The 990,640-nt window shown below is 50.5% G+C and overlaps 3 protein-coding genes across 5 annotated transcripts in view; 1 reads left to right on the top strand and 2 right to left on the bottom strand.

Annotated features, from left to right (window-relative positions):
- LOC140431054 (CD81 antigen-like) overlaps window positions 1–105,852 on the top strand; it is a 111,090-nt gene extending 5,238 nt beyond the window's left edge. The window contains exons 2-8 of the mRNA XM_072518971.1: window positions 21,087–21,201; window positions 77,883–77,980; window positions 87,670–87,744; window positions 88,574–88,690; window positions 92,918–93,004; window positions 101,892–101,978; window positions 103,711–105,852. Of these exons, the coding sequence (XP_072375072.1) occupies window positions 21,087–21,201; window positions 77,883–77,980; window positions 87,670–87,744; window positions 88,574–88,690; window positions 92,918–93,004; window positions 101,892–101,978; window positions 103,711–103,773 (642 nt within the window). The 3' untranslated portion in view covers window positions 103,774–105,852. The remainder of the gene's footprint in view (window positions 1–21,086; window positions 21,202–77,882; window positions 77,981–87,669; window positions 87,745–88,573; window positions 88,691–92,917; window positions 93,005–101,891; window positions 101,979–103,710) is intronic.
- Window positions 105,853–108,952: 3,100 nt separating this feature from the next.
- Window positions 108,953–192,004, bottom strand: sigirr (single immunoglobulin and toll-interleukin 1 receptor (TIR) domain). Of its 3 annotated transcripts, none has more exons than XM_072518968.1 (10): window positions 191,362–192,004; window positions 153,844–154,167; window positions 138,891–139,098; window positions 134,411–134,541; window positions 133,855–133,995; window positions 131,087–131,230; window positions 130,347–130,449; window positions 128,364–128,514; window positions 121,591–121,765; window positions 108,953–112,099 (listed from the first exon to the last, which is right to left on the bottom strand). In XM_072518968.1, exons 1-10 carry the CDS (start codon window positions 191,489–191,491, stop codon window positions 111,906–111,908), a joined length of 1,701 nt encoding a protein of 566 aa, XP_072375069.1. In that variant the 5' UTR covers window positions 191,492–192,004; the 3' UTR covers window positions 108,953–111,905. The 3 variants fall into 3 exon arrangements, with proteins under 3 accessions (XP_072375069.1, XP_072375070.1, XP_072375071.1); XM_072518969.1 differs by having other exon boundaries at window positions 108,953–109,382; XM_072518970.1 differs by lacking the exon at window positions 153,844–154,167.
- A 31,091-nt stretch (window positions 192,005–223,095) lies between these two features.
- On the bottom strand, window positions 223,096–853,542 carry LOC140430273 (anoctamin-9-like). Its single transcript, XM_072517696.1, has 24 exons — window positions 853,103–853,542; window positions 850,450–850,472; window positions 846,112–846,170; window positions 841,361–841,512; window positions 840,794–841,279; window positions 840,613–840,664; window positions 828,991–829,079; window positions 801,032–801,166; window positions 800,336–800,432; window positions 738,540–738,600; window positions 707,867–707,949; window positions 635,050–635,154; window positions 605,298–605,462; window positions 566,813–566,849; window positions 565,665–565,776; window positions 527,333–527,390; window positions 525,676–525,773; window positions 474,737–474,873; window positions 413,489–413,641; window positions 378,182–378,329; window positions 314,477–314,596; window positions 254,251–254,344; window positions 253,420–253,532; window positions 223,096–223,886 (listed from the first exon to the last, which is right to left on the bottom strand). The coding sequence occupies exons 1-24, from the start codon at window positions 853,540–853,542 to the stop codon at window positions 223,820–223,822; spliced, it is 3,084 nt and encodes a 1,027-aa protein (XP_072373797.1). The 3' UTR covers window positions 223,096–223,819.
- Between the last annotated feature and the right edge of the window lie 137,098 nt (window positions 853,543–990,640).

The raw sequence follows: 990,640 nt of genomic DNA, 5'->3' as shown, positions 1-990,640 counted from the left end.
CTCTTCCCCCCCCCTCCTCTCTTCCCCCCCCCCTCCCCCCTCTCTTCCCCCCCCCTCCTCTCTTCCCCCCCCTCCTCTCTTCCCCCCCCTCCTCTCTTCCCCCCCCTCCTCTCTCCCCCCCACCACTCTCCCCCCCCTCCTCACTTCCCCCCCCTCCTCTCTTCCCCCCCCCTCCACTCTCCCCCCCCTCCTCTCATCCCCCCCACCTCTCATCCCCCCCCTCCTCTCATCCCCCCCCTCCTCTCTTCCCCCCCCCACCTCTCATCCCCCCCCCCTCTCCCCCCCCTCTCTTCCCCCCCCACCTCACATCCCCCCCCACCCTCTCTCCCCCCCCACCACACTCCCCCCCCCACCTCTCCCCCCCCTCCACACAACCCCCCCACCTCTCAACCCCCCCCCACCTCTCTTCCCCCCCCCTCCTCACATCCCCCCCACCACACTACCCCCCCACCTCCCCCCCCCACTCTCCCCCCCCTCCTCTCTCCCCCCTCCTCTCTCCCCCCACCTCCTCCCCCCTCCTCTCTTCCCCCCTCCTCTCTTCCCCCCTCCTCTCTTCCCCCCCTCCTCTCTTCCCCCCTCCTCTTCCCCCTCCTCTCTCCCCCCCTCCTCCCATCCCCCCCCCTCCTCTTCCCCCCCCTCCTCTCTTCCCCCCCCTCTCTTCCCCCCCTCCTCTCTTCCCCCCCCTCCTCTCTCCCCCCCTCCTCTCTCCCCCCCCTCCTCTCTTCCCCCCCCCACTCCCCCCCCTCCTCTCTTCCCCCCCCCCTCCTCTCTTCCCCACCCCCTCCTCTCTTCCCCCCCCCCTCCTCTCTTCCCCCCCCCCTCCTCTCTTCCCCCCCCCCTCCTCTCTTCTCCCCCCCCCTCCTCTCTTCCCCCCCCCCCTCCTCTCTTCCCCCCCCTTCCTCTCTTCCCCCCCCTCCTCTCTTCCCCCCCTCCTCTCTTCCCCCCCTCCTCTCTTCCCCCCCCTCCTCTCTTCCCCCCCCCTCCTCTCTTCCCCCCCCCCTCCTCTCTTCCCCCCCCTCCTCTCTTCCCCCCCCTCCTCTCTTCCCCCCCCCCTCCTCTCTTCCCCCCCCCTCCTCTCTTCCCCCCCCTCCTCTCTTCCCCCCCTCCTCTCTTCCCCCCCTCCTCTCTTCCCCCCCCTCCTCTCTTCCCCCCCCCTCCTCTCTTCCCCCCCCCCTCCTCTCTTCCCCCCCCCTCCTCTCTTCCCCCCCCCTCCTCTCTTCCCCCCCTCCTCTCTTCCCCCCCCCTCCTCTCTTCCCCCCCCTCCTCTCTCCCCCCCCCTCCTCTCTTCCCCCCCCCTCCTCTCTCTTCCCCCCCTCCTCTCTCTTCCCCCCCTCCTCTCTCTTCCCCCCCTCCTCTCTCTTCCCCCCCCTCCTCTCTCTTCCCCCCCCTCCTCTCTTTCCCCCCCCCTCCTCTCTCTTTCCCCCCCCCTCCTCTCTCTTTCCCCCCCCCCTCCTCTCTCTTTCCCCCCCCCCCTCCTCTCTCTTTCCCCCCCCCTCCTCTCTCTTCCCCCCCCCCTCCTCTCAATTCCCCCCCCCTCCTCTCTCTTCCCCCCCCTCCTCTCCCTTCCCCCCCTCCTCTCTCTTCCCCCCCCTCCTCTCTCTTCCCCCCCCTCCTCTCTCTTCCCCCCCCCTCCTCTCTCTTCCCCCCCCCTCCTCTCTCTTCCCCCCCCTCCTCTCTCTTCCCCCCCCTCCTCTCTCTTCCCCCCCCTCCTCTCTCTTCCCCCCCCTCCTCTCTCTTCCCTCCCCTCCTCTCTCTTCCCCCCCCTCCTCTCTCTTCCCCCCCCTCCTCTCTCTTCCCCCCCCTCCTCTCTCTTCCCCCCCCCTCCTCTCTCTTCCCCCCCCTCCTCTCTCTTCCCCCCCCCTCCTCTCTCTTCCCTCCCCCTCCTCTCTTCTCCCCCCCTCCTCTCTTCTCCCCCCCTCCTCTCTTCTCCCCCCCTCCTCTCTTCTCCCCCCCTCCTCTCTTCTCCCCCCCCTCCTCTCTTTTCCCCCCCTCTTCTCTTTTTCCCCCCCCCTCTTCTCTTTTTCCCCCCCCCCCCTCCTCTCTTTTCCCCCCCCCCTCCTCTCTTTCCCCCCCCCCTCCTCTCTTTCCCCCCCCTCCTCTCTTTCCCCCCCCCTCCCATCCCGTCCCGTCCTCCTCCCCCCCCCCCCCCCCATCACGTCCTCCCCCCCATCACGTCCTCCCCCCCCCCCCCCATCCCGTCCCTCCCCCCCCCTCTCCTTCCCCTCCCCCCCCCCCCCCCATCCCGTCCTCTCCTTCCCCCCCCCCCCCCCATCCCGTCCTCTCCTTCCCCCCCCCCCCCCCCATCCCGTCCTCTCCTTCCCCCCCCCCCCCCATCCCGTCCTCTCCTTCCCCCCCCCCCCCCCATCCCGTCCTCTCCTTCCCCCCCCCCCCCCATCCCGCCCTCTCCTTCCCCCCCCCCCCCGCATCCCGTCCTCTCCTTTCCCTCTTCCCCCCCCCCCCCCCCACATCCCATCCTCCTCTCCTTCACCCCCCCCCCCCATCCCGTCCTTTCCTCCCCCCCCCCCCCCCCACATCTCATCCTCCGCTCCTCCCCCACCCCCCCCCACATCCCGTCTCCTCTCTTTCCCCCCCCCCCCCTCACATCACGTCGTATCCTCCCCTCCCCCTCCCGTCGTATCCTCCCCTCCCCATCCCATCACGTCGTATCCTCCCATCCCATCCTCTGACCCTCTCTCCCCTCCCCATCCCATCCTGTCTACTGGTCTGCCCGCCCTCCCCGGCCCAGCCCTCTGGCCCCTCCCCGGCCCAGCCCTCTGGCCCCTCCCCGGCCCAGCCCTCTGGCCCCTCCCCGGCCCGGCCCTCTGGCCCCTTCCCCGGCCCTCTGGCCCCTTCCCCGGCCCTCTGGCCCCTTCCCTGGCCCTCTGGCCCCTTCCCCGGCCCTCTGGCCCCTTCCCCGGCCCTCTGGCCCCTTCCCCGGCCCTCTGGCCCCTTCCCCGGCCCTCTGGCCCCTTCCCCGGCCCTCTGGCCCCTCCTCTGGCCCCTTCCCCGGCCCTCTGGCCCCTTCCCCGGCCCTCTGGCCCCTTCCCCGGCCCTCTGGCCCCTTCCCCGGCCCTCTGGCCCCTCCCCGGCCCTCTGGCCCCTTCCCCGGCCCTCTGGCCCCTTCCCCGGCCCTCTGGCCCCTTCCCCGGCCCTCTGGCCCCTTCCCCGGCCCTCTGGCCCCTTCCCCGGCCCTCTGGCCCCTTCCCCGGCCCTCTGGCCCCTTCCCCGGCCCTCTGGCCCCTTCCCCGGCCCTCTGGCCCCTTCCCCGGCCCTCTGGCCCCTTCCCCGGCCCTCTGGCCCCTTCCCCGGCCCTCTGGCCCCTTCCCCGGCCCTCTGGCCCCTTCCCCGGCCCTCTGGCCCCTTCCCCGGCCCTCTGGCCCCTTCCCCGGCCCTCTGGCCCCTTCCCCCGGCCCTCTGGCCCCTTCCCCCGGCCCTCTGGCCCCTTCCCCCGGCCCTCTGGCCCCTTCCCCCGGCCCTCTGGCCCCTTCCCCCGGCCCTCTGGCCCCTTCCCCCGGCCCTCTGGCCCCTTCCCCCCGGCCCTCTGGCCCCTTCCCCCGGCCCTCTGGCCCCTTCCCCCGGCCCTCTGGCCCCTTCCCCCGGCCCTCTGGCCCCTTCCCCCGGCCCTCTGGCCCCTTCCCCCGGCCCTCTGGCCCCTTCCCCCGGCCCTCTGGCCCCTTCCCCCGGCCCTCTGGCCCCTTCCCCCGGCCCTCTGGCCCCTTCCCCCGGCCCTCTGGCCCCTTCCCCCGGCCCTCTGGCCCCTTCCCCCGGCCCTCTGGCCCCTTCCCCCGGCCCTCTGGCCCCTTCCCCCGGCCCTCTGGCCCCTTCCCCCGGCCCTCTGGCCCCTTCCCCCGGCCCTCTGGCCCCTTCCCCCGGCCCTCTGGCCCCTTCCCCCGGCCCTCTGGCCCCTTCCCCCGGCCCTCTGGCCCCTTCCCCCGGCCCTCTGGCCCCTTCCCCCGGCCCTCTGGCCCCTTCCCCCGGCCCTCTGGCCCCTTCCCCCGGCCCTCTGGCCCCTTCCCCCGGCCCTCTGGCCCCTTCCCCCGGCCCTCTGGCCCCTTCCCCCGGCCCTCTGGCCCCTTCCCCCGGCCCTCTGGCCCCTTCCCCCGGCCCTCTGGCCCCTTCCCCCGGCCCTCTGGCCCCTTCCCCCGGCCCTCTGGCCCCTTCCCCCGGCCCTCTGGCCCCTTCCCCCGGCCCTCTGGCCCCTTCCCCCGGCCCTCTGGCCCCTTCCCCCGGCCCTCTGGCCCCTTCCCCCGGCCCTCTGGCCCCTTCCCCCGGCCCTCTGGCCCCTTCCCCCGGCCCTCTGGCCCCTTCCCCCGGCCCTCTGGCCCCTTCCCCCGGCCCTCTGGCCCCTTCCCCCGGCCCTCTGGCCCCTTCCCCCGGCCCTCTGGCCCCTTCCCCCGGCCCTCTGGCCCCTTCCCCCGGCCCTCTGGCCCCTTCCCCCGGCCCTCTGGCCCCTTCCCCCGGCCCTCTGGCCCCTTCCCCCGGCCCTCTGGCCCCTTCCCCCGGCCCTCTGGCCCCTTCCCCCGGCCCTCTGGCCCCTTCCCCCGGCCCTCTGGCCCCTTCCCCCGGCCCTCTGGCCCCTTCCCCCGGCCCTCTGGCCCCTTCCCCCGGCCCTCTGGCCCCTTCCCCCGGCCCTCTGGCCCCTTCCCCCGGCCCTCTGGCCCCTTCCCCCGGCCCTCTGGCCCCTTCCCCCGGCCCTCTGGCCCCTTCCCCCGGCCCTCTGGCCCCTTCCCCCGGCCCTCTGGCCCCTTCCCCCGGCCCTCTGGCCCCTTCCCCCGGCCCTCTGGCCCCTTCCCCCGGCCCTCTGGCCCCTTCCCCCGGCCCTCTGGCCCCTTCCCCCGGCCCTCTGGCCCCTTCCCCCGGCCCTCTGGCCCCTTCCCCCGGCCCTCTGGCCCCTTCCCCCGGCCCTCTGGCCCCTTCCCCCGGCCCTCTGGCCCCTTCCCCCGGCCCTCTGGCCCCTTCCCCCGGCCCTCTGGCCCCTTCCCCCGGCCCTCTGGCCCCTTCCCCCGGCCCTCTGGCCCCTTCCCCCGGCCCTCTGGCCCCTTCCCCCGGCCCTCTGGCCCCTTCCCCCGGCCCTCTGGCCCCTTCCCCCGGCCCTCTGGCCCCTTCCCCCGGCCCTCTGGCCCCTTCCCCCGGCCCTCTGGCCCCTTCCCCCGGCCCTCTGGCCCCTTCCCCCGGCCCTCTGGCCCCTTCCCCCGGCCCTCTGGCCCCTTCCCCCGGCCCTCTGGCCCCTTCCCCCGGCCCTCTGGCCCCTTCCCCCGGCCCTCTGGCCCCTTCCCCCGGCCCTCTGGCCCCTTCCCCCGGCCCTCTGGCCCCTTCCCCCGGCCCTCTGGCCCCTCTCTCTCTCTCTCTCTCCTTTTCTCTCCCCCCCCCCCCCCCCCCCCCCATCCCATCCTCTGTTGTTCCCCCTTTCCCCATCCCATCATCTGTCATCTCTTTCCCCCCCCCCCTCTTTCCCCATCCCATCATCTGTCCCCCACCCCATCCCATCCTCTGGCGTCTCCCCTCGCCCTTCCCATCCCATCCTCTGGCGACTTCACTCGCCCTACCCATCCCATCCTCTGAGGTCTCTTTTCCCCCCACCCCCTCTCCCGTCCCGTCTTCTGGCGTCTCCCCTCGCCCATCCCATCCTGTCCTCTGTTGGCGAGCCCCCCCCCCCCGCCCACAAATCCATATGCATATTGGATGTTGCATTCGGCTCAATATGTTTATTTGTCTCCTTAACCTGTGAAGAGCTTCCTGATGTCTTGCATTTGCTGTTAAATTTCCAGCACTGTCTGTTCTGAAAGGGGCGAGTCTGCAATCCATGGAAATTGTTTCTCTGTTTATGCTGGCTCTGTGTCCAGTGGGTCCAGTCATTTGTGGTGGAACTGCATTGGTTTCACTGTCTCATCCAGATATCGTCACAGTCTCGTGTAATGAGTGTTACATGTGGAACTGACTTCATTTCCTGAGTGAATATGTGAGGGGAGTGATAGAAGTAATTTTTCTACCAGTTATATCTAAGTTGAAATTCACCAATATTGGAGAATGAAACCCTTTGTCTCGGGTTGACTTGACATCGGGTACAGCTAGGTTTCCTCACAGCTTTCCTCTGCACTAATAGCTGAGCCCTGCCATTGTCCCAGAACTCCCGACAGCAACCTGCCAGGGGCAGCACGGTAGCATGGCGCTAGCAAAATTGCTTCACAGCTCCAGGGTCCCAGGTTTGATTCCCGACTTGGGTCACTGTCTGTGCGGAGTCTGCACGTTCTCCCCGTGTGTGCGTGGGTTTCCTCCGGGTGCTCCGGTTTCCTCCCACAGTCCAAAGATGTGCAGGTTAGGTGGATTGGCCATGATAAATTGCCCTTCATGTCCAAAATTGCCCTTCGTGTTGGATGGGGTTGCTGGGTTATGGGGATAGGGTGAGGTGTGGGCTTGGGTAGGGTGCTCTTTCAAAGAGCTGGTGCAGACTCGATGGGCCGAATGGCCTCCTGCACTGTAAATTCTATGATTTGCTGCGCCGTTCTGAGAAATATGAAGTTGACAGGCAGGGTAAGGTCCATCAAACCTACCCCAAATTCTTGATTGGGACATCACAGCTAAATACTTCTCTCTATCTCCCCCACCCCCCTTTCCTCTGGGCTGCCATGTAATCTCCAGGGAAAACCAGTTCCTCAGGGAATTGAAACCATTTCAGGGGATTGCATCGCCAGCTGTTGGCAACCTTCTATATGGCACAATCTTGCCTCAGTCAAGACCAAGCCAGCTCCTCCTTGAAGATATGTAGAGAGTCAGTACCCAGCACCCCAGCCAGCACCCTGATCATCTCTTGTGGAGACATGTTACTTAATTGGTTGTGTGCTTTGGAATTGAGTTTACACAGTCTAAACTTACTTTATGCAGACATATGAGACTGTCATTGCATTCAATCTGGGCAGATTTGAAACTGCGTACCCAAGTTAAAAATTGAGTTACTATAAAAAAAGAGAGATATAGTAATGTGAGTCACGGGGGTGGGCGGAGACACGGGGGTGATCTGGGTGACGGTAAAGCTACGTTTAAAGTAGAGTTTGCGGATAGAATGAGCATTGACCAGCAAAGTGACTGTTTTGAAGTGGGCAAGACAGTTCAGAGGATAATCATTGTCCGAGCCAGTCCCATACACGTGCAGCGGTCACTGGACAGTTTGGAGGAATTGAGCCAATTATAGTAACTCATCTGGCCCAGATCAGCGCTGGCTAAGAGTTTGGACTGGTGCCTGGCTTGACTAATCACATCCTATCCAGAAACTACTCTGGCAGAGCCAGCAGGGTTTTCCCTTATTTAATATAGCATTCTTTCTACACCAGGATAGGACCAAGTAATAAGAATAGAATAGTGGAAATACTGAGCTGCTCGGGCAACATCTGTGGAGGAAATCATATTTGATGCCTCAGGTCATTGATCTTTTACCAGAACTGGAAGAAGTCAAACATTTTAACAGATTTTAAACAAGTACAGAGGTAGGAAAAGTTGTGGTGACTAAATGGGAAGAGAGGGTGGAAAGCAGGAGAGATTCTGGCAGAAGGAATGATGGTGCAAGGCAAAAGAAGATGATAATGGGATGCATATAGAAAACAAAGATGGGTCCAGAGGAGAGAGAAATTGGAAATAGCAAAATAATAATAACCTTTTATTGTCGCAAGTATGAAGTTACTGTGAAAAGCCCCTAGTCGCCACATTCCGGTGCCTGTTCGGGTACGCTGGTATGGGAATTGAACCCGCACTCCTGGCGTTCTGCATCACAAACCAGCTGTATGGCCCACTGAGCAAAACCAGCCCTCAAAGCACCACCAGCTGCCATCTGGAGGTATGGAGGCAGAGATTATCTGAAATTAATAAACCGTGAGTCCTGAAGGCTGTAACATGCCTAATAGAAAGGTGAAGTTCTTCAAGCTCGTGTTGCCTTTCAATAGGACGGTGTAGGAGGTCGAGGTCAGAGTGATATTGAATTGTTACTTCGCAGAAGGGGGCTGCCCTTTCGGTGTTCGTTCTCTTCCAGAGCAACCCTGCTTTTCCCGTTTTCATAAGGTGCAGGTTTTTCTCTTCAGCTGCCTATCCAGTTGTGTTTTGGGAGCTATGGGTTAGCACTGTTGCTTCACAGTGCCTGGGTCCCAGGTTCGATTCCCGGCTTGGGTCAGTGGCTGTGTGGAGTTTGCATGTTCTCGTGTCTGCGTGGTTTTCCTCCAGGTGCTCGGGTTTCCTCCCACAAGTCCCGAAAGACATGCTGTTAGGTAATTTGGACATTGTGAATTCTCCCTCTGTGTACCCGAACAGGTGCCGGTATGTGGCTTATCACAGTAACCTCATTGCAGTGCTAATGTAAGCCTACTTGTGACAATAAAAATGATTACTATTGTTTACCCCTACCATATTCTGTGCATTTTGGATTGTAGCCACTCTGTTTAGAAGAAAAGTCCTCATGTTATTGTACCAATGGTCTTGAATGAGTGTTCTCTAGTTCGCACAGTAGTACAGTGGTTACCACTGCTGCCTCACAGTTCCAGGGTCCCGGGTTCGATTCCTGGCGTGGACCACTGCGAAGTCTGTATGTTCCCTCTGTGGATTTCCTCCGGGTGCTCCGGTTTCCTGCCACAAGTCCTGAAAGACGTGTTTGAAGGGTGAATTGGACATTCTGAATTCTCCTCTGTGTACCTGACCAGGCGTCGAGTGTGGCGACTGGGGGATTTCCACAGTAACTTCATTGCAGTGTTAATGTAAGCCTACTTGTGACACTAATAAAGATTATTATTAGGATTATTATTCTCAACCTTGCTGCCAATGGAGATGGTGTCTTCTCTGTGTCGACCAACCATGATTTTGAGCATTTTTATCAAATCTCCCATACTTCTGTGAGGTGAGTGACCCAAACGTCACTAATCTTACCACAATATTAAAATCCCTCGTCCCTGGAACCATTCTGGTAAATCTTTTCTGCCACCTCTCTGAAGCTTCACATCCTGTGTGTTAAACAGAATTAAATGCAAATCTTAACCAGTGTTTTATAAAGACTCAACACAACTTCCTTGCTTTTGTACTCTAGACCTTTGCTTACCACTTTACCATCAGTGAGTTTTGCACATATACCCCCAGGTTTCTCTGTTCCTTCACCTCCTTTCGATTTGAGCCTTTTATTGGGTGTTGCCTTCTGCATTCAATTTCCTCCATCATGTGCCCACCCATATATGTCCTCTTGATACCTATCTCTGTCCTCACAATCCTTCCAAGTTGTCATTTTTAGATTTGAAAATTGTGCCCCCAGTACATCCAAGCCTAGGGCCTGTATATCTTCCTCCAGTTCGAAAAGCAACCATTCACCCTATTCTATTTCCAGTCAATCAGCCAATGTAGCATCTATACTGCCACTATCCCTTTTATTCCATGGAATTCAACTTTGCCATCAAGTCTATAATAATGCGATTTATCAAACCTCTTTTGGGAGCCCAGATACATAGCATAAAAACTGCATTACTCTTATCAACCCTCTGTTGCCTCATCACAAAACTCAGTCAAATTAAACTCTTTGCCTTTTATCAAATTCATGCTGTCTTTTGTTAGTTCACTCTTGTACATGTCATTGTTGATTTTATCCTGGGTCATTGTTTCTAAACCACTGAGGTTAAACTGACTGGTGGGTAGTGTCTGGGTTTGGCGGGTAGTGTCTGGGTTTAACGTTTGCAATTTTCCAGTGCTCTCGCTCCTGTATCTAAGGAGGATTGGAAGATTATGGCCAGTACTTGTGTGATTTCCACTCTTACTTCCCTTTGTATCCTTTGATCCATCTGGTCCTGATAATTTATCAACTTCTAAGTACAGTCAGCCTCTAAAACTACCTCTATAAAAATTAGCCTGTTCTGTAGCTCTTTCGCTATAACTTTGGCAACAGCATTTGCATGGTAAAGACAGAGACACGTACTTATTGAGTACCTTAGCCATGTCTCTATGTCCAAATTCCCTTTTTAGTCCCCAATTGGCTCCTCCCTCTTACTATTTTTATTATCTGCCAGTCTCTTATAATATTTATTTGCTTCTCTTTCACTTTCCCCGTTAACGTTCTCTATTTAGGCTGGTTCTCACTTGCATTATCAACCTGACATCTGTCGTACAACCTTTTTTCTGCTTCTTACTCGATGGTGCTTTTGTCATCCAAGGAGCTGTGGCTATTGCCCTTTTGTAGGAATGTACAGTAACTGTCTCTGAACCATCTCCTCCTTGATGGTACCACGGAGTGGGAAATAATTCTTCAGCCCACTCCTTGTGGACATGGTAACAGGGCACTTTGACAGTCCTGTTTGACAAAGCTTTGTTTTTTTTGAGGTTGTAACGATGAGGGTGGAAAAGGGGGAACCAGTGGAGGTAATGTATTTGGATTTTCAAAAAGCATTCGACAAGGTGACTAGATTGTAGAGGAGTTGGGGACAACATTGGGCATTAACGATTGATTAACAAACACAAAAATGGTGTTGGACTAAAGGGTGATTTTAAGGTTGGCAGGATGTAACTAGTGAGGTACTGCAAGGATCAATTCTTGGGCCTCGGCTATTTAGAATCTACATCAATGACCCAGATCTTGTGGTCAGCAGGGAAGCAAAGGTCTCTTCCTTTTCCATAGGCTGCAGCCGGGACTTGCGCTGGGTCCAATGCTGAAATGAGTGGAGAGACCCAGGGGTAAGCCACACCCCTTTTTAAGTTGCAACCTCAATGACAGGCAAGTTTATCGTGATTCTTTATAATCTTTTATTTGTAGTTTTAATTACAGCCTCTTTCCCCATCCCAGCACCCCCAGCTCATCTCCACAACAGCTCTTCAGTCCCATTGATGCCAGAGACAACATTTGATGGTGGGGAGTGGGCACTCCATCAAGAGCTGTTTTCCACATTAAGGAGTGGAAGTGTGGGGGGTGAGGTGCAGCCAGGGGTGCAGAGCCGGTGGTGGGAGCGCGAGAGGAGCTGGGAGAGCGGCAGAGTTTTCATGACCCTGATGGTTAAAGGGATGTGCTCGCTGTTCTCCAAAATAGACACCATGTAAAAGGTTGTGCAACCTCCTGACTGGCAGCTCCCAATGAAACCATCAGCTCCAGAGTTCCTTCAGACTTGCCGCAACTCACAGATTTGAGCAGTCGCGAGCTCCCTGGAAGTTGCGATGGTGTTGCCAACTTCAGTAGCCGCGAGCCTCTGTGTTCAATGCTATCGGGGCTGCAATATCCAAGCCATTGACCTGGAAATCCATAACTAGGTTTTCTGATGGTACAAAGCTGGGACGGTGAGTAAGCTGGGAAGAGGATGTAAATAGGCTTCCAAAGTGGGTGGGGGGGGGGGAAACTCAGGTTTATTGAGTAGATAAGAATGGCAGATGCAGTATAATGTGTGAAGTTGTACAATTGGGTGGGAAAAAAAAAAGTTTATTTTTTAAATGGTGAAAGACAAGGAAATTGCACTGAGGGACCTGGTGTCTTGTACCCAAAGGCAAGTAAACATGCTGGTACAGCAAGCAAACAGTATGTTAGCTTTTATTACAAATTAATTGGAAGTATAAGAGTAAAGGAGTTTTGATTAAAATTATACGTGACCTTGGTGAGAACACAGTGAAGCATTGAGCAGTTTTGGTTTCTTTACCTAAGGAAAGATATACTTGCCTTTGTGAGAGTGCAATGTAATTTCACTAGACTGATTCGTGGGGTGAGGATTGTTCTATGAGTAGATTAGGCTTGCGTCCTGTCGAGTTTAGAAGAAGAAGTAATCTTATTGTTGCAGAAAAATATCTTCAGGGGCTTGACAGGGTAGGGACCAAGAGGGTGTTTCCCCTGGTTGGAGAGTCGACAACTTGAGATCACAGCCTCGGGTTAAGGGATCTGAGATGACATTTGGGACTGAGGGGGGAGATTTGTTCATGTAAAGAAAGGGCTGTGAGCATTTGTAATTCAGAAGGTGGTGGATGCTCAGATGTCGAACATATTCACGACCGAGATCATAAGAGAATCTAGGAAGGCGGATTGGCTCCACAAACATGTGAAACAAGGCACAGGAGGAGGCCATTCGGCCCCTCAAACCTGCTTTGCCATTTAATAAGATCATAGCTGACATGGCCTTTTGCATCCTGCCTACCCTGATCACCCTCTTGCTTACCAAGAATCTGTCCACCTCTTGTCTTAAAAATATTCAGAGACTCTGCTTGCATTGCCTTTGCAGGAAGAGAGTTCACAAGCTTCTGACTCGAGAGGCTGAACCAAGGCTGATGTTTCTATCCTGGTGGCTGCAGTGTGAGAGGGCATCTCTGATAGAGGAGTATGGTTGAACTAGTGTTTTTAAACCCCCACCTACCTGTTGTTTTTTCCACGATCGGAGTAGAAAGATCCAAATATTTATTTCCCAAACAGTTCATCCTTTAGCCTATGGGCTGCTTAACCAGGCTCCAGTTTTGAAAACAAGTTTTGCTAAAACAAACAGGATTTGTACTGGTTTATACCGGTGAGCAACCTCCGGTAAAGCAAGTGTTTCTGTCACTTCTGAGAAGCTATTTATAGTCTTTGCAAGCACAGGCAGCAAAGGAAGTGCAGGTTTAACAATGATGACGGAGCTGGGATAATCTCATTGGAGGAGAAAACATGTGGGAAGCAGCTCTTTCAATTTCCCCTTGCTTCCTGAATCTGTTATCCATGTTTTTTAAAAAAAAAATACATAATGAATCATACACTTGCCAGGGCTCGCAATCAATCGAGTAAGAGTTGTGATATTCCAGAGACTACACGATGCTTAAACCATCCTCTTGATGCAGCCAATGTGGCTCCCCTTAAAATCGTGACCCCTTGTAATTGACACCCCCACTCTTGGAAAAAGCTTGTTGCTATCCACCCTGTCCATACCTCTCAATTTTGTAGACCTCCAATCAGCCCCCCCCCCCTCAACCTCTACCTTTCCAACGAAAACAATCCTAATCTATTCAATCTACTCAACCTTTCTTCATAGCTAGCACCCTCCATACCAGGCAACATCCTGGTGAACCTCCTCTGCACCCTCTCTAAAGCATCCACATCCTTCTGGTAATGTGGCGACCAGAACTGCACGCAGTATTCCAAATGTGGCCCAACCAAGTCCTATACAACTGTAACATGACCTGCCGACTCTTGTACTCAATACCCCGTCCGATGAAGGCATGCTTGCTGTATGCCTTCTTGACCTGCGTTGCCACCTTCAGGGTACAATGGACCTGAACTCCCAGATCTCTCTGTACATCAATTTTCCCCAGGACTCTTCCATTGACCGTATAGTCCGCTCTTGAATTAGATCTTCCAAAATGCATCACCTCCCATTTGCCTGGATTGAACTCCATCTGCCATTTCTCTGCCCAACTCTCCGATCTCTCTATATTTTGCTGTATTCTCTGACAGTCCCCCTCGCTATCTGCAACTCCACCAATCTTAGTATCATCTGCAAACTTGCTAATTAGAACACCTGTACCTTCGTCCAGATCATTTCTGTATATCACAAACAACAGTGGTCTGAGGACGGATCCCTGTGGAACACCACTGGTCACCTTTCTCCAATTTGAGACACTCCCTTCCACCACTACACTCTGTCTCCTGTTGCCCAGCCAGTTCTTTATCCATCTAGCTAGTGCACCCTGAACCCCATGCAACTTCACTTTTTCCATCAACCTGCCATGGGAAACTTTATCAAACGCCTTACTGAAGTCCATGCATATGACATCTACAGCCCTTCCCTCATCAATTAACTTTGTCACTTCCTCAAAGAATTCTATTAGGTTTGTAAGACATGACCTTCCCTGCACAAAACCATGCTGCCTATCACTGATAAGTCTATTTTCTTCCAAATGTGAATAGATTCTACCCCTCAGTATCTTCTCCAACAGTTTGCCTACCACTGACGTCAAGCTCACAGGTCTATAATTCCCTGGATTATCCCTGCTACCCTTCTTAAGCAAAGGGACAACATTAGCAATTCTCCAGTCCTCTGGGACCTCACCCGTGCTCAAGGATGCTGCAAAGATATCTGTTAAGGCCCCAGCTATTTCGTCCTTCGCTTCCCTCAGTAACCTGGGATAAATCCCATCCGGACCTGGGGACTTGTCCACCTTAATGCCTTTTAGGATACCCAAAACTTCCCCCTTCCTTATGCTGACTTGACCTAGAGTATTTAAACATCCAACCCTAGCCTCAACATCCGTTGTGTCCCTCTCCTTGGTGAATACGGATGCAAAGTACTCATTATGAATCTCCCCCATTTCCTCTGACTCCATGCATAAATTCCCTCTTTTGTCTTTGAGTGGGCCAATCCTTTCTCTAGTTACCCTCTTGTTCCTTATATACGAATAAAAGGCTTTGGGATTTTCCTTAACCCTGTTAGCCAAAGATATTTCATGACCCCTTTTGGCCCTCTTTATTGCGCGTTTGAAATTTGCCCTACTTTCCCGATATTCCTCATCAGTTTTAAGTTGCCTAGATCTTATGTATGCTTCCCTTTTCATCTCACAATTCCACCCGTCATCCATGGTTCCCTAATCTTGCCATTTCTATCCCTCATTTTCACAGGGACATGCCTGTCCTGCACTCTAATCAACCTTTCCTTTAAAAGACTCCCACATTTCAAATGTGGATTTACCCTTAAACAGCTGCTCCCAATCCACATTCCCTAGCTTCTGCCGAATTGTGTTATACTTGGCCTTTCCCCAATTTAGCACTCTTCCTTTAGGACCACTCTCGTTTTTGTCCATGAGTATTCTAAAACTTACGGAATTGTGATCGCTATTCCCAAAGTAATCACCGACTGAAACTTTAACCATCTGGCCGGGATCATTCCCCAATACCAGGTCCAGTATGGCCCCTTCCCGAGTTGGACTATTCACGTACTGCTCTAAAAAACTCTCCTGGATGCTCCTTACAAATTCTGCTCCATCTACACCTCCAACACTACATGAGTCCCAATCAATGTTGGGGAAGTTAAAATCTCCCATCACGGCCACCCTGTTGCTCCTACGTTTTTCAACAATCTGTCTACATATTTGTACCTCTACTTTACGCTCGCTTTTGGGAGGCCTGTAGTAAAGTCCCAACAATGTTACTGCACCCTCCCTAAACTGCACGCTCTACCCATATTGCCTCAGTGCTCGAATCCTCCATCGTGTCCTCCTTAATCACAGCTGTCATATCATCTCTGACCAGTAATGCAACTCCTCCACCCCTTTTACCTCCCTCTCTATCCCTCGTGAAGCATCTATACCCTGGGATATTTAGTTGCCAGTCTTGCCCTTCCCTCCACCAAGTCTCAGTAATACCAATAACATCATATTCCCAGGTACTAATCCAAGCCCTAAGTTCATCTGCCTTACCTGCTACACTTCTCGCATTGAAATAAATGCACCTCAGACCACCTGTCCCTTTGCGTTCATCATCTCTTCCCTGTCTACTCTTCTCCTTAGTCACGTTGAATTTATTATCTAGTACCTTACTGGCTTTAGTTGCTGCCTCTTTACTGACCTCTAACTTCCTAATCTAGTTCCCATCCCCCTGCCACATTAGTTTAAAACCTCCCCAACAGTGTTAGCAAAAGCACCCCCTAGGACATTGGTTCCAGTCCTGCCCAGGTGTAGACCATCTGATTTGTAATGGTCCCACCGCCCCCAGAACCGGTTCCAATGTCTCATAAATCTGAACCCCTCCCTCCTGCACCATCTCTCAAGCCACGTATTAATTCTGACTATTCTTGAATTTCTACTCTGACTGTCGCATGGCACTGGTAGCAATCCTGAGATTACTACCTTTTGAGGTCCTACTTTTTAACTTATCTCCTAACTCCCTAAATTCTGATTGTAGGACCTCATCCCGTTTTTTACCTATATCGTTGGTGCCTATATGCACCACGACAACTGGCTGTTCACCCTCCCCCTTCAGTATGTCCTGCAGCCGATCTGAGACATCCCTGACCCGTGCACCCGGGAGGCAACATATCATTCGGGAGTCTTGTTTTCGACCACCGAAATGCCTGTCTACTCCCCTTACGATTGAATCCCCTATGACTATACCCCTGCCAGTCTTTTTCCCGCCCTTCTGTGCAGCAGAGCCAGCCACAGTGCCATGAGCCTGGCTACTACTGCCTTCCCCTGGTGAGTCATCTCCCCCAACAGTATCCAAAATGGTATACCTGTTTTGGAGGGAGATGAACGCAGGGGACACCTGCACTGCCTGCCTGCTCTTTCTCTGCCTTTTGGTCACCCATTCCCTGTCTCCCTTACCAATCCTAATCTGCGGTGTGACCAACTCACTGAATGTGCTATCCACGACCTCCTTAGCATCGCGGATGCTCCAAAGTGAGTCCATGCGCAGCTCCAGAGCCGTCATGCGGTCTAACAGGAGCTGCAGCTGGACACACTTCCCGCACATGAAGGAGTCGGGGGGATCGGCCGCGACCCTGAACTCCCACATTGAACAAGAGGAGCATAACACGGGTCTGGGATCTCCTGCCATTTTTACACTCGCAACAGTAAGTTTAAAAAAAAAAAAAAAATGTTTTACTCCCCTTCTCAGCAAGCACGCACTCGGCAACCACTGCGCCCCGCACGATAACACCTCGGAAAAGAAAAACGACTTGCCAGTCACAGCCAATCACTTACCTGCAGGCCGTGGCGTCACGGTTCAACTTCTATCTACTTCTACCTGCCCTCGAGTCTCCCTCTTGATCTTTACTCGGCTGGGAATCTTACAGTGATTGTACAGAGGAGGTAGGGAGGGAAACACTGAAGAAGTGTTTCAGGTTTAACTGTCACTTGACAACAGCTCCTCCACAAACCACCTTTTGGATGCAGTGACCGCAATGCACAGATGCAAATTTTCCCCGCAAATGAAATGCAGTGTTCGCCATCAACAAACCAAACTGTGGAACCCGCCTGCCCTGAAGGGCAATATCAATCCAAAGGTCAGCTGATTCTTTCCACAGATTCTGCCTGACCTGCTGAGTACTTCAGCAATTTTGTACTTTTTCACTCTTGGAAGCTCATATTTTCATGAAGATTGTTATTCTGTGTGTGCGTAGCGATCGGGAGTCTGACTTTTTGTTCTAGCGGTTCAATCACCCTTCCAGCTGAGATTAAGAATTGAACCTCGAGCCCTTCCTTCTGTACTATTTGGCTCAATACCACAATGGGCTTTTCGAGGTCTGATTGGTTGTTTTCCCGCCGACACTGGTGAATGTGGAGTGTATTTTAGTCCTGCTGCGTGTTTTCATTCGATCCAGGTGAAGAACCGTGGTACAGTACAGCAGCGTGGCCCGTAATGAGATTGGGGTAAATTAAAAGGCAGTCATTAGTAAATGTCAAGCTTGAATTTTAAAAAAATGTGAATTGGAATAGGAGACTTGGGGCAGGCGGGTTTCGCAGTTTGGTTTGTTGATGGCGTGCGTTGCATTTCATTTGATTTCAAGATTGCACGAATACCTCTAATGGACGAGTAGCATTCCAGATTGTATTGCTTGGTGCTGAGGGGAAATGAAAAGAAAGTTCAGAAGTATGGTCACTACAGTAAGATATTGGTGAAGTAGAGGAGGACGAAGGTGCAATGGAAACAAAATTAGATCTGAGGTGAGAGATCTCCCATTGGACCACAAACCTTTTCTTGAATTCTATTCACGAGTGAGATTGTCTTGGAATACCCAAGGAGATGCTGCAGTATTCTTAGAGTTGGCCACCTCAATTGCAGAGTATCTGTGGTAGATGAGGAGTTTCTGCAGATCTTTGTTTATGACCGTGATAAATGCAGCATTGTTCTGGCAACTTACTGAGGTGAGATTTTTCTTAAATTGTGGGCTATATTTTAAACTCAAAATGGAGGTTTCTTTGGTGCTGGTACTGAGGTGTGCACCATTTCTGTTGTGAGGTTGCCAGCCACTTCTTCTCGCACATTGAAGCTTGTGTTCATCTCACAAGTCTGCCCTTTCTGGTGGTCCTTGTCTAGATGAAGAACACGATGCTACAAAGTTGCTACAAGTGGGGAATAGCTAAGATAACATAGAACATAGAAAATACAGCACAGAACAGGCCCTTCGGCCCACGATGTTGTGCCGAACCTTTGTCCTAGATTAATCATAGATTATCATTGAATCTACAGTGCAGAAGGAGGCCATTCGGCCCCCTGAGTCTGCACCAGCTCTTGGAAAGAGCACCCTACCCAAACTCAACACCTCCACCCAACACCAAGGGCAATTTGGACATTAAGGGCAATTTATCATTGGCCAATTCACCTAACCCGCACATCTTTGGACTGTGGGAGGAAACCGGAGCACCCGGAGGAAACCCACGCAGACACGGGGAGGACGTGCAGACTCCGCACAGACAATGACCCAAGCCGAAATCGAACCTGGGACCATGGATCTGTGAAGCAATTGTGCTATCCACAATGCTACCGTGCTGCCCTTAAGAACAAATAAATCTACACTATATCATTTTCCCGTAATCCATGTACCTATCCAACAGCTGCTTGAAGGTCACTAATGTTTCCGACTCAACTACTTCCACAGGCAGTGCATTCCATGCCCCCACTACTCTCTGGGTAAAGAACCTACCTCTGATATCCCTCCTATATCTTCCACCTTTCACCTTAAATTTATGTCCCCTTGTAATGGTGTGTTCCACCTGGGGAAAAAGTCTCTGACTATCTACTCTATCTATTCCCCTGATCATCTTATAAACCTCTATCAAGTCGCCCCTCATCCTTCTCCGCTCTAATGAGAAAAGGCCTAGCACCCTCAACCTTTCCTCGTAAGACCTACTCTCCATTCCAGGCAACATCCTGGTAAATCTTCTTTGCACCTTTTCCAGAGCTTCCACATCCTTCCTAAAATGAGGCGACCAGAACTGTACACAGTACTCCAAATGTGGCCTTACCAAAGTTTTGTACAGCTGCATCATCACCTCACGGCTCTTAAATTCAATCCCTCTGTTAATGAACGCGAGCACACCATAGGCCTTCTTCACAGCTCTATCCACTTGAGTGGCAACTTTCAAAGATGTATGAACATAGACCCCAAGGTCTCTCTGCTCCTCCACAATGCCAAGAACTCTACCGTTAACCCTGTATTCCGCATTCATATTTGTCCTTCCAAAATGGACAACCTCACACTTTTCAGGGTTAAACTCCATCTGCCACTTCTCAGCCCAGCTCTGCATCCTATCTATGTCTCTTTGCAGCCGACAACAGCCCTCCTTACTATCCACAACTCCACCAATCTTCGTATCGTCTGCAAATTTACTGACCCACCCTTCAACTCCCTCATCCAAGTCATTAATGAAAATCACAAACAGCAGAGGACCCAGAACTGATCCCTGCGGTACACCACTCGTAACTGGGATCCAGGCTGAATATTTGCCATCCACCACCACTCTCTGACTTCTATCGGTTAGCCAGTTCGTTATCCAACTGGCCAAATTTCCCACTATCCCATGCCTCCTTACTTTGTGCAGAAGCCTACCATGGGGAACTTTATCAAATGCCTTACTAAAATCCATGTACACTACATCCACTGCTTTACCTTCATCCACATGCTTGGTCACCTCCTCAAAGAATTCAATAAGATTTGTAAGGCAAGACCTACCCCTCACAAATCCGTGCTGACTATCCCTAATCAAGCAGTGTCTTTCCAGATGCTCAGAAATCCTATCCTTCAGTACCCTTTCCATTACTTTGCCTACCACCGAAGTAAGACTAACTGGCCTGTAATTCCCAGGGTTATCCCTAGTTCCTTTTTTGAACAGGGGCACGACATTCGCCACTCTCCAATCCCCTGGTACCACCCCTGTTGACAGTGAGGACGAAAAGATAATTGCCAACGGCTCTGCAATTTCATCTCTTGCTTCCCATAGAATCCTTGGATATATCCCGTCAGGCCCGGGGGACTTGTTTATCCTCAAGTTTTTCAAAATGCCCAACACATCTTCCTTCCTAACAAGTATTTCCTCGAGCTTACCAATCTGTTTCACACTGTCCTCTCCAACAATATCGCCCCTCTCATTTGTAAATACAGAAGAAAAGTACTCATTCAAGACCTCGCCTATCTCTTCAGACTCAATACACAATCTCCCGCTACTGTCCTTGATCGGACCTACCCTTGCTCTAGTCATTCTCATATTTCTCACATATGTGTAAAAGGCCTTGGGGTTTTCCTTGATCCTACCCGCCAAAGATTGTTCATGCCCTCTCTTAGCTCTCCTAATCCCTTTCTTCAGTTCCCTCCTGGCTATCTTGTATCCCTCCAATGCCCTGTCTGAACCTTGTTTCCTCAGCCTTACATAAGTCACCTTTTTCCTCTTAACAAGACATTCAACCTCTCTTGTCAACCATGGTTCCCTCACTCGACCATCTCTTCCCTGCCTGACAGGGACATACATATCAAGGACACGTAGCACCTGTTCCTTGAACAAGTTCCACATTTCACTTGTGTCCTTCCCTGCCAGCCTATGTTCCCAACTTATGCACTTCAATTCTTGTCTGACAGCATCGTATTTACCCTTCCCCCAATTGTAAACCTTGCCCTGTTGCACGTACCTATCCCTCTCCATTACTAAAGTGAAAGTCACAGAATTGTGGTCACTATCTCCAAAATGCTCCCCCACTAACAAATCTATCACTTGCCCTGGTTCATTACCCAGTACTAAATCCAATATTGCCCCTCCTCTGGTTGGACAATCTACATACTGTGTTAATAAGTATGGGATTCGTCCGATGACAGTCAAGCTTGGGTTCAAAAAACTGGTAGATTGTAGGAAGGAAGCAAGGACTGAGAGCTGTGATGAGCTCTTGGAAGTTTTCAGGTTCCAGGAAAGAATGAGCTGGCTGGGCGAAGGAAGATAGTTTACAATGGCAGAGGGAAACTCCCGGCAGCATCAGTCATGCTGATGCTATCCAATTAGTGATGAAAATACTGCAATGAATGAAACCATAAAAGAAAAAAATAAAATTAATTTGATTCAGAGAAAATGTCAGGTGTTGAAAGTCAATAGTGAGGAAGGAGGTTGGAAGAGGAGGAAAAACCCTGTTTAATGTTTTTCTTTTTTTCTTGCTCCAGCTTGCAGGAGGAGTGGTTCTGGGTGTGGCTCTCTGGCTCAGACATGACCCTAAGACGACCAGCGTGCTAGAGACGCACTTTGCAGATAAAACAGCGCCCAGCACCTTCTTCATAGGTAAGAACTGAAGCTTCGAGTTCAGTGTGGTCAGAAACGACGACCATTGGTCATGAGTAAGAACTGAGTTGGAGATGACAAATGCAGCTTGACCAAGGCCTCATTAACTGAAGGAACCACGAGAATTTTAGCCTGAGCAGAATCTGTCAGCATATTAATAAAATGTTTTAAAATTAAAAATGTTAGCAATCTCTCTAGTGACTCCTGGTAAGTATACTTCCTTGCAGTAGCAATCTCTCTCGTGACTCCTGGTAAGTATACTTCCTTGCAGAGTACTGAGGCATACTGTCCAGGCAGATTCCAAGTTCTCTTGGCTTTTTTGAGTTAATAGACCCTAGTAGGTGGGGCAGTCCATCTGGACTATGTCTTCCTGTTCTTTGACGTAGATGATCAGCTATTCTTGCGTCCTGATTATCATCTAAAGAGCCCTGCTGGAAATCCGGTGTATATTTGGTGAGAACAGTTAGTGTGTCAGCAATGATGATGCTATAGGTGGAATAGCTTACTTAGCGAGCCTCACATGAGGAATGTTTAGGTGAGGAACTGGGGGGCTGCTGTTACATGTGGGATGATATCCCAGCACAGTCCAAGCTTTCAGGATGTAATGAAGCCTTAGAATTGCAACGCCAAGCCATGCCAACCAGGAGCCCTTATTCAAACATGCCCACCCAGTCAATATGAGGTAGCCATCAGGTTAACAAAATGGGCGTTACTTACATCAGTCAGCCTTAACTTTGTCTTGCTTAAAGTATGAAGTAGGATCACCTTTCCAACCACTGCAAGCTTCTTTAATATAAATTTAGAGTACCCAATTATTTCTTTTTCAATTAAGGGGCAATTTAGTGTGGCCAATCCACCTAACCTGCACATCTTTGGGGTTGTGGGGGTGAGACCCATGCAGACATGGGGAGAATGTGCAAACTCCACACTGACAGTGACCCAGGGCCGGGATTCGAACCCGGGTCCTCGCCACTGTGAGGCAACAGTGCTGACCACTGTACCGTGTGCCGCCCCCACTGCAAGCTTCAATGTGTAAACAAAACTAATGCTTATGAACGGAGTTACAGGATAACGAATAACCAAGGGTACTGTATAGAATTTTTCTACTTTAGCCACATAGAAGTTTGCGCAGTTTTTATCTTTGGAGGTTTGTAAGGAAGAAATAAATGGATTAATTATGGTGCTGCTCGAGCGTCCGCAATCGTCCACTGTTGATTTAGTTAGTGTATGAAGTGTTGAAATCGCCTGGAAAGCACCAGGTGAGGGTGGCAGAAAAATGAGTTCAGGACTGAAGTGCTGCAATATTAGCATAATTATGTAATCCATAACCGCTCATTATGCTTTAGAATTACTGCCTTCTGTCTAGCTGTAAAATAGATGGTCCATATGCTTTGTTTATGTAAATGGCACAGGATAGAACAAGTTTTCTTTATGCACATAAACGAGATGCACCAACCGGCACTTGTATAAAAAGGAAGCTGTGGAACTCCACCAAAGCCTCTGTTACCAATACTGCAAATACAATGGCACTTGGGTTGTCACTGGAGACATCGCCAATATTGATCCAAACAGCTTTTGGCGTTGTGAGGACCAAGTTCTCTCAATAGGAGCTTGTGTGCATCTCAATGAACAGCAGCATTATAAAGCAAGAGGTGACACTGAACCACATAAGGTCAGATGTCTGAAAGGTTGGCCAAAATAGTAGGTTTTTAAAGAGTGTTAATGGTAGAAACAGATGTAGAGTTTTAGGGATGGAATGGAGCTTACACCCTTAATAGTTGAAGACACAGTCACAAATGGTGAAAAATTAAAATTGGGGATTCTCAAGGGGCCAGAATTAGATGAGCACAGATATAAGGGATATGGAGCTGGAGGAAATTAGTGATAGATTCTATTACAGCCTTGGTGCAAATATGGAAAAAAGACTGAACTCCAGAGGTGACGGGGGCTGCTCCAGATATCAATTCAGCACTTCACAGATGTGGCATCAGAAGCCCAACCAAAATTCCCCACTATCAACATCCTGGGGATTTCCATTGACCCGAAACTGAACTGGACTAGCCATGTAAATACTGTAACTATGTGAACAGGTCTGAGGTTTTAGATTCTGCAGTGAGTAACTCGCCTCCTGACTTCCCAAATCCTGTCCACCATCTACAAGGCACAAGTCAGGAGTGTTGGAATACTCTCTACTTGCCTGGATGAGTGCAGCTCCACAACTCCAGAAACTCGACACCATCCAGGGCAAAGCAGCCCACTTGATTGGCATCACATCCACAAACATGACAGTGGCAGCAGTGTGTACCATCTATATGATGCTCTGCAACAACTTGCCAAGGCTCCCTAGCACCTTCCAAAATCATGACTGCTATCATCAAGAAGGACATGGTCAGCCGTCATTTGGGAACATCACCACCTGGATGTTCCCCTCCAAGTCACTCACCATCCTGACTTGGAAATATATTGCACTGTCATTGGGTCAAAATCCTGGAACACTCTCCCTAACAGCACTGTGGATGTACCTGCACCACATCAACTGTAGCGGTTCAAGAAAGCGACTTGCCATCACCTTCCCGAGGGCAATTGGGGATGGGCAATAAATGGTGTCCTAGCCAGCGAAGCCTGCATCTTGCAAATGAATGAAAAAAAGGGACAAGGCACAGCGAGGTGTTGCTTGACCATGAGCCAGTGTAGGTCAGTGAGCAGAGGGGTAATGGTGAATAGAATTTGGTGCAAGGACACGGAGCAGATTCTTGGATGTCCTCGCAAAGGATAGAATTTGAGAGATCAGCCAAGCGTGCATTGGATGAGTCACACCTAGAAGTAACAGAAGGTATGGATGAGAGTTTCAGGAACAAATGAGCTGAGATGGGCAGTTGGGTGATGTAATGGAAATAGGCATTCGTTATTGTGCATGTATATGGTCAAAAGCTCCCCTGGGACAGATTGACAGAAGTTGCAAAGAAGCTGTTTCAGCCTCTTGACAATAGCCTGTGAGAAGGGCTCGGTCAATAGCTGTGAAGCCCATTGGTTTGTTTCATTCTGTTAGAAGTGTAGATACAAGTTGCTTTTATGATGTACAACAAGGTGATTTTCTTCACAAAACAGCCAAAATCTGCTTGGTTCAATATTGGCATTGTCTCCAGTACTGATCAGAAATCAGCTCAATGGAGGGTGTACCAAGGCTAAGCTGGAGCTGGCTGGAGGAACGCACCATCATTCTCACCACTGCTTTGCGGCTCTTTGTATGAATGGAGGTCAGTACATCTCGGTAATGTGCATGCAGTCTGGTGTCTGCTGCCTGATATAAACGAGATGTGTGTTCCTCTTCCTTCAAAAATGGAAGATGCAGCAGTTTGTGCCAGGGACAGAGTAATGTCTTCGGTATTCCCAATATCTAAGTAGAGAAACTTTCTGCTCGTCTGAATGGGATTAGCAGTCTGATAATTTAAAGACAATGAAGTTGAGTGAGGTTATGGTGGTGATGTAGAGTTGACCGTTCTTTGGTCGAGTGTCCTCGTGAAAACTAATGCTTTGTTTTCAGTGATATCACCTCTGGGCGGCATGCAGATGTGAAAGAGGAGGGGATGCTTGGGGAATAGCTGAGGTAATGGTGGAGAAGCCACTGCAGGTGATACACTTGACTACGACTAGATGGGAATGGAACCGGAAGAAAGCAGTCGCACTGTACTGGGTGGTGATGGAGAGGCATTTGAAGTGTGTTCAACTGTTTCGAAGGCAGCAGACAACGGCGTTGGGAGGGGAAGAATAGTTTACTTTTGTAACATTAATAAGTGCTGTTTGGCATTGTGGCGGGATGGAAGCCTGATTGGAGGAATATAAGCATGGAATTCCTTGAAAGGGAGGTTGGGGAAGGGGCAATAGTTTGCGATGTTGGTGCGGTGAAGGGCTGTTTTTTTTTTTTAAAAAGAGAGGGAAGGTTGCTGATGGAAGTTTTGTAGGGTACAGCAATGTCCTGCAGGCTTCATGACACAGTAATGCGAGTAAATGTTTCCTTGGCAATTCTCTCCGCTGCCTTAATTTGTAAGGTAATCCACCAGTGCTCCACCTCAAAACCATATCTCTGAATCAATTGAGAGGATCCCAAATCAGCCGCTGTGGTAATGGTCACTGATTTTTCGGAGACCAGTTGAAATGAAATACTTTTACATTCTTGTCATGTTATAATCCACATTTTTCACTGGAAGCAAGTTTCTGCACATTTGAATATGTTTCAGTTACAATTGATCTAATGTTAAGCCAGGTTGAGTTCCTGGTTAACAAAGGACCAATAATATAATATAAAAGTTCTGAAGTTCTCAATGGGTGCAAATTTTAACAACCATTGATTGACATGACCAGATCAGCCTTCGTCCACCTTAAAGGATGGGGCTTCCTGTGGAAGGTGGTTATTTAGCAGTGGCTGTTCTAGATCACTATGGTCTATTTCTGATTAATGTTTGAAAAATAAATGAAGCAAAGGCCAATTACCAATTTGCTGGATGCTATGAATTTTATTTCTCGAGATTGGGATCCAGTGGCCCAGAGCCTCCGTTGAAGATTTGAACTGACCTGCATCGAAATTGGTTACGGTGATGAGAACTTTGAAAGTGACTGCGCTGATCCTCTGACTCCAGGCTGTGCTGGGATATATGAAATGCATATTTAATTAACTATTTGATAAACTGAAAAGATCTGGGTTGGCAAAAATTGAAGAAATAGTTGTTTGGGTTTCAAATTTGGAGATTAATAATAGTATAATAATCTTTATTTGTGTCCCAAGTAGGCTTACATTAACACTGCAATGAAGTTACTGTGAAAAGCCCCTAGTCGCCACATTCCAGCACCTGTTTGGGTAAAAGGAGGGAGAATTCAGAAGTCCAAATTATCTAACAAACACGTCTTTCGGGACTTGTGGGAGGAAACCGGAGCACCCGGCGAAAACCCACACAGACACAGGAATAGCATGCAGACTCCGCACAGACACTGACCCAAGCCAGGAATCGAACCTGGGAGCCTGGTGCTGTGAAGCAACAGTGCTAACCACTGTGCTACCATGCCGCCCAAAACAACCTTCAAGTCAATGATTATTATAAATAAAACTCATTTGTCTGAAGTTCATGGAAAATATTGGATATTTTTAAACATTACCTGTCCAAGAAATTGTAAATGCCTTCAAAATGGTCTGTAAACATTTGAAAAGGGTTCCCCTCCTGTTATACTTGGTATTGGACTGAATAAGTTTATAACCTTTAGCAAACGTGACTATATAATGATGTGAATGCCTCCACAAGAGATGTTTTAAGTGTGACCGTGGCAATGTTGAAGTACTAATTGGGGCTGTCCTTCAGTATGGTCCAATGGATTTCTTAGATTGGTGCTGCCTAATCCATAAAGCACAGCTTTCCGACTGCTGGACTTTAGCAAGGTGGTAGCAGAGGTTAGTCCCATTACAGCAAAGGATAGGAGTGATGTGAAGGGCCAGTTTGAAGATGATGCTCGACTAATGAGACATTGACCATGTACCTTTCCTCTTCACCAAATCTCAATCCTGCCATTTACGCCACTTGGTGAAAGCAGCTGTCAAGCTTGTCAAGAAGTAAACTGCACTGACCATATTTTTAATTTCTGGATATTGTGTGTGACAGTGAGCTTTCTACCATGCTGGTTTCCCTCGGTAACGATGTGTGAAGTACTGTCTCATGACCTAATCAAATATTTTGTCAAGCCACTGCCTGAGTGGCAGGTGTTCCGATCCCAGTTGATATAACTGGACGGGAAGATCCCAGATTGGGCTCAAGACACTGTACTTCCTGTTTTTTGATAAAACATGGAGGAACAGTCACACAAACGCTAATTAGTTTTAACAACAAGGAAAAAACAAAGTTGAATTGTTATACAATACTTCTCTAATTTCTCTCTTCCACCCCCCCCCCCCCTCCCCCAACCCAACAAATACATACAGATTTTAAGATTAACACAGATTACTAAGTACACCTGAAACTATAAATGGTCCCATTAACACACATACTCCTTTTAAGCACAAAGGATGACTATGATAAGACGCACTCCACTCTGAACTTGAGTTGGTATCTGGATTTCTCTTCAAAATCTCCCTCCGGCGATCCTTATACCGTGAGCCAACTTGTCTCTGAACTCTGGCTTCCACACGAATGATTTCAAATTCCGCTTTCAAAAATCACACTTCCCCCTCTGGGTTGCTGCTGCTGTTGACCACCTCCTAATGCTCCGCTAGAAAGTCTAGGAACGGTTGCCACCGCCTGAAGAACCCTTGCACAGACCCCCTCAAGGCAAATTTTACCCCCTCCAATTTAATGAACCCTGCCATGTCGCTGATCCAGGATTCCACGCTCAAGGGCCTCGCATCCTTCCACTGTAGCAGGATCCTCCGCCGGGCTACCAGGGACACAAAGGCCAGAATACCGGCCTCTTCGCTCCTGCACTCTTGGCTCGTCCGATACCCAAATAGTGCTAACCCCCAGCTCGGCTTAACCCGGGTGTTCACCATCCTTAGACACCGTCCTCGCAATACCCCTCCAGAACCCATCCAGGGCCGGGCATGCTCGGAACATGTGGGTGTGATTTGCTGGGCTCCCCGAGCACCTCCCACACCTGTCTTACACCCCAAAGAACCTGCTCAGCCTCACCCCTGTCATATGCGTTCTGTGAAGAACCTTAAATTGTATCAGGCTAAGCCTGGTGCAAGAGGAGGAAGAATTAACCTTACCCAGGGTGTCCGCCCATGTACCCTCGTCTATTTCCTCCCCAAGCTCCTCACATTTACCCTTTAGCTCCTCCACCGAGGTCTCCGCCTCCTCCTGCATCTCCTGGTAGATCGCCGAGACCCTGCCCTCTCCAACCCACACCCCGGAGAGCACCCTATCCTGGATCCTGAGTGCTGGAAGCAGTGGGAACTTCCTCACCTGCCGTCTTACAAATGCCGTTACCTGCATGTACCTGAAGGCATTTCCGGGGGGAAGCCTGAATTTTTCCTCCAGCGCCCCAAGGCTTGCAAACGCCTCATCTAAAAACAGGTTCCCCCATCCTTCTAATTCCTGCCCTGTGCCAGCTCGGGAACCCTCCATCCATTCTCCCTGGGACGAACCAATGGTTCTCCCGGATCGGGGACCAAACCGAAGCCTCTACCTCACCCCTGTGGCATCTCCACTGCCCCCAAATTTTCAGTCGCCGCCACCACCGGACCCGTGGTGTACCTAGTCGGCGGGAGCGGCAGCGACTCTGTCACCAGCGCTCCCAGACTCTGCCCACACAGGACGCCATCTCCAACCTCTTCCACGCCACCCCCTCCCCCTCCATTACCCACTTGCGTATCATCGCCACATTGACAGCCCAGTAATACCCACACAGATTAGGTAACGCTAACCCTCCTCTGTCCCTACTCCGCTCCAGAAACACCCTTCTCACCCTCGGGGTCTTTTTTGCCCACACGAATCCCATGACGCTCCTACTGACCCGCTTAAAAAAGGCCTTGGGGATCATCCAACTGGAATATAAAAAGGAACCTTGGGAGCACAGTCATCTTCACCGACTGTACCCTACCCGCCAGGGAGAGTGGCAGCATACTCCTCCTCCATCTGCTCCACCAGCCTCGTCAAGTTGAGCTTGTGTAGGCCCCCCAGCTCCTGGCCACTTGGATCCCCAAGTACCGAAAACTCCCTTCCACCCTCTTCAGTGGAAGCTCTTCTATCCCCGTTCCCTGGTCCCCTGGGTGTACCACGAAGAGCTCACTCTTCCCCACGTTGAGCTTATACCCGGAAAAGTCCCCAAACTCCGAGGATCTGCATCACCTCCGGCATCCCCCCCCCCCACTGGGTCCGCCACACACAGTAACAGGACATCGGCATACAACGAAACCCAGTCCCCCCCCTCCCCTCCCCGGACCAGCCCCCTCCAGTTCCTGGACTCCCTTAGAGCTATAGCCAAAGGCTCAATTGCCAATGCAAATAGCAAGGGGGATAGGGGGCACCCCTGCCTCTTCCCCCGGTACAGCCGAAAGTATTCCGACCTCCTCCGATTCGTGGCCACACTCGCCACCAGGGCTTCGTAAAGTAGCCTAACCCAACTAATGAACCCCTCCGCGAACCCAAACCTCCTCAACACTTCCCAGAGGTACCCCCACTCCACCCTATCGAAGGCCTTCTCCGCGTCCATCGCCGCCACTATCTCCGCCTCCCCCTCCACTGCAGGCATCATGATTACGTTAAGGAGCCTCCACACATTGGTATTCAGCTGCCTTCCCTTAACAAAACCCATCTGGTCCTCGTGGATCACCCGGGACACAGTCCTCAATTCTGGTAGCCAACACCTTTGCTAACAGCTTCGCATCCTTGTTGAGGAGAGAGATTGGCCTATGCGATCCACACTGTAATGGGTCCTTGTCCCGCTTCAAGATCAGCGAGATCAGCGCCCTGGACATCGTCGGGGGTAGGCCCCCCCCTCCCTCACCTCATTGAAAGTCCTCACTAATACAGGGCCCAGCAGGTCCATGTACTTACGGTAATATTCTACCGGGAACCCATCTGGCCCCGTTGCCTTCCCTGCCTGCATACTCCCCAGCCCCTTAGTCAGCTCCTCCAGCCCTACCGGTGCCCCAAGCCCAGCCACCTGCTCCTCTTCCACCCTCTGGAACCTCAGTCGATCCAAAAATCGACGCATCTCCCCCCCCACCCCCTCTCCGTCGGGGGCTCAGAACTATACAGCCCCTCATAAAAGTCTCTAAAGTATGCCATTTATTCCCACCGCACTCCGCACCATGTTCCCCTCTTTGTCCCTAACTCCCCCAATCTCCCTCACTGCCTCCAGCTTCCGAAACTGGTGTGCCAACATCCGGCTAGCCTTCTCCCTGTACTCGTACACCGCCCCTTGCGCTTTCCTCCACTGCACCTCTGCCTTCTTGGTGGTCAACAGGTCAAACTCGGCCTGGAGACTTCGTCACTCCTTGAGTATTCCCTCCTCGGGGACCTCTGCATACCTCCTATCCACCCTTAAAATCTCCCCCACCAATCTCTCCCTCTCTCTCCTCTCCTCCTCCTCCTTGTGGGCCCTTGTGGAGATTAGCTCTCCCCTAATCACTGCCTTCAGCGCCTCCCAGACCACCCCCACCTGCACCTCCCCATTATCGTTAGCCTCTAGATAGCTTTCAATGCACCCCCGGATCCGCCCGCTCACCACCTCATCCGCCAGCAAGCCCACATCCATGCGCCACAGCGGGCGTTGGTCCCTCTCCTCCCCTAGCTCCAGCTCCACCCAATGCGGGGCATGGTCTGGGATGGCTATGGCCGAATACTCCGTGCCCTCCACCCTCGGGATTAGTGCCCTGCTCATAACTAAGAAGTCTATCCGGGAGTAGGCTTTATGGACGTGGGGAAAAAAAAGAAAATTCCCTGGCTCCAGGCCTGACAAACCTTCATGGGTCTACTCCACCCATCTGGTCCATAAACCCCCTCAGCACCTTGGCCGCCGACAGCCTCTTACCCATCCTGGACCTGGAGCGGTCCAATGCTGGATCCAGTACCGTGTTGAAGTCCGTTCCCCCCCCCCATTATCAAGCTCCCTGCCTCCAGGTCCGGAATCCGGTCCAACATGCGCCGCATAAATCTGGCATCGTCCCAATTCGGGGCATATACATTCACTAATACCACCTGCACCCCCTGCAGCTTACCACTCACCATCACATACCTACCTCCATTGTCTGCCACGATGATCAGCACCTCAAACGACACCCGCTTCCCCACCAAAATCGCCACCCCTCGATTCTTTGTGTCCAATCACGAGTGGAAAACCTGCCCTACCCACCCCTTTCTCAGCCTAACCTAATCTGCCACCCTCAAATGCATCTCCTGGAGCATAACCACGTCTGCCTTTAGGTCCCTTTAGGCCTTTAGTCCCTTCAGGGGCGCGAACACACGGGCCCTCCTGACCGGCCCGTTCAGGCCCCTCACATTCCAAGTTATCAGCCGGATCAGGGGGCTCCTCTTCTCTCTCCTCCCCCCCCCCCCCACCCCCGCGCCGCCGATTAGCCATCCCCTTTTCTAAGCCAGCCACGTGCCCGCGCCTCCCACACTCTCCATTTCCCCCCCAGCAGCAGAACCCTGCCCTGACGCTCTCTCCGAGCTCCAACTCACCCTTGGCCAAAGCAGCAGCAACCCAGTTTCTCTCTCTTTTCCCCCCCCCCCTCCCCAGCTGCGTTGCTCCCCCCATAGCACTCCCGTAAGTCAGCTGACTCCTGTTGACCCCGGCTACTCCTGCCACTCCATCGACCCCCCCCCCCCCCCAATGTGATAGTCTTTTCCTGTCCATCAGCGGGCGCTCCTCTACAACACTGCCCTGCCCCTTCCTTCCCTAGCGTGGGAAAAAGCCCGCGCTTTTCATCAGACCGGCCCCGCCCTCTCTGGCGCAGCTCCCTTTTGCGGCCTAATCCCAGCTCTCCCACCTCGGGCCTCCCATCTCCCCTCCCCCCAACGGGGCCCTGTCCTTCCAACCACCGATGCCCACACTCTCAAAACCCCCACTTCGAACCATTTCACCCTACCCCACCCAGCACCCAAGGAAACGAGACAGAACAGAACATCCCCCAAAGCACAGTAACCACAGTAGCCCCCCGCGACCTCCCCTCACAACCAACCCTCAGTCCGTGTCCACAACTTTTCAGCCTGAATAAAGGTCTACGCCTCCTCTGGCGTCTCAAAGTAATGGTGCCGGTCCTTAAACGTGACCCACAGTCGAGCCGGTTGCAGCATCACGAATTTCACCCCCCTTCCGATGCAGAACCGCCTTAGCCCGATTGTACCCGGCCCTCTTCTTGGCCACCTCCGTGCTCCTGTCCTGGTATATACGGACCTCTGCATTTTCCCACCTGCTGCTCGGCTCCTTTTTTGCCCATCATAGGACACACTCCCTGTCCATCAAGCGGTGGAAGTGCACAAATACAGCCCGCGGCGGCTCATTAGACTGGGGTCTCCTCGCCAGGACTCGGTGGGCCCCATCCAGCTCCAGGGGCCTCGGGAAGGCACCCGCGCCCATCAATATGTTCAGCATCGTGACCACATATGCTCCAGCATCTGACCCCCCCACTCCCTCCGGGAGACCCAGAATCCACAGATTCTTCCTCCTCGACCGATTCTCCATGTCCTCGAACTTCTCCTGCCATTTCTTATGCAGCGCCTCGTGCGCCTCGACCTTCACCGCCAGGTCCAATATCTCATCCTCATTCTCCAAGGCTTTTTGCCGCACCTCCTGGATCGCCGCCCCTTGGACCTTCTGGGTCTCGACCAGCTTGTCGATCGAAGCCTTTATCGGCTCCAGCAGCTCCACTTTCAATTCTATGAAGCAGAGCTTGAGAAACTCCTGCTGCTCTTGTGACCACTGCGCCCACGATGCCTGGTCTCCACCCGCCGCCATCTTGGCTTTCCTCCCTCGCATTTTTCACTGCACCAGAATTACTTTTTTCACTGCTTCACTCCTGGTTCAAGCCATACAGTGCTGGGGAAATCGTACTGTCACCTTCCCACACTGGGAACCATCGAACAAATGCCGCTGGGGCCCCTCAAAAGAGCCCAAAAGTTCGTTTTTGGCGGGAGCGACCGAACGTGTGACTTAGCTCAGCATAGCCGCAACCGGAAGTCCCGCCTGGCATCTGATTTCTTAACCATTACTCTATAGTGTTGCTTTTCTTCTAGCAAGACTCTGAGAAATGTTCTCTCTTTCGCCTTCTGAAGCCAACTGCTTCTAGCAGAGCTGCCTTCTCTCTCACTGCGTATCTCCAACTGCTCTGGATTCCAGTGAAAACTAAGAACAAAGGGAAGCCCTTTCCTCTGGAAAGCGGCCTCCTGTTGCTAAGCAATGATTTCTATTTACTCTTCACACCATAACCCTCTCTAAGCACAATAGAATTACAGTTGGAACAAAGAACAAGGAAAAGTACAGCACAGGATCAGGCCCTTCGGCCCTCCAAGCCCGTGCCGACCATGCTGCCCGACTAAACTACAATCTTCTACACTTCCTGGGTCCGTATCCCTCTATTCCCATCCTATTCATGTATTTGTCAAGATGCCCCTTAAATATCACTATCGTCCCTGCTTCCGCCGCCACCTCCGGTAGCGAGTTCCAGGCACCCACGACCCTCTGTGTATAATTAAAAAAAAATTTTTTTAAACTTGCCTCGTACATCTACTCTAAACCTTGCTCCTCGCACCTTAAACCTATGCCCCCTAGTAATTGACCCCTCTACCCTGGGGAAAAGCCTCTGACTATCTACTCTGTCCATGCCCCTCATAATTTTGTAGACCTCTATCAGGTCGCCCCTCAACCTCCGTCGTTCCAGTGAGAACAAACCAAGTTTATTCAACCGCTCCTCATAGCTAATGCACTCCATACCAGGCAACATTCTGGTAAATCTCTTCTGCACCCTCTCTAAAGCCTCCACATCCTCCTGGTATTCTGGCGACCAGAATTGAACACTATATACTCCCAAGTGTGGCCTAATTGAAACCAACTCCCACACATCCAAACACTTTTGTCCAGCATGAACCTAACCATAATTTTCTTCCAGGCACAGAAACTTTAAATTAAGCCCACTTAAACTGTTACCTTATTTCTAATGTTTACTAATACAAATATAAATCCCTTAAAAGTATCTTTGTTTTCCTAATACAGGAAGGTATTTAAAATGTCTCTGGCATCCTCTGCAAAGAGTCTCTTCAGAATCCTAAAACGTCTAACTATATTATTTCTTATTCTAGTAAAGGTCTTTATTTCATTTTATATGTATCTACCTGCGTGGCTTTGTGTTCTGTTTACATGTGAGGAAGCAGATCTAGGTGGAGGTTCTGTTGATGGGATGGAGGTAAAAAGCACCCACTGTAATAGCTGGACGTGCAGGGCAGAGCGGGTTTGGATTCTGGGAAGCCCCTAATATCAAATACTGAGAACCCGACTCGAGCAGTTAATTTCAGTTGCTAATTCATCACTCCTCCCACAGATTGTTTACCCATTGCAGCTCTGAAGGTTTGGACATCATACTGTTGACATCATTCAAACCCTGACCTGTCTCTGTATTGATCACTGACAACAACTGTTCAGTTGACCACAAATAACAGTAATCAAGAGGTCAGTTCTCTATGCAGTGCTCACCATACGGTGACACTGATGTTTCTGGACCTGACCTGTCCTGTCCTGGTTGGGGTGGGTAATGACTTCTATTGATCAGGGCAGCATCGCCTTTGAGGCCTTGGCGGGGTTGCAAGTGCTGCGTGGACAGTCCTTGTATATTAACAGTTGTCCTTCTATATTGACAATATCTTGATGTTGGTGTCAAGAATTCCAGTAGATCCCTCCTGCCGCGTAGAGGCACAGAGTGGAGAAGCTGACCTCTAGCAAGCCCGCCTCTGGGAAATCAGCGAGGCGAAGGCTAAAACAGCTGCCCTCGCCTGCAGCTTGGGCCAGTCTGACACCCTGAAAATGGCCTCTAGGGGACCTAGTTCCAAGTCCACATGTAGTACCCCCGAGATGATCTCCCTCCAGTGCCTCTCCAACTTCGGGCAGGACCAAAACATGGTTTGCGGAGCCCCTCCTGCACCGGCCACAGACATCCTCCACCCCCTCAAAGAGCTAGCTCATCCTCACTTTTGTGTGGTGTGCCCTGTACACGACCTTCAATTGTATCAGCCTCAACCTCGCGCATGAGGTTGAGGCATTAACCCTTCGTAGCACCTCACAAGACAAACCTTCTTCCATTACCTCCCCCAACTCTTCCCACTTGGCCGTAATCCCTTTCATGGGCACCCTGTCCTTCTCCAGAATCTTCCTGTAAAATCGATGACCCCAACCCCTTCTCCAATCCCCCTGCCAAAAGTACTTCCTCCAACAATGAGGGGGCGGCGCTATAGGGAAGCTCAAACTACTTCCGTACAAAGCCTCGGAGCTGCAGGCACCTAAATCCTCCTTTTACCCTGACTCCCCTCTCCTCCCAGCTCCGAAACCTCCCATCCAGCCTCCCTGGCTCAAACCTATGATTTCCCCCTAATTGGCATCTTCCCTGACCCAGTCCCCAGCTTAAAGTACTGCCTCCAGATCTTCAGTGTCGCCAACATCACCGGACTCTTAGAGTACTTGCCTGGCGCCATCTGAAGCGGCACCATTGCAGGCACCCTCAATCCTGACCCCCTATGGAAGCCTTCCTCCGTCCTAATCCACCAGAACGAGGTGACCACTTTGTCCACTTCCTTAAAAAATGACGTGGGTAAAAAGACAGGCAGGCACTGAAACAAAAATCGCAGCAGCAAATCCATTTTAATCGGCTGCACCCAGCCTGCCAATGACCGAGGCAGATTGCCCCATCTTCACCCTCCCCACCAAGCGAGCAAAATTGTACCTACGCAGCCCCCCTCCCCCAGTCCCACGCCACCTGCACCTCCAGATACCTGGTGGGTTGCCACCCTGTGAAAGGGCAGGCCCCCCCCCCACCCCCCCCCCCACCCCACCTGGCTGGGACAACATGAAAAGCCCGCTCTCCTCTAAATTTAATTTATACCCTGAAAACAACCCGAATCTTTGGAGAAGTCCCATTATGTTCCCCACCAACGTACTCGGCTCCGAAACATCATCAATAAATCAACCATGTACAAAGATACCCGATGAGGGGGGGCGAGGGGTTTAGTTTAGTTTAGGTCAAAGATAAAGGGGTTTTGTTACTTGTGTATTGTTAAAAATTTCTGTATTGTTATTGTTGCGTTTGCTTTGTAAGAGGGGAAAAATTGTTGTTTGGGGGAAAAAAAATTTCAATAAAACATTTTTTTAAAAAATGATCATGTTTAGTAACCTTCTGACATTTCAGAATAGCTGCCTTCCTTTCACAAACCCTGTCTGGTCTTTTCCTATCACCTTCGGAGGTGCCCCTTCCACCTAGCTGGCAGCACCCTCGCCAGTATCTTGGCATCTACGTTCAGCAATGATATTGGCCTATACAACCCACAGTCCGTCGGGTCCTTGTCCTTCTTTAACAACAGGGAGATCGAAGCCTGCCCCAAATTTGTGGTAATACCCCCTCCCTATCGCCTCCTCAAACATCCCCACCATCAACAGTGCCAACTTGTCTTTAAACTTCTTCTAATACTCCACTGGGAACCCATCTGGCCCTGCCACCTTCCCCAATTGCATCTTCCTGATTGCCTTCTTTATCTCCTGTTCCCCCACCGGCCCCTCCAACCTAGCCCTATCCTCCTCTCCCAACCTCGGGTACTCCAACTTGTCCAGGAACTCCCTCATCCCTTGTTCCTATCCCTGTGCCTCCAAACTATACAACTTTTCATAAAACTCCTCAAAAACCTTATTGATCTGCTTCGGAGCCACCACCAATTTCCCGTCCTATCCCACACCTGGACTATCCCTCATCGCTGCCTCCCTCCAAAGCTGGCCTGCCAACATACTCCCCATATTTATAATCTGCCTTCTCCCAATATTCATAATCTGCACCCCTTGCCTGGCTGAGTTGGCACAGCACCTTCCCTGAAGACAACAGGGTCAAACTGAGCCTGGAGCTCCTACCTCCTGTCCACGTCCAACATCTCTGCAGCCTTTGACACTCCTTCCTCTCCTCTTTATCCAGCTTGGCCTTAAAAGATATCGCCTCCCCCTCACTGCCGCCTACAGAGCCTCCCACACCACCGCCTGCGATACTTCCCCTGTACAGTGAAATCCTACATACTCCTCAATCATCATCCCGATCTTATCACAAAAGCTACTGTCCCCCAACAACCCCGCTTTCATTCTCCATCCCGGCCTCTGGACTACCCCCCTCTCCAGGACCACGTCCACCCAAGGGGTGCATGGTCCGAGACGCTATCACCAAATACTCCGATCCCCTAATTCCAGCCAGTAACTCGTTCCCAGGCACAAAATAGTCTATCCTCTAATGTCCTCCCACTCCCTCGCATGCAAAAACCTCCATGGGTCCACCCCTTGCATCTCCCTCCTAAGCCCGGCCAGCACCTTCGCCACCGACTGGGCCAGTGAGAGTGGCTGTGCCCTGTCCATCCTCGGCTCTTGCACCATATTTCAATCCCCTCCTACTATTAGCGGCGCGCGTGTGTGTGTGTAAAAGTCCAGGATGACCCCAGCACCCTCTTCACAAACCCTGTATCGTCCCAGTTAGTGCCATATACGCTCTCCTCCAATGCCCCTGTTACATTCGCATATCTACACACACCCCCCCCCCCCCCCACCCCCCCCCGGCCCGGTCTGCCACTACCATCTCCATATGAAACCTCACCCTCTTGACCACAGACACCGCTAACCCCTGAGCCCTACAATGGAACCCCGAATGGAATACCTGGCTCACCCAGCTCTTCCTGATCCTTCACACTCGGGTGGATCCCCTGCAACATCGGTCTTTAAGCTTTTTAGGTGTGCAAACATCCTCTATCTCTTCACTGCCCCCCCCCTCTCCCCAAACCCTCCACATTCTTAATCTGACCGGGGGGGGGGTCTGTCACCCCCCCGCCCCTCCTATCTGCCATCATATCTCCGGGCCCTTCCCACTGGGCCTAGCCCACCCTCCGCCTTTGTTGCCATCAAAACCCTCCCCTCCCAGAATCTTCCCCCCCCCCCCCCCCCCTCCCAGAATCTTCCCATCTACTTCCTTTTGAAAAAACCTCCCAGTATTGATCCCATCCCCCCCACCTTTCACACCTCCCAGGCCCATCGAAACCTGTTCGACCAGGCTCCAATGACCGCAGCCCCCCCCCACCCACCACCACACTCCGGTTCACTAGCCAACGTACGCTTGCTAGTGTGGAGGCCCATTCCCAGTCCCTGAAACAATACCCATCAGAAACAGTTAAACAAACCCAGTGCAAACGCACAAACCCCGGAAAACCGCCGTCATGAAAAATCCCAGATCCTACCCTTCCAAACAGGAAACTTCACACCCTTAACCCACTAATAGAAAATGAGAAACAAAACTAAATACAAGCTTCCACCGCCCTACCCTCGGTCCAAGACCACACCCCAGTCCTATTTCTCATTTCTGCCTCAATTCTTCAGCCTTCGCAAAAGCCTCCACCGTCTCTAAGTAAAAGCCCTTTGAGTTGTAGGTCACCCTCAACTTCGCAGGATACACCACGCCAAACCTCACACCACTGCTGTACAGTGCCACCTTCACTCGACCGAAGGCCACCCGCCTTCTCGCCAGCTCTACGGTTAAGTCCTGGCATAAACCTGTACCAGCTCCTGCCCATTGCACCTCCTCCTTCTGTTTCGCCCAACTCACGAACTTCTCCTTCACATGGTACCTGTAAAATTATTACCATCCTTGGCAGTTCATTCATCTTCGGTTTAAGCCGTAACGACTGATGAGCCCTGTCCGGTTCATACCATGAGGGATCTTACCCCTCCCCCAGCAACTCTGCCAACATCTCGGTCGTCCTGGAGGGGTAGACTCTTTCCTGCTGCCAGGCTGACCCGTTCGCTTGATGGAGAACCTTCGCTTGCCCCCTTCTTCCCGACAGCTTTCTTCTGGTTGTTGGACACCCCCTCTCCTTCCTTATGTTTTCATGCATCTGCTCATCTAAAAATTGCCCCTGGGACCGGGTATTAAATTCCGAAAAACCGAGCCTCAAGCAGGCACCACCCATCTACATGCAGCCACCAAAGGTCCCATGAAATGGGTTGTTAATTGGCCAGGAAGCAGGAGGTAGCAGGGATAAGAATAATGTACTTGATTAGCAGGATGTGATAGTGGTGTTCTATTGATTAATCTTTCTTCGCTCCCCACACCAGAGGTGTGTATCGTTGACTTTCACACTGCACTCAATTTAACAAATTAATGTTTTCAGTGCACAAGGGGTAGATCTTTCCGGGAGGAGTTTTGGTTCTTGCTGCCAGGTTCGAGTATATGTGATGATTAATCTGCCAAAAATTAAATCATCCAATAAAATGAGCTGTCTTAAACCCTGATTAACTAGGGATAGTGACTAGATCCAAAACTAGACTATCAACCTCGCACAGCTACCTTCACTCATATTTCATTGAAATACTGGTGACAGCACTCTTTCTAAAATGTGTGCACATTTAACTACTTTTTTTTTTAAAAAAGAGTCCGTTCTGGCCGGGAATCGAGGTGTCGGTCCTGGTGCTTGTAGCACTGGGAATGACCCTGCTATCTAACGGCACTCTTTTGTTTTTTATTCCTTGGCCCGCTGCCGGAACCCGGAGGCTGCACTTGGTGTCATTTCCTGTAATGAGGAGCTCCGACGCGCAGAGCCCCCCAGTGCAGGAGGCGAAAATGGCACCCTGATCTTTTGCCACCCCACCCCCGGACACTACTCTTTGATGTCCCAGCTCACCTGTATGGGAGGGGGGGTTCATCGTACCCGGCACCCCTCCACATACTGGCAGGGCAACCCTGGGTTCGATCCCTGGTGCAGGCAAAATGCCAGTTTGGCACCTTGGCACAGCGTGCATGGCACCCTGGCAGTGCTCCCTCGGCACCTTGGCAGTGCCACCCCAGTGGCTGCCCGCACGAGGGCCTCTGATTGCCTGGAAGACCTTTCCCCGTGCCGTTCCGCGTGGTCCCTGTTTGTGGGGACCACTGTTGAATGACATCTGCCTGGGGTCTCCTCAATGAGGCTGATAGATGCTGGGGGTCCATTTGATCTGGTGGCAGTATATATTAGCTATGCGAGTCTGGGTCCTGCCCATTGTGGGCTAGATCCAAATCGCAACGTCTTGTGAAACCTCGTTAGGGCGTAACGACCATTGGGAAACCAGGGAGAGGCCTCTACTGGCCGCCTCCCATCCCGATTCCGGAGGGACGCGGCCGATAAATCACTAAAACTAAAGGGAGCCCGTGGAAAGTTTTCATCATAACAATGTGTAATTTGCATTGTGGGAAGGGACGGCTGCAGATGAAATTAATGAGGGAGATCTAAAGTGAGATCTTTGTCTCACAGTGGGGCCATTTACTCATTTAACTAGAGACAGATTGCTGTGCAATCGCCTTCCAAGTGTTTCAAGAATTCAAATTTAAAACTATGCATTAGATGCATGTGTGCTTGGAGTGAGAGGCTAACCAATACATAGTTTATCATGAGTTGCTGACCCATTGGAATCCCGTAACAACCTCCCCAAACAGGCGCCGGAATGTGGCGACTAGGGGCTTTTCACAGTAACTTCATTTGAAGCCTACTTGTGACAATAAGCGATTTTCATTTTTCATGTGCGATTGACACTACATCTCTGGCTATATCTATTGCATCCAGAGGTTGATCTGTGGCTTCTGGAGGCCACGCACAATGTTGGCTCGACATTAACTGTGACCCTTTGATCAGCGAAACATCCTCACTAGGAAGTGATTGTCGCTCCTCAAGTTCCTGTCTGAAAAATTCTTAACTAGCATTAAATCCGTCAACGCGTTTGAATAATTTCCTGCTTTTTGCCCAATATAGTAATTCAAACACTGCGCTGTTCGTGTCTGTGGAAATTGGATCAATGTAAGCAGGGTTGGCTCCCCCGTGACTTTCTGGATAGATGACCGTGCTGTCTGTAATGTTAGACCATGAAGTCTAAAGGGGGGGCAATGCAGAGGAAGTGCTTCAAGAATGAGCTTGTTAAGATATTTATGCTCCGGCTGCTGGGTACTGCCATCCTGTAGAGAATTATTCATTCACAAGATGTGGCCATTGCTGGCAAAGCCAGCATTTACTGCTCGAGAGAAGCTGGCAGTGACAGCTGAGTGGCTTGCTGGTTGACTTCCAGAGGGCAGAGTGCCGTGGGTCTGGAGTCACATGGAGGCCAGACCAGGTAAGGACAGCAGATTTCCTCTAGTAAAGACTGCTGTTGAACCATTGTTTGGTTTTCTGGCAATCTGAAGGCTTTGTGGTCATCGTTACTCGTACAAAATTGAATTAACGGAAATTAAATTCCCCAGCTGTGTTGGAATTTGAATTTGCATCTCCAATGATTAGGCCAAGCTCTGGTTACATATCCACTGTGCCCATATAGCCAAATGGTTCGTGGTGGAATACCATGACTCAATTATATTTAAAGCCATAGAGAAACATCAGGATTTTAAAAGACTCTGTAAAGAAATGTTAAACTCCCTCAGTGGCAGAGTTGTTAATGGCAGAGCTCAAATGTGTTACTGAGCCTTGCCAACCAGAAGTTGTGGATTTGATTCCTAGCCTGTGCTGCAGTTGCTGCTGATAATGTGACAGGGGATAAGGTGGTATGTTGGTGGTGGCGCACCTCAATTACGGAGAGATGAGCAGCCTGGACACCTAAACGTATCCAGCAATTCTGACCAAGAATGTGTGGGATGGCTACAATTCCTGCGAAGACGCACGCTGCTGATGTTTAATGTCTAGGGATAAGCTTGAAGAATGCTTTTTGGACAAAATACCAGAGGGTATTGCCTGTGGAGCTATAACCCTACAAGAAAGAAGGGAATTGGACAAGAGTCAATAGCAGACGTTATGAACCAAGTGTGGATCTCCAACCTCTACTGTGTTTGATCAGATTGTGGCTCTATGCTTACTTGGCACCAGGTGTCTTGGAATCTTTGCTGCTAGATCTGCAAGTTCAAGTTGCTGAGAGTTCATTTGGGTTGATGTTGACAGCCGGATGAGGATTTGAAATACTGTAGGTTTGAAGGGAAAAGGATGGAATTGCGTGACTGGGCTAGGTTTCCTGATCTTGTGTCAAGCCTGTGTTCTTCATTCTTTAGTGCAGTTTTGAAAGGAAGTGATTGTCTTCCATTTGCCTCCAATTAGTTGAACAAGAACTGTACTGAATTGAGGTCATTCTCCTGAGATAATGTTTGGACTTCTCATAGTGCTCGGATATGGATCTGCTCAGAGAAACTGCAGGTGACCTGGTCAGCGCCATCCCAAAATAAAGTGCGATCAAAATGGCAAAATCCTGGATGGTTTGTGGCTGGACTTGACAGCCCTGTACGGCATTGTAATTCTTTCATTAGATTTACCTTGTATGATCAAAATACACTGCAGGAGTGTTCATTGCTTATTTTCTCCCATTTTATTTTTGCCCTCTCCTGTCGCTGAGCATGGTTCTGGAGAGATTTATTGTCATTTGTCATTTTCCCGAATCTCTTTCAAGTGTGTGATAATGTAGTCGGGGCTGGGTGGTCGAGAGCGATTACTGCCCACCCATCACTGGGGACACCACTTGTTGCACCCCACTATCAAGTTTCTTCTTTTCACCCTTGTTGCCTCCTATCTGCCAACCAGGGCAGCACAGTGGTTAGCACTGTGGCGTCACCGCGCCAGGGTCCCAGGTTTAATTCCCCGCTGGGTCACTGTCTGTGCGGAGTCTGCACGTTCTCCCCGTGTCTGCATGGGTTTTCTCCGGTTTCCTCCCACAGTCCAAAGACGTGCAGGTTGGGTGGATTGGCCACGCTAAATTGCTCCTAGTGTCCAGGGATTTGGATGGGGTTGTTGGGTTGCGGAGATGGGGTGGAAGTGAGGGCTTAAGTGGGCCGAGTGGCCTCCTTCTGAACTGTATGTTCTATGCTCAATCATCAGCCCACACAAGGTTTTACCAATTCCTTCTTGGCTTTGCTAATAACCTTGTGTGAATCCTAATCAACTGCTGTTAATACAGCGATTCTCAAACTGGAATCTGTGGACGCCTGGCTGGGGTGGGGGTTCTGTCTGGACTTTCCAGGAGCCTACAAAATAATATGAAAACCACAAGCTCGAGCAAGAGAGGAGTTTGGCTGTAGAGTGGACTGCCTCATCCTCTGAATTGAGTGCATGAAGCACCACTGGCAAGATTAAAATAATCCTTGCGTGCAGCTTTATTCTAACTGTTGTATAGTATAATTTAAAGCGGTTGGTCTATGATCACTAATCCATTTATAAAGTGGTCCTTCAACCAAAATAGTTGGAGAATTGTTTGAGTCCATAAGGACAACCATAGACACCTTGTTAATGACATTTGCTTAAAATGTAACTAGTTAGATATGACCTTCCCTTCACAAATCCAAGCTCAGCATTTGAAAAAATAAGGCCTGATCAATCTCCCTGATTGATTCCAGTCATTTGCCCCATCTGCCATTTAAAATCTGGATGGCTTCAAGTTTAGCGAGTTTGATTGACTATTTTGTAAGAAAACAAGTTTAGGCCATCAGCAACAGTGTGTCAATATACAAAGACAGTTGATAAAATACTTGAGACCCTGCCGTAAGTTAAAGGCCCCCTGGACGACTTAGTGAAGGAGCATTCCGACAAATAGGGAGATGTAACCATCCTGCCCTGGACAACAAAGGAAAGAGTTAACCTCTCCAAACAGGACACATCACTCCTTCCCTTAACAGCCGTAGCATCCAACACGCCGATTCTGGATTGTGGGATCGGGGAAAACAGTGGGAAGCCTTATTCTGTGGACTTGTAACATTCACATATATACCTTCCTGCAAGTCTCACATGGGCGACATAGTGGTTAGCACTGCTGCTTCACAGCTCCAGGGTCAATTCCGGCCTCCGGTGACTGTGTGGCGTTTGCACTCCCTCCCCTCGTCAGTAGGGTGCTCTTTCCAAGGGCCGGTGCAGACCTGATGGGCCGAATTGCCTCCTTCTGCACTGTAAATTCTATGAATCCATGACAGTGATGAGAAAGTGGAACGTTGCTCGAGTTGACAAAGGTACTGTTTTGTACCTCTTTCTTTCTCACTCTCGTTTGTAACTTGTTTCAGCATGGATTTCGTGGCCATTGCTGGGGCCCTGATTGTGATTTTCCATTTACCACCTCTCTCTCGCTCTCTGCTTTTCGGGTTGGATCCTACAATTTCCCATTCTGTTTTGTAACCAGCTTGATGTGGTTGGTTGAAGGGGGAGGAAGTGGTTGTGAGCACCACAAATATGTCTAGATGGTGAAGTAACAAGGTCTTGCACGTGTGGCCTTCTGATAGCATCAGTAATTCAGCTGTAGGTACCATGTGGCGACAACTAAAGATTAGGAAGACGGCTGCCTCCAAATTGCAGAATTGAAAATGTGGATTGAGCTCATACCGATGTGAAATGCTCGAAAGATTCAGAAATGCCCATGCTAGGTGGGCGAGGGCTGCAAGACAAACAGTTACTTTAAATATTCCCATCAGCCCACTGTTGCTATAAACCGTCTCGAACAATAAAGGGTTGTTTGGCAAATGTAAGCACACTTATTAAGAAGCAGCAAAATATATATATTTTTTAAACCAATGTTTCCAGAATTGCAGTAGAAATGGTTTGATGCGGCCTGCGAGCACCGGATTCTCAAATCGTTGTGCTGTTGCTGTTTCTGCGAATAACTTTTATGCGGCTGAGGTTTTCACTGAGTCTGTCTTTGGGATCTTTGCAGTCCACTGCCACTCATATCTCCAGTGCCTGTCTGTTGTGTTCTGGACAGATTCAACACCACTCCCTCACAACCAAGGGGGAAATGGTGATGTTTGCAGTTCAAATTCTCAGCACTGTGATGCAATGCTTTGGCTGCCAGAGGTTGACATCTGTCTCCACTGGTACCGCGATGAAAGCAATGACTTTACCTCTGACTTCCTGAGTTCATTAAATGACTCCATGACTTTCAAGAGATCTTTTCCCGAGCAGGATGTGTGATTTGGTGGGAATTGTGCGGAAGCTCAGCCAGACTGCCAGTGGGAATTGCACAGGAAAAACAGATTTCTGCTTGCTGCTTGTCAATTGTTTTTGGGCTTGTGCAGAAAGGAATCAGCATGACATTCGTGATCTGAAGTTTGGAGGCAAAGCTCCCTTGGATCCCTAGAGTATTTAAAATGACAAAACTATTTCTGTCCACCGTGATCTGATTGAATGGTGGAGCAGGCTCGAAGGGCTGAATTGCCTACTTCTGCTTAGTTCCTCTGTCCATGAATTGACACCAGGTGTGAAATACTTTGCTGTAGATGATTAATAATAATCTTAGTGTCACAAGTAGGCTTACATTAACACTGCAATGAAGTTACTGTGAAAAGCTCCTAGTCACCACACTCTGGCGCCTGTTTGATTATATTACTGGCTTAAACATAACGTGCCATATTTATTAGGCTGATCCACTTGTCAGTATACAGCAGGCCTCTTGAATTGTCCCACCTTGGGAGATTGTGACGTCTTCCACTTGCAGCTTGTTAACTGGTGGGTATCAATTTCTCCTGCTGGACTGTTACTGAGTGAAAGAACAGTCTGGAGTTGACCCAATAAGTAGCCAGTAGATTTTAAGGAGTGTGTTTCCTACTAGGTGATGAAGATATAGAGGTGGGATATATGGGTAAGGGAGACACAAAGGGAATAATACGTTCATATATTTTACTGTCCTTTGCTAGGCCCTGAAACCTGTGACTGCAGCTTTTATGTATTTTTCGTAAGGATATTTAACTTCAGTCCGAAAAATCCTATACCTAAAATTTAGCCTGTGTTGACAGCCATGAGAACGCGTATGGGTCTGGGTTGGTGACTGTTTGAGGTGATACCATCCCTTTCTTATTGGGTGGTGGTAGGCCTATATTTGGCAGCTGTTAAAAATGCAGCTGTCCGGTTGACTCTGGTGTGCTCCAGATCTTTTAGGTGACCTTTTATCAGTGTCATTTGGCTTCACTTGTCTCCACTGGGATAGTGCTCAAGGTTTCACAAATGCTCACAAGTGAGGTGAAGCAGAGGAGAGAGTGTTGTGTGAGGTAGTGCCTTGTATAGCAGGGGGCTGCAGATGTTGCGAGTTGGCCAAAAGATGTAACACTTGAAGTTGTTGACCAGTGTATGGTTGAAACTTCGTAAAGGGCCAAGCTATTAGAAGTAAATTATGGTTTTTGTCTGGACAATTATTTTTTTCCCCCAATTAAGGGGCAATTTAGCGTGGTCAATCCACCTACCCTGCGCATCTTTAGTTTGTGGGGGTGAGACCTTCACAGACATGGGGCGAATGCGCAAACTCCACATGAATAGTGACCCAGGGCCGGGATCGAACCCGGGTCCTCAACTACCGCACCACCCCTCACTTGCTGAGTTCCCACAGGGTTTCCCTGGTCTTGTGTACCTCATCAAAAAGAGACCAGTTGCTTGCAATGTTTTTACCTTTTCAATTGTTTTCAGGGCAATTGCGAGGGGCTTTTAAGCAATACATTCTCTTGAATGATATGATGCACAAGCTAATGTTACAGTCACCCAATTGCCGAGATGTACAGAACGTGCCTGACATCAGGAACATTACCTGGACAGGATCACAAAGTCCCATGCATGACTGTAATAATTGTGCAAGTGCTGGTAAATAGACCTGCAACTCTAATTCCAACACGCACAGCAAAGGAAAACATTAAATTATCATCACATCCACAGTATAATGAAGGTAGAGCTTGTGGATTTTCTAGTCTTCTGCAGCACAACATGGCAGCCCCAGACACTGGGTGGAAGTGAAAATCATCATGGATTCACGCAGACATTTCTCTAGGCTCTCGTTCCAGAGCCTCTGAAAACAAGAAGTTATTTGTTGCAGACAAGGGGTTTGAACCTGAACTGATGTTGCAGATTGTCTCGTGCAAATTCAATTGTACCATGGAGCTGTACTTCAGATATTGTTGCTTCGTATTGCCAGGCAGCAGATGTGACTGGAATGGAAACTTCTCACTGGGAATAATCAGCCTCTAGTGTGAACACTTTGATTTACGTTTCAAAGCTGGGTAGTTTCATGTTGAAAAAAGCAGCTGGGAGGATTGATCATTGGGCTGCCTTGTCTTTGGTGGAATTAAATGATGAATCACTATTTTACTGAAATATTTTCATTCTCTTTCTACCCCCCCCCCCCCCCCCCCCCCCCCCCATCTCTAGTTTCTCTCCTCTTCTAAATGTCTCATCAATTGATCTCACCCCACGCTCTGGAATTCCTCCTGTTCTGCTATTTCTCTCTCCTTTAAAAGCTCTCTGACCGAGTTTTTGCATCCACATTAAGAGGTAGTCAGGATCTTGGTTTAACATCTTATTGAAAGCAGGTACTTTTTAAATCGTATAGCCTTCCCTCTGAGGTACATACGTGCACAAACTTTGGATCAGGATGTTGGGCCACCACTAGATGGTGTATTCATCCATTGAGCCATTGGAGCTCCTGGGATTTTTTTTACTTTCCAAAAATACTGATGCTTTTCAGGGAATATTTAACTGGATGTTTTGAGATTACTTCACGAGGTTGGGATTTGTACATCGGCAGCCAAGAAAGGGCATAGCTGCAGGATTTAAAACCATGGGAACTCGACTATCCGTGCAAGTTTTTGTGACTGTCGTTCTCCCACCCACCCTTAACCGCATTCACTGGAAGTGGATTAGAGTTTCAATTAAATCATTCGCTGGCTCCAGAAGATATTGTGGACAAGCCTGATCCTCCTCGGGGCCCAATAGCCACACATTCTTTATTCCCAGTGTGTTCTGTGATGGTGCAGCTCTTGATCAGTGTTGACCAGCTCGAAGTGCCAAATTCTGATGCCTTCTCGAAATAGAATTATTACATTGTTCCCACAGAGCAGCAGGTAGGGACAGGAGTTGACCATTCAGCCCCTCTGCTCTGTTTGTCTAAATTATGCCTAATCTGTGTCTCGATTCCATCTACCCACCTTATTCTGGATCTCTTGATTCCTTATCAATCGCCATTTGGATGTCTTCAATTAATTTACCTCAATTACTTTTTGAAGAAGAGATTTCCAGAAAAAAACCCAAAGTTTTTTTGACATTGCCTCCGCTCTAATTTTAAAATGTGCCCCGTTCTGTACTGTTCTGACCAGAGGCAATAGGTTCTCTCTAGGCACTTCTTTAACCATCTTTATCAGCTAAATTATATCACCCCTTAATTTTCTACTCTTCAAATACAGCTTAGTCTAGGCATCCTGTCCTTGTATGTTAATCCTTCAGTTTCAGTACCAAACTGGTGAATCCGTGCAGAACCCCCTCCAAAGCTGACATCTCTTTCCCAGAGCTGAACATGGTACATTAAATAAGGTCTGACATCCCGTTTTATGTTCCAGCCCCCTTGAACTAGAGTTTAACATTCCAACAAGCTACTTAATTTTTTTTGTACCTGACCACTTCAAGTGAGGAATCCGAAGGGGAAAGTTGGAGGTGAGATTCCTGGGAAGGGAAAGGTGTCCACAAGAAGAAAGCAAGTAAAAGGAAAGGCAAATCTGCTATGAAGAGGACACATGAGAATGAGGGTGACTTGGGGAAAATGGAAAGATGGGCGGAGAAAGAAAACCAGGGGGGCGGGGGGGGGGGGGGAGGAAGAGGGAAAGTGGAGACTAACTGGCAGGAGTGAAGGAGACTGGAATATGAGGTGCTTTGTTTATTTATTTTTTTAAAGTGGGGGGGGGGAAAAGGGAAGAGGATTGGAAATTGAGAGGCAAAGCATAGTTTCAACAGTTATGGGTTTGGGACTGAGTTTTGGGACAGGGGGGACCTATACCGTTGGGATGGTCTCCACCTGAACCGAGCTGGGACCAGTGTTCTGGCGAAGAGTAAATAGGGTGGTCAATAGGACTTTAAACTAGAGATTTGGGGTGGGGGGGGGGGAAGGGAAAGTCAGGGAACCAAGAGGTGAAGTAATCAGTGGGAAGCGTAGCTGCTTAGGAATACAAAAAAGCACAAAAAGACAGAACTCAGGAGAGGTTACGATAGTCCCCATCTCACAAAATATGACAGTGTATGGAAAGGCTCAGTAAACCAAGGTCCACCACACTAAGAAAACAAAAAGGGACGGTCAATAGAAATTTAAAGGTGCTATATTTAAATACGCGCAGTGTACGGAACAAGGTAGATGAACTTATGGCCCAGATTGTGACTGGCAGGTATGATGTGGTAGGCATCACAGAGACGTGGTTGCAGGGGGTTCAGGACTGGCATTTAAACATCCAGGGATTCACAACCTATCAAAGACAGAGGTGGGCAGAGATTGCCTTGTTAATTAGGAATGAAATTAAATCAATAGCACTAAACAACATATGGTCAGATGATGTGGAGTCTATGTGGGTAGAGTTGAGGAACCACAAAGGCAAAAAAACCATAATGGGAGTTATGTACAGGCCTCCTAACAGTGGTCAGGACCGGGAGCACAAAATGCACCACAAAATAGAAAGTGCATGTCAGAAAGGCAAGATCACAGTGATCATGGGGGACTTCAATATGCAGGTGGACTGGGTAAATGTTGCCAGTGGACCCAAAGAAAGGGAATTCATTGAATGTTTACAGAGGGCTTTTTGGAACAGCTTGTGATGGAGCCCACGAGGGAACAGGACATAGTGTTATGTAATGAGCCAGACTTGATTAAAGATCTTAAAGTAAGGGAACACTTAGGAGGCAGTGATCATAATATGGTACAATTCAATCTCCAATTTGAAAGAAAGCAGGTAGAATCAGATGTAAAGGTGTTACAGTTAAATAAAGGTAACTACAAGGGCATGAAGAAGGAACTGATGAAAATCGACCGGGAGCAGAGCCTAGTGGGAAAGACAGTGGAACAGCAATGGCAGGAGTTTCTGGGAGTAATTGACACAGTACAGAGGTTCATCCCAAAGAAAAGAAAGGTTATCAGAGGGGGGGATTAGGCAGCCATGGCTGACAAAGGAAGTTAGGGAATGCATCAAAGCAAAAGAGAAAGCCTCTAATGTGGCAAAGAGTAGTGGGAAGTCAGAAGATTGGGAAGGCTGCAAAAACAAACAGAGGATAACAAAGAGAGAAATAAGGAAAGAGAGGATTAAATATGAAGGTAGGCTAGCCAGTAACATTAGGAATGATAGTAAAAGTTTATTTAAATACATTAAAAACAAACGGGAGGCAAAAGTAGACATTGGGCCGCTCCAAAGTGACGCTGGTAATCTAGTGATGGGAGACGAGGAAGTAGCTGAGGAACTAAATAAGTACTTTGCGTCAGTCTTCACAGTAGAAGACATGAGTAATATCCCAACAATTCAGGAGAGTCGGGGCAGAGTTGAATATGGTAGCCATCACAAAGGAGAAAGTGCTAGAGAAACTAAGAGGTCTAAAAATTGATAAATCTCCAGGCCCAGATGGGCTACATCCTAGAGTTCTAAAGGAGATAGCTGAAGAAATAGTGGAGGCGTTAGTTATGATCTTACAAAAGTCGCTGGAGTCAGGGAAAGTCCCAGAGGATTGGAAAATCGCTGTTGTAACCCCCCTGTTCAAGAAGGGAACAAGAAAAAAGATGGAAAATTATAGGCCAATTAGCCTAACCTCGGTTGTTGGCAAGATTCTAGAATCCATCATTAAGGATGAGATTTCTAAATTCTTGGAAGTGCAGGGTCGGATTAGGACAAGTCAGCATGGATTTAGTAAGGGGAGGTCGTGCCTGACAAACCTGTTAGAGTTCTTTGAAGAGATAACAAATAGGTTAGACCAAGGAGAGCCAATGGATGTTATCTATTTTGACTTCCAAAAGGCCTTTGATAAGGCGCCTCACGGGAGACTGCTGAGTAAAATAAGGGCCCATGGTATTCGAGGTAAGGTACTAACATGGATTGACGATTGGCTGTCAGGCAGAGAGTTGGGATAAAAGGTTCTTTTTCGGAATGGCAACCGGTGACGAGTGATGTCCCGCAGGGTTCGGTCTTGGGGCCACAGCTGTTCTCTTTATATGTTAACGATCTAGATGACGGGACTGGGGGCATTCTGGCTAAGTTTGCCGATGATACAAAGATAGGTGGAGGGGCAGGTAGTATTGAGGAGATGGGGAAGCTGCAGAAAGATTTGGACAGTTTGGGAGAGTGGTCCAAGAAATGGCGCTGAAATTCAACGTGGGCAAGTGCGAGGTCTTGCACTTTGGAAAAAAGAATAGAGGCATGGACTATTTTCTAAACTGTGACAAAATTCATAATGCTGAAGTGCAAAGGGACTTGAGAGCCCTAGTCCAGGATTCTCTAAAGGTAAACTTGCAGGTTGAGTCCGTAATTAAGAAAGCAAATGCAATGTTGTCATTTATCTCGAGGCTTGGAATATAAAAGAAGGGATGTACTTCTGAAGCTTTATAAAGCACTAGTTAGGCCCCATTTAGAATACTGTGAGCAATTTTGGGCCCCACACCTCAGGAAGGACATACTGGCACTGGAGCGGGTTCAGCGGAGATTCACACAGATGATCCCAGGAATGGTAGGCCTAACATACGATGAACGTCTGAGGATCCTGGGATTATATTCATTGGAGTTTAGGCGGTTGAGGGGAGATCTAATAGAAACTTACAAGATAATGAATGGCTTAGATAGGGTGGACGTGGGGAAGTTGTTTCCATTAGCAGGGGAGACTAGGACCCGGGGGCACAGCCTTCGAATAAAAGGGAGTCACTTTAGAACAGAGATGAGGAGAAATTTCTTCAGCTAGAGAGTGGTGGGTCTGTGGAATTCATTGCCACAGAGGGCCATGGAGGCCGGGACGTTGAGTGTCTTTAAGACAGAAGTTGATAAATTCTTGATTTCTCGAGGAATTAAGGGCTCTGGAGAGAGAGCGGGTAAATGGAGTCGAAATCAGCCATGATTGAATGGTGGAGTGGACTCGATGGGCCGAATGGCCTTATTTCCGCTCCTGTGTCTTATGGTCTTATGGAATGAAGGTGTGTGTGTTCCATAAGTGCCGCTGATGTAGAAGTGGGGTTGGTATGATAATCTAGCAGATCACAGGAAGGAGGCAGTGACTGGTGAGATAAAGCAAGTATTTTGAGTAAATTACTGGGACAATCTATTCGAAATCCAAAGCTGTCAGACTGGTCAACATCAAATGATTTAGTTGCAAGGAGTAAATATTGAGCTGAACACAGCTAGACTTTCCCTGAATAGCTTTAAAACGCCCTCCGAAGGCAGACCGCAGTGCTGTTTGTGTGTTTGGCTACACGGCTGCAGCAACCCTAGGGACTGCTTTTTAATGAAGAATGTCACTTTTTTAAGGACTGGTTGTGCAGCTGTGTGGATCGGTGCAGGGCTCTTTTTGTTTTAGTTGTCTTGGGAGGATTGCTGCAAAGGAGCCATTTGGCCAGTAAGACCCTCCTATTTCTGTGTGTTTGCCAGGGGAACTTGGCAAAACCTTTGGCCGCTCCTTTGTGGAGCATTCTCGTATAGTTTCCAGTTGAAGCAACTTCCTGTTGAGCTGTCAGTGTTTTTCATTGCATTGCGAGTGGGGGTTGGGGCTACAAGAGGAGTCTGAGAGACGCACTGATGGAATATTTACAAGTCTTTCCCCTCTGACTGTGGCAGCCAGTTCCTGTGAGGGGTTCGGAAGAAGATGGGGGCCAGCGTTTAGTTGAGGCTTGCGGAGCAGTATCTGTTTGGTTATAGTAACTGTTGGTCTGTGGGGAAGGGAGGAGGAATGAAGAATCTTATTAATTGAATTAAAGCATGTGAGTGATTTAAGCAGAAGTATGAACCGAGCTTTAACAAGTTAAGAGTGAAACCTTGGTGATTTTAATATCTATCTGACAGCAAACCATAACTTTCTATAACCAAACACTGGAAAAACAGATTTGTGACCCACCGTACGCCTCTCCACCCAGGTGGCATGTAATCTTGGTGCCCTGTTCAACTCGAGCTCCAAACCTGATGGGCTATCTATCACCAGTAACACTTGGTCTCTTTTTGCCTGTAATTTGCCTCTGCCTCGCTGAACCCCATGTTTGCACCTACATTGACCGTAAGGCTGTTTTGTTACTTCAGTACTCTTCTAATTTCCAAAGTTTCATCCAAGTCCTGTTCTCCCAGTGGCCCCTGCCCCTCTTAAAATATTGAACTGTCCTCATTTACAAGCCACCATCTTAGCCACAGATCCCAGTTCACAACCGTTTGTCGTCTCTGGGTGATCAACACTTGGCGGATGTTTTGAGGGAGAGGCTTGAGAACAGCGTTTGGGAAAGAAGGGTCTGATCTCGGAGAACTTGCAAGGGCACTGTCAGTTGAGTGGTCCTACGCTCCCTGTACTTGCACTCCTTTTGGCTGTTGGCAAGAACCCAGTGTGCCTGCACAGAATGAAAAAAATACAAAGGCATGTGTGGCTGTTGGCCCCCTGCCCTCTCTGGGCATGTAGCTGTTAGGCCCCCAAGTGTGTGGCACTCAACTTGGAACTTCGACACGTCAAGCAAGCCCCAGGAGGGCAGAGGAAATGCTTTTAAGGGCACCCTCAAAGCATTCTTGAAAAAGTACCACATCCTCACCGACACCTGGGATTCCACAAAGTGGAGGAAAAACATCCGTGAAGGAGCTGAGCATCTCTAGTTGAAGCCAAGTGTTGACAGCGAAAAGAGTGCATAGCCACCCAGGCACCTCACCCACCCACTCCTCCCACCGCCGCCATCCCACCTGTGACAAAGTCTCGGTCATCCGAGAGCTCCTTTTTAGTGGAGAAGTAAAGATGAGGGGCTAACAACCACACGCTGGGGGTGGGGGAGGAGGAGGAGGGGGGGGCTAAACCATTGTGCGCCTCCTTTTTTTTTTCCTTTTGAGCAGGCGCACTGGGCTCTTGCTAGCAGCCAAAATGAGAGCAAGCACCGAGAGCGTATAGGATGCTCAACTGACTGTACCTGCAAGTTCTTTCTCACCACGATGGGGTGAGTTTGGGGGCCTAACTGCCACAAGCCTAGTGTGAGGGGCTACCTAAGTAGAAGAAATTAAAAAAAATCCCAGCAGCTAGTTTTTCTGGATTTTGGAGACGGGTAAAGGTATTAAAAAATGGGACAAATGGTGTCCCGGGGAGTTTTCCTATGTGACGTGGGACAATGGTTTAAAATATACAATGGTTGGTCACCCCCAATTTTTATTTTGGATTCCTGTGTGTTTTTCCTCAGCGGTGAATGGGATCTCATCCATCCCATCGTACCCTGCAGAGCCCCTTTCTGTTCTAATCTACTTTGTCTCACAGACAATTGTTTTTGATTGTCCATTCGGTTGCCTTCTGTGCATTCTCCTTTGTGAAGTACCTAGGACACGTGCGCGTGCGTGTGTGTGTGCGCGTGCGTGTGTGTGTGTGTGTGTGTGTGCGTGTGTGTGTGCGTGTGTGTGCGCGTGCGTGTGCGTGTGTGTGTGCGCGTGTGCGTGCGCGTGCGTGTGTGTGTGCGTGTGTGTGTGCGCGTGCGTGTGTGTGTGCGCGTGCGTGTGTGCGTGCGTGCGCGTGCGTGCGTGTGTGTGCGTGCGTGCGTGTGTGTGCGTGCGTGTGTGTGTGCGCGTGCGTGTGTGCGCGTGCGTGTGTGCGCGTGCGCGTGCGTGCGTGTGTGCGTGCGCGTGTGTGTGTGTGTGCGTGCGTGTGTGTGTGCGCGTGTGTGTGCGCGTGCGTGTGTGTGTGCGCGTGCGTGCGTGTGTGTGTGCGCGTGCGTGTGTGCGCGTGCGTGTGTGCGCGTGCGCGTGTGCGTGCGTGCGCGTGCGTGTGTGTGTGTGTGTGCGCGTGTGTGTGTGTGCGCGTGCGTGTGTGTGCGCGTGCGTGCGTGTGTGCGCGTGCGTGTGTGTGTGTGCGCGTGTGTGTGTGCGCGTGCGCGTGTGTGTGTGCGCGTGCGTGTGTGTGTGTGCGCGTGCGTGTGTGTGTGTGCGCGTGCGCGTGTGTGTGTGCGCGTGCGCGTGCGTGTGTGTGTGCGCGTGCGTGTGTGTGTGTATCTTAAAAACATTTAATGAAGGAGCCTCTACTGCTTCACTGGGCAAGGAATTCCATAGATTCACAACCCTTTGGGTGAAGAAGTTCCTCCTAAACTCAGTCCTAAATCTACTTCCCCTTATTTTGAGGCTATGCCCCCTAGTTCTGCTTTCACCCGTCAGTGGAAACAACCTGCCCGCATCTATCCTATCTATTCCCTTCATAACCTTATATGTTTCTATAAGATCCCCCCTCATCCTTCTAAATTCCAACGAGTACAGTCCCAGTCTACTCAACCTCTCCTCGTAATCCAACCCCTTCAGCTCTGGGATTAACCTAGTGAATCTCCTCTGCACACCCTCCAGTGCCAGTACGTCCTTTCTCAAGTAAGGAGACCAAAACTGAACACAATACTCCAGGTGTGGCCTCACTAACACCTTATACAATTGCAGCATAATCTCCCTAGTCTTAAACTCCATCCCCCCAGCAATGCAGGACAAAACTCCATTTGCCTTCTTAATCACCTGTTGCACCTGTAAACCAACTTTTTGCGACTCATGCACTAGCACACCCAGGTCTCTCTGCACAGCAGCATGTTTTAATATTTTATCATTTAAATAATCCCTTTTGCTGTTATTCCTACCAAAATGGATAACCTCACATTTGTCAACATTGTATTCCATCTGCCAGACCCTAGCCCATTCACTTAGCCTATCCAAATCCCTCTGCAGACTTCCAGTATCCTCTGCACTTTTTGCTTTACCACTTATCTTAGTGTCGTCTGCAAACTTGGACACATTGCCCTTGGTCCCCAACTCCAAATCATCTATGTAAATTGTGAACAGTTGTGCACCCAACACTGATCCCTAAGGGACACCACTAGCTACTGATTTCCAACCAGAGAAACACCCATTAATCCCCACTCTTTGCTTTCTATTAATTAACCAATCCTCTATCCATGCTACTACTTTCCCCTTAATGCCATGCATCTTTATCTTATGCAACAACCTTTTGTGTGGCACCTTGTCAAAGGCTTTCTGGAAATCCAGATATACCACATCCCTTGGCTCCCCGTTATCTACCGCACTGTTAATGTCCTCAAAAAATTCCACTAAATTAGTTGGGCACGACCTGCCCTTTTATGAACCCATGCTGCGTCTGCCCAATGGGACAATTTCCATCCAGATGCCTCGCTATTTCTTCCTTGATGATAGATTCCAGCATCTTCCCTACTACCGAAGTTAAGCTCACTGGCCTATAATTACCCGCTTTCTGTCTACCTCCTTTTTTAAACAGTGGTGTCACGTTTGCTAATTTCCAATCCGCCGGGACCACCCCAGAGTCTAGTGAATTTTGGTAAATTATCACTAGTGCATTTGCAATTTCCCTAGCCATCTCTTTTAGCACTTGGTGATAACAATCCTCTCAAGGTCCTCACCTGTCATAGCCTCATTTCCATCAGTCACTGGCATGTTATTTGTGTCTTCCACTGTGAAGACCGACCCAAAAAACCTGTTCAGTTCCTCAGCCATTTCCTCATCTCCCATTATCAAATCTCCCTTCTCATCCTCTAAAGGACCAATATTTACCTTAGCCACTCTTTTTTGTTTTATGTATTTGTAGAAACTTTTACTATCTGTTTTTATATTCTGAGCAAGTTTACACTCATAATCTATCTTACTCTTCTTTATAGCTTTTTTAGTATCTTTCTGTTGCCCGCTAAAGATTTCCCAGTCCTCTAGTCTCCCACTGATCTTTGCTACTTTGTATGTTTTTTCCTTCAATTTGATACTCTCCCTTATTTCCTTAGATATCCACGGTCGATTTTCCCTCTTTTTACTGTCCTTCCTTTTTGTTGGTATAAACCTTTGCTGAGCACTTTGAAAAATCACTTGGAAGGTTCTCCACTGTTCCTCAACTGTTTCACTATAAAGTCTTTGCTCCCAGTCTACCTTAGCTAGTTCTTCTCTCATCCCATTGTAATCTCCTTTGTTTAAGCACAAAACACGAGTGCTTGATTTTACCTTCTCGCCCTCCATCTGTTTTTTAAATTCCACCATATTGTGATCGCTCCTTCCGAGAGGATCCCTAACTACCCTAACTAATGAGATCCTGAATCAATCCTGTCTCATTACACAGGACCAGATCTAGGACCGCTTGTTCCCTCGTAGGTTTCATTACATACTGTTCTAGGAAACTATCGCGGATACATTCTATAAACTCATCCTCAAGGCTGCCTTGACCGACCTGGTTAAACCAATCAACATGTAGATTAAAATCCCCCATGATAACTGCTGCACCATTTCTACATGCATCAGTTATTTCTTTGTTTATTGCCTGCCCCACCATAATGTTACTATTTGGTGGCCTGTAGACTACTCCTATCAGTGACTTTTTCGCCTTACTATTCCTGATTTCCACCCAAATGGATTCAACCTTATCCTCCATAGCACCGATGTCATCCCTTACTGTTGCCCGGATGTCATCCTTAAATAACAGAGCTACACCTTACCATCCACTCTGTCCTTCCGAAAAGTTTGGTACCCTCGGATATTTAACTCACAGTCGTGACCATCCTTTAACCATGTTTCAGTAATGGCCACTAAATCATAGTCATTCACGATGATTTGCGCCATCAACTCATTTACCTTATTCCGAATACTACGAGCATTCAGGTAAAGTACACTTATGTTGGCTTTTTTACCTCTATTCTGAATCTTAACACCTCGATCAGTAACCTCTCCTAAGTTATATTTCCTCTCAACCTTTCTCCTAATTTTCCTTGTCGTTAAACCCATATCTTCATGTAACAACCTGCCACATCGCTTACCATTAATGTTTTCACTTCCCGTTTTATTTCTTTTAGTATTCCTGGTCCTATCCACTGAGCTCCCCTCAATCACTGTACCTTGTACTGTCGCCCTTTTTGATTTTTGACGATGGCTTCTCTGCCTTACACTTTCCCCCTTACTACCTTTTATTTCTGTCCCTGTTTTACTACCTTCCAACTTCCTGCATCGGTTCCCATCCCCCTGCCACATTAGTTTAAACTCTCCCCAACAGCTCTAGCAAACCAACCCCCCCCCCCCCCCCCCACCCCCCCAGGACATCGGTTCCAGTCCTGCCCAGGTGCAGATCGTCCGGTTTGTACTGGTCCCACCTCTCCCAGAACCGGTTCCAATGTCCCAGGAATTTGAATCCCTCCCTCTTGCACCATCTCTCGAGCCACACATTCATCCTCTCTATCCTGACATTCCTAGTCTGACTAGTTTGTGGCACTGGTAGCAATCCTGAGATTACTACCTTTGAAGTCCTACTTTTTAGTTTAGCTCCTAGCTCCCTAAATTCAGCTTGTAGGACCTCGTCCCGTTTTTACCTATATCGTTGGTGCCTATGTGCACCACGACAGCTGGCTGTTCACCCCCCCCCCCCCCCCCCCAGAATGTCCTGCAGCCGCTCCGAGACATTCTTGACCCCTGCACCAGGGAGGCAACATACCATCTTGGAGTCTCGATTGCGTCCGCGGAACCGCCTGTCTATTCCCCTTACAATTGAGTCCCCTATCACTATAGCCCTGCCATTCTTCTTCCTGCCCAGCTGCGCAGCAGAGCCAGCCACGGTGCCATGATGAACCTGGCTGCTGCTGCCTTCCCCTGGTGAGCCATCTCCCTCAACAGTATCCAAAGCGGTATATCTGTTTTGCAGGGAGATGACCGCAGAGGACACCTGCACTGCCTTCCTACTCTTGCTCTGTCTTTTGGTCACCCATTTCCTATCTCCCTCAGTACCTTTCACCTGCGGTGTGACCAACTCACTAAACGTGCTATCCACGACGTCCTCAGCATCACGGATGCTCCAAAGTGAGTCCATCCGCAGCTCCAGAGCCGTCAAGCGGTCTAACAGGAGCTGCATCTGGACACACTTCTTGCAGGTGAAGGAGCCAGGGACAGTGGACGTGTCCCTGAGCTCCCACATCGCACACGAGGAGCATGACACGGGTCTGAGATCTCCTGCCATGTTTTAAACCTTCGGTTAACTTCAACAATTACAATTTCAACAAAAAAAACCAAAGAAAAAATAAATAAATATACCAATGAGAAGAAACCGAAAAGCAGAAACACTACTTACCAGTCACTTACCAGGGATAAAAAGCACTTCCTCCCCACCCAGCTTTGAATTCCCACCTAGATTCAAATTCCCAAACTCACTCTTAGCTGTGTCTCACTCCTGGCTCTGTCTTCTTCTTTTTAAACTGTCCTATTTGACTGTGGGGGGCATCACAGCTGAGCCTGATGCCCTTCTTTCCCAGTCCCCATTCTTCACCAGTTGGCAGTGATCTTCAGTGGGGACAGTGGCTGGTTTTATTCTTCCTTGGGGCCCTGAGATTAATAGAGTATTCCTACTGCACTTTGGCCGGGATCAGCAAACTCTGTTTGGGTCGTGGATTAAACTGGAATTTCCTGCTCTGTGAGACTATCATTCCAGGTGGTGCTTTTATATATAGGGACTTGTTTGATTCATTTTTAATGTTTGTGCATGTAAATCTTTTTTTTAAAAGTGCCCCTTTTTAATTTGCAGGTGATTTGTAGAGTGCAGTGGATGGTTTGGGGATGGTACGTGGGATTACTGAACCCTGTGTTAATTGCAGCTGCCAATGGCCTTTCCTCTGACTCATTCTGCTTTTGCTGAGGCTGTGTAGCATCTCCAGCTGGCTCTTGTTAGCTGGTGGCGCTGTGGCTTTGGACTGTGTCCAAAATACATGAATCCAATATATACAAATAGAAATGATGGTTTCCATCTGTGGCAAAGTGCCAACACTTTGAATGCACGAAAGCATTTTCTTGCTGTTGTTTATGACATTTTTTGCAATTGATTCAAAAAAATAAGGATCTGACATTTGGGTCAGATGTTTGCCTGTTCTGTGTATTTTCATTTTCGCGAGGTTCTCTATATTAGTTACTATTGGGGAATATGAATGACGCTTACCAGATTTGGTACTCCAGGTCAGGTACAGCAATGGTTAAGAGTTGAATGCAGCTCACTCCATGTTGTTTTCCATCTGTACTGTATCCCACCTGAGAATGCTTAAATGTACAGAGGAAAACTCCCTCTTACATCGATGTTCAGAATTCAGAGACCTCTTCATGCACTGCTGTTTTATTTTGTAAATTTAGGCTACCCAATTTGTGTTTTTTTTTTTTCAATTAAGGGGCCACCGTGCTGCCCCTTCCTGCAGTGCTTGTGCCTGTCTGATCATGGGCACTGCACTTTGTTAAAAGTAATCTCTTGCTGCCAACCTGGCCATCACTTAGAGTCCTCAAAATATTGGTCTTTGATTCTGTTCTATTATTTTCCACATGTAGCCCCTCAACAGCATCATCCTCATACAGTTTCTCTTTGTGTGCCAATGATCCCAGCCTTTACCTCTCCAATGGCCCTTTTGCCCCCTCCACTTCCTCTGCTGTTAGCCTGGATGTCAGACAAGCATACTTCTGATCCATACAATAATAATCCTCTTTATGAGTGAAACAAGTAGGCTTATGTTAACAGTGCAATGAAGTGACTGTGAAAAGCCCCTAGTCGCCACATTCCGGCACCTGTTCGGGTACACCGAGGGAGAATTCAGAATGCCCAATTCGCCTAACAAGCACGTCTTTCGGGACGTGTGGGAGGAAACCGGAGCACCCGGAGGAAACCCACACAGATGCTGGGAGAACTCCGCACAGATAGTGACCCAAGCCGGGAATCTAACCTGGGACCCTGGTGCTGTGAAGCAACAGTGCTAACCACTGTGCTACCGTGCAAATGCCAGATGACTAAATCTTTCCTCACCACAAACTGCTCGTGCACCAATCTATTCTTTCCAGTCGCTGCCTTACGCTCATCTGGACTATTTCTGAAAGTGGCATTTTATTTGATCCCAAGCAGAATTTCTGATTCCTTTTTCCCTCTAACAGAAAGATAATTGGAACATTGCCCACCTCCATCTTACCAACTGAACCCCACATCTTTGTCTTTAACACTTTCATATTGGGCTCTTGCACTGCTCCCCTGGTTGACCATGGTTGACCATGGTTGACCATGGTATAACAGTAAATGGACTTTGTAATGAGAGAGATTTAAAAAAAGACTTGGCAGGTGGGAAAAGTGGAATTTAGATCAGTTATGATATTGAATGGTGGAGCTGGCTCAAGGGGTTGTATAGTCTACTCCTATTTCCTTTATGATTTCGCAAACAAGGTAGCCAATTTGCACAAGCCGCTCGCCCAGGCAGCAATGTGATCTTTTTAAAAAAAAAAAAATTTAGAGTTATCAATTTTGTTTTCCAATTAAGGGACAATTCCACGTGGCCAATCCACCTACCCTGCACATCTTTGGGTTATGGGGGCAAAACCCACACACACACGGGAAGAATGTGCAAACTCCACATGGACACACACACTGACCCAGGGCCGGAATCAAGCCTGGGACCTCAGCGCCGTGAGGTACCAATGCTAACCACTGTGCCACCGTGCCGCCCTAGCAATGTGATCTTTACTGGATAATCTGTTTGTAATTTAGATTGAAGGATAAATATTGGCCTGAAAATCTCGAAAATAAAACCCTGCAGATATTGGAAATCGGAAATAAAAACACTATGCTGGAAATGGTTAACCGGTCTGGCAACATCTGTGGAGAGAGTGTTTAGAGCATAAGACCATAAGACATAGGAGCGGAAGTAAGGCCATTCGGCCCATCGAGTCCACTCCACCAATATCCGAGTTTCTTAAATTCTTTCATAGACTGAGTGTCGCTGGCAAAGTCAGCATTTGTTGGCCATCCCCAAATGCCCTTGAACTGAATACTTGTCCTGTCATGGAAATGGTGAAATTTAAATTCAATAATAATCTGGAATTAAAAGTTGACCATGAAACCATTGTTGATTGTCGTAAAAGCCCATCTGGTTCGCTAATGCCCTTTTAGGGAAAGAAATCTGCCATCCTTACCTGGTATGGCCTACTCCAGACCCACAGCAATATAGAAATAAGTATATATAAATGATTTGGAGGAAAATATAACTAGTCTGATTAGTAAGTTTGTGGATGCCGCAAAGGTTGGTGGGATTGCGAATAGGGATGAGGACTGTCAAAGGATCCAGCACGATATAGATTGGTTGGAGAATTGGGCAGACAGATGGTGTTTAATCCAGACAAATGTGAGGTAATGCATTTTGCAAGGTCTAATACAGGTAGGAAATATACAACAAATGGCAGAACCTTTTAAGTGTATTGACAGGCAGAGGGATCAGGTGTACAGGTCACAAAGTGGCAACGTAGATGGAGAAGGTAGTCAAGGAGGCATACGGCATGCTTGCCTTCATTGGCCAGGGCATTTGAGTATAAAAATTGGCAAGTCATGTTGCAGCTGTATAGATTAACCTTAATTAGGCCACACTTGGAATATATTGTTCAATTCTGGTCACCACACTACCAGAAGAATGTAGAGGCTTTGGAGAGGGTGCAGAAGAGGTTAACCAGGATGTTGCCTGGTATGGAAGGCATTATGAGGAGAGGTTGAATAAACTCTGTTTGATCTCACGGGAACACTGGAGGTTGAGGGGCGACCTGATAAAAGTTTACAAAATTATGAAGGGCAGGGACCGAGTGGATAGTCAGAGGCTTTTTCCCAGGGTGGCAGAGTCAATTACTAGGGGACATAGGTTTAAGGTGTGAGGGACCAAGTTTAGAGGAGATGTACGAGGGAAGTTTTTTTTAAAACAGGGTAGTGGGTGCCTGGAACCCGCTGCCGGAGGAGGTGGTGGAAGCAGGTATGAGCATAACGTTTAAGGAGCATCTTGACAAGAACCATGAATAGCATGGGACTAGAAAGTGTAAACGATTTTGGGTTAGATGGCAGCATGGTCGGTGCAGGCTTGAAGGGCCTGTTCCTGTACTGTACTTTTCTTTGTTCAGATCACAGTTTAGGGTAGTCGCCCACTTGCTGTGGGTCTGGAGTCGCATGTAGGCCAGATCAGATAAAGACAGCACATTTCCTTCCCTCAAGGACATTAGTGAATTAGATGTGGGTCACCATTACTGAGACTAGCTTTCAATTCCAGATAATGTTTTAATGCATTGAACTTCAATTCCACCAGCTGCCATGGTGGCTTCGTTTAGAACTCTGGGTTACTAGGCCAGTGCCACATGTCCTCCTAAATGGTCACATTTAGCTCTAAACATTAACTCTGTTTCTCTCTCCATAGATGCTGCCAATGTGTGCTGGGGCTTTCCAGCACTTTTGTTTTTTTAACACCCCTCTTCGTCAAAATAGTGCCATGGGATCTTTTATGACACTTTAGTGTGTAAGCCTAAATCTTTTGCTCATGTCCTGTAGAGTGGGACTTGAACCTGTAACTGTCTGACTCTGAGGGAAGAGTGCCACCAAACTGAGCCACAATTTTCACATCAATGGCTGGGACTCTAATCCTGATCAACTGCTTGGATGACAGCTGTGCTCTCCACGGCACCACCAGCAGACAGGGTTGCACCTAGTCAGTGTCTTGGTGGAGGCAGAGAGAGCAGGAAGTCCAAACCAGCAGAATCTGGGAAGAATTGGATGACTGAAGCACTAATAAAGGGAAAGTCAAAGATAGGCATCATGCTTCTTTTCCTAGGCTGACTGTGCCGAGAATCTACATGTGCTTCATGTGAATGCCTTCATATTATCTCCACCCCTCTTTCTGATGACGCTGATTGTTGCTTGCATGCAATTCCACTATCTCCTGCAGCTTTCAAACTTTCAATTCAACCAAGTGGCCATTCTTTGCAATACACTTGAGCTCATCAGTGGTTCCACCATGAAGAGCATCTCACATGTTCATGATCCTCATTCATGGTGCTGTTGCAGATTAAGCGAGACTTGAGTAATTCCACCTTCCTGATTGAGGCACTGAGGCCAATTCTAGTGTCCCAGCTGCCCTACCTGAGACCAGGTAACTCCACCTAATTATTTAACCACTACATTTTGAATTTAGGATTAAAAAATTTTTTTTTGCTGTGCTGTCGGCGGAAGGTGGGGAAATGGGGTTATAGTGTAACTTGGCTCAGTTAGTGATACTCTTAGTTGGAAAGTGTAGGCTGAAGTCCCACTCTTGAACTTGGGCTGACACTGAAGGAGTGCTGCATTGTCTGAGGTGTTATCATTCAGATTTTATCTCAAATCAAGATCCTGGGCTGCCTTTTTGTGTGGTTGTTTGCAGAGCCCCTGGGATGTTTATTGGGAAGGAAGCCGGAAAGTCTCGTGTTCTGAATGGCCTTCCTCCAACCAGGCGATTTAGCTGCTTTGCTGTTATTGGTGCCTATAGATTAGCCACTGCTGCCACCTCTACAACAGCGGTGATTGTACTTTAAAATTAATCCACTAGACCAAGGTTTTTCAAAGTGCGGGTCGCGACCTGCGGGTGGCTTGCAGGTGGATGTCAGGAGGGTCGTGGAGCGATCGGTTTTCCTGCGCGGGTCCCAATCACATGAGAAGCACCCAACCGGCTTTTAAATTGAGAATGGTGGCTGCTGCTGCCTTTAAATGAAAATAAATGAGGTTGTGTGCAGTGTTCTGACCAGAGGCGATAGCAAAGAGCAGGTCACGTATACTTGGCGTCCACATATGTGCTTTTGGAGCCAAATCACAGAGCAGAGCTGCTTCCATTTTCTAGCTGCTGGCAAGAGGACTGTGAAGATACTTTTTAAGAAAAAGACTACGAGACGATCAGAGTCACAAATAGGCAGTGTACCTACTGGGCCGAATCTCACAACCAAATCTGTTGGAGAGAGCTGATTGGGAGAGCCCAGGGTAAGACAGAGCACTGTTAGCTCCGTGTAGAGCTCCAGGGCCTTTAGTTAACAGCCTACAAAGCAGAAACTTAACTCTGGAACAATGCAGGATTAAAATTATTTCTTGAGGTATGTTTTTATCAATTGTGCCAATGCAAATCCCATGTGTGTTGTATACAGAGAACGACTGGCAAATGAGTGGCGAAGAGGTGGGTGAAAAATTCCTTTTGAGGTTGAGACCCCAGAGTCCGTTGTTAACTTGCAGCTGACTCCAAATTAAAAGGTGACGCTGCTGTATCTAACCTGTGATACCACATTAAAAACATGCCAAAAGCCCATGAAGTTGTCCGCATTCTGGAGTCGCATCTCCCAGGAGTATCAAGTGCTGAGTAAAACGAGAATTTTGTTGCTATTGCCCTTCACGATGACCTGCATGTGCGAGGTTGGGTTTTCTGTTTTCAGAAAGATGAAGACTGCACAAAGGAACCAGCTGAAGTCTGCGCCTTATATGCACTTTTCCCACTCCTCCTGTAAATTGATTCAATTAAAATTGTGAGGACCAAGGAGGCTCCTCTTTCGCATTAAGGGTAAACGAACACCACATGGGGTCCCAAAGGTCAGTCGGTTGGCAAAAGTTGGTTTCAGGGAAAAAAAGGTTGAAAAGCACTGCACTAGTTGAAGACTTGACAAGGAACCAGATCTGGATAATGTAGGCGGGTGACCAGGATTAATGAGGCTCATAAGGATCATAGAGACTGTGATATTTGCATGATGCAAGTCGCTGTATAGAAATGTTGTAGTGCATTGTACTGGAAAGCACTCCCGGGAGTCAGTCGGACTGTTAACCAGGTGGGAATCCAGAGGAAACATTTTACTGCATTAACAGTCAGGCTGGACTGAAGGCTGAATTGCCTGTGTCTGCTATTTCTGGCTGGGAAACCCTTCTTCACGACTGCTTTTATGTGTGGGGGTTAAATGTTGCCTAGTGATGCTCTTGCGACCGTTTCTTTTTCCTGTGACTGGTCGCCATGGTAACTTGTGTCTGGTGTGCTCCTGTATGTGTTGTGCAAACAAGAGTGCATCTCCCAATCGAGCCGGACTGTCAGCTGGACAGGAATGCTGGCTGGGATGCACAGCTTTTCCACTCATCGTTTTAACTGGCGAGCTGCCCAGCCTTGTTCTGAGCTCTTCCAGCCGGCTCCCCCGCTGGGATTTCTCTGGCTTGTTCCTTCTCTTGCAACCCGTTCTCCATGTTAACTGGGTGGGTGGCCATTTTAAGTGAAGCTCTTTTAAACTGATGGCGTAGTGCAGTTGAAATGAAATGAAAATCGCTTATTGTCACAAGTAGGCTTCAAATGAAGTTACTGTGAAAAGCCCCTAGTCGCCACATTCCGGCGCCTGTTCGGGGAGGATGGTACGGGAATTGAACCGTGCTGCTGGCCTGGTCTGCTTTCAAAGTCAGCGATTTAGCCCTGTGCTAAACAGCTGCAGACCTGCAGATCCCAGCAGCTGGAGGGATGTCGGAGTGGCCTCAACAGAATGAGAAGGCTGCAGAACAGACCTGTACATTCCTGCTTGCATATCCACTCACCAGGAGAATGAGGCAAATGTGCCCCTTCATCTGGGGCTCCCTAACCCTACCTTCCCCCTCAGCTGGAATTATATTGGAAAATGAGCAGGAGAGAAAGGAAGGAACATGAGGGTATTCAACAAAAGCAGGGGCGAGGAGGTGTAAGTGGGAAAGAGGAGAGACATATTTATTTCTATGACCGTAGCTTATGGATGTTTGGGGGGGGGAGGGGGGGGGGGGGAGGGAGAGAGGAATGTTGGCTGTGATGCTGGAGCAATTGTACGATGTGGCGAATGTGGGAGAAATAAATGGACATAATCTCAGCTGAATGCATCTTGAAGGGGAGGAATCTCTGCCGAAAGCACCTTGAAGGGGAGAATTGCAGTGTTAATGTCAGCCTTCTTGTGACACTAAAAGGTTATTATAATATGGCCTGCATTCTCCTCTATTCCCTACAACCAGCTGTTGGAAATGATCAGTATGAAGGGTAAATGGGAGGAGGAGCTGGGGGAGGAGATTGAGGAAGGTCTGTGGGCTGACGCCTTAGGGTCAATTCCTCCTCCTTGTGTGCCAGGCTCAGCCTGATACAATTTAGGGTGGTTCACAGAGCGCACTTGACGGGGGCGAGGTTGAGTAGGTTCTTTGGGGTAGAGGACAGATGTGGAAGGTGCTCAGGGAGCCCGGTGAACCATGTCCATATGTTTTCGTCATGCCCGGCACTGGAGGGGTTCTGGAGAGGAATGGCGGGAGCAATATTTCAGGTGGTGAAAGTCCGGGTCAAGCCAAGCTGGGGGCTAGCAATATTTGGAGTAGTGGACGAACCGGGAGTGCAGGAGGCGAAAGAGGCCGGCATTCTGGCCTTTGCGTCCCTAGCAGCCCGGCGAAGGATCTTGCTGATGTGGAAGGAGGCGAAGCCCCTCAGCCTGGAGGCCTGGATAAATGACATAGCTGGGTTCATAAAGTTGGAGAGGATTAAGTTCGCCTTGAGAGGGTCTGCGCAGGGGTTCTACAGGCGGTGGCAACCGTTCCTAGACTATCTTGCGGAGCGTTAGACCAAGGTCTGTCAGCAGCAGCAGCAACCTTGGGGGGGGGGGGGGGGGAGCAAGAGATAACATGAAGGGTTGGGGAAACTGGCACGTATGGGTGAGGGCCAGTGTACAAAGCTGTGTAAATATATCATTTTGCCATGTATATATCTTGCTCTGCGCGATTTCTCGTTTGTTTTTTTTTTGTTACGAGGGGGGGGGGGGGTTATTGTTTGTAAGGGAGAAAAATTGTGTTAAAAAACTTTAATAAATATATTTTTTTTAAAAAAAGGAAATGATCAGTAGTACCAGAGGAGAGAGATGTGAGGAAACAGAATCTGACTCTAGTTTAACAGTATTGGTGTGCCACGTCTGCGATGGGGAGGTACGAGTTAGTGCTGCCTCTTGGATTCCCATCGCGGGTAAACTATGCGGGGGGGTGCATCCAGGTAAGCAGCCAGCAGTAAACCTACACATTTTGTTCCAAACTAGTATCTGTGGAGATTATTTTGAGTTGAACAGCACTAGGGTGAGATGCATTCGCTACAGAATTGTCACCTGGTAGTACGACTCTTTTGAGGTGATTATGCAGTAAATCTGGATAATACTGGTTTAACAGCAAACTCGGTCACACTTCAGAGCTGAATGGAAGTGTTCTGAAAAGTGGCCATCCGATCTGAGTTGGTGTTGCCAATATATAAAAGAGCATGATGGCAAGTTAGTGCAGAAGTGCAAGTCAAACTTGTTTCATCTGGGGCCCTGGATAGTGGGAAGGGAGCTGGTGAAAGGGAAGATGCACCATCTCCTGTGCTTGCTTGGCAAGATTGGCGGCGGGGGGGGGGGGGGAAGAAGAATTGTTGGGTTTGATTGAAGAGTGGCTCAGGGTGCCATGGAGCGAGCTGGTCCTTTCAGAATGCTGAAACTAGAGGGTTGTGGTGACATCATGCTGGAGGTGACTGAGGACAATTGAATATGGAGGCTGGTGGGGTAGAAGCTGAGAACAAGGGGTAACTATTGCGGTTCTGAGAGGGTGGGGAAGGGGTGAGGGTAAAAGTGCAGGAAATTTAATGGGAACAGTCTCAGACCCTGTCAAGAAAGGTAGACAAGTCTAAAACATTGGGGTGGTGATATCGTCAGAGATGGAGATAGTGAGAATGAAGGAGTCCTTGTAGAGTTGGTGTGGGTAAGGTGTGGAATGTAGCTGTGGGCTTACAGTCGATATTGATTGAGAGCTTATCCACAGAAAGGTGAAGCGAGGGAAGGAAAAGGGATAATGAAGGCAAGGAAAAAACATCTGAGCCATTTGACCTGAGTTTACTCACACTGTCCTGTTTGGCACTGTGTAGATTTGGCTGTGTGACAACACATAATAATGGCATTATTGTCGGGTTTAAATGAACGTTGGGAAGGATTGGGGATGATGTTGGTAGAGTGAGGATGTGACCTGGTGAAGAATTGGGGAGGATATTGGTGGAGTGAGGATGTGACCTGGTGAAGGATTGGGGATGATGTTGGTTACCGAGTGAGGATGTGACCTGGTGAAGGATGTGATCTGGTGAAGAATTGGGGAGGATATTGGTGGAGTGAGGATGCGACCTGGTGAAGAATGGGGATGGTGTTGGTAGAGTGAAGAATGGGGATGGTGTTGGTTGAGTGAGGATGTGACCTGGTGAAGGATTGGGATGTTGGTTGAGTGAGGATGCGAGCTGGTGAAGAATGGGGATGGTGTAGGATGTGACCTGGCGAAGGATGTGACCTGGCGAAGGATGTGACCTGGCGAAGGATGTGACCTGGCGAAGGATGTGTGAGGATGCGACCTGGTGTTGGTAGAGTGAGGATGCGACCTGGTGAAGAATGGGGATGGTGTTGGTAGAGTGAGGATGCGACCTGGTGAAGAATGGGGATGGTGTTGGTAGAGTGAGGATGCGACCTGGTGAAGAATGGGGATGGTGTTGGTAGAGTGAGGATGCGACCTGGTGAAGAATTGGGGATGATGTTGGTTACTGAGTGAGGATGTGACCTGGTGAAGGATGTGATCTGGTGAAGGATTGGGGAGGATATTGGTGGAGTGAGGATGCGACCTGGTGAAGGATGGTGTTGGTAGTGAGGATGCGACCTGGTGAAGAATGGGGATGGTGTTGGTAGAGTAAGGATGTGACCTGGTGAAGAATGGGGGTGGTGTTGGTAGTGTCATGTGAGAGTAACTTTAAGACATGGGTGTTTATAAATGGGTGTGTATATAAGTATCTGTAGTGAGAGTACCTTTAAGAAATGGTGTTTATTACTGCAGTCATGTGGGTGGAGCTGGGCTGTCTGTCAGCTTTTTACTTTTGTTTTACGCTGTTTGCTGCAGGATGTGTTTTAGTTTCGTTTTCTGGGTTGAAGCTGAAGCCAGACCAAGCAGGTGTACTGTTGATCTCTCTGCCATGAAAAGACTATCTCTTGATCATTTGGTGAATTCAGAATTATAATTTTTCTCAGTAGTGAATGTAAACCTAATGTGTTTCTGTTAAAAGGTGTTTCTTTTGTCTTCTGGATGTTGTTTGGGAAGTTATTAAGGGTTACTTAGTGTTGTATTCTTTGGGGGTTGTATTTAAATTGATGGTTGCTAAGATGTTCGCTCTGTTTTAAAAAGGTTAACTTGAGCTCCTAGAATAAACATTAATTTGTTCTAAAAAATACTTTCCCATTTCTGTTCTACCCCACCTGTAGAGTGGGCCGTGTGCTCCCCATACCACAATCTATTAAAAGTTGTGGGTCAGGTGAACTCCATGGTACATTTTGGGGTTCTTTAAACCCTGGCCCATAACAGTAGAGTGAGGATGTGACCTGGTGATGGATTGGGGATGGTGTTGGTAGAGTGAGGATGTGACCTTGTGAAGGATTGGGGATGGTGTTGGTAGAGTGAGGATGCGACCTGGTGAAGGATTGGGGATGGTGTTGGTAGAGTGAGGATGTGACCTTGTGAAGGATTGGGGATGGTGTTGGTAGAGTGAGGATGTGACCTTGTGAAGGATTGGGGATGGTGTTGGTAGAGTGAGGATGTGACCTGCAGTGTGGTAAATAGTTGTAGCCTTCCAGGATTTCTGTAATCTTGCTGTGGAATGGGTCTTCTGGGCCTGGTGCTGGATGGGGGTTGGTGCCAAACACTGCCTGGTTTAGTGAGAAGCCATCCCGATGTCTTCAGAAACTGACTGACAGGGTGTATGGTCTGTGTCATGCAGCAGTGGAACTGCGTGCCTGTGAACTCCTTTGGCAATTCTTGTCACAATGTATTTGAGAAAAAATATGTCGAGTAAGGATGGCTTCGCGAAGCCAAATGATTCCTATAGCATTTGCTGTCTGCTCCTCATTACACTCACTTGTCACTTCATTTCAGTGGTTTGCTGGCTGAGATACTGGCCTTGCAGCTCAGGGGTTGAGTCTGAATCTTATCATTTGTGGGCTAACACCAGAAAAGTGAACATAAAAGCTGGCAGACTAGTGGGAAAAGCTGTCCTTCTGTGTGCTTATTCATATGCATGAAACCAGCATCAAACTTTGACTTATTATGCTTTCTAAAATGGCTGAACAAGCCCCTCATTTGCACAAACAATTGCTATTCAAGAGGCCCCAGCATTAGCACCTCCGAGGAGGAATGGCCAGTGCACATGACCTTGCCGGCATTGTTACCCACGGTCGGACAGCAAATTTAAAAGACTGCTTGCTATGAAACGTTCCCTGCAATTTCCGGGAGCCTTCGTGTCACCGTTGAGAAATACATGTGGAAGAATTAAAGCAAAACAACTACCATCCCAAATGTCAGGAAGTTCAGTGTTTATATCCAGTTTAAATACACTTTTGTTGGAGGGCTGGGATTTGCTCTGAGGCACAGGAAGTCTGTGTATTTCTGCTTCTGGCTGCAGAGTGAGGGGAAAGTACCTCTCGGTTGGGGGCAGGCTGAGGTAGTCGGTGTGAAGAGTCCGGGTGAATAAACATTTAAATTGAAACTTGGGGCTGTTGATCTAATCCACTTTACTCCCCACCGGTTGGCCCCATTTTACTGGCATTGACTCTCTTGTAATCAGGTGCAGAAAGTGTCAGCATTGGCATGTGGATCGGAACCATAGTGAGGAGGAAATGCCTCCACTTCCGGAGTTCTTATGTGGAAAATTATTCGGGAACCACAATAATCAAATGAAAATCCGCTTATTGTCACAAGTAGGCTTCAAATGAAGTTACTGTGAAAAGTCCCTAGTCGCCACATTCCGGCGTCTGTTCGGGGAGGCTGGTACGGGAATCGAACCGTGCTGCTGGCCTGCCTTGGTCTGCTTTCAAAGCCAGCGATTTAGCCCTGTGCTAAACAGCCCCTGTTTACCTCCAATACAGGAAATTTGAAACCAGGGCAGACAAGTCCGAGATGATGCACAGGATAGAATGAAAGCATAAAATGCTGAAGAGATTCGGCACGTTTGTGGAGTGAGAAGGCGTGTTGATGTTTCCAGTGTTGACCCCAATTCTGCCGAAGGGCCCAACCTAAAACATTAACTCCTCTTTCTCACCACAAGTCCTGTCCGACTTGCTGAGCATTTCTGTTTTTCCCGGTTTCTCTATCCCTGCACTTTCTGGATGGAGTTGTTTGCGATCAGGAAGCTGCAGAGGTCAGTGGACATCTCCGATTCTTTACTGATAATATGGGATATCTCTTGATAATATTTCTAAAGAACAAAATCCAGACACTGTCCTCATCAACTCTGGCCCAGGAATGTTTTGAATGGTTTTGAGCCAAGAGTCCTGTGTTTTGAGCAGACTAGTAAAAGTCTCTTGGCAGTTAACTGCAGAAGAGGGGCACAGTCTTGGATCTAGGCTGTTAGTGAAATTCATTCCAAGGCTGGAGGAAATCTAGAATTCACTGCTCAAAAAGCTATGGCTGTGGATCACTTTCCGTTGTCAAGGGTTTTAAGGGATTTGAATAGTGGGTATGTAAATGGAGTTAGGTTGACCATAATTTAGTAGAATTTGCAGCTTGGCATCCTGCATTAAGCACTAGTGTTTCATACTTGTCATCTGTCACTTACCGATAATATATTTTTATGAATGCTATAACCCCTCAATCCATTCGGAAACTCTGTTTGGGTACACCTAGAATTTTTTTAGTAAGAAGTCTTACAACACCAGGTTAAAGTCCCAACAGGTTTGTTTCAGATCACTAGCTTTCGGAGCACTCCTCCTTCCTTGGGTGTGACCACAGTGAGTCCACACCATAGAATGTTTTTGGCAGTGACAGTAAGGGATGAGGGCAGAGTGGGATGCGGACAGCATCTTGGGTATACTGGGCCCCTCTGAAGAGGTAGGGACTGAATGTGAGGTACACTGGGCCCCACTTGATTCTGGGCAGTGGAAATAATGTGCAAACTGCAGTTTTCACTTCAGTATGCTCTAGAAGGGGAACTTTTTGTAAGTCCATATTTCCGTGTACACTGGATTCTCTTCTGTTTTAACAGCATTAACAATAGGAAATCCCCTGTGAGCCATCCGATTTTGGGCCTCGACTTCTTTCTTGAACTGGAATTTGAAATATTTTGCATGAAGCTGAAACATGATTGAGAGACACCACTCCACACATCCAACCCATTACTGCAATCTTTTCCACATTCAGCTCCACTGATCCAAGTGCCATTGGGGAACATTCCTTTGTCTACAGCCACAAACAGGTCACGGTCTGGACTGGGTAGGGATGAGAGAGTTTAGAAATGTCTTGGGGGAACAGTAGAATAGTGCTATTGTGATTGGCCGAGTAATCCAGATGCCTGAACTAAAGTTCCATAGACACCACAGCAACTGGGGAAATTTAAATTCAATTAATTAATAATGCTGAAACGAAAAGCTCATCTTGCAGTGGAGTGTGCTCTTTCGGAGGGTTGGGGCTGACTGAATGGGCCAAATGGCCGCCTCCTGCACCAGTAATGATCATGAAGCAATTATATTGTTATAAAAACCCATCTGCTTCACTAATGCCCTGTGGTGAAGGAAAGCTGCCATCCTAATCTGGTCTGGCCAACATGTGACTCCAGACCCACAGCAGTGGGTTGATACTTAACTGTCCTCTAAAATGGCTGACCAAGCCACTCTGTTGTATCGACCGAAAAGTTGACCTGGGATAAAACTGAGCAGATCGCCCTCGCATCCACAGAGGTGTTGGATATGGAAATGGCAGATCTTGCCCAGTGGACCCTGCAAGACGTGTGCCAAAATTGGGAGAGCTCTCTCACATCAACAGCCCGGCATAGGCGTACAAAATCACACCCTACAGCCAATCGTCCAGACTCCTACAACATCAAAAGGAAAATGTTAGAAGCTATTATTAAAAATGTTATAGCAGAGCACTTTATAAATAATTTTTTTTTTTTTTTAAATTCAAGATAATGGGGCTGACACCAGGGTTTTGTGGAAGGGAAATCATGTTTAACTAATTTCTTTGAATTCTTTGAAGGAGTCTCATGTGCTGTGGATGAAGGGGAACTGGTGCATCTACTGATTTCCAGAAGGCATTTGATAAGGTGCCACATCAAAGCTTATTGCAGAAAATGAAAGCTCATGGTTTAGTGGGTACCACATTGGCATGGTCAAAAGATTGGCTAGCTCACAGGAAACAGAGGGTGGGCACAAATTATTACTTTTCTGGCTGGCAACTGATGTGCCACAGGGATCAGTGCTGGGACCTCAACCTTTTACAATTGATATAAATTACCTGGATGAAGGGTCTGAAGGTACGGTTGCTAAATTTGCCATTGACACTAAAGTAGGAAAGAAAGTTGTGAAGAAGACATAAGTGGGCTACAAAGGGATATTAATAGGTTCAGGAAGTGGACAAATACCTGGAAAATGGAGTATAATATGGGAAGGAATTGACAAAGAATAAAAAAGCAACATATTATCTAAATGATGAGAGATTGCGGAGCTCTTGAGGGGTAGAGGGTTCTCGGTGGCCTTGTGCATGAATCACAAGGCTAGCATGCATGTGCCACATAAAATTGGGAAAGCTAATAGAATGTTATTGTTTACAGTGAGGGGAATTGATTACAAAAGTAGGGAGGCTATGCTTCAGTTGTTTAGGGCATTGGTGAGACCACATCTGGAGTACTGTACAGCATTGATCTCCTTATTTAAGGAAATGCTGGAAACAGTTCAGAAAAGGTTCACCAGACTAATACCTGAAGTGGGTAGGTTGTTTTATGAGGGAAGGTTGGACAGGATAGGCTAGTATCTGCTGGAGTTTAGAAGAGGTGACTTAATGGAAACCTACAAGATGCTGAGTCATCTTGATGGGGTGAAAATGGAGAGGTTTTTTCCTCTTGGGAGAGAATCTGGAACTAGGGACCACTGTTTCAAAATAAGGGGTTTCTCATTTAAGACCTAGATGAGAATTTTCTTTCTGACGATTAAGCGTATTTTGGAATACTCTTCCTCGGTGGTGGAACCAGAGTGTTTGAATATTTTAAAGGCAGAGCTAATGGACTCTTGATTTACAAGGGGGTGAAAGATGGAGGGTAGGCAAGGATGTGGGGTTGAAGTTACAATCCGATCAGTCATGGTCTCATTGAATGGCGGAGCAGGCTTGAGGGGCCAAGTGCCCTAGTCCTAATTTGTATCACCATCCCTGGGTATGTCCTGCCCCATTGGCATGACAGACCTGCTAGAGGTAGGGATACAGTGGTATGAGGTCAGGATGGTGTGGCTTGGGGAGTCCTTAAGAAATGCACAGTAAGGTTCATTGCCATCTTAGAAGTTGAGGAAGAAGTTAATGTTCTGGGTGGTGCTTATTATCCTTCAGTGCATCAGGCCCGAGCTGTTTAGTCTCAGCTGGCTGGTCTTCCCCAGTACCACCGGCCTGCCTGCCTGCCCACCAAGCAGCTGGTTCACAGTGCCTTGTAAACCACTGTCCTTGTACCAGCCTAGTGATTGGTAGTGCATCACAGCAAGAAAACAAATTTTGAAACACAAATTAATCTAAAAGAGGCTTTTATTCAAGTCCTGGCACGGGGGCAGCATGGTGTTGGTTGTGTCCTGATAATGTCTTTGTGAGTCAGTAGTACTACATCTCAGTACAAAGGGTTTATAGAATGCACGCCACATCAAACAGATGCATATTGTATTCTGGTCATAGCCAGAGGTGGTGTGATAGGGTTCAGTGACTGCCCCCTTCAGCTCCCGTTAACTGTGACACTTTTTCTATGCCGCATGTTTTTATTTTGCTGTTTCACTCTCCGCATTTAGTTTCTTGCTGGTATTTGGATGTAGATTTGTATTGAAAGCCTGGTATATTTGGTGTCATGTTTGTCTTTTGGTCAGGAGGTCCAAGGATCAAGAGAGGCTGATATTGCAGAGTTAAATTGTTGGCGATATTGTCCATCGAGCTGATTGCTTTAAAGACCTGTCTGCCTGCCCTGTGGGTTCAACTGGCCATCAAAATTCCCATTGAAAAGGAGCAGGTGTTCTTAATAATAATAGTCCTTATTGTCACAAGTCGGCTTACATTAACACTGCAATGAAGTTACTGTGTAAATGCCCTAGTCTCCACATTCTGGCACCTGTTCAGGGCCACGGAGAGAATTCAGAATGTCCAATTAAACCTGTTCAACCTAACGGCACGTCTTTTGGGAAATTGATGGGGACCTTTGATCGGCCTCTGGAGATGGACCAAGCGCACAGGGCGCTGAGGAATGGGCCACACGCAGGCGAGTCGCCCAGGGCGATGGTGGTGCGAATGCACCTCTCTGGTCAAGAAGAAGATCCTTCGATGGGCGAAACAGACCAGGAAATGTACCTGGGAAGGGAATGAGCTGCGGTGCACCAGGACCTTGGGGAAGGCTGCCCTCTTTAAAAAGGGGGTGAAGTTTGGGATATTGTACCCAGCCCGCCTGTGGGTGACTTTCCAGAAGCGCGAGCTTTATTTTGACAGGCCAGAGGTGGAATTCTGATATGGGAAATAGTGGACTGGGAGGAGTGTGAGGACATTGAACTTGGAGGAGTTTTGTGTGCTTTGCTGGTGGGTTTTCCGGGGCAAGTTTTCAGGGGGGAAGCAACGATTGGTGAGTGTGCCTTTTGTTACTCTTTAGAGTTGGATGGTTGGGTTGATTGGGGGCGGGGAAAGGGGAACTGGAGGGAGGAAGGACGGTTGGAGGCCTTGGATGGGGGTCACCATGCAAGCTGGGCGAGCTAGCTAACGGAAGTGAGATGGAGGGTGGGGGGGGGGGTTGCCAGGAGGAAGACATGGTTGGGGGGCTGGGTCTTTATTTGAGGGTAGGTGGGACTCTTGAGCCGCCAAAAGTTGGTGTGGGTGAGCGACCGGGTGGAATAGGGGCTTTTCACAGTAACTTCATTGAAGCCTACTTCTGACAAGCTATTATTATTATTATTATTATTATTATTAATTCCTGAGGCTGGAGAAGGTACAGTTCGTTTTGAGGGGGGTCGGCATTCCCCTGGAGGTGGGAGCCATTTTTGGATTTCTTTAAAGAGGTTTGCGAGGTCAGCAAGGGGGGTGGGGGGGTTAAAATGGGGAAGGCGGGATGTGAGGACGAGTTGGGAGCAGGGGGAGGGAGTGGGGACTGCTTATTGATTTGTTTGGTAGTTATTCTGACTTTGGTTGTATATATGAAAATGCCTTGAATAAAAATATTTTAAGAAAAAATATGCCACGGTAACATTGGGTTCCTGTTATTCAGACAGTAAGGGGATAAATTGCATATTCTCCTGTGTCAATCTTATCAGTCCCAACACTGTCGCAGTAAAATACCATCAGAAATGGAGCCTGCCATTTATTGGAATGATTAGTGCAGAATGGATTCCACTCATGCTTGCCTCTTTACTAAAAGTGCCGAGCAGCATCAGAATGCTCTCCAGTGTCGACGATTTAAAGCCCCCTGGCCTCTGGGTGCTTTCATTTACCTCAAAGCATGTGCACGGTTTAGTATCTATTCTTGTGAACAGAATTAGGCAGATGCACCTATAACTGTTGGCAGTCATCTATTTCTTGCTCTGTAATAGATCCACCCAAATATAGCATTTGAAATATTTAAAATAGTTGCAAATGTGACAATTATTGAAATAGTTTTTTTTTAAAGAAAAAGGGATTACTGCGTTTGCTGTTGTCATGGTGCAGATATTTCTGGAGCTCAATGATGTGCGTGGGGACTGTGCTGTCACCAGAATAGTTTGCTTATTCCAGGCCTCCCTTTGTTCTAGTTGTGGTTCATTCTTGCACCTCTGCACTCTTCACTACCCCACCTCCCCGCATTCTCCTTGATCATCCCATCCCCATCTCTTCACTGATAAGTCTGTCCCTGAGGTTAACTTCTCGTATCTTGCCCACTTGCCACTCTTCCCTAATCGACGCAGTGAGTGTTAGCAGATAGCCAACCATGAAGCCATTAGTAGTGGACTCAATCCTGTCCCCACCTGCCACATATCCAGCAGTGCCTGTTATGGATCAATATTCCAAAATTACAGTAAAAGTAGCCACACCCAGTTACAAACGTAAGAAAGGAAGAGGGATAAGAACATTGGGTGAGCAGGCATAGCAGTGAGCTGAATAAAGTAGTGTTTCTGTACTTGCCTCTCCTATTGAGTACTATGTTAATCTCTGCCCTTTCTCTCCTCACAGGAGTCTACATTCTGATTGGTGTTGGAGCTGTGATGATGATTGTCGGTTTTCTTGGTTGCTATGGTGCCATCCAGGAATCCCAATGCATGCTGGGAACGGTAAAACACACATTCCTTTCTGTTTGCATCTCTGTTGTTGTTTGTCTTTCACACCCAGAGACCGGGTTGCTGGCTCCAGAATACAATTCTGATGCCTGTCTGTGTTCACTGCTGCAATTTGGTGATCTACAGTAATAGATAAACTCCCTTTTTGCTTGGAGGTTTAAAATGTTGGAAAGCTAGCAAGAAGCAAGCAGAAGTACTTTTTCTCGATTTGTGTATGTGCCCAATAAGCCCCTCGCCCTGTCCTGCAGATTGTTACTGGGTACAGCAACATGGGTACCGCTGCAGCACATCTTTGGCACATCACTTAAGCATCAATTTATACATCTGCCTGCCAAAATGCTCACAGGCTATGTTTATCCATGAGGACAATGTGAGACATCACAGCAAACCCAAGTTAGCCTAACATCTATCATTGAGAAAATGCTGGAATCCATTATTAAGGAGGTAGTAGCAGGACATTTAGAAAATCAATATACAATCAAACAAGAGTCCTGGTTTTGAGAGAGAAATAGAATTTGACAAATTTGTTCTTTCATGTAATAAGTTGATGTGGGGAATCAGTAGAGGTAGTGTATTTGGATTTCCAAAAGGCATTTGATAAAAGGTGACTGCATAAGAGCTCATTGTTTTGGGGGATATATTAGTGTGTTGGGGTGATATATTAGTGTGTTGGGGTGATATATTAGTGTGTTGGGGTGATATATTAGTGTGTTGGGGTGATATATTAGTGTGTATAGGCGATCAACTAACTAACCGGAAACAGTGTCCCGATAAGTGGGTCGTATTCAGGTCAGCAAATGGGTAACGCAGGAATCCGTTCTGGAGCTTTACAATCTACATTAATGACTGAGATGAAGGGGAAGATTATTGTAGCCAAATGTTAAAGATACAGTAAGTTCCTACTCACTAAGTTGTGGTTGTTCCTGAAAATTGCAACGTTAAATGAAACAACTGAATCATGGGTTCCTTAGGAATTGGTGTTAAAGCCGGAGTTTGATTCCTTTTGGACATTTCATGCCTGGAATAACTAATGTACAAGATGATGTATTGTACCGTACATATGCAGCACTGTACATTCCCAGCTGGAATAACTTGGAAAATAAAATCATTGACTCTAATAGAAATACTACATACATTGGAATTAGATTGCACAATCATCCAAACAAGGCTGAGTAACACAGCTTTTGTGTCTCACCACAGCACTCCTGAAATTCAGCTCAACCTTTTGCTTGCTTTCCGTTCCACGCGGTGTCTCTTTTTCTCTCCTTTCTCACTCTGTGCGCGGTGTGGAATGTCAATGGAGCTGGAGCTGGGGGTGGGGAGGGGTTGGGTCTCCACCCTACCTCCCTCCACCCCACCATAGGTTATTCCCAGTTTGGAGACCGGCAGCTTTTTGTCCCTGCCCTCCTGCTCCTGGAATCTGGGTCTTGCTATCCCTGCAGCAACATTCAAGGTGGATAATGGGGAACCGGCCGATGAGGTGTACTTGGATTTCCAAAAGGCATTTGACAAAGTACCACATCAAAGATTACTATACAAGATACGAGCCCCTGGTGTACGACGTAACATATTTAAAAAATATATATATATTTTATTTAAGTTTTTTGGCCAAACATAACCATACGTAGTGTTTCTTTTACACAACAATAAAGCAATATAAATAACCATGGCCAGTTTTAAACAAATAAATAAGTAATATATAAACAAAAACAAAAAACAAAACTAAATGGCAACTGCCTTGTCCAAAATAAATACTCCAAAAATACAATCCAATATACAATTACATATACAAAATACATATACAATAACATCCCTGAGAGTCTGTCCGATTCCACCCCCCCCCCCCTCGGTTGCTGCTGTTGTCTACTTCTTTTCCATTCCCTCTATTTTTCTGTGAGGTAGTCGACGAACGGTTGCCACCGCCTGGCGAACCCCTGAGCCGAACCCCTTAACACAAACGTAATCCGTTCTAACTTTATAAACCCTGCCATATTGTTTATCCAGGTCTCCACACCCGGGGGTTTGGCTTCCTTCCACATTAACAATATCCTGCGCCGGGCTACAAGGGACGCAAAGGCCAACACATCAGCCTCTCTCGCCTCCTGCACTCACGGCTCTTCTGCAACCCCAAATATAGCCAACCCCCAGTTTGGTTCGACCCGGACCCCCACCACCTTCGAAAGCACCTTTGCCACCCCCACCCAGAACCCCTGTAGTGCCGGGCATGACCAGAACATGTGGGTGTGATTCGCTGGGCCTCTCGAGCATCTTGCACACCTATCCTCTATCCCCAAAAATTTACTGAGCCGTGCTCCAGTCATATGCGCCCTGTGTAACACCTTAAATTGTATCAGGCTTAGCCTGGCACACGAGGACGATGAGTTTACCCTACGTAGGGCATCAGCCCACAGCCCCTCCTCAATCTCCTCCCCCAGTTCTTCTTCCCATTTCCCTTTCAGCTCCTCTACCATGATCTCCCCCTCGTCCCTCATCTCCCTGTATATGTCCGCCACCTTACCGTCCCCCACCCATGTCTCTGAGATCACTCTATCCTGTACTTCCTGCGTCGGGAGCTGCGGGAATTCCCTCACCTGTTGCCTCGCAAAAGCCCTCAATTGCATATACCGAAATGCATTCCCTTGGGGCAACCCATATTTCTCCGTCAACGCTCCCAGACTCTCAAACGTCCCATCTACAAATAGATCTCATAGTTGTACTACCCCAGCTCTTTGCCATGCTCCAAATCCCCCATCCATTCTCCCCGGAACGAACCTATGATTGTTTCTTATCGGGGACCGCACCGAAGCTCCCGTCCCTCCCCTATGCCGTCTCCACTGCCCCCAAATTTTCAATGTAGCCACCACCACCGGGCTTGTGGTGTATTTCTTCGGTGAGAACGGCAACGGCGCCGTCACCATTGCTTGCAGGCTAGTCCCCCTGCAGGACGCCCTCTCCAATCTCTTCCACGCCACTCCCTCCCCTTCTCCCATCCACTTACACACCATTGAAACATTGGCGGCCCAGTAGTACTCACTGAGGCTCGGTAGTGCCAGCCCCCCCCTGTCCCTACTACGCTGCAAGAATCCCCGCCTCACTCTCGGGGTCTTCCCAGCCCACACAAAACTCATAATACTCTTCTCAATTCTTTTGAAAAAAGCCTTCGTGATCACCACCGGGAGGCACTGGAACACAAAAAGGAATCTCAGGAGGACCACCATTTTAACCGCCTGCACCCTACCTGCCAATGACAGGGACACCATGTCCCATCTCTTGAAATCCTCCTCCATCTGTTCCACCAACCGTGTTAAATTTAACCTATGTAATGTACCCCAATTCTTGGCTATCTGGATCCCCAGGTACCGGAGGTCCCTTGTTACCTACCTCAACGGTAAATCCGCTATCTCTCTGCTCTGCTCCCCTGGATGCACCACAAATAACTCACTTTTCCCCATGTTCAGTTTATACCCCGAAAAATCCTCAAACTCCCCAAGTATCCGCATTATCTCTGGCATCCCCTCCGCCGGGTCCGCCACATATAGCAACAAATCATCCGCATACAGAGATACCCGGTGTTATTCTCTTTCCCCCCCCCCCCCCCCCCCCCCCAAGTACTCCCACTTCCTGGAACCCCTCAGTGCTATGGCCAGGGGTTCAATCGCCAATGCAAACAATAACGGGGACAGAGGACATCCCTGCCTCGTCCCTCTATGGAGCCGAAAATAGTCAGACCCCCGTCCATTCGTGACCACGCACGCCATCGGGGCCCTATACAGCAACTGTACTCGCCTGATATACCCATCCCCAAAGCCAAATCTCCTCAGCACCTCCCACAAATAATCCCACTCCACTCTATCAAATGCTTTCTCTGCATCCATCGCCACCACTATCTCCGCTTCCCCCTCTGGTGGGGCATCATCATTACCCCTAACAGCCTCCGTATATTCGTATTCAGCTGTCTCCCCTTCACAAACCCAGTTTGGTCCTCATGGACCACCCCCGGGACACAATCCTCTATCCTCATTGCCATTAACTTGGCCAGAATCTTAGCATCCACATTCAGGAGGGAAATGGGCCTGTATGACCCGCATTGCAGCGGGTCTTTTTCCTTCTTTAGGAGGAGTGATATCGTTGCCTCTGACATAGTCGGGGGCAGCTGCCCCCTTTCCCTCGCCTCATTAAAGGTTCTCATCAGTAGCGGGGCCAGCAAGTCCAAATATTTCTTATAGAATTCAACTGGGAATCCGTCTGGTCCCGGGGCCTTCCCCGCCTTCATGCTTCCAATCCCTTTCACTACTTCCTCCGTCTCAATCTGTGCTCCCAGTCCCTCTCCTGCTCCTCCACCTTAGGAAATTCCAGCTGATCCAGAAAGCACATCATTCTCTCCTTCCCGTCCAGGGGCTGCGCTTCATATAAAATGCCTTGAACACTCCATTCACTCTCTCCGCTCCCCGCTCCATCTCTCCCTCCTCATCTCTCACCCCCCCTATCTCCCTCGCTGCTCCCCTTTTCCTCAGTTGGTGGGCCAACAACCTACTCGCCTTCTCCCCATATTCGTACTGTCCCCCCTGTGCCTTCCTCCATTGTGCCTCTGCATTACCTGTAGTCAACAAGTCAAATTCTACATGTAGCCTTTGCCTTTCCCTGTACAGTCCCTCCTCCGGTGCCTCCGCGTATTGTCTGTCCACCCTCAGAAGTTCTTTCAACAACCGCTCCCTTTCCCTACCCTCCTGCTTTCCTTTATGTGCCCTGATAGATATCAGCTCTCCTCTAACCACTGCCTTCAGTGCCTCCCAGACCACTCCCACCTGTACCTCCCCATTATCATTAAGTTCCAAGTACCTTTCAATACACTCCCTCACCCTTAAACACCCCCCCTCATCTGCCAATAATCCCATGTCCATTCTCCAGGGTGGAAGCTGTTGTTTTTCTTCCCCTATCTCCAGGTCCACCCAGTGTGGAGCATGATCCGAGATGGCTATAGCCGTGTACTCCGTCCCCGTCACCTTTGGGATCAGTGCCCTTCCTAAAACAAAAAAATCTATTCGTGAAAATACTTTATGTACATAGGAGAAAAACGAAAACTCCTTACTCCTAGGTCTACTAAATCTCCAGGGATCATCTTCTCCCATCTGCACCATAAAATCCTTAAGCACCCTAGCTGCAGCCGGCCTCCTGGACCTCGATCTGTCCAGCCCTGGGTCCAGAACCGTATTAAAGTCTCCACCCATTACCAACTTCCCCACTTCTAGGTCCGGGATTCGTCCTAACATATGCCTCATAAAATTGGCATCATCCCAGTTCGGGGCATACACGTTCACTAATACCACCGCCTCCCCTTGCAGTTTGTCACTCACCATCACGTATCTGCCGCCACTATAGTCTTTGCCTCCAACATTACCCGCTTCCCCTCTAGTATGGCCACCCCCCTGTTTTTTGCATCTAGCCCCGAATGAAATACCTGCCCCACCCATCCTTTGCGAAGTCTAACCTGGTCTATCAGCTTCAGATGCGTCTCCTGAAGCATAACCACATCTACCTTAAGTTTCTTTAGGTGTGCGAGTACCCGTGCCCTCTTAATCGGCCCGTTCAGCCCTCTCACATTCCACGTGATCAACCGGGTTGGGGGGCTCTTTACCCCCCCCCCCTTGACGACTAGCCATTTCCTTTTTCAATCCAGCTCCTCACCCGGTTCCCACGTAGCTGTATCCCCCCCCAGGCGGCGCCCCCCCCCCCCCATACCAGCTCCCCCTTCTCCCCAGCAGCAGCAACCCAGTTAACCCCCCCCCCCCCCCCGCTAGATCCCAAGCTAGCGTAATTGCACCCCCCATGTTGCTCCCAGAAGTCAGCAAACTCTGGCCTACCTCGGCTTCCCCCCGTGACCTCGGCTCACACTGTGCGAGGCCCCCTCCTTCCTGCTTCCCTGTTCCCGCCATGATTACCATAGCGCGGAAACAAAGCCCGCGCTTCCCTTTTGGCCCCGCCCCCAATGGCCGGCGCCCTCAGCTCCTCATCCTCCCTCACGACATGGGGAAGAGAGAGAAGTTACAGGGTCGCAGGTTTAACAACTTGGGAAGTCCTCTCTTCCCCCTTTTTCCCCCTTCATCCCACAAATTCACCCCCCCACTTTTGTCCCAAACGTTCTTTTTCTGGCCCGCTCACTCCAGCTTCTCCTCGACAATAAATGTCCACGCCTCGTCTGCCGTTTCGAAGTAGTGGTGTTTCCCTAGATGTGTGACCCATAGTCTTGCCGGTTGCAGCATTCCGAATTTGACCTTTTATGCAACACCGCCTTGGCCCGATTAAAGCTTGCCCTCCTTCTCGCCACCTCCGCATTCCAATCTTGATATACGCGGATCACCGCATTCTCCCACCTACTGCTCCAAGTTTTCTTTGCCCATCTGAGGACCATCTCTCTGTCCTTATATCGGAGAAATCTCACCACTATTGCTCGAGGAATTTCTCCAGCCCTCGGACTTCGCGCCATAACCCGATAGGCTCCCTCCACCTCCAGCGGACCCGTCGGGGCCTCCGATCCCATTAACGAGTGCAGCATCGTGCTCACATATGCCCCGACGTCCGCCCCTTTTGCACCTTCGGGAAGACCAAGAATCCTTAGGTTCTTCCTCCTCGCATTATTCTCCAGCACCTCCAGCCTTTCCACACATCTTTTGTGTTGTGCCTCGTGGATCTCCGTTTTCACCACCAGGCCCTGTATGTCGTCCTCATTTCAGCAGCCTTTGCCTTCACGACCCGAAGCTCCTGTTCCTGGGTCTTTTGCTCCTCCTTTAGCCCCTCAATCGCTTGTAATATCGGGGCCAACAGCTCCTTCTTCGTCTCCTTTTTGAGTTCATCTACGCAACACCGCAGGAACTATTGTTGGTCCGGGCCCCATATTAAACTGCCTCCTTCCGACGCCATCTTGCTTTGTGCCTGCCTTCCTGGCCGCTGCTCTTGAGGATCCACCGCAATCCGGCTACTTTCCTCTCTTTTTTTTTCCATCCGTGTCCAGGGGGGATTCCCTTCTGAATTACCACAGTGTTATTTGCCGTTAAAATTGCCGATGGGGCTCCTATTAAGAGCCCAAAAGTCCGTTCCGCCGGGAGCTGCCGAAACGTGCGACTTAGCTGGTCATCGCTGCACCCGGAAGTCCCCGACGTAACATATTAGCACGAGGCAAAGGATTTTTGGTTAGCTTGGGAAGTGGAGAATAGATTGAAACCGGCATTTTCAGATTGGTAAGCTTAACTAGTGGAGTGGCACAGGGATCAATGCTGAATCGCCCACTATTTACAGCCTTTTTAATGATTGGAAGAAGGGGCAGTGTATCCTGATTTGCTGATGACACCAAGATAGGTAGGAAAGTATGTATGTTATCAAGAGGATGTCCAGTGTCTGCAAAGCGATATAGACTTGTTCAGTGAGTGGGCAAACATTTAGCAGATGGTGTAAAACATGAGTAAATATGAACTTGTTCATTTTAGCAGGAATAGAAAAGCAGTATACTATTTAAATAGAGAGAGATTGCAGACCCCATGGTATAGAGGGATCTGGGTGTCTGGTGCATCGACTCAAAGTTAGTATGCAGTTATGGCAAGTGATTAGGAAGGTGAACGGAATGTTGGCTTTTATTGCAAGAAAGGAATATGAAACTGGGAAAGTTACTGCAACTGTACAGGGCCTTGGTGAGACCACAGTTGGACAACTGTGTACAGTTTTGGTCTCCTTATTTGGGGGAAAAAATGATAGAATTGTTTTGGAAGCAGTTCAGAGAAGGTTCACTCGACTCATTCCTGGGATGAAGGAGGGTCGGGCAGGTTGGGCCTATACTGATTGCAGTTTAGAAGAATAAGAGGTGATATTGAAACCCTGAGGGAACTGGATAGGGTGGATACCTGGCGGATGCTTCATCTTGCAGGAGGTTAGAACCAAGGGCAAACTGAGATGGGGAGAAACCTTCTCTCCAACAGGGTCCTTGGTGTGTGGAATTCTCTTCACCAGAAAGTAGTGGAGCCTACATCTTTGAATTTATTCAAGGCAGAGTTAGATTTTTATTAGGCGACGGAGTCTAGGATTACAGGGATTGACAGGAAAGTGGAGCTGAGACCACAGCTAGATCAGCCATCTTATTAAATGGTGGAACAGGTTCGACTGGCCAAATGGCCTACTCCTGCTCCTTTGTTCCCATGAAATACTGTAGGATGTATTATTAATGTGGGAAAATGTGAGGTTCACGTTGGCAAGAAGACTAGAAAAGCCGAGTATTATTTAAATGGAGAGAGACTAGTACAGATTTGTGTGTCTTGTACATGAATCTTAAAATGTTAGCAAGTAATTAGAAGGCAAATGGAATGTTTCAGTGGGAATGGAATATCAGTAGGAAGTCTTGGCTACAACAGTACAGAATACTGATTACAATTTTGGTCTTGAGAGGAGCTCTTGCATTGTCGGCAGTCCAGAGAAGGTTCACATGGCTGCTCCCTGGGTGAAAGGAGTTGTCTAATGAGGAAAGGTTGAACAAGTTGGCCCTTTGCTCGTTAGCATTTAGAAGAATGAAAGGTGATCTTATTGAAACATAGATTCTGAGGGGGTTTAACAGGGTAGATGCAGAAAGATTTTTCTCTTGTCGGGAAATATAGAACTAAGGGGCACAGTTTAAATAGAAGGGATCTTCACACTTAGCACTGGAGGTTGGGTCATTGAATATATTTAAGGCTGAGCTAGCCAAATTTTTGATGAATGAGTCTAAGGTCATGGGGGACAGGCAAACGTGGAGTTAAGGCTGCAGTTTGATTAGCCATGATCCAAATGATCAACTGCTCCCGCTGCCTATGATTTTGATAAATCTTTGTCTTTTGAGATTTTAAATACCGGTGTGTGTATATAAGGGCAACCGGTGAATGTGTTGTATTTGGATTTTCAAAAAGAATTCTGTAAGATGCTGTGCAGAATCGCATCCCCCGTCTGCTGTGCGGCATCCCCCCTCGATTATGCCCCCCCCCCCCCCCTCCCCCTCTGCTGCGTGGAGACTCTTCAGCAGGTAGAAGTGCCTCAAATAGATTTAAATGGGTATTCTATACATGGCTAGGACCGCAAAGCGGTTTCGATGGTCGACTGATTCTCTTGCGCAGTAGAATCTGTCAACTAAGAGATGGAAACACGTCTGAAGTAGATGTGAAATGATTTTTGAGGCCCGGGAATAGCAAGATTGAAAAGTAATCTTTTCTTGTCCCATGTTGTAGTCGCCATCTTCCTCCTCTTATCTTCCATTACTTTCAGTCCCTTAAAATATCATGTTTAAGATCCGTCATTTGATTATTCTGCAACTTCCTCCAACATTCTGTTTGCTTCCTGGATATTGGCTCCTCTGACTATCATGCCCTTTACAATATACCTCACTTCATACTGCAGTTTGTGCTACAAAACAATCTTGACCCAATTCTCGAAGTTCACTCTGAACTCATCCACTTTTTCATAGTTCATGTTTCCACTATGATGCTGTGTCCATTCCCCTCTTTCCATTGTGAAGTGCCTCGGTATTAACTTTAATGGCACTATACAGCTTCATTGATTCTGTTGGGTTGTTTGATATGATGGAAAGCCTGTAGCTTATCTGTGTCATGCTATGCAGATGTTAGTGACCAAAGCTGCGTTAATGTTATGTTCTCCCCCTTTTTTTCCTTCAGTTCTTCGCCTGTCTGGTGATCCTATTTGCTTGTGAGGTGGCTGCTGGGATCTGGGGATTTGTAAACAAAGATGAGGTTAGTAATCTCAAGTACTCCTGAATTCCCAAAGTAAGCAGCACTGTGATTGGAGAAGTGGGATGGGAACCTTGTACTGGGTAGCAGAATATGGAGAACTATCCGGCGTATTGTTTGGGAAGGAGGGAGGTTACAAGATCTTGCTTTGGGGACGAAGGGAGGGGACTAACTGACTTTGTTCTGGGGGGAGGGGGGGATAGAATTAACTCCATCTATGCTGGCAAGGCTACAAAGTCATGCATTAATGTGAAACCTTGAGGAACAGAACTGCTGAACCTTGTATTGGGTGAAAGGTGGGGACAAGCAGATCTCAAATGGACGTTTACTGTACCTTAATGGGATTAGGGGGGGACGATTGGATTGTGTACTTGTAGAGGGAGGGGGACTGTACTGACAGCTGAGAGGGAGGTTGAGGGGAGCAGGGAGTGCCACAGGCACCTGGCACTCACTGTCTAGTCTTGTATTCTAACTGCTTGGGTGTGATACCAGAGGGTTATCAATCACCACTTTTGCAAATTTATTTCACTAAGGCTTGGTGGTCTATAGGAAAGAGATGTAACATTGGGATAATAACATGGAATCTTTTGAATGATGTGACCAGGCATCAGTAAGAGTAATGGGAGTGCAGATCTTCCCAGCTCAAAAAAAAAAGGAATTAATGATATATCTTTGAAAAATGTATGAGTCTCCTAAGTGGCAGCAGATGTGATTTTGTGAGTGGAGAGGGTTAGAGCTGGGGACTCTACATCTGCCACCAAAGCATCTCGTTCTTTTGTTTGGAGCTTAAATGTTTTCCAGTGTGGAGCTAAACATTTTATTTTTCTCACAGGTAGCTCGGGAGATTAAAGCGTTCTATGACCAAGCCTCCACAGCTTATATTACACCACTGCAAAGCCAAGAGAAGAAGGAGCAGGCTAAAACTGTGTTGATTGCAATGCACAAGGCGGTGAGACAGACATATTCTCAATTATGCAACGCAATTTGAAGGAGTTCTGGGTGTGAATGAATATCACTCTACTTCCTGTGGTGTTTGGATGTGTTGCTGCGGACTATTTGATCTTGCTGCTTCACCCTGTGCCTAGAATTTCCATCGGGTTTCTCCAGTGGGCGATCCGAGGAGGTGGCCCTCCCATCCACTCCACAGCAATCTGGTGAATGGTGAAAAACTGCAGTTTGTTATTTCTGTTGGGTTTGTGCCAATCTCCTGCCGAGGCTACAGAAATGCCTGTGGAAATTTCTTGTTTGTTTTAATTTTTATTCCGATAGGGAAGCTGTTGTATCTGCCCATTTTGCTACTCTGGAGGAGGGAGGAGATCCCACAATGCTGCCACTGTTTCTATGAAGTTGTTTTGGTCTGGGAGAGGTGGAATGTGGGGGAAGGTCAAGTCACTCATTCAGCGTTGGCTGGGAATTTAATTACATCACTTCAAAATTAGTGAAAGGGAAGTCTTGTGCTGTTTAAAATAAATCGGAATTGCATGAGCAGGATCTGGGACTTCTGATTGGGCGTACAAGGTGGATGAGTTATCTCAGCAATACTGTATCGCAAGGAGGTGAGCAGAGGTTGTGCACATTCTACATCCATCCTGAGAGATGGAGGTAATAGAGTAAGTTACACATTTTCCGTGAGAGGGGTTTTCTCTCGGTGGGGGTGTGCCATGTCATGGCCCTGGGGTGGGGTCATGAGGAAGATGTGTAAGGTAAATAAAATGGAAGGCGATGTTAATGGAAAGACAAGTTTTCGTGTTCGTGTATCTATGGAGCATTGAATTACTTGTTTTGATGAGTAACCGGTGGAGCCTGATGGCTTTTCTGCTGTTATTTTGAATGGACAGAAAATCAGGCACACTCCTTAACGGGCCCCTGTCTGACATGACTGTACTCATTGCGCCGGATAATCTCGAAAAAGGAATATCTGGGGTGAAATTCTCCGGTATTGGCGCGATGTCCGCTGACTGGTGCCCAAAACGGCGCAAATCAGTCTGGCATCGCGCCGCCCCAAAGGTGCGGAATGCTCCGCATCTTTGGGGGCCGAGCCCCAACCTTAAGGGGCTAGGCCCGCGCCGGACGGATTTCCGCCCCGCCAGCTGGCGGAAAAGGCCTTTGGTGCCCCGCCAGCTGGCACGGAAATGACATCTCCGGGCGGCACATGCGCGGGAGCGTTAGCGGCCGCTGATTGCATTCCCGTGCATGCGCAGTGGAGTGAGTCTCTTCCGCCTCCGCCATGGTGGAGACCATGGCGAAAGCGGAAGGAAAAGAGTGCACCCACGGCACAAGCCCGCCCGCGGATCGGTGGGCCCCGATCGCGGGCCAGGCCACTGTGGGGGCACCCCCCGGGGCCAGATCGCCCCGCGCCCCCCCCCCAGGACCCCGGAGCCCGCCCACGCCACCTTGTCCCGCCGGTAAGGTAGGTGGTTTAATCTACGCCGGCGGGACAGGCATTTTAGCAGCGGGACTTCGGCCCATACGGGCCGGAGAATCGCACGGGAAGGCCCGCCAACCGGCGCGGTGCGATTCCCGCCCCCGCCGAATATCCGGTGCCGGAGAATTCTGCAACCGGCGGGGGCGGGATTCACGCCAGCCCCCGGCGATTCTCCGACCCGGCGGGGGGGTCGGAGAATCTCGCCCCTGGTGTGGAGATTCTAGATGCTGAGGGACTGGGAATGGAATTGAGGGGCTACCTGTCTAATGCTGCAAATAATGGGATACAAGCTCCTGGGAATGAGGTCTTGTTATGGTGGAGATATTGATATTCACAGCTCTACATTTAAAGTTTCAGGTACAGGCACCTGGGATGGTGAAAATGATAACTTGGTCTACTTGTCCCTGTTTAAACTGCCAGGCAAGGCGACATGAGCTATTGGGCTTATGAACAAGTGCTAGGCACTCTCGTCTGTGTGTGTCTCTGATATTTGTGGGTCTGCTAGCCTTTCCATTCTGAACCAGTGGGGTGTTGTCAGTTTAGCACTGCTGTATCTGGAGTTAGAAGGCTTTCAGGATCATTAAGACTTATTCTGTTATTATTATACAGGCATGTTCCTGTGAGGAAGAAAGACAAATACGGCAATTTTCGGGAACCTTGGATGACGAATGATATTGTAGGCCTCGTCAAAAAGAAAAAGGAGGCATTTGTCAGGGCTAAAAGGCTGGGAACAGACGAAGCCTGTGTGGCATATAAGGAAAGTAGGAAGGAACTTAAGCAGGGAGTCAGGAGGGCTAGAAGGGGTCATGAAAAGTCATTGGCAAATAGGGTTAAGGAAAATCCCAAGGCTTTTTACACTTACATAAAAAGCGAGAGGGTAGCCAGGGAAAGGGTTGGCCCACTGAAGGATAGGCAAGGGAATCTATGTGTGGAGCCAGAGGAAATGGGCGAGGTACTAAATGAATACTTTGCATCAGTATTCACCAAAGAGAAGGAATTGGTAGATGTTGAGTCTGGAGAAGGGGGTGTAGATAGCCTGGGTCACATTGTGATCCAAAAAGACGAGGTGTTGGGTGTCTTAAAAAATATTAAGGTAGATAAGTCCCCAGGGCCGGATGGGATCTACCCCAGAATACTGAAGGAGGCTGGAGAGGAAATTGCTGAGGCCTTGACAGAAATCTTTGGATCCTCGCTGTCTTCAGGGGATGTCCCGGAGGACTGGAGAATAGCCAATGTTGTTCCTCTGTTTAAGAAGGGTGGCAGGGATAATCCCGGGAACTACAGGCCGGTGAGCCTTACTTCAGTGGTAGGGAAATTACTGGAGAGAATTCTTCGAGACAGGATCTACTCCCATTTGGAAGCAAATGGACGTATTAGTGAGAGGCAGCACGGTTTTGTGAAGGGGAGGTCGTGTCTCACTAACTTGATCGAGTTTTTCGAGGAGGTCACTAAGATGATTGATGCAGGTAGGGCAGTAGATGTTGTCTATATGGACTTCAGTAAGGCCTTTGACAAGGTCCCTCATGGTAGACTAGTACAAAAGGTGAAGTCACACGGGATCAGGGGTGAACTGGCAAGGTGGATACAGAACTGGCTAGGCCATAGAAGGCAGAGGGTAGCAATGGAGGGATGCTTTTCTAATTGGAGGGCTGTGACCAGTGGTGTTCCACAGGGATCAGTGCTGGGACCTTTGCTCTTTGTAGTATATATAAATGATTTGGAGGAAAATGTAACTGGTCTGATTAGTAAGTTTGCAGACGACACAAAGGTTGGTGGAATTGCGGATAGCGATGAGGACTGTCTGAGGATACAGCAGGATTTAGATTGTCTGGAGACTTGGGCGGAGAGATGGCAGATGGAGTTTAACCTGGACAAATGTGAGGTAATGCATTTTGGAAGGGCTAATGCAGGTAGGGAATATACAGTGAATGGTAGAACCCTCAAGAGTATTGAAAGTCAAAGAGATCTAGGAGTACAGGTCCACAGATCACTGAAAGGGGCTACACAGGTGGAGACGGTAGTCAAGAAGGCATACGGCATGCTTGCCTTCATTGGCCGGGGCATTGAGTATAAGAATTGGCAAGTCATGTTGCAGCTGTATAGAACCTTAGTTAGGCCACACTTGGAGTATAGTGTTCAATTCTGGTCGCCACACTACCAGAAGGATGTGGAGGCTTTAGAGAGGGTGCAGAAGAGATTTACCAGAATGTTGCCTGGTATGGAGGGCATAAGCTATGAGGAGCGATTGAATAAACTCGGTTTGTTCTCACTGGAACGAAGGAGGTTGAGGGGCGACCTGATAGAGGTATACAAAATTATGAGGGGCATAGACAGAGTGGAAAGTCAGAGGCTTTTCCCCAGGGTAGAGGGGTCAATTACTAGGGGGCATAGGTTTAAGGTGAGAGGGGCAAAGTTTAGAGTAGATGTACGAGGCAAGTTTTTTACGCAGAGGGTAGTGGGTGCCTGGAACTCACTACCGGAGGAGGTAGTGGAGGCAGGGACGATAGGGACATTTAAGGGGCATCTTGACAAATATATGAATAGGATGGGAATAGAAGGATACGGACCCAGGAAGTGTAGAAGATTGTAGTTTAGTCGGGCAGTATGGTCGGCACGGGCTTGGAGGGCCGAAGGGCCTGTTCCTGTGCTGTACATTTCTTTGTTCTTTGTTCTTTGTAGTTACCGTATCAAAGTGAGATTATCGTCCAGCTTTAATTTCTTTCCTCTATCCCCACCCTGTTTCTCTTTCAGCTGGACTGCTGTGGAGCCAGCTTTTCAACCAAGCTTTTGGCAAATGAGCTCTGCCCCAAACAGGTGGGAGTGGGTAAAATTATCAAAGTAAGTAGCAATTTTTTATTTTGGGTTTTCTCTCCTTGACTGATCACTGCTTACAGAGCTGGTTTGAAATAGTTTTGTTTTTACTGAAACTCCCAGGAGGAGCTCCCTTCGTCACCTGGTGGTTTAAGCACCAGGCCACACAGACATGATGCGGGCCTATACTGTGTTAGCTGTCCTCACCTGGGGTAACATCCCTGGTGTTATCATCAACCTCTCCATTCCCAGGCTAAGGAGGGGAAAGTAACCAGAGGTCCAATTCCCAATGGTTATTGAATGACATTCGCCTGGAAAATGTCCAGATGTTGGGAAGAGTTTAGGATGAGAATGGAGTGTGATGCTATCCACATTGACTAGCTTGCTCACTTGCTGTTCAGGTCCACAAACAAATGGGCAATGGCAAAGATGCCTGTGGGGGCATGTAGATTGTGCCTATGCAACTGTTTTCCCATTCGATGTTAACACCTTAAAGAGAAGTGAGGTGAAAAATGGAGCAAGAATTCTTTTTAAGATAGAATTTTCCCATTCCATTTAAAAAAAAATATATATATATTTTTGAGAAGCCATTACGGGTGGGGGCTACATTTTCTGGGTTAAAAGTGCCGAGAGTTTACTGGTGCACCAACCTGAAAAGGGCTTTTCCCACTCTATTTTCTTCATCCCTTATTGCCCATTATACTTGTGGTTATAACTGAATCCCAGAAAAGAGGATATTACTCTGTACCAAGTGCAGGAACCTGATTATCCATCGGTTCCACCAGCTGATGCAAAATGAGCACCAATCCAACCAGAAAGTCCCCAAAGCTTCCATTTCGTCAGTATGCGTGTGCTTGGAAATGAGTCATCTGATCAGACTTTTATTGTACAAATTTCTCGGGGAAAACTGTTAAATAGTAGAAAAATGTTTCCATCCATTTAAGCTCATCTTTCGCTTGACTTTCTTCTATGTTTTTAAGACACATTACTTTTTCATTACTGATGCCCCTGGTGGGCTATGACTGGTTTGATATCCGTCTTCATCTTGTCTACCATTTAATACTTTTTGTACCTCCGTGGGGTTTTGAGACCGTTGGCTCTCATTGTTCCTTTCTGGCTAGTTCTGAGGCACAGTTCTTCTCTTCATCTACTTACTTTGCTGCTCTAGTATCTTCTAACTTGGGCATATAGGGTATTAAGTCTAAGCTTGGCCATCTGTCTTGGTTCAGTGGTAACTTTCCCATCTGAGTCGGAACATCACCGGTTAAAGCTTCAGTCCAGGATTTGAGCACGTAATCTAGGCTGACATGGTGTGCTGCACTGTCCGAAGTGCAATATTTTGGATGAAGTTAGTCAAGGCCCTGTTGACCTATTCAGGTAGGCATTAAATCTCCCAGAGAATTATTTGCAGAAGAGGTTTTAATCCCTCCAGTGACAGCAGATGGGATGCAGATGAGCCAGGAGTTAGCACAATGATGATAACTGGCTCTGTCTGCTCCAATCATCCATCCGGTGCTGATCGCACCCAATCAATTAAGCCCTGACCAAACTCTAACCTTCCTAACACCTCCCACAAATAATTCCACTCCACCCGATCAAAAGGCCTTCTCCGCATCCATCGCAACCCCCCCCCTCCTCTGAGGGCATCATAATGTTTAAGAGCCTTCTAACATTGGCCATGAGTTGCCTGCCCTTTATAAACCCCTGTCTGGTCTTCCCCTATCACCCACGGGACACAATCCTCTATTCTTGCGGCCAGTATCTTCGCCAGCAGTTTGGCGTCTACATTTAATAGGGAGGTCGGTCGGCCTGTATGACCCGCATAGTTCAAGGTCCTTCTCCCGTTTCAGAATCAATGAGATCGAGGCCTGCAACATTGTTGGGGGAAGGACACCCCGCTCCCTTGCCTCATTAAATGTCCTCACCAGCAGTGGGCCCTATATCTCCGAGAACTTCTTGTAGAATTCCACCGGGAGCCGTCCGGCCCCGGGGCCTTGCCCGACTGCATGCCCTCCAGCCCCTCCATTATTTCTTCAATTTTAATTGGGGCTCCCAGCCCTTCCACCAGTTCTTCCTCCACCCTCTGGAACCTCAGCTGACCCAGGAATTGCCTCATCCCCTCCACCCCAGCCGGGGTTCCGACTCATATAACTTGCTATAAAAGTCCTTAAACACCTCATTCACTCCACTGGGTCCAGGACCACATTCCCACCTCTGTTCTTTACTCTCCCTATCTCCCTGGCCGCCCCTCTTTTCCTCAGCTGGTGTGCTAGTGTTCTACTGGCCTTTTCCCCATACTCATACACCTTGCCTTCCTCCGTTGTTCCACCACCTTCCCTGCCCACCAGCCCCAGGCACCACCACCAGCCCAAGCTCCATCTGTAGCCTCTGCCGCTCCTTCAGTAGCCCTGCGTCCAGGGCTTCCGAATATCTCCTATCCACCTGGAGTATCTCCCCAACCAACCTATCCCTCTGCTCGTTCCACCTTTTCCCTATGGGCCCGTATCGATATTGGCTCCCCTCTAACCACTGCCTTCAGTGCTTCCCACACCGTTGCTGCCGAGACTTCCCCCTTTTTCATTTATTTCCAAATAGCTCTGGATGGACTTGCTCACCCACTCACACATGCCCTCATCTGCTAATAGTCCCACAACCAGCCTACATGACGGGCGCTGCCCTCTCTCCATGCTAACCCGTAGATCAATGTGGGGCATGATCCAACACCGCGATTTCCGAGTACTCTGTATCCACCACCTCCAGCAGCAGAGTCCTGCTCAGAATAAAAAAAAGTCGATCCGAGAATATATTTTGTGGACCTGGGGGGAAAAAAAAGAAAACTTCTTCACTCTTGGCCATTTGAACCTCCATGGGTCTACTCCCTCCGTCTGCTCCATAAACCCCTTTAATTCCTTTGCTACGGCTGGCACCCTCCCTGTGCTAGATTTTGACCTGTCCAACCCTGGATCAATGATTGTATTGGAATCTCCCCCCCCCATGATCAGATTATGTGATTTTAGGTCCGGGATCTTGCCTAAACTCGCCTCATAAATTCCACATCATCCAGTTTGGTGCGTATACATTCACGAGTTTACCCCCCCCCCCTTGCCGATTAGCCATCACCCTTCTTAGGCCAGCCGCCAGCTCGCGTCTCTCGCCTCCGCCATCTTTGACCTCCCTTTTGTCCCCTAGCAACAGTTCCTCCCCTGTCAGCAGAGCAGCTCCCTCCCCCCTAGTAACAGCACCAGAAACCCAACTCCCCATATCAAATTTTCACCTGCTCACCCCCCCACTGTGCTCCCGTGAGCTAGCTCAGCTAGCCAGCCTGGTAGCTCCCACCCATGGCACCAGACATCCTATCTCCCTATTGTTCTCCACCACCCCCCCCCCCCCCCCCCGGGCTTGGACAAACATATTCAAAGCATCATAGTCCCCAGTAAACAAACAGTAGAAAAAATTCCTCCACCCACCTTCCAATGGAACCTTACATTTCTGAGCAGCTGCTCAAACATCTTATCACAAAGAAAAAAGGAAGGGGCAAATAAAAATAACTCCCTGTTACAGAGAGTACTGCATATTCAAAACTGTGAGCAATTTTGGGCCCCACACCTCAGGAAGGACATACTGGCACTGGAACGGGTCCAGCGGAGATTCACACGGATGATCCCAGCAATGGTAGGCCTAACATATGATGAACGTCTGAGGATCCTGGGATTATATTCATTGGAGTTTAGGAGGTTGAGGGGAGATCTAATAGAAACTTACAAGATAATGAATGGCTTAGATAGGGTGGACGTAGGGAAGTTGTTTCCATTAGCAGGGGAGACTAGGACCCGGGGGCACAGCCTTCGAATAAAAGGGAGTCACTTTAGAACAGAGATGTGGAGAAATTTCTTCAGCCAGAGAGTGGTGGGTCTGTGGAATTCATTGCCACAGAGGGCGGTGGAGGCCGGGACGTTGAGTGTCTTTAAGACAGAAGTTGATAAATTCTTGATTTCTCGAGGAATTAAGGGCTATGGAGAGAGAGCGGGTAAATGGAGATGAAATCAGCCATGATTGAATGGTGGAGTGGACTCGATGGGCCGAATGGCCTTACTTCTGCTCCTATGTCTTATGGTCTTAACACAGAAGTGATTTTGACCAAATCGCCACCGCAATGCCCTTCCCCAGTGTTCAGTGACCTTAATCCCCTGCTAGCCTTTTGTCCTTGATAAAGTTCATAACTTTGTCCGGTGATTCAAAATAAAGTTCCTGGCCCTCAAACGTGACCCAAAGACACCCTGGATAAAACATCCCGAACTTCACCCCCTTCTTGAAGAGGGCTGATTTTGCCCTGTTAAATCCAGCTTGCCTTCTGGCCAGTTCTGCGCTCAGGCCCTGGTAGATGCGCAACTCACAGTTCTCCCAGACGCAACTCCGTACCTGCTTGGCCCACCACAAGATCTGTTCCTTGTCCAGGAACCGGTGCATTCGCACCACCATCACCCTCGGCGGTTCATTCGTTCGCGGCTTCTTTGCAAGAGCCCTATGCGCTCTGTCCACTTCCAAGGGCCGCATAAACGCCCCATCTCCCATCAACGTTTCCGGCATACTTGCCACATATGTCCTCGCGTCCGATCCCTCACTGCCCTCAGGGAGGCCAACGATCCTCGGGTTCTGTCTCCTGGACCTATTCTCCAAGTCCTCCAACTTCTCCTTCAACCTTTTCTGGTGGTCCTTCATCAGCCCCACCTTGACCTCCAAAGCGGTTAAATGGTCCTCTTGCTCAGTCACCTTTTCCTCCACCTTCCGAATCGCCCGTCCGTGGGTTTCTAGACCCTGTTCCACCTGATCGATCGATGCTTTAATCTGGTCTAGCGTACCTTTCTTTAGCTTGGCGAAGCTCTCCTCAAAGAACTTCACCAGCTGTACCGTCGACCACTGTGCCACCGCACCAGGATCCTGTGGCTCCGCCATGTTTTCTTGCGCTGCCGGCTTTGCACGCCCTGCGTCTTCCTTGCTTGACCATGTCTCCTGACACGGCCACTTCTAGTCCACTGCTCCATCCACTGGTGGGGGATTTCTCCCCACTGTCTTGCTCGCCACCGATTTATCAACCGAAATTCTGAAAAAAAAACAGGAGAAAAGGTCCGAACATTTCATCAAAGCGGGAGCTACCAAATGTGTGACCTACTCCATGGCTGCCACCTGAAGTCCACTCCCCTTTTCAACTTGACCTTTTATGAGCTCAGCATGTCCAAAGTCCCAAAGTACTTTTGGAGTGTAGTCACACTTGTAATTATGATATGCAACAGTCCATTTTCACCCACCAATCTCCCAAAAGCAGGAGTGAAATAAATGACCCGTGATGTTGGTTGAGGGACAGATATTGGCCATGACACCAGGGAGAACTGTCCTGCTATTCTTTAAAATAATACCATAATACCATGGGATCTTTTGTGCCCAACTGAGGGGAATATGAGGCCTCAGTTTAAAATCTTATCTGAAATTCAACATCTCATCTGAAATTCAACATCTCTGGCTGTGCTGGAGATCTCCAGTCTCTGGGGTGGGATTTGAACACACAACGTTTTGACTCGGGTGGGTGTACTACTAAAAAATGGCACAGAAACTGCGGTTCTCCAATGTTACCATCTAGCTCTACAGCAGACGCCGCAACCAAGATAGAGGCCATATTCTCAACTTGCGCTCAGGACGCAGCAGACCAGCTGCGGAACACCGCCAAACAGATGAGACAACAATACTATGCCACCTATATGCACACCAAGAACAGGAGGCTTGAGAAACTCTGCATCAGCACCAGCAGCAATCAAGCCTCCCCCGGTACCACAGTAGAAAACAATACAGGAAAATCTATTGTCAACTTGTCGGACTACACCCTTCAACCAGACGAAGTCCCCAGCAGAGGGCTCAATTTCTGCACCACCACCAAAATGGACCCCATCAGTCTCACGGCAGGCAAGGAGGAATTCATCAGGCGAATGAGGCTCCGGGAGTTCTTGCACAGACCCCAAGAGGCCGACAGTGAACCCAGTGAGACAACCAATGAACCGGAACAGCAGACCGACAGATTTATGGTGCGGCAACCGAAGACGAAAGAGTCGAATTGGACCCCTCCAGAAGGCCACTGCCCTGGACTCCACATTTATGCTCAAGCCGTCAGGGGTCATGTCCATGCCAGATTCATCAGTTGCATTCACAAGACAGCCCCGAACGTCACCCAAGCACAACACAACGCCATCCGCGCTCTTGAGACCAACCGCAACATCGTCATCAAACCAGCAGACAAAGGAGGGGCCACCGTCATACTGAACAGAATGGACTACTGCAAAGCGGTGTACCGACAACTCAACAACCAGGAACATTACAGACAGTTAACCGCAGATCTGACCAAGGAACACAACCCGCAACTCAACAGACTGATCAAGACCTATGATCCAGACCTTCAGATCACCCTACGTGCTCTCATCCCATGTACTCCCCGCGTTGGAGATCTCTATTGCCTCCCGAAAATACACAAGGCCAACACACCAGGCCGTCCTATCGTATCAGGCAATGGGACCCTTTGTGAGAACCTCTCTGGCTACATCAAGGGCATCTTGAACCCCATCGTACAAGGAACGCCCAACTTCTGTCGCAATACGACGGACTTCTTACAGAAACTCAGCACCCATGGACTAGTTGAACCAGGAACATTCCTCGTCACAACGGACGTCTCTACACCAGCATCCCCCATGACGACGGCATTGCTGCAACAGCCTCAGTACTCAACACCGACAACTGCCAATCTCCAGACACAATTCTGCAACTCATCCGCTTCATTCTGGATCACAACGTCTTCACCTTCAACAACAAGTTGTTCATCCTGACGCACTGAACAGCCATGGGGATCAAATCCACACATCAATATGCCAACATCTTCATACACCAGTTTAAACCAGACGTTCTCACCGCACAGTACCTTCAACCGACGTTATACACCAGATACATTGCCATGGGTCCAAAGGAAAGAATGTCGAAGAATCACTGAAACGACTACACGATGACATCAATAAGTTCCATCCCACCATCAGACTCCCCATGGACTACTCTTCAGAATCGGTTGCATTCTTGGACACACTCATCTCCATCCAGGACGGTCACCTCAGCACTTCGCTTTACCGCAAGCCCACGGATAACCTCACGATGCTCCACTTCTCCAGCTTCCACCCTAAACACATTAAAGAAGCCATCCCCTATGGACAAGCCCTCCGTATACACAGGATCTGCTCAGACAAGGAGGAGCGTAACAGACATCTACAGATGCCGAAAGATGCTCTCCTACGAACGGGATATGGCGCTCAACTCATCGATCAACCGTTCTAACACGCCAGAGCAAAAATCCGCACCGACCTCCGAAGACAAACACGGGACACAACCGACGGAGTACCCTTGTCGTCCAGTACTTTCCAGAGCGGAGAAACATCATCTTCACAGCCTTCAACACATCTTCGATGAAGACTAACATCTTGCCAAGGTCATCCCCACTACTTGCCTTCAAACAATCGCGCAACCTCAAACAGACCATTGTTTGCAGCAAACTACCCAGCCTTCAGAACAGCGACCACGACACCACACAACCCTACCATGGCAATCTCTGCAAGACATGCCAGATCGACATGCGTACCACCATTACACGTGAGAACGCCACCCATCCGTGTGGAGTTTGCACAGTCTCCCCGTGTTTGCGTGGGTTTCGCCCCCACAACCCAAAGATGTGCAGGGTAGGTGGATTGGCCACGCTAAAATTGCCCATTAGTTGGAAAAATGAATTGGGTACTCTAAATTTATTTTTAAAAACGAATCATCTCTCAAGACCATACAATGGTTGATGTGAGAAGTGGAACAATATTACTTTACTCTTGTGTTATGGGCCAGGGTTTAGAGAACCCCAAAGTGTATTATGGAGTTCACCTGACCCACAACTTTTAATAGATTGTGGTATGGGGAGCACATGGCCCACTCTACAGGTGTGGTACAGCAGAAATGGAAAAGTAATTTTTAAAGTAAAACAAAGTTTATTCTATGAACTCAAGTTAACCTTTTTAAAACATACAGTGAACATCTTAGCAACCATCAATTCCAATACAACCCCCAAAGAATACAACACTAAGTAATCCTTAATAACTTCCCAAACAACATCCAGAAGACAAAAGAAACACCTTTTAACAGAAGCACATTAGGTTTACATTCACTACTGAAAACATTTATAATTCTGAATTCACCAAATGTTCAAGAGATAGTTTTTTTCATGGCAGAGAACAGCAGTACATCTGCTTTGTCTGGCTTCAGCTCCAACACGGAAAACAAAACTAAAACACAGCCTAAAACGAAAGTAAAAAGCTGACATGCAGCCCAGCTCCACCCACACTCTGACATCACTGATAAACACCCATTTCTTAAAGGTACATTTCCCAAACACCCATTTCTCAAAGGTACTCTCTCATGCCACTTGAAATTGCCGTTTAGCCATGTGAATCATGAACTGAAAGTGCAAATGTGACCGTTTTATAGCCTGTGCATCATATGTTGAGGTACAGGAATGTAACAGTTGACACTCCTGCACTATGTTCACTACCAGAAGTACAAAAACATTCTGTTTTTCCAAACTTGAATGATTGGCGGTGCAGTGTTGGGGGTTACAAGTCTAACATGGGAATTGAGAGCAACCCTGAGGTAGTGAATTAAGATCAGGGTAAAATAAATCTAGTTACAACTTCCTCGATGCATTGGTGACAATGCACTTAGTGGGTTACTTGACAAATCAAATGAAGAGAGCATTTTAGTTATTTATGAAGAATCATAAGTTCCTAAGTGAGTTGCAGTGATTGATAACAAGCCTGACTCAATGCTTTTCTAATGTGATTTGGTTTATTAGATGGACTGTGGCACACGGATCAATGAGCTGTTTACAGAGAAGCTGTACATCATCGGGATTGCTGCAGTCATTGTTGCAGTCATCATGGTATGAACCTTTTAGGTCTCTAACAGCCTGAACCCCAGATAATACAGGCAGGGTAACTTGCAAGACATTTATTTTGCGATGGATTAAGTGAATGGTTTTTCATCTCTGGGTCCTGGGTGTAAATCATAGCCCCTGTGAGCTGTAAGACTCCTACGTGAAGAAGGTTGGGCCACTTAATGTGATTTTCTAATGGGTGTGGGCTTATACTACTGTTCTCAATTCCGCAGTGCATATTAGGTCACGCGTTCTGACCACCTCCCCCATGCTCTTAATAATTGGCTGATAGAGGGGCCAAACTAGCAGGTGACGAAAGGTGGCCAAATTACCTGCTGGAACTGGTGTGCGCCTTGTGCATAACAGCAGAGTAGTTAGCACTGCTGCCTCACTGTACCAGGGACCTAGGTTCAATTCCGGCCTTGCTCGACTCCGTGGAATTTGCACGTTCTCCTGTGTCTGCGTGGGTTTCCTCCGGGAGCTCGGGTTTCCTCCCTCACTCCAAAGATGCGCAGGTTAGGTGGATTGGCCATGCTAAATTGCCACTTAGTGTCCGAAGGGCAGCACGGTAGCATTGTGGATAGCACAATTGCTTCACAGCTTCAGGGTCCCAGGTTCGATTCTGGCTTGGGTCACTGTCTGTGCGGAGTCTGCACATCCTCCCCGTGTCTGCGTGGGTTTCTTCCGGGTGCTCCGGTTTCCTCCCACAGTCTAAAGATGTGCAGGTTAGGTGGATTGGTCATGATAAATTGTCCTTAGTGTCCAAAATTGCCCTTAGTGTTGGGTGGGGTTAGTGGGTTATGGGGATAGGGTGGAGGTGTTGACCTTGAGTCGGGTGCTCTTTCCAAGAGCCGGTGCAGACTCAATGGGCCGAATGGCCTCCTGCACTGTAAATTCTATGATCTATGAAAGATGCGTAGGTTTGGTGGATTAAGGGGATAGGGTGGGGGATTGGGCCGAGGTAAGGTGCTTTTTCAGAGGGTCGGTGCAGACTTGGTGGGACAAATGGCTTCCTTCTGCACTGTGGGGAGTCTTGTGTGCTTCTAAATGAGACAGTTAAGACCCTGCAACCATATTGCTTTTACCCACCAAGCATGTCTGGGAGTGGCCAATATCAACATAATTAAAAGGATCCTCGGCTATAATTGAGGAAAGGTAGATTGAGGTATAGGTCATCTTAGCAGCTGCTTGTGCACTTTGAACCTTAAAGGCTTGAAATCTGACTTGCTTGCTGCTGTAGGTTCTACAACATTGCTCAAGTGCTGCTGGTTTCCACTGCAGCAGCCTCTACCCCTTTGTGTGGTTATAGGCACTTCCCATTTGGCTCTCCTGCCTAATTTCTTTCCTTTCTCATTTGATGAGTTGAAGAGTGCTTCTCACTGGCAGTTCACTAACCATGTAATGAAGTCGAACCAATATGGTCAGATCCCCTGCCTGCTCAAATTACACACAACTCAAATTTAGCTAAATGTTAGGACAAACTGCTGAGTCTTGATTCTATCCCCAGACCCAATGTCCACGTGCACATTTTCCATCGGCTTCATTGGATAACAATTGGGAATTTCTGTCTGATAGAGCGGAGATCAGTGAGAACTGATATCAGTGAATAATGTGTAGGCCAGGAATGTCAATTAATGCTTTGAAAAGCTAGCGTGGATATTGCCTGTAATTGATCAAGACTTGGAACTGACCTTGCAACATTTTTCCTTTTTGATATCTCACTTCTCCTCAATTTCAGATCCTTGAGATGATTTTCAGCATGGTTCTGTGCTGTGGGATCCGGAATGCATCTGTGTACTAGAGGAGCCACGGCCGCTGCCACCTCACAGGGACCTCAGTGAGCGCAGCTGAAAGAAAAGCTTTGTAGTGGAATAGATCCTGTCATAAGATGACCCCTAAACTAATCCAGTTGTCTCTGATGTTGCCACTTGTCACGTTCAGTTTTTTAAAGAAATATATTGTTTTTTTAATATATATTATATAAAACCATCCTTCCTGACATTGACGGTTCTCCCTTGGTGCCTTGCAGCAGCTCTCGTTGGAGAAATCAGTGTGCAGTTAGCATCTGATACCCACTCATCAGGTTTTCAAGTAAATGACCAACTAAAGAGTTTTTATGCTGCAGCACAAGTCTCAATTTTTGATGTTTGAATATGAAGACTAATGAAGAAAAGAGAATGGACACCCATTGTGCTGCAGGAGGGGGCTCAAAGCCCCCTTTGATCTAAAGCCTTGGGTTGCTCAAACAGGTGAATATAGATAATAAAATAATTGGAATCCAATTTTTTTCAATTGACAGTTTTCTGACAACTGCACCAGCTGTGAACCGTATGCTCCCAGTGTGCACTAATTTGTGCAAACTTTCCAAATGATTGTACTGATTTAAAAGTTTTGATCGATCTTCCCATTGTACTGCAGGTACCTTTTAAACGTATATATGTATAATATAACCAGTGCAGTGAGTAACTCGATGGGGGCTGGTCTAAGTTTGAACCTGGCCTATTACTGTTTTCTAGCATACCATTTGTTCATTTATATAAATGTAGCTCTGAATGAGCATGAGGAAACTGGATCGTGCCCCCCGCCCCCCCCCCCCCCCTCCCCCCACTGCTCTCCTGCATTTTAATGTCTTGTGCAGCAATGTAAACTAAAAGTAGATCATCCTTCCTGTATCATTTCAGGCAATTTATTTTTCACTTTTGTATCAGGAGCTTGGGGTCTATCTGCTTAAAGCCCAGCCTGTGTCTTTTGGAATGCCTTTGTCTTGCTGGTTATCCAGTGGTTTGAAAATCTGCTTGTGTATAAGCTCCGACCGATGCTTTGCTTTCAGCTTAAGTCAGATTGCATTTTTTTTTTAGTCTTGTTTTTACTGTAAAATGCTGCCGATTGTGGCATTCTAACCTCAAGATACCTAAAGGAATTACTAAAAACAAATCTGGGCACTTGTACTTTTATAATCCATTTCCATACTTGACCGGTACTACAGAAGCATTAAGCTGGAAGAGAATCTGGAACCCACCCCTCTCTCTAAACCTTCTACATAATGTGCCTAGAACCATAAAACACTTCCTGCCAATGAGCTTCCTAAAAGTCGACAGAACAGTGCCTTTGTCTCCATGTCAAAGCCGATTGCAGTTTCAATGAGTTGATCGGGCGGGCAGAAGGATTAGTATAAACATTGGAGCTGGATCATTACTGAGTCCATTTGCTATCCGAGGAAACTTGCACCATGGCAGTGCAATTAACAGTTGCTACCCATATTCAAAAGGAAAGCAATTGATCGGCTAGCAGGCAATCAACGGCAGCCTGTCTTCATTTAGTCCTGCTCCAACCCCGATCTCCAGATGTTCCTTGTGAATTAGGTGGGAGTCTCCCATCATGTGAACAGCTATTATCTTTGCCCACCTCCCCACTGCACATATAACATGTACAGTTTTATTTGTTTGGAAAGTGTCAGCACATTCGTCCAATGCTAATTATTTTATATTTTCGATCAATGTGTACTTACCAGCAGTGAGGTTGTCCCATTAATGCATTGTGATAATTTGTCTAATGTTCCAGTAAATTAAAAAGGGACAGCTTAAAGGGAACAAGCATTTTCAATGACAGCCCTTCTGGTTTTAAATTGGCAGTAGAGACATGGTCAGGCCTGTTATCACTCAGAGGAGTGCCGAAGTGCCCTTTTGCTGCTTTATTAGGGCAGTGATTTCAGAAGGGTTTTGTTTTGATTGCGATATCTGAGATGGGTCGTACTGTTGTATACATTGGGTTATACTAAGTGTAATGTCCTGTACGTTTAGCATGTCTGCATCCAGTGGGTTTGTATACAACCTGCCTGTTCTGTGAATACGTAACAATAAAGATCACTTCCTTTAACACAGCTTTGACTCCAGTATGTTTATGCTGTGCCCTACAGACTCGCTCACAGTGGCATTTACTTTTCCGTCTGCTGGTGCTGGGAATGGAGCTCTTTCCCACTTTCGGTATCAGTATTGAGCATTGTTGGGTCATGTATACATGGCTATGATGCCTCAACATGTCTCCACCCGAACCTCCAGTGTCAGTTATTGTGTCTCATATTTGTCAATTTAGTGCTGATTTGGTGGCTGCTTTGTGGGTTAAGACTTTTACCTAATTTTATGTAGAATCTTTGCAACCACCAAAGAGGAGGCTTTCATCACACTAGGCTTAATAGATGACTTAACTTGACTTGGTCTAAAATACACACAATTTTGTTTTCCAGTTTCTCTCCTTGTTATGGCGTGGTTCAACAGGCACTGGAGACGCTTGATACAATAATCTTTATTATTGTCACAAAAACAATAGACTCTTGAGCCTGGAAAGATGATGTTGAATCCATCAGTGATGGAATTAGTTGGGCATCAAGACCAGTTGTGCCATCTGCATTCCTGGCCTTGCTGATGTCAGCTAACAATGTATTTATCAGGGATTGAACCTAACAGTTTTTTGCTTGGTATGGCAGGGAGCTGCCTTGTGCCACATTAACTACCAAAATAAATTGTAGGTAGTATTTGCTGTTGAAGAAGCAGCATCCTGATCAAATTAGCTGCAAGTGGATAATTGACTATAGGATATTGCTGGGTGCTGGCGTAGGAAAATCCGGGGCTGGATTTTTGTGACTAAGTCCCCACGTCATCATGAAAACTGGTCTTTTACACCAGGAAACCTGGCGTCAAAAGGCCACACAGATTCCACATTTTGCTGGGGGCTAGCAGGGAGCCATCGTAGAACTCTCAGCTCCGGCTGCCGATACGCCCCAGCAACTCCGGGACAGACACTGCGCATGTGCATGGCGGTGGCCTGCAGCAGCTGCGTTGTGCTCTGTGGCGGACTCAGTCTGCGGACCTGGACCGGCAAAGTAGTGCCCCGCATCGCTGCTCGTTCACCTCGGACCACCCACCCACATTGTCCCCAGCCCGCCGATCGTCCTTCCCCTGACTGGCGGCCCCGGACTGAGTCTGCAGCCATCACGCGAGCTACCCGGATAGTGTGAGCACAGGTAAGCCACGCAGTCGGGAATTCGGCCGGTTGGCAACTCCACGAGTATGCTGAATTTCGGGGATGGAGAATTTTAAAACTGGCGCCGTCCCCCTATTTCGGCACCAAAACTGATTCTCCGCCCCGTCGCTGAATGCGATTTTGCCGTTGGGGAGAGGAGAATCCAGCCCCCTATTGTATGAAGGGAGATCTGCTGTTGAGGTAGGGGCGCATGATGTGCTGGAAGGAAGGGGTTGCAGCTGGATAGATGTGCACTGTGGAAGGCTGGAAGTGGTTAAAGCTCTGAATTCTGGATATGTGCAGAAACTGGAAGTACACAGCATGCGAATCAACATTTGAAAATGAACATTTTAGAGCTATAGAGCTGATCCTTGTGTTGGGCACCATGGAGGGCATGGAAGTGATCAAGAATGGCACAATTTTCATTGAAATGCTAATTGATATGTGCACTTCTAGCATTTGCTGGGTTGATGTACAAAATGTACATGGTACAATGACTTTAAAATCTAATCCATGTGCAAAACATTCCATGCTTGCTACACAGATTGTTCCTGGATTTATTTGGTTTTTGCATAATAGGCATAACTTCAGGCAATCAAATTGCTTAGTTGTATGACAGTGAGGAACAAAGTCTGGGCTGAACCTGTCATTGTTACAGCAATAACCCTATTGTGGCTGATAATTGCAGATTCTTAGGAACCGGAGTTGGCCATTTAGCTTGTGGTTAAATAATTTGTTCATTTAGCCAATTTTCCATTTGGTGAAATCATGGTTAATCTGCAACCTCGGTCCATATGGCTTGGCTTTGTCCTGTATCATTCAAATACCTTTGGCTGACAAAAATCTATGGGTGGTGGCATAGTGGTATTGTCACTGGACGAGTAAACCAGAAACTTGGGGTAATGCTCTGGGGCCCCAGGTTCAAATCTCGCCACTGCAGATGCTGAAATTCGAATTCAATAAAATATCAATTAAAAGTCTAATGATGACCATGAAACCACGGTAGCATAGTAGTTAGCACAATGGCTTCACAGCGTTAGGGTCCCAGGTTCGATTCCCGGCTTGGATCACTGTGCGGGGTCTGCCCGTTCTCCGTGTCTGCGTGGGTTTCCTCCAAGTGCTCTGGTTTCCTCCCAAAGATATGCAGGGGTAGGTGGATTGGTTAAATTGCCCTTCGAAAAGGTACGGTGGGGTTACGGGAATAGGGTGGAAGTGTGGGCTGAGATGGGGTGTTCTTTCCAAGGGCTGGTGCTGGGTTGAATCGCCTCCTTTTGCACTATAAACACTGATTGTCGTAAAAACCCATCTAGCTCACCAATGTCCGTTATGGAAGAAAATCTGCCACCCTGACCTAGTCTGGCCTAAATGTGACTCCAGACCCACAGCAATGTGGCTGACTCTTAACTGCCCCCTCAGGGCAATTAGGGATGGACAATAAAATGCTGGCAGAGCCAGCGGTGCCATCCCATGAATGAATAAAAAATACTTGCTGCAGTCTCTGATTTCCTGTTCGACACTGATATGTGATTCTAGATCATCAACACCTCTGTAACCGAACTTAGCTGACCTTCACCTGTGACTTACCCTTATTTAACCATAGTGAGCCACATGTTTGCTGGATCCTGACCTCACCTGACATCCATATGATGCAGCAGGTGGGCTTCTGCATCAACTCCTATCCTGGTCTGTTTATCTCTCCAAATCTATGCTCAGCCTCGATGCAACATTTCTATACATTTGAATTCTGTACTTTTAATGAAAGAGTTTCAGATCTTGTCCTTCTGTGAAGTGAGTTTACATTGTGCATTTCCCCACAACCCCTCTCCTCTAATCAGTCAGTTTCATCATTCTGTTCAGATCGGTCATTGGGAGGGGGGGGGAGATCCCCTTACCAGTCCTTGTGCAAAGAGAAAACAGAATCTGTAAAGAAATGAGGTGAAGTAAAACTTGGCTGCTGCTGCTGCTGTTGCAATGATTTCATTTATTTACTGGACTTGCTAATTGTATGCAGCCCAGGGAACTGAATTATCACTTCACAAATATCAGAGCTCCCACAGGAATAGTGCAATCATTTGAGTAATACAAATACAAATAAACCATGCAGAAAATGCTGGTCAGTTAACAGCGGAGTAGGAATGCCTTGTGCTTTGCTTATCTTTATTGTTTTAGGTGTGATTGACCTGCTGTCCACTTCTAGCATTTCCCATATGTTCTGCAGAAAGCACATAACAAAAGGCCTTGAACTCCTCTTAATCTCTTTCTCTCCGATTTCTGAAAATTACTTATCCACATGTTGAATTCTGCAGAGGCTGTGCCTTCCCAAACACACAAAATGGATGTGACATCTTGCATCAAGTGGTGCAGTTCTGTTTTTCTTCCACTGACTGGATTCTAATGAAGGAAAATTGTACATAATGCAACAGACGGAAAAGAGAGTTAGCAATAACAGTTTCAAAAGTAAGACAATGCAGGAGAAATAAGAGTGTTGAGATTAGAAAGGCGAGCAACAAATAGACCGTTTAATGCTAGGCGTGCCATTCACTGCACCCTGGGAACAAGGATAAAACTATAATTCTATCACATTGTCAAACTAAATCTGGGAAGCTCCCTTCTTCGCTCCAAAATGGGATCAGTGACACAAACTCTGGCTTCTTTAAATGAGCTGGTGCTGTAACCAAAATACTTTTATGTAGTGTCTTCATAGAAATGTCATTAAACATAGCTGGGGAGGTGATGAAGTGCTATTGTCACTTCGAATCCTACCACCAAGGAAGTTTGAATTTAATAAAAATCTGGAATTAAAAGTCTCCAGCTCCACAGCAATGTGGTGGACTCTTAAATGCCCTCAGAAATTGCCTAGCAAGCCACTTAGTCACACCAAACTGCTAAAAAGCCTAAAAGGAATGAGGGGACAGACTAACGTGTATTAACCAAGGCCTTCACTGTTGCTGGGTCAAAACTATAGAACTTCCTCCTGAACTGTGGGTGCACATACACCAGATATACTGTAGCAGTTCAAGAAGGTAGCTTACTGCCCACCTTATCAAGTGCAATTAGGGATGGGCAATGAATAATAGCCAAGAATTAATAATTTTTAAAAAATCTTGAAACAGCCATATAAGGAGATTTTCAGGCACGTGGAAGAAGCAGATTTTAAGAATCTTGGAGGAGAGAGATGGAAAGGCACAGGGAATTCTAAAGCTTAGCACCCAAAGGTAGCACTCATCCTCCCAAGTGCTCGCCACTAAAACAACATAAAGGAATGTCCAATGAGAATGCCATAATTACAACTCAGAACTTCTATGTGGGGAGGTGATGTAAGGCAGAGAGGGGTAATGGGGGTGTGTGTGAAAGAGGTGCAGAAATGTTTCCCATTGGTTTAACTGGGCCATAAGTATGATCAGTGCTGTTGAGGTGAAAATCAAAAGACCCTGCTCCTAAAGCTTTGCTTTGACAAAAAATATAGAGAAAATGTAAATGTAAATGCTTTCAGAATGACAGGTAAGCTAGCAGAATAAGCAGATTGAGGTGATAGATGCAAGCTAATGTAGCTAGTAGGTGTGAGGCAAGAGGCAGGGATTCGTTTACAGAATTCCCTTAAAGAGAGTGCAAGCAGATTAAAGCCATTATTTAAAAAAACATTATTTTGGGTTCTGCAAATAGAAGCACCGAGTTAATGAGGAAAGAAGTAACGATAACTTTGTACAAAACATTGCATACATCACACTATTATTTAGAAAGGACATTAAATATATAGTGAACATACAGCAATGATTCACCTAGATGATACTAGGATGGGAAACTATTTGAGACACTTCACATGATCGGATTATTTGCACAGCAGCAAAGGAGAATAAAAGGAAATTTAATAAGAGGTTTTTAAAACTAAAAGAGTGGATATTTTGATTTGAGTAGTTGTGAGAGACTGAACCCTTAAAAACAAACCAATATAACATGCAGATGATAGGGGTAGTTTAGCAGAATGGGCTAAATAGCTGGCTTGTAATGCAGAACAACACCAGCAGCGCGGGTTCAATTCCCGTACCGACCTCCACGAACAGGTGCCGGAATGTGGCGACGAGGGGCTTTTCACAGTAACTTCATTGAAGCCTACTTGTGACAATAAGTGATTATTATAATATAAGACATCTTCCAACAGCATCCCAATAATTGCAGTGCTTTCACAACCACAAATCATCAGTTTGGTACATGTCTTCTCTAACTATCCAAAGAGTTCACAGCATTCACATCTGTGCGATGGGGCTCAAAAATCCAACCCTTTCAGCTGCAGGAAGGCGATAATGAGTGAGCGAAAAGGAGTAATGCCGAATGTTCCTCACTCTTCCCCTCCACTCCACTGATGATCATAAAATGATGGACGGATCAGAAGCAGTGGGAGGCCCACATGTTGCACAGCAGTGAAGGGAAATTCCAAGCAGATTACTAAAAATACACCATCCCATCATTTACTTCTCTAGCCATATGTAGAACATTACATTTTGAGAACTGGTCAGTCATTGTACATGTCAAAACAAAATTGAATATTTACTTTAACATATATAATCTTTTTCAAAAACATTCCATCCATTCTGAATTGAGAAAATTCCAGCCACAAGCAGCCATGTGTGACAGGACTGAGATCTTGTCACAGGGAAGGTGATGATGCAGCTGGCTCATAAATGTAGGAGGCAAAAATTAATAAGTTTATAGAATTGCTAGCATCATGGCAACATATCCTACAACTTGCTCACAAACATGGATACAAATATATTCAGGAGAGGCTGGGCTCTGAAAATTTAACAAAATAAATAAGATATGTTAATTGTTGGGGCTGGCCTGGTAGAGATACAAGGCTGACAGCCATGATGGGGCAGGAAAGGGTGATTCACTGCTATGCACTATGATCGCCCAGATTCAAATATCTTCTTCAGTTACAAGGCAATAGAAATCTGTTCTTGTTCCATAATTTCGAGACCCGAGATCTGCAATATCCACTTCACATCTCTCTATGTCCTCATAAGGAGGTTCCACACTGTGGTTAGTCTTTGGTGTTTTAGGAAGGGCAGATACAGGTGGAGGAGGGCCTTTGTAAATCGGTGTTCTCACTCCTAGGGAAAGAATAAAAACAGTCACCGCTAGCTGTATAGACTCCTATATTCCTCAGTTGAAAGAAATTTCACACTTCCTGAAATTTGTCTGTTGAAATGCTAATTTGCACACACCAGACTAGATGTGACATTAAAATAGAAGATTTTGAGTAAGAAGGATAGCCAGGCAGACCATTTCACCCAAAGGGTGACGCAGTTTAGAGTAGGTTAGTAGGAAGCGATATCAAAGCAAGTAGAATAAATGCATTCAAGAGGTAAATAGAATTAATTCTACTGAGAGAAGAAACTGAAAAACATGAAGCAGCAGCAGGCTGGAAGCAATTGGCTTGATCGACTTTGCTCATCTCTGCTATTTATTGCAAATATACAAAGCAATCTCCCTATTTTCCAGCCTTAATACATGGAAACATAGGAAATGTTTGATTTTAATATTTGTTGATTATTCTCTCCCCCCCCCCCCCCCCCACACACACACACACATACTGCCATCATGGTCAAGTTGTTGGCTTTATTGATATCTTTCCATCTGCAAGAGATGATGGGAATGCAGCCTCAGAGTTTTGGTGAGTTCAGGTGAGATCATCCACTGCACTTCGGATAGCTGAACAAGCCAATTCTGGGAAGGCCAAGTGTACCACTTTCCCTTTGTGGGACGATTTCTGCAGAGGTTGCAGGACTAGCATCCACTATGGAGCTTCTAATCACATGACGTTGTGTTGGCGAACTGCCTACAGCTGGTGTTGCATCTACAATCGATCGTCAGCTGGAGTTTCTCACTTGTGATTGATGACTGATGGTGAGGACTTTCTTTTGACAGCATTCTTGAGTCAGAGCTTTGGGTGCCATGCTGGTCTCTTGGCATAGGCTACCTACCTATACAACAATATTCTTGGGGATATGGCCATCTTCTATCTTGAGCACATGCCCAAGCTAGTGAAGTCTTTTTTGTTTGACTAGTGGTGAGCATACTTGGCATGTTTGCTTCAGAAAGGACTGTTTCATTGGTGACTGTCTTTTCATGTGATGCCAAGGATGTGTCCTGAAAGACTTGCTTGTTAGGTGAATTGGACATTCTGAATTCTCCCTTAGTGTACCCGAACAGGCGCCGAGTGTGGCGACTAGGGGCTTTTCACAGTAACTTCATTGCAGTGTTAATGTAAGCTTCCTTGTGACAATGATAAAGATTATTATTACAGACACTGGAGATGTCAGTTATTGAGACTTTGATCTTAGTATGTGCAAGGTGTCCAAGCTTCACAGCCATATAGTAATATGCTGAGGATACAGGCCTTGCAGATAACATCTTCATCCTGCAGGTCAGTATGTTGTTTTTTCATATCCATTTTGTTATTTGGCCAAGTTAGTGACTGTCTTTCCAATGTGTGTGCTGAATTATTTGTCCATAACCGAACCCTTGCTAAGTACTTCCAGAGGTGCGAATCTCATCACAGGCAGAGACCTCGTCCCAGAACTACGGTTTTCTTGAGACAGAGGGCGAGGGAGAATATGACAAGCATGAAACAGATCCATAGCCTTTGGAGTTGATCTTCTGTCTGGGCAACAAATGCAGCATCACCAGCCTGCAGAAATTGTCTGATCAGAATATTCCGCAATTTTGTCTTGGCTTTCAGTCTTCATAGGTTGGGAATTTTTCCATCTGGTCATGTGTGGAGGTACCCTCTTTCAATATCGGCAGGGTAAGAATAGATCAGTAGGCCAAAGACAAAATATACCAAACAGAATAGGGGCCAAGATGCAGCCCTGTTTCACCCCATCTTTGATTTTAAATCTTTCAGAGACGGAGCCTGTGTTGTTCTCGGTTTTAACAAAGTACAATACAGCACAGGAACAGGCCCTTCGGCCCTCCAAGCCTGCGCCAACCATGGTATCTGCCTAAACTAAAACCGATACTGGGAGACATTTTGTGAGGGGGATTCTGGGAAGGGGTTCAATGTTAATAATGGATAGGGGCGGGTCAGGTTCATGGGGCGCAGCCCAGTGGTATGATGATGGTGGATAAGAAGGGGGGGGGTGAGAGACCCCCAGTTAGGATAGTCACAAGGAACATGAGGGGGTTAGGAGGTCTAGTCAAGAGGTCAAGGGTGCTTGCGCATCTTAAAAGTTTTAAAGCCTATGTAGCAATACTGCACGAGACTCACTAGAGGATGAAAGACCAGGTGAGGCTTAAAAAGGGCTGGGTTAGTCAGGTGTTTCACTCTGGATTTGCCGGAAGGGCTCGAGGGGTAGCGGTAATAGTCAGCAAAAGAGTACGGTTCCAGATGGAGAATGTGGTTGCAGATCAGGGGTGTAGATATGTGAATGTGACAGGGGCGCTGGAGGGAAGGTTAGTGACGCTGGTAAGTGTATATGGTCCCAATTGGGACGATGTGGGATTCGCGAAGAAGGTGTTTGGGGCATCCCCAACCTGGACACACACAAACTGATAGTGGGGGGAACTGGAACTTGGTACAGGAGCCAAGGTTGGACAGGTCATGGCCGTGCTCGCTGGTAACATTAAGGCGGGGGGGGGGGGGGAAAGAGAAGGCGTTGGCCGGGCAAATGGTGGAAATGGGAGGGGTGGACCCTTGGTGGTTTCTGCACCCGAGGGAACGGGAGTACTCGTTTTTCTCGGCAGTCCATAAGGTATACTCACGGATCGACTTTTTCGTGGTGGAGAAGGCTTTGCTGGTTGGGGTTAAGGGGTCGGAGTACACAGCATTGCAGTATCAGATCATGCTCCTCATTGAGTGGATATGGTACTGGAGAAGGGGGTAGGACAGAGGCCGGTGTGGGGATTAGATGTAGGACTGTTGGGGGACCGAGGGTTCGGTTACAAAATTGAAAAAGTAATTGAGGAATATGTAGGTTTCAACTGTAGGGGTGAGGTGTCGAAGGTAGTTGTCTAGAAGGCTCTAAAGGCGGTGTTGAGGGATGAGGTGATCTTGTTTAAGGCCAGGGTGGACAAATAGGAGAGGTTAGAGTGGCAGAAGGTAATAGATGAGATGCTGGAGATAGATAGGAGTTATGCAGAAGATGGGGACCCACCAAAGTTGGAAAAGAGGAAGGAACTACAGGCGAGCTTTGACCGACTATCTACCAGGAAGGCGGTGCGCCAACTGAGGCAAGCAAGAGGTGCGGTTTACGAGCATGGAGAGAGCATGTTAGCGGGTCAACTTCGGAGAGAGGCGGCGGCAGCAAGGGAAATTCTTCAGGTGCGGGACAAGGCAGGGAAGTTGGTGGTGGCTCCTGATCCGATGAACAAGGTCTTTGAGGAATTTACTGAGAGGTTGTACAGGTCAGAGCCACCAGTGGGAGACCGGGAGATGCAGGAATTTCTAGATGGGCTGGAGTACCCGAGGTTAGGGGAAGGGGACAGGGCTACATTAGAAGGAGCGATTGTGGAGCAGGAGCTAAAAGAGGCGATTGGGAGGATGCAGTCGGGGAAGGTGGCAGGGCCGGATGGGTTTCCGGTGGGATATTATTAAAAATTCAAGGATAAGCTGGCACCCCTGATGGTGGGAATGTTTGAGGAGACGATAGGGAAGGGGGTGTTACCACAAACCTTGGGCAGACATTGATTTCCCTGTTGTTTAAAAAAGTTAAGGATCCGACGGAGTGTGGGTCATACAGGTCCTTCTCACTTTTAAACATGGACGCAAAAGTATTGGCGAAGATACTGGCAGGTAGGATAGAGGAGTGCCTCCCGAAGGTGATAGGTGAGGATCAAACGGGGTTTGTGAAAGGGATGCAGCTCTTATCGAACGTTAGGAGGGTATTGAACGTGGTTATGGCACCGGCAGAGGGGAAGGAAACAGGTGGTTGTGGCATTGAACGCCGAGAAAGCGTTTGACCGGGTAGAATGGGGTACTTGATGGCAGTTCTGGAGCGGTTTGGAATTGGACTAAGATTTGTGGACTGGGTAAAGCTACTATATAAGGAGCCGAGGGCGAGTGTCCGCACAAACAACATCATCTCGAGATACTTTTCTCTCCACCGTGGGACAAGGCAGGGATGTCCTATGTCCCCCCTTGCTGTTTGGACTCGCGATTCAGCCACTGGCCATCGTGTTAAGAGGTTTGGGGGTATGGAAAGGGATAGTGCAGGGGGGGGGGGGGGGGGGGCGCGGAGATAGAACATAGGGTGTCCTTATATGCCAATGACGTGTTGTTATACGTGTCGGAACCGAGTGGGAATATTGGAACTGCTTCGGGTGTTTGGGTCTTTCTCGGGGTACAAGTTAAATCTAGGCAAGAGTAAGTATTTTGTGGTGTCTCAGCTGGGGGTGGAGGCAGGGGTGGGGGCTGCCATTCCATAGGGCATGGACTCACTTTAGATACCTGGGGGTGCAGGTTGCTCGGGAGTGGGGGAGAGGCTCCGTAGGTACAATATTACTAGTTTGGTGGGGAGTGAAAGCTGATCTGGCAAGTTGGGATGGTCTCCTCTGTCACTGGCGGGTCGGGTACAGGCGGTTAAAATGCACGTGTTGCCGCGATTTCCATTTATTTTGCTATGCCTGCCGATGTTCCTGCCAAAGGCATTTTTTAGAGAGATTGAAGGAATGATTACCTCGTTCATATGGGGAGGGAAGGTGGCCAGAGTTAGAAAGGTGCTGCTGCAGAGGGGAAGGCAGGCAGGAGATTTGGGTCTTCCAAACCTGTTGTATTATTACTGGGCGGCGAATGTGGAGAAGGTGCGGAGCTGGGTCAGAGGGGTTGGCTCTCAATGGGTCAGAATGGAGGAGAGTTTGTGCAGGGGGTCGGGATTGAAAGCACTAGCAACAGCGCCGCTCCCGATGGCCCCCGGAAAATACTCAGGGAGTCCGGTAATAATAGCTTCATTGAAAATCTGGAGGCAGTTTCGCCAACACTTCAGGTTGGGGGCAGGGTCAAGGGAAATGCCGATTCGGGGGAAACACAGATTTGAGCCAGGGAAGTGGGACGGAAATGTGAGGAGAAGGGGATTGAGGACTAAAAGATTTGTTTCTTGGGGGTCGATTTGCAGGATTGAAGGAGCTGGGAGTGAAGTATGGGCTGGAGCAGGGGGAAATGTTTAGATACATGCAGGCTCGGGATTTTGACAGGAAGGAGATACAGAGCTTCCAGGTGGAGCCAGCCTCCACATTGCTGGAGAAGGTGCTGATGGCAGGGGGAAGCCAGCCTCCACATTGCTGGAGGAGGTGCTGATGACAGGGAGAAGGGGGGGTTAGTGTCAGCGGGTTATGGGGCTATTTTAGAAGAGGAGAAGGCACACTGGAAGGGATCAAAGCAAAGTGGGAGGAAGAGTTGGGAGAGGACATGGAGGAGGGGTTCTGGTGTGAGGTGCTCCGGAGAGCGAACGCCTCCACCTCGTGCACGAGGTGGGGCTGATACAGCTGAAGGTGGTACATAGAGCACGCCTCACAAGGGTGAGGATGAGCCGGCTCTTTGAGGGGGTAAAAGATGTGTGTGAATGTTGCGGTGGGGGGGGAGGCGCAAATCACGTTCATATACTTTGGTCCTGTCCAAAGCGGGAGGATTACTGGAAGGAGGTTTTTAGGGTAATCTCTAAAGTGGTGCACATGAAACTGGACCCGGGCCCTCGGGAGGCTATATTCGGGTTGTCGGACCAGCCGTGGTTGGAAACGGGTGCGGAGACAGATGTTATAGCCTTCGCCTCGTTGATCGCCCGAAGGCGGATCCTGTTGGGATGGAGAGCAACCTCTCCACCCTGTGCCCTGGCGTGGCGGGGGAACTGTTGGAATTCTTGACTCTTGAGAAGGTTAAGTTTGAACTGAGGGGAAGGATGGAGAGGTTCTACAAGTCATGGGAGTTATTCATTGTGCACTTTCAAGAATTGGGTAACATCGAACATTAGTTGGGGGGGAGGGGGGTTGGGAACTGTATGTGTTAATGGTGACTGTGGGTGATTCCCAATTCCTTTTTGTTATTTCTTTATGTTAACCTGCGGGCAGTTGCTTGGGGGTTGGTGGGAGGATGGGATTGTTGTTGATATGGGGATTGACATTATTTTTGTGACTGCTTATTGTTTATTGTTGGTGGGCACAAATTTGGGAGAAAATGTGAAAAAGGAGAATAAAAATATTTTTTTTAAAAATAAAAATGCCACTATCGTACCTGCTCCCGCCACCTCCCCAGGCAGCGCGTTCCATATATTTACCACCCTCTGTGTAAAATGCGTGCCTCGCACATCTGTTCTAAACTTTTCCCCACGCACTTTAAACCTATGTCCCCTAGTATTTGACTATCCTACCCCAGGAAAGAGCATCTGACTATCCACTCTGTCCATGCCATTCATAATCTTGTAGACCTCTATCAGGTCGCCTTTCAACCTCCATTGTTCCAGTGAGAACAGACCGGGTTTATCTAACCTTTGTTTTACCGGGATGGCTTGGATGCAAAGTGTTGAACAAAGAACAACAAGCTTTGTTAACTAACAAAACTAATTTCTTAACACTACAAAATAAGATTTGTTCTATTCCTAAATTATAAGGTTACTACATTAAACTATGCTATCTCTAACTACAGAACTCTCAAATACACAACTGATCTCTCTTATGTCTAAACACCTTCTATACAGAATCCCAGAAGTCACATGATATTTATATGACTGTTCTATGATTCCCTCTAGTGGTAGGAAGCATTAACATTAACTTGTTAACTCTTTATATGCCAGTCAATATACATATCATGACAGAGTCATCAAACTGGATGGTGGCATGCCTGTTATCATGCAAAGATGTATGAAATTGAAAGATTGGGAGAACAGTCAATTTTCTCCAGTATCTAATATCATGCTCATGGTGTCTAATACTTGGGAAAGATCCACAAAAGCATGGCAGAGTGGTGTTTGCTGCTTTCTGCATTTCTCTTAAAGCTGGACCTTCTGCTCTTAAGCTACATTGTGCCTCCAAATGTTTTCTGTTGGCTAGTCGATGGAGCCTCATTAGAGTTACACTGGCAAAGGCCTTCCAAATGACACTGTGGAATGATATGCCCCGGTAGTTGTTGCAATCCTACCAATCGTCTTTATTCTAGTACAATGTGATGATGTTTGTGTCTCACATCTCCAGTGGGGCAGAGCCTTCTCTCCAGCAGAGGGGAAGGAGGTTGTGGGGATATGGCAGGTGAGGCTTGGGTATAGCTCAGTCGTGCTCTACCCAATGGAGCATTTGCTCGTCCCTGTCAGTGAGGACTTCCCCATCAGCGCATTTCAAAGGAGCAACTTTGGTGATGGTGGGGCCGGATGTTTTTTAATACGTCATACATAAGACAAAGGTTACCTTTGTCAACGAGCAGTTTTTATTTCATTGCATAGATTGATCCAATATTTGTTGGCACAGTACCTTGCTGTCTTCTGCAGATCTGCCTTGCTTAGGATGAGATTGTCACGTGCTTCAGAGCTAGGAAATATGGTGTAAACTGGGTGACCTGTGCTCTTTGCTTCATTGACACGACTCATTCCTGCAGTGTGATTTCAAATCAATGTTTGTTCCTTTTCCTCCCTTTGCCAAATGTGGTTATTGCAGCCTCTTAGGTGATTGAATACAGAGACTTCCATGCTTCAGTATTAACTAGTGAGCCCTTATGTGCAAGGAACTTCCCGAGAACCTCGGAGAACTCCTACATTTGTTGTTACACCTTGTGCACGGGATGCTGATGCGCAATAAGCTATTGTGTTTGCACTTGGGTATTTTCTGTGGTTGCAACTTCACCTGCTACTGATAAGCACGTAATCACACTGTCATCACTGTACAAGGTACAGCATGAAAGGGCCCTTCCAAGTCACTCACCACCCTGACTTGGAAATATATCGCCGCTCCTTCAGTGTCACTGGGGCAACATCCTGGAATTCCCTCCTAAAAGCACAGTGGGTGTACCTACACCTCAAGGTTTGCAGCAGTTCAAGAAGGTAACTTACTACCATTGTCTGAAGGGCAATTAGGGATGGGCAATAAATGCTGGCCTAACCAGCAATGCCAACATCCCATAAATGAATTTAAAAAAGCAAATGGGAAGCCAGCAAAATATTCCCTATAAATTGCCCAATTGAAAACTGATGATGCAAAAGGTAATCTCAGTGATGATCAGCAAAGGAAAGGAATTAAAAGATCAAAAGAACATGTAAGTAGTTACAATGAAATGCGAGAGGACCAATGGAAAGGCCAACAAGTGGGGGGAAACTGAAGAAGAAAAATAAACTGCAAATGTAGGAGATCTAAAATGTAAACAAGAGAAATAAAACAGGCCAATAGGACTGACACAGATTCTCTCCCCTCTGACCCCACTAGCACAACATTCACATAAATGGTTTAAAACCAAAGTCAACAAATCACTTTCGCCCCTCCTCCGCCCTGCAATTCTGCGCTCTGAGACGCAGAACAGCATCAAATCACCAGCACCCCCTGCTGTAAAGAAATTAGAGAATATTGCTGAGGTGTGAAGTCATTAAAGTCAATGTTCAGATCAGAGGGTCATGGAGTAACCAGGAAAACAAAAGTGTCTTTATTTTTAAAATGACTACCCATTTGCGTCTCCGATACAGATAGACAGTCAGCCTCTGCCCCTGCCTCCATTCATCAACATTTAGGGGAGGCAGTGGTATAGTGGTATTGCCACTGGTCTAGTAATCCAGAGACTCACAATAATGCTCTGCGGATCTGGGTTCTAATCCCACCAGGGGAGTGGAATTAGATTTCAATAAAAAAATCTGTAATTAAGTCTTAATGACAACCATGACATCATTGTTAGTGGTCGTAAAAACCCATCTGGTTCACTAATGTCCTCTAGGGAAGGAAATCTGTCATTCTTACTCAGCTGGTCTGGCCTACTTGTGGCCCACAGCAAGGTGGTTGACTCTTCAATGCCCTTAATGTTGCCCCAACCAGCGATACCCACATCCCGTGAGCGAATAAAGAAAAAAAAACCTCCCTGAACATATCATGCATTTGTTTGTCCAGTCTCAACCATCCATCCTGGTCAGCTTCCCTTTCTTCACCCTCAATAAATTTCAGTTCATACCAAATTATGGCACCTGTAAAATCCTATAACAAGTTCCACCCACCAATCACTTGTCCCTTGCGAATCTAAACTGACTCCCAGTCCCTTGATATTTAAAATTTGCATATTTGTTTTTCAATCTTTTCAGAACTTTGTCCTTCCACTTCCCTAACCTACTCAAGCTCTACATCCCATTCACCAGAATTTTCTGTTCCTAATATTTTGGCGTTGTGCCCCTCCTCCCACTTTTCCCTGCTCCTGGTTGTAATTCTAGCCATTTAGTTTCAATTTCCTCTTGACCCACTCTGCGTCTCCATCTCCCATTGATTTTTTAAAACCTCCTTAAAACCCACTTCTCAACCTGCCCAATAACGCCTACAATTTGCAGGCTTTTAAAACCATTTAATCACATCTTTTGTTCTTTTCAACTTTTCTGGTGTCCTAACTCAATGTGCCTTTTCAGAGCAGTGTTTTCAAATCAATCACTCCACTCACCCAGGTCCCCTTCAGGGTCAGGGTCAGATCTGCAGTCTAGGTAATCTGGGTTAAGGATCAGCATAGGGTCTTTGTCATCCTGGAGTCGAGTCTGAGGATCCGCCATAACACATCGTTGATGGACCTTCCGAGGCAAAAGCAATCGCAACTCTTTCCAGAATTCAGAGGAGGGTGTCTGTTAAACAAGTGCCACAAGAATGTACAGTAAGAATAGGAACTAAAGACCAGTCGTTCTAATTTTTTTTTTCATATAGGTCCAAATACAATATGTGCCCTATCAGTTCATAAGTTCTTGTCCTGCTTTTGATTCAACAGAATAAGATTGGATGGTAACATGCAGAATTAGATTCCCCCAAAAAGTAGTTCCCATAGGATGGAGAGCCTTCTTTCATTCTTGACTTATATTTTTGTATTTTTTCATTAGATGAGGACAACACTGGCAAGGCCAGCATCTAGTACCCATCCCAAATTGTCCTCGAGAAAGTGGTGGGGAGCTATCTTCTTGAACCTTGAAGTCCAAGTCAAGTTGGTGCCGTTGGAAAGAGTGTAACGGTATTTCAATCTGCACCTGAAGTGCTGCAACCTGCAAGGCTACATACACTCCAGGTGCTGGAAGGCGGGGTTAGAATGGGCGGCTAGTTTTTTAAATCTTTCAATAGGTGCAGACACAATGGGCTGAATGGCATTTTGCTGTGCCATAACTTTTCTATGGTTCTGTGGGGTTCCAGGATTTTGACGCAGCAGTCATAGTTATTTTTATTTATTTTAAAAATAAATTTAGAGTATCCAATTATTTTTTTCCCCCCCAATTGAGGGGCAATTTAGTGTGGTCAATTCACCTACCCGGCACATCTTTTTGGGTTGTGGGGGTGAGACCCATGCAGACATGGAAAGAATGTGCAAACTCCACACGGGCAGTGACCCGGGGTCAGGAGCAAACCCGGGTCCTCAGTGCCATGAGGCAGCAGTGCTAAACACTGTGCCACCGTGCTGCAGCAGTCAAAGTTAATAGCTCAGCAGGAAATAATTGAACCGAAAGCTCCATTTAATAACTTTCCTCCATCTCCCCTTTGCTTCAACTTAAAGAATTTTTCCATGTACATCCCAGGTGAGTCATGTTACAGCCATCTAGAATTGTGGAATTATTGGGGCACAAGAGGCCAGTCAGCCCATCAAGTTTATGCTGGCTCTAGGTGCAGTAATACTTTCAGTCCCATTTCTCTGCTCTATCACTAGTCGTGCAAGTTTATTTCCCTCAGATGCCCATCCAATTTCATTTTGAAATGATTGATGATCTCCGCTTCCACCACTCTCATAGGCTACGGGTTCCAGGTCACTACCATTCACTGCATAAAAACATTCTTCCTCACATCTCTTGCTCAGAACCTTAAATCTCTGTTTCTGTACAAACAGCTAACGGAATTAGATTTTCTCTGTTCACCTCATCTAAACCTTTCTTGTACATCTGTATCAAAACTCACCATAATAGTCTTCTGCTCCCAGGAGAACCAGACCAGCTTCTCCAATCTAACCTTGTAGCTAAGATTCATCATCTATGAAGCCGTTCGGGCAAATGTCCTTTGCACCTTCTCAAGGACACTTGCATCCTTCCTAAATTGTGGTGTCCAGACTAGATACAATACTCTAGTTGTGGCCCAAGCAGAGCTTTATAAAGGTTCAGTATAACGGTCTAGCAAATCATACTATTTGTTAATTGCTGTCTCAGTATGTCCAACTGTTTTCAAATTTTGAACCCGCAGGCCCCTCTGTCCCTGAACGTTCATCAAATTGTCTGAAGACTGACCTTGTGATGATGTGAACCTCAGGAGGTCAAGATAGATATTCCACTCGTCACTTCTTAAGATGGTTGTGAATGTTCAGTGTTATCCTCTGCACTCATGCTGAGCTCTGCCATTATTGAAGATGGGGATATTCTTGGAGTCACCATCCTCAAAGTAGCTTCTGATTAGCCACTGGCTTTCTCCCTCCCTTATTGTCTGAGGTTGAATCACAACTCTGGTGCTCTTTTTAACCAAGATGCATTTCTGACCACATATCACTCTCAACATGGCCTTATGTGCACCTCTATAACATCGCACATCTCCAACATGTCTGTTCATCTGATGCTGAAACACTCATTCATACCTTTCTTCTATCTAGTCTTGACTATTTTAATACTGTCTTGGCTGACCCCCACAATTTTCTACCCTTCATGAATTTGAGCTCATTCAATTCACACCAAGTCCTGAAACCATACTTATTGACCTACATTGACTCCGAGACTAGCAATAACTCAAATTTTAAAAATCTCATCTTGGGCGAGTCACGTGATGTGAACACAGGAGTGGCTGCGTTTTCCCGAGCTCTGGATCTGCTCATCTTGTATTTCTTTATTTTACGGTGCACATTTCATAATTATCTTTTCTAGGGATATATGTCTGGCACTATGTCCCTGGAGGATCCAGATTGGTGTTTTGCCAAGAGGAGCAGAGATAAATTGTAGAAAATTCTTATTTGACTGTAGGGGTTGGAGTGAGCTGGGGTGGGGCCCAGCTCGCAGTGGCCTTGTTGCCGGTGAGCAGGCTTTTGCCTTCGCGATGCTGTGTATATCCAGATGGCTGCCATTGAGAATGTTGTTCTGGATGAAGATCCCGGCTCTGTGGTGGTCTTGAACTCACTTGGAAGATTTGCGAGGTATGCTTCGGAGAAGGGTGGGGTGGAGGCACATGAGAGAGTCCTTGCAGTTGGAAGAGAACTTTCCCTGGTAAGGACTCGCCTTCAACATATTAAGCTCATGCTGCATGGAGTGTCATTTATCCTGATGGGCTAAAGAAGTAGGAGCCAGGCAGGATGTGCCCGTGAGCCCGGTTTCAGATGAGAAGGGAGTTCCTGATTGAGTGCTTTAATAATCTTGATTTGGAGGTTGGGTGTATTGGGTTCAACATGGCAGAATATACGATCTTCCAGGCCCGGAAAGGGCTGGGCCCCCCGATCACTGGCCCTATATTATTCTATCCTCGATGCTCGGTGGCCGAGTGGGTCAAATTGTACGCACCCCCCCCCGCCCCCGGCCTAGGCTGTGGGTTGCTTGGGCACTGGAGAGGCAGCACGGTGAGAGTGAAGGTGCTTCATTCGATCGAATCCTTGTGAGATCCTGAGGCATATTCGCTGAACTTGTCTTGGCGACGGCCTTCTCAAGCAATATAGATGGTGTCATTATTCTGCAATTGTTATATAATCCTGGATGTTACTACCTTGTGATTATGTTGTTGATTATTTATTGTTGTCTTTTCTCCTGCAAGGGCATGTGAAATGTGAGCACGAGGGCGAATATCGTCTGTATTCCTGATCTAGCAAAATTATATTGAGCCGATGTGAAATGTGGTCTGTGCAGTTTTACTCCTTTGTTATTATGGGCGTGATCCAATGGTCACGCTGAGCCGGAAAAGCAGCTCACCGCGGCGCAGCGCAGCACAGCCAATAAAAGCTGGGAGACCCCGCTCCCGGGATCTACCCGGCTCACAACGCCTCGCGAGATCCAACTCAATCTCGCGAGACTTTGCGATGTCGGGAACACTTTTTGGCAATTCTGCATATTAGAGCAAGACAGCTAGCGTCGCTCAAATGTGCAGATTCCCAAGGTATCTGAGGATTCATCCCCTTCCCCTTGAAGACCTCGGGCGCACACGTTCAGCACTGATCCACACAAACGTGGACCAGATGGAATGGCACATGTGGAGGTCTCCCAGGAGATTGGAGACCCCCAGCAGCATGCCTTTGGGAAGGGTGGTGCCCTGGAACAGTTGGTGCCACCTGGGTACCCTGGCAGTGCCATCTGGGTGCCAGCATGGCACAAAGGTGCCCAGGTGGCATTGCCAGGGTGCCAGGTAGGTGGTGACAAGCTGGCATTTTTGCAAGGGCTGGGGATCCTCCCATAGTGCGTGCGGGCTATGGTGGGGGTCGGGGATCACTTCGGGGGCCTCGGAGATCGGGACGCCATCTCTCGCTACACTGGGGTGTTTGAGTGAGCAGAGCTCTCGACTGTACAAAACAGGGCTGTGTGGCCTCGGCCACGTATTCCCCGTTCAAGTCCCTCATACACACGTGTCGCGTTTAATAGCCATGTGTTTCTCGGCATTGCGAGCGCCGGGAAACACGCAGCTAAACACACTCGCTATGGGGCTTTGTTCCCTTTCGGAAGAATCGCTCCCTATGCATTATAATCCTTGTGGTTAAGAGAGGGCAGAGATTTTTTTGATGTACCTTATCTTGTCTATAATGAAGATGAGTGGAACCTGGGAAGAGTGATGAGTGGATGGTAGGGGTGGTGTTTTGTGATAGGGTTAGTTAAGTCCTTACTGAGATTTAGGATAACCCTCCCAGTTAGAGCTAATCGTAATGGGTTTTTATTTTTATCATTTTGAATTGAAGAATCCAAGCCTTTCTCTTTGATGGCCTGGGCAGATTATGTATCCTGGGGAGTACTAGGTTCCTTCTGACACTTCCTTGAAGTTGGAGTTTCTCTTCTGGGTAATTTTTCATTGGAATGGGAGGATACGTATGGTGGCGCACACTGAGGTGGTCTTGGTTCATCCTTGGCTGGTCTGGGTTCATCCTTGGTTGGTCTGTTGAAGAGAGAGATTTGTATCCTTTCTGTGATGGGTGATGATCCTTTGATCAGTTCAGGCGTTCTTGCCTCTGGGATTTTTCTTCCTTCGTGGCTTCATCCAGGTGAGCAGGGTGCTGTTACTAATGCTGGTCTGATCTGGTGGTTTAGGGGAGGTCCCCCTGGCTGTACCGGGAAGGAGGGAACCAGCACCCCCTCCTCCCCACTCCCAGGGGACCCCAATTATTGGGTGTCTTGATGATTCTTCTTCTCTTTGGTGATGGGGGCCTCCCCAGCTGTGGTGAGCATAATCATCCATCATTTTGCAGTGTAAATGGGGGCAGTGCACTGCCCTTGGGGTAGTTGGAGAAGGGCAGGTCCAGCTGTGGTGTGGGTTTTGGGGTGTACTGGAGGTCCTGGGGGCGGCAGGGATTCTTGTGTTTCAGGAGATCTAGGACAGATCCGATGCTGTGGCTGGTATTCTGTTGCCCCCTGGAGCTTGTGATATCGCTTCTTGAAGGGGCTAATGAGGGAAGTCCCGAGAGGCTGGGTATTGCTTCTTCGGTGCATCGGGGCCTAGCCTTGAGCCGAGTCCTGTATTTTGGTTGGTATCCTGTTGTTTTCCCAGCGCCCCCCCCCCAGCAGCCTGTTCTCTTCCTCATTAATGGGTGATTGGCATGCACCAGGGAAATAAAGAACCGGGGTAATTCCTGATCCTTTGTTATTGCGTTATTTACTCCTGGTAGCTGTAGCTCTTTTTCCCCTCTGTTTTTCTTGGGAGGCGCTGGAAGTTTGATCATAATTTGAACAAGTTATTTCCGGTCCTCTCTCAAAGGTTTGGAATGATGTTGGCTCTGTGCTGGGCCTGAGATTAGGGTTATGTTTTGTTGTGTGGTTATATATGTAACTCTCCTTTAGAACTGGGGTTTTCATGCATTTTCTTTGTTTTCTCCCCCCATTGGAACTGCTGGAGTTGGGGGAGATATGTATTGTTGCATGCCTCAACATGGTGTGGAAAATGTATCCTGAACTCCGGGGTAATTGTGAACAGATGCATCGTGGGAGGGTGTGCGCCATTTTACCATGTTTTCATGGCTTAATTCTGTTTCTCCCTTAATCTCTGGTGGAGCTTATTGAGGCTAGCTATGTCTAATGATTGCATACAGCCAGTGGTAATATTGTTCTCCTGCTCACTTTGTACTTGCGTGTTGAGCCATTTTTTGCTTGTGTACTGCAATGTACTTATTTTGTAATTTTGGGTAATTGGCAAAAATGTAAAATCCTAATAAATATACTTTAAAAAAATTTCACCCTCCTTTACAAATATCTTCATGTATTTGTCCCATCCTCACTATCTGTATAATCTCCTCAAACCCTCCTACTATTTGTGCCCTCCTCACTATCTGTATCATCTCCTCAAATCCTCCCACTGCATTCATAAAACCCCAGCCTGTTGTGCATATCAGCTTTAATTGCTCCACCATTGGTGTCCATACCTCCCACTGATTAAGCCCAAGCTCCTGACTTACCTCCCTAAATCTCTCTGCCTCTAACTCTCTCGCCTCCTCCAAGATACCCCTTAAAGCCTCTCACTTTGGCCACGTTTTTGGTTATCTGTCCTAATATCTCATTTTGTGGCTCAGTTTCAAAGGAGAAATTTGGGATATTTTGTTATGTTAAAGATGCTACATCGTTGTTATTGTCGATCTCCATTTAGAACTGGTTGTGGAAGACCTGTTGTGTTAGAACAGATCAGTTAGTTGTAGGATCAGCAAGCTCCGACTATAGCACGTTGCTTTTGCTGTTTAGCATGTTGCTTTGTTGTAACTTCACCAGGAATGCATAAGCTGTTCCTCATTGAACTTTTTGACTTTGGTCATTTGGCTTGGTGAGGTTACAGGAGTGAGGGATAGGCAGTGGTAGGACTTCAATGCTAAAGACTTGGAAAATCTCTCGCCTTGACTGTGTACCATTATGGCTCACCCCCAATTTCTCCTTTTTCAGCTGGAATAATTTATCTCGACCCCCCAACCACAAGTTGAAACACGAGAGAAAAGTGTAATAATTAAGTTCTATCATTTAGGGCCGGATGCACAGAAGAGGTTTCAAAGCTGTTCCATTTGGTGAGCTATCTGTTACTTTTAGCTTGGATGTTCAACTACCGTACCATTGATGTGGAAGTCCAAAGTAAAAGAGTAATGCTTTTCCTCTGCGCTTTGAGAAGTTGAATAGCTGGGTGAGACAGTTCCCTGTACTGGCTTTCAAACATTACGAAGATAGGCCTTCTGGAGAGATCCAACAGCTGCCATAGTGCTTCCCTGCAAAAGGCAAGGTACACCAGTCAGAATAACGAACAAACCCTGCAATACCAATCAGTAGGATCCACACCAATCAATACAGGCCTTGGTTTAATCTAGCATGGCCAACTCTGGGTCTTACAGTGTCCTGACCATACCAGAATTTGTCCTTCACCTTTTCCCAACACCTGCATCATATCAAAGCCTAGCTACACCAAGCAATAGCCACATATAATGTTGGCCAAGCAAAGCCTTTATTGTATCAAACATGAGCCATCTCTTGTACTCAGAAAACTTAAACGCCACCTTTATGTATGCCTACCCTGGCATCTAATCTCTCTCCAAAATAGCTCATGGATCAAATAAAATTTATATACTCTATATTGTTGGAGTCACCTCATTAGGTACAATTATCTGACATATAAATCCCCCTTCTCTCCAAGAATCATTATGGACATGCTCAAGATCTGCACATATAGAACTGCAGGGGCTGTTTAGCACAGGGCTAAATCGCTGGCTTTGAAAGCAGACCAAGGCAGGCCAGCAGTACGGTTCGATTCCCGTAACAGCCTCCCCGAACAGGCGCCGGAATGTGGCGACTAGGGGCTTTTCACAGTAACTTCATTTGAAGCCTACTTGTGACAATAAGCGATTTTCATTTCATTCATTTCCTGTAAATCTACAAATAAACATTTCTGGCCATACTCAAACTCCCCAGTATAAAAATACAGGGCAATACTAATGATCCATTATGTTTCAGAAAGAAGCAGAGTTTCTTTAGATTAGCTCCTCAAAGTATGTGTATAAACTGCATTTATAAACTGCATTTTTTTATCATGACAAATGTAACATCAGCTTTAAACACTTCTAGTTTAACATTATAATGGTGCATCTGCTAGCTTGTTCATCAGCCTGTTAGTTGTGTCACATTGCTAAGCATAATACTAAATACTACTTTGATGATGGCATCCGTGAACAAGTGCTGGGTACACAAGTTCCTAAAACACAGTGGGAGACACAAAGCTGTAATTTTAATCTCCAAAGTTCAATTGGAAAATTCAATTTAACCAGCACTAATATGGGTGTAACTACAGAAGTCCTTAAACAAGAAAAGTCAATAGTTTAATTGATTGCCACTTAACATCTAACTGGTCAGACATGTATTACTTGGCAATTGTTACTGAAAACTGTTGATGATTGGTAGCGTGGAGGTGGAGCATGATGCACTGTTTTTAGAGCATACAAGATGTTCAGTATTTCTATACCTTGGCCTATATATACACACACTGCTTTAAAATATTAATTATTTTGAAGGATATTATATTGAGATGTGATTTTTTAAATTAAAAAAAAAAATTATTCAAGAGTACCCAATTAATTTTTTCCAATTAAAGGGCACTTTAGTGTGGCCAATCCACCTAACCTGCACATCTTTGGGTTGTGGGGGCGAAACCCACGCAAACACGGGGAGAATGTGCAAACTCCACACGGACAGTGACCCAGAGCCGGGATCGAACATGGGACCTCGCCGCCGTGAGGCAACAGGGCTAACCCACTGCGCCACCATGCTGCCCTGAGATGCGATTTTTATGACATTGACCCATTGCAGCTTTCCTCTTGTCGCAGAAAGCTGTCCAGAAATCCTGATGACAGGTCAATGACTAGACCACTCTCAGCCTGCGTCTCAATCAATCTGACCATGTAACTCTACTGGAGATGTAATTGGTAGAACACGTTAAATCACTCATTTTTATCATGACACATATTTGGCACACATTTCTTTTAAATGATTGTACACGATATGCCACATTCTCTCACTCCTAGCCATTTTTTAAACTTAATGTGGGAGATACCTAAAGTTCAGCCTACACCACTCCTGCTCCAGGTATGCCTTGGACAACACCACAATCAGACGGCGGCAGCGACTAATGTTCATTATCAGCTCTGCAGAGGGCTCTACATCAAAAGAGAAATAGTAGTCAGTGGTAAATTAGTGAAGAAGCTTCAAGTACTGTTATAATACAGTTGCAGGTTACAGCCTAAAACTTTACAACAAGAAGATTTTATTCAAATACATTTATGAAGTAATTGTGTTGATTCAGAGGAGTACTAGTCCTGCACTGTGGATTCTATTATTCTTTACTGACCCCTCCAAGCATCAATTGAACTTTGGGTTTAAAAACTTAAGAGGTTGAAAAGGAAACAAAAGACTGATGAAAATTAGCAGCTCCAGGACAGCTCGGATGGTAAAGGCCTCTGGTCCGAATATCCCTGTGATAGGAACATGGGAACTCAGCCAAGGCCTCTGCTCCTGATCATTATCCAATGACTCCTGCTGGAACATGATGAGGACAGATTGGCCCCAACTGTAATTTCCCCAGCATCAAGCTGCCCACTGATGCTCACTATCCAGAAGCATCTAAAATGGGCACTTGGTGAGGTATCCACAGGGCCAAATGGAATTCGATTCCAGAATGCCAGTGGCAACATTGCACGAGGGCCATGTAATCCATGATTAATTGAAGTGTCAGGGGGTGCTAGTACTTTGGGTTCGATAGCTTACATCTCCTAATTAGTAGAAAAGGAGAGGCACCTGATCCCGGCAGGATGTCACCGTCATCCAGGTGTAGCTTGTATCCATATCTATTCTCCAGATGCGGCTTCAGGATGAAGTTGACAAATTTGCGGTCGTCGTCGGCAGACACATAGGAAATGTAAGCATCATACAACTTCCCATCTGGGAAGAGAAAAGCATAAGGAGAAATTAACATTCCTACACTTTCCATAACGCATATTATAAAACAGAAAGCTTTGAATCATTTTCACAGGTGTCATCTGCCAGTTTCCTTAACATATGTACACTTATTACTAAATAAGTGTTGAACCCAACACTTATTACTGAATAAGTATTGCATGGTAGATAGCACTATCGACCACCACTTTCTTCACTTTGTTAATGATGGAGAGTAGACCAATGGGGCGATAATTGGATGGATTGGATTTGTGCTACTTTTTGTGGACATTACCACAACACCATTGTCTTCCCATCTGCCATCAGATTTACTCTCATGCACCTATATTAAGAAGAATGAAGTGTTGGGTACTCTGATACACAGACGAACCAACACGGTTGCGAATGGTACAACGCAGTTTTATTTCAATTAACTATTAACATATTAAACTCTGGTATTCAGCACATGGTGAACCTCGGAGTGGCTGGCAATGAGGTCTGTGCCCTGAGCCCTCTCCAGCCCGAGTGCCCAGGAAGTGTCGTGTTCCCTGCTTTGTACTGTGTATGCTCTTGTCCGTGATTGGCTGTCGTGTTTTGTGTTGATTGGTCCGTTGATCTGTCCATCATTATGTGTGTATGTATGTGCTGTAATGTTCATCTGAATATCATGACAAAGAACACTTATTTTTATTTACTTTATGTTTGATTTAGGTTTTGAGCAGCTGTCCTCAAAGTGTGAAAACATTTATAGAAGGCTGGAGGGCTTCGACTTTTAATGTATCATGAATCCATGTACACAGAGTCATGATAGGAATAAAGTTACAAGCCAGAGTACACATTTCCAGCTACTCTGTAGGTTATTGTAATACTGGGTGCAGTATTGAAATACATAGACCAAGAAGGTCCCAGATTCAGTCTCTGATTATGCTGCAGTCGCTGATTTCAAACAGGGCACTATATAATTGTCTTCATTGGCCTAGGCTGGGGAAAGGAAAATTATCCAGAGATCCTGATCACAACAGGCAGCACAAGTGATTAGCACTGTGGCTTCCCAGCACCAGGGTTCCAGGTTCGATTCCCTGCTGGGTCACTGTCTGTGCGGAGTCTACACGTTCTCCCCGTGTCTGCGTGGGTTTCCTCTGGGTGCTCCAGTTTCCTCCCACAGTCCAAAGACGTGCAGGTTAGGTGGATTGGCCATGATAAATTGCCATTAGTGACCAAAAAAGGTTAGGAGGGGCTATTGGGTTACGGGGATAGGGTGGAAGTGAGGGCTTAAGTGGGTCGGTGCACTGTATGTTCTATGTTCTATGCACAACAGTAAGGTCCCACCATTCGTGAGGGATTATGTTCCCGCAAAATCTCGCAAATGGCAAAATTGTGAATGATGAACATGCTTTTCAATGAGAGTCAATTTGTTCCAGCAATGTGAGGGCCGTGGTGCAGTGCCTGTATACAACAGATGGGGGAAGCCTCTGAGCAATGAAAGCCACGCACTGAAAATTTTAAGAGACATTCTAAGGAAAAAAACCGTCTCATCTCAAAAATGGCAGACAAAATTGATGAATATTTCAAAATTGAACCAAGCTGTTACTGCAGCTCTGGACAGTGAGATTCAGACATTTCTAGTTTAATGTCTCCATTCAGGCTGGACTTCAGCTGCACCCATTCCAGGTACTACTTCTCACTCTTGTGGGAAAGGTGGTTAAAGAATATATAATTAAATGTCCATGGCTAGGACTAATAGAAGGAAATCAACTTCCAGGGACTTCAATGCCATCGCCCCATTAAAATGTGCTGAGGTCTATGCTCCGTTATGGCTGCCATCTCCTCAGAGAAAAAGGAAAGAGGGAAAGGAAACGCAGATAAGCAAACATTGCACACGTGATGGGCGATGCGATGTACAAAGTACAGTTATGTGAAAAAGGAAGTCACAAAAGATAGGACTTTATTCAATGACTCCTGCTGTAATGTGCACATGGGAGCTTGATGGGATTTAACTTTTATGGAATCAAAAAATGTTCTGTTGACACGCGGATCTCTTATGGCACACACAATGAACAGCCATTTAGATGAAGGAACAAAGGGGGCTAAATCTGATCTTAACATGCTCCAGTATGAGCTAGAGCATGCAGAAGAGGAATAGCGATTGGCCAGCTGCGAAGAGACTGAGGGGATAACTTGTGATAAAAATAGTAAAATACTAGAAGTGTTCAACACATCAGGCAGCACCTCTGGAGAAAGATAATTGGTGACATTTTATCAGAACCAATCAGCTGCTCTAATGAAAGGTTATCTACCTGAAACATTGAATGAAATTTCCCAGTCTCGCCTATGGCGGGACTTGTTGAGCGAGAATGGAATATTTGGCGTTCCAGCCAAAACTCCATTCACTTTCAGTGGCACTGGAAACTCTCAGCTGCAAATGAGACACTACCTGACCTGCTGAGCAATTCCAGCAATCTTTTGTTAATACTTCAGATTTCCAATATTCTGCTTTAGCATAGTTTAATGATTTTTTTTCAGATTATTTAGCCAGAGACTCAAAGAGGCCCTGCTGATAGATTTAGGGGTAGCTATTCTTGAGCTTTTGGCTGTCAAAATCAACAACCTGAAGGGAAAAAAACACCTACCATTGACTTCAAATTCTCCGTATTTGTTTCTGTACCAGAGCTGTAGATCGAGTCGGCACTTCACATACAGTAATCCAGCCAAGAGCAATGCAAAGAGAACCAGGACAGCACCCAGTACTGCTGGCATATGGCTGGCATCGTCTACAACCAGGAAAAACACAGTCAATAACCAGTCTGGCATAGACTAACTACAACAAGCACAGTATATAAAGTGGGCTATCTGGGGCCCTCATTTCTCAGCCTACCCAAAATGAAATACTTTACTGCTCCCCGAGTACTGATGTCTCAAGCTCTGTATTTTTTTTTTAACATCTTACTGTTGTAAATGTTAATTGATTAAGGTGTGGGATGGAAGTACTGGTGAGCGGGATACTTTCCATACCAAGCACCCTGAGCATCAAACACTCCCAAGTCATTTAAAGCACAGTTAAGATCTTCCATTCTGCCCTGGAAATATGTCTAAAACAAGTACACCACGAGGATCCACACCTATCCGGAAGAACAATCTTAGTCCTTAATGCTGACACTAGTCAGAGTCTGGTAGCATTTGACTCACTTTCCCTTTGTAATGTGAAGGTTGCCGATTCCTTTCTTATGAGACAGGTAAAGATTCCATAGTCACCTTCATCTGTCACGCTGACGTTCAGAAGACTGGAGAGAAACTTCTCCGAAGCATTATTATTAAACCTGATGAACAAGGATACGAAAAGGATTTCATGACATTATCTAACAAACAAAAGCAGAGTCCAATATCAGTCTTGCCTCAGGTCTCCTCAGCTGCATTTGTCCTATTTTAACAAGAGTAATATCTCTTCTGGGGTTAATATATTACACCTGCCACCCTTCCATGTTCCCACATAATCCAGATTTTAAATTACTTCATTTTGCACTAGCCTTGGCTTACAGGTGAAACGCTCACTTCCTGAGTTAGAAGGCTTTGGGTTCATGTCCCATTCCAGGACTTGACCATTCACTCCAGTACAATATCCAGGGAATGTTGCATTGGGAGGAGGTGCTGACTTTCATTGAGGCATTAAACCAAGGCATTGTTTATCCTCTCATATGATAGAATCATAGAATACTTTAGCACAGGAAGAGGTCATCCGAGCCATAGAGTTGGCACAAGACAAGTGGATATAAAAATTTATAGTGCAGTTTTTGAAGAGCAGGAAAATTCTGGTGCCCTATTTAATATTTATTCCTCAGTCACACCAGAAAAAACATAATCTGACCATTGATTTTATTTTGCCTATGGGACATTTCTGTGTGCACATTGGTTGTTGTGTCTAGTTATACAACAACTTCACTTTAACTCAATGGTGGTGAAGCGCTAAGGGACAGTGCCCTGTTTCTCACTGATCTGAGCTTCAAAATCCATCATCAAGGCCACTTACTTCCATGTTTGCAATGCTGCTAAGCTCTGCCCACCCCACTCTACCCAGCTGAACCCTAATCCACACTCTGCCTCTAACTCACTCCCACCACACTAGAACCCTCACCCACATCTTACTCATCTCTTGGCAACTGATAAGAGAAATGGTCTTAAAATCTCTTTACTTGAAGTTGATGGCCACTGCATCATTCATGTTTGGCGTGATTCTGAGTAACCTCTTTGTGCAGATCCATAACAGAAACCAACGGCAGGTTTTAAACCAGGGAAACCTCCAGATAAACAGAGCTTCGGGGTTAATTGCTTCCCATCTAAAGCTGTTAACATTTCTCACACAGCACAGTGATTCGGCGAGGAAGGCTGGTACTTGGGATAGTGAATATGGTTTCAGGTAGGGTTGCCATCAGGAAAAAGTGTATCTGGTCATTTATCTCAGTTTTATCAGGTTACAGGCATTGGGAGGAATGGCAACGCCATTACTTCATCCTCTTTGGGTGTGAGTGTAGAAAGAGTCAACAGTTGGACAATTGAGGGAACATCTTAGCTCTGTCCAGTGCTGTTCTCACCATATGTCCTAATGCACCTTTTAGAGCTGGGGTAATGTATAATAATTAGAAATAATAATAATAATAATAACCTTTTATTGTCACAAGTATGAAGTTACTGTGAAAAGCCCCTAGTCGCCACATTCCGGCACCTGTTTGGGTAAGCTGGTATGGGAATATAACCTACGCTGCTGCCTTGCTCTGCACCATAAACCAGCTATCTAGCCCACTCAGCTAAACCAGCCCTGGAATAGGAACTGAAATAGCAACTGGGGCTGATTGTTCCCCACTTGCCCTCTGTAGCAGACTAATTGCTGTTCTGGCTGAGATCAGTTAACTCGTTACATGCCAGAGATTGAATCTAACCCATGAACCTCAGCACCTCATTGGGTATTCATTCATTTATCAGGAAGATCAATTCAGATTCCTTTTTAACAACGTGAATTGCAGCATAACACTCATATCTGGGAAATACCATAAACAGACCATAGCCAGAGATCATCTTTTGAAATCAAGTCGAATTGTAATATTAAAACATTAGGGAAGCGGAAGCTGATGATTGAATTATTCCGAATTACAGTTTAGTTCATAAAGAGGAAGGAAATTTTGTCGGGGTGTGGTGAAGCTAGGGGTGGGTGGGGGATAGAGGGGAAATGGGTGCAGGATAGGTAGTTGATCACTAAAATATTCCACAACTACATTCAAAAGGTAGACAATTAAATAAGATCAGTTTACATTATTTTTTGTTAAAAAGTCAATAGTTTGCCACCAGATCAGGCTCTCATCTCCAGTCCTCATCATGATACAATTGACAGTCAGCATTTTGGAACAACGACAAATAATGCAATGGCAAATGCAGTTTATTCTGTTCTTTGATCTAAAGAGGAACTGGCCAAATCTAAGAATGCTAAACAAGCATTGCTGGGGATATAAAATGTAGCAGGCCTTACTAGACCTTCCTTTACCTTTAGAGCAATATTGTCCAACACATTAGCCGGATGTAGCGGATTGCATTGTTGATTGGTAAATAAGAAATAAGTAACTGACACTATTTTGGGTGTATGATTTCAATTCTCACATTCGTGACACATGCATATGTACCCCAGGTTTTTTGCATGTCTATAGTTAAAATGGTTCCCAGATGCCCTTGGAGCCCTTTTGGATCAGCATTTCACTGTCTCGGCCACTGCTCACTGCACAAAGTCTTCAACTGTACACAAGTTAGCATCATTCTCATTACGTGCAGTGAGATGATATATGCGCCCCCCCCAACGAAAGATTGTCTCCCCTGACTAAATAGGAATGAAATGCCTGAGGTAACATGCCAACCTGAATTGGAAATGCTTCTGATGTGTTCCTGCTACTCCTCCACAAACTCCAAATCTGTACATTGTTTAAAAAAAAAAAAATTCTGCAGATCAGCGAATGCACGATGATATTTTAGAGGGGGGTCTGAGTGAAGCCACAAATGGCTGAAAATCCTAGCAAGACTGGGGACACAGAGATCCTGCTGATTCTAACAGGAGGTCTTGTTTTTAAACTTTACTTTTGATCTGGCAGCAGGCCAATTGACAGCCTGGCTGGCAGGTGGGGTGGTTGGGTAGTTCAGTGGTAGGAGGCAGCAGCCAAGGTCTCTTGGGGCAGTCCAACCTTGGGCCGGGGGGGGGGGGGGGGGGGGGGGGGGCGGCGGCAGCAATGGGACGTGGTGGGAGAGATCAGCAATGAGGGCGAAGGCAGGCTGGCGGCTTCCTTGAATGGGTGGGGAAGCAGTTTTGGTCCTCCTTGTCTAGAAGAACTGATGAAAGGGGAACTTATCTTGAGTAATTAGTAACTTGCCTGTCTGCTTAATTGTTGAATTTTCTGAAAAGAATGAGGGATCAGACGATGAAAGTTTGTTCTTACAATGAGTTGGTTTGATCTTGGAAGTAGATTCAATGTCAATACTGACATTCAAAAGAGAACTGGACAAGTGCTTGAAGGGAACACGTATTAGGGCTGTGGGGAAAGAGCAGGGACTTATCATAGAATTTACAGTGCAGAAAGAGGCCATTCGGCCCATCTAGTCTGCACCGGCCCTTGGAAAGAGCACCATACCGAAGCCCACATCTCCACCCTATCCCCACACGTCCACCCTATCCCCACACCTCCACCTTGTCCCTGTAGCCCCATCTAACCTTTCTTTTGACACCAAGGGCAATTTAGCCCTTAGTGTGGGAGGAAACCGGAGCACCCGGAAGAAACCTTTGCAGACACAGGGAGAATGTAACAGACTCCGCAGTCAGTGACCCAACGGGGATTTGAACCTGGGACCCTGGCACTGTGAAGCAACTGTGCTAACCACAGTGCTACCATGCTGCCAATTAATTGGGATTCATTAAATGTCTACAAAATGGTTGGCACATGCAGGATGGACAGAATAATTGCCTTCAATGCGGTAATATTTTATGATTTCCAATCCCCCATCCTTCCAATTCCTGCCCTCTGCCAACTCCGGAACCTGCCATCTAGCCTACCCGATACAAACCTGCGGTTATTATAAATTGGGGTCCAAATCGATGCTCCCTCCACTCTCTTATATCTCCTCCATTGCCCCCAGATCCTCAGAGCCGCCACTACTACCGGACTTGTGGAGTATCGGGCCGGCGAGAACGGGAGAGGTGCCGTTACCAGTGCTCCCAAACTGGTGTCTTTAAATGACACAGCCTCCATCCGCTCCCATGCCAACCCCTCCCCCACTACCCACTTCCTAATCACGGCTATATTAGCCGCCCAGTAGTAATTGCAGAAGTTCGGCAGCCCCCCCCGACTGCGCTCCAGCAACACTTTCTTCACTCGCGGGGTTTTACTCGCCCACACAAAGCCCGAAATAATCTTATTCACCCGCTTGAAAAAGGCCTTAGGGATGAAGATGGGGAGGCACTAAAAGACAAACAGAAATCTGGGGAGGACCGTCATTTTCACGGTATGTACTGTCCCCGCCAGTGATTTGAGATGGATAGTTAAGCATGGATAGATAGACGGCTCCAAGCAACAGTGCCATGTTAACTGTCCTCATGTCACACAGCAGAAAATGGGAATTATAAGTTCACACAACATATTACCTGGTCTCCTCACTGCATGTATATTTGCTACCGTTGGTGATTACATGTCCATCCTTACTCCACTCGATACTTGGGTCACACCAGTTGAACTTCTGATCATAGAACAGCTTCACCGTGCAATTCAACATAAGCCAGGAGCCAACATTAAGTGTAGAAGTCTGATTTTCAGGAGGAGACAGGAACTTAGGAGGAAGATTACAGCGACTGCCTAAACAAAAACAAAGACACATTACTACAGAACATTTAGCCACAAAACACCCGTTACTCCATCACAGCAAGTCCTCAATTGAAGTGTACTTCCAGTACTAGGGAGCCACTGCTTAAAAATAAGGGGACGCAAATTCAGGCCAGAGATGAGAATTCTTTTCTTGGAGGGTTGCCAGTCTTGGTTTTTGATAAGCAAGGGGGTGAAAGGTTATAGGAGGTAGGCAGGTCTGTGGAGTAGAAGTTATAATCAGATCAGCTATGATCTAATTTAATGGAGGAGCAGGCTCGAAGGGCCGAGTGGCCTACTCCTGCTCTTAATTTGTATGTTCATATCATGATCAATGTGGAGATTATTGTCAGGGTTCTTTTTGTTTATTCCCTTATTTCCCTTTTTTAAATTTTTACATCACTATTTTTTAAAAATATATTCTTATTCAACGATTTTCATCAAAATATAAATATACAAAATATCAAAAGAACAATCAAAGAGTATCAAAAAACTATCACATCAACCCAAACAACAACCTCTACCCTTCAGATATACCCACCTTCCCCATTTTTAACCGCACTTACCGTCCCCCCTTGCTGACCACTCAATCCTCCTTAAAGAAATTGATGAACAGTTTCCAACTTCGTGTGAACCCTTCTACCGACCCCCGCAGAGTGAACCTGATCTTCTCTAACCACAGGTTGAGGACAGGGTCTCCGGTAACAAATTAGGAGATAGTGAAATGTGATTCAGGTCTTTCAGAAGGTGGCACTGGATGGACTGGTGACGTCCTAGAATGTGGAGAAAGCCTTTGATCAGGGTGAATAGAATCATCTGATGTATATGCTGCGATGATTTGGACTGGGTGAGGACTAAATCAACTGGAAATCATGGTTTAACTGGGAGATCCACTTCAAGATACGCGACCCTAATCTCTACAAGAAATCTAGCTATGACTTCCGCAATGCCATCAGGGACACCAAGAGACAATGCCAGACTAAGCTCGAGTCACAGACCAACGACACGGACTCTCATAGGTGTGGCAAGGCTTAAAACAATATAACGGGCTGCAAAGCAAAGCGGAGTAGAATCTCTGGCAATAGCGCACCCCTTCTCGATGACGTCAATGCATTCTATGCTCGTTTCGAGCAGGAAGCCACCAATCCTTATTCAACTGCCCCAACAGCTTTGGACATACCCATACCTACCTTTACAGCCTCAGATGTCAGATTGGCCTTCTTGAAAGTGAACCCATGGAAAGCAATGGATTCTGACAGAGTCCCTGGTCATGCACTCAGATCCTGAGCAAACTAATTGCCGGGTGTGTTCACAGACATCTTCAACCTCTCCCTACTCCGTTCCGAGGTTCCCGCCTGCTTCAAGAAGACCACCATTATTTCTAGAAGAACTAGACAACGTGCCTCAACAACTATCGTCTGGTGGCCTTGACATCTATCATTAGTGCTTTGAGAGGTTGGTCATGAGACACAAAACTCCATACTCCCAGAATGCCTTGAACCACTGCAATTTGCATAACTTCACAACCGGTTCACAGCAGATGCATCTCCCTATCCCTACACTCATCCCTGGAGCATCTTGACAACAGGGACTCCTACATCAGACTCCTCTTCATTGACTACAGCTCCGGGTTCAACACCATAATCGCAGCCAAGCTCATATCTAAACTCCAAAACGTAGGACCTGGCTCCTCCCTCTGCAACTGTATCCTCGACTTCCTGACCCACAGACCACAATCAGTAAGGATAAACAACAACACCTCCTCCATGATAGTTCTCAATATTGGGGCCCCACAGACTGCATACTTAACCCCCTACTATACTCCTTATACACACACGACTGTGTGGCAAAATTTGGCTCCAAATCCATCTACATGTTACTGATGACATGACCATAGTGGGTCAGATCTCAAACAACGAAGAGTCATAGTACAGGAGGAACATAGAGAACGTAGTGGCATGATGCAATGACAACAACCTTTCTCTCAACGTCAGCAAAACTAAAGAGCTGGTCATCGACTTCAGGAAGCAAAGTGTCGTACACACCCCAGTCTGCATCAAATGGTGCCGAGGTTGGAGATGAAATGAAAATGAAATGAAAATCGCTTATTGTCACAAGTAGGCTTCAAATGAAGTTATGTGAAAAGCCCCCAGTCGCCACATTCCAGCGCCTGTTCGGGGAGGCTGGTACGGGAATACCAGATAGTTGACAGCTTCAAATTCCTAGGTGTGCACATCACTTACAATCTGTCCTGGTCCACCCACATCAAGGCTACGACCAAGGAAGCCTAACAGTGCCTATACTTCCTCAGTAAACTAGGAAATTCAGCATGTCCACATTGACTCTTTTAAAAAAAAAAATTTAGAGCACCCAATTATTTTATTTTCCAATTAAGGGACAATTTAGCGTGGTCAATCCTTCTACCCTGCACATCTTTAGGTTGTGGGGGTGAAATCAACGCAGACACGGGGAGAATGCGCAAACTCCACACGGACAGTGACCCAGGGCCGGGATTTGAAGATGGGTCCTCAGTGCCGCAGTCCCAGTGTGGAGGCCATGAGGTTGCCATGTGCCGTCCCCCACATTGACTCTTAACAATTTTTGCAGATGCACAATAGAAAGCATCCTCCCTAGCTGCATCACAGCTTGGTATGGCAACTGCTCGGCCCAAGGCCGTAAGAAACAGAAAGTCGCGAAGACAGCCCAGTCCATCACACAAACCCGCCTCCTATCCATTGACTCTGTCTACACCTCCTGCTGCCTATGTCTATGTATTTATCATATGTCCTATGTTTTCTTCATGCATGGAGTGATCTGTACGCCGAACAATACTTTTGACTGTACCTCAGTGCATGTGACAATAAATCAAAATCTATTCTAAATCTAACTACTATGTTAAATGAATTCAGATGTTGTATCATAGGCCTGTGATGGCGGTGCTCACGATATGTTTTAAGTCTGGACTCCAGAGAGGGTCCGGGTAGGGCTGCCACCTATCCCCCTTGTTCTTTGTGTTGACTATAGAACCTTTGGCGGTGGCTAACAGGCGGAACGCCCTGAAATTGGGGGTGGTGTGGAGAGAAGCAGCACAAGATTACGCTTTATCCGAACGATGTGCTGCTGTTTGTGTCGCCAGACGTTGCGGTTCCTGCTATCATTGGCGTGGTAGATAGATTTTGTGCCTTTTCCGGTTATAAGATCAATTTTACAAAGTCAGAGGATATGCCGGTGGGAGAGCTGAGGGGCAGACCTTGCCCCCCCCCCCCTCTAATTTTCCCCTTAGGTGGTCCCTATTGGAGTTTAAGCAGCCGGGTGTGTCCCCTTCTTTTAGCAGTTTATATGGGGCCAATTTCCCTCAGTTGGTTGCTACTATTAGGTGGGACTTGGCTCGTTTGTCATCCCTGCGTGTTTCATGGCTGGGCAGGATTGCCTTGGTTAACATGAACATGTTGTCCAGATTGTTATATCCCCTGCAAATGTTGCCAATTTTGTTGTCAGCTAAAGGAGATTAATGAATGATCAGTTTGTTGATCTGGAACTAGAAGAAGCCTCGCCTAAAGTTTGCCAAAGTCCAGCTCCCAGGGGCTAAAGGTGGTCTGGGTGTCCCGAACATTAGGGTGTAACACGTTCCTCCTCCCGAAGGATTGGAGAATTGCTAATGTTGTCCCTTTGTTTAAGAAGGGTAGCAGGGATAATCCAGGGAATTATAGACCTGTGAGCTTGACGTCAGTGGTAGGCAAACTGTTGGAGAAGATACTGAGGGATAGGATCTATTCACATTTGGAAGAAAATAGACATATCAGTGATAGGCAGCATGGTTTTGTGCAGGGAAGGTCATGTCTTACAAACCTAATAGAATTCTTTGAGGAAGTGACAAAGTTAATTGATGAGGGAAGGGCTGTAGATGTCATATACATGGACTTCAGTAAGGCGTTTGATAAAGTTTCCATGGCAGGTTGATGGAAAAAGTGAAGTCGCATGGGGTTCAGGGTGTACTAGCTAGATGGATAAAGAACTGGCTGGGCAACAGGAGACAGAGAGTAGTGGTGGAAGGGAGTGTCTCAAAATGGAGAAAGGTGACCAGTGGTGTTCCACAGGGATCCGTCCTCAGACCACATAAATGTGATATACATAAATGATCTGGACAAAGGTATAGGTGGTCTGATTAGCAAGTTTGCAGATGATCCTAAGATTGGTGGAGTTGCAGATAGCGAGGGGGACTGTCAGAGAATACAGCAAAATATAGATAGATTGGAGAGTTGGGCAGAGAAATGGCAGATGGAGTTCAATCCAGGCAAATGCGAGGTGATGCATTTTGGAAGATCCAATTCAAGAGCGGACTATACGGTCAATGGGGAAAATTGATGTACAGAGAGATCTGGGAGTTCAGGTCCATTGTACCCTCAAGGTGGCAACGCAGGTCGATAGAGTGGTCAAGAAGGGTTACAGCATGCTTGCCTTCATCGGACGGGGTAAGAGTCGGCAGGTCATGTTACAGTTGTATAGGACTTTAGTTAGGCCACATTTGGAATACTGCGTGCCGTTCTGGTCGCCACATTATCAGAAGGATGTGGATGCTTTAGAGCGGGTGCAGAGGAGGTTCACCAGGATGTTGCCTGGTATGGAGGGTGCTAGCTATGAAGAAAGGTTGAGTAGATGAGGATTGTTTTCGTTGGAAAGACAGAGGTTGAGGGGGGACCTGATTGAGATCTACAAAATTATGAGACGTATGGACAGGGTGGATAGCAACAAGCTTTTTCCCCCCAGAGTGGGGGTGTCAATTACAAGGGGTCACGATTTCAAGGTCAGAGGGGGAAAATTTAAGGGTGATGTGCGTGGAAAGTTTTTTTTGCTTAGGGTGGTGGGTGCCTGGAACGCTTTGCCAGCAGAGGTAGTAGAGGTGGGCACGAAGGCATCATTTAAGATGCATCTAGACAGATATATGAACGGGCAGGGAACAGAGGGAAGTCAATCCTTGGAACATAGGCGACAGGTTTAGATAAAGGATCTGGGAGGGCCGAAGGGCCTGTGCCTGTGCTGTAATTTTCTTTGTTCTTAGGTTCATAAGGGACTGGGTTTGGAAAGACTCGACTTCCATTTGGCTTAATATTGAGGTAGTCAGGAAGTAGTTTCCCTGGGAGTTCTCAACATCAACTCTGGATCTCATGAAGTCTCAAGGCTTCAGGTTAAACAATGGCAAGGAAATCTCCTGCTCATTAACACGTACCGTCCACCATCAGCTGATGAACCAGTACTCCTCCGTGTTGAACACTACTTGGGAGGAAACACTGAGGGTAGCAAGGGCACAGAATATACTCAGTGGGGACTTCAATGTCCATCATCAACAGTAGCTTGGTCGTACCGCCATAGACTGAGCTGGCCTGGTCCCAAAGAACTGCTCGACAGGGACTGCAGCAGGTGGTGAGGGAACCAAGAGGGTAAAACGTACTTTTTCTCATCCTCACCAATCTGCCTGCTGTAGATGTATCTCTCCATGACAGTATCGGTAGAAGTGACCACCGCACAATCCTTGTGGACACAATTGAGGATACCCTCCATCGTGATGTGTGGCACTACCACCGTGCTAAATGGGATAGACTTCGGACAGATCTAGCAACTCAAGACAGGGCATCCATGATGCGCTGTGGACCATCAGCTGCAGCAGAATTGTACTTAACCACAATTGGCAACCTCATGGCACGGCATATCCCCCACTGTATCATCACCACCAAGGCAGTGGATCAACCCTGGTTCAATGAAGAGTGCAGGAGAGCATGCCTGGAGCAATACCAGGCATACCCCAAAATGGAGGGGTCAACCTGGTGAAGCTTCAAAACAGGACAACTCGTATACCAAAGGGCATAAGCAGCTAAGTAATAGACAGAGCTAAACTATTCCACAATGAACACATCAGATCTAAGCTCTGCAGTCCTGCCACATCCAGCGGTGAATGGTGGTGGACTATTAAACAGCTCACTGGAGGAGGAGGCTCCACAAATATCTCCATCCTCAAATAATGGAAGAGCCCTGCACATCTGTGCAAAAGGCAAGGCTGAAGCATTCAGCCAGAAGTACCGAGTGGATGATCCACCCACCGTCTCCTCCAGAGGTCCCCAGTATCACAGATGCCAATTCAGCAAATGCGATTCACTCCACGTGATATCAAGAAATGGCTGAAGGCACTGGATACTGCAAAGGCTATGGGCCCTGATAACATTCCAGCAATACTACTGAAGACTTGTGCTCCAGAATTTGCTGCACCCCAGCCAAGCTGTTCCAGTACAGCTACAACACTGGCATCTACCCGGCAATGTGGAAAATTGCCCAGATATGTGCTGTACACAAAAAACAGGACAATTCCAACCCAACCAATTACCTCCCTATCAGCCTACTCTCCATCATCAGCAAGTGATGGAAGGAGTCATCTCCAATGCTATTAAGTGTCACTTACTCAGCAATAACCTACTCACGGAGTTTGGGTTCCGTTAGGGTCACTCAGCTCCTGACCTCATTACAGCCTTGGTTCAATCATGGGCACAAGAACTGAATGCCAGAGATAAGGTGAGAGTGACTGTCCTTGACATTAAGGCAGCATTTGACCAAGTATGGCATCAAGGAGCCCTAGCAAAACTGGGGTCAATTGGAATCAGGGGCAAAACGCTCCGCTGGCTAGAGTCATACCTGACACAAAGGAACATGATTGTGGTGGTTGGAGATGAATCATCTCAGCTCCAGGACATCACTGCAGGAGTTCCTCAGGGTAGTGTCCTGGGCCCAACCATCTTCAGCTGCTTTATCAATCATCTCCCTTCCATCATAAGGTCTGAAGTAGGGATGTTTGCGAATGACTGCACAACGTTCAGCACCATTTGCGACTCCTCAGATAATGAAGCAGCCCATGTCCAAATGCAGCAAGACTTGAACAATATCCAGGCTAGGACTGACAAGTGGCAAGTCACATTCATGCCACACAAGTGCCAGGCAATGACCATCTCCTACAGGGAGAATCTAACCATCACCTCTTGACATTGAGTGGCATTACCGTTGCTGAATCCCTGACAATCAATATCCTGGGGTTACCATTGACCAGAAACTGAACTCCAGAAACTAAACTCCAGAACTGGACTAGCCATATTAATACTGTGGCTACCAGAGAAGGTCAAAGGCTAGGAATCCTAAGGTGAATAACTCACCTCCTACCTCGGCCCACTCTCTCCCCCCACCCCCCTCCTCCCAAAGCCTGTCCACCTACAGACACACGTCAGGAGTGTAATGGAATACTTCCCACTTGCCTGGATGAGTGCAGCTCCAACAACACTCACAAAGCTCAACATCATCAAGGACGAAGCAACCCGTTTGATTACTACCCCTTGCGAAATATTCAATCCCTCCATCACTGGCAAACAGTGGCAGCCGTGTACCATCTACAAGATGCACTGCAGTAACTTGCCAATGTTCCTTACGCAGCACCTTCTAAACCATGACCCCCCCATTTAGAAGGACAAGAGTAGCTACCTGGGAACCCCACCACCCGGAGGTTCACCTCCCAAATCACTCACCACCCGACTTGGAGCTATATCAATATCACCGTTCCTTCACTGTTACTGGGTCAAAGTCCTGGAACTCCCTCCTTAACAGCACAATGGGTGTACTTGCACCTCAGGGACTGTAGCATTCAAGAAGGCAGCTCACCACCACCTTCTGAAGGGCAACTAGAGATGGGCAAAAAACGCTGGCCTAACCAGCGATGCCCACATCCCGTAAATGAATTTTTAAAGAAAATTTGCAGCTTGTAAGAAAATCCTATGCTGCTAGATCAGCGACAAATATCCTTGAATTCGAAACTGGCATAAAATGGTTATGAAATGTATTCCTATGGAACCCGTGACATCTGTGATCCGTTCTAAGTCCGATGAATTCCATAAAGTATGGGATTCCTATCTTAATTTTAAAGGCACCACCTCATTAGACTTATTCCCGTTGGGTTTTCCATGAGCCATTTTGGAAGTCTTATTCTCGCAATACAGAAAGGTGCGTGGCCTGAGCTGTCATCCTTTCGTATTTATATAGCTTTATAGAATCATAGAATTTACAGTGCAAAAGGAGGCCATTCGGCCCATCGAGTTTGCACCGGATCGTGGAAAGACCACGCTACACAAACCCACACCTCCACCCTATCCCTGTAACCCCACCCCACCATTTTGGACACTTAGGGGAATTTAGCATGGCCAATCCACCTAACTTGCACATCTTTGGACTGTGGGAGGAAACCGGAGCACCCGCAGGAAACCCACGCAGACATGGGGAGAACGGTAGCATTGTGGATAGAACATAGAACATAGAAAATACAGCACAGAACAGGCCCTTCGGCCCACGATGTTGCGCCGAACCTTTGTCCTAGATTAATCATAGATTATCATTGAATTTACAGTGCAGAAGGAGGCCATTCGGCCCTTTGAGTCTGCACCAGCTCTTGGAAAGAGCACCCTACCCAAATTCAACACCTCCACCCAACACCAAGGGCAATTTGGACATTAAGGGCAATTTATCATTAGCCAATTCACCTAACCCGCACATCTTTGGACTGTGGGAGGAAACCGGAGCACCCGGAGGAAACCCACGCAGACACGGAGAGGACGTGCAGACTCCGCACAGACAATGACCCAAGCCGGAATCGAACCTGGGACCATGGATCTGTGAAGCAATTGTGCTATCCACAATGCTACCGTGCTGCCCTTAAGAACAAATAAATCTACACTATATCATTTTCCCGTAATCCATGTACCTATCCAACAGCTGCTTGAAGGTCCCTAATGTTTCCGACTCAACTACTTCCACAGGCAGTGCATTCCATGCCCCCACTACTCTCTGGGTAAAGAACCTACCTCTGATATCCCTCCTATATCTTCCACCTTTCACCTTAAATTTATGTCCCCTTGTAATGGTGTGTTCCACCTGGGGAAAAAGTCTCTGACTGTCTACTCTATCTATTCCCCTGATCATCTTATAAACCTCTATCAAGTCGCCCCTCATCCTTCTCCGCTCTAATGAGAAAAGGCCTAGCACCCTCAACCTTTCCTCGTAAGACCTACTCTCCATTCCAGGCAACATCCTGGTAAATCTTCTTTGCACCTTTTCCAGAGCTTCCACATCCTTCCTAAAATGAGGCGACCAGAACTGTACACAGTACTCCAAATGTGGCCTTACCAAAGTTTTGTACAGCTGCATCATCACCTCACGGCTCTTAAATTCAATCCCTCTGTTAATGAACGCGAGCACACCATAGGCCTTCTTCACAGCTCTATCCACTTGAGTGGCAACTTTCAAAGATGTATGAACATAGACCCCAAGGTCTCTCTGCTCCTCCACAATGCCAAGAACTCTAACGTTAACCCTGTATTCCGCATTCATATTTGTCCTTCCAAAATGGACAACCTCACACATTTCAGGGTTAAACTCCATCTGCCACTTCTCAGCCCAGCTCTGCATCCTATCTATGTCTCTTTGCAGCCGACAACAGCCCTCCTTACTATCCACAACTCCACCAATCTTCGTATCGTCTGCAAATTTACTGACCCACCCTTCAACTCCCTCATCCAAGTCATTAATTAAAATCACAAACAGCAGAGGACCCAGAACTGATCCCTGCGGTACACCACTGGTAACTGGGATCCAGGCTGAATATTTGCCATCCACCACCACTCTCTGACTTCTATCGGTTAGCCAGTTCGTTATCCAACTGGCCAAATTTCCCACTATCCCATGCCTCCTTACTTTGTGCAGAAGCCTACCATGGGGAACTTTATCAAATGCCTTACTAAAATCCATGTACACTACATCCACTGCTTTACCTTCATCCACATGCTTGGTCACCTCCTCAAAGAATTCAATAAGATTTGTAAGGCAAGACCTACCCCTCACAAATCCGTGCTGACTATCCCTAATCAAGCAGTGTCTTTCCAGATGCTCAGAAATCCTATCCTTCAGTACCCTTTCCATTACTTTGCCTACCACCGAAGTAAGACTAACTGGCCTGTAATTCCCAGGGTTATCCCTAGTTCCTTTTTTGAACAGGGGCACGACATTCGCCACTCTCCAATCCCCTGGTACCACCCCTGTTGACAGTGAGGACGAAAAGATAATTGCCAACGGCTCTGCAATTTCATCTCTTGCTTCCCATAGAATCCTTGGATATATCCCGTCAGGCCCGGGGGACTTGTCTATCCTCAAGTTTTTCAAAATGCCCAACACATCTTCCTTCCTAACAAGTATTTCCTTGAGCTTACCAATCTGTTTCACACTGTCCTCTCCAACAATATCGCCCCTCTCATTTGTAAATACAGAAGAAAAAAACTCATTCAAGACCTCTCCTATCTCTTCAATTGCTTCACAGCTCCAGGGTCCCATGTTCGATTCCGGCTTGGGTCACTGTCTGTGCGGAGTCTGCACATCCTCCCCGTGTGTGCGTGGGTTTCCTCCGGGTGCTCCGGTTTCCTGTACAGTCCAAAGATGTGCAGGTTAAGTGGATTGGCCATGATAAATTGCTCTTAGTGTCCAAAATTGCCCTTAGTGTTGGGTGGGGTTACTGGGTTATGGGGATAGGGTGGAGGTGTGGGTTTGTGTAGGGTGCTCTTTCCAAGAGCCGGTGCAGACTCGAATGGCTGAATGGCCTCCTTCTGCACTGTAAATTCTATAAAACGTGCAGACTCCGCACAAGACAGTGACCCATGCCGGGAATCGAACCTCTGACCCTGGAGCTGTGAAGCAACTGTGCTACCCACGGTATCCTCTTTTCCCCCTTAATCTGTATCTGTTTTTGGATTGATGCATTATCAAAACTGGAGGCACTAGATCATTACGTCTATTGCTCTAAATTCATCCCGTCTCGGTGGTTCCTATATTTGCAATAGTTCTTGTTCTACACTGTCCTTGTTTTGCATTGATTATTAGTGTTTTTTTATTCTTTGTACGATATTTGTAAAATATAATTTAAAATCTAAATTAAAATTTTTTTTTTTTTTTTAATACACTGACCTGCAGTACAGTACTTTTTGACTGGTCAGATTGTGCCTCGTGGCAGAAGTTGGTTGGTGCAGGTAGCAGCTAAAATCCCAGGATTACCTGCACCACCCAACGCCTGCCACTGGATGGAGCCTAGGACCTCAGTCACAGTTGAGAAGTCAAGCCAGGAACCAGAAGAGGTGCAGCTGAAGAACAGACTTTTATTATAATAATCTTTATTGTCACAAGTAGGCTTACATTAACACTGCAATGAAGTTACTGTGAAAAGCCCCTAGTTGGCACATTCCAGCGCCTGTTTGTGTACATAGAGGGAGAATTCTGAATGTCCAATTCACCTAACAAGCACATCTTTCAGGGCTTGTGGCAACTGGACACAGACACAGGGAGAACACGTGCAGACTCCACACAGACAGTGACCCAAGCCAGGAAACGAACCTGGGGCCCTGGCGCTGTGAAGCAACAGTGCTAACCACTGTGCTACAGTTTTTAGGGACTAAGGTAAGAAGAGGGCTGAGGAGAGATACAAGGGCGGGAATCGGCAACGACTGGTAGTCGGAGGAAGAGGTACTGAGGGCCACAGCGGGAGCACCGCAATCATGGAATTTCCAGTGTAGAAGGAGGCCATTTGGCCCATTGAGTCTGCAATGACCCTTGGAAAGAGCACCCTACTTAGGCCGACACCTCCATTCTATCCCCGTAACCCCACCAACCTTTTGGACACTATGGGGCAATTTAGCATCGCCAATCCACCTCACCTGCACATCCAACTATGGGAGGAAAACAGAGAAAACCGACGCAGACATGGGGGAAAAAGTGCAAACTCCTGACAGACTGTCACCTGAGGTCAGAATTGAACCTGGGACCCTGGAGCTCTGAAGCAGCAGTGCTAACCACTGTGCCACCCCAAAGAAAGATCATGTGAGCTGGCAGGCTACATAAGAGAAAGTCTGTGGCAAATGACGTGACAGTAAAGTGAAACTGGCAACATTAAATGGATATATTGACGCTATGTTATTAATATTAAATTGAAACAATGTTAAATAAGCCAACATTAAGACTTACTGTAGAGATTTAAAATACCCTTCCACAAGAGAGTGGGATCTACAGATCTATTTTGCAGAGAGAGGGCAAGACACTTTCTGACTGCTAGTATGCAACCAAGTCAGGAGTGGCCCACTCGTCTGTCATATCCGTCATAAAATACAGCCTGACATTTGAGGAACAAGTACACCGAGGTTTCCTTAAACAATAAAAAAAAAATCTGCACTTCTGCCTTTTCTGCATAAAGAATCAAAACTAGAGATGTATCTGCACTGAATAGGTTGATTTATTTTACTTTTAACAACTCTCCATCTCCTGCAGGCATATTTATCTGCAGTTCGAATTGCTCTCTAATAATTCATGTTCATGGGTGTTCACACTAAACAAGTGGAAGGTAATACAATAAAGGACCAATTTTTGACATCCTGTTTAAACATGTGCTACATGACAGAACAACTGAAAATGCGTACTCATAGATTCCCTACAGTGTAGAAGGAGACCATTCGGCCCATCACGTCTGCACCGACCGCCCTACCTGGGCTAATTCCCCCGCCCTATCTCGTAACCTCACCTAATCCTTTGGACACTAATGGGAATTTAATAATAATAATCTTTACTAGTGTCACAAGAAAGCTTACATTAACACTGCAATGAAGTTACTATGAAAAGCCCCTAGTCATCACACTCCGGCGCCTGTTTGGATACACAGAGGGAGAATTCAGAATATCCAAATTACCTAACGCCGTGTCTTTCGGGACTTGTGGGAGGAAACCGGAGCACCTGGAGGAAACCCACACAGAGGAGAACGTGCAGACTCCACACAAACAGTGACCCAAGTCGGAAATCGAACCTGGGAACCTGGAGCTGTGAAGTAACAGTGCTACCCACTGTGCTACCATTTAGCATAGCCAATCCACCTAACTTGTACATCATTGAACTGTGGGAGGAAATCGGAGCACCCGGAGGAAATACATGCAGACAAAGGGAAAAGTGCAAACTTCACAGAGTCACCCAAGGTCAGAATCTAACCCGGGTCCCTACGCTGAGAAACAGCAGTGCTAACCACTGTGTCACCACTGGTCTTGAACAAAAAGACTCATTTATTCTCACTCTCCTTCTCAACAGAGGACATTGGATTGTGCACAGTGCTCAACAATGCAATAAGGACAACCATACAGTCCAGAAGACTGCACTATCGATTCCTGATCCACTTTAATTCAGCAATTTCAGCCAGGCAATGGTTGCTGATGTCCAATTGTGTATTCTGACCTGGTAGATGGAAGGAGGAATGGGATGCACGATGGCGCAGTGGTTAGCACTGCTCCCTACGGAGCTGAGGACCGGGTTCTATCCCGGCCCTAGGTCACTGTCTGTGTGGAGTTTGCACATTCTCTCCTTGTCTATGTGGATCTCACCCCCACAACCCCTGTGCAGGTTCGGTGGATTGGCCATGCTAATATTGCCCCCTAATTGGAAACAAAAAAATTGGGTACTCAATTTATTTTTAAAAAGATGGATGGGGAAAGATGCTAAACCGACCTGCTCCTACTTACTACCCAGTGATTTTGCTGGGAATTGTTCATGCAGCGGTGGGTTGGGTGAGCGCATAGATCATGTTCAGGTACATTGCCTTCCTATAGCTTGCAGATAAATGAAGTGTGACTACTTGAAGAAACAATTGTGAGGGTGGTGATAGCAGCGCAAGCAGACAAAATCTATACGATATTCGATTCTGCAGAAAAATCGCAAATTCGAACTCCGATTTCTTTGTTCATTAGCACAATCATCACAAGGTCACATCACCGCACTATTTCTATACATAGATCACTACCAAGACTGGCGTTGATCCTCAAAGCAAACAGGCAACAAACTCTTTAGGCAACCACAAATATAACAGTAACTAGTATCCTAATGACTAAGTGGTGAGGTCTAGGACAATAGGAAAGGTGGGTTGAAGCATGAGGAATCCCGCAGAGGTAATCAGTGACTACTTTAACATAACACATTTAGAATCAGCGTTGAAGTTATATTAGATTTGCATTACATTTAGCAGTGCACAGAACTGAAAAAAGAACTAGGAGGTTTATCCCAGCATCTCTAATAATGATGCACCAACATGGACACCATGTATACTGAGACTACATCACAACCCGCCGTTTAAAGGGACTAATAAGTATTACCTCTACCCACCTTCAGTGGTAAAGGTAACGGTACAGAACTGTGTAAGGGACCAAGCGTCTAGAGTGGAAAGTGTTTCGATTCTAAATTGGTGAGTCTGTGTAGTTAGGAGCAGGACATCTTTACATTTCTCACGCCAACAGTCAGGTCTCAGTCTATCAACCCACTGAACACGAGAGTGTTTGATACCAACAATCTTGTCGAAGCCACCGTGGTTTGGATGACATCAATTTAATCAAGTAAAATGTGTGCACAAGAGCATTGCTTTGGTTCAAGATTCTTTCATTTACCAAACGGGATAATTCAATGAAGCGAGCAATTCTCTGGCCTGAGCAAAGATATCCAGATATCTTTGTGATAGCGGAGAATATCTAACGAGAATGTTGATACACGGACTCACCAATTTAGAATCTAAACGCTGTCCTCCTCAGGCACTGGGTCCCTGAGACTTGCTGATTTTATAAACCATTTAATCACACTGAGCTGCAAAATCCTCACCTTCCAATCGGAGTCGCATGGTGAAGGAATGAGACCTCTGGCCTTTCAAGCTGACAGTGCAGGTGTAATTTCCAGCATCAATATTGTGGAGGGCATGGAATGTGAGAAATGCAGTCCCATTTGGGTAGGTGGTGTTAATTATGCGAGAACTCTGGTTAATATTCAAAGGAAGACAATTCTTGCTCCATTCAACAGTGAACCCGGAGGGAGGCTGTATTAGCTGCAGCAGCTCCTTGTTCAGAGGACAAAACAAGCGATGAATCAGTTCCTGCTTTGTCCACACATAATGGTCATAGAAGCGGTCAGCATCAACACATGAGAAATCTATCAATATTTATTAAAAAAGGAAAGAAATGTCAGTGCCTCAGGTTTTATAAAATTGTACACAATTCAACATCAACCAGATTTGAATATAAAACCAGACTAAATTTTCAGTTGTTTAGCTCTTGTGCTATATGCATCCTGCTTCACCTGTGCCACAGTCACCCCTGTCAAAGCCTTGGAACACCACCAGGCATGTCAGAACTTCAGTTGATCCACAAACCATGCTCGAGCCAAGCCTAACAGCTGAGGGTATTAGCTAACTACATGTGCCAGACCTGTGCCAAACACCCAACCAAACCAAGGCATTCCAATCAATGCATTTGATAAGTAATTCAATTTTTGTTAGCACACAATCTAATATTGCCACCAAAATATGGAGGGGAGTGGACAGCATTCACTCTCTCCAAAACCACCATCCAATATTCAGGAGAACAGTACTGGAGGAACAGAAATTTACTCCAATTAAATATTGGGATCACCAAAGCCATTGTCACAAACAACACCATTCCCTAGCCATTGGCAAACGTCACGGGACTGAACCAGGCTGTCGGCAACCTTGGTTCATACCTCACTCCAAGATGTGCTTGATTACATATCTATGCCATCAACAAGACCAGCTATTTCCACCTCCGTAACATTATCTGATTCCACTCTTCATTCATCCTTTGTAACTTCTAACAAACTCCTGATCAGCTTCCCACGATCTACCCTCCCTAAACGTGATGTCATCCAAACCACTGCTAACTGCATCCTAACATGCATAAAATCCCATTCACCTCACCCCTGTGTTGAGCTAAACTAGCTATTGATTAAGCAACACTTTGATTTTAAAATTTTCATCCTACGAGTCAAATCCCTCCCATATCTCACCCCCTCCTGATCTCAGATTTCCTCCACTCCCACAATCCTTCAACAGATCGCTGTTCCTCTATTTCTGGCCTCTTGGACTCCCTGATTTTAATTGCTCCACCTTTGGTGACCATGCCTTCAGCTCCCTAGGCCCCAAGCTCGGACTTCTCACTCAAACCCTGTCTCTTTCTCTACCTTGTCTCCCTCTTTTTTGTTAACCTCTATTAAATTCCCTCCCTCTATTAAAAAGCATTTAGATAGTTACATGGGTAAGATGGGTATAGAGGGTTATGGGCCAAGTGCGGGCAACTGGGACTAGCTTAATGGTAAAAACTGGGCGGCATGGACTGGTTGGGCCGAAGGGCCTGTTTCCATGCTGTAAACTTCTATGATTCTATGACACTCTTTAAAGCCCAACTCTGACCAAGCTTTTGGTCATCTATCTGTGAAAATCCCCTAGTCGCCACATTCCGGCACCTGTTCAGATACAGAGGGAGAATTCAGAATGTCCAATTCACCTAACAAGCACTTCTTTCAGGACTTGAGGGGGGAAACCGGAGCACCCGGAGGAAACCCACGCAGACACGGGGAGAACGTGCACACTCCTCACAGAAACTTTGTTTTTGATTAAAGTGCTTAAGGCCTCTGTTGAATAACACCTGAAAGGCAGGCCTTTATGCTCTTCATAACCAAAATCAATAAACAGTTGTAGGTCAGGTGAACTCCATGATATACTTTGGAGTTTTCTAAACTGGCCCACAACACCCTTCAGAAAAATAGATTATCTACTCCATCGAATCCCTTTATCTTTTTGATCAACTCAAGTAGATCATCCCTCAAGCTTCTAAACTCAAGACTTCAGGAAGCAAAGTACCGTACACACACCTATCTGCATCAACAGGGCCATGTTGGAGATGGTTAACAGCTTCAAATTCCTAGGGGTGCACATCACCAAAGATCTGTCCAGGTCCACCCACATTAATGCTACCACCAAGAAAGCACAACAGCGTCTATACCTCCTCAGGAAACTAAGGAAATTCAGCATGTCCACACTGACTCTTACCAACTTTTATAGATGAACCATAGAAAGCATCCTATCTGGCTGAATCACAGCCTGGTATGGCAACTGCTTGGCTCAGGACTGCAAGAAACTTCAGAGAGTCATGAACACAGCCCAGTCCATCACACGATCCTGCCTCCTATCCATTGATTCTATCTATGGAGAAAGCGGGCAGTATAATCAAAGGCCCTTCCCACCCGGCTTACTCAAACTCCAACTTCTTCCATCGGGCAGGAGATACACAAGTATCTGTTCATGAACAGATTCAAGTACAGCTTCTTCCCCCACTGTTACCAGACTCCTAAACGACCCTCTTATGGACTGACCTGACTAATACTGCACTCCTGTATGCTTCACCCGATGCCGGTGTCTATGTATTTATGTATTTACATTGTGGACCTTGTGTTGCCCTATTATGTATTTTCTTTTTATTATATTTTCTTTTCATGTATTAAATGATCTGTACGAGCTGGTCGCAGAAAAATACTTTTCACTGTACCTCGGTACACGTGACAATAAACAAATCCAATCCAATCAAGGGAATGCAAGCCAGATTTATGTGTTTTGTCCTCTGAACCTAACCTTTTAAATTTGGTGTAATTCTGGATAATTCACATTGCAACCCTTCCGGAGGTGCTGTACCAAAACAATATTTTGTACTGCAGATGGGATCTGATCAAGGTTCTGTAGAACTGAAGCATAACTTCCTTCCCTTTGTAATTCCAAAAGTCAACATACCCTAGACTTTCTGTACCCGAGGATTAGCTTTTAGTGAAGATGTACCTGGATATTCAAAGTCTTTTGCTCATTAAGATTGGAAGTGTGTGACCCGAGGCTCTGAATCATAGAAAGTTGATGGCTCTGAAAGAGGCTACTTGACCCATTGTGTTTGTGCCGGCCAAGAACAAGCCACAGAGCCTTATCCCACTTTCCAGCATTTGGTCCGTAGCCCTGCAGGTTACGGCACAGAAGGTGAATATCCAGGCACTTTTCAAAAAATAAGTTGAGGGTTTCTGCCTCCACTATCCTTTCAGGCAGTGAGGGGCAAACCCTCACAAACCTCTGGGTGGAAAGTTTTCCTTCATCTCCCATCCAATCTTTCTACCAATCACTTTAACCCTATGTCTCCGAGTCACTGAACTCTCTGCTAAAGTAAATAGGCCCTCCCCGTCCATTTTATCCAGCCCCTCACAATTTTGTACATCTCAATCAAATCTCCCTCAGCCTTTTCTGTTCAGGACAACAAACTCAGCCCATCCTATCTTTCCTCATAGTTGCATTTTTCCACTCCTGGCAACATACTCAATCTCTTTGTACCCTTGCTGGTACAATTACATCCTTTCGGAATGAGGTGACCAGAACTGCGCACATAACTCAAGTTGTGGCTTAGCTCCAGTCTAACTGCACTGCTCTTATATCCTATATCTCGGTTAAAGGATTACCCATGTCTTAACTACCTTATTGACCTGTCCTGCTATCTTCAGGGGTCTGTGGACATTCACCCCTGGACTTCCTCTACACTTCTCTTGTTTTCATTTTTCCATTTGTTGCGTAACCCTTTAATTAAAAAAAAATTCAAAAGGAAAGTCAAAGTTTTTTATTTTATACACTGCACACTCGCGACGGTTACAATTTACAAGTTGTTCTTTTTCTGTGTCCCCTCCTTTTCGCTATTTCAGGGTCCTTGTCTTGGCCCTTTACTTTACCATGGGTGGTTGTCTGGTATTTGTATGTGGGCGGTGCCCCCCCCCCGTTTATCGCTTGGCCTCCTCCCATCTCCCTATCCTGTTATGGCTTGCCTTTGATGGTTCTCTTTCTTGTGGCTTTGTGCTATGCCCTCTGGCCTCTGTGTCGGCCGCTTTCTGGCTTTCCCCTTTATTGTTTCCTCTGCCCCCCTTCCCTCCCCAGTTTCTGTCTGCTCCCTGTGGGCCGGTTGGCTCTCGTGCAACTCCCCCTCCCCCATTCTATTGGTTGTTGGCTTCAAGTGGGTATTGGAACAAGTTAGTGAATGGCCTCCACGTTTTGTGGAAGCCCTCTTCTGACCCTCGGATGGCGACTCCAGGTGGAGAAATTCCGATAGATCTGCCAGCCAGTCTGCAGCTGTGGGTGGTGCTGATCGCCAGCCGAGCAGGATTCTCCAATGGGCGATTAGTGAAGCAAAGGCAACTGTTGGGATTATCTCGGACGTGGCAGCCGTTCGTCGACTTTCTCGGGGAAAATTAAAATGTCAGCAGAAACAGCATTCTGAAGGGGGGGGGGCGGGCGGATAGGTGTTGGATGGTTGAGGTGTGTGAAGATTGGATCGGGTGGGGAAAATGTTTAGTTTATTTTACCATGTTAATGCTTTGTTATAAAAATTTTGCAAATACCCGAATAAAAATATTTTTCAAAAAAGGTAAGCAAAGGCAAGGGTGTCAGCCCTCTTCCCCATAAGTAGTTCTGCCTGCTCCAATACCCCGACGATTGCCACTCTTGGGCACGGCTCCACTCTCATCCCCACAACCTTGGACATCGCCTCAAAGAAGGCTGTCCAGAACCCGACAACTCTGGGGCATGCCCAGAACATGTGGGCGTGGCTGGCCAGGCCTCCCTGGCACCGTTCAACTCCGGGAAGAACCTGTTCATTCGGATTCTTGTCAGGTGTGCTCTGTGCACCACTTTTAGTTGCATGAGACTTAGCCTTGCGCAGGAGGAGGTGGAGTTGGCCCTGTTCAGTACTTGCTCCAGAGTCAACACCCTATTTCCGTCCCTAGCTCTTCCTCCCATTTTTCCCTTGTTTCGTCCAGTGGGGAGCGTGTTCTTTCTAAAAATCGTCCGTACAGGTCCCCGCAGTTCCCCTTCCCCATCCTCTCATTCTCTTGGCCACGGCTGCCCAGTGGTAATATTGCAGGTTTGGGAGAGCGTGGCCTCCCATACTTCTTTTCCTTTGTAGTATTGTTTTGGGGATCCTTGGATTCTTCTCTCTCCTCCCCCCCACCCCTCCCCCAAACGTCATAATCAGTTTGTCGATTGCCTGGAATAAGGCCTCGAGGATGTAGATCAGTATGGATCAGAACAGGCAGAGAAACTTGGGCAGTACATTAATCTTGATCATCTGCACCCTCCCCGCCAGGGAGAGTAAGAGTGCAGCCCATCTCTGTAGGTCCTTTTTTACTTCCTCCGCCATACTGGTCAGGTTCCATTTGTGGATCCGTGTCCAGTCATGGGCTATCTGGATCCCCAGGTAGCGGAATTTGCTTTGGCCGTTCAGTACTTTGCTCCAGAGTCTCCACCCTCCAGCACTGCCCCTCCCTCCTCTCTGGTTCACTGGAAAAACGTTGCTTCCGCCTGAGAAGGCTCCAAACACTCGCAGGAACTTCATTATTTCTTTCATGCCGTTTTGTGGTTTTGTGGGTCCAAGATGTGGAGAAGCAGGTCATCCACATAGAGGGAGACTGTGCTCGTTGCTTCTTCTTTGGATTCCCTTCCAGCCTCTCGCAGGCCGGTTGCCAGTGGCTCAATTGCCAGGGCGAATGAGAGCGGGGACAGCAGGCATCCACGTCATGTGCCTCTGTGCAGCTGGAGTATTCAGAGCTGGCGGTGTTAGTCTGTACGCTCGCCTTAGGGGCGACATACAGGAGTTTCACCCTTGAAGTGAACCCTGTCCCCTGCCCAAACCACTCTCATATCTCAATGAGGTAATTACATTCGACTCTGTCGAAGACCTTTTCTGCGTCCAGGGAGATGGTCACCTCTGGGGTCATTATCACGTTCAGCAGCCATCTGTTGTTCGCAGTCAACTGTCTACCCTGAACAAAGCTTTCACAAATTGCAGATCAGCAATATGGTGGACTGTCTGGTCTTCTGCGACCACCTCTGCTGCACAGTTCTCCAGTCTCTTGGCCAGGACATTTGCGAGTACCTCACGTCCACACTGAGCAGTGAAGTGGGTCTATATGATCCACATTCCATTGGGCCTTTGGGTATCAGCGATGTGGTGGCCTGTGTTAGCATTGGAGGCAGGGTGCCCCTCGCTAGTGGGTCCGCAAACATTTACCGCAGGCGCAGGGAGAGTGCTGGTGCACATCTTTTGTAAATTCCGCCGGGAACCCATCGGGTCTCGCCGTCTTCCCCGCCTGCATGGAGCTGATGCTCTCCATGATGTCTCCCAGATCTAGTGGTGCTTCCAGCTCCCATCTATGGTACCCCATGACTGGCATGTCCAGTCCATCGAGGAACTGTTTCGTCCCCGAGTCCCCGTCGGCGGGCTCGGAGGTGTACAGCGGCCAGTAAAACGAACAAAGAACAAAGAAAAGCACAGCACAGGAACAGGCCCTTCGGCCCTTCAAGCCCGTGCCGACCATGCTGCCCAACTAAACTACAATCTTCTACACTTCCTGGGTCCGTATCCCTCTATTCCCATCCTATTCATGTATTTGTCAAGATGCCCCTTAAATGTCACTATCGTCCCTGCTTCCACCACCTCCTCCGGCAGCGAGTTCCAGGCACCCACTACCCTCTATGTAAAAAAACTTGCCTCGTACATCTCCTCTAAACCTTGTCCCTCGCACCTTAAACCTATGCCCCCTAGTAATTGACCCCTCTACCCTGGGGAAAAGCCTCTGCCTATCCACTCTGTCTATGCCCCTTATAGTTTTGTAGACCTCTATCAGGTTGCCCCTCAACCTCCGTTGTTCCAGTGAGAAGAAACCGAGTTTGTTCAACCGCTCCTCATAGCTAATGCCCTCCACACCAGGCAACATCCTGGTAAATCACTTTTGCACCCTCTCTAAAGCCTCCACATCCTTCTGGTAGTGTGGCGACCAGAATTGAACACTATACTCCAAGTGTGGCCTAAAGTAGAAGGCCTCAAATGCTTTGTTGCTCTTTTTGGATCTGCTACGAGTCAGCCCCTGCTGTCCTTTCCCTCGTGGCTGCCTGCTTTCTCAGCTGGTGAGCCAGCAGGCAGCTAGCCTTCTCTCCGTGCTCATAAAAGGTTCCCCCATGTCTGCTTTCCTGGTGGACTGCAGGTTAAAATCCATTTGTAGTTTTTTCCTCTCCGCCAGAAGCTCTACAGTCAGGGCCTCGGAGTACCGTCTGTCGACCTTCAGGATGGAGTCAATCAGTTGTTGCCCAGCCGCTCTCTCTTCTTTATCTCTGCAGGCCTTGTAGGCAATAATTTCTCCCCTAATCACAACCTTCAGTGCCTCCCTGAACGTGGAAGGTGAGACTTCCCAGTTATGGCTGTTCGTAACATAATCGTCTATGGCCTGTAATGTTTTCTAGCAGGAGACCTTGTCAGCCAGGAGGCTTATGTCCAACCTCAATGGGAGAGCGTTGGGCGCAGCCCATCTCCTACCTCATATCCACGTAGTGCGGAGCGTGGTCGGAGATTACAATTGCGGAGTATTCCACTCTGACTATTTCTGAAAGCACCTATTTCCCACTACAAAGAAGTATCAGCAATATGGTGGCCTGTGTACTGGTGAGAAGAACGAGAATTCCTTTTCACCTGGATGCATGAACCGCCTTGGGTCCACTGCCTCCATTTGCTCCATAAACGTTCCCTGTTCTGCCTGTTGTTTTCCCCGTTCTGGGGTTTAATTTGTCCGTCAGCAGGTCCTGTACATAGTTACCCAACAACCCCCCCCCTCCCCCATGATCAGTCGGTGCGAGTCTATGCTGGGGATTTCTGCCATGGTCTTCTTTATAAACACCGTGTCATCTCAGTTGGGCGCGTACACATTCACCAGTACTGGTGCCCAGTCTAGATCACCGCTGACCATGACGGACCCAGGGGGATGGTACGTGACCGCCTTTGTAACCGTGAACACTGTCCTTTTGCTGATCAGAATAACTACCCCCCTAGCCCTCATCCCATAGCAGGAATGGTAGGTCTGTCCCACCCGCAGCCCTTCCTTACCCACAGTCGGTCTTTCTCCTATTTTCAGGTGGGTGAAGACCCTGGACCTTTTCATTACGCAGTTAATGTCACAGAATTTATAGTGCTGAAGAAGGCCATTCGGCCCATCAAGTCTGCACCGGCTCTTGGAAAGAGCACCCCACTTAAGTCCACACTTCCAACCTATCCCCGTAACCAAGCAAACCCACCAAACCTTTTTGGACACTAAGGGCAATTTAGCTTAGCCAATCCACCTAACCTGCACATCTTTGGACTGTGGGAGGAAACCGGAGCACCAGGAGGAAACCCACGCACACACGGGAGGACGTGCAGACTCCGCACAGACAGTAACCCAAGTCAGGAATCGAACCTGGGACCCTGCTAACTACTGTGCTGCCCCCTAATATTCCAGGTGACTATCCTGTTGGAGGGTTTCTGTCCCACCCCTTCCTGCGGGATCAACCATACTTACCTAGAGGATGTGCCCCGCACTGCGGGCTTTCCCTATGTTAGGGGACCACCCAAAATGGCCGCCATCCCCCTTGGTCTCGTTCCCCCTTTTATCCCCCTCTCTGTCCTCCCCCGCCGTCCTTTTCTGTTTGTGGTGGCCCACCCTCCCAGGGTCAATCTGACCTCCTCCCACTCCCACTCTGATGGTATTCTCTCGGTCTCCTCATCCTCCCCTGCGCTCTGCTGCCCTTACCCTTCCTTCCAATGAGCTGGTTCCCTTACTCATAGCGAGGCAGTGCAGTCCCGCGCAAATCTGCCCATCTCAGATTGCTTTTTCTGTGTCTTCCTTGATGTGTTGGGTGTTCTGGATCACAAACAGGTCACCAACACTGGAAGTGGTGCAACTCTATTTTATTATAAGGTTAACTATATTAACATACTTGAACTGTGGGTAAATGCAATACCAGCTTTAACTGTTGACCCTTGCCTAGTCCTAACCAGGTGATGCACTCAGCACATGGTGAATGTCTGTGTTGCAGGCTGTGAGCTCTGTGCTCCGAGCTGGCTGCTACTAGAATGAGCCGGAACTCTCCTGTCCCCTGTCTTTATAGTGCGTGTGCTCTCACTGGTGATTGGCTGCGGTGTTGTGTATGCTGATTGCTCCCACTGCATGTCCATCAGTGTGTGTGTGTGTGTCTGCACCATGATATACTGGTGTATATTATGACATCCCCCTTTTATATAAAGAATATGTGCCTCCATGACAATAGATATTGTGTTGTGAATGTACCTGACTATGTGTGTGCATGTTATTTACATGACTATGTACATGAGGCTAATCTATTTACACGGGAAGGTGCCTGGTGCCGAGAAATAGGGTGTCTCACCAACAACGAAATGAACATTATATACAAACTACTGGAACGATGAAACAGGATAACAGAACAGATCAAAGAGTCCAACATCGTAAAACTCATAAGTCAAGTCTCTGAGGTGGGTGACGAAGTCTGGTTGACCGCCTCAACGGTGGGTCAGGAGCCACCGGCTGAGGAACGGGCTGGGCCACGGCAGAGTGGGGAGGATGCAGAGTATTCGGAATCTCCACATAGTCCAGGTTGGGGACAACAGGAGGGCGTGGCACCAGTGGAGGATCACGCAGCGAGCATGGAACGAGACGAGGGGCACGCCGATTGCGGCGGCGAATGGAACCATCTGGCAGACGAACCAGGAACGTGCGAGGAGACACCTGCCGAAGAACCACAGCAGTTGCAGACCAGCCACCCTCCGGAAGATGGATGCGGACGTTGTCATCCGGCGCCAGAGCAGGGAGATCAGTCGCCCGAGCGTCATGCGCCGCCTTGTGTTGTGCACGAGACTGTTGCATCCACTGAAGGACCGGAACGTGGTTGAGGTCTGGGACGTGAATGGACGGCACCGTGGTCCTGGGGGTGCGACCCATGAGCAGCTGGGCTGGCAACAGGCCCGTGGAGAGTGGGGCCGAACAATAGGCCAGCAAAGCGAGGTAGAAGTCGGATCCTGCATCGGCAGCCTTGCAGAGGAGCCGTTTGACGATGTGGACGTGCTTTTCCGCTTTGCCATTGGATTGGGGGTGCAGGGGACTGGATGTCACATGCACAAAGTTGTACCTGCTGGCAAAGTTGGACCATTCCTGGCTCGCGAAGCAGGGGCCATTGTCCGACATCACAGTGAGTGGGATGCCATGACGAGCGAAGGTCTCCATGCAGGCACGGATGACCGCCAATGATGGGATGTCGTGCAGGCGTACAACCTCCGGGTAGTTCGAAAAATAGTCTACAATCAGAACATAGTCCCTGCCGTGCGCATGGAACAGGTCAACGCCTACCTTAGACCAAGGGGACGTGACCAACTCATGGGGCTGTAGGGTCTCACGTGGTTGGGCTGGCTGAAACCGCTGACAGGTGGGGCAGTTGAGCACTGTGTTGGCGATGTCCTCATTGATGCCGGGCTAGTACACAGCCTCTCGGGCCCTCTGTCGGCACTTCTCCACGCCAAGATGGCCCTCGTGTAGCTGTTCCAAAACGCGCAGGCGCATGCTGTGCGGGATCACGATGCGGTCCAGCTTCAGGAGGACACCATCGACTACTGCCAGATCGTCTCTGATATTGTAGAACTGCGGGCATTGGCCCTTGAGCCACCCATCTGTCATGTGGCGCATGACACGAGGTTGAGGGGCGACTTGATCGAGGTCTACAAAATTATGAGGAGCATAGACAGAGTGGATAGTCAGAGGCTTTTCCCCAGGGTAGAGGGGTCAATTACTAGGGGGCATAGGTTTAAGGTGAGAGGGGCAAGGTTTAGAGTAGATGTACGAGGCAAGTTTTTTTTTTTTTTTTTTTTTTTTTTTTTTTTACACAGAGGGTAGTCGGTGCCTGGAACTCGCTACCGGAGGAGGTGGTGGAAGCAGGGACGATAGTGATATTTAAGGGGCATCTTGACAAATACATGAATAGGATGGGAATAGAGGGATACAGACCCAGGAAAAGTAGAAGATTGTGTGGAAGTTTAGTCGGGCAGCATGGTCGGCATGGGCTTGGAGGGCCGAAGGGCCTGTTCCTGTGCTGTACATTTCTTTGTTCTTTGACACGCTGTAGTAGGGGGTCAGCCGCAGTTTCGCGGCAAATGTGGACAAGGCGTTAATCAGTGGCCGGCAGATTAGAGGCCGTGAAGGCCGCATGGGCGTCAACCTGGCGTACGAACCCCTCTGGGTCACATGGGGTGTTGACTGCCCTGGACAGAGCGTCGGCTATGATCAGGTCCTTGCCCGGGGTGTATAGGTGCTGGAAATCGTACCGCCGGAGTTTTAAGCAGAATGCGCTGGAGGAGAGGGGTCATATCATTCAGGTCTTTTTGTATAATGTTGACCAGCAGGCGATGGTCGGTCTCGACAGTGAATTAGGGGAGGCCATACACGTAATTATGAAATTTGTCGACCCCAGTCAACTGGCCCAGGCACTCCTTTTCCATCTGCGCGTAGCGCTGTTCCGTGGGGGTCATGGCACGTGACGCATATGCAACGGGGGCCCATGATGAGGCCTCATGGCGTTGCAGGAGCACCGCCCCAATGCCGGATTGGCTGGCATCCGTTGAAATTTTGTTTCCTTCGTGGGGGTCAAAAAATGCCAATACCAGGGCCGTGGTAAGCTTGGTCTTAAGCTCCTCCCATTCACGCTCGTGGGTGGGAAGCCATTGGAAGTCTGTCGTCTTCCTGACCAGATCCCGGAGAGCTGTGGTATGGGAGGCGAGGTTCGGGATGAACTTCCCCAGGAAGTTGACCATGCCCTAAAATCGGAGGACCGCCTTCTTATCCGCAGGCTTCTGCATGGCCGTGATGGCTGCCACCTTGTCCGCATCCGGCCGCACACCCAACCGGGAGATGTGGTCCCCTAGGAACTGGAGTTCCATCTGGCCGAAGGAACATTTGGCTCTGTTGAGGCGAAGGCCTTGGTCCCGTATTCGTTTGAAAATGCGCTGGAGGCGACTGATATGCTCCTGCGGGGTGGTGGACCAAATGATGATGTCGTCAACATAGACGCGCACACCCTCAATGCCCTCCATCATTTGCACCATTATCCGGTGGAATACTTCTGATGCCGATATGATCCCAAACGACATCCTGTTGTAGCAGTACCTGCCAAACGGGGTATTAAAAGGTACACAGCTTTCTGCTGGACCTGTCTAGTTGAATTTGCCAGAATCCTTTCGAGGCGTCAAGTTTGGTGAAGATGTTGGCCCGAGCCATCTCGCACGTGATCTCCTCGCGCTTGGGGATAGGGTAATGCTCCCTCATTGTGTTGCGATTCAGATCCTTTGCAGGTCAATACAGATCCGGAGCTCGCCGGAGGGCTTCTTTACGCACACCATGGAACTGATCCAGTCGGTTGGTTCCGTCACTCTGGAGAGCACCCCTTGGTCCTGGAGGTCCTGCAGCTGCTGCTTGAGGCGGTCCTTGAGGGGTGCTGGGACTCTGCGAGGTGCATGAACCACAGGCGTGGCGTCTTGTTTGAGAAGGATTTTGTAAGTGTATGGAAGCGTGCCCATGCCTTCGAAAACGTCGCGGTGCTGGTCGATGATGGCATTGAGTTGCGCCCTGAAGTCCGCATCCTGGAAGGCAGACGTGTCCTCTGGAGAGAGAGTGTACTCGTTGAACGAGGTTTAGGAGTTTGCACGCCTGTAGGACTAGGCCCACGATCTCGAAGGGAAGGATGGCTTTTCGCGAGTTGTGCGTCACTTCGAGTTGGTATGAACCGGTAGCAGGAATGACGTTGCCATTGTAGTCCACTAGTTGGCAGGTCGACGGACGAATGGTTGGTTTAACCCCAAGGGTCTGAAAGACTGACCACGCTAGGAGATTAGCGGAAGCACCAGTGTCCAGGCGGAATCGTATCTGGGATCGGTTGACCGTCAGGGTGGCACACCACTTGTCGTCTGGATCAATGCTGTGCACCAACAGTAGCTGGTGTCTTTGATTTGGGGACAGCCTGTTTTGTTATAACAGCGACTGGAAAAGACTCCCTCGGGTCCTGTGTCACTGGTCTGCAGGAAGTCGGAATCGGACTCAGTTTGGGTTAGGTAACTGCTTGTTGCAGGGTTCTTCGGAGGTTTATTTCATTTCCTGGTTCAATTTGAGGCATTGTGCTGTCATTCCAGGTGAAGGAAGGTTGTTTTACAGTTTTAAAAGATTTTTTCTTTGATTTGGGACGTTTCCCCTTTACATGGGCATGATCCAGGGCCTCTAACGTCATGACGCGTGTGACGTAGCACGTAGGAGGCGTTTGCACATGCGCAGATCGCGGTTCCTTTACTGATGGCCGTTTTCATGATTGCGCATGTGCGGCGTCGCGCAACTGCGCATGTGCAGTTCCTTTACAAAGATGGCCACCGACCAAAATTGTTCTGTGCTTCGGGATTTCGGCCTCGAGGCGAGTACTGGCGCTTCTCTTACCTTTTCTTGCTGGTTGGAGTGTGTTTTCCTCACAGTATCTGCCTGGAAGTCGCTCCTGTTTTGCCCCTTGGAGAACTTGAATTTTTAAAAGATTTCTTTTGCTCTGGCACCGGCGATGGGGAGGAGAAGCTCTGTTTTTTCAGGATCGGCCAGGTCTTCTAGTTCGGCTGCCAGCAGGAAGATTTCAAACGTTTGCTTGAATGCCCACCAGTTTTCGCGGAGATCGCCGTGGCACTGGAGCTGCTGCGGAACCCGGATCTTAAACATCTTGCCTGGGTATCGTTGCTGGTTGTCACTGTACGCTGAGGTGCTGGCGATGCGAAGCGGCGGGTTGATGTTCTCCATACTTCAGGATGCCGGAATGCTGATTAATTGCAGGTGGGTCTCAGAAGTGCTAGTATGCAACCAATCATGGTATCATGATGTGTTGGGTGTTCTGGATCACAAACAGGTCACCAACACTGGAAGTGGTGCAACTCTATTACATTATAAGGTTAACTATATTAACATACTTGAACTGTGGGTAAATGCAATACCAGCTTTAACTGTTGACCCTTGCCTAGTCCTAACCAGGTGATGCACTCAGCACATGGTGAATGTCTGTGTTGCAGGCTGTGAGCTCTGTGCTCCTAGCTGGCTGATGCTAGAAAGAGCAGGAACTCTCCCGTCCCCTGTCTTTATAGTGCGTGTGCTCTCACTGGTGATTGGCTGTGGTGTTGTGTATGCTGATTGGTCCCACTGCATGTCCATCAGTTTGTGTGTGTGTGTGTGTGTGTGTGTGTGTGTCTGCATCATGATATACTGGTGTATATTATGACATTCCTCACCGCTGTCTCACTTGTCATTTGTCTAGTCCGTTCGCATGGACGGACTCTTCCGCCTCTGCCGGGTAGTAAAATAACGCTCTCTGTTCTGTGATGTTACCCAGAGCCTGGCTAGGAATAACACCCCGAATCTAATGTTGTTTTTGTACAGGGCTGATTTTGCGTGGTTGAATTCGGCCCTGCGCTTATCGCCCTCGGCTGCTTCCAGCCCTGGGCTTTGGTCAGAGCGTCCTGTGGACCCTGTCAATTTCTGGCGACTTGGGGAAGGTGTCCCTTCCAACCAGGTTGTCCAGCACCTGGGCCACGTAATCGGTTGGATCCTTGCCCTCAATTCCCTCTGGCAGGCCCACTATTCGGATATTTTGTCACCTGGATCAGTTCTCCTAGTCCTCGACCTTCCCTTTCAGGGTCCCCTGGGGCACCACCAATCTCTTGATCTCGGCCTCCAGGGCGATAATTCTGTGCCTCTTTCAGCTCCTGTATCATGTCCACTTGGGCTTCCAGCCTCTTTCCCATGCCATCGTGTGCCATCTGCAAGCCGGCCAGCGTCTGTCACCGCCACCTTGACTTCCGTTTGAATCTCCGCCTTAATCTGTCCTTCATCGCGGTTAGTTCCTTAGTTAAGATCGTCTTCCAACCATCGCCTGGTGGGGTAGGGGGTGCCAGCTGTCACAGGACTCCCCCTCTCAGGGGTGCCAGAGGCCTCTTGCCTCATGGGTCCCTTGACCCACTTGCTCGCTGCTCCTGCCCTCCTGCAGTTTCTGGTTTCCCTGCGGCCTCTCGAGCTACTTCTTCCTGGCATTGTTTTCCTCTCTGTTACCTTTGTGGGTGAGGGGATAAAGGAGTCCAATTTTTCGGGCTAAATTCGGCCAAAAGTGCGTATTTGGCTGTGTTCTGGAGGAGAGCCACCTGAAGTGTGACTGTTCAGCATATCCCCATCACTGGAAGTCCTCATCTTTTGCCTTTTTTGACTTCCCCAAACACATCACCGCACACTTCTCCAGGTTGAATTCCATTTGCCCTCCTGACCAGTCCATTGATATCTTTTTCAGTCTACAGCTTTCCTCCTTACTATCAACTATGCAGCCATTTTTTGTGTTGCCAGCAAAGTCCTTGATCATGCCCCTTAAATTTACATCAAAATCGTTAATACTGTCATGTGAGAGTACCTTTAAGAAATGGATGCTTAAGCAATGTACCTTTAAGAAATGGAGCTGATCATATTACTGAAGTGATGTCAGAGGGTGGGGGGAGCTGAGCTTACTTCTGCTTTTTGAGATTCAGTTTGAGAAAGCAGCTGGGAGTGTCTGGGTATTTTGCTGTGAGCTGCATGAAGAAACACAGAGCTGGTCTGTTGATTTCTGCAATCCAAAGACTATAAATATATTGAATGTAACCTAATGTGCTCCTATTTTTGAAGGTTTGAAGTCTTTTGGATGTTTAAAGGAACATTTTGAAGGATTATTTAGTGTTGTAGTCTTTTGGGGTTATCTTTGAAGTAAAGGGTGTTTAGATATTCAATGTTTGTTTTAAAAGGTTAACTTGAGTTCATAGAATAAACATTGTTTTGTTTTAAAAACCACTTGTCCATTTCTGCTGTATCATACCTGTAGAGTACGTTGTGTGCTTCCCACACCACAATCTATTAAAAGTTATGAGTCGGTTGAACTCCATGAAACACTTTGGGGTTCTGTAAACCTGGACCCATAACAATACATACCACAAAAAGCAGGAACCTAGGACTGAGCCCTGTGGAACCTCAATGGAAACAACCTTCTAGGCTCAAAAACACCAATTATCAATTACCATTTGTTTCCTGACACTGAGCCAATTTTATATCCAGCTAGTTGCATCCCCCTGGATCCAATGGAGCATTTATTTTTTAAACCAATCTGCCATGTGGGATCTTGTCAAAAGTCTTGATAAAATCCATGTAGACCACATCAACTACACTTCCCTCATCAATCCTCTTCTTCTCTCCGCAAAGAATTCACTCCAGTTAGTCAGAAACAAACTTCCCTTTAAAAATCCATGCTGACTGTCCTGATTAATCTGTGCCTAAGTGACAGTTTATTCTCTCTCTCAGAATTGATTGTAATAATTTGCCCACTACAGAGGTGAGACTGTCTGGCCTGTAATTATCCTGTCTATCCCCTGCTCCATTTTTAAATGGAAGGTACACTGTTAGCAGTTCTCTAATTTCGTGAGGATTGGAAAATGATAGTCAAACCTTTGTTATCTCCTCTCTGGTTTCTTTCAATAGTCCGGGGTCCATTTCATCTGACCCTGGTTATTTTGCCACTTTCAAAGACGCCAATCCCATTAATACTTCCTTCCTCCCTATGCTTTACACTCCTCATCCTTAACGATAATATCTGCATCGTCTCTCTTTTGTGAATACAGACACAAAATATTCATAAAGAACTATACCTACTTCTTCCACCTCTAATGCATAGGCTACCTTGTGGTATTTTGTGGGTCCTACTCTTTCCTTAGTCATCTTCTTACTCTTAATGGATTGATAAAACACCTTTGGATTCACCTTCATTTTGCTTGCCAACATTCTTTCATGCCCTTGCTTTGCTTTCCTAATCATAGAATAGAATTATAGAATCCCTACAGTGCAGGAGGTTATTCTGCCCATCGAGTCAGCACTGACCATCCAAAAGAGCACCCTACCTAGGCCCAATCCCTGTAACCCTCCTAACATTTGGACACTAAGGGGCAATTCATCATGGCCATTTCACCTAACCTGCATGTCTTTGGACAGTGGGAGGAAACCAGAGCACCCGGAGGAAACTCATGCAGAGACAGAAAGAATGTGCAAACGCCACACAGTCAACAACCAAGGTCAGAATCAAACCTGGATCCCTGGTACTGTGAGGCAGCAGTGCTAACGACTGTGCTACCCATTTCCATGCTGCCTAATTTCCTCTCTCCCCTTTCTATACTTCTCTTGGCTTTCTTTAGTATTGAGTTCTTGGTGTTGGGCATCAGCCTTCTTTTCTGCCTTACCTTGTCCTGCAAGTTCCTTGATATCCAGAGGATTCTAAATTGGCCATCCCTCTTTTAATTTTGTGGGAACATGTTTACTCTGAACACCTTGAAATCTTTTCTTTGAATGTCTCCCAGTGCTGACACTGATTTACCTTCAAGTAACTGTTTCCAATCCACTTTTGCTGAATCACTACTCTACCATGAACTCCATCTGCCACAGATTTGCTCATTCACTTTGTCTGTGCATGTCCCTTTGCAACTCCCTGTTTCTATCAATACTACTTACTCTGCCTCCTGACATTGTTGTGCATCTATGAGGTACACAATATTCCTCAGACTGCTGTTCTCGTTGCATCCCAAGATCCACATAAGGTGCTGTGCGCTGCCACATCTACACACACAACTGCTCACTCCAGCAGCACTGACTCACCCTATTTCAAAGCTGTCCTGACCTCCAGTTTAATTTCATTCATCCTCTCATCCGACACCTGAACAAGAAACGCTTTCTTTCACATGTTAAGGAATGCAAACTCCAACAACTTATGGATACGGATATGAATCACCGTATATTAATTATGTCCTCTGACCGTCCCTTCTCTGATACTCAGCAAAGGACTTAATTCTATCCCCTTAGGCCCTCACCTCAATGAATTTTTGACTCTGCATGACATTGAAATCTTCTTCTGTTGCTTTCGTATCCATGCTCACTTCTTTGGCAGGAGTCCTCCTCACTGCTTGAACTGCTTTGCGCAGGTCAAGGAGATACAGCCTGAGTGAGTGAGACACATCCAGAGTGGGAATTGGAACTTGGTAATTTGGTGCAGTGAGGTAATCAGGAAAGGTAAGTGGTAAGTCTAATTCTGCTGTTTTTCAGTTAAAAGTGCAGTGTGTAGCTTAGTGCAGTGTTCTTCAAACTCGGGGGCGCAACCCGCGGGTGGGTCGTGGGCGGGTGTCGAGAGGGTCGCAGAGCCGTCCTCCGTGGCGCTCCCGATTGTGCAAATTCCCGCTTTTAATAACGCCGGCTGCAAGCAGCCTTTAAAATGGCCACGAACCACGAACATGTAAAAAAAATTCGGCCTCATTGATCGTGCGCGCACGATCATCGACGCGCATGCGCAAAACTATGCACATGTGCAGTGCGGCCGCTGTGTTGTTTTTTTAAACGGTCGCAGCTTTTTGTTTTACAAGTTTGGGTTTTTTTAATTCATTTATTTTATTCATTTTTTCTTTGTTGTTACAAGTTCGGGGGGTTTATTAATTTTATTCATTTAATTTTTTTTTCATTTATTTTATTCATTTTATTTTTACAACTTCGGGGGGGTTTTATTGAATAAAACTTTACGGAAAAAAATGCAGAACTTTGGAGAGATGGAGACTCCATACTTTCCGACACCAGAAGGCTTCACCTTCATCCAACAGGTTCCATTGGAGGAGCGTGTACGAGGGCCAAAGGGACCCAAAACCACTTCCTCCATTTTTATCAGCAGCAAACAAGGTAAGAGAAAATGGTGGGTCGCTCAGGTCGGCCGGTGTGGGTCCCGAAGGTCGGCCGGGTTGGGTCCCGAAGGTTGGTAAAAATGGGTCTCCATAAAAAAAGTTTGAAGAACACTGGGTTAGTGTCTGATTGGCTGAAGTTGGCCCCACCCTAATTGCTGAGAGGCAGTTATCTGTCAGTCACCTGAGGCCTGTTTAGTGGCGCAAGGGTGTATATTGTATTCTTCTCTTTGAAGCTTAAGTAATGCGAGTCATCCTGGTTAGCTGAGGTCTGCATAAAAGACAGACAGAAATTGCATTTAATAAGCTTTGTGCAGGTCAAGGGGACACAGCCTGCGTGAGTGAGACACATCCAGAGTGGGAATTGGAACTTGGTAATTTGGTGCAGTGAGATAATTCAGTGCAGAGTGGGAGAAGGTGCTTTTGCCCTACCGTTTTGTTCTCTTTCTTCTGGCCTGTAACTTTTAATCTGCAGGGAGAGAACCAGAGAGCATCCTAGGAAGGCAAGTGATTTTTATTTTTATTACCTTTTCAAATTGTGTGTGGGGGGGGGAAACTGAAGTGACATCACAGTAAAGCTGTGACCTGATTGGGAATCTACACTAAATTTAAAAATTAAACATTGTTAAACTAATTAAACATAATTACTTAATTATAATTTAGAGGGGTATCTAAGCCAGAGATAGAAGTGTATTGTATTTAGCTTTCACATTTATAGTAGAAATCTAATGCTAGGAAACATATAATTAACAGTAACTTTTTAAAAAAAAATGTTTTTAAATTTAATTTACTAATTAATTAACGCAATGTCAATTAGAGGGGTGCACTGCTCTGACTGTGAGATGTGGCAGGTCCGGGAGGCTTCCGGCATCCCGGATGGCTTCATCGACAGAAAGTGCATCCAACTAGAGCTCCTCACAGTCCGCATGGTTCAGTTGGAGCAGCAGTTGGATGCACTCAGAAGCATGCAGGTTGCGGAAAGCGTCATAGATTGCAGTTATATAAATGTGGTCACACCCAAGGTGCAGGCAGAGAAATGGGTGACCACCGGAAGGGGCAGGCAGTCAGTGCAGGAATCCCCTGTAGTTGTCCCCCTCTCGAACAGGTATACCCCTTTGGATACTGTCGGGGGTGATAGCCTATCAGGGGAAAACAGCAACAGCCAGAGCCGTGGCACCACGGCTGGCTCTGATGTTCAGCAGGGAGGGTCAAAGCGGAGAAGAGCAATAGTCATAGGGGACTCTATAGTCAGGAGCACAGATAGGCATTTCTGTGGACGTGAAAGAGACTCCAGGATGGTATGCTGCCTCCCTGGTGCCAGGGTCCGGGATGTCTCAGAACGGGTAGCAAGCATCCTGAAGGGGGAGGGCAAACAGGCAGAGGTTGGTGTACATATTGGTACTAACAACATAGGCAGGAAGGGGCATGAGGTCTTGCAGCAGGAGTTCAGGGAGCGAGGCAAAAAGTTAAAAGACAGGGCCTCAAGGGTTATAATCTCAGGATTACTCCCTGTGCCAAGTGCCAATGAGGCTAGAAATAGGAAGCTAGAGCAGTTAAACACGTGGCTAAACAGCTGGTGTAGGAGGGAGGGTTTCCGTTATCTGGAAAACTGGGAGCTCTTCCGAGGCAGGTGTCACCTATATAAGGACGGGTTGCATCTAAACTGGAGAGGCATAAATATCCTGGCCACAAGGTTTGCTAGTGTCACACAGGAGGGTTTAAACTAGTATGGCAGGGGGGTGGGTACCAGAGCAATAGGTCAGAAGGTGAAAGTATTGAGGGAGAACTAGGGAATAGGGCCAGTATGGCTCAGAGGAAGAGCAGACAGGGAGATGTTGCTGAAAACAGGAGTCTGGTAGCCTGTAGTGCATATGTTTTAATGCAAGAAGTATTACGGGTAAGGCAGATGAACTTGGAGCTTGGATTAGTACTTGGAACTATAATGTTGTTGCCATTACAGAGGCCTGGTTGAGGGAAGGACAGGATTGGCAGCTAAACGTTCCAGGATTTAGATGTTTCAGGCGGGATAGAGGGGGATGTAAAAGGGGTGGCGGAGTTGCACTACTGGTTAGGGAGAATATCACAGCTGTACTACAGGAGGACACCTCAGAAGGCAGCAAGGCTATATGGGTAGAGATAAGGAATAAGAAAGGTGCAGTCACAATGTTGGGGGTTTACTACAGGCCACCCAACAGCCAGCGGGAGATAGAGGAGCAGATAGATAGACAGATTTTGGAAACAAATAAAAACAACAGGGTTGTTGTGATGGGAGACTTCAACTTCCCCAATATTGACTGGGACTCACTTAATGCTAGGGGCTTAGATGGGGCAGAGTTTATAAGGAGCATCCAGGAGAGCTTCATAAAACAATATGTAGATAGTCCAACGAGGGAAGGGGCTGTACTGGACCTGGTATTGGGGAATGAACCCGGACAGGTGGTAGAAGTTTCAGTAGGGGAGCATTTCGGTGACCACAATTCAGTAAGTTTTAAAGTGCTGGTGGACAAGGATAAGAGTGGTCCTAGGGCGAATGTGCTAAATTGGGGGAAGGCTAATTATAACAATATTAGGCGGGAACTGAAGAACCTAGATTGGGGGTGGATATTTGAGGGTAAATCAACATCTGACATGTGGGAGGCTTTCAAAGGTCAGTTGAAAGGAATTCAGGACCGGCATGTTCCTGTGCGAAAGAAGGATAAATTCGGCAAATTTCGGGAACCTTGGATAATGAGAGATATTGTAGGCCTCGTCAAAAAGAAAAAGGAGGCATTTGTCAGGGCTAGAAGCCGGTGTGGAATATAAGGAAAATAGGAAGGAACTTAAGCAAGGAGACAAGAGGGCTAGAAGGGGGTCACGAAAAGTCATTGGCAAATAGGGTTAAGGAAAATCCCAAGGCTGTCTACACGTACATAAAAAGCACAAGGGTAGCGAGGGAAAGGTTTGGCCCACTGAAGGACAGGGGTAGGAATCTATGTGTGGAGTCTGAGGAAATGGGCGAGGTACTAAATGAATACTTTGCATCAGTATTCACCAAAGAGAAGGAATTGGTGGATGTTGAGTCTGGAGAAGGGTGTGTAGATAGCCTGGGTCACATTGAGATCCAAAAAGACGAGGTGTTGGGCGTCTTGAAAAATATTAAGGTAGATAAGTCCCCAGGGCCTGATGGGATCTACCCCAGAATACTGAAGGAGGCTAGAGAGGAAATTGCTGAGGCCTTGACAGAAATCTTTGGATCCTCACCGTCTTCAGGTGATGTCCCGGAGGACTGGAGAATAGCCAATGTTGTTCCTTTGTTTAAGAAGGGTAGCAAGGATAGTCCAGGGAACTACAGGCCGGTGAGCCTTACGTCAGTGGTAGGGAAATTACTGGAGAGAATTCTTCGAGACAGGATCTACTCTGCAAATGGACATATTAGCGAGAGGCAGCATGGTTTTGTGAAGGGGAGGTTGTGTCTCACGAACTTGAGGTCACAAAGATGATTGATGAAGGTAGGGCAGTGTGTTGTCTATATGGACTTCAGTAAGGCCTTTGACAAGGTTCCTCATGGCAGATTGGTACAAAACGTGAAGTCACACGGGATCAAGGGTGAGCTAGCAAGATGGATACAGAACTGGCTAGGTCATAGAAGGCAGAGAGCGGCAATAGAAGGGTGCTTTTCTAATTGGAGGGCTGTGACCAGTGGTGTTCCACAGGGATCAGTGCTGGGACCTTTGCTCTTTGTAGTATATATAAATGATTTGGAGGAAAATGTAACTGGTCTGATTAGTAAGTTTGCAGACGACACGAAGGTTGGTGGAATTGCGGTAAGCGATGAGGACTGTCAGGGGATACAGCAGGATTTAGATCGTTTGGAGACTTGGGCGGAGAGATGTCAGATGGAGTTTAATCCGGACAAATGTGAGGTAATGCATTTTGGAAGGTCTAATGCAGGTAAGGAATATACAGTGAATGGTAGAGCCCCCAAGTGTATTGAAAGTCAGAGAGACCTAGGTGTACAGGTCCACAGGTCACTGAAAGGGGCAACACAGGTGGAGAAGGTAGTCAAGAAGGCATACGGCATGCTTGCCTTCATTGGCCAGGGCATTGAGTACCAGAATTGGCAAGTCATGTTGCAGTTGTATAGAACCTTAGTTAGGCCACAGACACATTTACCTGGATGTTGCTTGGTATGGAGGGCATTAGCTGTGAGGAGCTGTTGAATAAACTCGGTTTGTTCTCACTGGAACGATTAAGGTTGAGGGGTGACCTGATAGAGGTCTACAAAATTATGAGGGGCATAGACAGAGTGGATAGTCAGAAGCTTTTTCCCACGTTAGAGGGGTCAATTATTAGGGGGCATAGGTTTAAGGTGCGAGGGGCAAGGTTTAGAGGAGATGTACGAGGCAAGTTTTTTTTATACAGAGGGTAGTGGGTGCCTGGAACTCGCTGCCGGAGGAGGTGGTGGAAGCAGGGACGATAGTGACATTTAAGGGGCATCTTGACAAATACATGAATCGGATGGGAATAGAGGGATACAGACCCAGGAAGTGTAGAAGATTTTCGTTCAGACGGGCAGCATGGTCGGCACAGGCTTGAAGGGCCTGTTCCTGTGCTGTACTTTTCCTTGTTCTTTGTTCAATGGATCCTTTCACCCTGCTCCAGTATACTCCCTCCTCCTGATCTATCGGTTTGTGACCTGTGCATTGAGAACTATCTGCTTTCCTAATTTCTCTGTTCCTCTCACCCAGTTTAACCTGTCTCCCTCTGAACTTGCTGCACTTCTTTCTCTCAAGTCCAGCCCCCCCACCCCCACCCCCGGCCGAGACACCACAAAATACTCACTCTTGTCTAGTTTTAGTTTGAACCCAGAGAAAGATCTAAACACTCGAAGCAGCTCCAATATTCCCCCTATCGCCACACTCGGTTCCGACACGTATAACAGCAAGTCATCGGCATACAAGGACACCTTGGGCGCGATTCTCCGCTCCCGCGCCGAAGTGGCCACGCCGTCGTGAACGCCGTCGAGGTTCACGACGGCGCGAAACGGCCCCGATCCCGACCGATTCAGGGCCCGAAAATGGGCTAGGATCGGGGCCGCAAGAACCTCGGGGGGCGGGGGGGGGGGGGCGTCGCGGAAGCCGCGTCATCACCGCGCGATGCCTGAATGACGTGGCGCTGCGTCATAAATGGCGCGATCCGCGCACAGAGGACCCGGAGGAGAAGAGAGAGAAAGAGATGGCTGAGCCCCGACAAGCCGCACCGAGGTTCCGGGACACGGACCTGGATACCCTGCTGTATGAGGTCGAGCAGAGAAGGGACACCCTCTGCCCAAGACATGGGCATCGCCAGCCATCCAGCGCGGTGAGGCGCGGTTGGCGTGAGGTTTGCACCGCTGTCAGTGCTGTGGGGCAGAGCCCCCGGACAGGGAGCAGTGTCGTAAGAAGCTGCACGACCTCACTCGGGCTGCGAGGGTAAGTGCCATGAGGGTGCCCCCAGACCCCCCCCCCCCCCCCCCCCCCCCAGCACGAGGGGGGGGGGGGGGAATGGGGTGGTGGGGGGTCAGGGGGGCGTTGGGGCATCAGGGGTGGTTTATGTTCCCCAGGGCCAGCCGCCGGAAGTCCAGGGACGTCTCGGCAAAGAGACAGCGGAACAGCACCAACCACAAGTGCACCCAGGGACGCACGCCAGAGCTTGGCAGTCATTCGGACAGGAGGGGAAACCTCTCAGTATGGGACGCAGGACCGTGACGCTCACACCACCGAGAGAGACAATAGTGAGGGGCACAGGGCAGACATTGAAGATGACTCGCACGTCACGGCCACACACTCGGTGGAATCGCCTGGAGGTCAGCACGACATGGCCGGCATGGAGCTTGCGCCGGGCCATGAGTGGGAGGAGAACAGACCAGAATTCCTAATGGATGATGACCTTGAGCTTGCAGCGCTGCTGTCTCCCACACCATACACCATCGCAGAGACACTCACCTCGGTTGGGCATATAAGTGATGAGGCTCCCGGGTCACGATCTGGTGCGCACCCCACAGCCGAGCCGGTACAGCACGTGGAGGTTGGAGCAGCCGAGGGGCTGGACGGTCGGAGGGCAGCCCAGGCCCAGCAAACAGCTGCCACCCAGATGGTTCCCGGGTTCCTGGATGTACTTGACCCACCCAGACAACCAATGCATGTGGACACCCAGGGACTGAATAGCGGGATGAGGGCCATCTTCCAGGACCGGCACACGCAGTTGGAGGAGTCCATCCGCGTTCAGGAGCAGGGAGTGGTGCCGCTCATCGCAGCCACCCAGGCTGACACCGCACAGGTGGCGTCCACGGTGGAGGCAATGGGTGAAAGGGTTTCGGCCCTGGGTCAGGTTCTGCAAGGCGTTGGGCTTAACGTGCACGTGTCATCATGGCCCAGGAGAGGGCTGTCCTCTCACAGGTAGCCATGCGCCAGAGCCAACACGACATTGCCACCGCTCTCCAGGCCCTGGCCGAGTCTCACCATGCCATGGCCCTGTCCCAGCAAGCGATGGCACAGTCCCAGCAGTCAGTCGCGGAGAGCATAGACCGCCTGGCCCACGTGATGGATGGCGTGATGCAGTCACAGGTTGAGATCGCACAGTCCTTGGCAGGTTCCGTCTCGGAGAACATTCGGACCGTGGTCGATCCCACTGCAGGCCTCCAGGAGTGGCAGCGCCAGGTGCCGGTGTTGCGACGGGGCATGTCTCCGATCGCATCTCCATCCCACAGTGAGGCCCGGGGGCCACCGGGCTCCCCGAGGGAGGAGGTGGTTCTGGGGCCCGTCCCAGTAGCTCCATCAAGGGACATCCCGGAACACTCGGCCTCCCCCCGTTCCGTCCCTGGCACATCTGGTGGGCAGCGGGCAGGTCAGGGTGGCACAACGCCATCCAGCACGCTCGCCGAGCAGCCTGGCCCATCGAAGCCGGGCCGCCCCAGGAAACGCGTGCCGAAGGGGAGCCATGTCGAAGGGCGTGATTCTCAGCAGTCCGCCTCCACTCCTGCTGTACCATCTGGGAACACACCTAGACGTAGTGGTAAGGCAAAGAAGTTAGGCACGTAAGAAGTTGGCACGGGTGCAGGGCACAGTTTAGTTGTAGGGGGTAGGGCACCTATGTTAATCACACAGATAAACTCACTGTTGAATTTGACTTGTAAGACTCTGTGCTATGTCCGGTGCCAGGGGGCTCGTGAGGGTGCCGATTGGCTTAGTGGTATATGAGCGGTTCAAGGTCTGTTCCGGATGTGCTGACCGCTTCTCCCCTGCCTCCCATAATCGTACACCGTTGGCCTCGGCACACCGACGCCAGCCACCCCACACGGGCATGTGGTGAAATATCCATCACCAAGGCTCTGACCACCGGAGTGCATGGTTCACCTATAGCCATGAGTCAGACCTCGGCTGGCGAATCGGAGCACACAGCTCATCGCAGAGCGGGCTGTCATCATTCAGCATGGCACTGATCACACCCGCTTACCCAATCATCACTGTTGTGCAATCCCGTAGCGCTGCAATGGTAAGGTGATGTGGAATTGGTGCCGTGAACGCGGTGCGTGTGGGGTGGGGGGGGGGGGGGGGGGGGGGTGGGGGTGCTGTGTGTTGCCCGTGTGCAGGAGTGACGGTGCAGTGTTCAGCGAATCCCACCCCCACAGTGCGTGAACTGTACGGCCACCAACTCGTCGCGTGCCCGCTGTCCGCGGCGGTGCCGTCGTGCAGCCTCCTGGACGTAACCAGCACCCGGGCCGTGTCTGTGTCCTGCGCCCCTCCCCTCACCCTGATGCGCCCCATCATCCTCCTCCTCCGCATCCTCCTCTTCCCCATCCCCCTCGTTCGCGTTAGCTCCGTTGCCGTCGGGTCCTCTTTCTGACTCCTCCACCAGGTCATAGAACATAGAACATAGAACAATACAGCGCAGTACAGGCCCTTCGGCCCACGATGTTGCACCGAAACAAAAGCCATCCAACCTACACTATGCCATTATCATCCATATGTTTATCCAATAAACTTTTAAATGCCCTCAATGTTGGCGACTTCACCACTGTAGCAGGTAGGGCATTCCACGGCCTCACTACTCTTTGCGTAAAGAACCTACCTCTGACCTCTGTCCTATATCTATTACCCCTCAGTTTAAAGTTATGTCCCCTCGTGCCAGCCATATCCATCCGCGGGAGAAGGCTCTCACTGTCCACCCTATCCAACCCCCTGATCATTTTGTATGCCTCTATTAAGTCTCCTCTTAACCTTCTTCTCTCCAACGAAAACAACCTCAAGTCCATCAGCCTTTCCTCATAAGATTTTCCCTCCATACCAGGCAACATCCTGGTAAATCTCCTCTGCACCCGCTCCAAAGCCTCCACGTCCTTCCTATAATGCGGTGACCAGAACTGTACGCAATACTCCAAATGCGGCCGTACCAGAGTTCTGTACAGCTGCAACATGACCTCCCGACTCCGGAACTCAATCCCTCTACCAATAAAGGCCAACACTCCATAGGCCTTCTTCACAACCCTATCAACCTGGGTGGCAACTTTCAGGGATCTATGTACATGGACACCTAGATCCCTCTGCTCATCCACACTTTCAAGAACTTTACCATTAGCCAAATATTCCGCATTCCTGTTATTCCTTCCAAAGTGAATCACCTCACACTTCTCTACATTAAACTCCATTTGCCACCTCTCGGCCCAGCTCTGCAGCTTATCTATATCCCTCTGTAATCTGCTACATCCTTCCACACTATCGACAACACCACCGACTTTAGTATCGTCTGCAAATTTACTCACCCACCCTTCTGCGCCTTCCTCTAGGTCATTGATAAAAATGACAAACAGCAACGGCCCCAGAACAGATCCTTGTGGTACTCCACTTGTGACTGTACTCCATTCTGAACATTTCCCATCAACCACCACCCTCTGTCTTCTTTCAGCTAGCCAATTTCTGATCCACATCTCTAAATCATCCTCAATCCCCAGCCTCCGTATTTTTTGCAATAGCCTACCGTGGGGAACCTTATCAAACGCTTTGCTGAAATCCATATACACCACATCAACTGCTCTACCCTCGTCTACCTGTTCAGTCACCTTCTCAAAGAACTCGATAAGGTTTGTGAGGCATGACCTCCCCTTCACAAAGCCATGCTGACTATCCCTGATCATATTATTCCTATCTAGATGATTATAAATCTTGTCTCTTATAATCCCCTCCAAGACTTTACCCACTACAGACGTGAGGCTCACCGGCCTATAGTTGCCGGGGTTGTCTCTGCTCCCCTTTTTGAACAAAGGGACCACATTTGCTGTCCTCCAGTCCTCTGGCACTATTCCTGTAGCCAATGATGACATAAAAATCAAAGCCAAAGGTCCAGCAATCTCTTCCCTGGCCTCCCATAGAATCCTAGGATAAATCCCATCAGGTCCCGGGGACTTATCTATTTTCAGCCTGTCCAGAATTGCCAACACCTCTTCCCTACGTACCTCAATGCCATCTATTCTATTAGCCTGGGGCTCAGCATTCTCCTCCACAACATTATCTTTTTCCTGAGTGAATACTGACGAAAAATATTCATTTAGTATCTCGCCTATCTCTTCAGACTCCACACACAATTTCCCATCCCTGTCCTTGACCATCTCCCCTCTGCATGGCTATGTTGTGCATCGCACAGCAGACCACAACTATGCGACCGACCCTGTCGGGCCGGTACTGCAGGGCCCCTCCGGAGCGGTCCAGCCATCTGAATCGCATCTTCAGCAGGCCGAAGCTCCGCTCCACCACACCTCTGGTTGCTGCATGGGCCTCGTTGTATAGGCTCTCCGCGTCGGTCTGAGGCCTCCGTATTGGCATCATCAGCCATGACCTCTACGGATAGCCCTTGTCGCCCAGCAACCAGCCCCTCAGCCGGAGGGGGCATCCATCGAACATTGCGGAGATGAACGACTGTGCCAGAATGTAGGCATCATGCACACTCCCGGGGTACTTTGCACACATGTGCATGATCTTCATGTGGGGGTCGCACACCACCCGAATGTTCATGGTGTATGCGCCCTTTCTGTTCATGAACACTTCCCTGTTGTCTGCAGGCTGGCGCATGGGGACGTGCACACCATCGATGACACCCTGGACCATCGGTATCCTGGCCACCTTGGCGAATCCACGTGCCCGTGCTTCCTGCTGTGCTCGGTCCTCGGGAAATGTTATGTACCTGTCCACGATGGCGTACAAGGCGTCGGTGACGGCCCTGATGCACCTGTGGACCGATGCCTGTGATATCCCGGAGAGGTCCCCGCTCGGCGCATGGAAGGAACCGGTTGCATAAAAGTTTTGGGCCACCGTCACCTTGACAGAAACTGGTATCGCGCGTCCTCCACCAGTTCCAAGTGGTGCGAGGTGCGCCACGAGGTGGCATATATATGCGACCGTCTCCCTGTTGAACCGTAGTCTCCTCCTGCATGTGATGTCCGGTAGGGCCTCCAACGACATTCTGTCACGGTACACCCTCGGCCTTGCGGGACGCCTGTGGCGCAATGGCACCACGATCAGTGGATCCTCCTGCTCCTCCTCCTGCTACCCCCCCCCCCCCCCCCCAAGTACTTCCTCTGCATTCGTCGCCGCCAGGGGGTCAATGTTCCCCTCGGCATCCCCCTGTACATTCGGGTCCCGAGCGCCTACGGCCTGCGCGGCGATGACGGGCCACTCCGCGGACATCCCCTCTGCTGCACCGGCAACCGCTGCATCTGCAGCCATTGTGGGCTGTCTGACTCTACGCTGCCGGATGGCAAACTCCAGAGCTGCGGCTCCAACCACGGCAGTGAACATTGCTGTCTGGTTGGCATACATGGTGACCTGCAGGAGGGTGGTGGGGGGCAGAGAAACGACATGTTACACGGAGGTTCTTCCACACCTCGCCAGCCGGGTTGCATAGGATACCTGTGTGCCCCGGTGGGATGGTCGCGCTGCAGATACGCAGCCAGCCTAACACCTGATCACTGTCAGCGTCCAACGGTCAGTTCACACCATACTCCTCCCCAGTGTGCCAGTCGCCTGTGCCCATCAGCCACACGACAACCTGCGGCCGTGTCCTCGACACCGTCCTGCCATATCAGGGCGGCTGACATGTTGCATCCGCGGATGGACGATACCATCCACACTCTCCCTCACCCCCTCTCCCACCTGCACACTCTCCCTCACCCCCTCTCCCACCTGCACACTCTCCCTCACCTCCCCTCCCACCTGCACACTCTCCCTCATTCCCCCTCCCACCTGCACACTCTCCCTCACCCCCCCTCCCACCTGCACACTCTCCCTCATCCCCCCCTCCCACCTGCACACTCTCCCTCACCCCCCCTCCCACCTGCACACTCTCCCTCACCCCCCTCCCACCTGCACACTCTCCCTCACCCCCCCTCCCACCTGCACACTCTCCCTCACCCCCCCTCTCACCTGCACACTCTCCCTCACCCCCCCCCACCTGCACACTCGCCCTCACCCCCCTCCCACCTGCACACTCTCCCTCACACCCCCTCCCACCTGCACACTCTCCCTCAGCCCCCCTCCCACCTGCACACTCTCCCTCAGCCCCCCTCCCACCTGCACACTCTCCCTCACCCTCCCTCCCACCTGCACACTCCCCCTCAGCCCCCCTCCCACCTGCACACTCTCCCTCATCCCCCCCGTTGGCCGCAGCCTTCTCGGGGAAGCCGACCCGGTCTCCAGGAGCTGCGGGACAATCCGCTCACCTCCTCACTGGTCAGCGTCAGCCAGCACGATTGGCTGACGACTTTAAATAGCAGGTGTGAACAGCGACGGCGTGAACTGGGTTCACGCCGTCGGTACTTCAGCCCATCTAGCCGAGAATAGATGGGGTGCCGGAGAATCGCCATTTTGGGTGTCTCGGACGCCTTCTCGGTGTCCAATGCCACAACCACCTCGGTTTCCTTCCCCTCTGCCGGTGCCATAACGACGTTCAATACCCTTCTAATGTTCGAAAAGAGCTGCCTCCCTCTCACGAACCCCGTCTGATCTTCACCTATCACCTTCGGGTGGCACTCCTACAGCCTACCCGCCAGGACCTTCGCCAAAACTTTTGCGTCCACATTCAGAAGTGATATAGGCCTATATGACCCACACTCCGTCGGATCCTTATCATTTTTTTAGCAGCAGGGAAATCGATGCCTGCCCAAAGGTTTGTGGCAACACCCCATTTCCTATCGCCTCTTCAAACATCCCCACCATCAGGGCTGCCAGCTTATCCTTGAATTTTTTATAATATTCCACCGGAAACCCATCCGGCCCTGCCACCTTCCCCGACTGTATCCTTCCAATTGCATCCTTTATCTCCTGCTCCACTATCGCTCCTTCTAATGTAGCCCTGTCCCCCTCCCCTAACCTCGGGTACTCCAACCCATCTAGAAATTCCTGCATCTCCCGGTCTCCCCCAGGTGGCTCTGATCTGTACAACCTATCATAAAATTCCTCAAAAACCAAAAACCTTGTTAATTAGATCCGGAGTCACCACCAACTTACCTGCCCTATCCCTCACCTGAACAATTTTCCTTCCTGCTGCCTCTCTCCGGAGCTGACCTGCTAACATACGCCTTATCTCCATGTTTGTAAACTGCACCCCTTGCTCGTCTCAGTTGGCGCACCGCCTACCTGGTAGACAGTCTGTCGAAGCTCGCCTGTAGTTCCTTCCTCTTTTCCAACTTCGCTGGGTCCCCATCTTCTGCATAACTCCTATCTATCTCCAGCATCTCATCTGTTACCTTCTGCCACTCTAACCTCTCCTATTTGTCCACCCTGGCCTTAAACAAAATAACCTCACCTCTCACTACCGCCTTTAGAGCCTCCCAGACAACTGCCTTCGACACCTCACCCGTCCAGTTGAAACCTACATATTCCTTAATTACCGTTTCAATTTTGTCTCAGAACACTTGGTCCCCCAAATGTCGCACATCTAATTTCCACCTCAGACTCGGCGCTACCCCCTTCTCCAGTACCATATCCACCCAATGCGGAGCATGATCTGACACTGCAATTGCCGAGTATTCCGACTCCTTAACCCCAGCCAGCAAAGCCTTCCCCACCACAAAAAAAAAATCGATCCGCGAGTATACCTAATGGACTGGTGAGGAAAACGAGTACTCCCGTTCCCTCATGTGCAGAAACCTCCAAGGGTCCACCCCTCCATTTCCACCATTAGCCCAGCCAACGCCTTCGCCCCCCTGACGGGATCAGCGAGCACGGCCGTGACCTGTCCAACCTTGGCTCCTGCACCAAGTTCCAGTCCCCCCCCCCACACTATCAGTTTGTGTGTCCCCAAGTCGAGGATGGCCCCAAACACCTTCTTTGTGAATCCCACATCGTCCCAATTGGGGCCGTATACACTTAACAGCGCCACTAACCTCCCCTCCAGCACCCCTGTCACAATCACACATCTACCTCCTTGATCTGCCACCACCTTCTCCATCTGGAAGCGTACTTTTTTGCTGACCATTACCGCTACCCCTCGAGCCCTTCCGTCAAATCCAGAGTGAAACACCGGACTAACTTTTAAAATCTCACCTGGTCCTTCACCCTCAAGTGAGTCTCCTGCAGCATTGCTTCATCGGCTTTCAAACTTTTAAGATGCGCAAGCAACCTTGACCTCTTGACCGGACCTCCTAACCCCCTCACCTTCCACATGACTATCCTAATGGGGGTCTCTCACCACCCCCCCTCCCTTCTTATCCACCATCATACGACCAGGCCCTGCCCCATGAGCCTGACCCACCCTTATCCATTATTAACATTGAACACCTTCCCCCCCCTCCCAAGAACCCCCCCTACATTTCCTCTCGAAAAAACATCTCCCAGCATCAACCCCCCCCCCCCCCCCCCCCGCAGCCCATCGAAACCTGCTAACCAGGCTCCAATGTCCGCAGCCCTCCTCTCACCTCACCTCCGTTCACTAGCCGACTTTAGTTAGCTAGTACGGGTGGCTCCCCCGGCCAAGGTATACTGTCCCCTCCCACCCAGTCCCAGAGAAAGAAAAAACAAAAACAATGCAATCCATACAATTCACTAAAATAAGATATAACCGTCGCAACACAGAATGCCAATCAACCCAACCAATAACTTGAACTCTGTAACAATGTGAAGAGAAGTAAATTACAATACACGTCAATAAAAAGAAAGTTATAGCATTTATACATTTTCCAGCTCCACAATCACAGTCCACAGTCTCTCTTCCAGCTCTGCTCCTCACGTCTGTCCCAAGCCTTCTGCCCTCACGAACGCCTCAGCCGCCTCCGCTGTCTCGAACTAAAAGTCTTTGGCATCATACGTCACCCTCAGCTTCGCCGGGTATACCATACCAAATTGCACCCCCTTTTTGTACAGTGCCGCCTTCACTTGCTGCTCGTCTTTTTGCCAACTCCACCGTCAAGTCCTGGTAGATCCCAACTCCAGCACCATCCCACTGCACCTTGCGCTTCTGCTTTGCCCAGCTTAACACCTTCTCTTTCATGTAGTACTTATGGAAGCAGATAATTACTGCTCTTGGCAGCTCATTCACTTCGGGCTTCGGCCTTAATGACTGATGAGCTCGGTCCAGCTCGTACCGGGAGGGATTCTCACCCTCCCCATCAACTCCGCCAACTTCTTAGCGAAGTACTCCGTTGGCCTTGGGCCCTCTGTCCCTTCGGGCAAGCCCACAATTCTCAGATTGTGCCACCTCGAGCTGTTCTCCAAGTCCTCGAGCTTTGCTCGGAGTCCTTTGTTGACCTCCACCACCCTCCGCAGCTCGTCCCCCATCGAGGTGAACTGGTTGCTGTGCTGCGACAGGGCTTCCTCCACTTCCTTCATCTTCTCGCCCTGCTCTCTCACCTCGGCCGATGTCTTTACCACAGCTACCCTCACCAGGGCGATTGCCTCCTCCACCAATGACTTCAATGCGACCGCCATCTCCTTCCTCAAAGCCTCCATGTGCCTCGCAAACTGCTTTACCAGCTCCACCGCCATCACTTCGGTCATCTTCTCCACCGTAAATAGTGCAGCCCCACCATGCGGTCCGGCATCCGCCATCTTGTCAGCACTTTTACTGGTCCTCTCATTCAACGGCGAGCCCGCATTTCCTCCCTTCTTCAACGCGGCTTTTCGTATCCTTTAGCAGCTTATTATTTTTCCTCTTTTTTCCACCCTTCTTTCCTTCTTCAATCTTTTTAAAAAAAAAAAAATTCTTCCTTTAAAAAAAAAGAAAAAAAACTTACACCAAGTTTCTTTAAAACTTCTTTTTCGTTTTCCTCCAGAATTCCCCTGGGACCAGACTACAGTCTTCTTACAACATTCTAGGTGGGAGCCACCCCATGTGGGACATCTCACCTACATCGCGCCCTCGCTTCGGGCCTGCCGCCTCGACCTCCGTTTGGCTCTGCCCCCCACTGCTCTGACCTCCGCGCACGCTGGGCCCGACACCTCAGCACCAGCCGCCCGACACCCACGCCGGGTGCACCTTGTTTTCATACCACTTGACACATCTCATGTGAGTATATTCTTTTTACCTCCACCTCCTTTCTCCCCATGTTTGCATGGGTCTCACCCCCACAACCCAGAAAGATGTGCAGGCTCGGTGGATTGGCCACGCTAAACTGCCCCTTAATTGGTAAAAGTAATTGTTCCTCTAATTTAAAACAAAATCTCCACCTCCGAGCCACCTACTAACCTATTTCAGAAGATTACCTAATACAATTGCTCATAAAATCTCCACCAACTGGTCCTAATCATTTCTCCAAACGTTGAAAAGATTGCAGAGATGAATCATTTAGAAGTCGCGGTCTTTCAAAACCTTTGCTGAAAATTGGTCAAAAATAAATTTGGGGCATGTTTCAGAAAAAAAGGTTATTTACACAAAACTGATGAGCATGTGGAATAATTTACCAGGCGCGATGATTAGAGACGTTCAAAATACAAGTGGATGTTTAATTGGAAGAGTTAGGCTACTAAGGGATTTCATGTCATCATATTTTATATTTACACTGATCCCTCAAATAGCTCTCCAGAGAATGAGTCAGCCTCATGACAGGCATATTTTTTTAATCAAAAGTTGACAGGGGACCAAAGTGACAAGCAACTGCTACACGTCACAGGTTATGAAAGTCTGCAAAACTGTAGTGGTTTATAGGTGCAAAATGTTCCGTGCAAGTCATTCAACCATGTTGAAAACAAATGTTCATAATAGAGCTGCCTGGGAGAAGGGAGAACAATCACAGGCAAAAGAAGCATTCAGCTTATTGGTGAAAGGGTTAACATCTGAGCCATTTGGAGTCTGTACACAGGTACTTTGTACCTTTCCATTACCTGGATCCAAACAGGATAAATTTAACCGAGCAGCAGGTGTTGTGTAAACACCACTATCTGCTAGTATCTGACTCACCCTCACATGACATAGCTCAGCATTTTAATCTCCTCTCTCACTGCTCATGTAACATGCTTCACAGACTCTTTGGGCCCAAAATAGACAAGATTCCCAGAGTTGACAGATGGAGCTGGGCAAAGCAAAACTATTGAAGGTGTGGCATGGGCGAACTGCCCAAGGGCATGTTGGTGAATCGGAGGGCAAATCATGATTTGCAAGTTCCTGAACAGCTGTGCCCTTGCCAAGCGGGTCTGTTGTCTGGTTCCCCATCAGCAAGTTTCCCCTGGGCCAGCAGAACAAACTACTTGCACACAACCTCATACAGGCCCATTATCAAGAGCGATTCTGAACATTTTAAAAAAGAACGAAATGGAGGCACAGTGGTTAGCACTGTTGTCTCATAGCTCCAGGGTCCCGGCATCAATTCTGAACTCGGGTGACTGTCTGTGTGGAGTTTGCACTTTCTCCGCGTGTCTGCGTGCGTTTTTTCCGGGTGCTCCAGTTTCCTCCCACAGTCCAAAGATGTGCAGGTTAGGTAGATTGGCTCTGCTAAATTGCTCCTTAGTGTCCAAAAAGGTCAGGTGGGGTTACTGGTTGGGTGTGGGCTTAAATAGGATGTTCGTTCCAAGGGATGGTGCAGACTTGATGGACCGAATGGCCTCCTTCTGCACTATAAATTCTATGATTCTATGAATTTCAGAAAATACAGTATATACTAACTGAAGCAATTAGACAACTAAAATACAAGCTGACTAGCATCAGCACATTCCCCCAAAACCCTCAAGTCCTCCCTACTCCTCCCAATTTGACTGGCAACATTATTTGGTCATATTTTGTGATCCAATTCACTCAAACTAGGTGTCTGATCCTGTGCTGGATAAGCATACAACAGCTGCTAACAGATGTTAACATTTGCAACCAGACCAGTTATGTACTAAAAACCTCCCACCTTTATTTTTTCAATTTACTCTGCTCTTTTGAAGGTGACAAATCTTTTTTTTTTTTTTTTTTTTTATAAATGTTTTTATGAAGGCATTTATAATTTTAATAGTTTTCAGGAAAAAAAACAAAGTGTTCACACATCTAACCAACAACCAAACCCAGCCAACATGGCTTACACACACAATGCCCCAATCCCAATTTCCCACTAACCATTTCCTACCTTATCCAACCCCCCGTGCCCACCCGCACACCTATCTTCCACCCCTTCAAAGAACCCGCTCATCAGGGCCACAGTCATGTGCGCCCTGTGGGCCACCTTAAATTGCATCAAGCTAAGCCTGGCACATGACGAGGACGCATTGACTCGCCTCAGGGCATCTTCCCACAACACAGCCTCCAACACCCTACCCAGCTCTTCCTCACACTTTTGCTTCACTTTCCCTATTGGGTCTCCCCCCAGTCCATGAGCTCTTTATAGATTTCCGATATCTTCCCCACCCCCACTCCTGTTTTCAACACTAAAGATGATCTTGCTGGAATATGGTTCCACAAACTCTAATAGCCTTCCAGTACTTTATCTATATAATCATGCGTTGTGTATGAGGCTAGGCAATGAGTGTTGCAAAGATATTCAACACCAGAACCATCTGGACAACATGTCTCTGCCCAGCATCACAGTGGAGTTTGCTCTTGGCGTTGCAGAAAAGAATATATGCATTCGCTCCTCAAAAAGGTAATCAATTTGGGGAAAGTCTTTGTAACATTATTGACAGTTCCTGAATACTTTCTGATGACCCAAAATTGTTGTAGTAATCTACATTTAGGATGGAAGTCCACATACCTAAAGTGTTACTCTCTATTCCCAAGACTTATCTTTATCATACTTTAAACTGTGCTCACATGCAAAGAACTGTAATTCTTCCTTTAAATTGAATTCAAATACATCCAAAAATTGAGCCTGAACAGTAACTAATTATGTGAATTTAAGTAAATTAACTTACATCTCTCCTCCTTTATATCAATTATAATATCACCTAACTTCAACTCATCTCTTATTCTGACTTGTCATTCATTTTCTTTAGTGTTTTGGGATTCCCCCCCCCCCACATTAAACACATTATAAGAATTTATAGGAAGTTATTTATTTGAAAAATTCTGATTTGTACACTTTCTACTTTGGATTAAGATGTCCAACAGTTGCTTTTACTTCTACTGAGTTTGCATTCTCCTGAAAATCTGCACCAGATACAAGTTATATTGACTCTAAAGTTACAGACACTAGCAGTAGATTGATGAGGCCTACTTTATAACTGATACCTGGTGATCTTACCTGGTTTTGAGATGTCATTTTTCTTCTGATCGTTTGCGCCTGCAGTTCCAGCTCTGCTAATCAGCACACAGAGAGTCAGGACTGAGCAGGAACTTCGAATCCAGGCAAATTCCTTGTTCTCCCACATCATATCGGTGTGCCCTTTTAAGTTGGTTACTCTCCTTTTTCCCTTCCCAATTATGTGTCACAGGCCAAACTACAAATTTAGATCCAGGTGTATAAGAAAATTATGAGGCACAAACTCACTGCAATGTTCGCGTGTATTCCTAGGCTTCCAAAATATGAAACTCTGTTTGTTGTCCAGGTGTCAGATAATGGAATACAGATTACAAGCTCATATTGGACCCAGGTGTGCCGCCAGGTGACTCCAGGTTATCTGCCAGTGTATAAACTGCATATATATGCCTTCCAGCTACATCGAAGCCCAAATTTCAAATAACGCCGCGACACACCAGAATTAGCAGTTCAAGAGGACAAGTACCTGCCGCAAATCGAAGAGTTAAATTGCAGCCAATACTTCCTGCATTCGTTATAATTATCTGAATCCGAGCCCTGTTTTAAAAAAATGTGTATTTTCTCTGGGAATCCATCAGCAAGAATTAATTATTGCACCTTGCTCCTCCGGCTCGAGCCGACTGCAGCAGGTGCGTTGACACACCAGCGCTCTGCATGATGGGATTGTAGTCTTGGCGGCCGCGCCTCTGAGCCTGAACCGAAGAGCACGGGCAGGGAGGACTGCAAATCCCGACATGCGCCATCCACTGGCGACACCGCTCAGGATACGGCAGCAGAGCGGCCAGCTGAGAAGGGGGAGGGGCTAAAATGGAAGAGTGGCACCGGGGTGGCAGTGCTGGGGAGCAAGCTCTGCAAGAAAGGGAGAGGAATCACTGGAGAAGGGCAGGAACTATGGGAAAGGCACCAGAAGGGCAAAATCATACCCTAGAATCCCTACAGTACAGAAGGAGGCCATTTGGCCCATCGAGTCTGCACCAATCCTTCGAACAAGCTGAAGGAGACTGGCAGGGTAATAATGGAGGGAGCATTGGGGAGGGCAGGAATAATGGGAGGGAGCATTGGGAAGGGCAAGAACAATGGGAGGGAGCATTGGGGTAGGGCAGAAACAATGGTAGGGAGCATTGAGGAAGGGCAGGAACAATGGGAGGGTGATGCACGATCAATTGCCCAAGGACTTGAGTTGGATACAACTGAGGCTTTATTGCTGTAAGATGTGTGGCCTCCCACAGCAGTTGGCGAAATGGCTGCAGCATGGAGGACACACATATTTATACTCCGCCTACTGGGTGGAGCCAGCAGGCAGAGACTACCAACGTACCTGTAGTACAGGTCCTACCAGACATCACCTAATAGGGGTGCAACAGTGGTTTACCACATTCACCCCCTGTTAAAATTGAGTCCGGCGGGGGTGGTGGAGAACTATATACTACAAATGGGTTTTAGATTTACAATATTTGAGAGCAAAAGAATGTCTTTTCAAGTCCAGTGGAGCAGTTTAAGGTTTAACCGGTCCGGGGCCATGATGTGCCGCTGGGAGCGACGTGGTGGCGGCGATGCCGATGCTGGTCTGATGTTCGGTGACTCCGGGAGCATGCCAAAATCCTCTTCATCCTCGGGCATGGGCAGGGGGAGGACGGATGGTCCTGGGGGGGTTGCTGCTGGGAGCACCGGGGGAGGGGAGGGTGGCACTGGGCCGGAGGGGTGTGTGTGTGTGGAACCCGCTGGTGCCAGATCCCTGAGTGAGACAGTATCCTGGCAGCCCTCGGGGTACACCACGTAGGCATACTGGGGGTTTGCATGGAGCAATTGCACCCTCTCCACCAACGGGTTTCCTTGTGGAGTCAGACGTGCCTACGGAGCAGGACGGATCTTGGAGCTGCGAGCCAAGTCGGGAGTGACACCCTGGATGTGGACTTCCTGGGGAAGGCAAAAAGATGTTCTTGGGGTGTGTTGTTAGTGGCGGTGCACTGTAGTGACCGAATGGAGTGTAGTGCATCAGGGAGGACCTCCTGCCAGTGGTTAGCCGGGAGGTTCCTGGACCGTAGGGCCAGTTGGACAGCCCTCCATACCGTCCCGTTCTCCCTCTCTACCTGCCCGTTTCCCCGGGAGTTAGAGCTTGTCGTCCTGCTGGAGGCGATACCCCTGCTGAGCATGAACTGATATAGCTCATCACTCATGAATGAGGATCCCCTGTCACTGTGGATGTAGGCAGGGAAGCCGAACAGAGCGAAGATTGTGTTGAGGGCTTTGATGACAGTGGCAGACATCATGATAGGGCATCGGATGGCGAAGGGGAATCTGGAGTACTCATCGACCACACTGAGAAAATATGGGTTACGGTCGGTGGAGGGGAGGGGCCCTTTGAAGTCCACGCTGAGGTGTTCAAAGGGGCGGGAGGCCTTCACCAGGCATGCAAGGTCTGGCCAGTAGAAGTGCGGTTTACACTCTGCGCAGACCTGGCAGTCTTTGGTGACAGCCCTGACTTCCTCGATGGAGTAGGGCAGATTGCGGGCCTTAATGAAGTGATAAAAGCGGGTGACCCCTGGGTGACAGAGATCGTCGTGCAGGGTCCGGAGTCGGTCCACTTGTGTGCTGGCACATGTGCCTCAGGACAGGGCATTGGGAGGCTCGTTGAGCTTACCGGGGCAATACAAAATCTCGTAATTAAAGGTGGAGAGCTCAATTCTCCACCGCAAGATCTTATCATTTTTGATCTTATCCCGCTGTGTGTTGTTAAACATGAAGGCAACCGACCCATGGTCTGTGAGGAGAGTGAATCTCCTGCCGGCCAGGTAATGCCTCCAGTGCCGCACAGCTTCAACGATAGCTTGTGCTTCCTTTTCGACGGAGGAGTGCCGAATTTCGGAGGCATGGAGGGTGCAGGAAAAGAATGCCACGGGCCTGCCTGCCTGGTTGAGGGTGGCGGCCAGAGCGACGTCTGATGCATTGCTCTCGACTTGGAAGGGGAGCGTCACGTCGACCATGTGTATCGCAGCTGTGGCGATGTCGGCCTTGATACGGCTGAAGGCCTGGTGAGCCTCAGCAGTCAGTGGGAAACCGGTGGAGTGGATGAGTGGGCGGGCCTTGTCCACATAGTTAGGGACCCACTGGGCCTAGCACGAAAAGAACCCCAGGTATCGTTTGAGGGCCTTGGGGCAGTTGGGAAGGGGGAGATCCATGAGGGGGCGCATGCAATCGGGTTCGGGCCCTAGAACTCTGTTCTGAACCACATAGCCGAGGATGGCTAATTGGTTCGTGCTGAAAACACACTTCTCCTTGTTGTAGGTTAGGTTAAGGAGTTTGGCGGTGTGGAGAAATTTGCAAAGGTTAGCATCGTGGTCCTGCTGGTCGTGGCTGCAGATGGTGACGTTATCCAGGTACGGGAAAGTGGCCCGCAGTCCTTACCGGTCAACCATTCGGTCCATCTCCCGTTGGAAGACCGAGACCCCATTAGTGACGCCGAAGGGAACCCTAAGGAAATGGTAAAGGCGGCCGTCCGCTTCAAATGCGGTGTACGGGCGGTCTGCCTTGCGAATGGGGAACTGGTGGTAGGCAGATTTCAGGTCCACTGACGAGAAGACCTGGTACTGTGCAATCTGATTGACCATATCAGATATGCGTGGGAGTGGGTACGCGTCGAGCTGCGTGTACCGATTGATGGTCTGACTGTAGTCAACGACCATCCTGTTTTTCTCCCCCGTTTTCACCACTACCACTTGGGCTCTCCAGGGGCTGTTGCTGGCCTCGATGATACATTCCCGCAGCAGCCGGTGGACCTCAGACCTGATGAAGGTCCTGTCCTGGGCGCTGTACCCTCTGCTCCTGGTGGCGACGGGTTTTCAATCCGGGGTGAGGTTTGCAAACAGAGAAGGCGGGTCGACCTTAAGGGTCGTGAGGCCGCATACAGTAAGGGGTGGTAGGGGCCCGCCAAATTTCAGGGTTAGGCTCTGGAGGTTGCACTGGAAGTCCAGGCTGAGTAGCAAGGCAGCGCAGAGGTTGGGGAGGACGTAGAGCCGGATGCCGCTGAACTCTACGCCCTGGATGGTGAGGGTGGCGATGCAGTACCCCTGGATCACCACGGAGTGGGATCCGGAGGCTAGGGAGATTCTTTGGTTAATGGGGTGTACCGCGAGGGAGCAGCGCCTTACTGTATCGGGGTGGATGAAGCTCTCAGTGCTCCCGGAGTCCAGAAGGCAGGATATCTCATGTCCATTGACCTTCACCATTGTTGACGCGGTCGCGAGGTTGTGCGGTCGGGACTGGTCGATCGTGACGGAGGCGAGACGCGGCTGGTCGTCGGCGGTTGCAGGCGATGAGCGGCCAAATGAGGTGCCCGACTGGCAGGAGTCCTGAGGCGGGGAAGATGGCGGCGCCCACGTGCCGCACGTGTTCTGAGGCAGGCAAGATGGCGGCGCCCTTGGGCCACATGTGTCCTGGGGCAGGCAAGATGGCTGCGCCCATTGGTTGTGAGACAAGCAAGATGGCGGCGCCCACAGGCCGCACGTGGTCTGAGGCGAGGAAGATTGCGGCGCCCACTGGCCGCACGCTGGGGGTGCAGGGACAATAACGGCGATTGAGAGGGCCTGGCACACTGCAGCGACATGTCTTTTCTTGCCACAGACCTTGCAGAGCGCGCTCTGCGCCGGGCAATGCTGCCGGGGGTGTTTTGGCTGTCTGCAGAAGTAGCACTTGGGTCCCCCGGGGTTGGTTGGCTGCTGTGCGGCGCAGGCGTGGGGTTGGCTGGGGGCGGTCGCTGATGGGCTCTACGATGGGGTGGCCGCTGGCGGGGTCCACGATGCCCAGGAGGGGTGGACCGTGCGGTCGGGGGCATATGCCTGTACATTGCGTGAGGCGACTGTGAGCGAGAGCACTAGTTTCTTGGTCGCCGTGAGGTCAAGTGTAGCCCCTTCTGAGAGGCGCTGGCGGATGTCGGCCGACCCTATGCTCGTAATGAACGCGTCTCTCATTAACAGGTTAGCATGTTCAGCAGCCAAAACGGCCTGGCAATCACAGTCTCTCACCAGGGCGAGCAGGGCATGCCAGAAATCATCCACACTCACCGGGAAGTTGGTGCCCCGTGGACAGGAGGTGCCTGGCATAGATCTTGTTGGTCTGCTGAGCATAGTTCTTCAGTAGTGCCATGGCCTCTGCGTCGGGAGGCGAGTCCTGGACAAGTGGAAAGACATCGGTGCTCAGCCGCGTGTACAGAATCTGGAGCTTCTGTGCTTCTAGGATTGGGTCTGTTGCAGATCCGATGTGTGCTTCAAAGCAAGCTAGCCAATGTGCGCAGTCCTTTTTGGCGTTGCCTGCTTGAGGATGCAGCTGCAGGCGATCCGGCTTGATGCGGAGATCCACCTTTGTAAAATCTCTGTGTAATAAATTGATGCACTATCAATTACAACGAGACGAGAGTAGAGAATAATCGAGGCTTTATTACGCAGAGATGTGTGGCCTCCTACAGCTGCTGCCGAAATGCCTGCAGTTCGGAGAGCACACACATTTATACTCCGCCTACTGGGCAGAGCCAGCAGGCAGGGATCTACCCCCGTACCTGTAGTACACGGGCCTTATCGTAATACCCTCGAATGCAGTGCAGTATATACAATATAATACAACAGTGGTGACTACCACAGAGGCTGGTACGGGAATTGGACCGTGCTGCTGGCCTGCCTTGGTTGGTTTAAAAGTCAGCTATTTAGCCCTGTGCTAAACCAGCCCCAGAGAGATCACGGGAGGGTCACTGGAACAATAAGGATGGAAAATGGGAACATTAGAACACTTGATCACTGAAACTGGTCGGTCCGCACTGCAGAGGACCACAATGGGGAGGGTGCACTGAAACAATTCTGAGACAGTTCTGGGGAGGGAACAATAGTTTTGGGGTTTGGGTGGGTCATTGGGATATGGAGAGGGAGCACCGGAAGGAATCACTGGAATAATAGAAGGAGCATGGGAGGGTAACTGAAACAATGAAGGAGCACTATTTCTCCAATACAACATAATTACTAATACTAATTTCCTTCACGGTTGCATAGTGGTTAGCACTGTTGTTTCACAGCACCAGGGTCCCAGGTTCAATTCCTGGCTTGGGTCACTGTCTGTGCGGAGTCTGCACATTCTCCCTGTGTCTGCATGGGTTTCCTTCGGGTGCTCTGGTTTCCTCCCACAAGTCCCGAAAGGCGTGCTGTTAGGTGAATTGGACATTCTGAATTCTCCCTGGGACCCTGGAGCTGTGAAGCAACAGTGCTGCAGAGGGGCAGGTGGCTGCCGCACAGGCTGGAGGGCCGGCCACCTGACAGGCTGAGGAGGAGGAGGAGGTGCCATGGAGGCGCCATATGAGGCCCCGCGTGTACCGGCGCCACCCCTTCGAGAACCTGCCGGACTCGGCATGCAGGTGGTAACTGCGATGAGCAGAGGGACTGTGCGACACATCTGCCAGAAGGCACACCTGACACCGCAGAGGTATGGGGGAGGACACCCGCTCCTGGTGACTGTCAAGGTGACGGTTGCCCTGAACCTTTATGAGACGGGATCCTTCCAGTCGCCGAGTGGGGACCTGTCAAGGTCTGATCGCGACGCGGTTCACCAACTAGTTGTTGCTGGTCTGGGGTGCGGACACAACATGCCAGATCCACACCCCCTCACTTCCCACACCACCGAACCGCCCGCATGCACACCCCCTCCATGATACATACCTGCGGCACGATGACCTTGGGGCCTTGGATCTGGTCCATGGGATGGAGGATGATGACAACCCGCTCTGCGATGAGCTCTGGAGCACAGGTGCATCTGCGCCATCACAGATGTCTTATATGCCCAGGCGGACCGGTACATCCAGTTCCACGTGGATCAAGCCCACCAGGATGCCGGGGCAGCGGGGTTCGCTGACATCGCTGGGATGCCCTGGGTCCAGGGGGTGATCGACGGAATGCATGTCGCCCTACGGGCACCGGCAGATAACAGGCTGCTCTACACCAACCGAAAGGGGTTTCACTCCATGAACGTACAGCTGGGCTGTGATCAACAGATGCGCGTCTGTGCCCGATACCCGGGCAGTGTACATGATGCCTTCATCCTGGCACATTCGGTGATCCTCAACATGTTCGAGGGGCATCCCCTCCGGCTGCGGGGTTGACTTCTAGGCGACAGGGGTTACCCGTTGTGGTCGTGGCTGATGACGCATATCCGGAGGGCACAGACCGACGCGGAGACCCAATACAATGACGCCCTTACAGCAACCAGGAGTGTGCTCAAGCGGTGCTTCGTCATCAAGATGTCTGGACCGTTCTGGAGGGGCCATCCAGTATGAGGCTGAGAGGGTCACCTGCATCGTGGTGGCCTGCTGCATCCTCCACAACATAGCACAGCAGAGGGGCGATGTGCTGGAGGAGGATGAGGAGGAAGGGCAGCCATTGTCCGACGAGGAGGATGCATGGGAGGGAGACGATGAGCAGGACATGGGGCCCAGGCAGGCACGGGAGGCCGCACGTCACCAACACCAGGGCCAGCGCGCATGGGACGCTCTGATCGCGATGCGGTTCACCAACTAGTTGTTGTCGGCCTGGGGTGCGGACACCACATGCCAGACCCACACCCCCTCACTTCCCACACCACCGAACCGCCCGCATGCACACCCCCTCCATGATACATACCTGCGGCACGATGAACTTGGGGCCTTGGATCTGGTCCATGGGATGGAGGATGATGACAACCCGCTCTGCGATGAACTCTGGTGCTCCACATCGTATGACAATGTCTGACTCGTGCCCACAGTAGCACCTTCCACCTGGGTGATCCCTGCATGCAAGCTGGCCAGTCCATCACACGGTCCCGTCGAATCCCTGCGGTTGAGGTGCTGGGATGTGGTGGGGACGGTCCACCCATGGGGCCTGCACTGCCCCCACCCCCCATTCCCTCCGGCCAGCACTGACCGGCCCATCCCCACATCCATCAGACAGAGCACCGAGGCAGGTTTCAACGGTGTTAACAGGTGTTTATTGTGGCGACATATATACAGTCTGTGCTCTAGCCCCTGTAACTCAACTGTGTCCTGCACCCATGCCAACTTAACTGGTGTCTAACGTTCTGGCCTCACGGGCCCTGACACTACACCTAGGTGGTTCCCCAGATGGTACAGCAGGAGTGGAGGCGGCCTGCTGCGACTCCTGCCCTGCGACAAGGGTCCCCGTTGCCGCATGTCTCCTGTGGCGACCTGGCCTGAATGGACCTGGCCGCTGCTCGGGCATCCTGGGTGGCGTGGTGCTGCCTTGTTTTGCCCACTGCCCACCAGATGCACCAAGGACAGGTGGAGGTGGGGGGAGTTCAAAGTGCTGCGGTGTTCCGGCACCTCCCCTGCGGGAGCCACTGGCACGGGCCCCATCACCACCTCCTCCCTCCGGGCGCCCAATGGCCCCGACGGGGGTTCGAGTGGAACCATCCCCTGAGCCCCCCGTCGGCACCTGGCACTGCCCGTCCTGGAGGCCCACTCTGGTCTCGACCAGGGTCTGCACGTTCGTGGCCATGGAGCACAGGGATTGGACCATCTCCATCTGGGATTGTGCCATACCACACTGCGAATGTGCAACACACTGCCCCTTCACCCAAAGAAGATACAACAAAACACTCACTCTTCCCTAAATTCAATTTATACCCCGAAAACACCACTAATTTCCCATTATGTCCCTCACTGAAGAGCCCAGATTGATATTCAGCAGTAAGTCATCTGCGAACAGGGACACCCTATGCTCCAACCCCATCCTCACTACCCTCCTTCATAAGCCCGAACCCCTCAGAGCAATCGTCAAGGGTTCAATCGCCAACAAGAGGGTGCACATGGGACACCCCTGCCTCATTCCCCGGAATAGTGGGAAGTTTTCTGATTGCGTCTCATTCGTCCACACACAAACTGTCGGAACCTTATAGAGCAATTTTACCCAAGCCACACACTTGGGCCCAATCCCAAACTTCTCCAGTACCGCAAACAAATACCTCCATTCTATTCTGTCAAATGCTTTTTCCACATCCAACTCCCCTCTGCCAGAGAAAGCACCACGTTCAGCAGCCACCGCACGTTCGACGACAGCTCCCTTGACAAACCCTGTCTGATCCTCCTCCACCTCTTGAAGTGTTGGGTACTCTGCTACACAGACGAACCAACACGGTGTCGAATGGTACAACTCAGTTTTATTTCAAACATCTATTTACAGTGGTAAACTGGTTACTGAGGTTCGATCATAACCCTTGAATCTGTGGACCTACTCCTAATTCTATCTTGTAGTGGCACTCAGCACACATGGTGTATGTCTGAGTGGCTTGCTATGAGCTCTGTGCCCTGAGCTGTCTCGTCCGCGAGAGCCCAGGAACTGTTGTGTTCCCTGTTTTGCACTGTATATGCTTTTGCCTGTGATTGGCTGTCGTGTTGTGTGTGTGTTGATTGGTCCGTTGATCTGTCCATCAGTATATATGTATGTCCTATGATGTTCACCTGGATATCATGACATCCCACCTTTTTCTTACAAGAACATGTGCCTATGTGGTCATAAATAGAGATGTGTACTGAGTGTAGCTAAATGTGTGTGTGTGCACTATCTACAGCATGTACATAGAACATAGAACGATACAGCGCAGTACAGGCCCTTCGGCCCACGATGTTGCACCGACATGGGAAGTCAAAAAACAAAAGCCATCTAACCTACACTATGCCATTATCATCCATATGCTTATCCAATAAACTTTTAAATGCCCTCAATGTTGGCGAGTTCACGACTGTTGCAGGTAGGGCATTCCACGGCCTCACCACTCTTTGCGTAAAGAACCTACCTCTGACCTCTGTCCTATATCTATTACCCCTCAGTTTAAGGCTATGTCCCCTCGTGCTAGCCATTTACATCCGCGGGAGAAGACTCTCACTGTCCACCCTATCTAACCCCCTGATCATTTTGTATGCCTCTATTAAATCTCCTCTTAACCTTCTCCTCTCTAACGAAAACAACCTCAAGTCCATCAGCCTTTCCTCATAAGATTTTCCCTCCATACCAGGCAACATCCTGGTAAATCTCCTCTGCACCCGCTCCAAAGCTTCCACGTCCTTCCTATAATGCGGTGACCAGAACTGTACGCAATACTCCAAATGCGGCTGTACCAGAGTTTTGTACAGCTGCAACATGACCTCATGACTCCGGAACTCAATCCCTCTACCAATAAAGGCCAACACTCCATAGGCCTTCTTCACAACCCTATCAACCTGGGTGGCAACTTTCAGGGATCTATGTACATGGACACCTAGATCCCTCTGCTCATCCACACTTCCAAGAACTTTACCATTCGCCAAATATTCCGCATTCCTGTTATTCCTTCCAAAGTGAATCACCTCACACTTCTCTACATTAAACTCCATTTGCCACCTCTCAGCCCAGCTCTGCAGCTTATCTATGTCCCTCTGTAACCTGCTACATCCTTCTGCACTGTCGACAACACCACCGACTTTAGTGTCGTCTGCAAATGTACTCACCCACCCTTCTGCGCCCTCCTCTAGGTCATTGATAAAAATGACAAACAGCAACGGCCCCAGAACAGATCCTTGTGGTACGTCACTTGTAACTGAACTCCATTCTGAACATTTCCCATCAACCACCACCCTCTGTCTTCTTTTAGCTAGCCAATTTCTGATCCACATCTCTAAATCACCCTCAATCCCCAGCCTCCGTATTTTCTGCAATAGCCTACCGTGGGGAACTTTATCAAACGCTTTACTTAAATCCATATACACCACATCAACTGCTCTACCCTCGTCTACCTGTTCAGTCACCTTCACAAAGAACTCGATAAGGTTTGTGAGGCATGACCTACCCTTCACAAAGCCATGCTGACTATCCCTAATCATATTATTCCTATCTAGATGATTATAAATCTTGTCTCTTATAATCCCCTCCAAGACTTTACCCACAACAGACGTGAGGCTCACCGGTCTATAGTTGCCGGGGTTGTCTCTACTCCCCTTCTTGAACAAAGGGACCACATTTGCTATCCTCCAGTCCTCTGGCACTATTCCTGTAGCCAATAATGACATAAAAATCAAAGCCAAAGGCCCAGCAATCTCTTCCCTGGCTTCCCAGAGAATCCTAGGATAAATCCCATCAGGCCCCGGGGACCTATCTATTTTCAGCCTGTCCAGAATTGCCAACACCTCTTCCCTACGTACCTCAATGCCATCTATTCTAATAGCCTGGGTCTCAGCATTCTCCACCACAACATTATCTTTTTCCTGAGTGAATACTGACGAAAAATATTCATTTAGTATCTCGCCTATCTCTTCAGACTCCACACACAACTCCCCATCCCTGTCCTTGACTGGCCATACACTTACCCTAGTCATTCTTTTATTCCTGACATACCTACAGAAAGCTTTTGGGTTTTCCTTGATTCTACCTGCCAAATACTTCTCATGTCCCCTCCTTGCTCGTCTTAGCTCTCTCTTTAGATCCTTCCTCGCTACCTTGTAACTATCAAGCGCCCCAACTGAAACTTCACTACTCATCTTCACATAGGCCTCCTTCTTCCTCTTAACAAGAGATTCCACTTCTTTGGTAAACCACGGTTCCCTCGCTCGACACCTTCCTCCCTGCCTGACTGGTACGTACTTATCAAGAACACGCAGTAGCTGTTCCTTAAACAAGCTCCACATATCCAGTGTGCCCACCACTTACAGCCTACTTCTCCAACCTATCCCCCCCAAGTCATGTCTAATGGCATCATAATTGCCCTTCCCCCAGCTATAACTCTTGCCCTGCGGGGTATACTTATCCCTTTCCATCACTAACGTAAACGTCACCTAATTGTGGTCACTGTCCCCAAAGTGCTCACCTACCTCCAAATCTAACACCTGGCCTGGTTCATTACCCAAAACCAAATCCAATGTGGCCTCTCCTCTTGTTGGCCTGTCAACATATTGTGTCAGGAAACCCTCCTGCACACATTGTACAAAAAACGACCCATCTAATGTACTCGAGCTATATCTTTTCCAGTCAATATTTGGAAAGTTAAAGTCTCCCATAATAACTACCCTGTTACTTTCGCTCTTATCCAGAATCATCTTCGCCATCCTTTCTTCTACATCCCTAGAACTATTTGGAGACCTATAGAAAACTCCCAACAGGGTGACCTCTCCTTTCCTGTTTCTAACCTCAGCCCAAACTACCTCGGAAGAAGAGTCCCCTTCTAGCATCCTCTCCGCCACAGTAATACTGTTTTTGACTAGCAGCGCCACACCTCCCCCTCTTTTGCCTCCTTCTCTGAGCTTACTAAAACACCTAAACCCCGGAACCTGCAACAACCATTCCTGTCCCTGCTCTATCCAAGTCTCCGAAATGGCCACAACATCGAAGTCCCAGGTACCAACCCATGCTGCCAGTTCCCCAACCTTATTTCGTATACTCCTGGCATTGACGTAGACACACTTCAAACCACCTACCTGAACACTGGCCCCCTCCTGCGAAGTCAATTCTGTGCTCCTGACCTCTATACTCTCAATCTCTCGTACCCTAAAACTACAATCCAGGTTCCCATGCCCCTGCTGTATTAGTTTAAACACCCCCAAAGAGCACTAACAAATCTCCCCCCCAGGATATTTGTGCCCCTCAAGTTCAGATGTAGACCATCCTGTCTGTAGAGGTCCCACCTTCCCCAGAAAGAGCCCCAGTTATCCAGAAATCTGGGGCGTCATTCTCTGACCCCCCGCCGGGTCGGAGAATGGCCGTTGGCCGCCGTGAATCCCGCCCCCGCCGAAGTCTCCGGTACCGGAGTTTGGGCGGGGGAGGGAATCGGGCCGCGCCGGTTGGCGGGACCCCCCGCTCAATTCTCCAGCCCGGATGAGCCGAAGTCCCGCCCAAAAATTGCCTGTCCCGCCGGCGTAAATTAAACCTGGTATTTACCGGCGGGACCAGGCGGCGTGGGCGGGCTCCGGGGTCCTGGGGGGGGCGCGGGGCGATCTGACCCTGGGGGTGCCCCCACGGTGGCCTGGCCCGCGATCGGGGCCCACCGATCCGCGGGCGGGCCTGTGCCGTGGGGGCACTCTTTCCCTTCCGCCTCCGCCACGGCCTCCACCATGGCGGAGGCGGAAGAGACTCTCCCCACTGCGCATGTGCGGGAAACTGTCGGCGGCCGCTGACGCTCCCGCGCATGCGCCGGGAAACTGTCAGCGGCCGCTGATGCTCCCGCTCATGCGCCGCATTTCCGCGCCAGCTGGCGGGGCAACAAACACCATTTCCGCCAGCTGGTGGGGCGGAAATCCCTCCGGCGTCGGCCTAGCCCCTCAATGTTGGGGCTCGGCCCCCAAAGATGCGGAGCATTCCACACCTTTGGGGCGGCGCGATGCCCGTCTGATTGGCGCCGATTTGGGCGCCAGTCGGCGGACATCGCGCCGTTGGGGGAGAATTTCACCCCTGAATCCCTCCCGCCTGCACCATCCCTGTAGCCACGTGTTTAATTGCTCTCTCTCCCTATTCCTCATCTCATTATCACGTGGCACGGGCAACAACCCAGCGATAACAACTCTGTTTGTTCTCGTTCTGAGCTTCCATCCTAGCTCCCTGAAAGCCTGCCTGACATCCTTGTCCCCTTTCCTACCTATGCCGTTATTGCTAATGTGGCCCATTTCCACCAGCTGGCGGAAATGGTGTTTGTTGCCCCGCCAGCTGGCGCGGAAATGCGGCGCATGAGCGGGAGCATCAGCGGCCGCTGACAGTTTCCCGGCGCATGCGCGGGAGCATCAGCGGCCGCCGACAGTTTCCCGCGCATGCGCAGTGGGGAGAGTCTCTTCACGACTTGGGGCTGCTCCCCCTCCCCCTTAAGGACCCAGAAAACACGATCCGAGACATCACGTACCCTTGCACCTGGGAGGCAACATACCAAACGTGAGTCTCTCTCACTCCCACAAATCTCCTATCTGTGCCCCTGACTATCGAGTCCCCAATTACTAATGCTCTGCTCCTCTCCCCCCTTCCCTTCTGAGCAACAGGGACAGACTCCGTGTCAGAGGCCCGTACCCCATGGCTTACCCCTGGTAAGTACCCCCCCCCCACAAGTATCCAATGCGGTATTCTTGTTACTCAGGGGAACGACCGCAGGGGATCCCTGCACTGACTGCTTCTTCCCAGTCCCTCTTACAGTTACCCATCTATCTCCAATCTTTGGTGTAACTAATTCCCTGAAGCTGCTATCTATGACCCCCTCTGCCTCCCGAATGATCCAAAGTTCATCCAACTCCAGCTCCAGTTCCCTAACTCGGTCTTGGAGGAGCTGGAGATGGCTGCACTTCCTGCAGGTAAAATCAGCAGGGACACTAACGGCATCCCTCACCTCAAAAATCCTGCAGGAGGAACATTGCACTCCCTTCCCTGCCATCCCTCTAACCTCCAACCAAGATCTAGTTGATAAATAAATTTTTAAAAAATTAAAAAATATATAATAATAATATGGCACTTACCTCACACCAATGGGTCTTATTATTAGGTTAGAGGAGGAGGGTGGGTGGGAGACACTACACGTGTAGTGTCTCGGGTTTCCTCTCCACCAGAATTTATTGGTTGGGGGGGGGGGGGGCCTTCCCAGAAGTCCGCGGGTCGAACTTCCGGTTCCCGCCTTATATTAAAAAATATATAAAAAATAAAACAGAAAAAGAAGAACATGGGGCTAAACTATATACAAGGGGCGATGTCGGGTGCGACATAACAACGAGATTGTACCATAAACAAAGAACGGGGAAATGTAGAACGACAGAACTAATTCCTGTAACGATAAGAACAAAAACATATTAACACAGTGGTAGTATGAGTTCAATGTACAAACAGTCTCATAAGTCCAGTTTAGTAGGTGGGTGACGAATTCGGGTTGACCGCCTCAAGGGTGGGTCTGGAACCACGGGCTGAGGAATGGGCCTGGCCACGGGCGGCGAAGGAAGGGGCATGGTGGTAGACAGCTCCACAAAGTCGATGTCAGGAACAACAGGAGGGTGCGGTGTCGGTGTAAGTTCCCGTAGCGAGCGTGGAAGTAGGCGAAGAGCCCGGCGATTGCGCCTACGAATGGATCCATCAGGCATGCGAACCAGGAACGAGTGGAGAGCCACGCATCGGAGAACTTCGGCAGGTGCTGACCAGCCACCTTCTGGTAGGTGGATGCGGACTTCGTCTCCAGGGGCCAGGGCGGGAAGATCAGTTGCCCGTGTGTCATATGCCCTCTTCTGGCGAACGCGCTGCTATTGCATTCTGTGTAGCGCCGGAGCATGGTTGGTTGTGGGTACCAGAATGGAAGGCACAGTGGTCCTGAGGGCGTGACCCATTAACAGCTGGGCTGGTGAGAGGCCAGTGGCTAGTGGGGCCGAGCGATAAGCCAGCAGGGCTAGGCAGAAATCCGATCCGGTAGCAGTAGCCTTGCAGAGGAGCCGCTTGACGATGTGAACACCCTTCTCTGCCTTTCCATTGGACTGGGGATGCAGAGGGCTGGACATCACGTGTGTGAAGCCATACGAGGCAGCAAAGGATGACCATTCCTGGCTGGCGAAACAGGGCCCATTGTCCGACATGACAGTCATCGGAATGCCGTGGCGAGCGAAGGTGTCTTTGCAGGCCCTTATGACAGCGGACGATGTCAAATCGTGCAGGCGTATGACTTCTGAATAGTTGGAAAAGTAGTCAATGACGATTACATAGTCCCTGCCGAGCACGTGAAAGAGGTCCACACCCATCTTCGCCCAGGGGGAAGTCACCAGCTCATGGGGCAGAAGCGTTTCAGGAGGTTGCGCCGGTTGAAACCTTTGGCAGGTGGGGCAGTTGAGCACCATATTGGCAATGTCATCACTGATGCCTGGCCAGTACACTGCCTCTCGGGCCCTCCGTCTGCACTTCTCGACCCCCAGATGGCCTTTGTGTAGTTGGTCGAGGACCAGCTTGTGCATGCTGTGCGGAATCACAATCCGGTCCAGCTTTAGAAGGACACCATCAATGACGGCCAAGTAGTCTCGGACATTGTAGAACTGCGGGCACTGCCCTTTGAGCCACCCTCCCGTCATGTGGCGCATCACCCGTTGTAGAAGGGGGTCACACGCAGTCTCTCGGCGAATACAGGCCAGACTGGAGTCATCAGCTGGCAGATTTGCCGATGTGAAAGCCACCTGCGCCTCGACCTGACAGACGAACCCCTCCGAATCTGGCGGTGTGCTCACTGCTCTAGATAGGGCATCCGCAATGATAAGGTCCTTACCCGGGGTGTAGACCAGTTGGAAGTCATACCTCCTAAGTTTAAGTAGGATGCGCTGGAGGCGAGGGGTCATCTCGTTCAGTTCCTTATTTATGATGCTGACCAGGGGGCGGTGGTCAGTCTCAACGGTAAACCGGGGGAGACCATACACGTAATCATGGAACTTGTCTATCCCGGTTAGCCAACCCAGGCACTCCTTTTCGATCTGCGCGTAGCGCTGTTCTGTGGGGGTCATGGCCCGCGAGGCATAGGCGACCGGGGCCCTTGACGCAGTGTCATCCCGCTGTAGGAGCACCGCCCCAATGCCGGACTGGCTGGCATCAGTCGAAATTTTGGTGTCACGAGATGTGTGGAAAAACGCCAATACCGGTGCTGAGCTTAAGTTTGAGCTCCTCCCATTCCTGCTGGTGTGTGTGTAGCCACTGGAACTCCGTGGACTTCTTGACGAGGTGGCGCAGAGCCGTTGTGTGGGAGGCAAGGTTGGGAATGAACTTCCCCAGGAAGTTGACCATGCCTAGGAAGCGTAGCACTGCTTTCTTGTCTGCCAGCTGCGGTATGGTTGTAATGGCGCTCACTTTGCCTGCATCCGGACGGACCCCTGACCGGGAAATGTGGTCCCCCAGGAACTTCAGCTTGGTTTGGCCGAAAGAACACTTGGCTCGGTTGAGGCGCAGGCCATTTTCGCGAATGCGCGCAAAGACGCGCTGGAGACGATAGATGTGCTCCTGTGGTGTGGTGGACCAGATGATGACGTCGTCCACGTAGACGCGCACCCCTTCGATGCCTTCCATCATCTGCTCCATGATCCTGTGAAAGACCTCGGATGCCGAGATGATGCCAAATGGCATTCTGTTGTAGCAGAACCTGCTGAAAGGGGTGTTGAAGGTGCACAGCTTTCGGCTGGATGGATCCAGTTGGATCGGCCAGAAACCCTTCGAGGCATCCAGTTTCGTGAAGATTTTAGCCCGGGCCATTCCGCTCGTGATCTCTTCCCATTTGGGTGTGGGGTAGTGTTCCCTCATTATGTTGTTGTTGAGGTCTTTTGGATCAATGCAGATCCGGAGCTCGCCGGAGGGCTTCTTTTTAAAAAATAATATATTTTATTCAACTTTTTCGGCCAAACAAAACAGTACAAAGGTTTTTCCCCTTTTTACAACAGCAAAACAATATAAATAACCGTGACCGTATTTTAACAAATAAATAAATAATATATAAACTAAATGGCAACTGCCATAACAAAAATAATAGCTCTCCCAAATAATAAAATCAGCAATTCAATATACATAACCAAGTACCAATATCTTTACAAAAACACCCCTCCCCCCCGGCCCCCCCCCCCCCCCCCCCCCCCCCCGGGTTGCTGCTGTTACCTTCCCATTTCCTTTATCGTTCTGCGAGGTAGTCAATGAACGGTTGCCACCGCCTGGTGAACCCCTGAGCCGAACCACTTAGTGCAAACTTTATCCGTTCCAGTTTTATAAACCCTGCCATGTCGTTTATCCAGGTCTCCACGCCCGGAGGCTTGGCTTCCTTCCACATAAGCAGTATCCTTCGCCGGGCTACTAGGGACGCAAAGGCCAAAACATCAGCCTCTCTCGCCTCCTGCACTCCCGGCTCTTCTGCAACCCCGAATATAGCCAGCCCCCAGCCTGGCTCGACCCGGACCCCCACCACCTTTGAAAGCACCTTCGCCACCCCCACCCAGAACCCCTGCAGTGCCAGGCATGACCAAAACATGTGGGTGTGGTTTGCTGGGCTTCTCGAGCATCTCCCACACCTATCCTCTACCCCGAAAAATTTACTGAGCCTTGCTCTGGTCATATATGCCCTGTGCAAAACCTTAAATTGTATCAGGCTAAGCCTGGCGCACGAGGACGAAGAGTTTACCCTACATAGGGCATCTGCCCACAGCCTCTTTCCCCAGCTCTTCCTCCCATTTTCCCTTCAGCTCATCCACCATATTCTCCCCTTCATCTCTCATTTCCCTGTATATATCTGACACCCTACCATCCCCCACCCATGTCCCTGAGATCACTCTATCCTGAATCTCCTGCGTCGGGAGCTGCGGGAATTCCCTCACCTGTTGCCTCGCAAAAGCCCTCAGTTGCATGTATAGAAATTCATTCCCTTGGGGCAACCCATATTTTTCCGTCAGTGCTCCCAGACTCGCAAACGTCCCGTCCAGGAACAGATCCCTCAGTTGCACAATCCCAGCTCTCTGCCATGCTCCAAATCCCCCCATCTATTCTCCCCGGGACAAACCTATGATTATTTCTTATCGGGAACCGCATCGAGGCTCCCGTCATTCCCCTATGCCGTCTCCACTGCCCCCAGATTTTCAGTGTTGCCACCACCACTGGACTTGTGGTGTATTTCTTTGGGGAGAACGGCAGCGGTGCCATCACCAGTGCTTGTAGGCTGGTTCCTTTGCAGGACGCCATCTCCAATCTCTTCCACGCCACTCCCTCCCCTTCTCCCATCCACTTACACACCATTGAAATATTGGCGGCCCAATAGTACTCACTTAAGTTCGGTAGTGCCAGTCCCCCCCCCTCTCCCTGCTACGCTGCAAGAACCCCCTCCTCACTCTCGGGGTCTTCCCAGCCGACACAAAACTCATGATGCTTTTCTCGATCTTCTTGAAAAAAGCCTTCGTCACCATCACCGGGAGGCACTGAAACACAAAAAGGAATCTCGGGAGGACTACCATTTTGACCGCCTGCACCCTCCCCACCAGTGACAGGGGCACCATGTCCCATCTCTTAAAATCCTCCTCCATCTGTTCCACCAATCGTGTTAAATTAAGCCTATGTAAAGTTCCCCAACTCCTGGTATTCTGGATCCCCAAGTACCGGAAATCCCTTGTTACCCTCCTCAGCGGTAAATCCTCTATTCCCCTGCTCTGCTCCCCCGAATGTACCACAAACAACTCACTCTTCCCCATGTTCAATTTGTACCCCGAGAATTCCTCAAACTCCCCGAGCGTCTGCATTATCTCAGGCATCCCCTCCACCGGGTCCGCAACATACAACAGTAAATCATCTGCATACAATGATACCCGGTGTTCTTCTCCTCCCCTGAGTACTCCCCTCCACTTCCTGGAGCCCCTCAGTGCTATGGCCAGGGGCTCAATTACCAATGCAAACAGTAACGGAGACAAGGGACACCCCTGCCTCGTCCCTTTATAAAGACGGAAGTAGTCAGACCTCTGCCTGTTCGTGATCACACTTGCCACCGGGGCCCTATATAGCAGCTGTACCCATCCAATGAACCCTTCACCAAAAGCAAATCTCCTCAACACTTCCCACAGGTAGTCCCACTCCACCCTGTCAAATGTTTTCTCGGCATCCATCGCCACCACTATCTCCGCCTCACCCTCTGGTGGGGGCATCATCATCACCCCTAGCAGCCTCCGTATGTTCGTGTTCAGCTGTCTCCCCTTAACGAACCCAGTTTGATCCTCATGGACCACCCCCGGGACACAATCCTCTATCCTCGTCGCCATTACCTTGGCCAGGAGCTTAGCATCTACATTCAAAAGGGAAATGGGCCTGTAGGACCCACACTGCAGCGGGTCTTTATCCTTCTTCAAAAGTAACGATATTGTCGCCGCCGACATAGTCGGGGGCAACTTCCCCCTTTCCCTGGCCTCATTAAAGGTTCTCGTCAAGAGTGGGGCCAGTAGGTCTATATATTTCCTATAAAATTCCACCGGGAACCCATCCGGTCCCGGGGCCTTCCCCGCCTGCATGCTCCCAATCCCCTTTACCACCTCCTCCACATCCATCTGTGCTCCCAGTCCCGCCCTCTCCTGTTCCTCCACCTTCGGGAATTCCAGCTGATCCAGGAAATGCATCATTCCCTCCTTCCCTTCCGGGGGCTGAGCCTTATACAACCTCTCATAGAATGTCTTAAACACACCATTCACTCTCTCCGCTCCCCATTCCATCTCTCCCTCCTCATCCCTCACCCCACCTATCTCCCTCGCCGCTCCCCTCTTCCTCAATTGTTGGGCCAGTAACCGACTCGCCTTCTCTCCATACTCATACTGCACTCCCTGTGCCCTCCTCCACTGTGCCTCTGCCTTACCTGTGGTCAGCAGGTCAAATTCCACATGTAACCTTTGTCTTTCCCTGTACAGTCCCTCCTCCGGTGCCTCTGCATATTGCCTGTCCACCCTCAGAAGTTCTCTCAGCAATCGCTCCCTTTCTTTACTCTCTTGCTTCCCTTTATGTGCCCTTATGGATATCAGTTCCCCTCTGACCACCGCCTTCAACGCCTCCCAGACCACTCCCACCTGAACCTCTCCATTGTCATTAAGCTCCAAGTACCTTTCGATACACCCCCTCACCCGTAGACATATCCCCTCATCCGCCAACAGGCCCATATCCATTCTCCAGAGTGGGTGCTGTTCCTTTTCCTCTCCTACCTCCAGATCTACCCAGTGTGGAGCGTGGTCCGAGATGGCTATGGCCGTGTACTCCGTCCCTGTCACCTTCGGAATCAGTGCCCTTCCCAGGACAAAAAAGTCTATCCGTGAATATACCTTGTGAACATGGGAGAAGAATGAGAACTCCTTACTCCTAGGTCTGATAAATCTCCAAGGATCTACTCCTCCCATCTGCTCCATGAAGTCCTTAAGCACCTTGGCCGCTGCCGGCCTCCTCCCGGTCCTGGACCTCGACCTGTCCAGCCCTGGACCAAGCACTGTATTGAAATCTCCCCCCATTACCAACTTTCCCGCCTCCAGGTCTGGGATACGCCCCAACATACGCCTCATGAAGTTTGCATCATCCCAGTTCGGGGCGTATACGTTCACCAGAACCACCGCCTCCCCTTGCAGTCTGCCACTCACCATCACGTATCTACCCCCACTGTCCGCCGCTATGGTCTTTGCCTCAAACAGTACCCGTTTCCCCACTAAAATAGCCACCCCCCTATTCTTCGCATCCAAACCCGAATGAAACACCTGTCCCACCCATCCTTTACGTAGTCTGACCTGATCTGTCAATTTCAGGTGCGTCTCCTGCAACATAACCACATCTGCCTTTAATTTCTTTAGGTGTGCAAGTACCCGAGCCCTTTTAATCGGCCCATTCAGCCCTCTCACGTTCCACGTGATCAACCGGGTTGGGGGGCTCTTTACCCCCCCCCCCCCCTTGTCGACTAGCCATCCCCTTTTTTACCCCAGCTCCTCACCCGATTCCCACGTACCCGTATATCCCACCGACGGTGCCCTCCCGCCTCGACCACCCCGCCCCATAACAGCTCCCCCTTCCCCTTAGCAGCAGCAACCCAGTTAGCTCCCTCCCCCCCCCCTCCGCTAGATCCCCCTCTAGCGTAATTACACCCCCCATGTTTCTCCCAGAAGTCAGCGAACTCTGGCTGACCTTGGCTTCCCCGTTTGCCCTCGGCCTCTCACTGTGCGAGGCCCCCATCTTCCTGCGTCCCTGTTCCCGCCTTAATTACCATAGCGCGGGAACGAGGCCCGTGTTTCCCACTCAGCCCCGCTTTCCTACCTACCGGCGCCCACAGTTCCTCATACTCCCCCCCCGCCCCAAACGAGGGGAAGAGAGAACATTTACAGGATTAAAGAGTTAACAATTGAAAAATCATCCCCCCCCACTTCCTCGTCCCACATAGTCACCCCACCACTTTGCCCCAGAAGCTCTTTCTCTCGCCAGACTATTCCAGCTTCTCGTCCACTAGGAATGTCCACGCCTCTTCTGCCGTCTCAAAGTAGTGGTGCTTCCCTTGGTATGTGACCCACAGTCTCGCCAGTTGCAGCATTCCAAATTTCACCTTCTTTTTGTGAAGCACCGCCTTAGCCCGATTGAAACTTGCCCTCCTTCTCGCCACCTCCGCACTCCAATCCTGGTATACGCGGATCAGCGCGTTCTCCCACCTGCAGCTCCGAGTTTTCTTCGCCCATCTTAGGACCATCTCTCTGTCATTATAGCGGTGAAACCTCACCACTATGGCTCGAGGTATTTCTCCTGCCCTTGGTCTTCGCGCCATAACTCGATAAGCTCCCTCCACCTCCAAAGGGCCCGTCGGGCCTCCGATCCCATTAGCGAGTGAAGCATCGTGCTCACATATGCCCCGACGTCCGCCCCCTCTGCGCCCTCGGGAAGACCTAAGACTCTTAGATTCTTCCTCCTCGAATTATTCTCCAGGGCTTCCAACCTCTCCACACACCTCTTGTGCTGCGCCTCGTGCATCTCTGTCTTCACCACCAGGCCCTGAATTTCATCTTCATTTTCAGCAGCCTTTGCCTTCACGACCCGAAGCTCCAGCTCCTGGGTCCTCTGCGCCTCCTTTAGCCCTTCAATCGCCTGTAGCATCGGGGCCAACACCTCCTTCTTCAGCTCTTCCACACAGCGCCGCAGGAACTCTTGTTGCTCCGGGCCCCATATCGAACTGCCACCTTCTGACGCCATCTTGCTTCGAGATTCCCTTCCTTGCCGCTGCTCCGAAGGATCCACTGCAATCCTGCCGCTATCCTCTCCTTTGTCTATCAACATCCGGGGGGATTCCCTTCTATTTCACCGCACAGTGATTTTGGCCGTTTAAAATTGCCGTTGGGGCTCTTATCAAGAGCCCAAAAGTCCGTTCCAACGGGAGCTGCCGAAACGTGCGGCTTAGCTGGTCGTCACCGCACCCGGAAGTGCAGGAGGGGCTTCTTAACATACACCATGGAGCTGACCCATGGCGTGGGCTCCGTGACCGGGGATAGGACCCCTTGGTCCTGGAGATCCTGCAGCTGCTGCTTGAGGCGGTCTTTGAGTGGTGCTGGGACCCTGCGAGGTGCGTGAATGACCGGGGTGGCGTCCGGTTTGAGCCGAATTCTGTAGGTGTAGGGCAGTGTTCCCATGCCCTCGAATGCCTCCTGGTTGTGGGCGAGGAGCAATTGGAGCTGTGCCCCGAACTCTGCATCGGACATGGATGGCGCGTTGACCTGCCGTGGTGAGGAGGATTGCGATCTTTCTGGTGTCCGAGGCGCTCTCCTTTTTGTTGGCTTCCAGAAAGAGCTGGAAGCGCTGTTTGAAGAGCTTCCAATTAACACCGAGGTTTCCAGCGACTTGCAGCGGCTGCGGTGTGTTTACCGTGTCCATGGCGCAGGAAGGCAGATTCCGGAGGAATTGTAGGTAGGTACCACAGTTATGCCTGGTACTATGATGTGTTGGGTACTCTGCTACACAGTTGCGAATTGTACAACTCAGTTTTATTTTAAACATCTATTTACAGTTGTATACTGTTTACTGAGGTTCGATCATAATCCTTGAATCTGTGGACCTACTCCTAATTCTATCTTGTAGTGGCACTCAGCACATGGTGGATGTCTGAGTGGCTTGCTATGAGCTCTGTGCCCTGAGCTGTCTCGTCCTCGAGAGCCCAGGAAGTGTCGTGTTCCCTGTTTTGTACTGTGTATGCTCTTGCCTGTGATTGGCTGTCGTGTTGTGTGTGTGTTGATTGGTCCGTTGATCTGTCCATCAGTATGTATGTATGTATGTGCTATGATATTCACCTGGATATCATGACACCTCCTTCGGGAGACAGCCTCACCACCAGTACCTTCGCCAATAGCTTGGCACCGCATTCAGTAGAGAAATGGGCCTTTACAACCCACACTCCATTGGGTCCTTATCCTTCTTCAGTAACAATGAAATAGATGCCTGCCTCACAGTCTCCTTCACCATCGCATCCTCAAATATTTCCACCATTAGCGGCGCCAACGTGTTCTTCAACTTTTTATAGAACTCCACCGGGATCCCACACAGTCCCGGCGCCTTACCTGACTGCATCTTCCCTATTGCTACCTTCACTTCCTCCAACCCTAATGTCTCCTCTAACCCGGCCCACTCCTCCTTTCCCACCTCCGGCTACTCCAGTTACTCCAAAAGCTCCCTGATCCCTGGCTCATCCTCCGGTGGCTCAGACTTGTATAATCCCCAATAAAAGTCCTCAAATATCCTGTTCACCTGCTCCGGAGCAACCACCTCCCCTCCTGTCCCAACTCTAATCCGCACAATCCCTCTCGCCGCTGCATGCCGATGGAGCTGCCCCGCCATCAATTGAGTGGCCTTCTCACCATACTCATACACAACCCCCCTGCGCTCACCTCAACTGCTGAACTGCCCTTCCCATAGACAAGTGGTCAAACGTCGCCTGCAACTCCTTCTTCCTCACCAACAGCCCCAGCTCCGGATCCTCTGCGTATCTTCCATCCACCTCTAAAATCTCCTCTATCAGCCGCTGCTGCACCTCCCGATCCACTTTCGCTATAAATGCGATGACCTCCCCTCTCGCTCCTGCCTTCAATGCCTCCCAAACTCCCTATTTTGATTAAACTCCACATGGTTCTCCATCACCCTCCCCACCTTGATACATAAGTTTGGGTCCGCCAACAAGCCCACAACAAACCTCAAAGCAAGCCTCTGGGCCGGCCCCTTCTCCAAGATCATATCCACCCAGTACGGCCCATTTTGGTAGGAATAACAGCAAAAGGGATTATTTAAATGATAAAATATTAAAACATGCTGCTGTGCAGAGAGACCTGGGTGTGCTAGTGCATGAGTCGCAAAAAGTTAGTTTACAGGTGCAACAGGTGATTAAGAAGGCAAATGGAGTTTTGTCCTTCATTGCTGGAGGGATAGAGTTTAAGACGAGGGAGGTTATGCTGCAATTATATAAGGTGTTAGTGAGACCACACCTGGAGTATTGTGATCAGTTTTGGTCTCCTTACCTGAGAAAGGATGTACTGGCAGGTTGTTTCCACTGGCGGGTGAAAGCAGAACTAGGGGGCATAGCCTCAAAATAAGGGGAAGTAGATTTAGGACTGAGCTTAGGAGGAACTTCTTCACCCAAAGGGTTGTGAATCTATAGAATTCCTTGCCCAGAGAAGCAGTTGAGGCCCCTTCATTAAATGTTTTTAAGATAAAGATAGATAGTTTTTTGAAGGATAAAGGGATTAAGGGTTATGGTGTTTGGGCCAGAAAGTGGAGCTGAGTCCACAAAAGATCAGCCAAGATCTCATTGAATGGCGGAGCAGGCTCGAGGGATCAGATGGCCTACACCTGCTCCTACTTCTTATGTTCTTAAGACCCAATATCCCAATCGCTGAGTGCGGGTGTAATCTGTTTTAATAGTGTAGAAGTGCAATAGTGAACCCAACTGTCCCTAGCTACCAATGGTGCAGTCCCCATCCTCCACAATGCCCTCTCCATGATCCTCAATGTGCTTCGCCCTCCGTGCTCTACCTTACACCGAGGTGTGTCCCCAGGATACACATCAGAGGTGGAGGCAGCCTGCTATTTACTTGTGGCCTTTGATGCCCCTGGCGGGTGTCCTGTGGAGGGCCTGGGGAGGTACGCCCCTTGCTGACTTGGCGATGGCACATGCTTTGTCATTCCACCTTATTCCGCAAGCTGATCCCAAGATGCGCCGTTGTCAGGGAGGTTGGATTCGGAAGAGCTGGTGACCGCTGTCGTCTCCCTGGAAGAAGGCTCCAGGTCGCTGTCCAGCATTCCCTCCTCCTGATTGTTGCCAATGGGGCCCTGGAGATCATCTCGGGATGGAGGGGCAGCTATATTGAGCTCCGGATGCTCCTGCGTCACCTGCCTGTGCCAGCCATTGGCTGCCCAATGTCTGCGGCGATGATCCTCTGTGAGCTGGCCATGCTCTGCAGCGCCTTGCCAATGTCTACTTACATCTGGGACATGGTCTTCAGTGACCGGGACATATTCTGGAGTGCCTCGGCAATACCCACCTGAGACTGGGCACGTCCCCAGCATCTTGGACACGCCGTCCAGCATCTGGGACATGCACCGGAGGGCATTGGCAATGCCCACCTGAGGCATGCTCTGCAGCGCCTCGGAAAGGTCCACCTGCGTCAGGTACACGTCCCCCACTGACTTGGACATGGTGGTGAGGTGTGCACCAAGTTCTCCATGGTAGTCACCACCCTAGCAGTGTTAGCCTCGATGTCACGCATTGCCGGCGCTCTCTCCTGCGTCCTTAGCCTTTGGGATTCCTCCAATTGGTTCTGGACCTGCTGGCGTGTCGCTGACATCCCCTCTGAATCTCACGGTCGCACCAAATCGACTGCATCAGCTTGGGGGTAGCTTGGTCCAGAGGCTCAGCATCTGACTAGAACTCATCTGGGTCCTGGGATCCAGGAGACGTCCGACTGCTGTCTCACCTGGATGTTCCTGACTCCACCTGATGTGGATCTGCAACTGTGTGATGTTCACCAGAATTTCACAGTAACTTCATTGCAGTATTAATGTAAGCCTACTTGTGACAGATTATTATTATGTGTCCCAGAAGCCTGTCCAATACTTTCACCCATCGAGGTGTGTGTCTCTGCATTTTCACAAAATTTACAGTGCAGAAGGAGGCCATTCGGCCCATTGAGTCTGCATCGGCCCTTGGAAAGAACACCCTACCTAAGCCCATCCAACCTTTTTAGACACTAAGAGCAATTTAGCATGGCCAATCCACCTAACCTGCACATCTCTGGACTGTGGGAGGAAACCGCAGCACCCGGAGGAAACCCACAGACATGGGGAGAACGTGCAGGCTCCGCACAGACAATGACCCAAGCCGGGACTCGAACCTGGGACCCTGGAGCTGTGAAGCAACTGTGCCAACCACTGTGCTACCGTGCTGCCCCTAAGTGTTTTTTTTAATGAAGTGAGGGTTTCTGTCTACCACCCTTTCAGACAGTGAGTTCTAGACCCCAACCACCCAATACTTAAAATCTATGTCCTTTAGTTATTAGCTTCTATGCAGATCAAACTAGGTCCTTCTTATCCATTCTATTTAGGTCCTCACAATTTTATACACCTCAAATAAATCTCTCCTTAACATCCGTTGTCCCAAAGGAAACAACCCCAGCCTATTCAATATTCCCTCATGCTTACAGTTGTCTGTTTTTGGCAACATCCTTGTAAATCTCCTCTGTCTTTTCTCTAGCGAAATCACATCCTTCCCATACATTTATACATCGCCATCATAACCCTCTTCTGTTATACTCTCAGCCTCGAACAGCAAAGGAAAGTGTCCGTTCTTGATCACCTTATCTACTTGCCTGCTACCATCAGGAATATAAAGGTACGGACATAATAAACAGTGGGGAATATTCAACAAAAATACATTCCATTGAAAAGCAAAAACTCAGCAAGAAAGATGCATACGCAGCTTACTAAGGAAGTTAAGAATAATATTTGATTAAAAGAGGTGTATAATGTTGCAGAGGGTATTGATAGTAAGCCTGAGAAGTGACAGTGTATTAGAAACCAACAAAGAGCCACCAAAATTTAGTTTTAAAAAGAGGAAAAAATAGAATGAGAGTAAACTAACCAGGAAAATAGGAATTTGGCAAGTGTATGTGAAGAAGGAAAGTTGCTCTATTCTTGAAAATATTTAAGGCTGAAGGAGACCCGGGACATGAGAAGTGGGCAGGAAAGTGGGCTTAAGGTCAATGATCAACAAGGTTCGAGGGGCGCTATTCTCCCCCCCCACGCTGGGGGGGGGAGAATTGCGGGGGCGCCGCACGAATCGCGCCACGCCGCCCCGACCCCCGCACGCGATTCTCCCACCCCCTGGAAACCAGCGGCACGCGAATTCGCATCGGGCCACTTGGAGAACCGGCGAGCGGCGATTCTCTGGCCGGATGGGCCGAGCGGCCGCTACAACACGAAAGGTTCCCGCCAGCGCCGTCCACCCTTGGTCGCTGCCGGCGGGAGCTCTGTGGGAACGGCCTGTGGGGCGGGGGGGACGTGGGCTCCTTCACTGGGGCGGCCTCCGATGGGGTCTGGCCTGCGATCGGGGCCCACCGATCGGCGGGCCGGCCTCTCCCCCCCCGGGCCTACCTCCTTCTGCGCACGGCCCCAGAACACCGGCTCCATGTTGGTGAGGGGCCGGCGTGCGTAAGACGTTCCCCGCGCATGAGCAGGATGGTGCGGCCCAACTGCGCATGCGCAGGATTGGGCTGACCCAACTGCGCATCCGCGGGTTGGCGCGGTGCCCATTTGGCGCCGCGTAAGGCCGCTGGAGCGGCGTGAACCGCTCCAGCGCCATGCTGGCCCCCTATGGGGGCCAGAATAGGTCATGTCCGGGCCCTGTTTGCACCGTCGTGAAACGCGACGGCGTTCACGACGGCGCGAACACTTGGCCTCAATATCGGAGAATCGCCCCCATTACACCTACACCTCAGGCGCTGCAGTGGTTCAAGAAGGCAGCTCACCACCACCTTTTAAAAAAATGTTTCCAATTAAGGGGCAATTTAGCATGGCCAATCCACCTACTTTACACATCTTTGCGTTGTGGGTGTGAGACCCACGCAGATGCGAGGAGAATGTGCAAACTCCACACGGGCAGTGACCTGGGGTCGGATCGAACCAGTGCTAATCACTGCGCCACCGTACCACCTTGACCACCACCTTCTGAATGGTAAATAGCGATGGCAATAAATGCTGGGCTAGCCAGTAATGCCGACATCCCGTAAATGCATTAAAAAAAAAAATTGAATAGTGGAACAAGTTACTGGGGCCCTATGGTCACCCACACCCCACCACATATGGGCAGGGCACCTCCGGGTCCGATCTCTGCTGTGAGAAAAATGCCAGCTAGGCACTGTCAGCCTCACAGCCTGGCAGTGCTGCCTGATCACCCTGGAAGTGCCAGGGTGGCAACCAGACAGCAGTGCCAAGGTGCCCAGGTTGCACTAGGCATGCTAGGGTGCCAGCCTGGCCAGAGGTCAGCCACCAGGGGCCTCCGATCGCCTGTGAGACCCCCCCAAGTGCCAATTCGAAATGGGGACCAGCGCTAAATGGCGCCCAGCTGGGTCCTCCTCAGCAAGGCCAATAGATCCCGGGTGCCGGTTAGATCTGGCCGCAGCATAGATAAGTGAGCCCATTAAGCCCTTTTAACTATGCAATTCTGGGCGGGATCCAAATTGTGACGTCTCACGAGATCTCACGAGACCTAACGACTGTTGAGAATCATGGGAGAGGCCTCTCCCAGGATCTACCGATTGCGTCCCATCCCAATTCCGGTAGGACGTAGCCAGTAAATTGCGCAGTCTATCTACCTCAAAGGCTCTTTGCTTCCTTTTCCTTCCAATCTGAACGTTATTGGCTCCAACAGGACAGCTGCTTCCTTTAGTCATCAGTTCCATTCTGACATCCTCTAGCAATCTTCAATTCTCTCTTCCTGTGCCCTTCTCACCCATGCAAATCTTTAACATTCCTCTACTGTCATGCCTCTACACTCCACCTCTTTTAACATTGTTCTACCACCCTCTCCCGATCAAGCCAGCACCTATCCTCCCCTAACTTAATATACTTTTCTACTTCACTCACCACCCTATCTTTATCCTTACAATCCTACTTTAGCCATGTTCCAATTATTTTGGGCCTTCTAACTGCTAGTACTGATTCTCCATTTGCAATGGTATGGAAGATTGACTGTTTATATTATACTGATCATATTTTTGAAAAAATAAATTTGCTTCACATTTTAAATTTAAGTATGATCTTCTACAGTTTACATTATGGAAGTTGAGTAGCTACATAGATTTAATTTTTCCCAGGCACACTATTGAAAGCAAATCTAGACCTCAAGATAAGGATATACACTCTTGACGGTGTGGACAGTTGACATTCACCCATGAAGATGATCCAAGACACAAAAATAAAAATAGGGAGACTCAAAAATGTAACCGATATGCATTTATATTGTTTTAACACAAGTTGTACTTGCTACCTTACATCATATTTGTATATTCTATGACAACAATTGTAGCAAAATGTAAGTAAATGAAAAAAGGACTGGAATATGAATTTTCAGTTTCCACACAAAGCTTTAAATCACAAGCCAAGTAAATTAACAAGGTAGAAATCACAACAATCAGTAGTCATGCACAAAACAGCAGAAAAGTGTGGGAAATTAATATCCAAACTGAGGCAATATTTAAATCTTAATCTTATAAACCTGTCCAATCAGAAATAATATCTCATTCAAAGAGTCAAGTTTGGCTCAAGAACAATGAATTACAGTCAACAAGTTTATTTTTATCTCACAATTTTCTTCAATGGTAGTATGGTTCATCCAGGCTTCGCCCAGTTCACCATTCTTCATGTGTAAGCATAGAGAATAAGGCTTGGATATTCCACCTCCTGCCAAATAAGGATCTGGAAGGGTCTGTCCACCACCATGACTTGCATTATTTTCCTACGTTTGGTGGGGGGAGGGAGGGGTGGGGGCAAGACAACTACTGGAGGGAAGGGAGCACATTTAATGGGGACAAAAGCACTCAGGATATTTTTTTTAATGAAGGCCCTGGAATGGACCAATGCCTTCAAGATTTGAGTGAGAGATATGACTTCCAACAAACCAATGTGCCTTTTAACGCTGCACTGGAGTCTAACCCCACTCCACTCCCAGTGATTTGAGTAGTTGCAGCAGAATATGGAACAATTGGGTGAGTTTTCAGACCTTGCCTCGTGTGCATGCAGAAGAGTGGCTTTCTATGATGCAACATATAATGCCAAGACTGGCCACCTGGTTTCCTTGAAAATCCTAAGTATTGGCAGATTATTTGACTTGAGATTCTTCCTAAATAAGCCTGGTTTGTCTTGCCCTACCATCCATACACTTACATTTTCTAGTAAGGGGTCACTGCATAGCAGGCAGAGGTAGGAACCAGGCTTACTATTTTTGTTCCCTACTGAGACAAAGGTGCTGAAGCCAATTACTGTTCCAACTGAGATCAGTTAACTTAGAATTTGCTGTTGAGGTATGCAGAGAAACTCACTGATGAAAAAGACACATTTGTTATTTAGGATAAAATCAACATGATATAATCCTGATTGTTTTCAATCTGTCAAGGTTTATAGTGAAAAATTAGAGGAGCCTGCAAATTATCTGTTCCTGAATTAGTATTAATTCACAATGTTTCTTCAAAGTTCAATGCTAATGCCATGCATTTAATTGCAAAATTTCAAGCTCATGACTCTCATCAGCTTCCATGGTCCAATAAGCAAGGACAACTCCATTGCATACAAACCAGGAGATCTCAGGTTTGTTACCCAGTCTGTACTGAGTTAGCTGATCTCAGTCACATTAGTAGTTTGGAGCTACAACTGGTCTTGAGATTCTTGTTATTGACTGTAACCCCAGTTGACTATGAAGTGCAGGCTTAGGCTGCTAATTGGCAAGTAATATTTGCACAAGTGACAGGCAATGACCACATCCAACAAGAAATAATCTGACCATCTCCCCATGACATTCAACAACATTACCACTGCTGAATCCCCCACTATTGACATCCTGGTAGTCACCATTAATCAGAAACTTAACTGAACTTGCCATGTAAATATTATGGCTACAAGGGCAGGTAAGGTGCTGGGTTTGTGAACACCGGGTTACAGCAGAATCAGGCTCAGATATGATGCATTCTGACATTCAATTCTCTGCAGACTTCCACCTTTCTATGCCATCTCATAAAGATTGATGAACTGGTCAAAGGCTCTTCTGATTCTACATTTGAAACTATTCACCATCAAGATAGTGCTTTTGGAGGTGGGTAAAATGTAAACAACAGGAATACTGATCTGCAACAATACAATGGAAATGGGCTGTTTTAGACGCCTGGGACCTTCTTTAAAAGCTTTGATTCCACCTGTATGTGATTGATCAACATCTGTTTGGGTGAGTTTTGATGACTGTAACACTATTATTTTCAATTACATATGAGGAAAATATGACATGAAAACTGTTAGATTGTTGTAAATATTTATCGGGGTCATTAATGTACTCCAGGGGAATATTCTTGCAATACCTATCTAGTCTAGTCTACAGGTAATTGTAGTACTATGCAATATGGTTGACTTTTAATGCCCTTGGGGGGAACTTTGGGAAGACAATAAATGCTGCCTTGTCAGTGAAGTCCATATCCCAAGAACAAATAAATTTAGAATGAAAATCTATTCAGTTATCCAGTATTTCCATAGTTCTTTTGAAATGTAACATGGTTAAATACAAACCAATTAGATGATTTTTTCCCCCCAAATTAATCTTTGTCATATAGTTTGTTTAATCCAGTACAGTAATATAGACGGTGCTGTGTTATCAGATAGGTTGGCAGTCCGCTTTCTTCAGTCCATTATCTTTATTTTCATATCTTTCATACAATTAACTGATAATTCGGCACATTACTATGTGAAGGCATTGGGGTTTTCGTTGATAATATCCTAAAGGAAGGAAATATTTAGAATAACTTCAAAAGGTTCAAACAACACAAATATTTTATCTTTTATAATTCTTAATATTCCCTCCACATTCCTATCATAATGTGATAATTCTATCGACAAAAACTGTGGGGAAATTTTGACTTTGGATGATAGCATAAAGTAGGTTACAAACCTCACAGTCCCTCAACCCTGCACAGGCTGCATCTCCCTCAAAAGCTTCACAAACAGCTTGTCACTCCGCTCACAAACAGCAATAGTCGATTCATCACTATTCAGCCTGTTCTTGCCACCTGCCACTCTCCAGTCCTGATTTCTTCCTACCTCTGCTCTATTTTTTTCTCCCCTTATAGTATCTCCCTATCAAAATCTATGTGGCAGGATTCTCCATTTCTTTTTTTTTTATAAATATTTTATTGAAAATTTTTGGTCAACCAACACAGTACATTGTGCATCCTTTACACAATATTATAACAACACAAATAACAATGACCTATTTTATAAACAAAAAAAAAAATGAATAAATAATAAATAACAAAAATGAAAACTAACCCTAATTGGCAACTGCCTTATCACAAGTAACACTCTCCAAAAATATAATTTAACAGTCCAATATATAATTATCTGTCGCAACGACCTATACATATTATACAGTATATATTAACAACCCTGAGAGTCCTTCTGGTTCCTCCTCCCCCCCCCCCCCCCCCCCCCCCCCCCCCGATCCTGGGCTGCTGCTGCTGCCTTCTTTTTTCCATTCCATCTATCTTTCTGCGAGGTATTCGACGAACGGTTGCCACCGCCTGGTGAACCCTTGAGCCGACCCCCTTAGAACGAACTTAATCCGCTCTAACTTTATAAACCCTGCCATGTCATTTATCCAGGTCTCCACCCCCGGGGGCTTGGCTTCTTTCCACATTAACAATATCCTGCGCCGGGCTACTAGGGACGCAAAGGCCAAAACATCGGCCTCTCTCGCCTCCTGCACTCCCAGCTCTTGTGCAACCCCAAATATAGCCAACCCCCAGCTTGGTTCGACCCGGACCCCCACTACTTTTGAAAGCACCTTTGTCACCCCCATCCAAAACCCCTGTAGTGCCGGGCATGACCAAAACATATGGGTATGATTCGCTGGGCTTCTCGAGCACCTCGCACACCTATCCTCCACCCCAAAAAATTTACTGAGCCGTGCTCCAGTCATATGCGCCCTGTGTAATACCTTAAACTGAATCAGGCTTAGCCTGGCACACGAGGACGATGAGTTTACCCTGCTTAGGGCATCTGCCCACAGCCCCTCCTCGATCTCCTCCCCCAGCTCTTCTTCCCATTTCCCTTTTAGTTCATCTACCATAGTCTCCCCTTCGTCCCTCATTTCCCTATATATATCTGACACCTTACCATCCCCCACCCATGTCTTTGAGATCACTCTGTCCTGCACCTCTTGTGTCGGGAGCTGCGGGAATTCCCTCACCTGTTGCCTCGCAAAAGCCCTCAGTTGCATATACCTGAATGCATTCCCTTGGGGCAACCCATATTTCTCGGTCAGCGTTCCCAGACTCGCGAACTTCCCATCCACAAACAGATCTTTCAGTTGCGTTATTCCTGCTCTTTGCCACATTCCATATCCCCCATCCATTCCCCCCGGGGCAAACCTATGGTTGTTTCTTATCGGGGACCCCCCCCAAGGCTCCAGTCTTTCCCCTATGCCGTCTCCACTGTCCCCAAATCTTCAGTGTAGCCACCACCACCGGGCTTGTGGTGTCGTTCCTCGGTGAGAACGGCAATGGGGCTGTCACCATAGCCTGTAGGCTAGTCCCCCTACAGGACGCCCTCTCTAATCTCTTCCACGCCGCTCCCTCCTCCTCTCCCATCCACTTACTCACCATTGAAATATTAGCGGCCCAATAATACTCACTTAGGCTCGGTAGTGCCAGCCCCCCCCCTATCCCTGCTACGCTGTAAGAATCCCATCCTCACTCTCGGGGTCTTCCCGGCCCACACAAAACCCATGATGCTCTTTTCAATCCTTTTAAAAAAAGCCTTCGTGATCACCACCGGGAGGCACTGAGACACAAAGAGGAATCTCGGGAGGACCACCATCTTAACCGCCTGCACCCTCCTTGCCAGTGACAGGGATACCATATCCCATCTCTTGAAATCCTCCTCCATTTGTTCCACCAACCGCGTTAAATTTAACCTATGCAATGTGCCCCAATTCTTGGCTATCTGGATCCCCAGGTAACGAAAGTCCCTTGTTACCTTCCTCAACGGTAGGTCCTCTATTTCTCTACTCTGCTCCCCTGGATGCACCACAAACAACTCACTTTTCCCCATGTTCAATTTATACCCTGAAAAATCCCCAAACTCCCCAAGTATCCGCATTATTTCTGGCATCCCCTCCACCAGGATTCTCCATTTCTGAGACTACAAAAACCCGGGGAGAGAGGAGAGAGTTCATTTTGAATAGCGCGGGAGAGAGCAGAGAGTTCATTTTGGACTTTCAGATCATCCGGGAGGCAGAGTGGGTGATAGAGAGGAGTTTCAAGGATGTAGCCACACCCAAGGTTCACAGACCATTTCTCGGGACGTCTTACCTGAAGAAACAGGCAGGAAATCACGTAAACAGCAGCCGGTGGGTGGAGCCGAGCGGGCAGTATGTGAATAAATCCAGTGCAGGGCGGATTCGGGCCAGTATTTTTTTTTCTTTCAAATCTCTTTTGGGAATTCAGATCAGAGGGGATGGAGGTTAGGGCAGTTGAATGCTCCTCCTGTAGGATGTGGGATGTAAGGGACACCACCAGTGCCCCTACTGACTACACCTGCGGGAAGTGCACCCAACTCCAGCTCCTCCGAGACCGCGCTAGGGAACTGGAGCTGGAGCAGGATGAACTTCGGATCATCCGGGAGGCAGAGGGGGTGATAGAGAGGGGTGTTATGGGCCGGGGTTTACAGAACCCCAAAGTGTATCATGGAGTCTACCTGACCCACAACTTTTAATAGATTGTGGTATGGGGAGCACACGGCCCACTCTACAGGTGTGGTACAGCAGAAATGAAAAAAGTATTTTTTAAAACAGCAAATCAATGTTTATTCTATGAACGCAAGTTAACCTTTATTAAAACAAACAGTGAACATCTAAGCAACCATTAATTCAAATACAACCCCAAAGACTACAACCCTAAGTAACCCTGTAAGCTGTTCTTTTAACATCCAAAAGACTTAACAAACCTTCAAACAGGAGCACATTAGGTTTACATTCAAAACTGAGACCTTTTACAATTCTGGGTTCACCAAATGGTCCATAGTCTTTGGATGGCAGAGATCAACAGTACAGCCCTTTGTTTTAACTCCAGATGCAGCTCACTGAAAAACACAGACACACCCAAGCTTTTCTCAAACTGAAACTAAAAAGCAGAAGTAGAGCTCAGCTCCACCCACATTCTGACATCACTCCAGTAACATGAGCAGCTCCATTTCTTAAAGGTACATTTCTTAAACACCCATTTCTTAAACGTACTCTCACATGACAGGGGTTTCAGGGAGGTAGCCACAGCCAAGGTTCAGGACTAAAGTAACTGGGTTACAGTCAGGGGAAGGAAAGGGAACAGGCACACAGTGCAGGGATCCCCTGTGGCCGTTCCCCTTCAAAACAAGTATACCGTCCTGGATGCTGTTGGGAGGGGTGGGGGGGGGGTGAGGGAAAGCCATAGCAGCCAGGTCTCTGGCACTCAGCCTAGCTCTGTGGCTCAGAAGGAATGGGGGGAGAATAGAAAAGCGATAGTGAAAGGAGATTCAATGGTTAGGGGAACAGATAGGAGATTCTCTGGTCGCGAATGAGACTCCCGGAAGGTATGTTACCTCCCAGGTGCCAGGGTCAGGGATATCTTGGATCGAGTCTACAGGATTCTTAAGGGGGAGGGAGAGCAACCAGAAGTCGTAGTGCACATTGGCACCAACGGCATAGCTAAGAAAAGGGATGAGGATCTAAAAAGTGATTTTAGGGAGTTAGGTTGGAAGCTAAAGAGCAGGTCGAGCAGAGTAGTAATCTCATTTACTACAGGCTACAGGTGCCACATGCTAGTGAGGCAATGTACAGAGAGCGAGTGTAGCTGAACACATGGCTACAGGGCTGGTGCAGGAGGGAAGGCTTCAGATATGTAGATCATTGTGATACCTTCTGGGGAAGGTGGGACCTGTACATGAAGGACGGTTGCACCTAAACTGGAGGGACACCAATATCCTGGGTGGGAGGTTTGCTAGAGCTCTTTGGGAGGGTTTAAACTAGTTTAGCAGGGGGATGGGAACCAGAGCTACAGATCAGAGGATGGGGTAGCTGTTGAACAGGCAGACATAGTATGCAGTGAGTCTGTGAGCAAGGATAGACAGTTGATAGGGCAAAGTTGTACTCAGTCGGATGGATTAAAGTGTGTCTGTTTCAATGCAAGGAGTGTCATGAATAAGGGAGATGAACTTAGAGCATGGGTCAGTACTTGGAACTACGATGTTGTGGCCATTACGGAGACATGGATTTCACAGGGGCAGGAATGCTTTTTAGATGTTCCGGGGTTTGGATGTTTTAAGAAGAATAGGGAGGGAGGTAAAAAAGGAGGGGGAGTGGCACTGTTAATTAGAGAGTGCATCACAGCTGCAGAAAAGGAGGTAATCGAGGAGGGTTTGTCTACTGAGACAGTATGACTGAGACAGTATGGGTGGAAGTCAGATACAAGAAAGGAGCAGTCACTCTAATGTGAGTTTTCTATAGACCCCCCCCCCCCCCCCCAACAGCAGCAGAGAGATGGAGGAACAGATTGGGCGGCAGATCTTGGAAAGGTGCAAAAGTAACAGTTGTTGTCATGGGTGACTTCAACTTCCCTAATATTGACTGGAACCTCCTTAGTGCAAATGATTTGGATGGAGCAGATTTTGTCAGGTGTGTCCAGGAAGGATTCCTGACTCAATATGTAGATAGGCTGACTAGGGGAGGTCATATTGGATTTGGTGCTTGGCAACTAATCAGGCCAGGTGTCAGATATCTTGGAGGAAGAGCATTTTGATGACAGTGACCACAACCCCTTGATCTTTACCATAGTCATGGAGAGGGATAGGAACGGACAATATGGGAAGGTATTTAATTGGGGGAGGGGAAATTATACTGCTATTAGACAGGAGCTGAGGAGCATAAATTGGGTACAGATGTTCTCAGGGAAATGCACAACATGTGGGGGTTGTGTAAGGAGCACTTGCTGCGAGTGCTGGATAGTTTTGTCCACTGAGACAAGAAGAAATGGTACGGTGAAGGAGCCTTGGATGACAAGAGAAGTAGAGCTTCTAATCAAGAGGAAGAAGGAAGCTTACTTAAGGTTGAGGAAGCAAGGATCTGGTACAGCTCTAGAGGGTTACTAGGTAGCCAGGAAGGAACTCAAAAGTAGACTTAGGAGAGCTAGAAGGGGGCATAAAAAAGCCCTGGCGGGAAGGTTTAGGGAGAACCCCAAGGCTTTCTACACTTACGTGAGAAATAAGAGGATGATCAGAGTGAGAGTAGGGTCAATCAAGGATTGTGGAGGGAACTTGTGCCTAGAGTCTGAGGAGGTGGGGGAGAATCCAAATTAATATTTTGCTCCAGTATTCACAAGAGAGAGGGACCTTGTTGTTCGTGCTAACAGCGTGAACCAGGTTAATAGGCTTGAACAGGCTGCTATTAAGAAGGAGAATATGCTGGAAATTTTGAAAAGCACCAGGATAGATAAGTCCCCTGGGCCAGACAGGACATACCCAACGTTACTACGGGAAGCGAGGGAGGATATTGCTGCACCGTTGGCGATGATGTTTGCATCCTCACACTCCACTGGAATAGTACCGGATGATTGGAGGGAGGCATATGTTGTTCTCCTGTTTAAGAAAGGGAATAGGGAAATCCCTGGGAATTACAGAACAGTCAGTCTTACGGTTGTGGTGAGCAAAATACTGGAAAAGTTTCTGAGAGATAGGATTAATGATTATTTTGAAAAACATAGTTTGATTAAAGATAGTCAGCATGGCTTTGTGAGGGTCAGATCATGCCTCACAAGCCTCATTAAATCCTTTGAGGATCTAACACATTGATGAAGGTCGGGCAGTGGATGTGGTGTATATGGATTTCAGTAAGGCATTTGATAAGGTTCCCCATGGTAGACTCATTCAGAAAGTTAGGGGGCATGGGAGACAGGGAAATTTGTCTGTCTGGATACAGAATTGGCTGGCCGAAAGAAGACAGCAAGTGGTAGTGGATGGAAAGTATTCCGCCTGGAGGTCGGTGACCAGTGGTGTCCCGCAGGGAACTGTTCTGGGACCTCTGCTCTTTGTGGTTTTTATAAATGACTTGGATGAGGAAGTGGAAGGGTGGGATAGTAAGTTTGCCGATGACACGAAGGTTGGTGGAGTTGCAGATAGTGTCAAGGGCTGTTGAAAGTTATAACAAGACATTGACAGGTTGCAGATAACCTCCCACACACGATCGCCGCAACGAACATGGCTGCAAAGAGAGCAACGCCGAGCTTCCGCAAGGCACAACTGGAGACCCTCCTTGACTCCGTGGAGGAGAGGCGGCTGGTGCTGTACCCCGGCCCGGGAGGAAGGTCCTCAGGTGCCACCATTCGCCGTGCCTGGGCGATGGTGGGAGCCGCCGTCAGCGAAGTCGCCCAGACTGGTACCCAGTGCCGAAAGAAAACTGCACAACCTCCCCAGGGCGTCCAGGGTGAGTAGGCAGCGCTGTGCCCCTGGTACTCACCCACCTACCCCCCAGACATGTGACCTGGACCCCCTGCCCCAGGGGACGGCCAGACCCCCACCCTGCCCCACATGCCAGGACCCATACCAGCCGTAATGGCGTGTGCACTGGCCACTGATGCCATCAGCTACCCAACCCCTGGGCAGCATGCGCTGGACTGTCTACCAGTGCCGTTGTTTGTGTTACCCCCCCCCCCCCCCCGCAGGACAAAGCTGTGCACAACCGCCGGGAGTGGGAGAAGACCAGAGGGGGACCATCAGATCTGTGTCCCCTCACCATGCCCGAGCAGAGGGCACTGGAAGTGGTCGGCGGGCCGGAGGAGAGGGAGGTCGTGGACTCAGAGGTCGGCAGTGCACGACAGAGTGAGACCCCCTACCTAGTCGCGAACCCCCCTCCCCAGCCCCACCCCCATACCCCAACCCCCCTCACCCCAATCCCCCTCACCCCAATCCCCCTCACCCCAATCCCACTCACCCCAAACCCCCCTCACCCCACCCCAAACCCCTCACCCCAACCCAACCTCCCTCATCTCACCCCACCCCAACCCCTCCTCACTCCACCCTAACCCCCCTTACCCCAACCTAACCACCCTGCCCACCCCATCCCCTGTTCCCCACCCCAACCGTCCGTACCCCATCCTAACCTCCCCCTCCCCACCCCCCAAGTCCCTGCACCCCACCCGCCCGCACCCCACCCCAAAACTTCCTCACCTCACCCCAACCCAAACCCCTCACCTCACCCCAACCCCCTCACCTCACCCCAACCCCCTCACCTCACCCCACCCCAACCCCCTCACCCCACCCCAACCCCCTCACCTCACCCCACCCCAACCTCTTCACCTGACCCCAACCCAACCCCCTCACCTCACCCCACCCCCCTCAGCTCACCCCAACTCCCTCAGCTCACCTCACCCCACCCAAACCCCCTCAGCTCACCCCACCCCAACCCCCTCAGCTCACCTCACCCCACCCCAACCCCCTCACCTCACCCCACCCCAACCTCCTCACCCCACCCCAACCCCCTCACCTCACCCCAACCCAACCCCCTCAGCTCACCCCACCCCAACCCCCTCAGCTCACCTCACCCCACCCCAACCCCCTCACCTCACCCCACCCCAACCCCCTCACCTCACCCCACCCCACCCCAACCCCCTCACTCTGTAACACCTTGATCAACCACTTGATCAAAAACACTGGTTTAGCTCAGTGGGCTAGACAGCTGGTTTGTGATGCATAACAAGGCCAGCAGCTCCGGTTCAATTCCCATACCAGCTGAGAATTCTGAATTTTCCCTCAGTGTACCCAAACAGGGGCCGGAATGTGGCGACTAGGGGCTTTTCACAGTAACTTCATTGCAGTGTTGATGTAAGCCTACTTGTGACAATAAAGATTATTTATTTATTTTATTTTGTTTAACCAGTCCCAGCACCATTCCAGATCCTTCCCATGACAACCTCCCAGGAGAATTCCGCGCATGCGCTTTTATTTCCTCCCTTCCATCATTGTTTCTTTACTTGTCCCACCACCATCTCTTTTTACTTTGCACCATCATTCCTTTTCTCATTTAATCAATCTCACTTCCTCCCCTGCTTCTTTATTTGTTTAATTTCCTCCAGTTTTGATTAAAGATGATCAATCTAAAACAATATGAATCAATTATTCTTTTCTCCCCACAGATGCTACCAATATGTGGAGTATTTTCAGCATTTCTGATTTTATTTCAAATTTCCAGCAGCTGCAGCATTTTGCTTTTGTAAATGATCATTCATCTTGGATTTGGATTTTGTTTATTGTCACGTGTACCGAGGTACAGAGAAAAGTATTTTTCTGCGAGCAGCTCAACAGATCATTAAGTACATGATAAGGAAATAAAAGAAAATACATAGTAGGACAACACAAGGTACACAATGTAACTACATAACACTGGCATCGGGTGAAGCATAGAGGGGTGTAGTGTTAATGAGGTCAGTCCATAAGAGGGTCGTTTAGGAGTCTGGTAACAGCGGTGAAGAAGCTGTTTTTGAGTCTGTTCGTGCGTGTTCTCAGACTTTTGTATCTTCTGACTGATGGAGGAAGTTGGAAGAATGAGTAAGCCGGGTGGGAGGGGTCTTTGATTATGCTGCCTGCTTTCCCCAGGCAGTGGGAGGTGTAGATGGAGTCAATGGATGGGAGGCAGGTTTGTGTGATGGACTGGGCTGTATTCACGACTCTCTTAAGTTTCTTGCGGTCTTGGGCTGAGCAGTTGCCATCCAAGCTGTGATGCAGCCAGATAGGATGCTTTCTGTGGTGCATCTGCAAAAGTTGGTAAGAGTTAATGTGGACATGCCGAATTTCCGTAGTTTCCTGAGGAAGTATTGTTGTTTTAAGGAGTGGAATTCTCACATCCTGGGACCAAGTCCCATAATGGGGTGGGAACATGGAGGGTGGGATTCTCCATCAGCTGACGCCAAAATCGGGAAATACGATTGGGTGGAGAAAAGCTTCCGATGCCAAAATCGCGGCAGGCGGCAATTTGAGCCAAACTGCTATTTTCCATCACCTCGAAAATGACATAAATGCGACGAATGCCACGTGCCGTTTAAACACAGTTTGCATCTCATTAGTGGACCCACTTGCGATTCTCCGACTCCAACAGTCCACGTGCCTTTAAAAATCGTGGTGCTCGCTGAGAGAGGAGGTAGGACAGGGAAAGGAGAGCTGCCGGTCCGGACGCTGGCCTGCCAGGGCCAGCGGAGGGGGGGAACAGGCCAAGCGGCCGGAATGACCCCCCTACGGGAGTGGAGCGGTGTCCAGGCACGGACCACCATTATGGTGGCCACATTGTTGCGCACCCACTGACCACCCACCTTGGTTCCTGGTTCACCACAGCAACACCTGGCTTATGGGTGCCCCCCATCCCCGCATTCCCCCCCCTCCCGGCCACACCACGCCCCCCCATACCAAACCTCCCATCTAACCGGCCGCCAACCACCGGCACACCACCCAGGGCAACACCCACCGTATGGGTGCCAGCCAACAGTACCCCGAGCAGCAGGGACGGGCGCCAGGGCCAGAGGTTAACCAGCAATGGTGGCTGCCCTGCTGCTTGAAGAGGAGGTGGTAGCTGCAGCAGCAGAGCGTGCTGCAGAGGGGCAGGTGGCAGCCGCCCAGGCTGGAGAGCCTGCCGCCCAACTGGCCAAGGAGGAGGTGCCAAGGAGGTGCCTCATAAGGCCTCGTGTCTACTGGCACCGCCTGCCATTCGAGGACCTGCCGGACCGGGCATGCCTGGATTCCGGCTGCACAGAGACAGTGCGACAAATCTGCCAGATGATGTCACACCTGGCACCGCGGAGGTATGGGGAGGACACCCGTTCCCAGTGGCCGTCACGGTCGCCCTGAACTTTTACAGGACAGGGTCTTTCCAGGCACCGAGTGGGGATCTCAGAGACCTCGGTGAAAAGGTGCATCCGCGCTGTCATGGAGATCCTATATGCCGAGGCGGATCAATACATCCATTTCTATGTGGACTGAGCCCACCAGGATGCCCAGGCAGCGGGGTTCTCCTCCTTGACCGGGATGCCTCGGGTCCAGGGGGCGACCAACGGGATGCATGTCGCCTTACGGGCACCTGCGGAGAACAGGCCGATCTTTGAGATGTTCGAGAGGCCCCACGCCCCGGCTGAGGGGTTGGCTCCTGGGTGACAGGGGTGAACCGCTGTGGTCATGCATGGACCAGAAGTGTGATCGAGTGGTGCTTCGGCCTCCTGAAGATGCAGTTCAGGTGCCTGGACCGCGCTGGAGGGGCCCTCCAGTATGATGTTGAGAGGGTCGCCCATATCGTGGCAGCCTGTTGTGTCCTTCACATCACGCGGCAGAGAGGCGATGTGCTGGAGGAGGATGTTGAAGGCCAGGCCTTGTCCGACAAGGAGGATGCAGGAGAGAGCGAGGATGGGCAGGACATGGGGCCCAGGCATGCACGGGAAGCCGCACGACGTGTACGCCAGGGCCAACATGCATAGGACGCTCTGATCGCCTCCAGGTTTACCGACTAGGAGGGGAGGGGCGATCTGGCCAGGTGCACGGACACTGCATCCCAACTCCACACCGCCTCCCTTCCCAGCACAGCCACACCCCCCACACACACCGCCTGCACACCCTCCGTGATACATACCTGAAGCACTCTGGGGTAGGGGCCCTGGGTTGGCAGTAACAGCGGGTCTGGTCCATGGGATGGAGGGTGATGACAACCCGCTCTGCGATAAATTTGGTTCTCTGCATCGTATGACAACATCTGACTCCTGCCTACGGTAGCACCTTCCACCTGGCTGATCCCTGCATGCGAGCTGGCCATTCCATCGCATGGTCCAATCGAATCCCTGGAGTGACAGTGGTAGGGACGGTCGGGTGGCGTTGGGGGGAGAGGAAGGTGGGGAGCACAGGCCGCCCACAGGGCCTGCACCATTTCCCCCCCCCTTCCCTGGTCAGCCCAGACCAACACACCCTTCACACCCATCAGACAGAGCACCGAAGCAGGTTCTAACGGTAGTAACAGCTGTTTATAGTGAACAAATATATACAGCCTGTGCCCTAGTCCCTATAATTAAGCTGTGCCCTGCACCCATGCCAACTCAACTGGTGTCTGACCTTCTGGCCTGACAGGTCATAACGCTACATCTAGGTGGTATCCCCAGATGGTACATGAGGAGTGGAGGCAGTCTGCTGTGACTCCTGCCCTACGACAAGGGTCCCCCTTGGCGTGTGTCTTCTGGGGCGATCTGGTCGCTGCTCGGATGACCCAGGTGGTGTGATGCCGCCCTGTCCTGCTCGCTGTCCACCTGATGCACCAGCGACAGGGGCGGGGGGAGTCTGAGGGGCTGCGGTGTTCCGGCACCTCCCCTGCGGGAGTCACCGGCATGGGCCCCATCACCTCCTCATCCTTCAGGGTGCCTGATGGACCCCGGGCTACTCCCTGGGACAGGGGTTGGAGCAAAGCTATCCCTGAGGCTCCCCTGTCGCTGCCACACCTGGAGGCCCACTCTGGTCTCTGTCAGGGTCTGCATTCTCGTGTCCATGGAGCACAGGGAGTGGACCATCTCCGAAAGGGAATGTGCCACGTCACGCTGCGACTGTGCCACCACCTTTTGGGTCTGTGTCACATCAGACAGTGACTGCGCCATCTCCCTCCGGGACTGGGCCACCTCCCTCTGTGTCTGCGCCACGCCGGCCAGCGCCTGGGCAATGACACCGACGTTCTCATCTATGGCCTGCTGTGACTGGGCCATGCTGAGGAGCGCTGCTGCAATGTCCAAGTGGCTCTGGCACATTTCTGCCTGTGAGGTGGCAGCCTTGTCTTGGGCCTCGGTCAGTGCCTGCACAGAATGCCCCAGGCCTTGAACATGCTATGCCATAGCCAAGACCATCACCACCAATGCCTCCACCACGGACGCCACCTGTGTGATGTTGGCCTGGGTGGCACGCATGGCCAGCTCTACACCCTGCTCCTGCATGTGGTTGGACTCCTCCAACTGCCTGCAGCTGCTGGATGCTTGCCGACATCCCCTCATGTAGTCCCTGGCTCTCTGATTGTATCTCCATTTGGGATTGGATGTTACAGAAACCCAGGACCTACCTGGACAGCAACTAGTTCCTGGGGTCGGCCTGCCCTCTGACCGTCCGCCCCCTTGGGTGCTCCTACCTCCACCTGCTGTACCGGATCAGCTGTGTGTCTCTGTGATGGTGGAGGGTGTTGGAGGCAGCTGTGACGGAAAATCACTGTCATCCTCCGACCTGGCGTCCGGGGTGTCTTGAGTCTCGAGCGGAGGGCTGGTGTCCAAGCTGCTCTCCTTGTCAGTGCTGGCTCACTGGGAGGCTCCGGCTCTGACTGGGGGCAAGGGGCGGCAAATTGACTCGCCACAACTCTGGCAGGTCCTGCAAGACACAAGACAACGTACATGATGAGACCACGGGCTGGGGGGGGTAGTTGGTGTGGTGATGTGCATCAATGTAAATGCATGTAGGCTAGCTAGACACTAGAGGGAACACCAGTGACATCATACACGCACACTCAACCAATAGATCAGTTAGATAGGACATGACCAACGGACATTCACGATACACATGGAGGTGACACGACCACAGGAGGGCATAACACCAACCCATATATAAAGGACACCACACACATGATCTGCCTCTTTCCAGTGGAGACAGTCAGTGAGTATAGACACAGGGTTGATTCAATATTACACCCACCACGTGGATTGCAGCAACTGGTTAGTCAGTCTGGGTAGCTATAGTAGGATTAGCAGTAGTGTCGAACCCGAGTAATAGAAGGGTAAATAGTTTAATAAACGTGTTGAAGCTATCTCCACGTCAGAACCTTCCTTTGTCAAATGCGCCACAAGGAAGCCGCTTATGTTACACCTGCAACATAACAAATCATGGTACCAGGACTGAACTGTTTCAATCCATGTAGCCATATCTCAGCATACAGTGACAACCAGCAACAATACCCAGGCAAGATGTTCGAGATCTGGGTTCCGCAGCAGCTCCAGTGCCACGGCGATCTCCGCGAAAACTGGTGGGTATTCAGGCAAATGTTTGAAATCTTCCTGGTAGCTAAACAGCCTTCCTTCACCTGGAATGACAGCACAATGCCTCAAATTGAACCAGGAAATGAAATTAACCTCCAAAGAACCCTGCAACAAGCAGTTACCTAGCCCAAACCGATGATTCCGACCTTGAATACTTCGGTACCGACCTTTACATTTTCTCTGGACCTCGCGAGCCCAATGCCAGCTCCGACGCAAACAGTCCTAGAAGACTACGACTCGGACGAAGCTTTCACCTTGGGAGGCTACCCCAGTACCAAATCCGAACAGCAACTAAACGTGTTGCACATTGGCGACCCCCGTACTGAATCCGACGCAGACACGGATTCGTTCTTCGGATTTGAGGATCTTCAGCCCAGCACATACGACATCCCGACTCGTGAGCGCAGGATTATGCTGCGGCCTGAAACCAAGAGACAGAGAGCGGTACAAGCCCACAGAGAGCGGCCTGCTGCCACACAGAGCGTGGTCCACGCACCACTCAGGGTTCCCGACTCTACGAAAGAAGACACACAAGACTCCACACCGCAGTCCTTGCATGAACAAGAAGTGACTCCAGTGTCACAAGCCTCCACAGCAAGCTCGTCGACAGACTCCACAATTGCAGAAACGCAAGACTCCAGCGCGCAGTCCTTGCACACACAAGACGTGACTCCAGTGTCACAAGCCTCCGCAGCGAGCTCGTGGACAACCTCCACGATAGAAGCAACGCAAGACTCCGACGTGTAGTCCTTGCAGGAACAAGACCATGAGGGTCTAGCAACCTCCTCTGGCCAACTAGCGGTAGACGATGCAAGTCTGCCATGCTCAAGTAAACAGCAAGAAGACTATGAAAGTCTACCACGCTCCAGTGCACAGCAGGACGACCATGACGGCTTATCATGCTACAGTGAAGAACAAAGCGACAATGACAGTCCAAGCCCAAATGAAGGACAACAGCAAGACAATGACAGTCCACCCACATTGCTTGCGCCACCAGATGAAGACTCTGACAATTTACCCAACCCAAGTGAACAACAAGCAGCTACTGAGGATCTACCCACGGTATGTGAGACGAGTGACGACAGCATCCCACTTCCCATGCAAGATGTGCAAAGTGACAGACCTCAGTTAGTGTGTACAGAGGCACTCGACGATCACTGTGAGACCACTGGTGACTCCGGTGACACCATGATACTTCCACCCTCATTCGCTCGCACCTCTCCACAAGTCAATGCATTCCTGCATGTTCCGACTCCAGACGTGCAGCTCCAAGAAATCTCAGCTGACTCCAGTGAACCTGCTAAGACTCCGGACGGGGAGCATCAACAAACCAACACTGACTCAGTTAAAACAGACAAGACTCCAGATGGGGAGCAACCAAACGCCGACTCTGATTCACGTAAGCCGGACTTTACTCCAGATAGGGAGTGTCGCAACCTCAGTGATGGCACGCTCAGCGTGACAGCAGATGCCACAACGACAGGAGATGGATCACTTAACAATTACACTGGGTCAGTAATAACAAGTAGCGGCTATAATCCAAGAGGAATACACCAATATTCACCACAGCTATATCCACACATTTTTTCCACACCAGCAGTGCAGCCAATGACAGCTCATGCTGGACAAACCCAGTATTCAGGCATGCAGCAGCCAGCAGTCTATGCAGCATATTCTCAAACAGGCCAGCACTACGGATTGCCCACTAATGGAATCAAGACCGAAGGAGGACTACCGCAAGCACAATCTGCACTACAGACTGGATGCCCTAGTTACAGCCCAGGATTTGCTGCACCCCAGCCTGGCCAGACGGCATATTCCTATCAGATGCAAGGTTCTAGTTTCACACCATCACAAGGTATTTATGCCAGCAGCAATTCTGTTTCCAATTCGACAAGCTTCAACGCTTCTCAGCAGGATCACCCTTCCAGCACAGCACCTGGCCAGAAACAGTATGTACAGTCTTATCCAACTTCAACATATGGCACATCCATGACCTCGAATGGTACTGTTGATGGTACCTCTTCAACATCAACACTTTAACAGCCACAAGATGCCATCCGACAACATCGTCACAAACATCGGAAAAAGAAAGGGACTCCAAATCAGACAGCAAAGTGATTTGACCGCTTCTTGGTTCCTGTGGCACAGGGACGTTGATGGCGTTCATAACCAAGAGAGACATTTGACCATGATGATTGATGGCTTTTGGACTCACACAAATGATTTGGACTTATTGTTTGATCACTGTTCCCATGACTTGTATATACCTTAACTTATCTACCTGTTCATTGTTCAATTTTCTCAAAGTTCTGTAGTTCTGTAAAAACAAGCATAGTATCTGTAACTATCTTTGTTTAATATCCGGTATGCTAGTGTGTCTGTCCTTTGGTGCCAATTATACCCTTATAATTGGTCACTATGTGTGACTCCATCATTTTTTTTCAAAAAAACAAATGTTAGGACACGGCACACTTCCCAATGACGACCAGTGCTTATTTACCATCCAAATGTTCCAGGATGTAAATAGCAGATTTACAACCCAAAAACTTTTTGAAATGAAAAATGTCAAATGAGGTGCATATGGGCCGCGACGGGTAAGATTTGGATGGAGTCCCCGGGTAGGACGGCTACCAATGCCGTATCTTCCCGACCCGAGCGTGTTTGACCAACGGGGGGGGGTCCCCAGGCAGGGCGGGTCTCACGCCGTTTCTCCACTGCCTGAGCAACCGACAAGAACGGGCAAAAATGTAGTCATCGTGGTGGGGCTGCCATAGTGGTTCTATCCCTTGCACTAGAAGAGCAGTTACGATCGGGCGTCTGATACCGGAACAAGTATCAGCTGAAAAGCTAGTTCCACTGAACAAGCGTGTGGTCTGTTGACCAGGTATCTGCAGATAAGTTGGTTCCGCTGATCAAGCGTCTGGCAGCGGTGGGTCTCTGAGGGCAAGTGCTCAGAAGTTTCAGGTGAATGGGCGTGTGGCAGTGAGAAAAAATTCTCCTGTCGAACAAACAACATTAAACAAACGTACGAACAACATAAGACATTCTGCAGGTTCCATCAGGAAGGACAACACTTTTCCCAAGCGTTTCCTTTAAACATCATGTGGACACCTCATTTCTCGGTTGCGAACAGGGTCGCAAAGGGGTTGGCGGCTTGGGAGTCAGACCCGAGGTCGTCACCTTCTCCCGGGTGCCAAACTCTGGAGTGGATTAGGGCGGAAAGGGCTGCTTGGTGTGAGTTGGGGTTGCTCTCGTCGTTGCGGACGAGTCTGTAGGAGTTGTCGTGGTGCCAATAAGTTGTGTCGAGTTGTGTGGGGACAAAGTCGGGGTTGGTTCGGTGGTGGGATTTATTTAGAAAAGTGATCAGGAAGGGATCACTTGGATCGTAGTCGGAGTCGCTGGGTGTGGGTCCGGTTGCATGGGGATAGTAGGGAGGCGTGCTGTGGTTATCGTCCGAGTCACAGTCTCTGTCTCTGCTGCTGCAGTCTGTGGGCGTTCCGGGGCGGAGTGTATATTTCGGGGGTGGAGTCGAGGTCGAGTCCGTGGCTGGGCTGGACGTGGTGGGGGTTGGTCGGGTTACGTTGGCTGTGGTTTTCGCGGTGTTGCTGCGGGCTGGAAATGCTTCCAAACATTTTGTAAAGGTGTCTATGACCACCAGTACATATTTATAGCCATTCCTGCAAGGGGGAAATGGACCTATAAAATCAATCTGGAGGTTAGTCCAGGGGCCGTTAACGGGTCGGGTGTGACTGAGTTGGGCCTTTTTGGCATATCTGTCGGGGTTGTTCTGCGCACAGATAAGGCAATTCTCAATGTAATGGCTTACACCTTCCTTGAGATTTGGCCACCAACAAAGCTGTTTGAGGTGGGCTGTAGTGGGATCGATTCCCTGGTGTCCATGACCATCATGGAACAAACAAATCAATTGGTTCCTGTCCTGTTCAGGAACTACATAAAGGGTGTCCTTTAACACCACACCATCATGTGTGGTCAGTGTATTTCTGAACCACTCGTAGGAGGCTGGAAACTTTCCTTTCACAATCTCCGAGAGATTGCTGTCCTGCTTCTGGGCCTCTACTAGATCCTCTATTCTAGTCTGCGTGACCTGAACTGCACTCACTGGCGCACTTACTGGCGCGCTTTCGGGGGGTTTCCAAAAATACCCATGTCTGGAACCTGCTTTAGCCAGTGCGTCAGCTTTTACATTTCCAGGGGGGGAGGAACAATGGTGGCTGCGGACTTTTATGATCCCAAAAGTCCTGTTCTGGGCTTTCTTTAAAATATGGCGGAGTAATGGGGCTGAGGGGAGGGGTTTCCCATCTGCGGAAACAAATCCTCTTGCTTCCCACAGGGGCAGAAATTCTGTAAGGCTGTTACAGGCATAGAGGCTGTCTGAGTATATGTCTGCTGGGCTGGGGAAGGAATCTGGGGGATCTACTATGTATGCGATGGCCGCGAGCTCTGCTGCCTGCGCGCCTAAGTGTCCGGGTAGTTTCAATGCTAATTACTCGAGGGCGCGTCATTGCGCGTCCTCGACATAAATCCCGCAACCTGTTACGCGCTGCCCAACTAAGACTGTGGAAGATCCATCCACATAAATCTTAATGGGACTTCCGGTTGCGGTGAGGATGAGCTAGCCGCACGTTTCGGCGGCTCCAGCTCCGATGGACCTGCGGGCTCTTTTAAGAGCCCCAACGGGGATTTTTTCGGCCAAGCAACCCGGTGTGGGGTGTGTGGGAAGGGAGTCCCCCCCGAATGACGAAGGAAAAAACCGGCGGCGGCGGCTGCAGCCTGAAGAAACTTCAACCATAAGGTCAGAGGGAGTGGAAGACAAAATGGCGGCGGAGAAATCGCAGGCGACATGGGGGCCTGAGCAGGACGAGGTCGTGAGACGGTGCGTGGACCTGCTGAAGAAGGAGGTACTGACCCCGATGCTACAGGCAATTGAGGGGCTTAAGGAGACTTTAAAGACCCAGGAGACTGAGCTTCGCGTGGTGGAGCAGAAGGTGTCAGGTATTGAGGACGAGGTCCTGGGCCTGGCGGTTCAGACTCAGACACACGAGGCACTTCATAAAAAGTGTGCTGAAAGGATCGAGGCCCTTGAAAACGGAGCGCGAAGGAAGAACCTTAGGATACTAGGTCTCCCTGAGGGTGTGGAAGGAGTGGACTGTGGAGCGTACGCAAGTAAGATGCTGAGCTCACTGATGGGTGCTGAGGCCCCTGCGGGCCCCATGGAGGTGGAATGGGCAGGTCGGATCCCGGCGAGAAGACCAAAAGCGGGAGAACCACCGAGGGCGATAATCGTGCGATTCTACCGCCTTAAGGTCAGAGAAGAGGTCCTGAGATGAGCTAAAAAGGTGCGGAGTAGCAGATGGGAGAATGCGGTGGTACGGATATACCAGGATTGGAGTGCGGAGGTGGCGAGAAGGAGGGCGAGCTTCAACCGAGCCAAAGAGGTTTTGCACAAAAAGAAGGTGAAGTTTGGGATGCTGCAGCCGGCAAGACTATGGGTCACGTATCAGGAGAGACACTATTACTTCGAGACGGCGGAGGAAGCATGGACCTTTATTCAAGAAGAGAAACTGGACCGGAACTGAGGGACTGATGCTGCAGGGAATTGTTATTGTTATTGTTTTGTTAATGTTATGGTGAAAGTTAATCGAGAAGTAAACAGGGAAGGGGGGAGACTCTGGGGAAATGTGGGCGCCGGTGAGGGGGGAAAGACGGGACATAGGCGGAGAATGGGGAAGGGGAGGGGGAGGGGAAAGGGAGCTGCGCCATAAGAGGCGGGTCAGGTAAATGGATGTTCCCGCGCCAGAAAGAATAAGGCGGGAAAACAGGCGCAAGGCGGATGGGAGTTCCCTCACACCGGGGGGGGTCGAGGAGTGAGCAGGAGTAGCCGGGGTCAGTTGAAGTCAGCTGACTTACGGAAGCGATATGGGGGGAGCAATCAAGCTAGATAGGGATCTAGCGGGGGGGGGGGGAGGGGACAACTGGGTTGCTGCTGCGGAAATCCAAAAGGGAATGGCTAAAGAGTGGGTGGTCGGGGACGGTGCGCGACGCTGGGGGAGCGAGCGGGAGCGCGGAGGCGGGATATGGGACTGGCCTAGAGAAGGTAATGGCTAGTCGACACGGGAGGGGGGCAGGTAGCCCCCTAGTGAGGCTGATCACGTGGAACGTGAGAGGCCTGAATGGACCGATAAAAAGGGCCCGAGCGCTCGCGCATTTGAAAAGACTAAGGGCAGACGTGACTATGCTCCAAGAGACGCACCTAAAGGTGGCGGACCAAGATAGGCTAAGGAAAGGATGGGTGGGACAGGTATTCCACTCAGGACTGGACGCAAAGAACAGAGGGGTGGCCATTTTGGTGGGGAAACGGGTAGCATTTGAAGCAAAGAACATCGTAGCAGATAGCGGAGGTAGATATGTAATGGTGAGTGGTAGGCTGGAGGGAATGGAGGTCGTGTTGGTTAATGTGTATGCCCCAAATTGGGACGATGCGGGATTCATGAGACGGATGCTGGGGCGTATACCAGACCTGGAGGCAGGAAATTTGATTTTAGGAGGGGACTTCAATACGGTGCTGGACCCGGGGCTAGATAGATCCAGCTCAAGGACTGGAAGAAGGCCGGCAGCGGCCAAGGTACTTAAGGGGTTTATGGACCAAATGGGGGGAGTGGATCCATGGCGATTTCTAAGACCTAGGGCTAGGGAGTATTCCTTCTTCTCCCATGTCCATAAAGTGTACTCCCGGTTAGATTTTTTTGTTTTAGGAAGGTCGTTGATCTCTAGGGTGGAAGAAGCTGAATACTCAGCCATTGCGGTTTCGGATCATGCCCCACATTGGGTGGACCTGGAAGTAGGAGAGGACAGGGAGCAGAGAACACTCTGGTGATTAGATGTGGGACTGATGGCGGATGAGGGAGTGTGTGCAAGAGTGAGGGGGTGTTTTGAGAGATACCTGGAGGTCAATGACGACGGCGAGGTTCCTGTGGGAGTGGTCTGGGAAGCACTAAAAGCGGTGGTCAGAGGAGAGCTGATCTCTATTGGGGCCCACAAAAGGAAAACAGAGGCCAAGGAAAGGGATAGATTACTGGGGGAAATTTTAAGGGTGGACAGGGAATTTGCAGAGACCCCGGAGGAGGAGCTGTACAGGGAGAGGAGACGACTTCAGACCGAGTTTGACCTTCTGACCACCAGAAAGGCGGAGGTACTGTGGAGGAAGGCACAGGGGAGGAGGTACGAATATGGGGAAAAGGCTAGTCGCCTGTTGGCGCACCAACTGCGAAAGAGGGCAGCAGCGAGGGAGATAGGAGGAATTAGGGATGAAAGGGGAGACACTGTGCGAAGGCCAGGAAAGATAAATGAGGTGTTTAAGACCTTTTATGAGGAACTGTATAGGTCTCAACCCCCAGGGGGAGAGGAGGGGATGCGGCGGTTCCTGGACCAATTGAGGTTCCCGAAAGTGGAGGAGCGGGAGGTGGCAGGCCTGGGGGCGCCGATTGAGGTGGATGAGGTTGTTAAGGGACTGGGAAGCATGCAGGCAGGGAAGGCTCCGGGGCTGGACGGGTTCCCGGTGGAATACTACAGAAAATATGTGGACTTGTTGGCCCCGTTGATGGCGAGGACGTTCAATGAGGCCAGGGAAGGGGGACTCTCCCCCCGACGATGTCGGAGGCGACGATATCGCTAATTTTGAAGAGAGACAAAGATCCGTTGCAGTGCGGGTCCTATAGACCTATTTCACTATTGAACGTGGACGCCAAGTTGCTGGCAAAGGTACTGGCATCGAGGATAGAGGACTGTGCCCCGGGGGTGGTGCACGAAGACCAGACAGGGTTCGTAAAAGGGAGACAACTGAATGTTAACGTGCGACGACTATTAGGGGTGATATTGATGCCCCCAGTGGAGGGGGTGGCAGAGATAGTGGCGGCAATGGACGCAGAGAAGGCATTTGATAGGGTGGAGTGGGAGTATTTATGGGAAGTGTTAAGGAGGTTTGGGTTTGGGAACGGGTTTATTCGCTGGGTTAGACTTCTTTATGGGGCACCAACGGCAAGCATAGTTACAGGTCGACATAGATCGGAGTATTTCCGATTATATAGGGGAACAAGACAGGGATGCCCGCTGTCTCCATTGTTGTTTGCGTTGGCAATTGAACCTCTGGCCATGGCGTTGAGAGACTCCAGGAAATGGAGAGGGGTGATTAGAGGGGGAGAAGAACATCGAGTCTCCTTATACGCGGATGACCTATTGCTATACATGTCGGACCCAGCGGGGGGGATGATAGAGGGAATTCTCGGGGTATAGGCTAAACATGGGGAAGAGTGATTTTTTTGTGATACATCCAGGGGACCAGAATAGAGAGATAGAAGGCTTACCGCTAAGGAAAGTGGAAAGAAACTTCCGATACCTGGGGATTCAGATCTCTAGGAGCTCGGGAACCTTGCACAGACTTAATTTGACATGGCTGGTAGAACAAATGGAGGAGGACTTCAAGAGGTGGGACATGCAGCCTTTATCGCTGGCGGGCAGGGTGCAAGCAATTAAGATGATGGTCCTCCCGAGGTTCTTATTTGTATTTCAATGTCTCCCTATATTAATCACCAGGACCTTTTTTAATAAAATAGATAGGAGCATCACGAGCTTTGTGTGGGCAGGGAAAGTTCCGAGAGTAAGGAGGGGGTTCCTTCAGCATAGTAGGGATAGAGGAGGACTGGCACTACCGAACTTGGGAGATTATTATTGGGCCGCCAATGTGGCAATGATACGTAGATGGATGATGGAGGGTGAGGGAGCGGCGTGGAAAAGACTGGAGAGAAAGTCCTGTAAAGGGACGAGTTTAGAGGCGCTGGTGATGGCACCGCTACCGCTTTCACCTAAAAAGTATACCACGAACCCGGTGGTGGCGGCAACACTGAACATATGGGGACAGTGGAGGCGACAGAGAGGGGTGTGGGGAGCCCTGGTGGGGTCCCCTATCAGGAACAACCATAGGTTCGCCCCAGGAACAATGGATGGAGGATTTCAGAGCTGGTACCAGTTGGGAATTAGGAAAGTGGGAGATTTATTCATAGATGGGACTTTTGCGAGCTTCGGAGCATTGGAGGAAAAGTATAAGTTACCCCGGGGAAATTTCTTGAGATATATGCAGGTGAGGGCGTTTACTAGACAACAGGTGAGGGAATTTCTGTTGCTCCCGACACAGGGGATACAGGACAGGGTGCTTTCAGGGGTGTGGGTCGGAGAGGGCAAGGTGTCAGAGATTTACAGAGAGATGAGGGAAGAGGGGGAGGAGTCGGTGGGAGAACTAAAGGGAAAGTGGGAAGAAGAATTAGGGGAGGAGATAGAAGAGGGTATGTGGGCTGATGCCCTAAGCAGGGTAAACTCCTCTTCCTCATGCGCCAGGCTTAGCCTGATTCAATTTAAGGTGCTACATAGAGCACACATAACGGGGGCAAGATTGAGCAGGTTCTTTGGAGTGGAGAACAGATGTGGGAGGTGTGGCGGGAGCCCGGCAAACCACGCACATATGTTTTGGGCATGCCCGGCACTGGAAGGATATTGGAAGGGAGTGACGGGAGTGATCTCGCAGGTGGTGAATGCCCGGGTCAAACCAAGCTGGGGGTTAGCCCTATTTGGAGTTGCGGAAGAGCCGGGAGTGCAGGAGGCGAAAGAGGCCGATGTTGTGGCCTTTGCGTCCCTAGTAGCCCGGCGCAGGATCCTACTTATGTGGAAGGAGGCGAAACCCCCCGGACTGGAGGCCTGGGTAAACAATATGGCGGGGTTTATTAAACTGGAGCAGATAAAGTTTGCCCTGAGAGGATCGGCTCAAGGGTTCACCAGGCGGTGGCAGCCATTTCTCGACTACCTAAGGGAACGTTAGAGGGAAGACAGATGACCAGCAGCAGCAACCCAGGGGGAAGGGGGGGTGGAGGGGGGAGGGGGGGGGGGGTTAGTTTAGTATAGGTCACTAGATAATGGGGTTTTGTTACTTGTGTATTGTTAAAAAGTTAAACATTTCTATTTTGTTATCGTTCCGTTTGTTTTGTAAGAGGGAAAAATGTTGTTTAGAAAAAATTTTCAATAAAATATATATTTTTTTAAAAATCTTAATGGGTTCACACGTGTCTGTGTGCGGGGGGCTCTGAGATGAATTTCCTATCTTTCTGGGGGGTGTTTTAGCTATGAAGTGGCCTGTGTTATGGTGTGGAGAGGTAATCTCACATTCATGGGGGGTTCCGGGGTACTGTAAATTGTCCGCTAAGTAGGTGTGTGTCCTTGTCCGTTTCACTGTGATGTCCCGTCCCTGCAAGAGAAGGGTCCATCTAGCTGCTCGTATTTGGCTGACGGTACCGTCCTTGAGTCGTCCGTCCAGTAAAAGTTGGGTGGGGGTGTGTTCGGTCAGAATGGTGATGGGGTTCAGTCCGGTAATGTAGGAAAAGTACTGGACTGCCCAGAAAACTGCGAGCAGGTGCCTCTCACAGGCTGAAAATCCCTGCTCCACAGCATCTAAAAGTCGGGAGGCGTAAGCTACGGGTCTTAACTGGTCGTTAATCCGTACTGTTTCTGGGGTCTAGGATCAGGTCCTGTTACTTGTACGGAGCCAGTCATCCGTCCACAGTCGTGCTTGTGGGTCGCGAATGCTGCCCTGTTCTTTTGCAGGACTGCCCTAACCTGCTTGTCCGTACTAAGCGTGGTCGGGTTGAACCAAAATTCGCCTACTGCGCTAATTTTGTTCATGTAGTCCCTTATGTTGAGCGTTGCGGGGGCTCTAGCGGATTTCGCCATCTTCCAGACATACTGGTTGACTGGATCGAAGGACAGGTGGTGGGAATTCATAAAGTCGATTCCCAGAATGTGTTCTGCTGTGTGGGGCAGGTCGACTAAAACTACGAGGTGTTTTGTGGTTATGTTACCAATTTGAATGGGTACAGAGGCTGTGATGTGTCCCTGCTGTGAGTGGCCTGTAAAGCCGCTGAGGGTGATAGTGGCTGTAGTGGGCCACGTGTCTTTTTGAAATAGAGTGGAGGAATTTATGGTGGTGCGGGACCCTCCTGTGTCCCAAAGAAATTCGATCGGCTGTCCCCGAATTTTTGCTGCGACTACGGGTCGTCCTGACCTATCCCAAAGGGTGTCGCAGACCCAACTGGGGGAGCCCGTACACCTTCAGTCCGTTCCGGTCAAGTCCGTCTGATCCGAACGGGCGCTAACGCTATGGATGGGCTCTGCCTTTTTCTTAATCAGAGTTCCCGTCTGTTGGGCTCTCTGTGGCTTTTGGGGGCCATTGTACTCTTTTGCAAAATGTCCCAACTGTCCGCAGTTGTAACATTCTTGTGATTTGGGTGGGGGGCTGTTCTTTCCCTCATTTACCCAGGCGGGGTTGTGATGGGTTGCTTTTACTGCCTGCATGTCTGCGGCGGTTTGCTTTTCCTCGGTGGTTTTAGCGGTGGGTTTATTCTGAACAGACTGCTCCCAAACGCGGGACAATCTTTTAACCACCCACTTCTCATTATGGGCCTCTTCTGAGGAATCATAACTATTACAGGCATTCTGTCCTGCATCTGTGGCATGGGAGATAAGGGTGCCATCCATTTGGCCATATTGTCTGGGGACAAATGGGCACGGTCTACGTCTCCAAAAACAGCTGCGAAGTGAATCCACAGGCGTCCTGCGAACGCTGTGGGGTGTTCAGACTTCTTCTGCCTACACTTATTGAGGCCATCTACGGGGTCACCCCGGTTATACCCGATCGCATCCAGGATCGTGGTATGCATTTCTGCAAGAGTGCCTCCTCCTACATTCTGTGGGTCGGGAAGGGCTGCTGCTACCGATGGATCTAAACTTAGAACCATGAGCTTTACATGCTCTCTCTCATCCAGGCCGTACATGTTCGCCTGATTTTTGACGGTGGCAAAGAAATGGTGGGGGTCTGCGGCGGGGAGGAACGGTGTGATCTTTGCATTGCGTCCCGCAATTGGGTCACTGTTAGAGGGGTGGAATATAGAAATTCCGCCTCGTCCGATGTGGCTGTGCGGTGGGTGGTTACAGGGTTCATTGGAGCCTGAACTACCTGCTGTGTGGGGGGTTGGGGTGCTTTTCTCCTTTGGGGCTTTCCCTGCGCACATGTTCCCTGAACATATCTCTGTGCTGTTTCTTGTAACTCTTCCCAATCAGGGCCGTCTTCCTGGTCTAACTTTTCCCCAAAGGTTTCCTGAAATCCTTTCTGGACAGAAAGCAGTGATTGCAGGTCTGCAATCTGTTTCCGGGAATTTGCATGGTCTATTGTGCTCTGTCTTTGTTCTGTGGTGGCAGCGTGGAGCGCTCTCAAGGCTGCCTTGAGATCACTACATTGTTTCTGTAGCATCTCCACCTGCTTTTCTGCTTCTTTCCTTACCAGGACTGCACGCTGCGTGTCCTGATAGGCCTTTTCATACTGGGATTGGAAACTGCTTAAATGCGCCAGACAAGACTGGTGACCCCGTTTGGCGTCAGCCACCTCTTCATCCTTTGCTGCCAATTTCCTTCTTAACTCTAAATTTTCTTTCTCAACCTTGCATACATCGACTTTACTCATCCGATGTATGCCCTCTGATTCTTTGCGGAGCGTCTTGACAACCTCCTCTGTGCCTCGCAACTGTGCCAAACAGGACACGATTGCCATCGGCTTGCGAGCTTTCGCTAAGCTCTTGTTATGTATCTCACTCATGTTCTCCCACCAATCATAGATTATCATAGAATTTACAGTGCAGAAGGAGGCCATTCAGCCCATCGAGTCTGCACCGGCTCTTGGAAAGAGCACCCTACCCATCGAGTCTGCACCGGCTCTTGGAAAGAGCACCCTACCCAAGGTCAACACCTCCACCCTATCCCCACAACCCAGTAACCCCACCCAACACTAAGGGCAATTTTGGACACTAAGGGCAATTTATCATGGCCAATCCACCTAACCACCAAGTATGCCCTATACTTCCGGAACCTGATTTGTTATTATCGCAGAAATCATTCCACATGGGCCATCCTTTGCCCATGAGATATTTCCGGATTTCCTCTTCCCAAATGGGACACTGTCCCACTCTACGGCTGCTGGTCGATCCGACCGCAAATTCCTCAGGGTTCATGTGGCGCTGCACTGCCTGCATGGCCATCTTTCCTATCCGCTTGCTTCGTTTAAATTTGGAACAGGGGGCTAAGGCGGTGTCGTAGATGCGGGTACGGCTTGCGCTAATTTCCAAAAATACAGACTTCCGACAGTTTTGACGCAACAAAAACCTATCAGTTTTACCTTATAGCCCTGTTAGTTACACATGCATACACACACTTCCGAATTATGACTATTAATCAGAACCGCTTGAACACTTGTGGTTTTCTGTTTCCAATTGGGTTTCTAATTCAAATTTCTTGGGTTCTCCCGGAGTGGTTTTCCACTTCTAGATCGGGTCCCACCAGAGTCGCCAAAATGTTGCTCGTTTTAGCCTTAGTTTACTTTATTCTTATTCTGTCACCTTTGCTCATGAGTCGCCAGGTATCTTTCTGATACCGCCACGTGGTTCAAGTCCAAGTAATGATTCATAATGCAACACACCGCTTAGTAAGCGTTAAATCAACGCTCATTTATTATATACAGCAATTAATACTTATACAATAATCCTACTTCTAGACTACTACCTACCACTAAAGGCCAATACTTAACTTTGGAAGTGGCCCACCAGGTCAGGGAAACGAATGGTCTTTCGAATTGGGTCTGAGCCTGCGGGATTCAAAAGCTGGTACAAGTCGATAGTCAGGAGCGCCTATCTGGTAGCGATCGCTGGAGTAACACTTACAGTTTCTTGTAGAAGGGTCTCGAAGGTTGCGAGCAGGAAGAGAAGGGTCGAGTTGAACTTGGTCCCTATTCTTATAGTCCCCAGGGGCTTCCCGCCTCTCGGGGTGGACCTCGTACCTGGTTCCAAGTGATTGGACCTGGTCCCAATCACTTGGTTTGATATGCTCCAATAATGGGGTGATTCCTTGATCGGGGGGTGGTCGTTTACCTTTCTTTGTGTTAGCCCCTTCTGGCGCCGAAAGGTCTGGGTCGCCTTTCAATTGCTAATTTGTAGCAATTGTTCCCGGGGATGGCTGATTAAAATGCAGATGGCTGGATTGTTGTGATGTTGATGGCTGCAGGTATCGGTCTGGACTGACTTCCCCAGAGGCGAATACACTGTTTTACCTGCAGCTGTCCGTTTGAGTCCTGTTGGCTGATTTTCCCATCAGCCTCTTCCGTTTGCCATTTTAAATTGGGGTTTGACCATTCTAATCGGGAATCAGCCATTTTATGTGGCTACACTGGGATGGTGTGTGTGTGGGGAAAATCGTTTCTGTACGCCTGCGGTTTGTCAGCCTCCTGAGTGTCAATCACGGACCCGGCAATCCGGCACCGTTTTTCATTAGAATTGATTGTGTTCCACGTGGCACCGGTGCTAGCCCATTAATAGTAGCAGAATCGGTGCAGGTGTGGCGCCAAATTTTCTGTCGTGAAAGTCCACGGATTCTCCATTGGCGTCGGCACTTCGTCTCAGAAACAGAAAATCCAGCCCGAAGTGTTTCCCATTCCGGAAGCTGGTGGGAAATCTTCTGGCCCTGACCTCATTCATTAGGCACCCAGGGATTTTGAGTTTTTCCAAGGCAAGGCAGGCCTGATGACGCGTATCCTGCCATCCTACCTGGGTGCCATATTGGAAAAGCACCCAACACCACTGACCCACTATTGAAGAAAGAAGATGGACCTCCTGAAAATGAAGATGGATTTCCAGGAGCACTCTGAGGCTGGAAGTTGGACCTTCCTCCATAGAATCCCTACAATACAGGAGGAGGCCATTCGGCCCATCGAGTCTGCACTGACCCTTCGAAAGACGACTTGACCTATTCCCAATCCCCAGTCCTATCCCTGTAACCAGACCTAACCGTTGGACACTAAGGGGCAAGTTAGCATGGCCAATCTACCTAACCTGCACATCTTTGGACTGTGGGAGGAAACCGAAGCACCCGGAGGAAACCTACGCAGACATGGGAAGAATGTGCAAACTCCACACAGTCACCCAAGGCCAGAATTGAACCTGGGACCCTGGAGCTGTGAGGCAGGAGTGCTAACCACTGTGTCGCCCGAGGGTAGATTTGGACCTGGGCCCCTGCCACTGTGAGACAGCAGTGCTAACCAGGACGCCAAATCTGGAAGGCCCACCTGTAGATGCTCCTGTCATTCACTGCTGTGATGTTCCACGGTCCATGGTTTCCAGCACCCTCCGTCTAGAACTCTGGAGACAACCCTAGCATTGTTCAGGTGAATCCTGATATCTACATACTACATTTCCCAAATGTTTTCCCGCTGGTACCGCGGAGAATTTAGGGTTGATGGTTAGCCTTCATCGGCATCTGATTCGCCGGAGGCAAATTAGTTTCACTCCAGCCTCCAGCATGTTTTCTGATCAGCCATGGCAGGCACCAGAGGAAGATCCAGCGGAAAAACAAAATTATTAGGCCTTATGCTGAATTCAGCATCCCCCACCACTGACCACATCGGAGAATTATGCTGAAGATCTTGCTGCATGCAAAATGACTGCCTTATGATCCCTCCTCACTAAATATACATGATGTCATATCAGCAAGGTTTACAACACGTTTGGCCAGACGAGAAGAAGTTGAGGAGGTCCCTTGGGGGCCACAGAGGTAAGTATAGCTCCCCCAGTCCCTGGCACAGGTTGGTACTGCCTTGTTGGCATTGCCAGTTTGATACAGTGCGAAACTGGCAGTGCCAACATGTGCCGGCGGTAGTGCCAGAGGCAATGTCTAGTGAGAGCCCCATTTGAGGAGGGGGATTGCAATTATGTGTGTGTGGGGGTGTGGGGGGGGGGCAGGAGAGAGCAAACATTAGGGTGGGGGATGGGAAGTGCCAGCGATACCTCCGCAGTGTTTGTGGAGTGGTGCATTTATTGGGGGGGTAATGGGGCGGAAGGTGGGAAGAACTCCAATACCTCCGTGATTACACCACACTTTTGCCACAGTCAGATCAATGGCCAAGGGTGCCCAACTCAAAGTCTGCTTGAATCACCCGAATAATCAGACAAGGCTGTTTTCTCAATGTTATGGTTATATGCTATCTAATAATGTAATTCTAGAACCCTAGATTTCATAGCATCTCCGTATCAACAAAAACTTACCTGAGCTCCTCCCTTAATCGGTAGTATGTTTTTTCCAGATTTTCATTTCGGACTGATGCTGGCACATCAGGGATGAACCAAGATGCAAGGTACTTGATGCAAACAGCAATATTCTAAAACAGAAATGGAAACCGTTGTTTAATTTGATAACCTTACTTTGTAGAACCAACTGCCCTATCATATAATTACTTAGTTTGTAAACTAAGTAATTAACAAAACAGCATCGTCGAGGAGCACGCCACACGCCATTGAGACGGCCTCAGGACGTTACCTGAAAGCCCGCCCCCAGTGCTCTTGACTGCGCGGTTGACTCATGGTCTCAGCTGTTGGGAGCCCAGCGTGGCGGCTGTAGACTATGTCCAGCGCCGCCAACAGTCAGACAGGAGCCATGCTGCTGGCTGGGGGGCTTCGATGAGAACTGGGGGATTTGGTGGGGGATGGCCCGGTCCCGGGGTGGTGAGGGGGTGCCTATCTGGGAGGTCGGGTCCAGGCACAGCCCAGGCCATGTTGTAAGGCGGGACCGCTGCAGGTCATCGCATGCGCATGCGCGGCCATGGACCCGGCAATTCTCCAGGTATTTACATCGGGAAGGCCGTGCGTTTTACATGGCGCGGCTGCTAGCCCCTAACCGGTCGGAGGATCGATGCTGCAGCCGCGCCGATTTTTCCCACGTAAAACGCCATGGATCCTCTGGACATAGCCCCAAAATCGGAGAATCCAGCCCAGTTGCTTTGTCTTTAGGTCCCAGCAGAGCAAATGTGGTAGTGAAACTTAGGGCCTTGGTATTCAACACAGTGTAACTGCACTGTAGAGAAGAGAGCTATTACTCACCTCAAATAAAAGAAGGCAGGCCAAACGAGCAGCAAGAATGTGCCAGAATTGGCTAGTATGCCTTTGGTTGTGTTCATTTCTGTAGTCACGATACCTGGGATGAAACACAATTCATGAATAAACTCAAAACTTGTAAACCTGATGCAGTCGGAAGTATAAAGCAAGCATTATATATTCAGGACATCTCTGGTCTAGCACAAGTCTACCACAGAACCCTGCTGCAGCTTCTATCCTGAAATTCACTCCATTTGACTGTGAGTCCATTTCAAATGAGGGTTTAGCCTTGTTAGTTGTGATAGCCTCACACTCCTCAACTCTCAAATGCCTCCTCGAGGGCACACATGCCATATCTCAGAGGATGATGAGTGCATTCCATTGCAAGCAAACCTTGATGCCTTAACAGTTGCCTGAACTCTAGGAGCCTTGTCACCATAGAGGCAGCTGCCAACAGTCAGACGAGCACGGCTTCTTACGAGCACGGCTTCTTATGACCACTTCTCATGGTCACTTCTCATGACCAAAGGGTAAATGTGTGGATGAGCAGAGGGCAGCTGAGCATATAATCCCTAATGGTCCTGGTAGAGGTCTGGGGTCTAGGGGCTCCTGGTGTGGCTGGGGGTGTGTTCAGAGTAAAGTTTGCCAGCACAACTGGCTCGCTGGATAGCACTCTGAGAGAAAGGGGACATGCAAGGGTGGGCGAGGCTTCGGGGATTTGAGGTTCCGAGGTGGAAACCCTAATTAATTGTTGGTCTCTCTCCTCCAATTCCTTCCACATAAAATGATGTTTGTTGTCGTGGATCCCGCGGAGGCTGCGCTCACATTGCTTGTGGCAGCCGAGACAGGCAGATACCAGAGATGGCAGACGTACACCCTGAAGATCCGGCTGCGCATCAAGCTGAGGAGGGACCCAAAAGGGAGGACAGTAATGGTTCAAAGTGTACATGCGTCATTGGTCATTCAATGAGCTGATGGACACCATGTATCGTAGAAGACTACGTCTCAGCAGGGAGACAATGCGGCACATGTGCCACGCCCTTGCAGACTTGGCACCCCATGGAGGACACTCGCTCCCGGTGGCTGTGAAGCTCACTGCAATCCTGACCTTTTATGCCACCGGGTCATTCCAAGACTCGAGCAGGGATCTGTTTGGCATTTCCGAATCTTCCGTCCACAAGCACACCTGGGAGGTTATGGATGATCTGTATGCCCAGGCATCCAAAGATATCACCTTCCAGCTGGATCCGGCCCACCAAGGTGCTTGGGCTACAGAATTTGCTGTCATCGCTGGGATGCCCCAGGTCCACGGAGCGGTCAATGTCACCGGAGAATCAGGAGTGCCCTAATATTAACATAATGTGGAGATGCCGGCGTTGGACTGGGGTGAGCACAGTACGAAGTCTTACAACACCAGGTTAAAGTCCAACAGGGTTTAGTGACATCGAAACAAACCTGTTGGACTTTAACCTGGTGTTGTAAGACTTCGTACTAATATTAACAGGAAAGGGTTCCATCCCTGACTGTTCAGATCATGTGCGACCACCACCACCGAATCATGCATATGTGTGCCCGCTACCCTGGGAGTTACACGCTGAGGCACTCGGAGATTCCCGGTGTCGTCAAGGACCACACCAGATGACGGGTTGGCTCGTGGTGGACAAGGGGTACCCGCTGAGGTCATGGCTGATGACGCCGTCGGTGCAGAGGCTGAGACCGGGGCGGAGACCTGTTATAATGAGGCTCACATTGCCACCCGTGCTGTTATTGAGCAGTGTATCGACCTGATAAAAATGCAGTTCCAATGCTTGGACCGTTCTGGTGGTGTCCTGCAGTACACCCCCCAGAGGCCCTCTTGCTTTAGGTGGTATGCTGTGCCCTCCACAATATGGCACAGCAGTGGGGCAACATGCTGGAAGAGGAGCAGGAGGAGGGGCATGCGGTCTTGTCTGAGGAGGAGGGGTCCAGGAGGGACTGGAGGATGGGCCCAAGGAGGAGCCAGAGAATGGAGGATAGACGGCGGCAAGGGTCCAAATTGCGAGGAGGACCAGGGAAGCCCTCATTGTCGTGTCCAGATTCTCCCAGGACGAGAATGTTTCCATCAGCTCAAAACCCCCTCATTTGCCTCACTCCCATCCCGTTTTCCCTCCCTCCCCCCTGCCCCTGCATTCCCCACCCCCACCCCCCATTACATCACCCCTTGTGAAAATTAACGTGACAGTGGCTTCACATGCGTGAGGTGTTATGGGCCAGGTTTTAGAGAACCCCAAAGTGTATCATGGAGTTCATCTGACCCACAACTTTGAATAGATTGTTGTATGGGGAGCACAGGGCCCACTCTACAGGTGCAGTACAGTAGAAATGGAAAAGTATTTTTTAAAAGCAAAACAATGTTTATTCTATGAACTCAAGTTAATCTTTCAAAACATACAGTGAACATCTTAGCAACCATTAATTCAAATACAACCCACAAAGAATACAACACTAAGTAATCCTTTAAGCTTTCCTTTTTAACATTCATACGACTTAAAAACAAAACCTTTATCAGAAGCACATCAGGTTAAAGTCACTATTGAAAACATTTATAATTCTGAATTCACCAAATGATCAAGAGATAGTCTTTTGATGGCAGAGAGATCAATAGTACAGCTGCTCTGTCTGGCTTCAGCTCCCACACTGAAAACGAAACTAAAACACACCCTGCAGCAAACAGTCTAAAATGAAAGTAAAAAGCTGACAGACAGCCCAGCTCCACCCACTCTCTGACATCACTGCAGTAGTAAACACCCATTTCTTAAAGGTACTCTCACTACAGATATTTATATACATACCTATTTATAAACACCCATTTCTTAAATGCAATCTCACATGACAGAGGTGTGACGTTTTAATAGTGAACGTTTTACTGTGACTGTTTCGAACCCAGCTAGCTACAGATAGTGATCCCACCAGTGCCCACTCAGTGCTCCTCACGCTTCTTAGTCTTCCATGGCCTACGTCTAGGTGAGTCCCCAGGATGCACATCATAGGTGGAGGCAGCCTGCTGCCTTCCACGTCCTGTGACCCTAGATGCCCTTAGTGCATGTCCGTTGGAGGACCTGGAGCTGTGGGGGGGGGGGGGGGTGCCTCCTCTAACTTACTGGTGCCACTGGCGTGCTGTACCATCCTGTTCTGCCCGTTGCCCTTAAGGTGCCAAGAGGAGAGGGGTGTTGGAAGTACTGGAGACCGCAGTTGTCTCCTTGGTGGCGGCGTTCCAATCGTCGAGTGGGGACCTGTCCGGCACCTCACAGGCATCGGCGCACAGATGCATCTGCGCCCTGACGGACATACTGTCTGCTCTGGCGGACCGTTATACATCCAGTTCCCTGTGGACCACGTCCGCCAGGGTGCCCGGGCAGTGGGGTTTGCTGCCGTTGCCAGGATGGCCCGGATCCAGGGGGTCATCGATGGGTGCACGTCGCCCTATGGCCACCGGCGGATAGCAGGCCGCTGTTCACCAACTGTAAGGGGTACCACTCCATGAACATTCAGGTGGTCTGTGACCATCAGATGAGGATCGTGCACGTCTGCGCCCGATACCCAGAAAGTGTGCATGACTCGTTTGTGTTTGCACAATCTGTGATCCCCAGCATTTTCGATGGACGCCCCCCCTCCCCCGGCTGCGGGGCTGGTTGCTACGCGACAGGGGTTACCCATTGCGTTTGTGGCTGATAACACCTATACGGAGGCCAGAGACCGCTGCGAAGACCTGCTACAATGATGCCCATTGTGCGACCAGGGGTGTGGTTGAGGTGCTGAAGATACGCTTCAGGTGCCTGGACCGCTCTGGAGGGGGCCTCCAGTACGAGGCAAGGAGGGTCGGCCACATCGTTGTGGTCTGCTGCGCCCTCCACAATATAGCCCAGCAGAGGGGCGATGTGCTGGAGGATGAGGAGTAAGGGGTCAATGAGCGAGACATGGGGGCTGGCCTGGCACGGGAGGTTGCACTACGCTATCAGCAGGGCCAAAGAGCATGGTACACATTAGTTTTCACACGTTTCACCAACCAGGGGGGAGGGAGGTTGCAGGGCAGGGGCACGGACACTACAATACCACACGCCTTCACCACCAGACACCCTCACCTCCCACTCCACCGAACAGCCTCACCTCCCACACACCAAACTACCCGCATGCACCCCCCCCCCCCCCCCCCCCTCTGTATATACACCTGCAGCACTACGAGCCAGGGGCACTTGGTTGGCAGTGGCAGCAGGTCTGGTCCATGGGATGGAGGATGATGACAGCTCGCTCTGCGATGAGCTCCGTGCTCCACGTCGTTAGACAATGTCTGACTCATGCCCACAGTAGCACCTTCCACCTGGGTGATCCCTGCATGCGAGCTGGCCCGTCCATCACATGGCCCTGTCGAATCGCTGGGGATGGGGTGATGGGGACGGTTGGGGCGGGGGTGCTGCACGGTCCACCTTCTGGGCCTCACTCATCCACCACCCCTCACCCCGAGAGGCCATCACTGACCGCCCCACCTACACACCCATCAGACAGAGCACAGAGGCAGGTTTCAACGATGTTAACAGGTGCTTAATGTGAAGAGGTATATACAGTCTGTGCCCTAGCCCCTATAACGAAACTGTGCCTTGTATCCGTGCCAACTTAACTGGTGTCTAACTTTCTATCACTACGCCTAGGTGATTCCCCAGACAGTACAGCAGGAGTGGAGGCAGACTGCTGTGACCCCTGCCTTGTGACGAGGGCTCCCGTTGTTGCACGTCTCCTGGGGCGGCCCGGCCTGGATGGGCCCGGCTGCTCCTCGGACATCCCTGGTGGTGTGGTGCCGCCCTGTTCTGCCCGCTGCCCACCAGATGCACCAGGGACTGGAGGGGGTTGTCCAAGGTGCTGCGCTGTTCCAGGACCTCCCCTGCAGGAGTCACCGGCACGAACCCAGCACCTTCTCCTCCCTCGGGGTGCCCAATGGTATGTTAGCGACCATCGAGCACAGGGAGTGGGCCATCTCCGTCTGGGACTGCGCCACCTCCCTCTGGGCCTGTGCGACGCCATCCAGCACCTGGGCAATGGCGCCGATGCTCTCAGCAATAGCCTGCTGTTACTGGGCCACACTGAGGAGCGCCGCTGCAATCTGCAGCTGGCTCTGGCACATGGTTGCCTGTGAGTGGGTAGCCCTGCCTTGGGTCACAGGTTCCACCTGCACAGAATGCCCCAGGCCTTGCGAAACCCGACCCATGTCCGACATCGTCGCCCCCATTGCCTCCACCGCGGACGCCACCCGTGCGGTTTCGGCCTGGGTGGCACGCAAAACTGGCCCCACTCCCTGCTCCTGCAGGTGGTTGGACTACTCCACCTGTGTCTGCAGGTGCTGTAAGCTGGCCAACATCCCCTCCTGTAGACCCTGGGTCTCTGCCTGCACCTGCACTATGTGTGGGAATAGATCTTCCCGGGACCCGTCTGGGCGGGAGCTGGGTGCTGAGGCCGGCTGCCCTTCGACAGACCAGCCTCTCAGCTGCTCCTACCTCCCCCTGCTGAACCGGAGCGGCTGTGTGCTGTGCACCAGTGAGTGTCCCAGAAGCCGCCTCACGAAATAGCCTAACCGAGGTGATAGTCTCTGAGATGGTGGATGGTGTTGGAGATAGCAGTGATGGAAAGTCGATGTCCTCAACAACCCAAAGTCCGGGGTCTCCTGGGTCGTGGTCCCCTGTGTGTCTGTCCCCTGGGTCGTGGTCTCCTGTGTGTCTGTCCCCTGTGTGGTTGTCATCTGGGTCATGGTCTCCTGTGTGTCTGTCCCCTGTGTGTTTGGTCCGTGTGTGTCTGTCCCCTGGGTCGTGGTCTCCAGTGTGTCTGTCCCCTGTGTGTCTGTCCCGTGTGTTTGTCCCGTGTGTCTGTCCCGTGTCTGGTTGTCCCCTGGGTCGTGGTCTCCTGTGTGTCTGTCCCCTGTGTGTTTGGTCCGTGTGTGTCTGTCCCCTGGGTCGTGGTCACCAGTGTGTCTGTCCCCTGTGTGTCTGTCCTCTGTGTTTCTGTCCCCTGTGTGTTTGTCCCATGTGTGTGTGTCCCCTGTGTGTCTGTCCCGTGTGTGTCTGTCCCCTGTATGTCTTTCCCCTGTGTGTCTGTCCCCTATGTTTCTGTTCCCTGTTTGTTTGTCCCGTGTGTGTCTGTCCCCTGGGTCGTGTGTGTCTTCCCCTGGGTCATGGTCTCCAGTGTGTCTGTCCCCTGTGTGTCTGTCCTTTGTGTTTGTCCCCTGTGTGTCTGTCCCCTGTGTGTTTGTCCCGTGTGTGTATGTCCCGTGTCTGGGTGTCCCCTGGGTCATGGTCCCCTGTGTGTCTGTCCCCTGTGTGTCTGTTCCCTGAATGTTTGTCCCCTGGGTCGTGGTATCCTTGCCCGTCACGGGCAGAGGGCTGCTCTCCCCGGTGGTGCTTGGTTTTCTGGGGGGCACCGGCCCTGGCACTGGCTGGGGGCCTCGGATAGGCCGGGCCCATCGCCGGCTGGTCCTGTTCGGCACAAGACAGCATGTATGGTTAGACAGCCGGACGGGGGTGAGGCGTAAGGTCTGTTGGGGTGTGGGGTGAGGGGGTGTTGGTGTGTGGTGTGAGGAGGGTGTTGGGGTGAGGGGGTGTTGGGGTGTGGGGTGAGGGGGGTGTTGGTGTGGGGGTTGGGGGGTGGGGGGGGGGTGGGGTGAGGGGGGTTGGGCAGGCACACATATGGCATGAGGACCCGCAACCAGGCAAGTGGTTTCACTTGGTGGCGCGCCTCCGACCTCCGCATCGGTGACACCCCTCTCCTCCGGCCCGCTGACAATGTCTAGTGCCCTCTGCTTGGGCACGGTGAAGGGCGCAGGTCTTCCGGTCCCCCTCCGGTCTTCTTCTGCTCCCGGCGTTATGCGCAGCCTTGTCCTGGGGAGGTGTGGAGGGAAAACACAAACAGCAACAATGTTAGGCGGTCCAACGCATGCAGCCCAGGGGTTGGGTCTCTATGGCAACTCTGCCCAGGACACTCGGCCATTGTGGCTGTCATGGGTGGGTGCAGCCATGTGGGTCAGGGTGGGGGGTCCGACCGACCCCTGGTGGACGGGGGGGGTTGGGTCACATGTTTGTGGGGCAGGTTGGTTTGTGCCAGGGGCACAGTGCCCTGAGGATGCCGTGCAGCTCTTTCCTGCACTGGTCTGCAATCTGGGCCACCTCGCTGACAGCGCTGACGGCGCCTGCCACCTTTGCCCAGGCACGGCGAACTATGGTGCCTGCTGACCTCCGTCCGAGCCCGGGGAACAACACCAGCCTCCTCTCCTCCACGGCGTCCAGGAGGCTCTTGAGTTCACCGTCCCAGAATCGCGGCACTGCTCTCCGTGCGGCCATCTTATCTGCGACGCTGTGTGTATCGGGGGGAGAATTATTAAGTGCAGCCGCGGCGTCGTGCTGATCACGGAACCGGCGAATCGGCAGCCGGTCTTTCGGGCGTCTCACGATGTGCCCGTGCTAGCCCCTTGGGAGCGGTTGAATCGCTCCACCTGTGGACCCGATGACGCCGTTGTGAAACTCCACGGTTTTCACGACGACATCAACACTTAGCCTCATTTTGGGAAAATCCAGCCCCTGGTCAGTGAGAGGGAAGGATCATTTTGTCTGACGTGAACTACACACTGGAGACAGGTCATCTGGGCGAAGGGACAGTGGATCCACACCTCTCTGGCATAGGCCAACCATGCTGTCAGTGACTGGTCCCTCCTCTGGTAACCCTGCGATTTCCAGGGCCCATTCCTCATAGGCAGTGAGCACTCGAATGTCTGAGACTCTGCCCCTCATCCCATTTATTATGGGCTATCTTCTCCTGGGGGGACAAACAGAGGGCATTGTGAGCCACACGCTTTATGGGTCAGGGGGGCCTATAGCAGGTGGCATGTGTGGACACTTCTCCTGGACATGAAGGGTGTCATAATATACACCAGTATATCATGGTGCAGACACACACACACTGATGGACATGCAGTGGGTATAATCAGCATACACAACACCGCAGCCAATCACCAGTGAGAGCACACACACTATAAAGACAGGGGACAGGAGAGTTCCCGCTCTTTCTAGTATCAGCCAGCTCGGAGCACAGAGCTCACAGCCTGCAACACAGACATTCACCATGTGCTGAGTGCATCACCTGGTTGGGACTAGGCAAGGGTCAACAGGAACCAGGAAATGAAATAAACCTCCGAAGTACCCTGCAACAAGCAGTTACCTACCCCCAAACCGAGTCCGATTCCGACTTCCCGCAGACCAGTGACACTGAGGACCCGAGGGAGCCTTTTTACCAGTCGCTGTTATAACAAAGAACAGGCTGTCCCCGAATCAAAACCACCAGCCGCTCATCGGTGCACAGCATTGATCCAGACGACGAGTGGTGTGCCACCCTGACGGTCAACCGATCCCAGATACGATTCCGCCTGGACACTGGTGCTTCCGCTAATCTCCTAGCGTGGTCAGCCTTTCAGACCCTTGGGGTTAAACCAACCATTCTTCCGTCAACCTGCCAACTAGTGGACTACAATGGCAACGTCATTCCTGCTACCGGTTCATGCCACCTCGAAGTGACGCAGAACTCACGAAAAGCCATCCTTCCCTTTGAGATTGTGGGCTCCTCGAAGGACTCTGTGCTTGGCGCACAGGCGTGCAAACTCCTAAACCTCGTTCAACGAGTACACTCTCTCTCTCCCGATGACACGTCTGCCTTCCAGGATGCGGACTTCAGGGCTCAACTCAATGCCATCATCGACCAGCACTGCGACGTTTTCAAAGGCATGCTTCCATACACTTACAAAATCCTGCTCAAACAAGACGCCATGCCTGTGGTTCATGCACCTCGCAGAGTCCTAGCACCCCTCAAGCACCGCCTCAAGCAGCAGCTGCAGGACCTCCAGATTCAAGGAGTGCTCCCCAGAGTGACGGAACCAACCGACTGGGTCGGTTCCATGGTCCGTAAAGAAGCCCTCCGGCGAGCTCCGGATCTGCATTGACCCAAAGGATCTGAATCGTAACATAATGAGGGAGCATTACCCTATCCCCAAGCGCGAGGAGATCACGTGCGAGATGGCTCGGGCCAACATCTTCACCAAACTTGACGCCTCGAAAGGATTCTGGCAAGTTCAATTGGACAGGTCCAGCAGAAAGCTGTGTACCTTTAATACCCCGTTTGGCAGATACTGCTACAACAGGATGCCGTTTGGGATCATATTGGCATCAGAGGTATTCCACCGGATCATGGTGCAAATGATGGAGGGCATTGAGGGTGTGCGCGTCTATGTTGACGACATCATCATTTGGTCCACCACCCCGCAGGAGCAGATCAGTCGCCTCCAGCGCATTTTCAAACGAATACGGGACCAAGGCCTTCGCCTCAACAGAGCCAAATGTTCCTTCGGCCAGATGGAACTCAAGTTCCTAGGGGACCACATCTCCCGGTTGGGTGTGCGGCCGGATGCGGACAAGGTGGCAGCCATCACGGCCATGCAGAAGCCAGCGGATAAGAAGGCGGTCCTCCGATTTCTGGGCATGGTCAACTTCCTGGGGAAGTTCATCCCCAACCTCGCCTCCCATACCACAGCTCTCCGGAACCTGGTCAGGAAGATGACAGACTTCCAATGGCTTCCCGCCCACGAGCGCGAATGGGAGTAGCTTAAGACCAAGCTTACCACGGCCCCGGTATTGGCATTTTTTGACCCCACGAAGGAAACAAAAAAGCCAATCCGGCATTGGGGCGGTGCTCCTGCAACACGATGAGGCCTCATCATGGGCCCCCGTTGCATATGCGTCACGTGCCATGATCCCCACGGAACAGCGCTTCGCGCAGATCGAAAAGGAGTGCCAGCGCCTGTTAACTGGGGTCGACAAATTTCATGATTACGCGTACGGCCTCCCCCAATTCACTGTCGAGACCGACCATCGCCCGTTGGTCAACATTATACAAAAAGACCTGAATGATATGACCCCTTGCCTCCAGCGCATTCTGCTTAAACTCTGGCGGTACGATTTCCAGCTCCTATACACCACGGGCAAGGACCTGATCATAGCCGACACTCTATCCAGGACGGTCAACACCCTGTGTAACCCAGAGGGGTTCGTCTGCCAGGTTGACGCCCATGTGGCCTTCACGGCCTCTAATCTGCCGGCCACGGATGAACGCCTTATCCACATTCGCCGCGAAACTGCGGCTGACCCCCTACTACAGCGTGTCATGCGCCACATGACGGACGGGTGGCTCAAGGGCCAATGCCCGCAGTTCTACAATATCAGAGACGATCTGGCAGTTGTCGATGGTGTCCTCCTGAAGCTGGACCGCATCGTGATCCCGCACAGCATGCGCCAGCTCGTTTTGGAACAGCTACACAAGGGCCATCTTAGCGTGGAGAAGTGCCGACGCAGGGCCCGAGAGGCTGTGTACTGGCCCGGCATCAATGAGGACATCGCCAACACAGTGCTCAACTGCCCCACCTGTCAGCGGTTCCAGCCGGCCCAACCACGTGAGACCCTACAGCCCCATGAGTTGGTCATGTCCCCTTGGTCTAAGGTAGGCGTTGACCTGTTCCATGCGCTCGGCAGGGACTATGTTCTGATTGTAGACTATTTTTCATACTACCCGGAGATCATACGCCTGCACAACATCACATCATCGGCGGTCATCCGTGCCTGCAAGGAGACCTTTGCTCGTCACGGCATCCCACTCACTGTGATGTCGGACAATGGCCCCTGCTTCGCGAGCCAGCAATGGTCCTACTTTGCCAGGAGGTACAACTTTGTGCATGTGCATCCAGTCCCCTGCACCCCCAATCCAATGGCAAAGCGGAAAAGGGCGTCCACATCGTCAAACGGCTCCTCTGCAAGGCTGCCGATGCAGGATCCGACTTCTACCTCGCTTTGCTGGTCTATCGTTCGGCCCCACTCTCCAAGAGACTGTCACCAGCCCAGCTGCTCATGGGTCACATCCTCAGGACCACGGTGCCGTCCATTCATGTCCCAGGCCTCGACTACGTTCCGGTCCTTCAGCGGATGCAACAGTCTCGTGCACAACACAAGGCGGCGCATGACGCTCGGGCGACTGATCTCCCTGCTCTGGCGCCGGATGACAACATCCGCATCCATCTTCCGGAGGGTGGCTGGTCTGCAACTGCTGTGGTTCTTCGGCAGGTGTCTCCCCGCTCGTTCCTGGTTCGTCTGCCAGATGGTTCCATTCGCCACCGCAATCGGCGTGCCCTTCGTCTCGTTCCATGCTCGCTATGTGATCCTCCACTGGTGCCACGCCCTCCTGTTGTCCCCAACTACGAATATGTGGAGATTCCGAATACTCTGCATCTTCCTCACTCTGCCGTGGCTCAGCCCGTTCCTCAGCCGGTGGCTCCTGACCCACCCTTGAGGCATTCAACCAGAATTCGTCGCCCACCTCAGAGACTTGACTTATGAATTTTACGATGTTGGACTCTTTGATCTGTTCTGTTATCCTGTTTCATCGTTCCAGTAGTTGGTATATAATGCTCATTTCGTTGTTGGTGTGACACCCTATTTCTCGGCACCAGGCACTTTCCCGTGTAAATAGATTAGCCTCATGTACATAGTCATGTAAATAACATGCACACACATAGTCAGGTACATTCACTACACAATATTTATTGTCATGCAGGCACATATTCTTTATATAAAAGGGGGATGTCATAATATACACCAGTATATCATGGTGCAGGCACACACACTGATGGACATGCAGTGGGACCAATCAGCATACACAACACCGCAGCCAATCACCAGTGAGAGCACACGCACTATAAAGACAGGGCACGGGAGAGTTCCCGCTCTTTCTAGTGTCAGCTAGCTCGGAGCACAGAGCTCGCAGCCTGCAACACAGACATTCACCATATGCTCAGTGCATCACCTGGTTAGGACTAGGCAAGGGTAAACAGTTAAAGCTGGCATTGCATTTACCCACAGTTCAAGTATGTTAATATAGTTAACCTTATAATAAAAAAGAGTTGCACCACTGTAGTATCAGGTATTGCGGTACCTGAGTGGCTGTGGACCATTGGGTAAACCTAGCAGCTTACCATTGGCTGTGTGGTATGAGGCTCCACCCTGACAGGTGGGGTATAAGAACAGATGCCAAAGCCAGCAGCCCTCATTATGTACCGAAGCTGCTGGGGAACAGATCTAGTCTATTAAAGCCTTCAGTTATGATACAACCTCGTCTTCGAGTCTAATTGATCGTGCATCAATTTAATAGACTACTCTTGAGCTGAAAGAATGGATCTCCGAATCAAGTCGGAGTGTCTACAACTCAGCCCCCATGCGGAGAACTCGGCTGCGATTTTTCAGCACTGGCTGGGGTGCTTTAAAGGCTACCTCGAGACAGCCGGAGGCACCCCCTCAGGAGAACAGAACCTGCATCTCCTACACTCGAGAGTAAGCCCTGGAATCTTCTCCCTCATCGAGGAGGCGGAGGACTATGATGATGCGATTGAACTGTTAAAAGGACTTTATATATGCCCTGTAAACCAGGTCTACGCACGTCACCTGCTTGCAACTAGATGACAAAGCCCCGGAGAATCGCTGGAGGACTTCTACCGTGCGCTATTGGTGCTGGGTAGAAACTGTGGCTGCCCTCAAGTTTCGGGCAGCGAGCACACGGAACTTCTAATCCGGGATGCCTTCATAGCAGGTATGAGCTCTTCAGAGATCCGACAAAGACTTTTAGAAGAGGACGCCCTGGGACTGAGAGAGGCACGGGCCTGGCAGGGTCCATGGATGTTGCCTCCAGAAAAGCGCAGTCCTATGCATCCAACCGCGCGGCGACCCCCTGGGCTGCATGGCATCCCGCAGCGGCTGCCCCACTGTCCTTCCCCGTGTCCCCGCAGGCCTGCGCTGTAAGATGGCCCGCTAGCTCCGTTGGGCCCCGTTGCTTCTTCTGCGGGCAGGCGAAACACACCCGCCAGCGCTGCCCAGCCCACACCTCCACCTGCAAAGGGTGCGGCAAGAAGGGCCATTTCGTGGGGGTCTGCCAAGCACGAGCCGTGGCCGCGGTCTCCAACGTCTCCGGACCGCCGCGGCAACCTTCCCTTTGGGCCCCAGGCGGCCAGCACTCACCGCCACCCCCCCTATCCGAGGACCACGCCCGACCCACGGATGCGGCCATCTTGCCCCTCGGACACCACGCTGGATGGATGGGCGCCGCCATTTTGTCCAACCCCGCCGCCATTTTGTACATCCCCGACCTCCATGTGCGATCCATGGGAGACGCCATCTTGGATGGGGCCCCAGGCCCCCAGCACAGCCGACTACATGCTGCCCGATCACAACCCACAACTGCTCCATCTGGCCTCGGTGACGTTGGACCAAAATCGACCTCGGACACTCGCAACAGCAACGACGACGATCTTCATCAACGGCCACGAGACGTCTTGCCTGATCGACTCTGGGAGCACGGAGAGTTTTATACACCCCAACACGGTAAGGTGCTGTTCACTTGTTACCCACCCTGTAAACCAACGAATCTCCCTGGCCTCCGGGTCACACTCGGTTGAGATAAAGGGGTTTTGCCTAGCAAACCTCACTGTCCAAGGCAGGAAATGCAACAATTTCCGCCTTTATGTCCTGCCGCACCTCTGTGCGGCTACACTCCTGGGGTTGGACTTCCAATGTAACTTGCAAAGCCTCACCTTCAAATTCGGCAGCCCTATAGCCCCCCCTTACTGTCTGCGGCCTCGCAACCCTTAAGGTCGACCCGCCTTCCCTGTTTGCGAACCTCACCCCGGATTGCAAACCCGTCGCCACCAGGAGCAGACGGTACAGTGCCCAGGACCGGACCTTCATCAGATCAGAGGTCCAAAGGCTACTGAGGGAAGGGGTCAGTGAAGCTAGCAACAGTCCCTGGAGAGCACAAGTAGTGGTAGTAAAGACCGGGGAGAAACATAGGATGGTCATTGACTACAGTCAGACCATCAACAGGTTTACGCAACTGGAAGCATACCCTCTCCCCCGCATATCCGACCTGGTGAACCGGATCGCGCAATACAAGGTCTTCTCCACGGTGGATCTCAAGTCCGCCTACCATCAGCTACCCCTCCGCACGAGTGACCGCAAGTACACTGCCTTCAAGGCAGATGGGCGGCTCTACCAATTTTTAAGGGTTCCCTTTGGTGTCACTAATGGGGTCTCGGTCTTCCAACGTGAGATGGACTGGATGGTTGACCGGTACGGTTTACACGCAATGTTCCCGTATCTTGATAACGTCACCATCTGCGGCCATGACCAGCAGGACCATGACACCAACATCCGCAAATTTCTCCAGACTGCGAAAATCTTTAACTTAACGTACAATAAGGATAAATGCCTCTTTAGCACAGACCGCCTAGCCATCCTCGGCTACGTAGTGCAAAATGGAGTCATAGGCCCCGACCCTGAACGCATGCGCCCCCTTATGGAGTTCCCCCTCCCTCACTGCCCCAAGGCCCTGAAGCGCTGCCTCGGGTTTTTCAGTTATTACGCACAATGGGTCCCCAACTACGCAGACAAAGCCCGACCCCTAATCCAGTCCACAACCTTCCCCCTGTCGACGGAGGCCCGCCAGGCCTTCTGCCGGATCAAAGCAGACATTGCAAAGGCCACGATGCGCACCATCGACGAGTCCCTCCCCTTCCAGGTTGAGAGCGATGCGTCCTACGTAGCTCTGGCCGCCACCCTCAACCAAGCAGGCAGTCCCGTGGCCTTCTTCTCCCATACCCTCCATGCTTCAGAAATTCGCCATTCCTCGGTCGAAAAGGAGGCACAAGCCATTGTAGAAACTGTGCGACACTGGAGGCATTACCTGGCCGGCAGGAGATTCACTCTCCTCACTGACCAATGGTCGGTAGTGTTCATGTTTGATAATGCACAGCGGGGCAAGATAAAGAACGACAAGATCTTGCGGCGGAGGATAGAACACTCCACCTACAACTACGAGATCTTGTACCGTCCGGGGAAGCTAAACGAGCCTCCTGATGCCCTGTCCCATGGCACGTGTGCCACCGCACAAGGGGATCGCATTCGGGCCCTCCACGAGGACCTCTGCCACCCGGGGGTCACTCACTTTTTCCACTTCATTTAGGCCCGCAACCTGCCCTACACCATCGAGGAAGTCAGGACAGTCACCAGGGACTGCCAAATCTGCGCGGAGTGCAAACCGCACTTCTACCGGCCAGAGAGGGCGCATCTGATAAAGTCTTCCCGTCCCTTTGAACGCCTCAGCATGGACTTCAAAGGCCCCCTCCCCTCCACCGACCGCAACACGTATTTCCTGGACGTGATTGACGAGTACTCCCGGCTCCCGTTCGCCATCCCCTGTCCCGACATGACCACAACCACTGTCATCAAGGCCCCCCAGGGTATTTTTACACTGTTCGAGTTCCCCGCGTACAAACACAGTGATAGGGGGTCCTCCTTTATGAGCGACGAATTGCGTCAATTCCTGCTCAGCAAGAGCATCGCCTCAAGCAGGACGACCAGTTACAACCCCCGGGGAAACGGGCAGGTAGAAAGGGAGAACGGAACGGTCTGGAAGACCGTTCTACTGGCCCTACGGTCCAGGACTCTCCCCGTCTCCCGCTGGCAGGAAGTCCTCCCGGAGGCCCTCCACGCCATTCGGTCGTTGCTCTGTACAACTACCAATCAGACACCTCATGAACGTCTCCTTGTCTTCCCCAGGAAGTCCTCCTCCGGGACCTCGCTCCCAACCTGGCTAGCGACACCAGGACCCATCCTGCTTCGGAAGCACATGCGGGCGCACAAGTCGGACCCGTTGGTTGAGAGGGTCCACCTGCTGCACGCTAACACCCAGTACGCCTACGTGGCGCTCCCTGACGGCCGGCAAGATACAGTCTCCCTCCGGGACCTGGCGTCCGCCGGAACCCCACGTGCACCCGAACCATTACCCCCCACCCCCTCCCCCCACAACACCTCACTGGGGGGTCGGTCCTCCCGCCGCTCCTACCTAGGCCATCCCACCCACCGACGCCCCCTACTGGCGCCCCCCTCTCGGGTCAACCATTTGCCCCACCAGCACCGCCTAGGGGTGACGAAGCTGCTGCCATGGACGATGAAGCCATGCTCCCGGAGTCGCAGACGCCCGGACCACCACCAGAACCACCACAGAGGCTCAGACGATCCAGGAGGATGACCAGGCCACCCGACCGACTGATTGCTACACTGTGACTGGAACTGTACATGAACACTGACTGTATATATATCTTCCACACTTGTAAATACTCACGGTACCTCCATGTCTGATCATACCATGTTAAATGCAATTGCAACCACCGGCTACCACCCCCGCCGGATTCTTTTTTAACAGGGGGTGAATGTGGTAGTATCGGGTATTGCGGTACCGAGAGGCTGTAGACCATTGGGCAAGCCTAGCAGCTTACCATTGGCTGTGTGGTATGTGGCTCCACCCTGACAGGCGGGGTATAGAACAGATGCCGTCCCAGCAGCCCTCATTCTGTACCGAAGCTGCTGGGGAACAGATCTAGTCTATTAAAGCCTTCAGTTATGATACAACCTCGTCTTCGAGTCTAATTGATCCTGCATCAACCACTTCCAGTGTTGGTGACCTGTTTGTGATCCAGAACACCCAACACATCAAAGGGGTTGAGCTGGAGGGTGCTGGGGGTTCTGAGGAACAAGCATCAAGGTCGGATGTGGGGAGGGTGTGAGGTGTCAACCAGTGAATTGGAGAGAAATTTGGGAATTTGAGGGGAGCCAGGCAGAACTGATGCCAGGAAAGAGGTGGTAACTTACCCTTGCTGCTCGTTGAAGGTTGTTTGTCGGCAGTCCTCCTGGTCATGCTGCCTGCACTGACAGCTGCTGCCACTGCCTCTCAGGGGGCATTGCTTTTTTAAAATAAATTTAGAGTACCCAATTATTTTTTTTACAATTAAGGGGCAATTTAGCGTGGCCAATCCACCTACCCTGCACATCTTTGGGTTGTGGGGGCGAAACCCACACAGACACGGGGAGAGTGTGCAAACTCCACATGGACAGTGACCCAGGGCCAGGATCCTCGGAGCCGTGAGGCACCAGTGCTAACCACTGCACCACCATGCTGCCCTCAGGTGGCATTGTTGATCCCGCCGCTGATCCTCTGACCCTCTCGGGGAAACTGGATGGCCTGCCACACATCCACAGCTTCGAGAAGCCTGGCGTATTCGCCATCCCCAAAGCGAGGAGCATGTCTGCACGCTGCTAAGCTTGTGGGTTGACTGACAGTGAGTGGTGAGGGAACCATTAAAAGCAGCTCCCGCTTGTTAGCAGCGAGCTGCTGAGGCATGGGTTGGGGTGAATCAGTTGGTGAGGCAGTCAGTAATGTTGAGAATCTCGTGGATGCTCATTTTTGGCATGAAGTGCCATTGAATATGGGCTGCGATCTTGCTAACGTGGCCATCACAAAACACCCCGCCAAACATGTTGAAAACCGGACTTGAAATGTTTTCGTTGAATCACGCCCAGAATCTTACATTAAGGCAGCATCCCAATGCATCTTCAAGTAGTCTAAGGCTTACCTCTGGCTGATTAAATAATGAAATCAAAATTCTTGGTGGGCTCGTTAGATTTTTACCATTGTTGTGGAGCTTGCCTTTGGTAAGGACAGTAACCAGCGCCCGCACTGGAGGTTGGATGTGGGACTTTTGGCAGATAAAGGGGTGTGCGAGCGGCTGAGGAAATGTATTCAGAGCTACCTGCAGGTCAATGACATGGGGGAAATTTCAGCAGCGGTGGTTTGGGAAGCACTGAAGGCGGTGGCCAGGGGGGAGCTGATCTCGATCCGAGCCCTTAGGGAGAAGGTGGACAGGGCAGAGACGGACCGGCTGGTAAAGGAAATACTACAGATTGATAGGAGGTATGCGGAGACCCCAGAGGCAGGGCTATTAAGGGAATGGCGGAGGTTATAGGCGGAGTTTAGCTTGCTGACCACAGAGAGGGAAGTGGAGCAGCTGAGAAAGGCGATGGGGGCGATCTGTGAACATGGAGAAAAGGCCAGCAGAATGCTTGCACAGCAGCTTAGGAAGAGGGAGGCAGCTAGGGAGATAGGGAAAGTAAAGGATGGAGATGGGAACCTGGTTGGTGATTCAGTAGGGGTAAATAAGGCGTTTAGGGATTTATACAGCAGGCTGTACAGGTCGGAATCAATTACGACGAGACGAGAGTAGAGTGTAATCGAGGCTTTATTACGCAGAGATGTGTAGCCTCCTGCAGCTGCAGCAGAAATGGCTGCAGCTCGGAGAGCCAACACATTTGTACTCCGCCTACTGGGCGGAGCCAGCAGGCAGGGATCTACCCCCGTACCTATAGTATCGGTGCCTTACCGTAATACCCTCGTATGCAGTGCAGTATATACAATATAATACAACAGTGGTGACTACCATACCAACCCCTGTTAAAAATTAGTCCAGCAGGGATGGTGGAAAACTATTTACATAAAGGTTGTCATTAAAATTTCAGAGAAGGTTACAAATTTAGACGGTCGGGCGCCTTGATCCGTCGTTGAGAGCGCTGCAGTGCTGGTGGCGAGTCAGGCGTCGGCTCGGTCGTCGGTGACTCTGGAAGCGTGTTGACATACTCTTCTTCCCTGGGTGGGACCAAGGGGAGGACGGATTGTCCTGGAGCAGGGGCTGTGGTGGGGTGCGCTGGGGGAAGGAAGGGTGGCGCCGGGGCAGAGGGGGGGGTGGGGACGGGACCCAGCTGGTGCCAGGTCCCTGAGGGTGTCTTGGCGGCCGTCGGAGTATGCTACGTAGGCATACTGCGGGTTTGCATGGAGTAGCTGTACCCTCTCAACCAACGGGTCCGCCTTTTGGAGCCGCACATGCTTGCGGAGAACGGGTACTGGAGCTGCCAGCCACGTTGGGAGCGAAACCCGGAGGTGGACTTCCTGGGGAAGGCAAAGAGACGTTCGTGGGGGGTTCGTGCACAGGAGCGACCGAATGGAGTGAAGTGCGTCGGGGAGGACCTCCTGCCAGCGGGAGGCCGGGAGATTTCTGGACCGTAGGGCCAGCTGGACGGCCTTCCAGACCGTCCCATTCTCCCGCTCCACCTGCCCGTTTCCCCGGGGGTTGTAGCTGGTCGTCCTGCTCGAGGCAATGCCCCTGTTGAGCAGGATCCCCGGTCGCTCTGGACATAGGCGGGGAAACCGAACAGAGCGAAGATGGTGTTGAGGGTTTTGATGACGGTGGCAGACATCATATCAGGGCATGGGATGGCGAAGGGGAATCTGGAATATTCGTCGACCACATTGAGAAAATACGTGTTGCGGGTGGTGGAGGGGAGGGGCCCTTTGAAGTCCACGCTGAGGCATTCAAAGGGCGGGAGGCCTTCACCAGGCGCGCACGGTCTGGCCGGTAGAAGTGCGGTTTACACTCCGCGCAGACCTGACAGTCTCTGGTGATAGCCCTGACTTTCTCGATGGAGTAGGGCAGATTGCGGGCCTTAATGAAGTGATAAAAGCGGGTGACCCCTGGGTGACAGGGATTGTCGTGCCGGGTCCGGAGTTGGTCCACTTGTGCGGTGGCACATGTACCTCGGGACAGGGCATCGGGGGGCTCGTTGAGCTTACCGGGGCGATGCAAAATCTCGTAATTAAAGGTGGAGAGCTCGATCCTCCACCGCAAGATCTTATCATTTTTGATCTTACCCTGCTGTGTGTTGTTAAACATGAAGGCAACCAACCGTTGGTCTGTGAGGAGAGTGAATCTCCTGCCGGCCTGGTAATGTCTCCAGTGCCGCACAGCTTCAACGATAGCTTGGGCTTCCTTTTCGACAGAGTGCCGAATTTCGGAGGCATGGAGGGTGCGGGAAAAGAATGCCACGGGCCTGCCTGTCTGGTTGAGGGGGGCGGCCAGAGCGACGTCTGATGCATCGCTCTCAACTTGGAAGGGGAGTGGCTCGTCGACCGCGTGCATTGCGGCTTTGGCGATGCCGGCCTTGATCCGGTTGAAGGCCTGGTGAGCCTCGACCGTCAGTGGGAAACCGGTGGAGTGGATGACTGGGCGGGCCTTGTCCTCATAGTTAGGGACCCACTGGGCGTAGTACGAAAAGAATCCCAGGCATTGTTTGAGGGCCTTGGGGCAGTGGGGAAGGGGGAGATCCATGAGGGGGCGCATGCGATCGGGGTCGGGCCCTCAAACTCTGTTCTGAACCACAAAGCCGAGGATGGCGAATCGGTTTGTGCTGAATACACACTTCTCCTCGTTGTAGGTGAGGTTGAGGAGTTTGGCGGTGTGGAGAAATTTGGAAAGGTTAGCGTCATGGTCCTGCTGGTCGTTGCCGCAGATGGTGACGTTATTCAGGTACGGGAAAGTGGCCCCCAGTCCGTACCGGTCAACCATTCGGTCCATTTCCCGTTGGAAGACTGAGATCCCGTTAGTGACTCCGAAGGGAACCCTAAGTAAATGGTAATGGCGGCCGTCCGCTTCAAACGTGGTGTACGGGCGGTCTGCCTTGCGAATGAGGAGCTGGCGGTAGGCAGAATTCAGGTCCACTGTCGAGAAGACCCGGTACTGTGCAATCTGATTGACCATATCAAATATGCGTGGGAGGGGGTACGCGTCGAGCTGCGTGAACCGATTGATGGTCTGACTGTAGTCAACTGCCATCCTGTTTTTCTCCCCCGTTTTCACCGCTACCACTTGGGCTCTCCAGGGGCTGTTGCTGGCCTCGATGATACGTTCCCGCAGCAGCCACTGGACCTCAGACCTGATGAAGGTCCTGTCCTGGGCACTGTACCGCCTGCTCCTGGTGGCGACGGGTTTGCAATCCGGGGTGAGGTTTGCAAACAGAGAAGGCGGGTCGACCTTAAGGGTCGCGAGGCCGCATACAGTAAGGGGTGGTAGGGGCCCGCCAAATCTCAGGGTTAGGCTCTGGAGGTTGCACTGGACGTCCAGGCCGAGTAGCAAGGCAGCGCAGAGGTTGGGGAGGATGTAGAGCCGGAAGCCGCTGAACCCCATGCTCTGGATGGTGAGGGTGGCGATGCAGTATCCCCGGATTGCCACGGAGTGGGATCTGGAGGCCAGGGAGATTCTTTGTTTAATGGGGTGTACCGCGAGGGAGCAGCGCCTTACCGTATTGGGGTGGATGAAGCTCTCAGTGCTCCCGGAGCCCAGAAGGCAGGATATCTCATGCCCGTCGACCTTCACCTTTGTCAATGTGGTTGCGGGATTGTGCGGTCAGGACTGGTCGATCGTGACGGAGGCGAGACGCAGCTGGTCGTCGGCGGTTGCAGGCGATGAGCAGCCCGATGAGGTGCCCGACAGGCAGGGGTCCTGAGGCAGGGAAGATGGCGGCGCCCACGGGCGGCACGTGTCCTGAGGCAGGCAAGATGGCGGCGCCCTCGGGCCGCATGTGTCCTGGGGCAGACAAGTTGGCTCCGCCCATTGGTTGTGAGGCAAGCAAGATTGCGGCGCCCACGGACCGCACGTGTTGTGAGGGGAGAAAGATGGCGGCACCCACGGGCCGCACGTGGTCTGAGGCGAGGAAGATGACGGCGCCCACTGGCCACACGCGGGGGTGCAGGGACAATAGCGGCGATTGAGCGGGCCTGGCAAACTGCAGCGAAATGTCCTTTCTTGCCACAGGCCTTGCAGAACACGCTCTGCGCCGGGCAGCGCTGCCGGGGGTGTTTTGTCTGTCTGCTAAAGTAGTACTTGGGTCCCCCGGGGTTGGTTGGCTGCCGCGCGGTGCAGGCGTGGGGTTGGCTGGGGCGGTCGCTGATGGGATCCACGATAGGGTGGTCGTGCGGTCGGGGGCATACGCCTGTACGTTGCTTGAGGCGACTGTGAGCGAGAGCGCTAGTTTCTTGGTCGCCGCGAGGTCAAGCGTAGCCCCTTCTAAGAGGCGCTGGCGGATGTAGGCCGACCCTATGCCCGTAATGAACGCGTCTCTCATTAGCAGGTTAGAATGTACAGCGGCCGAAACGGCTTGGCAATCACAGTCTCTCACCAGGGTGAGCAGGGCACTCCAAAAATCTTCCAGACTCACCGGGAAGTTGGTGCTGCGTGGACAAGAGGTGCCTGGCGTAGATCTTGTTGGTCTGCTGAGCGTAGTTCTCCTTCAATAGCGCCATGGCCTCTGCGTAGGTAGGTGCGTCCTGGATGAGGGGAAAGACATCGGAGCTCAGCCGCGTGTACAGAATCTGGAGCTTCTGTGCTTCTGGGATTGTGTCTGTCGCAGATCCGATGTATGTTTCAAAGCAAGCTCGCCAATGCGAGAAGTCCCTTTTGGCGTTGTCTGCTTGAGGATGCAGCTGCAGGCGATCCAGCTTGATGTGGAGATCCATCTTTGTAAAATCTCTGTGTCATAAAGCAATGCACTATCAATTACGACGAGACGAGAGTAGAGAGTAATTGAGGCTTTATTACACAGAGATGTGTGACCTCCTACAGCTGCAGCCGAAATGGCTGCCGTTCGGAGAGCACACACATTTATACTCCGTCTACTGGGTGGAGCCAGCAGGCAGGGATCTACCCCCGTACCTGTAGTACAGGGGCCTTACCGTAATACCCTCGTATGCAGTGCAGTATATACAATACAATACAACAGTGGTGACTACCACAACCGTTATTTATATGCAGATGGTACAGCAATGTTAGTTGAGGGCAGATGCATTATTAAACATGGATATCCAAATGTTGCAGTACAATATGCATTGTTTGCTTTGCAAAAATGTCTGCTTCACCATTGAATGAAGTTGATGAATCTGAGCAGTGAATACGACTAAATTCGCCATGAAAAGTCCACGTACCCATTTAACAATGTGATGAACGTTAATTATTGCAAATCAACATCTTTAGCAGTGAAAATAAACTATTACATGTGTGGAATCTCATTCCTTTAATTGTTTTAGGAGATTTTAAAAATATAAAGCTTGGGGGCCAGGTGATGCAAGCTTGTGGGCGGCTGCGTTTTCGCAAGCTCTGGCTTTACTCATTTTTCTAGCCTGTTGCGCAACACATCTGATCATGGTGTGTATAATCTGTGCTATATCACTGGAAGATCCTGGTTAAATTTTGGTGAAGGGGAGCCATAATGGGTGTGATTTTATAGCCATTCTGTGCCTGAAAACCAGATCACCATGGTGCAGCGTGGCCAACAGAAGCTGGGAGACCCCACTCCCAGGATTTATCCAGCTCGCAACACCTTGCGAGATCCAACGCAATCTCGTAAGGCATTGCGATGTAAATCCTGACCATTGTGGGAGGGGTCACTTTTTTTAGCAAATCTGCATATTAGAGCGAGACAGCTAGTCTCACTTGAATGTGCAGATTCCCAGGCGGCGCAGTGGATAGCACTGCTGCCTCATGGCACCGAGAACCCGGGTTCGATCCAGCCCCAGGTCACTGTCCGTGTGCAGTTTACACATTTTCCCCGAGTCTGTGTGGATCTCACCCCAAAAACCCAAAAGATGCACAGGGAAGGTGAATTGGCCACACTAAATTGCCCCTTAATTGGAAAAAAAGAAGAATTGGGTACATTAAACTTTAAAAAAAGGGAAAAAGATAAATAAGATAATGTGCAGATTCCTGAGTTACCCAAGGCGTGGGATCAATCTCCTTCGCCTCGGAGACCGCGGGTGAGTGCCGTTCTGTACTGGTTTCCAGAAACAGGGACCTGACGGAACGGCACTCGTGGGGTCTCCTAGGGGATCAGAGGCCCCCACGTGCATACCCTTTGGGCAGTGTGATACCCTGGAACTGCTGTGCCACCCAGCACCCTGGTACTGCCAGCCTGACACCCCGGCATAGCCCAAATCAAAGAGAACTCAAGCATGTGAATTCACTGCGCTTACCTCTCTTTGATATTGTCAGTGTCTATCAACATTGGGGTTTCACCACTTAGGCCACTGATGTCAATGAATCAAAGCTGCAGGTGTTTTTTATGAGCTGTCAAACACAAACTACTACTCGAAATGAGTACATGAGTAGATTGCATCTGTGGGAAACAGACACAGGCACAGCTGTTCGTCTTCCAGGAATGGACAGGTGGAGCTGCAAGGTAAGTATTATAGCTATAATGATTTCCACAACCCCTGTGTGGACTGCTCTCTAGCTTCCAGACAAGGAACGCTTTTCTGGGGATAGGTGGGAGGGGGGCACTATGTGGGGTGGTGTCTATTTGTGTGTAGGGGGTTCTGTGGAGGGAGTTCCTTTAGGCTGGGGGTCATCGGGCGCCCCGTATCGCAGAAGCCCCTGTGGATGTCCCCCTTATCACAGAGGTCCCTGTGGGGGTCCCCTGTTACAGGGGTCCCCCCTATAATGGGGGTTCCTATTGGGGGTCTCCCTATTTCAGGGGTCCGGGGGAGGTCACCCCCGTACTTGGGGCAATCCAGGGGTTGGGGGCTGCGGTGCGGTATGGGGAGGGTTCATGGCCCTGGCATGGTGGACTTCACGGTGGACCAAGGGGGCAGTAGTTACCCCCTTGGCCCACGGTGAGGTCGACACGACAGGTTCTCGATTGCTGAGACCACAAGTGAAGCTCGGCCTTGCGATTCCTGGTCACAGGGGACCGAGGGCGGTGCATAGGTTGCCGGGTATCATTATGACTCATTTACATTTATTTCCCTGCTCCCATTGGCGTGTGGCATGGAACCTGTTCACGCCACCAGCAACAGGCGGAGCATGGCATTCGGGTCAATGCCTCGTGCTGATCCCGATTTTGCCCAGATTCTCTGTCCCATTGGGGAATGCATTCTGGGTGTCCCGGGGATGGAGAATCCCATTCCATGTATTCTAGAAAAGATTGGGGGTGGATTTAACAAAAACATTTCTAAGTGTCATTTTGGGCGGGTTTGGTGGGGTGTTGCTCGCGGGCTTTTTGGGTGAGATCCACACTTCACCCACATTTAGTCATTTTTTGGGGCCTTGGGTAGTTTCTGCCTGGTCCAACTCACACTTAGAAATGTTTTCAACAGTGGGGAGCTAAACTTGCCGGTGAGATGGGTGTGGAAGCGTTTACAAAGGGAGACTGAAGCAAAACATTTGGGTTTGGCAGAGAAGCTGCAGCTACCTTATCTAAATGGGTGAGGAAGGTAGAGATAATACAAGCCATAGCTCAATATTTAAATTTGCTACAGACACAGACTGAATCATTAGAATCACCTATAATTCAATTACAAATGAAACAATTAGAAATGCAGGAAAAAGATGAACAGAAAAAAATAGAACTGAAAAATTGGAATTAGAAAGAGAGAGGGGCAGTTTTTGAAGAAAGTTCTGGAGAGAGGAGATGGGTTCTGATCTGCCTGAAGCTGAGTCCACAATTCTCCCACGGTAAAATAGATTGAGAGCTGTATGTTTCTTTTCTTGTTGGTTAATGAGCAATTGAGTACTAATGTTTAAGGTGTAAGCTGTTCTTCTTGGGTGTGAAGTTAAGCAAATTTAATATCGTAGTCATAATAAAGTTTTGTTTTAAAAATAACCAAGCCCTATTTCTTCATGCAATCACTCCTGGAATGAATCATTCTTTCCACACATTCTTACAAGTAAACTAAAATATTGGGGTTTCGGTCCAGTATCCTAGCCACTGTTGGATCTGGTCTGGGATCATAATAGTGGCCAAATCCAAACCTCTCAAGAACCTCAAATGAATTTTCGCCATTCCACTCTATCAAATGCCATTTTAGCAGTAAGAGATACTATCATCTCAGGTTCAAGCACTGAGGAGGGGAATAGGACAACATTTAACCCGCAACGTATATTGGCCGACAATTGTTGGCTCTTCACGAAGCCCATTTGATTCTCCAAAATTATATTTGGGAAGGAAAGGTCCTGCCGAAGTACCAGCAGCTTAGCGAGTAGCCTGACGTCTGTGTTCAGAAGGAAAACAGGACAGTATGAACCACATTCTGTAGGGCCTTTGTCCCTCTTAAGAAGCCGGGAAATAGAGGCTTGAGTGAGGGTCGGAGGCAACGACTCCCAGGATAGGGAATCATTGAAGTGTCCAAAATCAAAGGCATAAGCTGCTCCGAGAACTTCTTGTAGAATTCAATCAGAAAGCCATCTGGACCAGGGGCTTTGGCAGATTGCATCAACTCAATGCATTTTAAAATTTCATCAGGGTGTAACAGGGATTCGAACATTGATTAGGACACAGCTGGAGTACTGTGCACAGTTCTGGTCACCTCACCATTGGAAGGAGGTTATTGCACTGGGAGGGGGTACAGAAGAGATTCATCAGGATGTTCCAAGGAATGGAGCATCACAACTATAAGGAGAGATTGGTAGGCTTGGATTGTTATCTTTACAGCAGAGAAGGCTGAGGGGAGATATGATTGAGGTGCATAGAATTTGGACAGGGTAAATAGGAAGCAGCTGTTCCCCTTGGTGGTGGGTCAGTCACAAGAGGGCATAGTTTTAGGATGATGGGCAGGAGGTTCCGAGGGGATTGAGAAAATAATTTTTCACTCAGAGGGTGGTGAGAATCTGGAATGCATTGCCTGGGAAGGTAGTGGAGGCTGAGAACCTCACAACCATTAAAAAGCTCTTGTACGGGCACTTGAAACACTATCGCAGTCAAGGATATGTGGCAAGTGCTGGTAAGTGGGGTTATTGCGCAATTAAGGATAGTTATTGTCGGTGCAGAGTCGATGAGCTGAAGAGCCTTTTCTGTGCTGTATGACTCTATGACTGTTTAATGAAAAGAGGGGCTAGCTCGAAGAAGTTATTAGAAATTATTAAAGAGGGGTATCTTTGGACTTCCGGTGATGACGAGGTGCTGAGCAATCGCACGTCGGGTGGCTCTCCTCCCGTGGACCCGAAAAATAGTCACTTTTTAACAAAAACTCGCCAAAAAAGACGCAGTAACTTATTTCCCCAACCTTAGTAAGTCAGAGGAAGGAAGAAAGAGAGGGAGAATGTAAGAAAAGATGACCAGAAAAAGTCAGACCAGGGGCCGAGCAGAGACCAGGAGTGGAAGAGGCCAGGAACGGCCACTGTTATGGGCCAGGGTTTAGAAAACCCCAATAAACTCCAGCGAAACAGCCTTGCATTGTTATTCCAGAATCATTCCAAAAACGTCAATGGATCATGATCAGTATATGTAATGGTGTCAGATGGATTGCTGGTCACATAAATGTGAAAATGTTGCACAGCTAGCACCAAATTCAACGTCTCCTTCTCTTTTTAAAAAATATTTTTATTCTCCTCCTTTTTCACATTTCCTCCCACATTTACACCCATCAACAATAAACAATAATCAGCAAGATATGTCAATCCCCATAATAACAATGATCCCATCCGCCCACCAACCCCCAAACATCAGCCCGCATGTTTACATAAACAAATGACAAAAAGGAATCAGGGATTACCCGTAGTTACCCTTAATATACACAGCCCCCCTCCCCCCCACCCACCCCCCCAACTAATGTTCGATGTTATCCAGTTCTTGAAAGTGCATAATAAATAGTGCCCATGACTTGTAGAACCCCTCCGAGCTTCCCCTAAGTTCGAACTTAACCTTCTCAAGGGTCAAGTATTCCAACAGGTCCCCCCGCCACGCCAGGGCACTGGGTGGAGAGGCTGCTCTCCATCCCAGCAGGATCCACCTTCGCGCGATCAACGAGGCGAAGGCTATGATATCTGCCTCCGCTCCCGTTTCCAACCCTGGCTGGTCCGACACCCCGAATATGGCCTCCTGGGGACCCGGGTCCAGTTTCACACGCACCACCTTGGAAATTACCCTAAACAGCTCCTTCTAGTACTCCCTAGCTTTGGACAGGACCAAAACATATGAACGTTAATCGCGCCCACCCCCCCTCCCCCCCGCAACGCTCACACACATCCTCTATTCCTTCAAAAAATCGGCTAATCCTCGCCCTCGTGAGGTGCGCTCTATATACCACCTTCAGCTGTATCAGCCCCAGCCTTGCACATGAGGTGGAGGCATTCACTCTCCGGAGCACCTCACACCAGACCCCCTCCTCTATACCCTCTCCCAGGTCTTCCTCCCACTTTGCTTTGATCCCTTCCAGTGGTGCCTTATCCTCTTCCAGAATAGCTCCATACACCGCTGACACTGCCCCCTTCTCCAGTCCCCTTGTCGTCAACACCTCCTCCAGCAATGTGGAGGCCGGTTCCTCTGGGAAGCTCTATATCTCCTTCCTGGCAAAATCCCGAACCTGCATGTACCTAAACACTTCTCCCTGCTCGAGCCCTTACTTCGCTTCCAGCTCCCTCAATCCTGCAAACCGACCTCGAAGAAACAAATCTTTTAGCGTCTTAATCCCCTTCTCTTCTCATTTCCGAAAACTTCCATCCCACCTCCCTGGCTCAAATCTGTGGTTCCCCCGAATCGGCATTTCCCTTGACCCTAAACCCAACCCGAAGTGTTGGCGAAACTGCCTCCAGATTTTCAATGAAGCTATTATTACCGGACTCCCTGAATATTTCCCCGGAGCTATCGGGAGCGGCGCTGTTGCAAGTGCCTTCAGCCCCGACCCCCTGCACAAACTCTCCTCCATTCTGACCCATTGAGAATCAACCCCTCTGACCCAGCTCCGCACTTTCTCCACGTTCGCCGCCCAGTAGTAGTACAACAGGTTCGGGAGACCCAAACCCCTTGCCTGCCTTCCCCTCTGTAGCAGCACCTTTTTCACTCTGGCCCCCTTCCCTACCCATATGAATGAGTAATCCTTCCCTCAATCTCCCTGATAAAAGACTTCGGCAGGAAAATCGGTAGGCATTGAAAAATAAACAGGAAACGTGGCAACACATTCATTTTAACTGCCTGTACCCGACCCACCAGTGACAGAGGAAGGCCATCCCACCTTGCCAGATCGGCTTTCACTCTCCCCACCAAACTAGTGATGTTGTACCTGCGAAGCCTCCCCCACCCCCGGGCAACCTGCAGCCCCAGATACCTAAAATGAGTCCCTGCTCTATGGAATGGCAGCCCCCCCCCACCCCTGCCCCCACCCCCGGCTGAGACACCACAAAGTACTTACGCTTGTCCAGGTTCAACTTGTACCCCGAGAAAGACCCAAATACCCGCAGTAGCTCCAATATTCCTCCTATCGACGCACTCGGCTCCGACACATACAGCAGCAAGTCGTCGGCATATAAGGACACCCTATACTCTATCCCCCCACCGCACTATTCCTTTCCATGCCCCCGAACTTCTCAATGCGATGGCCAACGGCTCAATCGCAAGTGCAAACAGCAGGGGGGACATAGGACATCCCTGTCTCGTCCCACGGTGGAGAGAAAAGTATCTCGAACTGATATTATTTGTGCGGACACTCGCCTTCGGTTCCTTATATAATAGCTTTACCCAGTTCACAAACCTTGGTCCAATCCCAAACCGCTCCAGCACTGCCATCAGGTACCCCCATTCTACCCGATCAAATGCCTTCTCGGCGTCCAATGCCACAACTACCTCTGTTTCCTTTCTTTCCGCCGGTGCCATAACAACGTTCAAAACCCTCCTAATGTTTGAAAACAGCTGCCTCCTGTAGCGCACAAAGACTCCGTGAGACGAATAGAGTGAAGTCGATGAGGCTTTATTAAGCGTGTCTGTTCCCCCGCAGCTCGATAGTAGAATGGCCTGCGGGGGAGGACTCCGGCTTCTTATACTCCGCCTTCAGGGCGGAGCTAGAGGTCAACGGCCAACCAGGACCCGGGATCTGTCAGCCAATGACATTAGGGCTTCCAGTCCCACATGACCCCCAATACATACTACCACATTCACCCCTTGTCAAAAATGAACCCGGCGGGGTGATGCTTCGTATGGTGGTAAGGGTTTACAGGGCTGGTCCTGGGAGGAAAACATTCACATGGCAATACAGTATTGTACAATTTTGTCCTGTTTCAACTATTTACAGAAGGTATCGGGAGAAAAGCAAAATGTTCTTGTGAAAAGTCCATATATTGATTTAGATCGACGCCACGAGTCGGTCGGGCGGTCTGGTCGTCCGTGTCGATCGCCTCGGCCCCGGTGGTGGTGCTGGTGCTTGTACCGGTGTTGTCATCTCCGGGAGCCTTACGGTTTCAGCTTGGGCTTTATTCTTGGTCGGGCCTGAGGGGAGGGGAACCGATCCTCCTGGGAAGGGGGCGGTCACGGGGTGCGGCGGTGGCAGGAAGGGGGGGGTTGGGTGAATGGTGTCGGGGGGGTGTGTGTGTTGCCGGCGGGCGCCAGATACCGCAGGGAGACCGTGTCCTGCCGGCCGTCGGGGTACTCCACGTAAGCGTACTGCGGGTTCGCGTGGAGGAGGTGAACCCTTTCGACCAACGGGTCCGCCTTATGTGCCCGCACATGCTTTCGGAGCAAGATGGGTCCTGGGGCCGCCAGCCAGGTCGGCAGCGACGTTCCAGAGGAGGACCTCCTAGGGACGACAAGGAGACGCTCATGAGGCGTTTGATTAGTGCTCGTACATAATAGCGACCGGATGGAGTGGAGAGCGTCCGGGAGGACCTCCTGCCACCGTGAAACTGGGAGGTCCCTGGACCGTAGGGCCAGTAGGACGGTCTTCCAGACCGTGCCGTTCTCCCTCTCTACTTGCCCGTTCCCCCGGGGGTTGTAGCTGGTCGTCCTGCTTGAGGCTATGCCCTTGCTGAGCAGGAACTGGCGCAGCTCATCACTCATGAAAGAGGACCCCCTGTCGCTGTGGACGTATGCGGGGCAACCGAACAGTGTGAAGATGGTGTTCAGGGCTTTAATGACTGTGGCCGCGGTCATGTCAGAGCAGGGAATGGCGAATGGGAAGCGGGAGTATTCGTCCACCACATTAAGAAAGTATGTGTTGCGGTCGGTGGAGGGGAGGGGCCCTTTGAAATCGAGACTAAGGCGTTCAAAGGGGCGGGAAGCCTTAATCAGGTGCACACCATCCGGCCTGAAAAAATGCGGTTTGCATTCCGCGCAGATGTGGCAGTCCCTTGTGACTGTACGGACCTCCTCTAAAGAGTATGGGAGATTGCGGGACTTGATAAAGTGGAAAAACCGAGTGACCCCCGGGTGGCAGAGGTCCTCGTGGAGGGTTTGGAGGCGGTTAATTTGTGCGTTGGCACATGTGCCGCGGGATAGGGCATCGGACGGCTCGTTCAGCTTTCCGGGACGATACAAAATCTCGTAGTTGAAGGTGGAGAGCTCGATCCTCCACCTTAAGATCTTGTCGTTTTTGATTTTGCCCCGCAGTGCATTATCGAACATGAAGGCTACCGACCGTTGGTCAGTAAGGAGAGTGAATCTCCTGCCGGCCAGGTAATGCCACCAATGTCGCACAGCTTCCACTATAGCTTGTGCTTCCTTTTCCACTGAGGAGTGGCGGATTTCTGAGGCGTGGAGGGTCCGGGAGAAAAAGGCCACGGGTTTGCCCGCTTGGTTAAGGGTGGCCGCTAGAGCTACGTCGGAGGCGTCGCTCTCGACCTGGAAGGGGAGGGACTCGTCGATGGCGCGCATCGTGGCCTTTGCGATATCCGCTTTGATGCGGCTGAAGGCCTGGCAAGCCTCTGTCGACAGAGGGAAGGTCGTGGTCTGTATTAGGGGGCGGGCCTTGTCTGCGCACTGGGGGAGCCACTGGGCGTAGTATGAAAAAAACCCCAGGCAGCGTTTCAGGGCTTTTGGGCAGTGCGGGAGGGGGAATTCCATGAGGGCGCGCATACATTCGGGGTCGGGGCCTATTATCCCATTGCGCACCACGTAGCCCAGAATGGCTAGCCGATTGGTGCTAAAAACGCACTTGTCCTCGTTGTACGTGAGGTTCAAGGCTTTGGCCGTCTGGAGGAATTTTTGGAGGTTGGCGTCGTGGTCCTGCTGGTCGTGGCCGCAGATGGTTACATTGTCGAGATACGGGAACGTGGCCCGCAACCCATGTTGATCAACCATTCGGTCCATCTCCCGTTGGAAGACCGAGACCCCATTTGTGACGCCAAATGGGATCCTTAGGAAATGGTATAATCGCCCGTCTGCCTTGAAGGCTGTGTACTTGCGGTCACTTGGGCGGATGGGGAGCTGATGGTAGGCGGACTTGAGGTCCACGGTGGAGAAGACTTTATATTGGGCAATCCGATTGACCATGTCGGATATGCGGGGGAGAGGGTACGCGTCTAGTTGTGTGTACCTGTTGATGGTCTGGCTATAGTCTATGACCATCCTTTGTTTCTCCCCTGTCTTCACTACTACCACCTGCGCTCTCCAGGAACTATTGCTGGCCTGGATTATGCCTTCCTTTAGTAGCCGCTGGACTTCGGACCGAATGAAGGTCCGGTCCTGGGCGCTGTACCGTCTGCTCCTAGTGGCAACGGGTTTGCAATCCGGGGTGAGGTTCGCAAACAAGGACGGGGGTTGCACCTTGAGGGTTGCGAGGCCGCAGATAGTGAGTGGGGGTATTGGGCCGCCGAATTTGAACGTAAGGCTCTGTAGATTGCATTGAAAATCTAAGCCCAGCAAGGTGGGGGCACAGAGTTGGGGAAGGACGTTTAGTTTGTAGTTTTTGAACTCCCTCCCCTGCACCGTTAGGGTAACTATGCAGAATCCTTGGATCTGTACGGAGTGGGATCCTGCAGCTAGGGAAATCTTTTGTGCGCTAGGATAGGTGGTCAAGGAACAGCGTCTTACCGTGTCGGGGTGGATAAAGCTCTCCGTGCTCCCGGAGTCGACTAGGCATGGTGTCTCGTGGCCGTTTATTAGCACCGTTGTCGTCGTCGTCTGGAGTGTCCGGGGCCGAGCTTGATCGAGCGTAATTGAAGCGAGACGTGGTTGTAGTAGTGGAGTGGGGTCCGTTGTTGCCGTCCAAGATGGCGTCGGGGATGAACAAAACGGCTGCCCCATACATCGCACATGGCTGGGGGGTCACAAGATGGCGGCGGGGGTGGACAAAATGGCCACCCCCACGCGTCGTACAGGTCTGGGGTGGTCCAAGATGGCGGCGCCCTTCCTCCCCTCGTGGTGGCCGGGTCCCAAAATGGCGGCGTCTGCGGGTCGCACATGGGGCGCTGGGGGGGTTGGGGAGCGTTAAGACCGCGCGGGGCTCCCTCATCTCTGGGGACAGCGGTGGTCGGGACCCAAGTTGGTAGCGCCGGTGGGTCAGACGTGGGGCGCGGGGGGGGGGGGGGGGGTTTGGGGGGCGTTAGAGACGCGCAGAACTCCCTCTTCTCCGGGGAGAGTGGTGGTCGGGACCCAAAGTGGAAGCGCCGGCGGGTCATACGTGGGGACGGGGGGGGGGGGTTGGGGAGCGTAAGCGGCATGCAGGGCTCCCTGTTCTCCCGGGACCGCGGTGGTCGGGACCCAGAGCGGCTGCACCTGCGGGTCGTACATGGGGCGCTGGGGGGGGGGGGCTGGGGAGCGTAAACGGCTTGCAGGGCTCCCTGTTCTCCCGGGACAGCGGCGACCTCGCGGGACCGGCACACAACCGCGAAATGGCCCTTTTTCCCGCAGCTCTTGCAGATTGCAGCGCGGGCCGGGCAGCGCTGCCGGGGGTGTTTCGCCTGGCCGCAGAAATAGCAGCGGGCGCCCCCGGTGCGACTTGGCGTTTGGACCGTGCAAGCCTGTGGGGTGTCCGGGGCGGGGTGGGTTTGTCGCGACGGGTACGTACGGAGCCCAATGGGCTGCCGCGCGGTCGGGGCCGTAGGCGTGGGTATTACGCGCGGCCACGTCTAGGGAGGCTGCTAGGGCCCGGGCCTCTGAGAGTCCTAGCGACTCTCTTTCTAGAAGTCTTTGGCGGATTTGGGAGGAATTCATACCTGCCACAAAAGCATCGCGCATTAACATGTCCGTGTGTTCATTTGCGTTCACCGAAGGGCAGCTGCAGGCTCGTCCCAAAATCAGCAGCGCGGCGTAGAATTCGTCCATCGATTCTCCGGGACCTTGCCGTCTCGTCGCGAGCTGGTAGTGAGAGTAGATTTGGTTAACTGGGCGGACGTAGAGACTTTTCAGTGCTGCGAACGCCGTCTGGAAATCATCCGAGTCTTCGATGAGGGAGAAAATCTCCGTGCTCACCCTCGAGTGCAGGACCTGTAGTTTTTGGTCTTCTGTGACCCGGCCGGTGGCCGTTCTGAGGTAGGCCTCGAAACAAGTCTGCCAGTGCTTGAAGGCTGCTGCCGCGTTCACTGCGTGGGGACTGATCCTCAGGCATTCCGGAATGATCCTGAGCTCCATAGTCCTTTTTAGGCACGCTTAATAAATTGTAGCGCACAAAGACTCCGTGAGACGAATAGAGTGAAGTCGATGAGGCTTTATTAAGCGTGTCTGTTCCCCCGCAACTCGATAGTAGAATGGCCTGCGGGGGAGGACTCCGGCTTCTTATACTCCGCCTTCAGGGTGGAGCTAGAGGTCAACGGCCAACCAGGACCCGGGATCTGTCAGCCAATGACATTAGGGCTTCCAGTCCCATATGACCCCCAATACATACTACCACACCTCCCTTTCACGAACCCCGTCTGATCCTCCCCTATCACCTTCGGAAGGCACTCCTCCAGCCTACCCGCCAGTACCTTCGCCAACACTTTTACGTCCACATTCAGAAGTGATATGGGCCGATACGCCCCACACTCCGTCGGATCCTTATCTTTTTTTAGTAACAGGGAAATCGATACCTGCCCCAAGGCTTGCGGCAACACCCCCTTCCCTATCGCCTCCTCAAACATCCCCACCATCAGGGGTGCCAACCTATCCTTACATTTTTTATAATATTCCACCGGAAACCCATCCAGCCCTGCCACCTTCCCCGACTGCATCCTCCCAATCGCATCCTTTATCTCCTGCTCCACTATTGCTCCTTCTAATGTAGCCCTGTCCCCCTCCCCTAGTCTCGGGTACTCCAACCCATCTAGAAATCCCTGCATCTCACCCGAGTGGCTCTGACTTGTACAACCTCTCATAAAACTCCTCAAAAACCTTGTTAATCAGCACTGGGGCCACCACCAACATCCCTGCCCTATCCTTCAGCTGAAGAATTTCCCTTGCCGCTGCCTCCCTCCGGAGCTGACCTGCTAACATATGCCCCGCCTTATCTCCATGTTCATAAACTGCACCCCTTGCTCGTCTCAGTTGGCACACCACCTTCCTGGTGGACAGTCTGTCGAAGCTCGCCTGTAATTCCTTCCTCTTTTCCAGCTTCGCCGGGTCCCCATCCTCTGCACACCTCCTATCTACCTCCAACATCTCATCTATTACCCTCTGCCGCTCCAACCTCTCCTCTTTATCCACCCTTGCCTTAAACAAAATTACCTCACCTCTCACCACCGCCTTTAGAGCCTCCCAGACTCACCCGTACAATTGAAACCTACATATTCCTTAATTACCTTTTCAATTTTCTCACCCCAGTTTCCACCCCAGTCTCTGCGCTGCCCCCTTCTCCAGCACCATATCCATCCAATGTTGAGCGTGATCTGACACTGCAATTGCAGAGTATTCGGACCCCTTGACTCCAGCCAGCAAAGCCTTCCCCACCACAAAAAGGTCGATCCGCGAGTATACCTGATGGACCGCTGAGAAAAACGAATACTCGTTCCCTTGGGTGCAGGAACTTCCAAGGGTCCACCCCTCCCATTTCCACCATTAGCCCAGCCAGCGCCTTCGCCCCCCCCTGATGGGACCAGCGAGTGCGGCCGTGATCTGTCCAACCTTGGCTCCTGCACCAAGTTCCAGTCCCCCCCCCCCCCCCACAATCAGCTCATGCGTGTCCAAGTCGGGAATAGCCCCAAACACCTTCCTCGCGAATCCCACATCGTCCCAATTGGGACCGTATACACTTAACAGCGCCACTAATCTCCCCTCCAGTGCCCCTGTCACAATCACATATCTACCCCCCTGATCTGCCACCACCTTCTCCATCTGGAAGCGTACCCTTTTGCTGACCAGCACCGCTACCCCTCGAAGGTGAAACACTTGGCTAACCCATCCCTTTTTAAGTCTAACCTGGTCCTTCACCCTCAAGCGAGTCTCCTGCAGCATTGCTACATCGGCTTTCAAACTTTTAAGATGTGCAAGCACCCTTGACCTATTGACCGGACCTCCTAGCCCTCTCACGTTCCACGTGATTGTCCTTACTGGGGGTCTCTCACCCCCCCCCCCCCCCCCCCCCCCACCCACCCCACCTTTCTTATCCACCATCACCATACCACCGGGCCCTGCCTCATAAGCCTGACCCGCCCCTGTCCATTGTTAACATCAAACCCCTTCCCCCCTCCCAAGAACCCCCCCCCTACAAAAACATCCCCCAACATCCATCCCTCCACCCCCTCTTGCTCGCCTCGTAGGCCCATTGAAGCCTGCTATCCAGGCTCCAACGTCCGCAGTCCTCCTCTCACCTCACCCCAGTTCACTAATTGACTTTAGTTAGCTAGCGCGGGTGGCTGCCCCCGCCAAGACCTCTCGCCCTTCCACCCAGTCCCAGAGAAAGAAACGCCAAAACAAACCCAACAATCCAACCCCTACAATTCACTAACATAACATTTAACCGTCGCAACACAGAACGCCATGAACTTGAATTCTGTAACAATGCAAAGAGAAGTAAATTTCAATACAAATCAGTAAAAAGAAAGTTGTAACATTTGTACATTTTCCAGCCGCTCAAACACAGTCCAGTCTCTCTTCCAGTTCCGCTCTTCACGTCTGTCCCAAGCCTTCTGCCCTCACGAACGCCTCAGCCGCCTCCGCTGTCTCAAAATAAAAGTCTTTGGTGTTGTATGTTACTCTCAACTTCGCCGGGTACACCACACCAAATCGCACCCCCTTCTTGTACAAAACCGCCTTCACTCGCCCAAACGCCGCTCGTCTTTTTGCCAACTCTACCGTCAAGTCCTGGTAGATCCGAACCGCAGTACCATCCCACAGCACCTCACGCTCCTGCTTCGCTCAGCTTAATACTTTCTCCTTCATGCAAAACTTATGGAAGCAGATAATTACTGCCCTTGGCGGCTCGTTCACTTTGGGCTTCGGCCTTAATGACCGATGAGCTCGGTCTAGCTTGTACAGGGTGGGGCTCTCACCCTCCCCCATCAGCTCCGCCAACTTCTTAGCGAAGTATTGCGTTGGCCTTGGGCCCTCTGTCCCTTCGGGCAATACTCAAATTGTGCCGCCTTGAGCGGTTTTCCAAGTCTTCCAGCTTTGCTCGGAGTCCTCTGTTAACCTCCACCACCCTCCGCAGCTCGTCCGCCATCGAGGTGACCTGGTCGCTGTGTCGTGTTACGGCCTCCTCCACCTCCTTCATCTTCTCGCCCTGCTCTCTCACCTCGGCCGATGCCTTTGCCACCTCCACCCTCATCAGGCCGATTGCCTCCTCCACCCATGACCTCAACACAACCGCCATCTCTTTCCTCAAGGCCTCCATGTGCCTCACCAAATGTTTTTCCAGCTCCACCGCCATCACCTCGGTCATCTTCTCCACCTTAAGGAGTGCGGCCCTGCCTTGCAGTTCGGCTTCCGCAATCCTGTCAACACTTTTGCTCGTCTTCTCCTTCGGCGGCGAACCCACATTTCCTCCTTTCTTCGACGCTGCTCTTTGCATCCTTGAGCGGCTTATTGTTTTTTATCTTCTTTCTTTTCTCCTCTCTCCCCCTTCACCCTCCTGCCCTTCATCAATCTGACATTCTTCTTTTTTGAAAAAAAAAGGGGGGAAGAGAGAAAAAAAAAAACTTTCACCAAACTTCCTTAAATCTTCTTTCTTTCTTCTCTGCATTCACCTGGGACCAGGCTTCAACCTTCTTTCTTCTTCCTAGGTGGGAGCCATCCGACGTGGAGCACCCTTCCTACATGGTGCCCTGGCCTCGGGCCTGCCGCCTCATCCTCCTCGTAGCTCCGCCCCCGCTACTCTGACCTGCCGCGCCGGGCCCGGCACCTCAGCTCCCCGCCGCCCGACACCCGCGCGGGGTTCTTCGCCGGTTTTTAAACCGGCCCCACTGGCTGCTCGTGGCGGCCCCAAAGGCCGACAATAGTCGGGGGGTGCGTGAGGACTCGGGGATTTCCCCGAAATTGCCGCGAATCGTGGCCACCGGCGGGAGCTCTTGTTGCTGCGGCCGCCCTGCTCGCCCACGCCACCGGAAGTCAACGTCTCCTTCTCAATCGTGAAATACTTTTTCTGGTGAAAAATCAATTTCTTTGAAAAATAACCAATAGGCCGCTCTAGCCCTTCGTCGCTGTCTTGTAGAAGTACCGCACCTACACCCACATCACTCGCATCAACCGCCACTTTGAATGGTTTCGTACAATTTGGGATGGCTAACACAGGAGCAGTGGTTAACACAGCCTTCAGACCGTCAAATGCCTGTTGACACTCCGCTGTCCACTGGAATTTGTTACGCTTCTTGAGTAAGTCCGTCAGTGGAGTGACCACACTGCTGAAATTCAGTACAAATTTCCGGTAAAATCCACTCATACCAAGAAATCGCATTACTTCCCGTCGTGTTGAGGGTATCGGAAACTCCCCAATAACTTTTTTTTTCACATCCCGTGGGGCCATTCGGCCCCATCCGATTGTATGGCCAAGGAAAGTGATTTGGGCTTTTCCAAATTCACTTTTGGCTAGGTTTATCACCAAACCCGCCTCCTGAAGTCAATCGAATAACTCCATCAGATGTTTTAAATGTTCTTTCCATGTCTGGCTGAAAATTACCAGATCGTCGATGTATACCGCATAATTGGGTAATCCTGAAACAACTTTGTTAGTTAACCGTTGAAATGTGGCTGGGGCGTTTTTCATGCCAAATGGCATAACTTTGAATTGGTATATACCATCTGGAGTCACAAAAGCTGAAATCTCTTTCGCCCTTTCGGATAAAGGTACCTGCCAGTAACCTTTAAGTAAATCCAGTTTGGAAATAAAAGTTGATTGTTCCACTTTCTCAATGCAATCTGCCAAACGTGTAATAGGATAAGAGTCCGTTCTTAAAATGGAATTAACCTTTCTATAGTCCACACACAACTGTTGGGTACCGTCCGGTTTTGGTACCATCACCATGCGTGAGCTCCATTGGCTGCAACCCACTTCAATTATGCCATTTTTAAGCATACTCTCAATCTCTTTGTTAACCTGTGCCAATTTTAAAGGGTTAAGTCTGTATGGATGTTGTTTGATTGGAACAGCATTTCCCACATCTACATCATGTATAGCCATTTTCGTACTTCCCAATTTATCTCCACAAACTTGCCCATATGATATCAGTAACTCTTTCAGGTCAGTTTTCCTCTGGAAGGTAACTCACCAATTTATCCCAATTTTTAAGAACATCCTCATTTTCCAATTTAATTTGAGGTACGTCAAATTCACAGTCATCTGGATTTGGTTTGTCACTGTGAGTTAGAATCATTAAAACCTCCTCCTTTTTCTCTCCTTCCCTTTCAAAGTACCCTTTAAACATATTCACATGACACACTCGGTAAGTCTTCCTTCTATCTGGTGTTTTTACCACATAATTCACCTCACTTAATTTCCTTTCAATCTGATAAAATCCACAAAACCTAGCTTTTCAAGGTTCACCTACCACTGGTAACAATACTAAAACTTTATCTCCACTGGCAAATATACAAACTTTGGATTTCTTGTCCGCTACCCGTTTCATCACATTTTGTGCAACTTTTAAATGTTGTCCAGCTAATTCACCTGCTCTATTTAATCGTTCCCTAAAATTTGATATGTAATCCAATAATGTAATTTCCAATTTCTCACTCACCAATTTTTCCTTAATCAATTTAAGTGGTCCTCTTACCTCATGACCAAAAATTAGTTCAAAAGGACTGAATTTGGTTGACTCATTAGGTGCAAACAGTACGAATGGAATTCCTTTATCCCAATCCTCTGGATAATCTTGACAATAAGCCCTCAACATTTTTTTCATTTCTGATGCCACCTTTCTAACGCTCTCTGCGATTATAGATGGTACGCAGTTGATTTAAATTGTTTTATTCCCAAGCTATGCATAACTTCTTTGAGGTAAAATTTGATCCTTGATCTGATTGTATTTCTGTGGGTAGACCATATCTAGTAAAGAATTTAAGTAACTCCTCTACAATATTTTTAGCTGTAATAATACGTACTGGAATGGCCTCTGGAAACCTAGTAGACACATCCCTTATCGTCAAAAGATATTGATTCCCACTTTTTGTTTTAGGAAGCGGTCCTACGCAATCAATTAGGACCCTTGTAAAAGGTTCAAATGCTGGAATGGGTATTAAGGGTGCTGGTTTTATCACTGCTTGAGGTTTCCCTATCACTTGACATGTGTGACATAATTGACAAAATTTAACTACATTTTTATGTAGTCCAGGCCAATAAAAATGTTTTTGTATTTTAGCTTAAGTTTTTCTTATTCCCAAATGACCTCCCACTGGTACCTCATGTGCAATTCGCAACACCTCTTTTCTATACCCTACCGGCAATACTACTTGATGAACTTCTGCCCACTTTTCATCCACCTGCATATGTAAAGGTCTCCATTTTCTCATCAAGCCATTACTTTTGCGGTAATAACACTCTGGTATACACTCAGATTCCTCTTCCGTGTATGCTTTCTGATCCATCCGCTTTATTTCTACGTCTTTCTGTTGTAACTCCGCCAATTTTCCTGAACTAAAAATATCCGCCTCATCCTCCACCTGTTCTTATTCTTTTTCAACCATCTGATCAAAAATCATTTCTGATAATTGCACTTCAACTTCAGCTTCACTCTTTGATTTCTCCTCTTGTCTTAACCTGTGACTTTGTGACCTTGTTACTACACAATCCGGAGAAATCCCAGGATATTCGTCCTTCAACACATCAGTTGTCTGATTTCCACTGGCTTATCAACCACAGTAGGCATCACTCCCACCTGCAATCCAGCTACATCATGACCCAAGATGAACTGTATTCCTGGACAAGATAGTTTCTCTATTACTCCTACTGCCACTCTTCACTGGACTTTCCAACCGTACCTTATATAATGGAACACTACTCCTCTCACCCTGAATTCCACACATTACCACCTTTTCTGGCAACATTCTTCCCAAACTACATAACTCCTCGTCTCTTACCATTAAAGATTGACTAGCTCCCGTATCTCTTAAAATTGTGACTTCTTTACCTGCTCCTCCTGAGACACATGAGTAAACTTTACCCACACAAGTAAATTTGTTAAAGAGATCTGGCAACTTCTTATCAATCACCTCTTGATCAGTTTGTACAACCTTTTGCCCTCCTTTGCTTCACTTGGGCTTTCCTTTACCACTTTAACAAAGTCCACTGTCTTATCCTGTTTTACCACATCAGCCTTCCCAGTGTTTTTCTTCACCACCAACACTGTGACTTTACATGGCCTAGTTTATTACAGTGAAACATTTGAAACTTTTCATGTCTCTTCCACCCTCCTGGATTTCTTTTCTAATCTGAGGTACACTCTCCTTATTATCTCCCATCAGATCACCTTTACTTTTACCACTTGAGTATTTCCCATGTACCCAGTTTCTATCCTCACCGGCTGAAACCGATGTCGGAAACCAAGCTTTGATTTATGAACTAATTCATAATCATTTGCCATTTCTGCTGCTAGTCTCGCAGTTTTAACCCTGTTCTTCCACATGAGTTCTCACTACATCAGGAATTGATTTTTTAAACTCCTCCAAAAGTATAATTTCTCTGAGAGCTTCATACGTTTAGTCTATTTTCAAAGCCTTTATCCACCTATGAAAATTATTCTTTTGATCCTTTCAAACTCCATGTATGTTTGACCAGGTTCTTTCCTTAAATTTCTAAACCTTTATCTGTAGGCTTCAGGCACTAGTTCATATGCACCTGAGATGGATTTTTTCACCTCCTCATACGTCCCAGATACCTCCTCCGGTAGTGATGCAAACTCTTCACTAGCCCTGCCTATCAGCTTTGTTTGAATCAGCAATACCCACATGTCCTGTGGCCATTTCATTTGTTTAGCTACCTTCTCAAATGAAATGAAAAAGGCTTCTACCTCCTTCTCATCAAACCTTGGTAATGCTTGGACATATTGAAATAGATCCCCACCAAGCCTTCGACTATGACGCTCTTTCTCACTATCTTCATCACTATTATCCAACTGTATGTTTCCCTTTATGCCTGCCAATTTTAACTGACTGTTATGTTTCATGGTCATTTTCTGAAATTCAAACTCTCTCTTTTTATCTTTTTCCCTGATCTGTATCTCCCTTTCTCTTTCTTTTTCCTCTCTATCTCTTTTGTATTCAAGCTGCTTTAATTCTTTCTCATGTTCCATTTGTTTAATTTATAACTGAATTTTTGCCATTTCCAATGAGTCAAACTGTATCTCAGGCAACTTAAAATGTTTAGCCACTGCCATAATTACCTCATCTTTTCGCATTTTGTCAGGTCATTTTAACTGCAATTTTTTTGCCAAATCTAACAGTCTGCTTTTAGTCTCTGTCCGTAAGGTCCTGCGTGTGATCGTCTCCACCCACAAAAACTTCTGAGCCTCTGAAAGAGCCATTGTCCACAACACACTCCCTACTTAAACTGAAATACCACACCTGAAAAGCAACCACAATATGCTCGCCCTTCACTGTCTTTAAGTTCACTAAGCCAATCCAACAGATAGACTTTTATTCCCCTCGAGCCCCCAATTTGTTATGGGCCAAGGTTTAGAGAACCCCAAAGTGTATCATGGAGTTCACCTGACCCACAACTTTTAATAGATTGTGGTATGGGGAGCACATGGCCCACTCTAGAAGTGTGGTAGTGCAGAAATGGAAAAGTATTTTTTTAAAGCGAAACAATGATTATTCTGTGAACTCAAGTTAACCTTTTTAAAACATAGTGAAGATCTTAGCAACCATTAATTCAAATACAACCCCCAGAGTCTACAACACTAAGTAATCCTTTAAGCTTTCCTTTTAACATCCATAAGACTTAAAAACAAAACGTTTAACAGAAGCATATCAGGTTAAAGTCACTCCTGAGAGAAGTTGTTAGTTTTAAATCACCAAAGGATCGATTTACAGTTTTTAGATTACAGAGAGAGAGACTCATACGCCTTCTGGGTGTGACTGCAGCAATCCAATCTGAAACCGAAACTAAAACACGCCTGCAGCAAACAGCCTAAAACAAAAGTAAAAAGCTGACAGACAGCCCAGCTCCACCCACACTCTGACATCACTGATAAACACCCATTTCTTGAAGGTACATTTCTTAAAGGTACTCTCACATGACACCACACTCAGACGAGCCAACCTGTGCACGAGGCGGCGGAACACAAGATTTGCCAAAGCAAAAGGAGCAAGGCAGACACAAACAAATCCCTCCCGCACCGGGGGGGTGGGGTTAGTTGGAAGGCATCCTTCAAAGCACTGAGGGAGCACCAACAGGAGATAAAGGTGGAGGTAAAAGCAGACATTGAGGCTGCGGTGAAGGCCGCGGTGGCCAAGACCCTGGCCCAACTACAGTTCGCCCTGAGCAGAGCGGAGAAGAGGCTACCATCAAGGACATGGAAAAGGCCGCAACTGACCAGAGCGATCAGATCGTGGCTCTGGAGAAGGAGGTGACAAGGTTGGTCGCGACACAGGGGAGTCTAAGGGGTAAAGTAGAGGGTCAGGAGAACCGCTCAAGGAGGCAAAACCTGCGGATTGTGGGCCTACCGGAGGGAATCAAAGGCTGGGACCCCACGGTGTATGTGGCCGAGATGCTGGGCAACCTGGTGGGAAGAGAAACTTTCCCCAACCCACCAAAAATATCAGGGCACACCGGTCGTTGCGCCTGAAACCCAAAGCTGGGGAATAGCCGAGGGCAGTAATAGCCAAGCTGCACCGGTACCAGGACAGAGAAATAATCCTGCGCTGGGCCAGGCAGTCCAAGAATTGTAGCTGGGAAGGACATGGAATAAGGATATATAAGGACATTGGGGCTGACCTGGCCAGGAGACAGGCAGAATTCAACCGGGCAAAGCAGCCCTGTACAAGAACGGCGTACACTTTTGTATGCTGTACCCAGCAAAGCTCTGGGTCACATACCAAGGCAAGGAACAGTTCTTTACAGCCCCGGCCGAGACAGACAAGTTTGTTGTGGAATGCGGGCTGGAACAGCGACAGCAGGGGAAACACTAAGGGGCCCCTGGCAAGGAACAACAGCATGGCGATGAGGGGGGAGAGGAAGCAACCCCCCCCAACACACCCTGAGCGACAAGCAGAAAGCCACCACTTGAGGGACTGCTTCACGCGGGAGATTGTGACCTCGTTCGAGAGAGAGAGTGCAGATGAGAGGGGAAAGCAGTGTGGCAAGCGAGAGGAGTGCAGGGTAAGACGTGGAAAGAATGGGCAGGAACTACAGAGAGTGGGCGAGGGAGAAACAAGACAGTATCTCCTGGGAGGTGGGGTTCACCGCACTAGCGGGAAAGCTAGCACCGGGAGTATGAAACAGAGAAAAGCCGTGGCGAACCCCCAACAGGGGGAATGGCGCCAGGCGGGGGGAGGGGACGCACAACTAGGACGGGGGTCAGAGGGGGATAGGAGCTGGGGGAAGGGGGATAAGGGGGGCACTGTGGGGGTGGGGGACACACGGGGAGTGGAGTAAAACTAGGACCAGAGCGAAAGCGGCAATATGGCTACAAAGGGCCGCAACCAGGGGCCCGGAGCAAGGAAGCACTGCAAGTAACCACCCAGTACGGTCTCTGGGCGAAGGGAGGCCCCGGAGTACAGGGGCCTACACACGTGGCAGATGCACAGTTGGCGGCCATGTTAGGTGCCCCCTGGACAAAGGGAGACCCCGGAGTGCAGGGCAGATCCACATGATAGTGGGCAGCACGGTAGCACAAGTGGATAGCACTGTGGCTTCACAGCGCCAGGGTCCCAGGTTCGATTCCCCGCTGGGTCACTGTCTGTGCGGAGTCTGCACGTTCTCCCCGTGTCTGCGTGGGTTTCCTCCGGGTGCTCCGGTTTCCTCCCACAGTCCAAAGACGTGCAGGTTAGGTGGATTGGCCATGCTAAAAATTGCCCGTAGTGTCCATAAGGGTTGGGAGGGGTTATTGGGTTGCGGGGATAGGGTGGAAGTGAGGGATTAATGTGGGTCGGTGCAGACTCGATGGGCCGAATGGCCTCCTTCTGCACTGTATGTTCTATGTAATCTATGTAATCTATGACGGATGCACTGTTGGCAGCGATGTTGGGTGCCCCCTGGACAAAAGGACACCCCGGAGCGCAGGAACCCTACATCATGGGGAGAGCAGTGACAGCAGCCATTTTGGACAGCCCCCTAACAAAGGGAAACCCCGAAGTGCAGCGGCCAGGTAAATATGGTTAATCCCGCAGGAGCGGGGACAAATACCTGGCACCAGGATAGTCACCTGGAATGTGAGCGGGACTTAACGGCCCTGTGAAAAGATCCAGAGTCTTCACCCACCTGAGAATCATGAAAGCCGACATAGTCTTCCTCCAGGAGACACACCTGAGAGAGCAGGACCTACAGCGGGTAAGGAAGGGCTGTGTGGGACGGTCCTACCTTCCTGTTACGGGACGAGGGCCAGAGGGGTGGCAATACTGATCAATTAGAGGACGATGTTTAACGTGACGAAGACGGTTACGGATCCAAGGGGCCGGTATGTCATGGTCAGGGTGGCCCTAGACGGGGCACCAGTAGAAATAGTTTCATATGTACGCTCCCAACTGGGACAACACAAAATTCATTAAAATAACCATGGCGGAAATCCCCGACATAGCAACGCACCGACTAATCATGGGGGGGTGGACTTTGACTGTGTACAGGATCCATGGACAGACAGGTCAAACTCCCCAAAAAGGAAGACCGCAAAGGTGGCAAAGGAACTTGGTCAGTTTATGAAGCAGATGGGGGCGGTGGACCCTTGGAGGTTCACCCACCCAAGGGAGAAAGAATTCTTCCCATTGCGCAACGTATACACCAGTATTGACTTCTTTGTGGTGGGGAAATCGGTGCTTCCAGGACTGGTCAAAGATGAATACTCCGCAATCGTAATCTCCGACCCACTCCACATTACATGGATGTGAGGTTGGAGACGGGCAGGGCCCAATGCCCCGCATGGAGGTTGGATACTGCCCTACTGGCCGACATGGCTTTCAGTGAGAGGGTCACAGGCCATAGGGCAGTATACGAAAAACAACCAAAACGGGGAGGTCTCACCCGCCATGTTCTGGTAGGCGCTAAAGGCCGTGATCAGAGGAGAAGTTATTGCCTTCAAAGCGCGAAGAGACAGGGAGGAAAGGGCATCTAGGCAGCAGTTGGTCGACTCCATACTGGAGGTAGACCATAAATACTCTGAAGCCCCGATCATAGAGCTCCTGGCGGAGGGAAAAAAGCTACAAATGGATTTTGATCTGCTCTCCACGAGTAAAGCAGTGCATCAACTCTGCCAGGCACGGGGGACCCGATACGAACACGGAGACAAAGCCAGCGCCTGCTGGCACGCCAGCTGAGAAAGCAGGCAGCCATTAGAGAGATAGCGCAAATTAGAGATAACAGAGGCACATTTGAAACAGACCCAGAAAAGGTCAACAAAACCTTTAAGGCCTTTTACCGAGGGCTGTACACCTCAGAGCCCCCAACAGGGGACTTGGGGATGAAACAGTTCCTTGAAGAACTGGACATGCCAGTTTTGGGGAGGACAGAAAACAAGGCTTGGAAGCACCACTAGAACTGGGAGAGATCATGGAGCGTATTAGCTCCATGCAGGCAGGGAAGGCGCTGGGACCAGATGGGATCCTGGCGGACTTCTACAAAACATTTGAGACAGCACTGGCCCCACACCTGCGAGAGATGTTCACAGACTCGCTGGCTAGGGGCACACTGCCACCTACATTAGCACAGGCCTCAATCTCGCTAATACCTGAGAAAGACAAAGACCCAATGGAATGCAGGTCATACAGACCCCTCTCACTAGTAAACGTAGATGCAAAAATACTGGCCAAGATCCCAGCCAAAAGGCTGGAGAACTATGTTCCAGAGGTGGTCGCAGAGGACCAGACGGGCTTTGTCAAAGGTAGACAGGCTAACATCGAACATCAGGCGCCTGCTGAACGTGATCAGGATCCAATCGGGGGAGAGAACACAAGAGGTGATCGTCTCCCTGGATGCAGACAAGGCCTCTGACATAGTCGAGTGGAAGTACCTCATAGAGGTACTGGAGCGTTCGGGCTTGGATCAGGGTTGACCTCCTGGGTGAAGCTCCTGTACAACGCTCCCATGGCGAGCGTAAGGACATACAATACCAGCTCCCAGTACTTCCAGCAGCACAGGGGCACCAGGCAGGGATGCCCGCTGTCCCCATTGCTGCTTGCCCTAGTGATCGAACCACTAGTGATCACTCTCAGACCTGGAAATAATTGGAGGGGGATCCAAAGGGGAGGCAGAGAGCACAGAGTCTCACTCTATGCAGATGATCTGCCCCTCTACATCACGGACTCACGAAGCAGCATGGAAGGAATCATCGCACACCTGACAGAATTTAGTGCCTTTTTGGGCTACAAACTCAACATGAGGAAAAGCGAGATCTTCCCGGTGAACCCGCAAGAGGGAGGGGCTACTAACCTGCACATCTTTAGATTGTGCGACGAAACCGGAGCAACAGGAGGAAACCCATGCAGACATGGGGAGAACGTGCAGATTCCACACAGACAGTGACCCAAGCCGGGAATCAAACCTGGAACCCTGGAGCTGTGAAGCAACTGTGCTAACCATTGTGCTATCGTAGTCTTCTGTGGATATCCATTGTCAGCAAGGAGCCATCCATGCAGTTGCTATTGGGGATCAAACCATTATGGGACCTGACAGTGAGTGAGGCTTTAAGAATTATGAGCGTTATTTGTGCCGTGAGCACATAGCCGGTGATTTGTTTGAGGTGATCACAGACCTTCTGCAATTGAGAGAATGAAAGCCCTTTTAGTTTGAATGCTGCTGGTTGTTTGCAGGGAGCTCTCAGCACAACAATTGTGTACTCAATTGCAATCCAGCAATGACAACAAAACCAACAGCCGCTTCTGACATTGCCTCTTTGATATTTGCAGGTAGTCACACCGCTCCGTTCCTGAGACTAAGTGTTGACGCCGGGGCAGAATTCGTGGACTTCTATGACAGCAAATCTGGCGCCACACCTGGACCAATTCAGTGACTGTTAAGGGTCTAGCACCAGCGCCACATGGAACACAATCAGTTCCAATGAGAAACGGTACCGGATTCGCCAGGTTTGTGATTGACACTCAGCAGGCTGACAAGCTGCAGCCGCATATACACACTTCACCCCCCAAACACCACCATCCCTGCCAAGAAGATGGCAGCGAGGAGAGTGGCACAAAGGTTCACGGACACCAAGCTTGATAAGCTGTTGGACACCGTGGAACAGAGGCAGGCGATCCTGTACCTCAGCAGGGGAAGGCACTTGCCAGCCGCCGCTGTCATGATATTCAAACATACATCATAACACATACATAATGATAGACAAGACCAACGGACCAATTAGCACACATAACACGACAGCCAATCACAGACAAGAGCAGACACAGTATAAGACAAGAAACACGGCACTTCCTGGGCAGTCCATCTGGAGACAGCACAGGGCCAGGACCTCATAGCAAGACACTCACACAGTCACAACGTGCTGAGTACCAAGTCTGATGTATAAATAGTTAGATGGAATAAAACTGCGTTGTACCAATTGCAACCGTGTTGGTTCGCCTGTACCTCAGAGCACCCAACACCTCATGATAACAGGAGTGAATCGATACCTACCGGCAAATCTGCCATCCTGAGCCATGGACACCCGCAACAAACCGCAGCCGTTGCAAGTCGCTGGGAACCTGGACACAAATTGGAAGCTCTTCAAGCAGCGCTTCGAACTCTGCATGCAAGCCAATGAAAAACAGGGCGCCTCGGACGAAACAAAGATTGCCATGCTCCTCACTGATGCAGGTCAGCACGCCATCAATGTATACAACTCCTTGGTGTTCGCGGAAGGCGAGGACAAAGCTAAGTATGACACGGTTCTCCTCAAGCTCGACAAGCACTTCAACGTTGAGGTCAACGAAAGCTTTGAGAGGTATGTCTTTCAGCAGTGCCTGCAAGGTAAGGATGAGCTCTTTCAGTCCTTCCTGACGCACCTCCGCATACTCGCGCAGTCCTGCGGTTACGACACCACCTCAGAGTCCATGATCCGGAACCAGGTCGTTTTTGGCGTTGCCTCCAGTGGCCTACGCCAGCAGCTTCTAAAAATTAAAGGCCTGACCTTAGCATCTGCAGTTGAAGCCTGTGTCCTGCATGAGAATGCGACTAGCCGATATGCCCAATTTCAGGCGACCGAATCGGCACGGAGGGGGTCCCATGCGATCGAATCGGCAAGCCAGGCCGCCCACGAGGCCGAACGCGTCCAGGCAATCGAGTTTCTCCCGGCCCGCACGAGGGCGACCGTTTCGCACGCTTTTTAAGGCCTCCCACGTTTGTGCGCGCCAAAATCTACGGCAACACTGAGGGACGTGCTGCGCAGGCGCATCTGACGCAAGACCGAACTGCGCATGCGCAGTGGCGTAACGAACGCCATGACGTCATGACGTGCGGCAACTGTGGAGCTGCACATTTAAAAGGGCAATGTCCTGCAAAAACCCGACAATGCCTACGCTGTGGCAGGATGGGCCACTACGCTGCCGACTGTCGAGCGGCTCAACCTGTTGATCTTCCACATCTCCGACAACCTCGCAGGAACGTGCGGACCATTCAGCCTCCACATCACGACATCCAAACAAACCGACGACACAGATGACCAAGACGCCTTCCGGGTTGCGGTCATTGATGCGAACCGGGTCAACACCATCAATCCGGGCGATGAATGGGGTGCCACCCTAACGGTCAACCGATCGTCGATCACTTTCTGCCTGGACACTGCGCCTCCGCCAACCTCATAGCATGGTCAGCCTTCTACGCCATAAAGGTCAGACCACCAATCCAGCCATCCCGGTGCAAGATGGTCGACTACAACGGGAACGTTATCCCGGGCATGGGATCCTGCCAGCTCCAGGTGACACACAACACACACACGGCCCACACTCTCGTTCGAGATAGTTGGCTCATCGAAGGACTCCCTGCTGGGCGCACAGGCATGCAAGGCTCTCCACCTTGTGCAACGAATCCTCTCTCTCTCTCCAGACAGCACGTCTGACTTCCCGGATGCAGAGTTCTACGCACAGCTCCAATCGCTCCTCGCCCACAACCAGGAGGCATTCGAAGGCATGGGAACACTGCCATACACCTACCAAATTCGCCTCAAACCGGACGCCATCCCGGTTGTTCACGCACCTCGCAGGGTTCCTGCGCCACTTAAAGACCGCCTCAAGCAGCAGCTGCAGGATCTCCAGGACCAAGGGGTCCTATCCAGGGTCACGGAGCCCACGCCATGGGTCAGCTCCATGGTGTGTGTCAAGAAGCCCTCTGGCGAGCTCCGCATCTGTATTAACCCCAAAGACCTCAATAATAATATTATGAGGGAACATTATCCCATACCCAAACGGGAGGAGATCACCAGTGAAATGGCCCAGGCGAAGATATTCACGAAACTGGATGCTTCTAAAGGATTTTGGCAGATCCAACTGGACCCGTCCAGCCGAAAGCTATGTACCTTCAACACCCCTTTCGGCAGGTTCTGCTACAACCGGATGCCATTTGGCATCATCTCGGCATCCGAGGTCTTCCATAGAATCATGGAGCAGATGATGGAAGGCATCGAAGGGGTGTGCGTATATGTGGACGATGTCATCATCTGGTCCACCACACCGCAGGAGCACATATATCGTCTCCAACGCGTTTTTGCCCGCATATGGGAAAACAGCCTGCGCCTCAACCGAGCCTATCTCCCGGTCAGGGGTCCGTCCGGATGCAGACAAGGTGAGCGCCATCGCAGCCATGCCGCAGCCGGCTGACAAGAAGGCTGTCCTACGCTTCCTTGGCATGGTCAACTTCCTGGGGAAGTTCATTCCCAACCTTGCCTCCCACACGACGACTCTGCGCCACCTCGTCAGAAAATCCACAGAGTTCCAGTGGCAACACACGCACCAGCTGGAATGGGAGGAGCTCAAACGCAAACTCACTACGGCACCAGTATTGGCTTTTTTTGACACGCCTCGTGCCACCAAAATCTCAACTGATGCCAGCCAATCCGGCATTGGAGCAGTGCTCCTGCAGAGGGATGACACGGCATCATGGGCCCAGTGGCCGATGCATCGCGGGCCATGACCCCCACAGAGGAGCGCTACGCGCAAATCGAAAAAGAATGCCTGGGCTTGCTAACCGGTTTAGACAAGTTCCACGATTACGTCTATGGTCTTCCACGGTTCACGGTCGAAACTGACCACCGCCCCCATGGGGGCGAGTGATAGAATAATAAACAAGGACCTGAACGAGATGACCCCTTGCCTCCAGCGCATCCTACTTAAACTCAGGAGGTACGACTTCCAACTGGTCTACACTCCAGGGAAGGACCTCATCGTGGCGGATGCCCTATCCAGAGCAGTGAGCACGCCGCCAGATGCGGAGGGGTTCGTATGTCAGGTCGAGGCACAGGTGGCTTTCACATCGGCCAATCTATAAGACAAGTATAAGACAAGAAACACAACACTTCCTGGGCAGTCCATCTGGAGACAGCACAGGGCCAGGACCTCATAGCAAGACACTCACACAGTCACAACGTGCTGAGTACCAAGTCTGATGTATAAATAGTTAGATGGAATAAAACTGCGTCGTACCAATCGCAACCGTGTTGGTTCGTCTGTACCTCAGAGCACCCAACACCTCAGCCGCCATTCGCCGTGCCTGGGCGCAGGTGCCAGAGGCTGTGAGTGTCACAAGCAACACCGTCCGGACGGGCCAACAATACAAGAAAAAGCTGTACGACCTCCTCAGGCTGGCTAGGGTAAGTAGGCAGCACTATACATTTGGCATGAACCCCCGCCCACACACTCGTAACCCTAACCCCCCAACTGGAGGGCGTCCAAACCCCCACCTTGCACCAGATGCCAGCAACCATACCGGCCGCCGTGGCCGAATGCCATGGCCACTGAAGCCATCAGCGACCCACTCCCTGGGCTGCACGCGTCGGACTGTATACCACTGCATTTGATGTTTCCACCCCTGCTCAGAAGATGGATGCCTATAACCACCGGAAGTGGGAAAAGACTGGAGGGGGATTGCCGGACCTTCGGCCCCTCACCGCAGCAGAGCAGAAGGCCCTGGAAATGGTCAGCGGATCCGAGCAAAGAGCAGTGTCTGGGGTGGAGATCAGTGTTTGGCAAGGAGATGAGACCCTACTGAGTTGCGGTTCCCCACATCCCCCAAAACCAGCCTCACCCTCATACCGCCTCACTCCCCCCCCCACCCTCACATCCACACCACGCCCCCCCCCCCCCCCCCCCCCCCCCCCCACTCCACACAACCCTCACTCCCTCCTGGCCCGCAGAATAATCATGCATCCTGTCCTGTGTCTTGCAGGAGCTGCTGGTGATGGAGCAGGTCCTTCTGGTATTCCCCACTCCCCGCACATCCAGAGCCCTAAGGGCCAACAACACCCCGGAGCTCGAGTCCGGTGCTGACATTGATTTTCCATCACAGGTGTGTCCAAAGCCCTCCACCATACCAAAGACACACACCTAGTTTGGGCATGTTAATGAAGAGGCTCCAGGGGCACTATCTGGTGTGTACCACACATGTGCTCCGGTACAGCAGGTGGAGGTAGGAATTCCCGAGGGGGGGGGGGGGGACATTTGGAGGACAGCCCGACTCCAGGGACTAGCTGCCGTCTAGACGGGTTTTGGGCTTCTGGAATGGACAGTCCCATCGATCATGGAGATGCAATCACAGAGCCAGACATTGCCTGAGGGATTGTCAGCGAGCATCCAGCACCTGCAGGCGGAGGTGGAGAAGTCCAACCGCATGCATGAGCAGGAGGTGGTACCAGCCATGTGTGCCACACAGGCCAACACTGCATGGATGGCGTCCATGGTGGACGCCTTGAGGACGAGGGTTTTGGCTATGGATGAGCATGTCCAAGGCCAGGGGCACTCTGTGCAGATGCTGGCCGAGGCACAGGATAGGGTAGTCCTCTCACAGGCAGCCTTGTGCCAGAGCCACCTGGACATTGCAGGGATGCTCCTGAGTGTGGCCCAGTCACAGCGGGCCATGGCTGAGAGTGTTGATGGCATTGCCCAAGTGCTGTCCAACGTGGGTGATGTGACGCAGTCCCAGGCGGAGGTGGTCAACTCCCTGTGCTCCATGGTCGAGACCAGAGCGGGCCTTGCAGGACTGGCAGCGCCAAGCGGAGAGCTCCGCTTGCACACCTGTCCCATGGAGCAGCCCGGAGGCCGTCGGGCGCCCTGAGGGAGGAGGAGGTAATGGGGCCCATATTGGTAACTCCCACAGGGGAGGTGCCGGAAGACTGCAGTACATCAGACCTCCCCCCTCCTCTCCCTAGCGCATCTGGAAGGCAGCAGGCAGAACAGGGCAGCACCACGCCACCGGGACACCCGAGCAGCAGCCTGGCCCACCCAGGCCCGGTCACCCCAGAAAACGCAAAAGAGGACAGATGGCATGGGGCGGGACTCACAGCAGGCTGCCTCGATTCCTGATGTACCATTTGTGGATCCGCCTAGACGTTAGGGCCCGTAGGCCAGAAAATTAGACAACAGTTAAGTTGGCACAAGTGTAGGGCACAGTTTAGTGATAGGGGCTAGGGCATGAATTATTATCTGTATTATTTTCACATTAAACACCTGTGCACAATGTTACAACCAGCATCGGTGCTCTGTCAGAATGGTGTGAGAGGTGGGCTGGCCACAGAGGCCAGCGGGAGGGCAGGGTTAGGGATTCGGTGGATGATATAACACTGTTGTTTAAGAAGGGAGGGAAATAAAAGATGGGAAATTATAGGCTGGTTAGCCTGACTTCGGTCATTGGTAAGATTTTAGCGTCCATTATTAAAGATGAGATCGCGGGGTACTTGGAAGTACATGATAAAATAGGACTGAGTCAGCACGGCTTCATCAAGGGGACGTCATGTCTGACAAATCTGTTAAGAATTCTTTGAAGAGGTAATAAGGAAGTTAGACAAAGGAGAACCAGTGGACATGATTTATTTAGATTTCCAGAAGGCCTTTGACAAGGTGCCGCATAGGAGACTGTTAAATAAGTTAAGAGCTCATGGTGTTCAGGGTAAGATCCTGGAATGGAAAGAGGATTGGCTGACTGGCAGCAGGCAGAGAGTGGGGATAAAGGGGTATTTTTCAGGATGGTAGCCAGTGACTAGTAGTGTGCCTCAGGGGTCTGTGCTCGGACCACAACTTTTCACAATATACATTCATGATCTGGAAGAAGGAACTGAAGACACTGTTGCTAAGTTTGCAGATGATACAAAGATCTGTAGAGGGACAGGTAGTATTGAGGAAGCAAGTGGGCAATGAAGTGGCAAATGAAATACAATGTGGAAAAGTGAGGTTATGCACTTTGGAAGGAGGAATGGAGGCATAGACTATTTTCGAAATGGGGAAATGTTTAGGAAATCAGAAGCACAAAAGATCTTGGGAGTCCTTGCTCATGATTCTCTGAAAGTTAACGTGCAGATTCAGTCGGCAGTTAGGAAGGCAAATGCAATGTTAGCATTCATGTCGAGAGCACTACAATACAACTGCAGGGATGCACTTCTGAGGCTGTGTAAGGCTCTGGTCAGACCCCATTTGGAGTATTATGAGCAGTTTTCGGCCCTGTATCTAAGGAAGGATGTGCTGGCCTTGAAAGGGGTCCAGAGGAGATTCATAAGAATGATCGCTGGAATGAAGAGCTTGTCATGTGAGGAACAGATGAGGACTCTGGGTCTGTACTCGGAGTTTAGAAGGATGAGGGGGGATCTGATTGAAACTTACAGGATAATGCAAATGGACGTGGAGAGGATGTTTCCATTTGTAGGAAAAACTAGAACCAGAGGTCACAATCTCAGACTAAAGGGACGATCCTTTAAAACAGGGATGAAGAGGAATTTCTTCAGCTAGAGGGTGGTGAATCTGTGGACCTCTTTGCCGCAGAAGACTGTGGAGGCCAAATCACTGAGTGTCTTTAAGACAGAGTTGGTTAGGTTCTTGATTAATAAGGGGATCAGGGATCATGGGGAGAAGGCAGGAGAATGAGGCTGAGAAAAATATCAGCCATGATTGAATGGTGGAGCAGACTCGATGGGCCGAGTGGCATAATTCTGCTCCTATGTCTTATGGTTTTATTGCTAATTGGGAATTGGCAATCTTAATTAAGTGAGCGACTCATATTTCCCAAGTGGATCCCTGTGGGTGGACGTGCCATGTTGCATGTGGGGGTTATTGCCTAGCATTTCAATCAGACCGTGATGCCTGGACATTGTGCCTGGACACTGCAGGAAGCAACACCATGGACGCAGTGTTCACATTCCGAACACCTAGGGGCTGGGCTCCTGCACAGGAGATATTACCACGGCTGGAGGGTGGGTGAGTGCAGGGGAGAGGACCTGTGCCCGGTCCAGGTAACATTGCGTGCGGGTATCTGGGGGGGGCAGGGTGTGGGGTCCGGTGAGCAGGGACCCCGTTGCGGATGGGAGTGCGTGGGCAGTGTGTGCCGGGTGGGGGGGACAGGATGCAGGGAGCAATGGGGGGGGACTGGAGGATGCCGGGGTGGAAGACATCGCTGGTTGTCAGTCTCACACCCTCCCAATTCCTTACAGATATTGAACGGTATGAACAATATTTTGGACCCAGCAGGACTTGCCCTAGTGGTGCTGCTGGCAGGCCAGGCAGCCAGACGCCGGAGAAGGCGGCGGCAGCAGCAGCACCGACAGAGGCTGGAGGCGGAGGCCAAGTGCTGGCCCCTGCCCCACACCCTCAGGACCGGGTCGCCCAACAAGTCAGGGAGCGACCCAGAGGGGAAGGACGGCAATGGCCCAAGATGTACAAGCATCGCTGGTCTTTCGAACAAATGACGGACAGTATATGCCACAGGAGGCTCCGCCTCAACAATGAGATGGTGCGGCACCTGTGCCATGTCCTTGTGGACTTGGCACCATGTGGAGGAGGAGGATACCTGCTCCAGGTGGCCATCAAGGTCACCGCAGCCTGAACGTGCACGCCTCAGGATCATTCCGGGATCATTTTGAGTGGGGACTTGTGTGGCATCTCAGAAACCACAGCCCACAAATGCATCTGTGAGATCACAGATGCCCTGTTGGCCCAAGCAGAAAACTAAATAAACTTTGACATGGATGAGGCTCAACAAGATGCCCGGGCAGCAGGATTTTCCCCCATTGATGGGATGTCCCAGGTTCAGGGTTTAATAGATGGCACGCATGTCGCCTTGTGCTCACCGGGCTGTCGGGAAATGCCCTCCAGCAACAGGTAGGGTTCCACTCCCTGAACATCCAGCTTGTGTGTGACCACCACATGAACATCATGCACGTGTGTGCACGCTTCCCAGTGAGTGTGTAAAACAGCTAAATCCTTCGGCAGTCGGACATGCCTGGCCTCTTCAAGGACCATCCCAGGTTGGCCAGTTGGCTCTTAGAGGATAAGGGATACCAGATTAGGACCTAGCTAATGACACCAGTATGGAGGCTAGTGACCAATGTGGAGACCCGACACAATGGCCCGTGCGGCCATCTGGGCTGTCATTAAGTAGTGCATCCGCCTGCTCAAAATGCAGTTCTGATGCCTCAACTACTCTGGTGGTGCACTCCAGTACACCTCCAAGAGAATGGCCCGCTTTGTTGTGGTCTGCTGGGCCCTCCCTCCACAACCTGACAGAGCAGCGGGACGATGCGCTGGTGGTGGAGGGGGAGGAATATGTAGCCACCTCCAAGGAGGAGGACAAGGAGGTGTCGGACCAGGAGGGGCTAGAGGAAGAGCCCGGGGAGGACCCACAGGACCAGAAGGAGGATGGAGGGCAGGCAGCAGCGGTGAGGGCCCGACAAGCCCAGAGACCCAGGGATATCCTCATCCGCACTTGGTTCAATAGGATGAGGTCTCGTCCGTCACTCCACCCCCCCTTTCCCATATCCCTCCCCATCACTCTGCATTCCCCCCCTCTTCACCATCCTCACCTCTCCCCATCCCGCCATTTCCCACCATCCCAGGGTCTGTGTAACATCAATCCAGGCTGATGGAACTGTGTTGGTATTGTCAGCAGATCACTGTCAAGGGCACGAATGGGTGTGCTAACCCGCAGAGAGTTGAGCGCCTGTGCGCCTCCTTCAATGCCATAGTCTGACACCTGCCTGTCTGCTAAGTGCTCACTGATACTCATCACCTGCACATGGTGTGCCAAGGGAGCGGGGGGGGGGGGGGGGGGGGGGGAGAGCGCAGCAGGAGTCCAGAGCTATGGGGCATGCGATTGGTGCTGGCCCGGATAGCTGAAGAAAGTGCCTGAAGCGTCATACTGGTCGTAGTGCAGATAATTTAATGGGTTTCACAGTGTCCACCACTGCCCCACTTTCCCAATGGTGCCGCCCTACTCTCCCCACCCTTCCTACACCTTCCCCCACGCACACTCCCACCCTTACCCCCTACCCACACTCTTTTCCCCCCTTCCCAATGCCCTCTCAATGATCCTTGATGTGCTTAGGCTTCTGTTCTCTACTGTTGCGTCTAGGTATATGCACAGGATGCTGACATTGTGCACCCAGTCAGCATCAATGGGGCTGAGGTGGAGATGGTTAGCAGTTTCAAATTCCTAGGGGTATACATCTCCAAAAATCTGTCCTGGTCCCCCACCCACGCTGACGCTATCACCAAGAAAGCGCAACAGTGCCTATACTATCTCAGGAAACTAAGGAAATTCGGCATGTCCACATTAACTCTTACCTACTTTTACAATGCACCATAGAAAGCATTCTCTCTGGCTGCATCACAGCCTGGTAAGGCAACTGCTCGGCCTAAGACCGCAAGAAACTTCAGAGAGTTGTGAACACAGCCCAGTCCGACACATGAACCTGCCTCCCATCCATTGACTCCATCTACACCTCCCGCTGCCTGGGTAAAGTGGGCAGCATAATCAAAGACCCCTCCCACCCGGCTTATTCACTCTTCCAACTTCTTCTATCGGGCAGGAGATACAGAAGTCTGAGAACCTGCACGAACAGACTCAAAAACAGATTCTTCCCCACTGTTACCAGACTCCTAAACGACTCTCTTGTGGATTGACCTCATTAACACTACACCCCTGTGTGCTTCATCTTATGCCGGTGTTATGTAGTTACATGTGTGCCTTCTGTTGTCCTATTATGTATTTTCTTTTATTTCCTTTTCTTTTCATGTACTTAATGATCTGTTGAGCTGCTCGCAGAAAAATACGTTTCACTGTACCTCGGTACACGTGACAATAAACAAAATCCAATCCAGGCTCTCCACTACGGTCATCACCCTAGTAATGTTGGCCTCGGCGCCACGCATTGCCGGCGCCATCTATTGCGCCCGTAGCTTCTAGGACTTATTCAATCGGCTATGGACCTGCTGGAGGGTCGCTGACATCCCCCTCTGAATATCAAGGCCGCATTCTATCGTCTGCATCAGCTCTGGGTAAACCTGATTCAGAGGCCCAGCATCTAACTGGGACCTAGCTGGATCCTGGGACTCAGCAGACCTCCGACTGCTGTCTCGCCTGGACGTCCCTGCCTCCACCTGGTGTGCATCTGCACTGTGTGGTGCGTACCAGATTGTGCCCCAGGAGACTGACCACTACCGTGTCTCTGCGCTGGTGGAGGGTGGGCTGACAACTGTGTCGCGTCTATAGTGGCATCCTAGGAGCTCTGTTCCGAGGTGTTCTCCTGGGAGGTGGCGGGGTGAGGAACCACTCCGGATGTGCCGGCGCCGTCGGCGGAGATCCTGAGGGAGAATGGACATGTGGTCAGTGGGAGGGATGGAGCAGTCTGTATGGCATTAAGAACTCACGTTTGACAGTTTAACTAGGTGAGGGCCGATGTAAACGTACCTCTGCGCCTCACACGTTGGTGACCAGTCTGTCCTCGGCCACCTCAGTAACCTCCAGGGTCTATTCCTCATCAGAGGTGAGGACTTGATATTCGGCACCGCTGGCCGTGTGAGCTCTCTCTCACCTATTATGGGCCGCTTCTGCGGGAACACAGATGGGACATCGTTAGCCACACACGTGGTTACTAGTGGTGGGGGGGTTTGGGGGTTGTGGGAGGGGATTTGGGGGGATGGGCTGTATGGGTGGGATGGGGAGTATGGCAGGGGAGTATGGGGGAGGGAGGAGAGTACGGGGGATGGGCTGGGGGGGGTCCGATGTGAACTCACCCGAACAGTCTGTCCGGTGGCAGTCTTAGATCTTCTTCAGGCATTGGGTGCCGGTCTTCCTGGTCATGGTCCCCGAGCTGATGGCTGTTTCCATATCCTCACAGGCGGTGGTGGCTGCACTGTGGCTGACTCTCCTGGACCTTTGTGGGAACAGGGCATCCCATCTGGCCTCCATCGCGTCTAATGGTCGACCCAGGTTGGCGCCACCAAAGTGAAGGGCTGGTCTCCCTGGCAGCATGGCTGCGAGTAGAGTGCAGTTGGCTGTGCAGCGGCAGTTTAAGTGTTGCTTGTTAGCGGGGGGCTGGCGAGGTCAGTCCTGGGCGAATCAGCCGGAGAACCATGATTTGTGGCGTGAGGCCTTGTTAAGTGGGCCAATTCATGTTTTATAGCGGCGATGGCCTCGCCAGGCCAAGCGTCAGGAAACTCATGGCATTTCCTGCTCACTACATCACTTAGAAACCTTTCCATTAAATCATGCCCTATATCAATTAAAGGTTCTTGATGCACGCAGTAGGGAAACTCAATCTGACGTCAATCCACAGCCAATTTAATTCAGTAATTCATCCCGCATTCTAGAAACTGACATTTTGTTTCCCATTCAGTGGTGACCCTGCCCATTTTGTTTTCCACACCTAGGAGCTGAACAAGATTATACTCCTTGCGTCAATTAAGGCAAATGGGGTACAGGATAAATGTCAGGGTACTCATGAATTTAAAAATAAGAAATGAACCTTTCCCAATAACTCAGTTTGTAAAGGCTCTGCCTACTGTGTAACTGAACCTTACGGACCAGGAAGGATCCAGATTTATCCCCGAAACTGTGTTGAATTCACTCGGGATAACAATGGGACACTTCAATTGGCCTCAGTGTCCAGGAATAGGGAGAAAAGAAACGTTAATATATGTTTTATTATCCAGAGAATCCTGCCAGCAACCCTTAATGCGTGGATGTCATGAATAGGATTAAATCTTACCTGCAGTAAGTTATTGAGAATCCCAACAACTCTGACTCATCATCCAAAGGAAACGTTTCATTATCAGCATTCTTCAGGTTGAAAACAGAGAGGCTATTATTAACATACCCAGTCAGACAACTGCAAAGGAAACACATGCAGGTCAACTTGCGCTTTAATATATACCTTTACTATGACAATATATGCCTAAATACTTGAGATATAAGGGTTAATATGGTTGTGGCACGGTAGCACAGTGGGTAGCACTATTGATTCACAGCTCCAGGCTCCCAGGTTTGATTACCAGTTTGGGTCACTGTCTGTATGGAGTGTGCAGGTTCTCCCTGTGTCTGCGTGGGTTTCCTCTGGGTGCTGCGGTGTCCTCCCACAAATCCCGAAAGACGTGCTGTTAGGTAATTTGGACATTCTGAATTCTCCCTGTGTACCCGAACAGGTGCCGGAATGTGGCGACTAGGGGCTTTTCACAGTAACTATATTGCAGCGTTAATGTAAGCCTACTTGTGACAATAATTCATTTCATAAAGATTATTATTATAATGGTAAGAAAGATGTCTACGTAAGCTGGAGGGAAAACTAATACCTATGTAAGTATCAAAACTGTTTTGGACTTCCATGTCTGTTGCAGCTCTTGCACTGTTAACTCTAGAAAAAGTTGCAAGAGTCAAGAGATTGGACCACAACAAAGAGGCTGAGTATGCAGCTTTGTGCACGTGGCACTTTGAGATTGAGGGTCTTCGAATAAATGAGAGATTTGTAATTAGAACAAAGAACAAAGAAATGTACAGCACAGGAACAGGCCCTTCGGCCCTCCAAGCCTGTGCCGACCATGCTGCCCGATTAAACTACAATCTTCTACACTTCCTGGGTCCGTATCCCTCTATTCCCATCCTATTCATGTATTTATCAAGATGTCCCTTAAATGTCACTATCGGACCTGCTTCCACCACCTCCTCCGGCAGCGAGTTCCAGGCACCCACTACCCTCTGTGTAAAAAACTTGCCTCGTACATCTACTCTAAACCTTGCCCTTCTCACCTTAAACCTATGCCCCCTAGTAATTGACCCCTCTACCCTGGGGAAAAGCCTCTGACTATCCACTCTGTCTATGCCCCTCATAATTTTGTAGACCTCTATCAGGTTGCCCCCTCAACCTCTGTCGTTCCAGTGAGAACAAACCGAGTTTATTCAACAGCTCCTCATAGCTAATGCCCTCCATACCAGGCAACATTCTGATAAATCTCTTCTGCACCCTCTCTAAAGCCTCTACAACCTTCTGGTAGTGTGGCGACCAGAATTGAACACTATACTCCAAGTGTGGCCTAACTAAGGTTCTATACAGCTGCAACATGACTTGCCAATTCTTATACTCAATGCCCCGGCCAATGAAGGCAAGCATGCCATATGCCTTCTTGACTACCTTCTCCACTTGTGTTGCCCCTTTCAGTGACCTGTGGACCTGTACACCTAGATCTCTCTGACTTTCAATACTCTTGAGGGTTCTACCATTCACTGTATATTCCCTACCTGCATTAGACCTTCCAAAATGCATTACCTCACGTTTGTCCGGATTAAACTCCATCTGCCATCTCTCCGCCCAAGTCTCCAAACAATCTAAATCCTGCTGTATCCTCTGACAGTCCTCATCGCCATCCGCAATTCCACTAACCTTTGTGTCGTCTGCAAACTTACTAATCAGACCAGTTACATTTTCCTCCAAATCATTTATATATACTACAAACAGCAAAGGTCCCAGCACTGATCCCTGTGGAACACCACTGGTCACAGCCCTCCAATTAGAAAAGCATCCTTCCATTGCTACTCTCCACCTTCTATGACCTAGCCAGTTCTGTATCCACCTTGCCAGCTCACCCCTGATCCCGTGTGACTTCACCTTTTGTGTTAGTCTACCATGAGGGACCTTGTCAAAGGCCTTACTGAAGTCCATATAGACAACATCCACTGCCCTACCTGCATCAATCATCTTTGTGGCCTCCTCGAAAAACTCTATCAGGTTAGTGAGACATGACCTCCTCTTCACAAAACCATGCTGCCTCTCACTAATACGTCCGTTTGCTTCCAAATGGGAGTAGATCCTGTCTCGAAGAATTCTCTCCAGTAATTTCCCGACCACTGAAGTAAGGCTCACCAGCCTGTAGTTCCCTGGATTATCCTTGCTCCCCTTCTTAAACAGAGGAACAACATTGGCTATTCTCCAGTCCTCCGGGACATCACCTGAAGACAGTGAGGATCCAAAGATTTATGTCAAGGCCTCAGTAATTTCCTCTCCAGCCTCCTTCAGTATTCTGGGGTAGATCCCATCAGGCCCTGGGGATTTATCTACCTTAATATTTTTTAAGACGCCCAACACCCCGTCTTTTTGGATCTCAATGTGACCCAGGCTATCTACACACCCTTCTCCAGACTCAACATCTACCAATTCCTTCTCTTTGGTGAATACTGATGCAAAGTATTCATTTAGTACCTCGCCCATTTCCTCTGGCTCCACACATAGGTTCCCTGGCCTATCCTTCAGTGGACCAACCCTTTCCCTGGCTACCCTCATGCTTTTTATGTACGTGTAAAAAGCCTTGGGATTTTCCTTAACCCTATTTGCCAATGACTTTTCGTGACCCCTTCTAGCCCTCCTGACTCCTTGCTTAAGTTCCTTCCTACTTTCCTTATATTCCACACAGACTTCGTCTGTTCCCAGCCTTTTAGCCCTGACAAATGCCTCCTTTTCCTTTTTGACGAGGCCTACAATATCTCTCGTTATCCAAGGTTCCTGTAAATTGCCATATTTAACCTTCTTCCTCACAGGAACATGCCGGTCCTGAATTCCTTTCAACTGACACTTGAAAGCCTCCCACATGTCAGATGTTGATTTGCCCTCAAACATCCGCCCCCAATCTAGGTTCTTCAGTTCCCGCCTAATATTGTTATAATTAGCCTTCCCCCAATTTAGCACATTCACCCTTGGATCACTCTTATCCTTGTCCACCAGCACTTTAAAACTTACTGAATTGTGGTCACTGTTCCCGAAATGCTCCCCTACTGAAACTTCTACCACCTGGCCGGGCTCATTCCCCAATACCAGGTCCAGTACCGCCCCTTCCCTAGTTGGACTGTCTACATATTGTTTTACGAAGCCCTCCTGGATGCTCCTTACAAACTCTGCCCCGTCTAAGCCCCTGGCACTAAGTGAGTCCCAGTCAATATTGGGGAAGTTGAAGTCTCCCATCACCACAACCCTGTTGTTTTTACTCCTTTCCAAAATCTGTCTACCTATCTGCTCCTCTATCTCCCGCTGGCTGTTGGGAGGCCTGTAGTAAACCCCCAACATTGTGACTGCACCCTTCTTATTCCTGATCTCTACCCATAGAGCCTCACTGCCCTCTGAGGTGTCCTCCCGTAGTACAGGGAGTCAGGTGGAAGAAAGTGATTAGGCCAGCTTTACCACAGTTTTGGCAAGATATAAAATAAGGGACAAGAAGTAGGTTTGGTGTATAAGACTTCAGGAAGAACTCAGGAGACACCAAGGACTTGGACCAGGAACAACAGGTAAGGGAGATATACAGATGGAAATTCTAGCAAGGGCAAAATGGGTAATACATATTGCAAGTGTACTCTATAAATCACTGCTCTAGTACTATATTGTATTAAGTCTTATGAGGAAAGGGCCTGTATCCATTGGAGTTTGGGGGAATGAGAGGTGATCTTATTGAAACATACTAGAATCTGAAGGGACTTAATAGAGTGGATGCTGAGAGGATGTTTCTCCTTGTGAGAGAGACCAGAACTCGGGGACAACATTTTCAAATAAGGATCTCCTGTTTGAAACAGAGATGAGGAGAAATTGTTTCTCTTAGGAAAAAATTCCATCTCATTGTGGAGATAATCTCTATTGGAAAAGTGGGTTATTCAGCATCAGACCTCAGTTGGCCAACTAAGAGAAATCTCCTCCAGAGAGCGATTGATGTAGGAACATTGAATATTTTTAAGGCAGAGATAGATAGATTTTTGACTAACAAGGGAGACAAATGTGATAGGAAGTAGCAGAAAAGTAGTGTCAAAGCCACAATCATGATCTTACTCAACAGTGAAGCAAGCTCGAGGTGGTGCTTTGCCCACTCTTGCTCCACAAATTTGTATGTTTGTGTTGTCACGCTGAGAAAGCACAAAGAAAAAAAAGGTTTAAAGATAGGTGTTTGTCTTCCATATTCTCTCCTCTAAATTCTGTTTTCTTTTAGAAAAATAGACAGGTAGTTGGATTGATAAAATGGCTGCAGCTGACCACATGATGTTAGTTCTGGGAGCTTCTGAGCTGTTTAAAAATGGACAAAGGCTAACTTCTCAAATTCCTGTAATGTGACACTACTTGCATTGTATAAATGTTCCAGCCAAGACAACACAAAGGGCTAGCAGATGAGAAATCTGCACCAGCCAGCTCGAGACAAAGGCAGAACTATTGGGATTCTTCAACTTTGTGCTGGTTCCACAGCTACTTGCTCAGAATACAATGGGTTTTGGCAAGGGTTCTTGACATATATCGTTAGCTGAATGACTCAACCTGAAAACATCCTGTGATGGGATCAATGTTTGATCATAGAAACATAGATAGAAAATCTATGAAGGAGGCCAGTTGGCTCTTCGGGCCTGTTCCACCATTCATTATGATCATGGCAGATCATCAAGTTCAATCCCCTCCCCCACCCGCCACCTTCTCCCACCATATGTCTTGATTACAGAAACAATTGTTTTAATTATACAGCTTTGGGTTCTGTCTTCAGTCACAGTTTAGCTTCAGACGAGAAATGGGACTCCAGGCTAGCAAACTAATGCTGTGTGCCATTTTTGATCAATGGAACTGCAGCAGAACTTAAAGCTCTGTCCAGGTTTAAATTGCCTGTGCTGGCCCATGTACACTGTTTTCACAGCCTTTAGCGCTTCCAAGAACTTGGGATGTGAGATGTCCCCATTCTGGTTATTAGTAATATACTCGTCTATAGCCTGTGATATTTTCTCTCAGAAAACCTTATCGGCCAGGAGGGCCATGTCCAACCTCCATGGGGGGTGTCGGACACAGCCTGACTCCAACCTCACATCCATGTAATGTGGAGCCTGGTCTGAGATTACAATCTCAGAGTACTAGCCCTGGAAGCACCGATTTCCCCACTACAAAGAAGTCGATCCATGTCTATACATTGTATACCAGGGAGAAGGAGAGCTCCATCTCCCCAGGTGGGTGAACCGCAAAGAATCCACTGCCCTTGGGTTGTAACCTCAGGATTACTCCCTGTGCCATGTGTCAGTGAGGCTAGAAATAAGAAGATAGAGCAGCTAAACACTTGGCTAAACAGCTGTTGTAGGAGGGAGGGTTTCAGTTATCTGGACCACTGGGAGCTCTTCAGGGGCAGGTGTGACCTGTATAAGAAGGACGGGTTGCATCTAAACTGGAGAGGCATAAATATCCTGGCCGCGAGGTTTGCTAGTGTCTCACGGGAGGGTTTAAACTAGTATGGCAGTGGGGTGGGTACCGGAGCAATAGGTCAAAAGGTGAAAAAATTGAGGGAGAACTAGGGAATAAGGCCAGTATGGCTCTGAGGAAGAGCAGACGGGGAGATGTTGCTGAAAACAGTGGGGCTGGTGGCCTGAAGTGCATATGTTTTAATGCAAGAAGTATAACAGGTAAGGCAGATGAACTTAGAGCTTGGATTAGTACTTGGAACTATGATGTTGTTGCCATTACAGAGACCTGGTTGAGGGAAGGACAAGATTGGCATTTAAACGGTCCAGGATTTAGATGTTTCAGGCGGAATAGAGGGGAATGTAAAAGGGGTGGAGGAGTTGCGCTACTGGTTAGGGAGAATATCACAGCTGTACTGTGGGAGGACACCTCAGAGGGCAGCGAGGCCATATGAGTAGAGATCAGGAATAAGAAGTGTGCAGTCACAATGTTGGGGGTTTACTACAGGACACCTAACATCCAGCGGGAGATAGAGGAGCAGATAGGTAGACAGATTTTGGAAAGGAGTAAAAGCAACAGGGTTGTTGTGATGGGAGACTTTAACTTCCCCAATATTGACTGGGACTCACTTCGTGCTAGGGGCTTGGATGGGGCAGAGTTTGTAAGAAGCATCCGGGGGGGCTTCTTAAAACAATATGTAGATAGTCCAACTAGGGAAGAGGCTGTACTGGACCTGGTATTGGGAATGAGCCCGGCCAGGTGGTAGAAGTTTCAGTCGGGGAACATTTCGGGAACAGTGACCACAATTCATTAAGTTTTAAAGTGCTGGTGGACAAAGATAAGAGTGGTCCTAGGGTGAATGTGCTAAATTGGGGGAAGGCAAATTTACAACAATATTCGGCGGGAACTAAAGAACCTAGACTGGGGGCGGATGTTTGAGGGTAAATCAACATCTGACATGTGGGAGGCTTTCAAATGTCAGTTGAAAGGAATTCAGGACCAGCATGTTCCTGTGAGGAAGAAGGATAAATAGGGCAAATTTCAGGAACCTTGGATAATGAGAGATATTGTAGGCCTCGTCAAAAAGAAAAAGGAGGCATTTGTCAGGGCTAGAAGGCTGGGAACAGACAAAGCCTATGTGGAATATAAGGAAAGTAGGAAGTAACTTAAGCAAGGAGTCAGGAGGGCTAGAAGGGGTCACGAAAAGTCATTGGCAAATAGGGTTAAGGGAAATCCCAAGGCTTTTTACACGTACATAAATAGCACGAGGGTAGCTTGGGAAAGGGTTGGCCCACTGAAGGACAGGGGAGGGAATCTATGTGTGGAGCCAGAGGAACTGGCCGAGGTACTAAGTTAATTCTTTGCATCAGTATTCACCAAAGAGAAGGAATTGGTGGATGTTGAGTCTGGAGAAGGGTGTGTAGATAGCCTGGGTCACATTGAGATCCAAAAAGACGAGGTGCTGGGCGTCTTGAAAAATATTAAGGTAGATAAGTCCCCAGGGCATGATGGGATCTACACCAGAATACTGAAGGAGTCAGGAGAGGAAATTGCTGAGGGCTTGACAGAAATCTTTGGATCCTCACTGTCTTCAGGTGATGTCCCGGATGACTGGAGAATAACCAATGTTGTTCCTTTGTTTAAGAAGGGTAGCAAGGATAATCCAGGGAACTGCAGGCCGGTGAGCTTTACTTCAGTGGTAGGGAAATTACTGGAGAGAATTCTTTGAGATAGAATCTACTCCAATTTTGAAGCAAATGGACGTATTGGAGAGAGGCAGCACGGTTTTCTGAAGGGGAGGTCGTGTCTCACTAACTTGATCAGAGTTTTTCGAGTAGGTCACAAAGATGATTGATGCAGGTGGGGCAGTGGATGTTGTCTATATGGACTTCAGTAAGGCCTTTGACAAGGTCTCTCATGGCAGACTGGTACAAAAGGTGAAGTCACACGGGATCAGAGGTGAGCTGGAAAGATGGATACAGAACTGGATAGGTCATAGAAGGCAGAGAGTAACAATGGAAGGGTGCTTTTCTGATTGGAGGGTTGTGATTAGTGGTGTTCCTCAGGGATCAGTGCTGGGACCTTTGCTGTTTGTAGTATGTATAAATGATTTGGAGGAAAATGTAAGTGGTCTGATTAGTAAGTTTGTGGACGACACAAAGGTTGGTGGAATTGTGGATAGCGATGAGGACTGTCAGAGGATACAGCAGGATTTAGATCGTTTGGAGACTTGGGCGCAGAGATGGTAGATGGAGTTTAATCCGGACAAATGTGAGGTAATGCATTTTGGAAGGTCTAATGCAGGTAGAGAATATACAGTGAATGGTAGAACCCTCAAGAGCATTGACAGTCAGAGAGATCTAGGTGTACAGGTCCACAGGTCACTGAAAGGGGCAACACAGGTGGAGAAGGTAGTCATGAAGGCATATGGCATGCTTGCCTTCATTGGCCGGGCATTGAGTATAAAAATTGGCAAGTCATGTTGCAGCTGTATAGAACCTTAGTTAGGCCACACTTGGAGTATATAGTGTTCAATTCTGGTCGCCACACTACCAGAAAGATGTGGAGGCTTTGGAGAGGGTGCAGAAGAGATTTACCAGGATGTTGCCTGGTATGGAGGGCATTAGCTATAAGGAGAGGTTGAATAAACTCGGTTTGTTCTCACTGGAACGTCGGAGGTTGAGGGGCGACCTGATAGAAGCCTACAAAATATGAGGGGCATAGACAGGGTGGATAGTCAGAGACCTTTTCCCAGGGTAGAGGGGTCAATTACTAGGGGGCATAGGTTTAAGGTGTGAGGGGCAAGGTTTAGAGGAGATGTACGAGGCAAGTTTTTTACACAGAGGGTAGTGGGTGCCTGGAACATCGCTGCCGGAGGAGGTGGTGGAAGCAGGGGCGATAGTGACGTTTAAGGGTCATCTTGACAAATACATGAATAGGATGGGAATAGAGGGATACCGACCCCGGAAGTGTAGAAAATTTTAGTTTAGACGGGCAGCATGGTCGGCACAGGTTTGGAGGGCCGAAGGGCCTGTTCCTGTGCTGTACTTTTCTTTGTTCTTTTGTTCTTTGCCCCCATCTGCTCCTAGAATCTGCCGGGTTCTTTCGCCATGTTGGAGGTCTTCCCTGTTTTTGGGGTTCGACCTGCCTGTCCATGGGTCCTGTTCAGTTAAAGTTCCACGCCCACCCCTCCATGCTATGTCGGTGCGTGTCTCTGTCAGAGATTTCAACCATGGTCTTTTTAATAAATTCTGAGTCATCCCAGTTGAGCGCATACACATTCACCAGGATACCGTTGACCATGATGTACCGTCCCCTGGGTCCATAGCCGTCCTCTTATTTATCAGTGTGGCTAACCCCCTGGCCCTCGTACCATAGCAGTCTGTCCCACCCAGCCCTTCCTTACCCGCAGTTGGTCTGCTCTCTCTGGTGTGTCTCTTGGAGGAAGACTATGTCGGCTTTCATACTTTTCAGATGGGTGTAGACCCTGGATCTTTTCACTGGGCTGTTAAGTTCTAGATGACTATCCTGATGGGGTTTTTTGTCCCCCCTCCTGCGGGATCGACCATACTTACTTTTGGGCAGCAGGGTAGCATTGTGGATAGCAATTGCTTCACAGCTCCAGAGTCCCAGGTTCGATTCCGGCTTGGGTCACTGTCTGTGCCGAGTCTGCACATCCTCCCCGTGTGTGCGTGGGTTTCCTCCAGGTGCTCCGGATTCCTCCCACAGTCCAAAGATGTGCAGGTTAGGTGGATTGGCCATGATAAATTGCCCTTAGTGTCCAAAATTGCCCTTAGGGTGGGGTTATTGGGTAATGGGGATAGGGTGGACGTGTTGACCTTGGGTAGGGTGCTCTTTCCAAGAGCCGGTGCAGACTCGATGGGCCGAATGGCCTCCTTCTGCACTGTAAATTCTATGATTACCTGGTAGATGTGCCCCTGCATTCCGGGGTTTCTCTTTGTTAGGGGGCCGTCCAAAATGGCTCCGGTCACCATTCTCCCCATGAAGCTGGGCCCCTGCACTCCGGGGTTTCCCTTTGTTCAGAGACCCTCCAAAGTGGTTGCTTGCGGTGCCTGTTTTCCAAGTCGCCACGTATGGTCTGTTGTAGCCAGCCTAATGCCCTTATTATCCTTGTCCCTATGTTTCCGCTATAATACTTTTTGCCCCCCCACCCCAATTCTTCCCCTGGTTGACCCCCTGTTACTCATGCGTACCCCCACTTTGCCAGGTGCTCTCTCCCTTTCCGAAGATGCACCGCGACCCCTCGCTGTCTCATAATAACAATAATCTTGATTTGTGTCACAAGTAGCTTACATTAACTCTGCAATGAAGGTACTGTGAAAATCCCCTATTCGCCACACTACGGCACCGGTTCGGGTACACTGAAGGAGAATTCAGAATGTCCAATTTACCTACAAGCACATCTTTTGGGAACTGTGGGAGGAAACCGGAGCACCCGGAGGAAAGTCACGTAGACACGTGGAGAACATGCAGACTTTGCACAGAGAGTGACCCAAGCCGGGAATTGAACTTGGGTCCCTGCCGCTGTGAAGCAACAGTGCTGACCACTGTGCGACCATGCTTCCTAGCGCTAGCTTTTCCGCTAATGTGGTGGTCCCCCTCCCGGGGTCACCCACTATCTGTTCTCCTTACCTGCCGTTCTCCTCACTTTTTCCAATGCTCTGCTGCCCTCGCCCTTTCCTTCCTCTTCTGCAACTCCTGCCCTCAAAACAAAGCAATGCAGTCCTGCACAAAGTGTCCTTAAAGCTGGTTAAATAAATTAATAAAGTCTCTTCGGTGATCTTTTCACCGCTGTCCCTGCTACCATTTCTCCAGTTCGTTCTCCAGGACAAATTTGTCTGCGTCTGCAGGGGCCAAAAAGAAGGACACCTTGCCCTGGAATGTGGCCCAATGTTTGGCCGTGTACTGCATCTCAAATTTTACACCATTTTTGTACTGGGCTGCCTTCACCCTGTTGAACTCTGCCCAGTGCTTGGCATAGTCAGCCCCAATGTTCTGGTATCTCCTGATCCGGTGACCCTCCCAGTTAGTTTTTCGTCTGTCTTGCCCAGCGCAGGATTCTTTCCAGGTCTTGGGGAAGCTATTCCTTGGGGAAGCTATCCCTTCCTATCAGACTATCAGATTTCCCAGCATTTGGGGCCACATAGTCCGTGGGGTCCCTGCCTTCGATCCCTTCCAGCAGGCCCACTATCCTCAGGTTTTGCCACCTTGACTGGTTCTCCTGATCTTCTATCTTTCCCCTCAGACTCACATGCGTCGTGACCAACCTTGTTATTTCCTTTTCCATGGCGGTGATCCGGTCACTCTGGTCTGTTGAGGCCTTTTCTGGTTCCTTTATGGTGCTCTCTTAAGCCTCCAATCGCTTCTCTGCCTTGCCCTTGGCCACCTGCATGGTCACCAGAGCCTGCACGACTGTCACCCTGACCACAGCCTTGATATCGGTCTTTGTCTCCTCTCTGTGCTTTCTCAGTTCCCTTGAGAGGAACATCCTCCAACCACCCTCTGGTGAGGGAGGGCTCCATGTGCGGTGGGCCAGTCCTTCTCATTCTGGCGTGGCCCGAGCTTCTTCGCTTTGTGCATCCACCGGCTCAGTCACTTGCTTTTCCCATTTCATGTTTCTTTGCGGCCTCTGGAGTTGCTGCTGCTCGGCATCTCCGTTCGCGTTATTCTTGGTTGGGGTGCGGAGATACTTTCTTCCCTGTATGAGCGGGCTATTTCGAGTAAAAGAGCCTATTTTCGGGTTCGCAGGAGGTGATCCACCTGATATGTGACTACTCAGCACAACCCCATCACCAGAGGTCCCTATGCTCCGGGATTATTAATAATTGGGAACTGAGGGGTAACTACCACATATAAAGAATGAAATCAAAAATTAAAAAGACACCTTTGTATTTATGGAAGGGTAGTGAGAGCAGAGGTCAGAACTGTTTAAAATTAACCTCCCTCCTGTTTGTAACAAGGGGTGCGATCTACTGGCCTCATCTCATTGGAATTGGAGCAGGACGTAGTCGATAGATCCCGAGAGAGGCCTAGATCCCGAGAGAGGCCTCCTCCAGGATCCCCGACAGTTGTTACACCTCGTGAGATCTAACCAGATCATGCGAGATGTTGCAATCTGCATCCAGTCCACAATAGGTGGGATCCAGTCTTGAAGAATGAAGTCAGCTTAGAAGCCTACTTACCTCTTGCCTTCATCGGATTGAATGGCTACCCGGCATCTTCTGGCCCTGGGTGGTGCCTGGGGGTGGTCTACCAGGCAATCGGGGGCCTCAGGGTGGTTGGCCTCTGGCCAGGCTGGCACCTTGACATTACTGGTGCCACTTGGACTCCTTGGCATTGCCAGCCTGACACCTTGGCAGTGTCATCTGGGCACTCTGACAGTACCATAGGTTGGGGGATGAGCCTAGGTTAGGTGCACTTTCAAGGGTCGGTGCAGACTCGATGAATCAAATGCCCTCCTTCTGCACTGTTAAGATTCTATGATTCTTTGGTGCCCAAGTGGCACTGAGAGGGTGCCATGCTGGCAGTGCCAAGGAACCACTGTGTCTGTGCCAGGATCATGCCTGGGACTGCCTTGCCCATATGTGGTGGGGTGTGGGGGGCCCGAGGACCCCAGATAGATGAGTTGGGGCGTGGGGGAGGTCTGGGGTGGGTGCGTCGGAAGGTCATGAGATTGGGGTGCCATTTAAAAATGGCATCTTGATCCCTTCCTACACTGAGAAGCTCCACTGTTCATAGCTCCTCAGTGCAGAAAATGCAACTAAGTACAGTCTTGGCAGGGCATTCCCCGCCGGGCCACAAAAACAAAACAGCGTGCCATTCGGTAGCGGGATTGTGCCAGCACTACAGCGCTGGAAACAACCCACTAATCCCACCCAGAACGGCACTCTGTTTTATTTTGGTTCGATCGCACCCAATATGTTCTTTACAGAAAAAAAGTTAAATCACTGTCACTGAGCTAGATTTACTCTGAATCATTAGAAATTAAAGTCCAAAGAGAACTACAAAGTGGTGACCATTAACAGCAGTGCGCTGACTGATAGTTGATGTTCCTAATGTATTTGTTACCAGTAGGATCTAAAGTTACCTGGGCTAGTGTGCAGTCACTTCCAGCCCCAGAGTCACAAAACAATTGAATTAACCAATAAATCTTGGAAGAATACATTTCACCCTTGGTTGCCCAATAATTACAATCACCAGGTTTATAAATTTAACACATCACTTTTTATTTATAACAAAAACTGTAATGAAATGTGCAGCAAATACAAGTAGTTAACTATTATCTAATTCCTAATCCCCCACTTTAACTTGCTCCGACCCCTCTATAGACACACACATGAGACAGGCAAACAGACAGGGGAGTGGAGGAGAGTGGTGAAAAATATTAAGTAAAAGGAAGAAGATTCTTTGTTTCAGATGCTTGGTCTATAACCAGACCTTCAAGTAAGCTTTCAGACCCAGGTCTCTGTTTGCAGCCTGTAATTGTTTCACTGTAGATTCAATCAGGGGCGAAATTCTCCGTTATCGGCGGAAAGTCCGCCGATCGGCGCAAAGAACGGCGCAAATCCGACTTGCGTCACGTCGGAAAAATGGGTCAAAAGTCTCCGCACGAAATGGGCTAGCAGCGACGTAACGGGATCCGCGCTTGCGCAGTGGTTCACGCCGTGCAGCGTCATACGCGCCGCACGGCGTGACGGCTCATAAGGCCGCGCTGCTCCCCCCCACCCAACCGGAACACCCGACTGGATGGCTGGCCGCCGCTCAGCCCCGAGGTTCGAGTCACGGGATGTGGAGGCGCTCCTGGACGCGGTGGAGCAGAGGAGGGACGCCCTGTATCCCGGGCACGGCCGCAGAGTTGCCCCACGCCACAGCCGGCATCTGTGGAGGGAAGTGGCAGAGGCCGTCACCGCTGTGCGGCCCTGACACCACGGACAGGCACCCAGTGCCACAAGAAGGTGAACGACCTCGTCAGAGCAGGCAGGGTGAGCCTCCCCCATATCCCCCCCTCCCCATATCCCCCCCATCCCCATATCCCCCTCCCCCATATCCCCCTTCCCCCATATCCCCCTTATCCCCCCTCCCCATATCCCCCCTTCCCCATATCTCCCCTCCCCCATATCCCCCTCCCCATATCCCCCTCCCATATCCACCCTCCCCATATCCCTTCCCCATATCCCCCCTCCCCATATCCCTTCCCCAATATCCCCCTCCCCCATATCCCCCCTTCCCCCATATCCCACCCTCCCCCATATCCCCTTCCCCCATATCCCCCCCTCCCCCATAACCCCCCCCTCCCCATATCCCCCCCTCCCCATATCCCCCTCCCCTATATCCCCCCTCCCCCATATCCCCCCTCCCCATATCCCTCCTCCCCATATCCCCCCTCCCCCATATCCCCCTCCCCCATATCCCCAAGTGAATCCAGCCCTAACCTTAACCTCTGCAATGCACGCGCAAACCGATGGCGTGCATTCATATACCTGCCGAACAGTGTTGCCTTTTACCCCTGCCACCCCCCCCCCCCCCGCCCCCCACAGATAAGCGCGCACAGACAAAAATAGGGAGCATGTGAGGCCTGGAGGAGGCCCCGCTGATGAGAGGCCACTGACCGAAACACGAGGAAAGGGGGCCTGGAACTGGCTGGCGGACCTGACGACCGGGAGGTTGCTGATGCAGAGGTCGGGGGCGTAGTAGCAAGTGAGCCACCGACAGCCCGTCCCCATATCCCCCCTCCCCTATATCCCCCTCCCCTATATCACCTGATCACTGCCTGATGTCTAACCATGCATGCTTCATTGTGTATCGCAGGACCAAACGTCCAGGCACCCATCCCTGCAGATGCAGACCGCCCGCAGGATGCCCCTCGGAGGCCACGGGAGACGGAGAGACCCGAACCCTCCAGCATGCGATGCCCGCAGGATGCCCCTCAGAGGCCACGGGAGACGGAGAGACCCGGACCCTCCAGCATTGCGACGCCCGCAGGATGCCCCTCGGAGGCCACGGAAGACGGAGAGACCCGGACCCTCCAGCATGCGACGCCCGCAGGATGCCCCTTGGAGGCCACGGGAGGACGGAGAGACCCGGACCCTCCAGCATGCGACGCCCGCAGGATGCCCCTCGGAGGCCACGGGAGACGGAGAGACCCGGACCCTCCAGCATGCGACGCCCGCAGGATGCCCCTCGCACACCACGGGAGACGGAGAGACCTGGAGCAACAGGGAGACGACACTCCCGTCACGTGCGGGAGCGACCACCCAGCGACGAGGGGGGCAGCCACAGGCCCCCGTCACATCCGAGCCAGGACACCACTACCCAGGACACCACTACCCAGGACACCACTACCCAGGACACCACTACCCGGGACACCACTACCCGGGACAGCACTGCCCAGGACACCCCTACCCGGGACAGCACTACCCAGGAAGACGAAATACCGGATAGTGACTCAGAGTGGATGGGTGGAGACGAACCCCCACCCAAAGTGCCATGGACTCAGAGTGGGACGAAGAGCACGACACAACGCCACTGCTGTCACCAACACCCTCCACATCGCAGAAACACTCACCTCGGTTGGGCACTTTAGCGATGAGGCGTCTGGTACACTCACTGGTGCGCACAACACAGCCGTCCCGGTACAGCAGGTGGAGGTAGGAGCAGCAGAGGGCCGGGCGGTCGGAGGGCAGCCCAGCCCAAGCGAACATCTGCCGCCCAGATGGATCCCGGGTTCCTGGAGTTACCACACCCACACATAGATCCGATGCAACCACCGACCCGAGACGAGCGAAGAGGGTGAAGGGCGGCTTGCGGCGGCTGCAGTCACAGGTGGAGGAGTCCACCCGCGTCCAAGAGCTGGGAGTGGTGCCGGTCATTGCGTGCCACCCAAGCTGACACCGCACGGGTGGCATCCGCGGTGCAGGCAATGGGTGCGATGGTGTCAGACATGGGGAACGGTTTGCGAGGCCTGGGGCTTTCCGTGCAGGCGGCGTGTGTGGCCCAGGAATGGCTGCCCTCTCACAGGAGGCCATGAGCCAGTGCCAGTGCCAGATGGCAGAGGCGCTCAACGCCATAGCCCAGTCTCAGCAGGCCATGGCCCAGTCTCTGCAGGCCATCGCTGAGGGCATCGGCGCCAGTGGCCATGTGCGAGCCGGCGTCGCACTGTCACAGACAGGGTTTGCCAACCCCCTGGGCTCCATGGCTGCAAACCTGCAGACCCCTGTCGATACCAGCACGGGCCTCCAGGACTGGCAGCGCCAGATGTCGGGGGGGCGTCGGATGGCCAGTCCGTTCGCATCCCCCACCCATGTAGAGGCCTGGAGGCCATCGGGGCACCCCGAGGTAGGAGGAGGTGGTGTGGTCCGTCTCGGGTCCCCCTGTAGGGGAGGTCCCGGTACACCGCGACACCTCAGACTCCGCCCCTTCCATCCCAGGTGCATCGGGTGGGCAACGGGCAGGACAGGCTGGCAGCTCGCCATCCCAGTCGCCCGGGCCGCAGCCTGGCCCATCTAGGCCAGGACGCCCCAGGAAACGGCCGCCAAAGGGATCCAGTGTCAGAGGGCAGGAATCACAGGAGTCCACCTCCAGTCTGGGGAACCACGTAGACGTAGTCAAAGGGCCCGGAAGGCCAAACAATTAGACACTGAGTAAGTTGGCACGGGTGCAGGGCACAGATGAGTTTTAGGGGCTAGGGCACGTGCATGAACTCCTTTGGTTATTAAAGTCAATGTTACACCTATAGAAGCTGCCTTTGCGCTCTGTCCAAAGCGTGCGGGGGTGTCATGTACGTTGAGCGCAAGTGTGTGTGTGAAGGGTGGTCTTACCTCAGCCCCAGGTGAGTCTGCCCCCTTCCCCCTGGGCCGCCATCAACATCCCCCGGGCAGAGGACGGGACCGTGCACTGCAGTGTCACAGCCGCATGCAGGGATGGTCCGGGTGGATGGTGGTACTGTGGCCATGGGTCAGACATAGTCCAACGATGTAGAGCCAGGAGCTCACCGCAGGGCGGGTTGTCATCATCCTCCATGGCCTGCAATAGACAGGCGTCCACCCGCAACTGTGTGAGCCCGGCCCGTTGTGCCGCAGGTGGATTGGCAATGGGGGGGGTGATGTGCATGCGGGTGGGGTGGGTGGGGTTGGGGAGGGGGGTGAGGGTGCTGGGTGGGTGGATGGGTGGGGGGTGTGGGTGGTCGGCTGTTGCCATGGTGTGCGGTCTGTGGCCATACTACCCGATTCCCACGCCCATCTAGTCAGTGAAGCGGGCGGCTATCAGTCTGTCCCGTGCCCGCTGGGCCAGCCGGTAACGGTGGACAGCCACCCGCCTGTGTCTACCCCGTCTACCCTGACCATTACCCCCATCCCCCTCATCTGGGGAGGACTGCGCCTCTTTCTGCTGCTCCTCCACTCCGCCCTCCTCTGCCTGCGGCACATCGCCCCTCTGCTGGGCTATGTTGTGCAGGACGCAGCACACCACAATGATGCGGCCGACCCTATCTGACCGATACTGGAGGGCGCCCCCAGAGAGGTCCAGGCACCTGAAACGCATCTTCAGCACGCCAAAGCACCTATCACTCCCCTTGTCGCTACATGGGCATCATTGTAGCGGTTCTCCGCCTCATTGCGTGGCCTCCGTATAGGCGTCATCAGCCACGATCGCAATGGGTAGCCCCTGTCGCCCAGCAACCAGCCCCTCAGCCGGGGATGGCGTCCCTCGTACATGCCGGGGATGGATGACCGCGACAACACGTATGAGTCGTGTACACTGCCTGGGTAACAGGCGCAGACGTGCAGGATCATCATGCGGTGGTCGCAGACCACCTGTATGTTCATCGAATAGGTCCCCTTCCTATTGGTGAACGCGGCCCTGTTATCTGCAGGTGGCCGCACGGCGACGTGCATCCCATCGATCGCGCCCTGGACCATGGGGAACCTGGCCACGGCAGAGAAGCCCACGGCCCGGGCATCTTGGCTGGCCCGGTCCACGGGGAAGCGGATGTAGCGGTGCGCCATGGCATATAGGGCATCTGTCACTGCCCGGATGCACCGATGTCTGCGATATGCCGGACAGGTCCCCACTCGGTGCCTGGAATGACCCCGTTGCATAAAAGTTCAGGGCCACCGTAGCCTTGACGGACACGGGGAGAGGGTGTCCCCCGCCAGTGCCACGCGGTGACAGGTGTGCCAGCAGGTGGCAGATGTGTGCCATGGTTTCCCGCCTCATCCGGAGTCTCCTCCTGCATTCCCGGTCCGTGAGGTCCTGGTATGACTGCCGGGGCCGGTACACACGGGGCGCCCTCGGGTGCCTCCGTTGCCGTGGGGCCGCGACGTCCTCCTCCCCCTCCTCGTCCTGTCGGTCAGGTGTCCCTCCAGCCTGGGCGGCTGCCGCCTGTCCCTCTGCGGCAGCCTGCGCCGCCTCTGTGGCACGCTCCTCCTCCTCCTCCTCATCCAGGGCAACATAGACATGAGCGGCTTGCGCCACGGCGGCCAACATCGCTGGATGATCGGAAAACATGACGGCCTGGTGGGGGGGAGGGGAACGACGACATGTCATCATTGCTCATATCCCCTCCTCCCCCCAGCCAGGTGGCATGGACCGCATGGGTCCAACTGTTGGAGGCTGGCACCTGGCCAGGTGGACCAACTCACTTGCCCTCGCATCGCCCTCCCCGGCACGGACCCCCCCCATCCCCCTCCCCGGCACGGACCCCCCATCCCCGTCCCCGGCACGGACCCCCCCCAACCTCCACACCGGCACGGACCCCCCCCCCAACCTCCACCCCGGCACGGACCCCCCATCCCCCTCCCCGGCACGGACCCCACCCAACCTCCACCCCGGCACGGACCCCCCCCCCAACCTCCACCCCGGCACGGACCCCCCATTCCCCTCCCCGGCACGGACCCCCCCATCCCCCTCCCCGGCACGGACCCCCCATTCCCCTCCCCGGCACGGACCCCCCATTCCCCTCCCCGGTACGGACCCCCCCGCCAACCTCCACCCCGGCACGGAACCCCCTCCAACCTCCACCCCGGCACAGACCCCCCATCCCCCTCCCCGGCACGGACCCCCCCCCCAACCTCCACCCCGGCACGGACCCTCCCCAACCTCCACCCCGGCACGGACCCCCCCCCCCAACCTCCACCCCGGCACGGACCCCCCATCCCGGCACGGACCCCCCCCAACCTCCACCCCGGCACGGACCCCCCCCAACCTCCACCCCGGCACGGACCCCCCATCCCCCTCCCCGGCACGGACCCACCCCCCAACCTCCACCCCGGCACGGACCCCCCCCAATCCCCCTCACCGGCACGGACCCCCCATCCCCCTCCCCGGCACGGACCCCCCCCCCCCAACCGCCACCCCGGCACGGACCCTCCCCAACCTCCACCCCGGCACGGACCCCCCCCCCAACCTCCACCCCGGCACGGACCCCCCATCCCCCTCCCAGGCACGGACCCCCCCCCAACCTCCACCCTGGCACGGACCCCTCCCCAACCTCCACCCCGGCACGGACCCCCCATCCCCCTCCCCGGCACGGACCCCCCCATCCCCCTCCCCGGCACGGACCCCCCCCATCCCCCTCACCGGCACGGACCCCCCATCCCCCTCCCTGGCACGGACACCCCCCCAACCGCCACCCCGGCACGGACCCCCCCCCCAACCTCCACCCCGGCACGGACCCCCCATCCCCCTCCCCGGCAAGGACACCCCCCCAACCTCCACCCCGGCACAGACTCCCCCCCAACCTCCACCCCGGCACGGACCCCCCATCCCCCTCCCCGGTACAGACCCCCCCCCAACCTCCACCCCGGCACGGACTACTCCCCCAACCTCCACCCCGGCACGGACCCCCCATCCCCCTCCCCGGCACGGACCCCCCCCCGAACCTCCACCCCGGCACGGACCCCCCCCAACCTCCACCCCGGCACAGACCACCCCCCCCAACCTCCACCCCGGCACGGACCCCCCATCCCCCTCCCCGGCACGGACCCCCCCCAACCTCCACCCCGGCACGGACCCCCCCCCAACCTCCACCCCGGCATGGACCCCCCCAACCTCCACCCTGGCACGGACCCCCCCCAACCTCCACCCCGGCACGAACCCCCCATCCCCCTCCCCGGCACGGATCACCCCCCCCAACCTCCACCCCGGCACGGACCCCCCCCCAACCTCCACCCAGGCACGGACCCCCCCCAACCTCCACCCCGGCACGGACCCCCCATCCCCCTCCCTGGCACGGACACCCCCCCAACCTCCACCCCGGCACGGACCCCCCCCAACCTCCACCCCGGCACGGACCCCCCCCAACCTCCACCCCGGCACGGACCCCCCCCAACCTCCACCCCGGCACAGACCCCCCCCCATCCCCCGCCCCGGCACGAACCCCCCCCAACCTCCACCCCGGCACGGACCCCCCCCCCAACCTCCACCCCGGCACGGATCCCCCTCCCCGGCACGGACCCCCCCCCCCAACCTTCACCCCGGCACGGACCCCCCCCCCAACCTCCACCCCGGCACGGACCCCCCCCAACCTCCACCCCGGCATGGAAACCCCCCCATGCCCCTCCCCGGCACGGACCCCCTCCCGGCACTCCCCCGGAGCCCGGCCTACTCTAACCACCCCCCCCCCGCCCCGCCGCACACACACACAACCCGAGACACACCTCTCCCCACGCATTCAGACTGTGGCCACGCCATCGCCTGCCCAGAGCCAACCCCCCAGGCCGTCACTCACCTCCACGCTGGTCGGCGCTAACCTGGAGCACAGCGTCACGCCGATGAAAAGGAGGTTTAATTTACGTTGACGTCAACGGTCATCACGTCGACGGGACTTCGGCCCATCCGGAAGGGAGAATATCGGCAGGCCAAAATCGGCTGCCTTGCGCAGACTCGTGACATTCTCCGACGGGATCAACCATATTTACCTCGTGGATGCAACCCTGCACTCCGGGGTTTCCCTTTATTATGGGGCCAGTCTGTTGTTTTGGACGAGCTCGCCGCATCTGCAGTGGTGGTAAAATCATGTTCCCTGTGCTGGTATGATACCCAAAGTCTGGCTGGGTACAGCATCCCAAACCTGATTTTGTTCCTGTACAGGGCCGACTTTGCCCTATTAAATTCTGCCCGGCGCTTTTAAGGTCCGTCCAATGTCGTAGTACACCCTGATCCTGTGTCCCGCCCAGCTGCAGGCTTCATTTGCCTGGCCCAACGTAGGATTCATTCTTAAGGTGCTGGTACCAGTGTAACTTGGCGATGATCGCTCTCAGCTGCTCCCTAGCCTTGAGTTTTGGCTGGTGTGACCTATGGGCCCTATCGATCTCCTGTGGGTTGGGGAAGTTGTTCCTCCCCACCAAGTTTCCCAGCATCTGGGCCATGTAGTCCGTTGGGTCCCTGACCTCGATTCGTTCTGGCAGGGCCACTATGCTCATGTTTTGGTGCCACAACTGGTTCTCCTGGTCCTCCACCTTCTCCTTCAGGCTCCCCTGGTTGCTACCAACCTCTTTATTTCTGCCTCCATGGCCACGATTCGGTCGCTCAGGTCCATCGAGGCTTTATCCAGCTCTTTAATAGTATTTCTCTGGGCGTCTAGTCTCTTTTCTACTCTGTCGAGGGCTACCTGCTTGGTGGCAGCTCTTCCGTCACCGCTACCTTGACTGCTGCCTTGATCTTGACTGAAATTTCTTCCTTTAGTTCTTTCCTGAGGAACATCTTCCAACCATCCTCAGGCGGCGGGGGAGGGACGGGTGGATAGCTTGTTTAACGGGTCGCTGGTCTCCTCTCGGATGTGGCCTTAGACCCCCCCGCCTCATGGGTCCACTGACCCATTCGCTCGCTTCTCCTGTCCTTTACCGCCGTCTCTTTTTGTTTCTTTGTGGCCTCTGGAGCTATTGGTCTTCGTATTGTTGAGAGTAAGGGGATATTTAATCCGGTTTTTGCAGACTAATTGCGCTTAAAAGTGCCTATTTTCTTGTCCTTCAGTGGAGAGCCACCTTGTGTGTGACTGCTTAGCACATCCCCGTCATCGGAAGTCCAAATTTCTGTTTTAAATGCAAAATGCCAATAAAAATATATATATATTTTTTAAGTCCATAAGGTCACCCAACCAGGCCGAGACACTAGGCAGGGCGGATGCTCTCCATCTCAGCAGATCTCGCCTTTGGGCTATCAGTGAGGCAAAGGCGAGTACATCTGTCTCAACGTGGACTGCAACCCCAGTGAGTCCAACGCCCCGAAAATGGCCACCAACGGAAAAGGCTCCAGATCACTGTTAAGAACAGCTGACATGATGTTAAAGAAGGACAGACAGTGCAGGTGGCATGGGACTAGGCTCGGCTCCGCAAGCTGAATTTTACAAGTTTAGTGAGTAGGGTTAAGGAGGATTTGCTGAGGTGGGATAGTCTCCCCCTAACATTGGCTGGCCGGGTACAGGCAGTCAAGATGAACATTTTGCCATGGTTCTTGGGCTGGATTCTCCATTCCTGAGACTAAGTGTTGACACTGGGACAGGATTAGTGAACTTCTATGATAGCAAAACTGGTTCCGCACCTGGACCAATTCACCAACCATTAAGGAGCTAGCACCGGCACCATGCGGAACACGATTGATTCCAATGAGAAACGGTGCCGGATTCAGGATTGACACTCAGGAGGCTAACAAACTGCTGTCACATATACACACTTCACTCCCCACACACTCACTCCGCCAACAAGAAGACAGCGAGGAGAGCGGCACCCCGTTTCATGGACACTGAACTCGAGACCCTGCTGGATGCTGTGGCGGAGAGGTGAGTGACCTTGTACCCCGGGGAGGATAGGAGGCTGCTAGCCACCGCCGTTCACTGTGCGTGGACGCAGGTGGCAGATATCGTGAGAGCCGTGAGCAGTGCCGAAAATAAACTGCACGACCTCCGCAGGGCAGTCAGGGTGAGTAGGCAGCACTGTGACCCTCGCACCAACCCCTGTCCTGTGGTCGGTGAGCCCTGAGAAAGGGCAGTTGCCGAGGTGGAGGTTGGCATCAGGTGAGGAAAGTGATACACCGCTGAGTTGCGGTTCCCCTACCCCACCAGCACCCATACCCACATGAGAAGCCTTCGACCCGCATCCCATGACACCCCGGAGCTCAAGTCCGGGGAAGACTTTCCATCACAGCTGTCTCCAACGCCCTCCACTTCAGGTGGGCACTTTAGTGAGGAGGCTCCTAGTGCACCATCTGGTGTGCACTACACATATGCTGCGGTATAGCAGGTGGAGGTAGGAACCCACAAGGGGTCGGACGGTCGGACCCAAAGACTAGCTGTCATCCAGACGGTTTTGGGCTTTTGGAACAAATGGTCCCATCGATTGTGGAGATGCAATTTCAGAGCCAGGGACTTGCATGAGAGGTTGTCGGCAAGAATCCAGTGCCTGCATGTGCAGTTGGAGGAGTTCAACCGTGTGTAGGAGCAGGAGGTGGTGCCAACCATGCATGGCACTCAGGCCAACACCGCAAGGGGTGGCGTCTGCAGTGGAGGCCATTCAGCGAAGGTTTCGGCCATGTTCTTCTGGGGCAGGCTCCGCTGTTGTATGGTCCTCCTCGAGCTGGTCCAGCTCGTATAGCCTCAGTGCATCCCCCAGGGCTGCAGCGTCATGGAGGAAGGCCACCATTCAAAGGCCGACATGTTAACATGGTGCGCACCCCCATGCCCAACCAGGTCCAATGGGCTACATGGTTGCCACAGTTTGTACTGCGGACCCTGCCCCAGAATGTTCCCCTCTTCCCCGTTCCCCCCCCCCCCCCTTCCCCATCCCCGCACCGCTGGCCCCATCGGTGCCAGGCACCGTGAGGGCGTCTGGCCCCGGCGTCCGTCTCTGTTCCCAGGGGTACCGTTGGCTGATGCTGCCCCTGCCAGTGGTATGCTCCGTGTCCCCCATCTGGCACCTCTTGTTGGGGCTACTGTAAACGTTGCCCTTGGGTAGTTCGCGTGATGCCCCGTTGGTGGGTGGCAGCCGGTTGGGGGGATGTGGTTCGTGGAGGGTGGGTTGCAGGAGTGGTATGGTGGAGGGTGGGGGTTGGGGTGCGCGAGGCAGTGGGTGCCAGCACCCATACAGTCGGTGGCATTGTGCAGAACCATGGGCCACAGTGGGTGATTAGTGGGGTGCACAGCAAGAGGGCTGCCTTGCAAGCCACATCAATGGCGGTCTGTGCCTGGATGCTGTGGTCATGTGCAGGGACACCCTGGCCCGATGGCCCATCCCCTGGTCATTCCCAGCCTACCCCTGGGCCTGGCAGTGTCCCCAACCCCTCCAGCCAGCCCAGCCAATGTCAGGACCGTCCTACCTATTCTCTCTCCCTCATCAGCCATGATTTTTAAAAGAACATGTGAACTTCACCGTCAGGAATCTTCCCAGCAGAGGCGGAAAATCACGGAATTCCCGTAGAATACCGGGTCAGGCCCACTAATGATATGCAAACGACGTTTACTGTACATGCGGAGTGGAATGTATTGACACCGCTGTTGAGGCAGCGGAGAATTGCAATTTGGCGTGAACCTGGCACTGGTCATGATTTAGATGTCAGGACCGATTCTCCGCGCAATTGCCTTTTCTGATTCCGGTGTTGGCCGACAGACAATCCCACCCTTATTCTTGTTCCAGTGCCTGCCAGTCTTTTTTATGGGAGTGGAAAGGTTAATTTTGTCATTTATATGGGCAGGTAACGTGGCAAAGATTAGGAGGACAGTGCACCGGAAGGGGTGACAGTCGGGAGCTTTGGCCCCTCCGCATCTGCTATGTTATTGTTGGGCGGCGAACACCGAGGAGGTGCATGTTGGAGTAGGGAGTCAGAGATGAAGTTGGAGGCTGGTTCCTCGAAGAGGTTGGGGTTGCAGGTGCTGGACACGGTACCACTCCTGTTTATCCCAGGGAGGTATACAGGAAGCTTGGTGGTAGTGGCCACATTGAGAGTTTGAAGCCAGTTTCGGCAACACTTTAATTTGGGGATGAAGTCGAAGATGATGCTGATCCAAGGGACCATGGGTTTGAGCCTGGGAGGATGGATGCGAGGTTTTAAGGTTAGGAGGAACGAGGGCTGGTGGAATTGAAGGATCTGATTTTAGAAGATTCCCCCCTCCTCTATGTTTGATGGGATGTTTTCGGTAGGGGGTGCTACAGGGGGGTGTTTTGTCTTGGCGATTTATGGGAGGATATTGGAGGAGGCCAGGGTGTCTCTGGGGGGGTTAAAGCCAAGTGGGAGGAGTTGGGGATGGTGCTGGAGGAGGGATGAGGTGATGCGGAGGGTGAATGCCTTGACCTCATGTGCGAGGCTGGGGCTGGTTCAGTTAAAAGTGGTTCATTAGGCGCACCTGATGAAGTCAAGGATGAGCCGGTTGTTTGAAGGGGTGGAGGATATGTGTGAGTAGTGTGGTGGGGCCCAGCCAATCATGTGTATATGTTCTGGTCCTGTTCAAAGTTGAGGAAATTTTGGGGGTCATTCTTCAGCACCACATTGCCGATCTTACATGTGGACTTGGAGCCCAATCCCCTGGTGGCCATATTCGGGGTGACGGACTTGCTGGAGTTGCAGATGGGTGCAGGGGCAGATGTGTTTGCCTTCGCCTCATTGATTGCTTGCAGGTGAGTCCTATTGGGGCGGAGGTTAGCTTCTCCTTCTCTGCCTTGGTGTGGCAGGGGGATTGAATGCATCTGTTCTCCGTATCATCAAAGCACTTGCTCATCCTACTTTTGCTTAGATCATAGAATTTACAGTGCAGAAGGAGGCCATTTGGCCCATCAAGTCTGCACCGACTCTTTTGAAAGAACACCCCTCCACCCTATCCCCATAACCCAGTAACCCCATCCAACACTCAGGGCAATTTTGGACACTAAGGACAATTTATCATGGCCAATCCACCTAACCTGCACATCTTTGGACTGTGGGAGGAAACCGGAGCACCCGGAGGAAACCCACGCACACACGGGGAGAACGTGCAGACTCCACACAGACAGTGACCCAAGCAGGGAATCGAACCTGGGACCCTGGAGCTGTGAAGCAATTATGCTAACCACTATGCTACCGTGCTATCCCTAGATGAGCTCTATGAACCACTTTTGAGTTGGATGAGGCTGAACCACGCGCAGGATGAGATGGAATTTACCCTACAAAGGGCCTCATTCCACACATCCGCATCTAAGTTGGGTTTCAACTCTTCCCATTTTGCCTTCACCCGATCAAGTGACATAGATTTCAATGAGATGGCACACTCAGTACTCAATACCAACAACTGCCAATCCCAGACGCAATTCTGCAACTCATCCGCTTCATTCTGGATCACAACGTCTTCACCTTTGACAACAAGTTCTTCATCCAGACGCACGGAACAGCCATGGGGACTAAATTCGCACCCCAATACGCCAACATCTTCATGCACAAGTTTGAACAAGACCTACTCACCGCACAGGACCTTCAACCGACGTTATACACCAGATACATCGATGACATTTTTTTCCTTTGGACCCACGGCGAAGAATCACTGAAACGACTACACGATGACATCAATAAGTTCCATCCAACCATCAGACTCACCGTGGACTACTCTCCAAAATCAGTTGCATTCTTGGACACACTCGTCTCCATCAAGGACGGTCACCTCAGCACTTTGCTTTACCGCAAACCCACGGATAACCTCACAATGCTCCACTTCTCCAGTTTCCACCCTAAACACATTAAAGAAGCCATCCCCTATGGACAAGCTCTCCGTATACACATGATCTGCTCAGACGAGGAGGAGCGTAACAGACATCTACAGACGTTGAAATATTCCCTCGTACGAACGGGATATGGCGCTCGTCTCATCGATCGACAGTTCCAACGCGCCACAGCAAAAAACCGTACCGACCTCCTCAGAAGACAAACATGGGATACAACTGACAGAATACCCTTCGTCGTCCAGTACTTTCCCGGAGCGGAGAAACGACGACATCTTCTTCACAGCCTTCAACACGTCATCGATGAAGATGAACATCTTGCCAAGGTCATCCCCACACCCCCACTACTTGTCTTCAAACAACCGCGCAACCTCAAACAAACCATTGTTTGCAGCAAACTACCCAGCCTTCAGAACAGTGACCACGACACCACACAACCCTGCCATGGCAGTCTCTGCAAGACATGCCAGATCATCGACATGGATACCACCATTATACGAGAGAACACCACCTATCAGGTACGCGGTACATACTCGTGCGACTCGGCCAACGTTCTCTCCCTCATACGCTGCAGGAAATGATGTCCCGAAGCGTGGTACGTTGGCGAGACCATGCAGACGCTGCGACAACGAATGAACGGACATCACGCGACAATCACCAGGCAGGAATGTTCCCTTCCAGTCGGGGAACACTTCAGCAGTCAAGGGCATTCAGCCTCTGATCTCCAGGTAAGCGTTCTCCAAGGCAGCCTTCAGGACGCGCGACAACGCAGAATCGCCGAGCAGAAGCTTATAGCCAAGTTCTGCACACATGAGTGCGGCCTCAACCGGGACCTGGGATTCATGTCGCATTACATTCATCCCCCACCATCTGGCCTGCGAAATCCTACCAACTGTCCTGGCTTGACACAATTCACACCTCTTTAACCTGGGGTTACCCCATCTCTGGATCTGTAAAGATTTAATCACCTGCTAATGCTCGCATTCCAAGCATTGTCTGGCATCTTTGAATCTGTCTATATATATGTTTCTGGAACATACCTCTTCATTCACCTGAGGACGGAGCAGCGCTCCGAAAGCTAGTGACATCGAAACAAACCTGTTGGACTTTAACCTGGTGTTGTAAGACTTTTTACTACACTCATAAATGTTCGAGATCCTCCCCTTCCCAGTCCTTGCCAACCATAAGATTTCCTCCAATAGGGAAGGCGTTGGCACTATGGGGAATGCAGAGCAAACCTCGCTAAGTTGTACAATTGAAAATATCGAAATAGGTAAGACAATGATAGTGGAATTTTGCCGCGAACTACTCCTAACTGGCGAACTGTCCATCTATAAACATGTCTCTAAAGCGCTGTAGCCACTTCCTTTCCCACACCTTCAAACCTGAGCTTGTAATGTCCGAGCTGCCTCCATATCTTCAATGTGGAGATCACCGCTGGGTTTAAGATATATCTTGTTGGAGACATTGGGAGTGGTGCAGTTACTAGGGCACAAATGCTTGACCCGTTACACAAACCTGCCTTCATTCTCCCCCATATGGTGTTCGATTCTCTGTACCACCCCAACAGCTTCTCCACGTTGGCCACCCAGTGATACATGAAGAAATTGGGCAGTGCTAGACACCCCAACTGTCGTCCCCTCTGGAGGTACACCCTGTGAATTCTCGGCACCTTACCCGCCCATATGAAGGAATTCAGGGCCCAGGGCTTTATTCGTTTGCATCAACCCAATGCCCTTAGCACCTTATCAGAGCCTAGCGGGGCCCAGCTCCCCCCCCTCTACTCTCGGGAAGGACAACCTGTCCAGAAACTCTATCATATCTGACTCCCCCTCCAGCGGCTCCGACATAATCCTGTAAAATGCCTCAAAAGCCACATTGACTTCTCTAGGTGTCGTCACCAAACCACCCTTCAAGTTCTTGACTTGCATTATCTCCCGCCTCAACTGGTGCACCAACAGATGACCTGCCTTTTCGCCGTGTTCATGTACTACGACCTTCACGCGTCATAGCTGCTTCACCGCCCTTCCAGTGGATATCAAGTCAAACTTCACCTGGAGCTGCTTCCTGGTTGCAAACAGATCCGGGGTAGGAGCCTCCGAGTAGCGGCAGTCTGTTTCCAGAATCTCTCCCACCAAATGCTGCCATTCCTCTCTCACTGCCCTTTCTAAGTGTGCTTCATATGAAATCACCTCTCCTCTTATCATTGTCTTAAAAGCCTCCCATAGTGTAGAGGGAGAGACCAATCCATTGCTGTTAAACCTGATGAACTCAATGGCAATGGCTATGCGATCGCAGAACCCCTTCTCAGCCAGTGGTGCCACATCTAATCTCCATGAAGGCCGCTGGATGGGATCTGTCCCCAGCTCAAGGTCTACCAAATGTGGAGCGGGATCAGAGATCACTATTCCACGAAAATTCCACTTTTCTGACTCCCAGGAGCAGAGATTTATCAAACAAAAAATAGTCTATTCTTGAATAGACCTTACGGACATGTGAGAAAAATGAGAATTCCCAATCATGTGCATGCAGGGCTCTTCACAGATCTGCTTCCCCCATCTGCTCCATGAAGGTTTGAAATACCATCATCATCCCCGAGAGAGACTGAGATTTAGGACTCGATCGGCCAATTCTGGTTTCCAAAAAGCAATTAAAGGTCCCCCCAACCCCAAGATCAATCGATGTGAGTTTAAATCAGGGATGGAGGCTAGCAATCCGTTAATAAATGCTACTTTGATTGAATTAGGGACATATGCATTCACCATAACTACCAGAGTACCTGCCAAGGACCCTCTCACTATTATATACCGACTGTTAAGGCTAGCCACAATCCTGGTGGTCGAAAAAGGCACTCGCTTATTAATCAAAATCGCTGTGCCTCGGGCTCTACCCTCAAAACCCAAATGCCTCACATGGCCTACCCACCCCTCCGGAGTCTGGTCTGGTCCTTCACCTGCAAATGGGTCAAATTAGGGGTTTCCCACCCCCTCCACCATCCGGAATCAGCCATTTTCACCATCAGGGAGAAGCAAATAAACCTTCAAAGAGGCATCAATCAAAGGACCCCCCAGGATGACAGCCATTCCCGGCCTCAGAAATACATAAAGAATGTTCTAGAACAACTAGCAGTCAGCTAACCCCCCTCCTTATTCTCCCTTAAGTCCCTGAACTAGAACCAGACGAACAGTTTCAGCCCCCCACCCCAACCCAGACATTAAGCACGCCAAATCAGTTAGTAATGGTTTTATGGCTGCATCTCCTTCCCCACCTCAATCCCATTCGCCAGCATCATGCACTACTAGCGAGGAAGCTCCCATCAGGACAATGAAAGGGACAAGATCATTGCCAAACATGAGAATAAACTATTTCTAGGAAGAGAAAAGATAAAGATCCATCAATGATACAACATATAAGTTCCTCCATTATTCCTTCAACTAGAAAAAAATCAAAACTTCAACAACGGATTGTCAAGAACCATATACAGTAAAACCTACCACCCCCTTCAGCCCGCAGGTTTTACAAGCAACTGCAATAAAGATATCCCCCACATAACACCTCCCGTTTAATTGGACCTCAGTCCACGTTTGTTAATAAATTCCTCCACTGCCTGCAAAAAAAAAGTCCTTGATCTTGTGTGTGACCCGCAGCCTCGCCGGGTACACCACTCCGAAACAAATGCCTTTCTTGCAGAGCACTGCCTTTACGTTGTTAAAGGTTGCCTGCTTCCTCGCTAGTTCTGTACCCACATCTTGATACACTCGTGTGGTAGTATGTATTGGGGGTCATGTGGGACTGGAAGCCCTAATGTCATTGGCTGACAGATCCCGGGTCCTGGTTGGCCATTGACCTCATGCTCCGCCCTGAAGGCGAAGTATAAGAAGCCGGTGCCTTCCCCCGCAGGCCAGTTTACTATCGGGCTGCTGGGAACAGACACGCTTAATAAAGCCTCATCGACTTCACTCTATTCGTCTCACGGAGTCTTTGTGCGCTACAATTTATTAAGCGTGCCTAAAAAGGACTATGGAGCTCAGGATCATTCCAGAATGCCTGAGGATCAGCCCCCACGCAGTGAATGCGGCAGCAGCCTTCAAACACTGGCAGACTTGCTTCGAGGCCTACATCAGATCGACCACAGGCCGAGTCTCAGACGAACAAAAACTGTAGGTCCTGCACTCGAGGGTGAGCACGGAGATTTTCACCCTCATTGAAGACACCGACGATTTCCAGAAGGCGTTCACAGCACTGAGAAGTCTCTACGTTCGCCCAGTTAACCAAATCTACGCTCGCTACCAGCTCGCGACAAGACGGCAAGCTCCCGGAGAATCGATGGACGAGTTCTACGCCGCGCTGCTGATTTTGGGAAGAGCCTGCAGCTGCCCGTCGGTGAATGCAAACGAACATACGGACATGTTAATGCGCGACGCTTTTGTGGCAGGTATGCAATCCTCCCAAATCCGCCAAAGACTTCTAGAAAAAGAGTCGCTAGGACTCTCAGAGGCACGGGCCCTGGCAGCCTCGCTGGACGTAGCCGCGCGTAATACCCGCGTCTACGGCCCCGACCGCGCGCCAGGCCATTGGGCCCCGTACGTACCCGTCGCGGCAAACCCCCTACCCCCCCCCCCCCCCGGACACCCCACAGGCTTGCGCAGTCCAAACGCCGAGTCGCACCGGGGGCGCCCGCTGTTATTTCTGCGGCCAGGCGAAGCACCCCCGACAACGCTGTCCGGCCCGCGCAGCCATCTGCAAAAGCTGCGGGAAAAAGGGCCACTATGCGGTGGTGTGCCGATCCCGCGAGGTCGCCGCCGTCCCGGGGCCACAGGGAGCCCTACAGGCAGTCTATGCCTCCCAACCCCCCCAGCACGCCATGTGCGACCCGCAGACGCCGCCATTTTGGGTCCCGACCACCGCGGTCCCGGGAGAACTGCGAGCCCTGCACGCCGCCTACGCTCCCCAACCCCCCTCCCCGCAGTCCATGTACGACCCGCCGCCGGCGCTCCCGATTTGGGTGCCGGCCAACACTCTCCACGGAGAGGAGGGGTTTTTTCGCATCCCTAACGCCACCCTCAGCCCCGTCCCGCGCCCCACGCCTGACCCGCCGGCGCAACCTACCTGGACCCCGACCACCGCTGTCCCCGGCGAGGGAGCTCCGCACGGTCCCAGCGCTCGCGGCCCCACGACTGACCCGCCGGCGCCGCCGACCTGGGCCCCGACCACTGCTGTCCCCGGCGAGGGAGCTCCGCGCGGTCCTAGCGCCCGCGGCCCTGGCGCTCGCAGTGAAGGAACTCCGCGCGGTCCTAGCGCCCGCGGCCCTGGCGCTCGCAGTGCAGGAACTCCGCGCGGTCCTAGCGCTCCCCAGACCCCCCAGCACACCATGTGCGACCCGCAGACGCTGCCATTTTGGGTCCCGACCACCACGAGGGGAGGAGGGGCGCCGCCATCTTGGGCCGCCCCCGACCTGTACGACGCATGGGGGCGGCCATTTTGTCCACCCCCGACGCCATCTTGTGACCCCTCAGCCACGTGCGATGTATGGGGGTGGCTATTTTGTCCATCCCCGACGCCATCTTGGACGGCAATAACGGACCCCACCCCACTACTACAACCACGGCTCGCTTCGGTTACGCTCGATCAGGCTCGGCCCCGGACTCTCCAGACGACGACGACAACGGTCCTAATTAACGCCCACGAGACGCCATGCCTAGTCGACTCCGGGAGCACGGAAAGTTTTATACATCCCGACACGGTAAGACGCTGTTCCTTAACTACCTACCCCAGCGCACAAAAGATTTGCCTAGCTGCAGGATCCCACTCTGTACAGATCCTGGGATTCTGCATAGTTACCCTAACGGTACAGGGGAGGGAATTCAAAAACTACAAACTAAACGTCCTTCCCCAACTCTGTGCCCCCACCTTGCTGGGCTTAGATTTTCAATGTAACCTACAGAGCCTTACGTTTAAATTCGGCGGCCCCATACCCCCACTCACTATCTGCGGCCTCGCCACCCTCAAGGTGCAACCTCCGTCCTTGTTTGCGAACCTCACCCCGGATTGCAAACCCGTCGCCACTAGGAGCAGACGGTACAGCGCCCAGGACCGGACCTTCATTCGCTCCGAAGTCCAGCGGCTACTAAAGGAGGGCATAATCCAGGCCAGCAATAGTCCCTGGAGAGCGCAGGTGGTAGTAGTGAAGACAGGGGAGAAACAAAGGATGGTCATTGACTATAGCCAGACCATCAACAGGTACACACAACTAGACGCGTACCCTCTCCCCCGCATATCCGACATGGTCAATCGGATTGCCCAGTATAAAGTCTTCTCCACCGTGGACCTCAAGTCCGCCTACCATCAGCTCCCCATCCGCCCAAGTGACCGCAAGTACACAGCCTTCGAGGCAGACGGGCGATTATACCATTTCCTACGGGTCCCTTTTGGCGTCACAAACGGGGTCTCGGTCTTCCAACGGGAGATGGACCGAATGGTTGATCAACATGGGTTACGGGCCACGTTCCCGTACCTCGACAATGTAACCATCTGCGGCCACGATCAGCAGGACCACGACGCCAACCTCCAAAAATTCCTCCAGACCGCCAAAGCCTTGAACCTCACGTACAACGAGGACAAGTGCGTATTTAGCACCGATCGGCTAGCCATTCTGGGCTACATAGTGCGCAATGGGATAATAGGCCCCGACCCCGAACGTATGCGCGCACTCATGGAATTTCCCCTCCCGCACTGCCGAAAAGCCCTGAAACGCTGCCTGGGGTTCTTTTCGTACTACGCCCAGTGGGTCCCCCAGTACGCAGACAAGGCCCGCCCCCTAATACAGACCACGACTTTCCCTCTGTCGACAGAGGCTTGCCAGGCCTCCAGCCGCATCAAAGCGGACATCGCAAAGGCCACGATGCGCGCCATCGACGAGTCCCTCCCCTTCCAGGTCGAGAGCGACGCCTCTGACGTAGCTCTAGCGGCTACCCTTAACCAAGCGGGCAGACCCGTGGCCTTCTTCTCCCGAACCCTCCACGCCTCAGAAATCCGCCACTCCTCAGTGGAAAAGGAAGCCCAAGCCATAGTGGAAGCTGTGCGACATTGGAGGCATTACCTGGCCGGCAGGAGATTCACTCTCCTCACTGACCAACGGTCGGTAGCCTTCATGTTCGATAATGCACAGCGGGGCAAGATCAAGAACGACAAGATCTTGCGGTGGAGGATCGAACCCTCCACCTTCAACTATGAGATCTTGTACCGGCCCGGAAAGCTGAACGAGCCGTCCGATGCCCTATCCCGCGGCACATGTGCCAACGCACAAATTGACCGTCTCCAAGCCCTCCACGAGGACCTCTGCCACCCAGGGGTCACTCGGTTTTACCACTTCATCAAGTCCCGCAATCTCCCATACTCCTTAGAGGAGGTCCGTACAGTCACAAGGGACTGCCACATCTGCGCAGAATGCAAACCGCATTTTTTCAGGCCAGATGGAGCGCACCTGATTAAGGCTTCCCACCCCTTTGAACGCCTCAGTCTCGATTTCAAAGGGCCCCTCCCCTCCACCGACCGCAACGCGTATTTCCTTAATGTAGTGGACGAATACTCCCGCTTCCCTTTTGCCATTCCCTGCTCCGACATGACCGCGGCCACAGTCATTAAAGCCCTGAACAGCATCTTCACGCTGTTCGGTTACCCCGCATACGTCCACAGCGACAGGGGGTCCTTTCATGAGTGACGAGCTGCGCCAGTTCCTGCTCAGCAAGGGCATAGCTTCAAGCAGGACGACCAGCTACAACCCCCGGGGGAACGGGCAAGTAGAAAGGGAGAACGGCACGGTCTGGAAGGCCGTCCTACTGGCCCTACGGTCCAGGGATCTCCCAGTTTCACGGTGGCAGGAGCTCCTCCCGGACGCTCTCCATTCCATCCGGTCGTTATTATGTACAAGCACTAATCAAACGCCTCACGAGCGTCTCCTTGTCTTCCCTAGGAGGTCCTCCTCTGGAACGTCGCTGCCGACCTGGCTGGCGGCCCCAGGACCCTTCCTGCTCCGAAAGCACGTGCGGGCACATAAGGCGGACCCGTTGGTCGAAAGGGTTCACCTCCTCCACGCAAACTCCCAGTACGCCTACGTGGAGTACCCCGACGGCCGACAGGACATGGTCTCCCTGTGGGATCTGGCGCCCGCCGGCACCACGCACACCCCCCCGACACCATCAACCCAACCGCCCCCCTTCCTGCCACCGCCGCACCCCGCGACCGCCCCCTTCCCAGGAGGATCAGTCCCCCTCCCCTTTGCACCGACAGCTGAAACCGTGCGGCTCCCGGAGGCGACAACGCTGGTACAAGCACCACCACCACCGCCGGGGCCGAGGCGATCGACACGGATGACCAGACCGCCCGACCGACTCGTGGCGTTGATGTAAAACAAAGATGGACTGTCCAATGAACATTTTGTTTTACCTATACCCTCTGTAAATAGTTGTAACAGGACGATACTGTCCAATACTGTACTACCATGTAACTGTTCTATCCTCCCAGGACCAGCCCTGTAAACCCTTACCACCATACGAAGCATCACCCCGCCGGGTTCATTTTTGACAAGGGGTGAATGTGGTAGTATGTATTGGGGGTCATGTGGGACTGGAAGCCCTAATGTCATTGGCTGACAGATCCCGGGTCCTGGTTGGCCGTTGACCTCATGCTCCGCCCTGAAGGCGAAGTATAAGAAGCCGGTGCCTTCCCCCGCAGGCCAGTTTACTATCGGGCTGCTGGGGAACAGACACGCTTAATAAAGCCTCATCGACTTCACTCTATTCGTCTCACGGAGTCTTTGTGCGCTACAACTCGTATAATGCTTCCTTCCCATTTCACGTCACGGTGCTCCGTGGCCTACGGCAGGACCTTTTCCTTATCTCAGAAGCTATGAAACCGAATGATCCAATTTGTCAGGTGGTTCCTGCGGTCGCGGCTTCGTCTTAAGTGTCTGATGGGCCCTGTCGAATACCGGGACGAATGACAGACCACTATCGCCCGCCATCTTCCAGATCATCCGTCATAAAAACTGGGTGGGGTTCGGGCTCTCCATTTCCTCCAGCAATCCCACAACTCGGAGGTTCTGCCTCTGTGACCAATTTTCCAAGTAGTCAACCTTTGCTTTCCATGAGACATATGTTTTGGTTTTGCCCACGCTTAAGTTTTTATTGGACAGTCATCTTTAAAGATATTTCTGAAATATTGCAAACATCTTTTGAGACAATTCCACTGGCCGCACCTTTCGGGGTGCTGCCAACCATCCTCCAATTGGCCAAATAGAAGACTGATTTCATAGCCTTTGTGAATCTTCTGGAAAGATGTTTAATTTTACTGAGATGCACGTCTGTACTCCTCCACCCCTCTTCCACTAGATTAAAGATGTGTTACTTTAAATTGGAAAAATTTGCGCGCTATGTGGCTCTACAATTTATGAGATCTGGCAATCATTTTTAGCAACTCAGTAGATTGCCTGATGTTTTCTTTTTTCATTAAAAATCTAAATTCATTCGCCCAAATTCTCATGTTATTTTTCTGTTTGTTTACTCAGACCAGCATGCATGTTTTTTTTTTCTTCTTCAGCTTGTGCATGTGTTTGGAGGAGACGTTGTATACAAGTGAAATGAAAATTGCTTATTGTCACAAGTAGGCTTCAAATGAAGTTACTGTGAAAAGCCCCTAGTCGCCACATTCCAGCACCTGTTCAGGGGGGCTGGGACGGGAATTGAACCGTGCTGCAGGCCTGCCTGCAAAGCCGGCGATTTAGCCCTGTGCTAAACAGCCCCTTAGAGAAGTTGATTCTTCTCTATGATCATTGACTTTATACTGTTCTCTTTCTTCTCTGTATCAGAAGACATAATGCAACTTGATGTTGACATTTTATTTTATGTTTCTGTCTGGAAGATTTTAATAAACATAACATTAAAAATAAAGAACTTTAAAAAATAAATTTAGAGTACTCAATTATTTTTTTCCAATTAAGGGGCAATTTAGAGTGGCCAATCCAGCTACGCTGCACATCTTTGGGTTGTGGGTGTGAGACCCAGGCAGACACTGGGAGAAGGTGCAAACTCCACATGAACAATGACCCGGGGCCAGGATCGAATCCGGGTCCTCGGCACCGTGATGCAACAGTGCTAACCACTGCACCACCATGCCACCCAAAAAAAAGAATTTTAGAGAGACTGAAAGTCATGGCACAACCTTACTCAGGGAGCATGAACATTTTTGGCATCATTGAGTCAAAGAGAAGCAAGTGTGTAATGAGAAGGTACATCTCATTGATGAGGTCACTGAGGGAAAGGGAGGAGAGGCTATAAATACACGGCTGTGCAGGGTAGTGCTGAGAGGAATGCCAAGGGAGAGGAAAAGCAGATGGCTAAAACAGTTGAAAGATGATTTTGATCATAAGAGACAACACAAATCCAGGATCTCTCCAATCCAGTGTTGAAACTGAGAGAGCAGAGTTGTCCAGAAATGAAGTCCTTACCCTCCGAGATAATTCTAGAGTAGGGAATTTGGACCTGATGAAAGAGTGACCGTAAAGATTGAGACAGATCTGTGATATCTGGCCAAATGCACTTCAACCTATCAGATTTAAAGACATATAAAAATGATTCAAGAATGGGGAAAGGGGGATGGAGGACTTGAGAGGATGATAGAGAGAAGGGTATTGTTGAGTAACTCTGGCCTCGGGGATTCCGCGTAACTCCTGTCCACCCGTAGAATTTCCTTAATCAGTCGGTCCATCTCTGCCCTATCTGTCCTGACCCTGTACGCCCGGATTGAAATCAGCTCCCCTCTCACCACTGCCTTCAGTGCCTCCCAGAGCACCGCTGCCGAGACTTCTCCATTATCGTTCACCTGCAGGTAATTCTGCATGCATTTCCTCAGCCTCTCACACGCCGCCTCGTCCGCGAGTAATCCAAACTCCAGCCTCCATGGTTGGCGCTGAAAGCAGTCCTTACAAAACTGCAGGTCTATCCAGTGCGGATTATGGTCCGATATGGCAATTGCCGAATATTCTGCCCCCACCATTCCGCCAGCAGGTCCCTACTCACAACAAAGTAGTCAATTCGGGAATACGCCTTGTGGACGTGGGAGTAGTACGAGTACTCCCTCGCCGTTGGCTGGCTAAATCTCCACGGATCTGCTCCCCCCATTTGCTCCATGAACCCTCTCAGTTCCTTTGCCATCGCTGGCAACCTGCCCGTTCTTGAACATGACCGGTCCAGGCTCGGGTCCAGGACTGTATTAACGTACCCGCCCATGATCAGCGTACGCGAGTCCAAGTCGGGGATCTTCACTCGCATCCTCCTAATAAAATTTACATCGTCCCAATTAGGGGCATACACACTGACCAAGACTACTCTCACCCCTTCGAGCTTACCCCTCACCATAACGAACCTGCCACCCTCATCCACGACTGTGCCCTCCGCCCCAAATTGTACCATTTTATTAATCAGGATCGCAACCCCCCTCGTCTTAGAATCAAGCCCCGTATGAAAGACCTGACTGACCCAGCCCTTCCTTAACCTAACCTGGTCTGCCACTTTCAGGTGCGTCTCCTGCAGCAAGACTATGTCCGCCTTCAGAACCCGCAGATGCGTAAACACACGCGCCCTCTTCACTGGCCCGTTCAACCCTCTAACATTCCAGGTGATCAACCTGGTTGGGGGCACTTCGCCCCCCCTTTTGCCGATCAGCCATCCCCTTTCCTTGGCCAGCCCTCCAGCCATGTGTCCCGCTTCAACTGGCCCGCCTCCTGACCGGTTCCACCCATGACCTCCTCGCTGTTGCCATGCCCAGTTTCCATCCCCGTCAGCAGAACGACCCCCCCACCCCCCCCCCCCCCCCCCCAGCAACACCATCCTATCACCTAACCCCTGCTCTAATCTAACTATATGCACCCCCCCACCTCGTCTTCCGTTGACTGGCCCCACTCAGCTAGCCTGGGGCTCCCAGCCGCGGCGCCAGCGCGGCTCCCACCCATTGTTCCCAGTCACCCCTCCCCGACCCACCCATACCACTTCCCCAGATCAGCCCTACTTAAGTAAACACTCTATACAAGTCATAAACAACCCGCACAATAGCACAATTCAAGTTAAACAAAAAAAAAGATAAGAAATAACAGGCACTCTCAGTCCTTCCCATACAGACACAGTAAAAGATTGCACAAAGTTCCCCTGAAGCATCCATCTTAACCCAACCCTTTTAACTGTTTTCTTTATTATTTTCCCCCCCAGCCAAACTCCAACTAATCAAAGAGCCCAAACAGGAAACATTCAGGTAAACCACGCAAAAAAACCAACATATCTCTACCACCTTCCAACCCTCTAAAAAGGTCAAAAAAAGAAACGACAAAACCGGACCCAAACATGCAGGCAATTTTCAAAACGGGAGAGACACCACCTATACTTGAAAGTTTTAACATGAGTCCAAACGCCCTCAGCTCAGGGCCAGCCCTTGCTTCTTAACGAAGTCCATCGCCTCTTCGGGTTCCTTGAAATAGTGGTGCTGACCCTCATACGTAACCGACAGTCGCGCCGGAAAAAGCAGCCCGAATTTCACCTTGTTTTTATACAGTATCTCCTTCACCTGCCTGTAGCCTCCCCTCCTCCTGGCCACCTCAGCACTCAAATCTTGGTAAACACGCAAAGAGAACAAAACAATATGCCAACAAAAACAACTTAACCCTCCAACAAATTAACAATTTAACAAACAAAACAAAACAAGGTGGGGCATTTGCCCCTTACAAATAAAATGAAATCAACCCCCCCCCCCCTTTCTGGATTGCTGCTGCTGCTAACCTCCATCTAATGTTCCACGAGAAAGTCAAGGAACGGTTGCCACTGCCTGGAGAACCCCGGCAAGGCAAACTTCAACTTCTCCAACCTGAGAAACCCCGCCACGTCACTAACCCAAGCCTCCACGCTTGGGGACTTCGCGTCCCTCCACATTAACAAGAGCCTTCTCCGTGAGGCTACCAAGGAGTCAAAGGCTAGAACTCCGGCCTCATTCGACTCCTGCACTCCCGGATCATCTGATACCCCAAATATCGCTATCCCCCAGCTCGGTTTTACCCGAGTGTCCAAGACCTTGGACATAGCCTTTGCAAAGCTTTTCCAAAATTCCGTAAGTGCCGGGCATGTCCAAAACATATGGGCATGGTTCGCCGGGCTCCCTGAACATCTCAGACACCTGTCCTCTACCCCCAAAAACGTACTCATTCTCACCTCTGTCATATGCGCCCGGTGCACCACCTTAAACTGAATCAGGCTCAGCCTGGCGCAAGATGAGGAGGAATTGACCCTGCCCAGGGCGTCAGCCCACAGGCCCTCATCCAGCTCCTCACCCAGCTCCTCCTCCCACTTTCCCTTCAGCTCTTCCACCGAGGCCTCCGAGGCCTCCTGCAGCTCCTGGTATATGTCAGATACTTTGCCATCTCCCACCCACACGCCCGATACCACCCTGTCCTGTATCCTCCGGGCCGGTAGCAGCGGGAATTCCCCACCTGCTTCTTCACAAACGTCCGAACCTGCGTGTACCTAAAAGTGTTCCCCGCGGACAACCCAAATTTCTCCTCTAGCGCCCTCAGACTGGCAAAAGTCCCATCGATAAACAAGTCCCCCATCCTTTTGATTCCCGCCCTGTGGCAGCTTAGGAACCCGCCGTCTATCCTACCCGGAATGAACCTGTGATTGTTTCGTATCGGAGTCCAGACTGAGGCCCCTACCTCCCCCCTATGCCATCTCCACTGCCCCGAAATCCTCAGTGTCGCCACTACCACCGGGCTCGTGGTATACCGTTTCAGCAGAAGCGGCAACGGTGCCATTGCCAGTGCCGCCAAGCTAGTATCTGTACAGGACGCCACTTTCAACCATTTCCACGCTACCCCCTCTCCCTCCATTACCCATTTCCGAATCATAGACCCATTCACTGCCCAGTAATAGCTGCACATGTTCGGCAACGCCACCCCCACCCCCCTCGCTTTTTCCCACATTCAGCTTGTAGCCCGAGAAGTCTCCAAAATCCCTTTTTTTTTTAAAGTGTTTTTATTCTCCATTTTCACATTTTCCTTCAAAATTTGCACCCCACCCACAAACAGTAAACGGTAACAAATACAAAATCAACCCCCTTAACAATACCAACGATCCCATCCTCCCACTACCCCAAACAACGGCCCACCTGTCAATATATATATCCAATAAAACAAACCCTCCCACGGTGGCAACAAAAAAACAAAGGAGAAAAAGAAAAAGGAGTCCGGGACCGCCCATGGTTACCATTGACCTATAGAGTCCACTCCCCCTCCCCCCCCCTACACTCAACGCCTTCCAACCTCTGAAAGAGTACCGTACATGATACCCAAGAGTTGTACCCCTCCCCCCCCCCCCCCAAACTCCAACTCCTCCCCCCAACCTCGGTTCCTTCCCCCCAACTTTCCACCCCGGCTAGACCACTTGGACCCTGTTCTGCCAGGCTCCGATGGCCGCAGCCCCTCCCCCCACCTCACTCTCGTTCACTGGCTGGCTTAAACCGTCCAGCGTGTAGGCCCCCGCCCGGGTCCCTTTCCCCCTTGCCCGGCCCTAGGAATGCCCAGAAATCCCCTTTTAGCACACAAACCCCGCATATCCACCTACACCCCAAAGAGCCCTCATTTCCAGTGAAAGTCCCATCACTTCCCTTGTCCAAATATATACAACATTGGCTCCTTTAGCCCATACACCTTCACGCAGTGAAACAGAAAAGAAGAAAATACAGTCATGAGGTTACATCGGCACATGGCCATTTCTCAATTTCTCAGTTCTGCCAAAGTCCTTCTGCCTTCGCAAACTCCTGCGCTGCTATCGCCGTTCCAAAATAAAAGTCCCTGAGCTTGTAAGTCACCCTCAGCTTCGCTGGATATGCAATACTGCATTGCACCTTACTAATGTACAGTGTCCTCTCCACCCGGTTGAAGGCAGCCCGCCTCCTCGCCAGCTCCACCGTAAAGTCCTGGTATACACGAATACCATCTCCAGCCCACTGCACTACCCGCTTCTGCTTGGCCCAGCTCAGGACCTTCTTCACACTGTACCTACGGAAGCACAGAGTCACTACCCTTCGCGGCTCACTCGCCTTTGGTCCAGGCCTCCACGACCGATGAGCCCGATCCAGTTCATATCAGGAGGGTTCCTCCCCCTCCCCCCCGATAGTTTCGCCAGCATCGAGGCAAAATACTCAGTCGGCCTCGGTCCTTCAACTCCTTCGGGCAGCCCCACAATCCTCAAATTCTGTCGCCTGGATCTGTTTTCCAGGTCTTCCATTTTTCCTCGCAGATCCTTGTTAATGTCCATCACCTTCCGCATCTCCTTCCCCATCGAGGCAAGTTGATCACCGTGCTGCAATAACGTCTCCTCCACTTCCTTCAGCGCCTCCCCTTGCTCTCGCACCTCCGCCACTGCGCTCGCCACCGCCTTCGGAAATCGCCTCCTCCACCAGCACACTCAAAACCTCTCTCATCTCCTTCCTCATTGTCTCCATGTATTTTGTAAACTGCCTTTCGAATTCCGCAGCCATCACCTTAGTTATTTCTTCAGCCGTAAGCAATGCGGCCTCCCCTGGTGCTCCAGCCTCCATTTTCCTTGGTGACCCCGCGGTGACCTTTCCACTCCCCGGCAGACCTTCAGCTGTTTTCCTTACGGACGTTCTTTTGCTCACCCTCGACATTTTTCTTCACTGTGCCTTCACTCTGCCGCCTCTGTGCCTTCTCCCTGCTTTTGCCGCCTCCGTGGACCCTGGGACCGGGCTTAAAGCCCCAAAAATGCCGTTCCCGAACGGGAGCCCTCCATTGTGCGGCCGCCTCCCGCCCGCCGTCACCGGAAGTCCAGTCTCCAAAATCCCTAAGCATCCGCATGAACTCCCCCATCCCCTCCACCGGATCCGCAATGTACAGAGGCAGGTCATCCGCATACAGTGAAACATGGTGCTCCTACCCCCCCCCCCCCCGAACCAACCCCCTCCAGTTTCTGGACTCCCTCAACGCCATGGCCAGCGGCTCAATTGCCAGGGCAAATAGCAGGGGGGACAAGGGGCACCCCTGCCTCATTCCACGATATAGTCTAAAGTACCCCGACTGTCAAAACACTCACTACCGGGGCCTGATACAACAATTTGACCCATCCTATGAATTCCTCCCCAAACCCAAATCTGCCTAACACCTCCCACAGGTACTCCCACTCCACCCGGTCAAAGGCTTTCTCCGCGTCCATTGCCACTATCACTTCTGCGTCCCCACCCTCCGAGGGCATCATGATCACATTCAGAAGCCTCCGCACATTCGTATTCAGCTGCCTGCCCTTCAAAAACCCCGTCTGATCCTCATCAATCACTCCCGGGACACAATCCTCAATCCTAGGGCCAAGATCTTGGCCAACAGCTTGGCATCCACATTAAGGAGCGAAATCGGCTCATGGGAGCCGCATTGCAGCGGGTCCTTATCACGCTTGAGGATAAGCGTGATCAGAGCCTGCGACATCGTCGGGGGAAGGATTCCCTTTTCCTTAGCCTCGGTAAAAGTTCTCAACAGCAACGTGCCCACCAGTTCCGAGAATTTCCTGTAGAACTCCATGGGAAACCCATCCGGCCCCAGGGCCTTGCCCGCCTGCATACTCCCCAACCCCTTTATTAGTTCCTCCATCTCAATCGGGGCCCCCAATCCCTCTACTCACCTCTCCTCCACCTTTGGAAACCTCAGTTGGTCCAGGAACTGCCTCATCCCCTCCCCTCCCTCCGAGGGATCTGACTCGTATAATTTACCATAAAAATCCTTAAAGACCTTGTTTATCTTAGCCGAGCTCAGCACCATATTCCCCCCCCCCATCTCTAATTCCCCCAATCTCCCTAGCCGCCTCCCTCTTCCACAGCTGATGCGCCAGCTCCGACTTGCCTTCTCCCCATACTCATACACTGCTCTCTGTACCTTCCTCAACAGGCCCTCAGCCTTCCCCGTGGTTAGCAAGTCAACCTCCGTTTGAAGTCTCCGGCACTCCTACAACAACCCCTCCTCGGGGGATTCCGCATACCTCCTATCCACCCTCAGTATCTCCCCCACCAACCTCTCCTTCTCCATCCTCTCCCTCGTCTCACTGTGGGCCCTGTTTGAGATTAGCTCCCCCCTGACCACTGCCTTCAGCGCCTCCCAGACCACACTCACCGAAACCTCCCCATTATCATTGGCCTCCACATATCTTTGGATACACCTCCGGACCCGCCCACAGACCTCCTCGTCCGCCAGTAGTCCCACGTCCATTCGCCACAGCGGGCGTTGGCCTCTCTTCTCCCCCATCCCCAGCTCCACCCAGTGCGGGGCATGGTCTGAGATCGCAATGGACGAGTACTCCCGCCCCCTCCACTCTCGGAATTAGCGCCCTGCTTACCACGAAAAAATCTATCCGCGAGTAAGCCTTGTGTACATGGCAAATCTCCACCGAACCACTCCCCCCATCTGGTGCATGAACCCCCTCAGGATCTTGGCCGCTGCCGGCCTCTTACCCGACCTCGACCTAGACCGATCCAGGACCAGGACCGTATTAAAGTCCCCCCCACCATTACCAAACTACATGACTCCAGATCCAGAATCCGGCTCAGCATCCACTTCATGAACCCTGCATCGTCCCAGTTCGGAGCATACACATGCACTAGCACCACCCGGGCCCCCTGCAGCCTGCCACTCACCATAACATAACGACCCCCCTGATCTGCCACAATACCCACCACCTCAAATGCACCCGCTCACTCACCAAGATTGCAACCTCCCTGTTCTTCGCATCCAGCCCTGAGTGAAAAACCTGTCCCACCCATCCCTTCCTCAGCCTGGTTTGATCCGTGATCTTCAGGTGTGTTTCCTGTAGCATGGCTACGTCTGCCTTTAGCCCCATTAAGTGCGAAAACACCCGGGCCCTCCTGACCGGCCCATTCAGGCCTCTCACATTCCACGTGATCAGCTGTATCGGGGGGCTACCCCCCCCCCCCTGGAGGTTCCCCGCCCCGATACTCCCTCTGACCATAAATTCCCCCTCAGTCAGCACAGCAACAACCCAGTCTCCCCCCCACCCACCCCCAACGCCTCCCTCCCCCGGCCAAGCAACTGCTTAACCCCCCTGCCCCCCCCATTGCACTTCCGTAAGTCAGCTGACTCATGCTGACCCCGGCCGCTCCCGCCTCTACCTCCAATCCCCCTGTGGATTCCCCATCCAAATCTCCAGCCGCCCCCCCCCACCTAAGTGGGGTAGAGAAAGTCCCCCCCACTACAACCCATATGAACCAATGCGAACCTCGAACACAGTACTGTCCCCCGCTTCAGGTACCGCTGTTGCTAACTTTTGGTTGGCTCTTAATTAGTAATTTGCTCTGTTTGTTTAACCTTTGCGCTAGAGTCACCAGGTATCTTTATGATACCGCCACGAGGTTCAAGTTCAAGTACTGATCAATAACTCAACACACCAATTACTAAGATTCAAATCAAAACACATTTATTATATGCAGTAAGTCACTACTTATGCATATAACTCTACTTTCTAGACTATTTCTATCACTAAAAGGCCTATACTTAGCTTCGGAATTGTCCCACCAGGTCAGGGGAACAAATGGCCTTCAGGTCCTGAGTCTGCAGGATTCAAAAGCTGGTATGGACTTGTAGCTAGGAGCGCCTATCTCGTAGCAAGCGTTGACTGGAGACTTACTTGTTTGGTGCGGCAGCTGGGTAGTTCACTCTCAGGGGTTGATTCGCGTTGTTGAGTGACCCTGCCAAGAAAACCGATTTGAACTTGGGGGCTTTACTTTATAGTTCCCAGGAGCTTCCCGCCCTTCGGGGCGGACCCCGTACCTGGTTCCAAATGATTGGACTGCGTTCCGATCACTTGGATCGATTTCTCCAATACTGGAGTTGTTCCCTGATCGCTGGGCGGTCCCTAAATGTCCGTTGGCCTTCCTTTGTCTTGGCTCCTGCTGGCGCCGAGGAGTCTGGCTTGGCTTTATTCACCTTAAGTGTTGCAATTGTGGCTTGGAATCACTCATTACTATGCAGATGGTTGCTGGTTTCAGTGCTGTCTGGTTTTTGCAAGTTCCAATACACAGGATTTCTGCACTTGCTCGTTTTTGCCTGTGTTGGTTGAATTTCCCTTTAGTCTTTGCGGTTCTCCATTTTAAGTCGGGAAGTGGCCAACCCAGGTGGCTACACACCCTCCTTGTGATCCCTAACGCGAAGCGTGAAGGATCACATAACTGCGTTGTCTTCATTCCCTGACCCAGCGAGCACTCTTCCGTGGCCTCTACACTGACCGTAGCTATGCAATGAAATCTTTTAACTAACATTCTAAGTGGCGCTATGTCAGACAGGGACATGCATTACAACACAAAAAAAAACGGTACCTCTAACTGTCCTCAATAAACTACACTCACTAAACATTCAGTCATATTAACTTCCTAACAATACAAAAATAAAAGCAGCATTCACATTTTTCCTGGCTTGGCAGTCAAGCACAGGGTCGTACAATCTTTCCATTTCTTTATTTACAAAAGATGCAACACAAATGGTCTTTATTGTAGATCAAGGGGTTCGGGGGCCTGGTGAAAACCGAAAATAGGGGATCTCATTCTGTATACCGGGGTGCTAGCGCGGTAGGCTCTCCTTCGCCATTTCCTCATGCGGATAGTCTGCACGATGCTGCAGAGTATCGCCAATGCTCATAAGGATTCGACTACGTAGGAAGGGGAGTACCATGTTATGAGCTTATCACACCATGATGATGTGGTGTTGCCTGTTACTGGGCTCTGGGTGCTATGGGGAAGTGAATCATTGACTGCTGGGGGGGGGGGGAGTTGGGATCAGGGGGTTCGCGTTCGCGTGCAATTGAATACACATTATAATGGTGGTGATCAACACAGAGGATGCCCTCATTGTTCTTCTTCTTCCTCTTCTCTTCTTTTCTTTCCTTGGGGCTTCTGGAGTTCTGTGGGATCAAGCATAGTTTCTGTTACTATCTTGGTTAATATCTCGTCTGTTAGTATGTCTGTCCTTCAGTGCCAATTCCCCTTTACAATTTGTCACCATGTGTGACTCCCTCATTTTTTTTTAAACCGAATATTCAGGACAAGACACACTGAAAAATACTGAAACAGTGCGAGCCGTCTGGCAGGCTGTGCGATTTACTATCCAAATGTTTGAGGATGTAAATAGCATAGGGATGGCAACCTAAGGGTTGCCGGAAAACAAAACAAAACTTTTTGAAACAAGAGTGCCGAAATGAGGTGCGTATGGGCCGTGACGGGTAAGATTTGGATGGAATCCCTGGGTAGGACGGTGATCAATGCCATGTGTGCTCTACCCGAGAGTAGCTGACCAGAGGGGGGTCCTCAGGCAGGGCGGAGACCAATGCCGTTTCTCCACTGACTGAGCAACCGGCAAGAACGGGCAAGAAATGTAGTCATCGTGGGAGTTGCCGTAAAGGTTCTACCTTCGAACCAGAAGAGCAGTTATGAACGGGGGCTGGCAAGCTCTCAGCGATTTCTGCCGATGAGCGTGCTGGCAAGTTTTCATAGGTTTCGGCCGACAAATGTGGCGTGTGGCCGTGGAACTTCCGAGTGCATAAACAACATTTAACAATAACACTAACAAACAACATTAAACATGCTGCAGGTTCCATCAGAAAGGACACCGTTTCTCCCAAGTGGTTCCTTTTTAAAACATCATCTGGAGACCTCAGTTATCAGTTGCGAACAGGGTCGCAAAGGGGTTCTCGCTTTGAGAGTCAGACCCAAAGTCGTCACCTGCTCCTGGATGCCATACTGTCGAATGTAAAAGGGCTGATAGGGCTGCATGGTGCGATTTGGGGTCCATCTCGTCATTCCGGACGAGCCTGTATGAATTGTCGCGGTGTCAAAAGGTGGTGTCTAGTTCTGTGGGGACGGAATCGTCATCGTAGGGCGTGGTCTTTGGTGGGGTTTGTTGAGGAATGTGATGGGGAAGGGATCACTCGAATCGTGGTCAGATTCGCTGGGTGTGGGTCCTGTTGCCTGGGGAGAGTAGGGAGGCGTGCTGTGGCTATTGTCTGAGTCACAGTCGCTGTCACTGCTGCTATGTCTGTGGGCGTTCCGGGGCGGAGTCGAGAGGTCGGGGGTGGAGTCGAGGGCGAGTCCGTGGATGTGGTGGGCGTGTTGGGGGAGGGTAGGGATACGTTGGCTGTGGGCAGGGTGTGGTCTGCTGCGTCGAGCATGACGTGGTGTGCGTGATTGGACTGTGGGCCATTTGCCTTAAGCTGGTTAATATGGAACCACGCAGTCTTTCCGTTGGGGTACTTAATTTTATGCACTGAGGGGCTTACTTTGTCCGCAATGGAGTACGGACCCGAATACTTCGGTGACAGGAATGTGCTGGGGTTGTAGATGCAGAGCATAACCTGCTGCCCTACCTCAAACTCAGTCGCATGCACTGTCTTGTCGAAACAGGCCTTGCTCTGTTTCTTTCTTGTGCCTAATCTTACTGCGGCTGCTAGCTGAGCCGTTTTCACATTTTCAACTAATTGTTTGACTGTGTTCTCGTGTGTGAGGGCCGTCACTTTGGGGCTGGTCAAGTCCAATCCTAATAAAAATTCTGTGCCTTCCATGGGGTGTCCGGTCATGAGAGTGTGTGGGGTGTAACCTGTGGATGTTGAAATAGTATTTCTCAAAAACATCAGCGCAAAAGGGTGGACTGAATCCCAAGTGGTGTTGTTTTGTTGGACCATTTTTCTGAGGGTGGCTTTTAGGGTCTGATTCATGCTCTCCACGATACCACTTGACTGGGGGTGGTATGCGGTGTGGAATTTTTGGGTAATGCCAAATATCGTGAGGACGTTCTTCATGACACGTCCCGTAAAATGGGAACCTTGGTCGGATTCAATGCTGCGGGGGAGACCCCATCTCGTAAAGATGTGGTGGGTTAAGATCTTTGCGGTGGTCTTAGCCGTGTTCGTTCTGGGTGGGAATGCCTCTACCCATTTCGTAAAAGTGTCTATGACGACTAATACGTACTTGTAACCATTCCTGCAAGGGGGCAATGGTCCCATAAAATCAATCTGGAGGTTAGTCCAGTGGCCGTTAACGGGGCGGGTGTGACTAAGCTGAGCCTTCTTTGCGTATCTGTCCGGATTGTTCTGGGCACAGATAAGGTAATTCTCAACGTAGTGCGATACATCTTCTTTTAAACTTGGCCACCAACAGAGCTGCCTGAGGTGGGCTGTAGTGGGATCAATTCCCTGATGTCTATGACTGTCATGGAACAAACAAATAAGTTGATTCCTGTCCTGTTCAGGAACCACATAAAGGGTGTCTTTTAACACCACACCGTCATGTGTGGTCAGTGCATTTTTAAACCTATCATAGGGTGCTGTAAATTGTCCTTTTAAAGTCTCCCTGGGATTGTTATCCTGCTTCTGGGCCTGCACTAAATCCTTGATATTAGTCTGCGAGATCTGAACTGCATTCACTGGTGCGCTTTCGGGGGGGGTGTCCAAAAATATCCATGCTTGGAACCTGCTTTGGCCAGTGCGTCGGCCTTTATATTTCCAGGGTGGGAGGAACGGTGGTGACTGCGAACTTTAACAATACCAAAGGTCCTGTCCTGTGCCTTCTCTAAAATGTGGCGGAGAAATGGGGCTGAAGGGAATGGTTTTCCGTCTGCGGAAACAAATCCTCTTGCTTTCCACAGGGGTAGGAATTCTGTAAGGCTGTTGCAGACATAGAGGCTGTCTGAGTATATGTCTGCTGGGCTGGGGAAGGAATCTGGGTGATCTATAATATACGCAACGGCTGCTAGTTCTGCCGCTTGCGCGCCTATGTGTCCTGGTAGTTTTAGTGAGATTTCTTCTAGGGCGCGTCCCTGCACGTCCTCAACATATATGCCGCATCCTGTAATGCGCTTCCCTTCTAATGCTGTGGAAGAAACATCCACATAAATCCTTAAAGGTTCGCACGTGTCTGTGTGCTGGGGGCTCTGGGGTGAACTACCTATCTTTCTGGGGGAGGTCTTCGCAATAAAGGGGCCTGCGTTGTGGTGCGGTGAGATGATTTCACATTCATGGGGGGTGCCTGGGTACTGAAGGTTGTCGGCTAGGAAAGTGTGGGTCTTGGTCCTTTTAACAGTGATGTCCCGTCCCTGCAAAAGAAGGGTCCACCTAGCTGCTCTAATTTGGCTAACCATCCTTAAGTCGTCCGTTAAGTAAAAGTTGGGTGGGCCAAAAAGACTTCCGGTTGCGGCTATGCGGAGCTAAGTCGCACATTCGGCGGCTCCCGCAAAAACTGACTTTTGGGCTCTTTTCAGGGCCCCCAACGGCACTTTCTTGACGTTTCCCGGTGTGGGAAGGAGTCTACAACAGTTCCCCGTCAGTATATGGCTTCAGCTAGGAGCGGGGCAACAAAAAAGGTGGTGGTGGACCCGAAGAAGGTGCGAGGGAAGGACAAAATAGCGGCGGGCGGAGACCAGGCAGCGTGGATGCAGTGGGCGGAAGAGCAGCAGGAGGGTATCCAGCGCTGCTTCAGGGAGATTAAAACGGACCTGCTAGAGCCGATGAAGGCGTCTATTGATAAGCTGCTGGAGACACAGACGGCCCAGGGAGTGGCGATCCGCGAGGCTCGACAAAAGATCTTTGACAATGAGGACGAGTTCTTAGGCCTGGCGGTAAAGGTGGAGGCGCACGAGGCGCTACACTGGAAATGGCAGGAGCGGTTCGAGGAGATGGAGAATCGGTCGAGGCGGAAGAATCTGCGGATTCTGGGCCTACCGGAGGGGCTGGAGGGGCCGGACGTGAGGGCCTATGTGGTCACCATGTTGAACTCGCTGATGGGAGCGGGGTCCTTCCAGGGGCCCCTGGAGCTGGAAGGGGCCCATCGAGTGCTGGCAAGGTGGCCCAAGGCTAACGAGCCTCCGCGGGCGGTGCTGGTGAGGTTCCATTGGTTCGTCGATCAGGAGTGTGTGCTCAGGTGGGCCAAGAAGGAGAGGAGCAGCAGGTGGGAGAACGCGGAGGTTCGGATATATCAGGACTGGAGTGCGGAGGTGGCGAAGAGGAGGGCCGGGTACAATCGAGCGAAAGTGGTGCTGCACAGGAAGGGGGTGAAGTTTGGCATGCTGCAGCCGGCGCGGCTGTGGGTTACCTACAAGGACCGGCACCATTATTTTGTGTCTCCGGAGGAGGCGTGGGCCTTTGTTCAGGCCGAGAAGTTGGACACAGATAGAGGGTCGGGACGGGTGATTGGGGACTGCGGTTGATATGCTATGTTTATTTTTTGATTCGAGGGGGGGGCGTTTGTATTGCTCCGGGTTTCTTTTCTTTGTGTTTTTTCTCTTTTGGGTCGGTGAGGGTGGCTGGGGCGGGTTGGGTGCTGTCTTGGTTGGGTTGGTCGGGGGGGGGGGCTCTTGGAGGTGAGATGGGGCCCCGCGGGGAAGGAGGAGGCCCGAGTCAGGGGTGAGGGGAACGGGCCTGTAAAAGGAGCTGCGTCAGAGGTGGCGGGGCCTGGTGGATGGAAAGCGCGGGCTTTTTCCCGCGCTGAAGATTGGAGGGGGCGGGGCCGGGGCAGGGAAGCGAGGGTTGTTTCTCGAGCTTGGAACAGAAGGGGGAGGGGGAGAGCCTATGGATGGGGACGGGAGAGGAGGGTGTACCACACAATGGGAGGAGTCGAAGGAGAGGCGGGAGTGGCCGGGGTCAGCGGGAGTCAGCTGACTTGCGGAAGTGCAATGGGGGAAGTAAATCAGCTAGGATGGGTCCTAGCCGGGGGGAGGGGGGGGAATCAATTTGCTGCTGCTATGGTCAAGGAGGAGCTGGAGCGAGTGGGGGGGGGGGGTCAAGACGGGGGTATGCCGTTGTGGGGAACGGGCCGGGTGTGGGATGCGGGCACGTGGTTGGCCGAGGAGGGGTCATGGCAAGTCGGCGGGGGAGGGGGGGGCGGGTAGCCCCCTGATCCGGCTGATAACCTGGAATGTAAGGGGACTGAATGGGCCGGTTAAGCGGGCCCGCGTGTTCGCGCACCTGAAGGGGCTCAAGGCGGATGTGGTTATGCTTCAGGAGACACACCTGAAGGTGGCAGACAGGTAAGATTGAGGAAAGGGTGGGTAGGTCAGGTGTTTCACTCGGGGCTGAATGCCAAAAATCGAGGGGTGGCGATCTTGGTGGGAAAGAAGGTGTCGCTTGAGGCGTCGAGCATTGTGGCAGATAATGGCGGTAGATACATAATGGTAAGTGATAAGTTGCAGGGAGAGAGGGTGGTACTGGTCAATGTGTGTGCCCCGAACTGGGACGATGCGGGTTTTATGTGGCGTATGTTGGGTCGGATCCCAGACTTGGAAGTGGGGGGCCTGATAATGGGGGGAGACTTTAACATGGTGCTGGATCCGGCACTGGATCGCTCCAGGTCTAGGACGGGTAGGAAGCCGGCGGCGGCTAGAGTGCTGAGGGGGTTTATGGACCAGATTGGAGGGGTGGACCCTTGGAGATTTGCAAGGCCAGGGGCTAGGGAATTTTCATTCTTCTCACATGTCCATAAGGCTTATTCCCGAATCGACCTTTTCATCTTGAGGAGGGCGCTGATAACGAGAGTAGAAGATACTGAGTATTCGGCATAGCCATTTCGGACACGCCCCACATTGGGTGGACTTGGAGATGGGGGAGGAGAGGGACCAGCGCCCGCTGTGGCGCTTGGAGGTGGGGCTGTTGGCGGACGAGGAGGTGAGCGAGCGGGTCCGAGGAAGTATAGAGAGGTACTTGGAGACCAACGACAACAGGGAGGTCCGAGTGGGGATGGTATGGGAGGCACTAAGGTGGTGGTGAGGGGAGAGCTGATCTCCATTATGGCCCACAGGGAGCGGGGGGAGAGGGAGAGGCTGGTGGGGGAGATGGTGAGGGTAGACAGGAGGTATGCGGAGGAGCCCGAGGAAGGATTGTTGAGGAAGAGGCGTAGCCTCCAGGCCGAATTCGACCTGGTGACCACCAGGAAGGCGGAGGTGCAGTGGAGGAAGGCCCAGGGGGCGATTTCCGAGTATGGGGAAAAGGCAAACCGGATGCTGGCGCATCAGCTTCGGAAGCGGGACACAGCGAGGGAGATCGGGGGAGTTAAGGACAGGGGAGGGAGTGTGGATCGGAGTGGAGTTGGCATCAAAGGGGTCTTCAGGGACTTCTACGAGGAATTGTACCGATCCGAGCCCCCACGGGAGGAGGGAGGGATGGGCCGCTTCCTAGGCCAATTGAGGTTTCCAAAGGTGGAAGAGGGACTGGTGGCGGGATTGGGGGTCCCGATTGGGCTGGAGGAGCTGATCAAAGGGATAGGAAGCATGCAGGCGGGGAAGGCACCGGGGCCGGATGATTTCCCGGTTGAATTTTATAAAAAATATATGGACCTGTTGGGCCTGTTGTTAGTTAGGACCTTCGATGAGGCAAGGAAGGTGGGGGGGGTTTGCCCCCGACGATGTCCCGGGCACTGATCTCCTTGATCCTGAAGCGGGACAAGGATCCCCTGCAGTGTGGATCTTACAGACCGATCTCCTTGCTAAATGTAGATGCCAAGGTGCTGGCGAAGGTCTTAGCCACGAGGATTGAGGATTGTGTGTCGCAGATCATTCATGAAGACCAGACGGGATTTGTGAAGGGGAGACAGTTGAACGCGAATGTGCGGAGTCTTTTGAACGTTATCATGATGCCGGCGAGGGAGGGGGAGGTGGAGATAGTGGTGGCGATGGACGCTGAGAAAGCCTTCGATCGGGTAGAGTGGGGGTACCTGTGGGAGGTGCTGAAGAAGTTCGGGTTTGGGGAGGGGTTTGTCAGGTGGGTTAGGCTGTTGTATGAGGTCCCGATGGCGAGTGTGGCCACAAACAGGAGGAGGTCCGAGTACTTTCGGTTGCACCGAGGGAGGAGACAGGCGTGTCCCTTATCCCCCCTGCTCTTCGCACTGCCGATTGAACCCCTGGCTATGGCATTGAGGGAGTCAAGGAACTGGAGGGGGTTGGTGCGTGGTGGGGAGGAGCATAGGGTGTCACTTTATGCGGACGACCTGCTGCTGTATGTGGCGGACCCGGTGGGAGGAATGCCGGAGGTAATGAGGATTCTTAGGGAATTCGGGGACTTTTCGGGGTACAAGCTCAACATGGGGAAGAGCGAGCTGTTTGTAGTTCATCCAGGGGACCAGGAGAGGGGGATTGGCGAGCTCCCACTAAAAAAGGCGGAGAGGAGCTTCAGGTATTTGGGAGTCCAGGTGGCCAGGAGCTGGGGAACCCTGCACAGGCTTAATTTCACAAGGCTGGTGGAGCAAATGGAGGAGGAGTTCAAGAGGTGGGACGTGTTGCCGCTGTCCCTGGCGGGTAGGGTGCAGTCAATCAAAATGACGGTGCTCCCAAGGTTTTTGTTCCTGTTCCAGTGCCTCCCAGTGTTTATCCCGAAGGCTTTTTTTCAGGCGGGTTAACAGGACTATAATGGGGTTTGTGTGGGCACGATGGACTCCGAGGGTGAGAAGGGTGTTTCTGGAGCGGAGTAGAGATAGGGGGGGACTGGCGCTGCCCAATCTCTGTGGATACTACTGGGCCGCCAATGCGACGATGGTGCGCAAATGGGTGATGGAGGGGGAGGGGGCTGCATGGAAGAGGCAGGAGACGGCATCTTGTGTGGGTACGAGTCTGGGGGTGCTGGCAACAGCACCGCTGCCGCTCCCTCCAAGGAGGTATACCACGAGCCCGGTGGAGGTGGCTGCCCTCACAATTTGGGGGCAGTGGAGGTGGCACAGGGGGGACGTGGGGACCTCGGCGGGGACCCCATTACGGGGGGACCACCGGTTTTCCCCGGGAAGAACAGGTGGAGGGTTTGCGGGGTGGCACAGGGCAGGGATACGAAAGTCGGGGGACCTGTTTGTGGATGGGAAGTTCGCGAGCCTGGGTGAACTGGAGGAGAAGTATGGGCTCCCCCCGGGGAATTCCCATGGCTACGGCCTCACACAGTACAGGACAGGGTGCTCTCGGGGGGGTGGGTGGGAGTGGGGAAGATCTCGGAAACTTACCAGGTGATGCAGGAGGAGGAGGAGGCCTCGGTGGTGGAGGTAAAAGGTAAGTGGGAGGAGGAGTTGGGAGATTAAATTGAGGAAGGGACATGGGCAGATGCCCTGGGGAGGGTGAACTCTGCCTCATCGTGCGCGAGGCTCAGCCTCATACAGTTTAAGGTGCTGCACAGGGCACACATGACCGGGACAAGGATGAGTCGGTTTTTTGGGGGTGAGGACAGGTGTGTTAGGTGCTCAGGGAGCCCAGCAAACCACACCCATATGTTCTGGGCTTGCCCAGCGCTGGAGGAATTTTGGAAGGGCGTAGCGAGGACGGTGTCGAGGGTGGTAGGATCCAGGGTCAGACCGGGCTGCGGCTCGCGATATTTGGGGTGGCAGAGGAGCCGGGAGTGCAGGAGGCGAAAGAGGCCGGTATGCTGGCCTTTGCGTCCCTGGTAGCCCGGCGAAGGATTCTTCTTCAGTGGAAGGATGCGATCCCCCAAGCGTGGAATCCTGGATCAACGATATGGCAGGGTTCATTAAATTGGAGAGGGTGAAATTCGCCTTGAGAGGGTCGGTACAAGGGTTCTTTAGGCGGTGGCAACCGTTCTTAAACTTCTGGCAGAGCAATATACACTGGTCAATGGCAGCAGCAACTCGGGGGGGGGGGGGGGGGGGGGGTCACGTTTTATATATATATATATATGTATATATTTTTTTTGTTATTTTTATTTACACTGAAGGGTCTGAGGGGGTGTATATACTTGAATTAAGTCGGGGTGTTAATGTTAATTTATTATTTATGTACGGGGGGAGGGGGGTATGGAGGGTTGTTTTTCTGGACTGTGTTTTGTACTTAACCCTGTTGGGTTTCTTTTTCATTTTGTTACTGATATTTTATGAAAACCTTTAATAAAAATTATTTTAATTTAAAAAAAAGTAAAAGTTGGGTGGGGGTGTGTTCCGTGAGGACTGTGATGGGGTTTAGTCCGGTTATGTAGGAGAAATACTGAACTGCCCAGAAAACTGCGAGCAGGTGCCTTTCACAGGTCAAAAATTCCTGCTCCACAGCATCTAAAAGTCTGGAGGTACAAGCCACGGTTCTTAACTGGTCGTGCCGTTCCTGGAGGAGCACGGCCGAAAGGGTGCGGTCTGTGCTAGCTATCTCTATAGCATAGGGGGAAAGCGGGTCTGGAACTTGTAGTGCGGGGGCTGCAATGAGATCTCTTTTCAAAGCATCCACAGCATCCGTATGCTGCGGAAGCCATTCCCAAGGGGCTCTTTTCTTTAGGAGTTCCGAGAGGGGTGCTGCCTTGCTGGCGAAGCCGTCAATATGGTTTCGCCAGTAGCCAACCAGTCCTAAAAACGACCGGAGGGCTGAAACATTCTGGGGAAGGGGCAATTTGGCAATCGAGTCAATTCTTTTGTGCTCGATCTCGCGTTTACCGTGCGTGCTAATCGTACCCAAATATATCACCTTGTTTTCCAAAACCTGGGCCTTTTTTGGGTTTACTTTACAGCCAATCTGTTGTAGGAGTTCCAAGAGTTTGGACAGAAGCTCGATGTGCTCTGCCTTGGTGTCTGTCTGCAGTAATAGGTCGTCCACATACTGGACCAGACATTCGGGGCGAGAAAATATCGATAATCTATTTGCCAGCTGGAGGTGGAAAATGGAGGGGGAGTTGTGGAATCCTTGTGGAAGGCATGTCCACGTGTACTGCTGACTTTTAAAAGTGAAGGCAAATTTGTATTGGCACCCTTTGGGATAGGTCCGGCCGACCAGTAGTTGCAGCAAAGATACGGGGACTGCCCATCGAATTTCTCTGGGACACAGGAGGGTCCCACACCACAATTAATTCCTCCACCATGTTTCAGAGAGACACGTGGCCCACTACAGCCACAATCACACTCAGCGGTTTCACAGGCCACTCACAACAGGGACACATCACCGCCCCTGTACCCATTCAAATCGGCCAATGGAATGGACCAGAATCCGTTACTGATGTCCAAAACCGTAAAGTATTGTGAGTTGAGTCCCTGTTTGAGCATGGTCTTGGGACTTGTGGCTACCGTGGGGGCAGCTGCAGGGGTGACTTTGTTGAGTTCACGGTAATCGATGGTCAGTCGCCATGATCCATCGGGCTTTCTCACTGGCCAAATCGGGGCATTATTAGTAGAGGCTAGTGATCTGAGTACGCCCTGCTCTAAGAAGCTATCGATCAATTTTGAGATATCTCCCTCTGCCTCTTGGGGAAATCCGTATTGCTTTTGGGGTCTAGGGTCAGGTCCTGTGATTTGAATGGAACCAGTCATCCGGCCACAGTCGTGTTTGTGGGTCCTGTGCTCCTGCAGAACTGCCCTAACCTGCTTGTCTGTGCTAATCGTGGTCGGGTCAAACCAAAATTCGCCGACTGCGCTAATCTTGTTTGCGTATTCACCTATTGTGAGCGTTGCGGGGGCTCTTCCGGATTTTGCCATTCTCCAAACACACTGGTTTACTGGATCAAATGAAAGGTGGTGTGAGTTCATAAAATCAATGCCCAAAATGTGTTCTGCTGTGTGGGTCGACTAAGACTATGGGTGCTTGGTGGTGATGTTGCCGATTTGAATGGGTACAGGGGCGGTGATGTGTCCCTGTTGTGAGTGGCCTGTGAAACCGCTGAGTGTGATTGTGGCTGTAGTGGGCCACGTGTCTTTCTGAAACATGGTGGAGGAATTAATTGTGTTGCGGGACCCTCCTGTGTCCCAGAGAAATTCGATGGGCTGTCACCATATCATTGCTGCAACTACTGGTCGGCCGGACCTATCCCAAAGGGTGTCGCAGACCCAACTGGGGGAGCCCGGACACCGTCAGTCTGTTCCATTCAGGTCCGTCTGGTCTGAACGGGTGCTCACACTATGTATGGGCTCTGCCCTATTCTTATTCAGAGTGCCTGCCTGCTGGGCTCTCTGTGGCTTTCGTGGGGCATTGCATTCTCGTGCAAAGTGTCCTAACTGTCCACAGTTGTAACACTCCTGTGGCTTTTGTGGGGGGCTGTTCCTGCCTTTGTTGCGGGGGTTCTGGTGCGTTTTCACCGCTTGGATGTCTGCTTCTGCCTGCTGTCCCTCGGGTTTCCTAACTGCGGGTTTGTTTTGTACAGACTGCTCCCAGGCGCGGGACAATCTCTTTAAAACCCATTTCTCATTATGCGCTTTTTCTGAGGGGTCATAGTTGGTACAGGCTTTTTGTCCTGCCTCTGTGGCATGGGAGATAAGGGTGCGGGTCCATTTGGACATACCTTCTTGGGACAAATGGGCGCGGTCTAGATTACCGAAAACGGCTGTAAAGTGAATCCACAGGCATCCAGCTAACGCTGTGGGGTGTTCTGTCTTTTTCTGCCTGCACTTATTCAGGCCTTCTACAGGGTCACCTCTATTGTAGCCGATCACGTCTAGGATCGCTGTGTGCATTTCTGCAAGGGTGCCTCCTCCTACATTCTGTGGGTCGGGAAGGGCTGCTTCGACCGAAGAGTCTAAACTCAAAACTATGAGCTTCACGTGCTCACGCTCATCCAGGCTGTACATGGTCGCCTGCTGCTTTACTCTAGCAAAGAAGTGGTAGGGGTCTGAGGTGGGGAGGAACGGTGTGATTTTGCCGCACACGTCCCGTAATTGGGTCACGGTTAAGGGGGTTGTGTACAGGAATTCCGTGTCTCCTTCCGATGTTACTGTGCGGTGGGTGGTTACTGGGTTCATTGGTGCCTGAAATATCTGCTCTGTGGGGGGTTGGGGCGCTTTCCTCTTCTGGGGCTTTCCTTGCGCACATGTTCCCTGAACATATCTATGCACGGTCTCATTTAATTCTTCCCAATCCGGGCCGTCTTCTGTATCTAACTGGGATCCAAAGGTGCTGTGGAATCCATTCTGAACTGAAAGCAAAGACTGCAGTTCTGCAATCTGCTTCCTGCACTTCGCATGATCTAGTGAGCTCTGTCTATGTTCCGTGGTGGTAGCATGGAGTACTCGTAATGCTGCTTTCAGGTCGCTACACTGCCTTTGCAGTGCCTCTACCCGTTTCTCTGTTTCCTCTCTTGCCAGGACTGCACGTTGCGTGTCCTGATAGGTCTTTTCGTACTCTGTCTGGAAGCTGCTTAGGCGCGCCAGACAAGGCTGGTGTGCCCACTTGGCATCATCCACCTCTCCATCCTTTGCTGCAAACTTCCTTCTCAACTCTATGTTCTCTTTCTCAACCTCACTTACATCGACCTTGCTCATTCGATGTATTCCTTCTATCTCTTTACGGAGCGTCTGAACAACCTCCTCTGTGCCTCGCAATTGTGCCAAACAGGACACGATTGCCATCGGCTTGCGAGCTTTTCCCAAGCTTTTCTTATGAATTTCTGACAGATTCTCCCACCAAGTATGTCCTATACTCCCGGGTCCTGTTTCCTCATTGTCACAGAATTCACTCCAAAGGGGCCATCCTTTCCCTTTGAGATATTTCCTGATCTCCTCTTCCCAAACGGGACACTGACCTACTCTGCTGCTGGTCGCTGCGACCACAGATTCTTCAGGGTTCATGAGGCGTTGCATTGCCAGCTTTCCTCTCTAAATACTCTCTTAAAATTTGGAACGAGGGGTACTAAGGCGGTGCTGTAATTACGGGTACGGCTTTTGCTATTTTCCGGAATACAAACTCCCGACAGTTTTTCGCAACAAAAATCTATCAGTCTTACCTTATAGCCCTGTTAGTTACGCATGCATTAACACACTTCCGAATTATGAGGATTGATCAGAACTGCTTGAATACTTGTGGTTTTTCTGTTCCCAATTGGATTCTAATTCAAATTTTTGGGTTCTCCCGGCGTGGTTAAGCCACTTCTAGATTGGGTCCCGTCAGGATGTCGCCAGTAATATGTTGCTAACTTTTGGTTGGCTCTAAATTCGTAATTTGCTCTATTTGTTTAACCTTTGCTCTAGAGTCGCCAGGTATCTTTATGATACCGCCACGAGGTTCAAGTTCAAGTATTGATCAATAACTCAACACACCAATTAGTAAGATTCAAATCAAAACACATTTATTATATGCAGTAAGTCACTACTTATGCATATAACTCTACTTTCTAGAATATTTCTATCACTTAAAAGGCCTATACTTAGCTTCGGAATTGGCCCACCAGGTCAGGGGAACAAATGGCCTTTCGTTCAGGTCCTGAGTCTGCAGGATTCAAAAGCTGGTATGGACTTGTAGCTCGGAGCGCCTATCTCGTAGCGAGCGTTGACTGGAGACTTACTTGTTTGGTGCGGCAGCTGGGCAGTTCACTCTCAGGGGTTGATTCGCGTTGTTGAGTGACCCTGCCAAGAAAACCGATTTGAACTTGGGGGCTTTATAGTCCCCAGGGGCTTCCCGCCCTTCGGGGCGGACACCATACCTGGTTCCAAATGATTGGACTGCGTTCCGATCACTTGGATCGATTTCTCCAATACTGGAGTTGTTCCCTGATCGCTGGGCGGTCTCGTTGGCCTTCCTTTGTCTTGGCTCCTGCTGGCGCCGAGGAGTCTGGCTTGGCTTTATTCACCTTAAGTGTTGCAATTGTGGCTTGGAATCACTCATTACTATGCAGATGGTTGCTGGTTTCAGTGCTGTCTGGTTTTTGCAAGTTCTAATACACAGGATTTCTGCACTTGCTCGTTTTTGCCTGTGTTGGCTGAATTTCCCTTTAGTCTTTTGCGGTTCTCTATTTTAAGTCGGGAAGTGGCCAACCCAGGTGGCTACACCGCTCCCACCATTTCGCGGGAAAAACCGCGCTCCCTGCATGGGCCGACCCTACCCCCTGTGACAACTGCGACCTCACCTAAATCCCCGAGGGCCCCGGGCCACAAAGACACCAGAAAACGCGGGGAAAACCCCACCCAAACACCGCCCCATCCCCCTCACCAACAACCCCCATAACATACTGCAAACCATTAACTCGAGTCCAACTTCTCATTCTTGATGAAAGTTCACGTCTCATCCGGCGCATCAAAGTATTGGTGTCGGTCCTGGTATATGACCCACAGTGAGATACCCTCAATTACAACTCGAGAGAGATGATTGGTAAGACAAAGGCTTTAATTAGCAGAGAACCAGACAGCTGCCAAGAAGTGTGCTCACACGCACACTGCCCACTGAACATTACCTTATATATGGTTCCCTGGGGGAGCAGAGCCGGAGGCGGAGTCCCCCAGCGATCCAAACCCGGTCTTAAAGGGATCATGACATTAAAGGTACAGTTATCATTCATCACACACAGCCTCGCCGGCTGTAGCAGCCCGAACCTCACCCCCTTCCCGCGGAGGACTGCCTTGGCCTGATTGAATCCTGCACGCTTCTTGGCCAGCTCTGCACTCCAGTTCTGATAAATCCGGATCTCGATGTTCTCCCACCTGCTGCTCCGCTCCTTCTTCGCCCATCGCAGGACACACTCCCTGTCGGTGAAGCGGTGGAATCTTACCACCATAGCCCTCGGCGGCTCGTTCGCCCTCGACCTCCTTGCCATGATCTGTGCACCCCATCCAGCTCCAGGGACCTCAGGAAGGCCCCCGCGCACATCAGCGTACTCAGCATCGTGGTCACATACGCCCCAGCATCCGGCCCCTCCGCGCCTTCAGGGAGACCCAGAATCCGCAGGTTCTGCCTCTTTGACCTATTCTCCAGGTCCTCCAGCTTCTCCTGCCATTTTTTGTGCAGCGCCTCGTGCGCTTCCACTCTGACCGCCAGGCCCAGAATCTCGTCCTCATTATCAGAGGCCTTCTGTTGCACCTCCTTGATCGCCGTCCCCTGCATCTTCTGGGTCTCCACCAGCCTTTCAATTGACGCCTTCATAGGGGCCAACATCTCCGCCTTCAAGTCAGCAAAGCAGCTTCTTAAAAACTTCTGCTGCTCTCGGGACCATTGGGCCCATGCTGCCTGATTCCCGTCCGCCGCCATCTTGTTTTTTCCCACCCGTTCTCCTCTCTTCTCTAAAGCCACTTTTTTGACCGCTCCACTCCTGGTCCACTCCATGCAGTGCTGGGGGACCCTCACTGTTTCCTTCCCACACCGGAAATCGGCGTCCAAATGCCGCTGGAGCTCCTTAACAGGGCCCAAAGGTCCATTATCGGCTGGAGCTGCAGACTGTGCGACCTACCTAGGCATAGCCGCCACCGGAAGTCTGGACACAACTTGGAGGTGTCTCTAGATACCACGATTAAAGGTGTGACTATGATACACATGAATAGGATGGGAATAGAGGGATACGGACCCGGAAATGTAGAAGATTTTAGTTTAGATGGGCAGCATGGTCGGCGCAGGCTTGGAGGGCCGAAGGTCCTGTTCCTGTGCTGTACTTTTCTTTGTTCTTTGTATGATTGGGTAAGATAGTTAATATGAAAAGAAAGATTAAGCCATGACAGGAGTGCAAACGAATCAGAAGGCACTGAGTGCAGTTTATTACTGAGGGTGATAAGTCATCTGAGGCAGAGGTTGGGTGAGAAAGGAGTGATAACAATATGGAGTACTTAGGAGGGCAATTTATTCTTTCATGCGATGTAGGCATCGCCGGCAAGTTGACAGTGAGCAGCCTTCTTGAACTGCTGCAGTTTATCTGGTGCAGGTGCAATGAGGAGAACTTCAAAGAAGAAATGGCAAGGTTATTAGAAATGAGATGTTCAAGAAAGAGAAGAGTGCCAGAGCAGTAACAGAACAGATGGAGATCATTGCCATGACAGTTGAGGTGGGAAATGAGATTAAATATTCGGCAGATGTGCTTCAATAAGGAAAAGGAAGTCATTGGCCTGGAAGTTTGCCAAATTTCCAATATTATGAATGTGGGACACTAAAGATCTAATGGGAGAGTGGACCTCTGTATTGAATTAGGCATCCAAAGAGGTGACAAGTGCTTGCATCTGAAATTGGTAGTGTAGAGTTTTGAATATGAAAGTAAGAGACTTAACACCTATTTCTTTTTTCCTTCACCATATTGATTTGTTATGAATGCAACCAAGATTGGTCCAGCTGTGTTCTGAAAAATATGGTCCATGTACAGGCTAAGGGAAAGCAATAAAAAATCCACAAGCATGTTCGAGGATTTTCTTCTCCTTGAGACTTCAATAAAAATAATAATCTTCACTGTTACAATTCGGCTTACATTAATACTGCAATGAAGATACTGTGAAAATACCCGAGTTGCCGCACTCCGGCGCCTGTTCGGATAAACTGAAGGAGAATTAAAAATGTCCAAATTACCTAACAGTTCGTCTTTCGGGACCTGTGGGAGGAAACCGGAGCACCCGGAGGAAACCCACGCAAACACGGGGAGAACGTGCAGACTCCGCAGAGACAGTGACCTAATCCGGGAATCAAACCTGGGACCCTGGAGCTGTGATTAAACAGTGCTAACTACTGCGCTACTGTGCCACCCTGGAGAAAGGCGTGGGAGGTAGTAAAGTAATGCACTGCCAGCAGCAACAAAAACGTCTTTCACTGCATTATTTCTATCTTTCTTACATGCACTTTGCAATGCATTTCTGTATGAACTTACTCAGTTGTTATGGGCCAGGGTTTAGAGAACTCCAAAGTGTATCATGGAGTTCACCTGACCCACGACTTTGAATAGATTGTGGTATGGGGAGCACACGGCCCACTCTACAGGTGTGGTACAGCAGAAATGGAAAAGTATTTTTTAAAGCGAAACAATGTTTATTCTATGAACTCAAATTAACCTTTTTAAAACATACAGTGAACATCTTAGCAACTATCAATTCAAATACACCCCCAAAGAATACAACACTAAATAATCCTTAAGCTTTCCCTTTAACATCCATAAGACATTAAAAAACACATTTAACAGAAGCACATCAGGTTTAAATTCACTACTGAGACCAGTTAGCACTTTGAATTCACCAAATTATCAAGAGATAGTCTTTACATGGTAGAGAGAACAACATTACACCTTCTCTGGCTGACTGCAGCTCCAACACTGAAACGAAATCAAAAAAACACAGACACACCCAAGCTTTTCTCAAAGTGAAACTAAAAAGCAGAGCCAGAGCTCAGCTCCACCCACAATCTGAGATCACTGCAGTAACATGAGCAGACAAACATTTCTTAAAGTGACATTCTCATGACACAGTCTAATATATGATAATAATAATAATCTTTATTAGCATCACAAGTAGACTTACATTAACACTGCAATGAAGTTACTGTGAAAATTCCCTAGTCGTATCACTCCGGCGCCTATTTGGGTACACTGAGGGAGAATTCAGAATATCCAGTTCACCGAACAAGCACGTCTTTCGGGACTTGTGGGAGGAATGGAGCACCCGGAGGAGTCCGACGCAGACACGGGAGAACATGCAGACTCCACACAGACAGTGACCCAGGCCAGGAATCGAAGGAGGGTTCCTGGCGCTGTGAAGCAACAGTGCTAACCACTGTGCGACCGTGCCGCCCTCTTGCACTGTGCATGTTGTATTATAATAATTTACATGATGTACTCACTCCATGCTGGTATTCTTTTGATTTGCACAGGGACTATATCTGTACCGGTACACCTTTCGAGGGATGAAATCTGATGTGAGGGTTATCACCAACCCATTTCCAATAATGGCAAAAACACCGATTACTTCCAGAATCTCCAGCCATATTCCTAGGGCATGGATACAGAGACACCCATAATTTTCTAATTGCCACAATGTAAAAACTTGAAATACTTGAGCATTTATTTTTCATTTAATTTATCCTGTCTACTTTGCTTAAGTTACTGGTTGTTTCATTGGTATCACATGACCTGCCCAAGTGGCTTGAATGTCTGTGCTGGGACTCTGAAGGGAAAATAAAATAAATCACACTCCTAGTATGTAGTCGTATTCATTGGGACCACATACTGGGAATTCAATCCTCCAGTTCTATGCCTCTTAATCCAAATCCATGTACACCTTAATTCCAGATGTGTAATCCTGGCTGGTGAGGGTTAATGCTGCAGGAATAGTTGCATAAAACTGCTTTAAGTGTTGACAAGTTACTTGATCATGAGGATAAGGATGCGTACCTGTTTGACTTCTGGAAGAAAATCAGAAAATGATGGAAATACTTAGCAGCTTTCTAGTAACTGCAGTTTTCTGCTTTTGACATATTTTATCATTGTTTCTCTTCCCATGACCTTCACTTATCAGACATGCCACATCATTACCAGACACTGATCTGCATATTTAAAGGAGAACCTTACCAACTTAAGATCAATGTACTTGAAGCTTGAAGAGGGTTTGCTTAAATAGTGGGATTTGAGCAAAATGACAGCAGATAACTGATTTTACTTACCTGCCCATTTGGTTTCCACTGGTGGATAGAATTAAAATTGACCCTTTGGACAAACGTTGCTTAGACCTAGACCAGGAGACATGAAAATTTGTACTTAAATTCAGAACTTACCTGGATCAAGCCAGACGTATATATTTGAATGACATTCCTTTGGCCAAGAGAATCCCTGCTTGGATTACAGGGTGCTCCTGCTTGGGCCTTGTATTCGGGAAAATGGCTATCAGAGCACAAGGCTAGGGAAGTTCACCTGGATAGACAATATAATGCATATTCCAAACAGTGCACAAGCATGGAGCATTTTTTGGAATGCAGAGATGAAAGACTGCTTTGCTTGTCATACATTGGGCACCAAAGCTAGTGGCACCCCACTGACATGATCAGGGGAGTTATGTCCCAAATCCTTTCATAAGGGTGAGCAGTTCACTAGGGATTTTAATTACAAGACTTGTGGAGACTTCCGGTGGCGACATGTAGGAGGAAGTCGCACGTTGGGTACTTCCTGCCAGAATCCTCGGTTTTTGGACTTTTTCACTGGATTATTGGAGCGGATTCACATGGAAATCTGTCCTAATTGAAAGTTGGTTGCGAGAGGATGACTAAGAACCAAAGAAGGAATACTTTGAAGACAGGCATGAGCGCTAGCCCGCGGAAAGGGTTGGGTTCAGTGAGGAGTGCTGTGGGAGGAAAGATGGCAGAGGTGAGCTCTACGGGTGAGGCTGCTTCAGTAATGATGGATGTGCTGGTGAAGATGATGGCAGCTGAGTTTGAGAAGCGGTTCAGCAAACAGTTCGAGCAGCTTGGAAGGGAAATGCTGGAGAGTCTTAGGAGGACTCATTGGCCCCGAATAAGGAGGTGGCTGGAAAGACATCGGAGACAGTGCGGCAGCATGGTGAGGTGATGAAGGGGATGGAGTCAGCCCTGTCGGGGTACATTGGCCAATACACCCATCCTGCACAACTTTGGACATGGCCCGGGACCGAGATCGAACCCTGGTCCTTGGCGCCATGAAGCAGTCCGAATATTATGGTATTGTTTTTTTAAATGTATTCCATTCCAAACTTTTATGAAAGGATACAAAACATTAACAATTCAGGGAGCAAACTCCCCAACACACAACTACACAGTTTGTACAAAACAAATTTCGCATTTTTCAACCCTCCCTCCTCCCCACTCACGACAAACAACCCCTCAAACATGGCCATGAACATCTCCCATCTTACCTCGAAACCCTCCGCTGAACCCTTAATTCGTATTTGATCTTTTCCAGTCAAAGAAAGTCATATAAGCCACCCAACCAGGCCGCTACTCCCGGTGGCGTTGCTGACCGCCACTCCAATAAAATTCTTCAGAGAGGCGAAGGCCACAACATCTGCCTTCCTCCTCTCCATTAGACCCGGCTTCTCCGATATCCCAAATATCGCCACCGAAGTCTCCGGCTCCACTTCCTCCCCCACTATCCTTGTTAGCGCCACAAACACTCCCGCCCAGAATCTCTCCAACTTTTCGCAGCCCCAGAACATATGTGTGTGATTCGCTGGTCCCCGCCCACTTCTCATACTCATTTGCCACCCCCTGAAAAAACCCATTCATTCTTGCACAAGTCATATGTACCCTGTGTACCACCTTGCACTGTATCAGGCTCATCTTTACACATGAGGAAGTCACATTTACCCTTCGTAGCGCCTCACTCCAACTTCCCCAGTTTATCTTCCCCCACAGCTCCCCCTCCCACTTCACCTTAATCTTCACCACCTGCTCACCTCCATGCTCTCCCAGCCACCCGTATATATCTCCGGTCCTGCCATCCCCTTCCACATCTGGAAGCAGCAATCACTCCAATAGGGTATACCTCGGTAACCTGGGGAACTATTTCCAAACCTTCCGCCCGAAGTTCCTTACCCCTTACCTGCAGGTACCTAAACTCACTACCTCTCGGGAGTTCTCCCCTCTCCTTCAGTTTCTCTATACTAGCAAACCCCATTTCCAGTTACAGAACGCGCACCTTAATTAGCCCCACTTCTCTCCACTTCGTTTACATACCATCTATCCCCCCCCGGCTCAAAACCATGGTTTTTGCACAGCGGTGCCAACACTGACATCCCTTCTATTAAATGTCTCCACAGCTGGTTCTAGATTTTTACTGTGGACTGCACCACCGGCCTCTCCGTGATGCACCTTTGGCAATGCTGCTGTCACCATAGCCTTCAAGCTGGACCCCCTACAGGATTCTTCCTCCATCCTAACCCATTCTGCCTATTCTCCTTCCCACCACCACCTCACCTTCTCCACGTTCGCTGACCAGTAATAATGCAGCAGGTTTGGCTACGCTAACCCTCCCTTCTGCCTCTGTCTCTGTAACAGGGTCCTCTTAAGCCCTGGCACCTTCCCTGCCCATAGAAAGTCTGATATAATCATATCCAGTCTTCAAAAGAAGGTCTTCGGTACAAAGATCGGAAGTGTCTGGAATATGAACAGGAACCTCAGCAATATGATCATCTTCACTACTTGAACCCTCCCTGCCAAAGTCAAGTGCAGTGCGTCCCACCTCTTCAGATGCTCCCTGACGTCCTCCACCAGCTTTGTCGGATTACATTTATGTCGCATTGCCCATTCCCTCGCTACCTGAATCCCCAGGTATCTAAACCAGTCTCTGGCCACCTTGAATGGCAACCCCCCACTAGGTTGTCTCACCGATCCAGCTTGTTCACCGGGAACACTTCATTTTTCCCTACGTTTAGCTTATATCCCGAGAACGCCCGAACTTCCCCAACAGGCCCATGATCCACTCCATGCTCTCCAACGGGTCCGGCACATATAATAGTAGGTCGTCCACATATAGCGACACCTGATGTTCCCTCCGTCCCCTCGTAATCCCCTGCCACTCTGTCAACCCTCTAAGAGCCATTACCAGAGGCTCTTTTGTTAGCGCAAAGAACAATGCGACAGTGGGCCGCCTTGTTCCCCTGTAAGTTCAAAGTTTTGTGAGCCTCTATCGTTGGTCCATACCCTCGCCCTCGATGCCGCACGTAACAGGCGCACCCATGCCACAAACTTCAGCCCAAACATTCCCAGAACCTCAAACAGGTGCCGCCACTCCACCCAGTGGGATGCCTTCTCTGCGTCCATGGAAACCACTACCTCCGGTACCTGGGCTCTCGACGGGGTCATGATCACATTTAACAGCCTTCTTATATTACTATGATGTGGAGATGCCGGTGTTGAACTGGGGTGAGCACAGTAAGAAGTCTTACAACACCAGGTTAAAGCCCAAACAAAACTTCTTATTTATATTACTAGAAAGCTGCCTGCCCTTTATAAAACCTGTTGGATCCTCCGTAACTACCCCTGGGACACAATCTTCCATCCTAACCGCCACCACCTTAGCCATTACTTTCACATCCGAATTTAAGAATGATATGGGTTAATATACCCACATTCCAACGGGTCCTTCCCCTTCTTTGGTATCAATGTGATTATTGGCTGCGCCATCATCACCGGAAGCTCCCCCTTCTCCTGCGCCTCATTAAACGCCCCCAATAGTGTGAAAGTATTGGCTAAGTTGTTGGCGGGGAGGATGGAAGATTGTGTCTCGGGGGTGGTTGCAGAAGATCAAACAGGCTTTGTGAAGGGCAGGCAGCTCGCAAGTAATATAAAACAGTTGTTGAATGTGGTGATGAATCCGTCGGGTGCTCTGGTACCGGAGGTGGCGGTGTCCATTTGATCGGGCGGTACTTGTTCGAGGTTTTGGGAAGGTTTGGGTTTGGGCCGAGATTTGTGGCAAGGATGCGGTTGCTGTTGCTTTATGTGGCATCAAGGGCGAGGGAGAGGACGAATGATACGAGCTCACGAAACTTTGACTTACACAGGGGTACGAGGCGGGGGTACCCGCTATCGGCATTGCTGTTTGCACTGGCCATAGCGGCGTTGGCGATGGCTCTCAGGGGGTCGGCGGAGGATTGTGAGGGGACAGAGAGAGAATCGGGTGTCGGTCTATGCTGATGAACTCTTGCTGTATGTTTCGGATCCGTCGGAGAGTATGGGGAGGATTATGGGCCTGCTGGAGGTGTTTGGAGGGTTCTTGGGGCACAAACGGAATGTAGGGAAAAGCAAGGCTTTCCCGGTGAGTGAGCTGGCACAGTGGGCTAATTTAGGGGGGATGCCATTTACGGTAGCGAGGGATTGGTTTAGGTAGGGAGGGAGTGGACGGGGCTCCATAAGTGGAACTTAACGAAGCTGGTGGAGGAGGCCAGGGAGGATGTTAAGATGTGGGGTACACTGCACTTAACATTGGTGGGGAGGGTCCAAGTGGTGAAAATGAATATTCTGCTGAGGTACTTGTTTGTCTTTCAGGCTCTCCCGATCTTTATACCAAAGGCCTTCTTTCGGAAAGTGGACATGATCATTTCGGACTTTGTATGGGCGGGAAGGTGCCGAGGGTGGGGAGGACCCTGCTGCAGAGGCAGAGGCAGCGGGGGGGGGGGGGGGGGGGGGGGGGGGGGGGTGGGGGGGTTGCGTTGCCGAACTTGCTTCATTATTATTGAGCGGCGAATGTGGACAAGGTGCGGCGATGGTGGGAAGGAGATGGGGTAGCCTGGGTTAGGATGGAGGAGGAATTTTGGAAGGGGTCTAGTTTGAGGGCTATGGTGATGGCAGCGTTGCCAATGGCTCCGAGTAGGTATTCAGGGAGCCCGGTGGTGCAATCCATGGGGAAGATATGTGATGCACGATCAATTGCACAAAGACTTGAGTTGGGTACAACTGAGGCTTTATTGCTCGAAGATGTGTGGCCTCCCACAGCAGCTGGCGAAATGGCTGCAGCATGGAGGACACACATATTTATACTCTGCCTACTGGGCGGAGCCAGCAGGCAGGGACTACCAACGTACCTGTAGTACAGGTCCTACCATACATCACCTAATAGAGGTGCAACCGTGGTTTACCACATTCACCCCTGTTAAAATTGCGTCCGGCGGGGGTGGTGGAGAACGATGTACAACAAATGGTTTCCTTTTTACATTTACACTTACATTGACATCTGATCGAGAAAATAAAAATTTATTTTGAAGTCCAGTGGACCAGTTAGAGGTTTAACCGGTCCAGGCCTTTGATGTGCCGCTGGGAGTGACGGAGTGGTGGCGGTGATGCCGATGCTGGTCTGATGTCCACAGCCTCCGGGAGCATGCCGAAATCCTTTTCATCCTCGGGCGTGGGCAGGGGGAGGACAGATAGTCCCGGGGGGGTTGCTGCTGGGAGTGCCAGGGGAGGGGAGGGTGGTGCCAGGCCGGGGGAGTGAGTGTGTGTGTGACCTGCTGGTGCCAGGTCCCTGAGGGGGACAGTATCCTGGTGGCCGTTGGGGTACGCCACGTAGGCATACTGGGGGTTTGCATGGAGCAATTGCACCCTTTCCACAAACGGGTCCGCCTTGTGGAGTCGGACGTGCCTACGGAACAGGACGGGTCCTGGAGTTGCGAGCCAAGTCGGGAGCGACACCCCGGATGTGGACTTCCTGGGGAAGGCAAAAAGGCATTCATGGGGTGTGTTGTTAGTGGCGGTGCACTGTAGTGACCGAATGGATTGTAGTGCATCAGGGAGGATCTCCTGCCAGCGGGAGGCCGGGAGGTTCCTGGACCGTAGGGCCAGTTGGACGGCCCTCCACACCGTCCCATTCTCCCTCTCTACCTGTCCGTTTCCCCGGGGGTTGTAGCTTGTCGTTCTGCTGGAGGCGATACCTCTGCTGAGCAGGAACTGACGTAGCTCATCACTCATGAAGGAGGATCCCCTGTCACTGTGGATGTAGGCGGGGAAACCGAACAGAGCGAAGATTGTGTTGAGGGTTTGATGACGGTGGCAGACATTATATCGGGGCATGGGATGGCGAAGGGGAATCTGGAATACTCATCGACCACATTGAGAAAATACGGGTTACGGTTGGTGGAGGGAAGGGGCCCTTTGAATACCACGCTGAGGCATTCAAAGGGGCAGGAGGCCTTCACCAGGCGCGCACGGTCTGGCCGGTAGAAGTGCGGCTTGCAGTCCTCACAGACCTGGCAGTCCCTGGTGATTGTCCGTATTTCCTCGACGGAGTAGGGCAGATTGCGGGCCTTTATGGAATGGTACAACCGTGTGACTCTCGGGTGACAAAGACTGTCGTGCAGGGTCCGGAGTCGGCCTACCTGTGCGCTGGCACATGTACCTCGGGATAGGGTGTCTGGGGGCTCGTTGAGCTTACCGGGGCGATACAAAATCTCGTAATTGTAGGTGAAGAGCTCGATCCTCCACCTCAAGATCTTATCATTCTTGATTTAGCACAGGGCTAATTCGCTGGCTTTGAAAGCAGACCAAGGCAGGCCAGCAGCACGGTTCAATTCCCGTAACAGCCTCCCCGAACAGGCGCCGGAATATGGTGACTAGGGGCTTTTCACAGTAACTTCATTTGAAGCCTACTTGTGATAATAAGCGATTTTCATTTCATTTCATCTTGCCCCGCTGTGTGTTATTGAACATGAAGGCTACCAACCGTTGGTCAGTGAGGAGAGTGAATCTCCTGCCGGACAGGTAATGCCTCCAATGCCGCACAGCTTCAACGATAGCTTGGGCCTCTTTTTCGATGGATGAGTACCGAATTTCTGAGGTATGAAGGGTGCGGAAAAAGAATGCCACGGGTCTGCCTGCCTGATTGAGGGTGGCGGCTAGGGCGACGTCTGATGCGTCGCTCTCTACTTGAAAGGGCACTGTCTTGTCTACTGCGTGCATCCCGGCCTTGGCGATATCAGCTCTGATACGGGCGAAGGCCTGTTGTGTCTCGGCCATCAGGGGAAAATGGGTGGACTGTATGAGTGGGCGGGCCTTGTCTGCATAGTTTGGGACCCACAGAGCGTAGTACGAGAAGAACCCCAGGTAGCGTTTGAGGGCCTTGGGGCAGTGGGGAGGGGGAGCTCCATGAGGGGGTGCATGCGGTCGGGATCGGAACCCAGAACTCTGTTCTGGACCACATAGCCAAGGATGGCTAAGTGGGTCGTGCTAAACACGCACTTCTCCTTGTTGCAGGTGAGGTTTAGGAGAGTGGCGGTGTGGAGAAATTTGGCAAGTTTGGCGTCGTGGTCCTGCTGTTCATGGCCGCAGATGGTGACGTTGTCTAGGTACGGAAAGGTGGCCCGCAAACCATACCGGTCGACCATTCGGTCCATCTCCCTTTGGAAGACCGAGACCCTGTTGGTGACGCCAAAGGGAACCCTGAGGAAGTGATAGAGGCAGCCGTCTGCCTCGAAGGCAGTGTATGGACGGTCCGATTTACGAATGGGGAGCTGGTGGTAGGCGGATTTGAGGTCTACCGTTGAGAAGACCCGGTACTGTGCAATCTGATTGACCACATCAGATATGCGGGGGAAGGGGTACGCGTTGAGCTGCGTGTACCGATTGATGGTCTGGCTGTAGTCCACGACCATTCTGTGTTTCTCCCCAGTTTTAACTATTACCACTTGGGCTCTCCAGGGGCTGTTGCTAGCCTCGATGATGCCTTCCCGAAGCAGCCGCTGGACCTCGGACCTGATGAAGGTCCTGTCCTGGGGGCTGTACCGTCTGCTCCTGGTGGCGATGGGTTTGCAATCTGAGGTCAGATTTGTGAAGAGGGAAGGCGGATCGACCTTTAGGGTCACAAGGCCGCACACAGTGAGGGGTGGTAGGGGCCCGCCAAATTTCAGGGTTAGGCTCTGGAGGTTGCACTGGAAGTCCAGGCCGAGTAGTAGGGCAGCGCAGAGGTTACGGAGTTAGGGAGGACGTAGAGGCGGAAGCCACTGAATTCTACGCCCTGGTCCGTGATGTGACCGTACAGTACCCCCAGATCGCCACAGAATGGGATCCGGAGGCCAGGGAGATTTTTTTGGTTGGCGGGGTGTACCGCGAGGGGGCAGCGCCTTACCGTATCCGGGTGGATGAAGCTTTCGGTGCTCCCGGAGTCCAGCAGGCAAGAGGTCACGTGTCCATTGATTTTAACGCTGGTCGATGGGGTGGCCGGGTTGTGCGGACGAGACTGGTTGATGGTCACTGAGGCGAGTCGTGGTCGGTCATCGCTGGTGTCGGATGACGGAGAGCCCGGGGGGCACAGGTCCTGGAATGCTGGCGGTGCCCATGTGCCGTGGGGGAGACAAGATGGCGGCGCCTGAAGATCTTGAGGAGGACAAAATGGCGGTGCCCATGGGCTGCACGTTGCGGGGATTGAACAAGATGGTGGCGCCCATGGGCCGCACGTGTAGCTCGGAGGGGAAGATGGCGGCGCCCACTAGCCGCGCTTGGTCTGAGGGGGAAAAGATGGCGGCGCCCACTGGCCGCGCGTGGTCTGAGGGGGAGAAGATGGCGGCGCCCACTGGCCACGCGTGGTCCGGGGAGATGAAGATGGCGGCACCTATTGTCCGTAAATGAGGGGGGTGGGGGCGATAGCGGCGACTGTGCGGGCTTGACACACCGTGGCGAAGTGCTCCTTCTTGCCGCAAGCCTTACAAAGGGCAGCGCGGGCCGGGCGACGTTGGCGGGGGTGTTTCCGCTGGCCGCAAAAGTAACATCAGGGACCCCCGGGGTTCACTGGCTGGCACGTGGCGCAGGCGTATTGGCTGGGTAAGGCTCCCGCTGGGGCGGCCGTTGTGGGGTCCACAATGCGTAGGAAGGGTGGGCCGCGCGGCTGGGGATGTAGGCCTGAACGTTGCACGAGACGACCGTCATAGAGAGCGCTAGTTTCTTTGTCTCTGCTTGGTCAAGCGTGGCCCCTTCTAACAGTCGCTGGCGTATGAGGTCTGACCTAATCCCAGTAACAAACACGTCCCGCATCAGGAGGTTTGAATGTTCAGTGGCCGTAACGGCCTGACAGTCACAGTCCAGGACGAGTGGGATTAGGGCCCGCCAGAAGTCTTCTATGGACTCACCAGGGAGTTGAGAGCGAGTGGCGAGTACATGCCTGGCGAAGAGCGTGTTCGTCTTGAGCGTAATTCTCTTTGAGAAGCGTCATGGCTTTGGCGTAGTTCGGTGCATCCTGGATTAGCGGAAAGACGCTGGAGCTCAACCTTGAGTACAGGATCTGTATCTTCTGAGCCTCCAAGACAGGGCTGGGCGCCGAGTTGATGTATGCCTCGAAACAAGCTAGCCAATGTAGAAAGTCCTTTTTGGCGTCGCTTGAATGTGGATCCAGCTGCAGGTGATCCGGTTTGATACGGAGGTCCATCTTTTGTAAATCTTAGAGCAATAAATTGATGCACGATCAATTGCACAAAGACTTGAGTTGGGTACAACTGAGGCTTTATTGCTCTAAGATGTGTGGCCTCCCACAGCAGCTGCCGAAATGGCTGCAGCATGGAGGACACATATATTTATACTCCGCCTACTGGGCGGAGCCAGCAGGCAGGGACTACCAATGGGCTGTTTAGCACTGGGCTAAATCGCTGGCTTTAAAAGCAGACCAAGGCAGGCCAGCAGCACGGTTCAATTCGCATAACAGCCTCCCCGAACAGGCGCCGGAATGTGGCGACTAGGGGCTTTTCACAGTAACTTCATTGAAGCCTACTTGTGACAAGAAGCGATTTTCATTTTCTTTTTCATTTTCAATGTACCTGTTGTACAGGTCCTACCATACATCACCTAATAGAGGTGCAACAGTGGTTTACCACAATATGGAATCAGTTGAGAAGGCATTTTAGGGTGGAAGGGATGCCAGTACCAACACCACTGTGCGAGAATCATGGGTTTCAGCCGGGGGGATGAATAGTGCATACAGGAGGTGGAGGGAAGTGGGGCTGGTCAAGATGAGGGATCTGTATTTGGAGGAAGGGTTCACCAGTCTGGAGGAGCTAAGGGAGAGGGTAGAGCTGCCGAGGGTGAGTGAGTTCAGGTATCTGCAAGTTAGGGACTTTGCGCAAAAGGTCTGGAGGGGGTTCCCTTGTTTGCCGGGATACACCTTGCTGGAGCGACTGCTGCTTCTGGATGTGGAAGGGGAGGAAAGAAATGGGGATATATACAAGTGGCTGGGGGAGGAGGAAGGTGAGCGGGTAGTGAAGATGAAGGAGAAATGGGAAGCGGAGTTGGGAGGGGAGATCAATTGGGGAGTACGGAGTGAGGCACTGCGTAGGGTAAATAGGACCTCCTCTTGTGCAAGGATGAACCTGATATAGTTTGAGGTGGTGCACAGAGTGCATATGACTCGGGCGAGAATGAGTGGGTTCTTTCAGGGGGTAGCAATGAGTGTGAGAGGTGTGGGCGGGGACCAGTGAATCACGCGCACATGTTTTGGGGTTGCGAAAAATTGGAAAGATTCTAGGCGGGCGTGTTCGCGGTCTTAGCCAGGATGGTGGAGGAGGAGGTGGACCCGAATCCTTTGGTGGCGATATTTGGGGTTTCGGAGAAGCCGGAGCTCATGGAGAGGACGAAGGCTGATGTTGTGGCTTTTGCCTCGCTGAATGCATGGCGTCAAATTTTACTGGAGCGGCGGTCGGCATCGCCACTGGGGGTGGCAGCTCGGTTGGGTGACCTGTACGATCCTGCGGTTAGAGAAGATAAAGTATGAGTTAAGGGGCTCAGCAGGGCTGTTTGAGAAAAGGATGTTTGTGACCATGGTCGAACAGCGGTTCATCGGGGAGGGGGGGAGTGAAAATGGTGATTGTTGGGAAGTATGTCTCCCGGGGTGTTTATTTGCTGTAACCTGTTTTGATACATGTTTGTAATAAAATACATTTTTTTAAAAACACCCCCAAGAGGTGTAGTGCTAGGTCCATCGTAAACTCCTTATAGAATTTCGCTGGGTAGCCATCGGGTTCATGCCCCTTATACTGTCCAATACCTCCCTCAGACCCAAGGGCTCCTTCAGCGCCTGCCTCTTCTCTTCCTCCAATTGTAGAAACTCCAGATCATCTATAAACGGTCCCATGTCCCCCTCTTCACTACCCGGGTCCGCCCTACACAGCTCCTTATAATAATCCCTAAGCGCCTCATTCATCTTCCCCGGCTCCGACACCACCTCCCGTGCCCAGGTCCGTATCTTCAATATTTCCCTGGAAGCAGTCTGCCTCCACAGTTGATGCGCTAACATTCGACTCGCCTTCTCCCGTATTTGTACTCCAAACCCCCCTTACCGTCGTCATCCTATCAAATAGTCCCTGCAACTTTTTCCTCCTCGCCAATCATGTTTATTAACCATTCATATTCCTCCCTCCTTTCCCTATCCGCATGTGCTTTGAATGAGATAATCTCCCCTCAGATCACCGCTTTTCGTGCTTCCCAAAATATGGCCGCCGACGCCTCCCTGTTTTGGTTCAATTCTCTATAATCTTAATCACAGCCCGCACTTTATCACAAAACCCCCTATCTGTCAACGGCCTTGAATCGAGCCTCCACTCCGGCCTCTGCTCCCGTTCCGATCTATTGGTTCAATTCTCCATAATCTTTAATCCTAGCTCGCACTTTATCACAAAACCCATCTGCCAAGGAACCCGAATAGAGCCTCCACCCTGGCCTCTGCTCCAGTCCCACTCTAAGGTGAATCTCCAGCTAGTGGGGCGCATGGTCTGAGATTACTATCCCCGCGTACTCTGCCCCATCCATCCCAACCAAAACCGCCCCTGACCATGTTTCTTTTCCAACCTCGCCAGGTCGCATCTCCCCCCCCCAACCCCCCCCCCCCCCGCCCCCCGCACCCCAACCTCCCCGCTCCCCCACCCATCCCCCACTATGGCCACCTCTCTCGGCCTCTTTCCCCACCTTCCTTCCATTCACCAGCATTACCTGCCAGCATGGCAACTCCTGCCCAAAGGCTCCTCCTACCAATCGTCCCACCCCTCCCCCACCCTCACCTCTCTGTTCTGTGAAAAAGGCTCCCTGCGGACCGTACCCTTCCCCACCCAAACAAAAACTCAGCTCAATCCTCAGGTCACCTCTCTAAAGACAAACAAAAAGAAAAAACACAGGCAGCAGGAGAGGTGTGGGGACGGCCGTCCCCTTACGAACATTTCACCCCCGCTACCCTTTGTCCACTCAACAGAAAAAAAAAGAAAAACCCTCTACATTGGAGGAAAATAAAAATGTCCTCCCTCCCTCCAACCTCCACTCTACCCGTATTCTCCATTACTTCAAACTGGCAGCACCTCTGACTCCCCAAATTGTTCAGTTCTTCCCCCAGTTTATGCTCCTTGATAAAGCCATTTGCCGCTTCTGGGGTCTCAAAATAGTATTCCTGGCCTTCATAAGTCACCCATAGTTTCGCCGGGTAGAGCACCCCAAACCTGATCGGCTGTCGTTACAGCACCACTTTGGCCCTGCTGAACCCCGCATGCCATTTGGCAGCTCAGCTCCAATGTCCTGGTATATTTAGACCTTGTTCCCCTCCCATTCGCAGTTCCGCTTCTCCCTGGCCCACTGCAGGATTTTCTCTTTCCCCCGAAGCTGTGGAGCCTCACGATCACTGCCTGTGGTGGCTCCCCAACTCTTGCTTCTGCCTCAGAGACCTGTGCTCTCTGTCCACCTCACTTGCCTTGTCCAGCACCCTTTACGCCACCAGCCCCGCCAGCATGCTCGAAACGTACCTCATGGCACGCGCACCTTCCACTCCTTCAGGCAGGCCCACTATTCGCACATTCTGCCTTCTCAACCTGTTTACCTGCTCCTCCATCTTCGCTCTCAACATCTTGCGAAGATCTCCTAAGAGCCCCATCTCCACCCCTAGTGCCACCACTCTGTTGCTGTGTTCCAAGATCTTTTTTAAAAAATATGTTTATTCAAGTTTTCCAACAAGATTTTTGACAAACCCCCCCTCCTCCAATAACAGAAGATAAAAGAAACGCAACCACAACAATTAACATTGTACATTGTAAAAAAACATTTACATTGGGTTTCCACATGTACAATAGCACCCCCCATATGACATTTAACGGCACTTGTAGGGGAAGCCCCCCCCCACCCACCCCCATTCCCCCCGAACAGAAACTCCCCCCCCTCCCCACCCTAGGGTTGCTGCTGCTGTTGACCTCCTTCTAATGCTCCGTGAGATAGTCTAGGAACGGTTGCCACCGCCTGAAGAACCCCTGCACAGACCCTCGTAAGGCAAACTTTATCCTCTCCAGCTTAATGAACTCTGTCATGTCATTTATCCAGGTTTCCACACTGGGGGGCATCGCGTCCTTCCATAATAACAAGATCCTCCGCCGGGTTACGAGGGACGCAAAGGCCAGGATACCAGCCTCTTTCGCCTCCTGCACTCCCGGCTCATCCGTTACCCCATATAATGCCAACACCCAACTCGGCTTGACCTGGACTTTCACCACCTTGGGCATAGTCCTCGCAAGACCCCTCCAAAACCCCTCCAGTGCCGGGCACGACCAGAACATGTGGACATGATTTGCCGGACTCCCCGAGCACCTCCCACACCTGTCCTCCACCCCAAAGAACCTACTCATCCTCGCCCTTGTCATATGCGCTCTATGAACAACCTTGAATTGTATTAGGCTGAGCCTGGCGCAAGAGGAGGAAGAATTAACCCTACTCAGGGCATCAGCCCACAGACCCTCATCTATCTCCTCCCCAAGCTCATCCTCCCACTTGCCCTTTAGCTCCTCTACCGCGGCCTAAAAGCATTCCCCGGGGGTAACCCAAACTTCTCCTCCAGCGCCCCGAGGCTCGCAAACGTCCCATCTATGAACAGGTCCCCAATTCTCCTAATCCCTGCCCGATGCCAGCTCCGAAATCCCCCATCCATCCTTCCCGGGACGAACCGATGATTCTCCCGAATCGGGGACCCAACCGAGGCTCCCACCTCGCCCGTGTCGCCTCCACTGCCCCCAGATCTTCAGCGTTGCCGCCACCACCGGACTCGTGGTGTACCTTGTCGGCGGGAACGGCAGCGGTGCCGTCACCAGCGCCCTCAGGCTCGTGCCCACACAGAACGCCATCTCCAACCTCTTCCACGCCACCCCCTCGCCCTCCATTACCCACTTACGGATCATCACCACATTGGCTGCCCAACAGTATCCACACAAATTCGGCAGAGCCAGCCCCCACCTGTCCCTACCCCGCTCCAGAAACACCCTCTTTACTCTCGGGATCTTATTTGCCCACACGAAACCCATGATGCTCCTGCTTACCCGTTTGAAAAAGGCCTTGGGAATCAAAATGGGAAGGCACTGGAACACAAATAGAAACCTCAGGAAGACCACCATTTTAACCGACTGCACCCTGCCCGCCAGCGAGAGTGGCAGCACATCCCATCTTTTAAAATCCTCCTCCATCTGCTCCACCAACCGCGTCAAATTGAGTTTGTGCAGGGGCCCCCAACTCCTAGCCACCTGGATCCCTAAGTACCGAAAGCTCCTTTCCACCCTTTTCAGCGGCAGGTCGCCTATCCCCCTTCTCTGGTCCCCTGGATGCACCACAAAGAGCTCACTTTTCCCTACATTCAATTTATACCCCGAGAAGTCCCCAAACTCCCTTAGGATCCGCATGACCTCCGCCATCCCCTCCACTGGGTCTGCCACATACAGCAACAGGTCGTCCGCATGTAACGACACCCGATGTTCCTCTCCCCCCACGGACCAGTCCCCTCCATTTCCTGGACTCCCTTAGTGCCATGGCCAAGGGCTCAATTGCCAGGGCAAACAGCAAGGGGGACAGGGGGCACCCCTGCTTCGTCCCTCGGTACAGCCGAAAGTACTCCGACCTCCGCCGATTCGTAGCCACGCTTGCCACCGGGGCTCTATATAACAATCTGACCCAGCCGATAAACCCCTCCCCGAACCCAAACCTCCGCAACACTTCCCAAAGATACTGCCACTCCACCCGGTCAAAAGCCTTCTCCGCGTCCATAGCTACCACTACCTCCGCTTCTCCCTCCACCGAGGGCATCATAATCACGCTGAGGAGCCTCCACACGTTAGTATTTAGCTGTCTGCCCTTTACGAACCCCGTCTGGTCCTCATGAATTACCCCTGGGACACAGTCCTCAATTCTCGTAGCCAGCACTTTTGCCAGCAACTTAGCATCCACATTAAGGAGCGAGATCGGTCTATACGACCCACACTGCAGTGGGTCCTTGTCCCGTTTCAGGATCAGAGAGATCAGCGCCCCGGACATTGTCGGGTGCAAGGTCCCCCCCTCCCGAGCCTCATTGAAAATCCTCGGGCCTAGCAGATCCGCATACTTCCGATAAAACTCGACCGGGAACCCGTCCGGCCCCGGGGCCTTCCCCGCCTGCATGCTCCCCAATCCTTTAACCAGCTCCTCCAGCCCTATTGGCGCCCCTAAACCAGCCACCTCCTGCTCCTCCACTCTCGGGAACCTCAGCTGATCCAAGAATCGTTGCATCCCCTCTTCCCCCGCTGGGGGCTCAGATCTGTACAAATCCCCATAAAAGTCCCTAAATACCTCATTTATTCTCACCGCACTCCGCACCGTATTCCCCCCTCTATCCTTAATTCCACCTATCTCCCTCGCTGCCTCCCTCTTACGCAGCTGGTGTGCCAGCATCCGACTCGCCTTCTCCCCATACTCATACATCGCCCCCTGCACTTTCCTCCAATGTGCCTCTGCTTTCCCTGTGGTCAACAGGTCGAACTCCGTCTGGAGGTTCCATCGCTCCATGAGTAGACCCTCCTCGGGGGCCTCTGCATAACTCCTATCCACCCTTAAAATCTCCCCCACCAACTTCTCCCTCCCCTCTCTCTTCTCCCTATGGGCCCTAATGGAGATTAGCTCTCCCCTAACCACCACCTTCAGCGCCTCCCAGACTACCCCCACCTGCACCTTTCCGTTGTCGTTGGCCTCCAAATATCTTTCAATGCATCCCCGCACCCGCCCACACACCTTCTCATCCGCCAACAGTCCCACATCCAGGCGCCACAACGGGCGCTGGTCCCTCTCCTCCCCCAACTCCAGCTCTACCCAGTGCGGGGCGTGGTCTGAGATGGCTATGGCCGAGTACTCCGTTCCCTCCACTTTCGGCATTAGCGCCCTGCTCAGAACAAAACAAATCTATCCGGGAGTAGGCTCTATGGACGTGGGAAAAGAATGAAAATTCCCTGGCCTGGGGCCTGACAAACCTCCATGGGTCGACTCCTCCCATCTGGTCCATAAATCCCCTAAGCACCTTGGCCGCAACCGGCCTCTTACCCGCCCTGGACCGAGAGTGATCCAATGTTGGGTCCAGCACCGTGTTGAAATCCCCCCCATTATCAAGCTTCCTACCTCCAGGTCCGTAATCCGACCCAGCATGCGCTTCATAAATCCGGCATCATCCCAATTCGGAGCATATACATTTACCAGTACCACCAGCACCCCCTGCAGCCTACCGCTCACCATCACATATCGATCTCCACTATCCACTACAGTACTCATTGCCTCAAATGACACCCGCTTCCCCACTAGTATTGCAACCCCACTGTTCTTCGCATCCAGTCCCGAATGGAACACCTGTCCTACCCATCCCTTTCTCAGCCTAACCTGATCTGTCACCTTCAAATGCGTCTCCTGAAGCATAACCACGTCTGCCTTCAGTCCCTTTAAGTGCGTGAACACCCAGGCCCTCTTGACCGGCCCGTTCAGGCCCCTCACATTCCAAGTTATCAGCCGGATTGGGGGGCTGCTCGCCCCCCCCCCCCCCCCTCACCGACTAGCCATCTCCTTTTCTAGGCCAGTCACGTGCCCGCGCCTCCCGCACCCTCCAGTCCCCCAGACGGCGGACCCCGCCCCGACCACCTCTTCTACCTCCAGCTCCCCCCTAATTGCTAATGCAGCAGCAACCCTATCCCCCCCTTTACCCCCCCTCTCCCCCCAGTAGATCCACATCTAGCCCTTTTGCGCCCCCGATAACACTCCCGTAAGTCAGCTGACTCCTGCTGACCCCGCCATTCCATCAACCCCCTTTTTGTAAGGGCCACGAAGAATCCAGCACGAGTTTTAAGGATACAAAGTAATAACATTTATTTACAATAACATATATATATATATATATATAGCAGCAGCAACTTCCCGTGCTGCACACTCCTTCCTGCTGGTTCCTAAACTGGCCAGCTTTATTTATACTTGGAGTTTACGAATGGTTTCTCCGCCCCCCTCATTGGGGAAGCTCATACTCCCACAGGATTGTGGGATTGTCATTAGTCCCCAGCCAATGGTAAGCAGGCAGGTTATAACACCCTCCCCCCCAAAGTCCAAGGAATCAACCGAAGACCCTGGTGAAGGAGGGCGTTGGACTCGTTTTGCCGCAGGCCGGACACCATTTGCACGCGGCGCTGGATCAGGCAGCGTGTAACGAGACGGAGACCAGCGCTTCCGTGATGAACAGCGTAACGGTTGTACATCCACGGCCCGTGGGCCCGAGGATTCCCCCTCTGATGCGTCCTGTGTCTCCATCTCGGAGTCAGTCTGCTGCCTCTGTCATCTCGGCGTCTCTATCTCCGCGCGGTTCTGTAACGACCTGCGCAGGCTTTGAGTGAGGCACCAGAGGAAGATTGTGAGGACTACCTTCCATTGTCTCTGGTCTCTGTGGCTGTAGCAATGAGCTCCGGGGCGGGGAATCTTTGGAAGGGATAGTCTTCTGGACCGAACGTGGTCTACATGTTTGCGCTGGAGACGACCCTGGGCTTGCACCTGGTAAGATATAGGGCCCATCTGGTGAAAGATTACGCCAGGAACCCACTGAGCACCACCAGCAAAATTCCGAACGAACACTGGGTCACTGGGTCACCGAGAAAAACCCGATCCCTGCCATTCTTGTGTGCGGCGTACTTTTGCGCCAATGTCCGGGAAAACCATACTCAGGCGGGTGCGAAGTCTCCGGCCCATTAGGAGTTTTGCGGGAGCTACCCCAGTCACCGCATGGGGGATGGTCCTATACGTAAACAAAAAGCGAGCCAGTCTCGTATCCATTGATCCGGAAGACTGCTTCTTTAGTCTGCGCGCTCTGCCAACCCATTTGAAGCCGGGTAGTAAGGGGCAGTGCGGATATGGCGTATGCCGTTCATCTTCGTGAACCTCGCAAACTCCTCACTCGTGAATGGAGTGCCGTTATCCGTGACCAGCACCTCGGGGAGCCATGCGTGCTAAAGGACAAACGCATCTTTTCAATTGTTGCGCAGGACGTTGTCCCCTGCATCTTATGCACCTCTAGCCATTTAGACTGGGCGTCGATTAATAGAAGGAACACGGATCCTTGAAAAAGGCCTGCGAAATCTGCATGCAACCTGTGCCCAAGGCCGCCCTGGCCATTCCCAGTGATGTAGGGGCACGGCCGGCGGAAGCTTCTGATGCTCCTGGCAAATGGAGCAGTTTTGGGCCACCTTCTCAATGTCGGTATCGAGGCCAACTCCGGGCCAACATTTTCATTTTGGTCACACCTAGATGCCCATTGTGCAAGTCGCTTAGTATCAGCTCCTGTCCTTTTTCCGAGACAATCACACGCATCCCCCACAAGAGGATGCCGTCTTCCACGCTGAATTCTGACAGCTTGGAGGAAAATGCCCGCAACTCGCCTGGGAGCTGTCTATGCTGCCCACCATACAGGACTATGTGCCGAACCTTTGACAGGACTGGCTCCGTCTGGGTCCACTCACGGATCTGTGATGCCGTGATGGCAAGGTGTCCATAAAATTTAGGGTTGCAACCACCTCACCGGTCGTGGGGGTCGACATGGGGCCGGTCGATAAAGGCAATCGGCTCAGTGCGTCGGCATTTGCTATCTGCGTTCCTGGTTTGTGCTCCAGAGAATACTCGTATGCAGCAAGCAACAAAGCCCAGCGCTGGATCCGTGCGGAAGCAATGGGCGGTATTGGCTTATCCTCTCTGAAAAGTCCCAGCAGAGGCTTATGATCAGTCACGATAGTGAAATGGCGACCATACACGTACTGGTGGAAGCGTTTCACCGCAAAAACCACTGGCAGGCCCTCCTTCTCGATCCGCGCGTACTTTTTTTCTGCTGCAGTCAATGTGAGGGAGGCGAAAGCTATCGGTCGCTCGGCCCCGTTCTCCATCTTGTGGGACAGGACGGCCCCAATACCATACGGGGATGCATCACATGTGACAAGCAAAAGCTTTCCAGGATCATAGTGGGTTAGTAACCCAGACGGCGACAATTGTTGCTTTACCCGCCGGAAAGCGATTTCTTGCGGCTGACCCCAAACCCAGGTGTGATTTTTCTTTAGCAGAAGGTGCAACGAGGCCAGCGTAGTTGCCAGATTGGGGAGGAACTTCCCGTAATAGTTTACGAGACCGAGAAAAGAACGAAGATGCGAAGTGTCAGTCGGGGCGGGGGCCTGTTGAATCGCACGCACCTTCTCTGCGACGGGGTGCAAACCTTCGCGGTCCACCCGATAACCCAGGTAGACCACTTCCTTTGCCTGAAATACGCACTTTGTGCGATGTGAACGGACTCCAGCCTCCGAAAAGCGTCTAAGGACAGCCTCCAGATTTTCCAAATGTTCCTACTCCGACGTCCCTGTCATCAAAACGTCATCTAAGTGGACAGCAACACGTGGTAAACCTCTCAAAATGCCCTCCATAACACGTTGAAAAATAGCACAGGCAGAGGATTCTTCAAAGGGCAACCGTGTATATTCATACAGGCCCCGGTGTGTATTAATCGTTACATATGGTCGGGAGGCAGGGTCCAGCTCCAACTGCAGGTAGGCGTGACTCATATCTAATTTTGTGAACGAGAGTCCACCTGCAAGCTTCGCGTAGAGATCCTCTATGCGAGGCATTGGATATCGGTCGAGTCGGGAAGCCGTATTCACTGTAACTTTATAGTCGCCACACAAGCGAACTGTGGCATCTGGCTTCATTACAGGTACAATTGGTGCTGCCCAGTCAGCGAAACGGACGGGCCTGATAATACCCAAACTCTCCAAACGAGTGAGCTCCCCTTCTACCTTCGCGAGCAAAGCGTAAGGCACTGGGCGCGCCCGGAAATAGCGCGGCGTGGCTCCTGGTTCGACTTGGATACAGGCTATGGCCCCTTTTATTTTCCCCAAACCAGGCTGGAATACATCTGGGTATCGTCCTAGCACCTCAGTCAACCCTTCAGAAACTGTTTGGAGGATGTGCTGCCATTGCAACCGCAAATGGCGCAACCAGTCCCGACCCAACAGGCTGGGCCCATGGCCGCGCACCACGATGTGGGAAACGCCCCTCCTGGCGTCCATAAACAACAGGGGTCATTGTAGTTCCTGCAATGTCCAGTGGTTTCCCCTGTGTAGGTGGCCAACCTGGCCTGTGAGTCGGTTAATGTAAGGGTCTGTATACCCTGCTTGATGCGGTCGAATGTCCTCTGGGCGATAACGGAGACCGCTGCACCAGTGTCCAACTCCATCTCAAGCGGGTGACCATTGACCCGTACTGTCACCTTAATGGGGGCCACACGGGGAGCTGCCACACAATGCAGCTGCAGGCAGTCGTCCTCCGTCTCCACGTCCACAGGAGTAGTCGCCGCAGGTTCATCCACATGGAAGGTACGGCCCCTGGGCTGGTCCCAGTTACGGCCACTGGGCTGGTCCCAGTTTCGGTTGGAACGACGGCGCCTCTAGCGCCCCCAGGAACGGCGTCCGCGACGGGGTCACGCCTACACGTTTGACACGGACATGGCTCCTCATCCATTGGTTCTGGAGAAGGCTCCCTTCTGGGAGGAATGTCCGACGGCCACTGGCGTCGGTCCGGACGTCGCCTCGCCCAAGGTACCGCAGGAGCGCGGGGGGACGTTTTCGGACGGAAGGGGTTGCGCCCCAAGGCATGCATTTCCATTCCCTGTAGCTCCTGCACTCCTCGTTCTGCACTCTCTCGGGACAATACTATTTGAATCGCCTGTTGAAAAATCAATGTTGTCTCAGCTAACAACTTTCTCTGGGTGGCCACATTGTTAATACCGCAAACCAAACGGTCGCGTGACATTTCTGACAAGGTCTCATCAGTCACAGTACTCCGCAATCCTGCGTAGCCTTGATAGAAAATCGGCAAGGGATTCTCCAGGGGTCCTCTCAGCGGTATTAAATCGGTAACGCTGGACTATCGTGGACGGGGTTGGGTTAAAATGTTGCCCCACTATATTCACAAGTTCATCAAACGTTTTGGTGTCCGGCGCAGCTGGGTACGTAAGGCTCCTAATCACCCCAAACGTATGCGGGCCGCAGGCGGTGAGCAATATGACCACTTGCCGCTCGTTTTCGGTGATATTGTTTGCCCGGAAATAGTAACGCATCCGTTGTGCGTACTGGTTCCAGCTTTCCAGCGCAGCATCAAAAACATCCAAACGTCCATACAGAGGCATGGTATAATAGAAAACAACTTCTAACCTGTATCCAACAAAAATCCAGGGAGGTGGCTTCAGCAGTGTAGACAGCTATTCACTTTAACCCTCGTCGCCAGTTTTGTAAGGGCCACGAAGAATCCAGCACGAGTTTTAAGGATACAAAGTAATAACATTTATTTACAATAACATATATATATAACAGCAGCAGCAACTTCCCTTGCTGCACACTGCTTCCTGCTGGTTCCTAAACTGGCCAGCTTTATTTATACTTGGAGTTTACTAATGGTTTCTCCGCCCCCCTCGTTGGGGAAGCTCATACTCCCACAGGATTGTGGGATTGCCATTAGTCCCCAGCCAATGGTAAGCAGGCAGGTTATAACACCCCTCCAGTGTGAGAATCCCCCCTCCCTGGCAGTCAATGTGCGCCCCCCTCCAGCACCATCCACCCCCTCCCCCCCCCCCACCCCGGCTCCCCACCCTCGTCCTTCTCTAGCGCGGGAAAAAGCCTGTGCTTTCCTGAGCTGGCCCCGCCCCCTCTGGCGCAGCTCCTTTTGCAGCCTTACCCCAATTCCCCTCCCCGGGCCTCCACTCACCCTCTTCCCTCGTGGGGGTCTGCCCCTCCAGCACCGACGCACACACTCTCCCAGTCTCCCCATCAAGTCCCTTCACCCATCCCCACCCAGCACCCTGACAAAAAGAACATTCCCCAAACGTAGCAAAGACAACAAACATCCCCCCACACCAAACCCTCAATCTGAGTCCAACTTTTCAGTCCGTAGAAGCTTCATGCCTCATCAGGCGTTTCAAAGTAGTGGTGTCGATCCTGGAACACGACCCACAGTCGCGCTGGCTGCAGCATACTGAACTTCACCCCCTTTCAATGGAGCACCGCCTTGGCCCGATTAAAACCAGCTCTTTTCTTAGCCACCTCTGCACTCCAGTCCTGGTAGATTCGGATCTCCTATTCTCCCACCTACTGCTGTGCTCTTCCTTGGCCCATCTCAGGACACTCTCTCTGTCCATAAAGCGGTGAAACCTCACCACTACAGCCCTAGGCGGCTCGTTGGCCTTGGGTCTCCTTGCTAGGACCCGGTGGGCCCCATCTAGCTCCAGAGGCCTCGGGAAGGCTCCCGCGCCCATCAGCGAATTGAGCATCGTGCTCACATATGCCCCGACATCGGGCCCCTCCACTCCCTCAGGGAGACCCAGAATCCGAAGATTCTTCCTCCTCGACCTATTCTCCAGGTCCTCAAATCTTTCCGCCCACCTCTTGTGCAGCGCCTCGTGCGCCTCCACCTTCACTGCCAGGCCCAAGATCTCGTTCCTCGTTCTCCGAGGCTTTTTGCTGCACCTCGCGAATCGCCACCCCTTGGGCCTTCTGGGACTCCACTAGCTTCTCAATCGCCACCTTCATTGGCGCCAGCATTTCGGTCTTCAGCTCCTCAAAGCAGCGTCTAAGAAACCCCTGTTGCTCCTGTGACCACTGCGCCCATGCTGCTTGGTCTCCACCCGCCGCCATCTTGTTTTTCCTCCCTCTCACTTTTCGCTGCTCCAAGATCACTTTTTTCACCGCTCCACTCCTGGTCCAATCCATATACTGCCGGGGGGGGACCTTGCTGTCACCTTCCCACACTGGAAGCCATCGAACAATTGCCATTGCGGCTCCTCTAGAGAGCCCAAAAGTCCGTTCTCGGCGGGAGCTGCCGAACGTGTGACCTACCTAGGCATAGCCACAACCGGAAGTCGTCGTGTTCCAAGATCATCCTCTCAATCTCTCGGATCTGCAAACCCTGTGCCTCTAAACATTTTTCCAACCTCTCCATCGGGCCCTTCAGGGGCGTCACAGCCCCTTCGATGGCCTTCAATCAATCCTCCTGCATCTCCTTCCTCTGCTGGAGGAACTCTTCCTTGGTGAAGGCCATCAACTGTTCCACCTGGGGCTTTGCTACTTGCACTAGCCCTTCCCCCTCCGCCATCCTTCCACTGGCTGCTGCACTATCCAACTCCTTGGCCAGGTCCTTCACCTTCTTCTGACGGCTTTGGTAACCAGCAGACATACCACTCCCGGGGGGGAGCTTCTCCTCTGCCCTTCAGTTACACTTTTCCTTGAAGTTACACCCAATTATGGGTAAAAAGATCTCTTTTCTACGCCTTCAAGCAGGAGCTGCTCTGTATGCGACCACTCACACCATGGCCGCCATCATAAGTCTATAATGGTATCGTTAATGGTTAATTAAAAATAGTTTTGGGTGCTTCTCTTCTTGGTCTGTTGTGGCTTCAGGGGTTGGCTTGGGTATATGGAAATGGAAAGGGGTGTAAAGGCGGTTGGAAATGGTGGAGGGGGCTTTCAAGGTATTAAGGTGGGTGTGGAGAGCTCCTTGGTTTTATTTTTTCTTGATTATTGGGTGAGGAGGACTCTGGTGGGGGGGGGTGCTACCAGCTAGGAAACTACAGTTCACTAGTAAACAGGTGCGAGTTGGGGGGAGGGGCTGCAGTCTGCTGATCCTGTTTGTGCAGGAGGTGTGAATGGCGGGGGGATGAGGATGGTGGAATTAGGAGCTGTTTCAAGAGGAAGTAGTTGGGGGGTTTGTGGGATGGGGGAAAGGGTGGGTTGGTAATGGGGACTGAGGTTTGTTCTTTGTCCCATCTGATGGGTGGGATCAGTGGACATCTTGGGTGGGTGCTGGTGGTTGGTGCATTGGGAGGGTTGATGGGAGCATCCCCATGGGAGTGATGTTTGACCCAAGGAGAGGAAGAGTGAGAGGCCCTCGATTCGGTTGGTGACATGGAATGCGTGTGATTTGGGGGCCTGTTAAAACAGGCAAAAGTTATTGCGCCTTTGAAGAGCTTGAGGGCCGATGTGGTGCTGTTGCAGAAGACTCACTTGCGGGTGAAGAACCAGGTAAGGCTCCGTAAGGGTTGGTTAACTCAGGTATTTCACTCGGCCTTTGATAGTCGGGCCCAGGGGTGACAATCCTGATCAATAAAAGAGTCTGATTTCAGATGCAGAAGGTGGTGGCAGATCAGGGGAGCAGCTATGTGATGGTTTTGGAGGTGCTGGAGGGCAGGTTGGTAGTTTTAGAGAATGTATATGTTCCAAATTGGGATGATGTAATTTTTAAAAATAATCTTTTTATTCTCCTCATTTTCAACAATAAACTACCAAACAAAAAAAAACCCTAAACAAATACAATAACAATCCCCCCCACACAAACCGTCCCCGCTCAATATGCAGACCAAAACATCCAGCCATACATTCCAGGTAAAAAACCCCACAAATTAACAATCCGTAAACAGTGTAACGAAAGACAACAATACCGCCAACCACCCCCTTCCCCCACTCAATGTTCAATGGCAACCAATTCTCAGAAGTGTGTAATAAACAGCCTCCATGAATTGTGAAACCCTTCCTTCATTCCCTTCAGTTGAGACTTCACCCTCCCGAGAATCAAAGAAATTCAAATAGGTCCCCCCCGCCAAGCTGTGTCACAGGATGAAGAAGCTAACCTCCACCCCAACAGAACCCACCTCCAGGCAATCAGCGAGGCAAAAGCTAACAACATCTGGCCCCACACCCGCCTGCTGCCCGAGCCGGTCTGACCCCCCGAAAAAGGCTTCTGGGGCCCTGGTTCCAAGTTCACGAGCACCACCCCCGAGGTGACCCTGAAAAACCTCCCGCCAACAAACCCCTCACATTCCACGTAACTGTCCTGACCGGGGGGGCTCTCACCCCCACCCCGCCTCCCCTCCTATCCACCATCCTCATAACTCCAGGCCCTGCCCACTGGGCTTGGCCCGCCCCATCCCATTGTTACCATCGAGCAGCCCCCTCCCTCTCCCAGAATCCTCCCATCCACTTCCTCTCAAAAACACCTCACCCACGATCGGTCCCCTCCCCCAACTTTTCACACCTCCTAGGCACATCAAAACCTGTTCTACCAGGCTCTGATGGCCACAGCCCATCCCCCCACCACACTCCCGTTCACTGGCCAGCGAGATAGCCAGTGAGGAGGCCCCTGCCCAGGCCTCACTCCCCTCCTCCCTGCCTGGTCCCAGGGAAACAAAGAAATCCCCTTCAACACACAACCCCAGTGTAAACACACAAACCCCAAAGAACCATCATTGTAAAAGAAAATCTCAACTCTTACCTTGTCCAAATAGGCAAATTCAACCTTTAGCACATATTACAAGCTGCAGTGAAAAATAGAGCTACATACACTCCTCCACCCTCCCTACGCTCAGCCCAAGACCAATCCTCAGTCCCAATTCTCACTTCTGTCCCAGTCCTTCTGCCTTCACAAACACCTCCGCCCCTTCCACCGTCTCGAAATAAAGGTCTTGAGAGTTGTAGGTCACCCTCAACATTGCTGGGTACACTCTGCCGAACTGTACCATGCTGTTATACAGTGCCGTCTTCACTCGGCCGAAGGCCGCCCGCCTCTCCGCCAACTCCACAGTAAAGTCCTGGTATATGCGTATACCAGCACCAGCTCACTGCTGGGTGGGGCCGCACTGTTCACGCTTCTGCTTTCCCCAAATCAGGACCTTCTCCTTCACGCAGTACCTACAGAAACAATAATCGCTCCTTTTGGCAGCTCATTCGCCTTTGGTTTAGGCCTCCACGCCCTATGAGCCCAATCCAGTTCATACCGAGAGGGATCTTCCCCCTCTCCCAACAGCTCCGTCAACAGCTTGGCAAAATACTCTGTCGGCCTCGGGCCTTCCATCCCTTCAGGCAGGTCCACGATCCTCAGATTTTGCCGCCTAGATCTGTTTTCCAGATCCTCCACTTTGGCGCGCAGACCCTTGTTGGCCTCCACCACCCTCTGCAGCTCCTCACCCATCGAGGTGAGCTGATCACTGTGTTGCAACAAGGCCTCTTCCACTCCCTTCAGTTTCTCACCCTGCTCCCGCACCTTGGCCTATATCCTCGACACCGTCGCCTTCACCGGGGCAATCGCCTCCTTCACCAGCACCTTCAATGCTGCCATCATCTCCTTTCTCATAGCCTGTGTGCTTTGTGAACAGTTTTTCAAGTTCCACAACTTCACCTTGGTCATCTTTGCTGCCGTGAACAGTGCGGCCCCACCCAGCAACCTAGCCTCTGCCATCCTTCCAGTTGCCGAGTCGACCCTTCCACTCAATGGCGAACCTTCATTCACCTCTTTTTCACGGCAGCTTTCCTTTGGGTTTTGAACGTCTTTCTTCTTTGTGTTTTCCTGCATTTATTTAACCAAAAATTGCCCCTGGGACCAGGCAATAAATTCAAAAAAATCAAGCCTTGAGCAGGAGCCATCCAACATGCGACCTCCTCCTACATGCCGCCACAGGAAGTCGGATGATGTAATTTATGAAGAGGTTAGGGCAGCTATCCCAGATATGGATAAGCATCAGTTAATCCTGGGGCGGTGATTGGAATTCGGCCATGGATTTGAAGGTGGACCACTCCAAGCCAAAGTCTTTGTCCCACTTCGGAGAGGGAGGGAGGGGGGGGGGGGGGGCGGGGGGCGCGGATGTGATGCGAAGATGTTGGTGGTGTTTGTGAGAGAGATAGGGGAGGTGGATCCAAGGCCGTTTCTGCACCCGGGGGCAAGGCATTCTCCTTTTCTTCGCGGGTGCATAAGGTCTATTCGCAGATCGATTTCTTTATTACGGGAAGGACTCTATTGCCGGGAGTTTGGGGAGTGGAATATTCTGCAATTGTTATTTCAGATCATGCCCTGCACCTGATAGATGTGATGTTGGAGAGGGGCCAGCCAAATGGCCAGCCTGGAGTTTAAATGTAGGGCTGTTAGCAGATCTGGAGTTTTGTATGATGGTGGCGAGGGCAATTGATGAGTATTGGGGAGATCTTGCCCTTGGTGCTCTGGGAGGCTTTGAAGGCGGTGGTGAGAGGAGACATAATTGCATATAAGGTGCAGGCTGATAGAGAGGCTAGGAGAGTCAGCAGCTGGTGGATGAAATTCTGACGGTGGATGGTATATGTGCGGAGGTCCCCACACCCTATTATTGGCTGGTAGGAAGAAACTGCAGACGCAGTTTAATCTGATGACTACGGATGAGGGGGTGCGCCAGCTGTGGAGGCCTGGAAGGAGCAATGTACAAATATGGGGGGGAAGGCCAGTTGAGGTGGCAGCCAGCTTCCCGGGAGCTTGTTCAGGTGCTGGATATAGGGGATGGGCTAGTGGCCGCGCCTGAGAAGGTTAATGGGGTGTTTGACGTGTTTTGTGAGAGGTTGTATCGGTTGGAACCGCCAGAGGATGAGTTGGACATGGGAGAGTTTTTGAAGGGGTTGGAGTGTCCTACATTGGAGGAGGAAGATCTGGAAGGGTTAGAAGAGCCACTGGGGGCGGAAGAAGTTTGGAAGGCAATCGTAAGCATGCAGACGTCAAGACACCAGGGCCAGATGGTTTTATGAAAGGTTTGCTGACCGGCTGATTGATTCACCTGAGGAAGGAGCAGCGCTCCGAAAGCTAGTGACATCGAAACAAAGCTGTTGGACTTTAACCTGGTGTTGTAAGACTTCTTACTGCTAATGGAGGCATTTGAGGACTGAATGGCTCGGGGGTCGCTCCCGGAGATGACGATCCATCTTGCTTCTTCTGAAGAGGGATAGGAACCCAGTGGAGTGCAGGTCGTATTGGCCAATCTCGTTATTGGATGTCGACCTGGCGAAGGTGCTGTCACTCTACTGGGTTGGAGGACTCTCTCCCAAGTATTATTGGGGAGCATCAAACAAGGTTTGTGATGGGTAGGCGTTTGTCCTCTCATGTGTGGCATCTGTTAACGGTAGAGTGGAACTATTTGTTTGTGGTGTTGGAGTGGGCAAGGAATTCTCCTTCACTGAGGCCACCAGCTACCTGCACCCACTCCCCGGCTCCCCCGGCCTGCGGTCCAATCATGCGTCTTCTCTTGTGTCTCACAAGACCTGCCAGGGGTGGGGCGGTTCCATCTGCCGCCTCCCTGCCCCCAGCCAGTGCTACAGCCGGAGGACTCCCATGAGCCAGGCACCAATGCTGAAAGCAGCTCGGACACCAGCCCTCCGCCCAAGACTCAGGAGACCCGGAGCACGGGTTGGAGGATGACCGTGATTTTCCGTCACAGCTATCTCCAACACCCTTCACCTCAGTTAGGCATGTGAGTGAAGAGGCTCCTGGGACACTCTCTGGTGCTCGCCACACAGTTGACCCAGTACAGCAGACGGTCGGAGGGCAGACCGACCCGAGGAACTAGTCGCCATCCAGACGGGTCCTGAGCTTCTGGAACAGACAGTCTCATCTATAGTGGAGATGCAGTTGCAGAGCCAGGGTCCACATGAAGGGTTGTCGGCGAGCAACCAGCACCTGCAGGTGCAGTTGGAGAAGTCCTACCACATGCAGGAGAAGGGGGGTCCGACAATGCATGCCACGCAGGCCAACACTGCATGGATGGCGTCCGAGGTGGAGGCATTGGGGTGACGGTTTCGGCTATGGATCAGCATGTCCAAAGCCTGGGGCATTCTGTGCAGGTGCTGGCCGAGGCCCAGGACAGGGTTGTCACCTCACAACGCCCATGTCCCAGAGTCAGATGGGATTTACAGCAGGGCTTCTGAGCGTGACCCAGTCACAGCGGCCCATGGCTGGGAATGTCAATAGCATTGCCCAGGTGCTAGCCGACGTGGCGTAGATGCAGAGGGAGGTGGCCCAATCCCAGATGGAGATGATGCAGTCTCTGGCTGATGTGACACAGACCTAGAAGGTGGTGGCACAGTCAATGGGTGATGTGGCGCAGTCCCAGATGGAGAGAGTTCACTCCCTGTGCTCAATGGCCACGAGCAGGCAGATGCTGGTGGAGAGTATAGCGGGCCTCTAGGACTGGCAGCACTAGGTGGCGGGGGAGCCTTAGGGGATAGCTCCGCTTGCACTCCCATCCCATGGGAGTAGCCCGGGGGCCATCGGGCACCCTGAGGAAGGAGGAGGTGATGGGGCCCGTGCCGGTCATTCCCGCAGGGGGAGTGTCGGAACACCGCAGCACCTCAGACTCCCCCCCTCCTGTCCCTGGCGCATCGGGTGGGCAGCGGGCAGATTGGGGTGGCACCATGCCACCCGGGACACCTGAGCAGCAGCCGAGCTTATCCAGGCCTGGTCCCCCCAGAAGACACCTGCCAACGGGGACCCAGGTCGCAGTGCAGAAATCGCAGCAGGCCACCTCCATTCCTGCTGTACAGTCTGGGGACCCACCTAGACAAAGCGTTAGGGCCCGTAAGGCCAGAAAGGTAGACACCAGTTAAGTTGGCATGGGTGCAGGGTACAGTTTAGTGATAGGGGCTAAGGCACAAATCTGTGTATATTCATTCACATTAAACACCTGTTACCACCATTACAACCTGCCTCGGTGCTTTGTCCGATGGGTGTGAGGGGTGGGCTGGTCTGGGCTGGCTGGAAAAGGGGTGGGGGGGGGGGGAATGGGCAGATGTTGGGGGGGGGGGGGGGAAATGGGCATACCCTGCGGGTGGCCTGGGCTCCACACCCCCCCACCTCCCCCAACCGTCTCCACCACCGCCAACCCAGGGATTCGATGGGACCATGTGATGGAATGGCCAGCTCGTAACGGTAGCACAGCGGTTAGCAATGTCACTTCACAGTGCCAGGATCCCAGGTTTGATTCCCGCTTGGGTCACTGTCTGTGCGGAGTCTGCACTTTCTCTTTCTGTCTGCGTGGGTTTCCTCCGGGTGCTCTGGTTTCCTCCCACGAATCCCTGTTAGCTAATTTGGACATTCTGAATTCTCCTTATGTGTACTTGAACAGGCGCCGAAATGTGGTGACTAAGGGCTTTTCACAGTAACTTCATTGTAGTGTTAATGTCTGCTTACTTGTGACAATAAAGATTATGGTGGACGGTGGAAAGTGCTGCCGTGGGCAGGATTCAGACATTGCCAAACGATGTGGAACACCAGAGCTCATCACAGCCCATTCCATTTGCCACCACCCATTGCGCAAATGTCTTGCGGCCTCCCATGCCTGCCTGGGCTCCATGTCCTGCCCAGCCTCCCCTCGCCGCATTCTCCTCGTCGGACGAGGCATGGCGTTCCTCGTCCTCCAACACATCGCGCCTCTGTTGCGTAATGTTGTGGAAGACGCAGCAGGCCGCCAGAATGCGGATGACCATCTCAGCATCATACTGGAGTGTCCCTCCAGAGTGGTCCTGGCACCTGAACCGCATCTTGAGGAGGCCGTCGCACCGCTTGATCGCGCTTCTGGTCGCTGCATGGGCGTCGTTGTAGCGGGTCTCCGTGTCGGCCTGTGGCGTCCGGATAGGTGTCATCAGCCACGACCGCAGTGCATAACCTCTGACGTCCAGGAGCCAACACCCCAGCCAGGATGGCATCTCGAACATGTCAGGAATCGTCGAGTGTGTCAGGATGAAGACGGCTTTCACACTGCCTGGGATCGGGTGCAGATCTGTATGATGCGCAGCTGATGGTCACATATCAGCTGCATGTTCATCGAGTGGACTCCCTTTCAGTTGGTGAAGTGTGGCCAGTCATCTACAGGTGCTCGTAGGGGGTCACCCCTGAACCTGGGTCATCACAGCGATGGCGGCAAACCCTTTGCCCGGGCATCACGGTCCACATTGAAGTGGATGTAGTGAGCCACCTGGGGATATAGGGCCTCTGTGATGGCACGGGTGTATCTGTGCACTAAGGTCTGTGAGACCCCAGACAGATCCCCACTCAGCGCCTGGATGGACCCGGTGGTGTAAATGTTCAGGGCATCCGTCACCTTGACGGCCACTGGGCATGGATGTCCACCCCCCTACCCCCACGGTGCCAGGTGTGCCATCATCTGGCAGATATGTTGCACTATCTCCCTGCTCAGCCGGAGTCTTCGATGGCATGCTCGATCCGGCAGCTTCTCGAATGACAGGTGGTGCCGGTACACACAAGGCGGCCAGCTCTCCAACCTGAGCCGCTGCCATCTGTCCCTCTTCGGCATGATCTGTTGCTGTACGCTCCGCTGCTGCACACCCCGTTGCTGCAGCTTCCTCCTGCTCCTCAAGTAGCGCCCGCTTGTACAGCCGTAAGGCTGTGGCGACCAGCAAGAAGGCTACCATTACTGGTTAAATTGCAATACCCATTGTCTGCAGCGGGTGAAAGACCGACATTTTAGCATGGTGCAGGTGACGCAGTGGTTAGCATTGCTGCCTCACAGCGCCGAGGTCCCAGGTTCGATCCCGGCTTTGGGGTACTATCCGTGTGGAGTTTGCACATTTTCCCCGTTTTTGCGTGGGTTTCGCTCCCACCTCCCAAAGATGTGCAGGGTAGGTGGATTGGCCATGCTAAATTGCCCTTTATATAAAAAACTCTAAATTTCTAAAAAAATAAGTTAGCATGGTGCGTACCCCCGTGCCCAACCAGGTCCACTGGGTTATATGGTGGTGCCGGATGGCACTGCGGGCTCTGTCCCTGCATCCCCCCCCCCATCGGTGGCCGGCACCGTGGGGGCCTCTGGCACCTGTCCCTGAACCAGGGGTACCATTGGCTGGCACTGCCCTCGCCAGGGGTATGCACCGTGGCCCCCGTAGGAGCTGCTGTGGGTGTTGCCCTGGTGGGTGACGGCCGGGTGAGGGGGGGGGGGGGGGCGGTGGTGTGACGGGGTGGCGGAGGGTGAGGTGCGGGGGTGGGGCATCCATATGGCTGGTGTCACTCTGTAGAACCAGGGGCCAAGGTGGGTGCTCAATGGGTGCGTAGCAAGATCGCCATGGTAATGCCGTTCCATGTCTGGGCACTGTTCCAGTCCTGTGGGGGGTCCGTCCGACCACTCGGCCTGTTCTCCCCATCGGCCCCCGCCCCAGCCACTGTCCGGCCTGGCAGTTCTATCGCTCCTCTCTGTGTCCTACATCCTCTCTCTCTCCTTCATTAGCCACCATTCCGGTTTCACAATTTTAAAAAGCACTAGTGAAGGGCAGCACGGTAGCATAATGGTTATCATTGTGGCTTCACAGCACCAGGGTCCCAGGTTCGATTCCCTGCTGGGTCACTGTCTGTGCGGAGTCTGCACGTTCTCCCCGTGTCTGTGTGAGTTTCCTCCGGGTGTTTCCGTTTCCTCCCACAGTCCAAAGACGTGCAGGTTAGGTAGATTGGCCACGTTTAATTACCCTTAGTGTCCAGAAAAGATTAGGAGGGGTTATTGGGTTAAGGGGATGGGGTTGAAGTGAGGACTTAAGTGGATTGGTGCAGACTCGATGGGCCGAATGACCTCCTTCTGCACTGTATGTTCTATGTTGACATCAGGAACTTGGCCCATTGGAGGAAGAGAATCACGGAGGAAAGGAAAGGAAAATCGCGTATTGTCACAAGCATGCTTCAAATGAAGTTACTGTGAAAAGCCCCTAGTCAACACATTCCGGCGCCTGTTCGGGGAGGCTGTTATGGGAACTGAAGCGTGCTGCTGGCCTGCCTTGGTCTGCTTTCAATGCCAGCGATTTAGCCCTGTGCTAAACCAGCCCCTGTCAGGAGGCCCTGGAGAATACCGGATTGGACCCGCTAATGATATGCAAATAGTGTATTCTGTACGTGTATTCCGGGAAGCATTGACGCTGCTGTTGACGTGATGGAGAATCATGATTTGGCGTCAAATCGGCGCCCGCCATGATTTTGGCATTGGAACGTATTCTCCGTCCAATCATGTTTCGCGATTTTGCCGTCGGCAAAGGGAGAATCCTACCCGACGTATTTAGTACTATTGTTGTAATGTTGTCCACACCCAGACCCTTCGGAATACCAGTGGTGGCAGGGTGAAGCCTTTAAGTGGGCATTAGTTTCCCACTTAAAAGCCCTCCATTTGCTTACAGGCACGAAGGCCATCATGCAAGGCTCCTGCCCCAGTTAAAATTGGTTCTCCAGACCATACCCTCCTGCCAATCAAAGGGTGCTCGTGTATCAGAACTCACCTCTGGTGTAAAATGTTGTGTTCTGTGACCTTGTCTTTGCAATGATTCATACAGAAATGCTGGTGACTTAACTAGAATGATGATTTATTGATGTACACGTGGTAAGGTAACAATCAGAATGATACACAGTCTAAGCTACTGATTGAGATGCATATTGCTGGATTCTCCGAATTTGAGGCTATGTTCCCCCGGTGGTGTGGGAACGGTGGTGTTTTACGACAGGAAAAATGGCGTAAAATGGCCACCGATCCTCCGTTTGGCTGTGGGTTAGCAGCAAGGCAGCATAGAGCACCCGGCTGCAGCAGCCACACCATGCAACATGGCGCCGGCCGCTCTCGGTCCCGGCCTGTGAAATAGTGCCCCCCCCTTGGTTGGCTCGCACGCCCCTGACCAATCCCCAGCCCCTGACAGAGTCCTCCCTACCTGCGGATCGGCCCTCCCCGACTGTGACGGCGCTGGACTGAGTCCGCAGCCATGCCGAGTTCCTGATGGATGAGACCACACGCGACTGACGCCGTTGGGAACTCGGCTGGTCAGGGGTGGAGCATCGGAGGGGGGGGGGTGCCTCAGGCAAGGTCCTGAGGCCGTCGATATGGCATGCAGCGTACTCTCTGAGTATGCCGCTTTGAAGGGAGCGGAGCATCATGAAAGCGGCTCCACCCCCGATTTGGTCATAAACGGTGATTCTCCGGCCGATCGGTGAACGCGATTTCGGTGACGGTGACCGGAGAATCTTGCCCATAGACTTTCCTGGAACTGCCCTTATGTGCGACTGTCCTGGAGTACCCTTTACAACCTTCTGGCGATAGCCGGATGTCACATGACTGATGTCTGACGCTACCTGCTAGTGGGAGGTTACATTGCTGAGTGTATACAATATTATTCACAGGCATATCACGACATAAGGGTTGGAGGGGGGGTGTAATTTAATTCTGCTCATCATGTCTCCTTCATTAATCTAAATAGACATAAAATCCAATTTACTGCATTATGAATGCGTGATCCTTTCCATCCATATTTCTTCTGTATGCTCCAACCAAGGCAATGCTTACTTTCCAATGCCAAAGAAATAAATGTTCTCTTCGATGGAAAGGACTATGGAGCAGGGAATCACAGCTGGGCCATGGCACAGGTAGCACCAACTATCAACCACATTGTGCAATGCTAATTTGAAAGACAGCACCTTAAAACCTCTGCAGTTTAGACTAATAGGATCAAACGATACTTTGTCAAGGGTACACATAAATAATTTTTCCTCAGTACCACTTAACAAAATAAACACTGGTCAAAACCTTACCGATATCTTTTGCTTTTCGCGGTATTGGCCGCCTGAGAAGCCGAACCATTTTTCTGGCATCCGCTCGAATTTCAACTAGATTATTCAACAAAGCAAGCAATGGAGCCAATGGGAAGGCTGCAACAAATATTGTGGTGAAACCATACTGAATTGCTGAAAAGGAAAATAAATTGATTACAAAGTCATTATAACCACTTAGATAAACCGCACATTACAGCTAATAGTCACTGCCAATGCTCAAACAGAATAACGGTCAGTTGGCAAAGTACTGGAAGCTACTTATCACTTGTGGAGCTATACCCCTACAAGGGATTTGATGTCTTCAGGAGAGGAAGATTAGGAAGAATTTGGGCAAATTGAGTGCCCAAGTAATTCTGCTTGTAACTGGCTTAGCAACATGAAGTACTGGATAGAAAGCAACAGGGAAGGTTTCAAAATGTGGTTCACTGCAATCTGTGAGACTGTTGCTAATTCAAGGTAGCAAATAAATAAACTTGAAAATCCTTGAGTTGACTTTAATTTCTATTCAGAAAAGAAGCACCCACCTTCTTTGCCCCAGGGAAGGAGCATATGAAAGGCATAATCTAGATCCAGTGGTAGAGTGACCTTGGCAGTGAATGTTACCTCCAAGATCTACAGCTGCTCGATGTCAGTGCTGAACTGATCTCCCCAGAACAACAAGAGGTAGTCATACTTTTAACAAAACACTGTAATATTTGCCATTTGCAGATATCTTTTCCTCTTTAGAACATTTACAACTTGTTTTTTTTTGAGAAAATATTTTATTGAAGCATTTAAAATTTTTAGTTTAACACATTAACATTTCTTAAAACAGTTGCATGGGCCGACACGTGTATATATATATATAAAAAAAGAACCCCCCCCCAAAAAAGAACACAATGTCCCCAACTGCCTGCGCCCTATTTCCTAGCTACCTGTATACTGAGTTCCCTGTCCTTATTTAACACTGCCATGCCTCATATTTTCTCCCCCCCCCCCCCCCCCCGCACTGCTGATGTTCAATTTTCTTTGACAAAGTCGATGAACGGCCGCCATCTTTGGGCGAACCCCTAAGTTGACCCTCTCAAGGCTGAGGCACGATCAATTTCACTGGAGATGAAGTTGAATCCAAAGTGAGTCTTTATTAGTATCAGCTGGTGAAATGGCTGCGAGCTGGAGGCCACGCATATTTATAACACGCCTCCTGGGTGCAGCTAGCATGCAGGGGCCACAGGTGAACCTGTAGTGCAGGTTCTACCATACAACCTCTAATATCAGAACACAGTGGTTTACCACATTCAACCCCTGTTAAAATTGAGTCCGGCGGGGGTGGTGGATAACTATATACAATTAGCAATTTTTTAAAAAATGTCTCTGTTCATCCGGCGGGCCGGTCAGAGGTTCAGCTGGTCCGGCGCCTTGATGGTCCATTGAGATCGACGAAGTGGTGACGGCGATGTTGGCGCTGTCGTGGTCGAAGTTGACTCCGGGAGCGTGCCGAAATCCTCTTCATCAACGGGTGTGCGCAGGAGGTGGACGGACGGTCCTAGAGGGGGTGATGGGGGCGGTGGGGGAGGGGAGGGTGGCGGCGGGGGCGGTGTGGGGTGGAACCTGCTGGTGCCAGGTCCCTGACGGAGACGGTATCCTGGCGGCCGTCGGGGAACGCCACGTAGGCGTACTGTGGGTTTGCGTGGAGCAGGTGCACCCTTTCCACCAACGGATCCACCTTGTGGAGCCGCACATGTTTACGGAGAAGCATGGTTCCCGGAGCTGTGAGCCAAGTTGTGAGCGATACCCCGGATGTGGACTTCCTGGGGAAGGCAAAAAGCCGTTCATGTGGTGTACTGTTAGTAGCAGTGCAGAGTAATGAGCGAATGGAATGTAGCGCATCAGGGAGGACCTCGTGCCAGCGGGAGGCCGGGAGATTTCTGGACTGCAGGGCCAGCTGGATGGCCCTCCATACTGTCCCATTCTCCCTTTCTACCTGTCCATTTCCCCGGGGGTTGTAGCTCGTTGTTCTGCTGAAGGCGATACCCCTGCTGAGCAGGAACTGACGTAGCTCATCACTCATGAATGAGGATCCCCTGTCACTGTGGATGTAGGCGGGGAAACCGAACAGAGTGAAGATAGAATTAAGGGCTTTAATGATGGTGGCAGACGTCGCACAGCCTCCAATGTCGCACAGCCTCAACGATAGCCTGGGCCTCTTTTTCGACGGATGAGTGCCAAATTTCGGACGCATGGAGGGCGCGGGAAAAGAATGCCACGGGCCTGCCTGCCTGGTTGAGGGTGGCGGCAAAGGCGACGTCCGATGCGTCGCTTTTTACTTGGAAAGGAAGTGTTTTGTCTACAGCGTGCATTCCAGCTTTGGCAATATCAGCTCTGATCCGGGCGAAAGCCTGTTGGGCCTCACCCGTCAGGGGGAAATGAGTGGACTGTATGAGTGGGCGGGCCTTGTCCGCATAGTTTGGGACCCACTGCGCGTAATATGAGAAGAACCCGAGGCAGCGTTTGAGGGCCTTGGGGCAGTGGGGAGGGGGAGCTCCATGAGGGGGCGCATGCGGTCGGGATCGGGCCCCAGAACTCCATTCTGGACCACGTAGCCGAGGATGGCTAAGCGGTTTGTGCGGAACACACACTTCTTCTTGTTATACGTGAGGTTGAGGAGAGTGGCGGTGCGGAGAAATTTAGCGAGGTTGGCGTCGTGGTCCTGCTGATAATGGCCGCAGATGGTCACATTGTCTAGATACAGAAACGAGGCTCGCAAGCCGTACCGGTCAACCATTCGGTCCATCTCCCTTTGGAAGACCGAAACCCCATTGGTGACGCCAAAGGGAACCCTAAGGAAGTGATATAGCCAGCCGTCTGTCTCGAAGGCGGTGTATGGCCAGTCCGAATTACGGATGGGGAGCTGGTAAGCGGATTTCAGGTCCACCGTTGAGAAGACCCTGTACTGTGCAATCTGGTTAACCATGTCAGATATGCGTGGGAGGGGGTACGTGTCGAACTGCGTGTACCTGTTGATGGTCTGGCTATAGTCCACGACCATTCAGTTTTTCTCCCCAGACATAACCACTACCACTTGAGCTCTCCAGGGGCTGTTGCTGGCCTCGATGACGCCCTCCCGAAGCAACCGCTGGACCTCCGACCTGATGAAGGCCTTATCCTGGGTGCTGTACCGTCTGCTCCAGGTGGCGACGGGTTTGCAATCTGGAGTTAGATTGGCAAAGAGGGAAGGAGGATCGACTTTTAGGGTCGCGAGGCCGCACACAGTGAGGGGTGGTAAGGGTCCGCCGAATTTAAGGGTCAGGCTCTGGAGGTTGCACTGGAAGTCCAGGCCGAGGATAAGTGCAGCGCAGAGGTTAGGGAGGACGTAGAGGCGAAAGCTATGGAACTCTACGCCTTGGACTGTGAGCATGACGGTGCAGTACCCCCGGATCGCTACGCAATGGGATCCGGAGGCCAGGGAGATACTTTGATTGGTAGGGTGTACCTTCAGGGAGCAGCGCCTTACCGTATTTGGGTGTACAAAGCTCTCGGCGCTCCCGGAGTCCAGTAGGCAGGTCACATGGCCGTTGACTTACACGCTGGTGGATGCGTTGGTCAGATTATGTGGTCGGGACTGGTCGATTGCCAAGGAGGCGAGCCGTGGTTGATCGTCGTGGTAGTGAGGCGGCCGTTGAGTTGAGGTCCTGGAGCGCCGTTGGTGTCCATGTGCTGCGGGGTGGACAAGATGGCGGCGCCCGGAGATCCTGGGGATTACAAAATGGCACGTTGCGGGGGTGGAGCAAGGTGGCGGCGCCCATGAAATGCATGTGTTGTGCGGGGGAGAAGATGGCGGTGCCCAATGGTCGCACATGGCCTGGGGAGGAGAGGAGGATGGTGGCGCCCACTGTCCTGTGACCGGGGTGGGTGGGGGCGACCGCGGCCACTGAGCGGGCCTGGCACAACGCAGCGAAGTGACCCTTCTTACGCAGGTCTTACAAAGGGCAGCGCGGGCAGCGTTCGCGGGAGTGTTTTTGCTGGCTGCTAAGATAGCATCGGGGCCCCCTGGAGATCACTGGCTGGCGCGTAGCGCAGGCGTATTGGGTGGGTAACGCCACTGCTGGGGCGGCTGCATGTGGGGCCCATGAAGCGTAGGAGGGGTGGGCCGCGCGGTTGGGGGCGTAGGACTGGACATTGCGCAGGACGACCGTCATGGAAAGTGCGAGTGTTTTAGTCTCTGCGAGATCGCGCGTGGCCCCATCTAGGAGCCGCTGCCTGATAACATCAGAACCAATCCCAGTTACAAAAGCGTCCCGCATAAGGAGATCCGAGTGCTCCTTAGCTGTAACGTCCTGGCAGTCACAGTCCTGAACTAGTGGGATCAGGGCCCTCCAGAAGTCCTCGATTGACTCACCAGGTAGTTGAGTACGCGTTGCGAGCGCGTGTCTGGCGAAGAGCGTGTTCGTCTTCTGTTCATAATTTTCTTTGAGTCGAGTCATGGCATCAGCTTAACTGGGCGCATCCTGGATCATCCTTGGAGCTGAGTCTGGAGGACAATATTTGGATCTTCTGAGCCTCCTGAACAGGGGTCGGCGCCGCGTTGATATACGCTTCAAAACAAGCTAGCCAGTGCTGGAAGTCCTTTCTGTCGCTTGCGTGTGGATCCAGCTGCAGGCGATCTGGTTTAATCCGGAGGTCCATCTTCTGAATCTGATACTAATAAATTGAGGCACGATCAATTTGACTGGAGACGAAGTTTAATCCAAACTGAGGCTTTATTAGTTTCAGATGTGTGGCCTCCCACAGCAGCTGGTGAAATGACTGCAAGCTGGAGGCCACGCATATTTATAACCCGCCTCCTGGGCGGAGCTAGCATGCAGGGGCCAGCGGTGAACCTGTAGTGCAGGTTCTACCGTACAACCTCTAATATCAGAACACAGTGGTTTACCACAAAGGCAAACTTGATTTTTTTTTTTTCCAGGCTGAGGAACCCTGCCATATCACTGACCCACATACCTAACTTCGGGGGCTCCGAGTCCCTCCATCCCAGCAAAATCCGTCTCCGGGCCACCAGGGAGGAGAAGGCCAGGACATCGGCTTCCCTCCCCCCCATGGCCCCCGGATCATCCGATACCCCAAATATTGCCAGTCCTGGACTCGGGGTTACCCTCCCTTCCAGGACTTCTGACATAACGTCTGCAAATCCTTGTCAGAATCCCCCCAACTTAGGACATGCCCAGAACATATGCACATGGTTAGCCGGATTACTCCCACACCGCCCACATCTATCCTCCACCTCCTCAAAGAACTTGCTCATCCGGGCTACCATCACGTGAGCCCTGTGGACCACTTTGAACTGGATCAGGCTAAGTCTGGCACAGGACGAAGATGAATTAACTCACTTCAAGGCTTTTTCCCACTTTTCCATTTCCAGCTCTCTTCCCAGCTCCTCTTCCCACTTCTGCTTCACCTCCCTTGTACATCTCCAAAGTCCCCCCTTCTCCATCACCTTGTCCTGTATTCCTCTCAGGGGAAAGCGAGGGAAACTTGGAACCTGCCTACGAACAAAGTCCCGGACCTGAAGATATCAAAACCCATTCCCACCTGGTAACTCAAACACCTCCTGTAGTGCCTCCAAGGTTGGAAAGCCCTCCTGGATAAATAAGTCCACAAATCTCTCAAACCCTGCCTGCTGCCATCTCTTGAAGCCCCCATCCAGCCTACCCGGGATAAACCGGAGATTATTACAGATCGGAGACCATACTGAAGCCCCCTCTAATCCCATGTGCTGTCTCCTTTGCCTCACACCCTTAGGGCTACCACCACCACAGGGCTTGTAGAGTACTGAACCGGCAAAACGGCAGGGGCGCTGTTAGTAAAGCCTCCAAACCCGTGCCCTTACAGAATGCCGCTTCCACTCGCTCCCAGGCCGACCCCTCCCCCACTACCCACTTCCTGACCATCGATATGTTGGCCGCCCAGTAATAGTTAATAAAGCTCGGGAGGGCCAGGCCTCCATCCACGTGACCCCGCTCCAGAAGTGCCCTCTTTACTCTCGGGGTTTTCCCCGCCCATACAAAATCTGTAATCGCCGCATTAATTTTTCTAAAAAAGCCTATGGGACAAAAATCGTAAGGCATTGAAAAAAAGGAAAGCAGTCTTTGAACAAAGAACAGGTAGATAAGGTAAGGTATATACAAGTCATGGGAACAGTGACTAAACAATAAGTCCAAATCATTCGTGTGAGTCCATAAACCATCAATCATCATGGTCAAATGTCTCTCTTGGTTATGAACGCCATCAACGTCCCTGTGCCACAGGAACCAAGAAGTGGTCAAATCACTTCGCTGTCTGATTTGGAGTCCCTTTCTTTATTCGAGGTTTGTGATGGTGCTGTCGGATGGCATCTTGTAGCTGATAAGGTGTTGACGTTGAAGAGGTACCATCAACAGTATCATTCGAGGTCATGGATGTGTCACATGTTGAAGTTGGATAAGACTGTACATACTGGTTCTGGCCACATGCTGTGCTGGAAGGGTGATCCTGCTGAGAACCGTTGAAGCTTGTTGAATTGGAAACAGAATTGCTGCTCGCATAAATACCTGGTGATGGTGTGAAACTAGAACCTTGCATCTGATAGGAATATGCCGTCTGGCCAGGCTGGGGTGCAGCAAATCCTGGGCTGTAACTAGGGCATCCAGTCTGTAGTGCAGATTGTGCTTGCGGTAGTCCTCCTTCGGTCTTGATTCCATTAGTGGGCAATCCGTAGTGCTGGCCTGTTTGAGAATATGCTGCATAGACTGCTGGCTGCTGCATGCCTGAATACTGGGTTTGTCCAGCATGAGCTGTCATTGGCTGCACTGTTAGTGTGGAAAAAATGTGTGGATATAGCTGTGGTGAATATTGGTGTATCCTTCTTTGACTGTAGCCGCTGCTGGTTATTACTGACCCAGTGTAATTGTTAAGTGATCCATCACCTGTCGTTGTGGCATCTGCTGTCACGCTGAGCGTGCCATCACTGAGGTTGCGGCACTCCCTATCTGGAGTAAAGTCCGGCTTACGTGAATCAGAGTCGCCGTTTGGTTGCTCCCCATTTGGAGTCTGGTTTGTTTTAACTGAGTCAGTGTTGGTTTGTTGATGCTCCCCGACCGGAGTCTTAGCAGGTTCACTGGAGTCAGCTGAGATTTCTCGAAGCTGCACGTCTGGAGTCGGAACATGCAGGAATGCATTGACTTGTGGAGAGGTTCGAGCGAATGAGGGTGGAAGTATCATGGTGTCACCGGAGTCACCAGTGGTCTCACAGTGATTGTCGAGTGCCTCTGTACACACTAGCTGACGTCTGTCACTTTGCACATCTTGCATGGGAAGTGGGATGCTGTCGTCACTCGTCTCACATACCGTGGGTAGATCCTCAGTAGCTGCTTGTTGTTCATTTGGGTTGGGTAAATTGTCAGAGCCTTCATCTGGTGGCGCAAGCAATGTGGGTGGACTGTCATTGTCTTGCTGTTGTCCTTCATTTGGGCTTGGACTGTCATTGTCGCTTTGTTCTTCACTGTAGCATGATAGACCGTCATGGTCGTCCTGCTGTGCACTGGAGCATGGTAGACTGTCATAGACTTCTTGCTGTTTACTTGAGCATGGCAGACTTGCATCGTCTGCCGCTAATTGGTCAGAGGAGGTTGCTAGACCCTCATGGTCTTGTTCCTGCAAGGACGGCGCGTCGGAGTCTTGCGTTGCTTCTATCATGGAGGCTGTCCACGAGCTCGCTGCGGAGGCTTGTGACACTGGAGTCACATCTTGTGTGTGTAAGGACTGTGCTCTGGAGTCTTGCGTTTCTGCAATTGTGGAGTCTGTCCACGAGCTCGCTGTGGAGGCTTGTGACACTGGAGTCACTTCTTGTTTGTGCAAGGACTTCGGTGTTGAGTCTTGAGTGTCTTCTTTCGTAGAGTCGGGAACCCTGAGCGGTGCGTGGACCATGCTCTGTGTGGCAGCAGGCCACGCTCTGTGGGCGTGTACCGTTCTCTGTCTCTTAATTTCTGGCTGCAGCATCATCCTGCACTCACGGGTTAAGATGTCATATCTGCTGGGCTGAAGATCCTCAAATCCGAAGAATGAATCCGCGTCTGCGTCGGATTCAGTATGGGGGTCGCTAATGTGCGACACGTCTAGTTGCAGTTCAGATTTGGTACTGGGGTAGCCTCCCAAGGTGAAAGATTTGTCCGAGTCTTAGTCTTCTAGGACCATCTCATTACTGTTTGCGTCGGAGCTGGCATTGGGCTCGCGAGGTCCAGAGAAAATGTAACGGTCGGTATTGAAGTATTCAAGGTCGGAATCATCGGTTTGGGCGTAGGTAACTGCTTGTTGCAGGGTTCTTCGGAGGTTAATTTCATTTCCTGGTTCAATTTGAGGCATTGTGCTGTCATTCCAGGTGAAGGAAGGTTGTTTTATGGCTTTAAAAGATTTTCTCTTTGATTTGAGATGTTTCCCCTTTAAATGGGCGTGGTCCGGGACCTCTGACATCATGACGCATGTGACGTAGCGCGTAGGGAGCGATTGCACATGCGCAGATCACTGTTTCTTTACTTTGGGCCTTGTTCTCATTTGCGCATGCGCGGCGTATCGCGACTGTGCAAGTGCAGTACCTTTAGAAAGATGGCCACTGATCAAAACTGTTATCTGCTCCGTGATCTCGGCCTTGTGGTGAGTACTGGCACTTCTCTTACCTTTTCTTGCTGGTTGGAGTGTGTTTTCCTTACAGTATTTGCCGAATTTGTCCAGCACTGCCTGGAAATCGCTCGTGTTTTGCTCTTTGGAGAACTTGAATTTTTTAAAGATTTCTTCTGCTCTGGCACCGGCTATGATGAGGAGAAGCTCTGTCCTTTCAGCATCGGCCACGTCTTCTAGTTCAGCTGCCACCAGGAAGATTTCAAACTTTTGCTGGAATGCCCACCAGTTTTTGCGGAGATCGCCGTGGCACTGGAGCTACTGCGCAACCCGGATCTCGAACATCTTGCCTGGGTATCGTTGCTGGTTGTCACTGTACGCTGAGGTATGGCTATGTGGATTGAAACAGTTCACTCCTGGTATCATGATTTGTTATATTGTGGGTGTAACATAAGCGGCTTCCTTGTGGTGCACTTGACAAAGGAAGGTTCAGACGTGGAGATAACTTCAACACGTTTATTAAACGATTTACACTTCTATTACTCGGGTTCGACACTACTGCTAATCCTACTATAGCTACCCAGGCTGACTAACCAGCTGCTGCAATCCATGTGGTGGGTGTAATATTGAATCAACCCTGTGTCTGTACTCACTGACTGTCTCCACTGGAAAGAGGCAGATCATATGTGTGGTGTCCTTTATATATGGGTTGGTGTAATGCCCCCCTGTGGTCGTGTCACCTCCTTGTGTATCGTGAATGTCTATTGGTCGTGTCCTATCTACTTGATCTATGTGTGTGTGTGTGATGTTTCTAGTGCTCCCTCTAGTGTCTAGCTAGCCTACATGTATTTACATTGATGCACATCACCACAATAGGTACTTCCACTCTATCCGGTCGAAAGCCTTCTCCGCGTCCATGGCTGCTATCACCTTAGCCTCACGCTCCTCGGCTGGCATCATTATAACATTGAGAAGCCGCCTAATATTAGACGTCAGGTGCCTGCCCTTCACGAACCACATCTGATCCTCACCTATTATCTCTGGGACACAATCCTCTATACTGGTGGCCAAGATCTTTGCCAGTAATTTAGCATCCACATTCAAAAGGGAAATTGCTCTGTGCGATCCACAGCTCTCCGGGTCCTTGTCTCGCTTCAGGATGAGACAGATTGATGCCTGTGATAGCGTTGGGGAAGCATTCCTAACTCCTTGGATTCATTAAAAGCCTTGACTAACAGCGGTCCCACTAGCCCCGAAAACGTTTTGTAAAGTTCCACTGGGAATCCGTCCTGCGGCCTTACCCGTTTGCATTGCCCCCAATCCATCTATCACTTCACCGAGCCCAATTGGGGCCTCCACGACTTCCGCCAGTTCCTCATCTACCTTCGGGAACTCGAGCCTTTCCAGGAATTGGTTCATTCTCCCCCCCCCCCCCCCAGGGGGTTCAGACTCGTATAAACGGCTATAAAATTCATGGAACAAAACCACCCCCGGGTCCCTCACGACTTTCCCCCTCACATCCTTAATTTTCCCTATCTCTCTTGCCGCCTCCTGCTTCCTCAGCTGATGCGCCAACATCCTACTAGCTTTATCCCCATATTCGTACACTGCCCCTTTTACCCTCCTCAGCTGTCCCTCTGCCTTGCCTGTGGAAAGGAGCCCAAAATCCATTTGAAGTCTCTGGCGCTCCTTCAGGAATTCCTCATTCGGGGACTCCGAATATCTCCTATCCACACGCAAGATTTCTCCTACTAGCCTATCGAGTTCCGCCCGTTCAGCCCTCTCCCTATGGGCCCGAATCAAAATATATTCCCCCCTGATGACTGCTTTCAATGCCTCCCACACCACCCCAGCCGCGGTCTCTCCCGTGTCGTTGGTGTTTATGTACCCCCGAATGGCCTCCCTCACTCGCTCATATATCTTATCGTCTGCTGACAACCCTGCATCTAGCCTCCACTGTGGGCGCTGAGAGTTTCCCGTGTTCACCTGTAGGTCTAGCCAATGTGGTGCATGGTCCGATACTATGATTGCTGAATACTCTGTGTCCACTACCCCCGCTAATAATGTTTTGTCCAATATAAAAAAATTGATCCTGGAGTACACCTTGTGAACATGGGAATAGAATGAATATTCCTTACTTCTTGGCTTCTCAAATCTCCACTGATCAGCACCTCCCATATGTTCGATGAACGCTCGCAGCTCTTTTGCCATTGTTGACACTTTCCCCAACCGAGAACTCGACCGGTCCATCCTAGTATCTAAGACCATATTAGAATCACCCCCCATGATCAACCGGTGCGAGTCGAGGTCCGGGGTTTTCCCAAGCATCTTCCTAACAAACACAACGTCATCCGAGTTTAGGGCATATATATTCACCAGCACCACTACCATTCCCTCCAGTTTCCCATTCACCGTGATAAATCTGCCTCCTGGGTCTGTCACAATTTTCCCCACCTCGAATGCCACTTTTATAACCTGCCTGCTTACTATTGGATGGGGACTAATGACAATCCCACAATCCTGTGGGAGTATGAGCTTCCCCAATGAGGGGGGCGGAGAAACCATTAGTAAACTCCATGTATAAATAAAGCTGGCCAGTTTGGAACCAGCAGGAAGCAGTGTGCAGCAAGGGAAGTTGCTGCTGCTGTTATATATATATGTTATTGTAAATAAATGTTATTACTTTGTATTCTTAAAACTCGTGCTGGATTCGTCGTGGCCCTTACAAAACTGGCGACGAGGGTTAAAGTGAATAGCTGTCTACACTGCTGAAGCCACCTCCCTGGATTTTTGTTGGATACAGGTTGGAAGTTGTTTTCTATTATGCCATGCCTCTGTGTGGACATTTGGATGTTTCTGATGCTGCGCTGGAAAGCTGGAACCAGTACGCACAACGGATGCGTTACTATTTCCGGGCAAACAATATCACCAAAAACGAGCGCCAGGTGGTCATATTGCTCACCGCCTGCGGCCCACATACGTTTGGGGTGATTAGGAGCCTTTCGTAACCAGCAGCGCCGGACACCAAAACGTTTGATGAACTTGTGAATTTAGTGGGGCAACATTTTAACCCAACCCAGTCCACGATAGTCCAGCGTTACCGGTTTAATACTGCTGAGAGGACCCCAGGAGAATCCCTTGCCGACTTTCTATCCAGGCTACGCAGGATTGCGGAGTACTGTGACTATGGTGAGACCTTGTCAGAAATGTTACGCGACCGTTTGGTTTGCGGTATTAACAATGCGGCCACCCAGAGAAAGTTGTTAGCTGAGCCAACATTGACTTTTCAACAGGCCATTCAAACAGTATTGTCCCGAGAGAGTGCAGAACGAGGAGTGCAGGAGCTACAGGGAATGAAGGTGCATGCCTTGGGGCGCAACCCCTTCCGTCCAAAAACGTCCCCCCGCACTCCTGCAGTACCTTGGGCGAGGCGACGTCCGGATCGACGCCAGTGGCCGTCGGACATTCCTCCCCGAAGGGAGCCTTCTCCAGAACCAATGGATGAGGAGCCATGTCCGTGTCAGACTTGTAGGTGCCGACCCCGTCGCGGACGCCGGTCCTGGGGGCGCCAGTGGCGCCGTCATTCCAACCAAAACTGGGACCAGCCCAGGGGCCGTACCTTCCATGTGGATGAACCTGCGGCAACTATTCCTGAGGACGTGGAGACGGATGACGACTGCCTGCAGCTGCATTGTGTGGCAGCTCCCCGTGTGGCCCCCATTGAGGTGGCAGTACGGATCAATGGTCACCCACTTGAGATGGAGTTGGACACTGGCGCAGCGGTCTCCGTGATCGCCCAGAGGACATTCGACCGCATCAAGCAGGGCATATAGACCCGTCCATTAACCGACTCACAGGCCAGGTTGGCCACCTACACGGGGGAACCACTGGACATTGCAGGAACTACAATGACCCCTGTTGTTTATGGACGCCAGGAGGGGCGTTTCCCACTTATCGTGGTGCGCGGCCATGGGTCCAGCCTGTTGGGTCGGGACTGGTTGCGCCATTTGCGGTTGCAATGGCAGCACATCCTCCAAACAGTTTCTGGAGGGTTGACTGAGGTGCTAGGACGATACCCAGATGTATTCCAGCCCGGTTTGGGGAAAATAAAAGGGGCCGTAGCCCGTATCCAAGTCGAACCAGGAGCCACGCCCGGTGCCTTACGCCTTGCTCGAGAAGGTAGAAGGGGAGCTCACTCGTTTGGAGAGTTTGGGTATTATCAGGCCCGTCCGTTTCGCTGACTGGGCAGCACCAATTGTACCTGTAATGAAGCCAGATGCCACAGTTCGCTTGTGTGGCGACTATAAAGTTACAGTGAATACGGCTTCCCGACTCGACCGATATCCAATGCCTCGCATAGAGGATCTCTACGCGAAGCTTGCAGGTGGACTCTCGTTCACAAAATTAGATATGAGTCACGCCTACCTGCAGTTGGAGCTGGACCCTGCCTCCCGACCATATGTAACGATTAATACACACTGGGGCCTGTATGAATATACACGGTTGCCCTTTGAAGAGTCCTCTGCCTGTGCTATTTTTCAACGTGTTATGGGGGGCATTTTGCGAGGTTTACCACGTGTTGCTGTCCACTTAGATGACGTTTTGATGACAGGGACGTCGGAGTAGGAACATTTGGAAAATCTGGAGGCTGTCCTTAGACGCTTTTCGGAGGCTGGAGTCCGTTCACGTCACACAGTGCGTATTTCAGGCAAAGGAAGTGGTCTACCTGGGTTATCGGGTGGACCGCGAAGGTTTGCACCCCGTCGCAGAGAAGGTGCGTGCGATTCAACAGGTCCCCGCCCCGACTGACACTTCGCATCTTCGTTCTTTTCTCGGTCTCGTAAACTATTATGGGAAGTTCCTCCCCAATCTGGCAACTACGCTGGCCCCGTTGCACCTACTGCTAAAGAAAAATCACACGTGGGTTTGGGGTCAGCCGCAAGAAACTGCTTTCCGGCGGGTAAAGCAACAATTGTCGTTGTCTGGGTTACTAACCCACTATGATCCTGGAAAGCCTTTGCTCATCACATGTGATGCATCCCCGTATGGTATTGGGGCCGTCCTGTCCCACAAGATGGAGAACGGGGCCGAGCGGTCGATCGCTTTCTCCTCCTGCACATTGACTGCAGCGGAGAAAAAGTACGCGCAGATCGAGAAGGAGGGCCTGGTAGTGGTTTTTGCGGTGAAACGCTTCCACCAGTACGTGTATGGCTGCCATTTCACTATCGTGACTGATCATAAGCCTCTGCTGGGACTTTTCAGAGAGGATAAGCCAATACCACCCATTGCATCCGCACAGATCCAGCGCTGGGCTTTGTTGCTTGCTGCATACGAGAATTCTCTGGAGCACAAACCAGGAACGCAGATAGTGAATGCCGACGCACTGAGCCGATTGCCTTTATCGACCGGCCCCATGTCGACCCCCACGACCGGTGAGGTGGTTGCAACCCTAAATTCTATGGACACCTTGCCTGTCACGGCATCACAGATCTGTGAGTGGACCCAGACGGAGCCAGTCCTGTCAAAGGTTCGGCACATAGTCCTGCATGGTGGGTAGCATAGACAGCTCCCAGGCGAGTTGCGGGCATTTTCCTCCCAGCTTTCAGAATTCAGCGTGGAAGACGGCATCCTCTTGTGGGGGACGCGTGTGATTGTCCCGGAAAAAGGACAGGAGCTGATACTAAGAGTCTTGCACAATGGGCATCCAGGTGTGACCAAAATGAAAATGTTGGCCCAGAGTTATGTCTGGTGGCCAGGCCTCGACACTGACATTGAGAAGGTGGCCCAAAACTGCTCCATTTGCCAGGAGCATCAGAAGCTTCCGACGGCCGTGCCCCTACATCACTGGGAATGGCCAGGGCGGCCTTGGGCATGCTTGCATGCGGATTTTGCAGACCCTTTTCAAGGATCCATGTTCCTTCTATTAATCGACGCCCAGTCTAAATGGCTAGAGGTGCATAAGATGCTGGGCACAACGTCCTGCGCAACAATTGAGAAGATGCATTTGTCTTTTAGTACGCATGGCCTCCCCGAGGTGCTGGTCACGGATAACGGCACTCAATTCACGAGTGAGGAGTTTGCGAAGTTCATGAAGATGAACGGCATACGCCATATCCGCACTGCCCCTTACCACCCGGCTTCAAATGGGTTGGCAGAGTGCAGACATTCAAACGAGGCCTAAAGAAGCAGTCTTTAGGATCAATGGACACGAGACTGGCTCACTTTTTGTTTTCGTATAGGACCACCCCCCATGCGGTGACTGGGGTAGCTCCCGCAGAACTCCTAATGGGCCGGAGACTTCGCACCCGCCTGAGTATGGTTTTCCCGGACATTGGCGCAAAAGTACGCCGCACACAAGAATGGCAGGGACAGGGTTTTTCTCGGCATCGGCCGATTCGGCAGTTTGTGCCCGGTGACCCAGTGTTCGTTCGGAATTTTGCTGGTGGTGCTCAGTGGGTTCCTGGCGTAATCTTTCACCAGACGGGCCCTATATCTTACCAGGTGCAAGCCCAGGGTCGTCTCCAGCGCAAACATGTAGACCACGTTCGGTCCAGAAGACTATCCCTTCCAAAGATTCCCCGCCCCCGGAGCTCATTTCTACAGCCACAGAGACCAGAGACAATGGAAGGTAGTCCTCACAATCTTCCTCTGGTGCCTCACTCAAAGCCTGCGCAGGTCGTTACAGAACCGCGCGGAGATAGAGACGCCGAGATGACAGAGGCAGCAGACTCTGACTCCGAGATGGAGACACAGGACGCATCAGAGGGGGAATCCTCGGGCCCACGGGCCGTGGATGTACAACCGTTACGCTGTTATTCACGGAAGCGCCGGTCTCCGTCTCGTTACACGCTGCCTGATCCAGCGCCGCGTGCAAATGGTGTCCGGCCTACGGCAAAACGAGTCCAACGCCCTCCTTCACCAGGGTCTTCGGTTGATTCCTTGGACTTTGAGGGAGAGGGTGTTATAACCTGCCTGCTTACCATTGGCTGGGGACTAATGACAATCCCACAATCCTGTGGGAGTATGAGCTTCCCCAATGAGGGGGGCGGAGAAACCATTCGTAAACTCCAAGTATAAATAAAGCTGGCCAGTTTGGAACCAGCAGGAAGGAGTGTGCAGCAAGGGAAGTTGCTGCTGCTATATATATATATATATGTTATTGTAAATAAATGTTATTACTTTGTATCCTTAAAACTCGTGCTGAATTCTTCGTGGCCCTCACAAAAGCCACCCTTTTGTTAATCAGGATAGCCACCCCCCTTGTTTTGAAGTCCAATCCTGAATGAAACACCTGCCCGACCCATCTCTTTTTCAGTCTAAATTGATCCCCCAGCTTAAGTGTGTTTCCTGTAACATGGCCACGTCTGCCTTTAACTGTCTGAAGTGTGCGAACGCATGGGCCTTATTGACCGGCCCATTCAGGCCACGAACATTCCACCTAACCAGTCTGGTCGATGGGGCTCTTGCCCCCCTCCTCTGTTGAACAGCCATGACCTTTCCTAGGCCAGCCCCCAGCCCATGGCCCGCACCTCCCCAGATCCGCTCATCGGCGGCAGCCGGCATCTAGTCTCCATCTCCAGCCTCCTGGAAGCCCCCAATCGTCAGCAGTACCCTGTAGAGAAGTCCAAATTTTATTTCCTTTGCATACAGCGCCGCTTTAACTTTATTGAAGCTCGCCCTCCTCGTAGCAAGTTATGCTCCCAAGTCCTGGCAGACTCAGATCTCAGCTTCTTCCCATACGAACGGTTTTGTCTCCCTAGCCCATCTCATGATGCGTTCCTTGTCCAGGAATCGGTCTAACCCCACCACCAACGCCCTCGGGGGCTCACGACTCTGGGGCTTGCGCATAAGTGCCCTGTGAGTCCGGTCCACCTCCAACGGCCTGTCGAACGCCTCTGCACCCATCATTTTCTTGAACATCCTCACAACATATGCCCCAGCATCCGATCCTTTCTTTCCCTGCAGGAGACCGACGATCCGAACGTTCTGCCTGCGGGAACGATTCTCCAGGTCCTCTACCTTTTCCAGCAGCCGCTTTTGTCGATCTTGTAAAATACCAATTTGCAGTGCCACCCCAGTGGACTGCTCCTCTTGCTCTGTCGCCTGCTCCTGCAGCTTTTGTATCGACTGTCCCTGGGTCTTCACTGTCACCTCCATCTGATCAACAGCCTCCTTAATCGAGGCAACCACCTTGATCAGGTCCTCCGCACACTCCTTAGGGTGCCGGGCGAACTTCTCATCCTTGTATGTCACCAACTAATCCATCGACCATTGAGCCGACGGGGCCGGATCTCGTTTCTCTGCCATTGCAGCCACCAAGCTCAGCTCCCCACTTCCAACCAACTTTTGATTCCTTCTTTTGCGATTATTTTTCAAGCGTAATTCCATAGGATAGGGGTCGCCTTTTCCTCCTCTCACTTTTATCCACTTATGTTAGTACAAATTTCCGTGAAAATCTAGCTTAAAAGCAGTCAAAAAACCACCAAGCGCAGGAGCTGCTAAATGTGTGACTGTTCACAGCATAGTCGCCACCGGAAGTTCCATTTACAACTTGTTTTAGTAATTCACAGGATGGGTGTTATTGCATGTGAAGGTAGTGGTCAACTGCTTTCTTGAATACAACTGAGTAGCCTACTGGACTATTTCAGGGGCCAGCTAAGAGTCAACCACATCGCTTTGATTCTGGAGTCATGTAGCCCAGACCAGGTAAGAATTGCAGATTTCCTTCCAAATGACATTAGCGAACCAGATTTCTTTTAGAAAATCCAGTAGTTTTATGATCACAATTACTGTTAATAGTAATTGGGGGAGGAGGAGAACACCTCCCTCTTTGAGCCGGATAGGGCCATCACTCGCTCCAGCCGAAGCCAAAGGCGAATGAGCACCAAGCGCTGTGATAGTCTGTTTTCACATCTATCAGATGAAGGAGAAGGTCTTGAGATGGGCCAAGCAGAATCGGCCGGTGAGATGGGAAGACAGTGGTATCCATATATACCGGGATGACATGGTGGAACTGGCATGATGATGGACAGCCCTTAACAGGGCAAAGGCGGTGCTTTATAAGAGTGGATAAAAGCAAATTACTACGTGTTATAACCTGCCTACTTACGATTGGCTGGGGACTAATGACTATCCCACAATCCTATGGGAGTATGAACTTCCCCAATGAGGGGGGGCGGAGAAACTCCTAGTATAAATAAGCTGGCCAGTTCAGGAACCAGCAGGAAGGAGAAGGTAGCAAGGGAAGTTACTGCTACTGTTATGTATATATTGTTATAGTAAATAAACGTTATTATTTTGTATCCTTAAAACTCGTGCTGGATTCTTCGTGGCCCTTACAAAACTGGCGACGAGGATGGGATGTTATAACCTGCCTACTTACGATTGGCTGGGGACTAATGACTATCCCACAATCCTATGGGAGTATGAACTTCCCCAATGAGGGGGGGGGCGGAGAAACTCCTAGTATAAATAAGCTGGCCAGTTCAGGAACCAGCAGGAAGGAGAAGGTAGCAAGGGAAGTTACTGCTACTGTTATGTATATATTGTTATAGTAAATAAACGTTATTATTTTGTATCCTTAAAACTCGTGCTGGATTCTTCGTGGCCCTTACAAAACTACGGATGCTGGAATCTGAAACGAAAGAGAAAATGCTGGAAAATCTCAGCAGCATCTGTAGGGAGAGAAAAGAGTTAACGTTTTGAGTCCGATGACTCTTTGTCAAAGCTAACAGACAGAGAAAGTGGGAAATATTTATACTGTTTAGTCTAATATCCACTACAAGCCCACTGACTGCCACAGCTATCTGGACTACAGCTCTTCGCACCCTACACCCTGGAAGGACTCCATCACTTTCTCTCAACTCCTTTGCCTCCGGCGCATTTGTTCCGATGATGCCACTTTCCAAAATGGTGCTTCGAAAATGTGTTCCTTCTTCCTCAACCGTGATTTCCCACCTACAGTTGTGGACAGAGCCCTCAACAGTGTGCGGGCCATCTCCCGCGCCACTACCCTCGCCCCCTCCACTCCCTCCCAGAACAAGGATAGAGTTCCCCTTGTTCTCACATTTTATCCTACCAGCCTCCGTGTGCAAAGCATAATCCTCTGCCATTTTCGCCAACTCCAGCGTGATGCCACCACCAAACACATCTTCCCTTCACTCTCTCTGGCAGCATTCCGCAGAGACCGTTCCCTCCGAGACAATCTAGTCCACTCCTCCACCATACCCAGTACCTCTCCCATCACCCATGGCACCTTCCAATGCAATCGCAGGTGTAACACCTGCCCCTTTACCTCTTCCATGCTTAACATCTCAGGCCCAAAACACTCATTCCAGGTTAAGCAGCGTTTCACTTGCATCTCTTCCAATTTGGATACTGCATTCGCTGCTCCCAATGTGGTCTCCTCTATATTGGAGAGACCAAACGCAGACTGGGTGATCGCTTTGCTGAGCATCTTCGGTCTGTGTGCATTCAGGACCCTGACCTTCCTGTTTCTTGTCGTTTTAACAAAAGACCCTGCTTCCATACCCACATGTCTGTTTTGGTCTGCTGCAATGTTCCAGTGAAGCTCAACGCAAACTGGAGGAACAATCTCATCTTCTAGTGAGGCACGCTACAGCCTTCCGGCCTGAACATCGAATTCAACAACTTCAGATGATCAGCTCTACCCCACCTCGACCCATTTGTTTTCATCCCATTTCATTTTAACTGTCTTTTACCATTTCTTTCTTTCTTAATATATATTTAATTCCCCCCCCCCCCCAATCCTATCCACCTTTCCTTCACCTTTCTCCTCTTTGCTTCCCCCTTACCCTCCCCCCACATCTACAGTTCATCCTGATATTAATTTCCCTGCTGTTTGGCCTTTCACATCTTTTGTTCTCTCTGGGGACTGCCATTAGCACTCTTTCCCCTTGGTTTCTGTGGCCATTAGCACCCGGTTTCCCTGGGTTTCTGTGGCAATGACTCATCTTTCATTCTCACTCCACAGTATAAATATTTCCCACTTTCTCTGTCTGTTAGCTTTGACAAAGGGTCATCGGACTCAAAATGCTAGCTCTTTTATCTCCCTACAGATGCTGCCAGACCTGCTGAGATTTTCCAGCATTTTGTCTTTCGCTTTCTAAGAGTAATGTGCGATTCAGGGTGGTCTACCCAGCGAAGTTGAGAGTGAAGCATAAGTCCAGGGACTATTACTATGAGACAGTGGAGGAGGCGGAGGTGTTTGTGAAGGATTGGGACTGAACGGAGTTTGGACTTTGTGTTCTTATGTTGTGGTTGAGAGGGGTTGGTTTGGGGATGGTGGGATAATGTGTTGTTTTTTTTTCTTTCCCCTTTTGTTTGGGGGTTTGTCATGTTTGGCTGAATTTGAAGGTCTGGGTGTGGGGGATTCTGTTGATTTTATACTAGGTATGTGGGGGGGGAGGGGGCTCTGCCAGGGACCACTTCGCGAGCAAACGTACGTTAGCTGGTAAACGAGCGAGATGGGGAGAGGGGCTGCAGCCGGCCGAGTCTGTGTGGACAGGTTTCGATGGGCCTAGGAGATCGGAATAGTGGGGGAATGGAGAGTATGCAGAGAGGGGCGGTTTCGAGAGGAAGTAGTTGGGGGATTTCTGGGAAGGGGAGGGAGGAGGGGTAGCTGGCTGCCAGGGACTCGGGATAGGGCTTGGTCCCACTTGTGGGGCGGGGCCAGGATACGTGGTTATGGTTGACAGGAGGGTGAGAGACCCTCTATCCGAATGGTAATATGGAATGTGCAGGGGTTGAATGGACCGTGAAGTGGGCAAGGGTCTTCTCGCATTTGAAGAGCTTGCGAACTGGTATGGTGCTGTTACAGGAGACCCATTTAATGGTGAAGGACCAGGTTAGGATTTGGAAGGGTCGGGTGAGTCAGGCGTTTCACTCGGATTTGATAGCAGGACGTGGGGTAACGGTATTAGTGGGTAAGAGAGTTAGGGTTTAGATGGAGAAGGTGGTGGAAGATTGGGGTGCAGATCCGTTATAGTAATGGGTGCTTTGGAGGGGAGGTTGGTGGTGGTGGTTAGCGTGTATGCCCCAAATTGAGATGATGTGGGGTTTATGAAAAGCATGTCGGCGGCCATGCACAGTTAATTTTAGGTGGGGATTTAAATACAGTGTTGCACCTGAAGATGGATCGATCTAAGCCGCGCTCATTGACCCCTTCGGGGGATGAGGGCGAGGGTGTTGGCCGCATTTAGGAAGGAGATGGGAGGAGGGGACCCGTGGCGGTTTTTACATCCTGGGGGCAAATGTTCCTTTTTTGACCAGTGCATAATGTATATTCGAGAATTGACGTCCTATGCCGAGGCCATTGTTGTTGGGGGTGAGGCAAGCAGAATACTTGGTGATTGTCATTTCGGATCACGCTCTTCATTTGGCGGATGTGGTCTTGGAGAAGGAGACTGCACAGAGGCCGGCGTGGAGATTGGATGTGGGGCTGCTTGCGGATCCGGGTTTTCGTGTAAGGATGGCAAAAGTGATTGATGATTATGTGGGGTTTAATAAGAATGGAGATCTCTCACCATCGGTGGTTTGGGGGTGCTGAATGAGGTGGTAAGGGTACAAGGTGCAGGTAGATAAGGAGGCAAGAGAGGAGTGGCAGCGACTGGTAGATGAAATCTTGGAGGTTGATGAGAAGTATATGGAGGATCCCACTCCGGAGCTTTTGGTCAGTAGAAAGGAACAGCAGACGCAGTTTGACCTTTTGTCCACAGGAAAAGTGGTACACCAGTTGAGGTGGGCAATGAGTGTGGTGCATGGGTATGGAGAGAAGGCCAGTCGCCTGCTGGCTGGAGAGCTCTGCCAGCAGGTGGCCTTGCGAGAGATTGTCCAGGTCCAGGATGGGGCAAAGGGACTGGGGTGGAACAAGAGCAGGTGAACAAGCATTTGAGGAGTTTTATAAGAGATTGTATAGGTTGAGGATGAGTCAAATATGAAGGAGTTTTTGGAGAGGCTGTAGTGTCCTAAAGTAGGAGAGGAGAAGGTAGGGTTGCAGAGCGAGTGGGGATGGAGAAGGTTCCCATAGGGAACCTGCAAACTGGTAAAGCACTGGGGCCAGATGGGTTCCCGGAGAACAAAGAACAAAGAAATGTACAGCACAGGAACAGGCCCTTCGGCCCTCCAAGCCCGTGCCGACCATGCTGCCCGACTAAACTGCAATCTTCTACACTTCCTGGGTCTATATCCCTCTATTCCCATCCTATTCATGTATTTGTCAAGGTGCCCCTTAAATGTCACTATCGTCCCTGCTTCCGCCACCTCCTCCGGCAGCGAGTTCCAGGCACCCACTACCCTCTGTGTAAAAGACTTGCCTCGTACATCTACTCTAAACCTTGCCCCTCTCACCTTAAACCTATGCCCCCTAGTAATTGACCCCTCTACCCTGGGGAAAAGCCTCTGACTATCCAAGTTCTATGAGAAGTTTTGGATAGCCTGGCACCATTGTTGGAGGAGATGTTTGAGGACGCGGTGGCTAAAGGGGTGCTCCCGGAGATAATGGGACAGGCATCTATTTCACTGTTGTTAAAAAAGGATTAGGACCAGTGGAGTGTGGGGTCATATCAGCCAATATTTCTGTTTATTGTGGTGTTATGGGCGAGATGTTTTCAGAACCCCAAAATGTATCATGGAGTTCAACCAACCTCCCCCTTTAATGTATTTGTTGCTTTTTCTAGCACACGGCTTGTTCCCTAGGTGTGGGATTACAATTATGGACACGTGGGTTTTTAAACACAAAACACTGTTTATTCCATGAACTCAACTTAACATCTTAAATAAACATTGGATCCCTTAACACCCCTTACTTCAAAGATAACTCCGAAAATATTACAGCAGTAAATAATTCCTCAAAATGTTCCTTCAAACTTCGAAGAGACTTAACACTTTTAAACAGAATCACATCAGGTTAAAGGCTTTACTATTATGAGTTTAAATCACCCAAATGATCCAGAGATAGTCTTTCATGGCAGATATCACAGCAAATCCAGCTCACTGCAAAGCTCAGACACTCCCCAAGCTCTTATCCTCCAAACTGCAGCTCTCTGGAAACACACAGACACACACAAGCTGTTTTTTCAAACTGAAACTTCAAAATGGCTGATCTAAAGCCCAGCTCCACCCACTCTCTGACATCACTGTTTTCTTAAAGGTACATTGCTTAAACATCCATGTCTTAAAGGTACTCTCACATGACAGTGGATGCCAAGATTCTTGCCAAAGTGTTGGTGCTTTTTTGGAGGAGTGCCTTCCGCAGGTGGTTGGGTAGGATCATACAGGGCTCGTGAAGGATAGGCAGTTGTCCTCGAATTTGGTGCTCTCCCCATCAGAAGGGGGGAGTTGAATGTGGTGGTGGCACTGGATGCGGAGAAGGCGCTTGATCAACTAGAGTTAATTGTTTGTGGCATTGGAGCGGTTTGGGCTGGGGCCTAAGTTTGTGGCACGGGTAAAATTATTATACAAGGAGCTGAAGGCGAGAGTTCGTACAAATGCGGTGAACTCGGGTTATTTTCAGCTGCAGAGGGGAACAAGACAAGGGTGTTCCATGTCCCTCATTTTGTTTGCGCTGGCGACAGAGCCCTTGGACATTGTGCTAAGGAGCTTTAATAAGTGGATGGGGATAGTGGGGGTGGAACATAAGGGGCAGGATGCTCCATCGGTTGACGCAGGAAATCGTAGCGGGTGCCGGTTTCACCCCAAATCGCAATTCTCCGGTGCCTTGGCAGCGCATCAAAGCCTTCCACTCCGCAAGTACAATAAACACCATTGCATGTCACTGTGGCAGGCCTGACCCAGTATTGTCCGGGCCTACACAATTCTTCGCCTCCACTGACTGGGGTGTGACTGGCCAGGGGCACAGACACCGCATCCCATCCCACCCTGTTACTGTGCCATTTCTGGGTCTGTGCCACATCAGCCAGTCACTGCGCCATCTCCCTCTGTGACTAGGCCACCTCCCTTTGTGAGTGTGCCACGTTGGCCAGCGCCTGGGCAATGCCGCTGATGCTCCAGACATGGTCCGCTGTGACTAGGCCACGCTAAGGAGCGCCGCTGCAATGTCTAGGTGGCTCTGGCACATGGTTGCCTGTGAGAGGGCAGCCCTGTCTTGGGCCTCGGCCATCGCCTGCAGATTGGCCCAGGCCTTGGGCATGCTGAAACCCTTGCTCCCTAAGGCCTCCACAATGCAGTGTTGCCCTGGGTGGCATGTATGGCCCACCTCCTGCTCCTGCAGGCGGTTGGATTCCTCCACCTGCACCGGCAGGTTCAGGATGTTCGCCGACAACCCCTCATGTAGTCCCTGGCTCTGCGACTGCATCGCCACGATCTATGGGACTGTCCATTCCAGAAGCCCAAAACCCATCGGCAGTAGTCCTTGGGGTCGGCCCATCCTCCGACAGTCCGCCCCTCAGGAGTTCTTGCATCCACCTGATCTACCGGAGCATTTGTGTGGTGAGCACCAGATAGTGTCTCTTCACTAAAGTACCCAACCGAGGTGAGTATCTCTGGAATGGTGGAGGGTGTTGGAGACAGCTGTGTCGGGAAATCCATGTCATCCTCGGATTCGAGTTCCGGGGTGTCCTGGGTCTCGGGTATACGTCTCCCCTCCATATCGATATTATCCTCGTTACTGTGTGCACCCACCCGAATAACGTGCCCCATCATGAGCAGGCCCTGCAAGACACAACACAGGGTGCATGATTAGACTGCAGGTCGGGAGTGGGGATGTGTGGAGGGCGTGATGAGGTGGCGTGGGTGTGGGGTGGTGTGGGGTTGAGGATGGTGTGGGGGTGAGGGTGGTGCTGTGGTTTGAGGGCGGTGTGGGTTTGAGGGTGATGTGTGGGTGAGGATGATGTGGGGGTGAAGGTGATGTGATGGTGGTGTGGGGTTGAGGGTGATTGGGGGTGAGGATAGTGTGGGAGTGAGGACGGTGTGGGAGTAGTGTGGGGGTGAGGGTTGTGTGGGGATGAGGGTGGTGTTGGTGGGGGGTGACACACATGTCACGGGGAACCGCAACTCAGCGGGGTCCCAATTCCTCACCCGAGGCTGATCTCCACCCGGCAACTGCCCTTTCCTCAGGCCTGCCGATCATTTCCAGGGCCCGCTGCTCTGCCGCAGTGAGGATCTGCAGGTTCGGCGGTCTCACGCCAGTCTTCTCCCGCTCCCGGTGGTTATGGGCAACCTTCTTCTGAGGGGGATACAGAAAACAGAGTGATAGTGTAAAGTTTTCGGGCAATTCGGCCCTTTTTGGACTGCCCAAGGATAAAACCCAGAGACTGTAAACTGGACACTTTTCAGCCAAGGGAACGTAACCAAATTTCCCAGCAGGCTTGGTCCGCTGAGCCGAGTAGGGGCATAGGTATTTACAAACCCCCCCCCCAGGAGCTACAAGGAAGAAGGAGCCAGACAACTAGATAAGATTAAACACAGAGACAAAGGGGCATGGTAATGCTGTAAGGGGCCTGCCTGCAAGCAGGACAATGGGATGGTCATAGCCCCATGCAGATGTAAATGACTTTGCCTCCACCAGAGCAGAATCCAATCAACACCCCATCAACATAGCAGCGATCTCCAGAGCAGATGGAAGACTTTGAAAATCTTCACAAGGGAGCTCAACCTCGTTATCTCGAAAAGCAGACTGGAGGCGGACCTAGGGGAGGTACTCCCATCTTGACAGGTCTGACCGGCTCAAAGGGGGCAGGACCAGCGGGAACTTTAAACCTTATGGATTCAATGCAAAAGGGGCTGGCCGAACACAGGAAAAAGCCTGGTAAAACGGATATAAAAGGGGCTGTGTTTCGATTGAGGGTCTCTTGGCTTGACCTCTCCACCTTTGACTTGACCTCCTGCAGCCTGTGACTGTAAGTACCCTGCAGCAGCTTGCGAAACTCCCTTGACCTTGATAGTGGTTGAGGCTTTGGGGAAGGGGACTTGATTTGTGTTCTGTGTCATTGCTAAAACTGTGTAACAATAAGATTTTACGTTGTGTCCGTTATAGTACTTTCTGAATAGACTTAGTTTGTGTTAGAGTTTAAGATTTTATTATAATTTCTTCTGTTTGATGATTTTGACCTGGGTTTTGCAATAAACCTTGATTTGCTGATAATTGGAGTCGTTTAAATTCTTCAATCTCTCACCAGCGATCTCTGACCAAGTCATTGTTAAGATATTCCTCACCTTAATTCCGGGGTCGAGAATCTAGGGTCATCTTGAACGATTCACTCAGGACAGGCTGCTGGTTAGGTAATAAACAGCAGTGTCCTATTCTCTCTCTTGGGAAAGCTACTCCAGCGAAGTAGGAACCGGGTGGGTGTTGCACCACCGGCAAGAGAGAGAATCACCTGGGCATTGGTGGGGGTCTGGATATCTGTGTGATATAAGCCTCAGGCTTCCGGTTAGGGATAAACGGCAGGCTTGATTCAGTGCTCTCTCCCGTGGAGGTGTCCCAGTGCGGCATCCCCTGGCCTCTGAAGTTTCAGTGCCAGCTGGAGAGAGACACACACAGATACTCAAACCCCAGATATCGGCCCAGTAGTGGAGTAGCAGAGATGGAATCCTCTAAAATGGCGACCGCGGCAGGAGCCCGGTGGTTTGGAGTATGTGACTTGGCAGAGGGGGTGAGGGAACGAAGTAAAATGGAGGAGAGAATCTCCTCGTATATGTGGCAAAAGGTCAACCTCACCAAACCTTGGGTCTCAGAATTAATCAATGCGGAGCGACCCGTAATGGCGGCGGCCGCATGGACAGAAAGTAAGGCACACAAAAGGCACTTGGAGAAGGCAGTTTGGCTGGTTTGCTTGTCCCAGCAGGTAGCCAAAACAGAGCGAAGGGTCGAAGAATTAGAGCAGGAGTTGGGAGAAGTGAGGGCCAGCGCAGGGGACAGCGCTAGCGCAGCGGAACGACTGCGGGAGGAATTGGCAGAAATTAAACAGGGCAGCCGACAGGAAAGCGAGTCTAACCGGTGCGAGAAGGAATATCTCCACTGGCAGATAGTGGAGGGTAAGACAAAGGAATGGAGGCTCCAGGAACTCTATGCTCGGAGTACAGAGCAGTGTAGGAAGCTGGAGGGGAAGTTCCGGGACATCCAGGCAGCGTACCGAGTGGCTCGCGAGGAAGTAGGGGACTGTGCTCACGGGCCGTGCCAGGCACGGATAATGGAGTTGGAGGAGACCTTGTCCAAGGTCAGGGGACAGGTACACCTGGTAGGTCCAGGGGGGTCCCCAAGGGGCAAGATGCTCCTCGCAGCGGATGATTCCCCAAAGGCCAAGAGGAATAGACCGCCTCCTGAGGCGCCGGGATTGTGTCCGGGTCGGCAGGGGGGGATCGGACTGCACGTTCAGGGGCAAGTCCAAGGGGGGTCGGCAGGGTACCCCCAGCTGGCGGCGTGTCCGCCTGGTATCGTATGTGGGTCCCCATGGGATGGGGACAGACCACTGCCTGGGATGCCGGTGATGGGGCCGGGTCAGCAGGTAGGGTTCGGACCGCCCGGTCAGGGGCAGGTCCAAGGGGGGTCAGTGGTGTATCCCCAGATAGCGGCGTCTCCTATATGGGTAGTTAGCCCGGGGACAGGGGGGCTACCCAACGGGGCAGGAGAGCTGGACGCCGGGGAGGCGGAGGAGCAGGAACCCCAGGTAGGGCAGATGTGCCCTGTCAGGCAGAGAAGGTATGGTCCCCCGGCGGGGCTGGCAAATAGGGGACTGGTTGAGGGCGACATTATCATTCCTCATGGGGCATCCGCGCTCAGGGGGATGGTGGCCCACGTTCCCAGGCTAACTCCGAAAGGGGATCCGTCGCTTCATTTTATGGAGGTGGAGCAGGCAGCCAGCATTAATGACTGCGACGAGGGGGAGCAAGTAAGGATGCTCCTGATGACCCTAGATGCACAGCTATGCAGGGCAGTGATCTCCGGGAATGGGGGACAACCTGACACATGGGCGGCAGCACAGACTGCTGTGCTGGAGGCAATGGGTTTGAATCTGGGGAGCCCTTTCATGAGGGTGGGGGAAACCAAGCAGCAACCAGGGGAATCTCCCACTATGTTCGCAGACAGGCTGTGGATTGTCTATGTGGAGGCGTGCGGGGTCCCCGCGGATAGACAGAATTTAGGGGAGAGAACAGCCCACTGGCTAAAGACCCTAGTAGCCAACTGTCTCCCTAACGTTAGGGCAAAAGCCGAACACTGGTTCGACCCGCAGACCCCGGACCTTAATGAGGCAGAGGTCCTTAGGAAACTCACCCTCGCATAACGCAATGGGGAGAGGAGTGAGGAAAAGCCCCTTAAGGGTAAGGTGCATGAAATCGCGCCAGCACCCCCTAAGAGAGAGTGGAAGCATGAGGGCACCCGGATCTCCGACAAGAGACCGGTATGCTACGGGTGTGGTAAGGCCGGGCATTTCAAGAGGGAGTGTGAGAACCCTAGCAAGGAGGAGAGGGCTCCCGCAGTAGAGAGTCAGACCCCGGCGGCAGGAGCAGCTGCCCCGGAAACCATCGAATTAAAAAAACTTTTAGCCTTTTTGCAGAGCCTAGCAGCTGGGTCGGGACAGGTGGCAATGGCAACGGGCCAGGACCTGCCCGCACCCACACCACAAGAACCCGTATGACTACCCAGGGAGCAGCCTCAGGAAAAAGGGAGCGCAGGGGTAGTTCTAGCCCCAGACCCTGGTCCGGTCCAGGTGCAGGGTCCCATTCTGGAGGCTGCCTCAGCGGCTATTTGCAGTTTAAATCCCTTAAGGTGGGACCCATGCGAACGCCACATCAGTCAATTTAAATTGTTCCACCCCATAAGGGCAAGAAAGAGCAAGTTGGGGGGGAAGACTGGGGGTGGTAGTGGAGAAACCCCCCGTAGAATTAACGACGGTGGGGGAGGTCCCTGACTCCACGGTCACACAACCGGTGACAAGGTGCTGTCCCGAAGGGGCAGTCCCAAAGAAACCGACAGTGCTGCAAGCACCCAGCCCAGGGACAGTAACGATTCCCAAGCCATTACCTGTGGGTCAGGTGGCCTGCCTTAGTATAGAGGCTAGGGAGGCGGAGGAGAGGGAGGTATCACCTTGGGCGTGGGAACCATCCAGGGGACGAAGGAGCAATCGGGTCTCCAAGCCCCCTGTAAGATGGTCCCCATCACACCTCCCTAGAACCCGGTCCCGCAGTAAGGGGGCCCGAGTAGAAGGGAGCGCTGAGGGATCCCCGAACCCTGTTGGGGAAGGAGAGGCAAGGGGCAGCCCGAACCCCCGGGAGGGGACGGTCTGGCCCGAGCCGTTGGTCCAAACAGGTGAACTGCCCCAGTATAGCGGGGTCCAGTTTTAATTTGGCCACCCGGAGACGGGTGGCATTGTATATAGCATTCCCCCCCTGTTAGTTCTAATTAGTGTTTAGTGGTGTGTGGGTTATTTAGGATCGTGGGATCACAGAAGCGCATAGTGCAGTGATATAATGATTGAGCAGCAGGCACTAGGACCCTGATGGAGCCGGGCTATGGACACAGAACCACAGACAGGCTGCGGCAATTTCATGTCAATTTCCCAACTTAAAAGCGGGAGCTGCTGCTGCCGCTGGATAGAAGCCATGCACTTTAAGGTAGGTAGTTCTGTAGAGGCAAGGATGTGTTTTGTCTGTTTTACAGATGGGGCACCCGACGATGTGGAGCTTGCTGATTATCTTGGCGATGGTGGGACCGGGAGAACTCCGCAGAGGCGAGACAGAAGAGTCCTTCGTCTACGGGTGCTCTGGCGGCAGAGCCCCTCTTGTCACTACCGGACAGGGAGACCAGGTGGCCACAGAGCAGACCCGCTACTCACACCTGGGGAGGTGGCCTGGGTGGCTGGGGTCGAACTCGACCAGGTACTCCAGCCACCAGAGCTTCACCTATGGAGAGGCCTCTGTACTCTGCGAGGAGATACAGGTGGCGACTGACCGGGTTAGGGTGACTGAGGGCAGGCGGGTGTGGTTAACCTGTAAGGGGGACGTTCCTTTGGGGAGATGGTGGTGGCTCAGGAAGCTGAGCCTGGACATGAGGGATCGGTCCTCGGACTGGGAACGCCTGGACAACACCACCTACCGGACCATCACGGGGTCACCGGGTAGGATCACCGTTTGCTGGGATAAGTGGTGGGCTTCTGACCAGGGCATTTATTTGTGTTGATGGGGGTCTACCAAGGCATGTCCACAAGGGGCATCGATCACTTTTGTTAGGTGGTGGCAGAACCCAGGGAACGGGATGAATTGACCGCAGTGGGGAGGGATGTGTAACGCCCAGGGAAGGGATGACTGTAAAAGCTACCGAACTGCTGGTTCAGGTAAAGAGACCCCTGCCCACAGCCCAACCAATCGACCCTCACAACTGTCCGATCACCACCAGGGGGCCTGAGAATGGTTTAGTGTTTGTCCCCACAAAGAAAATGTTGTACCAGGGGGTACATTATGCTGTCGCCTCAGTTGTACTGAACCTCTCAGCTGCAGGTATCGACGACGGAGGAAAAATGAAGAGCCTTCAACGGGAAGAAGCGAAGTGCAGCCAAGAAAAGAGGATCCTTAGTGAAATAAAGAGATTCAAATGTAAATAGGTGTATGGATTCGCGGGTTTCAGTTACTTGATTGTGATATATGTACAGGGACCCTTACGTTTGGGGTTCCGGTGAAATGTGTGTATGTTACTGTGTGTTTGAATTAAGTATGGTCTTGTCTTTCCCTTTCAATGAAGTTAGGGGTAGCCTAGATTAAGGGAACTGTCTTGGGACTTGTAGTTTCGCATGTTGTTGAGGGGGGGCCTACGGTCCACACAAAAGGAAATGATTGCCCTTCACCTGTGTCGATACGGTCCAAGCAGGTAGGGACGTATCGAAGGGGCATCTGTAAAGTTTTCGGGCAATTCGGCCCTTTTTGGACTGCCCAAGGATAAAACCCAGAGACTGTAAACTGGACACTTTTCAGCCAAGGGAACGTAACCAAATTTCCCAGCAGGCTTGGTCCGCTGAGCCGAGTAGGGGCATAGGTATTTACAAACCCCCCCCCCAGGAGCTACAAGGAAGAAGGAGCCAGACAACTAGATAAGATTAAACACAGAGACAAAGGGGCATGGTAATGCTGTAAGGGGCCTGCCTGCAAGCAGGACAATGGGATGGTCATAGCCCCATGCAGATGTAAATGACTTTGCCTCCACCAGAGCAGAATCCAATCAACACCCCATCAACATAGCAGCGATCTCCAGAGCAGATGGAAGACTTTGAAAATCTTCACAAGGGAGCTCAACCTCGTTATCTCGAAAAGCAGACTGGAGGCGGACCTAGGGGAGGTACTCCCATCTTGACAGGTCTGACCGGCTCAAAGGGGGCAGGACCAGCGGGAACTTTAAACCTTATGGATTCAATGCAAAAGGGGCTGGCCGAACACAGGAAAAAGCCTGGTAAAACGGATATAAAAGGGGCTGTGTTTCGATTGAGGGTCTCTTGGCTTGACCTCTCCACCTTTGACTTGACCTCCTGCAGCCTGTGACTGTAAGTACCCTGCAGCAGCTTGCGAAACTCCCTTGACCTTGATAGTGGTTGAGGCTTTGGGGAAGGGGACTTGATTTGTGTTCTGTGTCATTGCTAAAACTGTGTAACAATAAGATTTTACGTTGTGTCCGTTATAGTACTTTCTGAATAGACTTAGTTTGTGTTAGAGTTTAAGATTTTATTATAATTTCTTCTGTTTGATGATTTTGACCTGGGTTTTGCAATAAACCTTGATTTGCTGATAATTGGAGTCGTTTAAATTCTTCAATCTCTCACCAGCGATCTCTGACCAAGTCATTGTTAAGATATTCCTCACCTTAATTCCGGGGTCGAGAATCTAGGGTCATCTTGAACGATTCACTCAGGACAGGCTGCTGGTTAGGTAATAAACAGCAGTGTCCTATTCTCTCTCTTGGGAAAGCTACTCCAGCGAAGTAGGAACCGGGTGGGTGTTGCACCACCGGCAAGAGAGAGAATCACCTGGGCATTGGTGGGGGTCTGGATATCTGTGTGATATAAGCCTCAGGCTTCCGGTTAGGGATAAACGGCAGGCTTGATTCAGTGCTCTCTCCCGTGGAGGTGTCCCAGTGCGGCATCCCCTGGCCTCTGAAGTTTCAGTGCCAGCTGGAGAGAGACACACACAGATACTCAAACCCCAGATATCGGCCCAGTAGTGGAGTAGCAGAGATGGAACCCTCTACAATAGACAGTCCGACGCATGTAGCCCAGGGGAGTGGGTAGCTGTGGCTTCAGTGTCCAGGGCACCTAGCCATGGCAGCTTGTGTAGCTGGTGGAATGTGGTGCAGGGTGGGGGTTTGGCCTCCCTCAAATGTGGTGGGGTGGGGGTTGGTGTGAGGGGCACAGTGCTGCATACTCACTCTGGCTGCCCTGAGGAGGTTGTGCAGTTTCCTAATGCACTGCTGGCCTGTCCGGATGTTGTTGCTTTTACCGCTTACTGCCTCTGCCACCTGCGCCCAGGCACCACGAACGGCAGTGGCTCGCAACCTCCTTCTGGGCTGAGGTACAGGATGGCCCGCCTCTCCTCCATGGCATCCAAGAGAGTCTCAAACCTGACATCTGTGAATCTCAGTGCCGCTCTCCTTGCTGCCAGCTTGTTGGCTGGGGATGGTGTGTGTGGAGAGTGAAGCGTGTATATGCGGCTGTAGCTTGTCAGCCTCCTGTGTGTCAATCACGAATCTGGCACTGTTTCTCATTGAAATTCATTGTGTTCTATGTGGTGCTAGTGCTCACTCCTCAACAGTCGCTGAATCAGTCCAGGTGAGGCGCCAGTTTTGCTGTCGTAGAAGCCCACAAATCCTGCCTGAAGTGTTGGGTGCTCTGATATACAGACGAACCAACACGGTTGCGATTGGTACAACGCAGTTTTATTCTGTTAAACTATTTATACAACAAACTTGGTACTCAGCAAGTGGTGACTGTGTGAGTGTCTGGCTTTGAGGTCCTTGCCCTGTGCCGTCTCCTAATGGACTGCCCAGGAAGTGTCGTGTTTCTTGTTTTGTACTGTGTATGCTCTTGTTTGTGATTGGCTGTCGTGTTATGTGTGCTAATTGGTCCGTTGCTCTGTCTATCATTATGTATGTGTTTATGTGCTGTGATGTTCTCTTGAATATCATGACACTGCCGTTAACACGTAGAGGGCGATTCTCCGAGCCCCGGGCCAGGCCGGTGAATCGGCGCAACCGTGCAATGATGCTCTGACGCCGGCGCACGATACTCCGAGGTGCGGAGAATTGGCGCCATTTGCGCCGGCGTGTTTGGCGCAGCGCCGCTGGAATCAGCGTGGCCACCGATTCTCCGGCCCGGATGGGCTGAGCGGCCGCCCCGACATGACAAGAGTCCTGCCTGCGCCGTTCACCCCTGGTCGCTGCCGGCGGAAACTCTGCGGGAATGCTCGGGGGGCAGCCTGTGGGGGGAAGAGGGGGGGCTCCTTCACCGGGGGGGGGGGGGGGGGGCTCCGATGGGGTCTGGCCCGCGATCGGGGCCCACCAATCGGCGGGCCGACCTCTCACCTCCCCGGGCCTTCTTTCCAGCGCGGCCGGCCCCTGAACACCGACCCCATTTTGGGTCGGGGCCGACGCGCGTAAGAAGTTCCCCGCGCATGCGGCGGATGGCGCGGCCCAACTGCGCATGCGCAGGATTGAGCTGGCCCAACTGCGCATGCGCGGGTTGACGTGGTGCCCATTTGGTGCCGCGTAAGGAGGCAGGAGCGACGTGAACAGCTCCAGCGCTGTGCTGGCCCCCTGTGGGGGCCAGAATAGGTCGTGCCCGGGCCCTAAACGCGCCATCGTGAAACGCGACGGCGTTCACGACGGCGCGAACACTTGGCCTCCATATCGGAGAATCACCCCCTTAGTCTGAGGAACAAAGAATTTGGACGAAGCTGTCCCTGCATGCTCCCGACCTTTTGTTGTCTGTTCCTAACCCGGGTCCCACGGTGGGGTATGTAATATGGCTACCCAGGTGATTTGGGGCTTTTTCGGGATATAAATTGAACTTGGAGAAGAGCGAGTGGTTTTTGGTTTCCTCTCTGGGAGTGGGAGCTGGCCTGGGGGTATTGCTGTTTCATATGGTGACTACTCATTTCAGGGAGCAGGCAGGTGGCTCGGGACTGGGTCCAGCGCCGTGGATAAGATTAAGGCAGATTTGTTAAGGTGGGACAGACACCCCTTTTCATTGGCAGGCCAGGTGCAGACGGTAAAGATGAATACCTTGCCGCGGTTTCTATTTTTATTCCAGTGCTTGCAGGTCTTGTAAAAACCACAATTGTGCGCGCCCACGTGATTCCTGGCCGCGGGGACCGGGGACAGAAGGCCGAAGCAAAGGGAACCGGGCCCATTTACATCCCCCCCGACGGTACGCATCGTGGACTTCGTTCACGCCGCCAGCGAGTATCGCATTTGGGCCGCCACCGATCCCAATTTTCCCCCAACGCCTGATTCTCCTTCTCAATGGGGAACGGATTCCGGGACCAAGAATCCCACCCAGTGAGTTTAGCTATAATAGATAAGATCCCATGATTTAATACAAAGAAGCACAGTGAGAATTTTCCCAATTGTGAACAACACTGCTCCTTTAACCAAATCCACTGAAGACAAACTAACTGCTCAAACAAAAGCAAAATAATGCAGAATGCCAGAAAGTTGGAATAACACCACAAAATGCTGGGAACACTGAACAGGTCGGGCAACATCTGATAAAAGATCATTTACCTAAAATGTTGGGCTTAATTTAATTTTAAAAATATATATTTTATTCAGGCGTTTTCATAAAAAACGAACCAAAGCAGAAGCAAAATTATACAACATTATAAATCACCATCACCCACTTTACCCCGCTCCCTGCTCTCGCCCCTCCTACTCTCAATCTGCCTTCCCTATTTTAACCTCATTACCCTCCTCCTCCACTCCCTCCATTTCTGCTGATTTGTCAATCCTCCTTAAAGAAGTCAATGAGGGGCCTCCACCTCCGGGCGAACCCATCAACCGACCCCCACAGGAGGAACTTGACCATCTCCAGCCTCAGGAATTCTGCCAGGTCTTTTACCCATACCCCAGCTTTCAGTGGCTCTGAGTCCCTCCCTCTGAGTAAGATCCGTCTCCGGGTATCAGGGAGGCAAAGGCCAAGACATCGGCCTCTCTTGCCCCCTGGACTCCCAGGTCTTCTGATACCCCAAATATTGGTGCCTCTGGAGTTGGGGCCACCTTCACCCCCCGCACTTCAGACATTGCGTCCACAAACCCTTTCAGCTTCGGACAAGCCTAAAACCTGTGGAGGTGATTTGCGGGCCTCCCCGTGCACTGCCCACACCTATCCTCTACCCCATAAAAACCCTACTCATCCGAGCTACCGTCATATGTGTCCTGTGAAGTACTTTAAACTGGATGAGGCTTAGCCTCGCACATGACGAGGACATATTGACCCTCCGCAGGGCCTCAGCCCACGTCCCAGCCTCAATCCCCCCACCCAATTCCACCTCCCACTTCCGCTTTATATCTCCCATCAGGGCCCCCTCCCAATCCATCAGCTCCTTGTAAACCTCAGACCCCTTCCCCTCACCCATCTCCTCCTTCGACAGCACTTTGCCCTGCAACCCCAAGGGCGGTAACCCAGGAAAGGACGGTACCTTTCTCTTCACAAAATCTCGAACCTGCAGGTACCTGAAGCCATTCCCCCTGGGCAGCTCATACTCTTTTTCCAGGTCCTCCAATTTTGTGAAACCGCCCCCTAGAAACAGGTCACCAAATCACTGAATCCCTGTCTGCCACCACCCCCGGAACCTTGCATCCAACCCCTCCTGTTGCAAACCTAGGGCACACCAAGGTACTCTCCAGTCTCAAATGCTGCCTCCACTGTCACCATACCCTCAAGGCCGACACTACCACTGGGCTCACGGACTACCTGTCCGGCGAGAACGGCAGAGACGCTGTTAACAATGTCCATAAGCTCGTCCCCCTACAAGAAGCCGCCTTCAACCACTCCCATGCTGATTCCATCCCCCCCACGCGAGGTTTGCTAGTGTCACATGGGAGGGTTTAAACTAGTATGGCAGGGGGGTGGGCACGGGAGCAATAGGTCAGAAGGTGAGAGCATTGAGGGAGAACTAGGGAATAGGGACAGTGTGGCTCTGAGGCAGAGCAGACAGGGAGAAGTTGCTGAACACAGTGGGTCTGGTGGCCTGAAGTGCATATGTTTTAATGCAAGAAGTATTACGGGTAAGGCAGATGAACTTAGAGCTTGGATTAGTACTTGGAACTATGATGTTGTTGCCATTACAGAGACCTGGTTGAGGGAAGGGCAGGATTGGCAGCTAAACGTTCCAGGATTTAGATGTTTCAGGCGGGATAGAGGGGGATGTAAAAGGGGTGGCGGAGTTGCGCTACTGGTGAGGGAGGATATCACAGCTGTACTACGGGAGGACACCTCAGAGGGCAGTGAGGCTATATGGGTAGAGATCAGGAATAAGAAGGGTGCAGTCACAATGTTGGGGGTTTACTACAGGCCTCCCAACAGCCAGCGGGAGATAGAGGAGCAGATAGGTAGACAGATTTGGGAAGAGAGTAAAAACAACAGGGTTGTGGTGATGGGAGACTTCAACTTCCCCAATATTGACTGGGACTCACTTAGTGCCAGGGGCTTAGACGAGGCAGAGTTTGTATGGAGCGTCCAGGAGGGCTTCTTAAAACAATATGTAGACAGTCCAACTAGGGAAGGGGCGGTACTGGACCTAGTATTGTGGAATGAGCCCGGCCAGGTGGTAGAAGTTTCAGTAGGGGAGCATTTCGGGAACAGTGACCACAATTAGGTAAGTTTTAAAGTGCTGGTGGACAAGGTTAAGAGTGGTCCTAGGGTGAATGTGCTAAATTGGGGGAAGGCTAATTATAACAATATTAGGTGGGAACTGAAGAACCTAGATTGGGGGCGGATGTTTGAGGGCAAATCAAATTCTGACATGTGGGAGGCTTTCAAGTGTCAGTTGAAAGGAATTCAGGACCGGCATGTTCCTGTGAGGAAGAAGGATAAATACGGCAATTTTCAGGAACCTTGGATAACGAGAGATATTGTAGGCCTCGTCAAAAAGAAAAAGGAGGCATTTGTCAGGGCTAAAAGGCTGGGAACAGACAAAGCCTGTGTGGAATATAAGGAAAGTAGGAAGGAACTTAAGCAAGGAGTCAGGAGGGCTAGAAGGGGTCACTGGCAAATAGGGTTAAGGAAAATCTCAAGGCTTTTTACACGTACATAAAAAGCAAGAGGGTAGCCAGGGAAAGGGTTGGTCCACTGAAGGATAGGCAAGGGAATCTATGTGCGGAGCCAGAGGAAATGACGAGGTACTAAATGAATACTTTGCATCAGTATTCACCAAAGAGAAGGAATTGGTAGATGTTGAGTCTGGAGAAGGGTGTGTAGATAGCCTGGGTCACATTGAGATCCAAAAAGACGATGTGTTGGGCGGCTTAAAAAATATTAAGGTAGATAAGTCCCTAGGGCCTGATGGGATCTACCCCAGAATACTGAAGGAGGCTGGAGAGGAAATTGCTGAGGCCTTGACAGAAATCTTTGGATCCTCACTGTCTTCAGGTGGTGTCCCGGAGGACTGGAGAATAGCCAATGTTGTTCCTCTGTTTAAGAAGGGTAGCAAGGATAATCCAGGGAACTACAGGCCGGTGAGCCTTACTTCAGTGGTAGGGAAATTACTGGAGAGAATTCTTCGAGACAGGATCTACTCCCATTTGGAAGCAAATGGACGTATTAGTGAGAGGCAGCATGGTTTTGTAAAGGGGAGGTCGTGTCTCACTAACTTGATAGAGTTTTTTGAGGAGGTCACTAAGATGATTGATGCAGGTAGGGCAGTGGATGTTGTCTATATGGACTTCAGTAAGGCCTTTGACAAGGTCCCTCATGGTAGACTAGTACAAAAGGTGAAGTCACACGGGATCAGGGGTGAGCTGGCAAGGTGGATACAGAACTGGCTAGGTCATAGAAGGCAGAGAGTAGCAATGGAAGGATGCTTTTCTAATTGGAGGGCTGTGACCAGTGGTGTTCCGCAGGGATCAGTGTTGGGACCTTTGCTGTTTGTAGTATATATAAATGATTTGGAGGAAAATGTAACTGGTCTGATTAGTAATTTTGCAGACGACACAAAGGTTAGGGAATTGCGGTAGCAATGAGGACTGTCAGAGGATACAACAGGATTTAGATTGTTTGGAGGCGTGGGCGGAGAGATGGCAAATGGAGTTTAATCCGGACAAATGTGAGGTAATGCATTTTGGAAGGTCTAATGCAGGTAGGGAATATACAATGAATGGTAGAACCCTCAAGAGTATTGAAAGTCAGAGAGATCTAGGAGTACAGGTCCACAGGTCACTGAAAGGGGCAACACAGGTGGAGGAGGTAGTCAAGAAGGCATATGGCATGCTTACCTTCATTCGCCGGGGCATTGAGTATAAGAATTGGCAAGTCATGTTGCAGCTGTATAGAACCTTAGTTAGGCCACACTTGGAGTATAGTGGTCAATTCTGGTCGCCACACTACCAGAAGGATGTGGAGGCTTTAGAGAGGGTGCAGAAGAGATTTACCAGAATGTTGCCTGGTATGGAGGGCATTAGCTATGAGGAGCTGTTGAATAAACTCGGTTTGTTCTCACTGGAACGACGGAGGTTGAGGGGCGACCTGATAGAGGTCTACAAAATTATGAGGGGCATAGACAGAGTGGATAGTCAGAGGCTTTTCCCCAGGGTAGAGGGATCAATTACTAGGGGGCATAGGTTTAAGGTGAGAGGGGCAAGGTTTAGAGAAGATGTACGAGGCAAGTTTTTTTACACAGAGGGTAGTGGATGACTGGAACTCGCTGCCGGAGGAGAAGCTGAAAGCAGGGACGATAGTGACATTTAAGGGGCATCTTGACAAATACATGAATAGGATGGGAATAGAGGGATATGGACCCAGGAAGGGGTCTTCCCCGCACATACAAACCCAGAGATCGGCACGTTAACCTTTGTAAAAAACGACTTTGAGACAAAGATCGGCAGGTTCTGAAATATGAACAGGAACCTTGGCAGTAGTGTCATCTTTTTTAAGGAATGGATTAAAAAACATTCCAATTAGATGTCTCATTGATCCAATAATTGGCACTGATATGTATCGAGGCTACAGGTGGCCTTTGGAGCATGTGATATCATGATAGAGTTTGGTGCTGAGGGTGTTCAAAGAGAAATAAAGGTGTTTTGGGAAAAGGAGCAGATCTCTTGACTCAATTCTCAACAGCAGCCAGAGGCTAACAGTGGCAACAGAGAATGGTTGCTGTGTATATGTAAAGAATTGAAAGTTACTTTTCCAGGGAAAAAAAAACATCAACCAAGGAGTGAGTGAGAAAGAAACAAACAAAAAGGACAATATGGCTGAACCTAAGATAAAGATGACAGGATATGACTATCCACCATTATTTTCTGAAAGGGGATCGTACGACCAATGTAGAAGTGCAGTTGTTATGTGGACTAAGGTAACTACCTTGGGAAAGAGGAAACAAGGTATGTCATTGGCTCATTCTCTACCTTATGAGAGTAAAATTTGAAGCAAAGTGTTTTCTGAACTGGAATTGGAATAGTTAGACTCAGAAGAAGGTCTGGAGACTCCATTACGTTCTATGGATAAGATTTATCAAAAGGGTGACTTGTTAAGTGCGTATGAAGCCTGGTCAGAATTCAGTAGATTCCGGAAAACAGAGGATATCTCTATTGAGGACTTATAATGGAATTTAGCAGACTATACAGAAGGCTGCACTAATTTTCACAATCTATGTTGGCATTTAAGTCACTGGGCTGTGCTAGAGTGTCCAATATAGATAGGCTCCTGGTTTTGACAGGAGTTAAGTTTGCGGATAATGATACCTTATTCGATCAGATGACAGAGGCCTTAAAAGAAGTTCCCGGGGAAACATTCAATTCCTATGGCTCTTATGTCACAAACGGGTCAGTCAGCAATAAAACAAACTATAGAAGATACACACAGGATGGGGAGATCGTACGGTTACGAACAGGTTCCGAGAATATGGAAGGAGATCGGGACCCGGAAATTATGAGGACAGAAACCCATTTAAAACCTATAATAGGAGGAGGGACATGGAGAATGGAAATAGGAAAATGAACCCCAGAAATACCCAGGGTATGATAAATCGATGTTTTCGGTGTGACTCTCAATACCATTATGCTTTCAACTGTCAAACATGTTATAATAGAGTGTTTGAAGCTGCACATGACACGGAAGAGTCAGAAGAGGAAAAAGATAGTGACCAGAAAGAAGGCATTGTCCTATTAACAAGCAGTTTTACTCCGGTAATGAGGGTTTTGGTTACAGAATCCTTCAATTGTGCAGTATTGGATAGTGGCTGCACATCTACTGTGTGTGGAATTGACAGGTTAAAATGTTACCTGGACTCTTTGAATGCTGAAAATTGTAATAAGGTTAAGGAATTTGAAAGTTCCACATGTTTCAGGTTTGGGGATAATAATACTCTAAAGTCACTGAAAAGAGTGATGATCCCTTGCAATATTGCCGGAGTGAATCATTTCAGTAGCACGGATGTTGCAGCAAGTGAGATACCTTTGCTTCTGAGCAGATCATTGATGAAGAAAGCACACATGAAACTGGATATGGAACAGGATAAGGCAACAGTTTTTGAAAAGACGGTGGACTTACAATTTACACAGTCAGGACACTATTGTGTTCAATTGCTGACAAATAATATTTCAGGTGCAGTTGTTAAGTATGTGTTATTGGCAGCTGGAAGTGGGACTTTAGCTGATAAAAAGCTTGTTCTATTAAAACTGCATAGGCAATTTGCGCATCCGCCTACTCGGAGGCTGAAAAATTTATTAAAGGATACAGGGGTAAGGGATGAAGACTATACTAAGCTGTTAGAACAGGTTAGTGGACGCTGTGAGGTTTGTAGGAAGTACAGAAGGACACCATCACGACTAATAGTAACCCAACCTTTGGCCAGGTATTTTAATGACATTGTGGCCATGGACCTTAAGATCTGGGATAATGCTAATAATATATTTATTTTGTAGATTTAGCAACCAGATTTAGTCAATCAACCATTGTACGAAGTAAAGAAAAGAGAGTAATCCTGGATCAGATCGTGGAAAAATGGATAGGGACAGGAATGGACCCACTTGCAAAATTCCTTACAGACAACGGGGGAGAATTTGCTAATGGTGAGTTTAGGGATAAGTGTGAAAACGTAAATATCAGTTAGGAATACGGCTGCGGAAAGCCCATTTAGTAATGGTGTGTGTGAAAGAAACCATGCAGTAATAGACGACATGCTCTGGAAAATTGTGGCAGATAGACCAAATTGCAAGTTAAATTCAGTCTTAGGTTCTTCCGGTTGCGGCGATGACCAGCTAAGCCACATGTTTCGGCGGCTCCAGCTCAAACGGACCTTCGGGCTCTTTTAAGAGCCCCAACGGGAATTGTTTTCGGGACGAAACCCGGTGTGGGGTGAGGCAACAGGGAGTGTTCCCCCTCCCCGCCCCCCCCCCCCCCCCCCCCAGCGGAAAAGAAAAATATTGGCGGCGGCGGCCAGATCTCGGAGAATCCTCGAGGGCAGCGGCAGAAGGAAGGAAGGAGCAAGGGGCGGCGGAGGGAGCCCAGGCGACATGGGGACCGGACCAGGGTGAGTTTCTAAGACGGTGTGTGGAGCTGTTAAAAAAGGAGGTGCTGGCCCCGATGCTACAGGCAATCGAGGGGCTTAAAGAGACACAAAAGGCCCAGGAGATAGAGCTCCGTGTGGTGGAGCAGAAGGTAACGGACAACGAGGACGAGATCCTGGGCCTAGCGGTCAAAATGCAGACGCACGAGGTGCATCGAAAGGATTGAAGTCCTGGAAAACAGATCACGGAGAAAGAATCTCCAGATCCTGGGTCTCCCCGAGGGAGTGGAAGGAGCTGACGGCGGGGCTTACGTGAGCACGATGCTACGCTCGCTAATGGGAGCTGAGGCCCCCTCGGGCCCCTTGGAAGTGGAAGGGGCCCACTGGGTCCCTGCGAGGAGACCAAAGGCTGGAGAACCACCTAGGGCGATGATCGTGCGATTTCACCGCTTCAATGACAGAGAGGTGGTTCTGAGATGAGCCAAGAAGGTACAAAGTAGCAGATGGGAGAATGCGGTGATACGAGTGAATCAGGATTGGAGTACGGAGGTGGCGAGAAGGAGGGCGTGTTTCAATCGAGCCAAGGAGGTGCTGCACAAGAAGAAAGTGAAGTTTGGGATGTTGCAGCCGGCGCGATTGTGGGTCACGCACCAGGATAGACATTACTATTTTGAAATGGCGGAAGAAGCATGGACCTTCATTCAAAACGAGAAACTGGACCAGAACTGAGGGACTGATGTTGGAGGGGAATCGACAATGCTGATGTATATAGAGATGTAAATTGGGGAGGGGGACACACTGAGAAATGTAGGGGGGTAGAAGAGACACAGGTGGGAGATGGGGAATGGGGCGGTAGGGGGAGCTGCGCCACGAGGAGTGGGATGGTTCTAGAGAGCGCGGGGTTTCTTTTTCTTTTTCCCACGTCAGAGAGATGATGGCGGGAAGATAGGCGCAAAGAGGATGGGAGTTCCTCACACGGAGGGGTGGGGGGGGGGTCAAGGGAGAGCGGGAGAAGCCGGGGTCAGTTGAAGTCAGCTGACTTTCGGAAGCAATATGGGGGGAGTAACCATGCTAGATGAGGATCTAGCGGGGGGGGGGGACAACTGGGTTGCTGCTGCGGAGATCGAAAGGGAGCTGGTAAGAGAAAAGGTGGTCGGGGCGGGAATGCGCTGCCTGGGGGACGGATGGGTGCGCAGAACCGGGACGTGGGACTGGCCCAGAGAGGGTGGTGGCTAGTCGACAGGGGAGGGGGGCGGGCAGCCCCCCAGTCCGGCTGATCACGTGGAACGTGAGAGGCCTAAATGGGCCGATTAAGAGGGCCCGAGTGCTCACGCACTTAAAGGGACTGAAGGCAGACGTGGCCGTGCTTAAGAGACGCATCTGAAGGTGGCGGACCAGGTTGGCTTAAGGAAAGGGTGGGTGGGACAGGTGCTCCACTCAGGGCTGGACGCAAAGAATAGAGGGGTGGTCATATTGGTGGGGAAACGGGTGTCGTTCGAGGCTAGGAACATTGTAGCGGACAGCGGGGGCAGATATGTGATGGTGAGTGGCAGACTGCAGGGAATGGAGGTCGTGCTGGTCAACATATGTGCCCCGAACTGGGATGATGCAGGATTTATGAAGCGGATGCTGAGACGCATCCCGGACATGGAGGTAGGAAACCTGGTAATGGGGGGGGGGACTTTAACACCGTGCTAGACCCAGGGTTAGATAGATCTAGATCCAGGACCGGAAGAAGGCCGGCAGCGGCCAAGGTGCTTAGGGGGTTTATGGACCAAATGGGGGGAGTGGATCCGTGGAGATTTGCTAGGCCGCTGGCCAAAGAGTTCTCCTTTTTCTCCCATGTCCATAAGGTATACTCCCGGATAGATTTCTTCATTTTGGGAAGGTAACTGATTTTGAGGGTGGAAGGAACTGAGTACTCGGCCATAGCTGTTTCAGACCATGCCCCACATTGGGTGGATCTGGAACTAGGAGAGGAGAGGGAGCAGCGTCCACTCTGGCGACTGGATGTGGGATTATTGGCGGATGAGGGAGTCTGCGGAAGAGTGCGGGGATGCATCGAAAGGTACCAGGAGGCCAACGATGATGGGGAGGTCCGGATGGGGGTAGTATGGGAAGCGCTGAAGGCGGTGGTCAGGGGAGAGTTGATCTCCATCAGGGCTCACAAGGGGAAAACAGAGGCCAAAGAAAAGGAAAGTTTACTCTGGGAGATTTTGAGTGTGGATAAAAAATATGCGGAGGCCCCGGACGAAGGACTATACAGGGAGAGGCGACGACTCCAGACGGAGTTCGACCTGCTGACCACAGGGAGGGCAGAGGCACAGTGGAGGAAGGCACAGGGGATGAGATATGAATATGGGGAAAAGGCGAGTCGCCTGTTGGCCAACCAGCTTCGAAAGAGGACAGCGGCGAGGGAAATAGGGGGAGTTAGGGATGAAACTGGAACCACGGTGCGGAGAGCAGGGAAGATAAATGAGGTGTTTAAGACCTCTTATGAGAGGTTATATAGGTCCCAACCCCCGGAGGGAAAAGAGGGGATGCAGCAGTTTCTGGACCAACTAAGGTTCCCGAGGGTGGAGGAGCAGGAGGTGGCAGGCCTGGGGGCGCCAATTGGGGTGGACGAGGTGACCAAAGGGCTGGGGAACATGCAGGCAGGGAAGGCCCTGGGACCTGACGGCTTCCCGGTGGAATTTTATAGAAAATATGTGGACTTGTTGGCCCCGCTGCTGGTAAGAACCTTTAACGAGGCCAGAGAAGGGGGGGACCCTACCCCCGACAATGTCGGAGGCGACGATGTCACTAATCTTGAAGCGAGATAAAGACCCGCTGCAATGCGGATCTTATAGGCCTATCTCACTCCTAAATGTGGACGCCAAGTTGCTGGCAATGAGGTTAGAGGATTGTGTCCCGGGGGTGGTGCACGAAGATCAGACAGGGTTGACAATTGAATGTCAACGTGCAACGGCTATTGGGGGTGATAATGATGCCCCCAGCAGAGGGGGAGGCAGAGATAGTGGTGGCAATGGATGCAGAGAAGGCATTTGATCGGGTAGAGTGGGAGTATCTATGGGAGGTGCTGAGGAGGTTCGGGTTCGGGGAGGGGTTTGTCAGCTGGGTTAAACTCCTCTATGGGGCCCCAATGGCAAGTGTAGTCACAAATCGGCAAAGGTCGGAGTATTTTCGACTACATAGGGGAACAAGACAGGGATGCCCGCTGTCCCCATTACTGTTCACACTGGCAATTGAACCACTGGCCATAGCGCTGAGAGACTCCAGGAAATGGAGAGGGGTGGTTAGAGGGGGAGAGGAACACCGAGTGTCACTCTACGCGGATGACCTACTGTTGTATGTGGCGGATCCAGTGGAGGGGATGACAGAGGTCATGCAGATATTGAGGGAGTTTGGAGATTTCTCGGGATATAGGCTTAACATGGGAAAGAGTGAGCTTTTCGTGATACACCCTGGGGACCAGAGTAGAGGGATAGATGGCCTGCCGCTAAGGAGAGTGGAAAGAAACTTCCGATACCTGGGGATTCAGATAGCCAGGAGCTGGGGAACCTTACACATACTCAATCTGACTTGGCTGGTGGAACAAATGGAAGAGGATTTCAAAAGGTGGGATATGCAGCCGCTGTCATGGCAGGCAGAGTGCAGGCGATTAAGATGATGGTCCTCCCGAGGTTCCTATTTGTGTTCCAATGTCTCCCCATATTGATCACTAAGGCCTTTATCAAAAAAATAGATCGGAGCATCATGAGCTTTGTGTGGGCAGGGAAGGCCCCGAGGGTAAGGAGAGGGTTCCTGCAACGTAGCAGGGACAGAGGGGGACTGGCGTTGCCGAATTTGGGCGACTACTACTGGGCCGCCAACGTGGCGATGATTCGTAAGTGGATGATAGAGGGAGAGGGGGAGGCGTGGAAAAGGCTGGAGATGGCGTCCTGCAAAGGAACGAGCTTAAAAGCGCTGGTGACGGCGCCACTACCGCTCTCCCTGAAAAGGTTTACCACGAACCCAGTGGTGGCGGCAACATTAAGTATCTGGGGGCAATGGAGGCGACAGAGGGGTGTGTTGGGAGCCTCGGTGTGGTCCCCGATCAGGAACAACCATAGGTTTGCCCCAGGGAGGTTGGACGGAAGGTTCCAGAGCTGGCACCGGGCAGGAATTAGGAGAGTGGGAGACTTATTTATAGATGGGACGTTTGCGAGCTTGGGAGCGCTAGAGGAAAAGTATGAGCTGCCCCTGGGGAATATCTTTAGGTATATGCAGGTGAGAGCGTTCACGAGACAACAGGTGAGGGAATTTCCGCTGCTCCCGACACAAGGGATCCAGGACAGGGTGCTTTCGGGGGTGTGGGTCGGGGAGGGCAAAGTGTCCGAAATATACCGGGAGATGAGAGAAGAGGGGGAGGAGCTGGTAGAAGAACTGAAGGGAAAATGGCAAGAGCTCGGGGAGGAGATTGAGGAGGGTTTGTGGGCTGATGCCCTAAGTAGGGTAAATTCCTCTTCCTCGTGTGCCAGGCTTAGCCTGGTCCAATTGAAGGTGCTACACACAGCACACATAACAGGAGCGAGGTTGAGCAGGTTCTTCGGAGTGGAGGACAAATGCGGGAGGTGTGGGGGAAGCCCGGCGAACCACACACATATGATTTGGTCGTGTCCGGCACTGGAGGGGTATTGGAGGGGAGTGGCGGGAGTGATCTCGAAGGTGGTGAAGGTCCGGGTCAAGCCAAGCTGGGGGTTAGCTATACTTGGGGTAGCGGATGAGCCGGGAGTGCAGGAGGCGAAAGAGGCCGATATTGTGGCCTTTGCTTCCCTAGTAGCCCGGCGTAGGATTTTACTCATGTGGAAGGAAGCGAAACCCCCCGGCGTGGAGGCCTGGATAAACGATATGGCGGGGTTCATAAAACTGGAGCGGATGAAGTTTGCGCTGAGAGGATCGGCTCAAGGGTTCACCAGGGGTGGCAACCGTTCTTCGACTATCTAGCGGAACATTAGGGGGAAAATAGATAGCCAGCAGCAGCAGCCCGGGGGGGGGGGTAAATTGTTTGTGTTCTAGATGGGGTGAGGGGGCGGGGGGAGCATTATTTCGTGTTATTTGGTTAGTTTACTATATTATTTAAACAATGTTATATATCAGTTATCATGTTACCGTTTTTGTTGATTTGTAAGGGGGAAAAATTGTGTTTGAAAACTTTCATAAAATATATATATTTTTTTTAATTCAGTCTTAGCCTGGGGGGGAACATGCGAAGAATTTGTTGCAGATTGTTGTGGGCTATAGTCCCTATCAATTAGTGTTTGGTAGAAATCCAAAAATTCCATCTATTTTGGATGTCCAGCCTCCAGCTTGGGAAGGACTACAAGTAGCTCTGCCTTTGCTGAGCATTTAAATACATTACATAGCAGTTGAAAAACCTTTTTGGAAGCAGAGGTCTCTGAAAGAATTCGCAGAGCTTTAAGGCATAATGTATGGCCATCAAATACTATTTTTCAGCAAGGAGACATAGTATACTATAAGAAAGACAATTTTAATGAATGGAAAGGCCCAGGGAAGATCATAGGCATAGATGGCAAAACAATTATTTTGCAACATGGCAATCAGTCGGTAAGGGTACATTCATCAAGGATAATGGGTACAGATTACAAATTTTTGAAGTTTAGACAGAGCAGACAGACATGATGAGGTGCCAGGATCATCTGGTACGCACGTGTTACAGAACTATGAGGACCAGTTAACTTATATAGACAGGGTTTCTGTAGAGGAACATAATACTTCTGATGAATTTTGGTGGCCTCCAATAAATTAGATGAAAAAGTTATCAAAGATGCCAAACAGCAAGAACTGCGTAGTTGGAGTCAATTTGGGGTATACACGGAAGTACATGAGCGGGGACAAAGAGATCTATCCCACAGATGGATTTGCACCAAAAAGGTTCTTCCAGATGGAACTTATAAGGCAAAGGCCAGGCTTGTGGCAAGGGGATTTGAAAAAACTTAGAAGATCAGGATTTAAGGGTAGATTCACCTACGGCAGGAAAGGTTATTTTAAAGATCTTCTTGGCCTTATTAGCCACAAAGGCATGGGAATGCAAATCTATAGATATAAAAGCTTCCTTTTTGCAGGGGCAGCAGCTTCAGAGAGACATTTTTCTCCGTCCTCCTAAAGAGGCAGCTAACACAGAAGGGGTACTCTGGAAGTTGAACAAATGTGTATATGGATTAAATGATGCGTTGAGAGTCTGGTATTTTTCGGTAAGGTCAGTTTTGTTAAAGTTAGGCTGTTGCCAGTTGAAAGCAGATCCGGCAATGTTTTACTGGCACCATAAGGGAAATCTTTCTGGCATCTTTATGATGCATGTCGATGATTTTCTGTGGGGTGGGACTAGTGATTTTGAAGCTATTGTAATGTCTGGTTTGAGGAAAGAATTCAGGGTTGGAAATCAGGCTTCCGGTGCATTTAAATATATTGGACTGGAAATCGAACAGACTAAGTTAGGGGCATCTTTACGTCAACAATCTTATTTGGAGAGCATCAGCCCAATAGCAATTAGTCGTAGTCGAGTTTCACAAAAAGGCGCAGTAGTTTCAAAGATGGAAACAGAGCAACTGCGAAGTTTAATTGGGCAACTGAATTGGTTAGGTCGGCAGAATAGACCGGACATTAGTTTTAATGTGTTAAGAGTTTTAAAAAAATATATATTTATTAAAATATTTTGACACAATTTTTCTCCCTTACAAACAATAACCGCCCCCCCCCCCCCCCCCGTAACAAACAAAAACGAGAAATTGCACAGAGCAAGATATATACATGGCAAAATGATATATTTACACAGCTTTGTACACTGGCCCTCACCCGTACGTGCCAGTTTCCCCAACCCTTCATGTTATCTCTTGCTCATCCACCCTCCCAGGCAGTCCCCCCTTCCACCCCCCCCCCCAAGGTTGTTGCTGCTGCTGACCGACCTTCCTCTAACGTTCCGCGAGATAGTCTAAGAACGGTTGCCACCGCCTGTAAAACCCCTGCGCAGACCCTCTCAAGGCGAACTTAATCCTCTCCAACTTTATGAACCCAGCCATATCATTTATCCAGGCCTCCAGGCTGGGGGCTCCGCCTCCTTCCACATTAGCAAGATCCTTCGCCGGGCTACTAGGGACGCAAAGGCCAGAATGCCGGCCTCTTTCGCCTCCTGCACTCCCGGTTCGTCCACTACTCCAAATATTGCTAGCCCCCAGCTTGGCTTGACCCGGACTTTCACCACCTGAGATATTGCTCCCGCCACTCCTCTCCAGAACCCCTCCAGTGCCGGGCATGACCAAAACATATGGACATGGTTCGCCGGGCTCCCTGAGCACCTTCCACATCTGCCCTCTACCCCAAAGAACCTACTCAACCTCTCCCCCGTCAAGTGTGCTCTGTGGACCACCTTAAATTGTATCAGGCTGAGCCTGGCACACGAGGAGGAGGAATTAACCCTACCTAGGGCATCAGCCCACAGACCTTCCTCGATCTCCTCCCCCAGCTCCTCCTCCCTTTTACCCTTCAACTCTTCTACCAGCGCTTCCCCCTCTTCTTTCAACTCCTGGTGTATTTCCGACACCTTGCCCTCCCCGACCCAGACACCCGAGATCTCCCTATCTTGAACTTCTTGTGCCGGGAGCAACGGGAATTCCCTCACCTGTCGCCTCACGAAAGCCCTCACCTGCATATATCTAAAGGCATTTCCCGGGGGTAACTCGAACTTCTCCTCCAGTGCCCCTAGGCTCGCAAACGTTCTGTCGATGAACAGGTCCCCCCATTCTTCCAATCCCTGCCCGATGCCAGCTCTGGAGCCCCCCGTCCATCTTCCCTGGGACAAACCAGTGGTTACCCCTGATCGGGGACCACACCGATGCTCCCATTGCACCCCGGTGCCGTCTCCACTGGCCCCAGATCCTTAGCGATGCGGCCACCACCGGGCTCGTGGTATACTTTGTCGGCGAGAGCGGCAGCGATGCCTGGATAAATGATATGGCTGAGTTCATAAATATCAGCAATATCTCAGCGGAACGAGTCCCCAGGCTCGTTCCTTTACAGGACGCCATCTCCATCCTCTTCCATGCCGCCCCCTCTCCCTCCATAACTCACTTGCGGATCATCGACACATTTGCTGCCCAGTAGTACCTCCCCAGGTTTGGCAGCGCCAACCCTCCTCGGTCCCTACTGCGTTCCAGGAACCCTCTCCTTACTCTCGGGGTCTTATTCGCCCACACAAACCTCATAATACTCCTGCGTACTTTCTTAAAAAAGGCCTTAGTGATCACGATGGGAAGGCATTGAAACACAAACCGAAACCTCGGAAGGACCACCATTTTGACCGACTGCACTCTACCCGCTAGCGAGAGCGGTAACATGTCCCATCTTTTGAAATCCTCCTCCATTTGCTCCACCAACCTCGTCAGATTCAGTTTATGTAGGGTCCCCCAACTGGCTAGCTGGATCCCCAGATACCGAAAGCTCCCCTCCGCCCTCCTCAGCGGTAGGTCCCCTATCCCTCTTTCTTGGTCCCCCGGCTGTAATACAAAGAGCTCACTCTTCCCTATATTGAGCTTATAGCCCGAAAACTCCCCAAACTCCCTTAGAGTCTGCATGACCTCCACCATCCCCTCCATTGGATCCGCCACGTACAGCAACAGGTCAACTGCATATAGCGACACCCGATGCTCTTCTCCCCCTCGGACCACCCCCTTCCATTCATTAGACTCCCTCAATGACATGGCGAATGGTTCGATCGCCAATGCGAACAACAGGGGGGACAGGGGGCACCCCTGCCTCGTTCCTCGGTACAGTCGAAAGTACTCCGACCTCCGCCGGTTCATCACTACACTTGCCATCGGGGCTCTGTAAAGGAGCTTAACCCAATTGATAAACCCTACCCCAAACCCAAACCTAAGCAGCACCTCCCAGAGGTACTCCCACTCTACTCGGTCAAAGGCCTTCTCCGCGTCCATAGCTGCCACTATCTCCGCCTCTCCCTCCTCCGATGGCATCATTATCACGTTTAAGAGCCGCCGCACATTGGTGTTTAGTTGCCTGCCCTTTACAAATCCCGTCTGGTCCTCGTGGATTACCCCCGGGACACAGTCCTCGATCCTCGTGGCCAGCACTTTTGCCAGCAACTTTGCATCCACATTGAGGAGCGAGATCGGCCTGTACGATCCACATTGCAGTGGGTCCTTGTCCCGCTTTAGGATCAAAGAAATTGTCGCTTCCGACATTGTCGGGGGCAGGGTCCCCTCCTCTCTTGCCTCATTAAAGGTCCTCACCAGTAGCGGGGCCAACAGGTCTACGTACTTCCTGTAGAACTCCACCGAGAATCCGTCCGGTCCCGGGGCCTTCCCCGCCTGCATGCTCCCCAAACCCTTGCTCAGCTCCTCCAACCCAATTGGTGCCCCCAAACCAGCCACCTCTTGCTCCTCCACCCTCGGGAATCTCAGCTGATCTAGGAATCATCTCATCCCCTCTTCCTGGGGGCTGGGATCTGTACAGCTCTTCATAAAAGGCCTTGATCACCTTGTTTATTTTCGTCGCACTCCGAACCGTGGCTCCCCTTCCATCTTTTGACTCCCCCTATTTCCCTCGCTGCCATCCTCTTACGGAGCTGGTGTGCCAGCATCCGACTAGCCTTTTCCCCATACTCGTAGGTCGCCCCCTGCGCTTTCCTCCACTGTGCCTCCGCCTTCCCTGTGGTCAACAGGTCAAACTCCGTCTGGAGCTGTCGTCTTTCCCCAAGTAATCTTTCCTCCAGGGCTTCTGCGTATCTCCTGTCCACTCTCAAAATCTCCCCCACTAACCTCTCCCTTTCCATACCCTCTGTCTTCTCCCTATGAGCCCTAATGGAAATGAGCTCTCCCCTGATCACCGCCTTCAATGCCTCCCATACCACCCCCGCCCGCACCTCCCCGTTGTCGTTGGCCTCCAAGTACCTTTCGATACACCTCCTCACCTTCCCACACACCACCTCGTCCGCCAGCAGTCCCACATCCAGCCGCCACAACGGGCGTTGGTCCCTCTCCTCTCCCAGCTCCAGTTCCACCCAGTGCGGGGCATGGTCCGAAACGGCTATAGCCGAATACTCCGTCCCCTCCACCCTCGGGATGAGCGCCCTACCCAGAACAAAGAAATCTATCTGGGAGTAGGCTTTGTGTACATGGGAGAAGAAAGAAAATTCCCTGGCCTGCGGCCTTGCAAACCGCCATGGGTCCACTCCCCCCATCTGATCCATAAACCCCCTAAGTACCTTGGCCGCCGCCGGCCTCTTTCTGTCCTTGATTTTGGAGCGGTCCAGTGCTGGATCCAACACTGTATTGAAGTCCCCTCCCATTATCAGGCCTCCTATCTCCAGGTCCGGAATGCGCCCCAACATGCGCTTCATGAATCCTGCATCATCCCAGTTCGGGGCGTATACGTTTACCAAAACCACCCACGTCCCTTGCAGCCTACTGCTCACCATTACATATCGCCCTCCATTATCCGCTACAATAGTCTTGGCCTCAAATGACACCCGCTTTCCCACCAATATTGCCACCCCTCTATTCTTCGCGTCCAGTCCTGAGTGGAATATCTGTCCTACCCATCCCTTTCTTAACCTGACCTGGTCCGCCACCTTCAGATGTGTCTCTTGGAGCATGGCCACGTCCTCCTTCAATCCCTTTAAGTGCGCGAACACTCGAGCCCTCTTCACCGGCCCATTCAGGCCCCTCACATTCCAAGTTATCAGCCGGATTGGAGGGGCTCTCACCCCCCCCCCCCCCTCACGCCCCGCCGACTAGCCATCTCCTTTTCTGGGCCAGTCCCGTGTCCACGCCTCCCTCACCCTCCAGTCCCCCAGAGGGGGGATCCCCGTCCCGACCACCTCTTCTGTGTCCCATTCCCTTTCGGCCAGTGCAGCAGCTACCCTTCCCCCCCCCCTCCCCTCCACCCCGCTAGACCCCTGTCTAGCTTTTTTGCTCCCCCCATGTCACTCCCGTACGTCAGCTGACACCTGCTGACCCCGGCTTCCCCCGCTGTCCCATTGACCTCCCCGTGTGGGAGTCTCCCAATCCATATGCATTCCTTCATTCCCCTTCCCGCCTTTCTTCCCGCGCGGTGAAAAACACCCCGCGCTTTCCAAAGCCCGCTCCGCCCCCTCTGGCGCAGCTCCTGTCGCGGCCTTGTCTCTCTCCCCCAGCCCATGTAACATTTCCTGCGTGTGAGTGACCCCCTATATACAACAACCATCACACATCAAACCTCAAACATCCTCCCTACCCTCACAAACCCTCAGTTAGAGTCCAACTTTTCGGCTTGTACAAAGGTCCACGCCTCTTCAGGCGTTTCAAAGTAATAGTGTTGGCCCTTGTATGTGACCCACAGTCACGCTGGCTGCAGCATTCCGAATTTCACTTCTTTCCGGTACAACGCCGCTTTGGCCCGGTTGAAACCCGCTCTCCGCTTTGCAACCTCCGTGCTCCAGCCCGGGTATATTCGGATCTCTGCATTGTCCCACTTACTGCTCCGCTCCTTCTTGGCCCATCTCAGGACCCACTCTCTGTCCGTGAACCGGTGGAACCTCACCACCATCGCCCTTGGCGGCTCATTTGCCTGGGGCTTCTTCGCCAGCACCCGATGTGCCCCGTCCAACTCCAGCGGCCTCGAAGGGGCCTTCGTGCCCATCATCGCCTCGAGCATCGTGCTCGCGTATGCCCCGGCATCAGCCCCCTCCACTCCCTCAGGGAGACCCAGGATTCGCAGATTCTTTCTCCTCGACCTGTTCTCCAGGTCTTCGAGTCTTCCCGCCCACCTCTTGTGTAGCGCCTCGTTCTGCTCCACTCTCACCGCCAGGCCCACGAGCTCGTCCTCGTTCTGACTGACTCTTTTCTGTACCTCCTGGACCTTAGCTTCGTGGACCTTCTGGGTGATCCCGAGTCCTTCAATTGCCGAAAGCATAGGTGCCAACATCTCCTTGCGCATCTCCTCGCGCTGCTCCTCGAAGCAGCGCTTGATGAACTCCTGCAGCTCCCCTTTGTCCCTGGCCGCCGCCATTTTGTTTTCTTTCCCGCGCTTCTCCCGTTGCTCCAGTGCCGCTCCTTTGGCCGTTACACTTCTGGTCCATTTCAAAAGTCTATGGAAATTCCTGAAAAAGGTCTGAGAGTCAGTTCCAGACGGGAGCTGCCAAATGCGCGACCTACTCCTCCATGGCTGCCACCGGAAGCCTCGTCCCTGCTTCTTTAATGGCCTTGGTAGATCTTTTCACAGTTGTTCCCTCTGCTGCTAGAATTCACCTTTGATAGAGTCAAGTCAGATTGCAGCTTTAAGCTTGCCCTTCCCCCGCCTGCATGCTGGAAGAGGCTTTTGTCTAAACCTGCAGCCAAAGCCAAATCTTTTACTGTTTCTGCCGGGTCTGGTAGCCAAAAGACATAACATTCCTGGGGGACACTGTCAGGGGAATGCTGCAGTCTTCTTGCCACACCGGGAAATGTCAAACAAATGCCGTGGGGGCCCTGTAAAAGAGCCCAAAAGTCCGTTCCAAGCGGGAGCTACCGAATATGTGACCTAGCTCTGCATAGCCGCACCCGGAAGTGATGTGTTAGAATTGAGTACAAAAATGAATGATCCTAAAGTGGAAGACATAATGAGAGCAAATAAAGCATTGGTCAAACTAAAAATGCAGGAGTGTGTTTTGAGGTTCCCGGTTTTAGGTGATCTTAGGCACTTGAAACTCATAGTTTATAGTGATGCATCCTATGCAAATTTATGTGGTGGGGTTTCAAGCGCAGGAGGTTTTATAATTTTCCTTTTGGGGAACAATGGTAAATGTTGCCCCCTTGTATGGGAAACAAGGAAAATAAGGAGAGTGGTCAAAAGCACTTTGGCTGCTGAGACTTTAAGCCTTGTAGAGGTGGTGGGTGTGGCCTTTTATATATCTCAGATACTGACAGATTTTGGGATTAGGGGATTTGGGTAACATACCCATTGAGTGTCACATTGACAATAAATCCCTGTGGGATATGCACTCCACAAAAAGTGTCAATGAAAAAAGGTTAAGGATTGACATTGCAAGTTTGAAGCAGATGTTGGACAGAAGGGAGATAGCAAAAATTAAATGGGTCGACAGTAGCTATCAATTGTCTGACTGTTTAACGAAAAGGGGTACGATCCACACTGCTCCAGATCCTTGTAATTTTTCAATATCGAAGCGATGGATGCCTGCAACAGTGTAGGGGGGGGGCGGAGTTTGCCCCTCTCCCTAGTATAATTGTATGCCATCATCAGCAGTGGCCCCAGGTTCCCCCAAACATTTTCTAAAACTCCACCGGGATCCCTTCTGATCCCACGGCCTTCCCTGCCTGCATTGCCCCAATACTCTCCATCACCTCCCTCAGCCCGATTGAGGGCCACAATCCTGCATCTAATCCTCATCCACCCAGGAAAACTCATCCAGAAACCGCCACATTCCCTGGCCGGGGTCTCCGACTCAGACAATCCCAGCCTCAAACACCCGATTCACCCCCACCGGGTCCAACACTACCCTTCTGTCTCGTCCTTTACTCTGTTAAACTCCCTCGCTGCCTCCTGCTTCTTCAGCTAGTGGGCCAGCATCCTAATCGCCTTCTCCCCATACTCATATATTGCCCCTCTAGACCTCCGCAGCTGTCCACTGTCTTCCCCGTGTACACTAGTCCGTACTCCATCTGGAGCCTCTGCCTCTCCTTCAGCAGCCCCGCCTCCAGGGCCTCCGAATACCTCCTGTCCACCCTCAGAATCTCTTCCACCAGCCTTGACGTCTCTGCCCATTCCGCCTTCTCCCTATGTGGCCAAATTGAAATAAACTCCCCCCAAACCACCACCTTGAGTGCCTCCCACAGTGTGGCGGCCATGACTTCCCCCATGTCATTGAGCTCCACATACCCTCGGGATGGCTGCCTTCAACCGCTCGCACACCTCATCCACCAACAACCCCACATCCAGCCCGCTCAGCTAACATGGTGGCCCCTGTCCCCCACAAGTTCCCTCCCCACCTCTCCATGCTCCCCAAAAAACAGAAAAGGTACACTCACGCTTGATATTCCCCCCCATGGAGGGTCCTGACCTCCAAACATCCCACCAACAAAACCAAAAGAACATTTCGGGGAAAGATTTCCCAAGAACAAAAAAAAACAACCTCCTCACACACCCCTCCAAAGTTCAATGTCCTCCTTCTCCTGCCAGTCCATTGCCCCTCATAAACTCCATCATCTCCTCTTGCGTGTCAAAATAATATTCACGCTTCTGGAAAGGCACCCAGAGGCAGGCTGGGTACAGCACCATGAACTTCACCCCCTTCTAGAAGAGGGCAGCCATTACCCGATTAAACCCGGCTCTCGTCTTCGCCAGTTCTGCACCCAGGTCTTGATACGCCTGCAGCTCGTTCCCTTCCCAGGTACAGTTCCTCGTCTGCCTCGCCCAGGGAAGAATCTTCTCTTTATCCAGAAAGCGGTGCAACAGGACCACCATCGCCCTTAGCGGCTTGCCCGCTTGCGGCCTCCGAATGAGCGCCCTGTGCACTCGATCAACCTTCAGGGCCCCCTCCCCCATCAACTGCTCCAACATTTTGGCTACACACGTGCCGGCCTCCGTATCTTCGATTCTTCGGGCATCCCCACTATCCTCAAACGAGGTACACTGCTCCTCGTACTCTCCCACCGCCTCCTCCACTTTCTGGATCACCTGGCCCTGGGACTCCAGCCTCTGCTCCACCCTCTCGATCCCTGCTTTAACCAGCTCCACCACTTTGGCCAGGTCTTCCAGCCTCCTTCTGCTGGCTGAACGTAGCATTCAGGAATACCACCAACTGCACCAGTGACCACTGGGCTGGCAGAATAGGCCCTTTGCCCTCTGCAATTTTTACCTGTGACACACCACAAAACTCTCCTGCTCCAACTGCTCCTTTCTTCTAGTCCCACTTCTAGGGCGAAATTCTCCCCCAACGGCGGGATGCCCGCCGACTGGCGCCAAAGCCGGCGCAAATCAGACGGGCATCGCGCCGGCAAAAAGGTGCGGAAGTCTCCGCATCTTTGGCGGCCTAGCCCCAACATTGAGGGGCTAGGCCGACGCCGGAGGGATTTCCGCCCCGCCAGCTGGCGGAAATGGCGTTTGTTGCCCCGCCAGCTGGCGCGGAAATGCGGCGCATGCGCGGGAGCGTCAGCGGCCGCTGTCAGTTTCCCAGCGCATGCGCGGGAGCGTCAGCGGCCGCTGTCAGTTTCCCGCGCATGCGCAGTGGGGAGAGTCACTTCCGCCTCCGCCATGGTGGAGGCCGTGGCGGAGGCGGAAGGGAAAGAGTGCCCCCACGGCACAGGCCCGCCCGCGGATCGGTGGGCCCCGATCGCGGGCCAGGCCACCGTGGGGGCACCCCCCGGGGTCAGATCGCCCCGCGCCCCCCCCCCCAGGACCCCGGAGCCCGCCCACGCCGCCTGGTCACGCCGGTAAATACCAGGTTTGATTTACGCCGGCGGGACAGGCAATTCCTGGGCGGGACTTCGGCCCATCCGGGCCGGAGAATCCAGCGGGGGGTCCCGCCAACCGGCGCGGCCGGATTCCCGCCCCTGCCCAATCTCCGGGAGCGGAGACTTCGGCGGGGGCGGGATTCACGGCGGCCAACGGCCATTCTCCGACCCGGCGGGGGGTCGGAGAATGACGCCCCTAGTTCTTGGATCCATCCACCAGTCACATCAGTTACACCTTCTCCAGGTACTCCTGCACCTCTTTCCATCGAAAGCTCGTCCTTCAGATGGGGAAAGGACCAAAAAATATCACCTTGAGCGAGATCCATCAAATGTATGACCGCTAACTCCATGTCCGCCACCGGATGTCCGGGCTTAATTTAATATAGGTGGCAGGGGGGTCAAAATCAGGGCGTGGAGGGGTGAAGTGATCCTGCTGTAATACGTAGCGGGGCCTAGGGTCGTATTTTGTCAACAGCTGCCAATTAAGTGGCTGCTGCCAGAGCTTCTGTCCCCGTTAAGAATGGCTGCCCCCCATCCCCCCCAGATCTGCTGGTCCAAACAGAGGGTGAGGGTTAGCAGCTCAGCAGTCCCACTGTTAGCAAAGGTAACAGCTGGGCATGTAGTCACAGGATGAGGACGACCAGCACACCCAAAGTCAAGGAGCAGAGAACATCAGGGCTAGTGAGGCAAGTTTAGAGTTGGTGAGGGAAGGCAATGATGTTGCCACAGAGGCAACCATGGCACATGAGCATGCCGCCATTACCCAAAGAGAGCCCAAAAAGGACCCCATCCAGACATCGCTAGGATGTGGTCAGGGTTTGCCTGGCAGTCCTCACCATGTACTGTGAGAAGTCTGCACATTCTCCCCGTGTGTGCGTGGGTTTCCTCCGAATGCTCCGGTTTCCTCCCACAGTCCAAAGATGTGCGGTTTAGGTGGATTTGCCATGCTAAATTGCCCAGTGTCCAAAATTGCCCTTAGTGTTGAGTGGGGTTACTGGGTTATGGGGATTAGGTGGGGTTACTGCGTTATGGGGATAGGGTGGAGGTGTGGACCTTGGGTAGGGTGTTCTTTCCAAGAGCCGGTGCAGACTCGATGGGCCGAATGGCCTCCTTCTGCACTGTAAATGCTATGTAAAAACTGTGCCAAAGGACAACCCAATTTCTAGTAAAATGCCAATGGATGAAGAAAGAGGCCCTTAATTAGTTTCTACGTGACATAAGTGCACTTCAGGCAGGCAGGCTGTCTGCTATCTGGCCTAGCAGTGGCAAAATTACATGTAGGTGGGAAAATTATTTGCATGCCACTTGGCCCCATCCCTTGCATTTTGCTAGCCCTCCCAAACTCCCAGTAAAACTCCGAAGGGCTGGTAAAATTATATTTGTTGTTCCACAAATGCTGCCTTTCTGTATATTTATCACATTGCTGTTGCCACAGAGGCATACAAATTGGCTGCTGCATTTTATCACATTGCTGTTGCCACAGAGGCATACAAATTGGCTGCTGCATTTTGCATACACAGGTGTGCTACATTCTACAAGTACAGCTCTTCAAAGCAAAAATTCTATGTAAAACATTTTAGAGATGTTTGAGACATAATAAGGCACTAACTATATATTATTTTTCTAATAAATATTTTTCTGGCAGCAGCCACTAGAAGTATCAACTTAAAGGTGGGGAAACTAATGGAGAAAATTCTGAAGGAGAGAATCTATCTCCACTCGGAGAGGCAAGGCTGATCAGAAATAGTCAGCATGGCTTTGTCAGAGGGAGGTCATGCCTAACAAACTTGATTGAATTTTTGAGCAAGTGACTAAGTGCGTAAATGAGGGGAGTACAGTTGATGTAGTTTACATGGATTTCAGCAAAGCATTTGACAAGGTCCCAAATGGGAGACTTATAAAGAAGGCAAATGCACATGTAGTACAGGAGAACTTGACAAGGTGGATTCAAAGCTGACTGAGCTATAGGAGACAGAGGGCAATGACAGACGGCTGCTTTAGTGACTGGGAGCCAGTGTCCAGTGGCGTACCATAGGGATCTGTGCTGGGTCCCATATTATTCATAATTTGTATAAATGACTTGGATGACTATGTGGGGAGTAGGATCAGAAAGTTTGCGAAAGATAGGCCAGGTGGTTAACAGAGAATCTGAGAGTCTTGGATTACAGGAAGATATAGATGGGATGGTCAAATGGGCAGAAAAGTGGCAGATGGAATTTATTCCTAAAAAGTGTGAGGTGTTACACTTTGGAAGGAGCAATTTGACAAGGAAATATTCAATGAATGATACCACACTGGGAAGTCCTGAGGAACCAAGAGACTTGGCCTGTTTGTAAATAGATATCTGAAGGCTACAGGGCAGGTTAATAGGGTGGTGAAAAAGGCATATGGTACACTTGCCTTTATCAATCGAGGCATTGATTACAAAAGCAAGATAGTCATGTTGGGAGTTATACAGAACATTGCTGAGGTCACAGCTGGAGTACTGTGTGCAGTTCTGGTCGCCACATTATAGGAAGGATGTGATTGCAGTGGAGCGGGTGCAGAGGCGTTTCACCAGGATGTTGCCTGGGATGGAACATTTAAGTTATGAAGAGAGGTTGGAAATGATGGATCTTGATTAATAAGGGGATCAGGGGTTATGGGGAGAAGGCAGGAGAATGGGGATGAGAAAATATCAGCCATGATTGAATGGCGGAGCAGACTCGATGTGCCATGTGGCCTAATTCTGCTCCTATGTCTAATGGTCTTATATGCATGGGTTGTTTTCACAGGAGCAGAGAAGACTGAGGGGCGACCTGATTGAGGTGTACAAGGTTATGAGGGCATGGACAGAGTGGATAGCAAATAGCTGTTCCCCTTAGTTGAACGGTCGGTTATGAGGGGTAACAAGTTATGAGGGGCGGGAGGTTCAGGGGGGGATTTGAGGAAAACCTTTTTTACCCAGATTGACAGTCTGGAATGCACTGCCTGGGAGGGTGGTAGAGGCGGGTTGCTTCACATCCTTTTAAAAAGTATCTGGATGAGCACTTAGCACATCTTAACATTCAAGGCTATGGGCCATGTGCTGGCAAATAGGATTAGGATTGGCAGAACAGGTGCCTTTCATGCGGCAGTGCAGACTTGATGGGCCGAAGGGCCTTTTCGGGACTATATTTTTCTGTGATTCCATGAAGTCCCATTCCAGGACTTGTTTGCTAAGGTAAGTAAGTTAATTACATGGCCACACAGGTGGAGTACCAATTTATAAATACTTCCAACGTATGCCAATGACAGGCAACAAGAATGGGAGAGATTCCAGATCAGCCATGTGATGGAAAAAAATGGATACTCCACTGCAATGTTCCTTGTATTGTACTCCAAGATAGCCAAAAGTCGCAATGTTTACAAAGACCATTAAGCTATGTATTCAAAACAAAGCTAATTTATTTTACATTACTTTAAATGGTTTGCACACTCTACTGAGTAATAGCTAACAAAATAATAGTATTGAATCTATGTTACAGTAATCTATTATGTCTCTCTAATACAACCAACACTCTAACTCAACCTCTCACGATCCTTCTCCATCAGCTTCTCCCAGAATGCTTAGCGATGCAGCCTTTTATAAGACTACTTAGTGATGCCATCTAGTGTTGATATACATGATTATCATCTTGTTAACCCTTTACTCTCCTTAGATTATACATTCCATCACTCCCCTTAAGTAAGAGATTTATGACATTAGGTCCACATCAGGTATTTGAGTATATTACTCAGCTGTTACTTCAAGGCAATGAGGGAGTTCTGCACTGTTAGAGTCAGCCTTGCCATTGCTGAGTCTCCAAGCAAGAGTCTATTCTTCCACTCCCCTCGCGTGTCATAGTTAAACAAGGAAACCTGCTGACCTTACACATAATAGCACAAAGCCAACAGGTGCATGCCACCTTTAAACGACTGTGGACTAGGTGCAATGAGATTCTCATGAGTCACTGACTTTATCTTAAGGTAGAATATAATTAAAATGTCTTTACCTAATAAGTATTCATGAATGCAAATATATTACAAGTAGGAATCTGTCACAGGCCTACATAACGCTCAACGAGCCACAAACACACTGCTGACTTTATCTCTCTATTTCTACCGTTTGGCAATCAAAATTTTCCATCCCGCCTAATTCGTGCATCCTGCATGCCACATTTCCGAATGTTATAGGTTGCATAAAATCCCACCAATGCATAAAAATAATAAATTGACCATGAAGTACTGGAAAAGATTTACAAAACGTAACAAGCTATATAAAGCTGTCCTCTTTCAGGAAAGCAAATATTAAAACATCTATTTGAAGCACTTTAGAAGATAAAGAGCTCTACACTACAATAAGGAAAGTATTTGGGTTGGGTGTAAGATAAAATGGGTTTAAATGTACTGGACTTACCCATTTCTAAAAATTCATTGAAAAAAGAATAAGAGTTAAATTCATTTAAGCTGTAGTTTTTGATCCAGTATTTAGTTATCTTCTCCACATTCTTTTTTGAGAACCTTTTTTTTCTCCTCCATTTACGTTTAACAGCTCTGTAAAACATAAGTAATTAAAGGTAATCGAGTACACAGATACATATAACATCACAGTACACGTTGCACTTCTTTGGTGGCCACAGAGGAGTCCAATCGGGAGGTGTAAAGAACACTGTTTTATTACAAAGTAAACTATATACAAGGTACACTTCAGGTCCCAGCTGAGACTATTCATGCTCGGTTCTCATCTGGGGCCGGCTTTTATACTAGAGTCCATTTACTCCGCTGATGGGCCCTTCGCCCTCAGTGGGAAGCTCGTATTCAATGAGCTCATGGGAAGGCTAATTGGTCCATCCCCATAGATCTTGTGCAGGCTATAACATCCCACCCATCCCAAAGTCCAAATACCCTGTGGTGATATACATCACTAAGTACACAAAGAGCTAATGTACATACACTACACCTAGCTAGACACTAGAGGGAGCACCAGAGACATGACACACAGACAGTCAACCAATAAAAAATGAAATGAAATGAAAATCGCTTATTGTCACAAGTAGGCTTCAAATGAAGTTACTGTGAAAAGCCCCTAGTCGCCACATTCCGGCGCCTGTTCAGGGAGGCTGTTACGGGAATCGAACCGTGCTGCTGGCCTGCCTTGGTCTGCTTTCAAAGCCAGCGATTTAGCCCTGTGCTAAACAGCCCCTGCTGGTCAGGAAGATAGGACGCGACCAATGGGCATTCAAGATAAACACAAGAGGTAACATTACCACAGGAGGGCATTACACCAACCCATATATGAGGACTCAGCATACATGCTCAGTCTCTTTCCAGTGGAGACGCTCAGTGAGTACAGACACAGGGTTGATTGAACATCACACCCATCACGTGGATTGTAGCAGACTGGTTCGTCAGTCTGAGTAGCTATAGAAGGATTAACAGTAGAGTCGAATCCAAGTAGGAGAATCGTTAACAGTAATAAATGTGTTAAAGCTATCTCCAAGTCTGAACCTTCCTTTGTCAGAGTGCACATCAAGGAAGCAGCTTATGCTACGTCAAGAGCATAACAAAACATGGTACCAGTGAGTAACTGTTTAAATGCATATAGTTACAACTCAGCAAACAGTGACAATCAGCAACAACACCCAGGCAAGATGATTGAGATTCCGGTTCCACAGCGGCTCTGGTGCCATGGGAATCTCAGTGCAAACTGGCGGGCATTCAGGCAAAGGTTTGAGATCTTCCTGGTTGCAGCCGACCTACAAGATGTGGCCGATGCTGAAAAGACAGAGCTTCTGCTCACTATCGCGGGTGCCAGAGCAGAAGAAATCTTCAAAACATTCAAGTTCTCCAAAGGGCAAAACAGGAGCGACTTCCAGGCAGTCCTGGACAAATTTGAACAATACTGCGAGGAATACACAAACAAACCAACAGAAAACGGTAAGAGAGACACCCCGGACCAACGAATGACAATTTTGATCGGCAACCATCTTGGAAAAGGTACCGCACATGCGCAGTTCAGAGAAATGCGCAATGTAAAGGAACAGCGATCTGCGCATGCGCAATCCATTTCTACACTCTACGTCAGTGTTCTTCAAAGTCGGGGGCGCGACCCGCGGATGGGTCCGTGCCGTTATCCGCAGCGCTCCCGATCGCACAAATCCCCGCGCAGCAGCCGGCTTTGCATAACGCCGGCTGCAAGCGGCCGCGAACATGTAAAAAACAAATTCGGCCGCATTGCGCATGCGCGCCGATAATCGGGCACGCATGCGAAGTGCGTCCGCTATTTTTTAAAACGGTTGCAACTTTTTGTTTTACAAGTTCTGTAGTGGTTTTTATTCATTTATTCTATTTTATTCATTTAATTTTTATTTTTTTCATTTATTTTATTCACTTTATTTTTTTTACTAGTTTGGTGGGGTTTTATTCGTTTTTTTCATTTATTTTATTCATTTTATTTTTTTAACAAGTTCGGGGGTTTTATTCATTTTTTTCATTTATTTTACTCATTTGATTTTATTTTTATTTTTACACGTTCGGGGGGGGGTTTTATTTGATAAAATTTTACAGGAAAAAAATTCAGAACTTTGGAAAGATGGAGACTCCATACTTTCCAACACCAGAAGGCTTCACCTTCATCCAACAGGTTCCATTGGTGGAGCGTGTACGAGGGCCAAAGGGACCCAAAACCATTTCTTCCATTTTTGTCAGCAGCAAACAAGGAAAGAGAAAATGCTGGGTCGCGCAGGTCAGCCAGCGTGGGTCGCAAAGGTCGGCCGGGTTGGGTCCCGAAGGTTGGATGGTTGGTAAAAATGGGTCCCCGGAAAAAAAGTTTGAAGAACACTGCTCTACGTCATACGTTGCGTGACGTCAGAGGCCCCGGACCATGCCCACTTATAGTGGAAATGTCCCAAAACAAGAAAAAAAATGTTTAAAGCCCCAAAACAAGATTCCTTCACCTGGAACGACAGCACAATGCTAAAATTCGACCAGTAGCTGAAAGTAACCTCCGCAGACCCCTGCAACAAGCAGTTAGCACCGCCCAAAGAGATGATACAGTCCTTGAAGACTATGACTCAGACCTTGAATTCTTCTTTCGATATCGCGAGCCCAATGCCAGCTCCGACACAAAACGTGATGATATGGTCCTAGAAGACTACGACTTAGATGATGATTTCATCATTGGCGATGGCGACCCCAGTACCAAATTCGAACCGCAACGAGATGTGTTCTACAGTGAAGAATCCGATACAGACGCGGATGTGTTCTTCGGATTTGAGGATCTTTAGTCCAGCATATATGACATCCCGACTCGTGAGTGCAGGATTATGCTGCGGCCTGACACCAAGAGACAGAGAGCGGTACAAGCACACAGAGAGCGGCCTGCTGCCACACAGAGTTGTGCACGCACCGCGAAGGGTCCCCGACTCCAAACAGACAGTGGTCCACGCACCACAAAGGATCCCAGCCTCTTCACATAAAGCGATGAAAGACTCCACAGCGAGACAACTGCACGCCTCCACACAAGAAGTGACTCCAGTGACACAAACCTCCACAACGAGCTCGTGGACAGACTCCACGATAGAAGCAATGCAAGACTCCACAGTGCAGTCCTTGCATGCACAAGAAGTGACTCGGGTGACACAAGCCTCCACAGCGTGCTCGTGGAGAGCTTCCACGATAGAAGCAATGCAAGACTCCAAAGCGCAGTCCTTGCATGAACAAGACCATGAGGGTCTAGCAACCTCCTCTGAGCAACCAGCAGCAGACAATGCAAGTCTGCCACGCTCAAGTGAACAACAGAAAGACTATGACAGTCTGCCATGCTCAAGTGCACAGCAAGAAGACTCTGACAGTCTACCACACTCCAGTGAACAGCAAGAACATAGAACATTACAGCGCAGTACAGGCCCTTCGGCCCTCGATGTTGCGCCGACCTGTGAAACCACTCTAAAGCCCATCTACACTATTCCCTTATCGTCCATATGTCTATCCAATGACCATTTGAATGGTTGGCGAGTCCACTACTGTTGCAGACAGGGCATTCCACGCCCTTACTACTCTCTGAGTAAAGAACTTACCTCTGACATCGGTCCTATATCTATCTCCCCTCTCCCCTCAATTTAAAGCTATGTCCCCTCGTGTTAGACATCACCATCCGAGGAAAAAGGCTCTCACTGTCCACCCTATCTAATCTTCTGATCATCTTTTATGCCTCAATTAAGTCACCTCTTAACTTTCTTCTCTCTAACGAAAACAGCCTCAAGTCCCTCAGCCTTCCCTCATAAGATCTTCCCTCCATACCAGGCAACATCCTGGTAAATCTCCTCTGCACCCTTTCCAATGCTTCCACATCCTTCCTATAATGCGGCGACTAGAATTGCACGCAATATTCCAAATGAGGCCGCACCAGAGTTTTGTACAGCTGCAACATGACCTCATGGCTCCGAAACTCAATCCCTCTCCCAATAAAAGCTAACACACCGTACGCCTTCTTAACAACCCTCTCAACCTGGGTGGCAACTTTCAGGGATCTATGTACATGGACACCGAGATCTCTCTGCTCATCTACACTACCAAGAATCTTACCATTAGCCCAGTACTCTGTCTTTCTGTTATTCCTTCCAAAATGAATCACCTCCACACTTTTCTGCATTAAACTGCATTTGCCACCTCTCAGCCCAGCTCTGCAGCTTATCTATGTCCCTCTGTAACCTGTAACATCCTTCCGCACTATCCACAACTCCACCGACTTTAGTGTTATCTGCAAATTTACTCACCCATCCTTCTACGCCCTCCTCCAGGTCATTTATAAAAAGGACAAACAGCAGTGGCCCCAAAACAGATCCTTGTGGTACACCACTAGGAACTGGACTCCTGGCTGAACATTTCCCATCAACCACCACCCTATGTCTTCTTCCAGCTAGCCAATTTCTGATCCAAACTGCTAAATCACCCTGAATCCCATGCCTCCGTATTTTCTGCAATAGCCTACCGTGGGGAACCTTATCAAACGCTTTACTGAAATCCATATACACCACATCAACACTGCTGAAGCCACCTCCCTGGATTTTTGTTGGATACCGGTTGGAAGTTGTTTTCTATTACACCATACCTCTGTATGTACGTTTGGATGTTTTTGACGCTGCGCTGGAAAGCTGGAACCAGTACGCACAACGGATGCGTTACTATTTCCGGGCAAACAACATCACTGAAAACAAGCGCCAGGTGGTCATATTGCTCACCGCCTGCGGCCTGCATACGTTTGGGGTGATTAGGAGCCTTACGTACCCAGCTGCGCCGGACACCAAAAATTATGATGAACTTGTGAACATAGTGGGGCAACATTTTAACCCAACCCCGTCCACGATAGTCCAGTGTCACCAGTTTAATTCTGCTGAGAGGACCTCAGGAGAGTCCCTTGCCGATTTTCTATCCAGGCTATGCAGGATTGCGGAGTACTGTGACTATGGTGAGACCTTGTCAGAAGGTTGTTAGCTGAACCAACATTGACTTTTCAGCAGGCCATTCAAATAGTATTATCTCGAGAGAGCGCAGAACGGGGAGTGCAGGAGCTACAGGGAATGGAGGTGCATGCCTTGGGGCGAAACCCCTTCCGTCCGAAAGCGTCCCCCCGCACCCTTGTGGTACCTTGGGCGAGGCGACGTCCGGATCGACGCCAGTGGCTGTCGGACATTCCTCCCTGAAGGGAGCCTTCTCCAGAACCAATGGATGAGGAGCCATGTCCATGTCAGACTTGCGGGTGCCGACTCCGTCGCGGACGCCGGTCCTGGGGGCGCCAGAGGCGCCGTAGTTCAGACAGAAACTGGAGCCAGCCCAGGGGCCGTACCTTCCATTTGGATGAACCTGCGGCGACTACTCCCGGGGATGTGGAGACGGAGGACAACTGCCTGCAGCTGCATTGTGTGGTAGCTCCCCGTGTGGCCCCCATTAAGGTGACAGTAAGGGTCAATGGTCACCTGCTTGAGATGGAGTTGGACACTGGCGCAACGGTCCTCCAAACAGTTTCTGGAGGGTTGACTGAGGTGCTAGGACAGTACCCAGATGTATTCCAGCCCGGTTTGGGGAAAATAAAAGGGGCCCTAGCCCATATCCAAATCGAACCAGGAGACACGCTGCGCTATTTCCGGGCGCGCCCGGTGCCTTGCGCCTTACTCGAGAAGGTAGAAGGGGAGCTCGCTCATTTGGAGACTTTGGGTATTATCAGGCCCGTCCATTTTGCTGACTGGGCAGCACCAATTGTACCTGTAATGACGCCACATGCCGCATTTCGCTTGTGCGGCAACTATAAACTTACAGTGAATACGGCTTCCCAGCTCGACCAATATCCAATGCCTCGCATAGAGGATCTCTACGCGAAGCTTGCAGGCTGGACTCTCGTTTACAAAATTAGATATGAGTCACGCCTACCTACAGTTAGAGCTGGACCTGCCTCCCGGCCATATGTAACGATTAATACACACCGGGCCAGTATGAATATACACAGTTGCCCTTTGGGGTATCCTTTGCCTGCGCTATTTTTCAACACGTCATGGAGGGCATTTTGAGAGGTTTACTGCGTGTCGCTGTCTACTTAGACGACGTTTTGATTCCAGGGACGTCGGAGCAGGAACATTAAAAAATCTGGAGGCTGTCCTTAGACGCTTTTCAGAGGCTGGAGTCCGTTTACGTCGCACAAAGTGCGTCTTTCAGGTGAAGGAAGTAGTCTACCTGGGTTATTGGGTGGACCGCGAAGGTTTGCACCCCGTCGCAGAGAAGGTGCGCGCAATTCAACAGGCCCCCGCCCCGACTGACTCTTCGCATCTTCATTCTTTTCTCGGCCTCGTAAACTATTACCGGAAGTTCCTCCCCAATCTGGCAACTGCACTGGCCCCATTGCACCTTCTGATAAATAAGAATCACACCTGGGTTTGGGGTCAGCCGTAAGAAACCGCTTTCCGGCGGGTAAAACAACAATTGTCGTCGTCTGGGTTACTAACCCACCATGATCCTGGAAAGCCTTTGTTCATCACATGTGATGCATCCCGTATGGTATTGGGGCCGTCCTGTCCCACAAGATGGAAAACGGGGCCGAGCGGCCGATAGCTTTCGCCTCCCGCACATTGACTGCAGCGGAAAATAAATACGCGCAGATCGAGAAGGAGGGCTTGGCGGTGGCCTTTGCGGCGAAACGCTTCCACCAGTACGTGTATGGCCGCCACTTCACTATCGTGACTGATCAGAAGGACTTTTCCGAGAGGATAAACCAATACCACCCATTGCTTCCGCACGGATCCAGTGCTGGGCTTTGTTGCTTGCTGCCTACGAGTATTCTCTGGAGCACAAACCAGGAACCCAGATAGCAAATGCTGACGCACTGAGCCAAATGCCTTTATCAACCGGCCCCATGTCAACCCCCAAGACCGGTGAGATAGTTGCAACCTTAGATTTTATGGACACCTTGCCTGTCACGGCATCACAGATCCGTGAGAGGACCCAGACGTAGCCAGTCCAGTCAAAGGTTCGGCACATAGTCCTGTATGGTGGGCAGCATAGACAGCTCCCAGGCGAGTTGCGGGCATTTTCCTCTAAGCTGTCAGAATTTAGCGTGGAAGACCGTATCCTCTTGTGGGGGACGCGTGTGATTGTCCGGGGAAAAAGGAAATGAAATGACAGGACAGGAGCTGATACTAGGAGACTTGCATAATGGGCATCCAGGTGTGACCAAAATGAAAATGTTGGCCCGGAGTTATGTCTGGTGGCCAGGCCTCGACACCGACATCGAGAAGGTGGCCCAAAACAGCTCCATTTGCCAGGAGCATCAGAAGCTTCCGCCGGCCGCGCCCCGACATCACTGGGAATGGCCAGGGCGATATTGGGCGCGCTTGCATGCCGATTTCGCTGGCCCTTCTCAAGGATCCATGTTCCTTCTATGAATCGATGCCCAGTCTAAATGGTTAGAGGTGCATAAGATGGTAGGCACAATGCCCTGCGCGACAATCGAGCAAATGCGTTTTTCTTTCAGTACGCATGGCCTCCCCGAGGTGCTGGTCACGAACAACGGCACTCCGTTCACAAGTGAGGAGTTTAGAACATAGAACATAGAAAAATACAGCACAGAACAGGCCCTTCGGCCCACGATGTTGTGCCGAACCTTTGTCCTAGATTAATCATAGATTATCATTGAATTTACATTGCAGAAGAAGGCCATTCGGCCCATTGAGTCTGCACCAGCTCTTGGAAAGAGCACCCTACCCAAAGTCAACACCTCCACCAAACACTAAGGGCAATTTTGGACACTAAGGGCAATTTATTATGGCCAATCCACCTAACCCGCACATCTTTGGACTGTGGGAGGAAACCGGAGCACCCGGATGAAACCCGCGCAGACACGGGGAGGCTGTGCAGACTCCGCACAGACAGTGACCCAAGCCGGAATCGAACCTGGGACCCTGGAGCTGTGAAGCAATTGTGCTATCCACAATGCTACCGTGCTGCCCTAAGAACAAATAAATCTACACTGTATCATTTTACCGTAATCCATGTACCTATCCAATAGCTGCTTGAAGGTCCCTAATGTTTCCGACTCAACTACTTCCACAGGCAGTGCATTCCATGCCCCCACTACTCTCTGGGTAAAGAACCTACCTCTGACATCCCCCCCTATATCTTCCACCATTCACCTTAAATTTATGTCCCCTTGTAATGGTTTGTTCCACCCGGGGAAAAAGTCTCTGACTGTCTACTCTATCTATACCCCGATCATCTTATAAACCACTATCAAGTCGCCCGTCATCCTTCTCCGTTTTAATGAGAAAAGGCCTAGCACCCTCAACCTTTCCTCGTAAGACCTACTCTCCATTCCAGGCAACATCCTGGTAAATCTCCTTTGCACCTTTTCCAAAGATTCCACATCCTTCCTAAAATGAGGCGACCAGAACTGTACACAGTACTCCAAATGTGGCCGTACCAAAGTTTTGTACAGCTGCATCATCACCTCACGGCTCTTAAATTCAATCCCACTGTTAATAACAAAGAACAAAGAAATGTACAGCACAGGAACAGGCCCTTCGGCCCTCCAAGCCCGTGCTGACCATGCTGCCCGACTAAACTACAATCTTCTACACTTCCTGGGTTCGTATCCCTCTATTCCCATCCTATTCATGTATTTGTCAAGATGCCCCTTAAATGTCACTATCGTCCCTGCTTCCACCACCTCCTCCGGTAGCGATTTCCAGGCACCCACTACCCTCTGCGTAAAAAAACTTGCCTCGTACATCTACTCTAAACCTTGCTCCTCTCACCTTAAACCTATGCCCCCTAGTAATTGACCCCTCTACCCCGGGGAAAAGCCTCTGACTATCCACTCTGTCTATGCCCTTCATAATTTTGTAGACCTCTATATCAGGTCGCCCCTCAACCGCCTTCGTTCCAGTGAGAACAAACCGAGTTTATTCAACTGCTCCTCATAGCTAATGCCCTCCATACCAGGCAACATTCTGGTAAATCTCTCTGCACCCTCTCTAAAGCCTCCACATCCTTCTGGTAGTGTGGCGACCAGAATTGAACACTGTACTCCAAGTGTGGCCGAACTAAGGTTCTGTACAGCTGCAACATGACTTGCCAATTCTTATACTCAATGCCCCGGCCAATGAAGGCAAGCATGCTGTATGCCTTCTTGACTACCTTCTCCACCTGTGTTGCCCCTTTCAGTGACCTGTGGACCTGTACTCCTAGATCTCTTTGACTTTCAATACTCTTGAGGGTTCTACCATTCACTGTATATTCCCTACCTGCATTAGACCTTCCAAAATGCATTACCTCACATTTGTCCGGATTAAACTCCATCTGCCATCTCTCCGCCCAAGTCTCCAAACAATCTAAATCCTGCTGTATCCGCAATTCCATAACCTTTGTGACGTCTGCAAACTTACTAATCAGACCAGTTACATTTTCCTCCAAATCATTTATATATACTACGAACAGCAAAGGTCCCAGCACTGATCCCTGTGGAACACCACTGGTCACAGCCCTCCAATTAGAATAGCATCCTTCCATTGCTACTCTCTGCCTTCTATGACCTAGCCAGTTCTGTATCCACCTTGCCAGCTCACCCCTGATCCCGTGTGACTTCACCTTTTGTACTAGTCTACCATGAGGGACCTTGTCAAAGGCCTTACTGAAGTCCATATAGACAACATCCACTGCCCTACCTGCATCAATCATCTTTGTGACCTCCTCGAAAAACACTATCAAGTTAGTGAGACACGACCTCCCCTTCACAAAACCATGCTGCCTCTCACTAATACATCCATTTGCTTCCAAATGGGAGTAGATCCTGTCTCAAAGAATTCTCTCCAGTAATTTCCCTACCACTGAAGTAAGGCTCACCGGCCTGTAGTTCCCTGGATAATCCTTGCTACCCTTCTTAAACAGAGGAACAACACTGGCTATTCTCCAGTCCTCCGGGACATCCCCTGAAGACAGCGAGGATCCAAAGATTTCTGTCAAGGCCTCAGCAATTTCCTCTCCAGCCTCCTTCAGTATTCTGGGGTAGATCCCATCAGACCCTGGGGTCTTATCTACCGTAATATTTTTTAAGACACCCAACACCTCATCTTTTTGGATCTCAATGTGACCCAGGCTATCTACACACCCTTCTCCAGACTCAACATCTACCAATTTCTTCTCTTTGGTGAATACTGATGCAAAGTATTCATTTAGTACCTCGCCCATTTCCTCTGGCTCCACACATAGATTCCCTTGCCTATCCTTCAGTGGGCCAACACTTTCCCTGGCTACCCTCTTGCTTTTTATGTACGTATAAAAAGCCTTGGGATTTTCCTTAACCCTATTTGCCAATGACTTTTCGTGACCCCTTCTAGCCCTCCTGACTCCTTGCTTAAGTTCCTTCCCACTTTCCTTATATTCCACGCAGGCTTCGTCTGTTCCCAGCCTTTTAGCCCTGACAGATGCCTCCTTTTTCTTTTTGACGAGGCCTACAATATCTCTCGTTATCCAAGGTTCCCGAAAATTGCCGTATTTATCCTTCCTCACAGGAACATGCCGGTCCTGAATTCCTTTCAACTGACACTTGAAAGCCTCCCACATGTCAGATGTTGATTTGCTAGCACAATAATGAACGCTAGCACACCATAGGCCTTCTTCACAGCTCTATCCACTTGAGTGGCAACTTTCAAAGATGTATGAACATAGACCCCAAGATCTCTCTGCTCCTCCACATTGCCAAGAACTCTACCGTTAACCCTGTATTCCGCATTCATATTTGTCCTTCCAAAAAGGACAACCTCACACTTTTCAGGGTTAAACTCCATCTGGCACTTCTCAGCCCAGCTCTGCATCCTATCTATGTCTCTTTGCAGTCGACAACAGCCCTCCTCACAATCCACAACTCCACCAATCTTCGTGTTGTCTGCAAATTTACTGACCCACCCTTCAACTCCCTCATCCAAGTCATTAATGAAAATCACAAACAGCAGAGGACCCAGAACTGATCCCTGTGGTATGCCACTGGTAACTGGGATCCAGGCTGAATATTTGCCATCCACCACCACTCTCTGACTTCTATCGGTTAGCCAACTGGCCAAATCTCCCACTATCCCATGCCTCCTTACTTTCTGCAGAAGCCTACCATGGGGAACCTTATCAAATGCCTTACTAAAATCCATGTACACTACATCCACTGCTTTACCTTCATCCACATGCTTGGTTACCTCCTCAAAGAATTCAATAAGACTTGTAAGGCAAGACCTACCCCTCACAAATCCGTGCTGACTATCCCTAATCAAGCAGTGCCTTTCCAGATGCTCAAGAAATCCTATCCTTCAGTACCCTTTCCATGACTTTGCCTACCACCGAAGTAAGACTAACGGGCCTGTAATTCCCAGGGTTATCCCTAGTCCCTTTTTTGAACAGGGGCACGACATTCGCCACGCTCCAATCCCCTGGTACCACCCCTGTTGACAGCGAGGACGAAAATATCATTGCCAACGGCTCTGCAATTTCATCTCTTGCTTCCCATAGAATCCTTGGATATATCCCGTCAGGCCCGGGAGACTTGTCTATCCTCAAGTTTTTCAAAATGCCCAACACATCTTCCTTCCTAACAAGTATTTCCTCGAGCTTATCAGTCTGTTTCACACTGTCCTCTCCAACAATATGGCCCCTCTCATTTGTAAATACAGTAGAAAAGTACTCGTTCAAGACCTCTCCTATCTCTTCAGGCTCAATACACAATCTCCCGCTACTGTCCTTGATCGGACCTACCCTCGCTCTAGTCATTCTCATATTTCTCACATGTGTAAAAGTCCTTGGGGTTTTCCTTGATCCTACCCGCCAAAGATTATTCATGCCCTCTCTTAGCTCTCCGAAGCCCTTTCTTCAGTTCCCTCCTGCCTATCTTGTATCCCTCCAACGCCCTGTCTGAACCTTGTTTCCTCAGCCTTACATAAGTCTCCTTTTTCCTCTTAACAAGACATTCAACCTCTCTTGTCAACCATGGTTCCCTCACTCGACCATATCTTCCCTGCCTGACAGGGACATACATATCAAGGACACGTAGTACCTGTTCCTTGAACAAGTTCCACATTTCACTTGTGTCCTTCCCTGACAGCCAATGTTCCCAACTTATGCACTTCAATTCTTGTCTGACAACATCGTATTTACCCTTCCCCCAATTGTAAACCTTGCCCTGTTGCACGCACCTGTCCCTCTCCATTACTAAAGTGAAAGTCACAGAATTGTGGTCACTATCTCCAAAATGCTCCCCCACTAACAAATCTATCACTTGCCCTGGTTCATTACCAAGTACCAAATTCAATATGGCCTCCCCTCTGGTCAGACAATCTACATACTGTGTTAGAAAAGCTTCCTGGACACACTGGACAAACACCACCCCATCCAAACTATTTGATCGAAAGAGTTTCCACTCAATGTTTGGGAAGTTAAAGTCACCCATGACTACTACCCTGTGACTTCTGCACCTTTCCAAAATCTGTTTCCCAATCTGTTCCTCCACATCTCTGCTACTATTGGGGGGCCTATAGAAAACTCTAACAAGGTGACTGCTCCTTTCCTATTTCTGACTTCATCCCATACTACCTCAGTAGGCTGATACTCCTCAAACTGCCTTTCTGCAGCTGATATACTATCTCTAATTAACAATGCCACCCCCCCCACCTCTTTTACCACCCTCCCTAATCTTATTGAAACATCTATAACCAGGGACCTCCAACAACCATTTCTGCCCCTCCTCTATCCAAGTTTCCGTAATGGCCACCACATCGTAGTCCCAAGTACCGATCCATGCCTTAAGTTCACCCACCTTATTCCTGATGCTTCTTGCGTTGAAGTATACACACTTCAACCCATCTCCGTGCCTGCAAGTACTCTCCTTTGTCAGTGTTCCCTTCCCCACTGCCTCATTACACGCTTTGGCGTCCTGAATATCGGCTACCTTATTTGCTGGACTACAAATCCGGTTCCCATTCCCCTGCCAAATTAGTTTAAACCCTCCCGAAGAGTACTAGAAAACCTCCCTCCCAGGATATTGGTGCCCCTCTGGTTCAGATGCAACCCGTCCTGCTTGTACAGGTCCCACCTTCCCCAGAATGCGCTCCAATTATCCAAATACCTGAAGCCCTCCCTCTTACACCATTCCTGCAGCCACGTGTTCAGCTGCACTCTCTCCCTATTCCTAGCCTCGCTATCACGTGGCACCGGCAACAAACCAGAGATGACAACTCTGTCTGTCCTGGCTTTTAACTTCCAGCCTAACTCCCTAAACTCGTTTATTACCTCCACACCCCTTTTCCTACCTACGTCGTTGGTACCAATGTGCACCACGACTTCTGGCTGCTCCCCCTCCCCCTTAAGGATCCTGAAGACACGCTCCGAGACATCCCTGGTCCTGGCACCCGGGAGGCAACATACCTTCCGGGAGTCTCGCTCGCGACCACAGAATCTCCTATCTATTCCCCTAACCATTGAATCTCCTACAACTATTGCTTTTCTATTCTCCCCCGTTCCCTTCTGAGCCCCAGAGCCAGACTCAGTGCCAGAGTCCTGGCCACTAGGGCCTTCCCCGGTAGGTCATCCCCCCCCCCCCCCCCCCAACAGCATCCAAAACGGTATACTTGTTTTGAAGGGGAACGGCCACGAGGGATCCCTGCACTGTCTGCCTGTTTGTTTTTTTTCCTTGACTGTAACCCCCAGCTATTCTTGTCCTGTACCTTGGGTGTGGTTACCTTCCTGTAACTCTTCTCTATCACCCCCTCTGCCTCCCGGATGATCCGAAGTTCATCCAGCTTCAGCTCCAGTTCCCTATCACGGTCTTTGAGGAGCGAGAGTTGGGTGCACTTCCCACAGGTATTGTCAGCGGGGACACCGGTGGTCTCCCTCACCACCCACATCCTACAGGAGGAGCATGCAACTGGCCTAGCCTCCATCCCCTCTTACCTTACAGAATATAGCTGCCCTGTGGACCAACTGGATCTCCACCCTCCAACTCTGCTCCCAGTCAGCTGCACTCTGTGTAAACCCCCGGCTCTCTTCCCACTCTTTGCGGAAATGTAGGAAACAAAATGAAAGGAGCACCTTACTCCCTCCTCACCTAACTCCCTCAGTCACCAAACTCTCACAATAGCACTCAAATGCACCAAATTCAGCACTCAGTGCAAACAAAGTGTGCACTGTAGGGGATCACCTTCATACTGTGAATCTAGCCTCTGAAAACTGGCCTAATCCAATTAACTAATTAACAAGCTCCAGTTGCAAGTGCCTACAAGTAGAAGCTTTGTTTAAAGCTGATTGAAAATTCACCTTCTTCTAAACCAAACAGCAACTTTTAAGTTAATTAATTAAATAAAAGAAAGACTAGACTTTAGATAAAAATGAAGCCTTATACTCCCTCAGTCACCAAATTCTCACTATCGCACTCAAATGCACCAAATTCAGCACTCAGTGCAAACTTGAGTTTGCGAGGTTCATGAAGATGAATGGCATACGCTATATCCGCACTGCCCCAAACCACCCGGCTTCAAATGGGTTGGCGGAGCGCACAGTGCAGACATTCAAACGAGGCCTAAAGAAGCAGTCTTCCGGGTCGATGGGCATGAGACTGGCTCGTTTTTTTGTTTTAATATAGGACCACCCCACATGCGGTGACTGGGGTAGCTCCCGCGGAACTCCTAATGGGCCGGATACTTCGCACCCGCCTTAGCATGGTTTCCCCGGACATTGGTGCAAACATACGCTGCACACAGGAACGGCAGGGGCATGGTTATTCTTGGCATTTGCCGATTTGGCAGTTTGCGCTCGGTGACCCAGTGTTCGTTCGGACGTTTGCTGGTGGTGCCCAGTGGGTCCCTGGCGTAATCTTTCGCAAAATGAGCCCTGTCACTTACCAGGTGCAAGCCCAGGGTCATCTCCAGCGCAAGCATGTAGACCACGTTTGGTCCAGAAGACCATCCCTTCCAAAGATTCCCCACCCCCGGAGCACATTTCTACAGCCACAGAGACCAGACACAATGGAAAGTATTCCTCACAATCTTCCTCTGGTGCCGCACTCAAAGCCTGCGCAGGTCGTTGCAGAACCGCATGGAGATAGAGATGCCAAGATAACGGAGGCAGCAGACTCCGACTCCGAGATGGAGACACAGGACGCCTCAGAGGGGGAATCCTCGGGCCCACGGGCCGTGGATGTACAACCGTTATGCCGTTCATCACGGAAGCGCCGTTCTCCGTCTCGTTACACGCTACCCAATCCAGCGCCTCGTGCAAATGGTGTCCGACCTGCGGCAAAACGAGTCCGACGCCCTCCTTTGCCAGGGTCTTCGGTGGATTCCTTGGACTTGGGGGGGGGGGGGGGGGGGGGGGGGGGGGGGGGGGGAGGGATGTTATAACCTGCCTGCTTACCACTGGCTGGGGACTAATGGCAATCCCACAATCCTTTGGGAGTATGAGCTTTCCCAATGAGGGGGGCGGAGAAATCATTAGCAGATTCCCTGCATAAATAAAGCTGGCCAGTTTGGAACTGGCTAGAGGAGAGTGAGCAGCAAGAAGTTGCTGCTGCTGTTGTGTATATATATGTTATTGTAAATAAATGTTATTTATTTCTATCCTTCAACTCGTGTTGGATTCTTTGTGGCCGTCACAAAAGAAGGCATGTATGCTTATACTCTGGCCTTGCATCCATCCTGCTCACATTCTATCCATCTGCCTTTATTTATTTATTTTATTCTCCTCCTTTTTCACATTTTCTCCCATATTTACATCCATCAACAATAAACAATAATCAGCAAGATATGTCAGTCCCCATAATAACAACGATCCCATCTACCCACCAACCCCCAAACCTCAACCCGCATGTTTACATAAACAAATGGCAAAAAGGAATCAGGGATTACCCGTAGTCACCCTTAATCTTACACAGCTCTCTTCCCCTCCCCCCCCCAACCACAGGTCTCCAACTCCTCCTGTCCACTGCCACTTGTAAAACTCCTCCTCCCAACCTTGGTTCCTTCCCCCCAACTTTCCACCCCGGCTAGACCACTCGGACCCTGTTTTGCCAGGCTCCGATGGCCGCAGCCCCTCCCCCCCACCTCACTCCCGTTCACTGGCCAGCTTAAACCGGCCAGCGTGGAGGCCCCCACCCGGGTCCCTTTCCCACTTGTCCGGCCCTAGGAAAGCCCAAAGATCCCCTTTTAGCACACAAACCCCGCATATCCACCTACACCCCAAAGAACTCTCATTTCGAGTGAAAGTCCCGTCCCTTCCCTTGTCCAAATATATACCACATTGGCTCCTTTAATCTCTACACCCGCGCGCAGTGATACAAAAAAGAAGAAAATACAGTCATGAGGTTACATCGGCACCTGGCCATTCCTCAATTTGTCAGTTCTGCCACAGTCCTTCTGCTTTCGCAAACTCCTCCGCTGCTTCCGCCGTTCCAAAATAAAAGTCCCTGAGCTTATAAGTCACCCTCAGCTTCGCTGGATATACAATGCCGCCCCGCACCTTGCTAATGTACAGTGCCCTCTTCACCCGGTTGAAGGCAGCCCGCCTCCTTGCCAGCTCCACCGTAAAGTCCTCGTATACACGTATACCAGCTCCAGCCCACTGCACCACCCGCTTCTGCTTGGCCCAGCTCAGGACCTTCTCCTTCACCCTGTACCTACGGAAGCACAGAGTCACTGCCCTTGGCGGCTCACTTGCCTTTGGTATAGGCCTCCACGACCGATGAGCCCGATCCAGTTCATATCGGGAGGGATCCTCCCCCTCCCCCAATAATTTTGCCAGCATTGCGGCAAAGTACTCAGTCGGCTTCGGTCCTTTAACTCCTTCGGGCAGCCCCACAATCCTCAAATTCTGTCGCCTGGATCTGTTTTCCAGGTCTTCCATTTTTCTTCGCAGATCCTTGTTAGTATCCATCACCTTCCGCATCTAATTCCCCATCGAGGCAAGTTGATCACCGTGCTGCAATAACGTCTCCTCCACTTCCTTCAGCGCCTCCCCTTGTTCTCGCACCTCCGCCACTGCGCTCGCCACCTCCGTCCTCACCGGGGAAACCGCCTCCTCCACCAGCACACTCAAAACCTCCCTCATCTCCTTCCTCACCGTCTCCATGCATTTCGCAATCTGCGCCAACTGCTTTTCAAATTCCGCAGCCATCACCTTAGTTATTTCTTCAGCCGTAAGCAGTGCGGCCTTCCCTGGTGCTCCAGCCTCCATTTTTTCTGGTGACCCTGCGGTGACCTTTCCACTCCCCGATGGACCTCCAGCTGTTTTGTTTCCGGCCGTTTTCTTGCTCACCCTCAACATTTTTCTTTGTTCCTTTTTTCCTCCTGTGTCTTCACTGTGCCTCCTCCGTGCCTTCTCCCTGCTTCTGCCACCTCCGCGGACCCTGGGACTGGTCTTAAAGCCCCGAAAATGCCGTTGCCGACCGGGAGCCCTCCATTGTGCGGCCGCATCCCGCCCGCCGTCACCGGAAGCCTCCATCTGCCTTTATGCAGGACAAGATCACCCACAACAATGGGGAGAGATCCAGACTGGAGGGGGGTGATGTTGAAGCTCGGGCAACTCCTTGGAGGAGCAGGCAGCAATGCTGGTTTGGGAGGACAAGGACTATTTCCTGTGCTGAAGGTGAGATTGGCATCTCCCAACAGGCCAAAGAATCCATCCAAAAGTCATCGCCCACCTAGCAACATTGTAAGTGCTATTTAATGTAGGTCATTCTCCAGCCAATTGCTAATTACCCTTCTCTCAATTATAGCCACCCAGCAAGAAAAGTCCACCAGCACTCCATCAGTTCCAGAACAACTTGGATGAGGAGGCTGAGGAAGCATCCAATGAAAACCCAACACTGTTCACTAGCACCCTCCAACATCGCAGAGACATATTCAACCCTGTCCAGCACCTTTTCGTCTTCCAGGGACACTATTATTTCCGAATCTGGCCCCAACGCCAATGTGAGAACCACGTTAAGTAACTTCCTCATATTAGCCGATAACTTTCTACCCTTCACAAATCCCAGCTGGTCTTCCCCCAGTGTCTCTGGGAGGCACAACTTCAGCCTCAACAGCAAGACCTTGGCCAACAATTTTGCATCCACTTTAAGTAAAGAAATTGGGTGGTACGACCCACACTCTGTGGGGTACGTCTCCTTCTTCAGGAGGGATATGACTGCTTGCCCCAGGGTCCCCGTCCCACACCCCCATGCCAATGAGTCGTTAAGCATCCCCAGCACCAATGGGGCCAGCTGATCCATGAGCTTCTTGTAGAATTCTCGGAAACTCGTCTGGCTCCAGCGCCTTCCCCATCTGCATCTTAGCCAAGGCCCAGCAGACCTCCTCCAGCCCATTGGCGCATACAATTCTTCTCACAACTCCTCCCCCACCTAAGGAAACTCCAACCTTCCCAAACCTCCACCATCCCCTGCTTTCCCCCTGGTGGCTCTAACTTATAGAGCCCCTCATAAAAGGTTCAAAACACCTCGTTGACCTTTTCCGGAGCAGAAACCAGCCCATCCGATTGCTCCCTAATTGATGAGCAAACAGGCGGCTAGCCTTATCTCCATACTCCTATACCGCCCCCTTTAAGTGCCTCAGCTGGCGCACTACCTGACCCGTGGAAAGTAGGGCAAACTGCATTTGCAGTTTCCTCCTGCATTCCCAAAGCTCTGGTGTTGGGGCGTTCACAAACTCACTATCTACACCCAAAATCTCATCCACCACCTGTTGACATCCCCTGCTGGTCCCCCTGCCCATGAATGAATTGTACGAGATGATCTCCCCAAATTACCGCTTTTAACGCCACCCATACCATCAGCGGTGAGACCATCCCGTTCTAATTCCATTCCACAGAGTTCCCTATTGCCCTGGAAATCTTCGTACAAAACCAAAGATCCGATGAAAGTCCCACATCTAGCCTCCAGCCTGTATGTTGTGCCCACCCCCGCCTCCAACTTCAGGTTCACCAAATGTGGCGCATGGTCAGAGATGACCACCGCCAAATACACTATGCTCTTTACCCAGGAAGCAGGGTCCTACCCTTAACAAAGATGTTGATCCTTGAGTACACCTTATGCACTGGTGAAAAAATCCAAAACTCCTTGCCCCTGCGTGCATAAACCGTCATGGATCCGCCCATCCCTCTGTCTCCTCCATAAATGCGATAGCACCTTCGCCATCCCTGAAGGGACCAGCGACCTACGCCTGGAGCGGTCTAACTTTGGATCCACAATGCAATTAAAATCCCCTCCTAAAATCAGTTAGCAGCTATCTAATTCCAGAATATCCGCCAACAATTGTCTCATCATCACGAACCCCCGTGCCTTGTTGACAAACCCAGAGTGAAAGACCTGGTTCTCTCAGGCCTTCCTCAACCTGATCTTGTCCTGCTCCTGCAGGTTTGCTTCTTGTAGGAAACACCACGTTAGCCCCAAATCCTTTAAATGTTTAAATGGGAAAAAAACCATGCCCTCTTCACCGTCTTCCCCGAAAGCCCCACACATTCCAGGTGATCAATCCCCACACATTCCAGGTGATCAACCCCCCCCTCCCCCCCCCCCCTCCCCCCCCCCCCCCCCCCCCCCCCCTCCCCCCCCCCCCCCCCAACATCTGCATTATAGTGCAAAATTCCTATCAAGATTCCTGGGTCCCCGGCCCACCTAAGGTGGCCACCAGCCCAGCCCTAGGGTGAGACAAAGAAAATTCCCTGGTCACTGCCAGTATACACCCCCGCCCCCCCCCCCCCCCCCCGCTCTATTATCACTCCGCCCAGTCCCTTCAGGCCCACAAACTGCCTGGCATCACATCATCCCCCATTCCCCCACCACACAAATAAACAGCTGTAACGATATGTAGATAGACAAGTTAGTGAAGGGTTAATTATTATATCTCAAGCACTAGACGGCGCCACCACTTCTCTGTATTTAAGTCGGATCCTGAGGGAATTCTGGGTATAGTGTAAGGAGTAGCATTGGAGAAAGCATGGTGACAGCTTTAGGAGAAGATTTGATTAGACAGAGTTAGCATGAGGTTAGGTCATAGTGTAGTTAGTGACTATTTAGTTTATTGAGTACTGCTAGACAGATTCAATATTACTTAATTATTAACTGTAGCTCAGTAGAGTGTGCAAACTTAATTTACTGAATAGTTTTAATAATAAATTAGTTTTATTTCATTAAATGGCTTGGTGGATTCTTTGTCAACAACACAACGGACCATTCTGGATTTAAACACAAAGATCACAACATATTACCACATATGGTAATATAACAACAGCAATGCCTATTATGCCCCAACCAACCTGGCCCAATAGATTGCAGCCTCTCCCCCCACTCTACTCCTGTTTGCTAGCCACCCTTCCCTCCCTCAGTAGCAAAGTGGCCCTCACCCATGGTCCCTCCGGCCAATGTCCCCACAAACTACAGTCAACATGTCCCTTCTCTCACCACTGTGCCCAATCCCTCAAAAGCTCAACAATCCTCTCTCCCCTCCAAATAAAATGGAACGATCCCCCTTTTTTGTTATAATACCACCCCCTCCTCCCAAACAGAGCAAAAATAACACAACAGATCACACATCAGCATTGGTACAAATTACAATCATCCCCCCCTTCATACACAGAGTCCTGTTATGGGCCAGGGTTTAGAGAACCCCAAAGTTTATCATGGAGTTCACCTGACCCACAACCTTTAATAGATTGTGGTGTGGGGAGCACACGGCTCACTCTACAGTTGTGGTACAGCAGAAAGTATTTTTTAAAGCAAAACAATATTTATTCTATGAACTCAAGTTAACCTTTTTAAAACATACAGTGAACATCTTAGCAACCATCAATTCAAATATAACCCCCAAAGAATACAGCACTAAGTAATCCATAAGCTGTCCTTTTAACATCCAGAAGACTTTTTAAAAAAAACTTTAAACAGAAGCACATTAGGTTTACATTCACCACTGAAAACATTGATAATTCTGAATTCGCCCAATGATCAAGAGATAGTCTTTTCATGGCAAAGAGATCAACAGTACAGCTGCTCTGTCTGGCTTCAGCTCCAACACTGACAATGAAACTAAAACACACCCTGCAGCAAACAGCCTAAAACAAAAGTAAAAGGCTGACCGACAGCCCAGCTCCACCCACACTCTGACATCACTGATAAACACCCATTTCTTAAAGGTACTGATGCGTTAAGTAAGTTGGTTCAACGTTGACTGCAACTGGATGCAGTGAAACTAGAAACAGGCTTCTGATACAGGAGATGGTCCAACACTGTTTTATTGAACTTCCTGATTGCTGTACATAGTCTGCTGTGAGTTGACACTCTATCAATCTAACTGATAACCTCCTACTGGCTTGACCAGACTAACTCTTTACCTCATGGTGATAGTGCTCACTGGCTTGTGCACTCTTACTATCTCAGTAGCTGTGTCCTGCAGAGAGAGGGAGAGTCTTAATGCCCTGTGTTCTTGATAGTGGTGGTGTCCTGTCTGGTGATTGATTGTTATGTGTCGTGTGTGTTCATTGGTTATCCTGTGTGTCAATCACTGCCTGTCTGCATCTCATTATATACATGAGTGGATATTATGACATCTCTCCTTTTTAAAGTAAATTTTGGAACGTGGCGATATATATACATGCATGATTATATACAAGTGGTGAGTGAATGAACATATGTACATGGGAAGGCGTCTATCGTGCAGATACAGAGTAAACTGAACAAAATTTACAAGATTTAAGTCTATAGATTCAGTGTTTGTGGCGAGCGACGAATTCTTGTCGATCGCCTCAGAGGTGGAGGGGGGACGCCGGCACTTGGACAGGCGGGATTGCTGCCATGTCGGTGGCCTTATGGAGAGGCGGGATCGCTGCCAGATTGGTGGCCTCGTGGTGCGAGATATCCGGAGGAGGCATGATGATATGCCGAGAAGTGCAGCCAGGCGGTGGGCAGGGAACTTTGGGCAGGGTAGCGCCCTCCTGTTGCGCCGTAGAATAGAGCCATCAGCCATTTGGACAATGAAGGACCTGGGGGCAGCCTGCCTGACGACAATAGCTGGGACTGACCAACCTCCCTCAGACAACTGGACATGAACAATATCATCTGGAGCCAGCGCAGGTAGATCCTTGGCATGAGCATCATAAGTGATCTTCTGCTGGTCCCTGGATCGCTGCACTTTCTGCAGCACCGTGAGGCGGTCAAGGTCTGGAACATGGATGGCTGGAACAGTCATCCTCAGGTTGCGGTTCATGAGCAGCTGCGCCGGAGACAAACCAGTCAACAGAGGGGTTGCCCTGTATGCCAACAGCGCCAGGTTGAAGTCCGAGGCTGTGTCTGCAGCCTTGCACAGCAACCACTTGACAATATGGACCCCTTTCTCGGCCTTCCCATTTGATTGCGGGTAATGGGAACTGGATGTGATGTGATCGTGCAAAGTCGGACCACTCTTGGCTGTAGAAATATGGGCCGTTGTCACTCATTACTGTGAGTGGTATGCCGTGCCTAGCAAAAGTCTCTTTGCAGGCTTTAATCACTGACTTGGACGTGAGTTCCAACTGTTTCACCACTTCTGGGTAGCTGGAGAAGTAGTCGACCAAGAGCACTTAATCATGCCCACTTGCGTGAAAGCGGTCTATCCCCACCTTGGACCACGGAGAAGTCACGATCTCGTGCTGTTGCAGTGTTTCCTTGGGTTGAGCTGGTTGAAACTTCTGGCATGTTGTGCAGTTGAGGACCGTGTTGGCAATGTCCAGGCTGATGCCAGGCCAGTAGACTGCCTACCGAGCTCTGCGTCGACATTTTTCGACCCCAAGGTGACCCTCATGGATCTGTCCGAGCACCATGGCTTGCATGCTTTGGGGAATGATGATTCTACCTAGTTTAAGAAGGATCCCCTCGACAACCGTTAACTCATCCTTAACATTGAAGAACTGGGGGCACTGCCCCTTTTGCCAGCCATGGGCAAGGTGTTGCATCACACGCTGCAGTAGAGGATCTTTGGCAGTTTCTTTGCGTATCTGGACAACTCGTTCATCAGTGGCTGGGAGGTTGCTGGCACACAACTGCACCTGTGCCTCGATGTGGCGAATGAAGTTGTCTGGTTCACACGGCATGGTGATGGGGATAGGGCATCCGCGACGATCAGCTCCTTGCCCAGTATGTAGACGTTCAAAGTCATATCGGTGGAGATGAAGAAGAATTCGCTGCAGCCGAGGTGTCATGTCATTTAAATCCTTCTGGATTATGTGGACTAAAGGCCTGTGGTCTGTTTCCATCGTGAACTTCAGCAGACGGTATACATAGTCATGAAACTTGACTATTCCTGTCAGGAGACCTAGACACTCCTTTTCGATCTGGGCATACTGTTGTTCGGTCAGAGTCATGGCCCTGGAGGCATATGCCACTGGAGCCCAGGACGAGGAATCGTCTCGCTGGTGGAGCACCGCCCCAATGCCGTCCTGGTTTGCGTCTGTGGATATCTTGGTATCCTTGGTTGGGTCAAAGAATGCCAGTACGGGGGCTGTGGTGAGATTAGCCTTCAGCTCAAGCCACTCCGCTTGATGTGCGGGAAGCCACTGGAACACTGTCGACTTTTTAACGAGATGCGAGAGGGCCGTGGTGTGGGATGCCATGTTGGGAATGAATTTTCTGAGAACATTTACCATCCCGAGGAAGCGGAGGACCGCCTTTTTGTCCTCTGGTGTCTTCATGGCATTGATTGCCAGCACCTTGTCAGCGTCAGGTTGCACACCTTGCTGTGAAATGTGGTCACCTAAAAACTTGATAGCGGACCGCCCAAACGAACATTTGGCCCTGTTGAGCTGGAGGCCATTTTTGAATCCTCTGGAAAACCTGTTTGAGGCGAGCAATGTGATCCTCAGGCGTCATGGACCAGATGATCACGTCGACCACGTAGACTCGCACCCCCTCGATGCCCTCTATCATTTGCTCCATTATGCGATGAAATACTTCGGAAGCTGATATGATACCAAAAGGCATGCAGTTGTAGCAATACCTGCCGAACGGAGTGTTAAAAGTGCACAGCTTCGACTGGACTCGTCCAACTGAATATGCCTGAAGCCACGGGAGGCGTCCAGCTTGGTAAAGAATTTGGCGTGAGCCATCGCACAGGTCAATTCTTCACTCTTCGGGATCGGGTAATGCGCTCTCATGATGTTGCGATTCAGGTCTTTGGGATCAATGCAAATGCGGAGTTCGCTAGAGGGTTTCTTGATGCAGACCATGGAGCTGACCCAGTCTGTGGGTTCCGTGACCTTTGAGATGATGCCCTGGTCTTGGAGCTCTCGTAGCTGCGTTTTCAGACGATCCTTGAGAGGAGACGGCACCCGGTGTGGTGCATGGATGACTGGGGTGGCATTCGGCTTGAGCAATATCTTGTAGTGATATGGGAGCGTGCCCATCCCATCAAACACACTGGTGTTGTGTGAGACAGTCGTCTATCTCAGCCTGGAGAATTCGCATTGGGCGAGGCCGTCGCCGGTGTAGAGGACATGGCACGAACTCGCTGTACCAGATTTAGGAGTTTGCATGCGCGAGCACCGAGCAGGGGTGCCTTGTCAGGCCGGACGATCTCCAATCTCAACGTCGCCTTGATTGCCTTGTGAGAGACACCTAGCTGACATGACCCACTGGCAGCTATGGCATTACCATTGTAGTCAAGGAGCTGGCAGGCTGGTGGAAGAATGGTAGGTTGGTGTCGGATGCTGTCGATGTCCGACTGTGATATGAGGTTCGCAGACGCGCCAGTGTCCAATTTAAATCGGATGCGAGACTGGTTGACCGTGATGACGGCACACCACTCGTCGTCAGGATCCACACTGAGGATCGAAAGGCAGTTGGCAGGCACGGTAGAGACCAACTCGTGTGTGGTGATGATGCCCACCCGATATGGAGACTCAAGGCAGTCAGCATCGGGGTCCGTTGGGCTGTCTGGATCAGAATCCTGCATGCTGGGATCGCTGGCTGTTGTTCGGTGGAGCGGACCTGCAGAAGCCCGCGTAGTGGCCAGGCTTCCCACACTGTAGACATCGCCTACCTTTGGCTGGACATTGCCGCTTTAAATGGGCGGAGCCACAATTCGGACACGTCATGACGCTGACATCAGCACGTTCTGTGCGACATCGCGCATGCACAGTGCGGTTGGCCGACGTTCGCGCATGCGCCTCAGGGTCTTCGGCCTCATCGTCCACCCGGTCGTGGAGTGCATGCGTGGGGACCCGAGAAAAGCGCGCAAAAGGGCCACAGTTCTCGATGCTCAGGCCTTGCAGTTTCGCTATGGCCTGCACCCTTTCTGCCTCGTGGGAGGCCAGTTTTGCAGTTTCTGCCGCCCTGATGCGGGAGTAGCGATTTCTGGCATGCTCATGGACAACGCACATTTCGATGGCGACGGACAGGGTCAACTGTTTGATTTTGAGGAGCTGCTCCTGCAGAGAGTTGGACTGGACCCTGAAAACGATCTGATCCCGGATCATGGAATCAGTCGTCGAGTCATAATTATATGACTGCGCTGGGATGCGGAGATGGGTCAAGTAGGACTGAAAAGGTTCATCCTTATCCTGAAGCCTCTGTTGGAATATGTACTGTTCAAAGCTCTCATTCACTTCAATGTCGCAGTGGCTGTCGAATTTCAGCAGAACTGTCTTGAATTTTGTCTTGGTTTCACCATCGGCAAACGTAAGCGAGTTACAGATGTGCATGGCGTGATCCCCTGCAGACGACAGGATTAACACATGACAGTGTGTTAATCACTGCCTATCTGCATCTCATTATATACATGAGTGGATATTATGACAGGTAAATTTCTTAAACACCCATTTCTTAAAGGTACTCTCACATGTCACCTACCCCCAAGAAAAAAAAATAAACCATCAACTTCAAGATGGTTTCATTTTTCACCTTTTCACTATCCTTTAAGTAATACGTACATTAAATATACTTTTTCGTTTCAAAAATCACGACACGCAAACAGGTACAATAATAAAGTCCGTTTTTTTTTGTTCTTCTTCCTCCAACTGAAATCCTTCTCAATTGACAGTCTCTTTGAACAAGAAGGTCTCTGCACGATCCGTCCATTTCTCTACACCTTGGCATTTCTCTTTAAAGTCAGATACTTTAGTTCAATCTGATCACAGAATCCTTTGCAATTCTCCAACACAGGAGCATTGGTTATCACAGCTTTCAGGCAGTCAAATGCCTGTTGAAACTTCGCTGTCCATTGAAATTTTCGACGTTTCTTCAGCAAGTCCATCAGTGGAGCAATCGCGCTACAAAACGTTTGGGCAAATGTTCGATCAAATCCACTTATGCCATGAAATCGCATTATTTCTCTTTGTCGCGAGGGTATTGAAAACTGTTGGTTTCACATCCCGTGTGACCATTCGACCCTGTCCAATTGTATGGCCAAGGAATGTGACTTGGGCTTTTCCAAATTCATTTTTGGCTACGTTTATCACCAAATCCGCCTCGTGAAGATTAAACATCTCCATCAGATGTTTTAAATGTTCTGTCCTTGTCTGGCTGAAAATTATCAGATCGTTGATGTATACTGCACAATTGGGTAATCGTGAAAAACTTTGTTAGTTAACCGTTGAAATGTGGCTGGGGCATTTTTCATGCCAAATTGCATAACTTTGAATTGGTATATACCATCTGGAGTCACAAAAGCTGAAATCCCCTTCGCCCTTTCGGATAAAGGTACCTGCCAGTAACCTTTAAGTAAATCCAGTTTGGAAATAAAAAGTGATTGTCCCACTTTCTCAATGCAATCCTCCAAACATGGGATAGGATAAGAGTCCGTTCTTGTAACTGCATTAACCTTTCGAGAGTCCACACACAACCAGTGGGTACCGGGTTTAGGTACCATCACTATGGGTGAGCTCCATTGGCTGCAACCTACTTCAATTATGCCATTTTTAAGCATACTCTCAATCTCTGTTAACCTGTGCCAATTTTAAAGGTTAAGTCTATATGGATGTTGTTTGATTGGAACAGCATTTCCCACATCTACATCATGTATAGCCATTTTAGTCCTTCCCAATTGATTTCCACAAATATGCCCATGTGATATCAATAACTCTTTCAGGTCAGTTTGTTTTTCCTCTGGAAGGTAACTCAACAATTTATCCCAATTTTTAAGAACATCCACGTTTTCCAATTTAATTTGAGGTATGTCAAATTCACAGTCATCTGGATTTGGTTCGTCACTTTGAGTTAGAATGATTAAAACCTCCTCCTTTTGTTCTCCTTCCCTTTCAAAGTACCTTTTAAGCATATTCACATGACTCACTCAGTGAGTTTTCCTTCTATCTGGTGTATTTACCACATAATTCACCTCACTTAATTTCCTTTCAATCTGATAAGGTCCACAAAACCTTGCTTTTAAAGGTTCACCTACCACTGGTAACAATACTAAAACTTTATCTTCACTGGCAAAACTACGAACTTTGGATTTCTTGTCCGCTACTCGTTTCATCACATTTTGTGCAATTTTTAAATGTTGTCACGCCAATTCACCTGCTCTATTTAATCGTTCCCTAAAATTTGATATGTAATCCAATAATGTAATTTTCCATTTCTTATTCACCAATTTTTCTTCAATCAATTTAAGTGGTCCTCTTACCTCATGACCAAAAATTAGTTCAAAAGGACTGAATTTGGTTGACTCATTAGGTGCATCCCTAATTGCAAACAGTACGAATGGAATTCCTTTATCCCAATCCTCTGGATAATCTTGACAATAGGCCCTCAATATTGTCTTTAATGTCTAATGCCACCTTTCTAACGCTCCCTGCGATTCTGGATGGTACACATTTGATTTAAATTGTTTTATTCCTAAGCTATCCATAACTTCTTTGAATAACCTTGAGGTAAAATTCGATCCTTGATCCGATTGTATTTCTGTGGGTAGTCCATATCTAGTAAAGAATTTAAGTAACTGCTCCACAACCTTTTTAGCTGTAATATTACGTACTGGAATGGCCTTTGGAAACCTAGTAGACACACCCATTATAGTCAAAAGATATTGATTTGCACTTTTCAATTTAGGAAGCAGTCCTACGCAATCAATTAGGGCCCTTGTAAAAGGTTCCTCAAATGCTCGAATAGGTATTAAGGGTGCTGGTTTTATTGCTGCTTGAGGTTTCCCTATCACTTGGCATGTGTGACATGATTGAAAAAATTTAACTACATCTTAATGTAGTCCAGGCCAATAAAAATGCTTTTGGATTTTAGCTTGAGTTTTCCTTATTCCCAAATGACCTCCCACTGGTACCTCATGTGCAACTCGCAACACCTCCTTTCTATACCCTACCGGCAATATTACTTGATGAACTTCTGCCCACTTTTCATCCGCCTGCATATGTAAAGGTCTCCATTTTCTCATCAAGACATTACTTTTACGGTAATAACATTCTGGTATACACGCAGATTCCTCTTCTGTGTATGCTTTCTGATACACCCGTTTTATTTCTACATCTTTTTGTTGTAACTCCACCAATTTTCCTGAACTAAAAATATCCGCCTCATCCTCCACCTGTTCTTGTTCTTTTTCAGCCATCTGATCAAAAATTGTTTCTGATAATTGCACTTCAATGTCATCTTCACTCTTTGATTTCTCCGCTTGTCTTAACCTGTGACTTTGCGACCTTGTTACTCCACAATCCGGAAAAATCCCAGGATATTCGTCCTTCAACACTTCAGTTTTCTGATTTTCCACTGGCTTATCAACCACAGTCGGCATCACTCCCACCTGCGATCAAGCTATATTATTACCCAAGACAAACTGTATTCCTGGACAAGATAGTTTCTCTATTACTCCTACTACCACTTCACCACACTTCACTGGACTTTCCAACCTTACCTTATATATTTGAACACTACACCTCGAACCCTGAATTCCACATATTACCACCTTTTCTGGCAACATTCTTCCCAAACTACATAACTCCCCATCTCTTACCATTAAAGATTGACTAGCTCCTGTATCTCTTAAAATTGTGACTTCTTTACCTGCTCCTCCTGATACACATGAGTAAACTTTACTCACACAAGTAAATTCTTTAAAGAGATCTGGCACCTTCTTATCAATCACCTCTTGATCAGGCTGTACAATCTTTTGCACCTCCTTCGCTTTACTTGGGCTTTCCTTCACCACTTTAATAAACCCTACTGTCTTATCCTGTTTCACCACACCAGCCTTCCCAGTGATTTTCTTCAACCACCAACACTGTGACTTTACATGGCTTAGTTTATTACAGTGAAAACATTTGAAATTTTTCATTTCTTTTCCACCCTCCTGGATTTCCTTTTTAATCTGAGGTACACTCTCCTTATTATCTCCCATCAGATCACCTTTACCTTTACCACCTGAGTATTTCTCATGTCCCCAGTTTCTATCCCTTACAGGCTGAAACTGATATCGGAAACCAAGCTTTGATTTATGAACTAATTCATAATCATCTGCCATTTCTGCTGCTAATCTCACAGTTTTAACCCTCTGTTCCTCCACATGAGTTCTCACTACATCAGGAATTGAATTTTTTAACTCCTCCAAAAGTATAATTTCTCTGAGAGGTTCATACGTTTTGTCTATTTTCAAAGCCCTTATCCACCTATTAAAATTACTCTGTTTGATCCTTTCAAATGTATGTTTGACCAAATTCTTTCCTTACATTTCTAAACCTTTGTCTGTAGGCTTTAGGCACTAGTTCATATGCACCTAAGATGGATTTTTTCACCTCCTCATACGATCCAGATACCTCCTCCGGTAGTGATGCAAACACTTCACTAGCCCTACCTACCAGCTTTGTTTGAATCAGCAATACCCACATGTCCTGTGGCCATTTCATTTGTTTAGCCACCTTCTCAAATGAAATGAAAAAGCTTCTACCTCCTTCTTGTCAAACCTTGGCAATGCTTTGACATATTTAAATAGATTCCCACCAAGCCTTCGACTTTGACGCTCTTTCTCACTATCCTCATCACTGTATGTTTCCCTTTACGTCTGCCAATTTTAACTGACTGTTATGTTTCAAGGCCATTTACTGAAGTTCAAACTCTCTCTCTTTATCTTTTTCCCTGATCTGTATCTCCCTTTCTCTTTCTTTTTGTTCTGCTAGGGCTATTCTTTCTGTTTTCCTTTCTTCTCTCTCTTTTTCCTCTCTCTCTCTTTCTCTTTCTTTTTCCTCTCTCTCTTTCATATTCAAGCTGCTTTAATTCTTTCTCATGTTCCATTCGTTTAATTTGTAACTGAATTTTTGCCATTTCCAATGAGTCAAACTGTATCTCAGGCAACTTTAAATGCTTGGCCACCGCCATAATGACCTCATCTTTTCGCATTTTGTCAGATAATGTTAACTGCAATGTTTTTGCCAAATGAAATGAAATGAAAATGAAAATCGCTTATTGTCACAAGTAGGCTTCAAATGAAGTTACTGCGAAAAGCCCCTAGTCGCCACATTCCGGCGCCTGTTCGGGGAGGCTGGTACGGGAATCTAACAGTCTGCTTTTAGTCTCTGTCCGTAAGGTACTGTGTGTGACCGTCTCCACCCCCAAAAACTTCAGAGCCTCTGAAAGAGCCATTGTCCACAACGCACTCCTTACTTAAACTAAAATACCACACCTGAAAAGCACCCGCAATATGCTCACCTCTCACTGTCTTTAAGTTCACAAAGCCAATCCAATAGATAGACTTTTATCCCAGACGAGCCCCCAATTTGTTATGGGCCAGGGTTTAGAGAACCCCAAGGTGTATCATGGAGTTCACCTGACCCACAACGTTTAATAGATTGTGGTATGGGGAGCACATGGCCCACTCTACAGGTGTGGTACAGCAGAAATGGAAAAGTATTTTTAAAAAGCAAAACAATGTTTATTTTAAGAACTCAAGTTAACCTTTTTAAAACATACAGTGAACATCTTAGCAACCATCAATTCAAATATAACCCCTAAAGAATACAACACTAAGTAATCCGTAAGCTGTCCTTTTAACATCCAGATGGCTTTAAAAAAACCTTTAAACAAAAGCACATTAGGTTTACATTCACTACTGAGAACATTTATAATTCTGAATTCACCAAATGATCAAGAGATAGTCTTTTCATGGCAGAGAGATCAACAGTACAGCTGCTCTCCCTGGCTTCAGATCCAACACTGAAAACGAAACTAAAACACACCCTGCAGCAAACCGCCTAAAACGAAAGTAAAAAGCTGACAGACAGCCCAGCTCCACCCACACTCTGACATCACTGATAAACACCCATTACTTAAAGGTACAGTTCTTAAACACCCATTTCTTAAAGGTACTCTGACTTGACAGTCCACAAAGTCCTCTTCGTAGTGGTCCCAACTTCTCTCTGATGAAGGCCTTTGCCTGCTTCGGCGTATCAAATAAGTGGTCCTTTCTGAGTCCATTGTGTCCCGCAGTCACGCCAGATATACCACACTAAATTGCATGCCCATTTTAAACACTGCCTTCACCTGTTGAAGGCCGCATGCCTCTTCACAGATCAGTCCTAATGTCCTGGTATCTCCTCACAATGTTCCCATTTCGGTCGATATTCCAACTCTTCTTAGCCCACTCCAGGATCCTGTCCATTCATTGCTGCAAATTTCTTGCTACCTGCCACAGCAGCTCTGCTTTTAGTGAGGCAAACTGGTCCTTGTGCCCCCACACCCACTTCACCTTGTGCTCGCACCAGGTTTGAGGTTCACACCAGCTCTTTGCGGATCGGACCCTCAACACTGGCGTTAAAGGATTCCCTAATCGCCAGACCCTGCTTTTCGAATCACCTGGCCATCTGCTTGCTGAATTTCCCCAGCTCCTGCCCCATCACCACTGCCAATGTGTCGAGTATAAATGGCTCAGCGGCCACCTTTCCTTCTCCTTCGACGGGCTACCCTCCTGGCTCTTTCTGGTATTCGGCCTTCTTATTCCCCAATTTCCCATGCTACCATTAGGAAAGAATCCACGCACTCAACAGCCCTGGCTTGGATACCAAGTAAAGGAATCAAAAACAAAGACCTTGCCGAGAGCCACTTTTCTTGCATCTTTCTCTTACATGATGTCACTGGAAGTCCCCGAGAGAGAGGATCTTGATGTTGGACACACCTCGCCCAGTCGGGGAGCTCTCCATATTGTTGTGTGAGGTTGATCGGCACGAAGACCAATGGAAAGAGTGCAAGTATGCCAAAGCAGATGATGAGGATGCCTGCAATGTGTGGGTGTGTGGCGAGTGAAGCCATGGACAGTGTCATGTGAGAGTACCTTTAAGAACTGGGCGTTTATCAAATAGCTGTAGTGGATGTACCTTTAAGCAGGTGTTTATCAAATAGCTGCAGTGATGTCAGAGTGTGGGTGGAGCTGGGCTGTGTCTTTCACTTTCAAGCAGTTTTTGAGCAGGCAGTTACAGTGTGTGTTCAGTTTAGTTTTCAGAGGTGGATAACTGCAGGCAACTCAAGCAGCTGTATAATGATCTCTCTCTCTGCAAGCTACAGATTGTCTTTAGCTCATTTGAGGATTTCAAAGTAATACCTGTTTCTGTAGAGAATTTAAACCTGCTATCTTTCTTTGAAAAGGCTTTAACATATGGATGTTGCTCAGAAAAATTAAGGGTTACTTATAGAGTACTGTATTCTTTGGGGGAGTATTTGAGTTGATAGTTGCTAAGATGTGTACTGTGTGTTTATAAAATGTTAACTGGATTCATATAATAAACATTATTTTGTTTTAAAAGTACTTTAGCTCTCTGTTGCATCACACCTATAGAGTGGGCCCTTGTGCTCCCCATAACCAAAATCTATTAAAAGTTGTGGGTCAGGTGAACTCCATGATACACTTTGGGGGTTCTCTAAACCCTGGCCCATAACAACAGTATAAGGAAATGAGCTTGACAGGATATGAGGCTGATGGAGATGTGAAAGTATGTGTTTTAGAGTGAGTGGTGGTGACCCTTGAGGTGGCAATGTGTGAAATCAATGTGACTGTGTGATGGGCTGATGAGTCTGTGAGGTAAGAATAATGACATGGTGAACTTACCCTGGTGGCACAGATGAGATCATTCATCCTGTTTCTGCACTGAGTAGCAGATCTCTTGTATGGTGAGTTGGCACTCACCGCTCTCAACCAGAGTAGTAAGGTTGGTGGACTTGCGGCCGGAGCAGTGAGATAGAAGACATCCCTTCGGACCTCAACTGCGTCCAGTAGGTGGTCCAGGGAGGCATCGCTGAACTTGGGAGCAACAGTCTTCTTTGGCATTGAGGCCATTTCCTTGTTGTGCTTCAACCCGCTGTGTGCGATTGTGCTTAAAATATGGCACCACTGGTATGAGGCAGTGGTGAGGTCACATATTGGCGGGCAGTTCAGAGGCCGCCCACCAGCATTCTGGTGCGTTTCCCATAGATTAATATTTAAGAAGCTTTGCAGCGGACAACGTGGCACAAAAACCCACCTGCCTTTTTACATGCCCGCTACGACATTTTGCGCACAAATTTGAAAACTCCACCTTCATCTCCAGAGCAGAAAATTCCATAATTGGAACATGTGAAGTTGCAGAAAGGGTATTTTCTACAATTGTGAAGTTGCAGAAAAGGTATTTTCTACAACTGTGAAGTTGCAGAAAAGGTATTTTCTACAACTGAAGTTGTAGAAAAAACAGAAATACAGAGTAGTTCTTAAATGGTGAGAGATTGGGAAGTGTTGATGTCCAAAGGGTGTTCTTGTTCATAAGTCATTAAAAGCTAACATGCAGCTGCAAAAAACAATTAGAAAGGCAAATGGTATGTTGACTTTTATTAAGACAGGATTTGAGTACAAGAGTAAAAACAATATTGCTGCAGTTGTATAGGCTCTTGGTGAGACCGCACCTGGAGTAGTATGTGCAGTTTTTGTCTTCTTACCTAAGGAAGGATATACTTGCTGCAGAGGGAATGCAAAAAAAGTTCAGTGAATGGATCACTGGATTGGTTGGATTGTTCTATGAGAAGAAATGGAGGAGACTGGGTCTGTATTCTCTAGAGTTTAGTAGAATAAGAGGTGACCTCATTGAGACATACAAAATCCTTACATGGCTCAACAGAGTAGAAGTTGGAAGGGTGTTGCCCCTGGCTGGGCATGGGGGTGGGGGTTTCGGACCCAGGTGAACAGTTTCAGAATAACAGGTAGGGTATTTAGGACTGAGATGAGGGGTAATTTCTTCACTCAGAGGGAGGGGAATCTTTGGAATTCTCTACCCTAGAGGGCGGTGGAGGCTCAGTCATTGTGTATGTTCAAGACAGAGATGGATAACTTTCTGATTGTTCAAGCTGGCAAGGGATATGGGAAAAGCGTGCAAAAATAAGACTGAGGTAGAAGATCAGCCATAATCTAGTTGACTAGTGGAGCAGGCTCTGTTTAAGCTTCCGAGTTGCGGTAGAGTAAAGGATTAACAAGAGTTCTGCTTTCCGCAAAACACCTTTATTTCTTGATCCAACTTCACACACAAATCTCCGCCAACAAATAGGGCCACTTGTAACCCTTTTATATATCAGTTACATCTATTGGATAATTAACACCAAATTAGTATTTAGTTGGAAGGTCTGTTAACCATTCCTAACAGTTCCCCCCAACTTCCTTGGGGGGAAAAAAAATATTTTGATGGATATTGGTTTTCCCAGAAAATACAAGAAACACAAAACTCTCAGTTTCCCCTTTTTCTCTTTTAAAAAAACAATTAATTTCTTGAAATAAAACATTCACAGAAAGATATGCCCTTTAATAATGTCCAAAAGTTTCTTCAAACTAGCCCCTCTCTTAGTAAAACAATCGGATCACTGATAGCTACTGTTGACCCATTCAATTTTTGATATCTCCCCTTTGTCCAGCATCTGTTTTAAACTGGTGATGTCAATCCTCAGTCTTTACTCATTTACACTTTTTGTGGAGTGCACATTTTCCCACAGGGATTTATTGTCAATGTGACACTCAATGGGTATTTTACCCAAATCCCCTAATCCCGGAATATCTTTTAATATCTGGGATATATAAAAGATCATACCACAGATCTGAGCCAGGGAGATGGGATGGAAATTTTCAGAAATGGGAGGAGAAGGGAATTAAGACGCTAAAAGATTTGTTTCTTAGGGGTCGGTTTGCAGGGCTGAAGGAGCTGGAAGCGAAGGATGGGCTGGAGCGGGGGGAAGTGTTTAGATACATGCAGGCTCGAGATTTTGCCAGAAAGGAGATACAGAGCTTCCCGGAGGAAACGGCCTCCACGTTGCTGGAGGAGGTGCTAACGACAGGGGGACTGGAGAAGGGGGTAGTGTCAGCGGTTTACGGTGCTATTTTGGAAGAGGAGAAGGCACCACTGGAAGAGATCAAAGCAAAGTGGGAGGAAGAGTTGGGAGAGGTTATGGAGGAGGTGTTCTGGTGTGAGGTGCTTCGGAAAGTAAATGCCTCCACCTCGTGCGCGAGGTTGGGGCTGATACAGCTGAAGGTGGTATACAGAGCACACCTCACGAGGGCGAGGATGAGCCGATTCTTTGAAGGAGTAAAAGATGTCTGTGAGTGTTGCGGGGGGGAGGGGGGGGGGGGGGGGGGGCTAATCACGTTCATATGTTTTGGTCCTGTCCAAAGCTAAAGGATTACTGGAAGGAGGTTTTTAGGGTAATTTCCAAGGCGGTGCACGTGAAACTGGACCCGGGTCCCCGGGAGGCCATATTCGGGGTGTTGAACCAGCCAGGGTTGGAAACGGGTGCGGAGGCAGATATCATAGCCTCTGCCTCATTGACCGCCTGAAGGCGGATCCTGTTGGGATGGAGAGCAGCCTCTCCACCCTGTGCCCTGACGTGGCGGGGGGACCTGTTGGAATTCTTGACTCTTGAGAAGGTTAAGTTTGAACTGAGGGGAAGGACGGAGTGGTTCTACAATTCATGGGCATTATTCATTATGCACTTTCAAGAACTGGATAACATCGAACATTAGTTGGGGGGGGATGGGTGAAGGGTTGGTGGGAGTGGGGCTGTGTGTATTAAGAGTGACTGTGGGTGATTCCTGATTCCTTTTTGTCATTTGTTTATGTAAACATGCGGGCTAATGTTTGGAGTTTGGTGGGAGGATGGGATCGTTGTTATTGATATGGGGATTGACATATTTGTTGCTGATTATTGTTTATTGTTGGTGGGTGTAAATTTGTGAGAAAATGCAGAAAAGGAGGAGAATAAAAATATATTTTTTTAAAAAAAGAGGAGCAGGGGGAGCTCCCTTCCCTGTCCCGGTCAATATTTATTCCTCAATAACAAAAAAGCACCAAAGCAGATGATCTTATCGCGATTGCGTTGCTGCTAGCGGGATATTGCTGTGCGCAAATTTGCGTACACTTCATAAAAGTACGTCCTGTAAAGTAGGCTGTAAAGTGTGTTTGGGATGTCCTGAGGTAATGTAAGGAGCTGTATAAATGCAAGTCTTCCTTTCAAAAAATTAAATAAAATACAATAAAAAATCACACCCACTGCCTCTACAAGGCTTAATGCCTCAGCGGCCAATGTGCTTTTAACCCCCCCCCCCCCTTATTTTCTTTGTTTCCCACACAAGGGGGCAACATTTTCCATTTTCCCGCCAAAAGAAAAATTATAAAACCTCCTGCTCTTGAAACCCCATCACACAAATTGGCATAGGATGCATCACTATAAACTATAAGCTTCAAGTGCCTAAGATCACCTAAAAACGCGAACCTCAAAACACACTCCTGCATTTCTTGTTTGGCCAATGTTTTGTGTGCTCTCATTATGTGTCTTCCACTTTAGGATCATTCATTTTTGTACACAACTCTAGGACATCAAACGTTAGGTCTAGTCTGTCTACCTAACCAATTCAGCTGCCCAATTAAACTTCACAGTTCCTCTTTTTCCGTCTTTGAAACCACCACATCTTTTTGTGAAGCCCAGCCATGACTAAATGCTATTGGTCTGATGCTCTCTAAATAAGATTGCTGATGTAAAGTGGCACCTAAGCCAGTCTGTCCAATATCCAGCCCAATATATTTGAAAGCATCTGAATCCCGACTTCCAACCCTGAATTCTTTCCTCAACCCAGAGATTATAATAGCTTCAAAATCACTTAGCACCCCACAAAAAATCAACGGCATGCATCATAAAGATGCCAAAAGGATTTCCTTTATAGTGCCAGTAAAATATTGCCAGATTTGCTTTCAACTGGTAACAGCCTAACTTTGCCAAAACTGACCTTACAGAAAAATGTCAGACTCTTGACGCATCATTTGATCCATATACACATTTGTCCTACTTCCAGAGCACCCATTCTGTGTTAGCTTCCTCTTTCGGAGGATGGAAAAAATGTCTCTCTGAAGCTGACGCCCCTTCAAAAAGGCAGTTATTATATCTATAGATTTGCATTACCATGCCTTTGTGGCGAACAGAACCAAGAAAATCTTTAAAATAACCTTTCCTGCTGTAAGTGAATCCACCCTTAAATCCTGATCTTCTAAGTTTTGTTCAAATCACCTTGCCACAAGTCTGGCCTTTACCTTAAGTTCCATCCGGAAGAACCTTTTCCGTGCAAATCCATCTGTGAGATAGAGCTTGTAGCCACTTAAAATGGCCAACTCCAGATATAAAATGGCAAACGGTAAAGGCTGATGGGAAAGTCAGCCAACAGGACAAAAATGAGCAGCTGCAGGTTGGCTGTGTATTTACCTCTGGAAAGGCCAGACAAGATCGATACCAGCAACCATCAGCATAACAAAACACCAGCCATCTGCATACTAATGAGCAATCCCCAGGAACAATAAGCAACATTTAGACACACAAAGCAAAAGCAGACTCTTCGGCGCCAGCAGAAGCCTACACAAAAGGAGGTGAACGACCACCTCAAGACCGCCCATCGATCCGGGAACCACTCCAGCATTGGAGAAAATCGAACCAAGTGATTGGACGAAGTCCAATCACTTGGGACCAGGTACAGGGTCCGCCCCGAAAGGCGGGAAGCCCCTGGGGACTATAAGAATTGAGCCCCAAGTTCAAGTCGCGCTCTTCTTCTTCGGCTCGCTTCCAGCTCTCTTCCAGCTCTCGTCACTCTTCAGCAGCCGATCGAACCTGTAAGTCTTACTTCAACACTCGCTACGAGATAGGCGCTCCTAGCTATCAATCTGTACCAACTTCGAATCCCGCAGGCTCAGAACCCGAACGAAAGGTCATTTGTTTCCCTGTCCTGGTGGGCCAGTTCCAAGTTAAGTATAGGCCTGTTAATTGTAGAAGTAGCTTAGACGTAGAATTTATGCACGAGTAGCGATTACTGTGTGTAATAAATGTGCTTTGATTTAAATCTTACTAATTGGTGTATTGGATTATTGATCATTACTCTGACTTGAACCACGTGGCGGTATCATAAAGATACCTGGCGACTCAAGAGCAAAGGTAATAAAACAGAGCAATTAAACTAAGGCAAAGTTAGGAACATTATTTGGCGACATCCTGACGGGACCTGATCTAGAAGTGGAAAACCACTCCGGGAGAACCCAGAATTTGAATTAGAGATCCAATTGGAACAGAAAACCACAAGTGGTTCAAGCAGTTCTGATCAATACTCATAATTCGGAAGTGTGTGTATGCATGCGTAACTAACAGGGCGATAAGGTAAAACTGATAGATTTTTTGTTGCGACAAAACTGTCGGAAGTTTGTATATCGGAAAGTAGCGAAAGCCGTACCCGTATTTACAGCACCGCCTTAATACCCCTGTCCCAAATTTGAAGAGCAGCATTCGGATTAATACCCCTGTCCCAAAATTTGAAGAGCAGCATTCGGAGATGGCAATGCAGGCAATGCAGTGCCTAATGAGCCCAGAGGAATTTGCGGTCGCAGCGACCAACAGCAGTAGAGTGGGACAATGTCCCATTTGGGAGGAAGAGATCAGGAAATATCTCAAAGGGAAAGGATGGCCCCTTTGGAATGAATTCTGTGACAACGAGGAATCAGGTCCCGGGGGTATAGGACATACTTGGTGGGAGAACATGAGCGAGATCCACAAAAAGAGTTTAGGGAAAGCTCGCAAGCCGATGGCAATCGTGTCCTGCTTGGCACAATTGCGAGGCACAGAGGAGGTTGTTAGGACGCTCCGGAAAGAAGTTGAGGGCATACATCGAATGAGTAAGGTCGATGTAAGCGAGGTAGAAAAGGAGAATTTGGAATTGAGAATGAAGTTGGCAGCAAAAGATGGAGAGGTGGAGGATGCCAAACGGGCACACCAGTCTTGTCTGGCGCACTTAAGCAGCTTCCAGTCTCCATACGAAAAGGCCTATCAGGACACGCAACGCGCAGTCCTGGTACGTGAGGAAACGGAAAAACAGGTAGAAGCACTACAGAGACAGTGTAGTGACCTCAAGGCAGCATTAAGAGCACTCCATGCTGCCACCACAGAACAAAGACAAAGCACGCTAGATCACGCAAAGTGCTGGAAGCAGATTGCAGAGCTGCAATCGCTACTTTCTGTTCAGAAAGGTTTCCAGGAAACCTTTGGAGAAATATTAGATCATGAAGACGGCCCTGATTGGGGAGAATTGAATGAAACAGCGCAGAGATATGTTCAGGGAACATGTGCGCAGGGAAAGCCACAAAAAAGGAAAGCGCCCCAACCGCCCACACAGCAGATAGTTCAAGCTCCAATGAACCCAGTAACCACCCACCGCACAGCCACATCGGACGATGTGGAATTTCTATACTCCACCCCCTTAACAGTGACCCAATTACGGGATGCGTGCGATAAGATCACACCGTTCCTCCCCACCTCAGACCCCCACCATTTCTTTGCCACAGTCAAGCATCAGGCGACCATGTACGGCCTGGATGAGCGAGAGCATGTAAAGCTCACCATTTTAAGTTTAGACCCTTCAGTAGCAGCAGCCCTTCCCGACCCACAGAATGTAGGAGGAGGCACCCTTGCAGAAATGCATACCGTGATCCTGGATGCGATCGGGTATAACCGGTGTGACCCCGTAGATGGCCTCAACAAATGTAGGCAAAAGAAATCCGAGCACCCCACAGCGTTTGCTGGACGCCTGTGGATCCACTTTGCAGCAGTCTTTGGAGACTTAGACCGTGCCCATTTGTCCCCAGACAACATGGCCAAATGGACCCGCACCCTTATCTCCCATGCCACAGAAACAGGACAGAAAGCTTGCATGAGTTATGATCCCTCAGAGGAGGCCCATAACGAGAAGTGGGTAGTGAAAAAATTGTCCCGCTCTTGGGAGCAATCTATACAGAGCAAAACCCGCTGTTAAGAATACCGAGGAAAAGCAGGCCGGCGCAGATATGCAGGCAGTAAAGACAACACACCAGAACCCCGCATGGGTGAATGAAGGAAAGAACAGCCCCCCACCCAAGTCACAGGAGTGTTACAACTGCGGACAGTTGGGACACTTCGCTAGAGAGTGCAATGCCCCTAAAATGCCACAGAGAGCCCAGCAGACGGGCACTCTGAGTAAGAAAAAGACAGAGCCCATTCATAGCGTAGCGCCCGTTCAGATCAGACGGACTTGACTGGAACGGACTGACGGTGTACGGGCTCCCCCAGTTGGGTCTGCGACACCCTTTGGGATAGGTCTGGACGACCGGTAATTGCAGTGTAAATTCGGGGACAGCCCATCGAATTTCTCTGGGACACAGGAGGGTCCCGCACCACAATAAATTCCTCCACCATGTTCCAAAAAGACACGTGGTCCATTACAGCCACCATCACCCTCAGCGGCTTTACAGGCCACTCACAGCAGGGACACATCACAGCCCCTGTACCCATTCAAATCGGTACCGTCACCACCAAGCATCCCTTAGTTTTAGTTGACCTGCCCCACACAGTAGAACACATTCTGGGAATCGATTTCATGAATTCCCATAATCTTTCATTCGATCCAGTCAACCAGTGTGTCTGGAAGATGGCAAAATCCGCAAGAACCCCCGCAACGCTCAACATGGGAGAGTACACAAACAAAATTAGCGCAGTAGGCGAATTTTGGTTCAACCCGACCACGCTTAGTATGGACAAGCAGGTTAGGGCAGTTCTGCAAAAGAACAGGGCAGCATTCGCGACCCACAAGCACGACTGTGGACGGATGACTGGCTCCGTACAAATAACAGGACCTGACCCTAGACTCCCAAAACAGTATGGATTTCCCCAAGAGGCAGAGGGAGAAATCTCCAAGGTAATAGAAAGCTTATTAGAGCAGGGCGTTCTTAGATCAGTAGCCTCCACTAATAATGCCCCGATTTGGCCAGTGAGAAAGCCCGATGGATCATGGCGACTGACCATCGATTACCGGGAACTCAACAAAGTCACCCCCGCAGCAGCCCCCACAGTAGCAACAAGTTCCGAGACCATGCTCAAGCAGGGACTCAATTCCCGATTCTTTATGGTTTTGGATGTCAGTAATGGATTCTGGTCCATTCCATTGGCAAAGGCGTGCCAGTACAAATTTGCCTTCACCTTTAAAGCAGTACACGTGGACATGCCTGCCACAAGGCTTCCACAACTCCCTCTCCATTTTCCAGCGACAGCTGGAAAATGGTTTAGCCAAATTCTCTCCCCCCGAATGTCTGGTTCAGTACGTAGACAACCTACTACTGCAGACAGACACCAAGGAAGAGCACATTGAGCTTCTGTCCGAACTCCTGGAACTCTTACACTCAATCGGTTGTAAAGTCAACCCCAAAAAGGCCCAGATTTTGGAAGATAAAGTGATATATTTGGGAACAATTATCACACATGGAAAACGCGAGATCGAACATAAAAGGATTGACTCGATTGCTAAATTGCCCCTTCCCCAGAACGTTTCAGCCCTCCGGTCGTTTTTAGGACTGGTTGGCTACTGCCAAAACCACATTGACGGTTTCGCCAGCAAGGCAGCGCCCCTCTCAGACCTCCTAAAGAAAGGAGCCCCCTGGGAATGGCTTCCGCAGCATACGGATGCTTTGGACTCTTTAAAACAGGCACTCATCGCAGCCGCCGCACGACAAGTTCCAGACCCGCTTCCCTCTTACGCCATAGAGGTAGCAACCACAGACCGCACCCTTTCAGCCGTGCTCCTCCAGGAATGGCACGACCAGTTAAGACCCGTAGCTTCCGCCTCCCGACTTTTAGATGCTGTGGAGCAGGGATTTTCAGCCTGTGAGAGGCACCTGCTCGCAGTATTTTGGGCAGTGCAGTATTTTTCATATATTACCAGACTGAACCCCATCACAATTCTCACCGAACACACCCCCACCCAACTTTTACTGGACGGACGACTCAAGGACGGTACAGTAAGCCAGGTTAGAGCAGCTAGATGGACCCTTCTCTTGCAGGGACAGGACATCACTGTTAAAAGGACAAAGACGCACACCTATTTAGCCGACAACTTACAGTACCCCGGAACCCCCCATGAATGTGAAATTATCTCTCCACACCACAACACAGGCCCCTTTATTGCTAAGACACCCCCCCAGAAAGATAGGTAGTTCAACCCAGAGCCCCCAGCACACAGACACGTGTGAGCCCATAAAGATCTATGTGGACGGATCTTCCACAGTCTTGGATGGGAAGCGCATAACAGGTTGCGGTACCTATGTCGAGGACGCGCAGGGACGCGCCCTTGAGGAAATATCGTTAAAACTTCCAGGCCACTTAGGCGCGCAGGCAGCAGAGCTCGCGGCCATCGCGTATATAGTGGAACACCCAGATTCCTTCCCCAGCCCAGCAGACATATACTCGGACAGCCTCTATGTCTGCAACAGCCTCACGGAATTTCTGCCCCTGTGGAATGCAAGAGGATTTGTTTCCGCAGACCGAAAACCCCTCCCCTCAGCCCCATTGCTCCGTCACATTTTAGAGAGAGCCCAGAACAGGACTTTTGGGATAATCAAAGTCCGCAGTCACCATCGTTTCTCCCCCCCTGGAAATGTGAAAGCCGACGCACTGGCTAAAGCAGGTTCCAGGCATGGATACCTTTGGACACCCCCCAAAAGCGCCCCAGTGAGTGCAGTTCAGGTCTCGCAGACAAAGCTCGAGGATCTAGTAGAGGCCCAGAAGCAGGACAGCAATCTCAGGGAGATTGTAAAAGGAAAATATCCAGCACCCTATGAGAGGTTCAAAAATGCACTGACCACACATGACGGTGTGGTGTTAAAAGACACCCTTTATGTGGTTCCTGAACAGGACAGGAATCAACTGATTTGTTTGTTCCATGTCGGTCATGGACATCAGGGAATCGATCCCACTACAGCCCATCTCAAGCAACTTTGTTGGTGGCCGAATTTAAAGGAAGATGTAAACCATTACATCGAGAATTGTCTTATCTGCACCCAGAATAATCCGGCCAGATATGCCAAAAAGGCTCAACTCCGCCACACCCAACCCGTTAATGGCCCCTGGACTAACATCCAGATCGATTTTATAGGACCATTGCCCCCTTGCAGGAATGGCGATAAATATGTACTTGTGGTAATTGACACATTTACGAAATGGGTGGAAGCATTCCCAGCCCGCACAAACTCAGCAAAAACCACAGCCAAGATTTTGACCCATCACATCTTTACAAGCTGGGGACTCCCCCGCAGCATTGAATCCGACCAAGGCTCCCATTTTACGGGACGTGTCATGCAGTACGTCCTCACGATATTTGGCATCACCCAATAATTCCACATAGCATACCCCCCACGGTCGAGTGGTATCGTGGAGCGCATGAATCGGACCCTAAAATCCACCCTCAGAAAAATGGTCCAGCAGAACACCACTTGGGACTCAGTCCTCCCTTTTGCGCTGATGTTTTTGCGTAACACAATTTCTACTTCCACAGGTTATACCCCACACACTCTCATGACCGGACGCCCCATGAAAGGCACAGAATATTTGTTAGGTTTAGACTTGACCAGCCCCGAAGTGACGGCCCTCACACACGAGAAAGCAGTAGAACAATTAGTGGAAAATGTTAAAATGGCTCAGCTGGCAGCCACAGTAAAATTGGGCACCAGAAAGAAACAGAGCAAGGCTTGTTTCGACAAGACAGTGCATGCGACTGAGTACAGTATAGGACAGCAAGTTATGCTCACTGTATATAACCCCAGCACATTCCTGTCACCAAAATACTCGGCTCCGTGCTCCATTGCGGATAAAGTAAGCCCTTCCGTATATAAAATAAAGTACCCCAATGGTAAGACTGCATGGTTCCATATAAACCAGCTGAAGGCATATGGAACACAGTCGAACCACGCACACCACGTCATGCTCGACGCAGCACACCACACCCCGCCCACCGCCGACGTAACCCTACCATCCCCCAACACGTCCAGCCCAGCCACGGACTCGACCTCGACTCCACCCCCTAAATATACACTCCGCCCCCGAACGCCCACAGACTGCAGCAGCAGAGACAGCGACTGTGACTCGGACGATAGCCACAGCATGCCTCCCTACTATCCCCATGCAAGAGGACCCACACCCAGCGATTCCGACTACGATCCAAGTGATCCCTTCATGATCACTTTCCTAAATAAACCCCACCACCGACCACCAAACTACACTGACGACCCCGATTTTGTCCCCACACAACTAGACACCAACTATTGGCACCGAGATAACTCGTTCCGACTCGTCTGCAACGACGAGAGCGACCCCACCTCACACCATGCAGCCCTTTCAGCCCTGATACACTCAAGAGTTTGGCACCCGGGAGAAGATGACGACCTTGGGTCTGACTTGCATACCGAGAACCCCATTGCGACCCTGTTCGCAACCGAGAACTGAGGTGTCCAGATGATGTTTTAAAAGGAACCTCTTGGGAGAAGTGGTGTCCTTTCTGATGGAACCTGCAGAATGTTTTATGTTGTTTGTAAGTTTGTTAAATGTTGTTTGTCAGACAGGAAAAAAAGTTTTCACGGGCCCACGCCTTTTCAGCAGAAACCTCTGAGGACTTGCCTACAGAGGCTCACTATTGCCGGACACTAGTTCAGCGGAACTAGCTTGTCTGCAGAGACTGGTTAAGGAACCAGACGCCTGTTCGTAACTGCCCTTCTGGTTCGAAGGAAAGAACCACTACGGCAGCCCCACCACGATGACTACATGTCTTCAACAGCCGCTCAAAACTGTAAGTCTGACTTCAACTCTCGCTACGAGATAGGCGCTCCTAGCTACCAATCTGTACCAACTTCGAATCCCACAGGCTCAGAACCCAAACGAAAGGTCATTTGTTTCCCTGACCTGGTGGGCCAGTTCCAAGTTAAGTATAGGCCTGTTAGTTGTAGAAGTAGCTTAGACGTAGAATTTATGCATGAGTAGCAATTATTGTGTATAATAAATGTACTTTGATTTAAATCTTACTAATCGGTTTATTGGATTATTGATCATTACTCGGACTTGAACCACGTGGCGGTATCATAAAGATACCTGGCGACTCAAGAGCAAAGGTAATAAAACAGAGCAATTAAACTAAGGCAAAGTTAGCAACAAGCTCTTTGTCGCTGATCCGGTACTTCCGTGTGTACCCCAAATTCACTCCAATTATGCAGTTCTTGCTGTTTAGCATCTTTTATAACTTTTTCATCTAATTTATTGGAGGCCACCAAAATATCACGAGCATTTGGGCTTCTACTCCTGGTAGCATTTGTAGTCTTACCCATATTCTGAGACCTTGTCAAACTACGTCCTCTATCCTGCCTGGTATCTCATTCTGTACTGCCACTGCTTGATCTTCCACTCCTGCTCTGGGATATTCTTTCAATAGTTCTCGATCTTTTCCTGTGATCATGTTCACTATCCGACTTACTATCTGAACTGGCACGATTGTGTGCCCTCCATTTTTGAACTTCATGTTCCCAATCCATTGTCTTGACAGCCTCCCCTGTATTCTGTACATTCAACCAGTGTTTATATTTTCCAGTGGCCTTCCCTGCTATGCTAACCACAGTTGCATCCTTCCATTGACTGTTTGTTTATTGTCACGTGTACCGAGGTACAGTGAAAAGTATTTTTCTGCGAGCAGCTCAAACAGATCATTTAGACCATGAAAGGAAAAGAAAATATAAAGAAAATACATAATAGGGCAATGCAACAAATACAATGTAAATACACAGACACCGGCATCGGGTGAAGCATACAGGAGTGTAGTATTAATCAGGCCAGGCCATTAGAGGGTTGTTTAGGAGTCTGGTAACAGTGGGGAAGAAGCTGTTTTTTAATCTGGAAGAAGTTGGAAGAGTGAGTAAGTTGGGTGGGAGCCGTCTTTGATTATGCTGCCCTCTTTCCCCAGGCAGCGGGAGGTGTAGCTAGAGTCAATGGATGGGAGGCAGGTTTGTGTGATGGACTGGGCTGTCTTCACAACTCTCTGAAGTTTCTTGCGGTCTTGGGTTGAGCAGTTGCCATACCAGGCTATGATGCAGCCAGATAGGATGCTTTCTATGGTGCATCTGTAAAATTTGGTAAGAGTCAGTGTAGCCATGCCGAATTTCCTTAGTTTCCTGAGGAAGTATAGGCACCATTGTGCTTTCTTGGTGGCAGCGTCGACGTGGGTGGACCAGGACAGATTTTTGGTGATGTGCACCCGTACGAATTTGAAGCTGTTAACTATCACCCACCTTGGCACCATTGATGCAGACAGGGGTGTGTACAGTACCTAGCTTCCTGAAGTCAATGATCAGCTCTTTAGTTTAGCTGACATTGAGGGATAGATTATTGTCGTTGCACCACGCCACTAGGTTCTCTATCTCCCATCTGTATTCTGACTCTTTGTTCTTTGAGATCCGGCCCACTATGGTTGTGTCGTCAGCAAACCTGTTGATGGAGTTGGAACCAAATTTTGCCACGCATTCATGTGTGTACAGGGAGTATAGTAGGGGGCTAAGTACGCAGCCTTGCGGAGTCCCGGTATTGAGGACTATCGTGGAGGAGGTGTGTTGTTTATTCTTATTGATTGTGGTCTGTGGGTCAGGAAGTTGAGGATACAGTTGTAGAGGGAGGAGCCAACTCCTAGGTTTAGGAGCTTTGATGTTGGCTTGGCTGGTATTATGGTGTTGAAGGCGGAGCTGTAGGCAATAAATAGGAGTCTGGTGTAGGGGTCTTTGTTGTCGAGATGCTCCAGAGATGAGTGTAGGGCAAGGGAGATGGCGTCTGCTGTGGACCGGTTGTAGCGGTATGTGAATTGCAATGGATCTAGGCACTCTGGGAGTATGGAGTTGATGCGCTTCATGACCAACCTCTCAAAGCACATCTCGAAGCACTTCATTACAATACTTCAGGCTGGACCCTTCAGGCAAGTACGTCACCTTTGTTCCAACTTTAGGCAGTTGTCCTTCCGTGAAAATGGCCTGTTCTAATTCATCAGGAATATTGTGTTCCTCGACAGGTACCCTTTCTATTTCAGTTGACTGGTCCTCATAGTTCTGTAACACATGCATATCAGATGACCCTGGTTCCTCATCATGTTCTTCTGCTCTTTCTAAATTTGCAAGTTTGTAATCTGTACCCATTATCCTTGATGAATGTACCCTAATAGGCTGACTGCCATGTTGCAAAATAATTGTTTTGCCATCTATGCCTATGACTTTCCCTGGGCCTTTCCATTCATTAAAATTGTCTCTCTTTTAGCATACTATGTCTCCTTGCTGAAAAATGGTATTTGATGGTCGTACATTATGCCGTAAAGCTCTGCGAATTCTTTCAGAGACTTCTGCCTCCAAAAAAGCTTTTCTATTGCTATGGAATGCACTTAAATGCTCAGCAAAAGCAGAATTAATTGTAGCTTCTTCCCAAGCTGGAGGCTGGTCATTCAAAATGGATGGAATTTTAGGATTTCTACCAAATACTAATTGATAGGGACTATAGCCCCCAACCATCTGCAACAAATTCTTTCCATGTATCACACATGCTGAATTTAATTTGCAATTTGGTCGATCTGCCAAATTTTCTGGAGCATGTCATCTATTACTGCATAGTTTCTTTCACACATCCCATTACTAAATGGGTTTTCCGCAGCCGTATTCATGACTGTGATATTCATGTTTTCACACATATCCTAAACTCATCATTAGCAAATTCTCCCCCATTATCTGTAAAGAATTTTGCCGGTGGGCCCATTCCTGTCCCTATCCATTTTTTCATAATCTGATCCAGAATTACTCTCTTTTCTTTACTACATACAATGGTTGATTGACTAAAGATGGTCGCTAAATCTACAAAATGCAAAATAAATATATTGTTTGCTTTATCCCAGAGCTTAAGATCCATGGCCACAATGCCGTTAAAATCTCTGGCCAAGGGTAGAGTTACTGTCGGTCGTGATGGTGTCCTTCTGTACTTCATACAAACCTCACCGTGATCACTGACCTGTTCTATCAGCTTGGCATAGTCTTCATCCCTTACCCTGCATCCTTTAATAAATTTTCCAGCCTCTGAGGAGATGAATGCGCAAATTGCCTATGCAGTAAATGAAAATCGCTTATTGTCACAAGTAGGCTTCAAATGAAGTTACTGTGAAAAGCCCCGAGTCGCCACATTCCGGCACCTGTTCGGGGAGGCTGGTACGGGAATTGAACCGTGCTGCTGGCCTGCTTTAAAAGCCAGTGATTTAGCCCAGTGTGCTAAACCAGCCCCTGATTTCACTACAATGAGCTTTTTATCAGTTAAAGTTCAATTTCCAGTTGCTAATAACACTTCCTTAACGTCTTTACCCAACATATTATTTGTCATTAATGGAATACAATTGTGTCCCGACTGTGTAAATTGTAAGTCCACCGTTTTCCAAAAACTGTTGCTTTATCATTTCCCATATCGAGTTTCACATGTGCTTTCTTCATCGGCGGCCTGCTCAGAAGCAAAGGTATCTCACTTGACACAACATCTGTGCTAATGAAATGATTCACTCCAGCAATATTACAAGGGATCACCACTCTTTTCAATGACTTCAGGGTATTATCATCCCCAAACCTGAAACCTGTAGAACTTTCAAATTCTTTAACCTTGTTACGATTTTCAGTATTTAAAGAGTCCAGGTAATATTTTAACCAGTCAATTCCACACACAGTAGATGTGCAGCCACTGTCCAATACAGCACAATTGAAGGACTCTGCAACCAACACTCTCAATACGGAGTAAAACGTCTCGTTTTAGGACAATGTCTTCTTTCTGGTATTTATCTCTTTCCTCTTCCGATACTTCCGTGTCATATGTAGCTTCAAACATCCGATTAAAACTTGATGGACAGTTGAAAGCATAATGAAATTTAGAGACACACCGAAAATATTGATTTATCATACCCTGGGTATTTCTGGGGTTCATTTTCCTATTACCATTCCCTATATCGAAGGGTTTTCTGTCCTCATAATTTCTGGGTCCCAATCTTCTTCCGTACTCTCGTAGCCTGCTTATACCCGTACGACCTCGCCATCCTGTTAATAGTGTATCTTCCACATTCCGCTTTATTTCTGACTGACCCATTTGTGTCATAAGCGCCATAGGAATTGAATGTTGCCCTAAAAAGTTTTTATCATGAAATGAAATGAAAATCACTTGTCACAAGTAGGCTTCAATGAAGTTACTGTGAAAAGCCCCTAGTCGCCACATTCCGGCGCCTGTTACGGGAATTGAACCGTGCTGCGGGCCTGCCTTGGTCTGCTTTAAAAGCCAGTGATTTAACCCAGTGAGCTAAGCCAGCTGACCCAATAAGGTATTATTATCTGTGATGTGGAGATTCCGCCGTTGGACTGGGGTGAGCACAGTAAGAAGTCTTATAATACCAGGTTAAAGTCCAACAGGTTTGTTTCGAATCACTAGCTTTCGGAGCACAGCTCCTTCCTCAGGTGAAACCTGAGGTGTTGGACTTTAACCTGGTGTTGTAAGACTTCTTACTGTATTATTATCTGCAAACGTAACTCCTGTCAAAACCAGTAGCCTATCCATATTGGTCACGTTAGCATAGTCCAGTAACTTGAATGCCAACACGGACTTTGGAAATTCCAGGCGATGTATTTGTAGCTTTTTGTATAGTCTACTAAATTCCATTACATACTCCTCAATAGAAATATTCTCTGTTCTCCGAAATCTGTCAAATTCTGACCAGGCTTCATACGCACTTCATAAGTCATCCTTTTGATAAATATTATCCATGAAGTTTAAAGATTCTCTAGACCATTTTCCGAGTTCAAATGTTCCAACTCTAGTTCGGAAAACATTTTGTGTCTGATTTTACTGTTGTAAGGTAAAGAAAGAGCCAATGCCATACCTGGTTTCCTTTTCCCCAAAGCAGTTACCATAGTCCACATGATAACTTCACTTCTCCATTGGTCATATGGACCCATTTCTGAAAATAATGGTGGACAGTCATATTCTGCCATTTTTATTCTGGTTTCAGCCATATTGTCATCTGACTCACTCCTTTGTTGATTTAGAATTTGAGTGACGTTTTCCCTTTTTCCCCTGAAAAAGTTGTATCTTGCAACCCTTTACTTTGGCTCAGCAATCATCTGCTGCTACCACTGTCTAAGCTTCCGGGTTGCTGTAGAGTAAAGGAGACAAGAGTTCTGCTTCTCCACAAAACACCTTTATTTCTTTGATCCAACTTCACACACAAATCTCCATCAAATAGTGCCATCTGTAACCCTTTATGTATCAATGACTTCTATTGGATAATCAAATTAGTATTTAATTGTAAGGTCTGTTAACCCATTCCTAATCGGCTCGAGTGGCTGAATAGCCAATTCCTGCTCCTATTTCCCATATAACTGATACGACCTCAAAGTCATGTATTACCCTGTGTGTCACACATTTTGGTTTGTATGTTGCAGGTTTACTGCTGGTGAAGGTAAACTTACGGAACAGCATACTCCATGGTGGTGCTTAGCACTTGTTTCAACACCATAACAACGGCCATTTGAATTAAGAGATCTGTCATGCAACCACTTGGATGACACTGGAAAGAAAGATAACATAGATGTCAACCGTTGCTCTATTCATGAGTTTGTTTACAGTCATAAGAGATTAATTTTACCCTACATAATTTGAAGAAAATAGGTAGGCAGTCAGTCAGTATCTGTGGGCAAGGGTAGGGTAATATAGCCAAGCTGCTACATAAAGTGGGTTATATGATGGGTTGCCCCTTTTAGCACTTAAAACATCTGCTCCAGAGAGGAGCAATGCACTTTTGTAGCAGCAAGAGACCATGGAAAATAGCTTCAAGACCTGAAAACAGAATTAGAAGATGGACATTTATCACTGTCCACATCAAGCTCTCATTGAATATTTTAGACTTTTTACGGCATGATTCTATATGCCCATACACTCAAAGATATCACATCTAGGTTAGCCTGCAATTGGCTATATATCCCTCACTGCGAATGTTCTGAAAACCCATTAGTTCCAACAATTTAAGATTATTTTATGCTAATACAACAAGATGGTACCTCAAGATAACAGTTTAAACTTAGAGAAAGGCATCACCAAAACATAAAGTCATGGCTAGGTTCAAAGGCAAGATCTTCCAACTGTTGATGCTGGCAGTATCTTCCGGTCCTGCTAATGGCCCCCCACAGCTGTCGTGTGGACTGGATTCAATGGGAAATCCCATTGACAGCAGCGGGACCAGTAGGTCCCACTGCCCAGAAACACGCCACGTCTTGCCCTATTTCCAAGAAATTCTGGCAAGGTCTCTGCACCCAAACAATGACTAATATCAACAGTTTATGCAGTCTCCTCAGGTGTAAACAGACTGGACTTCCGTCTCACCACAACTTCCTAAATGTTAAGAAGAAATTGCATCATAATGCCCATGAATCACTTCTGGACATTTAAAATTACTTTTAAGTTTCACAAGTTGTTTCATGAGGAAAGAAAGCCAAAGGATAGGAATGCAAATATATCATTAAAGGATAAAAGAAATAAACAAATGTACTTAACAAAATGGGTAAAGGGACCGAGGAAATAAAAAGTGCGAATATGTGATAAATACTGCCCAAATCAACAACAACTTTCAAGTTTAAAAAGTCTACAGAAAAACATGAAATACCATGGGCTGGATTCTCCGGGCCCCCAGTCACGTGTTTCTCGGTGGTGCGCCGTTTGCTGACGGTGGGATTCTATCTTCCCGCTGCTTGTCTATGGGATTTTGCATTGTAACCACCCCACGCCACCACAAAACCCACTGGCGTAGTTGCACTGCCAGTGGGAAAAGAGAATCCCGACGACAGAGAATTCTGGCCCTTTTCAGATTTCAGAATGTTTTAACCATTTTTCCACAGAAAACGTTAAGAGAAGAGTTACCTTTGAATTTTAGTTTTATAAAAGGATAGTACATTCAGACAGTATACAAAACTGGATAAAATGTGAGTTAATATACTCGTAGAAGTTAATTTTAACAAATTCTGTACACAAGAAAAAAAACATTTGCCTGTCTTCATGAATAAGTTCATGGTAATGTATGGTGCTGTGCGTTTCTCTGTAGAGAATAAAAATAATTAGTAATTGTTTGCTCACCTCTTCAAGTCGCCACTTGTTTGCTATTCGCACATAATTACCTGGATGCCCATTGATCCTGTCACAGTAAGAAATCTATTACCAAATGCAGTGACATTGCAGCATACTAACACAACTGAATAGTGCACTACTACCACTGTACATTCATGTGGAAATATACATTTACATGGAAATGATGAAATACAGGTTCAAATACAACACAAAAGCAAAATACTGCAGTTTTTGGAAATTTGAAATAAAAGCAGCAAATGAATCTGCAGAGAGAAAAACAGAGTTAATATTCCGATTGATCAGAACTAACCCCTCCTTTAGTAGCAGAGTGACAAGTGTCCATTCCTGGTAAATTTAGATTTGATATTGCTTCCAAGTTGCCATGCACACAGACTTTATGAAGTCATGAGTGAAATCACAATTCTCCTCATAGGTGCCTGAGGTCAGGGGAAAAAGAGAGTGCTGTGCAAGTTATAATTCATGCATTTAGCACCAGGGCTCTGCATTTTAGCATAGTTTGGCAAAATCAAAGAATGAAACCAACAGCAGGGCAGGTGATAACTAGTGCAATTTAATTCAGTTTTCAGTCCAGTCCAAACTTCTGAACCTCATCTTTAGTAGGCCAATCATTTGCTCAGCTAGTAATCTGGTGGGACGCATGCGCTTCATTGTAGCTCTTCTCAGGAACATTCTGTGGATGGTGAACTAGCATCATCAGCCACCTCTTCTGGAGTATCCCTTGTCTCTGAGGAGCCAGAAATTGCTGAGGCCGTTTAAAAACCTGTGACACCGGACAGTGGCTCAGAATGTATGGAATGTAGAGCTCCCTGGGAACCCAGCACAAACATGCAGGATTTTCCTTCTGTGATCACAAATGAGTTGAATGTTTGAAGAATTAAATCATTTTTTATTGATGAACATGACAGGATTTTGCCAGGGAGATCTCAAGGCCACATGTGAACAGTCAATTGTGCTCTGCACTTGTGGGAAATCTGAGTTTGCTGAAAATTCCAATGCTATTTCAGCCTGGCTTTCAGGATCCAGATGGAATTGTGCAAATTGATGCGCTCTCTTGAACAAGGTATCTGTGAACTCCTGTATGCATTTGTGTGTCACTGATTGGGAGGTGCTATACAATTTCCGGTGAAACCCTGGAAGGATCCACTGGCAAAGAAGTTCAAGGCTGCAGTGACCTTCAATGCCACCATCATGGAATGCCTCCAAGTCCTTATGGCTGCAGCTCATCCTGAAGAAGCTGGCAGATGCTGGACACATTGAGGTACCTCTGGCATTGTTTTACATTCATTTCTAGATAACAGCACAACCTGCGTGCGATCCACCCATGGTTGGGTCCATGATTACGTTTGCAGTAGATCCTGTATGCCAGCATCTTGACCTTCTTGAGGACACACGGCCTCTTGCTCTTCGGACCATTGCTCTTCCTGGCCCTGTGCCAATATGCAACAGGCTATCCTTCTCCTCATCTGGATGAGAGCCAGTACTAAGGCAGGGTTGCCTGCAGCTTGCATTCTCGACACCTCAATGGATCTGTGAACGCACTGAAGTAGTAAATTTAGTGAGCAAAATTATTATAGCTTTTCCTCCATCTCCAAGCCAGCGGCCCAGGGTTAAGTCCATTGCCTGACCCTCTGTCTAGACATAGCATTCTCCCAGTCCATCCCATCCTTTCCAGTAGAAGGTGATCCTGGAGCACCAGAGATGGATGTTCCCCCCCACCATTCATTCATGTGCATGGGGTCATTGCCTTTTGAACGGGGTGATGAGAGTCATGTGTGAGATGTCTCCCCATGACACTATTCTGCTGGCCGCCACCATCTTTGGGACTCTCTAGAAAGACCATTGCTTTGACATCACAGAAAGCCTAAGCATATTACCTCTTGTCAGACATGACCATTTAGCATAGGCTGGAGATATAAAGTTGCAAATTGGCTGTAGTCCATTAGCTGTGTCTCTTGGATGCATCCACCTCCCTCCCTCTCTTCATCCCTGCCAGACTGAAGCAGATGACAATGGCACAAAATAAACAGCAGTGCCACACCTTGCTGGGATCTCATAGTTCTGAGACCTGTATATGTTTGACCGTAGAGAGAACTGAGCATGGTCGATATCCAGCTGCCTCATAATTATTAGGCTGTCCCTTTAGTTGACCATTTGTGCTGAATTCCATCCATCCAAGAAGACATTCCAGCCACATTGAAGGATCTCAGAAACTGACTAAATGCGTGGTCAAGTTCAGATTTGAGAAATGGTACTGAATTCGAAGTAGTGGAAGAGTGAAGTTGGCCAGGTGCACGCCACTTATATACAGTTGTAAAACTGAACATTCTAATTTCCTGTTGGCAGGGAACTTAATTTGAGGGGAAACTTAATTTGTGCAAGGTGGCCTTTTAATGAGCAGGCACAAAATACTAATAATTGCAAAAGTATCCCAACACTGTTTGTTGGGAAAATCAACCGATCTTCAATCTGCCTTAGAAGTCCTGAGAATGTAATTGCTGCAGTTAATCCTGACATGAAGAAAAAGATTTTTGGCTTCATGCCAAATTAAGTTCCTCCCACACACTATGATTCCCACTGCTGGTTGGTCTGCAGGAATCTGCCCATTAACTCTGCACCCTTCTCCACAGCATTTGCCAGAGTTGCCCCACCTCGACTGCATCACCCAAACAGTTTTTAAAAATTCGTTCATGGGATGTGGGCGTCACTGGCTCGACCAGCATTTATTGCCCATCCCTGTGGGCATTAAGGGTCAACCACATTGCTGTGGATCTGGAGTCATGTGTAGGCCAGACCAGGTACGGATGGCAGATTTCCTTTCCTAAATGACATTGTGAAGCAGATGGGCTTTTATGACAATGGTTTCATGGTCATCATTAGACTTTTAATTCCAGATTTTCATTGAATTTAAACTCCACCAACTGCCCTTGCAGGATTCAAAGCCAGGCCCCCAGAGCATTACCGTGAGTCTCTAGGTTACTCATTCAGTGACTATACCACGACACCACCTCCTCCCCAATTGCCAAAACAATGGGCAGAAATTTATCTAAACAGACCAGGATGCAGCAAAGAGTGCCGTAGCAGATCAGGAACCCAATTGTCATTAAAACAGTGATTCTAACAGAACATCTTACTTCCAGGTTTTTGACCTAACCAGAGAGAGCAGATGAGATGATTTACCGAGTTTGTTAAAGAAACTGGACGGAATTCTCCTTTTCCTGATGGCGAAATCGTGAAACGCGATTGGACGGAGAATATGTTCCGACGCCAATATCGCGGCAGGTGCTGATTTGACGCCAAATAGCAATTCTCCGTCACCTCGACAGCGCGTCAATGCGTACCGGAATGCATGTACAGCAAACACCGTTTGCATATCATTTGCGGGCCCCACCCGGTATTCTCCGGGGCCTCTGCGATTCGTCTCCTCTGATGGGCCAATTTCCCAACGGCGTGGTTCATTCGTGCTTTTAAATATCATGGCTGATGAGGGAGAGAGAGAGAGAGAGAGAGAAGGTAGGACACACAGAAGCGTGACTGTGTCCTACTGGGCCGAACACCGGTCAGGCTGGCTGGGGCCAGGATGGGGGTAGGCCTGCCAGGGCCAGGGGAGATGGGGGAGAGGGGGAACAGGCCGAGTGGCCAGGGTGACCCCCCACACGTGACTGGGGCGGTGTCCACACCCGGACTACCATTGCCGCGGCCTGCAGGGCAGTCATCTTGCTGCGTACTCCGCTGACCATCCATCTTTGCCCCTGTAGCACCAGCCGTATGGGCGCCCCCATCTCCCCCCAACCCGGCCGCCACCTGACGGCAGCCTGTGCAGGCAATGCCTGCAGAAGCCCCGACGAGGGGGGCACAGTGCATAACCCTGGCAAGGGCAGTGCCAGCCAATGGTACCCCTGGCATTAGGGATGGGCGCCAGGGCCAGAGGCTCCCATGGTGCCAGCCACTGACGGGGCCAGGGGCGCGAGGCCACCATGTAGCCCGTTGGACAAGTTGGGCACAGGGGTACACACCATGCTAACATTTCGGCCTTTTACCCCCTGCAGACAATGGATATTGGAATTCAACCAGCAATGGTGGCCTTCCTGCTAGTCACTGCAGTCCTGGGGGACGCCCTGCGGCTGTACGGCCTGGAGCTGCTTGAGGAGGAAGCTGCAACAGCGGGACAAGTGGCAGCTGCCCAGGATGGAGAATGAGCCGCCCAACAGGCCGAGAAGGAGGAAGTGCAAAGGAGGCGCCACATGAGACCTCGTGTGTACCGGCAGCGTCTGTCATTCGAGGACCTGCCAGACCGGGCATGCCGTTGAAGACTCTGGCTGAGCAGGAAGACAATGTGACATATCTGCCAGATAATGGCACACTTGGCACCATGGGGTTATGGGGGAGGACACCCAGTCCCAGTGGCCATCAAGGTGATGGTTGCCCTGAATCTTTATGCCACGGGATCCTTCCAGGCGCTGAGTGGGGACCTGCCCGGGATCTCACAGACATTGGCGCACAGGTGCATCCATGCAGTCACGAAAGCCCTATAATGCCTAGGTGGCTCATACATCCACTTCAATGTGGACGGAGCCCACCAAGATGCCTGGACAGCATAGTTTGCCACCATCGGCGACATGCCCCGGGTCCAGGAGGTGATCGACGGGATGCATGTCCCCCTACGAGCACCCGTAGGTTACAGGCCGCTCTACACAAACCGACAGGGCTCCCACTCGATGAATGTGCAGCTGATATGTGACCATCAGATGAGCATCATACACGTCTGCGCCTGATACTCAGGCAGCGTGTGCATTGCATTCATCCTGGCACATTCGACGGTTCCTGACATATTCGAGACGCACCCCGCCCCCCCACGTGGTTGGTTCCTGAGTGACAGGGGCTATCCACTGTGGTCGTGGTTGATGACACCTATCCGGAGACCAGAGACCGATGCCGAGACCCGCTACAACGACGCCCAGCTAGGAGTGTGATCGAACGATGCTTCGACCTCCTGAAGATGCGGTTCAGGTATCTGGACGTACCAATGGCGTTGTGACTGCACACGGTGTGCGTCCCGTGATGTCCATTTGGAATGGGCGAAGCATTGCGACCCGGTGTCAAACCGGCGCCTGCCACGATTCCGGCATCGGAAGCCATTCTCCGCCCGATCGCCATTCCTGATTTCGGCGTTGGGAAACGAGAATCCCACCCTACACATTCCCATCTCTAGACTGCCCCTTAGCTCAAAGTTATTTGCCTTCAGGCATGATCATGTGGGCAGTACTGTACTCAGTCTCATGTTAACCCTTTGGGTATCAGGTCCTTGTACTACACTTCCCCTAGCCTGGATAGAGACTGACATGAGCTTGCTTCAGATCTAATATTGCGATAGGTCTTGTGTACTAACATTAATGTGACAACTATAAATTATTATTACACAATGATATTTCATCATTACATCAAGCAACGTTAACATTAATGACATGCATTAACAACGTTCTTACTACCCCACCTCTTAAAGTCCTTGATGTCAGAGATTCAGGCAGTAGGTGTTCTCCCCCTGCCTCAGTAAGGACACCTCCTCCACGATAGTACTCAATACTAGGGCCCCACAAGGCTGCGTACATAGCCTCCCACTATATTCCATATACACAACTGTGTGGCAAAATTTGGCTCCCACTCCATCGACAAGTTGGCTGATGACATGACCGTAGTGGGTTGGATCTTGAACAATGATGATTCAGAGTATAGAAGGGAGATAGAAAACTTAGTGGAGTGGTGTAACAGCAACAATCTCTCCCTTAATGTCAGCAAAACTAAGAAGCTGGTCATTGACTGCAGGAATTGAAGTATCGTGCACACCCTTGTCAGCATCAATGGTGCCGTGGTGGTGATGGTTGACTGCTTCAAATTCCTAAGTGTGCACATCACCAAGAATCTGTCCTGGCCCACCCATGTCGACGCTATCTCCAAGAAAGCACAACAGCGCCTATACTTCCTCAGGAAACTAAGGAAATTCGGCATGTCCACGTCGACTCTTACCAATTTTTATAGATGCACCATAGAAAGTATCTGGCTGCATCACAGTCTGGCATGGCAACTGGTCAGCCCAAGAGCATAAGAATCTACAGAATTGTGAACATAGCCCAGTCCATCACACAAAACCGCCTCCCATCCATTGACTACACCTCCTGCTACCTGGGGAAAATGGAAGCATAATCAAAGACCCCTCCCAACCTCGTCCATCGGGCAGGAGATACAAAAGTCGGAGAACACGCGCTAACAGATTCAAAAACAGCTTCTTCCCCATTGTTACCAGACTCCTAATGACCATCTTATGGACTGAACTGATATCTCCACACATCTTCTCTACTGAGTAGTACTACACTCCATCTGCTTCACCCAATGTCTGTGTCTATGTATTTACATTGTGTATCTATCGTATGCCCTATGTTTTTTCATGTAGGGAACGATCTGTCTGGATTGTATGCAGAACAATATATTTCACTGTACCTTGGTACACGTGACAATAAACCCAAATCCAAATTTGTCGCCCGGTTGGATAGTGCAGTGGTTTGGGGGTTGTACTGGGAGTGTAGGCATGGCTTCATTTGTTTCTTCCATTGATTGATAGTTCCCCATGTCTGGTAGATCTGGTTCGTCTGGTGGTGATTAGTTGAAGTTAATCCTGGGAATTGGACTCCCTCTGCGCTGTAAAGATGGGGGTTGCCTGTGTAATGCTGGGGTCTCGAATTGTGCAGCTTACCAAAATGCCTTGTCTGTAGCAGTGGAAGCACTGGCAGTACTCGCAGGACATTCCCTGGCAAGGTCATGCGGCAGGGTTGTTCAGTGACCTCAGAAGCGGCCGAAGGCTTCATTATGGAGCATAAACTGGGATAGAACTGAGTGGACAATGCTTGGGAACCGGGGTGGTAGCACCTTGTAATGTTTGGGAGCATGTTTGAAGTGGAGGTAGGTGTGGTAGTCTGTGATAGGAGGATTACGGTACCTAGTAATGCCGGAATACCATTGGTGGAGAATGTACTTGTTCCACTGGATGAGCTTGCATGTTAGCTCCGCCCTGCAAGGCGGGGTATAAGAGCCCGCGCTGCCCCAGCATCTTCCTTCTGTACCTGTACTGCTGGGGGAAACATCTAGCATATTAAAGTCTTCAATTGTCTCCAATCTCGTTTCTGAGGTTATTGATTGTGCATCAATTTAAGACGCTAGATTTAAAAGAATGGAGCTCCGAATCAAGCCGGAGTGTCTGCAACTCAGCCCCCACGCGGCAAACGCAGCGACAACCTTCAAGCACTGGCTGCCGTGTTTTAACGGATACCTCGGAACGGCCGAAAACACACCCATGGGAGAACAGAAACTGCAGGTCCTGCACTCGAGGGTGAGCTCAGAAATTTACACCCTCATCGAGGACGCAGACGACATCGATGCAGCAATGGAGCTGCTGAAAGGACATTATATTCGCCCGGTAAACCAGGTCTACGCTCGATATCTGCTAGCGACGAGGCGACAAATCCCTGGGGAATCGCTAGAAGAATTCTACCGTGCGCTCCTGGTGTTGGGGAGAAACTGCAGCTGCACGCAAGTTTCGGCGAGCGACCACACAGAACTTTTGATCCGGGACTCTTTCGTTGCAGGTATGCTGTCCTCACAAATCTGCCAGCGATTGCTGGAGAAAGACACCCTAGGCCTCAAGGAGGCACGGGCCCTTGCCGGCTCCCTGGATGTGGCCTCCCGAAACGTCCGTGCTTACGTCCCCGACCGCGCGGCAGCCCTCTGGGCAGCGTGGAACCCACCCCCCCGGCTGACCCCGAGACATCTCCTATCCCCCCTACAAGCTTGTGCTGCAAGATGGCCTGGCAACGCCGGGGGGCCCAGCTGCTATTTTTGCGGGCAGGCCAAGCACCCCCGACAGCGCTGTCCAGCCCGCGCATCCACCTACAAGGGATGCGGTAAAAAGGGCCACTTTGTGGCGGTATGCCAGGCCCGGGCGGTCACTGCGGTCTCCGGTGGCAAATGTGGACCGCCACCACAACCCTCTCCATGATCCCCGTGCGGCCAGCGGGCGCTGCCATCTTTATTCTCCAGGGCCACGTGCGGCCTCCGGGCGCCGCCATCTTGTCCCATGGACGCCACCTGCGATGGATGGGCGCCGCCATTTTGTGCACCCCCAGCCATGTGCGACCAATGGGCACCGCCATCTTGGATGGACTCCCAGGACCCCAGCTCGGCTGACCACACACCGCCCGAAGAGAACATTCAACTGCTGCCACGAGTAGCCTCGGTGACCCTGGACCAGTCTCAGCCCCGAACACTATCGACTGCTACGACGACGGTGCTAATCAACAGGCATGAAACGTCCAGCCTAATCGACTCTGGGAGCATGGAGAGCTTCATACACCCCGACACGGTAACACGCTGTTCTCTCCCCGTCCACTCAGTAGAGATCAAGGGGTTTTGTATAGCTAACCTCACAGTCCAAGGGAGGGAGTTCAAAAACTACCAACTCTACGTCCTTTCCCACATCTGCGCGGCCACAGTCCTAGGACTGGATTTTCAGTGTAACCTCCAAAGTCTAACTTTCAAATTCGGCGGCCCTATACCCCGCCTGTCTGCAGCCTCGCGACCCTCAAGGTCGATCCGCCCTCCCTGTTTGCGAACCTCACCCAGGATTGAAAACCCGTCGCCACCAGGAGCAGACGGTATAGTGCCCAGGACCGGATTTTTATTAGGTCAGAGGTCCAACGGTTTCTGAAGGAAGGTGTCATTGAGGCGAGCAACAGCCCCTGGAGAGCTCAAGTAGTGGTGGTAAAGACCGGGGAGAAGCATAGGATGGTTATCAACTACAGTCAGACCATCAACAGGTTTACGCAGCTCGACGCATACCCTCTCCCCCGCATATCCGACCTGGTCAACAGGATCGCGCATTACAAGGTCTTCTCCACAGTGGATCTTAAGTCCGCCTACCACCAGCTCTCCATCCGCACTAGTGACCGCAAATACACTGCCTTCGAAGCAGATGGGCGGCTCTACCACTTCTTAAGGGTTCCCTTCGGTGTCACTAACGGGGTCTCGGTCTTCCAGCGAGAGATGGATCGAATTGTTGACCGGTACGGTTTACGGCCACATTCCCGTACCTCGATAACGTCACCATCTGCGGCCACGATCAGCAGGACAACCACACCAACCTCCGAAAATTCCTCCAGACCACAAAAATCCTTAACCTAACGTATAACAAGGATAAATGTGTGTTTAGCACTGATCGCCTAGCCATCCTCGGCTACGTAATGCGTAATGGAGTGATAGGCCCCGACCCTGATCGCATGCGCCCCCTTATGGAGTTCCCCCTCCCGCACTGCTCCAAGCCCCTGAAGCGCTGCCTAGGTTTTTTTTCTTACTATGCCCAGTGGGTCCCCAACTATGCGGACAAGGCCCGTCCACTGATCCAATCCACAGTTTTTCCCCTGTCGATAGAGGCCCGCCAGGCCTTCAGCCGCATCAAAGCAGACATTGCAAAGGCCACGATGCATGCCATCGACGAGTCCCTCCCCTCCCAGGTCGAGAGCGACGCGTCCGACGTAGCTCTGGCGGCCACCCTCAACCAAGCGGGCAGACCCGTGGCCTTCTTCTCACGCACCCTCCACACCTCCCAAATCCGCCATTCCTCAGTCGAAAAGGAGACCCAGGCCATAGTAGAAGCTGTGCGACATTGGAGGCATTACCTGGCCGGCAGGAGATTCACTCTCCTCACTGACCAACGGTCGGCTGCTTTCATGTTCGATAATGCACAGTGGGGCAAGATAAAAAACGACAAGATCTTACGGTGGAGGGTTGAACTCTCCACCTACAACTATGAGATCTTGTATCGTCCCGGGAAGCTAAACGAGCCTCCTGATGCCCTATCCCGCAGCATATGTGCCAACGCACAAGTGGACCGCCTCCGAGCCCTCCACGATAACCTCTGCCACCCGGGGGTCACTCGATTTTTCCACTTCATCAAGACCCGCAACCTGCCGTACTCCATCGAGGAGGCCAGGACAGCCACCAGGAATTGCCAAATCTGCGCGGAGTGCAGGCCTCACTTCTACAGGCCAGAGAAAGCGCACCTGATAAAGGCTTCCCGTCCCTTTGAATGCCTCAGTATGGATTTCAAAGGCCCCCTCCCCTCCACCAACCGCAACACGTACTTCCTGAACGTGATTGACGAATACTCCCGGTTCCCTTTCATCATCCCCTGCCCTGACATGACCGCAACCACCGTCATAAAAGCCCTCCATGGTATCTTTACGCTGTTCGGTTTCCCCGCCTACATACACAGTGATAGGGGGTCCTCCTTTATGAGCGACAAACTGCGTCAACTTCTGCTCAGCCAGGGCATTGCCTCGAGCAGGACGACCACTTACAACCCCCAGGGAAACGGAAAGGTAGAGAAGGAGAACGGAACGGTCTGGAAGACCATCCTACTGGCCCTGTGGTCCGGGAATCTCCCAGTCTCCCGCTGGCAGGAAGTCCTCCCGGATGCCCTCCACTCCATCCGGTCACTGCTGTGTACCACGACCAACCAAACACCTCACGAACGTCTCCTGGTCTTCCCCAGGAAGTCCTCCTCTGTGACCTCGCTCCCGACCTGGCTGGCAGCTCCCGGACCCGTCCTGCTCCGAAAACACATGCGGGCGCACAAATCGGACCCATTGGTCGAGAGGGTCCATCTCCTCCACGCTAACCCTCAATACGCCTACATGGCATACCCCGATGGCCGGCAGGATATGGTCTCCCTACGGGACCTGGCGCCCGCTGGATCCCCACACACACCCCCGCCACCAGCCCCACCCTCCCTCCCACCGGCGCACCCCACAGCCGCCCCTTCCCAGGTGGATCGGTTCTTCCACCGGTCCCGTCTAGGTCCTGCCCACCAGCGCACCCCACAGCTGCCCCCTTCCCAGGCCAGTCGGCCATTCCGCCAGCCACGTGAGGGGTGATGAAGCCGCCGCAGAAGCCGAAACCACGCTCCCGGAGTCACAGACGCCCGATCCTCCACTGACATCACCACCAAAGCTATGACGATCGCAGAGGATGACCAGGGCCCCCGATCGACTAATTGCTTCCTTTTGAAATGTATATTACTGTTGTAAATAGTTAATAGTTGTAATGAGGCAAAACGCTGTACGGAGGCATTACGGTACCTTCATAACTATAACTTCTAACACGTCTACCACGTTGTAATACGAAGCCACCACCCCCGCCGGACTCTTTTTTAACAGGAGGTAAATGTCGTAGTCTGTGTTAGGAGGATTACAGTACCTAGTAATGTCGGAATACCATTGGTGGAGAATGTACTTGTTCCATTGGATAAGCTTGCATGTTAGCTCCGCCTTGGAAGGCGGGGTATAAGAGCCCATGCTGCCCCAGCAGCTTCCTTCTGCACCTGCACTGCTGGGGGAGACATCTAGCGTATTAAAGCTTTCAATTGTCTCCAATCTCGTTTCTGAGGTTATTGATTGTGCATCAGTAGGGATTGGAGGATTTTCGTCTTTTTTTTGGGGGGGGGGGTTGCTGTTTATTGTTGGGATTGTAAGGGGTTTTAGGGGTGAAACGTTTATGTGGGGATGGATGTTCCCCCCCCCTCCCCCTTTTGTTTTATGGGACTGTTGTGTTTAACATTTGTTTGTTTGCTTTTGGAGAAGGCTGCTTGGAGTTCAGGAGAAGTCTTTGTTTGGGTGGGGGAAGGTAAGGTCATCAGGGAGCCTTCTTCCTTGAGCAGAGGGTTGGAGGGGGGGAAGGGGAGGACATTGGGAGGTGCCTTTGGGCAGGGGCTGCCGTGTTAGCAGGTGATGCTGGTGAACGGAAGTGACGTGGTGGGGGAGAAGGCCGAGAGGGGTTGCCGGGTGGGGGTTGTTGTTGTGACGTGGCAGGGGGGTGAGAGATGACATGGTCAGGGGCAGAGAAGGGGGTCATCTGGGATCGGCTACGTATAAGGTGGAATTAAGGGGGCGGGGGTTAAGTGGGGAAAATGACCAACGGTAGAGGGAATTGGAGGCGCAAGCCTCCGGTAAGGCTGGTAACGTGAAACGCCCGGGGACTGAATGGGCTGGTTAAAAGGTCACAGGTGTCGGCACACCTCAGGAGCTTGAAAGCGGGGGTGGTCTTTCTGCAGGAGATGCACCTCCGTGTGAAGGGCCAGTTTAAGTTAAGGGAGATGTGGGTCGGGTAGGTTTTCCACTCGGGGTTTGATTCAAAATTGAGGGGAGTGGCGATTTTAATGAGCAAAGAAATAGGATTTGTGAGTGCAAAGGAGGTGGGGATCTGGGCGGGAGATATGTGATATTGAGTGTGGTATTGAAAGGGGCACTGGTGGTGTTGGTATTCTCCAAATTGGGGTGATATGAGTTTAACAAAAAAAGGAAAAAAAAGAAAAAAAGTTAATTCCACAGCTACTGAGAGAAGGAGAGGGTCCTAAAGTGGGGCAAAGAGAATCGAGACAAGAAGAGAGCACCATCCGGATATATCAAGACGTCAGGGCGGAGCTGGCGAAGAGGTGGGCGGCATTTAAGAAGCAGAAGGCAGCGTTACATCAAAGTAGAGTGAGCAAGGCTGCAGGTTACCTATGGGCCAAAAGGCCACTATTTTGATATGGCGGTGGTCTTTTTTAAAGAACATGGCCTTGGGCTCAGTTACTGAGGTTATTTGGGGACTGTTATGGTTGTTGATGGGATGGGTTTGTTTGGGATATCTTGGATACTTTATAAGAAACAAAGAAACAAAGAAAAGTACAGCACAGGAACAGGCCCTTCGGCCCTCCAAGTCCGTGCCGACCATGCTGCCCGACTAAACTGCAATCTTCTACACTTCCTGGGTCCATATCCCTCTATTCCCATCCTATTCATGTATTTGTCAAGATGCCCTTTAAATGTCACTATCGGCCCTGCTTCCACCACCTCCTCTGGCAGTGAGTTCCAGGCACCCACTACCCTCTGTATAAAAAAATTGCCTCGTACATCTACTCTAAACCTTGCCCCTTGCACCTTAAACCTATGCCCCCTAGTAATTGACCCCTCTACCCTGGGGAAAAGCCTCTGACTATCCACTCTGTCTATGCCCCTCATAATTTTGTAGACCTCTACCAGTTTGCCCCTCAACCTCTGTCGTTCCAGTGAGAACAAACCGAGTTTATTCAACCACTCCTCATAGCTAATGCCCTCCATACCAGGCAACATTCTGGTAAATCTCTTCTGCACCCTCTCTAAAGCCTCCACATCCTTCTGGTAGTGTGGTGACCAGAATTGAACACTATACTCCCAAGTGTGGCCTAACTAAGGTTCTATACAGCTGCAACATGACTTGCCAATTCTTATACTCAATGCCCCAGCCAATGAAGGCAAGCATGCCGTATGCCTTCTTGACTACCTTCTCCACCTGTGTTGCCTCTTTCAGTGACCATGGACCTGTACACCTAGATCTCTCTGACTTTCAATATTCTTGAGGGTTTTACCATTCACTGTATATTCCCTACCTGCATTAGACCTTCCAAAATGCATTACCTCACATTGTCCGGATTAAACTCCATCTGCCATCTCTCCGCCCAAGTCTCCAAACAATCTAAATCCTGCTGTATCCTCTGACAGGCCTCATCGCCATCCGCAATTCCACCAACCTTTGTGTCGTCTGCAAACTTACTAATCAGACCAGTTACATTTTCCTCCAAATCATTTATACGTACGACAAACAGCAAAGGTCCCAGCACTGATCCCTGCGGAACACCATTAGTCACAGCCCTCCAATTAGAAAAGCATCCTTCCATTGTTACTCTCTGCCTTCTATAGCCAGTTCTGTATCCACCTTGCCAGCTCACCCCTGATCCCGTGTGACTTCACCTTTTGTACTAGTCTACCATGAGGGACCTTGTCAAAGGCCTTACTGAAGTCCATATAGAGAACACCCACTGCCCTACCTGCATCAATCATCTGTGTGACCTCTTCGAAAAACTCTATCAAGTTAGTGAGACACAACCTCCCCTTCGCAAAACCATGCTGCCTCTCACTAATACGTCAATTTGCTTCCAAATGGGAGTAGATCCTGTCTCAAAGAATTCTCTCCAGTAATTCCCTACCACTGACGTAAGGCTCACCGGCCTGTAGTTCCCTGGATTATCCTTGTATATATATTTGTTGTTAATAAGGGTTTGCATACGTTATGTGTGGGGGGAATGACGGGCAGCATAGTGGCGCAGTGGTTAGCATTGCTGCCTCACGGCACCGAGATCCCAGTTCGATCCCGGCTCTGGGTCACTGTCCTTGTGGAGTTTGCACATTCTCCCCGTGTTCACGTGGGTTTCGCCCCCACAACCCAAAGATGTGCAGGGTAGGTGGATTGGCCACGCTAAATTGCCCCTTAATTGAAAAAAATGTACTCTAAATTTACATAAAGAAAAAAAAAATGTGCGCGGGGGGGCAAATATGGGTAGGGGTAGTAGTTAAGGTAATAGTAATGGAAATACATGTGGCTGGATTCTCTGTTTCTGTGACTGAGGGCTGGATTCTCCGATTTTGAGACTAAGTGCCGCGCCGGCATGGCAACCGTGGCGTTTTACAGCAGAAAAACGGCGCAACAGCTATTTTAAATGGGCTACCGCCTTCACCACGTGGAACGCAACCAATTCCATGAAAAACGGTGCCGGATTCGTGAAGTCCGTGATTGGCGCACATGAGGCTCACACGCCGCAGCCGCACACACACCCTCCAAGCCAACAAGATGGCTGGAAGTAGAGCAGTGCCATGTTCAGGGACGCTGAGCTGGACACCGTGGAGGATGACCCTGTACCCGGCCGGACTGGCATGCAGTGCCAGAAGAAACTCCACAACCTCCTAGGGCTGCCAGGGTGAGTTGGCTGCTCCGTGCCCCTGGCACTAACCCCCCCCCCCCTCTGAGGGACAGCTGAGCCCCCACCCTGCCCACATACCAGCCACCGAGGCCACCACCCATGCTGTTTGTGTCCAACCCCACAGGAGAAGGCCGCGCACACCCGTTGGGAGCGGGAGAAGACCGGAGGGGGACCACCAGAACTGCGGCTCCTCACTATGCCCGTGCAAAGGGCACTGGATGTGGACGGCTGCCCAGAGGAAAGAGAGGTCACCGAGGTGGAGTTTGGTGGCGGGTGAAGAAGTCAGACCCTGCTTAGTTGCGGATCCTCATGACATGTGTGTGGACTCCCCAACCCCCCCACTCCCCTCCAACCCACACCAACCACTACCCTCAACCCACCCCTCCCCAACCCCTTCACCCCACCATCCCAGAGACTATCACCTCGGTTGGGCACATCAGTGAAGAGGCTCCTGGGACATTATCTGGTACGCACCACACATCACATCCGGTACAGCAGGTGGAGGTTGGAGCAGCCAAGGGGTCGGACGGGTCCCGGCTTCTGGAACATCCAGTCCCAGCCACAGTGCAGATGCAGCCAGAGACCTAAGGACCACAAGAGGGGATGGTGGTAGGCATTCAGCACCTGCAGGGGCAGGTGGAGGAGTCCATCTATGGTGGCATCTGTGGTAGAGGCATTGGAGGCGCCGGTTTTGGCTATGGATCAGCGTGTCGAAGCCTGGGACATTCTGTGCAGGCGGTGGCTGAGGCCCAGGACAGGGCTGCCCTCTCACAGGCAGCCATGTGCCAAAGCCACCTGGACATTGCAGCGGCGCTCCTCAGCATGGCCCAGTCACAGTAGGCCATGGCTGGGAATGTCAGTGGCATTGCCCAGGCGCTGATGGCATTGCGCAGTCACTGAGTGGGGTGACCCAGTCCCAGCGTGATGTGGTGCAGTCCCAGATGGAGATAGTCCACTTCCTGTGATCCATGGCCACGAACGTGCAGACCTGGTCGAGACCAGAGCGGGCACCCAGGGCTGGCCGCGCCAGATGGCGTCAGGGGATGGCTCCGCTCGTACCCCTGCCCAATGGAGTAGCCCAGGGGCCATCGGCCACACCGAGGGAGGAGGAGGTGCTGGGGCCTGTGCCAGTGACTCCCGCTGGTGCGGTGCCGGAACACTGCAGCACCTCAGACTCACCCCCTCCTGTCTCTGGTGCATCTGATGGGCAGCGTGCAGGACAGGGCGGCACCATGACACACGAGCAGCAGCGACCGGACCCATCCAGTCCGGGTCACCCCGGGAGACGCACGCCAACCGGGAACCCTGCCGCAGGGCAAGATCACATCAGGTTGCCTCCACTCCTACTGTACCCCCAGGGAACGACCTAGGCGTAGTGTAAGGGCCCGTAAGGTCAGAAAGTTAGACACCAGTTAGGTTGGCATGGGTGCACTGCACTGTTTAATTATCGGGGCTAGGTCACAACCTGTGTATATATTTGTGCACAATAAACACCTGTTAACACCATAAAACCTGCCTAAGTGCTCTGTCTGATGGGTGCATGGGTGGGCTGGTCCGGGCCAGCCGGAGGAGGTGGACGACGGGGCGGGGACCAGTGCAGGCTCTGTGGGAGGACCATGCTCCCCCCACACCCCCCCAACCATACCCAGCACCCCACCCCAGGGACTCGACTGGCCAGCTTGCATGCAGGCGTTAGCCAGGTGGAAGGTGCGACTGTGGGCATGAGTCAGACCGCGTCAAATGATGTGGAGCACCGGAGCTCATAACAGAGCGGATTGTCATCATCCTCCATCCCATGGACGAGACCCGCTGTAACCGCCAACCCAGGGCCCCCAGCTCGTAGCGCCGCAGGTATGTATAACGGAGGGGTGTGCAAGCGGGGGGTTTGGCGGTGTGGGAAGTGAGGGGTGTGGGTCCGGGATGTTTTGTCCATGCCCCTGGCCAGCTCCCCACCCCTATCTTGACTTCCAAAAGGCCTTTGATAAGGTGTCTCACAGGAGACTGCTGAGTAAAATAAGGGCCCATGGTATTCGAGGCAAGGTACTAACATGGATTGACGATTGGCTGTCAGGCAGAAGGCAGAGAGTTGGGATAAAAGGTTCTTTTCCGGAATGGCAACCGGTGACGAGTGGTGTCCCGCAGGGTTCAGTGTTGGGGCCACAGCTGTTCTCTTTATATATTAACGATCTAGATGACGGGACTGGGGGCATTCTGGCTAAATTTGCCGATGATACAAAGATAGGTGCAGGTAGTATGGAGGAGGTGGGGAGGCTGCAGAAAGATTTAGACAGTTTAGGAGAGTGGTCCAAGAAATGGCTGATGAAATTCAACGTGGGCAAGTGCGAGGTCTTGCACTTTGGAAAAAAGAATAGAGGCATGGACTATTTTCTAAATGGTGACAAAATTCATAATGCTGAAGTGCAAAGGGACTTGGGAGTTCGAGTCCAGGATTCTCTAAAGGTAAACTTGCAGGTTGAGTCCGTAATTAAGAAAGCAAATGCAATGTTGTCATTCATCTCAAGAGGCTTGGAATATAAAAGCAGGGATGTACTTCTGAAGCTTTATAAAGCATTAGTTAGGCCCCATTTAGAATACTGTGAGCAATTTTGGGCCCCACACCTCAGGAAGGACATACTGGCACTGGAGCGGGTCCAGCGGAGATTCACACGGATGATCCCAGGAATGGTAGGCCTAACATACGATGAACGTTTGAGGATCCTGGGATTATATTCATTGGAGTTTAGGAGGTTGAGGGGAGATCTAATAGAAACTTACAAGATAATGAATGGCTTCGATAGGGTGGATGTAGGGAAGTTGTTTCCATTAGCAGGGGAGACTAGGACCCGGGGGCACAGCCTTAGAATAAAAGGGAGTCACTTTAGAACAGGGATGAGGAGAAATTTCTTCAGCCAGAGAGTGGTGGGTCTGTGGAATTCATTGCCACAGAGGGCGGTGGAGGCCGGGACGTTGAGCGTCTTTAAGACAGAAGTTGATAAATCCTTGATTTCTCGAGGAATTAAGGGCTATGGAGAGAGCGCGGGTAAATGGAGTTGAAATCAGCCATGATTGAATGGTGGAGTGGACTCAATGGGCCGAATGGCCTTACTTCCGCTCCTATGTCTTATGGTCTTATGCCTCCCGTCTATCGCCCCCTGGACCGGGGCATTCCGGCGATGGAAATGGATGTAGTGAGACGCCTGGGCATATGAGGCCTCGGTGATGGCTCGGATGCACCTGTGCACGGAGGTCTGCGAGATCCCGGACAGGTCCCCACTTGGCGACTGGAAGAACCCCAGCGCATAGAGGTTCAGGGTGACCGTCACCTTGACGGTCACTGGGAGTGGGTGTCCTCACTCATACCCTTGCCGTGCCAGGTGTACCATGATCTGGAAGATGTGTCACACTGTCTCTCTGCTCAGTCGAAGTCTCCGACATGCCTTGTCCGGCAGGTCCTTGAATGACAGGCGGTGCCAGTACACACGAGGCCTTATGTGATGCCTCCTTGGCACCTCCTCCTCCTCGGCCTGTTGGGCCCCTCTGCAGCCCATTCCTCTGCAGCCCGGTCCTCTGCTAGTCGTTCCGCTGCTGCCCGCTCTGCTGCTGCCCGGTCCGCTGCTGCAGCTTCCCCATCCTCTCCGAGCGGCCAGTGCTCATGCGGCCGCAGGGCATCTCGCAGAGCTGCGACCATCGCCACTGCAGCCAGCATTGCTGGTTGAATGCCAAATGCCACTGTCTGCAGGGGGGGTGGAAAGCCAACATGTTAGAATGGCGCATACTCCCCTGCCCAGCCAGGTTCCATGGGCTACAGTGGTCCCGGTTGGCACTGTGGGCTCCGTCCAAGCATATCTCTCCCCCACCCCTGCACCCCTGCCCTGTCGGTATCTGGCACCATTCGCACCCCCAGACCTGGCGCACATCCCTGCTGCCAGGGATATCATTGGCTGGCACTGTCCTCACAGGGGGCTGCCATGGGTGTTGCCCTGATTGGTCTGCCGATGGGTGGCGGCTGGTTGGGCGGGGTATTTGGGGCCAGGCGCGCTGTGGCGAGGTGCGGTGTGGGCACACCCGTATGGCCGGTGACACTGTAGAACCAGGGGCCGAGGTGGGTGGTCAGGGTCGGCAGCAAGATGGCCACCGTAATGGCGGCCGGTGACTCGGCCCCGCTTCAGTCCTGTGTGGAGGTCATCCCGGCTGCTCGGCATGTTCTCCCCCCCCCACCCCAGCCAATACGGCCAGTGTCCGGTCCGGCAGCCAGTGGTCACTCCTCTTCATGCCCTACCTCCTCTCTCTCTCTCAGCAGCCACCACGCCAGGTTCACGATTTTTAAAAGCACACGTGGACCACGCAGCTGGGACCCTGGCCCATCGGAGGTGGAGAATCTCGGGTGGGGCCACTAATGAGATGCAAACTGTTTTTAAAAACAATATTTTTATTGAAACATATGTAAAATTTTTATAACAATAACGAACAAAACAATACTAACATAAACATCAACATGGTAAACTAGACATTTCCCACCCAACCCCTTCTGTACATCCCTTAACCATATTGCACCTACCCGCCCCCCCTTCAGAATGCTGCTTCTGCTGACATTTTAAATTTCCTCGAGAAAGTCGACTAACAGCTGCCACCTCCGAGAGAACCCCAGCATTGACCCCCTTCAAGGCAAATTTTATTTTTTCCAGCTTGAGAAATCCAGCCGTGTCACTGACCCAAGTCTCCACACTCAGGGGCTTTGAGACCCTCCACATTAAAAGGATCCGTCTCCGGGCTACCAGGGATGAAAAGGCCAAAATGTCGGCCTCTTTCACTCCCTGAACTCCCGGGTCTTCTGACACACCAAAGATCGCCATCTCTGGACTCGGCACCACCCGCGTACCTAGCACCTTGGACATTGCCTTGGCAAACCCCTGCCAGAATCCTCCAAGCTTCGAGCATGCCCAAAACATGTGGACATGGTTTACTGGGCTTCCCGCACACATCGCACATCTATCTTCTACCCCGCAAACCCTGCTCATCCTCGCTGCTGTCATGTGTGCCCGGTGTACCACCTTAAATTGTATTAGACTGAGCCTGGCACATGATGAGGAGGAATTAACCCTGCTTAGGGCGTCCACCCACAGACCCACCTCTAACTCCCCACCTAGCTCCTCCTCCCACTTGCCCTTCAGTTCCTCCACCGGGGTTTCCTCCGCCTCCAACAACTCCTGATAGGTATCCAACACTTTCCCCTGCCCCACCCAGGTACCGGACACTACTCTGTCCTGTATCCCCCGTGGCGGGATCAGCGGGAAAGCCAACACCTGTTTCCTCAGAAAGTCCCGGACTTGTAAATATCTGAAACCATTCCCCGGCGGAAGCTTGAACTTGTCCTCCAGCACCTTCAGACTGGGAAAACTCCCGTCTATGAATAGATCTCCCATCCGTCTAATTCCTGCTCTCCGCCAACTTCGGAACCCGCCATCTATCCTGCCCGGCGCGAACCTGTGGTTATTGCAAATCAGAGTCCAGACTGACGCACCCTCCACCTTCTTATACATCCTCCATTGCCCCCTCAATGCCGCCACCACCACTGGGCGAGTGGAGTAACGGGCCGGCGAGAGCAGCAGAGGTGCCGTTACCAGTGCTCCCAAACTGGTGCCTTTGCATGACGCCGCCTCCATACGCTCTCATGCTGAACCCTCCCCCATTACCCACTTCCTAATCATCACTATGTTCGTCGCCCAGTAGTAGTTGCAGAAGTTCGGCAGCGCCAACCCACCCTCCCCTGACTGCGCTCCAACAACATTTTCTTCACCCGCGGGGTTTTATTCACCGACAAAAGCCCGAAATAATCTAGTTTACCCGCTTGAAAAAGGCCTTAGGGATGAAGATGGGGAGGCACTGGAAGACAAACAAAAATCTGGGGAGGACCGTCATTTTCACGGTCTGTACCCTCCCCGGGAGCATATCCCATCTTTTAAAGTCCCCCTCCATTTGCTCCACCAGCCGGGTTAGGTTGAGCCTATGTAATGCCTCCCATTTCCGAGCCACCTGTATTCCCAGATAGCGAAAGCTCCTCTCTACCATCCTGAGTGGCAGCTCCTTCAGTCTCCTCTCCTGCCCCTTTGCCTGGATCACGAGCAATTCCTTTTTCCCATGTTCAATTTGTACCCCGAGAACCAGCCAAATTCCCCCAAGATCTGCATAACCTCCCCTCCACCGGGTCCGAGATGTACAAGAGCAGATCGTCTGCGTACAGTGAAACCCGGTTTCCACCCCCCCCCTGCCCCCCGAACCAGCCCCTGTGCAAACAGTGTTTCAACTGTGCACAGCGCATTTACGCCATTTTCGAGATGACGGAGAATCACGATTTGGCGTCAAACTGGCTTCGGAAGCTATTCTCCGCCCAATCTCATTTCCCGATTTTGCCGTAGGCCGATGGAGAATCACGCCCATGGTCCTCGGTGGGAATTTGAGCGTTGTAGTGGTGTTCGATTTTGTTTTATTACATATGTAAAATGGACAAGACATATGGCGTGGACAAGACCTGCTGATGCTGCCAACCCAGGGCCAACATCCTGTGGTGATGCTGATATGACCTCAGCAGATAAACCTTGTTGCCAAAAGCCAACCCCTCATCCGAGGGAGTGCCACGAAGGTGTCAGGAACTGACAAGTGCACCAGGATGTATGGATCGTGCATGCTGCCTGGATATCGGGCGCAGTCATGCATGAAAGCTGGTGGCCGCACACCAACTGCATATTCATGTAGTGGAGGACCTTTCTATTGCCGAAGGGCACTGCTTGTCCAATCAGAGCTGGAAGGGCATCGTGCAAATCTTTGGTGTTTCTAGTATTATATATTTTGGGTTACGTTATAGGTTAATTGTGTGTTTAATAGGGCTGGTTTAGCTCAGTGGGCTAGACAGCTAGTTTGTTCATGCAGAACAAGGCCAGCAGTGCGTGTTCAATTCCCATACCAGTTTACCCGAACAGGCGCCGGAATGTAGAGACTAGGGGCTTTTCACAGTAACTTCATACTTGTGACAATAAAAGGTTATTATTATTATTATTATTATAAAGATTGTTGAACTTGTATTTCTGTTTGTCCTTTGTCCCCCTCAATATTAAATGACACCGAGGTAAAACCTTTGAGTAAATGAACTGGTCTGAATTAGACAGATACAACAATAGAAAAGCAGTACATTATTTAAATAGAGAGATTGCAGAATTCTGCATTAGAGGGATCGGGTGTCCTGGTACCTCAATTCAAAAATGGTGGTGTGCAGGAGCAGCAAGTGAGGAAGGCAAATGGAATATTGCTGTTTAATGCAAGGAAAATTGAGTATTAAAGACAAAGATTTGTTACAATTATACAGGGTGTTGGTGGGACATCTGAAGTACTGTGTACAGTTGTGGTATCCTTCCATAAGAAAGGGTACCATTAAAATTAGTTCGAAGCAGGAAAGGTTCAGAAAAGAAAAGGTTTCCGTGACTTATTCCTGGGATGAAGCTTTTTTTTATGAGGAAAGGTTGGACAGGTTGCGCTTGTAGCCATTGGAGTTTAGATGACTGAGAGGTGATCTTACCGAAACATATAAAACCCTAAGAGGAGTTCTCAGGGTGGATGCAAAAAGATGTTGCCCTTTGTGGGGGAAACTAGAACTAGAGGACACAATTTAAAAATAAGGGGCAGGATTCTCCGACAGCTGACGGCGGAATCAGAAACGCGATTGGGCGGGGAATCAGTTCTGACGCCGAAATCGTGGCGGGCGCCGGGTTCACACCAAATCGCAATTCTCTGATGCCTTGACAGCGGTGTCAATGCATTCCACTACACACATAAAGTAAATGGCGTTGGCATATCAATAGTGAGCCTGACCCAGTATTCTCCGGGCCTCCGCGAGTCTCCGCCTCCACTGGTGGGGAATTCCTGACGGTGAAGTTCACTTGTGCTTTTAAAAAACAGAAACTGCCACCTTGGTTGGTGAGGGAGAAAGGGACATTTGGTCATGAAGAGGCATGACCGTGGGCCGCCGGGCTGGACACTGGGCTGGCTGGGGCAGGGGGGGTGGGGGGGGGGGAGGTGGTGACAAGGGGAAGGGGTGAGAAGCCATGTGATCCCCCATGGGACTGGGCCAGTGTCCAGGCATGGACCATCATTGCTGCGGCCTGCAACGCAGAATTCTTGCTGTGCACCCCACTGACCACCCACCTTGGCCCTGCAGAGTGCCCCGCACCTCAGCCCCCACTCTCCACCTCACCACTCCCGCACCCCACCCTCTTGCCGTACCACCCCACCCCCCAAACGATCACCACCCGCAAGCGGGGCATTACGCAGCCCATCCAAGTGCATGCCACAGTAGCCCCTACATGGGGGCGCTGGACTGGGGCTGCGGAGCGTGCCGCTAACATGGGCAGCGCCAGCCATTTGTACCTCGGTGGCAGCAGGGACGGGCGACAGGGCCAGAGGCCCTCATGGTACTGAGCACCGACGATGCCAGGGGTGCAGGGAATTGGGGAGGCGGGGCGGGGGGACATGCGGAAGAAGGGTCTGCAGTGCCAACTGGGGCCACAATGTAGCCCGTTGGATAGGGTTTGGCACGGGGGTATACACCATGCTAACATGTCAGCCTTTCATCTCCTGCAGACAATGTGGACCAAGCCTATCAGGATGCCCGGGCAGCAGGGTTCGCTGCCATCGCCCAATGCCCGGGGTCCAGGGGGTGTTCGACGGGATTTATGTTGTCCTACGAGCACCTGCGTGTGACAGGCCGCTCTACACAACCAAAAGGGTTTCCATTCGATGAAGGTGCAGCTGGTGTGTGACCACCAGGTGCGCATCATGCACGTCTGTGCCTGATACATGGGCAGCGTGCACGACGCCTTCATCCTGGCACACTTGATGATTCCCAACCTCTTTGAGGCGCACCACCGGCTGGGGGGGGCTTAGCTCCTGAGCGACAAGGTTATATGTCTGTTGACGCCTATCCGGAGGCCAGAGACAGACGCAGTGACCCGCTACAATGATGTCCATGCAGCGATCAGGAGCAAGATCGAGGGGTGCTTCGGCATCCTAAATATGCAATTCGGGTGCTTCCGGGGCACTGGAAGGGCCCTCCAGTATGGTGATGGGAGGGTCTCCTGCATCGTGGCAGCCTGTGTCCTTCACAACGTTACGCAGGAGAGGGACGAAGTGCTGGAGGAGGACGATGAACTGCATGCCTTGTCTGATGAGGAAGATGCAGGGGTGGGAGAGGATGGACAGGACATGGGGCCCACAGGCACTCGCGGCCGCTGTGGTGAACCACTGTAATAGGAGATGTAAGGCAGGACCTGCACTATAGGTTCGCCGGTAGCGGCTGCCGGCTGGCTCTGCCCACAGAGAACTGTATAAATATGCATGACCTCCAGTGCCCTGCCATTTCGCCAGCTGCAGCAGGAGGCCACGCAGCTGACTGTAAAAAAGCCACAGTTGTACCCAACTTTAGTCTTTGTGCAATTGATCGTGCATCAATTTATTACAGTCAGATTTTCCACAGAATGGATATCAGAATTAAGCCCGATCGCCTGCAGCTGGATCCGCACTCGCCCGACCCCAGAAAATACTTTACTCACTGGCAAGCATGTTTTGAGGCCTACATCAAGGCTGCGGACCCCGAGCCAACGGAGGCTCAGAGGATAAACGTCCTGTACTCCAGACTGAGCTCCAGCGTGTTCCCGTTGATCCAAGACGCGCAGAAGGCGAACACGCTCTTCGCCAGGCATGTACTTGCCTCCCGCTCGCAACTACCTGGTGAGTCCATCGAAGACTTCTGGCAAGCCCTAATTCCACTTGTCCGGGACTGTGACTGTCAGGCCGTTACGGGCGCCGAACACGCGAATCTCCTCATGCGTGATGCCTTCGTGACGGGGATTGCGTTGGACCGCATCCGAGAATGATTACTGGAAGGGGCCACGCTCGAACTGGCGAAGACAAAAACCTTGGCACTCTCCATGACGGTCGCATCCCGTATAGTACAATCGTACCCCTCCCACCACGCTGCCCACCCTTCTACTCCTTCCTACCCCTTATGGACCCCGCCGACGACCTCCTCAGCCGGGGCCCTGCCTTCCCAATACACCTGCGCCGCACGCCGATCCGCGCACCCTGGGGGTCCCCGCTGCTACTTCTGCGGTCAGCAGAAACACCCCCGCCAACACTGCCCGGCCTGCACTGCAGTTTGTAAAGCCTGCAGTAGAAAGGGCCAATTCGCGGCTGTGTTCCAGGCCCGCGCAGTCGCTGCGATCGTGCCCGCTATCGCCCCCTCCCCCATGCCAGACGCACAATGGGAGCCGCCATCTTCTCCTCCCGGTCCATGTGCGACCAATGGGCGCCGCCATCTTGTCCCCCTTCGGCCAAGTGCGCCCCATGAGTGCCGCCATCTTGTCCCAACCCCGCAATGTGCGCACCATGGGCGCCGCCATCTTGTCCCGACTCCGCAATGTGCGCACCATGGGCGCCGCCATCTTGTCCCCCACATTGGATATCCCGACATCAGAACCGCACTCGCTCGCCACCCGAAGCATCCGGTGGCTACCCGCAGCTCGCTTCGATGATGCTGGACCAATCTCGCCCGCACAACCTGACCACCAAAATCAATGGCCATGCGACCTCGTGCCTGCTGGACTCCGGGAGCACCGAATACTTCGTTCACGGTAAGGCGCTGCTCCATCGCGGTCCATCCTGCCAATCAAAGGATCTCCCTAGCATCCGGATCCCACTCCGTCCTGATCCGAGGTTTTTGTACAGTCACCCTCACGGTCCAGGGGGTAGAATTTAGTCACTTCCGCCTCTATGTCCTTCCTAATCTCTGCGCTGCACTCCTGTTGGTCGTGGACTTCCAGTGCAACCTCCAGAGCCTCACTCTCAAATTCGGCAGGCCCTTACCCCCCCTTACCGTTTGCGGCCTCGCGACCCTCAAGGTCGATCCCCCCTCCCTTTTTGCCAATCTAACTGCGGATTGCAAGCCCGTTGCCACGAGGAGCAGACGGTACAGCACCCAGGACAAGACCTTCATCAGGTCCGAAGTCCAGCGGCTGCTTAAGGAGGGTATTATCGAGGCCAGCAACAGCCCCTGGAGAGCCCAAGTGGGAGTGGTTAAAACTGGGGAGAAACATAGGATGGTCGTGGAGTACAGCCAGACCATCAATCGGTACATGCAGCTCGACACGTACCCCCTCCCACGCATATCTGATATGGTCAATCAGTTTGCGCAGTACCGGGTCTTCTCAACAATTGACCTGAAATCCGCCTACCACCATCCGGAAGTCGGACCGGCCATTCGCTGCCTTCGAAGCGGACGGTCGCCTCTACCACTTCCTTAGGGTCCCTTTCGGTGTCACAAATGGGGTCTCGGTCTTCCAAAGAGAGATCGACCGAATGGTCAACCAGTACGGTTTGTGGGCCACCTTTCCGTACTTAGATAATGTCACCATCTGCGGCCATGACCAGCAGGACCACGATGCCAACCTCGATAAATTCCTCCGCACTGCCACACTTCTCAACCTGACCTATAACAAAGAGAAGTGTGTGTTCAGCACGACCCGGTTAGCCATTCTCGGCTATATAGTCCAAAACGGACTTCTCGGGCCTGATCCCGACCGCATGCGCCCCATCATGGAACTTCCCCTCCCCCTTTGCCCCAAGGCCCTCAAACGCTGCCTGGGGTTCTTTTCCTACTACGCTCAGTGGGTCCCAAACTATGCAGACAAGGCCCGCCCACTCATTCGGTCCACCCAATTCCCCCTCGCGGCTGAGGCACAACATGCTTTCGCCCGTATCAGAGCTGACATCGCCAAGGCCGGGATGCGTGCAGTGGATGAGTCACTGCCTTTCCAAGTAGAAAGCGACGCTTCAGACATCGTCCTTGCCGCCACTCTAAACCAGGCAGGCATTCTTTTCCCGCACCCTTCATGACTCTGAAATTCGACACTCATCCGTCGTAAAGGAGGCCCAAGCTATCGTTGAAGCTGTGCGGCATTGGAGGCATTACCTGGCCGGTAAGAGATTCACTCTCCTTACGGACCAACGGTTGGTAGCCTTCATGTTTAATAACACACAGCGGGGCAAGATCAAAAATGATAAAATCTTGCGGTGGAGAATGAGGCTCTCCACCTATAATTACGAGATCTTGTATCGCCCTGGTAAACTCAACGAGCCCCCAGGCGCCCTCTCCCGAGATACATGTGCCAGCGCACAAGTGGACCAACTCCAGGCCCTACACGACAGCCTTTGTCACCCGGGGGTCACTCGATTGTACCATCTGGTCAAAGCTCGCAATCTGCCCTACTCCATCGAGGAAGTAAGGACAGTCACCAGGGACTGCCAGGTCTGTGCGGAGTGCAAGCCGCAATTCTACCGGCCAGACCGTGCGCGCCTGGTGAAGGCTTCCCGCCCCTTTGAACGCCTCAGCGTGGATTTCAAAGGGACCCTCCCCTCCACCGACCGTAACACGTACATTCTCAGTGTGGTCAATGAGTACTCCAGATTCCCTTCGCCATCCCATGCCCCGATATGATGTCTGCCACGGTCATCAAGGCCCTCAGCACCATCTTCACTCTGTTCAGTTTCCCTGCCTACATCCACAATGACAGGGGATCCTCATTCATCCCTGGTCCTCCCTGACGCTCTACACTCCATCCGGTCACTATTGTGCACCGCCACTAATAACACACGTCATGAACGTGTTTTTACCTTCCCCAGGAAGTCCACATCCGGGGTGTCGCTCCTGACTTGGCTCGCTGCTCCAGGACCGGTCCTTCTCCGTAGGCACGTCCGACTCCATAAGGCGGACCCCTGGGTGGACAGGGTTCATCTGCTCCACGCCAACCCTCAATATGCCTACGTTGAGTTCCCCGACGGCCGCCAAGATACTTTCTCACTCAGGGACCTGGCACCGTCAGGTTCCACCCCAACATCCCCCCCCCCACCAATGCGCCGCCCCCCCCCCCCCCCCCCACCTTCCACCGCTCCACCAATATTGACCCCAGCAGAGCACCCCCACCTCCCCTTTTCCGCACAAGAGGACGAAGAGGACTTCTGCACACTCCCGGAGTTCCCAGATGACTGGCCAGCATCAGCACCGCCACCACCGTCATCGGTGCCACCTCCACCACCGCCAGCACCGACTTCGCCACCACCATTACGCCGCTCCCAACGAAGCACCAAAGCACCGGACCGACTGAACCTTTGACGGACTCCGGACCGTCAACATGGACTTTTCTTTCCCTACCACTGTACATAATTGCACTAATTGTATATATATTTTCACGTCACCCCTACCGGACTCATTTTTAACAGGGGGTGAATGTGGTGAACCACTGTAATAGGAGATGTAAGGTAGGACTTGCACTACAGGTTCGCCGGTAGCTCCTGCCAGCTGGCTCCACCCACAGCGAAATGTATAAATATGCATGACCTCCAGTGCCCTGCCATTTCGCCAGCTGCAGCAGGAGGCCATGCATCTGACTGTAATAAAGCCACAGTTGTACCCATCAGTTGTGCATCAGCCGCACAACATGTTTTCCAGGGCCTATTGTGCATGGGACACTCTGATCGCCTGCAGGCTCACCGACTTGGAGGGAGCGGTGGGTGGACTGACCAGGTGCACAGACTCTGCACCCCACCCCCACTCATTTCCCCCTGCAAACCCCCCTCCCCCCACCTGCAACACCCTCCGTGATACACACCTGCTGCACTACGGGGTGTAGGCCCTGGGTTGGCAGTAACAGCAGGTATCGTCCATGAGATAGAGGATGATGACAAGCCGCTCTGGGATGAGCTCCGGTGTTCCGCATCGTTCAACAATGTCTGACTCCGGCCCACGGTCGAACTTTCAACCATCCACCTGGGTGATCCCTGCATGCGAGCTGGTCATTCCATCACACCGTCCCATCGAATGCCTGGGGTGATTTTGGTGGGGATGTTGGGGTGGGTGATGTGGGGGTGGGAGTTGGACACTGGAGCAGTGAGCGCTCGCTAAACTGCGCTGCCCGAGCCAAGCCTACCTCCAAAGTCTGTCCATTTCCTTTGTCCACACACGCCCCTCTGTGGCCAGCACAGACGAGCCCACCCCAGACGAGTGGAAGCGGCCTGCTGTAATTTCCGCCTGCGACCTAGATCCCCTTGGCAGCCAGCTTCTGGGGAAAATGGTGTCCCAGGTGGTGTGGCCATCCTGTTCTGTCCGCTGCACACCGGATGTGCCAAGGACAGCAGGGGGACGGAGTCCGAGGTGCTGCAGTCTTGCGGCACCTCACCTGCGGGAGTCATTGGCATGGGCACCATCTCAGGTGGTGCGAGCGGAGCTATCCCAAGGCTCCACCGCCACCTGGTGCTGCCAGTCCTGGAGGCCCACTGCCATCTTGACCAGGGTCTGCATGCTCGTGGCCATGGGGCACAAGGAGTGGACCACCTCCATCTGGGACTGCCCCACATCACCCATTGACTGTGCCACCACCTTCTGGATCTGTTCCACATCAGCCAGTGACTGTGTCATCTCCCTCAGGACTGGGCCATCTCCATCTGTGCCTGTGCCACGTCAGCAGTGCCAGTGGGAAATGCTGCTGACGCTCTCAGCCATGGCCTGCCGTGACTGGGCCACACTCAGGAGCGTCACTGCAATGTCCAGGTGGTTCTGGCACATGGCTGCCTGTGAGAGGGCAGCCCTGTCCTGCGCCTCGGACACCATCTGCAACGATTGCCCCAGACCTTGGACATGCTGATCCATAGCCGAAACCGTTGCCCCAAGGATTCCACCGTGAACGTCACCCGTGCAGTGTTTGCCTGGGTGGCACACTCCTACATGCAGTTGCACTCTTCCACCTGCATCTGCAGGTGCTAGTCGCTCGCCAACAAGCCCTCATTCAGTCCCTGGTTCTGTGACCGCATCCCCACGATCGATTGGATTGTCCATTCCAGAAGCCTGAAACCCATGTGAACAGAAGCGAGTTCCTGGGGTCGGCCTTCCATCCGACTGTCCGCCTCTCGCGAGTTCCTACCTCCACCTGCTGTCCAGAGCATGTGTGTGTGGTGTGCATCAGATAATGTCCCAGGAGCCACTTCACTAAAGTGCCCAACCGAAGTGAGTGTCTCTGGGATGGTGGAGGGTGTTGGTGAAAGTCGTGACGGGTAGTCAATGTCTCCCCCGGATTCGACTTCCGGGGTGCCACGAGCTAGTCAGAGTAGGAATGTCAGGATAGAGAGGATGAATACGTGGCTCGAGAGATGGTGCAAGAGGGAGGGATTCAAATTCCTGGGACATTGGAACCGGTTCTGGGGGAGGTGGGACCAGTACAAACCGGATGGTCTGCACCTGGGCAGGACTGGAACCGATGTGTTTGCTAGAGCTGTTGGGGAGAGTTTAAACTAATGTGGCAGGGGGATGGGAACCGATGCAGGAAGTTGGAAGGTAGTAAAACAGGGACAGAAATAAAAGGCAGTAAGGGGGAAAGTGTAAGGCAGAGAAGCCATAGTCAAAAATCAAAAAGGGCGACAGTACAAGGTACAGTGACTGAGGGGAGCTCAGTGAATAGGACAAGGAATACTAAAAGAAATAAAACGGGAAGTGAAAACATTAATGGTAAGCGACGCGGCAGGTTGTTACAGGAAGATATGGGTTCAACGACAAGGAAAATTAGGAGAAAGGTTAAGAGGAAATATAACTTAGGAGAGGTTACTGATCGAGGTGTTAAGATTAAGAACAGAGGTAAAAAAGCCAACATAAGTGTACTTTACCTGAATGCTCGTAGTATTCAGAATAAGGTAAATGAGTTGATGGCGCAAATCATCGTGAATGACTATGATTTAGTGGCCATTACTGAAACATGGTTAAAGGATGGTCACGACTGGGAGTTAAATATCCGAGGGTATCAAACTTTTCGGAAGGACAGAGTGGATGGTAAGGGAGGTGGTGTAGCTCTGTTACTTAAGGATGACATCCGGGCAACAGTAAGGGATGACATCGGTGCTATGGAGGATAAGGTTGAATCCATTTGGGTGGAAATCAGGAATAGTAAGGTGAAAAAGTCACTGATAGGAGTAATCTATAGGCCACCAAATAGTAACATTATGGTGGGCAGACAATAAACAAAGAAATAACAGATGCATGTAGAAATGGTACAGCAGTTATCATGGGGGATTTTAATCTACATGTTGATTGGTTTAACCAGGTCGGTCAAGGCAGCCTTGAGGAGGAGTTTATAGAATGTATCCGCGATAGTTTCCTCGAACAGTATGTAATGGAACCTACGAGGGAACAAGCGGTCCTAGATCTGGTCCTGTGTAATGAGACAGGATTGATTCAGGATCTCATAGTTAGGGATCCTCTCGGAAGGAGCGATCACAATATGGTGGAATTTAAAATACAGATGGAGGGTGAGAAGGTAAAATCAAGCACTAGTGTTTTGTGCTTAAACAAAGGAGATTACAATGGGATGAGAGAAGAACTAGCTAAGGTAGACTGGGAGCAAAGACTTTATGGTGAAACAGTTGAGGAACAGTGGAGAACCTTCCAAGTGATTTTTCACAGTGCCCAGCAAAGGTTTATGCCAACAAAAAGGAAGGACGGTAAAAAGAGGGAAAATCGACCGTGGATATCTAAGGAAATAAGGGAGAGTATCAAATTGAAGGAAAAAACATACAAAGTAGCAAAGATCAGTGGGAGACTAGAGGACTGGGAAATCTTTAGGGGGCAACAGAAAGCTACTAAAAAAGCTATAAAGAAGAGTAAGATAGATTATGAGAGTAAACTTGCTCAGAATATAAAAACAGATAGTAAAAGTTTCTACAAATACATAAAACAAAAAAGAGTGGCTAAGGTAAATATTGGTCCTTTAAAGGATGAGAAGGGAGATTTAATAATGGGAGATGAGGAAATGGCTGAGGAACTGAACAGGTTTTTTGGGTCGGTCTTCACAGTGGAAGACACAAATAACATGCCAGTGACTGATGGAAATGAGGCTATGACAGGTGAGGACCTTGAGAGGATTGATATCACCAAGGAGGTAGTGATGGGCAAGCTAATGGGGCTAAAGGTAGACAAGTCTCCTGGCCCTGATGGAATGCATCCCAGAGTGCTAAAAGAGATGGCTAGGGAAATTGCAAATGCACGAGTGATAATTTACCAAAATTCACTAGACTCTGGGGTGGTCCTGGCGGATTGGAAATTAGCAAACGTGACACACCACTGTTTAAAAAAGGAGGTAGGCAGAAAGCGGGTAATTATAGGCCAGTGAGCTTAACTTCGGTAGTAGGGAAGATGCTGGAATCTATCATCAAGGAAGAAATAGCGAGGCATCTGGATGGAAATTGTCCCATTGGACAGACGCAGCATGGGTTCATAAAGGGCAGGTCGTGCCTAACTAATTTAGTGGAATTTTTTGAGGACATTAACAGTGCGGTAGATAGCGGGGAGCCAATGGATGTGGTCTCTCTGGATTTCCAGAAAGCCTTTGACAAGGTGCCACACAAAAGGTTGTTGCATAAGATAAAGATGCATGGCATTAAGGGGAAAGTAGTAGCATGGATAGAGGATTGGTTAATTAATAGAAAGCAAAGAGTGGGGATTAATGGGTGTTTCTCTGGTTGGAAATCAGTAGCTAGTGGTGTCCCTCAGGGATCAGTGTTGGGCCCACAACTGTTCACAATTTACATAGATGATTTGGAGTTGGGGACCAAGGGCAATGTGTCCAAGTTTGCAGACGACACTAAGATAAGTGGTAAAGCAAAAAGTGCAGAGGATACTGGAAGTCTGCAGAGGGATTTGGATAGGCTAAGTGAATGGGCTAGGGTCTGGCAGATGGAATACAATGTTGACAAATGTGAGGTTATCCATTTTGGTAGGAATAACAGCAAAAGGGATTATTATTTAAATGATAAAATATTAAAACATGCTGCTGTGCAGAGAGACCTGGGTGTGCTAGTGCTTGAGTCGCAGAAAGTTGGTTTTCAGGTGATTAAGAAGGCAAATGGAATTTTGTCTTTCATTGCTAGAGGGATGGAGTTTAAGACTAGGGAGGTTCTGCTGCAACTGTATAAGGTGTTAGTGAGGCCACACCTGGAGTATTGTGTTCAGTTTTGGTCTCCTTACTTGAGAAAGGACGTACTGGCACTGGAGGGTGTGCAGAGGAGATTCACTAGGTTAATCCCAGAGCTGAAGGGGTTGGATTACGAGGAGAGGTTGAGTAGACTGGGACTGTACTCGTTGGAATTTAGAAGGATGAGGGGGGATCTTATAGAAACATATAAGATTATGAAGGGAATAGATAGGATAGATGCAGGCAGGTTGTTTCCACTGGCGGGTGAAAGCAGAACTAGAGGGCATAGCCTCAAAATAAGGGGAAGTAGATTTAGGACTGAGTTTAGGAGGAACTTCTTCACCCAAAGGGTTGTGAATCTATGGAATTCCTTGCCCAGTGAAGCAGTAGAGGCTCCTTCATTAAATGTTTTTAAGCTAAAGATAGATAGTTTTTTGAAGAATAAAGGGATTAAGGGTTATGGTGTTCGGGCCGGAAAGTGGAGCTGAGTCCACAAAAGATCAGCCATGATCTCATTGAATGGTGGAGCAGGCTCGAGGGGCCAGATGGCCTACTCCTGCTCCTAGTTCTTATGTTCTTATCAGCAGCTGTGTGTTGCTCACCAGATTGTGCCCCAGAGGTCTGAGCACTAATGTTTCCCACTGAGATGCATGTATCTGCGCTGGTGGAGTGTGGGGGTGACAGCTATGACGCCTCGATTGTGTCTTTCTCGGAGCTCCCCTCCGAGGTGTTCTCCTGGGAAGCTGGAGAGGGATGGGCTGGCGTCGTCGGCTGGAGGACCTGCAGGAAAATGGACATGTGGTTAGTGGGAGGGCTGGATCAGTCAGTAAGGCTATAACAACTCATGTTTGACAGGGCCCGGTGATTCCTCACCTCTCCGGCATCCGCCAGCCTCCACCTTGGTGACTGTTCTGTCCTGGGCCACCCCAGTCACTTCCAGGGCCTGCTCCCCGAAGAAGGTGTGGATTCTTATGTTCGTCATCCCACTGCCAATCTGGGCCCTCTCCCAATGGTTGTGGGTGAGCTTTTCCTGAGGAGACACAGAGAGGGCATCGTTAGCCACAAGCATGGTTCACAGTGGGAGGGGGTGTGTGAAGGAAGGGCTGGGGGGTTGAAGGGAGATGTGAAGTGGAGGGAGGCTTGGTGGTCACATGGAGAGTTGGGGGATGGATGCTCCCATGGGGCGGAATGGTCTCGGGGGGGAGAGTAGAGGGGTAGGTGCAATGAGGCGTTGCTGTCTATTCACTTGTGCTGCCCAGTGTAGATTGTTGACCTTTTTCCGACACTGGAGGCCAGTCCTCCTGGTCACACTCCCGGCGCTCATAACCACCTCGCTACAAGCAGCACTGGCTGCCCTATGGCTGACCCTCCTGGACCCTGGGGGGGAACAGGACAACCCTCCTGGCCTCCACTGCATCTAGGAGCCTGGCAAGATCTGAATCCCCGAATCTTGCGGCCGGTCTCCTGGCACCATTGTTGAGAGTTGGCTGGGGTTGGCTGAGCTAGAGCTGTTTAAGTGCTGCTCGACCTTGGTAGCGGGGAGCTGGTGAGCGCGGGTGGCGACGAATCGGCTGGTGATGCGACCATCAATTCACACAAAACCAGGAGTAGAAGTAAACTGTGGCTATAATCAACTAGAACAGTGCCTGCCTGCGACTGATCTGTTTGTGGGAGCCGCCTACAGGACGACTGCTCTTTATACCTCCCCTCAAGGGGTGGAGCCAGGGGCAGAGCCCACACAGGCCCCAACATGCTACATCATAGGTAATACCTTACAATGGTCCATAGGTGGAGCCCACATGGGCAACAGCGTAATACAGATATGCACATGGTGAATTGTTACAGGAATACATTCACTACAGCTGGCGAGCCTTAATTTGCGGCGAGATGCCCATGAGGCCTCGTTAAGTGGACCAATTAATGTTGAATAGCCCCTGTTGGTCCGGCGCTTGTTCATCATCCTCCCCCTCCTCCTCCTCCCTCTTCCTTGCTGGGCCGAGTGCCGGAAAACTCGCGGCAGTTCCTGCTCGCTACCACACTAAGAAATCTTTCCAGAGAATCACGCCGATGTAGGCTAAACTGGAGAGAAACTCCCCAGGGCCCAAAAAAGTGACTCAGGGCGCGATTCTCCGGAAAAATTTCCAAGTGCTGTATTGAGCGGGAATTGCATTGTAAGCGAGTTTCCCAATGCTCGGCCCAGTGAGGCCGGTAACACTTTTCAACGTTAATTGGTGCACTTACCGAGGTCTCACGGGCTTTTCGCCCCGAATGCCGGCTTGCCAGATGATTCACCAGGACTGTGCTCGCTTCACAGCAAAAAGGTCCCAGGTTTGATTCCCGGCTTGGGTCACTGTCTGTGCGGAGTCTACTGTGTCTGCGTAGGTTTCCCCCGGGTGCTCGTCCCTCCCACAAGTCTTGAAAGACTTGCTATTAGGTAATTTCGACATTCTGAGTTCTCCCTCTGTGTACCCGAACAGGCGCTGGAATGTGGCGACTCGGGGCCATTCACGGTAACTTCACTGCAGTGTTAATGTAACTTGCGACTTATTATTAACAACGTTGAGCAGCACTTATCTCTTGCTCAGCCAACCGCAGCCAGATCGCAACAATGGCGGCCAGGAAACCCTTCCATCAGGCCCCAAGATTTGGGGATACTGACCTGGGGAGGCTCCTGGACGTGGTGGAGGCCAGGAGGGATGTCCTGTTCCCCCGAGGGTCCTGGAGGATGAGCCACAAGGCAGCCGGTGCTGCCTGGGACGAGGTAGACAGCTGGTTGCCTCCACCTCTGATGTGCATCCTGGGGACACAACTAGATGTAGTGGTAGTTAGGAGAGCAAAGCACATCAAGGATCATGTAAGAATGCGACGATGGACCAGGCCATGTCCTAGGTGAATCGGGCCAGTATGAGGGCCTCCTTGGCTTTCTGGCTTGCCGGGCCTTCACCGCCGCCGCCCGTCCTGAAGCATCCGGCTGGGCCTCACGTTCCTCCCCGGCCTCATCCTCCAGCCCCTGCTGGTCCGACGCCTCCTCCTCTTCATCGTCCCTGTCCCCCTCCTCCTCCTCCTCGTTTCCCCCCCCCCCCCCCTCCTTCTCCTCCTCGACTTTCTCTTCCTCCTCCTCGTCCCCCTCCTCCTCCTCTGTGGTGGCCACATGTTCCTTGTCAGCAACCTCCAGCTAGTCGCCCCACTGCTGTGCGAGGTTGTAGAGGACAAGCAGACCACAACAAAGCAGGCGTGTACTGCAATGAACCTCCGGAGAGGTCGAGGCATCAGAACCGCATCTTGAGGAGTCTGATGCACCGCTCAATGATAGTCCGGGTGGCTGCATGGGCCTCGTTGTAGCGGGTCTCTGCTTCAGTCTCCGGCCTCCATACTGGCGTCATTAGCCAGGTCCTCAGCGGATACCCCTTATCCCCCAAGAGCCAGCCATCCATCCTGGGGTGCTCCTCGAAGAGGACAGGGATGACTGACTGCCCCAGGATGTAGCTGTCATGCACACACCACGGGAAGCGGGCATTATTTGCATCTGCTGGTCGCACACAAGCTGTATGTTCAGGGAGTGGAACCCCTTTTGGTTAACATGGGGCATCCCAGATGGCCTGGTGAGTGCAGAGCAACATGCATGGCATCTATAACTCGCTGGACCTGGGAGATCATGGTGATGGTGGAGAAACCTGCAGCCCGTGCATCCTGTGGGGCCTGGTCCATGTGAAAAACAATGTAGTCTTCTGTCCAGGCATACAGGGCATTTGTGGGCTGTGGCCTGTGAGATACCACACTGGTCCCCACTCGAGCCCTGGAATGATCCCGTGGCATAAACGTTCAAGGCTGCAGTGACCTTGACAGCCACCGGGAGCGGGTGTCCTCCTCCATTTGGTGTCAAGTCCGTGAAGGTATGGCGCCAAGTGTCGCATTGCCTCCTTATTGAGGCGGAGCCACCTGCAGCACGTGCTGTCTGTCATTTGTCTGAATGGCCAGTGATGCTTGTACACCCTGGGCTGTCGCAGGACTCCCCATCTGGGTCCCCCCCTGGCCTGATGGGCGGCAGGGTCCTCAGGGTGTGGGGGGGTCCGGCACATGGGCTGCTGCCTCGAGCATCTGCAGACGCTGCTGCTGCCACCTTCTCTGGTGTCTGGCCGCAACGCGTAACACCGGCATTACTAGAGCAACTTCTGCGTCCAACATGCCTGCCATAGTATTCAATATCTGTAAAGCATTGGGAGAAAGTGTAAGACCAACAAACAGCAGTGGCTCCGACCCCGGACCCTCCATTCCCCCATTAAATCCCACCGACCCTCCCACCACCCACCCTCTCCACATACCTCAGGCCACAGTGGTGAGGGGGGCCCCCCTCACCAGGATCCAGACCTTGTACCTCGGACACCTGCTCACAACACCCCACCTGGACTGGGTGCTGGTCCCCTCCCCGTGGCACTCAGCCACCCTCGGCCATGGACATGTCGCTGGATATGCCCCATCCCCTGGGTCTTTGGATGTTGGCTGCCGTGTGTATGGTGTAGCTCCTGCAGTGTTCAGATATGCTGTCCAGACATCACCATCTGTTAGGGAAGCTATGCAATGACTCGCACATGCTACATGGCCCGCCCACTCACAGGAACTGCTCAGTTAACCACGATTGCCAATTCCCTATTGGCAATGGCCTTCAGCTGCACCACCAGAGGCCTTGGCAGCCGGTGGGGGTTATGGGTGGTCCGGGGTGACGGGCAAGGGCAAGGGTTGCCTCCGGAATGAGTACACACAATCCAGGGATTGGCATGGAGGTGCAGCGAGTGGTTCCCACCACGATTGACCCCACCCCCCCCCCATTGGTGGCCCACACCTGTGGAGGGTCCCCCCAGCCCTGCCAAGAACTGGGATGGCAAGCCCTGCGTCCCCAGGCTCTTTGCATGTGAGCAAAGATTTCTACTCACATCCTCTGCTCCCCACAGAAACTGTTCCATCAGGTGCACGTATTTAAAAAGGAGTACTAATCAGCGCCAGCGTGACCACTTCCTGGGGAGGCCGGTGAATGACAGGAGGCCATTGGATGATGGATAGCTCTCTTCAATTGTATGGAAATGGGACTGAAGTGCTAACAATTGGTTTCTCACCACGCTACGGCGAGATTCCAAATTCGCCGGTTGCATCGCAAACTGCAACGAGGTTGGAATATCGCGCTCTCTGTGGTATTGGATAGCGGTGGGGAACCCACCATCAGAGCTGGTGGGAAACTCACTGAAAAACCTGTTACAAATGAACTTTTCAAAATTTTTCCATTGAATTCCACCCAATCTCTTTTACGATACTAGTAAATTTCTGATAACATTTCTCACAATGAATCAAGGACTTGCTAACTGATAAAAATTGGGATATTTAGAGAAGTACCAACCTTCCCAGAAAATAAGCAATGTAAACGATGGAGGCAAACATTGTGACAAACTGGAATGTGAACATTTTTATAGTGAAGCTGTTTTCTCGAGCCAACACAGTGCGCTTTCTTTCTGCAAAACATTAGATCATTACAAGTGGATTTTTGATTTATCCTCACAATGACATTCCCTGTATAACTTGGCTGGTTTAGCACATTGGGCTAAATAGCTGGCTTTTAAAGCAGACCAAGACAGGCCAGCAGCACGGTTCAATTCCCGTACCAGCCTCCCCGAACAGGTGCCGGAATGTGGCGACTAGGGGCTTTTCACAGTAACTTCATTGAAGCCTACTTGTGACAATAAGTGATTTTCTTTTATTTCATAACTACTACTGTCCCATCTTCTTGCAATGTAGTTCAGCCCCAAAATCTCAACTGCACTAGTATGACATTTTTCCTTCATGTGACAGTGTTCATTGGTTTTAGATTTTGTTCTTTGGGCTCAGGCCCTTTATGAACTGAATTAAGAGACTGCCCAAGTTGACCATATTGCAACCAGTAAACAGACAGAACTTTCACCAGGGCAGCAGCGTCTAATCCATTGAACAAGTCAATGTCATTCACATCCATAGCAAACTTCCCTGCTGTTTGAAATGTTCCCAACATTACACTGATGCACCACAGTCTCTAAAATACTTTGGGGTTATATCCAGTGACATTCTAGTGCAATCTGCCAGATTGCAAAGGCATGGATGTTCTGGACAACAACCATTTTTGGCTTTGCAGGAGGTGAAATCTTAATCTTCCCATTATGAGGCAAACAATGGAAACGGAGCTGCCCAAGGATACAACTGGCAGTTGGGACTTCTCACATTGGGCACTGAGGCCTCCTGGTCACTAGATGGACATAGTGGGCCTCAATGACAAGTCAAGGTTAAGATGGATGCTTTAAAAAAAATATTTTTCAATTGGCATACCAGTGGGTTGAAGGGGTTATAGCTGGAATCATGATAGTAGCCTGGAACACCTTTCCAATAGAAAGCAAGCACTGGATTTTCCTGATACATGGGGAAGGCTTGTTAAAGGTGTGTCCACAATGGCTTGTGGATATTTGAAACGATAATTTTTATGGAGTTTACAATGTACTGCAGAGTTATAAAATTACATACCCAACTGACACAGCTTCTTCGAAACTGTATAATTGACCTGGAATATAAAATATCAACAATTAGTTTCTCGTTCACTTTTTTAGGATAAAATATTTACAGAAGTCATAAATCTAGAAATTAATGTGTCCTCGGTTTTGGGCACAGGGGTTGCATTTTGCGACCTACAGGTACCGATTCTCAGGCGGGAAGTGCATAAAATTGATGTACACACTTCATTTTCCCTGGTAAACCCACATTGCGCACATCTCAGTAGTATTGGCAGCCTCGGACTTCCAGTGGTGGCATGTGAGAGGGAGATCGCACATTAGGTAGCTCCAACCAGAATCCACATTTCTTAGGCCTTTTTGACAGTTTTTATCAAGAGACTTTCACATGAAAACATTCTGGATCAGTACTACAGGGTCCTACACCGAACTCATACCAAAAGGGAAGGGGAAAGGAATCAAGAAACCCGATGTGCAGTTCTTCAGCGGATTCATAGAGTCCTTGCGTAGTTCCTCTGTAGAAGATATGGCGACGGCAGCGCTGCAGCTATCGCCCTCCCCAATTATGGTGGACATGCTCTCAGATGTGCTGGCTAAGGCCAGTCCAGTCACGTGGCCCTGCGGGGTGAACTTCCGGGTGCGGCGATGACCAGCTAAGTCGCACGTTTCGGCAGCTCCCGGTGGAACGGACTTTTGGGCTCTTAATAAGAGCCCCAACGGCAATTTTAACGGCTAAAAGCACTGTGCGGTAAACCAGAAGGGAATCCCCCCTGGATACGGATGGAAAAAGGAGAGGAAAGTGGCCGGATTGCGGTGGATCCTTTAGAGCAGCGGCAAGGAAGGCAAGCAAAAACCAAGATGGCGTCGGAAGGTGGCAGTTTAATATGGGGCCCTGAACAACACGAGTTTTTGAAACGCTGCGTGGAAGAGCTTAAAAAGGAGATGAAGAAGGAGCTGTTGGCCCCGATATTACAGGCGATTGAAGGGCTAAAAGATGAGCAAAAGACCCAGGAGCGGGAGCTTCGGGTCGTGAAGGCAAAGGCTGCCGAGAACGAGGACGATATACAGGGCCTGGTGGTGAAGACGGAGATGCACGAGGCACACCATAAACGATGTGTGGAAAGGCTGGAGGTGCTGGAGAATAATGCGAGGAGGAAGAATTTAAGGATTCTTGGTCTTCCTGAAGGTGCAGAAGGGGCGGACGTCGGGGCATATGTGAGCACGATGCTGCACTCGTTAATGGGAGCTGAGGCCCCGACGGGTCCGTTGGAGGTGGAGGGAGCATACCGAGTGATGGCGCGAGGACCGAGAGCAGGAGAAATTCCCAGAGCCATAGTGGTGAGATTCCTCCGTTTTAAGGACAGAGAGATGGTCCTCAGATGGGCAAAGAAAACTCGGAGCAGTAGGTGGGAGAACGCGGTGATCCGCGTATATCAAGACTGGAGTGCGGAGGTGGCGAGAAGGAGGGCGAGCTTTAATCGGGCCAAGGCGGTGCTTCATAAAAAGAAGATTAAATTTGGAATGCTGCAGCCGGCAAGACTGTGGGTCACATATCAAGGGAAGCACCACTACTTTGAAACGGCGGATGAGGCGTGGACATTTATTGTTGAAGAGAAATTGGAATAAGCGGGTTAATAAAAAAGAACGTTTGAGACAAAGTGGTGGGGCGAATATGGGGGGTGAAGAGGGGGGAAAAAGGGGGGAGAGATGATTTTTATGTTGTTAATCCTGCGACCCGGTAACTCTTCTCTCTTCCACAGGTTGTGGGGGAGGGAGGAAGGGAGGTGGAGGAGCTGGGGGCGTTGGCCATTGGGGGCGGGGCCAAAAGGGAAGCGCGGGCTTTGTTCCCGCGCTATGATAATTATGGCGGGAATTTGGAAGCAGGAAGGAGGGGGCGTCGCACGGTGCGAGCCGAGGTCACGGGGGGAAGCCGAGGTCGGCCAGAGTTTGCTGACTTCTTGGAGCAACATGGGGGGTGTAACTACGCTAGTGGGGGATCTAGCGGGGGGGGGGGGGGGGGGTGGGAGGGGGGATTTACTGGGTTGCTGCTGCTGGGGAGAAGGGGGAGCTGGTATGGGGTGGGGTGGGCGGGGCGGGAGGGCACCGCCTGGGGGGGACACAGCTGCGTGGGAACCGGGTGAGGAGCTGAATAAAAGGGGATGGCTAATCGACAAGGGGGTGGGGGGGTAAAGAGCCCCCCAACCCGGCTGATCACGTGGAATGTGAGAGGGCTGAACGGGCCGATAAAGAGGGCACGGGTACTCGCACACCTTAAGAAACTTAAGGCAGATGTGGTTATGTTACAGGAGACGCATTTGAAACTGATAGACCAGGTTAGACTACGCAAAGGATGGGTGGGGCAGGTGTTTCATTCGGGGCTAGATGCGAAAAACAGGGGGGTAGCTATACTAGTGGGGAAGCGGGTAATGTTTGAGGCAAAAACCATAGTGGCGGATAGTGGGGGCAGATACGTAATGGTGAGTGGCAAATTACAGGGGGAGGCGGTGGTCTTAGTGAACGTATATGCCCCGAACTGGGATGATGCCAACTTTATGAGGCGCATGTTAGGACGTATCCCGGACCTAGAGGTGGGGAAGTTGGTAATGGGTGGAGATTTTAACACGGTGCTGGAACCAGGGCTGGACAGATCGAGGTCCAGGACTGGAAGGAGGCCGGCAGCAGCCAAGGTGCTTAAAGACTTTATGGAGCAGATGGGAGGAGTAGACCCATGGAGATTTAGCAGACCTAGGAGTAAGGAGTTTTCGTTTTTCTCCTATGTCCACAAAGTTTATTCGCGAATAGACTTTTTTGTTTTGGGAAGGGCGTTGATCCCGAAGGTGAGGGGGACGGAGTATACGGCTATAGCTATTTCGGATCATGCTCCACACTGGGTGGACTTGGAGATAGGGGAGGAAAAAGAACGGCGTCCACCCTGGAGAATGGACATGGGACTAATGGCGGATGAGGGGGTGTGTCTAAGGGTGAGGGGGTGTATTGAAAAGTACTTGGAACTCAATGATAATGGGGAGGTCCAGGTGGGAGTGGTCTGGGAGGCGCTGAAGGCAGTGGTTAGAGGGGAGCTGATATCAATCAGGGCACATAAAGGAAAGCAGGAGAGTAGGGAACGGGAGCGGTTGCTGCAAGAACTTCTGAGGGTGGACAGGCAATATGCGGAGGCACCGGAGGAGGGACTGTACAGGGAAAGGCAAAGGCTACACGTAGAATTTGATTTGCTGACAACGGGTACTGCAGAGGCACAGTGGAGGAAGGCACAGGGTGTACAGTACGAATATGGGGAGAAGGCGAGCAGGTTGCTGGCCCACCAATTGAGGAAAAGGGGAGCAGCGAGGGAAATAGGGGGAGTGAGGGATGAGGAGGGAGAGATGGAGCGGGGAGCGGAGAGAGTGAATGGAGTGTTCAAGGCATTCTATGAAAGATTATATGAAGCTCAGCCCCCGGATGGGAAGGAGAGAATGATGTGTTTTCTGGACCAGCTGGAATTTCCTAAGGTGGAGGAGCAGGAGAGGGTGGGACTGGGAGCACAGATCGAAATGGAGGAAGTTGTGAAAGGAATTAGGAGCATGCAGGCGGGGAAGGCCCCGGGACCGGATGGATTCCCAGTTGAATTTTACAGGAAATATGTGGACTTGCTCGCCCCGCTACTGATGAGAACCTTTAATGAGGCGAGGGAAAGGGGACAGCTGCCCCCGACTATGTCAGAGGCAACGATATCGCTTCTCCTAAAGAAGGAAAAAGACCCGCTGCAATGCGGGTCCTATAGGCCTATTTCCCTCCTGAACGTAGACGCTAAGATTCTGGCCAAGGTAATGGCAATGAGGATAGAGGATTGTGTCCCGGGGGTGGTCCATGAGGACCAAACTGGGTTTGTGAAGGGGAGACAGCTGAATACGAATATACGAAGGCTGCTAGGGGTAATGATGATGCCCCCACCAGAGGGGGAAGCGGAGATAGTGGTGGCGATGGATGCCGAGAAAACATTTGATAGAGTGGAGTGGGATTATTTGTGGGAGGTGTTGAGGAGATTTGGCTTTGGAGATAAGTATATTAGATGGGTACAGCTGCTGCATAGGGCCCCGATGGCGAGCATGGTCACGAATGGACGGGGGTCTGCGTATTTTCGGCTCCATAGAGGGACGAGGCAGGGATGTCCTCTGTCCCCATTATTGTTTGCACTGGCGATTGAGCCCCTGGCAATAGCATTGAGGGGTTCCAGGAAGTGGAGGGGAGTACTCAGGGGAGGAGAAGAACACTGGGTATCTCTGTATGCGGACGATTTGTTGTTGTATGTGGCGGACCCGGCGGAGGAGATGCCAGAGATAATGCGGATACTTGGGGAGTTTGGAGAATTTTCAGGATATAAACTGAACATGGGGAAAAGTGAGTTGTTTGTGGTGCATCCAGGGGAGCAGAGCAGAGAAATAGAGGACTTACCGCTGAGGAAGGTAACAAGGGACTTTCGCTACTTGGGGATCCAGATGGCCAAGAATTGGGGTACATTGCATAGGTTAAATTTAACGCGGTTGGTGGAACAGATGGAGGAGGACTTCAAGAGATGGGACATGGTATCCCTGTCACTGGCAGGGAGGGTGCAGGCGGTTAAAATGGTGGTCCTCCCGAGATTCCTCTTTGTGTTTCAGTGCCTCCCGGTGGTGATCACGAAGGCTTTTTTCAAAAGGATTGAGAAGAGTATCATGAGTTTTGTGTGGGCCGGGAAGACCCCGAGAGTGAGGAAGGGATTTTTGCAGCGTAGTAGGGATAGGGGGGGGGGGCTGGCACTACCGAGCCTAAGTGAGTACTACTGGGCCGCCAATATCTCAATGGTATGTAAGTGGATGGGAGAAGAGGAGGGAGCGGCGTGGAAGAGATTGGAGAGGGCGTCCTGCAGGGGGACTAGCCTACAAGCTATGGTGACGGCGCCGTTGCCGTTCTCACCGAAGAAATACACCACAAGCCCGGTGGTGGTGGCTACTCTGAAAATTTGGGGGCAGTGGAGACGGCATAGGGGAAAGACGGGAGCCTCGGTGTGGTCCCCGATAAGAAATAACCATAGGTTTGCTCCGGGGAGAATGGATGGGGGATTTGGAACATGGCAAAGAGCAGGAGTAACACAATTGAGAGATCTGTTTGTAGATGGGACGTTTGCAAGTCTGGGAGCGCTGGCCGAAAAATATGGGTTGCCCCAAGGGAATGCATTCCGGTATATGCAACTGAGGGCTTTTGCGAGGCAACAGGTGAGGGAATTCCCGCAGCTCCCGACGCAGGAGGTGCAGGACAGAGTGATCTCAAAGACATGGGTGGGGGACAGTAAGGTATCAGACATATATAGGGAAATGAGGGACGAGGGGGAGATTATGGTAGATGAGCTGAAAGGGAAATGGGAAGAAGAGCTGGGGGAGGAGATTGAGGAGGGGCTGTGGGTTGATGCCCTAAGTAGGGTAAACTCATCGTCCTCGTGTGCCAGGCTAAGCCTGATACAATTTAAGGTGTTACACAGGGCGCATATGACTGGAGCACGGCTCAGTAAATTTTTTGGAGTAGAGGATAGGTGTGCGAGATGCTCGAGAAGCCCAGCGAATCACACCCACATGTTCTGGTCATGTCCGGCACTACAGGGGTTTTGGGTGGGGGTGACAAAGGTGCTTTCGAAGGTGGTGGGGGTCCAGGTCGAACCAAGCTGGGGGTTGGCTATATTCGGGGTTGCAGAAGAGCCGGGAGTGCAGGAGGCGAAAGAGGCTGATGTTTTGTCCTTTGCGTCCCTAGTAGCCCGGCGCAGGATACTGTTGATGTGGAAGGAAGCCAAGCCCCCGGGTGTGGAGACCTGGATAAATGACATGGCAGGGTTTATAAAGCTGGAACGGATTAAGTTTGTCCTAAGGGGATCGGCTCAAGGGTTCACCAGGCGGTGGCAACCGTTCGTCGGATACCTCACAGAAAGATAGAGGGAACGGAAAAGAAGAAGACAGCAGCAGCAACCGGGGGGTGGCGGGGGGGGGGAGGAACCAGAAGGACTCTCAGGGATGTTAGTGTATAAGTATAATATGTATAGGTTGTTGTTATAGGTAATTGTATACTGGACTGCTGAATTGTATTTTTGGAGAGTATTTATTTGGGACAAGGCAGTTGCCATTTAGATTTGTTTTTTAATTTTGATGTTGTCTATATATTATTTATTTCTTGTTTAAAAAACTGGCCATTGTTATTTATATTGTTATATTACTGTGTAAAAGATACACAATGTACTGTTATGGTTGGCCAAAAATTTTGAATAAAATATATTTTTAAAAAAAGATGTGCTGGCTAAGGAGTTTACTATGCATTTGCTCCCAGTCCAAAGATGTATGGGGTAGGTGAATTGGCTATGATAAATTATTACAAGTGTCCAGGCATGTGCAGTTTAGATAATGGGGTTGCAGGGATAGGGTGGGGTGTGGCAGGTAGACAAGGTGGAATGCTCATTTGAAGGGTCAATGCAGACTCAATGGGTTAAATGGCCTTCTTCTGCACTGTAGGGATTCTATGATGATTCTATGATTTCGAAAAGCAGCGGAAGTCGGTGTCGGAGGGATTGCATAAGTCGATTGAGGATAAGACTGTCGAGGCGGTGAAGAAGAATGGGGCAAGGTATTGGAGGGTGTGGAGAAGGCGCTGACAGGGCAAGGTGAGCAGCTTGTGTCATTAGAATCCGAGATGAGGGTGGAGGAGCATGAGAATAAGAGTTTGAAGGCTAAGGTCGACAACCCTGAAAATCAAGGAGGCAGAGCCTCAGAGTCGTGGGGTTGCCAGAGGGAGTGGAGGGCCCAAATCCCACTGAATATCTATTACAGATGCATTGGAAGATGGTGGGAGATGATGGTCTCTCTTCCCCAACCACCAGATGGTGGATAGGGCCCACCAGGCGCTTAGACAGAAGCCTTGACCAAATGAGCTGCCTTGTGCGATCATTATTCAGTTTCACAGCTTTCAGGATAAGGAGAAGGTCCTGAGGTGGGTCAAAGAACACTGATTTGAAGTCGGAAGGAAGCCTTGTAAGGATCTGCCTTGTTAGGATACATCAGGACGTGGGGGCAGATCTGACAAGGAAGCAACCTTCCTTTAACAAGGTGAAGGCTGGGCTTCTGGTGGCATCCATGGAGTGATGAGTGATGGCACATTTGGTGGCTCCCGCTTGTGGTAGTCGTTATTAGGGGTATTACGGTACCTAGGTTGAGGCTGTAAGATCATTGGTGTGGGAGGTACCTGAGACAGGAAGATCATTGGTGAAGCCTGCCTGCTGGTTCCGCCCAGTAAGGCGGAGTCTCCTTAGCAGCTGCATTCTGTACCTGCGCTGCTGGGGGAAACATCTAGTCCAATAAAGCCTTCAATTGTCATCCAATCTCACTTCTGGAGTCATTGATCGAGCATCAATTTATTGGACTAGATTTTAAAGAATGGAGCTCCGAATCAAGCCGGAGTGTCTGCAACTCAGCCCCCACGTGGCAAACTCAGCGGCAACCTTCAAACACTGGCTGGCGTGCTTCAAAGGGTACCTCAGGACGGCCACGACTGCATCCACGGAGGACCAGAAGCTGCAAGTTCTCCACTCGAGGGTGAGCCCAGAGATTTACACCCTCATCGAGGATGCGGACGATTTCGAGGTCGCGATGGCCCTGTTGAAAGGACACTACATTCGCCCATTAAACCAGGTTTACGCCCGACATCTGATAGCGACAAGGCGACAAATCCCGGGGGAATCGCTGGATGAATTCTACCGCGCGCTCCTGGTACTAGGTAGGAACTGTGACTGCCCGCTGGTTTCAGCTAGTGACCACACAGAACTTTTAATCCGTGATGCATTTGTTGCAGGTATGCTGTCCTCCCAAATCCGTCAGCGGCTGCTGGAGAAAGAGACACTAGGCCTCAAGGAGGCACGGGCCCTTGCTAGCTCCCTGGATGTGGCCTCCCGAAAAGCCCGCACGTACGCCCCCAACCGCGCGGCAGCCCCTTGGGCAGCGTGGAACCCACCCAAGGCCGACCCCGATGCATCCCCCATCCCCCCACAAGCTGGTGCCGCGCGGCTACCAGGCAACCCCGGGGGACCCCGCTGTTATTTTTGCGGGCAAGCCAAGCACCCCCGGCAGCGCTGCCCGGCCCGCTCCTCCACCTGCAAAGGTTGTGGCAAAAAGAGCCATTTCGTAGCGGTATGCCAGGCCCGGGCAGTCGCCGCTGTCTCCGGGGGCAAACCGGGGCCACCACCACAACTCTCTCCACGGGCCACATGTGGGCCGCGGGCGCCACCATCTTCATTTTTCCGAGCCGTGTGCGGGCCCTGGGCGCCGCCATCTTGTTCCCCAGGGACCACGTGCGATGCGTGGGTGCCGCCATCTTGCCCAACCACAGCCATGTGCGACCCGTGGGCGCCGCCATCTTAGCTGGAGTCTCAGGACCCCAATTCGGATGACCACACACCGCCCAAGGAAAATCTTGAACTTTTACCACGCCTCGCCTCGGTGACCCTGGACCAGTCTCGGCCCCGAACGCTCTCGACCGCGATGACGACCGTGCTCATCAACGGGCGCAAAAATCCTGACTGATCGACTCCGGGAGCACAGAGAGCTTCATACACCCCAACACGGTAAGGCGCTGTTCTCTTCCCATACACCCAGTAAACCAAAGAATCTCCCTGTCCTCCGGTTCTCACTCTGTAGAGATCAAGAGGTTCTGTGTAGCGAACCTCACGGTCCAGGGAAGAGAATTTTAAAATTTCCGACTCTACATCCTCCCTCACCTCACCTCTGCGCGGCCACGCTCCTGGGATTGGATTTCCAATGCAACCTCCAGAGCTTAATCTTTAAATTCGGTGGCCCTATCCCCCCTCACTGTCTGCAGCCTCGCGACTCTCAAGGTCGACCCGCCTTCCCTCTTTGCGAACCTCACCTCGGATTGCAAACCCGTCGCCACCAGGAGCAGACGGTACAGTGCCCAGGACCATTAGGTCGGAAGTCCAGTGGCTACTGAAGGAAGGTATTATCGAGGCTAGCAACAGCCCCTGGAGAGCTCAAGTAGTGGTTGTAAAGACCAGGGAGAAGCACAGGATGGTTATCGATTATAGTCAGACCATCAGCAGGTATACGCAGCTCGACGCGTAGCCTCTCCCCCGTGAAGCCCGATCAATTTGACTAAAGATGAAAGTTGAATCCATACTGTGGCTTTATTGGTATCAGATGTGTGGCCTCCCACAGCAGCTGGTGAAATGGCTGCGAGCTGGAGGACACGCATATTTATACCCCGCCTCCTGGGCTGAGTGTGGTGGTATGTATTAGGGGTAATGTGGTACCTGTGAAGCCGAGAGGCTATTGGCTGACAGGTCCCGGGTCCTGGTTGGATCTGCCGACTTCTGGCTCCGCCCTGAAGGCGGAGTATAAGAGCCCGAGCTTCTCCCCGCAGCCTCATTCTGTTGCTGAGCTGCTGGGGACAAGTCTCGCTTAATAAAGCCTAGATCGACTTCATCGCTTCTCGTCTCGTGTAAGTCATTGTGCGCTACAATTTATTAAGCGAGCTTAAAAGACTATGGAGCTCCGGATCGCCCCGGAGTGCCTGCGGATCAGACCCCACGCAGCAAACTCGGCGGCCGTATTCAAACACTGGCAAGCATGCTTTGAAGGCTACCTCCGAACGGCCCCCGGCCGGATCACGGAAGAGCAGAAAATGCAGGTCCTGCATTCGAGGGTAAGCCCGGAGATTTACTCGCTTATAGAAGACGCAGAGGATTTCCCGACGGCGCTCGCATTGCTGAAGGGCATCTACGTTCGGCCCGTAAACCAGGTCTACGCGCGCCACCAACTCGCGACAAGACGGCAAATTCCCGGAGAATCGCTCGAGGAATTCTACGGCGCGCTGCTAATCCCAACCCCCCCAGCGCCTCATGTGCGACCCGCGGGCGCCGCCGTTTTGGGTCCCGGGCACCACGAGGGGAGGATGGGCGCCGCCATCGTGTGACCCCCCAGCCACGTGCGATACGTGGGACGGCCATTTTGTCCACCCCCGACCACGTGCGACCCATGGGGGCGGCCATTTTGTCCACCCCCGGCCGCGTGCGATTCATGGACGCCACCATCTTGGTTGACAACAAAGGACCCCAGCATCGACGGCTCCACGGGGTCCGAAAAAGACGCCGCGACACTACTACCACGACTGGCTTCGGTGACACTGGATCAATCGCGACCCCGGACGCTCCAGACGACGACAACGGTGCTGGTTAACGGATACGAGACGCCGTGCCTGATCGACTCCAGGAGTACTGAAAGTTTTATTCACCCAGACACGGTAAGACGCTGTTTTCTGACCATCCATCCAAGCACGCAAAAGATTTTCCTAGCTGCAGGATCCCACTCAGTGGAGATCAAAGGGTTCTGCATCGCAAACCTAACGGTGCAAGGGAGGGAGTTTAAGAACTACAGGCTCTACGTCCTGCCCCAACTCTGCACGCCCACATTACTGGGATTAGACTTCCAATGTAACCTTCAGAGCCTAACATTCCAATTCGGCGGCCCAATACCCCCACTCACTATCTGCGGCCTCGCAACTCTCAAGGTTGAACCGCAGTCCTTGTTTGCAAATCTCACCCCGGATTGCAAACCCGTCGCCACTAGGAGCAGACGGTCCAGCGCCCAGGACCGGACATTTATTCGGTCTGAAGTCCAGCGGTTGCTGAAGGAAGGCATAATCCAGGCCAGCAATCGTCCCTGGAGAGCCCAGGTGGTAGTCGTAAAGACCGGGGAGAAGCAAAGGATGGTCGTAGACTATAGTCAGACCATCAACAGGTACACGCAGCTAGATGCGTACCCTCTCCCCCGCATATCCGACATGGTCAATCGGATTGATCAGTATAAGGTCTTTTCCACCGTGGACCTCAAGTCCGCCTACCACCAGCTCCCCATCCGCCCAGGTGACCGCAAGTACACCGCCTTCGAGGCAGACGGGCGGCTATACAACTTCCTAAGGGTCCCATTTGGCGTCACGAACGGGGTCTCGGTCTTCCAACGGGAGATGGACCGAATGGTTGACCAGCACGGGTTGCAGGCCATGTTCCCGTATCTCGACAACGTAACCATCTGCGGCCACGATCAGCAGGACCACAACGCCAACCTCCAAAAGTTCCTCCAGACCGCTAACGTCCTGAACCTCACATATAACGAGGAAAAATGCATTTTTAGCACAAACCGTTTGGCCATCCTGGGATACGTAGTGCGCAATGGAGTAATAGGCCCCGACCCCGAACGCATGCGCCCCCTTATGGAATTTCCCTTCCCCCACTGCTCCAAAGCCCTGAAACGTTGCCTGGGCTTCTTTTCATATTACGCCCAGTGGGTCCCCCAGTACGCAGACAAGGCCCGCCCGCTAATACAGTCCACTACCTTCCCCCTGTCGACAGAGGCTCGCCAGGCCTTCAGCCGCATCAAAGCGGATATCGCAAAGGCCACGATGCGCGCCATCGACGAGTCCCTCCCCTTCCAGGTCGAGAGCGACGCATCCGATGTAGCTCTGGCGGCCACCCTTAACCAAGCGGGCAGATCCATGGCCTTTTTCTCCCGGACCCTCCACCCCTCAGAAATCCGCAATTCCTCAGTGGAAAAGGAAGCCCAAGCCATAGTGGAAGCTGTGCGACATTGGAGGCATTACCTGGCCGGCAGGAGATTCACTCTCCTCACCGACCAACGGTCGGTAGCCTTTATGTTCGATAATGCACAGCGGGGCAAAATTAAGAATGACAAGATCTTAAGGTTGAGGATCGAACTCTCCACCTACAATTATGAGATCTTGTATCGTCCCGGAAAGCTGAACGAGCCGTCCGATGCCCTATCCCGCGGCACATGTGCCAACGCACAAATAGACCACCTCCAAGCCCTCCACGAGGACCTCTGCCACCCGGGGGTCACTCGATTCTACCATTTCGTAAAGTCCCGCAACCTCCCCTACTCTGTGAAGGAGGTCCGTACAGTCACCAGGAACTGCCACATCTGACAGAGTGCAAACCGTACTTTTTCAGGCCGGATAGAGCGCACCTGATCAAGGCTTCCCGCCCATTTGAACGCATCAGTTTGGATTTCAAAAGGCCCCTCCCCTCCACCGACCGCAATGCGTACTTCCTGAACGTGGTGGACGAGTACTCCCGTTTCCCCTTCGCCATCCCCTGCCCCGACATGACAGCGGCCACAGTCATTAAAGCCCTTGGCACCATATTCACACTGTTCGGTTTCCCTGCGTATATCCATAGCGACAGGGGGTCCTCCTTCATGAGTGACGAGCTGCGCCAGTTCCTGCTCAGCAAGGGCATAGCCTCGAGCAGGACGACCAGCTACAACCCCCGGGGGAACAGGCAAGTAGAGAGGGAGAACGGCACGGTCTGGAAGACCGTCCTACTGGCCCTACGGTCCAGGGATCTCCCACTTTCCCGGTGGCAGGAGGTCCTCCCGGACGCTCTCCACTCCATCCGGTCGCTGCTGTGTACCACCACTGACCAAACGCCTCATGAGCGCCTCCTTGTCTTCCCCAGGAAGTCCTCTGGAACGTCGCTGCCGACCTGGCTGGCGGCCCCAGGACCCATCTTGCTCCGGAAACATGTGCGGGCGCACAAATCGGACCCGTTGGTCGAGAGGGTCCACCTTCTCCACGCGAACCCGCAGTACGCCTATGTGGCGTACCCCGACGGCCGACAGGACATGGTCTCCCTGCGGGACCTGGCGCCCGCCGGCAACACACACACCCCCGACACCGATCACCCCCTCCCTGTCACCGGCGCACCCCGCGACCGTGCCCGCCCAGGAGTAAAACAGGAACAAACAGCGAAACGCTCCTGGAGACAACAACGCCCGAGCAAGCACCTGCACCACCACCGGGGCTGAGGCGATCGACAAGAAAGACCAGACCGCCCGCTCGACTCGTGGAATCCGCATGACACCAAGAAAAGCAAGAATGTTGTTGTAACAACATTTTTTTGGCTCGTATTGTAAATAGTTCTCACAAACTTGTACATAGCCCAGTGTAGGGCTAAAGCTGTATTAACACAGTCCGAAATTTGTTCCAGGGCCAGCCTTGTAAACCCTTACCACAATGCGAACCACCACCCCGCCAGGTTCTGTTTTAACAAGGGGTGAATGTGGTGGTATGTATTTGGGGTAATGTGGTACCTGTGAAGTCAAGGGGCTATTGGCTGACAGGTCCCGGGTCCTGGTTGGATCTGCCGACTTCTGGCTCCGCCCTGAAGGCGGAGTATAAGAGCCCGAGCTACTCCCCGCAGCCTCATTCTGTTGCTGAGCTGCTGGGGACAAGTCTCGCTTAATAAAGCCTAGATCGACTTCATCGCTTCTCGTCTCGCGTAAGTCATTGTGCACTACACGGAGCCAGCAGGCAGGAGCCAAAGGCAAACCTGTAGTGCAGGTTCTACCGTACATCCTCTAATATAAGTACAACAGTGGTTTACCACATTCACCCACTGTTATAATTGAGTCTGGTGGGGGTGGTGGATAACTATATACAATCATGATTTTAATATTTACAGAGCAAAACAAATGTCTCTTGGCGTCCGGTGGGCCGGTCAGAGGTTCAGCCGGTCCGGGGCCTTGATGGTCCTTTGAGAGCGACAAACTGGTGACGGCGATGTTGGTGCTGGCCTGGTCGAAGGTGACTCCGGGAGCGTGCCAAAATCCTCTTCATCGATGGGCGTGGGCAGGGGGAGGACAGATGGTCCTGGGAGGGGTGGTGTTGTGAATGACGGGGGAGGGGAGGGTGGCGCCGGGGGTGGTGTGGGGGTGGAACCTGTTGGTACCAGGTCCCTGAGGGAGACAGTCTTCTGGCGGCTGGCGGGGAACGCCACGTAGGCATACTGGGGGTTTGCGTGGTGCAAGTGTACCCTCTCCACCAACAGGTCCGCCTTGTGGAGTCGCACATGTTTACGGAGAAGCACGGTTCCCAGAGCTGTGAGCCAAGTCGGAAGCGACACCCCGGATGTGGACTTCCTGGGGAAGGCAAAAAGACGTTCATGCGGTGTACTGTTAGTGACAGTGCAGAGTAACGAGCGAATGGAATGTAGTGCATCAGGGAGGACCACTTGCCAGCGGGAAGCCGGGAGATTTCCGGACCCTAGGGCCAGCTGGACGGCCATCCATACCGTCCCATTCTCCCTTTCTACCTGTCCGTTTCGCCGGGGTTTTAGCTTGTCGTTCTGCTGGAGGCGATGCCCCTGCTGAGCAGGAACTGACGCAGCTCATCACTCATGAATGAGGATCCCCTGTCACTGTGGATGTAGGCGGGGAAACCGAACAGAGAAGATCGAATTGAGGGCTTTAATGACGGTGGCAGGCGTCATGTCGGGGCAAGGGATGGCGAAGGGGAACCGTGAGTATTCATCGATCACACTGAGGAAATATGTGTGACGATCGGTGGAGGGGAGGAGGCCTTTGAAGTCCATGCTGAGGCGTTCAAAGGGGCGGGAGGCCTTCACCAGGCGTGCGCGATCCGGCCGGTAGAAGTGCGGCTTGCACTCCGCACAGACCTGGCAGTCCCTGGTGATTGTCGTTACTTCCTCGACGGAGTAGGGCAAATTTTGTGCCTTAATGAAGTGGTACAACCGTGTGACCCCTGGGTGACAAAGGCTGTCGTGCAGGGTCCGGAGTCGGTCTACCTGTGCGCTGGCACATGTACCTCGGGATAGGGCGTCTTGGGGCTCGTTGAGTTTGCCAGGGCGCTACCTAATCTCGTAATTATAGGTGGAGAGCTTGATTCTCCACTGCAAGATTTTATCATTTTTGATCTTGCTCCGCTGTGTGTTGAACATAAAGGCTACCGACAGTTGGTCAGTGAGGAGAATGAATCTCCTGCCAGCCAGGTAATGCCTCCAATGCCACACAGCTTCAACGATAGCTTGGGCCTCTTTTTCGACGGATGAGTGCCGAATTTCAGAGGCATGAAGGGTGCGGGAAAAGAATGCCACGGGCCTGCCTGCCTGATTGAGGGTGACGGCAAGGGCGACATCTGATGCGTCACTTTCTACTTGGAAGGGCAGCGTTTCATCTACAGCGTGCATTGTAGCCTTGGCAATATCAACTCTGATCCGGGCGGAGGCCTGGTGGGCCTCGGCCGTCAGGGGAAACTGGGTGGACTGTATGAGTGGGCGTGCCTTGTCTGCATAGTTTGGGACGCACTGCGCGTAATATGAAAAGAATCCCAGGTAGCTTTTGAGGGCCTTGGGGCAGTGGGGGAGGGGGAGCATGCGGTCGGGATCGGGCCCCAGAACTCGGTTCTGGACCACATATCCGAGGATGGCTAAGCGGTTTGTGCTGAACACACACTTCTCCTTGTTGTCAGTGAGGTTTAGGAGAGTAGCGGTGCGGAGAAATGTATCAAGGTTGGCGTTGTGGTCTTGCTGATCATGGCTGCAGATGGTGACATTGTCTAGGTACGGAAACGTGGCCCGCAAACCGTACCGGTCGACCATTCAGTCCATCTCCCTTTGGAAGATCGAGACCCCGTTAGTGACGCCGAAGGGGACCCTAAGAAAGTGATATAGACGGCCGTCTGCCTCGAAGGCGGTGCATGGACTGTCCGATTTACGGATGGGGAGCTGGTGGTAGGCGGATTTCAGGTCCACCGTTGAGAAGACCCGGTACTGTGCAATCTGGTTAATCATGTCAGATATGCATGGGAGGGGGTACGCGTCGAGCTGCATGTACTTGTTGATGGTCTGGATGGTCTGGCTGTAGTCCACGACCATTCGGTGTTTCTCCCCAGATTTAACCATTACCACTTGAGCTCTCCAGGGGCTGTTGCTGGCCTCGATGATGCCTTCCCGAAGCAACCGCTGGACTTCGGACCTGATGAAGGTCTTATCCTGGGTGCTGTACCGTCTGCTCCTGGTGGCGACGGGTTTGCAATCTGGAGTTAGATTAGCAAAGAGGGAAGGTGGGTCGACCTTTAGGGTCGCGAGACCACACACAATAAGGGGTGGTAAGGGTCCGCTGAATTTAAGGGTTAGGCTCTGGAGGTTGCACCGGAAATCCAGGCCGAGGATAAGTGCAGCGCAGAGGTTAGGGAGAACGTAGAGGCGGAAGCCGTGGAATTCTACGCCCTGGACCGTGAGCGTGACCGTACAGTACCCCCGGATCGCTACGCAATGGGATCCGGAGGCCAGGGAGATTTTTTGATTGGCAGGGTGTATCGTGAGGAAGCAGTGCCTTACCGTACCCGGGTGTATAAAGCTCCCGGAGTCCAGCAGGCAAGAGGTCACATGGCCGTCGACTTTCACGCTGGTGGATGCGTTGGTCAGGTTATGCGGGAGAGACTGGTCGAGTGACATGGAGGTGAGCCTTGGTTGGTTGTCGGGTAATGGGGCGGCCGTTGAGTTCGGATCTTGGAACGTTGGTGGTGTCCATGTTCTGAGAGGTAGACAAGATGGTGGCGCCCGGAGATCTTGGGGATTACAAAATGGCGGCGCCCATGGAACGCACGTTGCGGAGGTGGAGCAAGATGGCGGTGCCCATGAAACGCATGTGTTGTGCTGAGGGGAGGATGGCAGCGCCCACTGATCGCACATGGTCTGGGGGGAAGGAGGAGATGGCGGCGCCCATTGTCCGTGACTGGGGGGGTGGGGGCGATCGCGGCCACTGAGCGGGCCTGGCACACCGCGGCGAAGTAGCCCTTCTTCCCGCAGGCTTTACAAAGGGCAGCGTGGGCCGGGCAGCGTTGGCGGGGGTGCTTTTGCTGGCTGCAAAAAGAAGCATCGGGGCCCCCTGGGGTTTGCTGGCTGGCGTATAGCGCAGGCGTATTGGGTGGGCAGTGCCCCCGCTGGGGCGGCTGCCTGTGACGTCCAAAAAGCGTAGGAGGGGTGAGCCGCTTGGTTGGGGGCGAGGACTGGACGTTGCGCAGGGCGACCGTCATGGAGAGCGCTGGCGTTTTAGTCTCTGCGAGGTCGCGCGTGGCCCCTTCTAGGAGCCGCTGACGTAAAATATCTGACCCAATTCCAGTCACAAAGGCGTCCCTCATAAGGAGGTCTGAGTGTTTCTTAGCTGTAACGTCCTGGCAGTCACAATCCCGGACTAGTGGGATTAGGGCCCTCCAGAAGTCTTCTATGGACTCACCCGGTAGTTGAGAACGAGTTGCGAACGCGTGCCTGGCGAAGAGCATGTTTGTCTGTTGCTCGTAATTGTCCTTGAGTCGAGTCATGGCTTCGGCGTAGTTTGGCTCATCCTGGATCAGCGGGAAGACTTTGGAGCTCAGCCTGGAATATAAGATCTGGATCTTCTGAGCCTCTGGAACAGGGGTCGGCTCCGTGTTGATATAAGCTTCAAAGCAAGCTAGCCAGTGCTGGAAGACCTTTCTGGCGTCGCTTGAGTGCGGATCCAGCTGCAGGCGATCTGGTTTAATACGGAGGTCCATCCTTCGAAACTGATACCAATAAATTTGACGAAAGACGAAAGTTGAATCCAAACTGAGGCTTTATTGGTATCAGATGTGTGGTCTCCCACAGCAGCTGGCGAAATGGCTGCGAGCTGGAGGACACGCATATTTATACCCTGCCTCCTGGTCGGAGCCAGCAGGCAGGGGCCACAGGTAAACCTGCAGTGCAGGTTCTACCGTACATCCTCTAATATAAGTACAACAGTGGTTTACCACACCCCGCATATCTGATTTGGTCAATCAGATTGCACAATACAAGGTCTTTTCCATGGTGGACCTCAAATCTGCCTACCACCAGCTCCCCATCCGCCTGGGCGACCGCAATTGCACTGCATTTGAAGCAGATGGACGGCTCTACCACTTCCTAAGGGTTCCCTTCGGTGTCACAAATGGAGTCTCGGTCTTCCAACGGGAGATGGACCAAATGGTTGGCCGGTATGGTTTGCGGGCCACGTTTCCGTACCTCGACAACGTCACCATCTGCGGCCACGACCAGCAGGGCCACGACACCAACCTCCGCAAATTCCTCCATACCGCAAAAACTCTTAACTTAACCTACAAGGACAAATGCATGTTCAGCATCGACCGTCTAGCCATCCTCGGCTACATAGCGCATGATGGAGTCATAGGCCCAGATCCCGAAGGCATGCGCCCCCTCAAGGAATTTCCCCTCCCCCACTGCTCCAAGGCCCTGAAACGCTGCCTGGGATTTTTTTCATATTACGCCCAGTGGGTCCCAATTATGCGGACAAGGCCGCCCACTAATCCAATCCTCGGTTTTTCCCCTGTCGGCAGAAGCCTGCCAGGCCTTCAGCTGCATAAAGGCGGACATTGCAAAGGCCACGATGCACGCAATCGATGAATCCCTTCCCTTCCAAGTCGAGAGCGATGCGTCCGACGTAGCTCTGGAGGCCACCCTCAACCAAGCGGGCAGGCCCGTGGCCTTCTTCTCACGCACCCCTCATGCTTCGGAAGTCCGTCATTCCTCCGTTGAAAAGGAGGTCCAGGCCATAGTAGAAGCTGTGCGGCACTGGAGGCATTACCTGGCCGGCAGGAGATTCACGCTCCTCACTGACCAACGGTGGTAGCTTTCATGTTCGATAATGCACAGCGGGGCAAGATAAAGAACGATAAGATCTTACGGTGGAGGATCGAGCACTCCACCTACAACTATGAGATCTTGTATCGTCCCGGGAAGCTAAACGAGCCTCCTGATGCCCTATCCCACGGCACATGTGCCAACGCACAAGTGGACCGACTCCGGGCCCTCCATGAGGACCTCTGCCACCCGGGGGTCACTCGATTCTTCCATTTTATCAAGACCCACAACCTGACCTACTCCCTCTAGGAGGTCAGGACCGACACCATGAACTGCCAAATCTGCACGGAGTGCAAGCCGCACTTCTACAGGCCAGAGAAAGCGCACCTGATAAAGGCTTCCCGTCCCTTTGAACGCCTCAGTATGGACTTCAAAGGGCCCCTCCCCTCCACCACCGCAACACGTATTTCCTGAACGTGATTGACGAGTACTCCCGGTTCCCATTCGCCATCCCCTGCCCCGACATGATCGCAGCCACCGTCATAAAAGCCCTCCACAGTATCTTTACCCTGTTCGGTTTCCCCGCCTACATACACAGCGATAGGGGGTCCTCCTTCATGAGCGACGAACTGCATAAATTCCTGCTCAGCAAGGGCATCGCCTCGAGCAAGACGAACAGTTATAACTCCCGGGGAAACTGACAGGTAGAGAGGGAGAACGGAACGATCTGGAAGACTGTCCTACTGGCCCTATGGTCCAGGAATCTCCCATTCTCCCGCTGGCAGGAGGTCCTTCCCAATGCACCCCACTCCATCCGATCACTGCTGTGTACCACAACAAACGAAACACCTCATGAACGTCTCCTTGTCTTCCCTAGGTCCTTCTCCGGGACCTCGCTCCCAACCTGGCTGGCAGCTCCTGGACCCATTCTGCTCCGCAAACACGTGCGGGCGCATAAGTCGGACCCATTGGTAGAGACACCTCCTTCACGTTAACCCTCAGTACGCCTACGTGGCGTACCCCGAGGGCCGACAGGATACGGTCTCCCTACGGGACCTGGCGCCTGTTGGATCCCCACCCACACCCCCCCCACCTTGGGCTACACCAGGGGACGAGGCAGGGGTACTCACTGTCCCCGTTGCTTTTCGCCTTGGCATTAGAGCCGTTGGCAATGGCACTTAGGGCCTTGAGGGAATGGTGAGGAATTGAGCTGCGGGGTGGGGTGCTGAGCATAGGGTCTCGCCTGCTATTGTATATTTCGGACCCGGTGGGCAACATTGGAAGTATTATGGAGATTTGGGAGGAATTTGGCTGGTTTTCAGGATGTAAATGGAACATAGGAAAGAGTGAGATGTTCTCAATTAATGCCAGAGGGCAGGAAAAGAGATTGGGGGAGTTGCCGTTTAGGGTGGTGGGGGCTAGTTTCAGGTACTTGGTATCCAGGTGGCACGGAGATGGCCGCAGCTGCATAAATTGAACTTGGTTCAACTGGTGGAGCAGATGAAGGTGGATTTCAAGAGGTGGGAGGTACTGCTGCTGTCGCTGGCAGGGCAGGTACAGACAGTGAAAATAACAATGCTGCCTAGGTTTCTGTTTGTGTTTCTGAACCTCCCAATCTTTGTCCCCAAGTCGTTCTTTAGGAAGGTTAATGGACTGATGTCCGGGTTTGTGTGTTGGGGGGAAGACCCCGCGGGTGCGGCGGCCTTTTATGGAGCGGGAGTGAACAGGGTGGGGAGGGGTCTGGCGTTGCCGAATATGATAAATTATTACTGGGCGCCGAACATTGTAATGGTGAGGAAATGGGCCGTGGGGGAGGGGTCGGTGTGGGGACGACACCGTGTAGGGGAACGACTTTGAGGGCTTTTTTGTTGGTGCCTTTACCATTCTCATCGGCCAGCTAATGCACAGGCCCAGTGGCAGTGTCGGCCCTAACGATGTGGGGGCAGTGGAGACAGAATTTGGGGTTGGAGGGTCTAGGCGTGGGCAACGATTTGCAATAACCATAGGTTTGCACCAATGTGGCTGGATGCGAGGTTTAAGGGGTGGTGGCAGGCGGGTATTGAGAGCTTTGGGGACTTGTTTATAGGGGGCAAGTTTTTAAAAAACCCATTTTTATTCACCTCATTTTCCACTCTTTCAACAAATATACATCCAACAAAAGATTACCAACAATAACAAATATAATAGCAATCCCCCAACCAGCATCCCCTTCAACATAGAAACCCAAACCTCCCCGCTACATCCCAAATACAAAACAAGAAAGACCAAGAGAGTCCACGGTCATCCCACACATGGCAAACAATAAACAATACACTGGGGACTTCCGGGTGCGGCTATGCAGAGCTAGGTCGCATATTTTGCAGCTCCCGCTTGGAACGGACTTTTGGGCTCTTTTACAGGGCCCCCACGGCATTTGTTTGACATTTCCCGGCGTGGCAAGAAGACTGCAGCATTCCCCTGACAGTGTCCCCCAGGAATGTTATGTCTTTTGGCTGCCAGACCCGGCAGAAACAGAAAAAGATTTGGCTTTGGCTGCAGGTTTAGACAAAAGCCTCTTCCAGCATGCAGGCGGGGGAAGGGCAAGCTTAAAGCTGCAATCTGACTTGACGCTATCAAAGGTGAATTCTAGCAGCAGAGGGAACAACTGTGAAAAGATCTACCAAGGCCATTGAAGAAGCAGGGACGAGGCTTCCGGTGGCGGCCATGGAGGAGTAGGTCGCGCATTCGGCAGCTCCCGTCTGGAACCGACTCTCAGACCTTTTTCAGGAGTTTCCATAGACATTTTGGGGCAGACTGGTGAAGCAAACACTGCCAACTTCTATGAAACGGACCAGAAGTGTAACGGCCAAATGAGCGGCACTGGAGCAACGGGAGAAGCGAGGGAAAGAAAACAAAATGGCGGCGGCCAGCGACAAAGGGGGAGCTGCAGGAGAGTTCATCAAGCGCTGCTTCGAGGAGCAGCGCGAGGAGATGCGCAAGGAGATGTTGGCGCCTATGCTTTCGGCAATTGAAGGACTCAGAATCACGCAGAAGGCCCACGAAGCTAAGATCCAGGAGGTACAGAAAAGAGTCAGTCAGAACGAGGACGAGCTCGTGGGCCTGGCGGTGAGAGTGGAGCAGAACGAGGCGCTACACAAGAGGTGGGCGGGAAGACTCAAAGACCTGGAGAACAGGTCGAGGAGAAAGAATCTGCGAATCCTGGGTCTCCCTGAGGGAGTGGAGGGGGCTGATGCCGGGGCATACGCGAGCACGATGCTCGAGGCGATGATGGGCATGAAGGCCCCTTCGAGGCCGCTGGAGTTGGACGGGGCACAAGCCGAAAAGTTTGATGTGTGATGGTTGTTGTATATAGGGGGTCAATCACGCGCAGGAAATGTTACATGGGCTGGGGGAGAGAGACAAGGCCGCGACAGGAGCTGCGCCAGAGGGGGCGCAGCGGGCTTTGGAAAGCGCGGGGTGTTTTCCCGCGCGCGGGAAGAAAGGTGGGAAGGGGAACGAAGGAATGCATATGGATTGGGAGACTCCCACGCGGGGAGGTCAATGGGACGGCGGGGGAAGCCGGGGTCAGCAGACTTACGGGAGTGACATGGGGGGAGCAAAAAAGCTAGACAGGGGTCTAGCGGGGGGAGGGGAGGGAAAAAGGGTTGCTGCTGCACTGGCCGAAAGGGAATGGGACACAGAAGAGGTGGTCGGGACGGGGGTCCCCCCTCTGGGGGACTGGAGGGTGAGGGAGGTGTGGACACGGGACTGGCCCAGAAAAGGAGATGGCTAGTCGGCGGGGCGTGGGGGGGTTGAGAGCCCCTCCAATCCGGCTGATAACGTGGAATGTGAGGGGCCTGAATGGGCCGGTGAAGAGGGCTCGAGTGTTCGCGCACTTAAAGGGACTGAAGGCGGACGTGGCCATGCTCCAAGAGACACATCTGAAGGTGGCGGACCAGGTCAGGTTAAGAAAGGGATGGGTAGGACAGGTATTCCACTTGGGACTGGACGCGAAGAATAGAGGGGTGGCAATATTGGTGGCAAAGCGGGTGTCATTTGAGGCCAAGACTACTATAGCGGACAATGGAGGGCGATATGTAATGGTGAGCAGTAGGCTGCAAGGGACGTGGGTGGTGTTGGTAAACGTATACACCCCGAACTGGGATGATGCAGGACTCATGAAGCGCATGTTGGGGCGCATTCCGGACCTGGAGATAGGAGGCCTGATAATGGGAGGGGACTTCAATACAGTGTTGGATCCAGCACTGGACCGCTCCAAATCAAGGACTGGAAAGAGGCCGGCGGCGGCCAAGGTACTTAGGGGGTTTATGGATCAGATGGGGGGAGTGGACCCATGGCGGTTTGCAAGGCCGCAGGCCAGGGAATTTTCTTTCTTCTCCCATGTACACAAAGCCTACTCCCGGATAGATTTCTTTGTTCTGGGTAGGGCGCTCTTCCCGAGGGTGGAGGGGACGGAGTATTCGGCTATAGTCGTTTCGGACCATGCCCCGCACTGGGTGGAACTGGAGCTGGGAGAGGGACCAACGCCCGTTGTGGCGGCTGGATGTGGGACTGCCGGCGGACGAGGTGGTGTGTGGGAAGGTGAGAGGGTGTATCGAAAGGTACTTGGAGGCCAACGACAACGGGGAGGTGCGGGTGGGGGTGGTATGGGAGGCGTTGAAGGCGGTGATCAGGGGAGAGCTAATTTCCATTAGGGCTCATAGGGAGAAGACAGGGGATACGGAAAGGGAGAGGTTAGTGGGGGAGATTTTGAGAGTGGACAGGAGATACACAGAGGCCCCGGAGGAAAGATTACTTGGGGAAAGACGACGGTTCCAGACGGAGTTTGACCTGTTGACCACAGGGAAGGCGGAGGCACAGTGGAGGATAGCGCAGGGGGCGACCTACGAGTATGGGGAAAAGGCTAGTCGGATGCTGGCACACCAGCTCCGTAAGAGGATGGCAGCGAGGGAAATAGGGGGAGTCAAAGATGGAAGGGGAGCCACGGTTCGGAGTGCGACGAAAATAAACGAGGTATTCAAGGTCTTTTATGAAGAGCTGTACAGATCCCAGCCCCCAGCGGGGGAAGATGGGATGAGACGATTCCTAAATCAGCTGAGATTCCCGAGGGTGGAGGAGCAAGGGGTGGCTGGTTTGGGGGCACCAATTGGGTTGGAGGAGCTGAGCAAGGGTTTGGGGAGCATGCAGACGGGGAAGGCCCCGGGACCGGACGGATTCCCGGTGGAGTTCTACAGGAAGTACGCCGACCTGTTGGCCCCGCTACTGGTGAGGACCTTTAATGAGGCATGAGAGGAGGGGACCCTGCCCCCGACAATGTCGGAAGCGACAATTTCTTTGATCCTAAAGCGAGTGTAGTGACGAACCGGCGGAGGTCGGAGTACATTTGACTGTACCGAGGGATGAGGCAGGGGTGCCCCCTGTCCCCCCTGTTGTTCGCATTGGCGATCGAACCATTGGCCATGTCATTGAGGGAGTCTAATAAATGGAGGAGGGTGGTCCGAGGGGGAGAAGAGAATCGGGTGTCGTTATATGCGGATGACCTGTTGCTGTACGTGGCGGATCCAATGGAGGGGATGGTGGAGGTCATGCAGACTCTCAGGGCGTTTGGGGAGTTTTCAGGCTATAAGCTCAATGTAGGGAAGAGTGAGCTCTTTGTATTACAGGCGGGGGACCAAGAAAGAGGGATAGGGGATCTACCACTGAGGAGGGCGGAGGGGAGCTTTCGGTATCTGGGGATCCAGATAGCCAGGAGTTGGGGGGCCCTACATAAACTGAATCTGACGAGGTTGGTGGAGCAAATGGAGGAGGGTTTCAAAAGATGGGACATGTTACCACTCTCGCTGGCGGGTAGAGTGCAGTTGGTCAAAATGGTGGTCCTTCCGAGGTTTCTGTTTGTGTTTCAATGCCTTCCCATCGTGATCACTAAAGCCTTTTTTAAGAGAGTAGGCAGAAGTATTATGGGGTTTGTGTGGGCGAATAAGACCCCAAGAGTAAGGAGAGGGTTCCTGGAACGCAGTAGGGACCGAGGAGGGTTGCCGCTGCCAAACCTGGGGAGCTACTACTGGGCAGCAAATGTGGCGATGATCCGCAAGTGGGTTATGGAGAGAGAGGGGGCGGCATGGAAGAGGATGGAGATGGCGTCCTGTAAAGGAACGAGCCTGGGGGCGTTGGTGACGGCACCGCTGCCGCTCTCGCCAACAAAGTACACCACGAGCCCGGTGGTGGCCACAACGCTAAGGATCTGGGGCCAGTGGAGATGGGAGCATCGGTGTGGTCCCTGATCAGGGGTAACCACCGGTTTGTCCCGGGGAAGATGGACGGGGGGTTCCAGAGCTGGCATCGGGCAGGGATTGGAAGAATGGGGGACCTGTTCATTGACGGGATGTTTGCGAGCCGAGGGGCACTGGAGGAGAGGTTCGAGTTACCCCCGGGAAATGCCTTTAGATATATGCAGGTGAGGGCTTTTGTGAGGCGACAGGTGAGGGAATTCCCGTTGCTCCCGGCACAAGAAGTTCAAGATAGGGTGATCTCGGGTGTATGGGTCGGGGAGGGCAAGGTGTCGGAAATACACCAGGAGTTGAAAGAGGGGGAAGCGCTAGTAGAAGAGTTGAAGGGTGTGGTGGTATGTATTAGGGGTCATGTGGGACTGTGAAGCCGTGATGCTATTGGCTGACAGATCCCGGGTCCTGGTTGGCTGCTGACTCCTGGCTCCGCCCTGAAGGCGGAGTATAAGAACCCGAGCTTCTCCCCGCCGCTTCATTCTGTTGCTGAACTGCTGGGGACAAGTCTCGCTTAATAAAGCCTCAATCGACTTCATCACTTCTCGTCTCTCTCGTAAGTCATTGTGCGCTACAATTTATTAAGCGAGCTTAAAAGACTATGGAGCTCCGGATCGCCCCGGAATGCCTGCGGATCAGCCCCCACGCAGCGAACTCGGCAGCAGTATTTAAACACTGGCAAGCATGTTTTGAAGGCTACCTCCGAATGGCCCCCGGCCGGATCACAGAAGACCAGAAAATGCAGGTCCTGCATTCGAGGGTAAGCCCGGAAATTTACCCTCTCATAGAAGACGCAGAGGATTTCCCGACGGCGCTCGCATTACTGAAGAGCATCTACGTTCGCCCCGTGAACCAGGTCTACGCGCGCTACCAACTCGCAACGAGACGGCAAAGTCCCGGAGAATCGCTAGAAGAATTCTACGCCGCGCTGCTAATTTTGGGACGGGGCTGCAGCTGCCCACCGGTGAACGCGATCGAACACACGGACATGCTAATTCGCGATGCTTTTGTGGCAGGTATGAACTCTCCCCACATCCGCCAAAGACTTTTAGAAAGAGAGTCGTTAGGACTCTCAGAGGCACGGGCCATTGCAGCTTCCCTAGATGTGGCCTCGCAAAACGCCCGCGCCTACGGCGCCGACCGCGCGGCAGCCCCTTGGGCTCCGTGGACCCCCGTCGCGACAAACCCCCCGCCCCTCCACAGGCTTGCGCGGTTAAAGCGCCAGACCATCCCGGGGGGGCCCACTGCTATTTCTGCGGGCAAGCGAAACACCCCCGGCAGCGCTGCCCGGCCCGCGCAGCTATTTGTAAAAGCTGCGGCAAGAAGGGCCATTACGCGGCTGTGTGCCGGTCCCGGGGGGTCGCCGCAATCCCCGGAGAAGAACGATCCCAGCATAGCCCAAACGCTCCCCAACCCCCCCAGCGCCCCATGTGCGACCCGCGGGTGCCGCCATTTTGGGTCCCGGGCACCACGAGGGGGTGGGCGCCGCCATCTTGTGACCCCCCCAGCCACGTGCGATTCATGGGGGTGGCCATTTTGTCCACCTCGACCACGTGCGATCCATGGGGACGGCCATTTTGTCCACCCCCGGCCGCGTGCGATTCATGGACGCCGCCATCTTGGATGACAACAAAGCACCCCAGCATCGACGGCTCCACGGGGTCCGAAGAAGACGCCGCGACACTACTACCACGACTGGCTTCGGTGACTTTGGATCAATCACGGCCCCGGACGCTCCAGACGACGACAACAACGGTGCTGATCAACGGACACGAGACATCATGCTTGATCGACTCCGGGAGCACCAAAAGTTTCATTCACCCAGACACGGTAAGACGCTGTTTTCTGACCATCCATCCAAGTACGCAAAAGATTTCCCTAGCTGCAGGATCCCACTCCGTAGAGATCAAAGGGTTCTGCATCGCGAACCTAACGGTGCAAGGGAGGGAGTTTAAAAACTACAGGCTCTACGTCCTTCCCCAACTCCGCGCCCACATTACTGGGATTAGATTTCCAGTGTAACCTGCAGAGCCTAACATTTCAATTCGGCGGCCCAATACCCCCACTCACTATCTGCGGCCTCGCAACTCTCAAGGTTGAACCGCAGTCCTTGTTTGCAAATCTCACCCCGGATTGCAAACCCGTCGCCACTAGGAGCAGACGGTACAGCGCCCAGGGCCGGATATTTATTCGGTCTGAAGTCCAGCGGTTGCTGAAGGAAGGCATAATCCAGGCCAGCAATAGTCCCTGGAGAGCCCAGGTGGTCGTAGTAAAGACCGGGGAGAAGCAAAGGATGGTCATAGACTATAGCCAGATCATCAACAGGTACACACAGCTAGATGCGTACCCTCTCCCCCGCATATCCGACAAGGTCAATCGGATTGCCCAGTATAAAGTTTTCTCCACCGTGGACCTCAAGTCCGCCTACCACCAGCTCCCCATCCGCCCAGGTGGCCGCAAGTACACAGCCTTCGAGGCAGACGGGCGTCTATACCACTTCCTAAGGGTCCCATTTGGTGTCACGAACGGGTCTCGGTCTTCTAACGGGAGATGGACTGAATGGTTGACCAGCACGGGTTGCAGGCCACGTTCCCGTATCTCGACAACGTAACCATCTGCGGCCACGATCAGCAGGACCACGACGCCAACCTCCAAAAATTCCTCCAGACCGCTAATGCCCTGAACCTCATATACAACGAGGAAAAGTGCGTTTTTAGCACAAACCGGTTGGCCATCCTGGGATACGTGGTGCGCAATGGGATAATAGGCCCCGACCCCGAACGCATGCGCCCCCTTATGGAATTTCCCCTCCCCCACTGCTCCAAAGCCCTGAAACGTTGCCTGGGGTTCTTTTCATATTACGCCCAGTGGGCCCCCCAGTATGCAGACAAGGCCTGCCCGCTAATACAGACCACTACCTTCCCCCTGTCGACAGAGGCTCGCCAGGCCTTCAGCCGCATCAAAGCGGATACCGCAAAGGCCACGATGCGCGCCATCGACGAGTCCCTCCCCTTCCAGGTCGAGAGCGACGCATCCGACGTAGCTCTGGCGGCCACCCTTATCGAAGCGGGCAGACCCGTGGCCTTTTTCTCCCGAACCCTCCACGCCTCAGAAATCCGCCACTCCTCAGTGGAAAAGGAAGCCCAAGCCATAGTGGAAGCTGTGCGACATTGGAGGCATTACCTGGCCGGCAGGAGATTCACTCTCCTCACCGACCAACGGTTGGTAGCCTTCATGTTCGATAATGCACAGCGGGGCAAAATTAAAAATGACAAGATCTTAAGGTGGAGGATCGAGCTCTCCACCTTCAACTACGAGATCTTGTACCGTCCCGGAAAGCTGAACGAGCCGTCCGATGCCCTATCCCGCGGCACATGTGCCAACGCACAAATAGACCGTCTCCAAGCCCTCCACGAGGACCTCTGCCACCCGGGGGTCACTCGGTTCTACCATTTCATAAAGTCCCGCAACCTCCCCTATTCTGTGGAGGAGGTCCGTACAGTCACCACGAACTGCCACATCTGCGCAGAGTGCAAACCGCGCTTTTTCAGGCCGGATAGAGAGCACCTGATCAAGGCTTCCCGCCCCTTTGAACGCCTCAGTTTAGATTTCAAAGGGCCCCTCCCCTCCACCGACCGCAACGCATACTTCCTGAACGTGGTGGACGAGTACTCTCGTTTCCCCTTCGCCATCCCCTGCCCCGACATGACAGCGGCCACAGTCATTAAAGCCCTTGGCACCATATTCACACTGTTCGTTTGCCCTGCATATATCCATAGCGACAGGGGGTCCTCCTTCATGAGTGACGAGCTGCGCCAGTTCCTGCTCAGCAATTCCTGCTCAGTCTCGAGCAGGACGACCAGCTACAACCCCCGGGGGAACGGGCAAGTAGAGAGGGAGAATGGCACGGTCTGGAAGACCGTCCTGCTGGCCCTACGGTCCAGGGATCTCCCAGTTTCCCGGTGGCAGGAGGTACTCCCGGATGCTCTCCACTCCATCCGGTCGCTGCTGTGTACCACCACTAACCAAGCGCCTCATGAGCGCCTCCTTGTCTTCCCCAGGAAGTCCTCCTCCGGAACGTCACTGCCGACCTGGCTGGCGGCCCCAGGACCCAGCTTGCTCCGGAAACATGTGCGGGCGCACAAATCGGACCCGTTGGTCGAGAGGGTTCACCTTCTCCACGCGAACCCGCAGTACGCCTACGTGGCGTACCCCGACGGCCGACAGGACACGGTCTCCCTGCTGGACCTGCCGCCCGCCGGCAGCACACACACACCCCCGACACCGATCATCCCCTCCCTACCACCGGCGCACCCCGCGACCGCCCCCTTCCCGGGAGGATCGGTCCTCCTCCCGTGCCCGCCCAGGAGTGAAACACGAACGAACACCGAAACGCTCCCGGCGACGACAACGCCTGAACAAGCACCTGCACCACCACCGGGGCTGAGGCGATCGACGAGGAAGACCAGACCGCCCGCTCGACTCGTGGCATCCGCGTGACACCAAGAATATTGTTGTATTGTAACAAAAAAAAATGTTTTCTCTTACTAATATTGTAAATAGTTTCACAAACTTTGTACATAGCCCAGTGTAGGGCTAAAACTGTAGTAACATGTCCGAAATTTTCCTCCCAGGACCAGCCTTGTAAACCCCTACCACCATACGAACCACCACCCCGCCGGGTTCCTTTTTAACAAGGGGTGAATGTGGTGGTATGTATTAGGGGTCATGTGGGACTGTGAAGCCGTGATGCTATTGGCTGACAGATCCCGGGTCCTGGTTGGCTGCTGACTCCTGGCTCCGCCCTGAAGGCGGAGTATAAGAACCCGAGCTTCTCCCCGCCGCTTCATTGTGTTGCTGAACTACTGGGGACAAGTCTCGCTTAATACAGCCTCAATCGACTTCATCACTTTTCGTCTCTCTCGTAAGTCATTGTGCGCTACAAAGGGTAAATGGGAGGGGGAGCTGGGGGAGGAGATTGAGGAAGGTCTGTGGCCTGATGCCCTAGGTAGGGTTAATTCCTCCTCCTCGTGTGCCAGGCTCAGCCTTATACAATTTAAGGTGGTCCACAGAGCGCACTTGACGGGGGTGAGGTTGAGTAGGTTCTTTGGCGTAGAGGACAGATGTGGAAGGTGCTCAGGGAGCCCGGCGAACCATGTCCATATGTTTTGGTCATGCCCGGCACTGGAAAGGTTCTGGAGAGGAGTGGCGGGAGCAATATCTCAGGTGGTGGGCCTTGGAGCAGTGGGGGGGGGTGGAGGGGACGTCCTGGGAGGGGGGGGAAAGGGGGGACTGCCTGGGAGGGTGGATGAGCAAGAGATAACATGAAGAGTTGGGGAAACTGGCACGTACGGGTGAGGGCCCGTGTACAAAGCTGTGTAAATATATCATTTTGCCATGTATATATCTTGCTCTGCGCGATTTCTCTTTTTTTTTTGTTACGAGGGGGGGGGGGTTATTGTTTGTAAGGGAGAAAAATTGTGTTAAAAAACTTTAATAAATATATATTTTCTAAAAAATAAACAATACTCAACCTCCCCCCACCCAGCCCCCCCTCCTAATGTTCGATGTCATCCAATTCTTGAAAGTGCAGGGTAAACAATGCCCATGAATTGTAGAACCCTTCCATCCTCCCCCTCAACTTAAACATCACCTTCTCAAGTGTCAAAAATTCCAAAGGAGGAAACCAAATTACGGTGCTTGGAGCGCTTGGGTGTCATACAGCCAGTCTGATCTGCAGAGTGGGCTGCACCAGTGGTCCAGTGTTGAAACCGGATAAGCCGGTTCCCGCTGTCTGTGAACCGCACCTCCCCCCACCCCCCCAATCCCCACCACCACCAGTAACGAACGCGATCATGGCGTCACTGAAGTTCATGAATACTCTGCCAGTGACGGCCGTGCACAATTGTATGTGCACCTACAGGGATCCTGCGTTGGCAAAACTACGTCACATTATCCTGCACTGCCGGATACAGAAAGCTCCTCGGCAGCCCTACAGTTCCACATCATGAAGCAGCAGGAGTGTAAAGCAAGGTTTACTCCTATGGGGAGCTCACGTGGTCGTCCCGCGGCGCGTCAAGAGATGATCTTGCAAGACCTGCATAGTGGACACTCAGAAGATGAAGATGCTAGCGAGGAGCCATGTGTGATGGCCTGGAAATGATGATTCGGCATGCCAGGAACACCAGAAGCTCCCTCTGTCAGCCTCGCTCCATCCCTGGAATAGGCCAGGGCACCCCTGGGTGCGGTTGCACACTGACTTCGTTGGGGTCGAATTTTCTGGTCCTCATAGATGCCCACTCCAAGTGGCAGGACGTGCACTGGATGTCCATCCACCACCTCGAGAACAACCATGGGTAAATTACGGCACTCCGTTAGTACCCATGGGATATCAGGGGTATTGGTCACAGAAATAGGAACATAAAAATTAGGAGCAGAAGTAGGAAATTCAGACCTATGAGCCTGCTCCGCCATTCAATCAGATCATGGCTGATCTCTTCCTGGTCTCAAATCCACCTCCCCACCTATTCCCCATATCCCTTTAACCCATTTTTAAAAATCATAAATATATCTATCTCCTTCTTGAACCCATTTAATGATTCTGATTCCACCGCACTATGGGGCAGCGAGTTCCACAAATTGACCACCCTCCCCATGTGTGCATGGGTTTCCTCCGGGTGCTCCGGTTTCCTCCCACAGTCCAAAGATGTGCAGGTTAGGTGGATTGGCCATGATAAATTGCCCTTACTGTTCAAAATTGCCCTTAGTGTTGGGTGGGTTACTGGGTTATGGGGATCGGGTGGAGGTGTTGACCTCGGGTGGGGTGCTCTTTCCAAGAGCCGGTGCAGTCTTGATGGGCCGAGTGGCCTCCTTCTGCACTGTAAACTCTATGTCTACGAGAAGTGGTTCCTCCTCATTTCAGTTCTAAATCTACTGCCTCTCAACCTATATCTATGACCTCTCATTCAAGGTTGTCCTACAAGGAGAAACATTTGGTCTACGTTTACTTTATCAATCCTTCTTAATATATTATATACCTCAATCAGATCCCCTCTCATCCTTCTAAATTCCAGCGAGTAGAAGCCCAAACTGTTTAACCTATCCTCATACGTCAACCCTTTCAACTGCCTCAAATGCCACCACATCCTTTCTCAAATAAGATCAAAACTGGACACAATACTCCAGATGTGGTCTCACCAACACGCTATACAATTGCAACAAACATCTCTACTTTTATACTCCATTCCTTTTGCAATAAATGTCAACATTCCATTTGCCTTTTTAATTATATGCTGTACCTGCATACTGACTTTCTGCGCTTCATGAACAAGGGGACAACGGACCCCGTTCACTCATCAGGGGTTCCAATTGTTTATGCATGCCGATGGGGTAAGGCAGATCCAGACTGTCATGCACTACCTGTCCTTGAATGGTTTGGTGGAGCGGGCAGTTCAAACATTCAAACAAGGCATGAGGAAACAGACGACGGGCTTGCTTGATATGAGACTGGTAAGGTTCCTGTTCCATTATCAGACCGTGCCTTACGATCACAATCAGGATAGCACCGGCAGAGCTATGGACCAACGCCTCCAAACCCGCCTGAGCCTGACATTTCCAAGTCTAAGCGGGAAAGTAGAGTTAAAAAGCAGGACCTTCAAAGGAAATACCATCAGCACCAGACGCTTGGAAGAGGCTTTAAACCGGGAGACACCTTGTATCTCCAGAATTGTTGACAATGCCCATTGGGCCCCTGGGGTCATGTTGGAGAAAACAGGTCCTGTTCCGCACAAGGTGAGAGAAGACCATGTGGAAACATGAGGACCGTGAACAGGTACCCTCTTTGGAGGAAACCACGCCTGGAACATCAGCACTTCCATTGCCTCTGGTACTGCCACACAGTCAAGAGGCACAACCCACTGTGGACCAGCATCCAGACTGACAGGACGACGATGACTTGGCCAATGACATGAATACGGAAGCATCCACATTTACGAATTTTTAAAAAAACTTTGTAAGACAATGAGGAAAGATACCTCGCTCCAAGAGTGATTTCCCAAAGAAATCGGAATATGGTATATTAAAACAGATTTTAGAACTAACACAGTATTAAAATATCTTTAACATCACATGAAAAGTGACTTACAATTACCCCTTAAACAATGCTATTCAATACAGTGAATACACTACCCTTTTCTTTATTCCCACTCAAACAACAGGCAAAAACATTTCAGCTCTCAATCCACTTTAAGTACCATAGCACATCACAATACCTGCTTCACAGAGCTGTTCTTTGAGAAAGTGAGATCTTTTGACACTGCTTTAAAGAAAAGACATGAATCCTGTCAGAACGATGCAGAAACTATGGCTGTATGATTTCAGAAAATGTTTCTCAACTTGTTTCAGCTCCCCTTGTTCTCAGACAAGTGTGCACTCCTTCGAAAGACTGTTAATCTATTTTAACTGAACTGCGGTGTGAGCTTCTAGTCACAGCTTTATCTCAAAGTCCACTGACCTGTTTGTTTTGCAAAATGCCTGATACCTTAGCTCCACCCAGTAACGACATAATTTTACCAAGCTGAAATATAATTAATTCCACAGGAGACCTTGATTAATCCAAAATTTGCATCAGCCCAAGCGTTTTACAATTGTTTAATTGCACTTCCTGGCTTTCAAAACCTTTGTCTTTCAAACTAGGATTTTTTTTTAAAAACATGACTGCAGCAGTCACACACACACTATCCCCATGCTTTTACCCCTTACTGCATCAAACACCTATAATATAATACATCTAATATTCCTACATTCATCGCATAACAGAAAAGAGAGTAGGCAAAAATGGATCCTTCCTGATTGGCAGGATATTACATTGGTATGCCACAGGCTGGGGCTTCAACTTTTACAAATTATGTAAATAACTTGGATAAAAGGACTCAATGTATGGTTGTGAAATTTGCTGATGACATAAAGATAGATAGGAAAGGAAATTGTTTAGAGAACATATGGAGGCTAGAAAGTGACACAGATAGATAAGTGGGTGGGCAAAGATCTGGCAAATGGAGTATAATGCGGGGAAATGTGAAATGGTCCATTTTTGGCAGGAAGAATAAAGAATATCTAAATGGTGAGCGATTGTAGAGTTCTGAGATTAAGAGGGATCTGGGTGTCCGTGTGCATAAATCACAAGTGTAGTGTGCAGGTATAGCAAATAATTAGGAAAGTTAATAGAATGTTATGATTTATGGTGAGGTGAATTGATTACAAAAGCTGGGAGGTTATACTTCAGTTGTACAGGGCCCTGATGAGACCACATCTGGAGTACAGTGCACAGTATTGGTCTCCTTTAGGGAAAGATGTAAATGCTTTAGAAACAGTTCAGAGAAGGTTTACCAGACTAATACCTGGAATGGATAGGTTATATTATGAGGAAAGCTTGGACGAATTAGGCTTGTATTCATTGGAGTTTAGAATAATAAGAGGCGACTTGATTGAAACCTTTAAGAAACTGAGAGGTCTTGACAGAGTGGATATGGAGAGGTTGGTACTTCTTGTTAGAGAATCTTGAATAAGGGGCCACTACTTAAAAATAAAGGATTGCTCATTTGAGACACAGATAGGGAGAAATGTTTTCTCTCAGAGGATTGTGAGTCTTTGGAACTCTTTCTCAAAAGGCTTTGGAAGCAAAAGCTTTGAATGTTTTCAAGGCCGAGCTAGCTAGATTCTTAATAGCAAGGGGGTGACAACAGGGGGTGACAACATTATCAGGAGTAAGCATGAATAAAGGTTGAGGTTACGTTCAGATTAGCTGTGATCTTACTGAATGATGTGGAGATGCTGGCGTTGAACTGGAGTGAGCACAGTAAGAAGTCTTACAACACCAGGTTAAAGTCCAACAGGTTTGTTTTGAATCACTAGCTTTCGGAGCACAGCTCATTCACCTGAGGAAGGAGCTAAGCTCCAAAAGCTAGTGATTTGAAACAAACCTGTTGGACTTTAACCTGGTGTTGTAAGACTTCTTACTATCTTATTGAATGGCAGAGTAGGTTAAAAGGGCCAGGTGGCCTGCTCCTAATTCATATGTTTGTATGGTATCGACCAATATTTCAATGGCATTAAGGATTACAGGAGAGGATCAAGAGTTATGGGAGGGAGGGAAGCCTGAACAATATGCACCTGCAGGATAATGAGAGGGATTTCCGCAGACAAATCAGAAGGGAGCTGGTCTGTTAGTGAAACCTCAGCACTACCATCTTGAAAACTGAATAGCAATTACAAATGAGAAACTGCTAAACCACACAAGGGAGGCCAATTAAAGGGACACACAACTGAACTGTGTATTACCAATTGAGGAGAGATGCACAGCTGAGAAATATTGGGAGCCTTTTAGTTTAGACGGGCAGCATGGTCGGCACAGGCTTGGAGGGCCGAAGGGCCTGTTCTTGTGCTGTACGTTTCTTTGTTCTTTTGTTCTTTGTTCTTTGTTCAATGACAATGCAGGGAACAGGAGAATTAAGCAATGAAGTTCATTCATGCAAAACTAATTCCAAATCCTTCCACAAATCAATCTCCTTATTCCAAATGTGGAAACCACCTGAGCAAGAATGAAGTCAAGGGCAATTGAGCAACTGGACAAACTGGAATGGTCTGTTTAAAGCAGGAGCTCAGAATCTCGCACTGGCAGGTTCACATAGAATCATATAACTTACAGTGCAAAAGGAGGCCACTCGGCCCATTGAGCCTGCACCGGCCCTTGGAAAGAGCCCATACCTCCACCTTATCCCAGTAACCCCACCTAACCTTTTTGGACACTAAGGGCAATTCAGCAGGGCCAATCCACATAACCTGCACATCTTTGGACTGTGGGAGGAAACCGGAGCACCTGGAGGAAACCCACGCAGACACGGGGAAAACGTGCAAACTCCACACAGACGGTAACCCAAGCCAGGAATTGAACCTGGGACTCTGGAGCTGTGAAGCAACAGTGCTACCCACTGTGCTACCGGGCTGCCCGGTACATATGGAAACTCTTGAGACCACCCCCCCTAATTAATCTCACTTGTCATGTGAGAGTACCTTTAAGAAATGGGTGTTTATATAAATATCTGTAGTGAGAGTACCTTTAAGAAAAAGGTGTTTACTACTGCAGTGATGTCAGAAAGTGGGTGGAGCTGGGCTGTTTGCTGCAGGGTGTGTTTTAGTTTCATTTTCAGTGTTGGAGCTGAACCTAGACAGAGCAGGTGTACTGTTGAACTCTCTGCCATGAAAAGACTATCTCTTGATCATTTGGTGAATTCAGAATTATAAATGTTCTCAGTAGTGAATGTAAACCTACTGTGCTTCTGTTAAAAGGTGTTTCTTTTGTCTGGATGTTGTTTGGGAAGTTATTACGGATTACTTAGTGTTGTATTCTTTGGGGGTTGTATTTGAATTAATGGTTGGTAAGATGGAGCTGGATAGCTGCAGTCACAGCCAGAAGGTGTATTAGAGTCTCTCTCTGTAATCTAGAGACTCTAAATTGATCCTGGTGATTTAAAACTAATAACAGTAGTGACTTTAACCTGATGTGCTTCTGATAAAAGATGTTTTAAGTCTTATGGATGTTAAAAGGAAAGCTTAAAGGATTACTTAGTGCTGTATTCTTTGGGGGTTGTATTTGAATTAATGGTTGCTAAGATGTTCACTGTTTGGTTCAAAAAGGTTAACTTGAGTTCATAGAATAAACACTGTTTTGTTTTAAAAATTACTTTTCCATTTCTGCTGTACCACACCTGTTGAGTGGGCCGTGTGCTCCCCAGACCACAATCTATTAAAAATTGTGGGTCAGGTGAACTCCATGATACACTTTGGGGTTCTCTAAACCCTGGCCCATAACACACTCCCTCATTAAACACTTGCACTCATCTGCATTTCAACAATTGTAGTCGTCGAGCAGCACAACCAAGCGCCTGACCAAAGCAATCTCAGTGCAGTCAGTTACGTTAAGGTGGGGCTGGATGGAGGATACTGTTTGCCTTGAAATTGACTATGTGGTGGCCAAGATTTCAGTAGGCTGTAGGTGCTGACACGGATGCCAAGCCCTCGAACCCACAGTCACTCACTAGTCATGGACCGAAGTAGGACCTTTGATGGTTGTTGCTCACTCATGTCTTCTTCTCATTGACCCTGCAGAGAGAAGATCTTCAGGAAGATGGAGGCTGGTATTATTGCTTCCTGCATAATTGTATACAGACAGCAGAGAAGGCAGAAAATATTGGGTTGGCAGCACCAGGTTGTTCAAAGGGACGAGCTTCACCCTGGTCCCCTTCCAATGCAGAGGATGAGGCTCATGGAGACATTGCATGTAGGTGCATCCCAAGACCAAGGGCCTACAGACCAGACGTCTTTTCTGCAGGTGAGCGAGAGACAGTGTCACCAATGCCTATGAATCTCCAGAGATCTGGTGGCTCACTTCTGCTACATTCTCCAGGAGTTGGAAGGAAATCCATTGCCAGTGGCTCTGAAAGTCAACATTGTTCTTAACTTTGATGGGATTGGTTCTTGCCAGTGTTCCACTGTGGATCCCTATAGCACTTGTCAAGCTTCCACCCACAAGTACATATCGGAGGTCACAGGCACCTTTTTGGCAAGGACCATAATTGTGTACTATGTTAAGTGATCGAGCTAGCCAGAATGACAGAGCACTGTGCTTTGTGGTTATTTCCAGATTCACACACGTGCAGGTGCCATCCACTGCACACATAAGCCCATAAAAGCTCACTAGCAACAAACATTCCAATATATCACCAGGAAAGGGTTTCATTCACTCAATGTGCTGCTGGTGTGCAACCACAATAAATAATTCATAGAATTTACAATGCAGAAGAAGCTCATTCGGCCCATCGAGTCTGCAACGGCCCTTGGAAAGAGCACACTACCTAAGCCCACGCCTCCACCACATCCCTGTAAACCAGTAACCCCAACTAATCTTTTTGGAAACTGAGGGCATTTTAGCATGGCCAATCCACCTAACCTGCACTTCTTTGGACTGTGGGAGGAAACCGGAGCACCCGGAGGAAACCCACGCAGACACGAGGAGAACGTGCAGACTACGCACAGACAGTGACCAAAGCCAGGAATCGAACCTGGGACTCTGGAGCTGTGAAGCAACTGTGCTAACCACTGTGCTACCGTGCTGCAAGTTTGTGCAAGATACCTGGGATGCTTCCATGCCTCCTACATGTTGAGAAGATCGTAGATCCTGGACATCTTCAAGGGTCTACACAGGCTTCAGGATTGGCTCAGAATCACAGAATAGTGATGAAGCAGGAGACCATTCAGCCCTTCATTCAGCACCAAGTCTCCAAATGAACATTATGACTTTGTGCCATTACCATGCATTTTCCCCGTACCCCTGCACATTGTTTATATTCAAATAAACAGAAATTCTACCAATTGCTATGGTAGGATTTGAACTCATGCCCCAAAAACATTAACCTGGCCTCTGGATTGCTAGTCCAGTGATATTACCACTATATCTCCCAACTCATCAGTGACAAAGGGTACCTGCAAAGGACATGGTGATGATGCCTGTGCAACGGCCAGAAAATGCAACTGAGAGTAGGTACAACGATGTTCATACTGTTACATGAACATTGATAGAGCAGAGCATTGAAATCTTGAAGATACGATTCCGATGTCTGTACAGATCTGGTAGAGCACTCCAGTACATCCCCCAGAGTTTCACGGAGATAAATTACCTTAGTCATTATTAAAACTGTGAGGAAATGCAACACAGCACTAATTATTATAGCCATTGAATTTGCATTGTCACGCACAAAAACCACTGATGTTTTTGTCAGAATGACAGTTGTCACAATTCGGAATATCACAATGCCAAGTGCGATACTGATTATAATGGTAATCTGTAAATAAAAGAAGAAAACTAAATTATTTAAAATTGTCAAAGGGAGGTCAGTAACAGCAAAGAAAAGTTATTATGAAAGATACACAGACAAAGGCAGTTGGAGAAGGACACAAGGGGATTACAACAGTAGTAAAAGAGAGAGTCACAGCAAAGGTATCCAACATTGACATGGCCGGCACTTGACTAATTTAAGGGGGAACACCACAACACTCATACAGCTGCACAGGCAGAGATAGTAACAGGAAAGGAGTGAATAAATCTAATATCTAAGGTAGTTAACACCAAAATAAATCGTAAATAATAGTAACAGTAACACATACACAGATATTACAGATACAACATACTTATGGTAGATATACACAGAATAAAGTTAGATAATAATGAACAGGTGCAGTAGGGATACACAACACTAATATAATGAGCACATTAAATAGAAACACCATGGGCACAGAAATATAATTACTTTATGCGTGATTTTAGGTGCTAAATTGATCAAAAGCCTCCAATATGATGGGAAGGAAAAGTGTTCATTTCGATCAAGGCATGTGTCCTCCACAATATTAGATCAGGCTTCTCCATAGATGCCCAGAGTACATATCAGAAGTATTCAAAACAATGAAGATATAAATAAAGGGCCTGCACTTGTGAAATTTTGGTATGTCCCAGTGCCTAATTTGCCACATGAAACCTGTCCAACAATTTACAACGTGAGCCTCAAACAATTGTAATGTTCAAACAATGTATCTGCTGCCTGGACCATGCCAGAAGAGCTTTGAAGGACAGCCTTGAGTGGCTATTCAGCATGCTCCACAGATTTGCCATCGTGAAGGATCATCTCTTACAATGCTCATTGCACCTATCATTTCCCAATGTATTCAGAACAGCCTTCTTAAGAACCCTGAAGTCTTGGTTTGCCCTTCATCCATCTGCAACAGAGGTAGCATGTATCACATTCATTACAAGTGACATCTGCAGAATCCAATCCTTCTGCTCCAGTGTCTGCAAAGTTTACCGGCTCCCCCTTAGTGGTAATAGGCTGGGAGCAGTGTTAATTACGTGGGAATGGATCTTCTGCCTCTCAGGCTAAGGAAATCCAGCCCTTGAGAGCTTCAGGTCAATCAGATTGGCTGGGAGGTTTTGTAGTACCTGAATACCAGAAGTAAGTAGTGGCCATTGCTGGAATTCCAGGCAGTTCTGAGGAGAAGAAAGGCGTCTCCGGAACTTAAAAGATAAGTTCAGGGATACTGGTCAAGGGAAGATCAGGGGATGTGCCGAGAGGGAATGGAGAGATGGGGGATGTTGGGTTTTAGAGACCGGAGTGGGGAAGCGGAGTGGGGGTAGTGTTTTCTTTAAAAGTTTCCAATTAAGGGGCAATTTAGCAGGCCAATCCACGGACCCTGCACGTCTTTGGGTTGTGGGGGTGAAACCCACACAGACGCAGGAAGAATGTGTGAACTCCACATGGACAGTGATGCGGGGTGAGGATCAAACCCGGGTCCTCGGTGCCGTGAGGCAGCAATGCTAACCATTGTGCCACCCTGCCTACCTGTGGAGTAGTGTTATAACCCTATAGGAGGCCCAGGGACCTGCAACGTCCCTGTGACCTCACCTGAATACGATTTACCCAGATGCAGCGGCAGGGCTATCCAACCTTTTTCCTGGGACTATTGGGATATAAATACCACAGCCCGGGTGTGGGCTGGGATGCAGGAGACCTTTGAGGAGTGGGAGAAGTGTATAGTTAGGTGAATAAAACAGAACTTTTCTACAGTAATCGCTTCTGAGTGGTCGCTTGCCTGAAACTTTACAGGTAGGATGATTACTTGGTCAGTGTGTGTCTGCCCCCAATTGCACAGGGGCCACCCCAAAGTTGATACTCGTCCTTCCTTCGTGCATTTTAGCCTGAGCTGCTAAAGTTGCAGGATGCCGTCTTCCTTCTACCTTCCCCGGCTGCATGTATTATTATGGCAGTGGCAGAATGAGATCTTAAGTGGCCATCAATTGAGCAGGTGGGTGCTGTAAAGTTCACTCCATTGTGGGTATCTGAATGATGCTTCTGAAGGTCACCATCAGTGACCCTGAATCAGTGTCAGGCTTTGTGCACATCTTCCACAATTGAAATTAAAGAGATGAAAGGCTTGGAGCCAGATTCTCCATTCCTGATGCGACTCTCTGTAAAGATTTTCTAAGTGTGGTAGAGAGCGGGAACTGCCGCGAGCTCCCGCAGGCTCGGCCCAGCGAGGCTGGGAATGCTATTCAACGTTAATTGGTCGACTTAATGAGGCGCCATGGGCTTCACGTCGCAAATGAAGGCTCACCAGCTGATTCGCCGGGACGATGCTCGCCAACTTCCCGCCAGCAAGGTCGAGCAGCACTTAAACGGCACTTGCACAACCAATCCCACTCAGCTCGCAGTCATGCTGCCGAGATGTCCAGCCCCAGGATTTGGAGATGCGGACCTGGGAAGGTTCCAAGATGCGGTGGGGGTCAGTAGAGATGTCCTGTTTCCCTGAGAGTACCGGAGGGTGAGCCACAGGGCTGCCAGTGCTGCCTGGGACGAGGTGGCAGAAGCCGTCAGGGAACCGTGATCAGGAGGATTGGCCTCCAGTGTCACAAAAAGGTGAATGACACCGGGTGGCACAGGTGAGTTGACACTAACGTTTCCAACCCCCCCCCCCCCCCCCCCCCCAAGAGACCTTGCTGCCCCCACGCGAGCATTCAACACATCCAACCCTCCCTTCACCACCCCCCCAACCCTTCCTTCTCCACTCCCCCCACCACTGTGAACCATGTGTGCGGCTAACGAAACCCTCTCTGTGTCTCAGCAGGAGAAGCTCTCACACAATCACCGGGTGAGGGCCAAGACTAGCGGAGGGGTGCTGGACACAAGAATCCTCACGACCTTCGAGGAACGGGCCGTGGAGGTGATTGGGGTGGCCGAGGACAGAGCGGTCACCAATGTGGAGGCCAGCGCACGCCACAGTGGTGAGGATCCACTGGGCCCCACCTGGAGGACCTGACACACGTGAGTTGTTATTGCCATACACACTGACACATCCCTCCCACTGACCACATGTCCATTCTCCTGCAGGTCCTCCAGCCGATGGCGCCGGCCAATCCGGTGTGGCCCCCTCCCTTGCCTCCCCTGGGATAACCTCGACAGCTGCCAACCCCACCCTCCACCAGCGCAGATACACACACCTCGGTGAACAATGTGAGTGGTTAGGCTTCTGGGGCACAATCTGGTTAGCATCACACAGTTGCTGATGTACATCAGGTGGAGGCAGTGATGCCAGGTGAGACAGCAATCGGAAGTCTGCTGGACCCCATGATCCAGCTGGGTCACAGTCAGATGCTGAGCCGATGGAACATGCTATCCCGGAGCTGATAGAGACGTTGGGGAGCAGCCGGGACATTCAGAGAGAGATGTTAGTGACAGTCCAGCAGGTCCATAGCCGACTGTAGTTCCAAAGGCTACAGGCACATAAGATGTCGCTGGCAATACGTGGCACCGAGGTCAACATTGCTAGGGTGGTGACCGTGGTGGACAACCTGGTGCACGACGTCGGCAGCATGAGTGAAGGGTTCCAAGGTGTGGCGCAGTCGATGACAGCCATGGCTGCCGGCTCAGCAGACTATCCAACTCGTTGGGGATGTGACCCAGTACCAGGCTGACCTTGATGAGGTGCTGCGGGACATGTCCCGCTCTCAGAAGGAATGGCGGAGGCCCTGTGGAGTTTGTCCCAGTCACAGGTGGGCATTGCCAAGGCACCGCAGAGCATAGCCCAATCACTGAGGAGCGTCGCTGAGGGCATCGACACCTTGGGTGCAGACCATGGGGAACCGCATGGGCTGGCAGAGCCAGGTGACACAGGGACAGCTTGGGCTCGAACAAGCTGCCTCTTGTCCCGAGGTGAACTCCAGGGCCCTATGGGCACCAAGCGAGAGGATAGGGCGCTGGGTGCCAAACCGGAGCTGTCCCATGGAGTAGGGATGGTAGCCACCAGCTCCACCGAGTTCCACCCCTCTGATGAGGCCATGTTTCTAATTCAGGACATGGGGCAAGATTGCCACAACAGTGGGGAGAGGGGGCATCCCTGTCTCGTCTCCCGGTGCAGTCTAAAATAGTCCGATGTTGTCCTATTCGGAGCGGGAAAGAGAGAGGGAGCCGGAGCGCAGCGAGTGCAGCTTGGGATTCAGGTACGTGTTTAAACTTGCCCCCAGGTTCCAGCGGCCTTCATTTCTGGAAGCGGGAGAGAGAGAGGGAGCCGGAGCGCAGCGAGTGCGGCTTGGGATTCAGGTAGGTGTTTAAAATGAAATGAAATGAAAATCGCTTATTGTCACAAGTAGGCTTCAAATGAAGTTACTGTGAAAAGCCCCTGGTCGCCACATTCCGGCGCCTGTTCGGGGAGGCTGGTACGGGAATTGAACCGTGCTGCTGGCCTGCCTTGGTCTGCTTTCAAAGCCAGCGATTTAGCCATGTCTAAACAGCCCCTAAACTTGTTTAAACTTGCCCCCAGGTTCCAGCGGCCTTCATTTTTCGGAGCGGGAGAGTGAGAGGGAGCCGGAGCGCAGCGAGTGCAGCTTGGGATTCAGGTACGTGTTTAAACTTGCCCCCAGGTTCCAGCGGCCTTCATTTCCGGGAGCGGGAGAGAGAGAGAGAGGGAGCCGGAGCACAGCGAGTGCAGCTTGGGAATCAGGTAGGTGCTTAAGTGTTTGATTTTTACCTCTATTTAAGTTGGGCGGTTGCTAAACCCGAGACACTACACTTGTAGTGTCTCCCACCCTTCCACCTCATCTAACCTAAGGGGGTGAGTGAATAAAGAACAAACAAAGAACAAAGAAATGTACAGCACAGGAACAGGCCCTTCGGCCCTCCAAGCCCGTGCCGACCATACTGCCCGACTAAACTACAATCTTCTACACTTCCTGGGTCCGTATCCTTCTATTCCCATCCTATTCATATATTTGTCAAGATGCCCCTTAAATGTCCCTATCGTCCCTGCCTCCACTACCTCCTCCGGTAGTGAGTTCCAGGCACCCACTACCCTCTGCGTAAAAAACTTGCCTCGTACATCTACTCTAAACTTTGCCCCTCTCACCTTAAACCTATGCCCCCTAGTAATTGACCCCTCTACCCTGGGGAAAAGCCTCTGACTATCCACTCTGTCTATGCCCCTCATAATTTTGTATACCTCTATCAGGTCGCCCCTCAACCTCCTTCGTTCCAGTGAGAACAAACCGAGTTTATTCAATCGCTCCTCATAGCTTATGCCCTCCATACCAGGCAACATTCTGGTAAATCTCTTCTGCACCCTCTCTAAAGCCTCCACATCCTTCTGGTAGTGTGGCGGCCAGAATTGAACACTATACTCCAAGTGTGGCCTAACTAAGGTTCTATACAGCTGCAACATGACTTGCCAATTCTTATACTCAATGCCCCGGCCAATGAAGGCAAGCATGCCGTATGCCTTCTTGACTACCTTCTCCACCTGTGTAGCCCCTTTCAGTGATCTGTGGACCTGTACTCCTAGATCTCTTTGACTTTCAATACTCTTGAGGGTTCTACCATTCACTGTATATTCCCTACCTGCATTAGCCCTTCCAAAATGCATTACCTCACATTTGTCCAGGTTAAACTCCATCTGCCATGTCTCCGCCCAAGTCTCCAGACAATCTAAATCCTGCTGTATCCTCAGACAGTCCTCATCGCTATCCGCAATTCCACCAACCTTTGTGTCGTCTGCAAACTTACTAATCAGACCAGTTACATTTTCCTCCAAATCATTTATATATACTACAAAGAGCAAAGGTCCCAGCACTGATCCCTGTGGAACACCACTGGTCACAGCCCTCCAATTAGAAAAGCATCCCTCCATTGCTACCCTCTGCCTTCTATGGCCTAGCCAGTTCTGTATCCACCTTGCCAGTTCACCCCTGATCCCGTGTGACTTCACCTTTTGTACTAGTCTACCATGAGGGACCTTGTCAAAGGCCTTACTGAAGTCCATATAGACAACATCTACTGCCCTACCTGCATCAATCATCTTAGTGACCTCCTCGAAAAACTCTATCAAGTTAGTGAGACACGACCTCCCCTTCACAAAACCGTGCTGCCTCTCACTAATACGTCCATTTGCTTCCAAATGGGAGTAGATCCTGTCTCGAAGAATTCTCTTCAGTAATTTCCCTACCACTGAAGTAAGGCTCACCGGCCTGTAGTTCCCGGGATTATCCCTGCCACCCTTCTTAAACAGAGGAACAACATTGGCTATTCTCCAGTCCTCCGGGACATCCCCTGAAGACAGCGAGGATCCAAAGATTTCTGTCAAGGCCTCAGCAATTTCCTCTCCAGCCTCCTTCAGTATTCTGGGGTAGATCCCATCCGGCCCTGGGGACTTATCTACCTTAATATTTTTTAAGACACCCAACACCTCGTCTTTTTGGATCACAATGTGACCCAGGCTATCTACACCCCCTTCTCCAGACTCAACATCTACCAATTCCTTCTCTTTGGTGAATACTGATGCAAAGTATTCATTTAGTACCTCGCCCATTTCCTCTGGCTCCACACATAGATTCCCTTGCCTATCCTTCAGTGGGCCAACCCTTTCCCTGGCTACCCTCTTGCTTTTTATGTAAGTGTAAAAAGCCTTGGGATTTTCCTTAACCCTATTTGCCAATGACTTTTCATGACCCCTTCTAGCCCTCCTGACTCCTTGCTTAAGTTCCTTCCTACTTTCCTTATATGCCACACAGGCTTCGTCTGTTCCCAGCCTTTTAGCCCTGACAAATGCCTCCTTTTTCTTTTTGACGAGGCCTACAATATCACTCGTCATCCAAGGTTCCCGAAAATTGCCGTATTTATCTTTCTTCCTCACAGGAACATGCCTGTCATGTATTCCTTTCAACTGACACTTGAAAGCCTCCCACATGTCAGATGTTGATTTGCCCTCAAACATCCGCCCCCAATCTATGTTCTTCAGTTCCCACCTAATATTGTTATAATTAGCCTTCCCCCAATTTAGCACATTCATCCTCGGACCACTCTTATCCTTGTCCACCAGTACTTTAAAACTTACTGAATTGTGGTCACTGTTACCGAAATGCTCCCCTACTGAAACATCTACCACCTGGCCGGGCTCATTCCCCAATACCAGGTCCAGTACCGCCCCTTCCCTAGTTGGACTGTTTACATATTGTTTTAAGAAGCCCTCCTGGATGCTCCTTACAAACTCTGCCCCGTCTAAGCCCCTGGCACTAAGTGAGTCCCAGTCAATATTGGGGAAGTTGAAGTCTCCCATCACCACAACCCTGTTGTTTTTACTCTTTTCCAAAATCTGTCTACCTATCTGCTCCTCTATCTCCCGCTGGCTGTTGGGAGGCCTGTAGTATACCCCCAACATTGTGACTGCACCCTTCTTATTCCTGATCTCTACCCATATAGCCTCACTGCCCTCTGAGGTGTCCTCTCGCTGTATAGCTGTGATACTCTCCTGAGCAAGTAGCGCAACTCCGCCTCCCCTTTTACATCCCCCTCTATCCCGCCTGAAACATCTAAATCCTGGAACGTTTAGCTGCCAATCCTGCCCTTCCCTCAACCAGGTCTCTGTAATGGCAACAACATCATAGTTCCAAGTAGTAATCCAAGCTCTAAGTTCATCTGCCTTACCCGTAATGCTCCTTGCATTAAAACATATGCACTTCAGGCCACCAGACCCGCTGTGTTCAGCAACTTCTCCCCGTCTGCTCTGCCTCAGAGCCACACTGTCCCTATTCCCTAGTTCTCCCTCAATGCTCTCACCTTCTGACCTATTGCTCCCGTGCCCACCCCCCTGCCATACTAGTTTAAACCCTCCCGTGTGACACTAGCAAATCTCGCGGCCAGGATATTTATGTCTCTCCGGTTTAGATGCAACCCGTCCATCTTATACAGGTCACACCTGCCCCGGAAGAGCTCCCAGTGGTCCAGATAACAGAAACCCTCCCTCCTACACCAGCTGTTTAGCCACGTGTTTGTCTGCTCTATCTTCCTATTTCTAGCCTCACTGGCACGTGGCACAGGGAGTAATCCCGAGATTACAACCCTCGAGGTCCTGTCTTTTAACTTTCTGCCTAGCTCCCTGAACTCCTGCTGCAGGACCTCATGCCCCTTCCTGCCTATGTCGTTAGTACCAATATGTACAACGACCTCTGCCTGTTTGCCCTCCCCCTTCAGGATTCCCTCTACCCGTTCGGAGACATCCTGGACCCTGGCACCAGGGAGGCAACATACCATCCTGGAGTCTCTTTCACGTCCACAGAAGCGCCTATCTGTGCCCCTGACTATAGAGTCCCCTATAACTATTACTCTTCTGCGCTTTGACCCTCCCTTCTGAACATCAGAGCCAGCCGTGGTGCCACTGCTCTGGCTGCTGCTGTTTTCCCCTGATAGGCTATCCCCCCCGACAGTATCCAAAGGGGTATATCTGTTCGAGAGGGGGACAACCACAGGGGATTCCTGCACTGACTGCCTGCCCTTTCTGGTGGTCACCCATTTCTCTGCCTGCACCTTGGGTGTGACCACACTTACATAACTGCGATCTATGACGCTTTCCGCCACCTGCATGCTCCTAAGTGCATCCAATTGCTGCTCCAACCGAACCATGCGGTCTGTGAGGAGCTGCAGTTGGGTGCACTTTCTGCAGATGAAGCCATCCGGGACGCTGGAAGCCTCCCGGACCTGCCACATCTCACAGTCAGAGCACAGCACCCCTCTAACTGACATTGCGTCAATTAATTAAAATTAAAATTTGTCTTTTTTTTTTTAAATACTTTTTTTTTTAAATTACAAAGTTACTGTCAACTATCTGTTTCCTAGCACTAGATTTCTAATAGAAATGCGATAGCTAACTATAATATTCTCCGATCTCTGGCTTAGATATCCTCTAAATTATAATTAAGTTATTATGTTTAATTAGTTCCCAAATACTCAAAAAAATTTAGGTTAGAATCCCAACCAGCCACTCAGGTCACAGCTTTTCTGTGATGTCACTTCAGTTTCCCCCCGACACACACAATTTGAAAAAAAGATATAAAAGTAAAAATCACTTGCTTACCTTCTGAGATGTTCTCAGGTTCTCTCGCTGACAGAGACTGCTCCTCCACCTCCAATCCTTGACCTGCACAATGCTAATAATATAATAATATAATATGGCACTTACCTTACACCAATGGGTCTTATTATTAGGTTAGAGGAGGAGGGTGGGTGGGAGACACTACACGTGTAGTGTCTCGGGTTTCCTCTCCACCAGAATTTATTGGTTGGGGTGGGGGGGGGGGAACTTGCCAGAGGTCGAACTTCCGGTTCCCGCCGAAATCCAAAGGGCTGCTCCTGTAAAGGTAAGTGGTTTTAAACTCACTACTCACCTCCAAGAAGGCCCCTGCGCACCGCTGCCGCCGAAATCCAAAGGGCTGCTCCTGTAAAGGTAAGGTTTTTAAACACACTACTCACCTCCCAGAAGGCCCCTGCGCACCGCTGCCGCCGAAATCCAAAGGGCTGCTCCTGTAAAGGTAAGTGGTTTTAAACTCACTACTCACCTCCAAGAAGGCCCCTGCGCACCGCTGCCGCCGAAATCCAAAGGGCTGCTCCTGTAAAGGTAAGGTTTTTAAACACACTACTCACCTCCCAGAAGGCCCCTGCGCACCGCTGCCGCCGAAATCCAAAGGGCTGCTCCTGTAAAGGTAAGTGGTTTTAAACTCACTACTCACCTCCAAGAAGGCCCCTGCGCACCGCTGCCGCCGAAATCCAAAGGGCTGCTCCTGTAAAGGTAAGGTTTTTAAACACACTACTCACCTCCCAGAAGGCCCCTGCGCACCGCTGCCGCCGAAATCCAAAGGGCTGCTCCTGTAAAGGTAAGTGGTTTTAAACTCACTACTCACCTCCAAGAAGGCCCCTGCGCACCGCTGCCGCCGAAATCCAAAGGGCTGCTCCTGTAAAGGTAAGGTTTTTAAACACACTACTCACCTCCCAGAAGGCCCCTGCGCACCGCTGCCGCCGAAATCCAAAGGGCTGCTCCTGTAAAGGTAAGTGGTTTTAAACTCACTACTCACCTCCAAGAAGGCCCCTGCGCACCGCTGCCGCCGAAATCAAAAAAAAAAAAAAAAAAAAAATATATCAGGTAAGCTCTCTCTTTTCTTTTTCTTTTATCCGCAAGTTATAGCTTCAGATTTTCGGTGGGAGCAGTGGCCAGGGGTCTGTCGGGAAGGTAAGTAGCTGGGAGAAATTTAACTCTTCCTGGGTTGTTAAGTATTGTGATTGGTAAGTAAAATCCTTATTCCTTTCACTTATTCATTGTTTGATATTATATTTGTAATCAGTTAAGGTAAAGTGTAAAAATGGCAGGAGATCTCAGACCCGTGTTATGCTCCTTGTGCTCAATGTGGGAGTTCAGGACGCGGCCGATGCCCTTGACTCCTTCATGTGCGGGAAGTGTGTCCAGCTGCAGCTCCTGTTGGACCGCGTGACGGCTCTGGAGCTGCGCATGGACTCACTTTGGAGCATCCGCGATGCTGAGGAGGTCGTGGATAGCATGTTCAGTGAGTTGGTCACACCGCAGATTAGGGTTGGTGAGGGAGACAGGGAATGGGTGACCAAAAGGCAGAGAAAGAGCAGGAAGGCAGTGCAGGTGTCCCCTGTGGTCATCTCCCTCCAAAACAGGTATACCGTTTTGGATACTGTTGGGGGAGATGACTCACCAGGGGAAGGCAGTAGTAGCCAGGATCATGGCACCGTAGCTGGCTCTGCTGCACAGAAGGGCGGGAAAAAGACTGGCAGGGCTATAGTCATAGGGGATTCAATCGTAAAGGGAGTAGACAGACGTTTCTGTAGTCGAAAACGAGACTCCCGAATGGTATGTTGCCTCCCGGGTGCACGGGTCAGGGATGTCTCAGATCGGCTGCAGGTCATATTGAAGGGGGAGGGTGAACGGCCAGTTGTCGTGGTGCATATAGGCACCAACGATATATGTAAAAAACGGGATGAGGTCCTACAATCAGAATTTAGGGAGTTAGGACATAAGTTAAAAATCAGGACCTCAAAGGTAGTAATCTCAGGATTGCTACCAGTGCCACGAGACAGTCAAGAGTAGAAATTCAAGAATAGTCAGAATGAATACGTGGCTTGAGAGATGGTGCAGGAGGGAGGGATTCAGATTTTTGGGACATTGGAACCGGTTCTGGGGGCGGTAGGACCATTACAAATCGGATGGTCTACACCTGGGCAGGACTGGAACCAATGTCCTTGGGGGTGCTTTTGCTAACACTGTTGGGGAGGTTTTAAACTAATGTGGCAGGGGGATGGGAACCAGATTAGGAAGTTAGAGGTTAGTAAAGAGGCAGCAACTAAAGCCAGTAAGGTACTAGATAATAAACTCAATGTGACTAAGGGGAAGAGTAGACAGGGAAGAGATGATGAACGCAAAGGGACAGGTGGTCTGAGGTGCATTTGTTTCAATGCGAGAAGTGTAGCAGGTAAGGCAGATTAACTTAAGGCTTGGATTAGTACCTGGGAATATGATGTTATTGGTATTACGGAGACTTGGTTGAGGGAAGGGCAAGACTGGCAACTAAATATCCCAGGGTATAGATGCTTCAGGAGGGATAGAGAGGGAGGTAAAAGGGGTGGAGGAATTGCATTACTGGTCAGAGATGATATCACAGTTGTGATTAAGGAGGGCACGATGGAGGATTCGAGCACTGAGGCAATATGGGTAGAGCTAAGAAATAGGAAGGGTGCAGTAACATTGTTGGGACTTTACTACAGGCCTCCCAAAAACGAGCGTGAAGTAGAGGTACAAATATGTAGACAGATTATAGAAAAATGTAGGAGCAATAGGGGGTCGTGATGGGAGATTTTAACTTCCCCAGCATTGAATGGGACTCATGTAGTGATGGAGGCGTAGATGGAGAAGAATTTGTAAGGAGCATCCAGGAGAGTTTTTTAGAGCAGTATGTAAATAGTCCAACTCGGGAAGGGGCCATACTGGACCTGGTATTGGGGAATGATCCCGGCCAGGTAGTTGAAGTTTCAGTCGGTGATTACTTTGGGAATAGCGATCACAATTCCGTAAGTTTTAGAATACTCATGGACAAAGACGAGAGTGATCCTAAAGAAAGAGTGCTAAATTGGGGAAAGGCCAAGTATAACAAAATTCGGCAGGAGCTAGGGAATGTGGATTGGGAGCAGCTCTTTAAGGGTAAATCCACATTTGAAATGTGGCAGTCTTTTAAGGAAAGGTTGATTAGAGTGCAGGACAGACATGTCCCTGTGAAAATGAGGGACAGAAATGGCAAGATTAGGGAACCATGGATGACGGGTGGAATTGTGAGACTAGCTAAGATGAAAAAGGAAGCATACATAAGATCTAGGCGACTTAAATCTGATGAAGCTTTGGAGGAATATCGGCAAAGTAGGACAAATCTCAAACGCGCAATAAAGAGGGCTAAAAGGGGTCATGAAATATCTTTGGCTAACAGGATTAAGGAAAATCCCAAAGCCTTTTATTCGTATATAAGGAGCAAGAGGGTAACTAGAGAAAGGATTGGCCCACTCAAAGACAAAAGAGGGAATTTATGCGTGGAGTCAGAGGAAATGGGTGAGATTCTTAATGAGTACTTTGCATCGGTATTCACCAAGGAGAGGGACATGACGGATGTTGAGGCGAAGGATGGATGTTTAAATACTCTAGGTCAAGTCGGCATAAGGAAGGGGGAAGTTTTGGGTATTCTGAAAGGCATTAAGGTGGACAAGTCCCCAGGTCCGGATGGGATCTATCCCAGGTTACTGACGAAAGCGAGGGAAGAAATAGCTGGGGCCTTAACAGATATCTTTGCAGCATCCTTGAGCACGGGTGAGGGCCCGGAGGACTGGAAAATTGCTAATGTTGTCCCTTTGTTTAAGAAGGGTAGCAGGGATAATCCAGGGAATTATAGACCTGCGAGCTTGATGTCAGTGGTAGGCAAGCTGTTGGAGAAGATACTGAGGGATAGGATCTATTCACATTTGGAAGAAAATAGACTTATCAGTGATAGGCAGCATGGTTTTGTGCAGGGAAGGTCATGTTTTACAAACCTAATAGAATTCTTTGAGGAAGTGACAACGTTAATTGATGAGGGAAGGGCTGTAGATGTCATATACATGGACTTCAGTAAGGCGTTTGATAAAGTTTCCCATGGCAGGTTGATGGAAAAAGTGAAGTCGTATGGGGTTCAGGGTGTACTAGCTAGATGGATAAAGAACTGGCTGGGCAACAGGAGACAGAGAGTAGTGGTGGAAGGGAGTGTCTCAAAATGGAGAAAGGTGACTAGTGGTGTTCCACAGGGATCCGTGCTCGGACCACTGTTGTTTGTGATATACATAAATGATCTGGACGAAGGTATAGGTAGCCTGATTAGCAAGTTTGCAGATGACACTACGATTGGTAGAGTTGCAGACAGCGAGGAGGACTGTCAAAGAATACAGCAAAATATAAATAGATTGGAGAGTTGGGCAGAGAAATGGCAGATGGAGTTCAATCCAGGCAAATGGGAGGTGATGCATTTTGGAAGATCTAATTCAAGAGCGGACTATACGGTCAATGGAAGAGTCCTGGGGAAAATTGATGTACAGAGAGATCTGGGAGTTCAGGTCCATTGTACCCTGAAGGTGGCAACGCAGGTCGATAAGAGTGGTCAAGAAGGCATACAGCATACTTGCCTTCATCGGATGGGGTATTGAGTACAATCCGCATTTGGAATACTGCGTGCAGTTCTGGTCGCCACATTACCAGAAGGATGTGGATGCTTTATAAAGGGGTACAGAGGAGGTTCACCAGGATGTTGCCTGGTATGGAGGGTGCTAGCTATGAAGAAAGGTTGAGTAGATTAGGATTGTTTTCGTTGGAAAGACGGAGGTTGAGACTGATTGAGGTCTGATTGACAGACCTGATTGAGGTCTACAAAATTATGAGAGGTATGGACAGGGTGAATAGCAACAAGCTTTTTCCAAGAATGAGGGTGTCAATTACAAGGGGTCACGATTTCAAGGTGAGAGGGGGAAAGTTTAAGGGAGATGTGCGTGGAAAGTTTTTTACGCAGAGGGTGGTGGGTGCCTGGAACGCTTTGCCAGTGGAGGTGGTAGAGGCAGGCACAATAGCATCATTTAAGATGCATTTAGACAGATATATGAACGGGCGGGGAACAGAAGGAAGTAGATCCTTGGAAAATAGGTGAGGTTTAGATAAAGGATCTGGATCGGCGCAGGCTGGGAGGGCCGAAGGGCCTGTTCCTGTGCTGTAATTTTCTTTGTTCTTTGTTCTTATTCGTCTGTACACTTTCCACAGGAGCCTGATATAGTAACCTGACCCAGTCAATAAAGTCCCGCCCGAATCCGAATCGTCCCAGTATCTCCCACAGATAGTCCCATTCTACCCGAACAAAAGTCTTTTCTGCATCCATTACGATCATTACCTCCACCTCACTACCTTCTGGGGGCATCATGATCACATTTAACAGCCTTCTTACATTGGCCACCAACTGCCTGCCCTGAACAAACCCCGTCTGGTCCTCCCCAATAACGTCCGGAACACAATCCTCGATCCTGGAGGACAAGATTTTGGCCATCAACTTGGCATCTACATTCAACAGGGAGATCGGCCTGTAGGACCCACACAGCTCCGGGTTCTTGTCCCACTTAAGAATCAGCTAAATCGTTGCCTGTGACATCGTCGGGGGAAACACTCCTCTTTCCCTTGCCTCATTGAACATCCTCAAAAACACCGGCCCCAATATCCCCGAGAACTTTTTATAAAACTTCACTGGGTACCCGTCCGGACCCGGGCCTTCAAGCCCTCCACTACCTCTTCCAGCCCGTTTGGGGCCCCCAGCCCTTCTACCCGTTCCACGTCCATTTTTGGGAAATTCAGTCCCTCCAAGAAGTACCTCATCCCCTCCGGCCCCGTGTGGTAGTCACCACTGTTGTATTGTATATATCGCATACGAGGGGTATTACGGTAAGGCCCCTGTACTACAGGTACGGGGGTAGATCCCTGCCTGCTGGCTCCGCCCAGTAGGCGGAGTATAAATGTGTGGGCTCTCCGAGCTGCAGCCATTTTGGCAGCAGCTGCGGAAGGCTACACATCTCTGCGTAATAAAGCCTCGATTACACTCTACTCTCGTCTCGTCGTAAATTGATAGTTCATCAATTTATTACGCAGAGATTTTGCAACGATGGATCTCCGCATCAAGCCTGATCGCCTGCAGCTGCACCCTCAAGCAGACAACGCCAAGTTGGCCTTCGCACATTGGCTAGCTTGCTTTGAAGCATACATCGGATCTGCGACAGAACCACCCTCAGAGGCACAGAAGCTCCAGATCCTTTACACGCGGCTGAGCTCCGATATCTTTCTCCTCATCCGGGACGCGTCGACCTATGCTGAAGCCATGGTGCTACTGAAGGAGAATTACAATCAGCAGACCAACAAAATCTACGCCAGGCACCTCCTGTTCACGCGGCATCAACCCCTTGGTGAGTCTGTGGAAGATTTCTGGCATGCCCTGCACGCCGTGGTGAGAGACTGCGATTGCCAGGCCGTTTCGGCCGTTGAACATTCAGCCCTGCTAGTTAGAGATGCGTTCGTTACGGGCATAGGGTCGGCCTTCATCCGCCAGCGCCTCTTAGAAGGGGTTACCCTCGACCTCGCAGCGACCAAGAAACTAGCAATCTCGCTGACTGTCGCCTCATGCAATGTACAGGTGTACGCCCCCGACCGCACGGCCCACCCCTTCTGGGCATCGTGGAACCCGCCAGTGAAAACCCCATCGCGGACCCCATTAGCGACCGCCCCCAGCCAACCCCAGGCCTGCGCCGTGCGGCAGCCAACCAACCCTGGGGGACCCAAGTGGTCTGCGGACAGACAAAACACCCCCGGCAGCGATGCCCGGTGTGGAGCGCGCTCTGCAAGGCCTGCAGGAAGAAAGGACATTTCGCTGCTGTGTGCCAGGCCCACTCGATCGCCGTTATTGTCCCTGCACCCCCCACGTGCGACCCGTGGGCGCCGCCATCTTGCTCACCTCACAACACGTGCGGCCTGTGGGCGCCGCCATCTTGCTCGCCACCTTGCTCGCCTCACAACACGTGCAGCCCGTGGGTGCCGCCATCTTGCCTGCCTCAGGGCATGTGCGGCCCGTGGGCGCCGCAATCTTCCCCGCCTCAGGACCCCTGCTCGTCGGCCACCTCATCGGGCCGCTCATCGCCTGCAATCGCCGCCGACCAGCCGCGTCTCGCCTCCATCACGATCGACCAGTCCCGACAGCACAACCTCGCGACCGCGTCGATGACAGTGAAGGTCGACGGGCACAAGATATCCTGCCTTCTGGACTCCGGGAGCACTGTGAGCTTCATCCACCCCTATACGGTAAGGCGCTGCTCCCTCACGGTACACCCCATTAACCAGAAAATCTCCTTGGCCTCCGAATCCCACTCCGTGGTGATCAGGGGGTACTGCACCATCGCCCTCACCATCCAGGGCGTAGAGTTCAGTGGCTTCCGGCTGTACGTCCTCCCCGACCTCTGCGCTGCCTTGCTACTCGGCCTGGACTTCCAGTGCAACCTCCAGAGCCTAACCCTGAAATTTGGCGGGCCCCTACCACCCCTTACTGTCTGCGGTCTCGCAACACTTAAGGTCGACCCGCCTTCTCTGTTTGCAAACCTCACCCCGGATTGCAAACCCATTGCCAACAGGAGCAGACGGTACAGCGCTCAGGACAGGACCTTCATCGGGTCTGAGGTCCAGCGGCTGCTACGGGAAGGTATTATCGAGACCAGCAACAGCCCCTGGAGAGCCCAAGTGGTAGTTGTGAAAACTGGGGAAAAAAACAGGATGGTCGTTGACTACAGTCAGACCATCAATCGGTACACGCAGCTCGACACTTACCCCCTCCCACGTATATCTGATATGGTCAATCAGATTGCACAGTACCGGGTCTTCTCGACAGTGGACCTTCAATCTGCCTACCACCAGCTCCCCATTCGCAAGGCGGACCGCCCGTACACCGCGTTTGAAGCGGACGGCCGCCTTCACTACTTCCTTAGGGTTCCCTTTGGCGTCACTAACGGGGTCTCGGTCTTCCATCGGGAGATGGACCGAATGGTTGACCGGTACAGAGTGCGGGCCACCTTCCCATACCTGGATAACATCACCATCTGCGGCCACGACCAGCAGGACCACGACGCTAACCTTTCCAAATTCCTCCACACCGCTAAACTCCTCAACCTAATCTTCAGCACGAACCGATTAGCCATCCTCGGCTATGTGGTCCAGAACGGAGTGCTAGGGCCCGACCCAGATCGCATGCGCCCCCTCATGGAACTCCCACTTCCCCACTGCCCCAAGGCCCTCAAATGATGCCTGGGCTTCTTCTCGTACTACGCCCAGGAGGTCCCTAACGATGCGGATAAGGCCCACCCACTTATTCACTCCATAGTTTTCCCCCTGACGGCCGAGGCTCACCAGGCCGTCAACCGTATCAAGGCCGACATCGCCAAGGCCGCGATGCACGCGGTCGCCGCGATGCACGCGGTCGACGAGACACTCCCCTTCCAAGTCGAGAGCGATGCATTAGACGTTGCTCTAGCCGCCACCCTCAACCAGGCAGGCTCAACCAGGGCGAAATCCTGCACTCCCCCGTCGAAAAGGAGGCCCAAGCTATCGTTGAAGCTGTGCGGCATTGGATGCATTACCTGGCTGGCAGGAGATTCACTCTCCTCACTGACCAACGGTCGGTTGCCTTCATGTTCAACAACACACAGCGGGTAAGATCAAAAATGATAAGATCTTGAGGTGGAGGATCGAGCTCTCCACCTAAAATTACGAGATTTTGTATCGCCCCAGTAAGCTCAACGAGCTTCCCGATGTCCTATCCCGAGGTACTTGTGCCAGCGCACAAGTGGACCGACTCCGGACCCTTTACGACGATCTCTGTCACCCAGGGGTCACCCACTTTTATCACTTCATAAAGGCCCGCAATCTGCCCTACTCCATCGAGGAAGTCAGGGCTATCACCAGACTGCCAGGTCTGCATGGGGTGTAAACCGCACTTCTACCGGCCAGACAGAGCGCACCTGGTGAAGGCCTCCCGCCCCTTTGAACGCCTCAGCGTGGGCTTCAAAGGGCCCCTCCCCTCCACCGACCGAAACACGTACTTTCTTAATGTAGTCGACGAATATTCCAGATTCTCATTCACTGTCCCATGCCCCGATATGACGTCTGCCACCATCATCAAAGCCCTCAACATCATCTTCGCTCTGTTCGGTTTCCCCGCCTACGTCCACAGCGACCGGGGATCCTCATTTATGAGCGTTGAGCTGCGCCAGTACCTGCTCAACAGGGGCATTGCCTCGAGCAGGACGACCAGCTACAACCCCCGGGGAAACGGGCAGGTGGAGCGGGATAATGGGACGGTCTGGAAGGCCGTCCAGCTGGCCCTACGGCCCAGAAATCTCCCGGCCTCCCGCTGGCAGGAGGTGCTCCCCGACGCCCTTCAGTCCATTCAGCCACTCCTTTGCACTGCGACTAACAAAACTCCCCATGAACATCTCTTTGCCTACCCTAGGAAGTCCACCTCTGGGGTTTCACTCCCAACGTGGCTGGCAGCTCCAGAACCCATCCTCCTCCACAAGCACGTGCGACTACACAAGGCGGACCCGTTGGTTGAGAGGGTACAGCTACTTCACGCGAACCTGCAGTGCGCCTACGTAGCGTACCCCGACGGCTGCCAAGACACAGTCTCTCTCAGGGACCTGGCACCAGCTGGGTCCCCACACCCCCCCCCCCTCTCTGCCCCAGCGCCACCCTCCCTCCCTCCAGCGCACACCACCACAGCCCCCGCTCCAGGACGATACGTCCTCCCCTTGGTCCCACCCGGGGATGAAGACGAGGGCGACACGCTCCCGGAGTCACCGACGACCGAACTGACGACAAAATCGCCAACAGAACTGCGGCGCTCGCAACGACGTATCAAGGCGCCCGATCGTCTGAATTTGTAAACTTTTTCCTTAAAATGTTAAACACTGAATGTAAATAGTTTTCCATCACCCCCGCTGGACTCTTCTTTAACAGGGGTGAAAGTGGTAGTCACCACTGTTGTATTGTATATACCGCATACGAGGGGTATTACGGTAAGGCCCCTGTACTACAGATACGGGGGTAGATCCCTGCCTGCTGGCTCCGCATAGTAGGCGGAGTATAAATGTGTGGGCTCTCTGAGCTGCAGCCATTTCTGCAGCAGCTGCGGGAGGCTACACATCTCTACGTAATAAAGCCTCGATTACACTCTACTCTCGACTCGTCGTAATTGATAGTGCATCACCCCGTAGGGTGTTCCGACCTGTACAGCCTGCTGTAGAAATCCCTAAACGCCTTATTCACCCCGACTGAATCACCAACCAGGTTCCCACATCCGACCTTTACTTTCCCTATCTCCCTACCTCTTCCTAAGCTTCTGTGTAAGCATTCTGCTGGCCTTCTCTCCATGTTCACAGATCGCCCCCATCGCCTTTCTCAGCTGCTCCACCGCCCTCTCTGTGGTCAGCAAGCTAAACTCCGCCTGTAACCTCCGCCGTTCCCTTAATAGCCCTGCCTCTGGGGTCTCCGCATTCCTCCTATCAATCTGTAGTATCTCCTTTACCAGCCGGTCCGTCTCTGCCCTGTCCACCTTCTCCCTAAGGGCCCGGATCGAGATCAGCTCCCCCCTGACCACCGCCTTCAAGGCTTCCCACACCACCGCTGCTGAAATTTCCCCCGTGCCATTGACCTGCAGGTAGCTCTGAGTACATTTCCTCAGCTGCTCGCACACCCCTTTATCCGCCAAAAGTCCCACATCCAACCTCCAGTGCGGGCGCTGGTTACTGTCTTTACTAACCTGCAGGTCAACCCAGTGCGGAGTATGGTCTGAGATTGTAATTGCCGAGTAGCCTGTGTCCACCACCCCAGCCAGCAAGGCCCTGCTCAAAATAAAGAAATCAATCCGGGAATACACTTTATGCACGTGTGAGTAGAAAGAGAACTCCTTCACCCTCGGCTGCCCAAATCTCCATGGATCCACCCCTCCCCATCAGCTCCATGAACCCTCTTGGTTCATTTGCCATTGCTGGCACCCTGCCCGTTTTCGAGCTTGACCGGTCCAAGCCAGGGTCCATAAATGTGTTGAAGTCCCCTCCCATGACCAACCTGTGCGAGTCCAGGTCCGGTATCTTCCCCAGCATCCTCTTTCTAAACTCCACATCATCGCAATTTGGCGCGTATACATTTACTAATACCACCTGCACCCCCTCTAGCTTCCCACTGACCATAATGTACCGACCACCCATGTCCGAGACTATTTGACCCGCCTCAAACCCGCTTATTGATCAGGATTCCGACCCCTCTAGTCTTTGAATCTAATCCCGAGTGAAAGACCTGACTGATCCAGCCTTTCCTCAGTCCAACCTGGTCCGTTACTCCAAGGTGCATCTCCTGCAACATTACCACGTCTGGCTTCAATCCCCTAAGATGCGCGAACACACGTGCCCTTTTGACTGGCCCATTTAACCCTCGAACATTCCAGATGATCAACCTAGTTGGGGGGCTCATTGCCCCCCCCTCTGCCGATCAGCCATCCCCTTTTTTAGGCCCGCCTCCAGCCCGTGCTCCGCACCTCCACCGGTCCATCCCCAGGCAGCCCCCGCCCCCAACCTCCTCTTTGTCCCTCAGCCCAAGTCCCTCCCTCGTCAGCATCCCCACCTCCAACTCCACCGCAGTCTCATGTTCCTCCTGCTCAGCCAGTGCCTTCTCCACCTTCTAGATCGCCCGATCCTGGGCATCCAATCTATGCTCCAGCCGCTCAATCGACTCTTTTATCGGGTCCAGACAGTCCCGTTTCTGTGTAGCAAAGCCTTCCTGAATGACTTGCATCAGCTGCTCCACAGACTGCTGGGTCGACAAGCCAGAGGTCCGAACCTCCGCCATGCTGTCTTCTGTTGCAGCTACAGCCCAAGCCTTCTCTATCTTTTTGTTTCTGCCCTTACGAACACTTCTAGTCCTTCTCTCCATGCACCAAAGTGGGAATTCAGTAAACACTTGCCCCTAACATCCGTTTTACAATTCAAGTCCGGAAGAAAAACTGGGGAAAGGTCCAAAAGTCTGAACAGAGCGGGAGCCACCAAATGTGTGACCTACTCCTTCATAGCCGCCACCAGAAGTGAGACTATGGCATAGATTGATGAGCACCGGGGCTCAAACCTCTGCGGGTTAACATCATCCCACTGCTGCCTATCCTGCAGCCTCTGGCTGGTCCTCTGGTTCATCCCCAGGCTCGTCCTCCAGGCCCTGCTGGTCCGGCACCTCCTCGGAGGGGGGCACAGGCTCCTCAACCCCAACCTCCAGAACCTCGCCCCGCTGCTGTTCCAGGTTGTGGAGGACACAAAAGACCACCATAAAGCGGGGAGCCTCCGGGCAGTGTACTGCAGGGCACCACCGGAGCAGTCGTGGCATCGGAACTGCATTTTGAGCAGTCAGATGCACAGCTCAATGACAGCTCGGGTGGCCACATGGGCCTCGATGCATTGGGACCCGCTTCAGTCTCCGGATTCCATACTGCTGTCATTAGCCAGGTCCTCAGCGGGTACTCCTTATCCCCAAGTGCCAGCCGCCCATCCTGGGTGGTCCTCGAAGAGGCCTGCGATGTCTGACTGTCCCAGGATGTAGCTGTCATGCACACTCCTTGGGAAGTGTGCACATAGGTACATGATCTTCATGTAGTGGTCACATACGAGCTGGACGTTCAGGGAGTGGAACCCCTTCCTGTTAATGAAGGGCTCACCCAGGTGGCCCGGTGAGCGCAGAGCAAAGTGATGGAAGGAGTCATCAACAGTGCTATCATGCGGCTCTTACTCGGCAATAACATGCTCATTGACGCTCAGTTTGGTTCCATCATGGTTACTCAGCTTCTGACCTCATTCCAGCCTTGGTTCAAACATGGACGAAAGCGCTGAATGCCAGAGGTGAGGTGAGAGTGACTGCCCTTGACATCAGGGCAGCATTTGACCGAATATGGCATGAACTGGAGTCAATGGAAATCAGGGGGAAAACTCTCCGCTGGAGTCATACCTGGCACAAAGCAAGATGGTTGTGGTGGATGGAGGTCAATCATCTGAACTCCAAGACATCACTGCAGGAGATCCTCAGGGTAGTATCCTATGCCCAACCATCTTCAGCTGCTTCATCAATGGCCTTCCTTTCATCAGAAGGTCAGAAGTGGGGATGTTTGCGGATGACTGCACAATGCTCAGCACCATTTGCAACTCCTCAGATAATGAAGCAGTCCGTGTCCAAATGCAGCAAGACCTGGACAATATCCAGGCTTGGGCTGACAAGTGGCAAGTTACATTTGCGCCACACAAGTGTCAGGCAATGATCATCTCCTACAAGAGAGGATCTAACCATCGCCCCTTGACATTCAATGGCATTACCGTCGCTGAATCCCCCACAATCAACATCCTGGGGGTTACCATTGATCAAAAACAGAACTGGACTAGCCATATTAATACTGTGGCTACTAGGGCTGGTCAAAGGCTAGGAATCCTGTGGCGAGTAACTCGCCTGCTGACCCCCCTAAAGCCTGTCAACCATCTACAAGGCACAAGCCAGGAGTGTAATGGAATACTTTCCACTTGCCTGGATGAGTGCAGCTCCAACAATACTCAAGAAGCTCATCCAGGACAAAGAGTCCGCTTGATTGCTCCTTCCTTGGGCGGCAGCGTGGCACAGTGATTAGCACTGTTGCCTCACAGCTACAGGGTCCCAGGTTCAACTCCGGCCTCAGATGACTGTGTGTAGTTTGCACTTTCTCCCCGTGTCTGTGTGGGTTTCCTCCGGGTTCTCCAGTTTCCTCCCACAGTCCAAAGATGTGCAGGTTGGTGCACTGGCCATGCTAAATTGCTCCTTAGCTTCCAAAAGGTTAGGTGGGGTTACTAGGTTACGTGGATAGGGTGCAGGCGTAGGGTGCTCTTTCCAAGGGCCGGTGCAGACCCGATGGGCCTAATGGCCTCTTTCTGCACTGTAGATTCTATGATTCCACAAACATTCAAACCCTCCACCACCGAAGAACAGTGCCAACCTTGTGTGCCATCTACATGATGTGCTGCAGTAACTCATTAAGGTTCCTTCGACAGCAGCTTCCGACGTTGCAGGTGGGCTGGGCTGCCCCCCCACTCCGACCGTCCCTACCACCGTCACCCCAGGGATCTGATGGAACTGTGTGATGGAATGGCCAGCTCGTATGCAGGAGTCACCCAGGTGGATGGTGGAAAGTTATACCGTGGGCAGGAGTCAAACATTGTCATATGATGCCGAGCACCAGAGCTCATTGCTGAGCGGGTTGTCATCATCCTCCAGCCCATGGACCAGACCCGGTGTTACTGCCAACCCAGGGCCCGCAATCCGTAGTGCGGCAGGTATGTTTCACGGAAGGAGTTGCAGGCGCGGGGGGGGGGGGTGGCTTGTAGGGTAGGGTGGAGGGTGAGGGGGGTTGTCCGTAGCCCTGAACAGTTTTCCCCTTCCCGCCAGTCGGTGAACCTGGAGGCAATCAGTGTCCTGTGCGCGTTGGCCCTGGTACACATGTCATGCGGTATACCGTGCATGCCTGGGCCCCATGTCCTGCCCACCCTCCCCCTCCCACATATCCTCTTCGTCAGACGAGGACAGGTGTTCATCCTCCTTCTCCAGCATGTCGCCCCTTTGCTGCGCAATGTTGTGGAGGACGCAGAAAGCTGCAACGATGTGGGAGACCCTCTCAGCATCATACTGCAGGGCCCCTCCAGAGCGGTCCAGGCACCTGAACCGCATCTTCAGGATGCTGAAGCCTGCTCGATCATGCCCGTGGCTGCTGCATGGTCATCGTTGTAGCAGTTCTTGCTGTTTGTCTGTGGCCTCCGGATGGGTGTCATCAGCCACAACCTCATTGGATAACCCCTGTCGCCAGGAGCCAACCCCCCAGCCGGGAGGGCATCTCGAACCTGTCAGGAATCGTCAAGTGTGCCAGGATGAAGGTGTCGTGCATACTGCCCGGGTATCGGGCGCAGACGTACATGATAGGCATCTGATGGTCACATATCAACTGCATGTTCATCGAGTGGTAACTCTTTTGGTTTGTTAGAGCGACCTGTCATCTGCAGGCGCTCATGGAGGGACATGCATCCCATCGATCATCCACTGGCCTGGGTCATCCCGTTGATGGCAGCGAACCCCGCTGCCTGGGCATCCTGGTGGGCGCGGTGCACATTGAAATGGATGTATTGTGCCGACTGGGCTTATAGAGCCTCCATGATGGCACAGATGCACCTATGCGCCGAGGTCTGGGAGACCCTGGACAGGTCCCCACTCAGTGCCTGGAAGGGCCCTGTGGCGTAAACATTCAAGGTGACCGTCACCAGGAGTGGGTGTCCTTCCCCATTCCCCCACAGTGCCAGGTGCACCATGATCTGATAGATATGTCCACTGTCTCCCTGCTCAGCCAGAGTCTTCAATGTCATGTCCAGTCCGGCAGGTCCTCGAATGACAGGCGCTGCCGGTACACACGAGGCCTCATTAGGCACCTCCTTTGCAGCTCCACCTCCTCGGCCTGTTGGGCAGCTGGACCTCCATCCTGGTTAGCTGCCTCATTTTCCTCTGGGGCAGGCTCTGCTGCTGCACGCTCTACTGCTGCAGCTTCCTCGTCCTTGAGCAGCGCCAGCTTTTACAGTCACAGGGCATCCCCCAGGGTTGCGCCGATTAGCAGGAATACCACCATTGCTGTTTGAATTCCAATATCCATGCAGGGGGTGAAAGGCCTATATGTTAGCATGTTGTGTACCCTTGTGCCCAACCGGGTCCATGGGCTACAAGGTGACTTTGCCCCCACATGCCCCCCCCCAATCTCCGCACCCCTGGCCCCTTCGGTACCCCGCACCATGGGGGACTCTGACCCTAGCGCCCATCCCTGCTGCCAGGGGTACTACTGGCTGGTGCTGTCTTGTTAGCGGTGTACTCCGTGGTCCTCGTCCATCGCCCCCTCAGGGGCTACAATGCGCGTTGTCCTGGGTGGGCGGCGTGATGCCCCGCTGGCGGGTGGCGGCCAGTTGGATAGTGGGGAGTATGGCGGAGGGTGGGTTGCAGGGGTGGGAGCTTGGGAGCGGTTGGGGTGGGCGTGGGGCACCTATACATCAGGTTCCACTTTGCAGAACCAGGGGCCAAGATGGGCGGCCAGTGGCGTGTGCAGTAAGATGGCTGTCTTGCAGGCTATGGCAATGGCTGTCCATGGCTGGGCACTGGCCCAGTCCCATGGGTGGTCACCCGGGCCACTCAGCCCATTCCCCATCACCCCCACCACCCCGGCTCTGGCAGGGGCCCCCCACCCCAGCCAGCCCGGCTAGTGTCTGGTCCAGCAGCCCACAGTCACGCCTCTCTGTGTCCTACCTCCTCTCTCTCCCTCATCAGCCACGATGCTGATTCGGGATTTTTAAGATCACAAGTCGGAAATTCAGCCCATCGGAGGCGGACAATCACAGAGGCCCCGGAGAATACCGGGTCAGGCCTGCTAATGATATGTTTCCTGTACGTGCATTCTGGAAGGCATTGATGCCGCTGTTGAGGCGACGGAGTATTGCAATTTGGCGTCAAATTGCCACCCACCGCAATTCCGGCATCGGAACCATTTATCCGCCAATCATTTTCCCGATTTCGGCGCCAGCCGACGTAGAAACCCGCCCCTGGTGTCTGCACATGTGCAGAAATCCAGAAGTTGCTGTCAGTGATTCTCACAGCAAGCACTTTTGATGTTCCCAAAGACAGCAATCTTCTCAGAATCATTGAACTGATGTGAACGTCCCCCTTTTACGCTGTAAGAATATTGTAAACAAATTGCAAATATTATAAGTAAAATACTGTGGATTCAGGAAGTCTGAAATAAAAATAAAATTTGCTGGAAATACTCAGCAGAAAAGACAGTATCCGTGGAGAAAGAAACAGAGTTGGGTGGGATTTTCCTCCCCCTCCCCATGTTCTGCAGCAGCAGAGGTCGGCTCGCCAGTGGTTGGATCTTCTGCTCCTGCCATTGTCAACATGGTTTCTTGTTGAATGCACCCCTCGCCACTATAAAACCAGTGGTTGGGGTGCGCCATCGGACGGACCGTAAGATCCTGCCAGTGTGTACGGCCAGAACATCCCACCCAATATTTCAGTTTGATGACTTTTGATTAGAACTAGGAAAAGTTAGAAATGTAATGTTTTAAACAAGAGAAAAGGGGGCAAGTTGGAAAAGGAACAAAAGAGAAGGTCTGTGATATTATGGAAGATAGGAGAGGTTACGGGAGAAATTGTTGAACTCAGTATTATGTCCTGAAGGCTGTAAGGTGCCTAATCGAAAGATGAGCTGCTCCTCTAACTTGCCAGTAGGCTGAGGTCAAGGAGGACAAAATGAGAGCAAAATTACGAGGCGGCACGGTGGTACAGTGGTTAGCACTGCTGCCTCACAGTGCCAAGGACTCAGATTCGATCCCAGCCCCGGGTCACTGACCTTGTGGAGTCTGCATGGGCCTCACCCCCACAAAGATGTGCAGGATAGGTAGATTGACCACACTAAATTGCCCCTGAATTGGAAAAAGAGAATTTAAAAATATGAGAGCAAAATTACAAGTGACTGGAAGCTCATGGTCACCCTTGTGAACTGAACAATGTTCTTTTTATTCTTTCATGGAATGTAGATGTTGCTGGCAAGGCACACATCTGTTGCCCATCCCTAATTCTTCTTGAACTGAGTGGCTTGCTAGGTGATTTCATAGGCAGTTAAAAGTCAACCACATTACTGTGGATCTGGAGTCACATGCAGGCTAGACCAGGCAAGAATGGCAGATTTCCTTCCCTAAAATACATGAGTAAACTAGATGGGTTTTATTAAATTTAGATTCGACAAGCTGGTATGATAGATTTTGACTCTGTACCCTCAGAGAGTTAGCCTGGGTTTCTAGATTACTAGTACAGTGAAATTACCACTACATCACCATCTCCCCCTATACATAGAACATAGGAGCAGGAGGAGACCATTCGGCCCTTGGGAGTCTGCTCCCCCATTCATTATGATCATGACTGATCATGTAACTCAATAGCCTAATCTCGCATTCCCCCAGATCCTTTGCTCCCCTTTGCCTCAATTGTGATATCTAACTGCTTCTTGAAAACATACATTGGCCTCAACTACTTCCTGTGATAACGAATTCCACAGGCTCACCATTCACTGGGTGAAGACATTTCTCCTCACCTCCTGTCCTAAATGGTCTATCCTGATCCTCAGACTGCACTGCACTGTATCTGCATTTGATCACCCCAGTGTAGGGCAGACCACATTATGAGCAGCAAATGCAATTTACTAACTGAAAAGAAATGCACATAAATCACTGTTTCAACCAAAAGGAGTGCTTGGGGCCTTGGAAGGTGAGGCAACTATATCCATTGATGCACTTAGAACTGATGGTCAGATATCTTTTTTTCTAGATGACCTCATCATAAATGCTTGGCTGAGCTGCAAGGACGCAGGCAATGTCGATACAGTCAGGAGGCGAGTGATAACTTTGTTTGATTAATCTTTATTATTGTGCAATTTCTTTAAAGAGATCTTTCAATGCTAATGTGTTCATTTACACAAGATAAACAGGTATGAAGTGGGTGATAATTTGTTGTAATCATAAATATTATGAATAGTTGTGGCCGATTCACATTTTTGTTGAAGATGTAAGCTGAGCAATGTTTTACACGGTAGATTTTCAAAGGTCTTAATTACTGTACCAGTTTCATTAACATTTCAAAGACAGACTGAACCTGTTGATGGCTCCTTGGTTTTGTATATGGTAGGTATGGAGGATGCATGGGGAGCATGGAAAGGGCATGGAGAAAATGAAGGGGCATGGGAACATGGGAGAAAGAAAGGGATGGGAGATTTGGACATCATAAAGGGCATGGAGATATGGGGGGGGAGGTGATTGAAAAGGAGCATGGGCGAGAGGGGGTGAGGATATGATAATCAGGATTACAACTGGGCTGGTCTCCCAGTAAACAGGAGCAGGTCTTTGACTCGTCAGCCCTGCCGTCCACCCACTTCCATTGCCTGCGGAAGTGATAAGCCTTACTCCATCCTGCCCTGTCTCTCCTGAACAAAAGTATGGCAGGAGTAGGCTTCCCTAACAGACGAGGGTTTGCAGAGTTGGGAATGTTCCCACTCATGTTTCTCATCTCCTTCAAGAAAATCTAATCCCTAGAGTTACTGCTCAGACTGCAGAAGAGTTAGAAAAGCTACAACAAAAGAGGTACTTCTGGACCTATTTTTGTTCTCAATATGGTTTGGACTTATAGAATCATAGAATGGTTCCGACCGTAATTCACCCAGTCCCATTTTCCTGCAGTTTATCCATAATCTTGCAAATCTTGTTGCTTCAAGAAGTTGTTTGAATGACATAATTGAATCTACCTCCAGCACAGTCTCAGGCTAGTGCGTTTCAGAGCCTGAAATTAATGTAAAATGTATTTCCTCATGTCATCTTCTTGTTCACCAACAGAAACATTTTCTCCCCATCTATCCTGTCTGGACCCCTCATGATTTTGAACACCTCTATTAAATCTCTTAGTATTCTCGTGAGGAGAATATCCCGTGTCTCAAATTTATTCATGTAACTGAAGTCTCTCATGCCTGGAACAATTTTTGTGAATCTTTTCTGCGCCCTCTTGAATGTCCCAACAATCTTTCCAAAGTATGGTGCTCAGAACTAGATATAATACTCCAATTGAGGTCAAACCAGAGTTTTAGAAAGGTTTATTTCTTTACTTAAATGCACTGAACAGCATAAAAAGTGCACTATTGAAATTTGCTAATGATACAAAAGTATGGGTTTGGAAAATAGTGAAGACGACTAGGATATACTTTTGGAAGATATAAATAGCTTACTGATTGGACAGTAGGTTAAATTTAATGTGAAGTGTAAAGTAAAAACTAAGTGCGATTCTCTGCCCACATTGTCCCAAAATCCTGGAACCACCTTCCTCATGGTACTGTGGCTGGACCTACAACAAGCACATGGACAAAAGCAGTTCGAGAAGGCATCTCACCACCACCTTCTCAGGGGCAATTAGTGATCAGCAATAAATGCTGGTCTAGTCAGGGTTGCCCACATCTCATGAACAAATAAAGTAAATAAATGCTGCGTGGGCTGCAAGGAAGTGGTCAGTCATGCATTCCCGTACCAGCCTCCCCGAACAGGCACCGGAATGTGGCGACTAGGGCCTTTTCACAGTAACTTCATTGAAGCCTACTCGTGACAATAAGCGATTTTCATTTTCATTTTCATCCCACACTACAACTCTGCTAGTAGGCCTGGATAACACTGGTTCACAAATGAATTTTGTACTGTTTGAGAACAATGTTTGCCATTTTTGGATGGAGGGATTGAGTTAAATTATGTTTGACATAGTACACATACCTGCCACACATACTATAGGTTCACTTACCAGAACACATCCAAGCAAGAGGACTACTGTGGTTTGCAAGTACGAATGTTGATATTTTGCCGGTGATTCATTAGGCTGGTATATTAGCCCAAGAGCAAGTTCCTCCTGATACATAAAATATATAATTTCAATAAATGTTTCTTAGGGCCCACTAATAATGAAGATGAATTAACTTGAGCACTGCATTGTTAAGTGGATATGAAATCTTAATTTTTTTGAGAGTAGATGTGTATGCATATTTATTAGATAAGTGTCATAATTCATAAACGAGTCAAGAAATAGCTCAATGTGGTTACATTCATGGAATTGTACCTATCAGTCAATATCCCAGACTCTTCCATCAACATCCTGAAGGCAGACCTATCAGAAATGGCGACACATTGGTAAAAGGTAGGGAATAAATATCAGATCAAACATGGGAAAGTAAAACCTTTTGTCAGATACTACATATGGCCCTCCATCAGTTTATGAATCTGTAGTCCTCCATATTGAACATACTTGGGATAAGAATGGAGTCTTCTGTATGTGATTGTGGGACTACAATCTTCATCACCAAGATTAATTTGGTAGTTTCGCTACGAACCATTCTGGCAAAATCCTCAGATACACTTGCTAGACAGATTTGTATTTTAAAAAGGCATTCAATAAGGTGCCACATGAAGGTTTGTTACACAACGTAAGGGTACATAGGATTGGGGATAATAGTATGATCAGGGAATTGGTTATAGAACAGAAAACAGAGGCTTGAATGATTCATTTGCAGCTTGACTGCCTTTTGCCAGTGAAATGCTGCAAGATTCAATGTTGGGAATCCAGCTATTTATAACTTATGTTAAAGAATTAGCTGACGAGTCCAAGTGTAACGCATGTAAACTTTTTAATGAGAGAAAGTTAGATGGGAAATTAAACTGTGAAGATGCTGTGGAACTTGCTTCAGAGCACCTGCTTTTCAGCGACTTTTGGGGTTTCACCTCCAAAAATAAAATAAATCTAGTCAGTCTGTCCGAGGGCAGTTCGCTTTCACTCTGTGATCTGAATCATAGGATCCCTACAGTGTAGGAGGCCATTCAACTCATTGGGTCCGCACAGACCCTACGAAGGAACACCCCACCAGGCACACATCCCCACCTTCTCCCAACTAACTTTTTTTGGACACAAAGGGGCAATGTAGAACAGCCAATCAACCGAAGCTGCGCATCTTTGGACTGTGGGAGGAAACTGGAGCACCCGGAGGAAACCCACGCAGACACGGAGTAAATGTGCAAACTCCACACAGTCAATGACCCAGGTCGGAATTGAACTCGGGTCCCTGGCGCCATGAGGCAGCAGTGCTAACCACTGTGGCACTATGCCGTCCTCAAATCATGGAGATGAAGCTGTGTAACGTAGCTGATCCTTTGTCAGCCTCCAGCTCGGTCGCCTTCAGGACTATACTGTTCACAAAACGTAAATGCTGAAAAGATGGGGACCAGCCCACAAGATGCTGAGAACACACAAGAGACACTGATGAAACTCTTTGCCACTTCCCACAATATTCTGACAGCAAATAGAAGCACAATAGAGGTACTGGCATTACTGATGTATCCACTGAGTGTGGCGCTAGACTGTTACTTTGGTCTGAAGGTTACACACTCCACAGGTAAGGAGCCCTGAACTGAGACACCGACCAACTTCTTGGAGTAACCAAAGTTTCACATCTGACTGACATGAACCACTGCTCATCATAAAAAGGAGCCATAGGCAAGGAGACATTCTTGGGAATTTATTTACAATACTGAACATTAAGTACAATTAACACCAATGCTCGGGCTGTGCAACTACCTCTTCTTAACATTCCTAACCCTGCTGCTACATCTTGATGCTTCCCCAACACCCACAGCAGCGGGGAGGCAACCTGTTGACTGCTGTGCTGTCTGTGATGATCTTAGTAGGCGTCCTCTGGAGTGCAAAGACCTGAAAACCCTGGCCTGCTTTTGGGGTCCTGCTACATGACAACGACACCCTCCTCGGACTGCATGAGCAGGAGCTCCTGGTTTATAGAAAAGCTGAATTCAAATATGCCGGACACTCCCAGAGTCCCCTGAGTAGATGATTCCAGTGTGTGCACCTCCCTATGGATGTCCAATTGTCACTGTCTGAATCCGTGAGGAGAAGGGGAAGCTGGAGCGAGGACACTGTTAGAGGTCAACTATGACATTAAGGATAAGAGTTCAGCCCATACAGCACTTTCGGATCAATGCCCTGGACCAAGAGCACCATGGCGGCTACCATCCTCCCAATGTTGGCCTTGGTGTATCGGCATTATGGCGCTATCACCATAGACTGAAGGTGGACAGATTTCTCAATCGTGACTTGCAATCTGAAGAGTGCAGCGAATATTTGTTCTTGAGCTTGCCTTTGCATCTCCAGCAACTGAGATTTGAGCGAGTCCAGAGGTTCTTCATCTGAGTTGGATTCAGCACATTTCTGGCCTTCAGAAGTTCTCAGAGTACCAGAAAGCTGGGAAGTCCCTGCTGCCACATTCTGTGGATCAGACAGTGTGATGCGCTCACCAGATTATGACCCCAAGGTTACTCTATAACTCGGTCCCACTGAAGTGTATGTCTGGAGTACTGCTGGAGGGTGTTGGTGAACACTATTACGAGTCTTCAATTAGGGTGTCATCAAATTCCTCATCCAAGCTGTCTTTAGGACTTGAAACAAGGACCAGGCTCAAGGACTCCCTCGGCTGCATTCCAGATATGCCTGCAAAGCAAGGAGAGGTAATTAGAGTGTGGTAGGAGACTGCGTAGCAGATGAATTCACTCTCCGTATGGTTGTCTTATGCATGTTTCGCTGCTGGTTCTTACTTAGTTGAACAACTCCAACATCACCATCAGCACACAAACAGTCCACATTGATGCCGACCAACAGGATGAGGATATTTTCAAAGTCTGTGAGGACCTTGATGTCAGGCACCCCCCGATCAGTCTGCAAACCTCCCTTTTATTGTGTGCCAGCTTGTCTTACATAAAGGCAAATCCTGGCACTTGTGGATGATAAGTGGGCAGGATAAGGACATGATCCACAGGGCAGGTGAAGGTTTGTGTGAGAGAGTAAATGTGAATGTGTTTTTAAAATTAATTTACGGGTTGTAGTCATCGCTGGCTAGGCCAGCATTTATTGCCCATCCTTCAAAAGATGGTGGTGAGCTGCCTTCTTGAACCGCTAGTTCCTCAGGTGCAGGTACATCCACAGTGGTGCTAGGGAGCGAATTCGAGGATTTTGACCCAGCAACAGTGAAGGAACAGCGATATATTTCCAAGTCAGGTTGGTGACTACTTGTAGGGAAACCTCCAGGTGGTGGTGATCCCAGGTATCTGCTGCTCTTGTCCTTCCAGATGGCAGTGGTTGTGGGTTTGGAAGGTGCTGCGTAAGGGACCTTGGTGAGTTACTGCAGTGCATTTTGTAGATGGTACACATGGCTGCCTTTGTTCATCAGCGGTGGAAGGATTGAATGTTTGTGGAAGGATTAGCAATCAAGTGGACTACTCTGTCCTGGATGGTGTCAAGTGTCTTGAGTGCTGTTGGCTGCATTCGTCCAGGCAAGTGGAGAGTACACCATTACACTTGGGACCTGTTCTTTGTAGATGGTGGACAGGCTTTGGGGAGGTCAGGAGATGTGTTACTCACCACAAGATTCCTAACCTTTGACCTGCTCTGGTAGTCACAGTATTTATATGGCTAGTACAGTTCAGTTTCTGATGGTAACCCCCAGGATATTGTTAGTGAGGAATTCAGTGATGGTAATGCCATTGAATGTCAAGGCGCCATGGTTAGATCTTCTCTTGTTGGAGATCATCATTGTCGAGCACTTGTCTGGCGCGAATGTAACTTGTCAGCCCAAGCCTGTATATTGTCTCGGTCTTGCTGTATTTTGAAATGAACTGCTTCAGTATCTGAGTCAATAATGGTGCTGAACATTGTGCAGTCATCTGCAACGACTCTCACTTCTGATCTTCTGATGGAAGGGAGGCCATTGATGAAGCAGCTGAAGATGGGCCCAGCCACCAATACGGTTTGTGGAGTTGAGAGTGATAAGAAGGGTAACTTAACCTGGCGGAACTGAGATCATTCATCCTCTTTTGGCACTGGTGGCTATCCTGTTTAGCAGTGCATTGGTGCTGACCACCACTGCTACTACCTTCCATACTGAATTGGTGACTTGCATGCTGCTCTTCACCCAAAGCAGGAGTAGAGGAGTTCATGGCAGGTCTCCACTTCATCCAGTACGCACCCAAGGGAGCCATCACTAAATTAGGGCACAGCATGCCATACAGTCATAGTGCTTTAAAGCATAGAAGGAGACCCTTCAGCCATTATGTCCACACAGACCATCAAGCACCCAGCTGGTCCTTAGTCTTGTATGCTATGGCATTTCAAGTGCTCATGTAAATGCACCTTAAATATTGTAAGGGTTCCCTTTTCCAACAGCCTTTCAGGCAGTGAGTTCCAAATTTCCATTATCTTCTGGGTGAAAAAGTTGTTCGTCAAATCCTCTTGAAATATCCTGCCCCTTACTTTCAATTTATAGCCCTGGTTATTGACCCCTCTACTAATAGGAAAAGTTCCTTCCTCTCAACCGTACCTATGTCCCTCATAATTTTGTTCAACTCGATCAGATCCCTTCTAAACCTTTTCTGCTCTATGGAAAACACCCCAACCTAACCACCATTTCTTCATAGCTCCATTATGTGGAGACCAGAACATGAAACAGTACTCTAGCTGTGGCCTAATGAACGTTTTATACAGCTCCATCATAACCTCCCAACTCTTATATTCTATGCCATGAGTAATAAAGGCAAGTATCCCATATGACTTCACCTGTCCTGCTACCTTCAGGGATCTATTGACATGTAACGCAAGTTCCCTTTGGTCCTCTATACTTCCTACCATTCAATGTGTATCCCCTTGCTTTCTTAGTCCTCCCAAAATGCATCACCTCACATTTTTCAGTGTTAAATTCTTTTTTAAAAAAAATATATTTTATTGAAATTTTTCGTTCACAATTTATTCCCCTTACACATCAAACATAAAGAAAATTTTAACAGTACATGTAACCTGATAACTACAATCTAATAAAGAGTAACTAACATGGTAAACTAACCAATTAACATAAAATGAAACTTTCCCCTCCCCCCTCCCCCCTGGGTTGCTGCTGCTGGTCATCTATCTTCCCTCTAATGTTCCGCTAGGTAGTCGAGGAATGGTTGCCACCTTCTGGTGAACCCTTGAGCCAATCCTCTCAGTGCAAACTTAATCTGCTCCAGTTTTATGAACCCCACCATATCGTTTATCCAGGCCTCCAGTCCGGGGGATTTCGCTTCCTTCCACATGAGTAAAATCCTACGCCGGGCTACTAGGGACGCAAAGGCCACAACATCGGCCTCTTTCGCCTCCTGCACTCCCGGCTCATCCGCAACTCCAAATAAAGCTAACCCCCAGCCTGGTTTGACCCGGACCTTCACCACCTTCGAAATCACTCCCGTCACTCCCCTCCAGTGCCGGGCACAACCGGGCTTCCGCTGCACCTCCCACACTTGTCCTCCACTCCGAAGAACCTGCTCAACCTTGCTCCCGTTATGTGTGCTCTATGTAGCACCTTAAATTGAATCAGGCTAAGCCTGGCACACGAGGAAGAGGAATTTACCCAGCTTAGGGCATCAGCCCACAGACCCTCCTCTATCTCCTCCCCGAGCTCTTCTTCCCACTTTCCTTTCAGTTCGCCCACCAGCTCCTCCCCCTCTTCTCTCATCTCTCGGTATATCTCTGACACCTTGCCCTCCCCGGCCCACACCCCCGAGAGCATTCTATCCTGGATCCCCTGTGTCGGGAGCAATGGAAATTTCCTCACCTGTTGTCTTGTGAACGCCCTCACCTGCATATACCTAAAGAAATTTCCCCGGGGCAGCTTATACTTTTCCTCCAACGCTCCCAAGCTCGCAAACGTCCCGTCTATAAATAAATCTCCCACCCTCCTAATTCCCAACTGGTGCCAGCTCTGGAATCCTCCATCCATCCTCCCTGGGGCAAACCTATGGTTCTTCCTAATTGGGGACCCCACCAGGGCTCCCAGCATACCTCTCTGTCGCCTCCATTGCCCCCAGATATTTAATGTTGCCGCCACCACTGGGTTCGTGGTAAATTTTTTGGGTGAGAACGGTAGTGGCGCCGTCACCAGCGCCTCTAGACTCGTCCCTTTACAGCACTTTCTCTCTAGTCTTTTCCACGCCGCTCCCTCTCCCTCTATCATCCATTTCCGGATCATCGCCACATTGGCGGCCCAATAGTAGTCGCCCAAATTCGGCTGCGTCGGTCCCCCTCTGTCTCTGCTACGTTGTAAGAACCCCCTCCTGACCCTCGGAACTTTCCCTGCCCACACGAAGCTCGTGATGCTCCTGTCTATTTTTTTTAAAAAGGCCTTAGTGATCAGTATAGGGAGACATTGGAATACAAATAGGAACCGCGGGAGGACCATCATCTTAATTGCCTGCACTCTGCCCGCCAGTGACAGTGGCTGCATGCCCCACCTCTTGAAGTCCTCTTCCATTTGTTCCACCAGTCGTGTCAGATTAAGTCTGTGCAAGGTTCCCCAGCTCCTGGCTATCTGAATCCCCAGGTATCGAAAGTTTCTTTCCACTTTCCTTAAAGGCAGGCCATCTATCCCTCTACTCTGGTCCCCAGGGTGTATCACGAAAAGTTCACTCTTCCCCATGTTAAGCCTATATCCCGAGAAATCTCCGAACTCCCTCAATATCTGCATGACCTCTGTCATCCCCCCCACTGGGTCCGTCACATACAACAGTAGGTCATCCGCGTAGAGTGACACTCGGTGTTCTTCTCCCCCTCTAATCACCCCTCTCCATTTTCTGGAGTCTCTCAGCGCCATGGCCAGTGGTTCAATTGCCAACGCGAACAGTAATGGAGATAGCGGGCATCCCTGTCTTGTTCCCCTGTATAGTCGGAAATACTCCGATCTTTGCCGACCCGTGACCACACTTGCCGTTGGGGCCCCATAGAGGAGTTTGACCCAGCTAACAAACCCGTCCCCGAACCCGAACCTCCTCAGCACCTCCCATAGATACTCCCACTCCACCCTGTCAAATGCCTTCTCTGCATCCATTGCTGCCACTATCTCTGCCTCTCCCTCTACTGGGGGCATCATTATCACCCCTAATAGCCGTCGCACGTTGACATTTAGTTGTCTCCCCTTTACGAATCCTGTCTGGTCTTCGTGCACCACCCCCGGGACACAGTCCTCTATCCTCGATGCCAGCACCTTTGCAAGCAATTTGGCGTCCACATTTAGTAGTGAAATAGGCCTATAGGACCCGCACTGCAGCGGATCTTTATCCCGCTTCAACATTTGCGATATCGTCGCCTCCGACATTGTCGGGGGTAGAGTCCCCCCTTCCCTGGCCTCGTTAAAAGTCCTCACCAACAGCGGGGCCAGCAGGTCCACATATTTTCTATAAAATTCCACCGGGAACCCATCTGGTCCCGGGGCCTTCCCTGCCTGCATGTTCCCCAGCCCCTTAGTAACCTCGTCCACCCCAATTGGTGCCCCCAGGCCTTCCACCTCCTGCTCCCCCACCCTCGGGAACCTTAATTGGTCCAGAAACTGCCGCATCTCCTCTTTTCCCTCCGGGGGTTGGGACCTATAAAGTCTTTCGTAAAAGGTCTTAAACACCCCGTTTATCTTCCCTGCTCTCCGCACCGTAGCTCCCTTTTCGTCTCTAATTCCCCCTATCTCCCTCACCGCTGTCCTCTTTCGCGGCTGATGGGCCAACAGGCGACTAGCCTTTTCCCCATATTCATACCTCATCCCCTGTGCCTTCCTCCACAGCACCTCCGCCCTCCTGGTGGTCAGAAGGTCAAACTCCGTCTGGAGTCGTCGTCTCTCCCTGTACAGTCCCTCCTCCGGGGTCTCTGCAAATTCTTTGTCCACCCTTAAGATCTCCCCCAGTAATCTTTCCCTTTCCTTGGCCTCTGTTTTCCCTTTGTGGGCCCTGATGGAGATCAGCTCTCCTCTGACCACCGCCTTTAGTGCTTCCCATACCATTCCCACTTGGACCTCCCTGTCGTCATTGGCCTCCAGGTATCTCTCGATACATCCCCGCACTCTTCCACAGACTCCCTCATCCGCCAACAATCCCACATCTAATCGCCAGAGTGCACGCTGCTCCCTCTCCTCTCCTAGTTCCAGGTCCACCCAATGTGGGGCATGATCCGAGATAGCTATGGCTGAATACTCAGTTTCTACCACCCTCGAGATCAACGACCTTCCCAAAACAAAAAAATCTATCCGGGAGTACACCTTATGAACGTGGGAGAAGAAGGAGAACTCCCTGGCCTTCGGTCTAAGAAATCGCCATGGATCCACTCCCCCCATTTGGTCCATAAACCCCTTAAGCACCTTGGCCGCTGCCGGCCTTCTTCCGGTCTTAGATCTGGATCTATCTAACCCTGGGTCCAGCACGGTGTTGAAGTCTCCCCCCATTATCAAGTTTCCTACCTCCAGGTCCGGTATACGTCCCAGCATCCGCTTCATGAATCCCGCATCATCCCAATTCGGGGCATATACGTTAACCAACACGACCTCCATTCCCTCCAGCCTGCTACTCACCATTACATATCTGCCTCCACTATCTGCTACAATGCTCCTTGCTTCGAATGATACCCGTTTCCCCACCAGTATGGCCACCCCTCTATTCTTTGCATCCAGCTCTGAATGGAACACCTGTCCCACCCATCCTTTCCTTAACCTAACTTGGTCCGCCACCTTCTGGTGCGTCTCCTGGAGCATAGCCACGTCTGCCCTCAGTCCTTTCAAGTGCGCGAACACTCGGGCCCTTTTAATCGGTCCATTTAGGCCTCTCACATTCCACGTGATCAGCCGCACTAGGGGGCTACCTGCCCCCTTCCCGTGTCGACTAGCCATCACCCTCTCTAGGCCAGTCCCACGTCCCGATTCCGCGCTCCCACTCGTTCCCCAGGTGGCGTATTCCAGCCCCGACCACCCTTTCTTTAGCCAGTTCCTCTTTGATTTCTGCAGCAGCAACCCAGTTATCCTCCCCCCCCCTCCGCTAGATCCCCATCTAGCGTGATTCCTCCCCCCATATTACTTCCGCAAGTCAGCTGACTTCAACTGACCCCGGCTTCTCCCGCTCACTCCTTGACCCCCCCGTGTGGGGAACTCCCATCTACCTTGCGCCTATCTTCCCGCCATCATCTTTCTGGCGCGGGAACAAGGACAGTAGGCTCCATATTCTCTGTAGCTGTCCCGCCCCTTGTGGCGCAGCTCCCTCTCCCACCCCACTCCCATTCCTCATCCTCCGCCTATGTCTCTTCTTTCCGCCCCCCCACCGGCGCCCACATTTCTTAGTGTCCCCCCCCTTCCCAATTTACATCTCTATATACATCGACAGTGACATTTCCCTCTAATATCAGTCTCTCAGTTCCGATCCAATTTCTCGTCTTTAATAAAGGTTCATGCTTCTTCCGCCGTTTCGAAGTAGTGATGTCTCTCCTGGTACGTGACCCATAGTCGCGCCGGCTGCAGCATCCCGAACTTCACCTTCTTCTTGTGTAACACCTCCTTGGCTCGATTAAAACTCGCCCTCCTTCTCGCCACCTCCGCACTCCAATCCTGGTACACCCGTACCACCGCATTCTCCCATCTACTACTCCGTACCTTTTTGGCCCATCTCAGAACCACTTCTCTTTTATTAAAGCGGTGAAATCGCACGATTGTCGCCCTAGGTGGTTCTCCCGCCTTTGGTCTCCTCGCAGGGACCCGATGAGCCCCCTCCACTTCTAAGGGGCCTGAAGGGGCCTCAGCTCCCATCAGCGAGCTTAGCATCGTGCTCACGTAAGCCCCGCAGTCCGCTCCTTCCACTCCCTCAGGGAGACCCAGGATCCGAAAGTTCTTCCTTCGTGCTCTGTTTTCTAGGGCCTCAATCCTTTCAATGCACTTTTTGTGGAGCGCCTCGTGCGTCTGTGTTTTGACCGCCAGGCCCAGGATCTCGTCTTCATTATCCGTCACCTTCTGCTCCACCACGCGGAGCTCTGTCTCCTGGGTCCTTTGTGCCTCCTTAAGCCCCTCAATTGCCTGTAGCATCGGGGTCAGCACCTCCTTCTTAAGTAGCTCCACACACCGTCTTAAGAATTCGTCTTGATCGGGCCCCCATGTCGCCTGGGCTTTCTCTGCCGCCATCTTGCTTCGTTTTTCCTCCTGTCCCTATCGTCGAGGATTCTTCGCGATGTAGCTGCCGCCGCCGATATTTTTCTCTTTCGTTGGGGGGGGACTCCCTATTAACTCACCCCACACCGGGTTTCGTCGTGAAAAAATTCCCCGTTGGGGCTCTTAAAAGAGCCCGAAGGTCCGTTTGAGCTGGAGCCGCCGAAACGTGCGGCTTAGCTGGGCATCGCCGCAACCGGAAGTCCCTTCAGTGTTAAATTTTATTTGCCACTGCCTGTCCATCTGACCAGCCGATCTATATTGTCTTCTAATCAAAGGCTTTCTTCCTCGCTATTTAGCAAACCACCAATTTTCGTGACATTTGCTAACTTAATGATCATGCCTCCTACTTTATGTCTAGATCATTAGTGTACACTACAACAGCAAACGGCACAGCACCGATCTCTACAGTACGCCACTGGACAGAAACTTCCGGTCACTAAAAGAACCTTCAACCATCACCCTCTGCCTCTTGCCAATTGTGGATCCAATTTGCCAAATTACCCTGCATCCCATGGGCTCTTACTTTCTTGACCAGTCTACCACACGGGACCTTGTCAAAAGCCTTACTGAAGTTCACGTAGACTACATCAACTGCACAGCCCTCATCAACACAGCTCGGCACCTCCTCGAAAAATTCAATCAAACTTGTCAGATATGATCTCGCCAACAAAGCCATGCTAACTATCCTTCATTAAGCCTTGCCTCTCCAAGTGAAAATTAACCCTTTTTAAAATATAAGTTTAGAGTACCCAATTCTTCTTTTTTTTCCAATTAAGGGACAATTTAGCATGGTCAATCCACCTACCCTGCACATCTTTTTGTGTTGTGGGGGTGACATCCATACAGACATGGGGAGAATGTGGAAACTCCACACAGACAGTGACCCAACGCCAGGATTGAACCCGGGGCGGCACCGATGCTAACTACTGCACCACAGTGCTGCCCAAGTGAAGGTTAATTCTGTCCCTCAGAATTTTTTCCAATAATTTCCCTATCACTGATGTTAGACTCACTGGCCTGTAATTATCTGGTTTATCCATACTTCCCTTCTTGAATAATGGTACATTAGCTGTCCTCCAATCCTCTGGCACCTCTCCTGTGGCCAGAGAAGATTTGAAAATTAGCATTAGACCCCTACAATCTCCTCCCTTGCCTCCCACAGCAGCCTGGGATACATCTTGTTTGGGTCTGGGGATTTACTGACTTTTATGCCCTGCTAATTTATTCATTTATATCACAGCTGTACTGCGAGAGGACACCTCAGAGGGCAGTGAGGCTATATGGGTAGAGATCAGGAATAAGAAGGGTGCAGTCACAATGTTGGGGGTATACTACAGGCCTCCCAACAGCCGGCGGGAGATAGAGGAGCAGATAGGTAGACAGATTTTGGAAAAGAGTAAAAACAACAAGGTTGTGGTGATGGGAGACTTCAACTTCCCCAATATTGACTGGGACTCACTTAGTGCCAGGGGCTTAGACGGGGCGGAGTTTGTAAGGAGCATCCAGGAGGGCTTCTTAAAACAATATGTAGACAGTCCAACTAGGGAAGGGGCGGTACTGGACCTGGTATTGGGGAATGAGCCCGGCCAGGTGGTAGATGTTTCAGTAGGGGAGCATTTCGGTAACAGTGACCACAATTCAGTAAGTTTTAAAGTACTGGTGGACAAGGATAAGAGTGGTCCGAGGATGAATGTGCTAAATTGGGGGAAGGCTAATTATAACAATATTAGGCGGGAACTGAAGAACATAGATTGGGGGCGGATGTTTGAGGGCAAATCAACATCTGACATGTGGGAGGCTTTCAAGTGGCAGTTGAAAGGAATACAGGACTGGCATGTTCCTGTGAGGAAGAAAGATAAATACGGCAATTTTCGGGAACCTTGGATGACGAGTGATATTGTAGGCCTCGTCAAAAAGAAAAAGGAGGCATTTGTCAGGGCTAAAAGGCTGGGAACAGACGAAGCCTGTGTGGAATATAAGGAAAGTAGGAAGGAACTTAAGCAAGGAGTCAGGAGGGCTAGAAGGGGTCACGAAAAGTCATTGGCAAATAGGGTTAAGGAAAATCCCAAGGCTTTTTACACGTACATAAAAAGCAAGGGGGTAGCCAGGGAAAGGGTTGGCCCACTGAAGGATAGGCAAGGGAATCTATGTGTGGAGCCAGAGGAAATGGGCGAGGTACTAAATGAATACTTTGCATCAGTATTCACCAAAGAGAAGGAATTGGTAGATGTTGAGTCTGGAGAAGGGGGTGTAGATAGCCTGGGTCACATTGTGATCCAAAAAGACGAGGTGTTGGGTGTCTTAAAAAATATTAAGGTAGATAAGTCCCCAGGGCCTGATGGGATCTACCCCAGAATACTGAAGGAGGCTGGAGAGGAAATTGCTGAGGCCTTGACAGAAATCTTTGGATCCTCGCTGTCTTCAGGGGATGTCCCGGAGGACTGGAGAATAGCCAATGTTGTTCCTCTGTTTAAGAAGGGTTGCAAGGATAATCCCAGGAACTACAGGCCGGTGAGCCTTACTTCAGTGGTAGGGAAATTACTGGAGAGAATTCTTCGAGACAGGATCTACTCCCATTTGGAAGCAAATGGACGTATTAGTGAGAGGCAGCACGGTTTTGTGAAGGGGAGGTCGTGTCTCACTAACTTGATAGAGTTTTTCGAGGAGGTCACTAAGATGATTGATGCAGGTAGGGCAGTAGATGTTGTCTATATGGACTTCAGTAAGGCCTTTGACAAGGTCCCTCATGGTAGACTAGTACAAAAGGTGAAGTCACACGGGATCAGGGGTGAGCTGGCAAGGTGGATACAGAACTGGCTAGGCCATAGAAGGCAGAGAGTAGCAATGGAGGGATGCTTTTCTAATTGGAGGGCTGTGACCAGTGGTGTTCCACAGGGATCAGTGCTGGGACCTTTGCTCTTTGTAGTATATATAAATGATTTGGAGGAAAATGTAACTGGTCTGATTAGTAAGTTTGCAGACGACACAAAGGTTGGTGGAATTGCGGATAGCGATGAGGACTGTCGGAGGATACAGCAGGATTTAGATTGTCTGGAGACTTGGGCGGAGAGATGGCAGATGGAGTTTAATCCGGACAAATGTGAGGTAATGCATTTTGGAAGGTCTAATGCAGGTAGGGAATATACAGTGAATGGTAGAACCCTCAAGAGTATTGAAAATCAAAGAGATCTAGGAGTACAGGTCCACAGGTCATTGAAAGGGGCAACACAGGTGGAGAAGGTAGTCAAGAAGGCATACGGCATGCTTGCCTTCATTGGCCGGGGCATTGAGTATAAGAATTGGCAAGTCATGTTGCAGCTGTATAGAACCTTAGTTAGGCCACACTTGGAGTATAGTGTTCAATTCTGGTCGCCACACTACCAGAAGGATATGGAGGCTTTAGAGAGGGTGCAGAAGAGATTTACCAGAATGTTGCCTGGTATGGAGGGCATTAGCTATGAGGAGCGATTGAATAAACTCGGTTTGTTCTCACTGGAACGAAGGAGGTTGAGGGGAGACCTGATAGAGGTCTACAAAATTATGAGGGGCAGAGACAGAGTGGATAGTCAGAGGCTTTTCCCCAGTGTAGAGGGGTCAATTACTAGGGGGCATAGGTTTAAGGTGAGAGGGGCAAGGTTTAGAGTAGATGTACGAGGCAAGTTTTTTACGCAGAGGGTAGTGGGTGCCTGGAACTCGCTACCGGAGGAGGTAGTGGAAGCAGGGACGATAGGGACATTTAAGGGGCATCTTGACAAATATATGAATAGGATGGGAATAGAAGGATACGGACCTAGGAAGTGTAGAAGATTGTAGTTTAGTCGGGCAGCATGGTCGACACGGGCTTGGAGGGCCGAAGGGCCTGTTCCTGTGCTGTACATTTCTTTGTTCTTTGTTAGTCCCCCTCGCTAATTTCTGCACCTACATCATCCTTCTCCATACTGAACACAGATGCAAAAAATTCATTTAAAACCTCACCTATGTCTTCTGGTTCCACACACAGATTACCCGCTCGCCCTTAATATACTTTTTAAAAACTTTGGGATTTTCCTTTATTTTGCCTGCCAAAAAATTTTTTCATGCCCCTCTTCGCTCTCCCAATTGCCTTTTTAAGTACCCCTCTGCACTTTCTCTACTCCTCAAGGATTTCCACAGTTTTGAGCCCCTTGTAACTGTATAAGCCTCCCTTTTCCTCCTTATCCAATCCTGTATATCGCGAGAACCATAGATATCAAGAATTTGTCGGCCCCAACTTTTATCTTTACTCTCTCTTTGTTTCCTTTTTGAATGACTGCAACTGTTCTGATGTGGATTTTCCTACAAGTAGCTGCTCCCAGTCTGTTTGGCCAGATTTTGTCATTATCATATTAAAATCGGCCTTCCCCCAATTCAGAATCTTTATTTCTGATCTATCTTTGTCCTTTGCAATAACTACCTTAAATTTTACTGAGTTATGGTCACTATCACCAAAATGCTCCCCACTGGCACTTCTACCACCTGCCTGTCTTCATTCTCTAAAATTGGGTCCTGCCCCTCCCTCAATCAGGTCTCTGTGATAGCGATATCATGCTCCCCTGTGCTAATCAACACCTTCAATTCCTCTGCCTTACCCGTAAGACTCCTTGCATTAAAAAAAATGCCATCCAGCCGTGACATATTCCGCGCCTTAAGATGTTTAACTTCACTCTGCCTTCCAGACTGACTTTGTTGTGCATCACAGTACCTTCACTCTGAATGTGTCATCACCCCCACCCCTTTATCCATATTCATCGCCACTATCTTTTTCACCTTGTCAAGAACAAGCTTCCCAGTGGAGTGGACATCATCTACAGGATAGACGGAAAACATTGCAACCTCAATCGGTTGAACTTCAAGAAGAAAACAACATTGACATTGCTCGTGTAACTTCAGTATGCGGATGGCAACGCCATTTCCGTCCTCTCAGAAGAGAATCTCTAAGCCATGCTTGACGTCTTCACAGAAATATACCGAAGAATCGCTCTCAGCCTCAACCCAAGGTGACTCAAGTCCTTTACCAACCCACCCCAGGGCAAGATCCAGTCTCTTCCTCCATCAAGATCAATTGAGAAATCCTTCCAAATGTGGAACATTTCCCCTACTTGGGGTGCCATCTCTCATCTAAGGTTGACATCGATGCGGAGATCCAACATTGTATCCAATCCATGGATCCCTAATGAAAAAGACTTCAATGAGCGCGATATTCGTGCTGATAACAGCCCTCATGTACGATGCAGTCGCCCTACAAACTCTTCTATACGACGTGCTCTGATTCCATTTGAAACCACCACATTTTAATTTCAACAGTCTGACAAATGTACAGGGAATCCAGGTACACTGAAGCAATGGGTCAAGTTGCACATTACCATGTAGACTGACAAAGGGTTAATGTGGCGAGACGCTCGCTAAATCATCTGGCCCAGTGCTGCATTCGGCCATGTTCAAGTCCGGCGTCTGGGGTCTCTGCGCACAACTCCCCAGTCACACAGTTTTAACCATCTAATAGGAATCACAAGGCTCAACATTCGTCAGCGAGGCTCATAGTTCTAGGGTTGGAAGGTGGGGACTAATGTGGTAATGTTCAGATGGACATGCATTCATGAAATGATGCAGCAGGCAAAAAAAAAGTAAAGAAAAGCTCAGAGTTTGGATTCATATGTCAAGCTCACTCAAGGCCTATGGAAAGTTCATGGAGGCCAATGAACGATTCACCAACTCTATGTACATTGCCATTCAATCCTGGAAGATCCACACTGAACACTCTACAATGTAATAGCATCAAGGGACTAAAGCAGCTTCTAGGTTCTGAACACATGAGACAACATTGTATGAACTTCTGAAGCAGGTCTCATTGGGCAACCACAACTTTCTTAGGAGCAGACACTTCACTCATGCTGATATTAAGCAGAGAGCTGCCAGGCACTGTAAAAGATCATTTTAGCCACGATGGAGTGGAGGCAGATTATGAGACTTTTGGGAGGGTAGAATCCTGACAATTCTCCATGGTTTTAGCCGAGATGGATGTGTCTTTATAGTTCAGAGTTTCCTAGGTCTACATCATGACTAGTTAATGTAGTGCACCCTCATATTTCCTTACAACTCTATCTATATTCTTTCAATATCTTTATTAGATCTTTCCTTTGTTGTTGTTCTTCTTCTGATAGGTTTGCATCTTTGGTTAGCACTGCTGCTTCATAGCACCAAGGACCTGGGTTAAATTCTGGCCTTGGTTGACTGTCTGCGTGAAGTTTGTATGTTCTCCCTGTGTCTGTGTGGGTTTCCTCCATGTGCTCTGGTTTCCTCCCACAGTCAAAAGATGTGCAGGTCAGGTGGATTGGCCATGATAAATTGTGTCCAGGGATGTGCAGGTTAGGTTACGTGGTCATGGGTATTGGGCAGAGTGGATCAGTGCAGACTCGATGGGCTGGATTGCCTCCTTCTGCACTGTAGGGATTCTGTGATTCTGCAGCCAAACTAAAAGCAGTATTGTCAATGCTGAGGGAAATATTTGGTTCATTTTTAATCAATAAACACTCTTCGACCCCTCCAGCTTCTCTTTTCCTTCACATGATTACTTTCAGCAACAAGTAAAGCTGAGGGTTCAATCTTCGGAATTGGTCGGCTTTTTTGCACCATTCTTTGTTTTCTAGCTTTTACCTCTTCGTCAGACTCTTTGTATTCACCACCTTTATCCCCATTCAGTAATACGGACTTTTACAATTGTGCTTTCCAAATTTCAACTTTTCTTCTTTACTTTCAGATATACCAAGGTGAAGCCAGTGGCTAGGAGTGTCCATGGTGGATGTGTTGAATCGAAGGGACGCTATTCCTTAAATTGTGGTGGCCTGAAAGTACTTTTCACATCATTATCAGAATAAGAGGATGGCACATTATTGGTTACATAGAAAAATAGGAGAAGGAGGGAGCCATTTGGCCCTTTGAGACTGCTCCGCAATTCATTGTGATCATGGCTGATTATCCAACTCAAAAACTTCATCCGGCCGTCCCCCATTTCCGTTGATCCCCTTTGCCCTTAGTGCTATATCTAACTGCTTCTTGAATGCATACAATGTTTTGGCCTCAGCTACTCCCTGTGGTAATGAATTCCACAGGCTCAGCATTCTCTGGATGAAGATATTTCTCCTCATCTATTTCCTAAATGGTCTACCCCGTATCCTCAAACTGTGACCCCCTGGTTCTGGACACCCCCACCATTGGGAACATCCTTCTTGCACCAACCTGTCTAGTCCTGTTGGAATTTTAGAGGTTTCTATGAGATCCTCCGTCATTCTTCTGAACTCCAGCAAATACAATCCAAACCAACTCAATCTCTCCTCATGCATTAGTCCTGCCATCCCAGGAATCCATCTGGTAAACTTTGGCTGCACTCTTTCTATAGCAAGAACATCCTTCCTCAGATAAGGAGACCAAAACCGTACACAATATTCCAGGTGCGGCCTGTATAATTGCAGTAAGTTCATGGTAACAAATGTGGTTGCAGAATCAGTGCATGGCTCTTCATCCACCTTTCTCCTCATTTTCAAAAGGAATAGATCACTAATTATTTAATCTCCTTTGTTATTTGCTTCCTTTACCTTGAAGAGGTACTGTGGGCCATAAAAAGATGTGGGTTAATCAGCCGTTTGCTTGGTGTTACTTCACAGTCATTGATGCCATGCTATTATGTATATTTTCCTTCAAAACAGGCATGCTCTGGGAAATATTTAGACCTGCAGTGCACAGCAACGGGTTTACTGCAAAAGGCTGTAACAAATTACTTTTAAGAAAGTCCAATTCACTTCCTTTTTCCAAGCTGCTGTCTTCTTTCCTAGTTTTGGAAAAATTACTTGCCATCTGTTCAAGATCAGTTAGTGACATGCCTATTAGGTAGTTTAGCATTTCTTCATAATCAGAACCAAAATCGGATTCAGAACTCTAGTCTGAATCTTCATCACTGTTATTACTAATAGATTTGGACTCCTCTTTCTCAGGAAGTCTCAGAATCTGGTTTTCTACTAGATTTTATCTTGGCAAACCTCTTAGTGGAATTGTTCACGTAGACTCACTACCATTGTCATTTGATGTGTGATCAATGTCTTCCAACATTTGTTTGAGTTATTTAATGCCCAGTGAGCTTTCCTAATTCTCATCTGTCAGCCATTGGTCTCTCATGCGCTATTCGCAGTACTTCCCTCAGACTCTGTAATTATGGGTGAAGTTAGAACCTTCACTCCTGCCAAATCATTCCCCAAAAGTAAGTCTACTCCGTCCAATAGTCACTCCTTAACCACTCCGACTACTACTGTACCTGACACTAAATCACACTCAAATTGTACTTTGTACAATAGAACCAGGATATAATCTCCACTTATCCCCTTCACTAATACCTTAGCTTTCATTGAACTGACATGGGAGTGTCACTTTAAGAAATGTTTTGTCTCATCACATGACTTCAGTGATGTCATTGTGTGGGTGGAGCTGGGCTGTGGCTCTGGGGGTTACTTTCATTTTTGAGCTGGGAGCTGTTTTGTGGCTCTGAGGTTTTTTTGCTTTCGTTTTCACATTTGGCTGCTGTATTCAGACAGACAAGTATCTTGAAATGTCTCTCTCTACCTTCAGTTTAAAAGCTGTCTCCCGATGACTTGATGACTTAAAAGTGACAACTGTTTTCTGGAAGGAATTCAAACCTACTGTTTTGGTAAAAGGGTTTTCTGGTTTATGGGATGTTGTTATTAAATTGAAACAGTTAAAGGAACTTTATTAAGGGTTATACATGGAGTACTGTAGCCATGTGGGGCATTTATGATGGTAGTTGATAAAAAGGGTTACTTTGTGTGTTTATAAAAATGTTAACTAAATTTGTAGAATAAACTTTGTTTTGGATTAAAAATGCTTAAGGCCTCTGTTGAATAACACCTGTATATCTCTTATCTACCTCAGTGTTTACCTCACAGCAGTGTTTACCTCGGGTCTCCTAGTTCTATTTAGAGCTACAGTCTGCCCTGTAGTATTCTCCACTTTGGTGGTTCCCTTTTCAGAATCCACCTTATGAACTCCACCAAGCCCCATGGATTTTCCTTGCAACTTCCAACATGCTGAACAAATGTGTCCCACCATATTACAATGGGAACACTAGACTTTCGTGTCTCGCCTACACCCTCTGTACCTTCTGTGGTGATATGCCTGTAGATAATGTGACCTCCCACCAGCAGGTGGAGGAGGACATCAGTCAGGTGACATCCGGCTACCTCCAGAACGTTGTAAGGCATACACAAAAACATAGAACATTACAGTGCAGTACAGGCCCTACGGCCCTCGATGTTGCGCCGACCTGTGAAACTACTCTAAAGCCCATTTACACTATTCCCTTATCGTCCATATGTCTATCCAATGACCATTTGAATACCCTTAGTGTTGCAGGCAGGACATTCCACACCCTTACTACTCTCTGAGTAAAGAAACTACCTATGACATCTGTCTTATATCTATCACCCCTCAATTTAAAGCTATGTCCCCTCGTGCTAGACATCACCATCCGAGGAAAAAGGCTCTCACTGTCCACCCTGTCCAATCCTCTGATCATCTTGTATGCCTCAATTAAGTCACCTCTTAACCTTCTTCTCTCTAACGAAAACAGCCTCAAGTCCCTCAGCCTTTCCTCATAAGATCTTCCCTCCATACCAGGCAACATTCTGGTAAATCTCCTCTGCACCCTTTCCAATGCTTCCACATCCTTCCTATAATGCGGCGACCAGAATTGCACGCAATACACCAAATGCGGCCGCACTAGAGTTTTGTACAGCTGCAACATGACCTCATGGCTCCGAAACTCAATCCCTCTACCAATAAAAGCTAACACACCGTACGCCTTCTTAACAACCCTCTCAACCTGAGTGGCAACTTTCAGGGATCTATGTACATGGACACCGAGATCTCTCTGCTCATCCACACTGCCAAGAATCTTACCATTAGCCCAGTACTCTGTCTTCCTGTTATTCCTTCCAAAATGAACCACCTCACACTGTTCTGCATTAAACTCCATTTGCCACCTCTCAGCCCAGTGCTGCAGCTTATCTATGGCCCTCTGTAACATCCTTCCGCACTGTCCACAACTCCACCGACTTTAGTGTCATCTGCAACTTTACTCACCCATCCTTCTACGTCCTCCTCCAGGTCATTTATACAAATGACAAACAGCAGTGGCCCCAAAACAGATCCTTGTGGTACACCACTAGTAACTGGACTCCAGTCTGAACACTTCCCATCAACCACCACCCTTTGTCTTCTTCAAGCTAGCCAATTTCTGATCCAAACTGCTAAATCTCCCTGAATCCCATGCTTCCGTATTTTCTGCAGTAGCCTACCGTGGGGAACCTTATCAAATGCTTTACTGAAATCCATATACACATCAACTGCTTTACCCTCATCCACCTGTTTGGTCACCTTCTCAAAGAACTCAATAAGGTTTGTGAGGCACGACCTACCCTTCACGAAACCGTGTTGACTATGTCTAATCAAATTATTCCTTTCCAGATGATTATACACCCTATCTCTTATAAACCTTTCCAAGATTTTGCCCACAACAGAAGTCTATAGTCTATAGTTACCGGGGTTGTCTCTACTCCCCTTCTTGAACAAGGGGACAACATTTGCTATCCTCCAGTCTTCTGGCACTATTCGTGTTGACAAAGATGACTTAAAGATCAAAGCCAAAGGCTCAGCAATTTCCTCCCTAGCTTCCCAGAGGATCCTAGGATAAATCCCATCCGGCCCAGGGGACTTATCTATTTTCACCCTTTCCAGAATTGTTAACACCTCCTCCTTATGAACCTCAAGCCCTTCTAGTCTAGTAGCCTGAATCTCAGTATTCTCCTCAACAACATTGTCTTTTTCCTGTGTGAATACTAATGAAAAATATTCATTTAGCACCTCTCCTATCTCCTCGGACTCCAAGCACAACTTCCCACTACTGTCCTTGACTGGCCCTACTCTTACCCTAGTCATTCTTTTATTCCTGTCATATCTATAGAAAGCTTTAGGGTTATTCTTGATCCTACCTGCCAAAGACTTCTCATGACCCCTCCTGGCTCTTCTTAGCTCTCTCTTTAGGTCCTTCCTAGCTAACTTGTAACTCTCGAGCACCCTTACTGAACCTTCATGTCTCATCTTTACATAAGCCTCCTTCTTCCTCTTGACAAGTGTTTCGACTGCCTTAGTAAACCACAGTTCCCTTGCTCGACCACTTCCTCCCTGCCTGACAGGTACATACTTATCAAGGACACGCAGTAGCTGTTCCTTGAACAAGCTCCACATTTCCATTGTGCCCATCCCCTGCAGTTTTCCTCTCCATCTGATGCATCCTAAGTCTTGCCTCATCGCATCATAATTGCCTTTCCCCCAGATATAACTCCTGCCCTGCGGTATATACCTATCCCTTTCCATCACTAAAGTAAACGTAATCGAATTGTGGTCACTATCACCAAAGTGCTCACCTACCTCCAAATCTAACACCTGTCCTGGCTCATTACCCAGTACCAAATCCAATATGGCCTCGCCTCTCATTGGCCTATCTACATACTGTGTCAGGAAACCCTCCTGCACACATTGGACAAAAACGGACCCATCTAAAGTACTCGAACGATAGCGTTTCCAGTCAATATTTGGAAAGTTAAAGTACCCCATAACAACTACCCTGTTGCTTTCGCTCCTATCCAGAATCATCTTTGCAATCCTTTCCTCTACATCTCTGGACCTTTTCGGAGGCATTTAGAAAACCCCTAACAGGGTGACCTCTCCTTTCCTGTTTCTAACCTCAGCCCATACTTCCTCAATCGACGAGTCCTCATCAAACGTCCTTTCTGCCACCGTAATACTGTCCTTGACAAACAATGCCACCCCTCCCCCTCTTTTACAACCTTCCCTGAGCTTACTGAAATATCTAAACCCCGGCACCTGCAACAACCATTCCTGTCCCTGCTCTATCCATGTCTCCGAAATGGCCACAACATCGAAGTCCCAGGTACCAACCCATGCCGCAAGTTCACCCACCTTATTCCGGATGCTCCTGGCATTGAAGACACACTTTAAACCACCTTCCTGCCTGCCGGTACACTCCTGCAACTTTAAAACCTTACTCATGACCTCACTACTCTCAACCTCCTGTATACTGGAGCAACAATTCAGGTTCCCAAGCCCCTGCTGAACTAGTTTAAACCCTCCCGAAGAGCATTAGCAAATTTCCCCCCCAGGATATTGGTACCCCTCTGGTCCAGGTGTAGACCATCCCGTTTGTAGAGGTCCCACTGACCCCAGAATGAGCCCCAATTATCCAGAAATCTGAAACCCTCTCTCCTGCACCATCCCTGTAGCCACGCGTTCAACTCCTCTCTTTCCCTATTCCTTGTCTCGCTATCACGTGGCACGGGTAACAGCCCAGAGATAATAACTCTATTTGTCCTAGATCTAAGTTTCCACCCTAGCTCCCTGAATTCCTGCCTTACATCCCTATCCCTTTTCCTACCTATATTGTTGGTACCTATGTGGACCACGACTTGGGGCTGCTCCCCCTCCCCCTTAAGGATCCCGAAAACATGATCCGAGACATCATGCACCCTGGCACCTGGGAGGCAACACACCAACCGCGAGTCTCTCTCGTTCCCACAGAATCTCCTATCTATCCCCCTAACTATGGAGTCTCCAATGACTAATGCTCTACTCCTCTCCCCCCTTCCCTTCTGAGCAACAGGGACAGACTCTGTGCCAGAGACCTGCATCCCATGGCTTACCCCTGGTAAGTCGACCCCTCCAACTGCATCCAAAGCGGTATACTTGTTACTAAGGGGAACGACCACAGGGGATCCCTGTACTGACTGCTTCCTCCCAGCCTCTCTCACCGTCACCCATCTATCTTTATTCTTCGGAGTAACGACATCCCTGAAGCTTCTATCTATGACCACCTCTGCCTCCCGAATGATCCGAAGTTCATCCAGCTCCAGCTCCAGTTCCCTAACGTGGTTTCTGAGGAGCTGGAGATGGGTGCACTTCCCACAGATGAAATCAGCAGGGACACTGTCAAACATAAGGGTAGTTCCAGGAGAGTCTAATGTAACTCTGTAATAATTTGGTCTGTATAAGATTCCAATTGTTACCTTACCACATGTACATTAATAAATCATTGTTCTGGCTAAGTCACCAGCAGTTCTGTGAAATCATTGCTAGACAGGATCGCAGAACACAACATGGTACCAGAAGTGTTGAAGATTTGAGGGTAACATCGGAACAGAAAGATGAAGTTAAATCGGCTTAAGAACTGACCTGGTGAACTGCGACCATTGGTGACTCAACGCAGTAAATGACACTGAATTTTGCGATGGAAGGTTTAAAGGCACTCCACCAGCTTCAAGTATCGGGTAACGTTGACAAAAACTGTTGTGTCTTCAAACAGCAGTTTAAGTTCTATGTATCACCCCTTGGCCTGAAGGCACAGCCTGATGAAAGCCGAATTGCGTTGCTGCTCACGGCAGCAGGTCCACAAGCAATTGAAATATATAATACATTTGCTTTTGACAGTGAAGAGGAGAGCAAGAGGTATGATGAAGTCGTTGGATACTTTGATCAGCACTGCTCCCCAAAAAGAATGAAAGATTTGAGAGATACATTTTTCGTACACGTACCCAGAAACCAGGTGAATCTTTCAACAGTTTTGTCACTGACTAAAGGCTAAATGCCCAATCCTACAATTTCAGTAGTCTGAAATCTTCAATGATCCGCGACCACATTGTATTTGGGTTATCAAATGATAAGCTCTGTGAGAGGTTGCAGCGGGAAGAAGATTTGACACTGGAACACGCAATAAAGATTTGCCATGTGAGTGAGTTAGCTGCACAGCAAATCAACACACTCAGCTTGAAGCATTGTGGTGCCAACCTTGTGCCAGAAATATGGCAATCGGCATGGCCCGCGACAATGTCCAGCTTTTGGAAAAGTCTGTTCCAGACGCGGCCGTGTTGGTCATTTTGTGAGACAGTGTTTTTTGCATCCTACAGTGGACAAAAGTAGATCAGTCGACAAGATGGAGTCGATAAATGCAATTAATGAGATGGCTCTTGATGAATTATTTTTTGTGGACTTAATTTCAACTAAAAACACGATGAGTCCGAAGATGGAAGAGAAAGAAGTTTTGATGACCAATTGGAACGACAGTTCTAATCAAGCAGATACCGTCGAAAGCAGATGGACCATTCCAGTAATGTTGAACGACACACTGATAAAATGCAAACTTGACACAGGAGCGAAGGGAAACCACCTCAGTTTGGGTGATCTGCACGGCCTGCGAGTGCCGCCAAAAGTCGTAACCCACCAAGAACACGGGTCGACTACTGCGGGAATGAATTTGAGACGTTGGGGGAATGTGACCTAGAAGCATGGGTACACAACAGAAGACACGTCTACCATTCTCCATTGTGGACATGAAACTGGAGTCCATCCTGGGGGCAGATGCATGTGAGACCCTGAACCTAGTGGAGTAGTTGCTCGTCCCAGTCAGCGAGCCAACAAAAGTTTACACCGACTCGCAGCCTGATACAGTGGCGCAATTATCTGATGAGATACGAGCGATAATAAAAGTAGAGGAAGATCAACCAGAGACTGCAATGGAGAACCCGAAGGATTCTGCAGAGTTTTGGTTATTGGTCTTTGAAAATGAGGACTGGCTCAGCCACATGATACAGAAGCATGATGAGCCCATTTTAAAGCATCTACATGACGTTGCAATAAAAATTTTGGATCCTGGACAGCCAATGGGCTTCACTCTGGAGTTCGAGGTTGAGTTTAATGAGTACTTCACGAATGAAGTGCTCGTAAAAACATACCAGTTGGAGTTGCGGCCTGATGGGGCAGGCTTCTACATATTTACAATTACGGGGTGCACAGGCTGCCACATTCACTGGGGGAATGGAAAAAAATGCCACAATGAAAACCATTAGACTGAACCAGTTGTATGATACTCGTAAAGCAGTCATGACAAATGTGCTAAATAACTCTTTTTTAAAATTTCTTCTCTCCCCCTGAGATTGCGAAACATGGAGTATTAGAAGGAAGCTCTGCAACAAGACTCGCTGCTGATTTCAAGATCAATTCCTGCATAAGCACATACTTCCGCAAGCAGTGTCATACATCACAAAAGATGATGATGATGAGTACGAGGATATTGATGATGAGTACGAGGATATTAACTCTGATGATGAGGACTAAGAGGGCACATGTGAACAATATGAACATGTTGAAGAAATTGACAACTCTGAGAGTGAATCTGCGGAGGGCGATGATAAAGTGCTAGTGAGATGGTTTTGAGGACATGAGGTGATAGCAATGGACATAAAACCAAGCTTGGAGAAGCTTACTCCGTGGCGGATGGTGAATCGTTTCAGGCCTCTGAAATGGTTCTGCTCGCGACTCCCTGTTCCTCAAGGCTACTCCACTGGAAGGTGTGTTAGAAGAGCTGATGACTATATCGCTATGCAGCTCGACGGATCACATATATATACTAGATTCAAAGTATCGTCTTGCATCTTTGACTTTGTCTAAATATATGTTTCTGGAACCAACCTCTTCATTCACCTGAGGAAGGAGCAGTGCTCCGAAAGCTAGTGATTCGAAACAAACTTGCTGGACTTTAACCTGGTGCTGTAAGACTTCTTACTGTGCTCACCCCAGTCCAACGCCGGCATCTCCACATCATACTAGAGCAAGACCAGGGGGATCCATCGCTTGGATCGTCACGGCCAGAGAACATTTGGATCGTCATTTCCAGTGATGAGGAGCCATTAATCATTGTTCCAACGTGCCAAAAAGGGACAGCACCTGATGTTATAGATGTGACTTCCACCCAGGCACCAGAGAGTGAGGCTCTCCAACCTCCAGATGAGGGCACAGAATTGGGCGTGGCTCCACAATCCCTTGGAGACACGTCAGCGCCTCAGTTCCCAACTGAGAATCCGCACACTTCTATGCACAGGGTGCAAACCAGCATAAAACAGGAGGTTGCCAAACCCAAACATAAAAAGAAAAGAATTTGCCAGATGATCGTTAAAACAACAAAGAGGAGAAGAGTGGGAGAGCTAGCACATCCCAGACAAAAACAAACGAGATGTTGATATTGTGATTGACAAGCCAGCGACTGCTTTTGCATGTTGACTGCAACCTCTGGTGTTTTTGGCACAACTTGAACGTTTCCATAGTTGCCACAACCGAAGTCGACGTCATGTTTGTAGGTTGACTCGATGTTGAAGTGTCCTCAACTGGGATACAATCTTCACTTGGCACAGTTTGTTGTGGACTGTTGGTTGACTCTGTCTCTGGCAAACGAGTTCTATTAGCTAAAGGTTGATCAGCGTGTCTTCTCCACATGACTGTGTGAACTGTATAGGAGATGGTCCAGTCTGTGCCAAGACAATGTCAGGTAACCATTTCTCATTGGTGTTATAATTCCTTGCCAATACTTCCTGACCTTTCTGAAAAACACGGCATTTAACCATGATCTCATGTTGCAAAACCCAACTTTGTTGTTTAGTCTCAACAATCTCTCGTCTTAGGCAGCTTTAATAGTTCAAATGTTGTACGTTTTATCAAGAGTAATGCTGGAGAACTTTGGGTTGTCGAATGTGTTGTATTCCTGTATGCCAGGAATTGGCTTAATCGGTTTGACAATGATCCTTGCTCATGAGTTACCTTAAATGAATGCTTCATTGTCTGAACAAACCTTTCAGCCAGCCCATTTGTGGCAGGATGATTAGGAGTGGATTGGATGTTTTGGATTGCATTCTTCTTTAGATAAGCTGTTAATTCTTGCAAAATGAGCTGTGGCCCACTGTCACTAACAAGTTGTTCAGGGAAATTTCATCTTGCAAAAATTTCACTCAATCTTCTTAATGTTCTCTCCGGGAACATAGTCTTCATAATAACGACTTCAGGCCATTTTTAGTGTGCGTCTACCACAATGAAAAACATTTGTCCTTCGAATGGTCTGGCATAATCTACATGAACTCTTTGCCATGGATCTTCTGGCCATTCCCATGGGTGTAAAGGCAGCTGATTTCGAACCTTTGCACAAACCGAACACATGCCTGCCTTCTCATCAATTTTGATATTAAGCCCTGGTCACCAAAAATAGCTTCTGGCTATCTCCTTCGTTCTTACTATCCCACAATGGCCTTCATGAAGTTGTTTTAGGACACACTTCCTTAACAATGGCAGAGTGATGACCCTCATTCCCCAGAGAAGACAACCAGCCTGAACAGATAGTGCCGTAAGGCTTGCCAAATGTTCTCATAAACCTCAGCTTTAATGAAGCCTTTCTGCTTGCATGCAACACATTCAGATAAGCAGAAAAAATAGAACTAATGCTAGTCCCTTCAAGGACAGGTGGGAGTGTCTACTAGGATTAAAGACAACTTCAGATTCCTGTCATACACCAATTGGTATCGTTTGTAATCTCTAACCATTTGCAAATAGTTCTTTGCATGCACTACCCACACCAGTGCCGTTTGCAATTTACAATCTGGTTGATCATCCAATATTTTATGTAACATGTCATCTATCACTGCAAGGTTTCTCGCACATAGGTCATTACTGAACAGGCTCTCATCCACATTGTGCATAGTTACGATGTTCAAATTTTCACACACTTCTCAAAATTCCTCATTGGCAATTCAGCGATTTGCTGACAGCATTAATTCTTTGAAGTAAACGATTCCACAAAACAATAAAAACAGTAATTTTGTACTTTTCAAACTTCTCTGCTGAGGATTCTGCTTCAGCTGTCGCATGTGGTTTCTCTGAATTTGATGTGGCTATGTCTGATAAGTGTCATGTGAGTGTCCCTTTAAGAAAGCTTTGGTCTTACCACATGAATTGTAGCATGGCTTCAGTGATGTCATTTGGGGGTGGAGCTGGGCTGTGGCTGTCAGATGAGAGGGGGTTTAGTTTGGGTTTCAGTTTTGGTTTGTTGCTTTGGACTGCAGGAGAAGCAGTGTTTCCCTGTTTTTGTTTTAAAAGCTGTTCCAGGGAACTGAAAGCACATTGGGTGTAGCAAACTGCCCTGGTAACTTTAAATAACTTTGCTTTCCAGAGGATTTTTAAATCTGCTGGTTGGAACTGGATCAGAATTTCAGGGAAAGGACAAGTTCCATTCAAGTGAGATTAGTGTGCTGAAAGCAGTTTTGGTTTATTGGATTTTGTATTGAATTGGAACAGCTAAGTGGGATTCATTAGGAGTTATATACATAGATTACTGTAGCTGTTGTGTTTTCTTTATGTTTGTAATTGATAAGAAACCCTTGCTATGTTTTATATATGTTAACTACATTCTTATAATAAACTTTGTTTTGATAAAAGCGCCCAGGAAGTCTGATGAATCACACCTGAAGTGAAGGCTCTTGTGCTCATCCTAGCAAATTCAACATATAAGCTATAGGTGAGGTGAACTTCATTCTACACTTTGGAGGTTTCAAGCCCTGGCCCATAACATAAGAATTATTTTATATCGAAAAAGTTCAGTCTCAACAGCTGAACAGCTTCTGCATGGGCAGACTACCTGGCGTCACAAATTCTTTTGACCATCAAATGTATTCCATATGCCTACTCCAAGCGATTGAAGTATATGCCACCAATACATGGCAACTGAAAAGAAGACATGCAAGTTTTGAACAAAGTAAAAAAAAATACGGCTGCCCCATACGATTCAGCTGCAGCATTGCAGGTTAAAATCAAGGCGTGACTTAAACATGGAGTGAATAATGCACAGGGTTGCATTGTTCCATCTTGATTGTAGACTCAAATATCTTCCTGCCATATTTGCGCCAATATTGAAGCTCTACCACAACAATTTGTGATGTCTAAACCTACATTTGAAATGATATCCAAAACCATTGTCTCCAAGCACACAGAAGTGTGGGACTGTAGCTGGACAAACAGAGAAATCACTCTACAACTTCAGATAACTGGTCACATATCTTAAAATGAATGCCAATTGGTCCACATGACTCACATCTGGTGTTGAATCAATGATCATGGAATAGCATTTGGCATCTTTGACTTCATTGGTGAATTGGTTTCTGAGCCACCCTGCCCTTATAGCGATGAAGTCATTGTTAAAACGTTGGTCTTCCCTGGGGCATAAAATTGATAACTTTTCAAACGCTCTTTGAGAAGCTCGTCAAATTCACTGAAATATTCAAGACAGGCTACAAATTTACCTCTTTGGCTTGATACTGATTGCTCTTCACGTCCTCTGAGAGGTAGTCCCAAGGAAGACTGCAGTTTGACTGTGGCAACCTATTAAAGTACAGTGCCAAACTGTCTTTCTGCCTAGCTTTGTCCTCTTGCCTTGCTTTCAACCTCCTGCATTTTTGACTTCCAGACTAATAGTTTATCTTCATATTGTCTGGGAATGATCTGTCTTGATTTCAATGATTCACGAATAAGTCTTCAGAATCTCAATATCGGGCGAAGCCTCCTGAAGTAAAGGAACCGATTGTCTAAGCTGCTCAAAACCAGTGACAAATTAAACAAAACTGAGTTGGTATGGGGTACTCTTTGGAAATTGTGAAAAGTATTGATGTGAGGATGAGCCGGAGTTTACTGCCAACGTCCTACCAGAGTAACTGGCTGCTGGCAATAATTTTGGGGAAACCTGTGCCTGCCAATGAATGACGAAGGCAAACCAGGTATCATAAAAGAAGCTGCAATCGATCAGAGAGAGAAATGACTGACACCAGAAAAGGCAGTAATTTCAACATGCAAATACAAGAAGAAGAAAGATGTTGTTTGCTGATCAGCCCTCTCACTCTCAGCCCTGCTGAGCTGGCCACTGGTTCTGGTTGAGTTGCATCGCTCCCGTTGGCCACTGCTCCCTGATTCCCTGAGACACAACACTGGCACTTTCCTGCCTACTTCGCACCTCCTGACAGCAGCTCTACTCATTTCCCGGCTCTCGCTTGAGTGGCCGGGCCATGAGCCACGATTAATGCTTGTGCTCCTGGCTATCTGGCCTCTGCTTTCTCTCGCCATGAAGTCCAGTTGCTGCCTAGCCCAGCCCTCTCTCGCAGCCCTGCCAGGCAGGCCTCTGGCTCTGGGCAAGTCACAGAATCACAGAAAAATACAGAAAACACAGAAAAGATCCTTTGGCTCATCGAATCTGCACCGCCGCATGAAAGGCACCTGGGGCGAAATTCTCCATTATCGGCGGAAAGTCCGCCGATCGGCGCAAAAAACGGCGCAAATCCCACTTGCGTCACGTCATAAAAATGGGCCGATAGTCTGCGGCCCGAAATGGGCTAGCAGCGAGGTAACGGGATCCGCGCTTGCGCAGTGGTTCACGCCGTGCAGCGTCATACGCGCTGCACGGCGTGACGGCTCATAAGGCCGCGCAGCTCCCCCCACCCGACCGGAACAGCCGACCGCAACACCCGACTTGATGGCTGGCCGTCGCTCAGCCCCGAGGTTCGAGTCACGCGATGTGGAGGCGCTCCTGGACGCGGTGGAGCAGAGGAGGGACGCCCTGTATCCCGGGCACGGCCGCAGAGTTGCCCCACGCCACAGCCGGCGTCTGTGGAGGGAGGTGGCAGAGGCCATCACCGCTGTGGCCCTAACACCACGGACAGGCACCCAGTGCCACAAGAAGGTGAACGACCTCGTCAGAGCAGGCAGGGTGAGCCTCCCCCATATCCCCCCCTCCCCATATCCCCCCTCCCCCATATCCCCCCTCCCCCATATCCCCCCCTCCCCATATCCCCCCCTCCCCCATATCCCCCCTCCCCCATATCCCCCCCTCCCCCATATCCCCCCCTCCCCATATCCCCCCTCCCCCATATCCCCCCCTCCCCCAAGTGAATCCAGCCCTAACCTTAACCTCTGCAATGCACGCGCAACCGATGGCGTGCATTCATATACCTGCCTAACACTGTTGCCTTTTACCCCTGCCACCCCCCCCCCCCCCCCCCACAGGAGAAGCGCGCACACAACAATAGGGAGCATGTGAGGACTGGAGGAGGGCCCACTGATGAGAGGCCACTGACCGTACACGAGGAAAGGGCCCTGGAACTGGCTGGCGGACCTGAGGACCGGGAGGTTGCTGATGCAGAGGTCGGGGCCCCACGAGCAAGTGAGCCACCAACAGCCCGTCCCCATATCCCCCCTCCCCTATATCCCCCTCCCCCGTATCACCTGATCACTGCCTGATGTCTAACCATGCATGCTTCATTGTGTATCGCAGGACCAAACGTCCAGGCACCCATCCCCGCAGATGCAGACCGCCCGCAGGATGCCCCTCGGAGACCACAGGAGACGGAGAGACCCGCACCCTCCAGCATGCGACGCCCGCAGGATGCCCCTCGGAGACCACAGGAGACGGAAAGACCCGCACCCTCCAGCATGCGACGCCCGCAGGATGCCCCTCGGAGACCACAGGAGACGGAGAGACCCGGACCCTCCAGCATGCGACGCCCGCAGGATGCCCCTCGGAGACCACGGGAGACGGAGAGACCCGGACCCTCCAGCATGCGACGCCCGCAGGATGCCCCTCGCACACCACGGGAGACGGAGAGACCTGGAGCAACAGGGAGACGACACCTCCGTCACGTGCGGGAGCGACCACCCAGCGATGAGGGGGGCAGCCACAGGCCCCCGTCACATCCGAGCCAGGACACCACTACCCAGGACACCACTATCCAGGACACCCCTACCCGGGACACCACTACCCAGGACACCCCTACCCGGGACACCACTACCCAGGACACCCCTACCCGGGACACCACTACCCAGGACACCCCTACCCGGGACAGCACTACCCGGGACAGCACTACCCGGGACAGCACTACCCGGGACAGCACTACCCGGGACAGCACTACCCAGGAAGACGAAATACCGGACAGTGACTCAGAGTGGATGGGTGGAGACGAACCCCCACCCCAAAGTGCCATGGACTCAGAGTGGGACGAAGAGCACGACACAATGCCACTGCTGTCACCAACACCCTCCACCATCGCAGAAACACTCACCACGGTTGGGCACTTTAGTGATGAGGCGTCTGGTACACTCACTGGTGCGCACAACACAGCCGTCCCGGTACAGCAGGTGGAGGTAGGAGCAGCAGTGGGACCGGGCGGTCGGAGGGCAGCCCAGCCGAAGCGAACATCTGCCGCCCAGATGGATCCCGGGTTCCTGCAGTTACCACACCTACACATAGATCCGATGCAACCACCGACACGGAGACGAGCGAATAGGGTGACGGGTGGCTTGCGGCGGCTGCGGTCGCAGGTGGAGGAGTCCACCCGCGTCCAGGAGCTGGGAGTGGTCCCGGTCATGCGTGCCACCCAGGCTGACACCGCACGGGTGGCGTCCGCGGTGGAGGCAATGGGTGCGACGGTGTCAGACATGGGGAACGGTTTGCGAGGCCTGGGGCCTTCCGTGCAGGCGGCGTCTGTGGCCCAGGAAATGGCTGCCCTCTCACAGGAGGCCATGAGCCAGTGCCAGCGCCAGATGGCAGAGGCGCTCAATGCCATAGCCCAGTCTCAGCAGGCCATGGCCCAGTCTCAGCAGGCCATGGCCCAGTCTCAGCAGGCCATAGCCCAGTCTCTGCAGGCCATGGCCCAGTCTCTGCAGGCCATGGCCCAGTCTCTGCAGGCCATCGCTGAGGGCATCGGCGCCAGTGGCCATGTGCGAGCTGGCGTCGCACTGTCGCAGACAGGGTTCGACAACCCCCTGGGCTCCATGGCTGCAAACCTGCAGACCCCTGTCGATACCAGCACAGGCCTCCAGGACTGGCAGCGCCAGATGTCGGGGGCGCGTCGGATGGCCAGTCCGTTCGCATCCCCCACCCATGTAGAGGCCTGGGGGCCATCGGGCACCCCGAGGGAGGAGGAGGTGGTGTGGTCCGTCCCGGCTCCCTCTGTAGGGGAGGTCCCGGTACACCGCGACACCTCGGACTCCCCCCCCTTCCGTCCCAGGTGCATCGGGTGGGCAACGGGCAGGACAGGCTGGCAGCTCGCCATCCCAGTCGCCCGGGCCGCAGCCTGGCCCATCTAGGCCAGGACGCCCCAGGAAACGGCCGCCAAAGGGATCCAGTGTCAGAGGGCAGGAATCACAGGAGTCCACCTCCAGTTCTGCTGTACCGTCTGGGGAACCACGTAGACGTAGTCAAAGGGCCCGTAAGGCCAAACAATTAGACACTGAGTAAGTTGGCACGGGTGCAGGGCACAGATGAGTTTTAGGGGCTAGGGCACGTGCATGAACTCCTTTGGTTATTAAAGTCAATGTTACACCTACCGAAGCTGCCTTTGTGCTCTGTCCAAAGTGTGCGGGCGTGTCATGTACGTTGAGCGCAAGTGTGTGTGTGACGGGTGGTCTTACCTCAGCCCCAGGTGAGTCTGCCCCCTTCCCCCTGGGCCGCCATCAACATCCCCCGGGCAGAGGACGGGACCGTGCGCTGCAGTGTCACAGCCGCATGCAGGGATGGTCCGGGTGGATGGTGGTACTGTGGCCATGGGTCAGACATAGTCCAACGATGTAGAGCCAGGAGCTCATCGGAGGCGGGTTGTCATCATCCTCCATGGCCTGCGATAGACACGCGTCCACCCGCAACTGGGTGAGCCCGGCCCGTTGTGCCGCCGGTGGATCGGCAATTGGGGGTGGGGGGGTGGTGTGCATGCGGGTGGGGTGGGTGGGGTTGGGGAGGGGGGTGAGGGTGCTGGGTGGGTGGATGGGTGGGGGGTGTGGGTGGTCGGCTGTTGTCATGGTGTGCGGTCTGTGGCCATACTACCCGATTCCCACGCCCATCTAGTCAGTGAAGCGGGCGGCTATCAGTCTGTCCCGTGCCCGCTGGGCCAGCCGGTAACGGTGGACAGCCACCCGCCTGTGTCTACCCCGTCTGCCCTGACCATTGCCCCCATCCCCCTCATCTGGGGAGGACTGGGCCTCTTCCTGCTGCTCCTCCACTCCGCCCTCCTCTGCCTGCGGCACATCGCCCCTCTGCTGGGCTATGTTGTGCAGGACGCAGCACACCACAATGATGCGGCCGACCCTATCTGACCGATACTGGAGGGCGCCCCCAGAGAGGTCCAGGCACCTGAAACGCATCTTCAGCACGCCAAAGCACCTCTCGATCACTCCCCTTGTCGCTACATGGGCATCATTGTAGCGGTTCTCCGCCTCATTGCGTGGCCTCCGTATAGGCGTCATCAGCCACGATCGCAATGGGTAGCCCCTGTCGCCCAGCAACCAGCCCCTCAGCCGGGGATGGCGTCCCTCGTACATGCCGGGGATGGATGACCGCGACAACACGAATGAGTCGTGTACACTGCCTGGGTGACGGGCGCAGACATGCAGGATCATCATGCGGTGGTCGCAGACCACCTGTACGTTCATTGAATAGGTCCCCTTCCTATTAGTGAACACGGCCCTGTTCTCTGCAGGTGGCCGCACGGCGACGTGCATCCCATCGATCGCGCCCTGGACCATGGGGAACCCAGCAACGGCAGAGAAGCCCACGGCCCGGGCACCTTGGCTGGCCCGGTCCACGGGGAAGCGGATGTAGCGGTGCGCCATGGCATAAAGGGCATCTGTCACTGCCCGGATGCACCGATGTCTGCGATATGCCGGACAGGTCCCCACTCGGTGCCTGGAATGACCCCGTTGCATAAAAGTTCAGGGCCACCGTAACCTTGACGGACACGGGGAGAGGGTGTCCCCCGCCAGTGCCACGCGGTGACAGGTGTGCCAGCAGGTGGCAGATGTGTGCCACGGTTTCCCGGCTCATCCGGAGTCTCCTCCTGCATTCCCGGTCCGTGAGGTCCTGGTATGACTGCCGGGGCCGGTACACACGGGGCGCCCTCGGGTGCCTCCGTTGCCGTGGGGCCGCGACGTCCTCCTCCCCCTGTCGGTCAGGTGTCCCTCCAGCCTGGGCGGCTGCCGCCTGCCCCTCTGCGGCAGCCTGCGCCGCCTCTCTGGCACGCTCCTCCTCCTCCTCCTCCTCATCCAGGGCAACATAGACATGAGCGGCTGCCACCACGGCGGCCAACATCGCTGGATGATCTGAAAACATGACTGCCTGGTGGGGGGGAACGACGACATGTCATCATTGCCCATATCCCCTCCTCCCCCCAGCCAGGTGGCATGGACCGCATGGGTCCAACTGTTGGAGGCTGGCACCTGGCCAGGTGGACCAACTCATTTGCCCTCCCATCACCCACCCCGGCACGGACCCCCTCCCCAACCCCCAACCTCCACCCCGGCACGGACCCCCCCCAACCTCCACCCCGGCACGGACCCCCCCCCCCAACCTCCACCCCGGCACGGACCCCCTCCCCAACCTCCACCCCAGCACGGACCCCCCCCCAACCTCCACCCCGGCACGGACCCCCTCCCCAACCTCCACCCCAGCACGGACCCCCCCCCCCCCAACCTCCACCCCAGCACGGACCCCCCCCCCAACCTCCACCCCGGCACGGACCCCCCCCCCAACCTCCACCCCGGCACGGACCCCCTCCCCAACCTCCACCCCAGCACGGACCCCCCCCCCCACCTCCACCCCGGCACGGACCCCCATCCCCAACCTTCACCCCGGCACGGACCCCCCCCAACCCCCAACCTCCACCCCGGCACGGACCCCCTCCCGGCACTCCCCCGGAGCCCAGCCTACTCTAACCACCCCCCCCCCCCCCCCCCCCCCCGCCGCACACACACACAAGCCGAGACACACCTCTCCTCACGCAATCAGTCTGCGGCCACGCCATTTCCTGCCCAGAGCCAACCCCCCAGGCCGTCACTCACCTCCTCGCTGGTCGGCGTGAGCCTGGAGCACCGGGTCACGCCGATGAAAAGGAGGTTTGATTGACGTCGACGTGAACGGTCATCACGTCGACGGGACTTCGGCCCATCCGGAAAGGAGAATATCGGCAGGCCGAAAATCGGCTGCCTTGCGCAGACCCGTGACATTCTCCGCGGCAGCGGCGCCATTAACGCCCCGCCGACTTTTCTCCCTTCGGAGACTTCGGCGGGGGCGGGGGCGGGATTCACGGCGGCCAACGGCCATTCTCCGACCCGGCGGAGGGTCGGAGAATGACGCCCCTGATCTGCCAATCCTAATCGCATTTGCCAGCACTTGGCCCATAGCCTCGAATGTTAAGATGCCCCAAGTGCTCATCCAGGTACTTTTTAAAGGATGTGAGACAGCCCCGCCCCACTCCCGGGCCTCAAGCCTTGACCCTCGACGACTGTGTGTGCTCCTGGCTAACTGGCCTGGTGGTCTCTGTTCTTTTTGGTTGGTTGCCTGCCCGCTCTCCTCAGGCCTGGCTTGGAGGTCGCTGCTCCCCTTGACAGCCGTTGGACAGTGCATCCTCCTCACCTCACTGAAGGCTTCGCAAGCTGACACCCCAAAGTTAGGTCAGTGACCTCACTCTTGCCTCAGGCTGCCCTTCAGACCGAATGCCAGAAACCTGCTTTGTGCTTTGCATCTTTACTCAATGAAAGTTCAGAAACTTCACACCAATTCATGAGATCCAGGTCTCAAAGTCTCCACCACCTCTCAATGTCTGGCAAACTATTTTCCTGCTCTAAAGGGAGGTCCACCAATCAGAGCCCAATTATGTTCTGCATTGCCTCCTGATAACTCAAGAAATTCGAATGAGCTAATCAGAAAATTTAGAGCTACCTCGGCTCTGATTGGTGTTCCCATTGTAGCCATCTGGGATGGCCACTTCCCGATTACAAAACGGACACTTTGCAAAGATTGCAGGGAAAATGGACAATACTAAGAAAGCAAGCAGGTGCACGGTGTGTCTGTTGGATGGACCCATAGCTCCCAGACAAGACCGATGCTGCAAACCATTTCCATACTAATGAGCCATCCCCGGGAACAAAAAGGTAACATTTAAGTAAACAATACCAAGACAGACACCCCGGCGCCAGAGGAGACCAGAACAAAGCAGGCCAACGGCCACATAGGACACGCCCAGCAATCAAGGCACCCACCCCTCTATTGGGAGGAAATCGATCGGAACGACTGGGAAACGGCCCAATTAATTGGGGCCAAGTTCAAGGCCCGCCCAGAAGCGCGCGAAGCCCCTTTTGGGTATCAGAAGAATCTCCCAAGAGAGAATCGCTCTCTTGCGGCTCCGGCTCTCACCAAGTAGAGAGCTGCCCAACAGCAACATCAGAACAAGTAAGTCCAAGGTCAATGCACGCTACGAGACAGGCGCTCCTAGCTGTTATTCCGTACCAATTCGACTCCAGCAGCCTCAGAACCGAACAACGGCCATTATTACTCTGACTGAGTGGGCGCCCGAAGCTAAGTATAGTCTTTTAGCAGTAGTGATAGTTTAGTTTGAAGAGTTTTATGCATGAATATATTTGACTGTGTGTAACTAAATGAGCATTGAGTTTGAACTTACTAACTGGTGTATCGAGTCTTTGATCAGTATTCGGTTTTGAACCTTGTGGTGGTATCGAAAGATACCTGGCGACTCTAGAGCAAACGTAATTAGAATGAAGGAAGGCGACCATATTGGCAGCCATCTTCACAGCCAAATTAAGAGAAACACAATTAGCAACATTTACTGGCGACATCTGACGGGACTCGACTTAGAAGTGGCCTAACCACTCCGTGAGAACCCAAATTTGAATTGGAATCCAATTAGAAACAGAAAAAGCACAAGTGTAAGAATAATACCGATCAAACCTCCGAGATTCGGAAGTGTGTTAATGCATGCGTACTAACAGGGATCTCAGGTAAACCTGAGAGATTTTGTTGCGTAAAACTGTCGGGAGTTTTGTAGGCTGGAAAATAGCGTAAGCCGGACCCGTGATTACATCACCACTTTATCACTCCCTGTTCCAAATTCAGTAGAGAACCCAGATAGAGAAAATGGCAATGAAGGCAATGGAACGCCTTATGAACCCCCAGGAATTCGAGGTTGCAGCGACCAGTAGAGTAGGACAGTGTCCCGTATGGGAAGAGGAAATCAGAAAGTACCTTAAAGGGAAAGGATGGCCCCTTTGGAGCGAATTCTGCGCGAATGACGAAACGGGTCCCAGGAATATAGGACATACTTGGTGGGAGAACCTGTCAGAGATCCACAAGAAGAGCTTAGGGAAAGCTCGCAAGCCGATGGCAATCGTGTCCTGCTTGGCACAATTGCGAGGCACAGAGGAGGTCGTTAGGACGCTCCGTAGAGAGATAGAGGAGAGAGACAGAAATAGTGAGGGAGATGTGAGCGAGTTTGAGAAAGAGAATAAAGATTTGAGAGAACAGTTAGCAACGAGGGACAGAGAGGTGGATGATGCCAAGGGCGCACACCAGTCTTGTCTCGCCCATTTGAGTAGTTTTCAGACCCAATATGATAAAGCCTACCAGGACACGCAACGTGCGGTCTTGGTAAGACAAGAAACTGAGCAACAGGTAGAGAAATTGCAGAAACAGTGCAATGATTTGAAAGCAGCCCTACGAGCGCTCCACACTTCCACGACGGAACAAAGGCAGAGCTCAGTAGATCACACAAAGTGCCGGAAGCAAATTGCAGAATTGCAATCTCTGCTTTCTATCCAGAAAGGGTTTCAAAGTACGTTGGACCCCAATTAGACCAGGAAATTGGCCCCGATTGGCAGGAGTTAAATGAGACTGCCCACAGATACGTACATGGGATATGTACGCAAGGAAAACCCCAAAAGAGAAAAGCACCCCCATGAACCCTGTAACCACACACCACAGGGCCGCAGCAGAAGGAAATGCAGATTTCCTGTATACAACCCCGTTAACCCTGACCCAATTACGGGACGCGTGTGGAAAAACGACACCGTTCCTTCCCACATCAGACCCCCACCAATTATTCACGAAAGTCAAACAGCAGACTACCACATACGGCTTGGACGAAAAGGAGCAAGTGAAGCTCACAGTTTTAAGCCTCGACCCTTCAGTCATGGCAGCCCCTCCCGACCCACAGAATGTAGGAGGAGGCACACTCCAAGAGATGCACACAGTGATCCTAGATGCGATCGGCTATAACAGAGGAGACCCGGTAGAAGGCCTAAACAAGTGCAGACAAAAGAAGACAGAGCACCCCACAACGTTTGCTGGACACTTGTGGATACATTTCACAGCAGTTTTCGGAGAGTTAGCCCGCGCCCATTTGTCCCCAGATAACATGGCCAAATGGACTGGAATCCTAGTCTCTCACTCGACAGACACAGGACAGATATTGCGCAAATTACGAACCCTCAGACGAGGCCCACAACGAGAAATGGGTTTTGAAGAGATTGTCCCGCGCTTGGGAGCAATCAGTCCAAGGCAAAACCACATTTGCAAAACCCAAGGAAGAGCAGGCAGATATGAATCCAGTTAAAGCGCACCAGAACCCCGCATGGGTAAATGAGGGCAGGAACAGCCCACCACAGCCAAAACCCCAGGAATGTTACAACTGCGGACAATTAGGACACTTTGCACGAGAGTGCAACGCACCCAAAAGCAGCAGAGAAACCAACAGGCAGGCACCCTAAATAATAGGGCAAAGCCAATCCATAGCGTTCGCGCCCGTTCAGAGAACATAGATATGAACTCCACTGACTGACGGTGTTCGGGCTCCCCAACTTGGGTCTGCGACACCCTTTGGGACAAGTCTGGTAGACCGGTCATAGCAGCCAAAGTTCGGGGACACCCCGTAGAATTTCTTTGGGACACAGGAGGGTCCTGCACCACACTCAATTCCTCCACGATGTTTCAGCGAGACACATGGCCCACAACAGACACCATCACACCCAGCGGCTTTACAGGTTATTTACAACAAGGACAGATCACGGGCAGCACGGTAGCATTGTGGATAGCACAATTGCTTCACAGCTCCAGGGTCCCAGGTTCGATTCTGGCTTGGGTCATTGTCTGTGCGGAGTCTGCACATCCTCCCCGTGTGTGCGTGGGTTTCCTCCGGGTGCTCCGGTTTCCTCCCACAGTCCAAAGATGTGCAGGTTAGGTGGATTGGCCGTGATAAATTGCTCTAAGTGTCCAAAAGTGCCCTTAGTATTGGGTGGGGTTACTGGGTAATGGGAATAGGGTGGTGTTGACCTTGGGTAGGGTGCTCTTTCCAAGAGCCAGTGCAGACTCGATGGGCCAAATGGCCTCCTTCTGCACTGTAAATTCTATGATAATCTATCACAGCCCCTGTAGCGATACAAATAGGGAACATTACAATTAAACACCCCGTAGTTTTGGTCGATCTACCCCAGACAACTGAACACATCCTAGGAATCGATTTTAGGAGCTCCCACAACCTCTCTTTAGATCCAGTTAATAAATGTGTTTGGAGAATGGCAAAGGCAGCACGAGCCCCCGCCACGCTCACAGTTGGAGTCTATGAAAACAGGATTAGCTCAGTAGGAGACTTCTGTAATGAGGAGGCATTAATTAATGACCTCAGTTAAGGATCCACGAGGGAGTAGTGACCTTTGCATGGTAGAATTAAAGATTAAGTTTAGGGGCGAGAAAGTGGAGTCTCACACCAGTGTTCCAGAATTAAATAAAGGAAATTTTATAAGCACAAGGTCAGATTTGGCCCTGTAAACACTGGGCAGGAAGACTAAAAGGTAGTACAGCTGATGAGCAATAGCAGTTGTTTAAGGAGATACTCAATTCCTCATAACTAAAATATATCCCAGTGAGGAAGAAAGATGGGAAGAGGCGTTAAAAACATCCATGGCTAAACATGGAGGTCAAGGACATTAGAAAGACAAAAACGAAGTTATATCATATTGCAACAGCCAGTGGTAGACTGGAATATTGGGAAACTTTCAAACATAAACAAAGTGACACTAAAAAAGTAATTAAAAAAACTAAGGTAAATTACAAAATAAAACTAGCACGGAATATCAAAAAAGACAGTAAAAGCTTCTACAGATACATAAAAGGGAAGAGTCGGTAAGGTGAATGTTGGCCCCTTGGAAGATGAAACTGGTGAGTTAATAGTGGGGAACACAGAAATGGCAGAGATGCTAAATCAATACTTTGCCTCAGTTTTCACGGTGGAGGACACTAGTACCATTCCTATAGGAACGGACAATTCAGAGGTAATAGAAAGGGTGGAACTTGGAACAATCAGCATCAATAGGGAAATGGTACTCAACAAACTCTTAGGACTGAGGGCAGGCAACACCCCCGGACCTGATGGCCTACATCCTAGGGTATTAAAGGAAGTGGCAGCAGAGATAGTGGATCCATTGGTTATAATATTCCAAAATTCCCTGGACACGGGCAAGGTTCTAGTGGATTGGAAAAATGCTAACGTAATGCCCTTATTCAAAAAGGGAGGGAGGCAGAATGTGGGAAATTACAGACCAGTTAGTTTAACATCTGTTGTTGGAAAATTGTTAGAATGAATCAATTATCAAGGCCGGACATTTGGAAAGCCAAAGCGCTATCCATCAGAGTCAGCATGATTTTATGAAGGGCAAATCGTGTTTGACTAATTTGCTGGAGTTCTTTGAAAATGTAACAAAGTGGATAGTGGGGATCCTGTAGATGTACTATATCTGGGCTTGTGGAAGGCGTTTGAGAAGGGCCGCCCAGAAGGTTGATTTACAAGGTGAGATCACATGGGATTAGGGGTAATTTATTAACTTGGATAAAAGACTGGCTGATGGACAGGAGTCAAAAAGTCGGGAAAAATGGGTCTTTTCTGGATGTCAAGATGTAACTAGTGGGGTGCCACAAGGTTCGGTCCTTGAGCCCCAACTGTTTAGTCTATATTAACGACTTGGATACAGGGATAGAAGGTTCTATAGCCAAATTTGCAGATGGTACAAAAATAGGTGGGACAGTATGTTACAATGAGGAAATAAGAATCTTACAAATGGATATAGATAGGTTAGGAGAGGGGCCAAAATGTGGCAGATGGAATTTAACGTGGATAAGTGTGAGGTCATATATTTTGGTTGAAAAAATGGCAAGGCAACTTATTAGGGCAGCACGGTAGCATTGTGGATAGCACAATTGCTTCACAGCTCCAGGGTCCCAGGTTCGATTCCGGCTTGGGTCACTGCACATCCTCCCCGTGTGCGTGGGTTTCCTCCGGATGCTCCAGTTTCCTCCCACAGTCCAAAGATGTGCAGGTTAGGTAGATTGGCCATGCTAAATTGCCCTGAGTGTCCAAAATTGCCCTTAGTGTTGTGTGGGGTTACTGGGTTATGGGGATAGGGTGGAGGTGTTGACCTTGGGTAGGGTGCTCTTTCCAAGAGCCGGTGCAGTCTCGATGGGCCAAATGGCCTCCTTCTGCACTGTAAATTCTATGATTATTATCTAAATGGGGAGTGACTTTGGGGTTCTCCGATGCAGAGGGATCTAGGTGTCCTCGTGCATGAGTCACAGAAAACGAGCGTGCAGGTGCAGCTGATAATAAGGAAAGCAAATGGAATGTTGCCATTTATAGCAAAAGAAATTGATTATAAAGGTAAGGAAGTGTTGTTGCAACAATACAAGTCATTGATATGACTGCGCCTGGAGTATTGTGCACAGTTTTGGTCCCCTTATTTGAGGAATGATGTAGTGGCATTGGAGGCAGTTCAGAGGAGGTTCACTAGATTGATTCCAGAGATGAGGGGTTTGTCGTATGAGGAGAGATTGAACAGTTAAGGCCTGTACTCTCTAGAGTTTAGAAGAATGAGGGGAGATCTTATTGAGGAATACAAGATGCTAAAAGGTATGGATAAAGTAGATGTGGAACTGATGCTTCCTCTTGTGGGGCATTCTAAAACGAGGTAGCAAATGTAAAACAGATTTGAGGAAAAACTACCTCTCCCAAAGAGTTGTGAATCTGTGGAATTTGCTACTCCATATTGCGGTGGATGCAGGGACAGTGAGTAAATTTAAGGAGTTAGACAGATTTTTAATTGGTGATGGGCTGAAGGGTTATGGAGAACGGGCAGGACGGTGGAGTTGAGGCCAGGATGGGATCAGCTATAACTACATAGCTATGACCTGTTAGGCTCAGGAGGCTAAATTGTCTACTGCCGCTCCTAGGTCGTGTGTTTTAGGGAGCAGATGCTCTGGCTGATTTTGCAATCCAGCTCTTGGTCTGTTACATTGTAGGCAGCAGATGAGGAGCATATCTGCCAAGATAGAATGGCGGAGCAGACTTGATGGGCCGATTGACCTAATTCTGCTCCTATATCTTAAGAATTTATGAACTTATGAAATGGGCCAGTCAGAGAAAAACCTCTTGGATGACTGATCCATGTTCCAAGAGGCCTTGCTCTGATTAGTTTATTTCAATGTTGGGATTATTTTTGAAATTGGTCAGTTGTTCCTTTTGAACTGGCGTCTGCCAGTCATGTGGCAGCTTCCAAATCCGCGGATCCCTCGGTGACTCTTCATAAACCCCCAGGGATCCACAGACCCCAGTTTGGTAACCCCTGCCATCGGAGATAAATGGTGGCTATTAGCGCCACTGTAGGTGTAAAGAGTGTGGATGGTTCTCGGTTTGTCATAATCCAAGCTGGGGAGACAAATTGTCTGCTGGTTCCTGGTTTTGTTGATTGTACTATATTCTCACAATGAGAGGTGTGCATTCCACAATGATGAGGGTTGAGCTTTTGGCCTATCAATGCTGTTGGAAGTTTCCAAATAAACTGTGGCCAGCTTGTAAATTATGTGACCTGTTGCGGGAAAGTCCATTTTTTTGACTAGGGAAAAAGTAATGTTTGATTTAAACAGTTTATGCTCTCTTCCATGATACTATTAAGAATGGACTGACAAGATGGGTTTCTTTTCTCTTGAAAAGGGAAGGCTAAGTGGTGATCTAATAGAGGACTTCAAAATAGGTTTCAATTGAAAGTTGTTTGCCTTGTCTAGTCAATGTGTGGTGCAGCAAAATTAAAGGGCATAAACTTGAAGTAATCACCAATAAATCAAATACAGAATTTAGAAATATCTTTATGCAGATTGTGATTGAGAATTTGAACCTCATCACTACAGGGAGTGGTTGAAGTAAATAGTATAGATACATTTAAAGGGAAGATATATAAGCTAAGTATTTAAGGCAATGTTAGATGAGAGAGAAGGGAATAGAGAGTTTTGCTGAAAGAGGTAGATGAGGAATGATAGGAGACTCGAGTGAAGCACGGATTGATTGGGCCAAATGGCTAGTTTCTGAACTGCATATCTTGTGTAATTTTATGTAATAAACTGGACTTACAAATGAATGGACATAACAGGCCATAAGACAAGTGCATAGTGGGTTGTTTCTCAAGGCAATCCATGTAAATGCTGCTTGCAATGGCGTCAATCAGAATAAATGTGTGTTCCCATGTGCATCTTGGTTGGCTTCTTTGGCCATCACTTGCACACACTTGGCAATCTGCAAATCCCAGACCAACCAGGAAGGTTTGTGAAACTGAAGGATTTCCACTCCATCAAGATGAAACTGATGTGCAAAAATAAAAAGCTATTTCTATAGTTTTGCACAAAATTCTCAGCGATTGGGGAGGGAAGGTGACCAGAATTAAAAAGGTGCTACTACAGCGAGGAAGGCAGGCAAGGGGTTTGGGTCTTCCGAACCTGATGTATTATTACTGGGCGGTGAATGTGGAGAAGGTGCGGAGCTGGGTCAGAGGGTTGACCCCAAATGCGTCAGAATGGAAGAGAGTTTGGGTAGGAGGTCGGGATTGAAGGCGCTAGCGACAGTGCCGCTCCCGATGGCCCAGGGGAGATACTCAGGGAGTCCGGTAGTAATAGCTTCGTTGAGAATTTTGAGGCAGTTTTCGACAGCACTTCGGGTACGGGGCAGGTTCAAGGGAAATACCGATTCGGGGGAACTATAGATTTGAGCCAGGGAAGTGGGATGGAAATTTTCGGAGATGGGAGGAGAAAAGAATTAAGACAATAAAATATTTGTTTCTTACGGGCCGTTTTGCGGGATTGAAGGAGCTGGGAGCGAAGTATGGGCTGGAGCAGGGAGAAATATTTAGATACATGCAGGTTCGAGACTTTTCCAGAAAGGAGATACAGAGCTTCCCAGCAGAGCCGACTTACACATTGCTGGAGGAGGTGCTGATGACAGAGGGACTGGAGAAGGGGGTAGTATCGGCGGTTTACGGGGCTATTTTGGAAGAGTAGAAGGCACCACTAGAAGGGATCAAGGCAAAGTGGGAGGTAGGGTGGGAGAGGGTATGGAGAAGAGGTTCTGGTGTGAGGTGCTCCGGAGGGTGAACGCCTTCACCTCATGTGCGAAGATGGAGCTGATACAGCTGAAGGTGGTGTATAGAGTGTATTTTCAAACAGCCATGCGCCAGAGCCACCTGGACATTGCAGCGACACTCCTAAGCGTGACCCAGTCACAGCAGGCCATTGCTGAGAGCATTGGGGGCATTGCCCAAGCACTGGACGACATGGCAGACACAGAGGGAGGTGGCCCAGTCCTAGAGGAAGATGGCACAGTCACTGGTTGATGTGGCACAGCCACAGTGATGTGGCGCAGTGCCAGATGGAGGTGGTCCACTCCCTGTGCTCCATGGCTGCGAGCTTGTAGACCCAGGCCAAGACGAGAGCAGGCATCCATCACTGGCACTGCCAGGTGAAGGGGTGCCTCAGGGGTTAGGTCCGCTCGCACTTTCGTCGCATGGAGTAGCCGAGGGGCCATCGATCACCCGAGGGAGGTGGTGGTGATGGGGCCCATGCCGGTGATTCCTGCAGGAACACCGCAGCACCTCGGACTCCGGCCCCCCCACCCCCTCTCCTGTCCTTGGTGTATGTGGTGTACAGCAAGCAGAACAGGGCAACACCATGCCACCTGGGGCACCCGAGCAGCAGCCTGTCCCATCCAGGCCCAGTCGCCCCAGAAGACACCCGCCAAACGGGGACCCAGGTCACAGTGCGGGAGTCACAGCAGGCCGCCTCCACTCCTGATGTACCATATGGGGATCCACCTAGACATAGTAAAGTGGCACGTAACGCCAGATAATGAGACATCAGCTAAGTTGGCATGGGTGCAGGGTACACTTTAATGATAGCGACTAGGGCACATTTCTCTATATATGTTGCTACATTAAACACCTGTTCACACTGTTACAACCTGCCATGGTGCTCTGTCAGAAGGGTGTGAGGGGTGGGCTGGTCTAAGCCGGCCGCAGAGGGGACGCAGGGGTGGCGGGGTGTGTGGAATTGGGGGATGTTGGGGGTGGGCTTGGCTCAGAGACCACAGTTCAGACGATGCTCATTGCTCCAGTGTCCCTCCCCCTCCCTGCCATCCCAGGGATTCAATGGACCGTCTGATGGAATGGCCAGCTCCATGCAGGGATCACCGAGGTGGACAGTGCAACTGTGGGCAGGAATCAGACGTTGTCAAATGATGCGGAGCACCAGAGCTCATTGCAGAGCAGGTTGTCATCTTCCTCCATTCCATGGACCAGATCTGCTGTTACTTCCAACCCAGGGCCTGCATCCCGTAGTGCGGCAGGTATGTATCACGGAGGGGGTTGTAGGTGGGGGAGTGGTGTGGTGTACCTAAAGGCAATCAGAGCATCCCGTGTGCGTTGGCCCCGGCGCACACGTCGTGCAGCCTCCCGTGCCTCCCTGGACCCCATGTCCTGTCCACTCTCGCCTACCCCCGCAAGGCCTGGCATTCATCCTCCTCCAGCACATCGCTCCTTCGCTGCACTACGTTGTGGAGGACACAGCAGGTCTCAACGATGCAGTCGGCCCTCCCAACCCTATACTGGAGGACCTCTCCAAAGTGGTCGAGGCACCTGCACCGCAGAAGCAGCGCTCGATCACGCCCCTGGTCGCAGCATGAACGTCATTGGAGCAGGTCTCCACGTCGGTCTGTGGCCTCCGGTTAGGTGCCATCAGCCATGACTGAAGCAGGTAACCCGTCGCCCAATAGCCAATCACCCCCGGACCTGGGTCACCTCGGCAATGGCTAGTCATCCTGGTGGGCTCGGTCCACATTGAAATGGATATATTGTGTCGACTGGGCATATAAGGCATTCGTGATGGCACATATGCACCTGTGCACCGAGGTCTGTGAGATCCTAGACAGACCCCCACTCGGTGCCTGGAAGGGCCCCGTGGCGTACTAAGTTAAGGACAGCACGGTAGCATTGTGGATAGCACAATTGCTTCACAGCTCCAGGGTCCCAGGTTCGATTCCGGCTTGGGTCACTGCCTGTGCGGAGTCTGCACATCCTACCCGTGTGCGCGTGGGTTTCCTCCGGGTGCTCCGGTTTCCTCCCACAGTCCAAAGATGTGCAGGCTAGGTGGATTGGCCATGATAAATTGCCCTTAAGTGTCCAAAATTGCCCTTAGTGTTGGGTGGGGTTACTGGGTTATGGGGATAGGGTGGAGGTGTTGATCTTGGGTAGGGTGCTCTTTCCAAGAGCCGGTGCAGACTCGATGGGCCGAATGGCCTCCTTCTGCACTGTAAATTCTATGATAATCTATCTCCTTGTTGGCCACCGGGAGCAGATGTCCTCCCCCTCCTCACCATACCACTGGCCCAGTTGGCGCCCATCCCTGCTACCATGTGTATCGTCGGCTGGAGCTGCCCTTGCCAGCAGTGCGCTCCGTGGCTCCCGTCCGGCGGCCCTCCTGAACATAAGAACTAGGAGCAGGAGTAGGCCATCTGCCCCCCTCGAGCCTACTCCGCCATTCAACGAGATCATGGCTGATCTTTTTTGGACTCAGCTCCGGCCCGAATACAAAACCCTTAAAACCTTTATTCGTCAAAAAACTATCTATCTTTATCTTAAAAACATTTAATGAAGGAGCCTCTACTGCTTCACTGGGCAAGGAATTCCATAGATTCACAACCCTTTGGGTGAAGACGTTCCTCCTAAACTCAGTCCTAAATCTACTTTCCCTTATTTTGAGGCTATGCCCCCTAGTTCTGCTTTCACTCGCCAGTGGAAACAACCTGCCCGCATCTATCCTATCTATTCCCTTCATAAATTTATATGTTTCTATAAGATCCCCCCTCATCCTTCTAAATTCCAACGAGTACAGTCCCAGTCTACTCAACCTCTCCTCATAATCCAACCTCTTCAGCTCTGGGATTAACCTAGTGAATCTCCTCTGCACATTCTCCAGCGCCAGTACGTCCTTTCTCAGGTAAGGAGACCAAACCTGAATAAATACTCCAGGTGTGGCCTCATTAACACCTTATACAATTGCAGCATAACCTCCCTAGTCTTAAACTCCATCTCTCTAGCAATGTCGCCTTAATCACCTGTTGCACATGTAAACCAACTTTTTGCGACTCATGCACTAGCACACCTAGGTCTCTCTGCACAGCGGCATGTTTTAATATTTTATCATTTAAATAATAATCCCTTTTGCTATTATTCCTACTAAAATGGATGACCTCACATTTGTCAACATTGTATTCCATCTGCCAGACCCTAGCCCATTTACTTAACCTATCCAAATCCCTCTGCAGACTTCCAGTATCCTCTGCACTTTTTGCTTTACCACTCATCTTAGTGTCATCTGCAAAATTGTGTAAATTGTGAACAATTGTGGGCCCAACACTGAACCCTGAGGGACACCACTAGCTACTGATTGTCAACCAGAGAAACACCCATTAATCCCCACTCTTTGCTTTCTATTAATTAACCAATCCTCTATCCATGCTACTACTTTATCCTTAATGCCATGCATCTTTATCTTATGCAGCAATCTTTTGTGTGGCACCTTGTCAAAAGCTTTCTGGAAATCCAGATATATCACATCCATTTGTTCCCCGTTATCTACCGCACTGTTAATGCCCTCAATAAATTCCACTAAATTAGTTAGGCACGACCTGCCCTTTATGAATCCATGCTGCGTCTGCCCAATGGGACAATTTCCATCCAGATGCCTCACTATTTCTTCCTTGATGATAGATTCCAGCATCTTCCCTACTACCGAAGTTAAGCTAACTGGCCTATAATTACCTGCTTTCTGCCTACCTCCTTTTTTAAACAGTGGTGTCACGTTTGCTAATTTCCAATCCGCCAGGACCACCCCAGAGTCCAGTGAATTTTGGTAAATTATCACTAGTGCATTTGCAATTTCCCTAGCCAAATCTTTTAGCACTCTGGGATGCATTCCATCAGGGCCAGGAGACTTGTCTACCTTTAGCCCCATTCGCTTGCCCATCACTACTTCCTTAGTGATAACAATCATCTCAAGGTCCTCACCTGTCATAGCCTCATTTCCATCAGTCACTGAAGCGGCTACTGTGACCGTTGTCCTTGGGCGGGCCGCGTGATGCCCTGCCGATGGGTGCCGGCCAGTCGGGGGTGCGCAGGATGTGGGCTGGGAGAGTGGTGGCTGGGGTGCGGGGACCCATACGGCTTGTGGCATTCTGCAGAACCAGGGGCCAAGTTGGGTGGTCAGTGGGGCGCGCAGCAAGGTGGCTACCTTGCAGGCCGCGGTATTATCAGTCCATGCCTGGGCACATCTCCAGTCACATGGGGGTCATCCCGGCCCCACAGTCCTTCCCCCCGTCACCCCCCAACCTCCCCCACTGGCCCTGGTAGGGCCCATATCCCCACCCCAGCCAGTGTCAGGATCGGCAGCACTCGGTCGCGCCTCTCTTGTATCCTACCTCCTCTCTTTTCCTAATCAGCAATGGCACCAGTTTCCTGATTTTTAAAAGTACAAGTGGACCTCGCCGGCGGCCGCCAAGATTTCGGCAACAAATCTGATTCTCCGCCCAATCGCGTTTCCCGATTCCAGCGTAAACCGACGGAGAATCCTGCCCATTATTTTAACACGCAGAGGACACTGATGGGTTCATCCAGAAGAACGGGCTGGGAAGACAACAATAGCGGAGTTATATGGATCATGAACATTGTCTTCGATCTCCAGGCTGAACACTCTGTCGACCATGCGAGGTGGATAGAAAAGGGAAAGGTATACCAAAACGGCAAGGGATAGGGGAGAGAAAAAAGCAGGTGGAGGGTAGGGGGAACTGCTTCCAGGGGGGAAATACCACACTGGCAAATATTCTAGTGAGCAGAAGTAAGAGAGAGGGGTGTGTGCTGCAGCAGAATTCCCGAAAGGCAAGAAGTATTACGGGTAAGGCAGATGAACTTAGAGCTTGGATTAGTACTTGGAACTATGATGCTGTTGCCATTACAGAGACCTGGTTGAGGGAAGGGCAGGATTGGCAGCTAAACGTTCCAGGATTCAGATGTTTCAGGCGGGATAGAGGGCGATGTAAAAGGGGTGGCGGAGTTGCGCTACTGGTTAGGGAGAATATCACAGCTGTACTGCGGGAGGACACCTCAGAGGGCAGTGAGGCTATATGGGTAGAGATCAGGAATAAGAAGGGTGCAGTCACAATGTTGGGGGTTTACTACAGGCCTCCCAACAGCCAGCGGGAGATAGAGGAGCAGATAGGTAGACAGATTTTGGAAAAGAGTAAAAACAACAGGGTTGTGGTGATGGGAGACTTCAACTTCCCCAATATTGACTGGGACTCACAAAGTGCTTAGGGCTTAGACGGGGCGGAGTTTGTAAGGAGCATCCAGGAGGGCTTCTTAAAACAATATGTAGACAGTCCAACTAGGGAAGGGGCGGTACTGGACCTGGTATTGGGGAATGAGCCCGGCCAGGTGGTAGAAGTTTCAGTAGGGCAGCATTTCGGGAACAGTGACCACAATTCAGTAAGTTTTAAAGTGCTGGTGGACAAGGATAAGAGTGGTCCTAGGATGAATGTGCTATATTGGGGGAAGGCTAATTATAACAATATTAGGCGGGAACTGAAGAACCTAGATTGGGGGCGGATGTTTGAGGGCAAATCAACATCTGACATGTGGGAGGCTTACAAGTGTCAGTTGAAAGGAATTCAGGACCGACATGTTCCTGTGAGGAAGAAGGATAAATACGGCAATTTTCGGGAACCTTGGATAATGAGAGATATTGTAGGCCTCGTCAAAAAGAAGAAGGAGGCATTTGTCAGGGCTAAAAGGCTGCGAACAGACGAAGCCTGTGTGGAATATAAGGAAGGAACTTAAGCAAGGAGTCAGGAGGGCTAGAAGGGGTCACGAAAAGTCATTGGCAAATAGGGTTAAGGAAAATCCCAAGGCTTTTTACACGTACATAAAAAGCAAGAGGGTAGCCAGGGAAAGGGTTGGCCCACTGAAGGATAGGCAAGGGAATCTATGTGTGGAGCCAGAGGAAATGGGCGAGGTACTAAATGAATACTTTGCATCAGTATTCACCAAAGAGAAGAAATTGGTAGATGTTGAATCTGGAGAAGGGTGTGTAGATAGCCTGGGTCACATTGAGATCCAAAAAGACGAGGTGTTGGGTGTCTTAAAAAATATTAAGGTAGATAAGTCCCCAGGCCCTGATGGGATCTACCCCAGAATACTGAAGGAGGCTGGAGAGGAAATTGCTGAGGCCTTGACAGAAATCTTTGGATCCTCGCTGTCTTCAGGGGATGTCCCGGAGGACTGGAGAATAGCTAATGTTGTTCCTCTGTTTAAGAAGGGTAGCAAGGATAATCCAGGGAAATACAGGCCGGTGAGCCTTACTTCAGTGGTAGGGAAATTACTGGAGAGAATTCTTTGAGACAGGATCTACTCCCATTTGGAAGCAAATGGATGTATTAGTGAGAGGCAGCATGGTTTTGTGAAGGGGAGGTCGTGTCTCACTAACTTGATAGTGTTTTTCGAGGAGGTCACAAAGATGATTGATGCAGGTAGGGCAGTGGATGTTGTCTATATGGACTTCAGTAAGGCCTTTGACAAGGTCCCTCATGGTAGACTAGTACAAAAGGTGAAGTCACACGGGATCAGGGGTGAGCTGGCAAGGTGGATACAGAACTGGCTAGGTCATAGAAGGCAGAGAGTAGCAATGGAAGGATGCTTTTCTCATTGGAGGGCTGTGACCAGTGGTGTTCCACAGGGATCAGTGCTGGGACCTTTGCTGTTTGTAGTATATATAAATGATTTGGAGGAAAATGTAACTGGTCTGATTAGTAAGTTTGCAGACGACACAAAGGTTGGTGGAATTGCGGATAGCGATGAGGACTGTCAGAGGATACAGCAGGATTTAGATTGTTTGGAGACTTGGGCGGAGAGATGGCAGATGGAGTTTAATCCAGACAAATGTGAGGTAATGCATTTTGGAAGGTCAAATGCAGGTAGGGAATATACAGTGAATGGTAGAACCCTCAAGAGTATTGAAAGTCAAAGATATCTAGGAGTACAGGTCCACAGGTCACTGAAAGGGGCAACACAGGTGGAGAAGGTAGTCAAGAAGGCATACGGCATGCTTGCCTTCATTGGCCAGGGCACTGAGTATAAGAATTGGCAAGTCATGTTGCAGCTGTATAGAACCTTAGTTAGGCCACACTTGGAGTATAGTATTCAATTCTGGTCGCCACACTACCAGAAGGATGTGGCGGCTTTAGAGAGGGTGCAGAAGAGATTTACCAGAATGTTGCCTGGTATGGAGGGCATTAGCTATGAGGAGCGGTTGAATAAACTTGGTTTGTTCTCACTGGACCGAAGGAGGTTGAGGGGTGACCTGATCGAGGTCTACAAAATAATGAGGGGCATAGACAGAGTGGATAGTCAGAGGCTTTTCCCCGGGGTAGAGGGGTCAATTACTAGGGGGCATAGGTTTAAGGTGAGAGGGGCAAGGTTCAGAGTAGATGTACGAGGCAAGTTTTTTACACAGAGGGTAGTGGGTGCCTGGAACTCGCTACCGGAGGAGGTGGTGGAAGCAGGGATGATAGTGACATTTAAGGGGCATATTGACAAATACTTGAATAGGATGGGAATAGAGGGATACGGACCCAGGAAGTGTAGAAGATTGTAGTTTAGTCGGGCAGCATGGTCGGTACGGGCTTGGAGGGCGGAAGGGCCTGTTCTTGTGCTGTACATTTCTTTGTTCTTTGTTCAAAAAGGGGAGGCAAAATGACAAATCGGAGGGAAGGGGGGTGAATGGTGATGGGGGGGAGACAAGGCAACGGGGGTACCAAGTAGGGGGAACGGCAAGGGTAGATGAGCTTAGGGTGGTGTTCTACTACTTGGGGGGAGGGAAGGGGGAGGGGTGGAAAAACCCCAGGATCCATAAGTGCGTCCGACAGAGAAGGAGGAATAGGGGGGCCTGGCACTTCTGAACCTCCTGTTCTACCACTGGGCAGTCACCGCAGAAAGAGTATGGAGCTGGGTCAAAGTGCCAGGAGCAGAATAGATAAAAATGGAAGAGAGCTCTTACATAGGGATATCCATCCTAGCAGTGGCCGCAGCTCCACTCCCATTCCCCCCAGCCAAGTACTCAAGAAGCCCAGTGGTGGTGGCCATACTGAGAACATGGACCCAACTCAGGCACTACTTTGGTCTGGTCGCAATGTTCACCATGGCCCACAAGGGGCTGGTTTAGCACAGTGGCCTAAACAGCTGCCTTATAATGCAGAACAAGGCCAGCAGTGCATGTTCAATTCCCGTAAAGGCCACTCCGAACAGGTGCAGGAATGTGGCGACTAGGGGATTTTAACTTCATTGAAGCCTACTTGTGACAATAAGTGATTATTATTATCTGCAAGAACTATATTTACCCCTGCGACGAGAGAAGCCTCCCTTAAAAGGTGGAGACAGGCCGAAGGAGTACTGACGGGAGGGGGCTTACATGTAGTTGGCAGAGTAGCGACACTGGGGGAACTGACAGGCAAGCTTGAGCTCCCAAAAGTGAATGAGCTAAGATACATGCAGGTAAGGAACTTCATCGGCAAGGAGACAGCAACTTTCCCCCAGCTACCAGGACACTCCCTACTAGATAGGTTTCTGACTGCGTGCAAACTAGGGGACGGTAATTGTACTGACATAATACAAACAACTACTGAAAGAGGTACGGTCACCGCTGGATGAGACACGGGCGACGTGGGAGGAAGAACTGAGCATGGACATAGGGGGAAGGACTCTGGTTCGGTGCGCTGCCTAGGGCGAACTCCATCTCCTCATGCAAAGAGCTGAACCTAACGCAGCTAAAGGTGGTGCATAGGGCGCACTTGTCCAGAACACGCATGAGTGGGTTCCTCCCGGAGGTGAAAAGCAAATGTGAACAGTGCCAGGGACGCCTGGCCAACCACACCCACATTTTCTGGTCATGTCCCAGTCTTGGCGGATACTAGGCCATCTTTTTCGAGACCATGTCAAAGGTGGTGGAGGGAGGGTGGAACCATGCCTTCTAGTGGAGGTCTTTGGGGTATTGGAACAGCCAAACTCTTTATGGGAAGAGGGAAAGACGCCTCCCTAATCAACCACTGGAGACTCCTACTCAGTTGGAGATCAACAACACCACCCAAGGCAATGGACTGGCTGTCCGACTTCGCGGAATTCCTTAAATTGGAAAGGATGAAATTCACCATTTGGGGACGGAGGAAGACTTACACCTCACATGGAAGCAATTCACCAGCCTGTTCCAAGACCTGTTTGTGACCAGCAAGCAATAAGGGGAGAGAGGGGAGGGACGGCTGTGACAAAAACAGACAACAGAGGAGGAATGGGGTAAGGGCAGGAGAAAGGGAGAGGGAGGCACCAATCAGGATACAGGACAGGCAAGGCAAAGGAGCCAGGCGATGTAGGCATAGAATAATAGAATCCCTACAGTGCAGAAAGAGGCCATTTGGCCCATCGAATCTGCACCGCCCCTTCGAATAAGCACTCCATTTATACTTCCCCATCCACCCCACCCTATCCCCATAACCTAACCGGCACATCCTTGGACATTACGGGGCAATTTAGCATGGCCAATCCACCTAACCAGCACATCTTTGGACTGTGTTAGGAAACCGGAGCACCCGGAGGAGACCCATGCAGACACAAGGGAGAACCTACAAACTCCACACAGACAGTGACCCAAGGCCAGAATATGAACCCGGGTCCCTGTGCTGTAGGCAGCAATGTTAACCAGTGCCACCAGGATGCTCATGTTACCTTTGTATACTTACCTGTTTATAGTCCTAATTTTTTCTTTTCTTTCTGCCTCATATACCCACTCTGCAAAATCTTGTTATTACTGTGTGATGTTCCTTGCAATATTATTATATTATAAATGCAAAACCAATAAAAATACTTCTTTAAAAAAATGAAGGCCCAGTCGATGAGAAGATACAAGTTAGTACGAGCATGGTAAGAATGTTCCACATTATTATTGCAAAGATATTGGTCGCGATTCTCTGGTCCGGCGCCAGACCAAAACGGGAGTACTTTACTCCGGCGCCGGATCCGAGACCCGATTCTCGGGTCCTGGGGGGGCCAGCATGGCGCTGGAGCGGCCCACGCCTCTCCAGCTGCTGGTCCCGGCGTCAACCTTGCGCCGCGGGGTCCGCGCATCGCAGTTGGGCCGGCGCCAACAAGCGCATGCGCAGTGGCCTTCTTCCCCGCGCCAAATGGCACAGGGATGCAGGAGCCGGCGCGGAGGAAAGGAGGCCCCCCGACAGAGAGGTCGGCCCGCCAATTGGTGGGCCCCGATCGCGGACAAGGCCACTACGGAGGCCCTCCCTAGGATTGGACCCCCCCTCCCCACAGGCCACTCTCGGACCCTTCAACCCCGAGGTCCCGCCGGCCCAGAGCATGCTAGAACGGCGCCGGCGGGACTCAAATTTTTTTGGACGGCCGCTCGGCCAAAAGGGGCCGGAGAATCACGGCGCCGCCAGAGAACCGCCGCTACGGCCGTTTGCGGGGTTTCTCCGTGCGGCCCTGTGCCATGCCGCCCACTCGCTTTTTCGCGGGCGGGAGAATGGCCCCCCGGCGCAATTCGCGTGGCCCCCCGGCGATTCTCCGGCCGAGCGGGGGGTCGGAGAATTGTGCCCAATGTTCATCTTGGTGTTGACATCAAGTCCAACTGATTGTGTTTTATGACAAATGGATTATTGCTGTTTAATTGCATCACCAGCTACCTGGGAGGTCTCTATTTCCTCATCTCCTGTTGTCAGGGACACTCACACCTCACCTCCAAGTATTCTTCTCTGCTAGTTTGCTAGGAAGTCTATGGGGCCTAGGGGAGGTAGTGGCATAATGGTATTGTCATTGGACAAGTACTCCTGAGACCCAGAGTCATGCTCTGGGGAGCCGGGTTCATATCCCGCCTTCAGATGGTGAAATTTGAATTCAATTAAAAAATCTGGAATTAAAAGTCTAAATATGACCATGAAACCATTGTCGATTATCGTAAAAAAAACGTCTAATTCACTGATGTCCTTTAGGGAAGAAAATCTGTTGTCCTTACCTGCTCTGGCCTATATGTAACTCCAGATCCAAAGCAATGTGGTTGACTCTTACATGCTCGCAGGGATGGGCATAAATGCTGGCCCAGCCAGCGACACCCACAATTCATGAAATAATTTTTTGTTATTTAAGTGTTTTTATTGAGGATTTTTAAACTATACAAGACAAAGGCAATTATGAACATACATTGGAAGGCAACAGGAGTGAAATAATAGACCAATAATACTACAAAGTAAAATAATAAAACAGTAAAGAACAAAAAGAAAAGGTAGAAGGGCAGCGCAATAGCACAGTGGTTAGAACAGTTGCTTCACACACCAGCTCCAGGGTCCCAGGTTCGATTCCCCGCTGGGTCACTGGCTGTGCAGAGTCTGCACGCACTCTCCGTGTCTGTGTGGGTTTCCTTCGGGTGCCCCGGTTTTCTCCCACAGTCCAAAGATGTGCAAGTTAGGTGAATTGGCCATGATAAATTCCCTTAGTGTCCAAAAAAAGGTTAGCTGGGGTTACTGGGATAGGGTAGAGATGTGGGTTTAAGTAGGGTGCTCTTTCCAAGAGCCAGTGGATACTCGATTTGCCGAATTGCCTCCTTCTGCACTGTAAATTTTATAATTCTATGATTCTCTGTACATCGGTTGTGTTTAGTTATTTACACGATTGCAGCTTCTTGTTTTGGGCTCTCCAACGGGTGTTTATTCCTGGCCGGGTTTTCCACTCTTCCCCCCCCCCACTCTTGGGCAAGGCCCCACCCTCATCCCCACCAGATTAGACATTACCTCAAAGAAGGCTGTCCAAAACCCAACAAATCTGGGGCATGCCCAGGACATGTGGGCATGGTTGGCAGGCCTCCTTGGCACCGTTCACATTTGTCCTCTACCTCCGGGAAGAACCTGCTTATTCAGGTTCAAGTGACCTCTGTGTCCCACTTTCAGCTGCATTAGACCTAGCCCCACCCTATTTCAAATCCCAAGTCCTCCTCCCACTTTTTTCTTGTCTCGTCCAGCTGCATGTTACCCTCCCAGTAGTTGCCCATACATGTTGCCGCAGTTCCCTTTCCCAAAGATGACCCCGTCCAGTAGGTTCTGTAACAACAACTGTTGCGGTGGTCTTGGGTATTGTAGTGATCTTTACTTGGGTATGCACAGAAGGGGCTGATGGGTAATGGAAAGACCACAAGGGGGAGCACTGGTGTGTATAAAAAGGGGAAGCAAGCAGCTCTCTGGGCTGTTGGGTGGATTAGACCGTGAGGAAAACAGAGGCAGAGAGTTAGCTCAGGGCTGCTAGTGTGGTCAGGCCTAGTTGTAGTGTATAGAAAAGTTGTAACCTTTCTACTATTACAGTTCTTAAAGTAAGAACTCACGCAGTTATTTAAGTTGTGTTGCTCAATAAACCTTCTGTAAAACTTCTGGATGACTTTGAGCCTTCTTCCAAAGCCTCTACTGCAACTGAAATGAGTAGCACAGATTACCTGCCTTACAGGTAACAAAACAGATATGTCCTTGTTTCCCTATGTAAGAAGTTTTTGACCTGCATGTATCTTAGTTCATTCCCCCCTGTCAGCTGAAACTTCTCTGTTAGTTCTTCGAGCGTTGTCAGTCTGTTGTTAGTGTAGAAGTCCCTAACAGTCAGCGTGCCTCCGTCCTGTCTCCACATTTTGAAGGTGGAACCCATTGTACCGGGCAGGAACCTGTGGTTATTTTAGATGGGGGCCTTAATGGTCATTTTGTTTAGCCCAAAATGCTGTCACAGTTGGTTCCATGACCAGAGTGTTGCTATGACCATTTGGCCTGTTGAGTATTTATTCGGTGGGGATGGAAGTGCTTCCATGGTCAGGGCCCGGAGGGAGGTTCTCCTGCAGGAGCCCTCCTCCATACGCATCCACTTGGCTTCTGGCTCTTTTATCCAATGCTTTACTCTCTCCAGGGTTGCCGCCCAGTGGTAATATTGCAGGTTTGGGAGGGCTAGGCCCCCAATGGTTCTTGCTCTCCGCAGTATCCTTTTTGGGATCCTTGCTTTCTTCTCCTCCACGCAAACGCCATGATCAGTTTTTCGAATGAATTGAAGAAGGCCTTGGGGATGTAGATCGGAATTTGTGTTGGGCCTGTTTAAATGGCATTCCCTCCAGCTCTGCCCTTCCCCTTGCAGGTTCACCAGGAAGATCTCACTTTTGCTCAGGTTGCATTTGTGGCCCGAGAAGGCTCTAAACTCGCTCAAGAGCGCCATGATTCATTCCGTGCTACTTTGCGGATCCGAGATGTAGAGGAGCAGGTCATCCGCTTAGAGACTCTGTGCTCTCTGCCTCCTCTTCGGATCCCTCCGCTTAGAGACTCTGTGCTCTCTGCCTCCTCTCCGGATCCCTTTCCAGTTCTTTGCCACCCTAAGCGCGATCGCCAGTGGTTTGATCGCTAGGACGAACAGCAGCGGGGACAGTGGGCATCCCTGCCTTCTGCCTATGTGCAGCTGGAACTACTTAGAGCTGGTGGTATTTGTCCATACACTCACTGTGGGAGCACTGTACAGGAAGTTCACCCAGGTGGTGAACCCTGCTCCAAGGCCGAACCGCTCCAGTATCTGTGATTTCTCCCCAGATGGGGCCATGATCACATTCAGCAGGCGCCTAGTGGTGAATGTATTCACCATAGTATAAACTGTCTGCTTAGTATTGGGGCCTATGGCCAGGAAATGGTAATACGATCTACCCTGTCTGTATAGTACTGTGGCCTATGACCAGGAAATAGTAATATGATCTACCACCATGTATTGTACAGGAGCCCCGGTGGGCTCTGCCTCTGACTCCCCCCCCCCCCCCCCCCCCCCCCACCGGGGATGTATATAGACCTGGCCGCCTGTGGGTGGCACTCATTGTTACTGAACTCACAGGCAGGCAAGTTCTCGGTTAATAAAGCCTCTGTTCACTCGTTCTCATCGTCTTGCAGTGAATTGATGGTACAGCAATTTATTAACCGAAGACATCACTATGGAAGCTGCTCTAAAGCCTGATAAAATCGACCTCGACGCACAAGCAACAGAAGCTAAGGAGATCTTTTCCCACTGGCTCCGCTGTTTCGAGGCCTACCTCGACTCCTCTGAAACGCCTCCCTCCGACGCCCTCAGGCTGCGCCCCCTCCACGCCCGGGTGAGCCATCGAATCTCCGTGACGATTGAGAAAGCCGACACGTACGATGCGACTGTCGCGACGCTGAAGGAGGGTTTCGTGAAGCCCGTAAACAAGGTGTTCGCGCGGCATCTTCTCACTACCCGCCGTAAATGCGCCAGGGAATCGCTAGACAAGTACCTGGAGAACCTGACCCTACTCGCCAGAAACTGCAACTACCAGGATGTGAAGGCCGAGGAGCACATGAAGTTGCAGATCAGGGACACCTACGTGGCTGGGGTCCGGTCTACCTATGTCAGGCAGCGACTGCTGGAAAACGGGGCCTCGGACCTGCAGGACACGGTAAAACTAGCCACCTCATTAAAGGTGGCCTACCAGAGCCTCAGCGCGTTCCCTGCAGACCCAGCGAACCCCTCGTGGGCACCACCGAAACGGCCCTCACCAGGTCCGACTACGTCACAGGCTTGTGCCGCGCGGCTGCCCGTCCAAACCGGTGGTCCGCCGTACTACTTCTGCGGTCAGGGCCAACACCCCCGGCAGCGTTGCCCAGCCCGTACCCCAACATGCAGCGACTGCGGCACAAAAGGGACATTTTGCCAGAGTGTGCCTGGCCCGACATAAAGCCCCGAAGTCTAAAGCATACCAGGCCCGATCCACGGACTCACAGGCCCACAGAACCCGCAATGTGGCTGCGTGTTGGCCGGAAATGCCCCCTTCAGATGCGTCATCCGCCTCGTGCAACTCGTGGGGTGCGCCATCTTTCACGCAGCCCAACACATGCGACTCATGGGGGCGGCCATCATGGTCGCCATATTCAACTCAGCCCGACACGTGCGACTCGTGGGAGCCGCCATCTTGTGACTCCTATACCTCCGACCACGCAGACTACCCGCAGCTCGGCGCAGTCACCCTCGACCAGTCGCAGCCAAAGCACCTGAAAAATTCAATGATGGTCATCTGGATCAACGGGCACGAGTCCCCCTGTCTTTTCGACTCCGGGAGCACAGAGAGCTTCGTCCACCCCGACACGGTAAGGCGCTGCTCCCTCCACATCTACCCCGCGTCCCAGACAATCTCCCTTGCCTCCGGATCCCATTTGGTGCAGATCCGGGGGTACTGTGTCTCGAACCTCGCGATACAGGGCTCAGAGTACAGTCAATTTAAACTGTATGTCCTCCCTCACCTCTGCGTCCCCCTACTGCTTGGACTAGACTTCTTATGCAGTTACCAAAGTCTGACCCTAAAGTTTGGCGGACCCTTACCCCCCCACCACGGTATGTAGCCTCGTGACCCTTAAGGTCCCCCCCCCCCCCCTCCCAAGCTCTTCGCGAACCTCACCCCCGACTGTAAACCCGTCGCCACCAAGAGCAGACGGTACAGTGCACAAGACATGACCTTTATCAAGTCAGAGGTCCAGCGACTCTTGAGGGAGGGGATCATCGAGGCCAGCAACAGCCCCTGGAGGGCACAAGTGGTAGTTGTCAGGACCGGGGAAAAGAATCGGATGGTTGTGGACTACAGCCAAACCATAAACCGGTTCACGCAACTGGACTCGTACCCCCTCCACAGCATTGCAGAGATGGTCAACCAAATCGTGCAATACCGGGTTTTCTCCACGGTAGATCTGAAGTCAGCCTACCGCCAGCTCCCGATCCGCCCTGAAGATCGCCACTACACGGCTTTTGAAGCAGCCGGCCGAATCTTCCACTTCCTTAGGGTCCCGTTCGGCATCACTAATGGGGTCTCGGTCTTCCAGAGAACGATGGACCGAATGGTCGACCAGTACGGGATGCAGGCTACATACCCATACTTGGACAATGTCACCATCTGCGGCCATGATCAGCAGGACCACGACGCCAACCTTCAGAGGTTCCTCCAAACCGCCCAATCTCTCAACCTCACATCTAACAAGGAGAAGTGCGTTTTCTGCACAACCAGACTAGCCATCCTCGGCTACGTCGTGGAAAACGGAGTCCTAGGGCCTGACCCCGACCACATGCGCCCCCTCATGGAACTTCCCCTTCCCCTCAAGGCCCTCAAATGATGCCAGGGGCTATTATCCTACTATGCCCAGTGGGTCTCCAACTATGCGGACAAAGCCAGCCCACTTATTAAAGCCACGATATTCCCCCTGATGGCTGAGGCCCGCTCGGCATTCAGCCGCATCAAGGCCGATATCACTATGGCCGCAATGCATGCGGTGGACGAGTCCGTCCCCTTCCAGGTAGAGAGCGATGCATCAGACGTCGCCCTGACCGCCACCCTCAACCAGGCGGGCAAGCCAGTAGCCTTCTTTTCCCGAACCCTCAACGCTTCCGAGATCCGACACTCCTCTGTCGAGAAGGAAACTCAAGCCATCATGGAAGCTGTGCGGCATTAGAGGCACTACCTAGCCGGTAGGAGGTTCACACTCGTCTTCGACCAACGGTCGGTAGCCTTTATGTTTGACAACGCACAACGGGGCAAAATTAAAAATGACAAAATCTTGAGGTGGAGGATCGAACTCTCCACCTACAATTACGATATCAAGTACCGTCCTGGGGAGCTCAACGAGCCCTCAGGTGCTCTGTCCCGCAGCACATGCGCCAGCGCGCAAGGTGACCAACTTCGGGCTATCCACGATGACCTCTGTCACCCGGGGGTCACCCGGTTTACCCACTTTATTAAGGCCCGCAACCTGCCCTACTCCACCGAGGAGGTCAGGGCCATGACCAGGGACTGCCACGTCAGCGCAGAGTGCAAACCGCACTTCTATCGGCCAGACAAGGCTCATCTGGTAAAGGCCTCCCGGCCCTTTCAGCGCCTCAGTATTGACTTCAAAGGGCCCCTCCTGTCCACCAACCGCAATACATACTCCCTGACCATCATTGACGAGTACTCCCGCTTCCCCTTCGCTGTCCCTTGTCCTGACATGACCTCGGCCACTGTTATAAAGGCACTGCACAGCATCTTCACCCTGTTCGGTTTCTCTGCATACATCCACAGTGACCAGGGTACATCGTTTATGAGCGATGTGCTGCGTCAGTACCTGCTCAATAAGGGCATCGCCTCAAGCAGGACTACGAGCTATAACCCGCAGGGAAACGGGCAGGTGGAGAGGGAGAACGCGAAGGTATGGAAGGCCGTTCTTCTTGCCCTCCAGTCTAAAAGTCTCCCGATTCCCCGCTGACAGGCGGTCCTCCCCGACGCGCTCCACTCCATTAGGTCGCTCCTCTGCACAGCCATGAATGAGACCCCTTACGACCGTGTGTTTGTCTTCCCTAGGAAGTCCATCTCCGGGGCCCGTCCTGCTCCGGAAGCATGCGAGGAGCCATAAGACCGACCGCCTGGTCGAGAGGGTCCAGCTGCTGCACGCCAACCCCCAATACGGCTATGTCGCGCACCAAGACGGACGGCAAGATACGGTCTCCCTACGGGACCTGGCGCCTGCTGGCTCCCCAGCCAACGCGCGCCCCCCCCCCCCCCCCCCCACGCTGCCTACCGCCACCCCCCATGCTCCCTGCGCCCCCCTGGGGCTCCTGTACTGTCCCACGCCTACACTGCCGCCATCCACCACCCCCCTGCCTACCCCCTCCCCTGTACCGACGCTGACACACCGGACTGAAGCTCCAGACAACACGCTCTCTGAGCCATCAACTGCAACGCCCACACCCGCCGCACTACCAGAGCTGAGGAGGTCCAAACGAACAATCCGGCCTCCAGACAGACTGAATATATGATGACCCCACTTCACCCCCGCCGGACTTCATTTTTTTTAACAGGGGGTGAATGTGGTGAATGTATTCACCATAGTAAAATTGTCTGCTTAGTACTATGGCCTATGGCCAGGAAATGGTAATACGATCTACCCTGTCTGTATAGTACTGTGGCCTATGACCAGGAAATAGTAATACGATCTGCCACCATGTATTGTACAGGTGCCCCGGTGGGCTCCGCCTCTGGCTCCACCCCCTCCCCCCCAGGGCTGTATATAGACCTGGCCGCCTGTGGGCGGCACTCATTGTTACTGAACTCACAGGCAGGCAAGTTCTCGGTTAATAAAGCCTCTGTTCACTCGTTCTCATCGTCTTGCAGTGAATTGATGGTACAACACGCCTAATGTTCGATATTAGCTGTCTACCCTTGACAAAGCCGGTTTGGTCTTCTGCTACACCTCTTGTACGCAGTCCTCCAGCCTTTTGACGAGGATCTTGGCCAGTATTTTTGCATCTGTGTTTAGCAGCGAAATGGGTCTGTAGGGTCCGCATTCTGTTGGGTCTTTGTCTTTCTTGGGTATCAGCAAGATTGAAACCTGTGCTAGCGTGGGCAGCAGGGTGCCTCTCGCCAGCGAGTCTGCGAACATCTCCCGCAAGTGCGGGGCCAGTGCCGTCGCAAATTTTATGTAGAAATCCACTGGGAATCTGTCTGATCCCGACCCCTTCCCCACCTGAATGTTGATGCTCTCCATGACTTTTCTAGTGGTGCTTCCAGCCCCTGTTTCCTGTCCTCCATCGCGACTGGTATGTCAAATCCATTGAGGAACTGTTTCATCCTCGAGTCCCTTACTGGGGCTTGGAGGTGTACAGCCCCTGATAGAAGGTCTCCAATGCATCGTTGACCTTTTCCGGCTCCACTATTTTGCAGCCCTTAATTTGGGCTACTTCCCACGTGGCCGACTGCTTTCTCAGCTAGTGAGCCAGCAGGCGGCTGGCTTTGTATCCGTGCTCGTACAGGGTCCCCCATGCCTGCGGAGCTGGTGCATTGCTCTTGTTCATGGAAAGCAGGTCAAAGTCCATTTGTAGTTTTTTCCTCTCCGCCAGGAGCTCTATGGTCAGGGCCATGGTGTATCACCGGTCTGTTTCCAGTATGGAGTTGACTAGCTGTTGCATAGCCACCCTCTATTCCCTATCTCTTCTTGCTTTGTAGGCAATGATTTCCCCCCTGATCACAGCCTACAGCGCCTCCCAGAATGTGGAGGGTGAAACCTCCCCATTCTGGTTATTAGTAACATACTCGTCTATGGCCTGTGATATATTCTCGCAGAAAGCCTTGTCAGCCAGGCGAGCTGTGTCCAACCTCCATTGGGGGCGTTGGGCATCACCCATCTCCAACCTCACATCCATATTATGTGGAGCATGGTCGGAGACTACGATCGTGGAATATTCTGCTCTCACCAGCCCTGAAGGCACCGATTTCCCCACTACAATGAAGTTGATCTGTGAATATACATTGTGTACCTTGGAAAAGAAAGAGAACTCCGTCTCCCCTGTGTGGGTGAACTGCCATGGGTCCACAGCCCCCATCTTCTCCATGAATGTGCCAAGTTCTTCCGCCTTATTGGAGGTCTTTCCTGTTTTGGGATTCAACCTGTCTGTCCGTGGGTCCTGTCCACAGTTGAAGTCCCCCACCTCCATGATTAGTCGGTGGGTGTCTATGTCAGGGATTTCAGCCATGGTCTTCTTTATAAATATCATGTTATTCCAGTTGGGAGCGTACACGTTGACCAGGACTGCCGGTGGCCCGTCTAGGACACTGCTGACCATGATGCACTGTCCCATTGGGTCTGTAACCGTCTTTGCCACAGCAAACATGTGGTAGTCTGTGTAGAGGTAATACAGTACCTGGTAATGCTGGAACACCATTGGTAGATATTGTATGTTTCCTATTGGTCAAGCTGTATGGTAGTTCCGCCCTGCAAGGCGGGGTATAAGAGCCCGTGCCGCCCCAGCAGCCTTCTTTCTGTACCTGAGCTGCTGGGGTAAACATCTAGCTTATTAAAGCCTTCAGTTGGACTACAACCTCGCTTTAGTGGTCACTGATCGTGCATCAATTTAATAAGCTAGATTTAAAAGGATGGAGCACCGAATAAAGCCGGAGTGTTTGCAACTCAGCCCCCACGCGGCGAACTCAGCGGCAACCTTCAAGCACTGGCTGGTGTGTTTTAAAGAATATCTCGGAAAGGCCGAAAACACACCCACGGGAGAACAGAAATTGCAAGTGCTGCACTCGAGGGTGAGCCCAGAAATTTACAGCCTCTTCGAGGACGTGGACGACTTCGATGTAGCAATGGGGCTGCTAAAAGGACATTATATTCGCCCGGTAAACCAGGTCTACGCCCGACATCTGCTAGCAACGAGGCGGCAAATCCCTGGGGAATCGCTGGAAGAATTCTACCGTGCGCTCCTGATGTTGGTGAGAAACTGCAGCTGCCCGCAAGTTTTGGCGAGCGACCACACAGAACTCTTGATCCAGGACGCATTCGTGGTAGCGTCCCAAATCTGCCAGCGATTGCTGGAAAAAGACACCCTAGGCCTCAAGGAGGCACGGGCCCTTGCAGGCTCCCTGGATGTGGCCTCCCGAAACGCCCGCGCTTAGGTTCCCGACCGCGAGGCAGCCCCCTGGGCAGCGTGGAACCCCTCCGCAGCTGACCCCGAGACAGCTCCCTTCCCCCCACAAGCTTGTGCTGCAAGGCGGCATGGCAACCCTGGGGGGCCCGCTGCTACTTTTGCGGGCAGGCCAAGCACTCCCGGCAGCGCTGCCCGGCCGCGCATCCATCTGCAAGGGATGCGGTAAAAAGAGCCACTTCGTGGTGCCGCCATCTTGTCCCACAGACGCCATGTTCAATGGATGGGCGCCGCCATTTGTTCACCCCCAGCCATGTGCGACAGATGGAAGCCTCCATCTTGGATGGACCAGTCCCGGCCTCGAACACTCTCAACTGCTACAACAACAGTACTAATCAACAGGCACGAGACGTCCTGCTTAGTCGACTCGAGGAGCACGGAGAGCTTCATACACCCCGACACAGTAAGGCGCTGTTCTCTCCTTGTCCACCCCCGTTAATCAAAAAATCTCCCTGGCCTCCGGTTCCCACTCAGTAGATATAAAGGGGTTTTGTGTAGCAAACCTTACGGTCCAGGGAAGGGAGTTTAAAAATTACCGGCTCCATGTCCTTCACCACCTCTGCGCGGCCACACTCCTAGCTTTAGACTTCCAGTGTAATCTCCAAAGTCTAACTTTCAAATTCGGCAGCCCGAACCCCCCCTCACTGTCTGCGGCCTCGCGACCCTCAAGGTCGATCCGCCTTCCCTGTTTGCAAACCTCACCCCGGATTGCAAACCGTCGCCACCAGGAACAGACGCTACAGTGCCCAGGATCAGATCTTTATTAGGTCAGAGGTCCAAAGGCTACTGAGGGAAGGAGTCATTGAAGCTAGCAGCAGTCCCTGGAGAGCTCAAGTAATGGTGGTAAAGACCGGGGAGAAGCATTGGATGATCACCGACTACAGTCAGATCATCAACAGGTTTACGCAGCTGGACGCGTACCCTCTCCCCCGCATATCCGACCTGGTAAACAGGATCTCGCATTACAAGATCTTCTCCACGGTGGATCTTAAGTCCGCCTACCACCAGCTCCCCATCCGCACTAGTGACCGCAAATACACTGCCTTTGAGGCAGATGGGCGGCTCTACCACTTCTTAAGGGTTCCCTTCGGTGTCACCAACGGGGTCTCGGTCTTCCAGCGCAAGATGGACCGAATGGTTGACCGGTACGGTTTACGGGCAACGTTCCCGTATCTCGATATTGTCACCATCTGCGGCCACGACCAGCAAGACCACAGCACCAACCTCTGAAAATTCCTCCAGACGACAAAGATCCTTAACCTTATGTATAACAAGGATAAATGCGTGTTTAGCACCGACCGCCAAGCCATCCTCGGCTACGTAGTGCGAAATGGAGTTATTGGCCCCAAACATGAACGCATGCGCCCCCTTATGGAGTTCCCCCTCCCTCACTGCTCCAAGGCCCTGAAGCGCTGTCTAGGGTTTTTCTGTTATTATGCCGAGTGGGTCCCCAACTATGCGGTCAAGGCCCATCCCCTGATCCAATCCAGTCTTTCCCCTGTCGATAGAGGCCCGCCAGGCCTTCAGCCGCATCAAAGCAGACATTGCAAAGGCCACGATGCACCCCATCGACGAGTCCCTCCCCTTCCAGGTCGAGAGCGACGCATCTGACGTAGCTGTGGCAGCCACCCTCAACCAAGCAGGCAGACCTGTGGCCTTCTTCTCACGCACCCTCCATGCTTCCGAAATCCGCCACTCCCCAGTCGAAAAGGAGGCCCAGGCCATTGTAGAAGCTGTGCGACGTTGGAGGCATTACCTGGCCGGCAGGACTTCACTCTCCTCACTGACCAACGGTCGGTTGCTTTCATGTTCAATAATGCCAGCGGGGCAAGATAAAAAACGCTAAGATCTTGCGGTGGAGGATCGAACTCTCCACCTACAACTACGAGATCTTGTATCGTCCCGGGAAGCTAAATGAGCCTCCTGATGCCGTCCCGCAGCACATGTGCCAACGCACAAGTGGACCGCCTCCGAGCCCTCCACGAGGACCTCTGCCACCCGGGGGTCACTCGCTTTTTCCACTTTATCAAGGCCCGCAACCTGCCCTACTCCGTCGAGGTCAGGGCAGCCACCAGGGACTGCCAAATCTGCACGGAGTGCAAACCGCACTTCTACCGGCCAGAGAAAGCGCACCTGATAAAGGCTTCCCATCCCTTTGAACGCCTCAGCATGGACTTCAAAGGCCCCCTCCCCTCCACCGACTGCAACACGTACTTCCTGAACATGACCGCAACCACCGTCATCAAGGCCCTCCATAGCATCTTTGCACTGTTCGGGTTCCCCGCTTACATACATAGTGATAGGGGGTCCTCCTTTATGACCGACGAACTGCGTCAATTCCTGCTCAGCAAGGGCATCGCCTCGAGCAGGACAACCAGTTACAACCCCTGGGGTAACGGACAGGTAGAGAGAGAGAACGGAACGGTCTGGAAGACCGTCCTACTGGCCCTACAGTCCAGGAATCTCCCAGTATCCCACTGGCAGGAAGTCCTCCCGGATGCCCTCCACTCCATCTGGTTACTGCTTTGTACCACGACCAACCAAACACCTCACGAACGTCTCCTGGTCTTCCCCAGGATGTCCTCCTCTGGTACCTCGTACCCGACCTGGCTGGCAGGTCCCGGGCCCATCCTGCTCCGAAAACACATGCGGGCGCACAAGTCGGACCCGTTGGTCAAGAGGGGCCATCTTCTCCACGCTAACCCCCAGTACGCCTACGTGGCGTACCCCGATAGCCGACAAGATACGGTCTCCCTACGAGACCTGGCACCCGCCGGATCCCCACGCGCACCCCAGCCACCAGTCCCACCCTCCCTCCCACCAGTGCACCTTACAGGAGGATCGGTCCTCCCGCCGGCCCCATCTAGGCCCACCAACCCACCGATGCACCCCGCAGACGCTCCCTTCCCAGGTCAACCGTTTTCCCCACCAGGGGTGTTGAAGCTGCCACAGAGATCGAGGCCACGCCCCCGGAGTCACAGACGCCCGAGCCTCCACCGGCGTCACCACCAAAGCTTTGACGATCACAGAGGACGACCAGGGCCCCCGATCGACTGATTGCTTCATTTTAAAGTATATAGTTAATTGTGAATCTGTAAATAGTTACAAAACGATGTACGGAGGTATTACAGTACCCCCATAACTATAATTTCTACCACGTTACCATGTTGTAATATCAAGCCACCACCCCCGCCGGACTCTTTTTTAACAGGGGGTGAATGTGGTAGTCTGTGTAGAGGTATTACAGTACCTGGTAATGCTAGAACACCATTGGTAGATATTGTATGTTTCCTATTGGTCAAGCTGTATGGTAGCTCCGCCCTGCAAGGCGGGGTATAAGAGCGCGTGCCGCCCCAGCAGCCTTCTTTCTGTACCTGAGCTGCTGGGGGAAACATCTAGCTTATTAAAACCTTCAGTTGGACTACAACCTCACTTTAGTGGTCATTGCTCGTGCATCAAAACATCGTCCTCTTATTTAGCAGTATGGCTACCACCCCTGGTTCTCATCCCGTAACAGGAATAGTAGCTCTGTCCCACCCAGCCCTGCGTTGCCCGCAGTCAGTCCTTCTCCCTCAGATGCGTCTTTTGGAGGAAGACTATGTCGGCTTTCAAACTTTTCAGATGAGCAAAGACTCTGGATCTTTTCACTGGGCCGTTAAGTCTCCTGGTGTGCCAGTTGACTATCCTGCTCCTGTGGGATCAACCATACTTACCTGGTGGATGCGTCCCTGCACTCTGGGGTTTCCCTTTCTTAGAGGGCCGTCCAAGATGGCCGTGTTCACCGTTCTCACCATGCCCAACATGGCCGTCAACTATGTGTACGCCATGTGGGTGAGCCGCTGCACTCCGGGGTTTCCCTTTATTCAGTGACCCTCCAAAGTGGTTGCTTGCGGTGCCTTGGTGTTCCATGTCGCCACATGTGGCCCGTTATAGCCATTCTAATGCCCTTGCTCTTTGTATCTATGTTCCCCATATGGTATTTTCTTTCCTCTGTCATCCTCCCCCCCCTCCCTGTAACTGCATCCCCCCCCACTCCTTTCCTTCTGTTTCCTCCCCTCGTCGTCCTCCTGTTGTTGATGTCTACCCCCTCCCTTCGCTCCCTTGCAGATGAACCACGGCCTCTCTTTCCTTCACGCATCCCGATGCTAGCTTTGCCGCTATTGTGGTGGCCCGTCTCCTAGGGTTGTGTGTCTTCCCGTCGCCCGTTGTCTGACCTCCCTGCCAGCCGTTCCCCTCACCATTTCCTGCGCTCTGCTGCCCTCGCTCTCCTTCTATTTCACCTCTCGTCCCCAGAACGAGGCAGGGCAGTCCCGTGCAAGGTGTTCATCAGGTGGGTTAGCAAATAAACAAATAAAGTCTCTTCAGATGATCTCTTTACCGCTGTCCATGCTGCTGTTTCTCGAGCCCGTTTTCCAGGTCAAACTTGTCCGCGTCCGCAGGGGCCATGAAAAAGCGCTCCCTGCCTTGGACTGTAACCAACAGTTTGGCTAGGTACAGCATCCCAAACTTTAAGCCGCCCTATTTAATTCTGTCTAGCGTTTGGCCAGGTGGTCGGCCCCAATGTCCTGGTAGATCCTGATCTGGTGACCTTCCCAGTTACCGTTCTTTGTCTGCCTCGCCCAGCATAGGATTCTTTCCCAGCCTTGGTACCAGTGCATCTTAACGATTATCACCCTCGGTTGTTCCCCGGCTCTGGGCTTTGGGTAAAGCGACTGATGGGCTCTATTTCTGATGGGTTGGGGAAGCTATCCTTGCCCACCAGGTTACCCAGCATTAGGGCCACATAGTCTGTGGGGTCCCTATCTTCGATCCCCTCCAGTAGGTCCACAATCCGCAGGTTTTGGTGCCTCAATTGGTTTTCCTGGTCGTTCGTTTTTACTTTCAGACTCCCTTGTGCCACGACCAACCTTGCTACTTCTTTTTCCAGGGCGGCGATCCAGTCACCCATGTCTGTTGAGGCCTTCTCCAGCTCTTTTATGATGTTCCCTGAGCTTCCAGTCGCCTTTCTGCCTTGTCTAGGGCCACCTGCATGGTCGCCCCGCCTGACCGCAGCTTGAATATTGATTTTGTCTCTTCTCTGTATTCTCTCAGTTCCCTTGAGACAAACATCCTCCACCCATCTCCTTGTGCAGCAAATCGGTCCTTCTCACTATGGCGAGGCCTGAGTTTTGCCGTTTCGTGCATCCGCCGGCTCAGCCATTTGGTTCTCCTGACATTTTTCACTTCTAGTTTCCACGTGGCCTCTGGAGTGGCTGTTGTTTGGCATTTCCCTTCGCGTTGCTGTTGGTTGAGGTGCAGAGATGTTTTTTTCCTTCGTATTAGAAGCCTATTTCGGGTGAAAGCCTATTTTCGGGTTCATGGAAGGAGAGCCATCTGATGTGCGACTTCTTAGCACATCCCAGTCACCGGACGTCCCATCCCATGAAAGAATAAATGGCAGAAACAGCAGACCGATTATTGATTCTAGTTCCGTGTTCACTGAATAAATGTTCATCCAGTAAATGTAGTGCATTTGTAATGATGGCTGTTAAGGAGTAGAAATTTGCAAAAGAATGAAGGTGAGTGGCAGTAATAGATGGATAGATTTAAAAAATTGAGGAACAGTATGGAAAAAAAGGAGCACTTGCAGGTTAAGTGGACATGAGGAGTGATATGATGGAATACACTTGACAATTCAAAGTGACTGGAGATGCCCAGAGTAGACTGTAAGGGAATGATTAACTGTATTCACCTTTCCTAACTTGCTTTGCTTATTAAAGCACTCCCTGGACTGAAACCAGAAGCATAGCTCTAGACTTCGGCTGCTGACCTCTTGCGCCACCTTAACCATGTTTTCTTTATGGCAGTAGTAGATTTCTTCTTTCAATTGCTGGGAGAAGAATCTCTCTTCAGTTCCTCACAGCCCCCAGCAGCATTTCAAAGAAGGGTCATTTAACTGGGGCACAACCATTAAGTATCCTGAACCCATTGTCACACTTTTTCATTTTTTGCTTCCAAAACCAAACTCCTCGTAATTGCAACTTTGTTGCCTTTTGGGAGCTGGTTTAGCAAACTTGGATAGACAGCTGGTTTGTGATGCAGAGCAAGACCAGCAGCATGGGTTCAATCTCCATTCCAGCTGAGGTTATTCATGAAGGCCCTGCCTTCTCAACGTTGCCCCTCACCTGAGGTGTGATGACCCTCACCACCAGTCAGCTCTCACCCACAAAGCAGAAAGCAACCTATGGTCATTTGGGACTATGGCAACTTTACCTTATTTATTGGCCCTTTAAATACTTTAGTTCAAACTGCATCATGTGGTTCCTCACCATGCTTACCCCGACACAATCAACAGCAAATCCAAAAGTGAAATGAGCTGGTTGTTAGATATCACTGTCAGACAAGTTTACTTCAGCATCTCCTACGTGACATCGGTCCTCTGATCACCCACTATAACGGCTTAGACCAGGCCTTGAGATTGGCCAATTGGAGTACGAGTTCCCTGATTAGTGGCCCAATCAGGGAACCTTTTCTCTGTATTTAACAGGGAGTGTCAGATCCTCTGCACTCCCAGTGTAGACAGCAAGCTGAATGCACGCAGTTGTACTGCTGTTGGTTTCATTAATAAAAGGAATTCTAGTGAAGGGACTTCTGCCTCCGTGGACTTATTGCACCCACCTCAAACACTTTTCCAAATTAAGATAAGGGTCATAAGCAAAGTATCAATCGTGTTTTCAAACAATGGTTTAATGTTAATGCACCATCAGTGGGTAATTCAGCTAAGGTGATTACCTCATCCTCATCCCAGTCGAACAAATCCCACTCGCTGACAACTTTTATTCGAGCTCGTTTCCACATCTCCAGAAACACGGTGGCTACAGTTTGAGAGAGAAATAGTCAGAGGTTGCCAATGTTTCATTCTATAATGAAAAATATTATCGTGCAAACAAACACATTTACAATTTTATACAAATGGGCTTCATTTTGTGTTATGGGTCAAATGTGTTACAACAACTCATACTTGATGTGGAAAGAAACCCCAAAAAATCTCAGGGTGCAATTTGACGGAAAGGTTTTGAAGTGTGGTAGCAAGTGGGAACTGCCGCAAGCTTCCCGACCCTCGGCCCGGCGAGGCAATCACCCTGATAAAATGTTAATTGGTCCACTGAATGTGGCCCCATAAGCTCCTTGCTGCAAATCATGGTACCGCCGGCTGATTCGCTGGGGCCACGCTCGCCAGACCCCTGCTAACAAGGGAGAGCAGCACTTAAACCATTCCTGCACAGCCAACCCCACTCAGCGCGTCGACGAGACGACCAATCCCATGAATCGGGGATTCCGGCGTGGGCAGAGCACTTGAAACGGTCAAGGCCAGACGGCATGCCCTATTCCTCCAAGGGTCTCAGAGGGTCAGCCACAAGGCAGCCAGTGCTGCCTGGAAGGAAATGACATCGGCAGTCAGCTCGGGCAGTGTGATCAGGAGGACCGGCACCCAGTGCATCAGGAAGGTCAACAGCCTTCTCCGACGCTGCTCGGGTGAGTTTGCACCGCAGCCCCAATACCGCCCATGAGAATGCACCCGGCACCGCCCCCAGCCAGCACCGTACCGGCCCCCGGCTCACCGATATCCAGCTGCCATACCGCCCCATTCCCACCCGCCATACTCCCCACCGCCCCCCCAATACGGCCCATCTCCCCAAGCTCCCTCTCACAACACCCATGCAACCCCATCTGCACGTGCAGCTAACGATGCCCCCTCTCTGTTCCCACAGGTGAAGTTGGCCCACAACTGATGGGGGAAGGCCCAGACGGGCGGCAGTGTGCCGGTCATCAAGGTCCTCACCTCTTATGAGGAACGGACCCTGGAGGTTGCAGGGGTGGCTGAGGACAGAGCAGTGGCCATTACAGAGATCGGCGCACACGCACAAGTGAGGATCCACTCGCCCACACCCAGATGACCTGCCAAACATGAGTTGTAAATGCCATGCAAATTAACCCATCCTTCCCACTGACCACGTATCCATTGATCCCAAAGGACCTGCAGTCGACGGCGCCAGCCCATCTGGGGGATGCCCCGGGCACTCCCCCCCCCCCCCCAAACTTCCATGAGAACACCTGAGGACAGCTCCGAGGATGCCACCGCTATCATCCCCAACCTCCACCAGCGCAGAGCCACACACCTCGGTCAGCGCCAGTAGTGGTCAGGCTTTTCGGGCACAATCTGGTGAGGACCACACAGCTGCTGATGCGCAACAGGTGGAGGCAGGAACATCCAGATGAGACAGCTGTTGGCGGTCTGCTGGATCATAGGTACCCAGCTGGGCCAGTCAGATGCTGAGCCTCTGAAACAGGTTTACCCAGAGCTGATGCAGACGATAGGGTGCGGCTGTGAGATTCAGAGGGGGATGTCAGCGACACTCCAGCAGGTCCATAACCGATTGGAGTAGTTCCAGAGGCTACAGGCTCAGGAGATGTTGCCAGCAATGCATAGCATCGAGGCCAACACTGCTAGGGTGTTGACCGCAATGGGTAGCCTGGTTGGCGACTGATGCACTATAAATTATGACAAGAGTAGAGAGTAATCAAGGCTTTATTACACAGAGATGTGTGGCCTGCTACAGCTGCTGCCGAAATGGATGCAGTTCGGACAGCACACACATTTATACTCCGCCTACTGGGCAGAGCCAGCAGGCAGGGATCTACCCCCGTACCTGTAGTACAGGAGCCTTACCGTAATACCCTCGTATGCAGTGCAGGAAAGACAATATAATACAACAGTGGTGACTACCACATTCACCCCCTGTTAAAAATGAGTAGAGCGGGGGTGGTGGAAAACTATTTACATACAGGTTGATATTAAAATTTCAGAAGAGGTTACAAATTTAGACGGTCAGGCGCTTTGATCCGTCGCTGAGAGCGCCACAGTGCTGGTGGCGAGTCAGGCATCAGATCAGTCGTCGGTAACTCCGGGAGCGCGTCGACATCCTCTTCATCCCCGGGTGGGACCAAGGGGAGGACGGATTGTCCTGGAGCGGGGACTGTGGTGGGATGCGCTGGGGGAAGGGAGAGTGGCGCCGGGGCGGGGGGCCAGCTGGTGCCAGGTCCCTGAAGGAGACTGTCTTTGGCAACCGTCGGGGTACGCTACGTAGGCGTACTGCGGGTTTGCGTGAGTAGCCGTACCCTCTCAACCAACGGGTCCGCCTTGTGGAGCCGCACGTGCTTGCGGAGGAGAATGGGTCATGGAGCGGCCAGCCACGTTGGGAGCGAAACCCCGGAGGTGGATCTCCTGGGGAAGGCAAAGAGACGTTCATGGGGGGTTTTGTTAGTCGCCGTGCACAGAAGCGACCGAATGGAGTGAAGTGCGTCGGGGAGGACCTCCTGCCAGCGGGAGGCCGGGAGATTTCTGGACCGTAGGGCCAGCTGGATGGCCTTCCAGACCGTCCCATTCTCCCGCTCCACCTGCCCGTTTCCCCGGGGGTTGTAGCTGATCGTCCTGCTCGAGGCAATGCCCCTGTTGAGCAGGTACTGTCGCAGCTCATCGCTCATAAATGAGGATCCCTGGTCGCTGTGGACGTAGGCAGGGAAACCGAACAGAGCGAAGATGGTGTTGAGGGCTTTGATGACGGTGGCAGAGGTCATAAGCATGGGATGGCGAAGGGGAATCTGGAATATTCGTCGACCACATTGAGAAAATACGTGTTGCGGTCGGTGGAGGGTAGGGGCCCTTTGAAGTCCACGCTGAGGCATTCAAAGGGGCGGGAGGCCTTCACCAGGCGCGCGCGGCCTGTCCGGTAGAAGTGCGGTTTACACTCCGCGCAGACCTGGCAGTCTCTGGTAACAGCCCTGACTTCCTCGATGGAGTAGAGCAGATTGCGGGCCTTAGTGAAGTGACAAAAGCGGGTGACCCCTGGGTGACCGAGATCGTCGTGCAGGGTCCGGAGTCGGTCCACTTGTGCTGGCACATGTACCCCGGGACAGGGCATCAGGGGGCTCGTTGAGCTTACCGGGGCGATACAGAATCTCGTAATTAAAGGTGGAGAGCTCGATCCTCCACTGCAAGGTCTTATCATTTTTGATCTTACCCCGTTGTGTGTTGTTGAACATGAATGCAACCGACCGTTGGTCTGTAAGGAGAGGGAATCTCCTGCCAGCCAGGTAATTCCTCCAGTGCCGCACAGCTTCAACGATAGCTTTTGCCTCCTTTTCGACGGAGTGCCGAATTCTGGAGGCATGGAGGGTGCGGGAAAAGAATGCCATGGGTCTGCCTGCCTGGTTGAGGGTGGCGGCCAGAGCTACGTCTGATGCATCGCTCTCGACTTGGAAGGGGAGCGTCTCGTCGACCGCGTGCATCGCGGCCTTGGCGATGTCGGCCTTGATACGGTTGAAGGCCTGGTGAGCCTCAGCCGTCAGTGGGAAGCCAGTGGAGTGGATGAGTGGGCGGGTCTTGTCGCATAGTTAGGGACCCACTGGGCATAGTACGAAAAGAACCCCAGGCATCGTTTGAGGGCCTTGGGGCAGTGGGGAAGGGGGAGATACATGAGGGGCGCATGTGATCGGGGTCGGGCCCTAGAGCTCCGTTCTGAACCACATAGCCGAGGATGGCTAATCGGTTCGTGCTGAACACGCACTTCTCCTTGTTGTAGGTTAGGTTGAGGAGTTTGGCGGTGTGGAGAAATTTGGAAAAGTCAGCGTCATGGTCCTGCTGGTCGTGGCCGCAGATGGTGATGTTATCCAGGTCCGGGAAAGTGGCCCGCAGTCAACCATTCGGTCCATCTCCCGTTGGAAGACTGGGACCCCGTTAGTGACGCCGAAGGGAACTCTAAGGAAATGATAAAGACGGCCGTCCGCTTCAAACGCAGTGTACGGGTGATCCGTCTTGCGAATGGGGAGATGGTGGTAGGCAGATTTCAGGTCCACTGTCGAGAAGACCCGGTGCTGTGCAATCTGATTGACCATATCAGATATGCGTGGGAGGGGGGACGCGTCGAGCTGCGTGTACCGATTGATGGTCTGACTGTAGTCAACGACCATCCTGATTGGTTGGCTGCCGCACAGCGCAGGCATGGGGTTGGCTGGGGGTGGTCGCTGATGGGGTCTACGATGGGTGGGCCGTGCGGTCGGGGGCATACGCCTGTACGTTTCGTGAGGTGACTGTGAGCGAGAGCGCGAGTTTCTTAGTCGCCGCGAGGTCAAGCGTAGCCCCTTCTAAGAGGCGTGGTGGATGTAGGCCGACCCTATGCCCGTAATGAACGCGTCTCTCATTAGCAGGTTATAATGTTCAGCGGCCGAAACTGCTTGGGAATCACAGTCTCACCAGGGCGAGCAGGGCACGCCAGAAATCTTCCAGACTCACCGGGAAGTTGGTGCCGCGTGGACAGGAGGTGCCTGGCATAGATCTTGTTGGTCTGCTGAGTGCAGTTCTCCTTCACTAGCGCCATCACCTCTGCGTAGGTCGGCGCGTCCTGGATGAGGGGAAAGACATCGGGGCTCAGCCGCGTGTACAGAATCTGGAGCTTCTGTGATTGGGTCTGTCGCAGATCCGATGTATGCTTCAAAGCAAGCTAGCCAATGTGCGAAGTCCTTTCTGGCGTTGCCAGCTTGAGGATGCAGCTGCAAGCGATCCGGCTTGATGCGGAGCTCGATCTTTGTAAAATCTCTGTGTAACAAATTGATGCACTATCAATTACGACGAGACGAGAGTAGAGAGTAATCGAGCCTTTATTACAGAGATGTGTGGCCTCCTACAGCTGCCGCTGAAATGGCTGCAGTTCGGAGAGCACACACATTTATACTCCGCCTACTGGCGGAGCCAGCAGGCAGGGATCTACCCCCGTACCTGTAATACAGGGGCCTTACTGTAATACTCTCGTATGCAGTGCAGTACGTCGGCAACATGAGTGGAGGTGTCCAAGGCGTGGCTCAGTCAATGGCGGCCATGACTTCGCACCTCAACAACATGTCCCAGTCAGTGGGGGACGTCACCCAGTACCAGGTGGACCTTGATAAGGCACTGAGGAGCATTTCCCAGTCTCAGATGGGCATTGTCGGGGCACTCCAGAGCATGTCCCAGTCACTGAGGAGCAGCACCGAGGGCGTCAAAACCATGCTGCAAAACCAGGCATTGGGCAGCCGCCAGGGCTGGCTAAGCCAAATGACACAGGGGCAGCCGGGGCTCGATTCAGCTGCTCCTCCGTCCTGAGGTGAACCTCAGGGTCAAATGGCCACCGAACGGGAGGAGGGGGAGCTGGGTCTCAACCCAGAGCCGTCCTATGGAGGGTGACGGCGGCCACCAGCTCCCCGGAGTTGCACCCCCCCTAACAACAGTGCATCTCACAGTCAACACCCGGTACAGTGCGGCATGGCGGAGCATGTGCCGCGAACAGGTGCGCTAGGTCCCCCTGCCCCAGAAGATGCCTGGCAGGAGCACTGAAAGCCACAGGATGTGGTAAGCAGTTAGCTGCCTCCATTTCTGATGTACATCCTGAGGACACACTTAGAGGTAGCGAAAGAGCGTGGAAGACTAAGCATATCGAGGATCACTGAGAGGGCATTGGGGGGTGGAGGAGTGGGTAGGGGTAAGGGGAGTAGGAGGTAAGGGGGAGAGGATGCTTGGGGGGGAGGGTGGGGGAGTATGGGAGGTGTAAGGAGAGTGGGGTGGCACCATCGTGATAAGTTGAGGACACTTATTTAAATCATTAACGTCTGTTGAGCTGGACCAATATGATGCCTCTGGCATTTTCCTCCGCTATGCAGGCCGTGCAACAATCCCATGCCCCATTTCCACGGACATGGAAGTCCTGGACTCCCCCCCCCCCCCCCCACCACGTACAGGTGATGGGTGTGAGCGAGCACTCAAGAGACAGGCAGAGGTCAGACTATGGCATTGAATGAGGGGTACCAGCGCTTAGCACTCTGTGGATTGTCATCTTAACCGTGACCGCTGACAGTGCCGACACAGTCCCGTCACCCTGGTTTGATGTTACACAACACTGGGAGGGTGGGAAATTGAGGGCAGGTGGGGGTGGGAGGATGGTGATCGGGGGAGGGGGAAGGCAAAGGATGAGGGAGCGGGAGGGGGTTTTGGGAGAGGAGGAATGATAGAGGAGGCCATGTCCTATGTGAAGTGGGTGAGGATGAGGGCCTCCCTGGCCCTCCAGGTTTGACGGACGCTCGCCACTCCCACCTGTGCTCCATCTTCTGGCTGCTCCTGCGCAACCTCCCTGCGCTCGTCCTCCAGCGCCTCCTGGTCTGACACTTCCTCTTTTCGGAGGTGGCCACATGTTCATCCCCCTCCATCATGTCACCCTGCTGCTGTGCCAGGTTGTGTAGAACATAGAGCATTACAGCACAGTACAGGCCCTTCGGCCCTCGATGTTGCGCCGACCTGTGAAACCACTCTAAAGCCCATCTACACTATTCCCTTATCGTCCATATGTCTATCCAATGACCATTTGAATGTCCTTAGTGTTGGCGTGTCCACTACTGTTACAGGCAGGGCATTCCAAGCCCTTACTACTTTCTGAGTAAAGAACCTACCTCTGACATCTGTCTTATATCTATCTCCCCTCAATTTAAAGGTATGTCCCCTCATGCTAGACATCACCATCTGTGGAAAAAGGCTCTCACTGTCCACCCTGTCCAATCCTCTGATCATCTTGTATGCCTCAATTAAGTCACCTCTTAACCTTCTTCTCTCTAACGAAAACAGCCTCAAGTCCCTCAGCCTTTCCTCATAAGATCTTCCCTCCATACCAGGCAACATTCTGGTAAGTCTCCTCTGCACCCTTTCCAATACTTCCACATCCTTCCTATAATGCGGCGACCAGAATTGCACGCAATACTCTAAATGCGGCTGCACCAGAGTATTGTACGGCTGCAACATGACCACATGGCTCCGAAACTCAATCCCTCTACCAATAAAAGCGAACACACCGTACGCCTTCTTAACAACCCTCTCAACCTGGGTGGCAACTTTCAGGGATCACAGTAGGCCACCACAAAGCGGACGACTCGCTGGGGGGTGCACTGCAGTGCTCTACAAGAGCGGTCGAGGCATCGGAACCGCATTTTGAGCAGTCCGATGCACCTCTCAATGACAGATTGGGTGGCCGCATGAGCCTTGTTGCAGAGGGTGTCCACATCGCTCACTGGCCTCCGTACTGGCGTCATTAGCCAGGTCCTGAGCTGTTACCCCTTATCCCCCAAGAGCCAACCGGCTATCCTGGGGTGGTCCTCCAAGAGTCCAGGGATGTCCGACTGACCCAGGATGCAGCTGTCGTGCACACTCCCTGGGAAGTGTGCACACTGATGCGCAATCAATTACACTCAAGACGAAGTGATTCATAACTGAAGACTTTAATCTACTAGAACTCTTCCCCAGCAGCTTTGACACAGAAAGTGAAGGCTGCTGGGATGGCACCCTTTCTTATACTCCGCCTCTCAGAGCGGAGCTACGTACAACAGCCAATGGTAGACTCCTGGGTCTAACCAATGGTCATCAGCCTCTTAAGGTACCGCAATACCTGGTACTACCACATTCACCCCCTGTTAAAAAAGAGCCCGGCGGGGGTGGTGGCCAGTGTTAATAGTCGCCTTTCGCATGGTATGACCAGGTATGGAGGTACCGTGATGTCGAGGGTATTTACAAAGTGTTCATAGTGCAGCAATCAGTCGATCGGGTGGCCTGGTCGTCCTTCTGGAGTGTCTGGGCCTCGGCGGTGATTCTGATGAGGGTCCCGGCGGTTGCAACTCCGGGAGCGTGGTGTCGTCCTCCCTGGCAGCTTTGTCACCCCTAGGCGGCGCTGTTGGGGCAAAAAGGTTGACAGGGGGGGGGGGGGGGGCGCCTGTAGGGGGCGTCGGTGTGTGGTCGGGTCTAGGCAGGAGCGGCGGGAGTACTGACCCTCCATTGAGGTGCTGTGGGGAGGGTGGGGGTGGGGGCAATGGTTCAGGTGCGCATGGGGTTCCGGAGGGCGCCAGGTCCCGAAGGGAGACTGTGTCTTGCAGGCCGTCAGGGAATGCTGCGTAGGCGTACTGGGGGTTGGCGTGCAGCAGGTGGACCTTCTTGACCAACGGGTCCGACTTGTGCGCCCTCACATGCTTCCGAAGCAGTATGGGTCCGGGTGTCGCTAGCCAGGTTGGGAGCCAGGTCCCAGAGGAGGACTTCCTGGGGAAAACAAGGAGACGTTCGTGAGGTGTCGGATTTGTGGTTGTACAGAGCAGCGACCGGATTGCGTGGAGGGCCACCGGGAGGACTTCCTGCAGCGGGAGACTGGGAGATTCCTGGACCGTAGGGCCAGCAGGACGGTCTTCCAGACTGTTCCGTTCTCCCTCTCTACCTGCCCGTTTCCCCGGGGGTTGTAAATTGTCGTCCTGCTCAAGGCGATGCCCTTGCTGAGCAGGAATTGACGCAGTTCGGCGCTCATAAAGGAGGACCCCCTATCACTGAGTATGTATGCGGGGAAACCGAACAGTGTAAAGATACCCTGGAGGGCCTTGATGACGGTGGTTGTGGTCATGTCTGGGCAGGGGATGGCGAATGGGAACCGGGAATAATCGTCAATCACGTTAAGAAAATACGTGTTGCGGTCGGTGGAGGGGAGGGGGTCTTTGAAATCCATGCTGAGGCCTTCAAAGGGACGGGAAGCCTTTATCAGGTGCGCCCTCTCTGGCCGGTAGAAGTGCGGTTTGCACTCTGCGCAGATTTGGCAGTCCCTGGTGACTGACCTGACCTCCTCGATGGAGTAGGGCAGGTTGCGGGTCTTGATAAAATGGAAAAAGCGAGTGACCCCCGGGGTGCCAGAGGTCCTCGTGGAGGGATCGGAGGTGGTCCACTTGTGCGGTGGCATAAGTGCCGCGGGACAGGGCATCAGGAGGCTCGTTTAGCTTCCCCGGATGGTACAAGATCTCGTAGTTGAAGGTGGAAAGTTCTATCCTCCACTGCAAGATCTTGTCGTTCTTAATCTTGCCCCGCTGTGCATTATCGAACATGAAGGCAACCGACCGTTGGTCCGTGAGGAGAGTAAATCTCCTGCCGGCCAGCTAATGCCTCCAGTGTCGCACAGCTTCTACTATGCCTTGTGCCTCTTTTTCGACCGAGGAATGGCGAATTTCGGAAGCATGGAGGGTAGGGGAGAAGAAAGCCACAGGCCTGCCCGCTTGGTTGAGGGTGGCCGCCAGAGCTACGTCAGACGCATCGCTCTCGACCTGGAAGGGGAGGGACTGGTCGATGGCACGCATCGTGGCCTTTGCAATGTCTGCTTTGCTGCGGCTGAAAGCCTGGCGGGCCTCCGTCGACAGGGGGAAGGTTGTGGACTGGATCGGGGTCGGGCTTTGTCTGCGTAATTGGGGACCCACTGTGCATAATAGCTGAAGAACCCGAGGCAGCGCTGTCATGATATCCAGGTGAACATCATAGCACATGCATACATACATACTGATGGACAGATCAACGGACCAATCAACACACACACAACACGACAGCCAATCACAGGCAAGAGCATACACAGTACAAAACAGGCACACTCGAGCATGAGACGGTTCAGGGCACAGAGCTCATTACAAGCCACTCAGACATCCACCATGTGCTGAGTGTCACTACAAGATAGAATTAGGAATAGGTCCACAGAATCAAGGGTCATGATCGAGCCTCAGTAAACAGTTTACCAGTGCAAATAGATGTTTGAAATAAAACTATGTTGTACCATTCGCAACCGTGTTGGTTCGTTTGAGTACCCAACACTTCATAGTACCAGGAGTGACTTTGGTACCTACCTACAAATCCTCCGGAATCTGCCATCCTGCGCCATGGACACCGTCAACACACCGCAGCCGTTGTAAGTCGCTGGAAACCTCGGCGTTAATTGGAAGCTGTTCAAACAACGCTTCCAGCTCTTTCTGGAAGCAAACGAAAAGGAAAGCGCCTCGGACACCAGAAAGATCGCCATCCTCCTCACCACGGCAGGTCAACACGCCATCCATGTCTACAACTCCCTGGTGTTCGCGGAAGGCGAGGACAAGACCAAATACAAGACGGTCCTTCTCAAGCTCGACCAACACTTCAACGTCGAGGTTAACGAGAGCTTCGAGAGGTATCTCTTCCAGCAGCACCTGCAAGGTAAGGATGAGCCCTTTCAGTCATTCCTTACGCATCTCCGTATCCTCGCCCAGTCCTGCGGTTACGACACCACCTCCGATTCCATGATTCGGGACCAGATCGTTTTTGGGGTCACCTCGGGCACCCTACGCCAGCAGCTCTTAAAAATAAAAGGCCTCACCTTAGCCACCGCAATCGAAGCCTGTGTCCTGCACGAAAACGCGACTAGCCGCTATACCCAATTTCAGCCAGCTGAATCGGCGCGGCAGGGGTCCTATGCGGCCGGATCGGTGAGGCAGGCACTCTACGAGGCCGAACGGGTCCAGGCGATCGAGTTCCTCCCGGCCCGCGGCCCGGACGAGGGCGGCCATTTCGCGCAGTTTTCAAGGCCTCCCGCAGCGCCAAAAACTACGACAACACTGAGGGACGTGATGCGCAGGCGCGCTCAACCGAACTGCGCATGCGCAGTGGCGCAACGAACGCCATGACGTCACGATGTGCGGCAACTGTGGAGCCGCACATTTAAAGCGGCAATGTCCTGCAAGAACCCCACAATGCTTCCGCTGTGGCAAGCTGGGCCACTACGCTGCTTGCTGTCGAGCAGCTCAACCTGTCAATGTTCCACAACTCCGGAAACCTCGCAGGGACGTGCGGACCATTCAGCCTCCTTATTACGAGTCGTGCCCAGGCGATATCCAGACCAGTGACACAGACGACCGGGACGCCTTCCGTGTTGCGGTCATTGATGGGAACCGAATGTCTCCAGCCAGGACCCACCAGCCGCTGTAAGTTAACACGATCAATCCGGGTGATGAATGGTGTGCCACCCTAACGGTCAACCGATCACCGATAACATTCCGTCTGGACACTGGCGCCTCCGCCAACCTCATAGCATGGTCAGCCTTCTACGCCATGAAGGTCAGACCACCAATTCGCCGTCCCGTTGCAGGATGGTCGACTACAACGGGAACGTTATCCCGGCTATGGGATCCTGCCAGCTCCAGGTGACACACAATACACACACGGCCACACTCTCATTCTAGATAGTCGGATCATCGAAGGACTCCCTGCTAGGCGCACAGGCATGCAAGGCTCTCCACCTCGTGCAACGAGTCACTCTCTCTCTCCAGACGGCACATCTGACTTCCCGGATGCAGAGTTCAGCGCACAGCTCCAATCGCTCCTCGCCCACAACCAGGGGGCATTCGAGGGCATGGGAACACTGCCATACACCTACAGAATTCGGCTCAAACCGGATGCCACCCTGGTCATTCACGCACCTCGCAGGATCCCAGCTCCACTCAAAGACCGCCTCAAGCAGCAGCTGCAGGATCTCCAGGACCAAGGGGTCCTATCCCGGCTCACGGAGCCCACGCCATGGGTCAGCTCCATGGTGTGTGTTAAGAAGCCCTCCGGCGAGCTCCGGATCTGCAATGATCCAAAAGACCTCAACAACAACATAATGAGGGAGAACTACCCCATACCCAAACGGGAAGATATCACGAGCGAAATGGCCCGGGCTAAAATCTGCACGAAACTGGATGCCTCAAAGGGTTTTTGGCAGATCCAACTGGATCCGTCCAGCCAAAAGCTGTGCACCTTCAACACCCCTTTCGGCAGGTTCTGCTACAACCGAATGCCATTTGGCATCATCTCGGCATCCGAGGTCTTTCATAGGATCATGGAGCAGATGATGGAAGGCATCGAAGGGTTGCGCGTCTACGTGGACAACGTCATCATCTGGTCCACCACACCACAGGAGCACATATATCGTCTCCAGCGCGTCTTTGCGCGCATACGCGAAAACGGCCCGCGCCTCAACCGAGCCAAGTGTTCTTTCGGCCAAACCGAGCTGAAGTTCCTGGGGGACCACATTTCCCGGTCAGGGGTCCGTCCGGATGCAGACAAGGTGAGCGCCATTACAGCCATGCCGCAGCCGGCAGACAAGAAAGCAGTGCTACGCTTCCTAGGCATTGTCAACTTCCTGGGGACGTTCATTCCAACCTTGCCTCCCACACGACGGCTCTGCGCCACCTCGTCAAGAAGTCCACGGAGTTCCAGTGGCTGCACACACACCAGCAGGAATGGGAGGAGCTCAAACCTAAGCTCACCACAGCACCGGTATTAGTGTTTTTCGACACATCGCATGACACCAAAATTTCGACTGATGCCAGCCAGTCCGGCATTGGGGCGGTGCTCCTACAGCGGGATGACACTGCGTCGTGGGCCCCGGTCGCCTATGCCTCGCGGGCCATGACCCCCACAGAACAGCGCTACTCGCAGATCGAAAAGGAGTGCCTGGGCTTGTTAATTGGGATAGACAAGTTCCATGATTACGTGTATGGTCTCCCCCGGTTTACCATTGAGACTGACCACTGCCCCCTGGTCAGCACCATTAATGAGGACCTGAACGAGATGACCCCCTCGCCTCCAGCGCATCCTACTTAAACTCAGGAGGTATGACTTTCAACTGGTGTACACCCCGGGTAAGGACCTTATCATTGCAGATGCCCTATCTAGAGCAGTGAGCACACCGCCAATTTGGAGGGGTTCGTCTGTCAGGTCGAGGCGCAGGTGGCTTTCACATCGGCAAATCTGCCAGCTGACGACTTCAGTCTGACCCGTATTCGCCGAGAGACTGCGGTTGACCCCCTTCTACAACGGGTGATGCGCCACATGACGGGAGGGTGGCTCAAAGGGCAGTGCCCGCAGTTCTACAATGTCCGAGACGACTTAGCCGTCATTGATGGTGTCCTAAAACTGGACCGGATTGTGATTCCGCACAGCATGCACAAGCTGGTCCTCGACCAACTACACAAAGGCCATCTGGGGATCGAGAAGTGCAGACGGAGGGCCCGAGAGGCGGTGTATTGGCCGGGCATCAGTGATGACATTGCCAACATGGTGCTCAACTGCCCCACCTGTCAAAGGTTTCAACCGGCGCAACCTCCTGAAACGCTTCTGCCCCATGAGCTGGTGACGTCCCCCTGGGCGAAGGTGGGTGTGGACCTCTTTCACGTGCTCGGCAGGGACTATGTAGTCATCGTTGACTACTTTTCCAACTGTCCAGAGGTCATATGCCTGCACGATTTGACATCGTTCGCTGTCATAAGGGCCTGCAAAGACACCTTCGCTCGCCACGGCATTCCGATGACTGTCATGTCGGACAATGGGCCCTGTTTCGCCAGCCAGGAATGGTCATCCTTTGCTGCCTCGTATGGCTTCACACACGTGACGTCCAGCCCTCTGCATCCCCAGTCCAATGGGAAGGCGGAGAAGGGCATTCACATCGTTAAGCGGCTCCTCTGCAAGGCTGCTGCTGCCGGATCGGATTTCTGCCTAGCCCTGCTGGCCTATCGCTTGGCCCCACTAGCCGCTGGCCTCTCACCAGCCCAGCTGTTAATGGGTCGCGCCCTCAGGACCACTGTGCCTCCCATTCTGGTACCCACAACCAACCATGCTCTGGTACTACACATAATGCAACAGCAGCACGTTCGCCAGAAGAGGGCATATGACACACGGGCAACCGATCTTCCTGCCCTGGCCCCTGGAGACGAAGTCCTCATCCACCTACCAGAAGGTGGCTGGTCAGCACCTGCCGAAGTTCTCCGAAGCATGGCTCCCCGTTCGTTCCTGGTTCGCATCCCTGATGGATCCATTCGTAGGCGCAATGGCCAGGCTCTTCGCCTACTTCCACGCTCGTTACGGGAACTTACACCGACACCGTGCCCTCCTGTTGTTCCTGACATCGACTGGTGTCGTTGTCCTGCTGGTCATGGCCGCAGATGGTGACGTTATCCAGATACGGGAAAGTTGCGCGTAAGCCGTACCGGTCAACCATTCGGTCCATCTCTCGTTGGAAGACCGAGACCCCATTAGTGGCACCAAAGGGAACTCTTAAAAAGTGATAGAGCTGCCCATCTGCTTCGAGGGCAGTGTACTGGCGGTCACTAGTGCGGAGGGGTAGCTGGTGGTAGGCGGACTTGAGATCCACCGTGGAGAAGACCTTATATTGCGCGATCCTGTTTACCAGGTCGGCTATACGGGGGAGAGGGTACGCGTCCAGCTGCGTAAACCTGTTGATGATCTGATTGTAGTCAATGACCAATCTATGTTTCTCCCCGGTCTTTACCACCACTTCTTGAGCTCTCCAGGGACTGTTGCTCGCTTCGATGACCCCTTCCCTCAGCTGCCTTTGGACCTCTGACCTGATGAAGGTCCGGTCCTGGGCACTGTACCATCTGCTCCTGGTGGCGACGGGTTTGCAATCCGGGGTGAGGTTCGCAAACAGGGAAGGCGGGTCGACCTTAAGGGTTGCGAGGCCGCAGACAGTAAGGGGGGGTATTGGGCCGCCGAATTTAAAAGTCAGGCTTTGCAGATGGCATTGGAAGTCCAGCCCCAGGAGGGTAGCCGCGCAGAGGTGCGGCAGGACATACAGGCGGAAACTGTTGAATTTCCTCCCTTGGACAGTGAGGTTCGCTAGGCAGAACCCCTTTATCTCCACCGAGTGTGACCCGGAGGACAGGGAGGTCCTTTGATTTACAGGGTGGGTTACAAGTGAACAGCGCCTTACCGTGTCGGGGTGAACAAAGCTTTCCGTGCTCCCAGAGTCAATCAAGCAAGACGTCCCGTGGCCGTTGATGGAGACCGTCGTTGTAGCTGTTGCAGGCTTCCGGGGTCGACTTTGGTCCAGTGTCACCGAGGCCAGCTGAAGCAATTGAGAGTTCTGATCGGGCAGCGTGTAGTCGGCTGTGCTGGGGGCGTGGGGCCCCATCCAAGATGGCGTCACCCATGGGTCGCACATGGTGTCCAGGGATGAATAAGATGGCGGCGGCGATGGACAAAATGGCGGCGCCCACCCGTCCAGCGTGGTGTCCGGGGGGCAAGATGGCCGCGCCCGTGGGTCGCACATGGCCCTAGGTTAGGGGGGTGGCGGTGAGCACTGGCCGGTCGGGGCCTGAAGGGGGTGTTGCCGATAGTCGCTGGAGACCGCGGCCACGGCGCGGGCCCGGCAGACCCCCACAGTGGCCCTTCTTGCCGCACCTTTTGCAGGCGGCGGTGCGGGCCGGGCAGCGCGGGCGGGGATGATTCGCCTGCCCGCAGAAGAAACAGCGGGGCCCGGCGGCGTTAGCGGGCCTTCTCGTAGCGCAGGCTTGCGGAGTCAGGGGGAAGGCCTCTGGGGCTGCCGCTGCAGGGTGCCACGCAGCCCAGGGGGCCATCGCGCGGTCAGGCGCAAAGGACTGCGTGTTTTTGTCCATGGACCCTGCCAGGGCCCGAGCCTCTGTAAGTCCCAGAGTGTCCCTTTCAAGGAGTCTTCGGCGGATATCTGGGGAGCTCATACCTGCTACGAAAGCATCCCTGATTAAAAGTTCCGTGTGTTCACTCCCCGAAACCTGCGGGCAGCCACAGTTTTGGCCCAGCACCAGTAGCGCCCGGTAGAAATCTTCCAACATTTCCTCGGGGCTTTTGCCGCCTAGTAGCAAGCAGGTGACAAGCGTAGACCTGGTTCACAGGGCGGATATAATGTCCTTCTAGCAGTTCGATCGCGGCAGCATTGTTCTCCACCTCCTCGATAAGAAGATAGATCCCAGGGCTGACTCGTGAGCGCAGGAGATGCATCTTCTGTCCTTCCGTGGGGGTGCCTACGGCCGTGTCGAGGTAGCCCTTAAAGCACGCCAGCCAGTGTTTAAAAATTGCAGCAGAGTTCTCCGTGTGGGGGCTGAGCTGAAGGCACTCCGGTTTGATTTGGAGATCCATCCTTCCAACTTAAGTTGTAGTAGATTAAATTGATGCGTAATCAATTACACTCAAGACGAAGTGATTCATAGCTGAAGGCTTTAATCTACTAGAACTCTTCCCTAGCAGCTTCGATACAGAATGTGAAGGCTGCTGGGACAACACTGTTTCTTATACTCCGCCTCTCAGGGCGGAGCTGCGTACAACAGCCAATGGTAGACTCCTGGGTCTAACCAATGGTCATCAGCCTCTTAGGTACCGCAATACCTGGTACTACCACACACACACATGCATGATCTTCATGTAGTAGTCGCACACGGGCTGGATGTTCAGGGAGTGGAACCCTTTCCTGTTGATGTAGGGCACTCCCAGACGGCCCGGTGAACCCAAGGCGAGATGAGTGCCATCTATTAGCCCCGAGACCTGGAGCATCCCGTCAATGGTGGCAAATCCTGCGCCCAGGCATCTTGTTGGGCCTGGTCCATGTCAAAGTTTATAAAGTTTTCTGCCCGGCATACAGGGCAACTGTGACTTCCCGGATGCACTTGTGGACTGTAGCTTGTGGGATGCCGTACAAGTCCCCGCTTGAGCCCTGACTGATCCTGAGACATTCAGGTTCAGGGCTGCAGTGACATTCACAGCAACCGGGAGCAGGTATCCTCCTCCTCCACGCGGTGCCAAATCCATGAGGCCATGGCACAGGTGCCGCATCGTCTCCTTGTTGAGGTGGAGCCTAGTGCAGCACATGCTGTCTGTCATTTGTTCGAAGGACCAGCAACGCCTGTACACCTTGGGCTGTCTTGGGCCTCCCCCTCTGGGTCGCTCCCTGGCCTGATGTGTGGCCGTTACCTCAGGAAGTGGGACAGGGCTCTGCACATGTGCCGCTGCCTTCAGCTTTTACAGACGCTACTGACACTGCCTCCTCAGGTGCTGGGAGCCTGGTCTGCCAGTAGCACCACTAGGGCAAGTTACGTAGGGCCCAAGATATCGTCCATCCCATGCAATATCTGTAAGGAATTGGAGAGGGTGTGAGGCGGACAACCAGCAGTGTCATCCACCCCAGGACCCCCCCCCCATTACTCTTACCCTCCCCCACCTAACATGCCCTGCCCGCACCCCCCCGACCACAGCGGGGGCCCCTGCTTACTGGGCTCCAGACCTTGTAGACCAGGCACCTGCAAGTAATGTTACCTGGACCAGGCGCTGGTCTCCTCTCAAGTGCACACACCCACCTTCTGGTCGCGGAAATGTACCCGGTGCTGGGGCCCAGCCCCTGGGTGTTTGGATGTTGGCTGTTGCGGCCATGGTGTAGCCTCCCGCAGTGTTCAGGCACAGTGTGCAGGCATCACGGTCTGATGGAATGCGAGGCAATAACCTCCACATGCCACACCTACCCACGGGGGTTCACTTGGGATGTATGAAGTGCTCAGTTAACTACGATTACCGATTCCCAATAGCAATATTCTTCAGCTGCATGGCGAGAGGCCTCCACCGTCAGTGGAAGTTATGTGGTCGGTGGGGCAGGCGGGCTGGGGCTGGAGTTGTCACCGAAATGGGACCACATGGTCCAGGGATGAACATGGTGGACCCGTGGGCACTGAGACACCCAACAAATCACGCCCCCAGGCAGTGGAGGAGGCAGTGTGCTGAGGTAGCCTATCTTAACAATGGCAATATTTGGAATTGGACCTCCCAGTCCCCCATTGCTCTTCCGCTCCCCCACCCTGTACCCAGGCACCTGCACGTTGATGCACGATCAATTGCACAAAGACCAAAGTTGGGTACAACTGTGGCTTTATTACAGTCAGATGCGTGGCCTCCTGCTGCAGCTGGCGAAATGGCAGGGCACTGGAGGTCATGCATATTTATACAGTTCTCCGTGGGCGAAGCCAGCCGGCAGGAGCTACCGGCGAACCTGTAGTGCAGGTCCTACCTTACAACCCCTAATACAGTGGTTCACCACATTCACCCCCTATTAAAAATGAGTCCGGCAGGGGTGACGTGAAAACTATATACAATTAGTGCAATTATGTACAGTGGTAGGAAAAGAAAAGTCCATGTTGATGGTCCGGAGTCCGTCAAAGGTTCAGCCTGTCCGGTACTTTGGTGCTGCATTGGGAGCGGCATAACGGTGGCGGCGAAGTCGGTGCTGGCGGTGGTGGAGGTGGCACCGATGGCGGTGGTGGCAGTGCTGATGCTGGCCAGTCATCGGGTAACTCCGGGAGCGTGCCAAAGTCCTCTTCGTCCTCTTGTGCGGAAAAGGGGAGGGGGGGTCTGGTGGGGTCAATATTGGCGGCGCGGTGGGAGTGGGGGGGGGGGTGTTGGGGTGTAACCTGACGGTGCCAGGTCCCTGAGTGAGACAGTATCTTGGCGGCTGTTGGGGAACTCAACGTAGGCATATTGAGGGTTGGCGTGGAGCAGGTGTCCACCAAGGTGTCCGCCTTGTGGAGTCGGACGTGCCTACCGAGAAGGACCGGTCCTGGAGCTGCGAGCCAAGTCGGGAGCGACACCCCGGATGTGGACTTCCTGGGGAAAGTAAGAACACATTTATGGGGTGTGTTATTAGTGGCGGTGCACAATAGTGACCGGATGGAGTGTAGAGCGTCAGGGAGGACCTCCTGCCAGCGAGAGGCTGGGAGGTTCCTGGACCTTAGGGCCAGCTGGACGGCCCTCCAAACTGTCCCATTCTCCCGTTCTACTTGCCCGTTTCCCTAGGGGTTGTAGCTGGTCGCCCTGCTGGAGGCTATACCCCTGCTGAGCAGAAACTGATGCAGCTCATCGCTCATGAATGAGGATACCCTGTCACTGTGGATGTAGGCGGGAAAACCGAACAGAGCAAAGATGGTGCTGAGGGCCTTGATGACGGTGGCAGACGTCATATCGGGGCATGGGATGGTGAAGGGGAATCTGGAGTACTCGTCGATCACACTGAGAATGTACGTGTTACTGTCGGTGGAGGGGAGGGCCCTTTGAAATCCACGCTGAGGCATTCAAAGGGGCGGGAAGCCTTCACCAGGCGCATGTGGTCTGGCCGGTAGAAGTGTGGCTTGCACTCCGCGCAGACCTAGAAGTCCCTGGTGACTGTCCTTACTTCCTCGACGGAGTAGGGCAGATTGCGAGCTTTGACCAGATGGTACAATCGAGTGACCCCCGGGTGACAAAGGCTGTCGTGGAGGGCCCGGAGTTGGTCCACTTGTGCGCTGGCACATGTACCTCGGGAGAGGGCGTCTGGGGGCTCGTTGAGTTTACCGGGGCGATACAAAATCTCGTAATTATAGGTGGAGAGATATCAGGTCCGATATCCAAAAGCTTGAGGAAAGAGGTTTTAAGGGTTCTCTAAAAAGGAAAGAAAGTGAGGTCGAGAGTGGAGAGGTGCAAAGCGGGTATTCCAAAGATTGGGGCCCAGATGGTTGAAGGTAAAGATGGAGCAATAATAATTGGAAATATACAAGAAGCCAGAATTAAATGAGCGCAGATATCTCAGAAGGTTGTGGGGCTGGAGGAGATTACAGAGACAGGGAGGGATTTGAAAACAAAGATGAGAATTTTAATATCAAGGTAGTGCTTGACTGGGAGCAAGTGCAAGTCATGAACAGAGGACATGGGTTTTGGTGCAAGTTAGGACATGGGCAGCAGAGCTGTGAATGACCTCAAGTCTGTCATGGTCCATCCATGTCGTGCTATGACCAAGAAATCACAACAGCGCCTATAGTTCCTCAAAAAACTAAGGAAATGCGGCATGCCCACATTGACTCTTACCAATTTTTACAGATGCACAGAAAGCATCCCATCTGGCTGCATCACAGCCTGGTAAGGTAACTACTCGATTCTCCACCGCAAGATTTTATCATTTTTGATCTTGCCCCGCTGTGTGTTATTGAACATGAAGGCTACCGACCGTTGGTCCGTAAGGAGAGTGAATCTCTTACCGGCCAGGTAATGCCTCCAATGCCGCACAGCTTCAACGATAGCTTGGGCCTCCTTTTCGACGGATGTGTCGAATTTGAGATGCATGAAGGGTGCGGGAAAAGAAGGGTGCGGGAAAAGAATGCCACGGGTCTGTCTGCCTGGTTTAGACTGGCAACAAGGGCGACGTCTGAAGTGTCGCTTTCTACTTGGAAAGTCAGTGACTCGCCCACTGCGCGCATCCCAGCCTTGCCGATGTCTGCTCTGATGCGGGCGAAAGCGCATTGTGCCTCGGCCGCGAGGGGGAATTGGGTGGACTGAATGAGTGGGCGGGCCTTGTCCGCATAGTTTGGGACCCACTGAGCGTAGTAGGAAAAGAACCCCAAGCAGCGTTTGAGGGCCTTGGGGCAGTGGGGGAGGGGGAGTTCCATGAGGGGGCGCATGCGGTCGGGGTCGGGCCCGAGAAGTCCGTTTTGGACTTATATAGCCGAGAATGGCTAACCGGGTTGTGCTGAACACACACTTCTCTTTGTTATAGGTCAGGTTGAGAAGTGTGGCAGTGCAGAGGAATTTATCGAGGTTAGCATCGTGGTCCTGCTGGTCATGGCCGCAGATGGTGACATTATCTAAGTATGGAAAGGTGGCCCGCAAACCAAACTGGTCGACTATTCGGTCCATCTCTCTTTGGAAGACCATGACTCCATTTGTGACACCGAAAGGGACCCTAAGGAAGTGGTAGAGGCGACCGTCCGCCTCGAAGGACGTGTATGGCCGGTCCGACTTCCGGATGGGGAGCTGGTGCAGCACGGTAGCATTGTGAATAGCACAATTGCTTCACAGCTCCAGGGTCCCAGGTTCGATTCCGGCTTGGGTCACTGTCGGTGCGGAGTCTGCACATCCTCCCTGTGTGTGCGTGGGTTTCCTCCGGGTGCTCCGGTTTCCTCCCACAGTCCAAAGATGTGCAGGTTAGGTGGATTGGCCGTGATAAATTGCCCTTAGTGTCCAAAATTGCCCTTAGTGTTGGGTGGGGTTACTGGGTTATGGGGATAGGGTGGAGGTGTGGACCTTGGGTAGGGTGCTCTTTCCAAGAGCCGGTGCAGACTCGATGGGCCGAATGGCCTGCTTCTGCACTGTAAATTCTATGATTCTATGGTGGTAGGCGGATTCCAGGTCAGTTGTTGAGAAGACCCGGTACTGCACAATCTGATTGACCATATCAGATATGCGTGGGAGGGGGTACGCGTCGAGCTGCGTGTACCGATTGATGGTCAGGCTGTAGTCCATGACCATCCTGTGTTTTTTCCCAGTTTTAACCACTACCACTAGGGCTCTCCAGGGGCTGTTTCTGGCCTCGATAATACCCTCCTTAAGCAGCCGCTGGACTTCGGACCTGATGAAGGTCTTGTCCTGGGTGCTGTACCGTCTGCTCCTAGTGGCAACGGGCTTGCAATCCGCAGTTAGATTGGCAAAAAGGGAGGGGGGATCGACCTTGAGGGTCGCGAGGCCGCAAATGGTAAGGGGGGGGTAAGGGCCCGCCGAATTTGAGGGTGAGGCTCTGGAGGTTGCACTAGAAGTCCAGGCCCAACAGGAGTGCAGCGCAGAGATTAGGAAGGTCACAGAGGCGGAAATTAGTAAATTCTACGCCCTGGACTGTGAGGGTGACTGTACAAAAGCCTCGGATCGGGACGGAGTGGGATCCGGAGGCTAGGGAGGTCCTTTGATTGGCAGGGTGGACCACGAGGGAGCAGCGCCTTACCATATCTGGGTGAACGAAGCTTTCGGTGCTCCCGGAGTCCAGCAGGCACAAGGTCGCGTGGCCGCTGATTTTCACCGTCGTCGACGCGGTGGCCAGGTTGTGCGGTCGAGATTAGTCCATCGTCATCGAAGCGAGCTGCGGGTAGCCGTCGGATGCTTCGGGTGGCGAACATGTGCGGTTCCGATGTCGGGATGTTCGGAGACCCTGTAGGGGACAAGATGGCGGCGCCCATGGTGCGCACATTACGGGATCGGGACAAGATGGCGGCGCCCATGGACGAAGGGGGACAAGATGGCGGCGCCCATTGGTCGCACACGGACCCGGGAAGAGAAGATGGCGGCTCCCATTGTGCGTCTGGTGTGGGGGAGGGGGCGATAGTGGACGCGACCGCAGCGATTGCGCGGGCCTGGCACACAGCCGCAAAGTGGCCCTTTTTACTGCAGGCTTTACAAACGGCAGTGCAGGCCGGGCGGTTTTGGCGGGGGTGCTTCCACTGACCGCCGGAGTAGCAGCAGGGACCCCCGGGGTGCGTGGATCGGCGTGCAGCGCAGACATATTGGGAAGGCAGGGCCCCGGCTGAGGAGGTCGTCGGCGGGGTCCAGGAGCGGTAGGAAGGAGTAGAAGGGTGGGCAGCGCGGCGGGAGGAGACGATTGCACGTTACGGGATGCGACCGTCATGGAGAGCGCCAAGGCTTTCGTCTCCGCCAGTTCGAGCGTGGCCCCTTCCAGTAATCGTTCTCGGATGCGGTCCGACGCAATCCCCGTCACGAAAGCATCACGCATGAGGAGATTTGCGTGTTCAGCAGCCGTACCAGGCGAGTGGAATTAGGGCCCGCCAGAAGTCTTCGATGGACTCACCAGGTAGTTGTGAATGGGTGGCGAGTACATGCCTGGCGAAGAGCGTGTTCGGCTTCTGCACGTGGTGTTCCTTAAGGAGTTCCATTGCTTTTGTGTAATTCGTGGCGTCTTGGATCAACGGGAACATGCTGGAGCTCAGTCTGGAGTACAGGACGTTTATCTTCTGAGCCTCCGTTGGCGCGGGATCTGCCACGTTGATGTAGGCCTCAAAACATGCTAGCCAGTGAGTAAAGTCTTTTCTGGCGTCGGGCGAGTGCGGATCCAGCTGCAGGCGATCGGGCTTAATTCTGATATTCATTCTGTGGAAAATCTGACTGTAATAAATTGATGCATGATCAATTGCACAAAGACTAAAGTTGGGTACAACTGTGGCTTTATTACAGTCAGATGCGTGGCCTCCTGCTGCAGCTGGCGAAATGGCAGGGCTCTGGAGGTCATGCATATATATACAGTTCTCCGTGGGCGGAGCCAGCGGTAGGAGCTACCGGCGAACCTGTAGTGCAGGTCCTACCATACATCCCCTAATACAGTGGTTCACCACACACGTAACATTACCTGGACCAGGTGCTGGTCCACTCTGCCGTAGCTTGAAAGGGAGGGAAAATGAACACGACGGGCAGGATTTACTGACTGTTCATGCCGGTGGGAAATTCCGCTCTCACTCCGGCGCATCAGCTTCCCGGCGATGCTGGGTGCTGTCAACGGGAAATTCCATTGACAATGGCAGGACCGGTAATTCCCACTGGCGGGCCGCCTCGGCCATCGAAGAACATGGACAGGTCGGTAAATCACGTCCCATGATTTTTCTCATTGTCTCTATGTCTTTTCTTCTACTGAAAAGTGTGAATACATTATAGCTTGTAAGGTTTTCGGGCAATTCGGCCCTTTTGGAGAAACTCAGAGACTGTAAACTGACTTTCCAGCCAAGGGAACAGAACCAGTTTTCCCAGCAGGCTTGGCCCGCTGAGCTGAGTGGGGACATAAGCACATAAATATTTACAAACACCCCCCTAGGAGCTACAAGGAAGAAGGAGCCAGACAACAAGATAACATCAAGACACAGACAAAGGGGCACGGGAATACACAGGAGGCTTGCATGCAAGCAGGACAATGGGATGGTCATAGCCCCATGCAAATGTAAATGACCTGGCCTCCACCAGAGCAGAATCCAATCAACACCCCATCAACATAGCAGCATCTCCGGAGCAGATGGAAGTCTTTGAAAATCTTCAAGGGAGCTCAACCTCGTTATCTCAAAAAACAGACTGGAGGCGGACCTAGGGGAGGTACTCCCATCTCGACAGCTCTGACCGGCTCAAAGGGGGCGGGACCAGCGGGAACTTTAAAACTTACCTTTTCAATGCAAAAGGGGCTGGCCGATCACAGAACAAAGCCAGGTAAAGCAATATAAAAGGGGCTGTGTTTTCAATTGGGGGTCTCTTCGTTCTTGGCTCGACCTCTGCACCCCTGACTTGATCTCTGCAGCCAGTGACCGTAAGTACTCTGCAGCAGCTTGCGAAACTCCCTTGACTTTAATAGTGGTTGAGGCTTTGGGGAAAGGAACTTGTTTTGTGCCTTGTGATATTGCTAAAACCTGTGTAATCATAAGAATTTTCGTTGTGTCCGCTATATTACTTTTGAATAGACTTAGTTGTATTAGAGCATAAGATTTTATTGTGTTTCTTCTGTTGATGATTTTGACCTGGGTTTTACAATAAACCTTGATTTGATGATAATTGGAGTCGTTTAAATTCTTCAATCCTTCACCAGCGATCTCTGACCAAGTCATTGTTAAAATACTCCTCACCTTAATTCCGGGTTCAAGAATCGAGGGTCATCTTGAGCGATTCACTCAGGACAGACTGCTGGTTAGGAAATAAACAGCAGTGTCCTATTCTCTCTCTTGGGAAAGCTACTCTAGTGGAGTAGGAACCGAGTGGGTGTTGCCCCACCGGCAAGAGAGAGAATCACCTGGGTATTGGTAGGGGTCTGGAGATCTGTGTGATATAAGTCTCAGGCTGTCGGTTAGGAATAAACGGCAGGCTTGAATCAGTGCTCTCTTCAGTGGAAGTGTCCCAGTGCGACATCCCCTGGCCTCTGAAGTTTCAGTGCCAGCTGGAGAGAGACACACACAGACATCCAAACCCCAGATATCGGCCCAGTAGTGGAGTAGCGGAGATGGCACCCTCTACAATGGCGAGCCAGCCAGGAGCCCGGTGGTTTGGAGTATGTGACTTGGCAGAGGGGGTGAGGGAACGAAGCAAAATGGAGGAGAGAATATCCTCGTATTTGTGGCAAAAGGTCAACCTCACCAAACCTTGGGTTTCAGAATTGATCAATGCGGAGCAACCGGTAATGGCAGCGGCTGCATGGACAGAAAGCAAGGCGCACAAAAGGCACTTGGAGAAGGCAGTTTGGCTAGTTTGCCTGTCCGAGCAGGTAGTCAAGACAGAGGATAGGGTCGAAGAGTTAGAGCAGGAGTTGAGAGAAGTGAGGGCCAGCGCAGGGGACAGCGCTAGCGCAGCGGAACGACTGCGGGAAGAAATGGCAGAAATGAAACAGGAAAGCGAGTCTAACCGGTGTGAGAAGGACTATCTCCACTGCCAGATAGTGGAGGGTAAAGAAAAGGAACGGAGGCTCCAGGAACTATATGCTCGGAGTACAGAGCAGTGTAGGAAGCTGGAGGGGAAGTTCCGGGACATCCAGGCAGCGTACCGGGTGGCTCGCGAGGAAGTAGGGGACTGTGCCCATGGGCCGTGCCAGGCACGAATAACGGAGTTGGAGGAGACCTTGTCCAAGTTCAGGGGACAGATACACCTGGTAGGTCCAGGGGGGGTCCCAAGGGGCAAGGTGCTCCTCGCAGCGGATGATTCCCCAAAGGCCAAGGGGAATAGACCGCCTCCTGAGGCACCGGGATCGTGTCCGGGTCGGCAGGGGGGGATCGGGCTGCACGTTCAGGGGCAAGTCCAAGGGGGGTCGGCAGTGTATCCCCAGATAGCGGCGTCTCCTATATGGGTAGCTAGCCCGGGGACAGGGGGGCTACCCAACGAGGCAGGAGAGCTGGACAGTGGGGAGGAGGAGCAGGAACCCCAGGTAGGGCAGATGTGCCCTGTCAGGCAAAGAAGGTATGGTCCCCCGGCGGGGATGGCAAACAGGGGACCGGTTGAGGGCGACATTATCGTTCCTCATGGGGCATCCGCGCTCAGGGGGATGGTGGCCCACGTTCCCAGACTAACTCCAAAGGGGGATCCGTCGCTGCATTTTATGGAGGTGGAACAGGCTGCCAACATCAATGACTGCGACGAAGGGGAGCAAATAAAGATGCTCCTGATAACCCTAGATGCCCAGCTATGCAGGACAGTGACCTCTGGGAATGGGGGAAGACCTGACACCTGGGCGGCAGCACAGACTGCTGTTCTGGAGGCAATGGGCTTGAATCTGGGGAGCCCTTTCATGAGGGTGGGGGAAACCAAGCAGCAACCAGGGGAATCTCCCACCATGTTCGCAGACAGACTGTGGACTGTCTATATGGAGGCATGCGGGGTTCAAGCGGATAGACGGAATTTAGGGGAAAGAACCGCCCACTGGCTGAAGACCCTAGTTGCCAACTGTCTCCCTAACGTTAGGGCAAAAGCCGAACACTGGTTCGACCCGCAGAGTCCGGACCTTAATGAGGAAGAGGTCCTTAGGAAACTTACCCTCGCATATCGTAATGGGGAGAGGGGTGAGGACAAGCCCCTTAAGGGTAGGGTGCATGAAATCGCGCCAGCAGCCCCTAAGAGAGAGTGGAAGCATGAGGGCACCCGGACCTCCGGCGAGAAACCGGTATGCTACGGGTGTGGGAAGGCCGGGCATTTCAAGAGGGAATGTAAAAACCCTAGCAAGCAGGAGAGGGCTCCCGCAGTAGAGAGTCAGACCCCGGCGGCAGGAGCAGCTGCCCCGGAAACCTTCGAGGTAAAGAAACTTTTAGCCTTTTTGCAGAGCCTAGCAGCTGGGTCGGGACAGGTGGCAATGGCAACGGGCCAGGGCCTGCCCGCACCCACACCACAAGAACCCGTATGACTACCCAGGGAGCAGCCTCAGGAAAAAGGGAGCGCAGGGGTAGTTCTAGCCCCAGACCCTGGTCCGTTCCAGGTGCAGGGTCCCATTCTGGAGGCTTCCTCAGCGGCTATTTGCAGTTTAAATCCCTTAAGGTGGGACCCATGCGAACGCCACATCAGCCAATTTAAATTGTTCCACCCCATAAGGACAAGAAAGAGCAAGGTGGGGGGAAGACGGGGGGTGGTAGTGGAGAAACCCCCCGTAGAATTAACGACGGTGGGGGAGGTCCCTGACTCCACGGTCACACAACCGGTGACAAGGTGCTGTCCCGAAGGGGCAGTCCCAAAGAAACCGACCGTGCTGCAAGCACCCAGCCCAGGGACAGTAAGGATTCCCAAGCCCTTACCTGTGGGTCGGTAGCCTGCCTTAGTATAGAGGCTAAGGAGGCGGAGGAAGTGGAGGTATCACCTTGGGTTTGGGAACCAGTCAGGGGACGAAGGAGCAATCGGGTCTCCAAGCCCCCGGTAAGATGGTCCCCATCACACCTCCCTGTCACCCGGTCCCGCAGTAAGGGGGCCCGAGTGGAAGGGAGCGATGAGGGATCACCGAACCCTGTTGGGAAAGGAGAGGCAAGGGGCAGCCCGAACCCCCGGGAGGGGACGGTCTGGCCCGAGCCATTGGACCAAACAGGTGAACTGCCCCAGTTTAGCGGGGCACAGTTTTAATTTGGCCACCCGGAGACGGGTGGCATTGTATATAGCATTCCCCCCCTGTTAGTTCTAATTAGTGTGTAGTTGTGTGTGAAGTATTTAGGATCGTGGGAACACAGAAGCGCCTGGTGCAAGGGTAAAATAATGAAGCACCAGGCACTAGGACCCTGGTGCAGCCGGGCTGTAAAACACAGAACCCCAGACAGGCTGCGGCAACTTCAAAGCAGGAGCTGCTGCTGCCACCGGATAGCGGCAGGCACTAGGACCCTGGGGAGCCGGGCTGTAAACACAGAACCCCAGACAGGCTGCGGCAACTTCAAAGCAGGAGCTGCTGCCGCCACCGGATAGCACCCATGCACTTCAAGGTAGGTAGGGCTGTAGAGGCAAGAATGTGTTTTGTTTTTACAGATGGGGCACCCGACGATGTGGAGTTTGCTGATCTTGGCGATGGTGGGACCGGGAGAACTCCGCAGAGGCGAGACAGAAGAGTCCTTCGACTGACCGGGTTAGGGTGACTGAGGGCAGGCGGGTGTGTTTAACCTGTGAGGGGGACCTTCCTTTGGGGAGACGGTGGTGGCCCAGGAAGCTGAGGCTGGACATGAGGGATCGGTCCTCGGACTGGGAACGGACTGGACAACACCTAACGGACCATCACGGGGTCACCGGGTAGGATCACCGTTTGCGGGGATAAGGGGCGGGCTTCTGACCAGGGCATTTATTTGTGTTCATGGGGATCTACCAAGGCATGTCCACAAGGGGCATTAATCACTTTTGTAAGGTGGTGGCAGAACCCAGGGAACGGGATAAATTGACCGCAGTGGGGAGGGATGTGTAACGCCCAGGGAAGGGATGACTGTAGAAGCTACCGAACGCTGGTTCAGGTAAAGCGACCCCTGCCCACAGCCCAACCGATCGACCCTCACAACTGTCCGATCACCACCAGGGGGGAGCCTGAGAATGGTTTAGTGTTTGCCCCCACAAAGGAAATGTTGTACAGGGGGTACATTATGCTGCCGCCTCAGTTGGACTAAACCTTTCAGCTGCAGGTATCGACGATGGAGGATAAATGAAGAGCCCTCAACGGGAAGAAGCGAAGTGCAGCCAAGAAAGGAGGATCCTTGATGAAATAAACAGATGCAATTGTAAATAGTTGTATGGATTCGCGGGTCCCAGTTACTTGACTGGGATATATGTACAGGGACCCTTACGTTTGGGGTTCCGGTGAAATGTGTATATGTTACTGTCTGCTTGAATTAAGTATGGTCTTGTCTTTCCCTTTCATTGAAATCAGGGGTAGCCTAGATTAAGGGAACTGTCTTGGGACTTGTAGTTTCGCATGTTGTTGGGGGGGGGACCTACGGTCCACACAAAAGGAAAGAATTGCCCTTCACCTGTGTCGATACGGTCCAAGCAGGTAGGGACGTATCGAAGGGGCATCTGTAAGGTTTTCGGGCAATTCGGCCCTTTTGGAGAAACTCAGAGACTGTAAACTGACTTTCCAGCCAAGGGAACAGAACCAGTTTTCCCAGCAGGCTTGGCCCGCTGAGCTGAGTGGGGACATAAGCACATAAATATTTACAAACACCCCCCTAGGAGCTACAAGGAAGAAGGAGCCAGACAACAAGATAACATCAAGACACAGACAAAGGGGCACGGGAATACACAGGAGGCTTGCATGCAAGCAGGACAATGGGATGGTCATAGCCCCATGCAAATGTAAATGACCTGGCCTCCACCAGAGCAGAATCCAATCAACACCCCATCAACATAGCAGCATCTCCGGAGCAGATGGAAGTCTTTGAAAATCTTCAAGGGAGCTCAACCTCGTTATCTCAAAAAACAGACTGGAGGCGGACCTAGGGGAGGTACTCCCATCTCGACAGCTCTGACCGGCTCAAAGGGGGCGGGACCAGCGGGAACTTTAAAACTTACCTTTTCAATGCAAAAGGGGCTGGCCGATCACAGAACAAAGCCAGGTAAAGCAATATAAAAGGGGCTGTGTTTTCAATTGGGGGTCTCTTCGTTCTTGGCTCGACCTCTGCACCCCTGACTTGATCTCTGCAGCCAGTGACCGTAAGTACTCTGCAGCAGCTTGCGAAACTCCCTTGACTTTAATAGTGGTTGAGGCTTTGGGGAAAGGAACTTGTTTTGTGCCTTGTGATATTGCTAAAACCTGTGTAATCATAAGAATTTTCGTTGTGTCCGCTATATTACTTTTGAATAGACTTAGTTGTATTAGAGCATAAGATTTTATTGTGTTTCTTCTGTTGATGATTTTGACCTGGGTTTTACAATAAACCTTGATTTGATGATAATTGGAGTCGTTTAAATTCTTCAATCCTTCACCAGCGATCTCTGACCAAGTCATTGTTAAAATACTCCTCACCTTAATTCCGGGTTCAAGAATCGAGGGTCATCTTGAGCGATTCACTCAGGACAGACTGCTGGTTAGGAAATAAACAGCAGTGTCCTATTCTCTCTCTTGGGAAAGCTACTCTAGTGGAGTAGGAACCGAGTGGGTGTTGCCCCACCGGCAAGAGAGAGAATCACCTGGGTATTGGTAGGGGTCTGGAGATCTGTGTGATATAAGTCTCAGGCTGTCGGTTAGGAATAAACGGCAGGCTTGAATCAGTGCTCTCTTCAGTGGAAGTGTCCCAGTGCGACATCCCCTGGCCTCTGAAGTTTCAGTGCCAGCTGGAGAGAGACACACACAGACATCCAAACCCCAGATATCGGCCCAGTAGTGGAGTAGCGGAGATGGCACCCTCTACAAGCTAGGTAAGAACTGGTTCAAGCGTACACTGATACTAAGTTTCTTCAACAGCCCTTCACAAACCCAAGACCTCCATTATTTGGATGGATAAGGGCAACGGGTGCATGAAAATGTCATCACTTCAAATTTCCCCATAAAAGCACACACAGCTCCAAATTGGACATATATCACTGTCGCTGGTTCAAAATGCTTGAAGTTCCTACCTAACATCATTGTGGGAGTTCTTCCGTCACGTGGACTGAAGCAATTCAAAAAGAAGTGCATTCAGGAAAGGGCAATAAATGCTGACCTTGCCAGTGTTGCAAACGGAGTTAAAAGAAACACCTCTGTGAATTACCAGTTGATACACACCATCCACACTTAATCACAAGGAATTAATATTACACTGGGCACTAGGAGATTCCTTTAAGGTGAAGGCCAAATAACTTGAACATAATGTTGTTGTGAAGATATATCATAATTTTCCAGTGACAGTAACCCACATATGGCCTTCTTCAACTATAATCTTAGTGATCATGGATCACATTGAAACTCAGCACCTGGCTTTACCTTTACAAAGAAACAAAATTAATAGGTATGAGGAGAGTACATACCCCAGATTCCCATGAACATAGCAAAGAAAATTGTTATTTCTTGGTCAAATAGCTGCGTAATCTGTATGAAAACAATAAAAGGAGTTTGATCATTAGCACAGACCACTTCTCATGATACACATTGTGTCTTACTCATTTAATCCTTAACTGCAGATTTTCTGTTTTTATTTGAGTTTACTGAACTGATAAATGTAAAGCAAAAATATTTTTTGCTGGCCAAGCATGTGTCCCTTGTAACACCACAGATGCCCACCCAACCTCAACCGTAAAATTGTTCCTGCGATGCAAGTATAGTATCCACTAGGCTTAGTTAATGGCACTATCTGTTAAGTCACCTGATGATGGGATCAAGGCACACCCTGGAATTTGTTTTTATTCGTTCATGGGACATGGGCATCGCTGGCTGGGCCAGCATTTATTGCACGCTCCCAATTGCCTTTGAGGAGGCAGTTAAGAGTCAACCACATTGCTGTCGGTCTGGAGTCACATGTAGGCCAGACCAGGTAAAGACGGCAGATTTCCTTCCCGAAAAGACTTTAGTGAACCAGATGGGTTTTTATGACAATCGACAATGGGTTCATGGTCATCATTAGACTTTTAATTCCAGATTTTTATTGAATTCAAATTTCACCATCTGCAGGATTCGAACCCGGGTCCCAAGAGCATTACCCTGGGCTTCCAGTTCACTAGTCCAATGACAATACCTACCACTATGCCACCGTGTCCTGATAATATGAATATATTATGACTCTAAGTTCCTTGCTGGCTTCAGCATTTATTCAGTTATTGCATTGAAAAGATCAAGGAAATTTGTACTTTATACATTTACCTCTTCTGCTCCATTGTTATGTGAAATGCTAATTTCCTTGATCTTTAAACACAAGAGGCTTCCTGGGATTACACTGCTCTTACAATCAGTATATCACAATAAATAAAATAGACTAACAGCTACTGCAGCACTTGAGATGATACAAGGATTTAGTGAGATCAAAGAGTCATTTATAACACAGTGGGGTTGCACGGTGGTTAGCACTGCTGCCTCACAGAGCCAGGGTCCGAGGTTCAATTCCAGCCCTGGGTGACTGTGTGAAGTTTCTACGTTCTCCCCGTGTCTGCGTGGGTTACCTCTGGGTGCTCTGGTTTCCTCACACAGACCAAAGTTATGCAAGTTAGGTGCATTGGCCATTCTAAATTGCCCCTTAGTGTCCAAAAGGTGGGATTACTGGGTTATATGGATAGGGAGGGGCCAACAACGAGAACCGCGTCAGGCGCCAAATAATTTGCGATACAACAACCTGCTCCCGTAGGCAAAATCGGGATCTTGCCGTAGCGTGGCGAGAAACCAATTATCACCACTTAGACCCTATTTCCATACAATTAACGGGGGCCACCACATATCCAATGGTATCCTGTCATTCAGGGGTCTCCCCAGGAAGTGGTCACGCTGGCGCCGATTAATACTCCTTTTTTAAAAACATGAACCTGGAGGAAGGCTTCTGTGGGGAGCCGAGGAGGTGAGTAGCCATCTTTGGTCACAGGCAAAGAGCCCGGGGTGCTGAGCTTGCCACCCCGGTGATCGGTGGGGGGGCTGGGGTACCCTCCACAGGGGTTGGCCGCCATAGGAGGATGGGGGAGGCGTTGGGGGGGCAACCGCTTGCGGCACCATCATGCCAACCACTGGATCATTTACCCGTACGGGGGAAACCCTTGTCCCTGCCAGACTGCCCAACGACCACCCATAACCCCCGCCGGCTGCCAAGGCCTCTGGCCGTGCGGATGAAGGCTATTTGTAATAGGGAATTGGCAATCTTGGTTAAGTGAGCTCTTCACACATCACAAGTGGATCCCCAGGGTTGGCAAGCCATTCAGCATGTGGGAGTCATTGCCTAGCATCCCAATCACACCTTGAGGCCTGGATTGTGCTTGAACACTGCAGAAGGCAACACCACACATGCAGCAGCCAACATCCGAACACCCGGGGGATGGGACACAGCTCCAGGGACATGTCCACAGCCAGAGGGTGGGTGGGTGCCATGGGGAGGGGGAAACAATAATAATCTTTATTAGTGTCACAAGTAGGCTCACATTAACACTGCAAAGAAGTTACTGTGAAAATCCCCTAGTCGCCACACTCTGGCACCTGTTTGGGTACACTGAGGGAGAATTCAGAATGTCCAATTCACCTAACAAGCACGTCTTTCGGGACTTGTGGGAGGAAACCGGAGCACCCGGAGGAAACCCATGCAGACATGGGGGGAACGTGCAGACTACGCACAGACAGCGATCCAAGCCGGGAATTGAATACAGGTCCCTGGCGCTGTGAAGCAACAGTGCTAACCACTGTGGTACTGTGCCACCATTGCCGCTCCAGATGCCTGGAGCGATGGGCCAAGAAATCGGAGGTCAGCCTGCATTGCGGAATAAAGTGTCAGCGGCGTCATAATGGTTGTGCACAAGGGCGTTTCATATGTTTTACAATTCCCCTCTCTCCTGATGGTGTCTGGGACATGCTCCTCAGTGATTGGGACATACTCTGCAGTGTCTCAGCAATGGCCAACTGCGACTGGGACAAGCTCTGCAGTGCCTCAGCTATTCCCATCTGAGAGTGGGACATGTTCCGCAGAACCTCATCAAAGCCAGCATGGTTCTGGGTGACATTGTCCAACGAGTCGGACATTCTGCCGAGACCCTCAGCCATGACCATCACTGACTGTGCGACGCCTTGGACACCTTCACTAATGGTGCCACGTCGTGCACCAGGCTTTCCACAGCGGTTGCCACCCTAGCAATGTTGGCCTCTGACCACGCATCACCGCTGACATTTTCTGCGCACATAGCCTCCGGGGTGACGTCTCATTGAAGCCTACTCGTGACAATAAGCAATTTTCATTTCATTTCATTTTTCAAGTGGCTATGGATCTGCTGGAATGATGCTGACATCTCCATTTGAATGTCCCGACTGTTCCCTATCGTTTCCATCCGCTCCGGATAACCCTGCTCCAGAGGTTCATCATCCGGCTTGGACCCAGCTGGGTCCTGGGATCCAGAAGACCTCCGACTGCTGTCTCGCCTGTGAGTCCCTGTCTCCATCTGATGTGCATCAGCAGCAGTGTGGTGCTCACCAGATTGTGCCCCAGAAGCCTGTCCACTAACATTTCCCACAGAGATGTGTGATCTGCACTGGTGGAGGGTGGGGATGACAGCTGTGCCATGACTATAAGGGTTGCATCATCAGAGCTCTCCTCCGAGGTGGTCTTATGGGAGGCAGGAGAGGGTTCTGCCCGGGATGGGCCAGCACCGACAGCTGGAGGACCTTCGGGAGAATGAACATGTGGTCAGTGGGAGGGATGGGTCAGTCAAGAAGCTAATAACAGCTCACGTTTGACAGGTCCCTCAAGTGGAGCCTGGTGGTGCTTCACCTCTGCAATGTCCGCCAGCCTCTGCGTGGGTGACCGCCCTGTGCTCAGCCACCCCAGTCACCTCCAGGGCTCGCTCCTCAAAAGACGTGAGGATTATTAAGTCCGGCACCCCTCTGCCAGTCTGGGCCCTCTCCCGACGATTATGGGAGAGCTTTCCCTGAAGAGACTCAGAGAGGGCATCATTAGCCAACGCATAGTTCACAGTGGTGGGAGGGAGGGTGTGAAGGGAAGGATGGGGTGCGGGGGGTTGAAGGGGGAGGGAGTGGAGGAACGGTTGGGGGTGTTGAAGGGGGAAAGAGGTGGTCATTGATGTCTACTCACTCGTGCTGCTTGGCGTAAGTCTTTGACCTTCTTCCTGCACTGGAGGTCAGTCCTCCTGGTCACACTCCCCGAGCTCATTTCCGATGCCACTCGTCCCAGGCGGCACTGGCTTCCCTATGGTTGACCCTTCTGTACCCTCGTGGGCACAGGGCATTCCACCTGGCCTCCACAGAGTTTAGCAGCCTTCCCAGGTCAGCGTCCCTGAATCTTGAGGCTGGTCTCCTCGGCGCCATTGTTGCGAGCTGGCTGGGGTTGGCTGAACAAGTGCAGCTTAAGTGCTGCTTGACCTTGTTAGCGGGGAGGAGGTGGGGGGCGCGGGGCTGGTGAGCGCGGTGTTGGCGAATCAGCTGGCGAGCCTTCGTTTGTGGCGAGAAGCCCAAGAGGCCCGCTAAGTGGACAAATTAACGTTGAATAGCGTTGCCAGCCTTGCTGGGCTGAGCGTCGGGAAGCTCGCGGCAATTCCCGCTCACTACAACACTTAGAAATCTTTCTGGAGAATCGTGCCCAAAGTGTCATCTTCACATTGAAGGTACCCGACAGAGTTTAGAGGCACTACCATCATGTTAAATGGGAAGGATTTCGAACAGATTTAGCAAATCAAAACTGGGCATTCTTGAGACTCTGTGGGCTATCAACAGCAGAATCGTATACAACCACAGTCTGTAATCCCATACCTCCCTCTACCATTACCTTCAGGCCAGAGTATTAACTCTGGTTCAATGAAGAATGCAGGAAGGCATGTCAGGAGCAGCATTAGGCATACCTAAAAATTAGGCATCAACCTGGTGAAGCTAGTACACAGGACTGTGTGCATGCCAAAGAGAAAAAAGCAATATGTGATAGACAGCGCTAAGCAATTCCACAACCAGTGGATCAGATCTAAACTCTGCAGTCCTGCGTCAATAAACTGCTAAACAGTTATTCATGAAGGCCCACCTTCTCAAGCTTGTTCCTCGCCTGAGGTGTGGTGATCCTCAGGTTAAATCACCACCAGTCAGCTCTCCCCGCTCAAAGGTGAAAGCAGCCTATGGTCATCTGGGACTACAGCGACTTTAATTATTTTACTAACTAGAGCAGTAAGCTCCAGGAATATCCCTATCCTCAATGGAGCCAAGCACATCCGTGCAAAAGACAAGGCTGAAACATTTGCGGCCATCTTCAGCCAAGAGTATTGAGTGGATGACCCATCTCAACCTCCTCCTCAGGTCCCCAGCAGATGCCAGTCCTCAACCAATTTGACTCACTTTGCATGCTATCGAGAAACAGCTGAAGGGACTGGGTACTGCATTATGGCAATAGTGCTGAAGACTTGTGCTCCAGATGTCCTTAGACAAGCTGTTCCAGTACAGCTGCAACATTGACAATATGGAAAACTGTTTAGGTAAGTCCTGTCCTCACAAAACAATACAAATCCAACCCAGCCAATTACCCCCTATCAGTCTACTCTCAATCTGCAGTAAAAGTGATGGAGAGGGGCAGTGCTAACAAGCAACACTTACTCAGAAATAACCCGCTCACCCTGTTTGGGTTCTGCCATGGCCACTCAGCTCCTGATCTCATGACAGCCGTTGTCCAAACATGGACAAAATAAAAGGTTCTCAAGACCCAAGCTAAATAGGCTAAAAGGTATTGAAGTAAATGAACAGTAGAAACATTTAACAATTCAAAATGTTCAACAAAAATACACTCGATTAAATAACAAAAACTCAACAACGAGGATCAATTCATGGCTTACTCGTGAAGTTAAGGATAGCATTAGAATAAAAGAAGAGGCTTGAAATGGTCGAAAAAAACTACAAGTCTGGCATTTGGGAGTTTTTGGGAAACCAGCAAAGAGCCCCAAAATGTTGATAAAAAGGAAAAAATAGAATAAGAGTAAACTAGCCAAAAATATAAAACAGATAAAAGCTTTCATAAGTATATAAAAAGGAAACGAGTAGCTAAGTCAACACTGATCCCTTAGAAATAGAGACAGTGGGGGGACCACGTGCTGCAGCATGGGAGAAGCTGCTTTTCTGCAGGCTCTGGTGCCACTCATTTATAATCTGTTACTTATTCTGATTACCCAACAATTATCTACTTAATCCTTGAACTAATATTTGCTGTTATGTCCGTGGAAGACTTTGGGATTAATATGAGTAACATTATGCCAAAAAACATCAAGAAACTTGTCAATAAAAGAGTGCAAGCGGATTCAGAAGGGTGGAGCCTGACCTTTGGGAGGTTTCTGGATCCTACACTTTCCGGGGTACTCTTGGAAGTGGTGAAAATGATGACTGCTGACATTATCCAAGTTGACCCAAAATTTGAGTGTTCATTTTATATAAATAAATTTAGAGCACCCAATTAATTTTTTCCAATTAAGGGGCAATTAGTGTGGCCAATTCACCTAGCCTGCACATCTTTGGGTTGTGGGGGCGAAACCCACGCTAACACGGGGACAATGTGCAAACTCAACATGGACAGTGACCCAGAGCCGGGATCGAACCTGGGGCCACGGCGCCATGACACAGCAGTGACCACTGCGCCACCGTGCTACCCTGCAAGATCTGAGTGTTCATGAGGTCGAGCACCATTAAGAGATTTGATGATACAGTGGAGACAATCCTGAATGCCTTCGATTACTATCCCCTTGTTGGCCCTTCTTTTTGTTTTGGAGAAGGTATCTACACCATAATGAAGGTATGGCTGTCGGGTTAATCCAACGGGTCCTCAGTCTTAATGAGGAATATTCCCCTAGGACTATTGTGGTTGTGATTCTTTTTTTTTTGTTATTAGAAGAGGGTTTCTGTGTTGTTGACTATATCCTACTTTGGTACAGACAGGTCTTTTATCCATTAAAGGAATGGTTTGGGATACCCTGGTGCCTTTGGTGTAAAGTGAATTGGAGAAGGGGGGATAATGGTACACACCCGATTGTGGTATGAAAATTGGTGTTATTCTTCTCTATGGCAAGATTAATAGCGGCAGTTAATCTAAAAATTTGCTCATGGAATCTACGGGGCATCCGCCATGCTATCAACAGGAAAAAGGTCCTCTCCTTCCGTAAGGAGAAAGTTGACATAACTTTATGACAAGAAACTCATTTGGACGAGAGAGCACTTAAAATTGAAGCAAGAGTTGGTGGGGCAGCTTTTCTCTGCATCCTTTACGTCAAGCAGCGGGGATGGGGGGGGGGGGGGGGGGGGTGACAATCCTCATCACCAACCCCTTTTAAGTTTGAAACTTGTACTAAAGACAAGGGAGGTAGATATGTGATCACTAGGGGCATGGTGCATGGAGACACTGATGAATGTATATGGGTCCTCAAATTATTCCCCGGAGTTCATTACTAAGGTTTTTGGGATTTGCTGAGTTGACCTTGGCTAACCCGTTTGTGGCTGGCGACTTTAACTGCCACCTGAATCCCCTGGTAGATAAGCTCATGGTCACTAGGAACCGCTCCACACTGCAAGCTAGGGCACTGGCCTCGGGTTGTGAGGAGGTGAGTTATGTGGATGTTTGGAGGACTTGACACCCTAGGGGTAGAGACTTTCAGCGGAATTCTCCGTTGGTGGGATCCTCCGGTCCGCCGGCAGCACACCCACGCTTGTGCAGTTTGCACATTCTCTCCGTGTCTGCATGGGTGTCCTCCAGGTGCTCCAGTTTCCTCCCACAGTCCAGAGATGCGCAGGTTAAGTGGATTGATTATGCTAAATTGGTCCTAAGTGTTCAAAAAAGACATGTAGGTTAAATTAAGGGGTTATTGGGATAGGGTGGGGAAGTGAGCTTGAGTGGAATACTCTTTCAGAAGGTCAATCAGACTCGATGGGCCGCATTGCCTCCTTCTTCACTATATGGATTCTATTAGGCGACCCTTTTCTTCCTGGGGGGCTCACAGAGGCCACAGAAAGGATGCATTGGATGGACTAGTGATTTCTTTAGATGCGGAGAAAGATGTTGACTGAGTTGAGTGGAATTATCTGATGTATATGTTGCAAGGCTTTGGGCTGGGTGAGGATTACGCGGATTCAATTACTGTATCATAGACCTGTGGCAGCAATGCTCACAAATGGTATAAGGTTGTTGAACCTTGGACTTCAAAGGGGGACAAGGTAGGACTGCCCTCTGTGCCCCTTATTATTTCTAGTGGCCATCGAGCCATTGGCAGAGACTATTAGATTGGACCCTTTGATATCGGGGTTGGATATTGGAGTGAATCAACGTAAAGTCACGCTTTCTGTGGATGACATGCTGCTGTTTGTGTCACGTGGCTACAGGGATGGTGCAGGCGGGAGGGATTCAGATTTTTGGATAACTGGGGCTCTTTCTGGGGAAGGTGGGACCTCTACAGACAGGATGGTCTACATCTGAACCTGAGGGGCACAAATATCCTGGGGGGGAGATTTGTTAGTGCTCTTTGGGGGGGTTTAAACTAATGCAGCAGGGGCATGGGAACCTGGATTGTAGTTTTAGGGTAAGGGAGAATGAGAGTATAGAGGTCAGGAGCACAGATTTGACATCGCAGGAGGGGGCCAGTGTTCAGGTAGGTGGTTTGAAGTGTGTCTACTTCAATGCCAGGAGTATACGAAACAAGGTAGGGGAACTGGCAGCGTGGGTTGGTACCTGGGACTTCGATGTTGTGGCCATTTTGGAGACATGGATAGAGCAGGGACAGGAATGGATGTTGCAGGTTCCGGGGTTTAGGTGTTTTAGTAAGCTCAGAGAAGGAGGCAAAAGAGGGGGAGGTGTGGCGCTGCTCGTCAAGAGCAGTATTACGGTGGCGGAGAGGATGCTAGATGGGGACTCTTCTGCCGAGGTAGTATGGGCTGAAGTTAGAAACAGGAAAGGAGAGGTCACCCTGTTGGGAGTTTTTTATAGGCCTCCTAATAGTTCTAGGGATGTAGAGGAAAGGATGGCGAAGATGATTCTGGATATGAGCGAAAGTAACAGGGTAGTTATTATGGGAGATTTTAACTTTCCAAATATTGACTGGAAAAGATATAGTTCGAGTACAATAGATGGGTCGTTTTTTGTACAGTGTGTGCAGGAGGGTTTCCTGAAACAATATGTTGACAGGCCAACAAGAGGCGAGGCCACGTTGGATTTGGTTTTGGGTAATGAACCAGGCCAGGTGTTGGATTTGGAGGTAGGAGAGCACTTTGGGGACAGTGACCACAATTCGGTGACGTTTACGTTAATGATGGAAAGGGATAAGTATACACCGCAGGGCAAGAGTTATAGCTGGGGGAAGGGCAATTATGATGCCATTAGACGTGACTTGGGGGGGATAAGGTGGAGAAGTAGGCTGCAAGTGTTGGGCACACTGGATAAGTGGGGCTTGTTCAAGGATCAGCTACTGCGTGTTCTTGATAAATATGTACCGGTCAGACAGGGAGGAAGGCGTCGAGCGAGGGAACCGTGGTTTACCAAGGAAGTGGAATCTCTTGTTAAGAGGAAGAAGGAGGCCTATGTGAAGATGAAGTGTGAAGTTTCGGTTGGGGCGATGGATAGTTACAAGGTAGCGAGGAAGGATCTAAAGAGAGAGCTAAGACGAGCAAGGAGGGGACATGAGAAGTATTTGGCAGGAAGGATCAAGGAAAACCCAAAAGCTTTCTATAGGTATGTCAGGAATAAGCGAATGACTAGGGAAAGAGTAGGACCAGTCAAGGACAGGGATGGGAAATTGTGTGTGGAGTCTGAAGAGATAGGCGAGATACTAAATGAATATTTTTCGTCAGTATTCACTCAGGAAAAAGATAATGTTGTGGAGGAGAATGCTGAGCCCCAGGCTAATAGAATAGATGGCATTGAGGTACGTAGGGAAGAGGTGTTGGCAATTCTGGACAGGCTGAAAATAGATAAGTCCCCGGGACCTGATGGGATTTATCCTAGGATTCTATGGGAGGCCAGGGAAGAGATTGCTGGACCTTTGGCTTTGATTTTTATGTCATCATTGGCTACAGGAATAGTGCCAGAGGACTGGAGGACAGCAAATGTGGTCCCTTTGTTCAAAAAGGGGAGCAGAGACAACCCCGGCAACTATAGGCCGGTGAGCCTCACGTCTGTAGTGGGTAAAGTCTTGGAGGGGATTATAAGAGACAAGATTTATAATCATCTAGATAGGAATAATATGATCAGGGATCGTCAGCATGGCTTTGTGAAGGGTAGGTCATGCCTCACAAACCTTATTGAGTTCTTTGAGAAGGTGACTGAACAGGTAGACGAGGGTAGAGCAGTTGATGTGGTGTATATGGATTTCAGCAAAGCGTTTGATAAGGTTCCCCACGGTAGGCTATTGCAAAAATATACAGAGGCTGGGGATTGAGGGTGATTTAGAGATGTGGATCAGAAATTGGCTAGCTGAAAGAAGACAGAGGGTGGTGGTTGATGGGAAATGTTCAGAATGGAGTACAGTCACAAGTGGAGTACCACAAGGATCTGTTCTGGGGCCGTTGCTGTTTGTCATTTTTATCAATGACCTAGAGGAAGGCGCAGAAGGGTGGGTGAGTAAATTTGCAGACGATACTAAAGTCGGTGGTGTTGTCGATAGTGTGGAAGGATGTAGCAGATTACAGAGGGATATAGATAAGCTGCAGAGCTGGGCCGAGAGGTGGCAAATGGAGTTTAATGTAGAGAAGTGTGAGGTGATTCACTTTGGAAGGAATAACAGGAATGCGGAATATTTGGCTAATGGTAAAGTTCTTGGAAGTGTGGATGAGCAGAGGGATCTAGGTGTCCATGTACATAGATCCCTGAAAGTTGCCACCCAGGTTGATAGGGTTGTGAAGAAGGCCTATGGAGTGTTGGCCTTTATTGGTAGAGGGATTGAGTTCCGGAGTCGGGAGGTCATGTTGCAGCTGTACAGAACTCTGGTACGGCCGCATTTGGAGTATTGCGTACAGTTCTGGTCACCGCATTATAGGAAGGACGTGGAGGCTTTGGAGCGGGTGCAGAGGAGATTTACCAGGATGTTGCCTGGTATGGAGGGAAAATCTTATGAGGAAAGGCTGATGGACTTGAGGTTGTTTTCGTTGGAGAGAAGAAGGTTAAGAGGAGACTTAATAGAGGCATACAAAATGATCAGGGGGTTGGATAGGGTGGACAGTGAGAGCCTTCTCCCGCGGATGGATATGGCTGGCACGAGGGGACATAACTTTAAACTGAGGGGTAATAGATATAGGACAGAGGTCAGAGGTAGGTTCTTTACGCAAAGAGTAGTGAGGCCGTGGAATGCCCTACCTGCTACAGTGGTGAACTCGCCAACATTGAGGGCATTTAAAAGTTTATTGGATAAACATATGGATGATAATGGCATAGTGTAGGTTGGATGGCTTTTGTTTCGGTGCAACATCGTGGGCCGAAGGGCCTGTACTGCGCTGTATTGTTCTATGTTCTATGTTCTAAACCCTGGTGTTTTGGTCCCAAGCATTATTGGAATGGTGGGTAGATTTAGTGCCTTTTCTAGTTACAAGATTAACTTTGCTAAGTCTGAGGGCATGCCGGTGGGGGAGCTGAGGGGCAAACCACATCCTCATGCTAATAGATTTAAATGTCTGGGAATTTCAATTACCCCATCCTTTAGACTATATATGGGGCCAGCTTCCCAAAGTTGATCTCAACTATTAGATTTGATCATGCTCAGCGGTCCACGCTCCCGATTTCATGGCTTGGGAGGATCGCCCTAATTAAAGTGAGTGTGCTGCCCAGATTGTTGTATCCCACGCAAATGCTGCCCATACTGATGTTAGCTAAAGTCGTTAAGGAAATTAATGAAATTATTAATACCAAGCTCCAGTTACAAGGAGCTAGAGGGGGTTGGGTTTCTCGAATATTAGGCTAGATCAATTGGCCTCTGATTTAATATTCATAAGGGATTGAGTTAGGATGGACGCAGCATTCATTTGGCTTGATATTGAAGCAGAGCAGCCAATTTTCCCTCTGCGGGTCTTGTTGTTTTATGGTAACATTAAGGCAGTTTCTGCTAAGTGTGATAAGTGTGAGTATTATTATTAATACTCTTAGAGTGTGGAGGTTGGTCCACCACCTAGAAGGGAGATCCAAATTAACTTTGCTCTCTCTCCTATCCAGGACAGACGAGACCTTCCACCTGGATTGACCATGGATTCGATACCTGGAGAGATAGAGGCATTTGTAGGCTGGGAGACAGGTTGACAGATGTCTCCTTGTCATCCTTTAAGCAGCTATGTCAGCAATTTGGCATTTCAAAATTATCTTTTTTTAAGTACCCACAGCTTGGAGACTTTATCCTTAACAAGACTTCCCTGTATCTTAATTCCCCAATTTCCGCGGTGGAAAGAATCCTGAACTCTGTGCAGCTTAAACAATTGATTAGCAAGTTCTACAAAGTTTTGAATCCCTACATCACTAGGCTGAGTGCCTTGCAGGCATGGGAGAAAAACTTAGCAATCAAGGTTGGTGAGGAGACATGAGTAACATGTTGGACTATGCCAGCAAAATTAGAGTTTGAAATAAGGTGAAGGAGCCCAGTTCAAGATATTACACCATATTCAAATTATGCTGACTGTTAGACACAAGTTTGATCCTGCTTCATCCCCACTGTGCCTAAAGTGCCAGGTAGTCGAGGGCGACTATATACATTGTTTATGGGCCTGTGTCATGATTCAGACCTATTGGTCAGAGAACTGGAGAGGAGTATGATTGAGCCTTAGAGTCTAATCCTGTATTTCTGATTCAGGTCTCGCTGGCGGGAGAATCACAGATTCTAATGAAAAAAGGCTATGTAATATTCTGACTTTTGTCGCTCGTAAGAATATCCTATGCTCCGGGATCAGTGACAGATATCCTTCTTTTCAAAACCGGCATAGGCTGGTTATGGAATGCATCCCCACGTAATGTTTGACATCTGTTCTCTGCTCTAAATCCGATGCATTCCGTAAGGTATGGGGCCCCTGTCTTAAATTCATAAGCTCCGCTTTGGCTGACTTACTCCTGCTGAGCTTTCCATGAGTGAATTCATCTTATTTCAATTCAATTTAATTCATCTAATCTTGTTAGTCTGAAACACTATTTTGGGGTGTGCAAACTGTATTTTTACCCCTCTGTATTAATTTGATCTTGCCTTCCTTTCTCCACTCACTATCTGTGTTTTTAAAAGTATTTTACTCCAAACATGTGTAAAAAAAACAGTAACATATACAATATACATAGGCAGGTTAAGAGATGTCTCCTTGTCATCCTTTAAGCAGCCATGTCAGCAATTTGGCATTCCAAGATGATCTTTTTTTAAGTACCTACAGCTTAGAGACTTTATCCTTAATAAGACTTCCCTGTGTCTTAACTCCTCAATTTCCCCGGTGGAAAGATTCCTGAACTCTATACAACAATATACTCCACAAACTCACAATTCAGTTTGCACAATTTCCAGCCTTTTATCCCCTACCCTCCCCCTCCTCCTCACCCCCTGCGATGAACAGTTCCTCAAACATTGTCATGAACAACCCCCACCATGTCTCGAAGTCCTCTGCCGAACCCCTCAATTCAAACGTAACCTTTACCAATCGGAGAAAATTGTACAGGTCCACCAGCCAGGCCCCCACCCCCGGCGGCATATCCGACCTCCAATTTAGCAAAATCCTTCGCCTGGCATTAGAGAAGCGAAGGCCACAACATCATCCCCTTCCCTTCCAGCAGCTCTGGCATTTACTATACCCCAAAGACCACCACCTTTGGGTCTGGCCTGACCTCCATTCTCACGCTTTTAGATAACGTTCCTAACACTGCTTCCCTGTAACTCTCCAGCTTCTCGCAACCCCAGAACATTTGTGCATGATTCGCCGGCCCTCGCCCACACTTTTCGTACTCACAGTCACCCCTTGGAAGACCCCACTCATACTTGCCCGGGTCATATGTACCATGTGCACCACATTGAACTGAATCAAGCTCATCCTCACGCAGGAGGAGGTTGAATTCACCCTATGCGTTGCCTCGCACCACAGACCCCAGCCTATTTCCCACCTCCAACTCCTCCTCCCATTTTTTCTTGATCCGCACCACTTGCTCCCTCAACCACCCATATATCTCCCCAATCATACCCTCTCCCGACTCATCCAGGAGCAGCAGTTGCACCAATAGGGTGTACTCCGGCAACCTGAGAAACGTCGTCCACTCCTTTCGTGCAAAGTCCCCTGCCTGCATATATCTAAATGCATTCCTCGGCAACTCAAACCTCTTCCGCAACTCATCCAGACCTTCCAAATACAAGTCCCTCACCTTCACCATCCCTGCCTCCTTCCACTTCCCGTACATCCCATCCATCTCCTCCAGCTGAAAACCTGCAGTTCCCACGCAGTGGTGCCTGTGTTGTTCTCTGCCTTGCTCTAACCAGATGGCTTTGATGTGTAGTGTTGATCAGAGAACAAGTCTTGTAAACCAACAAAACTATTTATTTAACACAATTAATTGGATTCGACACTTATCCCTAAGAAACAAACAGTTAATTAAACACCCATTAACTATACTCATCTGACATCTAACTCACTAACTCATCAACTACTCTCTCGCTCTCTCATTCTCTTCAGTACTCCTAGCTCAGCTCCTGCTCCTACCACCTATTCCAACCTTCTGTCCCACAAGGCTCAGCATCATCCCTTATCTACTTCTAGGATTGTCCCTCTAGTGGCTGTCTGTACACATTTCGTTAACCCTTACATTTCCTTCATGTATGATAATACCACATTCCCCCTTTTTCTAAAGAAACATTCTTACACTTTAAAGATATTTTTCGTACATCCTTATAGCATGCAGTATAATCAGACATGCAGTGTAAATGACTACATAACCTACTAACCCCTTATCTTTTTAATTCTCATCTTTAAGATAAATGGTAATAACATACAGCAAAATCATTGTCTTGTCATGTCTTGTCATTACAAATGTTTGAGTAGTGGCTAACAATTTTTCGTTTCAAACTGATCAAACTTTTTAGTCTATAACCTTGAGTAAGCACACAGTCCTCACTACGAAGTCTTACAACACCAGGTTAATGTCCAACAGGTTTGTTTCGATGTCACTAGCTTTCGGAGTGCTGCTCCTTCCTCAGGTGAATGAAGAGGTATGTTCCAGAAACACATATATAGACAAATTCAAAGATGCCAAACATTGCTTGGAATGCGACCATTAGCAGGTGATTAAATCTTTCCAGATCCAGAGATGGGGTGACCCCAGTTAAAGAGGTGTGAATTGCATCAAGCCAGGACAGTTGGTAGGATTTTGCAGGCCAGATGGTGGGGGATGAATGTAATGCGGCATGAATCCCAGGTCCCGGTTGAGGCCGCACTCATGTGTGCGGAACTTGGCTATAAGTTTCTGCTCGGCGATTCTGCGTTGTCGCGCGTCCTGAAGGCCGCCTTGGAGAACGCTTACCCGGAGATCAGAGGCTGAATGCCCTTGACTGCTGAAGTGTTCCCCGACTGGAAGGGAACATTCCTGCCTGGTGATTGTTGCGCGATGTCCGTTCATTCGTTGTCGCAGCGTCTGCATAATCTCGCCAATGTACCACGCTTCGGGACATCCTTTCCTGAAGCGTATGAGGTAGACAACGTTGGCCGAGTCGCACAAATGTGTACCGCGTACCTGGTGGGTGGTGTTCTCACGTGTAATAGTGGTATCCATGTCGATGATCTGGCACGTCTTGCAGAGATTGCCATGGCAGGGTTGTGTGGTGTCGTGGTCACTGTTCTGAAGACTGGGTAGTTTGCTGCAAACAATGGTTCGTTTGAGGTTGCTCGGTTGTTTGAAGGCAAGTAGTGGTGGTGTGGGGATGACCTTGGCAAGATGTTCATCGTCATCAATGACGTGTTGAAGGCTGTGAAGAAGATGACGTACCACCACACAACCCTGCCACAACTTGTGACACCACACAACCCTGCCATGGCAATCTCTGCAAGACGTGCCAGATCATCAACATGGATACCACTATTACACGTGAGAACACCACCCACCAGGTACGCGGTACATACTCGTGCGACTCGGCCAACATTGTCTACCTCATACGCTGCAGGAAAGGATGTCCCGAAGCGTGGTACATTGGCGAGACCATGCAGACGCTGCGATAACGAATGAACGGACATCGCGCAACAATCACCAGGCAGGAATGTTCCCTTCCAGTCGGGGAACACTTCAGCAGTCAAGGGCATTCAGCCTCTGATCTCCGGGTAAGCGTTCTCCAAGGCGGCCTTCAGGACGCGCGACAACGCAGAATCGCCGAGCAGAAACTTATAGCCAAGTTCCGCACACATGAGTGCGGCCTCAACCGGGACCTGGGATTCATGTCGCATTACATTCATCCCCCACCATCTGGCCTGCGAAATCCTACCAACTGTCCTGGCTTGATGCAATTCACACCTCTTTAACCTGGGGTCACCCCATCTCTGGATCTGTAAAGATTTAATCACCTGCTCATGGTCGCATTCCAAGCATTGTTTGGCATCTTTGAATTTGTCTATATATGTGTTTCTGGAACATACCTCTTCATTCACCTGAGGAAGGAGCAGCGCTCCGAAAGCTAGTGACATCGAAACAAACCTGTTGGACTTTAACCTGGTGTTGTAAGACTTCTTACTGTGCTCACCCCAGTCCAACGCCGGCATCTCCACATCTTCACTACGGTAATGGTCACATCACCAACAAATCATTAGTCCAATGAGTCAAATGGTTGAACCATGTTTGTCGTCTGAGCTGGTCTCTTACTGTGCTCGTGATGTTGCTTTTGTGATTCCTGGGCCTTCCAAACCCGTTTGGTGTCTGGTTGACCAGCACGAATTCCCGACCATTGAAATGTTGTTGTTTCTTAAACAATGTCCTGTTCTTCCTGACATTGGTGCCATTAGTCTTGAACTTGGCCCTGTCACCACATGCATGTGTCTGTTCTACTTTGAATGGTAGCTGTGTTGCACCTACCGTGCTGCAGTTCCTTGTCTGGTTGTCAAACTTAACTGCCAGTTCCAACACTTTCCTACCATGCACATGCCATGTGTCATCCAATTGTTCATTGCTATCATTGTCGTACCTCTGAGTATTTTCTGTGGTACCCGAACCATTCGTGTTGCGCTTAGGATCAGTTTGTTAATGCCTTACCGATTCAAATTCTACCATCCATGCCCTTAGGATTATCTGATGTACCATCAAGCTCTGTAACATCAGTTTCTGTCGGCTGTTCAAGTGTACGTTCGAACTCTTGGTGTTCCACGTCTGGAACCAACTTGTCCAAGAAGTCTTCATCTCCTTGTTGGCTGTTCTTCATTGCTATGCCCACCAGTGACCTTTTCACTGTAGCACTACTATTATCAGCCTGTGTACAATCCTGTACAACTTGAAAGCTACTAGCGGTTGCTACTTCACTAGTTGCAAATAACGTGTTTCGACCTTCCTGGTCTTCTTCACATTGCTCATCACCCGATTCCTCATTGGTGTCTCTGCTGTAACCTACACCGGTTAGACTTTCCCAGTTTTCTTCTGCCAGCTCTTCAAATAAACATACTAGACTTTCCCAGTCTTCTTCTTGATCCGTCGCCGTATCTGTTGCACATACTCTCCCGACCAGACGCAAAGCTGTACAAACTTGCACATCTACTACTGATATATGCTTCTCGTTGATCACCTCAAAGTTTAGAGGCATTTCAATGTCTCCATATCTCACCAACAGATGACATTTACCTTCCGTGACAACCGTGTTCCCATTGTAGTCCACAAGTTGACACCCTAGACTTCCCTATGGTCTTATTTGCTTGCAGAAATGACTTCCGCAAAATCATATTTGCTTTGGAACCCCCGTATCAGTGCTAAATAGTGTTGCTATGCCATTCAGATTGAGATTTAGAGTCCATCTCTGACTGATCTTTTGTTGGAGAGGAGTAGTGGATTCCTCACTTGAATCCTTTGGAGTAACCTCAGTGACTATCAGGAAGATGTCCTCTTCTTCGAACTGCTCGTGTTCGCTGTTTTTGGTTGAGTTATCCAACTTTTTTTCTTCTTTCTGGACACTTATCTTCCTGTAATCGGTGTGAGACTTCCGAATCTGTGTCCTGGAACAACTGCTTCTTCCACTCTGTATATTGTCATGCTGCTGGTGGAGATTCACTCAGTTTTCTGCACTTTAAACCCGTTTTTCCCATTGTCGGGCACTGGCACTTTAAGGGGGCGGAGCTACAACATCCTGACGTCATCACGTTAGTGACGTCATGCGCAAACTTCCAGCGTGCATGTGCAAAACAAACATCAGACGGCGTGCGCTCTTTTTCCAAGTGCGCATGCACAACAGAACGATCCGTTTCTTCTTTCAATGTGCGCACGGTAGCACAAGTGATTAGCACTGTGGCTTCACAGCGCCAGGGTCCCAGGTTCGATTCCCCGCTGGGGCACTGTCTGTGCGGAGTTTGCACGTTCTCCCCGTGTCCGCGTGGGTTTCCTCCGGGTGCTCCGGTTTCCTCCCACAGTCCAAAGACGTGCAGGTTAGGTGGATTGGCCATGCTAAATTACCCATAGTGTCCATAAGGGTTGGGAGGGGTTATTGGGTTGCGGGGATAAGGTGGAAGTGAGGGATTAATGTGGGTCGGTGCAGACTCGATGGGCCGAATGGCCTCCTTCTGCACTGTATGTTCTATGCAATCTATGTATTCTATGTGCGAACCGGTGCCACATACGCGCAGGGCGTTCAAACAAGGAATCGCGAGTTTTCTCTTCCGCAAACTGGCCTTCACTTCCAGCGCACTAACTTTTTAGCTGCGCCACAGCTTCAACGGACCCGAGAATTTTCGTGCCACTTTCCTGATGCATCATTTCTTTGCATCTATTTTTAGTTGCTGTACTCGCACGGGTCATTTTGACAGAATCTTCCAACATGACATTTTTTTGCTTTGGCAGTCTTTTACTTGGCTTTTTCTCTGTTGGAAGCCCACAATATTCATGAAATTTTTTCATAGAATTTACAGTGCAGAAGGAGGCCATTCAGCCCATCGAGTCTGCACCGGCTCTTGGAAAGAGCACCCTACCAAAGGTCAACACCTCCACCCTATCCCCATAACCCAGTAACCCCACCCAACACTAAGGGCAATTTTGGACACTAAGGGCAATTTATCATGGCCAATCCACCTAACCTGCACATCTTTGGACTGTGGGAGGAAACCGGAGCACCCGGAGGAAACCCACGCACACACGGGGAGGATGTGCAGACTCCGCACAGACAGTGACCCAAGCCGGAATCGAACCTGGGACCCTGGAGCTGTGAAGCAATTGTGCTATCCACAATGCTACCGTGCTGCCCTCATGACTACATTAAGCTGATTTTTCTCATCCTCAATCTCCAAAATAGAATAAGTTATACAGCTTTGCAGCCAGAGTACTAGTTGCCATTGTTCTGAGGCATTTTCAAACGCGACAGCATACAGAAAATTGTCAAACTGCTGCTTGAAGAACACCCAGTTTCTACATAGTTTACCGTCTGTTGTGTGATGATCCAGTTTCCGCAGAGTAACCATCTTGCTTCCCAGATGTTCTTCTAGATGTAGAGCCTTGATTGCTTCGTTCAATCGTCTTTTTACGTTTATGGTGTCTTCGCTAATCTATTTATTCTAGTTTTTTAGGGACAAACTCCTGGCACCATATGTTGTTCTCTGCCGTGCTCTAACCAGATGGCTTTGATGTGTAGTGTTGATCAAAAAACGAGTCTTGTAAACCAACAAAACTATTTATTTAACACTACTAATTGGATACGACACTTATCCCTAAGAAACAAACAGTTGATTAAACACACATAAACTATACTCATCTAACACCTAACTCACTAACTATTCTCATGTTCTTTCACTCTCTTCAGTACTCCTAGCTCAGTTCCTGCTCCTACTGTCATAATATGCACATCTGTATATGATGGTGCAGAGACACACACTGACTGACACACTGCAAGACCAATCAACACACACAACACGGCAGCCAATCACCAGTTAGGGCACGGTCACTATAAAGACAGAGGGCACTAGTTTTCCCGCTCATTCGGGATGCAGCCTCTGAGACAGACAGAGCCCGCAGTCAGTAGCACAAACATCCACCATGTGCTAGCAGAATAGGCTGGTCAGGTTAGGCATAGGTCTTCAGTCAATCTAACATAGTGTCGACCCACAGTGCAGGTATGTTTAACAGCTCTTAGTTAAATAAAATAGAGTTGTACTATTACAAGTGTTGGTAGCCTGTCTATGTTACTAAGGTAAATGCAGTCTCCACAGAGCCAGAGTACCCAACACATCATGGTACCAGTATGTGATGTTAAGAGTTTAATAGACCTACCTTCAAGTGATCTGCCTTTGACCAGCAATCAGCCATCCGGTAGTATGGACAGCGTCCACCCTCCCCCGTCACTCCGCATCACCGGCAACCTCGGTGCAAACTGGAAAATCTTTAAACGACGATTCCAGCTATACCTCGAAGCTACAGACCTGGAAGCTGCCTCAGACGCCAGGAAGATTGCTCTCTTCCTTTCCACGGTCGGGGACCACGCCATCCATTTCTTCAAGTCTCTCACTTTCGCTGAAGACAAGTCCAAGTTCAAGACAGTCCTGCTCAAATTCGACAGTCACTGTGACATCGAGGTAAATGAAAGTTTTGGGCGCTATGTCTTTCAACAGCGTCTGCAGGGTAAAGATGAACCTTTTCAATCTTTCCTCACCCACCTTCACATCCTCGCGCAGTCCTGCAATTACGGCTCCACCTCCGACTCGAAGATCCGTGACCAGATCGTTTTCGGTGTGCAATCGGACCCCCTACGCCAGCAGTTCCTCACGGTTAAACAGCTCACCCTTGCGATAGCCATCGAGACCTGCGTTCTGCATGAACACGCCACTAACCGATACTCGCACATTCAAGCGGCTGAAACGGCGCGGCAAGGTCCCCACGAGGCAGAGCGAGTGCAAGCCATTAAACAACGCCAGGGCCTAAGCCTGGATGAGGGCGGCCATTTTGCGCGCTTTTCATGGGCTCCCGTGCATGTGCGCACTGAACGAGGGGACGGCGAGGCCGAAGACCGCACTGCGCAGGCGCGCACTACGTACGACTGCACCGCGCATGCGCGGTGGAGTACCGAACGTTCTGACGTGGCAACTGTGGCTCCGCCCACTTAAAGCGGCAATATCCTGCAAAATCCCGACGCTGTCTCCAATGTGGAAAGCTTGGCCACTATGCAGCCCTATGCAGATCTGCTCAACCTACTACCTCTCATCGCTCCAACCAGCCACGCAGGGATGTCCGAACCATCCAGCCACCGGTCACCGATTCCGACTTGATTCCGGACCTTGGCACCGAGGACCCTAAAGTACCATTTTGGGTGGGCATCATCACCAAACACAAGATGCTCCAGAAGACAAAAGCCAAGTCTCTCCCAATATTCAGCATTGATCCAGACGACGAGTGGTGTGCCACCCTCACGGTCAACTGATCCCACATCCGATTCCGCATGGACACCGGCGCTTCAGCCAACCACATTGCGTGGTCTGACCTCGAAAGCCTCCATGTCAAGCCTATCATCCTGCCATCCGCCTGCCAGCTTCCGGACTATAATGGTAATGCCATTGCTGCCAGTGGCTCTTGCCAGCTTGAAGTGTCGCACTGGTCATTAAAGGCTAACCTGCCATTCGAAACAGTGGGATCCACTAAAGCCTCCCTGCTTGGTGCTCAGACGTGCAAACTTCTAAACCTTGTCCAAAGGGTTCACTCCCTGTCACCCGCTGACGCTTCCGCATATCAGGACGCTGACTTTCGGACACAGCTGAACGCCATCATCACCCGATACCACGGTGTATTCGAGGGCATGGGCACACTCCCATACACTTATAAAACCTTGTTAAAACCAAATGCCACACCTGTGGTGCACGCACCTCGCAGGGTACCAGCGCCCCTCAAGGACCGACTCAAGCAGCAGCTGCAGGACCTCCAGGGCTAGGGCGTAATTTCGAAAGTTACCGAACCGACTAACTGGGTCAGCTCGATGGTGTACGTAAAAAAAACATCTGGCGAATTACTCATATGTATTAATCCCAAGGACCGTAACTGCAATATTATGAAAGAACACTATCCCATTCCAAAGCGCGAAGAACTCACCTGCGAGATGGCTCATGCCAAATTTTTCACCTAGCTAGACGCATCCAAGCGGTTCTAGCAGATCCAACTCGACGCATCCAGTCAGAAGCTCTGCACCTTTAACACCCCATTTGGCCGGTATTGCTACAACCGGATGCCGTTTTGCATCATCTCTGCATCGGAAGTGTTCCACAGAATAATGGAGCAGATGATGGAAGGTATCGAAGGGGTTCGCGTATTTGTGGACGACATCATCGTCTGGTCTACCACCCCGCAGGAGCACATTGATCGCCTCCAACGCGTCTTCTGATGAATCCATGAGCATGGCCTCCGCCTCAACAGGGCCAAATGCTCCTTTGGTCAAACAGAACTTAAATTCCTCGGAGACCACATTTCACAGTTTGGCGTACAGCCGGATGCTGACAAGGTATCTGCCATTAAGGCCATGAAGACACCGGAGGACAAGAAGGCGGTCCTCCGCTTCCTGGGCATGGTCAATTTTGTGGGTAAATTCATCCCTAACCTCGCCTCCCACCTCTCAGGAACCTGGTTAAGAAGAGGACCGAGTTCCAATGGCTTCCCGCCCACGAACAAGAATGGCGGGAACTCAGGGCGAAGCTGACCAAGGCCCCGGTGTTGGCATTTTTCGATCCGGCCAAAGAAACAAAGATCTCCACGGATGCCAGTCAGTCCGGCATTGGAGCAGTGCTCCTTCAACGTGACGACGCCTCCTCATGGGCTCCTGTCGCATACGCGTCACGTGCAATGCGCCCACCGAACAGCGCTATGCGCAAATTGAAAAAGAGTGCCTGGGCCTTCTTACCGGAGTCGTCAAATTCCATGACTATGTCTATGGACTCCCAAAATTCACAATCGAGACAGACCACAGGCCACTGGTCAATATCAGTCAAAAAGACCTTAACGACATGACGCCGCGCCTGCAGCGCATTCTCCTTAAACTCAGGCGGTACGACTTCGAACTCGTCTACACCCCGGGTAAGGAGCTCATCGTCGCTGATGCACTCTCCCGATCTGTCACCACACCCTGCGACCCAGCGGGCTTTGTGTGCTCAGGTGGCATTCGCCGCATCCAATCTGCCCGCCACGGACGAACGACTCATCCATATTCGTCGTGAGACGGCCAACGATCCCCTGCTCCAACGTGTCATGCGCCACCTGACAGACGGGTGGCTCAAGGGCCAATGCCCTCAATTCTATAACATTAAAGATGACCTGGCAGTGGTAGATGGAATTTTACTGAAGCTGGACAGGATCGTCATTCCGCACAACATACGGAACCACGTCCTTGAGCAGCTGCCTGAGGGCCACCTGGGAGTGAAGAAATGCCGCCGACGGGGCCGTGAGGCAGTGTACTGGCCTGGAATCAATGAGGACATTGCCAACGCCGTTCTTAACTGCCCAACATGCCAGCGTTAACAGCCTGCTCAGCCAAGGGAGACCTTGCAACCCCCATGAGTTGGTCACGTCCCCCTGTACCAAAGTGGGCATCGACCTGTTCCATGCACTTGGCCGGGACTACGTCCTCATAGTGGACTATTTCTCAAACTACCCGGAGGTAGTTAGGCTTCACAACCTCACCTCAACTGCGGTCATTCGGGCGTGCAAGGAAACCTTCGCTCGCCATGGCACCCCGCTCACGGTCATGTCCGACAATGGCCCGTGTTTTGCCAGTCAGGAGTGGTCCAATTTTGCCAAACGATACAACTTCACACATGTCACGTCCAGTCCCCATTACCCCCAATCCAATGGCAAAGCTGAAAAGGGGGTGCACATTGTCAAACGACTCCTGTGCAAGGTGTCCGATGCAGGATCCGATTTTTACCACGCCCTGCTTGCTTACAGGTCAGCTCCATTGTCCACCGGCCTGTCACCGGCTCAATTGTTGATGAATCACACGCTGCGGACAACGGTGCCGGCCATTCATGTCCCGGACTTGGACAACCTTCTGGTCCTTCGTCGAATGCAGTTGTCTCGGGCCCAACACAAATCGGCATACGACGCCCGCGCCACGGATCTCCCTGCTCTGGCTCCTGATGACGAGGTCCATGTCCAACTTCCCGATGGTGGTTGGTCCGCCACCGCTGTGGTGCTCAGACAAGTGGCCTCCAGGTCATTTTTGGTTTGTCTACAAGACGGCTCTTTTCTTTGCCGAAATAGGCGGGCACTACGACTCCTTCCTCACTCACCACCAGATCATCATGTCCTGCCCCGCCGTCATGACGAACCCGTCAGACTTTGCAGATCTCCCTTTCGCTCTGCCACCCTCTGAGTCTGACACAGTCCGTCCCATTCCAGAACAGGCGGCCCCTGACCCACCCTTGAGGCAGTCATCCAGAATTTGTCGCCCACCTCAGAGACTGAATTTATGAACTGCCTGAATTCATAAACTCATGAACTGATTGTTTCGTTACCCTGTTTGATTAACTCACTGGTTTGTACATACTGTTGTTCGAGTTATATTTTGTGTTACATACTGTCCATCTGCACTAGACACCTACCAATGTAAATATCTTAAGAGTTTCTGTACATAGTCCTGTAAATATGCTCGCATGTGCCACACATAGTTAGGAACATTCGCATACTACATTATTTATTGCCATGATCACATTTTTTTAGAAAAGGGGGGGATGTCATAATATTCACATCAGTATATGATGGTGCAGAGACACACACTGACTGACACACTGCAAGACCAATCAACACAGCAGCCAATCACCAGTTAGGGCACGGTCACTATAAAGACAGAGGGCACTAGTTTTCCCGCTCATTCGGGATGCAGCCTCTGAGACAGACAAAGCCCGCAGTCAGTAGCACAAACATCCACCATGTGCTAGCAGTATAGGTTGGTCAGGTTAGGCATAGGTCTTCAGTCAATCTAACATTGTGTCGACCCACAGTGCAAGTATGTTTAACAGCTCTTAGTTAAATAAAATAGAGTTGTACTATTACAAGTGTTGGTAGCCTGTCTATGTTACTGCGAAGGTAAACACAGTCTCCACAGATCCAGAGTACCCAACACATTACCTACCACCTACTCCAACCTTCTGTCGCACAAGGGCTCAGCATCATCCCTTATATAGTTCTATGATTGCTCCCTCTAGTGGCTGTCTGTACACATTTCATTAACCCTTACATTACTTTCATGTATGATAATAATAGTGTCAACACCGAAATCCCTTCCAACGTAAAGTATCTGCGCAATTGATTACACACCCTAACCGTCGACTGTACCACCGGGCTCCCCATATGCTTCCCTGGAGCTAGTGGGAGTGGAGCCGTCACCAAAGCCCTCAGACTTGATCCCCTAAAAACAGCAACTTCCTCCACCTTGACATACTCTGTCACTCTTCCACCATTGCCTCATCTTGTCCACCGTCGCTGCCCAATTATAATGCAGCAGGTTCGGGAACACGAACCCCCCTTTCTGCCTCTACCTCTGCAGCAGGACTCTGTTTACCCTTAGCATGTTCCCCGGCCATATAAACTCCAAAATCATTATCTCCAATTTCTAGAAGGTCTTCGGGAGAAAGATCGGGAGGGATGGAAACCGAACAAGAACCTTGGCAGCACATTCGCTTTTACCACCTGCATCCTCCCTGCCAGTGTCAGATGTAATGTATCACAACTCTTAAGATTCCCCCTAATCTCCTCCACCAACGTTGTCAAATTCCACCTGTGCATCATAGAGCATTCCCTCGTCACCTGAACCCCCAAGTATCTGAACCTTTCCCTAGCTACCTTAAATAGCAATATCCCCAAGTTGGTCCCCTGCTCGGCCGCATTCACTGAAACATCTCTCTTCCCGACATTTAACCTATACCCGCAAACCTCTCCAATATGCCCATGATCCTACTCATACTTTCCAACGGGTCAAACAGGAACAGCAACAGGTCATCCGCGTATAGCGATACCCAGTGTTCCCTGCTCTCCCTCACAAACCCCTGCCACAACACTGACCCACCAAGGGCTATCGCCAAGGGCTCAATTCCCCTATGGACACCCCATCTCATTCCCCTATGCAACCAAAACCTCATCCCATTTGCACATACACTTGCCACCGGCTACATATAACAGACGCACCCACACGACAAACTTCAGGCCAAACCCAAACCTACCAAATATCTCAAACACCTCCACTCCACCCGATCAAAAGCCTTCTCTGCATCCATAGAAACAATGACCTCCAGCACCCATCCCACTGACGGAGTCATAACCACATTTAACAGCCTCTCGATGTTACCAGAGAGCTGCCTGCCCTTTACGAAACCCATATGGTCCGCAGTGACCACGCTGGCCCGCATCCCTCCATCCTCCCCGTCAGCTGAGCCAGCACCTTCACGTCTGTGTTTAACAATGAAATGGGCCTATACGACCCACATTCCAATGGATCCTTCCCCTTCTTTGGGATTAGCGAGATCGAAGCCTGTGTCAGTGTCTCTGGCAGCTCCTCCTTCTCCAATGCCTCACTAAACATCCCCAACAAATGTGCAGCCAACTCTGTCGCAAACGCCTTTTAAAACTCCTCTGGAAGGCTGTGCTGCCCTGGAGCCTCCCTGACTTCATCCGCTTAATGCTGTCAATCACCTCCGTCAGCCCCAGTGGCTCCCCCAATGCCTGCCTCCTCTCTTCCTCCAACTTTGGAAAGTCCAACCCATCCAGAAACCATCCCTTATCCCCTTCCTCTCTACCCGGCTCAGCCCTGTACAGTTTCTCATAGTAACCCCTGAATACCTCATTTATCCTCCTTGGCTCTGACACTAACTCCCCCTGCTCTGTTTGCACTCTTAAAATTTCCCTGAATGCAGCCGACCTCCTCAGCTAGTGGGCCAGAAACCAGCTCGCCTTCTCCCCATATTCATGTTGCACCCCCCCCCCCACCCCCCGCCCTCTGTAGCAGCCCACTGCCCTTCCGGTTATCAACCTATCGAACTGTCCCTGCAAATTGTTCCTCTCTACCAACAACACCTTAGGGGGTCCCTGCGTATCTGTCCACCACGGCTATTTTGTCCAACAACCGTCCTCCTCCTGTCCCTGTTCCCGTTGAATTAGATAATCTCCCCTCGGACCACCGCCTTCAACGCCTCCCAGAACGTGGCCGCCGACACCTCCCGATACTGGTTAATCTCCACGTAATCCACAATTGCCGACCTCACCTTTTCACAAAACCCCTTATCAGTCAAAAGACACAAATCTAGCCTCCATTTCAGCCTCTGCACCTGCCCTGTGCTAAGCCTCACCCCCAGCCAATGCGACGCAAGATCAGATATCACAATCCCCACATACTCTGCCCCCACCACTCCCACTAACACCGCTCGACTTGTCACAAAGAAATCAATTCTCGAGTACACCTTATATATGTGTCAGAAGAAGGAGTACTCCCTCCCCCCCCCCTCCCCCCCCAGGTTCTTACACCAAGGATCAATCATTCCCAAACTCTCCATAAACCCTCCCAACTCCTTTGCCATCCTCACCCTTCCCATTGACTTGGGGCTCGACCTATCCACCCTCGGTTCCATCACGGTTAAAATCTCCACCCATAATTAACTGGTGCGTATCAAGGTCCGTGCTCACTGCCAGTAAACCCTTCACAAACCCCACATCGTTCCAATTTGGCAAATATAATAATAATTACAATAATCTTTATTGTCACAAGTACGTTTACATTAACACCACAATGAAGTTATTGTGAAAAGCCCCGAGTCGCCACATTCCAGCACCTGTTCGGGAACATAGAGGGAGAATTCAGAATGTCCAATACACCTAACAGCACGTCTTTCGGGACTTGTAGGAGGAAACCAGAGCACCCGGAGGAAACCCACGCAGACACGGGGAGAACGTGAAGAATCCACACAGACGTTGACTAGCACCACCGGAGTCCCCTCCAGCACTCCATTCACTATCACATATCTTCCCCCCGGCTCCCGAACTTCCTTGGCCCCCACAAACCCTGTTCCTTTGTTGAACAAAATGGCCACCCAAAGCAACTTAGGGCAGCATGGTGGAACAATTGTTAGCATGGCTGCCCCACAGTGCCAGGTATCTGGGTTCAATTCTGGCCTCGAGTGACTGTGTGGAGTACATAATGTACCAATATCATCATTAAGAGAGCCAACTCAGCTCTCTGCTTTGGCACCAAAAGCACATACCTGGACGGTGCTTCACGCCAATTCTACGTGCAGGGTGCATGACTTGCTGTCTGCTGCCGCTTGTGGCTGGAAGACTCCACACAGCCTCATCATGTGACTCCATTTAAAAGGCAGCAGTGCCGCAATTCTCAATGTAAAAGGCGGAAACGGCAGTTGGGCGCTTCTCCTGTGATCAGGACCATTGCCGGAATGGCAGGACCGATCGCTCAACAACCCTCCTGACACCTGCCCACGACCCACCCGCGGGTTGCGACGCTAACTTTGAAAAAACCTGCGTTAAAAGGAGCTATTCAGATTGGCAAGGGGCAGGAAGTTGTGCTCCACAGGAATAAGTGCTGGGACCATTTGTTGTCATGATGTATATTAATGATTTGAACTTGAGAATCAAGTACGATTTCAAAATCTTGTGACACCAAATTGGAAATGTAATTAAGACAAAGGAAGAATGTGAGACATAATTTTGTTTTATCTCCTCATTGGAATGTATCTAATCTGTGTATTCTGAAATGCTCTCCTTAAACATTTGCCACTGCATCTCTATTCACATATCCCTTTAATCTGCCAGTTCATTTTAGCTAGCTCTGCTTTCATGCCCTCATAATTGCCTTTATTGAAGTTTAAAATACTAGTCTCAGACCCATTCCTCTCTCTCTCAAACTGAATGTAAAATTCAAGCATAATTGCTACTGCCTGGGGATGTCTTTACTATGAGGTCATCAACTAATCCTAGCTTGTCTAGGTCGAGTATAGCCTGCTTTGTAGTTGACTCCAGAAAAGAACACCTTTCACCGTTCACCTCATACATGACTATACTGTGAGAAAGTATCTTGAAAACATTCTAGGAATTCAGCTAGCATATCTGGGGCGAAATTCTCCATTATCGGCGGAAAGTCCGTCGATCGGCGCAAAAAACGGCGCAAATCCGACTTGCGTCACGTCGGAAAAATGGGTCGAATATCCCCGGCCCGAAATGGGCTAGCAGCGAAGTAACGGGATCCACGCTTGCACAGTGGTTCACGCCGTGCAGCGTCGTACGCGCCACACGGCGTGACGGCTCATAAGGCCGCGCTGCTCCCCCCCACCCGACCGGAACACCCGACTGGATGGCTGGCCGCCGCTCAGCCCCGAGATTCGAGTCACGGGATGTGGAGGCGCTCCTGGACGCGGTGGAGCAGAGGAGGGACGCCCTGTATCCAGGGCACGGCCGCAGAGTTGCCCCACGCCACAGCCGGCGTCTGTGGAGGGAAGTGGCAGAGGCCGTCACCGCTGCGGCCCTGACACCACGGACAGGCACCCAGTGCCACAAGAAGGTGAACGACCTTCCATCCCCCATATCCCCCCTACCCCATATCCCCCCTCCCCCATATCCCCCCATATCCCACTCCCCCATATCCCCTTCCGCCATATCCCCCTCCCCCCATATCCCCCCTCCCCCATATCCCCCTTTCCCCCATATCCCCCCTCCCTCATATCCCCCCTCCCCCATATCCCCCCTCCCCCATATCCCCAAGTGAATCCAGCCCTAACCTTAACCTCTGCAATGCACGCGCAACCGATGGCGTGCATCCATATACCTGCCTAACAGTGTTGCCTTTTACCACTGCCACCCCCCCGCCCCCCCCCCCCCACAGGAGAAGCGCGCACACAACAATAGGGAGCATGTGAGGACTGGAGGAGACCCCGCTGATGAGAGGCCACTGACCGAACACGAGGAAAGGGCCCTGGAACTGGCTGGCGGACCTGACGACCGGGAGGTTGCTGATGCAGAGGTCGGGGGCGTACTAGCAAGTGAGCCACCAACAGCCCGTCCCCATATCCCCCCTCCCCTATATCCCCCTCCCCCATATCACCTGATCACTGCCTGATGTCTAACCATGCATGCTTCATTGTGTATCGCAGGACCAAACGTCCAGGCACGCATCCCCGCAGATGCAGACCGCCCGCAGGATGCCCCTCGGAGGCCACACCACGGGAGACGGAGAGACACGGACCCTCCATCATGCGACGCCCGCAGGATGCCCCTCGCACACCACGGGAGACGGAGAGACCTGGAGCATCAGGGAGACGACACCCCCGTCACGTGCGGGAGCGACCACCCAGCGACGAGGGGGGCTGCCACAGGCCCCCGTCACATCCGAGCCAGGACACCACTACCCAGGACACCACTACCCAGGACACCACTACCCGGGACACCACTACCCGGGACAGCACTGCCCAGGACACCCCTACCCGGGACAGCACTGCCCAGGACACCCCTACCCGGGACAGCACTACCCAGGAAGACAAAATACCGGACAGTGACTCAGAGTGGATGGGTGGAGACGAACCCCCACCCCAAAGTGCCATGGACTCAGAGTGGGACGAAGAGCACGACACAATGCCACTGCTGTCACCAACACCCTCCACCATCGCAGAAACACTCACCTCGGTTGGGCACTTTAGTGATGAGGCGTCTGGTACACTCACTGGTGCGCACAACACAGCCATCCCGGTACAGCAGGTAGAGGTAGGAGCAGCAGAGGGGCCGGGCGGTTGGAGGGCAGCCCAGCCCAAGCGAACATCTGCCGCCCAGATGGAACCCGGGTTCCTGGAGTTACCACACCCACACATAGATCCGATGCAACCACCGACCCAGAGACGAGCGAAGAGGGTGACGGCCGGCTTGCGGCGGCTGCAGTCGCAAGTGGAGGAGTCCACCCGCGTCCAGGAGCTGGGAGTGGTGCCGGTCATGCGTGCCACCCAGGCTGACACCGCACAGGTGGCGTCCGCGGTGGAGGCAATGGGTACGACAGTGTCAGACACGGGGAACGTTTTGCGAGGCCTGGGGCTTTCCGTGCAGGCGGCGTCTGTGGCCCAGGACATGGCTGCCCTCTCACAGGAGGCCATGAGCCAGTGCCAGCGCCAGATTGCAGAGGCGCTCAACACCATAGCCCAGTCTCTGCAGGCCATGGCCCAGTCTCAGCAGGCCATGGCCCAGTCTCTGCAGGCCATCGCTGAGGGCATCGGCGCCAGTGGCCATGTGCGAGCCGGCGTCGCACTGTCACAGACAGGATTTGCCAACCCCCTGGGCTCCATGGCTGCAAACCTGCAGACCCCTGTCGATACCAGCACGGGCCTTCAGGACTGGCAGCGCCAGATGTCGGGGGGGCGTCGGATGGCCAGTCCGTTCGCATCCCCCACCCATGTAGAGGCTTGTGGGCCATCGGGCACCCCGAGGGAGGAGGAGGTGGTGTGGTCCGTCCCGGCTCCCCCTGTAGGGGAGGTCCCGGTACACCGCGACACCTCGGACTCCCCCCCTTCCGTCCCAGGTGCATCGGGTGGGCAACGGGCAGGACAGGCTGGCAGCTCGCCATCCCAGTCGCCCGGGCCGCAGCCTGGCCCATCTAGGCCAGGACGCCCCAGGAAACGGCCGCCAAAGGGATCCAGTGTCAGAGGGCAGGAATCACAGGAGTCCACCTCCAGTTCTGCTGTACCGTCTGGGGAACCACGTAGACGTAGTCAAAGGGCCCGTAAGGCCAAACAATTAGACACTGAGTAAGTTGGCACGGGTGCAGGGCACAGATGAGTTTTAGGGGCTAGGGCACGTGCATTAACTCCTTTGGTTATTAAAGTCAATGTTACACCTACAGAAGCTGCCTTTGTGCTCTGTCCAAAGCGTGCGGGGGTGTCATGTACGTTGAGCGCAAGTGTGTGTGTGAGGGGTGGTCTTACCTCAGCCCCAGGTGAGTCTGCCCCCTTCCCCCTGGGCCGCCATCAACATCCCCCGGGCAGAGGACGGGGCCGTGCGCTGCAGTGTCACAGCCGCATGCAGGGATGGTCCGGGTGGATGGTGGTACTGTGGCCATGGGTCAGACATAGTCCAACGATGTGGAGCCAGGAGCTCACCGCAGGGCGGGTTGTCATCATCCTCCATGGCCTGCAAGACAGGCGTCCACCCGCAACTGTGTGAGCCCGGCCCGTTGTGCCGCAGGTGGATCGGCAATTGGGGGGGGTGGTGTGCATGCGGGTGGGGTGGGTGGGGTTGGGAGGGGGGTGAGGGTGCTGGGTGGATGGGTGGGGGCTGTGGGTGGTCGGCTGTTGCCATGGTGTGCGGTCTGTGGCCATACTACCCGATTCCCACGCCCATCTAGTCAGTGAAGCGGGCGGCTATCAGTCTGTCCCGTGCCCGCTGGGCCAGCCGGTAACAGTGGACAACCACCCGCCTGTGTCTACCCCGTCTGTCCTGACCATTGCCCCCATCCCCCTCATCTGGGGAGGACTGGGCCTCTTCCTGCTGCTCCTCCACTCCGCCCTCCTCTGCCTGCGGCACATCGCCCCTCTGCTGGGCTATGTTGTGCAGGACGCAGCACACCACAATGATGCGGCCGACCCTATCTGACCGATACTGGAGGGCGCCCCCAGAGAGGTCCAGGCACCTGAAACGCATCTTCAGCACGCCAAAGCACCTCCCTATCACTCCCCTTGTCGCTACATGGGCATCATTGTAGCAGTTCTCCGCCTCATTGCGTGGCCTCCGTATAGGCGTCATCAGCCACGATCGCAATGGGTAGCCCCTGTCGCCCAGCAACCAGCCCCTCAGACGGGGATGGCGTCCCTCGTACATGCCGGGGATGGATGACCGCGACAACACGTATGAGTCATGTACACTGCCTGGGTAACGGGCGCAGACGTGCAGGATCATCATGCGGTGGTCGCAGACCACCTGTATGTTCATCGAATAGGTCCCCTTCCTATTGGTGAACACAGCCCTGTTATCTGCAGGTGGCCGCACGGCGACGTGCATCCCATCGATCGCGCCCTGGACCATGGGGAACCCGGCCACGGCAGAGAAGCCCACGGCCCGGGCATCTTGGCTGGCCCAGTCCACGGGGAAGCGGATGTAGCGGTGCGCCATGGCATATAGGGCATCTGTCACTGCCCGGATGCACCGATGTCTGCGATATGCCGGACAGGTCCCCATTCGGTGCCTGGAATGACCCCGTTGCATAAAAGTTCAGGGCCACCGTAACCTTGACGGACACGGGGAGAGGGTGTCCCCCGCCAGTGCCACGCGGTGACAGGTGTGCCAGCAGGTGGCAGATGTGTGCCACAGTTTCCCGCCTCATCCGGAGTCTCCTCCTGCATTCCCGGTCCGTGAGGTCCTGGTATGACTGCCGGGGCCGGTACACATGGGGCGCCCTCGGGTGCCGTGGGGCCGCGACGTCCTCCTCCCCCTCCTCGTCCTGTCGGTCAGGTGTCCCTCCAGCCTGGGTGGCTGCCGCCTGTCCCTCTGGGGCAGCCTGCGCCGCTTCTCTGGCACGCTCTTCCTCCTCATCCAGGGCAACATAGACATTAGCGGCTGCCGCCATGGCGGCCAACATCACTGGATGATCGGAAAACATGACGGCCTGGTTGGGGGGGGGGGGGGAACAACGACATGTCATCATTGCCCATATCCCCTCCTCCCCCCAGCCAGGTGGCATGGACCGCATGGGTCCAACTGTTGGAGGCTGGCACCTGGCCAGGTGGACCAACTCACTTGCCCTCGCATCCCCCTCCCCGGCACGGGCCCCCCCCGCCCCAACCTCCACCCCGGCACGGACCCCAACCTCCTCCCCGGCACGGACCCCCACCATCCCCCTCCCCGGCACGGACCCCCCCCCAACCTCCACCCCGGCACGGACCCCAACCTCCTCCCCGGCACGGACCCCCCATCCCCCTCCCCGGCACGGACCCCCCCCATCCCCCTCCCCGGCACGGACCCCCCCCCATCCCCCTCCCCGGCACGGACCCCCCCCCAACCTCCTCCCTGGCACGGACCCCCCATCCCCCTCCCCGGCACGGACCCCCCCAACCTCCTCCCTGGCACGGACCCCCCCCATCCCCCTCCCCGGCACGGACCCCCCCCAACCTCCACCCCGGCACGGAGCCCCCCCAACCTCCTCCCCGGCACGGACCCCCCATCCCCCATCCCGGCACGGACCCCCCCCCATCCCCCTCCCCAGCACGGACCCCCCCCCAACCTCCACCCCGGCACGGATCCCCCCCAACCTCCATCCCGGCACGGACCCCCCCAACCTCCTCCCCGGCACGGACTCCCCATCCCCCTCCCCGGCACGGACCCCCCCATCCCCCTCCCCGGCACGGACCCCCCCCCAACCTCCACCCCGGCACGGACCCCCCCCAACCTCCACCCCGGCACGGACCCCCCATCCCCCTCCCCGGCATGGACCCCCCTCCCGGCACTCCCCCGGAGCCCAGCCCACTCTAACCCCACCCCGCCGCACACACACACACACAACCCGAGACACACCTCTCCTCACGCATTCAGACTGCGGCCACGCCATCGCCTGCCTAGAGCCAACGCCCCAGGCCGTCAGTCACCTCCACGCTGGTCGGCGTGAACCTGGAGCACAGGGTCACGCCGATGAAAAGGAGGTTTAATTTACGTCGACGTGAACGGTCATCACGTCGACGGGACTTCTTCGGCCCATCCGGAAGGGAGAATATCGGCAGGCCGAAAATCGTCTGCCTTGCGCAGACCCATGCCATCCTCCGACGGCAGCGGCGACATTAACGCCCCGCCGACTTTTCTCCCTTCGGAGACTTCGGCAACCGGCGGGGGCGGGATTCACGGCGGCCAACTGGGGGGTCGGAGAATGACGCCCCTTATTTTCCAGTCTAAATGTACCTTTCTGACAAGTTCCCATGATCTCTTCCTTTATGCTCTGTTAGGAGGCCTGTTCACTACTCCGACAAGTGATCTTTTGCCTTTATCCTTTCTCATCTCTAGTCATACTGTCTCTCCATTCTGCTTTCCTGAATATACGATATCCCTCCCTAAATTGTTTCATTTATTCATTTCATGGGACGTGAACATTTTTCTTTCCCATCTCTAACTGCCTTCCATTTCAGAGGGCATTTGAGAATCAACCACATTCCTTTGGATCTGGAATCACATGTAGGCAGACCAAATTGGCAAGGGTGGCAGGTTTCCTTCTCTAAATCAGTGAACCAGATAGGTTTTTATGTCAATAGACAATGGTTTCATGGTCATTATGAGACTTTTAATTATAGATTTTTAAAATTTCATTCAAATTTCACCATCTGCTTGGGGAGATTTGAACCCAGGTCCCTACATCTTGCTCTGGGTCTCAGTGACAATATCACTGCCTCCCCATAATGTACCAATATCATCATTAAGAGAGCCAACCATCCACCTTTTTCTAGTTTCCTGACCTTCCTAAATCAGAGAATCATCATAGAATCTATAGTGCAGAAGGAGGCCATTCGACCCATCGAGTCTGCACCGGCTCTTGGAAAGAGCACCCCACTCAAGCACACGACTCCTCCACCCCATCCTCTTAACCCAGAAACCGCAATTAAACTTTTTGCACCCTAAGGGCAATTTAGCATAGCCAATCCACCTAACCCGCACATCTTTGGACTGTGGGAGGAAACCGGAGCACCCGGAAGAAACCCACGCACACACGGGGAGAACGTGCAGACTCCACACAGACAGTGACCCAAGCCGGGAATCGAACCTGGGACCCTGGAGCTGTGAAGCAACTGTGCTAACCACTATGCTACCATGCTGCCCCTAGAAAGAGCATTTGGAGCAGGAGAGTTTTCGTGGTGCACAGGGTACATATGACTCAGGCAAGAATGTGTGGGTTTGTTCAGCGGGTAGCAGATGAGTGTGAGAAGTGTGGGCGGGGGCCAGCGAATCATGTGCACATGTTTTGGGGTTGCGTACAATTGGGAAGATTCTGGGTTAGCCTGGATAGTGGAGGAGGATGCAGACCCGGATCCTTTAGAGGCGATATTTGGGATTTCAGAGAAGCCGGAGCACATGGAGAGGAGGAAGGCCGATGTCATGGTCTTCGCCTCTCTGATTGCACGGCGACAAATTTTACTGGAGTGGCGGTTAGCATCGCCACCGGGAATAGCGGCTTGGTTGGGTGACGTGTACGACTTCTTGCGGTTGGAGAAGATAAAGTATGAGTTAATGGGCTCTGCAGGGGGATTTGACAAAAGATGGGGGATGTATGTGACCATGTTTGAGGAGCTGTTCGGCGCGGGGTGGGAGGGGGGGGGTGAAAAAAGGGGAAAAATCTGTACAGACTGTATAGTTGATTGCTGGGAAGTATGTTTCCAAGGGTGTTTATTTGCCGAAATCTGTTTTGATTCACGTTTGTAATAAAAAACATTTTTTTTTAAAGATACATAGGCCGCTATGCATGTGGCAAGAATGTTGGAGATGTTGATGGGGGAGGGTGTAATGCTCTTGTCGGATGGCCTGATTTATATTACAAGAATGCTTGTAGCTAAAGCTATAAATGATTTATGAACATGAACTGTGGGTCACCTATATACAAAACAACAGCTGAATAACTGTATGATCATGCACAAGCAAACTCTCCCTTCCCTGCTCTCCAGTCAGTCTGAGGTCACCTGGCTCTCACATTCACTTATATACTAGTGGGACTCCCAGAGGTCAGTCGGTCAATTGCAACACAACCATATCGGCACAGAGGAGGCCTTTGATCAGCCTCTCAAGGTGGGCTGAGCGCACAGACACTGAGGAGGAGGCCGCAGGTGGGCGAGCCACCGAGGGTGATGGTGGTGCGGCTGCATCGCATTTTGGATAAGGAAAAGATCCTAAGGCAGACTAAGAATGTACCTGGGAAGGAAGTGAGGTGCGGGTCTACCAGGATCTGGGTGCAGAGGTGGCGAAGTGGAATGCCGGGTTCAACCGGATAAAGGCTGCCTCTTTAAGAAGGGGGCGAAGTTTGGAGTATTATACCCAGCCGGCTTGTGGGTGACTTTCCAAAAACAGGAGCTTTATTTTGACGTGCCAGAGGAGGAGATGGCCTTCATGAGGGACAACAGACTGCGAGGACATTGGACTTTGGAGGAGTTTTGTGTGCTTTTTAAAATGACTGGGGATGGGTATTCCAGGGCAGGTCTTGGCAGGGGAGCAGTGATGGTGAGTGTGCCTTTTGTTACTCTTTGTGTGTTGGCAGTGGGGATGGTCGGTGGGGGCGGGGGGGGGGGGGGGGGATGGAGGGAAGAGAAGTTGGAGGCCTTGGGCTATGCTATCAGGGTGGGCTAGTTAATGGGAGTGAAGTGGGGTTGCCAGGAGGCAGGTGGGGGGGGGGGAGTTGGGTTTTTGTTTTGAGGGTGGGGTTGCTGACAAGGTTGTGGTTAGTGTGGCGCAGTTGACAAGGGATTGATGGTGGTGGACACCCGAGGGCAGCCCTGGAGGGACACATGACACGGGCTGGTCCAAAATGGGATATGGCTGACCGGCAGGGGAAGGTGGCGTTGCCTTAAATATTCAGGTCCCAATTCTTGTCATCCTTCAGCCATTTTTCTGTAATGGCTATCAGATCATACATATTTTTGCACAATCAGTTCGTCTGTTTTGTTTCGAATGCTGGAGTGTTCAGGTACAGAGTCTCTTATCATCAAAGAACAAAGCTTTTGTACAATCTAGCCTTGACTGCTAGTCTTGGGTTTCCATAGAAGTCTTACATGTAGAAGGAGGTCAGTCGGTCCATCGAGTCTGCACCGACCCTCCGAAAGAGCACACTACCTCGCCCCATACCCCACCCTATCTCTGTAACCCCGTACATTTATCATGGTTAACCCACCTAACCTGTACATGTTTAGTCACCCAAGGCCATAATCGAACCTGGGTCCCTGATGCTGTGATGCAGCAGTGCTAGCCATGGTGCCATCGTGCCATTCATACTCTCTATTCTTTCCTGTCACATTCGGTTTATCATTTCTCATATTTTTCAGTTGTTATGGGCCAGGGGTTAGAAAACTCTAAAGTATATTATGGAGTTCACCTGACCTATAACTGTTTATTGAATTTAGCTAGGATGAGCACACTAACCTGTCTTTCAGGAGTTATTCAACAGAGTTCTGAGGCGCTTTTAATCAAAAAAACAAGCTTTATTCTATGAATTTAGTTAACATGTGTGTAAACGCACACAGTAAGAATTTCTATCAACTACAAACATAAAGACCCCACACAGCTACAGTAATCTATGTATAACCCTTAATGAATTCCCCCTTAACTGTTCCAATTCAATAACAAAATCCAAGTAGAACCAGAAACCCCTTTTCAAAGGTGTGGCCCAGCACACGGCATTCTTACTGGTATAAGACTTGTTAGTGATACTCTGTTCCCCTTTTCAAACAGCAGTTTGAATTCCTTCCAGAAAGCAATTATCTCTTTTAAGTTATGAAGAGGTCTAGATCAGCTCTTAAAATGAAGATAGACACTTCTTTCAACTGTGCAGATCAAACCAGTCCAAAACTAAAAAGTGAAAGTAAAACTCAGAGCCACAGCCCAGCTCCACCCACACAATGACATCACTGAAGCCATGTGATAAGACAAAAACATTTCTTAAAGGGACACTCCCATGACACAGTCTTGTCTTGATTCTGCTCATTGATCGACCATATCTTCTCTCTGCTTGCGTAGTTATGCGGCTCATTAGAAAACCAGCCCCAGCATGGTGAAAATCGTCAAATGGAAGTTCCAGTTTCCCATCATGGGTGTCAGTGCCCTGTTAACTGGAACCCATTTCTCCCACCCCAATCTTTGAGCCGCATATTTCATTCTCTTATCTTATTTGCCCATGCCAATTTGCACATGGCTCAGGTAATAGACCAGAGATTATTACTTTTGAAATTATTTGCTTTTTAATTTGGTGCCTGGCTTCTCATACTGACTACGCAGAACCACTTGCCTCGTCCTACCTACATGGAAAATAACGACTGGATTCTCTCCTTTCCACTGTAAGCTTTTAGCAGATGTTACAAGCCTTGGCACCAGGAAAGCAACACAGCCTTCTGCACTCTTATTCTCAGCTGCAAAGTACAGTGTTAATCCCCCTCACTTTACTGTCCCCGAGTACCACTTTTTGTTCTCCCCACTTGAAATGGTCAGTTAAGGTCATCCACTGAAGCCCCCACTCTCATCCGAACATGCTGAAAGAACTTCCAACCTTCTTGCGGGATGGTTCCTTGATCCTACAGACTGAAAAGGTTGACTGTTCAGTAAACGTATTTAGTAGGAATTGATCTTCAGCTTTGTGGACCTCAGCTGCTAAACATCAACTCCTCGAACTTTGTCGCTTGACAGGCGTTTGATGCATTTATTGTTTCTAACAGTGTGGGAGATGATCCAAAAAGTTGATGGCAACCTTGTGGTTGCTTCCTCATTGTTTGTTGAAAGCCGATTGAGAATCTGTTTGAAGTGCTCTGCCCTTCTTTGTAGAATTTGGGTTTTTACTGTGAGCAGCAATGATGCGTTGTTACGTCAGATTAGTTACAAACTACATCCATCTTAAGGAGACCCATATTGTACACATTCCTCAAGATGTGATTTCACGGACTTCCGGGTGCGGCGATGACCAGCTGAGTCGCACGTTTCGGCAGCTCCCGGTGTAACGGACTTTTGGGCTCTTAATAAGAGCCCCAACGGCAATTTTAACGGCTAAAAGTACTGTGCGGTGAACCAGAAGGGAATCCCCCCTGGATACGGATGGAAAAAGGAGAGGAAGGTGGCCGGATTGCGGTGGATCCTTTAGAGCAGCAGCAAGGAAGGCAAGCAAAAACCAAGATGGCGTCGGAAGGTGGCAGTTTAATATGGGGCCCTGAACAACACGAGTTTTTGAAACGCTGCGTGGAAGAACCCAAAAGGAAATGAAGAAGGAGCTGTTAGCCCCGATATTACAGGCGATCAAAGGGCTAAAGGGGGAGCAAAAGACCCAGGAGCGGGAGCTTCGGGTCGTGAAGGCAAAGGCTGCCGAGAATGAGGACGACATACAGGGCCTGGTGGTGAAGACGGAGATGCACGAGGCACACCATAAACGATGTGTGGAATGGCTGGAGGCGCTGGAGAACAACGCGAGGAGGAACAACCTAAGGATTCTTGGCCTTCCTGAAGGTGCGGAGGGAGCGGACGTCGGGGCATATGTGAGCACAATGCTGCACTCGTTAATGGGAGCGGAGGCCCCGGCGGGTCCGCTGGAGGTGGAGGGAGCATACCGAGTGATGGCGCGAGGACCGAGAGCAGGAGAAATTCCTAGAGCCGTAGTGGTGAGATTCCTCCGTTTTAAGGACAGAGAGATGGTCCTTAGATGGGCAAAGAAAACTCGGAGCAGTAAGTGGGAGAACGCGGTGATCCGCGTATACCAAGACTGGAGTGCGGAGGTGGCGAGAAGGAGGGCGAGCTTTAATCGGGCCAAGGCGGTGCTTCACAAAAAGATTAAATTCGGAATGCTGCAACCGGCAAGACTGTGGGTCACATATCAAGGGAGGCACCACTACTTTGAGATGGCGGATGAGGCGTGGACTTTTATCGTGGAAGAAAAATTGGAATGAGCGGGTTATTAAAAAAAAGAACGTTTGAAACAAAGTGGTGGGGCGAGTATGGGGGGCGAAGAAGGGGGGAAAGAGGAGTTTTATGTTATTAATCCTGCGATGTGGTAACTTTTCTCTCTTCCACAGGAGGTGGTGGGGGGAGGAAAGGAGGTGGAAGAGATGGGGCGTTGGCCATTGGGGGCGGGGCCAAGGGGGAAGCGCGGGCTCGGTTCCCGCGCTATGATAATCATGGCGGGAATAGGGAAGCAGGAAGGAGGGGGCATCGCACGGTGCGAGCCGAGGTCACGGGGGGAAGCCGAGGTCGGCCAGAGTTTGCTGACTTCTGGGAGCAACATGGGGGGTGTAACTACGCTAGTGGGGGATCTAGCGGGGGGGGTGGGAGGGGGGAATTATTGGGCTGCTGCTGCTGGGGAGAGGGGGGAGCTGGTATGGGGTGGGATGGGCGGGGGGGCACCGCCTGGGGGGGACACAGCTGCGTGGGAACCGGGTGAGGAGCTGGAAAAAGGGGATGGCTAATCGACAAGGTGGGGGGGGGGGGTAAAAAGCCCCCCAACCCGGCTGATCACGTGGAACGTGAGAGGGCTGAACGGGCCGATAAAGAGGGCACGGGTACTCGCACACCTTAAGAAACTTAAGGCAGACGTGGTTATGTTACAGGAAACGCACTTGAAACTGATAGACCAGGTGAGACTACGCAAAGGTTGGGTGGGGCAGGTGTTCCATTCGGGGCTAGATGCGAAAAACAGGGGGGTGGCTATATTAGTGGGGAAGCGGGTAATGTTTGAGGCAAAGACTATAGTGGCGGATAGCGGGGGCAGATACGTGATGGTGAGTGGCAAACTACAGGGGGAGACGGTGGTTTTGGTAAACGTATATGCCCTGAACTGGGATGATGCCAATTTTATGAGGCGTATGCTAGGACGCATCCCGGACCTAGAGGTGGGAAAGTTGGTAATGGGGGGAGATTTCAATACGGTGTTGGAACCAGGGCTGGACAGGTCGAGGTCCAGGACTGGAAGGAGGCCGGCAGCAGCCAAGGTGCTTAAAGATTTTATGGAGCAGATGGGAGGAGTAGACCCGTGGAGATTTAGCAGACCTAGGAGTAAGGAGTTTTCGTTTTTCTCCTATGTCCACAAAGTCTATTAGCGAATAGACTTTTTTTGTTTTGGGAAGGGCGTTGATCCCGAAGGTGAGGGGAACGGAGTATACGGCTATAGCCATTTCGGATCACGCTCCACATTGGGTGGACTTAGAGATAGGGGAGGAAACAGAAGGGCGCCCACCCTGGAGAATGGACATGGGACTAATGGCAGATGAGGGGGTGTGTCTAAGGGTGAGGGGGTGCATTGAAAAGTACTTGGAACTCAATGACAATGGGGAGGTCCAGGTGGGAGTGGTCTGGGAGGCGCTGAAGGCAGTGGTTAGAGGGGAGCTGATATCAATAAGGGCACATAAAGGAAAGCAGGAGAGTAGGGAACGGGAGCGGTTGCTGCAAGAACTTCTGAGGGTGGACAGGCAATATGCGGAGGCACCGGAGGAGGGACTGTACAGGGAAAGGCAAAGGCTACACGTAGAATTTGACTTGCTGACAACGGGTACTGCAGAGGCACAATGGAGGAAGGCACAGGGTGTACAGTACGAATATGGGGAGAAGGCGAGCAGGTTGCTGGCCCACCAATTGAGGAAAAGGGGAGCAGCGAGGGAAATAGGGGGAGTGAGGGATGAGGAAGGAGAGATGGAGCGGGGAGCGGAGAGAGTGAATGGAGTGTTCAAGGCATTTTATAAAAAATTATACGAAGCTCAACCCCCGGATGGGAGGGAGAGAATGATGGGCTTTCTGGACCGGCTGGAATTTCCCAAGGTGGAGGAGCACGAAAGGGTGGGACTGGAGCACAGATTGAAATAGAGGAAGTAGTGAAAGGAATTAGGAGCACGCAGGCAGGGAAGGCTCCGGGACCGGATGGATTCCCAGTTGAATTTTACAGGAAATATGTGGACTTGCTCGCCCCGCTACTGATGAGGACCTTTAATGAGGCAAAGGAAAGGGGACAGCTGCCCCCGACTATGTCTGAGGCAACGATATCGCTTCTCCTAAAGAAGGAAAAGGACCCGCTGCAATGCGGGTCCTATAGACCTATTTCCCTCCTAAATGTAGACGCTAAGATTCTGGCCAAGGTAATGGCAATGAGGATAGAGGATTGTGTCCCGAGGGTGGTCCATGAGGACCAAACTGGGTTTGTGAAGGGGAGACAGCTGAATACGAATATACGGAGGCTGCTAGGGGTAATGATGATGCCCCCACCAGAGGGGGAAGCGGAGATAGTGGTGGCGATGGATGCCGAGAAAGCATTTGATAGAGTGGAGTGGGATTATTTGTGGGAGGTGCTGAGGAGATTTGGTTTTGGCGATGAATATGTTGGATGGGTGCAGCTGTTGTATAGGACCCCAGTGGCGAGTGTGGTCACGAATGGACGGGGATCTGCATACTTTCGGCTCCGTAGAGGGACAAGGCAGGGATGCCCTCTGTCCCCATTACTGTTTGCACTGGCGATTGAGCCCCTGGCAATAGCATTGAGGGGTTCCAAGAAGTGGAGGGGAGTACTTAGAGGAGGAGAAGAACACCGGGTATCTCTGTATGCGGATGATTTGTTGTTATATGTAGCGGACCCGGCGGAGGGGATGCCAGAGATAATGCGGACACTTCGGGAGTTTGGAGAATTCTCAGGATATAAACTGAACATGGGGAAAAGTGAGTTGTTTGTGGTGCATCCAGGGGAGCAGAGCAGAGAAATAGAGGACTTTCCGCTGAGGAAGGTAACAAGGGACTTTCGTTACTTGGGGATCCAGATAGCCAAGAATTGGGGTACATTGCATAGGTTAAATTTAACGCGATTGGTGGAACAAATGGAGGAGGACTTCAAGAGATGGGACATGGTATCCCTGTCACTGGCAGGGAGGGTGCAGGCAGTTAAAATGTTAGTCCTCCCGAGATTCCTCTTTGTGTTTCAGTGCCTCCCGGTGGTGATCACGAAGGCTTTTTTCAAAAGGATCGAAAAGAGTATCATGAGTTTTGTGTGGGCCGGGAAGACCCCGAGAGTGAGGAAGGGATTCTTACAACGTAGTAGGGATAGGGGGGGGCTGGCACTACCGAGCCTAAGTGAGTACTACTGGGCCGCCAATATCTCAATGGTAAGTGGATGGGGGAAGAGGAGGGAGCGGCGTGGAAGAGATTGGAGAGGGCGTCCTGTAGGGGGACTAGCCTACAAGCTATGGTGACGGCCCCATTGCCGTTCTCACCGAAGAAATACACCACAAGCCCGGTGGTGGTGGCGACTTTGAAAATTTGGGGACAGTGGAGACGGCATAGGGGAAAGACGGGAGCCTTGGTGGGGTCCCCGATAAGAAACAACCATAGGTTTGCCCCGGGGAGAATGGATGGGGGATTTGGAATATGGCAAAGAGCAGGAGTAACGCAACTGAAAGATCTGTTTGTGGATGGGAAGTTCGCAAGTCTGGGAGCGCTGACCGAGAAATATGGGTTGCCCCAAGGGAATGCATTCCGGTATATGCAACTGAGGGCTTTTGCGAGGCAGCAGGTGAGGGAATTCCCGCAGCATGAGGTGCAGGACAGAGTAATCTCAAAGACATGGGTGGGTGTCAGATATATATAGGGAAATGAGGGACGAGGGGGAGATTATGGTAGATGAGCTGAAAGGGAAATGGGAAGAAGAGCTGGGGGAGGAGATTGAGGAGGGGCTGTGGGCGGATGCCCTAAGTAGGGTAAACTCATCGTCCTCGTGTGCCAGGCTAAGCCTGATTCAATTTAAGGTGTTTTTTGGGGTAGAGGATAGGTGTGCGAGATGCTCGAGAAGCCCAGCGAATCACACCCACATGTTCTGGTCATGTCCGGCATTACAGGGGTTCTGGGTGGGGGTGACAAAGGTGCTTTCAAAAGTAGTGGGGGTCCGGGTCGAACCAAGCTGGGGGTTGGCTATATTTGGGGTTGCACAAGAGCCGGGAGTGCAGGAGGCGAGAGAGGCCGATGTTTTGGCCTTTGCGTCCCTAGTAGCCCGGCGCAGGATACTGTTGATGTGGAAGGAAGCCAAGCCCCCGGGGGTGGAGACCTGGATAAATGACATGGCAGGGTTTATAAAGCTGGAACGGATTAAGTTCGTCCTAAGGGGATCGGCTCAAGGGTTCACCAGGCGGTGGCAACCGTTCGTCGAATACCTCACAGAAAGATAGAGGGAATGGAAAAGAAGAAGGCAGCAGCAGCAGCCCAGGGGGGAGGGGGGGGGGAGGAACCAGTAGGAGTCTCAGGGTTATTAATATATATGTATAATATGTATAGGTCGTTGCTATAAATAATTGTATATTGGATTGTTAAACCATATTTTTGGAGAGTGTTTATCTGAGACAAGGCAGTTGCCATTTAGTTTTAGTTTTCGTTATATATTATTTATTCTTTGTTTATAAAACAGGTCATTGTTATTTATACTGTTATATTATTGTGTAAAGGATACACAATGTACTGTGATGGTTGACCAAAAAATTTTCAATAAAATATTCTTAAAAAAAAAAGATGTGATTTCACCAATGCCTTGTGTAACTGAAGCATCACCTTGCTACTTTTTATTCCCCTCACAACGAACAATAACATTTTATTAGCTTTCCTAATTATTTGCTGTAACTGCATATTAACCTTTTGCGATTCCTGAACTAGGACCACCAGATTCTTCTACATCTGAGCTCTACAGGTTTTTGCCATTTAGACATTATGCTGTTTTTATTCTTCCTGCAAAAATGGACAATTTCCCATTTTTTCACATTCTATTCCATTTGCCAGATCTTTGCCAATAAACAAATCCAATCCAATCCAATCCATTCACGTAACCTATCGATATCCCTTTGTAGCTTCCTTATGTCCTCTTCACAATTTACCTTCCTATCCATCTTAATGATTTGTTGAGTTAAACCTGGTAGAGACAATGGGTGAAATTCTCCGTTAGCTGACGGCAAAATCGGGAAACGCAATTGGGCGGAGAATAGGTTCCGATGGCAAAATCGTGGTCGGCGCCGATTTGACGCCAAACTGCGATACTCTATCACCTCAACAGTGACGTCAATGCGTACCGGAATGCATGTACAATAAACACGGTTTGCATATCATGAGCGGGCCCGACCCGGTATTCTCCCGGCATACGCATTCTCGTTCTCCGATGGGCCGAGTTCCCGATAGCGCGGTTCATTTGTGCTTTCAAAAATCGTGAAACCGGAGTGCTGGCTGATGACGGAGAGAGGAGGTAGGACACAAAGGCGCGATTGTGGGCTGCCGGGCCAGACACAGCGGGTTGGGGGGGTCCCTGCCAGGGCTGGACGAGGTGGGGGGTCGGGGGGAACATACCGAGTGGCCACGGGAATGGGGCTGTGCCCAGATACGGGCCGCCATTACTGCGGCCTCTTGCTGTGTACCCACTGATAATCCACCTTGGCCGCTGGTTCTGCAGAGTGACACTGGCTGCATGGGTGCCCCAAACCCGCCCTATGCCACCACCACCCCCTCCCCCCCCACCTGACCGCCATCCGCCGGCGGCCAACCCAGGGCAACACTCACAGTAGTCACTACAGGGGCCGGGGTGCATAACCTTGGCAAGGTCAATGCCAGCCAACAGTACCCCTGGCATCAGGGATGGGCGCCAGGGCAAGAGGCCTCCACGGTGCCGGCTACCGACAGGACCAAGGATGTGGGGATGAGTTGGGTGGGGGGAATGCGGGGTCAGAGCCCGCAGTGCAAACTGGGGCCACCATGTAGCCCGGCGGACCTGGTTGGGCACTGAGGTTTGCACCATGCTAACATGTCGGCTTTTCACCCCCTGCAGGCAATGGATTTTGGAATTCAACCAGCAATGATGGCCTTCCTGCTGGTCGCTGCAGTCCTGGGGGATGCCCTGCATCTGTATGAGTGGGCGCTGCTCAAGGAGGAGGAGGAAGTTGCAGCAGCGGAGTGTGCAGCAGCGGACCGTGCTGCAGAGAGACAGATGGCAGCCGCCCAGGTTGAAGAGCCGGCTGCCCAACAGGCCAAGTAGGAGGAGGTGCCAAGCAGTCGCAGCATGGGGCCTCGTGTGTACCGGCACCGCCTATCATTCAAGGATATGCCGGACCAAGCATGCCATCAAAGACTCCGGCTGAGGGACAGTGTTACATATTTGCCAGATGATGGCACACCGGGCACCATGTGGGTATGGAGGACACCCGCTCGCGGTGGTCGTCAAGAAGACAATCACCTTGAACCTTTATGTCCTGGGGACCTTCGAGGCGTCGAGTGGGGACCTGTCCGTATCACAGACCCTGGTGCACAGGTGCATTTGCACTGTCACGGAGGCCGTATATGCCCAGGTGGCTCAATACATCGACTTCAATGTAGACCAAGCCCACCAGGATACCAGCCACCACCTCAAGATCATGCACATATGTGCACTCTTCCCAGGGAGTGTGCATGACAGCTACATCCTGGGACAGTCGGAGGTGCCCGGGGACAGCGCAGGGTGACCGGTTGGCTTTTGGTGGTTAAGGGGTACCCGCTTAGGACCTGGCTAATGATGCCAGTATGGACGCCAGAGTCCAATGCAGAGACCCGATATAACAAGGCCCTTGTGGCCACCTGGGCTGTCATTGAGTGGGGCATCGGACAGCTTAAAATGCGGTTCTGATGCCTCGACTCTCTGGTGGTGTACATCAATACACCCCCCGGTGTGGTGATATGCCTGTGAATAATATTGTATGCACTCAGCAATGCGATCTCCAACCAGCAGGTGGTGTCAGACATCAGTCATGTGACATCCGTCTCTCAGCAGAAGGTTGTAAGGCGTATACCAGGACAGTCGCACATAGAAGTAGCTCCAGGTGGGTCCATGTAACTCAATGAGTAACTTAGGCTGTATGGCATTCTGATTGTTACCTTACCATGTGTACATCAATAAATCATCATTCTGGTTAAGTCACCAACAGTTCTATATGAATCATTTCAAAGACAAGGGGTGGGATTCTAAGAGTCAAAATCGCGCAGGGGCGGAGAATGGGTGTTGACTCCGAAAACTGGCGCGACGCTGCTCCTGCAATTCTCCGGTCCCTGGAGAATCGCAGTGAATCGCGCACGTGGGGTGTACGCGGGTAGGAGGCCGTTGACAGAGGACACCCCCCCCCGCAAGTCACTGAAGAAAACTGGTTGAGTTCCCGACGACGTGGTTCTAATCACATTTTGCCTGTCGGGAACGGTCGTCGTCGGCTGCGGACTCAGTCCACGGCCACCCTGGTGGGGGCAGGGGGATCCTTCACCAAGGAGGGCCTACGGGATGGCCAGGCTAGCGATCGGGGGCCACCAATCCGCAGGCACACGATCTCGGGGGGGCCTATATCGTCGGGGCAGCTCCGCGTTGTGAGTCCGCCATGTCGTGTGGGACTCCCGACCAGAAGTGCAGGGCCCGTATTAGCAGGCGGAGCTGCGTGGAGTACTCCGGGGCCCTGCGAGCCCCCTTTAGGTAAATCCAGAGTGAAACGCCCACGTTTTGACGCTGGAGTGAGGTCACAGCCCCATTATTGGAGAATACCACTCCGGTCACAGAACACCAACACCCAGAGGGTCGACTTTACGGTGGTCTGGTGTGCTATCCACAACTTGGCACAGCAGCGGTGACGTGCTGGAGGTGGAGGAGGAATATGCGGCCACCTCCGAAGAGGAATCGGACCAGGAAGGGCTCGAGGGCGAGCCCAGGGTACCAGCCGGAGGTGGAGGACAGGCAGAGGAGGCAAGGGTCCAGCATGTCCGGAGGACCAGGGAGACCCTGTTGCTCGCCTGCTTCTCAAAAGACGTAGCTTCCTCCAGCCCCCTCCACTTCCCCCCCTCCCCCTACCCGGTCCACGTCACACACCACCCCTTCCCTTCACCCCCCCCCCCAACCATTCCCCACCCACCTACTCATTACCTGACCCGTTCCCTTCCTGCTGCCAATCGCCCTGTTCCACGCTCACAGGGTCTATGTTACATCACTCCAGGCTGATGGGACTATGTCGGCCCTGTCAGTAGGTCAATATACAACGCAAGAGGGTGATGATAACCCGCTATGAGGCGAGCTCTGGAGCTCCTCAATCTATAGCCTTAGTCTGACTCCTGTCTGTCTCCTAAGTGCATGCTCACACCCATCATCTGCACGTGGTATGCCTTGGGGAGGGTGAGCCCAGCTCTCGTGTCATGTGAGAGTACCTATAAGAAATGGGTGTTTATAAATGGGTGTGTATATAAATATCTGTAGTGACAGTAGCTTTAAGAAGTGGGTGTTTACTACTGCAGTGGGTGGAGCTGGGCTGTCTGTCAGCTTTTTACTTTTGTGTTAGGCTGTTTGCGGCAGGGTGTGTTTTAGTTTTGTTTTCAGTGTTGGAACTGAAGCCAGACAGAGCAGGTGTTCTGTTGATCTCTCTGCCATGAAAAGACTATCTCTTGATCATTTGGTGAATTCAGAATTATAAATGTTTTCAGTAGTGAATGTAAACCTGATGTGCTTCTGTTAAAATGTGTTTCTTCTGTCTTCAGGATGGTGTTTGGGAAGTTATTAAGGATTACTTAGTGTTGTATTCTTTGGGGGTTGTATTTGAATTGATGGTTGCTAAGCTGTTCACTGTATGTTTCAAAAAGGTTAACTTGATGTTCATAGAATAAACATTGTTTTGGTTTAAAAATTACTTTTCCATTTGTGCTGTACCACACCTGTAGAGTGGGCCGTGTGCTCCCCATACCACAATCTATTAAAAGTTGTGGGTCAGGTGAACTCCATGCTACACTTTAGGGTTCTCTAAACCCTGGCCCATAACAAATTGGGAGCTAGTCCGGGATAAAAGTCTATCTATTAGATTGGCTTAGTGAACTTAAAGACAGTGAGGGGTGAGCATATTGTGGGTGCATTTCAAGTGTGGTATTTTAGTTTAAGAAGGGAGTGTGTTGTGGACAATGGCTCTTTCAGAGGCTCTGAAGTTTTTGGGGGTGGAGACGGTCACATGCAGTACCTTATGGACAGAGACTAAAAGCAGACTGTTAGATTTGGCAAAAACATCGCAGTTAACATTACCTGACAAAATGCGAAAAGGTGAGGTAATTATGACAGTGGCTAAGCATTTAAAGTTGCCTGAGATACAGTTTGACTCACTGGAAATGGCAAAAATTCAGTTACAACTGAAACAAATGAAACATGGGAAAGAATTAAAGCAGCTTGACTACGAGAAAGAGGAAAAAGAAAGAGAGGGAGAAAGAGATAGAAAGGAAAAAAAAGAGAGAGAGGAAAAAGAAAGAGAGAGAGAAAGAGATAGAGAGGAAAAAGAAAGAGAGAGAGAAAGAGATAGAGAGGAAAAAGAGAGGAAAAAGAAAGAGAGAGAGAAAGAGATAGAGAGAAAAAAGAAAGAGAGTGAGAGGAAAAAGAAAAGGAGAGAGAAGAAAGGAGAAAACAAAGACTAGCCCTAGCAGAACAAAAAGAAAGAGAAAGGGAGATACAGATCAGGGAAAAAGCTAGAGAGAGTTTGAACTTCAGGAAATGGCCATGAAACATGACAGTCAGTTAAAATTGGCAGACGTAAAGGGAAACGTACAGTTGGATGATAGTGATGAGGATAGTGAGAAAGAGCGTCAAAGTCGAAGGCTTGGTGAGAGTCTATTTAAATATGTCCAAGCATTGCCAAGATTTGATGAGAAGGCTTTTTCATTTCATTTGAGAAGGTGGCGAAACAAATGAAATGGCCACAGGACATGTGGGTGTTATTGATTCAAAGAAAGCTGGTAGATAGAGCTAGTGAAGTGTTTGCATCACTACCAGAGGCGGTGTCTGGGACGCATGAGGAGGTAAAAAAAATCCATCTTAGGTGCATATGAACTAGTGCCTCAAGCCTACAGACAAAGTTTCAGAAATTTAAGGAACAAATTTGGCCAAACATACATGGAGTTTGAAAGGATCAAACAGAGTAATTTTGATAGGTGGATAAGGCCTTTGAAAATAGACCAAACGTATGATGCTCTCAGAGAAATTATACTTTTAGAGGAGTTTAAAAATTCAATTCCTGATGTAGTGAGAACTCATTTGGAGGAACAGAGGGTTAAAACTGTGAGATTAGCAGCAGAAATGGCAGATGATTATGAATTAGTTCATAAATCAAAGCTTGGTTTCCGACATCAGTTTCAGCCTGTGAGGGATAGAAACTGGGGACATGAGAAATACTCAAGTGGTAGAGGCAAAGGTGATCTGATGGGAGACAATAATGAGAGTGTACCTCAGATTAAAAAGGAAATCCAGGAGGGTGGAAAAGAAATGAAAAGTTTCAAATGTTTTCACTGTAATAAACTAGGCCATATAAAGTCACAGTGTTGGTGGTTGAAGAAAAGCACTGGGAAGGCTGATGTGGTAAAACAGGATAAGACATTTTTAAAGTAGTAAAGGAAAGCTCAAGTGAAGCGAAGGAGGTGCAAAAGATTGTCCAGCCTGATCAAGAGGTGATTGATAAGAAGGTACCAGATCTCTTAAAAAATTTACTTGTGTGGGTAAAGTTTACTCATGTGTATCAGGAGGAGCAGGTAAAGAAGTCACAATTTTAAGAGATACGGGAGCTAGTCAATCTTTAATGGTAAGAGATGAGGAGTTATGTAGTTTGGGAAGAATGTTGCCAGAAAAGGTGGTAATATGTGGAATTCAGGGTGTGAGGAGTAGTGTTCAATTATATAAGGTAAGGTTGGAAAGTCCAGTGAAGAGTGGTGAAGTGCTAGTAGAAGTAATAGAGAAACTATCTTGTCCAGGAATACAGTTTATCTTGGGTAATGATATAGCTGGATCGCATTTGGGAGTGATGCCTATGGTGGTTGATAAGCCAGTGGAGAATCAGGCAACTGAAGTGTTGAATGACGAATATCCTGGGATTTCTCCGGATTGTGTAGTAACAAGGTCACAAAGTCACAGGTTAAGACAAGAGGAGAAATCAAAGAGTGAAGATGAAGTTGAAGTGCAATTATCAGAAATGATTTTGATCAGATGGTTGAAAAACAACAAGAACAGGTGGAGGATGAGGCGGATATTTTTAATTCAGGAAAATTGGCGGAGTTACAACAGAAAGATGTGGAAAAAAAACGGATGTATCAGAAAGCATACACGGAAGAGGAATCTGCGTGTATACCAGAGTGTTATTACCGTAAAAGTGATGGCTTGATGAGAAAATGGAGACCGTTACATATGCAGGCGGATGAAAAGCGGGCAGGAGTTCATCAAGTAGTATTGCCGGTAGGGTATAGAAAGGAGGTGTTGCGAGTTGCACATGAGGTACCAGTGGGAGGTCATTTGGGAATAAGGAAAACTCAAGCTAAACTCCAAAAACATTTTTATTGGCCTGGACTACATAAAGATGCAGTTATATTTTGTCAATCATGTCACACATGTCAAGTGATAGGGAAACCTCAAGCAGTGATAAAACCAGTGCCCTTAATACCCATTCCAGCATTTGTGGAACCTTTTCCAAGGGTCCTAATTGATTGCGTAGGACCACTTCCTAAAACGAAAAGTGGGAATCAATATCTTTCGACTGTAATGGATGTGTCTACTAAGTTTCTAGAGGCCATTCCAGTACGTAATATTACAGCTAAAAAGATTATGGAGGAGTTACTTAAATTCTTTATTAGATATGGCCTCCCACAGAAATACAATCGGATCAAGGATCAAATTTTACCTCGAGCTTATTCAAAGAAGTTATGGATAGCTTAGGAATAAAACAATTTAAATCAACTGCGTACAATCCAGAATCGCAGGGAGCGTTAGAAAGGTGGCATCAGACATTAATGACAATGTTGATGGCTGATTGTCAAGATTATCCAGAGGATTGGGATAAAGGAATTCCATTCGTACTGTTTGCAGTAAGTGATGCACCTAATGAGTCAACCAAAATTAGTCCTTTTGAACTAATGTGTGGTCATGAGGTAAGAGGACCACTTAAATTGATTAAGGAAAAATTGGTGAGTGAGAAATCGGAACTTACATTATTGGATTACATGTCAAATTTTAGGGAATAATTAAATAGAGTAGGTGAATTGGCTAGACAACATTTAAAAGTTGCACAAAATGTGATGAAACGGGTAGCGGACAAGAAATCCAAAGTTTGTAATTTTGTCAGTGGAGATAAAAGTTTTAGTATTGTTACCAGTGGTAGGTGAACCTTTAAAAGCAAGGTTTTGTGGACCTTATCAGATTTAAAGGAAATTAAGTGAGGTGAATTATGTGGTTAAAAACACCAGATAGAAGGAAGACTCACCGAGTGTGTCATGTGAATATGCTTAAAAGGTACTTTGAAAGGAAGGAGAGAAAAAGGAGGAGGTTTTAATGATTCTAACTCAAAATGATGAACCAAATCCAGATGACTGTGAATTTGACATACCTCAAATTAAGTTGGAAAATGAGGATGTTCTTAAAAATTGGGATAAATTGTTGAGTTACCTTCCAGAGGAAAAACAAATTGACCTGAAAGAGTTATTGATATCACATGGGTAAGTTTGTGGAGATAAATTGGGAAGTACTAAAATGGCTGTACATGACGTAGGTGTGAGAAAGGTTGTTCCGATCAAACAATATCCATACAGACTTAACACTTTAAAATTGGCACAGGTTAACAAAGAGATTGAGAGTCTGCTTAAAAATGGCATAATTGAAGTGGGTTGCAGCCAATGGAGCTCACCCACAGTGATGGTACCAAAACCAGACAGTACCCAGCGGTTGTATGTGGACTATAGAAAGGTTAATGCAGTTACAAGAACGGAATCTTATCCTATTCCACGTTTGGAAGATTGCATTGAGAAAGTGGGACAATCAGCTTTTATTTCCAAACTGGATTTACTTAAAGGTTACTGGCAGGTACCTTTATCCGAATGGGCGAAGGAGATTTCAGCTTTTGTGACTCCAGATAGTATATACCAATTCAAAGTTATGCCATTTGGCCTGAAAAACGCACCAGCCACATTTCAACGGGTAACTAACAAAGTTGTTTCAGGATTACCCAATTGTGCAGAATACATCCACCATCTGGTAATTTTCATCCAGACATGGAAAGAACATTTAAAACATCTGGTGGAGTTATTCGATCGACTTCAGGAGGCAGGTTTGGTGATAAACCTAGCTAAAAGTGAATTTGGAAAAGCCCAAGTCACTTTCCTTGGCCATACAATTGGACAGGGTCGAATGATCACACGGGATGTGAAACCAACAGTTATTGAGGAGTTTCCAATACCCTCGAGACAAAGGGAAATAATGCAATTTCTTGGCATGAGTGGATTTGATCAAACATTTGAGCAAAAGTTTCAGTGGACAGCAGAGTTTCAACAGGCATTTGACTGACTGAAAGCTGTGATAACCAGTGCTCCTGTGATGGAGAATTACAAGGGACTCTGTGATCAGATTGAACTAAAGTATCTGACTTTAAAGAGAAATGCCGAGGCGTAGAGAAATGGATGGATCGGGCAGAGACCTTCTTGTTCAAAGAGACTATCAATCAGGAAGGATTTCAGTTGGAGGAAGAAGAACAAAAATGGACTATATTATTGTACCTGTTTGCGTGTGTTATTTTTTTTTAAACAAAAAAGTATATTTACTGTGTGCATTTCTTAAAGGATCGTGTAAAGGTGAAAAATGAAACCATCTTGAAGTTGATGGTTTATTTTGTTTTCTTGGGGGGGTGGTGTCATGTGAGAGTACATTTAAGAAATGGGTATTTATAGGACTTCCGGTGGCGGCTTTGAAGGAGTAAGTCGCACATTTGGTGGCTCCCGCTCTGGTCGGACTTTTGGACCTTCCCCCGTTTTTCTACCGGACTTGAATTGTAAAACGGATGTTAGTGGCAATTGTTTACTGAATTCCCACTTCGGTGCATGGAGAGAAGGACTAGAAGTGTTCGTAAGGGCAGAAACAAAAAGATAGAGAAGGCTTGGGCTGTAGCTGCAACAGAAGACAGCATGGCGGAGGTTCGGACCTCTGGCTTGTCGACCCAGCAGCCTATGGAGCAGCTGATGCAAGTCATTCAGGAAAGCTTTGTTACGCAGAAACAGGATTGTTTGGACCCGATAAAAGAGTCGATTGAGCGGTTGGAGCATAGATTGGACGCCCAAGATAGAGTGATCCAGAAGGTGGAGAAAACGCTGGCTGAGCAGGAGGAACATCAGACTGCGGTGGAGCTGGAGGTGAGGATGCTGAGGAACCAGGAGAAGAAGCTCCTGGAAAAGGTGGAGGACCTAGAAAATAGGTCCCGCCGGCAGAACCTAAGAATCGTCAGGCTCCCGGAGGGGTCCGAAGGAACGGACGCTGGGGCATACATTGCAGACATGTTTGTGAAGCTGCTGGGGGATGGGGCATTCTCCCGGCACTTGGAGGTGGATAGGGCTCACAGGGCACTCACGAGGAAGCCGCGAATGGGAGACCCCCCCCCCCCTCCCCCCCGGGGCAATGGTGGTGAGATTCCATTGATTCTCATAGGGAACGCATTCTACAGTGGGCCAAGCAGACACGGAGCTGTAAATGGGACAATAGCATCCTGCGGGTTTACCAGGACCTGAGTGTAGAGGTGGCCAGGAGAAGAGCAGGCTTCAACCAGATCAGGTCGATCCTTTTTAAGAAAAAGATGATGTTTGGAGTGTTATGCCCAGCCCATCTCTGGGTCACGCATGAGGATCAGCACTTCTACTTCGAGTCGCCTGAGGACGCGTTGGACTTTGCGAAAAAGAAAGAGCTGGTGATGGATTGAGAACTTTTAAACTTGGCTGCGACGTTCATGTTTTTGTTTTTTATTTTTGTTTCTGTTTTTGTAAAAAGTTTCTCGTTTTGTTTCTCATGGAAGATGTTTGTGATGCCGTTTGTATTGATTTGGAACCAGCGGTAGAGGTGAGTGAGTTAAGGTTTCCATTTGCACTGTTGGGGGATGGAGGTGCGCTTCTTTTGATCTTGGTGTTTTTCTGTTGGGCAATTGTGTGGGGATTGTTTGATGTTGGAGTTTGTTTGTATGAGCGGGGGGGAGCGAAAAATACATCGGAGGGCATCTGGCGCCAGGGATGGGGGCCGCCAAGCTAGTTAGGCGAGCTAGCTCTTGAAAGCGCAGTGGGGGGTGTGCATATGTTTGGTTTAGTAAAGGGGTTGGGTTACAGGGTGTTGTTACTGAGGGGCGAGGGGGGTGAATGCTCTGCTGACGAGGGAGGGACCTGGGCTGAGGGACAGAGAGGAGGTTGGGAGCTGCCTGGGGATGGACCGGTGGAGGCGCGGAGCACGGGTTGGAGGCGGGCCTAAAAAAAGGGATGGCTGATCGGCGGAGGGGGGGGCTGCAATGAGCCACCCAACTAGGCTGATCACCTGGAATGATCGAGTGTTAAATGGGCCGGTCAAAAGGGCACGTGTGTTCGCGTATTTTAGGGGATGGAAGGCGGACGTGGTAACGTTGCAGGAGATGCACCTTAGAGTTACGGACCAGGTTAGACTGAGGAAAGGCTGGGTCAGTCAGGTCTTTCACTCGGGACTAGATTCAAAGACTAGAGGGGTCGCAATCCTGATCAATAAGCAGGTGGTGTTTGGGGTGGGTAGAATAGTCTCGGATGTGGGAGGTCGGTACATTATGGTCAGTGGGAAGCTAGAGGGGGTGCAGGTGGTATTAGTAAATGTGTATGCGCCACATTGGGATGATGTGAAGTTTATAAAGAGGATGCTGGGGAAGATACCGGATGACTCGCACAGGTTGGTCATGGGAGGGGACTTCAACAGTTATGGACCCTGGCTTTGACCGGTCAAGCTCGAAAACGGGCAGGGTGCCAGCAATGGCAAAGGAACTAAGAGGGTTCATGGAGCTGATGGGGGGGGGGGTCCATGGAGATTTGGGCAGCCAAGGATGAAGTTCTCCTTCTACTCACACGTGCATAAAGTGTATTCCCGGATTGATTTCTTTATTTTGAGCAGGGCCTTGCTGGCTGGGGTGGTGGACACAGATGATTACAATCTCAGACCATGCTCCTGGGTTGACCTGCAGGTTAATAAAGATAGTAACCAACGCCCGCACTGGAGGTTGGATGTGGGACTTTTGGCGGATGAAGGGGTGTGCGAGCGGCTGAGGAAATATATTCAGAGCTACCTGCAGGTCAATGACACGGGGGAAATTTCAGCAGCGGTGGTGTGGGAAGCACTGAAGGCGTTGGCCAGACGGGAGATGATCTCGATCCGGGCCCATAGGGAGAAAATGGACAGGGCAGATGGACCGACTGGTAAAGGAGTTACTACAGATTGAGAGGAAGATATGCGGAGACCCCAGAGGCAGGGCTTTTAAGGGAACGGCGGAGGTTGCAAGCGGAGTTTAGCTTGCTGACCACAGGGAGGGCGGTGGAGCAGCAAGATCTATGAATATGGAGAGAAAGCCAGCAGAATGCTTGCACAGCAGCTTAGGAAAAGGGAGGCAACTAGGGAGATAGGGAAAGTAAAGGACGGAGATGGGAACCTGGTTGGTGTTTCAGTAGGGGTGAATAAGGCGTTTAGGGATTTCTACAGCAGGCTGTACAGGTCTGAACCCCCTATGGGGCCGGAGGGGATGAGGTACTTCTTGGAGGGGCTGAATTTCCCAAAGGTGGACGGGGAGCGGGTCGAAGGGCTGGGGCCCCCAATCGGGCTGGAGGAGATAGTGGAGGGCTTGAAGGCCATGAAGGCGGGTAAGGCCCCGGGTCCGGACGGGTACCCAGTGGAGTTTTATAAAACGTTCTCGGGGATATTGGGGCCGGTGTTGTTGTGGATGTTCAATGAGGCAGGGAAAGAGGGGTGTTGCCCCCAACGATGTCACAGGCAACGATTTCGCTGGTTCTTCAGCGGAACAAGAACCCGGAGCTGTGTGGGTCTTACCGGGCGATATCCCTGTTGAATGTAGTTGCCAAGTTGCTGGCCAAAATCATGTCCTCCAGGATCAAGGATTGTGCTCCGGACGTGATTGGGGAGAACCAGACGGGGTTTGTTAAGGGCAGGCAGTTGGTAGCCAATGTAAGAAGGCTGTTAAATGTGATCACGATGCCCCCGGAAGGTAGGGACGTGGAGGTAGTGATCGCAATGGATGCAGAAATGGCTTTTGATCGGGTAGAATGGGACTATCTGTGGGAGACATCCCTCCGTGCTCTGCCGCTATTTCTAGGTGCTTCCCCAGGATGCACATCAGAGGTGGGGGCAGCCTGCTGCTTATTGCATCCTTTGGCTTTGATACCCCTAGCTGGTGTCCCCTGGAGGGCTTGAGGCCAGAGGGCCCCATCCAACTTGGCGGTGATACATGCCTTGTCATGTCTCACTGTTCAGCACGCTGATCCCGAGACAGCGTAACGGCGTCGTTGTCGGGGTGGTGCACTGGGGAGAGCTGGTGGCCGCCGTCATCACCCCGTAGGGCGACTCCGGGTGATGCTCCAGTGGCCAATCCTCCCAATCAGTGGGCATAGGGCCCTGGGGTTATTTCAGGACAGAGGGGCAGCTGAGTTCATCTGGCTCTGCCAGCCCTGGCGGCTCCCCAATGTCTACAGCTTGGTGTTGATGCCTCGGTGATGTCCCTCTGTGAGCAGAGCATAAGAACATAAGAACTAGGAGCAGGAATCGGCCATCTGGCCCCTCGAGCCTGCTTCGATATTCAATAAGATCATGGCTGATCTTTTTGTGGACTCAATTCCACTTAGCTGCCTGCTCACCATAACCCTGAATTCCTTGACTGTTCAAAAATCTATCTATCTTTGCCTTAAAAACAATTTGATAGCCTCCTTTATTTCCTTAGGTATGCATGGTTGATTACCCCTTTTCCTTCAGTCCTTCCTCTTCACTGGCATATATTTTGCTGAGCACTGTGAAAAATCACTTTCAAAGTCCTCCACTGTTCCTCTCGTGTCATACCATAAAGTCTTTGCTCCCAGTCTCCCTTCGCTAACTCCTCCATCATCCCATTGTAGTTTCCTTTGTTTAAGCACAAGACACTGGTATTGGATTTTACCCTCTCACCTTCCATCTGTATTTTAAAGTGAACCATACTGTGATCGCTCCTTCCCAGGGGATTCCTAATTACGAGATCATGACACAGGACGAGATATAGGATAGCTTGCTCCCTCGTAGGTTCCATTACATTCTGTTCAAGGAAACTGTCGTGGATATATTCAATGAACTCCTCCTCAAGGCTGCCTTGACTGACCTGGTTTGACCAATTGACCAAGTTATAATAACAATAACAATCTTTATTGTCACAAATAGGCTTACATTAACACTGCAACAAAGTTACTGTGAAAAGCCCCTAGTTGCCACATTCTGGCACCTGTTCGGGTACACCGAGGGAGAATTCAGAATGTTCAATTCACCTAACAAGCACGTCTTTCGGGATTATGGGAGGAAACCGGAGCACCCGGAGGAAACCCACGGAGACAAGGGGAGAACATACTGTCATGTGAGGGCGCCTTTAAGACATGGATGTTTAAGCAATGTACCTTTAAGAAAACAGTGCTGTCAGAGAGTGGGTGGGGCTGAGCTCAGGTCAGCCATTTTGCAGTTTGGTTTTGCAGTTTTGAAAAGAGCTGGGTGGGTGTCTGTGTTTTGCAGTGAGCTGGATCTCTGCCATGAACGACTATCTCTGGATCATTTGGGTGATTTAAACTCATAATAGTAAAACCTTTAACCTGATGTGATTTTGTTTCAAGGTGTTAAGTCTCTTGGAAGTTTTAATTTTAAGGAATTTTAAGGAATTATTTACTGTTGCAATATTTTCTGAGTTATCTTTGAAGTAAGGGGTGTTAAGAGATCCAATGTTTATTTAAGATGTTAAGTTGAGTTCATGGAATAAACAGTGTTTTGTGTTTAAAAACCCACGTGTCCATAATTATAATCCCACACCTCGGGAAAAAGCCATGTACGAGGAAAAGCAACAAATACATTAAAGGGTGAGGTTGGTTGAACTCCATGATACATTTTGGGGTTCTGAAAACACCTCGCCCATAACAATACAGACTCCGCACAGACAGTGACCCAAGCCAGGAATCGAACCTGGGAACCTGGCGCTGTGAAGTTACAGTGCTAACCACCGTGCCGCCCATATAAAATCCCCCATGACAACTGCCGTACCATTTTTACATCCATCAGTTATTTCTTTGTTTATTGCCCAACCGACTGTGATGCTATTGTTTGGTGGCCTGTAGACTACACCTATCACCGACCTTTTCTCCTTACCATTTCTAATTTCTACCCAAACGGATTCAACCCTTTTCTCCATAGAACCTATATCATATCTCACTCCCGCCCTAATGTCACCCTTACATAACAGAGCTACATCACCTCCCTTACTTTCCTATCTATCCTTCTGAATAGTCTGATACCCCTGCAGCTACGTTTCTGTAATTGCCACAAAATCATATTAATTCGCGATTTGTGCCGTCAACTCATTTACCGTTTCAAATGCTATGAGCATTCAAGTAAAGTGCCTTTATGCTATTTTTTTAACCTTCTTTTTGAATCGTAATATTAAATAATACTTCTGATAGTAATGTTGTATTGCTTTGTCCAATATAAGTTACTCACTTGCTTCTTCCAGAATGATCTTTAACTCGATGTTGATTAACACTCGTAGTTTTCCAATTAGAGCAAATACTTTATTGAGTAACGTTGACAAGTTAACTGTGAGTTCGTTCTCTCTCCAATGCTTAAACTAGATGTTACATGAACAAGATTAATTAAGAAATACTTATGATTATCTACACCTGCGCTGAGCTGTCCTTGTCTGCTTGTGGTCCCTGGTCCCTGTACTTGCGAAGAGGGGGATCTTGGCTTGAGTGTGCCTTTTATACCTGCCTCTAGTGCTGCCCTCTAGTGATTACTTGGCTGTGATGTCTATATATTAACCCCTTGTGTACATACAAATATGCAGATCACTACACGTAACACTTCCATTAATAACATCTCCTGAGTTCTTCCCTTTAACCTGCTATTTTGCTTCTCATTCACCATTATTCTTCCTGTAGTTTCACCCAACACTTCCCCCCCTTATTTGTTTAAAGTCCTTGTGACCACTCTATTTATCCTTTCCGCCAGAACACTGGACCCAGATCGGATCAGGTGAAGACCGTCCCAATGGTACAGATCCCTCCTGTTCCAATACTGATGTCATTGCCCTATGAAATGGAATTCCTCTTTCCCGCACCACTCCATAAGCCATGTGTTTACTTCCCTAATTTCCTCATCCCTATACCAATTTGCACATGGCTCAGGGAGTAATCCTGAGATTATAACCCTTGAGGACCTGTTCTTTAATTTAGTTCTGAGTGACTGACACTCCCCCAACAGGTCCTCTTTTCTAATCTTGCCTATGTTGTTTGTCCCAACGTGGACCACAACTGGATCCTCGCCCTCCCACTCCAATATCCTTTCAAGCCGTACAGTCCTTCACCCTGGCACCAGACAGGCAACATGCTATGCGGAACTCTCGATGCTATCAATCCCCCTAATTCTAGAATCCCCTACAACTACCACTTCTCTTTTTGCTCCCGCCGCTTGAATGGCCTCTTGTACCACGTTGCAGAGGGCGGCTAGCTCATCCTCATGCTCTGGAGCGCCTCAGCAATTCCCACCTTAGACTGGAACATGCTGGCAGTGCACCGGCAAGGTCCACCCGAGACTGGGACACATCCCCCAGCGAACTGGACATGCTCCGCAGCACCTCGGGCAATGCCTACTGAGGCTGGGACATGCACCGCAGTGCCTCATCAAGGTCCACCGGTGTCACATTCCCCAGCATCTCAGACATGCTGTCGAGGCGCTCAACCATGGCCGTCACTGACTGAGCAATGCCTTGGACACCACCACTCATGCTGCTGACGTTGTGCTCCAGGCTTTCCACTGTGGTCCCCACCTTAACAGCGCTAGCCATACATTGCCGGCGCAATCTCCTGCACCCGTAGCCTTTGGGACTCCTCTAAATCGGCTCTCCTCTAAACCGGCTATGGACCCACTGATTGTCGCTGACATTCCCCTCTGAATCTCACGGCCGCACCCTATAGAATATAATTATCTTTATTGTCACAAGTAGGCTTACATTAACACTGCAATGAAGTTACTGTGAAAATCCCCCAGTCGCCACACCCCGTGCCTGTTCAGGTACAGAGGGAGAACTCAGAATGTCCGACTCACTCAACGGCATGTCCTTCGGGACTTGTGGGAGGAAACCGGAGCAGCTGGAGCAAACCCACGCAGACATGGGGAGAACGCGCAGACTCCGGACAGACCGTGACCCAAGCCAGGAATCGAATCTGGGACCCCGGCGTTGTGAAGCAACGGTGCCAACCACTGTGCTACCGTGGAATTTAATAATTCCATCAGGAATTTTACTATACCTTTGCATAGGAACACGTATCGGAGAGCTTCCAGAATGGACACTTCTGATCACACCTCGGACACATGATTGTTGTGTCGGCATTACAGATTTCCTTACTGAAGATTCATGGGGGAGAAAACAACTGGTTAAAGCATTGCTTTGAACTTCCAAGGAAATACTTTGTAAAAATCGCAAGTACTCAGACATCAGAGCTAACTCAGGCCAAATCCCAAATCAATTCTGAGCATTGAATTGCATGGATCACAGATGCTTATTACATAGACATTACAAAACAAAGCAGACTGTTTGTCACAACTGGTCTTTGACGATGCTAATTGTCCATACCAGCTTTCTCCCACTCTATTTATCTCATGACATTTGATTCCATTCTCAAGTAATTATCTAACTTCTCCTTAAATATATTCTTTGACTCAACTATTTCCTGTGGCATTGAGTTTCACATTTTCAATCTGCAATGCACTTGCAGCCCCCCAGCTCCTTCAAATGTGACCCTCAGCACTGCTGCTGTGCAAACACACAGCCCTTTCAAGTGTGGTGTATGATCAGTAATGAGACTCATCCATCTTCTCTTGTCCATTGTTCTAAAGCAAGGGTAACCTTTTACAAAGTAAGTTTTTCTCTGGGGAGAAATATATATCTCTTATTTGTTATGGGCTCCACTCAAACTGATAAAAACATACAGTTGATACAGTACCTCACTTGGTTTCGTCCAAAGTAAATTAATCCATATAGAAAGACTAAGAATCCACATACAGCTGCAGGAATCAGCATGGTAGTGTACCAACCAAGCCAGGCAAAATACAAGGCAAGTCGCTCTCCAAAATATAGTCTACAAATAGAAATTGAATGCAAGTTATCAAGATGTACAACATTTTAATCGGTATATTTCTATACATGTAGTGCACAATTCAGCGACCACATTGCACCTGGCGTGGATCAGGATGCGCCAGATGATTAGCGGGTCTGAACCAGGGTGATGGACCTGTGTTGGCACTGTCAGTGGGTCACTATACAAGGCAGGAGAGTGATGATCAGTCGCTCTGAGGAAAGCTCTGGTTCTCCTCAGTTTCTGCTGAAGCTTGACTCCTGTCTGCTGACAGAACGCTCACACACATTCTCTGAATGGAGTCTGCATCATGGGCTTTTGATCTTAGACCACTGTGCCGGGGGTGTGGAGGTTGGGGGAAGCAGAGGGGAACAGGGGTAAGGGTGTGGGCAGGCACACTGTGAAGATTAACGTGAGGGGCCTCATCTATATGAGGTGTGAGTTTTAATAGTGAACATTTTACAATGACAGATTTCAATTCTCCTAGCTACAGATGACTCCACCAGTGCCCACTCAGTGGTCCTCACTCTTCTTGATCTTTCGTGGTCTGGTGCTACGTCTAGGTGTGTCCCCAGGATGAACATCAGAAGTGGAGACAGCCTTCTGTCTTCCACACCCTGTGGACCTTGATGTCCATGGTGGACGTCCTGTAGAGGACCTGGAGCGGGCCGACTTATTGGTGTCATTGGCTTTGCCGTGCCATCATGCCCTGCCCGTTGCCCATGAGATGCGCCGGTGTCAGGAAGGGGAATTCAGAAGAACTGGAAACCGCCGTAGTTTCCTGGTTGGCCTCCAGCGTTTCCTCTTCCAGCAACAGTGTGAGCAATGTCGCCTGGGAGGCAATGGCAGCGGCTGTTGGTGCTGGCAGCATGACAAGGAGGACTGCCATCCAATGGTGGAATAAGACCAACGGCCTCCAATGAGGTGCAAGGGTACATTACCACCTCTCTCCTGGCATCAGTTCCACATACCATCTTTCAAATTCCTGAATCCCCTTCCCCTGCACAATCCACTGGCTGACACCTTGCACCCTCCCCACATCCAAACTTCAAGCATGTTCCTCAGAACCCCTAACACCCACCAGCAGAACCCCTTCATGTCCTGGTGTGGTGCCCACACATGCTACCTGCTGTAGATCCTCCCCGATCCATCAAGCGTGCAGCCCACAATACCCACTCTTTATCCCCGCAGGAGAAGATTGCCCATAAAAAAAGGAAAGGGCCAAGACGGGGGGAAAATCCCAGAGATTTGAGTCTTCACTCCCGATGTGGAACGGGCCCTGGAAACCGCAGGATTTCCCGAGGGAGCAGTCACTTACAGCGAGGTTGGCCTGCACCAGAGAGGTGAGGATCCACTGCCCCTTCATAATCTGTCTCAAGTGAATTATTCATGTCAGACAAAATGATCTTTCCCTCTCGCCAACCAGGTGATGTCTTGCAGCATCACCATTGATAAGGCTGGGCCATCCAAAATCGTACCCCCCCCCCCCCTCCCCCGACCCAAGAGCACACCTTGGAGGAGAATTTTGAGACGACCACCGGAGGCGTCACAGCTGTCACCCATACCTTCCAACAGTGCAGCGACACACTGCACCTGCCGCCCTTACCTGGTCCAGCCTAAATGTGACTCCAGGCCCATAGTTGACTCTTAATTTCCCTCTGAAATGACCTAGCAAGCCAGTCAGTTGTATCCACCAAGAATGAAACTAGAATGGACCACCTGCATCAGCCTGGCACCAGACAAAGCAACCCGTTTGACTAACACCCCTTCCAAAAACATTCACACCGTCCACTGTTCCTTCACTGTCACGGAATAAAAATTCTGGCCTCTCGCTCTGAGCAGCACTGAGAGTGTACCTGCACCACACGGACTGCAGAGGTTCAAGAAGGCAGTTCATCACCACCTTCTTAAGAAAAAGTAGGGATGGGCAGTGATGCACATGTCCTGTAAATTAATTTTGAAAAATTGGGTCTGTTGGGATAGAAGGTTTATGATGTGTATCTCTAAACAAAAGCTTATAAACTGTGTAAACATTGGTTCTAATTCCATTATTTACCACCTGATTTTCTGAAGTAAAGCGTAGTAGCAGAAGCTGGTTGATGTAACGTGAAGGTTGTAACTAAGAAAACAAATTTTGCTGACAAAAAAAAATCCTGGTATCCAATGTGGAAAATGGCAGAACACAAGTGAAATTGTTGTATGATTATCCTCCTGTGGTCTGAGCCTGAACCATTTGGCCAGTGGAAGAATTAAGTGGATATTTGAACATTGTTTACGATCCTACCAAAGATAAAACAATGTAGTGCTTCCTAGAAGAAGTAAAATCAGAAATATCTGTGAGATAGTTGCCTGTGATTTGGATAGTAACAGGTGCCTGGACCCCCTATTAGTTTTTGGATGAAATGCGACAAGAAGGATAGATTACGGAAAACAGATGGTTATTCTATGGAAGACTATTTGGGGCAGCACGGTAGCATTGTGGATAGCACAATTGCTGCACAGCTCCAGGGTCCTAGGTTTGATTCCGGCTTGGGTCACTGTCTGTGCGGAGTCTGCACATCCTCCCCGTGTGTGCGTGGGTTTCCTCCAGGTGCTCCGGTTTCCTCCCACAGTCCAAAGATGTGCAGGTTAGGCGGATTGGCCATGATAAATTGCCCTTAGTGTCCAAAATTGCCCTTAGTGTTGGGTTGGGTTATGGGGATAGGGTGGAGGTGTGGACCTTGGGTAGGGTGCTCTATCCAAGAGCCGGTGCAGACTCGATGGGCGAATGGCCTCCTTCTGCACTGTAAATTCTATGATCTATAATATCATAGACTTTAACAGATTGCTGAAAAAGTTCACAAAACCCCAGGTTTCGGCGACCAGCTGATTCAATGAGCATTCATGAGGTACAACTGAATGCAAATGATATTCACACCACAAGCCATCAGGATGACTGATCTGCTGTAACATCCTGATGGACGGGCAACCACCAGATAGATTAACAACTGAACGATTTATTAAAGGAAGAAACTATATACAGAGAATGAGATAAAAGTTAGTTCCAAGACTGCAAATTCTAAACTGACTGGGAACCCATGATCCGCCCCCAGGATCCACGCGCTGACTCCATTGGGCGATTGGGTCACATGGCCCTCCAGGGACTCTCCCCCTTAATGGGCCACACTACCATATTCCTCCCCCTTTAAGTCCCTGATTAACATTCTCAAATAACAAAAGAACTATTTACAAAAATGTGCAACAAGTGTCTCTCAAAACGGTCTCTATAGGGTTAGTTGTCAGGGGACTTCTTAATTCTTTGAGAGCGACACAATTCACTGAGTGCTTCAGCACTCGAGGTGACTGGTGTTTTGACTTCAATGGGCTTACTCTCGATAGGTGAAGGCATACCCGAACAGGTGGCATCTTCAGTTCCTCCTGAAACAATAGTGGTCGCCCACAGGGAAGCCTGCTGCGGCATTATTTCCATCCGTATCCATCTTGACAAGTGTCCTAGGGCCAGATTATCTGACTCGTTCGGTGTGAAGTTCTCCTTTCCTTAAGTGGTCCAAATGTTACTATAACTTCAATCTCATCTGATACTGGAACTGTTTTGGCTATGACTTCCTGGCACCCAATTTGGGCCAGCACCAACATTCTTCATGTAAACTAAATTACTCACCATAAATGTTCTTTCAACTTTCTTTGAATTGTGGTGTATTTTCTGTTTAATTTGTTTAACCTCCACCCTCTCCCTCAAATTTGGAAATATGGGTGTAATGCGTTTGAATGCGTCTGCCCATTAACTCTTCGGTTATGGCACCCATGGTGGCGTGAGGCATATTAGGATAAGTGAATGAATACCGGGCCAGTCAGAGTTGCAAAGGGACAGATGACTGCTTTATCATAGTGACCTTGAGGGGCTACACGGTGGCACAGTGGTTAGCACTGCTGTCTCGTGGCTCCAAGGACCCGTGTTCGATCCTGACCCTGGGTCACTGTCTGTGTGGAGTTTGCACATTCTCCCCGTGTCTGAATGGGTCTCACCCCCACAACCCAAAAAGATGTTCAGGGTAGGTGGATTGGGCACTCTACAAATGCCCCTTAATTGGGAAAAAAACAATTGGGTACTCTAAAAAAAATTTTTTAATCAAAGCGGCCTTGAATGTTTGGACGGCTCTCTCAGTCAGTCCATTTAAAGCAGGTGATTCAGGGCAGTTCAAATATGTTAAATGCAGTTTGTCTTCATAAAATTGAAATTCATCACTTGTAAAAGCAATTCCATTACCTGACACCAGAACCTCAGGCAACCTATGGGTGGCAAATGTCTGTTGCAATTTCTCCACTGTTATTGATGAGGACTTCAAATGAAGGACTTCATTTCATGTATTTTCAATTACTTGGAATGAGCATCAAGGATAAACAAAAACAGGGAGTCTATAAATGGACCAGCAAAGTCAGTGTGTAGTCTTACCCAAGGGCAACCTGGCAACTCCTAAGGGTGGATGAGGGTCGCAGACGGTAAATATTGCGGCATTTGACACTGGACACACTGTTCGACCAGATTCTCTATGGCTATGTCCATCCTGGGCCACCACAAATAATTGCTTGCGAGTATCTTCATTTTCATCAACTCCGGGTGGGCGCCGTATAGCTCCTGCAGTAATAGATTTTGGGGGGAGTGGGAACAACCACCCCAGCTCCCCACAATAATACGCCATCCTCACAAATTAACTCAGCTTTTCTTATCTGAAAGGGCCATAGCAATTCAGACTTGTTATTGTAATGCCAACTGTGAAGGACCATGGGCAGGATTCTCCATTGGATGACGCTGATATCGGGAAACAAAATGGGCGGAGAATAGGATCCGACACCAAAATCGCGGTGGACGCTGATTTGATGCGAAATTGCAATTCACTGTTACTTCGACTGCGACTTAAAATGCGGCCCGGAACGCACTTACAGTAAACCGTATGCATATCATTAGCGGGCCCGACCAGGTATTCTCCGGGCTCTCTGCGACTCTCCACCTCCAAAGGGCTGAGTTCCTGACGGCACAGTTCACTGTTCTTTTAAAAATCATGAAACTGGCGTTGTGGCTCATGAGGGAGAGAGAGGAGGTAGGACACAGAGAGGTGTGATAGCGGGCTGCCGTGCTGGTCTCTGGCCAGCAGCTAGGGTGGGTAGGGCCCTGCCAGGGCCGGGGGGGGGAAGGGGTGATGGTGGAACGGGACGAGTGGCCAGGGTGACCCCCCACATGACTGGGGCTGTGTCTAGTCATGGACTGCTGTTGCCACGGCCAGCAAGGCAACTATCTTGCTGCTCACCCACTAACCAGCCACTTTGGCCCTTGGTTCTGCAGTGACACCACCGTATGGGTGCCCCCACCCCCTTACCCCATTCTCAACCATAACCCCCCCCCCCCCCCCCCCCCCCCCCGCCACCTGACTGCCACCTGCCGGCGGGCCGACACACGGCCCAATCAAGGGCAATGCCCACAGTAGCCCCTACAGGGGCGCCAGGCGGGGGCCGCGGAGCGTGCTGCTGGCAAGGGCAGTGTCATCCAACAATACCCCTGCCATCAGGGGCGAGTGCCAGGGCCAGAGTCCCCAGAGTGCCAGGCAACAATGGGTCAGGGTGCAGAGATAGGGTGGGAAACATGCGGGGCAGAGCTCGCAGTGCCAACCGGGGCCACCATGTTGTCCGTTAGACCTGCTTGGGCATGGGGGTGCGCACCATGCTAACCTGTTGGCCTTTCATCCCCTGCCACAGGGCTAAATCGCTGGCTTTGAAAGCAGACCAAGGCAGGCCAGCAGCACGGTTCGATTCCCGTAACAGCCTCCCCGAACAGGCGCCGGAATGTGGCGACTAGGGGCTTTTCACAGTAACTTAATTTGAAGCCTACTTGTGACAATAAGCGATTTTAATTTCATTTCAATTCAGACAATTGGATTTCAACCAGCAATGGTGGCCATCCTGCTGCTCACCGCAGCCCTGGGGGATGCCCTGAGACTATACAAGCTGGTGTCCTCGAGGAGGAGGAGAGAGCTACATCAGCAGAGCGTGCAGTAACGAAGCATGCCCCAGAGGAACAGGAAGAGCCGCCCATAATGGAGAGCCGACCACCCAACATGCCGAGGAGGAGGAGGTGCCAAGCAGGTGCCACCTGAGACTCCCATATATCGGCAGCGCTTGTCATTTGAGGACCTGCCGGACTGGGCATGCCGTCGAAGACTCCGGATGAGCAGGAAGACAGTGTGACATATCTGCCAGATCACACCGCGGGGGGTATGGGGGAGGTCACCCACTCCCAGTGGCTGTCAAGGTGATAGTCACCCTGAATCTTTACTGCCATTGCCGACATGCCCCGGGCCCAGGGGATGATATAAGGGGTGCTTGTCCCCCTATGAGCACCTGCAGATGACAGGCCACTCTACACAAACGGACAGGGCTTCCACTCGATGAACGTGCAGCTATGCATCATGCACGTCTGCGCCTGAACCTCGGGCAATGTGCACAACACCGTCATCCTGGCACACTCGACGATTCCTGCCATGCTTGTGTTATGGGCCAGGATTTAGAGAACCCCAAAGTGTACCATGGAGTTCACCTGACCCACAACTTTTACTAGATTGTGGTAAGGGGAGCACACGGCCCACTCTACAGGTGTGGTTCAGCAGAACTCTAAAAATAATTTTTAAAGCAAATCAATTGTTTATTCTATGAACTCAGTTAAACTTTTTAAAACATACAGTGAACATCTTAGCATCCATCAATTCAAATACACCCCCCTAAGAATACAACACTCTAAGTAATCCTTAAACTTTCCATTTAACATCCATAAGACAAAAAGAACCCTTTGTACAGAAAGACATCAGGCTTAACTTCACTACTGAGAACAGTTACCACGTTGAAATCATCAAATGGACATTCATAAGCTTGCAGAGATTCACACATCCTGCGGTGATTGCAGCTTCTCCAAAATTGAAACAAAACCAAAAACACAGACACACCCAAGCTTTTCCTCAAAGCGAAACTAAAAAGCAGAGCCAGAGCTCAGCTCCACCCACACTCTGACATTACCGCAGCCACTTGAGCAGACAAACATTTCTTAAAGTGACATTCCCATGACACTTGAGATGCCCACCTGGTTGGGGGGTTGACTCCTGGGCAACAGGGGCTATCCGCTACGCTTGATGACGCTTATCCAGAGGCCACATATCGACACTGTGACCCGCGACAATGACGCCCATGCAGCGACCAGGGGCGTGATCGAGCAGTGTGTCGCCCTCCTGAAGATGGAGTTCAGGTGCCTGGACCAGTCTCCAGGAGTACTCCAGTGTGATGCTGAGAGGCTCACCCGCATTGTGGTGGCCTGCTGCGTCCACCACAACATACTATTGACTGCCTCTACACCACATATGTTCGGGTGATCCGGATTCTCACGTTCCCGGCTGGGTATGTAATCATTCGACCAGCACGTGACACTTCTGGCACAACACATTAACCCAACCCCGTTGATAATCGTTCAAAGATCTCGGTTTAATACAGAGAGGTCCATCAGAGAGTCCGTCACTGAATTTGTATCTCGCCGACGGAAGATAGCCGGGTTTTGTGAGTATGGAACTGTTTTGTCTGATATGCTCTGCGATCATTGGTCTGTGGTATCAATCATATGGAAACTCAGAAAAAGCTTTTGGATGAGGTTTCCCTCACTTTTCAGCAGGTGCTACAGATCTCCCTGTCCCAAGAAAGCACGGAATGTTGCATCCAAGAGATACAAGGGATGGAGGTGAATGTTTTGGGGCATTGGCCTCATGTGGTATACCTGCGCCCGGACCGAATGCCGCTGCAACTCTAGCCAATGGCCGAAGGGGCGGACACCGAGACATGCGACTTCCCGGATTTGGCTGAAAGCGATTCCGTCCCATGTGCGACGTGTGGGCGCTGGTATAAGCGTACTCACAAGAAGCAGGAGGGCCAGCGCTCCAGGCTCCCAGTTGTGCTGGAATCAGCCCCGGGGCTGTGCCTTGCATCTGGATGACCCAGAAGAGGCAGAGGATGAGGCTGAGAAGCAGCTGCACTATTTGACTGCGCCCTGTGTGGCCCCTATTCGACTGCGCCCTGTGTGGCCCCTATTTGTGTTCCGATGCAAGTGAATGGTCATATGCTCCAAATGGAGCTGGATACGGTAGCAGCCATTTCTGTGATGGTACAGAGCACTTTTGATCTGATCAAACAAAAGTGCATACTTTATCTTGGATGTGCATTATAAAATAGAACTGAGTCAGCACAGCTTTGTCAAAGGGAGGGCATGTCTGACAATTCTGTTAGAATTCTTTGAAGGAGTAACAAAGAAGTTAGACAAAGGGGAATCAGTGGACATGATCTATTTAGATTTCCAAAAGGTAGAGTGGGCGTGGAGAGGATGTTCCAACTTGTAGGAAAAACTAGAAGCAGAGCACACAATCTCAGATTAAAGGGATGATCCTTTAAAACTGAGATGAGGAGCAATTTCTTCAGCCAGAGGGTGGTGAATCTGTGGAACTCTCTGCCGCTGAAGGTCGTGAAGGCCAAATCACTGAGTGTATTTAAGACAGAGATAGGTAGGTTCTTGATTAAGAAGGGGATCAGGGGTTATGGTGAGAAGGTAGGAGAATGGGGATGATAAACATATCAGCCATGATTGAATGGCGGAGCAGACTCGATGGCCCGAATGGCTTAATTCTGCTCCTATGACTTATGGTCGTTAGCTGACACGGTGGCTCACTTTGCCACTTATACAGGGGAATAACTAAATATCAAGGTTCCACCCACATTCCAGTGGTTTATAGGCGCCAGTCAGTGTGCCTTCCCCTCATTGTTGTGAAAGGAAACGGCCCTAGCTGCAGCTGGATTGACAACATATCCTCCAAGTGAGGTTTGGTGGTTTATCTACAGTTCTGAGCAAATTTCTGGAGATTTTCCAGCCCAGTTTGGGTACTATAAAAGGGGCCAAGGTCAATATACAAGCGGATTGGAAGGCTGGTGGCAAAATCTTTGTGCTTGCCCATTCGCTACGCTATAGTGGAGAAGGTTGAGAACGAACTTCGGCATTTAGAAAGTTTGGGCATCATTGGAAAGCCCCTGTGTTTCGCTGATTGGGCGGTGCCGGTGATCCCCATAACAAAGCTGGATAAGACAGTCCGCCTCTGCAAAGACTATATATTGATGGTGAACATGGCTTCGAGATTAAACTGCTCCCCTTTACCATGCATTGAGGATTTGTAGACAGCCTTGGCCCGTGGCTGTACATTCACAAAATTGGACATGAGCAACGTTTATCTACAGCTGGAGCTCGATAAATACTCCTGGAAGTACATCACGATTAATACACACAAGGGGCTCTATGAGTACACCCGGCTCCCGTTTGGAGCATCCTCAGCGTGTGCAGTCTTCCAGCACTTCATGGAGAACATCTTGTATGGATTGCTGCGCGTTGCAGTTTACTTAGACGATGTGTTAGTCAGAGGGGTAATGGACCAAGAACATTTGCAAATGCGGTGTTGAAGCAGTTTTCTGAGTATGGGGTCCACCTGAGTCAGCCACCGTGGGATATTGGGTGATCACCTGGTCGCTGAGAAGGTCCAGGAAATCAAAATGGCCAACGTGCCACGAGGCGCAACAGAACTTAGCTAAGGGGTTGGAGGGGACCTGTGGTGCACCAACAATTTTGAGAATGACGGAGGGGTGTGGTAGTCACCACTGATTGTATAATAGTTGTTATTAGAGGTAATACGGGTACGGGGGTAAATCCCTGCCTGCTGGCTCCGCCCAGTAGGCGGGGTATAAATGTGTGTGCACACCGAGCTGCTCCCATTCTGGCAGCAGCTGCAGGAGGCCACACATCTCTGCTTAATAAAACCTCGATTACTCTCTACTCTCGTCTCATTGTAATTGATAGTGCATCAATTTATTAAGCAGAGATATTACAGCGATGGAACTACGCATCAAGCCAGATCGCCTACAGCTGCACCCGCAAGCAGACAACGCCACGTCGGCCTTTGACCACTGGCTAGCTTGCTTCTAAAGCTACCTCGGATCAGCGACTGAACAACCCTCGGACGCACAGAAGCTCCAGTTCCTGTACTCACGTGGGAGCTCTGAGATTTTTCCCGTTATCTGGGTTGCGCCCACTTACCCTGAAGCTATGGAGCTTCTGAAAGGACACTATATCCGGCCGATCAACAAACTCTACGCCAGGCACCTCCTGTCCACGAGTCCCCGGTGAGTCATTAGACAATTTCTGGCATGCCCTGCACATCCTGGCGAGGAACTGCGATTGCCAGGCAGTTTCGGCCGTTGAACATACAGAACTCTTAATTAGGGACGATTTTGTTACGGGCATGGGGTCAGCACACATCCGCCAGCGCCTATTAGAAGGGGCTACGCTCGACCTCGCGGCGACCAGGCAACTCGCGAACTCGCTAACGGTAGCCTCCCATAACGTAGTCGTACGCCCCCGACCGCACGGCGCCCTCATGGACATCGTGGGCCCCACCAGCAGCCGCCCCCAGCCAACCTTAAGCCTGCGCCTCATGGTAACCAGCCAACCCCGGGGGGCCCAAATGCTATTTCTGCGGGCAGACAAAGCACCCCCGGCAGCACTGCCCGGCACGGAGTGCAATCTACAAGATCTGCGGGAAAAAGGGACGTTTCGCTGCTGTGTGCTTGGCCCGGTCAACCGCTGCTGTATCTAGGCCCAGTGTTCCTGGACCCCCCATGTGCGACCCGTGGGCGCCCCCATTTTCATCCCCGCAGACCACGTGCGGCCCGTGGACGCCGCCATCTTTAACACCACCCGCCATGTGCGCCGCCATTTTGGACGGCGCCTCAGCACCCCTGCTCGTCGGGCACTTCATCTGGCCGTTCATCACCTGCCACCGCCGCTGGCCAGCCCGGGGCCTACCAACACCAGCCGCAGCTCGCCTCCATCACGCTTGACCAGTCCCTGCCGCACAACCTCGCAACCGCGACGACGATGGTGAAAGTCGATAGGCACAAGACATCCTGCCTTCTTGACTCCGGGAGCACGGAAAGCTTCATCCACCCCTCTATGGTAAGGCGCTGCTCCCTCGCGATACTCCCCGTTACCCAGGGAATCTCCCTGGTCTCCGGATCCCATTCCGTGAAAGTCCGGGGGTACTGCATCGCCACCCTCACCGTCCAGGGCGTAGAGTTCAGCAACTTCCGGCTCTACGTCCTCCCCAACCTCTGCGCTGCCCTGTTACTCAGCCTGGACTTCCAGTGCAACCTCCAAAGTCTAACTCTAAAATTCGGCGGACCCCTACCACCACTCACCGTATGCGGCCCCACGACCCTTAAGGTCAACCCACCTTCCCTGTTTGCAAACCACACCCCGGATTGCAAACCCATCGCCACCAGGAGCAGACGGTACAGTGCCCAGGACAGGACCTTCATCAGGTCGGAGGTCCAGCGGCTGCTGCGGGAAGGCATCATTGAGGCCAGCAACAGCCCCTGGAGAGCCCAAGTGGTAGTAGTAAAGACTGGGTGAAACACAGGATGGTCATTGACTACAGTCAGACCATCAATCGGTACACGCAGCTCGCGCGTACCCCCTCCCACGCATATCTGATATGGTCAATCAGATTGCGCAGTGCCGGGTCTTTTCCAGTGGACCTGAAATCTGCCTACCACCAGCTCCCAATCCGCAAGGCGGACCGCCAATACACTGCGTATGAAGCCGACGGCCGCCTTTACCACTTCCTTAGGGTTCCTTTCGGCGTCACTAACAGAGTCTCGGTCTTCCAACATGAGATGGACCGAATTGTTGACCAGTACGGGTTGCGGGCAACCTTCCCGTACCTAGATAACGTCACCATCTGCGGCCACAACCAGCAGGACCATGACGTTAACCGTTTCAAATTTCTCCACACCGCCAAACTCCTTAACCTCATGTACAATAAGGAGAAGTGCGTGTTCCACACCAACCGTTTAGCCATCCTTGGCTATGTTGTGGAAAATGGAGTTCTAGGGCCCGACCCCGACTGCATGCGCCCCCTCATGGAACTCCCCCTCCCCCACTGCCCCAAGGCCCTGAAACGTGCCTGGGGGTTTTCTCCTATTATGCCCAGTGGGTCCCTAGCTATGCGGAAAAGGCCCGCCCACTCATTCACTCCACAGTTCTCCCCCTGACAGCTGAGGCCCGCCAGGCCTTCACTGCATCAAGGCAGACATCGCCAAGGCCACGATGCACGTAGTCGACGAGACCCTCTCCTTTCAGGTCGAGAGCGATGCATCGGACGAAGCTCATGCCATCACCCTCAACCAGGCAGGCAGACCCGTGGCATTCTTTTCCCGCACCTTCCATGCCTCCGAAATTCTGCACTCCTCTGTTGAAAAGGAGGCCCAAGCCATCATGAAAGCTGTTTGGCATTGGAGGCATTACCTGGCCGGCAAAGATTCACTCTCCTCACTGACCAATGGTCGATTGCCTTCATGTTCAACAATACGCAGCGGGGCAAGATCAAAAACGATAAAATCTTAAGGTGGAGGATCGAGCTCTCCACCTACAATTACGAGATTTTGTGTCGCCCCGGGAAGCTCAACGAGCCCCCCGATGCCCTATCCAAAGGTACATGTGCCAGCGCACAAGTGGACCGACTCCGGGCCATTCACAGTGGTCTCTGTCACCCAGGGGTCACCCGGTTCTTTCACTTCATAAAGGCCCGCAACCTGCCCTACTCCATTTTGGAGGTCAGGGCTGTCACCAGAGACTGCCAGGTCAGCGCGGAGTGCAAGCCGCACTTCTACTGGCCAGACCAAGCGCATCTGGTGAAGGCCTCCCACCCCTTTGAATGCCTCAGCATGGGCTTCAAAGGGCCCCACCCCTCCACCGACCGAAACACATACTTCCTGAAGGTGGTCGATGAATACTCCCGATTCCCCTTCGCCATCCCATGCCCCGATATGACTTCTGCCACTGTCATTAAAGCACTCAACAGCATCTTCGCCCTGTTCGGTTTCCCCGCTTACGTCCACAGCGACCGGGGATCCTCCTTTATGAGTGGTGAGCTGCGTCAGTTCCTGATAAGCAAGGGCATTGCCTCGAGCAGGACGACCAGCTACAACCCCCGGGGAAACGGGCAGGTGGAGAGGGAGAATGGGACGGTCTGGAAGGCCTTCCTGCTGGCTCTGCAGTCTAAAAATCTCCCAGTCTCCCGCTGGCAGGAGGTCCTCCCCGACGCGCTCCACTCCATTCGATCGCTACTCTGCACTGCAACTAATGAAAACCCCATGAACGTCTCCTTGCCTTCCCCAGGAACTCCAGCTCCGGGGTTTCGCTCCCAACATGGCTGGCAGCTCCTGGACCCGTCCTCCTCTGCAAACACGTGTGGATCCACAAGGCGGACCCGTTGGTCGAAAGGGTACAAATACTGCACGCGAACCCGCAGTATCGTACCCCGACGGGCGCCAGGACACAATCTCCCTCAGGGACCTGGCACCAGCTGGATCCCCACCCACGGCCCACCACCTGACCCTCCCCCCCCCCCTCCGATTGCCCCGGCGCCACCCACCCTCCCCCCAGCGCACCTCACTACAGCCCCCGCCCCAGGACGATCCGTCCTCCCATTGGTTCCACCCGGGGATGAAGACGAGGACAACGCGCTCCCGGAGTCACAGACGACCAAGTCGGCGCCTGAATCACCACCGGGACCGAGGCGCTCACAGTGGAGGACCAAGGCACCCGACCGGCTGAATTTGTAAATTTTCACCAAAGTGTAAACTTTAATTTTCACAAACCTGTAAATTTTTCCACCACCCCCACTAGACTCTTTTTTTAACAGGGGGTGAATGTGGTAGTCACCACTGATTGTATAATAGTTGTTATTAGAGGTAATACGGGTACTGGGGCAAATCCCTGCCTGCTGGCTGCGCCCAGTAGGCGGAGTATAAATGTGTGCACACCGAGCTGCTTCCATTCTGGTAGCAGCTGCAGGAGGCCACACATCCCTGCTTAATAAAGCCTCGATTACTCTCTACTCTCATCTCGTCGTAATTGATAGTGCATTAAGGGGGAAGAGTCGTTGGCAGTGGGCAGGTCACATATGGCATTCATCAAGGAAGGATTTCACCACCAAAGGAAGAAGATACATGGTGACTGGTCGAAGCCGATTGAGGGAGCAGTAGAACCTCTGTGAGGATCACTGGACCGGGTGGAGAAGTGCCTCGAGGCACAAGTGGTGACGATACATGAGGTGGAGAAGATGGTGTCCGACCAGGGCGATCGGATTGTGTCTTTGGAGACGAAGGTGGGGATCCTGGGGAATATGTGTAAATCGCTGCGGGTGATGGTGGAGTAACAGGGGAGCAGGTCCAGACGGCAGAATTTGAACATTGTGGGTCTGCCAGAGGGTGTGGAAGGAACAAGTACCACAAAGTATTTGTCAAGGATGCTGGCTGCGCTGATGTAGGAAAAGGTATTTGACAATGCCCCTGAGATGGACTGGGCCCACAGGTCCCTGAGGCAGAAGCCGAGAGCAGGGGAGCCACCGGAAGGGAGTATTCCTTCTTCTTGCACCTGTACAAGGTGTACTCTAGAATTGATTTCTTTGTGGTAAATTGGGCCGTGCTAATGGAGTGGTGGGGGTGGAATTTGCAGAAATAGTGATGTTAGATCATGTGCCACATTGGCTGGAGGTGAGGTTTAGCTCGGGGCAGGGACAGAGGCCGGAGTGGAGATTAGACTCAGGTCTCTTGGCAGTTCAGCTGTTTTGCGAAAAGGTGAGGTTGGCGATTGGAGATTATGTGGAGCTTAATCAAAATGGGAAGGTGTTGGCGGTCACATTCTGGGAGGAGTTGAAAGCTGTGGTTCGAGGAGAGATTATTTTGTTCAAGGTGCACAGGGACAGAAGGAGGAGGGAATAGCATGGACGGTTGCTGGACAAGATAGTCGAGGTGGGTAGGAGATACTCGGGGGGCCTCAACTAAGGAGTTGTTGGCGGAGAGGAAGAGGTTGGAGGGGAAATTTGATGGGGTGATAACAGGAAAGGTAGTGGGGCAGTTACGGAGGGCGAGGGGGTTGCAGTATGAGTATGGCGAGAAGGCGATGCTGGCCCACCACCTACGGAGGCAGGAGGCATCTAGGGAAAATCATTTTTTTAAAATAATGTTATTCTCCTTTTTCACATTTTCTCCCAAATTTACACCCAACAATAAACAATAATCAGTAACGAATGCAATGTCAATCCCCATATCAATAACAACGATCCCATCCTCCCACCAAACCCCAAACATTAGCCCGCATGTTAACCTAAACAAATGACAAAAAGGAATGAGGAATCACCCATAGTCACCATTAACACATTCAGCCCCTTCCCACCAACCCTCCTAGCCCCCCCCCCCCCCACCCCTCCGGCCTAATGTTCGATGAAAACCTAGGGAACATATAGGGCTGTGGACAGAGAAGGTAGAGGTGGCGTCAGAGCCGGGGAGGATAAACGAGGTGTTCAGGGGGGTATTATGAGAAGCTGTATAGGGCCGAACCAGGTGGAGAGGAGGGGTTATGAGGCAGTTTTTGGACGAGTTGGAGTTCCCAAGGTTGGAGGAAGGCAAGAGGCAGGAGTTAGAGGAGCCACTGGCACTGAGGGAGATGATAGATAGTATCGGGGTAATGCAGCCGGGAAGGCCCCGGGGCCAGACGGCTTATTGGTGGAGTTTTATAAGGCGTTTGTGGCAGTGTTGGCACCTCATTTGTTTGGGGAATGTTTAGTGAGGTGATGGAGAGTGGGGAGTTGCCAGAGACTCTAACACAGTCGTCAATTATGCTAACCCCGAAGGGGAAGGATCCACTGGAGTGTGGGTCCTCCAGGCCCATTTCGTTGTTGAACAGATGTGAAAGTACTGGCTAAGTTGTTGGTGAGGAAGTTGGAGGGTTGTGTGCCAGGGGTGGTTTCTGAGGATCAAACAGGGTTTGTAAAGGGCCAACAGCTCTCTACCCATATCAGGAGGTTGTTAAATGTGGTTATGACTCCGTCAGGGGAATGGGCGCCGGAGGTTATTGTTTCTATTGATGCGGAGAAGGTCTTTGACTTGGTGGAGTGAGATACTTATTTGAAATTTTGGGAAGGATTTGGTTTGGGCAAAGGTTTGTGGCATGTATTTTGTATGTCTTTTGTATGTACGACCAATGGTAAGTGTCTGTACGAATGAGATGAGTTCACCAATGTTTTGGAATGCACAAGGGAATGAGGCAGTGGTGTCTGTTGTCACCATTGCTGTTTCTGCTGGTGATTGAGTCCTTGGCGATGGCCCTTTGGGGGTCTGTGGAGTGGCAGGGGATTGTGAATGGGAGCAAGGAGTACTTAGACAACCTGTTGTTGTTTGTGTCGGACCCGCTAGAGAGTATGGGTAGGGTCATGGGACTATTGGAGAGGTATGGGGCCCCTCCGGGTATATTTTAAATTTTGGAAAGAGGTGTTTCTGGTGAATGCAGTGGGGTGGGAGGCCAATTTGTAGATGTTGCCGTTTAAGGTAGCTTGGGAAAGGCTTAGGTATTTGGGGATTCAGGTGACATGAGAATGGGCTACGATGCACAGGTGAAACTTGACAATGTTAGTGGAGGAGGTCAAGGGGGATTTTAAGAGGTGGAATACATTGCACCTGTCATTAGCAGGAAGGGTACAGATGATAAAGATGAATGTACTGCCAAGGTTCCTGTTTGTTTTCCAGACCATCCTGATCTTTTTCCCTCAAGCCTTCTTCCAGAGGTTGGTGGCAGTGATCTCGGAGTTCGTATGGGCAGGGAAGGTGCTGAGGGTAAAGAGGGCTCAGTCTGTTTCAGAGTTAGAGATAGGAAGGGGGTTTGGCGCTCCAGAACCTGCTGCACTGTTATTGAATGGCAAATGAGAAGGTGAGGCGATAGTTGGGGTGGGGGGGAGAGAAGGGGTGGAGTGGGGAGCCCGGTGGTGCAGTTGATGGTCAGGGTGTGGAATTAGCTGAGGAAACATTTTAAGTTGGAGAGGATGTCATTGTTTACGCACTGTGTGGGAACCACAAGTTCAAGCCGGGGGCGGAGTGGAAGGGTTGTATGAGAAATGGAAGGAGGTGGGGCTGGAGAGGGTTAGTGACTTGTAGTCGGAAGGGACATTTTGCGGGTCTGGATGAGATTTGAGTTACCGAGGTGCAGTGAGTTCAGATATATGTAGTTGTGAGACTTTGAGTGAAAAGAGTGGATGGCATTTCCTAGGTTGCCCTTTATTGGAGCAACTGCGTCTCCTGGATGAGTTGGGGGAGGGTAGAATTGGAGATTTATACGTGTGATTGCGAGAGCGGGGGAGGGGGACGACGGGGGTTGCAAGTGGTGAGGATCAAGAATAATTGGGAGGAGGAATTGGGGGGGGGAGTAATTGGCTGGGGACTATGGTGCGAGGCAATGCGGAGGGTGAACTCAACCTCCTCCCGCGTGATGAGCTTGATTCAGTTCAACGTGGAGCATAGGGTACATACGACTCAGAGGAGGATGAATGGATTCTTCCAGGGGGTGGCCGATGTGTACAAGAAGTGTGGGCGGGGTCTGGCAAATCATGCGCCAATGTTCTGGGGTTGCGAGAAGATGGAGAGATACTGGGAGGTGATGTTTGGGACGCCACCTAAGGTATCGGGGGTGTAGGTCAAGCCAGACCCAATGGTGGCGATCTTTGGGGTATTGCAAGTGTCGGAGCTTCTGGAGGGGAAGTGGGCCAATGTTGTGGCCATCGCCTCCTTAGTTGCCTGGCGAAGGAGCCTGTTAAATTGGAGGTTGGATACTCTGTCAGTGGCGGCGGCATGGCTGGGGGACTTGTACGACCCTCTCCGTACAAGTCCCGTACAAGGTGAAGATTTAGTTTGAGTTGAGGGGGTCAGCGGAGAGCTTCAAGATGTGGTGGGGGTTGCTCATGATGTTGTTTGCTGAATAGTTTGTCATGGGAGGTGGGGGGGTGGGGGCAGAATGGAGTGGGGGAGGGAAGGGGAAAGAAGGGGGAATCTGTACAAACTGTGTTCTGTGATTGTCTGGAGTATGTATTTTATATGCTGTTGTTTTTACACATGTTTGGAATAAAGTACATTAAAAAAAAATAACTAGTAAATTACTACGAGCAATTTATTCCAAATTTGGCTACGGTCCTCGCCCCCCCTCCACTTCCTTTTGAAGAAGCCTTGAACAACGCCCAGGTTGTGGCATTTAAAAAAGCGAAGCAGTGGTTGTCCTCATTGGGAGCATTGACACATTTTGACTCTTCGAAACCGCTGTACATCATGTGCGATGTCGGAGCTGACCGCAGAAGTCGGTATCCTCCTTTGGGGCACGAGGGTTGTTGTCTTGGCAAAGAGACTGGCTATCAATCGTGTTGAAGGACCATCACAATGGACATCCCGGAGTGCCCAAATTGATGATGCTGACGAGAAGCTATGTCTGGTGGACGGGTTTGGACAAGGATATTGAGACTTTGGCCCAGCAGTGCACCACCTGTCAAGAGCATCAGAAGCTCCCCGCTCCAGCACCCCTGCACCCGAGATTGGTCCTTGGGCTCGCGTACATGTCAATTTGGCCGGTCCCTTCTTGTGTTCAATGCATCTCACCCTGGTAGACGCCCACTCGAAGTGGCTGTAGATCCACAAGATGGTGTCGATCACTTCCCAGGTGACCATCGAGTGACTGAGCATTTCTTTTTCCATCCATGGAATCCCTGAGGTACTCGTGACCAATAAAGGGGCCTCTTTCACCAGTGAAGAATTTGCCGCTTTTATAAAAAGCATGGGATTCGCCACGTCCACATTACCCCATACCATGTGGCATTGAATGGTTTGGCAGAGAGGGCAATGCAGATGGTTAAATGGGGCTGGCAAGATTTTTATTTTTGTACAGGACCATGCTGTACGCTGCACTTGGGGTAGCCCCCACTGAGATAGTAATGGGTCGTAGGCTTCCTACACCACTCAGTTGGATTCTACCGGACACCGTCGCAAAGGTGAGCTGTAACCAAGATTTTCAAGGGCTTTGCCCAATTTGACATCACCCTTTTCGACACTTCTCACCTGAAGATGTAGTGTTCTTTCATGACTTAAACGATAGTGCTAGCTGGCTCTCTGGGATTGTCATCCGTCAAACGGGACCAGTCGCTTACCGAGTTCAGGTCCGGGAGCAACTAATGAGACGGCACCTGGTTCACATTCGCTCACAGAGGTTGCTCCCTCATGAAGTGCCTTGAAAGAAGCCTGTCCTGGATCCTCCAGTTCCATTACTGAACCAGCTTGCTGTGACGCCACCAGTCTCTCTCAACACCAACATGCCTGACGTTGTGTCAGACCTTTAAAGTCTCGGATGGCGACTCCGTAGTTCAGTCACCTGCTTACAATCGTCCTGCCACAGACGATGTTCACCAACAAGGTATACACTGACTGATCCAGTGCATCAGCTCCATGATGACTTGCCGAAGCCGAAGAGACTCTGACTTCCTCCACCTGCTCCTCCTCCGCTCAAAGAGGAAGTCTTCGGACTTTGGGGTGGAGGAATGTAATACAACACACGGTACCCAAGCCTGAATGTTGTCTTAGTCATGCTGCATTTGGACATGGACTGCTTCAGTATCTGGGAGTTATAAATGGTACTGCACAATGTGCAAACAACTCCACTTTAGATATTATGATGGAAGGAAGGTTATGATGAAGTAACTGAAGATAGATGGGAACAAACTGAGGTCGGGGCCCTCGGAACTCCTGCAGTGATGTCCCAGGGCTGAGATGATTGACCTCCAACAACCATGGGCGGGATTCTCTGATCCTGAGGCAAAGTGTTGACACTGTCGGAAACGCCATCGCGTTTCCTGACGGCATCAACACGGCCCCAGGATCAGCAATTCTGGCCCCTACAGGGGGCCAGCAGGGCACTGGAGCGGTTCACTCCGCTCCAGCTGCTGATCCGGCTGTGGAACGGGCGCCGGGAATGCGCACATGCGCAGTGGGTCGGGCGCAAACCCACGCATGCGCAGTCCCACCGGCGCAATTTCCGTGCATGCGCGGTGTCTCCCTTGTCTGCGCCGGCCCCGACCCAACACGGCGCAGGAGTACAGGCGCCGCGCAGAAGAAAGGAGGCTGGGAGACAGCGAGGCCGGCCGGCCGATCGTTGGGTCCCAATCGCGGGCCAGGCCACATCGGAGACCCCCCCTGGGGTCGGGCCTCCCCCCCCCCGCCCCACCCCCCACAGGCCCGGTCCCGGACCCTTCAACGGCGAGTTCCCGCAGGCTCAGAGCAGGTTAGAACGGCGTCTGCGGGACTCGTCTTTTTTTTTTAACGGCCACTTGGCCCATCCGAGCCGGAGAATCCCCGGGGGGGGGGATCAGCGGCGCGCCAACCACGCCGGCCCCAATTCTCCGCAAACGTCCTGCCGTCGGGGCGGCGTGGCGCGATTCGCGCAGCCCACTGGCGATTCTCCGACCCGGCGTCGGAGAATCATGCCCCATAACTATCTTCTTTTGTGCTCAGTATGGTTCTAGTCTGTGGAGAGTTTTTCTCCGATTCAAACTGACTCCTGTTTTGCTGGGGCTCCTTGATGCCACACTTGTACAAAAGTTGCCTTGATGTCAAGACCTGTCACTCACACTTCATCTCTTCAGTTCAGCTCTTGCCTTAATGAGGTCATAATTCAGTGACCTTGGTGGAACCCAAACTGAGCATTAGTGATCAGTTATTGCTTAGGAACGTCACTAGATGTTATCCCTTCTGAAGACGTGCCGATTTTTAGACATGGTTCATTGGAGAATGTCTGGTACTGAGGTTATACCAAGTGGTAAATTATTAGAACAAAATCTCCTGAATGGGTAATGAAGTTAATCAGTATTTTGACATCTCATCCAAAGGCACTGCCAAAACCTGCTGTTGGCATCCAATTTTGTGAATACAGTACTATTGGACAGCTTTGCCAAGCCCTCATCCACCGAGGACATCAGATGAATTTTCCTCACTACGGCTTTATTAAGTTAAGTCCACACTAATGCAAAGGAATCTGTCATGATGACAACAAAGGTCACAAGAGATCATCGATTGATCTCCCCATGGGGTTTGTGGAATACGGGTTCCCCTGTAGAATGGGCAAAGGTTTGCCCAATAGAAACCATTCAGCGGGAGTTTAAAACCCGCAGCTCAGACCCGGACCAAAGTTCCTGATAGTCCCTGGGCTGGGATGCATGCATTGTACACCATGGCAGCGGTTCATATCGTTGTTCGAATAAACAAGAGTTTTATATGAAGTCTGGCCTTGGCGACAAGGGAATAAAAATGAGATTCCCGAGCAGCCTTTAGAGTGAAACAAACAGTTCTCTGCTAAGCAACAAAGAAAATGCTTTTTTTCAGTAAACGCGAGCCATACAATATTGACAGAGAGGATTGGGCCCAAAATGTAGAGCGCATGCACATCTTCTTAAGGGCTAACAACATTGTGGAGAACCAGAGACTCTACTGACAGCATGCAGGGCCCCAAAATTTTGCATAATGAAAAGTCTGACTTTCCCAGATGTCCCTGACTCAAAAACTATTGATGTGCTCATAGAATTAGTGTAAAACCACTAAGGGGATTAGGGGTTATGGGGAGAAGGCAGGAGAATGGGGATGAGAAAAATATCAGCCATGATTGAAATGTGGAGCAGACTCGATAGGCCGAGTGGCCTAACTCTGCTCCTATGTCTTATGGTATTATGACCCAAAAGTCCTTAATCATCTTCCAGAGGTACTGTTTCAATATGGCAGGGAAGACCTGTCAGTAACCTGTCACTGAATTCCTCAGTAGGCAATGGAAACTGGCAGAATACTGTGAATTTGGCTCATCGCTGACCAAGATGCTACATGATAGATTGGTATGAGGCATGAACAATGTCACGACTCAAAGGAAATTACTGGCCAAGCCTACTCTAGACCTGAAACGAGGCCATTAAGATAGCCCTAGCCCTGGAGAACACAGAGAAAGGGGCTCAGAAACTACAATGGGCATCGGACAGAAGAGTCCTCTGGTTGGGGGGAGGGGTTTCATACTTGAAAGCCCATAGCTCAGATGAAGATGGCTATTTCGGTCATCCATCGCCGAACCAGAACGCTGCAGGGGCTCCCCAGAAGTAAAGGAAACCTCACGACAAACCCAGGTATACCAGGGAACCCACTCCAAAGGAATCTATGCACCAGGTTAGGGACGACTGTAAGCAATGTAGAAGGGCACATCCAAACCAAGGCTGCTGGAATCGGCAAAACACATATTAACGAGGCAAGAAGCCAAGGACAACACAGGCTTGTATCATGATGAAAACATGATGATATTGAACTGTATCATAACAACAAAGATCTCCCCGAAAATGCTAAGGCTACTCGTGAATGTCATCCATTAAAGATAGAGATGGACATGGGGGTTGCTGTCTCCGTCATTGGAGAATAGACATTTAATCACCTCCAGACTAGCATCCTACCTCTGAGTCTAGAGGACACCAGAGCAAAACTAGCTACCTATACAGGAGAACATTTACAGATTATGCAAGCCAGAATGACCCCAGTGACTAACAGACAAAGTCAGCCCAACTTTCACGCATTGTCATGCAAGGAGAGGGACCAAGTCCTATGGGCAGGTGTTGGTTCGAGGGGATCAGACTGGATTAGCTGGAAATTTTCAGATTGGGCATTGGAGCACTATACAAAATTATCAGTAAATACTCTGTAGTCTTCCAAGAGGGACTTGGAAAAATAAAAGGAGCCAGAATCAGAATCTATATCGACACCGATGCCATGCCAAAATACTTCAGAGCACAACTGGCTAAATACTCGTTGCTAGAGAACGTAGATACTGAGCTTGGGCATCCGGAAAGCCTATGGATGATGAGACCCATGCAATTTGCGGAATGGGCGTCACCCCATCGTACATCTGTTGTAGGCGTTTTGTGATAGTGACAGACCACAAGCCTTTACTGGGTCTTTTTAAAGAAGATAGGAAATCCCTCTCTCACCTGTCAAAATACAATGTTGGGCCTTTTGCTGGCAGATTACGAATATTCCTTACAACATCGTCCTGGAACATGAATAGCCAATGGTGATGCTTTGAGTCGTCTCCCTCTGCCCACAAACCTGGCTCCTTTGCCTATATTAGAAGAAGTTACAGTGGCCTTGAATTTCTTAGAAGCCATCCTGGTATCGACAAAGCAAATCAAGGCTTGGACACAGAAGGATCCAACGTTATCGAAGCTAAAATGGCAGGATCCAAGAACAATCCTCTGATGACATGAAACCATACCTAACTAAGAGAGAAGAATTCAGTGTGAAGGATGGAATAATCTTGTGGGGATACAGGGTAGTTGTCCCCCACCCAGGGCAGCTCCCAACCCGAATGGAATTATGTAACGGCCACCCTGGTGTTTCCAAAATTAAGGTGCTCACCAAGTTATGTTTGGTGGCCCGGGCTCAACACGAATGTCAGGGACTTGGTTAAACAATTTAACTTATACCAGGAAAACCAGGAACTCTCCTATTCGGCTTCCTTATACCCATGGGAGTGGACAGACAGGCCATGGGTGCGAGTTCTTTTCGTTATTCAAATAAAAAAGTGTTTTCTATGAATCCTGGCCTTGGCGAAGTTATTACAGACTCCATTTGGTTGAGGAACTGGAACCATTCCCGAGCACCACTCCAGCTAAGTAACGAGAGAGATGACTCCTTTCCTGGTCATCTCTTCCAACTGTAGTTGGGCCTGCTTCATTCGTGAGTGTGGTTTATTCCTAGCTGTGAAAAGGCACACAACTTTAGCATCCCTTCTCAAAGTAATGCTATATTCAGCCTTAAGCCTTCCCAGACCTGTAAATAATTTTGAGAAGCCTTTTAATGTCACAATTGGATTCATGTTGATTGACCCCTTTCACTTTCCTGATAAAACTGATGTGCAAGCTGTTCTACTTAAAAGTGAGAATTTCTGAATCCATAACCCATAGAATGTTTCCAATATCTTCTTTCCATTGTACTGAAGCGTTGCCTGTAAATTTCCCTTGGCTTTTAGTTATATCCTTTCTGGACCGTAAAACTAGGTTTCTGTTGGCTGCAGGAGGGGTTGGAGCCAGCAAGAATCCCGTTTTCTGACTCTTGCGATATTTTGGGCCTGTGCCATTGTTTACGCTCATGGCTAACATGGGCTCAAAATCACCCTCATTAACTCTTACAAACTAATACTGTACCAACAAGAACAAACAAAGAACAAAGAAATGTACAGCACAGGAACAGACCCTTCGGCCCTCCAAGCCCGTGCAGACCATGCTGCCCGACTAAACTACAATCTTCTACACTTCCTGGGTCCGTATCCCTCTATTCCCATCCTATTCATGTATTTGTCAAGATGCCCCTTAAATGTCACTATCGTCCCTGCTTCCACCACCTCCTCCGGTAGCGAGTTCCAGGCACCCACTACCCTCTGTGTAAAAACCTTGCCTCGTACATCTACTCTAAACCTTGCCCCTCTCACCTTAAACCTATGCCCCCTAGTAATTGACCCCTCTACCCTGAGGAAAAACCTTTGACTATCCACTCTGTCTATGCCCCTCATAATTTTGTAGACCTCTATCAGGTCACCCCTCATCCTCCGACGTTCCAGTGAGAACAAACCGAGTTTATTCAACCGCTCCTCATAGCTAATGCCCTCCATACCAGGCAACTCTTCTGCACCCTCTCTAAAGCCTCCACATCCTTCTGGTAGTATTCTTAGACTCACTGTCCCGGCCAATGAAGGCAAGCATGCCGTATGCCTTCTTGACTACCTTCTCCACCTGTGTTGCCCCTTTCAGTGACCTGTGGACCTGTACTCCTAGATCTCTCTGACTTTCAATACACTTGAGGGTTCTACCATTCACTGTATATTCCCTACCTGTATTAGACCTTCCAAAATGCATTACCTCACATTTGTCCGGATTAAACTCCATCTGCCATCTCTCCGCCCAAGTCTCCAAACAATCTAAATCCTGCTGTATCCTCTGACAGTCCTCATCGCTATCCGCAATTCCACCAACCTTTGTGTCGTCTGCAAACTTAGCAATCAGACCAGTTACATTTTCCTCCAAATCATTTATATATACTACAAACAGCAAAGGTCCCAGCACTGATCCCTGCGGAACACCACTGGTCACAGCCCTCCAATTAGAAAAGCATCCTTCCATTGCGACTCTCTGCCTTCTATGACCTAGCCAGTTCTGTATCCACCTTGCCAGCTCACCCCTGATCCCGTGTGACTTCACCTTTTGTACTAGTCTACCATGAGGGACTTTGTCAAAGGTCTTGCTGAAGTCCATATAGACAACATCCACTGCCCTACCTGCATCAATCATCTTTGTGACCTCCTCAAAAAACACTATCAAGTTAGTGAGACACGACCTCCCCTTCACAAAACCATGCTGCCTCTCACTAATACGTCCATTTGATTCCAAATGGGAGTAGATCCTGTCTTGAAGAATTCTCTCCAGTAATTTCCCTACCACTGAAGTAAGGCTCACCGGCCTGTAGTTCCCAGGATTATCCTTGCTACCCTTCTTAAACAGAGGAACAACATTTGCTATTCTCCAGTCCTCCGGGACATCACCTGAAGACAGTGAGGATCCAAAGATTTCTGTCAAGGCCTCAGCAATTTCCTCTCCAGCCTCCTTCAGTATTCTGGGGTAGATCCCATCAGGCCCTGGGGACTTATCTACCTTAATATTTTTTAAGACGCCCAACACCTCGCCTTTTTGGATCTCAATGTGATCCAGGCTATCTACACACCCTTTTCCAGACTCAACATATACCAATTCCTTCTCTTTGGTGAATACTGATGCAAAGTATTCATTTAGTACCTCGCCCATTTCTTCTGGCTCCACACATAGATTCCCTTGCCTATCCTTCAGTGGGCCAACCCTTTCCCTGGCTACCCTCTTGCTTTTTATGTACGTGTAAAAAGCCTTGGGATTTTCCTTAACCTTATTTGCCAATGACTTTTCGTGACCCCTTCTAGCCCTCCTGACTCCTTGCTTAAGTTCCTTCCTACTTTCCTTATATTCCACACAGGCTTCATCTGTTCCCAGCCTTTCAGCCCTGACAAATGCCTCCTTTTTCTTTTTGACGAGGCCTACAATATCTCTCGTTATCCAAGGTTCCCGAAAATTGCCGTATTTATCCTTCTTCTCACAGGAACATGCCAGTCCTGAATTTCTTTTAACTGACACTTGAAAGCCTCCCACATGTCAGATGTTGATTTGCCCTCAAACATCCGCCCCCAATCTAGGTTCTTCAGTTCCCGCCTAATATTGTTATAATTAGCCTTCCCCCAATTTAGCACATTCATCCTAGGACCACTCTTATCCTTGTCCACCAGCACTTTAAAACTTACTGAATTGTGGTCACTGTTCCCGAAATGCTCCCCTACTGAAACTTCTACCACCTGGCCGGGCTCATTCCCCAATACCAGGTCCAGTACCGCCCCTTCACAATCTTGCTGTCACTAAGCAAACGACTACTGACTGCAGTTTCTATTGCCACTGATAATAACCTGCTTTATTTTTACCTGGAATTTGTAGCTATCATTCTACCATTAATTGTAGAAAGTATCCAGTGTATGTACAAGGTGAATGAAACTATTAACATTGTGAGAGTAAATGACACTAATGTAAACCTTTTAGTGATCAAAGCATTCAGGAACACTCCTACTCTGTGTTAATGCTGGGAGCTGGCGCCAGGCTCACCTCTCTAGTTATATGAAACTGAGGAACATGGTAGCCAGCCTTGGTATGCAGGGAGGGACACATTGGGAACCTATAGGAGACTGCGGGTTCTGCATTTCTACAGTGGCAGCCATGGTCACTTGGGCATGTGTCACAGGTGAGGGTTCTGGCGGCAGTACTGGGGAAGTCTGGAAGTGAGGGTATTAAAATGTTGTTGGAGTCAAGCTGGTCATTATGATTAATTTCCCCACTCACTGTGTCGGCTTGCAATACCTCAGGGAACTCAGCCAGATGTTGGCATATTTGCTGCTCTAAGTTGCCATTCAGGCAGGTTAGATGGAACGTCCCTTTCAGCCACTGTTGTGCCACCAGTGCAAAGATCTTCACATACTCCATAGCAATCAGCACTCACTTTGAATGGCCTGAATAGGCAATTGAGTAAGACATGAACTCTTTGCAGGACATCATGTTGCTCTTGCATGCATTCAGTGTTATGTTGCATGTGACTCTCCTTGAGAAGGCTATTCTTTCATGGATGTAGTTCATGTAATTGAGAAACTGAGACATGGTCAAGCTCGTCACAATGGACTCCTCCACTCACAATGTGTGAACTTGCATTGCGTCAGGGAACTTCTCCAGGTGTCCACAATTTGGCTCTTGCTCCAAATATTGTGCCACAAAAGATGAAAGTTGAGGTCCTCCTTCAGTGCCTCACTGTGCATCATTGCAACTGTTTTCCCTCCTCCGAGGGGACCTGTCCATAGATGTCCTTGACTCAGACCACCTCCTCCTGCACTCTGGGTGCTGTGCCCTTTCCCTCATGCCACCGACTCTAAATGTGAACAATATCCTTCTGATATGCGAGTGTCTGCATTGGCAGAGTGTGAGCTGCTCAGATATGATGATGACTCCTTGGGCATCTTTTCCTTCTCCTGATGCCCAAGGGATGGCCTTGGTGAGGTGGACAAACAGCAATGAGATTTGTGAGAGATAACAAGAGATAATTAGAGTAAGCCTTGAACATTTTGAGAGCTTCCTGTTGCTCCCCACCCCCTATGTAGGCATTAATATGATACATGATCTGATAGTACTTGATTAGTGCATCACCTGATCTGATTGATTGGTTGTTTGCCAAGAAAGCATTTCCAGTTAGCCCAGTCTCGCTGTAACACATGTTCTTTCTTCCAAATTCTTTCCTAAGTAAAACAAAAATAAATCAGGTAGAATTAAGCTGTTGCTCTTCCTTAAGTACGGTGCATTTAATGAAGTGAGCAATTGTTCAGGAAGTAGTTTTGATCTCTTGTCATGAATTACTGAAAGGTTTGTCAATGAGGCACTTATTTTGCTGATGTCACCTCCTCTCTCATCTCCTTGGATATACAACCAAAATAAGTAACATAATTCAACTTGCACAATTCTTTGACAATAGTTGACAGTTGGTAATCAGTGGGAACTATCATGGGTGGAGGAGGCCTGATTTTCTATCTCCAAACATGGTACAGAATCATAGTCAGCCTTCTCTCTTTATATTTGTTACAGGTGCCTGGTCATCTCTCAACAGTGGCTAAGAGGCTGGACAAGATGTCATAACTTCTTTGAAGTTTTAAGATGGTGCAGAAAGATTGATTAATTCCAGAAGGGATAATATAAGAAATAGGGCTTGGTTATTTTGTAAACAAACTTCACTAAAACAAAATAAAATTTTTTAAATGTAAACTTTTATTTCAGCTCTAACACTAACAGATTACATGCAGATTCTTAACCTTAACATTCTAGTTCCCATTAAATAATACTTTACATGAACATGCAGCTCTCATTTCAGTTACACAAACAGGCAAAGGCAACACTTGCGTTTAACAAAGTAATTATTTTTCTGTTAGGGACATTTGTTCAAAACCCTTTTCCAAAGCCTGCTTCAGTGGCAACTTTCATGGCCTCTCTGGTCAATTTCCTCAGCCTTCTCCTGTAACTGTTCAGAACAGCATTCTTTCTCTCTCTCTCTCTAAGCTCCACCCACCCACTCACACAAAGGTTCTCCCCTGAGGGGGCCAGACTTGAATCAATTAGCGATGTCTAGGCTGTCTGATTTCCCACTCCCATATCTACATAAGAACAGAGCAATGCCAATCATATGCAACTAACCTTCCAATTATGGGCAAATAGGTCATCAAACTCTGTGATGGGATAATGGCTGGTCAAACAAGATTGTCCTGAATGACAATGGGTCTTCAGTGGATCATCCTGGCTGAACCAGGGCATCCTGTGTATTCGCAATAAACAAGATTAAGTCTGAATGGGCAAGGTAACTCAGGCTATGGGCATACCCCTCTGGCTCTGCTGCTAGCAGCCTTTTCCCTCAGTCTGTTTAATTCCTAAATTGCCTGCTATATATTGGATCCTATTTCTGTACCCAAGTTCCTAATATCTCCCGATCATGACAACAACAGGTTGAAAGCTTTGAATGAACAGCCAAATGAAACAGCAAAATAAAAGAAGTGATAAACGTCGCCAAACAGAAACAACAAACCTCATCATTATTTCACATAATTATCTTGACAGATGTCACATACAAGTTTTCTACTTGTCTAATCAAGTTACTTGTATTGGGCAGGAATACAATGAATTTAAAATTATGTTCAACAAATAAATAATCGACCTATCCACTGAGATTAAAATAAATACATGTATGATATAAATCAAAAAAGTTGTAATCAATATGCTAAATTTAAATAGAAATGTTCAGCACTCTGACATGAAACTTCTTGATTTAAAAAATTGTAGCTCAACATCCAAGGGCAGCACGGTAGCACAGTGGTTATCAGAGTTTCTTCACAGCTCCAGGGTCTCAGGTTTGATTCCCGGCTTCGGTCACTGTCTGTGCGGAGTCTTCACGTTCTCCCCGTGTCTGCGTGGGTTTCCTCCGGGTGCTCCGGTTTCCTTCCACAGTCCAAAGATGTGCAGGTTAGGTGGATTGGCTATGCTAAATTGCCCTTAGTGTCCAAAAAGGTTAGCTGGAGTTAAGGGTAGATGTGTGGGCTCAGGTGGGGTTGCTCTTTCCAAGGGCCAGGGCAGATTTGATGGGCTGAATGGCCTATTTCTGCACTGTAAATTCTATGAAATTTCTAGGAATTCATAGTATTTTTTTGACCCCACAAACATATAAAACCAAAGGCCGCTCTGTACCTAGACATTTAACTCTTATCAATGACATTATCATTGTTGAATTCCCCACCATCAACATTCTGAGGGTGAGGAGGTGGAACAGGACAACACTGAAAAATAACTTAATTGGACCAATAGATAGATACTGTGGCTGCAAGAGGTTGGGCAGTCGTTTGGACGAGTGCAGCTCCAACAACATTCAAAAAATTGACACCATCCAGGACAAAGCAGCATGCTTGATCGGTGCCTAATCTGCCAATTTAAACAACATTCCCTCCACCACCAGAGCAACGAGTACCACTTATAACATGCACAGTTGAATAATGATCAAGGGTTCACTGACAGCATCTCATACATCCGTGACCTCTACAAAGGACAGCACTGCATGGGGTGCATCATCATCACTGGATACAAATCCTGGAACACTTAGAATCATAGAATTCTTACAATGCAGACGGAGGCCAAATGGCTCATCGGGTCCCCACCAACCCTCTAAAAGAGCACCTATCTAGGCCCACTCCCCGCCCCCATCCCCTGTAACCCCACCTAACCTACACATCCTTGGACACTGTAGGGCAATTTAGCATGGCCAATCCACCTAAAAGGCAAAGATGTGCAGGTTAGGTGGATTGGCCATGATAAATTGCCCTTAGTGTCCAAAATTGCCCTTAGTGTTGGGTGGGGTTACTGGGTTATGGGGATAGGGTGGAGGTGTTGACCTTGGGCAGGGTGCTCTTTCCAAGAGCCGGTGCAGACTCGATGGGCCGAATGGCCTCCTTCTGCACTGTAAATTCTATGATTCTATGATAACCTACCCTGCACATCTTTGGACTGTGGGAGGAAACTGGAGCACCCAGATGAAACCCATGGCAAGAAAGTGAAAACTTCACAGTCATCCAAGGCCAGAATTGAACCCAGGTCCCTGATGCTGTGAAGCAGCAGTGCTAATAACTGTGCCACCATGTTGCCCCTGACCGAATAGCACAGAGGAAAAACCTTTACCATACGCACTGCTGCAGTTTACCATCACCTTCTTTGGGGAAATTAAAGATGAGTAATAAATGCTTGCCTTGCCAGCGATGTCCACGTCCCATGATTGGGGTAATTTAAAAAAATAGAGGGCTAGATTCTCCGTTTCAGCAACTAAGTGTTGACACCAACAGAGCATGTGTGGTCTTTTACGACCAAAGATTTTGCGTGAAACCCTCACCGATTCCAGGACCAGAGAGGGGCTAGCAGCGGCGCCATGTGAAACTCCTAGCTCCTGCGCCGAACACGGAGAATGGCCGGGTACCTGGCCGCGCATGTGCACGGCTGACGACCTGCAGAGGTCGCGCTGTACCTCGGAATTGGGAGGTAAATCATTTTCGACAAACTGGCAACGGCCGTGCGTGGAACCGACCCATCATCCGCAGCCGCACAGGCTACCCCCTGGCCACCCCACCAGCCCTCGCGGAAGCCCGCTGGCCAGCGGCACAGATCCTGGCCACGTGTGGTGACACTGGATAGTCCGCAGCCACCATGCCGGGTTACCAACCGTTGAGACCACATGCATCCCGCGCCGTCGGGAACGCGGCACATCGGGGGTGGAGTATCACAGGAGGGTCGTCTGATGATGTGCCAACGCCGTTGCAACGGCGTGACGCGATGACGCCATTTCCGAGGGGGCGGAGCGTGGCTCACTGGCGTCAAACAGGCGCCGACCCCAATTTGGGTGTTGGAGCCGATTCTCTGCCCTATCGCCGATTACGATATCGGCGTCGGGCAACAGAAAATCCCACCCATAGTGTTTTATTCTTTAACCATTTCTCCCAAGTCTAAAGAATGGTTTGTGGTCATTTTACTTCCCTGGCCCCGTGTTTCCAACTGATTTTTTTCTTTCTATCCTCTTTCTCCTTTCAATCTCCCTTCCCTTTTATCCCCTTCTCACCATCCCTTGATCGCCTTCACTCATCTTCCACTATATTTGACCAATAGAATATGCAGACATTATTTGGGCTTCTCCATTCAGTATTCAGTGGGTGGCATGATGGCACAATGGTTAGCAGTGCTGCCTCACAGCGCCAGGGACTCGGATTCAATTTTGGCCTTGAATAACTGTCTGTGTGGAGTTTGCACTTTCTCCCCGTGTCTGTTAGGGCTTCCTCTGGGTGCTCCGGTTTCCTCCCATAGTCCAAAGATGTTCAGGTTAGGTGCAGTGGTCACGCTGAATTGCCCCTTAAGAGTAGGGTTTCAAGAATAAGTTGGGATATTGGGCCTAGGTAGAGTGCTCTTTTGAAGCGTCAGTGCAGGCTCGATGGGGCGAATGGCCTCATTCTGCACTGTAGGGATTCTATGATTCATTTGTCCTTGCTCCTCACTACCTTGATGTAACAATGTTAATTGGCTGCAAAATTTGATTCTTTACTGTTACTGGTTGCTATAATACAGGAGCCAGCAGATGAAATAATGATGAGGATCTGCTAAAATCAGCATCTGACACGACCTGCGTTGATCACCATGCTTGGAAGAGTAATAGTATGGGAGTCCGTGCATGGAATGGAAGCCTGTTTTGTAATGGATAAACCAGATTGGGGGGGGGGGGGGGGGGGGGGGGGACTAGGCTGATCATGTCTCCAAGCGTTGTATGATTGTCAACATTTGTATCATTTGTCGGTTCAGTTGCCGCCTCAGAGCAAGCCACTTCTGTGTCTCCTTCCAGTGCCTCACACTGGATGCACCTCCTGGATTTGCAACACGCAGTTCCTTCCAGGATCCCTCATCACTACAGGTATTTCCTTCACTCAAGCCACTGCCGGCTAACAAAGCAGTTCGAGCTTCACACTGGAATAATTCTGCATATTATTCTCATTTGGTTTGAGACTCCAACTGGCATATGTTATAACGACTGTTTTCTGCCCTTGAACCTGTGTCAGCCCTGCCTCAATACCAATGGTTTCCAGTATGAAAGGGAAGTGGAAATCCGGGTTGCCAAGGACAGGTGGTGAGATGAGCTTCTGCTTGAGAGTGCAAAAGGAGTCTACATGTGCTGGAGTCCGATTTCCTGTGAAGTATCGTGAAGTATTGTGCCTCGTAAATCTTTTCTCACCAGCTGCCTGAGCATTCACTCATTTCATTAACAAGTTGTTCAGTGTGGAGGCCAATTGTACATAGCTTTGCAAAAACCTCTTATTGGAGCCAAACAGACCATAGTTCTTTCTGTCTCTCTTCATACTTGGATATTTTCATCATTGGGAGTGATGTCTTCCCTGGTGACAAAGTGTACAAGTTACCATACTTATGTCTGGAAAAATTGGCATTTCCCTGGTATGACTTTCAAGTCAAGCTTCAACAAGTGTGCTAAGACAGTGTCTTGTCTTTCAAGGATCTCCTTGAACATCCAGCCAAAGATGAGTTTTTCGTCCAGATGCATAAAGAAAGCCTGGAAATTAAAGTCGCCAAAGGTTTTATCCATCACACAAATGAAGATGGCAGGGGTATGATAACACCCAAATTGCATTCTCATGTATTCATCAAGCCCTCTGGTGTTTATTAGGAATGCTGTCTTTTCAACGTCTTCTTCAGCGAATACGTAGCATGATTATAACCGGAGGCCACATTGAGAATGCAGTAATACTTTGCACCATTGTAATGTTTCCTCAATCCTTGTCTTTGTCTTGACTGCTCAGTAATTGACACAGATCCATAGTTTTCCGTATTCCACCCTCACAAGAACTATGGGAAGTGTTACAATCCCAGTTGGTGTTAAAACTGATGGGAAGATTTCAGAATGAAATCCTGGCTCATAAGACCGTGAACCTTTACTTTAACAAGAAAACATTTTTTACTAATCATGAAAAGTTTGATGCAATACTCCTTTATTTCTTTAGCTTCATAAATATACACAGATTTAAAGTTAACACGGATTACAAATGATATCATAGGCTATAATGGTCTCAATAACACACAGTCCCTTTAAACACAAGTGCACACATAGCTAACTCAACTGGAGAAATTGAGATGTTGCCAAGAAGTCTAGGGGTTAACGAAACAGAGGAAACCTGGCAGTGGTCAGACACACCCCTGTCTTAACCTGGGTGAATTTCTGTGGATTTCTCCTCAAAATCGCCCCAGATGATTCTTATCTCATGAGCCACATAGTCTCACTGAACTCCAGCTTCCACACAAGTGATTTAAAATTCCGCTTACAACACCCTGTGAAAGTGCGCAGTCAATTCTAACCCCACATGCCCCAGAGTCACAACGCAAGTGAATTAACCATAATTCTTTTTTAAAATCTCCAAAATCTTTGGCCCTTGGCTGCCCAATAATAAGTCACCAGGTTTGTAAGTTGAAGTACAATTGCTGTTTATCTATAACAGGAATAAAGATGAAATGTGCAGTGACACTACAGTCGGTTAAATGTCCTTTTATCACCTGACCATCCTTAACTGCCCCACCCTCTACCCACACAAACAAGTCAGACAAACACAGAGGAGAATTAAAAAGGTAAAAAATAATAAGGTTTAAGGTCAAAGGATTGGCGTCCTTGCTTCAGATGGTGAGTAATGGGTGTCACTGTAGCTCAGTGGATGGGCGGCACAGTAGCATAGTGATTAGCACTGTTGCTTCACAGCAGCAGGGATCCGGGTTTGATTCCCAGCTTGGGTCACTGTCTCACTGTGTCTGCGTGGGTTTCCTCCGGGTGCTCCAGTTTCCTCCCACAAGTCCCGAAATACATGCTTGTTAGGTGAAATGGACATTCTGAATTCTCCCTCCGTGTACCCGAACAAGTGCTGTAGTGTTTGCTAATGGGGGATTTTCACAGTTACTTCATTGCAATGTTAATGTAAGACTACCTGAGCAACTAGTAAAAATTATTATTATTATTTGTCAGTGCACTCTCTTCACAGTATGAGTGTGGTTTAATGTCTCCGGCCTACTTCTTCAATATATCTTACTCCCAGAATTTCCAGAAGCCTCTGGCTTCACAGCAGCCTGTTTTTAGACAGTGTTATCAGATTGCTGTTGCTTGCTGTAATGAAAAATGGAAAAATGTGGGATTTGGGCCGTGGCTATTGTCCTGGGAGGACTTGGGGGGGCGCGATTTTCCCAAATGGAGCCCAAGTGTTTGCGCCGTCGTGAACGCCGTCGCGTTTCACGACGGCGCGAAATGGGCACGGGGACGACCGATTCTGGCCCCCACAGGGGCCAGCATGGCGCTGGAGCGGTTCACGGTGCTGGAGCGGTTCACGCCGCTCCAGCCTCCCTTCCCGGTGCCAAATGGGCGCCGCGCCAATCCGCGCATGCACATTTGGGCCGCGCCAACCTGCGCATGCGCAGTGGACTTTTTCCGCGCGCCGGCCCAGCCCCAACATGGCGTCGGTGTTCAGGGGCTGGCCGCGCAGGAAAGTAGGCCTGGGACGGGAGAGGCCGGCCCACCAATCGGTGCGCCCCGATCGCGGGCCAGACCCCATCGGAGCCCCCCCCCTCCCTCAAAGGCCGCCTCCGACTGTTCACGCAGAGTTCCCGCCAGCAGCGACCAGGGGTGAACAGCGCCGGCGGGACTCTGTCATATCCGCGCGGCTGCGTGGCCCATCCAGGCCAGAGAATCGGCGGCCCCGCCGATTCCAGGAGCCCAGCCGCGCCACCGCAAATGGCGCCAATTCTCCGCACATCGGAGAATCGTGCGCCGGCGTCGTGGTGCGGTTGCGCCGATTCTCCGGCCCGGCGCGGGGCTCGGAGAATCGCCCCTTGGGTTTTTGTTTGGGGCACCAATGTTGGGCGAAGGGAGCAGATGACCAACTTGAGCTGGTGTCTTTAGAGGAACGAGACGTCACCAGTCAGTGCCTTGAAGCTCATCTGCCTTCCATTCAATTAAATCATGTCTTGCCTTTGACAAGGTTGCGGGGGAGGAAAAAGAAGGTTGGCCAGTATTTTTATCTGCGGGTGTGTGTGGAGTCGACCCCAATGGGAGTTTTTGTTGTTTATGGGCTATAAAATTTTTGATTGGAAAAGGGACTCGCGGGAGTTGTTTGAAGAGAAGCGGCGGTTGGCAGCGCGAGCGGGAGGCATGCGCTGGCGCTAGCAGGAGCCGTCATTTTTTAAAATAACGGCAGTTAAGATTTAAAAATAACGGCAGTTAAGACAGTTGAAAGGGGTTCAGTTGGAGAAAGGCAGTCGGAGAGGAAGGCAGCCGACGACCGGAGCAAAGAAAAAAAGCCAACGGCATGCGGGGGCTGGGCGAACGGCTCAGTAAAGCGAACAAGGTGCCAGCGGCTACAAAGGACAAGGTCATAAAGAAATAAATAAAGAGCAGGAGGAAGAAAGGAGAAAAAGCACTGAGGCTCGGTTTTAAAACCAAGCAGCCCAGAAAATACATCGGAAGATCCAAGATTAAAAGAATAATGATTGACAAGAAAGATCTGAAAGTCTTACTACTGGTCCAAAGCATCGAAAGAAAAAGATCTGGGGCGAAATTCTCCCCCAACGGCGCGATGTCCGCCGACTGCGCCAATCAGACGGGCATCGCGCCGGCCCAAAGGTGCGGAATGCTCCGCATCTTTGGCGGCCTAGCCCCAACATTGAGGGGCTAGGCCGACGCCGGAGGGATTTCCGCCCTGCCAGCTGGCGGAAATGGCGTTTGTTTCCCCGCCAGCTGGCGCGGAAATGCGGCGCATGCGCGGGAGCGTCAGCGGCCGCTGAAGGTTTCCCGCGCATGCGCAGTGGGGAGAGCCTCTTCCGTCTCCGCCATGGTGGAGGCCGTAGCGGAGGCGGAAGGGAAAGAGTGCCCCCACGGCACAGGCCCGCCCGCGGATCGGTGGGCCCCGATAGCAGGCCAGGCCACCGTGGGGGCACCCCCCGGGGTCAGATCGCCCCGCGCCCCCCCCCAGGACCCCGGAGCCCGCCCACGCCGCCTGGTCCCGCCAGTAAATACCAGGTTTGATTTACGCCGGCGGGACAGGCAATTTCTGGGCGGGACTTCAGCCCATCCGGGCCGGAGAATTGAACGGGGGGTCCCGCCAACCGGCGCGGGCGGGATTCACGGCGGCCAACGGCCATTCTCCGACCCGGCGGGGGGTCGGAGAATGACGCCCCTGTTATATCCTTATTAAAAATAGTTTGAATCTTTAAATTTTGAAAATAAACTTAAGTTAAGTTGATAACCTGAAAGAATTGTTATTAGAAAGCTTACTTATTCTACTTAAAAAGCCTGAGTAAAGCTATTGAGTGATAGGTAAATTAAATCTTCCAGGAAGATATGGGTTATACCGGTGATTAACTTGAAAAATTAGTTTGATCCGAATTGCACCCACTTAAGTTTGTCTAGGAGTCAGGGACACAAGGGAATCCCTGTTCAACACATAGAATTTCTTGACCCTTTTTGGTTTAGGGGGAGATTTCTTGGTGATTTCTTGACAATTTTAGGTTTAGGGGGAGATTTCTTGGTGGTTTCTCGACCCTTTTTGGTTTAAGGGGAGATTTCTTTGTGATTTTAACTTAATTATGGGGCGGGATTCTCCGATCCTGGGGCTAAGTGTTGGCGCCGTCGTAAATGCCGGAGTGTTTTACGACGGCATCAACAGGCGCCTTGGATCAGCGATCCTGCACCGCACAGGGGGCCAGCACAGCACTGGAGAGCCTCACGCTGCTCCAGCTGCCGATATGGGCGTCAGGAAGGCGCCGTGGGTCCGCGCATGCACGCCACAGCCGGCGCGAGTTCGCTCATGCGCGTGGGTTGCCTTCTCCGCGCCGGCCCCGACGCAACATGGCGGAGACCAACTGGGGCCCGGCGCGGAGGAACATAGGCCCCCACCGGGATAAGCCCGCCTGCCAATCGGTAGGCCCCGATCGCGGGCCAGGCCACCGTGGAGGCCCCCCGCGTAGTTGGATCCCCCTCCCCCCCCAGCACGAGCGCCGAGGTCCCACCGGGTAGGAACACACGAGAACAACGCCGACGGGACTCGGACTAATTTGGCGGGCACTCAGCTCATCGCATGGGGAGAATCGCCGAGGGGGGGGGGCGCGGGGTGTTGAGCGGCCCCCGATTAGCGCCGACGCCAATTCTCCGGTGACTGGAGAATTGCCGTCGGAGCAGCGTTGCATGATTCCCCCCCCCCGGCGATTCTCCGACCCGCCATGGGGTCGGAGAATCCCGCCCATGGATTCTGGATGCATATCCATTTCTGCAGAGAGAGAGTTATCAGATTATTTTGGTGAGAATTAACTGGATATTCCTGGAGTGAGTTGGTTCGATTCCCCCGTCGAGCTTGCTGAATCAAAAGTGAAATGAACTCCAGCCTTGTAACACTGAGAAACATGTCAGTGGCACCAGAACAAATCACCACTGGCCATCGGGCAGGGCACAGACATTTGAGCCAATTTATTGGCTATCAGCCAAGAAAATCAAACTGAGTCACACTGATGCCTTCCGGATTCGTTCTGCTTGATTTAAAGATATAGGCAATTGCTTCTGCTTAAATTAAAGATGCAGGCTGCCTTAAAGCCACAGGTCCATTACACATTCATGAATCAAAATGGTAATCATAAAATAAAAGGGAAAATAAGGGAATAAACAGGAAACAAACAGTAGGGACTCTTACAGCTTTCAAGAAGACACACTTTCAAATCTTCTTCCAAACAGTGTTTTCCCTCACTGCTTCCATCCATGATTCGTTTCCAGGTTTTACACCTCTCCCTTCAGATTTCTTCTGTCTTAAAGGCAGAAGAACACATCTTCGAGGTCCAGCCGCCAATTTCCATAATTATTTCAAACAAAGTCTCTCAAACTAGTAATTTCTCACAAGCCCCAGCATTATGCTGACATCTTTTTGGTCTCTCAAGACCCAATGCCTTTTCAACTCTCTGTGACTTTATTTAACAGTAATCTATTCTGGTTCCAGATTTCCTCTGCTCCATTAACCCCAGATTTCTTGGAAACATTTTAATTTCTCCAGTTGCCTTAATTAGTAGCTCTTTAGACTTATACACTTGGTTTCTTAACTATTATTCCATGGTAAGGCTTTTCTTCTAGTAAAGGTGAGAGCAACATTCCCTCTCTAGCCTTCTAAATGAAATGCTTGTAGAAGAGCTGTGAGAGCTGCCTTCTCTCTCACTACATATCTCCAACTGCTAATGAATTCAGCTAAAACTGCACTCACAAAACCTTCCTACCTGAAAGGTGCTTCAGTTGCTAAGCAACAACTTTTATTTCTCTAAGCTTTTGTTTACTTTTCACACCATAACCTCTTTAAGCACAGTTTGAATTGAAACAAAAACCCCCATACATACAAACACCTTTGTTCAGCATGAATCTAACTATAGGTTTATCCTTCTTTACAGATAAACACTAAATTAAATCCATTTAAAACTATACCATATTTCTAATATTTATCAATACAAATATAAATCCCTTAAAGCAACCTTTTTTTTCTGCCAAAAGGCATACGGACTCAATAATTCTTGGGTGAAGTCTTGTACCAAAGACTTATGCAAGTACGTCCTGACTTTCTCCCAGTGATGGGGTGAGATCTGACGATGAGGAATCTTTACTTGTTAGTCCACTGCAGTCACACTCCTGTGGCTTACCAGGTCACAATACTCGATGTCATCATCATTCTTACTGAAAGTTGCTCTGTACCTAATGAGAGTAGGAACATACATAGAAAATAGAAGCAAAAGGAGACCATTCAGCCCTTTGAGCCTGCTCTGCCATTCATTATGATCATGGCTTTCTTCCTTGGGTCTCCTTCAAATCAGTGACGCCCACCTTTGAAATGAGGTTTGAATGTTTTGTCCAGGTCTATTCACCACAACAGTTGTGGGTTTAAAGACACCTATGAATGTTCTAGGTTGGAGGTAAACATCTTTGTGGCTGAAATTGGTGATTTGCATGGGCATCCTATCCTTTTCTCTCAAAGAGATGAGGATGGCTCCCAGAATTACACAAAGTGGCAATTCTGCGAAACCTGATGCTCCAGCAAGGCCTGATGTCAACCATTTAGGGACATGAGCCATGAAGAACAGTGATGGTGCAGGTGGGTAAAAGCATAGCCCAATTTCCTGCTTCTCAAACAGTTCAAAGTTCCATATAGGCTGATACACCTTGAATGAATGATGAAACTCTTGACCTCCTCCTGCCAATTTTGTAACGTGCAGCTCATACTCGTCACCTTTCAAGGACACTGGATGTCTCTTAACACATTCAACCCCAACATCATACATATTCACAACTTCCTTACTTCCACTGGAGTATCTATCAGGTCACAAAGTAACAGGAAGCCCAGGTATTAAAAGCAACAACAAATTGTAATTTGGTGTAGCCAAAAAGACATACTGTGGAGATAGGACAGAAAGGATTGGATCTGTACTTAATGTATGGTGATCTGTTTTGCCTGCCTCTTCAGCTTGAGGTCCATATTCCGTACTGCTAATAACCTCCCTGGTGCTGGCCTCTTTCATGGTCCCCATGATCCGGACTATGTGATCCTATGCATCAAAGGATAATTGTGGTTTGTCACAATTAAGTTCCCCAACGTCATGCAGATGTTTCCATTCCTCATCGCTTCAACTAGGTGATTCTTCAGCTGTAAGCCTTGGTTGCTTTGAAGGAGGGATCCAGGAGGACAATGCAATTGTACAACTTGATCAACTCCAGATATACAGAGACCAGCTCCTCTTTTTTCACTTTTACTCATGAAGCCTCTGTTTAAGCTCAGGCAGGCTATTACTGTCCCAAAAACTTATGCAAGGACTTAAATATTTGCTATGGGCTTCTTTGAACACCTTCACTTCTCCTGATGTATTTCCTGATGTGCTTTCCCACACGTATGTTCAACCTCCTGTTCACTCTTGTTGAGGCCCTTCGATTCCATGACCAATTGTGCATCTTTGATCCAATATTTTGCTGGCAGATCGTTGGGCATTTCTGGTCTTCCCCTGATCTGTACAGTTTCCTAGCCATTGGCAAGTAGAATTTCCAAACAGGAATACCGTTTCTGCCATCTGCAAAGTCAAGGGAGCCTTGACAGAGCCTCTGTCTAGAATGGCCTCAAGGTGCAATTTCCTCCACCAACAGTATTCGAAGGAGCTTTGGAATCTCGTTTACATCACCAATTTCAACTCCTTCGCCACTTACTCCATCTTGGCCCGATTCCTTTGTATCATGTCGACAATGACATTACGTGTGCTGTGGAATCCGACTTCCGGCACAGATGTAAGGTACGATCAACCCGAATGGGAACATGTCCCATAGTACGTGCGATAAGCCGGGTGTTTCCCGGTGCTCGGAGCGCCAATAAACACCACACTATCAAACGGTCAATCAGAGGCCTCAGTGGCGAAAGCGCAGCCAAAGTCATACTTAGTCCCGTTTTCACCGGAATTCCTCAGCGCAGGGAAAGATTTGGACGCCATTTTTAAGTGGCGCCCAGAACTCTCGACCCCTGAAACCCCCATGCCCCAACTCACCACCAAGGGATCCCCCAACTCACCACCAACACCCTCAGGCCAGATTCATCACGTGGAAAATGCCAGCTTGGCACCCCAGCAGTGCCCTTGCCAGCTGGCAGTACCACCTGGGCACCTTGGTAGTGCCAGGCTGACACCCAGGTGGCACTGCCAGCATGCCAGTGTCAAGGTACTAGGCTGGCAGTGTCAGGGTGTCACCCTGACCAGAGGGAAAGCGCCCGGGGACCTCCCATCCCCTTGTGGACCCCCACGAGTGCCGTTCCATGTGGTCCCCATTTGTGCAGACCAGCACTGAACGGCGCTCACCCGAGGTCTCCAAGGCAAAAAGGTTAGATCTCACGCCTTAGTTAGATCTTAGGAAAGCATATTAGAGTGAGGTTAGCTGTGTCACTCTAATATGCAGATTTACCAGAAAGTGATCCCACCCACAATGTGCAGCATTTACATTGCGACGTCTCACGTCACATGAAACCTTGTGAGCCGTGGCAAGCCGGGTAGATCCTGGAAGAGGCATCTACCGGCTGCACCACGTTGCTTTTCGGGTGCATGTTGCCGGTAGATCTCGCCCGTAATATACGATTCAAGCAGAAGAAATGGAAGAACACTATAGAACAGATGCTTTATTTCATATGCATTAGATCTTTATATACATTAATATAAAACTTTAACTCAGAAGAACAAACTATTTACAACGCACCATTAACTCTGTTTCTCTCTCCACAAATGCTCCCACCTACTGACTTTTTCCAGCATTTTGTTTTTCTCTTAATTTCGAATACCCACAGTAATTTGCTTTTATTTAAAATGGACATTCACAATTGAAGCTTCAGATCCATCAAGATATATAGATTGATTCCAGAGTTGAAGGTTCTTTTTATGAAGAGATTGAGCTGTTTAGGAGGTAGTGGCGTAGTGGTATTGGCACTAGACTAGTAGTCCAGAGACACAGGTTTCATGCTCTGGGGACCTGGGTTTGATTCCCATCAGGGGTCACAGTCTGAGCATTTAGGACAGAGATGAGGAGAACTTTGTTCACCCAGAGAGTGTGGAATTCGTTACCACAGGAAGCAGTTGAGACCAAAAAGCAGTTTTCCAAGAAGCAGTTAGAAATGGCACTTAGGGCGAAGAGGATCAAAGAGGATCAAAGGAAATGGGGGAAAGCGGGATTAGGCAATTGTGTTGGATGATCATGCCATGATTCAAGGGACAAATGGCCTTCTCCTGCTCCTATTTTCTATGTTTCTAATTTGAATTCAATAAAAAATCTGGAATTAAAAATCTGATGATGACCATGAAACCTTGTCAATTGCCATCTAGTTCACTAATGACATTTTGGGAAGGAAATCTATAGTCCTTGCCAGGTCTGACTTACATGTGACTTCAGACCCACAGCAATGTGCTTCATTCCTAAATGCCTGATATATGGGCTATAAATTCTGGCCCAGTCACCAACACCCACATCCCATGAATGAATAAAGAAAAGTAACAACACACAATGGGATGGATTATTCAGGATGTCATAATATACACCAGTATATCATGGTGCAGACACACACTGATGGACACACAGTGGGACAATCAACATACACAACACCGCAGCCAATCACCAGTGAGAGCACACGCATTATAAAGACAGGGGACATCAGAGTTCCCGCTCATTCGAGTAGCAGCTAGCTAGGAGCACAGAGCGCACAACCTGCAACACAGACATTCACCATGTGCTGAGTGCATCAACTGGTTAGGACAAGGCAAAGGTCTTTCGTTAAAGCTGGTATCGTATTGACCCACAGTTCAAGTATGTTTAAATAGTTAACCTTTTAATAAAATAGTGTTGCACTACTTCAAGTGTTGGTGACCTGTATGTGATCCAGAACGCCCAACACATCAGACTTTTGATGGGCCAGTATGTAGGGAAAAGCTAATGAGCACGCAAGTCAAGCTACTTGGTTCAGTGGCAGACCTGTCACAGAGTCTCTAGCTACTGTCAAAGGATTTGGTAAAGTCTGGTTTGAACGTGGCACAGGACAATGTGCAGAGTATCAAGCCCATCCGTTCTAACATGCAAGTGGTGGCCAAATCCTTGGTATTATTTGTAGACCAACTTATGATGCAGCATCTGGTGGCCAAAGCCTCAGCTTCCATTGCAGCAGAGGCAGACGTCATTCAGTCAATCTCTCAGTGCTGCCGTGAAAGCTCCAAGGTCATGAGATCCATGCTAGGTACCATGCAGGTTCAGGCTTCTGTTATCATGGTTGTGGTTCTCTGTGCTCAAGTGGCATATAGACTCTCACAAACTCTTTTGTTTGATAAAATTGTTTCAGCAGTTGTTGCAGGATCACTGTAATGGAACATCACAAGAAAATAGAGACGGTGGTGAAACAATATGAAACGGAATCAGAGTCTGAGTAGGCACTCGAGGGCAGGCCATCAGGAGCAAAGGCACACCCAGATCCCACCTCTCCAGTTCCTTCTCCTCCTCTCTCCATAAAGTGCTTCCTGTCTCTAGAGCCGCTGCTCAGTTTTCTTTCATATTGCAGACTGAGAGGAACCATAGCCCTCAAGTCCTCCCCAGCTTTTGTCACGACAGGTTACTCTGTCCTCTCTGCGAGGGTGCAACACTCTTTGCCAAATCCAGAAACCCACAACAACACTTCCAAAAAGACTCCACAGTACTTACACAAACTTTGCAAAACAGCAGTTAGTAATAATATTGCCGTACCAGCAAGTTGGGTGATTGGCCCTTCAAATAGTGCTCAAGGGATGTGCCTCTTCTAGCTGAATGCATATTCTTTTGTGAGTGCAAATGGCACGTGCATTCAGTTAATTGGCGCAATCCAAATTTCAAAAACAGCTACACCAGCTATTAAAAGTAATGATCTTGGCAGTTGGTACATTTCTTGTGCACAAACAGATTACACATGCTACTGTGCTCGGTGCCATGAGGATTGTGCAGGAAGTACCAGTGCATGCCACTAAGAGGGCCTCTGGTTTCTGTGCTGCCAACTCCTGCAGTGCAAAGGAGCAACATTTCTAGCCCATCGTATCATGATCTCCAGCTTAGAATAACACCCATTAATTACAACCATTGACCAGTCATTGCGACCATCTCTCGTTCCTTCTTGATAGTTATTGTTGCTGAGCTCAATGGCTTTGTATTCAGTGACACTGCTGTTTCATCATCATATTTGACTTGCATCTATCAATTATTTTGAAAAACAAAGGTGGCGGGGGAGAGGGGGGCAGCAAGGAAGGAGCCCAGGGAAACATCAGGAGGGGACATGGGAAAAGATTAAGGAGGGGCCAGAGGGCACCCTCCCCAACAAAGACATAGGAGCAATAGTAACAAATGCAAAACTGAAGAGAGCCTACAGTATCTACAATGGAAGAAAGGGCCCAAGATGGAGCCCGAACACCAGAAATCGGGTGCGGTGGGTCAGAGAATCCTGCCCTATGAGTCTGTAACATCATTATTCCTGTCTCCAGTTTTAAGCCTGATAAAGTCTCAAATCCTGTTTAATAAAAGGCATGTTTCTTTAAAGGTGAGATAATTTAGTTCTTTAAGATATTTACAAACACCCCACAACTCTTTTTTTCACCAAAATAAGTATCTATATTTACCTCATGAAGTGGGAAGGCTGCGTCAAATGTCTTGCTTTCTAGTAATTGACGAAGACCCCCTGTATTTAAGAAAATTAACATATTTATGTCCAAACAATGCAAAAGGAAACTGCTCCATAATGGTGCAATGATGAACCTTCAGTCCATATCATTATAACTTGAAAGACTTCAGTGCTCAACGTACAGATTAGTATTTTATCATTGAAAAGCCAGCAGGAAGGCCATAACCTACTTTGGACACAAGGAGTTGGATAAATCAACAAATAATGTAATGGATTTTAACAGTTTGTTGGTTGTACGTGTTATGAAAGACAGGACGGTATGAGGTACCAAAATTTGGAAGTATACCGAAATAATACCTAAAGAAGACTGGATTTTAAAATCTTAATTCAAACACTATGGGCTGGATTTTGCCAGCTCTCGAAAATGAGCTGGGAGGTGGGAGAGCAGGCAATATGGCGGGAAAGATGTCAGGAGAGAGTCTGACGACTTTCAACCACCATGTACTTTTTCCACAGGCAGAAACCTCAGTAGCATGGCCGCCAATTGAGCCATCTAAGGGTGCAATATGTGATCATTTTTCGTCTGCATGGGGAGGATCGTACCCTTCTGGGGTAGTGCACCAGGTAATCCTGGAGACCTCACAGTGAATTCCTGCGGGAACCTACCTTGATTGGTGTTCCATTACTCACCAGGTGGTAATGGAGGTCACTGTGCCCAAGGTGCCGTGGTTAGAACAACCTCTGCGTTTGCAATCCTCAGTAGGACTCCTCCTCCAAAGAATTGAACCTAACGCATATAATAGCATATTTGCATCTTGGAAGAATCCTCCTTCTTTTTCGGTGATCACTCGCTAACGAATATGATTGACCAGCTACGAAACTCCATGTCACTGATCATGGGTTCTGTAGATACTTGCATGGCTGATGAGCCCAATCCTAGAGCTGCTTCCCCGACCACATACTTGGCAGGTGTTTCTGGGAGGTGGGATTGGTCCTTGGACTAGAAATCGCTGGTATTCCTTTCACGGCTCCATTTCCCAACTCTTGCCATCAAATGTTCTCAAAGAATTGAGTCCTTTGTTATGGGCCAGGGTTTAGAGAACCCCAAAGTGTATCATGGAGTTCACCTGACCCACAACTTTTGATAGATTGTGGTATGGGGAGCACACGGCCCACTCTACTGGTGTGGTACAGCAGAAATGGAAAAGTATTTTTTAAAGCAAATTAATGTTTATTCTATGAACTCAAGTTAACCTTTTTACAACATACAGTGAACATCTTAGCAACCATCAATTCAAATACAACCCCCAAAGAATGCAACACTAAGTAATTTCTACTTTCCTTTTAACATCCATAAGACTTAAAAACACCTTTTAACAGAAAGACATCAGGCTTAACTTCACTACTGAGAACAGCTACCACGTTCAAATCAGCAAATGGACACTCATAAGCTTGCAGAGATTCACACACATCATGCTGTGATTTCAGCTTCTCCAAAGCTAAAATGAAACCAAACCCTCCCTGCAGCAAAAAACCTAAATCGAAAGTAAAATGCTGAGACAGCCCAGCGCCACCCACTCTGACATCACTGCAGTAAAAAACACCCATTTCTTTAAGGTACACTCACTACAGATATTTATATAGACACCCATTTATTAAAGGTACTCTCACATGACACCTCCCCCCCAAGAAAAAAAATAAACCATCAACTTCAAGATGGTTTCATTTTTCACCTTTTCACTATCCTTTAAGAAATGCACACAGTAAATATACTTTTTCATTTTAAAAAAACAACACACGCAAAGAGGTATAATGATATAGTCCATTTAGTTTTATTTTTCCTTCAACTGGAATCTGGCTCGATTGAGTCTCTTTAAAGAAGAAGGTCTCTGCCCGATCCATCCATTTCTCTACACCTCGGCATTTCTCTTTATAGTCAGATACTTTAGTTCAATCTGATCACAGAGTCCCTTGTAATTCTCCAACACAGGAGCATTGGTTATCACAGCTCTCAGGCAGTCAAATGCCTGTTGAAATCTGTCCACTGAAATCTTCAACGTTTCTTCAGCAAGTCTATCAGTGGAGCAACCACGCTACAAAAAGTTTTCACAAATGTTCGATCAAATCCACTCATGCCAAGAAATCGCATTATTTCCCTTCGTCTTGAGGGTATCGGAAACTCCTCAATAACTGTTGGTTTCACATCCCGTGTGACCATTCGACCCCGTCCAATTGTATGGCCAAGGAAAGTGACTTGGGCTTTTCCAAATTCATTTTTAGCTATGTTTATCACCAAACCCGCCTCCTGAAGTCGATCGAATAACTCCATCAGATGTTTTAAATGTTCTTTCCATGTCTGGCTGAAAATTACCAGATCGTCGATGTATACCGCACAATTGGGCAATCCTGAAATGACTTTGTTAGTTAACCGTTGAAATGTGGCTGGGGCGTTTTTCGTGCCAAATGGCATAACTTTGAATTGGTATATACCACCTGGAGTCACAAAAGCTGAAATCTCCTTCACCTTTTCGGATAAAGGTACCTGCCAGTAACCTTTAAGTAAATCCAGTTTGGAAATAAAAGCTGATTGTCCCACTTTCTCAATGCAATCCTCCAAACGTGAGATAGGATAAGAGTCCGTTCTTGTAACTGCATTAACATTTCTATAGTCCACACACAACCGTTGGGTACCGTCTGGTTTAGGTACCATCACTATGGATGAGTTCGATTGGCTGCAACCCACTTCAATTATGCCGTTTTTAAGCATACTCTCTTTGTTAACATGTGCCAATTTTAAAGGGTTAAGTCTGTATGAATGTTGTTTAATTGGAACAGCATTTCCCACATCTACATCATGTATAGCCATTTTAGTACTTCCCAATTTATCTCCACAAACTTGCCCATGTGATATCAATAACTCTTTCAGGTCAGTTTGTTTTTCCTCTGGAAGGTAACTCAACAATTTATCCCAATTTTTAAGAACATCCTCGTTTTCCAATTTAATTTGAGGTATGTCAAATTCACAGTCATCTGGATTTGGTTTGTCACTTTGAGTTGGAATCATTAAAACCTCCTCCTTTTTCTCTCCTTCCTTTCAAAGTACCTTTTAAGCATATTCACATGACACACTCGGTGAGTCTTCCTTCTATCCGATGTTTTTACTACATAATTCACCTCACTTAATTTCCTTTCAATCTGATAAGGTCCACAAAACCTTGCTTTTAAAGGTTCACCTACCACTGGTAACATTACTAAAACTTTATCTCCACTGGCAAAACTACGAACTTTGGATTTCTTGTCCGTGCCTGTTTCATCATATTTTGTGCAACTTTTAAATGTTGTCTAGCCAATTCACCTGCTCTATTTAATCATTCCCTAAAATTTGACACGTAATCCAATAATGTAATTTCCGATTTCTCATTCACCAATTTTTCCTCAATCAAATTAAGTGGTCCTCTTACCTCATGACCAAACATTAGTTCAAAAGGACTGAATTTGGTTGGCTCATTAGGTGCATCCCTAGCTGCAAACAGTACGAATGGAATTCCTTTATCCCAATCCTCTGGATAATCCTGACAATAAGCCCTCAACATTGTCTTTAATGTTTGATGCCACCTTTCTAACGCTCCCTGCGATTCTGGATGGTACACAGTTGATTTAAAGTGTTTTATTCCTAAACTATCCATAACTTCTTTGAATAACCTTGAGACAAAATTTGATCCTTGATCCGATTGTATTTCTGTGGGTAGTCCATATCAAGTAAAGAATTTAAGTAACTACTCCACAATCTTTTTAGCTATAATATTACATACTGGAATGGCCTCTGGAAACCTAGTAAACACATCCATTATAGTCATCATTAAAATCACTTTTCGTTTTAGGAAGCGGTCTTACGCAATCAAATAGGCCCTTGTAAAAGGTTCCTCAAATGCTGGAATGGGTATTAGGGGTGCTGATTTTATCACTGCTTGAGGTTTCCCCATCACTTGACATGTGTGACATGATTGACAAAATTTTACTACATCTTTATGTTGTCCAAGCCAATGAAAAATTTTGTATTTTAGCTTGAGTTTTCCTTATTTCCAAATTACCTCCCACTGGTACCTCATGTGCAACTCTACCGGCAATACTACTTGATGAACTTCTGTCCACTTTTCATCCGCCTGCATACGTTAAGGTCTCCATTTTCTCATGAAGACATTACTTTTACGGTAATAACACTCTGGTATACACTCAGATTCCTCTTGCGTATATGCTTTCTAATACATCCGTTTAATTTCTATATCTTTTTGTTGTACCTCCGACAATTTTCCTGAACTAAAAATAACTGCCTCACCCTTCTTGTTCTTTTTCAACCATCTGATCAAAAATCGTTTCTGATAATGGCACTTCAATATCTTCACTCTTTGATTTCTCCTCTTGTCTTAACCTTAACTTTGCAACCTTGTTACTACACAATCCGGAAAAATCCCAGAATATTCGTCCTTCAACACTTCTTGTCTGATTTTCCACTGGCTAATCAACCACAGTAGGCATCACTCCCACCTGCGATCCAGCGATATCATTACCAAGATAAACTGTATTCCTGGACAACATAGTTTCTCTATTACTCCTACTACCACTTCACCACTCTTCATTGGACTTTCCAACCTTACCTTATATAATAGAACACTGCTCCTCTCACCCTGAATTCCACATATTACCACCTTTTCTGGCAACATTCTTCCCAAACTACATAAGTCCTTATCTCTTACCATTAAAGATTGACTTGCTCCTGTATCTCTTAAAATTGTGACTTCTTCTAGTCCTCCTGATACACAGTAAACGTTACCCACACAAGCAAATTTTTTAAAGAGATCTGTCACCTTCTCAATCACCTCTTGATCAGGCTGTGCAATCTTTTGCACCTCCTTCGCTTCACTTGGGCTTTCCTTTACCACTTTAACAAATCCCATTGTCTTATCCTGTTTTACCACATCAGCCTTCCCAGTGCTTTTCTTCAACCACCAACACTGTGACTTTACATGGCTTAATTTATTACAGTGAAAACATTTGAAACTTTTCATGTCTCTTCCATCCTCCTGGATTTCTTTTTTAATCTGAGGTACACTCTCCTTATTATCTCCCATCAGATCACCTTTACCTTTACCACTTGAGTATTCTCATGTCCCAAGTTTCTATCCCTCACAGGCTGAAACTGATGTCGGAAACCAAGCTTTGATTTATGAACTAATTCATAATCATCTGCCATTTCTGCTGCTAACCTCGCAGTTTTAACCCTCTGCTCTTCCACGTGAGTTCTCACTACATCAGGAATTACATTTTTAAACTCCTCCAAAAGTATAATTTCTCTGAGAGCTTCATATGTGTGGTCTACTTTCAAAGCCCTTATGCACCTATCAAAATTACTCTGTTTGAGCCTTTCAAACTCCATGTATGTTTGACCAAATTCTTTCCTTAAATTTCTAAACCGTTGTCTGTAAGCTTCAGGCACAAGTTCATATGCACCTAAGATGGATTTTTTCACCTCTTCATACATCCCAGATACCTCCTCCGGTAGTGATGCAAACACTTCACTAGCCCTACCTACCAGCTTTGTTTGAATCAGCAATACCCACATCCTGTGGCCATTTCATTTGTTTAGCTACCTTCTCAAATGAAATGAAAAAGGCTCCTACCTCCTTCTCGTCAAACCTTGGCAATGCTTGGACATATTTAAATAGATCCCCACCACGTCTTCGACTTTGACGCTCTTTCTCACTATCCTCATCACTATCATCCAACTGTACGTTTGCCTTTACGCCTGCCAATTTTAACTGACTGTCATGTTTCATGAATATTTTCTGAAGTTCAAACTCTCTTTATCTTTTTCCCTGATCTGTATCTCCCTTTCTCTTTCTTTTTGTTCTGCTGGGGCTATTCTTTCTTTTCTCCTTTCTTCGCTCTCCTTTTCTTTTTCCTCTCTCTCTTTCTTTTTCCTCTCTATCTCTTTCTCTTTCTTTTTCCGCTCTCTCTCTTTCTTTTTCCTCTTTCGTATTCATGCTGCTTCGGTCCGTAAGGTACTGTGTGACCGTCTCCACCCCCAAAAACTTCAGAGCCTCTGTCCACAACACACTCCCCACTTAAACTGGAATACCACACCTGAAAAGCAACCACAATATGCTCACCCCGCACTGTCTGTAAGTTCACTAAAGCCAATCCAATTGATAGAGCTTTATCCCTGACGAGCCCTCAATTTGTTATGGTCCAGGGTTTAGAAAACCCCAAAGTGTATCACGGAGTTCACCTGACCCACAACTTTTAATAGATTGTGGTATGGGGAGCACACAACCCACTCGACAGGTGTGGTGCAGCAGAAATGGAAAAGTATTTTTTAAAGCAAAACAATGTTTATTCTATGAACTCAAGTTAACCTTTTTACAACATACAGTGAACATCTTAGCAACCATCAATTCAAATACAACCCCCCGAAGATTAAAACACTAAGTAATTCTTATTTTCCTTTTAACATCCATAATACTTAAAAACACCTTTTAACAGAAAGACATCAGGCTTAACTTCTGAGAACAGTTACCACGTTGAAATCAGCAAATGGACACTCATAAGGTGCAGAGATTCACACACATTCTGCTGATTGCAGCTTCTCCAAAACTAAAATGAAACCAAACGCACCCTGCAGCAAAAAGCCTAAAGCAAAAGTAAAAAGTTGACAGACAGCCCAGCTCCACCCACTCTCTGACATCGCTGCAGTAATACACACCCATTTCTTAAAGGTACTCTCACGACAGATATTTATATACACCCATTTATAAACACCCATTTCTTAAAGGTACTCTCACATGACACCTTTCAATCGGGAGGTTACTCCAAGTTGGTCTTATATGAGCAAGGGTCTCCCACACGTCGACGTCTATGCTGCATTTCTTGAGATAAGCCTTCAAAGTGTTTTTGAAGCACTTCCTTTGCCCTCCTCTTGTTCGGGAGCCTACCTTGAGCTGGACGAAGAAGATTTGCTTTGGCAGTCGGGATTCTGCCATCCTAAGTTTGTGACCAGCCGACGAAGTTGATTTTGGATGATCATGGCTTCAATATTGGTGCTCTTGGCTTCTTTATGATAGTATGCCTGTCTTTCCAGCTGATGTGAAGTTTCTGAGCCATGGAGGAGTGTTGAGAGGGCAACTGCCTTGTACACAAAGATCTTGGTATCAGCACAGTCATCGAAGACTCTCATCCCTCTCAGCCTGAGGTGTCCAAATGCGGTGATCGTGGACTGGATACGATCTTTAACCTCCACACCGAAGTTAGCCTTCGAGAGTTTCTCCATTGACGTCGATGAAGGTAGAGACTGGATATTGCCCTGGACGTGTTGGTAAAAGACTTGGGTCTTCTTGAGGGTGAGGTTGAGACTGATTCTTCGGTATGCTTCCATGAAGGTGTCAAGCACGGCTTGTAAATTCTCTTCTGAGTGATGGCTTGTAATCCGCATTCTGAAGTTTCAAGAGCAATGTCAGTGTAGTGTTCTTCTTGCATTTCAACCGGTTGAAAAGTTTTTCATCCATCATGTAGACGATGTCCACTACACAGGGAAATTTGTTCCTGATGAGGTGAACGATGGTGGCGATGAAGATAAAAAAGAGTGGGGGCATGACACATCCCTGCTTGACACCAGTCCTGACCACAAAGATTTCTGTCTTAATACCATCGCTGAGGACTGTTACCGACATCTTGTCGCGGAATAGTCGGAGGATTTTGATGAATTTCTCTGGACAGCCAGTCTTTGACAGGATCCTCCAAAGCATTTCCCAACTGACTGAGTCAAAATCCTTGGTCAGATCGATGAAGGCCATGTTGAGTGGTTGATGTTGCTCCCGGCATTTCACCTGAAGTTGTTGAGTGGTGAACATTATGTCTATTGTTCGACAGTTTGGTTATAAGTCACAGTGGCATTCCAAGAGGTTTTCTTCATCGTCTGAAAGAAAATGGTTCATGAGGATTCGGGTGATGATCTTCCTGGTGATGGAAAGTGGGTAGATTCATCGGTAGTTCCCACAGTTTGCTTTGTCTCCTTGGTGGCAATTATGTGGCATCTCTGAGGATGGCAGGGATTTCTTCTCTGTCCCAGATTTTCAGGAACGGTTGATGGAAATGACGGTGATTTCTTCTCCTCCAAGTTTGAAAATCTTCGCTGGAATCCTGACAACTGCTACGGCTTATCCATTCTTCACGTGTTTAATGGTGGCTTCAACTTCTTCCACGCTTGTTCCAAAATTATCTTTGAAGCAGTATTGGGGGATTTCCTCAAACATAACTTCATCTGTGATTGCACCCTGGTCTAGTTCTTTGAAGGGTTCTCTCCATTGAAGGCTAATGTTTTTTGTCAAAAAAGGTCTGTCCTTACTCTGCATCGATTTGAGGCCTATGGTGTTGGATCCATATATTTGCCTTGGTGGCACTGAAGAAGCCATGGAGTTGTGGCTCCTTCGCTTTCTCAGTCCACCAATGGTTCGTGAATTCCTTAGTTTTTCTTTTTACCTCCTCCATTGATGTTTAATGAATTCTCCTCTTTGCCTTGCTGATGATGTTGTTTTGCCAGGCATTGAGAGTATTACTCTTCTTGTTGGTGAGGTCTTGGATGATGTGGCCATTTTCGTCAAACCAGTCTTAATGTTTCTTGGTCTTGTAGCCGATGGTTTCTTCCGAGCTTGAGATGATGGCTGTCTTCAGCTCTTTCCAGTTTTCCTCCACCCCAGTAGAGCTAATGCTTTGGAGATTTTGGTGAAGACAGTGTTGGAAGTTTGATAGCATGTTTGGCTCCCTAAGCCACTCAACGTTGATAGTTTTTCTTAGCTGTTTCTTCATCTACTGCTGTTTCTGGTGGAATTTGATGGACATGGAGGAGCGAATGACCTGGTGGTCTATCCAACAGTCATTTTTACTGGTCCTAGCTTTGGTGATGAGGGCATCCTTTTGGTCTCGGGATCGGTTGATGACATTGTTAATCATCATCAGTGCTTTGATCGTGGATGTCACCAGGAACTTCTAAACTTATCTTTTTGGTGGAACGATGCGTAGTGATGACAAGCTGATATTCTGCACATTTGGTGACCAGGACAATCCTGTTGGTGCTGCAATTCCCAACTCCTTCCTTTCCAATCGTTCCGTCCCAGAGTTGGGAGTCCTTTTCAACCCTGGCGGTGATGTCCCCAAAGAGGATGATCTTAACTTCCTTAGGGAAGCCGGAGAATATGGTGTCCAGGGTGAACTCTTTGGACTCATTGTTGGCATCAACGGCTGGGGCATAGGCACTCATAACAGTTGCCTGCTGGTTCTTGGCAAGCTGTATTTGGAGTCATGCGGCATCCGTCGATGCCAAATGGGAACTCTGAGTCAGTTGACGAATTTGTTCTTAATGGCGAATCCAATTCCTTTCATCGATGGCTGATCGCGAGGGGTTACACCCAGGAGGTGTAACCACCGCCTTCTTCCCTCAGTTGCCCTTCGTCTGCTCTTTCCATCTCTTGCAGGGCAGTGAAGCCAATGTTGAAGTGCCTGAATTCACGGGCAACAAAGTTCACCATTCCAGTTGATTGTTTTCCTCATTATCTATGAGAGTTTGTACATTCCAGGTTCCGAAATTGAGTTTAACTGCGATTTTCTGACCACAAGTAGATGATCCCTCTGGATGCGGTTTTCCAGCCAGGTTGGAGACAAAACAGACTATTTTTAGGGCATCTTTTCTAGCCATTTTCCCAGACTGAATCCTGAAGAGGGATGCTCAGTCGTGAAGAAAGCTGCCGTAACACACTCCTGTTCCTATTCTAAGGGCGAAACAACTAAATCAAACTCCACCGCCTATGTGCCGGTCTGAAGCTAGGGACGTCCAGATCGCACGGTCCTGTCCCTGTCACCTCTTTACGCAGGGCTTGTTTTTGTGGGGGGTGAGTTATTTTTTCTCCAGGTAGATGCCTTATATGGGTCATCTTTTAACATGGGTATGTTGTTACACATCAGCAGACACAAAGTCATTGACAGAAGGTTGGACCAGTTCCAGAGGCAAGGGAACCTCTACCACTGGGGATCTCACCTCTTGCTGCAGCCATCATATGTCATCGCAGCTGTTGATATCGTATGAGTATTTTCAGCCTGATCCATCATTGAGCAATTGTTTTCGATTGCACTTTATCTGGTTCCACCCCTCACATCTTACCTCCATGAGTGACTCTGCCAGGAGCATCACTCTCGGGATCAACAGAACGTACAAACCTCTCCACCATGGCAAGGTGGAAATCCACTGAAGGCTTGGAGGACTTAGGTAAAAATGGTTCTTAAAAACCATTACATGGTAGCACAAGGGGCCCATTGTGATTAGGTACTTTGGGCTCAAATTACTAAAGCATTCGAGTTCTTCAACATCATTATGATCCAATGCACAATCCACATAACAGGGTAGTCTGTGTCCGTTATCTTTCAGAGAAATAGTGCTTCTGGATGATCAAATTATCATTTCAGGTGGTGGCAGACATCGCGGCTCATAGAAGACCTACATTGTGCTGGATCTAGTGGCCATAAATTGACAATGGCAAAGTGACAATTGTTTTTGCCTCCAGATCCTTACAGCGCACTGCTGCCAACATATCCAAGATTCCTCATAGCTACACATAAATACATCAGGCAGGTCACTGCTAGATTGTTTGCCAGGGCTAGCAATTAAGTAAACTTTGTTGGTAATGATGCTAGTCAGAATGAGCAAATGCTGGGATTTGTCTTTCTGGTGCCCATGACTTCAAGGATCCAACAAATGGAGACAAAGCTACCAGAATTTATACAAGCTGAAAGAGATTCAAAAGAAGGAAAAGAATGTTGCTGTACAAACAGAAAATATTGAGAGAAATATATCAAATGTGTGCTTAGCAGATGCATTATTTAAACATTCAAATAGGGACAAGCAGAGTTCTCAAGCTAGCAAGCAGGTGGCAAGTAACAGTTGAAATGCCCCAGATGGGGCAGTGGAGTCTGAACAGATAGTGAAGCCTCAGATTGGGAAAAAACGCATTCCAGAAATGCAGGAAAAAAGGAAACTGGAGGCAAAAAAGTAAAAGACTTATGAAAAGCACTGGCGGAATGAAAGTGGAGTCCGTGCAGATTTATCCAACAAATAAATTTTGCCGGTTCCAGATCTCAGGCCAGCTGAACCTAACAACTTACAACTCAACTCTTGATGAGCAGTTTTAACTTTAAGTGCAAGAGGAAAGAGAGCCTAGGCTCACTACATATGCTAAAATACAATGTTATAACCCCTACCCCCCCCCCCCCCGGCCGAAGGTCACTGTATCAGGATTATCAGATTCCCTGTGACCTCGATTGAATATGAACTTCCCTGGTAATGGAAGTGGGGCTTCTCCTTAACAAGGGATAAGCTCACTCGTATAAAAACCCCGACCTGGGTGCAGGTCAGGGAGGAAGACCCTTCAAGGAGTGGAGATTCTGGGTACTGTTAATAAATCCTACTTTTTGAAGTTTGCTTATTCTCCCCGTGTCCGCATGGGACTCACCCCCACAACCCAAAAGATGTGCAGGGTAGATGGATTGGCCATGTTAAATTGCCCCTGAATTGGAAAAAAAAATAATTCCATACGTTAAAGTTTTAAAAAATAAATAAATCTGACTTTTGTTTTCTACCTGCTTGGTCAATGCGTGCTACTATGGCGGATTCTACACTGGCAACGAGGATGCGATTGGCCAGGCCGTCCTTGGTCCTGCCTTCATTTAAATCTTGCGGGATTGTTCCAGGGAGCAGCGTTCCTCATCGTCGTGGACACCCACTCAAAATGGATGGAGGTTCATAAAATGCAAGTTATGGCAGTTCGGGCCACCATCCGCCAGGGCCAGGATTGAGACGAGGCTGACGCAGGCCTGCGCACTCATTCGCTTTAGGGGTCCTTGGGGCACGTCCGCAACTTAGATGAAGGTGCCACGTGGATCCCGGGTGTCATGTTAGCCCAGACAGAACTAGATTCTTATCACTTGCAGGCACAGGGGTGCATGTCGAATTGACACGTAAATCACCTCCGTGGCGTATCCCCGAGGTGCCTGATCCAATTCCAGAGGTTCCGGACTGAAACTGCCCACAATTCGAGTTACCGCCTCGCTCCAGCTACTGCCGTTGGCTCTGGTCTGCTGTGAAGAAGTCAGATTCGGACATCTAAGACGCCAAGATACCGGATGAGGTCCCATTAAACTCCGATTACAAGGCCGACATGGACACATTGCCACCACTAGAGCCCATCGTGTTGGCACCCACAGCTGTCACCCTTCCGCCCAGGTGCTCCACATGGAAACGTCAATCCCGGTTTGGTAAATGCCTCCAAATGCCACAAGGTTGACCCCCGAAGGCTGTTCCCAGGCTCAGAAGACTTGGAGTTCCTTGAGCACATCTGTGGATATGGATGTATATCTAAACTTGGGGTGGGGGAAGGAGGGGGGAGTGTTATAACCCTCGCAGAGGTCTCTGCATCAGGATTATCAGATTTCATGTGACCTCCACTGAATACGAATTCCCCCGATAACAGGGGTGGGACTTCCCCTTAACAAGGGATAAACTTATTAGTATAACCCTGGCCTGGAGTGTAGGTCGAGGTGGGAGACCCTTTGAGGAATGGCGATTCTGAGTACCGTTAATAAATCCTACTTTTGTTTTCTACCTGCTTGGTGAATGCGTGCTACTTTAGCAGATTCTACAGACAATTTACTACCTAATTTTACCCTTGAAATAAGAATAACCAATTTACCCAAAACTGAAATATTAAAACCATGCTATGTGGAAACGGAGTAGGAACAACAGTGTTTCTGATATATATTCCACTATGTCCAACCACGTTCACACACTTCTGCCCTCTCCCTTATCTACCATCCAGAACCATAATAGGGTTCCCCGTGTCCTCGTCTTCCAGCCCATCACCCTCTGTATTCAAAGGATCATTCTCTGGCACTTTTACTCGTTCCAGCGTGATGGCACCACCAAACACTGCTTTCCCCCTCCCCTTCAGCATTCAGAAGGAACCATTATCTGTATGACATGAAAGCACAGGTGATGCAACACTCATTCTTTCATCTCCACCCATTTTACTGACCAAGGCCCCAAACATTCCTTCCAAGTGAATCAGCGATTTACTTGCATTTCTAACAATTTAGTATACTGTGTGCACTGTTCCCTCCGCATTGAAGAGACCAAATGCAGACTGGGTGGTCACTTTGTGGAACCCTTCTTTCTGACCACAAGCATGACCCTGAGCCCCCAGTTGCTTGTCATTTTAATTCTCTACCTTGCTTCCACTAATTTTATGTCCATGTCCTGCTACAGTGTTCGAGTGAGATTCAACGGACGCTCGAGAAACCGCATCTTTTGACTTGTCTATATTTCTATGACACAGAAAAATTTATCTGAACACCTTCGATCACAAGTCCATCAGGCAGTGGTCTGCGCGTAACGTCCTAGAGGAACCTCGGGAAAAGGAGATGGTGGATCCTGTCGGATGGTTCCCCGAGCAGTCTTGCAAGGTCATTTGGCAGAATGCCTCATCACCGGAACTTTCAAAGAAGCACCAAGGCCTACCTTGGCTGGTGGTAAGAAAGGCCCTTCCCATCAGATCCTTCCTACACGCCCGGAGTCTCACCCCATCTGCACGCTGCCCTCGAGGTAGCTGTGCTGGAGAAGGGACCGTTGTCCACCTCCTCGTGGAATGTGCCTTTGCAAAGAAAGTCCGGAGGGATGAGGTCGTTTTTGTCCCAAGCAGCTCCATGGATTCTGTGCTCTACAGGATGCTTCCAGGGACACACAGCAAGACAAACATCAGCTGTTGCTGGGAGATTATCAACTCGGTGAAGGACGCTCTTTAGTCTGCCCACAACTTGTTGGTCTTCCAGAACGAAGAGTTGTCCCTGACCGAGTGCTGCAGATTAGCACATTCCAAAGCTCAGGACTACGTTCTGAGGGATGCACCAAAGCTTGGGGCAGCGGCCGCAGATGCACAATGGGGGAAGGTCGCTTTCCGAGATCTTTCAGCCATAGTGAACTGAGGGGCTGGGAATTGTATAAAACCGCCTCGGGCTGTATGACTTACATTTAATGTATACAGTGAATATTACATGTATCACAGTTGTACTGAAGCACTTCAGAGTTCAACTTAATTTATGTAGACAATTTAAATGCCTTTGCACCATTTGTAATGATCATTTTGAATTGTCTGTAATGTTTCTTTGACTGTATTGAAGCACCACAAGAGTGCAACACGATGCACGTCGAGAACCTGAATATTATTGCACTTTGTGTGATGGTGATTTTGAAATGTTTATGTTCTTTCAGATATTTTATGAATAACGTTTTTGCAACAAAAAAAGACTTCTACCTTCTGGAGTCAACATCAAGTTCAAGAACATTAGGACACACCTTGTCTAAATGTTTTTTCCTTGTTTTTTTTCCCCATTTTGGGGGGTTTGACTTTTATCCATTTAAGTTGCATTCAAATGGTTACTTTGTAGCCATTCACACTTCATTTAAACACAAGTTTTGTTTCTTTACTATATCCATTTGGCTGTTAATCTTTTGTTATTTAATCTCACCTGTCCTCAAGTCAATCACAGATGTTCCATTTTGATCTATCTTTCTTCAATTCTGATGAAAGGCCATCTCAGCCTTAAAAGTTAACTCTGTTTCCCTCTACAAATGCAGCCTGACTTGCTGAGTATTTGCAGTATTTTTTGCTTCTATATTAAGATTTCCAGTATCCGTGTTATTTTGCTTTTGTATTAGCTTTACTCTTCCTTTTCTTATGACTACTATGTGGTGTAACTCTTATGGCTTCCGTAGAAGTATAGGATGTCTTCTCAGACCTCTGTTCTAACTATTGAGATGTTCTTGGCCGACAACCTTAGGTTTTCGAGTTTCTGAGGACCTCACCAAAGACTGCTTTATTTGGAAGAGTAAAGCGGCTGACTTGATATTAGAATGTGTACATGGGAGGGGGGACAATGAATGAGAAGTGGAGTTACTACGTCCATATCCCCTTTTTCTTTCATCTCTCATGGATCAGCTGCACTGGGCTGCACGGTAACAAGGTCCCAGGTTCGATTCCCGCTTGGGTCACCGTGTGTGTGGAGTCTGCACGTTCTCCCTGTGTCTGCGTGAGTTTCCTCTGCATGCTCCGGTTTCCTCCCACAGACCAAAGATGTGCAGGTTAGGTCTAAATTGACCTTGGGGTCCAAAATAAAAAAGTTAGGTGGGGTAACTAGGTTACGGGGATAGGGTGGAGTGGGCTTCGGTGGGTTGCTCTTTACAAGGGCTGATGCAGACCCGATGGGCCGAATGACCTCCTTCTGCACTGTAAATTCTATGATTACCACTCTGCTCAAGAGCATTTTGTTGCAGATCAGTGACATACATAGAACATTGAACATACAGTGCAGAAGGAGGCTATTCGGCTCATCGAGTCTGCACCGACCCACTTAAGCCCTCACTTCCACCCTGTCCCCGTAATCCAATAACCCCTCCTAACCTTTTTGGTCACTAAGGGCAATTTATCATGGCCAATCCACCTAACCTGCACATCTTTGGACTGTGGGAGGGAACCGAAGCACCCGGAGGAAACCTACGCAGACACGGGGAGAACGTGCAGACTCCACACAGACAGTGACCCAGCAGGGGATCGAACCTGGGACCCTGGCGCTGTGAAGCCACTGTGCTATCCACTTGTGCTACCGTGCTGCCCTAAACATGCATTGTCCGCTTTCCAATTCCCGTAACAGCCTCCCCGAACAGGCGCCGGAATGTGGCGACTAGGGGCTTTTCACAGTAACTTCATTTGAAGCCTACTTGTGACAATAAGCGATTTTCATTTCATTTCATTTCAATTCAAACCCGAGCATTCGGACTGCAGACAATTGTGTTCAAGTCATGTATGGACTCAGACTATGCTCCATGGAGCTAGCTACTCTATCCATAAAAGAAGACATGCCTGCAATGATCTGCAACATCAATCCACAATGCTTCAGGTGGCTTCCTCTGTCTCTTTTCGATCTTGGACAGTACACATAAAAGGTAGTTGTCTCACATTTTTTGCTGCCTGTCATTTCTATCGTGGCCCTTGAGGTAAAACATCTTCCCAGCAGAGAAAAGCTTGGAGAGTAGTGTGACCCCGATACAAATATTTCCCAGTTCTCCAGACCATCATCACTTGCTCTTTCTCACTTGTGCACTGTGAATCACCAGGTAACAGGGCCAACCAAACCACGGGCGGGATTCTCCGTCCAGCAACGCCGAATCACGAACCGCAATTGGGCAGAGAAAATGCTGTCAGCTGAAAATCGAGGTCGACGCTGGGCGCCCAACGGAATGCTCTGCTTCAGCACCTTGATAGCGGTGTGAATGCTGTCCACGCCGGCATGCATTAACATCTCATTAACGGGCCCGATCTGGTATTTTCCAGCCTCCCTCGATGCTCCGCCCTGCCAGGTGGAAGTGGCAACAGCACGGTTCACTTGTGGTATTTAAAATCGGGAAACAGGTGCCATGGCTGCTGAGGGAGAGATAGAGAAGGTAGGCAAAGTCGTCAAAAGCGCTACGGTGGGCTGACACTTGTGTCACTGGCTGGGGGCTGTCTTCCAGGGTCGGGGGGATGATCACAGGATGGGTTGTGGGGTCAGGGTGCTCCCCCCGGGACTGGGGTGTCCAGGCACGGACCGTCATTGCCGCAATTTGCAAGGCAGCCATCTAGATGTGCACGCCACTGACACCCACTGCGCCCCTGCTCATATCCATCCTGCCCCAGACAAGGAGGCACAACCGGTGCACCGCACAAAGGACCCACAGCACACCACAGCTACGGTCCCAACAGGTGCTCACCCCCGATCGAGTCCCATCCATGGGCTCTGCCGCAGGCATGCCACCAAGCATGGTGCCGGTCAGTGGCGTACTGCACCCAACTCCCCCCCCCCCCCCCCCCCCCCCCCCCCCAACAACCTAGTGCCACTGGCAGGGTATCACAAGGCCCATCCAAGGAGGACCCCACAGAAGGGTGTTGGAGAAGGGCTGCTGAGTGCATCACTAACATGGGTAGCGCCACTGGTACTCCTGCCGGCAGGGATGAGTGATGGGGTTAGAGGCCACCGGTGTCAGGCACCAACGGAGCCAGGGGTGCAGTGCGGAGGGAAAAGTGTGTGAGGAATGGTTGGGGCAGGGGTGGGAACGGGAGGTGGGGGGGGGAAACGACATGTGGGGATAGGGGCTGCAGTGCAAACCAGGGACACCGGGCAGCCCTCTGGACCTAGTTGGGTACGAGAGTAGTCACCATGCTAACATGTCTGCTCGTCACCCCCTGCAGATAATGGAGTTCGGTATCCAAGCAAGAGTGGTTGGCATCTGCCTTGCTGCCGCAGCCCTGATGGATGAACTGCGGCTGCAGAAGCAGGAGCTGCTCAGGGTGGGCCCTGCAGAACCGGAGTCTGCCCCAGAGCAGCAGGAACCAGCCGGTGACGATGGAAAGCCACCCGCCCATCAGGCTGAGGAGGAGTAGGGGAAGAAGGTGCCACATCAGGCCCCGTGTATACTGACAGTGTCTGTCATTCGAGAACCTGCTGAACCCAACATGTTGCCAAAGACTCCAGCTGACCAGGGAGACTGTACGGCATATCTGTCAATCATGGCGCCTCTGGAGCCATGTCGGTCTGGGGGAGGTCACCCGTTCCAAGTGACCATCAAGGTGACGGTTGCCCTGAAATTTTATGCCACGGAGTCCTTCCAGGCGCTGAGTGGGAAACTGTCTGGAATCTCCCAGACCTCCATGCAAATGTGTATGCGTGCAGTAATGGAGGCCCTGTATTTCCAGGCGGCACAATCCATCCACCTGAATATGGACTTAGCCCACCAGGTTGCCCAGTCAGTGGGTTTCGCCACCATCGCAGGGATGCCCCAGGTCCAGGGGTGATCGACAGAACGCAGATCCCCCTACGGGCACCGACGCATGAGAAGTGTCTTTCACAAAGAGATTCCACTCCCTCAATGTGCAGCTGGTGTGTGATAACCAGCTGCACATCAGGCACATCTTCGCCCGAAACCCAGGCAGCGTGCATGACGCCTTCATCCTGGCACACCCGACGGTACCCGACACTTTCGAGTGCCAATCCCAACCCTGGAGAATCACATGTCGATGTGCATTGGGATCGCACGAGTTCCATGTGGCGCCGGTGCTGGCCCCTTTGGCATATACTGAATAGCTCCATGACCAGCACCGCCATCGGGACCATTGAATACCTAAGATTCAGTCCAGACTTAGGGCGCGATTCTCTGGAAAGATTTCTGGGTGTTGTAGCGAGCGAGAATTGCCACGAGCTTCCCAGTGCTCGGCCCAGCGAGCCCAGTAACACTATTCAATGTTAATTGGTCCAGTTAATGGTGTTTCACGGGCTTCTCGCCACAAATGCAGGCTCGCCGGGACCGCGCTCACCAGCCCACTCGCTAACTAGGTCAAGCAGCACTTAAGCTGCACTTGCTCAGCCAATCCCTGCCGGCTCGCAACAATGGCGCTCAGGAGACCCGCCCCAAGATTCGGGGATGCTGATCTAGGGAGGCTGCTCGACAAGAGGGATGTCCTGTCCCCCGGAGGGTCCAGGCAGGTCAGCCATAGGGTAGCCAGTGCCGCCAGGGTTGAGGTAGCGGCGGCAGTGAACTCGCGGAATGTGACCAGGAGGATTAGCCGATGGTGCAGGAGGGTCATGACCTGCACCAGGCAACACGAGTGAGCAGACACAACCCCCCGCCCCCCCCCAAAACCTCTTCACCCCCCCGCCACAGGACTGTCTAACCCCCATCCACCTTTATCCCCCCAACCCTTCGACCTCCTCCTCCCCCATTCAATCCCTCCCCAACCCCTCCAATGTGAACCATGCATGTGGCTAACGATGTCCCCTCTGTGTCTCTGATGCACTATCAATTACGACAAGACGAGAGTAGAGAGTAATCAAGGCTTTATTACGCAGAGATGTGGAGCCTCAGTCTCCGCAGAAAAAGCGCTCCCACAATCGCCGGTAAAGGGCCCAGACTGACGATGGTGTGCCAGACATCAGGATCCTTACCACCTTCAAGGAGCGCGCCCTGGAGGTGACCGGAATGGCCGAGGACAGGGCGATCACCTTGCGGAGGCTGGCGGATACTGCAGGTGAGGAACCACCGGGCCCCACCCAGAGGACCTGTGAAACGTGAGTAGTTATTGCCTTACTGACTGGCCCATCCTCCCACTAACCACATGTCCATTCTCCCACAAGTCCTGCAACTGATGGCGCCGGCCCATCCTGGGTGGCACCATCTCCAGCCTCCCAGAAGACCACCTCGGAAGAGAGCTCCGAGGATGCCACCGTAAGGCGCGTCACAGCTGTCATCCCCACCCTCCACCAGTGCAGATACACGCATCTTGGTGGGACATGTTAGTGGTCAGGCTTCTGCAGCACAATCTGGTGAGCACCACACTGCTGCTGATGTACATCAGGTGGAGGCAGGAACCCCCAAGCGAGACAGCAGTCGGAAGTCTGCTGGATCCCAAGAACCAGCTGGGACCCAGCCTGATGCTAAGCCTGTGCAAGAGGTATACCCGGAGCTGATGGAGACAATAGGGTGCAGCCGGGACATTTGGAGGGAGGTGACAGAGACACTCCAGCAGATCCATAGCCGCTTGGAGAAGTCCCAGAGGCTACGGGCGCTGGAGCTGTCACCGGCAATGCGTGGCACTGAGGTCAACACTGCTAGGGTGGCGACCTGGTGCACAATGTCAGCACCATTAGTGAAGGTGTCCAAGGTATCGAGCAGTCGGTGACGGACATCGCTGAGGGTCTCGACAAAATGGCCGCCTCACTGGGGGATATCTACAAGTAGAGTTCCAGATGTTCATTTTAGGCAGAAAAGTCATGAGTGGGATAGCCATGCTGAAAACTGTATTGGCTTAAGAGTAGGACAAACTTTCGGAAATATTTCTCTGCATGTACCTTGCTAACTGCTGGTGCTTTATAATCGGACTGTCTCAAACAGCAATATACAAAGTCTGCATTCTGTGCAACGTCTTGTGAAATGTACAAAAAAATCTATTTCCATTTATAATGCGTACTTTCATGATTGTCCCTGGAATTCTTCCCATTTTCTATGTGAATTATATCCTTACCACAGTTTGGTACAGTTGTCCTCCATAGAATGAAATTTATAATTCGAATTCTGGAATAAACACAAAATTAAAATGTATCTTCAGCCACATGAGTTGCTCTTTACTTATTCGCTGACCTTGTAATACAGATTGAATTCTGGATAGAAAATTACAAACCATGTGAATTGAAGAAGTAGATAGTGGACATCTTGAATGGCCCGAGAGTGAAGGCAGGCCGGGGCAAACAGGGCAAGGCCCACAGGGTGAGTATGGCTGACTCCACAGGAGTGGGGGAGGCAGACCCCTCCATTAGGATAGCCACATGGAATGTGGGAGGCCACAACGGGCTGGTGAAAAGATCCAGGGTCCTCACCATCACAAAAGCCTGAGAGTGGACGTAGCCTTCCTATAACAAGAGACCTAAGAGAGAGGGACCAACGACAGTTAAGGAAGAACTGGGTGGGACAAACATTTCAGGCGTGCCTTGACGCTAGGGCAAGGGAGGTGGCCATACTAGTTAACAGGGTGGTAGCATTCACGGCGACGAATACATGGACAGACACAGGGGGGCAATTTGTAATGGTCAGCGGAACCCTGGAAGGAGCCACGGTAGTTCTGGTAAATATATACGCCCCAAGCTGGGAGGACACAGACTCTTCAAGAGAATGATGGCCAACATCCCTGACCTAGACACCCACCAACCCATCATGGGGGATGACTTTAATTGCATGCAGGACCCCAAAATGGACTGATCCATTTGTTCAGTGAGAGAACAAGTACAGCCAAGTGCAGGAGATTGCTCGGATTTCTGTTCAAGGAAGAGAAGAGCCCTCAGACCATCCTGGTGGGAGATGGAGGTATAGAGGGATTTGATGTCCATATTGGAGAGTTATGACCAGGAAACTGGAAATGTTGGTATGATGTAGAAGATCAGAGAAATCACAAATGTAGGTGGGAAGAGACTGGACAAAGGAAGAGTGAATAGAGTCGAAATAGAAAGAAATGAGTTAAGTGGGGCAGTGACAGACTGAAACAATGGGTCTACCAGGACAATCCTGTTTGTGGATTTTGGGGAGAAGGTAGAAGTGGGCTATGTGGGGTTGGGAGACTATGGAAGCTATGGAGGGATTGTCCCCAAGGAAATGAGGTCAGTGACAGTCCTGGAAACAATGTTAAAAAGTGCGACTCCTGTCTCATGACCTTTCTGTGCAGACAAGGTAAATGTTCAATACCGTGCCATTGGGATGGCGATGTTCTGCAACCATTGTCACTTAAACACACCATTCATTTTTCACTGACCATAGTGTTCAGGTGCTCATGAACTGGATGCCTCAGCGTGGATGTTGGTGCTTCGTGTTGTCCTATGCATATGTCTACCACTTCACATTTCAGGGAACCTTGCAATGCATGCTGGGCTTCCAGTTTGCCATTCTAAAAACCAGGTCAGTACATTTCCAGACTGCACCAGATCAGGTACCCTGTTCTTGAAACCAACTTTCATTCTCGGACTTCCTCTGCCAGTAAAATTCAGCCCTACATTTTCGGTTAGTTTTGTGCTCACAACTAACTGTTTCCAGTTAGCAATTCTGTTCAATTTGTTGATATGCTAAATTCCTATGAATATCAATGTATTACCATCAGAAACTGTAACTTAAAATCACTGGTCCTGACTTCCGGTGGCGGCCATGACGTGAGTGAGTGGAGTATTTGGTAGCTCCCACTTGTGGTGGACCTTGGAGACCTTTTTCCCGACTTATGGGATTTGATCGGCAAAATAGGAGATTGGTGAGGTAGAGGAGTAGGATTCCCCACCAGTGTATGGATTCGTGAACCAGAAGTGGTCTGAAAAGGAGAGATCGTTGGTCAAAGAAGGGAGTGGAGTCTGCAGCACAGAAAAATATGGCGGAGGCTCAGGGACTGGGATTGTCGGCCCAGTGGTCAACGGAGCAGCTGGTGGACTTCCTCCAAGAGAACTTTGCCAAACAAAGACAAGAGTACCTAGACGCGAACACCTTCAATGCCTTCCATCATTTGTTCCATGATGCTGTGGAACACTTCTGACGCCGAGATGATCCCAAACGGCATCCTGTTGTAACAATATCTGCCAAAAGGGGTGTTGAAGGTACACAGTTTCCTGCTGGATCTGTCTAGTTGAATTTGCCAGAATCCTTTCGAGGCGTCAAGTTTGGTGAAGAGCTTGGCCCGAGCCATCTCGCATGTGATCTCTTCACGCTTGGGGATTGGGTAATGCTCCCTCATTATGTTGCGATTCAGATCCTTTGGATCAATGCAGATTCTGAGCTCGCCGGAAGGCTTCTTTACGCACACCTTGGAACTGGCCCAGTCGGTTGGTTCCGTAACTCTGGAGATCACTCCTTGGTCTTGGAGGTCCTGCAGCTGCTGCTTGAGGCGGTCCTTGAGGGGTGCTGGGACTCTGCGAGGTGCATGCACCACAGGCTTAGCGTTCTGTTTGAGTATGATCTTGTAAGTATATGGGAGCGTGCCCATGCCTTCGTAGACGTTGCGGTGCTGGTCGATGATGGCGTTGAGTTGCGCCTGAAGTCAGCATCCTGGAACGCAGACGCGTCATCAGGAGAGAGAGTGAACACTTTGAACGAGGTTTAGCAGCTTGCATGCCTGTGCGCCAAGCAGAGAGTCCTTCGAGGAGCCCACGATCTCGAAAGGAAGGATGGCTTTTCGTGACTTGTGCGTCACTTCAAGTTGGCATGAGCCGGTAGCAGGGATGATGATTCCATTGTAGTCCAATAGCTGGCAGGCCGATGGAAGAATGGTTGGTTTGACACAATGGCTTTGGAAAGCAGACCACGCCATGAGACTGGCTGAGGCACCAGTGTCCAGGCGGATTCGTATTTGGGACCGGTTGACCGTCAGGGTGGCACACCACTCATCGTCTGGATCGATGCTGTATACCGACAGCGGCAGGTGTCTTTGCTTCGGGGACAGCCCGCCTTTCGTTACGACACCGAATCGAAAAGGCGCCTTCGGGTCCTCGGGGTCACTGCTGTGCGGGAGGTCGGGATCGGACTCGGTGACCATGGGTTGAACCGCCCGAACATTCCTGCGAGGCTGGCTGAAGAAATATGAACTGGAAGGCTGAGCATAGTGGCCAAGTCTTCCACATCGTAGGCATTATCGCGATTTTGAGGAGCATTGCCGCTTTAAATGGGCGGAGCCACAGTTGCCGCACGTCGCGACGTCAGCACATTCGCTGTGCCACCGCGCATGCGCGGTGCGGTCATGCGTGGTGCGCGCCTGCGCATTACGTTCCTCCACGTCACCGCCTCCTCGTTTGGTGCGTACAATCGCGGGAGTCCGCGAAAAGCGCGCGAAATGGCCGCCCTCATCCAGGCTGAGGCCCTGGAGGTGCTCAATCACTTGGACCCGTTCCGCCTCGTGGGGACCTTGCCATGCCGTTTCAGCCGCTTGTATATGGGAGTACCGACTGGTGGCATTTTCATGTAGGACACAGGTCTCGATGGTGGTCGCTAGGGTGAGTTGCTTTACTTTGAGGAGCGTCTGATGTAGGGGGTCCGACTGAACACCGAAAACGATCTGGTCGCGAATCATGGAGTCGGAGGTGGGCCCGTAGCTGCAAGATTGCGCAAGGATGCGGAGGTGTGTTAGAAAGGATTGGAAAGGTTCGTCCTTACCTTGCAAACGCTGCTGGAACACATAACGCTCAAAACTTTCATTCACCTCTATGCTGCAGTGAGTATCAAATTTGAGGAGAACCGTCTTGAACTTCGTCTTGTCTTCGTCATCTGCAAAGGTGAGAGAGTTGAAAATGTGGATGGCATGGTCCCCTGCCGTGGAGAGAAGAGCAATCTTTCTGGTGTCCGAGGCGCCCTCCCTGTCCGTGGCTTCGAGGAAGAGCTGGAAGGGCTGTTTGAAAATCTTCCAGTTGGCCCCGAGGTTGCCAGCGATGTGGAGCGGCGGCGGCGGGCTGATGTTGTCCATGTTGCAGGATGACGGAATGCTGGCGGAAGAGGCAGATCACTTGCAGGTAGGTCTAAGAAGTGCTAGTATGCAACCAATCCTGGTATCATGATGTGTTGGGTGTTCTGGATCACATACAGGTCACCAACACTTGAAGTAGTGCAACACTATTTTATTAAAAGGTTAACTATTTAAACATACTTGAATTGTGGGTCAATACGATACCAACTTGAACGAAAGACCTTTGCCTTGTCCTAACCAGTTGATGCACTCAGCACATGGTGAATGTCTGTGTTGCAGGTTGTGAGCTCTGTGCTCCTAGCTAGCTGCTACTCGAATGAGCGGGAACTCTGATGTCCCCTGTCTTTATAGTGCGTGTGCTCTCACTGGTGATTGGCTGCGGTGTTGTGTATGTTGATTGGCCCCACTGTGTGTCCATCAGTGTGTGTCTGCACCATGATATACTGGTGTATATTATGACAATTACTGGGTGGCAAATATAGCCATGATTAGGAAGTGGGTAGTGGGGGAGGGGTAGGTGTGGGAGCGGGTAGAGGCGGCCTCATGTAAGGGCACAAGTTTGGGGCATTGGTCACGGCTCCTCTGCCGTTCTCGCTGGCCCGGTACTCTACAAGCCTGGTGGCAGTGGCGGCCCTGAGAGTTTGGGGTGTGGCGGAAGCATATGGGAGTAGAGGGAGCGTCGGTGTGGGCTCCAATTTGTGGTAATCATCAGTTTGTGCCAGGGAGGTTAGATGGGGGGTTTCGGAAGTGGCAGGGAGTTGGGATTGAGAGGCTGGGGGATCTGTTTGGAGGATCTGGAAGAGGAGTTTGAATTGCTGGGAGGGAAAGGGTTTTGTTATCTGCAGGTGAAGTATTTTGTCGAAAGGCAGGTTTCGACCTTTCCACTTCGACCGCCACAGGGGATACAGGACAAGGTAGTTTCTAGAACGGGAGTGGGGGAGGGGAATGTATCGGAAATCTACAAAGAACTTATGGAATTGGAGGTAACCCAGATAAGTGAGCTAAAGCACAAATGGGAAGATGAGTTGGGAAGGGAGTTAGAGGCGGGTCTGTGGAGGATGGCCTGAGCAGAGTCAACATGTCCTCATCATGTGCCAGGCTTAGCCTGATATAATTCAAGGTGGTTCACCGGGCACATTTGGCGTTGGCCCAGATAAGCAGGTGTTTTGGGGTGGAGGACAGGTGTGTGAGGTGTGCAGGAGTGTCCGCAAATCATGTTCACATGTTTTGAGTATGTCCGAAGCTTACGGGATTCTGACAGGGATTTGTGATGTCAAGTCCACGATGCTAAAAATGATGGTGGCGCCGAGTCCAGAGGTTGCGATTTTTGGAGTGTCGGAAGACCCGGGAGTCTAGGGGGTGAGAGAGGCTGGCGTTTTGGCCTATGCTTCCTTTGTAGCCCAGAGACGAATCTTATTGGCGCGGAGGGACTCGGGTTAGCAACATGGCTGGGTTTCACAGGTTTGAGAAAATTAAGTTCGCCCTGAGAGGATCAATGTCAGGGTTCGTTCGGAGGTGGCAGCCGTTTATTGACTTCTTTGGGGGAAACTAAACTGTTAGCAGATTCAATAAGTGGGGGGGGGGATTAAGGGGGGCAGGGGGAGTTAGGTTAGTTTAGTTTAGGTGGGAACAGTGAGAAGATATGGAGAGGGGTGTTATGCACTGAATGTTTACATTTGTAGTTGTATCTGTTGTTGTTATAAAACAATAAATGCCTTAATAAAATGTTTGTTAAAAAAAAAATTTACTGGTCACAATTCTAAAATTTCACATTTCAGATGTAGGAGTCACCAAAATGACTTAGTTCCATTTGTGAATTTATAGTAACTACTGAACACAGTATGCAAAGAAACCTTACCATGATTCCATGTCAAGAGGAGTTTGACAATTATCTTTTACAACTTAACAAATAAATAATCATATTAAATCTATTGTACTTGAACAATAATACCTGGTTGACTTTGAGATTGTCTCTAGTCCAGTAACACTACAAGTTCTCTCAGCAACATTTAGAAGTTGAATATATTTTTCAAACAGTTTGTCAGGTGCTTGGATTCCAAAGAACAAACTGTAATCATCTTCTTTTTTCTGAGGAGAGAAAACAATCCTGATTTTTGACTTTAGTTTCAAATGAGTCCATTAGTATATTTCTGAGTTATTAATCTTTCCTTATCAAAAAGCGCTATTCCAACCCACTTGAAACTGTTATAATCACTAATTAAAAGCTGAGTCTTCCAAATTTGTACAGTACTGCTTAATGTTAACATTGTCTTCTTATAAAAGCTTATTAAAATTTATACTTGTTACCGAAGTGCAAGCTCACTTCACTCACTAATCCTTATTCCAGACTCTCCAATCCAAGTCCCTGCTTACCACTTTAATGCAGACATTAATGTGAAAGCAGTGTACTGAAGGTAATCATGTGACGATGAAAACAATAGTCAAACCATAACGTCAAAAAATTAATGCGATGTTCCTGTTTTGAGATTGTCTCTAGTCCAGGAAAGCTGCAAGTTCTCAATGATGATTTCTGTTTTGGAAATTGTTGACATTTCCATTCTTATGATGTATGTATGTAAAATGATTTTAGGTAAAAATTCCTAATTCACCTCCATTGCGCTGACATATAATGGTACTAATTCCTATCTTCACTAAATATATTCACTACATCGCATTAGTTTTTTCACGTTATGGTTTGACTCCATAGTTTTTATCATCACATGATTACCTTCAGTACAGTCAGCTTTCAGATTAATGTCTGCAATTTCCACTTCTATTTTTCTGCCACCATTTTCAAGTTGGGGGCCCATAGCACTGATAGGTAGCAAGTTCCAGTGACCAGATTATTGGAACCTAAGGTCTGCTGCCTACAATACACCATCAATATACTGATTTATTGAGAAGGGTGCTGGGGGTAAAGCAAGCACCTACTGCATTCAAAACATAACCTGCAGCAAGGATCTAGGTGATGAGCTACCTGCAAATGTCTGAATGGTTGTCACTGAAGACTGTCCATTTTCAGAGACACTATCATAAATCTGTGTACCGTGATGGCAAACGGGCTGAGCCCAATGATGCATGTGGCTAACCGATACCAGTGTGATGAGCTTAACTATGGCGCTTAACTACTATGTCCCTAGTTCATTTAAGAGATCCAGTGGTGATATGTGTAGGATCTCCCGGTCTGTGGCACATGATTGTATCAAGGTGGGTACCGATCCCTCTTCAGGAGGGCTAGCCAATACATGCTTTTGCTATTTGTTGTTCTCTTTATTTGGCTCTGAATTTGGCAGTCAATATGGTTGCCTTCCTTAATTCTAATTACGTTTTGCTCTAGTCACCAGGTATCTTTCGATACCGCCACAAGTTTCAAACTGAATACTGATCAAAGACTCGATACACCAGTTAGTTAGTTCAAAGTCAAATACTTATTTATTTACACACAGTTAAATATACTCATGCACAAGTACTACAGACTAAACTATCATGACTGCTAAAGCCTATACTTAGCTTCAGGCGCCCACTCAGTCAGAGGAACAATGGCCGTTGTTCGGTTCTGAGGCTGCTGGGGTCGAAGTGGTGAAGGGGAACAGCTCAGGTTGTCTGTCTGGTAGCGTGCGGTGACCTTGGACTTACTTGTTCTGGTGCAGCTGTTGGGCAGGTCTCTCCTCGGTGAGAGCCGGAGCCAAGAGAACGATTCTCTCTTGGGGGATCCTTCTTATACCCAAAAGGGGCTTCGCGTGCTTTTGGGCGGGCCTTGAACTTGGCCCCAATTAATTGGGCCGTTTCTTGATCGTTCCTATCGATTTCCTCCAATAAAGGGGTGGGTGCCCTGATTGTTGGGTGTGTCCGAGGTGGCCGTTGGCCTGCTTTGTTCTGGTCTCCTCTGGCTCCGGGGTGTCTGCCTTAGTATCGGTTACTCAAATGTTACTCTTTTGTTCCCGAAGATGGGCCATTTGTATGCTAATGGGTTTGCAGTTTTGATCTTGTCTGGGAGCTGCGGCTCCAATATGCAGACAAACCCTGAACCTGCTTTTTTTCTTAGTATTGTCCATTTTCCCTGCAATCTTTGAAAAGTGTCCATTTTGTAATCGGGAAGTGGCCATCCCAGATGGCTACAGTCCCTCCTTGTGATCCTCAACGTGAAGCGTGAAGGATCACATTACCGCGTCGTATTCGTTCTTGGACCAAGCAGGGCACCCATAAGCACTTCACGGGCTCTACACTGCCCTATCCTATGAAATACAATTTTTACCTAAAATCATTTTACATACATACATCATTATAAAACTCTACGGGGCGCTATGACATTCAGGCATGCATGACAAAATAAAAAAACTGGAACCTCTAACTATCCTCAATAAACTATCTTCATTCAAACAATCAAATATAATCTACAACACTTTAAACTGTACAAATAGCAGCATCACAAGTTTCTCTGGCTTGGCAGTCAAGCAGAGGTTTACATTTCTTTATTGGACGAACAAAACACATAAAGAAAAACGGATGCAATTTAATTCACTCAAGGGTTGGGGGGTTTGGCGAAGTCCGAAAATAGGGGACCTAAATGTGTATTCCGGGGTGCGAGAGCGGGAGGCTCTCCTTTGCCATTTTCTGAGTCTAAGTGTCTGCACGATACTGCAAAGTATCGCCAGTACTAAGAGTGATTCTACTGTGTAAGATAGTGAATACCAGGTGGTAAACTTGTCACACCAGATCGGGGTGTCGGTAACTGTCTCGGGGGTAATTATCTCAGGGTTAACTATCTCGGGGTACAGTGTATGGCAGGGGTGGGAATCATTCACAGCCTGTGTGGTAGGGGTCGGGGGGTAGCATCCGCGCGCAATTGAAGGGATCCCACTAAGATCCAGGTGAAAAGCATGAAGGTTGTCTTCATCTTTCCTTTTGTCGGTCTTCTTCTTTTCTTCCTCTGGGACCAGAGTTCTATGGATACAAGCATAATATCTGTTATTATCTTACTTAAGATCTCGTACGTCTGTCTGTCTGTCCTTTATTGCCAATTACCTCTTATAATTGGTCACCATCTGTGACTCCCTCATTTTTTTTTAAACCAATCCGAGAAAAATATTGACACAGTGCGAGCCGTCTCGCAGCCTGTGCGATCTACCATCCTAGTGTTTGAGGATGTAAATAGCATACGGAAGCAACCTAAGGGTCACCAGAAACAAACAAAAGAATTTTGAACTGAAAGTGCCAAAATGGGGTGCGTATGGGCCGCGGTGGGTAAGAAATGGGTGGAATCCCCGGGTAGGACGGTGATCAGTGCCGTTTGTGCTCTACCCGAGCATAGCTGACCAGAGGGGTTTCTCCACTGCCTGAGCGACCGGCAAGAACGGGTAAGAATGTGGTCGTCGTGGGGGGCTACGTCTCGTGATTGAATCAGAAGAGTAGCTACGAGTGGTGTCTGCCGACAAACTAGTTCCTCTGAGCGGTTGTCTGTCGACAAACTTGTTACATTAACAGCCATTGGGCATCAAAAGGGTGGTGGCGTGGGGCCATGAAAAACTTTCAAATTCACAAACAACATTTAACATATACATTAAATGAACATACAAAAAACATAGTGCAGGTTCCATCAGAAAGGACACCGTATGTCTCCATCGGTTCCTTTTTGCTATCATGTGGACACCTCATTGCTCAGTAGCGAACGGGGTCACAAAGGGATTCGTTTGGTGGGAGTCAGACTCTATGTCATCATCTTCTCCCGGCTGCCATACTCTTGACTGGAGTAGTTTGGCTAAAGCTGCTTGGGGCGAATTGGGGTCCATCTCATCATTCTGGATGAGCCTGAACGAATTGTCTCGGTGCCAGAAACGTGTGTCGAAGGTGGAGCTACTAGGTTTTAATCCGCAATCGTCGGACGCTCAGTCTGGGTCAGGGGCTTTGATGTACGTGATCTCGAAGGGGTTACTGGAATCATACTCGGATTCACTGGGAGTGGGGCCTGGTGCAGGGGTATAATCATAACGTGGTGTGCTGTGGCTGTCGTCATTGCTATCGCTATCACTGTCGCTGCTGGTTGAAGGAAGGGAGTGGCGGAGTCGTGCCTCTGGGGGTGGACGTCTGAGGACGGGCTGGACTGGCTGGGGGAGGGTAGGAATGCGTCATCTGTGGGCGGGGGGTGCTCATCTGCTGCTGCAAGCGAGATGTGGTGTGCATGGTTGTTCTGCGAGCCATAAGCCTTAAGCCGGTTTATGTGGAACCACGCAGACTTGCCATTGGGATATGTGATCTTGTATACCGAGGGGCTTACTCTGTCCGAAATGGAGTACGGTCCGGAAATTTTGGGGGGAAGGAATGAACTGGGGTTGTATAGGGAAAGCATCACTTGCTGCCCTACTACAAACTCGGTGGCATGGACCGTTTTATCGAAACAAGCTTTGCTTTGTTTCCTCATGGTCCCAAGTCTCACAGCTGCTGCGAGCTGGGCTGCCTTTATGTTCTCAAGTAACTGCTGTACAGCATTTTCATGTGTGAGGGCGGTGACTGCGGGGCTGGCCAAATCCAGTCCTAATAAATACTGTCCCTTTCATGGGGCGTCCGGGCATGAGGGTGTGGGGGGTGTATCCTGTGGACGTGGATGCCGTGTTTCGTAAGAACAGTAAAGCAAATGGGAGAACTGAATCCCAGGTGCTGTTGTTCTGTTGTACCATTTTCCTGAGAGTGGCTTTTAAAGTCCTGTTCATCCTCTCTACAATGCCGCTTGACTGGGGGTGGTATGCTCTGTGAAACTTCTGCCTAATTCCGAAAATTGTGAGGACGTTCTTCATTACTCGTCCTGTAAAATGGGAGCCTTGCTCGGACTCCATACTGCCGTATTCGTTCTCGATGGAAAAGCTTCCACCCATATTGTGAAGGTGTCGATGGCCACCAACACATACTTAAAACCATTTCTGCAGGGGGGCAGGGGGGTAGGGGTCCGATGTAACTTATCTGCAAATTCGTCCAGGGGCCATTAACGGGGCGGGTGTGACTCAGCTGAGCCTTTCTTGCATATCTGTCCAGTTTGTTCTAGACACAGATCAAGCAATTTTCAATGTAGTGAGTAACATCGGCTTTTAAATCAGGCCACCAGCAGAGAGGTCTGAGGTGGGTTAGGGTGGTCCAATGCCTTGGTGTCCATGACTGTCATGGAACTGACAAATAATCTGGTTCCTGTCCTGGCTGGGAACTACATAAATGCCTTCTTTCAAAATCGCACCGTCATGTGTGGTTATTGCGTTCTTAAACTTATCGTATGGGGCTGGGAAGGTTCCTTTTAAAACTTCCCTGAGTTTTTCATCTTCCTTCTGGGCTTTCGCTAGGTCCTGAATGTTGGTCTGTGAGACCTGAACCGCGTGTACTGGGGTGCTCTTGGGGGGGGGGGGGTTCCAAAAGTAACCATGCCTGGTACCTGCCTTCGCTAGGGCGCCTGCTTTAGCATTACCGGGGGGGGGGGGGGGGGGGACGGACGGTGATGACTGCGAACCTTAATTATACCATATTTCCTATTTTTAGCTGTCTCTAGGATATGTCGGAGTAATGGGGCTGAGGGTAGGGGCTTTAGTTTCCTCTAGTTTCCCACAGGGGTAGGAATTCCGTTAAACTATTACAGACATATAAACTGTCAGACTATATGTCTGCTGGGGTCGGAAACGAGTCAGGATGGTCTACAATGTAAGCTATGGCTGCCAGTTCTGTTGCCTGCGAGCCTAGATGTCCTGGCAACTGTAGTGAAATCTCATCTGCCCGCTACATAAATGCCGCAACCGGTGATTCTCTTTCCATTCAAAACTGTGGAGGAGCCATCCACATAAATTTTCAGGGGTGCGCACGTGTCTGTGGCCTGGGATCTCTGGGGTGTATTTCCTGCTTTCCTGGGAGCTGACTTAGGTATAAATGGGCCTGTGTTGTGTTTTGTGGTGATGATCTCACACTCATGTGGGGTACCTGCATATTGCAAATTGTCAGTTAGGAAAGTGTGGGTCTTGGTTCTTTTAACTGTAATGTCCCGTCCCTGTAAAAGAAGGGTCCAACGGGCTCGCGGATTTGGCTGACTGTGCCATCTTTAAGTCGACCGTCTAATAATAGCTGTCTTGGGGTGTGTTCAGTGAGAGTGGTGATGGGGTTGAGTCCTGTAATGTAGGCAAAGTACTGTACTGCCCAAAAAGCTGCGAGCAGGTGCCTTTTGCAGGCAGAAAATCCTTGCTCGACAGGATCTAACACGCGTGAGGCGTATGCCACAGGGCGTAATTGATCATCGCGTTCCTGGAGGAGTACGGCCGAAAGGGTTCGGTCGGTGCTTGCAACTTCGATTACGTACGGGGAAAGTGGATCTGGGACCTGTAATGTGGGGGCTGTGCTGAGGGCTCTTTTTAAAGCATCCACAGCATCCGTGTGCTGTGGATGCCATTCCCAAGGTGCCTGTTTCTTGAGAAGGTCGGATAGGGGTGCTCCTTTTGTGGCAAAACCGTCGATATGGTTCCTGCAGTAGCCAACCAGTCCTAGAAATGACCAAAGGGCTGAGACATTATGGGGAAGGGGCAATTTGATGATCGAGTCAATTCTCTTTTGCTCAATCTCGCGTTTACCATGAGTGATTACTGTACCCAAGTAAATCACTTTTTCCTGCAAAATCTGGGCCTTCTTGGGGTTGACTTTACATCCAATCTGTTTTAGGAGTCCTAGGGGTTCGGCGAGAAGCGAAATGTGCTCTCCCTTTGTGCCTGTCTGTAGAAGCAAGTCATCTACATACTGGACCAGACAACCGGGTCGGGAAAATTTTGCGAGTCTCTTTGCCAGCTGTCGGTGGAAAATGGAGGGGGAGTTGTGGAAGCCTTGCGGAAGGCACGTCTACGTATATTGTTGTCCCTGGAATGTAAAGGCGAATTTGTACTGGCACACTTTATCCAATGGAATGGACCAAAAGCCGTTTATTGGAGTCCCTGTTTGAGCATGGTCTCAGGACTCGTGGCTACGGTGGGGGCTGCTACTGGGGTTACTTTGTTCAGTTCCCGGTAATCGATGGTCAGTCACCATGATCCATCGGGTTTCCTGACGGGCCAAATTGGTGCGTTGTTTGTGGAGGCTACTGATCGGAGTATGCCTTGATCAAGCAGACTCTCTATTACTTTGGAGATTTCTCCCTCTGCCTCTAGGGGAAAACCATACTGCTTTTGGGGTCTGGGGTCAGGACCTGTAATATCTACCAAGCCAGCTATTTTGCCACAGTCATGCTTGTGCTGTGCAAATGCTGCTTTGTGTTGCTGCAGGACTTCCCTAACTTCTTTATTCTGACTAATGGCTCGAGGGTCGAACCAGAAATCTCCTACTGAGTTAATTCTGTTTTCATAGTCTCCAACTGTGAGCGTGGCGGGGGCTTGTGCTGCCTTTGCCATTCTCCAAACACATTTATTAACCGGATTAAAAGAGAGGTTGTGGGAGCTCATAAAATCGATTCCTAGGATGTGTTCAGCTGTCTGGGGTAGATCGACCAAAACTATGGGGTGTTTCGTCGTAATGTTCCCTATTTGTATCGCTACAGGGGCTGTGATGTGTCCTTGTTGTAAATGACCTGTAAAGCCGCTGAGTGTGATGGTGTCTGTTGTGGGCCATGTGTCTCGCTGAAACATCGTGGAGGAATTGAGTGTGGTGCGGGACCCTCCTGTGCCCCAAAGAAATTCTAAGGGGTGTCCCCGGACTTTGCCTGCTACGACTGGTCTACCGGACTTGTCCCAAAGGGTGTCGCAGACCCAAGTTGGGTAGCCCGAACACCGTCAGTCGGTGCCGTTCATGTCTGCGTTCTCTGAACGGGCGCTAACGCTATGGATTGGCTTTGCCCTATTCTAATTTAGGATGCCTGTCTGTTGGTTTCTCTGCTGCGTTTGGGGCGCGTTGCACTCTCGTGCAAAGTGTTCTAATTGTCCACAGTTGTAATATTCCTGGAATTTTGGCTGGTGGGCTGTTCCTGCCCTCATTTACCCATGCGGGGTTCTGGTGCATCTTAACTGGATTCATGTCTGACTGCTCTTCCTCTGGTTTTGCAAATGTGGTTTTTCCTTGGACAGATTGTTCCCAAGAGCGGGACAATCTTTTCAAAACCCATTTCTCGTTGTGGGCCTCGACTGAAGGGTCGTAATTTGCACAAGTTCTCTGTCCTGCCTCTGTCGCATGAGAGACTAGGATTCGAGTGCATTTGGCCATATTATCCGCGGACAAATGGGCGCAGGTTAATTCTCCGAAAACTGCTGTGAAATGTATCCACAAGCGTCCAGCAAACACTGTGGGGTGCTCTGTTTTTTTTGCCTACACTTGTTTAGGCCTTCTACAGGGTCTCCTCTGTTATAGACGATCGCATCCAGGATCGCTGTGTGCATTTCTTGGAGTGTGCCTCCTCTTACATTCTGTGGGTCGGGAAGGGCTGCCACGACTGAAGGGTCGAGGCTTAAAACTGTGAGCTTCACTTGCTCCTTTTCATTCAGGCCGTACATGGTAGCCTGCTGTTTAACTCTAGCGAAAAACTGGTGGGGGTCTGATATGGGAAGGAACGGTGTAATTTTTCCACACACGTCCCGTAATTGGGTCACGGTTAACGGGGTTGTATATAGGAAATCTGCGTTTCCTTCTGCTGCGGCCCTGCGGTGTGTGGTTACAGGGTTCATGGGGGTGTGTTCTGCCTGTTCAGTCGGTGGTTGGGGTGCTTTTCTTTTCTGGGGTTTTCCTTGCGTACATGTCCCATGTACGTATCTGTGGGCAGTTTCATTTAACTCCTGCCAATCGGGGCCGTTTTCCTGGTCTAACTGGGGTCCAAACGTACTTTGATACCCATTCTGGGCAGAAAGCAGAGATTGCAATTCTGCAATTTGCTTCCGGCACTTTGTGTGATCTACGGAGCTCTGCCTTTGTTCCATCGTGGAAGTGTGGAGGGCTCGTACGGCTGCTTTTAAATCATTGCACTGTTTCTGCAATTGCTCTACTTGTTGCTCAGTTGCTTGTCTTACCAAGACCGCACGTTGCGTGTCCTGGTAGGCCTTATCATACTGGGTCTGAAAACTACTCAAATGGGCGAGACAAGACTGGTGTGCCCTCTTGGCATCATCCATCTCTCTGTCCCTCGCTGCTAACTGTTCTCTTAACTCCTTATTCTCTTTCTCAAATTCGCTCACATCTCCCTCACTATTTCTGTCTCTCTCCTCAATTTCTCTACGGAGCGTCCCAACGACCTCCTCTGTGCCTCGCAATTGTGCCAAGCAGGACACGATTTCCATCGGCTTGCGAGCTTTCCCTAAGCTCTTCTTGTGGATCTCTGACAGGTTCTCCCACCAAGTATGCCCTATACTCCCGGGATCTGTTTCATCATTCGCGCAGAATTCGCTCCAAAGGGGCCATCCTTTCCCTTTGAGGTCCTTTCTGATTTCCTCTTCCCACACGGAACACTGTCCTACTCTACTGGTCGCTGCGACCTCAAATTCTTGGGGGTTCATAAGGCATTCCATTGCCTTCATTGCCATTTTCTCTATCTCTGCGGTTCTCGACTGAATTTGGAACAGGGAGTGATAAAATGGTGATGTAAATATGGGTACGGCTTACGCTCTTTTCCGGTCTACAAAACTCCCGACAGTTATACGCAACAAAATCTCTCAGGTTTACCTTAGATCCCTGTTAGTACGCATGCATAAACACACTTCCGAATCTCGGAGGTTTGATCAGTATCGTTCTCACACTTGTGGTTTTTCTGTTTCCAATTGGATTCCAATTCAAATTTGGGTTCTCTCGGAGTGACTAGGCCACTTCTAAGTCGAGTCCCAGCGGAGTCGCCAGTAAATGTTGCTATATGTTGTTCTCTTTATTTGGCTCTGAATATGGCGGTCAATATGGTCGCCTTCCTTAATTCTAATTAAGTTTTGCTCTAGAGTCACCAGGTATCTTTCGATACCGCCACAAGGTTTACACCGAATACTGATCAAAGACTCAATACACCAGTTAGTTAGTTCAAAGTCAAATACTTATTTATTTACACACAGTTAAATATACTCATGCACAAATACTACAGACTAAACTATCACTACTGCTAAAGCCAATACTTAGCTTCGGGCAGCCACTCAAGTCAGAGGAACAATGGCCGTTGTTCGGTTCTGAGGCTGCTGGGGTCGAAGTGGTGAAGGGGAACAGCTAAGGTCGTCTGTCTGGTAGCGTGCGTTGACATTGGACTTACTTGTTCTGGTGCAGCTGTTGGGCAGGTCTCTCCTCAGTGAGAGCCGGAGCCAAGAGAACGATTCGCCCTTGGGGGATCCTTCTTATACCCAAAAGGGGCTTTGCGCGCTTTTGGGCGGGCCTTGAACTTGGCCCCAATTAATTGGGCCGTTTCTCGATCGTTCCTATCGATTTCCTCCAATAAAGGGGTGGGTGCCCTGATGGCTGGGCGTGTCCTAGGTGGCCGTTGGCCTGTTTTGTTCTGGTCTCCTCTGGCGTCGGGGTGTCTGCCTTAGTATCGGTTACTCAAATGTTACTCTTTTGTTCCCGGAGGTGGGCCGGTGGTATGCCAATGGGTTTGCAGTTTTGGTATTGTCTGGGAGCTGCGGCTCCAATATGCAGACAAACCCTGAACCTGCTGCTTTTCTCAGTATTGTCCATTTTCCCTGCAATCTTTGCAAAGTGTCCATTTTGTAATCATGAAGTGGCCATCCCAGATGGCTACAATGCAATGTAGCACAGAACCGAACATTCAATCTAAAAGTGCCATCGGATTTAGGCCCATCACTGGGTTTCCGCAGGTACAGGATGCGATCGAGTGCACACATGTGACCATCAAGACACCGACAGGCCAGCCAGCGGATTTCATCAACAGAAAGGGCTTCCATTGCATCAATATCCAACCACTGTCAACAGATTGTTCAGCTGTGTGCATGAAATCCTGGAAATAACCATGGCACCTACATGCTAAGACATTCCCAGGTTTTTCACTTCCCCCATACATGTTCAAAGATGGATTCTGGGTGACAAGGGCGACCACTACTTACTCCTGTGAGGAACCCATGGACAGATAAAGAGAAGGGGGAATGACCCTCTACATGGCAACGCAACAAACATGATCTTTGGTCCAGGGAAGGCAACAACACATTTAGATTTATCACGTGTACCGAGGTACAGTGAAAAGTATTGTTCTGCGTACAGTCCATGCAGATCATTCCATACATGAAAAATATAGGACATACGATAACTACACAATGCAAATACATAGTCATAGACATCGGGTGAACCATGCAGAGTGTACTGCTACTCAGTAGAGAAGATGCTTTGTGAGATCAGTTCAGCGCGCAAGTCATTCAGGAGTCTTGTAACATCAGGGTAGATGCCATTTTTGAATCCGTTAGTGCATGTTCTCAGGCTTTTGTATCTCTTGCCCAATGGAAGAGATTGGAAAAGGGAACGGCCCGGGTGGAAGGGGTCTTTGATTATGCTGCCTGGTTTTTCAAGGCAGTGGGAGGTGTAAAGAGTCAATGGATGGGTGGCAGGTGTGTTCAATGACTGGGCTGTGTTCATGACTCTTTGTAGTTTCTTACGGTCTTGGGCAGAGCAGTTGCCATCCCAAGCTGTGATACAGCCAGATAAGGTGTTTTCTCTGATGCATATGTAAAAGTTGGTAAGAGTCAATGTGGACTCATGCTGAATTTCCTTAGTTTCCTGAGCAAGGATAGGCGCTGTTGCGCTTTCTTGTTTGTAGCATCAACGTGGGTGGGCCGGACAGATTGTTGCTGATGTGCACACCTAGGAATTTGAAGCTGTCAACCATCTCCACCTCGGCACCATTGATGCAGACAGGGGTGTGTACGATACTTTGCTTCCTGAAGTCAATGACCAGCTCCTTAGTTTTGCAAACATTGATGGAGGGATTGTTGTCGTTACACCATGCCACTAGGTTCTCTAACTCCCTCCTGTATTCTGACTCATTGTTGTGAGATCTGACCCACTCAGTTGTGTCATCAGCAAACCTGTTGATGGAGTTGGAGCCAGATTTTGCCATACAATCATGTGTATATAGGGTGTATAGTGGGGCGCTAAGTACGCAGCCCTTAGGGGCCCCAGTACTGAGGACCATCGTGGAGGGGGTGTTGTTTATCCTTACTGATTGTGGTCTCTGGGTCAGGAAGTTGAGGATCCAGTTGCAGAGGGAGGAGCCGAGTCCTATGTTTTGGAATTTTGATGAGTTTGGCTAAGATTATGGTGTTGAAGGCGGAGTTGTAGTCAATAGGAGTCTGACGTGTTATGTTCTGTGTTATGGCCGTGAAAAATTCAACACAGAACATCTAGTTCTTTGACTAGTAGGATGATTTATTAACAAGATGAACATGTGGAAAGATAACTACGAACTATAATACAAACAGTAACTAATAATTGAATTCAGGGAAATCTCCTGGTGCTACTTCTGTGACTGTCCTCTAGTATGACTTACCACCAACTGGCAGATATCTTGAGTCGCATGATAGATCTCTATCGCCACCTGCTGGTTGGAGGTTGTATCGATAACTATATACATTGATAGATAACTATATACAAACTGCGCACAGGCATATCACATGACGTAGGAGTCCTTGTTTTTGAGATGCTCCAGGAATGAGCGTAGGGCCAGGGATAGCATCTGCTGTGGACCAGTTGTGGCGTTATGTGAATAATATTAATAACCTTTATTAGTGTCACAAGTCGGCTTACATTAGCACGGCAATGAAGTTACTGTGAAAATCCCCGAGACACCACACTCCGGCGCTTGTTCGGTACACCGAAGGAGAATTCAGAATGTCCAATTCAACTCACAAGCACGTCTTCCGGGACTTGTGACAGGAAACAGGAGCACCCGGAGGTAACCCATGCAGACACATGTGATCATGCAGACTCCGCACAGAGTCACCCAAGCCAGGAATCGACCCGGGTCCCTGGCACAGTGAAGCAACAGTGCTAACCACTGTGCTACCATGCCTTGCAGTGGATCTCGACATTCTGGGGATATGGAGTTGATGTGTCTCATGACCAACCTTACGAAGCACTTCATAACGATAGATGTCAAGGCGATGGGACGGTAGTTGTTGAGTCACGTTACCTCGTTCTTCTTTGGCACTGGAATGATGGTGGTCTTCTTGAAGCAGGTGGGAACCTCAGAACGGAGCAGGGAGAGGTTGAAGATGTCCACGAACACACATATCTAATTTCTCTCAATCAGCCCACTTCTGGGGACAGGTCGGGGTACTCCTGAAGTTCCAACGGGTCACTAATAATGGAAGGAGATGTCAGCTGGACATACACCTTTATTGCAGACATCAACAGATAAAGCCAATGGTTTAAATTGACAATGGTCTAAATTTTCACTCCCCAATTAGGAGAGCAGATTCAGGAGAATGCACAGCTCCGTGACCGGCCCCTGGAAAATCGGCCTGGATCTTTTGATTTTCGTTCTAGTTATGGGGGGAAGAGGGTGGGGCAGGGTGCAATGGTAGTTGGGCCTGCTGACCCTAGGAACAGCTCAGAGACAGCTGCAGGTGCAGAAGTGGAGTGGGTGAAAGGCCAGCTTCAATGATCTTGCACATTGTCACTACAAAAAAACGTAATCAAACCAAAAAGACTCAAACCCTCACCTCCCACCCCATGCCACTTCATGCTCCCACTTACCAACATGGCCCTTCAAATCCTCCATGGCAATCCATGCTCCCCACCCAGCCTTTATAGCCCTTATGCCAACCTATGCTCCTCTACCATCCCTTGTGGTCCTTTATTACTCCTATGCCCTTCCATCTAAACCCATGGCCTTTATAGCTCCTATGCCAACTTAACAAAAACTCATGCCAGCCCAACCCCGATCACCCATTGCCCATCATCTATGTCAACTCACCCAGTAATAAGGGGATCAAGGGTTACGGGGAGAAGGCACGGGAATGAGGATGAGAAACATATCAGCCATGATTGAATGGCAGAGCAGGCTCGATGGACCGAATGGCCTAATTCTCCTCCCATGTCTTATGATCTTATAGTCTAATCACCATCTACAAACTTGAGGATCCATGCTGCAGAAATAAAATAAAATTCAAAGTGTATATTGACCAATTCACTATTTAAAAAAAACACTTACATTGAGAAAAACCCATTCACATTAAATTTCCTTCAACGACTTAATTCCTATGATAATAATCATTTATATTCACAGCCCCACATCAAAACTCTATAGCCACTTGAAGTTGTCAATCAAACTGTGAACGAACACATAGGCCACTGTTACAATGATAGGTTGTGAAATCAGTCATGCAGCACTAATTCTATAAGATAACCTGTTAGCGTATATCAAGAGTGAAATAGTGAACTTTTTTTCAACCTACATGTTGCCTTTTTATGCATGCCAAAGGTTCTGTCGTTGTGGCTATTTCATTTGTCACCAGCAGTTATTGAGGAACTGCTGTCCATAACAGGAGCTGCTGGAAAGGAACCCCCAGGTGCAGACGGTCTCCTTCTATCTCATATGGCATTTTTCTCCCTGTTGATCTGAGTAGTCTGAGGACCTAGTGGTTAGATCATGTGCCTTGCCTCTTCTTACCATGCCAGTGATGCACAAGGTACAGAGATTCATGAAGGAGGACTACACACATCTCTGGGATCAACTGAGTTGCCTCCTGGATCTGTCCTCCATGAGGAACACTAACGTTTCAATGTGAGAAGCCATGAGAGCAGAGCAGAGGGAAATTACAACACTCAATGGCTGGAAAGAATCCACCACTGTCTGAGCCAAGGTGCGCACACCTGCTGGAATCTCTGGCAAATCTTGATGCACCTCATGCTGTTGTGCTAGCATTTGGAACCCTTACTGATGGCTCCAGAGACATCTCATCAACCAAGTGATCAGACTGATCTGGCCTCCCACAGTCTTCTGTCTCAGTCCTTGGTTGCCATAACTTCCATCAGCTGCTCATGTGCATCTGCGGCACTGTCATCAACTGTGACCCTGAATTTTAGCAGGGATAGATAACCACTGTCACACTACCTGCTCAGATGGAAGGTGATCATGAATGAAGTGCCATACATTCTGGAATCCCCTCCTGCTCCTGAGATGGAAGGATATTCTTTTAACTTATCTGTGTGAGAGAAGAGATCTTTCAAAGGATTTTGCACTACCACACACAACCTTCAAATTCAGCTAGTGTGTTCATCCATGTGTCCAGTGGAGGAAACCAGTGCAGCATTCCTCATGTTCAGCAAAGACTCCCTTGTGCCCAGCCAGGCAACTGTACTCCTGTCCCAGTGTCCATGATGGAGAAGCAACAAGGCTGTCTGATAGAAATCAGCTTTTCTTGTTAGTTATAGATGAGATAGATAAAAAGTTTAAATGAGAAATCATTAAGAGTAATTGACTAAATCATATTAACCATGGGAGTGAGAAAAGCTGACTAGCTGGGAACTAATCAGATAAGACTCTAGATTTTCACATTTTGCAAGTTGCTTGAATCTGGCCAGAGAATCCAAGGCCAGTGACAAAATACTCCATTGTATGCAGATGCTTTCCCAGGCCTGGACAGGTCCGTTTCCATGGTAACAGTCAGTCAGGGTCATAATGGCTTTTCCAAAAACTGTGTTAATCTAATTAATGTAAGAGGCATAATTGGCAAGCCAGGGTATGGAAAATTACACCAAAACATTTATCTCTTAAATTGACAGACACAGTTTGGTCGAATTGAGTGAATTATAAATTAGTCAAAGCCAATCACAGCTGTAAAGAAGGCAACACTTTAAGATAATGATCTTCTTAAAAATCACTTGTCGGGATGGAAAAATCCATTCCGGAATCAATCTAACTTCTTTCTGAAACCTATGGCTTTGCTGCTTGCCTTTGCTATCGCCATATTCTTTTGTTTAAATCAATCAGTAATTTTGTAGTGTGTATCATGATTTAACCACGATTTGTATTTTAAACTCAACGACTGTATTCGCTAAAGACATTCATTCTGACCTAAGTTTGTATGCAACCAAAAAGTTACCAGTGGACACTAAAGCTGACGATAAAGTTCAACAAAACTTTGCCAAAAAACACAACCTGAATTTCAGTTATTTGGGAACTCAAAAGGGATAACGAATATCCAGGTTTCCGAAAAGACACAGAGATCCATCACTGTCTCATCAATTCCAAAGTCTCCTCTTCCATAAGTGTTAGAATAGTAAGAAAAGGCACCCCGGCTGGTCTGGGTATTTTCTTTAACATAATGAGTTCTCTTTTCCTGAAGGAATAAAAACAATGTCATTTCCTAATAAACGACAGGTACAACACCCAAGCCAGTGACAGACTAGCTATCCATGATGGGAGTACACAAATACTTCCCGCATGCAGTCACTCTAGGAGTAACCTTGTTGCTGTCACCACTGAAAGACAAGTGCTTGTTGGAAGAGATGCAGTCATTGTACATGTTCTGTTGCTTCCTGATCCCCATTGCCACTGACTGGCAGGCATTCCATCTCCACCAATCTCCTTGCCATGGGTAAGTCTCTCTGGGAAGTAAGGTGTGGAGTCCTCACCTTGGCAGAACGATTATGATCATTCATTTGCTTGTATCACTGTGGCCAGTTTTTCTGGATCACCCTGCACTGCTGACCTCTTTGTCTCTGTTTAGGCTTGCTTAGTCAGGCGGAATGGTCTCCCCCATCTTGAACTTGTAGAAGCCCACCTTTCCCGAGTAGTTTGGAGTTGAAGTTTTGTAAGGGCCACGAAGAATCCAGCACGAGTTTTAAGGATACAAAGTAATAACATTTATTTACTAAAACATATATACATAACAGTAGCAGTAACTTCCCTTGCTACATACTCCTTCCTGCCGGTTCCTGAACTGGCCAATTTATTTATACTAGGAGTTTACTAGTGGTTTCTCCGCCCCCCTCATTGGGGAAGCTCATACTCCCACAGGATTGTGGGATAGTCATTAGTCCCCAGCCAATGGTAAGTAGGCAGGTTATAACATCCCTCCCCCCAAAGTCCAAGGAATCAACCGAAGACCCTGGCGAAGGAGGGCGTCGGACTCGTTTGGCCGCAGGCCGGACACCATTTGCACGCGGCGCTGGATCAGGCGGCGTGTAACGAGACGGAGACCGGCGCTTCCGTGATGAACGGCACGGTTGTACATCCACGGCCCGTGGACCCGAGGATTCCCCCTCTGATGCATCCTGTGTCTCCATCTCTGAGTCAGTGTCTGCTGCCTCCGTCATGTCAGCGTCTCTATCTCCATTCGGTCCCGTAACGACCTGCGCAGGCTTCAAGTGAGGCACCAGTGGAAGATTGTGAGGACTACCTTCCCTTGTCTCTGGTCTCTGCAGCTGTTGAAATGAGCTCCGGGGGCGGGGAATCTTTTGAGGGGATGGTCTTCTGGACCGAACGTGGTCTACATGTTTTCGCTGGAGACGACCTTGGGCTTGCACTTGGTAAGATATAGGGCCCGTTTGGCGAAAGATTACACCAGGAACCCATTGGGCACCACCAGAAAAATTCCGAACGAACACTGGGTCACCGGGCGCAAACTGCCGAATCGGCCGATGCCGAGAAAATCCCTGTCCCTGCCGTTCTTGTGTGCGGCGTACTTCTGCGCCATTGTCCGGGAAAACCATACTAAGGCGGGTGCGAAGTCTCCGGCCCATTAAGAGTTCTGCGGGAGCTACCCCAGTCACTGCATGGGGGGTGGTCCTGTACGTAAACAAAAAGCGAGCCAGTCTCATGTCCATTGATCCGGAAGACTGCTTCTTTAGGCCTCTTTTGAATGTCTGCACTGCGCGCTCTGCCAACCTATTTGAAGCCGGGTGGTAAGGGGCAGTGCGGATATGGCGGATGCCGTTCATCTTCGTGAACCTCGCAAACTCCTCACTCGTGAATGGAGTGCTGTTATCCGTGACCAGCACCTCGGGGAGGCCATGCGTACTAAACGATAAACGCATCTTTTCAATTGTTGCGCAGGACGTTGTCCCCTGCATCTTATGCACCTCTAGCCATTTGGATTGGGCGTCAATTAGTAGAAGGAACATGGATCCTTGAAAAGGGCCTGCGAAATCTGCATGCAAGCGTGCCCAAGGCCGCCCTGGCCATTCCCAGTGATGTAGGGGCGCGGCCGGCGGAAGCTTCTGATGCTCCTGGCAAATGGAGCAGTTTTGGGCCACCTTCTCAATGTCGGTGTCGAGGCCTGGCCACCAGACATAACACCGGGCCAACATTTTCATTTTGGTCACGCCTGGATGCCCATTGTGCAAGTCTGATAGTATCAGCTCCTGGCCTTTTTCCGGGACAATCACACGCGTCCCCCACAAGAGGATGCCGTCTTCCACGCTGAATTCTGACAGCTTGGAGGAAAATGCCCGCAACTCGCCTGGGAGCTGTCTATGCTGCCCACCATACAGGACTATGTGCCGAACCTTTGACAGGACTGGCTCCGTCTGGGTCCACTCACGGATCTGTGATGCCGTGACAGGCAAGGTGTCCATAAAATTTAGGGTTGCAACCACCTCACCGGTCGTGGGGGTCGACATGGGGCCGGTCGATAAAGGCAATCGGCTCAGTGCATCGGCATTTGCTATCTGCGTACCTGGTTTGTGCTCCAGGGAATACTCGTATGCAGCAAGCAACAAAGCCCAGCGCTGGATCCGTGCAGAAGCAATGGGCGGTATTGGCTTATCCTCCCTGAAAAGTCCCAGCAGGGGCTTATGATCAGTCACGATCGTGAAATGGCGGCCGTACACGTACTGGTGGAAGCATTTCACCGCAAAAACCACTGCCAGGCCCTCCTTCTCGATCTGTGCGTACTTTTTCTCCGCTGCAGTCAATGTGCGGGAGGCGAAAGCTATCGGTCGTTCGGCCCCGTTCTCCATCTTGTGGGACAGGACGGCCCCAATACCATACGGGGATGCATCACATGTGACGAGCAAAGGCTTTCCAGGATCATAGTGGGTTAGTAACCCAGACGACGACAATTGTTGCTTTACCCGCCGGAAAGCGGTTTCTTGCGGCTGACCCCAAACCCAGGTGTGATTTTTCTTTAGCAGAAGGTGCAAAGGGGCCAGCGTAGTTGCCAGATTGGGGAGGAACTTCCCGTAATAGTTTACGAGACCGAGAAAAGAACGAAGATGCGAAGTGTCAGTCGGGGCGGGGGCATGTTGAATTGCACGCACCTTTTCTGCGACGGGGTGCAGACCTTCGCGGTCCACCCGATAACCTAGGTAGACTACTTCCTTTGCCTGAAACACGCACTTTGTGCGACGTAAACGGACTCCAGCCTCCGAAAGGCGTCTAAGGACAGCCTCCAGATTTTCCAAATGTTCCTGCTCCGACGTCCCTGTAATCAAAACGTCATCTAGGTAGACAGCCACACGTGGTAAACCTCTCAAAATGCCCTCCATAACACGTTGAAAAATTGCGCAGGCAGAGGATACTCCAAAGGGCAACCGTGTATATTCATACAGGCCCCGGTGTGTATTAATCGTTACATATGGTCGGGAGGCAGGGTCCAGCTCCAACTGCAGGTAGGCATGACTCATATCTAATTTTGTGAACGAGAGTCCACCTGCAAGTTTCGCGTAGAGATCCTCTATGCGAGGCATTGGATATCGTTCGAGTCGGGAAACCGTATTCACTGTAAGTTTATAGTCGCCACACAAGCGAACTGTGGCATCTGGCTTCATTACAGGTACAATTGGTACTGCCCAGTCAGCAAAACGGACGGGCCTGATAATACCCAAACTCTCCAAACGAGTGAGCTCCCCTTCTACCATCTCGAGCAAGGCGTAAGGCACTGGGCGCGCCCGGAAATAGCGCGGCGTGGCTCCTGGTTCGACTTGGATACGGGCTACGGCCCCTTTTATTTTCCCCAAACCAGGCTGGAATACATCTGGGTATCGTCCTAGCACCTCAGTCAACCCTTCAGAAACTGTTTGGAGGATGTGCTGCCATTGCAACCGTAAATGGCGCAACCAGTCCCGACCCAACAGGCTGGGCCCAAGGCCGCGCACCACGATAAGTGGGAAACGCCCCTCCTGGCGTCCATAGACAATAGGGGTCATTGTAGTTCCTGCAATGTCCAGTGGTTCCCCCGTGTAAGTGGCCAACCTGGCCTGTGAGTCGGTTAATGTAAGGGTCTGTATACCCTGCTTGATGCGGTCGAATGTCCTCTGGGCGATCACGGAGACCGCTGCGCAGTATCCAACTCCATCTCAAGCGGGTGGCCATTGACCCGTACTGTCACCTTAATGGGGGCCACACGGGGAGCTGCCACACAATGCAGCTGCAGGCAGTCGTCCTCAGGGGTAGTCGCCGCAGGTTCATCCACATGGAAGGTACGGCCTCTGGGCTGGTCCCAGTTATGGCCCCTGGGCTGGTCCCAGTTTCGGTCGGAACGACGGCGCCTCTGGCGCCCCCAGGACCGCCGTCCGCGACGGGGTCGGCGCCTACAAGTCTGACACGGACATGGCTCCTCATCCATTGGCTCTGGGGAAGGCTCCCTTCGGGGAGGAATGTCCGATGGCCACTGGCGTCGGTCCGGACGTTGCCTCGCCCAAGGTACCGCAGGAGTGCGGGGGGACGTTTTCGGACGGAAGGGGTTGCTCCCCAAGGCATGCACTTCCATTCCCTGTAGCTCCTGTACTCCTCGCTCTGCGCTCTCTCGGGACAATACTATTTGAATGGCCTGTTGAAAAGTCAATGTTGGCTCCGCTAACAACTTTCTCTGGGTGGCCGCATTGTTAATACCGCCAACCAAACGGTCGCGTAACATTTCTGACAAGGTCTCACCATAGCCACAGTACTCCGCAATCCTGCGTAGCCTGGATAGAAAATTGGCAAGGAATTCTCCAGGGGTCCTCTCAGCGGTATTAAACCGGTAACGCTGGACTATCGTGGACGGGGTTGGGTTAAAATGTTGCCCCACTATATTCACAAATTCATCAAACGTTTTGGTGTCCGGCGCAGCTGGGTACGTAAGGCTCCTAATCACCCCAAAAGTATGCGGGCCGCAGGCGGTGAGCAATATGACCACCTGGCGCTCGTTTTCGGTGATATTGTTTGCCCGGAAATAGTAATTCATCCATTGTGTGTACTGGTTCCAGCTTTCCAGCGCAGTATCAAAAACATCCAAACGTCCGTACAGAGGCATGGTAGAACAGAAAACAACTTCCAACCTGTATCCAACAAAAATCCAGGGAGATGGCTTCAGCAGTGTAGACAGCTATTCACTTTACCCTTCGTCGCCAGTTTTGTAAGGGCCACGAAGAATCCAGCACGAGTTTTAAGGATACAAAGTAATAACATTTATTTACTATAACATATATACATAACAGTAGCAGTAACTTCCCTTGCTACATACTCCTTCCTGCCGGTTCCTGAACTGGCCAGCTTTATTTATACTAGGAGTTTACTAGTGGTTTCTCCGCCCCCCTCATTGGGGAAGCTCATACTCCCACAGGATTGTGGGATAGTCATTAGTCTCCAGCCAATGCTAAGTGGGCAGGTTATAACATGAACCCACACAGAATCATCACTTAACATATGCAGAATTCTTCTTCCTCATGCCTGTAATCATATTCTTCCTCAGCATTCAGAATACTTGATTTTGTGAGTAGGGGAGCTTCAGAGTTGGAAGTCTTCACAGACTTCAAGGGCCTCAAAGTTGAAGGGCTTCACAGAGTTAAAGTGCTCCCTCAAGCTGCAGATTTCTTCAGAGAGTTCTGGCAGCCATTTAAATAGTGGCACCAGCAGCATCAGCTGACACCAGCTTTTACCAAAGTCTTTTCTTAAATTTCAACTAACCTGGTTAAGTGATTAAAACAATTTTTGGATTCAATACAGGAACATAGTAGTAGGCACCTGCTGCTGACTCCCTTAGCCACCTCCTGCCATGCCTTTATTGGTGTCACTTAGTACGGTGGTTCTCCTCCCAGTGCTGGTCTAGCACTGGCCTTGTTTTACCTACCTATCTCCACCCCGTCTCACACCCTTGTCTGCTTCCCCTATTCTCGCTCCCCTTTCCGTTTCCCCACTTCAAACTGAGGAAAGAGACAAACACGAAAGCGAGGCAGCACATTCCTGCGCAAAAACATAATCCATATTAGTTTTTGTTTTCAGCCCATCCTCCATTCTCATTCCCTTTCGTCCTCTGTCTCTGCCACTTTCACCGCTGCCGCGTCTGCTCTCCCTCAAGATTATTTGTTTTTACGAATTCATCGACCTCCACCAGGGTGCCGAAGTAATGTCCCTTCCCCTGGTATGTCACCCAGAGCCTGGCAGGGAATAGCATGCCGAATCACACCTCTTTTTTATAGAGCGCCAATTTCGCTCTATAATTTTTCCGCCCCAATGCCCTGGTATACCCTGATTCTGTGCGCTTCCCACGAGCATGACTTCGTCTGTCGGGTACACTTCAGGTTTTTTTCTCGGTCATGGAATCGGTGCAGTTTCGCAATTATCGCCCTCCGCTGATCCCCAGTTTTGGATTTAGGCCGGAGCGACCTGTCTGCCCTGTCCATTTCTGCGGGGTTTCGAAAGTCTTCCCTCCCAACAAGATTGCCCAGCATTTGGCTGATGTAGCCCGCTGGGTCCCTTCCCTCAATTCCCTCTGGCAGACCCATGATGCGGATGTTTTGCCGCCTGGACCTATTTTCCTGGTCCTCAACATTTCCTTTTAGGTTCCCCTGAGCTGCCACCAACTTCTTCACCTCGGTCTCCAAAGCCACGAACCTGTCGCTCTGATCCATTGAAGCCTTCTGCAGGTCCAGGATCGTCTTCTCCGGGCCTCCACCTTCCGTGCCAGGCCTTCTATCGTGACTCCAAATTCTTACCAATGACCGAAGTCAGCACCTTCCGTCACCACCTTCTTCAAAACCACCTGGAGCTCTATCCTGATCGCTTCATTGCGGTGAGTTCCTTTTTCAAAATGTTGCTCCACCCCCCCCCCCCCACCCGTGTGCGGGGAGGAAGGGGGGGGGGGTTGTCGTTGTCTGCTCCTGCACCGCCATTCGGGTCGCCAATCTTTCCCCCTCCTGTTCGCCTGGGCCTCCGCCTCGTGGGGCCTCCGGTCCGCTCGCCCGTTGGTCCTGCCTCTTTCCTTCGTTTCTGCTTCTGCTTTCCCGCTGTCCCCTCAATCTGTTGTTCACAGGCATCCTTTTCTTTTCACGCTGTTGGTGCCTTTTGTATTTGGTGGGTTTTAGGTGGCTTTTTAGGCTCAAATAAATTCAGTGTTGGGTCCAACTGGGAGGAGAGCCACCTGATGTCCGCTCAGCACATCGCCGCCACTGGAAGTTCCCTATTTCGGTCTTAAAGACACTCAGTGATTTGGCCTCCACAGCCTTCTGCGGCACAGTTCCACAGATTCACCACCCTCTGGCTGAAGAAATTCCTCTTCAACTGTTTTAAAGGATCGTCACTTTAGTCTGAGATTGTGTCCTCTGCTTCTAGTTTTTCCTACAAGTGGAAACATCCTCTCCACGTCCACTCTATCCAGGCCTTGCAATATCCTGCAAGTTTCAATAAGATCCCCCCCTCATCCTTCTAAACTCTACAGGCCCAGAGTCCTCAACCGTTCCTCATACGACAAGCTCTTCATTCCAGGGATCATTCTTGTGAACCTCCTCTGGACCCTTTCCAAGGCCAGCACATCCTTCCTTAGATACGGGGCCCAAGACTGCTCACAGTACTCCAAATGGGTTCTGACCAGAGCCTTATACAGCCTCAGAAGTACACCCCTGCTCTTGTATTCAAGCCCTCTCGACATGAATGCTAACATTGCATTTGCCTTCCTAACTGCCGACTGAACCTGCATGTTAACCTTAAGAGAATCGTGAACAAAGACTCCCAAGTCCCTTTGTGCTTCTGATTTCCTAAGCATTTCCCCACTTAGAATATAGTCTATGCCTCCATTCCTCCTTCCAAAGAACATAACCTGACACTTTTCCACGTTGTATTCAATCTGCCACTTCTTTGCCCACTCTCCTACCCTGTCCAAATCCGTCTGCAGCCCCCCTGCTTCCTCAATGCTGTCCCCCTACAGATCTTTGTATCATCTGCAAACTTAGCAACAGTGCCTTCAATTCCTTCTTCCAGATTATTAATGTATATTGTGAAAAGTTGTGGTCCCAGCACAGACCTCTTCTGAGGCACACCACTAGTCTTCGGCTGCATCCTGAAAAAGACCCCTTTTATCCCCACTCTCTGCCTTCTGCCAGTCAGCCAATCCTCTATCCATGCCAGGATCTTACCCTTAACACCATGGGCTCTCAACTTATTGAACAGTCTCCTATGCAGCACCTTATCAGAGGCCTTCTGGAAATCTAAATAAATCACGTCCATTGGTTCTCCTTTGTCTTACTTCCTTGTTATTCCTCAAAGAACTCTAACAGATTTGTCAGACATGATCACCCTTTGACAAAGCCGTGCTGACTCAGTCCTATTTTATCATGCACTTCCAAGTACTCTGCGATCTCATCTTTAATAATGGACTCTAAAATCTTACCAATGACCGAAGTCAGGCTAACCGGCCTATAATTTCCCATCTTCTGCCTCCCTCCCTTCTTAAACAGCGGTTTTACATTAGCCACTTTCCAGTCCTCTGGGCCCTTCCTGCCTGAAAGATCATCACCAATGCCTCCACAATCTCCTCAGCTCTTTTAGAACCCTGGGGTGCAGTCCATTCGGTCCAGGAGATTTATCCACCTTCACATCTTTCAGTTTATCCAGAACCTTCTCCTTATTGATGGCCACTGCACCCTCCTCTGACCACTGATTCTCCTGGAGCTCTGGCATCCCATTGGTGTCTTCCACCGTGAAGCCTGATGCAAACTAACTATTCAGTTCCTCTGGCATTTCTTTGTTTCTATTATTACTTCTTCTGCCACGTTTTCTGGTGGTCCAATGTCTATTTTTGCCTCTCTCTTACCTTTTATATATTGAAAAAAACTCTTCCTCCTTCTTTTATATTACTAGCTAGCTTGCACTCATATTTCATCTTCTCCCCCCTTATTGCTTTTTTAGTTGTCCTCTGCTCGCTGTTAAAGACTTCCTAATCCTCTGGCTTCCCACTAATCCTAGCCATTTTGTATGCTTTTTCTTTTATGCTGTCCGTGATTTCCCTAGTCAACCATGGATGCCTTGTCCTCCCCTTAGCATGTTTCCTGTTTCTGCAAATGAAATCTGTTGTGCCTCCCGAATAACCCCCAAAAGCTCCTGCCATTGCTGTTCCACTGACTTCCCTGTTGGGCTCCTTTTCAAATCAACTCTGGCCAGCTCCTTCCTCATGTCTTTGTAGTTACCCTTATTTAATTCTAATACCGTTACATCTGATTCCAGCTTCTTCCTCTCAAACTGCAGGGTAAATTCTATCATATTGTGGTCAATGCTCCCTACACCTTAAGTTCCCTAATCAAGTCTGCCTCATTACACATCACCAAATCCAGACTTGCCTGTTCCCTAGTAAGCTGTCACAAAACATCTCTTAGACATTCCATAAATTCCTTTTCTTGGGCTCCACTACCAACCTGATTTGCCCAGTCCACCTGCATATTGAAGTCTCCCATGATTATTGTAATACTGCCTTTTTTACATTCCTTTTATATCTCCTGATTTATTTTCTGCCCCACATCCTGACCACTGCTTGGGGGCCTGTACATAACTCCCATCAGGGTCTTTTTACTTTTGTGATCACTCAACTCTACCCACAGAAATTCTATGCGTTCTGATCCTATAGCGCTCCTTTTGATTTAATTTCATTCCTTACTAACAATGCATCCTCCCCCGCCCGCCCCCCCCCTTTGCCCAATTGCAGCCCTTTCGATAGGTCACATCGCCTTGTATATTTAGATCCCAGCTCTGATCCCCTTGCAGCCACGTCTCTGTGATGCGCAAAACATCGTACTGGCCAATTTCAATGTGCGCAACAAGCTAATTTACCTTGTTCCTTTTACTGCGCGCATTTGAGTACAACACCCTCAGTCCTGCATTGACCACCTCCCTTCTCACACTTGTCACCTTTTTTTGCTCTGCCTGAGAGTAATGTTGTTATCTTATTTTTGTTCTCTATTTCCCCATCAGTTATTACATCTTCTAAGCTAACGCTCTGGTTCCCCCCCCCCCCCGCACCCCCCCCCCCCCCGCCCCAAAACCCCTGCCATACTAGTTTAAATCCTCCCGAGAGACTCTAGCAAACCTTCCAGCCAGGATATTGGTGCTCCTCCAGTTTAGATGCAACCCGTCCTTCTTGTACAGGTCCCACCTGCCCCAGAAGAGATCCCAATGGTCCAGAAATCTGAAACCCTCGCTCCTACACCACCAGTTTAGCCACATGTTTAGCTGCACCAACCTCCTATTTCTAGCCTCACTAGCACTTGGCACAGGGAGTAATCCTGAGATTACAACTCTAGAGGTCCTGCTTTTTAGCTTACTGCCTAACTCCCTGAACTCCTTCTGCAGGACCTCATCACTCTTTCTGCCTATGTTTGCATTGACCACCTCCCTTCTCACACTTGTCACCTTTTTTTGCTCTGCCTGAGAGTAATGTTGTTATCTTATTTTTGTTCTCTATTTCCCCATCAGTTATTACATCTTCTAAGCTAACGCTCTGGTTCCCCCCCCCCCGCACCCCCCCCCCCCCCCCCCCCCCGCCCCAAAACCCCTGCCATACTAGTTTAAATCCTCCCGAGAGACTCTAGCAAACCTTCCAGCCAGGATATTGGTGCTCCTCCAGTTTAGATGCAACCCGTCCTTCTTGTACAGGTCCCACCTGCCCCAGAAGAGATCCCAATGGTCCAGAAATCTGAAACCCTCGCTCCTACACCACCAGTTTAGCCACATGTTTAGCTGCACCAACCTCCTATTTCTAGCCTCACTAGCACTTGGCACAGGGAGTAATCCTGAGATTACAACTCTAGAGGTCCTGCTTTTTAGCTTACTGCCTAACTCCCTGAACTCCTTCTGCAGGACCTCATCACTCTTTCTGCCTATGTCGTTAGTACCCGTGTACTAGGACCTCTGGCTGTTCACCCTCCCCCTTCAGGATGTCCTGTGTTCGTTCAGAGACATCCTTGACTCTGGCACCAGGGAGGCAACGCACCATCCTGGAGTCTCTTTCACATCCACAGAAGCGCCTACTGGTGTCCCTTACTATAGAGTTCCCTATAACGATCGCTCTCCTGCACTGCCATCCCCTGCTGAGCAACAGGGCCAATCAATTATGGTGCCACTGTTCTGGCTGTTGTTGTTTTCCCTGATAGGCTACCCCCGCCCACCCATCCAAAATGGTATACCTGTTAGAGAGGGGGACAGCGACATTGGTGGAAAGGCGCCCAAATGAGCAGCACAGACACTGGAAAAGGACACGCTGATGCCCGGCCCTAATGGCAGCCCCACATTGATGGAAAGGCACCCAAATGGGCAGCGCAGATCACAGGAAATGGACACTGATACGAGGCATGGCAGAAGAGGGAGAGAATTCCCTTTATGAAAAAAACAAGACAAAATACAGAGCAACCACAAGAAACTCAACAAGTAATTAAGTACAAGGCTAAGCCAGCAGCACTCAAGCTGGCGCACGCTCCCTTCTCCTGGCTTCAACAACACCCCCCACGTCAGTGAAAAGGTGCCGCAAGCAGCTGGGTCTACTGGAAAAGGACAGGCAATGCACAGTTGGGGACAGAAAGAGAACACTCCCCCCTTCGCTAGCACCGGCAAGGACCCCTCAACCCCCAGTGCACAGAAGCAGAAGGACACAACTGGCAAGCACCCAGCCACTAGGCCCAAAATAACAATACACAACAAAAATACATAATAACCATACAATCCCCCAACAATAAAACAAAAGCCAACATCAGTACAAGTGTGGTAATCACCACTGTTGTACATATTAGAAGATGTGTGGTAAGACCCTGCACAACAGGTACGGGTAGTCCCTGTCTGCTGGCTCCGCCCAATAGGCGGAGTATAAATATGTGTGCTCCCTATACAGCAGCCATTTCGCCAGCTGCTGTAGGAGGCCACATCTTAGCGTAATAAAGCCTCAGTTGTATTCAACTCTCATCTCTGTGCAATTGATCGTGCATCAACAAGCAGTACACATAGTCAATTGGCCCACCGCCCTGCTGCTCTCACAGTTCTGGCATCCAGTCTCCAGGCACCACCCAGTCAAAAACTGCAGAAACAAGTCCGTTCTACTCCGCTTTCAGCCCGGCAGCAGGCCAACCAAAATCCGCCTCATGCTCCCCTCCCAGCCGATAAGCAGAATGGCAGCAACAAGTACAGGTCCCAGGCATGGCAACTGCAGACAAGCACTCTCCTCTCTTTCCCCTGCAAGCAACTGGCAGCAGCTACAGGTACCTCTTGCCCTCCATCCAATTGGTCGCAGCACCGTTCTCCCTTGCCGTTGTCCAGGCTTCAAAGTCCGGAAAAGGCAGTCAGCATACAGAATAACACACCAGGTCCAGAAGCAGGATTACAACCAGAAGCAGCATGAGCTCAGAGAAAGATTCCTCGCCAACACCTCAGAGTATGATTTACTCAGGTGACATGGGGCGGAGCTTCCTCCCAATTGGAGGAGCTTCCCACACGATATAAACCCCGACCTGGAAGCAATTCAGGGAAGGAGACCCTGCGGGGTGTGGCGAGAAGTGATTATTGTGACTAGTGTGGAATAAAGAGAGTTGTACCCTGTCAGCCTGATTTCTTGTGGAGTTTTTGCCTCCGACGACAACTGCCGATGAGGATCAATTGGAACTGCCGTAAGCAGCAAGTGCTGCGAACTTGGGCCATTTTTCAATTACTTCGGGAGTCCACTCTCGAGCCAGAAGACATGCCATAGGTAAACTCAAGCCTTTTGACGCCAACTTGGACGATTGGGCCCAGTAGGTCTAAAGACTTCAACTTTTTTTCCGCATGAACGTCACCACCAGTGATGATCGCCATTGGTGGACTGACTTATGCACTAATCAGGAACTTGATTTACCCAGACAGGCCAGACGGACTGCCGTTCGCCATGCTGATTGACCGAATGGGCCGGCACCAAAATCCACAGCCCCCAATTGTGGTCCGACTGTACCGCATTACAGACACCGGCAGGATCCATTGGGGAATACTTGGTGCACTTATGGGGACTAGATGCCCTAGCTGAATCCCTGCGGGACACTTTGTTTGCAGACTTCGGGACATGGAGATGCAGCGATAGCTGCTAACGGAGACGCCTCTGACCCTTGACAAGGCCATCGACATAGGAAAGAGCCGACCGCAGACTCCAAGCACTCCAGGACCTAGCGGCCCTGAACATTGGGCATCGTGAAGGCCGTTGAGTGACATCTACTGGAAGCGAGGTATCGGAAATGTCGCAGGTCGGAAGTCAGCGCTGGTCCCGCAACCGCCGCCATGACCATGGACCTTCCCCCGACTCAGCATTCTCAGCTGGCATGCATCAGTATCGAGTAGGAAACCAAGGCCAGGAATGAGGCTCCAGGCAACTATGTGAGAGCGTTGTCCCCCGGCAATGGGCAAGTCGCCATTTCCCCCCAAGCGGCCGCTCACATTTCCTGGAGAATTTGGAAGCTGAGGAGCCAACCCTATCGTTACACTCTGTGACTTGCCCCAGAACGACACCTATCCAGGTGATGCTGCTGCTAAACAGACATCCCACCAAAGTGGAACTGGACACAGGAGCAGCAGTTTTGGTCATCAGCCTTCGCACGTTCACCGCCATCCGGACAGGTCTTCAGCCAATCGAGCTTCGCAACACAGGGGCCATTGAACGTCAAAGGGAAATGTCAATGGGAAATGTTTGAATTCTCTTTTGTTGAAGATGGTCATTTCTGGCACTTGTAGGGCAGCACGGTGGCACAGTGGTTAGCATTGCTGCCTACGGCGCTGAGGACCCGGGTTCGAATCCCGGCCCTGGGTCACTGTCCGTGTGGAGTTTGCACATTCTCCCCGTGTCTGCATGGGTTTCGCCTCCACAAACCCAAAGATGTGCAGGGTAGGCTAAATTGCTCCTTAATTGGAAAAAACAATTGGGTACTCTAAATTTTTTTTAAAATAAATAAAATTTCTGGCACTTGTGTGGCACGAATGTAACTTGTTACTTATCAGCCCAAGCCTGAATGTTGTCCAGGTCTTGCAGTATATGTAGCACAGTGGTTAGCACTGTTGCTTCACAGCGCCAGAGCCCCAGATTCGATTCCCTCCTTGGGTCACTGTCTGTGCGGAGTTTGCACATTCTCCGTGTCTGCGTGGGTTTCCTCTGGGTGCTCCAGTTTCCTCCCACAAGTCCCGAAAGATGCTGTTAGGTGAATTGGACATTGTGAATTCTCCCTCCGTGTACCCAAACAGGTGCCAGAATGTGGCGACTCAAAGTTTTTCACAGTAACTTCATTGCTGTGTTAATGTAAGCCAACTTGTGACAATAAGGATGGTTATTATTATTATTATATGGGAACAGACTACTTCAGGCAAGCAGCAAAAATGGTGCAATCATCAGCAAACATCCCACCTCTGAAGTAATAATGGAGAGATTATTGGTGAAGCAGCTGAAGACAGTTGAGCCCAGGGCAGTACCCTCAGGCATGATATGAGACTGGTGGTATATTTGAAGATCAGGGGCTTTTCTTGTTCAAGATGTCACTGCCTGCTGGAATTGATCTAATTCCATGATGAGTGCTTCAAGTGAATAAATACTTACACTCTGGTGGAAATTTATTCAATAATCAATCACAATAAACTTTAAATAAAAACAGAAAATGCTGAATATACTCTGCAAGTCTGGCAACATATGTGGAGAGAAACAGAGTTAATGGCCAGGATTCTGTTCGTGAGTTTAAGTTCTTCCACTATCAGAGAATTGCGGCAAGATCACTGGGAGTGCCGGCAAGTAGCGATTCATAGTATGTAAATGGGCCAGTATGCTGATTTGATTTGATTTATTGTCACATGTACCAAAGTACAGTGAAAAGTATTTTTCTGCGGCCGAGGAACGTACACAGTACGTACATAGTAGACACAAGAATAATCAACAGGGAACATTGACAAATGGTACATCGACAAAACAGTGATTGGTTACAGTGTGGAACAAGGGCCAAACAAAGCAAATACATGAGCATGAGCAGCATAGGGCGTCGTGAAATGTTCTTACAGGGAACAGATCAGTCCGAGGGGGAGTCGTTGAGGAGCCTTGTATCTGTGGGGAAGAAGCGGTTCCTATGTCTGGATGTGCGAGTCTTCAGACTTCTATACCTTCTGCCTGATGGAAGGGTCTGGAAGAAGGCACTGCCTGGGTGGGAGGGGGTCTCTGATAATACTGTCTGCCTTCCTGAGGCAGCGAGATGTGTACACAGAATCAATGTGGGGGTGGCGGGTTTGTGTGATGCGTTGGGCTGTGTTCACCACAGTCTGCAGTTTCTTGCGACCTTGGACTGAGCAGTTGCCATACCAGGCTGTGATGCAGCCGGATAGGATGCTCTCTATCGCATATCTGTAGAAGTTTGTGAGAGTCGATGCAGACATGCCAAATTGCTTTAGCTTCCGCAGGAAGTAGAGACGTTGGTGGGCTTTCTTTACTGTTGCATCAAAGTGAGTGGACCAGGACAGACCGTTGGTGATGGCGACCCCAAGGAACTTAAAGCTTTCGACCATCTCCATTTCGGAGTCATTGATGCAGACGGGAGTGTGTGTCATGCTGCGCTTCCTTAAGTCTATGAGCAGTTCCTTGGTCTTTCCAACATTTAGAGAGGTTGTTTTCGGTACACCATGCAACCAAGTGATTTATCTCCCTCCTGTAGTCTAATTCATCGTTGTTTGAGATGCAGCCCACCAGTCGTATCATCCGCCGTTGACGGCCTTGTCATGATACGACAAGGCCGCTGTATGTTCTCACCATGTCTACGTGGGTTTCCTCTGGGTGCCTCAGTTTCCTCCCATAGTCCAAATACCTGCAAGTTAGGTGGATTAGCCATCATAAATTGTCCCTTAGTGTCCAAAGATTAGTTGGCGTTATGGGGATAGGGCAGGGGAGTGAGCCCCACTTTCAGGGGGGTCAGTGCAGAACCGATGGACGGAATGCACAGGAGAAATTCTATGATCCTGTTGGCTGCAATGGTAGTGTGGGCTCCGCTTAAAAGTTGCTCCATCTTGTCAGCTCTCGACGGTAATCCTGATACTGGCAAATCAGCCAACACTAGCGAATCAGATGCCTGGCGATCCAGACTCGGGTGGGATACACGTGGCCAAAATATCAGGCATCATCAGCCATGATCTAAGCACGTAGGCCTTGTCGCCAACTAGCCAACCCCTCACACGAGGGAGCGCCTCAAAAGTGCCAGGAATCGGGGCAGCACGGTGGCGCAGTAGTTAGCATTGCTGCCTCATGGCGCCGAGGTCCCAGGTTCGATCCCGGCTCAGGGTCACTGTCCGTGTAGAATTTGCACATTTTCCCCGTGTTTCACCCCCACAACCCAAAGATGTGCAGGGTAGGTTAAAATGCTAAATTGCCCCTTAATTGGAAAAAATGAATTGGGTACTCTAAATTTATTTTTAAAAGTGCCAGGAATCTCCGCGTGTGCGAGGATGCAAGCGTTGTGCGTGCTGCCTGGGTATTGGGCGCAGAAGTGCATGATGTACAGCTGGTGTTCACACACCAACTGCATGTTCAGGGAGTGGAAGCCCTTCTCGTTGACACCCCCTGTCAAGCCTTTACTCTGAGAGCGACATGTGTGCCATCGATAACCTCCTGGTCTTGAGGCATTCCAGAAATGGCAGCAAATGCAGGAGTCTGGGCATTAGGGGCTGGTTCAGCACACTGGGCTAATGTTACAAGTGAATTCACTTGTAATGCAGAACAAGGCAGCAGCGCGGGTTCAATTCCCGTACCAGCCTCCCCGAACAGGAGCTGGAATGTGGCGACTAGGGGCTTTTCACAGTAACTTCATTGAAGCCTACTTGTGACATTAAGTGATTATTATATTATTATCCTGGTGGGCCTGGTCCAGCAAGATGTGTATGTTGTTTGCTGCCGAGGTGCATAGGGATTCCATCACATCTCGGATGCGCCTGTGAGCAGACAATTGCATGATCCCACACAGGTCACCTGTCCTCTGGCAGTCTCCTTCGCGAGCCGGAGTCAACATGGCGCATCCGGCAGCTGCTCGGACAGCGGCAACGGTATAAACGTTGCCTGGTGCAGCACCGCCTTCACACCTCCTTCTCAGCCTACATGGTCACCCTGGGTTGCGCTGCTGCATCACCCTCAACTTTTTACCCCCCCTCCCGGACTCTTCATCATCATGTCATCCACACTGCATCCCTGTCTCCATCAGTGACTGACACCCAGCCTTTGATGTGGGAAGCCCCTCTCCTCACCGCTCGTCCCTTCCAACTGGGGAACCGATGGCAACCACAACAGGTGTTAGCAATGAGTTCTGTGGCTCCTGTCCTGTTTCTCTTTGTGGGATCTACAGTGGTTGGCATTGTGCCTTCCCACCAGAATGACGGCAGCTGGTTTTGTGGTAGAGATGTTCATAACAGTGATGGCATGCAGCTCTAAGTTAAGAGACTGATGTCCGGCTCGATCCTATAGATGGGGATAACTGAGGGAAGTGTGCGTTTGCTGGGAGCTTAGCTGCAGTGTGTTGTGGAGCCAGCGATTCTCACAGAAATTGTGACAGGGAGCTGGTCAGGTTTCCTGGCCAGGTCCAGAATGTATGGGATCAAACCGTTTGATAACAATGGGACGTGTCAGACCGACAGGGCCTGGAGACATTGGATGATCCTTAGGAGTGGGTTAGCTGATAGTCTCACTAGTGGGGCATTGATAAGTGTGCAATGTGCCAGGGAGGGTTCCAGCGGCAACGGTGCAATGGTCCTTTATTTGGGTTCAGCCCTGTTCATCCCCTGCTTCCTCTGGTGTGGAGCTGTGCATCTAGGGAGTGCAACGGGGAGTGCCAACACCTGGTGGTCCAGCGATTGAACATGGCAGGATTCTCCGCTTGCGATGCCGAAATCGTGGAACACGATTGGGCGAAGAATAGGTTCTGATGCCAAAATTGTGGCAGGCACCGATTTGACACCAAGGCGCGATTCTCCCGTCACCTCGACAGCGGCATCAATGCGACCGGAACGCATGTACAGTAAACACCGTTTGCATATCATTAGTGGGCCAGACCTGGTATTCTCCGGGGCCTCTGCAATTCTCTTCCTCCGATGGGCCAAGTGGTGCAGTTCACTTGTACGTTTAAAGATCGTGAAACCGGCATCATGCCTGATGAGGGAGCGAGAGGAGCGATTGCGGACACTGACCGGCTGGGGCGTGCGGGTGAACCCTGCCAGGGCCGATGGGGGGGGGGGGATGGATGGCGACACAGGCCGAGTAGTCGGGGAACCCCACCAGAGACTGAGGCGGTGCCCAGGCATAGACCGTCATTACACGGCCATCTTGGCCCCTGATTCTGCAGAGTGACACCTGTATGGGTGCCACTATGCCCCCAGCTCTCCCCCCCCCCCCCTCTGCCATACCCCCTGCACCCCCATCACATACCCCCCCAACCTGGCAGCCACCCACCTGCAGCCCACCCAGGGCAACACCCACAGTAGCCCTGATGGGGGTCGCGGTGCAGACCCTCGTGAGGGCAGTGCCAGTTGACGGTACCACTGGCAACAGGGAAGGGTGCCAAAGCCAGAGGCCCCCATGGTGCCAGCCACTGACGGGGCCAGGCGTGCAGGGATGGGGGTTGGGGACACACAGGGAGAGCCCACAGTGCCAACCAGGGCCATCATATAGCCCGGTGGATCTGGTTGGGCACGGGGGTACACAACATGCTAACATGTCAGCTTTTCACCCTCTGCAGACAATGGATATTGTAATTCAACCAGCAACGGTAGCCTTCTGTTAATCACCGCAGCCCGGGGGGAATGCCCCGCGGCTGTACGAGTGGGCACTGATCGAGGAGAAGGCAGCTGCAACAGCGGAGCAGTCACAGAGGAGCAGGTGGCAGCCGCTCTGGATGCAGAGCCAGCCGGCCAACAGGCCGAGGTGGAGGTGCCAAGGAGGCGCTGCATGAGGCCTCATGTGTACTGTCTGTCATTCGGCGAATTGCCGGACCAGGTATGCTAACTAAGATTCCGGCTGAGCAGATAGATAGTGCGGCATATCTGCCAGATGATTGCGCACCAGGCACTGCAGGGGTATGAGTGAGGTCACCCCTCCCAGTAGCCGTCAAGGTGACGATCGCCCTGAACGTTTACACCACGGGGTCCTTCCAAGCGCCTAATGGGGACCTGTCCGGGATCTTACAGACCTTGGTGCACAGGTGCATCCGTGCTGTCACGGAGGTCCAAATCCTCAGGCGGCTCGATACATCCACTCCAATGTGGACCGAGCCCACCAGAATGCCCAGGCAGCGGGGTTCGCCACCAACACTGAGATGTCTGGATCCAGGGTGATAACAGGTTGCTCTACACCAACCGAAAAGGGTTCCACTGTGACCATCAGCTGTGCATCATATACATCTGTGCCCGATACTCGGGAAGTGAGCACGGCACCAATGCGGAGACCCGCTACAACAACGCCCATGCAGCAAAGAAGTCCGTGATCGAGAAGTGTGTCGGGTTCCTGAAGATCCTGTCCAGGTCGCCTGCGTTGTGGTGGCCTGCTGCATCCTCCAGATCGCGACAGGGGCAATGTGCTGGTGAAGGTGGAACACCAAGTCTCGTCTGACGAGGTGGGTGAAGGTGGGTAGGACATGGGGCCCAGGCAGACATGACGGCCGTACGACGTTTGTGTGTTGGGGGGGGGGGGGGGGGGGGGGGGGGGGTCTGGCCAGGGGCACGGAACCCCTCATTCCTCTCCCCGGCCATCCCCGCCTGCAGTTCCCTCCGTTATACATACCTGTCGCACTACGGGGTTGGCAGTAACAGCAGTCTGGTCCATGGATGGAGGGTGATGACAATCTGCTCTACGATGAGTTCTGATGCTCCGCATAGTTCGGCACTGTCTGACCCCTGCCCATGGTAGCAGTTTCCACCATCCACCTTGATGATCCCTGCATGCAAGCTGGCCATTCCATCACATATTCCCATCGAAACCCTGGAGTGGCGGTGGTGGGGACAGTGAGCGGGGGGGGTTTGGAGCCCAGGCCACCCACAAGGTCCGCCCATTTCCCCCAACGCCCACCTATATCCCCTGCCAGCCCACCCCTACACCCATCTGACAGAGAACCGAGGCAGGTTGTAAGGTAGTAACAGGTTTTTAATGTTAACAAATATTTACAGAATTGTGCCCTAGCCTCTATAACTAATCTGTGCCCTGCAACCGTGCTAACTTAACTTTCTGGTCTTATGGGCCTTAAGCAATGGCTAGGTGTATCCCCAGAAGGTACAGCAGGAATGGAGGCGGCCTGCTGTGATACCTGCCCTGCGACCTGGGTTTCCGTTGGCGCACATCTTCTGGGGCGACCGGGCCTGGATGGGCCCGGCTGCTGCTTGGGTGTCCCGGGTGGAATGGTTCTGCCCGCTGCCCACCAGATGCACCAGGGACAGGAAGGGGGGAGTCCATGGTGCTGCAGTGTTGCGACGCCACCTTTGCGGGGGTCACCGACACGGGCCGCATCACCTCTTCCTCCCTCGGGGGGCCCGAAGGCCCTCGGCCCTCCCCCCCCCCCCCCCCCCCCCCGGCTACTCCATGGGGTGGGGTTGTGAGGGGAGCAATCCCCAGAGGCTCCCCCGCTACCTGGACCTGCCAGTCCTGGAAGCCCATTCTGTTCACGACCAGGGTCAGCACGCTCGCGACTATGGACAGAGTGAATGGACTATCTCCCTTTGGGATTGCAACGCTGCAACTGTGCCATCGCCTTCTGGGTCTGTATCACATCAGCCAGTGACTGTGCCATCTCCCTTTGGGGCTGGGCCACCTCCTTCTGTGTCTGCGCCACGTCGGCCAGTACTTGGCAATGCCGCCAACATTCCCAGCCATGGCCTGCTGTGACTGGGCCATGCTCAGGAACACCGCTGCGATTTCCAGGTGGCTCAGGGACATGGTCACCTGTGAGGTGGCAACCCTGTCTTGGGTCTCGGTCAGTGCCTGCATAGAATACCCCAGGCCTTGGGCATGCCGATCCGTAGCCGAAACCGTTGCTCGCAATACCTTCATTGTGGACGCCACCTGTGGGTAGTTGGCCTGGGTGGCACGCATTGTCGGCACCACCTCCTGCTGCGGTTGAACTCCTTCACCTGCATCTGCATGTATTGGGTGTTCGCCGACAACCCCTCATGCTGTCCCTGGCTAGCGACTGCATCTCGACTATAGATAGGACTGGGCAGCACGGTGGCGCAGTGGGTTAGCCCTGCTGCCTCACGGTGCCGAGGTCCCAGGTTTGATCCTGGCTCTGGGTCACTGTCCTTGTGGAGTTTACACATTCTCCCCGTGTTTGCGTGGGTTTCGCCCCCACAACTAAAGATGTGCAGGCTAGGTAGATTGACCATGCTAAATTGCCCCTTAATTGGAAAAAATGAATTGGGTATTCTAGATTTATATTTTTTAAAAACTATAGATAGGACTGTCTGTTCCAGAAGCTCGAGACCCGGTGGGCCTGCTCTCCGACCGTCCGCCCCCCTCGGGTGTTCCTACCTCCACCTGTTGTACCGGGTCAACTGTGTGTGAGCACCAGAGAGTGTCCCAGTGTCACTACCATGCCCAACCGAGGTTAGTGTCTCTGGGATGGTGGAAGGTGTTGGAGACAGCAGTGATGGAAAATCATTTTCATCCTCCGACTCAAGCTCCGGGATGTCCTGAGTCTCCGGCGGAGGGCTGGTGTCCTTGCTGCTCTGTGTCGATGCCCGGCTCACTGGGGGGCTCCGGCTGTGGCACTGGTTGGGGTCGGGGGACGGCTGATGGACCCGCCCCACCTCCAGCAAGTCCTGTTAAGACACAAGGCAAGACGCATGGTTAGGCCGATTCGGGGTGGGGGGGATGGGGTGGTGCGGTGGTGAGGGGGGGTGTGGGGGTGGCATGGGAGAGGGTTTGGCACACGTGTCATGGACAACCACAACTAAGCGGGGTGTCACTTCCTTGCCCGCCGTCGAGCTCCACCTTGGCGACCTCCCTTTCCTCCGGCCGCCGACCACATCCAAGGCCCTCTGCTCGACCACAGTGAGAGGCCACAAGTCCGGTGGTCCCCCTCCTGTCTTCTTCCTCTCCCGGCGGTTGTGCGTGGCCTTCTACTGGGGTGGGAAACAGAAAACGACAGTGTTAGACAGTCCGACGCATGGCAGCTGGTGGCCTCAGTTGCCAGGGCACCCAGCCATGGTGGCCGGTATGGGTGCCGGCATATAGGGTAGGGTGGGGGTTCGGCTGCCCTTCGGGTTGGAGGGGGTGAGATGGGGTTACGACTGTGTGGAACGCTGGTTCGTGCCGTGGAACAGTTCTGCCTACTCACCCTGGCCGCTCTGAGGAGATGGTGCAGTTTCCTCCGGCACTGCTGTCCGGTCCAGATAGTGTTGCCAGTGACGCTGATCGCCTCTGCTGCCTGCACCCAGACACAATGTACGGCGGCAGCTGGCAACCCCATTCTTGGCCGAGATACAGGGGGCGTCATTCTCCGACCCCCCGCCGGGTCGGAGAATGGCCGTTGGCCGCCGTGAATCCCGCCCCCGCCGAAGTCTCTGGTACCGGAGATTGGGCGGGGCGGGAATCGGGCCGCGCCGGTTGGCGGGACCCCCCCGCTCAATTCTCCGGCCCGGATGGGCCGAAGTCCCGCCCAGAAATTGCCTGTCCCGCCGGCGTAAATCAAAGCTGGTATTTACCGGCGGGGCCAGGCGGCGTGGGCGGGCTCCGGGGTCCTGGGGGGGCGCGGGGCGATCTGACCCCGGGGGGTGCCCCCACGGTGGCCTGGTACGCGATCGGGGCCCACCGATCCGCGGGCGGACCTGTGCCGTGGGGGCACTCTTTCCCTTCCGCCTCCGCAACGGCCTCCACCATGGCGGACGCGGAAGAGACTCTCCCCACTGCGCATGCGCGGGAAACTGTCGGCGGCCGCTGACGCTCCCGCGCATGCGCGCATTTCCGCGCCAGCTGGCGGGGCAACAAACGCCATTTCCGCCAGCTGGCGGGGCAACAAACGCCATTTCCGCCAGCTGGTGGGGCGGAAATCCCTCCGGTGCCGGCCTAGCCCCTCAATGTTGGGGCTCGGCCCCCAAAGATGCGGAGCATTCCGCACCTTTGGGCCGGCGCGATGCCCGTCTGATTGGCACCGTTTTTGGTGCCAGTCGGCGGACATCGCGCCGTTGGGGGAGAATTTCGCCCAGGGTCACCCTCCTTTCCTCCATGGCGTCCAGAAGGGTTTCCAGCTCAGTGTTGGTGAAATAGGATGCCACTCTCCTTGTTGCCATCTTGTTAGCCGGGATGGTGTGTGTGGGGAGTGAAGTATGTATATGCGGCTGCAACTTGTCAGTGTCAATCGCGAAACTGGCGAATCCAGCACCGTTTCTCATCAGAATCGATTGTGCTCCACATGGCGTCAGTGCGGAATCGGTTCAGGTACAGCATCAGTTTTTCTGTTGTGAAAGTCCACCAATTCTGCGTTGACGTCAACACTCAGAATGGGATTCTCCGATTGCCAACACCGAAATCGCATTTGCCACTCGGGCGGAGAATCCCTTTTGACGGCAAATCAGGGGCGGCGCTTGTTTTCGGATGCTCCCCCCTCCAAAACGGCGTCATCGGTGAGTACGCCGCACGCTGTTGGGACGGCCTCAGGACGTCACCTGAAGGCCCTCCCCCGATGTTCCGCCCCCGATGGGCCGACTTCCCGACGACGTGGATCACTTGTGGTCTGAGGTATCGTGAACCTCACGTGGCAGCTGCAGACTGTGTCCAGCGCCGCCACAGTTGGGAGGCAGCCGCGATGCTGGCCGGGGAGGGCTTCGGCGGTGGCTGGGGATTGGTGGGGGGTGGTCCGGGGGGTTACAGAGATACACTATGTGGTCGACCGAGTCCATGTGGAGCCAGCTGTACGGCGCGACCGCTGCCGGTCACTGCTATGCACATGCACGGCCACGGACCCAGAAATTCTCCAGCCGTTTCTATCGGGAACGCCGGGGGTTTTACGTGGCGCGGCTGCTAGCCCCCCACCGGGTGGAGCATCGGTGCGGGGTCGGCACCAACTTTTTAATTGTAAGACTGGACACATGCTCCGGTCATAGCCTCAAATCCGGAGAAGCCAGCCCAAAGTCTCACAAACAGAGAATCCCGCCCCATGGCTATTCTCAGATCCTTGATTATACTGCTGAAACAGGAGGGTATTCTGATGGACAGGCTGGAGGAGTCTCCAGATAAGACCTCAGATAATTTCCCGGGTATTGTCTGCAGTCAAGTCTCAACATTCAGGAGCATGTAAATTACCGCTATAGGGTGGTGTGAAATGCTTTCAGAGCAGCAATGGGATGTTCAGCCAAGGCACACCGAGGGGGCTGGGGGGGATCACCCCCAGTCCACACCCTTTAAACCAATGACGCAATTCTCCGGCTTCATTGCGCTCTCGCTCGAGGCCAAAAACGAGAACCATGCCAGGCGGCAAACAGTTTGCGACGCAACCGGCCGCTGCCGTAGGCAAAATCGGGATCTCGCCGTAGCGTGGCGAAAAGCCAATTATCACTACGTAAACCCTATTTCGAACAATTAATGGAAGCCACCCCTTATCCAACGGCTTCCCGTGATTCATCTGTCTCCCCAGCAAGTGGTCACACTGGCGCTGATTAGTACTCCTTTTGAAAAACATGAACCTGGCGGGAGGGCTTGTACAGAGAGTCTAGGAGGTGAGTGGCTATCTTTGCTCACAGGCAAAACGTCCAGGGGCACTGGGCTTGCCACCCCAGTGCTCGGCAAGAGGAAAACCGGCTGGGGGCAGGAGTGGAGGTGGTACTCTCTGCAGGGCTGGGCTGCCATGGGAGGGTTGGGGGGGGAGGCCCAGGAGACAACCGGGGTGACACCACCATGCCAGCCCCTGGATTGTGTGCCCATGTCCCTGCCCGTCTACCCCACCAATCACTCATACCCCACCGACTGCCGAGGCATCTGCCATGCGGCTGAAGGCTGTTGCTCATACGAAATTGACAATCGTGGTTAAATGAGCACTTCACACAACCCAAGTGGATTCCCGTGGGTGGGCAGACCATGTTGCATGTGAAATCATTGCATAGCCAATCAGACCATGATGGCTGGACACTGTTCCTGCGGAGACAACATCACACACGCATCTACCAACATCTGAACACCGAGGGTCGGTTTCACATCACTCTTGGGTGCTGGGACTGTAAGCGGGTCACGGTCGAGGGCGTGATGATAACCCGCATAGAACTGAGCACCAGAGGAAAGTGACAGAGGCGTCATTCTGGTTGTGCTCAACAATTCCCCACTCGCCTGATGGTGCCCCACCCCCCCCCCCCACCTACCACCAACGCCCCCTCCCCTCCCCCAGTGATCCTATGCTTGGCCCTGCTAGCTCTACCGCTACATCTAGTTACCTCCCCGGATGCACAACAGAGGAGGAGGCAGCCAACTGCTTACCTCGTCCCATGGTCTTCGATGCCCCTGGCAGATGTCCTCTGGGGGCTTGGGGCCGGAGGGCTCCAGCGCATTTGTAGGCGACACATGCACAGCTGTGCCGCCCTGTCCCATATGCTGACTGTGAGACACAGCCTCATCAGAGGGGTGGAACTCGTGTGCTGGTGGCCACCGTCGCCACTCGATAGGATGGGTCCGGGTTGGCACCCAGCGCCCCCTCCTATTGGTTGGTGCCCATAGGGCCCTGGAGTTCACATTGGGACAGAGGGGCAGCTGGTTTCATATCCCAGCTGCCCCTGCAACATCTGGCTCTGTCAGGCCTGGCGGTACCCCGATGCCTGCACCATCATGTTGACGCTGTCAGCAATGCTCCTCAAAGATTGAGCCATGCTCTGCAGGGCCTCAGCAATGCCCACCTGCGACTGGGACAAGCTCTCCAGCGCCTCGGCCATTCCCATCTGAGAGTGGGATATGTCTCGCAGCAACTTATCAAGGTCGACTCGTACTGGGTGACATTTCCCAGCGAGGCAGACATTCAGCCGAGACCATCAACCAAGGCCGTCACCGACTGCGTGACGCCTTGGACACCTTCACTAATGGTACTGACATCGTGCACTAAGCTGTCCACTGAATTCGCCACTCTAGCAGTGTTGGCCTCGGTGCCACGCATTGCCGGCGACATCTCCAGTGCTCATAGCCTCTGGGACTTTTCAATCGGCTATGGATCTGCTGGAGGGCCGCTGACATAAGAACATAAGAACTAGGAACAGGAGTAGGCCATCTGGCCCCTCGAGCCTGCTCCGCCATTTAATGAGATCATGGCTGATCTTTGTGGACTCAGCTCCACTCTTCGGCCCGTACACCATATCCCCGAATCCCTTTATTCTTTAGAAAGGTATCTATCTTTTTCTTAAAAACGTTTAAAGAAGGAGCCTCAACTGCTTCACTGGGCAAGGAATTCCAGAGATTCACAACCCTTTGGGTGAAGAAGTTCCTCCTAAACTCGGTCCTAAATCTACTTCCCTTATTTTGAGGCTATGCCCCCTAGTTCTGCTTTCCCCGACCAGTGGAAACAACCTGCCTGCATCTATCCTATCTATTCCCTTCATAATTTTATATGTTTCAATAAGATCCCCCCACATCCTTCTAAACTCCAATGAGTACAGTCCCAGTCTACTCAACCTCTCGTCATAATCTAATCCCCTCAACTCTGGGATCAACCTAGTGAATCTCCTCTGCACTCCCTTCAGTGCCAATATGTCCTTTCTCAGGTACCAGGTTAAAGTCCAACAGGTTTGTTTCGATGTCACTAGCTTTCGGAGCGCTGCTCCTTCCTCAGGTGAATGAAGAGGTCTGTTCCAGAAACACATATATAGACAAATTCAAAGATGCCAAACAATGCTTGGAATGCGAGCATTAGCAGGTGATTAAATCTTTACAGATCCAGAGATGGGGTAACCCCAGGTTAAAGAGGTGTGAATTGTATCAAGCCAGGACAGTTGGTAGGATTTCGCAGGCCAGATGGTGGGGGATGAATGTAATGCGACATGAATCCCAGGTCCCGGTTGAGGCCGCACTCATGTGTGCGGAACTTGGCTATAAGTTTCTGCTCGGCGATTCTGCGTTGTCGCGGGTCCTGAAGGCCGCCTTGGAGAACGCTTACCCGGAGATCAGAGGCTGAATGCCCTTGACTGCTGAAGTGTTCCCCGACTGGAAGGGAACATTCCTGCCTGGTGATTGTTGCGCGATGTCCGTTCGTTCGTTGTCGCAGCGTCTGCATGGTCTCGCCAATGTACCACGCTTCGGGACATCCTTTCCTGCAGCGTATGAGGTAGACAACGTTGGCCGAGTCGCACGAGTATGTACCGCGTACCTGGTGGGTGGTGTTCTCACGTGGATCCAGATCTTCAGAGCACCCTACGTGCTCTCATCCCACGTACTCCCCGCATTGGAGATCTCTACTGCCTCCCGAAAATACACAAGGCCAACACACCAGGCCGCCCTATCGTTTCAGGCAATGGGACCCTGTGTGAGAACCTCTCTGGCTACATCGAGGGCATCTTGAAACCCATCGTACAAGGTACACCCAGCTTCTGTCGCGACACGACGGACTTCCTACAGAAACTCAGCACCCATGGACCAGTTGAACCAGGAACATTCCTCGTCACAATGGACGTCTCGGCACTCTACACCAGCATCCATGGTGTTGTAAGACTTCGTACTGTGCTCACCCCAGTCCAACGCCGGCATCTCCACACCATTTCTCAGGTAAGGAGACCAAAACTTTTGTAAGGGCCACGAAGAATCCAGCACGAGTTTTAAGGATACAAAGTAATAACATTTATTTACTATAACATATATACATAACAGTAGCAGTAACTTCCCTTGCTACATACTCCTTCCTGCTGGCTCCTGAACTGGCCAGCTTTGTTTATACTAGGAGTTTACTAGTGGTTTCTCCGCCCCCCTCATTGGGGAAGCTCATACTCCCACAGGATTGTGGGATAGTCATTAGTCCCCAGCCAATGGTAAGTAGGCAGGTTATAACAAAAACTGAACACAATACTCCAGATGTGGCCTCACCAACACCCCATACAATTGCAGCATAACCTCCCTAGTCTTGAACTCCATCCCTCTAGCAATGAAAGACAAAACTCGATTAGCCTTCTTAATCACCTGTTGCACCTGCACACCAACTTTTTGCGACTCGTGCACCAGCACACCCAGGTCCCTCTGCACAGCAGCATGTTTTAACATCTTACCGTTTAAATAATAATCCATTCTGCTGTTATTCCTCCCAAAATGGATAGCCTCACACTTGGCAACATTGAATTCCATCTGCCAGACCCTAGCCCATTCACCCAACCTACCTAAATCCTTCTGCAGACTTCCGGTATCCTCTGCACTTTTTGCTTTACCACTCATCTTAGTGTCGTCTGCAAACTTTGACACATTGCACTTGGTCCCCAACTCCAAATCATCTATGTAAATTGTGAACAATTGCGGGCCCAACACTGATCCTTGAGGGACCCCACTAGTTACAGGTTGCCAACCAGAGAAACACCCATTTATCCCCACTCTCTGCTTTCTGTTAGTTAACCAATCCTCTACCCATGCTACCACTTTACCCTCAATGCCATGCATCTTTAGTTTATGCAGCAACCTTTTGTGTGGCACCTTGTCAAAAGCTTTCTGGAAATCCAGATATACCACATCCACTGGCTCCCCGTTATCTACTGCACTGGTAACGTCCTCAAAAAAGTCTACCAAATTAGTCAGACACGACCTACCCTTTATGAACCCATGCTGCGTCTGCCCAATGGGACAATTTCCCTCCAGGTGCCCCGCTATTTCCTCCTTAATGATAGATTCCAGCATTTTCCCTAGAACCGAAGTTAAGCTTACCGGCCTATAATTACCCGCTTTCTGCCGAACTCCTTTTTTAAACAGTGGTGTCACGTTTGCTACTTTGCAATCCTCTGGGACCACCCCAGAGTCTAGTGAATATTGATAAATTATCACTAGTGCGTTTACAATTTCCCTAGCCATCTCTTTTAACACTCTGGGATGCATCCCATCAGGGCCAGGAGACTTGTCTATCTTTAGCCCCATTAGCTTGCCCAATACTGCCTCCTTAGTGATTACAATCATCTCAAGGTCCTCACCTATCATATCTTTATTTCCATCAGTCACTGGCATGTTATTTGTGTCTTCCACTTTGAAGACTGACCCAAAAAACCTGTTCAGCTCCTCAGCTATTTCCCCGTCTCCTATTATTAAATCTCCCTTCTCATCTTCCAAAGGATCAATATTTAACTTAGCCACTCTTTTTTCTCTTATCTATTTGTAGAAACTTTTACTATCTGCTTTTACGTTCTGAGCCAGTTTACTTTCATAGTCTACCTTACTCTTCTTTATAGCTTTTTTAGTAGCTTTCTGTTGTCCCCTAAAGACTTCCCAGTCCTCTAGTCTCCCACTAATTTTTGCCACTTTGTATGTTTTTTCCTTCAATTTGATATTCTCCCTCACCTCCTTAGATATCCACGGTCGATTTTTCCCCTTTCTACCATCTTTCTTTTTTGTCGGTAGGAACCTTTCCTGAACACTGTGAAAGATCGCTCGGAAGGTTCTCCACTGTTCCTCAACTACTTCACCATGAAGTCTTTGCTCAGTCTACCTTAGCTAGTTCTTTTCTCATCCCATTGTAATCGCCTTTGTTTAAGCACAAAACACTAGTGTTTGATTTTACCTTGTCATCCTCCAACTGTATTTTAACCGTATTATGGTCGCTCCTTCCAAGAGGATCCCGAACTATGAGATCATTAATCAATCCTGCCTCATTACACAGGACCAGATCTAGGACCGCTTGTTCCCTTGTAGGTTCCATTACATACTGTTCCAGGAAATTATCCCGGACACATTCTATAAACTCCTCCTCAAGGCTGCCTTTACCAACCTGGTTAAACCAATCGACATGCAGATTAAAATCTCCCATGATAACCGCTGTACCATTTCTACATGCATCCGTTATTTCTTTGCTTATTGCCTGCCCTACCATCCTGTTACTATATTTGGTGGCCTGTAGACTACTCCTATCAGTGACCTTTTCGCCTTACTATTCCTGATTTCCACCCAAATTGATTTAACCTTGTCCTCCATAGCACCAATATCATCCCTTACTATTTCCCGAATGCCATCCTTAAACAACAAAGCTACACCACCGCCCTTACCGTCCATTCTATCCTTTCGTATAGTTTGATACCCTTGGATATTTAACTCCCAGTCGTGACCATCTTTTAACCATGTTTCAGTAATGGCCACTAAATCATAGTAATTCACGATGATTTGCGCCATCAACTCATTCACCTTATTCCGTATACTACGAGCATTCAGGTAAAGTACACTTGTGCTGTTTTTTATGTCTTTGTTATGAATCCTAACACCTTGATCAGTAACTTTTCGCAAATTATTTTTCCTCTTACCCTTTCTCCTAATTTTCCTTGTCTTTGAACCCATATCTCTACATAATAACCTGTCACGTAACCTGCTGCCTTGCTCTCCATTAACCATTATACTGTCCATAGCTTTACCCTTCCCTTCCCCCAACTTGCTAGTTTAAAGTCCTTGTGACCAACCTATTTATCCTATTCGCTGGAACACTGGTCCCAGAATGGTTCAGGTGAAGACTGTCCCAACGGTACAGATCCCTCCTGCCCCAGTACTGATGCCAATGCCCCATGAAATGGAATCCCTCTTTCCCGCACCACTCCTTTAGCCACGTGTTAACCTGCCTAATTTTCTCAACCCTATGCCAATTGGCACGTGGCTCGGGTAGTAATCCAGAGATTATAACCCTGGAGGACCTGTTTTTTAATTTAGTCCCTAGTGTTTGATAATCCCCAAACAGGTCCTCTTTCCTAGTCTTACCTATGTTGTTAGTCCCAATGTGGACCACAACAACTGGATCCTCCCCCTCCCTCTCCAAAATCCTTTCAAGCCGATCAGAGATGTCGCTCACCCTGGCACCGGGCAGGCAACATACCCTCTTGCTCCCCCCTCTTGAATGGCTTCCTGTACCACGGTGCAGTGGTCAGTCAACGCATCCTCCCTACAGCCCTCTTCCTCATCCACACAGGGAGCAAGTACCTCATACCTGTTGGACAAGGTCAAGGGCTGAGGCTCCTCAACTCCTAAACTCAGGATCCCCCTACCTGCCTCCCTTGCAGTCACACCACTCTGTCCCTGACCACTGTCCGAATTAACAGTACATATTCTACCGGGTGTGACTGCCTCCTGAAACAAAGCGTCCAGGTAATTTTCCCCCTCCCTGATGTGCCGCAGTGTGTGCAGCTCGGTCTCCAGCTCATCAATTCTGAGCCGAAGTTCCTCGAGCAGCCAACACTTGCTGCAGATGTGGTCACTGACGGTCTCAATGGGATCCACCAGTTCCATCATCATATAGCAACAGCACTGTCCAGCCATATTCAACTAGTTAATTAATTTAAATAATTTTTTTTTTTTAATTTATAGAACCTCAAGGATAAACCCAAACACCAACAAAAACACAGCCCTCTCTCGCCACTCACCCGAACTCAGTCACTCACCTAAACTCAGATGCACTCTGTTCCAATCAGCACTCAGTCACTCACCTAAACTCAGATGCACTCTGTTCCAATCAGCACTCAGTCACTCACCTAAACTCAGATGCACTCTGTTCCAATCAGCACTCCGTGACTAAAGGCACTCCTGCCACACCTTTTGTACCCTGCCTGATTTCCAATGCGCCAATAGGCCCGCTCCAGGAACTGAAGTCTCCAACTGCCACTCGACCTGTAAACTAAGCACTTTTAAATATGCACTCACCTCTCCCAGCAACACTGCAGTCTGTGGCCCGCTCCAGGAACTGAAGTCTCCAACATCTCCCTCTGAGTGTCCTGACTGCACCCTAACGTCACCATCAGCTCCGGGTAACCCTGTACCAGAGGCTTGGCATCAGGCTGGGACCGAGCTGGGTCCTGGGATCCAGCAGACCACCGATTGCTGTCTTGCCTGGGGGTTCCTGCCTCAACGTGATGTGCATCAGCAGCTGTGTGTGCTCACCAGATTGTGCCCCAGAAGCCTGACCACTAACATTTCCCACCGAGATCCGTGTCTCTGCGCTGGTGGAGGGTGGGGATGACAGCTGTGACGTCTCGATCGTGTCATCCTCAGAGCTCCCCTAAGAGGTCATCTCCTGGGAGGCTGGACAGGGGGCCACTTGGGGTGGGCCGGCGCCATCGGCTGGAGGATCTGTAGGAGAATGGACATGTGGTTAGTGGAAGGGATGGGTCAGTCAGTAATAGCTCACGTTTGATAGATCCTCTGGGTGAGGCCCGGTGGTTCCTCACCTCTGCGGCTTCCGCCAATCTCTGCACGGATGACTGACCTGTCCTCGACCACCTCCGTCACATCCATGGCCCAGTCCTCGAGGAAGGTGAGGATTCTTAACTCCGGCAACCCGCCACCAGTCTGGGCCCCCTCCCAATGGTTGTGCAACAGCTTTTCCTGAGATGACACAGAAAGGGCATCATTAGCTTACAGCCGCCGCCACCTCGTCCCAAGACAGCATTGGCTGCCCTTTGGCTCACCCTCTGGGATCGTCAGGGGGGGACAGAACATCTCTCCTGCATCCAGGAACCTGACCAAATCTGATCCCCGAATCTTGGGGCTGGTCTCCTTGGCACCATTGTTGCTAGCTGGCTGGAGTTGGCAGAGCAAGTGCTGCTTAAATGCTGCTCCACCTTGTTTGCGGAGGGCTGGCAAGCACGTTGCCGGCGAATTGGCTGGCGAGTCTTCATTTGCAGCGAGAAGCTAGTGGGGCCTCGTTAAATGGACCAATTAATGTTAAATAGCGTTGCCGGTCTCACTGGGCCAAGCAGCGGGAAGCTCGCAGCGCTTCCCGCTCGCTACCAGACTTAGAAATCTTTCCAGAGAATTGTCCCCAAGTCACTCTCTGCCACTCAGAGCTCCAGGTATACACCCTTCAGAAAACCTGAATAACAAGAAAACTTTTCTTACCTCCTTGCTCCCGCTCAAAGGCCATGGTGCCTGGGCCCTGTTTGCAAACACACCAAATGATTTCTGGTTGCGAGGGGTGGAGAATACTTTGGGCGGGGGGGGGGGGCCTGAAGAATTTAACTTTCATCCTGTTAAGCAGATTCAAATTTATCAAAATCACCTTTTTGCATTATTCCCTCAGTGCGGGCCAGATAGTGCCCTGTGGCCAGTTTGGGGGAGTGGAGAATGGCAACAAGCCTGGCGCCCGGCGCCAAACCCGTTTGACCAGCTACACTCCACTTTTCACCCGAACGGGATTCCCAACCTTAGTGACAGGGAACGGAGAATTCCAGCCAATGTTTCTGATCTAAATGACCCTTCCACAGAACTACAGTTTATCCTTATTTTTATTTCAGTTTCTAGCATCCGCTGTATTTTGCTTTTACAATATTTTTTTTTTAAAGGTTTGTTTCCATTAATAGGCTTTCTATCCTTTCGTTAGGGTTTTGATTCTGAGCTTGACTTTATGGTACTCACCATTATGTTGAAGCCAATGTCGCTCAATTTTTTCAGATAATACCTCCTATTCATTTCCCGTCTGTCAATGCCAATATCTGATTTGTTGGTCACTAAAATAAACTCAACTTTTGCCTGGAACATACAAATACAATTGTTTAGAAAAGGAACAGTGTAAATGCAGCAAAACACAGAGAATTTCTCGTTTTACAGAAAGACTCGCTTTCACCTGATGCATGCTGTAGCTGATCTGTGACTGTTTAATGCGACAATGGAAGCAATTTATTCAAGGACGGGTTTGATAGATAGATAGGGGCAGACAGGAAAGTATAGTTAAGACCACAATCAGTTCAGCCATGATCAAAAGGGCAGACTCGAAGGGCAAAATGGTCTCCTGATGCTTCTAAGTCCTATGTTGTAACAAGCGACTTATGTTCCATCCACTGAACTGGGAGAGTTTGATTGGACAGAGAGATGTATTTAATGTTTGATGCAAGGATGCTTCATGTGGCATTGCAGGTAAATTTTGATTCTGCTTCTAACCTCTTCAATATGCAATATACGCAATGTAGCTGGATTGTAAAATAATAATAATTCTCAAATAAAACTTTCTAAGACAATGTACAGCACAGGTTTGAAACAAGTTTAGCACTGGGGCTGGTTTAGCACAGTGGGCTAAATAGCAGGCTTGCAATGCAGAGCAATGCCAGCAGCGCGGGTTCAATTCCTGTTCCGCCCTCCTTGAATAAGTGCCGGAATGTGGCGACTACGGGCTTTTCACAGTAATTTTATTGAAGCCTACTTGTGACAATAAGCAATTATTATTATTATTTACAAAGAAAGGTGAAGACATATGAGGCACTGATATGAAAGAACCACTGAATGGCAGTGTGCACATCCATGATGAATTTCTTATTAATAATGATAATAATATTATTATTATTATTACAAAAGGCATCAGTGACCTTGCCTATAAGTGTCCTTACTGCTTCATTGTCTATATTGCACAGATTCCCCAGGCTGGCTAAAAGAAGTATGAAGAGTAAACCCTCAGGCGAATGGTCACATTCGTAGTCATGGAGAGAATAGTGCAAACAGGTGGGTTTGTCTTCAGATCTTTATGTAGCGGATCGCCAAGATCAAAGTTTCTGAGAAATGATCTTCTCTGATGCAGTTTCCTTGGAAAGGTCCTCTGGAGACCTGTGCCATCAGTAAAAAAAAAGGAGGGTATTATCTGGCAGGCTGCGTTCTTTGGAATGTGCGAACTCTCCTTCCCTTCAACCTATCCTCCTCTTCCTCCATATTAAAAACGATCTTAATAATAATGGCACAAAGTAGCAGCCCAAGAGAAAAGGCTCCTGAACTTCTCTGACTGTGTGCATGGGTGTGGGGCGGACAATGGGAATAGGGGGATTGGTGGCAGTCACAATTAAGAGCATGTCTCAAACATTGTTCAGACTCTTGAAAGCTCACAAATTCCTCATTTCCACCTTGATTTGATACAGATAGTTACTGCAGCCTAACAGTGCAATAGCAGGACGAAACTAGGGGATGTGCTTCTATTGTACCACTAGCTGACTGATGGCAACGAATAAAAGAGGCCACTGGTGCTTCGGCAGCAAAGTCGCAGAAAAGCTCAAAATGCACAAGGAAACTTGGGAAAAGTATTTTATAACAACACAAATGACGGAAATAACTTCCACACGGCCCAATACCTGAATTTCCTGCGGACATACAAGCAGGGAACAGGAGTCGGCCATTCGGACTTCCGGTTGCGGCTATGCGGAGCTAAGTCGCACGTTCGGCAGCTCCCGCTAAAAACTGACTTTTGGGCTCTTTTTAGGGCCCCTAACGGCGCTTGTTCGATGTCTCCCGGTGTAGGATGGGGACAGCAACATTCCCCCGATAGTGTATGGATTGGACCAGGAGCGGGGCAATTGAAAAAGTGGCATTGAAGCAAAGAAAGGTGCGAGGGAGGAGGACCAAGACGGCGGCGGGTGGAGACCAGGCAGCGTGGAGGCAGTAGGCGCAAGAGCAGCAGGAGCTTCTCCAGCGCTGTTTTAAGGAACTGAAAGCAGAGCTGCTGGAGCCGATGAAGGCTTCAATTGATAAGCTGCTGGAGACCCAGACGGCCCAAGGGGCGGCGATCCGGGAGGTCCGGCAGAAGGTCTCAGAGAACGAGGACGAGGTCCTGGTCCTGGCGGTGAAGGTGGAGGCGCATGAGGCGCTCCACAAGAAATGGCAGGCGAGGTTCGAGGAGATGGAGAACCGGTCGAGGCGGAAGAACCTGTGGATCCCGGGTATCCCGGAGGGGCTGGAGGGATCGGACGTGGGGGCCTACGTGGTCACGATGCTGAATTCGCTGATGGGAGCGGGGGCCTTTCAGTGCTGCACAGGAAGGGGGTGAAGTTCGGTATGCTGGGCGTCTGTGGGTCACCTATAAGGACCGACACCATTATTTTGAGTCCCCGGAGGAGGCGGGGCCTTTGTTCATGCCGAAAAACTGGACTCGGACTAAGGGTCGGGGACGAGGGGTCGCGGTGGAGGGATGGTTGGGGATTGTTGTGTTGTGTTTCGAGGAGGGGTTCTTTGTTTTTCGGGGGCTGATTGGGCATTGGTTTGATTAGGTCCGCTGGGTGGGCTCGAGGGGGGTGGGGGGGGTGTAGGTAAACTGCTTGTGGGGTTGATGGTCGGTAGGGGAGATGGGGCCTGAGTTGGGGGTAGTGGCACCGGGCCTGGAAAGGGAGCTGCGCCAGAGGAGGTGGGGCCGGGCGAGTGGAAAACGCGGGCTTTTTCCCGCGCTTAGGGTTGAAGGGGCGGGGCCGGAGCTGGGAAGTGGAATGGATGAGAGCCTGCTGGTGGACAGGGGCGCGGGGGGGGTTCCACACTGGAGGGGTCGATGGAGCGGCGGGAGTGACCGGGGTCAGCAGACTTACGGGAGTGCAATGGGGGGAGCAATGCAGCTAGGGGGGGGCCTAGCTGGAGGGAGGGGGTGGGGGGGCACCGGGGGATCTGCCGCTGTGGGAAACGGGTCATGTGGGGGGCAATTCGGGTCACGGGTCAGGTGGCTGGCCGAGGAAGGGCTATGACTAGTCAGCGGGGGAGGGGGATGAGTAGCCCCTGATCCTGGGGATGAGTAGCCCCTGATCCGTCTGATAACCTGGAATGTAAGGGGACTGAATGGGTGATCAAGCGGGCCCGGGTGTTCGCGCACCTGAAGGGGCTGAAGGCGGATGTGGCCATGCTTCAAGAGACGCACCTGAGGGTGGCAGATCAGGTAAGGTTGAGAAAGGGGTGGGTAGGGCAGGTGTTTTATTCAGGTTTGGATGCAAAAAATCGGGGTGGTGGCGATCTTGGTGGGGAAGAGAGTGTCGTTCAAGGCGTCGAGCATCGTGGCAGACAATGGCGGTAGATATGTGATGGTAAGTGGCAAGCTGCAGGGGGAGCGGGTGGTGTTGGTCAATGTATATGCCCCGAATTGGGACGATGCGGGGTTCATGCAGCGTAAGCTGGGCCGGATTCTGGACCTGGAGGCAGGGGGCCTGATAATGGGGGGGGTATTTCAACACGGTGCTGGACCCGGCACGAGATCGCTCTCGGTCTAGGACCACGGACCAGATGGGAGGGGTGGACCCATGGAGGTTTGCAAGGCCGGGGGCCGGGGAATTTTCATTCTTCTCCCATGTCCACAAGGCCTACTCCTGGATTGACTTTTTTGTCATGAGCAGGGTGCTGATTCCGAGGGTGGAGGATACGGAGTACTCGGCGATAGCCATTTCTGATCATGCTCCGCACTGGGTGGACCTCGAGTTGGGGGAGAAGAGGGACCAGCGCCTGCTGTGGTGCCTAGAGGTGGGGTTGCTGGCAGACGAGGAGGTGAGCGGGCGGGTCCGGGGTGTATAGAGAGGTACCTGGAGGATAATGACAATGGGGAGGTGCAAGTAGGGGTGGTCTGGGAGGCGCTGGTCAGAGGAGAGTTGATCTCCATTAGGGCACACAAGGAGAGGGGGGAGAGGAGAGAGAGGGAGAGGTTGGTGGGGGAGATGGTGATGGTGGACAGGAGGTACGTGGAGGCCCCGGAGGAGGGATTGTTTAGGGAGTCGCGTACCTCCAGGCTGAGTTTAATCTGTTGACCACCAGGAAGGCGGAGGCGCAGTGGAGGAAGGCGCAGGGGTCGGTATATGAACACGGAGAAAAGGCGAGCCGGATGCTGGCGCACCAGCTTCGGAAGCGAGAGGCAGCTAGGGAGATCGGGGGAGTTAGGGATGGAGGAGGGAGCACGGTGCGAAGTGCGGTGGGTATCAATAGGGTCTTCAGGGACTTCTACGAGGAACAGTACCGGTCTGAGCTCCCACTGGAGGAGGGAGGGATGGGTCGCTTCCTGGACCAGCTGAGGTTTCCGAGGGTGGAGCTGGGGCAGGTGGCGGGGTTGGGGGCGCCAGTTGGGTTGGAAGAGTTAATCAAAGGGATAGGGAACATGCAGGCAGGGAAGGCACCGGGGCCGGATGGGTTCACGATTGAATTTTACAAGAAGTATTCGGACCTGCTGGGCCCGTTGTTGGTAAGGACCTTCAACGAGGCAAGGGAAGGGGGTGCTCTGCCCCCGACGATGTCTAGAGCGCTGATTTCCCTGATCCTGAAGCGGGACAAGGATCCTCTACAGTGTGGGTCATATAGGCCGATCTCACTCTTAAATGTAGATACAAAGTTGCTGGCAAAGATTTTGGCCATGAGAATAGAGGACTGTGTGCCGCAGGTCATACACGAGGATCAGACAGGGTTTGTGAAAGGGAGGCAGTTGAATACTAAGGTACGGAGGCTCTTGAATGTTATAATGATGCCGGCGATGGAAGGGGAGGCAGAGATAGTGGCGGCGATGGATGCGGAGAAGGCCTTTGATAGGGTGGAATGGGGGTACCTGTGGGAGGTGTTGAAAAGGTTCAGGTTCGGGGAGGGGTTCGTCAGGTGGGTGAGGCTGCTATATGAGGCCCTGGTGGTGAGTGTGGCCACGAACAGAAGGAGGTCAGAGTATTTCCGGCTACAGCGGGGGACGAGGCAGGGGTGTCCCCTGTCCCCCCTGCTCTTTGCGCTGGCGATTGAACCCCTGGCCATAGCGTTGAGGGAGTCGAGGAACTGGAGGGGGCTGGTGCGGGGTGGGGAGGAGCGCCGGGTGTCGCTCTATGCGGATGATTTGCTGCTATATGTGGCAGACCCGGTGAGGGGAATGCCGGAGGTGATGAGGATCCTTAGGGAGTTTAGAGATTTCTCCGGGTACAAGCATAATATGGGGAAGAGCGAGTTGTTCGTGGTGCACCCAGGGGACCAGGAAAGGGGGATTGGTGAGCTCCTGCTAAAAAGGGCGGAGAGGAATTTCAGGTACCTGGGGGTCCAGGTGGCTAGGAGCTAGGGGGCCCTACATAAGCTTAATATCACGAGGCTGGTGGAGCAGATGGAGGAGGAGTTTAAGAGGTGGGACATGCTGCCACTCTCCCTGGCGGGTAGGGTGCAGTCAGTTAAAATGACGGTGCTCCCGAGGTTTTTGTTCCTGTTCCAATGCCTCCCCATCCTGATCCCCAAGGCCTTCTTCAGGTGGGTTAACAGGAGCGTTATGGGGTTTGTGTGGGCGTAGAAGACCCCGAGGGTAAGAAGGGTGTTCCTGAGCAGCGATAGGGGGGGTTGGCGCTGCCTAACCTCTGTGGGAATTATTGGGCCGCTAACGTGGCGATGGTGCGTAAGTGGGTGATGAAGGGGGATGAGGCGGCATGAAAGAGGCTGGAGATGGCGTCCTGTGTGGGCACGAGCCTGGAGGCGCTGGTGACGGCACCGCTGCCGCTTCCTCCAACGAGGTATACCACGAGCCCGGTGGTGGCAGCTACCCTCAAAATCTGGGGGCAATGGAGACGTCACAGGGGGGAGGTGGGGACCTCGGTGTGGGCCCCGATTCGGGGGAACCACCGGTTTGTCCCGGGGAGGATGGACGGAGGGTTCCTGAGCTGGCACAGGGCAGGTAACAGAAGGATGGGGGATCTTTTTGTGGACGGGACGTTCGCGAGCTTGGGTGAGCTGGAGGAGAAGTTCGGGCTCCCCCCGGGGAACACCTTCAGATATATGCAGGTAAGGGCATTTGTTCGGCGGCAGGTGGTGGAGTTCCCACTGTTGCCGCCACGCAGGGTCCAGGACAGGGTGCTGTCGGGGGTGTGGGTTGGAGAGGGGAGGATCTCGGCAACGTATCAGGTGATGCAGGAGGAGGAGGAGGCCTCGGCGGAGGAGCTAAAGGGTAAGTGGGAGGAGGAGTTGGGTGAGGAGATTGACGAGGGGACGTGGGCGGATGCCCTGGGGAGAGTGAACTCTTCCTCCTCTTGCGCGAGGCTCAGCCTCATACAATTTAAGGTGCTGCATAAGGCTCACATGACCGGGGCAAGGATAAGCCGGTTCTTTGGGTGCGAGAACAGGTGTGTTTGGTGCTCAGGGTTAGCAAACCACACCCATATGTTCTGGGCATGCCCAGCGCTGGAGGAAGTTTGGAAGGGCGTAGCGAGGACGGTGTTGAGGGTGGTAGGATCCAGGGTCAAACCGGGCTGGGGGCTCGCAATATTTGGGGTTGCAGGGAAGCCGGGAGTGCAGGAGGCGAAAGAGGCCGGTATTCTGGCCTTTGCGTCCCTGGTAGCCCGGCGAAGGATTCTTCTTTAATGGAAGGATGTGAGGCCCCCAAGCGTGGAATCCTGGATCAACGATATGGCGGGGTTTATTAAATTGGAGAGGGTGAAATTTGCCTTCCAAGGGGACCGGTGCAAGGGTTCTTCAGGCGGTGGCAACCGTTCCTAGACTTCCTGGCAGAACGTTAGAAGATGGTCAGCAGCAGCAACCTGGGGAAGGGGGGGGGGGCTGGTTCGTTTTTCTTGAGTGGGCGTGTATATTTGCCTGTGTTGATGAAGGCTGTTAATTTATTATTTATATATACGGGGGGGGGGGGGGTTTGTTCTTTTCTTTCTATATTTTGTTGTTGATATTTTGTGAAAATTTGAATAAAAATTACTTTTTAAAAAAGGAGTCAGCCATTCGGCCCTTTGCCTGCTCTGCCAATTAATAAAATCATGACTGTTCTAATAAAAACATTATTACTGCACCCCACCTGCCCCCAATAACCTATCACCTCCTTGTTTACTAAGAATCTAGCCTCTTCTGCCTTAAAAATATTCAAAGACTCTGCTTCCACCACCTTTTCAGGAAGTTCCAAAGGCTCATGACCCTCTGAGTGAAATAATTATGTTTCATCTCCATTTTAAATGGGTAAGACCTTGGGCTGGATTCTCCGATTTTGAGACTAAGTGCTGACGCCGGCGTGAAAACTGTGGACTTTTACAACAGCAAGAGCGGCTCAACAAGTGCAACAATTCAGCAACTGTAAAGGGGCTAGCACCGTCGTCACGTGAAACGCAACCGTTTACAAGCGAAACTGCACCGGATGTCCCCGTGCACAACCGCCGGGAGCGGGAGAAGACCGGAGGGGGACCACCAGACCTGCGGCCTCTCACCATGCCCGAACAGAGGGCACTGGTCGTGGTCGGCGGCCCGGAGGAAAGGGAGGTCGCCAACGGGCAAGGAAGTGAGACCCCCTGCCTAGTTGGGGATCCTCCCATGTGCCCCTCCCAACCACTCCCCTCACCCTCACCCCCCCACATCCACCTCAGTCTCAACCCTCAGCCCCCCCACATGTATTTGTCAAGATGCTCCGTGGGCAGCACGGTAGCATGGTGGACAGCACGGTAGCATGGTGGTTAGCACAATCGCTTCACAGCTCCAGGGTCCCAGGTTCGATTCCCGGCTTGGGTCACTGTCTGTGCGGAGTCTGCACGTTCTCCCCGTGGGCGCGTGGGTTTCCTCCGGGTGCTCCGGTTTCCTCCCACAGTCCAAAGATGTGCAGGTTAGGTGGATTGGCCATGCTAAATTTCCCTCAGTGTTCAAAATTGCCCTTAGTGTTGGGTGGGGTTACTGGGTTATGGGGATAGTGTGTGTGGTGATACACCACTGTACTTCCCTAGCTTTGTACATAGTTGTATAATAGTTGTGTGTAACGTGGCCCTGCTACGTGGTGGAGAACGGTGTCCTCGGCCCCGATCCCGACCGTCTGCGCCCCCTTCTCGAACTCCCCATTCCCACCTGCCCCAAAGAACTGAGGCGATGCCTCGGGTTCTTTGCCTACTATGCCCAGTGGGTGCCCGAGTACGCTGACAAGGCCCGACCCCTCCTCCGTTCCCCCTCATTCCCCCTCCCGCCCGAGGCCTGCCAGGCCTCCCACCTCCTAAAAACCGCTATCGCCAAAGCCGCCATGCATGCGGTAGACGAGTCTGCACCATTCCAAGTCGAGAGCGATGCCTCCGACTTTGCCCTGGGTGCCACCCTCAACCAGGCGGGCAGGCCCATCGCCTTTTTTTCCCCGCACACTCCAAGGCCCCGAGGTCCACCACTCCTCTGTTGAGAAGGAGGCACAGGCCATAGTGGAAGCCGTCCGGCACTGGAGGCACTACCTGGCCAGAAAACCATTTACCCTCGTTACTGACCAACAATCAGTTGCGTTCATGTTCGACAACAAACAACGAGGTAAAATCAAAAATGCTAAGATATTACGGTGGAGGATCGAACTCTCCACCTACAATTATACTATCTTATACCGGCCAGGTAAGCTCAATGATCCTCCTGATGCCCTGTCCCGTAGTACTTGTGCCAACGCACAGGATGACCGACTGCGGGCACTACATAATGACCTGTCACCCGGGCGTCAGGCGGTTCTACCACTACATCAAGGGCCACAACCTGCCCTTCTCAGTCGAGGAGGTCAAGGCCATGACTAGGGACTGCCAAGTCAGTGCGGAGTGCAAGCCGCAATTCTACAAGCCAGACAAGGCGCACCTAATCAAGGCTACCCGCCCCTTTGAACGTCTCAGCATTGACTTCAAAGGGCCCCTCCCCACCCACAACCGCAACACGTACTTCCTCAACGTCATCGACGAGTACTCGCGGTTCCCCTTCGCCATTCCCTGCCCCGACACGACCTCCGCCACCGTCATCAAAGCATTGCACGACCTCTTCATGCTGTTCGGTTATCCCAATTACATTCACAGTGACCGGGGCTCCTCCTTCATGAGTGAGGAGCTGCGTCGGTACCTGCTCGCCAGGGGCGTTGCCTCGAGCAGGACGACCAGTTACAACCCCCGGGGGAACGGACAGGTGGAGAGGGAGAACGCGGCAGTTTGGAAGGCCGTGCTGCTAGCCCTCAAGTCCAAAGGCCTACCAGTCTCCCGTTGGCAGGAGGCCCTCCCTGCCGCACTCCACTCCATCCGGTCCCTTTTGTGTACTGCAACGAATGCTACCCCTCATGAGCGGATGTTTCTCTTCTCCAGGAGATAGGCATCCGTGACATCGCTTCCGTCCTGGCTCCTGTCCCCGGGAGACGTCCTGCTCTGCAAGCACGTGCGGACCTCTAAGGCTGAGCCCCTGTTGGAGAGAGTCCGTCTCCTCCACGCCAACCCACAGTACGCGTACATAGCGTACCCCGACGGGCGTGAGGAGACCGTCTCCATCAAGGACCTGGCCCCCTCTGGGGCCCCTGCCGCCCCCGCCCCGCAACCTCCACCCCGCTCCCTCTCTGCTCCCGTCGATCCCTCGGCCTGTTACAACTCCGTGCCAGCCGCTGTCATCCCGCAGTTTCGCCTCGAGCCAGCCGATGCGGTGGGGGACGTCATGCCGCCTCGCGACCCAGCACCACCGACCGCACGGATACCGCCGGACACTACCTCAGCGCCGCAGCTCCGACGTTCAAAGAGATCGACCAAACCCATCGTTCGTCTCGACCTCTGACGACACGGAACCTCCTGATGGACTGTTTGTTCACTGTGTTCATTACTCCATATTTTCACCCCGGACTTCCTTCTAAACAAGGGGTGAATGTGGTGATACACCACTGTACTTCCCTAGCATTGTACATAGTTGTATAATAGTTGTGTGTAACGTGGCCCTGTAATCCTGTGTATGATACTGTGTATTGTACTGTAGCTCTGTAGAGGTTTGGTCACCTGTATGTAACCTGACCTGGCCACGGAGAGCTCCGCCTTAGCCACTCCCCCGGGAGTTCAGTATAAGACCAACTTCGGTGACCAGGACCCATTTTGTCTGGGGTCGTCTGTGTCAGGTAAGCTTCCTATGTAGTGTATTAAAACCTTAGTTAAAGTCTCACATGTCTTTGTGGTTCTTGACGCTTAGTGCATCAGGGTGGAGGTGTGGACCTTGGGTAGGGTGCTCTTTCCAAGAGCCGGTGCAGACTTGATGGGCCGAATGTATAAACGTCACTATCGTCCGTGCTTCCACCACCTCCTCTGGCAAGGAGTTCCAGGCACCCACTACCTTCCATGTAAAAAACCTTGCCTCGTACATCTTGCCCCTCACACCTTAAACCTTTGCCCCCTAGTAATTGATCCCTCTGCCCTGGGAAAAAGCCTCTGACTATCCACTCTGTCTATGCCCCTCATAATTTTGTAGATCTCTATCAGGTCGCCCCTCAACCTCCTTCGTTCCAGTGAGAACAAACCGAGTTTATTCAACCGCTCCTCATAGCTAATGCCCTCCATACCAGGCAACATCCTGATAAATGTCTTCTGCACCCTCTCTAAAGCCTCCACATCCTTCTGGTAGTGTGGCGACCAGAATTGAACACTATACTCCATGTGTGGCCTAACTAAGGTTCTATACAGCTGCAACATGACTTGCCAATTTTTATACTCAATGCTCCGGCCAATGAAGGCAAGCTTGCCGTATGCCTTCTTGACTACCTTCTCCACCTGTATTGCCCCTTTCAGTGACCTGTACACCTAGACCTCTCTGACTGTCAATACATCCTCCTCACCCTCACCCCTCCCACACCCCTCTCACCCACCCTCATCCTCACCCCCTACCCCTGTCCAGCTGTCTAACCATACATGCCATCTTGTGTCTTACAGGACCTGCCAGAGAGGGGTCCAGTCCATCCGGAGCCCCTCACCCCAGCCAGTGTCAGAGCCGGTGCCCCTCAGACAGCCGAGCACTGACGGGGAAAGCAGCCAGAACAACAGCTTTCTGCCTGAGACCCAGGACACCACGGAGTTCGCATCAGAGGAGGGCGCAGCTGTCTCCAACACCCTCCACCATCCCAGAAACTATCACCTCGGTTGGGCACACTAGTGAGGTGGCTGCTGGGACACTATCTGGTGCGCACCATACAGTCGGTCAGGTACAGCAGGTGGAGTAGGAGCAGCCGAGGGGCCAGATGGTCGGAAGGTAGCCCGGCCCCAGGAACCAGTTGCCCCCAGACAGGTCCCGGGCTCCGGAGTATCCAGTCCCACCCACAGTGGAGCTGCAGGCAGAGACCCAGGGACCACGGGGCCGGCGTCCAGCACCTGCGGGTGCAGGTGGAGGAGTCCATCCGCATGCAGGAGCAGGGGGTGGTGTCAGTCATGCGTGCCACCCAGGCCGAAACCGCACGGGTGGCGTCCGCGGTGGAGGCAATGGGGGCAACGGTGTCGCATATGGGTCAGGGTGTGCAAGGGCTGCCCTCTCACAGGCAACCATGTGCCAGAGCCACCTGGAGATTGCAGCGGCGCTCCTCAGCGTGGCCCAGTCATATACAGGCCATTGCTGAGAACGTCGGTGGCATTGCCCAGGCACAGGCCAGCGTGGCGTACACTCAGAAGGAGGTGGCCCACACACAGAGGGACGTCGTCCACACCCAGAGGGACGTGGCCCACTCACTGGCTGATGTGGCACAGAACCTGAGGGACACGGCCGACTCACTGGCTGATGTGGCACACACCTTCAGTGTGGTGGCAGTCGCAGTGTGATGTGGTGCAGTCCCAGATGGAGATGGGCCACTCTCTGTGCTCCAGTGCTGCGAACATGCAGACCCTCGTTGAGATGAGAGCGGGCCTCCAGGACTGGCACGGCAGGTGGCCGAGGGGGGGGGCCTCAGGGGATGACTCCACTCGCACCCCCGTCCCATGGAGTAGCCCAGGGTCATCGGGCACCCCGAGGGAGGAGGAGGTGCTGGGGCCTGTTCCAGTGACCCTCACAGGGGAGGTACCGGAATACCGCAGCACCCCGGACCCCCCCTCTCCCCCCCCCCCCCCCCCCCCCCCCCATCCTCCTGTCCCTGGTGGGCAACGGGCAGAACAAGGCGGCACCACACCACCCGGGACGCCCGAGCAGCAGCCGGGCCCATCCAGGCCGGGCCGCCCCAGGAGACGTGCGCCAACGGGGACCCTTGTCGCAGAGCAGGAGTCACAGCAGTCTACCTCCACTCCTGCTGTACCGTCTGGGGAGCCACCTAAGCGTGGTGTTAGGGCCCGTAACGCCAGAAAGTTAGACACCAGTTAAGTTGACACGGGTGCAGGGCACAGTTTAGTTATAGGTGCTCGGGCACAGACTGTATATATTTGTTCACAATAAACACATGTTCACACCGTTCAAACCTGCCTCTGTATTCTGTCTGATGGGTGTGGGGGTGGGGCAGTCAGTGCTGGCCAGTGGGAGTGCGGGGTGGGCGACGAGTGAAGGCCCCGTGGGTGTACCATGCTCCCCCAACCCCCTGCCCCGACCGTCCCAGGAATCCCACCCCAGGAATTCGACGGGACCGTATGATGAACTGGCCAGCTCACATGCACGGATCACCCAGGTGGAAGGTGCTACTGTGGGCATGAGTCAGACATTGTCGAACAATGTGGAGCACGGAGCTCATCGCAGAGCGGGTTGCCATCATCATTTATCCCATGGACTGGACCCGCTATCACTGCCAACCAGTGCCCCCAGCTCGTCGCACCGCAGGTATGTGTAACGGAGGGGATGTGCATGCGGGTGGTTTGGTGGTGTGGGAGGTGAGGGGGTGTGGGTCTGAGATTGTGGTGCCCGTGCCCCTGGCCAGGAACTCTCCTACACGGTGAACCTGGAGGCGATCAGAGCGTCCCGTGCTCGCTGGCACTGGTGATGGCGTCATGCGGCCTCCCCTGGCCCCATGTCCCGCTCATTGTCCCCCTCCCCCTCATCCTCGTCTGATGAGGCCTGCCCTTCCTTCTCATCCTCCTCGAGCCCATCGCCCCTCTGCTGGGCTATATTCTGGGGGACGCAGCAGGCCATCATGATGCGGGAGACCCTCCTAGCCTCATACTGAAGGGCCCCTCCAGAGCGGTCCAGCATCTGAATCGCATCTTTAGGACCCCAAAGCACTTCTCAACAACACCCCTGGTCGCTGTAAGGGCATCATTATAACGAGTCTCCACGACGGTCTGTGGCCTTCGTACAGGCGAACGGGTAACCCCTGTTGCCCAGCAGCCAGCCCCGCAGCCAGGGGTGGGGGAACATGCGCATCGGATGGTCACAGACCAGCTAAATGTTCATGGAGTTTTACCCCTTTCGGTTAGTGTGCAGCAGCCTGTTATCCGCCGATGGCCGTAGGGTGACATGCATGCCATCGATCACCCCCTGGAGCCGGGGCAACCCGACGATGGCAGCGAAGCCCGTTGCCCGGGCATCCTGGTGTGTGCGGTCCACAGGGTACTGTATGTACCGCTCCGCCTGGGCATATCGGGCATCAGTGATGGCATGGATGCACCTGTGCGCCAATGCCTGTGAAATCACAGCTAGGTCCCCACTCGGCGACTGGAAGGACCCCGTCGCGTAGAAGTTGAGGGCGGCCGTCACCTTGATGGTCACCAGGCGTGGGTGTCCATACAGCCATTGTCACTGTGTAGAGCCAGGGGGCGGGGTGGGTGGTCAGCAAGATAGCCGCCATAATGGCAGTTGGTGCCCGGGCACCGGCCCTGTCCTGTTGGGGGGAGGGGGGGGGGGGGGGGTACACCCCGGCTGCTCGGCCTGTCCCTTCCTCCCTCTCCCCTCCCCCGCCCCTGGAAGGCTCCCCTCCCCGCCACAGCCAGTACGGCCGGTGGCCGAGCCGGCAGCCCGCAGTCACCCCACGCCACTTCCTACCTCCGCTCTCTCGCTCAGCAGCCAGGACGCCAGGTTCACGATTTTTAAAACCACAAGAGGACCATGCCGTCAGGAAATCCGTCCATCCGAGGGGCTGAATCGCAGAAGCCCCAGAGCATCGGGTGTCAGGGCTGCTAATGATAAGCCTACTGTACTTACAGGCCGCGTGACGAGCGGCATGTTTATGTCGTTTTTTGGGGGCCAGAGAATCCCGATTTGGCGTCAAACCGGTGTCTACCGCGATTTCGACATTGGAAGCTATTCTCTGCCTAATCGTGTTTCCCGATTTTGGTGTCGGCTAACAGAGAATCCAGCCCCTTATTTTTAAACAGGGACCCCCTCGTTCTAGATTCAGCCACAGGAAGAAACATCTTCTCCACATCTACTCTGTCAAAACCTCTCAGGTCCTTGTATGTTTCAACCAAGTTGCCTATACTCTTCTAAACTCCAGTTGTTAAAAGCCCAGCTGTTATACAGCCCGCCTATTCCAGGTATTAGTCTGGGAGACCTTCTCTGAACTGCTTCCAATGCATTTACACGAAGAAGAGTCTGTCCCATTCTAGCACAGCAAATATGCTGTAAGGAGACCAACACATTTCTACAATAACATGTTTTCTCCTTAGATAGTTGATTGCCTTTTATGACTTATCACAGGGGGATCCTTGGGGTATTTTAGGGTGCCCATAGAGAAAGGTTTGAAAACTTAGAGCTCTGGTCAATGCTTTATGATGAGACTTTGTGAATAGTGTTGTTATGGGCCAGGGTTTAGAGAACCCCAAAGTGTATCATGGAGTTCACCTGACCCACAACTTTTACTAGATTGTGGTATGGGGAGCACACTGCCCACTCTACAGGTGTGGTACAGCAGAAATGGAAAAGTATTTTTTAAAGCAAAACAATGTTCATTCTATGAACTCAAGTTAACCTTTTTAAAACATACAGTGAACATCTTAGCGACCATTAATTCAAATACAACCCCCAAAGAATACAACATTAAGTAATCCTTAATAAATTCCCAAACATCCATAAGACTTCAAAAAAACACCTTTTAACAGAAGCACATCAGGTCAAATTCTCTACTCCGAGCAGTTACCACTTTGAAAACCCCAAATGAACATTCATAAGCTTGCAGAGATTCATACACATCCTACTGTGATTTCAGCTTCTCCAAAACTAAAATGAAACCAAACCCAGCCTGCAGCAAAACGCCAAAAACGAAAGTAAAAAGCTGACAGACAGCCCAGCTCCACCCACTCTCTGACATCACTGCAGTAATAAACACCCATTTCTTAAAGGTACTCTCACTACAGATATTTATATACACACCCATTTCTTAAAGGTACTCTCACATCACAGTGTTAAGTTGTATCAAACTTGAGCTTCCTTTTGACCTGTAACTATTATATCCTCAATTTAATCCAAGCTAAACCTGATCTGAAATTATTTAACAATATTCTAATCTAATTTTTTACCCAACCTGACATGCTTAATGAAGCAAGCTAAAGCAGATGCAGGCTGCACCTCTGCTTCATTGGTGTACAGTAAAGTGGTGATTATTGCACCATTCAATTTGTATAGAATAATGTTGTATATTAGAATTTTGTTACCAGTAATTCTTCATTCTCAGGCACCAGAATTTCATTTTCATCGATTGTTCCCAGGTAAATTGTTTCATCATTCTGTAAAAAAAAAAATGGTTTTAATGACATTGAACTGTAACTGCCAAGTGCACCTGGGAGATACTCCAAACCCCAACCCACAGGTTCCTAGGTAAGGATTTCACGATATTTGCCTGTGAAGTGCAAACTTTAATTGGACAATTGCTCTGCACTGGTAACTATCCAATAATGCTATTTAAATCGTAAACTTAGAATGGTTCCAACTGTCATAGAGTAACAATAACCCAGAAAAGGTTAGAAGAATTAAGACCGCTTCTATCTTCTGGATAACCTTTGGCACTGGCCTACTCAGATCGTCCAGAAGACTCTCCCATGCCCCAAATATCACCCCCCCCCCCCTCCGAAACCATCACAGGACTCGTCTGACCGCTCCCCCCCCCCCCCCTACCCTCCATGGCACTTTCCCCAAGCAGTCTACCTACAGACTACCCTCCCCTGGCCTGACCTGAACTGAACCAGCATTCCCCAACAGCCCGAACCAATCTCCAAGCCTGTCCAACCTCCCACTGCCAACATCCTCCCAACAGCCCGACCCGGCCTCCCAGCCGGCCCCCCTCGCCCCAACCGCAGACTGAACACCATCCCCCCCAACCTCCCCAGGCCTGACCTAACCTGAACACCCCCTACATCCACAACCTATCCCACATGTCTGAACTGACCCGCTAAAATGAACTGACTCGATTTCTGAATAGCGTCCCAGTGGGAACGCGAAGCGCCGTAATTCAGACCCGATAGCAACACTTAAGGCACGATCCAATGGCCACACAGACCTGAAAAGCTGCTCGATAAGGCACAGCGTGGCCGATAAAATCCGGGAGACGCCACTCCCATGATCTACCCAGCTCAAGACGCCTAGCAAGATCCAACACGATCTCGCAAAACGTTGCGTTGTAAATCCTGCCCATTGTGGGCGGGATCAATTTTTGGCAAATCTGCATATTAGAGCGAGACAGCTAGTCTCACTCTAATATGCAGTCCTGAGGTACCCAAGGCTTTGAGATTCATCCCCTTCATCTCGAAGACCTAGGGCAAGCACCGTTCAGATGTAATGTCACTCGTGGGGGTCTCCCGGGGATTGGAGGCTCCCAGCTGCATACCGTTTGGGCATGTGGAGCATGGCACTCTGGCAATGTAAGGCTGGCACTGCCGAGATGCCCAAGTGGCACTGCCAGCTGGCATGGATACTGCCATGTTGACACTGCCAAGGTGCCACACTGGTATTTTTTGCGTGGGTGTGATCGAGCCAGGGATGTCCTGCTTGGGTGTTCTGGAAAGCCCTCATTGTGTGTTTGGGCTGGGGGTGGGTGGCATCAGGGGATGCTTTGGGGGACTCGGAGATCGAGACGCCATTGGCGGCCCAGTCTCTCATTACAAGTGGAGCGCCCCAGTGTACAAAACTAGCCTATGTGCGGCCTTGGCCGCGCATTCCCCGCTGAGGCCGCATGTGTTTCTCGGCGCTGTAAGCGCCGGGAAACACGTGGCTAAACGTGCTTGCTAAGGGAATTTGTTCCCAATTAGTTGAATCGAGCCCTTCGTATCCAAACAGCACTTAGTCTCTCCTGCCCTTTGTGTCGGCTGCCAGTCCTTTCTGATAATCCCTCTTTGCGTCTCTAATTTGCTTTTTCACTGAATCTCCTGTATTCCTCTTGGTTCTCAACTGTATTTTGTATCTGTCATAAGCAAAAATTTTCTTTGTTGTCTTAATTTCCATCTTTTTCATTCAGGGAGCTCTATATTTGTTTATTTTTAAGTGGCACCAGGAGTAATCTGAAGATTACTACATTTGAGGTCCTGCTTTCTAATTTTTTACCTAGCTCCCTAAATTCTGATTGCAGGTGCCCATTCCCCTTCTTTTGTGAGGGCCAAAAAGAATCCAGCACGTGTCCGTAGAGTCAAACAGAAAGTAACTTTATTTACAACAATATCTACACAGCAGCAGTAGTTCACCATTGCTTCCTTCTCCAGCCAGTACCACATTGGCCTGGTCTATTTATACAGTTGCAATTACTAGTGATTGCCCCACTCCCCTCATTAGGGGAACTCATACTCCCCAAGAGTTATGGAAAAAACAATTTTCCCGAGCCAGGTTTCGGCCAGGTTATAACACCTTCCTACCCAAGTCATTAATACCAAAGTGGGCCACAACCTCTAGCTGTTCACCCTCCCCAGAAAAATGTCCTGCAGCCACTCTGTGACATAGAATAGAACCATAGACTTCCTACAGTGCAGGAGGAGACTATTCAGCCCATCGGGTCTGCAGCGATCCACTGAAAGAGCACCCTCCTTGACTCTGGCACCAAGGATGCAACATACCAACCTGGAGTCACTTCTACATTCACAGAAACGCTTGTCCATTCCCCTAACTAACAAATCCCCTTCTTCTTCTTCTTCCCTTCTTGAACAGCCTAGTAGCCCGTGGTGCCACAAACCTGGCTCTGACTGCATTCCTCTAGCTTCCTCACTAGCTTCCATAATGGAAAACCAATTTCTGAGCAGGACCCCAGGAGACTCCTCCACCACCTGCCTAGTTTTCTTGGCCAGCCTAGTGATCCTCCATTCCTTCTCTGCCTCCAAGCCCTTAAGCTGTGGTGTGACCACCTCTCAACTTCACAGATTCGCCAGTGACTTCAGCTGCAGCTCCAGTCGGAAACCCAGAGGTCACATTTCTGCAGCCAGCAACACTTACTGCACATATAGTTGTGGAGGACATTGGTAGCATCCATGACTTTCTACATATCACAGAACATGCATGCCGCTTAACTGACTGACCTCCCATGTAACTTTACTTCTCTTACAGGACAGCACGGTGGCGCAGTGGGTTAGCACTGCGGCCTCACGGCGCTGAGGTCCCAGGTTCAATCCCAGCTCTAGGTCACTTTCCATGTGGAGTTTGCACGTTCTCCCCGTGTTTGCGTGGGTTTTGCCCCCACAACCCAAAAATGCACAAGCTAGGTGGATTGGCTATGCTAAATTGCCCCTTAATTGGAAAATATGAATTGGGTACTATAAATTTTTTTAAAACTTTACTTCTCTTACGTTGACTTAATTCCAACTTGGATTCCTTGTATTACTGTTGTAAACCCCACAAGACCCACAGGGGTGATCTGATAGATCTTCCCGTGGAATGCGAGCTCCCCCGCTGTTGGGCAACAGGGCTTATTAACTTCACCCAATAAATATTTGGATGATCCTGGCTGGGACAGTTGTGCTCTCTGCTGCTGTGCAGCTTTACTTTGTTCTGGAAATAAAACGTCTTGGACCAATTGGGACTCCTCGTGACTACCATATTGGTGAATGAGGTGGCATTGCTGAGCATCCAGACCACCGCTGCATCTCACTACAGAGGAGCAAGGTTAGCACTGATTTTAAAATGCCAATCTTCAGGAGGCTCAACGCTTTTCATGCAAGTATAAAAGATTGGGCCCAGTACGCTGAATAAATGCGTTACCTTTCCAGGGCATACGCCAATATAGGGGAAGACCGCCAAACTCCTGACTGTAGGGCCTCCACTCTTAGCGTCATAAAGAGCCTAACCTTTTTTAAAAAAAAAAAATTTAGAATACCCAATTCATTTTTTCCAATCAAGGGGCAATTTAGCATGGCCAATCCACCTAGCTTGCACATTTTTGGGTTGTGGGGGCGAAACCCACGCAAACACGGGGAGAATGTGCAAACTCCACACAGACAGTGACCCAAAGCCGGGATCGAACCTGGGACCTCAGCACCATGAGGCCGCAGTGCTAACCCACTGCGCCACCGTGTTGCACCTTAAAGAGTCTAACCTAACCTACGGCTCCAGACTACAAGACGTTTGACAAATTGGTGGGGCTTATGGTGTTCCACTATGACCCCATACCATTAGTCATTGTCCATAGGTACCAGTTCAATACGGCCAAGAGAACCCCCAAGAAAGTTTGTTATTGAATTTTTGTGGTGCTTATGCAAGCTGGATGAGCACTGCGATTAAGGGCCATCCCTACCAGAGATGTTAAGGGACTGCCTTATGTGCGGAATTAACAACATGGTGACCCAGTGGAAATTACTGACTGAACCATCTTTGGACCTTAAAAGGACCATAGATATCTTGCTCTCACAAGAGAGCGCAGAGAAGCGAGTCCAGGAGCTCCAGGGCGCATCCGAGATGGTAGTGATTACATTGGGCGCTTCCCATTCAAACGGGCAGTGCCCCCCTATGAACAGAACCTCTGGGATCCAGTTCATGCCCGAACAACATCGGGGCCAGACCCATTGGGCAAGGGCAGTTACTGCCAGGCGAAATGCTCCCCTGAACCCCTGGAGGAGGACTCACAGAAGTGCTGCACCTGTGGTTGGAGGAAAGATAGGGACCAGGCACAATGGCACTGTGGCTAGCACTGCCGCCACACAGTGCCAGGAACCAGGGTTCAATTTCGGCCTCGGGTGACTATCTGTGTGGAGTTTGCACTTTCTCCCCGTGTCTAGGTGAGTTTCCTTCAGGTATGTCTATTTCCGACCAAAGTTCAAAGAAGTACAGATCAGGTGGATTGGCCATGCTAAATTGCCACTTAGTGCTGGTTAGGGGGATAAAGCAGAGGAGTGGGCCATGGTAAGGTGCTCTTTCAGAGGGTCAGTGCAGACTTGATGGGCTGAAAAGGCCTCCTTCTGCACTGTCGCAATGCTATGATTCTATCCTATGGTTCTAGGAATGCCAGATCAGCCAACAAACGGGATACTCTGGTCGAGGGACACGCCCGCCTATAGCCAGGGCTTTCCACACGGCGCAGCCTGAGGAGGATGAATGAATGCAATGAAACTTGCCATGCCTCGGGGTACCCCCAACAAAAAATCACAGTTCAGCTCTATTGGCCACCCACTAGTAATGGAACGTGACATGGGAGCTGCAGTCTCAGTGATTGGATAGCAGGTGTTCCAGGTTAGCGTGGGCATTGAATCCTATTGCAGGGGACCCTGTGGAGGTGCATGGGCAGACACTGCATTGTTCAGGGGGGGGGGGGGGGGGGGGGGGTTCCCTCAGATGATCTCCACCAGCGTGGTCCTGGCGTGGTGGACCTCGCAATGGGCCACGGGAGCAACTGTTGCCTCCTTGGCCCACCGTGAGGCCCACCACACCAGGGCCACGCTGGTACAGACAAGTGATCTGCGTCCACATGATTCCCGGCTGCGGGGACCAGAGAATCACAGAAGGCTGGAGCATAAGGTGCCAAGCCTACAAAATAATAATTTGCATTTATATATATCCCCTAGTTGGCGCACACGGTGGACCTCGCTCACGCCGCCAGTGGGGGGGTCGGGACATGGGAGCCAATCCCGATTTTCCCCAGACGTTCGATTCTCCGTCCAATCGGGGAACGCATTCCGGAAGTCCCGTCCAATGTGTCGAGAGGGGGTGTGAATGATATAATAATGAATAGCTGCCACTCAAAGCAAAAGCGATAATAAATCCAAAACCTACAAAGAAAAAGGATACAAGATTGGGGCAGAGGGTAGGGTCTGAAATTGTTGAACCCAATGTTGAGTCCTGAATTCTATAAAGTGCTTAATTGAAAGATGACATGCTATTCCTTGAACTTACATTGAACTGCACTGGAACACTGTGGAAGACTTAGGACAGAGAGGTTAACCTGAGGACAAGCCTGTCATTTTAATTTTCCACCTCTGCTATCTCTATCCCTTGCTGTCTTGAGTGTCTGCAAACATATTATTCCAATCCAGTATATCAATTATTTGCTCCCTCTATATCACAATTGTATTAATATTTTTACATCTTGTTTAGTGAATTAAGTATTGTGCTATCTTCCTCAGTAAAAATTGTGGCAATGGAGCTATTTAATGCTTCTGTCATTTCTCTGTCGTTACATACAACCTTTTAGTGGCTCTAATCCTACTTTAACTTTTTTATGCCATTTAAGTGAATGTATAATACTTATTCCTTTTTAACTGCATTTTGTAATTTTCCTTTGATTTTTCTCCCGAGTTCTTTGTGTTCCATTTTCTCTTTCTCCTTTAGCATCTTAATACTTATACATTTTTTTTAGATTCAATTTCCTTTTAATTCTTCATTCATCCAGGGTGCCCATAATTAGCTTTCTTGTTTCTGCTGCTGCTTATAGCTACACCTACCAGGACATCTGCAGTCATTATTTGTTACATTCTGCTGTTTCTGGCTTTTGTGAAATCCGTTTACTTAGAACTCTATTGATGATCCTTTTAAAGATTTTCCACTGTTTATTTGTCTCCACACACTTTATGGGCCATCCATTGCAAGAAAAAAATCAGGTGGATCGTAAATTGGAGTGTCCACTGCCAGACTGCCTGCCCTGCCATGCTATATTTTACGAGCAGCAGGGGAAGTGTTTGGTGGGCCACAAGTGGGCAATTAATTGTCCTCAGCTACTGGCACATTCCAAGGACCAGGGCCATGTGCTGAGGGCTGCACTCAAGCTTGGGGCAACTGCTGACAAGGCGCAAAGGGGAAAGGCCATGTGTAGGGACCTGGGTTAGATTCCTGGTTTGGGTCACAGTCTATGCAGAGTCTGTACGTTCTTCGTGTCTGTGTGGGTTTTCTTCGTGTCTGTGTGGGTTTCCTCCGGGTATTCCGGTTTCCTCCCACAAGTCCCAAAAGACGTGCTGTAAGTTGATTTGGACATCCTGAATTCTCCCTCAGTGTTCCCGAACAGACGACATAGTGTGGTGACAAGGGGAATTTGACAGTAATTTCTATGCAGTGTTAATGTAAGCCTCCTTGTGGCACTAATAAAGATTATTATAATATTATTAAGGTCTTTCAGTCAATGCCGGCCGAGAGGTTGGCAACCATGTAAAACCCCTCGGTCTGTGGGCTTAATCCTAGCCGTGTGCAACTGTACTGAAGCACCATCCAGTAAAACATGGCCGATGCATATAGTTTGAACAGAATTGTACTCCCTGTAATTAAAATATTGAAATGGATGTAATATTCTCATCGCTGAATTGAAGCATCGCAGAGTGCATCTTGACCTCCGGAGAAAATGTAAATATCATTGCACTTTACTGTTATAACAGAGTTTTTCAGAGATTTTTATGAAAAAAGCATATTTTTGCAAAAGAAAAATTGGGCAACTAATGCCACTTAAGGTCCTCATTCTGTGCTGCTCTGATTAACAGGGTGGCGGGGAGGCCTGCGCCCAACTTGTAGCCTGGCAGGTTTACCCCAGCAGGCTACTGGTCTGGCCCTGTCCACATCCGCCCTTACTCACTGCCTTTTCGTACATGCCCCTTCACCGCTCAGAATATAAAAACAGATAGCAAAAGTTTCTACAAATATATAAAATGAAAAAGAATGGCTATAGTAAACATTGATCCTTTAGAGGATGAGAAGAGGGATTTAATAATGCGAAATGAGGAAATGGTCGAGGCATTGAACAGGTATTTTGTGTCGGTCTTCACAGTGGAAGACAAAATAACATGCCAATAATTGATGGCAAGAAGGCTAGAAACAATCATTATCATTAAGGAGGTAGTGTTGGGTAAACTAAAGGGGCTAAAGTTAGACAAGTCTCCTGGCCCTGCTGGAATGCATCCCAGAGTACTAAAAGAGATGGCGGGGCAAATAGCAAATGCGCTGTGGTAGTTTCCCAAAATTCTCTGGATTCTGGGGCGGTTCCGGCAGATTGGAAAACAACAAATGTGACGGCACTGTTGAAAAAAGGAAGTAGACAAAAGGCAGGTAACTATAAGCTGGTTAGCTTAATTTCTGTAGCGGGGAAAATGCTTGAATCTATTATCAAGGAAGAAATAGCGAGACATCTGGATACAAATTGGCCCATTGGGCAGATGCAGCATGGATTCATGAAAGACAGATTCTGTTTAACTAATTTACTGGAATTCTTTGAGGACATTACGAACGTGGTGAACAATGGGGAACCGGTGGTTATCGTGTATCTGGATTTCCAGAAGGCATTCGACAAGGTGCCGCACAAAAGGTTGCTGCCTAAGATAAAGTTGCACGCTGTTACAGGTAATGTATTAGCATGGATAGAGGATTGGTTAATTAACAGAAAGCAAAGAGTGGGGATAAATGAGTGTTTTTCTGGTTGGTGATCAGTGGCTAATGGTGTGCCTCAGGGATCAGTGTTGGGACCGCAGGTGTTTACAATTTACATAGATGTTTAGGAGTTGAGGACCAAGTGTAATGGAATTTTGTTCTTCATTGCTAGAGAAATGGAGTTTAAAAACAAGGAGGTTATGTTGCAGCTGTATAGAGTGCTGGTGAGGCCACAACTGGAATTCAGTGTACAGTTTTGATCTTTTTACTTGAGAAAGGATGTACTGGCACTGGAGGGGGTGCAAAGGAGATTCACTACATTGATTCCGGAGTTGAGAGGATTGGCTTATGAGGAGAGACTGAGTAGGCTGCGACTATACTCATTGGAATTTAGAAGAATATGGGGGGGATCTTATAGAAACATATAAAATTATGAAGGGAATAGATAAGATAAAATAGAAGAAGGGAGGTTGTTTCCACTGGTGAGTAAAACTAGAACTAGGGGGCATAGCCTCAAAATAAGGGGGAGCAGATTTAGGACTGAGTTGAGGAGGAACTTCTTCACCCAAAGGGTTGTGAATCTGTGGAATTGCCTGCCCAGTGAAGAAGATGAGGCTACCTCGTTGAATGTTTTTAAGGCAAAGATAGATTTGTGAACAGTAAAGGAATAAAAGGTTATGGTGAGCAGGCGGGTAAGTGGAACTGAGTCCACAAAAAGATCAGCCATGACCTTATTGAATAAAGTGGAGCAGGCTCGAAAGGCCAGATGGCCTACTCCTGCTCCTGGTTCTTACGTTCAATGGGCCTGCCCAACGAGATCCCAGATGGACCTAGATTTAGGGGCATCCATGGTAGCTCTTCCTGCCAAGTCTCCTGCAATACCAGCACTGCCCACCCATCCTGGCAGAACAGAGCTGCTGATTGGTCGGTAGCTTTATGAGGCAGGGCTTATGTAATAATCCACAGGAGGCAGGGATCCGTCACTACACCAGTATTTATTTGCAATAACTATATACAAGAGCAGCTCCAAACAGTGCTGCTAGCATTCCAGTCAACTTAAGACTGCCTCACAAAGCCTACACAGGTGCTTATATGGGCCCCCACAATGAGCTATCATTGAGGGAGCTCATACTCCAATTGACCAACCAATAATGCCAATTGGAGGTCACTACACCCCTCCCCCCCAAGATCCGAGGAACTCCTGCCAGCTGGCATTTCTCTGAGCTTCTTCCTGCTCCTCATGTCCGGGTCTGTCACCTCTGTGTCGTCCGCCGGGTCGTTCTCCGACGTGGGTGGGGTGTACCTTAGAGATGCCCGTCTTTTCCTTGACGACCTCCTCGGGGAGAGGTGTCGCGGCGGCCTCGTCAAACATGTCCATCTCCGACTCTGACGACTGGATGGCGGGGTCTGGAGAAATTGCTCAGGGCTGGGGTGTGGGTATCTTCTCCATCTGGGCTATCCCAGCTTGAGGCGGTCCTGCTTCGCCTGCCTCCAGGTGTGGTTCCGCTACCCTTATTTGGTCTAGGTGTTTCTTCAGCGCCTTACCTCCTATCGAAACTTCATAGGATATGGGCCCTGTTTGGGACTCCACCATGCCTTTGACCCACGTTAGTCCATTCCCATAATTCTGACCCAAACCGGTGCCCCCACCTAGAAATGTCTCTGCTGCTGACAATTATCATGCCCCCTGCGTTGGACCTCCTGTTGTTTCTCCACTTTCCCCGTTAAATTTGGGAAAAGGAGACTCAGCCTCGTTCGCAGCCGCCTTCCCATTAAGAGTTCAGCTGGCGGTATGCCCGCTGTGGAATGCGGTGTGGTCCTGTAATCAAACAGCCAGCGGGAGAGCTTTGTGTCCATTGACGCTGCCGGCTGCTTCTTGAGTCCCGCTTTTAGTGTCTGGACCGCTCTCTCTGCCAGGCTGTCTGACGCTGGATGGTAAGGGGCCGTTTTGATGTGGCGGACCCCGTTTCCCTTTAGGAATTTTCCAAATTCCCCACTTGTGAATGCCATTCCTTTGTCCGACACCAATACCTCCGGAAGTCCATGTGTTGCAAACGAGGCCCTGAGCTTTTCAATTGTCGATGCTGTGCTTGCCGCGTTTACCCGGTGGACGTCCAACCATTTGGAGTGGGCGTCCACTATCACCAAAAACATTGAGTCCATGAAAGGGCCAGCGTGGTCAATATGCAGGCGGGTTCACGGTCTGCCTGGCCATTCCCACGGGTGCAATGGCGCAGCTGGTGGCACTCTTTGCCCCTGTTGGCACTCCTGGCACCGACGTACCAAAGCTGCTATGTCTGTGTCCAATCCTGGCCACCAAACGTAGCTTCGAGCTCGCATCTTCATTTTAGACACCCCTGGGTGACCGTGATGTAACTCGGTTAAGATTGCCCAATGGCCCTGAGCTGGGACTATTACATAATAGGATACCGTCTTCTACGGTTATTTGGTCCCTTCTGCTCCAGTATGGGTGCATCTGGGGCTCCACTGGTCTCTCCAGTTCCCCTGTTAGCAGTAAATGCTTCATCTTGGCTAAAACGGGGTCTTTTTGCGTCCACAACCGAATATGATGTGCGTCCACTGGTAGAGTGTCCAAAAAATGTAGTCATTACTGTCTCCTCTACTTTCGGTATTAGCGGCGGGGTGTCTGGGAGGGGAAGTCTGCTCAAAGCATCTGCATTTGCTACTCGCGTTCCCGGTCTGTGCTCCAGAACGTATCTATACGCCGCCAGTAGCAACGCCCAGCGTTGGATTCTAGCTGATGCAATTGGGGGTATTGACTTGTCTTCTTTTAATAACCCTAATAACGGCTTATGGTCCGTCACTATGGTGAATTTCCACCCGTACAGATACTGATGAAATTTGTTTACTGCAAATATCACCGCCAGTCCTTCCTTCTCGATTTGGGCGTACTTTCTCGCAGCCATCGCCAAGGTCTTCGAAGCATAGGCTATTGGCCGTTCTTCCCCATTCCTTCCTCTATGGGCTAAGACGGCTCCTACCCCATAAGGTGATGATTCACACGTGATCACCAACTCCTTCCTTGGGTCATAATGCTCAGGACATTTTTGGATGACAGCTATTCCTTAATGTCCCTAAATACTCGGTTTTGGCGGGCAGACCATTTCCATTCTTGTCCCTTTTTTAGTAGCTGGTGGAGGGGTTCTAGGATGGACGCCCTATTTTCAATAAATTTGCCATAATAGGTTACCAACCCTCGAAATGATCGTAGCTCCTGGACCGTGGTGGGAGCTGGGGCTTCTTTTATTGCCCTTACTCTTGTCTTCCAATGGGTGTAAGCCCGACTCATCTACTTTATATCCCAGGTACGTCACTTGTGGGGCCAAAAAAACACATTTTTCTCTCTTCAGCCGTACGCCTGCCTTTGCGAAACGCCTGAGCACTTCCTCCAGGTTCCTTAAGTGTTCCCTGTTTGTCCTACCCGTGATTAAGACATCGTCCAAATAGAACATCACCTGCGGTAGTCCCTGCAGAATATTTTCCATCGTACGCTGGAATATAGCGCAGGCTGATGACACTCCAAAAGGTAGCCCAGTATAACGAAAAAGTCCCTTCAGGGTGTTGATCGTAGCAAACTTCTGGGAGTCCTTGTCCAGTTTTAACTGCAGGTAGGCGTGGCTCATGTCCAGTTTCGTGAACAAAAGCCCACCTGCCAATTTGGCATATAGGTCGGCTATTTTCAGGATCGGGTCTTTGTCCAGCAGTGCGTATTTGTTTACCGTCTGTTTGAAATCTCCACAGAGACGTATCGAGCCGTCTGGCTTCAAAATTGGTACCACCGGCGCTGCCCATTCCGAGAACTGTACTGCTCTGATAATGCCGTTGCGCCGTAACCTTTCTATTTCGACATCTACTTTCTTCCTTAATGCAAAAGGTACCGGCCTGGCCTTACAAAATTTCGGAAGGGCATCTAGGTCCACGTGCAAAGTTGCTTTGGCGCCTATAATTTCCCCCAAACCTTCTGGGAAGACCTCCGGGTATTTTTGGAGTACTCCACTTAGGAAAATTTTCATCCAATCTAATTTTAGGTCTTTCAGCCAGTTCCGTCCGATTAAGTTCGGTCCGGAGCCCTCTACTATCGTCAACGGTAATCTGAGCAATTGTTTGTCATATTCCATGGGTACAAGAGTCGTGCCTAGAACTTCCAGGGGTTCCCCCATGTCGGTTTTAAGTTTCGTCGATGTTTTTATTAGGGTTAGTGGCTGGAGTCCATCTTTGATTTTTTTTAAATGCTGCCACTCCCATTACTGATACGGCCACACCCGTGTCTATTTCCATTATTGTCAGCCGACCGTTCACCCGTGGGGTAATCTTAATAGGTCCTGCTTTCTTCGTCGCAATATTATATAACTGTTCCCCTTCGGAGAAGGATGGGGCGTCTAGGTGGTGTACTTCCCTGCGTCCCCACCTGCTATTCCTCTTTTGCCACCTCCTTCTAGGGTTTCTGTCGCTGTTACCCCACTCTGGTGCCAGAAACGGTCCTTCTCTGTTGGGGGAGCCTCAGCCGGTAGTTCCCTCTGTCTTCAGTTAGTCCTAGCAGGCTTGGGGGCAGTTCTGGGGTTTTCCTTTGGCCCTCTATTCCTCAGGCTTTTCCTGAGGGCGGCTATCTGGTAGATGGACCCGTTGTGGTAGTCTCTCTCACAGGTATCTACCTCCATTGGCGTGCCCTGTAGTTCCTGCGCCCCACTTGCTGCCTTTTCTCAGGTCAGTGCGAGCTGTAACGCCCGCCTGCAGTCTAGCTGCGTTTCCACCAATAGGCGCTTCTGTATTGTGAGGTTGTTTATGCCACACACTAACCGGTCCCGAAGCATTTCATTTAGCGTCGGGCCAAACTCACATTTTTCCGCCAGCCTCCTCAGGCGGGTCAAGAAATTTGTGACTAACTCTCTGTCTTCCCACTTCGTTGTGTAGAATCTGTACCTACGCAAAATGAGGTGTGGTTTTGGGTCATCGTGCTCTTCCACCAATTTCGTTAATTCTTGGAAATGTATCATGTCCGGCGTATCGGGATAAGTTAGACTACGTATAATGGCGAAGGCTGAGGGTCCGCACGCCACCAGCAGGATAACCCGTTTCCTTTCGTCCGTCATTATCTCACTGGCCTGGAAGAAGTAACATTCTCTCCACATACTGGGGCCAGTCCTCAATAGTCGGGTCGAATGCATCTAACCTCCCAAAAAACGGCATTTTTGAAATAGCAAGGCTTACCCTCCGAGTGCGGCAGCTGGTCTCCGCAAGGTTCTTTGTTTACCTCGTCGCCACTATAATAATCCACCGGAGACAGGGGTTCTGTCACTACACCAGTGTTTATTTGCAATAACTATATACAAGAGCAGCTCCAAACAGTGCTGCTAGCATTCCAGTCAACTTAAGACTGCCTCACAAAGCCTACACAGGTGCTTATATGTGCCCCCTCAATGAGCTATCATTGAGGGAGCTCATACTCCAATTCGCCAACCAATAATGCCAATTGGAGGTCATTACAGCTTATTTAGGCTGGGCGGTATACATTTAATGTATAGTCCAACTCCAGTTTTTTCAAGATTTTCTCTGCTCATTTTCAGTTTTACCAAATAATTGGTTATTTTCCAATCTTTTACCTTAGTATTTGTCCTATTTCTATCACTCTTATTCCAAGTCTTGAACATTGCGTGCAATTCAACAGAAAACAATCCATGTCCAGTTTTGGGTGCATTTAGCGGGATGCCTCTCAACGGCTGCAGCGGCGAGCCCCGCTATTCAACGGCACTTTGCCATTTTTTTGGCTACGGGAAGTTTTTCTCCGCTGAGGTCACACTTGAGTCATTTCCTGCTGGCGAGACCAGCAGAAAAGGTTCTTCCTAGATCGGGACGCCATTTCTACTGGCTGCCCTGATCTTCACCCCACCCCCCAATAGTTTTTGCCCCCCCAAACTAGTGGAGATCCCCAGGAATACTCCCTCAGGACCGATCCCTGGCAGTGCCAACCTGACACCTGGCACTGCCAGGGTTTTTCTGCCAGGGTGCCTGAGAGGCGCTGCCAGGGTGCCAGGTTGGCAATGCCAAGGTGCCCGGGTGCCAAAGGAAGTGCCAAGGTGCCATCCTGCCCTGTTCCCAATAATCTGGAGATCTGCAATGGCCTGAGAGAGTCCCCCCCCCCCACCAGGTGACATTACGCTTAATCCATGTTTGTGGAAACCAGTACCAAACAGCGCCCGGGTGAGGTCTCCCAGGCAGTTAAATCTTGCGAGGTGCTTCGAGCCTCGCAAATTTCGCGACAGGCACAGCCTCGTCCCAACATCAAGTAGTGCAGGGTGAGGCCGCTGAATCGCGACCCTGTTCTTGTTTCAGATTCCAGCATCTGCATTATTTTGCTTACTTTAGTGTTTAATTCACTGCTATTTCTCTTCCAGGAATGCCTTCCTTGACGAAGTACTTCTCTTCGAAGGGATTTAATTTGTCTCTTTCACCATGTTCACCTTCATTGCTTCTTGGCGTTTGACGTGTTTACCAAAACCCGCTTCCTTCCTCAGTGACTCTCTCTTGTCTCTGACTCATCCCACGTAGATTTCAATTCAAGTTTCAACCCTCATTTTGAATCCACCAAGGATTAGGTATTTCCAGGACATACAAAGCTCCACAGACTGCTGTTCTCACCGCATTCTGAGATCTACATTCAGTGCCAAGTGCCACCATATGTACACAATCAATCTTCCACTCCAGGAACACCGACTCTACTTCTTTCAGAACTATCCTTGTCCCCAGTTCCATTTTATTCTTCTTTTCATCCAACACCTTACAAGAAGCTTTTTATCTTCCTTGCAGGTGTTAATGAATGCAAGCTTCAACAACTTACTGATACCAATGCCCATCCTGGCTCCTCCACACCTTGCCGTACCTCTGACCACACTCCTTCTTCCAAACCAGGCCTTGCCATGTTCACTATACTCTTTGACCTTCGCCTCTCTGATGCAGAATGTTCTGTACTCAGAAAAGGACTCATTTCATCCCCTTACATCCTCAATGAATTTCAGGCTCATCACGTTGCTGAACTCTTCTTCCATCACCTCCAACGCCGTGCTAACCTCTTTAGGCGGGAGTCTTTCCCCCGTACAATGAATCCTCCAGTATTCTCGCTCTACCTAGGCTCCACCCTTTGCCTTCCACCTGCTCTTGATCTTTTAATTAAGAACTGTTGCCGTGAATTTGGCCATCTCAATTTCTCTGTCCCTCTCACCCATTCTGACCTGTCTCCCTCTGAACTTAATGCATTTTGTTCTCTTAAGTCCAACCCTGGTCTCATAATCAAACCTGCTGACAAGGATAGTGTTATTGTTATCTGGGGTAGGGACCTCTATCTTGCAGAGGCTGAGCACCAAGTCTCAGACACCTCCTCCTACCTCCCCCTGTACCATGACACCACCATTGAACATCAAACTATTGTTTCCAGGACGGTCACTGACCTTATCGCTTCTGGTGATCTTTCCTCCACAGTTCCAATCTCATTGTCCCTCAATCCTGCATAGCCCACTTCTACCTGCTTCCCAAAATCCACAAACATGGCTGTATCGGTATTCCCATTGTATCAGCCTGTTCCTGCAGCACGGAAGTCATTTCTTCCTAAATTGACTCCATCCTCTATCCCATTATCCAGTCTCTTCCGACATATATTTGTGATTCATTGGATTCCCTCTGTCACATCAACAATTTCCAGTTCCCTGGCCCTAACTGCTGCCTCTTCCAATCCCTCTACATCTCCATCCCCCACCAGGACGGTCTGAGGGCCCTCCACTTCTTCCTTGAGCCAAGGCCCAAACAACCCTCATCCACCACCACTCTCCTCCGCTTGGCTCAACTTGTTCTGTCACTTAATAATTTCTCCTTTAACTTGTCTCACTCGCTACAAATAAAAGGTATGGCTATTGTCATGGGCCAGGGTTTAGAAAACTCCAAAGTATATCATGGAGTTCACCTGACCTATAACTGTTTATTGATTTTGGTTATGATGCGCACAAGAGCCTGCCTTTCAGGTGTTATTCAACAGAGTTCTTCGACGCTTTTAATCAAAAAACAAGATTTATTCTACAAATTTAGTTAACATTTGTATAAACACACAGTAAGAATTATTATCAACTAAAAACATAAAGACCCCACACAGCTGCAGTAATCGATGTATAACCTTTAATAAATTCCCCCTTAACTGTTCCAATTCAATAACAAAATCCAAGTAAAACCAGAAACCCCTTTTCAAAGGTGTGGCACAGCACACGGCATTCTTACTGGTATGAGACTTGTTATTGATACTCTTTTTTCCTTTTCAAACAGCAAGTTTGAATTCCATCCGGAAAGCAATTATCTCTTTTAAGTTATCAAGCAGTCTGGAAACAGCTTTTCAAAATGAAGATAGACAGACAGCTCTTTCAACCTGTGCAGTTCAAAACCAGTCCAAACTCAAAACGAAAGTAAAAACTCAGAGCCACAGCCCAGCTCCACCCACACAATGACATCACTGAAGCCATGTGATAAGACAAAAACATTTCTTAAAGGCACACCCCTATGATACTATTGGTACCCGCATGGGCCCCAGTTATACCTGTCTTTTTGTGGGTTATGTGGAACACTCAGGCCTGCTCCCGCAACTCTATTTCCATTACATTGATAACTGTATCGGTTATCTCACCTAGACCAGATGGATTTATCAATTTTGCTTCCAAGTTTCTCCTTTCTCATCTTCACATGGTCCATCTCCAACATTTCATTTCCCTTCCTTCACCTCTGTCTTCATTTCTACTGACAGACTGACCACCAATGTACATTACAAATCCACCGATTACTACAGTTAACTCAACTACAGCTCCTCATACACCTCTTCCTGTAAGGACTCCTTCGCACTCTCCCAGTTTCTCTACCTCTGTCACATCTGTTCTGATGATTTTACCTTTGAAAATGATGCTTTTTTCCTTAACTGAGGTGTCCCCCCCATCTGTGGTTAACAAGACACTCAACAAGTTCAGCCCAGTGGCTCCCATGTCTGCCCTCACACTTCCCCTCCCTCCCAGAACTTTTTACCCCACTGACCTACGCATTCAAGGAGCATCCTCCGCAATTCCCAGCATGATGCTACCACAAAACACATGTTACCAAGACGACCCCCACCCCACCCCCCACCCCCCTCCCGCCCCCTTGAGCATTCCACAGGGACCATTCCCTCCGTGACATCCTGGTCCACACCTGCAATCACGCCCAACTCACCCTCCGTTTATCACTGCACCGTCCCTTGTAATTGAAAAAGGTGCAACACCTGCCTCTTTACCTCCTCAGCATTCAAGGCCCCAAATAGTCCTTTCAGGTTAAGCAGTGTTTCACTTGCATGTCCTTTAATTTGGTTTACTGCATTCACTGCTGCCGGAAAAAGTGGCGGGCAAACTGGAGAATCCCGCCCTGTATGTTTTCAAGGAAGTAGATATAACTCTTGGGGCAAAAAGAATCAACGGACATGATGACTTCCAGTGGCGGCCATTTGGTGGCTGACTCCCGCTCGTGGCAGCATTTTCTGACCTTTTCCCCGGTTAACAGGTGGATGTGAGACAGAAAAAAGTTGCAGGAGAGTGAGTGGAAGAGTTTGACCCTCTGGTGTTTGGAGCGGAGGGCTAGAAGTGGTCGAAAAAGAGGGAATCAGTCGGTTGCAGCCGGTGTGGTGCCTGCTGCGCACGTGGAGATGGTGGAGGGGCAAGGAGAAGACCTGCCAGTTCAGTAGTCGACAGACCAGCTGGTGAGCTTCTTGAACAAGAAGTTCACCCAGCAACGGACGGAGAGTCTGGAGGAGCTGACCCGGGTCGTCCGCGTGGAAACAAAGCTGCCGGGCCAGAGTCAGGCGATCCAGAGGATGGGGCTGACGCAGGACGAGCAGAAAGCGGCTCCAGGAGAAGGTTGAAGACCTGGAGAACCAGCACACAGGCAGAACATAAGGATCGTGGAACTGCCGGAGGGGAGTGAAAGAGCCGATGCTGGCTTGTATGTGGGGAGGGTGCAGGAAAAGCTGCGAGGAGAGGGTGCATTTTCACAGCCTTTGGAGGTGGATAGAGCGCACAGGGAGCTAATGAGGAAGCCCCAGGGGAACGAGCCACCGAGGGCGATGGTGGTGCGGCTGCACTGGTTCTTGGACAAGGAGCAAATTATGAGGTAGGCCAGGCAGACGAGATACTGCACCTGGGAGGGCAGTGAAATCCGAGTGTACCAGGACCTGGGTGCAGAGCTGGCCAAGAGGAGAGTGAGCATTAACACGGTCACGACAGCCCTTTACAAGAAGGGGGTGAAGTTTGGGCTACTGTACCCGGCACATCTGTGGATGACCTATGAAGGCCAGGAATTGTACTTTGGTTCAACAGAGGATGCGGTAGATTTTGTTAAAGACAATGGACTGGCAGGAGAAGGTGGACTTTGAACTTTGGTGGAAATGCTGTAATGTGGCTGTTTCCTTATGTTTGGGGCCATTTCTTTCTTTTTCGGCTTCAGGTTTGCTCTTTGTTAAGGGATGGGGGATTGTCTCTTTGTTTGCGGTTGGGGAGTGGTTGTTTTAGCTTGTTTGCACTAATGTTCGAGCGGGGCGGGGAGGGGAATCAGTGGGGGTTAAGACGCTAGGTGCCATGGGCGGGGGCTCCAGGCTCGCTGGGTGGGCAAGTTCACGGAAGCGCAATAGGGGGGTGAGTAGAAGGTTAATGGGGGGATGGGAGCAGGGGTTGTTGCTGGAGGATTGCGGGGGGGGAAGTAATGTTGACAGGGGTAGGGCTTTTAAAGTGTAAGTGGAGGAGGATCGATGATGGTGGGCGCCCGAGGGCGGTACAGACGGGACGCTGGACCGAGAGGGACTATGGTTGGTCGGTGTGGGGTGAGGCAAGGTGCCCCCCCGACCAGGCTGATCACGTGGAACGTGCGAGGATTGAATGGGACAGTCGAGAGGGCCCGTGTGTTCGCACACTTAAAGCGATTGAAGGCGGATGTGGCCATGCTACAAGAGGTGCACCAGAAGGTGGGGGACCAGGTTAGGCTGAGGAAGGGATGTGTTGGGCAAGTATTTCATTCGGAACTGGACTTTAAAACGAATGGGGTGGCGATTTTGGTCAATAAGCGGGTGGCATTCATTGTGGGGAATATAGTAGCTGACTCTGGTGGAAGTATGGGGAGAAAGCGAGTAAGATGTTAGCGCGCCAGTTGAGGAAGCAGGAGGCAGCGAGAGAGATTGGGATAGTGAAGGACACAGGTGGGAATGTGGACTTGGATCCGGCGGGGCTGAATGGGATGTTGAGAGAGTTTTATGGCAAATTGTACGAGCTGGAACCCCCAGCCGGGGAAGAGTGGATGAGGTGGATTCCGGGAGGGTTGGAATTCCCGAAGGTTGATGAGGAGCTGGTGGAGGGCCCCAATTGGGCTTGTAGAAGTAGTAGAGGGGTTGGAGGCAATGGAATCGGGTAAGGCCCCAGGACCGGACAAGTACCCAGTGGAATTTTATAAGAAGTTCTCAGGGGTGTTGGGATCGCTGTTGGTAAGGGCCTTCAATGAAGCAATGGAGTTGGGATGCTCCCCCCGATGTTGCCACAGGTGTCGATCTCCTTCATTTTAAGGTGGGATAAGGACCCGGAAAACTGTGAGTCATACACACCGATCTCCCTGTTAAATGTGGATGCCAAACTATTGGCGAAGATCCTGGTCACAAGCATCGAAGACTGCGTCCCAGGGGTAATAGGGGAGGACCAGACCGGGTTCGTTAAGGAGCGACATCTGGCGACAACATTAGGAGGTTGCTTAATGTAATTATGATGCCTCCAGGGGGGCGCCAGGTTGAGGTGGTGGTGGCCATGGACGCAGAGAAGGCCTTTGATCGGGTGGAGTGGAAATACTTATGGGAAGTCCTGGGGCGGTTTGGGTTGGGCAGGGATTTGTGGACTGGGTTCGGTTGCTATACCAGTGGCGAGTGTGCGGACGAATCGAGTGAGATCAATTACTTCAGGTTGCACCAGGGGATGTGGCAGGGATGTCCACTTTCCCCACTGCTGTTTGCCTTGGCTATAGAGCCGTTGGCATAGAGAGCGTTGAGGGCCTGGCAGAGGATAGTACGGGGGGGGGAAGCATTGGGTCTTGCTTTACGCGGACGATCTACTTCTGTACATATCGGACCCGCTGGCGCGCGCGGGGGGGTGGGGGATCGGAGGGATTATGGGGATATTGAAAGAATTTGGACGGTTTTCGAAATACAAATTGAATATGGGTAAGAGTGAGGTCTTTGCGATCCAGGCGAGGGGGCGGGAGAAGAGATTGGGTGAGATGTCATTCAAGGTGGTGGGAGGGAGCGTTCGATATTTGGGTATCCAGGTGGCGCGGGACTGGGTGCAGCTGCATAAACTGAATTTGGGTCGGTTGGTAGGTCAGATGAGGGGGGAATTTCGGACCAGTTAATTACTATTGAGCAGCGAATATTGCAATGGTAGTGGGGGGAGGGTTCGGTGTGAGAGCGGGTGGAGGCGGCATCATGTAAGGACACGGGTTTGGGGGCACTGTTAACGGCACCTCTGCCATTCTTGCCGGCCAGGTACTCCACAAGCCATGTGGTGGTGGCGGCCGTGAGTTGGGGACAGTGGAGACAGAACATGGGGTTAGAGGGGGCGTCGGTGTGGGCACCGGTTCGCTCCGGGGGGGCTGGACGGAGGGTTTCGGAGGTGGCAGCGGGCAGGGATCAAGAGATTTGGGAATCTCTTTATTGATGAGGGTTTCCCAAGCTTGGAGGAGCTGGAGGAGGAGGAGGAGTTGTCAGGTGGGAATGGGTTCCGGTATCTGCAGGTGAGGGATTTGTGCGGAGGCAGCTTTTGACCTACCCGCACCTGCCGCACCGGGGACTGCAGGATAAGGTGGTGTCAGGAATAGGAGTAGGAGAGGGGATGGTCTCAGAGATCTATGAGGAGCTGATGGAGTGGGTGCGAGCCAAATAGGGGAGGTGAAGAGAAAGTGGGAAGAGCTGGGTGGAGAATTGGAGTCCGGGTTATGGGAGGAGGATCTTACTAGGATGGAGGGACTCGGAACCCCCGAAGTCAGGGGTATGGGTTGGCTTTGAAAAAAGTTAAGCTGTCAGCAGGGGGGCGGGGGTAAGGGGAGGCATGGGAGAGATGAGTAATGGGCGGGAGAACCAATGGAGGGGTGGCTGGGGAAGGTGGCAAAGTTGTGTAAGCCATGTTGGCTGGGATTTGTGCTTGGGGGGGGGGTTTGTTGGTTATGCTGTTGTGTTTTTTTTTCTGTTGGAATTTGATGTTGAAAATTGTTAAAATTATAAATGCCTCAACAAAATATTTTCAAAAAAAAAAAGAAATTTCCCATGATTATTATTCTATGCTTGTTGCTTTCCTGATAGGTCTACTTACATATTTCTCCTTCTAATATCCTTCCATTATTTGATGGTCTCTATATTACACCCCATTTGGGTGATGGATCCCTGATTATTTAATTCAATACATATTGATTCTGTATTGTAGCCACTTAAATTGGCCAACTCCCGATTCAAAATGGCGAACGGCAAAGGCTGATGGGAAAGTCAGCCAACAAGACAAAAACCAGCAGCTGCTAGTTTGCCGTGTATTTACCTCTGAAAAGGCCAGACAACATCGATACCAGCGACCATCAGCATAACAAAGTAACAGCCATCTGCATACAGATGAGCAATCCCCGGGAACAATAAGCAACATTTTGGACCCACAAAGCAAAGCCAGACTCTTCGGCGCCAGCAGGAGCCAACACAAAGGAGGTGAACGAGCACCTCAAGACCGCCCATCGATCAGGGAACCGCTCCAGTATTGGAGAAAATCAAACCAAGCGATTGGGACGAGGTCCAATCACTTGGGACCAGGTACAGGGTCTGCCCCGAAAGGCGGGAAGCCCCTGGGGACTATAAGAGTTAAGCCCTAAGTTCAAATCGCTCTCTTCACCTGCTCTTCACTCTCCTCTTCCTGCCCGGGTCACCCAGCAACAAGAACCAACATTGACCGTGACCGGTGCAGTGAAGACCGACAATCGTAAGTCTTAAATTCAACGCTCGCTATGAGATAGGCGCTCCTAGCTACCAATCCGTACCAACTTCGAATCCTGCAGACTCAGAACCCGAACGAAAGGCCATTTGTTCCCCTGACCTGGTGGGCCAGCCCAAAGTTAAGTATATGCCTGTTAGTTACAGAAGTAGCTTAGACGTAGAATTTGTGCATGAGTAGCGATTACTGTGTATAATAAATGTGCTTTGATTTAAATCTTACTAATCGGTGTATTGGATTATTGATTATTACTCGGACTTGAACCTCGTGGCGGTATCATAAAGATACCTGGCGACTCGAGAGCAAAGGTAATAAAACAGAGCAATTGAACCAAGGCAAAGTTAGCAACAGTATCTAAGAAGGCCCAGGAGGCAGAGCAGTTGAGTAAACAGTAGTTTATTCAAGGTCTCAGGAAATGACGGCTAAAGCGGCATACATACATTATAAGTCCCAGTCGGGGAGAACATGCAGACTTCGCACAGTGACCCAGTCGGGAATCGAACCTTGGACCCTGACGCTATGAAGCAACAGTGCTAACCACATGTGTGCCGCCCAGCATAACTCTTCATAACTCTGCAACCTATTACTAATTAAAAATCTGTCTAACTCCTCCTTAAATTTACTCACTGTCCAGAATCCATCTCACTCTGGAGTAGCGAATTCCACAGATTCATGAAGTAGTTTCTCCTCATCTGTTTTAAATTTGCTACCCCTTATCCTAAAACGATGATTTCTCATTCTAGAATGCCCTACAAGATGAAGCATCCGCTCCACATCTACTTTCTCTATACCTTTTATCATCTTATATACCGCAACTTATCTCCCCTCATTCCTCTAAACTCTAAACTACTCAATCTCTCTTCATAAGTCAAAACTCTTATCTCTGGAATCAATCTAATGATACTCCGAGCTGCCTCTAATGCTGCTAAATCTTTCCTCAAATAAGGGGACCAAAACTGCGCACATCACTCCAGGTGTGGTCTCACCAATGCCTTGTACAGTTGCAACAACACTTTCTTACCTTTATACTCTATTCCTTTAACTATAAATGCCAACATTCCATTTGCTTTATTACCTGCTGTACCTGCATGCTCGTTTTCTGTGACTCATGCATGAGGACACCCAGATCCCTCTGCACCGGAGCACCCCGAAGTCTCTCCCCATTTAGATAATAAGTTGCCTCCCATTTTCCTGACCAAAATGGATGGCCTCAGACTTATCCACGTTAAACTCCATCTGCCACATTTTGGTCCATTCACCTAACCTATCTATATCCATTTGTAAGTTTCTTATTTGCTCACTGCAACTTACTATCCCACCTATTTTAGAGACATCTGCAAATTTGACTATAGAACCTTGTACTCCTGTATCCAAACGTTAATATAGATTGTAAATAGTTGGGGCCCAAGGACTGAACCTTGTGGCACCCCACCAGTTTCATCTTGCCATCCAGAAAAAGACCCATTTATCCGGACTGTCTGTCTTCTGTCTGTCAGCCAGTCCTCTATCCAAGCTAATAAATTACCCTAACCCCATGTGATCCCAGCTTGTGTGTTAACCTTCTCTGCGACACCTTCTGGATGTCCAGATATACTGCAGCTACAGGATCCCCATTATCCACTTGGCTTGTTACATGTTCAAAGAGCTCTAGCAAATGAGTTAAACCTGATTTACCTTCATAAAACCATGTTGATTCGGATGGATTGCGTTTTGACTTTCCAAATGTCCTGATATTACTTCCTTAATAATGGATTCCAACAATTTCCCAACAACAGATGTTAAACTAACTGGTCTGTAATTTCCTCTATTCTGTCTCCTCTTTTTGAATAAGGGTGTTACATTCACATTTTTCCAATCCACCGAAACCTTTCCCATGTCCAGGAATATTATAACCAATGCTTCCACTATCTCCACTGCCACTTCGTTTTAGATTCTAGGTTTAGGCCATCAGGCCCTGGGGAAAAAAGCAAATTACTGCGGATGCTGGAATCTGAAACCAAAGAGAAAATGCTGGAAAATCTCAACAGGCCTGGCAGCATCTGTAGGGAGAGTAAGGAGTGCAATAATTTCTCCATGGTACTTCTCATGGAGCATTTAGCCACTTGGAGTGGGCATTGAAGAGAATGAGAAAAATGGAACCCATGAAAGACCTGATAAAGTCAGTGTACAACCACACCCAGGGATGCCCTGCCCATTAGGCCCTGGGGACTGCCTTCTGTGGGCGGTATGGTGGCACACTGTTGCTTCACAGCTCCAGGGTCCCAGAATCGATTCCCGGCTTGGGTCACTGTCTGTGCGGAGTCTGCATGTTCTCCCCACGTCAGCGTGGGTTTCCTCCGGGTGCTTTCCTCCTAAAGTCCAAAGATGTGCAATTTAGGTGGATTGGCTGAGCTAAATTGCCCTTAAGTGTCCAAAGAAAAAGGTTGGTTGGGGTTACTGGGTTACAAGGATAGGTGTGGGCTTAAGTAGGGTGCTCTTTCCAAGGGCCGGTGCAGACTCGATGGGCCGAATGGTGTCCTTCGGCCCTGTAGATTCTATGGTTCTATGATTCAATCCAATAGTTTGTTTTCCTCTATTGACGAGATTGTTCTAAGTTCCGCCATTTCTATTACTCTGTAGGTATAGTACTATTGTCCTCCACCATGAAAACTGAGGCAAAATATTGATTTAGCATCTATCATGTGAGAATCCCTTTAAGAAAAGTGTGTTTTATCAAATGGCTGCAGTGATGTCATTGAGTTGGTGAAGCTGGAATGTGATTCTGTTTTTTACATTTGCTTTCAGCTGGAAGCTCTTTTTGGCTGTGTTTTAGTTTCGCTTTCAGTTGGAAAGCTGCATTCAAACAAGAAGGTGTGTATATCTCTCTAAAGAATGTCTCCAGATCACTTGATGGTTTCAAAGTAATACCTGTTTTTGTAGAGAATTCAAACCTACTGTCTTTGTTAAAAAGTAAGAAGTCTTACAACACCAGGTTAAAGTCCAACAGTTTATTTTCAAATCACTAGCTTTCGGAGCACTGCTCCTTCCTCAGGTGACCAGTGCTCCGAAAGCTAGTGATTTGAAACAAACCTGTTGTACTTTAACCTGGTGTTGTAAGACTTCTTACTTTGCTCACCCCAGTCTAATGCCGGCATCTCACATCATTGTCAAAAAGTGTTTTGGCTTATGGATGTTGTTAGAAAAGTTACTAAGGGTTACCTATAGAGTACTGTATCTTTTTGGGGGGTTATCAGTGTTGGTAGTTGATAAGATGTTTACTGTGGGCTTATAAAATGTTAACTGGATTCATACAATAAACATTGTTTTGTTTTTAAAATACTTTAGATCTCTGTTGTATCACACCTGTAAAGTGGGCCCTTGTGTCCCCCCATTACCAAAATCTATTAGAAGTTGTGGGTCAGGTGAACTCCATGACATACTTTGGTGTTTTCTAAACCCTGGTCCATAATAAATTGGGGGCTCATGGGAAAAAAGTCTATCTTTCGTGATTGGTTGGCTTAGTGAACTTAAAGACAGTGAGGGGTGAGCATATCTGTATTTGCTTTTCAGGTGTGGTATTCCAGTTTAAGTAGGCAGTGTGTTGCGGACAATGGCTCTTTCAGAGGCTCTGAAGTTTTTGGGGGTGGAGAAGGTCACACGCAGTACCTTACGAACAGAGACTAAAAACAGGCTTTTAGATTTGGCAAAAACATTGCAGTTAACATTAGCTGACACACGGCGGTAGCTGAGCATTTAAAATTGCCTGAGATACAGTCGGATTCATTGGAAATGGCAAAAACTCAGTTACAAATCAAGCAACTTGAACACAAAAAAGAATTAAAGCAGCTTGAATATGAAATGAGAAAAGGAGAGAGAAGAAAGGAAAAAAGAAAGAATAGCCTTGGCAGAACAAAAAGAAAGAGAAAGGGAGGTACAGATCAGGGAAAAAGAAAATGAGAGAGGAAAGGTAAAAAGAGAGAGTTTGAACTTCAGAAAATGGCCATGAAACATGAGTCAGTTAAAATTGGCAGATGTGAAGGGAAACGTACAGTTTGAGGAGAGTGATGAGGATAATGAGCTTGAATGTCATAGTCGAAGGCTTGGTGGGGATCTATTTAAATATGTCCAAGCATTGCCAAGGTTTGATAAGGTGGCGGAAGCCTTTTTCATTATATTTGAGAAGGTAGCTAAACAAATGAAATGGTCACAGGACATTTGGGTATTATTGATTCAAACAAAGCTGGTAGGTAGGGCTAGTAATGTGTTTGCATCACTACCGGAGGAGGTATCTGGGACGTATGAGGAGGTGAAAACATCCATTGTAGGTGCATATGAACTAGTGCCTGAAGCCTACAGACAAAGGTTTAGAAATTTAAGGAAAGAACCTGGTCAAACATACATGGAGTTTGAAAGGATCAGAGTAATTTTGATACGTGGATAAGGGCTTTGAAAATAGACCAAATGTGTGAAGCTCTCAGAGAAATTATACTTTTGGAGGAGTTTAAAAATTCAATTCCTGATGTAGTGAGAACTCATGTGGAAGAGCAGAGAGTTAAAACTGTGAGCTTAGCAGCAGAAATGGCAGATGATTATGAATTAGTTCAGAAATCAAAGCTTGGATTCCGACATCAGTTTCAGCTTGTGAGGAACTGGGGAAAAGAGAAATACTCAAGTGGTAGAGATAAAGGAGATCTGATGGGAGATATTAAGGAGACTGTACCTCAGATTAAAAAGGAAATCCAGGAGGGTGGAAGAGAAATGAAAAGTTTCAAATGTTTTCACTGTAATAAACTAGGCCATGTAAAGTCAGTGTTGGTGGTTGAAGAAAAGCACTGGGAAGGCTGATGTGATAAAACAGGATAAGTCAGTGGGGTAATGTTTACTCAGGTGTACCAGGAGGAGTAGGTAAAGAAGTCACAATTTTAAGAGATACGAGAGCCAGTCAATCTTTGATGGTAAGCGATGAAGAGTTATGTAGTTTGGGAGGAATATTGACAGAAAAGGTGGTAATATGTGGAATTCAGGGTGAGAAGAGTAGTGTTCCATTATGTCAGGTAAGGTTGGAAAGTCCAATGAAGAGTGGTGAAGTGGTAGTAGGAGTAATAGAGAAACTATCTTGTCCAGGAATACAGTTTATCTTGGGTAATTATATAGCTGGATCGCAGGTAGGAGTGATGCCTACTGTGGTTGATAAGCCAATGGAAAATCAGACAACTGAAGTGTTGAAGGACGAATATCCTGGGATTTTTTTTGGATTGTTGTAGTAACAAGGTTGCAAACTCACAGGTTAAGACAAGAGGAGAAATCAAAGAGTGAAGATAAAGTTGAAGTTCAATTATCAGAAACAATTTTTGATCAGATGGTTGGAAAAGAACAGGTGGAGGATGAGGCGGATATTTTTAGTTCAGAACAATTGGCGGAGTTACAACAGAAAGATATAGAAATAAAACGGGATGTATCAGAAAGCATACACGGAAGAGGAATCTGAATGTATACCAAAACGTTATTACTGCAAAAGTGATGTCTTGATGAGAAAATAGAGACCTTTACATATGCAGGCAGATGAAAAGTGGGCGGAAGTTCATAAAGTGGTATTGCCGGTGGGGTATAGCTAGGAGGTGTTGCGAGTAGCACATGAGGTACCAGTGGGAGGTCATTTGGGAATAAGGAAAACTCAAGCTAAAATGCAAAAACATTTTTATTGGCCTGGACTACATAAAGATGTAGTTAAATTCTGTCGATCATGACGGCCATGTCAAGTGATAGGGAAACCTCAAGCAGTGATAAAATCAGCGCCCTTAATACCCATTCCACCATTTGAGGAACCTTTTACAAGGGTCTTAATTGATTGCATCGGACCACTTCCTATGAGTAATGATATAGCTGGATCGCAGGTAGGAGTGATGCCTACTGTGGTTGATAAGCCAATGGAAAATCAGACAACTGAAGTGTTGAAGGACGAATATCCTGGGATTTTTTTCGGATTGTGTAGTAACAAGGTTTCAAAGTCACAGGTTAAGACAAGAGGAGAAATCAAAGAGTGAAGATAAAGTTGAAGTTCAATTATCAGAAACAAAGGGAAGAAGAGCACTTCCTTAAAACAAGAAGTGGGAATCAATATCTTTTGACTATAATGGATGTGTCTACTCGGTTTCCAGAGGCCTTTCCAGTATGCAATATTGCAGCTAGAAAGATTGTGGAGGAGTTACTTAAATTCTTTACCAGATATGGACTATCCACAGAAATACAATCGGATCAAGGATCAAATTTTACCTAAGGTAATTCAAAGAAGTTATGGATAGCTTAGGAATAAAACAATTTAAATCAACTGCGTACCATCCAGAATCACAGGGAGCGTTAGAAAGGTGGCATCAGACATTAAAGACAATGTTGAGGGCCTATTGTCAAAATTATCCAGAGGATTGGGATAAAGGAATTCCATTCATACTGTTTGCAATTAGGGATGCACCTAATGAGTCAACCAAATTCAGTCTTTTTGAACTAATTTTTGGTCATGAGGTAAGAGGACTACTTAAATTGATTAAGGAAAAATTGGTGAGTGAGCAGTCGGAACTTACATTATTGGACTACGTGACAAATTTTAGGGAACGATTAAATAGAGCAGGTGAATTGGCTAGACAGCATTTAAAAGTTGCACAAAATGTGATGAAACGAGTGGCGGACAAGAAAGCAAAAGTTTGTAGTTTTGCCAGTGGAGATAAAGTTTTAGTATTGTTACCAGTGGTAGATGAACCTTTAAAAGCAAGGTTTTGTGGACCTTATCAGATTGAAAGGAAATTAAGTGAGGTGAATTATGTGGTAAGAACGCCAGATAGAAGGAAAACTCACCGAGTGTGACATGTGAATATGCTTAAAAGGTACTTTGAAAGGGAAGAAGAGCAAACGGCGGAGGTTTTAATGATTTTATCTGAAAGTGAAGAACCAAATCCAGATGGCTTTGAATTTGACATCCCTCAAACTAAATTGGAAAACGAGGATGTTCTTAAAAATTGATATAAATTGTTGTTACCTTCCAGAGGAAAAACGAACTGACCTGAAAGAGTTATTGATATCACATGAGCAAGTTTGTGGAGGTAGGTTGGGAAGTACTACAATGTCTATACATGATGTAGATGTGGGAAATGCTGTTCCAATTAAACAACATCCATATAGGCTTAACCCTTTAAAATTGGCACAGGTTAACAAGGAAATTGAAAGTATGCTTAAAAATGGCATAATTGAAGTGGGTTGCAGCCAATGGAGCTCATCCATAGTGATGATACCAAAACCGGATGGTACCCAAAGGTTGTGTGTGGACTATAGAAAAATTAATGCAGTTACAAGAACGGACTCTTATCCTATCCCACGTTTGGAGGATTGCATTGAGAAGGTAGGACAATCAGCTTTTATTTCCAAACTGGATTTACTTAAAGGTTACTGGCAGGTACCTTTATCCGAAAGGGCGAAGGAGATTTCAGCTTTTGTGACTCCAGATGGTATATACCAATTCAAAGTTATGTCATTTGGCAAGAAAAATGCCCCAGCCACATTTCAACGGTTAACTAACAAAGTCATTTCAGGATTACCCAATTGCACGGAATGCATCGACGATCTGGTAATTTTCAGTCAGACATGGAAAGAACATTTAAAGCATCTGATGGAGTTATTCAATCAACTTCAGGAGGCGAGTTTGCTGGTAAACCAAGCCAAAAGTGAATTTGGAAAAGCCCAAGTCACTTTCCTTGGCCATACAATCGGACAGGGTCGAATGGTCCCATGGGATGTGAACAGTGCTACCCACTGTGCTACCATGCCGCCCGCAGGTCCCTGTTTTCTCCAACATGACCCCAGGTAGCCATTGAGCGTCATCACTGAAATTCCGGTCATATACAGTGTCACCTGGTTTAAAGCTTCTCCCATGAGTCCAGTGGTCGTGGTATTTCTTTTGAATGTCCTATTTTGACCCTACCTTCCCGCTAGACTCGGAACACCTTCTCAGCATTCTCCCAGGACAGGGCTAGATCAATGGCTCTTTTCAAATCCACTCCAGCAACAACTTCCTCTGAGTTCCCACATTGTTAATCCCAGACACCAAACGATCTCTTATCAACTCAGGGAGGGATGGACCAAACTCACAATGCTCAGCCAGTCTTCAGAGCCATGTTAGAAAGTCTGTCATTAACTTACAGCAGTGTTAAATTGGTACCGTTGCATAATCACAGATGGTTTGGGGTCAAAATTATTGGATATCAACTCCACAAGTTCATCAAAACATTTTGAATCCAGGGCAGCCTGATACGTTATATTTTTAATTATGCCCAAGTTTGAGGCCCTGCAGACAGTCATGAGGATTATCTCTGTCGTTCCTCTCCACTGCCAGTAGCCTGGAAGAAGTACTGCATTCACTGGGCGTATTAGGCCCAATCTTCCAGGCCTGCATCGAAGACCTACAACTTTCCGAAGAGCGGCATTTTCTTTTTTTATATAAATTTAGAGTACCCAAATCTTTTTTCCCAATTAAAAGGCAATTTAGCGTGGCTAATCTACCTACCCTGCACATCTTTGGGTTTGTGGGGGTGAGACCCTTGCATTTTATAATCTTTAACTAGTGAAGCTACTCCACCTCTGTGTTATATACTGCAATCTTACTTGTCAATCTTGTTCTGCTTCCATGTTTCAGTCATCCTATTATATTCAGATCCTTCTGCAAAATATTGCCTTAAGCTAAAATTGTTTTAACATATTTTTCAATTGCATTTTTATTTGTCATTCCTCCCTGTTTTAATAGTTATTTTATCTCTATGTTCTGTGATTATATTAAAACACTGTTGTTTTACTCTGCCTATTGCTTCTTTAGTTCACCATTTAATTTCATTTCCTAATTATTTTGTTAGGTTTATTGTTCTGTTATTTCTCGCAGTTTCCTCCCACAGTGTTATCAGTTTAAAATCTTATTTACAGTTTGAAATATACTTTCTGTTTTTCCCAGTTCAGTTCAGATTCCACCTGTCCCAGAAAGTACAATTCCTTCCTGTCCCAGTACTCGCGCCAGTGCCCCATGAAATGGAGCCCCTTCCTTTCCAAACCACTCCTTTAGACACATGCTGATTATCTGTTTTCTCCCATGCCAATTTGCACATTGGCTGAAGTATTAATCACAGGATTATTGATAACAAGGTCCTGATTCTCAAACTACCCAACTCACGCTCCTCTCTTCGCAAGACCTCTCAATTAATATCTACTATGTTTTAGTTCTGATGTGGAGTTCAACAGCTGGATCCTCCCCTTCCGTTTCAGATTATTTTCCAGCCATTTCATGATGTGTTTTCCCTGGCAACCCATCCTTTCTATATCTCAATCCTAACTGAGAAGATTATCTAATTAGAGAATCCCTTAAGACTACAATCTTTCTATTCTTCATTCTTGGATGGCATCCTCCTCCATGGTCCCTTGTCAACATTCCAGCTGTTCTTCCCAGTTTTTCTCCTTATTCTCACAGGAATCATACCTTTAATTCCTATGGGTTAGGTAAACAGATTGCATCTTTTCCCGACCCAAGTGAGAGAATAGTTTCACTTGGATTTGAATTCCAAACATAACTAAATGAAAAATTGTGATAAAATTGATCAAATTGGTTTACGTACCATATTGTAATCGTCACTTTCCAATAACAAAAGTGGCTTCATCTTTAAGTTTGCTATCTTGTTTTTCCTCTGCATGTTTGCAACGGTGTCTCGTCCCTTCTTAATTTTGGACTTCACTTTTGCTTGAATTTTTGACAAAGAGCTGGTATTTGGTCCCTCCTGAATGCCATTTTCAGTTTCCCCCTCAATAGGAAACTCCATTGTCACCTCAGTCATGTGCTCTGCCTTCCTCAGTTGTTAGCATTTAGCCTTCTTAACGGACAGCCTAATATCCACTCGGTGATTTTCTTCACTCCCCTTCAGCAATAGACTTTGCTCTCCCTTCAGTGCAGCACTTGAGTTCCATTCAAAGATTGGTTATTCTTGCCCCCAAGTCCAGGTTCCTGTTCACACTTGAGCGTGCTCTGCCCCTCAGTGAACCCTGTTATTTCCCTCAATGCCAGACGATGCTCCCCGCTCAGAGCTTGACCCCCCCCCCCCCCCCTATACCTCTCAGTAAGTGGCTTTGATGTTTGTATATCTTCAATGTTTGTTTCTGTTCTTCCCTTTGGCGTTTGGCTCTGAATTCCTCTTAGAATGTGACCCTCCTCCTCCTCATTGTGACCTTAATTTCCCTTCAATCTTGAACCCTCCTTTATCCAGTGTGACCCTCAGTAAATGACCATGCTCCTTCCCAATATGCAACCCTGATCTGCTGAGTGCTGATTTCTGCCCTCGCTATATGACCCTTCCCCCTTCACCGTGAAACCCTCCTATCTACCCCTCAGTGTGACTGATGTCCTTCCCCCAGTGCTGACCCTGATCTTCCTCGACGTTTGACTCTTATCTTCCTCAGCGTTTGAATCTTCCTCAGCGTTTGACTCTTATCTTCCTCAGTTTTTGAATTTCTTCCCTCGCGATGTCCCGCTGCGCCTCCCTTGCACTCGCTCCTCATAAATGGCGGGATCTCCGCGCGCATGCGCGGTTGCTGGAGGCTGGTCCTGGTGCGGCCGTTATTTTGGGCGCGCTCGCGGGCTGTAGGCTCGGGCCGAGGTTGTCAACCACTTTCCCCACAGTGATAGTCCCAATGTCTCTCCGGAATGGCACTATCTCGTTTGGAGGTTGCGTGCTTCATCCATTTTCTATAGGTAGCTTCACTGTTCACGATGTAGGCGCAACCTGCGTCTGGAATCAAAATAACAAATGACTTGGGTCATTTATCACGATTATAATTGAGTGGACTTGGGTCATTTATCACGATTATAATTGAGAGGAACCATTTAATGTTGTGGTTGCCAAATGTACCGCTACATGGAGGCCAACTAGGAGGTTAGACACATTACTAATTAAACTAATAATAGATGAATATTGTTTTCACTGGAATTAAGAACTTGAAAATAGAGCAGCTCCCATCAGAAATGGGAGCTCCACATCATGCCCATCAGAAAGGTAGGGCATATGCTGTAAGAGGCCTCAGCCTATGTTTTTGATAGCTCACTGCACAGTGGGATGGTTTCTATACACTGGGAGAAGGTTCATGTAGCTCCCATTTAAAAACAAATTAGTAACAAGGTGGCCTCAGACAACTGTAGTTAGACAGTACTAATATGAAATATGTTTGAGGAATCTTTAGATGTCAAAATATGAAAGATGCTTGAGGGAAATCTTTAGTAAACCAATGTATGATGGATTGCATAGAGAAAAACATAGTGAAACCCATCATGGCTTCATTAAAAAGGTCATGTCTTACAAATCGAAACATATTTTTGAAGAATTTACAAAGATGGATGAGAGAATCCAATAGATGTGTATTATATTTCCAAAAATCTTTTGATAAGGTAGCACACAAGAAGCTTCTTTCCAAAATTAAAGTTTCTGATGTTAGTGATAATGATCTGGGTTGAGACCTGGTTAGCATGACATAGACAAGTAGTTATCAATGATTTGGAGATTGATACTTAGTGATATTATGCAGGGATCCATTGGGACTTTTGCTCTTTATGAATGATCTAGATGGAATGATTTGTAAATTTGCATACAATCCGAAATCTATGTGTATCCCCGTAATCCCACCTAACCAGCACATCTTTGGAGACTAAGGGGCAATTTTAGCATGGCCAATCCACCTAAACTGTACATCTTTGGACTGTGAGAGGAAACTGGAGCACCCGGAGGAAACCAATGCAGAAATGGGGAGAAAGTGCAAATTCCACATAGTCAGTCACCCAAGGCCAGAACTGAACCCAGGTTCCTGGAGCTGTGAGGCAACAATGTTCACCACTGTGCCACCATGCGGCTGAAGACTAAAATTGTTCGATCTATATTGTTCCAGGAACTGCTACACGTGGGTTTTTGTAAAGTACCTGTCTATTCAATAAAGACCCCCCAGCCCACATTTCTTCAATGTATAAAATAAATATTTCCACTTCCACCTGATCAAATGCTTTCTCTGCATCCAATGAAAGCACCAAGTTGTCTATCGCCTGTTTTTGAGAAACCTGAATGATATTTAATAATCTCCTGACATTATTACATCAATTTTTCCTTTTATAAACCCAGTTTGATAACCATGGTTAATTAAAGGAAGATATTCTCCTAGACGTAACGCCAGTATTTTAGAAAGTAATTTCAGATTGACATTTAAAAGCAAGACTGGTCCATAGGAGGCACAATCTTCCAGACTTTTACCTGTCTTCAATATTTGCTTCTCTAAGGGACTGAGGTAGTTGTCCTAATTCAAATGGATGATTATTCATACCTATCATAGGTTCTATTAGCATATTTCTGAATTCCTTATAAAATTCACTTCCAAAACCTTCAGGTTCTGAAGCCTAATCCAAATGCAGATAATGCTTCCTCTTTAGAAACTGTGGCATTTAAGGTTGACCTTTGGACCGGGATTTTCCGATCCAAGTTCACCCTGTCATCGCTGACATCAAGAACGGAGAGTTTGGCATTCAGCCAACACTCCATTCACTGCAACGGGATCGGAAAACCCTACCGGCATGAACAGATGGAGAATTCCGACCTTGGTCTTCTGAAATTGTTCGGAGCTCAAAAAAAAAAGAAAAATCGCCTCATATGTATTAATGCATCTTCAGATTGATTTGTTTCATATAAATTGACATAAAAACTTTTATATGCCTTGTCAACATCCTCATTCTTAACCCAACTATTGCCCTTCGAATCCAATAGAGAAGAAATAGCCCGAGCATCTGCTTTCCTCATTGTAATGAGAGCTAAGTATCATCTTGGTTTATTTCCAAATTCATATAGTTTTTGTTTTGCAAATTTTCTCCTCCTCTCAACACGTTGAATCAAAAGGGAATCCTTTTGAAATATGTTCAGACTAGTAATTTCTTTCAACAATAAGTGGCCAGGGTTTTTAACATGGTCTCTTTCTGTTTCGGCAAGTTTTATTTCTGTCACTGTTGCTCCAGCATTTTATGCTTTCTATTGGGCATATAGGCAATGACCAAATTTTGGTATTGCATATGTGGGGTGCAGAGAATAAGGTAAACATTATGTCCCAGGGTACCTTGTCGTCTTCTTGTGGAGAGAGTGTTTGATTTGAGGGTGCCTAAGTTTCCCTGTCCTGTTGGTATCTCCAGTTCTTCAGTTAGATCATCTAGGGTTGCAAGTCTGTCCCCGATGTAAAATTCCCTGACCGCTAGTGTCCTCCCATCCTGTCTCCATTTTTTAAAGGTGGCGTCCAGCATGGCTGGTGGGAATTGGTGGTTACCGCAGATGGGGACCATGGAGGACATCCCAGTTAAACTGAAATGCTACCTCATTTGGCTCCATGTCCTTAATGTGGCTACCACCACTGGGCAGGGTGTGTATTTTGCCGGTGGGGGGTGGGAACGCTGCCATGGCGAGGGCCCAGAGGACCGTTCCCTTGCAGGAGGACTCCTCCAGGCTCATCCATTCCCTATTAGGTTCTCGTATCCATCCCTCACCCTCTCGGCTATGGCTGCCTCGTGGTAGTATTGCAGGTTCGGGAGGGCCAGGCCACCTTTGTTATTCTTCTTTGCCGTGTAAACTTGGGGATCCTTGGGTTCTTAACCCCCCCCCCACACACACACACACACACCAAATACCAGGATCATTTTGTCTATTCCTTGGACAAAGACCTTAGGTATAAAGATCAGTGTGGATCTGAACAGGAAGAGGAACTTCGGCAGCACGTTCATCATGATTGTCTGCACCACCCTGCCAGGAAAAGCGGGAGAGCATCCATCTCTGTCCTTTTTGACTTCCCCCTCCAGATTGGTCAGATTCCACTTGTGGATCCGTGTCCAGGCATGGGCTATCTGCATCCCCAGGTAGCGGAATGTGCTTTGGGCTATTTGAAACGGTAGACCCTCCAGCTCTGCCCCTCCCCCGCTCGGGTTCACTGGGAATGCCTCGCTCTCGCCCATGTTGCGTTTGTAGCTGAGAAGGCCCCAAACTCTTCCAGGAGCTTCATGATTACTTTCAGGCCATTCTGCGCGTCCGATGTGTAGATGAGCAGGTCACCCATTTAGAGTGAGACTCTGTGCTCACTGCCTCCTCTTCAGATGTCCTTCCAGTCTTTCGCATCTCACAGAGCGATCGCCAGGGATTCAATTGTCAGGGCGAACAAGAGCGGGGACAGTGGGCATCCCTGCCTTATGACTCTGCAGCTAGTGGTGTTGGTCTGAACGCTCGCCTTCGGGACGCTGTACAGGAGTTTCACCCATGAGGTGAACCACGTCCCTAGCCCAAACCATTCCAGTACCTCAATGAAGTACTTACATTTGACTGTCGAAGGCGTTTTCTGCGTCCAAGGAAACGATCACCTCTGGTGTTCTCTCCCCGGATGGGGTCATTAATACATTCAGCGGCCGCCTGATGTTCGCAATTAGCTGTATAACCTTGACAAAGCCCGTCTGGTCCTCTGCGACCACCTCTGGTATGCAGTTCTCCAGTCCCTTAGCCAGGACTTTTGTGAGTATCTTTGCGTCTACACTGAGCGGTGAAATGGGTCTATATGATTCACATTCCATCGGGTCTTTGGCTTTTTTGGGTATCAGCGATATCATGGCCTGTGTTAGCGTTGGAGGCAGGGTGCCCCATGCTAGCGAATCCGCGAACATTTCCCTTTGTGTGGGGCCAGTGTTGGTGCAAATGTCTTGTAGAAATCCGCTGGGAACCCATCGGGTCCCGGCGCCTTCCTCACCTGCATGGAGTTGATACTCTCCATGATCTCTCCCAGTCCTTTTGGTGCTTCTAGTCCCCTCACCTATCGTTCCCCCGTGACTGGCATGACCACCGAGGAACCGTTTCATCCCTGCATTCCTGTCGGGGAGCTCAGAGGTGTACAGTCCTCGGTAGAAGCCACAATTTCTTGGTTGACCATTTTTGGTTGGGCTACTGGTCCACCTCTGCTATCCTTTACCTGCGCTATCTCCCTCGTGGCTGCCTTATTTCACAGCTAGTGAGCCAGGAGGCAGCTAGCCTTCCCTGGTGGATAGCAGGTTAAAGTCCATTTGATTTGATTTGATTTATTGTCACATGTACCGAAGTACAGTGAAAAGTATTTTTCTGCGGCCGAGGGAATGTACACAGTACGTACATAGTAGACAAAATGAATAATCAACAGAGAACATTGACAAATGGTACATCGACAAACAGTGATCAGTTACAGTGTGGAACAAGGGACTAAACAAAGCAAATACATGAGCAAGAGCAGCATAGGGCGTCGTGAATAGTGTTCTTGCAGGGAACAGATCAGTCCGAGGGGGAGTCGTTGAGGAGTCTTGTAGCTGTCGGGAAGAAGCTGTTCCTATGTCTGGATGTGCGGGTCTTCAGACCTCTGTACATTCTGCCTGATGGAAGGGTCTGGAAGAAGGCAATGCCTGGGTGGGGGGGGGGGGGGGGGGGGTCTCTGATAATGCTGTCTGCCTTCCTGAGGCAGCGGGAGGTGTTTACAGAATCAATGTGGGGCTGGCAAGCTTGTGTGATACGTTGGGCTGTGTTCACCACACTCTGCAGTTTCTTGCGATCTAGGACTGAGCAGTTGCCATACCAGACTGTGATGCAGCAGGATAGGATGCTCTCTATCGCTCATCTGTAGAAGTTTGTGAGAGTCGATGCAGACATGCCAAATTTCTTTAGCTTCCGTAGGAAGTAGAGATAATGTTGGGCTTTCTTGACTGTTGCATCAACATGAGTGGACCAGGACAGACTGTTGGTGATGGTGACCCCCCAGGAACTTAAAGCTATCGACTGTCTCCACTTGTAGCTTTTTCCTCTCCATCAAAAGCTCTAGGGTTGAGCCTCGGAGTACATTCTGCAGACCTCCAGGATGGAGTCAATCAGTTGCTGCCTAGCCGCCCTCTCTTCCCTGTCTCTACGTACCTTGAAGGCTATAATCCCTCACCTAATCATCTCCTTCAGTGCCTCCCAGAACGTGGAAGGTGAGACTTCTGTTACTAGTGATGTACTCGCCAATGGCCTGTGATCATTTCTAGCAGAAGACCTTGTCAGCCAAAAGGTCCATGTCCAACCTCCATGTGGGGCGTTAGGCACGGCCCATCTCCAACCTCACATCCATGTAATGTGGAGCGTGGTCAGAGATGACTATCGCGGAGTATTTCGTCCTTACTATTTCTGGAAACACCGATTTCTCCACTGCATAAAAGTCAATATGTATGTATACTTTGTGCAACGGCGAAAAGAACAAAAATTCCTTCTCACCAGGGTGTAGAAACCGCCAACGGTCCACTGCCCCATCTGCTCCATGAAAGATCCCAGTTCCCTAGACATGCCTGTCTTTTCCCCCATTTTGTGGTTTGACCAGTCTGTCAGTGGGTCCTGTACACAGTTGACGTCGCCCCACATGATCAGTCGGTGTTTATCAATGTCAGGGATTTCAGCCATGTTCCTTTTTATGAAATCCGTGTTGTCCCAGTTGGGAACGTACATGTTTACCAGATCTACCGGTGCCCTGTCTAGGACACCACTGGCCATGACATTTTGTCCCCCTTGATTCGTAACCGTTCTTGTTGTCCTAAATACCGTCCTCTTGCTAATCAGTATTGCTACTCTCTTAGCCCTTGTCCCGTAACATGTGTGATACATCTGCCCACCCAGCCCTTCTTCCCCGCTCTTGCAGGAAGACTGTCGGCTTTCAAATTTCTTAAATGGATGAAGACTCTGGATCTTTTCCCTGGGCCGTTAAGTCCCCTGACATTCCAGGTGATAATCCTGGTGGGAGGGGTTTTGTCCCGTCCCCCCCTTCCTGTGGGATCAACCATACTTACCTGGTGGACTCGCCCCTGCACTCAGGAGTTTCTCTTTGTTAGGGGGCCATCCAAAATGGCAGCGGTCACCGTTCTCACCATGAGGTTGGGCACCTGCGCTCCGGGATTTCCCTTTGTCCAGGGGGCACCCAACATGGCCGCCAACTGTGTGTACGCCATGTGGGTGCTCCCCTGCACTCCAGGGTCTCCCTTTGTTTAGGGACCATCCAAAGTGACTGCTTGCGGCGGCATCCTGTTCTCTCAGCCTGCACCTTATCTGCCGAAGCCAATCTACAAACCAACCCATTCTTCCCTTTATGTTCCTTTGTGCTCCTTCACCCCTTACCCCCCTACCACCCCACCCCCCCCCACCCCATGTCCCCCATCCCCATCTCCCCTTTGCGTTCCCCCTCCCTGTCCCTGTGTCGTCCGTCCCCTCTCCCCCCAGCCAGATGCTTCCTCCCTGCCGGGCGGTGTGCCGCAGCCGTCCCTGCTGTCTTTCTTCCTGTGCTAGCTATCCCTGCTAGTGTGGTGGCTCCCCTCCCGGGGCTGATCTTACCCCTGTCTTATGCCCGCTGTCTGTCTGCTCCCTCTGCATATGCCTCACTGTCAACTGCGTTCTGCTCCGCTCCCCCTTTCCTGTGGCCTGGTCTTTCTAATGAGAGCGCGGCAGCCCTGTCCCATGCAAACATATGTGTCCATCAAGTCTCTTTCTCTCTCTCTTTCCTACTCTGTTCCGCCTTCATCGCTGCCTCACCTGCCCCTTGTCCAGGACGTTTGACGGAACAAACGTCCGCCTCCTCCGGGGTGTTGAAATAGTGTTCCTTGTTCTGGAACGTGACCCAGAACCTGGCTAGAACAGCATTCCAAATTTTACCCCGTTCTTGTACAGGGCCGATTTCTCCGGATTAAATTCGGCCCTGCGTTTTGCTAAGTCCGCCCCAATGTCCTGATATGCCCGGATTTTGTGTCCTTCCCAGGTTCTCGCCTGTCTGTCTCACCCACCTCAGGATCCTCTCACAATCCTGGTATCAATGTAGCTTTGCGATGATCATCCTCAGTTGTTCCCCTGCCTTGGGTTTCGGCCGGAGAGACCTCTGTCGATCTCCGAGGCGTTAGGGAAGCTGTCTCTCCCAACTAGGTTGCCCAGCATTTGAGCGATGTAGCCCGTCGGGTCCCTGCATTCGATCTCCTCTGGTATGCCCACAGTTCGAATGTTCTGGCATCGGGACCTATTCTCTTGGTCCTCGACTTTCACCTTTAAACTCCCCTGGACTGCCACCAACCTTTTGACATCTGCCTCCAGGGCGACGATCCTGTTGCTCTTCTGTCAATGCTTTCTCCAATTCGTGGATGTTTTTTTTCTTGCACTTCCACGTTCTTCCCCAATCCATCGATCACTTTTTGCATGGTGACCATCGCCTCTGAAACCGCCACCTGGATTTCGACCTTCAGTCTCCCTCTCTCTTGGGTGGTCGGGGACCCCCCCGCCTCGTGGGTCCACCAGCTCGTCCACCTGTTGCTCGTGTCATTTTCCACCGCTTCTGCTGTCCCTTTGACCCTTCAAGCTCTCATTCGCTGGCTTGCTGGTTCTATTTCTTTCCTTTCGCAGTTAAGGTTGAGTTGTTTTCGAATTTTCAGGCAAAATTCGCCTAAAAATGCGTAATTGGTTATAGTCTGGAGGAGCGCCATCTGGTGTGCGTCTTCTCAGCACATCACTGTCACTGGAAGTCTGCCCATTTTACATGATGTTGACTCCTCCCTCCCGCTCGGGTGTGCGCCCAGATCCACCCCCCGCATCCCCAGTTACTCAAGAAACATCAGGACATATTAAATAGTCGTTTTCTAAACTTGTCCGAGAGAGAAGGATACAATTTGTACAAAATTATTATAAGTATAGGTAAAAAGAAAAGAAGTTCTCATACAGCCCGAGTATCGAACAACCTGCAAAGCGTATCCCTTGACCAGGAAAAGCACGTTGAAAAATATTATTCATCAAAGTTATGTACGAGTCCCAGCATTTCTTAAATATCATACACACTGTAGTGCTCAGTTACTAGCCCATCTATGTCAGAATGATAAATACAAATACGAAAAAAAAATAAAAAGAATATAATAACAAGGGATCAAGTCCAAACATTGCAATTAACTGCAGCCTGTTCATAATGTTATTCAGTTGAGGCACCGGGATTATTCCCTCCCACGGAGTTCACAAAACCCATTGTTTTAGCCGGGGTATCAAATGTTTTTGTAGACTTATTGGATGCCACCCTCAATATGGCTGGATACAGTAGGGTGTATTATGCTCCGATGGCCTTCAGTTGTCTTGTGACTTTGTTAAAACCCTTGCGCCTCTGTTGTACCGCTGTTAGAAAATCTTGATAGAAAGAGACCCTTGATCCATCAAAGAATAAAGTCCTGTTATGTCGAGCTGCCTCAATCACTTTTTGACGTTCTTCAAAGTTGTGGACCGGGGTCATTGGTTGTCCCTGGTCTTCGGAACAATTGAGTGATGTGCCATTTCCAGTTTAATGAGCCCAGCTTTCGTTTCTAAGTTGAGAAAGCATGGTAACCAGCTCTTAAAAGAATTGAATTTATATTGGCTCCCTCTGCCAAACCGATAATCCGCACATTTTTCTTCCGGCCTCGGTTCTCTAAGTCATCTAGATGCACCGACATTGTGAGCAGCTGTTTCTCGCTACTCTGTAAACTAGCCTCTACCGAGGAAGTTGCGTTTTCCACAGTAAGAATTATCTCCTCGGCTTCGTCAAGCCTTTAACCAGTATTCTGCAGTTCTGTAGCATGGACGCTGATGTTTTACACTAATAGACCAAGTTTCTCATCAATAACCTTGATGATATTAGCAGTCAATCAGTCCTTTGAAATTTCCTTTTTTTTTTTAAAAAAAACGTTTTATTCTCCACCATTTACAACATTTTCATCAAATAAATAACAAAAGAAAAACAAACCAAAAACAAACACGATAACAACCCCCCAAACAACACCCCCCTCAATATACAGTCCAATACATCCATTTGTGCATTCCAGGTAGAAGTTAACAATCAAACAGTGAACCAGTGCAACAATACAATAGACCACCCTCCCCCCGCCCCCCTCATATTTAATGGCAGCCAATTCTTGATAGTGCATAATAATCTGTCTCCATCCCCCTCAGCTCAAATGTCACATTCTCAAGAGTCAGAAATTTAAGTAGGCCCCCCGCCAAGCCGAGGCACAGGTTGGAGAAGCTGACCTCCATGCCAACAGGACCCGCCTCCGGGCAATCAGCGAGGTGAAGGCTAAAACATCTGACCCCGCACCCGCCTGCAGCTCGAGCCGATCCGACACCCCTAAAATTGCCCCTTAAGGGACCCGGTTCCAAGTTCACGTAGTACTAACGAGTTGATACTAAAAGATCTCCCTCCAATACCTCTCCAGCTTTGGACAGGACCAAAACATGTGTACATGGTTTGTGGGGCCCTTCCCATACCGCTCACATACGTCCTCCACTCCCTCAAAGAGGCGACTCATCCTTGCCCTCGTGAGGTGCGTCCTACACATGACCTTCAGCTGTATCAGCCCCAATCTTGCGCATGAGGTTGAGACATTCACCATTCGAAGCACCTCCCACCACAGACCTTCTTCCATGACCTCCCCGCACTCTTCTTCCCACTTGGCCTTAATCCCTTCCATAGACAGCCTCCAGAATCTTCCCATAATCACCAACATCACCCCCTTCTCCATTCCCCCTGCCGTCAATACCTCTTCTAACAACGAGGGGGTTGGCTCTATCGGGAAGTTCGGAACCTCCTTCCTTGCAGGTATCTAAACCCTTCCCCTTGCCCCAGTCCATATTTCTCCCCCAACTCCTCCAACCTCGCAAAACGTCCCCCCAGGAACAGGTCTTTTAATACCCTGATCCCCTCTCCTCCCATCTCTGAAACCTTCCATCCAGCCTCCCCGACTCAAACTGTGATTCCCCCTGATCGGCATCTCCCCTGACCCAGCCTCCAATTTATTTTATTTTTTTGTTTTTTTAAAATAAATTTAGAGTACCCAATTATTTTTTCCATTTCAGGGGCAATTTAGCGTGGCCAATCCACCTATCCTGCACATCTTTGGGTTGTGGGGGTGAAACCCACGCAGACACGGGGCGAATGTGCAAACTCCACACGGACAGTGACCCAGGGCCGAGATTTGAACCTGGGCCCTCAGCGCCGTGAGGCAGCAATGCTAACCACTGGGCCACCATGCTGCCCCAGTCTCCAATTTAAAGTGCTGCCTCCAAGTCTTCAGTGTTGTCACCACCGGACTCTCATAGTACTTGCCTGGGGCCATCGGGAGTCGTGCCATTGCCAGCGCCCTCAACCCCGACCCTTAACTTAAACCTTCCTCCATCCTAACCCACCAGGATTCCTTCTCCCCCCCCCCACCCCCCACCCCTCCCCGCCCCCGGCCCCCAAAACCCATCTCCTCACCTTTTCTGCATTTACCATCCAGTAATAGTATAATAAACTCAGGAGGCCCAGCCCCCCCACCTGCCGGCCTCTCTGCAGGCCCGCCTTTCTGACCCTGGCAACCTCCCCAACCCCCCCGCCCAAATAAATGAGGTGACCAACTTGTCCAATTCCTTGAAGTATGTCTTCGGCAAAAAGACCAGCAGGCACTGGAATAAAAACTAAGTATGTGGCATCACATTTATTTTAATTGCCTGCACCCGACCCGCCAGTGACAGGGAGTTGGCCCACCTTGCCAAGACCGCATTCACCCTCCTCACCAAACTAGTAAAATTGAACCTACGGAGCCCCCTACCCCAATCCGTCCAGGAACTTCTTCATCCCTTGATCCTCCCTCGGTGGTTCCGACCTATACAGCTATTCATAGAACTCCTCAAACACTGGTTTATTAATCTGGTCCAGAGACACCACCAATTTCCCCATCCTATCCCGCACCTGGACTATTTCCCCTGCCACCGCCTTCCTCCGAAGTTGGCCTGCCAGCATGCAGGCCCATTTTCATAAATCGCTCGCCTGCTTCAGTTGGTGTACCGCCTTCCCTGTAGACAATCGGTCAAAACTAACCTGGAGCTCCCTCTTTTTGCCGAAACGGGCCGGATCTGCATCCCTCATGTACCTTCTGTCTACTTCCAACAGCTCCTCTATCAGCCTGTGATGCTCCTCCCTCCTCTTTATTCACCTTGGCCTTAAAAAATATCACCTTCCCCCTCACTACCGCCTTCAGGGCCTCCCATACCACTGTTCAGATTGTGTGTGACCACCACCTCAGAATCATGCACATGTATGCCTGCTACCCTGGGAGCGTGCATGCTGGGGCACTCAGAAATCCCTTGTGTCTTCGAGGACCACTCCAGGATGATGGTTTGACTTGTGGGAGACAAGGGAAACCACTGAGGACATGGTTGATAACACCAGTGTGGAGGCCTGAGACCGAAGCGGAGACCCGATACAATGAGGCCCACGTTGCCACCCGTACTGTCGTTGAGCAGTGCATCGGGCTGCTCAAGGTGCGGTTCCGATGTTTTGACCACTTTGGCGGTACCTTGCAGTACACGCCCCAGAGTGTCTCCCATGTTGTGGTGGTCTGCTGTGTGCTCCACAATCTGTCACAGCAACAGTGTGACATGCTGGAGGAGGTGGAGGGACATGCAACTTGGTCTGAGAAGGAGGCTGAGGCTGTCCAGGTGGGGCTAGGAGACAAGCTCGAGGAGGAATCAGAGGATGGAGGACAGGCGGCACCAAGGGTCCAACATGTCAAGAGGTCCAGGGCACCCAATATCGTCCCCAGAGTCTCCTAGGACAAGGATGCGTCTGTCTGCTCATCAATCCCCTCCCATATCCCTCCCTCCCCGCAATCTGCCCCTTTCCCTCCCCTCCCCACCATTTTCCTCCCTACCACCATTTTCCTCCCTCCTACCCCACCCCCATCACACCACCCACTCCCTGACCGCCCTGTTTTACCCCTTCCAAGGATCTGTGCAGCATCACTTGAGGGTGATTAGCCTGTGTTAACACTGTCAGCGGGTCACCATACAGGTCACCATGAGAACAGCTCTGGTGTCCCTCCGTTTCTATTAAAGTCTGTGATAAATGAAGGATTTTAGGAAAATTTGATCTTAAATGTATTGGGCAATTTAAGGGTTTAAAACCTGGGGTTAGATTGTGATTGACTGCAGTTGGTCCTTTTTTTTTAAAAAAGAGGCCGTTTTGCAGCTCCTGGGGTTTTTAGTAGCCTGAAGGTGAAATTGACAGAGTTATAAATTTTTCTGTCTGGGCTAATGCATTGTGGTTTGACTGGGGACAGTCCCTGGGGGGTTAATGTACTTTCAGTCCATGGAAAGTTAATTTGTTTTTGAGCTTGGGGAGATGAGGTCAGTGCTGGGTGGAGCTAAAGGAGAGAGAGATTTTTGAGAAAGCTTTTGAGAGAAGAGTTGAAGTTTGATCGGTGACACTTGTGTGGTGTTGGGCGTTCTGACACACAGATGAGCCAACACGGTTGTATATGGTACAACGCTATTTTATTTAAACTTTCTATGTACAGTTTTGTCTTGATACTCTGCACGTGGGGATTCCCTGTTTGTGATCTTGTAACAGGTCTTGTCCGTGTCTTTGTCCCCAGACCTACTGTCCACTAGGTATCGTGCTCGTGCTTTTATGTGGTTGGTGTCCTTGTGTGTGATTGGTTGTGGTGTTGTGTGCTCTGATTTGTCTGTTGGTGTGTTCATCATGATGTGTGTGTTTGAATATCATGACATCCCCCCTTTTTACAAAGATATGTGCCTACGTGGTAATAAATATGATCGCGTCGTGAATGCATCTAAGAGTGTGTGTGTGTTGTGTACAGCATGTGCATATGACGTAACTATTTACATGGGGCGATGTCGGGTGCGTCACATGAACAAGGTTGTACCATAACAGAACATGAATGCGAACGAGAAAAAAAAACTTGAACAGTGGTCCAGTCAGACGATATCTGGAACGATAAACAACAACAGGTTATCATATAAAATTGTGTAACTTGTTAGACATATGAACGGTGTTATAAGTCCAGTCTAATGGGCTTGCAACGAGTTTGGGTTGACCGCCTCAAGGGTGGGGTCAAGAACCACCGGCTGATGTGCAAGCATGGCCATGGGTGGCGATGGAGAGGGCGTGATCTGCGGCAGCTCCACAAAGTCATCCTCGGAAGCCTGTTGAGGATCTGGCGTGTGCATACTGTGTGGCTGCGAGCGTGGAAGTCGGCGAAGGGCGCGCCGATTGCGGCGACGCACTGAACCATCCGGCATGTGAACCAGGAACGAGCGGGGAGCCACATGTCGGAGGACTTCGGCCAGTGCTGACCAGCCACCATACGGTTGATGGACGCGTACTTTGTCTCCGGAGGACAGGGGGGGCTGGTCCGTCGCTCGTGTGTCGTACTGCCTTTTCTGGCGATCACGCTGCATTTGCATGTTCCGAAGAACCGTCTCATGGTCTGTTGTTGGTGCCAGGATGGACGGTACCGTCGTCCTGAGGGAGCGACCCATTAGTAGCTGTGCTGGCGAGAGACCCGTGGATAGCGGGGCCGATCGATAGGCCAGCAAGGCGAGGTTAAAGTTCGATCCGGCAGCAGCCGCCTTGCACAGGAGCCGCTTGGCAATGTGGACCCATTTTTCAGCCTTCCCGTTCGACTGTGGATGTAGAGGGCTGGATGTCACATAAGTGAAATCATATGCTGCGGCAAAGGACGACCATTCACGGCTGGCGAAGCAGGGTCCATTGTCTGACATGACAGTCCTTGGAATGCCATGGCGAGTAAATGTTTCCTTGTAGGCCCCAATGACTGCGGACGACGTCAGATTATGGAGAGGCATGATTTCCGGGTAGTTTGAGAAGTAGTCTATAATAACGATGTGATCTCTGCCGAGCGCGTGAAATAGGTCAACACCCACCTTCGCCCAGGGGGACGTCACCAACTCGTGTGGTAGAAGCGTCTCCGGAGGTTGCGCCGGCTGAAACCTCTGACAGGTTGTGCAATTGAGCACCATGTTGGCTATGTCTTCATTAATACCCGGCCAATATACCGCCTCTCGGGCCCTTCGTCTGCATTTTTCGACGCCCAAGTGGCCTTCGTGTAGTTGATTAAGAATCATCTGGCGCATGCTGTGCGGAATAACGATCCTGTCTAATTTCATAAGGACCCCGTCTATGTTGGTAAGGTCATCTCGCACATTATAAAACTGGGGGCACTGCCCTTTGAGCCACCCTTCCGTCATGTGGCGCATCACTCGCTGCAGAAGGGGGTCAGTCGCTGTCTCTGCGCGTATGTGGGCCAGACTTGGATCATCAGCTGGCAGATTTGCTGCTGTCAGAGTCACGTGTGCCTCAATTTGACACACGAACCCCTCCGCATCTGGTGGTGTGCTCACTGCTCGGGAGAGCGTGTCCGCCACGATGAGATCCTTCCCCGGAGTGTAGATCAGTTCGAAATCATACCTCCTGAGTTTAAGTAAGATGCGCTGAAGGCGAGGGGTCATGTCGTTCAGGTCTTTGTTAATGATGTTGACCAGGGGGCGGTGGTCAGTTTCAACCGTAATTCGTGGCAGGCCATACACATAGTCGTGGAACTTGTCCAGTCCAGTTAACAAGCCCAGGCATTCTTTTTCTATTTGCGCGTAGCGTTGTTCGGTAGGGGTCATGGCTCGTGAGGCATATGCAACCGGGGCCCATGACGACGTGCTGTCTTTTTGCATGAGTACCGCTCCAATACCAGATTGGCTGGCATCTGTTGAGATCTTTGTAGGGCGAGTCGTGTCAAAGAACGCCAGCACTGGTGCCGTGACCAGTTTGTGCTTGAGCTCCTCCCATTCCAGCTGATGCGATTGCTGCCAGTGGAATTCTGTTGATTTTTTTACGAGATGGCGCATATTCGTTGTATGAGAAGCCAGGTTGGGAATGAACTTCCCAAGGAAGTTGACCATGCCCAGGAATCTTAGGACAGCCTTCTTGTCAGCCGGCCGTGGCATGGCTGTGATGGTGCTAACTTTGTCTGCATCGGGACGGACCCCTGATCGTGAGATGTGGTCCCCGAGGAATTTCAGCTCCATCTGGCCGAAGGCACACTTGGCACGGTTGAGACGCAGGCCATTTTGTCGTATGCGGGTGAAGACACGTCGTAGACGATGCATGTGTTCCTGCGGAGTGGTGGACCAAATGATGATATCGTCCACATATACACGTACCCCTTCGATGCCTTCCATCATCTGCTCCATAATGCGGTGGAAAACTTCAGATGCTGAAATGATGCCGAATGGCATCCGGTTGTAGCAGAATCTGCCAAAAGGGGTGTTGAACGTGCATAGCCTTCGGCTGGCCGGGTCCAATTGGATCTGCCAAAATCCTTTGGACGCATCCAATTTGGTAAATATTTTGGCTTGCGCCATCTCGCTGGTGAGGTCCTCTCGTTTCGGGATGGGATAGTGTTCCCGCATGATGTTGTTATTCAGATCTTTAGGATCTATACATATGCGGAGCTCGCCAGAGGGCTTCTTTACACAGACCATGGAGCTGACCCATGGCGTGGGATCCGTGACCCTGGATAGGACCCCTTGGTCCTGAAGATCCTGCAGCTGCAACTTGAGGCGGTCTTTGAGTGGCGCAGGAACCCTGCGAGGTGCGTGAACGACAGGGATGTCGTCCGGTTTGAGTCGAATCTTGTACGTGTATGGCAATGTCCCCATGCCTTCAAAAACCTCCTGGTTGTGAGCAAGGAGGGAATGGAGATTTGCGTGGAACTCAGCATCCGGGAAGTCGGATATCTCATCTGGAGAGAGAGACATAATGCGCTGTACCAGGTGAAGGACTTTACACACCTGTGCGCCCAGTAACGAGTGTTTTGATGAGCCGACAACTTCGAAGGGGAGTGTGGCCGTGTGCATCTTGTGAGTTATCTGTAGCTGGCAAGATCCTATGGACGGGATGACGTTCCCGTTATAATCAACCATCTTGAGCCGGGATGGCGTGATGGGTGGTTTGACCTTCATGGCCTGGAATGCAGAATATGCAATCAGGTTGGCGGATGCGCCGGTGTCCAGACGGAAGGTGACGCGCGATCGGTTGACCGTCAGGGTGGCACACCACTCATCGGCTGGATTGATGGCATTGACCTTGTTGACATCGATGACGGAAACGCGGAAGGCATCCTGGTCATCTGCATCACTTAACTGGAAGTCTTGATGCGTGGGCTGGACGGTCCTGACTTGTCTGCGAGATTGTCGGGGATGTGCAGGATCCATGGGTTGAGCCGAACGACAGTGGGCAGCATAGTGGCCCATCTTGCCACAGCTGAGGCACTGTCGGTTTTTAGCAGGACATTGCCCTTTTAAGTGTACAGCTCCACAATTGCCGCACGTCATGACATCACGGCGTTCGTTGCGCCACTGCGCATGCGCAGTGTGATCTTGCGGTGGGCGCGCCTGCGCCGTGCGTCCCTCGATGTGGCCGTTATTTTTGGCGCGCACTAGCGCGGGAGACCGCGAAAAGCACGGGAAGCGGCCGCTGTCGTCCGGGCCGCGGGTCGGGAAGTAATCGACGGCCTGGATGCGTTCGGCGTCGTGGGCGGCCTGGCTTGCCGATTCGACGGCTGGGGACCCCCTCCGTGCCAGCTCGGACGCCTGAAATCGGGCAAAACGGCAGGTTGTATTCTCGTGGAGGACACAGGCTTCCACAGCAGACGCTAAGGTGAGGCTTTTTATTTTAAGAAGCTGCTGGCGTAGGCCACTAGAGGCAACGCCAAAAACAATCTGGTCCCTGATCATGGACTCTGTGGTGCTGCCGTAACCGCAGGACTGCGCTAGAATTCGGAGGTGCGTCAAAAAGGGTTGAAAAAGCTCCTCCTTACCTTGCAGGCGTTACTGAAAGAGGTATCTTTCAAAACTTTCATTCACTTCAACCTTAAAGTGCTGGTCCAGTTTGAGGATGACCGTGTCATACTTGGATTGGTTTTCGGCTTCTTCGAACACCAGTGAGTTGAAGACGTCGAGGGCGTGCTGACCTGCGTAGAAGAGGAGCATTGCAATCTTCGTTTTGAGGCGAAGTTCCGAGGCACTCTGTTTTTCGTTGGCTCGGATGTACAGGTCAAATCGCTGCCTGAAGAGCTTCCAATTGGTACCTAGGTTCCCCGCGACTTGCAACGGCTGCGGTTTGTCGGTGCGGTCCATGTCCAGAATGGCAGGTTAGTTGGCAGGTATCGATCCACTCCTGTACCATGTGGTGTTGGGCGTTCTGACACACAGATGAGCCAACACGGTTGTATATGGTACAACGCTATTTTATTTAAACTTTCTATGTAGTTGGTGTTTATGTGGTTGGTGTCCTTGTGTGTGATTGGTTGTGGTGTTGTGTGCTCGGATTTGTCAGTTGGTGTGTCCATCATGATGTGTGTGTTTGAATATCATGACAACTTGTTTATAATGAACTGTTTCTATAATCCTTCTTTATTCAAAAAAATAATAAAGACATCAGCTTATAGCATTGTGGATAGCACAATTGCTTCACAGCTCCAGGGTCCAAGGTTCGATTCCGGCTTGGGTCACTGTCTCTGCGGAGTCTCGTTCAGCTTTCCGGGACGATACAAGATCTCATAATTGTAGGTGGAGAGTCCGATCCTCCACCTTAAGATCTTGTCATTCTTAATTTTGCCCCGCTGTGCATTATCGAACATAAAGGCTACCGACCGTTGGTCGGTGAGGAGAGTGAATCTCCTGCCGGCCAGGTAATGCCTCCAATGTCGTACAGCTTCCACTATGGCTTGGGCTTCCTTTTCCACTGAAGAGTGGCGGATTTCTGAGGCGTGGAGGGTCCGGGAGAAAAAGGCCACGGGTCTGCCCGCTTGGTTAAGGGTGGCCGCCAGAGCTACATCGGATGCGTCGCTCTCGACCTGGAAGGGGAGGGACTCGTCGATGGGGCGCATCGTGGCCTTTGCGATATCTGCTTTGATGCAGCTGAAGGCCTGGCGAGCCTCTATCGACAGGGGGAAGGTAGTGGACTGTATTAGCGGGCGGGCCTTGTCTGCGTACTGGGGGACCCACTGGGCGTAATATGAAAAGGAGCCCAGGCAACGTTTCAGGGCTTTGGAGCAGTGGGGGAGGGGAAATTCCATAAGGGGGCGCATGCGTTCGGGGTCGGGGCCTATTACTCCATTGCGCACTACGTATCCCAGGATGGTCAAACGGTTTGTGCTAAAAACGCATTTTTCCTCGTTATATGTGAGGTTCAGGGCGTTAGTGGTCTGGAGGAACTTTTGGAGGTTGGCGTCGTGGTCCTGCTGATCGTGGCCGCAGATGGTTATGTTGTCGAGATACGGGAACGTGGCCTGCAACCCGTGCTGGTCAACCATTCAGTCCATCTCCCGTTGGAAGACCGAGACCCCGTTCGTGACGCCAAATGGGACCCTTAGGAAGTGGTATAGCCGCCCGTCTGCCTCGAAGGCGGTGTACTTGCGGTCACCTGGGCGGATGGGGAGCTGGTGGTAGGCGAACTTGAGGTCCACGGTGGAAAAGACCTTATACTGAGCAATCCGATTGACCATGTCGGATATGCGGGGGAGAGGGTACGCATCTAGCTGCGTGTACCTGTTGATGGTCTAACTATAGTCTACGACCATCCTTTGCTTCTCCCCGGTCTTTACAACGACCACCTGGACTCTCCAGGGACTATTGCTGGCCTGGATTATGCCTTCCTTCAGCAACCGCAGGACTTCAGACCGAATAAATGTCCGGTCCTGGGCGCTGTACCGTCTGCTCCTAGTGGCGACGGGTTTGCATTCCGGGGTGAGGTTTGCAAACTAGGACGGCGGTTCAACCTTGAGAGTTGCGAGGCCGCAGATAGTGAGTGGGGGTATTGGGCCGCCGAATTGGAATGTTAGGCTCTCAAGGTTACATTGGAAGTCTAATCCCAGTAATGTGGGCGCGCAGAGTTGGGGCAGGACGTAGAGCTTGTAGTTCTTAAACTCCCTCCCTTGCACCGTTAGGTTTGCGATGCAGAACCCTTTGATCTCCACTGAGTGGGATCCTGCAGCTAGGGAAATCTTTTGCGTGCTTGGATGGATGGTCAGAAAACAGCGTCTTACCGTGTCTGGGTGAATAAAACTTTCAGTGCTCCCGGAGTCGATCAGGCACGGCGTCTCGTATCCATTGACCAGCACCGTTGTTGTTGTCGTCTGGAGCGTCCGGGGCCGCGATTGATCCAGTGTCACCGAAGCCAGTCGTGGTAGTAGTGTCGCGCCGTCTTCTTCGGACCCCGTGGAGCCTTCGATGCTGGGGTCCTTTGTTGTCAACCAAGATGGTGGCGTCCATGAATCGCACGCGGCCGGGGGTGGACAAAATGGCCGCCCCCATGGGTCGCACGTGGTCGGGGGTGGACAAAATGGCCGCCCCCATGAATCGCACGTGGCTGGGGGGTCACAAGATGGCGGCGCCCATCCTCCCCTCGTGGTGCCCGGGTCCCAAAATGGCAGCGCCCACGGGTCGCACATGGGGCGCTGGAGGGGTTGGGGGTGTTTGGGATGTGCTGTCCTCGTTCTTCTCCGGGGATTGCGGTGACCCACCGGGACCGGCACACTGCCGCAAAATGGCCCTTTTTGCCGCAGCTTTTACAAGTAGCTGCGCGGGCCAGGCAGCGCTGCCGGGGGTGTTTCACTTGTCCGCAAAAATAGCAGCGGGGCCCCCCGGGATTGTCTGGCGCTTTAAGCTTTAACTGCGCAAGCTTGCGGGGGGGGTGCCGGGGAGTTGGTCGCGATGGGGGTCCACAGAGCCCAAGGGGCTGCCGCGCGGTCGGGGCCGTAGGCGTGGGCGTTTTGGGAGGCCACATCAAGGGAGGCTGCAAGGGCCCGTGCCCCTGAGAGTCCTAGCGACTCTCTTTCTAAAAGTCTTTGACGAATCTGGGGAGAGTTCATACCTGCCACGAATGCATCACGAATTAGCAGGTCCGTGTGTTCGATCGCGTTCACCGGCGGGCAGTTGCAGCCTCGTCCCAAAATTAGCAGCGCGCCTTAGAATTTCTCAAGCGATTCTCCGGGAATTTGCCGTCTCGTCGCGAGTTGGTGGCGCGCGTAGACCTGG

The sequence above is a fragment of the Scyliorhinus torazame genome, chromosome 10, assembly GCF_047496885.1.
Source record: "Scyliorhinus torazame isolate Kashiwa2021f chromosome 10, sScyTor2.1, whole genome shotgun sequence".
Taxonomy (NCBI): domain Eukaryota; kingdom Metazoa; phylum Chordata; class Chondrichthyes; order Carcharhiniformes; family Scyliorhinidae; genus Scyliorhinus; species Scyliorhinus torazame.
This window is presented reverse-complemented; position numbering and strand designations above follow the sequence as displayed.

Bases quoted from the DNA above. Each gene is read 5' to 3' on its own strand.
- sigirr (XM_072518968.1), bottom strand. From the start codon at position 191,491: ATGATGTGGGAGAACAAGGAATTTGCCTGGATTCGAAGTTCCTGCTCA. The intron at 154,168-191,361 runs GTAAGATCACCA...AAATATTGATAG, and splicing joins AAATGACATCTCAAAACCAG to ATTTCTCATGTGTTGATGCT. The intron at 131,231-133,854 runs GTAGGTGTTTTT...TTCTCTTCCCAG, and splicing joins CGGAGAATTTGAAGTCAATG to ATGGGAAGTTGTATGATGCT.
- LOC140430273 (XM_072517696.1), bottom strand. From the start codon at position 853,542: ATGGAAGCATACCGAAGAATCAGTCTCAACCTCACCCTCAAGAAGACC. The intron at 707,950-738,539 runs GTATGTACTCTC...CTCAAACTGTAG, and splicing joins TATGTTCATGGGAATCTGGG to CCACCGTGTTTCTGGAGATG. The intron at 314,597-378,181 runs GTGAGTACATCA...TTTCCTTTGCAG, and splicing joins CAAAAGAATACCAGCATGGA to TTGTCTGACTGGGTATGTTA.